Source organism: Tyto alba, unplaced genomic scaffold (assembly GCF_018691265.1).
Source record: "Tyto alba isolate M040663 unplaced genomic scaffold, T.alba_DEE_v4.0 Super-Scaffold_27, whole genome shotgun sequence".
NCBI classification, from domain to species: Eukaryota; Metazoa; Chordata; class Aves; order Strigiformes; family Tytonidae; genus Tyto; species Tyto alba.
This window is the reverse complement of record NW_024881301.1, coordinates 1,978,458-3,098,381: the sequence shown is the minus strand read 5'-3', so window position 1 is coordinate 3,098,381 and position 1,119,924 is coordinate 1,978,458. Positions and strand designations below refer to the sequence as shown.

Below are 1,119,924 nucleotides of genomic sequence, written 5' to 3'. Positions count from 1 at the left end.
AAAGAAAGTCCCAAGTGTTACTGACCAAGATCATGCATTCTCTGAAATACGAAGCAGATTTTAATAACCATTTTCTGTTATAGCTGGCCCCAGCTATGGGTTTTATACAAGAAGAAAATTCACTGACCGTGAATAAAGAGCATGCCTCTGTTTGCCCAGGAAATCTCTCCTGTAGCCATTTCAAACCCTCTTTAAATCCAGATGGGCATTTGTATTCCTGGCTTTTTAGGAAAATTAAGCAGGGCACAGTGTAAGCTTACTAGTTTATGAGGTGTTAGTTATAATTTATTTTTATGCTTATGCAAGACAGAGCTTAAATCTTTTGGGCAAGATCTGTTCTGTGAAGACCATGACATTCGTGTCAAATGTAAAGCCTGAATGTTGGGCAAAGGGAATGTTTAAAAGAGGCTTTTATACATGTGGCTCCATATCTGCCTTTGTTTCAGTCTCACATTACCTTACAACACAGGGAAATTAAGTCTAATGAGTTTTTAGGCAACTCTTGCTATAACCTATATTTTATTCTATTTTAAGTTTGTAAAAACGTAAGTTTAAATGAAATAGCCTTGTCTGGCTCTTTGGAGTTAAGTAGGCAATTAGTAGAAACCAGTGCAATCTAAGCACCCTGACTCATGTTCCCTGAGGCGAAGAGCTGCTGTGGCTTAGGATGCTCTATTTTGCAGATCAGTTCTCTCACAGCACTGTCAGCAATAAAATGTTTGCACCTCAGACGCTGCAATGCCAGAGCAGGCGTATCACTGAAAATTCATCTTCATCAGAGGTTTAAACCAGTATGCCCGTACCAGACTGTGAGCAAATGTTTTCTTCTTCCAGTTCCTCTACAGAAGTGTTATTTCTAGGCACTGGGGCAAACCTGACATCTGGGGATGACAGGATTGGATTTGCCAGAATTTCTCTGTAGGTGCTGTGCAGCCAGTGGGTACAGGACTAGATGTTATCACCTGTGACAGGACATTTCTCCAGGTACCTGCTCAGTATTTCTGGCAGAGTGAGGATTAGCAAAGGAAGGGCAGGTTTTTCTCTGAAGTCCACTGAACAACTGTCCATTTTTTCCACATACAAGGCAGCACTTAGCCCCATCATTGTACTGAAAGGGAATATTCTTGCATCAACCCTTCCACAAAAGTGGCTTATTTTATGTGAGGTGTAAAAAGATTTCACGCTAAAATGAATTAACAATTATTTGCCATGATTTGATGCAGCAGCCTTCTTCTTTCAGAGTCATTCATGCAGTTTTACCCTGGGCAACATATATAGATCTATCTGTCCCGTGGCCATAAGACTTCACACAAATCTGCTATGCATTCAGGTCTAATACCCTTCACATGAGGTTACTGGTTCAGCTTGTACCTATTGCTTAATCAATGAGAAATAAAACTCCAGTCACTGCCAAACTGCTGCTTCAGGTAATAAAGGTTTGGGCTGCTTTGCCTGAGTATCCTAATTAATAATAATGTAATAATGTAAGTAGATTTGATATATTTGGAAGTCTTTTTTTTTTCTTTTATTTTTCTAAAAGAGGAACTCAGTAATGCCTGGGGTTGTATTTGTCACTGAATTATTCTTTAATTGGAACTGATTGCCTAAGCTGCTATTTGTAACTGGAGTTCTCTTTCTACTCAGTTCAGGGGGAAACCTTTAACATCACCACCAACAGGACTGCAATGTTTGCTGTGACAGACTGTAAGATACTGAAATCCAGCCCTGGGTAGGGACAGGTTTAAATGGGCATCCTTTTGCCCTAATGGGTTAGGAAAACTGACTGGTGGTGTCACATCTTTAGATAATGATAATAGTGGCAGTCTTGGTTTGTGCCATGCTGTGAAGGGATGGGCAGCAGCCTCATAAACACAATACCAAGTAACAAGGATCAGTAATTTGCCATGTATTTCTGTTTGCTGCACTTCTGCCCATGGAGGGCGCTGAGCTGCTGCATGCTACAGAAATCTCTGCCTGGGCTGTAAAAGATCCTTGGACCTTAGCACACAATAATAAGATTAACAGAGACAATTAGGGGAATCTGCTCTGAAACAACTAGATTCCTCTCTCCTAAGGACCCGAACATTAAAAGGCTACTGGAGAGCCAGAAATGCTGGGAGTCTGTTGAGATAAGAGTGTACTTCTACCTGCCCTGTAAGCAGTGGTTTCTAAATGAGCTTCCAGAAGGGGTTAAATGGAAAGAAATGCAGTGACACAGGTGTAAGGGCTCTTACAGAAACATTGCTCAGTGGCTGGGGAGAACAGACTGATCTCCCAATGAGCCAGCAGTGAAAGACCTTAATGTATTGGGTCTGTGTGGCAAGGTTTTGATCATGAGGGTGCTACAGGGGTGGCTTTTCTGAGAAGCTACTAGAAGCTTCTCCTATGTCTGACAGAGCCAACGCCAGCCGGCTCCAAGATGGACCCACCTCTGGCCAAGGCCGAGCCCATCAGCGACAGTGGTAGCACCGCTGTGATAAAGTCTTTAAGGGGGGAAAAAAAAATACAACCTGCAGCCAGAGAGAGGAGTGAGAATATGTGAGAGAAACAGCCCTACAGACAGCAAGGTCAGTGAAGAAGGAGGGGCAGGAGGTGCTCCAGGCACTGGAGCAGAGATTCCCCTGCAGCCTGTGAGCAAGACCATGGTGAGGCAGGCTGTGCCCTGCAGCCCGTGGAGGTCCACGGTGGAGCAGATACCCACTTGCAGCCTGTGGAGGACCCCACACGGGAGCCCCAAGGAGATTGTGAACTCATGGGAAGCCTGTGCTGGAGCAGGCTCCTGGCAGGACCTGTGGCCCCATGGAGAGAGGAGCCCACGCTGGAGCAGGTTTGCTGTCAGGACTGGTGACCCCGTGGGGCACCCACGCAGGAGCAGTCTGTTCCTGAAGGACTGCACCCCATGGGAGTTACCCCACGCTGGAGCAGAGGAAGAGCGTGAGGAGTCCTCCCCCTGAGAAGGAAGGAGTGGCAGAGACAATGTGTGATAAACTAACTGCAACCCCCATTCCCTGTCCCCCTGCACTGTTTGGGGAAAGGAGGTGGAGAAATCGGCAGTGAGGTTAAGCTCAGGAAGAAAGGAGGGGTGTGAGGAAGGTGTTTTAAGATTTAGTTTTTGTTTCTTGTTATCCTACTCTGATTTGATCAGTAATAAATTAAATTAATTTTCCCAAGTCAAGTCTGTTTTACCCATGACAGTAATTGGTGAGTGATCTCCTTGTCCTTACCTTGACCCATGAGCTCTTTGTTATATTTTTCTCTCCCCTGTCCTGCTGAGAAGGGGGAGTGATAGAGCAGCTCTGGTGGGCACCTGGCATCCAGCCAGGGTCAACCCACCACAATCATGTTGCTTTACATTTCTGTGGTTTGAAAATATGCAAGAAGCTATAATGCCTTATGACGAAAAACAATTACCCGGAGTAACACCCTTGATGGTTATAGTGTAGGAAAGATGTTTGTGGGAATTTTCTTTTACTGGTACCTAGAGAATTTCTTCCTGCTGTCTTTTGGGGGAGAAATCTCTCTGCAGTGTGTAAAATGTGCATGTCTTTTAAAAAGCCTGGTGAGATCCTTTTAATCAGTGGCTGAATTATCTCTTTTGTAATGTGGTGTGCAAATGTTAGGCCACTTTTCGCGTGATTTCCAGTCATGCTCATTAGAAATACTTTATTCAGGAATGCCTGTTTTGTCTTCTGCAGAGCTCTGTTGTTCCATTGTTGATGGGGTAAATGGAGTAGCCACTGCCTTCCAGTCTGGGTGAGGCCTCAATCTCAGTGCAAAGTTTGCAAGTACCAAAGACGGAGTAGTTAGAGAAACTACGTGCATTGCATATACAAAAGTCAAAGATGATCTTCTTCCACATTGTGGTTTTCACAGAATCATAGAATAGTTTGGGTTGGAAGGGGCCTTGGAAGGTCATCTAGTCCAACCCCCCTGCAGGGACAAGGACATATTCAACTAGATCAGGTTGCTCAGAGCCCGTCCAACATGACCTTGAATGTTTCCAGGAATTGGTCATCTACCAACTCTCTGGGAAACCTGTTCCAGTGTTTCACCATGCTCATTGTAAAAAATTTCTTCCTTATATCTAGTCTAAATCTACCCTCTTTTAGTTTAAAACCATTACTCCTTGTCCTACCACAACAGTCTGCTAAAAACTTTGTCCCTATCTTTCTTATAAACCCCCTTTAAGTACTGAAAGGCTGCAATAAGGTTTCCCCAGAGTCTTCTCTTCTCCAGACTGAACAACCCCAACTCTCTCAGCCTTTCCTCATAGGAGAGGGGTTCCAGCCCTCTGATCATTTTTGTGGTCCTCCTCTGGACCTGCTCCAACAGGTCCATGTCTTTCCTGTGCTGAGGACTCCAGAGCTGGACACAGCACTGCAGGTGGGGTCTTGCCAGAGCAGAGTAGAGGGGGAGCATCACCATCACCAGCATCAACCTGCTGTCCACACTTCTCTTGATGCAACCCAAGATACGATTGGCCTTCTGGGCTGTGAGTGCACATTGCTGTCTCATGTCCAACTTTTCATTCATCAATATGCCCAATTCCATCTTGGCAGAGCTGTTCTCAATCCCTTCATCCCCCAGCCTGTATTGATACTGAGGTTTGCCCCAACCCAGATGCAAGACCTTACACTTGACCTCGTTGAGCCTCATGAGGTTCACATGGGCCCAATTCTTGAGCTTGTCCAGGTCCCTCTGGATGGCATCCCATCCCTCAGATATGTCAACTGTACCGCTCAGCGTGGTGTCATCTGCAAATTCGCCGAGGGTGCTCTCGATCCCACTGTCTTAAGTCATTAATAAAGACATTAAACAGTACTGGTCCCAGTATGGGCCCCTGAGAGACACCACTCATCACTGATCTCCACCTGGACATTGAGCCTCTGGATGAAACCATCCAGCCAATTTCTCATCCACTGAACAGACCACCCATCAAATCCATATCTCTCCAATTCAGAGAGGAAGATGCTGTGAGGGACCGTGTCAGAGGCCTTACAGAGTCCAGATAGATAACACCCATAGCTCTTCCCTTGTCCACTGGTGTAGTCACTCCATCACAGAAGGCCACTATGTTGATCAGGCAAGACTTGCCCTTGGTAAAACCATGCTGTCTGTCATGAATCACCCTCCTGTCCTCCATGTGTCTTAGCATAGCTCCTAGGAGAATCTGTTCCATGACCTTCCCTGGCACAGAGGTGAGGCTGATAAGTTGGTGGTTCCCAGGGTCCTCCTTTCTGCCCTTCTTAAAAATGGATGCAATATTTCCTTTTTTTCAGTCTCCGGGGACTTCACCTAACTGCTATGGCTTTTCAAGTATCATGGAGAGTGGCTTAGCAACTACATCAGCCAATTCCCTCGGGACTCTGGGATGCATCTCGTCAGTTCCCACAGAGTTATGTATGTTCAGGTTCCTCAGGTGGTCACGAACCTGATCTTCTCTTACAGTGGGAGGGACTTTGCTCCCCCAGTTCTTGTCTTGCAGTCCATCCACTCGAGAGATGTGGGAAGAGAGACTGCGAGTGAAAACCAAGGCAAAAAGTCTGTTGAGTACCTCAGTCTTCTCCTTGTTTGTTGTTACCAGTTTGCCCGTCTTGTTCATCGGGGGGGATACGCTTTCTTTGACCTTCCTTTTCTGGCTGATATATCTATAGAAACCCTTCTTATTATTCTGTGTCCCTTGACAAGTTCAACTCCAGCAGAGCCTTGGACTTCCTGACCGCATCCCTACAAAACCAGGCAGCACCCCTATACTATTCCCAGGACACCTGTCCCTGCTTCCCCTGCCTGTGTGTTTCCCTCTTGCCCTTCAGTTTGTCCAGCAAGTCTTGACTCATCCATGCTGGTCTCTTGCCTTCCTTTCCTGATTTCTCACACCTGGGGATTGAGAGCTCTTGTGCTCTACGGAAAGGATCCTTAAAGATCTGCCAGCCCTGTTCTGCTCCCTTGTCCCTGAGGGCAGTTTCCCAGGGGGTCCTATTGACTAACTCCTTGAAGAGCTGGAAGTTTGCTTTCCTAAAATTCAGGGTTCCGACTTTACTCTTTGCCTGACCCATACCCCTCAGGACCGCAAACTCCACCAGTGCCCGATCACTGCAGCCCACCGCAGCCTCCAACGCTGTTGCCTCCAATTAGCTCACTTGTGGTGGGGACGAGCAGGTCCAGTATCACATCCCCTCTGGTAGAGCTGTCTATTACTTGGCTTAAGAAGTTATCCTCAATGCTTTCCAGGAGTCTCCTGGATTGCCTACAGCTTCCCATGCTGCTTTTCCAGCAGTTGTCAAGGTGGTTGAAGTCCCCCAGCAGGAGTAGACACCAACCATAAGGTGCCCTTTGTTGCCTCGATCTCTAATTCTTACCAACAAGGTTTCAAACTGCTCGTGGCTATTCTTCAGACAGCTCTTCACACTCTATCCATTTCTTGATGTAGAGGGCAATCCATCCACCCCTCCCTCTTTGCCTATCCCTTCAGAACAGCCTGTAGCCATCGATAGCTGCACTCCAGTCATGGGATTCATCCCCCCAAGATTCAGTAATGGCAACTAGGTCATAGCTTTCTAGCAGCGTGGTGGCTTCCAGCTCCTGTTTGTTGCCCTTGCTGCGTGCATTGGTGTAGAGGCACTTCAGCTGGGCTGTCAGCCATGCCACCTTCTTAGGGGAGCACCCCTTAATTCTTTTGAGGTATTTCACCAGTGTTTCTCTGTTGGCTCACATTGCCTCAGGAGCCCCTGGCTCATCTCCATAAGACTTCAGATGTGTTCCAGTGTAGCCAGTATACAGAATACAGTAGCATAATGAGTCTCATCCACTCACTCAAGGTCACTCTCTATTTCTTTTGCATATGAAACTCCACTGAGTTGTAGAAATTGCTGACAGTACTTTATTTCCTAATATTTTTATATTTTATTTCTCTCTTTCTGTTCTGATAAAGGTTATGTAGACTGCCCAACCAAATTGACCTGATGTGTAGAAGGGACATTTGGCTGGAGGTTCACTGCTTGGGTATGGCCCACTCAAACTGATGTTCTAGTAAAACTAGCGATAGCAAAATACCTGCAAACTACGAGCTTTGGACCTGGTGGAGGTGCTACCAGGGGAGGTGAAAGTATGCCTAGGGCAGTAGCTACTGCTTGAGGAATAAAGGAAGGGGAAAGCATGAACTCAGAAGCTTCTCTGTCTTTCCCTCTACCCCGCACACTGCATTTTGATTACAACACTCCCCACTTTCCTCTTTGAGGACAGTGCTGGCCAAGGCAGACTGTTGCCTCCCAGCCCTGAGGTGGTAAATTTGGCCTGGTCTGTCCTGCTGGGGAACCTTGAGTTTGCTCTGTAAGGATGGATCCTTTCACCTGGTAACATTTGATGGAATAGTCTTAAATTCCTCTAACTTTGCTTCTACATACATTCCCTGCATTTTGTTCCCCTTCTTTTTTGCCTCTTCTTTGCTATTTTGGCTATAGCACAGTTCAGATCTCCTTTTTCCTCCCAATCAGCTAATTAGCTTTAATATCAAGTCTTCTTCTTTGGGGATGGATTAGGACTTTCCTGAACTGTAAGATTCCAAAAAAAATTTGCAGTGCAGCTCCATTAGCACAAAGTTCAAAGGTATTCATGGTTATATATCAAAAGGGAGGATTATAGGTAAATCTTGAGTTAAGATGATTATGCATGGCTTAGGTAGCATCCACACCTGGAATTATGAGCAGTTCCAATTCACACAGTGTACAAGTCTGTGCACCCATAAAAAGGAACCAAAAAATATGGTCTAGGGCAATAAAAATTACTGTAGACCTGTGTGCTGGTTTTGGCTGGGATGGAGTTAATTTTCTTCACAGCACCCGATACATTCTGAATTTGTGCTGAAAGCAGTGTTGCTGATACAGGGATGTTCTCCTTACTGCTGAGCAGCGCTCACACAGAGTCAAGGAGTTGGGAGGGGATGCGGCTGGGACAGCTGACCCTACCTGACCAGAGGGATATCCCACACCATATGACATCGTGCTCGGTCTCTAAAGCTGGAGGAAGAAGGATAAAAGGGGGGGATGTTTGGAGTTATGGCATTTGTCTTCCCAAGTCACCGTCCCACGTGATGGGGCCGGGCTGTCCTGGGGGTGGCTGAGCCCCTGCCTGCCGGTGGGAAGCGGGGGGTGAACTCCTTACCTTGCTTTGCTTGTGTGCGCGTCTTTTGCTTTCCCTGTTAACCTGTCTTTATCTGGACCCACGAGTTTCCTCATTTGCACTCTTGCAATTGTCTCCCCCATCCCGCTGAGGGGGAGTGAGCGAGCGGCTTGGTGGGGCTTAGCTGCCGGGTGGTATTAAAACATGACAACCTAAAAAATAATTTGTACTACATAGAGAATGTACAAGGCAAATTTTGTACTCTCTAGCACAGTGAAAAGTTAAGGGAGAAACAAGCAGGGTTTATAAATATTATCAAGCCAACAGTATAAATGAAGGGAATTATTTAATCTCAGGAAATAGCAGGTCAGGAAAAAAGGGTTTCAAGCTAAGAACAGGAAAGCTGGGATCAGAAAAAGCTCCTCATGGAGCAATTAGATGGTCACATATGTATCTAAAAAACGTTGGGAAAAATATGTTTTGATTTTTAAAAAGTTCCCATTAGAGTAACTGTCAGAGCAAACCTCTATTGAAAATCAGCTGCCCTAGCACAGGATGGGACTTGGCTTTGGTTCATTGAATTAATAAAAGCAGCTAATTGGGAAATATCTCTGGTGCTCATGTCACCCTATACCTGCCATATTACATCTTTTGCAAAGCAGGCATAAAAATGCTAATACACAGTCAGAATAAAATGCCATTATTCTGGCTGCTGTGAGCTTCACACTTACTTTACTGTGGTGTCAATTTCTGCATATGGCAATATCAAATTCACTTCTCCTCCTGTAGATATTTAAGTACAATTTAAAGAAATCAGAAAAAAAGATGTCTTTGTCAGAAGGCAAGACCGTCCTTTAAGTATGCGGGAAAGGACTGAGTGACCTCAGTTCTGACACTGTTATCTATTCTGTCAAGTACCTAATTCCTCTTCCCAGTGAAGTCAATAGAAATAATGTTTTCCCCCCTTCTACACTTTATATGGATCATATGCCAAAAGCATATAATGTGGTTTACTTTGTTTTTTTTTCATGAATATCTGCAATATAATCAGCGAAGTCAAGAGTACTATGGAAATAGGGTATACAGTCTCATCTAAATATCCTTACTCATCAGTGGAATAAAGAATTGGACTGGATTCCCATTTGTTAATTTCTTTTCTCCACCTGGACAGCTCTTCTCTTTGCAACAGCACTTCAAATATCATGCATTTAAGTGGTTACTCTCTCAGAACTTATTCTATTTTTCAGAGAAAAAGTAGTGGATGTTCTTTTTTAAAATAAGAAATAAGGATGTTAAATTGTGATTTTAAGATGAGAAACACGTTTCTTGTCATAGTAAAATAATTTTAAGGCAGGTCAAGCTTTGAATTCACACTAATTGGTAATATTCCTTCAAATTAGTTATGGATTGTCACAGTCAAAATTTGTTTCTTTACATTAGCATGACATTTTCCATCCCTTAAGTTCTCACAGGAACATAAGTAAATTTTTATGAGATTTTTTCAGAAAACCCGTAAAATACACATCTGAAATATGTATATAGCATTAAACTGTTTTTCAGAATTAGAAAATAAAAAATCTAACATAAGGCCATTTCAAGTTAGCAATGCCAATTGCTCTAACTTGTCCCTTAAAATGCTCAGAACTGGGAATGATAAGGATTGATGGACTTAGCTCCAGAAAACGCCCAAAGGCTTTCACGTTTCTCATGCAAAAGAAATAAAACTTGCAACTATTCCTACTGTGCTATATTTGTGAAAGATAAGTATACCTAGAGTTCCTTCTGCTCTGGAAATGTTTCTGGACCGTGTATTCTACAGCTGGAAACATAAAGTATCTGACATTGCACTTACTCCAAGTTTATGCTGATGTAAATAAAATCTGGAGAATCTCCTCAGCATAAAGCCTGTCTAAATGAAACCTGGAGTAAAGCCTTGAGAAAGTCCTTCCTCCCATTTAACTTATTAGGACAATTTTCTATTAACATTTGGTTCAGATTAGTCTGTGTATTGTTCTAAAAAATATTTTCTTAATTTCACTCATTAAAAATCATCATGACTTTACAGCATTATATGAAAGACTGAAAGTTAATACGTATTTCAGTCACGTGGAGTTCAAAAGTAAGAACACCCTAGGGACACTGTGGGCATCCATCAGATGAGTGAAGGAAGATAAACAATGGTGTGTAACATTATCCACTTAAGTGCCACGACCCCATCTGTAAACTAATGAGAATTCATTACAGAGATACTAGAGAAAAGCAGATTACTTTGGATTTACGGCAAGGTAAATCTGGTTTTGCTTGTTGTCTGTTTGTTTGTTTCCAAAGTCCTTGCAAATGAACAGCCATTAACTTATTTATTGTGCTTTTATAGTTTTCCCCTCTCTGTGAGGTTGAAAAGATTAGTATTAGAAACCTGATTCAGACCCAATCCAGTCTATTGATCTGTTTTTTGAAGCACCTGAGCTTGAAGCAGGGATGCTTCTTTATCTGCGTTCTTACACAACCTTTAGCAAACATCAACTGGTCATGCAGGAGATTTTCAAGTGACCACTGATTGTATATTTCCTTCAACATATATGATTCTTCCAGAAGCGTTTAGCACCACCCTTCTGCAAATCATAAAGAAGGGCTGGAAGAGACTGTGGTAGGGGACATGTACAACTGGGACAACCAGCAACAATAGGAAAAAGATATGGCATCTAGAAAAGAGGTGCAAACAGAGATAAGAGTCCAGTGTGAGATGGCATGCAGTACCAGCACTTCCCAGAGCATCCAACCCAGGCACCAGTACTTGTCAGACCAGGTTAAATAACAAGCAGGTGGCTTCATAGTGAGAATTCTAACTCTCAATTTGACCAGATATTGGTAAAGGACAAGTAAACATATAATGTAAGGATACAGGAGAATGTGTGTGAAGGAAGAGAGGAGGTGCAGGGAAATGTATTCCCACCTTCTTCCTGATCCCTCAGGGCTCACATCTTTGCATTAAACATTATAACGAAATATGAGTTTCTTTTGAGAGAGACTTGCTGAACCCTGTGGATTGTTTTGGTGGCTCAGGCCCGAAAGAGGAGTGTGTTGTCCTCTGAGGCAGGTCACTGAATGTGCTTCTATGGGGAACTGGGACCCTACAGACAACTTTTGAAGTCAGAAAGCCTAACCACTGGCCTCTGTGCTGGTAAGGCATATGTAGGTTGCGTGTTCATAGAAGAGCTCCCAGTTGGACAGGAGCACCTTGCTCTTGTTAGCATTCTACCACCCAGATGCTGGAAGGTGTCCATCAAGGTCTATCAGAATAAACCTCATTTTTGTAATCCCTGCTGATGCACACTTAAGAACTTCAAAGCAATTCTGTAAATTGCAGCAGTCTGGCAGCTGCTGTAAGTTGTATCTAAGTTGGGCTGGATCAGTAAGGTCCAAAGTCTCCTCGTATTCTGCTTTCTTACACCAGGAAGAGACTCTAATACTTGTTATTATTCTTTTGTCTGAAAGATATCATGGCACAGAGAAATAAGATATTATCCCATCCACGTGAAGCATGGAAACCCTTACCTGCAGTGTATTTATCCAGTCAGGTCTAAGCCTGTACATTTTTCCTGCTTGGTTATGACTGCAGTCAGTCCCCTCATCTCCGCCCCATACTGAGGTGTCCTGTTAAGAAAGAGGACAGCTCAGCAGTTTAAGTCCTCACTGGTGAATAGAAATTTTGCTGTTCCCTGTTAAGGTTTGTTGTACATGAGGAATAAATTCTCTTGCCTGTAATATTCTGGCAATGAGTACTTTTTGGAGATTGATTAAATGCTTCAGCTTTGCTCAGTCTATTAATCTCAGCAGCCATTTATTGCTTCATATACTACAGTGCATTGGGGATTATCCCTTAAGCACTGTGTGTAGGAAGCATGTAGCAGCGAGATACAAATCTTGTGTCTTGGAAATACTTCTCTGGAAATGAAGAAGAGGAGCTGTCAGTAAAAGCCAGGGTAGTTTATATTGGCACTGGATGCCTCAACCTCTGTCATCAGTACTGCAAGCTCCCATTTCCTACATCAAATAAGTGATACTAACTCAGAATCTGTGGTGTAACCACTGCTGCTACACCTTTACTTGTCTGCTATTTCCTGGTGATACCTGAGCCAGTGGAAAGGGGACTTAAAACACTGCAAACTTTTTAGAATAATATGAGAAGTTGCTGTTGTGTATTGGCTGGAACATTCAACCTCTTAATCCAGTGAACTGTTACTGCCACCTACAAATGTTGCAGGTATTATTATTCTGCATATTAAGCATATACTTAAAGGTAGCATGTGCATTCTAGTGGACTAAGCAAACATATATCAACTGTTAGCACTGAGGCCACCAACATAAATAGACCAAACCCCAAGAAGTCTCTTACTTTATCCCAAGTCTTTGACTATTTTTTTTTTCTTGTGTCTTGCAAAAATTGATGCTTAGCTAACAACATTAGCTGCAGTAGAACTATGCCGGTTTACAGCAGCAGTGGGATGGGCTCCTCACTGCTCAGCCACTGTTACTGACTTTGAGAAATCATCTCAGGACTGTCACTGTCTATATCCTTTACTTGGTCAGTTGCTTAACACTGAATTGTCTTTCATTTCAATAATGTAAAAACAAATAGGCACATGCATCAGGATGAATTCCCTCTTCACTGAGTTTACAGTATATTTAACCAGGTTGTGTTTACCTTTCTAGTTATTTGAATGGGTTTGTACAGCATGTATTTTAGAGAGCTTGATAGCCAATGAGCAATGAGGCACAGGCACAGAAAGGACAATGTGACCAGGGTGTTTTGATGCTCCTTGTTTTCAGGCTTCTCTGTTTACCCTGCTCTAACATGTCAGCGTTTAGTTGTATCTGTCTCTATGTGCTCATCTGTTCTCCCTTTGTGCACTCCTCAGTCCTTGATTCATTGCCTTGCAAGCCCACCACAGTGTTTTGCCTACCCTACCTCTTGACCATGTTTCTGATGGGACACATTTTCCAGACTTGAACCTCTTGACTGATGGGAAAATGTGGTGTAGAAGATAGAGAATAATTCTGAAGCTGAACATTGCATGAGAAGGATGATTTACAGGGCCATATGAAGTCACAGTGATTGAGGTCCTCTGGAAACAGCACACACAAGACCAGCACTTCTCAGGGCACCTGGCCAGGATACAGAGATAGTTTCCTGACATGCTACTCTGTCAGTGACATGTCAAGAGTTTAGGACATCAAGGAGTCTGTAATGTCATCCGAGAGCCCATACAGGAATTCTCTGTTTCCCAGAAAGGCGACCAGCTTTCCTCTTGCACCTACCTGGGCACTCAGCCCTGCAGCTCTGCTGCCTGAGCATTCAGCTCACCAACAGCTCAGCTGAGAGTTTTGTTCCCCCCTGAGCTCATTGAAGGTCTCATGTTACTGCTTCTCTCTGAGTCTTCAGAATAATTCCTGGCCACAGTCAAGAAAATCCCCTGCTTGCTCCTATTTCACTGACCAAATAAGCCCCAAATCCATATCCCGTCACATATGTATTTATCCCTCATCTGGCTTCAAGTCTTTTTCAACAGAGGAGGCTGTTCTTGATCTCAGTCCCTCATGCGACTTATTCTGGTTCTCATCACATCAATTTATTTTCTAGGATCCTGCCGCAGTTTAACCCCAGCCGGCAACTAAGGACCACCCAGCCACTTGCTCACTCCTCCCTGCAGTGGGATGAGGGAGAGAATCAGAAGAGTAAAAGTGACAAAACTCATGGGTTGAGATAAGAACAGTTTAATAATTGAAACAAAATATAATAACGATGATGATGATGATAAATTGTAATGAAAATGAAAATAACGAAAAGAGAGAGAAGTAAAACCCAAGAAAAACAAGCAATGCAAATGAAAAACAACTGCTCACCACCCACTGACCGATGCCCAGCCGACTCCTGAGGAGTGGCCCCTGGCCAGATTCCCCCCTAGTTGATATGCTGGGCATGATGCCTTGTGGTGTGGGATGTCCCTTTGGTCAGTTGGGGGCAGCTGTCCAAGCTGTGTCCCCTCCCAACAGCTTGTGCACCCCCAGCCTCCCCATTGGCAGGGCAGCATGAGAAGCTGAAAAATCCCTGGCTTAGTGTAAACACTGATCAGCAACAACCTGAACATCAGTGTGCTATCAACAGTATTCTCATCCTAAACCCAAAACACAGCACTATACCAGCTACTGGGAAGAAAATTAACTCTAACCCAACCGAAACCAGGACAGTTCCTTAACTAAAATTTATCTAAAACAACCCATGTATGATTATCCCATGTATGATTTGATGAGGAGGGTAATACTGAAAATTAGTGCTGGCTTCTTACATCATCATATTAATTCTGAGTAATGTTTTGAGAGCAATGTTATAGCAACAGAAATCAAGCTTCCATGTTATCATCATTCATTTTCTTTCTTTTGCACCCATTAGTTCAGTGATGATAAAGGGTCTAAGGAAAATTTTTTTAGCAGCTTTTTTCCTTGTACCAGATTTATGATTTTGTTTTAAAATTGTTTTGTTCTTGTATTTGAGAAAAGCCAAAATTATTTTTTTTCTTCCTTTTCCCTTAAGTAAGTGGCTACTGGTGGTTTCTGCAGTAGCCAAGCCTTCACTAGAACATTTAAGAGTTTTGGGTGGTGATCAGATGCAAAACAGAAACAAGAAATACACTGCACAAATGCAAAGAACAAACTTCCCATGATCATTCCCAAGTGCAAAACAGCCAGAGTGGCAGGCCAAAGAGCAAGTTCTGCAGTGAAGTTCCTCACTGCAAGGTAGAGTCACCTTTTCCCTGTTCCCATAACAGTGACCCAGCATACACCTCAGTAGTTTCATGGGCCAGAGAAGAGTATCTATGTTAAAAAACCCCAGAGAGAATCAGGAGAAGAACATGTTTCCAAAAGCCCAAGATTTCAAGCAGCACCATAGGCGACTGAAAATTATGGGATGAAAGAAAAGACAAAAACTCAAACCCCAAACCCATGAACCAGCCTTTGTAGTTTTGTCAGTTCAGCACCTGTAACGTCCCTTAGGGTCATCAGACTTAACCATCACACAGTTTAAAGTGAACTGAAAAGTAAAAAGTGAAACAAAGTTTGCGGATCTCATGGGAGCCTCCAGCTCTCTGATACACAGAGTTTCTCAAGACTAGAGAAAGTGAAGGACAAGTGGAAGTAAAAAGGGTAAGAGCAAAGAAAATAATGTACAGAAATGCTAGAGAAAGAAAGAAGGTCTCAATCTGACCTGGCAGCTGCCAGAAAACAACCTCAAGATAACAGAGCACAGTCTGGCCAGAACAGAGAGGGCAACGAGTGGCTATGGGGACAGTGTGGCGGTGCAGGGGCATTATCGCTACTGTAAAGAATAGCCTGTCAAAGCTGCCACCCCTTTGCCTCCCATTTCCTCTGGCATCTCCAAACTTTGAGATATATCACAAAACTTGGCAAGCCCAGATTCCACCAGTCCCTAGTACTTATTCTACCAGAAAAAAGCATTTGGCACTTGGCTACCCTAACCACAACATAGCTCACTGGGACAGAGACCAAACTGCTCCCAAAGATGCTATGAATCTGATACAGACCCTTGATATGTGGGTGATCCTCAGTAAGAAAGACTGTTCACCAAGACGCTGAGCCTTCCCACAAAAAGTTCTTACATCGAATTTAACCCATCCTTAACTACAACACTATATTCCTACCACTTACCCCCTTAATTTCCCTCTGCGTAGTTCAAAATTATCTTAAAAATGTGTGAATATACCTTTGGTGATATTTGTTTTGAGGCACATCAAAGACAATAGAGTCTTATTTTATTTGTTTAGTGAAGTCACATCTTGCTTACTGATTAAGCATCTAATTTTTTTCTCATCAGCTCTTTCTAAAATTCATAACAAATCCATATAGATAATGAAGCTGCTAATTCTGAAAGGTAAAGCAATCACACTGAGTACGCAGCTAGAAACAAAAGAGTAAAATCCTGCTGAAGAAAAAAAGCTGGACAATCGACAGAAAACCTTTCTGGGCCTGTTATTGAAGGCTCTCACATAGAACATCCACTCTGTGCTACAGGTAAACAAATATCAACATTCATGAAAGCACATGCAAGCTGCAAAATGGTCCCTCTGATCCATCACGCAGAGCCCCTCGCACCTGGTGGGTTGGTGTACACTATTCCAATTTAACACTCACGTAGACATGCAGTGTACACAAAGGGAATGCTTCACAACTTAAAATTTCTGAGCAGTATTTCAAAAACAATGTGTTCCGTCTTTGTGGCCAGTGTGCCAGGCATTTCAGATTGTGTGCTGCTGGCAGCGGTTGATCAGGAGGGCAACCTGTGGGCTGTTCAGCCTGTCCTGAAAGTCTTCGAATCTCTGTCGAGTGACCTTAAGCTCTAACCTTTGGTCTCAGTGTTATGCAGGGCATAGAACTCAACTGTAATTCCTAAAGAGAAAACCTGCTGTAGTGCTGCAGATGCTTCAATAACGGTGACATAGGGGTTACTTTTTCTCTGTCCAAGGAAAGGTTTCCTTAGCCATGATTGTAGAGGGATAAGAAGAAGAATGCCAGTAGCATTCATCTGCAGGCTAGTAATCGTGTCAGAAAATGTTGGGGGGGGTTGTGTTTGTTTTTTTTTGTTTTTTTTTTTGTTTTGTTGGTTTTTTTTTTTTTTTTGTTTTTGTTTTGTTTTCATTAGGGAAAATAGATAACAGTTTATGAATATGCCCTCACAGTCTTTCCCAAACAGAATCATATTGCTGTTGCTATCAAGCATGAGTTAGAAGAGAAATTCCTTTTGTTCCTAAACTCAGTGGGTTGGTATGGAGACAAACAGCATGTGCTGAAAACAAGGAACGGCGTTTTTGCAGAGATGTCTCTAACTTCCCATGGCTGGACAACACATGATAGGCAGAGAAGATACCTCTTCGTGGAAGCATGCAACGCAGCCACAACAGTCCATTCAGTGTCAACCTCCTTGTAAATAATTAGAAGCAACTAGACATTGTGAGTTTCCCATATGCTTATTTCCAGGAAAATACCTATTGGCAGTCTGAAGTCATTCAGACATCACTGGTCATCCCAATTCTGCTGCAAAATCCCCTCCAACCAATCTCCATGTCTGCCTGTACAAGGTAAATTAGTAGAAACTTAGATAATGAACACATTCAATAGACATAAAGCCAAAGTATGACACACTGGGAAAAGGTTGAGATGTTTATTATAAATGGAATTTTTGATTTACCAGTTTATTAGGGTCTTTTTAAAAATCCACGAGCATGTAAATAAGAGTGATTTATTTGATGTAATATACTTTGCCAAAGTTTCAACAAGTTTCTCGAAGAAGCTAAGCCTCTTGAGGAGAAGGTGTCCTAATAAACTGTCACACACACCGGAATTAAAAAGTGGGAAATAAAAGACAGGAATAAATGGCCAGGTTTTGCAGCAGAGGTTAGTTACCAGATGCTACCATGGAAATCGATGCTAGGGCTTGTGCTGTACCAGATGTTTACACATTACATAGCAAAAGTGTAGAGAGTGAAGTTGCAAGGTCTGCAGATGGCACAGATGTTCAGAGTAAAGCTGGCTGTGAAGACAAAAAGGATTCTCACTGTATTTTACTAGTTGGTGACAAAATAGCAGATGAAACTCAGTGTGAATACATGCAATGTAACACACGTGGGAAAAATAATATGAACTGTACATACATAGTGATTGGACATAAATTAGCTATTACCACTCGGGAAAGTGGACTTGGAGTAATATTCACTCTTCTCCTCAACCAGACAGGGGAGAGAAGAGATAACAAAGAGCTTGTGGGTTGAGATAAGTACAAGGAGATCGCCCACCAGTTACCATCATGGGCAAAAGAGACTTGACTTGAGGAAAATTAGGTTGATTTATTACCAGTCAAATCAGAGTAAGATAATGAGAAATAAAAACTAAATCTTAAAACACCTACCTCCCACCCCTCCTCAGGGGGAGGAGGCCTCAAACTCTTCCCCTGCCCCAGAGTGGGGTCCTTCCCGCAGGAGACAGCTCTCCATGAACTTCTCCAATGTGAGTCCTTCCCATGGGCTGCAATTCTCCATGAACTTCTGCTCCAGCGTGGGCTCCCTCCCACAGGGTGCAGTCCTTCAGGAACAGACTGCTCCTGCGTGGGTGCCCCATGGGGCCACAGGTCCTGCCAGGAGCCTGCTCCAGCACAGGCTTCCCATGAGTTCACAAGCTCCTTGGGGCACCATCTGCTCCCATATGGGGCCCTTCCATGGGTGGGTATCTGCTCCACCGTGGACCTCCATGGGCTGCAGAGCACAGCCTGCCTCACAGGCTGCAGGGGAATCTCTGCTCCGGTGCCTGGAGCACCTCCTGCCCCTCCTTCTTCACTGACCTTGCTGTCTGTAGGGCTGTTTCTCTCACATATTCTCTCTTCAGCTGCTGTTTCACAGGTGGTTTTTTCCCTTCGTAAATATGTTACCCCAGAGGCGCTGCCACCATCGCTGATGGGCTCGGCCCTGGCCAGCAATGGGTCCATCTTGGAGCCGGCTGGCGTTGGCTCTGTCGGGCACTGGGGAAGCTTCTGGCAGCTTCTCACAGGAGCCACCCCGGTAGCCTCCCCTGCTACCAAAACCTTGCCATGCACACCCAATACAAGACATTTCTGATCACGCATTTTCACAAAGAGCACAGAAGGGGAGGAGAAATATGTCAGAACAACAAATGCATGGAGTGGCTACCATATGATGGCAGACTAAATACTGTGGAGATTTCAGCTTCTAAATGGTTTGTAAAAGGTGAGCAGGGAACAGTCTTTCAGTATTTTCCCCAATGCAATATTTAGAGCTTCAGGGCTCTAATTTCAAATAAAGAAAATTAAGGGGTTTTTTCCATTCAGAATTGAATGATGAACCTTAATGGCACAGGATATTGTGCAGGTTAAAAGCGTAAACAGTTTTAAAAAGGAATTACAAGGTTAATGCAAAACAGACCTATTGATGTTATTAAGCAAGATAGTCTGAATGGAGTCTTCATCAGAGGAGAAATTCCTTACAAGACTTTTCTCAACATATGTGCCCTATTTCAACATTTTAGATGCTCAGTATTGAGATAGCCAGATCTTTGACCTGATCAGCCACAGCAGTGCTTCTGTTCTTGCGTTCCCTGATCCTGGAAAGAGTTATACCAGGTTTTTCAGAGATAAGTGACACTTCTCACTCTTTGCTTTCTTACTCTGCTGCTATGGAGTTTTCCCCAATGTAGGTCTCTAGAAGCCTTGAGTCTAGACAGAAATAGGACAGTTGAACTTGGGGGCAGGGGGGATTGTTTGGATGAACTTTGAGGTCCCTTCCAGGCCTTTGATTTGGTAAACTCCACTGCAGATAAGCTAGGAGATACTGTTGCCTCCTTCTGGCTGCTCAGGAACAGGGTACCCAGAAGTATGTCCTGTATCTATCCACATCAATCACTACTTTGTCTTCAGCCACAAATTTGCAGTCAGAGAGCAATAAACTCTTGTGGCAAAAGACAAATCATGGTATTTTTACACTTATGTGAGATGATATGGAAAATGCAGATTTACAGTGACAAACAACAAAATATGCTGCTAATTCCAGTGGCACAATCCTCAGATGCACTGTGTCGTCATCAGCCCCAAGGAGCACAAAATTCTAGTTCGCAGCACTGAGGGAGTACTTTGAAAGAAAACACCACCACAACGAAACAATTACTTACAGCAAGATAAAAGTCCACTGCTTCTTTATCTCTACTTATTCCAGAGCAGATAATGTGAAGCAGTTAAAGAGAAGCATCTCATTTCAGTGGAAATCCTCTCATGTGGAGAAGTTCTGAGCATGAAATTAACCTGTGGGGTTTTTTTAATTCCAAAATTTTCCCTTGTCAGATAGTTCCCCATGAAGCTTCAGGCCATCTCATTGCTTTTATTATCATCATACAGTTAGTATAATATTGTAGAGATCCCCATTAGAAAAGATATCCCCTACATAGGTGCCAGGACTATACAAAGTCGAGGTCTATACTATACTAAACTTGCATGTTAGGAAGACATGAGGCAGAGGTTTTTATCCAGGATGGCAAACCTAGTCCAGTCTTCAAAGACAGACATATCATACTTCAGAAAAAGGGGATAGGCTACAAAAGATCCATCAAATTATTTGGGGGGAGTTTCTAAATATTCTTCTGTGTGAATTAAGTGATTAATGGTCTTGTTATTTCTCCTAGTATCTCAGTAGATCTCGTGGTTGATAATTACATTTTGTTCTTCATTAAAATGTCACTCCTTTGCCAAAATCTTTGCTGGACTAATGGGTCAGACAGTCAACATCTGGTGGGATTAATCACTCCAGAGTATTCAAAAGCATCTCTAGTCTTGACCAAGGAAGCTGTTTTGGGATAGGAAGGGAGGACACGTGGAGGAAGAATTTGTGGAATCCAAGCTGGAGTTAATCTCTCTGCTGGCATTATCTGAGCTGCTCTATTATAAACCCAGAGTGCAGGGCTAAAGTTACTTACCTCCATACTGTTGTGCTCATGTACCTTAGGTGACATGATCATATATATTCATGCCAATAATGCCAACACAGCAAACCAGCAGATACTGCTGCCTGTAACTGAAAGCACTAAAACCCATGAGCTCGATTTTGCTGCCTTAAATCCACAAGGCAACATAATAGCTGCTGCTTTACTGTAAACAAAACAGTTTAAAAGTGGTTACTCTGATGAATGTGGTACAAACCCAAATAACCTTTAGCCTGCTGTTTACTGCACTTACAGTTGTTTAAAGTAATAGCTGATAGGAAGGCTTGGATAGCTGAAGAACAAGAAACCAGCATTGATTTAAGCATGTATCTTTACACAGTATGTGAGTGCATAGGCAGTGTCACTACCTTGGGCTGAGAGCACCGACAGCAGCACTCTTCTGGCCCCAGCTTCGTCACCTGAAGATGCTACTGTGGCTCCCTACATGTAACCACCCACTGGCACGAGGGTCCCATCCAGCTCATCACCAGGCACGCTCAAATACGTGAGCGCTTCACAGTCTGCTCTGGTGTAAAACCACCGAGGTCAGCACAGTCCAGCTTCAAACCAGCTGCACGCAGACGCTGTCACGTGCGTGAGTCTGAGGAGCGCCTTTGCTGGCTTTGCTGTCGGGTGGAAACCTCCAGCACAGGGGTAGTGGTGTCCTGGTGAGGAGAGTCATCTGCAAAGAGAGCGTGGCTCAGCCCCGCTGGCAAATCCTGTGGCCTCCAAAAGACGCAGCAGTAGCGCACTGTCTTCATTTAGGTAAGACGGCGTTTAGGAGCAAGCAAGCATGACCAAAATGATGCATTGCGTTAATGCACAAACTGGACAAATCCCTGGAAAAACTGTGTGTGCACAAGAAAAAGATTCTCACAGCTTTCTGTGAGGTCTACCTTATCTGCAAAGACTGTCACTCTTGGTTATTCATGATTTATGTCAGCAGTGTTTTTTCAATTATAAAAGAGCTGGAGGGGGTGAGGAAGGGTATGCTTTGCATGAATGTTAAATGCAGTCTACCTGTACTCAAGAATTAACTTTCATATTTAAGCAGGTCAGTCTTTAAATCAGTTTTGTTAGTCTATTTGAGTTCTGATGCTTTAAAAAGTACCTTACTTGTGTTAGTGTGCCGAAGGCTGATAGTTATATTTTTTATAGAAAGATCACAGAGCTATGTGACTTAAAAAATGTTTTGAAGTCTGTGTTCCCATGTAGCTCAACTTATTTAAGTAAGCCGTACTAAGGTTTTGTCTTTGTGTTAATACGATTCTAATGAGAAGCGGACTAATACTAGCTTAGGCCTAACATTATTAAAGCCTGTTATTTCTTTGCTTTTCATATTCCCCAATTTGTAACTCACACTGGGTAGCAACCAAAGTGCCTGCTGGGAGACTTTTTAAGTAGGTTTTCTTTGCAGCCCATTTGCTTTCTTATAATTGAACAAGGTGGGGCTGAATCTGCCAGTCAATTTTAAAAGGCTTTTTGTAAGAAAGTTATGAGCCACCACCTCATGTTTAGAGCTGTGATTGCTTTTGAAAAGGACTGTCTTTTCAAAAGAGATCTCACTTTGTCAGACATTGGAAAAGTTTACTTGTTTTCTAGAAATACAATTATCCCTGGAGTTCTAGAAGTAGTAACAGTGAAAAGGCTAAATGAAGCTGAAATCATTCATATAATTTATGTCAGTTGATCAGCTGACACAAACAGTCACAGCCTTATTTTACCACATCAGAGTATTGAAACTACTGTGCCCAAATTCTGTTGAGATTTCTGGTGGGTTGTTATGTACTCATTTGTTAAGGTTATTCAACCTGTTTACTGTCCGTAAGGCTCTGGTTCTATATTATTAATACTGGGCCACTACAGCACATGGGAAGAGAAAGCCGATCGGGATCAGGGAGGAAATTGCATTTCTGCCTGCTTAGCTGGAGCACCCAAATCATGATTCACACTGACGACGCTTTATACTGCGTCTCTGAGTTATTCCTCATCCAGTACCAGTGCGAAGAGGACAGTGAATACCTGATCTGTCATACAGTCTGTGCAACCAAAGTTATCCCTTCAACATTTCTAGAACAAATCTGAGGCAGTCAGGTGAGTTGTACTACTTGAGTGCCTTTCATCATCCAGCTGCAGCACTTCACTTCCCCATTGCTAGGTATCTATGGCCTTGCATGATTTCTCTTGGAACCACAACTTCAGACAATTAGACCCCAATTCTTTAAAATCCATCTGCTTTACTATTAAACTGTTAAACTGTGAAGTCTCATCCTGTTGTGTATAATCTCTCTCCTTCAGAGCAGCCCAGCTGAGGCACCGGGGAGGCTGCCCAGCAGCAGCTCGTCCACACTCCTGCTATGAAATACGTGTGTCCTCCCCAACTCACTGCCACTGGACCTGACCCTGGCTGCCATGGGTGTCTGAATAATACAGGAGTTTGCAGATAAGCAGGGCTTTGTAAATAACATAAGGCCACTGCTGGTGGTGCTAATGTTCTCCCAGCAGAAGCAAAACTGTGTACCACAGGTCTGGTACGTCAAGCACTATGTCTCTGTGAGACATGAAAATATCAGGGGTTGTTTTATACGTTTTAGCAAACAGGTTTAAACATTAGCAAAAATGCCTTGGTCTTACTTTCATATCATCACTGGGACTGGTAAGAGCAGATATGTCATTGGTGACACTCTTTTCTAGCCGATACACCAGATATCATGGCATTGCTACAAAACTCATTACCAGTCGTGTTTGAACCAATGGCTTGGGGAACGAACATATCTGGAGGTTGGAAACACACAATTATGTCGATATCCAAAGAGATCTTTCTCCTGTTGCATGGTGTTAAGTGTCCATGGTGTCTTCTCCACACAAGGGGCAGTAGTCCCCATTGAGCGCAGACTCATCTATTTAATCAGTCCCAAAACTGTTTAGGAAAATGAACTCTGATCCAGCTGGAAAGGCCGTTAGCACTGTTTACTCACAGCTACTTGCTCCCTTACCACTAAATGGGGTTCTCTCCTTCTTTCCACTGTACACAATGCATTGAATAATTACGGTTCTAATTTAGTGTCCTGTGAACGCCTGAGGGATGAAATCAAATGTATTTTTTATTGTCTCAGAAATATGCACAGGTTGGTGGACAATTTTTCATATATATGTGTTTTTTCTTTCTACTATTGCTATTTCCCAAGTTTTTTGTTGACATTATTTGCTGATTGCATTTTGGGGCCTGCCTTTAACACCATTATGTCACCAGGACAGGTGCTAGGACAAGCCCAGGAAAGATCTTCCTGTAAGTGATCTCACTGCTGTACAAGCACCCAGATGATATCATCTCAGCAGCACCGATGCTGCAGTGTAAGACTAGATCTAGACACTACTGATGCTATACGTAAACCTTTGACATCTATGCACATGCTGCCAGCTCTTCATCACCCAGGTACTGAGGGGTTAGGATACTTCAGAAAATGGAAGAATCCAACGCCTGTGTCGTTGGTTGATAACACTAGAGATAGTACTGATGCTTCCAAATCTAACCTTCACTGCAGCGGGTCCAGCTCAGCTGTCTAGGCAACATCTCCCCCATTCCTCCTTTTTCCACAGTAGCATATTAGCTCTCATAGCAGGGCAGGTGAATGCAGCTGGCTCAGCTCTAGAACAAGGATGAGGACCCTTGCACAGGCCTCCAGCAGAGCCCCCGAGCCCCGCAGTGGTCAGCAGTGCGAGGCGTGAACACTTTAGCTCAATTCTAACAAAGTTTGTTCACTTGGCCCCAACACTGCATAAAGCTGGCGATTGACATTCTAGAGAGAAGCTGGCTCTGGATGCAGTCTAGTCTTGTGTATATTTATCCCTACTCGTCCACTAATGAACTTCACAAGAATAGCAAAGAAAGAATAGAGGGGTCTTGGAACATAGGCCTTGGAAAACTGGGTAATCTAGCAAAGGAGAATTGAGAGTTGGCAGTAAATGAAGAGCTTCAAGGTGCAGCATTTTGAGGGGGGTTCACTGGGTGATAGTGGAAGTCCAAAATTTCAGGTGTGATTTCACTGAAGACAAAAATATTGTTTGAAAGGAAAAGAAAAAAAGGGAATGGAATTAGATAGGCTGACCTGTAAAAAATACAAAGGGGAGGGTGTGAGAAGAGGGGCCTCTCTTCTCATATCAATCTTAGATCTTCTCTCTGCCTGCCAGAAGATATGAAAAGGTTAAAGTGCTGTTATCAAGGAAGAACTATTTTGTGCATTTGCTACTCATCCTGCTCCCCTGCTATTAAATATCCTATTTGATTTGTTGTTGCTAATTCCTTAAAGTGTAATTACTATTTGACTTTATTTTGTACTTTATAACTTCTGTTCAATTCTCAGAAAAGTAGTCCATGACTGGCCAGTTGAATGTTACACAACTTTCTGCCCTAAATTATAATCTGAGCAAAATCTGCCTTTGGGGAAAATTCTTCACCACAGAATGAAAGAAAAAGAATGATATTCACCATAATTTGTCACTGGACTGATACAGCGTTCAACAAAATAAATGCACTGTATACCAAGTATTTGAATTAGTTGCTGGGTAATTCAAAAAATAGGGATATTATAGGCATTTTTTAAACAGAAATCTAACATTCTTCAATTTAGTCAGCTTTTCAAATGTTTCTGTTCTGCAAACTTAATAGCTGAACAGGAAAGAGAGTCTTGCAGATGGAATGCACAGATACAGCTACAGAAGAGATAAAAAAAAAATAATTTATTTGATTCATAGTCTCTTGCTACTTCTTTATCTTCTTGTAGCTTGAGAAATGCTTGGCTAAGTGAAGTTCTATGGTTCTTTATTGTGGAGAAATACTTATTTTGTTTTAATAAATCAGGGCTTTCCCGTTTCCTCCATAAATCAGGGAAGTGAAGCAATCCTATTACTTTTTTTCCATGTACATCCAGATGATGGAGTCTCTACTCGTCTGAGTGTTATGACTAAAGTCAACAGTATTATCAATGAAAAAGTTACAATTTGAGATGATCTCTTTGAGATGACTGGTTCTCTTCTGTAGCCAAGTACGTGTGCACTCGGTGTCACACAGCATAAACCAGGAGAGGCTGGGATCGCTGCCCTCAGCCAAAGCAGTAGAGTCCAGGGGGAGATATTCACTGGGGTAGTAACACTAACCAGCTCCTGTGTGATTAGGTGTTAACCTCCATTCTTGTTCCTTCTGCTACCAGGCATGAATGATACTTAGCCCCTGGAGCTCCATTTTTCTGTTTCTGTCTCTGTTTTCGCAAGAGGAAATATAAAATGCTGTGCACTTCAGCTGACCTTAACTTTGTGAGATAGTGAATGTATCCTTTTGCCATTCACCCCGTTCTGTTGTAATCTTAATGCAATTTGTTAGAGAAAATAGAGCCTTCTTTCCACTACCTACCTGTACTGCACAGCTGGCACTAGCATTGGATGGGGAATACTCTAACCACGGATCCGAGCAGATATAACTATCCAGTCTTTCCCCTGGTGAACAGTTCCATGCCTCCATCAAAAGCAATCTCTTCGTAAAATTAAATCCACTTTGTTCAGTCACTGAGCCAACTGCTCTCCAAAGCCAAATAGATGTTGATGCTAGACTCCAACGTCTTACTGCTGTTTTGTTTCTTTTACAGTTTCAGAGTCGAAGTTCAGATGACTTTTATTTTAAGTATTATATGGTTGTAATGGACATAAGGGCTGGTCAGAAGATTGGGTAAGTAGATCTACAGCAGCACTTACCACCTGCACTTAGCCAGACTTGACTTGCAAGACTACAGTAAGCAAGAAGATCAGGATGAAGGAAGGGAAGCAGAAGACTGAAGAGGCAGAGGCGGGGTTGAAGGTAGCCACAAGATACCACCCCCAGGCTGCAGAATGGTTTGGGGTGGAGATTTGCTGTGAAGATGTGAGAAGAGGCATAAGAAGAGGAAGCCAAGATGAGATCTGGGCTCCAAAGGGGCCAGCACTTTGTCTGTTCTTTTCGTTCATGGCTGCACACCTCTCTCTGCCAGCCTCTGTTGCCAGGGTTAGAGAAAGGGTGCAGGGTAGAACCCAGGTTTCTGCAGGATTTTGAGAAAACTGTGGAGCTATCTGCAGGCTTCTGCTCAGAAGGGACTAGTTGTTCCTCTTTCGCAGGGCTTCTGTAGCCACCTTACTCCAATTCCCACTCCATGAGGATAGGAGAAACTAAAGCCTGAGTTCTGGGCTCTTTCCAGCCACCCTCACGTTACTACTTCTTCCCAGCCAGCTTTGTCCTGAGAAGCCGGGTTCTGCTATGCAGCCTCTCCTGAGGGCCAGAGCACTCTAGGGTTAGGATTAGCTGTGTCCCAGACAATAAACTCCTCAGCCGAGAACTCTTTTTGCAGCCCTCAGCTTCCTTTGGTAGCTGTCTGGCAGTCCCATCTCAACTATCACTCTGCTTCTCTTACCCTAACCCAAACTCTAACCCCAACTGTCACAGCCCCTGCCTAGCTCCCCCCACAGCAGTAGGTAGCTCTGTGCTTTTCTCTACGTGAACCCAGAACGTAAACCCCCAACCCTAACCCTAGAATGACCCTTTGTCAGATACCTAGCCATGGCTCAGACTACCTCAAAGGAGAATTGATTTTGCAGCTCTCAGTTTCTGCCCCTAAATTAAAGCCTTTCTCATTCCCTGTACTTACCCTCAGGCAAGCTTCTCAGCTCTTCCCCATCTGAAACTTCCTCAGGATAGAAGATAGGGTAAAAATTAAACTTCGGGTAAGAACAAGGCTTCATACTGACCTGACAGTGCAGATCCTCTGGACTTGTCTCTAGCCCAATACTCTGCATAGCTGATTGGAAATCTCAAATCTCTGCAGAGGTCCCCAGAGACCTTAAATGTATCTTGGTACACTCACCTGGTCTCCAAAACCAAACAGCTGGTAATAGAAAAAGAAGAAACCAACTTGTGAATGAATAAGCAGCATCTCGTTGCAGCCTGCTTGATTTTATAGCATTTCTTCTAAAGTCAAGGATTCTGGTAATAGAAGAGAAGGAGGCAAAATGCTAGAACAGAGTCTACATGCCAAAAATAAATTGCATCCTTTCGTGATGCTATTATCAGAGCTGCAAAACAGTACTCCAGAGAGGCTGCAGGCCAGATCCTCAGCTGCTGCAACCTGAGGGAATTCTGTACCCAGCAGAGCTGTGCAGGCCAGGGTGAGCTGCCCACCTGGCCGCCCTTCTCACCTGCAGTCAGCACGTTCCGCACGGCAGCAGCTGGCACGAATTGCACAAGTGCAAAAGCAAGTGTTCATAGTACTTATTTTCACACATGGAATTGGATCAAGATGAAGTTTTAGATGGACTCAGTCCACAAATACCAGTGGAAAAATGCCAGTGACATAGATCACCAGGTTGATAAATGTTTTCACACTGTGCACACCGGTAATATATAAAGAAGCCCAATCCTTCAATTTTATACAGACCTGAGTATCTTTTTTTTTTTTTTTTTTTTTTTTTTTGCCTGAGTAAAGGTAATGTAATTGTACAAAGACATTTGTGAAGATTCTTAGGACTGAGACCCTTAGTAGAACAAACTGTGCCGTAACAAAATATTATATTAGTTTTTTGGCTCTGTGCACCACTATTTTGCAAGAGCTCGGAATTACTTGATTGGTATCAACTACATACTGAATTGCGGAGTTAGATTGTTAAGAATTTTGCTATCTCTTGTAATTTAAGCTGCTAGACAAAAATAATGGATACATAAGGTTGGACGAAACACAAAGGTCCTACCTCCTGTGAGAAAGAATCAACACTATGTAGCATATTCCTGAAAGGAGTTTGTCTGTCTTATTCTTCTAAAACTTCCACAATGGGAATGCTTTAAGAAATCTCTTCAAATGCTGAGATATGCTGGGAAAATGATGATCTAACATATATTTCTCTTGCTGCAAATTAATTCTCATCTTACTCATCAAGACAAGAAGACTTGAGTTTCTCTGCAAGTCTTTTACCCGGGTAAAGAATGCTACCAGGTCATCACTCAGTTTCCCTTTTTTCTAAATTAAATAAATTTCATCACTCCTTTTCCTCCCCTCTAGTCATTCTTGCTTTATTTTGTTCTTAGAGTATTCCAAACTGAGTGCACAACCCCAGTAATTAGTGCTGAGTAGCACAGAGTGATTATCCTTTTATTCACCAGAATTACATTTGTTCAGCTTATGGGGCAGTAAAGTCATTGCAGGGGCAAATGTTTTTTTCAGCAGCATTATACTATTAACTAATCCTGGGTTCATGATTGACCGTAGAACCCAGAGCCTTGCCTCCAGTACCACTGCCTAGCCAGCTGTTCTCCACTTCGCACCTCTGCATTTGACTTCTCCCCTCTAAGAGGAGTCTTTTGCATTCTCTATTGAATTCGATCTTATTGATTTCAGAGCATTTCACCAGTGAAGCAGGATTATTTTAAATTCTAATCCTGTTCGCCAAAGCGTTCACAAACCCTTCCATCTTGATGTCATCCACAAATTTTACTCTCTGTATAAATCATTACTCTCATCCAAGTCATTAATGGAAGCATTGAGTAAAACTGACCCCAGACAGACCCTTGTGGGACCTCACTTACAACATTCCCCTAGTTTGACAATGAATCACTGGTAATTACTCTGGACAAGTGGTATTTCAACCACTTGCACACCTGCCAGACTGCAGAGTGATTTTAGCCTGGCCTCTTTTTTATTAGTTCAGCACATAACAACATCACACGGGACTACATCAAGAGCTTTTAAAAAGCCTTACTCACATCTGATGCTTACTATATACCAGCTAGGTCAGGGATGCCCAACGTACATATCTTATGGACTGTATCCTCCAAGTTAGTGCTTGTAGCCCATACCCAACTGCCAGGTATCTGCCTTACCTATGTAGGCAGTAAATTACCTTGTCCCAACAGCACAGAAGCAGGGCTCCAGCTGACCAGACATGGTCAGAGGGTAGGGAGGGATTCACCAGTATCCAGGATCTTTGAAGCACTTGCCCAGTAAATCCAGCACCTACAGAAAGGGATGGATTTCTGCAGACATGAAGTGGTTTATGGGCATGAAGTTTCCATAACAGAAGGAAAAAGTAAGGCACCTCCTGCATGCCTCCCGAAGACATCACGTCACCAGCAGCAACAGGAGTTGGTGCCTATGGCACTAGGCTGCTTGTCCTAAAGATTAGATCCATTTAACAAGATTTGTTCTTCAAAAGTCTCTGTTGCCTGACTATATTCTACATGTTTAGGAATAAACTGTATTTGTTTTAAAATGTTTCTCAATGACCGTCCTAGCATGACTGCCCTGAAAGTCCCTATTGTCATCATTTGCTCCTTTTTAATGACAGTCCTATGTTTATCCACTGGGATTTTTCTTCTGGCAGCTGTCAAAGATTATTGTTAGCGCTTCTAAGCCTGCTCCAGTGCTTTAAATTTGCTAGGGTAGAGCTCAGCAGGCCTGGCTGATTTCAGTGTATCTGCATCTCCTAAATGTTTAAAACATATTCTGTCCTTGACTTTGGACTTTTCTACACACCTGTTAAAATGAAGCATGCTAGGCCTCTGGGTACCAGCACTTTGTCTGTGACTAAAACCCATCAAATATGTCAATCTTGGTGTCACCTGCTTTTCTTCTCGTTCCCCACTGAGCAGCAGACCTTCCTTCAGCCTTCCGCCGTTTCTAACATCTTTTCAAACTCACCATTACAATTTGTCCCATGTGGCTCTTTTTGTGCCTTTCTGTGTCCTTCTATTCAGGCACCCTTTGTCCCTGTATCCCTTTCTGTACAGTTGCTTTTGTGTGGTCCCAGTGTTGTTTATTTTACAAGGTGAACCTGGCAGTGCAGTAGGGTATTTCTACCGTGCCAGGGCTCATTGCATTCACAAGGACAGAAGACTCTGCAGTCACACAGTAGCTCCCTGTCATGCAACATAGTGTGTACACAACCAACAAAGCAACTTTGGCTTCTTTAGAGCCAACAGTGGATTAATTTATGGCCATGTTATCCTCTCAAGATTGTACAACTCCATATTCACACCCTGCACGTGCCCATATTTGATGTGCGGGCCACTGTTGCTTTGAGTGTCTGCTTCCATAAAGAACTTTCCTTGTAACTGTTTGAAATGGTGGGTATGGATACACCTAGTTGCCATAAGGATAGCTCCCATTTTTCCTTTGCAGATCTTAAAGCATTTACAAGGGACCCCACCCTTTCTTTTTGCAGGTGAAGGAACAGAAAGGAAAGGGCTGTGCCAAGGGTAACACTCAACTCAGACTGGGTTGGGAAGTGAAAAGGGGTTGCCAAATCCCCATCCCACATTCTTGCAGCAGCCTCACATTACCTCCACAGATGAACCACTGACTTCCCTCAGTATGGGGAGAGGTCCTGATGGTACATGTTTAACTTCACTTTCCATTTTAAAATGCTGCATACTATTTAGCTGTTTGGCACAGACAGCAGAAATGTGCTAACGAAATTAAAGTCTCTGTAAAGCCCTAGATTGCTCCAAAGCATCACTACAATATCCAGCTTCCAAACTCTTTAAAGCTAAAGCTTTTGCATTTGCAAGATGTAGAGCACAACAGCACAGTAATACACCATACACTACATTAATGCAAATAAGTCATAAACTTGAATATACCGGCTGACAATAATTGTGTAGCACAACTTTTTCACTCTCTCCAAAGATGACTGCGACTGCTAGAGTGTATTGTTTATGGAAGATAAAAACTAAAAGGGAATTAAATCTTTTCCTAGTGTAACCAGTGACCTTTACTGTTTCAGCCTGTCAGACAACCTGAAATCTGATTGTTTGAAAGAACATAGTTTGGTGAAAAATCACTCTGCCTCCTCACAGCCTCCCGTGGTATGCATTTGTCCATCTTTCTCTCCAAAACAGCTGTGCTCCTCTCAGATTCCCTTCAAGCCCATTATTTTCTCTGGTAGACAGGCTGGACTTGTAGGGCGAGGGTGAGGGCCCCTCGGAGCTCATCGGAGAAGCAGTCACACAACGGCAGCTTTAAACCAAGGGAATGCAGACGTCTCTTGGTCTCACTGGTTACAAGTAATGGCTAGTAACACTTGCCATTAAAAAGGGTTTAAACTCCTCTTGGAGTAGGATAAGTGCTACTCTCAGAAGGTGCTTTGGAAGAGTTAGATGTGAACAGTCCCCTCATTTTGCAAGCAAATAAATGTCTGTTGCAATGTATTCCTGGTACAGCACAACCTCTCTGGGACTGCCATCACATTCTGAATAAAACTCACGCAGCTACCACAAAGCTAACAATTTAGTAACAGACTTAATCACAATTCTAACTTCGAGGTCATTAAGAAAGCACAGAGTTACACACGTAATCTGGTGCTAAACAATCAACACTGTTTCCTTCTTCTAAGGAGTAAATAAAATTATTAATGAAAAAATTACAGTAACATGGTGTACAAAGTGTTTTGTAGTTCACTGCCAACATATTACCCACTGAAATTTTTTATTTCTATATAGCAGAAATCCTATTTCTTTCTGTGACATCTCAGTGTTAAGCGCTGCATTTTCCCAGAGTGAAGTATGGACTTTATTCTCTGTCCTGTAATGAGTCAAGGAAACCACTAACATACAGTGTCAGTATTTTTACTGTTATTATCTGTATTCTGGCATTTCCGACAAGCTAAAGATCATAGTAATGATGATGTATCCAAAAGTCCAGTTTGGCTAATGTACCCAAATGGAACAAATTCAGTTTATTATTTGATTTTACAGGCACTTAATCATACAAAATGATGCCTAGTTGGCACAGTGATAGATGAACTAGGGAAAGATTAGATTTGTTAACGGTGACATTAAGATCAGCACTATCTAGTGTGATTCCTGCTCTCCTCACACTCTCTTAGTGTAGAGTTAATGTAGGAGGTGTGATCTCTCATTCTTCAGCAATGGGGGGGATGTCAGATTAGGAACCCCAGAAGCTGACACCAAATGGTGGGAGGGCTGCTTGGTCAAAATGTGCCATTATCATGTCTGTCATCTTCATTGTTAAAGCGCCATTTACATTACCGAAGAGGAAATCAGCTATGTATGGAAAACTTGAGAGGACTGTTACAGAGCACATCGTTTTTCATGTTATTAAATGTAAAATGTAGGAAAGCCAGTAAAGGGTCTGCAAATTTCTTCATGAATTGCTGGCTGGAAAGAAGAGCTGGTCAATGTGTGATAGGACAGCTTGCTTAGAAGGTGCAACAGAAAGGAGGGTCAGGAGTGCAGGAACTACTTTGAGCTTCAAACAAAACTGCAGCCGAGACACTTCTCTTGTGCTGGAAGGGAACAAGACAAGCCACACAGTAAAGGAGCACATTAGATTCATGTGTTTTTTTATGGATGAGACATCTTAAAAATTCAGGGTGAAAGATAATAGGGCAGCTAAGGAAGAACCTATTGTTAAGTTTGGCCTAGAATTACATTTCATGTTTAAATGACTCCTGGTCATTCTCGGTTTCCAGCCTTGTAATTAGGATCTTGACCTTACACCTGGCTGGAACGACCCTTTAATCTAATTAATGTTTGCGTTTGACTAGTGTTGAGATGACAAGCCCAGGTGAAGCTAACAAACTTCCGCGTATTTTCTGTCTTGTGAGGTAATCCAAATGCATCCACATAAAGGAGCATGAAGAGGCCGCTTCTGGAGGAACTGCTCCCCAAGATACGTATAAAGGATCGGCAAATGGATCTAACAAAACCTAGAACAGCATAAAGCCTTGACGTCCTGTTCCTGTAGTACTCTGCCAGGAATCAAAGCACTTTTCTATGGGAATTTTGCTTTCTGTGTGACGATAGTTTGTTGAAAAGCAGCCTGCTAACTCTAGTCTCAATCCCCCTTAACAACATTACCTCTGCTGCCATGCAAAGACCGTCACAGCCAGGTAAATGACCCATAGAGAGGGGAGTCCTTTGGCCACTTATCCTTGGAAGATCATGTTCCAGAGAATGAAAGAATATGGTTTATCATGATGAAACTGCCTATAAATGCAAATAACTTAGTGCCATGTTAAAACAGTGATGAATTTAGCCCATAATTTCAAGAAAGGAAGCAACACTCCCCATCAAAGCCTCAGAAGCTATAATTTATAGCAGCCCCCCCAGTTAGCAGCCCAGAGAGCTATGAACACCCTCAGCACCATTAGCATCTTTACTGGATCTCTACTCAGCATCATCTCTTGGTATATTCTCTTGTGAGCTAGAAACAGATTTTAAGAACAGGTTCTCCTATGGTCTGATCTCCTTTATGTCACCCTTCTCTCAGTACTGTTACTGTCACCTAAATGTCCCTGTTGAAACGCAAGTCTGCCCTTACCTCATCATTACAATGGCAGAATCCCTTGTTGCAGGCTCACTCACTTCATCCTCTGTGACACCGCCTTTCCCCCTTGTTTTCCTACTATACTCTGGTAATAATAACCAACCTCCATAACTGATAGCATCTGCAGACACACAGGCTTCCCTGCTGGCTTCCCATCACCCACTGTACCTAATTTCAAGCTTCCATTTCAATCTTTGTGTCCTCCATGACCTCACACTTTACTTCAGCTGTTCTGTCACCTCTTATGCACTCTATCCCTCCCACGTTCCCAGTGCATTTTACCAAGCCAGAGGGTACCATCAGGCCACTCTCTGTGGTATCTGCTATGCCTGAATGGCATTCTCATCCTCTTCTCACCTCTTTCCCACTGCTTCAGCAGTGTAAGGAGGCCAGTAACTGCAAAATGGTGTAACAGGGCACTGGTGTGAGGATCCAGCGCTGTCTGTCCAATGCTGAGCTCAACCCCCTCAGACTGCTTTTTAAATGAGATTAGATTTTTATATATTTGCACGCAGTTGGATCGTGTAACACCCTAGCTATCTATCAAGGCATATTTGAGCCTCCAGCATGATCAAATCTCTCCCTTTTTCACTCTTCTGCTTTTCTCCAGTCAGAGCTGGGGTCTCCTCATGTTGTTTTCGGATCTGTAAGAGCATCAACCTTGACACCAGACCAATGTGGCAGCACCCCAAGAGCCCTCAGCCCTCCTGACACCATGTAACGAGCAGGACCCAGACCCTTAAATGTTATTCAAGTTCAAGGTGAAATATTGCAGCTAAAGCTACACATATTGTTAATCGCTTTCGTAAGTGTATGGGAAAATCCATGAAAGCCAAACAGAAAAAAAAAAAAACCAAAACACCCCACTTCCACGTTGTGCCGTTTTAAAGACTGTGCACTGCATTTCTAATGCAACCAAAAAAAAAAAAAGTGTCTTATTTTCAGGTAATACATGACGGATGAAAGGAAACATGACGCTGCTTCTCTGAAACGTGCTGAATTTTATTCTCGGGTACCTGTGCCTTGAGCCTACACGGTTAATCCCTGTGGTTTATCTGTCCAGAGCTGGGAAAAAAAATAAAAGTGGGTCACAGAACTTTAGCACTAGAGAGAATTCAATTCCCTCACCAAACCGAAATGTGCTAATTTTGAGAACCGCAGGATCAGCAGCAGCTTTTGTTGTTCATCACTTTCTATAGCCGGGCTACCTATTGTGCAGGGAAGGCTCCTACCCGCCCCCACGCCACCCCCCGCGCCTCAGCAGCCACCCACGGTACCACCGAGCACGTACCGCTCGCACCTGCAGACCCCAAACCGGGACGAAAAGCTGTCAACCGTGCCTGAAATCCCATGTTCTTTCCCCAATACGTCACTGCGCTGGCTGTGACGGTGCAAAAGTTGCGGGCTGGGGGGGGGGGGGGGGGGGGGGGGGGGAGGCTCCCTCCGTGTAACGAAACACGGCTGGGGAGAGCACCGCCCGTGCTTGGGGGGTGTGGGGGGCTTCTCCCCGCCGTGGCACGGCCGGACCGACCTCCCCGTATTCGTCTGTCTGTCCGTCCCCCCCACGCCCGGACCGACCCCGCCCGGGGCAACACCGGGAGAGGCTCAAAACGTGCCTCGCCCCCAGGGGATATGGCGGGGGGGGGTGACGGGAGAAGTGTGTGTGTGCGTGCGTGTGTGTGTGTATGTAAGGGGGGGGGGGTCGCCGCCACCGCGCCGCGCCCCGTCCACTCCCACCCCGGGAGAAGCCCCGGCCCCGCCCCGCCCCGCCCCGCGAGAAGAGGATGACATCATCCCTCCCGCTCGCCCGCCCCGCCGCTCCCCCAGCCCGCCCGCCACCCCGGGAGGGAAAGGGGGGGGGTCGTGCACACATCCCCTCACAGAACCGCGCCCCACCGGGGGGTTCGGGGGGCGGATATGCCGCCCCACGGCTCCGTCCCGCCGCCTGGCCTCGCCCCTGCCCCACACCCCACTACGTCATCCCTCCTGCCGCCTCCCCCCCCCTCCTCGCGCGCGCGGCGGTGCTGGCGGGGAAGCGTCCCCCGACGGGGGCGGGGGGGGGGGGGAGCGCCAGCGCCGGGCAACGGCTTCGCGTCGGCTTCGCGGGGAGGAGAGCGCATGCGCAGCAGCGCCGCGCCGGCGCGGTGGGGCGGCGGCGCATGCGCAGGGCGGGAAGGGGCGGGCGCGGCGGGCGGGCGGCGGGGCAGCTCCTGCGCTGACACCTGCAGCATGTGCCAGGAGCTGCAGCGGCAGCGGCCGCCTCTGCCTCTGCGCGGCGCGGCCGCCCCGCTCCGTGCGCGGCGGCGGCGGCGGCGGCGGAGGAGGCGGAGGAGGAGGAGGAGGAGGACAAGCAGCAACTCCCGCTCCCGGCGTCCCTCCCGCCTGGCACCGTGTGCCGGCGGGTGCACGGTGACCTTACGGAGCGTGTATTACCTCACAGGTAAATATCAGCTGAGCGGCGGCGGCGGGAGCCCACAGAGCCTTCCTGAGGTAGCGATCCCGGCCGGGGCAGCGGGTGCATGGTGCGGGGCTGAGTGTGGGGGGGGGGGGGTGGGTGCGCCGCCGCCTGTTGCCGTTGACCTGTGTGGGGCAGCGGGCGGGGGGGGGAGCTTGGGGTTTCCCCCCCTTCAGCGCCGCGGGGTGCCTGTGTTCGGGGATGGGGGGCGGCCTCGGCGGGGTGAGGAGGACCCCCCACACACACACACCCCCCCCTGCGCCTTCCCCACCCCGCCGAGGCCGCCCCCGGTGGGGTCGTACCGCGCTCCCGCTTGTCCTCAGGGCGGGTTCGCGCTGCCTGCTGAGGCGCTCCCGGCCCTGGCAGGTGTGTGTGAGTGTGCACAAGCATGCGACACGACCGGGCTGCCTCCCACTGACCCACCCAGCCCGCTCCGTGCAGCAGGTCCTTGGGCCCCCCAGACCCGGAGAGGGGGGACGACACCCAGCGGGCCCCCTCCTGCCAGAGACCCCGGCTGCAGCCACATCTCACGGCTGAGGTAAAAAGGGGTGAAACGTTTGTTGGATGGCACCTCCGTCACGCAGCAGCCCTGCCTTTACCTGTGCGTTCACCGAGTCGTTGGCAAACTGTGGTGGTCGGCGGTGAAAATCTTAGTCGTTGCAGCCAAGCAAGCTTGTGCTACACTCGCATGCTGAGGAGTAGCTACCACCTAAAATTTCACATCGCTGGTGACTGCAGTGGTCAGCTGAATCTGATACTTATCCACCGGGTCCACTTCCCAGCATGGGCGATGTTTTAGGTAGTACTTTAAGCGTTGGTGGGAATCACTGTTGTGTGATAATCCTCAACAGTTGCTGGTGACCCGGAGGATGACAGTATGAGAGGTTCACCAAGCAAGAAGCACTGTTGCAAACTTGGTGCTTGTAGACATTCAATATATTGTGTTGTGTTTGAAGTTTTGTAACTTACTGCTCACTTCCAAACGCCGTCCGTACCTCTGCTCCGTCTCATGTTGTTGGGGTATACAAGTAGTTGTATAATATTGGAGGGGTAAAGGCACGGGTTCTGAGCTTTAACCCTATCATAACTACAGAGCTGTTTTCCTTAACTTTTACCCGAACGCCAGGTTGTCTCTCACACCAATGAGTGTGCACATGACTGGACACATAGTCCACTAGTAAAACGAAGGCAACTAGAGCGTAGTGAGTGCTAGATTTTTAAGTCATGCTGGTATCTGGTTGTCAAACGGTAAGTGAGCATGAGATAAAAGCCAATGCGTGACTATTTTAAGTTTATGTCTTTACATTGCTCCTCAGAAGAGAATGATCCTACTGACACGTTTTTGGGTTTCAGCCTCCTGTTGCAGTCACCAGTCAAGTTCCTGTATTTATTCAAAGTTTGCATTTAATGCACTAGAGGTTTTTGTGGTTTTATGTGGATTTAGTTTTTTCTTTATCACAACACAAAGTTAAAATTCAGAGAACTGAATGCCTAAAAATAGATGTTTCCTTCCTATAAAAAATCACACATAAACCATCAGCTCCTTACCTGACCTCTCAATGAGATACAACTGTAATCAGAATGAGGTGCTACAGTTTTTCAGTGGTAGAAGTAAATATAAAATTACACATGTGTGCACACTGTGATCAGGGGCAAGTGGATATTTCATGCATGTAATGCTCAGGATATGTGGCTCCCCAATGGTATATAGTAATTTCCACAAGGCAGTTTTTGGTGTGTTACTGGTTGTGTGCACCGATGCCCAGGGTAGCTAAAATGTGCAGGCTTAACCATGGTAGATTCAGCTCTCTCTGGTCAGTACCTCAGGACCCAGTCCCCAAAACAAACGTGTGGCAGTGATCTCTGCGTGCTAGGGTAACTTACTGATCCCACAACTGAAAAAACAGGAAAAAGCACAAAGTATGTTTTGGTAGACTGCTAGATAGCAATCTATTAAGGTTTAGAGGAAGGCAAAGGATGGATTTTTTTTGTTTTGTTTTGTTTAGCTTTTGAAGATTTAGTCCTTTATTAATGATTTCCTTGATTTATACAGTTGAATGCTGTCAGAGAGTGTAGAATAGATTATCTCCTCCTACCCATTTTGCCCAGTGTAAGTCTATTCAGAATTGCCTACAAGGGTCAGCACTGATCTGTCAAACTTCCATGCCAGGCAAATAATCAGATATAATTGCAGTGAAATCAATGAATATATACTGACATGAAACTGTGAGAAGAAAATCGGCCTCATGGTGTTTTATATTTGTATAGCTGAAAGCCAAAAATAGCTGTCATAAACACAGCATGTCCTTTCAGAAGAAGCAGTCAATGCCTATCTTACAGTTGTCCAAAAAGTTTCTTTATTCTGTTTCAGCAGCTTTGGGTTAGGAAAGTGAAGGCAGTAATCTTGAAATGAGAACTGTTCTGGAGAAACTTTTTGTTCCAGTGGCTAATCTCCTTCTTAATTCTGTGCTGTTAATCTTAGCATGCACATATTCACACTATTAACGTTTGGCAGGGACTGTTTTCTTAAACAGGGCTCCTTAAGTGTGTTGCCAGGTGTCACAGGGTTAATTCTAATGATTGTGTGTTAAACTGCTGCTCTTTACATTAATTATATATGTTCCTATCTCTAGGCATAACAACAAAATGTAAGTGGTATGGAATGTTACATTCCAATTAGTTTTACCGTGCAAATGGGGATTATAGTTGATGGGTAAGTCTGACATGTACTGCATGACTTGTCATGTTTTTCCTGGAGAGAGGGGAGTTTTGGGACTGAGTCACCATGGAAGAACATGGAGCCCTGTAGGCACAAAATTGGTGCAATGGAGAGATGAGTCAGACCTCTTACCTTTAAATTTGGTATTATGTGGTATTCACACACGGGGTGTATTGCATTCATTGTGCACCGAGGCAAGTAACTAGCAGGCAGAAAACTCATTCAGTCCTCCGACTCTGGGATGCCTCTACTTTGCAGAGTTGGTTCAGCTTCTGTTGAGATGAAAGACCGCTGGTTAGGATCATGTGGGAAATTGTGGTGTATCAACTTGCTGAACAAATCCGCTCTGCCAGGCCATATGCATTCATTTCTTGTATCATTTCAAATCCAATAGCGGTACGACCTAATACTTACATTTTCACTTTCTGCACTGTAGATTTGCACCAGCTTTTTCAGACTTCTGAAACTGGATAACGAGTAGAGGAGTAAGAGCAGCATTGCATCTTCATAGACCTCAATATTTGTCTACACCAAATGACTTTTATGAGTGTGGCTGTGGAATGTCAGTGTTGTTTCTGATTCTACAGGAAGCTGATGCTATTGCGAAGCTAATGAAAATAATTGAAATTTCTTAGAGCTGGTAGCCTCAGAAATATGTTAAACAGTGAGAGTGAAGACTGCTCACTCAGCTGTTTTCAGAAACAAAACAAAGACTTATATCAGAGATGTCTTCACTTAGATACTTACTCTGAACTTCCTTGAATAGGGATCATTAATAACACCATCTTCTGAAGCTAACAGAGCATGAAAGTTCCTTGATTTATAATCATCTGGGAACAGATGCTCAAAACGCTGTCCACTTTCATAAACATCACAAGAATGACACTTTTGCTGAAAATAGGGAGGGGTGCTGGCAGGGGCAATTGTGTGGGGGGCAGACAGAATTGTCTGGAAGAGTGTAATGCAGTGGCTTCCTCTCCTACTTCATTACAAAAGCTACTAGAAAGCTTTGGAAAAAAAATGCGTGAGGTTTTTATGTGAAATGTGTAACAGAATATTATTGATCTGTATATTTTTACATCTCGTGAATATAACCAGTCACCATTTTGTGACCACCACAGACGTTAGCGTTGGGTTTGGGGTGGGGTGTATATGTTAATGGTCTTGCAAGAAAAGCTTCTGTCTTCTCACATTGCCTTAAATTGTGGAACTGTTGCAACAAAGACATACTGGAAAACGTGCAGGAAAGATGTGCCAATTTAGATCTAAATCATACCAATTCCAATTAAGGCATAAATACTTGATTTGTTTTTTAGGTTATCAGGTATACCTCTTGTATTCTCTAGATGTATAGATACCTAGAATGTTACATGTGGAGAAATCAGCGCAGGGAGCAGAGGGTTTAGCAGTCGCAGCAACTGAGATGAAATGCAAAGCCACTTGCACAAACTTGGAAATTTCAGTGGTCTTTGTGTCCTGGTGTAGAGGTCAACAAGCCTGAGACTAGTTGCACTGATGAAGAAAGCAATACCAGAACTGGAAATCTCCAGAGAAACCCAGCTCAAATCTAGAGAGATGGAGATCTAAGAAAAGCCTTCAAATACTTATCGTTTGGATTGTGAAGTTGCAAGGTGATATCATGCCCTCTGGAAATCAATAGCATTTTTCTATTGACTTCAGTAGAGCCAGGGTTTTGCCCCACAACTTAAGATAGCCAGGACTGAAATTCATGGGGTTAAATTCTTCTCTCATTTATGATGACATAAATCCAGCCCTGCTGTATTTTCTTCCTCACAGTGAAAAGAGAAAGAGATTGCAACTGCACTACCTATTTGCAGCATATCCAGAACTCCTGCTAGGGAATATAATTACTTTATGTTGTTCCTGTGTGCTATTCGAAACCTTTAATATTAACTGTGTGATGTCATCTTCTCCTCCTGTGTCCACTATATTTATACTGATAATATGAGAAGTACCACTGACAGTTCACATACCTGTGTGTATGCCACAAGGACCCAGAGGGAAATCCTGAGCTGTATCTTTTATTGTACAGAGGCTGCATTTGTATAAGGATGCTCTGTATAGCCAGAACAGCCTGTAAAGAGAAATACAGAGATTTTTATAATTGTTCAAAAGAGATTACAACTTAACAGAATTCCATCCTATAACGTACAAAGTACAAAAATAAAGGCTCTTTTCAGTTAAATCCTCTACCAGATTGATGCCAAGGAGCAATGAAATAAATGATTTGGACTTTTTTAATCTTCTTAGCTAGAAGAGATGTCAGAAGAGCCAGGGGTGGAGATCTACAAAAATGAAGCAGAAGATTCATGTGGAATTTCCTCATGTAGTGGTCTGGATGCCTCTGCTTATTTTGCTTAAAATGAAATTCAAACTCCAGAAGCATACTTGATTTTCTTTTCTCTTGGTGCTGACAAGCTCTGCCTTGGCTTTGTTGTCTAAAGAGGTAACAGCAATTAAAATGTGATGTGACAACGACTTCTATAAAGTGTTTTGTGATGTAAGAATCATAACGTAAGATTTCTCTGACACGATGAAAATTAACAGGGGAAAGGAAATCTGTCAGCGTTATTGATGGCTTTTCGAAAGTTCAGCTGGAAGTTGCCCCGGATTGCTGATTCCTGGTGGGGCAGGTGTGAGCTGAGGCCCATTTAACTGGTAAAACTCCTCCACAGTGAAGTTTGACCACTTCGGTGTAAATAAAAGCCTGATAAATTTTTGCCCTTGGGCCTTCCTGGGGAACAGAGGAGCTCCTGATTTAGTGCCAAAATTTGCTTGTCGTACTTACGGGTGAATGGATCCGTTGAACAGCGAGACCACACTGAACTGTTCATCTTGGTTGGTGCAGGGAAGTGGGACTGTGGCACCATGCTTGACACCGGGTAGGATGGCTGAGCTGGCTTCATCCAGGAGAAAGAGCCACTGGAGTGGTCCCAAAGCAGCCTCTTAGTGGCTGACCCCACAGGTGATGGGAGGAAAAGAAAAGTAGAAGATAACACAAAGTTTTCTGGAATGTAATTACCACCATTAAAAGATTAAAACCTGAATGTAAACCATGACCCACCTCTGTCTTTAAAGGTGAAACAGTGCAAGGAGAAAAGGGAAGATCATCTTTAATCAGAAATGTAAGAGGGAACAGTGTGAGCGAGATGGTAGTATGATCTTTCTGGAAGGATTGGGGCTGCATTGGAGATCTGATACATGTTGGTCTGATCTTGAACGCTGGTTCCTGGGCAAATACAGTTCCTTACCAAGTCTGTACACGTGTGAAAGGAGCTGCCTTTTGTAGGCCATTTGTATATGCCCTTACGCCTCCCCAAATTGCCCTGTATACTGGCTATTTACATCTATTGAGTTTCCTCACAATTACGCTGTTGTACTTGATTGGTGCCAGAGTTAAAGTTAAATGATGGTTGGCCTGTGCTCAGCCACAGAGGCATTGTCCATGGTAATCACCGCCACAAAGTAGGTCTTGATCACAGTCTGAAGTACCAGTCAGCTCTCCTCTTTTCTTTCCTCTTTGAAATCTTCTTTGCTTTGGCATGAGTGTCAATGAGCGTGGTCATGTGGTGTGCAACACAAACTTGAGTTGCGCTGGGAGGCTTGCCTCCCTGGAGAAAGAAGGGCTCTTGGCTGCCCACCAAAGCCCATCACAGCTTGACAGTTAAGCTTTAGTAAAATGGACCAACCAAGTTCTCGGTGGGCAGGGTGCCAGCCTAGCAGATGGGCCTGAATGTGGGCAGCCAGCAAAGCACATACATACGTGTAGATGTAGATAATTGTATGTACAGGCATAATAAATAGGGATCTTTGCAATTTGGAAAGAGTTGCCAAAGCGAAAGGCTCAGTATTAAATCAATGAGCCTGAAAAGGGATTTCTTTTGGGGAGGGGGGCATGTCCGAGTGTTCAGAGGGAGGATCTGTGCTTTCCTTGTTGCTTTCTGCTTGCAGTTTTGCAGATTATGTAATAAACACAGGAGGGTATTTAGCCTTTTGAATCCAGGCACTCTTGTTACTACAACTGGGAAGGTGGAAAATGATACTTTACTGCAGTGAATCCCCCTACAAACTGCTTGAAGCTTGCTACAAGCTCAGATTCTACCAGCACGTTTACTAGTACAGCTTGAGGTCAGTGGAAATCTGTGCATGCCACGCTTTTTGTTTTGAATTACATTCTGAAGTATGAAATACTTCACTAGAGCAAGAGCAAGAGTTGCATGGAAATCAGTTACCAGTACAGAATATAAAAAAACTTTCTCTATAGGTCATAGCTCCCAAAATCTTTTCATGTGAGTTAGCTAGTGAGTAAATGCTAAGCCTCTTCCATGGATGGCAGTCATCTAACATGTGTATGCGGGCTATATAGTATTTGGTAATTAAACACTTGTAAGTCTTTTGAAGACCTAAACATTAGTTGCATCTCTACAGAAGGAACATAGAAAAGTTAAGTGACTTGAACTTGGCTGCAGAGGGATTTGATTGCAGAAGTCAATTTCCCTTGAGTCCATTTCCCTAATTGTATCAGTGTGATGCAGGAGAATTGCCTGGCCTTGTTGTCTCAGAGTATGCAGGTATCTTGGTTGAAGGTCCAGCTTTCCTTACTAGGAGAGAGCACTAGTGTATAGCAGGATGAATAGCATTGCATATCCAGCTGGAAATTGCCTCAGGCTCCTCTTAAAATTCTGGAAGGCCTGTGGATGTGATTTTCCTTGAGCTGATAGGGCAAACCAAGGATCTGTGATTTTTGGCAAATACGTAATCAGCTCTGGGTACCCTCAGTATAAAAGCAGAGATTCAGCTTTCTGTTTCTAGGACCCTTAAGTTAGATTAGCAGGAATTAGTGGGATAAGAAATTTTTTTTCTCAAATTCTGAAAATAAATGATATTTATCAGATGTAATATTCCTTTATGCTTAACCTGAAGACAGGGAGGCTGCCTGGATGTTGCCCAGGTCGAGTACTGTGGTCACTGGCTTCTAAGCACACACAGAGTGCAGAGAAATTTTGCAAGTCAGCATGTTAAATGGGCCAGCAAGCCTAGGGCGTACGTTTTGGCTTAAAGCATAGGACCAAGCTTTTGGTGGGGGCTGACCCACCTGGCAAGGAGTCCAAACTGAGTGTGAGGAAAGGACTGTTTTGAAAAAGGGGAATAATGAGGTAACTTCTTAGGGCCCTGACTTCAAAAGATTATTAAAAACTCGTGTAGGTTTCAGAGGCAAGTATTTGCTTCTCTAGTGGAACTGGTAACAGTATGCCTGGTGCATTCTGAATATTGAATGGAAGGATGTGTTCTGATCTGAGCCTAATGTCTAAGTGTGCACACTTATTAACTTTTCATTCTTCTTTTACTTTTTCAGATGTGTTTATCATGTGACTGCACATTTTTTCCCTTCTTTAATAACCAGAACAAGCAGTTTAATGGTGGTGTGCACTAGTTAATGGGAACTGCAGAAATTTAAATCCCCTATGTGGGAATCCTGCAAGTTTTGACTCCTTCAATCCCTGTCTTTAGCCCGCCCACATCTACCATTCCCCTTTATGCAGGCTAGGGGAAATATAGCCCTTAAGTCTCAAGTGGTTTTTATCAGTTTTCTTATCACCTGCATTCAGCTGCTTCTGGTGGGACTGTTAGAAAAACACAGGTGCAGTCCGCCAGAGGACTTGGAGAGGGCAAAGAGAAAGAAAAACAGGATGGAGAAGGAGGGTTGTTAAAAGGGGGAAGCAAGATGGAGAAAAACGGTATGGAAAAGGAAAATGATGTAAAAGGGAAGGGTAGAAAGAAGAAAGAAAAAAAACCTGAAACCAGTAGAAAGGAAAGAGGGAGAGGAAAAGAGAAAAAAACATCCTGATCATCAGATGGGAAGGGCTGTACTGTGTTAATGAAAATGACTGTGTGCTCCAGCTAAGTTCCTTTTCTCTTAACATGACAGAGCAGGACTCATCTTTCAAAGGCTTCCTTGGGAAAAGGGTCTCATTTGACCCTACGGGACTACTTACATGAGGAGCTCACTCAAGAAGATCTTTACGGGGTGAAGACCAGTGTTGGCAGTAGCAGGGTCAAGCTGTATCTGTTTATGCCAATGGACAGGACACTGATTTCCTTTTTATTACTGAGTCTGCTGAGGTGGGAATAGATTTGTCCTCAGTTAAGTGCTGGCACTGGAAAGGGGAAAGTAAGTCGCTGTATGTTTTAAGCCTGCAGACAGGCACATTGGAAGTTGAACTGCATCACGCCGTGCTCTGTATAACCTCTGCAGAGAAAGGTGATGCATACTGTCAAATGCTGTAATATTAGAGGTATTACTTTCGTACTCCCTGTTTCTCTAGATAGATACAGAAGATTTAAAAGCAGTCAGTGGTCATGAATACTGACTGCATCAGTCTACCCTAAAAGGCATTTTGCTAATTTTTCCTTCCTGACCCCTGCTTCTAGTCATATTAAGACCAAAATTATTACGGAGAACTGCATGAAAGTTTTTTTGCATAGAAAATATAAACAATAACTGTTGTACAAGATTAGTAACTTGAAATGTAGCTATTTAGTACATTTCTCTGCATCAAGGATTAGCCAGTCACCCTTCTTAGGTAGAAGAATAGGTAGAATACTTTTGTGTTTTGGTGAAGAGTATATTTCATTTATCCCGTTGTAATGTTCTACTGTATTCCCACAGGGAATGCTACATTTCTGATATGCTAGGAGCCCCATATTATCATTGCTATTTGCATTTACACTTAAATGTTACCTATCTTTTAAAAACAAGCTAGCAGAAAGATAATTACTTCTGCACAATTTGTGGCTTTTATTTTTTTTCTTCCAACACATGAAAGCATGTAGTAGAGCGTTATAAAACTCTCTTGATTTGTTGTAGGCAATCAGACTTTTGATGGTGTGCTTGACTATCAGAACAAACGACCACGACTTCTTTACCATAAGCTCTGTTCCAAATAATTAATCTAATGTTAGTGGGCTTAGTGAAACAGCGGGCTATATTACAGTGACTGCAAAGCATGGAAACCTACTGTGTCTTTCTGTCATAAAAAGGCCCTGCCTGTGCTGTAGATCCTATGAAGAATTTGTAGAGATACTTGAAAGGATAAAACACTGTATAAATTCCTAAAGTTCAAAGAGAAAATACCACTCAGGATAAAAAAAGGGAGCTTAGCCCAGCAGCGGCTTAACCATATATGACAGATCTAGTGCTAAGTCCTGCGCCGTCAATGCAAATGCCTCTGGAGTTCACCAAGTAGCCAGATGGAAGGACTAGAAGAAAGGCTTTGAGGATACTGACCTTGGGGGGGCAGAGAGAAAAGGCATGTGCTTCCCAGTAAATGACTCTGATTCTCTGGGCAGGATATGAAGAGGGAACATTTAAGATGTGTACAGCTAGATCTGTCTTGCATTTCCTGTGAAAACTACTTTTAAATGCATTCATATGTATTTCTCTGTATTTCTGTGCAAGTATTATGCCATCAATAAAATGGAGAACTATACAAGTGGCGACCCTGTTTTTCTAACATAAGGGTAGATTACGCCAGGCTTGGACAGTGTTTTTGAAAGACGAAACGTACAAAAACCATTAGCTGTCCCCTCCTTCCCGTGCCATATAATGACGTGAACATTGGATCAAAGTCGATCACCTTCAGGCCACGAGGGCAATCACAAATTCAGCAAAAAGGCTGGTTTAGAGGTGACGCTTCCTTCTAGGTGGTTCTCTGTGACCTTCAATCATCTCTATACGTGTCCTGGGCTCAACTGTTTTCTTGTCTTGCCAGCTCCCCACAGAAAGATCCCATAGAAGGGCCAGCCCAGCCCAGCCCAGCCTCACGCCGGCCTCCCTCCCTCCCCAGCACAGAGCCACGCTGGTGTGCGCCCTCCTCTACAAGCCCAAGCGTCTTCTCTCCCCTCTTGCCAGTGGTGCTTGGATTTAAGCAGCTCTGTTTTATCTCAGCCACTGCTGCATGTTGACCATGGATGGCGTATGAGCATACAAATTATCTCAGTAAATAATTTGCACTAGTTGTCACGCAGAACAACACAAACCTTGGTGGCTGTGGCAGGCTGCTGTTGCCGTAGGAGATGTGCAGGGACAGCTTGTGTGAGCGCCCGAGGAAAGGAATGACACAACAGCATGTTAGCAGCTGTACTGATATCGGGTGCTGTTCCAGGCTTCTTACCCAGTGCTCTCAGTCTTCGTTTCAAGTAGTGCAAACGTTTGGAAGGTAGGAAGTTTGGTTGTATCCGGAAGACCTTGATGTTAAATAAAATGAATACAGACACGTAGGAGTCCTAGGAAAGTATGTGTGGGATTGCGGTCACTGCTGAGAGGAGGATGCTTGTTGGAGGCCATATTGTGGCTTTTTGGCCCTGGCTGATGATGACAAGTAGAGAAATGGTTCATGTTGCTTTTGTTTATTTGTAGGAAAAGGAAGAAACATGGAGCTGCATCTCTGCTCTGAAGCTAAAGTATAGATTAAAGGTACCCTTTTTTTCCCCCATGGTTTTGTTTTCTAGGAGACTGCAGCAATGTATTCTAAGCAGTCACAGGAGCTTTAATGACAGCTGTTTTGCTTGAAAGCCTGTTTCTGTCAGTGTCTGTAACATGATTTGATGTAATCCTTTGGATTTCCTCATGTTTAAAAAAGCTGCAGAGTCTTCTTTGCCTACCAAAACACATTTAACAGTTGAAATTTTAGCAGGGAATGTTTCTAAAACCTACCATTTCGCATATACTCTGTTTGATGATCCTGCCGTTTATGTATTTTTAATACATCTCTCGCATTAGCCTGAACATCCAATTAAAGACATGGCTTAGGAAAATATGGGAGTTGGGAGAAAAAAAAAAAAGAGAAATAACACTAGCAGAAACCTTGGTAGTCTCATATCCCTATGCCATTTGATGCTCAAAACTAAGGAAAAATATTTAAAAACGAAGTTGGCTTTCACAGCAGACTATGCCTATGAGTCAATCTCATCTTACTACTCAGCTGTCGAGAAGATTTGTCCTTGAAACCTGAATTTCCCTTACATACACTGACATGTGTTTTGCAAGACCTTGAAATTACACAATGGAAGGAGAGCTGAAAGCTGCTGCCAAATCTACTAGATGGTCACGGTTATCCAGAGATGAGCAGAAGCTTTAAGTTCATGCACTACGCTAATGCCAGTGGAGATTGAAACCGCGGAGCTGCAGTGCGCTGGGCGGGTGGCTGCCCCCCTTGGGCAGGTGGGGAAATGCAGATTTACCAGAGAGGGCAGGATGCGGGGGTATCGTCCTTTCGACATCAGTGGGCAGGCTGTTGCTTCCCTCCCGTTTTGTTTGCCCAAAACACTTCACTTTTTCTCGAGCAGTGCTATTTGAAAGGGGAAGGTATTGACTGGTGCAGCGGCTCCTGCGGCACACTGCCTCGCTCAGGATGCAGAGGAGGAGTGCGGGGATATAGGACCCGATTTTAGTACTACTGAGTTAGCTATTCTGAAACCAACCAAGGTTGGTCCAGGATACTGCAATTTGGTATGTTTTTTTTTCAGGGGGCTCTCCATGGCCCTGCCTAACAAAGAGAAAAAAGCAATGGTCATCCCATTGGTATTATGATTTACACCCCAATTTGTTGATACCAACGTGCTTATCTTTTCTAAGCTACAAAGAAACTTGTTTCATCTGATCCACTTACCCAAAATTACCAGCATCCTGTTGGATGACTCTCATGGGGCTTTGGGAGGGGGGCAAAGGGTGCTTGGTTTTTCACGTTAGTGTTTTTCCCTTCCTTGCTTTTCTTTTTATCAACTTCTACTGAAATGACAGCAAAGCTTGCATGTTGTTGTAGTTAGCTCTTCATGCATCTATTTTCATTTAATCCCGAGCTACACAATACACATTTAATACAAATACAAGATACTGGGCCAATCTACATTTTTCTAGTAGTCTCACAATGCAGTCATTGAGAACAATTTATTGCTTTGTTCACAAAGCCTCAAACCAAAAGAAGAGGTGTTTCTTTCATCATTTCCTTGCGTTTGGTAGCCTCACAGCAGTGAAACTTCCTGGGCCTCTTGCTGTTTGCTGGGCTAAGTCCAATGCATCTTTTGTTAACAAGGGGTTAGACATTCATTAAGAACATTTTTGCTCTTTAGGCTTTACTTCATGTTTCTACTCATGTTTGGGTAGAACATACCAGCAATTGGGACATAATTTATGGAATGTTATTAAATGTTGTTAGCGCATTGAAAGTGAAGCTCCAGTATACACTCATACACAGTTCTTGAGTATCAAACATTTGTTAGCGTATGTTATGTGAGAATTGAGGCTGGAAGCTCAGACCTTGGGAAGGCCTTTACTATTTTTTTTTCACAGCTTATTTTTTACAGTTTATTCCTTTTTTCCTTTTTTTTTTTTTTTTTTTTTTTTGTTTTGTTTTGTTTTTTTTTTGTTTTTAAATAAGACGATCCTTCCCTACCTTGCAGGAGCTGAGTGTTTGATGTGACTTTGTTTTGGAAAATGGTAACACCCACTTGGATACTATTTGTGAATCATCAATGTCATTAGATATTAAGGTGGTTAGCTGGAATTTGATATATAAGGCTCTGCTCCATGTTGTCCATGTGTCTATATTAACTGACTTCTTAACTATGGTGTTTTTCTACTTGGCAAATATTCTCAGCAGAAGCATCTACAGCAGTTGCTTCTAAAACTGCAGCATTTGTAACTGGTAATAGTTCTGTTGCCATTGGGTTTTTTAATATTCTATTTTTAAATCTCCCTTTTTTAAAAGAAAATGCATGGAACAGTTATCAAGAAATGTAGCAAAAAACCCTACCCCAGTTCAGAAAGCTTCCCAGCAAAATACAAAGCAGTACAGCTAATCTGTGCCTTCTCATACAAAAGGAGTGTGTAACACAATCTAGGCAGTAGATCCTTAGCTTCACAAATTCATACAGCTCCACTGAAGTCACTTTTGAGGGGATCAGCCCTGCCTCTGGAGTGTGTTCCCTGTGAAGCTATTAATAATGAAGCACCCAGCACACACGCTGGGGCAGGATCAAACTTACATGTGCATCAGAGAAGGGAAATAAATGCCTAAATATATACATACCTGCATGTCTGCAAAGGTGTGGTGACTGGATTTCTTAGCATATTGCAGGGGGAGGAGACAATCATAATAAAGAGGAAAAAAAAACAAAACCAGGAATGAATGAATGTCCAAGAGGCTTTTTTGAATTATTTGTAGTATATCACAAAAACACAACAAAGAGAAGGTCAAAGTCCTAAGAACGTGGATTGCAATGGTCAGAGACCCTTTCAAATGGCGCAGGGCCTGTTCCTGCATTAATCCCAAAGTGACTTGTTTCAATAAGAGGGAATATTTTGAACACCAGGAATTGTTCTGTTCTTTTCAGTGACCTGACCGAGGATGAACACATTTCCCACTCGTAATCGGAGTAATACTAAGTCATCCCATTTCCCACTGCAGGGCTCCAAGTCTCAAACAAGTGGGAGTTCATCCATTGTTTTATTTACCAGCCACGTGAATTTGTCTCCTTTGGTATTTGACTATTGCATCCCTGATAACACTGGCCACTGCTAAAAGTAATGATTTGGTTTTGTCAGTTTTACATCTATTCAACAACACTGTCAAATAACAAATGCTTCTGTTTCTGTCAATGCACCTCCTATGTAACTTTTTCAACATAAGTAGGAAAAAATGACATCACGAAATCATGGCACTGGGAGCTGATATTAGAGCTGATTTCCTCCCATGGCAATCTCTGTGTGCAATCCCAAGTGGTTTAGCATGATTCAAGCGCCAAGTTAGCCCCTGGTTGGAGAGGGAGGGCTTCTCAAAGCTGAATGATAATAAGTTATGACCATCCATGTTTCCTACACTTATTTCCTCTTTTATTTTTCTTTCGAAGCACTCCAGATGATCAACAGTAACTGGCAAACATTCTTTGCTTGTTTGTTTTTAAGTAGTCTTTTGAACTGACAAGACATGAAATCCTTAGACCAAAGGACAGTATTTTTCAGTAGGTTACAAATGTTTGAAAGTAGAGAAGTTGAATATATTTACATCAGCCACGATTTTACTGCCATAATAAGATTTTTTTTTGCTTTGCTGCATGCACCAGGACTTTAAGACTATGTTAGCTTATGCTGAGCTAAACCCAGATACGGGATTTGGTTGTAAAATATACAAGGAGAGGTTTGTGGCTGCAGAAAGTCCGTACAATCCCCTTTCCATGAGAAGATATTAGCGGGGTCGAAAGGAATCCATTACGTAGTGCTTTCATGCAATCCTAGCCAAAGTAACGGTGACCTTGCTGTTCACACTCCTGCAAGGCTCCTGAGGAGCCAGGGGATAACTTCACTGTGCCTCTTCCAGATGGCAGTGTCCTTTCCCTGAGGGTATTTTGGTTTTGATTGCTCTGCCAAAGCTTGTGTTGACCAGAAGTATGTGAACTCGATGAGCAACGCTCACCTGCGCTTCGTGTTTTTCTGCACAACGCTCTTAACCTGCAGAAGAGGCACCTCCTGAGCATGTACAGCCCGTAACCAAAGGTCGTCCCCCCGTACACTGTGAGCGCCTGAGTAAACCCTTGAGCTCCCCCTCAGTAGGAGCATCCACAATGGCTGGAGCTTAACTACTATCATTTGATGATTCATTTGCAGTGCTTATTTTCTAAAAATTGCATAGCCTGTTCTCAAAAGCAAGGCAAGGGAAAAAGCAGCTGTTACTAAAAGAGAGGAAGAAAAACTCACACACACAAAACACAGAGCTTTAAAGAACCAAACCCACATTGTTAGGATAGGAAAAAAACAACAATTTTCCAAGTCTTGTCTTTGAAAAAAGGTCAGAAATAGAGCTATATTTTTGAGGTACTATTCATATTTTAGATAATTAACAGCAACACTCGTGAGTCTAATAATGTATGGATTTGAATTCAGTCCTGACTTGCATTTCTTACTTTTGTGGGGTTTCATAGAGAATAAACCAGGTAATTTTCCCCTTCTGTAAAAAGACATGCTTTTATATTCAGTACTAGTGAATTTTAGGCATGTAATATTGATATTGAAATAAACACACTGCTTTTCAAGTGTAAGAAGCATCAGAATGGACCAGTCCAAATCTTATTATGTTGTATCATTGAATATGAAGATGGACTTTATTGTGCTTCTCTTTATTCTAGCATAGCTTATATAGAATTTGATTCAAGAAGCAGAAAATTGGTGTGACTGAAAAAGGTAAAAAAATTAATATTCAGTGCTGTGTAATGTTTTGCAAAAAGTATTTGCTTTCTGTGGAGACAATAGTTCAACAAAAAACTGTAGCTGGAACGGAAACTTCCCATTCAGAAATTTCATAACATTTCATTTAAAAATTCGTGATGGAAATAAAACATTTTGACATCTCCCAAATTAATTGTTTTCTTTAACCAAAGTCCGAACTTTAATTTTTACTTTCTGAGCTACCACAGCAATTCATCCCTTCCCCCATGTCTCCCAGTAAGTCAGGCTGTCCAGCCCTGAGATGCATCTTTCATGGTGTGTTACCACTATGCAGCTTCTGTGCCCAGTGGGGAGGTTGTATTTACTGCTGAGATGATGCTTTGTCCAAAAGAAGCCCCATAGTCCAGTCTACAAGTCATCAAAATGATAAGTGCAGTGAGATATTCCAGCAGCCCCAGAGAGACGCAGCTTATCCCAAAACAAAAGCACTCGGTCTGTTTTGAAAGCGTTACAGGTTTTTTTGTGTGAATTAAACTTGGCTTTTAATGAAGTACTTCATTCGGATTTTGCAGATGGAAGATTTCGGTTTTCAGCTCAAGTTAAAGCACTTCTGTACTAAAACTCCCGCTGTTTGGTTTGGTTTTGTTCTGTTGACCAGCTCTCTTCTGAGGTTCTCTTATTCTTTGTTTGCCTGGGTTGTAACCTGGGAAATGTGCTTTTTGTGAAGGCTTCTCTTCTGAGATGCATTCCATGTTCTTACAAGCAGGGAACTATGGAACCAGTACTCTTTCTCAAAGTGGAAGAAACATGTCAAGGTCAGATGATAAATTTTCTTGCAGACTAATACACACCTCTATGTTGAAGGTCCTGACCAACTTGGATCCCAGAGAAACAGAAATTCCTGTCTCTGTGTGTGTATTTAAGGGAATAGCCCACAGATGAGTCATGAATGCAGCATTACTAATGACCCTACCCACACCACAGCTGCTGAACCTTTCTGCATAGCAGAATGAGCTGCAGACCTCCCCCAGGTGCCAAGAACATCTCATCAGTACTCCCCGGAGCTGATGGTCTCTGACAGGCTTTCAAACCTGGCCCCCACCTTCTAGCTGAGGAGCCTATGCAGAGGCTCAGAAAAAAAAATCTGTTCCCTGCCCCATGCATGATGTGACCCACCCACATGCTTTCCTTGGCCTCACCTCCTGTTCGATGAAGTCTCCCAACTCCCGGTAATTCTTGTAGCACTGAATCCTCCTTTAAGTTACGAAGCTGCAGCAGAGAATCACGCCGAATGAGTGAGTGAATGCATGCAAGTAAGTGTGTAAACCACAGAGAATGTGGTAATTTCTGCTGGACTAGCTTTCCTTTGACGTAGGACATCATATATTTTTTTAACGACGTTTGTAAAGGCAAGTCACGAAAAAAACGGTAGAAATAATGCAGTGTTTTAGAATAGGCTAAAAGTCCTTTTTGTGGCGCTTCTTGTTAAGTAAGCAATGTTTCTTCCAGGGCAACACAAAAATGTGAGTTGAAAGTAGGATGAGCGCAATTAAGATTCAAGAACGGGCATGTAGATAGCTAGGATTAAAGAAAGCTGAAAAGCAAAATTTCAGCTGAAGAAGAAAAGACTGATAAATAAATGGAAAGCTTTTGATGGCTGCAAAGTATATAGAAGGGCAGCTCAATTCATTTTGGCTTTTGCTTTTAACTGTCAGTTTACTACAACTGGGTTTTTGTTTTCATTCTAAAGAAAATTTGGGGGAATGGGGTTTCTTCTGCTCCTGACTGTGTTCTGCAAAATAAATTTGAAAGATTTGCCATATGAACGTGAGTTCTCTCAGTGTTTTTGTTAAATCTGTATTTAATGATTTTTCTTTTTGAATTGAGATCTATCATTCATTTTTCTCCTCTGTATTTTGCTTTTCTGATTTGCTACTGTTCTGTAGCCAGTGCAAGCCTGTGTATTAAAAATAAGCCATTTTCATAAGAATCCTGGCACTTCCCATCTGGAAACCTATTTATGACTGCTGCTGTCTTTTTAAGTCCAGTGCTGTCTTGCGGTAGAACCAGGGTAAGAGCTTGCCATTTGATTGCTCCCACTCTCCCACTGCTACAAGCTACTCATCTCTCTGAATGGGAGATACGTGAACCTTGCCGAGAGTTGCCTTTGCGTGGTTCTTTTCTTCTTGTGGATACTTGACCTGACGGATGGTTCTCAGAGTTGCTCAGTCTGCTCCTGGATATTTGAAAAGGTGTTTGTTTTTTGACAGAACTCATCTGTTGTGTTTGCAGGCGTTAGCGAGCCTTTCTTACTTACAGGCATTGCTACCATCTTACAGTTTCTGTGAACCCAGATGCTGTTGCCAGTCTTAAGCTGCGAGAGCAGCGGTGATCCTGATTCCAGTGCAAACATTGCCAAGCAGATGGGCTGCCTTTATGCATGGCTCTGTGCTCCTTTTCATTCTCAGTGTCAGCCGTAAGAAAACATACCACTTTGTGCACTTCTAAGAGGGACATTCGCTGGCTCTTGGTCCTAGACTGTCACCTCAGAGGAATGCTCAGAACAGGAGAGCAACCACACACCTCACTTGATGTTCTTGGCACCAGAGGCGTATGAACTGATGGTGAGGACTCTGTTCTCTTGAGTGACCTGGTCCAAAAGCATTTGACCTTAAAATTAAGGAAGGAGGCTCCATGGCAGTGCTGATAATAGTTCCCAGTATGCTGAGATATGGCTTGGGAGTGATTGTGAGGCTTTTCAGGGTCTGGGAGGACCAGCTGGGATAAAACAGTCCTTCATTACCTGGCTGCCACATAAATTAACAGTTTCTGTGATAGTTTTAGTGGTGAGTTGGGGGTATGAATTCAGAAACTTTGGGCTTTAGTCTCTTGCTGGCTTTTCCACAAGGGAGATGGAGTTCTTGGATCCCGTTGTAACCCTGCCAACCCTCAGAATGCTGGACTTCTTTTTAACATACAGCTTCTAGATGGTACAAGATTTTCAACTAAAACAATGTTATCTTTTATGGTATTACAGAAAACCTTGGAAATAAAATATATTTAAAAACCCGCAAAAATTGAAAACCACAATTTTTGAGCCAATACTATGATTTCAGCGTGATTTATGTTGATGTTCTCCATTTTCTTTTGAAAATAAAATTAGTATCAAACACATTTTTTATCTGGAATTAGATCAGGTACCAAACAAGTAGCTCATCTGGAGCATTTTGGTACTTCTATACCACAGACCTATTTAAAGTCTAGGGCTTAATAAAGTAAGTGTTACCAATTAGGAATAGCAGTTTGGATTAGAATTGCATATGTAGCAGTATCCCTTAATCTGAATTAATTGATTCTAAGAAGTGAAAGTCAAGTGTACGAATCTACTTTATGAGCAAAGATAATGGATTTTCAGTTGGCTTGCAGGAGATATGAGCCAGTTTACATCAGTGTATGCTTATTGTTTTTTTTCATACTTTTGTTGAGGAAATTATTGCGTGGTTTTATTCCTTCCTCTTCTTCTAGTTTGTGTATCTGAACATAGGAATCACATTGGTTTTCAAGGATCATTAGATGTTCACAAGCACCTAAAACCAGAAAGTAATAATCATATTTTAGAAGGCAAGTGAAAAAATCACTGCTAACTGTTCCTTGTGAGTTGTGTTCTGAATAGGATGGCTTGGATTGCAGAGAATTATGATGTAAATAGCCTGTATGTTAGGGAGTGTTTGATTGTCTATAGTTTAATGATGGTGACATAGGGTTGAGTGTTTATGGCTAAGAATCGGGGGGAAAACCAAGAAGGCAGATATCATGGTGGGAGTATGTTACAGACCACCCAACCGAGATGAAGAGCCAGATGAAATATTCTGTAAGCAGCTGGGAGAAGTCTCACAATCCCCCTTGTTCTCGTGGGGGACTTCAACTTACCAGATGTCTGCTGGAAATATAATACATCAGAGAGGATGCAGTCTAAGAGTGTGTGGAAGATAACTTCCTGACATATCTGGTGAGTGAGCGCCCCATAGGACCTGTTGTGAACAGAGAAGGACTTGTGGGTGATGTGGTGGTTGGAGGCCGTCTTGAGCACAGAGATCACAAATCGAAAGAGTTTTCAGTTCTTGGAGAAGTAAGGAAGGGGGTCACCAGAACTGCCACTTTGGACTTCTGGAGGGCAGACTCTGGCTTGTTTAGGGGCCTGGTTGACAGAGTCCCTTGGGAGGCAGTCCTGAAGGGCAAAGGAGTCCAGGAAGGCTGGACACTCTTCAAGAAGGAAATCCTAAAGGCTCAGGGGCCTGCCATCCCCATGTGCCAAAAGATGAGCTGGCAGGGAAGAAGACCGACCTGGCTGAACAGAGAGCTTTGGCTGGAACTCAGGAAAGAAATAGCGAGTTTATGACCTTTGGAAGAAGGGGCAGGCAACTCAGGAGGACTACAAGGATGTCATGAGGTTATGCAGGAAGGAAAGTAGAAGGGCCAGAGTCCAGCTAGAACTTAATCTGGCTCCTACAGTAAATCAATAAAAAATGTCTCTATTAATATATTAGCAGCAAAAGGAGGCCTAAGGAGAATCTCCATCCTTTTTTGGATGCGGGGAGAAGCATAGTGACAAAGGATGAAGAAAAGGCTGAGGTATTTAATGCCATCTTTGCCTCAGTCTTTAATAGTAAGAACAGTTGTTTTCTGGGTACCCAGCCCCCTGAGCTGGAAGACAAGGATGAGGAGCAGAATGAAGCCCCCATAATCCAAAGGGAAATAATTAGTGAGCTGCTACATCACTTAGACACACACCAGTCTATGGGGCCAGATGGGATCCAGCCCAGGGTACTGAGGGAGCTGGCAGAAGTGCTCACCCAGCCATTTCCAATCATTTATCAGCAGTCCTGGCTAACTGGGGAGGTTCCAGTTGACAGGAGGTTAGAAAATGTGACGCCCACCTTCAGAAATGGCTGGAAGGAGGATCTGGGGAACCACAGGCCTGTCAGTCGGACCTCAGTGCTCGGGAAGGTTATAAAGCAGCTCATCTTGAGTGCCATTACACTGCACGTACAGGACAGCCAGGTGATCAGGTCCAGTCAGCATGGGTTTATGAAAGGAAGGTCCTGTTTGACTAACCTGATCTCCTTCTATGACAAGATAACCTGCTTAGTGAATGAGGGAAAAAAATGTGGAAGTTGTTTGCCTGCATTTTAGTAAAGCCTTTGACACCATTTCCCACAGCATTCTCCTGGAGCAACTGGCTGCTCATGGCTTAGATGGGTGCACTCTTCACTGGGTAAAAAACTGGCTGGATGGCTGGGCCCAAAGAGTTGTGGTGAATGGAGATGGATCCAGTTGGTGGCTGGTCACAAGTGGTTTTCCCCAGGGCTCATCACTGGGGCCAGTTCTGTTTAATATCTTTATCAGTGATCCGGATGAGGGGATCAGGTGCACCCTCAGTAAGTTTGCAGACTACACCAAGTTGGGCGGGAGTGTTGATCTGCTCGAGAGAAGGAAGGATCTACAGAGGGATCTGGACTGGCTGGATCGATGGGCCGAGGCCAATTGTATGAGGTTCAACAAGAGCAAGTGCCGGGTCCTGCACCTGGGTCACAACAACCCCCTGCAACGCTACAGGCTTGGGGCAGAGCGGCTGGAGAGCTGCCCAGCGGAAAAGGACCTGGGGGTGTTGGCTGACAGCTGGCTGAATACGAGCCAGCAGTGTGCCCAGGTGGCCAAGAGGGCCAGTGGCACCCTGGCTTGTGTCAGCAATAGTGTGGCCAGCAGGACTAGGGAAGGGATCGTCCCCCTGTACTCAGCCCTGGTGAGGCTGCACATCGAATACTGTGTTCAGTTTGGGGCCCCTCACTGCAAGACAGACACTGAGGTGCTGGAGCGCATCCAGAGAAGGGCAGCAAAGCTGGTGAAGGGTTTAGAGCACAAATCCTGTGAGGAGCGGCTGAGGGAACTGGGGTGGTTTAGCCTGGAGAGGAGGAGGCTCAGGGGAGACCTTATCGTTCTCTCCAAGGAGGTTGTAGTGAGGTGGGTGTCAGTCTCTTTTCCCAAGTAACAAGTGATAGGATGAGCAGAAATGGCCTCAAGTTGTGCCAGGAGAGCTTTAGATTGGATATTAGGAAAAATTTCTTTGCCAAAAGGTTTGTCGAGCATTGGAACAGGCCACCCAGGGAAGTGACTGAGTATTGACAATCCCTGGAGGTATTTAAAAGATGTGTAGATGTGACACTTGGGGACGTGGTTTAGTGGTGGACTTGGAAGTCTTAGGTTAATGGGTGGACTTGATGATCTTAATGATTCTATAATTCTAAGCGTGTTTGGAAAATTTATTCAAGAAAGAAAAGCTAAAACAGGCTCAGTCAACTGATGTGCTAGGATACATTCTGCCTTTATCTTTAGCTCCCACAGCAGAAGGAAGAGTATTTCTAATTAATGAAATTCTTCAATATTTGACAAAATATGAATCTACTGTGACTTCAAGACTTTGCTGAGGATGGATTAGGAGTCAGGGAACAGTGAGAGCTGCTGTGCATGGTCAGAGCGGTGTAGAAAAGTTTGCACTAGACTTGACCCATATCACTGCTAGCAATCCATCATTATTCACAAACATGAGTTAAAAATATAGCAGATAGATCAGCATGGTTTCCTAGCAGAGGCTTTCAATTTTAAAAAATGTTTTTAAAATTCCTTTTGGAAATACTCTTAAGAATTTATAGTTATAATTTTCATTTCACCTATAATTAATTATAATAATCAGAATAGTAGAAATACATACTTGAAGTATAGATGTGAGTAGGACAGTCTATGACAGCAATAACTTTATGCAAAGAAATGACCTATGCAACCCAGTGGAGTTTCTTGCTGTGTGTGAGGTTGAGTGCCTGTGTGCATCTTCCCCGGCTCAGAGCCTGGGATAAATAAACACCTTGATCTTCTATTTGAGCAGATAAAATGGAGCTGAGAAATAGTTTTTGTGAGACCTTTTTAGGTGAAAATCTAACACGAAATTGTTTCTGCTGCGCTTCATTAGAGGTGCTTGCAACTGGATTGCTATTGATTGCCTTTTGAATCAGATTCTGCATTTTAAAAAGTTGTAACAGAAAAATGTCAGTGATATATATGTACCTTAGCAGCCCTCTGTCAGATGTGAAGGAAACTGCAGTTTATCAATGACTTGTTAATGACAGAGAATCCAATGACTATTCACAACCCAAAGGCCCTGATCCTACAGTCACTTACTAGTTGTGTGTCCTTATGAATGGAAGTAACTGCACTGAACATCATGGGATTACTCACGTTGATAAAACAAAGTGAGTGTGAGTGATCCTGGAATCAGTATCTTGGAAGCTGTTCATGTCAGAAAATGCTATAATCAGATAATCAAAATCAGAATTGCAAGTATGAGAAAGCTACCAGTGCTTCCGACACTAAAAGTTTCCCTGTGCTTTCCAGCTCATAATAGCAAAATATGCAAGGTTAGTAACGTATAAGCAATACAGTTTGTGGTGTTAATCACTCAGATTTTTCTGCCACTTTTGTGACCATCTCACATGGCTGGCTGAAGTCAGTGGGTTATGCCACTTTGGTCAGGCTGATCTGGCCTGAGATTTCACTTGTTTTCACCCATTCTGTACTTTCTCTTTGCTTTGTACAGGCCTGGTGTTGATACCTGGGACGTTTTCTTGTCTTCTTTAGCATAAAAATGACATCAGACACAGTACTAGGAAATGCTGAGGTATCTTCAGGTCCTGCTATGGCAAAGGAATTGTTTAGATCTCATAGAGGGACTCAGTATCTTGCATGGGTAAAGTTGTCCTGATGTGCTTGTGTGTATAGCAGAAGTCCACAGCTCAACTGAAGGTGGGCCTTCAAGGACTCCACCAGCTGGTGAGAGCCTCTGATGATCACACCTTCCCATCCTCACCCTCCTCCTCACCTCACTCTACCTCCCCACTAATTTCCCCTTCAGGACTACCCTATCGATTTGGTCACCAGCCCAGCATCCCAAGGCCCCAGCTCCCAGAGCTGCAGGAAAACAACAAAACACTCTCTTCGGCAGTTCCTGGCAGTCAGCCACAGCTTTTCTTCTGTGGTGAAGGATATTCTGAGAGTTTAGCAGTCCCCCTTTGGGGGGACAGGGCATTAAGAAATGAGTTTGGTTTTTTTTCATTTTGTGTCTTTCCAGATTTTTCCCCTTTTGTTTTGCCTTCTGTCTTCCTTTATTTTAATACTACTCCTTCAGTCACAGTAGTTAAAGAGAGAAGGAGGAAAAACATGAACTATGTTTCAAAGGCAGATATTTTCAAAAGTGGAAAAATAGGAACAATTCATACAATTTTCACTGCAAATAAAAGTACTTTTAGACAGTAGTAATATTTACAGTTTCACTGACTGTGCTACGTATGCACGTTAAAAATGGTACTTCAGCTGACTATCTCCAAAGGTAGGTAGCTACACCAAGTCTAAATTCTCTATGCCGTGACTTTTTGTAGTAGTTAGATGAAAGAACTGGATCTACTTTGGCCAGTGCCCTAAGTGAGGAGTCATTGAGTTCTGGGTCTGGAAGTGTTTGAATTATGAATCTAGGTCCACTGACCAAGATGGTTTGAAGGTCCTCTAATGGATTTTATTTATAATAAATGTAAATTTTTTGAGACATATAAATACAGTCCCATGACATCACCATCCTAAATCTAATGATGTGTCTGTTTTCTTTAATCTCAAAATAAATCAATAGCCATACTATTTTTTTTTTTGCTTTTCTGGTGGCAGTATGAATTGATTTAAAAAACCCCAAAATACCTGTGTTAAAAAAGAGCCAGATGGGAGATCCAGATCAAGGTGAATTACTTTTTCAGACCTACCTGGCTGATCTACTATCCCTGTTTGCATTGAGGGGGATTTCCACCAAAGTCTTAAGAAAAAAATGTGGGTAAATAACCTTGGTGTAGTAGTGATTTAAATGTTATTTCAGTTTTCTTGTGCTACTGTGAGAGCATAAAAAGGAAAAGACTATTTTTAGTTACTATATGCTGGTATGTGTTTTCCTGTGAGAAAGAAAACCAAAATTTTGTGGTTTATCCTAGATTGCATCCACAGCAATGTCTGTGCATCACTATGTAGCTGAATTCAGTACCAGACGCGAATGTATCATTTTCTGATCATGAAATCGTTTGAACAGTGACACCCAGACATAGCCACTGATGGTGGTTGAAAAATAATATCCCACAGAGAGCTTAGACTCTTCGGAAAGAAACTTGGAAGACAAAATAACCTGCCTGCAAAGGAAACAGATTGTTTCCAAAGTACTTGTTGCTCCTCTTCGCTTGATGGTTAAGCTACTTTCTGTCAAGACACCAGGTGTGATGGACCATCCTCAGCCTGTTCTAATGACAATTTCTTTGATGAAACATGTAATTTTTTTTCACGAGCATACTTTTTCCAAAAATGGTGAAATGCAAGACTTAAAAATATTTTAACGTAGTGTCCTGTTCTCCCTAATTCCTGGACAGTTTGAGGAAAATTACTACCTTTGTTCTTTGATACATTGTTTGCAAATTTGTGGTTATTTTATAAAAGCACAAAATATGCACCATAGTAAGTTTCACTTTCTGTGGTCCTTGAGAAAAAGTGCCTTTGTTTTGGCCGATCTTGCTTTTCAACAACGTTAAGGCACATCATGTTCAGATTTACCTCAGATACCATCCTGTATATTGGTTTAAACTGTTACTTCTCCCCTCTTTTGATTTGCAAAGTATTGCTGTAGTGGTCAATGTTTAATCCCTGGTCTGTACGCTGAGCAGCACGTTGCTGTTATGGCACAACTCTTTTCATGGTGGAATGTCACGTAGCTGCAACAAAGTGCTTGGGTCAAACAGCTTGGCCTGGACAGATTAGTTCAAATAACACTTGCCTATCAACAGTACTAGAGAAAATATCGGAAAACAGAAGAATCAAATAAAAAGGCTCTGTGTTTCTTTCTTTCCCTCAATTCCTATGTGAAAATGTTGAACTCATACTCAAAAGATCAAATGTTTGTCTTAAATATGCCTTTGAGTAGAGAATGAATTGAACTCGAGTAAAACATGGTGTAACCTGTGACCAAAAATTCTTACCTCTGGTTATACAGAAAACACTCAGTTCATAAATTAGCTCCAATATGTTCTCTCGGCTAAGGAAGTTCTGTCTCAGCAAAATGAGTGTGCATGCAATAATGAAGCTGGCATTGCTTTTCTTGTTTGGGGGAGCAGGGACTGTAAGTAAAGCATCATTGTTACATGAAGTCTCTGTAGAGTTTAGGCAGATACTCTAATAACATGTGTATTTATGGTTTATTGCATATGCAGAGTTGGTTCTTCCAACCATTACCGACTAGTACCATGTGAGAGCCTATCGGTCTGTGTTACCATCCACGCATAGAAACCCCAATGTCAAGCCACAACTGTGCTTGTATGATTCATATCTGTTGGAAAGACTTATTAGTTATCTACTTCATGGCCCTTCCTATATAGACTTATTCTATATTGTGCCATACATTCACTGCTTTTTTGTTGGTCTAATTTTAAATAGTCAAAGTAATGGAGCTCCCACCACTTCCCTCAGGAAAATGTTCCAGAGCGTAATAGCTCTGGTGTCAAGAAATATACTAATTTCCTGATATTCTTTTTTCCTTTATTAACTTCACCTCATTGCGCCAACTGCTGTATTCTGTGCATTTTCCCATGATCTTGCTTCAAAACGTAGGCTTTGAACCCTGAAAATGTGTCTTGTTTATTTTCTACTACTGTATGTGCATATGAAGGGGTAAAAATTAGCCTCTGCAGGCTTGTAAATTTGGCCTGTGTTTAGTAGAAGTAAGGCAATAAAACTACTAAAATTAATTGGTTCATTTTAGAGCAACACGTCTTTTCGAGAGCTAAAGAAGTAATTACAAACAACAGCTAAAAACTTCATGTGAGCTGAAAGTTGATTTCCTAGGCCACTTTACAGAGAGAGGATGGTTTCACTGTCTGAATGTAAGCAGGCGGAGTTAAAGTAAGGTAAAACCTTGTGTAGACGTTGATTTTGATTGGAGTTTTCTAGTTTATCTAGAGGATTGGTAGAATACTCCAGACAGCTGAAGAACTTACCATTTTCCAATGTAGGTAAACTCCTGATGTGAGCTTCCCTAGGTTGTTTCAGTGCAAACTTTACTTTTAACCAAAGTCAGTGTTGGCTTGGGCTACCTGTTATTTCTGCCTGAAATAGATGAAGAGCACTCGCCACTCATCACAGATGCATGGTACAAGCTGGTGGTTTGAGATACACCGTTCTGCTTTGCATTCAGATGATCTTTGTTACCTCAGATAAGGGACAGTAGCTTAGCATATGATATGTCAAAATTCATCAGACATTCACCTAACTGCACTTTAAACCTATTTTCAATGGGTATCAGCTGAATGAAAAAAATAACTCTTAAGTGGAAATAACATGCATCAGGTTTGCTGTAGCTGGATTCTGCATGCAGGAATAAAATCTGATTTAAACTGTGCAACTTTACAATGTCATGTTGTAAGTATGTATGTATTGAAGTGGCTCTACTCGACAGAACTCTGAGCAAGTCTCTTTTTCCTCCTTCTGCTTTGAAATTTGTCATCATCAATTTCCTTGCAAAGTTTAGATCGCGTGAACAACTTTCAGGTGGCTTGCATGCTTCTAGCATCCATCTGTTTTCTCTTTCTCCTAGTCTTGGACAAGCCTGTGTTGTACTGACCTTGTCCTAACTCCCAGCCCTCTTTCTGCTGAATTTCTTATAAAATTCCAGTTCACAACACTCACTCTTCTGCTTTGGACAAAGGCTCAGCCATGATGTCTCACCCTGGATGTGAGCTGGTATAGCAGGTTAGGATAGAGACCTTGTTCTAAAAGCTTTAAAGTTCATCAGTTTTATTAAGAATCTGCCATTCTTTTCCCAGGAAGTGACTCTGTTTCATATGATAGTATTTCCCTAGGAAACATTTCCAATAGAACTCAAGGATTTTGAAAAGGGAATGTTTTCTAACTGAGGTTAAATGTGGGCAAGAGCATAAATAGAACTTGATTTTACAGAATACGTTCTGTAGTTGCGGCATCTACTTTATGGAGGACAAAATAAATACCTGCAGTGCAGAGAGTAAGACTCTGCCCTCTGCTTAACAGCATCTCTCACTTCTTGAAATACCTGAATCTTAACTGGCCGGCTTATCAGTCGTTTGAAGTCAATGAAAAAACTGCAAATGACATCTCCTATTGTTTTGGTATATTCAGTGTTCCTGTCTAAGTATCTAGGGAAGCCGTACCAGAGCAACAAGACAAAAGAAGATCATAAAGATGATACAGATAAGAAAAACTCGGCATCCTAACTTCTTCAGTCTTTGCCAGGTTACTCTCAAAAGCCGGGTAATAGAAGGGAGACAGTGTCTTCTGAGATAACAAATCTTAATATACTTTCTTAGCTCCTTTTCAAGAGCCAGTGTGTCATTTTATTCCGTTAAATGGAATAAAATGAAAGTCAAAACTGAATCAGGCTTTTGGGTTTTGACCCAATATTTGTGCTAATTGGCACTGCTAAGGTTACTGTGAATATATTACAAGAACTACAATCAAATGTTGAACAGGCTTTTCCATAGCTTAGCTGCTCAGGCTCTTTTTACCTAGAATATGATCTTGCTGTCACTGAATGATCAGACTGTCGCCTTTGTTAACTGGAACTGTTTTTTAAAAGGTAATTGTTCTTTTAAAATTTTAATTGGATCTTCAGACTTTATCTGATAAAGCTGACTGTGCAAAATGCATGAAACGGTTAGGTTTACTTTATGTGGTATAACTGACCAGGTGTAAAATTCATATAGTAAATGAAACCCTGACAAATTAGTCTTTTGTCCCCTTTATTCTCATTGGCGTCTGGGTGAGCAGGACATATGGAAATTCCATATGTTGAACAGTCTTAACAGGATCCGTGCTGAAAAGGTAAAAATACTTATTGGATATTTTGGGAGTATTTAGTTCTGCCTTAATGTTGACTCACTCAAACCTGTAGACTTCTTGCCAAGAGATAGGTCTAGGTTAAATGCCTTTGAAAATATGAAGGTATGAAGTAGTTGCTCTGCATGGAAAGCAAAGATGAATATAGAGAAAGTAAGTTTTCTAAGGCACTATAATAGATAGGTTTGTTGAGATGAACCTCGCTTTTGGAATTGTATCAACTGAGGTAAGAAGAAGGAATTGCCTTTGTAAATCAAAATGGAAGCCTTACAGTACAAAGTATCCTAGCAGAGAGTAGGCTGGAATACTGCACCACTCAGTGTTTACTTTCAGTGTAAGTCATACCATATACTACCACCCCTGTGGTATATTGTGTATTTTGCTATGCAGGTTTAATTATTCATATAGAGGCATTATATGAATTTGTCTTTGAATATATGCTTTGAAAATGGTGACTTTGCTGATTTATATGATGAACACTACATTTATGTTGGCAGATGAATGATTTAATAGCTCAGAGAAAATAGCAAAAAGTCAACAAAGGCAGCAGAAATATGTCTGTACAGAGCTGAGATTTCTAACCAGGACACATAGCTATCATGTTCTGATGACATGTCTTGATCTTCAGTTAGATCCTGTGGTGAAGTCAGGTGATAAAAAAATTTGTGACCTCACAGCAGTAAGAAATTAAGATCCAGGACAGTGACATCACTGGAGGTGTAAGGAAAAGGTTCAAGTTGAGAATAGCAATTGTGAAGGCATGTTTATCTGAAATCTGAAGTGCAAAATGGTTCAAGGAAAAAATGCTTTTAAAGTAATTTGCTCTCTTAGTTTGCCCCAGGAAAATTCTTCTTGAGTATTGTAGAACAGCTTAGTGGAACAATAAAAGCAATTGCCAACTTGAGTGTATAAAGGAAAGCACGCCTGTTTTTAGCAAAGGGATAAATTAATTCTCTTACATACTAATGAAGTGTCACACTTTCAGATAGAAAAACCAATTTTGTTACCTACTCATCTGTTCTTTCTAAACTTCTATGAGTTTGAAAACTATTCTGAACTGTTACTAGCAAGTTAACATGCAAGTTCTGGATAGTTGTGTGGCAATGATCACACTATAGCTAGAGTTTGGCAAGCTATTTTAGTTTGACCATTTTGGTTATTTTATGTGCAAATAGCCTTCACAATTAAGTGTATATGACTCCTTCTGCTGGTACCTCTATCATGTCATAAATGCAGTGACCCTCAACAAAAGAAGTTAATGGCTTTCATGTCCTGGTGCTGTTTGTCCAACAGAGATGTAAAGCAGAGCACTAAAGGGCTGGATTTGCAGTGTTTGTTGGCTTGTTCTAAATATTTTTTTTAATAAATAGCAGCTAAGAAGGTTTTAGGATATAGGATACAGATAAATCTCTAATTGCCATCTTCATTATCTTTTGAGTGAAAAATTCTTGTGTTCTAGTGAAAGGGACCTGGCTTAATCGTATAAAAAGTATTTTTCAGAGTAATTTAAGGGTAAGTAAATATTTATTACTGGTGCAGAATCGCAGTAAACCACGGCAGAATTTTATTAAGAAATGACCTTATACTTAATGATTATGTTATAAACTTAAACTGTAATAATCTACCATCAAAATACAGGTCAGTGACTCTCATCACACTGTAGTAAAGGCTGTCATATAGCAAGATGTGGAGTAGGCTAAAGGGAATGCTCCTGGGACCTGGCAATTAACACATCCTGAGCACACAGCTTTCACAACAGTGCTTACTCTGCATGTGACAGAAGCACTAGGAAAATTTGTGTTGTTTCATGTTTTTTTTCCATTAACAAAATTCACAGTTACTGAAGTTTAATTTATGTCTGCATTAGATGGAAAAGCTCTAGGCATTTGTGCATAAAACTATAGGAAGTATGTTAACTGGTTTTCCTACCCTTAGTGTGAAATTTTCAGAGAGGGTGACCGCTCCTGTGTGACGAACGTGTGCGTAGTAAGACTGAGCAGATCACTGACCAAGGACTAGAAGAGATTTATCACTTCAGGTTGGCTCTCCCACAGCTGCTTTTCACGGTTGGGGTCGGCCTTTGTGTCCATGGCTGGGTCCCATGATCCTTTCCTTTACCTTCCTCCTAAATCTTCCAATATGACAGCCTCTTTGCAGCTGGCAAACATCTCCCCAGCGCTGTGCGAAAGACTGTAGAGGAGTCCCCCCTGAGTAGCTCCTCCATCCTTGATCTTCCTTCGCACATTCATTGTCTTCCAGGACGCAAAGGGCCTTTGTGCCAGATTTGTGAACCAAGGGTGAATCTCACTTCACCTATAAATCCAGTAACATTGATGGAAATGACACACATACATTTCTTGTAGGATTTACTGCCATTATTTTATGAGTGTTCTGTAGAGAAACCCCTCAAATACCAGGGGCCAAATATATTATTAAGCATAAAGCATTCAAATGAAAACACCAAGTTCCTATCCAGATTGTCACCATCCCTTTTGTTTTATCCCTAGTTGCCTGCACCTTAAATCTGACAGTAATTTAAGATATGCAGGTAAGTATTTTTATGCATTTTGGAAATCCAACAGTGAACAAAGGTTCATGCACCTTAGGGGCCAACTGAGGCATCTTATTATCTGGGTATTACTGGCATACCGCAGACAAAATTTTTCCTTCTTCTAGTATTACTGCAATATTTGCTTAAAAAGAATTGTTGCACAATGATGTTTGTATGACATTTGTAGTCGCATGCTTTTTTTTTTTTTAAGCTTAGATTAATGTTTGCAGTTTTGCAGGGACCTGATTGATTCCCTGTCCTGGGTTGAGTGAGTGGTGGAGTTTTTTGGTGGCAGGGGAGGGGGCTATAGGGGCGGTCCCCTGTGAGAAGCTTCTCGAAGCTCCCCCAGCTCCAAGTCAGCTCCACTTCTGTTTGGGAAATTGAGCCAATCGGCTGCGCCTCTGCGATAACGTATTTAAGAAGGGACGTGGTGAGGAGCAGTGGGACTTGTGAGGAGGAGTTGCTGCAGCTGCGTGAACACCAAGGTCAGTGGAGGAACGGAGGAAAAAAGGAGGGGGGAGGTGTGCCGGGGCAGAGACCCCCCTGTATCCTGTGGGGAGACGGCAGGGAGGCCCCCCCCGCCACCCATGGAGATCTATAGTGGAGCAGATGCTGATTTATGGCCTGTATTTTTTTGCCTGGATGATCAAGGTGCTATGCCTGAAGAAGGCCGGGGGAAGAGGCAGCCCCCACTGCTGTAATTCAGTGCTGGGAGGATTGCAGCACGTGGGGGAGTCCCACACCGGAGCAGCTCGGGAAGGGCTGCAGCCGTGGGAGGGAATCCAGTTGGAGAAAGTTGGTGACCCACAACGGAGCAGTGTGGGGAACGCTGTGGTCCATGGGAGGGACTCACATCGGAGAAAGTTTGTGGAGGACTGTCTCCTGTGAGAGGGGGACCACGATGGAGCAGGGGGAACAAGTTCCAGAAGCTCCCCCCACTGAAGATGAAGAAAGCGGCAGCACTGACTGCACCCCCCATTCCCTGCCCCTGCGCCCCTGGGGGAGGAGGTAGAGATATCGGGAGCAGAGCTGAGCCCGGGAAGAAGAGAGGGGTTGGGGGAAGGTGTTCTCAAGATGTGGCAGTGCTTCTCACTGTCCTACTCTGATAGGTGTTGTTAGTGTCTGTAATAAATGTATGTTCTTTTTTTCTTCCCCTAACGAGTCTGCCTTTTGCTTCTGCCCATAAAGGGTGATTTTTTTCCCCATCCCAGTCCGATCTCAAACCCCAAGCTTGTCTCTCTGTCCCTTCTTATTGCTGGAAGAGAAGGGAGAGAGGGTGGCTGTATGGTGGTTGGCTGCCGACCAGGCCCAAACCATGACTTACCCATTGGTTTTGAAAAAATTTAGTTGTGTCAGATGGATTTCAGCAGTGCAAATCATCTGCTATTTTGCTAGTTCCTTAGTGTCCTGTGGTGCAGACTTGCAGCATCGTGTATGGTAACAAAGGAATGGGCAAACTGTGGGTATTGGTACCACTGTCCACCCATGGGAAAGCCAAAGTTTTAAAAAACCAACCTGTATTAGGTTTACAGTGAAGTTCCTATACGTTGAAGAGCCTTCTCGAGAAAACAGAGCCCCATGGTGCTTGGCTGGCAGGTGTTTCTAGAAGAGCATCACCATGGAAAAGGGCTGCTGGCATGATGGAACAGCAAAGCAGATTATCAGCCCCTCCAGCCAAATGGCCTGGGGACGACAGGCCTGGGTTTTGGCACTTATCCCACAGTGACTTCCCTCTCAATAAACCCCTTCTCAGGGCAAAATCTGGTAGAAGGATCCCAAGCAGAGTTGCAGTCTCCCTCCGATTGTAGGATTTGCTATAGAAGGGAAGGAGCGAGCCTGCGGTCGTTACGGTTCTATTTTACTGCCCTGTTAAATGCGATGCCTTGTTGCTATTTTTAATTTAATTCTTTTGTGAGAGTGGAGGTGATAAAACAAATTGTTTCTGTGCTTCACTCACACGCCTAATGGAGGAACAGTGCAAGGGAGCTGCAAACTAATTCACATGAGGTACAGCAACAAGAATGTCCAAATGCACCTGCTTGGAGTATGCTGAAAAGCTGACATCTGCTAATGAATCCACTTTCATCCCCATTTCTTGTTGTTTCTAATTATAGTTTATAACAACAGTGCCTTACATCATGAACCCTAGGTTCATTTGTGCTATCCTGTGGTTTTCATTGTAAGTCAAAGAACACCTGACTAAAGGTATGTATGTGACCTTGTAAAAGGCTTTTTGCTCTTTCAGCAGAGGTAGGAGACCACAAGTGAGAGCATAGATTCTTATCAGGGACTGGAAAAAGAGGCCAGGGGTTGTGCACATTGTGGTGGGGATCTGCCCCATAGCCATCCAGACAGAAATCTGAAGGATTAAAGAGCCCTGCAAGTAGTGGGCTAAGAGCTCGAGTTGAAGGGCCACAAGGAATGATGGATGGCATGAGAGAGATTTAATAAGCCAAGTAGAGGATTGATGAATTTTATTTCCCTTCTGATTTTTGCACTGAGAGTAGGAAAAGGCAGCATGGGTAATGTGAGACTGCTCCAAGAGAAGGAGAATACAAACTACCGAAAGGCATAATGGGTAGACTAGTGATGAACCTCCTGGTAGGCAACGAAAGAAATAATGTATGCTTGCTGTGGATACCTAATGCTCCAGATTGTGTGCAAGTGGTATCAGTGAGCCATGTGGGTGCATCCTCTGCTGTTCCAAGAGGGGAAACTAAGGAAATAGAGATAGGTGATCTCTTGATATAAATCGACCTTTCTATGTATTATGTTTATGTTTGTTCATATAGCTGCTTCATAATGAGTTCTGCCAGCTCTTGGTTTCCATATGTCCTAAGGAATGACAGTATATTCTCAGATTTACTTCTATTTATACTAATTAAATATGAGTAAACCTGTCCACCTAAAGGACAAATTATAAATCATCTTTTTCTCAGCTCTGTGTTGGACTTCTCTATGTTTCTATTAAACCTGCTTTATTTTTCAGGTCCTTCTGTCTTACAAACAGTAAAAGTTTATAGTCCTGCATAATTTAGCTATGCACTTCTTATATTGAACTCATACAGAGGAAATCATGACAAATTATGTAGGAGGAGGATTTCCAGTTATTCAAGGCCTGAAGTGATGAAATTATATAGAGATTTATATTATTATTAAGCAAAATCATGGTGTCTCCAGAACATTTCCATTGCATATGAGCTTGAATATACATGAGAAAAATCATTATCAGGTTATGTACCTGAATTTATTTAAAAAAAAAAAAGGTTATGCAGGGTTGGAAAATAACATTTAGCACCATAACTCTTAGGAGGGAGAAACCTAAAGTAGCAAGGTAATTCCTGATGATGCAGAAGGTCCTCGGACTCTATGTTGTCCACTGCCAGTGTAAAAGGAAAGGAAAAACATTTTTCAAGTAAAGAAGACACCTGGGATATCATCCCTAACAATTTGGAGCAAGAGAATTTCTAGTTCTGAGGGGTGGTTATTATGTGTAAATGTGTTTAGTGGCCGGAGGCTTATCCCGGACCGGCTGCATCCCCGCTCCTTGCTGCCCCACCCCTCTTTGCCAGCGTCTTGTTTTATGACGAAGGCAGAACATGTATTGTCCCATGGATTGCAATCCAGGTTTTGCAGTCAGTAGCAGTGTACGTTGAACGATTTTCTTCCTCTCCTTTCCAAACCTATGTACTGAATCATTGTCATAGTGTCCTATCGCTCCCACTGAGCAGGGAGAGGCCTCCTTCCAGGGCTCTGTGGGCAAAGAGCTTGTGTGATGGTGGAGGGGTCTATCTATTACATAACTAATGCAACTGCAAATGGACTTGCTTTTCTTGTTTTCATACAGATGAATCCAGGGAGGGCTCCTGTGTGATGAGCCATGCCACAGAACGTCAGGGATAATGCTAACAGAGAAAGGAGCTGTCAGGTACAGAAACAATACAGGGTTATGTGCCCTCGTGCCAGCGAGGCTTCCAGCTGGCTTTGGCAAACAGAAAGTAGCTTCATGCTCAGAAGCATATCTGAAGGGGGAACACAGAGCATGCTTTGAAGGTCTGGCCATGAGGTCGAATGTAAGAAGCAGTATTACCTGCTCGGTTATGTCTCTGAAGCGATGATACTGTTGTGGAAATTTGGCAGAGGGGATTGCCGTGCCAAGTAGCCTATGTCCTCGTTGTCCTTCATGCTGAGGAATCGTCAGTCTCTTGGAAGAGAGTTGTATCTTACACTAGAGAGTTGTGTGAACAGTACTGTAGAAATTAAGTATTTTTTAACATACTGTAGCCACAAAGGGTTTAGCATCATCACCGGTTAGTTTCAGTTACCTCACAATGCAAAGCAAGATGTCCTTACACACCTCTGGGGGGGAGAGGCATGGGGCTGTTTTGCTCTGGATAGGCAAAAATCTGAAGGTCCAAATCAGAAATGTGGGTGAATGTCTTTCAACACAGGGTTTATTCTAATACCACCCATTATCTTCAAAAGATTTTCACTTTTGCCTCCCTCATGCCTTTGTAGTCTTCAGACTCCCCTAGAAGCTCAGTTCCATTCCCAAAGGCCTGAAATGAATAAATCTAAACATGCTGTGTTTAGACTTCTACCCCATGGCCTGCTTACCCGTTATGGCATTTCAGAGACTGAGGGAAGTGAGCCACATTTGCTCACAGAAAAAAGAAAGAACTGCAGCAATACAATGACGTAAGGTTTATCCTGCAGGTTCACCTCAGGTTACAACCGGATCTAATTCAGCATGCTCTTGTCAGTACAGCTTAGTTCAGCTAAACCAGGAAAACACAGTTCAATTCTGCATACAGCCAACTCCCACATAAAGCATCAAAACCTTTCCATTCTAATTTTTTTATTGCAGGATTTTTTTTTTTCTTCTTCATTTAAAGAGCTGTTGGGCCAGAATAATATGGGTTTATTTATCTGTCTGGTACCAAATGAAAATAATTTTAAGAATTTGATTAAAGAACCGTTTCAAAGTAAACAGGAGAATCACACAGTTAAAGATGATGTTCAGATGCTAATGAGGTCACCCAGGAGAACATTGCTGTTTGGAGCTTCTACTCATCCCCAGGGTGCATTTACTCACGGGGGGGGGGGGGGGGGGGGGGGGGGGGGGGGGGAAGGTCCTGCTATGCAGTCTTAATCTAGAGCATGTTTTGAAATGGCTCTTTCAGCTAGTGATGTGCTAAACTGCTGCTTTGTTTTCATTTTAGTAGACTCCGAGAAATGAATTGCATAAATTTCACAGCAATGAGATGTTTTTGATATCTGTAACAATTTCACTCTTGTATCATGGTGTAGTGGCAAGTTTCATCAGCCAGCATACCCTGCAACTCCTAGAACTGCAAATACTCTTAATGCAGTGGCAGACCAGAAGTCAAGTTTGTGTTGAACATGTCAAGCAGCTCAAAGAAGTGAAATAATGTATCTTGACCTGAATCTAGGCCAAAGTGTTTTTACACACCAAAGCAAGTAGAGTTGATGTATACTTGCTGCCTTCAAGTGCTGCTAGGTACTGGCAGTCAGAGCAAAAAATGGTTTAGAAAGCAGAGTTTTATGGTACACTCCCAAGGCTGTAATCTTTTTTTCCGAAACAAAAGTTTTAGGCAGAAATCTCTTGATTGAACTTTAGTGTTAACCAAACATTGGTGTGTTGGATCTGTCCCAGAACATGGTTCCTGACAGTGCTCAGGAACTGGCCAGTCAAAAGTTATGGAATAATGTGACAAAAGGGGGATTTTCTTAATCCTTGGGGATTCCCCTTAAGGGGAATGTCTTAATCCCTGACATTTAATCATTACTTGTGTCAGGAAGTATAAATGTTTATCTTCTGTTGCTTAAAAAAAGCAAGGTTCATTAAGGATTGTATTCTTTCTTTTTAAAACAAATGACTTCCTAATGGGAACATGCAAGAATTCATTAATAATCTAATGAATTTTTTTTTTTTAATAGTCCTTTTTGGTCCCAATTATATTATGCTGCAGACAGCTCCACAGGGTAAACTGTGCTTTAAGATTAAAAAGGTAGAACAGAATTTTCCTTAATCTCTTTCAAATTTGCCTGTCAGTTCTAAATTCCCTGTTTAACTTTTCTTCCATATCTTGTTAATTATTTTGTCTTTCAGCTGCAATGTATTCTTTTTCTTCTATGATGAGAAAATAAATAAGAATGTTTTGTTTCCCTTCTTTTTACTATTGACATTCTTTTATACAGCTATCCTACTTTCATCATCTCCCTTCTCATTTGCTTCCTCTGCAAATAAAAATCCTTCTTCATACAGCTGATGTCCCGAGGCTCCTGGCAGTTTTAAGCCTCTGGGGCCTGAACCCTTTCTGTGGCTCTTTTTGCAGCCCTGTCTGCCTGTAGCATTCCTGATGCCAGATTTGCAGTTCTTTTCATTTTGTTTGCTTAGGTGGAGAGAGGTTCTGCACAGCCCCTTGAATTTCGAGCGGTATGCTTGACATTGCCAGTGTCATCAGAAGTGGTATGAGCTGGAGTTCAAACAGGTGGTACCGTCGGGCTGCTGTCACAGGGGATGAGATCATACATTCGTCCTGTCTCCATGATGGATTTGTCTAACTCTCTCCAACTCGAGCTGACTTTGATCCCATATAATGAAAAGCCTTAAAATAGAACGTGGAAGGGAACAGAGAGGAGCTTTAATTATTTACTGGCTGGGTCGAATCCATACCTTTTGTAAAGAGACTTCTTTTGTTGTTTTTTGGTCTATTCAGTTTTCATTAAGCCAAATTTACATCTTTGTGCTCGGCATTGATTCAGATTCTGAGGCTGATTAAAGAGGCTTTTGAAGGAAGATGCGTTTTTTCTTCTTTGACTTAGTTATTTTTTCCATTTACTACATGGAATAAAAATGCTTCATAAAGAATTTTCAGTATTTTAGTTGCGGTAGTGCTAGGAGGTCCCAGCTCAAAGTTTGGTTGCCCTAAGCACCTAGAAACAACCACTGAAGGCTAGGTAGACAAAACAGAGAAAAAGTGGGAGGGAGGAAGTAAATTCAAAAATTCCCAAATTCCCAAACCAAATCTGTGGCAGAGCTGAGACCAGATCAAGTCTCCTACCACTACTAGCGTGGTGTTTAACCACAAGTCTGTGCTGCCCCTGCCATATTCACCCCTTGCGTGATGCCTGGTCAACACGGGCACGGTGTGGTGGTCTCTGTGACACGAGTACCCTGTGACCCCACATTTCTGAGCGGGATTCCCAGTGACAAAAGCCGTCCCAGTCATCCCGAGCGTTTTGATAATGTGTCTTTGCCCTTCTCTGGCAACAGGAGAGTCGTCATCTCCCTCATTGCTCAGGAGGAGTTAATGCAGGGAGTGAGTACAGCTCCTTCGTGAGCATCTTGCCCTGGCAGGATGTGCAGGAAGGCCGGGTGCCATCCCAAACCCTTCCCCTTCTCTGAAGGCTGGATGGTGCCTCCTGAGTGCAGGGGGAGAGAGGGCGGGGGAGGCAGGCTTTTGGTGCACCTCTTCCTTGCATCATTATGCTCACAACCAGAAACGAGCTTGCGGTTACCTCTGTAGGCTTAAGCCAAAAGCATGCTTGGTTTATTTTGGAAGCGAGTGTCTTCATAGTGTGCGTGGCTGTAAAATCTGCATGCTGGAAGAACCCCAGTGCCTATCAATATCGCTACGTCCATGGCTCCTTCACAAAAATAGACAGCAATGTGAAAGATAGTGATGGTGCAGAGAAATGTCCTTGCTTTATCCTCACCCTCTTGGTGCCTGTGGATATGTTAACAGACTACTGTACATAGGGGAAAACATGCCTTTAATAGTTCTGTCTCAGCTGCTGTTAATTTGATTTCCCTCAGGTAGTTAGTGTTCAGTCACAAAGTCCTGGAGCAAGACTTTTTGTAGCAAGAAATACAAATAATTTACACTGTGATGTCTGAGGATCTTAGATAAAGCATAAGCTACTCTGAACAAAGCAAAAAAAAAAATGTATTTTATTTGGGGATAAACATGATGATTTCAGAGAGATGGGAGGAGGTGCTATACTAATGAGTGTGTTTATTCAAAGCAGCTTTGTGGTATCTGACAGTGAGTAGGTTATGTCCAGACCTGTGCTTGGTCTCTGTTCCATACACACTGTATATTTGCGGGCTGTTTGTCATGACACTTCACACATCAGAATACTTTGTAGTTATTACTGGATTACTACAAATAAAGTATTTTTCAATATCTTAGTTTTCCTGTGGAAGTTGTTAGTTTAGTTTATATTTTCAGCTCCATTCCAGCTTCTTCCCTGTAAATTGGGCAGGTGTGAGTTAGGTACATTGTGTCAGTCCTGAGGCGAAACTTCAGTTGTTTGCATTTATGTAAATCTGGAGTACTGCCTTTGAAAAGAATGGGCTGGATTCTGCCCCAAATTGTCATGTCCTATTCCTTTACTGGAGCCACTCATTAAGGGGTGAGATTTTTCAGCAGGATTTAATACTGCTGCAGCACTCGTTCTAATGCTACTGTAGTATTGCATGGCTTGTATAGCTTTGCAAAAACTAAAATTGAAGAATGTAGAGCAGAATTAGGTCATGACCAAATGCATTTGAAAATGCTATGCTAATTATTCACAACTTCAAAATTACTGAAGGAGTTTCTTCCAAATTTGCTCTGTTCCATAGATCCCATTGACATTTAAATGTAATTCACTTTATCACCATGTTATATCATAAAGTCAAGCTTCCAGTATTTTCATTAGCTGGTAGATGTTCTATAATATAAAAGGAAGTAATACTTGGGGCATAGAGAAAAAAAGGAATGCAGTTGATCTGTTCACATTGCCTTTCTGTAATTCACTGATTATTTTTTTTTAATCTCATCTAGCTATTAGGAAGGTTTTTGTTGTTTTGTTTCTAGTAAAAGTTGTGTAAAGTTCCTGAAATTCTCCAGAAGGTTTAAGATGAGTGTATGGCCAGTCTTTCAAAGACCTAAGGTTGCATTCCAGCCTTTCAGACTTGCATCACCTCTTTTATTATGGAAAGCGTCCACTTTTCCTGAAGGTGCTGATTCTTCTCATCGGTGGTTCCTCCCTATTCTGATGAGCCCGCACGTTCTCAGGGAAAAGTGCTTGAGAGGGATTTCTTCCTTCGAGGTGGTTTCTACTCTAGTTTGGGTTTCCATAAATCAGGGCTAAAAGGAAAGTATGGAGTAACTGAAATACTGCTCTAGAGATTGAAAAAAGCACATTGTAATGTTTTGAGTGTTTGAAAGTATGTGTTTTTCTTGGGGTGCAGGTTTTCCCTATGTTTAAATAAATGCTTTCGTGGCAGCTGCAGATGTCTTTTATAGGTGGTATCCAGTGCTGCCAATTTCTCGGCCCTCAGAAATAAGTGTACAAGATGGAATTATTGGCTGGAGCTGTGTTCAGGTGGTTGCAGGCTAAAAAAACCTCTGCGACAATCAGATTGGTAATTCCCACATGATTGACTCCACATCCATAAGCCATTTTTCCCCTTTCTGCTTTCTTTGCCTATGCTTCACGTTGTTTAAATTTGGAGTGGCATTAAGGTGACTCACGGGTGGGGGGTTTTCCCCCCTCCTGAGCTGCCTGCGGTGCACTGCCCGCATTGCCTCCCCGGCAGCCCTGCCCGGGCCTTCCTCTGCGGCTGTCCCAACACCCATCCGTCTCCTAAGAGGAGATCATTATCTAAATATGTGTTAAAAAGCGAGGGGATCATGCCCAAGGAGAGGCATTGTGTTCCTATACTGTTCTGGAAGCATAAGGGTAACACTAGCAGGTACAGAGCAAAAGAGATTTGGTATTTTATTGTATAAACATCCCTGTTGTACCATTTACGGGGTGGTGGTGGCTTCCTCCTCATCCGTTTTGACTTTATCCCTTTCCCAAGTCCATCTGGGTCTGTGCTGCCTGCAGATGGCTCTCTGACAGCTGCCATCCCTTATCCCGGCTCCTCGCGCTGACATTTGGGATTTCTCCACAGGATGGGTACAGCAGAGGGAGCAGTAGGACAAGCTTCTCCCAGGCTGTCTCACCACGCCTGCTCCCGCCCCAGCCCAGACCCTCCGGCTGATCAAACCTCCCCTTCTGCCCCTGTACCCCCGGCGGCACCCAGACTCCCCCAGGCTTCGGAGGGGTCTGTGTGCGCCTGGGGGCCGGGGAGGAGAGGGCTGGGTAGCAGAGACACCTCCCTCAGCCCCTCCAGAGCACCGGTGCATTTCAGAGAGCAAGTCAGATGCTGCTTGCTTTTACGTAACTGATCTGGTGGGATTTGTGTTGTCGGCCTATATGTTAATGCTCCAGCTCTCATTAGCAGTTTCTGAGACTTCCAGGCCTCCTTCTGTGTTCTTGCTATGAAATTTAAAAAAAAAAAAAAAAAAAAGAAATACATTTCTCTTTTCTCCAAGTTTTTTGTTTGGAGGATAGAATAAAGTGAGTTTAATTTTAGAGCAGGAGGGCTTTTCAGTGGTATGTGGGATAAATGAAAGGGGAGTGTTCCTACCTTTGGCTCAGCTGAACAGAGAATCTGTTTCCTAGATTATCGTCTTCCAGTTCTTAGAGAAGTGTGTGTGTCACTCCATCCACATGCATGTCTGCCTGCACGCACACTTTAGGCACTGGCCAAATTTCCATGAAAGGCCTGTGGTTGTCTGTCCAGGCAAATATAAATACATAACGTTTGTGGCATCTTTGTGAAATAACTTACTGGAAACCTTTTTCAGTGCAGAATATAGCACTGTGATGAAACCAAGGTGCTGGAGCAAGACAGGATAACAGAGCCAATTCCATAACAAAAATGCTCGATTCATTTCATAATTTCAGGAATAAGGACATTAATTTCAGGAGAAAGTTGTGACAAGACAAATTTTGGTGTTGCAATCTTTACTTTCACAAACGTTTCAGTTATTCAGGAACAGGCTGCAGTGAGCTCTCTTAATTAGCAGTGTTTACTGCCTTTTGTGTACTTGGTTAGAGCAGACATGAAGCCTTCAAAGCAGTAGAGAGTTCTTACCAGCAAGGAGACAAAGAGAATATTTTGCTAGAGCAAAGGCTGTGTCATGAATCTTTGTAGCTGGCATGTGGTAAGTTTGTCTATTTTATTTTCCCTCTGAATTCGGCTTTCTAAGGAACCACAGTCCTGCTATGTTTTTTTGTCTCACACTTCTGGCCACAGCCAGTAGCTTTGAACTCCTGAGGCACCTTCTGCTGAATTTAACCTAGGGGAGTAAGTCTCAGCTATACTGATTCTCCTTGACTCTTGTAAAGTGAGATTCAAGAAAGCACCCCAGTAAGGACAGGACAGGCAAAATTTCCCTTTTGGAACAGCTCCCACGTGTGCTGGCTGAGCTCATACAGCTCTGAACCAGGTGCATGACCTGATTGCTGCTTTTTTGCCTCAAGCAGGGAGAAAGTACAAAAGGGTGCTTGGAAGGGAGCAGGAGTGCTTGATTAGGACAACCACGGAGGCGTGGGGAAATGGAAAGGATTATTGCGGAGATGGTGGTGCAGGTTGGTTGCATGGTACATTAAAGGAAGCTGAAAGTGCAGGTGGGCAACACTCATGTTCTGAGGGGTAGGACAGGTCATCAGAATTTAAAGGAAATGGGGATTACTGTCATTGGGAGGAGTAAATAACAAAGGATCATAAATCCTTAGGAAAACAATCTTCATTAGGTGCACTGCTCACCAGGCAACTTTAACGAACTATAGCTGTCACTTCAAACCTTTGAAGTTCAGACTGTTTTCAGGTAGCAAGCCACTAGTAGACGATACAACCTTTTTATTTATCCATGAGCGCCATCGGGCCAGGAAAAACTTTTCCAGGGCTCAGCACTGTGTGTGATTAAGTTTACCTGTCTTGTTAAAAAATTATTTTTAGAAAAATACTTATCCTTTTAGTATGGTAAAATTAAACCACTTATCTACAAAATTCTCTTTATTATATCTCAGAGATCTTAATTTTGCTGGTCAATTTGGACATCTAACAAAAAGAGCAGTCTTTTTCCTGTATTTAGTGTTTGGATTAAAGATAAATGGAAGCAGAATTGTTCTAGTTCTCCTCTTAGGTATTTTTCAAGTAAACTTGAAAATGTGTCTGGTAAGTAATGGCTTGATTTTGCAGAGAACAAGACAAGTGCACAGAATTTTTCATAACTTGCTTAATTGTTCATAATTAATGTACCTACTTTTTTGTGTGCAGAAAAATAAAGCCCCAGAGCCTTTATGTCCTGGCTCTTGTAGATGAGACATGCTTATACATGATGATAAAAACTGGTTTAAACTATGGGTTTGCCCAAAAAACTGTAGCAAACTATAAATACAAGACTTGGGAAAAAAAAAGAAAGAAATGTTTAAAAGTAAATAATGGATTTTTTTTTTATTATTATTATTCAGTAGAATGGATTGACTGAAAATATGATTTTTTTTCTGAAGCTTAGATGTATGACCATGGACATTCTCCATTCTTCCCACATAGCTTGAATCACAGAAATGTAAAAAACAAAACCAGAAAAACCAACACAGAATATCCGCTGTTGCTGCAGAATTGCTCACGGCGTACGCACCAAATACGTTCCCCATTTACTACCAAGAATTCAAGCAATTTGAATGTATTTTGCAAAGAGTGGAGCTAACCCATCTGAACTTTTTTAGTGACTGAGCCTCCTCCCATTACCCAGTGAGCCTCCTGAAAACAGAAGGAGGATTAGACTTGGTGAGGGGGGAGTTGGAATATATTTCCCTGGAGCTGTCAGACTTGGTGCTGGGGGCCAGGGCAGTGTTCTGCCCCACGTAAGCCCATCTCAGTCCTCTGGGTTGCCTTCCAGAGCAAGAGGTACCCAAGAGGTGGCAGAGGCTGCGTCATGGGGGTGGCAGGGCAGTGGGTGCTGGGGGGTGCCACCAAGAGCCCCCCGTCCCCACCAGCTTCAGTAGCTGTTTCCCATCTCTTCCAGTAAAGAAGTGGTAAGTGGGAGTCGCTTGGGTCAAAGCTGGGCCAAGCCCTACCTGTTGGACCGTGTTGGAGGGGGCTCACGGGGTAGCCATGTAGCTGAGTAGGCAAGGCTGGGGTAGCCTGGGGAGGGGATGGGTGTGTAGATTGGATAATGTGGAGTAAACCCGGTGTGCTGGATCCGCTCTGACAGGCAGGAACTGCGTTCCTGTCAGCGCAACGGCACTCCCCTACTCAGAGCTCTTGCTCACAAACAAACCCGTGCGGAAATAATCTACAGAGATTAACGAGATCATTCCTAAGAACAGGAATTACTCTGAGTAAGACCTCGAAGGACTGAGCCTGTAGGGTAGAAGATGTTGCTTGTCCCAGTAAGCCCAAATCCTAAGACTGCCAGGACACGAATTCAAGACACTGGCAGACAAGGGAAGACAAAGAGCAAACTCTGTGCACATTAAAAATAGCTAAACGTGAAGGAACAGACCATGCCTCTTAGGCACTGGGCTAAATTGGGAATGGGTAGGAAGTCACACGGCTCCAAACACGTTACATATTTACGCTTGTCACTGGTACCAAATCACTGTCCCCTCCCTGCCGCTCCCCCCTCTGCTCCCATGCCAGCTCCAACTCCTGCTCCTCCACTCGAACTTGCTATTAATATGTATTCATCTATCTCAGATCTAATGCCACAGAGGTCCCTGATCTATTACATTTGGTGATGGTTATAAGCAACAGACCCTGCTGAGGGAGAAAGAGTACAGCTGTGGCAAACATCTCCCAGCTGAACACTTTGTGTTGCACGTTAGACACTGGTATTATTGCACATCTCTTCATCTGAGGAAACTGGACACCTGTCTTTTCCTTTGGCTTATGTGGCACAGTTTTTGGGCATATGACCTCTGACTGTCCCATTCATGGGATTGGGATCCTGCTGTCCATGTTGACATCCGAGGTTTCCCAGTGATTTCCAGCATCCTATTTTCCAAAGCTCCACCCGCCACATACTCTTAGGTTTATAAATAACCTCTTGAGAGACAAGAGAAGCAAACGCTTTCAGAGGATCCAAAACCCAATCTCTTTTTCCCCATATCTAGTAAGGGAAATACACAAGTTTAGATAAAAGTGTGGATATGCTTCTGTGGATTTCCCTGCCTTTGTTTTTCCCCACCCTTAAGCACTCTCTAGAGGTAGGTTCAAGTCCTAGAAACAGCTCAGTCTTAATCCTTCCTGTTTGTGACTTCACTTCTGAATCACCACATTTGTCCATCACACTTTCTTCTATGGGGAGCTTCTTCCTTCCTTCCTTCCTTCCTTGTTTCCCTAATTAAAAAGGAGCCTTCAGCCACAAAGACCCGACTTTTCTTTGTTCTTTCTCTTTTGTCTCTCCGAGAATCTAAAGCACTGTGCTTTTTAAGACCTACTGTTAATGCTTGGCCTCTGCTTCTAGCGATTATCTGCCCTTCCAGTCTGGCATCCTTACATACAATTGGAAAAAAAATGGATTTGAGGTATGGTGTTCTTATTGCATTATATGAAATTGCTTCATTTGAATGGGAGGCACTGTGGCTCAGTGACTTTCTCTGCTCCGGAAGACTTTTAAGCTGGTGTTAGAGGTGGCTCCGTCGGAAAGCAATGCCAGGCAGCCTTCCTGCAATTCACTGCAGCTCCTAAAACTTAATAATAGACACGTTCCCTGAACCCTTGTATCAGCAATACAGCGTTTTAGGACCCAAGGCAAACGAGAAGTGAAGTGACATCTCCCCTCTCGGGCAGGAAATCCATGGCATGTTTTTTCCCTTGCTGGAGTTTTTAAAGCACTCTATAAGGCAGGCATTAAACATACTGAGGTCTGGCTTTGCTAACAGTAAGAAAGGTTAGCGATTCAAGATAAATCTTTCAACTTTTCAGCAGTCGTCTTGTCTGCTAGTTTATTCTTTACTATTTGTTTGTTGCTGATAACTTTTCCAGGCCCATGAACCCAAGCTGATTCTAGGTTAAGAGGAGCTCTTGCCTTCCTGCCTGTGGGACTGACCATGAAAATGGCTGTGGAGTTACTGTGTTTTATCAAGCTTTATATAATGTTATGTTGTCAAACATATGAATTTAGATCTATATTATCAAACAGCATCATGAAGGGTAGCTGGCGGGAGGTGAAGTGCAGGCTTACTTCATGCACATTAAGATACAGCGCTTTGGATGATTTTTTTACACCCCTTTAGGCCTTTCTGATTTTGAGCCGTTTCCTTTGTTGGCCTGAAGTAAACGCATGGTTACTTTTGCTACTAAATCAGTCCAGCCTCTCAACACCGGTGCTCCGAAAAGTGTAATGCCTCATCAAACAGGACGTTGGCAAGGCATTTATGAACCATGTTTTTAGTGAAGTGATTCTGGGCACAGCTTGACCTTGCTCCCCCCGGCGCCAACCTGTGCTCGCTGCTTGCTCGGCTGCATCCCTGGGTACGAAACCATCTCAGCTGCAGCTCAGACAAAGGCCGGTGGCTGTAGACCAGAGACATTTACCGTGTTATTCTGTTTGAATTGGTGTGACTGTCAATTGATATTTTCCAGTTTCAACTGAAAGTGTTCAATAATTCATATGTGTTATATATAGAGTCTTGTGGCTTGTTCCATTCCCACCCGTGTCTGAGATAAGGCAGTCTTGATGGCCAGCAGTATTCAACTGAACGGGCATTTACAAATTAAAAACGAGCTGCTTCACAAGCCTGATATTAAGAGCCAGGGGTTCGTGTCAACGCAAATGTTTCCTGAAGTCTTCGGTAGGGGTACTGACTTTCTGCGTTATGTGGAAGGACTTTTTTCGCCACTTCAATCTCTTCAGATGCTGCCATTAGTCAGTAGTCTAGTTACTGAAGAGTCTGGCTTCTGAACATCATTGCAATGCATTGTTATTGTAAGGAGCCACAGATTTATTAAGAGCGGACATTTAGAAGCCTTGTGTTTCAGATTTGGTAAAATATTTTGTTCGTTGGTTTGTTTGTTTGTTATAAGCCATTCCTCAGTAAAGCTCTCTGCACAGGCAGAAGCGCTGTAAGCATCCAGATATGAGTCTCTGCAGAAGCTTCATACAGCAGCGGGTGAATTGCTTCCGTCGCCCAGCCCTCGCACCCCTCCGGCTGCTTGCATTTGGCGTCCCTTACTGAAAGGGCTTTCTCGCGTCCCCGTCTCTGACGGCGATTCAGTCGGCGACTCCGCGATGCGAACCCGGAGCCTTGGCCTAACCGGGCAGAAGAAGCAGTCGCTGCAAGGTGCCTCCCGCGCCGAACCGTGGCAGGCCGTGCCACGGCGGTTTTTCGAAGGCACCGTGTCGAGCGGCTGGCGGGGAGCGGTGGGCTCCCGGGGGGCTGGTGGGCGGCCGGTGGTGCCCGGCGGCTGGCGAGGCGGCGCGGGCGGTGGAATCCTGCCTGCCAAAAGCGGCTGTGTGCGCAGGGATGGGAGGAGAGGTGGGGATGGGGGGGACGGGGGTGGAGTGGCAGGCTTGGGGGAGAGGGAGGGAGGGAGGGAGGGAGAGAGGGAGGGAGGAGGGGAGGGGGCCCGGGTGCCTGCGATTGGTAAAACTCCGCAAAGGCATCTGCCAGCAGGACTTCAGAGGAATGTGAAACCGAATCATTTACAAGTTAAAGATAGATGCAGAATACGCAGCATCTTGAGCCAGGGTTTAAATTCGTCCCTCTCCGCCTGGCTTCTCGCAAAGATCTGCTTGTCAGCTTGCCTCTGTCTCCTCTAACGACTCTAATATTCCCTTAAAAGTAACATCATTCTGGATTCTTTGGAATTACTAAGGTGGCAAAAGAGATCATGGTGCATACCGTAGGGTAAGTAGGAAGCCTGCCTTTGCATACATTTGCTAGGCTGGTTCCTCTGGGCTTTGCTTCTGCTTTCAGAGCACTCGGCAGTTCCTGTAGGATGAGGTAGATATTTAAGTAATGCTTTCCCTCTGCGACTTATTCCCCCCCTTTTCCTCATACGGATTATTTGAACTTTATTCCTCAGCGCAGTGTTAACTCACAAGGTTACTTGTCTTGGCATACCTAGGGAGTCTTGGGCTTTAATAATCTTATTACAGTTTTGAGTGCTGTTTTGCTATCAGCTGAATTTTGTTATATACCTTTGCTCTGTGTTAGTGGAATATGCTGTTTGAAATGCTACTTATTATTACAAAGTTGAAAAGCGAGTTGTTTTCCGCGTTAGAGAGGATGTAATCAGCGTTTGGCTTGCTTGTTTGGCCATGGTTTCACTTACCTGCTATTTCCTCCTCCTCCTGTGTGAATTTGATCACAACACAGGGTTAATTAAATTTAACCTGTTTGTTCCCAAATAATGCTTTTACTTGGTGTTTGGCTTTTTTGTTTGGTTGGTTGGTGTGTTTTCGTTTTTTGTTTGTTTGTTTTAACATTCTGGCCCTCTTGTTTTCTCTCAACAAAGTCCTTCTAGCAGTAATTAAAAAATGCACACATTCCCCTAATAGTCTTCACTTAAATAGTGAGTTTGTGAGTCAAAAGAAAATTCAGGCTATCGTTCTTTCTACAACTTAACAGAATTCATTTCAGTATCTAGCAGATACATCACTTCATTGATCAGTGTTTTTTTCAGGCTATTTGTCAAATATTTCTGGTGAAGTTGTAGTGTTCCTATGGCCAAAAGGATTCTGAAATATCAGAAACTCGGTGGGAAGTTAGGTCTATTATTTGTTATATAGCAAGACCTTGTATTCTGAGAGCTTCATCTGAAGCTGTGATTTGAATGAGAATTTATTAAATGCCAGCATCGTTTTTACCATTTATTCTGGGCACACGTGTTTTACACTCATAGTAAGGAGCTCCTAACTTTGGATTTGGTGTCAGTTCACCCAAACATACTCAGAATTCCTGATGTGTTAGTACTGCCCATAATAACCGTAGGAAGTAGGTACTGTCTGTGGATAACTGAAACGCCTAACATTTTTGGTTATAGATATCAATGCCGAAGAGACTCACATAATGGCAGCCTGTGCCTTGCAAAATATGTGGAACTGGGTGAACTAAAATAGAAATGTTCCCTCTATTTGAAGGAAAGATGATGCACTTAGTGTGTTTTGTTATCTTTCTTCCCTTTGATCAGGTTCTTTCCTGTTGATCAGCTTACCCGAATTTTGCAAAACACCTGGGTTTATTTGGGTTAGCAAATCTGCTGTGAAATGTTTTCTGCATGGTTAAGTGTAGGAGACAGAGAAGAACCTTTAAGCTAAATCTGGAAAAAAAGAACAACTGCAGGGCTGAGAAATTACATTCAAGCCAGTTCTCTTACAGTTTGTACTAGCTGGGCGTTCTTTTAACTAGCTCACACTAGCTAAACACTTCAGTCCCATGCTAAATTTCCAGGCCAACAGTTACTTATTGAGGCATTGCTGTAATATTTGTTTTGATATTGAAAAACTCTGAGACAAAATGTGTCAAGATGAGTAAAAACTTCCAGCAAGGCTTAATAAAGCTGTGGTTAGTTTCCGGCTCTTGCACAGGATCCTGTGCAGCTTCAGGCAAGTCGGGTGAGCTCTCAGAGCCCCTGCAACCCTGAAGGGGGATGGAAGTACCTTTATTATTTTTCTGTGTTAGGTATCTCGGTAGCAGTTCCATCGCTTCTGATAAGGCTTGGCACAATAGGCTTCTGTTTTCAGATGTACCCTTCCCAGGGCTATGGCAGAAGGCAGGAGGGAGGAGGAATCCACAGATTTGGAAGTAGAGGTTTGCTGCACCTTTAATAAGCTTCCTAAACTGCAAGAGAAAAATAGACTGACATTCAGAGGTGAACAGAAAATAGAATTAATGTTCCATGGGAAATTCCTGAGTCAGTTCAAAATTAAATTGCATTTCCCTACCACAGTGTATTGCTTTTCAGAAGTTATAGTTCAGGAGCGTGATGTTCCCATTTCATTATCAGAGACCCTTCTCCCATAATTAAATGTCCAAGAGGCACTGGAGAGCTTCGTTACAAGGAAACCTGCTTTGTATTCTGGGATGCGAAGCTGCCTGAAAAGCCCCATTCCTGGAAGGGAATGAGCATCTGACCCAGGAACAGGGAGCTGCCAGGGTAAAGAACTACAGTGTGCTATTGGGTTGACTTTAAAAAATATATTCTGCTGTATCTAATCCACCTGAAGTAATATCTTCCAATTGTCCTGGCAGTAAATGAAAAATCTCCAATAAACGGATATTTTCCCATAGAAAATGTTGCTGTATTTGCTATAGTTTATATAGTATTATAACGTTGGCATATTTGCTGGAATGGAAAAATCCTTGGCCAGCTGCTAGGGTGAATTTTGCACAGTTAGGGTGAATATGGTACCACACAGCAGCACAAACAATGCTGCTGAGGCTTTTGGGTAAGGGTGTAATGGCTTTATCAGGGCAGGACATAGGGGCTGGGGCCTCTCTCCTCTCCCTGTCCCCTTCTCCTCTGCTAACCCTGTGCTCCTCAGTTGAACAGGATTTGTTGGGAGGCAGGGAGGGATGAAGGAGAGAGGAGGAGACGTCTTTTTCTTCAAGGCTTTTGTAACAAGACGTTGCTGGAGGGGGTGACACCCTCTTCTCCTTGTTCTCTTTGACTTCTTGACTCACTGTAGCCTTCCCTTCCCTCCCTCCCCTTTCCCAGGACCCCCCCTAACCCCACACATGGGGAAGATGGAGAAGTGCTGCCGGGACAGAGGGGATGGAGGGGTGAGAGGGTGCCTGCCCCCAGCCCCTGCCTCTTGCGAGTGCAGAGAGAGGAGAGACTGGAGGCCCTGGTCTTCAGGGCGATCAAGCCGGGGACAGAACATTGATGAGGGGAGCACAGGCTTACAGCTGAAGCGTTGGTGCCTACTGGTTTTGGGCCCCGTGCAAACGGTTGAGGTGCTGTTCTGATGCCAATACAGTGTTCATCATTAGCATGGGCCTCGCTTTCCTGCTCTGAGGAGCTGACTGTTCGGTGTCGCTTAGGGACAAGCCCTGCTTCGGCACGGCGCGTAACGTGTCTGCTTCTGGAGCAGGCACGGCGCGGTCCCTCCCTCTCCGTTACCATTAAGTTCTAAGTGATATTGTCAAGAGAGTTCAGAAAAATCATGCTCTCTGAGGTCAGAATGGGTTTGCAACTTTTTTTTCCTCTAATAAATCCTAGGCTTCTTTCTTTGTAACCCCTGTTAAAAGTAGTGGTAGGGATATGCTTATGGGTGCTAAAATCCTTCCTTGCTATATTTTACAGTTATTGTATATGGTTCCCATTTTCTTTCTTTTTCTTTCTCTTATTTTTTCTTTCTCCTTTTTCAATTTTTAAGTTATTTTCTTTTTTCCTTTACTTTTTTATTTTTTTTCTTTCTTTTCCCTTTATTCTTTCTGTCTTTTTTCTTTCCTCACCTTCAAGCTTTTCACAGTGATCATTCTGCCATAAATAAGAAAATAAGGGTGTCATCAGGAACTGGTTGGTAAAGAGTTTTACGGACTGTTTCCCCAAGGTTCCTTGACAATGTGCTGGCATTTTTCTGAGCTCAGAAGTACCTAGAAGCAGCTTACTGATACAGTTTCCTTTGGGTCCTAATGAATCCGCTCCTAGCGACGGCAGCTGATTTATTTTGGCAGAGTACGACAGTCGGTGCTTTATACAGTGCAGCATGCCTAATGCAGAAAGCCTCAATTCCATGATTTTGTAATTCTGTAAGAAAAGAAACCCCAAAACACCTCCAAACAAAACTAATGCAATTACGATGTCCTGTGCAGCCATGTTAGCACCTCTGAGTCCGTGAGTGGAAACCCAGGGAAGTTGCCAGTCTGAGCGGTGTCGGACCTCCTGCACTTACTGTCAATTCTGGCTCCTGGGGTATCGGGGAATAAAGTACTTCCTGAGCTAATTATTACTGTATGAGGTGACTTTACCTGGAAACACAGCAATACTTCCCACTAATGGGATGCTTAAAAATGCATCTAATTGCAGCTATGGTAGTTGAGAGAATGCCTAATACCTAATAGTCTTGAGAAAACCATCCTCCCTGGCAGGGGGGTATTACAGGAAGCCAAGTTTTACTGTATCTTTTCCGTGTCTGAACGAATTGCGTGGCCTCTTGCTGCATTTGGCTATAAAACCCGAACTGGGGATTATACTCTGAGTAATAAAGAAGAGATAGGGAAGTGATGGAAATAATGAATCGTTATTTATTAATTTGTTTGTTGGCATGGTGGTAGCTGTTTGCTGAACATAACCTTCCCTAGGGCCATGGAGGGAACAAGTTGGCTCCCGTGGCCTGTGGTCTTTGACAAGTCACGTAAGGGGCTTGGCGTATCCTTTTCTGAGAGCGGTGACGGTAATACTTGCCCAGTTCTGTGAAGTGCTCTGAGATCAAGGGATGAAAAGTGGTATCTAAGTGCTGCGTTCTTATTTGCTTTTATATCTTTTGTAAAGATAAGGCTACTCTGGTATGAAATACCTCCTTGTAAATTTGTAAGAGCATTTGTACTCAGTGGAACCTTAAAAGAAAAAACAAAAGGAAAAAAAAAAAAGGGGGGGGGGGGGGGGGGGGGGAGAAAAATTAAGCCGAGGCAGAAAAGTGTGTGAGCAAGTAGGCTTTAAAAGTAGTTTATTGACAACTTGTGACTAATACTTTTAAGCACAATGAAAGTAAGCACAGGCAAAGCACAGAAGAACATGCTTGGACTGAAGTTGTCTTCGAGTATTCATTACCAAATAACAGCTGCAGATAGAATTAGTTAGTAGTCCTGGGCTTTTCTGCTACATTTTTCATATATATCATTTAACAAGAGTATATGATTTCTAGTAATTACTACCTTTTCAGTCCGTGTTCATTCTTAATGTTACAATGTCCTTGGAACAAGATCAGGAAATGCTTTTGATTCTTTCCAGATTTATAAAGCAATGATAGTTTGGCTATCATGTTTCTGTCCCTCCTTTTCTTCGTATATACAACTCATATTGGATTGAGAGACCTACCGTCTCATTTGTGTGATATGGAAATAAAATCCATTCCCTGGTTTTAGATCATTCTTTCTTCCTATAAATTTACTTCAGAATGACTAACTTTACATCTAAAAAAATACGTTAAATTACAAAGGCAACACATTGATTTAAACATTGTCTAACTCGAGTTGGTAATTCTGAAATCTTACCTCTCTTTTAACATGGAGTCTTAACTAGTTTCTGTAACAAAGCTTCCTCACCTGCTTGAGAAGTTAAATTTAATATAGGAGAGCTGGCCAGTCTTTTGCAGAGTACAACCCAAGAAAAAAGGCATATCATAGATCCAAGTTTGAAAGCATTTATCTTGGTATTTGATGGGTATTTTTAATTGCTATTACAATTACAAATATTTCACTTTTCTTTGAATGCGCACAAAAAACATGTGTTTCCAAGCAGATCGAACAGATGTCCAAAGAGATCAAACAGAATGCAAAGTGTTTCATGGTTTTACTTTTGTCCTTAAAAGGTTGATCAATTTGCATGTCTTATTAAGGAAAGTAAATCACATCAGTTAAATGCAGGCACAAATTGTATTATGCTGGTACAGGAATGCAAGAAGAGCTTAACAGAGCTGAGAGTCAAGCCATGTACTCTGCCAGGCTATTCTGTAAACAGATCATGTTTTTCTTTTAAAAAAACCCCACTACTGATAATGCCGTCTATCACATTGCTTCCCCTACAGCCTATTCTGCATTGTGGCTTCCCACCACTCTCTGCCATCTGCCAGGCCGTTGGTAATGCTCTTCATCCCAACCTCCAAGTCATCTTCCCTCTAATTCCAGCCATAGAGTTGGGTGAGTTTCTGGCTGACCCATCGAACACGTAGTCAGAGCAACCAGGGCAGGCTGGCAGCGCGTCCCGAAGTGATAATTCAGCAAAAGCCCTTTGCTCACCTACAGAGTCTCAGTTAGGGAGGAAATTTCTGGAGGAGACACATTTTCAAACACAAGAAGTTGTGCGTGGCTTGCAGGAAGCCCCCCCCCGAGCACATCTCCCCTAGACCCGTGTCAGTTCAAACCAGAAGCGATGAGCAAGGTTCAGACCTTCAGCGGGCAGAGCAGTCGCTTGCACTCGTAAGCTCTAAAGCTCCCTGTGAACCATCAGGAGCCATTGGAGGGGGGTGAGGTATGCCTTTTGTTAGTAAGTTCAATGGCTGTTTGCTGATAGCAGCAGAAAGGTAACAGTTGTACCCGCCTGCTGTGTACTTGCCTGCCAGATTTCAAGTTTTTTGTTTGAAAGGATGGAGAAATTAATGCTTCTCACCAAAAGAATGATAAAAATTTCTTTTAGCACAGGTTTTCAATAACTTTAGCTTTGAAAATTGCTGAAAATATATAAATAGTACATTCTGCTTGACTCTAATATCTGGTATGTAAAATTTCAGATCAAGTATGAAATTTAGCAGAGCAACTGAAAAAAGTTTTATAGTAGGAAGTGGGTGTAAGCAGAGGAAACTTGCTAAAATGATGATGGCAAGAAGCAATTATATGAGTCTAGGAGATAGTAAATACAATTTCAGACATCATACAGCTAAATAAATAAATTAGGTAGTGGATGGTTGAAAAGAATCCAAGCAAATTGAAGTTCTTCATCTACATTAAATCTAGCGATGTATTCCTAAATAGTATTAAAAGTGCTAGAGTATAAAGCCTTTATTAAAAAAAAAATAGTTTTCAGGCTTGGGTGAACTCTTCTCAGGACAGTGCATTTTCACTGAAAGGTGAATAGGTGTCTGCTCCGAGTCAGGCACAATTACACGTAGCTCGCTGGTGACTCGGAGCAATGGGCCTAATCTTTGCTGTTACACTGTTTAATATTCACCCACATTGAAACTGTATATTCTCTATGAAAAAGGCATAAGGAAGTAGGTAGACTGATAATTTTTCAGACCACTCACTTTTCCTGAAAGTGGAAATAAATTCCTTGTGCACAAAGCCTCAGCTTTTGTAACTGTGCTTGTAAAGTACTAAATAAGTCCTCCATTGTGTTATGTCCAGAAGAAACCAGGTTTTGTCAGAAAGCAACCTCAGCCTAGCCAGGTCTGGCCATACCTATTTCACAGGTCACTAGTCCTATCCTTTTTCTGTTGTACACCATTGTAGATGACCACTTGGACTTGTATTAGGCATGACTGCATATACTGGCAGACTCAATATAGAGCAAGGAAATAAAATTGGATATCTCAGCCTTGGAAGAAATATTCCTAATTGTTTTTCCATCCTGCCCCAGGTGGATAGAGCAGGAAAATAAAAAGAGGGGAAGGTTATGCAAATATTGGCCTGGTCCTAGCTGGATTTGCAATATTATTCACTGTGTGCTAATTAAAAACTACACACAGCTCGGTGCCTTTCGTGAGGCAGCATCGCAAGGGCGCTCTTGGCTCACCAGGCGTGCCGAGGCTGGCCGTGGTGGTGTGCAGCTCCAGGGGGTTCACTGAGCTGTGGTAGCTCCTGACACCACTACAGACTGGGGAGCAACTGGTGAGGCAGCAGCTCTTCAAGAAAGGATAAGGGTTGTTGTGAATCTCCAGCTGAATGTGAATTGGCAATGTCAAGCTGTCGCACAACAGAAAGGAAAAAAGGAAAATCATGATATTGGAATGCATATGGGAGTACAGCCTGCAGGGAGTGATTTCCGTGTTGGTGAGTGCTCAGCTGGAGTCCTGTGTTCAGTTTGGAGCACTGCTCTTTAAGAAGAGACTGGCCACTTTGGAAGTGGAGGGGAGGGCAGTAAAAATTACCAGAGATCCAGGGGACGTACCCCAGGGGAAGATCCTGAAACATTTATGTTTCCAATGCCTAAGGAAGAGCAGCCTGCTGGGGAGTGGGTAGGAGACAGGCAGTTTTTCAAGCACAGGTAGCCCAGAGCAGGCTGTTGCAAAGAGGCAGCAAGTAATCTCTTTTTCTGTGCCCATAGACAAAGCGAAATGGGTTTAAAATGAAGCAAGAAAGAAGAGGTAAGCCCTAGGAAACTGTTATCCCTGAATTAGGCTGCCGGTGGAGGTTGTGGAGTCTCCCGTCACTGGAGGTGTTAGGAATGGCTTTAATAAACGAGTGAAGTGTATCTGACTTCATCTCACAGTGGGAGGTGGTTTACATATCTTTTCTACCATCCTTATGATTTGGTGATACTGGTGATAATACTGCACATGGAATTATTTTATTAATGAAAGACATACTTTCTAAATTTTGGTTGGAAAGATCTCTCTGCAGAGTGGGATGCATTTTGCTGAGGTGCAGAGGCACTTAATCATCATATAATTTCTTCATTTTGAAAGATTCCTTAGGTAAGTGGTTAAGGCATAAACAGCTGGCTTTGCATTTCGGCTCAAATGTCGTTGTCCTGAAATACTTGGGGACATCACTGTCAGCTGGCACTTGACAATCCATCCTAAATTTGAAACATGTAATTGGATTCTTAGGATGAAATCTGAATCCCTTTTGAAGTCATGGGGTTTCATAGGGTAAAAATTTCATGCTGAGGACAGAGTGGTGTCCACTTGTATGTGCCTAGCTTTACTGTCCTAGGCAGCCCTGTTGTTTTCAGGAGGAGGATGTAAGGCGTGGGTTGTAAGAGCGTGTAACCTTTGCTATGGCAAATATTTGGTTGCAGAAGAGGGCCTTTGGAGTGCCCGTGTGGGTGAGTAAGAGTTTACAACAAGCATTATGTGAGGTGAATTAATTACTTTTTCCTTTTCTCAGATGTCAACAAAACTAATTTACACCATCTGCTCTAACATAGAGAGGCAGGCAGTAAAAAAGCACCGCCTATCTTGGTTTTTAAAATTTAATTTGATAAGGCTTTAGGCATTCTCTATTCTCTTTAGTGCAATGTATTTTTTTTTTTCTTCTGTTTTACGGAGGGGAGGCTCTCCCCCAAACTGTATTTTTTTACTGCCAATGTTCTTTAATTTGCATTTAGTATTTAGGTAGCTGTAACTGCAAGCCAAATGTTTCTCCATCTACTGGTTAATTCCACCTGATGAAACACATGCAGAGAAGTCTCCAGGTGCTATGAAGTGGAATAGTTCCACTGAAAATACTCTGTTTATGCCAATATTAATTCAGAGCAAGTTCACTGTTCGCAGTGTAGCTGCTTTAGATTTCAAGTAGATGATAGCCAGAGTTTTATCCTCAAAACCAGATCACATTGATGTAAAAGCTCAGTGTGAATCTCCAAACTGAGAATTAAAATTTTGTACCTCATAACATATTGTTGTCTTCCACATCCAGATTTCTTTGCAGGCTCTTTTTAACTGTCCAGTGATGTGCCCTGTGTAGGAATAAACCTGCAAGGAAGCACAAACCCCAGACTTCAGGACCACCAGTATATCAGTTGTTAATAACCTTACAGTGCTACTATAGCTAACACTAAAAACGTAATTAAATCAGCATGATTTGCAGCTGTCATTAGGGGGAAGAGGATGGAGGAAAACAGTTTCATCCTCACAACATGATGTTTTCATTGACCTACTTACAGGAGGGAAGAAAATGTGTCCCTTCCCGTTACAGCAAAATAGTTTTGTTCAGCAATTTTATAATGCAGCTGCACAAGAGAAGACTGGCTTTCCTAACCAGTCCAGGAGGATTTGGAAAGGAGAGAAATGTTATTTCACACACTTAGTACTAAGACGTATAAGTTCCTGTCCAAGCTGTAATGTTGTTAATTTGACAGAAAGTGCTTTGAAAAAAAAAAATGAAAAAAACAAACCAAAACAAGTTGTATTCAGAGGTGAGAGGAAAAGGGCTGTGCCTGGGCTGAAGCTGTGCAGAGAAACCTTTTCTGGGCAGCCACGTTTCCTTCGTGTTCGTCTTCCCTCCGTGCAGAGCCCCTGCCATCCCCGAGACCCCGGACTCCCTGCCTGGTGTCCCTTGCGGCGGAGCAGCCCTGCCCCTGGCACGCCGGCGGGAATGGCTGCAGCCTGCTTCCGCTTCCGCAGGAGCTGCCTCGCGCGCTTCGCGTCTGGGGAGCTCCTGAAAGGCACGAAGGGCTGGCGCTGGGCCTGGCCTGTTTTGGGTGCACAAACTGCCACCGAGCCTGGAACCGCGCGAGCGTGGGCACGCAGCCTTCAGGACCACGGGCTGGAAGGGAGTAAAATTCTCAGACTTGTAAATGGTGCAAAAGGAAGCGAACTGTACGGATGTTCGGGCCTTCACTTCCAGCCTGTGCACATCCAGTGCCCCTGCCGAAGGCACCGAGCAGGGGGCTGTGGCCGCAGAGCTCGCAACATCTGAAACACCGCTGGAGAGGAGTGTTGGGTGCTCTTGCTTCTCCACATCTGTCCCATTGTCGTGGTTTAGGCCTGGTTGGCAGCCAACCACAATGCAGCAGCTCTCTCTCCCTTCCCCTCCGGCAATGAGAAGGGACAGAGAGCCAGGCTTGGGGTTCAAGATAGGACTGGGATGGGGGAAAATCCCCCTTTTATGATCACGAGCAAAAGGCAGACTCGGTAGGGGAATTAAAAAAAGAACATACATTTATTACAGACACTAACAACACATAACAGAGTAAGACAGTGAGAAGCATTGCCACATCTTGAGAACACCTTCCCCCCACCCCTCCCTTCTTCCCGGGCTCAGCTCTGCTCCCGATATCTCTACCTCCTCCCCCAGTGGCGCAGGGGCAGGGAATGGGGGGTGCAGTCAGTGCTGCCACTGCCTTCATGTTCGGTGAGGGGAGTGTCCAAAACTTGTTCCCCCCTGCTCCATCATGGTCCCCCTCTCACAGCAGACAGTCCTCCACAAACTTTCTCCGATGTGAGTCCCTCCCACGGGCCGCAGCGTTCCCCACACTGCTCCGTCATGGGTCACTAACTTCCTCCAACTGGATTCTCTCCCACGGCTGCAGCCCTTCCCGAGCTGCTCCAGCGTGGGACTCCCCCGCATGCTGCAATCCTCCCAGCACTGAATTACAGCAGTGGGGCTACCTTTTCCCACGAGACCCCGGCCTTCTTCGGGCACAGAACCTTGATCATCCGAGCAGGAACAACAGGCTGTAAATCAATGTCTGCTCCACCGTAGATCTTCATGGGTGGCGGGGGGGGGGCCTCCCTGCCGTCTCACCACAGGATACAGGGGGGTCTCTGCCCCGGCACACCTCCCCCCTCCTTTCTTCCTGCGTTCCTCCACTGACCTTGGTGTTCACGCAGCTGCAGCAACTCCTCCTCACAAGTCCGACTGCCCGTCACCACGTCCCTTCTTAAATACGTTATCGCAGAGGCGCAGCCGATTGGCTCAATTTCCCAAACAGAAGTGGAGCTGACTTGGAGCTGGGGGAGCTTCGAGAAGCTTCTCACAGGGGACCGCCCCGATAGCCCCCTCTCCTGCCACCAAAAAACTCCACCACTCACTGAACCCAGGACACCCATGAGCAAACAACCAGAGACACGGGTGTCTGGGTTACTCCAGCCATGGGACATGGCGGTGCCCACGGGGAGGCAGCATGTGGGGCTGGGGTGCAGCCCTCCTCCTCGGGATTTGTGCATGTGGTACTTAATGTTTGTTGTCTTATGCCTGGGTTAACAAACCATCTTTATCTGAAAAGAAACACCTGCAGCTAGTCGTCTCTAGGCTGCTCAGGTCACATTCCTCCACAAGGTGTTGTTGGTAATTCAGTATTGTCAGGAGCATTAGTCACTGCCATAGTAGCTTAATAATGCGTGGTAGGAGCCAGCTGGTAATTAACAAATTAAAGATATCATACACATTTTCCTCAAATATTTTATGTGTAGCAAAAATAATTAGACGCAGAGCACTTTGGATGTTTAAAACATCTTGCCATGTTAGGAAATTATTCACTCTTTTAAAGGTCAGCTAGGCCTAGTTTTGACACTGTCCCAGGATTCATAAATATGCACGTAAGAGTTGTGAAGCAGGGAGAGAGCCAGAGTCCTGCCTTTTTTTAACCCTTTCTTTCTGCCTTGTTTAACATATCCCAGTGGCTGCCTTTTGTGCCCATGTTTAGGAGTGGCACAACTCTGTAGGTCTCAGCTGCTCTCTTTTGCAGTTAACACCCTTCCATGTTAGAAACGCCTTGAATTGGAAGGTTATGTGCACGTGCGTGTGCAATGCAATCTGTTGGAAAAATGAAATCAGCTTGTAATTGAAGGAGAGACAAAGCTAACAGAAATTGTATTAAAGCGCTAAACTGGGAAAGACACGACAGCATGAATGGAGCTGACAGTGGGTTTCATTATTTAAGTAAAATATCCTGGTATGTGCAAGCTTGCTTTAACTCGCTTGGTGTCTCGTTATTTTAATCACCAGATGGTGACCAGCAGTTTCAAATTAAGGTGCTCTCAATTACCTGTGTGTGATGGTTGAGTGATAGTGCACTTTAGTATGTCTTCCTTCCGTGCTGCTTCAGCCCAGTACTCTTTGATCCTCCTGCAGCCTGACTCCAGGACTCAGCTCTGGGTATCCCAAGCCTTTGACTCTGCTTTTTCTCTGGGGCAGGATCTGATCTGAGCACTCTGAGGCAGACAGAAGAAGCAGGGAACAGAGCAAGCGAACGGAGGAGCATCATTTCTGCGGGTAGGGTGCAGTTAACTGTCTTTGTGGGGAGCACTTGGGTACTGGCAGTGGCTTTGAGAAATATGATTTATGTTTGAAAACTTTCTTCTTAGAGAGAAAAAAGCACTGTTGAAAATGTGAATAGGTGCTTTTTGATACAGAGTGCAAAGTCTTTGTCAGATAGTGACAGGGCTTCTATTCAAGCTTTGAACTCATGGTACAGATGTGAGCAGCTGTACAATACAGTGAAAAGCAAAGAAGAATCTGCCCCAGAATACCTTTGCTCTTTGCTACATTTATTCACCTCCACATTGTTTGACGGAGGAGCACTGGGGATTTCAAAGAATGTGTTTCTGAAGCTTATGAAAGAAAAGGAATTCCACATGCAATTTCTGTTAAGATTTTTAGCCTCTTAGATAGAGTCAGGCGTTTGGAGTGCTTCTTAAAACCTTTTGGTACTATTGCACAGAGGGTAGAGGTAGAAAAGGGCTGTTAAGTTATTCACACAATGCTGTTAACAGTGTGGACTTGTTTTGTGCACCCTGAATTCTCTTTTGTTGTTAGGGATGGCTTTTGCTTGCGACTTTTCTGGTAGCGCTTTGTACTGACTGTTGTCTCAGCAGAAAACCTTCACTGTTTTTTTACCGTAGAACAGCAGAGCATGAAAGCCCAGGCAACACTGGAGTTCCATAGCATGCAGACACGTTGAGAGAGTGATCCTGCTGACCACACTCAGGCTGGGTGAGAGTGGACAGGGCAGGCAGAAATAAAGAATCATACCACCCTTTACCTGTGATCCCACAGCAGTGGTGAGAACAGCCCCCGCATCTCCCAGCTTGGGTGCAAGCAGCATGGCAGGTGCTTTTTGCAGTGCTGCCAGCCATCCTGGTCCTGCTGCTGTCCAGACCATGCAGCCTGTTGAATACTCCATGCTTTCTCTTTTTGCTGGTGTTCCTGGATTTTCCCCCAGTGCAGCCCAAGGGCAGGGTGCGGGGATGGTCCTAGCCGCTTCTGCCCCTGCATGACATGAAGTAGCAGCTCGGCACACAGGTAGGGACCTGGCAGGGCTCCTGGCATCCTCAGCTGAGACCGCGCTGGAGAGTCCTGCCAGTGTATCTCCCCCAGGAGCGGGTCCCACAGGGAGGGCCTTTCAGGACATCCAAAGATTACAAGGCATTTCAAATTTTACTACAATCAAAATCAGAGAAAATCTTTCACATTTTCCATTCCCCTGAAGCCTTCATATACACAATTACACAGACTTTGTAATGATTATGTCCTTTCAAACTGCTGGGTTAATATTGGTACCAGATTTTTTTAAATTATTTTTTTACATTTGAGTTAATTCAGTTCATGACCTTCACGCTTCAGGTTTTAAGGTGCCATTACATGCCATAGAAGACTATATTGCTGTTGAGGGGAATGAAAATAAATACCATAGCAGGGAGGGAATAAAAAAAGTTTTATTTCTTCAATCTGATAGTTCGTGTAATTGGGGAAGGTAGGAGCTGTCATTCCCTTATACTGATGCTTTCGAAATATTTGGACACAAGTCATGGAGCTTTCTGTTCACCTGGGAATGAAGAAAGACATTCAGTCTGAATCTCCTTAGTTGCTGCTTTTCTCACATTACATTGCAGGTTAGTATTTCTGCAGAGAGGCTATACGGAAATCTCAGAGCAATGTAAGTCACAAAGATTTCTCTATTCTCTACTTTATTTGGGCAAAACAAGATCCATATACCTCTATACTAAAGAAGCATTGTGATATTTGGATATTGCCTTCAAAGCGTTGCATTTCAACACAATTACTCAAAAAATAAGCTTTGTGTAGGTAAAATGTTACTTGTTGCATTTCTTATTCTGAACCAAGCTATATTTTGTATTCTAGCTTTATAATTTTCTGGAAAAAAGCCCCTTTTCTTCTGACATGTTTTGTTCTGTGGTCATTGCCTCAATTGTTTAAGTCAGACTTAGGCTGTCCTCTTCAGTTTTTATATTTACTTGATATTTGGGAAGCAATAAGGTAACCTGTGTGTTCTGTGATCAGTCTGGATGACCAAGGAATTCCACAAAGACTGCTGCTCACCGGTGTATCACTGCACTTGCAATTTACTTTTACTAAGATAAATGCCAAAGCCCTACAGCTGAACAATTTGGTTCTGAATGCAGATGGCTAAGCTGGAAACCCATTTATTGTGTAGTTTTTAGCACTGGCAGGTGAGATTCAGAGTCCCCACCAGGGTTGCACAGGCAGTAGCAGAAGTGCTGCAGTCACTATGAGGAATTTTGCTTGAACTTGGGAGTGATCAGCTGTTAGGGTTGTTCAGTGCTCCGCTTACCACACGCTTTACAGCCAAGTGAAATTTCAAACAGCCAAGCAAAATGTCATTCCCAGCCACTGCCTCGATGTCTTCCCTCACTAAAGCAAAACAACAGGTGACTGGATCCTGATGTGCCATATCTGGCATATTTCGCAGTGGTTTTCTGCTTCTTGATAATGCTGGGATATGAACATTCCAGCTGCTCTGGCTGCCTCTCTGCTCACTGAAATAAAGACTGCCTGGTTTAGTCACTGCTATTTGCTGAGGCTGCTTTTACATGTGTGTTTACTCTGTTTATAGGATCACAAATACTGTGTGTGAAGATCTGTGGTGACATCTTGTAGTGAGAGTTTCCCTGCTGATGGGAACGCAGGCACGTATATGTATATATTTTTGAAGCAAATGGTTATGGCGATACGTGCAAGCTTGTCTGCTCAGCCTGTTCATTTGAATGTAGCCTTCCGCGATTAATTGCTGGGATGAAAAATTCAGTCCATCCTATTTAGAATTACATGTGTTTATTCAGTCCATTGTTAAAGCTGGTGCCGTTATTCATGCACGATTTTTGCTTCCATGTAAGTTTTATTATACTTTGATCTCTTCCTGTAGCACCCGACATACTTTTAAAAGCCACTTCCCCAGAAACTGTTATTTCACTGTAATTATAAAAGAACATGCATATGAATCACAAATGAGAATATTACCCAACTAGATGTTCCTAGAAACAGGAGAGCACTTACGTGCAATACAATACATTAATCATTTATAAGGAGCCAGCTATTAAAATGATTTTTTTTTTTTTTTTTTTTAATACTGTACATTGAGTACAAAGATGATGTGAAAAGCCTTTTCACTGAAGATGCTTGTGGGCTTTTGAAACTTTCTCAGGTTTCCATCATCGCACTCTTGTCACAGACCTGAAAAGGAAAACCTCAAATATACTAGTTTGAGTGACTCGAGGTTAAGGTACCTCAAGAGTGTGAATATATAAGTATGCATGTGTATATACACATATCTACATGGATGTATGTGTACGCATGTAGGAGTATATATTTTGGCCCCATTTCTAAAAGCTTTTGTCTTTAAGGGAAGTCCACAGTGTGCTTGGTGCTTCTTCTTCTCACCAGAACTCCTCACGGGCAAGGGGTTTGCCTCCTTAGACACTTTCACAGTCAGGATCTGTGGTCACTGTAAGCATTTTTCTCAAATAAACGAAACTCTGATAAATCCAGCTGAGGTATCGTTTCTTCACAAGGCTTTATCCCTGGGTTGGCTTCAGACTTACATATTTGTAAATGTCACTGATAGCAGAAAAATAAATTAAAGGAAAGAAAGGAATGAAGAAAGCTTCAACCAGTCTTGTTTTGAATTGCGTCCATGAGGGTGTAGTGCCCCCACTCAGGAATAGGACGTGCATCTATAGATGGCAACACGAGGTCCCCTCTGTGCCCTCCCCAGGCTGGTGGAATGTGTGCCAGTGCCAGGCATGAGCTGCAGAGCTCACTTAGCACCATGCTGTGCCCAGCAGTGATGCACAGCATTTTAGCAACTGCTGAAGCTGAAACCGGCTTAGAGCTGCATTGTACCTGGGAGCACAAGAGCTGCTCAGGGAGTAGCAGAGAAGTTCGGCCTGTCCCTCATGGCCCATGGAGACATTCCCTGGATGGTGCACATTCGGGATGGAGGTGGTGGGGCAGGAGACATTTCCAGCACAGAGTCTGGTCCGACTTCTGCTTTTGGAGTGGGATTATGATGATGATGATGATGATGATGATGATGATGAGGTCTATCACCACTGGGCAGTGATGCAGAGCATCCTTCTGCTTCCCTGGGCATCTCTCCCTCAGCTCCCTTGCTTTGGGGTGAAAACTGAGCAAGGGAAAGGACCAGCTGCAGAATTGCAGTTGTTTTGAAGCAACTTTGCACCGCATTAGTAGAATGGAGGTACAGTGTGGGTCCCTTGAAATTCCCTTGTTGATGTAGGCAACAAATCAGAAAGGAGAGATGGTTTGGGGAAATAATAGAAACACCCGATAACTTAGGTTTTAAATAACGAGCAGGATTTTCCAGATATTGCAGGAAGTGCTAAAAGCAGCAGGAGAGGACAGATTGAACACTTGTATATTATCTTCTTTTTTTTTTTTTAAGTGATGAAGTTTGGGCAAAAGGGATTGCAGTTCTTCTAGGAAGAAAAGTCAGCGTAATGAGTAGTTCGTTCCCACCTAAAACCCTTCTACTCTTTGTACTGGAAAATACAGCAGTTATGATTCCTGTAGCAGTATTTAAAATAATGGGTATATTTAAATCTGAGTTTGTCCAGTGAAACTTTGATAAAACAATCACACCGTCATGATGACACCATGAGAGATTTACATTTTAAACCAGATCTTTTTTTGGCTCTGATGCCATCCCAAGCCCCACTGTGGTGAAAACCCCAGGTGGTTCCAGATTGATCTGTAGTGATTCTTCTGTTTCTCCCTTTTCCACAGCCTCTCTGCAGACCGAGGTGCTGCACGTATGTGCCCTTCACAACCTCTCTGACCAAGGAGCAATGAGAGGAATGGCATTCCCTCTGTTTTCACCTGGCCAGCAGCAATCTTGAGTAGGCTGGATGCATGTGGGGCAGGGAGGTGAGATGGTCTTTGATGGAGACCAAAGTGAAGGTATCCCAGGACCGCTCTGTGCTTTAGCTTTCCTCATGGGGTCAAACCCTAAAAGAGATCAGACTGTCCGAGGGTTAGGAAAAGAAACTCACACCTTTCTGACACCCCTCTGCCCTAATGGCTGTTTAGGAGAGGACATCCGTTCAATTCATATATTAATTGATTTTTCATTCGTAAAGTAACCCTGTTTCATGCTCTTGAAATATTGGCGGTGGAGGACAGTGCGTTGCACACATATACTTTCCATAGCTTTAAATGCATTACTACTTGTTGTTGCAGAGGCCACAGCCGTTGTGTCTGATTTTCTGAGATGCTGAGCAGCTGTAGCTCTGAGTGAAATCCACGGAAAGTGTACATGGCAATCACACTCTTAAAGCATAGCTCTCTTTACCAAGTTTCTCCTGTTTTGCTTTCAGTGCCAAACCTTAGTACTTGCAATTCAACTATTTATTAAAGGTGAACTCTTAATCTTTTGTCTCCTATTTGTCAAACGTTGTACTTGTAATTTATCCTTGTTTTATGCTGTCATATGCAATTCATGATCCAGAACAACAGTTCTTCTGACCCTATAGAAAATTGATGGGTAGAACTGCCTGGAAAATAATCTTCACTGGAAATCTTATTAAAAGTAAAATTCAACTAGTTACTGCAAAATTGACAGTCTGATTCATTCACGTGTCCAGGGCAAAATGGAAGGTCAACCAAAATTTGAACACTTGGTAAAGAAGTGTCACTTCATATTAGTATAGCAGACAGTCCAGAGATAGGATCACATATTACTAAAGGTAAGAGGTGCAAAAACCAACTTACAAATTTAGAAGCAACATCCTGTACAAGTATGATTATTGAGTGGACATTGGTATTATAATCTTCCCAATGACAGCTCTATCTGACTGTAACTCATGGTGAAGTAAAGAGTTCCTGGTGTGCCAGGAGTTCTCTTGACTTGACGGGAGAACTTTATAGTTTATGGCCCCAGGAAATTAAATACATTATTGCAATTCTAAATCTAGTCTTTCCCTGCCTGAAGGTACTAAAACTTCTGTAATACCCACTCTTTATTACACTACGAACAATTAAAAATTCTAAAATTTTGCCTTTTCCTTATAGCTCATACACAACCACATTGAAGCGGCTAAGAACGTGCTGCAAGCTACTTGTTTGTTGGTTTTAATTTTGGAGTTAGCAGAAAATAAAAAGTTGAGCTGTTAAACCTCCACCAGTTTTCACTTCATTGCAGCTGTTCTGAGAACTACAAACCATGTGTTTAGAGACTGGCTTCTAGGTGTGATCTGTTGTGCCTCACGTGTGTCATTGCAGAAACACTTTAAATTCGTCTGGTGAGTTAGGAAAGGAGACTTCAGTGCTGAGAGCTCCTCATAGGCCCACAGATATAGATCTGAGGTAAGGTCCTGACCACGCTGTCATCACATGGCTCTGGAAATGCTCGTTTTTACTGCCTTGGAAGAAGGAATTGTTCTGCTCCTCTTTCTCTAAAGGTTGGTTGAAACCTGCTCCATCTTTCCTTTTGGCACACAAATAGAATTGCCTGTTGCTTGTCCAGGTATCCTCTTCCTTGCATCTAATCCGAGCACACGTCTCAGGTTTCTTTTTCATCTGCTGAAATATGACTGTGATAATTTTATCTCGACAGCCTGCATGGCTCCACTTGCATTTAAGTGGCAATCTGACTGGCTGTGGGTTTCAGGCACATGACCTTGGGAGAGGTACAGACTATTCATGTTGTGAAATTCTGTATCAGAGTGATGTGTGTGTGCATGTGTCTGATACAGCTTTGGAGGGCCATGGCAGACACAAGAAACTGTCTTTCAGTGTCTCTCACTGCCCAGACTGGCCACGGAACAGTTTTTCTGGGCTCATCCGAGTTCATCTGGCAGCTCTGCCTCCTTTATGTTTTCCTCCTCTCTTTATTTTTCTGCTTATTTTCAGCTCACTGGAGAGTAGTTGATAATGTAATCTGCAATAAACAAAACACATGAAGTCCTGACTATGTAATAGATTGGTAGCGTGGCCAATTGGGAAAGTTGCCCAGCAGTTCCCATTATAGTACCCTGGTTTTCAGGGTATTTTTACTTTTAACATTTGAACTGAAAATTTTCAGGCCAGCTGTTTTCCTCAGCCTGAGTATTTGTGGAATATTTCAGCTCAAGTGATTCAGTAAGACTGAGAACAAGGCTAGCATAAAAATAAGTTTTTTCTTCACCTTAAAGGAAAACCTCATATATTTTCTTTGGTGCACTTTACTATTCTTGTACTCTGGAGCAAGGATGTAAACTTCAGCAGAGTGCGTGACCTTTGTGTGAGGAGTAATTCTGTTGTTTGTCCCTGTGCAAATCTGCCCACTTTTGGCCTATACAGTAGCCCTCAGGGGAAAATAAATCCAGAGCAGCTTACCCATGCTGAGAGCCAGTTGCCGGTGAAAAATCTTTGATGGATCCAGCCCCTCTGCAGGTGCTGGAGAGCCTCCGTGGCTGCTCATGGCACCCGAGTCGTTCCTTAGTCCTTGAGCACCCGGCAAGCTTTCTGCTGTGTTTGTCTTCACATGGCTTCAAGAGACATAGAGCTCTGGTGCCTGGTTTGCAACTGAGTGGCGTGCTGAGCGAGGAAGTGGTTGTGAAAGGGAGTGTGTACCAAGGAGGCAAAGACTGTATCCGTAAGTCTTACACACAGTGAAGGCAATGCTGCAGTTTCACGGGCAGCCTGAACTTTGGCATCTCCTGTCTCTTAAATGCTGAGGCTGCTAAAGCAAACAAACGTGTTTCTTGTTTCATAATTCCTCTGGAATAGTGCTGCATATAACATGGCACTGCTCCTCATTTTGTTGAATAAAGGTGACGGAATGTCCAGTGCCTTGTAGTAGCTATACTGCTTAGCATTTGGAACAACCTTGATCGAGGATCTCAAAGTGTTTCAAGTTTCCGCGTACTATCCACGTGAGGTACATGTAGCAGATACACAGATCACACAACCTCCCAGAGAGCGAGACCTGCTTTTGGCAGCTCTCTGGCAGGACAGTCGGGGAGGAGAAGAGGGACCTTTCTTCTTGGGCAGCATGGTCTCAGGGGAAAGAAAATGGCTTACATTCAAAGCTCCTTTCCATTTGATTTATGAAGACGTGTTTTCCAAGACCTCTGGGTTTCTACTGTACCTCCAACCTGTAACTAAACAGATCTCAGAGGGGAAAAAAACAAAAAACACAAAACAAAACAACCAGAAGGAAAATAAATACAGGAACAGTTTGAAACCTTGGTTATGGGGCATTGGCCAGTATTGAGTAAAAAATAATCCTCTTGCCATCAGTGTGTCTGATGTTAGGATTACATCTCTCCTCTGGTCTGCCTTTTTTTTTTTTTTTGCTGCTGTTCTCTTTTCGCAATCTCCCTTTTCTTCAGGATGAGCCTTTTGATTTAATTTCTGTTTCATTCATTGTGGGCGGATGAATGTTATTTCCCACTTCCTAAATGCTCCATGCTTACTGTATTTTATCCACATGAATAGGTTTGTTTGAGAACAATGTGAAAGTTGCATGGAGGGAGCAAACAGTTAATTTTTTTCCTGGGCTACATAATACTTTGAGATAAATTTCTCTATTGATGCCGCAATCCTCTTACATCTGCCTAAATAAATTCTTTATCATAAAAAATAACTTTGCAGTTTATAATGCTGTGAGATCACTTTCCTCTCAAAAGATCTTATTTATATAGTCCTTTCTTGCTGTCAGACTCACTGCTACTGCTCCAGTTTCTTCTCTGGTAGTAATGTTTTAAGAATAAATAATAGACAACGTTTGCAAGAAATAGTATTTTTACAAAGCCAACTTGTAGCTGTTGAAAACATGAACAAAATTCTGGTGAATGGGAGTCGTGGTGTTTTAAAAGCGATAAAAAGTCCTCCCCCCAGTTATCTGTAATAAAAAAGGCTTTGGGATTTTCTCCCATTTCTTTCACAAGATTTTCTGTGCTTGCTTCTGCATTTCACTTCATTGGACCTTATGTTTCTTGACTGCTGATGAGGGGGATTCTGGCCCAGGCATAAGGAACACAGAGGGGTTATGAATACATCTCAGTGACTCTACTGCTACAGACAGTTTCCCAAATTATAAAATAATTAATCAGCTGGACAGTTAAAAAAAAAAAATCCATAGCTAAGTGGTTTATTAAATTCATGGCCTTTCATTAATCCAAAGCAGATTTTCCCACTGTGGGGAAATACATGCTTGGAAACAAAAAGAAATCCCACGTTCCAGCAATTTATTCTAGACATAGGTTGCCTTCCCGAATTCTTCAGGGAAGCAGCCCATTTCATGTCCTGTAATTTGTGAGTAAACCACAGGCCTTGGTATAGGGATGTATTAAGGGGTTTCAGAAAGCTATACTAAACTCAGTCATTATTTAAATATGCTTTGGCCTTTCCTACCTGAACAAATGGATTAACAGCTGCTCAGACAAAAATACTTTAATTAAGGCAGGATAATGACTGGTAAGTTCTACGGACAAACATATTTCCCAGGTAATGCAGGAAAACTGTGAACTTCATATTACAAAAAGGAAAGATGTTGAACTGAACGAGCCGATGTGCAGATACAGGCAAGTGTGAGCTTATATTGCTGTTGCAAGTGGTTTCGTGTGTACAGAAATAACTGCTGTGCAGGCCAGGCTGGGTGCCAGTCATCTTCTCTGCTTCTATGGTGCTGAGGTTGCCAGCGCTTACCCCAAAAATGACGTAGCTGTTGGCATAAGCCTAGACTAGCAGCGATCACTTTGATGTCTGAAACGTAATACAGCGTATAGGCGACTTCTTTACAAAAAGAGCAGCAGAGATAAGAATCCCTCTGTGTCGGTGATGAGAGGTAACAGATGAGCAAGGAAGGCACCGTGTTTGATGGAGGCTGGAGAGGGGAATGGGAGGGCAGAGCACAAGTGCAATTTTGCTGTTGCTGTCCTGCCACTTACCAGATGCTCTGACCAAAGCCTTACCACAGCTTTTTGTTTGCAAACAAAAAGTCAGGTTTCTGTGTACAAAAGGGGTTAGAAACAAAGGCTTAAAAGAAAAGGGAGAAAAAGTCCTAGATTCTAAAAAGATTTTAAATCTTGGCTGCGTAATCACGAGTAAAAATCTTGAGTTACTTTCCAATCATATGAATCAAGTGGCCTTTAAACAACAACAATGTTCAGATGATCATCTGGGAAGTGAATTTTGGATGTCAGCTCAAGTAGGATCACGGTGCTGACATTAAACATAGCTTTGGAGATGGAACTTTGCCTCTGGCTGCATGCTAAAGGAGGTAAAACTCCCGCTCTCAGATAAAATAGTAGTTCACAGGATACGTGATACCATGAGATGTGCTGCTCATCCCAGGAATTCACACCTTACGCAGCAGAACAGAAAAAACATTGTAGGCACTGCATGGAGAAATAGATACGGCTCATTCACAACAAGTACCATTGCTAATGCCATTGGTTAATAGGCAGCACAACATATACCAAAACTACTACTTTGAAAAATATTGTGTTGTTTGAGGTTTTTCTTTCGAGCTAGAAGGATGTGGTAATGTTAGTCCTTCTACACTCAGGAACAGAAGCAAATATTTTTGAGAGCATCTTTGTTTTCATACTCTCCTAAGATTTTCCCCTACCTTAGTACCACCTCTATTAATTTAATAACCTCTATTTGGAATTAGAGATATTTGAATGTAAAATATGGTTTCTTAGAGAAACTATTAAAACTGAAGTACCTTTTATGAGGCACAGTAGTTTCTTATGAGTTCTTTTTACACATTGTCTAGGCTTGCCAAAGAGTTTTGTTTGTACATATCCCCAGGCATGGCAATTTCTTGGGCAGGGATGGTTTCTGTCTTTATTTCTTGCTCTGAGCGTATGGTCATTGCTGGACAGGAAGGCCAGAGTTTGCCCTACTTGGGTCAGATTCTGGCTGCTGAGAGCACCTGAGTGTGCATCTTATTGTTTAAAAAGTTAGCACAGAAGCAGTGAGGATAAAGGATACGATCTTTATCAAAGTAGCTTTAGTTCTGAGCAACCTCTGTCCGGTTTCTCTCTTACAGCTACGGAGGGCATGTTTTTAAGACTGCAGGGAAAGTTTATTCTTTCAGATAAATCAACTGGTTTGATTACCTTTATTAATTATTATTGTTGTTGTGGTGGTGGTTGTTGTTGTTATTATTATTTTAGAAGGGAAAGGCTGATTTTGAAACATGAGCTTTTCTAAGTAATGTATCAGCTTTACATAATTTTGGAAAGAGCCCTGGCATCCAGATTCATATATTTAGCTAAAGAGGTAGAGACCTCACTACACTGAATAGCTCACTGACTGAGACACCGAGGCTGCAACTATTCCAGTAAACACGCCACAGAGGTGCCCATGGCACCGAGAGAAACTATCATGGCATAGCACTGAACTCATTCTCCAGAGCAGGGTGGCCACAAGCAAACAGCCTGCTGGAAACGTCTCTGGCCCCTGCAAACTCCCAAACTGTGCCCAGGAGCCCTTTGGAGGAAGAAGGACTGTTTAGGGCCAAAACTGTGTCGAGGACCGCTGTAATGCTGTAGCAGTGTAGGCAACAGCTCCAGCTCCTGGGGAGCATTCCCTTGCCCAGTTTCACTTACTAATATAGTCTTAACAGGGAGATGGAACCAAATAAAGAAGTGGTTTGTTTGCTGTCACTCGCCATCATGTTGGAAGACATCGGTTATGAACCCCGTTGCACGCTGTCATAGATTATTCAATAACTCTGGGCAAGCTGCCTCCCTAACAGCTCCCGAGTTAAGTTGGAACAAATTTGCCCTGGGAAACGCCAGAGCCCAGCTTGACTGCTTGTCTTTTACTGGGCAGGATCTTGCTATCAGCAGGGTATTTCAAGAGACGTTACACATTTGCTTTCAAAACCCATGAAGATATTTGTGGGGAAATGTTGCCGTCGGATACAAAAAAGTTTGTCTCCTGAGCCCAGCACTACAGTCAGCGTGCTGCAGTAAATCACTGATGCCATAATCTCTGGTGTATTTTTTTTTCCATATTCCTCTATATCTGACATTCTGTTTTCCCTATTCACAAAGAAGTGTTTGTATTGGTATCTCAGTGCACATAGCACAGTGATGTTACAGTGGTTTAAGTAGCAGCATATAGCTCTGCTCTCCTGGAGATGCCAGATATTACTGGTGCATATGTGCAAATAGCTAAACAATCTGGATGGGGAAATTTGGTTTCAGAATGATACTGAGCTTCCAGGTATTGTCAGTGTCAGTCTAAATAGATCCATTTGATTGCCAGTGTCAGTCCAAATTGACTGTAACTAGGTGCGAGAGGAATCACAGTCAGGAGGTGAACTAAAGGACTGGTACTACACAGCTCTGATCCATTTTAAGAGGAAAGTTTTCCTGAGTCGTGGCTATAAAAGAAACATTTGTTCATGTGCACAATATTAAGCAGACTATTCATGCCACGCAAACTCTGAAAATTAAGTGCATAGTTTGTATCCATTTCTATCTGTTATGTGGAGATCTGTTTGCTGGTTGCCCAACTTGTCAAAGCAACAGTATTCAAATACCATAATAATGGGAATCGTGAGAGAGCTGAAATGTAGTAGAACTGCCCATCGTTCTGTTTCTACCTGATTGCCTGATGTTATCCACAATATTCAAAGGCATGAGGAAGAAACCCCACTTCTGCATAGGCCAGCTGAAACTGCTGAGCACTCTGAAGTTTAATAATAACAATAAACATAGTGACATTTTTAGGGAGGTAGATTTATTTATTTTCTTAGAAATAAATTCTGTGCTGAGCAAGCAGGTTAGCTTTGTAGTTTCCTTAGTATAAATCAAAGATTTGATTTGACATATATATTAGATTCATGCTTTGGGCTGAAGTTTCTACTTTAATTTGCAAATGTTTTCATTTTCTTTAGGGACAAGAGTCCTTCTGCTCTTCTTCCTTGAGTCTTTTAATACAGGAGCTTTGGTTTCCAGTTCAATGTTTGTAGTTTCATGGTTCTATAGCTAGTACTCCTATAGTGTGATCAAATGCATTTTAAGATAGTGGCAATTCTGCATGTAAATTGAAGTCTCAGGCAAAGCAGAACTGATGAATCCAGCTCAGGACTTGATCCACAGCCTAATATGGATGTAGAATGTCTCGGCTCTCAGCCTCTCTGAGCACGTTCAGAGCCTGCCAGGATCTCACTTTGGACCGTTTGCATGATGAATTCATCCTAAGCAGTAAACAAAATGTGGTTAATGCTCTAAATAGACTGCCCCGTTTCCTGGGTTCTCTGTGGTTCAACTGTTATTTAACTTCAATAACAAGATTTTTTTCAAAACAGAAAATTCACATTTCAGCTTTTTTGTTGCACCCATGCAGAGCCATATAGCAGAACGGTGACACTGTGAAACAGCTATTTTACTTAAAAACTATTTTAACTCTTTTTTGATGTTGTTATTTGTCCTAGCATTTACAAATTCTCTGCTTTTAAAGTTTATCCTGAGAATAATTTTGTAAATTCAGCACTATCATGCTAGAGAGAGCTCAGCAGTTTCTGGGTGGGACATCAACAGTCGTGGGCGAGCGGGTCCGGGTGGCCCTGCCTGAGCAGGGGCTTGGAGCTGGTGACTTCCAGAGGTCCCCTCCATCCCCAACCACTCGGAGTCTGTGACACAGTTCAGTTGCTGTCTCCGTGAGGCTGCTCCCGTTCCTGTGAGAGCAACCGCCTGAACACAGATGTTAACCACCAGAGTCAGGCCACTTCGTTTTTCCATTGTTTATAGCTGGCATATAGTTTATATGCCAGGAAAGTTGATTAAAAATCAAAATCTCTCTTTGGTGCCACTTCAGACATGCATGGTGTAGTTGTCTCCTTAGGAAGCCTCGGCATATCTGCATTCTCTGACCTCGGTGTGTGGCCATATGGGTTAGCTGGTAGTACAAGGTCTGGACATCACATATCAGCCCACCTCAGTGGTTTTAACAAGTAATATTATCTGTAGGAAAAGTCCTGTGGGTCCTAGGAAATGAAGCAGTGCTTTCTCCTTGCTATAAAACTGTAGTCCAGAAAAAAAAAAAAAAAAAAAAAAAAAAAGCATGCCCTCTGGAATGTTATTTCTGGCCTTGTTTTTTTGTTTTAAATGGAAGGTCTAGAGGGAAGAGTCTGGTTTCTCTGTTTCACCCGATGTCCTTCAATTCTCTTGCTAAATTTTGTCTCTGATGACCAGAGCTAGTAACCAACTCACCAGGTCTCCCCTGTTCCACTCCAGTGTATCGAACCTGCGAGTCACTGGCAAATCACACAAGCTGCTTTCTTCTGCAGGGCTCAGTTACCTCAGGGAATTGCCAGACCATCCCAGATGGTAAGAAACTCTCCCATGATTTCATGTGGGTGATCTCTGACCACCGTTAATCATGTGTTTAACTGTTGTAGTTGCTTTCCACTGTTGTCCCATGTCATGGAACTACTGACCGCCAAGCCCTGTTGGTGTCTTCAGCATTTCATTTATAATGGCACTGGGGTCATTGCCCGACCTGCTTAATTGCTAGTAAGGCCAAATGGGGGGAGGGGGAAACCCCCCACCCCCAGAGAGTAGGACCTCAGACTGGAAAAATATATGTACATTGTTATGATTGAGGTAGATAGATATTGTGTTATTTCTACTGCTATCCCCAACAGAATTAGGCAAGTTAATTGTTTTAGAGATGTGGGATGCTGTTTTTTTTGTATGAAACTTCATCTTCTTCTTTAAGAAAGTAGTTAATTAACACTGGCAGACTGAATTATTTGGGGAAATGCACTGCATTTAGGATTTTTGTGAAACTTAATGGATCTTAGATCTAACTTAATATTAGACTGTTTCTCCCATCATTTCATTCCTTTCCTGGTGTACCTTTGGCCCCAGACTAGACATCACTGAACATACTACATTGCTAGCAGATAAGTACTTTGGAGAGAGAGCTAATTTATTGTGAAGATCGTGAGACACTCCTGAAAGCTAGCAGGAAAAAAAAAAAAAAAAAAGGAGGGGAAAGAAAAGTGTATTAAAAAAAAAAAAAAAAGTAGTGAAATGTCTGTGTAGTCCTTGAAAATGGCAATGTAGTTCTTCATTTTGCCCAACTATTACAGAATTCTTCTGTAACACCAAGGGTACCCATAGTGTTGTAAGTTAGTATTTAATTATGCTCTTGTACTCACCAGTGGTCTTGTAAACATATAGGTCTGTGCTTTACCCTGTCCAGGTAATTAACTCTGCCTAGTAAAGAAGTGTCCAAAAGTGTTTCTTAAACATCATGTGTCCTTCTCAGATTTCTTGAATTAGAACATATTTATTAGGTACCTTCATTCACTAATACCTTAGTGCATGGTTCTTTATGCAGCTTGCAAGATAACAAAGCAATTGTTAAAAAATATTCATCTGCAGATTTAATTCTTCACTATGTCACAATAGAAGGAATTGGTGCACAAGGATTAAATATTAAAAAAAAAAAAAAAGAAATTAGAACTATCATTCGCATTTAACGGAAGTTACTGATGAGGAAATTCAGCATAAAACTACTTTCATAGGTTATGAAATTCATAGTTGTTCTAATGCATCAGAAAAAAACCCAAAGGTTGGTTACAAAGTAAATAATTACAGAGAAGACAGAAGAAGTGGATATTCTTTACCTCCTGTCATGATTTTAACTCTTGGTACAGTTCAGTTTTCCACAATATTTGCAAGTAGCTTTCAAGTTATAGCCAGTAAGCCCGAAGTTTTATTGTTACTATGATTGTGAAAATAGTACTTGTTGATACTGTTAGGTAGTAAAGTTTAGAATCAAGGGTTGTGTTTTTTTTTTTTTTTCCCAATTCTTAACCAATTGGAAATGAAGTTAATTTATTTGTTCATTTTTAGCATCAATTTAAAATGATTTTTTTATAGGCTAGGTTTGGGGCTCTAGCACAGCCACTTAAGTGGTCTTAGGAGTTAAACAGACCAGGTGAGTTGCATATTCAGAGTGAAAAGCTAAATTAACCACTCCCTTAAGTAGGGACATCTTTGAAAAACAGAGATGAGGGGGGGTTGTAATTCATCTTTTTCTCTCGACAGGTTACTTTTATGGGGGGATTGTAATTCAGCTTTTTCTCTGACAGGCTACTTCTATAGGACAAAACAGGCGGTTAAGGGGAATCATCTCTGACCCGGGGGGCTGCTGGCTGCCTTGCCCGTTGCATGAGGCGGGACCGGGGTTCCTCTCCCCGGCCTGTGGCTCCGGAGCACCCGTGGGGAGCCCGTGGGGCCGGCGGGGCTGTGCCGTGGCCCTCCTGCCGCCGGGGCAGAGATCTCCTCGCCGAGGTTTCAGACGGCTGTGGCCACAGCCTGGGTTGATCAGCAGTAGGGCCAGGGCAAACCCACGGCGGCCTCCAGCCCTCCTCACCGCCCCGGGCCCTGCAGGCAGGCCAGCGGAACGCTCCTTGAACCCACGCAAGCGAGCGGGAGGCTCCCCGGCAGCATTTCAGCACAAAGAATCCACCCTCAGCTACATCGCCGTGCTGGAAACAGCTTTAAACCACCATTTTGCATACATATAAGATTTTACTGGTGGGGAAAGACGCGTCTGGTGTAGGCTGATTGCAGTACAGAGTTGCCCGGGCTGGTCGCACAGGGCAGTATCCAGCTCTGGCCGCTGCAAAATGCATCTCTGGGACCTGCCCCCCTGGCTTTTTGGGTGAGGGATGTGTTGGATCATGTAGCAACTCCTGCCCGGGATATGCGTGGAGAGCAGGGTGGGCATGGCAGGCAGGGAGGGAAGGCCTGCCCGTGTCAGGTGCTGGGGCACCGGCAAAGTGCGCGCCCGAGATCGGGAGCCGGGTGTCCTTCCCATGTCCAGTAATATAATAAGCATAGCGAGAGTTATCTGTTGAGTTGAGAGGGATTGTATTTTCCATAGGGGACCAATACCCAGGCTAGTCTTTTTTTTTTTTTTTTTAACTTTCTGTAACAATTGCCAAGGACAGACAGAAAATAAATCGGAGGGAAGGATGGGTTGTAGCACGAACTGGTGAAACACTGTCTCAAGTAACTGTTTGAAGGCTTGTTTTAGCATCTTGAGAGGAAGCAGGAATTCACGTGTTTTATTTTTAGCTTGCAAGGGAACAGTTATTTAATGTTCCTTTATATCTCATCTCTGAAAATGTTCTCACTGAGGCAGGATCTGCAGTCTTGGAGCTAGTTAACCCAAGACTTGCCTGCCTGTGAAAATTTATTTTTACAAAGGGGAATTACTGAAATTGTTTTTCCCCTATAAAATTTTAAGTAGAACTGATTCCGAACTCTAGAATCAGTAGAGTGTTAAAATACTTTCTGCTGCTGGCAGTGATCTGTGATTCACAGTGTATAGTCCGGTGCGTTTTGCTTTCAGGAAGTCACAAGCATTTTCAGATTTTTATTGCAGAGTTGCTTTTGTTGCCATTTGCTTTGATTTTGGCTCCTGTTAAATTATATGCAGTTCATTTACTTAAATTTTTCTAAAGGAATATTTCCATCCAGGATTTTAATAGTATTGCTGTGACTGGGCCTTAAATCTCTATGCAGAGATGGGATGAGCTACTCATTTATAGTTAGTGTTGAAAAAACCCCTCTTACATTTCCCTCTCCCCTCCTCTCGGGTCTCTGAACTTCAGTATTATGGCTCATGTTTTAGGTCCCTGAAAATCAATGAAATATTTATGATGCTTCATTTTCCATCAGTTGGGTAATGAATGGGGTTGCAAGATGTTCCTGGTCAATACTCTCACCTCTCGTCCAGCTCTCTTCAGTCAACAGACATCTCCGATGCATCTTAACCTGCTTGCAAGACTGCTTTTATTTTCCTTGCTTTTCTTTCCTGTGAGGTAGCAGAACAGCATCAGCAGCAATGAAATGAGAGCTCTCATCTTCCCAAACGGGTAAGACAATCTGCAAAGCCTGTATTAAAAAATAAAACAGGAAGTCAGTGATTATCAATTTTTAGCAAACACAGTTCTACCGTTCTTCAGACTGATGTCTAATGATAACAAAAGGAGGAGCTCTGCATCTGGGCAATGCAATTTCTAGTTATTTGTATTATTTTTTTCCCTCATTAAGGCATGGGCTCTTTTTATTTTAAGGCTTAAGACCTGTAAGAATAATAACAAAGGCCTAATGTTGTTCCTTGTGAACAGCACATGTTGAACAGCTTGGCTGGGATAAATAGGTATCAGGTTAAATAAAAAAAAAAAAAAAAAAAAAAGGAACGTCCTTTTTTTGTGCATTTACAGTTTGCTGAAGTAAAAGGCAGCATATGGCAATGCTAGCAAGGAAGAAGTCACGCTTCTCAGAGACTCTTCCCTAGCTTAAGGAGTTAGTAATTGCTTCCCACCTTCACAAAAGAAAATTACTGGCATCCCTGTGCTGAGCGGCGTGCGTGTGGGTGATGGGAAATAAGGCTTCCTCCAGACCTGGCCACCTGCTTGAGGAGCAGTGATGGCGGTGGGAGGGAAATCCACCCGCCAGCGAGCCGAGAGGGTTGATTGATGTCTGTTTTCACTGCCGGAGGGGAACCAACGCTGCTGTGCTGCACAGCGAGCTGCTGCTTTGTGCGCCTCTTTTCCCCTCGAGAAGAACTGGGAGTGTTTATTTGGACCCTGCTGCGGAGGAGAAGGAACAGCCTACACACCTGCCAGGAAAGGGAATCCTAAACAACTCCTCCCGCTCAGAAGAGATTGGGACCTGGGCCAAGCATTTCATACGTGGATGATTAAAATTAGACTCCTGCATTCATACGTACGTTCTCATTTTGAAAACACTGCCTGGCTTAATTCTTTTCTCTCCTGCCTTTTATGTAGTGTACCCTAATGGGCAAATGCTTCCCCCTTTCCTGTAGCTCTGACAGTGGCCGTCGTACTCGCTGAAAGTACATTTATCTTTCCTCTCTATAATCATACCTGATCACAGGCACAGGAACACAGCTTCTGCCTTTCATTTTCCACTAATATTCCCTTGACAACTATCTTTTTGAAAGGGAAAAAAAGTGATAATCTCTCCTTTGGAAAAACAGCCAAGTGTGGAAGCGGACTTGGCTTTCTGCCTCTCCTCCTGTGCTGCTTCTGCCTGAGCAAACCAAGACCTCTTTGCAACTAGCACTCACTGATCCAAAGAGGTCCAGGTCTGGCTGGAAAGGCATCCCGAGGAGGAAGGGGAGAAAGCAGGCAGACCGGCACAGCACTCGGCTAGGATTTGCTTGTCTGCAGCCCATTCCGTTCACAGGCACCAAAGCCACCAAAGAACAGAGAAGCAATAAGGCAGCAAGTGCATGGCTGCATGACCTCCACTTGCCAAGGATGGAGACTTTGGCAGTGTCAGTGAGCCACACAAAACTGTTGGTGCAGGAGGACTTTGTGCCAGATGTCAGCTTTCCGTGTCCTTTCAGCTGGATAAGCACATGGAGATGCTTATAATCATTGGGCAGTGATTTGTTCCTCAGAGCTCTGAAGCATTCGAAGACCCTAGTACTTCCAGAAAAAAATCCGTACGTTTCAAAAGACTTCGAGTATTTTTTGACATTTTCCTTTTAACAGCTCTTCTTAGGAAAATTAGGAGACTTCCTGGAATTAGCGACTGCTAGGAAAGCCCTATTAATGCTGCTGTTTTATAAGCAGCCAGGTATCTGCATCCTCCTGCTTCACACTGTGTACCCACGGCAGAGTCTAAGGGCCACGGTGGGGAGAGAGCAGGGGGGACCTGCACTCCCCCTGGGGCTGATTAGTCGGGTCATGATTCTGCTTCAAAGAGAGCAATCCTTCCTTGGCTAGACATCTCCGGGCAAGGAGGCAGCACAGCCTCACTGCGCCCGCTGTGCTTGGCTGGTGGGAGCTTGCCCATCACCCTGGGATTTGCAGGGCTGCCCTGGTCCTGGCCCTCACACGTGCACCACCATACAGGTGAGCAGCCACCCCTGTACCTTTCCTGGGAAGAAAACCTGCTCATACAGAGACGCTGAATTATCACCCCTGTAGAAGCACATCTTGGATGGTAAATCGAGGCTTGAGCCCTCCTCACCTGGTGCCAGCTGGGGCCTGGTGAGGTTGCACGGGAGCTCCCCGCGCTGGGTTTCCTTTCCTCTGGAAAAGCTACAAGCTACTGGGTAGAGGCCAAGGCAGAGAGAGGAGGCAGCTGATGCGCACCCTGTTCTTGCCCTAACATGGAGCCAGGACATGGCTGCAGGGCACACACAGACACAAAAGCTTTTTTTTTTTTAATATCAAAACCAAGAACAAGGGACCTTGTACAGCAAAGCGAAGTTTATAGCTTGGTTCAGCCCAGAAAAAGACTTTTCAGAGCAAATAGTGCTGGCATTGTCTCCTAACAACCCTGCAAATGTTTACTGGAGGTAGTTGTATCTCAAGTTGGTTTTTCATTCCTGCGTATTTTAAATTGTCCTCCCAGACCCTCAAAATTAAACAAAATCAGTGACTTCATAATGAAACATTCCAATTAAAAAACTCAAGTGAAATTCATACATTTTTACAGAGCAGCTCCCAAAAGCCTGCTAGTCATTGTAGTTTTAAGAGGACTTGCAATTTATGCGTAGCCTCTAAGCATCTCCCTCCACCAATAAGAGTTTTCTGATGTTGTATGGAGTACAGGGATATATTCTAGGTGTAATAAACAGCATTAACGTTACAGATGCAAATGTTCATTGTATACAAGCAAGAGGACAAGGTATGTGTAAAAGAGATTTCCAGAATTATTAAACTCCTATTACTGTCATAAAAACGTTGGCAACTGAGCAGAGGGGAGAAGCCAGAGAGCAAAAGGGAAGCAGGACTGAGCACTTACATGTTGTTGGCCGTGGGAGCTGAACCGTCCGCACGTGGGTAGCCCCTGACAAGCCCCCGCGCCCGCTGGCTCTCGCCTGGGAGGGCTGGGGGAGCCCGTTTCCCCACAGCCAAAGGTGCAAGAGTCATTACATTAACAAGAGAGCAAGCCAGGAATGATACACAAGGGAAGGAAGTCTTGTAAGAAGCAGGTTTCACTGTTTCTGCCACCTAAGGAAAAACTTATTAATATACTGTCTATAGGAGGTGTGTGTCTGTATGCACGCAGCGTATGTGTGTGAGGAGAAGGAACGTTCACTGTGGTCTGTCAGCCTTAAGCACATTGCTTCTACTTCTTCTTAAACCCCGCAACTTCATTTAACAAACAAACAAGACATTAAGAAACTCCCAAGGTAGAGCGCGTGCGAGTGTGTGTGTGTGTGTGTGTGTGCGAGGGAGTATGAGTAACTTATCTTCACATTTAGCTGGAGCCTTGGTATTGTCAAAGCAGCTGAATCACTGCCTGTGAGCTGCCATCTTTGCCATGGTGATAATTTGACAGCGTGCCAACACTGCTGCCTACTGTCTCTGAAGAGCTGACCTTGTAACAACATCAACGCTCTTTCTTTGGCTTTTGCTGACGTACTCTAGGCTCTGGAAACTGTTTTCAAAACAAATATATAATGAAGTATTGTGCTTGTAAAAGCAATTGTGTTTCCGTCTGTCAGATTATTTTAGGGTGTCTCGCCTGCCAAAGGGCAAAGCAAAGGAACAGGCAAGGAGGACGCGGCTCTTCAGATAGAGAAGCTCTCCGTATACAGAAACAATGGGAACCAAAAGTAACCTTCATGAAATCAGAAGTTAATGGTAAAGTGGCAACTTATCGACTCCTTGCGCTGCTCCATCGTAAACCAAATTGTTTCTCAAGGTCACGAACGAAGCAAGGACAAGTGAGCAGAGTTCTACAAACACAGCAGAGAATACACAAGGGCCAAAAGCAAGGAAACCTCGTGATTTAACACTTGCTATATATTGTTGTGTGGTTTCTTCATGCAGGCAGGAAAAAATTAACCATCTGAAATACTGATTGAGACTTTCCACCTAGACGTTTGATATGGAGAAATGATGGTGGCTTGGCTTAGGAGGTGGGGTAAAAGCATTGTCAGTACCTGACTATACGAATCTTCTTGGCCCTAGGTTTAGGTTACTTTATACTGGGTGACCTGACACGTTCAGCTGTTCCCCAGTCGTGGGGGATTACTGGAGCACTTTGTATTTCCACAGCCCACATATATGTACCAAACTTCACGTGCCCTCTGCATGTCCAATATGTTTGCCAGGGCCCAGCTTGCAAAGCAGAACAAACCAGACACAAGGCTCACCCCACACTTGCTGCAGCTTTGATCGTGGGGACCAGTGGTAGTGAAATGCTGTTACTGATTTTTTTTCTTGTTATCCTTACTAAACTGAATGAACATAGCAATTGCTGGTGTCCTAAGTGACATCTGATGGAAAGTTTTTGTGATATCAGAGACCATACGGTGGGTGCATGACGGGCTTTCCTTAAAAACTGCTATGCAGTGCACAAAAAACACACATATGGTTAGGTAACAGGAGTTTTAATTTTAGATACAAGATTGGAGATGCAGTTGGATTAAACCTGGGACTCTGTAGGTTAAGACCAGAATGAAAGATATAACTAACAAAAGTCTGGAGGCAACATCTTCATGAGACACCCCAGTTTTCACTCCCCCTCAGAGATCTATTTTCAGGTATTGCCAGAAAGGAGAACACTATAATTTAAACCAAGATGTTTCCCCTGGATCCTTCTTAAAATGCAATCCTTTAGATTTGTTGAAGCCAGGTAAATATTTTATATAGCTGAAGGTTCCACTTTTACTTCTGCATGAAGAACAGAAAGTTACTCTCGAGTTTGCGTAGTCAAGGATAAAAATTGTATTGTTTGCCCACTTTCCAACTTACCTATGTAAAAAGCCTCTGACAGATAAAGCACTCTGACTTCAGCTCCCTCTGACACTTGGAGGAGCTTTAAGCTTAAATGGGATTTGGCTAGCATGTATCAATATATTACTCTGTCTTTATGTATGGTTTACATATGGCCAGCAAAACTTCAGCCACTGCAGAAAAACGTATTTGAGGGAAACAGCAAGCAAATTATATTTGACTCTGTACTGTTTTCCAGCTCATTTCTTTTTGGAATTCAGTGCTGGATTTTAATCTGCAAGTTTCTATTTGGGCTGCGTTTTCTATGGGGACTGCGTTTCTCCCTGTGTTGCTAGCACGTGAATCATTGGGCCAAACCAACAAACAGGAAAAGACTGAAAACGGGATTTTCAATGTGAAAATAACCATGGGACTCATTTCCAAACGTGTAGGCCCTTTGTAATGAGGAAGGCCGAGTCTGTTACTCTTCAGGACATCTGAATGATGTAGCATCTCAAACTTCAGAGAGGTGCTTTAAGTTGCTGGCCTGTTGTATGTCATCTAGATAGGATGTTCAAGTTTGGTTTTGACAGCCGCATTTGTGCCTGAAAAAAATGAGGTTTTGTTGCCTTAACCAGTGTCATAGCTAGAAATGGAAATTTGAATTGCCTCCAAGCTATGGTAGACAGGCAGTGACCAAATCTTTTTAAATGTGGGCACCATACAGGTTTAGATTTGGGAAGGCTTAGGAGCTAGTTGGGTGGGCCATGTCTAAAATGTTTGCTGAAACCAATTTTAACAGAAATTTGGTGCTAATTAGCCTCCTGAGATACTCCTGAAAGTTCAGTTGTCTGTGCAATGGAAGTACTCCTTTTTTCTGTCAGTCTTTTAGTTCCTGAAATTAGTTCACAAACCACATGGTTTATAATTCATTCAACTTTATACTAAAAGCAGGAACTAGGTTTTGGTGTGTTGTTTTCAAGTTAAATGTTAATCCCCTGTACAGCAGAAGCCTGCTTCTTACAGCCTTGGCTTCTTCTGGATGGATGGCAAGAAGGACTTTCAGAATAACTTTGCAGGGGACTGTGAGCTTTCACTGGCAGTGCATGATTTTAGCTAATGGACTTATTAGCTTGTGCTGTTTTTTTCCTGTTTGTGTGAGTGGGATCACACAGCAGAGACCCTCTCAGCATGCAGCTCTTAATAATAGGTAAGGAAGATTTTTCTATCAAAGGACAAATGGTAAATTGTTCCTTGTGAGAAAGCTAATTTGAGACTATTCAAGGCAGGCCTGCTAGGATGTCCACCAACTAGTGCATAAAAAAATGCAAATTTCTTTTTAAAATTAATATTGCTTGAGTGTTTGCTTCTGAAACCAAGGGAGCTGTGCATTAGTTGCTCACTGAACAGAGTATCAAACTGGACCATAGAAGGAGAAGAGGAGGATGCCATGGAAAATAAGGCTGTAGGCTGAGCCAGATTTTTTCCTGTTTTTGTGCATAAAAAGGTCTTGTTACAGCCATATCCTTTAAGCCCTGAGGAGACAAGATCCATTGCCAAGAAAGGCTTTTGCATCTCTGATCGCATGCTGCCTCCTCCACCAGCCTGTATTTTTCTAAAAATAATCCTGATTTCATACCTTAGCTGATGGACCTCCTAGCAGCCACAATAGACAGACAGCCTCCCTGGAAAACATGCAGTAATATGTAAAAGCATTGGCTCCATGCTCTAAGAGAGGTTATACGCAGCTTTTGAAGAGGCATCCTTTGTATTTTGAATTGTGCTAAAACATACTAAGCTTATCCTGAGCCCTTTCTGCTTCCCCAGAACAAACAAGTTGCTGCTGAATACCAGGTATCTTATTCAGCAGAAGAACAAGAATTCTTTATTTTCTTTAAAACAAAGAAAGCAAAAAGCCACTTGGCAGGGGGGGAAGAAAGGATTTGTTTTGCTAGCCCATGGGGAAATTTGTCAGGCTGCACAGCCTGAGACGTCTGCTTGGGGTGTGTGACGGTCACTAACAGTCGAGGCAGCGTCCCGAGACAGGTGTCATATTCTCTGTTTGATAAGCAGGGAGAAAAGCTGCCCTGCACTGGGAGCACAGCTTTGGAGCCTGTGGGTCTGTGTTGCTGCGCTGTTGGTGGCAGATCCCTTCCCCACCCCACGCTCCTCGTCCTTCCTCCTCGTGCCAGGGTCACCGTCCTCACAGCTCTGTCAGCTCCTTTATCCGTTCGGCTGCTGGGAAGCCCCTACACCAGGTCTGCTGCCAGAGGAACAGGAACATAGAGCTGCACCCTTTGTGGACATAAGAGCTTGCAAACAGCCCTGGCGTGTCGCACCTGTATCCATCAGAGGTACCAGAGGTAGGGAAAATGCCCTCCTGGTCATCCAAAATATTTTCCCAGCACAGAGACATCTGTGGCTTGAGGACTTCCTGAGACAGAGGGGAGGTCTCCACGTTTAACAGCATTAGGGTATGGTCAGACAGTGGTGTGAATGTCCCCAGGCTTCATGCACTGAGCCAGGCCTGCTGGTCTGTGTTTTAAGCGGCGCTTTCCCTCTCCATTTTCTCTCCCTGGCAAAATGGAAAGACACTGCTGGAGTTTGTTATCTACCTTGTACTCACACTGCACCCAGAACTGCCTAGGTCTGGCTGGGCAAAGTTGAACCTTAAAATGCATGTTGGATATATCTGTACCCGTGACATTGCCCAGGTAAAGCCAGATGGCACCAAAGCAGGCTGCAGCTTGGTGCAAAAGCTGACATGGGAGGGAGAACTTCCATCATGGAGATGTGTCCTATGCCATTTTCAGTGACAGGGAAATAAGTAACAGAAAAGCCTCCTCCCATTACTGGCCACAGACAATTTCTGTCACCCAGAAACAGGTATTGGATCAAGAGTAAAAAGCAAAAAGCTACAGCTGTGAAGAAAGTAAGCAGCATTAACAGCATCCTTCTGCAAGTTGGCCACGTTCTCCCTGGCTGCTGTTTGCCAGTATAGCACATCAGGCTTTTGGCTCCCAGAGCCAGCCTTGGGGCATGGAACACCTACCACCAGGGGAGGAGGTGACAGAACGCCGATCCTCACGCTGCAGGCTCAAAGCTGCTGAAAAAGTGCTGATGGGGTAACCTCCTGTGCGTGGTGTCAGGGCAACGAAAGGTGCTCGTTGTATGCTGAGGCAGATTTGACACCAGTGTTGCTTGTGTGACAGTCGGGGCTGCAGGTCAGGTTCGTGCTGCTGAGTGACCTGTCAGTCACAGGCTGCTTTAGTGATCACGGCATCCTTGCTTCAGCTCAGGAGTGGAGGGAGTTGGTTTGAGCACTGTGTGTACACACAGCAGGGGTATCAAGTGCGCTTGGGGGAAAAAAAAAACCACACCAAGTGAAGGGCTTTCCCTTCATCTTGCCCTGGCTCTTACAACCAGCACAGAAATGCGTGACCTCCCTTTAAAGATTTTTGTACTCTGATGTAAGAATCGTAATCTTCAGCATTACACATAATTCAGTGTGTCTCAGTGCTGCTGTCCTGATGGTACACAATTTCACAGTGTATCAGTGATTTGTTTTTCTCCTTCCATCTCTCATTTATAAGGAGTTTCCCCCCAAAAAGTTAATTGTCCATTCTAATAAGCAGGTAAGTTTTTAATATGACTTACTTTATCTTGAGAAAAAACTCACTTTGGAAGTTATCAGCCAGTTGGCTCAGTCATGCTGGTCCAGAAGCATCCAGCAGCAAAATCAGTAAAATCACTGTGTTTACACTGCTGTGAATAAAAAGCCGGGTCCACTTGCCTCTGGGTGCTCATCGGCTCAGTAGGTCCTGTAGCCAAATGACCTTTGAGTTTTGGATAAGAATCATAGCTTTTCTTCCACTTTGTGGCCAGAGATTAGTGTAATTTTAAGGCCTTAGTGGAAATAACAAGAACATAATAACAGGTCTCTAAACAGTATTTCTTTGAAACTCTGGGGGCCTGAGGCAAGGGGAAGCCTGGTCTATAAAAATGGTGAGTGCTATTTGCTGTACATTTGAAGTACTGTTAGTGAAAAATACAGCATCTATGAAGAACCAAATAAACTACTGACAGTAAGGAGAGATTTTCCCAAGGGCTTTTGCAGCTGCTCACTTTGGAATTTTAATCTGAAGGGCTCTGATTGGTGAAACGAGCTGTCATTTCGTGTCTTGCCATTTTGTTCTAAAGGTAGGTGGACTGAAAATTGCCATAAGATGCTGGGAATTACTACAAAATCCTGTCCTGTTTAGAGGTCCTGTACAGCAATGTCAGAGCTGTGTTTATTGTTCTAATAAATAAATTTCTAAAGCTGTCAAAATAAAAAGAAATAGGTTTCACACACACACGTTGTATCTGTAAGCAGTGGTCATAGCACACACCTGGGTGAATTCCTTGAGACATCCTAGCCTTCCTCAGAAGATGATGCCTTTGATGTCACTTGGGTGAGGGTTAAGTGCTATTAACCAGAAGGATGAAAGCTGGTGCCGTTGTTTTAGGGAGCCGGAGGGATGTTTAGGCCTTTGGCTCACTTGATTTATTGCTCAATTATTAGACTACGTCCTAACAATGGTTTGTGAGAGGCAGGGAAAGCTATACATTTCTGCCTGATTTCTATTAACAGCCTCCCGAATAACAGCCCATGTTAGCAGCTGTTTTTTCTTTTCATGTCCGGGGAAGAAATGTTTGAAAGCTTTTATACTGTCTGAGTGAGTTAGGAAGAGAAAGAAGGTGCCCTCGTCTCCAGCTCAGCCTTTATGTGCGGTCATTTATGTTTTCACAATGAGCAGTGAAATCCAAGGCATGTTGCAATACTGGTTGCTGTTTTCTCATCTCCTTATTTATGTGGCAGTTTAGAGAGAGGCTAACAGGCATGTAACTGATGAAATATTAAGGGCTGAGTGTTCAGTACATCTGGTGTATCACAGGAGTGATTGGTGAAAATCAACTGATCAGCCAGCTTCCCTCACTTAACGCTCTTCATAGCTAATCTTTATCTTGATCCTGGTGGAGGGAGTGATGCCTTTGGTTAAGAAGGAAAGGTATTTGACACTGTGCAGGTACACTGCAGGGAGGTGTAGTGTGTGTGTTATGCAGAATAATTTAGTTGTCCTTTTGCATGTTTACATGGAGTGAGAAATGTGAAGTACTCAGGCTGCTCAGAGAGGATGCTGTAGATGTTCTTATAAGACACAAGGAATATATGAACTGAAACTTCTGAGTAAACCTGCATTAAAACCTGAACCAACTCCAGCTGGGGTTTCTGAGCAGCTCCAGAAACTACTTATAGGTTCATATGAGCATCGGTTAATGATCGTTAATGTGGTTACGATTTGTATGCGAGGCACATGTGCCTTGAGCAAGAAAGTTTCCTTTATAGCTGCTTACACCTTCCCCTCTCTTTTTTCACATCATTCGCCTCCGCTGTGTCCCCTCTCTCCTGCTCTGATCCTCTTCTTCATCATGTCTTAGCTGCTGCTCTGCCATCTTCTTCCCTCTTCCTCCCCAGTGTCTTCTGGCTTCCCGTGCCCCCCTCCTCCCCAGGACCTCCCCTTTCTCCTGACAGCCGCTGTCTGCTCTGGCTTGCTCGCTCTGCTCCCTGGGGTAACAAACACTGACCCAGGGCTCAGGGGGGCACGCAGGTACTCCTTCTGTTAATACCAGGCAGGTGCTGGGCCTGTTTGGTTATAGTCCAGAGGGTGCTAGCAGGAATGGTCTGGCAAAGGTCTCTCTTGGGTATTTCTAAGCTCCTTGTCTATCTGATCATCTTATCACATCAGGCTCGTAAATACCTGTGTCCTCAGAAAAATGCTGTGAGATAGAATGTGCTATCAATCCTCTTTTATAGATGAGGGATTGATATCAGAATGAATAGGGAATTAAGCCAGGGTGTGCTGGATTACAGATCAGTACAATAATGCCATCTTTATGAACATACTCTTTGTTTCAGTTTGCCTGGACATTTTTTTTAGGCATGTTGGCAAAAGGAATGTGAAAAGGCGAGGGAACCAGCATAGTTACAAGCCTGCTCAGGTTTGGAGAGAGTGACTATAGCAGGAGGGAGGAAGGAGTTAGGGAATCACATTGTTATTAGAAGTGTACACAGTCTTGCCCTCCTCATGTTGAAATCTGTCAGTGTTGATAGTAGGTCTTTTTTTTTTCAGAGTCATAGAATCATTTAGGTGGGAAAAGACCTTTAAGATCATCGAGTCCAACTGTACACCAGAAACTTCTATGTCCCCAAATGCCAGATCTGCATGTCTTTTAAATACTTCTAGGGATGGTGTCTCAACCACTTCCCTGGGCGGCCTGTTCCAATGCTTGACAAGCCTTTCAGTGAAGAATTTTTTCCTAATATCCAACCTAAACCTACCCTGGCACAACTTGAGGCCATTTCCTCTCCTCTTCTCATTTGTTACTTGGGAAAAGAGGCCAACACCCACCTCGCTACAGCGTTCTTTCAGGTAGTTGCAGAGAGCGATAAGGCCTCCCCTGAGCCTCCTCTTCTCCAGACTAAACAACCCCCGTTCCCTCAGCCGCTCCTCACAGGATTTGTGCTCTAAACCCTTCATCAGCTTGGCTGCCCTTTGGACATGCTTCATCACCTCAACGTCTTTTCTTGCAGTGAGGGCCCCAAAACTGAACACAGTATTTGATGTGCAGCCTCACCAGTGCCAATTACGGGGGGACGATCCCTTCCCTGGTAAATTCTACTGTAGACCTGAGAAACCTTTCCAACAAAACTGTTATCAAAACTAGCGTATACAGATGATGGGTGTTGTGTTTGATAAATCAGCGTTTTCTTATTACAAATTCCTGTTGGAAAAAGTCCCAGCCAGCTTGGCTTTTCATACTGTATGTTCTCATCTTTCATGTCCAAGTTTTGAACTTTGTTAGTAATGCTTGCTGCAGTGCCTGAGCAGATAAGCTGATTTCAATTATCTTTCATTTGATTGCTTTCTATTTGTTTTCAGTTCAGTGTCATTTAAAAAAAAAAAAAAAAACAACCAAACAAAAAACCAACCAACATTTATTTAAGGTACCATTACTAGATTTAGCTGTAGTGAGAGTAAGTGAAGTTAATCACTGCTGAGGAGAACGGAGGTCTAAACTCTGACCTCACAGGACAATAAATCAGGAACTAGAGATTTTGAAATGCCTTCCAGGGAAACAGCGGTTGCCATACTGAGCTCCAAATAGTGCCAAGAGTGAGCTGACTATGCAACGGAGAGAGTAGTCCTGATTCCCCTTCTCTCATTTGATTCATTCTCCTTCCTCCCAACTATACTAAGCGAAAAACATGGACCAATCAAAAGAAGTCCTAGTAAAGTTTCCTGTTTGGAAAATCAGACGTACATGGGCTTTCTGACGCTCCATCGGTGAGGCATTTAATCTCTGCAGATAGATAAGGTATCCAGGTACTTAGCCTATGATCTGAAACTTGCCCTTATTTTGTGTCTGTGTGGTGAGAATCAAGAGGCTGGAAAGAAGTCCTAGGTGTACCTCCCCACTCATTCCTCCAGGGTCAAGAGAATTTGAGCCCAGGTTCCCCCTGTTTATCTCATAAAGTTGCAGGCCAGCACAAATAAAGAATGACACCAGAACTGTAAAGTTCCCTCCATGCTCAGCTAGTAGTTTTAAATATTTATTGCAAATGCTGTTGAATACAAGTGATTTCTAACATGTCCTTTTGCAATTTTTTTTTCTAAAACCAATTTCCTGCTGTAAACCAGAAGTAATGTACCCAGTTATGAATAATGTTGCTTTTATTGTATTCCTTAGGACTTTACAGCTTGCCTCTCGTCCCTCACTGGAACAGTTTTTAAAATAAAATGTTTTCAGTGATATTAAAATATAAATTATAATTGGCTTTAATGTAAAAGCCACATTTCATTTTGAAGTATTTATGCAAAAGGTCCAGTATGTTTTACTATTAAAATAATTTCCTTACTGAGACCAACCTTGTTGCTACTAAACTGAAGACTAACAACAGGCTTGGTGTCAGGTGGGGCCAGTTCAGGAATAGAGCGTTAAAAAGAGAAAGTAAAAAAGAGAAATCCACAGCTTTTCCTGAATATCAGTAGCTTTGATTTTTAACTAATTAGGTGAATATGGTCTTTTCAAGGTAAATGTGGATCCTGTTCACACACAGATCCTTTGAAAACTGATTTTAGATTATTGCATCTCTGAAAAGTTTATCAGAGTAAGAACCCATTGTAGGCAAAGTAAACAGGTCTGTAAGACTGATGCTACCTGAGGACAACCAGGATGGACATAGGATGACTTCTTCACTTACACTGTGGGGTAAGAGCAACTTGGTGCCTTTTATATTTGTCCCTTCTCCTACAGTATAATGAGGTAAATGTATCACTCTATGTGGTCTGCATTTTGGGCATTGCTTCCCTCACCCCAGAAAGCTTTCATTTTAAAATGCAGGAGTCTCGCTCTGTTTCATTACCCATTTTTTTTACCACAGTTGAATGAACTGTCACACTCATGTTAGCTGCAGTTGCTTTATGATCTGCATGCACTTCAGCAGGGCTGCCACTTCTGCAGTGACCGCTGCCCTGCCTGCACAGGCGGGGTGCCCGGGAGTCCCGGGGTGCCCGGGAGTCCCAGCTCTCAGTTTTACAGGAGAAGCAAACACTTTATTTGCATTCTTGCTCCCGAGTGCTGACTGACTCTCTCAATACTGGTTAAATTAAAACTGTTTTAATCAGTTGCAGCTGTATTTGATTTGACTGCTTTGAATACAAATTCCTAGCTATCTTCCCCTAGCATTTTATTTGTAGAGATATTAATCTGTAAAGATAGATAAGGATAATGTAAAGATTATCTATATTTACACAAGCGCTTTGTTGGGAGGTCCACAGAGTAGTTCATCTGTCATTTCTATGTGCTTGAATCCCAAGAGAGCAGAGTCACCTCCGTCTCCTGGGCCGCAGTGCACTTAACTCATCGGGTCATAGAGGGTTTTCAACTGCAGTGCTTGATGTGGAGAATCATCCCTGATAACAGGTAGCTGTTAGTCACCCGAAAGGCTGCATCCTTTCCACTTGCAGGTAAAAATACAATATAATTCTTGTGCATCATGAACATCCTCTCTCCCGTATAGAAACATCCAGTGACTCAGGTTTTCCTTTGTCCAAAATTGCCAAAGAGGTGCTTTAAGGAGAAGAATGAGGTGCAGTTCCACAGTGGGATGAGGACAGACACTGCTTTTAAGATGTTCAAAGATGGCAAAGGAGAAGTGGATCCCATAAAGCTCAGGATAAATGTGAGATTTAGAGGGTCTTTCAGGGCCGCTTTAGAGCTTCCATCGCAGGTGAGTAGTAGCAGAGAGAAATCCTTCCTGTCATATTAGGTGTTTTGTTGGTTTACATCTGGAAGAAAAGCAAGATATGGGGTTCTTGCATGAGCATGGGGAAGAATTTTAGAATGCAGCAATGTCCTGTGGACAGAAATGCCACCATGCCTTGTACATCTTGTGTGCCAGGGAAGCAGGAGTCAAGCTGCTAGCTTTCATGGCCCTAGCCTGAGGACTAGAAGTTCCCGTCTTCAGAAAGGGCTGGATCTGTAAGGGAATAGGTCCTCAGTAGGGAATAGTGTGTCCTCAAGCTTCCATCCACAGGGACTTTCAGTGTCTCTCGGATGTGAGGAAGTGAGTACCAGGGTGCTGACCTCTCTTCCCACATGCAAGGTACACATGAAGTAAAAGATGATTTCTCTAAGTGGAGGCAGAAGGGGGGAACTGTTGTGGGGTTTGGTAGTGCACTCAGTATTGTGGAGTTCTTGTATTTTCCACAGGCTCACACTGGTGTACATCTTTTGGTAGAACTGGAGTGGGAAATTTGAGGATGCAGATGAAATGAGTCATGATTAGATGTAGTTCATTTACCAGATGATTGACAGTCAGTGAAAGAAGATAGTAGCATACAGCGATATGTTTTAGGACAGCTATAGAGGAAACGTGTCGTGGCACCAGGAGATCTGGCTTCCCAGATGTCTCTGTTCATCTTTCATATGCAGTCAAATCAAACCCCTATTTTATAATTTTTGTCCTGTTTCGCTTTTTGTACTACAGATGGCAGTCCTGTACATGCTTCTCAGCCCAAAATTTGAAGCCTGAGGGAGTACACTTTCATTTGAATGCTGAGTTTTATCTTGATCAGGGGATCAGAGGAAGGGACAAGGGGTATTGTTCAGTTCTGTTTTGAACTTTATCCATAACTCAAGCCAGAAATTAGTTTTCAGTTCTTTCTGTTTTGGGGGAAAACTATGGGCTTTTGAGTATTGCCATATGTGGCATTTTATAAATTATCAAACATTGTTTCTGGAACTATTTTGATAACACTCAGTTCTGATGTGGAAAGTTCACCATAACAAGGTTGTTACTTCACAACAGTTAATAATTTCCGATTGCCTGTGTCATTCTGTCATCTTACAGAATCATAGAATGGTTTGGGTTGGAAGAGGCCTTAAAGACCATCTAGTTCCAACCCCCCTGCCATGGGCAGGGACACCTTCCGCTAGATCACTAGACCCACTAGATAGGTTGCTTAAAGCCCCATCCAACCTGGCCTTGGACACTTCCAGGGAGGGGGCAGCCACAGCTTCTCTGATCAACCTATTCCAGCGTCTCACCACCCTCACATTAAAGAATTTCTTCCTTACATCTAATCTAAATCTTCCCTTTTTCAGTTTGGAACTGTTACCCCTCATCCTATCCCAACACTCCCTGAAAAAGAGTCCCTCCCCATCTTCCCTGTAGGCCCCCATTAAGTACTGGAAGGGCACTATAAGGTCTCCCTGGAGCCTTCTCCAGGCTGAACAACCCCAACTCTCTCAGCCTGTCCTCATAAGAGAGATGATCCAGCCACTGATCATCTTTGTGACCTCCTCTGGCCCCACTCGAGCAGGTCCATGTCCTTCTTATGTTGAGGGCCCCAGAGTTGAACACAGCACTGCAGGTGGGGTTTCACAAGAGCAGAGTAGAGGGGGAGAATCCCCTCCCTTGACCTGCTGGCCACACTGCTCTTGATGCAGCTCAGAACATGGTTGGATTTCTGGGCTGTGAGCGTACATTGCTGGCTCATAGTTTTCCTTCCACTAATACCCCCAAGTCCTCCTCTGCAAGGCTGCTCTCAATGCACTCATCGCCCAGCCTGTGCTTGGGATTACCTCGATCCATGTGCAGGACTTGGCACTTGGCCTTGTTTAACTTCATGAGGTTTGCCCAGGCCCACCTCTCAAACCTGTCCGGGTCCCTTGGGGTGGCAACCCTTCCCTCCAGCGTGTTGGCAGCACCACACAGCTTGGTGTCAATGGCAAACTCGCTGAAGTTGCGCTCAGTCCCACTGTCCGTGTCACCAACAAAGATGTTAAACAGCACTGGTCCCGACACTGACCCCCGAAGAACACCACTCATCACTGCTCTCCACTTGGGCATCGAGCTGTTGACCACAATGCTCTGAGTGTGACCATCCAGCCAATTCCTTATCCACTGAGTGGTCCATCCATCAAATCCATGTCTCTCCAATTTACAGACAAGGATGTCGTGCCAGATGGTGTCAGATGTTTTGCCCAAGTCCAGACAGATGACATCAGCTGCTCTTCCCTTGTCCACCAGTGCTGTAACCCCATTGTAGGCCACCAAATTTGTCAATCATGATTTGCCCTTAGTGAAGCCATGTCGGCTGTCACCAATCACCTCCTTATTTTCCATGTGCCCTTGCATAGTTTCCAGGAGGATCTGCTCCATGATCTTGCCGGGCACAGAGGTGAGACTGACCAGCCTGTAGTTCCCTGGGTCCTCTTTATTTCCCCTTTTTAAAAATGGGGGTCATGTTTCCCCTTTTCCAGTCAGTGGGAACTTCAACAGACTGCCACGACATCTCAAATATGATGGATAGTGGCTTAGCCTCTTCATCAGCCAGTTCCCCCGGGACCCACAGATTCATCTCATCAGGTCTCATGGACTTGTGCACTTTCAGGTTCCTTAGATGGTCTCAAACCCGATTTTCTCCTACAGTGGGCATTTCTTTATTTTCCCAGTCCCTGCCTTTGCCTTCTGCATCTTGGGCGGTGTGGCTGGAGCCCTTGCCAGTGAAGACTGAAGCAAAAAAAGTCACTGAGTACCTCAGCCTTCTCCATATCCCGTGCAACCAGGTCTCCCCGTTTCTTCCAGAGAGGGCCCACATTTTCCCTAGTCTTCCTTTTATCACCAACGTACCTATCAAAGCTCTTCTTGTTGCCCTTGATGTCCCTGGCCAGATTTAATTCTATCAGGGCTTTGGCCCTCCTAACCTGATCCCTGGCTGCTTGGACAGTTTCTCTGTATTTCTCCCAGGCTACCTGTCCTTGCTTCCACCCTTTGTAGGCTTCCTTTTTGTGTTTGAACTTGTCCAGGAGCTCGTTGTTCATCCATGCAGCCTCCGGGCATTCTTACCTGACTTCCTCTTTGTTGGGATGCATTGCTCCTGAGCTCGGAGGAGGTGATCCTTGAGAATGAACCAGCTTTCTTGGGCCCCTCATCCTTCCAGGGCTTTATCCCATGGTACTCCACCAAGCAGATCCCTAAAGAGGCCAAAGCCTGCTCTCCTGAAGTCCAGGGTGGTGACCTTGCTGTGCACCCTCCTCACTGCCCTGAGGATCTTGAACTCCACCATTTCATGGTCACTGCAGCCAAGGTTGCCCTCGAGCTTCACATCCCCCACCAGCCCCTCTTTGCTGGTGGGATCAAGGTCCAGCGTAGCACCTCTTCTCATTGGCTTCTCTATCACTTGAAGAAGGAAGTTATCATCAACTCATTCCAGGAATCTCCTGGATTGCTTCTGCCCTCCTGTGTTATCCCTCTGACAGATATCAGGGTGGTTGAAGTCCCCCATGAGGAGCAGGGCTTGTGAACGTGAGGCTGCTCCTTTCTGTCTTTTGAGGGCCTCATCTGCTCAGTCTTCCTGGTCAGGTGGCCTGTAGCAGACCCCCGCTATAACATCTCGTGTCCCTTCCCTCCCTTTAATCCTGACCCATAAGCTCTCAGTTAGCTCCTCATCCCTCCCCAGGCAGAGCTCCATGCGCTCCGGCTGGTCAGTGACCAACACCCCTTCTTTGTCTCCCCTTCCCATCCTCCCTAAAGAGCCTGTATTCTTCCATTCCAACCCTCCAGTCATAGGAGCCATCCCACCACGTCTCCATGATGCCAATAAGACCGCAGCCCTGCAGGTATGCACATGTCTCCAGCTCCTCATGTTTATTCCCCGTGCTACGTGTGCTTGCATAGAGACGTTTAAGTTGGGCTCCTGATGAAGCTTACCATCTTTTCTTTTCTTCCCTGTATAACTATGTATTTTACCATACTCTCAACAGGAAAGTCAGGCTTGCTTTGGTTAAAGTCATGTGAAAACCAGCACTGTGGTTTACCCACTGTTTGTAATCACATTTTCCTGAAAGGTTTCTCTAGAAAGGCTTTTACACATTCATCACAGTGCTATTCCTCATACTTATCTTTCATGCTGATGACAGACAGATGCAGTTATACTTACACATTATTGTAATTGTTGCTGATGGTTCCCTGTTTAGTTAATGTCATTTCTTTCTGAGTAGTGTTAGATTTGCTGAATCTGTCTGTTTTTACTTTTGTTAAATTAAAAAAAAAGGACACATTATCATGCTTTCAGAGAGATATAGGGAGAGGGGAACCATACATCCCAGTGTATCAATTAAAAAAAAAATGCAAATAGGCCCATAAATGAAAATCAAGGATTGCTTTTATTTAATAGTTGCATCTCTGTCAATGCAAGATTTATTGGTTTTCAGTCCTCCCAAGGCTTATGAATGTGCTTAATTGGGCTGACTGGATTCAAAAGCAGGGTTTCTTCCACTCTGGAGAGCATGGGCCCAGAAGCTGCCTAAGTTTCATCACACCCCGTGAGCCTCACTCCGTCTTCACATCACCAGCTTCGGTCTCCCGTGTGTGGGGGCACAGTGACCTCTGGCAGGGTGTCTGTTCAGTGGTACCTGCTTTGCTAGCTGTGATGCAGGGCTTTTTACAGAGGGAGTTCATTACCGATTCACCTGCTTGAAGCCAACCAGGTGATGGAGATGTACTCTGCAAAATATGGTGGGCTAAATGGCAGAAGATTTAGGCTTGTAGACATGGCCTTATGTACACTTGGGTTGGCTGTGATGCAGTTGGAGACTGCCTTGGGCCAGCACGAGCAGCAGGGTGGTGGACCAGGTAAGGCAAGGTCCAACCTGTGTGTCTAAAGTCCATGCCTGGGTGTGGGTCTGGATCCACTCCATAATGCTGGGGGCAATGGCATCCTGTGAGCCCCATAGTCAGCAGGGCTCTTCTCCCTGTGTTAGGGCAACCACAGAGGGAAACGGTTCACTCTGCAAAAGCAGTGAGGAGATGGAAGTGTCTCAGACGTGTTGCTGCCTCCTACTGATCTTCCAAACTTTGTACAGCAAGTTGCTAAAAAGGACAGAAGATGGCTATTGGCAAAGCACTATAAGTAAAAGCATTTAGGGTAAGGTAATACAGCAATATGTAAAATTGCAGCAAAATCTTGCTCTTTTCTCTCTTCAGAAATGTAGATGGGCCATGAAGTATAATCAAATATTAAAGTAAGAGTAAAAATAGTTTCGCTTAGTGCACTTCCCTTAATCTCTTGACCATGTTTTCAAGATTACTTTTGTTCTATTACTACTTTCTCTCTCCTCTATTATATTGAAAAGCTGCACAAACAGAAGTACAAACTGCTGTTGAAACCATAAAGGAGACAAAAGAAATAAAAACTTATTTATTTATAGATTTTTTTGTTTGAACTCACTTGAAGTCTTGCATAATAGCATATTTGAAAGTCAGAGAAGTGATTTTTTTAAAAAAGGTTGACTGTATCTTTTAAGGACCGCTCATATAAATACTGTGGTTCTTTATAGGGAGAAGCATAGTCACACAAAACCCTGTGCAGATTACTGTTGCTTGAGGGCAAAATAACTTTCATAGCATTCCGGGAGGCATGCTGCTGCAGCCCCATAGCAGAATACACATGCTGCCTGGCAGCACGGTAACAGCAGCAAGCTTGAGAAGACATGTATAAAAGCAGATGGGTAGGAATTTGTTCCCGTTGCCATGGTGTTTGGACCCTGTTTACTTCACCTATCAGCTGAGACTGATTCTTTCCCTCTCCTCTGGAAACCTGCAGCCCTAACCTGTCGCCAGGTTCAGCCTCAGATAGGCGGTCAAGTCCTGGTAGCATGTGGACAAAAATGTTGTTTTGTTTTGTTTTTTTTTTTTTTTAACTAAGGTTGCTGGCATTTGTGGCCGAGAAGCAAACCTCCAGGCAGTGAAGTGTGCCTTATCTGTTGTTAGCCGAGGGCTGGGGCTGGCAGCCCCTGGGTTAGCAGCAGGAGCCCCACAGAGGTGGGTGCTGCTCCCTGCTTGGTCCTGACAGCTGCCAGGGACGGTGGTGCCACGGCTCCCTCCTCTGTCCCCAGGGCTGGGGGGAGGCGGCGGAGCTGTTCCACCCCATAATGGGGTTCTGAGCTCCTCCAGGTTGGTAGAAAGAGGGTCTGGGGGAGACCAGGGGTGGTCCCAGGGTCTCACCTAGTTGGTGGCCTTTTTGCCCCAGCCCCACGCTACCTGCCAGATTGCATAATTGCTCTCAAATAGAGATGCTTAACTGTTCTAAAATGGGTGGCAATTTAATGATTATCTCAGGTGAGGGGTGGGATGAGTTCTCCACATCAGTTTCCCTTGTAGTTTGTGTAAAGCTGTGAATATAGAATGCCAGGTTCTAGTTATAAAAGCACTCTGTCTGATATATACGGCGTACTTCCCTTGATATCCTTAAACTAACTGCAACAAAACAGAGCAGACATGCATATCAATTTTAGCTTTTCAACTACTAATGTCATGATACTATTTTCAGTGATTTTGTTTTCATCATGGTGCCCTTACTGCCAGTGAACTACTGTAGTTGAAAGGTTGTTGGCATATCCTTCGTAATTTTGAAAATAAAATACCGTTGTCTCCCTCTGGCTGAGTGGTTAAATCACACTACAGTGGCCCTACTTGATAATTTTCTCATGAAAGACTCAAATCCTAAGGTTAATTAAAGCATGGAATAAGTATCTAGGGAGGCATACATTAATGCTAACAGGATTCCTACCACATATCTACAGAGGCAAACATCACCATGTATAGTTTATGCTAAGCTGAGGACAGAAAATCCTTAGATCTCTTACAAGGCAGATTTTTTTATATTTTGTGACAGATGTAGAAAAAAAAAAAAAAAAAAAACAAATGATAACAAAACCATACAAAATTTGATAATGATGATACATAAATATATCCCTAATAATCACAGGGATTAAACGTTCTGGGAGATTGTATAGAGCTTTGTATTTATGGGAATCTTAATACCCGTTCCTATCAGAGGAAGCTGGATCTAAGGTCAGAAAGCAGGGAAGACTGCTGTGTCTGACTGAAACTGCCGGGGAAACTGTAGCAACCAGAATTACTGATAATGTAAGATGGCCAGTGCTGCAGGCCAGAATATTAGGAGAAGAACTGCATGATCCATAATGATGGGTGATCAGAAATACTGTTTGGCTTCTTGCCTGAAAGCCCCAGTTTCGAGAACATCCAGTGGCACTCACCATCCACCCCCAGCACTGGCGTGGGCACGGCTCAGAGGGAAGGGTGCCCCCCCCGACGTCCACCCTCCTCCTTGGCTGGCCTCCATTTTCCTCCTGAGGTTTGTTTTTCTGTACTGGCTTGACCCTCTTCAGTTTATGCTGGTTAGCTAAGGTAAAGGGAAATCAGTGGATGAAGTAACCTGCAGCTTTTGGCAGAAGCCCTCATCGCTTTTCTGCCAGCAGCTGTTTGGACCACTCTGGTATAAGGGGATTCTGCAGAGGGTCTCTCCAACCCCCGCATTGCCTGGATTTAGGTCTCCACTCCTGTAACTGATTTAATTCATTTTTAAAGAGGTTAGGGTTTGTCTACACGAAGCAGAGCCTTAGGAGATCTCCTGATACCATCTGCTTTAAGCATCCAACTTGGATACAATTCAGAGGAAAGCTTTGGGAGCAGCATTTCCCTGCAACTTCATTGTAGAGAGGCAGGTGTCTCTACGCAGGCAATTCAGGTCATTCATGTTAGATACTTAAAATAGAAAATACGCAAATCCAGATCGTCTGCTCTCTTCACCTAGTCCACTGCTTACATCTATTTATGCCTTAAATGTGACTGACCATTGAGCCACTGAAAGAAAACTTGCACTCTTTTAAAACTGCCTGCCCAATGTAAAAAAAAAAAAAAAAAAAACAAAACATGCATCTACATTAGATCATGACTGCATGCCCATTACAACACGTGTGCCCCCAGCACAGGCTCAGGCTTCACGCCGGCATTGCCTGGGAGGTGGTACAGGAGGATTGCCCAGGATTGGGGGGTGGGCAGGATTGCTTGGGGGCAGGACCGCAGCAGCCACATCGCTTTCGGGTGAGTGGTGAGAGGCTGGTGTTGGGTTGAGTTAGCCCAGATGGTTTTTGAGGCGGTTTGAGCTATTGCCTTTGTAGAAAAAATGTTAGAATATAAATGAAGAAATGTGTTTTCAAGTAAAACTCTCTCTGCAGAAGCGTAGAAGTGACTGTAGTGGTAGGGAACCTAAATGCTAATTTATTTGCAGATGTTTATTTTTAAATGTGTCCTTTTGAGAACCATTAGAAAAAAGGCCATTTCATCAAACCTTTCCCTGGCCCCTTGTGCTTGCGTGTTTGTTCCCTTGCTTTGAAAGTGCTTGAGCTGTCAGTCTGCTATATAGTTGTGGTCCAGTCTTCAAACATTTGTTCTCCCTAGTGTTACGGTGCTGCTTCACACAGCGATTGCTGGCCTTGTGCTCAGTGCCATAGTAACCGTTCCCTGGAAGGGCAGCAGGATGAGGCAAGGAACATGTCAAGCACCCAAGAGAGAGAGAAAATGCGAAGCCAAACCTGACAAAGTCTTGACATGGATGGCAAATATTTGACAGTGCTTTGCGGTGGCCAATGAGCTCTCCCTGCTGTAAGGAAAAGTAAAGAAACAATTCAGAATAGTGAGCAAAAATTACGGGCAGCTCACCAGTAATTTAACAAGGGATTGCACAGACCAGTCCTGTGTAGAAAAGGACTCTTGTGGCAGCGTGGGAAATACAGGTCAAACCTCCCAGTTCCTAGGTCATTCACAGCCAGTGCATTCACCCTGGGGAGGAGGGCGGAATGATGGGAAAGAGGCTGAAAATATCCTTTTTGCTTGCTTGCTTTCTTCCTCTTTTCCTCTTCCCCTGCCCATCTCCCTGGCCTTCCCCAGTCGCTCAGCAGGGCTGTGGGAGCCAGTGGAGGCAGGTCACTGGACCCGCTCTCTGCCACGGTACAGCTCCTCGTTCGGCTCGGTGTGAGTCCATGCCTGGGTGGCATACCTGTCCTCCCGGCCACCCCAGGGGCTCATCGCTGGGTGGTGAAAAGCAAGGCTGAGCCCAGTCCTCAGAATGCAGAGTTTTTGTCCATTCTGACCTGTTTCGGTTAAAGTGCTCTATTTTGCATTCAGAGTTTAATCGCAGCCAGGGGCGTGCAGCGAGCGAGAAATCCTGCTCCTCGAGTCATTGAAATAATTTTTCAGAGCACTGTGGGTTCTCACACCGTAGGGCTTGCATGGGCTTCTGGCTGCCAGTGGTGTGCACGGCCGGCTACTGGATACCTGGATCCTCAGGGAGGGGTCAGTAGGGGGAAGGAGGGGCTGTAAAGACTTTGTCACCACCCTCTTTCCACTTTTAGGAGATTAAGGTCGCGGTTTTGTAACACAAACTCCCTGCCTGCCTCCCTCAGCGCAAGGTCTCCCCCCCCCATGCCAAACCGCCGCTGCTCCCTCCTGTCTCTGCACGCTGCCTCCCCGGCTGCTGTGCTGGAACATTGTGGTGCCGTGAAGCAGCTCAGCCATGGAGGTGTTTCTGCACTGTATTTCCGCCACTCCGGCCTGAAGCATTATTAATTTGAGAAGGTCGTCCTAGTCAGCTTGAGTCCAGATGGGCTTGTTAGCGCCGGTGCAGCCGCAGCCGTGCCAGGCGGAGGCTGGGCTCTGCCCTCCCGTGCTGGGGCTTGCAGGCTCTCCAAAGCCACGCTGGACCCACGCTGCTGGGGCTTGCAGGACCCAGATCTCTGAGGAGCAACTGGTGGTGACATCCAAGGGGCTGTATAAGGACTTGCCTGGGTCTGGCACGGCAGGTCAGGAGCCAGAGCTGGCACAGCATCTTGCCGACCACCCTCGGGAGCCAGCTGGGAGCCCCTGTGCCATGCCCACCAGCCCTGCCAAGATACAGGGGCTGGCTCAGCCGGGATGCGGCTTGGGTCGATGGAGCTTAGTAGTTCTGGCTCTTTGTGAAAGCAATTAAATGAGGAAAAGAGAGCAAGCACTGTCCTCTATATCAAGGAAAGCCTAAAACTCTGATTATCTGCCGCTGAGAAAGCTGACAGCGAAAAGACCCAACCAGAGGTGTTTGCTTTTAATATCTTGCAATCTCCTAGGGTCTGCAGCGCAACCTTCAGCCATTTGGGCAGCACCAGGGAGGCCTCTTCTACCCATCAACTCAAGCAGCTGCCCGGTGCCAGGGCAGGGGTGCGGCGAAGGAAGTCACGCTGTCTGTCAGGCACGTGGGGACGGTGGGAAGAGATGGGATTGATTCCTTCCGCGGGTTCCTGCTCGGCTTCCGAAGTGCCGGAGCAGTGCCAGAACAGTGCTGCTACTCTATCCCTTTTGCTCACACCACATTTTAAAGGACGAGTCAAGTCTTGACGGCTGTGGCAGGCTGAGCTCCTCCAAAGGGAGTCAGTTCTCATAGGAGCTGGGCTTTATCTCTATTTCACGTGCCTCGAGTAATGTGTAAGAGAATCAGCTATCCCATGGCAGTAGGAAGAAGGCCCTCTAGAAGGCTCAGTAGCATTTCTAATGAGAAAATATTTTGATGGAAAAGTGGCCACTTGCCTTAGAAGTCCAAATGGGCCTGATGCCACCCGTGTAAGGCAGGCCCTGGCCAACAAGTGTTTAAAGAAAGGCAGAGTAACCTTCCTTTGAGTACATTTGACATTGGCTCGTTCTCCTGTTGCATTTTCCAGGTAGTGTATTAACTGCCTCTGTTCCAGAACAGTAAGCACACAACAGTGCTTCAAGCCGTGCCTGACCCCTTCCGTACAAAAGTGCCACATGGAAGCTGGCTCCCACCTTCCTTAGGAGTATGTTCCAGGTGCCTACTTGTGTTAAAAAAACCTGAAGCGTTCAGGGCTATCCCCCCATTACTGACAAGCACAGTTTCTGAAACTGGCTTGTTTTTCCTGCAGGTCCCCTGAAGTTCACTCCAAGCCCGTAGGAGTGAAGGAGAACTGGGTTTGGGGTGGGGGTGGGGAACACAGCAGAAGAGATAAAGCCTGTGAAAGCATGAAAATCATGAGTGACACAAGAGGCAGCTTTTAGCCTTGGGACGCCAGAGCAGACATGAATTATTGAAATTATGGCTCTGTTAATCTTTGTGCTGTCAGCCCTTGTGTAAGCAGTGAGCAGGTGCTGTAGGTCTGTCTGCAAGTGCTGTTGAGCAGGAAAACCCTCTGGCCAGGGAGCGGCCGGGGCTCCAGCCCGCGGCTTCAGCTGCGTGACCTGGACCATTTGTTGGTTCAGGCCAAGGGGATATTGCTCTGCAAAAGCCTGTGCTCATTTCTCTTAAAATAGGTGTCATCCTTTCATAGTCCATTAGGCTCCCCCGATAGGTTTTCTTTTTTTCTTGTTTACATGCAATTAGAGTGAAGTCACTAAAAGTATACAAGACGGGCAGTAACATTAATAGGCGTACATGGAAGGTTTGCTTGCCTTTCTGCTTTTGGGGTTTTTTCCAATTGTTTGTGTGTGTAAGTACTTTTCACAGAGTTTGCGAATGGCTGCGTAACAACTGAAACTCAATCGCATGACACAACCTCAGGATGTGCTTCATGGCCTGTCTGTTCTCCTATTTGGGGAAGAAAATTCACTGTGTGGTAACAATTAAGGTGATATGCATTGAGTAACTGTAGAAATTATTCTGAGGAAACCCTCTTGCACCATGTGTTTTGTCCCTGTATCCAGAATCCCTGACAGAATGTTAAAAGTGAATAAATAAATAAACAAATACCTACTTCAAGGCAAAGTAGGATGACTCTTCCAGGAGCTTGCATTGCTGTTTTCCATCTTCAGAGGTCTCTTAGAACAGCTGCAGCTTTGAACATCTAAAAAACTGGAGATGTGTGAACTCCAAAGCCAGCCTTCGCTGGCAGTTACAGTAAGATACAGATTCCACAAGCAGCTTTGGCAGGTCCTGTATGAATATAGGGTAAAAAATATTATGGATTAACTTGGACAGAGTTTGACTCTACTCAAAAAAGCAGTAAGAAGGAATGAATTAGTAGTTAAGATTTCATTTTTATTTTGGACTCTAACAGGGTAGGTTGAGATCCATGATAGTAGTAGCTGTTTTTTCTGCTTCTTCCATCACATTCAGACAAGTGGAGAACTGAGTAGAAAAGTTGACCTTTTCTCACATAGTTGCAGGACTACATTCTTACCTAAGATGCTCTTGGAGCAATAGTATCTTTCAAACCTTGAACGGACATTTTATCTTGGAAATGAGAAGCGTTTATTTCAACTCAAAATGCCTAGGAGGTTTTGGGGAAGGCTGGTTGCTGGGAAAACCCCATTAGGACCACTTCAGAGAAGCCTGGCACAGTTTATATGGCACATATCAGGTTGCTGCCAGGCCAGTCCCTGCTCTAGAAGAAACTTCCTACATGTGAAAGGCCTGGCTCCGTTGCACGTTCAGTCCTTTTCTGTCTGCTGAAACTGCTGGAGGAAGACTATGGCCCTGGATCACAGAAGGAGTTTGTTCTCAAAGATGCATTTGCAAGACTGGGGCGTTAGAGGTGGTAATTCATGTATTCTAGTACACTTCCCAAGGCAGGCTTTGAATGGTATTACTAAGATGTCTCAGCAGTGCAAGAATTCATTTGAAGTTGTAAAGCATCAGTGTTTAACTCAAAAGGCTCTGCTGTGGTTAGTGTTCATGTTTAATGAAGTAGGGCAGTGTTAATCATGATTATTTAGCATTTTCCAGATAAATACAATTCTGTACCACAAGCTAACAATTTTGTAAAAGTTTTTTTCCCAACCAAAAGGCTGGAAGGGCATGCCTGTTTGTTTCTGAAGGTGTAAATCCGGGGTTTGTCACCTGTAGTGGCTCTGCAGCTATACCTGTTGCATTTCTGGCTGCTGAGCATGACTGGGCGATTGCATTTCCTATGGAGATAGGGACCTAAATTTTGGAACCAGTGAATGGCAGGAGCAGAAAAACAATGATCAGATGTTTAAGGGATCAGTGGTGATTTCATACTATTAACTCATTTGTTTTCTTAAAGATAAACCCCAAGTCCTCCAAAGCAAAACATATAGTTTAATTGTGTCTTTCTTTTTAGACTTTGCCAGAACTTAGCTCTAACCGGTGGCATGAGTCTATCTGGATTAGATTTGCTGCACAAGAAAACAACCCTGACTTTTACCGGTGGGTGGACGGGGAAAAAAAAAAAAAAAAAAATCCCACTACTTTTTTGTCAGTCTTTTGTGTTGCAGCAGCTGGATTCATTGCTGCTATGGCAACACACCACATGATGAGGTGTATTAGATTGCTCTGCACGGAGCAGGAGGGGGGAAATGAGCACAGCTCCTTGCTGAAGGTAAAGGTTATGCTGGAGTTCCTGCCGGAGAGCCGGGCAAGGTCAAATGCTCCGGTTCCCAGCACATGTTGTGCTCAGCAGAAAGGAGTAGGGGCTCGTGGTGGTATTAAACTGCAGAACCAGGTAAGGTATGACTACACCCATTAATCTGGGATATTACCCTTCTCAGTGTGGCAGCACAACTTCCCAGAGAGTTTTCTCTTAGTTTTTCCAAGTGTTTTTTTTTTTAAAGTTAACTTTGCTAATGTGACAATGTGAATACACTGACAGTGGTTTAAACCATTGTAGAGACTCTCTTACTGCAGAGAGACCAATCTTACAGATTAGGAGTTGATTGTCCTCCTTGCAAAAGTGTGTGTAGATTTTTGCCATTGCTTCAGCTTTACTTCAAGGCGTTGCACAAGTTTTGGTTTTGTAACTATCTGCACAGTGGTTTGGAATATCTCTCTTGTCAGTCAGAATCCAGGGCTTTGCCTACTGAGTGATTTTTATTATCAGTACTTTTTAATGATCTACTGTCATTAGCATTTATTAACATTTATTTCTCCCTCCCGATCATCTGCATCAGGGTGCCCGAGCCTTCTTGGAAATGAATTTTCATGTCATTTCTTCCTTCAGATTTTATGCTGCCTCCTTAAGTCTGGAAGTTCTGCTAATGCAGTTAATCAAACTTCAGTGCACTGGTATAGATGTGAAAGTAGAAACAGAGCCACGGGATATTATGGTTTTTTACCCCATTAACTATTCATCCACATACAGCTAAATAGCAATAATTAATGTCAGCACGGAATTTATATGTTTATTCAGACCCCTATCAAACTCAAAAAACTATTTACACTCCTGTGTTCTCTATGCACCTTTGTTTTGCTTTTACACGTCACTAGGTTAATTGTGACAGGCTTTCAGGTAGCATCCATTAGGTGGAGGAAGACAACAGTACTTTAGAAAGGGAAAAAGTAACGGACCAAAATGGTAGTGGAGAGGGTAGAGAGCATGCCTGAAATTCAAGTTAGATAGGTCAGTACTTTTCCTTCTTCCTGTGAGGCATTTCCAACATTTTGAATACTTCCTGTTATCTGCAACTTAGAACATACTTCTTCCTTACCACTGGGCTCCTGTTTATTTCACCAAATAGTTGCTTTTCTCTCCTGAAAGTATAAGAGGTGGTTAAAAGCCTCAGACTTCCACTCCATAGATGATTCTGCCTACACAGATAACAAGAATGAGAGGCAGAAATCCAAGCACTTTCCATGCTGGTTTAGGAACAGCGGTGAGGCGAAAGACTCACCCACTCCCCGGTTCTGGCAGAAAGCACAAGACACATGGTATGGCTGTGTGTGCGAAGCCGGTCCGTGGGGAAGGCTCCAATGTGTTTCAAGGTAGACAGATATAAAATACAAGGAAAACTTTTACATAGGGCATAGCAAGGGTGTGCAAATGTGCAGTCTTTCTCCACTGCTCTAAGTAAAATATTTCAGGTGACCTTTCTGTTTTCTCCAGCTGTATTTATATCCCTCGTGATCCCGTGTTTAAAAGCTCTCATTGCCACCGTAGGCGAATTGGAAGCACTCCTGTGGAAGCTGAGGACTGGTGGGAAGGTCAGCCTTCCCCTCACTCACCTCTTTTAGTGGCAAGGAGCAACAGCTTGAGTTACGGTGTAACTAAACCAAGCCTGAGTGGTAGGCGACTGTGCCACAAGCAAAGAGCAAGTGTGCTTTGTGCGAAGCTGTAGGGACTGCGTGGTCAGAGCACAGATTTAAGCAAGGCTCCTCTGGCTGTGATGAGGTGACTTTTAACAGAGGTGAAGAAAGAAGCAGCCATCCTGCCCGTCTGCTCCCAGGAGAGAATGTGTGAAATAAAGAAGTATAGAAATGAGCAGCCCTTTAATGACCCCAGAACGAGACAGGTTCGCAATGAGTTGAGTCAGGAATCCTAAAAATGAGGATTCGAAAAGGGTGGAAATCTTTGAAGAGGAAGATTAGCTGTACAGGTAAGAACTCAAGCAAAGTAGGACCGTGTTTTATCTCTGATTCCATCAGTTCAAGCAGAGCAAGGAAAATCCAGATCAAATTATCTAAGCAATCAAAGAAGCTTAATCTATCTAGATTTAGGGACCTTGTTCAACTGGGTGAATGAGCAATCTAATTCAAACACCCAAGAGCTCTTTATCACTAATACAGCACATCCATTGTGTCCCAAAGCATAAGGCACCGGGGATGCAAGTGATTCATAGCACAGTATCACTAACTATCTAACTGACTGTCACAGAGATGCACCAGGGGTGAGTTTGTCCAGGGAATTCAAAAATTAAGGAATCCAGATAAAAGGAGACAAATCACCCTCTAATAAGTACTTCTCTCTCCATGAGCTTAATTTGTCTTTGGAATCACAGCTGTGATAGTTTGTCACAAGAAGGGGAGAAAAGAAAATGTGAGTCTTATTTAGGGGCTTCATTATTAAGCAGCAACAGCAAAACAATATAGAAAAGAGTGTCTAGCTAGTCATGTTTGCTAGAGTAGCAAAAAGGTAAGAGGTTCTGGAAATATGGGTATTGAAATTCATATTCTTGGTGAAGCCTGGTGAACAGAAGGAGCATGAGCACTGTCAGCAAAAGGTGGTTTCCTCCACCAGTGGGTGTTCCTTTGCATGTCTTTTTTAGGATCATATTAGACTCTACAAATGTTCTTAAAGATGACAATCCTGGTCATGATTTGGTGAAGAATACTGTGTTTTCAAGTATCCCATTTTGTCCATTTTTAGGATCTGTGAGTGCACATGAACCTTCCCCCTTGGGCTCCACTTACTTTCTACTGTCTCATTAATCCCACTAAATCTTTTATAAAACCTTCCGAACAAGGGACAGTGTCATATGTCTCCAGACTGCAGTGTGTTAATACCCAATGCTAACCGAAACCTCTGAAGGGTACAGGAAAACAAATAATAATTCTTTATAACATACGGGCACCTCTTGCAAATGAACCAGCTGAGAAAGTCGTGGAAGACTGCTGAAATGTACTACTGTGCCATCAGAATAATTTCACTGCACGATTTTGCTATTCGGATTTTACCCATCATTAAAACTGTAACTCGCTAATAATGTTAACAAATTTATAAGAGAGATCTCATCTGCCTACTTCTATAGATCAAAATCACACAATTTATTAATATAAAAATCTTTTTGCTAGTTTTGGATTCATGGAGAATAGCAGAAAACCCAAACTGACTCCACTGGAAAGAAGAAAATTAATCCATTGGCCTGCATGACTGTGTGTTAGCCTCCGAGAAGAAAGAAGTCTAGGATCTTGATTACTGGGAATCAAAAGAGACACAAAATTTTCAGGCTACCTAATGTGATGTGTGTATGCCTTGTATGCAAATAATAACGTAGGCAAAATTCCAATATGGAACAACTTGCAGTGACTAATTGATGTAGGAATATGTGCGCCAGTAGGAGCAGGCCAGTCCCTCACTCAGCCGTCAGATGGCTGAGATATTTTTCTAGGGATAAACATGTACAAGGATGATTACAGTAGCAGATGCTAACTCTAGGAGCTTGGGCTCCATATCCGAATGTTCATCTGGCTTAAATCAAAATGGGCAAAAGCATTTCCAAAGGGAGAGCTGACATCTCCAGGGCCACATCTCAGATCAAGAGTGGGTGTACTGACAGCAGTCCAGGATGTCTTCTTCACATGCAGGACCTGTGCTCTCAGGGACAGTTATTTCCAAAAGGTCCAGCTACTTAAAGCATTCAACACGGAGAATTAAAGAAGTCTGTTCTCTTTGGAAGGAAGTCTGCTATGAAATCAACCCAGGAGAAGCTGATTCAGTTCTTCATAGAGTACAAGAGCTTGTGGCATCAGGATGTTTATCTTGGATGGCTGTAGGGCTAGCCCCACCATGCATTTCGTCTTTAAGGGTGTGCTGAAACAGGTCAAAACCACACAACAACTTGTAGAAAATGAGGCTCTAGTTCCCGGGCTGCTGTGGCCACTGGGCAGGGAAGGGAGGCTTGTATATGAATGCCTCAGGAAGAGATGTAAAGCTGCCACCTGGCCACATTTGCCTGTCAAACTTCCTGTAATGCTTTGTCTGAGACATTGCCAAGTCTCAAGTGCTCACAGATCACGAGTCTATGCTACAGAACAGTCATGAGATGTTAGAGCTACCCTACTTTCTGCCTCGTTGCATGTTCTTTTCTGCAACCATGAGCCATGGAGAACTTTGGAGTTCACCGCAGAGCAAAAGAGTCTGTTCAGCCTCGTGTTTCCAGTAGCACAGTCTCTCAAGGAAAAAATGCCAAATGCTGTGACATCCTGAGAAGAGAGCCTCTTTTCCTGGTGGAGCCCAAACAGAAGCTCTCTGAGGTGAGCAAAGTAGGCATGTAGTACAGAGACCCTAAAAATTAGAGACTCCGTTGGGAGTATGTGCAGGTGATTACTTTTGATGAGGAAATAACTTCCTGTGGAAGAAGAAAACAGCTTCTTTAACCAACAGCTCAGGGCATGTGGTGGATCTTGGAGATGTTAGGTGTTTGAATGGAAATGCAGAATAACTTCTTCTTACAGGTTTGTCCCCCAATAAACCTGTGCTGACATAGTCTCTGGCTCTGAACATCACAGACTAAAGCTCCTATCCAGATCCTGTGCTCAGTAAAGGTTCCTCTTCAATTCTACTACCTTCTCCATCAGCTTCAGGCTAGTTAATTAATCTACAAAAAGACTCATTCTTCCTCCCTGCCTGTCCCATGTAACAACCCTCATGCACATGCTTCTGTGTGTGTGTGACACACACGTAGACACACTTAAAGTGAGTTATATATGTCATTAGACACAAATTATTGGGTTTGGCTTGTATTACTTTGGTTTTCATGATTTCCAGAAGGAGAAATTAGTGAAGCAAAGATTAAATGCCACGAGCTCTTTTGTTAAAGGTAAATGACCTAAGAAGTACTATCACATTGGGTCAGGGAGAGTAAAACAGGCACAGACTGCAAGTCTCCCTTTCTTTTTACTGAGGAGGTAGCCTATTAATTGTGCCAAACTGTGTGCTGATCTTCTGTGATGCTGAAGTAACTCTGGCTGCCGCTGAGCCTGACCGTCCCACACTCATTGAGCTGCAACAGAACAAGTGAAAGCAACTGGATTTGCAGGGCTGAGAGGCACAGTGCCACCTACCCACTAACTGTAATTAAGAATGTTATTTCTCACACATTTATGTCATGAGGTGAAGACTAAAAGCCTGTGAGCTGTCTTCAGTTACGGGTATTTTTGTGTGGAGTGCTGCTTAGAATGAAAAGTGGCAGATTAGACTTTCAAGCACCCTTTGACAACAGCAGCGAAGCTGAGGGTGCACTGAGGAATGCTAATACTGGAAAACTAGGAGCATCTTGCTTGTTAATTCTGCTGGAGTTAGAGGAGCAAAGCAGAAAAAAAGGTGGTTTTTTTTTTTTTTCCTTTTCATAACCTCTAGGCTTCATAAATGCATCACACTTCCTTATTGTCACTTTGCTCGGGAAATCACTGCTGACATCTCACCTAAGAATTTATTGTCATTCCAGTCAGGCTATCTTCCACTAATATTGAAAATTTCTTGGATTTTTACCAGCTTTAAATTATATTGAAAGTAGACAGATGAACATTTAAATTAAAAGGTTAATTGAAACTGAAATATTGCACTGGCACGGTTAATTCGTTTCAGTTAAAATGTTTATTAGCTTAGTTGAATATTTACAGAACCAAGGCAGAAAAAGTTGTGCATGTGTTTCCACACACACAAAAGTGAATGTACTTGCATTCAGAAGGCAAATAGCCACTAATAACCCTTAAAACCAATAGTCTGTATATTTCCAAATTAAGGAATATTTTGGTAGCCAAAGGCCAGATTTTTTATGGTTTCCTACCAGTCACCAGATTATTTTATGATTCTTTAGGATTTATGAGCACACTGAAGTCTTCAAAGGTATCAAGAGAAAGAGCTGATGTTGTACAAATGCTTGGGCCAGCAAATGCTGGTAAGGTCTGCCTGTCAGAAGGTGACCAAATACATGATTCTTTTGTCATTTGTGGAGTTTTTGAGACAGATCAGCAAGGTCCTTGTGAAGAAGAGTTGATAGAGAATCTGCTTTTTCTTTTCCCTATTTGGAGAGGGGTCAGGCTCTGCGGGTGGCAGGAAAGAGAACCTCATTGTGACTTTCCTGGAAGAAACCAGATTTCAGTTACTTGGCTTTTCTAGGGTGCCGAATGTAAGGCACAGTCATATGAAGAATTTTATCTTCCTTTGCAAGAATTGTATTCCCAATCTAGGGGGCAAATTCAACGGCAATAGTACCACCAAAATTAAACTAATCGGATTACGTCTGTATGAACGCTAATGATTTTTTATACAGAGCAAGTGCTTGCATTATGTTCCAAAATAAGGAGTAACACATGTTATTTGGAATATGTTTAAACATGAAAAATATGCTTTAATTGCATTATTTTAAAGAAGTTTATGTTTGAAAATATCTAGGCTTAATAGAAATGATACTGTGTAATTTCCTATTCAAAGAAATGTTATAGACCTAAATAGCAACACAAATGGATCTTTTTTTTTTTCCGATATCTAATGGATGGACTATTTTAAATTCTACTTTATCCCCTGTATTAGTTTTTTGACAGGATTTCCATCATCAGGCTTTAGGGAATATACTTAAGCACCAAGGTCTTGAAACTATGGTAATTTTTAATCTTCAGCAAGTAACCAGTTAGACCTCACTGGCTTTATGGCATCCAAACCTCTCTTCAGATTTTACTGGGTATTTTGCCCATTATAGCATCTGCCTCAGTTATACAGATGGATGTGCTGGGACAGTATCATACCAAAAACACCAGTTTGTGACAAGTGGGAAGGGTGCTTTTATCCCCTAGCATGATTCTGTTAGTTTGTGCATCTTAGCAGAACTGCAGGAGAGGAGGCAGTAGGTAGTCTTGGGCAGCGAGGTGGAGACAGAGGTCAGGATGCCTCCTGTTTCACTGGAAGTGTGGCCGTAGCTCTCTTCAAAGAGTGTCATCCCACCCTATAACTAACTGCAGAAGTTCTGAGCAACTTAAACGTGCTACCTCATATGGTTTGCAAAACAAAGCCTGGTCCTTTGGCCTCTAATCAAGAGCGTTGCTGTTTGATTTTGATAATCCTTTGTCAGCCTTTTATTGTTTTCCTCGTGCAGTGCACACACAGCTCCCACATCAGCAGTCACCCAGCAGATGCGACGTGCCCAAATGCTTCTCTGGTGCACTGCTTCACACTGATGCGTTGTTCATGAGTAGGCTGACCAAAAATACCTGTTGTCTGGGTTTTATTCCGTGAGCCTAGTGTGTTCATTCCATGTCACAAACGTAACTGTTGACCTCTGAAAACTCTGTGTTCAAAGGTACAATTCAGTGTCTTCAGTGGGCTTTGAAAATATTTCCAACACTTTACTGTGAAGTGCACTGATAGGTACCCCTTAGCTTCCAGGCTGTATGTTCATTGTATTTCCCTTCTCCTGGTATTCTCGCCACCTCCCCCCGTCGACATTGCTGCTTCCTTCTCTCCCATCTGTCCTGTTCCTCCTCCACCCTCACTACATACATGCACTTTTTGCCTCCGTTGTACTATTCCTTGGATCAGACTCACATTTTCTAACAGCCAGATGCTCTTCCTTCAAATCTGTCCTTTAACAAGGAATCTCTAGGTCTCATCACCGATAATACTTGCTCCTTGTCATTGCCTTTGTTTCTGTATGTCTTGCGTTCTGTTTGTCCTGTCTTCAGGGACAAGTTTTTCCCATGTTCATGAAGCACAGGTTACCTGTACGATTCTCAGTGAATGTTGATTGTTATCAGCATTCTGGCTGCAGTTATGTTTACACTCTGTATAGGGCAATTGCTGATATTACTCAGAGATACCAGTTGGGCTTCACCCACACTCCTTGATATTATTGCTTTGCGTGTGACACCTTCTTGGTGCCCTACGTATCCGATTGAAACGAGGCATTGCCAGAGCCCAGGGCTTGTTTGGTGTCTGTTCAGGGAAAAGTGCTGAGACCGAGGAGCTTTCCATCTGGTAGACATTTCCCATAATGGAGCCCACGTAACTCCTGAGGAGAAGCTGTTCTCAGGAGCAGCTGTGAGCAAAATGTGAGCCTTGATCTACCTGCCTCTAGTTTACATGGTTGCCTTGTGTGAACCGCTGGGCTGCTTAGGGGTAGCAGCTTCTCCAGGTGTCCCACGGGGGTACCAAGCGAGTTTCGAGGCTGTCGGCATCATTGGCCTTCCATCCTGGTCTGGAAGGTGACCTTTGGAGGTGCTGGGGGCTGTGGCACCACGTCTGGGCTCTTGTCTATAGGGCAGCCTCAGGAAGGCTGTGAAAGGATGGTAAAGGCATACCCTAAAAACACACAACACTTATTTCTGAAGTACCCCAACGAGCTCGTGTACTAGAGACTTGGAAATTCCTTCCCTAATTGTTGAGATAATGTGAAATGGGGAAACAAGTGTGGTTTCTGTACCTTGAAGACTGAACTTTGGAAAGGAAGATCTGCGGGTGAATGAGAGAAGGTGATGGTGGGCAATCGTGTGCACAGACTACCTGCTTGTGAAAGAAGAAACCTCTTAGAGCTGCACCATGTGTAAGGCTATGAAACCAGCTCCTGCCATGCTTTCTTTTTCATGTTGTTGCTGCACCTCACTGCTGAGCCTCCTTTTCAAAGTGATTTTATTACAGTGAGATATTAAATGCAGGAAAATGGAGTAATCCCGAGCCATGATTAGAAGCTGAGGAAGGAGCATGTTTTAAGCTAGCCATTAGTAAGGGTTTTTTTCTCCCAGCTGGCAACGTGAAAATCTGTAAATCACATAAATAACCTAAAAGACTAAAAGCAGAATGAAATAATTATTCATTTTGGGTCAGGTTTTGATTTTTAAGAGCCTAAGTGTAATTATTCTGGCACAAGGGACATCCTAATGGTTTTAAAGCAAAGAGCTGGCTGCAATGGGAAACCTTGTGCCTTCAAACCAGAGGGCACGCTGGGGTAGGCAAAGCAGTGAGGCAGAGTTCCATCAGCCGGAGCATCCCCGGCTTACATTTGTGCTGGGTCTGGGTGGTTGCAGGCTTGGGTAAATGTAACAGCCTTCCAGCTGTCAGGGGAAAAAAAAAAAAAAAAAGGTTATTCACCTCCATTTTCTTTCAATGCCTGGGTTTAGGATGAATATACACTAAATCACCATGTTTTACAGCAGAACTAAGAGTTCTAAGTCAAAAGCTTGAGGAAGAGCTTGTCTTCCTTACAGGAGAAATTGTGACTCAATGCACTTAGACTGTCTGTGGCCAACAGTGAAGCATGTTCTTTGAGGGGCTTTTTTTCCAGCCTGCTCTCTGCTCCTTCTCTGTTAAACAAGGGGCACATCTCAGCACATTTAGCTGAGCTGCATGGAGGGAGAGAAGTGACTTAAAACTACTGAAATTACAGGAGTCTTTTTTTACAAGGCAGATAATGTATCAGGCAGGTGCAGAAACAGATCTTGCAGTTCAGAAATGGGTTTTGAACAGCAGAACATCCCAGGCCCTTAAGTTTTGGGTGTAGTTCAAAGAAATCCTTCCAGAAAGCCAATTCAGAATTTAGCCAGGCCATTCTGTTCCCATTTGTCTCTCTAAAGCACAGGAAAGAAGAAGTTTAATAATTGGTTCACCAGCAATTATTATTAGCTCGGAAAATTTTCTTCAGTTTGGGATGTGACCTGGCAATGTAGAGAACAGCTATGGATGTGAAAACAGCTTCCACTAAGCTCACATCTCTATATTCTGAATTATGACCACAACCCAGGGTAGCACAAAGTTGTAAATAGAATAAAGACAACATTGCAATGATCTTAACAGTTTGTAAAAAAATAACAAAATTTTCAGTTTACCTGAAATGTCCTGCCATTGTCCGTAAAACCAAAGTTTTATGTGTAAATTATAATTTCTAAGAGAAATAAAATACTCTACACAGTGTATTTTAAATTGAGTGCTACCATGTGAGAGAATATGTCTTTGTAACAATATTCTGGTCTTGAGTTAACTGTGAACCCAGGACAGTAATATTGTGCAATTGTAACTGTTGGAAGGGGCTAGTAAAAATCTGTTTCTGAAACATTCCAGTTTCTGAAACTCTGATCTTTTAGGGAAATAATACCAGAGCTGTAAGTGCATTCTGCCTGGGAAAATGCTAATCCATCATCCCTTCCACTGTGGCTGGTTGGATATGAACAGAAGGATCCTACTGGTGTGGTGGAGGCAAAACAGGCCATGACTCTGCTGTCTTCAACATATTCCATCTGGCTTTGGAAGCTCCTCACAAAGGGCAGGACCGCGTGAGCTACTGCTAATTAGAGTCCCGTCCCTTTAAATTCCTGTTGTATCAGATGAAAAATTGGTATTTGAGAACACCTGCAGGCCAGAAAGAAGAGTTTAAGTGGTTAAGCCTGCATTTTAAAATAACCTTTCCCCACCCCACACCATGATACATTGCATAAAAATAGCCAGTATTTTAAACCTCTCTCTTGTGGGAGTATCCCATGCAATCTCATGGCTTCCCATCCTCTCTTTTCTATATTTGCTGTTTGGTAGTTACACCTGTCCTGTTAAAATTCTGGACAGCTAAGGGGTAGATTATTTTCACTGGTATCAGTGACTGAAATTATTACATAAGGGTCATTAGGTTAATCTCCTGTCTTTGTAAAACAGCATATAATTTTAAATCCAAAATTATCTAAAGTGGATAAAGATGTGGAAGAAATGAGCTGATAAAATGATGCATAAAATCTTCCATCAGTGAGTATTTCACATCTGCTACTTAAGGATGAAAAAGATTGTGTCATTTATAACAAATGCCACCTTTTTCATTGAGAATCTTACAGTAATTAAAGAACAGAAGTGACTTGAGCTGCACATTGCCATCATTCATTGCTTATCAGTTGTTATTTCTGATGTTGCTGTTCTGTTGTCTTGGCTCCCCCCTTGATTGTGAATCTGATCACACTACAATTTAACCTTGCAGCATTCTAATTTTAACACTGCAACACTACAAAATAGACAAACATACAGACTAGACTCTGTTCTCAAAACATTTTGTTTATTTTCATTGCCCAGCTTGATTTTGGGGAGGAGAATGAGAACTTTTCCTCTGTGAAAGGCAGGCAGCTAACAGACATCTCACAATATATCCAGAAATAGAGGTATCCTAAATCACAAGTTGCTTTTGAAAACAGAAGCCATTATGGCTAAAACTAAACATAGGCAAAATCCTGGCAAAATTGACTTCGTTGTCACTGAAGTCAGTGAAAGCCTTTCCATTGATTTAAGTGGAACTGAGACTAAACTCTTTATTTTATATAGAAGATTACGAGCTTTTACTTTTTTCACATGCAGACTTACGCACCGTTTCTATTCCCTTTTCTGCTCTGAATGTACTGTGCTGGATAAGAGCCACTTAGAAGTTCACAACCTTTAGGAAAGATGGCATGCCAGCAGCAGAGAAGCATTAATCAGTGCAGGCCAAGCATGGCTGCGTATGTCAGCCGGTGCCTCTGGTTCCTAAATGAGAGGGGACTTCACTTGGCAGGGCTGCAGCAAAAAACTCCAGGTAGATTTCAACAGGCTTCAACTCCCAGTGTTAAAAGGAGGAGTTTTAGACATATTCACGGAGGCTCTTGAGTTCGGTGCAAGACATTTTCCATAAGACAGTGTGCAGGCTGCATTTGTGAAGGTAAATTGTTATAGCAACTTAAAACAATGTATTGGGTATCAATTCAAGGGAATAAGTCTTCAGTGAGCTAAGCCATAGGAATACTCAGAGTAGATGGCTTCTAACTTTTCAAAGTGTTTGTTTCCATGGGCAGATGTTAGTTTTTCCCTTTCTCTGTGTGACAGAAATCTGAGGAGCAAGGACCAGTGTCAAGTCTGTCTTGTTCCAGGTGTTGATCCTGAGGGACATTACCTGGGGGCCTGCAAGCAATGAAGCAAGTACTATTGGATTTATTGCACTTTACAGTGGATGTACTTAAGGGAGAAGCAGGGGTTGTACCAGGATGCCATGTTTTCAAAATAAAATTTGCACTGTTTGTTCCAGCCAAGAGAAATTTGCCACAGTATTTTGCTCCAGTACTCATGGTAACTCTGGCCAGGAGCCCTCAATCACAAATCTCCCAAAGTGTCTGCTCTTCATTGTTCAGGGCAAAACTTTGGCCCTGCCCCTGAAAAAAAAGCTAAACCCTTTATTTTAAAGAACAAACATGTACTTTCCCACACGATTAACCTCCCTGGAATACAAGAAAGCTGTTTACTGAGAAGAAAAATACAATTTTATGTTTTAAAGTCATCCTGTTAAAGGATGAGAAGTGTACACTAAAGTAATTTACTTTCCAAATCTGTATTTTTCACCCATAAATATTGGCATAAGCTGATGCATATACTGAAGTTTGCATTTGTTGCAGATAGATCCATGACTTCAAGAACAATTAAAACACTTTTGTACCAGGACAAAGACTGTCCAGATGCTGTGTCTCGCTCGAAAGGACAGGAAATCTGTGTAGAAATCTTTTTCATGGATGGGAATATAGCAGAAAAGATTATTCTGAATAGCTATTGCCCATGGGAAACTTAAAAAGTTTTACTTTAAAAGGTTTTCTATCCCGCATACATTCAGATGTTACCTGTTTTGCAGTCAGTGTTCATAATACTAGGGAAACAAATGTAAAACAAACTCGCTTTTATCGTGATGCAACCAAATGTGTGCAGATGTGATCTCTGTTTATTTGGTGTGTATGAGGAGAATGGGAACGTATTTTCTGTGGACATTTCAGAGAGTACTGTATTTGTTTTTTTCCTAATCCTTTGCCATATCAAAAACTGTGCAGTGAGGGCAAAGATTATGTGATGTCTCTTTTTGATCCTAGCAAATACATTATTCAATTCTGATAAGGTGCCTTTTTTTAAAAAAAAAAAAAAAAATGTTTGCACCTAGCTCTTGTGTTGAAATTTTAGAGGTGAACAGAAAGCGTTCACACATGAAACACTGGATTTGATGCTCAGTATTCTTTCTCTTCAGAGTAGCTCATGTAAAACTGTTCCAGGATCTGAGTTTTTGGCACTATTCAAGAATTCAGCTGATGTCATGAACTGTTGCTGGCAGATGCAGCAACTTCAAGGGGCTTAAAAATGTTGATTCTCCAACTCTTTTAAGTGCATCAATTTTTCATTTTTATGTGAATGTATTTTTACAGTTTTATAAATTTATAATCTTAGAAAATTCTAAAGCTTTTTAATCATTTCTAGTCTTCCCCTGAAGACAGTGACACCGTTTCAGTCAGTACAATTTCAGCAGATCATCCCGAAATGATCTGCTGGACTTTAGCTATTTGTGTCTCAACCTTGAGTATTTTTCTTATATAGCTAACATGATTGTCAAAAATGCATATTGCTTTTCTAATGCGAGATCTTAGGTGAAAATAAAGTTTGAAGGAATCCTGTTATGGGTTTTTTGCCCTCATTATTTTGACCTTATTAATGCTGCAGGTTATTTATAGCTCCATGACTGCTGTGTTAAAACCTGCACAGGCAGACTGACTCTATCAGAAACTGGATATTTGGAAGACTTCCACAGTTGCTGCTACTCTGGAGTAGAATCTTTTCCACCCCAGCTTCTCTTGGACCCTGTTGGGGCTTCTGCTCTGGGAAGCCCTGCTGATGTAGCCAGCTTACCCGACTGACATACAGATGCTCCAGAAACGCTACCCTGTAGTATTTTTCTGCCTCACCCAATGCTCTGTGATGTTGTGCATGAGATGATACAATCCTAAGTAGCTGTTGATGATATAGTGAGGAGTGACTAGCACTTGATACAAACGAATCTCCTGGCATTGGAGATTGACAGTGGAAATCCTTTCAGTGCTTCTCCTGAGCTGCAGAAAAATTAGGTGTACACAGGGAACACCACCAAAAGGCCTTTCTTTGCCAACTATTTCAACCCTTCATAGCACGTAAGTCTGTTCCAAGCAAAGGTATTTGTCCTCTCTAGCTCGTCTACAAGTAGAATTGAGTGGCAAAATTGTAACTAAAATACAAAAGTAAAACAAAATTGTAAGCAAATGGGAAAAAAAAAAGCGCCTCTCTGAATCTCTTGAGTCCCCTTTTCAACTCATTTGTGTTGTAAAACCACATTTCCACAGGCTTGCTTAGAACCAAGCCTGCAGCTAAATATTTACCCAATAGATTTTGTTAAATCTGTTTCAGTACCTCTGGAATGAATTCACACCTCTAATTCCTAAGTACCCATTGCCTCTGGGCATCTGTAGCGAAGTGCAGGTATTAAAAGAGCTGAAATCGAGTTGAGATAACTGATAACTTGAGTCAATAAGCAATGAACTGACAAGACAGAATAATCTCTTTTTCCAGGGTTTAGAAATGGAAATTTTTGAGCCAAAAAGCCAGGTTGGACTGGGGTATTTCGGGTCCTTCAGATGATGCTTGAGAAGTATTTTCAGTGCCTGTTATCAGGCTTCCTGCGCCCTTCAGGTCAGCTCCAGCTCTTCCCAAGCTGGATCTCCTGTAGAGAAGGCAAAGCTCACGGGGAGGTGCCCATGAGAGGTGAAGAGGAAAGGCAAGCTCCTCCGCGGGAAATCAGCAGCAGCACACAGTGACAGCCCACGTGGCCGGGCCTGCAACTGGAGCACGAAGGACACTCTCTTGCTGAAATTGCCTTGGTCAGGGGACAAGGAAGAGCCCCGGTCGGCTCAGGCAACCTCTCCAAGACCCTCAGCCCTGCGATGGATTGTGTTCAGTCTCCTTGGCAGAACAGTCCCCTGCGGGCCAGGCACAGGTTGGGAGGAGCTAAAGTTTGGCCACTCGCCCCACCAGAAAGTACATCAAATAATCTCACCAGTTTTCTTGGCTGCTCAGTTTGTTATGCTGCGTGAATTCATCTCACCTGTTAGTCTTGCCCCTTAGAAAAGGGTCACTCACAGTCCTGGTTCTCCTCTGCCAGAAAGTTTTTGCTCGTCCCTCTGCCTTTGCTGCAGCAATCTCTTGCTCTTGCCCGGGATCCTGATACACAGGACACACTTGGTTTCCTGATGCCGAGCTCCACCTCTGACCATGTTGGCCCCTCGAGCCGGGCTTGTTGCATTCTTGCTTCTCAGGTTTCTGATCCTGAATGGTTTCGACTTGACTACCGGGCTCTAATTTGGTCCCTAGCTCTTTGAAGCCAGTGCCTCATAGCAATGCCTTGTGACAGCGGAGCAAGGCTGACTGGTGTTTCTCCTTCCATCACGTGGCCTTTCCCCTTTGCACACTGCAAAGGCCTGCGCCAAAAGCCAGGGTGGGAGGGAGGGTGGGCGGCATTCTCTTGCAGAGCACCAGGCAAATGTACCCCTGTCCACGGGCAGATTGGTAATTTGAGAAGTAGAAGAATTTGCTCCAGGAAGTTCTCTTGTGTTTGGGTTCTGTATGTAGCTTGAGCACCTTGTAAAAAGTAGGAGTTAATTTAGCTCAGTCCAAAAATATCACCCGCCAGAACTTTTAGTAGAAGGTGAAGAACATCTGAGGAGGCACTTGTGCCAAAAAGGCTTGATCTGCTCCCTTTTCTAAGGGAGGGGCAGCTTCTTCACAACACTAGCACTGCTTCTTGTCACATTGTGTCTTTAATATACTTCACTGGTATGTAAGGTGCTGTGTTACTGTCATCTTTCTCACAGGTAAAAGGGGAGTTTGGCAATTCCTTCATCTTTTTAATGTTTCAGCCTTTGGCATCTTGTCAACACAAGGGAGGGATCTGAGCTCAGTGCCCGAAATCCAGCTGTGGAGTTTGCTCCCTTCCTTTCCTCTCTATTTACACTGGAGGCTGAGGCAAGAAGCAGAGTGGTTAGCTGTCACTGAGCAGTCAGCTGTAGGACATCACAACTCCGTGATACAACACAGGGGAGGTCTGAGAAAGCAGGAGTCAGTAGAAGCAAATGGATGGTTTGGGAGAGAAGGGACCAAAGAAAGGTAATAGTGAAGGCAGAAAGAGTAATGGGGAATAGGATGTGGCTGCTGAGCTCGTCTATTTTGAAGGCTGTATGTTTAAGAAGCTAAATCATGAAATATGTAAGAGGAAAAACATATATACAGCTGGGGAATGAAAGATGAGCCTCTGCTGATAACCTGGAGAGTCTAGCACAGAAACACCTCTGGAGTCTCCATTTCACCTCATAGAAAATACAGTATTGCACCTATAAAATATATTTCAAAGATTTATTGCAATAGTTTTAAAAGCCACAGACTGTAGGGCATTCACCACATCTCTTGAGTGACTGTCCACAGCCTCATACATCTTCCACTTCTGAGTTCCCCTCTTGAAATTGGATACTTTCTGTGTTTAAGTATCATTGTTCCTAATTAAACCCTGTATATCACACCTAATAATTCTCTCCTCAGCATGAACAGCAGATAGCTATTTTATTCCCAGCTCATCAGCATTTAACAGAACTGTATAGATTTTATATTATTCTCTTCCCAGAAACCAGACCCTCCGGTCTCCATCCTCTGAGTATTTCCCCATCTCCCTTCCTTGCTCCTTTCACTCATCAGTGGCTTCCAGACAACTCGGTGCCTAAACGAGAATGTAATAGTTGAGTGTGGTTGAACCACAGCCAAACAGAGGGAGAAGGTCTCTTGCTTCCTGCTCTGATGTGATGCATTTGATAAGGCAGACCAAAAATACACAGCTGGTTTTTTGCCAGAATACTCAGAAGAATATTAGGCAGTGTCTCAGAATTAAGGAGATGACACCTGAGGTACGAATGCACTTATTCTTGTTTGCAAATATCTTTAAGCAGCTTAGCTCAAATCTGCTTATTGCCAACCTAAATGACTTCAGTTTAGATGCCTCCAGACCCATGTAAGGATCAGCTTCATTTACCAGCACGGTTCAAATTGGACATGGTTTTGTCAAGGCGGTGGTATGGCACTTGTAACTAGCACAGACTTCTCCTCAGTTTTGGTTTCTGTTGTTATCCTCTGAAGTAAACTGGCTGCCACTTTGAAAGTGGTTGTTCAGCGTGCAGCCGGAGCATCACACCGGCGAGCTGGCTGCTGGCTCAGTGGAGGGCTGGTTATACACACTGCCTCTGAGTGTGCAAGTCGTTTGTAGCTACCTGCAGGCCATAATTGCCCGGGTAAATGTGCCTCTCACCTGTGACAGTCAATTCAAGTATCTTTTCCTGTCAGAATCCAAGGCTGGAGAGGTTACTGCTCTCTGAGAGGGTTCATGCAATCCTCTCGCTCTTGTGGCCCAATCTGCAGTGCCCCTGTGACAAGCGGAGTAATGACTTTACAACCAGTAAGGTATAAAGTATGTTTATTCAGCGCTGGGCGCACGGGGAAATCATTCTTCCAAAAGCGTGCGCTGCTTGGAGCGAGAAGCGGCTCCTTTTTATTGCTTAAAACGTTACATATTCACTAATTCTAATACATATGCATCACTACTCCGGGGATAGGGAGGGAATATTACAATTAGTTCTGAGAAATCATTAACATATCCCCCCACCCCAAATTCCTCCCGTCGTGCTTGTGCAGTGCTCCCTGGTGGTCATGGGCAGGGGTCTTCGGATGAAGGCTCGTAGTCTTCTTCACGGTGTTCGCCAGTTGACCCTTACTTCTGCACAAACTCAGTCCTGTAGTCAGGTACACCTTGTCCTTCAAGTCTAGGCTAATCCGCAGCTCCTTTGTCTTTATGGCTCAGTGGTTTTAGTTCCTCTCTTATCTCAAGGACAAGGGATACAAGAGATGGCCCATCCTGTCTTCCTTCCACTCAATCGCAAGGGAGTTACTGTCCTTTGATAGGGACCATCAGATGGCCCATCCTGTTTTCTCTCACGCCGTTGCAAAGGAGTTACCATCCTTTGATGGAGGCCAGCTGGTGAGCATCCCCTGAAAGGGGGGTGCTATCGAGTTAGTGTTTCCTCAGATCACCTGCAGTAGCCACAAATAGCCCAGCAGCTCTGGCTGGGGTGCAGCCGCTGGGCTGCTGTGGTACCTGGTTATGGATAGTCAGTACCTGATACTGCAAACATCCATACAATGTTTTATCTACTCAGAAAAAAAGTGTTTCACAGAAAAATTAGATCATAACAGTTTGCCTTGGTACTCTCTCTCCCAGAATATATCGTGCCTTGCAAGCCGCTGGAGGCCGTAATGCCCCATGCTTTTCTGTAGCATGTCTCTTTGTTTCCACACTGACCAGCCGTTTCTCTTTTTCCACCGGCTGTGAAGCTATCTCGTAGTTGGTGGCCGCTGATTTTTGGTGACCAGTCTTTGTGAAATACCAGTGTAAGTGTGGCGGATCTTGGAAACGGCACTTTCACAGCTGGGAGTTCAGTGATTGGGGTTGTTTCATTAAGAGTTTTTTGAGGCGGTTCTCCTAGAACTGCTGTATTGGGTGGTCTTTGAAAAACTCCTACTGAATGCAACCATGACATAAGGACAGGAAAGTCTGTATTCATTCATTCAGTAGCTTCACTGGAGTCCAAAAGCTCTCCTGCATGGGTGAAAATGTTGGCTTGGTTCTTCCTGGCAATGAGAGACGTACAGCATGTAAAGCATTCCTCTTCTGTTATGGCTTTATGTGTGCATTTAAATGTAAGTGGTTGTTTTATACTAAAGGTATGTAGAATAGACCTCAGCAGAAACAGAAGGAAAATGAGATCTTTGCAAAGAAAGGAGGTATTGAAAAATTAGTCTGAGAGAGTTTAGTCTTCTGCAAAACATGACAGAACCATGTACAGAATTACAGGGCTGTGTGACTGTGTCTGGACTGTTTTGGCACCTCTTGTAACCTGTCATTAATGTTACACAAGTAATTTTTCCACAAAAGTTGCTGTGTTCTGTGGATCCTAGAGCAATGCTTGAGTAGCAACGTGTCTTCTGTCTTGACTACCCTGAGATGAGTGTTTCTAAGAAGCTATCTAACTCATTTTACATGAACAAAAGTCTCTTTTAACAGTTGTTTGGGGATTTCAAAGCACGTCGGGAATCTTTGCAACCCTAGCTGCCGGTTTGATTAGCTGTGCTGCTTCTGGGCTTTCCTGTGCTCCCCTTGGCTTTCTTCACATTCTCTCCTTGCCATGGGAAAGGTAGATTCAGGACACTAAAATTTCTCCAGACGAATCTCTCTGTGCAAGCATATTTCTACCAGCTGAAATGTTTATGCTGCGTTGGAGGGATTTTTACAACCTAAATGTTCTTTTACAATATAATTAATATAGATTTATTAAAAATGTTCATCTTCAAGCATATTCTGCATATACAACAGTAACTTGAGTTTAGCAGGGTCCAACCAGTGTTAGAGCTAACGTGCATATCTGAGAGGAGAGATCAGTGAATCGTATGTGGCAGCCTGTTTCTTCTGTGTCCTTTTACAAACATCACCAGCCATTATCTTTGCATTCAATATTTCAAGTATTAGCTTTCTGTTCTGGCTTAGTGCATGAGACTTTTTGCTACATAATTATATTGTATTTCATTTTCTTCTATGCAGTATTGTAATAATGATAATGCCTAATAAAATAATGTCAGATTTTAATTAGGTTTAAAGTAATTTGGTGTATTAGGTTTTTTATTTGAGAAAATAAACTAGCCGATATTGCATATCAAGCTGTCCATTTTTTTCATTTGCCTTTGCTTTCATTTCCTGTCGTCCTTTACCTGTTGAAATAAGGGTGCTTTTTTCCTTTAATTGTTTGAAGTTATCACAGCCCTTCACGGCCTTATGTCTAACATTTTGATATTGTAGTGAGGACATAAGATGTCTGACTTATTGTTTATTAAATGGATAGTTTTGTAAAAATTCCTGCTCCTAATAAATAGCTGTACCTCATTAATCACTGAAATTACTTAACTAGACTAACGTGAAAGGGTATGGTAATACTGTATGAAAGTAGTCCAGCAAGGGGAGGCCTAAATTTGCTGGGAGGCAAAGACAGAATATATTTGCATCAAAGACAGTTTTGTAACAGAAAAGCTTATGCTAACCTTCTGTGGTTGGATACTTGAGGAATAACCAGTGGTGTATGAACTGACATAAAAGGTAGTTCTCTTTGCAGTTCACTTTTATAAGTGTGTCCTGAATGGCATCTCAACATACATCCAAATAACGAAGAGGAGAAGGACGAAAGGGGGAAAGATTCTTGTGTTTCTTACACCCTTCTACTTAATTCTTTAACTCCTTTTGCTTTGCAAGTGATCTCAGTACTCTGTAAACTTCCACATCACATTCAGAGGAGGTACATTCTCCGTCAGATACATCTCTGCACATGACTAAAGCTTATCTTGTATTGGGAGATAGCCCGACTCTTCCTTGAAGTGCCATTTCCAAGTACCTTCCCTTTTATATACGTTGTTTGTAGGCTGTTCTTTTTGTTGGACGTTTGTTCAGGACTAAGTAGAAAAACCTTTGAGCCAGGTTCAGCAGTCCATTCCTCTTCAGCTAAGTACTTGGTCAGCACAATGGAATTCAAGCATGTGCTTTGAGTTCAGTGTTTATGTAAAGGCTTTGCAGAATAAGGACAGATTAAAGAAAGCTTTTGTTGAACTGAAGCCCATCTGAGTTTGCCTTTCCTATGTGTTCACCATTAGAAGACTCAGAAATGTTTGTATTGGCCTGTAATTTCTTGTCACTTAAATTTTTGCAAATTTAGACATCTCATTGCTTGGGTTTTTTCTGCTGTTTGTTCTGTTATCACATGTAGCTGCCAGCCTATCTGTTCTGTTTCTGATGCATATAATGACGATATTGCTGTACTGCTTGCATGGTTATTCATGGGTATGCAGGCAGACAGTTATGCAATGAGAATGCATAGACACTTATTTTAATCATTCTGACTTTGGGATAGTTAGTATCTTAACTGAATATCTTGAGGACTGTTCTATTATAGCTAAGGCAACCAAGTGAAATCATTTTAACAATACACATGGAACTTGTTTTCTCACCACAAACTGAGAGACTTAGACACGTGTCCTTCAGTGTGATCTGGTACTTGAAAACAGAATTCAAAGAAACTAGTTGGCATCTGCTTTAAAAGAATCTTCAGCTGAATGCAGCCACTGAAATTATCAAGTTGTATTACTTTTACCCAAGTCATCAGGCCACTCACAAAAGGGATGTGGCCAGGTGAAAAAGAGAAAATCTTCCATTTCCTTGTTCTCCAACAGTAGCTAATTGCTAAAAATGCCTTCTTCAGATATTAATTAGATCCGCCTGTAGGCTGCTCTTACTCGCATTAAGGATCTGATTTCTCTCTGCATGAGATTCATGCAGACTCAGTAATCAAAGCTTTTTTTTTCTCAGAAGGTATATTTAACCCAAATATGCTCATAAATTCTTTAATTCCCATCGTAGTGCCATTATTCTGTACTATTGTGTACTCTCACTGAACTTTAAGACAAATCAAGAGCTACCACTATGAAAGAATATATGTGAACAGTTTCATCAGTGCCTCATCATTCTTTCGTTTGAAATTTATTTTCTACCTTTCCCCTAGTTAGATCTGGAAACACTTGGATTTCCATGGGAATCTTTTTAAAGGGTCTTTCTTTAGCTGTGTAGTTTAGATATAATTCAGACTACTTTTTCATTAATCTATTTGTTATAATATTTTGGAAAATTAAAAAGTGGGAAAAGGCCAAAGAGGTCTATTTCAGGCATAAAAGTGAAAATGTGTCGATTCTTGATTCTCAGTTGAATAATGGAAAACTCTTCTTAGCTGAAGAATTTTTTTCAGTTTCTGTAAATCAGTGGCTATTCAATTAATTGTTTAGATGACAAAACTGTTGATCAGGTAAGGTGACAAAAGCCAACGGCACCTCTATTAACTAATTTGTTTGACTACGCAACAATACTTAACATTATTGAAAGATTTTCACAGCACACGCAAAGAAGCTCCGTAATTTCAGCTGCCTAGGAATGTATCTTTTCCTACAGCTACCATTTGGTTTATTTAAATATTTTTATAGTTCTAAGGAGATGAAAGTACCTACTGTCCTACAGCAAATGATCATCAAATCCCTATTTACAAAACCTGACAACTTGTATTATTAAAACTGGCAGAAGCCAGGAAGTGCTTCCCAACACAATTATATCACTGACAGCTTACTCAAGTGAATTTGGGTTTAATTATGGCAGCACAGGAACTGAAAGATCCCTTTGACTAAGTAGGAGTTTAATGATATGTGAAATCCTGCAACCTCCTTTGTGTCTCTACAATGGCAAATAAAAAGACCTGAGAGAAGACCAGAGTACAAAAGTATCAGGTATCAATTACATGCTTCCTCTGATATAGCCCTTATAACTTTCTATCCCTTGAGTTTCATTACGGTTTTCCCTATGAATTATTCTTTGCCTAACCAACTGAAATAAGTAGAATTGCAAATTTGAGTGTTTAAAGGTGATCAATACTTTATTGATCATGTTTTTTAGAAAAACAGTGAAAAAAACAAACATTAATTGAAGGAAAAACTATAGTTCGGGCGAAATCCAGGTCTCTGATGAGGGCATGGCAAAACTCCATGAACAGATTAACACATCAGACAAGCAGATTTGGTACTGTATATCATCAACATCTGAGTTTGGGGGTTTTCTTCTTTTTCTGGAATGTGTTTGGAGTGTAACAAAAAAGAAAGGACTTAGCAGAGGTTATTTCTAACTACCCCTCAGCTGAACTAAGGCTCTGAAACGTTGTGCATGAGCGTAAAGGAAATCAATATCCGCTTTATTTGTTTTAAAATATTTAATAAAATTTGGATGAAGTATAGTTTTTAAATAGCATTTGAATAGAACTTTGAAAACCTGTTTTTAAATCTGTACTAGTTAGCTAAAATCAATTCCTACTGTTTATCATAACCGTTTATCAGAAGTGATGGCAATGAAGCACTGGAGAAAAATGCTTTGGAGCTGACTAGAATTATTTTATTGGATCATTTTCTACTCTCAAAGGGTAAAAACACATTTGAGGTGCTGAGAGTTAGTTTTGTTCCCATGTTTCATCCAATAGAGTAGTTTCTTGTAGTGCCAGGAAGGCTGACTCTAAAAGGGCATGCTTGGAAAAATATATCTAATCAACTCCTGTAAGACAGTTTTGTAAGGTTACACATATATATTGTAAGTCTCAAGTACTGATTTTCTTAAATGTCTTTCATGTCTGGAGTAGTAAGATTCTCCAAAATTGCAGAGAAAAGTTGAAAATTATACTCTACAAGCACTCGTAAAAAGAAAAAAAAAAAAAAAAAAAAACGAAAAAAAAACCCACAAATATTTGGGTCTATATTTTGGCCTAGTTAATAATATTTTTAATTCCTGAACTTGGTAATGACTAGTGCATATGGAAGATCACTGGTTCTTTTGTTCCCTGAAGCCAGTCAGTCACAGCATCCTCTGCTAAAGTTCTGGTTCTGTACAGCATTAAATATGAAATTAGTCTATCCTGATTCTCATGTTTTCTAACCTCAAATTCCTTCTTTAGTGAGGAACCTCTTCACAATTTATTTTTTTAGACCTCACAGATAAGATCTGCGTAGCATTCAGACTTCCTTGAAGACTGAATGTTTTGCAGATGAATTGCAGTGGGTGCCTTATTAGGCATTTTAGACAGTTTTCTACTAAGGATATGGAGCTCCCAAAAGGGGAACTGATGAAAAATCTGTTGGAAAATTCTTTCTTAAAAACAAGAGACACATTTTGCTACAGGAATAAATCAAGAGAGAATTTCATTTTTTTTGTAATATTTAAAATTGCAAAATATAACAAAAAATAAGAAGAGGCAGACTTGCTGGGGCTCATGTTGGAGATGAGCTTTTATTTTCCTCCTTCACTGTAAATACTCATCTAGATAAAATACAAACAAGCACTGTAAGTGCAATGCAATTACACCTAGCCTCAGGAAAAAACACTGAACAATTTTATTATGGTGCCACAGATTAGTCCTGGAATGTAAAGCTGTGAGAGACCTATTAGGGACCTGCTTCATTAAAAGATGTGGAACAAGATGTTCATAAGGCACCAATAAATCCATTAAGGGAAAGAAGGCTCTGAAATGGCCTTTCATGATTCTCATTATTAACTTCAAGGATTGCTGAGGTTGGTGACTTTGCAAATATGGTTTTAGCTAGCACTCATTGTCCCTTCTAACTCGCCATTCTCCAGTCCAAAACTGCTTTGAAATAAGCAGCCATAACTCTGCTCTAGTTTAGCTGAGTAGCATCTACCTACCCGGGCTGAATTTGGAGAAAATGGGAGAAAAGGAAAAATCTATTGAAAATCTCTCTCGTGTTGCTATGAATCCTGCATAAACAGCACTCCAAACCTAGCTTTTGACAACAGCTTTTGACTTTCTCATGAAGTCACTGTAAGCAAGACCCTAGCAGACTCTTTCATTTGATTTATAAATCAAAATTTCTGATGCTGGTAAATCCTGAAAAGGAATAGCAGTTTATTACGTATGGAGGGCATTTTGATAAAACTGTCCCGAGCAATGGCAAACAGGAAGCCTGTGCAGCTCAGAAATGTTAGTGTTGTCTGCTCAAAGCTGGGTTTAAATATTGACCAGCTGCATAGAAAATTGCATCCGACTTGTCAACAGCATGAAAAATAGCCACTGGGCAACCAGCACATTTCTCTGCATCCTAATGCTTTCAATTCGCAGAGGTACCAAAGTGAATATCTAACACTTGACATTTCATGGAAGAAAAAAAAAAAAATAGCTGTTTATATCAGGAGTTGAAGATTTCCTCACTAGGGAAATACAGACTGCTCAGGATAAAGGATGCTTGAGCCTTGTTGATATTTTCTACCAAACGATGGTACTCTTTCCAAAAGTGATCCTGAGATATTTGCTGTTGGTTTTACCAGTCTTCTGGAGCAAAACTTCCAGCTAGAAGCTGCATCCCAGAATGCTCCCAAGGGCTTCAGAGCTGCAGTGAGTGTGACTGGACAAGACTTGGGCAGAGGCAAGTGTTCCTCTTTCCTCTGTGCCTGCTTTGATGGAAAAACCAAGTTTTAGCCAGCCTGAAAGACCATCAGGAATGTCACCGGTCAGGACTTGGAGCCTCTTTTGTCAAACGCACAGCTGCATCGCAGCCATCACATGGGACTTGATAAATTTTTCATGCCACAATTAATCAATTTCAGCAGACAATTTTCCTCACTGGTGTGGTTCCCGCCTCCCCGGGGCACTTCATCCGTCACGGATGAACGGGATGGGGATTTGTGGGAGTGTTAATGGTGTGGCTTTTCTCAGAGCCATCAAACTGTGTGTGCACCTGTGTGTCAGGGCGGGAATTTTTGACAGTCTCCTGGGAAGTGTATGGAACTCTCCAGGGGGAAAGCTCCTTCTCCAAGTATACAAGCAATTACTTCTTTCAATGGTTCTTCGGAGCTAATGATTTAATTGTGGCACGCATTGCTGTTGTCACGCATAGGGATAGCACAAGAAATGGAAATAGACTAATTACAAGAAGGATGACATAAAATGAGGGTTAATAAAATATGCTATTTACCCTATAAATACTAAAATAAGAAAAACACTTATGTGTGAGAGAGATTATTATAGTATTCATAAATCAAAGCAGCACAACAGCAAAGGAAAGAAAAATAAGGCATTTAGTTCTTACCCTATGTACGTGATATTCCCTCCCAGATTTTATAAACAAATAAAGTATATTTAAAAAATAGACCAACTATTCTTCTGATGCATGATAAGCATGCAGGTTAAATGGTAATCAAGAGAGTTCCAGTCAAACTAAATTCTTTATTTATTGCTTTCCTTCAAGTACTACTAACATCATGAAAGTTTTCAGGCTGAAACACTGGTAGAAATTAAACATTCACGGTATCTTTTTCAGAGGCTGCAAACCTTATGCTCGCAATGATTTCTGCTCTGGAATGCCTGTAATATATTGCAGCCTTAATACCTTGCTAATTGGTACCTTACTAATTAGCCCGTGACAAGAATTTTAATTAGATTCACAGTAGGTGTTCTCTCTACCTGCAGCAGAGGAGCTATTTCCTGGGGAGAGAAGTGAAGGGAAAAAGATAGTGGAAGGGATCCATAAAAGACAAATATAATCTAATCCCTACTATGGGAAGAGTGTACATTAATTAATATTTTTCAAAATTATGTCTCTGATAATTTATTCTGCTTTGTAAATTACATTAAAGTTCACTTTGTGATTTACTCTTTTCCCCTGCAGAACAAATTGTACTTTTTTCCTGTGACTTGACATGTGTTTTAAGCAAAATGAAAAATACTGGAACCTGACTGTAGTCAGTTATGCTCATGGCCAGCCCCAGGGACTGTTCTGAGCACATCCCAGGCTCAAAGCACGAGTCTCTCTAATCTGAGTTAAAGACCTGAGCTGTGTACCTGTGAGCTGGATCAAGGTGAACAAGGCTGAAAAGGGAGATGCCCAACACCCATGACCAGTGGCAGTAGCTGAGCCTGGGCTGTAGCACATTCAAGAGTTAAAAACACACACAAAAAGCTTGGAAGAGACAGTTGAGTGAATTCCTATCAATAGTGACTCAAAAATAACAGTATTGATGAGCATCACCTATAATTCTTCTTCTGCCAGGAAAAGATGCAAAGGAGGGATAAAAGATATCTATCTGAAAATACTGCCACCACTAATGCTCTCATGAGGTTAATGGCGTATATCCCATAGCAGAGGATTTTAGGATTGTCATTTGGGACGAAGGCTATTTTTAAATTGCAAAATATCTAGTGCAGTGAGAGTCTTAAAAATATAAATACAAAGTTTCTAACCTCTCCAAGGAAGCCTGAGTTGTGTGTATATAAATATAGTTATTTGTCAGGCCTGGTAATTCCCATAAGCCCCAGCAGTGAAAAGGGTGATTCAGGTTCAGTACATAATGGGACATTCTGAAAAATTGTGATCAGGTCCAAGGAACATTTTATATAAGGAGATATAAACATCAACAAAAGTAAGGGGAGAATGAATTGCATAAAAGGTTAATGATGTTTACCCCACTAAAAGGACACTTTAGGAATGGACTTTCTGAAGTAAGTGGAGAACTTTCTATGCAATTTGCATTATTTGAAAAATACCTTTTTTTACTTACTTTGACTGTGAAAATTCTTCTGCGTGGCAGATAAGGTCACAGATGAGCCACATTCCAGCAGGTGGACTGTAGATATTTGAAAGCAATATGTAAGGAATATTTTTATCCAAGAGACAGTATGCGGGAAGGTAGAATAAAGTTATACCCCTTTTGTTTTCAATAAAGTTTGCAGCAATCACAGTGAGACCAGTCCTACAGGATCTGGTCATTTGACATGGGAAATTTGTCTCCTACTGTGAGTTCAATTAGAAACGGAAAGGAGTGAGGAACTCGAGCTGGAGTTAGTGGGATTACAAGGTTTTTCAACTTTGATGGGCAGAGATTTAAGGCTGATCCAGGTGCAAAAGATATTACTACTTACTGTCTAATTCGGATGCAGGTTGGGTCCAGTGTATCTTGAGGTATATCTAATTTTGCAGGTAGGTGTGAGTCTTCCCTGACACCTCTAAACTAGCGAGACACCAACTGCCTCCAGATCAGAAGCAGTGTGGCCACTTCTGTAAAGTACTGTACTGAAAGCTGTTATCTCTGCAGAAAGGCAGGATATCAGCCCAGATTTAATGTCGTGCTACGCATGTCTGAATCACTCCTGGCCAAATTAGAGCATAAGGGTGAACTTGAATATCCCTGCAAACAGGCTGCAGCCAAATCTGTTGTCCACTTCCTGGTGGGACTGCTGCTCACATCACACAATGTCCACCATAGATAGCACTTTAGTGGAATCTTTATCAGTACTCTGAGAATTTAATATACTATTTGGAAAAGGCAGTTGTAATGTACCAGCACTTCATTTGAACAGTGCATTTCTGAAGGGGGAAAAAAAAAAACAACACACACAACAAAACATCTCTTACGTGATTGCCTTTCTTTCTCTGAGAAATAAAAGGAAACTGGTTTTCTATCTTGAGTCTTTTGGTGATGATACACTTCAGCATCCAATACTTTTATCCTTCCTGTTATATACATATGTGGGTTTGCTATAGGATACAGTGGGATATTTTGGATTGCAAGTGGTCTAATGTTATTTTAAACAGTTTAGTTGAGATAAGGATGTAGATTACACTGCAGGTCAAAAGCCCTAACCAGACTTGGCAGGGAGGAAAAGATACTGGTTTGCTGGAGTAATTACCCATAGGAAGCGGTGATGCCGACACTGGTTTCATTTTTTGAGTGCTGCTAAAGATGTTTATCTTTCCTCTGAAGGTTTTAGTCTTTTATGGTTTGAATGCTGGCTGGGAAGGAAGCTATCTCTTTTCTCTATTCTCTATACAGCAGTAGTGCTCTTCTAAATATTCTGAAGATTTTTATATCTGAAAAGTGAAGGAAAATATATGCTTTCTTCAGAGCCTTTTACTGGAACTCATTTAATCAGAGACGTACTGTCTTGAATTTGAATTAATATTTGGAGTGTATTTGCTTGAGTAAATAAAGGGTACTATGTTGTGGAGTAGAGATTTAGTTGTTGTTGTGTTATTTTTTTGTCCCCTCCACCCAGAATTGGCTAGAAAGGCATTTTCTAAACTATGAAATAATATCCAAATCTTTTATGATTTCTTATCTCTTACATAATTTAAACTGAAGATTCCTTATTTAAGAAAACCTAAAATGAATTTCAGAGCTTGTGTTATGTAAGTCAGTTACATCAAGCAGAAAAACTGAACATTGCCTTTGGGAGAGAGAGGGGGAGAGAGAGAGAGGAAAAACAAATGCTTGAAATCAGAGTCTAGGGAATGGAAGACAATTTGGGGACTACCTTCTCCGCAAACCACGCCACAGAGAGGCTGGCAAAAGGCACTGGGTACATGTGGAGCACCAGTCAACCGCCAAGGTTCTCTGGGATCAATTATGGATGCTTACGTATGTATGTTCAGTCTGGGAATAATACTCAGTCTTTTCACATGATTTTGTCTTCCAGAATGATTGAAGATTGTGGGAAAAGAGGGAATACCATGGCAGAAAGAAGGCAGCTGTTTGCAGAAATGCGTAAGTACTTCCTAGAAATGTAGCCAGTTGCAATGCAGTGTCAGTAAAATTTATGCAAGCTTTCCACCTCACGTAACTGATATCTCCATTTCACAAATGGTTTAATGCTGTGAGACCAAAACTATGGGAAAATGGACTGATTTGACCAAGTAGCAGAAGAGAGGGATTTTCTACATCAGACTTTGTGATTGTATTATTTTAATCAGTAGATTCTTGAGACAAAAATGCTGCAATACGTAGGTAGCAATGAAGAGGGATAAAGGTCTCCAAAATACTACATCTTTTAGTGGGTGTATCTGTAGTGGGCTGACCCCAGCCAGCTGCTAAGCACCCACACAGCCAATTGCTTAATCCCCAACCAGTCCCCAGCAGCATGGGAGAGAATATAGGGAGAGCAAAAGCAAGAAAACTCAAGGCTTGAGATAAAGATGGTTGATAAGTGACAGAAAGAGAGAAAAAACATGACAGCAAAAACCAACAATGAGTGATGCAAAGGTGGTCACTCACCACCTCACCATAGCAGACTGATGCCCAGCCAGTCTCCCAGCAATATCCACCTTGGAAGACAAAACCCCCCCACCCCTTCTCTCCCTACCCCAGTTTTAGTGTTGAGCATGACATTATATGGTGTGGACTATTCTTTCAGCCAGGTGTCCTGGCTGTATCCCTCCCCCCAACCTCTTGCCCATCCCTGGCCAACTCTGAGAGGGGACAGAGTAGGAAACAAAAAGGCCTGGATGCTGTGCAAGCACTGCTGCTCAGCAATAGCTAAACATCGGTGTGATACCAACACTTTTTTAGCCACAAATCTACAACACAGCACCATGCAGGCTGCTGTAAAGAAAGTTAACTCCATCCCAGCTGGACACAGTATGGAGACTCATGTACTACATAACCCACCTCAGCACATTCTTTATAGTTTCTAGCGAAGCTTTGTGTTCCCTGCAGAACAGTGTGTCGAGGATGTACTATACTAACAATGTTCCTGCAGTTCTCTTGACAGTCGTCTCCTATTTCTCTTACAAACAATCCACCATTTCTCCAGGAAATTCTATTACGTATGAAGTTTGAGACTGTCACCCTGCTAGTAGATTTACCTGAGTTCTGTCTGTTAATTACTGTTGTTTGTGCCCTGCAACATAGTAAAAAATGACAGAACATCTGCCCCACCTTCTGGGGGAGACCAAGATGAGCATTACTGGGGCTTGAGCAGCTGTGCACACTGAAAGGCCAGGTCTGTGCCGGTGAATTAAATGTGCTTGGGACTGTTCTCCAGGGGTGACCGAATGCCCTACGTCTGCACTCATGAGCTCTCCAAATTAAGGGCTTCTCATTCAGGTGGCCTGCTGAGAATGGTCTTGGCCCGTTCCACTGTGTCCACTAGCTCTGTTGTGCCCTGTAATGATTTCAGTGTCACACAAGTCTTGCTGTTATAACTCAGATGGATATTTCTCTTGTCCCTTGTGTACAACATATTGGACCAGTGGAGAGAGGGGTTGTTCTTTGGACAGAAGGAAAAAAACAAAACACAAAAAAACAAACAAACAAACAAACAAAAAAGTATGATGCATTTGTCCATTATCAGAACATACTGTATTTTAATTAGAATTATAGGGAGGACTTAAGCTTATATCAGCTAGAGTCAATAGCACAACTTCCATTAACTTCAGTTATTTTGCAGTTTTCCTGAAATGGAAGATAATTGCTTAAGACTTTTCTTTGAGGATTTATGGTTTGTTCCCACAGTTTTTAAGGCTAGTTTGCAGTTGGGTTATTTTGTAGGAGTTAAGGAGGTGTTAGGAAAATTTACAATCAGCAGTTGGAGGTGGAGGTGGGACTGTTTTCCCATACCATACACAAATAGTTATTGTCTACTATTTTTTCTTTCACATTTTAGTATTTTGATATATTTAGTTGAGTCTGGTTTATCTCATGTGTGCCTCCTTTTTCTACTTGCCTATCTCTCTTCCTCCTCCTACTACACATGCACACAGAGAACTGGGTTCCAACTAGGTAAAAAGAGGGGGAAATATTAAGTCCTTGTGAAAAAATAAGTATGTTTTAGGCAAAGAAATATCCATATTCATAAAACACTGAATTTTGCATTTTGAGAGTCCCTTGGATTCCTGAGTGCGTCACTGAAACAGAAGCTCAACCTGGCATTGTATTCAGGTGCCCTCAGTTGTGTGCAAGCCCACACAATCCATGTTTAACAAAACCATGTGCTCTACACACTCTACATACTGTGGGCCATGTGAAGCTTCTTAACATTACAACAGACATAAGTTTCTGATAGAAAGTTAAACTCCACAAACTGCTGATATTAGAGGAAGAAAATTCGTAATATAGAAGACTTTGACAGTGGTTTAGGTTCTTGCAGTCATATCTGCAAGTCCATGATTAAAACTCACTTTTAGAAAGTGAGTCATGTTCCAGACTACACAAGACAGCAGAAAAAAAATCCAACTTTTCCTGCCTTTTGAAGTAGGAAATTTGTTCTGAACAAGGAATAGATGGATTTATCTCTTACTTTAGATATGGGCCACTATATGATTTTCCCTGTATTTCAAGAAGCTTAGTTTGACTTTTTTGTTTCCTTTCCTTCAGGGGAGGCATCTTTCTAGTTCCAAATTACAGACTTCTGTCAATTAGTATCATAATCAATATCATCTTCTGTAGAATCCTGTGGTTAAAGCTTAAATTGTGTCTTATATCTCAAAATTCACCACTGGACATCAAATCACAAGGTTACCCTTATTGTTACCTGACATGCTCAGGTATATCCAGACTGACGAAGAGAGTTCAAAATGTACATCACTGTTGCGCTGCCAGCACACACTATCCTGCAGGAAAACAGCAGCCAAAGCTTGCGGTGCATCCCTTTATTATTTTTGCAAACTGCAGCGTTACATGAGATGAGCATGTTCAAAGGAAACTGAGTGCAACACTGCCAGCAGCCAAAAGGAAGGACGGGCCGCTGGCAATCCTGTAGGCAAGTTACAGATTCACAGTCTCGTTTGTCACACTCGGTCCCTCACATCTTTCTACTTGTTTTTCAGGACTCTCTGTGTAAGTGAAGTCACTTTTGTACAGAAGTCATTTGACAAATAGATCTCTGACTGCAGCAAAATGTGACTCATGATAAAATTAAATTGTCTGTTCCAGGGATTTATCAGCAAAAACACCTACTCCCAAAATAATATCAAAATAATACCATCCACTGTGTGTGTAAATAGTAAAGAAAGAAAGCAACATTATTGCCTACAAATTTATTTATTTAGGATTAATACTGCAACCTAGGAAGCTCAGTGAGCCAGAGTCTGACTTTGCTTTGAATCTTTACATCTTTTTAAAAGGCTGAAGTTTTATAAAGGAGCACTGGAAGCTTTTATTAGTAGTTTTCACTAAAGTTAAGAGGGAAAAAATTAAATTCACTTTACTCATTGGTCCTATTAGAAAAGGAAAGACTTAGTGTTACGAGTGTTATCCTCCACTTTACCAGTAAAGAAGTTTTCCTAAAGCTGTTGATGAGATACTAATGGAGAAGAGAGAAACCTCTGTAATTTAACAATAAAGCATACGATGAAAGAAATAAAAAGCTTTCCAGACCTGAACTTAAGTAGTTAAGGGTTGCTTCTCCCAGGAGCAGGTGATGTTAAGACAGCCAACTGGCAAAAGGGAGTAGCTGGGAGCCCTGGGAAGATGGTGTGGGAGAATCTGGTCAGGAAAAGAGCAAAGTCTGGGGAGAGAGGAAAGTGTCATTCTCATTTTCCTCCTGCAGGTCAGAGCACATTCGAAAAATTTGGGTTCAAAGGATGGCAGATTGTTTAAGAAAGTGTGGGTGAACAATGCTGACATAGCCATATGTACAACAGTGCAGCAGAGTGGCCAATCTAGTAATGTCAAGATGAATCTTAAAGAAAGCATTCAGGAAGCATGTGTAAAGCCGAGTAGGGCCATATTCCACTCCACTTCTCTTACAGCCTGGTTGTACCTTGTTTGGATGTGTTTCATGCAGACAGTTCCTTAAGAAAATCTGGTTTTTGTAACCTGGTACCTTACTCAACTGAATAGAAAAGGTTTTATGCCTATTACAGGGCCAACCACAGTGAAAAAGCAAATAACACAAACTTTTAATTGAATTTGTTTCCGTGAAATGTGTGGCAAAATTAATAAGCAGCCTTCTATTTCATAGGCCATATTGTAGCTATGAGGCAACACTTCTTTATGTAAGACATACCAGCCAAGAAGGAGACGGATTTAAATCACAATGTCCTCATCTACTTTTTGAGGTTTTGGGGAGGTGTTCTGAGTGGTACACAGCAGCAAGAGGCCTAAAGACACTGTGCCAGGTTCTGGTCCCTCTGTACTGCACTTGTATGCGAGGTAGCTACCAGTCAGCTCATACCCATCTCCTGGACAGCTGCTTTGGAAATGTTGCCGGATCTTTAAGTTGCAGGAACCAGGGCCAAGCTGTGTGTGAAGCAGAGAGCCAACCTTTTGAGGTCTCCATTGCAGAGAACATAACCTCCGCAAAATGGAGAAGGGCCTCACACCCTTTGCATTATTTTTGTCCCCTTCTACAGATTGCTACCAGTATTTTTGTTACGGCATGACATTTTTTCTAATTTGGTTTGCTGGCGATACCTTGTTCTGATCTGGCATGTCAGCCAAAAGTATTTGTTACGAGTTTTTTTTGTTACATATTAAAATTAGATGGAGGTTTTCCCTGCTGTTGGAGCCCGGCCAGTGTGTCTTTTAGCCTGCAGCTTGACTAGATTGTTCTTCAAAGTGACAGACACAGTGGGCTGACTGTTCCTTGCCTTCCTTTAAAAAAGTCTTTTAATACTGTAGCTCCTGCTATTCCCCTTCTTTCTCCTCACGCCTCTCTGTGCTCCCTGGGCCTTGAAAATTATTTAACAGAGTCAGCTCATGTGTCCTCTTTGTTCTCTGGCTTCCCTGCTAGCAAAGATACACACAGGTGATATTCCATACAAATGTGGCTGTTATTCTCTTCCACTAGGTGCTCAAGATCTGGATCGCATTCGTTTGTCCACCTACCGAACAGCGTGCAAGCTTAGATTTGTTCAGAAGAAATGCAACTGTAAGTATGTCAGCGCTTCTTTCATATACCATTGTTCCTAACTTTCTGCGGCGCTCCCCAGTCCGTCCTTCACCTCAGTCACAAACCAGGACTTGCTTGATTTGGCGTTGCGAAGGACACTGATCAGAGTGCCTGGGCAGATTTTAAGTATTAACCTGTTTATGTAAGGAACTTGTCACAAACATGCCAGTGATTCAGTCACAGAAGGGTGGGTCGTGATGCAGGCCACAGCCTTAATAAATAAGTACATTAACTACATTCTCCAGTTTTCTTGTAAAATAACATCTGTGGGTTCCAGCAAGATCCTGAAAATTAAATGCTTTTATAGCAGCTCCATGGGAGGAAATTCTGGTTCCAGTCCTCACCTGCTTGCAAAGTGCGTGCAGTGTCAGTCAGCCCCCTTTTCCCAGAGGGCCGTGTAGAGGCATCTCTTCTAAGAGAGTGAACCTGCTTATAATCTCTGCTTGTCTGTCTTCCTCCACCTGGGCTTTGTTCTTGAGAGGTTTCCCACTTGATTGGTGAGTTTTTTAACCGTTTCTTCTGAGATTCAGTCTTTCTTCCTTTACAGCTGCAGTTTCTATTGGCACAGTCATGTGCTATGAACTTTAAAGGGGAAATGCATATAAAGTCTGTAATGGAGTGTATCCTTTCTTCTCCATCCAAAATAGTATGCAGGTACTTAGAATGGTGAGTTTTGGTTTATGCGTTTTATCAGACCTTTCCACACCAAGTTAAAGAAAAAAATATCCTAACCAGGGGAACTCTTGTCAGCAGTAGTAGCAGGGAGAGGACTAATGCAGAGAAACCAAGTTTTTTTAGTCTTCATATCTAAACTAAAATGACAGCCTGGGTACGCTTGTGCTACGCAGAGTAGTAAGTATGTTAAGAAATGCTCATTGCAGATAGAGACTAACCACCCTGGAGAGAGTTCTTAGTTTTGAGGTTACATCTGTCTGTGTTATGGAAATGTTTAGCTTATGCTGTCCAAACATATTGGAGAGGCCAAGCTGTGGTGGAGAAGACTTTGAAGAGTATTTATTGGGTTATTAGCTATGAAGCTGTTCGTTCAATCTTTTCTGCAGCACATTTCTCATGTTTTTAATGCGTGTTTAGCTGAAGTGTGAGTTGAAGGATGAGTATCACATTTTAAGCAGGCTGCCAGACACAAAACCCAGGAAGGGTTAGTACCTGCCCAGCAGCTAGCTGGCTTTTCCTATTCAGGAGGAAATGCGTTGAAATACACTATTATGTTGCATTCAGTAGGGGGGGGTTGTTGGTTTTGGTTTTTTTTTTTTAATTTTGTGTTTAAGAGGATGAGATTTTCACTTCATTTTCGTAGTAACAGAATACAATAGTCTGAGGTGACAAAAGTATCAAATTAAATTGACAGTGATAGCAAAGTCATAACACTGGTTGCTTTGATAACTGCATATGACACAAATGAAAAAACCCTAAGTGTCCTGTAGCATCACTGTCGGGAGCGGCTGGCTGGCTAAAAATATTAGTTGTTAATTGTAACTTTGTTCCTCTGAATTAGCAACTGTGATCTGCTTTTGTGCAACTACTGCTTCTCTTCGTAGAGAAACAATACATACACCCTTCAGTTTGCCAGCTTGTGCCAAGTCACTCATGGACAGTGCTTGCCCTCTGGTTGCTGTTGATAACCTAGGAGAAGTGATTTGCTGGTCATATATCAAGACTTATGCTATATCAACCTCTTTTGAAGAAAGAGAGGAGGAACTTAAAATGTTGTCCTAAGAATTAGTTTCTGTACAATTTAAGGAATAATGCCTGTTGCTCTGGATTGGGCTGAATTGTGTATGTCGTTTCATTGTGTTGTACAGTTTACTTCTGGTTGTTTCTGGTAGACTGCTGCTCTCCCAGATGGCTTTCTCTTATTAATGGGAGAAGTAGCCATTCATTCACCTGATGTGATTTCAAGCAACGACTGTCCAAAACAGAGCTTCTAAACGTAGAGCCACTGAACAGAGCACTGCCCAGAAATGGTTAATATCAGACCTATCAGACCTCCGGCTCATGTCAGCTTTTCTTTTTTTTTTTTTTCCCCTACACAAATTGCCATTATGCACCAACTAATAGTAAATTCAGGAGAAAAAAAAAAAAAAAGGGACATGGGAAAAAAAAAAACATTTCTGCTGCATCTGAGCTGTTTCCTTTAGGGGAGAATATAAAAAGAAAAAGCTCAAAGGCAGTTCTGTTCCACTCCCAGTGCATAGCACCTCCTGTCACTCAAGCCATTCTTGTCTTCTTTTAGCTGTGCTCTCCTGCCCTGCCCTGGCACACCGGCCCAGACTTACTAGGAAAAAATTGCTTGGAAAGAGTGTATTTATGGAGTTCTTTTAAAGAGCTAATTTAATAAATTGCAGGGAGCTGCTCTTGGCTAAAGGCTCAAGGTGTATGAGGATGGAAGCAGAGAGCTGCTTTGAGTGCCAGAAGTGCCTGTTCCAAGGAAAGCAGAGCAGAGGTTTTATTAACACCATCTTTTTTTACCCGAAGGTGTCCATTAGCATAGACAGTCATGGGATATCATTTAAGAGGCAGTGACGCTTATCACAAACAATACACTGTTTGTTTCTGCTCTCTTTCATGCAGACACAGCCACAGGTTCACCTCCTGGCCTCCCTTTGTGAACTCTCTCAGTACAAAAGGGTGTTTTGCTGAAGCCTTCAGCATCAGGCTGGGTTTTACTGGTGAAGCAGGCAGTGTGTAAAGGGCAAAAGTGCCTTCATATTCTGAGAGCCTTCCTCTCTTCCAGCATTTCTCCTGAAATTAGTTAAACTATCTGGCGAAAGATTATAGAGGAGGTGACAGTTTACCACCATTTACCAGAATACCACTACATATGTTCACAATTTGATTACTAACACTTTTGATCAAATCAGTTGCTCCATGGAATAATTTAATTTTCAGAAAAAGAAGTCTACTTTAAAGATATTTAGCTAACAGTCTTCAAAATGGCAAATATATGTCTTTCTGATAATTCTATAAAACTTTAGGAAATACACTCTGCATGTGAAAAATGTTTCTTTTATAAAAATCTCTCAGAGCATTTAAACCAACAGGCAGTTGAAATAAAATCAGCAAAGTGGGAAAAATCAGTATCAGTCATTGCAATTATTTGTTAAACAGGATAGAATTGAATCCAGTCCAGCCTCATTCTTCAGAAAAGCAAGAAATTCTTCTCAAGAACACAGAAAATTATAAGTAGATACATTTGAAAAAGCTCTATTGTTATCTTTCAAAGAAAAATTCCTGCAAATTTGAGCATTCTTCTTTGCCTATGGTAACACTACAAATAAATAACGATAACATTTGGAAATTATTTTTGACACACCTATGAATCTGCCAAGTGCCCAAACATGTGATGCAATATGCAACAAAAATCCCAAAAGCAGGAGACCCACAAAATTCTACATGCAGAAATTCTAAAAGCTGAGAACCTTTATTAGCATAGCATGAATATAAATTCATTTTATGCTTCTCTATTTCTGCTGATAATTTCTAAAATTGGACATAATGAAAAGAGCAACTTTGTAGCTAATGTAGGTACCTTTGAGGATGAGATGGGTATATGAAGAGATGATTGCAGGCTGCTTGCTTATTACTTTGCAGAACTCCTGTAGCAATAGACCTGTTGCAATAGCAATAGTCTTCTTTTGGTTATAAATACACAAAATGTAGATATCTATTCTGTAAAAAAAAAGAAAAAAAAAATCAGATACTAAAGAAGTCTTGAGAAGGTCTTGGGATTTCGGCATGAACAATTCCGAATAAATGTCAAGAGTCTTGGACAGGCAGACAGACCCCAGAGAAAACACTGCTGGTGGTTACATCATCTTCACATCTCAGAATGTGTGAGCTGACTGTGACTGCTCTACTGGATCATGGTGTTGGATATAGTCTTGGAAATAGCAGCACGCTAATATTTTGAGGTTAAATGTCACTATTTGGGATAATAAAACCAGATAGCAAGTAGGTGCAGAAAGTTAATCAAACATGCTGCTACATGTTTATTCCAGTCTGTACGGTACAAAATGTGAATAGGCGACTTCTTCATCATCTAAGTTTTCTACATGTGCTTTAAAGTCAGCCCTAAGTAGTGCACACTGCAACAATCAAGGAAGAAGATGGAAAAACTGCAGGTGAGCTCTGCAACAGTCACAGAACTTGAAAAACCTACGAACCAATGTTACTTAGACAAAGTCAAACATTAGGGTATTGTCCTTCACTTCCAGTTGTTTGGAGCAGGTTTTGGAGCATGTGTTACCCATTCTCACCATACAGACTTCCACTCAGCTCCCCTTACCACCAGGAAAATGACGTCTTCACGAGGTTGATTTACAGCTGATGTTCCATAGCATTCAGACACGGGAGCGTAATAGGCTTTCCTAAAACAGGGCATGAAGGACCAACAACAGCAATTACACATATCTCTCAACATTCACCAGTATTCAGGAACCACCAAAAAGCACAATTTATAATTATCCCCAGCGATCATTGTGCAGTTGGTTTATTTTAATATTTGGTTTTCGGTGAATTTATTAACAAGCTGAAATGAAATATCATGTTCACAGGCAAATTCCCTCTGGGCTATGGTGGCAGCAGGAGTAGAACGTAACATATCATAATCAAAACCATTATACCATTAAACATCACTCACTAATACAGAACTGTACAGCTGGAAGACTACTGCTGTCCTTGATGAACTTTCATGAATGTGTTGTGACATTATTCTATGACTCTGGCTGCAAAAAGCAGATTTTGCTGATTTCCCTAGATCAGAATAAATCACTGGCAGTTGAAAGCTTGAATCTAAAGCTGTGCTGGTGATAGTAGTATGTGGCTTAATTAACGCAGACAAAAAGGGAGCTTCTTTCTCTGGCGGTTTAATCCCAACACATCAGGGTTACAGTGTCTTTGTTTCTCCCTTCAGTAGTCTTCTATGATGTGAGTGATTTTTTTGTTTTGCATTATTTTGTCTTACCCAAGTTGCAGTACAGCTGTTTCCACACAGGGAGCACAGCTGCCATGACTGTGATGGAGACCTTGTGAATGTCCAAGGCAATCTCCTCCACCTCCACCCTCCTCTTCCTCCTACCTCCTCTGGGCTTCAGCAGTCACAGCTGAGGCATGTAGGCGTGTCAGCTTAATTTCCATACATGCTCTTGGATGCCTCTCTGATCTGATTTGCCTTTTTACATTTGTTTTAAGTTAGAATAAATTCTTACCCTCCTGAAGTACAATAATTTCCCACTGCAGATGAATGACAGTTATTGTAAACACCCTATTTTTAGATGCTTTTCTTAAAGCTTTTTTCCGTCTGTACTCTTATACCTCTTGTAACACTACAGCGAGCTGCTGAAACTGGTTTTGTCCTAGAAATTGACAATTTGGGTATCAAATTATATCCACCTGTGTGAGCTACTGGCCCCCATCAGATGGCAAGCGCTTTTTAAAAAATATATGATTAAACCTAAATAAAATTTCTAGAGTTTGGGTTTGAGTTTGTTTTGTTTTGTTTTGTTTTTTTCTGTACTGGGCTGATACTTAACATATTATTTTATCCCGTCCCATTCAACGTGCCGTTCACCACAAAATGAAAAGTCATAGTCTTTGGTACTTGTAGTAAAACGAAAGGATATGAAAGTCTTGACTGAATACTGGAAATGGTGCTGTGACCTCTGTGTTATCCAGTGGCTGAGGAAGTCAACAGGAGATCCAGGTTCAACATTCTGTTCTGCACGACAAAATATGCGCTGATCTTACGTATCCAAAACAACTCCCTAAAGACAAAGCTGGAGGATACTCAGAAGTGTTCCAGTCTGTCTGTTGATATTTAACCACCAGCTCTTTCACCTTTATATGTTAATTGATTTAGGAACTGACAACTGCTTCTCTTTACTTAAACGAGACCTCTTGCCACCATAGTATAAAGCCATTCTTCCTTTGACTCAGCAAGTATTTATTTGGTGTGCAAGAATCCCATGAAGATCCCTGCCGTAGCAGGAGGCATTAATTCTCAATATCCTGCCTTTTACTTCTCAAGGACTGTATAGCCTGTGCAATTTTGTGCTCGGCCCCCATTCTTTTTTTGTCAGGATAACCATCAGAAACAGCCACCAAATTATCACGATTACAGAATTGTTTAAATTAAATAACTTAATCCTTCATCGGTGTAGGTTTCCATGGTTAGTGCTCTGTTCTCACTGTTGGTTTTTATCATGTTTTTCATTCCATCTTGGAAGCAATAAAGTGCAAGATAGATTCAAGCTGGGTCACAGAGCAATCAAACTGAATGGCAAGCAATGTTGCCTACTCAAGAAGAGCAAAAGGTCTGCTTGGCTGCAATTTGAAACATTATTTCCTGGGAAAACAGCCTGCCTCTTGAATTTGTGATCATGGCAGTCTCATATTCTTCTAAACCTTCAGTGATCAGTCTTCTATGAGATTTGGTTAAAAATCCTATAATTTGCAGGGGAAAAAAAAAACAAACAAACAAAAACCAAAAACACCACCACCACCTTTATTTTGGATTCTTATTTTCATTCTTCTCTGTTGACCATCTTGGATATTCTGTGAAGTGCTTGTTGTCACACAAAGATAGAGGCTGGAAATATTAGTTGTGTTCTTTGTTTTCTATTTTAACAGAAGCTGAGCCTCATAGTGAATTACATTATTCATATGGCTCCAAGAGGTATAGCTTTAAAAAAAGAAAAAGCACTCTATATTATAAAAGTCATGATACCATTGTGTAAGTTACTAATTCTGGTATCCTGCAGTACTTGAATAATGGAAACAAAGATGAGTTAATGATTTTAAAAACTTTTTTGTTCCTTTGTCTTTACCAGTGACTTAGAGACTAAATGCTCCTGGAACTTCTAGTACCGTTCCATATGGGTTTCTAAGCAACTATGGGGAAGGGATGCATATATTATACATTCTGCATTATGCATCAATTATTTAATCAAAAGTTCAAAAGGGCTTGATTTAGCATATTCCCTGCAGACAAATCCCTCATAACAATTTTAGTCTGCAAGTGTTCACTCACAGCACAATACCCTGAAAATGGATTCAGATTTTCTTTTCTTTTCCTTTTAACTTTAAAAGTTTATTAATATACTTGACAGATCATAATAGCTGTTAGAGAGCTGACATATAACCTGTAAATTTGGCATATTCATTGAGGAACTGCTATTCAGCCTTTTCTTCAATGTTAGCATGAAGTGTGCTGTTATTACATAAAAGGGTTGTGGTATCTCAGATGTCCCTGAGTATTTGCTCTTAAAGGCCACCACTGTCTCATAGCAATTCTGTCTCTTACAAGACCGATACAAGAACTATCAGTAGATATTTCGAATTCATTTTAATGTCAAAGAGTGAATCAAATGAGGATATATATCTTAAACTCTAACATTTTCATTTGCTTAGAGATTGATTTTTCGAACATACCCATGATTCCAAGTGACTTCTGTTAAAAACTGGGTTGCAGAAGATTGTCAGCTAATATTGCTTTGTCCTTTGCAGAGGAAAATACCTGAATTGACTTCCTTTGAGTCAGAAGTTGACAGACACATAGACTAGGCCATGTCCCAAGTATATCTACATGCTGCCCTCTGCTACACAGTGGCTCAGCCCTGCCTTGATGCAGACAGCTTTTGTAATTGGAGCATAGCTGAAAATCTCTTCTTTCTGACTTCCTGAACTCTGTGAAAACTGTCACTCACTGTGCTTTTGCTGATGGCTTTTCTGATGCAGGTTTAAACTTGGACAGTCTGTTTAATTCCCCACTGATGTCTCTGAACATCTGCTGCTGGTAACAGGCATCAGTCACCTTTGTCTGGCAGGCTTAGGATTAGTTACCCAAAACCAGAAAGTTTCTGCATCTTATTTCACATTGGTCCTCCTAATGAACACTTCAAACAAAAGAAAATAAATTATTATTAGCTTAGTACTCTTCTAGATAGTCTAAAAATTGCAAATATATGCAGAAATACAATCTCATGGAAACAAAGTGATACCTTGGTGATCACAGGGTCACAGTATCTTCTGAGGGATGCCGCTTCTTCACATGAAAGCTTTGTCTTCTTTCACCCTCTTGTTTTGCCCCTCAAACTGTAGCTGTGTTTTTAAGTCTTCTTCATCATTTCCCTGTCCCTTCTTCAGTTTCATGTCATTATCTGTGGCATTTGTCTTACATCTGACTTCTCTGCAACCCTCACTCTCTTGGCTGCTCTCTGCTTTCCTGTTATTCCCTTGGCTCCAAGCACCTTCAGGCAAACCGTCTGTTATGCTTGAGCCTTTGTTCCCTTTCCCTGGGCCGTTCTCGTCTGTCCCGTTTTGGTATTTTGCTGGGTCTGTCCTGATGTCTTGTAGCACCTCCATAATGTGCCAGCATGCATTAAGCAGTGGGACTTAATGCCTGTCTCACATTGGTGTTGCGGTTTAAACTCGGCCAGCCACCAAACATCACACAGCCGCTCACTCGCTCACCCTCCCCTTGCCCAGGGGATGGGGGAGAGAATTGGAGTGGTAAAGGGAGACTCATAGCTTGAGATTAAAGCAGTTTAATAATTGAAATAAAATAGGGAAAGAAAATAACAATACTAGAAAGTACAGATGGGTAATGCACAGTGTCATTGCTCACCACCCACCAACTGATACCCAGCCCGGACCCGGCTAGCAATCCTGAAATGCCAGGATCCCACAGTCGCAATCCCAGAAGCAAGAGAGAACCCCACTCCTTCCCGGCCAACCCTCCTGTATGTACTGAGCATGAAGTTACATGGTATGCAATATGTCATTGGATAATTTAACCCCAGTGCTCTGGCCGTGCTCCCTCCCAGTTTCTTGTGCACCTGCGCACAGGCAGGACACGGGGAGTTGGAGAGTCCTTGATCTCTGAGCAACAATTGAAAACATCAGTGTATTATCAGCATTCTTCTCATACCAAGTCCCATACTGAATCCAAAACACAGCACTATTCTAGCTACTAAGAGGAAAAATTAACTCTGTCCCAGCTGAAACCAGGAGAGTTGGTCATTCTCTTAGTTTTTTGCCATGTGACAACATTTTTATGTGACAAGGGGGAAAAAAAGTAAGAAGCCATCCTTGGGAGCAGATACAAGTGAGTTTGATGATCACCGTCCTTTTTTCTTAGGTAGCTTCAGTCCATTATCTTGAACCAGCCCTGCCTCTCTATTCTGGACTCAATAAGTCTTGAGGACTCATACACGAGCTTAGTCCATACATGTTTTTGTTTTCTGCAGAGAGTAAAGGGCAGTTTTTATGTCCTTGCAGAAAATTGTTTCCCTGAGAAGATAAGCTGCAGCATTTTGCCCCATCTGTGTCATAGCATTGCGTTCCACCTGTCCTTCTCCATTGAATCTGCTGAGTTGGGATTTTTGTTGAGGTTTTTTTGCCCTGTCCTCATTTTTATGCTGTCACTCAGCTCTGGAGAATGAGTAGGCACTACACAGCTTTCCTCCACCTTAAACACCCAGTCTGCACAATCTTCCTGCCTGAACAGTGATCTCCATCACAGCCTCACGTAGGCAGTCTGATCTGTCTCCAGCCCTTTCTCGTTCCCTTTCAGCTTCCACCTCCAGTAACTTTTACAAATAAACCCACTGTGGAGCCAGCAGGGACACTGTGTGTCTGTGGTGAATGTTCTCAGCAATTATGGGCTTCTTTAGGGTGAGGACAGCAAATAGACCACAGAAGGAAAGTCAGAGTGTTGGACATGACATAATTTCTACTATAATTCTCTCTTGTATTTCCCAAAGAGTTTTTTTTTTCCCATGTTCATTTATTTTCAGAGTTACATCGAATGTCAACATTTGTGTACCTCTAACAATATTGATCAATGTCCTAACACCCCACATGTTCTAAGAGAAGCTTTAGTTTAACCATTAGCTCGTATTTTTATGCACCAGCTGCACCTCGTATTATTTTCTGTAAGTCTTAGTGGAACTTTTCATACAGCATATATCTGGTATGCTAGGACAAATTGTGAGAACAGAAGATGTTGGCCATAAAAATAATTTCCTGCTTTTGTAAGTGTGAAGAGACCGCACAATATAATGTCCTCAGTGTGCGTTGTTATTAATACAGTTCTGGGACTCCACACAATGAACATTCAGCTTCCTGGCGTTAATGTTTGTGATATACAATGGCTTTACAGAGCAGTTTTCCTTGTGCTGAATTAAGGCATTCCTAGGCTGAATTCAGACAGAATTATACCTGTGATATTGTTGTTGGCCGCAATGGATTTCTGGCTGGGTGTTTGCAAGGAGTCTTTGTCCCTTTATTGAGCAAAGTGTGGACTAATTCCAGGAGGAGCACTGTGTATGCTTAGCCTTTTCTTCAGTCCATGTGGATGGATAGATGGATGTCTACTTTCCTGACAGAAAATAAATTGAAAGTAACTCTGTCGAACTCACTGACATTACTATGGCACGAAGAAAGGAATGAATCAGTCTCTTGGTGTATATTGTTTGAGGAGGTTGAACTCAATTTCTGATAAATGAAGCCAACAGTAGTATCATACTGCATCTCTTGTAAAGGTGCTGATCTTCCCTGTTTAATTTTCCACATTTCATTCATCTATATTTTGCCTTGAAACTTACTTTGTCTTAGATTTGCAGGATATCTTTATTGCATGTGTAAAATAAAGGATGACAGATAAGTGGCCGTGTACGTTGAAACTCTTACTCCATCTAGGGGCCCTGACAATATCATTAAAGAGCTGCTGTCACACAGAGCAGGAAGGATAGATGGGTGAGACTTCACCTAAATCCCATTTATCTGTCATTTCACATTCTGCACTCTTGTTTCCTTTCTCACTGTTGCTGATTGTTGAGCTATGTTTGTGTCAACTGGAGCTTTTCAGCTTTTCTTGGCCTATTCCTCATACCTGTTTCTTAAGATATGCGAAGTTTTAGTGCGTGATATTGCAAATTGCTGCAATGGGAACCACTGTAATTGCCTCCTGATACTGGAGTTCTGGTTACTGAGCAAATCAGCCAGGGAACTGGAGCACTGAGCGGCTCTTGCAGGAGACGTTGCTTTGAATATGAGCAGTGGCAAGAGGGCAAATGTGGAAAGATTGTGTGAACACAAAGCCAGAGGTTACTCAAATATTCTCTACAGCTTCTCAGAATGAGATATTGCCTACTCAAATTAATTTGCTACCAAAAAAATGGATCTTCTAGATACCAGGATCCATCTCTCCCTATCTCAAAGTTGATTATAGCTTGAATCCCAAAAGATTTTTGGGCAAATAAATATTGTTGTTTTCAAATGTTACAGGTATTTAAATTCCTGTGAAAGCTTGAACTTGTGGCAGTACTTAGCAACTCCATTACCAATCTCAGCAAAAGGTTAGGTAATATTAGAGTCTGGACTGTCCTGATGACTTCAGGAATAAGATGCTTTTTCACCAAAGTCCTGTGTGTCACATTAATGTCCTTCTTCATAGCAATGCTCTTGCTCTTAACAGCTGAGGTTGATACTGGAATTTTGTCCCAGAAACCCTCTGAACTTACCCAAACTCTTCAGAAGAGAGAAGCATATGCCATCACTCTTTAGTATGTCTCTTCTGTTCTGTGGGTGAAAAATGCAATTCTGGTATCAGGCAGTTTACCCAAGCATTAAGTTCAGCTTAAGTGTTTCTCTAATTATTTTTAAAAGATGAAAATGTTATGAGCCAAACTCTGTCCACATTATATAAGAAATTATTTAAAATAATAGAATAAGGATCAGCTTAAGAATGTGCATATATGTAAAATATTGCATCTTTTATATTCAGGGAAATATACAATTCACGTTTCATTAGTATTCTGTACCTTGTGTTACTGTTCACAGTCTTACCAAACCTGAATGATTAAAAAAAAAAAAAAAAAAAGAAATTGCACAAGACAAAATAAGAATGGATCAGATCTGAAAAACAGGAGATGGGTCAAGGAGGGGTTTCATCTTCAAGCAGTTCTAACTGTATAATAGGTGCTCATTCTTTTTCATTGACCTTTGTGAACCTTAAAGGTTGACGATGTAATCTCAACTTGTTTTCTATAGCCCTGAGGGAAGAAATTGTTATAAAGAACTGTTAAATTACATATTCTCTTGTCATCACAAGATATTTTTTAAAGAAAACAGCCGTTAATATGAGATTGGGGATAATAGCCTGTATCCTTAGAGCTGTTAACATATACTGCTTCAAAATTAATGAAAAATGTGAATAACCCAATTTGTTAACGTTCATTTTACACTTGCTTTTTGCTAGTAACAATGCCAAAGCAAGCTGTAGTCCTCTCATGGCACGGGGAGTTTTTTAGAGGGGATAGAGGGAGCTGTCAGCATTTGTATCAAAGGAAGAAACCTGAAGTTATTTAAGATAGAAAGATGTAGTATTAGTCAGACTTGGCATTTGAAGAAACATACTTCTGGAGGAGATTGTATCACTATAATAAGGACATCCAACATGAAGACATTCTGCCCTTTCCAGCTCATGGGCTTGACATCGTCTGCCTATCACGTGTGATTGCCTGTATAGGACATCCACACCGCCAAATCTCCAAGCACATAGTCTTGATTCAACTAAATACATAGACAAGGCCATTTTCTGGAGACAGCAGTGGGGTTGCACGGCCTTTGATTTGTGTTAGCTCACTTGACGTTGTGCCAGTAGAGAGTTAAAATATTATAGCAAATGTGTGCTGCCTTTACAAAAATATACCCCGTAGTGCCATCCTGTGGTCAGGAATGCGGCTACCAGAAGGTTTGTGCACCATGTCCCGCCTGGTTTTGAGAAGTTGGTTTGTCTTGAGTTGTTACACACAGTGCCAGGCTCTAAAATTATGGTTTTCTTCTCATATGTTCAGTCATTTCTGAACTTCTGGTTTCATCTGCTAAATAGGAGGTCTAGAATATGGCTATTTCTTTTCTCTCAAAACATTTTTTTGAAAGTCTCCATAATTCAGTTTCTGTCACCAGATCTATAACAAAGACAGTACTTTGAAAATCAACTCCAGATACAGTTTCACTCGGCCTTGGAGACTTTTGCCACCTTTGGGGAGTGCAGAAGCTTTTTTCTAATGTATTGGTTTCTGTAATATAATACAGAAGAGTTATATTTAATTAAAAACTTGAAATGCTGTAATCTTACTAATTGAAATTTAAAGTCAGATGTAAAGCGAATTGACCTTATTTTAAGATAAATGAGAAAGCCGTTGTGTATCATGCGTATTTACTGACCAAGTTTTGTTACCTCATGTCCCCATGAATTCTGTGGCTAATTTAAAGCTGACATTTGCAAAACTCATTTGAAGGAACTAATTAGTCAGATTGAGGCCTGATCACACAATGCCTCAGATAAAGCCTTTCTCATTATAATAATATTATGGTGGGATAACAAGAATAATAGACATGCATAATCTAGGAATGCAATTGTCTGTCTGGGCGGGGAATTTATAAAGTTTCTGGCTGTGGAATACAGGTAGCGACAGGTCTGCTATTTATACATCAGACTTTAATTCCGAAATATGTTCAAGTCTTAAAACAGGAAAATTATATATAATCAATGGACTTAAGATATGCAACTTATTAGCAACAGTGTAGAGTTTTAATTGAGCGGTCTTTCCTGGTTGTCATCAAAATATTAAGAAGCTTAGAGTCAGATTTTTTTGTTGTTTTATTTTATATATGTCATACTTCATTCAACATTTTGAATAAAAGTTTTCAAAGTGTGTTTAAAAAGAAGGAAATACTTTCCCAGCATCTGGGTGACAAGCAGGTGACAACAGTTTCCCAGCCCAGCACTGTGGGGGGCATCGCCCACCATTGCCTTTTGCAGAACCAGCTGTCATTAGTGTTGCTCCTGGGGAGACTGATGGCCTGTTCTGCCACCCACAGAGCGCCCTTCAGGCTTCAGTTAAATATAGGTGAGATGGAATAGGCAGGAATTGACAGCAGGAGGAGAAGGAAGTTTTATTGTCAATTAAATTAATGTAAAAAAGAAGGATTTTACTGGAGAACTTTACATATCTTTACATCTCGGTGGATTTGTCAGGTACCATATTAAAAGGAAAAAGACCACATTTCAGCGTGTTACTAGGCTAATGGTTATTCTTCAACTTGGCCAAGTTGATAGACACTTCTAACAGACCACATTTGTTTAATGTGCTGTAGTGGTCTTTAGTTAGAATAACTCATTTTTCCTTCTGGGCAGAACAGTAGGTGAGGGTACAAGAATGCAAGCCCAGGTGTGCTGACAGGAGAACCTTTAAAACTTTTCCCCACAATTTTCAGTGCCTCAGTTGCACACATCATGTCCTGCAGGGTTCCAGACACCCAGCAGCCACTCAGAAATGTCTCCTGTGCGTGCAGCGTGCAGCTGGCCAGCCCGTGCCCAGAGAACCCAGCTCCTGATGCCTGGGAGATCGCTTGTCCCGCGTGGTATCCCGTGGGCAGGCGGTCTGCATGAATTCAGCGAGTCCAAACGCAGCCGGTTTACTCCACGGGCACAGTAGTTCAGAAGAAAAATGTTTCCGTTGGCTGGTGTGAGTGTTCAGTTCCTCAGCCAGGCACTCCTCCTCACCCTGGGTATCTGCCACTGGGGTGGGCAGGTAAAAGTGGGCAGCCCAACTCCAGCTTCCCGCTGAGCTGGTGTGGACCACACACCTGCACTTTCACGGCACAGGCAAAGAGGTGAGGAGAAGGAGGGGGAATGCATGCAGCTGACAGGGGACTAAATAAAAACAAGACCTCCCTCTGAGATCCCTTTGCATTTAAAGGAAAGCTTGAGGGGGTGTTTTGAGTACACAGAGTGCTGTGAAAGCCCCCTGTACACCTCACACAATACCTCTTGCGGATACAGAGGACTCTTTCTCAAGGGGCCTCGGAGTGAGCTCTGGTTTTTTGTTCGTTGCATTTGTCAGAAAAGGGGCTTGGAGCACAGCTTACTTGATCAATGGCTTTAGAGAAATATCAGTGGTGCAACACTGATTCCTCTCCAGTAAGAGTCATTATATGTTTTTGCGGTATAAGTTAATGACTAGACAAGGATATCACAGAATCACTGGGGTTTGCAGGGGCCGAGAGAGAGAGCAGGGTCAGCTGGAACAGGTTGCTCAGGGCTGTGTCCAGTTTGGCTTTGAGTATCTCCAAGGATAGAGACTCCACAGCCTCTCTGGGCAACCTGTCAAGTGTTTGACAAACTTCACATGGAAATTTTTTTTCTTCTGTTTAAATGATTGCCCATATTTTAATTTGTGCCCATGCCTTCTGTGCTTTCACTATCGTTTCCCTGAGAAGTGTCAGGCTCCATCTTCTTTACTCCCTTGCATCAGGTGTTTATACACACATAGAAGTCTCCCTGAGCCTTTTGTCCTCCTAGCTGAACAGTCCCAGCTCTCTCAGCCTCTCCCCATGTCATGCTTGCACCAGTCCCTTCATCCCCTTCAGGGCCCTTTGCTGGGCTTTGAACCCAGCACTGCAGATGTGTCCCCAGTGTTGAGCAGAGGGGAAGGATCACCTCCCTCCAGCTGCTGGCAGCACCCTGCCCAGTGCAACCCAGGAGGACGTTGGCTGCCTTTGCTGAAAAGGTTTATTGCTGGTCTGCACCCAGCCTCTGCTGGTACGTGGGGTTATTCCTTTCCACGTTCAGGACTTTGTATTTCCATTGGTTGCACTTCATGAAGTTCCTGTTTGCGTATTTCTCCAGCCTGCTGAAGTCCCTCTGAATGGCAGCTCAGCCCTCTGGTCTATCAGTCATTCTTCCCGGTTTTGTATCATTAATTAAGGTGTTAAACAGTTTTGGCCCCAGTAGCAAGCCTGGGGGTATACCACTAGTGACTGGCCTCCAACTGGATTTGATGCCACTGATGACAAGATTATCAGCTAATCTATCCATCCAGTTTTCAGTCCACCTCACTGACCACTTATGCAGCCCGCACTTAGGTTGCCAGTGAGGATATTATGGGATGCAGTGTTGAAAGCCTTGCTAAAGTCAAAATAAAGAACATCCACTACTCTCCTCCCTTGTCCCGTGAGCTAGTCATTTCATTACAGAAGGCGAAGAGGTTGGTCAAGCATGATTTTTCGGTCATAAATCCATGCTGACTGCTTCCAATCACCTTCTTGTCCTTGATATGCTTGGAAATGGCTTCTAGAAGGATGCGCTCCATCCCCTTTCCAGGGACTGAGTTGAGGTTTTAGTTCACTGGATCCTTCTTCTTGCTCTTTTTTGGGAACAGGAACAACACTGGTTTTCTCACAGCCCTCAGGAACCTCCCCCAGTTGCCACAACCTTTCAAAGACAATCAAGTGGCCTCACACTGACATAAGCCAGCTCCCTCAGCACTCGTGGGTGCACTCCCCACCAGGTCCTATGGACTTGATTATGCCAGTCCATTTAACCGGATCCTTCTCCACTGAGGTTGTCTTCCTTGCTCCAGACTGTCCCATTTGTTGCAGGGGCCTTTGTCCTGAAGACAAAACTTACCAGTAAGCCTTGCCAAATCCAATTCCAGGTGGGCAGTCTCTGTCAAGACTTCGATTTCTGTGAAGAAGGAGAGGTTGTCTGGTTACTCTCGGTTATCAATATATCATCCTCTTACAATTTTTCATAGTATTGTATGGGTCTAATACACTCATCTCTAAAAATTAAAGCATTCTGGGATCAGAATAACATGGCAGTAAATATTCTGAATATCGTGGTAATTTTTTTTTTTTAAGCTTGCAGTATTTTCTCGCCAATCATTGCATCGACAAAACCTAGAAATCGAGTGAAATAGCAAGAAGATGCAGTGAAATACATTTTGACGTTAACACGTTCAAATATGTGCTGTGACAAGCTAGAAGCCCACCAGTCTTGCTTTTGGAAAACAGTGGTGACCAGCCCAAGAGCTGTTGATGGCCTGCAGAGCATTCAGAGGTGGCCCAGCACACCCCAAGCTCGTTGGATCGGCTGCCCAGCGGGTGCCCAGCTATGCTGGGAGTCACCAGGCTGCATGAACGGCGTCTGGCAGCAGACGTCGGCGAGGTAAACGAGGAGCCCGAGAGGCAAGGGAGCAGGAGTAGGAACGTACAGGACATTTCCAGGTACAGACTGAAAGCAGGTTCAGATATTTGGGCAACGAGTAGCCTGAGTGTGCCGGGCCGTGTAGGGTGACCGCTGTCACCAGCCGTACTCAGCCAAAGGGTTGGGTGCCTCATTTTAGCTCTGAGCAGAAGTAACACCCTGGTGCATTTTCTTTTTAATGTAATTTGGCACCCAGAAGGCATAAAAGGCTGCAAGCCGTTGTAGCTGGTGCATCAATCTGCATAGTGGTGGGATGGGCAGATAAAGCTTATGGTGATCATGCTACAGCTGACTGGTTTGAGGGGCAGCTTGGCCACAAACAAGTGTAGTTTAGAGGGAAAACACGCCTCGCTCAGCCCTCCGTTACCCACCCGGCAGCAGGAGAGAGGGAGTCAAACAGAAAGTATGAGTGACTTCCCAGGGCTTCATAGCAATGACGATGACAAATGGCTCCAACACCCTGATTTGTGATGGGTTCATAGATTCTAATCAAAAAAAGAAGAATCATCTAAAATGTTTTATAATATTTTTAGGATTGTCAGACAAGGAAGCATAAATCTTTCCCTTTTAATGAAATCCACCTGAAATACCTGACATGCATCCAAGTGCCATTGATTTCAAATGACAGTACTAGTATGTTTAAACTCAAGCATGTCTGTAGGAGCTTTGCGGGACTAAAATCTTAACGAAAGCTATAGTAAAATTTTGGAAATAATTTAAATTAATACTTCTTTAAAAGTTTTTCCTGTATTCACCAACAAAGGAAAATCTATCATGGAGGATTTCTGTCCTAACTATCAATTGGGCATGTTTAACCTAGATTTAGTTAGGCCTACTGTATGTTAAGTAAATTTGAATTGATTATTAAATCCCTAATTCAGTCACTCCCCTTGTTTGATTAAATGTAGCCTCCTGTTCCATGTTCGTTTAGTAATAAATGGAAAGGTAACATTGTAGAGTTCATGGTTCAGGCGGAATACAAAAACTGCAATAGAACAAATGAGGTTTTTTGCATAAGTAGATCCATTTAGTGGTAAGAAAGCTTAAGCACACAAACTAGTTTTAATTTTTTTTTTTTTTTTTACTACTTAGAAGGTAAACTTCCAATACAGTTTTCTTTTTCCTGCTTGCTTAGGGCAACAGAATTTCTTGACAACTTCTGTTTGAAGTAATCCAAATATAAAAGTATATTTGTTTTCTGATAAAGAAGAGACTGCAAAAAACACTTGAAGAAAAGAGGGAGGATCAAGATCAATAAAATTGACATATGTGTTTATAGTAAGCAACATAATTTTTTCCTAAATTCTGCTTTCTCCAAATGTATACCTCTTCCACCAATTAACCTGTTGACAGAGTTGTAGGTGATGGAATTCTGCACTGTAACTACAAATTACTCTTTCTCATCATCAAAGTAGTAAGTGGCAATAGGAAAAGATGTTCTGAACACAGGTAAAGGCAGAAGGGCAGGATGTGAAACTCCAAAGATGTCTGAAAAATTTTGAGTTTGAGGAAAATACAGAGCTCTTTTCAAAGTGAGCCAGCCATCTTTCATTCACCCTTACATCCTTCAGAGAGAGACTGATCAATTCAGTTACAATGTGCTGGCAACAGGCACTCTCCAAATGTTGTTTTAACAGCTGAAGGAGTCCACTGAAGGAAATAACATTTGTTATTTGGAGTATATTTTCATGCATTACTCTTAATTCTCTGCAGTTCAGCCAGGGTCTCCTCAAAGTATGCATTTTTGGTAACGATTGCTGTGGAATGAATGGCAGCCATCTGTAATGCTGCTCATCTGCGTCGTCCCACTTCTGTCCGGATACTGAACTTTATTTACATTCACTAATCACTATCTGTTACAGAACGTGCTCCAATATGAAACCCTCTATGACAGTATTTAAATGTTACTTAATCTCATAAAAATTAAATTAGCAGACAGTGTTTGCCATAGAAGATCTAATAATGCAGATGTTTAGCTTAGCTGTGACTTCAGAAATCACTTAACAGAAAATCTAGAGGGAAATGTATAGTCTAGCAATTGCTTGTGGAAATCAGCTACATTTTTTTCAGACATCAGGCAAATGAGGAAGATCTACACCTGGATAGCTGTACAGAGTGAGGGGCATTTCTGAAGGATCCATAAAGATTGCCTAAGATTTTGGATTTTGGATTGCCTTGTACCACCCAGTTGCTAGATACAAGCAGCTTTTACTTCTCCTGCCCAGTGATCATGTGCTGACACTGAAGAAACAACTGACAGATTTCTGTAGTTTTACAGATCAGTTTCAGAAAGGGCATACTTCTCACGTTGAGGGATAATTCCCTTTTCAGATGGAAATGTGGGTAAGGCAACAAAAGCAGCAACAGCAAGGAGAAGTTAAAAACAAACTTGTGGAGTTTACTTTATTGAGGGAATTTAAGGGAGATTTTAGGAGAGAGAAAGCCCTCCTTCATCTGTAAGCCCATTTGTTACACTGCAAACTCATCTTGCTAGCATCTTAGTGATACGCAGAAATCAGATTTGGGTTTCATTGCACTACATGTGCAAACAAAGTAAGGAGATAGGCCTTCTTCAGTGAGATTAAAACAATCTCAAGAATGGATAAATAAATATGGGCATAGCTGGTATTGTAGAAAATGGGTAGCAGAGAGGGTAAAAAATAAAATGAGAGGATATGTAAGCATATGCAAAGTTTGCAAGGTTGACATTCTGTTATTACGTTGAAAAGACTACAGATATATTAGCTGTAGACAGAAATTCTAATAGTACGAATGAATAGAGTTTGCAGAGGCCTGTGTTTTACTCTGCCTTTTCCCAATGTTGATTGATATGTTGACTTGTCAGCATGATATAATATGTAAGAGTCCGTTTACTATGTGAGTAAACTTAAAAAAATAGGATTCAAAGTCATCAGTAGGGCACTACCCTCGAGACAGCATCTGATAGCTGTTCATACAGATTAAAGTATTTATTACTCATATTTTGTATAAAACCTGAATGATTCTAGGACATGTAATAGTCAGAACAGAAAAGACTTTTTTTTTTTTTTTTTTAAATGTTTAAAGAGCAAGGTGCAGGATTTGTCCTGGTTAACTTTACCAGCTGTGAGGTTACATGTCTCCTGCAAACTTGTCGCTTTAAGCTTTGTCAGTGAAGAAATACGGGCACTTCCAAAGCACTGCTCATCCCACCTGTCTCGAAACAGCTGCTTTAAGGTGCATTTTTCTTTCACTGACATTAGAGGGAACCTTGATCACCAGCTGACAGTAGACACCTAATTTTTTACATTTAAATTTAGGTGGGTGAATTCTTGTCCGTAACAACTGACTTGAGTAAAGGCCAGAGACTTCAGTCCTCTATACAGCAGTCTTAACAAACTCTCCTTGTGATTTTGAGCTGGACATTTCAGCCGATATTTTCAAAATTAGTAGATCTTGTTAAATGTCTGGCTCTTGTCCAGCTTCCATTTCCTCCTCCAGGAAGTATTACTTTCCAGCCTCTGTAGAGAGATTTGAACTTCATTAATAAAATGCAGAATAAAATAATGCAGTAAGATTGTTGTTTATTCATCTTCAAGTGGAACCAAGATGTTTCTGAAAAAAAAGAAAAAAAAAAGCCCAAGTAAAATTACTTATGGTACAAATGCACAGCAGTTCCTTGAGACTAATATTTTATGGTGGGTGTGGGACTGTTACTGCTATGTAATTTCCAATAAGTCATTTTCTTAGTCTTGTGCTCTACCTTTCTGGCATACCAATGAATATCAGGATAGCTTATGAGGCTTTTAGGTTAGAGTTAACACTAAAACCAATATTTTTCTCTCAGATGTGTTAGTGTACTGATATTATTAGTCCCACGTCTACTAGCCTCTGGATATTTCCCTTCCCAGGACCATCATCAAAACTAACTCTGGATATGGCTATGTTATGAAAAATATAATATCAGTGAGAAAAGAAAAAAAAATAGAATCAAATCTGACAGCCACATAGTGTCAGTACTGGATCACGTGAAGAATAAAGGCACCAACCCCCATTTTAGCTTCATTCTTTGTGCCAGCTGTTTTCCTCCACAGTCTCTTATTCAAGAGTTTTCCACTACTAGGCTATAGCAATGAAAGTTAAATTGCTGCATGAAATTAAATTCTCTCTGTTAGGGAGTCTGGACGCCTGGTTCATCCTCTCAGGATGTCTTTTTATCAGTGCTGGGGAAACCTTTGCAGTTCCCTGTGACTGCAGAAGTAAGCTAGATACACACATGGTCAGATTGCTGTGTTTGTTCCTCCTTTCTGATCCGGTGCAGGACTGCTTGAGAGGTGCCCCCAAGCAGCTCAGATGATGTGATTTGTTACCCTTTATGTTCCCCTTTTCCACTCCCATGCTTTTTCCTCTATCATGCTCATGCACTCCCAGATAAACAGCCTGTCCGTTTGTTCTTTACCTACTAGCTCCAATGTTGCTGATTTTACATCCTTATTCAGTATTTGCGATAACGTTGCCCTAGTAATTTCTGCCTCAGTCAGCAGAGCTGTTAAACTGGTAGCCCAGTTTGTGCTGTTTCCTGGGTTGCTATCTTGTTAGTGTAGCCTCAAGTCAAGACTAGCCACCTGCATATGCATTACTCCCATTTTGCTTTGTTATGTCTGGTAATTTCTCACGTTATCTTGTTAGTGTAGCTACCGTTTGGGTTTAGCAGTTTGCACACATATCCTCGCACCCAGGAGTCAGCCTGGTGCAACTGCTGGTGGAAACACCTTCTCCTTCATCTGCTTGGTCTGAAGTCTTATATGTCATGATGGAACTGCACCTTCCAGTTTTTCCCAATGACTTGCTAGGAAACAGCAAGAAAAAGTGGAAAAGTGCCTTTTCTAGTGCCTGAAATAGTTGCTGCTGCGGTTGCTGCTCACCTGTATGGTGCATCTTCCTCCCTGGGCTTACACATGTGGTAGCAGGGCATTAGGGATGTTTTTTCCCTGAGGTAGAAGAAAAGAACCAATCACAGGAAAAAATTCTAGACTAAGTAAAATGACAGTATATCTGGTTTCATTTGTCTATCTAGTATCAGCTTACATTTCCCTGCCATCGGACTATCTTGTCACATTGCAGTCTGAGACAGCACCTGCAAAACAAACAAGCAAGTTAAAATATAATTATGAGGATTAGAATTAAATTTATCCACCAAAAAAATGCATGTCCTTCCACACACAGATGGCTCTTGGTATGTCATAAGACATATCACCATGCTAAGTAATAAGAACTATACAGTAGTTTCTTTGGTTAAAAAAAAAAAAAAAAATAGAATTTGCATCCTGAACCTCATAATTTGTTTCTTATTGACAGTTTAGTAGGACAGTAGATAAGATAAAAAAAGGGATGATTCTTTGAGTTCAGGTTTGAACTAAATCCAAATTCTGAATGAATGATAGAGGGTTTTTTATTTTTGTCATGGTCCACCGCTTCTGGAAATGCCAGTCTGTGGCAAGCTGATCATACTGCCACAATAACAGTGCTATGTAAACAAGATTTCTGTTTGGGTACAATATGAAGGATGAGCAGAGATTGTCCTTTAAGCTGTCCTTGTAGGTTAAAACATCCCCCATCAAATTCGGCTTGGATGGGGACTTTACCAAGAGAAAGATTTAACAAATCCTTTGGCAATAAGACTTTGTGATCACTTTATTACGTGTTCTTTGTCTAAATGTAGCTTGTCTACCCTGACTCAATTACAGTTCTGTTTCTGTAAAATATTTTGCTTTCCATACAAATTGCTGAAAAGGATTTTCAAAGTGTCAGTATGTGTTAAGCACTTAATATTCGTAGGATCTTCTGAAAGGCCCATCTGCTATGCAAATTAATATCTAAGAGTAATTTCTGAATGGGTATTCATAGAGGCATGGTTCAGAAAACAATTAGCATATGTTTACCTTCCAACGATTACTGTAAAATACAGATTTTTCATTGGATACTTTATACAATGAGGAGTGATTTCCCAAGCTGAAGTTGTATGCATTACAACTAATAATACCAATATATTGTTTGCTTATCAACAGATTTGAATTTTATTTGCTCATTCCTCGACCAAGTTCGATTCTCAGTGATGGAAAATATATTCATTCGTTTAACTATTCATGAAGCGTGTCCTCTGTGATTGTGTTATTCCCCACCCTGTGGGATGAGGTGACTTTTTATCTCAGTTGCTTTCAGGAGCGCGTGTGCCCACCGACTCTTTCTGTCCTGTCCCCTAGTGCACTTGGTGGACATCTGGAACGTGATAGAAGCCTTGCGGGAGAACGCACTGAACAACCTGGATCCCAACATGGAACTGAACGTGGCTCGCCTGGAAGCTGTGATCTCAACTATCTTCTACCAGCTCAACAAACGGATGCCGACGACCCACCAGATCAACGTGGAGCAATCCATCAGCTTACTGCTCAACTTCTTGCTGGCAGCCTTTGATCCGTAAGTCTGCCTTTCTTAGCCACGTGTGCTTCCCTCCTCTCCTGTCCTGGGACAGGATTTTACTTGCTCAGAAATATCTTTGGAAAACAATTGAACGAGCTAAATTGTGACCCAAATAATGAGCATGTTAATAGTGCTAACTAGGGAGAGAACCTAAATTAAGGACCTCTGCTTTCCTTTCTGTGGAGCCAAATTCAGCACGACTGTGTTTTCATCCTGGTACTCAGTCCCGTTCCAGTTTATACCAAAGAATTATCTACAGAGACAAATTTACATCCACTTCTAATTTGCCTTGTTACTTATTGACACACCAGTGGCTGACACCACTGCAATGCCTCTGCAGCAGTGACATGGGTTAATAGCTCATTATTTTGAAAGAGCTCATTTTCCTGCAAGTTCTTGCAGCTGTAAGCAATTTTTTCTTCTGGCTCATGCCAGTGCAGCGTGGTTTTGAGACCATGACAGAAATAGGATAAAGACCTGGAGGTGATGAAATTCATGTTGTTTATAACTGCATGAAACCCATATTGCAAAAAAACCCACCAAGTTTGAGACAGAGCATGCTGTTTACCTTAACGAGTGTTCTGTGTATACATATTACAGTTTCTGAATGCATAGTCATCAACCTGTACATTCGCGGTCCTAGAAAACAAATTATTGGAGAACAGTGGATAAGTCTTGACAGATACAGATGACCTATTGCCTCTTTATGGCTTATATTTTGAATATTCACCGGCTGAAAACATTGGCCATAACACTTTAAAATAAGGATGCTGCCCCTCTCTCTCTTTTCCATCCTCTTGCTTGAGGGCCCCGGTGCTGGGTGTCATCGAACACCTTTCGGAGCCAGGCCAGCTGGTGGCTCAGTCACCATGGCAACGGGGAGAAAAAGTAGATGTTCCACATGACAGGGCTGCACCCAACCTCCCCTCCAGCCCCTCCGATGGGAAGAAAAAGAAGCCAATCCGTTGTGAAACCATAGCCAGTAGGAATATTTTTCTCCACTCAAGGGCAATAAAAGAAGGAAGAACAGGCATTTTATTTTATACCACTGTATCTGTGTCATGAGCACTGAAGGATGGTGAAAATGGCCAGATGCATGCATTGCTGCATGCTGCAAACAAACTGCTTCCCAGCTGGTAAACACAGGGGAAGACCCGGGACTGTGGAGGCAAGACCTGCGATAACGTGCTTGTTTTGTAGCTCACTGTAAAGGGCTAAAGATCTCCGCTAGACATCAAGGCTACTTGCAACAAAATGAAGGAGAGGAATTTGCCTATAGGGGGAAGAGGGATGTAACTGTGAGGCAGGATGAAGTCCTTTTCTCACTCTCCCCCCATTTATAGAAACTGGGCAGTTAAACTAAATTCCCTGCAGTCTTCTCTGATGAAAAAAGGAGGTTTACTATGTACATGAATCATACTAAAATCAAGACAGTCACCCTTAAAATAATCCTGTTATCTTTGATCTGGGTTCACTCCTCTATTTCATAGCCTTGTGTTTTAAGGCAGTAGTTGGCTTGCAGAAATGCTATCCAAATTTCTAAGTGGCTACTGAGGAGTTATTTTTTATGTTTATTAGTGAATGTTAATATGATCACATTTGATTCTATGAATGCAGACAACAATGGAAAAAAACCCAAAACCTTAACAAATCCAGAACAGCTTTCCAAGACCAAAACAGTAGATCAAAACCAAATAGCTCTTCAGTATGAATGAGAAGGCTATTCGAAGTGATCATGAGTGTTTTTGGTGTTTGTGGCTACGCAGCGCGATGGCTGCTCCTGCTGCGCTGTGTGCAGGTCCAGAGAAGGTTGTGTGGTTTCTCGTGTCCCATTTGAAATGCAAAGACAGAGTGGAGAAATGAAGTCTGCAACTTAACATACGTGAAAGGACCAGAAGGGACAAGTTGATATAAAACCTAATAAGCCTGCCACTGTCTCATTTATTTAGTTCTAGTTAATATATACTGCCCCATGTGTACCATGTTGGTTGTAGTTCCTGCAGGCTTTGAACAGGGCTTCTTCCTTTGTATATAGCTTGCTGAAAACCGGGTGGGTTTTCTCAGGAGCTAGAACCTGGCTAGCAAAACTTAAGAGGAACCACGGTGCAATGCTGTGGCATGTGGTGTTTGGCTGCTGACCGGGTTCAAACCACGACAGCCAGCTTGCCCACTGCCTGTGTTGAGCTTTCATCCCAATTTTTTTGTGATTTTTTCACAACCTCAGGGATTCACTAGGCCTACAGATAATTATATTTCCCTGTTGCTCAAGCCTGAAGGGAGGAAAAAGTGGGGAAAAATTACAGTGTGTAAGATTTCACATTACTCTGAGCATGATGCTCCTTCACACTAAACCAAAACTAAAGTGCAACCTTATAAAACTGCAAGTCAACAAAATCAAAATTCACAAACAGAAATGCTGATCCAATTAATTTGCCATCAGTGTATGAAAGTCAGCATCGCATGGTAGAGGACCCCAACAGACCAAAACCACAGAGCAGAATGAGGTGGTCAGACTTTAAAAAATCTGGACAAAACCATGTCTGTGTTTTTAACTGCACTTTAAAATTGGGCAATAGTTTTTGCTTCAGGGTCTAAGGTGATTAACTGGCTTTATGAAATAACAGCCTACTTCCGTCACTGGCACGCAAGTACTGTGTGAAAAGATGACACGTTCAAACCTCTCTGAAAAATTCATCCCAGGCCGGTGTCAAAGCCTAGGCAGCTGGGTGGAACATCAGCCTTGTTCAATTGAGCCGTTCCCAAAAAGACTCTTTTTATACAGACTGGAAAATATTCTGTGCTAGATCATCTTCAGCACTGACTCAGTATTGCAATATAGCTACTCCTGTTGAAAAGTTTAACTGACAATGAAACAGCTGGTTTTTCTCTGTCCCTTGACATACCTGTCCTACGAATGGAGCTGTGAGCTCTGGGCTCTGAAACAGACCCAATCTGGCTGGAGGGGCTTGACTTCTACAAAGAAAAGAGGAAATACTCAGGCCTTTGTTTAATCATTTGAATCATGAGTTCAATACATAAAGATGTTCGGTATCTGTTTTGGAAATATAGCTTCTTGCTCATCCGTCTATTCAGAGCTGTGAAGTGTTTAATTCCCTCTCTTCCCCACCTTTGCTAATCATTGAAAGCCACGCAGGCCAGCTAGCTTTTACGAAGGAAGTCCAGCAAAAAATGCATTTCAGAGATTTGGTCATTATGCATTTTGCTGTCTTAAATGAAAGAATTTTGACTGATTCCAATAAAATTTCCACTCTGAAACCTGTTTGTGAAAATGGGAATTTGTGATTACAGCCTCATGACATTTCAGAATTGTCTGCCCTGAGTGAGATGGTCAGTAGGAGGCCCACAAGTAACCGAAAAAAAATCATTACTTTTGGGGGGATAGCACTGAGGACCACCACTTCATGCCTAGTTAATGAGAAAAAATGTATTTTCTCAATGTCCATTTCATGGGACACATTTGCTATTTCTAAAGATGTGATCCTATTTCTTTATAGCTTTCCCCACCATATGTCTGTCTCAGAAGGACTATTGCTAGAGATCCTGACAAGTGTCAGTGTTGTCCATTTGGTACTGCTCTCCTCGCTGACCCGCAAGGCACATTCAGGCCCTAGAGCTGGCCTTTGCCTTCTGTGGTCTGGGGTTTATATCGGGCAGTCCATGGGGCTTCCCTGCTCCGGGGAGAGGCTGTCTCTCTCTGCAGCCACGCATTTGAAGAAGAAACCTTCTTCTCTGCTCTAGTGTCTAAAAGCATGTATATTTTTTTTTTTTGCCCTTTTTTCCCAAAGCAGCAGGAAATAACCTTAAGCCCTGGCCATCATTCCCTTTCCTAAGTATTCCATCCTGTGTTGTTGCTAAGTGCACGTTAGCTTCAAGGTTTGCTTTTGCTGTCATTTATGCTTCTGGTGCTTTTCTGTAGGGATCTGAAGAATAAGCTCAGTAAGAGAGGTGCTATATAAATCAAAATATTTTCTGTCCTCTCCTATTTCCACTAGTAAAATTTATATCTCTCTGCATTAGCCAACCTAAAGCTTATTTCAGGGAGCACTGACTTCAGTAGAGATCTTCATGCTGCTGTGAGCCACTGCTTCAGCATTTGCTTTTATGCAGGAAGCACTGTGAGGCCCCACTGCTGCCAGTCAAGGGCATCTGTAGTGCTTAGACATAGCTTAGGGCACTTCTGGATCTAAATGATAGTGGCGAGTCTTAGGCCCCATTATCCTATCTGCTCATCAGTCATATATATTCATATATGCATGTGTGTGTATGTGCGCGCACACACACACACGCAGAGGGAAAATTTGTAGGGTAAATTGAATTTATACTGGCTCTAATGATGTTTTTATGAATACAGATGACCAATACAAAATACAATGTCAAAACTAATCAACTCAGAAGGAGAGATTGAAGAGATAAATGAAATCTTTTTTTTTTCTGATCTTCTGTTCCATAACTGTTGGAGTATGGGAAAAGCCAATGGCTCTGGGGTGGAAAGCTGAAGGCGAGTTGATATGTGTCTGCCATTCAAGAATATAATCCTGTTAGTCAATGTAACTAAACCTTCTGGGAAATATGATCTAAATCTGAAGCACTTCCACATGGGCTTTAGTTTTTCTTCTAATTCTTCCATTGCTTCTTAATAACACCATTGCCTCCACTTAGCATTTATTTTCCCTAAGTATAGTAACTCTTTTAAAGGCAGGTGAAAACCTCATGATGAAACAGTGCAGAAAAATGCCCAAAGGTCTAAAGGGTAGCACACACAAAAAGAATATAAAATGACCAAATTCTCAGCCATAGCAATACTAGGTCCTGGTTTACACAAATTAGAACCCAGTCAATGAAGGATGGAAATACAGAAGACTGGAAATTACTATATTGTGATTTTAATCTTATGGAGCCACTCAAAGAGAACACAATGTAATGAACAAGAAATTGTGCATGAAAGCCAGCATTAAAAAACATAGTAAAGATTTATTTCTTAAATACTGAAGTAGTGAATTTATTTCTTGTTGTCTGTATCTCTAATTGATTTTCTGTCAAAAAGAATTTTAAATGAGTGTAAAGAATATTTAGAATTAATATTGAGAATCATGGGTTACCCTGATGTACACTAAATCCAATGCACCGAATTTTAAAGATTATTAGCTAGCCAACCTTAGGGAACTGACTCATTTTCCAAAGTCTGAGTGACTTAATGAATGTAGCAGTGAAGCATGTAGCATACTTTAATGTACTGATATGTGTATACCATTCATGTCTACTATATATGTATATCTTACTGCATTAGTCAGGTTTGGAGTTAGCAGAGAGACATAGTCACAGTCTCTGTGCATTTCCAGAATCAGTTTTTCTTTTAGTTGTGATCAGATACAATTTTATTCATTAGAATTATGAATGATAATCAACAGAGTAATTTCAAAAATATTGACGAATAGCTACATTTCTATATATTGCTATTGCCAGTGCCGTTGACTATCTCATGTAAGACATAATTATACATTTTAACAGGAAATCTCTTATAAATTTAATGTTTTCTGATAAAGACTGAAGGTCACAGAAATTCCACTTCCAAAAAATGACACAAAACTTTATTATCTGGTCCCATCGTTAGCCCTGTCAGTAGGATTTAGAGGAAGACATGGGTGCCATTCTGCTAAGCTCACACATATAGGCTGACTGTCTCTTTTTTAAAGCATAATGACAACATGTTCTCACTGATATCATTAAACAGGCATATGGGAAGCTATTAAGTAATGCTAAGGAGTTTGAACAACAGATAGAAGTTGCTCCAGTGCAACTGAGAACTCTTAATACCTTATAGTAGGACTCTGAAAATTCCAAGAAGAAACACATTTCAGCATTGAGATGCCCAAAAAATGAACATTAAAAAGCAGATGAACTTACAAGAACATATTAATTCTCATCTTTGGGAAGGGACTGAACATTATAGCATTTTTGTTCTGCCATTCCTGTCGACACTGGACCTAGTTTTGCGTGAACTCGAGGGATAGGTCTTTTAGGAGCTAAGAGCACCTTGCAGTGTGTGAAGTCATGCATTTGAATATTATAGGTTTCTATAATGGCAGGTAATCATTGGGGACCATCATGAGTGTAGAGGGAGAAGGAGGGCAGCAAGGGGAGCAATCAAGTTAAGCCGTTGCGTGCTTGGAGGCAGTTGAAGGAAGAGTTGACAACGTGCTAAAGGTGAACACAGCATCCTGAGAGTGCACTATATGGTCTGATCCGTCCAGGGAGAAGAAAGTCTTTTCTTTTTACCCAAAAGTGACCGGATTTACAGAAGAAACTATGTCTTTCTGTCCCAAGGCATACTCTGGTGTGCATTTGGGGTTTAATAGCGTTATGCATTTTAAGTTGAAAATAGAGAGCCAGTCATAGCCTCAACTTGAACAAACCAGGGACAAGACTCTTCTACATATCACAGCAAATATCCTTTGCTCATTCTGGATGCAAGTATTTTCCCCATTTTTCAGCAAAGTCCTTCTTAAAGGTTCATGGGAGTCGTGTGCATCATTTAAAAGGCAATTGTCAGGACTTATTAACAGGTACAATACGCAGCTTGTGCAATCATGTGATCCCTTTCTGCTTTTACGGATTTGTTCCCATTGTTGATTTTTGCACTTATTTGCAATCTTCTAGGGACGGAAGATGCACAGTGCACTTAGGATAGGGAGACCATGGGTGTGATAGGTGCCTTCCAGTGCTACTGTAGCACAAATAGCAGTAACAATAATCACCTTAGTGTATAGTGAGATAAACAGTTTAATGCTGTTTATCTCACTATACACTAAGCTTCATATACAAACTAAAGCTGTTCTGAGGTCTTTACAGAATAATGTACTGATGAATATTCCCACAAAACAAACTTTGTTTTAAAGGTCTTATTTCTTTGTATGTCAATCCACATAGAGTGCACTACAGTATGTCATTTCAATGATATACATGTTAAATGCAAAGAGGTACGTATTATAAAATGGACATTAAAATATGTCTACTTTCTACTTTTGAACAGGGAAGGACATGGTAAAATTTCCGTTTTTGCTGTCAAAATGGCCTTGGCAACTCTTTGTGGAGGAAAGATCATGGACAAATTAAGATGTAAGTCTTTTGGGTGACACTTTTTACCTGTTAATCATTGTTGTAGTTGGAGAGATAACAATACAAGTAGGAAAAGAGGGAATTAGGATTAGTTCTGTGGCTGGATTTGGGGTTTGCACTATATATATATCCAAGAAAAGCCTGCTAAATTTTTGACTAAACATCACACCAGACTTGATATTTTTGAAGCCAAATGGCATATACTGAGGTTCTGATTGATGGATTTGGGGGGGGGGGGGGCAGGGATGATTGAATTCAGAGTACAGATAAATGCCTCAAATGTTCAATGTCATGAAGCATCACTTAGAAATTTCTCCAGACTTTTTTTTAATAACATCTCTCTCATTTCACACTTAGAAGTACAATATATTTATGCAGTATTTATATTTCTTCCCATAGGGCACATAACAATTCCATCTATTTTGGAGAACAGATTTCTCATTTCTCAGTATTTATTTCCAGCTCCCAATAGCCAAGGCATCGTTTACTTGTAGCTGCAGTGACTTTCTGTTTAGTGCTATGATGTCTGTAGTTCAGGTCCAGAACACCATTTTCCAAATTTTTTGACCAAAGGAGTAATGTCAACCTTCAGTTTGCTCTGAGTCTTCTACCACAGCCAGAGAAAATTCAGTTTGCAAATTGTTGTGGATTAGAGTAGACAAGTAGAAATCCCAGGTGGTCATTTAGTCTTCCAGATTTGATGCCATTTTTTAATATACTATTTCTATGTAGAAACTCAAATACAGATTGAATATAAATTATATATTGAACACTGTTTGTTCCCTAGGCTGCTTTAAGAAGAGGAGCAGGGTCCATCCAGCAGAAGGCTGGAGTACAATGATTTTTCGGGTCAGCAGTCCCAGGGTCCTGTTGTCAGAAATTCCTTTCCAGGTTCCTGGAAATGAAGCAGCTGACGTGACAGCCTGAAAAATTATAAATGTTCCTTAATCTATCATCCCCTGCTAAGCTTAGGATAATTTTCAACAACAGGAAAAGTAAAGGCTGAGAAACATGCATCCCTGCAACAATAAAACTGTGATATTTTTATACATGAACAAAAAGGCAAAAAAGGGAGAAGAGTCCAAAGTAATGCATTTGAAAGACCTTCAGTGTTTTGTGTGTCCAAAACAATAACAATTGACTTAATGAACTCATTGTCAAGATTTAGATTTGACGTGGTAAGCTGGCAGTAAGCAAAAAGCTGATGTTGCGTATCTTGTCAAATTAGATCCTTCTTATCCGATTAAATTACTGCCTCATGCCATGCATCAGACTTCGCTTAAAAAAATGACCACACACAATGAACAAAAAAGCAGAAATATTTTAATATCAAAATCTGCTACATTTTTATATGTAAATCATTCTATTTGTTCTCTATTGAGAGGGGTTATAATTAAAGATGCAGTAATAGTGGAGGCTTCCATAAGCAGAACATGTTGTTTAGCACTTCAAATCTGATGATACTGAATTCAGAGCAAATCTGTAGCTCTCACTGAAGTTGCTGTGTCCTTTTATTTTCTTTCCCCCCCTCAGATATTTTCTCAATGATTTCTGACTCCAGTGGAGTGATGGTTTATGGCAGATACGACATGTTTCTGCGGGAAGTTCTCAAGCTGCCCACAGCTGTTTTCGAAGGACCTTCATTTGGTTATACTGAGCAATCAGCAAAATCCTGTTTCTCACAACAGGTAAATAAAGAGTGAGCATCCAAGACACAGGATCTCAATCACCACTCATCGGGCCAAGACTTTCTTCCTTTCTTACACACATGTGCATACTCACCCAGGAAAAGAATGGCTGGGTAAATTGGAGGTCTATTTCACTGATTTCTGGCACATAGGTTACATGCCTAAAATAGGAAACTAGTCTTTATAGATTCCCATATATAACCACAGAGGAGAGAGAAGCTTAGTCAAAAAATGATTCAGATCAGGATCTTAACTTACATGTTCCTAAATTAGTGAACCTGAGGAGCCTAACTTCCTAATTTAAGCACCTACGTTAGACACTTACATTTAGGTGATACAATTACCCAAAGACATGCAATCCTCCACTCCAGTTAGTTGGTTTTGCTATAAGCATATATGAGACTTTAACTTCTCCATATAGAGCTCAAATCCCAGTGAAAAATCAAACTACGTGTTTTCCAAGTGATGTTGTACGCACAGGAGAAGTTTACGAGTGAGAAGAGAATTGCCTTGAACCTTTATTGAAATTGGTTATTAGAAAATCCCTAGTCTCCTGCAGATACCATCAGTGAGATAGGGTCAGGAAAGCACTGTACTGATCCTACAGAAACTATGAGATTTTTCCACAACTCACCAGACTCTGTAGGTGCACTGAGTACAGTACATTGGCTGCCGCTAATAAATACCTAGCACTTCAAAAGATCCCATAATTGGGGCTGGTTTTCCACTTCTCCAATGGAGAAAGGGATAATTCCTCTGGCTCTTGCCACACATCACACTGTATAATTCCATAAATATAAAGAAAGGGAAGGTGCTGAAACTGGGGAAATGTTAGAAATAAAGTGGTATTTTTTTTCTCTTTATCCTTCTGTTCACTCACTGAGTACTGTTGAACAAATAAGTTGAATGGAACAGGAATAGTGTCATTTTCAGGCAAAATAGAGACTCATTTTTTGTTTTCCCTCAGTTTCATCCCTAATCAATAGACACTTCAGTCAACTGAAAGGCATTGTTGAATTTCATTTATTGAATCATCTCCCAAATCATTTTAAATGGTAATGTTTGCATATGCGTAGTCTCACAGGGGGAGTCTTAAGAGAGCACTTCATCTTATGTTGAAGAATTTACATAGTGAAGTGACTTTAGTAGTTTTGTGTTAAAATAATAAGAGTGCTCTTGCATGGCAACAGGGCATTCAAGCTTTGCATGTTGGACATGATATTATTAAAGGTGTACAAAGCAATTTGTTTTCTCAAAACAATGTCATTCAGGCCTCATTTTCTATCTCAGCAGCCATCAAAAATGGCACTTTCATTGACATTGCATCCAAATGAGTGGACCAGATGCGCTAAGGTACCTTAAAAAACAAAGTCTCTGAACAGGCAGGTTTAGTTCACAATCTCCACTCAAAGCTAATGAGAGTTAGTTCTGACTGATGTAGGTACACAGCAGATTCACAAAGCTGCAGGTTTGTATCTTAGGCAGACAAGTACTCTTGTAAATCTAGTCTAACATTTCACTTAAATTCACTTTATGTAATTCTCATGAAGCTCTCACTAGGAATAAACCAAAAGTTTTGAAATGAAACTCAAAACAACATATCCCTATGACACTGTGATAAATGATATTTACAATCTTACTCACAGTGTAGATCGTTCTTTCACTGTCTCATATTGCACTTAACATTATCAAAAGTTGATGCATTGGGATAAGTTTGGCAGTCTCTCTTGTTCTCAGTATGGATAACTTTTGCTTATCAGAAGCCTTTCAGCCCCCTAATACATAGATTCCTCAATTTCAGGAAAAGAAAAAATTATGGGAATGACCTTCTGCTCATGGTGTCAAATCCATTTCAGCTTGCATCTGAAAGGATTTTTCCTATTGCAGAAATGTTTTATTATTCCCCATTGTACTAGTTTGTTTGATCAAACCATGTATTTTCCTCCGTCTGTGAACCACTGCTAGATTGAATGTCTATTCAAAATAGAAACAACAGTGTTTCCTCATCAGCAAATTTATGGGGCAGAAATGCCAGAGCAAGTGACTTAATGTTTCAGAATACAAATCTGTGGCTCAAAAAGGAGTTTTATCACCACGACTTTCCCCCATAGGTAGGGTTAATGTGATGTTATACTGTATCTGTATTAAAAAGTGTTGTTATTATTATAAAAAACAATTTTTATTTCTCTTTTTTTATCCCGAACTAAAAGGATAGACACTAACTTCATTTTCTTAGCACTTGGCTAAGTGTTATTCCACAAACCTAGACTCCATCTGCATGTAGCGTATATTTAGAAAACAGCTTTCAGTTTCAACTTTCCCAGCAGCTGAAAAAAAAACTGCAGGAGAAAAATATGCCTTTTAAAACGTATGGAAATTGCTCTGCTAGTGTCCTTTTAAGGGACACTGCTCTCTCTGATCCATAAAATCAGTGACCACCAGAGGAGTTCAACCATAAAGCTGTCAGTGAAGCTAAGTTGTTTTATTTGGTACAAATCAGGTTTTAAATTGTAGCTGCATTCAAAAGCCCACTGCACTGTGGAAGAGCTGTTCTTGTCTCCCCATCTATTTGCTTGTTTAGACTGTCTGTGTGTTTGCTGCCAGCTTATCTGCCTTCAAGAGCAGAGGGAAGACTTAAGACTACTCAGCTTTACAGTATAGGGCACTGGAGGGCCTTGCTTTTCCTAGACTTCATTCTGCTTTTTCTCCTCCTGTTCTCAGTTCCATTGCAAACAGCACAGACATTTCCTAGTGGCATTGGTCAGCAAAGCCATGCCAAACATCCACAGCAGAGCTCCAAAAGGAAGATCGTTTTCTGTGAGCTGATGCTGATAGCATAGGATGCCTACTTGGGAAGTAGTTATCCAGTGTCCGTGAGTGGGAAGATCATTTATAAAACAAGCAGGTGGTAGCTGTTTGATTGGACTTTCATACTGCAGGTATTGTCAGAAAAGATGGTATTTCAGTGAGATGTAGAGCTTGTATTCTGGCTGTTTCTGTTTATTAAAGAGTCAAGACCATTTTCACAACTAGCCTGAAGTATTTCCTCTTCTCGTAGGGACAAATATCTTTATCTGTTTCCCAATATCTTGCAATATTTCAGCCCTGAGACTGTTACAGAGTGAGATGTTTTCCATTGATCACTTAGTGTATAACAGAAATAATGATTTTCTTTACCTCTGATGGCAATTGTATATAAATGCAGCACAGACACTCCATCTGGAAATCTCAGCTCTTAAAAGCATTCCACAACACACAGAGATGAGACATGTCATTGTGTAGCTGCTGTTTTGCTTCCTCATGGGGTAACCACAGTTCTTCAGCAAGTTAAAGCAGTAGTTTATGCAGATATGAAAATTTAGCAATCCCTTTGGATATGGGGATGCTACTTAAATATGCATGTCTATAAATTATATCTGCACGCATTCCCAACAGGGCTCAATATTTTTGCATCTTAATTTTATTTTAAAGTAAGTCTCAGTTGCTAATTTCTTAAAGACTCTCTATCCTTGACCACCCAGCGGGTGTGTACTTTAGCACACACTTAGGCAGTCAGTATACTACATAGGAAAAAGCAAGTATTTATGATGGAGATATCTCAGGCTGAAATATCGCCTATAGGTCTGAAAGAACAAATGAACTAAGATTTATGATGGCTTTCTCCAGATACCTAAGAAACTTTAGGCCCTAGATTACACTTTTTAAATCAACAGGGTTATTTTAGAGTTTAAATCTCTTTGAGAGATAAAGGGCCCTAGTTCTCTAAGTGCTTACAGGTGTGAAGAGTTTAGGAACAGTTGCAGTCCCTGAGTGTATGCAAACACAACATCCCACAGTCAGAGCTCATCCATAACTAGTTGCCATCACTCAACAGACTAAGCATAGTTTCTCAAATTACGGTAGCACAATTTCCTGTGATGGTCTGTCCTTACCTTGTATTTGTTTTGAAATTATACTCCCTTATCATTACCTTCTTTCATTTTCTTTCCTGGAGTACCATCAGTCATTTTCTGCAGTGACTCTTCATGTGAAAGTTGGTAATACATAGTGATACCCTACATGCACTTGTACTTGTTATGGGGTGCTCAAAACACATGAAAACATGAAGAGTTGAATGCCAACCTTATTCACAAAGCATCTTCAGGCAATGACTTTAGAAGACAGTCTTGAAGTGAGTGGGATCTAGGTGTTTCCAACCCAGCCTTGTGAAAAGGACTGCTAGTCAACAGTAGTATACATTGGAACTACTAAAAATAGTCCAGAAAAGCTGTGCTAGTATCACTCATTTTTAGCAAACCAGGGCTACAAGCAAAGTGTCTGGAACTTGCTCCCAAGTGTTATTGTAAGGACAAGATAAAATCATTTTGATATGTCTAATTACTGATTCTTTGTGCATGTTTGTTTGCTTGTTTGAGCAGAAAAAAGTCACATTAAACACTTTCTTGGATACTCTCATGTCTGATCCCCCGCCACAGTGTCTAGTGTGGTTACCACTTCTGCATCGACTGGCAAATGTTGAAAATGGTAAGTTAGAGCTGCTGCCAAAAAACAGTTACAAGAGTAAACTTTTGTGTGGTGATTTTCTCACTGTAGATGGTTTTGTAGGAGCTACTGTACTGTGTTGATTGATTCCATGTGCTATTTTTACAGTCACTGGTAAAATATTTAAAGAATCCCGTTGGTCATTTGGCCAGGAAGGTGGCTTGATTTTTGCTATGCTCAGGGAATTAACCTGATCATGTCCTCTCCTCCTGTTCTCTGGATAAGCAAAGAGAGATAGACCTTGATCCGTTCACACACTTATATTTGGTAAACTATCAAGGCCACAACTTTTATTAGCTATGACATACGGCAGCAGAGAAGGAACAGCTTGGAGTTTCCGTTCATGCAATATTCTTGGCAGGAGATGTCCAGTGCAACACAAAATACCAGCCAAAAGGTCCTTATGAAGGATCTCTTCCTAAACATACACTGCCAGACAATATACTCTGAAAAGGAAGTTCCAGATTTGTCCTTATCCTTCACGTGTGTGAAACAGGAGGATTCCTCTGTAATGTGTCTCTTTCTCCTTAAGTGTTATCTTTCCCCCAAATGAGTAGACCACAGATTTTAAGACAGGAGGGGACCATGAAGATCAACTCATTTGATTATTGCACAGTGCGTGTTGCATGTCCCTGGACAGTAACATCTTCCTCCATCTTCCAACTTCTTGAGCACCTGGTGAAAAAAGTACATAGACTCATAGGTGTAGTCCTCCAGCCAAAGCCTTCACATACTGTGTTTGTAGAAGGTGCTGCCACACCGAAAATGCAGGGGCAGAGCTAGAAAGCTTGTGCATCTCATCTCACTGTGTGCACCACCAAATTGCAGCCAACAAACTGCCCAGTTCCTTGTGTAGATCTGGAGGAGTTCTCCAGCTCCAGTGCAGCCAACTTCTGCTGTCCAGAAGGACCAGCATTGACAAATTAAAAAAAAAAAAAAAAAAAAAAAAAAAAAAAAAAAAAAAAAAAAAAAAAAAAAAAAGACAAGAAATGCCTTTTTACTATCTTATTATCTGGGTGTACTTATCACTAATGTTGCATTTCTTGCTCATGATCATCAGGAGGCAGTGATGCTGACAGTCATTATTCTACCACTTTAAATGTAAGAAAAGGAGTATTTTAAAATGGAAGAAGTTTATATAAAATTTTTAAAATATTAATTTAGCAAGATAAATAGATTTTTTTATAAACAATTTTACAGCCCAAAATTTTGCCTCAGAGGTTGTTGTGTAAGGGGCTTGTTGAATATTCCTGTGTTGTTGCTCCCTTGAAGGTTTACCTCCAGCAGCACTGAAGCTTTAGGATGTTGCAGGGTAAAAGAAGTGGGGGGGGAGAGGAAGGGCAAGAGGAATAGAAGATCACATATACTCATCCTCTTAGGCAGTAGAAGTATTTACACCATATTTCCAGCAAAAAAAATGGGGTCTGGTAGAAGGGGCAGTGTGCAGCCAGTTTTTGGTGATAAAAGGAGAAAGAGGAAGTCATATGTGTTCTTGTACCAAGTAAATCCCTCTTCCACTGGAAGGCACCAAGGTTGGTAAGGTGATGTTCTCAAATCCTTCTTGGCTACAGAGCCACTTATCTACCCCCACCTTCCTCAAGCTCTTCTCATCCATGCCTGTCCCTCACCAGCTTTGCACTGTTCCCCAGCCTAGAGCACTAACCCTTCCTGCTGTGAAATTCTGGCAAGGAATTAAAACCCTGATGCACTGATCCAAATCCTTCCAGACTGAACCTTACAACAGAAAAGCAGAAGGTGCCTGGGAACAAGGAGATGTTCAGTACCCCGTGGTAAATCGGGTACATGCTGTAGTGAGGAGAGAGGAACAGAAATAGCATTATTGCCAGGAAGGGGCTTCAGAATCTCTTGAGTAGTGCCTTAGTGTGCTCAGTGACTCGCATCCTTGTCACTGTCTGCTTCTGAGTGGGACAGAGAACAGGACCACACGGGTCCCTTTGATGGCCAGCTGTCCAAATCTGGGCATCCAAAGCCAGATTCAATGTGTTCAACTCCATATATAGGTACCTAAATGACACCAGATGTACAGATGAGACAGCAATAATTAAGAGACAGCGACATGCTTAAGTACACTTTCGTGCTTCCAGTAATTATACAGCTGAGTTTGACTTTTCCTCCAAGGTGCATCACTTTAGCTCCTCACAGCTGAGCAAAACATTTGTCTTCCCCCAGTATTATCGAACAGAATCACAGAACGGTCTGGGTTGGAAGGAACCTTAAATATCATTTAGTTCCCACCCCCCTGCCCCGGGCAGGGCCCCCTTCCCCCAGCCCAGGGTGCTCCCAGCCCCGTCCAACCTGGCCTTGAACCCTTCCAGGGAGGGGGCAGCCCCAGCTCCTCTGGGCACCCTGGGCCAGCACCTCACCCCCACACACACAGTAACACAGCTGAAGGGTGCAGTGAATTTTGCCACATATGAATTTCCTCTATCATATATTCTGTTAGACACTGAACACATTTTTTTGCTGCTGCGAGCAGGAGGTGCAGACATCAGCTCAGAAGTGATGAAGGATTTGGTGCCCGGTGTGGGAAGCGTCGCCCATGGAATTAGCACAGGTTGCTGGGCGGCTACTCGAGTTTTCACGGATCAAAGCTGTAGGCAGCATCCGACGCTGCAGATTGCTAGAAACGAAGAAGGGATTCACCCTTCAGTTCGGGCTCTGTCTGTAAACTTTTGCTGGGGGTTTCTCTGCTTTGGTTTATGGCTCGGCATTTCTCTCTCCTGCGCAGTCTTCCACCCCGTCGAGTGTTCCTACTGCCACAGCGAGAGCATGATGGGGTTTCGCTACCGCTGCCAGCAGTGTCACAATTACCAGCTCTGTCAGGACTGCTTCTGGAGGGGCCATGCCAGCGGTTCCCACAGCAACCAGCACCAAATGAAAGAGTACACGTCATGGGTAAGGGAAGGCTTGCGCCTCGCTGCAGACTGCTTTGCCCTCCGGCTGCCGGAGGAGCCCCCCGGCCGCATCTCCGGGCAGCCCTCCGGCACACGGAGGCCGGGAGCCAGGCTGCCGGTTCGGATTGGTGACCCTGTCAGGGAGGCTCCGGCCTTGGGAGCCGTCGGGAGAGCACGGAGGCGGGAATGGTCTTTTCTGGGTGAGGATCTGGGGCGCCTGTGACAGTGCGTGCGGCGGGGAGGGCGGCGCAGGAGGGGCTGGCAGCAGGGCACCAGGCTCGTGGCAGCTTTTCCCATTCCCACAGGAATCATGGTAAAATCGTCGTTGGCTTGCTCTGTTTGGCTACGTGTAAATGAAATGATGAATACTTAAACGCTCGTTCATCAATATTTTCAGCTGAGTGGCTGCAGCATATGTGTGGCATTTGGGATGGTCCTGGCGCTGTAGATTTGAGCATGGTCACAGGCTTAGATCCACAGTTGTGTTTACCGTAGGGAAAAACACACTTCAATCTTTTCATTATTAAGCAAAAAAATTCAGTGCTTTTTCTAACCTGAAAGAGAAGTATCAACAGCTACATTAATCTTCTCTGAAGGGCATCAGACCTGGGGGCTAAGCTCTCCATGGACTGGAGCAAAGCTCCAACCGAAGCCCTTGGTCACAGAGCATCCCAACCCTTAAGGGTTCAAATCCAGAGATCAGCAGAAAAATCCTACCTAATCTCAAATATTACAAAAGTATGTTGTTAACAAAAAAAAAAAAAAAAAGAAAATTATGCATACAGCAACAACTCACGTTTGTACAGCACTTTGTATTTTTCAACAAAAGTTCTGAAGTCTACCACTTCTAAAATGTCTGGTTTTCTGTTGATGGAGCAGGTGAGGGTTAAATTTGACATGGTTTGCTCTGTATGCCAGTCACACGGCCCTGCACTTCATCCCGGCAGGTCTGGATCTGTAATTGTTTTTATGGGTCCTAATTGCTGTTTGTTGCATAGACAAGAATTAATGGCTAGAGTTTAGTCTCTGAATAGGAGAGTGCCACTACATAACTCTGACTCCATTCCTAACAGCAATTTGTGCTATAAAATAATTTTTTGCCGTAGCCAGGGAGCTTTAATTATGGGTAGGAAGTAACTGGAAAACTTTAGATTTCTGCTCAGCAGAAGACAAAAATGTGACTACATGCCTAGCGGTTTCAAATGTTGCCTTGTCAGAAACAACTGTTTTGCTTCAAGTTTGAAATTGCCTTTCTGTAATATTCATTAGCATTTATTCAAACCTGGCTAGCATTCTCCATAATGCATCTTTATTGAGCTCCACAGGCAGATTAAAGGTGTTCATGGGTGCTGTGGAACTCAACTGTTCTCAATTCAGAGTGAAATGGCATTTATAATGAAAAAGCCTGAATTTTACATATTTAGGTTGGATTTCTGTAGTAGAAATATTTCATTATCATCTTGATGACAGTGATAAGTCGATGCAAGACATGTGTGCACAGATGCAATACCATTCCTGTTAAGTTCCAAAATGGTTTTAAAATTTCAGCATGTAAAGCTGTGTTTTGGGGGTAGAGACAGTGTAAGGATCCCTACCCCTGTTTTACTGGCAGAAAAGATGAATCACAGAGAGGTGGATTAGATTCCCTGAGAATCTCTCAGACAGCCTAAAAGACACCCTAGATCTCCAAGCCCTTCCTTAAAAAAGCGTTCAACTGTAAAGAGTGTCCAGACAAAACTAGAAAGCAGAATTTTTTTTTTTTTTTTTTTCCTAGACTCACTGAATGGGATTCTAGAGTGAAAAGCATGCTTCTTGTGCCAAGCCTCCCAATCTTTTGGTGACGGTGACAGTAGGCCAGCCACTTCTGGCACACTGTCACCATGGTGGGGCAATTCCCGCCATGCACGTGTCTCAGATTTCCCGTTCCCTGGTGTGGCAGGGGCTGCAGCAGCCATGGGAGGTGGAAGAGGAGCTTTATAACAGCAGCTAAACAGTACAGGGTGCTGGAGCTGAGGAGGGAAATACTAGCAAGGAGAAAGAATATAGCAGCCTTGTGCCTGGCCCACAACTAGGAAGGAAACAGTGTCCCGTAGAGTGTATCTGTATGGACAGACATACACAGGTTTGTTCTGCTTGCACTCCCAAGACGGTGAGGTACGAGCCAGCCCCCATCCAGGCAGCTCTTAGCTTCGTGCTGTCCTTCATTTAATGCTACCTGAGTGCAGCATTGCAAAAAAGCCATGGCAGCTGCATCTGTCCATATAGATTTACCTTCCAAGTACCCTCTAAAGGCCCTTGAAGGTAAGAGTAGTCATTCCCCCAAACTGAGCAGCCTTTGCCTTACCAGACACTCGGGGTGGGAGGGAGGCAAGAGGGATGTCAGTCGATACGTGTGTAAGCCGTGGAGCTTCCTGTTGTTTTGTGCTTCTTATAGCAGAAACAGTATGCACCTTACTTGTCCAGATTCTCTACCACCTCTACCTTCCTTGTTCCTCCCAGAAATCACCTGCTAAGAAGCTAACTAATGCACTTAGCAAGTCTTTAAGCTGTGCTTCCAGCCGTGAACCTTTGCACCCAATGTTCCCTGACCAGCCTGAAAAACCTCTAAACCTGGCTCATATTGTGTAAGTATCTGTGTGCTGTAGAGAAAATAAGCTTTGCTGTAGGAATTGCTTTCACCAAGTGTAGATACTATAGCTCTGAACAAAACAGGAGGCAGCTGTGGCCAATCAGGCTCAATGCATCACAAGTGTGAATTTGCTGATAGGTGTGTTTCCTATAAAAATGTTCTTCTGGTGTGACTTCACTTGAGAAGTTAGTGGGATATGTGCATGTAACCAAGTACTGGGACACAATGTTGTTATGTCCCCCTTCTCCTCAAGAGATATCCATACAATTTCATAAAGTTTCAGCACTCGGGAATGTGTTCATGCTGAGAACGTTAGTTTTGTCATCTAGAGATTCTCAACGTCAGTGTATCACAGGTATGTCTTGACACAGGGCACCAGACAAAAGTGAAATTTGACCAGTTTTGTTGAAATCAGTGTCAGAGTTCTCGCTGACTTTAGTGGAGCTGTGGCTTCACCCAGCCCTGAAGCTATGAGTCTAGGAAGCGTGTCTTTAATTGCCAAGTCACTTGAAGAGAGTCTCTTATATTTACATTTATGATATTTTGGGAAAGCAGGTTTATTTTTTTGGTTTAGTAGTTTGTGTCACTACTTTTTCTCTGCAGGAGTCAAGAAACTCAAAGCAGGGAGGAAATATATTTGTGCAGAGCTGGGGAATTATCACTTTGGATTTTTTTTTTTTTTTCTAAAGCATGTCCACCATCCATAGTGGCAGTTGCTTATATTTTCTCATTTATCAGTTTGTTTCCTTTGCTTCCTGAGTCCTTAAAAAGTTAAATTTACCATAGAATTCAGGAAAAATCAAGACATTGGTTGGAAGAAATTTACAAAGAAATTAACTTGGAAAAATTATCCAAAAATACTGCCTTTAAAGTCTTTCCTTTATTTTGATGTATTTCTTAAGAAAATAACTTTCTTAACCATCTTGCCAGGGGCCCTGACTGAAGCATTTCGGGCAGCAGCCATTAAGGTTGTATTTGCATGCTGCATATCCCCACTACTGGCTGCTGGAACTATTCCAGTCTGTAACTGTTACACCTATCTGCTTTTGTCAGTACTGAATGTTTGTATGTAGCATCTTTAAGGACAAGTGTACACTGGCTACTGTGGGCTGTGCAGCGCCTGGGAAGTTCACCTAATCTACCTGACATTTTAAGGCTAAATCGTGCTGATGGTCCTCCTCGTGTGGTGGTAGCAGGACTTTTTCGAGGTGTAAAAGAGTGCTCTGCTCTTCAGACAGAAGGTGCCTCTGGTAGATACATAGTGCCAAATCCCTGTTAGGCTTGACTGTCAGTTAAAACCCCTGCGCCTCCTCATTGAGGTGTAACGGGGAGGATGTTGTTCTCTGGAAGAAATCATCGGGAGCTGAATCTACTGAACTACCCCACCGCTGTGCGTGGTATAAAAGCCTGACTGCTGGCAAGTCAGGGATCATTTCACAGGGCGGATCTTGGCCATCCTTAAGAGAAATGGAAAGAGATCAGGGAGCATGAAACTGAAAGAGAAGCCTCTGTTCCCTGTTGGCTTGAGGCCCTCGAATGCCTGGGAATATGTCAGAAGACAACAGGTAGTGAAAAACTGGGCTACTGTGAATAGATTAAACGCATTTAGTCAAGGCAAGGGGAAGGTACCATAATTGAGTAGGATCTGTTCCAAATCTTTGCTGTGAAATTAACACCTTTTCTTCTTCTTAACTATACAGACATAATTTAGAGTGATTGGATCTGAGAACGAACAACCATCTATTTTGTTTTATGATAGAGTTTCTCTTTATTCATAGATGAAGGCAATATAACTTGGCAATATATATTGGCTATAATGATACATGAGTGAAAAACCTGTAAGTTGTGGAGGTAGCATGATCTACAGCATAACTCACATAAATTAGCTGAGGGGAGATATGCTACAGTGCCTCATTGAGAATATCTTCTCGCTGATGTGATTTTTATTTTTAAACATAATGGAAGTTGAGAGAAACAGCTCTGGGCAGGAATCCAGGCAAACAGGGTTTTATGTGTGCATTAAATGGAAGAATTTTGGCAACAAAACAGTATTCTTTTCTTAGCTTATAGCTTAAATGGGGACAAGTACTCTCTGCATTACTAGACAGCCTTTGCTTTCCATTGTTCTTCCACCTTTGAGTGGTACCAGACAGAAAGACTGCATGTTTTTTTTCTTTTACTGGTGGCACACAAAATTTTCAATTAAGCAAGAAACACATCTAAGGCTCATCTAGAGAGAAGCAGTTATCAAGACCTCATTAACCTGATGGAGAGACTCCCTCCACCAATGGAGGGTTCATTTTTTCCTTTCTATACACAAAAGTGGCAACAAAAACAAAACACCAGACTGCAGAGATGACAAATGGTGCAGCCAGTGCATCATGGAGTTATTTTTCGAACGCGTTCTGCACTGGCCTGACTTCGTTTCCATCTAAGCCTGTGGGAGCATTATTTTTGACATCAGTGTGAAGAGGTTAGACCAGCATGGAGCACTTTGGAAAATTCCTCTTATTTAATTTGGTTTATTACTGTGGATATGTGTTATGCTATAACATGCATTTATTACATAGCCTATTAAGAGCTTTCTGCCTCCTTGAGGAAAGTTGATTGAGTATCATCAGCTCACTTTTATCGGAAAGCTTAATCACTCACTTCTAGAAGTTTAGAAATAACCTCAGAAAGATATACATTTATAATCAGTAGCTGAGTTCTCCTTTGCTTTACCATAAAGTCTGCTGTTCTTGTCTTATCACATCACACGACTGCATATGTGTGTTTGAACATCCAGTTGATGCTCAAGCTTTAACCTGAGGAATGTGACAGTGGGCATCAGCCTTTAAGAAACTTGCCTTGGGAAAGCTCAGATGAGTTTAATACAATTTTCTTCATATAGGAATTGACAAACTAATGCCAATCATAAAACCTTAGCAAAGCCTTGGAGTTCATAGACATTTGTACACAAGAGTAATTCTGCATATGTAAACAGATCGATGACCTTTTAAGTGTGGAGGCTGTCATGATTTTTGCAGAATCAGGGTCATAAGAGTGGAGTATGTCCAATGCACTACTTAGCCCACATGCGTATTAAACTGACAATTTAATTAATGATCTTTTTTCCATTTCATTTTGGCTGCAAAAGAGATACTTGGTGAGTATTGTTCTTCTTTAGTACATTTACTGGAGGAAGAAGCTTTGAAAAAATGTGATAATCTCATTACTACCAATCCTGAACTTTTTATCAGACTCCAGAGCCAAATAAATAATTGGATTTGAATACAGACAGAGTGGAAGGGAAGAGCTCTTTCGGGGGTTAGAAGCTTTCTCTTCCACCCCTATTTTGAGATAAAGCTTAGAGAAGACATTAACCTGAAGTGTGTATGTGGTGATCTGCTGAAGTCCATGGGTGCCCACTTCCTACTCTGTCAGTAGAGGTGGACTGGGTGCAAGGCAAAGCAGAGCCCAACCTCTGCCAAGGGGGGAGCACTCCTCCGGCCTCCTTCTCTGGGACACTGTTGAGAACCAGCCTCTCCTCCCCTCTCCTTTGCTGTTTAGGACTCCACAGCCCAAGGTTGGACCCATCTTTCAGAAACCCCGGCCTGTGCCCAATTAGTTTTTGCGTGTGTTCACTGAACAGTGATTACATTGAGAAAACGAAAAATGCCATAGCCACATGTAGTTGGTGTGAACTATTTCTCCAACATCAATTACCAGTTTACAATTCCCAGGCAACAAAATACCGGTTGCTTACCTATTAAATAAATTTCGTTTCTGAGTATTCTCTCAAATAATATTTTCAAAACTCTGTATTTCAAGACTCGTACCACAATGACCTTTCCAGGGGATTGGCTCTGATCATGGCCTCATCCAAGCTCTTCCTAGCTCTGATGGAGTCCATGAGAAGTAATATTAAAGACTTCTCCACGAGTACATATAGCACAAAGTGCTGCTTCTCAAATTCGTGACTGACCAGAACTTCAGTTTTTCACATGGGTCTGCAGATGCAGGGTTAGGCTAAAACTATATTTTCATATAAATAACATGCCAAATCCTACATCTTTCTGTTCCCAGTTTTAAACTTCTTAAAATCAGTGTGATATTCTCATGCTGAGAAATCCATTTGGACTTGTCAAAGACAAGTTTTCTAGTAGTTGTGCTCGCTTTCTAATAGTTCTAAATTAAGAAAGAAAACATACAGTAATAGTTTGCTTCTGTGCAGAACTGTCTGTCTTCATTTCTTACAAATGGTTTGGATGACCAGTTGTCTTGCACAGTTGAAGCCCAGAGAATATTTTACAGGTGGCTACTATATATGTTGATTTGCACATCAGCATTCAGAAAGCAAGACAGAGCTCAAAGGGGATATCAACCAACTTGAAATCTGGACAATTTGAAGTCTGAATTATATATAGCTTCAGGTTCTGTTCATACCTGATTGAAAACTCTGTGATTTCAATAACATATTTTTTAGTTTTTCCAGAAAGCTGATATCTTTTGCCTAATGTTGCATAAGAAGTCCATTAAGAAGAGGAAATTTCTCCTTAATGGATACAGAACAAAAAAATTATGCACAAAATATTTTTTAAGGGTAGACAATAAAAGAAAGAGGAAATATTCCTTCTCATTTCATTTTTAGTAAGAGCAGGAAATAAAGAATGTAATAATAAAACTGTTGTTATTAATGGGTCCTCTTAAACCAGATACTTATTTTAAATTTTTATTTGGGGGTTTGATGTGCCAACTGAAAAGCTTTGCAGTCAAGTCAGTTTAGTTCTACATGTATTTTATGGGACACTGAGGGCTGTGAGTCGCTATGTAGTTAGGTAGCACGGCGTTTAGTGCCAGGGGTAACCCCAGGAAAAGCTGTGCAATTTCCTGGCAGTTACCCCCTGCCAACACCCGTGCTGCCACAGCGAACCTGCTACCAGGGCTCAGCCTAGCTGGTTGAAAGCAGTGACTGCACCATGGACTGCAGGCTCTGGAAAGAAAAAATGGCATAGCGGTTATTTTGCCAAAGCAGGAAAAAAAAATCAAGCAGGTTGCTTAAAACTCGCCTCAGCACACACAAAAGCACTGTTTCTCTCCAGGCCTAAATAACACTGTGTTTTTAACGACTCCAGATTAAAAACCCAGTGTCTTTAATTTGGAACTATTGCTACTTAAAGCAGAAGATGCTAGTAGTAATGTTACTTTAACAAGAAGCTCATTTAATTCTCTCTAAATACTGTTGCTGATGAGTTTTCTTTTTTGCAAAATTAATGCAACTGGATATTTTGCCACTTTCTAGGCCTCCCCGACCTGTAACCAGCATGAACGACACACTCTTCTCCCACTCTGTTCCCTCAGGAAGTCCTTTTGCAAACAGAAGGTGAGTTCTTGTCCTAATTTATGTTAAACCATTATGTGAGATTGGTAGGGGGTTAAATTTTCAATTCTCCCTCAGAAAAAAACAAACCCATTATGAAATTAACAGACATGAGCAGAGAAATGCCTTGGTTATTTTGGGCTGATACCGAAATATCTGGATGAAGAGCTGGAGTTAGGGCACCCCAAGCTCCTCACAACAGAGCCCAGAACTTTGGTTCTCATTTGAACCATTATGTCACTCTACATGTGCTCACATGCAACCTGAAAACGAGCTGTTGGTGAGAAACCATTTTGTAGCAGCACTGTGGGAACACAAACTGGGACATGCCGTTGGCTACTGGGAATGCCTGCATCGTACTGCAAGATACGATATAAACAAAGACAAAATGTGTTCATTCTTGCAAGACAGAGCAAAACATCCGTGCTCCTGTTAAACCATTCAGATTTTCATTAAGGCTACAAGAGAGAAAGAGTAGTCTTGGCATACGGTGACCCTTCAGCCACCATACCAGAAAAGAGTGGTTAGAAACATTAATCCCAAAGAGAAGGTGCTTGCATCTGAGAGTGCATTTTGGCTCATGCAGCCAAAATATGTGTGTAGCGTTTGCTAGCTGTTTCACCCGATCTGTGTAAGCCTACCAACGCATATAGATGAGAAGGTGGCAGGAAAAAAAAAATAAATAAATAAAGATCCTGCTCTACTGGGGAAGATGAGTGATGTGTCTTCCTTGGGTGCATTTTAATGCTTGGTTCCTGCTGTACGTGTCAGTGCTTCAGCGTTCCTGAATAACCAAACACAATCTCTGAGTATGCATGGCTACATTTTGTAACACCAGAAACAAATCCACAGTGTACCACACTGCGGTGTCAGAGTAAGTATGGTTTACTACTACTACTCTGATTTATGAACTTTTCTACCAGGAGCTATAAACAGTAAGCTCTTGGTGTTATTTTAGTGCAAGTAGCTGCTGTGTGTGACTGCAATGCCTTTCGAAAGCCAGCCCCAGAGCAGCCCACAAGATCAGATCTGCTGCCTGTACAAACAGAGTGCAAATGCATATTCATTTCTGCTGTTGGAGTATATGGAATTGTATGTGCCAGGGCAAGGCAGGATAATCTGTTTCTGGCATCTGCAGGACAGGTCATGAAGAGCAATGCTCTTTATGAGTGTAGCTGTTGCTTCTGTTTATCACCAAGAAGTCCCTGTGCTCATTCAACAAAAGTATGCTTTGCCATTTAGGCCAGGGACCTGCAGTAATAATCACAGCACTAGCTACTGTGCTGCTTGTTTTTCTTTACATATGAAAAGATCCTGATTATTTTACTTTTAGGTTCTTTAGTAATTCAGCTGACTGTCTTCAACTATCAGGATTAAGCGTATATGATCCGTGGGCCATTCGAATTCCTGTTCTCCTAGAGGAAGGATTCCTTGATGGAGAATCCCCTGAAGGCAGGAGACAATAAAACCCTCACAACCATAGGTACCCAGACTTACTTAGAAGTGGATATGACATCCTTACACAGCAAAAAGTTTCCATGATGCAGCAGTCAGTTTTAGAGTTAACAGTACACTGATATGTCAATATACCAGCAGTGTCATTGCTTTGAAGCTATTGTAACTTTTTTTTTTCAGTAACCTAGCAGGGTTTTTAAGTGTTTGACAGTTTATCCTCATTATTTTTATTTTCCACTCTTATAAATTTAATTTGCACTTTTTTATTCAAAAAACAAAGGAAAAAAGCATCCTACCAGCTGTCAAGTCAGTATCCTTTCTAAACGGTTACCAATTGCGTTTGTTGTCATGAACCCACTCTGAACACGCTGGTTTCTGTGTATACTTCTTGGGGTATTAACAAGGTTTCGTTGTTTGAATCATTCAGGTTACTTGAGGGTATAAATGCAGCCAGTCCTGTGGCTGATGAGCATTCTCTTATAAGGCTGTATGTAAATCAGCTTCACAACAATTCACGGTCAGTATGAGAGCACTAACCCACTAATTGCCGTAGTTCTGTAGCTCATGCACTAGATCATTAGCAATTCTGCTAAACTACTAAAAAGATATTCTTTAAGGAAGGCTGCGGTGGGCTAGAGGTTTTCTGTGGCTCTAATTAGTCTTTTGAATAGACTTCCTGCTGGCTCTGAGCTTTGCCAACTTCTTTTGCTTCTGCACAGCACAAATTTTCATTCTACCCTTTCACGTAGGATTAATATTAATGTATCTGAATTTGGAAGCATTGTTCTGAAAACAAAAAAAAAATACACCTTTATGGTTTCATCATCAATATATGACTTGCCTGATGCATTCTTGACCAAGGAACAAAGAGGCTTGCACAAGAGCCTGGAAACGACTCCAGGTTTCACAGACAGCCTCCTCTTCCTCTTCCATGGCTCTCGCTGCTGGTGGTTACTGTTCTGCAGTTAGTGCTGCTTGATAATAACCTTCCCCAGACCCTTTTGCTTTGCTTTACAAAATGGCCACAGAAGAGGTGGATCTAAATCCTACTGAAGCTGATGAAGACTTCCCATTTATGTAGCGAGCGTTGGATTTGGACTGATGCCTCTGGTTGCTGCACCCATTTTTCCATCATTCCCTCTCATCTTAGTGACCTCAAGGAAGACCCTGTTTAATTCTGCATAAAAGAAATACGCCAGTGGATAAGAACAGTTTCCGCAATTTTTTTTTTTTTTACTGTGGAGTATAGTGACCTTTCTTTTTTTCTTTTTTGATTAATCCATGAGCATTAGCCGTAATTCAGTAAGAAAGTACTGAGACCAAGGTACTTTTCTGCTAAATGCCAAGTTCTTCAATCTGTATTAGACTAGTCACAGTATCTTCATTCATTCTTTTAGGTTTTACTATTATTATTGCCCTGGGAAAATCAGGCCTCATTAGTGGAAGCTCATCCTCTCATACATCAAAGAAACAGATTATGGCAGCTCTGTTTGCAGTTGTGCTGATTTTATATTAAATGGTCTGTGATTCATATTCTAATAAAAATTGTACAAACTCAGGGTAAAATTTCTAGTTGAACTTAAGCAATGCTAAAAGCTCTGCTGGCTGTGTTTTCACTGTGGATAACTTACGGTTACTTTAATTTGTGTTACAATCTAGTCCGGAGGTTTCAGATAGCTTTAAAGAAAGTTTTTGTGCAATTACAATGTTTATGCAGAGGAGAATTGGCACAGACTGTCATTTGTAGCATTCCCATGTGGTTTTTTTTTCAGCTAGTTGTATTCGCATAAGAACATAACCATTTGCAACCAGTTTCTCTCTGTAGCAGGAAATGCTGAATTCAGCACAGCAAGTCATTCTGATGCTGGAAATGGATGTGGTCTCATAAGTTCAGCAAAATATCATCTTCATTTCTGGATTCATGGGTGAAAAAGGGAAATTAACTAGGAAGAAGAAAAATCTCATTAAAGGAGAAATATTTAATAACTAGTAAATACAATGACAAATTGTGGGCAACAACTGAAAGGAGATTGAACATTATATGTTCTTTGCAGTTTAATTGCATCTGAAGCATTGATTTTGGATGGGTATGCAATTATTCCAAAGCTCAGAGGAGGTCAGATTCAGGCTTTCCCTGAGATGCTTCTTAGTTTCTTTAAGCCATTGCAGAATCAAAATCCCTTAAAATTTCTCTGCTTGCTTTGCTTAGTTTGAGCCACCATGTCCATAAGAAAGCTTTCATGAGGAGGTCGGCATAAAAATTACAAGCACCTTTCTTCTAAATATATACAGCGTGCAAATTGATATCAACAGTATGCTCTGTACCGCTTAAGAACAACTTTAAAGCACTCAGAAAAGAAGAAACAAAAAAATCTGTGATCTTCTCCCAAATACCAAATCACAGTAATCTGCTGTGTTGACTGGTAGTATGTGATTAAAACCACAAGTCCCATAACTTTTTTACTGTAGCTAATATTCAGGTTTTCATCCCACATTTGTTTTTGTGATCTTCAATTACCTAAAGGGCAGCAGAACAAGGGAATATTGCTGCAGAGTAGGTAATGCCCTTGCAAAACCAGTGAATTGGATATGTTCTGGCAAAACAGGTAACTTGGGCATTATAGAAACTTCTGTCCAGTCAAGAGGAATAACTCTATACCCTGAATTAATGTTTTCTTCCTTATTTGGATTCTTTTGTTCCCAAGCTGCAGTCTGCCAGTTCTGCCTTAAAGTACATAGCTACCATAGTGATGGATATGATCTCTTTCTTAATAAATGTCTTCTTTCAGCTATCAAATTATAGGGCTACGGTGCGATAAGGTGAAACAGAACATTTTGTCTTGCATTTTTCTGTCCCCTGCCCCCCCCCACCCCCCCCACTAAAACATTTAGTTCTTCTAAAGGAGTAATAAACTGGAATAAATGGAGTGATGCAGCACATTCTGTTGAACTTGAAATTACTTGGCAATTCTGTGGTAGATAGAAAGAATGCACTGTGGTATCAAATGCCCACAGCCCCATAGCCAAGGAGAAATTGAGTCTTATTTAATGCTGAGTCAGAGTAGCTGGTGCCTTTCTTGAACTCCACATAAAAGCAAAAAGTAATTTGATATTCTACCTGGGCATAACAAGAAATTAGGCCAGATTTCTGGACAACAGCTGGCTTTGGAGCAAAACATGCTGTTGTCCATGTTTCTTTCTCTAAGGAGTGTGGTAGTCTTGAACTGCATGTTGCCTTTGTATGTCGTTTTCAGAACAAGATAAAAATCTTCCTTATTTCATCAGTAATATTCTACCTGCTAAAGGAAAGGCTTATGTGTCTGCTTGTTTGGTAGCCACTAAAGAGTATAACATTTACACCAATATTGTTAGGTCTACATCTTTGTAGACATCTGCTCAGAGTTGGAGGTTTTGTCTCTTAGTTTGAGTGGGGAAGCATTCTTTGGCATCTTACAAAATGTTCCAATTTAACAGGAATACATCTTTAAAATATATGTTCCACTTGGTAGGACCCAGAGAAACCCACTGTGGCCAAAACAACCTCTGAAGTATTAGCTGTATTTTGGGAAATATGTGGAGGATGTAGGAAGAGGTGGAAGAACAAGAAGGACAAATGTCAGCTTTTCCAAATTAAAAAAGGTTGAAGGCAGAAACAGAGACAAAGATCGAAGGGATTATACAAGAGACAGCCTAACCTTGGTATCCAAAGATACTGGAATTATGAAGGATTTAGTAAGCACCTGGAGGATAATAAACCAATGAGAAGTAACCACCGTGGATTTGTCAAGAACAAATTATGTCAAATGGAACTAATTTATTTCATTGACTGGATAAGCAGTCCAGTGAGTGAAAAAGAAGCAGCAGATACGATACAGGTTGACCTTAAGAGGACTTTTGATATAGTCCCAGACAACACAGAAGTACCAAAGGAAATATGGACTAGGGGAAATCAGTATAAGAGCAAGACTGAAAATCAGTAATTACATTTTCAAAAGTTTGCTGTCATTCTAGGAGGAGGATATATCAGCTGGGATTCTTGAAGGCTATCCTACGACAGAAACTGTGCACTATTTCTTGTAATGACCTAGCGGGAGCAATAGAGTGAGTGCATGCAATTTGAAGATGGTACAAAGGTTGAAGTAGTTATGGGAAGGAGTGCTTGGAGAACAGTTTCTAAATTAAAAAATTAGCTTAGTTGCAATGATAGTAATTGATGTCCACATGATCTGAAATCAGTTAGAGGAAACGCAGTAATTACAAGTGAAAAGTGCTGTAGCAAGGAAGCAAATAATCAGATAAAAGATGGAACATAATTGGATGGACAGAAGTATTTTAACAGAGGACCTAGCAGTTGCAGTGAACCACAAACTAATTGAAGTCAGCAATATGATTGTTAGATCGCATCTGACCCTGGGACATCACGTGGAAAGCCATTAAAACTCATTTCCTGGAGAAGGAGACATCTGCCTGGAGGTCTGCACCCAGTGTAGGGCAACAGCACAGGAACAAATATGCTAAGCAGCATGACAGAGTCCAGAGAAGACACCCAGACATCAGAAAAGCTTAGAAAACATAGCTCGTAAGAAGAGGTTGGAAGATGCAAGCTTGCTTAATCAACGAAGAAGGAAATGGATATTGATAGACATGATACCAGTTGCTCAATGAGTAACGTTTGCTTACCTGTCCCTCCACCCTCATTATGTTGCTTCTGGAACACACGAGAGGAGAACTTATGGTTGGTAGAGGGGGCATCACACTGCACTGTTAGAAGGCAAAGCACAACATCTGCCCTGGGGTCTTTGGTCTCCCATTGTGGCAATATGCTTATCTTTCCTTTAAGAACCAAAAGCTGCATTTTTGGCTGAAATGGCACAAAATGGCACACCCTATAGCCCCTGAACGCATTTTCCTTCTGTAACTGGGAAGAAAACATGAGTGGAAAGCATCCTTCTGGGTGGCATGGAGCATGTTTATCTGCATGGGTATCACTTCAGTGGAAGCACAACGCACATAAGTAGCATGCTGATGGAAACAGAAATGTGAAGCAAGCATTTTTTTCTTTCCGTGCAGTACAGCATTTCATTCAGCTATCTTCCAGATTTATTATAAATCAATAGGATTTGGGTTCTTGGGACACCCTTCTGCACAGTTCTTTTTAGAACACTGCTGCCAACCTTGGCCTCGCCAAAGGAGGGGAGTGGCACATACCTCATCTTAGTGAATTCCTTCTTCGTCCAAATAGTAAAGGTTTATATCTTCAGTCCGTTAGAGCCACATCTGCTCAGATTTATCATGCATCACATTTGTGCAACATCATCTGCCTATATACACAGACACACACCCCTGCATGCACATGTGCATGTATCCTCATGCACCTATCTTTTCATCAAAGATATTTACAGTATCAATAGCCATACCTAAAAATAAAGATGAATAATTTTTTTTTTTAAAGAAAGTAAAATGTATTTTTGGGCTGCTATATTGTTTTTTAAACCAAAAATGCTGCAGCTTGAAAGAAAAACTTAACATTTCAATCTCCATTTTTAGCCAGTGTTATCTTATTAACATGGATATTTTAGCATTGGCAAAGATGCAGTTACTGCAATTCATTAAATACTGTAATTAGGAAAAAAAAAAAAGTGGGTTTGATGAACTATCTATTTTTTCAAATCAGCAGAAGACTAGTACTTCTGGAAATTAAACTGGTGTATCCCATCACTGGATCTGAATAAGCACATTTCCATAGATTATTGAAACTATTTTATGGCAAATGTGAAGAAAAGCAGTTTAACTGTTATGGTGAAGCTTTCCAGGCTTGAAAGCTGCATTTAAAATGATGTTTATCTTGGACTCCACCTGGAAACTACACAAGCCTTCAGCTCTCTATTTAGGAGAGAAGCACATTTTGTTTGTCTTTTCTGTAGTGAAGACATCATGGTTTGCTTTTGGAGAACAGGAGGGAAAACTCTTAATTCCTGACTTTGCATTTCCTTAAAGCTTCTATCATTATTTTTAAAGCTTTTATCGTTACCCTCATTCAGGGTGCTTGAATGAGTTTCTCCAAACTCTGTTCTGTAATTAATTTCAGACATCACTGTTTACCCTCTTCTTAGTTTTCCTGTCTTATTAACTAGCTCTTCTTCCAAGAATACTGAAGTAGAGCAGAGCAAACTGCTGGCTAGGGCTGCTCCAGCTTTCTTGAAAGGCAAAGGGTAAGTTAAAGAGAGAGTATGTTCGTAACTTGCACTAACACAGCTAAACCAAAACCTTTTCCTCTATTCCTCCCGCCTTTAATATATTCTGTAAACATATTTCCTGAGAAAATTGTGATAACCAATTAACCCAATGAGCTTAGTAGGGCATGTTTAAATATTTTTATGTACACCTGGATGCGTGAGGTCTTGATCAGACACTTCTGAGTAAATCTAACGTGTGATTTCAGTATGTTAATCATGTGTGTAACATATGTGTATTTAATGTATATATATAATACATAGTATATTAAAGCAAATAGTGCCGACCTCACAATCTGCTATATTTTGAAATAAATGGCACTGTACAGCTCCAGTCCCTTGCCCAATCTGGCATCTCGCTGATTTCTGAGGCTGGCTCTGCAATCAAGTGGGATTCTACCATCCTAAGCCATTAAATACTTAACATATAAATTACAATAATAACAAAATAATTTCTACACTTGTTTTGGGTTCTGTTCTTCTTTTTTTCTAAGAGCACTTAAGTATTCATTCCTAAATTCCCATTTCGCAATCTTACTTGCTCCTGCTTTCTCTGTTTATTTCCCTCTGTCTGTCCGGACTGCACCCTCTCTCCCCCTGACCCCCTTTCAGGTTACAGTACAGCCTCGATGTTGCAGACAGGCTGGCTGATGAACATGTACTCATCGGGTTGTATGTCAACATGCTGCAGAGCAACCCCACACGGTTAGTGCAGGTTTGGCACCTTTGGGGAACCCAGGAAAGGGACGTTGGCCGGCCAAATGCTCTCACTGTTTCCTCCTGGCTACAAGCTGAAGCAGCTCTTTATGAGCACTAACCTAAAGGGAATGCGTATGAAAACAGGGTATGTCCTCCCAAAGTTGGTGGATTGTGGCAGTTGCTCTTGTTCCCTCTAGTGATGTTTAGTAGCAAAGTATTGTGAATAATTGCTTAGTTAGGAATGGCTCTACAAACCGATCTACGACGTCGTGCTGTAGACAGTGCAGGACTTGGTGATGGTACAGAAATCTTCATACAACGATGACTAACAAGTTTTCAAGGTAAAAATTTTTGAAGCAGTATATAATTTGGAGCTTCACCTTACCTTGAAAGTAAGAAATCATAATAGTACTTGAATAATGATAATAGTAATAATAGGAATTTGCATATTAACCTAGTGAAGGAAGGAGTTAATTTCAATTTTAATGTATGTCAGGCGTTTTTAAATCTGCCTGATTTCTGCATTATTTGAATCTTGTATATAAATTTGTCCTTCTCTCATTCAGACTCAGGTATGACAGTTTTTAAATGGACATCTTGAATGTAGTTCATTGTTTCTGCTGGAGTGAATAAGGAGCTTTGTCTACTAAACCCACCTGCTGTCCTAGCACTTGCAGATGGCATTGCAGCAGCCACCTCGGGGAGGGGAAACACTGGCTCACCTCTCCAAGTGAAACAAAACTTGAGTTTTTGTGGCTCTGAACCAGCAAAGTGGTGAGCGGCGTAGTACATGGCCCTAGAAAATGTAGTGCTGAACAGAAAACTGTACAGTGTTTCTAACAAAACTATACTCACGAGGTTTCTTTTACTCATAATGAACCCTTCAGTTTCCTGCACTGCTACTGCAGAGTATTTCCCAGGCTAGGAGAAACTCTCCATTTACTCTTCTGTGTAGAAGGCAACAAGCAACCTCATTTGGGAGGGTGAATGCAGTGGTTCTCTGCAGTCTTACAAAATTCACTTCTGTGTATAGCTCCAGTTGAAAATGGGAGTAATTTGCCATGCCCAGTGGAAAAAAACAGTCTGCCTTCATTGTTCTGGATCTGCTTCTCTAACTCTGTAGCTCACTGGTATGTGCCAGTGAGAAAAAAAAAAAAAAAGCAAACTACCTTTTAGTGAGGAAAATGAAAACCATTTCTTCAAAACAAAAACATTTTGAAGGGGAATGTCATTCCTGGAGAATAACTTCCAGAAAGCAGACTTACTGAGTAATATTTACACCATGGAAACAAGCTTTTGGGGCATGTGTGTAGACCAGTCATTGCCCCACCGTGACTGAGGACAGCAGTACGCTACTGCTCGGTCTAGATTGAAAGGGAGAAGGAAATGTGGGCCTGCCTGCCACAAGTGACTGACTTGATACAGTTGTTCAAGAGGAGAGCAAAGAACGGACATGGTTTAGAGTAATTTTTGGTGCTAGCCTGGTTCGCCAGGAATGATGCTTTGGATGCCATGTCTGTGATTCATTAAGCTTCAGTGAGGACCACCAGTTAGATACCCTTCTGAGTGCCTAGCCTCATCTTTACCATCTTCATCCTCTGAATTTTATCCCATATATTCCAACCTGTTCCTTCAAGGTTTTGAGCCACCCTTCCCAAGTCACAGTACATTTGTATCCAAATACGCACATAAAAATTATGTGCCATAACATCCTTCAAATTTAATGTTTTTGAGGAATGAATAGAGTGTGAGCGATAATGGCCTAAATTGTTTAAATAACCGATGCAAAGCGTAGTACATAACTTGTGATTACTGACATTAAATCACTGTAGTCACAGCATCCTCAGTGAGAAACAATCTCAGTTATTTATATAAGATACCAATTAGATTTTGACAGAAACGTAACCGAGAGGGACAGCAGTCTTAGTCATGCATCAGACTGTGCTGCATTGCCACTTTCTGCTGTGTTGCAGCGAGACCACTAGTAGAGAAAGGGCATTGTTATATTTTGATAAAGACAAGAGGAAGAAAGCCTTGCCATCGTGGAGCTCCTGTGCAAAGCCAGTTTCAGGGAGAGGCGTCTGCAGGAGGCTCAGCTGCTGCACCTCGTATCGCCTGGGGTGGCATCTTCAGGAAAAGGGGGGAACCCCTTCTGCCCCTACCCCGAAGTGGCTGGATGCAGTTGGCTCAAAACCCGCGCAGCAGCTGTTAGGAGGGTGCTGAGTTCACCTTATGTCACCCTGCAGCTTAACGATATTTGGTAACCTGAGCAAAGCGTGTCGTTAACCGTAATCAGGTAGCTTCTGATTTAGGGGAGGCTGCAGCTAGCCGGCCCAGCTGTTGTATCTGCCTCCAAAATACCACCTGTACGTACCCGTACGTGCCATCCCATATTTTCAGATGCTACTGGCAGCCAAAGATGAAAAGAGGAATGATTGTAGCTGGACCTTCATCTGCAAGAAAAACCTACAGATATACATTGGTCATAATACATAAAATTATCTCAAGAGCTATATAGTAGCATTTCAAAACAAAACAAGCTGGGGTTATTTTAGATACTGAGCCAGGCTAATTTATAGTAGCTAATGATCAGTTCAATATAGCCCGGTATACCTTCTTTCTCTTTTAAGTGTAGCTAGTATTTATCTTGGGGGAGGGGTAGAAGGGGGTGGGTGTGGTGTGATTAATTTCATTAATTTTCACTGCTTATCTTTGTTTATAATCTGCAGTTACTTGATACCACAACTAGAAGTACAAGTTTTCCTTTCCATCCCTCAAAGGCTAATGAGCTACTTGAGGTTTTTTTAGAATCCATCACTCCTGGGCAAATTAAGAAACAAGAGAAAGACTTATCTAGATTAATTGTATGGGTAGAAAAAGTATCCCTTATCCAGATGTTTTGGGTAGCTTGATCATAAAGTGTGTTTTAGCATGAGAAACCAATACTTCATATTTAATTAAGTTCATCTTTAGTGTCTGATTCCACAAAAGAACTTTTAACTGCAATTAGTTTTCCTTTTTGTTCATGTAAATTAGAGACTTTACCTAGTTCTGAATATTAATTCCACGTATTTCAGTCTTTTTCTTTTCAGATGCGGAAGAAAATAAGATAAAATGTATTATAAGTAGGAGGTTATTTTTGTTCCACAGAAAGTTATTTTCTGATTTTTTTTATGTTATACTGTGTAGCCCTGTGGTGAGTCATATTTATGTACTATAAAAGTGCTGTGGTATTTTTAAAAATGTTTATTGAGGGGGTGTACGCAACATCTAACTCTAGCTAGGAAGGCTGGTCTAATCTTCCCTTGAAAGAGGAAAAACATTCAGAGACCCAGTGATTACAGAGGAAATGTATAGACACTTGGCTCCCTTGAACAGAGTTAATTTTTATGATTATCTCCACATACCTGAGTGTCATTATCATTTTGATGGTAAAATCTTAGTGATTCTAAAGTAAATGGCAAATTAGCAATAGCGGGGGGCTCAGATGATGTGTCTCAAAGTGCCCTAAAACCAGGACAATTTTGAACGTGTCACAGATAAACAATCCTCAGATTACACTTGGTGGGTTGCTGTTAGGGCATTGTTCTTATAGCCCTGAGGCTTAGAAACCGACCCTTTAATTTGTCAGTATTTCATCTACTGAATTATTTATCAAGTGAAGATTTGTAGAATAAGAGCATGTCACAAAGACCACACTGATATCTCTATTGCAAAAATTTCACAAGAGGCTGACATTTCTGAGACTTTTCTAACCAGTGGTGACACAATTTTAAGGCCATCAGAGGACATCCATATCACTTATTGCAGAGTGCCTGCTACAGAACAGACTGATTTGACACGTCTAAAGCCTGAGAAATAGCAAAGATCCTCCAGTGTCACTCCTTTGTTCACAGGCTATCATATTTTTCATCCTTAGCCTGCAGTTTTGAGATCTTTTTTTATGAGTGTCCCTTAGACCATAGAATATTACACAGATCAACTAAACCCTAAAAAAGAAGCCCTATTTTACAGGCAATAATTTTGGATATTCACTCTACATCTGAATGATGATAATTCTGCCAGACCAGTTATTGCTGTTATAAATAGCATATAATCATTATAAAGTCTTTAAAGAAATGGTCACTAGTGGAGAAGCAGTGTTAAAAGTGTTGTCTAACTTTATTAGAAGAGGATCAGCAGCAGGATATTTGTATGAAAAATGTTCACTTTTTTTCAAAAAGATGCCTGAATCATTCTCGAGGGCCCCAAATTCTGCACACATATTCATAATATTTTAAAGCTTGTGTGTATTTCACTGTATCATTGTCCATGAAGTTGCTGGAGTAAAACAGAAATGAATTATGGCAGATCAGAACTCTGAGACATTAAAAGTCTTGGCAGCTGAAACTAATGCTACTATGCATACCTCTGAGTTTAATGATCACATAGAACAGGTGCATTCCAGAACTAAATTTATCTCAGGCATTGAAATTTAATTTACAAAGCTTTGGGACCTGTGATTTGTGGCATTCATAGACCAAATTTGATGTGCTGCTACATCTCTTTTATGACATCCACCTACACATAAATATATATCAAAGACATTAAACAGCAAGTAAGAATCAAAAAACTGCAGTGACTTGCTTCATTCAGTAAAGTCATTGTCTCGGGGGTTAACTCACAACTCAGAAGAACTATGTTGCAGATTGTGTTACACCAGCAAGTGGAACCATAATCCATTATTTTTGCAGGATGGATAATGTGGTTGCACATTGCAGTAAAAAAGAGAATTGGTGCTGAATGCTTGCTGTTTTCACAGCAATCTGTTAGGGTGTGATGTTTTAGTCATTATGGAAAAATTAAAAATTAATTACTCTGTCATGAAAGTAACCCTTATTACCTAGTTTGCATAATTTTTTTGTGTCTACAAGTGTTGCTTGCCCCTTTCTTTCTTTGGAAGATGTATCAGGCCAGTAAGCATGAGAATGGAAGAAGCAGAACTGTATACATTTAGAAAAATACATTTAGCGTAGGTCTTTTCAGAAAATAAATCAGTTATCCTACAAGAATCTGAGTAAGCGTAGAATTAAACTATATATGAAACAAGATAAATTGTACATAACCAAAGCCAAAAAATCAGTGTTCATCTACCACCAGAAGTCTTATGTGTAGTCTGCAGCACAAGCTTAGCTTACACAGAACCCCTCTGGGTCTGACTTTTCACAGCTATCCTGTTTTTCTGAACTTCGTATTTGTGATACCGCAGGTTATTGTCAGAGTGAGAAAAAGATGATGTTTGCCCCTTTTCCCTTACCTCAGCAAGCCATCACAAATCCACATGACTTCCAGCTTTAGTTTAATGATCAATGCATATCAACCACTGCTCATCTTTCAAACATAACTTCTAAATCCCAGTGGGCTTAATCAAGTCAACCAAAAGATGCACACTGTAGTTCCCTGAGGTAGCAGGGGATATGAACTTACTGAGAAATTTTGGAGAAATATTTTCTTTTCCTTTTAAAGATGCTGATTCTTCAAAAACTGAATGTTTTGCACAAGTGCCATTTTCATCTGGAAGGTTCTTCAAGTTCAAGATACAGTTTCTGGCAAAAATCTGAACAAGATGCCCATGCCCAAAATAACCCTTATTTTATGCACTCTTTTGAAACATGAAGCTCATTTGCCAGCAACCAGTTGCATGCCCTGAAGAGCCCATGGGTGGGGAGGTGTGTGCCTGTCTCCCTTCAGCCAAAACATCAGACAATTGCCAAGGGATAAGAAAAGAGGTCAGACTTACCCCTGTCTGGGATAGTCCGCAGGCTGTCTTGTGTTCCACACAGCAAAGCATTCTTCTCACCACTTCTTAGGAGCTTCATTCTTTTTTCTCTTGTATATACTAAAACTAATGCAATCTAGGAGTCTAAATCCTGGGATTATCCGAGGTCAGCTAAATCCTCTTCAGATTTCATTTTTTGTCAGTTTATTAGTGTGCTTATTAGTTTTGATGGTTCTCTGCAAACTTGTAAATGTTTAGAAATAGTAAAGGTTCTCACACTATCACCTTTTTCCTGTTCATCTGACTAATCATTAGCCTCCGTTTAAAATAAGGACAGCTGGCAAGGGATTAACCTGAAAGAAATACTTGCCTTTGATATTCGGGGGGGGGGGGGGGGAAGTAATAAGGTGCAATATTTTAAAGGAATTCAGCACATTTGCTGTTTAGTTTATGCCTTCTGAGTAGTTTTCATGGAGATACTGCACGTGTGACCAAAGCTCTTCATTGTTGGTGCTTGTAGACTCCTGCATCCTGGCAGCAGGAGTTGGCTCCAAGTTAAAGTGAGTCCAAATCTGAGACCAGTGGTAATATCTAAGTAATAAGTTACAATAATTTAAAGAAATTCAGCGTATTTGCTGTTTAGTTCTAACACTTTCTGATCACCATTATGTGATTCTCTGAAATCTTACTCCCAAATATCAAGTAAACCAGAAATAAAAGAGCAAGTCAGATTATAAATTCCTAAATCAGTGGTTCCAAGTGGTCCGTGAGGCCTTGGTAGTTGCCCTATAAAACAGTCTTAAATATTGTTTTCTGTTGCAAATCTGACAAAGCTTCTAAAGTTTTTCTCAGCAAACACAGAGGTTCCCACTAATCCACTACCCAAAAAGCAATCATTCTTCTAGGTGATACAACAAAGCTGAGAAGTGAAAACAAATGCTGCCTGGTGGTCCTAACAGCCTCCCACCCATCTTTGGACAGAGTCATCTGCGAGCTCCATCTTGCACAGCCTTGGCCAGGGGTTGCAGGCTGCTGCTGTTTCCCCCCAAGGAAAGGTGCTGCCTGGCCCCTAGAGCTGATCTGTGCAAGGAAATTACCCTCCCACTTCTCCCCTTTGTTCGGTTAACATCTACCATTGTTAATTTGGCAACATTTTGCTTCGAAATTCCACAGTGAGAGGGTGTGAGTGGACAGTGTGACAGAGAAGTGGTCATTTTTACCATGTATTAACATGTCCTCCCTCCTTCCCCTCCAACCCTGAGCAGCGTGCTCGACAGTGCAAGTCGCCTGGATGAAGAACATAAGCTGATCGCCAGGTATGCAGCAAGGCTGGCAGCAGAAACTTCTTCATCAGTAAGTGTTTTAATTAAAGGAAGGTACTTTCCTTCTGTTGTGTTCCAGGGACTTGGCAAGATCAGGGAAATTACATCTGACAGTCTTAATGATTAATGGATTATTTTTCCCTATCCTTTTCATCAGATACTGTTATGCTTTAGTAATAACATTTTTATGCAGTCCATTTAAAGTGAATAGTCCGCACACTAATGCATATCATCTATATACTAATGCAATGTTATTTAAACAGTTACAGCAAAGGAAATCTTGACATCTTGAACTCAGGAAAGACTAGAAAATATTGTCTGGACTAGCTCTGGTTAAAGGTTAATGATTTACTGCAGTGGAAAAATGGGGTGGTGAATCCATTTTACTCTTTAGTTCAAATATCACGGCTACTGGGGCCCTAAGTGCTGAGGATTTTAAAGAATGATCTTCAGCAGGATGACTGTAATGACCCCTTGCATTAGCCCCAGCTTCCATTTTCATTTCAGAGCAATGATTATTCTGCTCAATGTATCCCAAGATAGAAGGTGATGACAGGCTAAAACCTCACTAACTATATTCAGGAATAAGACAGAATGAAGCAGGAGCCTAATCGAAGTATATAAAATCTTAAATGGCACAAGTAAGGTCAGCCTACTTACTTTTTTTCCATCTCAGCACATTTGATAGAACAAGGGGCCATAAATGATGGTTAAGTGAGAACCATCTGTCATAGAAGATTTCACACTACCTGCAGCTGCGGGGGAAGAGAGGGGTGCATGGGTGCTCCTGGTCCACCAGCCCAGCCCAAATCAATCCCTTCCAGAGGCATGACACACAATGTTTCAAATTTAGGACAACCTGTAGGTGATGGTCCTGTTTCTGCAGGATGATAATTCTTTATGGGAACAAGATTTCCCATTAATAATATCTCTGGGTAGAAACCGGTAGAAATCAGTTGCACGTAACACGTGTCCGTGACGTGGGGGAAAACTTAGAAAACAATATTTAAGTAGCTTTTAAATAGAGCTGGTTTGAAGGAAAATGCTGAGTTTCTCCTTGCCATCCATCTGTGCTCTTTGAACAAGAGACAGAAGGAAAAAAGGCTCCTGTATACAGAAATCTCTCCAAGAAAAAGAATGGCGCCACATTAGAAGCACAGTGGAAATGTTTAAAGCTTTACTAATGGTCATTCTGTTTTTTAACAAACAAAACATACTAACAACGCTAGGCATCCAGGATAAAGATCCTGGCTCCCCCTGTATCAGTTGTGACATCCATCAGCATGTATTAGTTCTTCTTTATGCACTGCTCTGCTTCCTTATGGTTGGAGTGTTAATGGGAAGATGTACTCATAGCAGAAAAAGTCATAAATGGTGGTAGGCATAACGTACTGTCCTTTCCCCAGATGTACCTTCATCCTTTTTGAGGGTCCACCTCCTGGAGGAGGAGATGCCTGGCATCACATAAATTTGGGCTCCAGAGTTACAATTCACAGGGTTTTTACAGTGAGAAGCATTCAGATCATAGCAGTAACTCAGCAGAGTATTTTTTAATGTCTGATTCTTTCAGGTTGGAGTTAGAAATAAATGGATATCTTTGATAGCTGTGAAACTTTAAATGTCTTGCTCTGCATTGTCATTGATACAATACTGAAATGCAGGAGTGTGAACAAGGAAAACAATATTTGGTTATTGCTGATGAACATGAAAAAAGAGCATAGTCCAATGAAGCTGTAGTGAGCACTGCCTAGTTTGGTAAGAAATAGTTTAACTCCCACTTCATTTTTTTGGGGAAAAAAGGTTCTGCTGTACCTGAAGAACTGGGGAAAGAGGTTTTCTGAAGTATCGTCAGAGTGTATAGGAACACTTGGCCGAATGGGCCACACAGCCAAACTGAAAACTGAGTTCAGCTTTCAAACTGAAAGTAAAACTGTACTTTCAAGAGAACAAAGCATCACCACATTGGAAACACATCCCCTTCTATCTGGAGAGAGACACTGTGTCTTGCCTCAGTGTATTCCTGTTGTCTGTAATATCAAAATTAAGAGCCATATTACAGCATCTGCCTGCAGCAGTGCCATTGCCTTTTACGCTTGGTTCAGAGGAAGCTCCTAGAAGCAGCAGTGAATGACAGGATGAGAGTTATTTACTCTCGCACTTACCCTGCTTTTACTAGCAATGGAGCCGTACTGGTATGAGCACAACATGGATGCTCTTTTTTTAGTGTAGGCAAGCCTGGTACTGCATTTTCTGGAAGCAGATTTCACAGAACAGATCTGTGTTGAACTCACGGGTGCATGCTGGCTATTCCTCCTTCAATGCAGCCTTCTTGTTTTTACAACAGCAGCAGGGTCAGCAGAGAGGGGCATCAGATATCTCCTTCACCATTGATGCAAACAAGCAACAAAGGCAGCTGATTGCAGAGCTTGAAAATAAAAACCGGTAAGCATCCACAAAGTACCTGGTTTTGTTCAGTCCCATATATTGTGTATGTTTGTTTCTTAACATTTTTTACTACCTACTTGTGTACATTGTGCTTAGACATGCACATACACCTGCCCCCTACAAAAAACACAGGGCACAAAAATGTCCACAGAATACAACAAAGGCTTTGAAATCCATAGCCACCCTGTGCTTTAATGGATGTACTGTTCAATGACGTGTTACAACCATCGATACTTTACTGTTTGCAGCTGCTGTTTGTTAAGAGTTAAAAAAAAAAAGCCTGTCTTGTTTCCAAACCAAATTAACTGTGAGTTGGATCCTCAGTAGTACTATAACATGAAATGATAAAAGGATCAGTCACACTGGTAATGTTATGCTCCCCTGCTTTTATTTGTGAAAAAGATGATTAAAGCTCTCCAGAACACAGCCTGGCTGGGAAAGGTTTGCAGAAAGGTTGGAAGCAAGTTAGGCTGCTGATCAAATGAGACACTAGGTACGGATGTGACCGAGACTGAGAGAAAGTGTCTGGGAGAAATAGGCCAGCCGGCCCCAAAGAGGAGGTGCCTGTTGGTTAGCAGCAGAGGCTCTGGCCCTGGCTATCAGACTGCCTGATGCCGTGAAATGTATGGCAGCAGAGCTCGTGCTTTTACTGCCGGACTGTAAAATAGGGGCCAGCCCAGACCAGATGGTTTCGTATTCCAAGCTCTGCACAGCCTTCTGTCACCGTGTAATGAGCCACCAGCTCCAGTCTCAATTTGTCTTTCATAGTTTGAGTCTGCCTTCTGACTGTCTGCTCTCCAGCGCGTTGTGAAGAAGAGACAAAATGCACAAAGGTTTCAACCTTCTGCTGCGAAGCTTTGTATTAGCCTTTTGACAGCACTCCAGGGCTGGCAAGCCAGTCGTAACAAGTCCTATTAAAGTGCTTCTCCCTGAATTGTTGACCACTCTCACCTCTCTGCTTACACTAAAAGTAATTTTTTAAGTGATAAATGTTTTCTCTGATACTCAAGAAGGGCCAGGTAGGTAGGGTTTTTTAATTTTTGTTAAGTTCATGCGGTGCTTGAAAAGTTCACCAGGAAGAATTAGAACGGAGCAGTTTAATTAAGCATAGAGCTATTTCATGTCTACCTCTGATTTTTGGAGGTCTTGAAGAAATATTTCCCTTTATGGTGAAATCCTAAAAGTTTCTTTAAAAAATATCCAGAGCCCTCTCCCATTCCCGAGGGCTTCTTCTGTTGGTTGGAGCCCAGTCGTTATATCTACATTGATGAAGAACTTTTTCTCCTCTTGTGATGTCCAGTGAGCTGTTTTTGTGGAAAATTACTGACTTGTAGTCTTCTGCTTATTCTCCTTCCCAAGAGAAATCCTACAGGAGATACAGAGGCTGAGACTTGAACATGAGCAAGCATCTCAGCCCACACCAGAGAAGGCACAACAAAATCCCACTCTCCTTGCAGAGCTCCGGCTCCTGAGGTAAGTCCACAGCAGTAAAACCTCTGTCCATGACTGGAGTCAGTCAGTCATATAAGAAAAGAAATAAGAGATAAGCCTGGTTTATGGTTTTGGGGGCTTTTTAAAAGGAAATAACACAATGTGTATATTTTCTCCATTTTTTGGTGCAGCCTGTAGTCCTAGCAGTAATTAAGCTTATGCTTTAAATAGCATGCATGAGGAATCTCACATATTACTCATCTACATTAAATTAAGCATGTGCATTAGTGTTTGCAGAGTTAGGCCCCTAGGTCATTTGGAATAGGTCCCCACAGCCCTATCCAGATGCCATTAATTATACAGGGAAAAATGTTGTTCTGTTAGAACAAATGCTTCTACAAAGACTTCTCATTCATGCTAATCTAAATACAGAGCTACATGAAAATACAGACAGAATTAGATTTTAATTTTTGGAAATTTCCCCCAAGTGTTGAACTCTAAGGAGAGGTCAGTTCCCTTCACAGTACAAAACCAGGCTGCAGAATGATCCTCCTTGTCATGTGGGAAGTGAGGAGTAATGTCATCTGCAGCAGCTGAAGATTTAGAGGTTCACTCCTCCAATTATCCCACCAAGATAAAAACATCGATATGGATGCGTCTGCATGTTAATTAGGATACTCTACGTGGATTTACTAATTGCCATGAATATCACAGTGAAGAAATACAATAGTCATTGGCCCAGATCCGTGGGCTCCCTGCAAGTCCTCAAGTTCATGTGAGAGCCAGACAGAGAATCCAATAAGAACTTCTCAAAACACTTCATGTGAATGGAGAAGAGAGTGTAAACACTTTCTTTCTAGTGAAACGATGCTAAATTAAATTTTATCCCCCCACATAGAGCACTTCTCTCATGAGAAGACTAAAGAACATTTTTGGCCACTTAGCCACCGCTCACACAAGTAATATTTTAGTGGTCTGAATCATAACCAAAGGAAATTACTATAAGAAATTGTGCTAATTTTTTTTTACACAAATACTGTTTAGTTTTACTATTGAGTTTTCCACACTAAAATATTTTTGTTTCACAAATAATTACATTTACTTTCCAATCTGAAGACAAATTAGCTTCTTCATGTCTATGAGTGATTTTAATATGTGAGACATACAAAACTGACTGTGATGAAAATGTGTACACTGCATAAAATATACCAATAATGTAGTTCCTGTGCATCAAGCCTAAAGTCTATTTTAAGCAGGTTTAGGAGATTAGCTTTCTATGCAGTTGACAAATAAAGTTCATTATCCTTAAAAAAAAAAAATCAAATTATTGTGCAGTGTTAGCAGACTGACTACTTCATTTTTCTCTCTTCAGTTTTGCTACACATATTAAAATCATAATATACTTATTTGAATTTCCTGACACGGGATGTCCCTAGGGCAATGATACTGAGTTCCTCGATTATGATTTCTTTTCTGATTTAATATGAAGTGTCAGAGTCAGAAAAAAACTTTTAATCTGTGGGTCTGTACTGATTTGCATACGTTCTAAAATGCTCACCACTTGAAAGGCAGAAGATTGGCTTTTGATTTACTGTTGAATTTCAACGCCACCTCAAATTCCTGGACGCGTAAGATGTCACGAGACTGTTCTTGCCATGTGTAAAACAGCAGGACTCAGAGCAGCAGCACTGATTTACGTCTCTTACCCCACAGGTTTTTGGGGCTTGAAGCAATTAGGACAGTAGGGCAATTTAGATCATGTAATATTAAGAAATGCTGGAATCTGTAAATTATGTTGTGGGTACCTGTCCTAGGATCTTTCACTTAGCTGCTGTGGTGTTGCAGGCTTGCTGAAATGAGATGCTGAACACAGCATTCCTTCTCATTACCAGTGCTGTCTTGGAGGCAGGTTGGAAATCCCACTACTTCCTAGAACTTGCTCTGGAGTAGAGCGGGAGAAAAAAGTCAGAGGGGTGGTGCGTAAATGGCACACTGCTTATATCCCCTCTCCCCATAGAATGAATCCAAAACCCAACACAGGTCTGTGCTAGGACCTGACACTTTGAATTACATGGAGAGGGTATCTTATTTTTATTAGCAGTTTCTTAAACTCAGTTATCTTTGTACAGTTCATAGCGTTTCTAACTATTACATGCATGGAAAATAGCAGAAAATAGATTAATCCTCCAGAAGAGTAAATACAACCTGGGAGTGTTACCGTATGATCCTATGATATAGGTGAGAGAAAGCACACATGAGCAATCCTGAATAAATCAGTGTTGCTTATATCAGTAACTGCTCACCTACAGAGAAGGCTCAAAATTTGAGTTTCATATTTCTCTACTAATAGGAAATGTAGTCTTGTTGGCTCTTTCAATTTAGGATTAAATTGTCATATTTTGGAGGTAGTACAAGGCTAACAGCATAGTGGGTTTATGTTATTTGCAACACAGTGTATAAAATATACCCAATATGTATATTTTTCAACAATAATGTTGTTAATTACGTCATAGCTTCTAGGAGGCAACAATTTTGTTTTGTATTTATGTGGAGACTGTGGCAGGGACCTCTCATACAATTTCAGTGATTGAACATGTGCAAGCGCTGAACCCCCACCCCGTGCAGTGGAGCTGTGCAGAATCAAGGCTGTTCCCATTTCTGTGGGCACAAACTGGCTGTCACACCTGGAGTGGCTCGGTATTCACACTCACACAGGACCAGCACTGGACTCCCGAGTCCAAAGCGCTATTTTCAAGCAGTTATATCTGCACTGTGTGATACTCTTACTGTTGCTTTCAGGGAAAAAAAAAAAAAAAAAAATCAATTCACTGTGGTTTCCTGGCTGAATTTCTGAACTCTCTTAGCTTCTCTCACACCTCGCTCTGCTCAGTGCCCCTGCTGTAATTTCCTATCCTTCAGGGCACAGCTTTAATTTCTCCTGACAGCTAGTGAGGTTATTGACTGCAGAGATCCAAAGACAAAAATTGCCAGGCTTTCCCACAAGGGAATATAACAGAAATTTGTTTGAACCTCATTTGTTCTTTGAAGAAGGGTCTGTGTCAGTGTCTGTCTTTTTCCTAATCACTGTGTTCAGTCCCATTAATATTCTCAGTATGAGGGAACTCCCTAGCTTTCATGTAGCCCCGCTCCTAAGCACTATGCTCAATTCATACAGTGTGTTTGCTTTCCTGCGGTCTGTAGGCATATACCTCATGGTCAGGCTGGGGAAATGATGTGGTTAAAAGCTGTTGATGCTGTGAGGGGTAAGCTCTGATCGGATCTGGTTGTTTCTCAGACAGAGGAAGGATGAGCTGGAACAGAGGATGTCTGCTCTCCAGGAAAGCCGGAGGGAGCTTATGGTTCAGTTAGAAGGCCTCATGAAACTGCTGAAGGTAAGGAGCTCCACCTGATACTACCAAGGAAAACAGGCTGAGTGAAGCAAGAGAGGAGGAGAAGGAAATACGACCACAGAATACTGCAGAACTTTACTATTTCCACCCATAAAATTTGGCTTGCTTGCCTTCCTTTTCTATTTTTTGCCTTGGTCTTTCAATATAGGGATTTCAAATGATGCTCAGATGATATTGTTCCTTTAGTAAGACTGCATCATCATTGTCACCTACTGCTAAGTAGGAGACAGGCTCTGAACTCCTTTGAATAATACTGCAGCATGATGCAATACAGTCCTGTTTTGCTCTTTTGTAGAAAGGTTTGGCCGCATCTATGGATATCGGGCTAGCGTCTCTGGATTGGCCATTTGACGATGTCCAAATACAAAATATTTTTTATTGGTTCAGTTTCAGGTGTTTTTAGAGTTTTCTCTGCTGAGGACGTTAAACACCAAAAAAAAAAAAAATAAGGAAAGAAACAAATCAACACATAGAACAAGTTATTAGTTAACTGAGAAGAACAGCTTATAAATGTACACTTATTCCCTACTCCAGCTGACAGCACAGAATTGTTTTTGCTAGTTCCTTTATCTTTGCCCATTCAGTTGCTAGTTCTGTCAGACCTGCCGTTTGACAACCACATCTAACACTGATCTTAGAGATGCTTCCCAACGGCACTTGGTCATTTTCATAAATACAGAAACAAGCCCTTGTTAAACGGATGAAACACATCTCATCAAAGGATCTCAGTTAAAAATTAAGATATCAAAAAGCATGTGCATTTTAAAGACAGACTAGGTAAGCTGGAAAATGTGTCTATTTGCAGAGTCCAGCCCTGTTTTACCTGATGTGCCTCAGGACAGATGAAGCCAGAAATTCACACCGGAAAAACATGCTCTGAATAGCATAGGAGTCTGTTTTGTTGCTGGCCATGCCAGATAAAACAAGTGCATGGAAATTCACTGCAACATGGGTCAAACATGGCTCTGATAAAGACAAAAAGAATTTCACTGAAATCTATTTAGCAATATGTATTTGCATTGAAGTCTGAGTTTGACCCCTTAAGGCATTTGCATGTCCTCAGGCCCAGGCTTCTGCAGCCACAGTGCAGGAATTGGTGACACCTGAGCAGCAGAGCCCACCGAGTAGCCAGCAGGTTTTGGGGAGCTGGAAGTAGGCAGGATACTTTTTACTCTACATATGAAACACTGCAGTGCTACAGCTAGCAGTCACGGCTGCCTGCTGTAAATTGCACTGCCTGGACAAAGGGAATTTGGGGTAGGAAATGGTAGTAGCTTTCTTCATGCTTTGCACTGTTCTGGTGTTTCAAAGTGTGCAGAGTCAGGATCATCACTTGGTCATATACCTTCCACTACCTTCACCGTACCTTTGACCCTGTACTCCAAATTTGGCTTTGTTTTCTGTTCTTCACTTACATCCTGGCTAATCTCCTGTGCTGATCCTCTTTTTCTTTAGGAAGAAGAATTGAAACAGGTAGTAAGTTACCTCCTTATTGGAGGCCTCACTAACTCCTAAATGTGATTGTGTTCCTGTCATTTATTTTACTTCCTTTGCTTGAAATGTGTGCGTGTTCTTTTGACCAAAATTAATATTTTGCAGTTCTTTCACACATTATTTTCAAGTATCTTGGGGACATTTTCACAATTAAACATCATAGCCCTCTACAGAATGAGTCATGGCTACAAGGAGTCTTGATCTTTTTCTCACTCCTCTAAGTAAGAAGACAAAAGATGGAAACCACCACCCAAATTTAGTGAAACCAACCTAGAGAATGAGTTAAAGAATACTTATAGTGTAGATAACATTTTGAAAATGTAATGAGAGTTTTGGAACTTTAAGAAGAACATAACTGAGTTTAAATTAGACCAGGGCAATGAGCTTGTAATCCCACTTTGTCTAGAAGTCAGGGCACTGTGTGCCCATCTTTTAAAGCTGTCACTGATGCTAACAGTCCCATGAGTCTTCAGGACAATAATGTAGTTTCTAAATGGCTTCTTCAACCTAGATCCAAAAGGGCAAGTGTTTATGTTACTAATGGTAAATTTTAGAAGATTTAATTGTTTTGGAGCTTTTTAGTATTGAAATGGATCTTGGAAAGGTATTAGGCTAAAAAAAAATACTTTTCAGACAGCAGTCTGATTTATGACTCTGATAAAAATGTTTCCTTTTAACAAAACACACTTCCTCTTGCTTTCATCAGCAAAAGTGCAGTTACAAGTTTGATGTGTTCTATGGTAGAGCATGCAGAGTTTGCAGGTAATGCTCACCTTCATAAACTTAACATTTTGGCTGATTTTTGTAGAGCATCAACCTGTTACACACAAAAAAAAATAAATCTGATCAATCATCAACTCCATGTAAGGACTGTCTTTTTTGATTCTGCAGTGTTAAAAGCTCTTTCATTTGCAAAAGAGAAGTTGCCAACGTGACAAGCGTTTCTCTATCATATAAAATGTTCACTGGACAGTATAAGTGAAAGCACATTTTCAGACTGTTACGAGATATGATTTTTTTTCTTCTGAGAGTAATAGCCTTGCTGAATACCAGGTGATGATGCTAAGGAATTACTCTCACAATTTCCATTAAATGATCCCCATTACACTATGCCATTTCACGATCTGTTGAGAGAAACGGGATTAAATTAATTTCTGGAGGTATTCAGTTGGAATGAGCAGCCTGGCAATTCATGCTTATGAACTTTCTATTTCTCTCCTGCCCTTCCTTGAGAAAGGATAATGAGTTCCTCACATCCGTGGCGTTTGATGAGGCTGTGAGGCAGGCTTTCCCTATATGTCATCCCAGTTCAGTTCCGGCAGAGGGAGCAATGGGCTAAAGGTTCTGTAAAGCCAGTTTTCATTCCAAGGATTTTATCCTAAACATGCATAACAGTTGATAGTGGGGAATTTTTTTCCTGTCTAACAATGTTTAACTTAAAATCCATAGCGGGTTGACTAGGGATGGTGACTTAAATAAAATACATGCAGGTGTTCCTAGTAGGCGCAAGAACATTGATAGCTGCAACCAAATACAACATAAAAGCTGAAGCCACTCACATATCCGTGGTGGCTGTGGTAGCTCCCCTTTCAGCATGCCTTAGTCCTCAGCTGGTGGGGCTGCCAAGGTTTGGGAGCAATTCAGTGCTCGACTTCTCTGCTGAGATTACCAAGAAGTCACTACTGATTATCATAGCAGGTTTCAGGCCATTAGCTGTGAAAAACTACATTTCTCCTAACAACCACTAAGCAAGAATCCAATCCTACTAGCATTCCATTCCCACAAACTTGGACTGAGGTGAATCTTGATGAGTAAAATATAATTAAACTGTTCACCTGTCTGAATTCAGGCATTCCCTAATATTTACCTATTTCAACATGTTCATCAGTTCTGTCTGATACTGCCCAAACAGTATAAAAAGGGGAGTTTTTTACTGGACAGGGGACTCCAAATGCTTCGTCTCCCTGTGATTCCCAAACAGTTTATTCCAACACCAAAAGCTACAGATAAGAGAGCGCTGTCTATCATAAACACAAGATCTCAGTCATAGCTGCAAAACAGACACAAGGGTAAGCACTGGTGTGCAGCAGCTTTTGCATTTCTCTTGTGGGAAAATTCCAGTGAGGAAGTACGGGCAGGCATCTGTTATTTTTAGTAAATAAAATGCCTATTCTGAAGTTCATTCCTTGAGTGTGACAACTATAGGAAGCAAATTTTGTCCATTTTTTTCTCATCTTCTCTGAAAGTTCCCACTGTTGTTGGTGATCGCCAGAACTGAGATCAAAGGCAAAGGGGAGCTGAGGAAAAAAGGCAAGTGGAAGAGGGAACTGGGAACCAGAAATTCTTTTGCCAATTTGTTTCACAGAGACATGAAAGGAGATAGCTGTAGATCCCAGATCCCTTGCCTGATGAGCCGGGGCTGCGACCTCCAGGGACCTTGGAGCATCTCCAGGTTACTCTGTGCCCTGCCTCTGGAAGACTAGAGATCTGCATTTCTGCTGGAGACAATTCCAGAAACAGGAGAGCATCTGGCCTTTATATATTCAACTTCCCTTTCATCCATCATTTAAATGTTCTACAACCAATCATTAAAGAAATTATAAGTATTAAATCCTCCATTCTCCCATCAGTAACATGCTTATTCCCCATAAAACTAATCTGCCCTTGATGTCTCTCTAGTGATAATGTCTCTTACAAAAGGGGTTATAGGAGAAAAGAACAAATAACTTAATATTCTGACATGTTATTTATGGTCCAGGGCAAGAATTTGTAAAACTTTCAAGGGCAATGCTGAACTCCTCCTGCAATTGGCTGCTATTGTCTTTTTCAGAACGTATTTGCCAAACCGTATCAGTGGCAGCCACTACAGGAGTCAAAATAAATGCCGTGGGAAGAGTTAAGAAATCCTCCTGAATTCTCAAAATAAAGCCAGGGTGAAGGAAACACCAGCCCTCAGGGTACTTTTCGCTGTAAACAACCAGAGGGATGTGTTGCAGTTCCCCTTTAACAGCACTCAAGCTACCTCCATCCTTGGCATTTACCAAGCACAGGTTTTCAGTCAAAAGCTGTGGGCAGTTTGGTGTGAGCTCCAGCATTTGTTTTTCTTTATGTGGATACACGTTCCCAGGGGTTTTGAAACAGTGGATGAAAAGGGCACTGTGTCTCTTGGTATCACTCACCCAGCTGCATTTGTAAAAATGACTGTTTTGTAAAGTCTGCTTGAATTTCAGCGAAGTGATACTAACTGTGAGGTGCTAACAGCATGACATTTTATATGACTGGTGTTAAAACGTTTTCACTTCCAGCAGCTGAACCCGTAGCAGGAATTTATATTGCCCTATCCCCACAGTGTTTTGGGAACGCCTGAGTATATCCTGTAGAGTGAACAATTTAATAGTCTATGATTTAACAGCGGCTTAAAATAGTCCTCTAGCTCTGAACAAAAAGCATAAAGCTAGATTATTTATTGCAAGTGTCAGACTTTATGCGACTGAGAGGTTGCATGTACCATGAACTTCTCCTGCAGGGCAGGGCAGTGACCGGCTCTCACGGCAGCGCTCTGACGCAAGGGGCCGTCCAAAGCCACACCGGTGCCGGCGTCTTTCCCCTTCTCGCAGCCTGAATGGGTTATGTTCAATCAAACTTGCGTGCAAACTGGGGGGGGGGGGGGAGGAGAGAGGGAAGAGGGCAGAGAGAAGGTCTATAGTTTGGGGGTTGTTCGCTTGGATTTTTTTTTAATTTAGCTGCCTGACATTTTCCCATGCTTAAAGGAAGTCAGATCTTGACTCATATTTTCCTACTTACTATTTTTCTACACGGAAGCGTTGCTGTCTGCTAACAACTGACTTCAGGGTATTTCTTTTAGCAAAATTAACATTACCCAACTGATCTACAAACGGCATGATGTCTTCAAGCTGAGGGATGGGTGACAAGGACAGCTGGCGAGGGCTCTTGCAAAGACCTGCTTAACCCCTTGTGATTGTTTTGCAGACCCAAGGAGCAGGCTCCCCACGCTCCTCACCCAGCCACACTATCAGTCGACCGATTCCAATGCCCATCAGGTCTGCCTCTGCCTGCTCCACCCCAACCCACGCACCTCAGGACTCTCTGACTGGGGTGGGAGGAGATGTGCAGGAAGCCTTTGCACAAAGTAAGTCTCGTGAATAGCTTGTCTGAGGTACTCAGAGACTGTTTGAAGAATTGTTATTTCTTGTGATTAATGGCTAAATGAACTTGAGCTTCAGAGTTGCACGCAATGAAACAGAACAAAAGAGAAAAGTCTGTAAAAACTGTGTTTTGCCATTGAAAATCAACTTTGTCAGCCATCAGACTTTGCTGTCAAAGCAAGCAGGTAAGCAGAAACTGCACAATGATGCCAGTTAATGGATTTTGCAATGAGGAGTTCTGATGCGTGATGATCAGACCCAGTTATCGGTGCTCTGTTAACCAGAAGAAGAATTGCTGTTGACCTCAGCAAGGCGTTGTCAGTGTGTTTGGTTTTAAATAAAGACTTTGCCAGGAATAGATGATACAATCATAGAACCAGTTTGGGTGGAAAGGGCTCTTGTAAGTCACCGTGTCCTCCTGTTCCAAGAAAGAGGGCTTCAAAGTGAGATCAGACCTTTCAGGACCTTCACCGGTTGAGTTCTGGATGGCTCCTGGCACACATTTTCCACAGCCTCTGTTCCAGTGGTTTTTGTCCTTGTACCTGATTGAAACATCCCTTGATGCAACTTGTGATTCTTGTCCCTTATCCTTTTGCTAGGGTAGACAGGAACCGAGTCTGAAAGCCTGGGTCAACCCTTCCTTTGCATTTCCAGAAAACTGACAGAGGTGGCACCATGTTTCTCTCTCTTCTTTCCACTCTTTCGTCAAGTAACAATAAATTTTAAACTCTTCTGAATTTCTAAGGCCACAGATTAAATTATTGTTTCGAATACTAAAGAAAGTAAGTAGTCTGTGTGATCTAAATGAAGAAATATTCCTGGTTTTTCTAATCTGCTCTCTCCTAAAATATTTACATCACTGGAATTCGTCTATTTTAATAAGCTTTTTCCCTGTTTCCCTAGTACAAACCAAATGTAGGTGGAGCTCTGGAGTTCCTCTGTTATGGTGGAAGCATGTTTGTTCTCAGGAGCCCAGTTCAGTTTTCCCACACACCTTTCCCCTTGACTTTCGTGGCAATTGTGTCTGTCTGTGTCTTATGACAAGGTTGAATCTATAATGCAATCAAGAACTTTCTACTGAAGTGCTAGTCAATTCATGTATTGAACATGTTTTACCAAGACGTAATACCTAGTCCCAACATGACAGGTTGCTGGATATCTCGTTTTCTGTGGCAAAAGAACAGGCAAGACATATTTTTCTTCTTTTTGCTGTGAAAAAAATCAAGACAGGCAAAAATATGGATCTCTAACCCCTATGCTGGTATAGGACAGTTTCTTCCAGAGCCAAGAATAAGAGAAATAATGTAGTGGTCACAATAAAATATCCATAAATAATACTGAGGCTGCCTCAGGCAAATGCTTTTTAAGTATATAAGTGTCTTCTGTTCAAGAGAAAAAGCAATATAAAAAGGTAAATGATCACATTTTAAAACTGCTGCATTTGATAAATATCTAGCTTTATGTCATTATTTACCATGTTCTCTAGATGGGAAGGTCAAACCCAAAGAACTGGAAGCCAGCCATTCTGTCACATCTTGACATACGACTTTGTGAGGGGGGGGGTGGCTCCATTCTGTGCGGCACAGAGATCTGCTTATATATACATAACACAGACAAGCCATGTTAAAGCATGGTTTCTCTTGTTTGTTTTTTTTTTTTCTCTTTCATAGTGTTGGCAATCATTCAGAGATACAAAATTGAGAAGACCTTAGAAAGGACTGTCTGAGTGCGTGTGTGTGTCTAAGAGAGAAATTAACTAATTTACGTTCTAGTAACCATTTGCTAATGGAAATATTAGGAAAAAAAACTTTGGGATTCTGGGAATTTTTTAAAATGTCTTGTTTTACATTCAGCCAGCTTTAAAGAAACTGCAGCTCTCAAATCCTGCCATCCCTGTGAACAATCCAGTCTGGAAGATTAGAGATTCTGTGGGATATATTGATTATTCAGCTATAGTAGGAGCTATGTTTGGGATTTGGGGTAGTTAAGCACCCATTACCCACAGCCTGCTCCTAGGGAAGGAGTATTTCATGCAACTCACAAGAATCTTTCATGATTGATGGTTAAGGGAATATTGCCAGGTTCAGCAGGGAAGCACTTCTAGATCCATTATTAGAAAGAGTTTAAAAGCAGCCTGGGGCTGTTTAGAGAGGCGATAGTGCTTCCTTTATTAAAAAAAAAAAAAAAAAAAAAAGACAGAGTGAGGGAAAGTAAATTATGGAATATACAAGGAGGTCCTTGAGTTACAGGAAAGGCTGAGGGGGAACAGAGAAGAAAAATCCATATCAGTCTTGAAGAGGTCAAGTATGTTTCTTCAACATTTGCCATAATTATTTGGCAAATACCTGGCAATAATGGTGTCATTAAACAGAGCTGTGGAAACTTAGAGAAAACACTTCATTTCTTCCCTCCTCCCCCATAGACATTGTAAATGAGTTCACGCTGGATTTAATCTTCCAGGCCTCGTCTGCTGGTGTCACCACACAAATGCAAGCTTGATGGCAATGAATAATCTCCACGTATCTGGCATTGTGATTAAATGAAGCATGAGGGTAGGCTTCTGCTCTTGCATACAGCATAAGTAAATGAGGCCATTCTGCAGAGAACTCTTCTGCACGTGTCCCTCGTAAGGACTTTTGATACCCTGAATTATCACAATGGCAGCTTTCAGCAGGGTTAAAACTGCTTTCAACAGGAAAACATATGCCTTGTGAAGAATATTAACACTGTGTTTTGTCTGTCTCTTGCTTCAGGTGCAAGACGAAACTTAAGAAATGATTTGCTGGTGGCAGCAGATTCAATCACCAACACCATGTCTTCTTTGGTAAAAGAACTAAATTCTGGTGAGTGAGGCTAATGCGGGTGGGTAGTCAGGACATTGGCATTTCACATATATTTGAAAAAATGGGAGTAGGAAAGTATAAACCAAGAAAAAAGGAGTGTAATCTATCTTCAAAGCTTTTTATGCTTTCAGAAAAAAAATCCCTAAATAACAACTTCAGGAATACAACAGTTCTGAAAGCCATGGACACAGAGGTGCAGCTGGATATAGTGAGAAGTTTGTTTGTGATTCCAGATGGAGTGGGATTTCAGTATAGAACATATAAGATCTGTTGTAAAATGCAGCCTGTAGTACTCTCATAAAAATGAGACAAGCAAAAGCTTCACTATTCTGTCCCACCATAAGAAGAAAACTATTAGCTCTGCAGATACATGTGATGCACTCTTCTGAGTTGGAAAGGCAGAGAAAGGCTTAGAGAAATAGGCAAGTATACTTACTCTTGCGAAAGTTATATGGAACCATGTGTCACCTTTGACTTCACAGAAGTGGGCAGCGAGACAGAAAGCAATGTGGATTCTGACTTTGGACGGACTCATTTTGATGACCTTGTTCCATCCCCAACATCTGAGAAGGCTTTCCTCGCGCAGATCCATGCCCGGAAGCCCGGGTACCTCCACAGCGCTGCTGCCACTGGCTCCATCCGCAGTGACATGTGGGTACCTGCTCCACTCGCCACCTTAATCTCTTTCTTTTTCTGTTGAAAGCAGTATGCAGCATTTAATATTTTCTCTCCCTCTCAACTGTTTGATTACCCAAAAAACGCCTAAATCCGAGTGAGGACAGCTTCATGGTTAGATAGTGGTGAGCTCTGTAAACAATAAAAGCCAGACGTAGGGCACCCTCGGGGGTGAGCTGTCTCACATCCAGTCTGGTACGCTTGGGCAGTGTGGGGGCTGGGGGACAGCTGTACTTCCTAATACGCCCTGCAGTCCTATTCCCTGCTTATCCAGACTAAGGGACCTCTTGGAGCCCACTGGAGAAAGAGAAGTCTTTAACCGGAAAAGACAGAATGCTTTTTATTGACCAACTCAATTGATCAACAAACCGATTTATTTTTAGAACCTGCATCTTCCTAGCAAAGGCAATAGGCATCTTTCCAGTTATTTTTAGTTCAACCTCTTACTCTTAGTATCACTCTCAAATAAGTTATTGAGGACTTTTGTTATTCATTCCCATAGGGCTGTGCCCCCAAAATGCCTTCAGCAAAATATGCCCTTTGGTCTACTTCATCAATGCCAGACCACTGGAGAGGAGAGTGTTTTCCACTACCAGAAAAAGACTAACCGTTGGAGCGTGTGATTGGGCTAAAAGTATCCCACTCTCCTCATAGCTTATAATAAAGGGAAATTTTTTTGACTCTGAGTGTCATTCATCTCAGGAGACTATTTCTAATAATTGTCTTCAGGGTTACAGAAGACGGAGACCCCTATGTCAGAGCAGATGATGAAAATTATGAAAATGACTCTGTCCGCCAGCTGGAGAACGAACTGAAGATGGAGGAGTACCTGAAGCAGAAGCTGCAGGATGAGGCATACCAGGTGGGCGAAGGACACGAGCTGCCCATACATCTCCATAAGTGAGAAACCATTAATGCACCACAGACTCCCAGTGCCCTTATTAACCCATATTGGGCCCTGAGGCATGATCTCTTCTCAGTTGCTAGAGCAGCCACATTCCAAAAACTGTTCTACATGTTCTCTTCCACGTGCCTCTGGCCTTTGTGCATATCCAGGAAGACCACACTGCCTGAGGCACACAGCAATAGTCCTTGAGCTTACCAGGGCATCAGGTGGGCCACTGAGCTTGTTTTCTGCCAGTGCCTACCAAGCCACGTAGATCTCAGTGCTCTGTATCATAGAGGCTGGTTGATGGTGTTAAGCTGAGCCTTGCTATATTTTGATTTTTTTTTTTTTTTTCCCAGTAGCGAAAAATGTTCATTATGTGGACTCTGTGTTTCATTGTAACTGTGTGAATCTGAAATGTGAAGAAAGGTTCTGGAATGAATTGTGTCCAGAGGACCAAGTGTTCAACAAGCACCTAGTGCAGAGGAGCCTGGGGATTTGTCATTAAAACACCCCCTGAGGAAGTTTTCAAAGGGCACTAGTTTAAAAGTCTGAATAAAGCAGATTTGCCAGGGGGAGCTGGAATTCTGTAGCTGTCCTGTCCTGTCTGTGTAATGGTGTCTACTTCTGCCTGGTGTAATGGACTATCGCCAGTTTTTAAGTTATTCTGACTTGGATCATCCTAATACAAAATTCATTACTTCTTATAATGTTGGTAGCAATGTCAGCAGGAGGGCACACCCAGTTCAATTATTTGGGAGCAGAGATGAAGCAAGCAAAAATAACTATTTTCCCACATAGGGATCAATTAAAATTTGGAACTCACCACTACAGAATGTAACAGAGACCAAAAGTATAAATGGGCTAAAAAAAAAAGGATTAAGCAGGTACTGAGAGATCAAGTGTATGGAAATGAGGTTCAAAAGCACCTTCTGATCAGGAATTCTTTAAACTGCTGCATGCTGGGAGGTAACAAAATCTAGCCTTTTTTTTTCTGGTAGCTTTTCTATAGTGTCTACCACCAGTCACTTTGGAGAGAAGAATCTGGGACTGACCGGCTTGTGATCTAATGAAAAATGACTGCTCTTTTGGTCTTCTTTTCTGTAAAGCTGATGGGATAGGTTAGCCTTGTAAAAGTTCATTGACTCACATCAAAATTGCAGGTAGATTTGAGATTGACGTGAGCATCTTTTTTTTGTTGTTGTTGTTGTTTACCTAGGTCTGCTACATGCCCATGGTAGCCTGCCAAAAGTGATTTCATTGCAAAGGTCTTTAAGGACATGACAACAGGAGCAGAATTGTTATAGACTATCTACTAAGGCAACAGTGGGTGACATGGGTTTTTTTGTCACAATTTTTTATCTAAGATAGGAAATGCAAAAATGACAGCCTTTAAACTTCTGAACAGGATGAGGAGCTACTGCTGCTGTAATGAACAGTAATTGTCAGTTATAAAGGAGGAGTACCCGCAATGGTGACAACTGTCAGACATCAAATAACAAATGTTGTTATTGCTGATAAAAATTCCATTTTCTTGAGAAAGAATGATAGATCAATTTGCCTGTACTATGATTACACTATGGAAGTGCAATATATGGCAACAGCGTTACACAAGTTTCACAAGTTACAACGGGATTTTGTACATGCACAAAATTGAGTATGCATGTGCACTGCAAAGTAAGAGCATTCATTGTGCAGTAGAAGTTCTACATGTCGCTCAGTAGAACTGGGTGCTACTCTGGCTTCAGTGAAAATAGAGCGTTTCTACTGTCTTCCAACAACATTCCCAGAAGAAGGGAAGGAAATCTTCTCCCTATCGATGTCAGAATAAAACTCCTTTTGAATTTGGGTCAGCCAAGACTACACCCAGGTGAACTTTGTTCCCCATTGTTTTACATGATTTTTATTCCACTGGGGAAAAAAAAAAAAAAACAAAAAAAAAAAAACACGGGAAAAGAGAAGGGCTTTTTTCTTTCAAAAATGTATTCACTAAGGGAACAGAAAGTCCTCATTCTAGACAAGTTCTGTTTAACAGCATTTTTCCAAAATAAATTTCATGATGTATTTTACTGTCTGTGAGATTGTCAGCTCCTACCAGGCGATGATTTGACAGTAGTGACTTGTAAGTAGAAACTGTTTCCAGTTGATAACCACGGACTGAAAGCGTGCAATGCATGAGAAGTCCTTCCCAGTATGGCTGATGCCCTTTCAATTAGGGGACGGGCTTAAAGGAAGCAAGAAGAGGTATGAACTTAGTAAGGGCCACCAGGAGAATTAGGAGTTGGTTGGGTAGTGTCATGTATTGATCCTGAGACATGGGCTTGGGCTTTGGCTTTGGCTCGTTCTCTGCACTTTGCAGTTAATTTGTGGTATTTTGCTATTCTATTCCTTTTTCTTCTAGTATCACTGTCTCTAAAGATAAAGATACGATTTGCTACTTGCAAAAATGAAGGCAAATTGGGAAGTTTCAGTTTAGGGTATCCTATTGAACAGTGGCCAGTCCACTGTTCTCATTTTGCATCAAACCACTGGAATTTATTACAGGTTGTTTTACTATTTGTACTCACATGTACACTGCGTTCATCTGGATAGCCAAAAAAAGCTGGTGGCTGTAGCTATCCTAATGCAATTGTCAACTGAAAAAATCTGTGAGGGGGAACTCCTACTGAGGTTACAGAATGGTAACCTCGGTAGCAATATGGTAACTGTTTTTATATTCTTAAATGTCTCACTTTGTGTAAAAGCAGCACATTCACTAAAACGTGTAGATGTAGTGTAGCAAGGAAGATGGCTGGTCAAAACCCACTCTTGTTATTTCGTGTCACCTTGTCTCCAAGCAAGATTTTCAAGCTAAACTCTAAAATATGAGCAGAAAACCCAAGATACACAAGGAAGTATGGGACAGGGAACCTCAAAGGAGGCTTGTTTCTCTCTCTTTTTTTGAAGCATGTTGTAAATAACAAGTACAAGAAAAAAACACATTTAGTGCTCAAGTGTAAATGCTAACAGTGCTACAGTGCTTATCCTCCCACATCTGCTACCAGTTGTGTTCTTGTTACAGTCTTTTGCTGGATGTTTTGTGTAAGACACTTTTCACTGGGTTTATTTTCTGGGTCCATAATTGCTCCCTTTATTTCCAGGCTTGTGCATGGCTTTCTTCAGAATAATACACTGCCTGGCTGCTCACTGGCTTAATTTGTCATCTTCTTGTTTTCTATCCTTTGTTATCTACAGGTCAGTTTGCAAAGTTGAGTGCAATATCCTTCTCTCTCTCCTCTCAAGTAAGTATCATTATCGTTTAGAAGAATGTTTGGAATTAATCCTCATAATATGTATTTCATTTGCAATGCACCTTGTGCTGCCTGAGTGTATGTGACGATGCTGTTTCTTTCTTTTAACCTGTGTTCTGATGCCTCAGAATCTCTCTAAATCATTTCTAATTTTTTGAAATGTGGTCCTAGTCCTGAGGATTCCTGTTAAGCCACCAGCCTTTTCATCTTCTTCCTTTGTTGACTGTAAGAATGAGAACATGGGCTTTTCATCCATGGGGATGATGACAAATATATTAGCCAATACAGAGAAACCTTGTCCAGAAGATAAAGATTCATGTTACATTTCAGGAGATCTGAGGTCAGTTCCTTACAGTGGTTTAGTTTTCCCAGGATAGAGCTGAAATAAGTAATTTCTGGTGAGACTGGAACATCTACTCTAGTGTGTGAAACAGGAGTTAGGCAAGCATTAAAGAAAACTATCCACCAGCTGCTTAACCACAGAGGTGTCCTCAGATGTGTTCTGGAAGTTTAAAATGCCCCAATTCAAAGTGCAACGTGCTCAGCTACTAGCTAGAGTCTGGCAATTCAGAGATAAGGCAAGAAGGTCTATAAATTCCCTGCTGGCCCATATTCAGGTCATGTTCCTTACATGTACCAACCTCACAGTTGCAGCATTGAGTTTAGCATCAAGTTCAGCCATTGTGTTTTGATTCAGGAACACAGGCAGTGGCTATTTTTATGAAGCAGCCTGTTACTGTGAGAATTTGGCCCATGGGAAGCTGGAGACCACATACTTTTCTTCCTGCCTCATCTGAAGCTGCGGACTCTGCATTTCTGACTTCCTAGGAGAGTGCGGTGCCTTGCTGTGAAGATAGCAATGCTGTCCATCCTACTGTGACACTGAACCATGGGGTAACAGGGCAAAAAAAGGGAGGAGAAATCAGAATAGGGGTCTGAGTCTGGTCTGCAAACTGAGTCTCTTCCTCAGAGCCAGAACTAAAGGCAACCAAAGGTCAGCTATCAAATGGGCACTTCAAGTTGGGAGCAGGGTGATGTTCAGATAAGCTGTGAACTAGCAGCTAAGCAGTGAACTAGCCTGTGCCAACTTCAGCAGGAGCTCGTGTTGCTAGATTTTGCATGCCGTGTTTTATGCTTTTTAAGACCTCCTTATTTATTATATGGCAATTCTGATGGCAAAATTTGACCCTGATTCCAGGGGTTTGCAACTTCTGATGACAGTAGAATTTGGATGTTAAAGTGCGGACCTTGTGAAAAAGCAACTGCCAGTCTTCAGTGTTAAAAGTTGTTAGGTATTTCTGAAGCATCTGTCTCAGTGTCTCTGGCAGCTAAAGTAGAATAAATGGATGTGGAAAGCAAATAAATGGCAATACCCAGAGTACTATAAACACCAAATAACTGCTCATAAAAATTCTCCTAACACAGCCCCTCAGGTTACATTCATTTTCTCAGTAGCCTTGTTAAAAACATGAGCCGTGTAGAGTTTCCTAAACATTGACAGACAGAAAATTAAGTTTTCTTCTTCTGTTTTGTTGCAACTGTCAGTTATAGATCAGGTCACATGAAAAGGAAAACAGATCTTTCAAGAACAATGTATGTGTGTATAGCTATGTATATAGTGGCAGTGTTATCTATAACTGAATTTACTTACAATTATGAATAACTATGACTTTAAAGGGTAGTAGCATTCAGACAAACCATTTGCAATATTAAGTGGAAAAAAATCCTTTTCACTAGTGTTATAAATCTCAGACAATCCCATTTAAGGTTTCCTTTTTTGTTACAAAGCAGTGTTAACATAGTGATGTGGGGAAATGCATACTGCTGTACAGCCTAGCTTTCTTGAAAATATGGATCCTGTCTCAAATTAGAGAGCTGAGACTGAGCTACTGTCTCATCTCCTGAATTCTTTTGAAACCTTTTCAAACCCCGTCAAAAAGAAATTTTTTAAACCACTGTGCTCTGGTTAATTCCATAGTGAAATTCTTTTTAGCTCCCAGGGGAGCCCTTCAGCCGGTACTGAAGACTGAAACATTCCCACCAGTTGTAAAAGCCTGGCCCTATAGAAACTAGCAACAAAAACTTGGCACTTCACCTATGTCCACAAAAATAAAATCTGTATTATGGTACACTGTGATAAATACATCTGCACATGATAAGCATGGCTTAGTCTTCTCAAGATACACTCTTCTGTGACTACGGAAGATTAAAATATCTTGTATACTGTATTTGGTACTAATATTTCATAGCCTTGGAAAATAAATCCAAAATTGTTCATACAGGTCACTATGTCTAAAGTGCTTTTGTTGTTTGTGTTGGGTTCTTGCTTGAAGCTTAGAAATTGCATCAAGACTTTTGCTTCTAAGATAATATTAATCAATCTATGATGCAAATACTGTCAGTGTTATATTGCCAAGATGGCCATGGGAAGTTGAAAGCCAACAGATTTTCTTATCTCACAAGAGTATTACATCTGTGCTTATTTTAAAAAAGGTGGGGAAAATGGAATCAGTTTATTATAGCTTCTTATGAGTGATATTGCCATTGATGGCTAGACAGAGGGTTCTATTCATTTCCTCATTCATCAGTCATGGACAAGTAGTGCTGATGTCATTTGATTAAGGCTTTTTGCATTCTATTTGCATTTTTTAAACTGCTCTCTACAATTCTTTAGAATTGATTTTGAAATAATATCTAGTATAACAAATTCTCAAGAGACCAAGTGGTTCCCGTAATATATAAAATATAATTTAATGATGTTTTCACTTTTTATATTAAATGTACTTTAATACCACTTGGTTTATTTTTAAGAGAGTAACAGAGTGAATTTGAACTTGTTTTCAGCAGGCTCTAGGCAGATCTTGAAATTAGTTGAATGTGTAATTTTGACGTTATTTTGCCTTTATCCCCCTGATAGCAGTTGCTTTTTTGCCAATGGGAGCAGAAAGCCTCCATCTCTAAAAGTGGTTAAAAAGTTGTAATTTTCAATGAAGAGCTGTTGACTTGTGCAGTGGGCAGTGCAGTGCAGTGCAGACTTAGAGTTTCCTCAATTTTCTAAAGCAATGCTTTTTTAGTGCTGACATAGCAACATTTTAGTTGGTCATGTCTAATACATTATTATAACAGAAAATGAGGTGGGAGGAGTCTTTATTAGAGGTTTTGTTCCCGATGTTTTAATTGTGATCACATTTTCTCTATGCTGACAAAAGCATGTAATAATTTCCCGCTCCAAACCCTTCCACTTGGTTTAAACCTTACCACACAAATTGTGGAGTCTAGGCTTTGGGTGGCCAGGGGTGACATTTTCCGTTGCAAAAATGACTGAATGGCTTGCATTGAAACAGGTGGAAATTTTTCAAACACAAAACCCCCAAATCCCTTCAACTTTTTTACATGAATGCATTGCTAAATTATTGTTTATTCAACTTGGTTATTTTTCCAGGACAGAAGTCTTATTGAGTGACACGTTAGTGTTTTCCTCGCCTTTTCCCTTTTTCTCCAAACTCTGCTTTCACATTCACCAGCAGAGATTCGGAGTATTGACAGATGATAAAACCCGTAGGTTGAGGGAGGTGGTGAGATCAGTCCAGTCCACCCAGTGTGCTGCTGTGAGAAGGGCTGTTGGTTAAACTGAAGGGCACAGACAGTTCAAGTGCTGTGAAGACACAAATGCCTACATCTCTGTTTTTTTCTGGGAAGGAAATAAGATTTTAGAGCTAGCATACATTTCACTGGCCACTGATACTTTCAGCCCTTTGCGACATGGACCTGGCCATTTACTACTTGGGAAAGGTAGGACAGACGTGGGATCTGTAGCCCAGGGTCAAAGTCAGGTAACTGGCCCACAGTTAATGGATGTGTGGGTTTCAGATTTGCTGTGCCCACTGCCTGAGGGCACACAGCCCAGCTGTGCCCTGGCCTCTCTTCGGCTCTCGGGCCCCAAACATTGCTAGCCAGAGCTGACTGGCTGCATTTGAAGCTCATGTGCTGCAGCTCATTCCTTGTGTGGGCTTCACGTCAGGAGCTCAGGAGACCACAGAGGTGTAGATGCATTGGTTGATTTGACCCTTGGAGGTCATTTGTTCCAGTCGCCCGCCTGATGCAGGTCTAGCTCCAACACAAGACCATGTCAGCCTTGGCTTTCTCTAGCAAAGACTTTAAAACCTCCACAGATGGAAATTTCACCACCTCTATGGGCATCCCCCCTGCAGTGCAGTGCCACCCTTCTCATGGTTTTTATTTTTTCCTAATGTTCGACCTGAACCTCCCAAAATGTGATTTGTCCTTTTCATGGCCTTCAGCACTGCCAAGATTTTGGTCTTCCTTATCCTTGTAACTACCCTTCAAATAGCTGCTAACTGATCCTCCCTTGCCGCCTCTGCCCCAGCCTCAGCAAGCCCAGTTTCTTCAGCCTCTTCCTCCTAAGTCAGTGATGCAGCGGTGAGGAAGCAGGATACAGGCACTAGATGAACTGCTCACATCCACAAGTCATATTCCACTAGCACAACCAAATGATTCAGCATCTTTTTTGGGGTTTTTTTTTTGTTTTTTTTTCTGAACAAATACATAAAAAACGTCATTATGTGGACCATTCCATTTGAAAATAACGGCAGGCTGACAGCACAGTAATATTCAAAAATGTCTGCTACATTCACTCAGCTATATTTTGGTTTTCCTCTTTATTTTTCTCCTTAAGTCCTCCTCTTCTTAGTGTGTAGGCGTTAAAAAGCTGTAAAAGAACTGTGACCGAGTTAACTGGCAAGAAGCAGTTTTAGTTTTGTGAATATAATTCTAAAATTACACAAGTGATAGGGATAGTTTTTGAAAATCGCTGAATGATAAGTAACAGAAAAGAACCTGTGGATTAAGTTACAAAAAAGGTCAAGAAACAGTTTTATAACATGACAAATCATATGAGTCTTAACTTGGAATTAATTCTGGCATTTCCAAAATACTACAATGAATTTATTGCTCCGAGGTTCATTAGTACTCATTTTTTTTTTTATAAAAATCTCTCCATGCCAATGCTGGCCGTGGAACAGGGAGAATCCTGGAGACAATTTAGAATAACCCTCTCCTCACTCCACCAAAGAGAAGTAATTTATCTGGAAAATCTGAAGCAAACCCAAATACTTACCAGTACTGTCAATGCATCTTAATGTATCCAGTGTTTCACAAGCCACTCTTATTTTGCTCTCATGGATTATAACGATACCATCAAGAAATGTGAGATGTACCTATATTTACATAACCCTGAAACTGATTCAGTAAAAATCAGGCTAAGGCAGCTGAGAATTGACCTCTTCCGTGCCTTTCATTTGCATTTTTTGGCTGAATTGTGAAGAGCAAAACGTTCCTTTACTAAGATTTCCAATTTAGTTTGCAGACTTAAGCGGTGCAGATGCATGTCTGATTTTTTTAGAAAAACTTGGTTAAAATGTACCTCTGAAATTTTTTAGGAACCTCTCGTTAGACTTGCAGTGCAGGTTTCCTTTCCATTTATCAACAAAATGTTAATGCTAGGTCTTTTATAACTGCCTGACACAAGGATTTACTAAATTAAGATCATCATACCATTTGGCATGCGTAGGTATTAAGGAATCGGATGGAAGCATTTGTGCTTGAATAATTAATACAATCAAATGATGTTAGGAAGGAGAAGCAGCAAGCTAAACTACCTGACCTTTCTTCACTCATCAGCTTTAATTTAACTCTTTTCTGCTGAAGTAATTTGCATTTCATCTCTCATCTTGTAGACCAGCTTTATGCCTGAAATGAGTAGAAAAGAATTCATGTCAGTGAGGTTTGGTCTTTTACTCTGTTGTTAGCAGATCTCATGCAACATGAATTGGGTTTCTGTCTGAGGTACTTCAAGAGGAAAAGGATAAGCTCCTTAACTTTGAAAAGGTCAAGTGTGTAAATAGCACCTTTACGCTAAATATGCCAAAAGCAGAAGTTTGCAATATTACCTGACTGTAGATCCTGACATAGTTCTGAGAAAGAGCAGCAATCATCTATCAAGCATTTTCCATTACCAGCTCAAACTTTGATGCCTTTGATATAGGAATTTAAGGTACTTACTGATGCTTCAGGATACAGAGGAGCACCAAGGAAAAATTGGTGCACCAGCAGATTAGTTTGCTTACGAGCTGTAGCACCCAGAATCATCTTTTTAAGTAACTGCATTTCTTTTCAGGCGTGTGGAAATACACCTGAGTGTGTAAATTAAGGGTGAGGCATCTACACGGGTGGGGGGTTCCTGATGGCGAATGACTCTTAACTAGGTGGCTGAACACTGTGCACAAGGGGAATAATCCATAGTTTCGCCACCGATAATCTATTTGTAGAGCAACCTGGGACGGTAAGATGGCAGTGAAAATGGGGACGTGTGTGTCAGTGCAGGCCACCCCGGGGCCCCACAGCAGAGCAGGCAGCAGTCTCACCCGTGGTAAGAAGAGTTTCCAACTTCCCAAGTGCCCTGTAAGTTTCTCTTTGCAGCTCAGATACCTATGGCTCACCTAGGTAGAATGGATTTTTCACTTTTTTAACTTTTTCAGGGATAACCACAGGAATTGGCCAGCTCCTCCTTTGTTCTCTCAGTAAATCAGCAGGCAGAGGCTTTACTTGCACCGCCTGGGTGGGTGCAGCATCTTAAGCCAGCACTCTTTTAAAGCCTTCCCTAAACATTTCTCAACAGGCAAGCTGCAGTCAGACAGACAACGAAAGCTACGTAAGAACTGATGATGAGGAGAGCTGCTTTCGGACAGACGATGAAGAAAACTCAACTGCGAACTTCACAGAAGAGTGGAACCAAGAGGTGCAGCGTCTCTTGACAAAAAAATCACATACCTAAGTTCTGAGGACTGTAGCACAGTACTTTTGTTCTAAGAGTTGTAGTTTGTAGATGTGTGTTTTCGACAACAAGACTTTTGTTTAAAGCTAACTTGTATTAGCTACATCTTCTGTAACATGGCTCATTACTGGTGAAGAAAACAGACGGATGTACATACTGCTGTTACAAAGGATGGCGGTATTAATAACTCACGTGAACCCTTTGCACATGATATTGAACCTGTTCAGTTTACAATGACAATACTGTTTATAGATAGAAATTTGATTTCTCAATACTTTGAGATTTTAGTAGATCAGTTTACTATACACTGTACATTTTTTCCACAGAAGAAATAAAAAGCTACAATTATGCATTTAACACTGAATTATACTCCTGAGTGTATATATCTAGTAGCCCAAAAAACAAAGTACCAGACTATATTTGCAATTTGTTTGCAGGTCTTTAAATTAAGACTTATACAAAATGTACTAAAATAATAATAATATAATTAATAGTAGTAATAATTAAAAAAAAAAAACTCTCTAATTTAGGGCTAATGTGTAACTTAGGAATGTTTCTTTCAAAATAATCTAACAAATCAGCCATAGAAGTTAGTGTAAATATTTTTTTTCCAAATAGATATCATATACAAAAGGTGACATTCAAATGATATAGAATCTAGTTTTTAAATCAGCACAGATCTTCTTAAAACTGTGAACTATGTTTTGAAATACTCGTTGCTAAAGCTGTTTATAAACCACAGGTGCCATAAGATCCCTGAACTGACTGATGTTATGTATAATCCTCCATGGTATTGTTTCATTGATGTTTTAGCTTTAGTAAGCATGTGTTCAACAAACTGGCTCTTTCCATCTCTCTGCCCTTCCCCCTCCTCCCCCCATTATGTTATTTTCGAGGCCTTCAGCTTTAAATGTACAGGCTTAAAGTGCGCTTGCAACTGTTTTATTTTTATTTCCGAATGTGTATTGCCTTAGCCAGCCACCAGATGTTCTGCATGCACTCTTGGAAATGTGTAGTGAGACTCTTTCGGAGCTGGATGGAGAAATAGCTATCAGAGAAAAGCACAAGAGAAGCGGTGGGTTTTTTCGAAAGGACAGGCATACAGTTACAGAATTGGAGTTTTGGCCGGTTTAGTATTTTTTGAGCATAAAGTCATTTCAGGAGAAAGAGGACTTACCTGGCCATTTTGGGTTAGGCAGTGAGACTGCTAGCTAAAGAGTGTTTGCTCTGCTGTGACTACAAACCTACAGACACTCCTGAGCAGGGATTGACACAAGCTGGCTGTGGTGTCCTCCCCACGGCATACTGCTTGGAAATACAGACGCCGCCTGGGTGGCACCCGGTGCTGCTGCACAGAGAGGTCGGAGCCAGGCCAGGACCCGCTAGACCAGGACCAGCTAGACCAGGACCAGCTAGTCCAGGACCAGCTAGACCAGGACCAGCTAGTCCAGGAGCCGGGCCGTAAGACGGTGCGGTGTTACACGCTGGCCACACAGCTCCCCCCCCCACCCCCCCGGCCCCGAGAAGCGCGGTGTGGCAGCTCAGGACAACCGCTACGCTCGTGGAATTTTACTTGCCCTGATCCAGCAGTGAGGCTTCCAGCATCGGGCTGACCCGAGGTGACACAGTAGCGTTTCGTACAGATTATTTCGCGCCAGCAGGGTTTGCCTACAGCAAGCGGTGAGGTGCCCGTCTCAAGCAGGTTAACCTGGCTTGTCTGTCCTCGCTGTCACGGTGAGTGACCGGGATGTGCGCTGCCGTATTTACGTGAGATTGATACGTAGCTCGACCCAGTTTGCCCACGTTTACTTGCCCCTCTCTAGGCTCGTGGCTGTTTCCCTGGGCACTGTGTGTTAGGGAATGAGCATCAGTATGAAAGAGCTGCTGCCACTTTTCACTTCCCCGTTGTATTACTGCGCGTGCAGGTCTCTTGTCCGCGTCTCCTTGCGTATCTGGGCTTGGTCTCAGACATCCAAACGCATACTAAGGCTTCCAGGTATCTTCATGTAAGCTTTTCGTTTCTGCCACACTGGTCTTTGCTCCTGGGGTATGGGCCATCCTGGCAAGGCAGGCACCGTATCCTCCGATGCCCCCCCCTCCAACCTCCTCTCAGGAATGGGTGAGCCTCCACTAGTGCCTAGCACTCCACGTTTAAAGCTACTCCAGTGAAGCTGTAGATGTTGCTGTCAGCTCAGGATTCCAGGCAAGCATTTCCTGAACAGAGATAAACCAAGCTAGAACACAGCTACATGCAATGGCTGACTAATTCAACCCATGTCGTGTTTAACTGTACCCGGAGTAATACATCCCTCCCATCATCTTAATGTCTGCGTGCTCATATCGCTATGCTTAAAATAGATGCAATAGAATAAATCCATTGCAAGGGCTTCCAGACTAGGAGTAAGGAAAAAAGGTTGACGGATCAAGCACCTTTCTCTCAGGCTGGTGTCAACAAGGTGATCCCCAGGAGAGCTCTGGGTCCCTTACGCCCTGGAACTCTGGAAATGAAGCACCTCTTACTTGGATCTCCAAATATCTATTTTAAGCATTTTCCAACTGTTAAGCTGGCTGCGTTTTTGCCCAGCTGGTCTTTGTCTGTTTATTGAATCTTATTTTGGTTGTGGTTTGCGGTCATTAAAACAAACAGAGTTACAGAAGAGGTCCCTGGTGTGGGCCTTTTCTTAGCTACCAATGGCCCACCACAGCAGTCAAAACTCCAGGTGGTTTTAACTGTCACTGGAGGGAAACCAGTGGTTTGGAATCGGGAGGCAGGGATGTGAAGATATATAGGGTCCTTGAATGTCCAAAGCGAAGGTGGAGAATGGGTTGTCTGTAAGTAGTAATGTTAACTAAACTGCATAAAAAGGTGTGTGGCCTTTGTTGTGATATAATATGTATTTTCTTATATGCATGAGCCAAATTGTTGCATCATAATTTATCATAAGTGTGTCCGCCTTTACTTTCAGTCATCTTCTCCCATCCTTATTGGTTCTTGGCAATTACTGTAGATAGACCTTGTAAATATTGCAACCTCGGGTTGCTGTAATCACGTTGGTTCAATTCAGCAGACGGAGCTGTGAACAACAAGCACTCCACTGTGTCCTGAAGACAAAAGGGCATTTTTACCTTTGAACCAAAAAAAAAAAAAAAAAAAAAAAAAAGTATGAAGAGTTACATCTTGAGGCTACTAACTGTAAGGCATTTTTAAAACTACTGAACTTGACACCACTTGAGACGGATACAGAGACACTAAAGATGTCACAATATTCATTGGTATTGTAACAGAACTGCTATTGTATGGGTTTTTTTGTATTGCTGTTAAGTATTGTTTTGTGTGTGTGTGTTGGAACCTACTGGGGACATGTTATATTTTGAAGTGATTAAACTATTTAATTGTGTGTCTATATTTTGGAATGGAATTATTTCTTCATTAAAAAGATTTTTAAAAGTAATTGATGGAGCATCATGTTTGTGGCTTATTTTGGTTTCGGAAGTCCTGCCCCAGCAGTGGGTTTTTTCAGTAGGGAAGGAAAACGTGTCCCCGTGGTGCCACAAGCCATCTTTGCTTCACTGACACTGCCACCTCCACCTCTGTGTGACAGAGCTCCTTCCACCCCTTTCCCCAGCGCTTTGAGCGTGGGACCAGGCACCGCCTGTCTCAGGGGCCCAAGCAGGTTCTTCTTTCTTCCTTTCTTAATTCTCTGTATCTTTAGCAGTTTCACAACCCAAAAATGTAGGTCTGCTGTCTGTAAAACATCCCGCCCTGCTTTCACTTACCAACAACGAAATTCATCATAAGCAGAGACATCAGGGGCCTGACAAGAACCTTTGAGGGGACCCTGGTCCTCAGGAACTTGACCTATCTGCAGTAGGGTAATTTTTCTTACCCACTGTGTTTCTCTGTCCTTAGAAGGAGCAAAAACTTGTAAAAGGTGCATTTTAATGGCTTTACCGTACGCGCCTTATCTTTTATTGCAGAAGGACATGAAGTCTGTTTTTCCAATTACACTTCTAAGACGACTTTCCATATCAGGTGTTGCTAATTACAGCTGGTTGCTTACCTAAAAGAGCACGGAGTTGCAAAGCAAGAGCTCTTCCTTAAAGCAACAAGCAGAGACAGCCGGGAGGCAGTGCCCGGTCCGTGTCCCTTCCCGCAGGCGCAGTGCAGCCCCGGCTGTACACACACATTGCTAACAGGACGATTAATTACACCGGGGTGGAGGCTGTGAGGAGGAAAGAAGTAGCAGCACACCAAAAATACCCTCTGTCTACTCACCACATATCCCAGTGGCTTGGGAAGCAGATAAAACCCAGTCTGCTGCCTCCTCCTTCAACACTGACTGCTGCGGTCACCTATAAATCACCAGGGCTTATTTGCCCTAATTCCCCTGTCTACATGGTGACGTTCTTCAATAAAGACAATCATTTAACACTGCAGATCATTTGCCAGATCTGCTGAACTCTGTCTCCACAATCCGAGTCCAAATTCATAGCCGTGGGCTTGTAATAGATGATGACATATCATCAGCTCGTGAGGATAACTGTTTTATCTGTGCATAATCCCAAATCGCTGTATTTCTTCCTAACCCACAATCAGCCTATGGCCTTTGGGGAACAAAGGAGCCAGTGGAAACTAATTTATAGGCGAAGCCTGTTTTCCTCCTTACCTCTTAGTTACTCTAGCTACTTTCTACTCCCCACAGAGAAAATTGACTCATATTGGAAGAAATAAATTAGTTTCATTTGCAAAAGGAAAAAAAAAATACTAAAATTAAAATAATAATATAAAAAGACTATTTTAAAAATAAAAAAATAAATAAGTGATCTTTAGATCTGGAAAGTCAGCACCTTGGCTGCATCAGTGCTGAACTAGGTGACTGAAAGCATTTGAAACTTTCTAAAAGCACCTGGGAATTTCACTCAGCAGCACAATGATCTGTGGCCACTCTTCCAAAGTTTGCTTGGGATGCCTGCTGCTCAGCAGTTGCATATTCCCTTGCAAACAGCCCTTAGTTCTGGGTGAAACCTTTTATGAGAATATCAGAGGAATGCAAAGCGGAGTCTTGCACAGAAATAGGTTGTGGGGCGGGAAGAGAAATCACTATTGTTCCACAGTGAAAAAATGCATTGAAGAATTTCATATGCTTCAGGATCATCCCATCTAATACCCCAGATAATCTGCAGATTAAGGATTCCCCTTTGCTTTCTCCCGAGTGATTGCCACCAGCCGAATTGTCTGCGGATTATCCCACACTGCCAGCACAGCACCAACACGCCTTTGGCTGCGAAAGGCAAAGCAGCAGATTTAGGCTGCGTCTCTCGCCGGCTTCTCGTTCCCCCGAGAGAGCTACAAGCCAATGGTGAACAGGTCCCAGACTGGAATAAACCTTTCTGAGGGCCCACAAGTCTGGGGCTTTCTAGAAAAAGCTCTTTTGCAAAAAGCAACCTCCCAGGACAAGCCTGGGGGACATGCACAGGGGAGCAGGGGAGTCATGCAGCCACATCATGCAAACTTTGAGATAAGATGTTTAATGGAGCTTGGAGATAATGAAGACTGAAAAGATAGGCAATGTGAAAGAGTAGTTGCTTTTCTGTGCCTTGGAAGAAAATGGAGGAGGCCACAGCACATTTTATCATTGGTATGTGATGTTGCAGAATGTAGTTTGCTATTTAATAAAGTATGATCTGCCACTAGCAAATTAATTTCCTCATGACGTACATTTTTTACATAACACTCAGCAGTGGCCAGATGGCAGATGTGTTACGCCTGCTGCTTGTTATGCTAATTGTCAGCCGTAACGGCCTCCCAGTTAACATTTCTTCTCCTCTGCTTGTTATAGCCCGGCATTGCACGCAGCCTGCCTGTTCTTTCAGCACAGAGGCTCTCTATGAGTGCGTGTTTTGAGCGGTTTTCTTGTTACAGCTGGGTTCAGTTTTGGCGCCTCTTGTTACATGCCTGTCTAAAAAAATGTGGGTCAAACTGTTTTCCAGCCTGGGCACGTGAGCGTGCATACCTCCATTTCTCAACCTTTGGTCTCTGCATCCCCCAGATCCCTGAAAACCTCCCCTAACCCCAGCCTGAGGCGCAAAACCTCCCTGCTCCTCCTCCTCCTCCACCACGTGCACCTCAGTACGACTGCAGGGCGGGAGGCTGCTCCTCGCTCGCACAATCCTTTGTCCTTGTATTTTTGCTGGTGTTCCAGTCCCACACCAGGGTGAAACGGGATTTGCCTGAAACCTCCCCACAAGCTGTTTGGCACCGCGTCGCGGAGCAGGGGCTGCTGCTCTCCTGGAAAGCAGGTTTCTCACCCTCAGTGGGTGTCTCTCTGCCCTCCTGTCCCACTTCCCACAGAAGCTGCTGTGGGGCCCAAACTGGAGTTCTTCCTGAGTGGGATCCCTCGCTCAGGTCAAAAAGTTTCTTTTGGACATCCAAAACTCTTCCCTGGTTTCACCAAAAATGTTTGTACCTCTCTGCCCTGCAGACTTACCTCTCTTCATACACCCCTCACTGTTGCCTAGTCCCATTACATTGCATTTTTTTCTTTCTTGCTTTTTTGTTTTTTAAGACCACCGACAGTAGCCTTAAATCCCCAGTGATACTATGCACATAATATTGCTGCTATCAGGTGCTCAGCAAGCCTTGAAGAGCTACACTTTTGGGTCTGCGCTTCTTTTACATCTGCCTTCCTGTGAAAAAGCAAGAGCTTACGGGCTTTGTAAGAAGCAGCTTTCATCACCACATATGTTTTGTAGGTGCAGCTAAACTTAGAAACCCCCAAACAGACCTCAGCTCTGAGAAGCCAACCTATTGTCCACTCCATGAAGTAGCAAAGTAGAATTTTAGTATTTTTAAATGGCACTGCGTGCTCTCCAGAGCTGAATTTACATTTGCTACCTGTAACTGTGTGCTCACTCTCAGCTCGTTTGCCTAGCGCCCTTTGCAGTCCCCACAGCCCAGCAGACCGAAGGGCTCGAACCCTGTTTGTTTGGGCTGAAAGGCTGATATTTGAGCTACTGCAGATGGTAATTAGTGCTTGAGGGAGCACTGCTTCCAGGGAATCCTCTCATCACTCACTCTGAGTCACACACTTACTGGAGGACACCACCAGGAACAAGTTTTCTGCTACATCTTGGATCTAAGCTCGCACAAATTGGTTGAGTTCATGTATAAATGCAAGGAGGAGGAATGCAGAACACTCTCCTACGGTCACATTTGTGAGAAATGTATGCAGAAAGACACCTGTTTGCCAGTTAAAAACTGTTTTTATAGAGGTTATACAAGTCAGCACAGCTCTAGCATTGGTGGTTTTTCTGGCAAAGCAATAATCGACTGAAAAATTAACTGGGTTTGGCTGCAAGTTGAGCTTACCGAGGCTGATGGTGCCTGGAAGCAGAAAAATTAAACCATCTTATGTTTAGTTGGGGATCCATCACTTAACCTAAAGGGAGAGAACCCGGAGGACTAAAACCAAAGGCAAACCCGATCATTGGTTAAGCAGCTGGTCAGTGGCCAGCTACTGCTTTCCTTGGGAAGGAAATTCGTTATTCCCGTTACGTGTTGCGCTGCTGGGAGCGACACCTCTCTCTCATCTGCTCAGCTAACGCTGACGAGTGGCAGGTGGTTTCCCTGCCGCAAGGACGCACGGGGCTCGCTCCTGCCATGGCTGGGCCATTAGCTGCAGCTGAGGTACAGCCGGCAGAAATTTGCCCTAATAGCTCACTCAAGTTGATAGCAGGACTGCAGCTGGTCGACCCTTTAATAGAATGTGATGAATAACCGTGGGGTGTTTTCCCTGGCAGCTGAAACCTTTTCCAAGATGGGAATAATGTTCATGCCTTCAGCCACCTAACAAATGAGACAGAAAAGCTAGTGGCCTTGTCCAGAAAGCATGATCCAGCCTAATTCTGGGCTGAGGTTTCACACCGAGCTGTGTGATAATTCAAAGAACATGAATCCTTCCCCTATCCTTCGCTGTAGGCTGTCTGTATAGTAACAATATTTATTGTCTCGCCTCTGAATATAAACTTGACCAACACAACTTAAGCCGACACATTAACAAAAAGCTGGAAAAGGCAAGGCTTGAGTTTTGTTGAGTATCTGCGTCATACTCTGTTGCCTAGGTATCTTCATTTAAAATTCAAGGGCTTGTTTCTAGGAGTTATGAGCTAGAGAAATAAACAAGCTCTTTTAAGGATGCAGAAGAGGGCTCAAATTAGGTTTGCTATATTTACTTTGTTGTGCTCATTTGGACATTCATTGTCTAATGATGGACTAGAAACATAGATACCCTGCAGAAGCATTTCCCTTACTCACTTCAGCCAACTTCATATGCCCAGCCCTGTATAACCCCTGGCACAGGCAGACAGATGCATGCATACACCGATGAGTTTGTTCTTGTTATGTCAAGCAAGAAGCAACGTTCCAGATCCAGACTTCATGGGGTGAGTCAGATGGGGTAAGAAGCTATCCTCTCCAGTTTGCATGGGTTGGGTTGTTCTCATTTTCACTGTACAAGAGGATGAACAGTATCCCACCAGCTAAAGGCTGTACCTGTCCTCATGTCAGCCCCCCCAAGGCAATGCAGGCTGTACCCTGACAGAGATAGCACCCATCCAGACCCCAGGAATTGCCTTTCCTTGGCTCACAGCTCAGGCACCAGCTCTGCTTTTGTGTCACTTTGCAACTGTGAGATCCCATTGGTGTGAGGGCCCTGATTTTACTGCACAGCAGCCACCAAACCCTCTGGCCTTGGGTTGTATCTTTGGAACAGGCAGCTGCTGCGGTGGAAGTCAGGGCCCCACCATGTCAAAAATAAGTAGGTGTCCCTCCCCCTCCAGAGGTAAGATGCTCCAGACTAAGAGGAAAACCAAGAAAGTATAAAAAGAAGAGGTGAAAGGGGTGCTCACCAGCTAACATGAAGTCTAAGTAGACATAGCTGGTGGGCTTAGGCCAGTTTACTCTTAAGATCTGAATAGACAGTAGCTGTTTGGAGTATCAGCAACACGTGCTTTCTCATTAGCCTCATCTGATCAAATCACAGGATCACAGAATGGTTTGGGTTGGAAGGGACCTTGAAGGTCATCTGGTTCCAACCCCTCTGCTGTGGGCAGAGACACCTTCCACCAGAAAGCAGCACTAGTGCAGCTCCCCTGATTAGGAAAGAACTTTTTCTGACGGGCACGGTAGTAATGAAAATGTTTATTCTTTATGGCCTGTGAATGCATTTCATTACCACTTAGCAATACCACAGCTCCAGGAAAACTTATTTTCAATATACTGTATGTCTACAGAGATATTCAAGCTCGCTTCAGAATTTCTGGGCTGAATTCTGGCAAGTTTAGCCCAGCCCAGCACTTCCTTTCATCTAATTTCCCACAGAGGCATGTGGACATGTCTTTAGCTGCATAAACCTAATTATGGTCCCACAGCCCCAAAACTGACAATTAAATTACTGCTCCAGAATACTCGCAGAACAAAGCTTAACCAGAAGTGCTGCAGCTTGATTTGTTGGACCAGCAGTCTGAAAAGAACGATTGTTATGTAAATTTAATTTGGAAATTATTAACAAGAGGGATGCCATAGACCATAATCCTTTTATTTTTTAAAGGGATTTCACTTTATTATAACCACATTCTCTTTCTGGTTATATTAGCATAAATAAATTGCAGGTACATGAAGTGTTCTTGGTAGAGTAGACAGGTTTTTGAAGACGAAGTCTTTCTCATACAATGCAGTCCTAAGAGAGATCTTAAGTATTCTTAAAAACCCATCATTGATTGAAAATGTTATTTCTTTCCCTTGTAAAGCTGCAAAATTGTTGTTCTGAAATCACTTGTTTTCAGCAGAAAGTTGGCAGTGTTTATAAATGAAGTCACACTGTGAAAATTAAATACCCACCCGGGCCAGTCCTAGTCCATACCTTGTTCCCTCCTGTATTTACTGCCTGAAGTCAAAGTCAGGCAAGGTCTGAAATCTCATAAACCTATGATCCATGAAGATCTGTGGTAAATAGGGGTGATACAACATAATTATGCAAGAAGTAATCTCTGTCATAGCTGAGACTTCATTTGTCTACTTGTCTTTCAGTTACAAGAACCAATATACCTTCAAACTATAGAAGGATAGATAAGTGTCTTGAAAACCACGGCAAGGACCTGGGAGATGTAAGTCATCTTATATTACTTGTTGTATTTGTCCAATAGGGATTAAAGTTTCTATCATCTTAGCTGAAATTATGACTATTTATACTCTACTGACATTATTTATACTTGTTTACATGTGACATAGTAAGGCTTGGAAAAATAAATAAATACAAGTCAGGTCCTCGTAGAAGAATCTTGATCCATTATCCACTAATCTAAAAGATAAAGCTCTTATTTTTGGAAGTGTGGGGTCAAGGCCAATATAAGAGTTTTCTGGGTCGTAGAATATGGAGAAATTTTCAGCTTTTCCTTACATTTCTAAAGAATCTAAAAAGTAACATCCAACAGGTGTGAACAGGAAAAAAAAAATTGTTGATTTTTTAAAAGTACAAACCTGCAGCCATGGAAGTTAGAGAGACCAAAAACCCATTCAAATAACGATAAAAAATGCAAAAAGACAGGAACGTGTATATATTTCTATGCAGTAGTCATCAGCACATCTGTCTTCTAAAGAAAGTCTGCTGCATTCCCACTAACAGCTGTACCCATGCTTTTTGTTGTAGTAAAGCAGAAATTAAGTAGCAAAGTTGTAAGACTAGAAGAATTCAAGAAAGATAAATATGCGGTGAGGTAAACTCAAAAAGCTGAGGTTTATTTACTGCAGATAAGGACTTTCCCTTAGAAAATAATTGTAGGAATAGTTGTGTCACATTTTTCATGACAAACAAAAAAAAAAAAAAAAAAAAAAAAAAAACAACAAGCACAGATTTTTGGCATGACATTAGGCTTGAGATTTTGAACAGCCCTTTTCACTGCGTGTAGAAACAATAATCCTGGTATGATGCGAGCCAAGTCACTGGCATGCAGCACAATTTTCAGTCATCCTCTCCTTCCACCCTGAAGCCCCAACTACTGTACGGCTTGGTGTAAAGTCTTGGTCCTGTGATTTGCTCAGTGTTCCTTCGGGTCTTCAGTGGAAACAAGAGAAGTAATGAGTGGTGGTGACTGAGACCAGGAAAGAATGAAAATCACTTCGGAATGATTTTGAAGCATTTTCCTGAGATTTTGTGTGCAATGAATTAAGACATAAAGGATATTTAAAATATTGCCCTTAAGCATAAAGTCATACCTAAAACTCCACTGTTGGCTTTTATTTTCAATTAATGGCCAAAAGGTATCATTCTTGCTACCATTGCTGAGTTTCTTCTCCTCCTTCATTCCCCTAACCTAATGAGCTTTTTTCTTTTCCAACATCTCCAAGCACAGGCCCGTCCCTGCTCCATGGTGTTCTCCTCTGGGTCCCTGTCAATCCACGCGACCTGCATTTTGACCTGGTTTGTATGTCACCAGTGGGACACAGTCGGGTCGGAGCTGCCTCCTCACGCCGGGGGACAGCCACCCCCACCCTGCGTGGCCAGCCCCGCTGCCTCAAGAAGCACCCCGCTTCGTGTCCGTGCACTGGCTTCAGCTTGAGGCTAAGTGTCTGCCTGAAGCGCACCCCGACGGGCTCTCCAGGAGGACATTCTCCACCCCGGCTGCGGGAAACTTGGCCCCGAGTCACAACCTTCCCCCCTCCACAGCAGAGGCTACTGCCTTCTCCGTTCTGTGGCTTAACTTAATGTTGAATTTCGGTGAGACTCACAAGCCATGGACTGTGACCCCCAAAAGAGAAAAGACTGGTTTTGCCATGCTTTTTGCTCATTCTCTGCTTCAGCAAAGGTCTTGACTTCCACGGCTTTGAAGTTTTTCTTCTTCAAGAGTGTCTTTGTTTTCTGCATGAGACATTTACCTCTCGTCTAGCCTTGAAAATTTGGGTGGCTGGAAAGTTGGAGAAATTACAACTTCAGAGGAGCCTCAAGACGAAGCAATGAGGAGAGGATCTTCCAGGCAGCCTGTAAATTCTTGGGGCTGAGAATGTAAACTTGTCCAGGCTTACAGTCCCTTCCAGCACAAAACTGGTGTAAAAGAGCATAGGTGCAAATGTGAAAAGCCCTTTGTTCATTTGTTTGTTTTCTCAAATACCTGCTTTAATGCAGTGATAAATTAATGTTTTATGGTGCTGCTGTGTAACTTTATAGACCACAGCACTTACTATCACATGTGACAGCTGAGGTTCCCAGCTGATGAACACCTGCAAAAGCTGAGGAGAACAGATGGGGCTTCACCACTGTTCTGAGCTCACAGGGCAAAAAATTTGGAGGCAGTTCTTTTCTTTTTCAAAAAATTACATGTGAGCTTTTAAAATGCACCAGAAGGCGTGATTACAAAGACCCACAACACCACTTTAAAATATTTGTCATGGATGGTCACCATTAAAATCCATTTGAATGACAAGTATACTAACTCTGTCCAATTTTGTGCACAATTTCAATATGAAAAATCATGGGTTTTAAAAAAAAAAATACTTTAAATCTTTTATTTAATTCCTTTGTTTTATAGATTAAAAAATGATTCGGATGAAAAACAGTTGTAGGAGAAGATTTCCTTTCCAGAGAGACATTAGCATGGCTAAAAGGGAAAAAAGGACATGTACACAATCTTGAAGGAATTAGCATTAACTCATTCTAAAGTGAGAGCTTTACAATTACATTATATATTACTTTTTAAAATAAACTGCATTTGAATACACGCAATCAGTCCAAAGCTCCCCAGACATCAGACTAGGTCAGGGGAGGGGCAGAGGGTGCGTGTGCAGATGCGCACGTGGATGGGGGGACACTCATGTGCCTTCTGCGTTACAGATTTATTTCGGCTTGAAGGAGAAAAATCTAATTAACAAAATAGCGTTGCTGTCAAATGTGTCCTTTTCTGCCGGTTTCTATTTATAATTACCACAGGACAGAAATTAAGCCGAAACACAAATTGCAGAATGTAACAGTTGGAATCCATTAATTCTAGCAGCTCGGGCTGCTCCACTGAAGAACCCGAGAACCCGTGTGAGAAGGCAGGGCAGCTGCCTCCTCTGCACTTATATCCATCCTTCTCCTGCCTTTCAACTGCTTAGAAAGCAGGCTGTGGAGCTGTGCGCCACGACCTGCAGCAATGTTGGTGCAAAGATTTTCCAATTCCTGGTGGACTGACCAAGTCAAGCAAATGCCAAACCATTCAGTGTTGTTCTACCAATACATAGCTGCTGGAAGAGGGCAATTTTGGGAGACTGGGCAGTACTGGAAGGTGTTCACAGACACGAGGTAACATGCTGACAGCATTATTGCAGCCTGTTAATAGATGTATTAGCTCTGGTGAAGCTGTTGCAGTACACTTGCTAAACCTGCTTATTTTGTTTGGGCATTCGTCAAGACTTTCAAAGTTACTTTATCCACTGTTTTGGAATAACATACCAATTGGTGAGTAAGCAAGTAAAACTTTAAGCTATGCGTAAGTAAATGGTTTCATTTCTGTTGCAGCTCCTCTGTGCAGGAGGTAATGTGCTGCCGTCACACTTTGCAAAGCTCAGCCAAAGATCACAGTGCAACTCCCTGGCCAGCTATGCCATCCTCTTACTTAATCGGCAGAATTGCTTTTATACATCTGCTCTGGCCACATTTCTCCTCACTTAGCTCATAAAGAAACCCCAGTAAGGCTCCCTTGAATCCAAATTCACAGTTTCCAGAAATTGGTTCAGACAGCAACGCCTGTACTCTGCTGAGGAGAACATGCCCGAAATATCCACGTGCCTCCTGGCTCCGCCTGTACAGTCAGAAGCCAGGACACTTCATAGCTGCAACAGCTAAATCCCATTGCAATCTCACTTAGTCCTTTGCCACAGACATTCCTCACCCCTTCCCCTGTGCAACGTCCTTGTGTCATGCTTACCCACAGAAATAACCATGAAAACATGTTGATGAATTAAGGACTGTGCCTTGATACCTCCAGGAAGCAATAAAGAGGCTTTTTAATAACAACAATTAGTAACAACAAATCGAACTTGCTTAATGGGATGAGAAGGCAATATTAAAGACATTTCTTGTTCATTAGTTGATTAAGAGGTCCAGGAACCATAGATCATCCTGCTCTCACTGAGGCTTAGCCAAAGAATGAGACAAAGGTGGTAACAGCTCTACTATGAATAATTGATTTCAGTAGTAGTTAGATCATGCTTTGTACCTATGATGGAAAGTATTTAAATTGCTTAATAATAGGTGTAAATGCACGGGGTAACCAGTGATATCAAAATTAATAGGCGTTATCTCCATACCATGAAACCAGACTTATGCCTCCCTTTTCATGGCCCTTTCCTGGTGGTGTCATGACAGTCTTGCTTAATACACAAAATAAAGTAGGTTCATCCTTACTCTTTATCACAAAGATTAAGAGACTTTTCATTCACCCGTGGGGTTGATGTTTCTGCCTTAAGGTACCTGTAACCAGGCATGTACCAGCCCTGCTGCGAGACCTCTCCCTTTGCCCCCGCAGGCCTGGGTGTCTTGGTGGGTAAGGCGAGCAGAAAAGCCTTCAGGTCTCACAACAAATTGAATTTAGCCAAACAGCCCCAAAGCCTGAGGTGTCTGTCCTCTCTGCAGTCTCTTGAGACATGCTCACAGTGTATTTTTAGCAAGGGTAATGTGGTTGCCCTGCACCTACTAATAATTTGTCACCACCTCACATCCTGTTTCCCCAGAGAACAGGCAAAGTTGTTGAAGAAGGGCAGCCACTTGCTTTTGACTATTTTAAGGGTTAGTCATTTTCTCACCCAGCCTACCATTTTAACCATTCAAAGCAGCAATTTCTGTATTTCTTGTAGAATTACAGCAGAAATGCTTTAGCCACTCCTGTGCTCCGAACAGTGATTTTTATCAGATGAGACCACCATGCCACACCTTGCGGTATCAGCTGCTGTTACAACTATTTTAAGGCTCCATTCCCCCGAGTGCTCACAAGGGAACCTAGTTACCACCTGCACCCCATCATTAGGGGTCCTGGGAGATGCCCTCAGCCCGAATCCCAGGCTCAGTGTGTACTCCAGCTTTGCTCTCTCGACGCAGCTCCATTTATTTTGCCCTTTGCACTCAGTCATCTCCCTGCTGTGGTGACTTGGAGGCAGAAGGGTCAGTTTTGTACAACCAAAAGTAATTAATTAGATCGATCTCCTGAGACCTATTTGTAAGGGGAAAATACTTCTTGGTATTAATTTGCTTCAGTAATGTAAATCATGTATTTCTGGCTCGTCTTCTCAGACACTGTTTCCACTATTTTCACACTTCTAAAAAGGGAGCATACAGTGCAGCAAACAGTCTGAGTTTAGCCTGTGAGCTCCTGCTACATCATTAACCTCGGAGCTCAGATCTAAACTCTTATCCTTCCCTATCTGCACTAAACACTACTCTGGTTTTTATATAGAAGTCCGCTATGCCAAGTAAAATTCCATACTGTAGAGCCGTTCAGGCTAATATAAAAATACTGCTGTATCCCACATCTTTTTAAATCTTCCTTCTCTGGATATCTTCTTTCTGTGGCTGCTCGCTCTGCCAGGGGATAATCCAGGCAGCAACCGCAGCCCTGTTACACGTCTGTCCCCCAGGACACCACTTCTGCCTTCAAAGCTATTACATAGCTCCCAGCCCTGCCCCGTGCCAGCGTCCCCGAGAGCAGGGGAGCTCCACTGGAGAGGGCATCTCACCATCTGCAAACTTACTTCAGGACAAGACTCTTGTAGTAAACCCAAACTGGCAAGGAGAGAAAAAGAGATGGTATGATTGCTGTAGAGTACAGCCAGCATTTCGACATCTGAGGGTTTCTGATGTGAACAAAACAGTGTCTACATTCCAGTCATTCCCCTTCTTCCGCTTTCTGTCTTTTTTGTCAGCAAATATACTCTGCTTTGAACAGTCAATTCACAAATGAAACATGGTATGGAATAGGGCAAGAGCCAAGAGGTATTTTTTCTAGCTACTGACTTGCACCTAGCATATGCTCTAGGTTGTTTTTAATAATATTGGTACATAAATGTAAAGACTAATGTAGTTTTTAACTACAGGGAATAATTTCACTTGAAGGGAATACTTGGATTCTGAGAAAAATGTTGGCTTTTTACTGCTTGCTAGCTGCTCTGATCTATTACAGTTCAATGTCTGCTGAGAGTATTGAATGGTAAACCCTTGCCTATGATCTGCTGTTCATCAAGTTCAAAGTGCTACGGAAGATGTGATGGTCAATATTACACAGGACTTCTGCCATGCAGAGCTTTGGTGTCTGCCAGTTACCAACGCACCAAAAAATTAAAATGCAGTTTTATAGCCATAAGACAGTTGCCAAACAGCTACTCTGCCGCATACACCCTGGTCTCTGGCTGACTGAGCCCCACAGAAAGTCTGTCTCCTGCATCAGCAAGAACAGAAGAGGTCAGTATCGGTGCCTCAAACAACTGTCAATTTACAGTAGGCGACATCCATCGGATAAGCTGATTAAGAGATCAGCTTTCCAAACCGTGACCCCGATTGGCCAACAAAGATGCAGAGTGTGAGCACTAGTATGACTGCATCTGTCAGGACGTATTAGCTCTGAGAAATCATTACCCACCCTAGGGAGGAAAATTAGCAAAGAAAACCCTCCTCCCCCAGCGTTAGTCTGAGCTGTGTGTAAATGGGACTTTCAACAAGGAGGAGAAGGAAACAGAGCAGAGCTTTTCCTCTACTGCTGGGCAGCCATTAACTTTCCACATCTATTACTGTAGGAAAAAAAAAAAAAAAAAAAAAAAAAGACAGATTCATGAAAATAAAGTTTGGGAATAGTGATTTTTTTTTTTAAGAGAGCTCCTTCTGGACTCCCTCCCTTGCCTTTTGTGAGAAGTGGGTTTGGCAAAACCTGGGAGTTACTTCTTCATTTTGGTTTTGAGGTCATGTTCCCTGAGCGCTGACAGCTTTATGCTCAAATAATACAATAAAATACTATTAATTCATAAACTTAGAAGAGTTTTCCCTTTTTGGGGCATTATTTTTTGTTGTTCTTGTTGTTTTCATTACTAGTTTAGTTTCCTAGTAAAAACACTTCTCACGCTAGAGGTTGCCTCTGGGAAGGCTAGCATGTCTTCAAATTAATGTATAGATCAGTCTTTAGGAATTATTGTATCTGAGTTAATCCTTGGCACTTGTTATTGCATGGTGTGGTCTACAGAGGTGAGCCAACAGCATTAGCTCTGTTTCACAGGCAAAGAAACAGGGGTGCAGAAGTTTCACTAACTCTAGATACTCAGTTCAAGTATAGTGTGGCCCTGATTTTCAGAGGAGCATTATCCCACTGAACCTCACCTTCTCATTTTTACTCATTTCATGTTAAATTACTTTTTGTTCAGATTAGTGTACCAGTCTTTAATACACAGTCCTAACTGTTGCATGTGATGCACAGAGCAAAGTCATCTGTGGTGGGAAGGATGGCTTTACTGTGCATTTCTAGGTCTGGTAACATTCTGAGCTTGTAGGAGGTGTAAAACTTTTGGTAAAAAAGATGGAATATTTGGCACATTAAGTTGACAGACAAATATATATCTTCTTTTGAAAGATCTTGTTAAAGTCATTTTCTTTTTCTGTATTTTTAAAAAAACAGTGCTGATTTTGGAATGCTTCTTTTTTTTTTTTTTTTTTTTTTTTCCCAAGTACTATATTACAATATAAGCAGCAAGGAAAACTCCAGGTCATACAGTACAAAGGCATATTCCTTCTACTTGGTGACAGACAGTCACTGGTGAAGGAAATAGGCAAGGACAGAAAACTCTTTGAAGCTAAACCTTTACTTTTCTACCCCAGTTGTATACCAGACTGAATGCAGCAGAAACATGTACCTGTGAAAGCAAAGCACTCAAGAGAAATCTTGAGAAAATATTCTGGGAAAAAAACTTAGCTCTGATGAATTATTTTTGCTATTGACTTGTACAAGATGAGGCATTTGCCAGCTTGCCCCAGGCTGCGGTACCGGTCCTGCTGCTGGTTACAGGGTAACCCAGGACCTAACTGGTCAGTAAGTATTTATCTCTGCCTTCTCAAATGCCTGCAAGCACATCTAGGCTCAAACATTTAACACAAATATTAGCACATCTAGTCCTCTTTGCTTACTCTCCCTTCCACTACTGACTTAGCCAAGATCCTCAAAGATATTTACACTTTTCATTAGTTTTCAGAATCTCAGCCATACTGATGGACTCTACAAGTTAAAAACATTCGAACAGTGAAGGTACTCACAGGCAAGGGGTTTTCCTACATTTGCTGCAGGTTTGCTGGGTGGCTATAGATAGGTCACCAAACCTCCCTGTACATCAACTGCCCATCGCTGGGATGGAGCATGTCACTTTGTTTTCTTTTTTTACAATATAATTCAAGTATAATAAATGCAATGTGGTACCTAAAGGGCCTCTGTCATCTTTCTTTCTCTCCTTTCCTCTTTTAGCCTTGTTCCTTGTCCTTTTGTCAGCTGTCCTACGCTTTATTCTTTATGTCATGGTGCTCAAACTAAGTTTTAAAAAAAACACTTCAAAGCCTACATGATTTTTGCTGTGACCTCTGTGTGCACGCTTTTAGCAGTGGTTCTGGGTTCTGCAACATAAATACAGCTAGACAGGTCCAGCACGGATTAGCAGAGAAGACACTCAGGTCAAAAATGGTGGGTAAGGCAGAAGATCCCCACATGCATACTTGCAAGGTACACAGGCTCATCCAAGACTGAATGAAAATTGGGGTTAAGTCCCAATGTGAATTTGGGGGATTTTGTTGAGAAAGCCAGAGTGTGCCCAGTTACCCTCCACCCCCCATTGGCGGCAAAGGAGAACATATCACTGCAGTCTGAATACGGCCATGTGCTAGGATCTGACCTAGAGCATCTTCCTTCAGAAACTGGGGATGGTTCTGCTGCTTTTTTTAGTTCATGAGAAATTCCCAGACAACAATAGTTCTGTAAGTGGAAGAGACTCAATGGAAGCGCTTTGACTAAAAGCAAATCAGAAAATAGGCCTGGCATTGCTTCCTTTGGCCTCAGAGCGCTCTTCTAGTCATTCTTCTGCGAATGAGTAATGCTGGGCGTGGAATCTCCCATTTGTCAGTGAGGCTGCATTGACTGTGAAAAATCAGAACTGTAGGTTAATCTGAGGCACACAGCAAACTGAATAAACACAGCAGTGGTGGTAGATATCGTGAGAACATAAAATGAAATTTCAAAGCAAGAGAGAAAAGTTCAGATCGAGGTGACTCCGTTGCTGAGTGTTTACCTTGGCCCAGCGTGCAAGTCTGTAAATAATACAATATATTAATACACTGGCATACTGTCAGCCATCGTTGTTTTAGCAAGAAGCAATTACATCCTGCCAGACATCCATGTGTTTCCAAAGGCAAGGTGCCGTGAGGTAATCTCAGCCCCAGTGTCTCTCTGGGCCCGCTTCATGGATGACTGAAGGCAGCGGAGGGTCCTCCACTGGCTTCCGAAGATGCTAGCTCAAGACCTATAGGCACACGCAACAAAAACCCACAAGCATCTGTCACCTCAAAAGCAGGGAGCTGACAGTAGTGTCAACCAGATTTCATTAGCTGTGTACAGGCAGGTGCTGCGTTAATGCGAGTCAGTGCTTTGGTGTAGAAAACACGCCCCTGGATGCTCCTGCAGCATCCCGGGAATGAAAATGTGCACAATTTCACCCTTGTTTTTGAATGGATCTCTTCCACTGAAGCGTTTTTAGCTCTTTACTCTCTCCTACCAAATTGCATATCACGGGGAACTGTCATCTCACTGCCAAAAAGCGTAAACCACGGGGTGCCTGGTCTTCTAGCCGTAGAGTGGCTGTGAGATCACGCATGGGGCCACCCCAGCACAGGCACGGCCGGGGACAAGCCTGCTCACTGAGTGCTGTTGGCAGGCGTTCCTGTTCTTCAGAGAGAGAGGGGGAAAAAACACAATACGAAAATGAAGAGGCTGAGGCTGCCTATTAGTCTTTTGGCTGCTAGCTGATCTTCATTGGACAGGAACATGAAAACAAAGGGAAGGATCAGCCCAAAGCTGAGATCTTTGGACCAAATACACCCTGACACGAAGTGGGAGCAGCTTCCTCCAGGAGCTGTACCTTTCTACTCGCTGTCTGGAGCCTTCCCGTCCTGGAGGATTTGCTCACACGTTTCGCCGCGCGCTGCTTTTTCTGCTCTTGCAGCATCACTTTGGGGACGGGGGAACGCGAAATCTTCCCATCTTCAGTACAAAGGGGCAAAGTGAGCCAACGTACGCCTGCGAGTCATGGAAGGGGGGTGAAGGTGGTATCGCCCTCCCCACTGCTGCGTGCCCTCCGGCCCCCGTCGCTCACGCTCGGCAGCCCCCAGCCACGCCGCTGAGCCAGCCACGGCCACGGCAGAGACTTCTCGGCAGCCTTCACTTCTGATTTACGACTGCGCAGGGCACGGCTGTGGCTCAGGGACGGCACAAAAATTGGCCGTGCAGACAGGCTGACTTTCTGCAGCAGCGATGGCGGGACTACGGAGACAGGGTTTCCTACAGTTTATCATGCTGCTTTCAATTAGAAGTCTGTCAGAAAAATACAGTCATAGAAACCGAATGTAGCAAAAATCTGTAAGCATGTGTAGGTGCTGAAATAGGGAGTAGCATGGAAAATGGAAATCCCCAGAGATGGCTGAGCAGTCTCAAAGGGAACAACAAATATTTTCTTTGCAAAATCATCCATATGAATACCTTGACCTATTTACAATGAAAAATTTATTCTAAACGTTTAAACCCTTTTCTCTCCATGATTTCTCTACAACTAGACTCAATTGTTTATGATTTCCCTTCTTAAAGTAGTCCATGAATGTTTCATGTTAACATGTTTCAGTCTATGCATACTCTTGAATACTGTATGGCTTTAGCCTTAAGTATTTGCTTACCCTGATTTGCTCCACGTTCTCTCACTGCTCATCTAAACAACAGAAGTTATTTTTCTTCCATGCTATATGAGTGAGCCTGCACAGATGGGAAGATCATTTGTTATTACTTTTCTGAGAACATACAAGTGACCATGTAAGAGATCCACGTTTCAGATAAGAGAGAATGCATTTATTTCCCCAACATATTTTTATGCTGTTATAAACCTCTTGTCAAAGGAAATCAAAGCACTCTCTGTATTAATTAATCCTGGTGATTACTACCCACATTTTGCAACTAAGAAACATGGAAGCAAGAGGACATCAGTGATGTGCCTTGGCTTACACAGGCAGAAGCTGAAGGAAAAATGAAGAACTGAAGATTTTGCTGCAACAAGGTCTTTAGCAGTGAAGCAGCTCTTCATTTTTCCAAAATGCCACCTTCTGATAATGAGTGAAAGAGAACAATCATAAATTGGGATTTTAATTTTTGCTTTTCTATTTCTATAGCTGAATCCCTATAGTGAGACTTAGAAGTGGGTGACACATTGAAGTCTTTGCTTGGTGAATCCATCCAGTGATTACTCCATCTGCTTTTCTAGAGGAAAAAGTTATGCCTGTCTGTCTGTCTGTCTATCTCTCTGCTTGTGTTGGTATACACTCTTAATTTTCACTTTCTTCAGAAGCAATTTCTTTGCTCATATTTCACTAATTGAATATGTTCTATAGATCAATTTTCATTACATTGCCTTTCTGCCTCACTGGTTACGAGGAACGAACCATGAATTGTAGACCATATCTCATTCTGGCCAGGGGAGATAATCAAAGAGACGGTTAAATCTGCTTCCTATACAGTCTGATAATTTTGAGCAATAATCTCTTTTCTTTTCTCTCTCTCCCTTCTGACCCCTGTGAATGTGGCTTATTGATCAGAGCCTCAAATGATAGAGACAGAGAAAAATAAAACTACATACAGTACCATACTGTGGCTCAAATTAATAACTTCATTCAGTCATTCTCTCTTGGATTCAGAACTGCAGTAGAACAAATCATATTCTTAATCTTTTAATTGGAATTTTTTAATTTGGGTCATGTGAAGTTACACTTGATAATATAAAACCACAAATGTGACACTTAGCAGTGGGGGGTCCTGAACAATTTGTAAAAAAATCTGCCAAGGAGCTTCAATTGTTTCTTGGTATTTTTGAAGAAAAGTATGCATGGAGAAAGAACTACTGTTTTACAATGCTGCCAGAATCTTATCTGAAAATCAGAAATTGCATCAAAACAATGGTGCAATCTATTGTACTTCAAGATTATCAGAAAACATCTGTGAATATGTTTATTAGCTGTGCTCTATTTTGGACTCTTTTGTCATACCAAATTTCTAGTGTGCTATGCAATATAACCCAGGTATTCAGGAACCCCAAATGACTCAAAAATCAACGTACTGATTTGATATCCATAAGATTTAAGTTCTTTTTGCTCAACCCTGTGAATTGGACATAGTGGCTCCAAAGTTTAAAAGCCATGAGTACTAAAATGTCCGTCCCCCCTTTTTTTTCTCCGACTGAAAGTTAATAATACAAGATCACAAGAACAGACACATTGGATCAGATTCAAGGTCCAGCTAGCCCAGGATCCTGTCTCTGGCAGTAACAAATATTGCCTACTTTGGAAAGAATATAAAAATAGACAATAATGTAGTGACATTCTCTTAATATAGTTACCAGCCTTCTGTGACAGCATCTCAGGGAATGCCTGCACCAGAGATGACATCTTGGTGTTCAATAGCCCCTGGAATTTTTCTTCCATTAACGTAGCCAAGCAATTTTAACCCTTTTAGACCTTTTAGATCCATAACTTCCTGTGGCAACAAGATTCACAACTTAGACACCTGTCGTGCAAAGAACGCTTTTGTTCTTGCATCTCTTCTCAATCTGCTACCTAGAACCTCCATGTTTTACCCCTAATTCCTTTGTTCTGGAAAAGATAAAATGATTACTCCCAAATGAGTTTTTCAGGTCCACTCAGTATTTTACAGAAGTCTGTCATACCCCCTCGCTTGCCCTTTCTCCTGGGTGTAGAGCATCTATTTGTCACTCCTTGAACAGAAGTGGTGCCACATCTTTGGTCTGGCTGGTTGTCTGTCTGTGTAGCTCTCTCTCTGCTATTATAGTATTTTAGCAGAATGGGGGAGACAAACCAGATCCAGATGCACCATGGTTTAATATATATTCTGGCATGATGATAAAAAACATAATAACGTGAAACACAATAAAATAGCAAGAGTTAGCAATGATGACAATGAAAGCAGCACTGCTGACCCATTAGCAATAGAGGAGAACATGCAAAATCTGTTTTGGATGGTGCTGTATGAGCATTCTAACCACATTTGTAGCCTCATTTCCATTAATTAAAAAAGATTCACTGGTTATTGAATCATTTCACCTATTCTAGAAATTTCAAGTCTTATGGAAATGATGAAAATATTATAAACTCCAGTCTGACATGCCAATGTTAGGTCAACCTGTACTCATCGCCCAGCTAGGCTTTCAGGCTTAATTTTTGCTTTCAACTCCTCAAACTTTGGTAATATTTTCAAGCTTCTAAATGAAATATTTCTGATTCTGTGTTGACGTAGATCATTTCAATTCAAATGTAAGAACTAGAAAAAATGGAAAAATACAGATTCTTTTTTCTGTTTTTAACAACATTTCAGAATATCTGTACAGCTGAAGTTCTTCCATGCCAAAAGCTGAAATTTATCATGGAACAACTCCAGTTACTAAGAAGGGCTTTGAGTGTTTTGGTAGAACTGATTGTGTGACTGATTTAAATCAGCCTAGAGACCTGTCACTGCACAGGAGTGTTCATGCTGTGCAGGCGGTGGCAAAATCAGGACTAATTTAGCACCACAGAGAGGAGTGCATTGGAGCTACACAGAAGAGAGCCTCGCAGAAATCTTTGACTGGGTGTCCACAAGTCAGACACGTGCAGGTGTTACCCAGGGCTGCTACCTGCTTTGGAACTCATGGCTGATGTGGGACACACGCTCCGTGAGTTACGCTTCCCATATCCAGGAGTAGCCATCGGTCCTGAGGTCACTACGCCAGAGGTGCTCCTCATGGAAAACAAACCACAGACCCCTGAAAACCCCACGCAATGTTTCCATCTTCTTCCTCATAGGTGCCGACTTCTCCTGGGGGCTTGTGGGGTGGGTGGAGCGCGGCGTTGCCCACACCAAAAGAGGGAGAACCAGAGCTCAGTGTTGCCGAGCGTGATGTGCTGCAAGCTCACGTTGCTCCCTTATGTCCCCATTGGAGCACGGAGGCAGCAAGCCAGGGTGCTGGCAGTGACTTCTCCTTGGGACGTGGGGCCATCTGAGCTGCAGAGGGGAGGGCCCCAGCCCCCAAAACGTGACCCCAGCCCCCAAAACGCGACCCCAGCCCCCAAAACGCGACCCCAGCCCACTTTTGCCTTCAGGGTCTTGCTGCTGTGTCAGCGACACTTCTTAATCACCAGGTGCGTGGAGCAGCCTGATGATGAGGGACATATACGTGCCCTGTACTCCTCTCCTGGGTTGTTGTCTGTTTGAAACACGTAGAGAACTGGAGGGGAAAGAGAGCGGGACTGTGTGTGCAAAGGACAGAGAGCCTGCTCCAGTCCCAGCACAGCAACTCAGCCCAGGGGAAATCTTACCTTCCTTGCAATATTTACTCTGCAAGTAATGAAGCTGAAGGAAGGCTACTTTTGTGGACAGCTGATTTTTAAAACATAATAGTGTTGGATGGGGAAGAGTATTTGAGAGGGTTTGGGGTTATGGTTTGTTGTTTTTTTTTGTTGTTGTTGTTGTTGTTGGTTTGGGTTTTGTGTTTTTTTTTGTAGGTTTTTTGGGTTTTTTTATATTTACCTCCTCCAAAGCACATGGAGCAGGAAAAAGCAACAGCTATCCTTACTGTGTATCTGTCCATGGAGCCTCATTAGTATCAGCACATTGGCAGTGCAAAGAATTGTGAGTACTATTTGTTTAACTAAATCATTTCAAGCAGCCACTTTCTGGACAATTTGTAACAAAAATATCTGTGTAGTTCTCTTCTTTCTTCCCCCTACCACTGCTACTCCTGGCTTTGCTCCCAGACAACTCTCCTCTTCAATGCAGAAAATGTCCTTTATTACAAGTCAAAAGCAACACATCCCAATAATTAAAAACATGTTTGCTATGGTAACTTTTTTTTTGTCCCTGCCTAGTTTGAGCCTACAATGTATCAATGTATATTCTGTGTCTACTACAGCAGGGCTCCCTTTCAAACTTCCAGCCTAACAAGCAGTACCATGGAAGAGTCCTATTTCTTTGTCTGCAAATAATTAAAAACAGAATGATGGTTCTAAGAGACAAGACTAATCTCACTTTCCTTATCACCATCATCAGAAATTGGAGGCTGTTTGAGAATACAGGCCAATATATTTACGTGTGACAAATACTAAAAAAAACCTGGAGTTATTTAGGTGTCTCCTTTGATGTCAGGATGTTAGACACCTAATTAATTCTGAAATAAGCTTAAGCAAGACTTTGGGAATTAATTTCTTAGTTCTGGGAACTTAGTTCTTGTTGAAACTGCAGGTGTGGGGCATGGTGTTTCTCCTGGTCTCATTTGAAATGCTCTGCTTATGTTTTGCTGTCAATGGAAGTTGGGAACTCCAGCCCCAGTTAGTAAAAGATGTGTTGACAGGAAGGTTTTAGTTCAAATCAGAAGTGTTTTGCTTTTTTTTTTCCAGGGACTCACCTGATTGTCCCCACTGGGCTTTGTTTCACACTGTGTGAGCAGGTGCAGAAACCACAAAATGCGTTCATTCTGGAAGAAACCAAGCCAGATGATGCAATGCATTTACAGATACATATCCATTTAATGAACGTCAGGTGCTGAAGCTCTTCCGTCCACAGGACCAGCCCAGAGCTCATCCAGCCTAACCCCTTCCTAGCACACACGTCGTGTGGCCCTCCGGTTCCCCAGCACTTCCCTCTGCAAAGCCACTGTAAGCAGAGCCAGACCCGTGCCAAGGATAATGCCCTTTGCTGAACTGCTGCCAAAATATTCAACTTACTGCAGAATAGTGTGTGACAATTGAAATATGTTGTTGTTGCTGGAGTTCCTGAAGCGCTGCGCTGCCCACAGCACTTACTCATAGTGAAGTGCACGTGGTGTGCAGAAGAGAAAGGAGGCAATGGGGCAGGGCGAGGATACAGGATATATTTTCTTATCATGACTGGTAGGGGAAGCTGCTCTTTCAGCATCGGTGGGGCACTGCCAGGCCAAAGCCACTGGAATCTGCCCTTTATAACTCTCCAGACTTGTGCTTTTCTGCATCTGTGACAGCATTTCGAAAGAGCTCCTTTATACCCCATATGAACCAAACTGCATTTACCATCTCATACTAATCCATCTTTCTGCAGAGATTTCTATTACCTGTCTAAAAATGATTGTTTCCTCACTGAAATCTCTTTAACTGCACTGCTATGTGTGGTGTTGGTACTTCTGCACAAGTTTCCAACCTATATAAACAGCATGCCTGGGTTTTCAACCAAACTCTGAAACTGTAATTCTGATCAGCAGTCATGATATAGAAAGCTATTTCACTTCTTTCTTGTGCTATTAGGATGGTATGAATATTTATATTTTTCTGTAAATGACAACCAGGGAGCTTTTTAAGTTCAACAATGATTGTATTTGCTCCAGTCTGGTATCTCTTCCTTATTTTCTTTTATGAATGTTCCTCACATATGACATTTAACTTAAGAATCTACTGCCTTTGTGGGAAAGAAAGTGGCTTGTGGAGGTAGGCATTGCTTATGCAAATTGCTCAGTCCTCTGGGAAAAGGTTTAGTCACTTGTCATTAGTTTCCTTATTACCCACTGTAATGGATGAACAGATACTGGTTTGAATATACATTTTCAAAAGTAATATTTAATAAAAACTCACCTTTTATACTGAAAAATCATTTGTGAACCACTTGCAGAAAATCTAAAGCCTGACAGGAAAAATGTGTTAATTTTTATTCTCTTACTCTTAGTCACTACTATGAGATGAAGCCAAATGCGCGTACACAGATAGTGTGCAGAATTAATTTCATTGAGAACAAAGGAACACATGGTGGCAGGGTGAACAATGTTAGGGGTTTTCAGTGCTCTGTTGACTGGAATATTCAGTCCCCTGGACTCTTCCACCATTGTTAGTTTTATTCCTACAGATTCAATAAGACCTGATCCAGCTCTGTACACACAGTTCATTTACTTCTTACATGGCTTGTTTCTATGGTAATACTGAAGCAGGAGATTTCTGATTACTCATGCTTCCTTATTTAGAAAAAACAATGTCAGATGCCATAAAGTGAATCGTTTTAACCCATGATACTAGGTAAGTGCATTACTTTGCATCTGGGTATGGCAATGCATCTTGCTGCTATGATTACCCGAAGTGACCTTGGCTTTACAGAAGGACAAAAATGTGTGGGTTTTTTTTTTTTTTTTTTTTCAGATGAGAAGGTTTCTCACTTTACCCTTCATTTCATTACTTCCACTCCTGACAGTCACAGGAAGAACAGCATGGTTCTCTCCAGCATCTGGTACAGTGATATGTGCACAATGTTTTCAAAGAAGGATTACCCTCCAAGTTGCAAAGGAAAACCACTGTAAAGGGAAAATATCTTCAACACGAGTTTCAGCTGAGCTTCCTAATTATTCCCTCAGGGAGAACAATTTCTTCCAGTCATAATCAGGATAAGTCTGGCCCTTCAAAGCAGAAGATATCCTGAATTTTACTCGGTTTGGGGGCCACCTGTAGAGGGTGAAGAGACCTTGTATAATGGCACTGTGCCATTAGCAACTGTTTTGTCAGACCTTTGCTGGTTTCCCTGAGGCTGTTCAGGAACAGCACTTCCCACGGTACCGCAGGGGCACGGGGACAAGCTTCACACTCTGTTGGGCACTATTTGTCTCCTCTGCTAGGTGCCACAGACGGTGTCTGCTCAGCCATCTGCTTCCATCCCACAGACATCACTATGATCCCACCTCCAGGTAGGTGAAGTTTCCAAGGAAAGGAGATCTTCAGCCTCACTGCTCCTCACTTGCACAGTGTATTTCCCCTGATTATCGTCTGGCAGGTCCCAGAAGCTGGGGACTGTCCCCATCCACATTGGGGCTATAATTGCCCTTCACTAAAAAAGGGAGCCCTACCTCCTTTTTTACACTATACCCACCTTCTAAACAACAGTCTGATGCCAGCCCACTTGGACTGCTGGCTAATATTGCTCTGCTATTGAGGACAAAGATTAAATTAATCTTGAGGGGTTTGCTTCTTTCCCAACTTGTGTAACGACAATCTGATCCAGAAATCCCCCTGATATTGGGAAAGCAGCTACCAGCCTCGCAAAGAGCTTGCACACTTCACAGGCCCTGGAAGATTTAACATCACCATTTCGGCAGAAAAGCAACTTAATTAGCTAGGCTTTCACTGATGAAAACTTCTTCCATCTAGTGAAAGAGAATGCTCCCAAATCCTGAAAATTTAAGGTCAAATGTGAATCAGAAGAGACTGCCCAAGATGGACTTGGACATCCCTTTGGAAATTAAGGATTTGGCATATATTCAGGAAAGCATCCTGCTCGGAAGAGCATTTAGATGTGGGCCTGATACGAGGTGCATACTTAAGAGCTTTCCCAAAAAGGACCTTGATTAATAGGTACCTTTGCATAACCCCTGGTAAAGACCTTTGGTGTAGCATCTATTTTTTTCAAACATCACTGATTCCCTTTAAATGAATACATTTCTCACCACTAGCTGACTATTGCAGAGTTTGAAAAGCTCCCCCCCCTGGAGAGAACTATTTTAAAAGGCCATACTTAGGTCTAACCTCATAATAATATTGCTTAAATTAAACACACTCTTAAAACTCATTCATTCATTCCAGTGATAGGGTATATCAGGGCCACAGTGAGGTTAGAGAAGAGGGATTGCTCTCCAGGGATGCTGGTAGAGTGGGCAAATATGTAGATACACCTAAGAACCTAATTTTTAATGCTGGGACACGGCTGAGGCAATTGCCACTTAGCACTGCCCTTCCTTGAGACAAGCAAGTTAGGTAAAATGAGCAAGGGGAGGACTGTGCCAAAAAATTCTTGCCTCAGCCCTACTAGAAATAATGTATTAGAACAGCAACAGAAGCAAAGGATCATATCCTGTATGAGCCAGGAATTGTTCTATTCAAGCCTGCCTTTGAGCAACAGAACACAGAATGTGTAAGACTTGAGTAAGACTTTTCAAACTTACCCCCCCTGATGATTTGTATACTTCATTAGAAAATATTAAGAATGACAGCTGATATATCACTTCTGTTCCACACTCACCATGTTAAATAGGCTGTGTGTATCCAGCAGAATAATTGAATAGCCCACTAATGTATTTGGGGGTTGTTTTCTCAAGGCTTCAGCAAGGGAAAAGACCTTCCATAAAAATACCACACAACATTTCTAGCAGATTACCATGTCGACACAACACGAGGTACAGCTTTCTTAGCCCTCTTCCCTCCCCGTGCCCTGCTCTGCTCCCCACGGCTACTGTAAGAGAGCGGTGGCAGAGGCACCACGTACAAGGGAGACCCCATGGTCTTCAACATGCTGTGCCCCAGGGTGTGTAAAGCTGCACGCTCGTAGTGTGATGGTGGACTGTATGTTAAGGTGGAGTTGGTAATTTACCTTATTATGGGGTTTCAGATTAACTTTTGTGGGTGCTGGGCATAGTTACCTCCTGTTGACTGCATAATGCCTCCTGGGTCAGAAGGAGTCTGAGGCCAGAGCTCCAGGCACATTGGGTGCACTTGGGTTAAAAGGTAAAAAAATAAATAAACGTATCAACAAAGCAAGTAGGGAAATGAGTAATAGTGAGAGATGACAATTTTCTGAGGGTTTCCTCAGATGCCAACTTGTAAAGTTTGAACAAATGCATTATTTTGTGGGAAGCTCGTGGTTTGGGAGGACAGTTGGTCAGGGAAGAAAAAAAAAAAAACCACACAAACAAAAAAGACTGAAAAGCTTTATTTCAGCTAAGAGAGAAATTTTGCACAAGGGAAGAAAATGCTTTCTTTCAACAGGTTCTACAAAACAAGGCTTTAACCTGTCTAGTTGTGACATTTAGGAAGTATTATTACTTATCCGGAGACAAATTTAGTTTTCATACTCTGTAAACAAAGGCTGATGCTATATATTATAATACGGTCAGTTCATTTGAACTCTTTCCATTTGCTTTAATGGGAAATATATCGCATATTTTTGGCTACTGTAAAAAGAAGTCACTACTGAGGAATCCCTTCCTGTAGTTAATGAAGTAGTAAATGAAGAGACAGAGAAGCATCTGCAAGCAGGAATGCTGAGTTTTACATTCAGATAGATGTATTTACACAGATGCTTCAGTGTATGTCTTTGCTGGAAGTCTCAGCCACATTCTTTGATTTTACTATGGGTTTTTGTAAGGGGTAAGATCCAAATGATGACAGAAGAGCATCTAAATCAGTTCTGCATTAGAGAGATTGATGTCTTTTTTGTTCCACCTTTAACTGCACTCACTGATGAAGATGATGCAGATAATTAATTACTGCTATGGAGAATGAAAGTGAAATGGCTATATTCCCTCCTCAGCCATGACCCTGCACTAGATTAACATCAAGGAGGTTACAGGGTCAAAGGAGTTCAGGGAAAAACCTTTGGTAATAAATTATACTGAGATTATGTCCTGCAACCTAACTTTGACTTTTCCATCAGCAATTAAAGATCAAGTGTAAAGAGCTCTTAAAAAACTGAAAGTCATTGTTTCTCCCTGAAAGGAAAGTGTGGCTGAGGATGGATGTGCTTCCCTAAGGCTCTGCAGGGCAGGTTATTTGGCAGTCTTTTTGGTGCCAGGGCAGCCCTGACCAGGTCACAGCCATACCTGTAGGTGTTTCTCTTACTTTGTTTGAGGGAAAGGTCGGACCCAAGTGTGTTGCTTTGCTCTTTTCTTTGTCAACTTGGAGTCATCGTCTGTCTTTTTTCACTTGCTAAACAAGAGTCCATCTGTGAACTGCAGAGCAAGTTTTGCTAAGAAATAACCAGCAAGCATCCAGTTTTAGAGACAAATGTTCATTTTAAAAACAGTTCTGGTAGGTAAAGCCAGTTTTCCAGCCCACTCCAACGCCAGCTGCTACCTCCAGCACCGTTGGTGGAACAAGGTAAATGAGTTACACAAAACCAAACTGGTCACAAACATATCATTAGCCTGATCCTGGTCCCCCCATGATGCTAGGGAACATGTGTGACCCCAGCAGCTCTCCACTGGGGGAAACAAAGTCCACAGCAGAGGGACTATGGCAAGAAGTGGCTGTTTCTGCAGCAGCGGTCCTTACACTGGTGCTGGCGTTGGTGTAGAACGGAAACATGGGAGGTGTCTGAAGGAAGGAAACACATGTCAGGATGTCTACAGAGAGGCCAGCCTCCATGTTACTGTAGATGTTTGATAAATCCCAGACCAAACCTTCCATGGACTTCAGCATGAGTCTCTCTAGTTTTTTTTTTTTTTAAAAAAAAAAAAAGAAGTCATTGTTTTGGGGCATTCTGTACCTGAAGGCTCTGTGAGATGATATTCACCAGATTGGGTTGTTTCAGCTTAGGAAATCACAGGTTTTACAGGGCACAGGATGAGCCACGCTGCCCACCGTGACCAGTGGTGACAAACATGGAAGCACCCGGCCATAGCTGAGACCAAATACACCTCACCTGTGACAGTGGGGGCCTCAAGCAGGAGAGAGGGACCAGCCAGCAGTGACCTGCAGCTAAATCTCCAGACCACACACCTCCTGAGTCAGCAGGTTTGCTCGTGGGCATTTAGGCTGGATGTGCTCGAAGATGAGGGTGTTTTGCAGCTTGACTCTGTCTCTCTGCTCTGCAGCCTCCCTTCTGCACAGTGAAGATAACAATCCCTGCACTGCTCAGGCACGCGCTGATGACAAAATCATCCACCAGGATCTCAAACGCTGCTGTGCTGAGTTCCAGAGAAGACCAGACAAAAATAACATACCTTTTGATCTTCAAACTCGGTTAAATGCAGCCTGCAGATGCAACAAAATCCTCTAACTGTTCTGTAGGCACAAAAATAGGTTTCTTGTCACTACAAGAAGAAGGGACAGGAATAGGATGGAATTCGGGAGTTTTCAGACACTACCAAAAAAGTCATCAAGTTCCTTTGGCTTTGAGTGGGAGGTTTTTGAGCTGTTGGCCACTCTGCATTACTTGAGAATGCTCATATTTGGAATTTTTTCCCCCCTCGGGAGGTATCTGTGACCTGTGGAAAGCAGCAGGGCTCCTGAGCATACTTGCCACCCAGACCCAGTTTCACAGTTTCACAGTTTTAGCATCATCTCATCGGCGGTGCAGAGCGGTGCCAGCACTGTCATCGCTTTTCTACTGCGAAACATCCAACTGCCATGAACCCCACTCTGCACCCTCCAGAGCAGATGGCCCCCAGCCCACTTGAGTGGTGGTGAACCCCTCTGCACCTCATCTTTGGCCCTAACCCGCTCCCAAGACAGGGGGTGGTCCCTCTCCCCAGCAATGGGGAGGGTTGGTGACCCTGTGGGCTATCCCTTTCTGTCAGTTAACTGGGACAGCAGAGCTGCTGTGCTGGGTCTGTATGGGGTCCGTGCATCCCTAGGGACACGGGATCCCACAGTCTGCGCAGCAGGAGAGGTCTCATAAACATCGGAGAAGCAGCTGGATCTCAGCCCTGCTCCTTCACACGGCTGCTCAGAGGGGAACAGCACTATTTCCTCTAACATGCAGAATCCTTTCCCATCTCTGAAGTGTCCATGACATGGTGTTACAGCAAAATCAAGTTATTTATTTCATAGCTTTGCAGCTTCCCCACCATATTCTTTATTTTGACTTTATTTAAACACGCCCTAACATAACACCCAGAGGGAAATACCAGCTTGCATTGAAAGGGAGGGAAGACTCTGTGCCTTTTCTCTTTTCCCCAAGCCCTAGTTCATAGTTACCATTACAAAAATAGGAAGAAACATCCTACAGAGAGCTCACCTCCCCCCAGCGTTTATGGCTACATGACACAGAACTTCAAAACACAAAACACGAGACTCCACGTGGGCAGGACCTGACTAACAGCCCATCTGCGGAGCAAAGAACTAGAGACAGCTTCCTCGGCTAGCTCAGTTCTCGAGGGCAGGTGGGATGATTTTCACGCGGGGGGGGCGATTTCCGAGAGCCTGTGGAAATCGGCATCTCCTCCTGCGGGGCGGGCCCCGGCGCGGCGCCCCTCGGCGGGTCCAGCGGGGCTGCGAGCCGAGGCGTGGGGCTTCGCGGGGGGGGGGGGAATCCGGCCAAGGGGGCGATGCCGGAGCCGCTCCCCGGCCCCAGCACCGCCCAACCGGGCACCGGCCGCTCGGGGGGGGCTGCGGGGGCTCGCCGGGGGGGGGGGGGGGGGCGGGGGGGTCGCCGTGCCCGCGGCCGCCTGCGCTGCCCTGGGAGCCGCCGGGGACTGGGGGGGGGGGGGGGGGGGGGGAGGCGGGCGTGGAGCCGAACTTCACGGCAAAGGCAAAGACAGAGGAGAGGGTGAGGGAGAGGGAGAGGGGAAAAAAGAAAATAAAAGGAAAAAAATAAAAGAGAGAGAGAAGTAAAAGGGGAAAAAAAAGATGAAATAAAAGGGGGAAAGGGAGAAAGTAAAAGAAAAAAGAGAAGGAAAGGAAAGGAAAGGAAAGGAAAGGGAAAGGAAAGGGAAAGGAAAGGGAAAGGAAAGGGAAAGGAAAGGGAAAGGAAAGGGAAAGGAAAGGGAAAGGAAAGGGAAAGGAAAGGGAAAGGAAAGGGAAAGGAAAGGGAAAGGAAAGGGAAAGGAAAGGGAAAGGAAAGGGAAAGGAAAGGGAAAGGAAAGGGAAAGGAAAGGAAAGGAAAGGAAAGGAAAGGAAAGGAAAGGAAAGGAAAGGAAAGGAAAGGAAAGGAAAGGAAAGGAAAGGAAAGGAAAGGAAAGGAAAGGAAAGGAAAGGGAAAGGGAAGGGAAGGGAAAGGGAAAGGGAAAGGGAAAGGGAAATAACGAAACAATAAACAACACTGGTGCAGCCAGGTGTGGGTTGGTGCCCTCGCTGTCCCGTGCGTGGAAAGGCCGCGGGGCAGGATGCTCTCACCGGGTCGGGGCAGGACACTGTGTCGGGGTGCCGTGCCGTGCCCGGAGCGGTTCCCGTGGCGCCTCCCGCGTGGGGCGGAGCGGAGCGGAGCGGGGCGGGCGGACAAAGCCGGGCTGTCAGAGGGGCGGGCGGGAGAAAGGAAAAGCGGCGGCAGCGGGGAGCGGAGCAGGTGAGGGGACCCGCGGGGGCCGTGCCACGCTGGCACCGGGAGTGGCCGGCTGGCCCCCCACGGGGGGGCCGTGCCACGCGTGGGCGGCCTTGCGGGGCGTGGGCGGCTTTGTGCGCCGCGGGTGGACACGGGCAGCTCGGGGATGTCGGAGCCAGCGGGGGCCGGGTGGCTCTGTCTGATGCAGCCATTGCCTCCGCCTGTGGGTCCGAAAGTACTTCGGGGAGGGAGCGAAGCGGTTACCACTTACTCTTCGTAAAAAAAAAAAAAAAAAAAAAAAAAAAAAAAGTGAAATTTTAGCGCTGTGGCGGTTCTAAAACAACCTCTTGACTCGAACCGAGTCTGTTATCCTGTGGCAATTAAGCCAGGAAAATCTCCGGAGTATTACAATGAGTAGCATCACTAGAGAGTAGTTACTATTTAGGGGGCTTTGGGGACTGAGAAGCATGTTTATGTGTTTGTTTTGTCGACGCGAATAGTTGAGAAACGGGAGGGTTGTTGGCTGGCTCTGCAATGCATGGTGTCAAAGGTAGGAAGACGCTTACTACTGCATGAATTTAAAATCATTCGATATATAACCAGTTTGCAAGTCGCCACTGAGTTGTGAGCCTCCAAAACAGCTTCTGGTAACAGAGGCTTGCAAGGACCTTTCCTTCGACCTGCTGCACGGTAGGGAAGCTCTGTGATGAATAAATCCCGTTCTGGAGAATACACCTAAAAGCCTCATGATTCAGCATGCTGCATTCACTGGCCAAGCGTGGCAGGAGCGCTACGGGCAGATATTAACGCTACCTGAAGCTGCAAGCTTCCTATGCAGTAGTGGCACATGTGTGTGTGTGGGGGGGGGGGGGGGGCAGGGAAAAAAAAAAAAAAAAAAAGTACCACCAGTTTTTCATTTTAAACAACTTCTGATAATTCAACCAGCCAACCATCTGGTGCTTTCTATGGTGAGTGAGCTATAGTCCTTTTCGTATTTTAGTTGCTTCCCAAAGGGATATTTGCTTTTTAGCTGTGGCCCCAAACTGTAGCAAATGAATTGAGGCTAATCATATAAGCTCATAATTTAACATAGCAAGAAATCTAAAGCAGTAAAGAAGGTGAAAACTTTTTACAAGAAATACTGCAGCAATTTTGCCGTGTTTTAAGAGAAGATAAACACTGAGACAGAGATGACATTTTAGAAATGGAACAGCAGAACAGTCTTTCAAACAAAACATTGTACAGCTTAAAGGTTATTTTGTAAGATGCGCTTTCTCTTTTAAAAGATGCTGTCTTCTGAAGTCAAATGAACTGTGTCAAAACTTCTACATGAACGCTATCCCAGGGTAAATCTTTTAGTTAGGGTTCTGATTGCTTCAGTGAAGACCCAAGTATTTAGAAGTACCATCTCAAGGGCATGTTGAGATATTTATTATTCAAGAGCTGTACGAACAACTGCACGCACTGTCAGGTCAGGATGCCCAGGTCACGGGCAGAATGCTCTCCAAGTCCTTGATGTACACACGCTCGCTCTGTCTCTTTTCCCTGAGATACAGGTACCTCACCCAATGAGTGAAAAGATACAAAGAGCACAAAATGCCTTTGTCTTACACAAGGGTTGTCTGCAGCCACTGCTGAGATTCAATGGCTGCCTGTTAGTACAGCCCTTGCAGTGAAAATCATCCCCAAAGCGGAGGACAGGAGGGTTATGACCCCTTAACTCACCTACTGCTGTATCTCGTGGGTGCGGTGTTTGAGTTACAGGAAGCTCTCCATCTTCCTAAAACACACAAGACTTATGGTTCTGCTGCTGCAGTAGTGAAGTTTCATACTGTCCCTAGTAGAGAAAGCTGACTGAGATGCTATATAATCTATTTAAAAACAACCAAGTGCTTTGGAAATGTCTAGCAGTTGATAAATTTGACTTTTTCTGAGAGCAAGTGTGGTTTCCTTCAGTCTGCCTCAAATCCATGAGCTGCTTCAGCTTCATAGGCAGAAAAGGATCAGCTTAGTAAGAGAGTGAAGGAGTCAGGGACAGCAGCATACGGGACACTTAATGTCTTGCGGGCTTGATGTCTGAGAGATACCTACACCTTTTGGAGCTGTTTCAGAGGCAGGAAAATATAAATATTTTTCCATGACCTCACTTTGTGAGGTGTGCCATGGCAGGTTGGTATAACTTGGCTGATTGCCCTATCAGACTTTATCAGAATGCCTGGTGCTGAATCAGGTTTGGTCATTTGGGGGGGGGGGGGGGGGGTGTCTTCTGCTTATTTAAAACTTTTGGCAGTTGGCCACTTACCAAGTATCTATTCTTCAAGGTTAAGCCTTCCTGTAGTCTGCTTCTTCCCCCAAGAAGTGACAGGGATTCTTGTGCCATCACTTTTGCTCCTCGGGCAGGAGAAGCTTCCTGTCCACAAGGGCAGTGGAGACAGTTTACTCAGTAGGACAAAGTCTGTCTAAAGTATGTTGGAAATAACCTCAGCATTGATGATGCTGACTGGTAGTCTGGGGCTGGAATAGTTATTTCAGCCCTATGGTTTTGTTTATAATGGTCTGATTTAGTTTTAGTCTGATATTCTAAATCTACGGCCCCTCTCTGGCAATAAAACTCTCAAATCAGGTGTCTTTTAGCTTGCACAAGTCCAAGTGTTCTCAACTGTTTATCTTTGTCTCTTCTGGCTAATTGGCATTTTTCTGTGTTATTTTTGACCATCCCTCCAAATGTCAGTGAAGTACTTGGAGGAGTTACAAAACAAATGACACCACTTTGTACCCACCCCCCCACTCCCCCCCACACACATACCAAACGGATAATCACAAGAATTCATCCTCAGTTAATCTTTGAAAAATAATTACTAAAAATTTTACTAAAACATATCATTCAAATTGACCTTAAAATAGCTTGTATTCTGGCCCTTCTCTTAAGCCTTGCAACACTGAAACCTTAATACAGTTCAGTTTTTTAAATACAACTTAATTCCAGAAGAGGGAAGAAACATTAGACTAACGCAATTAGGTGAGTGGAATGCACCTTTCCCTTGGGGACCTGTGAGGAGTGATACTATATCATGTTAAAAACTGTAAGCTGTTGTCTCAGAGAGAGTTGGGCTGGGCCGGTGTTTGCATGAGACACAGGAGGGAGAACTGCTGCTGGTGCAGAAAACCCCAGTGGGGAGCATGTCGGCAGCCTTGCTCTGAGTCACTGGGGGCCCAAAGACCAACCGGTGCATGATGGCACATGTGTTGTTGTTGGGTGAGGTTTAAATAAGATCCTGAGCCTTTCAGCACCTTTATATATATCATTTATTTATTTTTTATGCACGTATATGTATTCGTGTACGTATATAAAAGTCGGTGTTTCTGCTTAGCTCCTTTGAGGATAGCTACAACAACCAATGTGAAATCCTTGCAGCTTTAGTGGATCTTGATTTCTCACTGATGAGAAGGTGAGGGGATTTGGGGAAATCCACGTGTGGCTTTTGCGTTCTTTTTGTCATGGGGTGGCTGTGGATCCTCCTTGCTGAGAGCCTGTGTGATGCCCATCTCTAGGAGCAGTGAACTTAAAGACGGGTGCTCCAAGGGCAGCAGGAGGAACTATGGGGTTCGGTCTGTGTGCGGGAAACATGGGTGGGGAAAGAGACTCAAATAAAGGTGTTTTTTTCAAAGGGTTTGTAAGGACGCTTCATGGACTGTAAGGGAGAAACAGTGACTCATCTTCTGCACTTGGGAAAGTCAGGTGAGGGAAAAGGGGACTGACAGCCAGGCTCAAGAGAGGGGAGAGGAAGATGCGAAACCTGAACTGCAGGGAAAGGATCCCGAAAACAAGAATGCTCTAGGAAAGCTGTCAGGGCAAGCATTTGTCATATTATTATCTAATAGGATCTCGGAACATTTTCACATTGCATTTGTTCCTGATGAGCTGAAGCGTAGCCCCGGCGCGCAGTCGCAGGACAGGCAGGATTAAGGCGCAGGCCTGTTCTGGGAGCACTGCCCAGCGTCAGCAGCCAGCAGCAGGGCTGCCCTGAGCTGTTTTTATTATGGCTGTGTCCAAAAAGTGTTTCAAAAAGGCTGAAGGAAAGCAACCCTGCTGTCTAACAGTGCCTATAGGAAGAGCAGGGCTTCAGGAGGGGTACGTGTGCTCAAATCTGATCAGCAACTGCTGCCTTAAAAAGGGGACAATTCTTCACAGCGGTCTGGTAAAGATGCCTGGTGGTGGTGAAGAGGAGGAGAAGAGGTGGTAGTGAAGATGAAAACATGACAGTTTGTGGGGAGAGTCTTGATGATCCTGGTTGAACACATCCTCAGTCCCAGAAACTGCTGCATCTTGTGCTGAAGAGTTTTGCATTCATCCAGTTTCATTCCACTGAACCTTGAATGACCCCAGATTTCAAATTTGTCCTATTTAAAGTTCAGGAATGGTTCTAATGCTTTACAGGAGCCTGATCTCTAACCTGGTCTCTTTTGAGAATCACTCACCATATTACTTTTCCACCTTCTAGGAAGAAGTCAGTAGTATTTCTTCAGCAAGGCAATTTCAGATATTGAGTACAACACTTACTCAAGTTTATTCCTTTTTCCTGAAGGGATAAAATTAGTAGGGTCCTAACACTGGATAATCTACCCTAGACATAAACGACAAGCTTTCAGGTTGATCTAATTCCCAGTGCCTTACCACATAAAAATAACAAGTTGCCAGAAAATACAAATCTGCATAGATTTGACAGGTGAGAAGGGAAGAAGGATGTAACATGCAGGTCTATCTGCTATAAGCTTCAGACACCTAAATTGTTTTAATCCAGTAAATCTTGATAGAATTGTTAAAGTCAGCAGGGAAAAATCTGTCTCTCATTGCACCACATGGTTTGGTTGTGCAACATCTAATGTGAAATGACCAAATATCTTCTCAGACTACTCCTTCCAGAGGAATTTTATTAAAATAGGCTTTGATCTGGTAATCATTTAATGTCTCAATTAATAGTGGGTTGAATATATAGTAGTAACTATCTCTTCAGTTTGAATCACACTGCAAGAGAAGCATTGTCAAATTTTATCAAAGGAAAACAGTATGTTTTGTTTGGCTTTACAATATTCAGACTAAGTAGAAACGCTGTGAGTAAACTCATTCTTGAAGCTTCATTGCAATATGGCACTTGAAACTAACCTTGGATCCCATGACTCATCTCTGCGGGGAATGCGGCATCCCTTGATGAGCTTATGATTCTGAATCCAAGAATATTTGCAAGCCAGAGGCAAAGACCCATACTAAGAGGCAAAACTGAAGCAATAGATGAATACCTCTCTTGATTTCCACCAGTCTTGACTTCTTCATGTCTAGTATTAGTTCAGAAGACATTGTCTTGCAGGAGTACCTGCAGATGCAAATATTGTTTGGCAATGTTTAGGTCTTGTGGATTTAATGGCCAAACAAAGGCATTACCAAACACCTGCAAATATTGTCTGCTTTGCTTTGCAGAATTGGAAATAGATCACTGGCAGATGGCATGAGCATATCGTTAGTATTAATAGACCTATACACACAAGAGAACAGGTGACTTCTGTTTGTAATTAAGCTAATCACAGAGGCAGCAGAGAGCTCCTGTCTTACCAGGATGACTGCTTAAACTCCAACTACGAGACTGCACCAACAGAGCAAATACTTGCCTTAGTGCCTGATGCTCCATACAGCATCACGTGCTTTGGGGATTCCCTGGAGTGTTTGGGGGCCAGGGTAGGACATCCCACTCAATGCAGTTCTGTTCCACTTCTACATGTTAGTCTGCAAGTCTCTTGTAAAGCTAGCTAATCTAGTTATTACCAAACAATTGGTCTTTAAGAACCCTGACATAAATAAAGTGTGCAACATATACAGACTGAGCCTTAAAGCTGTTCATTCATGTTTTTTTTCTGTTAACTGTTACACCTTTTTCTTGCAGCTCAAGTTCTCAGCCATTATTAATCGTAGTAACTTTTTACAGTTAGTTCTGTTCTATTTCTTTCATCTCCATTAACCCTTTAACTCCACTATGAGCTTTGATGTCAATCCTAATAAAGAGCAATATTTACCAAAAAAGCAGGGTATTTAGAGATACCAGAGACTGACCATTGGCAATTGGTTGTGAGCATCTTTACGCCTCGTTAGCAAGGCACAGGAGATTTGCTAGGAATATACATTTCTGTAGGGGAAGTGAGGGTTGCAAGGTGCAGCTGAAAAGAGTCTGGGGAATGTGAGAGGAAAATTGCACTGGCTGACATTTTGAACAGCAGCTCCAGGTTGGCTGTCTCTGGGAAGACTTTTGAAGTGTAGATTAAATAACTCCAGATGATGACAAAAAAAAAAAAACTTTGTTAAGAAAACAAAGGGTCTGGGCTTTCAGCCACTTCGGGGTGGTGGTTGTTTTTGCGTCTGAGACTGAACCCCACACTTGTTCACTGCTACTGCTTCAGCTGCTCCTAGGGAGTGCCCATTTCGTACATCCCTTTTAGGAGATTTTTTTTTGTGTGTGTGTGTCTTGACTTCACCGTAAAATTGTCAGTAAGACTCTGTCGCTTTGCTTTTTTCCCTTCCCCTGCCTGTGCCCGGGGGTGGGGCTGGGTAGCACCCTCTTCTCACAGGACGGCTGAGGGTTGGGAAGGACCTTAAAAATCTCTGCACTCCCACCCCCCCCCCGCCGCGGAGCTGGGGTTGGGGGGGGGGAGGAAGGGAAACCCGTCCCTGGGTGGGCTCGAACCACCAACCTTTCGGTTAACAGCCGAACGCGCTAACCGGTTGCGCCACAGAGACCGCCGGCGGGGGGGCCCCGGCCTCGCGCCGCTGCGCGGGTAGAGCCGCCGGCTGCGCGCAGCCACTGCGCGGGGGGGGGGCGGGGCGCGCAGCCTCTGCGCGGGGGGGGGGGCGGGGCGCGCAGCCTCTGCGCGGGGGGGGGGCGGGGCGCGCAGCCTCTGCGCGGGGGGGGGGGGCGGGGGCGCGCAGTCTCTGCGCGGGGGGGGGCGCTGGGGCGCGCAGCCTCTGCGCGGGGGGGGGGGTGGGGGCGCGCAGCCACTGCGCGGGGGGGGGGGGGGCTGGGGCGCGCAGCCTTATCAAACCTGCTCATCAAACTGGGGCCGGGCCAGGCGGCCGCGAAGAGAGGGGGGACCGCGGAGCAAAACGGGAGTAAAGCTCGGTCGAAGTTTTCCCCCCCCTGAACCTGGAGTGTCAGCGGGCAGATTAGTTCTGTACTTTAAAAAAAATCGGTGCCTTGGTAACTACAAGCAGATTTAGAGGCGGTCTTGCAGGAAAGTAAATATGTTTTTAAGGCTCGCCTTCGCATGGCAGCAGCTGGCAAAGGCAAGAAGACGTCAGTAGAGATGGGTATGACCAAAGTAAGGACAAACCTACTAGCCCTTTGCTTGCAGCTGCGTACTCACTCCTCCTAGTTTCAGCTGCTAAAATATGATCTGGTCAACTAAGCTTTAGCAATTTCCTCTGGTTATAACAACAAAAAGTGTGAGTGCTCTCACAGCTGCATAATGCCATGTTTGCTATTAGGGTAGTAACAAAGAAGTGCTGGCAGGCGGTGCAGGTGTGCCCTCATAGTTGCAAGAGGTGTTGGTGATACTCAGAAAGTCAGACATTTATTTATTTTCCATGTGCAGGGTTCATCAGGAGCGAATCCCAGGCACTGAGCGTTTTGTCTCAATTTATTTGCTAGCTGCTACAGATGAGACCATATGCAGTTTCACCATTTGGTGTTTTAGTATTGGGGTATAGTTACTACCAGCTAAAACAGCAGATCCTTTGGAAGTTAAAGCATCATTTCTGGTATCTTCCCAGTCCTGTATTTCTAAACAGAGCACGGTTTCAAGCCCTGGCCTATGAATTGCATCAGTACAGAGCTGGCTGCACTGAGCACAGTAGGTTAGTGCTCGTATCCCCATTTCTGGTCTTGCCCATTTCCTGTGATATTCCTCCTCCTTTCACCCACACCTGTGGATTCCCCCACTATGCCCAGGGAACATCACCGCAAAAAAAAAAAAGTGAGAACTCAGCCAAGGATGTCAGAGCTGACCTGTTTTGTCTGTCATCGCTGAAGCAGATAGCGAGGAATCTTGCCCACGGTGCGCACCTCTGCTAGAGAACCTCACAGCAGTAGGAAAGAAATTGAGCTCGTCTCTATTTCTCCTGACTGTGTTTAAATAGAACTGCATTCTTTACTCTTGCGTGCTACGTTTAATTTGTGAACTCACCGAGATGTCACCTTTTTCCCAGAATCATTGGGCTTTCTTTAAAGGGTGAAATGGTTTTATTGCCCTTGGAGAATGCAGCAGAATTTTTGCATTCACGTATGGTAGAGCATGAGATTACAGATTTTCAGCCAAAGAAAGAGACATGACTGTCTGTCCTTTAAATACGGATTTTAAAATAGAAGATGGTTTATCTTGCCTGCAGATGTACAGAAGCAATGAAAAGTGAATGCTGTAGTTTATTAAGCAAAATTTCTTGTTGCAATGAAGGCAGCTTTTTTTTTCCTCTATCTGATGCTCTGGGAGGTGAGGAAAGAGCAGCACAAGCAGTATGAAGCTTATATCCTAATTTTATAGTAAATGTTCCACATGGATACATGTATTTTAAAGACCAGTTAGCATTTTCAGACATAAATGGCCTGGCACTGTGCAAAGGGATAAATGTTCTTCTTGTAATACTTTTTAAAGTTAATATTTGGCACAAATCACTAATTCTGAAGAAAATACCTCAACTCTTCATATCAAGATGGAACAATCACTTCAGCTTAAATACAGGAAATGTTGGGCATAATAGCCATTACTTGCACAGATCTTGTTAACAAGAACATAATTTCCTAATCACTCCCTTGAAAGCAAACCCAGATGATAGAAGCATAGTTGAGCTCCTGCCAAACACCTCAAGAACTCCGATTTCACACCCAAGCTCCTGCAGGAGTGCCAGGATAACCTCAACTATTCAGTGAAAAAACCCCTTAAGCACTATGCTTATAGTCCCTTATACTTCTATTCTTAAATACAAAAACTATCAATTGGGATAGTACAAAAACTTGAGTAAGAAACAAGAGTGCAGACATCTAGATGCGTTTGTATTACACGCCTGGGTAATACGTAACTCTGCAGGCAATATTGCCTTAGTGGCAACATCCTAGTCCATCTCCCTATCCTCTTGAATTAGGCCTTGAGAAAAAAGAAAGTTGACCCTTTTTTTTTTTTTTAAGATCTAGAGTAGTTAGAGGACAAAAGAATAGATTCTAGTTTTTATTGGTGGTGGTCCCTCCACAGTGAGGGCATGTGTGTGATTTAACGAGGCATGCAAACAGCTTTGATCTTGCATCATTTTCATGATGCAAGTGATGAAAACAGGAGCCTTCACTGGTGGTGGAAGCTCATCAAGAGGTGATGCAAGTGGCAATTGCTGCAAGTCCATAGATGTGTTGGTTTTTCAATGCAATGCATCTCTAATACAAATAAAGACTAAAGCTGTTAGACTTCCCTCAAGTTGTTACGGCAGTGCTTTTAAAAAGCAAACAACCAACCGAGCTCACTCACTAAATGTTTGTAGACCACGTTGCAGGAAATGCAAATATTAGAGCTAGCTTTAATTTTATTTATCTACATTTTTCCCATTAGTTCATGAAACTATCAACTAGTTATCTACTTTTTTTAAAAACAACCAGAGCACATAACAAGTTGACAAGATTATTATCTTGCTCTGGAGAAGTTTTTATAGGCTCTCTGGGTTTCTAAATAGGATAAAGGGTGGAGCTAGCCATTTAGCCACACCCATGGTGAGGTTTATAAAAGGAAGTTGTCTGAGAGAAGCTTTTCTCTACCAGTCTGTGGTAACTGGCAGTTTTATTTAACAGGATTTTCTCTTAAAAAAAAAAAAAAATCCTACTATGTTGAGGCTGCATAAAGGTTCCCATAGTGGGGATACTCCTCTAAATGAATCTTTGAAGCAGCAAAGTAAGGTAAGTCATGGAGTCTACTTTACTACTTTAGTTTATTTTTGCACAAAAAATTTCTGTGGCAGAGATCTGGTTGTTATTGTAATTTCAAAGGTCTGTATTTTCTCTACCATATATAATTGGAATTTTGTTCTCTGTAGTTTAGCACCCCTGTAATACTAATTCAAATAGAGAAAAAATAACCTTAAAGCAAAAAAATCCTCAAACTTATTAGAGTTTGGAGAGGTTGTTTTATGTCATAGGGTGGTCAGGCTTTGAGGACTGATGACTTTGAGGGGTAATTTGCACCACCTGTCCATAGGGCTAAGATTAATGTTGTAATTGTGCTGCTCTTCATAAGTCACACCAATATTAATTTCTCAAGCATATAAATAATAGATATGTTATGCTTTATTGCACAATTGCTGTGACTTAATCATCATTTTCTGATACACCCAGGAATCCTGCCATAATTTTTGGTTTATACTGTATCACAGTCTCCTTATGTATACATGCAAATAATTGCTTATCAGTTACTCTGTTCAGCAGAGGTCTTGTGCGTTACTGTAGATGTCCTTCAATGAGATTAGGTGCTATGAAGGTTTGTTTGCTATTGGACACAGGTGTCCATGTTGGTATGATAATTCTGTAGACAGGACTGTATCAGTTTCCAAGATGACTGGGTGAAATCTTTCGTAATCATCACCTGAAATCAAATGCTTTGTATCAAAAAGTGATCACAACAGTGTAGGGTGTGTATCATGGATGTGTCAAGCATGCTGGTCAGCGTAAAAAATACCTATCTCATTACAGTGATTACATAGCTCGGATTATTGCTGGTGTGATGATAAAGTAGAATTGTAAGGAATTGGAGAGAGGGGAATGAACCTTGAAAATAGTTTTTAGGGTCTCCTTTCAGGCCTCTGGGAAAACAGAAGGAAGTCAGGACTTCAAAAACTTAACAGTCAACCAGAGACAAGTGTCTTAAAAGTTAACTTTTTCCTCCAATTACTTTATCTGTACACAACTAGATCAGGGAAGAGTAATACTTTTACTCTTGTGAGCCTTCAGTTTAGTAGGAGTAGAAGTCACTAATAATTTTGTTATGCATTGTGCCCAAAACATGGGAAGTATTCGAGGGTAACTAGTTTACTAGTTGTTCTCCAGAGTATACTGGTATAACTACTACATGCTACAAAAATAACCAAAGTGACGGTTTCCACAAAGCTGGTGGTGTTGAAGGGTTCTCTTTTTCAAGCTGTAAGCAAAACTCTGAATTAGCTGGCAAAAAGATGACTGATGGCCTCTTGGGCAAAATGGTGTGACATAAGTTGGAGAGGCTGTCAGAGCATTTTGACTTTGTGTGATTAGTAGACATGAGAAAATAAATGTATTTTGCACTTGAATAGACGCATTTTCCACCTTGATAATTCTGTGGTTTTTCTTTGGAGCTTTTCCTGTCAATATTAAACTTGTAGAACGCTTAACTTGAGGAGCGTGGTCATTTCTGCTTTTTGCCATGTGTTTTTACTGATATGTGACCAATTGCGGCTGTGCTGGATTGTGGTGAGAGGAGTCTTGTTCAACAGCATAGCTGTCTCCTGCAGGGGAGTCCCCTTGGCTTTATCTGTTGCCATTCTTCCGGGAGGTTGGCATGCTGCAGTTAGATTGTTCATAGGTATTTTTAAGTGCATTGTGTTTATTTTAAGTGCCTGATGTAGACCAAACTGTTAAAAAATATTTGCTGTTATCTTTTGTTGTATTAGTACAGTAAATGAGAGAGATGAAGGAAGAATAAAATACTGTCAGTACTGGCAGAGAATCTTAGATGTGCCTGCTCTTTGATACTTTTGATTGGGTTTTCTGATTCAGGGAGAAAGTTTGAACTTTTTCAAGTGGGTAATGTAGAGTTAGTTACTTTTTGACATCGCTGCATAGCTTAACATGTTTGTAAATTTGATTACTCCTCTAAGCAGGGATTAAAGTGACATCTGTCATTTTGTGACTTGAAAAGCAATTTGTGGACTAAAATACTTATCCAGCATAATTCTGACACTAACCTGCTATTTGACACAAATGAGTCAAGGGACACTGACTGTCCTATGGCTGATTACTTATTATATTTGAAAAATATAGATAAATCTTCAGAAAGCTACTTTTGAGTAGCGAAACTGCAAGCCTCATTTGATTTTTTTGGAGACACATATGTAGTAAATGCAGAAAGTCCAGAGGTGACTTCTTGGTGGCGAGCTCAGTAATTAAGAGGCAGATGGCCAATGACAATTTCTTTGAGGCGGTGTGTGAGGACTGACGCTGACGGCTGGATGACTCTGATGCGGTATTCTGTTAGCCTGTTCACATTTCAGTGCTTTTGCTACTAGAAGATTCAGGCACAAAACTTCAGCATATTTGGGTGGATGCTGAAATTAAGTTTTGCTCCGGATTCCCCCCCCTCCTTAATTCAAGCGTGGTAACACAAGTGTGTTCAGAGCTGAGCTGGGGGAGCGATGTGGGGCGGCTTGCAGGTTTGGCTGGGGCAGGTGCAGGGGTGGTCGCGGAGAAGGGGGAGGCATGGGAGGCCTGAGAGGGCCCAAGGGGAGGAGGTGGGTTCCCAGGAGGATGAGGAGGGCAGAGAGGAAGGAGAGAGGCCCTGTCACAACAGCAGCTTCTGAGTCTTGGCCCCGCCTTTAAACACTGCTGGCTCTGCATGGTCTTCACTGTCTCTCCTTGTTTCCCATCATCTCTTCCACTACCACCAAGAAACTGAGTTTTCTAACTCATGCCTTAAGGACAGAATCCATTTTTCGCTACCTTCCTAGGTCAGCCAAGGTCAGTTTTACCTGCACCGCTGAGAAGACCCAAGCTGACCCTGCCTAGCTGGGTGCCCTTACTGAAGCAGCACAACACTATGGATTCTCCTGTTCAGCTGCTGTTTATTTAGATTGTGGAATCCTGAAATCAGAAGGGTTTTACAAATCACAAAATCATTCCAGTAACTGGATTTCCTTAAATAGTATTTATTTTCTCAGGGCAGTGCTGTCAAGGGAAGAGTCAGCTGGCTTTTGCTGCCCTAGTTTAGCTCAAGTCAAACTAAGTTGCTGAGTTTCAACAGTAAGTCTTGTAGATTTGAGGTATTTCGGTTTTTGTCCACCTGCCAATCATGCATATAAGCAACAATTTCCATCACAAGGAAGAAGCCTGAAGTTCAGCTCCTTTTGTGCAAGCTGGAAGAGGAGTCGCAAAGGATATGGTATACAATGAAAACTCTCTATAGGTAACTGAGATCTAAATAACGAATTGAGAAAGAAATATAACTGCCAGACAGATGTCACTTGACCTGAGACAATGTTTTTGAGATGTGTTTGTGAGATGCTTGAAGACCACATCAGGTAAAGGATGTGATTAGCATCCTGCGTATGACTTTAGGATGATGTTTTGTCTCTGCTGCAGCAATAATCCTTCCCTGGGATTCAGGAACTATGGGCAACATGTGATCATGTTAGAAAACCAGACAGAGAAATCCTACGATGGGCTTGTGGAATGACAGGGCACTTATTATGTAGCTGTGGAATGGACCAACAAGAAACGCTTGTGTGACCGATGGCAGTGATATCTCTTGTCTTCCTCTGAAAGGAACGCGTAGCTACTGGTACAGTTCTGTCCATTAAAACAATGTGTCACAGAGGAGTTGATGCTGCTTTGTTACAGTATTCACTGTGTGTTACTGCAAGAAATTCGCAGTGTTGCCCTCCACTCTTTGACTGTATAGATCTTATTACAGATTTTACTGAACTCAGTGATACACAATAAGACATAAATAAAATGTGTATGTTATGCAGTAGCCTAAAGGCATTCATTTAAAGACACTGAGATTGGTGGTACAGGGTATAGAGCCTCAGAGATATTCCCTGTATATGCCCCACTGCGCAGTACCTTGTTTATTTATGTATTTTTTTTCATTATAACCTGTTTACATTTGATAACCCACTTCTAAAACTTGAAATTGCAGGAAAAGGTTCATTCAGAATATCTGAGGTAAAACTAAATGGTATTTCTGCCTTTCTGACAGCCCTAAGTGTATAGGCTGGTCCTGGAAGGTGCTAGTGAGCCCGCTCAGAAGTAATCGATGGGAGCTGGGTACCAGCCAGCCTGTGTGCTTGCGGAGTGCGGCAGCAGCGGGGCCTGGAGCTAGCCCGAGCTTTATGGGGGAACCACCCACTCTTTGCTATTATACGAGCATAAATGAAGTGTTAGAGGCTTCCAGCCCACAAAGCTGATTTTATTAGAACATAAAAATACATGTTAAAAGAAAAAGCACTTACCAACAGGAGAGAGATCTGGCAGGTGAGATTAAAGCTCAATAAGGCATACCTTCCATGCCCAATGTATCCTGTGTAGTAGGGTCCTTCCCTCCTACTTTTTCTAGTTCTATAATTTTTGGCTTCTGAAGTTGAAGAAATTCTGTTCTGTCCCCGGGAGAGTTTATTTTCACCTGTTGCTGCACTTGCCCCTTGGTTTGAGTCCCTGGCATGAGCCCAGTACTTTGCTTGGGCATCTCCTGTTCTTTACTTGTGCATCACACTGACCGTGGAGGGGTTTCACTCCCCACTCACCCCCATGGCATGCACCCACAGCTAAGCCCCACAACAATCAAATAAATAGCTCTCCGCATGTGTATAAACATATAAAACTCTTTGAGTTGGATTTTCTCACCATGCTACTGGATGCCTTTCCATTGGTATCAAGCAGAGACAGGCCCACCTCTTCTGGGATGTGGACTGCCAAAACACGTGGCTTTCTTCCAAATTAACAAATTGACTGTAAAAGAAGCAGCAACTTGTGTTCCTGAATTTATTGAGTTCTTAGTGTCAGAAAACTGTTACGCTGGCTTGCATGTCCTGCTTTGCTGCACGGAATGGTAGGGCAAAGAACACAGCACTTCAAACAAGAAAAGTTTGTGAGCCTTTCTACTGACTAAGGAAAGCAGGAGTACTTCTGGGATTAAAAATAGTGCAGTTGCCAGTGTAACACTGTGTCACTTGGTTAAAGTTGAGACAGCTTCAATTGTATTATTCTTTACACATCTTGTATGTCAAAATATATTATCTTGATCATTTTCATCTTCTGGAAACGAAACTTCAACATCAATTTGTCTTCAAAAAGGAGTAGGAAAGCTGAACCCTGACAGTCTTCTCTGGGATACAGCAGTTTCTCAAAACTGACAAGTTATACTGAGGGAGAACAGAATAATGCTGAAGTAAAATGATGTGCTCATGCTCACAACAGGCAAAAGGCATTTAGTTTGATAAGGTGCCAAACAGTGTCATTTGAGAGAGTTGCAAAGACTTCCAGCTGTCTTGCATAAGCTAACTAAATATCTGGGTGAATTAGAATTTGTCCCTGTGAATATTTCACTAGAAGTGACCTTGCCTGATCTGTTCAATTCAAGATCAAGTGCAGTTTATTGCAATCTCCTGATAATATTTTTGACTGAGACTGCATTTCTCTGAGTATCCTACCCAATGCTGAAGGAAAGGACTGTGTTTGGAGAAGTGTAGCAGGGCTTTCCTCTCAGCTGCTTCCCAGCTTGCTGTGGGAGATGCTGCCCTGCTCTGTTGACTCATGTGGAAGGTGTGGCATGTTTTGACCAGGATTGGAAGGGCGTAAGAGTCGCAGCAGAGTGTGAGACAGCCCCTGCAGGGAAATCAATCTTATGGGAAAGCGTAGGTTGAATCTTGCATTTTTGCTACGTGAGTTAACAAGCAAGCTGACTACCAAAAAGGGAGAAAAATTGGACTTATACCACAAGCATACATAAACTGCTCATTGGCTTGTGAGAGAGACCTGCTTTCAGCTGATGTTGGATGCTTCAGCTGCGGACGATATCCAGCCACTCATTTGTTCCACAAGTTACTACCTTGATTCACCTTGGGCATGTTCAGTTCAGTAATATCTTGTTACAGGGCCTCCCAGTAGCTGACTAATCTTGCCGAAAAGAGAATGGCTTTCTTAAATGTGTGCATGCTTGGGAAATAAGGATTTCATTTGTGGAAGTTTTTAGAGCCCCAAAATGCACGTTCACCTTTTGCACAGGTATTTTATATCTAGCACTGTTTATTAAAGCAGTTGTGCGTGAAAATACCTGATAGTTACCATCTGGGGAGCCCTGGATGCAAAAAGAGTGAGTCTGTGCAAGAGAGGAGATGTGCCAAGCACTCTTTCAGGCTCAGCTGAAGGACACTCTGGTCACTCCAAAGAAAAACAACTAGTAGGAGGCTGCAATGACAGAAAGTGGCACAGTTTGAAGAATGCTTATCTAGCAACATTGACAGGGGCCAGGTTCTCTTAGGGCAGATTGCATAGGTCTGAGAAGAAACAGTAAGACTTGTACTTCTGCGTGGGATTTGCTGCTGTACTGGCAGAGGGAAACAAAACAAATAAAACCCCAGACACCAAAACTGCCAGAGTTCTGCTTCCCAATCTAAGGTAAAAGGCTTTGTCTTCTAGATGTGAAAAATTAGCAGATGTAGAAGTTCAGTCTACAGGGGAAATAGTGTGCGTGTAAATAGCAAATCAATCCAAAGTAGCCATTTTTCCAGTTAAGTGGTGACTTTTCTGGCTTGAGTTAGACAGCAAACAGAAAACATCCTATATGTCTGGGAAAGGCAGTGAGAGAAGTATCTACACTTAAATTCTGTATACTACTGAAATTAATACATTGTTCCTTCAAATCAGTACTTACTGGCAGTGTGCTGAAGGAAAAACTTTCCAGAGCAGATTGCTGTGGAAGTTTAAATTCAATCTGATACTGTAGAGTAACTTGGAAACTTCCTGATTAGCTTTTTTCTAATGAGCAGAAGTGATGCATGTGTCTTCAAGTTAGTGGACGGGTCCACTGTGTTCCATGGCTCTTGTCTGCAAAACATTGTAAAGAAACAGAAATTCCTGTGAGCTTTGCACTGCAGGCTCTTGGAGGAAATAATGTAGCTCAGAAATGCAGCCCATAAACTTCTGATTTGGTAGACTTCAAATGCAAACTATCCTTACAGAATAAAGCAGCATTAACTGAAGGGGTTAAAGTTTGACAGCCAACCTTTTGAACCCCCTCCCATTGACTTGCTTTAATTGCATAGTATTAGGGAGTAGCTAAATGAGATACCAAGCTGTAACCCTTATCTCACAGACTGGGATGTTTTCCTTCAACTTGAAGTTCACAAGCTGTGATCAGGTGGCAATGTTGTTGTAACTGAAGGAGTAAAAGGTATTTATGCAGCTTTCAAATACAGTCCTGCTCTGAAGAACCCCCTCAATGACACTCTCTGTTTCCCTTAATATAAAGTAGAGACCTATTTCTAGTTTGCAGATCTATAAACACTCAAGGTCCAAAAAATTCAGTTGGCTCTGTGCTCCCTTTGTCAAATATATAGGTTTTGCAATTTTTAGCTCTAATTACTTGTGTGGGGTCATTACCACAATTCAAGTGTCATCAAGCTTCAGTGCATTTTAGCTTTCCTGTTCTGAAGGCAGGGTGCAAGGTTGTCACCAGTTTCTGACAGACCTTTTACAAGTGTCCAGGCTTCTAATCCTTACTGAGAACACTGGTAGCAAATACATTTTTTCAATGATGTTCTGCTTCTCTTAGTGATGAGAGCTACTGCCACCTGGGCAGGGTAAGCAAATCAGCACTCGCGGTTTTGAAAAATTAATAAATACCAAATAGCATTTCTCTGCCTACTCCCCCAAGGGATCCAACCTTATCAGCATACCCAGATCGTGTTACCTGTGCTAAATACCGCAATCGTTGGCAGCTTTCTGTCAAAAGATGTGCAGAAGAGTGTGAAGTGATGGTGTGCCATTCCTCCACCTTGTAGATGAGGGTGGTTGAAGGACTCTCTCAAAACATGAGAGACTAAAGGGGATCTGCCCCTCAGTAGCTTGGAGAAGACCTAGAACCTGCTTCTTCAGAGATTTTCATGACCACCTGGCTGTGGTTATGTCATTGGGAAAACCTGAGTACTTTTCTCCACTGATTAAGCAATGTAAAAGTTTAACATAGTGCTTTCAGCAGAGATTGGCACCCAAGGATGCTTGTCACACTGTGGATCTATGGAAAAGTGACTCTTACATGCCTCCTAAGAAGAGGGGATAGTTGGGATTGATTAGGTGAAAATGAGAGAGGAAAACACTCAAACTTTTTTGGTTTTCGGTTTATGACTTGGAGCACATGTGGTGATCTGTGCAGTACAAATGAGGTGATGCTACACCTTTCAATGTACCTTCAGCTGTCCTGTGAGCACCTTATCTGATCACAGGTTCACAGGACATTTCCACAAACTATAGCCTTACAGCCTTCATAGGTTTGCCCATCTGTAATTGACCGAAAGTAATCCATTCTGCTCTCACAAGAGAGGAGTCCAAGAACTCTTCATCTGCTTCACCAGTGTTGTAAGGAGAAAAACCTTGTTGTTTAGTTTTCTGTATTGTATATTATGCATTATACATATATTTATGTATTCTATGTTTAGATTCTTCAGGAATGAAATAACAATCAAAATATGTGACTTTAGCTGTTTTTACCTTTGCCACAGATACTGGAATCTATCTTTACATCCTTGAGTTAATCCCGTCTTCCTGTTCAGGAACTTGAGGCACAGAAAGATGTGCCAGAACTGTTAAAAGGGCTGAGGTGGCAGTCCAGTACCCTAACTAGGGCTCTCTTTCCTGGGTAAGGTAAGCAGGCAATTAACAGCCTGCAGTTATGATAGCTTTACACAGAATCATTGGATGATACAGGTTGAAAGAGATAATCTTGTCCAACCCGTGTTCAAAGCCATCCCAAACAGATCAGGTTGCTCAGGAACTTGAGTTCTGAGTGTCTGAAAGATACTCAGACTTCCCAGCCTCACCGGACCCAATGTTCAACCACCCTCATGATGAGAATGCTTTTCCTAACATGTAATCAGGATTTGCCCTGTTGAAACTTGCCTGTTGCCTCCTGCAATGTCAATGTGTGCCTCTGAAAAGATCCTGGCTCCATCTTCTCTACACCCTCCCCTTAGGTGGCTATGGGCTGCAATGATACATCCCCCCACACCTTAATCCTTCTCTTCTTCAGGCTGGATAAATCCAACTCTCTCAGCCTCTCCTGCATCATGTACTCCAGCTCCTTAACCATCTTGGTATAGTAGACTCTGTTCCAGTATATCTATCGCTGGTTTGTTGCTCCCCAGTACACAGGTACTTCACTTTCACAAGTGCGGAATACAGGGGAATAATTACTGCACTGGATCTGCAAACCCAGGCCAGTGAAGGGTTGTCCTTCTCTACTGCAACAGTATACTGCTGAGCCTTTTCCAACCTGTTGTCCAGCAAGACCCCCAGGTCTTTTTTTTCTCTGAAGTTGGTCTCCAGCTAGCTGGCACTCACCAAGGTCATTCCCTCCCCGGGGGAAGAATTTGCATACTTGCTTTCCAGGTCTGTCCTTGCCTCTTTCCTGGTCTGAAATAGGTATAGGTGGTGAATGTTGCACTGGTTTAGAGATTATTTTTACTTTTTAAAGAAAGCTACTGACTTTTGTAATTTGGCAAAGATCACTGGTCGGTAAACTAGGCAACTTGCAGTCATGGCTGTGTGCTGTTAGCAGAGCGGTGTGTTAGGACAGATGGGAGCATTTAGCCCATTCTATGTGGCCACCTAACTGATTTGCTGAATATTCTGATACGCTTATTTTCTTCATTCATTGTAAAGAGAGACCTGAAAAACTAATCCCCCAATAGAGGGGGATTCAGCCTATCTAATCTCGGTGCCCTAACTGAGATACACTTGAGAAAAATGCAGGTATCTGGAAGTGTAAGGGTTATAGTGAATGGTGCCATTTAAACGTATGTTACCTCCTGAGTTTAAACATCTGTCTTAAAGCTCTTAAACCAACTCATTCTAAATATTTCACTAGTCCTGAAGCTGGTACGTTTTAGATCCTTGAAGCAGTTCTGGGAGTCCTGCAGATTGCTGCAGCTGCCTGTGTAACACTTCTATGGAAGTTATATTTGGGCTCTTCCTACCATGCTTGTTCAGCAGGCTTGTTTTCAAAGAATGTCACTTGGGTAATTCTATACATTATTATGCCATCGGGAATCCTCATGATAAACTTCAGGTTTGGCTGTCTTAGAAGAACTTCAGAAAGTATGTCTCGGGTCAAAACATAGACACAGGTTTTGGGGTTTTAACATCTGAATGTATACCTTCATGATTTTTCCTTGAATCTTCTTAGTAACTGTCAGTTGCTGATTAGACTATAAAAAAAATCAGCCCCAAAAAGAAGCCTAGAGCTGGGCACAGGGAATTACAAATGTGCTGGAAACTTGTGGTGGATTGACCTGGACTAGAGCATTTGCTGCTGGCTGGCCTCCATTTGTCTTTTACCCCTTTCATATTGAAGGGAGAAAAGCTGATATGTGTTCTCCCATAGCTCTGTGTCCCCACCGGTCTCCAGGCTGTATAAGAGGAGGAGTTCATGTCTGCTTTTAAAGCTTAATATTCCAGCCCGTTCAATGGAGTTGTTCCCTGTACCTGTTTCTGGCCAGCAATACCAGTCAGTGAGATCCTGCCCTTCCAGTTGTGCCAACCTACCTGTTGATGGGGCCATGCTGTGTACTGAAACAGTAAGTTGCCCCACATTTATTTTTTTAAATCTGGGGGGGAACAACAAAAAAAAAAAAAAAAACAAAAAAAACAACAACCAACCATCCAAAAAAAACCCTCACTCACTTGGAAATTAAATCCCTTTCTGTGCCTGCTTCAGAGTGGATTGGATTCAGAATTGTTCTAGCAAAACTGAGGGGCAGCCCAGAGACATAAATAAGGAGTGAACAGTTGAGGTTGGAATGCCTTAAGGTAATATTATTGCCAAATTCTTCATAATGTAAAACCCCAGTCAGTGATGGCTTTTCTTGCCTCACTATAAAACATATACATCACCACAGCATAACTTCATGTTTATAAAGAGGAAAGTATTAAAGAGAAATGTGTTAAGTGATTCTAGTATATGAAACAAAGCAGAAGTCTGATCAGCTCTAGTTATTCTTGGACCAAGTACATTCTGCAAGATAGTGTAATGCCTACCAGAAAAACACATCAAAATGCATAATACATGAGTACTTACAGAAGCGCATCAGTAGTAAACTGCAGTCCAGTGTGCAAACCACAGACAGGTGCCTAACGGAATTGGTGATTGTGTTGGATGCAGAAGCCAACAGACAGGCACCGGCAGTGCAAGTAGAACAGACTTTTGGTTAGTGTGATAGAAATTAAAATGTAGACATCAGTGACTCTGAACTAAACTTTAAAGAAAAGGGTGTCTTGGATAATTGAAGGAAGGTTGTTTTCTCGAAAAGGAGCAAAGAGGAAAAACTTGGTTGAAAAGGATCCAAATGTAATGTGGCAGCCTGCTGCTAAATAGATGATAAATATACATTCTCGTCTGTTTGTCCTATTAGGTCTGCCACCTACTGCTTGATATACTGGCTTGGCATTGCTTGTTATGCCAAAAAAAAAAAAAGTTTGCTAAATCTGTCACACTAACTGAAATCATATTAACTGAGCTCTGTTACATCCTTCTGGAGTTGAAAGGTAATACTGCATCTCAAAGTTACTGGGCAAGAAGGCAGGGAAGGTATTCCTCAATAGGAGGAGGGCAGGTAGGCTGCTGCAGAAAGGAAGGTGTCACACTGCAGTTGGCTGGAGCTTTGAACCCAGCATTGTCTCCATGGCACTTGCATCTTGGAAACTCCAGTTTCCAAAAGGTTGAGGAGGGATGGGAGAGGGCAACAGAAATGACAGAAGCTGGTTTACTGCTCTATGGGGCGAAAAATCTAGTGGCTTCCCAGGCAGGGGTTAGACGAACTCTTTCTGAGGAAGGATGCATGTGTTTTCCTGCAAAGTTCTTAAGTAGGACATGCTTGGATTTACTTTATATGTAAATGACCAATAAAACATTGGTTGCTTTGTCAATGAGAGGGAGGGAACAGAGGTTTATAAGAAGTCTCTAGCACCTTTTTCATGCCAATAAGTGTCTTGGAATCAGAGCACTGGCAGAAGAGTAGAACCACTGGGACAAAGTTGTGTTTGAAATGGCAAGAGCAAAAGAGGTCATGCACTCAGTAACAGCATCTCGCATCTTCTGGGATTGCCTTCCTTATGAAGGACTCTGGATCAAACTAGGGCATTTCTCATGGGTTTGGAGTTGGAGATAGTACTGAACTCAGCTCCGTTACTTAATTGCTTTGCTTTGAGTTGTTCTTGTTGTGGCTTCCATATACTGCTGTAGAGCCCAGTCCTGAGTAGGTGCAGAGGACTTACACAGGAACGGTGAGGCAGCATAGGGTTGGGCTGTTAACAGCAAGTTGAGAAATCTGCCCAACTGTTAAATGTATGGGGGTTTTTGTTTTGGTTTTTGTGATTCATGCACAGCTCATAAAAACGGCAGTTCTTTCCTTTGATGCTGGAAACCTTAATCTCTCAGTTCACCTTTTTAACAGGAAAGCATATGTAAATAGTGATAGACACTGTTTTCTCGTTTATACTCCAAGTTTGTCCATTTCTGTAATTTGTCAAGCTATTCTCTACTCAGTGAATGCCTGGACAGCAGCCACAATGGGTTTGCTCGAATTCTTTCAGTTGCTAAAAATAAGTTGGTTTTGAAGTTGTTTTTTATAACCATTGAGGATATTTGAAGCAATAATAGATGACTGTCAGCCTATATTATAAATTGTTTTCATGCAACATCACATTCCCAGCCCTTGCCAGGGGGGAGGGAAAAATCTGTGCAGTATGGTAGAAAGCATCCATCCCACTGATACACAGTAGCAGAAGACAGGGCTCTGTGCCCACATGGGACATACAGCTCCCCGAGACAAAATTTGGAAAATATGTCATCAAATGTACTAGAAGGCATTTGATTTAAATCACCTTAATAACATTCTGTCCTAACTTTTCCTCCTTGGTCCTTCAAACTAACAGCTATGGGTAATACTTTCCATAGTATAACTATATGATGTGCTGCTTGTTTTCTGCAGATTGCCTTTGCTTTGCTGTCTTTTTTCACTTAGTTACTTGGCTTTCAGCTTGTTTTCTCATATCTCTCTTTCCCAATCCTTGTTTTGTTTGTGGGTTGGTTTTTTTTTTCTTTTCAGTCAGCATTCATCTGGTATTAAATCAATGTTTTACAGCATTTGAAGGGATATTATCATAGAAGCCACATCCGTGTCAGTTTGTGTGAATGGGTTGAACAGGTAACTGAGTTTGTGGATGTAGCCATAGCTACCAGAAAACGAGTTCACAGGGAAGAAAAGTATGCACTGAGAGGGAGCAGCTGAAAGCCTCACAAGACTGGAAAAAACCTAAAAAGCAGTGGTCCACTGAACATCCCAAGATCACATAAACTCCAAACAGCAAGAGCCTGCTGAAACCATCCAAGGCCATCACCATCACACGCGAGCATCGGTGGCAGGCTGTGTAACTCAGCTGCATCTGAGAAAGTGGCAAGCGTGGGCTCCAGGGCTGTAGCCTGGCAAAGTAAGGTACCCCCAAGGGACTTCTTGAACACCTAACTGGAAAACAGTGGCCCACCAGTCTGACTCCTCTGGCTGGGCTTGGCCTCCTGACTGTTGCTCCAGCAGGATGACAGGAGTTGTTGCAGCAGTGGGCTGTAGGAGGGGGATAACTGAAAGCACTGTGTGAATAGTCATCAGCTATCAATGAGATCTGCCCAATTCTGTTAATAATGTTTCCTAGTAAATACTGGGCTGTTTCCCCCTACACAATCTCCCCATAAGGGCAACAGATAGTATAATACAGGGAACTTGTAGCTATGTGTAACTTTAAAACATTGAACAAATCATAATTTCCTGTCTTGAAAAATACAAGATCCTTTTTTCTTACCTGTTTTGCTCTGAGATTTTTCTGAAATTCCTCTTTAAACAGTTGTTAAAGAAATATATTTTTCCCTTGTTTTAAGGTCTTTTCCATTTTCCAGATCTTGTGGTTCTGGAGCCTCTTGCTTTTTACCCCTTGGCCTTTTTCCTATGTTTAGCATGGTGGAGAGAGTAAGTTCTTTAGATGTATTTGTAGTTGACTCTTTAGGAGATGGGAAACAATTTTAAAATCAGTGCAGCCTCTGTGTGTTGGGAAATTCTGAGGAATTGAAATGTGCTTGCTGGTTTATGTAGAGTGGTGTTATGATGCCAGTGCCTGCAGCTGAGAGCTGTGCATGGCCTGGCATGTAGTGGGAGAAAACATGGCATCCTCTTCTCCTCCAAGTTTTCATTGCATACTTTTATCCGTCCACCCTTCCAAAGACAACTCCAGCTCCCCATCGTTACCTTCCTCGCACCCACTAACTAGGACCTCTACTGCATTCCTTTGTCCACTTAAATTAAATTTCACCTTAATGATCCGGTGTTTCCTACCACTCCCTTGCAAGGGCGCTGCTCTGGCATCTCAAGCCAGAAGTACAGGTCGAGGTGTTGGCACAGATTATGGAGCAGGTGGAGACCTGGCAGTGCTACTGCACAGAGCAGCAAACAGGCTCCCATTATGTCACCTGGCCATAGCCATCGCACTGCTCTGTGCCTCGGGTAGGTACCTGGATGCAGGCAAAATGTCACGAGCTGTCGCTGAGATATATGTACAGGTCAAACCAGAGAGGTACATCATCATCAGTTTTCAAATTTTAGGAACCTCTGCTATCAGGGCTTCTGTTTTTCCCTTTTTATGACTATCCAAATGAAGTTCAGTGTGGTAGTGTTAGTCAAATCACTCCCAAACTGAGGTCTACTTACTGAAGACAAGGAAATAGTTATCTCTGTCTTCAATATGACATAAATATCACTCTCTCAAAAAAGTATAGTATGGAAAATATTTCATGAGCAAAATAAGCCTTGCGTTTCTAATGGAATTGCTGTGTCTCTCCACTGCTGTTGCCTGTCAGAAGTTTCGGTCAACATCTGATGTGAGATTACTTCTAACTATTGTCCTAAGAGTGTCCCATCCTTCCAAGTTATTGGAACAGTACTGTTAGATCCCAGCTTAAGTTCAGGGGGGCCTACTTGAGCAAAAGCCAACATACCATGATGGATTTGCTGTTTCTTTGCCAATAGGATGCCTGAGGTTTGTCAGCTGTGCTGGAATCACTTTCCACATTAAACAAATGGGGGGGAAAAAAAGAGTACATTGAAAAGCACAGAGCTTAAGAGGCTTGGAGAGATTCAAAGAAATGAAACAATAACATGTTTAATAGCTAATTCCCATTCTGGTTTGGCTTTAAGGTAGCTCCAGCCTTCCAGTCTGCTAGCAGCCTTGCTGAGCTCTCTGCCAGGATGAGTCACAGCTCCTGGAGCTGGGATCCAGTCCTTTAGACAAGCCATCTTTAAGTGTCTGTTTACCTTTCCCAGATGATAATGAATTGGAGTGAGACTTACTCTGTTTTCTTCCTCTTAAAACAGGGTTTATGATGAACATAAATTCACCTGTGGGAGACTCTTGCATTTCTGTCCTGATTCAATCCAAGCACCCCTAGGATCCTGTATGGTGTAGTTTCGTGCTGTTATGCAGAGATAGATGCGTTTGGAATACCCCTCCCTGCTGGGCTGTCTCAACTAGTTGACTAGGAATGCAAAACAGCAATAACCAGAGCCCTGCTCTGACTGTAAACCATTATTTACCTGCTAGGAATGATATTTCCTGCTGACTGAGAAGGCGAATTAAGAAACTCAGCCACGTAACCCTAGTATGTAATTCATGGCACAATTTGAAACCCATATACGGTTGCTCCTGCTTATGTTTCTGTAGCCAGCAATGTAACGCTTAAGAGAATGGATGTGATGACAAATCTAGCAGTTGTAGGCAATTGCTTCTAGGAACACAGAAGGGAATGGGCCTTAATGTGGCTGCTACAAGTGGGCAGCATCATGGCTTCATTGTTAAGTGAGACACTTCAAAGGATTGACAGTGTTTTTGTGTTGTATTGGCAAAAACACAGTTGCTGCGTATCACTTCATGTGTTTCTCAATGGTAGATTTTCTCTTTTTTTTTTTTTTCCTTCTGCAAAGCTGTTCAGACAAGTGCAGCAAGGCCCCAATTGCATGACACAACGGTCATAACTGATTGCTTGTGCTCAGAAGCCTGGTCAGATGAAGAAAGAGCAACGTGCCTGGCAATTATGAATAAACTCTGAATGTGGCACTGCATAAGGGAGCTCATAGATTTGCTACTATATCAGAGGGACATCTGATTGTTGTGCAGATGTGTTAGACACTGAACCATTGTGAACACAGTTGAATTAGGGTATTGTAATGAAGGACTTCTCCTGTTTCATTTTTAGCATATAGCCATTGCAACACTGCCCAACTGATACAGACAAAGACCATTCAGTAAGTCTTTTTTTTTTTTTTTTTTTTTTTTTTTTTTTCTCGTTGAACTAAAGGTTTTCATGTTTTCTTTTCAGTACCAAATTGCTGCAAGGAATAGTTCAAGCCGGCAACCAGGGCAAGTGTTTGGATGCTCAAAGTAAGTATGTTTGGTGTGTTTGTTACAGTGCTAGTGACTGAGAAAGTACCCGAGAGCTTGTGTTTGATGTCTGTAAGAGAGCAGCTAGATAAGTTTGGTATCAATAATAAGTGATAGTCCTTTGCAACATCTTTGACTGTGTAACTAGTAGTTTCAAGTCATCAGGAATCATTCATTCGTGAAACAGAACTGATGAAAGCTAAACTAGATTACACTGACTTCTTGGAAATAATTTGGCTTTTTTGACTGGAGTGAGAAGGAAATGCTGGCAGAAAGGAATAAATAAAATCAAATAAAATAAAATTTGAAAAAAAAAAAAAAAAGAAAGAAAAAGAAACCTGAAGGTGGACAATGGTTCTCCCCTTCTGTTTGGGAGCTCTGAGAAATTGTATTCTTGACTTTATTTTTTTTTTAAATGTTAGCTCTTCTGCACATTATTAGTGCTGCCTTCATAATGTTAAGTGGAAAAGAGTAAACTACACAAGATGCCCCTGTACAGGGTTAGTAATTAATGTCAGATCGCATTTCTAAGGTGCCGTCCTTTTTCAGTCCCCAACTACGGGCGTTTAAATCGCATCCTCCCTGCCCGAATTGGATGTTAACTTAAAAACTCTCCAGTTTGGCATCTTGTGAAATCTGCGGGGGGGGGGGGGGGGGGGGGGGGATGAAATGGGGGGGGGCTGTCACCTGCGGAGCGGGGTGGGGGGACCGGTGGCAGCGGGAGAGAGGCCCGCAAGGTGGCAATGTTTGGAAAGCCTTGGGGAAGGATGCTCCCGGAGCGGAGCTGGGCTTCCTGCGGCTGCACCGGGGCTATTACACAAGAAATCTTCCCTGTTGCCAAAACGGGGCATGGGATACCCTGCGATGAACCTCCTGTTTGGACAAGAGTCCCTACAGACGGTGCTCGCCGTACTGTGCGAGCCTTTTCCCTTGGCAAGGGCCGTGCTGCAGTGTCAGTGGTTTGCAAGACGGCGTGGGGTTGCTTTAGGCAGAGCTGGCGCTGGAAGTACGCACAGCGCTGAGATGATGCTGAGGCTGTGCAGTGAGGAACTTTCATTTTAAAAAGTACCGCCGCATTTCTGCTAATTCTCGAGGAGCTGTTACGGTGTACAAACGTTAACTTTGGATGTAAGAGGCATCTTGCTTTGCGGTGTGTACTTTGTAGTTAAAAGTAAAAGGGTTTATCTGTCTGAGCTATTTTAAAGACTTGTTTCACAGCGAAACCAGGGGTTTGCTCCAAGTTATTTAATGTCCTGAAAAAAACTTAAATATGTACGCAGAAAGATTTTTTCCAGATAAGTGATAGACATGGGATATTATTCAGGGTGAGTTCTACAGGAAATACAAGAATTGCGTGTGTTCATGGGCTGAGATGCAGGTAAGAAGAGACTGACACTGGGAGAGGGAGAGTTAAACAGGGAGCCACAGAGTTCAGATTCATCAGGTTACAAGAGAAGAGTTACTTTCACAGCAATTAGAAGATAGGCAGGGCTCAAGCATACCTGGAGATTCTCAAGAGATTATTCGTAACAGTCTGTAATTTAGAGCTGAAAGAGGCTTGTATTCCTCAAGGATGAAGCTCTAGACTACAGGAGGCATTTGAGAGCAAGCACTAGGAAAATGTGACATCCTGCCCCTGTGGACACACTCCTTCCCGTGGAGGTGTTGCAGATGGAAGTGCAGCGGGGCGATGCCCCGTGCTGAGCCACGGGGGGTTTCATCTGTCGCTTTCTCCTCTTGCACGGAGTAGGTGCCACTGCTTAAAGTCGAGCTTTGTTGCTGTGGTTATACTGGTGTTGTCACAAGTACTTGGAAATAGCAGGAAACCCAGTGAAAACTGTGAGACAGTGTGCAGCCACCAAATGGTCATTTACAAAAGCAGACTGCATCCTACCTGTCTAACAGAAACTTATCTGACACATGCAGATTTCCTGCAGTGAGTAACCCTCTCTGAAGTGACAGACAGCTTTCTAGCATATTCCCTGTGGATTGCTGCTTACTGTGTAGCCTTTCCTTTCCAAATTTCTTAGTCCTTATGGCCTATTATATTTTAAAATAACGATCTAGCAATCAGTCTTCTAATACCAGAGATTCATTATATTGCTAGAGAATCTGCTAAGCTATTACAACTGCAAAAGCCAAATCCATGTAGCATGCTCTTATATATATGTCTTTGCTCAGGAAACCTTCCAGTCTGGTGTCCCTGAGCCTGACAAATGGGTGTATTTTTTCGTGGAGTTAAGTTATATGGACAACAACATGAGAGATGGGTGTTGGAACATCCAAGGAATTTTACAATTCTCATATCAGGTGTTGTCATGTGTGAGATGCAGATGAGTGGGCTTTTGGCAGTTACAATTCCTTGCTTGATGTATTACCACTAAAATGGTTACAATACAGCCTAACATTAGAAAGCAAGTCTGGTTACTACTGAACGTTAGCTCCGGAATTACCTGTTATATTTCAGTAGTTTTGAGATAAGGGAAGAGAAAGGAAATATATTAAAAATATGTATGTACACATGTATATAAAGTATGGTTGTATGATGAAGCGTTTGGGGGAAATCTAAACAAAAAGGCTTATATGAGCTTTTTTTCTTCCCTGCACAGAAACAAATGTTCTTTGGCCATTCATGCTAACGGTGCATATAATTACTTCAACCAGACAGACTAAAGCAGCATTTTCTCTCCCTACTTTCTCCCTATCTCCCAGCACCAATGCAGCATAAAATACTACTTCTAGATAAGTGCACTTTGTTTCCTGCTTGTTTCCCCAAACCAGTCCCCTTAATGTCCACTAAAGAAGACCTGACTTCCCCAAGAGCTGCATTGTACCTTCAGCCAAGTGACTTAAATGCGAAATAGGTGAACTTCTGGCCTAAGTGGACTGTTCTGAAAGCATTTTCAGTCTATGGAAATAACACAAGGTCCCACAAAATATAGCGGAGGACATCTGTTTAGGAATCAGTCCTGCATAAGACACAGCTGCTTTATGGCTGGTTTTAATCCAACATGAGAAAACTAGAGACCTAAATCCTGAACTGAAGAGAGCAAAGTTAACTGAAGTGGAATGTTTGTTTATGGCTGCGCACTCACCATCCCCATTCCCTTCTTAACTTAGGAATTGGGTAGCTTGGATAGCCTTTTATGGTGCTGTCTGAAAATATTCTGAACTTTGGGGTGATATTTATTTTTTTTTTTAGTGCCCAATACCAAAAATTATCCCACAGGAGCTCAGCGAAGCAGCTGACTCATCAGGAACGTAACTTTGTTTTTTAAAAAGATAACGTGTGGTTTTGTTCAGAGTTAATAATGAGATCCTTTCCAAAGCAGAAGCTGTCAACAGCACTGACATACATTTACAGTTACAAAAACACATAGCCTTGTGGTTGGGGTTTTTATTAAATAGAAACCTCATTTTCTACTGTAATGAGGAAAAGACACTGTTTTCATGCCACTAGTACCTTTTGTGCTCAAATGTTACAGAAGCCTTTTTTTAATTTTAAACACAATATGACTGTTCAGAGGTTACAAAATGTTGCTACTTTATGCCATGACTGTTGAGGCTATGACAATATATTTATAATAATACAAAAAAAGAACAATACCCTTGTTTCTAGTTGTCTTTTGCCTTCTGCATTTATCTTATAAATGGTGCTTCATTTAAAAGTTCAAGAATATTTATTAATGGTTGAATCAAGTAAAGATTTGAGGCTTGTTCTAGCAGAAAAAAAAAAAACACACACAAACAAACAAACAACTGGGACACACACACACATGTTAAAAATATGAATCCCTGTCAGATAAGTCAAGTATTTCTAGTGCATCCAGATGCTATAAAAATAACTGTAATTTTTCAAAGCAGTTCCTAGATTTTATAAATATAATCTTGCAAATGTGTGCAGGACCTACGCTGATCCTGTGCAGTCATTCTGAGTCTGCCATCAGGCGGGATCTGTTAGGAAAACAGAGGATCTTTTTCTAGTAGTCTGTGTCCTGTTAGTCTGTTTGCAATACTGACTGCGAGGGTGAACACTTGCTGATCACTTTAATGTCTGGAAGGTGCTAACAGCAAAGTGGTAAGTAGCCCTAGATTCCATCTGGGGAAGGAAAGGCAACTGCAGGAGAAAGGAGTGTTAGAAGGAAGATGGGAAGAGAAGATGGGGCTGGCACAGTGGTGACTGTACCCAGTGGTGACCCCCAAGTGCTGCTGAGGAATATGACGAAGAGCTGAGCCACAACCAAAATGCTGTTGCAGATGAGGTGGGAGGAGTGTGGATCTCGGAGTGCCGTGGCTGTTCCCATCTGCACCTTCTTTTCTGTGAACTACACGTGTCCCTGTCCTGTTCAGTGGAGTGGTAGGTGCCACACAGCTTACCTGGCCCCCTCTCCAGTGCTGTTGCTAAAGTCTGTACCTGCACACAGGTGCTGGGGTGCTGAGCTGCTGGGCTCGGGGCCTCCAGCAGCAGAGTAAAATCCAGGGGGTGGACAGGCTCCCAGAAAATCACCATGCCTGCTACAAGCCCAAGAGTAAAGAAAGGCTTGAAAGAGATCATTCAAATATTGCACTTCGTTTTAAAGAGGGGAGTTTGAGGGGTTTTTTTGGATGTTGCTGGCTCTCTGATTTTATTCTTTGGTTTGTTGTGGTTTTTTTTTTTTTTTTCCTTAATCCAAGGATTAGCATTTTCCAAAATTTCTCTGCAATCATTTGGTCTGGAAACTTTTGTTTCCACTAGCTGACTGCTGGGATTCTTATATAATTAAATTGCCCCATGATCTGCATCTTCCAGAAAATCACCCTATATACTGAGTCATAGTAAAGTGTGAGTTGCTGGCAACGCACAGCACGCTGGTGAGGTCAGGTAGAAGCAACACACATTTAATTTTATAAGTTGTCCTTGTGGTAAAAATGTTGTTTATAATAATGGCTTCTTCAGCCTTCTTAGAGACTTGTTTAGCCTTAGGTAGAGTGTGGGAAGTCCACTGTTTTGTGCACTGCTGTTGTGTTACAGTACAAAGTAGCAAAATTAGAGGTTTTCAGTGTATTGGGACCTAGTAATTTGTTGTCCTTGGTATATTTCCTCTGTTGTTAATTCAGGGCTTGCGCTCAAGCCCAAAAGTTTCAATCATCTGTAGAGTCTTGCATGTTAGTTCCTACCTGAGCCTGGAGCAGGCACAGAAACAAGCATGTGGTGGGAGGCGCTTACGCGTGGGCAAAGTCGCTTGCAGCCAGCTCGAGCCTTAAAGGCCTCAGCTGGAGATCTGCCACCAAAGCAGAGAGCTGCAGGCCCAGTTAAAAATCCTCTCTGAGTGATTAGATAGGCCAGGTATGCGGTGTGGGGAGCGCCAGTTGTGCTTCTCTGTGAATACCTGCTCCGTGCAGAAGGAAGCTGGCAGTGCCCCCACGTTAAGGTTTATCCAGCAGCTTTCATTAGAGCTTCATCCTCTTACAGGAAGCCTGGATTTGGCTTCCCACTAATGACCTGAGCGGGCTGCATGGGATAGGCACCTTCTGAACAGCGCTATAGGAAACACCCTTACACTTCATTATATTGTTGGTTTTTAAGAGTAACTCGTTCTCATCTTGTGTCTCTATAAAAGAATAATATTGACGGTGATCGAGTATTTTCAGACTCGGTCTGATTTCATAGCTAGGATCTTTTTTGTCTAATATAAGAGGCTTCGTGTAATCACTCTTAAATCTACAGCTTATGTTTGACAAGTGGGTCATTGGTTAATGGAAGCAGATAAATCCAGCTGTTTATCTTTTCAGTAAGATCATGCACTTTCTGTATGCTCTTGTCTGCTTGGAATGGAGGTGTGTACATTTCTAACGGCCCTCTCTCTATTGGAGTAGGGGTGTGATCTTTATATTACATTTTATCTGTTCCCTACATTTAAATAAAATAAAGTCACAGTAGTGCTTCAGCTGGTATCACATTTGATCCAAAAATTTATGACAGCAGATGTGGTACTATTAATTCAGTTACCAGGTGTGATTTTTAAAAAGTTGTTAACTTGACTTTATAAGGAAAATTTACTGCTGTAGACTGCTGGCAACTTTTCTTGCTTCCCCATTTCTCTTCCCCAAGCCCCAGTATTTGTGTGCTGCTGTTTAACAGATGCACCTTCCACTAAAGCAGGCCAGCATCAGCTTTTTCCCAACTAGCTTTATGTCTTAACAACCAGGCAAGGACATTTTTTTGGCTAATTTGAAAGTTCAGGATTTCAGAAAGTGCTTAGTAAGCTTCCTGTAGGATGCAAGTATCTAAATAAAACATTTGCAACACTGAGTTAATAAAGGGCTCAAAGTATTCATGGAAACTTGGTCTGATATGTCAAATTCCAAAAGTGCTCCTAGAGAATGCTTGTCAGTGAGAGAAGTTTCTTGACACAGTTTGGAAATATTTTGTTTATTTTTTCCTTTTTTTTTTTTTTTAATTCAGACTACTCACATAAGTGTAACATAGTTAAATCTGCCTGTGAAAATTATTTTTCCTCTTCATCTGAAGGCTATTTTATTAATAAAGACTTAGGATAAACATTAAGATGATAATGAACATTGACTTGCCATTGGAAAAAGTCTGTTTTCCATCAATAAACGAGGAAACTAAAACTTTAATATTAGTAAAAGTACTGTGTAAAGTAGCAATGAAATTGGACTTAAAAGAACAGTTCCTTGCTCCAAAATGCTCTAGCATTTGAAAGCAGTAACTGTTATTCTACAAGTGTGTTACAGGTCTAAATACTTAACAGCAAGTTAAAAAGCAGGTGTACAAGAAACTATCAGAAAGTAAAGAACAGAGTGCCTCAGGTGCTTGTATTTGGCCCATAATGAGTCTGAAATAACTAAAAGCAAGTCTGTTTGAAGGTTAAGACAAATTTCTGTTTAAAAAACTGTGTGTGTGTAACACATAGGTGTGTTCTAGCCCAAAGGGGAAACACTCCTTGATTTCTCTGTGAGCTGGTGATCACAGGCAAGTCCTTGCAACCTAGTTTTTCAGAGATGCTGAGGTGCCTCCGGGATTTCAGCTCTTTAGTGTCTTCATGGCAGCAATTCGTCACACGAGGTGTGCGAATCCTGGGCATTATGCAGCCCTTAAATACTGGTGTCACTTCTTGGGATGGCTGCGTGTGTATGTGCATGTACCTTAGCAGGCAAGTACTGGAGCACATTCCTCTCAGGCCGGATGAAATGAGGCATAATTAGCTAATGACAGCATGTTAGCCGGACAATAGGTATGCTGGAGACTTTGTCTGAGGGAAGGAAACCAATTTGACCCAGGTTCTCTGCAGGTGGCTGATGAAGTGGAAATTGCCCAAGCCTACAAAGGAAGGGTGGGAAAGAATGGGAGCAAGAACACTGGGGAAACCTCAGGTGTGGAAAAAATCCTGAGATAAAAGGGAGGAAGAGCTCATCTATTTGTAGCAATGGAGAAAAGGGATAGGATTTGTTTAGCTGCAGAGCTGGAAGTACTGCATGGATCAGAAAGCAAACTCTGGAAGAAGAGATGGGGACCCACCATAGTGGTGCTGAGGGTGAAGCTTGCACAGACTTGTGGCAGTAAGTGCTTTGAGGAGGCTGGTTGTAACTGCGGGGCCTGTTTCTGTGCTTGTAAAATGAGCAAAACTGACAGAAAAAAAAAAAAAAATTTTTAATGCTGTGAATGACCCAGATAAAAAGCAGTTATCAAGAGAAGGGGCAGGCAGCATACAAACAAAAGAGTGCACCACTTTGTGTAGCTTCTTGGCATTCACAAATTTGATGGGTATGAGACGTGTTTGTTTTGTAAGTGAATGATTTGTAGCGTGCTGTACGGACATGAGGACACTGCGTAGGGTATTTTGTAGCATGGCACGGGATTCTCGGGCCAGGGTTTGCAGTCACGGAAATACTCACACACTACTGAATGACTTGGCAGTGCAATTTTGATCCTGGTCAGGCACCACTAGCTCTGTATTTCTTTCACATTAGCTAGCGTATGTAACAGTGTTTATGCTGGCTTTTTGCTGAGTGTGGGAGGACAGACTCTTAATTAACAGTTTCCTGGGACAAAGTAACCCCTTTAAATCTTGGTTTGCAATGATCCAGTCCTTTCTGTCAACTGGTTGAAGCGTTTTTGATCCAGTAATAGGTATCCAAAAACTTAATTGGCCATCTGCTGGAACTATTACTTTCTTGTGCCAGCCTTCTCCCTTCCTCTTTAGCAGTGGTGAGCATCTTGGGCAGGTTGATAAATGTTGACAAATGTAATGTTCCTTGTGATGGGTTGTAAACCCTGTGCAAGCTTCGCATGTTCAGTAGCTGTAATGCTGATAGTAAACAAGGTGCAACACTGTATGCTGAACACTTCCTAGCTAATAATCATTCCAAAGCATTTCAACTTCTTGTGTTGTATGCAGGTATCAGATAGTCACGTGGAGCATTAAATTGCTTGGATGACACGTGCAAATCAAATGGCTATCAGCTTCACAATGTTTATTGTACAATAGGAACAGAGAAACATTGATCCTAAGAGCCTTAATTAACTGTTCTTGAATTCTTAGTATGTAATTTCAATGCCAATTCAAGTTTTCAGCAATGTAACAAATTATACTGGAAGTCATCATCTACCAATAAAGGTATCACTTTAGCAAGGGATACAGTCGTATCAGATTTTCATGTTAGAAATATCTGCTCTTGACAAATGGTGTTGCAAAGATTCTCCCTTGCCCTCCCTCATGCTCCAGGGCTGCTTTTATGAAATATATTGTTAGATTGAGAACAGTAAGATGGAACATCAGAGGGGTAGATTTTCCACTCCTACCTGATTTTTTCATCTTTCTGCATTTTTCCAGATACCCCTCTTTAGCCCCAAGAAAGCCAAAGATTCCTCAACAGCTGAAAATACATAAAGAAATGCTAGACTTCTCTTCTACTCTGTCACACTTCCAAATTTTACAATTTTCCAAATTTTACAATTTATAACCAGTTTCATTGGTTTTGTTCAATTTGTTTTGGATGTCTGAAGTTCTGACTTTTTCCAGTGGTAACAGTCATAAGCTATACTGTATGGAAACTTGAAAATCCCAAATCTCTCTCTTCTAGAACAGTAATATCACTTTCATTTAATTAAAGTTTTGTCATTATCTGAAAGAAAGTCTAGGAATCCAGATTAGCTGAACATTCTGAATATTTTTATTTTGGCTTTTCCTAGTCTTTACATCCAAACTCTGACAACACAAGCCTAGAAAACTAGTTAACACCTTGGTGCAAATGGAAGTGGAGATGGTAAATTTAGAACAGGTTCAGCCAAATAATTCCATGTAAATGCATGTGAATGAGCCACGAGTCAGCCTCCTGCCTCAATTCCTTTCAATTGGTATTAAAGGCAAAGTGAGACAGAGGAGTTTACTCCAAGCATTTATTGATCACAGACTCCATTTACAGGGTTGCAGATGAAAGCACCTCACAAGGTGTGCCTGAAACTCTGCTAAAGCCTGATAGATATCACTGAACACAAATGTAACAGACACTAAAGTAAAAAATTTGGTTTGGTCTGGAGTTAATGGAAATAAAAATTTGTTCTCTCCGGAACCATCTTTCACCGAGTGCTTTCTGCTCTCACTGGAGCTTTTTGTTGTGGAGGAAGTGTTGGATAAAAATGTTTTGGATATTCAGTGTGAACTTCTTATGTTTTAAGTACAGAATTCTTTGATGTATGCTGAAGAGTGCTTCTTTTAAAATAGGAATATGTTGTTTATTTGGTTGGTTGGTTGTTTTTTTCATTAAAGCAGATAGATTTAGCTAAACTCTGGAAGGGTTGGATTTAACAAATGTCCATTAAACCTATTTATTCATTTTAATTTAAAAACTAATATTAAAAAAGTACAACTAGTCTTAAAATAGCTCTTCTATTCAAGGGCTTCTGAAGTCCTGTTTCTGAGAACAAGAGCATCCTAGTTTTGTAGACAATGTTTGAATCTTGAAATAATCCTCTGATTTCTGTTTGATTTCTACAGTAAGTATAAAAGGTAACTGCTGCCTTTTTAAAGAAAAATATCCACAGGCTGTGACTCTTCAAGACCTCTCTTTGTAGCGAGGAATTCATACACTAATGGTCAGATTGGATTTGCAGCTTATTAGGCTAAATTTTCAAGAATGCTTAGCTGACAAAGACCCCAAGTTTTACTTTACTCTTCCTCGCAGGCACAGAACACTTCTTAAAATATTAAATGTGACCTCTGAAATATAAATATGTCCGTGTATTTAAAAATAGATTTGAATTACCTCATAGGGATGTGGTCCATGCACATTGTGTAACTGGGACAGCCCTCTCTTTCTTTTTCTTTATCTGTCTCTCTCCAGGGAAGGCAAATAACCAAGACTTTGCTTAAAGTGGCAACACTATAATCCCCAAGGGTAGGAAGCTCATTTTTTTATCTACAGGATGTCTGGAGTGATAAGTAGCTGTTTTATTAAAACTCATGCAGTGTTTCTTTGTCCTAACATAATTATCATTTGCCATTGGGTATGGTGAGTTTAAATGCAATGTGCCCTGAAATTTAAGGCATAGACTGAAGTAATGGGATGGAGGTAGGAGAATTTATTCAGTGCTGTGTAAACAAAAAAAAAAAGTCTTTATAGTATTGAATTTTCACTTGAAGTGACTTCAGGCCACAGTAGAAACTTTCTTTTGGGCTGATTGGTGTGGTATGTCAGCAAAATGGAAAATGTGAGGAGTTCCGCATAAGCCAGGTCAGCTTGAAACTTATCATATACCACATCATATCTGATATATGTTTACTATGTTAGTAACACTGATGTTACTAATTCCTTTATGGATGTTTCTGTGTAATACATTGTTATTACAGGTTAGAACTCTGTGCTAGAGTGTGTCAGAGAGCCAGTGCTCTCTAACAGACATGAAGTTGCAGATACCTCATTTGTATTTCCCACAGATAGCATGCAAATCTGGATCTCTTAAGTCTTCTGTTCTTAATTTAGTAAGGGAAACTCGTATTAAAGGTGTATACTATCAGGAATTAGGCTAATTCAGATGCAGACTAGTTAAGTATGCTTATGGTTATATCCATCTTACTGAATCTACTTATGCTAGGAATAAAGTATGTCTATGTACCTTAATGAACTGGGGCTTCCTTGAACGAATAAGAGGTTTCCAAGGCTTAACAGACTAACTTGCTTTAGCTCTTCCCAAACTTTCTTCCTGATTTGCTTTATTCACTTATCTTCAAATTCAAATACTGTTGGCCAACTCTTTCAGGGAGAGCCCGTTTCTGCATAGGTTTCTGATAAATGCACACACTCAAGTACCAGAAATAACTTTGATTTTGCTCTACAGTGTGTAAATCTATTGCTTTTCAGAATTCTCTTAATCTTCACTCTGATAAAGGAAGCCTGTGAGAATAGTTAAATTAGCAGACTACATAGATCAGGACTGCTGATTTACAAAAGCTGTTTCTATCTTCTAACTGTTTGCCTGAGATCTCATTTTCTTGTTCTCTTTCCCAGTGGAAAAACTGCACTTCTGACAGGAGTGTTCATGAAACTACTCTGAGAAGTGAAGCATGTGAGCCAAAATAGTTATACTTGCATGTTGTTTTCTACAGCTTGAAGTTGTAGCTGAGGTGTATTCTGAGAGCAGTGCAAGGAATATCACACTGATTCCTTTACGAACTTGAATGTAAACAGAGATGTCCGAGGTGAGGGATGCTCGTTGGTCACTCTAGGTTTTAATGCATCTTCCCCCTCCCCCCAAAGTTACCCAAGCAGTGGGGAATTTCTGTAATCGTTAATTGTATTTATACTTTGGCTGTGTCACATACAAAGCTCCCTAAAACTGTGTGTGTTTTAGTAATCTTTGGACAAACAGATCAGCAGAAGTCTCTAATGTGGCCATCACCTCTGTTTTCAGAGGCTGTGCATTGGTCACTTGCTATCAACATTAAAATACTCATAATTTATTTCCACATTAGCTACCTAGTATAAAATTCTAGCTCGAGCATGCCTGAGGTCTTTCTAACACTGCATTTTGGGCTTTTAGGGGATTTCACACTCAGGCGTTATAAATTACACTGCATGGCCTTTTTACTGCAGGAAGTGAGGCCTAGTGCAAGTAATGAGAGAGGAACTGAAAACGAAAGCTCTGAGCGGGAAGGAGCGACCAGATTTTGGAGAATGATGTTTAGGTCTGTTGCCGTGTTCGCTAATGTTTGCTCTACCCGGTTCGCTACAGCAGAAATCATAGTATTGGAATGCATGTGCTGGGGTAAGGTGGTGCCCTTTTAATCTTCAGCATCCCTGGGACTTGCTGTATTCTCCAGCAGAAATTGGAATTGCACTGTAGCTGAAGTCAGGTGGGAAATGGGGAACAGCAGACTAATGTGACACGGGAGCAGGTTCCCCTGAAAGGATGTGACATCTCCATCCTTGGAGATTTTCAAGATTTGGCTAGACTATGACTGTGTCGCCAAACATGACCTGATCTCGTGTTTGTGGTGATCCTGCTCCGAGTGGGAGGTTGAACTGGACAGCCTCTGTAAGTCCCTTCCAGCTGTTGCTTCCGTGGTTCTCAGTGCTTGAAGATCTATTACACCAGGTTTTGCAGTTCCACCTTCCCTGGCTCTTTGCTTTGCCTAGTCTGCATATCACTTGTAAATACTAGATTGCAGTACTTTCAACATGCCATAGGTGGGTGGGTTTTTTAATCAACATCATGCTGACCTTTTATTCTTCAAGCTGCTTTTCTATTTGTATGCCTCTCATGCAAAATCTATAAAGGCAGTATAGATGCACAGGCACCTAATAAGAGCAACAGGTTCCTCTTTCATGTTCTGTGTCGCTGGATCCATGTCTGAGACTTCTGCTCAGAACGATGAAAGTGGGAAGAAGATGCCGGTGGCTTCCTGCACGTAAAGATAAGAGTTGTGTTTGTGGGCCACGCAGTGCTCAGAGTTGTAAGTGGAAGGAGTGCCATGCATATGGAATCCATACTGCACCCTGTGCTCCCCAGGCTGTGCTAGATCAAGCAAAGCAGCATGTGCTTTCCGAAAACCAGCACCAAGCTTCTTTTGCCAAGGCCTGGCTCAGCCTCTGTGAAGGTAAGGTTCTGCGTGGAGGCAGCGTGTGTTTTCTGACCTTGAATCCTAATGCAGAGGGAAGAAGGGGTCTGAAGCGGGGCTGCCGTGCTGTCCTCACCTGCACTTCTCTCCTGTAGCTTTGCCAGTATATGTTTTAAACAGTTTTGGAGACTTAATAAAGAAGCTTCTGTTCTTTGCCACTGGTGAAGAAATACAAATGTTTTTACAAGTTAGGGTAGCAGAGTGTTTTACTGCTCTCTGCCTAGCAGAGCAGGTACGGTTATGTCTGGCAGCTGAAGACCTGCTATAGATTATTTTTATATTCTGTCACCATGTAGCATTTCTGGCATCTCCAGGCTCTTGAGTGTTAGTAAGGCACTTACTGGCCTTCTTAGCAGAATGTGTTTTGTTGCTTGTTTTGAAAAAGACTCAAAGGCAACTTTCTCCAGTGGGTTTACTGTTGCCAAATGAATGAAACATTTTTCAATAAAGTATGTCAACTGCAAATGTCCATAAGTTGGTTACTGGAAGTGAAATTTGAGTATATTTGAAAACCTGGCAGAAAGAATAAATAAAACCTCCCGTCTTGGTGTTTTGAGAACCATGGCAAATCGGCAGACTAATCTGAGTTTTGTTAGAGATTGCCCTGTGTGTGTGAGTATTAATGTATACATCTGGTTTATTTCCAAGTGGTTTCTGAGCAATCCAAGTTCAGTTGGTGTTTAGTTATTGATTGTATTCACCTTACAAGCTCTCTGTGAATCCAGAGTCTATATCATGAGCATAATCATGTAAACTAAGCTTTCAGCAAACTGTCATTTCAGTCTGAAAGGTTAGATAAATTAAAACTTCATAAAATCACTTTCTTCATGCAGAAAAAAAATCTGAGGTATAAACCTGATCAAACTCAGGTTTATGTCTCAACTCCGGAACTTACGAGTTTTATGAAAATATCAGCATATGCCTCAGAACATATTATAAATGCTCATATTGCTTCCATTTGACCTGCCAACTTAAAAACCATTTTAAGAGTTGGATTTGGGGCTGCTTTTTTTTTTTTTTTCTTTAAGACATTTATAGATCTGCCCAAATATTTTTTGCTGCTTTGCGTCTAGCAATCTTGAGGTCATACAGAGCCGTTTAGAGACTGTGCCCATAGTTACTCTTTCTGGTTTCTGTTTAGAGAAAGCAATTTGTAAACAGTTGGATAGTTTGTTTTTCTAACGTCGTAAATATGTGAGTTTTGACCCACTGTTGGGACTTGAGGGTTAGGCTTGACTGCGGTAAAGTTCAGATCTGCTTCTGAGTATGACCAGGATTGCTCTGTGCTTAATGTCAGACTTTGAAGGATGTTGATGTTTCAGCAAGGGGAGACATGCAGAAATCATAAGAGATACACAGAGGGAAATGGATGGGGCGGGGGAGGGATAAGAAACCCTTTTAAATGAAGGGGAGGAAGAGATGAGGACTCCTGTGAATGGTGGTGCTAACAGGGCTAGCAGTGCCAGCAGTGCAGTGCGGCTGCTGTGGCAGGGTTTTTTCCCTTCTTGTTTGTGACCCAAGCAGGATTTTAGAGGATGTGCCATCAAATGGTTTCTCTGTGTAATCCTGAGAGCAGGAGAAAGCTGGGAAGGTGCAGTGCAGCTCGAGAGGTGCTTTACTGTGCCCTGCAGTGAAGCTGTAAGCAGGGAGATGGAGCTTGGTATCTTGGACACGCTGGTGCGTGGGGGTGAGAGGGGAGGGTGGGTGGGAATCCAGGCGGAATAGCAGACACAGGAACGGGGGGAAAAAAAATAACATCAACGAACTTAGATCTCTTTATGCTTTCTTATGATTAGGAGTCCATGATTACTGACATCCTTGTGTTGTCGTACCATTTAATATTTGTGCGCGTTTTTGTTAGTAAACACGGTGCCTACCGCATTCAATCCCAAACCCGTTCTCGTGAGCTGCAGCCCGTGGAGCCGGCAACCAAGGGCGAGCTTTGTGCCGTGGGGGGGATGCCCGTCACCCCAGGCCCACCAAAACGGAGGGGAGATGTCCAGGAGGGCTGGGCGGTGTTTCCCTGCTCGAATTCCAGTGCTGCCATCCGGGCACTGCACCGGGGCGGCAGCGTGTTGCGGGGGGGGGGGGGGGGGGGCGGGGGGGCTCGTTTCGTCCTCATCTCAAGAAGCTTGAGCCTCAAATAGCTCCCTCGTGTGTGGGTGTGGGAGGGGGTTGATGCTGAGGTGCCGGGCTTTGGGGTCTCGGCTCTTCTCATGAAACCGGGGCGGCAGCGCGGCCGCCGTTTTCGCAGGGAGAGGCGGGCAGCGGGACGGCGCCGTTTCCCACCCACCCACCCCCCCCCCCCCCCCCCGCTTCCCGGAGGGGACGAGGACGTGGTTCCGTGCCGACACGCGTGGGGGGGGGGGGGCGGCGACGGGGGTGTGCGTGCGCGTGGGGGATGCTTCGTGGGGCGCTTTGTCTGCCTGCACCGGGAAGGACCGCGTAAGCGCTGGGGCCGGCGGACCCCCCCCCACACCCCCGCCACGGGGCGAGCGGCTCTTTGTGTGGGGGCGCGGGGCGGAGCGGGCCCCCGCCCCCCCCACCTCTTTTTTTTTTTTTTTTTTTTTTTTTTTTCCCCCCCCCCTCTCTTCTCTCCCGGTGGCAGCGGGGCGGCCGAGGCGCGGAGTCGGCCGGTTGCCATGGTGAGGGGCGGTCACGTGGGGCGGCGGCGGCGGGGCTGACGTGCGCGCGGCGGGGCGGGGCGGCGCGGGGCGGCGCGGAGAGTCGCGGGTGCCGCCGCCACCTTCCGCGCAGCAGCAGCAGCAGCAGCAGCAGCAGCAGCAGCGCGGGGCTCTGCGGAGCCGCGGCAGCGCCAATGCCCGGGCCGACCCAAGCCCTGTCCCCAAATGGCGAGAACAATAACGACATCATCCAGGATAACGGGACCATCATCCCCTTCAGGAAGCACACGGTGCGGGGGGAGCGCTCCTACAGGTACGGCGGAGGCGGCGGCGGGGGGGAGGGGGGGGATGGTTGCATAAAGCAGGCGGGCTGCAGCTTTATGCAACACACACGCACCCCAAAATACACGCACACACACCCCAGCCCCGGCGGGCGGAGGGGGGGCTGCGGCGGCGCTCGCATTGTCCGACTGGAAAGCGTTCGGTGAATAGGCGGGATGTCTGCGGGGGGGCTCGCCGCTCCCGGGCGGGCGGAAGGTGGTTAAAAAATAATAATGATAAAAAATAAAATAATAATAATAAAAACCAAACCAACCAACCAAACAAACAAAAATAACAAACCGAAAGGAAAAAGCGGGGCGGGGGTGGGAGGGAAGGAAGGGGAGAACGAGCCCCGCGCAGGCAGCCAGCTCCCGCTGGAAAGAGCCGCAGCACCTCGCTGCGGATCTGGGAGGCGGCGCCCGGGGGTGGCGGGGCGCGGGCGGCCCCTGTACCCCCCCCCCCACTACCCCCCCCCCGTACTGCACCGGGCGCTGCCCCGCGGGGCGACGGCGGGACCGGCGGCCCCCTCCCCCAGCACAGCGGGGTGGGGGGTGACAGCGACACCCCCCCCGCTCATTGGGGCGGGGGTGACAACCCCCCTCTGCTCCGGTGCTTGCGCGGAGAGGGGGGGGGGGGGTACGGGACGGCTCCATCTGCCCCCGCGGCGGGCGAAGCCAGCCCCATTTTGTATTTATTTAACGTTTTTCATTTGGGGAGGGGGGGACACCCTCGCGTCCTTTGTCGCAGTTGTAGGCATTTTTGATGAATCGCTTGGCATGCGCTGCTGGCAGCGCTTCTGCATTTACATCTCTGACAATATGTTCCGGCAGATAAGCTCATTAAAATTGTTTGCATTGTTTGATAAGGGTCGCGGCGCAGCCCGGAACGCAACTGGTTTTATGTGCTCCTTGCTGCCGACTCGAAGGGTGATAATACGGCCAGTAGCTCCCCTTATGTTAATATACAGTTATTTTAAATACTGCCTGGATGACAGCAAGCAGTGCCTCTGCAGAGAACACGCCCCTTAAAGCTCATTTTCAAACAGCAGGAAATGATGCTGCTTTCAAATATCTGACTAAAGTGGCGAGTTGTATGCTCGATTAGATGAAAACAAATGTGGATGACTTGGCTTGTTTGTCTGAAGAAAATTACAGTATTTTTTCTTCTGACGGGGAATAGCAGAGCTGCTACCAGCATAGCTGACCATGAATACCCTTAACAGTGAATCTCATTGTTGATCCCACGCTGACGGGTGATCGTAAAATGCGCAAGAGGTCCAAGTGTGTGATTTGTTTGAATACCTCAAAATTTAGTCTGTCTCTCTCTCTGAATCTATTGGTACTTTCTGTAATGAAGCCTCGATGCATACATTTAGAACAAAGTAGCAAAATTGCTTTTGTAAAGACCTATTTCTACTTGCAGAAAGATTGGAGCTCTCGCTTCTTGTATCTAAATTTCAGCTGAGCAGTACAAGATTCTGTTGTAGAAGAAAGCTCTATTTCTATCGTACACCTAAGCAGAAATGTGAAATAGATTTGAAATGAATTATCATTCCTCTATCTTTAGTTATCCTGACATGTGTCAATAGGTGCTATCACTGACTGCTTTCTCACTGTTCTCCTTCAGAAGGGTTCTTTGGAAAACCTATGTTGAATGGGGTTCTTCATTATCCTTTTGGTTTGCATGTAATTTTATGCAGCCGTCAACAAATAAGTTTTCTTGTCCTTCTGCCTGTCATATCATACATTGAACTACGTGTTAGACATTTTGTGAGGTTGCTGTGTTAAGCACATGATGACGGAAATAATTATACCACTTGCCCAATTTTCCAGAAAATAACTGAGAAGTTATTCTGTGACTGAAGAGCCTTTCATCCAGAGGAGTATTCCTTAGTCTTGTCGAGATTTGTATCCATATCTAGAGCAATATACAGGAATGCAGAACTACTAATGCTAATGTTGGATGCTTTTTTGAGGCAATAAATAAATAATTCAGTTCAGTATATTTCAGAAATAAAACTTGAACATACAAATAAAAATTTCCACTGGGGAATCCTATTTAGGTTCTCTCTGTCTTGTGGAAACCTACTTTGTCATGGCACCCACATCTGTTGATTTTTTTTTTTTTTTTTTATTCCCCCCCACCACCTTTTGCCAAGGGGGAGAATGATACTTAATTTGTTTCCATCTGTAGCTCTAAGTACTTTGTGAAGTAAATAAGCATAACAGAAAGGAAACTTTAAAGTAAATACATGAAGGCTGTGGTGAAACTTCTTGATATTGGAAAATTGGAGCAGGACAGGCTTTTAACTTCCATGAAAACTTTTAGTAACTAGACTAGTTTGGTTCTTGCTAAGATTGAGTTGCAGCAGAAGATGACTAAATATAACAGATTAATACCATCAGTACCATGCCTACTGCCACGCTGGACTGTTGGTGCCGTGCTGACTTTGAAGCAGACTTATGGAGCAGCCTGTACAACTTCACCATATGACACATCAAGTTGCTATGCCTCTGATTGTCAGGCTGGTTTGTTCCATCTGTATCGAGAAATATGGAATAAATATGTCATTAAACACAGCCTGGAGCATGACATCAGATCATGCAAGTGTACACGTCTAGAAGTACATACTTTACTCACAATACACCTCTGCGTACTGCAGTTTTGCTCTTAAGTTAAACTCCATCTACCATGGGTATAGAGGTTCAGTATTTGCCTTTCACTTCTCCCTCCTGTGATATCAGAAATGCTTTCTCATTTTACTTCTTTTAGCAGGCTCTGTTTCATAAATATTTTAAACTAGTTGATCAGAAAAAAAATCATGTTTCCGAGTTTAGGTATTTTCAGACCTAAAAAAAAAAACCAAAAACAAAACAAAACAAAAAAAAAAAAAAACCCAAACAAAACAACCAAAACCAAACCTTTACTCTTTCAAATACCAGCTCCTACAAAAGATTTGACATTCAACTCCTGAAGCAGATTTAAAGAGAGCTGAAGTTTAGCTGACACTGAAGGAGTTGCCCTAAGTTATTCATGGAGTTGAGGGTGCAGGAGGGAATTGAACCTATACCACGAGTCCCAACCATGTGCTCTGTATGCAAAGCCACAAATAGTTTTCCCAAGTCTTCCAAAGGACATATTATATTTTGCAGACTGGGACATACAGGCCTGAGGTGTTAAGTTTCTCATCCAGCTTTACTTAGCTGGTAAATGGAAACCAGGCACTTTGGCATAAAATTTAGTCACAGGGAGATGTTACCTTTCAGAGTAAATAACTGCAATCAATCTGTATTTCTCTAGTGAAGTGCTGTTTCAGGTGTTCCACATCAGAAGACTGACTTCAAAATTTGATTGGAAAGGAGGTGTTGTTTTGTTGGCCCAAAATAGATTTGGGCTTATTTCTGAGAACGGCATTACATTTAATTATAGTTTTACTTGTATGTTCAAAGATGACTGAAAAAATTCAATGAGAAACCAAATCAGCAGCTGTGTGGAGAATTTTTTTTTTTTTAAACAGGGCATGTATGCAGTGCTTTATTGCCAGTATCTAGGCATCTCATGTGGTTAATCAGCTCACCATATTTTTAAAAGCTGTCTGTACAAAGAGTTCGAACGTTTCCGGATTTGAATGGCATACCTAGCCTAAACCACTCCCGTCTAAAAGGGACAAACTGTTGTACCCTCCTTTGCAGGATACCACGCCTAACTTTTGGTTTATCTACGTGCTGCTAGAAAAATGGTTTTCTGGTCCTTCGTACACTGGCTATATTTAGTTTTATACCCAGAACTTTCACAAAGTGGGAGGAAGGGGGCTAACTTCCTGATTATTTTTCTTCAAACCACTAAGCTAAAAGAAACTAAACCAAAAAACCCTCTTTCCTATCTATGAATGCGTACGTTTCTAATGATATCTTGTTTAAATATTTGTTTGTCCTAAGTGTCGTCTTCCTTTTAGAAATCATTGTTTAAGCCACTGATGTGCGATGCTGCTGTGCATAATAATAAATAAAAGCTGGACGGAAGCGGCGATTTCCTCACCCGCCGCTGAAATAAACCGTGTTGCGCCATGTATCTGGCAGTGTCTTACTGCAGTGCAAGCTGATATCTTCCAGGATGAAAGTTCAGATTTACGTTATAGCAAAATCTGGTTTGGCCTTTGCCTTCCCAACTCCCGATGAATTGCCGGACGCAAGCTGGCCCCGCGGGGCAGAGAGCATCCTTCCCTCCGCGGGACCTGCCGCTGTCTCTGGCGGCTCCGCGCCTTCCACCTATGTGCAGCTTTACTCGGGGTACAAAGGGAAACTTACTGCTTCGCCTTATGCTGGGCAGAAGGCATTGCTTGCTCTGAAATTAGGTTCCTTTGAATATGGTAAGCAGGGAATTCCACTGAAGTAAAAAAAAAAAACCAAACAATTATGTTGATAAAATTGATATATTAAGGCCCAAACTTGATGAGGACTGGGGAGACGATACAGAGTGAAAGCACTGAGTTGTCTTCTTGCTTCGTAGTACTGACAGGGATGTCTTTTCATGCTAATAGATATACTGGTAACTGAAACATTATTTTCAAAGGCGGTTGCTCTTGGCCTAACTGCTCCTATTGCAGGTTATGAGAATTTTGCCCTAGATTTCTCTGGAAGAAGAAAGGCAGTAATAACCATTTGCTTGCTTGTTTTTTTTTTTTTTTGTTTTTTTTTTTTTAAAAAAAAGACACAACAAAAAACCCAAACAAACATAAAACACACCCCATAAATTTGGCTTGAGCTTTTCTTAAAGCGTATTTGTGATAACCCCCTTGTCTGTCGAGCATCTGGATTGCAACAGGATAGGTACTAGCTATCCAAGAGAAGACCATCCTGATGACTTACAGCTAGCAGCTACTAGCCAGCATAAGAGGTACCATGCAGAAATCTTTCCTTGGTTCCTGTGAGCTTCGGTACCCTCTATATTCTCTTCTTTCACTTTCATAAAGCTGGCTTTCTGTTGCTGCTGCTGCTCTTCTTTAATCTTTCTTCTTTAATCTTGTTTTCCGATTAGGGAGTACTCTGCCTAGGGAGAGCTGTTTGGGTGAGTACCTTCTGCTGGGCAGGTCCAGCTCTCAAAAAGTATAGGATGAAACTGTCTGAAGATAACTGGGAATCACGTGTGAGTGCATGTACATGTCTCGGAGTGTTATGAGGATGACTTTGCTCAATACTGCATTGGTTAATTTGAAGCCTGGATAGTCCGTGCCTGTGTTATTGGGCTACCTCTCTTGACCTGGATTTAGATCTTCCTTGACGGAAATAACTTCTCAGTGTTTTGGGAGTTGAGGATATTTTTTTTTTAAATCAGGGGCTAAGAGACAGATAGCTTTATGGGGGTGGTGGGGAAGAAAACAACACTCCACAGACAACCCGGTTTCTGTGAGGAAATGAAAGTAACTTTCAGCATCATCTTCTCAGCTTGCAGCCAGGCACTCACCAACAAGGTCTGAGCACACCTAATTTGCACCCAGCCTCCGTGGGTTTCGGAAACATCCTGTAGGTGGGATGCTACATTCTGGTTTTTGTTGCGTGGTGTGGGTTTTTTTAAGCTACCTTGTTGAGCTGCATAGCAACAGCAGTATGTTTCTGGCATACTAACAAAAAAAGGAGCAAGTTTAGGATATGTGAGAACTGAACCTGATGCTGTCACTTTTAGAAAGAGACATTTTGGCTTCTGCCTAGTTTCTTCCATCTAGCCTCCTTGGAAAACAGGCACTGAAAAATATGCTGCATTGTGAAAGAAAGGTGATTTGGAGGTGGGGCTGTGGACCAAGAAAGCCTGATTAAAGCTACTTATTTACATTTTTCCTTTGCTGCACAAGTGGCTAGTTTGAGGGAGATACAGCTACCTCATGAGAAGCAGACTGGACCACAGGAATGTTCACCCAGGTGGCATGCCTGGACTAACCTTTTGAGATATAAAACTTGTTTTGGGAGGCAGTAAGAAAAAATAAGTGTAGTAGGTCTGCATTGCAAGCTTTGGCATCTGAACGAGTGACTTTTTAGAACTGTCTTCAGAGGTTTTGCTTTTGGAGCTGGGGGGGGGAGAGTTTAGTTTAATTTGTCAGTCTTTTCTCCTTCCTCATGCCCAAAGCTAATTATAGCAAAGGCTTGGTAAGGAAGAAGATAAATCGTGTGCCAGCTTTTCATTTTGGAGATGCAACGTTCAGCCTTTGTTTGATAATTGAAAACGAGTGGTCTCACCACATCTGTTCTCAATCATGCAAACCACGGAGCGGGATGGCACGAAGGCTGCGGCGCAGAGTAAGCGCGGCGGCGGCGGCGGCTCGCTCCACGCCGGGACAGCGTTCGGGTCCTCGCGTCCTCCTCGCTCCCCGAATCCTGACCTCCAGCATGCAGCACCCATCGCTTGCTTCCACGAGCGGTGCTGGGGAATGTAAATGGAAAACATCCGTGTTTCTTCTGCGGATGGTGTGAGCTGAGCGCTGTGTGGCTGTTTGGATCTTGCTCAGATCTCTGCTGTCTGACTCACCGATAAAGCATCTTCTTCATATTGTTTCATTATAATTAGGTGGGAGGAGAAAGGGAATATCAGCTATAAAAGTTTACTGAATGTGCATTTAACTGTTGGGGTTTTAAAAGCGGTGTTTTTTTTATTTTTAACGCAGTTCTACTGCCTTCATGCTATCACATATTTAATCCAAAATTAAAACCTTGCCTGTGATATTTTGACAGGAGTTTTTCTAGTTTTTTTGGAGGTATACTAAGTTATTAAATATTCAATATAGAAGGCTCTCTATACCGAAAGCACACCGATTAAATGACCCAGCTTAATCATTCATAAATTATTTATTTTTTCCCACAGAGCTCCATGCTTAGTAAAGGGTGTTTTTGTGTTAAATCTACTTTTTTTTTTTTTTTTTTTTGCTATGCTATCCAAACAGGAAATGTAAACATTCATCAGTGAGTTGAGACTTAAGGATGTAGCTTCCATAGGAAATCCTACAACTGTGCCACATCATTCTGCCAGGAAAGGAATATGCCATGCAGGTCGGGGTCTTGATCTTCTGGCCTTGAGTACTTCTGGCCTCCATTGGCTTACTCGTGTTGACTGGGTGAGGGAAGGGGTGTAAAATGCGGGTGAGGTGATGGAATACGGAGCCTGTGAATCTGGGTCCTGCATGGGCGGAGGGGCAAGGACAGAAATATCGGTGTGAGCTCATGTGAATTTAAACAGAAACTTAGTGGCCTGGAACAATGTTTAAACAAGCTAGACAAACTGAAAAATTCTCAGTTTGTATTTTGGGACCTCTTCTGTGTAAAATGGGCCCTTCTCCAGTATGGCAGTTGACAGAGTAAAGGAGTAGCTTATTTTGCTGTAATGATATAGTGTAAAGCAGTGCTGTGTGTTCTGTTTTTTCATATGGTTCCGTGTATTGCTTCAGAAGTTTAATTTTCAATATTATGTTTCTTGGCAACTTGGAACCCTGAGAGCTAGTTAGTGAGATCCGTGGACTTCAGTTTTACCTTTTGGGAGTAACTCAAGTGAATATTCCCCCTACAGCACGGTTCCTTAGTACTGTACAGATTTCCTACCCAAGCAGCTGTAATTATTCAGAGATGTACATGAATGCAAATTCTTGCCTGTCACTCTGGAATGTAGTGTTGATGTTCAGAAGGGCTTGCTGGCAATATGTATTAAACAATTTGGGGGGGAATGAAAATTAATTTTAGGCAAATTTTACATGGTTGTTATGCCTCACTACATAAGGTTAATCTCTGTGGAGCTAGTCCAATAATATCATGAATAGGAAGCACTGAAATATTTGAAGTAGAATATGCATTTGCTTTACTTATGGATTCAGTGTTATACAAATCACAGCTTATTAAAATTACTATAGAATCTGTAAGTAATTGTTTGTATGGAAGGACATAACCCAGTGACATGGAAGTCCCATGGGAGCTTTCTTATATAGAAAGACTATGGTGTGTAGGAGTGCTGAGAACATGGAGGCACTGAAATGATAATAGGTTGGGTAGAAGGGATATATTTTCCTAAAAGGACAGCATTCACATGTAAATAGCCATTCTGTTGGAAGCCTTGTTGTGCAGAATGGCATTGATTGTATTTTACTGAATTATTGTTTGGGATCCGTATCACTCATTTGCCCATATTCATGTTTCAGAGTTATGCAAGATGTAGATTCTGAATCCGGATCTGAAAACAGCATTTTCAGTCAAGACATTTCATGTTGTGCCAGTTGTCAGACTCAAGGAGGCATAAGGAATATTTTCTTTTTCCCCCCCTTAAGCTATATTTCTGCCTGCAGAAGTTTGTCTCTCCAGTGTACATTTCTCATCTTTGGTCCCCAAGTGTGAAATGAGTTTCACAGCAATGGGGATGCTGTAGGACTGCCTTGTCTCTTAAGCAGATCTATTTTTCATATGGTGAGGGGGTGTTTTTCCACTACCACCTTAAGCCCCCCCCTTTAATTGTTCCTGAAGTGCTACACAGTATGGGCCTGGTGATGCTGGTGAACAAGATGAACATGAGTCAGCAGCTCACTCTTGCAGGGAAGAAGGCCAAGCCCACGCTGGGCTGCATTAGCAGGCATGTAGCCAGCAGCTCCGGGGAAGTGATTATTCCCCTCTGGTGCTTCTGAGACCACATCTCACATACTGTGTCTGAATTTGGCCTCTCCGATTTGAGAAAGACAGTGACATACTGAAGTGAGTGGGGCCGAGGGCCACCGGGATGGTCAGTGGGGTGGAACATGTGAGCTGGGTTTGGTCAGCCTGGAGAAGAGAGAGCTTGGGAGAGGGGAAGATCTCGCTGCAGTTTTCAGCTGTCTGATAGGGGGGGGCTGTGGAGAAGATGGATCCATTTCTACTCTGAGGCACACAGGGAGAGGATGAGAGGCAATGGCAGTCAGCAGCTGCAACAGTAGAAACGGTTTTAGATATTAGCAGAAATATTTTCACAGTGGGGATGGTTAAACACTGGGAGAGGTTACTCGGAGAGTCTGCTGAGTATCTGTCCTTAGAGAGACCTGAAACTCAGCTAGATGGGACCATCAGCAGCCTTCTCTTGCTGGCTCTGCTGTGAGTGGAGGTTGGAGCAGGTATCTCTGGAGTTCCCCACCTACCTGAGTCACTTCACAATCCTATTCTGTAGGTCTAATAGGCATAAACAGCCTTTGAGTTCAAAACGCAGCACACAAAAAAATGATAAAATCAGGCGCTTTAAAAGAGAAAAGCATATGCAGCAACACTGAGAGGGTTGAAGAAACTAAATATTCACATTGCAACATGTTAATATTAATTACATACCTTGCAATGAAAAATTATGTCTTGAAGTTAAAATCTGATCAATCACTCCCTCTGCTTTTAAGGAATTGTATATTTTTTTTCATGCAGAAGATACTAACATTATTGATAAGTTTAATCTGCAGAAAATGTTTAACTATGAGCACAGCTCTTAAACTGTGTCAGATGTGTGCTTAGTCTGACATGCTTTTACAGGGAGTGGTGCAGAACTGTCTTGTCGCATGACCTACAGCAACATTGAGAGGGCTGAAGAAACTAAATATTCTCATTGCAACACAGCTTATTACCTTCTTAGCTGCACTTATATGTAGTCAAAGGTAATTCAAGCAATAAACTTTTTTTTTTGGGGCCTTGTTTATTGTGGGAGTTGAACTTGGTAATGTCACTGTTCACCAGCTGGAAGCAATACACTTCAGGAATTGACCTCAAGATATTCCATGAAAGGAGGCCAAATCCTATTAAACAGTACATCTATGCTTCTCTTAGCTTAAGGTACAAGGCTTTACTGGGGCTTGTAGATAAAGACTTGTAACTGCCAGTAATTCTGTACTTACAGTTGCATCAACGTAGTAAGCACCATCTAAAGAACATTGTTTGGGAAAACAAAGCTTTGAGGATTTCCCACTTTAGATAAGCAGGAGATGTTACAAGCTAAAATCTGAAAGAAAACACTGACTTCGCAGACTTTCAAAGACCAACATGGTTGAAGAAATCAGGTTTGGGGAAGCTTTACGTGATGCTGGAAATTTCAGCAGTTGCATTGGTAGTGCAACAATGGTAAAGTAAGTTTGTGGTTACTGGCACACAGCAAGAATAATAGATTACCTAAATCACAGATGGTTAGCTAGCATGTTCCTAAAGGGCAATTTACTCATTGAAGGATTAGTGAATTCTAGTTTCAGTTGTTTCAAAATTAATTTAGTAGTTAAGCAATTGTACATAGAAGTTCAGCCCTGTTCTAGATAGTCATTGACAGGATTAATTCTTAAGTGCAAGTCTTTTACTGGTAATATTTGGAGCACCAGAATAATTGCAGAGTATTGTCTTGCCTCTTATAGTATTAACTCATGAGACTGGAAGAGGCCAAGTTACTTTGGTATCCAAACTCAAAATTAAGTGTCGTGGCTGGTCGTGTTAACACTTGAAATCTGTATAATATTAATATTGATTTGTAGGGAGTTTGTACAAGCTGAAGACAGGGCTATTTTTTGGGGCTTATTCCAATAACATTGGAAATGTCAGAACTCTGAATTTTTTTTTTTTTTCATTATTATTTTTAGTCTAGCTTTCACCAGTGATGGAGAGAGAAGTGGGAGAGAGGTTGAACGCAGAGCCTAGTAAAAAGCTCCATAGTGTTGGCCCAGTGGTCTGCAGAGAACCATTTACACATGGCTCGAGTTGCAGATGTCTCCTAGAGCTTGATCCTAGCAACCTGCCTGCTGAGTGCCCTGCATACCCAGCAGAAAGCCTGGCACTTCTGCTTTGAACCCCAAATGGTAGCAGAGTTGTGGTAGCAGTAGGAACCCTGGAGAACCATACTAGAGCTTAATATTTTATGCTACAAAAATACACAGCCATGTTTTAGAGAGCGATGCGCCAGCAAAAGCAGCCAGCATGGTTGCCTCTTGCTCCATCTGTTGTCACATGCTTGTTTACAACTGCAGGGTAAAGGTGGCTTAAAATAAATGTTGTCCTATACCCCTGCTCAGTGTCGTCGCCTTGCTGCCCCGATGACTCGTTCAGGGATGGAGCGAGGCGGGCTGGCCGCCTGGCAGCTCAGCGGCTCTGTCGTGCAGGCAGTGCCCCGGCACCTTTGCCCACAGGTCCTGGGAAAGTTGGATGGATGGTCGCTGTGCTGTTTCTTGTCCTTTCCCTTGTGTCACTCCACTCCAGGTGCCCTCGGAGTGCCTACTTAGAAGGCCACTTTCAAAGGGCTTTGTTCCCTGTGGTAACAGGGGGTTGGACTGGATGATCCTTGGTGGGTCTCTTCCAACTCAGGATATTCTGTGATTCTAACAAATATGTATGTTAAGGTTAGAATAAATGTTGCGATGCATAAATCAGTGCGTGTTTACATTTGTTTTTAATGTAAAAGAGAGAAAAGTTGATGCATGGCAAAGTCCTTGTTCTCTGTGTCACATTATATCATTTGTGAGTAGAAAAGGTGTATTGTTGTCCCTCTTTAGTTAGCACAAGACCTTTCCCATGAATGCTCTCCAGGTTAACTTCGCAAGCCTCGGACAACCAGGCTTTATTAAGCATACTGCAGTCTCCCGTTAGGAAACGGCAGCTACGTGTTAGGAGAAAGGCATTGCATTTCCCCATGTGTAATCCTGGTCTCCCTTCTTCCCAGGCTTGTCCTTCCCTGAAACGCGGGGATGCTCAGTGCCTGTCTCCTGCTGAGTCACTGCCTCACTCGCCTGGCTCTGTGCAGGGACGGGAGGTGCTTGGAGGCTGCTCAGGCCCCCCGTCAGGAGGGCTGTATAGTGTTACAAAATCTCATTTGCCATGACGTTATGCTTGGAGTAAATCAATGCGTTACTTTAGCCTTTCACCCCCGAATGTATACACGTTGGGGGAGGAGGAGTGGGGAGAGGGGCAGGCGGCAAAACCCTGGATAGGTCAAAACTAAATTAATTTGGTGACTTCATCTGACTCTAGTTGGATCGCATCCCTGCTGAAAGTCCCGAGCCTGCCCACAGCATTTTCTGGACTTAAAAGGCGGAAATGGCAGGAGTCAGGAGCAGCGGGCTGCCTGCCCTGCCAGAGCTGCTGCCGGGCTGCAGCGTGGCTGCTGCGCTGGCGGGTCGTGCCTCCGACATGCTGCCTCGGGTGCCCAGCGATCCGGGTGCCCGGCAGTGCTGGTTTTTTTCTTAATCAGGGTTTCTGATTGTTTTTATCCCGTCCTAACTGGGGGCAGATGTTTCCCTGGTGTGGGTGCAGGTGGCTGCTCAGGCGCGTGGCTGTATCTGCATCGTTTTGCCTGGGAGTTCACATGTTGCACTCGTGGGGTGGTGGGTTTGGGGACAAGCTCTCCATTTTCCAATAAATCTGTATTTGCTAAAGCATTTGGATCTACTGTCTGAAAACATAACTACTTATCCATCATCCGGTGGGAGCAAAAGGATAGGAGGTTCCCCTATTATTTGGGGAGCCCAGGCTGGGAACTGAGGCTGGCTAACGTGCTGCCTCTGAAGGCATCCATTCTGCACCGTGGCCAGTGTACTCAGCACTGCTGTTACCTCGCTTTACCGCACGTTTTTAACCTCTTAGAAATCCTTCAGCTATCTCTGCATGTATACTTAGTAATCTGTTTCTTTCCATAAGATTAGAAAAAAAAAAAAAAGGAGAATTAAAGCTCCCATGTGTGTCTTGGTGAATTGAGACTTTGTTTCACAGAAGATTAAATGTTGTTTTTTTCATCAGCTTTTTCAAGGTTTTCTAGTTACAAAATGGTCATAGATCTTCTGTTTTATAAAATGTAGCTGTTTCTGACTTGTGTTTACTACATAACATGAGTCTGAGAAATAATTTTTTTTTTTTTCCCTCCTCCCTACAATTCCTGTCTGTTGTGAAAGGTAGACTAGTTGCCAGTGTCTATTGTGAAATTTTTACAGGTTAAATGTCTTCCTCCAGGGCATCAGAGCAAGAATTCAGGCTTAAGATCTTGGAGTTGAAAGCCTTGTGGGGGGGTGGGGAGGGTAATAACTGTAAATAAAAGCAGTTTATGGTTTTTTTTTTTTTTTTTTTCTTTAGCACTGCAGCCCTGCCACACTTACGTTCCTCTCATTTAGCCCACTTCAAAGGTTTTTGTGGTTTTTCATTAATAAAATGCCTTCTTAATTTGTAGTAACATTCATTTTATACTGAAACTTGTGCATCCTTTCCCTGTGCTGACGAGTGCCTATCTGTTCAGTGCCAAGCCCTGCTACAGCTTTATTTGACTGAGGTGCAGTTTGAGGGTGCTGTGCACTGCTGTGGTTCATTTCTAACCAGAGTGAGTATACCTATAGTGGTGTCCCAAAGACTCTGAATTGCTTCCATTTTGTGTAAGCTACTGATGTCTGCCTTTCCCAAACCCCTGTTCCTTGTCAAGAATGTATTTTTTGGTTAAGATTTGTTTACTCATAGAAATTGATAAGGAGCATTTCAGAGTATGCAAATCCTTTCAGCCACAGTTTAGATATTATGTAGTTAAGTGTTAATATCACAATATACTTTTGAAGGCAGAGGTTAACCCTGAAAAAAACCAAAGCATTAGCTGTAGAGACATGACATTATGCGTTATATTGCCATACAGTTTCAGTGGGAGCAGGAGTGAGAAGATAGTTGGAGAAATAATAATAATAATAAAAAATCTTACTTATGCTATGCAAATGACTGGCAGATCAAAAAAATTAACTTCAAGGGAGTCAGTGAATGTGGCTTGTCCTCCTCAGGTGCCCTAAAATATCCCAAGCATTAAATCATTTCCGTGGAATTTGTAACTTTTCATTTTGGTGAACTACTCTAATTTCATAACTGGTTACTGAAAAAACTATTTTGTAAAAACTATGCAGTAGACAGTGCAATGCATTGCTCGATATTGGGCCTTCTCAGAGGTTTTGGCTCAAATTGTGTATATTGTTTAAATACTTTTGACTGTATTTTTCAGATTCAGGGAAAGTGAATGTCTGGAAAAGAACCAGTATTTTTCTGCCTCTCAGATAATATGGTTTTGGGGTTTTTTACTTTTTCTAAAGCCATGGGTACCACAAAACAATTACCACCAGTCTTTGTAAGAGCTATGCAGATCTGAGTCTAAACCAGTCTTTGAGACCCATCATAAACCTTCATGTAGGTCAGAACATCCCAGCATTGGCAGGCAGCCCCTAATTTAAAAGAATGAAATGTAAAAATGCCCTAATCCAATCAAAGTAAATTTCTATTACTCTTAACCTCACTTGCATTTAAACAGGGAACTGCAATGAGAACAATAGAAGATATGCTGTTTGTTGTGTTAAATGGTAATCCTGCAGCACTCAAGCAACCAAAATGTATGTGGATTGCCTCAGTATTGTTGGGACTCTGTAGCATGCTTCACAAATCATTTTAGGTCTTCAAGTCAGATCCATGTTATAAAGGTAAAATATCATTCAGAAGTGAATGAGATACATGGATAATAAAAGATTTTTAGCATTTAAAGGCTATTTAGTAACATGGGAACAGCGCACAAGAGATTTGACATCCACACATTAAAGGGTGTGAATTTCTCCCAATATTGCAACCATAAGATTCTTTTCTCCTTTTCTTCTCTCTCTCTTTTTTTTTTTTTTTTTTTTTTTTTTTTTTCTCCATGGTAGTACCTCATTGTGATTTAATCTTTAACTCTTTGAGTTTCTGAGTAGATAGAGCCTTTATATTGTTTGCTACAAATATCACTTCAGTTACAATGCTCTGACATGAGGGCTGTGGCCATGGTCACTGAATTTGCTGCAGAAGTACAGGCTGAGTCAAAAGTGAGGGTAAGAACAGTGTTGTCAGCATTGTGCAGGAGCTTTTTTGTGTAGTTCTCTCCTCAGGACTCCTTTCAGTAAAGACAACCTCGAGCATAACTGGCCTCTAGTGACTCTGGCTGAGGCTGTATGCAGTGAATGTTAAAGAAGCAGGCAAGGTCCAGCTGCAAATCAGCTGCCGTTTCAGGATGGATTTTCCTTCTACAGGGATGCAGCCACTGAGGCTGGCAGGTTTCTTCCTTCAGGGTTTTTTGTTTTGCGGTAGCTCTAACCTAGAAAGCCTTCCCAACCAGAACTACAGCAGTCTCACTCAGCTACACCTTAGCCTTCCTGCTGTATCTTATGCTTCAGTAATTTTTGGTGTGAGATCTTCTGCTTTCCTGGCAGGGTTTATCCGGATGCTTCCAGAATGATCCTATTTGTATTGTCACACAGGTTTTCTAATGTGTTTAAAAACTTAACATCATATGGTGCCTAACTGCACAAAACAGGAAGGCCTTGCAGGTTTCAGAGATGATGGCATGAGTGATGGGTTTTTACACTACAGATAGATTCATTGCTTTAATCCTTCCAGTCCTGCCATTATTACTGGTTTGTCATAATACAGCTTCTGCTGTCAACAACTGTTAGTTTCTCCCCAGAAAAAAACAAAGTAAATATACCTCTTGCAAAACTGTCCTTAAACACAGCTGGATAGCACCTTGTAACAGCTGCAGTTATCTGTAGCAAGAGCACTGGAAAATGCCTAATAGCTGAATGCTCAGTGCTGCATGTAATGACTTAAAAAAATTAATGCTCCTTTGGGTGTAATGTTTACCAACAGACATGCTGAGCCAGTATATTTCTGGTTGGGGAAACTGCTTAAGCATATACATGATTTTCAGCACCTAACTCATCCTCTGAACTCAGGTCTGTGGTGCTTAGTTGTGCATGTGTGCAGTGTTTTTTCTGAAATGACCTGGACTAATATGTGAAGATTCTCCTATGGCTTGTTCATATTTATTGGGGATTTTAATTTCAGTTGCTTATAAGTAAAACAAGAGAGAGTCCTTTGTGGTTAGGCAGTACTGTAACAGCCAGAGGTTTTTAATCTCCACCTGTGTGCTCTGAAGTGGGGGGATATTATGTGCTCTATTCTATCTTCAATCTGCTTTTAGTTACCGTAGAATTGCCAGGCAACTCTACGGAAAGTGGAGGATCTCAGGCAGATGCTATTTTTCAGGCTTGTATAAGCCTCATCGCAATCTTATGCTTGAGAAATTGTGATTTGTTTTGCCTAAGTTTGTTTAAAACTGTATTGATACACCCTTGTGCATACCTGTTTGTATTAATGTGAAGCTATTGTCTCTAACAAATAGCCTGAGCTTCAGTTTAAGAAAGGAAAAGCCTAACAAGTTGAAAATGTAAATAATGTTATTGGGAAGTAGTAGTGTATTAGGATATACAATCAAGTTGTTAGCTACTTGGCCGTTCACTTAGTATGGCCTGTGCATCTGCACCTGCCCAGCTGTTCTCTTGCATCGCCTTACAGATGTTTATTAAGATGTGTTTTGAATCTGGATAACATTTTTGAAAGCAGTTCAGCACATGGGGAACTGAGTGCTGGAGAAAACCAAGGCCCAGCTGTGGGTGTTGAGCGCAGGGTTTCTTGTCTTGCTGAGCATGGCAGCTCTGCTACCTATGCCTGCTTGTTCTTTTTTTTTCCTTCTCTTTTTTTTTTTTTTTTGGTTTGGTTTGGGGTTTTGTTTTGTTTTGTGGGTGTCTTTGTTTGTTTGTTTGCCTTTTTTATTTTTTTTTCCCCCAAGGTCTGTCTGTGTGGCAAACAGGGTATGTGTGTATCTGAGCACCAAATTAGAACATGCTTACTGTAAAGGAAATCTTTCCCAGCTGAGTCTATTTAAAATGTAACCATTAGGAGAGTGGGGGACAGACGAAGCAAAGACATGGTAAACTCTCTTTCAAGAGAAGAGACCATGAGAAGATTCATACATATGTTAAGAAGTCACTGAAAATAAATGGCAATAACATGTTACTGAATTTCTTTAACAGAAATTGTGATTTGTTTTGCCTAAGTTTGTTTAAAACTGTATTGATACACCCTTGTGCATACCTGTTTGTATTAATGTGAAGCTATTGTCTCAAACAAATAGCCTGGACTTTCGTTTGACCCATAGACCATAATAATTTGTTTGCAGACACAGCGTAAGTTATATTACAGATACCTTTCAAGGTATTGCTGTAAAACTCAAGGTTATTCATTAACTCACTGTTTCCTGAAGTAGACTTCTCCATCCCATACCCTGCAACAAAGGGGTCTGTTTGCTCTCCTGTCGCTTGCAAAAGGATACCTATTTATCTTTGCAGTTGCTTTTGGAAAAGGATGATGAGGAAATTTCTGCTTCCTTCCTGTGTGTGGATTTTCTTGATCTTTTTAACAGAGTAGACTTGCTGCTTTCACTACTGGTAGTTGATGGTTGTTCTGAGTTGTTCTGAGTTCTGCCTGGCCTCAAGAGGATAATTAAAATTTGGATGAAGTAGTGGCAATTACAAATCTGAGTAGCTTTATTTCAAATATTAACGTCTAAATATCTGTAGCCTCTTTAGAAGTGAGTGTTCCATATTGAGCTCTTGGTTTAATATTAAACTCACTATTCTGAATCTTAAGTGAATATTCAAGTCACTATTAAGCTATTTACTTGGCATGATCTTACAAATGATACCGAACATATTAGTTTAGTAGTGATAGTATCTTTCTATTAGTTTCTTATCTATACAAAAAGACTAAAAAAACTGAAGTAAAAACTATGCTAACAATGATGTTTTAAACTTCAGTTACCATTAGTAACAGAGGTGCTGTTTGCCTGCTCAGTCCCTTCCATCCTGATGTTGAAGCTAAGTTTTCATGGGCAGCCATTACAGTGTGGTTTTACCAGTAAAAGGGCACTCCCTATTTCTAAAACTTTGTTCCTAGCCCTCAGTTCAATCCAAGCACTTAATGCATGCCAAGAAAATGACCTTTGCTAACTGTTACAGTGAATACAGTGTTATGTTCATACAATTAGCCGTGCTGTCAGGGATCCTGCAGGAAGAACTGAACAGACTGAGGACAGGCTGGTTTCTTCCGTACTTTGCAGGTGCCCGTACAGAAGCGGGTAGAGGGGCAGCCTGGTTCTGAATGAATTGCTGGCAGTAACAGCCTGACTATTGGAGCATGAATGTTTTTGAGCCTACTTTCCCTTACTGGCCTGTCTTATTATTTTTAATTTTTTTTCCTTCTCATCAGGCGAAGTTTGGGATTTTACGTTTTGGATCTTCATGTCAGTAGATGGGGAAAATTTGAGCAATCTTTTGTGTTTGGGAAACTTGTTTCATAGAAACTGACCAAGAATTAAATGTGGCCACGGACCTCAAGAGCAGCAAAATAAGCTTTTACAGGTACATCGGTGATAAAAAGAAGACTAGGGAAAATGTAGGCCCTCTCCGGAAGGGAAAGTGAGATTTTGTTACCCAGGATATGGAGAAGGCTACGGTATTCAATGTCTTTTTGTCTCAGTCTTCAACATCAGGGGCTCCAGCCATACCACCCAAGTCACAGAAGGTAAAGTTGGGGACTGGGAGAATGAAGAACCGTCAGGTGTAGGACATGATCAGGTTCAACACCGTCTAAAGAACCTGGAGGTGTACAAGTCCATGGGACCTGATGAGATGCATCCATGGGTCCGGAGGGAACTGGTGGATATGAGGTGGCTAAGACACTATCTACCATATTTGAAAAGACGTGGCAGTCCAGCAAAGTTCCTGCTGACTGGAAAAGGGAAAACATAATCCTCATTTTTAAAAAGGGGAAAAAGGAAGACCCTGGGAACTACAGGCCAGTCAGTCTCACTTCTGTGCTCAGCAAGGTCATAGAGCAGATCCTCCTGGAAACTACGCTAGGGCACATGGAAAATAAGGAGGTGATTGGTGACAGCCAACATGGCTTCACTGAGGGCAAATTGTGCCTGACAAATCTGGGGCCTCCTGTGACAGGGTTACAGCGCTGGTGGGCAAGGGAAGAACAGACGTCATCTACATGGACTTGTGCAAAGCTTTTGGCACTATCTCACATAACATCCTTGTTTCTAAATTGGAGAGACATGGATTTGATGGATGGATGGATGGATCACTTAGTGGATAAGGAATTGGCTGGATGGTTTCACTCAAAGAGTTGTAGTCAACGGCTTGATGTCCAAGTGGACAGCAGTGATGAGTGGTGTTCCTCAGGGGTTGATATTGGGACCAGTGATGTTTAACATCTTTGTTGGTGACATGGACAGTGGGATTGAACGCAACATCAGCAAGTTTGCTGACGACACCAAGCTGTGTGGTGTGGTCAACAGAGGGACCTGGACAGGCTTGAGATGTAGGCCTGTGTGAACCTCATGAAGTTCAACAAGGCCAAGTGTAAGGTCCCACACGTGAGTCAAGGCAATCCCAAGCACAGATACAGGCTGAGCAATGAGTGGATTGAGAGCAGCCCTGCGGAGAAGGAGTTGGGGGTATTAGTGGACGGAAAACTGAACGTGAGCCGGCAAAGTGCGTTCACTGCCCAGATAACCAGCCATATCCTGGGCTTCATCGAGAAGAGTGGCCAGCAGGTCGAGGGAGGGGGATTCTTCCCCTCTACTCTGCTCTCATGAGGTCCCACCTGCAGTGCTGTGTTCAGCTCTGGTGCCCCCAACATAAGAAGGACATGGACCTGCTCGAGTGGGGCCAGAGGAGGCCACAAAGATGATCAGGGGGCTGGAGCACCTCCCTGCTAAGGACAGGCTGGGAGAGTTGGGGTTGTTCAGCCTACAGAAGAGAAGGCTCCAGGGAGACCTTATAGCAGCTTTCCAGTACTTCAAGGGGGCCTACAGGAAAGGTGGGGAGGGACTCTTTATCAGGGAGGGTAGTGATAGGATGAGGGGTAACAAGATTAAACTGAAAGAGAGTAGATTTAGATAAGGTGCAAGGAAAACTTTCTCTGCTGTGAAGGTGGTGAGGCGCTGGCACAGGTTGCCCAGAGCAGCTGTGGCTGCCCCCTCCCTGGAAGTTTTTAAGGCCAAGTTGGATGGGGCTTTGAGAAACTTGGTCTAGTGGAAAGTGTCCCTGCCCATGGCAGGGGGGTTGGAACAAGATGCTCTTTAAAGTCCCTTCCAACCCAACCCATTCTGTGATCCTACGATTATGAACTTTGTCATGTATTTTAAACACATGCCTTCCTGTATGTACTTTTACACACTTATATGTTACTGTATCAATTTTTGTGCTAGTGGGTGTTTTAGACTTTTTTCTGAGTTGCACCAGCACACCTGAAAAATGGATGGAATTAACTTGCAGTTTTTGTGTTCTCTGCAGAATTGTCCATCAAGTTTCAAACAACAGTTACATCTGTGTGACTTGTCAATGGAAATAGTCCATGCAGACCTCAGATCCCACAGAGGAGATCCTGCTCTCTTTCACTGAGAGAGAAGGTTGAGGTCCAAGGCTGAGGTGGCAGAACTGGCACCAGAGCTAGCCAGCTAAGTGTTAGCTGCAAGGTCTCATTAGAGACAAAGACATGCAGTCCACACCTAACCCTTTTTTTCCAAGAATAATAGTGCAAATTTCACAGTTTGATCATTTCTGAGACACCTTGTACTCGGATTGTTAATAGTGGATGTCCTGAAATCCACTAGTCTTGGGATCATTATTTACTTTTTTCATGAATGGTTTTGGTTCTGTGATTTAAAACTATTGATGAGATAAACTTGAATGTTCTCATCTTTCCTCTTAGCAATGTCTCGCAACAGAAAGATGTGACCAGTTTAGAATAACGGGGAATAATATCTGGTAGTATGTGTTTCCAGTCTGTGTACTTGTGGACTGATGATAAAAGCTACTATGAATTACCTACTTGAAGGAAAAGACCTTAGCTAACTAAAACAATCTATTTAAGATAATGTGGCTATGAAAAATTTCAGCACAAAGTGCCATTTTCCAAGGTCTTGATGAAACGTTATCTGAACAATCTGAAACTGTTTAGCTGTGTTCAAGGAGGGCTGCTGACATGACCAGTAAGTGAAGGTCTGACTTGATAAGTCAGACTCAGAGGATTGATTTGCTTAATCTAGAATACCTGGGCTTTGGGACAGAGTCTGAATGCTGTCCTTAACGCATTATGAAACCAGCTCTGGGGAAGAAAAATCCGATAGAGCTGGAGGATTCTGTTTGCAGAAGAACAAATGGATTTCAGACGAGAGGAAATGTTCCTAATGATTTAGAGGAATTGGGGTCCACAGCAGCTTTCAAACCAGATGGTTGGGGGTGCAAATCTCAGTTGCTTTCAGGATAGAGGTTGGTAAATGCATAAAAATTATTACCTAGTATTCACTCTGTGACTGTTAGGAACTGAATTAACGATCCAACAGGTTCCCGTTCCCATACAAAATCAGTATTTGAGAAAGTAGAACAGCTACATCTTCTAGAAGTTATTTGAAAATTAAATACTGGTTTAGGCAGTCTGATCATCCTGCTATGACAAAAGATTGATGGCTAGATGTCAGATCAGTATATCTGTGCAGCACTATGTGATGAAATCCCAGGTCTCTGGGCCTGTCTGTGTATCCTTAGGGTATGTCTGATTCTTTTTTTTACTGCCTTATTAGCATTAAGCAGAACACTGTAGGTTTGTGTGTGCTTTAATTTCACAGTGACAGTTAAAGAAATATGGTGATAGATTCCAAGAGGACATTGAGGAGGTTATGTATCATCAAAGAATAAAAATTAAGCTTCCTTTCTCAATAAATAAGAGAAGGTTGTGCAGTGATGTAGCTTTTTCTTCCTTTTTGAACAAGTGTAAATTCATTGTATCTAGAAAACAGTTATCAAAATGTCAAAAATATTTTTTTTGTCCTTTTTTTTTCCTAGTTGGGGTATGGCGGTCAACGTGTACTCTACCTCTATAACCCAAGAGACTATGAGCAGACATGACATCATCGCATGGGTTAATGATATATTAGCTTTAAACTACACAAAAGTTGAACAACTCTGTTCAGGTAAGAAAATGTGGTATGCTCTACAAATGTTTATTTTAAAACCACTTTAAGAGTCTGATCTGTTGAAAAATAGGTAACTTAACTTTCTCAGAGTAACTGCTTTATGTCAAAAGAGACTAATGTATGTGCAAAGAAAGCATTTATGCATTCATGTTAATCATGGAAAGATAAAGTACCTTGAGAAAGCATAACAAATACAGAGCTGAATGGAGCGAATGTAACAAGATACATAGAAGTAATAAAAAAGTTGACTAAACAAGAGAAGAATACAGTGATAAGAGTTTGTGTTTTAAAGCTACTGGGGTGTTATCTTTTCAAATGGAGAGCTGAGAGAGAGACAAATAGAGAACTGACACTCTGGGTGAACAAAATTCTCCATCACCTTTTCCTTCCTGGTAAGGGTCCTCAAATCCCTGCTGATGTTTTCAGGAAAAGAGCACAAAGTATGATTGTGAAGAAAAACATGGATTTGAGGAAATGAGCTGTTAGCTGCTGTGAAGGCTTTAGAACTTTGTTGAGAAAATCTGCCTGTTTATCTTTAAACGTGACTGAACTCTTGTAGTAAGTAAATTTGGTAATGAGCCCTGAAAAAAAGAGCAATGGTTTGAATACTTTGGACATTTTGGTTAATCAGAGTGACAGCTACAAGGTACATGTTAAACAACACGGTCTATAACTAGATGATGACTAGAAATGACACAGACAGAAGCTGATACATCTCTGAGAATACAAATGCCCCTGGGGAGTGATTCTTTCTGATTTCCTACAGTGATTTTTAAATTTGAAGATGTTTGTGTTGGAGATCTAACTTAGACATCCTGGGAGTATCTTGCTTATGAAGACAATGCTCTAAGTACACAGAACTGAAACCACATTACCACATTTCAGCTGTTTACTGGTCCAGCTGAAATGCATAAGTGGGGTCTTATATTCATATATTTGAATTTACCTATAATTCTGAGTAAACTTTCTGTCTCAGAAACGTTCCCTGAAAGGTACAGAAAAATCCTTTGAGGATGATAGCCTCATAGCCTACTCTTCAGAATTTAAAAAATGAATCTTAGCTGCAAATCAGGCTTGCATGCTTGCAGACTTGCACGTTGACTATAAAATTGAGGTTGAAAAAGTGCAAGTTAAAGTGCATGTAAGTAACTGATATAAACTAAATAACTAAAGACATAGAACATGGGAAATAACCTTTTTAACATTTATTAAACTTGAATTTAAAATGTTATATTTAGCTGTTGTTATGTTTACAAGTTCAGAAGTTAGCCGAAGTATTTTCTTTTGGTGAATTATGCATAAAGTAAATATTCAGGTGGGTATGTGTGTGCAGATGTGTGTAAATGTGTATAGCTATATGTAGATAGATATGCCCACACACTTATAAGGTGATAGAAAGATACAAAAACATGGACGTTTTAATCCCAAAAGAGCCAATGTTTGCCATTGTGTGACACAGGAAGCATACTAGACAAGTTATTGACTTGTTCCTGCAAAGCTATTTATGTGCTCATAAATAGTTGAAAGGAAACTCTTTTTGAAGTGAATTCACCATCAAGTTAAATGTGTGTGGGCTTTTAAAAAAAAAAAAAAAAAAAGAAAAAAAACCCAAACTCTAAACTCTCCCAAAATAAGGGAGATGTGATCTAAGAAAATTTTGATTATGCAGAATACAATGAGTTAAAGATATTTAAGACCACCAGATAGAGACACTTCAGCTGGGTGGGGCAGGCAGGAGAAAAGCATGAAAATTGTCATAAACCCACTGTCCCATTTCATTACACAGCTGCTTATACAACTTTTTCTGTGACATCCAGTGAGGATTTTGGGACACACCACAAGGGAAAAACTGAAAAAGGGTCATCTCATTTAAGCTCTTACTCCTCCATCCTGTATAAAATTAAGTCTTTTCTTCCTTTAGAACTTCCTGGATTTTATTGATTGCTATTGTTACTTGATGCTTCTGCATTCACATCTTAACAGGTCAAAGCTGTAAATTTTAATATCCCCATTTGTTTTGATAGTTGAGCTTGATACTTACACATTCTTATTTTTGTGTTAACGTTCATTACAATCTCAGAAGGGTCTTTAATAGTTCCGTATCTGAAGCAGCATTCCAGCGCAGTCCTTCCTGTGGTCTGGAGGACTTTACTCTCTGAACTGATGAATCTAAACTGCTAGATTATTGCAGACACTAGAGCACAGTAGTCTTACAGACTAGGTCCTTTCCATTTGAGACTGCATATTCCGTTTCTCACGTGCAAGAAGTGTGTAGGGATTAGAGATAAACGGACAAGAAGATTTGGAAATCTTTCTGTATTTATTGTAGTTTACTGTGTAAACTCAGAGTAGTTTATTTAATGTACATATGGTTTATTTAGTGTAGTTCTAGTGTAGTTTACAGGATGGAAACTAGGGGAACAGTAGCACAGATGACCAGCCAACTAACAGGCAGAGAGCCAGCAAGCGTGGTATGGACTGTAGTTTGAGAACGGACGATCTAACTTATTCATTCTGGCATCCCTTTGGCTGATGTTCCTTGAAGCATTGGCAGCTTTCATGCAGCTTAACATTAGTTTCCATAAAATATGACCATTTCTCCAGGACTTCAAAGGGACAGAATATGTGGGAAGCTCTTTACAACTATGAAGCATTTCACAGCATTAACAGGGAGCTGCAGAGCCACTCTAATGGATTTTTTTTATAACCTACTGTAAAATTGTATGGACATTTTCTTCTTTTTTTGAAAAAAGCTTTGAGATTTGTCATGCTGTTACGTGACTATTCAGTTCTTGTTCGTTTTTGTTAATAAGGAGCCGTTGAGAGGCCAGAAAAAGCTAAATGAAAGGCCAAAAAAAGCGGGGGAGGAAAGGGAGGGGGGTGCTAGGTCTGAATGAAAGCTCAAAGTCATTACTTTGAGGAGGCATGAGCTATCTAGATGTGGCGTATGCTCATGTTCGGCGGCTGGCTGTGAGACCTCACGGGTACCCACGTTTTGCAGCCAACCTAGCAATAATTTTGGACATTCTGAGCTTAAGCAAGAGGGAATAATGTGACATTCTGCCTTTACTAAAGGCTTTATTGAGAGCATACCTAAAGCTTAATGTGACAGTTTGTAATAAAGACAGAAAAAGCAATCAGACCTTCTTTTTCTCATTGCTATGGAGAAGTAGCTTTGATAACACACATACTGTAGCAATACGAGCCAGTTCCTCAATTGCCAGTTACAGGGACAGAACTGCTAGGATGAGGAGCAGGAGAGGAAGAAGCTGGCTTAGTCATAAAGTGTTTGTATTCTTTGGGAGTCTTAGATGTGTTTTTGTCTCTGCTAAGTAGGCCGAGCAAAGTGCAGTGTCCCCTGAGCCTTCTGAATGCTTGCTGTAGTAGTGATGAGCCAAAAAGGCCAGGTTATGGATGGATGCAGCCTTGGAGAGTCTAAATTTAGTCTGCAGCTCTTCTGGTAATTTAGTTTTGACAACTCGAGAGAGAAAATATCTCTGAGCATCTCAAAGCAATGAAATTTTCTTTGCTGCAGGTGAGTGTCATCAGTTTTTGGTCTCTGGGTTTGATTACCTACAAGGTTGTTAACCTGAATATGAAATTTATAATCCATGGTTTTAGTTGAGGGCATAGTGCGTTGCCTTTAGATGGGCACTAGCCTTAAGAGCATTTAATTTGATACATGAATGAAAAATAATAGAGTACCATTGCATGGATTTAATGTAGTAGGATCCCATGTGCAACACCCAAATGCTTGGGGAATAGGAGTTTCAAATGAATTTACACTAGTTGTTTCTTAAGAATCATGCTGTTTTTGTAATGAACACACAGTGACTTCTTAAAAAGAATTCTTTCTGAACAGCTTATAAGTAAATTTTCTTTACTAAGGCTGTTTTTCATCTATAGGGAATAGCAAGTGAACGTGTTACAGAGCTTTTCATGAGGGTTTGGCTGCTACATGAGAGTATATTCAAAATAAGAGTCAGGAGGCTACAGAGGGTTTGCATACGAATTAAAAAGAAACAACACAAAGTGTACAAGCTATGTAAGCAAGGAAGTGATGTATAATTTCTGGTTTACCTATACTTGTCTATTCCTTTGAGGTTAAAGAGATACAGAATCTTTTTTCCCCTCTCTTGCATTTGAAAATTCTCAGTAGAATTATAAACTTGCAAATTGTCTGGCCTCCGGTGCAAACAGACCTTCTGCCTTTCAGGATCTGTATGCAAAGATCAAGGATTAAGTGCTGGGTTGGTGTTTTATTCCTCTTGCTCTTAATAAATGACCGTATTGTAGAGAGAGTGTGTGGTTTGGCATTTTCAAATTTTAGACTGTGATGCTTTCTCTGCAGATGCCCTGGGTGTTGCCACAGGGAATTTTTCACGTGGCAACTGCTGTAGCTAGTACCATATCTCAACTGGCGTTCCTCTGTGAAAATACACAGTCCCCTCACATATACATTTTGTTGGTACTCCAGTGCCCCAGTCTCGGAGGAAGGCAGGCAGTGTGACGGTAGGGCAGATGTTCTTTGTTTGACTTGGCGTTGCTTCTCCAGCTCAGGATTTGGGGGATAGCTCCGTCACAACCTCTGTGGGCTATCGTCCCTTGCCACTGGTGCTGTGCGGGGAGGAGGGGGTTGTTCCTGGTTTGTGGAGGGTGTCAGAGGCGTTCTGCTTCGGGGCTCCGTGCCGCGGGGCTGGTCACGTTGGCAGCGCTGGGATGCGAGGCGGCCGTTCCGTCGTGCCGCAGGGCACGCTGCCTCCTGAGCAGCGCTCCGTCAGAGCTGGCTCTTCTCTCCTGCACGCAGCAAGGATGGCAGAAAGGTTTGGGTTGGAAGGGACCTTAAAGACCATCTAGTTCCAGCACCCCTGCCACGGGCAGGGACACCTTCCACTAGACTGGGTTGCTCGAAGCCCCGTCCAACCCAGCCTTGATCTTTCTGAGCAGGGCCAAAGTGACTGGAGAAGAAAAGTACTGACCAGACAGTTGGTGAGAAGGGCTTTTTCTTCTGCTTGCCGTTTATGTATATATACATGTAAACAGAGTGTATGCTGTGGTTTAGCTGCATAGGATTTATTTTCTCCTGTCTCAGAAAGTGTATTTTGGTCAGTGCCTATATTAACCCATAACATCCTACAAGTGCGTTACTAAAATCTGCATTATAGGGCCCTGTTGGAGCATTTAGTGTCAGTGTGATTTTCTGTACAACCTGGTGTGCTAGTGTCTGCGAAGCTCAAGCATGTTTCAACATTGGTGGGTTTGTTTTCTTCCAGTTTGCAGCCTTCCAAAGGCTGGGTCTCTAGAGCAACTTGGAAACATGATTAAAACATGGCTTGATCCCATTTGCACTCTGTAACCAAGTCATGTTTCAAGGAACTGGCATGTTGTCCTGAGGTCATGCAACACAGAGGGTATTTAGTGTCAATGACTCTCTAATGTCTTCCATATGATGTTTAGTATTAGAGGGATACAATAGATGTAAATGATTTGCTTTAAGATAATTTCCAAAACTTTCTGAGGAGGCTTGCAAAGTCGTGTCATGAGATTTTCAGCCAATAATATATTTTTAAAAATGTCATTCATTAAGAATTCAAGAGGAATAGAACTTAAACAAGGTTTTTACTTTTTAAAGTTATTATTTAATTACTCATAACACTCACTTGCAGAGTGAGCATTTTAGATTTTGCATGCAACTTTTTAGGCATGATGAGTTATGCAGCTATTTTAAGTTAAACAGGAACTGTGTTTTCAGAAACTCTTCTAATCTTCCCATTTAAAAGTTAATGAATTCCAAAGTAAATTATTGCTAAAAATTAAGTATTGAAAATGCTGTTATGTATAATATAAGAGCAGCTTAAAGATTTATATATTTAAGAAAAAGAGAATACAAGTTAACACAGGGTAAACCTCCCTCCAATATGCATTATTTGAAATGATCAGGGCATATTCTGGATTATAGCACACAAATGTCCCACCTGTGTGGAACAGGACATTCTGAAGCAGATGCCATTTAGACACCTTTATCTCAATGGCCGTTGGTAAGGTTGACAGGAGGTAATTAGTTCTGGTTGGCTGTTTTCTGTGGTGGCAGCACTGCTTTCAGAAGCTCCCATCTGCATGCAGGCACTCACTCTGCCCTCACTGAGGCAGCTGTGCACATGCAACCATGTGCAGGAGTGCAGGGCTTCGCTCTAATTTGCAGCCATTTCATTTTTTCAAGTGCCCTCCCAAGATTGTTGCTGGGAAGAGTGAAGCTCAGACCAGAGTGGCTTCACTGATGCACAGCCCCACAAATGCTTGCTTCTCTACAACCAAGCAGGCAGTAAGGTGTGAGCATTCACCGGGAGGATATGGTGAAACCTCTTAAATGGCTGTGGGTTTTTTTTAATTGAAGAAATAGAATTATATTGACCTATATTCTAGGTCATACAGGTGCTGCTGGAAATGAAAATAGGAATTTTGAAGACCGTGGTCTCCAATGGAGTGCTCAATGTGAATTGCGCTATTCCTTAAACATGTATGTAATATGTAACACAACTTTGCACTCACAGATGTCCCCAGTTAAAAAACAAACAAACAAACACACCCCCCCCCCCAAAAAAAAAAAAAAACACACAAAAAAAACCCTAAAAACAAACCTTGAGTGACATAACAGAATACCCATATTTGAAATCTAAATGAAAACCTATACACTGATATCTATGTCAAACATCTACTACTGTGTACCTACCTTAAAGTCACTCCCAAGGAAGCAATTCTAGGTAGCCTGAGGTAAAAGACAAGCCCAAAGTACTGCTGTACTGTAAACAATGATTGCTGGCATTTGTGTTTTTTTTCTCCTTTCTTATCAAATCTATAAGGTCGCGTCATGTTCCTGGACTTTTTTTGGTGGTGGTTGTTATCCCAACAACAGAAATACCGGGTGTGTGCAGTTTCCCATCAGTGTTAGGAACCATTGCTCTAGTGAACTGAAGTAGTGATGACAAATACATGTACAAATCATCCCGTATTTTCCAAATGAGCAGTCAAGTTGTTGCAGCTTTGGAGGGAATGAATAATTTGAAGGAATTTGCATCTAATGTGACTGGATATATGCTATTAGGTTATCTGAAAAATATTTCCTTAAAGCAAACAAACAAACAGAAGATTCTAATTACAGAAAAAGGTATGGTCAGCCTTTTTCCCAAATGGGTTCTTTCAAAAACTGAGTGTGTGAAAATCAAACTGAGGCCTGGCTAAAAGGTTTAAACTTGAATTGCATGCCATTTTAGAACAAAATTCTTAGTAAACATTTGTAGCAAATTTCTAGCGTAGCACTTGGCTCCTTTTACTGTAGTTTGGACATCAGAATTAAAGAAAAGCAGCACACCCCACCCACCCACCACCACCCCCCTGACCCTCCTTTTATCTCTTTTCATGTGTCCTTTTTGTTCATATGTGACTGGGATCTTGTTCCTGCATACTGCAGGGATGATTGGGGACCGACAGAGTCTTCTGGCATCTGATGTGAAGGACTGACCTGACTTCTATAGGGGACAAATACTAACTTGGCAATACCTGAGCTTATATTATAGTACTCCTACTAAATACTTTATTAGTATACTAAGTACTAACTATAGTATATTTAAAGAGGCTAGTTTGCAAATAATTTCCTTTTCTTTTATAAATATATAAACATAAATGCTAAAAAAACTGAGCAGTAGAAACTCGTAGCAAACAGGAATCTCTTGTCTTCGTTGTTATCACCTTTAATTTTCTTGTGCTTTAAATAGTCAGAAGCAGAAATATTTTTTATTATCAAGAAAATACTTGTTTGCATCTGTGGATTTATACAGCCTCCAGATGAAAGAGGAGAAAGGAGAAAAACTGAAAATCTGTAATGATGCAAAGTGCATATGCTTCAGAACAAACTAAGTCAGTATGGATAGTCTGGGAAGGAAACATAGAAGCAGGGAAAGAAAAGTATAAGACAAAAGCTGGCATGAATTCAGCATTGTTTACTGCAAGGGGGGCTAGTAAAAGATTATCTACAATTCTGAAAATGCTGTAAAAATATTCTGATTTTATAGATTTGGTAGAAATTTTCAGCTTTACCACCGCATGTGGCAGAACTCTTCCATTGTAACTGTTTTAAACAACCACCTTTTCAATTCTCAATTTATTCTTTTGTATCTTAATTCTGCCTGAGCATACTGGGGCAGATGCCTGCCCTGCCCGGAGTCTGATGTGGGAAGCCCAGCAAACACCTGATAACTCTGTAAGAGCTGCTGTGCTCTTTCTGCTCAGCAGTCGGGCCAAAAGTAGTGGTTGCTGGGGGTGTCATCGGCAAAACTGTGTTTTCAGGCTGGTTTTGCAGTCTGGCCCATGAATGTCTTCTGTAACTAATGGCTGCATCAGTGTTCTAGATCACAACACAGAAGGACTTTTAGCCAGTGATTCTAAATTGCTTGTTAGCTAATACAGGATAAGAGGTTTTTAATATTGATCCCTCTTCTGCAGTACTACCAGTTGTAGTTTTCATCATTCATTTGAGTAGATTTCAAATTATTTCTGTTTGTGTGTGTGTGTATGTTCATGTTTATGCACATAAAAGTATTTGGTTATAGAGACAGAATTATTGTGAGAGCCATTCTGGACAGGTAGTATGTTTTCAACTCCTCTGTATTTATTTGTTAAGGTTTTGGGCTTGTTGGGTTTGTTGATTTTGGGGTTTTGGTGTTGGTTTGTTGTTTTTTGTGGTTTGTTGGGTTTTTTTTGTATTCATGGCGGGATTTGCAGAAAATGTAGGGAAGTTTTTTAAATATTGGAAAAAATATAATGGCATAAATATCCTTTTGTTCATGTAAATTACACAAGAAGTATGTCACAAGCCATTGTGCCATTATCTCTACTGCCGTTTTGTTTATATTCTGTTAAAAATATTCTCTTCCCATGTACCCACGTTGAAGCATCAGTTGTATAGTGAATTGAATAGGCCTAAAGTGCTGTCCAGTATGCAGAGGACACTTCTGTATGCTGAGGCTGTGAGGTAAAAGCATCGCAATCTTACATCGCTTAAGTAGGGCTGCTCCTTCTGCTGCCTCCAGGAAATCTCAGCCACGGGCACTGTAGAAAGTAGCATCCCCATTCTGCTGCGCTGACATTCAGCGTTTAAATGCAACCTGACAGCTACACGCTTTAGGGGTAAAAATTTAAATTATAATTAAATATGTACAAAACCTCCGTGTCCAAAATCGGGTAGTCTCAGCTGACTGTAATGATTTTTACTGTCTCCTGTTGCTGTGGTAGGCAGGTCTCTGCTTTTGGGGAGTCGGGAAGAGTTTCCTCTCTTTGTAGTTTACAGTGCTTAGTTCAGTCCGTGTTTGTACGTTGCCTCTATACTTCAGGAAGGGAGTGTTGTAATGAATTGTGTTTGCCAATGTAATAAAACCCTCCTGTTGGGCAAACGGCCCGGCAGCCAGCTTCAATGTTGTATCAGAGACCAGGTTTGTGCTGTCATGTGGATGCAGTCCAGTGTTTTCTGCCCTCGAGTGTTGTGCGGACCCAGGACCACCTCCTGGCTGGCAAAGGCACAGAAACAACTGCCAGCACGATGGGAAGAAAACACAAGGAAATACCATAACTAGAGTCTTAAACCTAGTAAGACTCTGTCTAAAGGCATGCAGAAGGAATTTGCATTACCAGCAGAAGGAGAAAATCTCATGTGAACACTTTGGGTTTCTAGTTTTCTAAAAGGATCTAGATGAAAGGTTGCGCAGTGCATTTTCAAGGCCTCCAGGCGATTACTTTGATATCAGACTAAAGCTTATAATTGGGGTATGGGGAGGATGAAAGGACAGAGTTAGGAACAAATTAAATTTATAACATGAAATGACTGAATAATAATCCTTTTGCATGAAACTAAACAGTGATAACTGTAGTCAAGCCATTCATTATCTGTACATCCATGCTTTTAATTGTAATGTCATTTTTCTGTTGCCACATATTTACCAGTTCTGTTGCTAAGGGTGAGTTTTGAACAACTAATTGTGTTTATATAGCTTTCTATAAGAAGATGCAAATTTGTCATCTGATGTTTGTAACTCGCCAGAAGGCTCCTTTTTCTTTGGGGAATATTTTACTTTGATTCCTAATCATATCAAAACCACTGCAAACAGCTAAGCACAAGGTGTCCTTGGAAAAACAGATTTTTTTAATAGTAGTTTCCCCCCACAAAGCTCAGCAATATGAGGAGAAAGTGTTTTTTAAAATGGCAATGGTTTTCAAGAGTAAAGCTTTACATTAGTAAGTCCCTTAGCAAAACTTCTATCAGTATTTTGGGGAAACATTTTTGGGCTCAACTCTTAAACTCTGCTTCTCTTTTGGGGAAGTTATGAGCTCTGTAACCCTTCATGTGATGGTTGACTGGATACAGAGAATGAGAACTATCTCATACATGAAGTCGGTCCTGTCAAAACACATCCATTCCCATGGAAAAAAATGTCTTACAAATTTAAGTTATTGTTGCCTCTCTGGCAAAACTGGGCAAGCCAGGTGTTCGCTTTGTTAATTTGGTTTCTGTATGAGCACTCAGCAGAATTATTTTTTTGATAAAAATTGTTGTCATTGATACTGAGCTGAACGGTTAGATGAGATCTGGACACTTGTTTGTCAAAACTGATCTGCACTAAAGGCACAGAAAGTCCTTTTTGTGGAAGTGAAATTGAACTTGTCAGGAGTAATCGGGAGATCACTTCCCTGCCCCTGTGCTCCAGCACAGGGCCTGCACGCTCTGCAGTCCTCTGCTCCAGAAATGGACTTCACTGAATCTTTGCCGCGTATAAAGCTTTTTGTAGAAACTCTCTTCTGAAGAATAACTGGAATTAGTTTTCCTCTGATTTCCTCAAACATTTTCATCCTTAATTTCCAAACACATGAGTGTGTCAACAGTAAAGACTTATTTTGCAAATGGCAGTGACATGATGATGTTGTAGAAGGAAGCTCCCTGTGCACAAGAAAAGGCACTCTCTAATAGCTATACTCAGTATGCTGTTTAGAAATTTTTCCATATACTGTGCTGGATTAGTTATCCACACACACAGGCACGTAGACCCCTCCCTACCACTGTGTAAGTTCAGATAGCCCTCAAATTTGAACTTAGAAACCTTATTGTTTTGAGTGAGAACTAAAGCTGGCAGCCCAGCTTCTGAAATCTAAGGGTGGACTATGCCAACGTGTGCTTATTTAAGTGCTTTTCTCAGCAGATGAAAATCAGTAAGTGTGTTTGTTTTAGAGAGGTGGGAACTGGTTAGTGTGTTCTACAAGCTGGGGCTTTACAATTAATTTGTTTTAAAATAGTGGTTAGATATAATTGTAAATGATTGCTTTGGACTTGATTAGCAGTCAGCGACAAGTTCTAGAAGAAAGATGATCTTGGCTTGGTTGAATTCAGGAGGCTGTGAGGATTGAGGGAGCTTATTATGAGATTTCCATTTTGACTGTGATCTTCTCACTGAACGGACACTCCTACTATGTATAGGGACTCCATGAACATCCATTTAAAATAGAATATGCGTTAATCATGGTGGTTCTTCAGACGTTGCACAACAGTGCGTTGTGCATCCAGATTGAATGGAAAAGACCCCACACTAATATGTCACACTGCTCAATGTACAGTAGACAAGTGGATCTTGAGTGCATAGTGTTGAGTTGAATTACAGCAGGGACGTGTTTGATGCATCGTTACTTTCTGCTAATGACATTAAACCCTATGTGGTCTTAGCTGGGTGCAACTGAAATAACATCAATGCATTCTCTTGGTATAGGAGCAGCTTACTGTCAGTTCATGGACATGTTGTTTCCCGGGTGCATCAGCTTGAAGAAAGTAAAGTTTCAAGCAAAGTTGGAGCATGAATACATTCACAACTTCAAACTTCTGCAGGCATCGTTTAAAAGAATGAATGTGGATAAGGTAGGCATTCTGTATTTGTATTTCAATCACTACAAGTTTCAAAAATTACATAAACTGGGCAAAATCAGTAAGCAGGGGAAACAAGCTTCAAAATATTTAAAGTCCACTTTTTCAACTTTTGGACTGAGAACTGTATGTGAAGATGTTGTTCTTGACCTTTTGTGATCTGAAAAGGGTATCTAGGCATGAAGAAAGAAATTTGGCATGCTTCATTTAGGTACAAACTGTAAATTGAGTCCATGTGTCTGCTGAGGAATTGTGCAGTCTAACTCATTATATCTTAATATCAGAGACCCTTTTGATAAAATACCATGTGTTGGAAATTCCTTACTATCAGTGAACCTGAATTTTAGATACAATAAAATTACTTGTGACCTGAATTTCCAACAAAATAACTTGGAAATATACTGTTCTTATAAGTATTCCGTATTTCTTGTTCAAAACAGAATTTAAGGAATTTTACCCAGCAATTCAACAGGTTGGATGGCACATGTGATCTTGTAAAGTTAAGAATGGAAGACTCGTAGAAAATGGCTTGTTCACCTATTAGCTATTGGTTTATGCTTGAATATAAGAGTTTGATGGACTCACCAATATAAATTACTGTGGTGATAAAAAGGAATAATGGAAGTTACATTGTCATACTTCTAGTTTTACACAGATGTGCTACCTGTATACCCTCTTAAGGTTCTGCTCTGGCTTTTAGTCTTGCCTTATTCTGAAATTTAACAGTCTTAATAGAGTCCTGTGAGACTTTTACAAAGCACTGGAAAACCCTAATTGTTTCCTGAAATGTTTTGGATGCATCTGCTTACAGTATTATTTGCCAGTGAAACATGGGAAAGGTAATAAAGTTGATGTAGTCAATTTTTCTGTAGGGAGCAAACTTGCTGTACCTTCTCAGTGTAGGATTAAGATACAAATGGAACAACCTGAAAGGACATGCAAAATGCTACATTAATCTTTGTATGAGTATCATAGACTTATGAAATGCTGAACAGTTGGCTTAACCTTGAAGAAGAACTTAAAATTGCAGTTGTTTTAGGTACCCTTTTTCCAGCTGAAAGTTTGAATGCATTCAGGAGGCCCTAAGATCCAATTTAACTTGGCTCTTTAATCACCTTCATGAATTAAGCAAGGCAGGGCAACCCTCCTGCAGTTGTAGTTCCTGTCTGCCCACAGTGTCTGGGAAGTTTGAGTGCTGTAATATGGGCCCAAGACACCTTCTGGAGATTTCATTTCTGTGAAGAATTTGCAGGATGTGAATATGGAGACAATCCTCATAGTCTTTGCTTTGTTTTACTAAAGCTTTATAGGCATTTTAGTCAACTTCTGCACATCCACAAACTGTTCTATGTATAGCTATACATGGAATGGAAAAAAATTACAAGGTTAAAACCTCAGGGTTAATTCGTACGATGAACGTGTACTACCAAAATGTAGGTTGGTTTGAACTTCAGCATGTCTTGGAAAAGCTGCTGGTTTTTTTGTAGTTCAAACAGTAGGACAGAGAGCAAGAAACTCCCGTCTGGACCTTTTGAAGAATTCTTCATTTTTAGTATGCCCAACTGTAGTATGTCCATTAAAACCAGAAATCCCTAGTTAGCTGAATATAGTGTTACTCCCAGAACAGCTTCATTCATCATGGCTGTCACTGCAATAAGAAAGGAGTAACTCTGTGGAAGATCAGTTATAAAAGCTTACATACACCCACTGTGTAGCCACTTCAAAGGCTGGGTCTTTGTTTTATTTTAGTTTTATTTCCTATTAAAAGCATTTGCAAATCTACCATAATTCCCTCTCTTTTAGGAAATAAAAAATGGCAGAGGAGTATACCTAGTTAATATATACTGTGTATATAGCTGATATAGTTAGTAGATTATTTTTCAAATAAATGTGTATATGTATTTTTTTATATATAAAAATGACAGTGATACGCTATTGGAATCTTTATGCTACCTTTCAGGTAATTCCCGTGGAAAAACTGGTCAAAGGGCGCTTCCAAGACAACTTAGATTTCATTCAATGGTTTAAGAAGTTCTTTGATGCTAACTATGATGGAAAGGAGTATGATCCTGTGGAAGCTCGACAAGGCCAAGATGCTCTTCCCCCACCAGATCCTGGTGAACAGATCTTCAACCTGCCCAAGAAGTCTCACCATGCAAACTCTCCGACTGCAGGTATTTTGCATCTTAGAAAAATCCATTTCTGTCTCTGAAGAAAATGATAAACTGTGATACGTTTTACATAAATACTAGCTAAAAATTATTTCCTGGTGTGGGTGGGCCATTCTTTTCGCCTTGTCATTGGCTTAGCATCTGAGACAGCAGAAGTTAACTTCTAGTGGTGCACTCTAGTTTGCCCCAGCCCTATCAAGCATAGGGTCTCCTCCACTGAACCCTTTATGTAAATGATGAGGATTCTAGTGATGCCTGATGGTAGAGATAAAGGAATTTACCCTTGTTGCTGAATGTGGTATGTGTAAGTGCATTCAGGAACATTAAATGGAGTGTGTTCCTCTCTCATACCTCCACCCTTACAGAAAATAGCTAGCACAGGCTTATTTCTGCTTTATTTTTTAAGGTGAGCAAAATGCTTCCAAATATTAAGGTTGACCAGAAAGAAAAAATGAATTGATTTGTGTTTTCATATGTGCTTATTGTGCAGGCATGCTAGTCCTCTTCAGTGAACAACATACAACTATTGTTCTTTCTCAAAGATACATCGATCTTCTGACTTTTTATTTTGTGTTCGTACTTGGGTTTCTAGGTTAGAGTTAACTTTCTTCATCGGAGATTGTATGGTGCTATGTTTTAGATTTGTGATCAAAACAGTGTTGTTAAGACATGGATGTTTTAGTTATTGCTGATCTGTGCTTACACAGTGTCACAATCTTTTCTATTTTTCATATTGCCTTGCCAACAAGTAAGCTGGGAGTGCACAAGGAGTTGGGAGGGAACACAGCTTGGACAGCTGGCCAAAGGGATATATCCCACACTGTATGGTGTCATGCCCAGCAATAAAAACTGGGAAGAAGGAGAAAGGAGGGGTTATTCAGAGTTATGGTGCTTGTCTTCCCAAATAACGTATGTGTGATGGAGCCCTGCTGTCCTGGGGATGCTTGAGCACCTGCCTGCTAATGGGAAGTGGTGAATGAATCCCTTGTTTTGCTTTGCTTTTGCTTTCCCTATTAAATTGTCTTTATCTCAACCCACAAATTTTCGCACTTTTGCCCTTCTGATTTTCTTCCCCCATCCTGCCAGGGGACAGTGAGGAGTGCCTGTGGGGGCTCAACTGCCAACTGGGGTTAAACCACAACAGTGTTTCTGGAACAGGCCAAAGGACTAAAGCCTGATCTTTGGTGTTTATGTAATATGGGCATGACTGGTCACCAGGCAGATGCCATTTTTTGATAACCGAGAGTTAAGTGACCAGGAGAGCAGCCAAAACTTTTTTTAAAAAAATAATCATTAAATAAGTGTTACAGGGGTTGATTGCCTGTACGCATAAAGGTTTGTGTGTACAGAAACACACATGCACACACACTTAATTCCTTTATTGGTTTGTCCTGGGTTTACCTTATTCATGCTAACCTATTCCTCAATTAAGGATTAATTTTCAGTTGGCTTAAATCTGTGACCTGTCTTCTCACGGGCTCAGATATGCACCAGTGCTGGCAAAGGGAAGGGGCAAGTATGAGGCACCCTCAGTTTTAAGGTGGCTTAGGCTCTGGAATCATACTCGGATTTCAGCGTTCTGCTCTGATCGCTTCTGACGTCAGAGCGGGGCATACTTGGCCTGCTGCCTTCAGCTCATTAGTGCTTTCAGGAAACTGAGCACCTAATAGCAGGCCAGTGCTGCTCTGGGCTTCTAAAGCTTGTTTACATCTTTGTTTTGCACTATCTTGTGTCTGAACTTTTGAATTTCAGGGTCTGGTATGTTATAATTTCCCATGTGATGTCTTGCACTCCCTTTGAAAACAAAAAAACCAAGCGCTAATGTCACAATGTTGTCCAGTTGAGGAATTGGAAAAGACACTTTTATTAAATACAGACTTTACCATGTGTGTTAATTCTTCTTGCAGATGGTCTTTTTTTACCAAAGTCACAAATGTGTCATCCAAATTAAAGCTGTGGAGGTGTCAGTCCTAGAGAAGTAGAATAGCTACTGGAATGGAACCAGCCAGCTGATACAGTGATCTCATGTCATGTTGCTGGTTGTATGAAGAGCATGTCCTGTGCCTTCCCAGTCCTTGTATGGAATAAGACAGCTGAGATATACAGTGTGATGAGTTTTGGTAAGATCCTGTGGCTGTGAGAGTTAGCTTTTTCATGGAAAGTTTCCTTCATTATTAACTGAAGTATAGTCCAGAAGTATGACAGGCAGAATGCTAGTTTAATTTGTGTTGAGCTGAGGCAAGGTATAGACATTACATGATGTTAGGTGAAATGAAAGTTCCAACTTTTATTGCGGCTTGCGTTTTAGAACAGGACTATTTCAGTTAGGTATCAATCACTCATAGGCTTATTCAGTTTCTGGGTGAGCACATTTTCATTTCACTGATGTATTGTGCCTTTGTGCTTCACCTCACCACGTCTTGTAGCCTGGTTGCGTGAAATGATGGGAAACATTACTGGGTGCCTGTTGATAGAGGACACTCTGGGAGGAGTGCAGTATGCATCTGCAAGCTTGTGTGCTGTTTGGAAGTAAGTTGGGATGATGTGGAAGCAAGTCCTTGGTAGTTGGGAAGTTGCCATGAAAGATGTGCTTCTGTACCTCTGTCACATGTACGCTTAGCTGGAAATGAAGGAGTATTCGTTACAGTTGCTATAGGAACCACAATATGCCCATGTGAGCAAAACAGGTTTAGCCATTTATAAGAAAAGGGCAAAAAAGAAAAGGTCCCATGAGTTCTCTCGCAGCAGGTTAAGAATTCCCCATCCCATCTGGAGCTTTGTCTGCCTAGATGATACAAAGAGGGAATATGTGCCCATGAGTAAGTACAACATCAGGTGGCATGGTTTAAACTGCTATGCCTATGACTTTTACATTGATTACTTTGTTGGTTTACTTTCCTGGGTCTTCAGTGAAGTGGCTGAGGTTTTGGGCACAGCTGTATTTCTGCTGACTTTGTTGTGGGAGCAGTAAATATTGTGGGCTGCTTGATGCAATAACTTCATACACCAATGCAGCAAGCATTTGTCAGCATCTGTAGCAGTTTGCCACAGTAGCTTGCCTTTTTTTTTTTTTGTACATTTTCTTTTTTTTTTTTTGTTATTTTTCATTTGTGTGATCTGCTCTACATTAACACTGAAGCTTTGAAATCTTAGTACTGCCTTGTTTCAGTTCATTAACAAAACAGAAAGAAGCAATAGTGTGAGGAAAATAAAGAGCCCAGAAGATCTTTCAACATAATCCAAAAGTTTTTAAACAGTGTGCAGTGAGCATACCTAAATGTATGCATCTATTGTTTAGTGTCAGAAGCAAGCAGACATATGAGTATTCATTCATGCTAAATTTTTGGTTTTGACAGACTTTTAAATATGCCTATTCTAAATTGATTAAATATATACATTTCTAAATGAATAATTTATTTAGTTACTAGTAATTTCATATGCATTTCAAATGATTCATGTTGTTCCACGGATTAACTCTTCCAGTGCCCTTTGACAGAGTTTTGTTTTAGAGTGATTTAGGAGATGCTGATCTCTTTAATTATTCATAACTCTTCTATAACACTCTGTTCTAACACTATGTTTTCAGAGGTAGACTAAGATATGTCTTTCAGTTAACAAGAAAGTGGTCAAATCCCTAAGGGCTGCTCTGAAAGCTTACCCAAAAAGGTACTGGCATGAGTTAGAATTAGTTTTCGTATTTTATTCTGACACTGAAGCTTGACAAGACCCGTAGTGTCAGGTAGCTGCTTTCTATACCTATACATGGGTATTTACCTATATCGCTTCAAATGCAGAGCATGGTCTTTATTTCATTTTAAAAAATGCTTTTAAAACAACCCAAGACTTGAGAAATCTGAAAATACGCTGTTTTTTCTGTTAATCGGGGAGCAGGCCAGCAGCCACAGCCCTACCCCTTCCAAAGGCAATCCGGCTGAGGAGTCAGTGCAGGTCAAGGATAATGCAGCTCGGAAATGGAAGCGTAAATAGGTCCCTACGACTAATCTGCTGTGCCACCCTCGCGTTGCTTCATCCCTGCCTTGAGAGACAGAGCAGATTCGCTGCCGAGCTGGTGGCTGTAGGGTGGGTGGATGGCTTCGGTGACGCATGTAAAAGGCTGCTTCTAGAAACAGGAGGAGCAGCAAGGATTTGCCAGGTAAATGCAGTTCCCTGCTGGGGGGGAACGAGTATGTTTTCATCCTTCGAGGAGTGGAGCCAGCAGCACCACAGCTGCTTTTAGATGTAACACCATCTGCCAGACCTGAGCTGCCTTTTGATTTCCTACAGCCTCTGCTCTTCTCTAATGCAGTGGTAAACAGCCTACAGATGTAGAGTCAGAATCATCGTAAGGGATTAAAATATTAGGGCACTGTTGTTTGTGTCAGTTCTAATGCTCCCTGGGGAAAGCGGCAGAGCGAGCTTCATCTGATCAAATTGAAAATGGTGATCAGGTTGTCAGGATTTTAGCTTAGTGTCTTATGTAACTATTCCTGTATGTCAGAGCAAAGCCATGGAGCACTGCTTTGTGTATGGGTGTGGGGTGTCAAAAATACACAGGTTAAAGACAGCTTAGTAAAATTAATTATTTACTTGTAAGTTAAAAATGCAAGTGATTCCTAGATCTGAAGGCTGTTAGACATTTGAGTTTGAAATATTCAGTGACAGCAGGATGACTAAAGCAGAGATGGAAAATACTGGAGGATCACATGAGGTCTAAAAATACGCACGCTATGACAGGGAAAATAACCAGGGCAGAATGAACTGTTTGGGCATGAATGCTTTATATATAATGTGCGTGCCATCAAAGAGCCAATTATGCAAGAAAAACACTGATTTTCTTTAGGGAAATGGTATATTCTACTGTGGTAGATGTGTTATAAATTAATTTGGTGTGATAAAAATACATAACAAAACCAGTCTTTATTTTAGCTGCTAGTGATATGATTAGGACTCCTGGGAGACTAGAGAACTCCTTCTAATGATTTTTTTTTTTTTTTTTTTTTTCCCCTCCCTCTTTGTTTTCCACCAAAACATACTATGTTTTTCCCCACGTGGCAGGCAGTTGGTATTGGCAATGGCAACCTCTGCTCAGGGTGGTGCAGTGATCCAGGACAACGTGGCAAAGCTGGAGATGGGAAGAGCAGCGGGGTAACAAACTGAAAATGCTTTTGTGCCTAGTTCATATGAGGCCAGAGGAATTGTACTAGCTGCTGGGAACAGTGTGTGCAGTGACAGTGCTGGCCTGGGAAGTAGAGAGGAAAGTGGCTCAGCCTTAATACAGACACACCTCCTCTGCCAGCATGAGGGGAATTTAATTTTTAAACCCACTGAGCCTGAGAATTTAGACCACAAAGCAATGCTGCTTGCAGTGCAGGAGCCAGGGCCTTTATTCTAGAAAGAAGATTGTGTTTGAAAAACAGTGGTGGAAATTGCTGTCTTAATTTTCAGTGTACTATGGGTGTGGTTTAAGTGTCTGTGTTGCTCAAATTTTTGCATGATCTTTCATATTTCAGTATTAATTTATTTGCTGATTTTCTTTCAGATTATCCTCTGGAGGCTGCTTTCTCCTTATAGCTAGGCAGACAGTTGAATTTTAGAAAATGCAGGTTGAGAGCATTTCAAATTTTACATTGTATTCTTCTGCTAAGCCTATATGGAATGATTTCACCTGTTGAAGGTGAATGCTTGCATGCTTGGAGATGTTTCTGGAGAAAATAGGGGGCTCAGTTAAGAACAATTAATAATTGCCATTAAAATGCTGGTTATTTTAAATTTAAAGAAAAGTCTTCATTTACGATGGAGAAAAGGCTGTGGTTCGCCTTTATCAAAGCACCTTCTGTTAAAGATGAACTGAGGGACTTGTGCCATCAATAAAAATTCTTTTATTTGACGAGTAGACTCCATTGTATGTTCTTCCTTGGATTGCTCTGTTGAAATTTGTAAAAGGTGCTTCAGTTTCAAGTATTTGTACACACTTCTCTTTGCCAGCTGCCTGTCAGTGATGCTCAGCTGTACTGTACTGTAGCCAGCAGCAGTGGAGACACGGAGAGATGAGGGGACAGAGGCTGTCCTGCCACCCAGGGGAAGTCAGTACCACAAAATAATTAGGTGACTGCACTGCAGCACGTTGGGATGCTGAAAGCTGAGTCAGATTTTGTCTGAGGTCATTTCATTCCCATTAAGCATCTTTTGTCATCACTTATGCCATTAAGTGTCCCTAAATTGAGCAGTTTCTTGCATCCCAGTGTAGCTGAAACAATAAGCGTGTGTGAATATTAATTCATTTATTGTTCTCACTCATTTATTTTAAGTGGCTGGAGAATTTTTCTTTAGCTCGTGAAGAAATTTCTAGCTCTGTGGCCTCTTGGTGTTTTTTTTGTTTTTTTTTTTTTCTTGTGTGGTATGAGTCAGGAATATTCACTTTATGAAGTCCTTTAATTTGAAGATAATGCTGTGTGTGATTCCCAAATTCCATTGAAGCAGTGGTCATGGGGGCTCAGCCAAGTCTTGTGCTTGCCCAGGGCTTCCACTGCTCTCCACACCATCCTCAGGTGCATCCACACTGTATTCATGCACATGGCTTCTTGGAATTTTACATGAATATTTAATGGCATACTAATTACTCGTATAGCTTCAAGGAAGGTGTCTCTCTAAACATTGGACAGATCTCTTGTCTGCAAGACTGTGCTTGTGATGTAAAGTGACCTGAAATTCACAGCCTAGCTCTGTTGTACCCAGAATCTGCCCAGTGCCAAAATCCACTGTTTTAAATTACAGAAATGTACATCTGTTTGTAAAACTTACATCTTTAGCAAAAAGAATAGTGAAGCTGAAACTGTGGGGGATATATTTAGTTATGATGGACTGACTAGTAGTTGTTTTTGGAGCACCACAGATAAACCTGTAATGTGTTTCCAAGTTGATTCAACTAACCTGTTACAGTACAAGACCAAAATAATTTGAATTTCAACTGTGAATTTGTTTTTCCATCTCTGCTAATGTTATTTGGGCAGGTACAAAAATTATCGAGGTGCTAACTGAATCAGCTGTGATACTGTTGACAAAAAATTCTAATTGGACCCTGCATTGACCTAGAATCAGAGCAAGGTGTAACAGAAGTTCTCACAGAACAGTAGGAGTGGGAAGGCATCTCTGAGGTCATTCAATCCAACCACTTTGCTCAAAGCAGGGTCACCTAAAGCTGGTTGCCCAGGACTGTATCCAATTTTGAGTATCTCCAAGGGTAGAGACAGCCCCCTGCCAAAACCTCTCTGAACAGCTTGTTGCAGTATTTGATCACTCCTGGGGAAGAATTTTTTTTTTCTTGTGTCTGAATGGAATTTTTTGTATTTCAGTTTGTGCCCATTGCCTCTTGTCCTTTGACTGGGGACCACTGAAAAGAGCCTGTCCCCATCTTCCTTGCACCCTGCCTTCAGGTGTGGATAAGATCCCCCTGAAGCTTCTCACCTCCAGGCTAACCAGTCCCAGCTCTCTCGGCCTCTCCTCATATGTGAGCTGCTCCAGTCCCTTACCCTTCTTTATGGCGCTGTGTTGGACTCTTTCCAGTATGCCCATATCTCTCTTGGCCTGGGGAGCCCTGAACTGGACCCAGCACTCCAGATGTGCCTCATCAGTGCTGAGTAGAGGGGAAGAACACCCCCCCCTCCCCAGCCTGCTGGCAATGCCCTTCACAACGCCTCTCAGAAGGCTGTTGGCCTTCCTTGCTGTGAGGGTGTGCTGCTGGCTCGTGCTCCACTTGGTGCCCCCCCAGGACCCCCGAGTCCTTTTTTTGCCCTGCTGCTTTCCAGACTGTTGGCTGCCAGCATGTTCAGGGGCATGGGGCTGTTCCTCTCCAGAGGTGGGGCCCTGCACTTCTTTTTTTGAACATCAGCTTGAAAAGGGATTGGTGATGGGTAACATTTATGGAGCTGATTCCAAGGCAATTCTCTCAGTGGTCAGTGAAAAGAGCTGGTTATCAGATATTTTTTTTATAAAACATTTTTGTGTAAAGTTTTGTTCTTTCTCAAGGTGTGTAGATGAGTTATATATAAATATTTTCATAGAAGATGTGATGTTGAACAGAATTTAAACTGCTTGGATTATATAGCTCCTCTGAGCAATGCATTAGGAGTTGTTCCACAATTGCACTAATTGACAGCAAAGCACTGTAGTGCTCAATAGCAAAGTCATTAAGTCTACCAAGTTCTTTCCTCTCCATTTAGATATCTGGCTGTCTCAAGTACTTTGTACTACTTTACCAGCTGGTATCCTTTAATTCTTTTATGAAATTAAGCCTCTGTTAGAATGGGAGGTTTACCTCTGAGCTGATTCTAAAACTGATATTTCAGAATAAATGTGCAGTAAAGCTTTTTTTTTTTTAACTCCAGGAAACTTTAAATTAGAAATCCCTAGGCATTCTCTGCTGCAATTAAGTTCTATCCAGCTGTCGCTGATACCATCTGAAACGCTCAGGTTATTTAGCTGGTTTTTATCCGTTTCTGAAATTGGAATATCGTGTTCATTTAAGAGCTGATTCTGAGCAGTGAAGCAAAATTCAATTTCTTTTGATTTGTTTGGACTTCATAAAGCTTAGTAACACTGTGCTGCAGAAATTCAAAAGGCTTTCTTGTTTTCAAAGGAGGGCAGAATATAATGTGGTGCGTTGGTGCAATCTGGCCCTCTCTGTCCGCAGGCCGTGGTGATGTGGGCTCGCTCAGCACGCCCTGGGAGAGCACCTCAGCTGCAAATTAGAGAGAATACCTGGGGATTAAGTGTTTGTGCCTGCTCTGTCCTTAACTCTCTCTGCAGGTTGAAAAGAGGTGTGTACTTAATGATTTGGCTTTCTGTGATCAGCACCCCGATCTACAAAGGACTAGCTCGCTTTGCAGGGCTACTGAGCATGAAAGGGAGCAATGTGCCGTGGCTCCACGATGTGCCTCGCTTAGGTCTTGCACCATGACCCCCTAGGAGAAGGGGTGAAGAGCTGGCAGGCTGGGGGGATGCTGCCCTAGAAAAGCTGGACAGCTTCTCCTATGCTTGTGTGCCCAGGGAAAGTCCAGTGCTGCCTTCAAGTAGAAGAAGGGTAGTTGGTACAGCGGGGGAGCTGCACTGACCAGTCAAGGCTTCACATCTGTAGGTCCATGGCTTGTTTTGTAGCATCTAATTTTCTGTTGATATCCTGAATACAATAAGAAATAAATGTCGATACCTTGGTTTAGTATACATACGTATTTTAAATGTTGTACAGGTTGCATGTGATACAAGTATTCATTAAGTAACTCGAGACCCAACTAGAATGCTGTCGTTGAAGTGATTATTTCATGTGTGTGTTTATCTTACATATTTTGACACCAGTTTTCTTCTGTTTGTCTGCTAATCCAGACAAAAGTTATTTTCCTGGCTTTGAGAGCATCTTAACAATCTTCTCCTAAAGCAGCTGATTTTTAGTCAAAATCAGGACTGAACCTGGAAAGCACTGAAGGCAGGGTGTTAAAGTTTATGAAATTGCCTAAAGAAAGAAACAGCAGCAAAAGATCTTGGCATTTTTAATGTTTTCCACAAGTTATTTATTCTTTGCTGATCTAAGTATGGTGTGAAAAGAAGTTTAATTTCAGGCACATACACAACATTGAATTTTCACAATTTCAGCGAGTTTGTGTACTATATCTGAAATCTGCTAGAAGTGAGTTTGTGTATGCAATTAGACATGGAAGCTATTGGAGACACCAATTTCCAAAAAAAAAAAAAAAAAAAAGGCAGGAAAGATTAAGCAAGCTTGATTAAAATAACCCATTGCTGTTCCCCTTTCCCATAACTCCTCCAAGGGACCACCATACACAGTTTCTAGGTCAGTGAAACTGTGTGAGCTCCAGGCTTTGGACATATGGGCAGCCTCACAAGTTGTCTTTCTCCCCTTCCTGCCTTTCCCTGCCTCATTGTGATTTCTTCCGAGTAATGCCTTTGGAAACCATTGGTTTTATAATGAATTGCTTTATTAAAGGTGTTGTCTGACACTGGGGATACGTTGTGGGAATGACAACTTAGAGCAATTGCTGCTGTGCCAATAAATCAAATGATGTTATGGGAGGAGCAGCCGGCGAGGTGTGGGGTGGAAGGTGGTTGCTGAGGGCAAATCCCTCCCGCAGTGATGACCGCAAGCTCAGAGCTCAGCCGGGATCTGGGGCCTTGCTGGATTCAGGCTCTCTCCCTCGCCCTGCATGGCCCAGGCTTCAGAGCCGATGGCATTTGGTGGAGGAGGATGGCCACGGAGCCCGTCAGCATGTCTGGACAGTCGTGTTGTGCTCTTTGTAAGAAACAGTGATAAACATGGGTGCTGCAAAGCAGGACTTCTGGTTCACATCGCTGCTTCATTGACCAAATAAAACAGGTCAGAGAGAGAGAGAGAGAGCTGAGTTTCTGTTCTGTCTTCTTAACCCAAGCGATTTTTGGACCAGAAGTATGTCCGCTGCATCTGAGATGTACTCATAGTTGTTGGTATGAGTAAATCTCAGGCAAGGTGCGCGGCTCTGAGCCGGGCACCCGCGGCCTGGGGCTGAGCGAGTAAATCAAACAGCCCGCGCCGAGGGAGGACGGAGAGGGCAGGGCAAGGCGTGAGGAGCTGGCTGCGAGGGTCGTGCGCAGGCACCGTGAATCTTTTCAGGTGAATGTTTCCTCTGCTTGGGCGTTTGCGTGCCGCAGGCGTGGTGAGAAAGAGTTCCTGTGCGCACTCGTTACCTGCCACCTTTGCTGGTGTTGCTCTGTATTCTCGCAGAGTTGCAGTGCAAGTAATCAGAAACAAAGAGCAAGACCAAAGCGGATCAAAACTCGTCTCTTGGTCACTATGGCAACTGTGAGTTCACCGATGGATTCAATTTTGCGTGCTCCGTCGGAATTTCAATGCCCTTGTCTCGGGGACGGTTTGCATTTTAAAAAGAGGAAAGCACAAGAGGCAGTTTAGCTGAGTTTATTTCAAGTCTGTCTTTCTCCAGGGAAATTGAAGATATATCTGTACACTAAATATTGGGCTGGGGGAATGGTCTGTTAATGGCATATTTTAAAAAGCTGAAAGCTGCTGGTAACTAAGGGAACTTTATATTCTCAACTTCAGAGTTACTTCACTCTGACTAGCAAACTCAAACTGCTGGGAAATGTGGGGTTTCCTTTCCCAAGGTATAGCAGGACTGGAACTTCCTCCACTGTCACCTTGAAATAACAAGAGAGAATGGCTCTCTGTAAAACAAACCCTTCTGTTTCAGTACAGGCTAATAGGACTGTATTTATCATGGGGATAAATCTTGATTATTACTTATTTATTGTACTTTTCAGGTGCTGCTAAATCCAGTCCAGCTTCTAAACCAGGATCAACACCTTCTCGCCCATCTTCAGCAAAAAAAGCTGCACCAAGCAGCTCAGCATCCAAATCAGATAAAGATTTGGAAACTCAAGTCATACAGCTCAGCGAACAGGTAAATTTGCTTTAGGCATAAAATTAGATGCATTCATTGTCACAGGCAGACAGGAAATCTAATATTGCCCTCTGTTGAATGATGATCTCCAGAATTATGAAGGGTCAAAAGATTGAAATAGCTCAGCTAGGAAGAAAAAAGTGATTTATTGTTAAAAATAACATCTGGCACAGATGACTGGTGCTTGCCAGTATTTTTAAAATGTGATCTTAAGAATGACATCTAGGTCTTGCTGCAGTATGATAATTATATTAGATTTTGAAATGTATCTTTTCTTTCACTTGGGTAGGAAAAATCCCAATAGTGTCTTTGCTCTTGTGTATTACAAATTTTAAATAAATCATTTTAATGTGTTGTTGTGGAGAAAGCAAGCCTGTCCGTAATACCAGGCTGTTAGAGATTTGCAGCTAAATGGAGACTAGCTCATTGCACTCTGCTTTCTGGAAGAAAGGTGTTAAGAAGGTAAATATGCATTTTTCATTTAAAAATGTGATCTACCTTTGTGAGAATACTTAGTTATATTGCAAATAATGTTCTGCAATATAATTAATAAAGTTTCAGAATTTCTTTAACGTTAGGGATTGTAAGGGCTTAATTTTCACCGATGTTAGGAAGCTTTGCAACCACTTGGTCATTCCTGGATGTGCAAGAATATCTGCACTGGACATGAATAAATAGCTGCATCTGGCTCAAGACTGTGCTGTCAGACTGGTGTAAATGCCACTAGCATAAATAAGGCCTAATCCATGTATTTTTCCTGGATGAGGGAAAATGGAAAGGAAAAACCTCATATTTTAAAACCTGAGCTGCATTCTGGAAGAAGTTATTATTCTGGATCAAGTTAATTCTTCCAAAGTTAAAGGCATTTCAGTTTCAGACTTTCATTGACTTGAACAACAGAGATGTCAGTTTGTTGGGGCACTGATTGCAAGTTCTTGGTTACTGTTATGCACTTAAAGGTGTTGGATGGATAGCCACATCCCAAACACAGCTTACTGCAGATTCAGGGTACAATTCTGAGCAGCAGAGAGCACAACAGGGTCCACCAGCTGGGTGGTGGGCTTTTGATTGTTGCTGTAACAAAAAAGTTTTAACACGTTGCACAAGGAAGAGATGTACATATTCTTCATGGAATATTTTATTTTTTTTTAAATCCATGTAAGAGTGGAGTTCAAACATCAGCTTAATGCAACCATGACATTTGTACTCAGAAGTCAGAATGTGTTCGCTTCAGGAGGAAGAGCTGGTTGGGATCTGAGCAACATAAAGATATTTGATCTTTACTAAAATAGGCAGTCGCTATCACATCCACTGCTAATGTATTCCTAGCACGTTCCATGTGTGAAAACCTTAAGCTTTATATACAAATAACTGAGAGAAAACTGATGATTTCCTCCATCACCAAAGAGGAGAAGGAATTTTGAGGATTTGGAAAGTTGGTGTTTTAATAGCTAGTTTTTAAGAGACTTCTTCTAGCTAGAATGGTCTGGAAGGCTTTTATTTTAATGCTGGCAGCATTTGGTATCTCGTTTCCCACTAATGGTTACTTGTGCACCCTGGGCATACAATACGAGCCAGACAAGCTATGCTGCAAGCAACTCTGAGCCAGGTTTTTCTGACGCCCAGCCTGAACATGCTGAAGGAGCCAAGTTGCCCATTTCTTACCACTCTCCAGCAACCAGGGACATGAGGGCAGCAGCCGCTTTTATGCAGTTGCTGTCTTGATTGTAAGTAAGAAATGTTGAATGGTGTCTGTGGATATCAAATATCTGTATGGCTGTAACAGACTTTTTTTTTCAGCCCTTTCATGGATGGCAGCTAAGGGAGATTGAAAAATCTGAGCTTGCATGCAATTTGTTGGGGAAAATTTTAAGTAGCGGGGCTGTCCATACACTATATTTTACCATAGGGTAGCTTAATGAGCTATTTGCAATAATCGTAAGCCATCCATAACATTTTCTAGTTTAACAGCTCCCAACAATCTTAAAGTTTCTCTTAAAGTGGTTTTAGCTATTGCCTTGGTCTGTGCTAGTAAAGTGAACACTTCCAAGGAATGTCGCTGTGCACTGGAATTTGATTACCTGTAGCATTGAAATACTAAAGTGGTCCCTGCTGTGTTTTTGGTCTGTGCCAATAAGCACTCCCCCAAAGAGTTTCTGAGTGCAGCTGAGGAGACAACACAGACCAGGGACCATTACATATGAAGAAGGGACCTTTACATATGGAGAATAGTCCCAGGAACTGTTAACTGTATGCTGGTGTACACATAGTTCCTGAAAACAGCACCATCTTGGGTACGTGTCTACAGTATGTGCTTAATCTCCAACCTGGTTCTGCAGTCCTGTGGGTGTTCGTACCACCAGTAAGTGCCATTGGAGAAAAGACCAGTTAGTGAGAACTGCTGCCTTTGCATCAGTTAACTGGATTGCCAAAACTGGTCCAGAAACAGAGCAGGGGAGTTAACGTGCACAGTAGCTCTTACAGGATCAGCCTTTTAGCATGTTCATAGAAGAAAAAAGTAGGATGTGGATGTGCTAAGTATCTGAAGAAAAACAAATTAAAGTGTTGCAGACAGGTAGTTGATATGTAACCAAAGAATCTGGTTTGGTTATAACAACATCTACTGTATACTGTAGTTAATTAGCTATGTGCATATATGCATAGTTTAATGATTCTGTTTCTTAAAATACAGCAAATGTGATAGAATGAAAACAGGAGAATGCCTTCACAGTAAACAGGTCAGAAGGAGAGATGGGCTGAGCTATTAGCTGCCAGTGTTTCAGCTCAAGTTCATTGTTTTCCCAAGCTCTAGCAAGCACAGAGCAAGGGATCTGGAAGCAGTTACATTCTTGTTCTGTCTGGATGCAGGCGTTGCTCTCCAGGAATATGCTGCTGCAGATCCAGAAGACACATCTTAAATGTGAGGCCTTCAACTTAGACCAAAATATTGTAAATTCTTTTTCCATTTTGCTATTCCCACTTTCATGATTACATAGTTAATTCTAAGGTGACTGGTCATTGTGTCAGTCACAGATTAAAACTGCCAAGGGGAAACTTGGGTGTCACACTCAGGCAGCTGGTCAGAGGGGTTAGTATGTGAATGAGATGCTCTGAGATCCTGCGCTGGTAGCAGGTCAGTTCTGCTGCCTGGCACCTCTGAGAGCGCGGTCAGAAGAAGGTCAGAAGAAGACATCGCTAGCTCAGCAGTTAGGGAAAAAAACAACTGAGAGGATTTAGGCTGTCAAAGCATTGTTTGAACTCTGCTGGTATTTTCACTAGTGAAGGAAATAAATTAGCTTGCAGTAGAACTGGCAACACAGAACTTTCTGTTAAATTGTATCAGTTCACTGAAATGTAGTCTGATGTGATTTAATTTATTTTGCGTGCTTTATTTAGAAAATCATTTATATAGCTGCAGGCCTTAAAATGTGGATGCTACTTTGGTTGTGATTGGGGTCAGTGTGTTTACTGTAGGCAGCTTCATCTGATTTTTTTTGTCAGTTGTTACACTGCTGCCCTCTGAATTTGAGAGCCACTTACACGTTATCCTGATTGCGTATACCCTGTTGGACAGTAGTTTATCTGTTATGCTCCCACAAAATTGGGTTGGTTTTTTTTTTTTGAAGATATATGTGTATGTATTTATAAAAATAAATTACCACGTGTGTCATGATTTATACAAAGCCTAATCATCAACAGCTATGTTGCCCATAAATGATTTGCAGCAGTCCTAGTGGTGAAATTGAGACTGACAGCATAGCTTGAAGACTTGTGAACAAGGTTGCAAAGACAAAGATACTTGGCATTTGAGAGAATTTGTTGATAGGAGCAACACATTAATCAGAGCAGAGAGCCCGTGGTGCAGCCAGTCATGGCATCAGTGCTGAAACGGAGGTCTAGAACAGTATGGTAAGTGGGAAGGCAGAAGAGCAGAGGTGAAAAAGCAGCACAGCAATACTCACAACTAGAGGACCTTTTCATTTCCTAACTAGACAGTTTCCCTTTGTGAGCCTTTTCTGCTAGATCTACGTATTTTTAGGCAAAGAGATACTGTACATTTGCCAACAGCTACACATTAATCCAGGCAAAATAATGCAAGTACTGAGCTGAAAGTTTTATTAATTACCAGTACATGACCATTGTGGCAGCTTTGTTAGGAGACAGGTCTTAAGTAGCCCTGATTCCTGAAATGCTGCTTTGAGTTTCTGTATAAAAGAGCCCTGAGAAAATTGACCCTTAAGGATCAAAGTTAAGATGTATCCAAGAGATGTAGTGGGGGACCCTGATTTACTATTCTCTGTTGTATAAGGTTCAATCTAGCACTTCCGAAAAAACAGTGGACTTCATTTTAATCTATAAAATAGAATATGTATTTAAGAGCATTTAGCATGCATAATTTTAGACTGAGTTGTTTTGTCTGTAGTGCAGCTCACAACTGATGCATCATGTTTTGGTTAATGTGCAGGTACATTCGTTAAAACTTGCACTTGAAGGCGTGGAGAAGGAAAGGGATTTCTACTTTGGCAAATTAAGGGAGATTGAACTTCTCTGCCAAGAACACGGGAGAGAGAATAATGACCTTGTCAATCGGCTAATGGAAGTCCTTTATGCTTCAGAAGAACACGTAAGTTTGAGCTTAATGTCTTTTATTTAGACACAACAGCTTAATTTTGTAAAAATTTATTGGCACAGTATTGGGTCATGTCCTACATTCAGGTCAGCAGAACTGTAGCAGCTAGGATTTCCATGCCTTCTCCCTCAAAAATGAAGTTTGAATTTGCAAACAGACTTTTCAGCCTGGGGAAGGGATTCAGGAGACTGGTTGCTTTTCACTGCTTTGGTGTGGGTTTTGTATTCTAGGCTTGCTGAAGTTGATCTGAAAGGGGACGGTGTGTGTCACAATTTTAAATTGATTTCATATGGTTCTGAGCCTTAGCTTTGTCTTTTCGTCTTCCACCTTTCTGCATAAAGTCTTTCCTCCGTGTTCTTTAACATGTTGAAAATCACAGAAATTCTGACAGAAGCGCTGTTTAACGTCTACAGCTGTGAACCTTTTCTAGCCCATGTTGTAATATGCACGGTTGCCAAATACATAATTATATCTGCAGAGATAATGCTCTCTAGCATTTTTTTTATCCTGTTGCTGTAGGCAAAATTCTTCCTTGTGCAAACCCCATAATCCTCTAGTACCAAAATTTCAGCAATGTATTGTCTGCAAGATTAAGCAAGAATCTCACTGCATCTTAGACTTAGCGCTGTAGACACTGAACAAAGCAAGAAGCTGCAAAGGGTGCTGGTTAAATTCCTCAGATACATTTAGGGATAATAATTTGGTGGAGATTTAGCTGAACTACTCCCATTCATGTTAAGTAAATCCCTGTATGCACTGTAGTGACGACTGGCCCTTCAGTCTGCAGCAGCCACTGGCTTTGGCTCCAGAGTGTATAAGCACCGACTTAATCTCTCGGCAGCACTGTGGTATCACAAGCCGTCTTGTATCTGTACCCAGAAAGCTCTTGCAGCAGTAGCCAGTTAATTTAAAATTTTACATCAAAAGCAGTGCCAAAGGAACTACTAACTCACCTGCTTTTCTAAAAAAGACTGGGAGAGCATAAATGAAAGTTAGGTGCGAGGGGGACAGGAGCTTGCTGCTGACAGGGGCCACTTCTCAGATGAAAAGTGACAGGGGAAATAGGATTTGTTCAGTGGTGCAGGGCAAGTGCTAGAGAGGAAAAGGAGGAGGAAACAGTTATTTTCACAGGAATAAACAAGACGACAAATTTTCGAGGCATGTGATAACAAGCTAAAAGAGTTACATATATAGAGCGGTCAGAGAAAATGTATTCTGGATTCAAGAACAGTGATTTATTTATAAAGCAAAGCCAGAAAAATCCATCTTCTCCCCATACCCCTACCACATCTGTCTGTCTGTTGGCTTAAATAGCAACTGATTCTGTGCCAAGGAATGCATTTGTTGCTTTTCTTCCTTCAGTTTTCCTTACTGGCAGAACACATTACAGTATGTTCTACTTCACTCCACATCCCAGTTTTATCTGCTTCCTTCCTCTGAGCCTTTCTCTGTTGAAAGCATCATCCGTGCCTGAGCAAGAACCACACATGACAACCGTGCCTTTATCTATAATGTATTTGTAGTTGTAGGCTGGATCTGTCACTTCAGCAGGAAAGCACTGCTCCCCCAGAGAAGAATACAGAGGCCATTCCCCATGCAATTTTTTTTGTACCTTTTAGTGGAAGACTTAATCTCCTCATCTTCTGCATTGCATTTCCTCCTCAGTTTAGCAGATGGACTATAATTTGCTGAGGAAAGACCCCAATGCATTAGCACTGAACCAAAGACTGGGGTTCTCTTGCTGGTGCAGATCCTGCCTACTTCTTGGTTTTGGAGTTCATTGTCTCCTTGGCTTGCTTTGCCCATCAGCTCTGTTTTTTCTCTTTCTAATGAATTTGTCTCTAAGTTCTGTATCTCGCAGCATTTTGCAAGTTAATCCCTCGGTAACAGCAGTTTGGCTTTCCCAATCCCCAAACCACAGGCAACTCCAGCATTCCTAGTTCCTTGCTAATGAGTTCATCATAAATCCATCTTACTTTTTTTTTTTTTTTTAATCTTTGTTTTGGAGCGTCTCAAGTATACAAAGTGGAGAAAAAGGATTATATTAATTTTCAGGATTTGTTACATTTATAAATGATATTGTGACCAAGAGGCTTTTCTTCAGGAAGAGGATGCACAGGAACGTAGCTCACACATACTGCACAAGTACTGACCAAAGCCTTGTGCTTGAATATCATAGCTAACTTAAATTTGTTTCCAGTTCACACTTCCAATAACTGCTTGACAATAACCTTGAACTCTTCCTTCCTAGCTGTAATTTGACAGGCATCTACTGTATTCCACACAGCACAGAGATCATGTCCTCTTTTCATACCAACTGTTCTTATTCAGAAGGGACAAGTCTCTCTTTATACTTAATTTTTTGTTAAGTTTAATTTAATCCTCCTACAAGAACAAATATCAATCCATTTGTGTTCCTTGTCTTTGGAGGCTCCCTTTTCTGTTCCGTGTCATGGTTCTGTTTTAAACCTCGTCATTACGTCTCCGCTTATGCAAGAGGGACGTGGTACCTGCTAGTGTCATTTAATGTTTGGCTGATCAGTCTGTCATCCTTTGTAATTTTTAATGACAAAATGCTCATCAAAAACATCAAAGTTGACAGAGTGGTGTTAAAAAAATTATACATTTGGCTGGTGGGGAGATGTGGCCCCTACCACTCATGCTATGACTGCTATAGGCAGCATTGAGGCCTTGGATAGTATGTAAAGCATTTGGTCATATGGTCTTAATGTAGGAGAGCTTCAGACTGGTGAACCAGAAGAGGCCATGTGCCTAGTTATGAAACCCAGAGCCATGTAGGTCTTGGCATAAAGCAAAAATGTCAGAAAGCTGCTGCTTTCCTACATAGGCTGTTCTGGTTCAGCTCATGCAGAATTTGGGTGAATGGCTGACGTCTGATCGACCAGTTGCTTAGCTCAACGTTCTAAAGCAATTGCTCGAAACGCAGTTGAGTTTGTATCTTTCTGCTCCTGGCAGCTATTACATTTGCTGCTGCTTTTGGGAAAGACACCCACCCCACCTCATCCCCCTGGCCCCCAGCAGCTGGTTTTCATAAAGTCTAGTTCTTCAGTCTACAGGCACACCTGAATAGTTGGAGGCAGATGGATCGAAGGGTCAAAAGAAAGCACCTCTCGTTGTGGGAGACAGAGATGACCATGGTCGTGTGATCCAAGCCAGAAATAAATGCTCTAAATAGATCTTCCACTGCTTGCCTTATTAGGGGATGCTATTCAAGGAGATTCCACAGTCCCAAGGTAATTGGGCATAGTGACTCTTGTCTTTCCCATTTCATGTATTTATACAAGCTGTACATACTGAGAAGCACGTGCCCAAGTGTCAGAACAACTTCTGAGGTAGTCACATAAGATTTACCCTTTCCATCAAAGGTAAGCCTGGCAAGAGAGGAGCCACCACTCTTCTTCAGAGCTGCAGAGTAGGTTCCCAAGCCACTCCCTGTGGTTACAGGCTTTTTCTATTATATGCATGAAAAGATAGCACGTACCTGACCTATGAAGTCTGCCTGAGTGGGCTTTCTAATAGGAGTGTCTCATAAACTCCCACATGCACAGAGCCTACGGAGCAGGTGCATTCCAGGGCAGGTCACCTCAACGCACGAGGATGGTCAGGATAGATGGGGTTAAGGGAACATAGCAAACCGCAGCTAAGCAAGCTTCAGTCTGCTCACCCTGTCAGGCAGGGTCACGTTCTCGCAGCTGCCAGCTTCTCTCTGTGGAACTCCTGTTCTCTGCAAGTCTCGCACCCTTGCAGCCCATCACAGAAGCTGTGATTTTTAGGTACTCTGCAAAAAGCTGTTCTGACATTATGTAGCAAGGGCATCGTTCCCTCCAAGGGGCCATCAGGTGCTAAACTGCAATTGTCCTGACTGACATGTGTGGCTTCTACCTGAAAATACCACCTCAGTGATAGAAAGCTTGCTTTCAATTGAAATTTGGCTGTTTCTGTATGTGGCAAACAGCTGAGTATCTCCTTTGTATCAGCATATGTTAGGAACCTTATTCTCCTGTTCTTGCCCTTTAGAAATATTAACATTTTATTGCCAGAGGGAAATTTTCTTATTGCATAAGCTGCTCTGAACTGTTCTGGGGAAACTCAAATTATGGCCTCACTTTTCTTTTAATTTTTGCCTCGAATTTGAAAACTTAGCAGTATCAAATTGTTAAAGTTTGTTGTTCAAGCCACTTGCTTCTAATGGAAATTGCTGGGAGCCAGGCGAGTTCTGCAGAGGTACCGTGTCAGTGATGCTGCACTTTGAATGGCAGCTCAGTGTCTTGGAAAAGTGTTTTCCTTTGGAGCTGCCTACAGCAGAGTGCTACTGATGCAGGGCAGGGAGTAGATGTGGGGGATCTTTTCAGCAAACACATCTGAAAAGATGGAAGCCACTTGAGAGGAAAGCTGTAAATGCAGCTGCACTTAACGGGAATACAGAAGATTACTTCTGTAATCAGAAGATTACTTCTGTATTCCCATTAAGTGCAGCTCTAAGTCAGTCAGACTTTTTGAGCTCTGATACCTCCAGGCCAACTCAACATACCAGGTTTGTCGTCTCTAAACTGGAGATTGTTTGAAACTGGTATCACCTGCAGTGAGGATCCAGCCTTCCCTTTGGTCAGGGATTCTTCTCCCAATGGGAACATATATTCAGAGAAACAGCTACGAAAAATACTGTGCATACTGACCATTTGCAAAAGGGAAGTGTTTATTAGCGCGTAGTGCTTTTAGCAGTTGCTCTATAAATCAATGAATATTGACTCAGTTTTTTCAAAGAAAATGTGTTTATAAGTCTTTCTGGTTATATTTTCTGGATACTGCTACAAATCACTGGTTTTGATAACCTTTGAACTCTGGTCTATGTTGGCATGGGCTTATTATTTGGGGAAAGTAGTATGTCTGACCTCAAAAAGGAGGCTGAGTTTAATTTTTAAAGCAGGTGATAGCAAAAGTGTCTTGTCCGTTTAGTGGTATAAACCGAGGGCGAAGATTGTGTGAAAACTACAGCAGACAGGTTCAGAAATCCTTGGACAAACTGAAAATGGGGGGACATCAGGATGCTATGATACAGCATCTAACTGTCTAGCTGTTCAAAATGCTCACTTACCAGAGCAGTTAACACTCAGTGATGTTGAAAACTGACACTTTTTCTGGGGCAGTATCAGTACTGTGTATGCATTAATTAAAAGCAAAGTAAATAAATTTTATTGTATTATTACAAGGTGCTGCTTTTCCCAGGTAACAGCTCAATTTTATATTTATGTGCATGAAAATTAGAAGTTAAGCTTTAGGCTACGGTGAGCATTGCAGGGGAAGAGTATATGAAGAATGCTTTCTGCTGAAGAATGTTTTCGGGTCTTTTTATTCTTCAGGAGAGCCACACAGAAGAGCATGAAGGTGAAGAGCAAGTCCATGAACAGCCCCAGCAGCAGGAGGAGTACTGACTCACCCAGCGTCTCTGACAATTTTCATTTTGTGTGAGAACTTTCTTCTGGAGAATGGAACATGTGCGGCCTCAAACTTGAAATCAGTTCACTCCCAGTCTGCCATTAACATTTATGTACCATAGTGAGTGCCAGCCAGCCACTGCATTCTGTACCCATACTTTGCCAAGATGCATTTGCAGACGTCTTCTTTCAGTGTATCTTCCCAAGAGGTTGTAGGGCTACATCACCTACTGTACATCACTGCAACTTCACCACTTGGCTGCTTGAGATTTGTTCTGCTCTTTAAAAAAATATATATATTTATTTTTTTTTTCTTTTTTGTCTTAAGTATGATACACTTGTAACTTGTTCTAACATATTTATATTGGCATTTTGTGTGGCAAGAAGTACCGTACCACTAGCTGTGTCTCTCACTTTGTGGTGCTTTCGCGTTTTCTAGTACATCTGCCTTGGGGCATAAATTTGATCGAACAATTGGAATAAATGGATACAGTGGAAGTCATACTCAAGCCATAACGATGAGGTGTGTTGTGGAGGAAAATGCTCGTGTTGCTCACGTTTATTCTTTTCCTGCCTTCACAAAATGGAAGGCAGAGCATCTGTTTCACTAGGAGAGATTTAAACCCCTGTGTTAGAAAGCTTGTTAGAAAGCTGCATGGTATGTTTTTTGGCTTATTTCTGGAGGAACAGACACCCACTTTTTTTTTTTTTTTTTAAACCCTCCCAGTTTCCTGACTAGTCAATAGCCATTTCCCAGCTTTTCTTCCTTCCTGAGGAATCCAGTCCCAGCCTCCAGCCGCAGCTCTGCCTCTGCAGAGCTCAGTGCTGATGGAAGACAGAAATCTCCTTGGCGCAAGTGTAGCTGCAGGACACGATCACTGCCATCATATTTGTCTTCCCATCCCTCAGAAGAGGACAGAGTAGGCCAGCCATTTATTTTTCCTATCCTTCCCCCGCTTCTGCTGCCCCAGCCCTACAAGTATGGAAGACGGAAATTTCCTCGCTAGTGCAAGGCATGAGGAAAGAAACAGCAACAGCACTAGCCCCGAGCCCCACCCAAATTCCCTTTAAGTGGGTGGTGGACACCTCGCGGGTGTTGAGGCTGCTTCCAGAGCCCGGAGAGGCAGTGAGGAGTCCTCCCGGGGAGAGAGCGCACGCCGGAGGGGGGACCAGCTGACAAGGGGACACGGAGCCGGTTCTGCGCTTGGCTGACGTTCCTCGGGTGAGGCCGGCACGGTGCAGAACCACAGCTGCCCCGGAGATGTCTGCAGTTCCCTTCCAGTGTGGTCCCATCGCCCTGTTCTAAATGATGGTATTTTATAAACGGAGGTATCTTGAAGTATGTAAAGCATTCCTTATTTTTCTCATAAAACTGCGCGCTGTAGTCGCCCTGAATATTTAATGCTTGGTATTCTTGGTCTCTTACTTGATTTTCTTAATTCTGGATTGTTATGCTGACTTAGCAGGTAACATGGAAGTCCCAACCCAGTCGGCAGTCACTGAAAAACTCCAAAGCCTGTTGAACAGCTAAATCTTCTTAAACCTTCATAGGCTCCTAAAACATAAGTTCCCAACTTACGCTTCCGTAGAAAGTTTTTCAATTAATCAATCCCCAGCATGCGCAGTTTTCTGTTCCTAATCAATCTTTCTCAGCTAAGTGGCTCAGTTAAATGTGAGAATCCCTGTTGTTGTGTTGAACCACCGACAACATATACAATACTGTTAATCACTAGAACAGGCATTTGCAGTTCCTTGGTCGCTCCCCCCTGCCCAGCAGAAGTTTCTGGACCCTGCGGACCGAAGGTTCCCCGGCCCTGCCTCCAGCACTGACCTCACGTCCCACCTGGCGATGAAGGGAGAGTACCACAACCTGCAGGCCAACGCTTTCCCATTTCGATTGGTTACGAATAAGGTCTGGTTTATAAAAATGTGTTATTATTCCAAAATGAGCGTTTCCAAGAATCACCACAAATGGGGGAATTGTCATTTTTGTTGTATTTGTGTTTATTGGAACATATGTACTTATTACAATTGTCATTGTAATAAACGGTAGTTCTTCCTAATACTGTTGAACTGAAGAGCAGTTACTAATTTTTTCCAGTCTCCAGAATGTCCGTTAGCCTGCACGGGATTTCTGCTGGGGCAAGGAGTTTTGGGATCCAGGCTTCTAAACATAATGTCATCAGCACCGGTCTCTGCTTACTGCCGTTCATCCTTCTGCTCATGCTTGAGCAGATGCATGGAGAGCACTTCAAAAGAAAATGTTTTTCTCAAGGTGCAAGCGGTTGGGTTGCGGAGCTCCCCGGAGGGTTCATAGCCAGGCTGTTTGCGCCTCTCTCCTTTCCTCTCTTTGAAGCACATTTTTAAAAGATTTTAGAGAAGATGAACTTCATTTCCTGGAAATTCCTCACATGCTCTTCCTGGTCTGAGGACCGCAGCCCTCTCGCTGCTTGTATCGAGGGGGAAGTGGCTGTCGGAGGGAGCTGGGGCAGTAAAGTACCTCGTGGGCGCTAGAAATGGGCTGTGCTGAGGGGAGAGCCATGCTCTGAAAGGGGAAAGAGTTGTCCTTCTGCCCCTTCCCCCTGTGAGTAACCCATTCTTCCGTTATGGTTTTAATATGCATTTGTAATTACCTTTACTAAATAGCACACCATAAAGCTTTGGTTATATCTTAAATGTAAACTGAAAGGAATGTAAACATATGTATTGTTAATTATAAATAGATAAGTAATGACATAATAGATAAAAAAAGTCTTATTCAGATGTATCAGTCATTTTACATTATCCACAAATTGTCGCATGGTAGAGTAGATTTTTGTCTGAGTATGTGAATAACTTGACTTGCGTTTATCTTTTTACATATTTAATAAAAAAATATATGTTAAAATCTGTCTAGCTCTAGAGACTATTCAAAACATTCTGAAAAAATACTTTTCTGTTTTAAATACATCCTTTTGTTTTATTAGCGACTACATACGGGAGCAGGAAGAAAAAGGCAGCTGCTTTAAAAAAAGAAAGTTCATTTATTCGGTGTGTGTAGGTAGTATGTTTCCCCAAGAGCTCAGCAACAGTATCCCCCTCTACAAATCAAAGAAGAAAATGCATGTAGCTATGTGCATGTAAATAGAACATTCTTATTTATAGTAAATGCTTTTCAAATTCAGAGTACTAAGTCTCTTGTTGTACCTATCTCAGTTTTGATACAGCAAAATCAAAACTGGCAGCAGACAGGAGGTGAAGAGGGCAGTAGAGCAAGGGCACGGAAGCTCCCAGTGAACTTTTTCTTGCGATGTCCCGTTAGCCAGGGATGAATCTTCAGTTCAGTACCTAAAAGCCACCTATGTTTTAGACTAAAACATTAGTTTTTTGGAGAAAAAGGGGGGAAAACTTCATTGTAATTCTCACAGCTCTGGTATGTTTCAGCATGAGCAATGTTGCTGCAGTAGTTGCTGCTAAACCTCCAGGGCTTTGAGCCACGGGCGAGGACTTCCCTCTGGCCTGGGTTGAGGCTACCTGGTTGTGTTCCACCACGGAGAGGTCAGCCTGGGCCCCCAGGCACCCCTAGGGCTGAGGCTGAGCCACTGCCCAGCCCTGCTTAGGGAAGGTTTCTGGTAGAGTGGGGAGGATGAAGCCAGGACCAGAGTAGCCCATTTCCAGCCCAGGCCCTCAGACCTGGGAGAGCAGTGCTACTTTATTTGCTTTTCATAAGACTAGGGAGGAGGCGTGTCTTTGGGCTAGTGTGAATGCTCAACAGCATAAAAAAAAAAAAAGTTATCTATTTTTCAGTTCAAATAGTTGAAAACTTTCTGCCACAACGTTGTGACAAAAAAATTTATTAGACTGTTAGGTCATCCACATACCATTATCTAACTTGGCAAAATAAATACGTGACAATACTTTCCTATGAACAACATATTTTTATTCCCATTCATTGAACCAGTTACCATCCAAGATGGCTAACAATTCAATATATATACACTGTGCAATACGTGATCTGGTTCTGTACTTGTCTTTATAGAGATTGTATTGACAAGTTGATTTAAAAAGGAAAAAGAAAGTTATTTGCCATGTCTTCCTGTAGAATGTGAAAAACCTGGCTGGAGCTTAATTTCCTTTAAAAGCGATACTGTACTTCTCTTTAGAAAGGTACAAGTGCAGGCGGGTTGTGGCAGTTCAGGTTTTATAATCTCATTTAATGAAATATTTCAAAACACTCTATTACAGTCAAATTGTGTCGCTTCTGTGACAAATTCCCTTATTTCCAACTGTTTCATAAACAAGTGCAAGACAGCGGGACAAGGGAAGCCTGTCAACAGAGTTCCTCCAGTACAACCACATTCAACCCAGTTTATTGTGTTCTAATTCTTTTCTCATCAGGACTTCCTACAGATATTTTTGATGGATGGGTTAAACACAAACTGCTTAAATAGGTAAGACTTTTGTGGCAGTGTATCTGGTATCAGATGTTAATATTTAACTTCATGTTAATATTTAACTTCAGTGAGATTGCTGGGTGCTTGCCTACCTCAAACTCATTGTTCCTCTTCAGTCAGAACTGCCTTTTTTAGCAACCCTCGTTAAATACACAGCCATCAGCCTTGCTCAGAGAGAGAAAGCGAGCCCTGGGGCAGTTAGGGAGCACCTCCATGGAGACTCCAGCTCCTTGGGCATCATGCAGGGCAAGGGCACAGCCACCCCGCTGGCGGGGAGGAAGGCTGGAAGGTGCCTCTCGTTGCTCCAGCTGCAGCCCTGGAGCTGGACCACACGTGAGCCTCCCTTCCCTGCAGGGCTCTCGGCAAAATCTCCAAACCAGCATTAACAGGATGATTTGTGTCTTCTGCCTAACTCCAGCCTTAAGCTGCTTGAGCTGTGATTGCAGGATGATGTTCGGTGGGGGGGGGGGGTTGGACCCTCGTGCCAAAAATCAGCCCTACTGATGTGGTAGGTCAACTATGGTAACAGGCGGTACAAACTTGAAGCTGTTCATGAAGACATGACTAGTCAGTGCTCAGCTGAAAATATTAATAGGAGCTACTGATGTAAGGGTATGCTAACTGGGGAAAAAATGACCAGGCTGGTGCTAAAGTCAGAGAAATGGTCTAAGAACTGAAAAATGGTGAACTTAAGGCTCAGCAGCTCAACAACCACACTTCTGCCCTGCTTCTGCCAAGTGAGATGGTTAACTAGTTAATAAACATGCCAGTCCGTCAATCACATCCCTCTGTGCAAGAAATGTAATCTAATGCTTACCTTGGGGAAAGTGGACAGATTGTTTCATTAGAGCTTCAAGGCCACAAAGTCCCTCTGGCTAGGGCAGCATATGAGAAGAGATGAAACTCAAATTCCAACTGCTTCCTCCAAGGCACGCAGAAAACCTACATGTATTATAGATGAAGTGAGCAGTTTACATCCGCATGCAAACATGTAATGTTTAAAAAAAACCTTTTCTTGCCCCTTTCTTTTTTTTTTGTCATTATTTAAACCCACAATAATTTGTTTCAAGCATACAGGCAAACAATTATTTGCTTAGCATTTTGCACTCATAAATGAGGTTTGACTAACTTTTGCAGTGAAATATGAGAATCTTCAAAGGTTTGTCAGCCAAATTTATTCTCAGCTGGTTACCTTTGTAGGGTATATCGCTTGTTGTTACTGGAATATCAACAATACGCTTGTTACTAGAAAATACGTATAAAGGCCAGGCCAGCTGCTGCTGTATGGAGCCTGCATTTCTGACAGCTGCAGTCAGCTGAAACTTGTCTTAGTGCTGGGCAAAAAAAAAATCGTTTGTTTCAAAAATACTTTATTGTACCCATAGCTTTCTGAGCTCATTCTCTTTTCTTCACACATTCATTTGAGGTGAGGGAAAGACTGAATGTGCATAAGCACTTCAGGAGGTCGTATGGAAGAAATGAGTTGTGATAAAATAAATATGGAAAATGAAGCAGGCGCAGATGTCTGAGTGGGAAGGACATAGAGGGGGGGTTTGCACTGCCAGGGTCCCACTGGTGACTAGGCTGGGCAAAGCCAGTAGTGGTTATACATCTTCAAGGATCTCATGTAACCCAGCATGGATTTATCCAGGACTTTGGACACAGCGGCGAGAAGGAGGAAGACAAAAGCTTCAGTGAGAGTAGTGACACAGCACTAGTGAAGTAAATAAATATTAGCAGCGGAACAACTTGGTAACCACTTCTCTGCTGGACGGGAATCTTCCTCTGAGATGAAGCGTCTTGCTGCATAGCTCATTGTCGCAGTGGTTTGGATAGCTGGACTATTCTATTCTTTGGTTATTTTAATCAGATTACTTGCAACTATTTATCACATCAGAAGAGCTGTGAATCTCCACAAGTGTTACAGTCTGACCATAGTGCAGGTGTTTATTCTTGGACACGTTTCTTCAGGGAAAAGATGTAAATGTTCAAGTGCTCACTCAGCTGCCTCCCCTAAAGAGAAATCATGAAGATTAGCAAACGGTTTTGTATGTGCTTCACAATTCACTGTCTCTTCTCCCAGTCAGAATGGGGAGGACCCAACCACAGTCCTCACGTACTTGGGGACCTACAAGTATTCAGGCAAGAGAGCTGTGCTCTTTACTCTCCTCTTGCAGCACCCTGATGGGAAGTTAAATCACTACAGACCAGATTCACAGATGACATAAGCTGTGATGGAGCTGGGCCTTCTTGATCAATAGTGAATTTTGACCAGGTATTTCCACTCTGACCTCCGCCAACTGGCCCATATCAATGCTGGGGTAAAATCTACTACAATGCCAATATCTGCTGCCAAAAGGCCTCTTCCAAAGGCAGGAAGAGACATCCTTACATCCCAGTAGTGTATCTTAAAAGAGTGCCGACCAAATCCTTGTGAAATGAGATCTTTGCCATATAAGATGTTTTACCTGAAACCAAACCCCCCATTAAGACATTTTCCTAAGGATTATTTGACAGTGCTCTTCAGAAAAAAGGGCATTAACTGAGGAAAAATGAACTTAAGCAGTAATTCAGATGATGACAATAAATGACAAAACTGATATCTAGCAGACACAAAAGCGCGCTGATAAGACTGAATGAACTAGGAAACCATTCTCATCTCCAGCCTGAGATATGCTAATAGAGGGTCAAGAAAAGATTAGAAATTGGTAATACTATTTTGCTTGCAGATTCAAAGTCAAGTTAACCCTATTTTATGAATTCTATTCATTTCACTTTGCATTTTACCTTCCTAATTTTTTTCAGCCAAATAACCTCAGGAAGAAGGGGAAAAGGTGTGGGAGGATTCATGATGTGGGCCAACTGGTATATAAAACCAGACCATAAATATTTTGATTATGATGTGTTTAAAGCCTGAATCAGTCAGCTACATTGGAATAATTCAAGTCACTGAAGTTGCAAAGAGGCACCGCCTGTAGTAAACTAACTTTTTTTTTTTTTTAAACTTTAGACTAAATAAAACAATATACAGGGAAAAAAAAACAACCAACCAAGCAAAACGTAACTGAACATTCAGACTCCTGGCTACTGCCCCAACTAGACAGCATAGAAACTGTTCCCCAGTGCAGCTCTCCCGTGGCTGCTTTGGAGATGCCCACTCACCACGCAGACCCCGTAGTGCACGTGGGCGGCCGTGACCAGCACGGTGAACACGGTGAGCACCACTTCTTCCATCCAGCCCAACAGCCCGGAGATGGCTGCATAGACCACCAGCGCCAGAGGGAAGAGGAACCAGTGGAAAAGCTCTGGCCGGGTGCTGCTCATCTGGCAGATGATCACCTTGCACTGTTGGAACAAAAAGTGCCAGGTGAAAAGCAGTGGGTCAGTCCGGAGTGACGTACTGAGGGAAAAGTACATCCATTTTCTCTGTGGGTTGCTTTTATGAGGGGAAAACAAGGCTAGAGTTCAAAACAGGGCTTGTTTCTGGTGAGATAACTACTACAGATACACCTTTGTACCTCATTGTCTGTGAGTCTTAGAGGACTTTGTTACAAGTAATTTAAAATACACACTTCTTTTCTGGAGACGGTGTTTTGACAGGCCTTGCTTTATAAGCTGAAGCACATCTTCACAGAAGGGGAGTGTGTCTGACACCTCATGCCTTCACACAGGCTCGTGAAGTTGTGATCTCAACACCACTTAATCACTGGACAGCGTACTGGTATTTTAGTCGCAAGGTGTGACAGACATGTATTCTGGTTCATTGTATAGAAGGGAGAGAAGGTAATATATACCACTTTTAAATCCTGTTTTTCTTTTCTAAAACTCCTTCATGTACTAAACCACCATTTTCTTGGCCTGATCATGGCAGTGGACTCCCTAGAGATGTAGCTGGGGGCCCAGAGAAAGGGATCCCACTCAGAATGGCAGAAAAAAAATGAATATATGGTGCCTGGTTTAACTAAAAGCAATTTGTTTAATTTTACCGAGTTCTTGAAATGTAATGAATTGAATTCACTTAAGCTGAGATTTTTAAAACCAGTTAAGCACACCTAAGTGTTTTACCTGGTTTAGACTCCTTAAGAAATGTGTCTCATGCTCACCATGCCCTTTACAAAAAATAAAGAATTTAAGCATATCTGAAATACTTTATCGATTTAAGTTTCGCTCAAAATTTAAATGTAGTTAAAAATAGATTTTATGTATCCTGAAAAGAGTAGAAGAATAAAAAATTCAGTCCTTGTGCAGTGCCTGAAATCTTATAACAGCAGCAGTAGGAGTCTGACCACAGGGAAGAAAATACCGGCTTTACTGTCTGTGCTGTGGAAGCTGAAGAATGCAAAAATAAACCATGAAAAAATAATTAACATTCAATAATGCAAGAAGTAATCATTTGTACCTAATGTAAATACTTTTGCTAACAATGCATTATCAGTATTAACTATGAATTTTTTGACTAACGCTACTTTTATGAGTCCTTTGGGAATCACTCCAGAGGGCATTAAAAATTGCTAAAGCAATCTGTAGGCTATAATTTTTCTGGCTGAATAATTGCACCTGTCCAGAGGTTGGATTTCACATTGTTTTAAACCATTATTATACCATGTTCAATACGGTACTCCATTTTTCATAAAAGTTGCTTATTAAGATTTGGAGCAATTCACCTTCAGCGTATCATAGGACTGCAAAATGGACTATGCTCTGCGCTCCTCCCTCAATTTCTCGTTCCCCCCTGGTCCTGAAGCACTGACTCACACTACAAGTGAGGCAAAAACAGCATTAGGAGATGAATGTGCTGGAGTCTGGAGAAGCAGACAGGAAAGAAAAGGAAGGCTGTGGGATTATGCTATGTGCTTTTCCATCCCACTCGCCTACACCTTGCAATGCTACCCTGGCCCCGCTGCATTTAAACCTCTGGCAGCTGTGGTTTGTGCCCCACGGTAACTCCTCAGCATCTCCTCTCTTACCGTCTCCCCTGGGAGGTTCCTCATGAAGCATCTCCTGAGGCTGAGCTGCCCCTGCTCGTCAGCCGGCCACCACGCTCCTGCTGCGGTGATGGCTGAAGGTCCCCACTCGTGAGACTTACCCACTCTGTCCCCTCCTCCTGGCCTCAAACACGTGCCTCTAAGGGCTCCCTAAGTGGGAGCTGTCACAGTTGTGCCCCGTGGTGATTTGCCCCAGACCCAGATATTTCTGAGAGTTGCCCTACGAGCAAACCTCAAACCAAGGTTGGCAAGAGGGGTGGTCAACCCACAGGCAGTCCCGCTGCTGGCCATGGGGACTGGGGAAAGAAGTCCTCCTCTCATGGATAAGCAGCTTTCCTTTTTTAGGCCTTGGAGGCCTTTTGTCCTTAGGTTATCCTAAAATGCTGGGAAAAGCCTGTCTTTCTGCCTGCTCCCAGGAGGCCATCACCTTCCCTACTTGTCCTGACACTGCACAGCTGCAAGGCCAGGTCTGAGAGCAAGCGGCTAGGCCAGGGGATTTGCTGAGCAACTAAATATGTTGTCAAAGGCATGAGAAGATCAAGATACTGGCAGGTAGAGAAACATGGATTGCAGTTTGCAGTCTACAGAACAGATAACGGAAACCCAGTGTGTCAGACTATCATGGAGAAGAAAAGCATTGCCATGACAAGCCTTACTCAGATGCTGGAGGAATCGTGTGTATATAAGGGACCAGAGGAGGTGAAAGGAAATACAGGCTTGTTTTTCATTTTTAAAATGTTATAAATTCCAACTAACACCCATACATTTTTAATGATTGCTTTTAAAATGTTAACAATTTCCACTAACATGCATACATATTTAATTCACACAAACCTCTAACACCACAGTAGATGTTTCACTAAAATAAAAAACAAGGCCTGAAGAATATGCGTTGCACTCAGTGTCTAATGAAGTACAGTCTACAAAGAAACTTTCGGTTTGCTTTACTATTTTTCTTCTGCAAGCATCCTACCACAATTGCTATCAGTTGGTTAAGACATATAAGCAGAACCTGTTGTTTGCCAAACTCTGAAAGCACTTTTCCCCACTGGTATGAGATAATTGTATTTCTCAGGAGTCTGCATTGTTCTCTTAAGGAAAGGGGGTATATTGGATAAGGAAAAATGCATCCAATAAACCTTATACATCTGAAAATAACCTAACTTTTCTGAGTTTAAGTCCTTAAGATGGAACTGTTTTACTTGTGCCCCTCAGAAAAGTACATTTATAGGATACATTAACAAACACTACAATTATAATTTCTTTTGTGTTCCTCAATACAACTTTATAGCGGGGTTATGCTTTCTCTTTTAAAATCCCGCATTTTCAAAGATCTCTCTTGTAATGCAAGGCACTTCAAGACTTTCTCCTTTTAAATTCGATGCAGTGTTGCTCAGTGACACAATTTTAGATGGTGTTGGAGACTGTCTTCCTAAAATGATAATTGGCGCTTTCCTTTAGGGTATTTTAGCATTAACTGGAGGAACATCTTTCTTCTTGGCTGCAAGAAAGATGGCAAAGGGCCTCCTCCAGAGGTTAAAACTCTGGATTAACTGCAGTGCTCAGCACTACTGTCTGGCTGTCCATGTTGTTACTTCACTAAGGTTTATGTTGCCTCATAGGCATTAAAAGGGGGAAACTGGTTACAATGATGTGGAATAGGAGAAACTAATCTGTGGGAAGAGAGCTATCGCAAGGCCCCTGCATCTCTTCACATCTTTCCCTAAAAAATGCTGTCAGTGATACGGCCTTATTCGGAACAGTGAAGGGAAAATGTGGGATCAGCTGAACTGCAGGATACAGGAATGCATGTACCACACTAACGGGCCCAACAGCAGGGGAAGGCTACAACCACTCTACTGTTGCTGGTACATCTGTGCCTGTGTTGAGCTTTCTTTTACTTTAGAGAAGTCTCCAGTTCTGCCTACGTGTTGGGGAATATCTGTTCTATCTCTGGAAGTAAGGCCTCCCCAAGGCTGTTGGAAAAACCCTGACAAAAAAAGAACCCTCATAAAAATGTTATGCTGTGGTAGAGTAGGTATTGCAGTACTGTACGTGTCGCTAGTCCAGACAACTGCTGTCATGTGTTTTTATATGAGAGAGGATAGCACCAAGGTAGAATGGCAGGTGATTTTGCTTTTAACTACAGTTTCTGTTCCCTTCTGCTTATTCATGTAAAAATAGAAAGGTATCTCTAAATAATACAACCACCACAAACATACTTACAATAACATTTGAGAAGGCAACCCCAACCATCCATAAGAACAATCTTGGTTGCTTTGCTAATATGTTGCTTGGAGATAAAACCACCCAGACTGTAAGAAGAATGAACAGCAACAGAGGTGACACAAGAGGTAGGAGTCCTTCATACAAAGAATCATTCTTCAGTGTTTTCTTCAAGTGTGCTCTGTAAATAAATAAAATTATGTTACAGCGTAAGGAAATCTATCCATTCTCATTCCACATAGTAACTTCAAACTCTAGCCTAAACTCAGCTTAAGAATTCATCTTGCAGCACAACCACCTGTGCAAACGTGCTAGACACCCAGATACCTCATGAGAAATTGTAGGATACCCAAGTAACATTTATTTCTGGCATAAAGTTATATAGTTTTATTCACATAGCTTCTGGTCAGCTTCACCAGCTCATCATTACACACACAGTGAGCTGCAGTAACTCCATTGTTGTAGTTGTCATCCAAATTCACAGCGTGCAGGCTTGCTGTGAATTCCAACTATGTATTTTTCTGAGGATGAAACTTCTGACGTGAGTCATGAAATGACTTCAGCCAATATGCACTATGTTTTCAGTGGCAACACAGTCAAGCACATGGCTGGCAGGCACTGCTGCTGTTTAGGTCTAGAGGTGATGCTGCTAGACAATCCTGTATCGTTGCCAAAGTACAGCCTAAAGGAGAGGCTTTTTTTGCTAATTAGAGTACAGGAAAATTAATGATGCAGTGTATTTTCTTGGATATTTTAAGCTGTCTTTTAAAGGTAGTACTATTAAAGGTAGTAAATTATTATATTTTCCATCAACTAGGCAAAAGGTAACTGTAAGATCAATAGCTTTTGCATCTCTCTACCTTGCATCTTTCTCACAAATGAAAAACTCATTGAGAGGTTATAAAAGGAGTAGGAGGTTTAATTTACTAACGTTCACTACCATTAAACCATTTATTCATACCAACAGTTCAGAAGAGTAATTCTGTGTTTGAAGTGTTTCTGGGAAATATCTTGTTTAAAATCTCTGAACATTTGTATTCATAGAAACAGCTAGACAAAAATCCAATACATATCTTTGTCATTCCAAAAAAATAATATTCTTTTGACAAAATAGCAACTGAGAACAGGCAGCATGATGAAGAAAGAGAGGAGATGATTGGAAAAACTCAAATCCCTCATCACCAAATAGCTTGCTTGTGCAACTGTCAAGCAAACCTGACTGGATGTTTAAAATTACTGTGCTTTTCTGTTCAGAGGAACGACAAACCCACTGGAAGGCTTGAGAGAAACTATGCTGGATGATGACTTGAAAAGACTAAAGAGAAGTCTGCCAGGGACTGACAATGCCCAAGGTGCTGTCCTCCTCCTCCCAGTCTTCCCCGAACCAGAGTCCCTTGCACCACTGGTCCCCAGTCCCCTCCCGCTGCTGCTCCCAGCACCCTGTCCCAAAGCTCAGCTGTTCTGCAGGCCCTCAGCCTTCCCTGACCCACATGTCCTGACTCTTCACTTTCCCGCCCCAAACAAACAAATAATGCTTTTATTAACTACACTGAGTACTGCAACATGAAAAGAGGCTGTGTAGGAGCACTGTGTTATTGTCTTACAGTGTCTCCAAAACATAAATGTTAATACAAATTTCCACTGGTTCCTGACGACAGGAGGTGACAGTCCCTCCTCCAGGACAATTAGGACCTGAGAGACCTGATGTGACAGATGAGTGAAATGAGCTAACAAATACTAGTGGAAGGCAAGCAGCATTAATAAAAATAGGCCATGGAGTAAAAACTAGCCATGCATAAAATTCCTAGGTGCAGCAAGCCAGCTCTTAGATGTAATCACAGCTTGCCACCTGCCTAGCTTGTGTCTGATGGCAATTATCTGCAGGCTTCATACAGAGGAGAGTTTTACAGAAGCATCTGGAAGACAATAAAGTACTTCATAGAGTGCAGGATGACCAGATACATAATTTTACCTAGCGCAAGTAGAAGTTACAAATCACATTTGACTGCAGATGAAATGCAGTGTTTGTAACTACAGAGCTTCCATCAGTTTCCTGTGCAAGACCCATGTGAGACTGCCTGGAGAATGGCAAGTGAATGGAAAAGGAGAGGAGTTGTAAACATGGAAAAGAAACCAGTCAGATTCTGAAAACTTACCAGAATTACTACATTATCAGGACAGCATCTGGCTGAAAGCAGCTAGGCTACTTCAAGCATTACATTTATTTCTCAAGTGAGGAAATTATTAAATAAACAGAATTAAATGGGAGGGGATAGAAATTATTTAATATTAATTAACTTACCTGTGAATGTTGTATAGTGTTTGTGGAAATGAAAGAAATAAACTGAAGCCTGGAAGAGAAAAAGATTCATATGTAATGATATGCAGTCCTGCTACACTGGTAACCTCAGAGTTTTCTCATATGATAACAGAACTAGTATGATGTTTTAAAAAATTATTTGGTATTCCTGTACGCTTTACAGGATATGAACTGAGTTAGGAGGCTTTAGGCAGTAATAAAACCTTCCTCATATTTCCAAAAGTTAGCTGCTAGAAACAGTTGCTGATACAGATTTCCTTGTGTAGTAAGTGACAAGACCCTAAAGAATTTTTAAAATTCAGATGGAGTTAGTGGGTAGGATCAGTTATTTGTCATAATTACTAATTAATAATATAATTGTCCAATCAATGATTGTCCACTGCTGGACCCAAGAAAGATCACAGCCCCGTTTTGCATGAGCTGCTCTCTGTTTATGTAGAAAAAAAACAGGTCTGACACCAAAAGTCTTCCAATGGCATATATAAAGACAATTAACCTCAATCAGGGCTGCCCACATTACTGGGAAAATAACCAGTTTATAGTTCAATATACAACAGTTCAACTAGTGATCTGCTTTGCTAATACAATAGTGGAAATTAATTATTTTTCATGATACAGCCATCATTTGAATAAGCGAGGTTTTTTACTGTTGGGTTTTTGTTTTGTTTTGGTTTTTTTTTAATGCAGCTGTGACCTTTTTGGAGCTCAGCTTTAACCCACAAAGGACCAGGAATTGCCTTTGCTAATGCTGTGTCTAGCTGCAGTTCTGCTGGTATTACCAACACAGCTGCCAGCAGCCCTAGAGCTGCCTGAAAACCCACCTGTACCCCGCCATACACCCACAGCCAAAATACACTGGGTCCACACAAGGGCCAAAGACGACCTCCAGCAAGAAGTGGAAGTTTGAGGTTTGCACAAAAAAAGTCACAGTATCAGTCAGCCTAACTAGGTGAAAATATATGTACGTCTTTTTTAATCTCTGTGTTGCCCTGAAGAGCTCTTTGGTTTTGGTTTGGCTTTTTCCCCCGCTTTCTGTGTATTGAGGGCTTTTCCCTGGTCTGTTTGCTGTTTGGGTAACATATTTCTGCCCAGCCTTTATATTACATAAAGGCATGTGGATTGGTTTTGGTGCACTAAATTAATACGTAATTCCTATTTTGTTATGGGCAAGAAAAGCACCTTGATGTTGTAAACCTTCTGGTTTTACCTTAAAAAAAAAAAAAAATCTCATTTAAGAAACACAGTGTATGGTTTGTACAAAAAAGTAGCAAACTTTAATCTCATTATTAGAAATAAGGAAAAATAGGAACGAATAGAGGAAAGAACTGATTTCAGATGACTTTGTACTGGGGCTAATGTGGCATAGCAGAGTCCTGAGAAATGTCAGTGTTTACTATTCAGTCCTCATCAAAGACAGACCCAAGTGTTTAGCCCACTCTGGCCACAGCGGCAACTCAAGGGAAGGAAAACTTAAAAAAGCAATAATAGTGGAGATCAGGATTTTTGGAAAACAGAAGAAGTTAAAAAGGGATGCAATAGATAATCTGTTTCTCCAGTCTTTCTGATTATCTTTAAAGAGGAGGAAACAAAGAATTGGAAAAAAGAATATCCAGCCTGTAAATAATTTCAGGTATTGCATTTTTATGTGTTTACTTCTTGGTTTTGCTTTCTAAAACAAGTAAGATAAAGAGTTCTGCTTCTCTGCCATGTCAGAAACTCCATATCAGACAGCTGAAGGATGTGCAATTGAAGTAATATCCCAAGTATTTTGTAAATATATTTCTAAAATTCACAAGCTCAGTGGCTTCAGAGTGATCTGTGTTTAATGTGCACCCCGGTTAGCTATGTTTTCTATTAGGCAGGGAGGGCAAGTTCAATAAAATCTTGAGTTACGTACGGCAGTTCCAACATCTGTATCACATTAGAGCAGACATGAGACAAAACATTGACTCTTGAGGTTAAATCTAAATTTCCTGCTGCAATCCTGAAGTTTGATTTGTTAGGAGAAAAGCAACCGAGAGGAACAGAAATAGAGACTAGAACTAGAAATAGAAGTCAAAGACCAATGGTTGCCAACAATTTGTTATTTTTATGAAGTGCCATTTTAGTTAGAAATAACACACTGACCACAAACAATCCCCCAGCTAGCTAAAAGCCACTTTCCAAATGGGGCAGTTACACCAGTTACTCCTCTATATTTTCATACATCTTCGCTTTTTGCAAAGTGAGAGCTGAGGATGCAGTGGGGAAAACAAAGGGTGTTCCCCTGTTTCTTATGGGATTTTCAAAATTCCATCATTTCCTACAACATGTTGCTTTCCCATCTTTTTTTTTTAGCTAAGGAGGCCTGGCTTGGGGGCTGCTTTTGGTACTCATTAAGTCTGCTTTTTAATTGGCATTAAGGATCCCTTTGTGCCCAGGAGCTGAACTGCTGCTTCCGCATTGCTGCCATTCCCTGCTGGTCTGGGGAACAAAAGGTGCAGCCTGGAAAGCAAACTCACTGCTCTCTCTCTGGACCTCAGCCACCAGGCACTGCCCCAGTGTAGATGATGGAGCTTTTTTTTTTTTTTTTTCCTAATGTCCTAAAAGCACAGATTTTATTTTAAAATCATTTAAACACACACCCCACCCCCACCCCCCCCAAGTTTAGTGTATTAGATGTTTTTAACCCATTACAGAAAATAGAAGTCATCAAGTGTTTATTAGAAGGATAACTGCTCTTCCAGCATTTTCTAATTTCTGCTTTAATATTTTCCCTTCTTTTCCAGATGGTTTAAATTCTGAAACCCAGCTGTAAGAACACAGGCCTGTATTAAAGGCAGAAATACTAAAGCACAGATGGGTGGCACAGATAGACACAGGGAATTCTTGTGTCATGCTGGGCTGAAGGTATCAAGCCCAAATCCTCGGATTTAGGTACAATCCTGTGGTCAGTCCTCTGCCTTGCACTATCTTGACTCCATTTTCAGTGATATAAGCACTTGCAAAGCTCTTTATCAGGAATTATTTTGTCCATATTAAAAACCAACCAACCAAAAACAACGCGTTCAAGAATTCAGGATTAGAGACATGTCAGAAATAAAGGTATATCTTGTTTTTCAAATATATATATATATACACAAACATACATATTTATAAACACACAAATATATACACACACATGCACATACATATCTTTATATATGTGCATGCATGTAAAAGAGATCAACAAGATAATTCCCATCAATTCTTGTGACAACTTTAGATTTCATTTGGTGCCTTCCAATTCAGTTCCAAAACTCTGAGATGTTACTTTTGTGATATTGCTGAGCAAATTAAAAAAAAAAAACAAAACAGATAAACAGCTGGCATGTGATGGATAACATGGTACATTTGTCACCAGTGTTAGTCTAAACTAACAGTAATGTATTTAAGTTTAGTTACATGAGGACATCTTAAACCATGCCCTGAAGTCTACCAAGGGCCTGCTGACAGCCAGGTTATGTTTCCATGACAGGGTGCAGTTACGTAGTGTGGTTCCTGTACTTGAGCTAATTTAGGCATTTCTGCAAAATACAGACTTGCTCGTTGTAGAGAAAGAGAGGGTACGGCCAGAAACGAACTGCTGACACTACTGTCAGTTCTGGAAAATGCTATTTCAGTAACCAACAGAAGAGCCCCATGCCGGCAGCCAGACAAAGCTACAAAGCCTGCTACAGGCAGCCAGGTTCCTGAACACACCAAACTTCACAGACTCTAAACACCACTAAATAAAGAAGCAACTCCAAGTTGGTGGCTAAGACACCTAAACCACTATTTTTAAACAAATCATACTGCTTCAAAGGAAGGGCAATGTTTATCTTAGCTGTTTATCTTCTCCACACCTTTGCTATTGTAAATCGCATTTGTTGGTAAGTTCCTGACAAGTGAACCATCCTTAAACTGTCCTAAGAAAAGCACTGAAATATTATTTGTTAAGAATTGGCTCTTCCTGATAGTTAAAAGTTCAAAAATGAGTCAGTGCAATACTGGGATGTAATTTTAGGTGAATACCACACTGGAAACAGCAGGAATTTGTTCGGGAAAGCACCCTTCCATCCCTCCTACGCTACCCCCACAAAAAAGACTCCCTTGAGCATTCCTCCCATTTGGGAGGCACTGAAGAGGTCTGCGTAGACCTTCTCCCAGGCATATTGCAGAAGTTGAGCTCAGTAAAAATCAACTCTTTAATGGTAGGCAGTTGTAGTTGCATTTCAGCCTACCAATGAAATATTACCACCCTCCTCTCTTGTTCTTCAACTGCCCACACCTCCACATGGCCTTCTTCAGTACACTGCCTGGCCTCTCTACTTCTATGTTAATAACTCATCATCGTCAATGCTTGCTTTAGAGAAATGGGATGTTATCATTTACCTTTCTTAGCCACTAGATCAAAAAATTAACAATAAAAATATTTAGGTCTCAATATTAGGTTGAAAAAAAATCTTTAAATACTTTTTCCATGTTTTTTTTCAAATTTCTTCCACATTTAGAGCAGCTAGACACATGAAAATATGAAACACACTGAATGTTTGGCACACTGATCAGTGCCTGGAAGCAAGCTGCATCAAAAGGTGAACATTTAGAAGCACTTGTAACTGGAACAGCAGCTTTAATGGAACAGTGTGACTTTCTCAGGCATGTCTTGAGAAGACAACTCTTTTAACTGGTTGTGCAAACAGACAATTGCATGTTGAGCCATCCACTAACTATAAAATTAAGTTTTATTATTAGATGAAACGGCAAACTTAGAATCACTTAGTAATTGAAAGAAAAAAGCTTAGAAAACAAGAGTATAATTTTCAGATTTATTTGAGCCTATAAAGTCTGAATACATTAGGCAATTTAAGGGCAGATGAAAAATACACCCAAACAGATCTGCGCAGTATAAAATGATTTTACAGGGATTAAGTGCACTGCGTAAACATGAGAACTATCTTCATGCACGAAGTTGATGTGTGTTTTGGGTGTTTAGCATCTAAGATACTTCTTGAGTATAAAGATAGTAAAAGGATGCATTTATCATGCTTGTTGATTTTATAGCTTATTTTCTATGTCTAAGGAAGTGCACACTGCATATATCTCTCTCAAACTGAACTGTAAGCTACCAATTAGCATTTTGTGGGATTTAGTACAGACTGAGAAATCAGTTTATGGATGTAGATGCTTCTTTGATGTAGCCCTGGTCACACAGCATGTACACATCATTCTCTTTTTCTGGGCACAGCAAGAATCGAGCACCAGAGAAACAGTGCCTTTATTTGAAAACACCAGGCTGGCTTCCAGAAGGACTCTGCCAGGTGAACTCCCTTGTTTGACTTTCTTCTGGGGCTCCCACCACCCGTGAAATGACTCCTCACAGCCAACACCACCGAAACCATTCCCGCTTGTAATTAGCATCCTGTGACACTGCTCTGCCTCCGGCCTTCAGCGCTCGGGTTTTCTGGGTTATTGTTCTGACTGGTTCAGATGAGTTACTCCAAACATGAACCCAACTGTTTTTTATATCTATATATCTATATATATCTATATCTCGACAGGTGAGCATTTCACACCCTTTACTGCAAGAAAGTCTCATACAATCTGTCACAACAAAGCTTTAATAAATGTTAAACTGGTGACAGACATGTAGAAGCCAACTCATGTTAACCACACGTTTCAAACAAGGCTAGTCAAAGCCTGTTGGAGCAGCATCATTTTGAAAACATATCACTTAGTGTTTAATCATTGAACTATCCATCAGTAGGGCAGAACCATCAGCCGCTTTCCAATGGGAACTATAGGAAATCACTACAGAATGACTTTTCATACGAAGCAGAAACAATTCTCATAATTTGACCATGGCCTCCTAATCATTTTCTGACACTGAAAAAAGGTCAGGCTGCTGTATAATTACCCACTGCAAGGACTTCTGTGTCCTCCTTTGATACACAGGATATAGGACACAGTGTAAGGACAAGGCACTGGTTTAGATGGATAATTGCACTTTCCCACTATGACAGAATTCAAATACTTAGCATGTTTCAAATGTGGCTTGGTCTCATTATTGTTTTTTTGCTGCTATTATGTTTTCATTTATGTATTTACTCCTCATTTTAGATACTTAAGTAGCTCAGAGAAGGAGTAAACCTCAAGGAACACACACTCCACAAAAGTCAGCACAGATCCCAATCCAATACACATCATAGGAAAAAATGCTGAATGCTTTGGCCCCATCTCTAAAAGAAAGTTCAAGTTTCAGATCTCTGACAGATGTTAGTACTCCATTCACATTTCACGTTCAAACTTGTAGTTTGAAAAGTTGTCTCAGCTATGCCACAGGCTTCAGTAGCCAGATCTGGGCACTGTTGACCAGCTAGAGAGGACTCAAATGTGACACCATGTCTGGACTATAGAACTGTCTGCCCCTTGTGCCCCACACTGAAGTACAACATATCTACTCCATGCTTGTCCTTGAAGCACAAAGCCTATTCTTGTGGTTGCAATTAATACTGAGGAGAAGCAGGAATTTTTCTGTGCAGCCAGGAGACATTTTTCTAACCTAGCTTCCTAAGGAATGAAGCTGATGTGATAACACTTTGCTTCTTTGTGCACATCCCACCGTAACTTCTGAGCCCTACAGTCAATTCTGAACAAATTTAATAGACCGAAAGAAATTCTCAGTAAGTTGCATGGAAATGAACAGTCAGGTAGAAGAAAACAGACATATAAACATCTCCAGTAAGGAGAGGATTGCAGCCTAAACTCAAATTTTAACAGACATTATAAAATCTATCTCACAGAGATCAAGTATGAATGTCCCAAGAATGGGAAATGCTTCATTCAGAACATGTACCTCTTGCAGGTCATTTAATCGCAATGTGAGACAGAAACCATCATCAATTATTAATGCTGCTCCCTGAACTATTGATCGTTATCTGTCAGTGAAAGTCTTCTGAAGTCTATAGCATCATTTGTGACTTTATGTGGGGAACTGACTGTTTTAAAATGGCTATTTGTAAATATTAATATTGCTCTCAACCTGATAACACAGTGACAGGGAATGCTAGGCATTCGGGATACCCTGGAGGGGCAAAAATAAATGATAGCTCTCACCCCAGTGCCGCCCTTTGAAGGGACCCTAGTTAGCCAGATAATGCTATGGGACAACTGTGGTTAAATTCCAAGAGAGGTTTTGGAGTGTCACCTACCAGAGCCTTGCTGAGAGCAGAAGTAATTAGTTCCAACTAAGCACACAGGCACATGACTTTAGAAAGGTCTGGCTGCTTTCATGCTAGGAGAGAAAAGGCATTTCTGTCTAGTAGCCAAGACAACACACTCTGGAAACAGAATAGCCTTCTTCGTTTGTTTGGTGTCCAGCTAGGTATGTTTTGGGCCTGCAGGATGGAATTGCATTCACTGCCTATGAAAATTATGGGTTTCTGCTTGCTGGGTAGCTGAAAAATGCCCATAAAATAATATGCAGAAGTTTCTTTGCTTCACAGAGCAGTCCTCTGAGGTCACTGTTCAGCAGTTCGAGACTTGGCCTTCCTGCAGGTGTTCACAGTGTGCCAGACGGTTCCCAGGGACATATGTAAAGCTCTCTCTTGGGAGGCTTGCCTAAAACATCTAATCTAAACACTGGTATTGCTGCACTTTTATGTATATCTTTGTGTGTTCTGGCACCTGATAAAAATTCCATTATTTTCAGCGAGTGAGTGTCACCTGGTGAAACCACAGCTTCCTCTGAGGAGGTGCTTTTGCAGAGTTCATCCTTAGGTTATATGTGGGCTATTCTTTTTTTTTTTTTTCTCTCCTAGAAACTCCAGGAAAGACATCTGAAAAACTCCACTCTTGCACATCTCATTTGGATTTCTTCCCACTACAGAAGATACTAGCTAAAGCCCAGCTGTTCTTGGAGAAGTCATGGCTCAGCAGCTGAACTCCTGTTATGTACAGAACAGTAAAAGCACAAAATGAATGCCAAGTATTGATGGAGCAGCTACAGGTTCCTTGTTAGAAGAACCACTAGTGACTACTAAATGCCATCAGATGGTTAAGGACGGCCAGTTATGGTTTAATGGCTCCTCCCGGAGTCCTGGGAAACTAACTCATAAAAAGCATCAGAGGCCCACTACATTGCTTTGGTTTTTAACTAGCCACAAAGGCATTTAACTGAGCATGCCAGAGAGTGGGCTCACTGATACAAATGGATCTGCTGAGCCAGACAAACTTGCTGCAGCCTCTCTAAGGGAGGGGATAATTTAATCTTCCTGACTGCTCAGCCCTTGCTGTAGGCTAGACCGATACTTCTTCTGCAGTCACAGTGAGGTCCTGCAGTTTACTGAAAGCTTCTGGAAACTTTATATATCGATATTCACTGTACACAAGTTGTGCAATGACAACCACCTTAATCACTATTGCTGAGCTGAGATTCAAAGCTGTGGTGAAACGGCAGTGCTTTCTGGATCAGCATGATCCCCAGTGGAAGGATTCTACTTTAACATTTAAATTCAGTGTCTGTTTTTAAGAGAGTTACTAAGCACTGTGACAATTCTGTAATATAGATTCAACCAAGATCACTTCTTGCATACTTCAAACCCGTCTTAACTATAATTAAGCTGCAAAAGTTGCCCTGTCAATGGCATTGAGGATAGTGTGTGAGAGACAGTGGTTTTAAAGAAATCTTTTTGGTCTTATCTATGCCTACTCTGCTTGGGACAATGATGGAAGAAATACTCAATTCTCTGCTCATGGATCCATTCATGCAAGCATACCACATGAGACAGAAGCAGTACTTCCTTTCTAATGTTAATGGCATAGTCCATCAAACCTTGCTTTGCAGCTGTCTTTGGTAAAGTATGAAAAAGGATGACCGCTTCTGCAGACTTGGTGACACTGACACGCTTCCCCACCACAAACCTTCCTGATATGTTGGGCAGTTTGAATTAAACCTTCATCCATGGCTTCCCAAGCGCAAGGAAAACCATCAGCATACTCACTGAACCGGCTGTCACGGGCCTCGGTGACGGGAACAAAAGCAGCGATGTGCACAGCACGGCACGAGCGTGTTTGATGGACTAGCCCCTGCTAGCACCTCAGGCCAACGCAGCCCTAACGTGCCGCTTCTGGGCGAGCCAGCATCCACCCCTCCTGGACTTGTGCTGCTCCTTCGAGAGCACAAATCACTGCGTAGCCCCCAGGGCCCTGCCAGCCAGGAGAGGCCATGGTGTAGCTACATCTCCCTCCAGCTGAGTCATTTGTTGACTACTGAAAAGGCAACTATTTCTCCCCCACCACCCCCCCTTCCTTTCTTTCTTTTCCTCAGAGTGCCTAAACCAGGCCCAACAAGAAAAAGACTCTACAATTTTGGGCACGCACAGTCAATTTTATACTCTGGGTAAAGCACAGAGGACTGTCAAAACCATGTCCTTGCCTACAGTGCTCATTAGAAAGTGCAGCCTGATCGCAGGGTCCTTTCCAATCTGGGAATTCCGGGAAGCACGGCTGAGGCCAGAGGCAGTACTCACTGAAGACCTCACCATGGGAAAGGGTGGTGAGAGCACACGTCAGTGCAGTCCCCCCCGAAATACTCAGATGGCTCCTAGTTAGAGTCGGCACTGGGTGAGCACCTATATCCATGTCCTCTGTTTGACTGAAGGACTGAAGGTTTTTCTTGGGATCTAAGGCTAGACTGTCTGTGTCAAACAGGTTTTTTGGTGCTCCCTTCTCATCACTGGTATGCTCATATAAAAAACCCTAAAATTTATATGCTAATTTCTTCACCTTCCAAGCAACCGATCAAAGCCATTTTTCATTTTTAGCTAAGACTACCATGTTTTCAACTCATTAAAATGTAACTGCCCTTGTTCTCAGTCTAGCTATCGCCGTTGAAAAATGTTCGATGCTTATTTCAAACTACAGTGACAGTATCAAATAATGAGCAAATAGGCTGTTGCTGTGCATGAAAAATGCATCACGTCTGTCTGGAAAGTAATTCCAAAGAAGAGCTTAGAGAGCACCTGGCTCTTTTTCAGGTTGTGCCTCCTGTGATTATTTAAATAATGCCTTTATTCCTTATAGCTGTAATTTTTTGGAGTATAGTGTGCTGCAGGCCAAAACATTAAACTTATAAAAGATGTAAAAATGTGAGCAACATTTTACCTGAGTGACACAAGGAGTTCCTGAGACTTTGAGAGCCAGCCAACACAGAGCACTGAACTGCACATGCAGATAAGGAACATTTTCTGTATTATTTGTGTGCCACAGATAGCAATTCAGAGAGGAAAAATGTTTCCAAAATTATCTATTTTTTTCAAGCTTTCCAGTATTAGCCCTTTTAATCAGCTCTATTCATGTGTTTTTTTTGAACTAGCCAACACTTACAAAAGGGAAAAAAAGATACTAAGAAAATACAAAAAGTATCTAATCAAAATAATTAAAAAGCAGTACAGTTTTGCATGGATCTGGACACTTACCTATAAGCAAGATTACTAATGCGTCTGTAATGTAATAACCAAACAGGAAAGGCTTCTGCCAGACTTCCACACCAACAGCACCAGTGAGCAAATATGCTGCTATTAATACCTATAGAAAAAGGATAACATCTTTTCAATCCTTTACTTCTAAAGGCACAGAATTTCGCTTATCATCTTAATACAAATGCAAGAAAAAAAAAAAATCTGTTTTTTATCTCCTGTCATCAGTTTACAGGACCTTACTTTATGCTGCCATCCCAAAACAATTACTTCTAAGCAGTGAAGCAACTTTCAGGATCACCAACAAAATTATTTAAAATGTACAAAATACAGTTAGCAAGCAACTTCCCTGCTAATGTGTTCATTTGTTTGCATTTGTCATGTTACTGACACACCTTTTGAAACATACAATTTCTAAATCTCTTCTCAAAGCCAGGTCTCCCCAATGCAAATGCAAGAAAGTGCATTTGCATACAGACTTCAGAATTAGCAATGTGGTTATTTTTGCAGCTCAGTCCCCTGAACTGATCATATCAGAATAAGTGAGAGGGGAAAAAAAATCTAAGCTCACCTGAAATAATAAAAAAATCCAATTGAATGTGAAGAAATAACAAGAAGAGGGAGCTGAAGTCTTCCCTGATTTTTGTTTGCTAGATAACATCATTATAGGACACAAGAAGAAACAAGGAGTCAAACTTCATTAGGAGTGAAAGGACTGACATACAAGACTCATGAGTTACTTCACATACTGAAGTGCCACCAGTTTCAGTACTGTGGTTTCTACTCTCTTGTCGGAGTTAATTTTGTGACCCAGCCGAGATCAGAAATCTCATTGCAGTCAAAACCCTATAGCTCCTATAGCTATAACGTTCACACCTGTTGTGCTGCTTGCAGCAGCACTACCTACTGACAGTTGATAGCACAAACTGTTCAAGTTTCACCAGTTTGGGTGAATTACGTGATAGTGCTGTACTGAATGTGATACAATGGTTCCCAAACCCCTGCGCCCTTGACCCCAGCTCCTCAAGGGACTTTAATTTGCTTTAATTTAAAGGTACACTGAAAATCTCTTTTTTAGATAACAGGCTGTTTAAGATCACGGATTAGTAGCAGAACACTGATGTTGCTTAAACTCCCTATTACATGTAGATATCACTATATCTGACTTCACTTACTTCTCTGTATCTAAATTCAAGATTCTTGACCTAACAGTATGTAGGTCTTTAAGAGTTTTGCTTGAATGTAGCATTGCAGAATTGGATGTTTGAATTGCCTCTGCAAGAACAAGCAGCACAACCGATCTGCAACGTAGCAGAGCAGGCACTGGCATGAGAGTTACATCTTGGGCTGTTGAAGACAGTGAGGCAGATTTTGGTCTAAATGAAGGACATGTATAATGGGTTTTGCAACCGACTACAACAGAGCTAGCAGTTGGCTTTCTGAAGAAATTGCATTATGTTACCCATAAGAAATGACAGATGGACTCCTGGCCCCATCAAAGTTGACGGCAAAATTCCAACTGGCTTTGATGGAGCCTGAATTTACCCTCACACGTTGAACTCTGAACAGACTTTTTTGGCAAATGATAAAAGAGGAATGTCGGTATTATCCATTATTACAGTCAGTTCTTTTGGCAGTGCAGTCGTGAGTATCACTGTCAGATGTCAGCACACCTCTAGGAACAGGAACGCCGATGCAACGGGCTCTCTCCAGGGAATCCCCTGCCCTGGGATTTGGTGATGCATCACTCACAGGTTGAGACTGACTCTTATTTAACAGATGTAATGTATGAAAAAAACACTCCTTGGCTGCAAATATTTGGTGTGCAGTTTTTCAAGGACTCTTAACTTTGACTTCAAAGAGGTAGCCTCAAAGAACTCCTCTAGAAAGCTGGGAAAATGGCTGTGTCCCTTGAGCCAAGCTATATTAGCAAAAATTTGTTTGTCAAAATTATTCGACAAAAGTTAAGTATGTTAATCAGCGGTATTAACTGGTTTTAAAGGCACTGTTACCAAAAAAAAAAAAAAAAAAAAAAAAAAGGAAAGCAGTATTCCTAAGTGCAACTGAATAATTTTACTTCAGAAAAGATGGCCAAGTTTTTTACTCATCTCTCTGGCATCAATCAGCTTTAGTACTTTTAAAATATAAGTATAGTCTTTAGCAAGTAAAAGTAATTGAAAGTCCAAATTAAATAACACAAGTAAGGACTATCTAGCAAGTTAGTGTCCGATATATACAATCTTGGATTCCAACTCACTGCAGCATCTGACCAGGAAAAGTTTTGGCTTGCCAAGGACTTATCTATGAGGAGAAGCACTTATGCAGACAAAAATCTGGAAATATATTATACTGATTTGGAGGCCCTTTGATATGGCTGAACAGCAGGACAGCTGGCTTCTGAGCAGTGGCTTCCTATCTCGTCACAATTTTGTAAATCACAGCAGCAAAGTCACAATTGTCCCTCTGTAAAATCAGAATACTTTAACGTGGCATTGGGAAAATTCTATATAACCACAAGGCAGTATAACTCCTCAAAATCTCCTAGCTTCTAGCCTTTTAACTATTCTCGAAAATACCTGATTTTTTTTAAAATCAACATCTCTTTCACGCCTTTCCACTACTGCAAGTTTTGTGACCAAAATATACTAGATTGTGTGTGTGCATACACATATTTTTTTTTTCTCCCTGATGATTTACCATTTCTGTTTCACACACAGGCACACTAACTATGCTGTATGATGTACTACTACACATGAAAAAAAAATAATACATTTTCTCATCTTTTTAAAAAAATATTCTAGTTATGCTTTTTAATTCTTTATGATTCCACAAAAAAATGACATTAATTTTACTGTAATATTAAATTTCCCTAGCATATTCCAGTAGCATTAATTGTTCACGTGTTGAAATGTTTTCCCTTAACACAGTGCTCAAACTGAACATCTAGAGAGCAAAGTCCTTTAAAATACAAGGTTACTTTCTTCCAATGAAAATAAATGTGACACCTAAAAATGGAATAACTAATGATTTCCTACAAGTGACTTCAACAGGACTTAGCTTTACCATGGTGTGTAATACTTCCATTTAAATATTATCTCAGTATTTTTTCTTTCAATAAATAAGCGTGGCAAATTTAGCCTATCTAAATAGTTTTTCATACATTTTAAAAAGGTCATTTTGCATTTAGGCATGCTGTATGTGACAGGTAAACAGCTCAAGGCACATGGAAGATTAATTAACCAAGAAAGGTTTTAACAGAATCATAACGGAGTAGTTAAGAATAAAGCAATCTGCTGCAGAAACAGCCCGTGCACTGCAGGCTCTTCTGTTTGAATTTCACACGGACACACGGGGGGTTCCCTCAGGTAACCGAGTGCCGCGTTGGGTTTCCAGCTGTGCCAGGAGGCAGCTGGGAGCAGACACCATGGCCTGGCCAGCACCGTTTCCACACCGCTATCAGTTCTTTTACTTCAACAATTCCAGTGCGCTCCTACACCTCTGAAACTAAATAATAATCAATACTCTTTCTTCACACGAAAAGGCTATGCTTTCCACACTTGCTTCAAACTAGAAAAACTCCGAAAGCGAGTATCTTTTCAACTAGAAGAAAGAAGATTCTGAATCCCAATAACACTACCAAAGAATGACACATTTGTGTCTCCATTTTTCTTTTTAAGAGATTGGGGTTTTTTTTGCCCCTGAGAAGAGATAGAAGTTTTTTAAAGATGTGATACACACTTGCATTGCCCAAGATTTCTCTGCCAATTCCTGAAACACTGGCTGCCACAGTACTTCCTGGGAAAAGGCTGTATAAAACATATTTCAACATGAGTTTTGTAAACTGCTTGTCAAAAGAAAACCTGGTATATGGCATCTAAAAAACCCCCTCCCTTGTTTTGACTGAAAGGAGGGAAGTAAGTTCTACAATGCTTCAGTTGCTGCCTGTATTCCATACTTCATTTATTCCAAGTTTCAAGGTAGGCAGCATGTTCCCCCTGAAAGTCTAGCTTGGACCATGCAAAGTCATTGGGCAGAACCAGCTGGGAAAGCATCTCAAACAAAAAACCTTGGCCTTGTGGTCCAAGCACCCATTCCTTCAGGCACAACTGTATATAGGAGTTCTGGTCATCCTCTCCTTAGGGGGCTAGGGCAAGGCCAGAGAGAGCTGCCTGCTGCCTTTCACATTTGCTGCTTGTGCTTTTTTCTAGCTTGCCCTCTTGGCTGGAGAGAGTGAGAAGGGGCGTGGAATTGTCAGGGTCATTCTAGCTCCCATGCAGCTCTTATTTTTACTTTCAAACTTTTATTTAAAAATATAAAGGGTACCTCCCTGTTACACTTAAGGCAGCACTGATGTAAGCAGAGATATCACCACATCATATAAAAGAAAAATTAACATTTTGTTCCCCTACTGTGAAGTCAACTGCAGTGGCTTATGAAAAACAACAGCAGGATTTGGGAAGTACTTCATTAGGGGAATATTAAAATTTTCAGGAGAAAACCAGATTTTTAAACAATCCAGAGGACATCTGCGAAAATTAACACATGTCAGGAAGCCTTCCTCAGGAAAGCTTTGTCTTTTTTTTTTTTTTTTTTTTTTTTATCCAAGAAACTTAATTTGCAGGTATTAGCTTTCTTTGGTTCGGCTTGTGACAAGACGTATCCAAGAACATAGCAAGGGTTTCTTTTTTAGTCTTCTCTTCAGCCCATGACTTTTGGGGGTTTGTGCTTACTTGAAAGTGTACAAAAATTGTCTAGATGATATGGTGTAAAGAGGCTCCTCTCCCTGCACCTTTTTCTGCCCAGAGAGGAGTCATCAGGAGATAGCTCCTTGTGCTGGAGGTAGGAGAAGAGTTTCCACTGCTGCAGACACCTCCTCCTTGATTCTGGATCCACAAACATAACAGTCCTCTGACCAAGCATCTCTCAGACACACTATAGCCATTTTTCAAGTTTACACACCACAGTTTCCTATAAATGGCTGTCTGCTGCAATCAAAGCTAATTGGAGTGCCAATTACAGCCCAGCTAGCGTAATTAGGTTACCAATTCTGACGAGTCATCAAATCACAGAAAAATGTGATCTGCATAAGTTCCACAAATTTCTCTATTTATAATGAGGTATTTTCTCACGAGGAACAGCAGCTCTTTTTATACCACAGTTAACACAGAGTCAGTGAGCGGGCTGGGTGTGTTTATATACAGTGGAGCTGACTCAGCAACAGTGTTCTGGGAGCTACATGCCAGTTAAGCTTTCATTAAGGTCAACAGTTATCTATTTGCACACTTACGCTAATTACTGTATTTCCTGAGGATTGTGGTGATAACAAAGTCCAAAGCTCCTGGCTACCATCAAATTTAAAAGCAGAAGCAGGGGACTAGACCACCCGACTGTCTGACATGCCAATGCAATACCATCATGTTGACGGTAAAATTACTGGAGACAGAGCAGAGAGGCTCATCCACAGAGGAAATAGTGAACTAAACGCTGGGAATCAGTCTAAAAGCAGCGTGCAAGTGCCTCTGCACTCTCTGCCTCTGAATGGGACTGTGGGAATATCTGGCAAAGAAGTGGTGGGGAAAAAAACAGCAAGGGGAACATTACCTTTCTTGCTCATCACCAGCCATTTACTAATGTCCCCAGTATCCTCTCCAAGTAGCTGCAGATGAAGAGCTACCTTTAGTAGTGTACACATCATACAAAATTTGCTGAATGGGTTTACAAAACTAGAGCAAGGCAGTGTTTGTAGGGGAATTAAGATCTTTTACTAGACTAGTTAGTACGGCTGCAAAAAAATACGTTATGTACTTCCTCATGTGTGTGAAATGTAGTATGGACTAATTGAAAAATACTAGCTTGATCTACAAATCCTATCTTGTCTTTGTTCATGGGCAATCACAACTACAAAAGCTAATTTTTACAAATGGGAAAACTGACATACAGACATTTCTATCATACAGTCCTCTACCACTGTTGATGATTGCGCTATATAGCATAAAAAAAAATCCTTACATTTATATGCTTATCATTTTGACTGTAGGCAAATCATCACAGAAGTTACTAGAAAGGAAGTGTGCAGGACAGCAATTCAGCATCAGAGGGGAACAGGAAAGAGCACTTGTTAGCACCTTGCATCCAAGTTAATCAAAGCAGTTTACAAACTCTACTGAAATTCAGCCTCACCACAAATCTGTCAGGCAGGGACATGTTATTACCATTATTTCCCAGATGGGAAAGCAGTGACAGAGGCATAGGTCACTAAAAGGCACTGACAGAGTTAACAGTACTGCTCCACTAGTTGATACCCAGCCCCATATTTAACCACTAATACAGTCTGGATGCTGTAACAATCCAAAAGAGCTTTCTCAACATTCACATGTAGATCTACAGTGACCATCTGAGCAACAAATGGAATTGGTTTGAATATAGCTATTGCTCTCTTGCTGAAATAACTTTACTAAGAAGTCTTACACAGACATGGCTGAAACTTGTAGACCAGCTGGCTGCCTAATGTCTTAGTCCTGAGCCAACTTCTTCTCCCAGAACCTATTTTCTAGGGGATGAAACAGATGTACCACAGCTGGACCACCACCTCTGAGTTGTTCTCAAACCACTGGATGCTGATTATGTTTACAGCAATACATCTGCAGCCATTAATTCAAATACTATATTTCCATTAAAACACTTATTTGAATATCTGTCAAACTTCTTTTCAATTATGCATATTTGGCTGTACCTTTCATTTCATGACTCTGACAGGAAGCTCAGAAGATTGGGACTGTGCTCTTCAGGCTGCAAGAGCCTGGCTATCTAAGAAACAGATAAGCCAGCCCAGAAATCCTTTGGCAGCACAATGAGCTTGTTACTGTGGCTACTTATTGGTGCAGAGAGGCCACCTCTCACCGTGGTGCCCTGGGCATGTTTCTGAAGAGGTCCACCTCAAGGTAGGGCTGTGAGCCAGTCAAGAACTCAGCTGGGGACTGGCTGTGGGCTGATACAAAATCCACATTACTGAACATGGTTCCCAGAGAGGAAACCTCTGATGGTACAACTTTGGCTTTTTTTCCAAGGGTAACACTCACTTGAAAACAGTTAATGCTCGCTGTATACATACAATGCTATTTCCATTACCACGTTTGATGTAAGAGGTGGTAGAAATGAGAAAGTCTAGTACTGTATAACTGTATAATCACTGTTAATAAATACTACTAAGACTAATTCACATCATGCCTCAGAACCTAGTGTTGGTGGGAAAATTGGTTATGGCTTCAGATAGCATAATAATTTTTGTGAATACCACAAATCAAATGCAGTTAAATTACATTCCCATGGGTGCTATCTGACTGCCAGGCTTGCTGCAAGCCTATTTTTTTCCTTGCAAAGCAATGAATCTCTGATGCTGACGATTTGCTCGAGAGCATCCCTTCTTTGCAAATGCAGGAAATATTTCTGAATTACTTTTAGAGTTATGCTATTTCATATTCAAAATCTTTTCCAAATGTACTTGCCTTGAGCAATATTCTTCTATTTCTGTAATATTATGAAAACAGTAACATAGTTAAAAAAATAAAACCAAAACAGGAATGATAAATACTTACCACTTGGCTTATATCGTATCCCCAAGGAAGAAAAAGAACTCCTGTGTTATATTTCTCCCAGTGTGAACACATAAAGTTAAACAAGACAATGCTTAAATATATATACATTGTATATACAGAAACTCCAGTCTTCCCATTGTCACGGGAACAGACAGAAAAAAAAGAAAGCACAAAAATGGAGGTAGCCCAGCTATCCAGCCCATGGTCAAATAATTCTCCCAGAGGAGTACTGGACTGAGTCCTTCGAGCATGTTTGCCATCTATGGAGTCTAGAAGGATTGGGAAAGGAAAAGAAATAAAGAATTAGAGCACAACAAAAGGATTAACTTTCTTCACATACACTTCACTACTGCCACATATAACATACGGGAAAAATACATGGATGACAGCAAACTAAAGCACAACAGTCCCTTCAATATCAACATGTTAGGATTGCTTGTAAAATATTTTCTTCAGTTATAAAGTAATTTTTCTGTCCTTACCTCAGCTCTTAAACTAAATGCTTCCTTCCTTTCAAGCTTTAGAAAGACATTCATAATTACTTGTCCCCAGTGGTCTTTAAACACTTTCATGTCCGTCCTTGCAATCAGTTTCTCAGTGAAAGTGCTGAAAAGTGTCCACAGGGCTTCTTGCCCATCCATTGGCGTCGTGGACCCTCTGAGACTTCAGACCACTTGTGGGGTAGATTCACTAAGGCCTTCAGGTTGCCTGATGCTAAATGCCTCAATGACTAACGGTTACATGGCAGCCTCAAGGAGCAAATTTCACAAAATTTATTTGTGTGAGTGCCTATGTAAGATATTTTATAGAGTCTTTCAGTTGAAATCTTAGGATACAAGAGCCGGCAGTGTGCCCAGGTGGCCAAGAAGGCCAATGGCAGCCTGGCTTGTGTCAGAAATAGTGTGGCCAGCAGGACTAGGGAAGGGATCGTCCCCCTGTAACCGGCACTGGTGAGGTTGCACATCAAATACAGTTTTGGGGCCCCCACTGCAAGAAAGACACTGAGGTGCTGGAGAGTGTCCAAAGGGCAATGAAGCTGGTGAAGGGTCTAGAGAACAAGTTTTATGAGGAGCGGCTGAGGGAACTGGGGTTGTTTGGCCTGGAGAGAAGGAGGCTCAGGGGAGACCTTGTTGCTCTCTACAACTACAAGAAAGGATGCTGTAGTGAGGTGGGTGTTGGTCTCTTTTCCCAAGTAACAAGAGATAGTACAAGAGGAAATAGCCTCAAGTTGCACCAGAGGAGGTTTAGATTGGCTGTTAGGAAAAATTTATTCACTGAAAGGGCTGTCAAGCATTGAAAGAGGCTGCCCAGGGAAGTGGTTGAGGCACCATCTCTGGAGATATTTAAAAGATGTCTAGATGTGGCATTTAGGGACATGGTTTACTGGTGGACTTGGCAGTGTTATATTTATGGTTGGACTTGATGATCTTAAAGGTCTTTTCCAATCTAAATGATTCTATGATTCTAAGAATACCTTACTGTTGAAATGAGTTATGTGTTGCTCACTTTCAATACTTAAGTGCTTGAAAGATGCCCAAACACTGTACTGGATCGCACTCTGAGGATGCAGTCAGACAACATGGTTTGAGTCAATCCGAGAGCTCACTGCTGTTGAACAGGGGAGGACCTGCAGCCTGCTCAGCTGGTGGAAAGACTGCAAACATTACATTTTCTTCTGGGTCACTGAACAGAACTGGTGCTGTGAATGGTACAAAAAGCAAGTGAGATGGCACAAGGGAGGGGCAGTGAATGCAAGGAGGAGGAAGAGGAGGAAGAAGGGGGTCTAGCAGCTGTAATCTTTTAGCTGTATTGTCAAACCTTAGTCTCTGAGACTGTGCTGGTGAGAAATACAGATATTTTCTTCTTAAAGTTAAGTGTAAATATGCAGGATGTACCTCTTAGGAAAAAGGACACAGAGCAAACCTTACAGATTCCTTGTTGTTATCCTGAATCTGAAAATAACGTGGAGAATTTTTTTCTTTTTAATGTTACTTGGAAGGTGCTATAGCCAACAATTACTACCTATTGATAGCATTAGTAACCCAAAACTGACTAGAGATACAATGCAGCAGAGTGAGACCAAAGAATCCACAGCTGCTACAGATCATATGCTACTTACTTCTCCAGATTATTTGGCAGTACTCTGAGTTTTCTTTAATGTAAATATACTTCAGGGATCTAAACCAGGAAAACATGGAATTTCATTTTGTACAGATTTTAGACTGTCTCCTTATTGTAATACCTAAACAGCTGTGAGATATCCTCTGCTAAAATACAAATCTCTTCATCTAGTTCATACAACTCTAAAAATTAAAATCTCATAGATTATTTCAAATATGGCTTGCCCCTTTCAAGAGCTACACTCTCCATTAACATTACCATTGAATTGTCAGCACGTTACTAAAGTGTGCAGAAAGAAAACTATATAAGCTTGAGGTCACTTGAATGATGTTGCTATAAATGTAGAAATTCTTTAGTCTATCAAAGGATACTGGTGAAACTTAACTAGCAAATAGGTACATAAACATCCCTGAACAGTTTATGGGCTTTTATATTTCAAGAACATCTATCCCAAATCAGAGACAATTCAGTTATAGGGGTAATACTTTTTAAAAATGAGAATGATGGAAGATTTGTCCATAAATTATTTTAGGCTATTTTATCACATTAGATACTAAAATACGTACATCAGAGTGAAAAAGTGGTTTTAATTTTGCAGAAACCTTAGTTTTACTAAAAAAGAGTTAGGCTTCTAATGGTGTAATGAAATACAGTACTTCTAATTATAATGGGCATGGAGAAAAATACAGGAACTCTATAACACATATGTGAAATTGGATTTTCACAAATCTTTCCCCACGTTTTCCATGTGGTTTCACTAGCTTTTTAAAAGACTGAAAATATTTTCTGTTTTAGTTTGAAATAGTTATATAAAGTTATATAACTTTAAAATAGTTTAATTCAAAATAACAGCAAAGAGCACTCCATTTTATGGAAAAGGAAAAGATATCAAACCACCTTAACAAAGCAGGGAGAAAAGAGAGTAGCATGCTAGGGAATTTGGAGAGACTGTGTCATTAAAAAGAAGCTGAGAGAGATTAAAGCTGCATATTTGGTTAGTTATTATGGCTCCTGCAGTCTTCCAAAGGGAAAACTTTGACCATGCAGAATTAAATCTGAGACTAAATATTTCATGAAGTGGCTTAGACAGCAGACGTAAAAATCTACATATACATCAGTGCATTATAGCTCTGACTATCAACATCATATTCCTTGTCTTCCAAGTATTAGGAACTATAGGCCTCACTGACAAATAACATCTACATTAAGAATCTCAGAAGTTTAATTTCCAGTGAGCTTTCTGGGGTGTCATACAATAACAGCTCCAATATGTAATTCCTATTTATGAAACAACAGCCACATCATTAAATTCCATACAATTACACAAAGAATGGTTTTCACAAAAGAAACTTCTGCTTCTGCTAATGATTATAAAGAGCTGTTAGGGAAATCTGACTGGTAGTCAGCTTCAATGGATGGTTGTCCCAGTGATTTTTATGGCACAAACAGAAAGAAATTCTGGACAAAATAATTTTGGCACAAACTTGCCACTTGAATAGAAATGCCAAGGCATTTACAATGCAAAAGGATATGTCTGCACAAGGAGATACCCCCAGGTTAATCAAGATGGCTCCACATGCATGGGTCTGATACCAAAAGTGGCCAGCATCTTTGCACAACACTGCACTGTACATCAGGAACACATCTATATGTAGCCTTGGTATCTTAAGTATGGCACAGAAATGTCTGGCCACAGCCTGCAATGCAGGGCCTTATAAGAACCAGCTCAAAAGAGAACATACATTTATACAGCACAGTGTAGTCCATGTAAATATACTACCTTGAGTTGCCCCCCAAATTAATTCCATTGCACCACATTGTGGAGAGTCTAGTTTGGAATGAGTTAGGTTTGGAAGAGAAAAAAAAAAAAAAAAAAACAAAAAACCCCACATGCTAATGTAGATCTCACTCCCAGATCTGCAACAGTTCAGGTCTACGCCCTTCACACCACTGCACAGAAAGGTGCAATGTACCTAAAAATACAGTCATGGTATGATATGAAAAGTCAGAATGGAATATGAAACTGAAATGGAGGTGCAGGTGTTATGGGAGAAAAACAGCAACAGAAAAACAGAAAAATGATACTTCACCTCCATGAGAAGCTCAGGGCTGTCACCACATTCATACCACCTCTCCTGACACATGCCCTAGGCACTGAAGTGCCTAACAGTTTAAAACACAATGCTACACTAATTTTCCTTTTTCTCTGCTTGCCCTTTATCTTCCCTGTCTTTGAAAGCACCCTCTGCTAATGCTGGTGTCAGGGAGCTTCTCAGAATGCCATCATTGGGGGCCAAAGGTTTTTATGAAACCCAACAGCAATGACTGCTGCTACATAATGATTCCAACATTCCTCCAAAACAATTTGAACTTTCAAGAGGGTTAAGAGCTACAATCACAGAACCTCTAATACATACTTAAAAATGCTGTTGCTTGGGGGGTTTTTATTAAGTCTTATGGATGTTTTTTGGTGTGTTTTTTTTTTTTAATCTCAGAGAACTGTTTTGGAGGGAGATCAATAATTTATCCAAGAGGCCTCTTCATCTCAATATCAGCACTAGTGAACTAATAGATAAAACTGTATGAATATGTCAGACGTATAAATAATTTCACTGTACTTTACCTAAAGCGTAAGCACAAAAGGTGGTAAAAGCACTGAACAGCCACACCCAGGTGGGAACAAGTCCAGGACTGGTACCTGAAATAAATTGGGTATTGAGTCAGCGTAACAGTGGTTAACATCAAAGAAATCCACGAAGATAGATATATATATAGATATATATATATATATACACATGAAAAAGCTGCCACTGATTAGTCCACTACATCAAACAGATTGAAATACTTGTTAAAATAGTCAAGCAATGAGCAGGCTTGAATATGTTTACACCATAAAGGAGAGAAGATAAGGTACAGGGGTTTTGGGCCTGACATGACTCTAGTATTGCACAAAATAATGATGGTAACTAGGCAAAAATTTTCACAGGTCATGGGAATACTATCCATCTACAAATTAGTTAATGTTTATGTAATATCTAAAGACAAAAAAAAATGCAGTTTTAAAGCATGATCATCATTATTATTAGCTCTTTGTGTAGCACTTTTACCATACAGATCTGAACAGGAAATTTCTGCCCTTAGGCTAGGACTGATATTAGTACCGTTTTTTTTTTTTCCCTTGAAAAAAAAGGAAAAGAAAGCTGAATTGGACAGAACCCAGGGTTCTGTTATTACTCTGCTGATAGCAATAACCCACAGTTATTGTTGCTCTTTTAAAGAAATGAATCCTTTTTCCAAAGAGCATTCTATTTAACTTAAACATAATCCAACAAGGACTACACCGGCACTAAACAACTGTAAGTGCAAAGCCCTCTCAGGTTTCTGGCATTTGGCACCGAACACAGGGAATACCTGCACACGGAGCCGTGTCCCTGCTGAACAGGGGAATGCCAGTACCTAAAGCAGTGCCCTGACCACCTTTCTCTCCTCCATGCCTCACCTTGCCACTCTGGAAACAAAAAAAAAAAAAAAAAAATAAAAAAAATAAAATAAAGATGGCAAATTCCTGACTCCTAGCTGCAAATTTTCAAAGTGTAGAATGAAAACCAGCTGTCCAGGAAATTAAGTCTTTTGTTTCTGATCCTAGGTATGGGATTGATATATGATATTCAAAAGGCTCATTAGGTTGCGTGAACGTTTTCAATCAATTGAGAAATGATGGGCAGTGTTCTTGTGTGAAACTGAGAAGAGGCTTGCAAACTACACATAGAGGTCTCAACTCTAACAGACTTAATCACCATTTAAAATGTATTCAAGTTCTATGTGTATCTACTGGGAATGTGTCAAGATAAAATTATCCAATTAAAATATCTGTGCTGGATACTCTTATTGCAGAACTTAGTAACTATCAGCTTCACTGAGAAAAAAACAAGCGTTACAGGATGAGGCCAGATAACTACATGACACCCTGGCCCTGAAAACTTAATGTTCATAGAGGATTATTTTTGAGCCAAAACTGCTAACAAGTATCCCTGTCTCTAGAATTGTTGTGATCAGGGTACAAACAGCTCATGCCAAAGGGTATCTCCTGAACCTATCTACAGACATAAGAAACTAAAGGCAGCAAAAAAAAGCCCAAGCGTAACTGTTTCAGGAAAAAAAAAGTGTTAAGTCTTCACCAAATTGTCTAGTTGAAAGTAAAGCAACGACTTCTATATGTTAATCACCTGGGAGATGCTTGCACCTTTCTGCAGGCTCCAACACCTGCTCTGAGCAGCCCAGAACTGAATGTGCCCCACGCTCAGAAGCAATCAGGTCTAACAAGCTTTTGACTTGATCTGCCATGAGGAGCAAATATGGACTTGGACTTTGAAAGTCATAATTTCAAAAGACATTTATTTAGAAACTATTTCTTCTTTGTCTAGAAGCAGCCTGAATGGGGGAGTGGAGTAATGAAAGGGAAATTAACTCATTCGGGCATCGATTTAGGTTTTAGGAAATGTGGAGCCAATTAAAATTTTAAGAAGAATATTAGGGTAGGTTTTGGCTGTGTATTTAAATCTTGGAATACATTTCAAACGAAAAGAGGTATTATCATAGACTTCAAGCAGCACATGCCAAACCCCATATTTAGGGACGAAATTAAGTAAGATTTTTCAATAAAATTATCTATATTTATAATGACATGTGTGAGGCTAGATCCTCCTACATGCACATGGAGCCTCATTAAGGAAATGAGTGGAAGATTCAAGTATCTGATACCTCTCTGTACCATTCAGAAGTATATGAGCAGCTCACTAATTCTAAGAAATTACAGTACGAGGATATTTACCTGAGGCAGTGTAGTCCCAGTCATAAAAAGATATTAGAAAATAATTAAATAAAATCATGACAAATCCAGAGAATGTTAACAGGTTGGGAGCAATCCACAAAGGCACTATCTATTAAAAAAAAAGAAAAAAAAAATCTAAGAAAATTATCTTTCAAATTGAAAGTCCTATTTTAATTAAATATTTAATATCTTATCAGGAAAGAAGCAGCCTGTATACGACATCAGCAGTGTTCAGATTTGTGCAGAATTTCCCATTTTCAAATTAAAATACAGTTTTCATTTCTGAAATTTATTTTCAAAAGTACTCTTTTTTGCCTGGTCTTTGTGACTGCAGTAAAAATGTAATTTTAAAACGTTGCATTTCTTCTGTTACTCATTATTCTTATTTTCCCAGCCACCAAGGAAAGCTTCTCATGATTGTGTGCATCACAACTGAAAGAAGACTGCAGCACCCCAGTGTGGTAATTCAGTATCCATGTGGCAGGTTTGTTTAAGCATTCTATTCCCACACTATAACAAGGAAACTTCCTCTGCTAAAATATGTCAATAATTTCCAACTCAAAACATCAACAAAATCAGACACGGAGTGCATTACACTTTCAGATTCAGAAGATCTTCCTGTTACAAGCAGCTCCCTACCTCTGTAAAGAGTAACTCCTGCAGGGCCTCCCTCTTTAGTCATAAATTATAAACACTCCATTAATTCATTTTACTTTGTCGAGTGCTGAAAAGGACAATCTGTCTTCATCTAAACCTCTAGTTCTTTGACCCGTTAACCATTCTCACCTATTCATCCATTGTGACTTTAAGGTATTCCTTACATGGCAACAGGGATGCTTTTTGGCAACACACTTCCCAAGTAACACAGTTTCTCCAGAACATTTTTGGAAATAGGATACACAGCTTTCTACATGATTTTTAGACAGAGCATGTTTGCACGAATACTAAGTATCAACCACCACCATCACTCAAACACAGCATCAGTAGATTCAAAATATAAAAATATTGGAGGCTTATAATCAAAGTGTTTGGAGTGTCTAAGGACTGAAAATGTACATAAAGTACTGTGACACTGTAAAATATTACAAAACAATATTAAAGAAAAAAAAGTTAAATAATTTCAGATACTAATAATAGTTTTGAAATACAACATTTTGTTAATTTCTTTAGATTAGATAGCTGGACAGACAGATGAGTACATAGAAATTTATATACACCTTTACATCTCCTCTATCACATGACTACATGAAAAATTTGCATATAAAATTTGAACGCTTAGTCTGATTAATTACCCTGACTAGATCCTCTTTTTCTACTCTAGAACAATTAATAGTATTTGGAAGAAATTGTGCAACTGATGTTGTACAGTGTACAGTACAAACTTTCAAAAACCAAATAAAAATTCCTGAATATTTTTCAGTTATATTTCTTAGATGTTTTCTTTAAAATCATTGGGGAAAACATTACATCTGATAGTTGCTTTCCTTACGACAAGGATTTTATCGTGAATTTTAAAATACTGTATGTCAGCTCTTACAGCATTTCAAATAGATCATGGAATGCATACAGCTACACTAAAAATTTTAATGTGTCTATCATTCTGAGTCTTCAAAAGCCCAATTCTAAATCCCTAAGAACAAGTGACAGCAGATGTTCCCTGAAGCCCCTTTAGGAGAAGACCTAAGGAGGAACCCTGCACTACACAGTCCCGTCTTCTCATGTTGGCTGCACGCTCAGCATGCAGTGACAGCAGCACATCTCCTGACTTTGCTACCTGGGGACGCAGGAACCTTGTAAAACGGAGGCTTGGTATGAATCGTCTGCAGCGGAATTTATCTGATGTCTGTGACCTTGCATGAAATAAGAAGGACAGACACTGAAGAAATTCTAGATGGGTCTCTCAATCTAAAACATAGATCAAAACAGTGCGTTGAGACAACCTGTGAATGAACCATTTACACGAATATACAGATGCCATCCAACATATTGTTTTAAAATGACCGATTTCTCCTGTATGAATTATAGTAATTGTTGACTATTAAATAACGTGGTGTGCCATAAATGTCTGCCTTCTAATTAGGCTCATCATTCTAAATAGTCACAATGTCACTGTAAGTTATTACAGGAAATAATTTGTGCTTACACAGTGCAAACACGAAGATGTTATTTTAACCCACTTTCTTGCTAACATTATGTATTTTAAGAAGGAAATCATCAAAGGACGTTGTTATATTTGCAATCCCTTTGGCTAGTAAACACACCATGAAAAGCAGTTACAGGAGATCTATCCTCAGGAAAACAGCCTCTCCTGCACTTAAACCCCTAAGCATACTCTTCTGATCCTTACCAAACCTAATCTGTCTGGGTATTTGGAAAGTAGTCCAGTTGCAAAATCCCTTTTGTTATATTTAATGCCCCTTATTCTTTTGGTTGTCATTACGCTACCATCACCCTATTTCACAGTTCAAAAATTACAGGGTGTTAAAGATTAACTTCTTACACATGTTGGAAAAAATACAGCCTGAATTTACTAGTATCCTATGGAAGGATACAGTACAATCTTTATTATCTAATTAACAGACAGTAGAAGCCTAATACATCAATGTGCTACATGATTAACATAACTGGAGGTGCTACTGGGGAGAATCATGTCTGCTCTCTGGCAAAACCATTGTATGCTTGAAACTTTTGAAAAACTTGTAGCTCCACAAAATAATGATTTCTGTTTTAATGGGTCTACAGCCATTCATGCTAAAAGCCTTAATACAAACAGCAAATGTTTTAACAGATCAACTGTCTATTTGGATAATAAATATTAAAGTATACATACCTATATAAAGCTCTGTTTAAACTTGAAATATTCCTTAACTAAGTCACTTGAGACCACTAAAATTCTACTCATGCTCAATTCTAGTGATAAAATTAAAGTTTGTAATGGCAACAAAGAGGGGGTTAATTGACTTCCGTGAAGCTGGCACACACCTGTGTATCTCAGTGGGATTTCCTCTTTTTCCTCTCATTGTCCTGCACAAATGTGATTTCTCATGAATACAAATAGAGGAAGAACATTCAGTTCATGTAGTAGCTAAGTAATACTCTCCATTATCTGTTAGAGAGCACATGACTGCACTTTATTATACAATGCAAGTCTTAATCAAATGTAAAAGGAGAGAGCATTGAATTAATTAAAGACTAAATAGTGATAGTTGCATAATCAGAATAGTTTTAAATAACATGTGGAGAAAGTTAGCTGTTACTCTGTAGTTTCATATAGGCGTTACTATAGTTGCATACAACGTGGAAAAGCTGCCACGGACAGGAGTATCTCAGAGTACTTCAAGCCCATTCCAGAATCCAGGCATGAAACATTACCCTTAATGTTCTGCTTTAGCACCAGATTCAACACATTCCTGAAGCACATACATCCAAAAATCACGCTCAAACCGACACAGGCACGTGATACAGTAGGTGAGAAAGATGTCCTTACAGAAGAGGAAAGAGAGGAAGGTAATGCTCAGGATTTCCAGGCAAATTTCTAACTTAAATGCACAAATTCTTTCCTTTCCTAGCAGCCCCACCACAGGTAAATAAATTGGGTTATGGCAACATGTTTTCAGTTCCTATCTATGCCAACACCCCAGCTTATAAATTTCTACATCTTCTCTAATGTCAGGCTCTTCTTAATTTCTTGTAACATAGGAAATACATCTTACAATGAATAATAATACCTCATAACATCGGAAACACATCTTCCAATGAATTGTGTGCTATGAAATACAGAGAAACTTGTTGCAGTTAGGACTAAATTGACATATGAAAGGGCATACTCAAATCTCAAGCCTCTGTTCTCATAGTTTTTGGGGTTTTTCTTTCCTGGTTCTGTGAATTTTAGGTTGGTATTTTAAACTCCTGTAGAATCCGGTAAAAATAGGCCCTGTGGGATGTTTATTTTTACCAAATTAGAAATTAAAATATAATTGATTCATAACAGCAAACGGATGTATTAGGATGACTGAACTGAGAGAAATTACTTCTCCCAGTCATCAAGAAGTACACTCGTACTTCCCAATTTTGAAGGAACATATTAGATGCAGTGTTTCTTCCTCTTAGAAAGTTATCCCAGCTTTACTATAGCTCCCTATGGCAATGTAGTTATCTACTGAAATAGAAATAAGACAATATATTGTAAAAAGTAAATTCACTATTATATTCTAGATCACAGAATACTGGATTCTCAAGCATGCTCACAGCCCAGTTATAATGCTTACAACAGGTCCAAGCTACAAAAAAATCAATGAGTTTGAAGCAACGGTTACTGCCACACCTGGTCTCAATATCTAGCCAGAAACAAAACCATTCTAGCAACTTCCCTTCCTACTATTTTACAAACAGTTACATTTTGGCCAATAAATTTCGTGCTCTCTCAGTTCTCATTTTTATCTCTAGGAGCAACCAAGATGACTCTGCTGCAATCTCCATTACATACTGCTTTCTCTGCTGCAGCTGGGCTCCCAGCCCCCGGGGCAGGACTCTGATTTGGCCTGGCAATATCTTTTAACATTAAAATGGCTACTTCTACAAAAGCTAAGAGCAAAATAATTTCCCTTTAAATCCCTGTGATACATCACTGAGAATTAACCTGTAACGCTCTTGCATCAGAAGGCAAAGCAGAACATTCGTTGCTGTATCTTCAGGATTCAAATCAAACCAAATGCCAATGTACAGACAGCACCCATTCCAGTCTTTAGTTCTGTACTCAGATCTCCCACCTTTTGAGGCAGGTTTTCAGTCCTGTGCTCTGGTTTGAGTTCTCATCCATCAAGAAGTGAAGAAAATCATGCTCACCGAAAATTTAAGGAGGTTTCAAAAATCTAAAGATGTCACGTTTTTTATTAGATCTATCATCCTATGCTACATGGGGACAGTCGAGAACGTTGCTTTTCTTTTGGGAAAACCTTGCAACCATTAGAAGATCTTACCTCCAAAGGAAGTTTTTCACTGATAACACTCTCCCCTCAATCTGATAGCAGATGAATACCCATGGATCTCATAAACCAAAGTACAAGGGCACAGTAAACCCTCTCCTCATCTCCCATGCCAGACTCCAGAGTGCTGGGGGGACTTTTCTGCCTCATTGTTTTCCTCAATATTATGATGGGAATGAAAACAGAGTCTCTGAACTGAATTACTGAATTCAGTTTCACATATTTGAATTGCTTTTCTCTCATACCATGTTTGGGTTGTTTTTTAATCCTTAAATTAGGTCATATAAACACTTTCATGAAATTACATTGAGGTTACGAATGAGAGATTATGATTTTCCTGCTATACCAAGCATAAGCAATACTGGAATTATAGAACTCAAAGATTGCAGATCCAACAGCACTCTGACCACAATACATCCTTTTTTGTTTGTATATAGGTTTGTTTTCAAGTCTGCTCCAATCTAAAGATTTCCTCTAAAGAGGTAGATGCAAAAGCCATTGCTTCCTTGGAGATCAATAAAGTTGATATTTGAGATATAGCCTTTTTTTTTTTTTCCAACAAAAGCAAAACTAATTGTGAGCAGTTTTATTTTTAAAAACTGCAGATCATAATGCATTCAAGAGATGCCATCTTCCAATCGTTATGGTAATCATGGTAACCGCTCTCATTTTCAGCTTCTTAGAGAAATGCCTCGCTCCCTTGAGCAAGTACCCTTGGGAGAATATGAGCCAGCACTTGCATAAAATCATGTGCACAGCACAGAGATAAAGCCACGCTGTTGTTAGGCAGCATATGCTGCACAAAAATAATTTATACTAAGTAAACCCTTCAATGTCTGCAGAGTTGTTTAATGAAAGATGTAATAATGAAAGATGTAAAAAAGAATATGTCTCTCGTATAACAATCAAAAAAAAAAAATATACCTTGTTGTTCTACAAAAAACCACCCCAAAATCCAAATATACTAATCTTAAATATAGATCCATGTCCTGTAATATTTGTTTTCTTTTATACAGATGTTTTAATTTCAGCTTTATTAATCAATAGGTATTTTTAAATCAAAATAGATGCTGCCTTTAAAACAAATTCTTACATTATCAGGTGATATTTCTATTAAAAAAAAATTCTTACCTTAATAATTTTGTTCCAGATAGGCTGCATAATATACACAGATAAAGGATTTGTATCCACAGCACTGTACTGTGAGGAAAAAAGCAAACATGTTAAAGAAAGCACTGAACAATGCGTATTTTTCCATTGCTGTATATCCTTCTGCATCTAAAAACAATCACTCTGAGCATGACTGGTATAAATTTATTTTATTCTGATGACCATTCATACAGCTTTAATTTAATTTAAAAGCACTGGCCTGATTTACAATTACCTTGTTAGCAACTCTATGTAGTAACACAAAGGTTTAGGCTGGCAAAATGGCAAACAGTTCTGCAGTCACATTTTGCTTTTAAATTCTTATTCATTTTACATGTTAACTGATAAGACACTGCATTTTTACCACATTTTGGATTTAATACCTTTATTTGCACTACTAGTAATGCATAGTCTGAGCAGCAGTTCACTGCTAATGTGTAGAATAGATAGTGCATATGGAATATGGTCATAAGTGGAATATTATCTCGCAAAGATAGACAGCTTTTGACATAGTAACACAGTTGCATATGCGCTCTGCTAATGTAAGGTGAAGCTATTATAAAAATAAGCTCTAAAATATCACTGTTCATTATCATAATAAAATTTCCCTGTTGGATAGACTTGTAAAAATATTGTATGTGTTTTATAAATTCCAATAAGTACGTATCTGCATCTTTAGCAAACAAAACATTTCAGAATTCTGAGCACACTCTGAATTGCTGTTGTCTACTTCCTCCTCAGAAGATTGTATCAAGTTTTATCCTGCCTTGAGATTGCAGAACACAGAACAATCTGCAGAAGAACAATCTCAACTGAAAATACCACTTGCAAATACGTTCTTGAGTCCTGGCGGGTCCACGGTGGAAGAAGTTAGTCATCACTGGGGTGGCACACAGTTCTTTCAGAAATTCTTGGACTTTGAAAGCGCATATATGGCTTATATTGTTAGCATGATGCAGCATATGACTCACATGAAGATTCAGATGTATCTATATATAGCATGTCCAAACTTTGTGCGAGGACAATAGGACTAAGATAGGGATGTGTTAGACCACAGCTTGTCAAGACTGTTCACATGCAAAAGAGCTGCTGAGAGAGAGGTTTTCATTTCACCTAACTTTAGCTAACAGCTAATCGTTCTCTCTATAGTTAATTTTTCGACCTCTCTTAGACAACTAAACTTTGGATGAGACTGTACTCTGGAAGTACCTGTTTCAAGTCATTATTTATCAGAGGATCCCAGACACTTGTCTTAAACTTAGGTACCCCTTAGGTGACTGATGCCTGGCAGGATTCATCTCAGTTTCAGTATCCCCATTCACCAAGCTTTTACACACACACGCTTAACCTGCACACATCTGGACTAAGAGCTTTCAGTGGACAAGTGCAAGCGGGACAAAAGATTAATGCAGCATGCCTCCGGTTTTGAATGCAGAGTCTATGACAGTCTATGACTTTTCATCTATTCTGAGGATATCAGGCTACAAAGTGCTTAAGAGCTCTTCCACACATTTCCTTTCTCTATCTGCATGCAGAAGATACTTTCAAATTACTTTCTGGACAAAACAAAGCATTCGCTCAGTTATTTTGTAATTTGTGGTTACATTTTAATCACAGATAATAAATGTTTGTAAATACTAAATGTTTGTAAATACTAAATGTTTGTAAATATTAAAATGTTTGTAAATACTAAAATGTTTGTAAATACTAAAATGTTTGTAATAAATGTTTGCAAATAAATACCTGTAAAATTATTACAACACAGCTACATGATGTGAATACATATTGGCATGTATCCAAGAAATCACCTATCAGCTACTGGTCAGACTGGACAGACTAACTTTCCACAGGTAATAAAATGTTCAGTTTAGTGAAATTTACATCACTGATTTTTTTCCTAAAAATATTGGAAGTGTCAATTAAGTGTATAATCTTTCTCTGCTTCTGCCACCCGTATTATTTAAAACATGAGACAATTCTGTCACAGTGGCTTTTCTGCCAGAATATATATTAGAATTCTTAATTACCACAGAAAACCTAATTTGTGGGTAAAAGTAAAGTTTTCACTATTCTGTATGTATTTGCAGCTCCAGGTGCTGTATTTATACTGCATCTTTCAAACTCTGATTATTACAACTGGTTGATCTTCTGATGGTCTGGCTTGCATGTGAATTAACCTGGTTTGAACTGTCTGCGGACTTTGCTTATATTTATGCCAGAAACAACAATAATACCAAGCCATACAATACCTATGCCAATTAGCTACTACTTAATTCACGTAAGAACTATGGAAATCCTCTGAAAATGAAGAAAATTCAGAGTATCCATTAGCACTACTGAGGTTCCAGGTAAGCAGGAATCTACCCAAAGTTTCTCTGTAGCTACTCCCCATTTCTTTACTTCAAATGGTATTCAAAGACTATGTGAGCTTCATGTTAATCTGATGACCAACAAATTCAATTAATTCAGCCATACCTGGATAAGAATGCGCAAAAGTCAAAATATGTGACCTTCGTTCCTACTTCTGCTTTGGCTTTCACCTTCTCCTCTCCACCCCAAGCCTTCAAAGTCATGAATAAAATCACAAAATCGTAGTTAAATAACAATAGTAGAATGAGGCTTTCCATCCAAAGCACTCACTGGCTGCCCAGAAATATTACCTGCTCCCAGGAGAAAAAAGAAAAACAAATCTCTTTTTTTTTTAAATTATTTTCTTATATATAAGATTTAAGATATTTTATAAGAATTATATAATTTCTGTATTTTCTTAAATGGAAAATATAAGACATTATGTAGTTTTCCAATATATCTCTATAGAATAGACACTAACATAAGACACAGTTTTTTGTTTGCTCAATGCTTTCCAAAGTCAAGCACCAAAAATCAAAACAGTCCTTATTAAAAAAAGTAGAATTACAGCTAGCTTCTGTCACCTAAAGACATTTCAAGACCCATCACACTTCATCCTATTCATTCCTACGTCTGTGGCTGAACCGTGGTCCTCTGGGTGGGGAAGGAACATTCAGCAGATGTGCAGAAGAATGGAAATTTGCTCTTCCCTCATCAGTAATGTGTTTTAGCCAGACCAAAGAAAACACCCATGGAAAAAGCATTCTGCTGGTTTTCTGTCATGGCAAAAATAAAACGTGACAAATAAAATCTGCTACACAGTTTAATGCTCTGCTTTGTTCTGCTCCCAAGAAGCAACTAACCTCAAGACCATGAAATCCTCAGGAGTTTAATGTCCATGGCTGCTCAGAAAAGCAAATTACTAAGTAACACGCTCACATTATGATCAATGAACATGAGTGCAAGAGTGCACTGAACCTGATATAAGAAAGTACTCTCATTCTCTATGGCATAATTTTGCCCTTTTCGGGGCACTTACTTTAAAAGACAGAAGTGGAGCACAAGCCTGTTGGAGGTTTTTAAGTGCAAGACTGATACAAGCGCTAAGCACTCCCCAAGTAAACAGTTTCTGCACTAGAAAAGGAATCGTGATTGTCCTTATACAAAAAAGAAAGGCTTGGATTAACCAGAAAGCTTTTGTTAATTATTTTAAAATTAAGTTGTAAGAGTTGGGAGGGAACAGCAGTACTGAGGCAACAGGAAAACTGGCATTAATCAATTCCATCATACTCCCAAGTTCAAAAATGCTTCTGCTGTCTTTTTTAAATAGTTGATATCTCCTTGAAAGCCATCTGCTTTTCCTCTGCTTTAATAATGGCTTCTAGCAGAGCTAAAAATAAGAATACAGACAGCAGACACATGTGCACACATATATGTCGACTTGGGCAGCACATGTAAGAAGGGCTTTTATTCTGTGCCCCTTTCTATCCAGGGGATTCAGCACATCGTCAAGTCTGTACTGCTCAGCTGTGTTAAAGGGAAGAGGAAAGGGGGAAAAAGGTATAAAGGTAAGAAAAGTGAGAGTAAGGAAAGAAAAGTAATTGAGGAAAACAAGAGAAAGGAAAAAATGCCAAAGCCAAGGTTTGGCTACACAGAAGACAGACAGCTGTTCTGGAGTGGCAGAGCAGAACCAACCCACCCGTGGGTCAAAAGCACTCACAGTGACCAAGGTCTGCACTGCTAAATACGAGATGAATGGTACCTTCTCACAACTACAACAATGTAGTTTCTCACAACTACACAGCTTAGAAATACCTCTCCTTATTGCAAACTGGTCACATCCACACCTCACAGCACTGGCTGGACGGGTTCTGGGCCTCACTGTCTGGCCCTGAACACCTAACACATTGTAAGTGTTGAGTATGTTTCAGTTCAAAGTATCTGAAACAGCCTGGAGACTGCGCTGTAACCCAGAAATATGGCATTGGCATTTTCAGAGCCTGGAAGTGAGCACTGTGTGTGTGTGTGTGTGTGTGTGTTCAAATATCCAAATGCCCATGCTGGGAGAGCGCTGAAGAATGGTGAAAGCCAAAAAATGGTGTGTACTGCTTCCAGAATGGACTATTTCCAAAACAAAGCCTAGCTATTGTCTTGGAAAGACCTTCTGGAAAAGAAAAAAGAACCAGAGAACAAGCTAGTCATTAATCAGAGCAGACAGCTGGATCCTCACCGGGATCCCTGGCCTGCTCTAGCCTTGTACTGCGAAGGCATCCCGATAATAAAATTTTGGAATGATTGCAATGGAGAGAAGAATATAAAGCATGTCTACACAAACTTCAGTCAGGAGACAAAGCAAGTTGCAAGAAGTATAGTTGGGAGTTATTTCAACTCAACGTGCTCCTTTTGCTAACAGACTATTTCTTTCCCATAATTATCTCATTGCAGGTAACACTATACCATGCCATATAGTTATATACATTCAGAGATACAGAGTAAAACTGTTGTGAATTGTTGGCATCAAAACGACTCTCTAGGTTTTAATTTCATATTAGTAAAAATAAATTTGCAACACTTCACAGAAATCAGCAAATTTTAATTTTTCATTAACTTCATGAACCAGCACATGATTTATTATCTTCACTGTATACACTGGGAGACTGAGGCACAGATGGGCTGTGAGTCACCCTAAGAGTATATAGCAAAGGATACAGCCACAATATTGTTCGAGGTGACATATTTATATACATAATTTAAGTATAAGCAACACCAGTTTACTCAAATAAAGTCTGCCCATATTAGCTCAACTATATACTTGAGTTCACTTTTACAAAAGGAAATAAAGAAGTCTATTAAAAATGTAAAGGCTGAAAAGCTTCTTTCCCAGGCAAACTACTGTTTAAAACAGCTATATATTGGATAGTTATCATGGTTTAGCGTTGAATATATGGTTCTGTGATCCCTTGAATATTTAATGTGAAGTTACATGTCTGTTGTGGTAGAATATACTAGCTAATCCCACACAGAAAACATAAGAACCATCTAATGATGACATAAGGGTTTGGATGGAGAACGTAAATATCGTGATACCTGCCCTCTTCCCACAAGGAAACTCAGCCAGGTCAGGCACAGGTACGGAGGAGCCCCAGCTGATGTGCCTACATGCTGATGTTCTAACAACTCAATGGTCCTGCAGGCTTGGGGAACCTCTTCTTAAGTCAAGCGTTCACTGTATTTATATTATCCATGCAAAAAAAAAAAAAAAAAAACCAACCCACAACTCTATTTATTAGTAGACAATCCTGGGCAAAAGAGCAAATGATGGAAAAGGGTGAGAACATGCAAAGAAGTTACTACAAGACAACCAAGTGTTTGCCATGCAACGCACCACAGCGGATGCATCGATGTATATCGTTACTTCCTGATGATTATTTGATGAATTGAGGCAACCTCTGCCTAAATATAAAAGGATAAGGTACTTCATATTTTCTGTGGGGGAAGCACCAAAATGAGAGCAGCTGAAATGGAGTGAGTTTCCTTCACACCTTATTCTACAGAAATTATCACTCTCAAACTAGTCCAAAGTGTTATCAAACTTTCAAAGTGAGATCAAAGTTTTAAAAGACCTTTGAACCTGTAGTCATTTATATCCATTCAAAATTAATGAAAAGGGGAGGGGGGAACCAAACCATTTTCTCCTCCTCCTAAATTAACTTCTTCTGCAGATAATTGAAGACAGCCTAAACCAGCTGAGAATCAATATATCAAATTCAAAATAGGCAAAATTATGGTCTTAAAACAAGTGATCTATTGAAAATAATAACTCTGCAGAGTGGTGTTCCGTAATATATACATGATGGTATATTTCCACAATGCCATTCTACCTGGACATCTACAAATCACTTTTCCAGTACATATAAATGTGAGCTCGTTGTCATTTGGCCTATACTTATATGCAGGGACCTACATCACGGATGGAAAAATTTAAGGGATCTGCTGATGGAAAGGGTTGGAAGAACTGATGTCCCACAGTGTATATTTAAAAAAAAAAAAAAAAAAAAAATATATATATATATATATATTTAAAAGATGAGTTTTTACTGTCTACCACGTATGACCCAGCTATCCCTCCCAGGGCCAGCACAGCTTGGGTGCCCCCAGGCAGAAGCTCTCAGGTGCTGAGGGCAGTGGCCAGGTGCCAGCCCTGGTCCCTGGGAGCTTTCGGCAGAGCCTCTGCCCCCATCACCCCCAGCCGTCACGGCACCCTGACAGCTACCAATACCTTCCTATAGCTTCTTTCAGCATATCTCCTCTCTGATTATGCAATTTCACAATACCTGTGTTTTTTAACTGACAGGCAAGGCGATAAGGAGGAATGAAGATGGATTGGGCGAGGAATATTCTTTTTCGCATTAGATGAGGTTTTTTACGGTTTTGAACACTGCAAAATGACCCTCCCCATCCAGGGCATGCACCAGTCACTACTTAAGAGAGCTCAGTGGGAACTCTCCCTTCTGGGCAAGTTATTTCATACTGATGCAACATGAACTTGTCTTCTGTGGTATCTTACACTTCTGGAACCACACAAAAATTAAAGAAAATACTGAAATGCTGACACATCTGGTAACAATTTTCCATCTACCTTTCAGATTCCTAGAATAAATTAAACACATGGGTTTTAATTCTAATTTATATATGTTTTTACTGGTTTGTAGATGTTACAGGACAGTCTTGGGTTTTAACAAAACCTTCAAAAAGGGAAAGTACCACCCTATAAACAACAGAGCTACACAACATTGTGGATGCCAAATTTATTCCAAATGTTCAGCAGTTTAAAAGTGCTGATGTATTCCAAAACATGGTCATGTTATTTCTGATAATAAAATTACTTTATATCATCATTTAGTTAATTATTCATAAAAAAAAAATGGCTTGGATTTTGTATCTTCCATTGCTTAAGCAGTTTGGACTACCCTGCCTTTTTGCCCCAACTTTTTTTTTTTTTTAATTAGGTCATCAATACCTAAATCATCCAGGAATTATAAGCCCCTAAAACATCTAGGGTGAAGCATATTACATATAAGTAGAAACTAAAGTACGGGGTTTGTAATTTAGGCTGGAAAAGAGTAGGTGGTGGCGGGCACGTAACTGCATCTTCAGACGCAAATGCTTGGCTCTTTGGGGGTGAGAGGTTGTGGACTCTATTACCTGATGGTTGCACTGTCCGTACTAGGGCTGGATGTAGCGGCACTATGAGAAAAGTGGCTGCCTGAGTTGGGATTCCTGAGAGGTTCCCTTCCCACTGACTTTGCCCTCTTCATTCCATAAGCCTGTGCATACCTATGGCTAGGAAATATGGCTAAACATTCCTTCTATCTTAAACTATTCCTGGTAAAATACCTGAAACCCAGTGTCATGGTTTGGGCAACTCAACAATTCTGGTTGGCATTACTAAGTCACCAGGAAGTTGTTATTACGTAAACTAATGTCCTGGGGATGCTTCTTTGTAAACGTATACTTATCATTCAGACCTCCCCATTTTCAGGAACCTGGACACACCTTGGGCCACACACAACATCCCGTCACTTAATGGAGGTATGTATGAACCTATATCCATGAGGTCATGGGGCACATGGAGCTGTGGGTGAGGACAGGCTGCTCTTAGGGAGTCATGCCTGCTAGTGGTGCATCCCCTTGCTTGCAGAGCAGTGTCGTTGCCACAAGATCACAGAACCATGGGTTAGGATCACAGGATAATTCACATCAGAAGGGACCTCAGCAGGAGGTCCTCTCTGCTTCCCAAAGTAGGCTCAGCCAGGAGCTCAAACCAGGTGCTCGGTGCTTTATCCAGTTGGACCTTGAAAAGCTCCAAGCATGGGGACTGCACAACCTCCCTGGGCAACCTGTGCCGCTGCTTCACTGTTTTGAGGAAATTTTTCTCCTTATATCCAGAGTGAAGATGTCTTGTTTCAGCTTGTGCCTGTTGTATGTTGTCTTCCCAGCATGCATGGTTATAAAGAGCCTGGCTCCATCTTCTCAAGGACTTCCCCACAGGTACTGGGGGGCTGCTGCTTGGTGCCCCTGAAGATGTCTTATCTCCAGGCCAAACAATTGCTGGTCCCTCAGCCTCTCCTCATAGAACAAGTGGTCCAGCCCCAACTACCCTAGTGGCCTCTGCTGAACTTGCTCCAGTTTGTTGATGTCCTCCTTGTATTGGGGACCCAAAACTGGACACAGTATTCTCGATGTGGCCTAGTAAAAGGGGATAATTACTTTCTCCTTACTTAATGGGCTGTGCTACTGTTAATACAACCCAGGATGCTTTTGACCTCCTTTGCTACCAGGGCACACCGAGGGCTCGTGTGCAGCTTCCTGCCTACCACAATCCCACTTGCCAGGAGTAAAGGGCTGATGGATCACAGATCTGCTGACTAGCTAAGCTTCAAATGTGGGACCCATGAGAGACTTCAGAGCCACTGCAACTGAGAGAGAAGCACATTTTGGGGCAAAAGGTCATAATGCACTTGCCCCAACAGCGAGATGCTTTCTCACAATGTGAGACTAAGTAGATCTGATTCTTTATGGACAGGACTGTAAGCAACCAGATCAGGAAGAGGTGGCGAGGGGATAACATTGGAAGTCAGCAACCATTTTTCAATCAACAGTAATTATACAAAGGATGCTGCCTAACTTGCCTTCAGGAAAGGGCTTTGTTTACTGAGACACATTCAAACACTTAACAGTTAAGCCAAAATGATGGAAAATAACACATAAATACAGTTAAATATTGAGCAAGGGATAACAGAAGGCAGATGCACATTTGTTGCCATAAAGGGTTGAAGGTAGAGCCTGGCTCAGATTGACAAAAGTAAAAGTCCTGCTAAAAACCAAAACCTGCATACTCTCAAAGAATTGCGCAAAAAGATCCTTAACCATCCCTATTCAAAGGAGCTCTAACATGGCAAGCAAATTGATTTCTATGTATTTTTTGTGTAGACTGGTCTTCTACAGTTGGCAAAAGGAAATGACAGCAGGATTTTGTGCTACATTTGTTTGTGTGTACTAATGTGTGTTTTAGGAGGTGCCAGCAGCTCTTAAGATCAAACAGTAGACCAAACTCCCACGCAGTTGGAGATCTGCCAGAGCATGTACCTAAATCTCTGGGGAACCCCAAAAAAAGGCTCTAGGCCTAAAAGGGCAGACAGATTAAAAGTGGGTTGTAGTTTTCACAAGGAATGCTAAATAGGGGTTCTGTAGCACATACACTAAAGAGTTGTGTGATCTAGTACCCTGACGTACAAGAGAGGAAATATTTCACAGAAAGATGCAAAACCCCAGTTCCTCCCTCTACAAAACAACCCTTATACGAATGGTTCCCCTAGATTTATAATAACAAATAATCCACACCCAATCACAGATACACCATTGCAATTAGTTTTCTATTAAAACACAAATAAATAAACAAAAATAAATCTATATGAATGCATAAACATGTATACATGCACATCCTACACATAAAAATCCAGTCAGCATTTCAGAACACTAACATGTCTTGATAAAAACATAAGACATTATGTGTTTGGTATTTGCACTTTTATGAGACTCAGCAAGGCATACAACTCTTTGTATCCAGTGTATTTGTCCCAAAAGTGATCTAATGGACCTCTGTAAATTCATGGGTGTAATGTGGCACTCCAAACCACATACAATTACACCATCATTGGGAAAAAAGTCTTGCGGCAAGTAATATCAAATGCAGCATCTCTGTGATGTGATTTCATCATGTTGTTGGCTTATTAGCATATGATATGTAGAAGGAAAATAATGATTACAGAGCTCTTGAAGAGCCACATTGTGTCAGCTACCATTACAACAGGATGAGGAATAAGAAATGGTGGGTGCACAAAGACAGTCTTTCAGAATTATGTCATTCAGTTGGCCCACGACTCTTCTACACATGAATATGGCGACAGAAAAGGTAAGGGTAATGAATGATTTGGTTTATTTCACATATTATTCAACAACTTTTAATTACAACCCCAGTCTTCCAATCCACCAAAGTAATATGAAGAAGACTGCAAGATTTTATTTGTAGAACAGTGGGCTGTTGACTCACTGGTTTTATGGAAGGTGGAGAATGTTAGTTTTCACTGCCTCAGACATTCAAGGGCTCTATTAAACTGAGGTGGTTTGAAAAAACTAACTACAGCAGATAAAACTGATGATAACTGCTTTAAAACAATATTTGGAATTAAGAATAAAACCTAAAAACACCACCTGCAAAAACACTATATAATAAACATGTACTGTATGTACTCAACATATACAAAATTGTCCACATGCAATCACAAGCAGTATTAACTGTCTCCTAAGAACTTCCAGATAAATATGCAAATGGCAGTCTCCTGTCCTAAATTTTCAAAATCCTGCAAAAGCCTTGTGCTACCAGAGTTGAAAGCAAGACGACTGTTTAATCAGTGGGAGCAGAACCCATTATGTTTCTAAATCCCACAGTTACTCAGGTAGCCTTGGAAATGCATAAAGACTTAATAGAAACCCAGTCTTGTATCCGGATCGATCCTGAACTCCCAGAAAGTAATTTGCTAGATTATACTCAACACACTTTGCTCTTTTGGCATAAGTCAGTATGAGGGAAACAATCAAGCCTTGAAACATGATCATCATATGTCTAATCTCGTTTCTCTAAACTACCAAAATGAGGGCTGGGATGTAACTTGAGAGGTCTTCTAGTCCAGTGCGTTCACCTAACGCAGGATCACATTTAGTAGACATTCAGGAAGCAGATCAAGTTACCACGAGGTAATGAGCCAACTGCTTGCAAAAAAATGACCATGTCGGCAGATTAAAATAGAGCATTATCCAAAACCTTGCTAAAAAAGGTGTAAGCAACTGTTTATTAACACTCAACACTAGACTGTAGATCTTCCTTCAGATAAATGGAACCATTTCTTAAGGCTGATAAAACAATTGCACAATCTCCCTTAGTACCTGTTCCAGAGACCCTTTTTGACACAAGACTGACATAGCATCCATCTTAAATTTCTCTTCATGCAGCCAAAATTTACATATTGTCTTTCTTCAAAAAGGCACGTATGAAGACTGACTGTTAGGCTCTTACTCCCACAGTACTCAGCCTGTTTCTCAAAGTTCATCTTTTCTAAGCCTCTCAATATTCCTAATGCCGTTCTGTAGATTGTAAACAGTGCACCAAAGCAAGGATGACACATTATTCCAGCTGATACCTGATCTGTACATCAGCTACAGGACTATATGTAGTCCTTTAACATATCTATGGTGCTCCACATCAAAAAGCTTTTTTCTCTTTATTGTAACAGCCACAATGTTGCTGATGCTCTGATACCCAGGTATCTTTTTTGCAGTCTGTTCTCTCTTATTGTATGCTTGAAATGTTGATTTTCTTCCCCCTAAGCACTGTACCTTGCTTACTGAATTTCTTCATATTGATTTCTGGCCATTATATCCCTTTTTCAAAAACATTTTAAATCATAAGCTTATTCTTCAAAGTGCTTCACATGAAAATTTTACAAGAGTAATCTCCCTTCTGTTATTTAATGAAAGTACTGAACAGCCAACAGAATCGGGACAGAGACAGCTCTGTAGGTAGGATCCCATTTGATAGAACCTCCTACTTTGTCAGAGAACTTACAACTACTTTGTAGAGTAATGTGTTTCCATTTTACACCGATTTCATCTTACTTACCTCTACCTACTTATGAGAATGTGGGACAATATCAGAAGTCTCACTGAAATTAAACCACATATACCTCATTTACTGCCTCCCCCTTCTCCACACAGGGAGATATCCTCTAAAAACTGCTTAGGGGATAGAAAAAGTATGGACTTAAGATGAAAATGTGGAACCTTAGACCTTAATTTTTAATGTTATCTCTGATTTTTTTAACCATATTTCGCAAGGCCTATTCTTTGAGTCAAACCTCTATAGTTTGTCCTTATATCTCTCTTATTTTGAAAGAGGGTAAGGTGTCAGTTTTCTGGCGTGGAAAACCTCTGCTCCTATGTGCTTAGAAAAGCTGATTCAAGGCAGATTTGCAAGGAAAATCCTAAAATCGAGGTGATGAGAAGAGGAAGTGGCAACAAGATCTCATCATTAACATTATTGCATTCTGGTGAGGAGAATAAAGATAAAGAACCGAATTCTGCTTTTATTTGTACTCGCCACCTGGCTGTCTCAGAACTGTTTGTTTCCAACAGAAACCCAAATAGGCAGAAAAAAAGGCAGCTGTATAATTCCATGGGTGCTCCTCTAGAAATGCAAAATGCTGGTAACAGAAACACAAAAGTAGGAATGACATAACCCAAGACCTACAATTGCAGTTGGTTGCAGCTTTTTCACTCCAGATCCTAGGGAACAGCACAAATCCAAGTATGAGCTGCTTCTGCTCTACAGTTGCAGCAATCACCTGAGCGTGCAACTGCCCTGAAATCAGTACCTGCCCACCTGCCCCACAGGCAAGACGATGGCAGAATTATCACAGCAGCAATACCCAGGATTGCATCTGAACTGTCTCATTGCCACATCTCCACCTCTTCTTCTCAGTGCACTTTTGAGCAGAAAAAGGAAATTTGAATCTCTGAATCCACATTAACATGCAGAATGAACAGGAATAGATTTGTTAAGTGAAATAGCTAGCCCTAAGGATCCGATGTCCAGGCTATAAGGATTACAGAAGGTTTTACACTGAACTGGTTCCAGTATGATACCATGGACTGAATGGATCTGGTGTACTTGTGTGTTCTTAGTACATCTGGTTTAGGTTCATTCAAAGGGAACACATTTTCTGTGCACTGGGGTTACTCTGTGGTATAAACCAAAGCTTGGTAATTGGGGAAAACTTGCTTCAAAAGCATAATATACACGGACCTGACAAGGCTAAAGGGTGCTGAAGTCTTTGCATTCATTAGGTCTGCCATTCCCTTTGCAAAGAACCACGCTGGTTTTGTTGCCAAGGCCCTCCTCCAACTGTGAACAGGAGACAGACAGTGCCTGAGACATACAATTGCGGCATTCATGGCAGAGAAATGAGTTCAGCTGTGTGAAAATTTTGAAAATTGAACAGTATTTTTTTCAGGCCGAATTTACCTTTAGGAAAGAAGTTGATTACACAAATTAGTCTTTTAAGCTGCGTTATGATCAACTCCTGGATCAGCTCAGTAGATAAATTATGCAAAGTGCAGAGCATATTGAGCCACTGATACTAGTGCAAATATAATGCTGCAACGTGATGCACAATGAAGAGACGGATTCCCCTACCTAGCTTCCTAGGCACGCTTCAGGTCTGGAAGCAATACATTATTTTAGCTCAATATTGAACGTGTGCTAATAAATCCTTTCAGAGATTATCTAGCTCTTCACAGGGCCAACCCATATACCCTTCCACAGCACTCTAGAGCTGGGTCCACCAGGGAACACACTACAGAGATAACCAGGTGGTAGTAACAAGGGGTAACCTGTGTCTGCTGGGCACCGTATTCTGAGTTTAGCACCAGTTCTGTTGAGTAGGCAGCAAAGGCAGCAGCAATCTCCTCAACTGGGCTGGGAAGCTGGAGGAGCAGGATGAGGTGAGGCCCTAGGCTGAAGGGGTGAGTGGAGGAGATGGCAGCCAGAGGGCAAGAAGAGGCTGAAGAGCATGTCTCAGGCCTGGGAGGTGGTGAGAACAAAGCTCTGGTTGTGATAGCATCCCCAGGCATGGGAGGGTGAGTGAGGAGACAGGAGGCGGGGAGGAGATCGTGGCAGTGATTAGCGTTTCCTTGCTGCACTCCTTTTTAATTTCTGGAGGACTTGAAGCCATTATGAGCAGCACTTCAGGAATGAGGTAGAGCTGCCATCACCTGCCATGTCCTCCCACAACCCGGAGCACCAGGAAGACAGTACAGATACCCCACCAGCTCGCAGCACTGGCCTCACGCAGCTGTATCTCTCTGGCTGTAACCTGGGTCATTTGGATTTATTTCTTTATTTCCAGGACATCCCAGTCCCAAGACACCTCAGATAATAGATAGATGGCTATCTGATTTCACCTTTCTAAAGCCTGTACTTACCATAGTTTTCCACAACATAGGTGAACAGGTACTTCTCTCAAGCATGTTGGCTGATTCCTACAGCTAAGAAACCTAACATGTTTTCTAGCTTTTTCAACACTCCCAAGAAACAAAAGTAATTTTAAACTATTCACCTAAAATGTTTTGATATGAGATTCTGTCTTTTGGTAATCATTTGACCTGTAATTCATAAGTACTACATAATGATTACAAGCTTTTCAAAAAATATGTTATTTTGATTCTTCCCCACCTGCACTTGTTTGCAGTTACTTTCCCTCAAGTGATAAGGAAGAATGTAATACAAGTACTCCTTGTATTTGTACTACAAGATCTAATATTCTATGAAAGTTACTTAAATAATAAAGCTAAAAATAGCTTTTTATTTTTCCTGTGGTGACCTCAGTCAAGACCAAGGCTCCACTGTTCAAGCACAGGCCTGTGCAACTTATGCCCAGTGGCCAGATGCAGCTTGTTTTGTCCCACTCACACTGGAGACGCACAAACAGGTTAGCACCTTTTAACAAGCTGCTGTGCAGAACAAGTTCTTAGCAAGTGACCTGAAGAAGGCTCTTGAAACCACAGTTACTCCACCATCGTTCACCTCGCCACGAGTGGGCAGAGCTGCTAGCCCAGGCAATGGAAGGGCTTGGTAGGAGCTGGGAGAAGCCGAGTGCCCTGGTTGGAGGTCAGGCTGGGAGGGTCCCTGATAAAAGCAAGAAGGCAAGAAGCAGGGGGAGAGCAGGGCAGGGGCTGCTTTAGGAAACTGAACATAAAATAAAAGGTTGAGCATTGTGCTGATGGAAGCTGGCTCCCCCCCCCCCCCCCCCCCCCCCATATTTTTAACAGAGGTGAGGGTATGTGAACAGTGCAACAGGCCATCTCAAACACCTGCACTTCAACTAAAGCAAATTTGGGTAATCCCCTGCAAGGCACCTGCGATGGCCTGGGAACAAAACCCAGGTATCCCATAAGCCTGCAACATAATTTTGGTAAATCAAAACATCTAACGATCCTCCCATTCATTTGAATTCTTCAGGCCTGTTATTTGCAAACACGAGGTTTAGTTAAAATTATTTAAAGTAATCTTTTTTTTGCTGGCTTTCTTCTTAATCTCTCAAAGCCAGAGCATTCCTGAGGCAGAAAAATTTGCGCACCACCACCACACGCACTTTTCTCACAGAAACGCCGAATTCCTCCCAGCCGAGGTTTCCTGAACACAAACAGGTCTTTTTAAGGATTCCGCTCCTCGCTTAAAGCCCAGCTAACTTTGTCTCCACAGCCACCTGCCACTCGGTGAGCACCCCCGTTCCTACCACACACCCCCCCCCCCCCCCCCCCCCCACACACACACACACACACGCCCGGAGCCCCCGCGGGGGGACGGAGGCTCAGCCCCCGCGGAGCAGGAGCCCACACACGCCGTAAACCGGGAGGCCGCGGCCCCCCCGCCCGGCCCGACCCCCGGCCGTTACCTCATAGCGGCGAAAGCCGTCCAGCTGCCGGCCGCTGACATACCGACACCGCCACATCGCCGCGCCGTGCTCGGCGCCGGGAGGAGAGCAGAGGGCGGGCGGAGGCCGGCGGGGCCGGGGGCGGGCGGAGGGAGGGCGGCTCCCCGGCCGCGCCCCTCGGGCCTGGGCCCGGGCCCGGGCCTGGGCCTGCCCCCCCCCTCCGCCGGGCAGCCGCGGGGCCACTCGCGGCCCGCGGGGCCGGGTGCTGCCGGCTTCTCCCCGGGCGTTTCCCCGTTGATACCTCTGACCTAAGGTTATTAGAAAATAGATATTTGGGGAATAGAATTAGTAGGATCAATTCAAGCTTTTTTAGCCATGTAACCATTGTGCTGAAGAACAAATCTTTAGAGGAATAGTTGGAATAACTGTAGGATAAGGAACTCATAAATAACCTTATTGGAGACCGTTTGGCCTTGTAGTGGCAGCTGCAAAGAAACATGACAGACAAGATGTACGTGACCACAGGACTGAGTTTGTGCAGAAGTAAGGGTCAACTGGCAAACACAGTGAAGAAGACTACGAGCCTTCATCTTAAGACCCCCAACGACCACCCGAAGACTCCAACTGGCATGCGCAAGAGACATTAACATATGCTAAATGAGTTCCCGGAAAAGTTATGAAGATGATAAAAATGCAATGAATATGTATGATTAAGGTAGTATAAATACTTGTTGATTTCATTCTCACTCACACAGATTAGGAGGAGCTCTCCCCGTTGTGTCCGGCGCTGTAATAAAGAATGCCTGCTTTCTAAAACTCCAAAATTGAGTCTTAGAGAGTGAATTAATTACCACTTTCCGGTAACACCATGGCCCTGGTACATCCCTCTGGTCTCAGTGCCAGCCTGCCCTGAAACTACTTTTCTGGTTAAAGGTGTATTAAAGATGCCCCTGTTTATAACAGGTGTGGAGACGCGCCTGTGGAGACAGTATACAACAGTGTTACTTAAGTAATGCATTTTATGAAACAGGCAACATTGAGGATTAAAGATTCTATTGGCATTCCTTTCCAGCAATAATCTGCCTCTTCAATCTCTTTACTAAAACACCTGCACCAGAGCCCTTCGTACCACATCAGCCTGCAGAATGTTCTGCAGCTTCTGATTTCCAGGGAAGCGAGGCACTGGTGTGGGCAAAAAACTAGCAAACATCAGGAGTAATGTTTCAGCTGCAAATGCATTTAAGCATATGGCATGACACCTTGTGTTACCTTTGCTGTAGAGTGTTAGAGGGAGAGTTGAAATCATGCACTTCAGGGGCTGAGATCTTATTGACCAAATGGAATCTGTCCAGAAAGGAAATCAATTAAAATCCATTACTCTCACCTCGTGGGCTCTTCCAGGCACCTAATGCATTGTGAGAGCCAGTGTTATTTTACAAACTCTGCAGGTTTGATAGCAATGATATACAAGTTAAAATCACTAAGTACAAACTGTATACAATGGTTCTTGTTCTGTATTATTAATTACACATTAATCATCTGTGATGCGCTTACACCTCTATTCTGCTTCCAGCAGCAGCGTTTAAACTTCTGCTCTTGAAAACAACCCAGAACTGTAGCACTCAGCTTCAGGTTACTGAGTTAAAGCTCAATTTAAGTTAGGAGGAGTGTTTGGAGCTCATATTTTTCAGTAGCCAACTCTAACTTTAGTTAGTGTTCATACCCTGGATTTTGATTTGGGATCTCCTTCACCTTTCATTGTTACTATCAGGTTTTTAAGTTGTATTATGCTACTGAATTAATCTACAAGGGTATCTAAGAAAGGACTCATGGCTACTGCTGTAGTCAGTGCAGTTTTTTTTATGCAAGTATGTTACTAAAGCTGACCAAACCATTTTATAGCTATCACTTTCATTCAACACTCATAAGCCATAAACACAAAATCAGAAATTTGGCTGGACTACTATTAGCAACGTGATGGACAGTGGTAGAAAAAAGCTGCTTGGTTTTCTGAAAGCTAGAAGGTCGCAAAGTACTTCTTCTCTTTGCACACCTCCAAATTTATGTTAAAAGATGTGTTTTCACAAAGATATAGATATAGAAGATATAGAGATATAGCAGATACAGAACACGGGTTTTATTTCCTGTTCTTCTCGCAAAACTGTCTTGGTGATAAATGAAACACTTTTTTAAAAAGCTGTCCTAAATATTCCACTAAACAGAGAATGTAAAAGACTGCATATATGTAAAAATGCAGTTTCGTGACTTCGTACCTCAGCGTATTCTGTGTCTGCTAATGAGCACATCAAAGGAGGCAGTGTTAGATAAGCTGTACTGAAGAGAGGGAAACAAACTGGTGACTGGGTATGAAACATCGCAGAGCAAGCTATGACAAGTAATGCAACGTTTGGGAATACTGTGGAAATTATACTGACAAGTACTAGCCTTTGACTTAAGAAACTTCCTTGATTTAGGCATCACAATTCATACAAATGCTTGGCCCTAAAGACCAAGCATGCAGGCTAGCCAAGCCCAGGTGCAAGCAAAACCCACAGCCACGTGGCTTACTGCTACACCTGATGTTCCTACTATTTCTGTGAATACCCATGTATATGTTTATAGGTTATTCTGTGGTTGTATTTTTCAGTCTGAGATGTTTTAGCGTTCTTTTCCAGACAGTTGTTCGAGCTGTGATCCAAGCCGTCTGTCCTACATGCAGGACTTTGGGAAGAGCAGTGAAAGCAGCCTTAGCTGCCTAGATGCTTTTAGTAGCAGATTCTCTTGTGCCCTTTCTGGAAAATTAGTGAATTATAGCCTGAGTAAAGAGGGGCTGTAACTGGCACCAGCACATGAGTATTATAACCTGAACAAATTTCCACTTCATGAGCTTGAATGTGGATGAGATGAGCATTAAGACAAAAGCCCAAATCAGAGCACTGCTAACTTTCACTATAGAAAAAGCTGAAGTTTTTTAACTTAAGCTGTGGCTGGAACGTTTGTGGCAGTTCAGATTTTACTAAGTAAAAGACTCAAACACAGCTTTGTGCAGCTCAGGGGGAAATAATTCAAGGCCATTCAAGATTTGAATCCAGTAAAATCAGTCAGGGAATTCTCAGGTCTTCAGCGCTGTCTACTAATTGTGTATAGTACTGAAAGGAAAGCAGTGATTTTGAAAGAGTGGGCATATTGTGCCACTGCTACATGCAGGAAAAAGTTAAAAATATTAGCTGTTCCACAGATACAAATTATGTTTTAAAAAAAGAAGAAAATAACATCAAGACAAGTTATATTCTTAATCCATCAAAATGGTAGGCAAAGAGATAAGGGCTCAGGATGACTTAGAATAAATCCTTGGCTTTCAGTTTTCACCCCCTCTGCTACAAGTTATATTAATAAATTAATAACGATGGAGCTTCTTGCATAGGGAAAACTGCCTAGGACGGCAACTTTGGCTTTTAATAATTTATGATGGTGTCTTGTTTATTCCTCAACTTAAAGCTGCCTGCTCTGCAATAGCCTTTATCTAAAAGGCATCTAATAGTACATTCCTGCCTACTTCAAGAAGCAAAGAAATGCAGAGAGAAATAATGCAGAGAGTAAACCCAAAATGCCAAAGCGGCTGAAGAAGGGACTAATGTACTGGGAGGAACAGGTAAAGTGGGACACCTCAGATTCCCCTAGAATATGTAACATGTAGGACACAGGCAGTGCTTCCCTCCCCATCACTGCATGGGCTAGCATAAATCTGTTAATATTCGGGATGTCTATACTGTAAAAGAAGAAAGCTTTTGTAAGGTGGCTAGAAACAGTTTAGAGGCTCAGTTTCAGTTTCAGGCTCTCTGTAAGCTTATTTTGGTCTGTCAACCTGGATTATAACTCATGGTTATTTAACCTAGTATTAGTACTGAATGCTAGAAAATTATCACATCTATCCTCAAAAATTGCTGTCTAAGTTCCAAAGCCAGCTGTCCATTTGCAGTTTCAGTTTGTCCATGGGTAGATAAGCTCCATGAAGGTAGACTCTTACTGAGAGTTCATGAGAGGACCTTAAAGATGACCTTTGACTTCATTTGAGTGAGAGCTACATTTACTGCATCAACAAAGGTTTCCCAAAACCCATTTGTGAATTTCAATATATAGCTAGAATATAGCTAAGGGTTAGAAAACAAATGAAACAACTTAAGTAGTGTAACCAGATTGAGGTTTGTTAGCTATTACAGGGCTTGTAAGCCCATCACTGTGTACCAGAGTCCTCTCTCTGCCTTCGTTCTAGAGCAACGGCCGCCACGTCAGTGGGCACTTGTCAGTGAGGCATGTGGGATTCTGCAGATACGTGACAGAAGGCCTGGCCACAGCAGCAGGTCTGGTCTGGCCCCCCCCGAGTCTGTATTTAGAGTCTTTGTGAGGCTGGGGTTAGTTACAAGCAGTGGATATTACGGTGTGGAAAATCACACAGCTGAGGGGCAAGGGGTGCCGAGTATCACAGGGTACCACCGCCTGTGCTGGATGTGTCTGGGTGCCACCCTACAGCAAGGGCACAGGTGATTCCGGGCAGGTACAGGCTCCCATGTTCCTAGCAGATGCAGTCTGTATGGGGATTCTCATAATGCCTATCCATTTCATACCTGGAAAGGAAAATTCATTTATTCTGAAAATAGTATGTGTCAAAATAGAGTCAGCAGCGTTTCTGCACCAGTGCATGGTAGTATAACTCCTCAACAAGGCAGCTCTTCCCAGTTCTGGCTTGTTCATAGCACTGACCAGGCTGTACAACCTTACTCTCAGAGGAAAGCAGGCTCATAAAGTCAGCATCTTGTGTGAAGGGAAACGTTTAAAGAAGATGGAAGGAGTAACAGGAAAAAAGTAGGGCCTTTGTTTGGGGAAATGTAAGTAGTGGCAGGGCTGTACCATTTGGTTCTTAGCAAATTTTGGAATTTGAAGGTAGCCACTCCTGACATTAGCCCCTGGGACTCATCATCACAGAGGATCCTTTAAACAGACAGCTTAATCCTTGTTTCTGCTACTGCAGATCACAGCTCCTTAGAAGTTTGCTCCATATTGTCATGGTGATGAAACAAAAAAGTCTTAAACAAAATATCACCTAAGTATCACTAGTCAGTATACTACACTAATAAATAAAACTGGCTCAAATCCATTCCCAGGCTCTGAGGGCAAGTGGCATGGTAGATCCTGTGACCGTATAATTAAACTCTCTTCTTCCATGTCAGGGCAGCCTCGACCAAACTGCCTCCTGAAAACAGGTCCTGGCTTGTGCTATCTCCTAAACAGTGCCAGGGGCACAGCTTGGGGACACGCCAGCTGGCAGGGCCGGATCCAGGCCAGGGAACCTGCTGACAACTCAGCAGCAAGGACAATCACAGGAGAGTGCTCAAGCCTGTGCTCTGCCTCTCTCCAGCTTGCAAACAGAAAAGCCTGCTGAGCACTGTCCACACTGCTTACATGTTTACCTTTTTCCCAGCTCTGCTCTGGATTATGCCAGCTCCCTTCAGGCTGCGGTAGAGCAGCTAGCCTTGAACGGTATGGATGCACATGAATCCATGCCAAGCAGCCTTCCTTCCCTCAGCAGCATAGCTATGCTGGGTTTACATGATGCTTATAGTGGGAGTCTGCTGCAGGCCAACCAACCAAGAAGACTGAGCAGATCAGGCACCCCCTAGACAGATAGGAGCATCCTGATGTTCACAAGCCCTAGTCCTCATGGGGGGTTTCAACAACCCTGATATCTGTTGGAGGGACAACACAGCAGGGCACAAGCAGTTCAGGAGGTTCCTGTAATGCGTAGTTGATAACTTCCTTCTCCAAGTGATAGAGCAGCCAGTGAGAAGAGGTGTTATGCTAGACCTTGTTCTCACCAACAAGCATGGGCTGGTGGGGAATGTGAAGCTCAAGGGCAGCCTTGGCTGCAGTGACCATGAAGTGGTGGAGTTGAAGATCCTCAGAGCAGCGAGGAGGGCACACAAGCAAGCTCCTTACCCTGGACTTCAGCAGAGCAGACTTAGGTCTCTTCAGGGATCTGCTTGGTGGGATAAAGCCCTGGAGAGAAGAGGGGCCCAAGAAAGCTGGTTGATATTCAAGGATTACCTCCTCCAAGCTTAGGAAAGTTGCATCCCAACTAAGAGGAAGTCAGGCAAAACCACCAAGAGGCCTGCATGGATGAACAAGGAGCTCCTGGACAAACTCAAATAAGAAGGAAGACTACAGAGGGTGGAAGCAAAGACAGGTAGACTGAGAGGGATACAGAGAAACTGCCCAAGCAGCCAGCAATCAGGTTAGGAAGGCCAAAGGCCTGATAGAATTAAATCTGGTGAGGGACATCAAGGGCAACAAGAAAAGCTTGTATAGGTACATCAGTGGTAAAAGAAAGATTAGGGAAAATGTGGACCCTCTCTGGAAGAAACCATGAGACCTGGTTACCCGTGATATGGAGAAGGCTGAGGTACTCAATGACTTTTTTGCCTCAGTCTTCACCAGCAAGGGCTCCAGCCACACTGCCTAAGTCACAGAAGGCAAAGGCAGGGACTGGGAGAATGAAGCCCACCATAGGAGATCAGGTTCAAGACCATCTAAGGAACTTGAAAGGGCACAAGTCTATAGGACCTGATGAGATGAATCCATGTGTCCTGAGGGAACTGCTAGATGAAGTGGCTAAGCCACTGTCGATCATATTTGAGAAGTCGTGGCAGTCTGGCAAAGTTCCTGCTGACTGGAAAAAGGGAAACATAGCCCCTATTTTTAAAAAGGGAAATAAAGAGGACCCAGAGAACTATAGGCCGGTCAGTCTCACCTCTGTGCCCGGCAAGATCATGTAGCAGATCCTCCTGGAAACTACGCAAGGGCACATGGAAAATAAGGAGGTGATTGGTGACAGCTGACATGGTTTCACTGAGGGCAAATCGTGCCTAATGAATTTGGTGGCCTTTTACGACAGGGTTACAGCACTGGTGGATAAAGGAAGAGTAACTGACATCATCTACTTGGACTTGTGCAAAGCTTTTGACACCATCCGGCACGACATCCTTGTTTCTAAATTGGAGAAACATTGATTTGATGGATGGATCACTTGGTGGATAAGGAATTGGCTGATGGTCTCACTCAGTTGTAGTCAATGGCTCAATGTCCAAGTGGAGAGCAGTGATGAGTGGTGTTCCTCAGGGGTTGGTATTGGGACCAGTGATGTTTAACATCTTTGTTGGCGACACGGACAGTGGGATTGAACGCACCCTCAGCAAGTTTGACAATGACACCAAGCTGTGTGGTGAGGTTGACACACTGGAGGAAAGGGATGCAATCCAGGGGACCTTGTCAGGTTTGAGAGGTGTGCTTGTGTGGACCTCATGAAGTTCAACAAGGCCAAGTGTAAGGTCCCACACGTGAGTCAAGGCAATCCCAAGCACAAATACAGGCTGGGAGATGAGTGCATTGAGAGCATCCCTGCAGAGGAGGACTTGGGGGTATTAGTGGATAGAAAACTGACCATGAGCCAACCATGTGCGCTCACAGCCCAGAAACCCCCAGCCATATCGTGGGCTGCACCAGGAGAAGTGTGGCCAGCAGGTCGAGGGAGGGGATTCTCCCCCTCTACTCTGCTCTCATGAGGTCCCACCTGCAGTGCTGTGTTCAGCTCTGGTGCCCCCAACATAAGAAGGACATGGACCTGCTCGAGTGGGGCCAGAGGAGGCCGCAAAGATGATCAGGGGGCTGGAGCAGCTCCCTTCTAAGGACAGGCTGAGAGAGTTGGGGTTGTTCAGCCTACAGAAGAGAAGGCTCCAGGAAGACCTTATAGTGGCCTTCTAGTACTTCAAGGGGGCCTACAGGAAAGTTGGGGAGGGACTCTTTATCAGGGAGTGTAGTGATAGGATGAAGCATAATGGTTTTAAACTGAAAGATGGTGGATTTAGATTAGCTATAAGGAAGAAATTCTTTCCTGTGAGGTAGTGAGGTGCTGGCCCAGGGTGCCCAGAGAAGCTGTGGCTGCCCCCTCCCTGGAAGGGTTCAAGGCCAGGTTGGACGGGGCTGGGAGCACCCTGGGCTGGGGGAAGGGGGCCCTGCCCGGGGCAGGGGGGTGGGTACTAGATGATATTTAAGGTCCCTTCCAACCCAAACCATTCTATGACTATGAAAATCTTATTTGTGTTTATGCCGTCAAACTACTGAAACATCTTATAAAAAGTAGGTAAACATGTTACTGTCAGAAAGTTATGTACTCATATTCCTTTTATAGTACTCAACACAAAGAAATAGCAGGAGAAGACATAAAAATGTCAGTAAGATGCCATAGGCAGCGCTTGGTGGTGGGACACTGAGACGACTGTGCTTGGACCCAGTGCGCAGCCGGGAAGCCCCTGAAGCTGGAGCCCCTCAAGGGCTGGTAAAAAGACACTTCCCGGGTATGTTGATTCATTTAAAACCCATTTTTGTGTTTGATTCTTAAGCAATCAACTATTGCTTCACTAAAATCTGGCATCCCCTGAGGGCTTGGGGTTTTTTTAAAACTTTTTCCACAAATTTACAGCTTGCCTCAGCACAGTTACGCATCATACTGTGAAATGGTACAATTTAATTTATAGTGGAACTGACACTGCAGCTTTGGGATTAAAAAGTCTGAAGTGTTTCATGTTGTTTCCTAGGAAACCTTAGAAAGCCTGGAATCATCAAATTGAAACACAGTCTGCAGAAGAAAATGTTATTTTGGATCTAGCCTGGGGATCTGCCTGGGATCTAGCCCAGGCCTTGGGATCACCTGGTAGATTCATAAAAATCCAGCCGACCCTGAAAGACAGACTCTGAAATTAATGAGTTTTACCTTATTTATCTCATCCCATTTAAGTGGCTGGGATGTTTGTGACTTTTAAAACTTTACTAAGGAAATTACTTAAACCAAAAACCTTTCTCTACGTTGAATTTGACACTGTCCATACCAGGCTTGATACACTCTAAAGCTTTTAAAGCTGTAACTTAATGCTCTGTAAGAGTAAAGTAAATGAATCCATAAACCGATGTTAGAATGAAGGATAGGCACATTCAATCAATATAAACAAGTTCCCCAAACTTCAGTAATTTAAGCCTCATTATCTTTCAATTCATTTGTACAAAATACATTTTCTTTCTTTAACAGAAAAGTTCTTTCTAGACATGTATTGAGAAACACTGATACAGTCAACACCACCACAAACAAATGCCCTTTTTTCTGTACTTCACTAAAGAAATCTAGTTTTATTGTTAATAGGAAATTGGTATTTTTCATGGTACTTTTGTGGAACAAAAATACAAAGAAGTATGAGAAGTATGCAATTTTTTAATGTTCCCTGAACAGTAGTAAATTTGATCTTGAGCACAGAGTCAATCAGTGCATCAGATAAAACAGCAGACTCAAGCTATTATTTAAGCTTGCGAGAACACAGACATGCTTGTATATGTAGATGAAAAAACAGTTCTTCAAAAATTACATAGCCACTTGCATTAATTATGACTTCCAAAATTATAATGCACAGAAATCTTTAACAGACTTGAAGAATAACATACTGGTGTTATAAAACTTAAGCTTTTGTCAAGAAACTCGGCATGTATTATTCTTTCTCCATGGAAACATTATTTTAAAAAACACTCACAGCTCTATTTTAATTCCTAATATATAGGGTGGTTTTCTGACCCATTTCTTCCATTTCCATATAATTTCAGTACTTCTTTGTGAAGAACATGAACATAAATAAAGGAAATTGATTGATTGGGTCACCCCCTTAGGATTCTATTGCAGTAAGTTCCTCCCAGGTTTGAGCACCTTGGAATCCTTGGAAATAGTTTACGTTCAGGAAAAAATAACACAGACTCACTAAGCAGATCAGACTTCTATGGTCCATGTATTTCTCTGTAGTTTAGCTCTAACACAGACCACTTAACTGAATAGTACGATAACATACTTCTTCAGGTATCAAAGAAAACCACTTCGATGATATATAATAGAATGAATTTGTCAGTCTAGTGATTTCAGAATACAGCAAATTTTTGGAAGGATGAGAACGCAGTGCTTTTAATTCTGTTTTGAACGTAACAATCAAAGGCAGTATGGGGTTTGGACAATGATGTTTCTAGCTCTCCTCTCTTTGCAAAATCCACTTTAATTAATGGCAGTTTTATAAAGGGAATGTGAGATGGGTCTTGGCCACAGGGTTCCTTGGAAAAAACACAAACTGTAAACTATAGACGTCGTAGATATATGTAATTAGGGTTTAATAATCAAAATGCAGTCATACAGTACTTTCTATCAAAATGTGCTTTATAAATTCTAATCTATGAGATACAATTATCTCATTTTACAAAGACTATTTATTATTCTTAGCTGTTTAACAGCAGCACTTACAGCCCAAGTGACCTTCTCAAGAACATACAAAAATAAAAAATAACCCGTCCCTTTTCTGCCAGCATTTCCACTTGCATCATGAAAACATTTTCAAAGGTCATCAGCCTTTCCTTCATTCAGTTAGTTGCAATCATCATTTTATGGAAGGCCCATTCAAAGCCGTTTCAATTCCAAGTCCCTGTATCTTGGCACTGGCACTACCCTTTCAGCCTGTGAATGTATCGGTTTACTTGCTGTTTAGGGAGTGGCTTGACAGCAAACATTTTTCATAAATTGCCTTGTGTTTGGACATCACTTGCTTAGCTAGCTGGTGCTTTATCCCAGTGCTTTATTTCCTTATGGTGCTAAACAGCATCCTTCTTTTGATGTTTACTTCTGAGTGAACTTGGCTATCGTAAAGGATGGTGGACGCAAAACACTGGTTGGGGAACTTCTCCTTCCACAACCAACCCAGCTCGGACGTTCCTCTCCACACCGCCCCCTCCCAAGTGACGCCCGGCTCACCCAGTACCCGGGACAGACGGACGGCCGAGGCCCCGGCCCCATCAGCTCCGCCAAGCCCGCCCGGGCCCGAGGGACGCGGCGCCAGCAATGGCGCTCCCCGCCGGGAAACCCCCCCCGCCCCCGCGGATGCCGGTGCCTGCCCCGCCCCTACAGTGCGCGCTAACGCCGCCGTTCCCCCCGCCACGCTGCGAGGAAGGCCTGCCCGGCGCCCCGAGGGAGGGACGGAGGAAGGGAAGGAGGGGAGCGGCCCAGGTTTCCCGCGGCGTGGAAGGGGGGGGCGGGAGGCGCAACAGAAGCAGCGGTACCCGTTCCCTCTCAGCCGCCAGCCCCACCACCCGCCTGCGGCCCCCGCATGGCGCATGCGCCGCGGGAAACCTCTGCCTTCCCCGTGACGTCACCCGCACTCCGCCACGCCTGCCCAATCAGCAGCCGCGGCTCTCGCGGCGCCAAAGCTGGAAGGGGCGGGGCGGGGATGGTTTCCCCCTGCCACGTGACAGCGGGACGTGGCTGCCTTGTCAGGGGGCGATGCCCAGTAAGAAGGTACCTGCGCGCGCGCGTGGGAGCGCGCGGGGAGCGGGCTGCGGCGGGGCGGGCGGGCGGGCGCGCGCCGCCCTGAGGGTTGCTCTCAGCGCCGAGCCGCCATGGGCTGCGCTGGGCAGGGCTGGCGGTGGCCGGGGCCGCCGAGCTCCGCCTGGCGGGAAGCGGGCCGGGGGCGGCCGCTGCGGGGCCCTGCCCGTGCCTGGGGGGCCCTGCCCGTGCCTGGGGGGCCCCGCCCGTGCCTGGGGGGCCCTGCCCGTGCCTGGGGGGCCCTGCCCGTGCCTGGGGCCCCGCCCGTGCCTGGGGCCCCGCGGGCTGCCGGGGACGGAGCCCCGGCTTGTGTGTTGGCAACCCGCTGCGCGGGGGAAGGGGCGGGGGGAAGCGGGTCCGTCACCGCCTTGGCGGTGCTGTCGGTGGCGCAACACTGACCTCTTCTTCGCCGTCGCACAGTGGAAGCACAGCTGCACCGAGGGGAAAGTGTCCTTCAGCCTTTTTAGGCGATGGCAGTCAGGGGAGAAGTGCAGGGAAAGTAAAACTGCTACGAGAGGAAAAGAGGTTTGTCAAAATTGCCAGGCTTCACGTTCTGTAGGGCAGCTCCGCTTCTTTGGGCGTGAGGGGAAACAGGGAGGAGTGCTCCGTGCTTTTTCTTTGGTCTCCTCGCTGTGGTAGTTTGGTGCGTTTTTTGATGCTTTCAGGATAGTAATTAGGATGCTGTCTCCTGGTTTGTAGTGCTTATGCTAATATTGCAGTACTGCTGAAAGACAGACTGCAAGTGTCGTTTGGGATATAAATGCAAGTAAGTGTTCAAATGACAGATCTGGATTCTAAAACATTTTGTTTCCTACTTAGCATATGGATAAATGGTGTGAATATTTTGCACCAATTTTTAAATATATCCAGGTTTAAAATAAATTTTTATGGAAGAAAATACCAACAAGCTTAAAATAACCTACTACACTTAAATTACCTCATAATACCGACGCTATACATATATTCTAAAAGTTTTGAAGGTCTTGACTAGTGAAAAACTGCACACTTCAGCTGCCAGGGTTTAACCAACTTTTGTTGCAATGTGATGACAGCTTTTGATAATAGTTTCTTTTGCAGACAAAGATAATGTTCCTCGTTACTATATCAATGAAAAATATACTGGTCAAGTGAAAAGACAGCAGTCCTCTCCACTTGCTGACTGTTAATTAAACCATTAAAAAACCCAAGACAATCTGAGACATAACAGAAAGGTACAATACTGCTATTGTATCCTAAACATTTCGGATAATCTTATGAAAGCTTTTCTTAAATACTTATGTCTTAACCGTTTTGATAGAGTGCAGATTTCTGTCTAACTAATTGCTTGGCACCAGTTATCAATACAAAGTACGTTTTGGCAGCACTATTCCATGAGGTGCTTTTTTTTTTTTTCCTCAATGTAAGCTTATAGTAATCTAATACTGTTGCTTAAATAAGCATGTATAGGTTAAAAAAATCCTGATGTTCAAATGGTAATATATATATGTATCTATCAGAATGAGATATTGGTCTCACATGTCAATATCAATAGGAAAAGTTTTGGTTGTTTTTTTGTTTTTGTTTGGTTGGTTGTTTTTTTTTTTTTCCTTACATGCATGCTGACAGTGTGGAAGGAGGTGTGCCAGGTCATTGTGACTCTGGTCATACAGTTTAGATTTTTCACGAATGGTTGCAACTTGATGAGGTCCTTTCTCAGCGTCATACATATTCTTGCAAACAATCTTTGGAAAATATGCATACTGGTTTTCATAGGAATAAAAAAAATAATCTTGGCTTGAAAAAAAATACAGACTATGGTTTTAATTCTTCAACCTTTATTTAAATAATCACTTGTGGGTTTAAAATGCAAGGATGTTTTAATATTAAATTAAAACTTCACTTTCTGTCCAGGCACTAAAAGCAGTAATTACACTTTCAGGAGCTCAGTAGAGTGCATACTGAGTTTTGCTGAAAATGAGATACCTATTGTCAAATTCAGTTTTGTGCTATCTTAAAATTGGGCTTTTGAAGCCCAAGACTCCTTTCTCTTAGCTTATGAGTAATTTTCTTTAAAGTCTGTGGGGACAAAGACAAAAGATGAGGATGACTGTTGGTCAGTGTTCGGTATTTCTCTGTACTTTTATGTGGTTGTTCCTGTCAAAAGTTGTTTGTGTTTTTTTTAAATGAAGAGTCTCTGGAAACTAGCACTGGGATTTTCAGCATTTCATTGTTTGTTCTGCTCTGTTAGGGAAGAATGTAATAATTGTATTTGAATACTTCTCATTGATGCTTAAGTGATGTGACTAACTTCTGGATTTGCGTGTCAGCAGCAGGGAGTCCATGTAGTGAAAAATTTTATTCTTATTTTTGTCCTTCAGCTTATGTTGCTTTTTGTGTTAGAGAAGGTGAAGCATCAAAGAAATGCCACTTGCATATGAGGTAGATAGTATATTGGGTCATGTTTTCCTGGAGATTCATTCCGTGGTTTTGGGAGTAGCCCCAAGAAAGTGGGATTGTCTGGAGTATAAAGGGCTGTGTAGGGAGTCGCCTTTGAACATATGGTCACAATGACTTTGTATAGGGTACTTCTGGGTAACAAATATTTGGCATAAGTGCTAATATAGATTGAATGGAGATGTTCTAGATAGGACCATCTATCTAAAAATAAAATCCAGCCCCCTGGCCCCATTCCTTTAGTAGTCTGTTGCATAATTGTTACTTGTATTTATTGAATTTTCAGAGAGTGTCTCCCTTTTCCTCACACCTGCACCCACGTCAGCTGACTTGCCTTTATCTCACTGGAAATAACTGAAGGAGTAACAGGGGAAGGATTGCTTGCTGTGCCTTTAACATTAAGGGCTCGATCCTAAGTCCACTGACACCAGCAGGAGTAATACAATTTTTTTCACTCCTTTAGAATGAACTGCTCCAGAGACAAAATGCAATGCTTTCATGAACAGAGGTCAACAGACAATTTTTTAACTTAAAATTTCAGAAGTTATATTTTATCTTCAGACACTCTATGCAATTCATAAGATTCTCTGCCTGAATATTATTGGGGGGGGGGGGAACGGGGCGGGGAATAAAACTTAATTTTTGTAAGTGAAGCCAGGTCTATATGGTCTGATTCAGTGATCTATTTATTTATTTAATACCAGTATCTTGTTTCTAGACACTTCATGCATAACATTAATAAGTTACACAAGATATTTTTGTGTGCCTTATTTTTATGCCAGAGGAAAGAGGTGATGATCAATCTTGTGATTTGAGATTAAGAGAAATCACTGTTGTCGCCGCGCTCCTTTGGGAACAGCGTGGCCTTCGGATTAGCTTTGTTACAAATATTTATTCTTGAGAGAAACAAGTTCCTTAAAATATTAGTTTCTCTGTTGCCTTGAAGCGGGCTGGAGCGGAAGCAGAGAGCCTTCAAAAGTCACGTTTTCCTTGGCTACCAGACCTCTGCTCCAGGGTGTGGGGGAGCAGCAGCTCCTGTGACTTGGCAGGGCAAGGGTGACTGTGCCCTCCTCTCCTTGTCGAGAAGACGGGAGCAGAGGCCCCGCGGGGCTGCTCCCAGCTCCCTTGCACCCACCCCTGGGCCCAGGCCGTGCTGCCTCTGTGGGGCAGTTGTGATCTGAAGCGTGGTGACACAACCTGCCTGTGGACAGTGCGGTCCCTGTGTTTCCCTTCTATTCTCTGTGTTGTAGTCTTCATCCAGAGGGAACCCTCAGGTGCCGTCTGTGTCCTTGAGAATTTTTCTTCTGAACTGTGTCTCATAACTTCGTATTTGTGTATTGTCTGTAACTCTTTTCTACTGCATACAATGTTCAAATTACAGATTTTTAATAAAAATACATTTGCGTGCTTTACATTCATATTGGCACATAAACATTAATTTATGCATGTTGAAATTACATACTTTTTACATGGCATATTTAAAAAAAAAATTTGGTGTGTATGAATGTGTATACATGCACCTATACCTATATAAATGGATGCAGTGCTACTATGACAAACTCCCCCCTCAGTAACTGAATTGAAGCTGTAGGTTCAATTTCCCAAGTTCACACTGTATATTTTTATGGCGATATTTAAACTGTCAAGGAGTTTGGGATGGGGGTAGTTGTCTTTAGGGTTTATTTTTTCAGTCTTTTTGAGGTGGTGTAAGATGTGGGAAATGGTGGAAAGGTATCTGCATTAAAGTCACAGAGCTGTTAAGTCACTGTTGTCAATGCCAACAATCCTAAATCCTTCCCTTTCTCTTTCCTCTGAACGGCGTCTGCCAGAAATTTGCAGTAGCTGAAGAACAACTTGCGTAGGGGCTGGATTTCTTTACTTCCTTGTTCTGGGACTTCAGGAGCTGTTTTCAGTTTTTCACAGTGACTATAGTGGCTATAATTTCTGTGTGGTGGTAGCAGAAACTGAGGTTTTCCTGTATCTGAGGAGCGGAACATGTGGCAAGACAAAGAAGTAATTAACCAGAGCTGTCAGCAGTAGTGATGGTTCTTCAGGTTGTAATTAAGCTGACATGGTGTCAAGCTGCTGTTGGAGTGGTCCCACTGGTCCTTGTATCCTTTCTTCCGCCGCTGTGCCAGCTGTAGATAACTGGTGCTTTTTCCCAAAGAAGTTTCCTGCCAGTTCGGTTCCTTGTCACTGTGTGTGCACAGAATCTGGCGAGTGCCAAGTACTCGGGAAGAAAAAGGGGGGAGAGGGGACTCCGCTTGCTTGTGGTTTGTCATGAGACCACCTGTGCAGAGACATCCCTGTAGTGCTGCTCTGAAAACCTGAGCAGCCCTGCCTTTATCCAGACTACCAAAGGGGAGGATTAAATAACACTCTTCTGTCGTTAACAGTCATTAACTGTTAAAACTCTCTTTTTGCCTGTCACAGCTGTGATTGTCTAGTGCCTCTGAAGGAATGTTCCCAGCTCTTTAAAAGTCACCTCCAGTGCCACTTCACGTTGCATTCTAATGATCTAAATATAAGCATAACCATCTAAGCATAAAACCAGCTAGTTGTTCTACTCATATTAGTCTTTTTTTTTTATTATTTTTTGGATGTTGTCAGCTGTAAGCATACCCTTTATATACACACCGTAACCCTTCTTACTTAGGGAGATGTAGGTAGTGTGTAGCTTTTATCCATCCCATTTTTATATTCCCTTCCCAAATCTTCACAGTTGTACACCCCTGGCCATGCCTCAGCTGCCACGTTCTGCTGTTTGCTCCCTGCCTGTTACGCTGTGCTCTTTCTTTGCTCTGTTAGTATTGCACAGCAGAGAGAAATAGAGGGATTCTGTCTGTCAGGGGATTTAACAGTTTTAATAATAAAAGGAAGGAGAAACTTAACAGAGTAATTCTCTAGTTTATGTTTATTAGGCTTCCTAACAACAGAAATATATTACAAAGTCTGTTTCATGTAACTCCTTGTGCATGCATTTCTGTGACTTTTTTACTTACTTGCAACTGTTTCTGCTTCTAATTAAACATCAAAAGCAGTGTGTGCAAGTTGTAGTGCTGTTGTTGGCACAGATAAGCGTTCTTCAAAACTGGAGTGTCCCATTTAAGAAATTAGCTTAGATAAACTGCGTTTTTTACTGTAAACTTTTGTCTGCAAAATGTGCCTTGCAAAATCTTCTAGAAGCTATGAAAACATACATATAAGCAAGGCTTCCAGCAGGCTAAGGTTAAAAACAAACAAAAAAACCCCTGAACTAGAGCTGTGGCATGGTTTTGAGCCTTGGTGCACCACTGGCTGTACTGCTAACTCTGAGCCTGGCAGAAGGCCTCCAGTCTGGGGGACGTGGAGGTGAAACTGGAGTGAGGCCTTGCTGTGACATTTTGCTGCAGAATCAAAATATGGGCCTTGATGTGTTTCTGTTGTTAATGTTTGCCCTGTCCATGCTTTCTTCTGTGCAGAGGTGGAAGTACTTACCAAGAGGATAGCACAATGTAGAGGTTTGTGTCTAAGCACTGTGGAAATCAAGGCTTGGGCCAGCATCTTCACTGGGATGAAAGCAGGGATTAAATTCTCTTTGTGTCATAATGTTAACCTTTCTTGTTTAAACTGCTATAGTCTTACTTAACATCATGTCTTTATTAAAGTGCTTTTGATTCCTTATTTAATACAACATCAGTTTCAAGGTTATACTTCTCATTTATATATCTGTGGGAGTAATTATGGGGACAGTTTGACTTCGGTGATAATGACCTGTCTAGTAGCCACTTCGCAGTGTAAATACCCCCTGCAATTTTAGAAGAGGCTCTTAGCAAGGTCAATTACTCTCAGAGGAAATTGCAAAGCCCATTTGTTTTACTTTGTCTTCTCACCATGTGACAATAGGACTGGCTGACTGGAGTGGCAAAGTAAGATGCTGCTCACTGTACACTTTTGGAAAGTACTTGTTTCATTCTTGTGAGCACTCAAAAGCTCTAGAGGAAACAAATATGCATTATCAATTACAAAATGGACAAAAGTTGCTTAAGACTTGATTGGGTTTTTTTGCCTATATGTCTTAGTTCGAAGTGTATGTTACAGTCCTGATTGACCAGTGTGGCTGAAAATGTAAGTGCTGATTAACATAACTTCGGAGTAATTCTTAAATATAGGTAGGAACTGTAGTTGCTTGAACGAAAGTATATCAGAAGAAGAAAGGCATATTCAGACAGATAACATAGTCAACATTTTGTAAGAGGCAGTAAGCATAGTGGGCCAAGAGGTTTATCATGTTCAAGATAATTTGTCTGTGTAAACTGGTGTAGAATCTGAAAGATAACTTTGGATGTGATAACAGGCAATTCTCTCACCTTCAGCTATTCTCAGATGTTGAAATCTATTGCATGAAATCAGCACTGGATGCTAATCAGCATTCTGTTTTGTGACTTGACTTACAGTCCAGATGACTTGCAGCATCCCATGTAAGGGGAAGGCAACACTTCATCTACTATTTTTTGGGAAAAGGTTATGAAAACAAATGTAATTCTTAAAACCCCAGACTCTTTCAGCTTTTTGTTTGTTTGATTGGTTTGTTTTTTTTTTTTAATGGAGAGCTGTATAATGTTATCTAGTTTGACCTCCTGCATAACACAGTATTAAATCAGATTCAATGCAAGTTTGAAGGAATTCTTTCTTTAAAGTCTATTTTATTGAGCTGTTCCTGTTTAGAATAATATTTTCAGCTTCACTGGGCAGCTAACAGGTACTATAAATGTAATTTAGATCAACAGAAAGTAGTGTGCTTATCCAGAATTAAATTTGCCCCTGACATTGGTGGTAGTGTTGTTATTTAGTGTTGCATAAAAAATGGTTGCAAGCGTTCAAGTCTTTTTTAGCCCAGCCCATTAAAAATGGGAATTTATGTTTGTAAGTATTCAGAAAATACTTAGGGGCAGTCTAGATTAAGTAAATTTAACTTGAATTATGTGTACAGTGTTTTTAATGGGTTTGTTTTTCTTCGTAGCGGAAGCGATTTTGGAATGCAGAATGCACACCCTTCCCAGATGAGACACCCCTACAGCTGAAAAAATCAAATGTCAGGACATCAGTGGCTGCTACTGCAATTTCCAATGCGTGGCTTAGGTGTGGGGATGGTTTTCAGAGCACTTCAGTGCTGGAGGTAAAATGCTGGCTTAACGGTGTAAGAAAGAGATGAAAACTGGCAGTTAAACCAATTTCCATGCTTGACTGAATTATAAGATGTTGCCTTTTTTTCTGTTGTTTCCCAATTAACAGCATATTGTATAACCGTCAAAGTAGACAAAAATGAAAAGCAATGTTATGTCAGGGCATTGTCTTAACTTGTTAGTGTCATTTTCTGAACATACGTTAATATGTTATGTTCCAGATAGCACTTATCACTTGGAAAATTTCAATAATACACTGAACGATGCAAAAGTAATTTGACATTTTGGATCAAGCACTGCATTTCCTAAGAAATATGGAAGAAAAAGACTAGTTTGCATCTGAAGATTTTTTGATAGATCCAAAGAATATGTTTGCAGTAATGAATTCACTGTAGAAAATCCTGCTTTTTGATGATCCTGCAGATGTAGATCTTGGTGCAGATGCTCTTTCGGATGATATATCAAATTATGCTTAATTTTTTGTGTGTGCTGGTCTTGCGTTATGAACAGAGATGTTCAGCCAGCTCTGCGTGAGTATTGCTCTGTGCTGAAAATCATCTTCAACCAAGCTGATTTTCTGTTGCTTCTTCTGGTACTGAGCAGTCACAGAGTTGCATAACTTGTGGGATTTACTAAAACCAGAGACAGGGACACCAAGTGCTTAGTTCTGTAGCCTTTGAATAGGGCACATGCTTTATCAAGTGTGTTCTTCCTGCCCACTTTTGATATTTTAATACTGAAAATACTGGCTCTTGTTCTTTGCAAGGTCAGATGTGATTCCTTTCACAGTCACAGTAAGTTTATATTTCCCAAAACAATGACAATTCAGCTTTTACGTTTCTGTTCTCATGCTTTTTTACCTCACTCATTATATCACAGTCTAATAGAAGATAGAAAAACTAATTTGAAATTGTTCTACTAAGTTGTGGTGGGTGAATAACAACAGTTTTGAGCATATTACTACATGTTAAAATTGTCTTTAATGTCTTGGTGATTAAACCTCTCTCTGTCTCTCTTTAATATAGTCCCTGAGACCTACTGATAAGAAATCCGGGATTAAGAAGCATCTTGGACCACTGTTAACATCTGCTGAAAGTGCAGCAGGTATGTTACACTGTTTTATGTTAAAGTTGTCAGAAGATTGTCACTTTGTTTTGCCCTTTATCATTGTAGAAGTTGGCTCAAAATACTGGTTGCTTTCTTCTTCTGTTATTGTAATCAGAAGCTGATTTTGATAAGAGACACGGTTGTGATGCTTTTGTGATTGGACTTCTCTATTCACCTGGAGTGACAGAAATATTTGCTGGAAAGCTGCAGGCAGTTCAGCTATTGCTCTTGAACAGGTGAAAGAAGCATCACTAATGCTGTATATAGTGCATGTTCTAGCATGGGCAGAGTATTTAAATTTTTCACATTTTTAAGAGGACGGAATGAAAAACAAGCCTTAGCTGTCTAGATAGAGGGTGAAATTATTCTCTCTGCTGCTAGAGACGGGCAAGCAGGCATGAGAGAAAACATCAATTTTTCAAAGTACAAGCAATAGATAGAAAACCAGAATTTTATCAACCTCCTGCTTTCACAGTCTCCTATATGCTCCCAAGTCTGTTTGATACTGTGATAAAAAAAGAACTCCAGATGTAATAAAATGGAGGAGGAGCTCTTATGGACTCCCTCCAGTTCTTTCCCTTTTTGAGTAGAGAGGAAAAGAAAGACGGGGCAGTGGCTTCTTCAGTCTTTGTATTTTTACTTGCTCCAGCAGCTGTGCTGCCTCTGTTGGAGTTAAGTGAGTGACCTACTGGTCACCTTTTCTCTATCTATTGGAGTTGAAAATCATCCATTTCCAGATTTCTGAAAAGAACCTCTGTGTGTTGCAGGAAGAGATATGGTTGTGTTTCCGTCTTCTGGGCTTCTCCCGCCTAATTCCAAATCCCAAGTAATTGTCTAACTTTCCATTTACCTGAAGAACTTTAATAGTTGCAGGAAGTGCAAAATTCTGCCTTCCTAAGATTGCTAATTCTGCATGCTCCACTGCTAAGCATTAATCCTTTTCTCCTTGCTTTTGTTATTAAAAATTACAGAGAAAGGTATTTTGAATTTAAATGTCTCACTTCAAAAACAGAACAGCTATTCTTTATTACTTCTGAAAAGTTTAAAATTTTTTTCTCATGGGACAAAACTGGAAAGTCATCTCTGATGATGTCATACTTTTATTCATTTGTTATTCATTATATAAAGTCAGAGAAATCCCCGACACAGAATTCTAAGGACAGTCTTTATTTAAACCACTTACTGTTTTGAAAGGACACATGCAGGAGCATTAGGACTGTGTAAAGAGGACTTTGTTAGACAGTCATTACTCATCCTCACTCTGCTGAAGGACTGATTGATAGCCTCATTGTATAAAATGAAGTGTAAGCATTTATTGTGGAGAACCAAAATAAAAATAATGCATGTATGTGTAAGAAATATGTGTGAGTTAATGCTCTAGTACTAATCTCTAAGCCTGGTGACAGAACTGATAATTTTTTTCCAGTTCAAAAATAATATTGTTTAATTTTTAAGGACTTTAAATTGTGTAACAACCTAACACTTTACAATTCTTTTTCATAGGATCTACTGCTGCTGAAAGCTCTAAGGAGGCTGGGGACATAATATGGACCTCTAGTGGCAGTGATTTTTCAGATGATGAAAATAAAACATTGACTCCAAGGTTACGCAGTGAAAAAAGTCACGCTTCCAAAACAGAAGAATCACCTATCAGAAATGATTTATTGTTAGAGGACAGTAGTAGTGAAGGTAAGTTCAAACGCAAGCAGATTTGTGAAGAAATCTTCTGCCAACTTCAGGTGCTATAAGGAAAACTCTTTGAGGTCATTCTGACAAAATTGACATGATCTAATCCTATGTCAGTTAAATCAGTTGGCATTTTCTTCATCAATTTCACCTGAGAATAGCATAAGTTCTTAGTATAAATTATGTGCAAAGACTTTAAAACTTGGAGTAAAGGAGCGTAGTTGGGCAGGCTATACATGCAATAAAACATGTCGGTTCATTTCAATATATTAAAGTTTTTGTACCATTTCCTTCTCCATGCTGTGGTACAGATACTGAGGTTGTGAACAGCTTTCTGCTGGTGATGCTGCTATCTGCATCTGCTGACTAGGTGTGGCAGACTTTGCAGCTGCAGATAGCATCCTGTTCTGTGGCGTGAGTTTTCATTTCAGTGCACAGTATTCCTTGTTTCCCGTTAGCTGTATTGTGTGAACAACCATGAGTTTTGTTCTTAGGGCTTGCTTACTAATTCATGGAGCAGAGGATGACAGAGGGGAGAGAAATTGATTAAACAGTGCAGCTAAAGACAGAAAAGTCTTTACTTGTGTGCGCCATTACATAAGCGTTAATTAGAATAATGTTTAATTTGCATTAGAACTTGCTAGGAAGTATTTTCAATGTGACTGCTTCCAGAAAAATAAATCAGGTTAGCTTTGTGATACTTCAGCTTGATCTGAAGTATTACAGCTAGACTTCGCATCCTGGATGTCTGGCACAGTGTTCAAACACCACTGTGAGTTGATATTTTTCATTCATATTTTTGTTGTTGATTTAACACTGTCATTGACATATCTGATGGTCATCTTTTGTAATTCCTAGTAATTTTCTTTCCTTATTTTTTAAATGGAAAGACTGTCCATTTTCTAGACTACAATCTAACGTTCACCAGGAATCTTTCTAACCTGCCATTAATATAATTTAATCGCACTTGTCTCCTTCAAGTATATCCTGCAGGTTTTAATTTTCAATTCTTTTTTTTTTTTTTTTTTTAAGAGACAGTACACAGACTTATTTTTACTCTTGTAAAATAGCAAAATTTGGTTTCTCTGTGTAAATGAAGAAACCCTGATGCATTACGTATCTTCTTGAAGGTACTGAGGAAATCCCATAATTTCCTGTATTTCTTCTAAACACCAAAATTTATTGAAAGCAGTGGGGAGTAAAAGAACTGTAATTTCCATGCTTTTTCAAGTAACTATTGTATATACTAATTATAGTATTATACACATGTATCTGTGTGTGTGCATATACAGGTACAGTTGTAAGCCTAGTGATAATAGTCGAGAAAGTATTTCTTAAAAGTGACATGCCCTTTCACGTGAAGTTCACTTTCAGAGACAGAATGTTACTACTTGAGCGTGACGAGATAAAACTGGTTGTCTCATATTTTATTAGGGAATTTATACTGCTGTCACAAGTTGCATGCAGCTTGCCACACAGCTTCAAGAGAGACCTCTTTGTGCTACACTGATGTCTGTATCTATAATTTCTGTTGAAACTTGCTTGTAGTTAGAAACAGAAATGCATTCACATGTGTGAAAAAGCAGGCAACACCAGAGCTGTGTGTTTATTTGCCTGTGTGACTTTAGAGTCTGGAAGTTCCATGAAGAAACTAGTGATTTTGAGTATAGTAGCACTGCCAAGTCCAGAAGGTACTGACACAGTTCCATGGATCTGCACAGATACCTAGAGCATTTGTTGTAGTTTGGTTTTGGTTTTGTTTGTTTGTTTGTTTTTTTAAATCTGTCTTTTCTTGTGACTGTTTCTGTTAATTTATCTTCAACAATCCCCTGTCTGATGTGCTTAGACGTTTGATTTGCAGACCTGTGTATTTAGCCATAGTGTTTTAGGAGGACCATTTCAGCTAGCATTTAATTTCTCTAGAGAAATTACCACTTATAGCAGATGTTAATTTACACCAAATTTTAAGCTGTTCCAGGTCGCTGTCTGAGGTATTGGCTTAGAACATTTAATTCTGAACAAACACACTTGGAAAATCCAATTCAACTGGCCAACCTCCTCTTCCCCCACTCCTAGCTAAAACCTAGGCAAACCAATAATAAAAGAACTAAAAAAACCCTACCTACCTAAGCAGTTAAATATACGGCCTCCTTATGGGTAGTACTTTGAAATCTTTTTTTGATATAATTTTTATATCTTTTTTCACAGAAGCTTTTATTGTCTGCTAGTAGGATATAGCTTTTATGAGAGGATCACAAAATAGTTAAAGACCAGTTGAACATATGTAAAAAATAGCTTTGCACTTTTTCCCAAGTGAGGGATAATTGTAGTATTACTCTGTTTGACTTCCTGCTTATGAATAATATATGGTGATTAAGAAAAATTCTTTTTACAAATATTTTTATTTTAGATGAACCAGAGTTCATTGATTGGGAGCAGGATAGTGATTCTACTGATAGGTGTGATGGATCAAATGACAGCTCACTGGAGATATCGGACTCGGACTCCTGCACAAATCTTAATTCTCTGCCTGTCAAAGAGGAGAATGATGAGCTTTGTAAGGTGAGAAACTGTTTCAGATTAAAAAGAAAAAAAGAAAAGCTTATACTATAATTATGGAGCGTATTCATATTTGATTGCATTTAATTTGGAGGAATGTGAGGTTTTTGCTTACCTCATCTCTCCAGAAGGCATTCTGTATGCAAGCATTTCAAAGCATTTTCTCTGACTGCCAAACCTCAAAACCAAGCAGCGCCCCACACGTAGAGCTTGGTAGCATGGTCACTGAATCATGGAGTGACTGAGGTGGGAAGGCATCTCTGGAGATGGTCCAGTCAAACCCCTCAGCTCAAAGCAGGGTCAGCTGGAGCCAATTGCTCAGGGATTTGTCTGAGTTTTGAGCATCTCCAAGGATGGAGACTCCATGACCTCTCTGGGCAGCCTGAGCCAGTGCTTGGTCACCCTCGCGATATGGAAATTTGCTCTTAGATTTAAATAGAACTTCTTGTATTTAAGTGTGCGTGCAAAAAGGTGATCAAGTGAGTAGGTTTCTCACCAGGGATGTGGTGATCTGGATTCTCCACAGCCTCTGGCTGCCTGTTGCAAGTTGATGTCCAAATTTCCTGTAATGTGCTGGGTGAGACAGTTATCTGTTTCTTTTCAGTACTTTGAGACCTTGACTATATAAAATCCAGGTGTTGTGACTAGAGCATGTTCCGAGAGCGCTGATGAGATGAGGGACCAATTACAGGACTCCCTACATCACTGAAAAGTGATGAGGATTCAGGAGCTCGGGAAGTGGGCAGCCGTAAATATTGACTCATACCCGAAAAGATGTGGGAGTTTTTCTTTTTTTTTTTTTTTTTTTAGGGTAGAAAGTATAACATTATTTATAAAGAAGGCTTGCTGTATCAAGTGTAGGATAGATGGCAGAAATTTTGATCTTCTAGTGCCTTACAGCGACATGACTTGTATTAAAAGCCTCGAGATTTGACGCTGTCCTGGGCGAAGTTAACATTCGCCCCCTTGTGTGGGGGGGCTGGCTGCCTCGGGACCCCCTCAGCCCCGCGCCCGCGGTGCTCCCCGGGGCGCGCAGGAGGCCGAGGAGGGCTCTGGCCCTTCTCCGAGGAGCCCAGCGAGAGCGCGGGGGGGGGGGGCAGCGGCCATTTGGCACCGGGGAGGGGTGGGGGGGTGGGGGTTGGCACTCGGCTGGGCGAGGGGAGGCTGCGGGGAGCCTCGCTGGGGCGGCCCGGGCGCTGGGGCCGCTGAGGGGCCCCGGGGCCCGCGGGCTGGCGCTCCGGCAGAGGGAGCCGCAGGCCCGGGCTGCGCGGGCTCGGCTCCCCGCTCCCCGCTCCCCGGCCGCCGATCCGCCCTCCCGCCGGGCGCGGCTCTGCCGGCGGCGGGGAGCGGGCCGGGCCCGGCTCCGGCACGCGGGCTGAAACGGCTCCACCGCCTGCGGACCAGGGAGGGAAACGGGCCGCGCTTCACCCGGCGGCAGAGATGGGGACGGGGACTGTTACCGAAGCGGATTAAAGCCGTCCTAAAACGCGTTTAAACTTATGTATCGGTCCTTTATTGAAATGCCCGGGAGAGAGCCGGGATGGAGTGTGATAGCAAGTTCTGCTCCCGGTGGAAGAGCTGTTGCCGGTTGCCCAGTGATTCGGTCCCACGGGTGGGACCCCCGCCACCTCTCCAGGGACTCTGCCTTGCTGCCGTCAGAGGGTGAAAAAAGTGGGACTGGACATAGTGCACAGCAGCATGACGGCTGCTGTGGCCGCAGCTGTGACCTGGCTTTCGGCTCGCTCACATGGGTGTCTGTAGTTTAGCATCTGTAGCTCAGAGTTCAGCAAGGTTTAGTCAAGTATTTTTCAGGTTTGTGAAGAACTGATTTAAAATAGCACGCTGGGCGGCAGTGTCAGAAGGGACCACACGGACTGCATAAACCTGAGGAAACAGAACTGGGATTTATGCAAGCAGTAGTTGTTCTGCTTTTATTATACCAGCATGACTTATGCCAGTGTAGATGGAGTGTTGGATAAATGTTGTGAGACACGTTCATATTAGTAAATGGTGCTTATGAGAGGTCTTTTTCAGATGCAACCATACCATAATAAAAAGTTTTTAACTCTAACCAGAATAGTTCTGCTGCTACAAAAGATGTGGGTGCATCCGGAATCTGAGGATGCCTCTGCAGGTTTCCCCTTCCCAGTTGGAGTGCCATACTGTGGGAATTTTCATGGGTGGTCAGCCACACCAGTAAACTTTATTCTGGGAATTTGCTGTATGCAGAAGGGTAAATCCCCAGCAATCTCTGTGCCTGTTGCAGCCTTTGTTTTGCTTTATTTGGAATATGCTGTTTTCATAGAAAAAATTGCAGGCAAGCTGTTTGAGAGGTTTCCAAGAGAGAACAGAAAAGCAGTGTTCACTATAGGAGCTCATTTGCTGTATGAGTATTCTTTAAAAAGATCTGTTAATTTTGTGGCCTAGTTCACAGTGGGGGAAGGAAAAAAAGCCAAATGTTGATATATCATCATTTTTGTGGTATTTACTAAATCTCTGGAACCTAATGGAGTGTGTGGATAATCAAAAGACCATGAAATTTATTTTACCCCACTTCAAAATATGCCAAATACCAAGAGGTTCTGGAGGTTTAGGATTGCTGCCAAAATATCTTTATAGTAGTATTTACCCATGGTAGGAGTGTACTAGGTTTCTAATGGGAAATCTCAAAAGATTAATAACTCTATGGCTTTTTTTTTCCCCCTTGTATACCAATAGATCTAATTTGAAAATTACTTCAGTGATAATTAACTATGTAGAAAGACTTCATGTATTGTTTTGGTACGCAGATAAAGCGCATGCTTATCTGTAGGGTATAAAGCTGCAGTCCTGGTCCAGTTTATGTTCCAAGTCCCTGTGCTGTGTCTTTCCTATCAACTAGCCACCTCTGACGTGTAAAGCTGCTTGATAGAGGATAATGAGGAAGGCAGCTTGAAGCTGGTCTTGTGGAGAGCAGCTGTTAACTAATTTTTGGTTTCAGTTCAGTTCAGAATTTTTGAAGAAAGCTTGCAAGATATGACATGGTTATGCTGTGATTTCCTTTGTATATTTTTCGGGGATGGGAAAGTTATTTTTTAATTGTTAACTTTTCTTTGACCTGTAACTAGTTGAATTTTTCCTTAAGGTGATGCAGGACAAAGACCTGGCAAGGCCTCATCCCAGATGGTTTTGTTTTGAGAGTTCCTCTGCTTTCAGTTGCCTGTGTTGGATGCCTAATTGGCCTCTTTCTTGGAGACTATGGTACTAAAATAAAGATTAACCATTAATGTTAATTTTTCAGCATACATGTTTTCCAGAAGAGCACCATGTACTCACCTCACAATTGATCTAACATATTTTTGTGCATTGGTAATGGGTACTTTTTGTCTGACTTGTGCAGAGACCTTGTCACATGAACTGAAGTTCTATATTTTATAAGAATTGTTCATCTCCAAATTGTTTTCAGCTTTAAATAATTTTAATGCTAGAGATTAAATGAAATCTAGTGCTTTTGTAGGTGAATTTATGTCTCCTGCCATATTACCTCCTAAACTGGGAACTCTCTTTGTCCCTGTGCACTGAATGGCATCATCTTCCATATTCAGATCCCTCCTTAAAAGACTTTCTGTAACTTAATCCCTTAAAGTAGGCCGGTGTTTTTATGGAGTATATAATTTTGGTATCTTAGAGTATGGTCTTTTCTTTTTGTCCCATGTGTTAAATCTACTTATCGGTTTATGATGGGTAGCCAGATTTGCTTGCTTTATATGCAAGGCAAGTGAGATTTGTCCTAGAATGGTGTGAGGAGAATTTTCCCCCTTTATACTGCTAATGTGTAGGAATTAGTCTTCTATACTTGCTATTCAGCTTTAATAAAGCTTAACTGGTTGTAGCAGACCCTCTTTATTGCAGAGCACACTAAGAAGCTTGTCTGCTGATCTTAATGTCTAATTTGGCTGAAAATTGATCAAAAAGTCATGTGGTTAAGAGCTTCTTTTCTTTAAATACATATAGAATGGTAATATCCCCAAAGTGTCTTGCTGCATGATGGTAGACAACTGAAAAAGAGAATTGTCATATGTTGTATGTTTCAAAACTGCTAAATGTGTCACCACTGTGTGCTCAGCTCTCTGTTGTGCTGTTGGTCTGTGTGTGCTGGCAGGCGGTGATCTGATGTGGTGGTGGTGTTGAATCTTGTGCAAAAATCATTGTAATGTTATGCAAAAGGTTAATTTTTGGGTTTTCCCTGAGTGAAGTACACATTATTTGAGAAATCTTTCCTGTGCATGGATGTATAAAGTTGTATGTCTTCTACCTGAGACCTTCTCTTCTGTCAAAGTAAGGTTCACTCAATTGCTTAGTTCATGGATTTATTACCGTCTTAACTTTGCTTTTAAAAAAACCCCAAACTCTGTCCTTCTGTGGTACTACATTGAGAGGGATTCAACATACCTAATGAGATTCTGAAGAGAACACTTAAAAGGGGAGTAGGCCAAGATTTTGCTGTTATTTCTGGGCCTGCTCTTATGTCCTTGCTCTCTTGATCCATTATAATGGTAATTATAACTATCATTGGCTTGGTAATTGGAATTCAGTCTAAAACTATTGTTGTGTAACAGAATTTAAAATGGGTTATCTGAAGGTAGGGAATCATTATTATGGCAAATAGAATTTGTGTCATCCTGTCAGACTGATGACTTAACACTGATAAAGGGTGATGATACAACCATGTTATTGCAAGCACTTATTTTTGTCAGTCCATTACCAGAAGCAGCTTATTAGAATATATACAGGAATACCCACAAGCTTACTATTATTTCTAAATGTATACTTAATGGAATAATTCAGGTTGGAAATGACTTCGAAATGTCTCCAGTTCAACCTGTACAAAGCAGGCTCAGGTGCAAGGTCAGGCAAGGTTGTTTAGGGCTTTATCCAGTTGCATCTTGGCAAACTCTATGGAGACAGCATAACCAGTCTGGGCAACATCCTGCTTCCTTCCCTGCCTCTTTCTTCCCTGTCTCCCCAGAAAATGGAACCTTACTTTTCTGGGTAGAACTAGTCTCTTCTAGCAGGGCTCTTCAGGTGGGCTTTTTAGGCAAGACCTATTAATCAAAAGACTGTGATTCCATAGTGGTACAGAAACAGATGCCTTTTGCATTCATATCAGCAAGGTGGAATGATTTATATGTGAACTACTAGACAAAACTGAACTTGTGCACCAGCTGCTTTCTGCTACATCCCATCTGCAGGGATGTCTCTGCATCTCTTGATCCAGAAATGAAGCCTTGGAGCTTTTTTCTGTAGTCACAGACAATAATTCCCCTCTCAATTTTCTGTTTCTATGATTTTCTCAGATTATCAGAATAGGAAACAGCACATTTCTGACTGAGCTGTGGCTATCTGTATTATAATTAGCTTCTCTTAAATTTCCAGTTAAACAATGACCCTGTTAATTTAAAATCAGGATTGAAGATATTAGTTTAGCTAATATCTAACTGGCTCAGATGTTCCTTGCTTTGATGTTTTAAAGTACCTTTGGAAGACAGGAATTCAAATCTTAGTGTAGCTGAATTGGCTCATTATCCTCCTCAAGAATGATGCAGTTATATGAGTGTCTTGACACTCATTAAGTGTCTTTTCAGTGGTGTAAAAGTCCATGGTGGCTGTTTTGAAGAGAGTTTCTTTGATCACAGCTGTCATACTTACACACATACATGCAAGCACCTGTATGCTCTTGTAGGGGATCCAGTGTCACTTGTACCTGTACTTCTTTGTGCCTAGTTTGTGAAATTCCCTGGATGTCTTAAGTAAGTATAACAGAGACTCCTGTGTACTACATGCTGGCTATATAAAATCTGATGGATCTCAGGAGCTACCGCAGTGACATAAACAGACTTCAGACCCTGCTGCCTTGTGCTGTCATTCCCAGACTGTATTTTTATGTTGTTTGAAGCAGCAGGCTGTTTGTGCATGCTAATCCAGCCCCTCTGCTTTGTTTAAGGCTTCAGCTGAGCCCCGTGTTCTTTCTTGCACAGCTCTGGAGAGCAACAACTTTAAGTGCAGCTGACAGCATTGCTATCTCGGCATCCATGTATCCAATGCACCCCTCTTTGCTGTCCTCCCCCCCTCTTCCCCATCTTTGCTGGTGTTTTAAACAAGATTCAAGCGGCCTGTGTTAGTCTGCCTGTGGTTGCATGCTGCAGGAGGCATCTGTGTTTCCTCAGGCCTGGCATCTCGCGGCAGTGCGGCTCCCTTCACAGCACCACAGAGGGTCTTCAGGAGTACTAGCAAGAAGCAAAGCGATATATGTTTGTCCTGTCAGGCCCATGACCTCTATCTCAAGAGGTGAAGCAAAGAAAGAGTGTCTCATCTGTCTCCTGTTGGTAGCCTGCCTGGTGGAAGAGGCTACAGGAAAGCGCAGAGCATGCACTGCCAGGAGTGCAGTGCTCTCCTCTGAAAGGAGCGAAAGGCTAAAGCCAGAGGAGTTAACAACATTAATAGGAAACTGAAAGCTTCTGTCTTACTTGTATCTCCACCTCTGATGAGGTTTCTGTTGTTTGCTATGATGGATAATTTACTAATAGGTTTGTGCTCTGCAAAGAGCCCTGAGAACAGTGAGAAATCTGCTGAGTTTTGATTTGTCTAACTTTGTCTTCCAAACTGATTCCTGAAGCTGTGTCTCGGGACTCCTCAGGCCAAACTGGGGGAGAGATTGGTTTGAATTTGTTTGAAATCCTTTTTGAAGGAAATAGTCGAAGAGACATTTTAGTGAAATACATAGGATCAGTCTTAATTTCTTGTTCTGATAAATGTGCTTTCTAGATGCTGTGGTTCTGGAATGAAATCTGAACAGAGTAGTTTGGCTATTGTCTTGAATTCTCTATAAAAGCCTTTGGTTCGCTCTTTCTTGTGGGTTATCGCTTTGTTTTAAAAATAATTTTATGATCTTTTAGTAAATGTTGTCAGCCATCATACCAGTTTGTTAGATCAGACAAAAGCTCGAATATATCAGAAGTAAAATGCTCTTTTACTGCTAAACATGTTTGTTGCATCCAGTGGTGAAGAAAAGATTTCTTGTCCTTTAAGGTACCTGGTGCAGTTGCAGCTTGCATCTTTTCACAAGTGAACCTTACTGGTCCAGGGGTTTGTGGCAGCAATACAAGACAAACGTACACACAGCTATCTGGAAAAAAATGCATGTGTAATAGTGCTTATAGAATGGCTAAGTGAAAGTAAGGTATTTAAGTGTCCAAGGTCATCCGATTCCTGGTAGAACAAGTCAAGCATGAGGTGTGCCAAAATCATCCAGCTATCCCTGGATTTAAGCTTCATCTTCTTACGAGTTTATTGTCACTTTTCACCGAAATAGGACTGTTCCTTTGGTGGTAAGGTTTAGTTTAGAATCTACTTAATTGTGACAATCTGGAAATAAATTTAGAATACCTTAGAAAACCTAGGAAAACCAAAGTTTAGAAACTATTCTATACTAACCTTTAGGTTATTTAAAACCCCCTGAGGTTTTTCCAGTGTGTTTCTCCCTCTCTTTAATGTATGAAGCTCTTGTATATCTGTGCTTGTTTTTATCTCACATGAAAGAAGGCAGTGGGTTTTTTGTTTTCTTTTGGGGGTTTTTAAAAGTCATGCCACTGTATCTTTTTCTTGGAAAGAATGCTGTTTGGTGGTATGGTATGGGGAGCAGGATGTTTGTTCCTGGCTCCCATCACAATGTGGAAGTGTGTTGGATAGATAAGAGAGGAGTAAATGGGGTAGAACAAATGGAATAAAACTGAGAATGTTTATAATAAAACTTAAGAAATTTGGAGGTGGGCAGTTTTGCTGGGCAAGGGGCTGACTTTCTTGGGGACAATGAGATGGAACTGGGGTGGGGTGAAATCCCAGTGTCTCTCATATCCAGTTTGGCAGGGTCTGCGTCATGTTCTGTTGCTGTTGCTTTGTGATAAACAGTTTCTATACAAATGTCTGAATCATCTGTAGATGACAGTTCAGATTTACAGTTGTTTTGTTATCAAGACACTTACATTCCCAACTAATAACCCTGGTGACTGATTAACCTTTTCTGTGGAGACAATCTGTAGCGGTGGGCTAGAAATCCATAACTGTAACAGGTTAAAGAGGATTTTGCCTGCTCTGCAGGAATCTGTTAGCACACTGTCTTGTGTATGCCAGCTGCATACCACCCTGCTCCCATACTTTCTTTTTTCCCTTTAGCATATTGCTATTTGCCTTTAGACCAGAGCAGCAGCCTTGACTACTTGATGGTTTTGTCCTTGTCTGTCCTCAGTCTCTCTGGAAATATGCTCATAAATTGTTACTTCATACGATATCTCCCCCTCTATGCACATCTTCAGCCCAGCTTTATTATTCCCACTTCCTGGACATGTGAAGAAGCTGTTGTACCTGCCTGTTGATTCACTGCTCAGCCCCAGCACAGTGGCATACTTTCTGACTCAGCCCCAGTCATTCTCCTCCCACTCTGTCTCCTCTTCCCAGCACGGTCACTATTTCACTCACTTGTCCCCATTCACCCTCACCTGGTCATTGCTTGGTCTCAGTTCACTGGTTCTCTCTTGCCTAATACAAGTATTTAGTTCTGGGCCACCAAATACTCTCATCTGGTTGTAACTCTTTAGAAGGGGTGGCTGCAACAGATCCTCAGATGAGGTGCCTTGCCAGCGCAGTGCTGTTGTGGCAGCCTCCAGCCTTCTGCACGCAGCAACTCTTGTTCCCCTACAGGTATTTCTCTTGTCATTGCACCAGCGGAGGAAAGCCCTGTTCTCCCTTTGTAGGAATCCTAGTGAGCCTGCTGGGAAGTTTGATGCTTCTGAGAGAAATGACTTGCTGGTATTTTGCAGACACCTTGACACCTTCCTGTTCATGGGCAAGGGACCACTGAAACTAAAGGAGAAAAGCAGACTGGAACTGTCTGCTTGTGAAGGCAAACACGATGGGCAGAGCAGCTTCATCCTGACATAAAGTAGTTATAGATTAGAAGGTTTGTGTTGGGGTTAAATACTCTGAAAAGCTGCTAAAAACACTGCAACTTTAAAAATCCATTAAGTTTCCACATCAACTGTACTTTGGTATAGCAGTTTTGGTTCACAAAAAAAACGATGCAGTGGAACTAGAAAAGCTTCAGAACAAGTTGGGAAGAGTGGTCAGATACATGGGATATTTTCTGCATGAGAAAAATTGTGTAGACTAGAAACCTTCAGCCTCAAAAAGAGATTGCTGTGGAGAGGACATGAAAGAAACTCATGAATCACAAATAGATAGGAAGAAGTAAACAAAATGACCAGGTACTGTAGTAGAGCTGGGAGGCATTAAGTGAAACTAGCAGGTTAAAAATCAATGTTAAAAAGGAGTTTATTCATCTCACTGTATGAGCTGCAGAGCTCCTTGCCACAGGATGGTATAGATGCCGAAAGATTACATGAGTTCAAAACTAATTGGACAAACTCAAGGAAGACAAACCTAATAAGGATTAAATACAAAGATGTTGCCTCTAGTTGAAGCCACAGACTGGAATCGGGGAGACTGTTCTGTGGCAGCATTGCCACATGCTTGTCCTGTTTTAAACTCTTCCCATAACATCTGACATTAATCATTGTTGGAGAGAAAAGAAAGGGGCTAGAATGATCCTTGGTAGATCCCCCTACAGCTATTCCCATGTTTGTGTGCTGTGGGCTTTTCAGCGTGTATGAATTCTGTCCTCTTTCCATCGCCACCCTTGGTGCTTTCTCTGGAGAGCAATTGAAAAGTCACATACCAAAAGATGATGTTGCAAATGGATCTCCACTTGGTGCAATCCAGTGGGTACCCTTTGTAGCTCTAGTTCTCTACCACCTCCTGCCTCTGTGTGGCTTCTGCAGGGTGTTTTTTCATGTAATCCAATTTATGCTTACCTCATGTTTTTAATAAAGTTTTCTGAACAGACATAGGAGTGGAGAGGAGCCTTTGAGACAGCATAAATTCTGTAGAGGCTGATGGCTGTAGCCATCACTTGCCTAGAAAAACATTAGCTTTCCTGGAGTGAGCTGGTGACAGGTTTCACAAACTGTTTCTTTAACTTGCTTGGTCGGGTAAGGGAGAAATGCACAGGTAAGTTTGGGGGTTTTGTTTGTTTTTCTTTATTTAATTGAAATCTTTCATTTTTATGGCTAATTGGAAAAGCACGATGTTTTTCTTTTTTTTTGAACATATGCATTTGTAAGTACACTTAAGCATCATGAAATAATAAAAAAAAATAAATTGGTGTGGCTGAGTTTCATTGTGAATGTGGTATGTTCCAGTAATAAAGTGATTTGTCTAGGATATGAAGCACTTCAGGATCTTTTGGCATGGGAGAACAGCATAATCAGCAGTATAAAAAGAATAAATAGTGTAAATCCACAATACTGAACTTTCTGGGATAAGTAGAGCAACTGCAGCTACCTTTCAGATCATGAGTGTGAATGCATGAGTGTATAATGGTGTGAGCTAAAGTTGGAAGTAGATGCATAACACTAAAGTAATAAATAATGTGTTATTAATAAACTGGTGACACGGTGTTTTTATATTGAAGATTGATCTAGCTCGAGTCCTGAATTATAATAGTATTGGAAGAAAAGTATAAGATGATGTTAAACGTTGTATAGTGGGAGAAGGAGGATCTCTTGCAGTTTAGGTGTTTTCTGAGCCAGAAATTGCATTGAGATTATTAAGTCTAAGAGACATTGTGAATTTTTGTCCTTCAGTAGCTACCTCACTCCCCTTCTGAACCAATTTAAGTTTATGGTCTCCAGACACTTGGCGGAGGTGGGCACCCCAGTCTAATAATGTATTATGTGTTTAAGACAGAATTAGAAAAAAATACCTTTTAGTTGTGGCTATTGTAGATAAAGCATCATGCTTCCTTTCACTCTGTTCTTTGCACACATGTACAGAGAAAAGAACTAACAGTATTACAGACAGTACTGTAACTGCTTTACAGAGCTGCTTGTAAAACCAGATTATATAGCCGTATACCAAGAAACTTCAGTAATAGTGAGCTGTGGCTAACGTGTTCCTCCTTTACAGGACTCAGCAGGATCATCCTTATAATGTAAGATACTTGTGGTACGTTGGGAGGATATAACAGTTTTTGTATAGTGTTTACTTACTGGTTTAGAAAGGAAGGGTCAATGCAGCTCTTTACACTAAGAAACTTTGTCATCAGCTTCAGCCTGTAGTTACTGGAGGAGGAGGTAAAGGAGAGAAAGAGATGTATTGTTCTCTTACATAGTTTCTGGGGGAAGGTTGGATTAAAAAATATCAGGTTACATAGACTTTTCAAAAGGTACAAATTTAGAACAAGGAAATAAAATAGGACATAATTGCCACTTTCATGTGCCTAAAAAGCAATGAGCTGGGCAGCAGAAAGGATTGTCAGTTTAAACAACAAAATCAATGTTTTTACAAGAAACAAATCTGAAAAAAATGCAGGAGGGTGATTATTCCCATCTACTTTTTAACCTTTAGATGCACTTGGGTCTCATTTTCCACATTTTTTTTTTGCCATGCAAACAGTAGAGCTAGATTTGTTTCTTATGTTATTTTTGACTTGTGGTTTATATTACTTATAATTTAAAGATTCTGTGATTGGTTTTCTGTAAGAGCATTTAATTGTTCAAAGCTTAGCATTAACCACAGGAGTTGTGGAGGGAAAAAGTAGTTAAGTGTGCATCAGAACAGGGCAGAATTTTTTTTTTTTACATGGCTCTAAAATTTTAGATAAATGGTTCCCATGCTTATTAATGGCTTCTTAAATCTAATGAACTCAGAGGAGAAACTATGTCTAGGGAGATAGCTGGTTTGGTTTCTTCAGTGTTTTTAAAAAAACAAAACAAAACAGGCAAAATGAAAAAGGTAAATGCGTCGCTTTTGTTGATAATGAAGATGCTGAGTTGATTCATCACTTTCATATATGAGTCAAAGTAAAAAATATTGCACGTATCTCCTTGGTTCTTGCCATGGATGCTGAGTATAAATTTTCAAGTTATTTACTATCATAATAATTCACTGTGTTGGGATCTAAGTGGAAGAAATAATTAGGGAAATGACAGAAAGGAAAATTAGAGCAAGATTTTATATAGTATTGGAAGACAATGTAACTTCTGCGCCGTGCTTATGTGGTACAAGTCACCTTTTGAAGATAAGAATGACAGTGAGATTGGGGGGTGGGGGGGAGGAAGTTGTGCTATATTATTGTGAAGTACTCCACATAATTTTTTTGTTTTATGTATAAATTCACAACTATCTTGAGCATTCTCTGATTGACATTGCTTCACGTTTAATGCAGCAGTTGCTTGTGGATCATGACTTCAAAAATTTGGTTGTGAAGAAGCAAAACTTTAAATTTTCTGCATGCAAATTGCATGGCTTTTTAATGCTACTCAGCTGCTACATAATTGCCATCAATTACTTTGTATGCATTTTGGAAAGTGGTGGTGGAAGTTTTCTGCCTGGCATGCTTCAGACACTTGGAACAGTCAGAAGTAACAATGTAGACAATAATCATTCAGTTTTGACAGTCATGATCCTTGTCATCATAACAGAGCCCAAAAAGTGAAACTACTGGTAATATAATGTACGGTGGTTTATTTTCACGTATTGAGCAGGGAGGGATGATTTAAAAGACCACTGAATGCTAATTTCTGTTGCTTTTTTACCATGCATATTTTAAATGAAACAGCAGCAAATGGATTTAATTTTTGAGATCTAAAGCCAGTAGATCACAGAAGTTCTCCATCTGTTTGTTACCAGCACTATGCTCCGCTTTTTAAAATAAAGATGATGATAATGTAGCTTATGTGTTTTTCTGCAGTGGAATGAATAAATGAAATCTTCTGAAGGTGATCCCCAAGTGTTGGTAGTAGTGAAGGGTTTAACTGCAAGAAAAGTACCTTTCAATGTATTTTTTCCTCCAACGCTATGACTTTTTAAAAAGGTACTTAATTGCTCAGGCTCTTTAGCTGGTACAAAGTAATTGAACAGAGGTCGCCGCTTCTTTTTGCGTTTTATGGTACAGGGCTCGGCATAGCACTCCTTAACTTTCCTGAGGCTTCTTTAGATGGTGCAGCAATAATAAACCACAAGGACTGGATCAGAAACCTATGTCTGGTGATGCACCTGTGGTCTCTTCCAATTACTTTTTTTGCTGACTTCAACAATATTAAGATGTTCTACAATATTACTAGACTTCTGTAGAGTTTGGTTTAAAAGTGATTGGGCAGTTTTTTCTGGAGAAAATCCCATTAAGCTAGTAGGTCAAATGATGCTCCCTTGGGAACTTCTGGAGTTGCAAATCACTTCACTGTGGAGAAGTATACTGAGGAAGAAGTATTCACTTGTTTTGTACTTTGCTTTATGCATCTCATGTAGGCCACTGTCCCAGATAGGATGCTGAGTTAAACAAGTCTCTGGCGTGACTTGTTCTTGCTGTTCTTACTTTGTTTCCTTGATCTCCACAATTTTTTAATTGCTGCTTTATTGTGCATGTAAGTCCTCGGCTTCCAGAGTCTTGTTAGCATGTTATCTTATGTGGCATTATGCCAATGTTTATGGGATTAAAGCAAAAGGAAGTTCTGGTTTGCTGTTTAAATCTGAAATGCCGAATGAATCTGATAGGTTACATCTATTTAGTGAAACTGCAACTTCATACCTGCTGCTTCAGTCTCTCTGGCAGGCATTAATCCAAATATGTTCCATTTCTAAAAAGAATAACACTTTAATTTTTGCTAGATAAAACTAGACTGATTTCATGCATAGATATATAAACAAACAATGATGGAAAAAGTTAGAAAGGAATTTTTTTGTTTGGTTTTATGAGTTTAACTATGTAGTGTTGTAAAGAGAGGAAACTGTACTGTGGAAAATCAATACTTGCTAAAACTCTTAGAAAACCACACAGAGGACAAGCTAAGGCAACCTAGTTTTATGCTTCCATTTCATTATGCACTAAGTGAAGAAGGTGATAGTTACAGATATAGAGGAATTAACAATAATTGAGAATTAAATTAACACTGAAGAAACTGACTTGAAATTTTATTGAAATGAGATGTGAGTACAAATCTGTTTTAAGATTGTGAAACTCTGTAGAATCCAGAAGCCTGATGGGTTGTATGACATTGTTACTGTGGTTAAAATGTGGTCAGTATTACAAGTGTGTGTTTGTTTTTGGAAAAATACGTCAACCTGCACTAGCTTTTGAAAAAGAAAATGCACACACCCCCACAACCCTAAACTGGAATTGGTAAAAATAAAAACAAGTATCTAGAAATATGTTCTCATATGTAGCTAGCAATGAACATAATGTCCTTCACTGCAAACAGTAGTAATTTATAGTTAATAAATTGAAAGGCCTTGAGTTTTGTATGTATAGTCAGATAGGTACAATTTGTCCGCCTCTGCATTTATTGCAACCACAGATCACGTAAATCCGGTTGTGTTGCCCCATAGGTAGCTAGACATTTTTTCCTTTCACCTGTTTTCTGTGCTTTTCATCTGGTAATAAGTCATTTCCAGACCAAAGTATTATGAGGACTGACAGGTCAGGTGTTATAAAAAAACAGCAATAGAATTAAAATGCTTCACCTTTTGAATATTCCAGAAGCTCAAATACAACACTAACCTAATTCTAGCATTATCCTGGTTTTACTCACCTATGGATGTGATTGTATCTCTCGTGTGCTATTGCATTTCCTGCCCCTCTGAAGTCATGTTTTTGTTGCTTCTGCACTTACAACTCACACTTGTTATGCATCTGTCCTAGATTCTTTTCTCTGACCCTCTAAATGGGTGTTTTAACTGTGTTTAAAAATGGGGGAGGAGAAAGTAGGCAAACATGTTAGATTGTCAGGTTCTGCAACATTACTGACAGTAAGTGCTCTTTACCTTATTAGCAAATAACCCAGCTCTCAAATGAATAACTTGACATGTTAACGGAGCTACAAGGTATTGCTGTTGTTCTTCAGTATCTGAGTCTTGTTTACACTTGTTTTTAAGAAGTCACCCATCTGATACAATCTTCCTTCTTTTAAATTGACAAACGGTGTTGTATTTAAGAAAATAAAAATATTTCTCTCACCTAGACTTTTTTTTTCCTACCTGGCAGGTATGTAGTTAGCTGTAGTTGTGTGATGTTGTGGTTACTTTCATAAGTATACAGTTGAAGATGGTTAGAGATGCATTCGGGGCTCAGGATTCAACTGTGCTTTGAAAATGGGGCTTTACCATTAAAATTATTGGTGGATAGGTGGGGTTTTCTTTTATGTTAAATAAAAACATAATGTGCTGCAATTGGAAGTTTTAATTCAAACAGTATGTACTAAAGTCAGGGAATGTGTTGCTCTGGTTTTGGTCCTGGTGCAGTTAATTGCATCAAATCACTTGAGATTCCCTAAACCGCAAATGAAAATATTCCAGGAATTAACAAACTGAAATACTTCATGTTCCAGTGAGATGAGGTGGTTTAGGAGAAGGGCAGTTGAAGCATGGGCCTTGCTGGCTTCTGTGTTCAGCTACAAATTATGAGGACTCGTTACTTCATCTTTTAGTTGTTAGAGATCACTCTTTTTCTTTTTTTTTTTTTTATTTTTCTTTTAAACACCCCATTCACAGTCTTGAAAGGTGTAAGAACAAACAATCTTACTGAACACATACTTTAACAACACACTAAAAAATTAATCTCACCCTGTTTGAGCTAATAGTCCTGTGCATTTGCTTAGAGGCTGTAACCCGCGCTGCGTGTTAGGAAGACAAGTAGCCTGCCTGATTGCGGTAAGTGTGTCACATCCTGCCCTCAACTTTGCCCTCCTTGGAGGCCCTGGCAGTCTCCTTGTGGTTTGCCCACTAGCCAGCTGGGAGTGGCTCAGGAAAACTTCTCTAACCTGTGGATCTGGTTCTCGAGCAAACTTTCAGACTTACCAGTATCTTGGTGCTGCTTGCCAAGCCCAATTAGGAGAGAGGCGAGGGTACTGGGGCAGGCTTTCAAAGGTTGGCGGAGAACTCATCTGTAATTTTATGACGAATTTAATTGTGTGCATTCAAAGTATGTTGTATGGAGATCACTGTTGTTTTTTTTTTTTCCTCCTTGACAACCCAGTAAGCTCCTTCGTAAACATGAGAATACTGAAGAGCCTCCCTCTTCTGTGAAAATCTTCCCCAGTCTCCTCTGCAGTAGTGTTTCTGGCTGTGCTTGGAGGGAAATGGGCAAGTAACTGCTTTGACGTTAGATGCATACAGTGTGAATGCCAGCACATCGTTGTTAAATAAATATGAACTGCTCCTTCTATAGGCATTTTTGAAGATAACCTATCAAGTCAAGGCATGTCGTTGGAAATTTACGTGTCTTGATATAAATTCCCTGTCATCTGTGTCATCAGCAATCCATGTATTTCTTATTTGAATGCCTTTGCTTCCTATAACTTACCTAACTCTGAATTTACTTTATTCCTGCTACTTGTTCAGGTGCCCTCTTTGATCTGGAGCCTGACCATAGAAAGATGAGATTAGAAATTATCTCCGCCGTTGTTTTTCTTGCTCTGTGAATATTTTCACTTATACATAGTTGTGTCAAAACATTGTTATTTTTTTCTAGAGAGCTTTTAAATTATTTATTCTTCAAGTAGTCCCATTCGCTACTTTGTCCCGATCTACATATATGGGTTTCTTTCCATGTGAATGTGTCCTTAGTGTGTCCCACAGCGAAGCAAAAGAAAATTATGTAAGAACTCTATTTTTCATATCTCCCTAGGTTTTTTTACTTTAGGATGCAGTTACTCAGAAAAAGGCATTTTGAGCATCAAAAAAAATATATTCACAAAACATCAAATGTGACTTCTCGTTTTTTTTTCAACTTTGGGGCATTAACACAGACTTCTTTTTCCCACTGTTATAGTATTTGAGCTAATACTATTTTAATGTGAAAGGCATAAACAGAGTTCTGGTTGGAAGAAAAGGATTTTTGAAAGGATTTTCTGTGATACTAAACAGGGACTACTAAAAAGGCCTAATTGCCTCCCATACAAGTTTTATTGTCTCTTTGGTTATCAGGTAGTTTATTTCTATAGTAGTAATAGTAGCTTGCAGTGTGTAATAATCAAGGTGAAAAATAATCAATGCCACTTTCACATATAACACAGGCTCCTGATGTTGGAAGGACTACCCAGAAACGTGGATCGTCTCCTAGATGCATGTGTTGTGTGTCTCTAGAGAATATGTAGCTAGACGAAAATGTCGTTTTTCAGCTGATGGATCGTGGAATGCTAGATCAGCTATTAACTGATACAGCTTTTCAGGTTTGCACTGAAATGGTGGAAGCAGCTTCAGTGGGCTGTCCAGGTAGGGAGCACATTTGCCTTACCGCCTCCTGTATATCCCTCTAACTGCGTGCGAGGCTGAGAGTGTGTGTATGGAAGGTAATGAGGATGAAACTGGATCCATTTTCTTGTCATCATGGCTGACAGCCTGGCTGGAAGGCATTGCTGGAGGCGTGCACCATCAGGACACTGCTGGGGTTGGAGGTGACAGGTATGGGCCCTGAGTAGGTGACTGGGGAAAGACCCTCTCAGCAGGTATTTGTGAGCTGGTTTTGATCCTGAACCCATGAGTGTGAAATGGTCAGTCACTGAGGAGAAGGATGGGGCATCAAAGAGAGAAGAGGTGAGAGATGAGAGGAAGAAAAGGGACTTGAGGCCAGAATTTGGAGAGAAAAGAGGGGGAGTCACAGGGGGAGGAAATGCGGAAAAGGGACCTAATAGCCATAGGGTGTATGGAGGAAGTACATCAAGTTCATGGTTCGTTATTTTGCCTGTCCTCCTTCTACTCGTTTGCTTTTCATCTCATGACAGGGCATTAGCACAGGCCACTTGTGAATGACATAACTGTATAGGCAGGCATCCCCTATAGAAATATTGCATGAGATGCCCGCCGTGCCACCTCTGGGAGAGGGCTGGGCGAGGAAGTGAGTCAGGGGCAGCCCTGGCGCAGCGGCTGGTGTCTGCCCTCGCTGCCTGGCTGAGCGCTGCACTGGAATTTTCCAGGTAGGGCACGGATAGAGGTGAGAGGGAGAACGCGTGGGACGGCGTTTGGACAGGGAAGGGCTCGTCCTGGGGAGAACTGCCCCTGTGCCGAGCTTCTAGGACGTGAGGGAACACCAAGCAATACGAATAAATCAGGGGAAGAAAATGCAGCAAATGCATTTAAAAATATCTAATGCTTCCTTTGTGTTTTATTACCTTTTCATTACCATTTTCCTTTATTAATTTGAAACATACACTGACTTTTTTTCCCTCTCTCTCTCTCCAGCATGGATTTCAACACATTTTTGTGCAAGTGCCAAGAACACTGTGTTCTGTTAAGTCACGGGTGACGTAGGGTGCTGGCCAGCTGCCAACCTGGGTCAAGTTCATTCAAATAAGTTTCAGTGGCAGCTTTTGCTGCCTGAGCCCTGTCAGTCCTGCCTTTGCATGGTAGGTGGCTCTGTTGCGTTAATTTTCCTCAGAGTTTGGGATTTCAGGGCTTGAAATTTTACAGGCTTTTGAATTTCCTTTAATGTTTGTGGAGGATTTAAAAAAAAAAAAAAGAAAAAAGCCCAACCTCGCATTAATTTGTGAGGAGAGAAAAGGAGATGGCCATGGGTTTACTGAGCAGAACAAGGTCTGCAAGTTGTAGCGTGTTTTCCTTTCTCTGCCCACTGATTTTTATTGTTTTTTTTTTACTCCTATCCCTGTAATGGCTTTTAATCATGGTGTATACTTTGTGTCTTTAAACCAGGAGCTACTCTTGAGGCTCCAGTGACAAAATCCTGCTTGTGACAAAAAGAGATGAAATGGCACATAGTATGTGAAAGCGGCAATGGCTGTGCTGGGTTAATCACTTCCTTTTCCCACAGGATTTTGTGTTTTGCTCTCTTAGCCCTGGAGCTTTGGACTGCTCTTAAAAATGTGTTAAGTAAAGAAATCTCTTCTTCAGGCTGAGCTGCCCGTGTATAGGACTGTCCCGTGTCATGGTGTTAAAAAGTTAGACCAGTTTTCTTGGTCTCTATTCCAGCTTCCCTTTCAGGGGACTGTGTCGTTGCTACTTTGCATAGTAGCATACTTTTCCTTCCTGTAACCCTACCAGAAATCACACTAGATCCCCTCCCCTTCACTTCCAGTAACTGCTCTGTGAGCAATAATTTTGGAACTACTGGCAAAATAAGAGTCTTTGACAAGCTCATAAAATCCTTACAACAGAACAGCAGTTATAATGCCAGAGACATCACTAAGTGGTCTCTAAGACAACTGTTGGTATTTTAGTATTTGATGAGAAACCCATTCTTCCTGTTTGCTTCTGGGATATATATTTTTAATTAAGAATGAGATGTCTGGGAAAATTTGGTGTTTCCAGAGAGAGGTGATTAGTTTTAAAGAGAATGGAGGAGTGAATTTATAGGTCACGATGCAGATCTGTTTTAACCATCTCTTATTTGGACACATTAGCCATTTTATTTTTATTCTTTTTAGCTGTGCACCAAGTTTCTAGGTCTTGACTCACTTGATGTTTGGCTTTTGAGGCAGAGAAACACGGTAGTGTCAGGTTCCCATGATTCAACACCCACTCCCGAGTTACCTGTCAGTGCTTGCTGGCTTATCTTCTCTGTGTGGGAGAGTGGAGGATGATCAGATTTGTGTTCATCACTAGGTGTCACTCACTTGCAATTACTTAAAGTATGTTTCAGGGCAAAATTAAAAGAAACAAGAAACTCTCTTGCTTTCTACCTCACCCAGATTGGGTGTGGGGGGGGGGGGGGAAGGAAATGGTGTGAAATCTGGAAAAGAATTTTTTCCCATCCTTCTTTCCCATAAAACTATTGTATGTGGTGCTTTGTAATTTTATTGCTTTGTAGGCTATCTTGATCTGTACTTTTGTTATTCTTGTATAGTTCTGTTGATGCCAGATAAAACTTTCTTGTATACTTTCACTGATGTTTTCTTCCCTCTATTATCAAGTGTGTGAAAACTTAAAGAATAGCAGATAGCATTGGAAAAGATGTGAAAAACTAGCTCAAGGGAGATGTAGCAGTGGAACTACAGGATCACTTGAGAGAATGATTGGAAAAAAAATGAGATGACAGAACTCATAAAATTGTTCTTGGGACTTAACCACTGAGCTATGTTGGGCAAAGGATGGTGATTAAAAGCTGTGCATATATAAAGATGAGTTATACTTCTGTTATCTAACAAATTATGTGGAATGTGGTGCCTCAGCTGGGTCCTGGTCAGCCTTTTCCCTCATCAAGTGATTAGTATGGGGAATGCATGTTCAGTTGTTGAACTACAGAATATTTCAAAATTCTAACGCCAGTGCTGAAAAAATAAGAGGGGAAGAGGAGGAAGGTTAAGCAGTAAAACTCAATAGATTTGTTCAGAGCTGTTGAATGCACACCAAGTGCTCTAAATATTTTATTCCAGAAGGAGAGTTTCCAGAGAGTATACAAGTGTCCATGCTGATAACTGGAAACTTTATTGGCAAGGATGACAATTTTCTTCTCCTGTATCTCCCGCCCTTTCCCTTTACTTTTCCCTTGAAATGTGATATGTCTTTTATCAAACCTGGTTCTGTCATACAGTTTGGGAGTTGGGACTGCTGTGGATCAAGATGTTGTGTAGACCCTGCCTCCCCTCCTTCAGGTTCAAGTGAATTAGGCTTGTGTTTTGTCTGAGTTTGTCTCCTTCTGTAGCTGAACCTCCTGGAGGGTCTTAAGGCCGTGCTCACTGGGGAAGGTTCTCTAAATGGCTTCAGTGGTGGTAAACGTGGACTCTGAGTGTCAGTAAAAAAATGGTGAAAAACTAAAGCTTCTGTATTGTACGCTTCCTTATTCACCCTCTCTCCTGTGTAACCAGAAATGTTGGTTTAAATGGTATAGCTATACACAGAAATTACCTTCCCTCATCTTTTCTTATACATCAACAGTAGTGGCTATTTGGGATCAACTACTTTTCTGTGAAAGGTGACCTAAGCCAAGGAAACCCCCAGTAGACAAAAATCATTATTCCTATGGACCTGGAGTGATGATTTGCTGTGGGTAACAATAATAGAGCAAATCTGTTGCAGGCTAGAAAATACAATGAAAGATAAGGAAAAGATTTCTGTTTTGTTTGTGCTGAATAAGATTCTTAGCACCAGCCTACCGCTCTGTGCAACACATATGTGGGTATCCATAGAAGTTATGCGCTAACCGTATAAACAAGTAAATCTCTTAAGCTCGGTGTCAGACCCCATGTTTGCAGTGTCTTTGCTCATACTTAGCTCCTAAAACCAGCATGGATTTCTTGTGACAGCTGAGAAGAAAACACACAGCCTCCACTGATACCTGCACAGATATGACAGAACTCTTAATCATAAGATTTAGTTTCCCTTTGCGAAGATTATAGGTTAAAAGATTCATCTCCTTGTTCTATCTTGGATTACTAAGTGTTTGTGGCTGTGTGTCACTGTATTTATCTAGTCCACATGTTGTATTTGAATTTAACTGAGAGTGTGTTTGGATGAATAAAGTAGCATAATTTCTGTCCCTTCCCCTGAAGCAGAGGTGGGTTTCTTTTAAAGTATGGCAGCTATTATGACTAACTATATAATTACACCTTTAATCAGAGTAAAATATTTTAGATACACAGTAGCCCCATTTGGCCCCTCAGTGTTGAATTGAAAACCCTCTAAAGATGCATAGTATGGCCTGTAGTCATCATCGTCACCTTTAATCACTTGGCATATTAAAGCCACTGTGCAGGAGTGTACATGGCCACATGATTTACTTTTGGGGGTGGTGGTGAGGGCAGGGATGAGAGAGAGATGTTAAAGTAAATTCCTTTTTCTGCCTCTAAATCTGCAAGGATGCTACTGTGTGTCTCTTCTTACTGTCTCTGATATCCATTCATGTTGGCAAAGTGATTTTTTTTGACCACTGTCTTACGTTTGATGTGGGGAGAAGTTTTTAGTCCATCGGGGCTGCTGAAGCTTTTGGGCGGCTGATGGGTGTGGAAAGCAACTGGTTTAATGCACAGTTCAGCATCATGGCCTCCAGACAGCCTCCCTTCTTCTAAACAGTGAGCTAGGTGAACTAGTCCTCACAGCTCCCTAAAGACCCAGCTCAGCTACTGTCTGTCCCATTTTATGCAAGCTAAATGTGGGTCTCTAATTTCTGGCATATCGGGACTCATCTTCAAAATAAGGAAAAGGTACTGCTACAACGAACATATCAGTTTTGTAATTTACATACTCCATCCCCAGTGTTAATGCTGTAATTTTAATAAAGCCTAATAAGTGCTGTTTCTTGCAGACTTTAATTATGCTGGCAGCTATTTTTAAAAGAAATCTTTTGCTCTAGTTGAAATACAGTTAGTTCCAATGTTTACTTCTGCTCTGTTTCATTTTTTGTCTGATATGTTTATTTTACATCTTTTTTTGTGCAGAGGATGAATAGATGAGGAAAGGAAGAGGCAGATGTCCCATAGTAAAGAAGGGAAAACAGCAGAACGGCAGCTCTGTGAAATAGTCAGATGCACAGATTTCACAGGGTGGCACATAATGTGAGTTAGTTGGGGGCTAAAAGGTGAAATGTTGTTGGGAGAAGAATTGAAAAATGGCTGAGAACATTATGCAAGAAAGTTAGAAAGAGCTTCAGGTTGTAGTGTAGCAACTGATCTCACACTGAAGGGCCCAGAGTTCAGAAGTGAGCAGATCTGTGATTCTGAGACACATGTGCCTGACAGAGTTTTCAGGCTTAATTATGCATGATCTGTTTTAGGAGTGAAGAATTTGAGCATCGTTGTTGCAAAATGATCATGACAAGGCTAGAGTTTGTCTCCTGTTACTGCATCTTTTCTCACAACTTACTGGGTATACAAACATTGCATAGGGATGTTGGTACAGCACTAAGATAAGGGCAGTAAATTAAAACAAACACAATAAATGGGAAAGCCTTTGTAAAAATGTGCAGACAACTGCACTCAGCACAACTGTTGATGGCTTGGCTTTGCGCTCAGTTGGTGGAGCTGCTGCTGCCTGACTGCCAAGATAATGTGTATGATGTAATCATGCCAAGCCCATATTATCATGGTATTACAGCAAAAGCTGTGTCTGTGAACTGGGCACATTCCCAGTTGAATTCAGGTACAGTAACAAGGTAATCGGAAAGGTTTTGCCAATACTGTATGTGTATAGTTACAGCTTGAAGTGGGTGTTTTGAGGCATGAAAGGCAAAGTAAGTCTCTCTTGCTGGCCAGGTATGAGAGAACATAGTCTTTAGCCAATACCTTTTTTATCTAACTCCTGTATTAAATGACCCTACAAGCATTCACCTCTTCCCCTGCTGCAGAGGAACATTTTCTGATATGATGTAAGAATGGCTATATAGGATAGACCGAAGATCCGTCTAGCCCACTGTCCTTTCTGTGCTTGTGGCCAGATGCCCACAATTTGGACACTGGATACACAGTTTAAGTGAAATGGATTAATTGGCCAAATCATAGTACTGGTTGCTTTGCTGCTGGCTGAATGTGCATTAAAATAATCCCTGCTCTTCAGCGAAGGCTGGATATTTGAATGCTAGAAAGCTGTGAGTGACAGGGAAAACCCCAGCAAAATATAGCAAGGGTTCTGGTTTTAAATACATTTGTTACATATTCCATAAATGAGAAGGCGCATAATATAAATGTTTTTGTATCAGCCACTTTTAAGTGTCTGCATCTAGCCTGCCCAGTGGGTAAATAAATAGGTCTGAATGTGACAACTTCAAGGATATCTGTTATGTCCTCACAAAAATATGTGCAACTCAATGGGAGATTTTTGTTTGTTTGTTTTGTTGTTTTTTGGTTGTGATTTTGTTTTTGTTTTTTAAATTGGAGACATATTCTTAAGATATTTACATAGTCCTAAAGTGAGCTTGTTTATGTAGTTGCATGCAGTTTCTTAATGCAACCTTCACAAACTCTTCCTGCTTTCTGAAGTTTTTGGAACAGTTAGTTAATTCTAATTCTCCATCTTCCTCTTTGACTGAAATTTGCAATTTCCTTTCGAGAAACAACTTCCTATTGAGTACTGACTTATCTGACAGCTTTGATGTATTTGAAATTTTTTTTTTAAGTCCTGAATGCATTGCAAAATCCAGTGTTGTCTTCACAGCTTGAATTTCTTCACTGCCTGAATTGAGGAAGTATAGAAGTAGATAGGAACTCATCTAACAAATGAAAATCCAATTAAATTGTGCTTGATCATGCAGTGTCATTGTAAAATTCCAAATTGCAGTAATTGAAATCTGGTTAGGCAGCTAAAGAGGCAACTGAATTGTCGCATATTTGCTGTGATCAGCATTGAATTTGGGGGATTTGCCTTTTGGGAGTTGTGTGGATTTCCAAAAAATGCTGCAGCATATTTGGAGGCAGATACAGAAAGGGGCTGATTTCTGCGGTGCAGCTGATCGTCATGCCAGAACTACAGGAATCCAAGTCCTGGCCTGCAAAATAGCCATTAAACTTAGATTTAGATGCCTGTGTTCTGTATACAATGATCAGAAGAGCTTAAGTGCTAAATACCAGGATTCCCAGCTACTGTCTTGCTGACCATGGAACGCTTAAGCTCCCTGGTGTTCCTGCATTTTATCTAATGCCTGTTTGATGTGGAGCTGGGACTGGAACTCTTAAAGACCCTTTGAATCTCGTGGTTTTTTCCACAGTGGCTCAGCCTTCAAGGGAGAGGTAGCAATGACCTCCTTATTGCTTTGTTTGTCAGGTTGAGCACTTTCCGGAGAGGGAGGGATTTAAACTCCCTTAAACTAAAGATTGTCTTGCTAGAATTTGGGTTTCTCACTGCTTAGGCTGAAACGTCTGGGGTGTTACAGAAGAGTTATGTGTTTACTGTTGCGGACGTGCTTTTCAATGCAAGCAATGCATACAGCATGCTGTGAGTGGGAATCTCTGCAGAGCATAAACCTATTGAATCAAGCCTCTGAACAGGCTTAGGTTCAGAAGTACCGACTTTGTACTCTTAGGCTTAAATGGGACATAAACTGTGAGTCTGCAGAGTTGCATTGCTTCTGGGTATGTCCTGAAGGAATGCTTTAAGAAACTGTTGAAATACTAAGTACTGAAAAAGCTGGGTTTGTCAGGAGGCTTTGGGGACAGGATTGGAAGATTTTGTGACTGACCTCTTGGACTTTGATGTCTAAATGCCATCTAAGTGCCTCTTAGACTCTTGGAGCCTGAGTCTTAGCTCTTATAGCTGAAGGTAACCTTATGTATTTACACGTGTAGAACACTTTTAACAGTGTTGGGTTTTTTGTGGTCTCCCTGAAGTTATGAAAGTGACCGGTGACTCCTATTTTGAAGAGTTAAACAATTAAGTGAGGACTTTCAAAAGTCTAAAATCTGAATGTCTGCTTAAGCGACATTCAAATATAGATTCTTTGCAGTTGTGCTCCCGTTGCCCCTGGACACTAAGCCTTAGTGGTGCTCAGTGCTTTTACGTGGGAGTCAGTGTCTAGCACTGCACCTGTGCAAAATAAGCTTGAGAGCCAAGTTGCCAGATTCAGGTGAGAGTTGCTTGTGAAAATTTTGGGTTAAATAGCGTCTCCCTAAACCACAGCAACTGATGTCAGATCCAGTCTTAAATGTCAGGCTTTCTGACTCAGTCCTGTGCTTACACCACTTTTTACTGTGAAGGTTCACATATTCAGACAGTACTTCATACACATCATGTGCTTTTTAAAGTAGATCCTTAGGTTCCTATTGCAGCTATGGTTTCCTCTTCTGTATCTGAAACAGGGAATTCCCCAGATTTCTCCCAAGAGCATTTTTTTGCTAAGTTGTGGGTTGTGCTCTCTCCCTAGAAATCTTCTAGTTCAATTTTGCTTCATCAGTCACAAGCAAATACTTTTGTTGGTGGTTGCTACCTATAGCAAATAGTGTTCCTCTGCTTCTACCAGAGTGGTTTTATGTAACACCTGTCAAACTAGCCATCTGCTGTACTTCTTTCTGCCAGGGTTGTGCCCATAGAGAGGCTGCGTTTTTGCATCCGGTCTTTGCAGTCTTGGGCATGATATGTGGTAATATTATATCTAGAAAACCACGCACATAAATCCAGTGGGGTGTTGCTTTCATAGAAAAGCTGATTTATATGCTTTCTGGATCCTCTCTCTACACTGTGCTTTTTAAATGGATGTCAAATGAAATAGAGGGGCTTTTCTGATCTGCCTCTTTTTCCTGGATTCCATACTTTGTTCAGGATACAAATAAGGCATTGGTTTAATGTCATCAAACTCCTAATTTTTCAGTACAACATCACTTGAAACTATAGAAGCTCTTGAGATACTGGCTTTAAGTTTTGAGGTTTTGCATATAAGAAAGCATCGCTGCTTTGGCTCCCTGTTTTTGTTTCTGTAATCTTTCAAATGTAAAGTTAGTTGCCATGAAAGTCTTGAAAATATTTTTCTATATCTGAAACCAATTTCTAGAGTATGTATGTGTGCAGAGTGGGTTGTGAAGTGATATGGAGTCAAGTTTTGGGGCAAGGAGGAATGGATGTGTAGGTACATGCATCTGCTTTCCACGTATGCACTTCCTCCTTTTCTGTTTAGTAAAGTTTATGTTGAATTATTACACAGAAGTTAGTGAAGATAACTGAAGTTGCTATTCTCCAAAAAGCAGAGTGAATTCAGGATCACCTTTATAGCCAGAGTACTCATAGTTTAGGCATAACAAGCTAACAGGTTAACATTAGGTGTATAAAAATAGACAAAGACAAAACTAAAACTGGGGAGGAAAGTATGTGACATTTCCTAAAGGGAAAATGGCAGGTTTGTTTAAATATAAGCAAATAAATGTGAATGTTTGTGCTTGGGATGTAGTGGGGTGTGTGCATATGTACACACGCTTTTTTCACTGTGGTGTTTGAGAGCGTGGGTGACTTGTTAAATTGAATCTTCAATTTCTTGAGTGCTTTTTCCTTAAGAAGTGGTTGTCTCATCAGGTAGTCTAAATTAACTTGTACTCTTTTGCTATTTTGCATAGGGTGGGCTTTGCATTCCTTCTATAAGTGCATTCCAGGAATAACAATACTTATATTTGACTGTAGTGATGCAATTTTCCAGGACTTTTGTTAACAGTAAAATGGAAGAGGGAGAAAAAAAATCACTTGATTGATGGTACTCTTGCAAATTAACACAAATGGTCAACTTTTGATCTAGAAACTCAGCTCCTTCCTGTGGAGTGATTAGTACATAACAGAATCCATTTGCTTTTGGCAATTTGGGGGGAAAATGCATTTAAAATGTCTAAGATTTCCAAGTGTAAATTTGGCTATAGTAGATGTCAATAAACATGTCAAAAGGATTTTCATCCTGCAGTCTTGGTATGTGTTACAGTTATATTAATGCTCTGAATTGCAGTAGTTCCAGTGGAAATCTTAAGTCAGCGTTTTGGAAACCAAGAGTTTAAATATTGCACTTGTGAGTGAATTTTTACGTTATTTTGACAGACGAGTTTAAAACTGAGAAACAATCTTTTCTACAAGAATACTCCTTTTCTTGTCTGAATCCTGAAGTTACATCCCCCTTTATGCCTAGATTAAATCATCTTGCACTATTGTATGACAGAGCTGTGTTTGTTTTTATTCTGAATTTTCTTAACTGAATTAATTTTTTGCTTTATTTTGATAACATTTACAATTAGTGTGTAGTTTGCTTTTAATGAATTGATAACTCTAGAAAAAAACATGGGTGCCTACCTTTCTGCAGCTGTCTAAAAACTTGCTTAACCTTTGGGTGTCCTTATTTGATAAGAGTTATAATACACTGTCAGATCTGTGTAGTTACTGTCCTACACACTGAGCAGCAGATACTGCATGAGCTGGAGTTTAAATCATTAAAGCAGCAAAATAGACAAACAGATTGGGTTTCTTGCAAATAGAAAGCAAGGTCTTCCTTCACTGCAGTTCTGCCCTATATTGCACCCTGAAAGATGACCCTTGAAGCATGTAAAATTATTTGGATTTTAAAAGACTGATTTTTTTTTTTTTTTTTAAAACCAACTTTGCTGCAACGGTTTGCCCATCTTTCTGACCAAAATGAAATTGCTGTTGTAGTGAGCTAGGGAATGCAGATCATCCAGACAGCAGTGTAGATTACTATATGTACAGGTACCTCTTTGGTGATTTGGAATGGCGAATAGAAAGTTTTGCAGTGTTTTAGGTAGTTATAATAGACTTCGGGGACCGTTCTTTGCTATTGAAGTAATATGACTGCATGCTACATTGCTGTCTAACCACGAAGAAAAAGAATTCCAGTTAAAATAGTTGCCAATAAGACAAGCACAAAATTGATGCAGTGGATGCCAACATTTGCACTTCTGCATTTAGGCAATAAAGCCGCCTGTATCGGACATTTCCTCTAAATGGTACAGTGGACACCCAGAACTGCTTGAGCACCTTTCGTCAAAGCTGCTGTTACTGTCCCTCTCCTTTCTCAACTCTGCTTGTTTCTCCTCTCTCCACCTCAGCTTCTCAGTGCTGAGCACAGCTCCCGGAGCAAGACCTCCAGCTGCTGGTGTTGGAGAGTTAACTGATGTTTAATAAAAAATATTTTTCTTCCATTTACTTTTAGAACAAACTTTGGGCCCTGGTTTGTGGCCCCAAACATTTCAGGAAATTGCAATTTACACGGTATTTTTAGTTGCTTTATACATAACATGTAAGTTTTTTATTAGAATGCTAATAGGTCACTTACAAGTTCAAGAAAAAAAGATTTGCAAAACTTTAAAAAAAAAATCCTGCTAGCTGAAGAGTTCAGTGTGAAGGACAAATATCACATGAGTATTTTTACTTTGGGAAGAGGAAAATAAGCAGAGAACGTTTAACAGTATTTTGAAGGACACATTTTATTTTTAAATGCTCTTCTTAGAAGCTGAATTAACTTGTATTACTTTAGCATTATCTTGTCAGCTTTGTTCTTCTATTTAAAAAAAAAAAGGGGGGAGACACAACAACACCACCCTCTGAATTTTGCAGAGATTGAATTTTCCATGTGTAAATACACATTGACATGTGCTAACCTAAGAGAAAGGAAAATGACAGTTCCGCAATATTTTTCTCCCCCTTTTTCCTGAAGTAAAGCAAGCATTGATTTAAGAATGGAAGTGAAATTGAGCCATCGCAATCTCTTGATCTGGTTTGAGATAGTGGAGACATGAAGCCTAAAGATACTGGTGACTGCTGTGGAAACCAGCCAACTATTGCTTTTTAAAGTGTGTTAAAGCATGCAGACATGCACTGAGGCTCTCTTTTTCTCTTTTCCTGTAATTGAGAAGCATTACCTTAATTCTTTTTAATCTTCCTACTTTTTGCAAGCTTTATAATCCTTACAAGGAACCACTTGGTGCAAATTACTGATATTTGTATTTCAGGGCTCTGCTCTTTGCAACATCTCCATGCCAGTTGCTAGCCAGTTCTTAGAGACTTGCAGCCCATTGAGTTTAATTGTTTAAGGACTGTATTTGATTACTGCCTTACTGGGACATTTCAAGTGTGTTTTTCCTGGTATGTTTATGTGGTATGCTTATTTACTAATAAAACTTTAAAATATTTGCAATTGTCTCCATGTGTCCTGTAATGTATGTTATACTCATGTTATGGCAATCATGTAATTGTATGTAATGTAACACATACATTACAACACACACGTGTTTTTATTCTAATCTAGATCTCAAAGGAGTTTTAATTGGTCTTCACTCTGAAATCTTTTCATGTAATGTGAACAATCAGCACAACTAAATGTGTCAAACTTAAGAGAGTATTGCAGCAATTAGCACCTCTGAATCTCTCTATAAATGTGTATTTATAACAACATTACAATTTGCAATTACAGTGCCTTACCCAGTTGATGGTTACTTTATTTTCCTTCTGCTCCTCCAAAGTTTAGGCACATGATCTAAAAGAAAATCTGTACACTTAGTGTTAGGCTCTTTGTTCTTTCTCCAAAGAGAATTAATTTTCGCAGAGTACATTTAATGTATTTTTTTAACTATGTAAATACTAATGTATTTTTTCTTGTTGGGTGTTCTTTGGCTTACTTGGAAAAGCAATTAAGTGGGTTTTCTGTTTCTTCACTCTGCATATATAGGCCCTCTCACCCTCGTTAAAAATCAGTTTAGGTGAAGGTGGTGCTTTTGTATGCGTACACATGCTGTCATCACTAGCACAGTATGTCAGACGTGGTAAGACATTTCCTGCCTTGAAATATTTGCTGTTTAAAACAGTTTTAACAGTCCAAAAACGTGAAACAATGACCTAGAAAAGGTAAGCTGTGGAAGGACTTCTGGAGAGGAGGGAAAGGGTCAGAAGAAGTCAGAAATGATGAGGAGGAAAGAAATTAAGTGACTATTTTAGGCTTTGGGGGCAGTACCACAGGCGCTGTGAAGCAATAAATGGGGCAAAGGGGAGAACAGTCAAGTGAGAAGAATGTGGAGTGAGTGGGAGTAGAAGAAAATGAATGTAATGCGCTGCGCTGCCCGGCAGCCTGGTGTCTCCTTCAGCTGCCAGTGCTGTAGCTGCGAACGCCGGCACGGCTGGAAGTGCAGAGTCTGAATTTCAAGACGTGTCTGTGTACCTCTGTGGAAATTACAAACAAAAAAGTTTCCACCAAGTGCTGAGCATTATTGCAGAAACGATGCCTGTATTGCATTTCTGTGTTATACAACACTGTGCCAATTGTGTTTCCTCTCTCTTTTTTTTTTTTTTTTTTTAAAGACTTTTTTGGTAAGTGCTTTTCTAAAGGGTTCCACAGGAAACTGCAGGCAGATCAACCAAAGATGTTGTTGGTGTGCATAATTTTACTTCACTGAATATCTGTGTGCTATCTCTCATTTAGTTAGTTAGTCTGGAATGGCTTCCTTTCATCTCGAAAATAACATGCTTGCAGTTATCATCTACTTTTTGAAAGAGAATACGTAATATGAAAGATGTTTTAAAGTCTTTGACTGTTCCCTGTTCAGTCTAAACAGTGACATTATTGTGAGAGGTATTTTCTCATAGTTTATTTTTTAGAGAGAATTTTTTTAAAAGTTTGCAGGATCCTTATCCATAACTATATAAGCTAAAGGTATGAGAGATGCAGTATATACGGAAAGATTTAATTTATTTAGAACAAATGATCTATTTGGAGTAAAAGAACTTGACAAACTTTTGGGACCTATAGAAGGGATTAGTGCTGAAAGCTTTTCTGTTTTCTCACAGTTACATGTTTGTCTAGTAAAAGATATTACCTCTCATTACAAGTGTTTGTTCTCTCTGAAGGCTTGGAACAAAACAAAAGAGTTGCTTGAAGATGGAAATGTATTTCCTCCCTTAACAGTTCCTACTGAATCCTGCAGGTGTTTAGTCTAGGTGCTTTAGGATTTAACTCATAAATAATAATTTGGTTTTTAATCATGCCTTTCAGTTGAGTTCTCTTGTTACATCCAAGCTTAACCTGGATGCTTACCATAGCATCACCTAAAATAGAGACAATAAAAATGAGGTTTCATGGCCTGAATCCACTAGCTTTAATAAATGAAACTCAGTGAATAACTATAAACAAAGAATGTGAAAGTAGGTTATCAAACCATGTGATAACATCTGTTCCTTGGAAACATGAAAGTAACTATTTCTGTGTCAAGAACTAAACCCTGTTTAAGTGGTATTATGAGCTGACTACAATTTTCTTGTGTGCCCAAATGTCAGTACATAATGTTGAGGCTTCTGTGCAAAATGATGTAATTATCTGCGTGCCCTATCAGAGTCAGGTATTTATATTTGAAAACCTGGGTCTCTATCATCTGGAGGATCCTTATCATGATGAGAGCTCAACTGCGTGGGATAATACGCAGTTGCATGACAGGAGACCTGGTTCTGTCCCTGAATAGTTTGCAAGATGCAACACGTGAAGTGGCGTCTCCCCCCTTCCCCTCTTTTTTTTTAAAGGAAGGAATGGAGAGCAAGGGTTACAGTAATTCACTTGAATGTAATGTTGGCTAGCAATATGCATAAATTGGTCCAAATTGTTTTTAACAGCCAGTCATTTTCCCTGGGAGAAACTGAAGATGTTCTTGTAGGAAGGAAAAAAAGATTAGACAAAGCAGAAAAGGCACTTGTGGGTTGTCTGTATTGACATTTTTCAGCATTGTTGGGTCTATTAGAAGTTGACTGTTTCTCTGATCACAGACTGATGGAGAGATCAGTGGCAATGCAGAATATTAGGAAGTAATAGTTGAACTACTAAAACGATGGGTTTAGGAGGTGCAGTTGCAGCACAAATGCTACAGATGCCAAGATTGCAGCACCGTTTTCTTTACACTCCACATGGTACAAATCGATGTCCCATAACTGCAGTGGAGTCAACTTCTGCTTTGTGCCCATTTTGTACCTTAATAGTTCACTGTCCCCTACTATTCTTCCCTGTCCTTGTGCCCAGCAGACAGCTGTTTTGTTCCGTCTTACCTTTAGAATCGCTATTTAGTTCTACATCTAAAGAGCATGCTTAGAAATAAATGCAGTGCTTCTTGCTTTCCTGACTTATTTTGTATAAAAATGCACTTGGGCTGAGAAGACAGCCTCACCTGTTTCGGTCGGCTGATCCATGCCTTAGAACAACCTGTTCTGGGAGAGGCAGGCTGGAACAGCTTGTGGATGTATCTCCAGAGGTATAGCCTGCTAAACCTGTTTGCCTTGTAAAAGCTGAGGTTTCTGCTCAGGATTAGAAGTTACGGCTTCGATTTCATCTTCCTTACCACTTGTGTATTTTTTACCAGGTTTAAAAAAAAAAAAAAAAATTTGCTAAAATACCATCTTTTCATTAGGTCTATAAAAAGTCTGTTTTGTTGTGAATTAAATCACTCATCTCGCAAAGATTTTTCTTTCAAAGATCAGATATTCATGTTGATTTTGTGTGTGTGTAAAATCTTATTCTAATATTATTTTTTCCATTCTTATTTTCAAAAACAATTAGTGCTCTGTGCAGGATACTGCCTGCCAGTGGTGTATGTGTACAAGTGTATGTGCAAGAGAGCTCAAACCAAACAAAACCATGCACCTCTCCCTTTACAAAAAAGAATGCACAGCCAAACATACTGTGTATAATCCTAATCGTCACCTCATTTCCCACTTCAAGGCAGTATGATCTGCACAAGCTATGGGAGCTGATAAACGATGATAGAAATTATTTATTTTGTTAATTGTTATTGCATGTGCGATATAAAATACCATTTTGTGGGCTTGTGTACTGTACTTCAACTTCCTCACTCTTTGAAGTGTAAGAGGGAGCTTTCCTGTCTGCTTTCGCCTTCCACACCTTTTCTTGGTTTCAGAAATTGTGCAGGAAGCGCAGCGTCAGGATAACTGGCAGGCAGACTCAACAGCAGCCATATCGTTCCATTAATTTTTGCAGTTACATCAAATCCCTTTCAACTCCTTCAGTCCATGAAAGCATCTCTGAAACTGTCCCATTTGCTTTTCTTTTGATAACGGCTGTTGGTATTTTTCCCTTGAACTGAATCATTCTTGGGGTAACCTTTTAAGACAGTAGCTAATGCAGCTGCAATTTTTGACAGAGCCTGAAGAATAAATGGGGTCAAACATGGGTGAGACTTCCCCGGGAGCTCTCCAGAGGGAAGCCCAGCAGTGTCAGCAGTGGTGCTTAAGGTTTAGTAGCTGGCCTCCTTCCTCCAGAGATAATCATGAATCAATTTCCTTTATGATAGGAAGCGCTGGGCTGCTGGATGCAATCAATCCTTTTTAATTAGTCATAGAAGAGAAGTCTTTGCCACTTGTTTAAAGGTCTCAAAACACCATTAAGAGGAGATGAGGGTACAGTCTGTGACCAGATTGTGCTTTGAATAATTACAGTGTTGCTGCCTACACTTCTCCTCCATATTCAAGTAGATACAGCATTCTTCTCTGCTACTTGGCATAAGTGACTTGGTGTGCTAATAGCTACTGCATTCCAGGCTAGGGGTGGTGGCATCTAGGAGATAGCAAAAATTCATTCCCATGTCGGTATGAAGGGAGATGTTGCTGAAGTTTGGCGGTGGCCAGAAATAAGCAAACCCTTTGTCAGCCCAGTGATAGTCGCTCTTGAATGGTCCCGGAGAGATGCTTGAGGTGGCTGTTGTTCTGCCGTTGAAGAGCGTACGGCTCTGTTTCCTCTAATGGCAGCCACAAAATGCTAATGTGCATGGAGCAGGACATGTCATTTCCTAGCGCTGATAAATATTTAGGACAGATCAGATGGTTTGAGCGCATGTGCTGAGGAGGAATGCTGTACTTAGCTAAACAGCTAGGCATTATCTGAGATCCATTTTAAATATATGCTGTCTCTGTAATAACACTGGGTGGTTGTTCCAGATAAAAAATTTCAGCTAATCTACTGTGAAAGTTTGGGCTTGCAAGTCCAAAAATATCTTATTAGTGATTTATGTCTTTCATTGTTTTTCTTTTTTGTCATACGGTTATCTCTGCCCACGCACTGCTACCTAAGCTTGCACGTTTTACGTGCTGCTCCTGTGGTTATTCCGTGAGAAGAAAGCTTGGTGTCACCCACAGAGTGGCACACGCCTAGCTCTGCACTTAACGCTCAAGTTTCTTGTGTGAGGGTATATCTGAATTTTATCTCTCTAGAGTGAAAGTAGCTAGTTCACCAAGAACCAGTTTATTTCTCAAGATACTAGGAAAATATTTGGCATAGACTTCAGTGTTTCAGTTAAAGCTTTAGAAAACACAAAGCTTTGAAGAGAACTGCAAGCTTTAAATCTTTTATATCTTTAATTATCTTCATAGATCTGAATAATATCCTGCAGTAGCTGTGCGCACAATGTTTGCATTAATTTTGTGTTGATTAATTAAGGGGAAACTTCTTTTCTTTTCCCTTTACCCTACTCCCTAAAATCCTGCAAGCCAGCTTCTAGTGGAGTTTGCTTCAAGCATTTGTTCGCATAGCTTGGGCCTTTGACATATTGCACTGGTGATTTATGCTTGTGAATATTCATTGTAGCAAATCCAGTGGCTTTTCTGCTTGCTCTGTTTTTTGAAGAGTACTGTGCAAGACATAAAATCTTCTTGCAACCTGTAACTAACTCCCTGGGGTAAAAGTTGGCTGCATTTGAAACCCTTTGCATGCATGACAGCAAAGAGTACCAGTAGCGTGAATGTAACGTTGCTTAATCAGAAAGGAAGACTGTGTAAAAGGAGAGGTGGTAGGATAGTCACCTAAGTTCACTGTGTGTGTTTGTTAATACCGGTCAGCTTCCACGCATCTTGAAAGCTGTCATGAGAAGTCAGTTAGGAGAAACACAAATTAATTCTGAAAAGAATAAGGGAATCAGAGAAGGGAAAAAGTAGTCCGTGAGAGAACAGGCAGGAGATAACAGAAAATGCTTCCAGAGTTAGAGGCAAAGATGTGAAGGAACAAATACGAAAGGAAATGCCACAAGATTATTTTTCCTCTGTATGTACAGTGATCAAAGTCTGAAACTCTCAAATACTATTTCTATTTCTGACATTCTTAGCTCTGTGACCTTGAAAGCCAGGTTCCCTAAGGGTGCCATCTGAAAAGCCCTATTAGTTCTTCTGCCATTAGAGCAAAGCTGTAGTGAGATAATAGGAGGGAAGAAATTTATTATTTTTAAGGAAGGAAATGACAGAATTCCATCTGCAAAAAGTTATTTCAGTGTCTATATAGAATTTGATAGCCATTTTTTGTCAGTAAGAGGAGATTTGGACATATTGCAGCATGCTGAAGCATCTTAGTTTCAGCTGATGAACTTGTTCAGAGTATCTGTGAACTTTTACTGAGCATCATATCTACAAAGTGTCTTCATACCAACTGGAAAAGATTTACAACATTTTCTGAATGTACGATGACTGAACAACTGAAAGTGTTTAACTGATATAAAAGCATGGTGTGTATACTGACATTTTTCCACAGAAAAATCTTGGGAGGAGAGCCAAGGGGGTTGAGAAACTGTCCCAACTGGTCATCTCCTTGCCTCTAACTAGCAATCACTGTATGACAGCACCTTTTTTTTTTTTTTTTTTTTAATACAGATGTATTATTTTTTTAGTAGGATTGATATGTTAGCTTTCTTTATGTACAGAGAGTTTTGTACAGTTCTGCTTTCTGAGCTGAATCTGTAAACTTTAAGTGGAAATTTAACACGTCCCATATTAATTTACTGCTATTTTATTAACAAGAAATACTGAGTGCTTATTAAAGTGATCAAATACAGGTACTTCTTGCTTCCATCATTATTGAAGGGAAAAGGTAATTTTTTCAGACCTTTTGCCTTTTTAGAGGCAAATTGTGGGGTTACTCCCAAAGAACTCATAAGGTGTTCAAGACGAAGCAACAGGCTGCTGAAGCAAATCTCTTGAGAGTGAGGGAATGCTTTGTCCCAGAGGTAATGGCACAGTATCTTCTGTGCTGCCTGCATGAAAAACCTACATGCTTATGGATTGCTATCTTCATTTCAATGAGGTCAAGAGTTTTGTCTTTGCACAGTTTGGGCCAGGATTTTACCATTTTTGTGGTTGGGTTTTTTGTGATTATTTTTTTTTTTTTAATGAATTTAAATTGACACAAGTAATCATATATTCTTTAGCAATCTCAACTGTTTAGCTAGGGGGGGATATTTGCCGTTTCTCATTCCAGTTTCTGTTTCTACATTTGTACCATCTTCTATGTTAGCTAATACTGGTGAGTGCTGTCAAAAATACATCATAAATCAATTCATTTTGAGAGATCTTTTTTGAGCCATTTTGATTTAAACATGCTTATCTTTAAAATGTAGAGTCCTGGATGCTCAGCTACAGTACTCACTGACTTCTTTGTTTTCCTGTAGCCAAATCTTATCAGGATAAATGACAGTATTCTTTGCATTTATACTAACGTACTTTTTCCTTAAAAGAAAGAGCCATAAAAGGGCAGAATTTAGAACCTTTCAAATTAAACCAGTCACAGAGAAAATAGATTTATTCTAAAAGTGAACAAAATGAATGAGGTTTGTCACTTTAGTAAGAGAAAGATTGAGGTCAGCCCATTTTTTTTTCCCACTCAGCCTTTGGACATGGAAAAGTGGCTAGCATGATATAGAGTGTGTTGTGGCATGGCCATCATTGGAAATGATAGCTAAATCTTCGTGAGCAGTCTGCTACCAAGTATTTGGAGTGACTGGGATATATGGGATACAGTCATGGAAAACCCCAGGATGGGGATGCTTAGATTGGGCTCGGGCTGGAGGAAGGGATTGAGGTGGGGAAACTGAGCCAGTGTGTAGTAGGCAACATTGTACCTTCAGCCAGCATAACCAAAACTTACTGCATTTTGAAATAATAAGCAATGTGGAAAAGTCAACTACTTTTACGCTTTTCTGTGCTTAGCAGTGTTGCTTTTCAGAAACTCTTAGTGATACTGGTGGGGTTATTATCTAGAAAAAAAATAAACAAACCCTCTTGAAAATTCAGCTTCATGATATTTAAGATATTGAAAATTGATAAACAATTTCTTCACTATTTATCAACTATTGTTTTAAAGTGAACCTAAGCAATTTTTTTTTTTTTTTTGCCAGCTGTCCACCATAAATGTTGGTATACATGCCAGATACCTGAAAAATAGTGTTTTTATGTTTTGAGAACTTTTTTTTCTTCAGACTCTATTTCTGATGGTGGCTACCATTAAATAATGTACGGAATTGGAAGTTTGAGTTTTTGTTCTTTGTTTTTCTTCTCCATTTTTATAGCTTCCTCTTTAAAGAGAAATTTCCAACTGACCCATTAAAAAAAAAAAAAAAAAGCACCCAACAAAACTCTTAACAAGCAAACAAAACAAAAACCTCAAAGTATGGTTTCTTTGGGGATGTTAAGTCTAAACAAGTATACAATAATAAATATTAGCAGAAGAATTAAATTATTAGACAATCGTAGAAAAGTTTCTTAACTCTTATAACAGTTGGATTAATATGTGCTTAACTTCAAGCACGTGCCAAGGGCTTTCCTCATTTGCATTTTACTTGCTCAGAGAGCTTCAGGTTTGCATCCTTTTTTTAGGTACACTGGATATTGTAGCAATATGAGCAAAATTAAAGCATTCCTAAAGCAAAAGACTGCATCGGAATGGTGTTTTAAGAATGAAGTACTTGCTTACTGCTTTCATACTGTTTGAAACCTCTTATTTCTGGCTCTTTTCCAATTTGGAAGGAGTTTGTTTTCAGAGAAATATTGTTGCCAAGGGACGAATGTTGACTGTGTTGTGTTTAGCCCAGGCTGATATTAATTACATTCTTTCAGCTATTCTCCTCTGCATAACTTTAAAAGGTCCTTCCAGTTTCCAGAATACTTAGGTAAACTCTCAGAACATGAACACAGTGTCTCGTCATTTACATGAAAAACATATTAAAGAACTGGCAAGAGCTGAACTAATTTTTCTGCACAGTCAAGAAATGTTGGTTTCAGATGATTACACTAATTAATAACATACAATAGCATTAGTGAATGCAGTGATGTCCCTCCCCTTCCTCTTTTATCTTTGAAGTCTTTATCTGAGCCAGTTGTCAGACAACCTGTGTGGAGAGCCACTTACTGCCTTAGACCAGCAGAACAGGCTAATTTTTTCCAGGACCTACTCTGCGATCAGGGCAGCATGATCTGGAGCAAAGTCAGTCTTTGGGGTTTTCCAGTTCCCCACTGATAATGTGAACCTAATGTCTTACATTGGGTTTTGGTTCTTTCAAGGATCTGTCTGAGTTAATTAACTTGGCTCTTCTGTAGAACAGTTTTGTGCAAGCCTCCTTGAGCTGGGTGAGTGCTGGTGGACCCAGCTACTAAGCTCACCTTCCTAGAACATGCAGAGAGTGGTGGGTTTTTTCCAACTAGCTCCTGAAGACTGAGCCCAGCTCATGTTTCTTAGTCATCTGCCTATTTCAGAGTTTTAGATCATTTCATTCTGTACTAGGTAAAATGCCACTTTTTAAGCATTTTTGCTTAATACTCAGTACTTAAAGAAATACTACTGGGTCAAGAGAACATAACATACATGACAGCTGAGCGGAGCTCACCTTAGAGTGCCAACCCAGCTGCCTTGCCCTGCTTGTGCAGCAGCCCTAGAGGAGAGTAAAACCAGCTGAGCCAAAGCAGGGGAAGTTTTCCCTGCCAGCCCTCTTCTCAGCCTTCCATATCATTCTGCAGACTCGTTTGTGGGCCTTCTCACCCTCTCTTCTCATCCCTCCTTCAGTGGGATGGGTTCAGTGTGTCCTGTGAGTTTCTGGGAGAAGAGCTCCAGTGAGGTTTTATGAGTCTGAACTCCGGCCCCGCTGGCTCGCAACGCTGGCTGCTGACCAGTGATCCATCCTCCCTGGAGCTACCTGGATGCAGCCTCATAGCTTACGCTCAACTTCTCGAACCTCCCTGGGAAGCTAGAGGCCTGCTGAACATGGGTGAAGGCCAGATACCCAGATACAGCGGCCAAAATCTTGTTTTAACAAAAAGTTGCATACTTTTCGCCAGCTGTGGGTTCTCAATAGAGGCACGTGTTTCTTTCCTCTATTCAGACTACCGAAGCCAGCCTCCCTACTTACTTGAATCCTGATGTGAAAGCTCCCTTTCTCTCAGCTTTCCTGCCAGTCACAATCCCTGTCACTCATTACCCTCTTTCTGCTGTCCTGAGAACTTGCTTTAATCCTGACACCTGTCTGAAAATTTCTTCTGATAAACATAGGCTTATGGTTTTGATAAATTCTCCAGATCTAGTTGTTTGAAAAAATACATGTTACTCATCTCAGTTGTCCCTTAAGAGATGGTTCTTGTATTCGGGAGTTCGTGTTGACTTACAAAAGATTAATGTGCATTTACAGTGAAGTTGTCCAAATTATATTAATCAATAAATTGGCGTTCATTTTATGGATTTATAGGGAACGTAAATAACTGCCTACATAAACCTGTACCTGTGTAGCATTCTGTTTAAATAGCTTTATATTTTTCTTTGTTTAGGCAACTTTGACAGAAATTTCTGAGTATTCGTCGGATAACGACAATATGGGAGAAGGAGAGACAGGCCTGGCGACCGCTACTCCAGGATCCACTGAGAGGTTATGGTCAAGGTCAGGAGTGGACACGCAGGACGTTACAGCACGACCGGCCAGCGAGTGGCTGAGGTCTGCCCAGGCCCTTCTCCGCACCCCTGGGAAACAGGCGGGCAAGGCCCCCCGGGCCCCCGCTGAGTCTGCGAAGAAGAGGAAGCTACTGAGGTAAATGCACTGTCCGCCTTAAGGGATTTAAAATTTTTTTTTTTTAATTGTAAGTAAAAGAATACTTACAGAAGAGTAGAAATGCATTTCAAGGATAAACATTTTAGAAATGCAAATTCCAAAAACTTAAAGAATGTCATTTATTTGTAAACTAGCAAACAACGCAAGAAAGAACTCAGTTCAGTTTTAAAAATCTGTGGTGAAACCTCTTGATTTTGAACTCCTGTGTACAAACTGATATGATTTCTGCACTTCTAATAATGCTTTGCAGTGCCTTACAGACGTGTGTGTGGATGTACTTCTGTTCACTTCATTTCTTTGTGCCTCTCCAGCTAGTCCACAAAAATGATGTACCTCTTCATTTTCTTTTTTTTTTTTATTTTTTGGTCATCTCCAGATTTGTCAGGGTAGAGTTATCCAAAATACTGTAGGAAAGGGGTGGATAAGCAACAGTGCTGAACAGTGCAGGACAGAGTGCTATTTAGGCAAAGGTGGGATGTATTTGTTAATATGAAATTTAAATCTCTCTCAATAAATTAAATACATTAAAAAGATACCTATCTGCTAAAAGAAGACAGCCAGATCCTGAGCAGTGGAAGTCTGATGTTCACAAGTCACTATTTCTATAGCTAATTACAGTGCAGAAATGGTCACTTCCTATACTGAATTAACAAAAGTTGCTTTAACTTAAATGGTATATGTGAAGGTATGTCTCAAGCTATGGAGACTACAATTACAAAACCAAATAGATAACTATTGTATACTATACTGAGTATGGTAATCAATCAATTACTTTAAAAGTAAATTTTTACTTTGGTTAAATAGCCATAGCTTATTTTTCTCTTAAAATGTTCTTGCCTATTTCAAAATGCTGACTGAGGGAACAGATTTGAAAGTCCTTAATACTGAGGATCTCTATACTTAAAAGTGCTTTGCTTGTGCAATCAAGCTTTATTTCTTGTTACTTTAAAAACATAAAGACACAGCTGTACTAGGTCAGACCAAAGCTGTAACCCTCAAAAATTCCTTTTAGTGGCCAAAAAAAAGTATGCATGAAGGCAATAAGAACAGGACAATCATATAGTGATATTTTGCTCAGATGTACTTCCAGCTTTTAGCAGATTACTGCTCAGGAGTTGTTTGTTACCCTCAGTGGGTCTGTCTTTTGATGAGTTTGCTGAGTAGTTTTCTGAAGCCATAAAAACTTTTGGCTGCTGCAATTACATACAAGGGTTCAGAGTTCTGTAGCTTAAACATGACTTGAATCTGCACCTACCAGCTTCATTTGCTGACCTCTACTATCAACAATCTTAGTGCAAAAATATATTTTACAGTGAAGATACCCTGAAACAAATGTGTAAGAGAATAAATAGCTTTAAAAACAAACAAAACAAAACCAACCACAACAATATAGAATGTAATCTGTCCGGAGTGGCCAGAGGAGCAGAGCTTGCAGGGGTTTTCACTCTTCCATCCTGTGGTTCCACCTTGGGTTCCTTTGGGAACAGGGAAGCAGGCAGGAAATTCCTCAGTTATGAGTTTTGTTTATCTCGTTATTATACTTGTCCAGGTAATTGTCATCTTTTTGCTCTTCCTGTTCAGAGCATTAATTCCATGTGTCTCTCTCCCATCCTTCCTTTTACCGTTGGAGAATATTTTCACTGGTGTGCTAACAGTGGATGACAGTGCTAGCAGTCTGCATCCTCGATATGAAAGCTTTAGGTTCTCAGTGCTGTGGATTGAAGGTCAGTTCGGGAAAAGGTTTGCCAGGTTCTTGGTTGGGGAAGTGACAGTGCCTTTGTTGTGCTTATATAGCTAAAAGTCACATAGCATTTGTCGGCTTGTCCTTTCTCCTTCCTTCCCACCTCTGCTGCAGATCAAGGCCACAGCAGAAAAAGCAGCAAGCAGGGTAAATCATCCTGCAATCTGGATTTGCCCCACAGGCTCCCACTCGGACCATTTGGAACTGTGCAGTAGGTGGAAGAGAGCCGAGAGCCTCTGCTTAGCTAGGCTCTCTTTTTCCAGGCTGGTGCCTAAGGAAGCATGGGTTGAGTGGAGATGGTGCAGGTGGTATAGCTGCCATCTTCCTCTGTGAATTCTTGGGCAAGAGGTTCTATTCCAAATCCAGGCCATTTTAGAATGCTTACTTCATGGAAGAGTCCTGACGTAGGCAGAATAGGCCTCCTAAGGTTTTGTTGCCACTTTTAAGAAAATAGAAATAATTTCTATTTTCATCTTTGCTGTTTGAGATGACTAAAGCTATCTTCAAAAGTAGAGAAGTACATTTTAAAATAAATCTTTATTAAAAGCTCATTTAAAAAAAAAAATATCTTAAACCATGTGTAACAGTCTCTTCCAAATTTTTTAGGCATGCTGCAACCTGCACTTACATTTACATTACCTGATTGCAGCTATGCTCCTGTTACCTCAGTGGCTACAGTTTTCTGTGCAACCGCAAAGAAAACCCCCCTCTCTCCCTCAAACCCCAACCAAAACCAAACAGAAAACCAAGGAAAAGAGCCATAACGGTCTGTGGGAAAATTCAAATAAGCTACTTTCTGCCGTCCTCTCCTCCTGGAATATTCCCAGTGCTAAAATGGAAATGGGTAGTTGCCTGGATGGGAGAAATAGTGTTTGATCCTATGTAATTGTCATATACTACAAAAATTAAGATGTAACCAAACCAAAAGGAATCTTCGGAAGTAAGCTGATTATGGATAATTAAAATAAATTCTGCTGATCCTAGTGTTAGAAATGTGAGTGTAAATTCAATACCTTTGAGTGGAAGTGAAATGAGAAACTGGTCTATGTCTCCAAAAGTACATGCACAATATACACTGTTGCTTATGATGAGCAAAATTGGAAGTGGCACCTTGCCATCCTCCTCTGTTAGGAGTTAAGTAAGGGTTTTGGAAAGTCATTAGCATCTGCAGACAAGAAGGATGTGAAGGAAGCAATGCTTCCCCCACCATGCCTACCGGCTGGTCTGTTCTGTGCCTTTTTGCCAGATTCTCAGATGTCTTCATGTATCCCCTGGGATGTTAGGTTTTGTTTGCAGAATTGTTCTAAGTAAAGATTGTTCTTTCTACCATGGTGCACGGGGGCGAGCAGGTGGTCTGTATGGTGGTGTTTGTCCTTCAGGGGTGTTTGTCCTTCTGGGCAGGTTCTGAAGCTACCCGAAGGGCAGTGCTGTAGGAGGTGTCGGTCTGTCACGCTAGTAGCAAAGTTACCACCTCTTCCTTTCACCGTCATCATCGATACCACTGCTCCTGGACATCCTCACCTTAAACGCTAGTTTTATACACCATCTTGTGTAGCTGTCTTCCTTTATTTAAACAAAGTTGGTGATGGATGACGTGGGAGTAGTATAATTCTCCCAGTTACCCTGAGAGATAAGTGTCATTGTGCTGCACCCATGAGCTACTAAAACAGTTGATAGGGAAGTGCTACTAGTGGTAATTGATTCTGATGTCAATTGCCTTGGTGATCAGGTCGAGAGGTGTTGGGTTTAGATGTTCCTGCCCTTTTATTGCACCACAAAGTTTCAGTTTCTCAGCTTGAGTCAATACTACATGGGAAAATAATGCAAGTGATTTGCAGGCCCGAGAGGAGAGAGTATATACTGCAAATAACAGATTTCAGGAAGCTCTTTTTAGATTTGGAATTCATGTTAATGCTACAGGGTGAAATGTCTAAACTGCACTAGTTCCAAGTCGCTTGAAGTTCCCTTGTGAAAGAAGGGAGAAATGAACAGTATTGTATGTCTCAAAGTTTGTTACATAAGTTAAACCAATAACTGTGTTCATTCAGTATTTATAAAGAAGAAAATTCAAAATGCACACATACAGTTTTTCTTGTCTACAAGTAAATCTTTCTTAAAGGTTTCGCTTTTTCTATTAAGTTTTCATTTCCATCAGAAAAAAAAGTCTGGGTTTCAGTATAGGAAATAGCTATCTTAAGTTACATAATGTTAACCTTACTTCTAAGTCTGTCACGTTGCAAGAGCTTTTATTTGTGAAGAATAGCTGCTTTAGCTTTTTGTTTGGGTTTGTTTTTGTTGGGTTTTTTTGGTTTTGGTTTTTTTTTTTTTTTTTAATACTTGAGTGGCCATTCTTAGTTTAATGGTAAAATAAGATCTTGGGAAATTCTGTTTAATTATCTTATATCTACTTGTACGCAGACTACTTACAGATCAGATCTGCTAAAATTAACTTGTTATCAAAAGAGAAGAAAATTACAGAATGTCCTGGTACTATGTGCAGTAAAATGAAACCCAGTTGTCACACGAGGCCAACTGAGGTCCGGAAAATAAAGGAAATTGCCAAGGGAGGAAGGAGCTGGCACAAATGAAGCAGACTTTTACTCTAAAATTGGGTCTGTTCTTTCTTACATGCATCCACAAGTAGCATGAGGGTGTAACAGCAACAGACTAGCCCTTTGACCGTCATGTTCTTATGCTGTTTTTAACTATTGGATTGTTTTCCTTGCTAGTGAATTTCTTGTTGAATTAGGAGAATATAACTGAAGAATATCATGGTTGCACTACAGATGTATCACTTTTAATGACTGGCAATGTACACGATAAATTGATTCTGCGCTTACTGAACATTAAAATGTCGTTTCTTTTTTTAGAAAGTGTGGATGGTTTCTCTGGGCCAGATGTTTGGTGTTAAAAGGAAGAAACCCAAACACAGTTAGTTAAAAAAAAAAACAAAAAAAAAACAAAAAAAAAAAAAACCAAAACAACAAAACACTTTCCTTAAAATGACATATTTCTCTAGTTTCACGTGTAATGTATTTTACTGGTTGGAATGGTTTAGCAGAGTACAGTTGTTCTCCATTAGAGAAGTCATTTTGGTGCCCATGGTTTGTTTAACTATGGAGCTTGCTCTTCTATGCAAGATCTCTGCTCAGGCAAGCCAAAACCTTCAGAACTGAAGGGAAGGTTCTTCCCTTATGTCATGGGGCATGGCTGTTCCCCCATCACAATTGGTTCCTTCAGAGTCTTCATCTTAACTTTATTTTTATGAGAAATTGTGCATGTGGGTCTGGGACTTGATTTTTTTTTTTTTTTTTTTTTTAATACTGGCCAAAAAATGAATAACTTATTTCTGGGAAGACTCTCATTAAGTCATCTTATATCTGCTGAGAGCCTCTGCTGTAGGACAATCTGAAATAGTTTTTTTCTATTAATGAGTCTGAAGAGCCAGAGAGCTGTGGTAAACGTTTCAACTGTGGGTGGGTTTTCTTTTTTTCAGTGGCTAGCAAGAAGCTGTGATCAGTGGTTTGAAAACTATGAAAGGAGCGGGCCACAAAAGCTTACCTATTTCCAAAGATGTTCCTAAATTATTTCAAAAAAGTTCTGTGAGATAACTTGGCTAAGTAGAGGCACGGGAAAATCAACTGCCTGTAAAGTTTTACTTAAAATCTTTTACCGGAGGCTATATCGTCGAGTGCACCCTCAGTAAGTTTGCAGACTACACCAAGTTGGGCGGGAGTGTTGATCTGCTCGAGAGAAGGAAGGATCTACAGAGGGATCTGGACCGGCTGGATCGATGGGCCGAGGCCAATTGTATGAGGTTCAACAAGAGCAAGTGCCGGGTCCTGCACCTGGGTCACAACAACCCCCTGCAACGCTACAGGCTTGGGGCAGAGCGGCTGGAGAGCTGCCCAGCGGAAAAGGACCTGGGGGTGTTGGCTGACAGCTGGCTGAATACGAGCCAGCAGTGTGCCCAGGTGGCAAAGGGGGCCAGTGGCACCCTGGCTTGTGTCAGCAATAGTGTGGCCAGCAGGACTAGGGAAGGGATCGTCCCCCTGTACTCAGCCCTGGTGAGGCTGCACATCGAATACTGTGTTCAGTTTTGGGCCCCTCACTGCAAGAAAGACACTGAGGTGCTGGAGCGCATCCAGAGAAGGGCAGCAAAGCTGGTGAAGGGTCTAGAGCACAAGTCCTATGGCTTTCAGTATGTCTGCCTTGTTAATTTGGCTAGTGTAAAAAAAAAAACCTCACTTGATGGGTACAATAGATCAGAGTGTTGAAGTGTGAGCAACTGGTGTGCAAGAAAATCCAGCATCCAGTGCAGGTTACAAAATCACTGGATTGCCTCTCTACCAAGTTTGCATTTTTTTTCAAATAAATGTGGAAGGTCTTCTCTATATTTTCATTTTGGCAGATGCAACTGGCCCTTGATAGCTGTGTGTTAGAAATTACCATGTGTGTTAGCAATTATAATTTGTGTTACAGTACAGATCTTCCATTTTCCTTTTGGTTTAGGTGTGTACTTCAAATGCTGTTGATTTGACATGGAAATTGTGCGTTGGGAGAAACACGGATTGCTCTATGAGGGAAAGACATTAGAACGTGTAGTAGAGTACAATTACTTGACAAGTTTTATAGGGATTTAAAATTATTGCTGTCTTATTTTGATCTTTGCTTGTTCTATGACATAGGAAAAGAAATTGTGTGGTGTTTTGATTCCAGAAAAGTAGCCCACGTTTAACAAAAAGAATAGTGCCAGCTATCGTGGTAATGGTGGTTCTTCCAACGTGGAAGTTTACAAATCTAGTTGTTGAGTCAGAGTTTGAGTGGGGCTGATCTGTAACACTAAAATTACTCTTTCTGATCCCTTGTTACTTCATGAAGTCAACAGCTTTTCTTCTGCTCTGGAGAGAAGGTGGGTCTCTGTAGAGGAGACTTGCACTTATGTGGCCAACATTCTTCATACACATCTTTCATACGTACCCAGGCTATTTTGTACAGTACAGAAGCACTTGGTAGTGACTGTCAGCATTCAGTGTTGCTTACTATTTTGCAAGTTGTAAACTATCTGATAATAGCTGATGGGTTTAGAGTGTAGACAAATTAAATGCCAGCATGCTTAGGGGTCATTTTTTCTTCCTTAGCAAGCACTCCATGGAGTGGAAACGGACAGCAGAGTGTTGCAGAAGTCAGTTACTTCACCAGTTAACTTGGAAATATGAGAGGAGTTCTGTCCTTGCTTTGAAAAGAGAGGAGGGAAATTGCCCAGTCCTGGGATAGGGATATATATGTTTTGAAATACATGTACAGTGTATATGAGGAGACAACTCAGTAATGAGATGCTTAAGTGTTCACTGTTCTTAAATTCAAATGATGTCTGGAAAGGAGTAAACTTGGATGAATATGGGGGTTATTTTTGGTAAGTGCCCCGCTAAATGAAAACCTTAATAAATAAACAGAGAGAGATCTCCAGCACTGCAGAAAGATTGAAAATGACTTTTCAAAACACAGCCTACACAGTAATGCTCTTTCTTTTTTCCCTTTTTTTTTTTTTCCTTTTTTTTTTTTTTTTTTTTTTTTTTAATTAGCCTCCTTGGACTTGGAAGCTAGCTAGGGACCAGCAGCCTGGGAGTCACGGATAAGGCTCAGTGTTACCTTTTAGTGATACTTGTCACATGGTGGCACAAAACTCTTCAGTCTTGCTGTTGAAGGTTGTGGAAGCAGGCAACCACCAGAAACTGAGCTTTCATGCTAGATGCTGAGCTTTCTTATGGCCATCAAAGTTGTCTTTCATGTGGATGTTCTTGGACATGGACAGTAACAGCAATGTGTTTTTTTAAATACAGTATTTCAACAAGCTCAGATTTAGTACAGAAATAGGTCATCGCTTTCTGCTAGTTAAATCTGTCCACCTTCAGGGATTTAAAGGAACAAAATAGTTGTACTGAAAGTTTCGTGATTAAAAATAAAAAAGTTGTGGGCAGTGGAGATTGTATCTGAGCAGTTTGGCTTCACTGAACAGCCTTTGCATTAACCATTTGCCAAATGCATTCAATTGGCTCATAGTAAAACATTTTGGGGGCAAGTTTGAAGTGCTGATCAGTAAAGTATGCATCTCAAATTACAGTTTTTGTTATTTAAATACAGTTTGTCAGTTCCCTTGATTACATAAATCGTACATTAGTAATCAAAATATATTTGCCAATTTTTTATATATGTATATACACACACACACATACCAGATGTTGGGTTCATCACGGAGGACAATTAAGTGCATCATAAGGGCTAGATCTGTGCAAAAGAGGGAACTGAATATCTTTTTCTAAACTTCTTGAAGCGGCTAGATGTGTAAATAAATACAGACTGCAGATTAACCAAGACCTGATCTGTAGAAGCCAGTTTCCACCCTTAATGCCAGCAAACTTCTCATATCTGACAAAATTAAGCCAAGCAGTTTCTGCAGCCTGAAAAGCTGAAAAGCCAGGAAAGCTAGGGGATTTTTCAGAGGGATAATGTGTGGACAGTGAAAGATGAATATTATTCATCTCTACCTTGTATTACCAAAATAAGCAAAAAAGCTATTTCCATGTGATAGAGCCTATGCCAAAAAAATGACTGTTAGTCCCAGTAAACCCAGTTAACTACCAAAAACAGAATATAAAAACTCATTAGGTAGTTAACAATCCACAGATGTGCAATTTGGAATAAAATAATAGTAATTTTAACCATTTAACTTTTTTCAAATCATGGGGTTTGTTCTTACACTGAAGCCGACACCAACTTAATACTGTGCTCTGCTTTGCGTAAGCTCTGTGTAACTCTGCGTTCTCTCTCATCTGCACAGCCAGGAGTGACTCGGACTGTATAGTTCACAATATCTCAGAGCACACACACACAAGCGTTTTCAACAGTGTGGGCACCTGTACTGTATGAGAAGTAATTACTAGTTTTCAAATGCTGTTGTCATCAAATCTGTTAGAATATGTAACAGAAAGGACATTTTTCTTTGTGTTAGCTATTTGAGCTGAAAGGGGGGTACCTCCTCCAGGGTCTGGGGTGGTGTTTAAATTTCTTTGTTTCTACCTTTTAAAAGAAACAAACTATAAACTACCAACTCTCTCTCTTGCTGTAGAAATTCCTTCTGTTCATGACACGTTCTTGGATTGTATTTTCCAGTTTCACAATGTATGGAACAGACTTGGTTATATTCTGCAACCAAGAAGATACAAAATGCTTTACGATGTTCTCTATTTAAACTATTTTTAACTGCATTTGGAATGTGAATGAAAGGATGATGATTAATAAATATCAGTGAATTCTATTAGCACAGAAGTCTGCTAAGGAAAGGCACAGTTTTACTTTTCATGGACCTTTGTGATAACTATTATAACCCTAATACAGACGTGATTAACAACTTTAGTAATGAAGTTGTAAGAGTCAGTGAGAACCCTCCCTGGTAGGCATATCAGGCCTGAAACAGGAATGGTGTGTCACTGTTGTGTGCAATAGCCAAGAAACGAGGAACTTGCTTTCTTTCATGCTACAGGGTGTTCCTGCCATAGGTGAAACAGTAGTGGGCTTACAGAAGAGTAGGGACTGATTGACTGGACACAACCATAGCCCTGTTCAGGCTGTGAGCCAGTAATAGCTGCTCTCTTCTGCAGGTACCTTAAAGCTTTCTAGCAATATTTGAACAAAGAACATACATTTCGTTGACTGTTGTTTGTGGAGGGAATGGAGTAGGGGTTTAGAACACTCCTGGTTTTCTTTCAGCAAAACAAGCTTTTGAGCTATTAGCTGTAATTGTCTATTGCTATAGTCCAACCACAGAGTTCAGTTGCAGACTGATGCATGCAAGATTTAAGCAAGTGAAATCAAAATGCGTTTAACTGCTGCATTTCTAAGCCTAGCTGAGCTGGCATCTCCCCGTTCCACCATGGCTCATGTAGACCATGCAACCAGGCTGAATTACAGCTGGGTCTGAGAACGGTTCCCTGGCAAGAAGAAAAACTGGGTGAACAGTTTGCTGGAGTTTGTAGAACTGTCTTGTTCACGAGTGTTGCGGTGTGGTAATGCTTGAGTGCAAGTTTGGGAGGAAATGCGGCTGAGCAGAGTGTTGTAAGCAGAGTAAATTATCGTGTATGAAGTTCTGTACTTGACTGTGCTGTTGTTGGTACCAAAGCTTCCACTGCACTTGTCTGTATTAGTGGCACCTGTGCCTTAGAGGCCATGTTGAAAGCAGTATTAAACAAGGTGGTTAAGCTTACCTGGAAGTTCACTGGAGCCCAAGATTTCCTAAATATTTTTGTTTGTTTTCCTCCTTAATATAGCAGATTTATAGCTTGTTAAGTGTGGTTTCTTTTTTTTTGGGGGGGGGGGGGTGGAGGGCATGGGGGATCTTTTTCCTTCTCTGAAAGGGTCTGAATTTCCCTCTTCTCTGCCTGAACCACACCAATCAGCCATAGAAGAGATGCAGTAATGTAAACTACAGAACTCTTATGGATCATTCTGGGTCAAATGTGGCTCTTGTATTTCAGTGTTTGTTCTGTGATCTGTACTAGGAAGATGTTTAGCCATGCCATTTAATAATTCTTGACAGTTACGATTTTGCAAAGTATATAGTTGTTCAATAGAAATTCAGCTAAGACTGCTAACTACTTTTCATATAACCTGTTGACTTGTCTGCAGATTAAATTGCTTAGTAAGTGCTACCCAAAGAGAGATTTTTTTCAGCCTACCTCAAGTGCTACTTAGCCTTTTTAGCTCCTTCTTGGTTTCCACATGTGTGAGTTCGCCCAGTTTCACCTTTGCAATGTAAGCTTTACCAACCTATTCGGCTTTTTTTCTAAACTAAAAAATTCTGTTCATGTACACAAATAATCATAAGATAGTTGTATGTTATTGCTGTTGATTCCTAAACCAGTTTAACCCAAGGACATATTTCACCTTAGTATATCAATAAAGACTTTTACTAGATAGTACTTGTTGTGGAAAAACTTACACTGTAAGGAAAGAATGAAGGAGGTTTTTATGCAAATAACTTCTTCAAAGCCAAGGAAAAATGCTCAAATACTCTCATAGTAGTCCAAAGCTTTTTGTAGTAGCCCAAAGACAACTTCTAACACGTTTGTCTTTTTGTTCTTAAAGTGAGAAATTATGTCTTCTGGCTTCGGATCCAGGGGTAGGAATTGCCTTAGTGTTACCTTAAATGTACTTGTGCTAGATGCCACTCCTCTGCTCCTCACCTTGGGAATGCTAAATTAATTTCATCTTGGAGAGTGTTCAGACCACTGAAACTGCACACTTGACCCAGCTTGTGAAATGAATCATAGGGTCAAGTATGGGTAAAAGAATATTTTTGTGATCACTCCTTGCCAACAGACAAACAAATCTGTGTAGGGAAAAAAAAAAAAAAAAACCAAACCCACCAACCTGTTATAACTGGTGGTTACACTGGTTTGTTTTGAATTTGCAATTGTCTGTAGTATCTCTCAGGATATGTGCATTAGTGCAAAGAAAAGTTGGGAACCTTTTGTTACAATCTTTGTGTTGGAGACAGAACCACAAACACGAAGGTTTTGGACACTCAGATAGTGAAAATGTTTTATTGTGCATATTGACCCTAAGTGTATGTTTTATTGGGAGTATATCCATTGGAGAATCCAAATTAGGAGAACTAATCTGCAAAATGTAATTTTACTGTATGTTTCTGTCTCTAAGGGTCAAAACATACATATTCCATCTGTCCTGTGGCTTGTCACTTGGCAAAACTGAATACTGATTTCTGGCAAAATTGAGCATTCCTTTATTCTCTGCAGGGGCGGGCTAGCTGAGAGGTTATGTCGACTGCAGAACAGAGAAAGGTCTGCCATTAGCTTTTGGAGGCATCAGTGTATTTCAGATGCTAAAATCCCTTCAGGTAAGAAGCATTATACATATACTACTGTGTGAAAGTATATACTTACATGTGTGTATATATGGCCCACACAGGGGTACAACAGAAGTTTATATTCTTTGTGATTTTTGCCTGACTTGAGTTTAATGTTCTCGTGATTGTCTTCTGAGCTCATATTGCATTTCAGCTAAATATCATCGTTTATAATATTTCAGTCATCAAAGTGTTTCAATGTAAGGGGTAAAGAACTTGTTTTAAAAGGCCTCCATCTAGACTCTTCACAACTTGATTTCTGGAATTATTTGGGGAAATAGTGTTTCCAACAGGTTGTAGGACAATTCAAGGTTTAACTTATGGGTGTGCAGATGATTTTTCGGTTCTTATTGTTTCTTTATAACCACCTTTTCTTCTTCCCTTGTTTCTTTTTCTTTGGTTTGAAGTCAGCCGTATTCATGGATAAGTGCTGAAATTCTGAGTGACAGCAAATATAGACAAATAGAACACAATCATGAAATAAGTGTGAAGCATAACTAGTGGGCACTCCACTTAAAAAAAATGGTAGGAGTTACATTAATTAGTTACAAGTAACTGATAGCACCACCTTTCAGTGGTATTTCTTGAGAGATTAATGGATTCATACAGTTTAAGTACAGAAATGGTTAGGGGTTTTTTTATCAGCTTGAGTCTGTGTGACTGTATGCTACAAAATTTCAAACATTTATTCTGTATTAAGCCGACTACTTGTTTCTGAGCACATATTAACTTCCATTTATTTTTCAGAAAGTCCTCTGGTCTTAATTTGAAAACATGTGGATGAGGGAATCTATCACTTGCCTTGTGAATTTGTCCTTAATTCCACTCCCAAATTTTCAAAAGTGGGTTTTCTTCCAAATCTGTGTTTGTCTGGCTTCAGTTCCTCTCTTTTGTTTCTTGTAAAGCCTTTCTCTATTAGATTAAAGAGCTCTTTAGTATGTGGCATTTTCCCTCTCTGATGCTTGCATAGCAAAATCGTGCTGCCTCACAATTTTCATAAGCTAAACAGATTGAGCTCTTTAAGGTTCTCTAAAGCATTTTGGCCAGTCTTCAAGTGATTTGCATGGTTTTTCTGCTGCACCCTCTCAAGCTTTTCATCATGGTCTTAAGAACAAGGACAGCTACTCTAAGTGTGTTCTTCCAGTTTTAGTGTCATCAAAACCATTGGCGAGGTCTAGTTCACTACTCAGCCTCCTGTATGTTCAAGGTCTGTAAAAAGTGCTTGAGTCTGGTTTGGCTTTGGTCACAGCGTGATGCTGGGACTTCACGTTGAATTGACTGTCCAGTATGATTTCATAACTTCTGTAGCTGTTATTTTCTGAGATCCCATTTCCCACTGTCAGGCTACCATTTGTGTTTCTTCTACCTAAACATAGGGAAGTTTTTGTGCTATATCCAGGTCTGTTTGATTTGAGTGTGCCCGCCTAACCATGAAGTTCAAATCATTGTGTATGTCAAGCCCGTCCTCTTTTAGTCACAAATTTGCTTGAATTTGTGGTATCCACACAGTTTCTTTTTTTTTTTTTTTTTTTTTTTGTTAACTTTTGTATGTCATTGTTGAAACCATTTAATAGCATGAGTGTTTACTTTCAAATCCTGATGGAACTGCTCTTAGTTATGATTCTCCACTGGTAGAAAGCTCTAACTGTAATTCACAATGTTAGTTCTCTGAATTTATTTTTTTTTTCCATTCCACTTAGAGTACATTACTGATAGTGAAAATGGTTGTTTTTTCATAAGAAAACTGTACAATTTTAAGTCACACCCAAACTGTTGGCTAAAGCTAATCTCACAGTTTCTCACTGGTGCTTTAGAGGGCTTATATGCCGTGGCCACTTGCATGTGATGTGTTCAAAATGCTACCCATATGGAATGACACATTATATTTCTGACCTTAATTCCTTACTTACTTTTCCAGTCACTTTGCCTAGATCTGATGTCAAGCTAGATGGTCTCCAGTTTTTGTGGGTCGCTTTGTTTGCCCTTCCTGAATACTAGCACAATATCATCATCCTTTCAGTCTTCTGGAATTTCCCAAGTATTTGAAGAGTCACTAGAAAGTAACATCAGGGAACCAGAAGTGTCTTCAGCCAACTCTTTTCAGAACTGCTATGTTGAAAATTATACAGGCATGCTGGCTTAAAACTAGTCAAGCCTTCTGCATGTTGTTTTTGTTCCAACTGAGTTACTAATGGGTATGAGGTTATTTTATCGTTCTTATGTGGTATGATGACATCCTCTTGCTTCTTCTCAAATATGGAACAGAAATTGATATTGAATACGTCTGTCTTTTTAATAAAATTAAAATTTTTATTGTTCTCTATAGTTCTCTATAGTAATGGACCTGCAACATTGCTAATATGCTAATACTCTTTTTGTCCTAGCTTCACATGTGTCATTACAAAACCTTGTTTTCCTGCTCACCATTTTGTCCTAGGCTGAAACATTCCATGCTAAACATCTGCCTATGGCTGAATTCCTTTTTTTTGATTATTCTTCTTTCTTTTGAAAAATGAGTCATAATTCATTATCATTTTATGAGAAAAAAGCTATGGGAAAATACCTTGCTCTATTCTAAAGTACATTTAAAAATCTGATGAGTGTCTTCAAGACGATTCAGTTTTGGCAGAAGATGAGCCATTTCTGGGATATGTCTTCTGTCATCATGGTGAAAATCTACAAGAACTTGGGCAAGTTAGAAGTCTTTAGAACAAACTACTGTTTCGTTTATACTGTGAGCATTTGCTAAAATTTCTGAAAGATACTGAACATGCTATAATTGAGGAATACACTTCAACTTCACAGCATAAACTTCAGTTCCAATTCCCAGTCCTTATTCCAAAGCATGAGGATGATAAAATAATCATTAAAATAGCTGTGATAATATTTTGGGGACATTTTTTCATCTAGGGCAAAATTTATTTTTGATAGTTTTGTTCTTATAATGGCCATACTGTTTCACGTCACCAAAGTAAAAGTGGTGGTTGGTTTGGAAAATATCAGTCGAAATGGTTGAAATTTTAGTAATGTAACTAGATAACCTTCTAATTGCTTCTAGTCTGGAAATATGAAGTGTCAGCACAGCAATTGCATACCACTTTCAGCTTTCCTCTTTTTAGGTTCATACTAAGGGTGTCTCACTAATCTGAGATTCTTCTTGGATTTTGTTTCCCCTCTGTTTTGCCTGGTAATATTTCTAGATCACATTGTTTTCAGGTCTGTTTCTGACTTCGGCAACAAAAGTAAAGAACTTCTCAAAAGACAAACTCAAATGAGTTATCAAAGGAGTCTGAAGATTAACACGGAAGTAGTTTAGTTGCTGGGAGAGCTGTCATGTCACTTTGGATATCCCATAGACATGCAGACCAGAAGTTCATTGCTAAGGCAGAGGGGAGCAATTTCAAATGAGATCAGTTTGAAGTCCTCCTTCCATCTGAGATTTAAGGAAAAACGTTTCCAGAAGTGTGGGCTGTTCCCCCCCTTGGGCATTTCATGTTACAGAATTTTATGCCTTTGTTTTGCTGTTGTTTACTTTTATTTGTATCAACGTCCATGTTATCAGAGAAACCCTTGTTTTGGCTTTATATTTTAAAAATTCCTTTCTGTTTGCTCCCCTGACCCCTTTCTGTAAGTAACCATTGTGGTTTGGCTGCCTCTTGGTCCCTGGGATGAATCACTACCCCAGAAAAGAGCGCCTCCTTTCAGCACGCACTTTCTGGTTTTTACACAGTGCATGGGAGTCTCACTTTTGGCTGACTCTCTCTGCAGGGTAGAAGAAATCTTTGTGCTTTCTCCATTTTGACAATATTGGGTCAAAACTGCAATCAGCAGCCTGTCCCTGAGTTGGGATAGGCAAGCACTAAGAATGTGCATTTTTGCAAGGTGATTGGTAATTCCACTTCTGTAGTCAAGCTAACCATATCAGACAGAGGCCTGAAAGGGGAGAATACCAAAGCTTGCCCATGCTAGACAGTGTTGGTTGGATGCTTCCTGTGGTTTAGTTCTAATGGATACTGATGTCAGGCTCTTTGCCACAAATTCCGAATATTTTTTTTCTTCACAAGATGTAAAAGGGAGGCTGAGAGGTGTGCAGTCGCCACAGCAGCAAGCCCCTGATCAGTCAAGCTAATGGTTTAAGAGTACTATGTGCAAGGGCTTTTAGACCATTTGCAAGGGTTTTTTTCCTGTATGTAGTGCTGCAACTTCCCCATGAAGTTTCCTGTTTGGGTAAAGAGGAGATCTGGACAGTTGAGAGAGAGAGGAAAATAAAAAAAACAACAAAAAACCTGAACCTTCTTCCTGTCAACAGCTGCTGGTTTTATGGGGATTACATGATGTAGAAGAAAAAATAGTGCTTTTCTGAGTTATGTTCAGACAACTTTACTGTCTGTAGGAGAGGGCACTAACTATATTTGAAGCAAACTCATGTAGATTCCTTCTGTAACTTCTGAAATCTTACTTTCTGTACATTTTGTTTTCTGTTGTTTTCCTTCCCCTTGCAGTTATTATCAAAGCAGTTCTTTACCTGAAATGCAGAAGCATATTATTCTCTAGCATTTGTAATCTGTTACAAGATACTTGGTATTTGCTGGCCTAAGATTAAGATTTAGGATTGGATTACAATTGAATGTGAGTAATAAACTGATAATAAACCAAAACCATTGAGGTTTCCTTCCAAACTGCATTTCCTCTCAGGGGGAAGTGACCTTCAAGGGGCAACAATTCTTCAGTTTGATGAGGCCAGTGGAACACATGAGGGGAGGAGGGTGAAGCCCTGGAGGTGAGGACGGGGTTTCACACTTAACTCCACATTTGCAGGAAGGCTGAAAAGCTTACAGAAGAGGACATAAACAATCACTCCCCACTTCCAGTCTCAGGAACTAGTTCAGGTGATGGGAAGAAAGGATTTTAGCAGCTTGAATGACATGATACTTGTACAAAAATTTATCTCTGTAGATGAAGAAAACAAGGGTAGTCCTTAACAGGGTTTCCTTTTACCATGCAAAATTCTTCTAAAAACATAAAAGTCTGAGCTTTGCTACTTGTTGCTTATTTTCTTAGTTCTCGATAGTTTGTTTTATTACTTAAGACTTAATACTAAAAATTAGAGACATGGAAAGTGGCCAAATTTATGTCTGTCTTTTTTTTTTTTTTTTTTGCTAGCCAACTGTCTGAACTTTTTATAGCATTGGGAAGGAAAAAATCAAATGTAAACTTGTGTTTTTCAAACAAGAATACTTCATATTGGTTTTGTTTTCTAATGAGAAACAATACACGGTCACTTTAAGTAGTTTACATATATTCTTGTAAAGAATGTATAATTTTTAAAGCACAGCCTTTTAAAAATGAATATAGATATGGCAAGAAGCCATCATGCCTGCAAGACTTGGTGTGTTTTTGAGAAAAATCTTTTCTAATGGCTTCAGAAGTTACCAGCCCAGGAAGAATAACAACATGTATAGATCAAAATAGCAACCAGATGCTTTTGTGCAGGTTGTGAAAACATTGGAATCTCCACCTGATTTTCAGTGTTGACTTTGGATTGCAAGGATCTGCTTGGTAGCTACCTGCTTGCTAAATTTGTTATGCCTGCACCTGCAGTCTTTTACATGAGGGAGGACGAAGAACAATAATGGGATGCCAAGCAAAAGAATGTTTTTATTTTGATTTATGCTTGTAACTTGACATTTTACACTTGAGAATGAAAGTAAAACTATGTGGCTTGAATCAGAAAATGTAGGCTTGGCTATTCTTCCACTGCAGATAGTAAGTACTGTCCCAGGAGGGTGTCTAGTGACTGCAGTTTTGGACTTTCATTCTTAGTGCAGTAAGTACTATTCCCAATATTAATTGCCCAAGATTCTTTGTACTTTCCATGGGAAATATTATTTTATAATAGCTTTTAGCTAGGATTAGTAGAAATATGACTTGAGTGTAACACCTGTGTTTCTTGTAGTTCATATTTCTAAAGAATTTGCCAGTTAAGTAAAAGTATAATTTAACTTTTCAGCCATGTTCTTTAGAAATGTTAACTATGTCAGGCAGAGTACAAATTTGTTTCTGAACTGCAGTTCATATATATATATGGTTTGTTTGATAGCTTTTTGAGCATAAGTAACAGTAATTTAGTTTCCTTAAAAGTATCTGTCCTTCTCCCACATCATTCAGATATCTGTAAGATCAAGAACAGTGCATTGTGACTGTTTAGCTGGTAAGAATAAATACAGGCTGTCCTGACTGCCTTTGCACAAAACAAATATTTGTTAGCAGTTTTTCAAAGATTAACATGACTTCAAGCAATCTCATCTTCTTCCTAATCCCTTGGGTTTTCCTGTGAGTTTTTCTTGTTTGTTCAGAAAGCTCTGCTTGGATGAGTATAACTTAATCGATTTAAAAGGAAGGTGTTGAAGCACTCTTCCTTTTGCCTCTTACTCTGCTTGCTTGGTTTCCCTCATCCATATCACTTACGGGGTAATTCTTGTAGCTGAGGAGTTTCTCTGTTATTTTGTCATTCTTGCTTTGCATGTAGTCTACATGTATAGTTACTGGTGTGTGTGTTCTTTTTTACTAGACACTTTTTACTATCACAATAATAATTTCCACTCTGCTCTTCTACATGCTTGCATATGAGTTTGTTTTGGTTTGGTTTTTTTTTTTTTCCAGAATGCTCAGTGGAGAAGAGGTGTACACTGCTTGGCATTTTACTAAAATCTAGTTTTCTTCTGTGCTTGTACGATCTGTTCTGTGTGCTTGTGGTTCAGTTTTCTGCATTGGCACTGTGGCCTTTAAATGAAAATTTATTTCTACCTTGCGTCATGTGTAATTGTTACATTTAGTTACATTCAGATGGGCGTATCCTGTCCTTCAGCCCTGTGGGTGAGATGCGTTCCCTCAACATTGCAAGATTTCTAAATTCGCACGGAAGAAGGGACAGACAACTGAAAAATGACAGTGTGGGAGCAGCCACTGTCATAGAGTCAGCCTGCCTCTGGTTTCTCCTGTTGACGTGGTGGTGGTGGTACCGTTGTTACTTCTGCTGAGCTGAGCTGTGTGGAGGTGCACTGGCTGTTCCAGCTAACACATTCAAAACATGCAGGATGGGGTAAATTACCCTCTGCCCCAGATGCTTCTTCAGGACCTGGCACGTGTCGCATACCCATGTGTTGTCCTGAAGTACTTTTCCTCACCCTGTAGGTTTGATAGGGACTGTTCTGCTGCTGGAGTTCGCTTGACTGACTCTCCAGAGAGAGTTTGTTCCCCCTTGAGAGCTCTCAGTTCAAGGCTACAGGTGCTCTTCTGGAACACGTGAACAGTAACATTTTAGAAAAATTCACTTGAGTGAGGTCAAACTGTATATAGTCTTACTGATACCAGTATCTGATGCATTTCCATACATCAAGTCTCATGGATCCTCTCCTTGCCAGTGTGTTCAGTTTTCTGTCACTATGTAGCAAGAGAAACCTAAAATATGCAGTCCCCAAGAGATCATAATTTCTGTATTTTTCTCCTCATTTGTCTTCCTCATTGGTAGTTCCACAGCTATTAAAACAAACTTTAGAGTTGTATTTCAGGCAATGAAGCCAGAATGTCTGAACATTTTTTTTTTTTAAATTGTGCTTCTCGATGTTTTTCTTCTCTCCGAAATGGTTTTGGGTTATTAAGAGTCAAAGCAGACTGGCTTTCTTCTTAGCCTTCTTCCTAGGCTGCCCTTGGCATGGCCAGTGTATCATCTGTGACCATGTAAATTCAGTGGTGATGTGGCTTAAATATATGCATCTTATGTGAAGCCACTTTGTTAGGTCTGAAGATTAAGAACCTTTACTCTGCCAGAGAATGTAGAGTCATGCTGAAGTTTTCAAAAGGCTCAAGATCTCAGAGTCTGTGATCCCCAAAGGAACAGGGAAATTTTTTTTTTATTTATTTTTTTTTTTCTTTTAACCATCCTGGAATTAGGAGTAATGCAGAACATCTGCAAAGTACTGCGTCAAAACATGTTTTGATGTCATGGCATATGACATGGTATATGACTGAAGGGCAGCATCAACATATGTACTGAAATAATAAACAGAAATGAAAGGAGCTAACCAGGAAAACTGATGCATTCAGTGTGAAATCTGTTTGTTCATCTCCCACACACTTGAAATATTTTTGTGGATTGAGTATTTCATGTCTGGGTTGCAAACTGTGCTGAGAGACCAACATCCCGGAGGCCTCCTGGAATTAAATAATCAACTATGGATGGAAGAGCAGATATGCTAGGCGATCAAACTGAAAGTTCCTCTACCTTAGGATCCTGTTTCTGGCAGTGACAAGAGCTACCAAAACGCTTAGGAGAAATTACAACAGGGCTAACACTTGATGATATTTCCCCAAAGTATTCTCCCAACGATCTCCCAAAGATCCCTGTCTCAGGGACTTTCTGAACCAGAACTAGTGTCTTGTCATCTTAGTAGTTCTAAATAAATTTTTTTCTCCTACCAAGAAGTTACTGGTTGTTTTTCTGAACCCATGCATACAGTATAGACCTGTTTTGATCACACAATTGTGAAGCATCAGGCTTTTTTGGAAGTTCTGCCCAAGGTCTTTGCCAGCTTTGTTCCATTACTACTGTTGCCAAAAAGACCTTTCCCTGTGATTTCAAAGGTTCTGCTAACAGCAGCAGTGAGAGGTTGATGTCCCGTTTGCCTAGGTTTGGATCAGGATTTCTTCATCTGTTTCTGAGGAGCCTGAAGATGTGGCTGCTGTGTATGCTGGTGGGGTGGTACTGAATCTGCCTGTCCAGCCCTCTCATGGCAGATCTGCTGGATGGCTTTTGTCAGAGCTCCTTGTTTCTTGGCTGGGAGGTGAGGGAGGCTCTTGTCAGTCAGAGAGAGGCTTCCCCAGAGATATTTCCCTGCTTAAATGGCTTGTTCTTCCCACCAGTCTCTCCTACTGGTTTCACTCGTTCTAGACCACTTGTGAGATCTGGAGGAATTAATTTGTTTGATCATGGTCCATCTAGCAATGACTTCTGTCTGTTTTCTTCCAGTGGGTGGCACTTACCACAGCAGTGTTCTGCAAAGTGCTGATATGACCTTTACGGGTGGAAGCTAACCCAGCTCATCACTGGTACCTGAATTCTCTTGTACTGCAACCCTTCTGTGACCAGCATTTTGAATCACTAGTATTCCTGTGAGTACTAGTGCCAGCCTGTTGCTGCATGTCTCTGTGAAGGTTTTTCTTCTTACGGAAAATTCTGTTAGAAGTGAGGGAGCATTACAGGGCCCAGTGGCTGATTCCTTCGCCTTTTAAACGGTGCTCTTTAGAGGACATATGTTGTACATCCCAAATACCTCTTCAAAATTCACACTCAAGATTTATCAGTGCCTTTCTGTCTTTCTTCGTGGCACCTCAAATTATACTTCATGCCTCCAGGATGAATAAGCTCTCTTTATATTCATGGAGCCAGATCTTTCAAATGATCCTTGAGCCTGTGTCAGTTTTCTCTGACTTTCCAGCTGATTCTGTGCGAAGGCTACAGAGAGGTGCTGGAAGGAGCAGCCGTCCACGCTAGGCTGTGTTCCAGGACCGCTGAGCTGCAGCAGCCCTCTGAAACCAGGAGCTCAGAGTGCCCAGGGCTTTGCTGAGAAATGTGCCTCTGTCTGACGCCGACCAGGCAGCTATCTGGGTTTCCATCTTTATCTCCCTCAAGCATTGCACTGTTGCAGAGGCATCTGGCACCAAAGAAGAGCTCTGTCAAGCAGTCCTCAAATTGCTGCTTGAGTGGAATATTTCTAAATGCATCCAGGCAGCTGTAGGCTCACTGTCTGTGAGTGTGCATGTGGACTTGTCTTTCAGTGGGAGAGGAAAGGTTACTTTCAAGTAAGTAAACTGAAGGTTTTTTCAAACAAGTATTCCATAGATACCTGCAGTTCTTATTCCTTCTCTCTTTCTCAGGCTCCCTCCGCTATATAGCATTATGCCTAGTCGATGGATAACAGTAGGTATGCTCTGACCCAGGTTCATTACCATAGCGTGGTGTTTATCCACTGTGGACGTTAAGGCTCAAAAAAGATGAAATATAGAGTCTGGCCAAGAGTTGTAGAACATCTGTGCATTTATGGTATCAAATGTGCCTGTGGATCACGCACCTCGAACAGCCAGTATCTCTGTTCAGTGACTTCATCTTGGCGGTCCTTCCTGCATGCTGAAGGAGCATCTCAAGGACAGTCCAGCCTGGGCACCATAGGGGAAAAGGAGTAACTGGATATTGTTTGAAACTGGCTTAATTCAGCCTTGTTGGGCTGTCACTGAAAAGAACCGTTCTCCCTTGGTCCCTTCCTGCCCTACCCGCCCCCTTTCCATCACTTGTTCCTTCCTTTCCCTAGCATCTGCTCATGTGCTTTGGTGGCCTTGCAATTAGCTAGATTAACTCACTGATTTTGTTAAAAACTAACCCCGAAGAAAGGCATTTATTGCATACTCTAGAGAGCAAAATAGGAAATGAAGGAATATAAAGTGTAGGAATAGGTGGGGTTGCAGCACAGTTATTGCTTGCACCTTTTAAAATACATATTACTGTAAAGTATTCTTCCTTTTTTAAGATTATTAGGTAATGCCATGAAACCTGCACATCTGCAGATTCAAATTTCTTGGGCTGTAGTTCTGCTTGCAAGTGAAATAAAGTGAATTAGGACTCCAGCAAGCAAGTGAGAACTTCTATGAATTATCCAAGAGTGAAAGAGGAAATTGCAAAAACTTAAAGGGAGATTTTCATATGGATGAACAAACAAGTAAATTTCTCTGGAAACTGCAGAAATTGCAGTGATCCAGCCCATCTCCTCACCCACAAATTCTCCCTTCAATGTGCAGCCACATACATTTGATTTATTTTTGATTGACGTAACAATACAAGAGCCAAATGAATTAAAAAAGAAGCTACATTCTGAACTTCAGTGTTTCATCACATGCCAGGAATCCAAAGTGTTTTGCCATGTTGTTCATAGAGCATTCTATTAGCAGCAGTAATAATAATTTCTGAGTAATTAAATTAAACTATCTCTGTGCATCTAAATAAACAAATAGATTGTGGTTCTGTAGAATGTGCATGGATGCCAAGTGTGAGACTTGGCTAGTTGCTGAAATTGTGCTGCTTTTAATGCAGAAGCATTCAGCTTCATTTAGTATCAGCTCCCGGGGCTTGCACCAACTTTAAGACTGCCTTGCGAGAGACTGGTACTTTGACACAGTGTTTTCCTCCAGTGTCATTTAGAAAGCTTTCATATAGATCTAGTTCTTGAAATACCTAGCATTTTTAACTGTTTTATAGTCAGAGGTATGTAAAAGAAAAATGTTATTAGGTTGTCATTGGTTGTCTTCAACCTGCTTTATCAGCTGAGTAACATATACACTAATGACCAGTAAGAACTGTCATAAAATTATGTAGGTAAGAAGTGCATGGTTTGGAAGTGATGAACAGTCTCTCTCATGAGCTGTCTTAATACCATGGCTCTTTGTTTTGTTTTGTGTTGTTGGGGTTTTTTTTAATAAACTGTTGGTCTGTTTCAAAATTGAGGTTGATTTTTTTGTGACTTGGGTTTTAAAGTGGATGAACATGCAAATTGTGCAGTATGTCTAGAGGGGAGAGGTAAATACTCAGTTACTTTGAAGGCTGAGAATTTTTGTGGTTGGAAGAATTTGTTTATGCGTGCCAGATGACTTGGGGGTGCAGGGGACCACAACTGCAACTAGTCAGGCAAAACAGAATTAAAGTGTGAATGTTCTAAGTCCTTGCCTTTAGGCACAGAAAACTAGTCCGTGCTCACACTTGGTAGAAGTTTGCACATAAGCAAACCTTAGCACAGTGCAGTGGGTATCTGGAGTAGCACTGCGATGTTACAGCTTTCCCTGAGAAGGTGACAGAGTGAGGAGTAGGAGTGGTGACAGCCCTCTCTTTTCATCAGCCAACCTCAAAGGACTTGGCGGGAAGCATCCGTTCTCCTACTCCTGCATCTCAGATCTGAAAAAGGAGGTCAAGCTGTAATGGCTTGGACAGAAATGGCTTATGTACATCATATGGGGGACTTTCTACTGGAACCCTTTATCCTGCTGGAAGATGCCAGTTCATGGGAAACAGAATGCTTTGCAGAAGCATGTTGCATGTGATGAAAATTTGGTTCGCATAAAAGTGGTTTTGAGAACATTTCAGTTTTATATTTCAAAATTACTTTATTTTGGTTTCAGTATAAAATGTAATAAAGACTGGGGAATACAAAACAGGGACAAAATATTTTCTTTTTTTGTAGAATTTAACTTTATTTAATAAACCTGAAAGGTTTTAGGGCCCAGTTTCTTTGGTTTGGGTTTCTTGAGGGTTGGGTTACTTTTTTTGAAGTTTCTCATAAACTGAAACTAAAATATTTTGATTTATTTTCCAAAGGAAAGGCAGTCACAATTGTGAAATGGGCCTTAAAATAAACAAACAAATAACTAGTACAGCTCTGCCATCAAGTCCCAGTATCACGTTCACAGTTCCTCCCTTGCTGCTGCTTTGCTGTGGGAGGACAATAATTTATATCAGCTGTTTTTCTTGGGATGTTGTGTTTTTCCCAATGCAATTTGTGAATTGGAATGGGTAGAATTGGGGCTCTGCTGCCCCTATCCTATGGCACCCTGTCTTTCCCCACTAACTGCTTGTAGCATTTGGCAGGTAGATAACACTAATTCTCCCCTCAGTGACCAAAGTACAAATCTAAGTGGGACTAGGTGAGAAAGAAGAAATCTTACATAATCTTACAGTACAGGCCTAGGTCTGTTTGAGTAGCTGTAGCCCTGTGCTGACTGCAAAGAGAGGTAGAAGTAATTTCATTTCAGTGCGAAGTTGCTTTTTCTTTAGCATAGACAAAAGTGCTTTGAATTGAACTGTATGGGATGCTGGTATCAGTTCATGTTGCTTTAAAACAAGAGAAACTTCTGTTTCTTGATTGCCTACTGATCAGTTTTGCAATGATTATTTTTAGTCAGTACATTTACCTTACTCCCTCTTTCTCCACATTTGCCCCTAGATGTGAATCGTCAGCTTTTAGATGCTTTGTACCTAACAGGTACTCTTCTAACTTGGTCCCTGACAGCTGTTGCTTTGAGAGAGGTCAGGGAGGACAAACGCAGATTCACTTTTAACACAGTGTGATTATTCCATTTTTAAATAAATGCATTTTGTGCAGTATCTAATAAAAGAAGACTGAACATAGTGAATGAGTTGCAAGATTAAAAAGTTCAAACATGCTGAGAGAGGGCTTGAAAGGAGTTTGTGATTTCACTGGTGTTTGAAGAAGTGCAGGTAGGCTTTTGTCACCACAGTTAATAGTATCTATAAAGAAAAATGAGCAGAAAACCTTAACATGTCTTTTGATGGGGCATTGTATTCTACTCATACGTAGATTTTTCATTCGAACAGATCTGCAGAGGGATGCACATCTTCAGCGTTCTAGTATTTCTTTCTTCTCATTCAGACTTTGCATTTTTACTTTTCATTTTAATTTATTTTCCAGATAAATCTGGTGTCTTAATTGTGAAGATCTTAGAAATGTTTGAGGAGTGTACGATACAAGTTGCCATCTGCCAGCAGCTGGAACAGTCTCCTGCTACGCCTTCCTCCAAAGATGCTGTCATCCATGTGGGAGAACCAATACTCAAAGTCCTCTTTGCAAGAGAGACAGCAGCTCACCTGAAGGGCAGGCCGCGGGATGTCATCCACATCTACCCTCCATGGTGAGTAGGGAGAGCCAGCCGTGCTTGCTGTAGCACCGCAGAGCAAAGCGGGGTTGGTAGAATTCTGGCTGCATTGTTGTGGGAAAGACCTCGAGGGGTAGGGGGGGAGCAGGACTGTCTTGTGGTCATCTGTCTCTGGTGGCTGGAGAGGCTTTGGCAGATACCTTAAAGATAGCTCAGATAACAACTAAATGGGTATCATAATGCCTCTAGTGTTGCTCAGGGCTTCAGTTTTGTTTTCTCTTAATATTTTCATGTTTAGAGCGATAGAACGGCCTGAGCAATGTCTTATCAATGATAAGGCCAATAAAGTGCATACTTTCTGGTAGCAAAGTAGTTCAGGAATGCTCATCTGTTGCTGTGAGTATGGGTATAATGTTTCAGTAGAAAAGTCTTTATTAACTGTATAGCATTCAGCAAAAACAGCATGCAGCTTAAAAAATGGGGGGGAAAAACAAAACAAAACAAAACAAAAATAAGAAATAAGTGATTCGTGATATTCTTATGGAATCAGTAAATACCTTTTTGGCAGTTCCACATTGCTGCTGCTGTCACTGTCTTCAGTTCCCCAAATCCATCTTCAGCACAACCTGTTCTGGAATTCTCAAAAATGTTTGGTCTACATTTGTGATTTTTTTTTCCGAATTGGATTACTTTCCTGATTTTAAGGGGTAGCATAAAGTGATGAGACTTCTAATAAAGCAGCTGGTTGTTGGCGGCTGTAGGCTGGAAGGTCTACTTTTCATAAAAATTGAAGAAAACTTTGAAGATAACTCCTCTTTTTACTCTTCTCCACCAAAATTATAAAAGAGGAAATACTTTTATTCTTATGTATTTCGGCATTCATTACCTGAGTGTAAGCTGTAGTAGAGTCCTGCCTCTAGTGTTTGACCATATCCTTTTGCAAAATACTTTTTCCTGTTTTGCAAAGGTCTGTATCTGGTTTTTATCTTGATTAATAGCTGCAAATCTTTTTTGGGTTCCCCAATTTGTAATTTCTTTCCCTTCTAAACTGTTGTTTAACTCTTTTTGGAGGTGATTAAAAAATTAAGGGAAGATACTTAACCTGTGGTTTATTATGGCTACAGATACAACTACTGATAGTTTAGCTGTAAATACATCAGTAGCTAAGGGAAATACAGCTGAATATTAATTAAGCCCTAGTCTGATATGAAATAAGTCACTGCTTTTTTTTTTTTCTCCTCCCACCCCTAACGTACTGTTTGTTCTTGTTTACCTTTTCCTTCGACAAGATTCTTTTCATGCTTTACATTTGCTTTTGTTTCCCCCTACTTTTTTCTTGTTTCTCTCTCCTACAAACTTCCATCTTGGTTCCATTTTTCTCTTCAGGTTTCTTTTGTTGTTTTTAAACCAAGAGGCATCACATTTATGCTGCTGTATCTTTCTGTATAGACCTTAACCTACACAAGCGTTTTTGTGCCAGCAAAACTTTCAGGTAGAGGATGAGTCAGCTTTTGCTTTTTCTTTTTCCCTCCTTTTTTCTTTTCCTGAACAATTAACTGTCAGTATGCTTAGTATGTGTAAGTCCCAGACCACTTCAGGTTGTTCCCTGTCTTCTCTGGGAAGATGTAACTTTGCACTGATAAAATCCTCTTCAGACTACAAGCATCTGTAGCTGTACTAGTGTAGTCTTCTAATTTGTTTAAAATCTAAGATGTTCTGGATATAAACCTCATTCCTATATATGTATGTGTGTGCGTAAACTGAGATTTCTTGAGAAAAATTCATAGCTGTTTGTCTACCCAGAAATACCAGGTTTTATTTGCTTTTGGTTTTTATTTTAGTAGGAAGTGCTTTTCATGTAAGCAAAAGGTTATTTCATAAAACCAGAATGTTTGGGCAGGGGATATGTCTGCTTTGTCAGAGTTGCTCTCCTTACTTATGTGGATCTCAAGGTGCTTTATAAAGACATTAGTCAGTAGTGGCAAAACTGCATTATTTCTCATTTCTAGTCATATTCTCTATCATTTTGAACTGATCTTAATGTCAGTTGTCTGTTTACTCAACAAAAAGTCAAAAGAAGTTGGGCTGGATACTGTTGAACTAAACCTACTGGAAGTGGGGAGGGGGGAGGATGAGGGACATTTTTGGTTTAGATTATTATTTGGCACTTTTAGTTTACATTAATTGGAAACTGGACTTGTACACTTAATGGAAGTTTCCTCTGTCACATTTCCAAGCTTCTATTCTGTTAAATTATTACTTGAGAGCTCTGAATGCTGAAATATGGTTTCTGTTACTCTGCATTGAATTTGTACTTCTGTCGTTAAAAACAAATACTGTTTGTGTTAAAATGTTTTCCTGTCGATTCAAGTGTGTGACTAGTACAAAAATGAATTAACTAAATCTAACCCTGACGTGGTGGAATAAATATATTTACTTATCTTATTGATATCACCAGTCAGAAGCAAAAGGAAACAAAAAAAGAAGTAGATGCAAGGGGAGACGATCCTTGAACGACCTGCATGTACTTGAGAAACTCAGCACACGATACATTGTTGTACTGTATTTTGAAATACTCGTATGGTAAGGCAGAATGGGATGAGACAGGGTGATTTATAAGTGGGCTGCTTCTGCTGCCAGAAAGTAACGTCCTGAGAGTAGAATTTCCTGGTATCTTTAAAATAACACACCAGAATTGTGTTCTGACTTTTCTTTTTGCTTTCTGACCTGGCAGCTGAGTAGGTAAGATGCAGACACACAAGACTGCTGGCTTCTTTATGTGACTATTTGTGAGCAAAAATTGAATGCATCATTTTGAAGCCTTTGTAAAATTAGATTTTGCTTTTGTAACTCTATTTGTACATGTTGTGAACTCAGGGCACAGCTTGGTATGTGAAATGTCTCTCACAGTAGACTTGCATAAATACTTTGGGAAGCAGTGTTTAGATATGTCTTGATATATTTGTTGATATTTGTTTGCATGCAGAATCCCATGATACTTCAGCACTAGAGTACAAGCAAATTAGTTTAAAAAATAAAATATCGACAGAAGACCAGTTAGAAGAATGTTACCAACCTGGACATTGCTTATGAGAACGGTGCCACTGATTTTCAGAGGAGTTTTGTGTCAGAGTAAGAATTTGCAGGACTGAGCCCTGATTTCTTTATAACTGGGTGGGGATTTCTTCAGGTCTAGTGTCTCACAGGAAATATTTACAGTCTTGAATGAAAGGGATTTCATGTGAGAATTGACGCTTGCTGTAGGGAAAGCAACTCTGATAGGCCAATTGTGACATTTTCAGACCAGTGTGCCTGGGGGAGGAGGGAGCTCAGCTGCCTGACCTCTGAGCCATCTGGTGGGAGCCTGCTCCCATCCTGAGTCTATATAGAAATATTATTGCAGTGTTATATCTAAATAAGGACTATTAACTTGGACACATCACATGAAAATGGTTGTGTGTTTTGAGCTGGAGCTGGTTTGTGTCTGGCCAGCTGGGAACACAACAGGCAAAAGAACTCAGCCCTGCCTGCCCCTGCCTGCGTAGGCTTGCCTTTGTGTGTCTTCGCAGTACCTGAGCAATTCCTTGGATTAAGATTTTAAGTGAACACCTCATAATTTTTACAAACGGGATCTGAATCATTAAGTGTTTTTAACACCTGGAAGAGGAAAAGCTTATTACTGAGTGTAATTAAATCAATTACTAAGTCTTTATTCACTTCACAGAAACACATATCCAGCAAAAAGTGAAAACTGCTTGATACTGTAAAGATGTGAGAAAATGGGAACAAAGGCTTTCCAATTCCACTAGTGGTGGTTTTATGGCTTCAACTTACCCAGGGTTTTTTTGTTTTCTATAATTTTTACAATTAAACAATAATTTACCATACCTGATAGAGAAAGTGGTAAGAGTTGCTATTTTTCGAGACTTCAGGATTCACTTTTTTTGTGCTGTCAGCAGGGCTTGAGGATAGAGTTTCCTTCAGATACTCCTGCCTCCTGCTTGTAGATTGGCCTACTGTTGACTACTCAAGATAAATTAACCTGAAGAAAATGGTGCAGATTAGAATGCTTTTTGTTGCTGTTAAATCTAACAACTTTGAAATGTTTTTCATGTATTTCTGAAGTAAAATACTAGAAGTGTGTTGGTATGAATACAGTTGTTGGCAATAGCAATATAAACCACAAATCACGTTTGATTTGGACAGGCTCAGAGACCGATCCATACCTACTGAACATGATGGTCTGATATGAAACCTCTAGTTCAGGAGGCTCACGTGCTGCTGACAACTAGAGGGTTGGGATGATATGAAAGGGGCAGAACCACTTTGTGTTGTGTTCTTACATTGCCTGTAAACATAGTCCATTATGCGCTGCAGAAGACGGAATCCTTGGCTAGATAGCTGCTACTCACTATGCAACTTCTCTGTGCTTAAAAGAGGGAGTTTATTTTAGGAACTCAGTATGGTAAGTATATAAAGCACTTAACTCTGTGACATCAGCAGGCAACTTCAAAGTTGTTCTTTAGTTTCTCTTAACCTATGAAACCACGGGGAATCATAATTACTCAGCTTTGAAAGTGTTCCAGCGCCTGGTGAAAGTGTTTAATGTGGACTTCTCGTTTCTACTTGCATTACACTAGATTCAGTCTCTCCTCAATGAAAGTCGTTTAGAAGAGTTTGAATTATTTACTGCCAAGAAGAGCTCATACAAAACATTGCTGCAGATCAAGTGGTGTACAGTGAGGAAACCTTGTATCTCAAGTCCTTTAAGGTGGGCCAGTGATAGAAGTGGCTGTAAAAACATGCAAGCAAGCTCTGAATAAGTTTATGTACAGGAAGCAATCTAGCTCTGGGAACTTATGTATTCGTCTACTTTAGAATTATCCTGGATATGCCGTAGGCTGTTTTGTTGGCTCAACAACAGGATTTACAATAAATAGCTATGTTACTGTGATTTTTGCATTGTCTTACTTAATACACTGTCTTACGTTGCATGGTCTTACATAACCTTGGTGAGCAATAACAGCACCAACACAGGGTGCTAACATTTCACGGGTGTTTGGAAGTAGTGTGACTGGTGTTAAAGAGGTTTCGCCTACCATCTGATGAAGATAGAGACTTTTTGTCACTGTTGCTCTTACCAATCAGGGGAAGCATTTAAGAACGTTGTTACAGAATACTTCCCTATCACAAGGAAGATCATGTGAAAGTAGGATCTTGGGCTTCATATATTAATGAAAAGCAGAAATGACCTACTGCTGGTATATAAGAAGGAAAGCATCTATATCCTTTAAAATTTTTTCATTCCATAGAAGTAAAATAGAAATATAAATTAAGACATGTATGGAACATCTTGCATAAATTCAGTTTCTCTACTTATTCCACAGAGAGGCAGCTTCATTGAATGCTTGATTGATCAGTTGGACAAAACCGATCTATGGTCACCATCTTCCTTTGATGAAATCGAAGCATTTATAAATATATATACACAAGCACATATAGAAGTCAGATCCCTCCCATTGGAAAGATGTTTGCTCTGCCTTTACATTCTTTCTTTGAAGATGTTACAATAGCAGAGTGGGAGAGCCCTGATAAGAGGGACGAGGCTCACTCAGAAGATAAAATTCTACAAAACTTCAGAGCTGTAAAGCCAGTGTGGGCACTCTTTCTAAAGCACATATGGGAATGGCCTTGGAGCCAAAGATCAGATCATATCATCTGCTTGGAGTTGCAGTTGTGAAAACTGAAGCTCCTTTCAGAAGAAGCTGAAGCAGATGCAGGCTTCTTGCAAGTGTTAGGATATACCTTTCCTAGTGCAATCACTTCAAAAGTTGTCTTTTGAGAATAGGAATACATAAACTTTTTGTGAACTGAAAGTTGTCTCTAACAAGCTTTTAATATAATTTCTTCAATACTTCTGTTGCTTTATCCATTTTGACAGAGCAGTCCCTAGAATTTTACTCGTTTTTCTATTTTTAAAAAATTTTTTTTTTTTTTTCCGTCCTTTCATGTAAAGGGAGAAAGTTGTATCTGTAGAGCTGCTCAGGTATATCCTATTTTATGTCTCTAGAACTAAAGAGATTAAACCATTAGTAGTATTTGTGTTTGTTCACCTTGAATGTAGAAAATCGAAATAACATCATTTCTTAGTAATCAAATCAATGAATAATTATGTTTATTCATAGGTAGATGGCATAATTGGAAAAATACAGAATTACAAAGCTTTGATTCCGAGGGGAGAGCAAGTCATTTATGCCATTTCTGTGATTTGTCACAACCACTTGAAGCAACAGTTGCCTGGTATTCCGGGTGTGGGCTATGTCTAATAAGCACAGTAACGTGATCACACTTCCACAGTGAGATAGACTTGTTTATTTTTATAACTATGGCATAGATAGAGGTATTATATGAATGTCATACATAAAATATTAGTACCCTGAAAAACAAAGATGAAAGAACTGCTCTCTATGAAAGGGGGTTTCCTTGGATAAAAGAATGGAAACACATTTGGGGAAGATGGGAGCCTCGAGGTAATAAATCCAGAGTTCTGTAGAAGATTAAAACTGGATTTTTAAACATGACTGTCTGTCTCTGGGCTGATAGCCAATGGTATCTTGACATGCTGAAAAAGGGGACTTTCCACTGTATTGTACCAATGAAGTGCTGGATTTTGTTGATACGTTTGTTTGCTTTCGGCCAAATCGCCTGGGTCAGAAGCGAGTGGTGTGTTTGCGAAGCAGCAGCTTGGTTTTTTCGATCAAGGCTGAACTGCGTACCTGCCAGCAGGGGTGTCGAGCGCGTGTCTGCCCAGGGGGGTGTCTGAACTGGGTGCCCGCAGGCGGTCGTTACGCCCCTGGCTCGCGCCAGGGCGAGCGACCCAGGCAGCCTGCGCAGAGCTCGCCTGGAAGGAGCGTGGGGTGGCGTGGGGGTCTCAGGAGGTAATTCTGTGCTCCGGAGGGAGCCTCCACCAGGATGAATTCTTCAATGTGGGCCATTTCACTTGTAAGAATCAAGGAAATGTTGAAAAGAGGCAGTGAAGGTGAATAGCCTGGTTTATGCTGGCGGGGGAGGCGTGTGGTGGTTTTCTACGTTTTTGTTAAATACTAGATACTGTCCAACACTGATCCTACTGGAATGATTGTAGTGTCCGGTTAATGGGAAAAATCTTAATCACTCCACCATGGTGCTTACACGTTGAGGAATTAGCACATATTTGAGCCCGTGGGTTTTAGGTACAGAAGAAGAAAATTATGGTTTTCAACATCCAATCCTTACGTTCAGTGATGCTGTTTACATTTGAATTATTAAGTTAGTGGAAAAAATATTCAGTGAGAATGAAAATGACCTATCCTAATAATCACAAAATATTCTCATCCTGAAAATCTAATAATGTGTGCTTTTTTTTTTTTTTTTTTAATGGAAGGTCTGTACTTGAAACTTTCCAGCTTTTATAAATGAGGAAATTCCAAGCATTTTGTAGTGACAGATACTGTTAGTGGGTAGTTGTCCACTGACGTCAAAAACAGAGGATGGTGAACAGCTTTGTTCAAGTCAACGAAAAATGTACAGTCTTGGATAAACTCTGTGTTAGCAACGGAGCTATCAATGATATACGAGCAGCTTCACATGAGTTCCCATGTGCATTCAATCCAATGCTAAATTCCAGATCTTGTTTAATGAGCAACTGATGGAGCCAAGACCTGGCACTGCACAAAATCCTGCAGTCTGCTTTATCCAGTCATGAAGGAAAAACAAGCTAAATAAGTTCAGATGAACAAGTTCAGAATTACTTCAGGGTTATTAAAAAGTTGTGATTTGTATTCCTCTGCTAATGTTTATGACTAACACATTTGGGACGTGTAAAACAATACTTAATTTGTAAAAAGACTGTGTGCCAAAATTCCCGCAGTAGTTTAACCACTAAAGAGCAACTTTTGACTGGGTGAATGGTTTGTTTAAATGTTTAAGATTATCGGTAATCAACTATATTTTAAAAAAAAAAATTTACATTTTGAAAAACGATGATTTCTTCTTGTTGGATTGCTGTTCAGCACTTTCACTTTGTGAAATACAATGTATTTCCATAGCTCATCATGGAGAAACAATTCTAAAGTCAAGTGCCACTCTCTTTAGCAGGTGTGCTTTACTACTGTAATGGTAGGTGTGTAGTTACAGTATGATTTTTACATGCAGTTCTGTATACAGTTATGTCGGGCTTTGAATATGCTGGATATTTTATACCACAGTGGATTTTCACGCTAAGCATGCTTGTGTCCTTATGCAATTTTGTATGGGCAAAGAGATGAACAAAGTGTGAGTTCACCAAATTGTCATGTCTGGTGAGTCCCCTCAGTGTGAAGGTATGCTTTCTCAGACTCCTCCTCCTGAATGCCATATTTAAATGTAAGTAAGCAAAAGTTAATTACTGGACTCCTAGCAGAAATAATAATAAACCCCCTCAAGTATTTCAAAAGGGGAATGTTGCTTTCAAATACTTGAAAAATGTGGAATGTTGCTACCCAAAATGCAGTATTTAAAACATCTCAGCTATCCTGAGGGGTGGGGGCACAGGGGGAAGGGGGAGAACAAATTTTGCTGTTACTTCTACCAGGCAGATTGCTTTCCTTTCAGTAAAACCTCATGGAAAAAATGCCCGTGGTTTTATGTATTTTTGGCAGCAAGAATGTACTTTGGTATATAAAGCAGTTCAGCTGTGAAACATTCAGTGCAGCCTTTTGTGTGTTTGATGAAGCTTCTCTTCCTACCAGTCCTCTGAGTCAACATTAACCACGCAGATTGCAATGTATTACTTCTCCCTGAGTGGCAGGCTTCTTTGACAGCTTCCTGAGCTATCTTGAAAAAGTATTTCTCTTGTTACTATCCCAGTACGGCCTTCTGTCAGACCAAGTTTCTCTCAGCAGAAGTATCAGAACAGTATCCATGACATTAGAAGTGGTGTACGACCATTAGTTTTACCTTTGAGGGATTCACTGTGTGTTTTGAAAGCCAAATCACTGGTGTGGCTCCAAAAAAATCATACTTGGCAGTATGTGGGAAGGGGTTTTTTTAATGTGTGTGGGTTGTTTTGTTTTTTTTCTTTTGTTTTAGTTTTTCTTTTTTTTTAACTCTCTTTAACCTCTTTAAACTCCTGGAATTATATCTGTTGTCTCCTTGATAAAAGTTAAGAAGCCTAGTGAACATTTCTGTAGATGTTTCTGGTTTTGATGGTTCTTTCTCTCCCCCTTTCTTAAGTCTTGGATTTTTATTTTTTTTATAAGTGGCGCACGTTTGTTGTCATGATGATGGGCTTTGCATAGCTTTCCTGGGAATCACTGCCCATAGTCAGTCTCCATGGTCCTTGGCTGGCGTCAGAGAGGACTGCATGTTCACGTCGAAGCTCCTGCTGCTGTTCGCATCCCATCTGTTAATGCAAACCCAAGTCTGTCAGCACCTTCAGCTAATACCTTGTAATTCAAACTGAGGCTGTGAAGAAAGACCACCTTTTGCCATCTCCAAAGTATTGTTGGGACAGGCATTGTAGATCATAACTGCTCTGAAAAAAACTGGCAGAATATCTGCTAGAATGCTGCGTGCTACAACACACTGAAGACACTGAAGTTGAGAACACTTTAGGTTCAGTATAAAACCATAAATCGCATTGATTGTGTTTTCATTTGTCTTCCCACCATGGCACAGCATGACTGCCTTTTGTGTTTCCCAGAAACAAATCACTCCTCCGAATTAAGGTTCATTTTTGAGAAACATGGGCACTGCAACTGTGTGAGACTTGTACATTGCATCTCTGCCTTAGCAAGTACTGCTTATCCTCTGGTTCCCTGAGCTTCTCATAAATATTACTTTAATAGGGCTAGTAGTATTTTATACATTGTGAATGTATAGATTGAGGAAGAGATACATTTATTGATATGGGCTGTTGCTGGAATTTACAGGGTTTGTCAGCTTAAAGGAGCCTAGATTTACAGTATAGGTACATAATAGTTGTTCTTCAAATTATGTGAAAACTTTTTATCTAGACTAGGTATTTCTTTATTATCTTACTAAATGTTTCTTACCTTCCGTCTCTCACACAAAAATGAATAAGCTGCCCACTATTTTCTTTATCTTTTTGCAGCCTCCTTTGGCTGACACTCATGGCTTGTGGTTTGAGAAGTTGTGCATGAAGTGATTGTTTAATTTTGCTGGGAGATATTTGTCTCCAGGGGTTCAGTTTCCAATCTTGTTGTATAGCAGGGAGCCATCTGCTAGCTCTGCTCGCAACCAAACCCATTTTAAAAGCAAACATGAACATACCACATTATCAACTTCTAGAACAGTCTGCCTAAGCCTTGAGAATTGCCTTTGGTTGCTGGTCACTTGAGAAATGGCTGTAATTTCCTGATTTTTGAGGACTGCTGCTCAGGCAGGAATGAAATCTCATCAGGTTTACTGGTTACCCCAAAATTGCTCTTAGCACCAGCTCAGCTTAAAGGAGAAAACAAGGGGGGGAAATTATTTCCACAACCTAAATATAAATGACACCTTTTCGAGGGGGGGGTGGGAGAACAACTTTTGTATCTATTTATATTTTAGATTAGCGTACATATAAAAGTATTTTCTTCCAGTGTCTTCCAGTTGTTAATTGGTCAGGATCCTTACCTGTGATCACGAACCTTGTTCTTAGGCAAGCCCTGCACATTGAAGATTGCCTTCATGGAAGAGGTCTGAGATTTGGAAACGTGTAATCTTCCATGTAAAGCCACTCTATGTCTATTTAGATTAAACTCTCAACATCCATTTTCTAAATGAATATAGGTATTACTTGGTTGCGGTGATGATTTTTTTTTTAAAGCTTTTCTTGAAAAGTAATTTCCTATCCCAGATTATCAGTTGTGTTGATATATTTTGTCTCTGTCTAGGTAGAGCCATTTTCTATCCAGACTGTGTACTAAATTTATTAGTTAATATATTTATTTATTATTTATTAGTATTATTTATTAGTTAATATATTAAATTAGTTGTTGTTTGTTTATTTAACTGCTATCGTAATGCTACAGCTTTATTAACTATACATGTATTGTGGATGATTCTGAGGAAAATCCTGCAAGCTAGCAAGACAAAATCCAGCCTTACTCTATAACCTCATCAGATGTTAAAACTTACATAAAATGCTTACACTGACATGTGTAAATCCTACATGATGAAAACGTAGAACCCAGAGCAGCACACATGGTTTATTATCGCTCTTGACTGAAACTGGGCACGATCGTAATTGAATGCGTTAGGGCTAGAGTCAGGAATGAGAGGTCCTCGAGCCTGGGCATTGGGAGAGCAGTACTCTCCTCCCCTTACCTTCTGCTTTGGCTTTCCTCAGCTTCCTAAGCTATTTTGGAAGTAACACGAGCAGTCACATTGGCGATGCATTCAATACTATCTTTATTTTACTACGTGGTGAAGAATGCTTTCCCTTTATTGTACTCTCCCTTCTGTGTGCTGCTCTCGTTGTCCCTCAGTTGTACCAGACCAGTTGTCCTTGGGACTGTGCTGTACACCGAATCAATTAAATCATCTGCTCTGAAAATAAAATATTTTAAGTTAGGGTTGTTAAGCAATATGATTTACAGTGTGGTCTTGCTCTGGCAGCGATGACCCAACTGAAGAGGCATGCAGCTGGGCACGGGCCGGGGCCGAACCTCGCAGCGTGGGAGCGTTTCAGGTAGCGTCGTGAACGTTATATAAAGAGAAACGTATTTCTCTTTGAGAAATCCCTGCCAAGAGGAATCGTTTTACACAGCGCAGTGGTGGGAAAAGGCTTTAACAAAGAGCTTTTCTAGAGTCGTTCCCGGGGCAGAGGAGGGCTGGCCCAGGCCCTGGGTGGCAGGTACCGGGCCGGGCAGGGTGGCCCCCGCCAGCAGCGCCCACGGCCCTGCCCTTCCCGCCGGCTGCAGAAGGTGGCAATGTTGTCAGCAGAAGCCCAGGTAAAACTGGTCTCGGATGACTGATTTCTCCCAGGTAGCCTCAGCACTTCCTTGGCCAGCGCTTTTTCTGGAGTCAGTGGCATGTCCCTGAAGTAAAAGTCTGCAAAGGGGGGGGATTTGTTTTAAGTTTGTGCGCCGTTACCTTTGCACAGCTTTTAATAACTCGGTACGTTATCTGTTCTGAACGTGGGGTTGTGCATGAGACAATCACCGTGCTGTTTTCACAGCTTTCTCCTCCATAACGCTGAAGGAGGCCGTGTCCCATTTAGTTTAACACTCTTAAAGACTTCTCTGCACTGGTTGTCATTGACCTTAGTACCGACTGATGAACCATCCTCTACCCGGAGAGCGAAACTGATCTCCTTAACTGAAGTTTCATTTCTGCAAAACACTTGTAATGTTTCTGAAACCCACTGTAATTTTCTGCCCCCTCCCCCAAGATGTTTGCAAACTTTGCTTTGAAGTGAGCTTGCCAGGGGAGAAACTGAGAACTTCCCTGCATGCCACAAGTTTTGTTAAGAGCTACCTCCTGGCTATGACAGGCTTTTAACCTCTTGAAAGCCTAACAGACCTGTTTGTGGGTTTGGTGGGGGTGGTTTTTTCTTCTTTTCATATTTCAACTAACTCCTTGAATCTTTTTAACGACTTTATATGATCCTCTCCAAGACTTAAGTGTCTTGTGATTTTTGACATTTTATTCTGTCTAATGCTAATTCTCCACCCTGGAGGGAAAGTACACAAGTTCTTGGTGTATGTTATCCCATTCTTTTCCTCTTGACTATTGTCTCTTGATTCTGCTGTGGTAAATCCATCACTGATTTTAAGTTTTCAAGGGAGCTTTCGTTATATTTAATTACTGGGTTCACCTCTCACTCTGTGTTCCTTACCAAGCCTCTGACAAGATGTAATAGATTTCATCCATTTAGGAGGTCAAATGGGGCAAAAAATACAATTATTGATGTACTTTACGGTAAGCAGAGAGCAAGTAGGATGACATAACCTTATAATTCCCCACCCTCCTACTTAACTTTATTTGAAACACAGATTACAATTTTTGTTGGACTTCTTATATAGTTACTTGTTTTTCATAAGGAAGGAAGGCAGAGTTTAGTTGTCTAATGCCATACAATTTCTAGGAGTTTCAATCATCAATCTGTAAAGTTGTGTGTTTGTTTCTCCTTCCTGACAAGTGTATTTCTTGAGGATGCTACTCACTGCATTAAATATACACTAAAGGCTTCTGGTACTGCTTTGGTCTCTGTTAAACAAAGATTGTTTGCTGGGTAGCAAAATCCATTGCTGTATGGATACCTTGCCTACCACTGCTCTTCACTCTATTGTGCAAGTAGTCCAGTAGTTGTCTACTGGAACCCTGGAAAATGGCTTCTTACTATTATAAAGATGGGCTTTCAGAAGCCACTTGAGGTTTTGAGGAGTTTGTCTGGCGGAATCTGTTATTTTCTCTCTCCCCAAATCAAATGACAAGTCAGTGAAAGCTTTTGAGAAATCTGTTTTGCTGAGTTGTGTGGGAGACTTTTCAAAACTGAAACTAGGAAGCCAATCATCTCCAACTCCAAAGAGGAAACAATTTAAGATATGGTGGTTATTGCCACCAGAATTTTTGTAATTATTTATTTTTTTGTAGTAAATGCAGCATCAGTATTCTTATTGCTTTAAGAATAAAGTGAATATGAAGAAATACTTCATCTTGAGACTTTTATTTCTTTCAACACTGCTAAGTAATGCAGTGTCATACTGTTGTGATAATAATATGGCTGCCCAAGCAGTAAAGCTAAGCAAACTGAGGCAAAAGCTTTGTGATCATAAAATTTTCACATTAAAGGAAGTAGATACTATGTGCAAATATAAAACATGGAAATAAGCACATTTAGAATTTTTGTTTTCTCTTTCCAAACCAAAGGGAAAGAGGAGACTTCCCTGTGATTTCAGAGCATTGTTAACAAGCCCTCATAGCTATTAGGAGCCTGAAACAGTAAACAGCTTAGTAATGACATAATTATATCAATAAACCTAACATCAAAATAACTCCAAAAATTTATGTACAGATGGTTCCATTTTACATTACAAAAGTTTTCTGAAGTCCGTTTGCCTAAACTAACGTTTTTAATGGAACAGCGTAATGATTTGACCTCAGATCTGCGTATCCTTTTTTTGAATGTAAATATGAATACCAAGGCAATTAACTCAGTAAATTACCCAGTCAACTGAGTTGAAGTTCTGTAGGTAGGTTTTGCTTTAAGCGCAGTTGGCATGCTGTCTCCTGCACACTGATGAGCTCTTGCTCAAGCATGTGTAGGCCCTCGAAGTGTCTTAGTGCTAGGGATAATTCACCCTCAGGAAGTTTGGTTTAGATAAGTATCTGAATTTTTTGGGGTACCAAAATCTGGAATGCAGCGGTGAAATCTGATGAGCACAGGCTCTCAGATCTGAGTCAGCAACGGGGCTGGACCCGCTCCTGTTCAGCACTTCCACTGCCGCATCCAACCAGCAGCAGAAAACAGAGATGCATGAAAAGAAAAACCAGATGGAAGAGGAGGGGCCGCGTAATTCAAAAAAGTATGGACAAACTTTAAAACAGAGGTTGTGAAGGTGAGGAGCTTTGAAGAAATTGCCACTTTCCCCCAGTATGGCCTTCCAAAACCTCAGGGGGAGTTTAGTTCTCAGGGGGCTCTGCTCTTAGCCCTGGGTAAACAGGGCTGAGCATCATTAACAGCTGGTGTCTGGGCTGTCTCAGTTACCAGATGTAAAAGCGAACCTGAGAAATTAAGGGGTTTTTTTCCCCTGTTTCTGATCCTTTACAGTTTAAAAGTATTTTGGGTGTTAGAGGGCACACTGTCATTAATTGAAATTTTACTCTTGGAGAAAAATTTTTATCTGCTCAAATGTCAGTGTAAGCAAGAAAGGTATAGAAAAGTAATCAGGATAAGAAAGTCAACATAATTTTCCTATTGATCTCTGGGTATTACTCAATTTTCTGATCTCTTTTTCTCTGCACCCATTGTTTTCTAAACCTTGTTACTCACTAATTAATCCCTTTTCTGTAAGTTTAAGAAAAGAAAGATGCTTCTTCCTCTAGAAGTCAAGTAAGCTGCTGTGGTTCTGCCAATTGGTAGCAAGTATATATTACTGTGTTACCCTTTTGGTGGAAAATAATCTTTTTATTAAAGTGTCTGTAGTCTTCTGAGGCTGTATTTCCACTCTAGTGTCCATTTCATCTGTGAAAATCAATGGATGGAAATCGAATCACTTGCCAGGTTTTGCCAGGAGAAAGTTGGCCATGAGCAAATGGCAGTGGGTGCTTGGTACAAGGCTCGTCAGTCACAGTTTCTTGAGGCAGCGTCCTGAAACACACCTGGAGCTTACTTCTGTTTGCCATGCATAGAAGGAAGTTCTCACTCTGACTTCATTCATGCTTTTGGCATCCCAACATTACTCTTGGTGATAAAAGAATAATAGAATGAATAAGCAGCTAAAAGAGAGGAGAGGAGAATGAAGCTTAGGGGAAGTCTGAGAACACACCCTGGTTCTTATCACTTGTGAATGCTCTGCCTGTTCCAGTCCCCATCCAGACTTCAATACAAGGGATTAAAGTGTCAAACATTTAAAAATGTTCATCTTTTGGAAATTCTGAAGTCTGCCTTTCAGAAGGGATCTAGTATGATTTGCATGTATTTACATTTTGATAAAATGAAGTTTATTTTAAAAAACCCCACATTACTGAAGAAAAAAGGGAGAACTTTTACATCCCTAATATACAGCTGAAAAAACCCTATGTGTACCTATCACTGCATAGAAAATGGAGAAAAATGTCAAGAACCAAATAGTGTATACTATTCTTCAATGGCTGCAGGCCATCTTAGCTTGTGCTTCATTTCAGAAGGTAGTGAGGACATATTTCACCTTCTTTGCCTTTTAGCTTAGAAAATCAACCAGTTCTACTGAGACACAACTTTTATTTTATTTAGGTAATAGAATATTTTTCTTATATTTCCTCCTATTTCTGTTTTTCAGTGATAGAAACTTCTTGCACTTTCCTTCTCTCTCATTTTGTTGCAAAACATGAAAAAATATATACTATTCTTAATAGTCATATGTATACTGATGACTGTCTGTTGACATCAGTGAACTTCAGTTAAATTTATATATGTATAGATAAAAGCACAGATCAGCTGGGTTTTTTTCAGTAGCCGCTGGCTACAGTGGCTGCAGGCAGCTGTCTAGTGCTTTTCCAGGTCCCCATTAAAGTTTATAAAATAAGATTAATGAGTCTTCTTGTTACTACGTTTTCCAACAATACCAGTTTGTTTATATGATACATCACTTGAGTATTAGTGACCTCTGGAGAAGAAGGGAAAAAAAGGTGGCTTGGGGTTTTCTAGCTGGTCAGATGTGGCCAGCTGGTGTAACCAAAAGTTGCAGGCTTCCAACCAGGGAAGCAATGTGTTTACTTTACTTTCCATGTGGTTCTTCAAAGAGCAGGTTTCCTTCAAAAAGTTGTAGAATGCATGAGGTTGGTCAGAGGCTAGACAGTTGTTTGACCTTTTAATAACAAGTCCCTACATTAGGAGAAAACCCAAACATTTTTTTATTTTTTAAATTGCCACGTATGGAGTGAGAAGCTGGGGTGCTGGGACTGACAGACCACCTGCAGGTTTTGAAGCCATCTGGATCTTGATGCACAAGACTAGAGCTGAACAGATAGAATAACCCTAACAGCACATAGATGATTAATTACGATTAATATTGAAAATTATGCAACTGTCTTGCTTAGTGTTTCCAGATCTTTATTTTTTCACTGTGGTCAGTCAACACTGAGAAGTTTATATTTATTATGTAAACATTGGGGGGGACAGTGATATATGTGAACACTTTGCTACCACCAGTCATACTCCTTAGCTATTCAGGATGAGTTTTGGCTTCATTTGTATTCCCTGGAAAATAATGATTAAAATAACATCCACACATTAGGATTTTGTTGGTTTTGGAGTGATGAGACTATGTATTTTGAAATTTTTGCTATACAATTAGAGACGCATGAAATGGAAAAATGTTTCTTGAAGAACTTGTCACATCCTCTAGAAATTGAGGTTTTTCCATACTATCTCTTTTTCATATTCTTTAACCTACCTTCCTGCTCCCTTGGTGTGATAGAATCAGGGAACTCTTCTTCAGCTTTGTCATGGATCTACCATGGATCTACTGTTTCTTTTTACTCTTCACTGTCTTTGATACAGCTCTTTATTAAAATATGCAGATTTTTTTTTTTCCCAAGAAGGACATTTTATAGGATTTTTAAAATTTATTCCCCTAAAATATCAGACTAACTGGACTAAACACATTAAAGAAGTAAACTCACTGACTGTAACTCCATCAAGAATCTCTCTTGTGTAATTTTAGCTAACAGTTAGTTTAAGAGTAGCAGTAAAATAATGCCATTCATTGTTAATGTGTTCTGATAAATGAAATTAAAGAGCTGTGCAGAGTTGAAATCCCACCCTATCTGTATCATTTTGTTATGAATTAGAAGGTAGATATTGTATGAAAAGAGAAAGAAACAGAGAAGCACCATGTTTCAGAGCCGTGTTTGATGAAGGCTGCCTGCCCAGGTAACCTTATCACGTCATGAGCTCCCAGGAATGTCTTAAAAGTGAAAAAACAAACCACCCTGCAACAGCGCGTCCCCGTTTTCCTTGGCACCCTTCTGCAGCGTGCCTTCATGTGAAGAAATGAGAAGTAAAATGAAAGGATCATAAAAGTCAGTGTCAAAACTGATTTAAACCTACCAGAGACCTGAAGTTTATCCAAAGCAGACACTGCTATTTAAGGGCAAGAAGAAGGGGGGTACGTGGAACGGCTCTGGAGCCCACGTAAGGGCGCCTGGCTGGCGCACCATCGCCCCTTCCTAGGTTTATTTAAGCTCTGTGTTTGTGGGGAAAGCAAGTAAACACCGCGAACGATATGCAATCTCTTAAATAAACGCCGTTTTTTTTTTTTTTGCAAGGACCAAAACCCCGGTGGCTGCTGCTGCCGCCTCTAACTTTAACGGCGGGGAGGGCCGCGGCCGGCAGGCCCCCGGCGCTGGGCCCAGGCCTGGGCTTTCTGGGCGGTGGCCGTGGGCCGTGGCGGCCGTGGCCGTGGGCCGTGGCGGGGAGGAGGAGGAGGAGGAGGAGGAGGAGGAATGCTGCTGCTCTGACGTCAGGAGCTGCTCCTGGGAATGTTTTGCATTCCTCTTCCTGGCAGTGGTCAGGTGGCTTCCAGCAAGAAGGAAGGAACAGCCGCTTCCAAAAAGAAAAAAAAAAAAAAAAAAGCTAAAATGAAAAAAAAAAAAAAAGGGGGGGGGGGGATTGGGGAGGGGAAAGAGCGCACGAGGAGGAAAAGAACACTTTATAATAAAAGTATTGTGGGGGAGGCACTTTTATTAAAAGCCAGATTGGGAATTGGAACCAGATGTTCTGCATTCGAAAGCTGCACGAATGTTAACTGCGTTTATTAATGACTGTGATGGCTGAGGTATTTGGCTATCTGCCTTACTTTAATCTCATTGCTCTGTATTTAAAAACAGTTGAGAAAAACATATTTTTCTTTGTACCCGACTTTAGGCAGCTTCCTTTATACAAATGTTAATTAAAAAAAAAAAAAAAAAAGACAAGATTTTTCTGGGAGAATAGCCACATGTATGAAAGCAAGAAACAAACAAGAAAACAGTCAACATTTGTCTTGTTCTTCTGTTAGTTTTAACATAGGTTTTGTGCTGAAAATTAATGTCTTTAAATTCGGTTTCCTTCTTGATTTGTGGTTGTTGGATAATGCATGTGATGTAAACTGGAGAGGTCAGAACATGCAATTACTCTTGTTCACAAAGTACTTCCTATTCCCTTAACTCTCTCTCTGTAATGTCCCTGTGAAAGTGTGTGTTTAAAGCAAAACAAGAGTAGATGGTCAGTCTCAGGTGGGTAATGTAGGAACTGTGTTCACCACAGGCAATACCTGTGAAGTGAAATAACTATCTAAAGACAGACCCAAGTGCATGTTGTATCTCAGTGTCTCCACCGTGGCAGTTGTACACATTTGGGACTATCGAGCACCAAGAGTTTCTACGGGGACTTCTGGTTTGTGCCTCGGTGAGGGTGAGATATCTGACTCCACCATAGCCTGTACAGACGCAGGCAGATTTGGGGTGTCCCCCAGGCAGGCATGCATCTTTCTCCCATCGTGAGGTTCCATTGTATATGGGTTGTAATATTTTCTGTGTAAAGCAAGGGCTGCTGGAGGGAGAGTGGGAGCTGCGGTCATGTCTGTCTTCAACTCACAGGCATGGCGATACCCTAAACCCAGGGATTCTTCATTGTCTTGAAAGGGGAAAGCAGTCGCTTTCTCTGTACCCCACTTGGAGAGCCCCCTCTTTACCTGGTGGGGCATGGCTCTGGTTTTCAAGAATTCAGACATCTTCAGGCAGATGACAGATCCTGCTTGGGGCTGATGGAGCAGAGCTACCTCTGGATTCAGACTGGGAGAGCCCATATGATTTAAATTGCGCCATAGAGACTTGCCAGTGTCCTCATCTGACATGATTTTTTTTTTTTTTTAAATTAATCTGACATGCTCTTATTCATCAGCACTGCATGAAATTGTATTTGTCTGCTGACCGAAGAGTTAGCTGAAGTTTTTCCCCGGGCAGTGTATTCTGGGGTGGGGGGGTGAGGGAAGCTGGCGGAGCGGGAAGCGTTTGGTAGTTTCGGTGAAGTTTTCGGGAGCTGTGTCCCCAGCTCAGGTGAGGCCCATGACCACCCGCCTGTTTCCTGGTACGAGCTGAAGTGTACAGGCAGCTTCCTGATACAGGGTGGATGCTCTGCTGAGGAATTTCCAGAAATGCTGAGAAGTGCTGACTCACAGCTTACCGCCTGTCTGGGCTGAGGGGAGGTTTTCAAGTCCTTGGCTGAAGCCAGCAAAAAATGTTGCTGTAATGTACTGTTTTATTTTTAGCAAGGGGGGGAGGCTGTGTTGCTTAGGATGAAATGCTTGTGAGTGGTTTCAAAATGACAGATACTTTAATATTTTTTTTTCTTTTCTATTTTTAGAACTTGGAAAACAGGTTGTTTTGCTAAAATACAGACACTTCTCTGTTTCCCCAGTAAATGGGTTGTTGTAAAGGAGCCTTAAGGAGTTCATGCAGGATGGCTTTCACCACCACTGCAGTTCAAAATGTCCTTCAGGGTACGAGATACTGAAGTATTTGAGACCGAAACTCAGTTGGCACCTACTTGCAATTATTTCTCACTTCTGCTGAGGTGGGATTGCAGCTCCAGTTGTTGGAGCTGAAATGTAGCCAGGTATTTGATTGCTGCTATTATGAGATCTTTGTAAAAGCTTGGTGCTTGGGTTTTGTCCTCCCTTGTTTTTAGCAGTCACTTCACAAGTAATTGGCTGAGCATTTTATTTCTTTCTGAACATAAAATGCCCTATACTGTTTTCTTCTGATATTGGCCAGAAACTAGAGTGAGGGAGGAATCATTTCAAGCTGTACCACCTCTCAAAATATAATTTTGGTGATTAGATTGTAGGGGCGAAGTTTTTTTTTTTTTCTTTTACATTCAGTACATTTTTTTTAACTTATTCTTGTGTGTGCATACTGTTTTTCTGTTGAACAAACATGGAGTAATTTGGGATGATCTCCATTGCATGCACTGTTCCACAGATTATCATAAATGGAATACAAATTTGTAAATACTCCTTTACACTTGTTTCTAATTTATAAAATCTGGTATCAGCTGTTCTTCATGGACAGCTCTGTACCTCTGCATATAGGGCTGTTTGGAGCCCTTTTTTACATCTTACTAGTGGACTGTGTAATAATGCATGGTCTGCAGACTACTTCTAACCACAATACTAATAATTTTTCAACCTGTAGCATAAACCAGCACATTTTTCACACATACACCAAAAAAAAAAAAAAAAAAAAGAAAAAAAGAAACCCACACCTCTTAGAGCACCCCACATTTCCCTCTTGTAGGTGGATCATGTTTAACTGATCTCCTCAGTTTTTGCCCCGGGACTGAGTGATGTTATGTATCCAGCAGGGTCCTCATCTGACAACAACAAAGACAAAAAGAATTCTTCTGTGCAGGAAGTACAAGAGCATAGGACAAGGCTGTTTCCATGATGTGCAGTGAGCTCATTTATTAGCTCACTACTGTGAAAAAGTCCCAGTCTTAGTCATTTTAATGGAAATGCAGTCCTTGCATGTGAGCTGCTAATATTTGCAGGCAGAAATAATTACAGGCTGCACATGTATCACAAAGTTTCCCAATCAAATCTGCTTTTACTAATGACTAACCTTGCCAGTTACCCATTTCCAAGAGAAAGGTTTTCTCCCACCCCTACCTGCCCGTTCCCTCCAAGATTTTATAGGAGCTGCATAATCTCTTTTAAGAGTTGCATAAACATCTTTGGTTGTGTCTTGGCACCCACCACTGTACTGGGACAAATACTATAGGCCTTACATTATTTCTAGCCACCTGTCAGCCTTGCTTGTGCCCCCTTTAGATAGATGTGTCATCTGACCTGGGTGGACATGCCTTGACTGGATTGCCTGACTCCAGATAACCCCTTGTACAGTCTGCTGCTGGTTGACCCTTTTTCTAGTTTTGATGAGGCACAGAACGTACCTTTTTGCAAAGCTTCTGTCCCCAAACTTTTTTTAAAAAAAAGTTATGCACGGGTGTTGTCCAGCTTTCCAGGAAACATGTTGGTACAACATGTATCAGTATAGTAAGAACATCTACTCATTTTACAGTCAGCTTTTTGTAACTGAATCTGCCTTAGCAGAATCCAGGAGTCCTTTCTAGTAATATCATATACTTCACAGTCTGATTCCTGTCTCTAATACAGACATACCCTGCAAAGGGCTTTCTGCTTGTGGCAGTGTAAGCCTGTGCCTTCTCAGATATCTTTGTCTCCTTGTTGTACCTGTTCTTGCATAGATTTTTGATCTCTCCACTATTTGATATGTTTTGCTGCTAGTTGCGCTACAGTCTTGGTAGCTGTGTGAAATCTCACTGATTCATGTGTATGCTTCAGTTGTCATACTACTTTTTGTTACTGTGTCATTTCATTAAAAACTTTTTACTTTAGATCTTGAGGAATTTCCTACACCCATCTTGTACGTTCACTTAGGGTGAACCTATTTCTTTGTGATTACAGTGGGTGCCCAAAAAGAGTAAGAAAGGCAGATTAATTGTAAACCTTGGGTAGTCATGTCCTTTATCATTATCATCACTTATGTGATAGCATTATCATTAATTGTCTCTTGCTCTGTTCATCCATAGTAGTCTCTGTGGAACAACTCAGTTCAAGAACTGCACTGCATATTACTTTACTGTTTGCTGGGTAGGGTGGGTCATACATTGATTTCTATGTAAATATGAGATTACAGTGGTAAAAAAATAAGACATTTTAAAAATTAGTAGTCATAATTTGAGTATTCTAAGTAGCGCAATTAAGCCAATCCAATTGTTTTAGTAAAGAGTAGATGAATCCTTTGTGAGAAATTTTAAAGAATATGTACAGTAGACATGTGTGTGTGTGTGTGTGTGTGTGTGTCTGGATATACGAATGATAAATTTCAAGAATGTAGACTGATATTTACAAGCAGTTTCAAGCAGTGAATAGAAATCTGTTACATTTTGTTTGAACCAGTAAATAATCTAGAGAGACTGAGGGTAGAAAGAATGAACAGGTGGTTAAGTTAAAAATAGTTTACCATTATTTCATGAGGATCTCCAGCTTTCTCAGCCTCATCTCAACTCCTGCTAAGCCTCTTAAGCTGTCTTTTCAGTTCTTCTGGTTTTAGGTCTTCTCTTTGAATCTTCTTGCTTTATTTTATTTTGATTACCATCATGACTCCACGGTGTAATCAAAATTAGAAGCTGGGTCACAAACTATCATTTAAAACTTAAACTAAATCAAGGTTTGCCTCTTCCAAGGTAGCAGTGTGTTAGTCTACTTCAGGATTCCCATATGTCTGTTGTGACAAATGAATACATCTGCAGCCGTCAAGAAGACTTGTGCCAACATTGCTGGTTGTAGGCTCGAAAGGACTTTATTAGGAACACATATTCACATTGAGAGACTTGTGGAGTACGGAGCTTTGATGCATACCAAAATTTGATTATCCATGTGCCTAGCGCTGCTGGGTGCTGTGAACATCATAGTTCGGTGATTTCCTTCTTGTGCCATTGATTCCAGAATCCATTTCAAAACATCTGTGTTGCTATACAGCTGGGAAAATTTGTCTCCTTTTCTGCCTTCCTGGCCTTCCACAGTAATACGTCCTTCCGAAATAATGAAGCTATCAAAGGATGCAGGTGGGGTCGTGTGTATAGAAGACAAACTTGCCAAGGAATAGGAACATGGTTTTTACACAGACATGTCTGTACTAGCGAGTAGTGTGATGTGGTAGGAGCAGCTCTGTGGAGTAAAAGTTGGTATGGGAGATTTGTTCCTGCTATATGCATTGAGGGGTTTTACTCAAGACAGGCTGTAGGCTGGTCATGGTGGACTGAATGCCTTTTAGCAGTTTGAACACATCCTCAGGTTTAGTTTCATCCAAAAAGAACCCATTTTGTGAGCTCAGAAGGATGTTCCACAATCCAAACCAAAGCACAGGGAAAGGTTGAGAGATTTGCCTCAAAAGCACACCACTGATCTGAACTGCAGAACTGCTGTGGACACACCCACGGATGACCAGACATCAGACCAATCCATCTTTCTCAGTTTGGCTTGCTCTGAGAATTCCTATTGTCATACATATACACAGATGCACAGTTGTAAACAGATAAAACTCAGACAATAAGCTGCTTTTTTTGAGACTAAGAAGAAAAAAAAAAAAAAAAAAGTGGATGTTCAGCTTTTAAATACCTGCGTATTGGTCAGTCTGGTGATGGTGACTGCGTAGCCATCATTGCAGCTGACAAAGTTCTGGACCTTGTCCTCCTGCATCCTTTCTCTTCTGGAGTCTCCAGAACTGTGTTAAAATACTAACATTGTTCCCTTGTAGTTGGTATGTATTAACTTGAAAAGAGGTAAATTTTCATTCCCATGGCTACCCTGGAAATCTTTGAAAATTTCTGCAGTACCACATACTTGATGGTACAGCAAACAGATATTTAGAATGATAAATGGGGAAACCAGTCTTAAACACTGTAACTTTTTATAGAGGAACAAGTTCAGAGCTTACCATGACATAGACACCTAGAAGAAACTTGTATAAGTTAGCTAAGGAATGTAAGATGGTGGTCCTTTACCCTGTTAATGTAAATAAAGAATTTCTGGTTCTTTCACACTTAATTTTGGTAAGGTGACATAATAGAGATATCAGCTAGATAGAATTAAGTGAACACGCCACAATAACTGCAGACTCTTGATCTCCTCAGCATCCAGCTCAGATGCTGAGGTTTCCTCCCAGCAGAAGTAAGCAGGCTTGTGTGGACTTTTACCTTGTTCCTCTACAGGGTCATGTCAGAGCCGGGAAGCATAAGCAGGCCAGAGCAACAGCTCACTCAGACCCAGACAGGTTTGGGTATCTTTTAGCACACTGTTACAGCTTGCTCTTCTGAATAGAAGCTGCAAATGGCCAACTTGAAGTAGCAGCTTTTTACAAACATGTATTGTATACAGGTGAAAAACTGTGCTGTCAATATTTAAGTCAGTATATAATTGCCTGGAGGTAGGGTTGCAGTAAGCTTAGGTGATAAAAACTGGGCTGAGAAAACAATTGGTGTACCATGCAGAGCGGATGGTTCCTTTATGAATTTTTCCTTTTCCTGTTTTCCTCTTTCCATAGAGAATACACATTGCGTTGAGGACAGAGAAACAGGGAGTCTTGGCAACTTCTGGTATTCCAGAGAGTTTGTTCTGCTCAGCGAGGAGGGGTGCAGTTCCCAAGAAAGATGTCAAATGCAGTAATTAATGTTCTTCCTTCATGTGATGGATACCGTCTGTATTTAGAAACATCTGAGCTTGTGCTTGCATAAAAGTCACGTAGCATTTTTATTGGTATAGTGAAGAACTTGAGTGTTTTTATTCATGATACTTGAGGCTGCGCTCCCAGACATAGTTTAGAAATGCGTGACATTCCTTTTACGTTTCGAAGTGAAAAGTGAGCCAGGGTGAGCAGGAAGGACATTCCGTAGCTCAGTGAATCTTTTAGCAGTTTTTCATTGTGTCATATTTGTTTTTATAGAAGCAACTTCAATCTAGGGCAATATGAGCAGCAAATTGGTTTTTGCCTCATATAAAAACAAACATGGTCAGAATCTGTAAGGGGGTATTCATGGAATCAATTATTATAAGGGTATACAACTTTCTTCTTTTGACAGCCTTCCCTCAGTCTGGTCAAAATATAGTATCTTCAAACAATGTTTTTAGTTTTTCTTCCTTCTTAGCTTCCCCTATTTCCCTAACAGTGAAATGCTAGTAACCTCATTGGAAATAATCTCTGTGTTTTTATCCATGTCTCTTACAGCTGGGATGTGGCTCCAGTAATTCCGCTATGTAGCAAGATACTTTCTATGTTAGTCATGTAATACATCTTCTCGTATTTTTATTTCCCTTTGTTTCAGAATATAAACATCAGCAAATATTATCTGGATTGATCCTTTCCCTCTCCTCCATCTCCTCTTTCCCTCTCCCTATTTTGAGGGAGAGTAATAAAATGCAAGTTTATTCTTTTTCCAGCCAAGGACTACTAGTTTCTGTGAGGAAGAATGTCCCTTTTGTCTTAAACATACTTATTTTGTTTTGTTTTAACCTGCATGGAAATAATTGCTATCTGAATCGATAAACCTTTTCTGTAACCATTCTGAACTGGTAAGAAACAACTAGTGGCCTGGAACAAAGATTTTGGGAGACAACCTCAGATTTCTTAACGGTATAACATTGCAAATGGGCAATTCTGAGGTCTAGCAGATATATGTAAAAATCTTTAAGATACTGTAAACCCAATTTTGGGGTCAAGAAAGGAGATGCCAGCTAGCCTAGATACCTAACTGTGACAGCATGGGGTCAGAGTTTTCTCTGTAGGCAAACCTAAATTTAAGACAGTGGATGTTACTTCAACTCTGCCAAAACCCTCCTGGGTTCACAGTTTGTCCAGGGACAGAGGAGGATCATATGCCGTGACCTCGTATGTTACCACCGTGTCATGGTAGTCTGTGTCATACTGCTGGACATATGCCAGACACGTGGTCAAAGTCTCATCCCCTTCTCTGCTGGCTCTTGACCTGACACATGCTGGAATGTCTTGTAGTATAAGGAAGAAGCATAATCAAAGACTACTAGATGAGGGAAACCAGACTTTGTATTCAAAATGCTCTTTACATTCCTGATTTCATTTGGCTTATGCCACAAGCTCCACATAAAACTGCCAGCAAGTTATCTGTTGTAAACCTTGATTTGGCTTATAAAAAATTAAAATAACGGTGCTTCTCAGTTTCACTGGATTATTAATAAATAAAATCAGTGGAACACTGGCCTACTGGGTTTGAGGGAAGACCAGAAACGGGGGGGCAGGGGGGGAGGGGTGCAGAAATCCCTTGTTCTTAAGTAGATTGCATGAGCTATCAGAGACTGCTATATTCCCAAGAGCAGCAACACGTTGAGAGAGACTTAAAGATGCTTCTGGATACTTCTTTATGATCTGTGAGTCTTGTGCTGCTTCTCTCTAGAGGCATGTGCAGACTCATCCTTAGGATGTATTTGTTCATATGGAATGTGAGAATATAGAACACATCTAAAATTATTTACTGCCAACTAGCCATAGAAATTCACTTTGGATTTGAAAGGAAAAAAGAGAACTTCAGCTCAGACCGAGTAATTTGTGTTGTATGCAGCTAAAGAGAGACTAATAAAGGAAAGGGTGGGCAGGACATAAAGAAAATTGGAATTTAGCTTTTATGGTCTGTCTCAAATAGGATACTTCTTACAGCAGAACATGAATACAATGTGAACTTTAAGACATTTTCGTGTATAAACATATGTTTTACTGGCTAATGTTGCATTCGTTTTCTTTAATATTTTCAGAGTATGTACCACTAACCATGTTTTTTACAAAAATCTTCAATGTAAAAGCCAAGTATTTAAGACTACATGTGATATCTAGAATATTACCACATGAAATCATCATAACGAACCAAAGCAAAGGGGTCATAAGGAATTTTTGAAGCTTCTCTAACATGAAAGCCTTTCTTGTGGGATAATAGCTGTAATAGCCAGGTGTGAAAAGTGAATGAGGGGATAGCCCACCCTCGGTTTTGAGCTAGGTTTCCTGTTAAAGCAGTGGTGAAAAGAGTTCTTCCCGGAGGAGGATGTATGCTGTTCTGCTGTGATTGCCTGAAAAAACTGAATCCAGTCATTGTGTCTGTATTTTGGCTTCTTTCCCGCTGTGAAAGTACAGAGCAAACTCCTGCCTGCTACTCCGTGTGAGCTTGATATCCTCATTAAAGATCAGGGAAAAAAAAGGGGAAAACCCGAGGAGGTGAGTGAGTTCATTTACATACCGTGCCAGGGCCAACACATGGTTCAACACGTGATACAATAGTGAACCTTTTTGGTGAACTTGCTAAATCCATTGAGAGGCATTTAAAACTGCAAAGATCCAGGACTGAAATTTCATACTCACAAGCAAGAGAGAAAATGCTTTATAACTTCATTGCATAACATAAATAACATGTTTTGCATGTAGTAAAACAGAGCTGTGACAATATTTGGTGTTTATTGTTTTGTTCCTGTTCTTGTTATTACTATTAATAAGTAAGAGTATGCTTGAAGTATTTGATTCTTGTTATCATTCCTTTGCTTAAAGATTGGTATTGCTGGGAGTCTTACAGTCTAGCTGATGAATTAGGAAAGGACAACAAGAAGCACCTAATATGAGCTACATTGTTGTTCATCTTGTGCAGTGTCATCTGCTTGGACACTTTTTTTTTTTTTTGCCTTTGAAACTGGTTTCTTTTATGGTGCTGTTTAGCTCCATTCCTGAGCAAAGAGCCCTGGCTGCTGCCCAGAGGTGGAGTATGTGCTCTTGCCATTTCGCCTGCGCTGCCTCCAGCACACGTCACACCCTTCTGGGAGCAGTTTCCATTCACCAGCCCTGCACCAGTGTTTTCCTGGGTTGGCAAACTGAACCAGGTCACAGACAAGTCGGGAGCAGGTCTGGGCCCTCCCTCCCCTTTTTAGGGTTAAGCAGCCCTTAGATACTCTCAGCTGTATCATCTAGCCTTATACTTTTGTCTACACTAAGAAGAGTTTTGTGGATGCAGAAGGGGTTTCCAGAGAGCATTTGTATCTTCTTTTCTGAATTTACTTACATCCTTTTGATGTAAAGCTGACTGTTACATCTGGGTGACACTCAGGTTGGAGTACTAACCTCTTAACGTGGCTTAACATCAACTAAGCCAAAAAAGAAGGCCATGTTATATGCTGTTTAATCGTGTAGCAGACTTAGACTTACGAAGACTGTAGCTTGTAGTACACCCTGTTTAAGAATAAATTGCATTATAATAAGCATACTTATACTGATATAACTATGTTTGTATAGTGAAATACAACATTGGTAACGGAACTAGTAAAGGCAAAGAAGAGCAAGTTCATGCTGACAGATAGAGATTGAAAGGCATGTATGAACACAGGCACCTATACAAGTATATTGAGCCTCAATATAGTTATAGCACTTGCTCATGCACTCGGATCTTAGAAGGTCCACAGTGGGTTTGAGGGACTTCTGGAGGAAGAGGTTAGTTTTGTTTGGGCTGAGGGAAGATGGAGCTGAGAGAAGAAAACCAGCAGTATGACACATGATGGGAAAAAAGTTTCCATGTGCAAGTTTGGTGAAAGGAGGTAATTCCCAACTTTTCTGTCCTCATCATTTTTTATGTTCAAGGATACCTTCAGGGGAAATACATCACTAAAACAATTGTTTCTGGGTAAGAAATCTCCCTAGCTTCCTGAACAGAAATTAAATTCCTGGTCTTGCATGGCTGCACATAACTATTGTACTTTTCTGGTGTACTCTACTCTCGGGTTGTTTTGCATGTTTTTGGTGGTTCTCCATATGTATGCATGGTTAATTTTCAGTTACCAATTCTTTTCCAATTTGGAGCATATATAAGAGGAGGGAAAGAGTGAAAATCCAAAGTAAATTAAGTCTGTTCTCTTCTTCACATGTTTTTAGTTACTTTGAATGCTAATCAATTTTATACATGCTTTAAGAAACTGCATCTCCTGAGACTTTTCAAAGGGCTGTGAAACTTCTCTCTGCTTGGACTCAATTGAAAATATGAGACGTGTTTATTATGATCTCAGTTGTTCCTTAAAGGTCAGAGCACCAGTTTAATTTATGACTCAGCACTCTAGTTACTAGAGTCTAGGTAAAATGGGGACTGTAAATAATTTTCACCACCATTTCTTAATTTAGAAGCAGTGTGTTCCTTTTGCACACAAAAAATGCTTTTTTCTGCTAAAGTGTTAAAATTTCAGTGAAGAAATTATAAATTTCTTCACTTTGTTACAACTAAGTAAATAAGAAAGGAATTCAATCACTGCTTGTTTTTCTTTGTGGCCATATACTTTTAAATAAATGATTTAGGAGATAGTATTCCAACAGACAGATTTTGTTTCTGATTGTTGGAAAGCTGTTTTTTTATCTTGTGTTTGAGAAACTGTATCTGAGTTTAAGTAGAAATAAAAGCGTATCGCAAAGATCAAGACTTAGAGAGAAAGGTTTAATCACGAAATAGTAAAATATAGTTAAAAAAGAGTCTGCGTAGGCTGATCACAGAATCTTGGAATTTTTGTTGGTTTTATGGTTACCATTAAAGCCAAACAGCATCAGATTTCTGGGAATCTTGCGTGATCAAGGATTATAACACTGAGACCATGTTTATATTAATTTTTCACTGAAATTTTTAAAAGTGAATACTTATCGCTCGTATGATTAAAGTTCCTGTTGCCTGCTACCAACCAAGCACATGCCTAGCAATTTTTGCTTGATTTCTCACCATTACCATGAAAGGAGCTCCCTTCCTTAATATCTTTGTTTTGAACTAAGAGGTTCAAAGCTGGTGGCTGGATGACAATGAAATGAAGAAATAGCTTTAAACCATTGTAGTTGACCTAATTCCAAGTAAAGATAAACCCCTCTGATTTACAGAGTGTTGTATTTTAGCTTGATCTGCTCTCTTAGGAGTTCTGTCTGAAAAAAATAAAAAGTGAAGTATATGCTTATCTTGGTTTTAAGTAGAAAAGCTCAGAAACGGCAGTTGTCAAAGCTCGCTTTGGCTGTACGTGATTTTGGCCCAGCAAATAAGCTTTCTGCTGAGGGGAAAAAAAGAAACTGAAATTCTTACCAGCTTTAGCAAGCCCTAATGTGAGGCTAATATGGGCCAACCCCAGTAGGGTCAAGGGTGCTTGCTCAGAGAGAGGTGTTGTTTTTTTTTTCTCTGCTTGCTCAGAGAGAGGTGGGGGTTTGCCCAGTCCTGACACTTCTGGCTGATGGTTTTGGGAAGCCAGGCTCTTCGTTTCCAGTACAGAAATTCCTCTTGCGACATAGCACTTTCCTACTCTCCCTTGAAAACTTGGACTCCGTAAGAGAGGTGTGCTATGTTGCTTGTGAGGTATGCAGTGCCATGGTTTGTTCCTTCACCTCAAAGGCAGCTTGAGAAAAATCTGTCCCTGTATCTTTTCTCCAAGGCTGAAAGTGTCTTTACATCTATAAGTCTTTCTGCTAGGAAGGTGATGGAAAGGTTTGTGTAATGAACTGTCACTAGCCCAAACTGAAACCTTTGCAATATGAAGCTACTTGAATGATTTCACTGTTCTGTCTGGTTTTCCTCACACTAGTGAGGGAGGGATTTTTTTATTTTATTTTTTTTCCTCCTGACCCAAACATTTCGGAGTTTTTTCAACATTTTCTGAACACTTGGCTCCAAAAGGACACCTATTGCTACGAGGTGTGTAAGATTGATTCCAATGATAACTGTGTGCTCTCAAACCTTTGGGAAATAAAAAAAAAAAAGGAGGGGCATTTTTAAAATCTGAATATTTTGTAGGTGTCGCACTGCCTGATACTGGAGCTTGAGGCATAGTGTTATCATGAATTATTGTGTTAAACCTTTGAGTGAAAGCTTAGAAGGATAAATGACCATACCTGTATGTGGGGTAATTATCTTAGTGAAAATATGTGATCACTGTATATGGACTTAATGACAATAATGTAGGTTGTACTGTTGCAACTTTGAATATAAGGCAGCAGTATTTGTCTTGCACCCTTAACTGCCATTTCCACTGGAGTTGACCAGTTGATTGCCTTTTGCCTGCCCTTGATTATTGGTTTGAGAAGGCAGTCTGCTTGGTTTTCCTTGCAACTTCTCCCTAGCTGCCACATCCCTTTGTGCTTTATTCATTGCCAACTTGTTTGATTAGATTAAGGAAGGATTAAAGGATCCAGTACCCTTAACAAAAGGCAATCCATCATTTATAGATGTGTAAATATAATGTAATTACTTCTTAATTCCTTGTGTTAAATAAAAAAGGGGATTCTTCAGCAGATAAACCCTGTCAGGTTTTTGAAAATCAAATGAAGGCAATTTGCTAACTCAAAGGTGTGTATGTCGAAGATGAGTATCCCTCACAAAACTCGGGTTTTAGTTGATATGAAGACCTTCACCTACGTTGATCTCCTTGAGATCCAGATAATATAATAATCCTTGTCAGTCCACACTACTTTCTAACCATTTCTGACTTCCCATAACGAAAGGAGGTTTTGTCTCCGCTTGGACAATTTAGGATTTAACATTCATTGGTAGTTCAGCTCTCTTTACATTAGCAGTGATAAAAGATACAGCAAGGAGAGGATTCAGCTTTTATTAAAAAAAATAATGTTTAAAAGCCCTAGCACCCATTTTACTTCTATCCCTACCACTAGCAGAGCTGTACTAGTGGTTATTCTGGGTAAAGAACTGTCATAAAATCTTATCCAAAAAAAAAAAAAAAGTAACTTCCTGCCTGTAGGCTTAGTTGGCCTCCTTGCATTTGGGGTTTTTTGGTTTCATAAATTAAAGTAAAACATTCTTTAAAACAAAAGAGTAAATGGGCTTCAGTTTGACACTGAGGTAACACACCGTGTGCATCTATGTGCAATCTGTTCTGTAGGTGATTTAAAGGAGCATCTCAATGGTGAGCAGAACCATTTCTGTGCAACTCCTATCAGCTTCCATTTTATACTATTTTACCTTTTGAAATTTAGCATCTCTATTTCTAGGTTTCTTGTAAGTGATTTTTCCTGCCTCTCATGTGGAAAAGAAGTCAGGAAGCATTTCTCCAGACAGCACCATCCCCTTACACTTTTGTCACACATTAGCAGTAGAACATTTCACCTGCTTTATTCTCCTGCAGTTCGGTGCATGCTATTTTTCTTCTTTCCTTCTCTAGCTTTGTTGTCTATACTCCATACTGTGATTGGGACTGTTTATTTTTATTATGCCTCATAGGTCTGTAACTGGCTAATTTTGAGCTGGCTACCTGCAAGAAGCTGTCTGTGATGATTAGAGCAAACAGCAGGGCTTTGCTTACATGTCTCTGCCAGGCTGGTGTCAAAACACTGGTGGTATCAGAAATTACACCAGTTCTGTGGCAAAGGTTTCTGTTGTTTGGTTTTATTGGGGTTGGTTTGGTTTGGGTTTGGGTTTTTTTTTAAACCAAAGACCCTGAACATGATCTGCTAAGAGGCCATCAAGCTCTTGACATGATCACTCATATTTTACCATAGAATAAATACCTGCACTTTCTCTGTCAAAAGGAGTTGCTGAAAGGTTCGCAGCACTGCCTTGCTCCTTATAAGGAGCTCTATTCTAAAGAAGAGAGAGTGTAAATCCTTGCTGTAAGAAGACTGAAAGTAACTCTGGATAAATTGTGAATGACTTACACTGACATGAGATTAGGCAGAACAGTTTGAGAAAAATCTTTGCAGTTTTAGCGTTTGTGCTAACTTACTACTTTGAGTGTTGCTAGTTTGAGATTGGAACCGTTTGGCACTTCAGTTTTTGACAGGAATTAGGTTACCTTAGAAGAACGATGATGGGTGCAGCTATCGCACACATGGGCAGTGCTTGGCTGTCTACCACAGCTACAGAGGAACAAGTCACAATTAGCATAAGCACTGAAGAGCACGTTTCCTCTGGAAGTCAGCTTTTGAATGTGTTCGATGGTGTGGCGGGTTTTAAGGCAGTGAAGAATACGAGGTAGAGGATGATAGATTAGAGGATGATTTCAGTGGGAGCCGGGCGCTGACACCCGAGACCGAGGCCTGCGGTACACCCTTGCCTCGGCTGTTTCAGCCGTCTCTGACCGTTCCCGGTTCCTCCCGCTCCTGCGCTACGGCACACCTCGCTTCTGCCCGCTTACTGGTGACCAGGCTCTGCCATCACCTGGATCTGACCGAGGGGGACAGCTCCAGCTATAAGATTTTTTTCTTTCTTTCTTTTTTTGGAAGGCTGAGGTTTTCATTTACTTTGGTTTTCGATGAGTTCTTGATCTGGTTTGCAGCACAACCCACAGGCACATCAGCCTAAATGAGGGGTGGGAGGCGGACTACATTGTGAGGGTATTGTGAAGCCAGAGCTTCCTTCTCTGCGTTGCTTTAGACAAGTTACCATCCTCTCTACCTTAATTTCTCATTTCATGGGATAAAGGGAGAAATACTTTAATTAAAGCAGGAGTTATAAGACACCTGTTTGCTAAAGCTGTTGTGTGAGCATTTTAATTTTTGTGCAGTACTGTAAAATCTTCAAGGAAGAGTTATTATTAAAGAACTAGATACTGCTTTCAGTTGGCTTACCCACCTGCATCTTTAGATGTTGATGTAGTTAAGTTTTAATTTTATAAAATGCCTTTTTCAGTAGAGGAGGCATCCTGCACTCTTAGACACAAAGCTACCCATGCTGGGTTTCCAGCGCATTCTTGTCCTGAGGACAGAAGCTGTACACTTAGAAAAACATTCAACTGGTTCAGCAAATCTGTCTGTTTAGCAGAGGTTCACAGAAGTCACTGATGTTCTCCTTTCTGTTTTGAACCTACACTAAGCATGATTGCCCTCTTAAAATTTGCAGGACTAGTGTAAAGCAACCTCTTGTTCTTTGATTTTCTGTAGCGTATCAGCTACAGTGGGGCAGTAACACTGGTGACCAAAAAAAAACCTGTTTAGTAGCATCAGATACAAGGTTTTGGAGTTAAATTTTCTATTATTACCTTCTTAAAATGTTGTTGCAATCTGAACGGCTGCAATGCAAGATTATTGCACTTTGGAAATGCAGTTCCTGAGTTGCACTGCAGCAGTTTTTATTACAGTGAGCTAAGTGAAAGCGTTGGAACTAATAAGTGTTTTCAGTCCTAGATGTGAAAGTCTTTAATTCGGTTTAGCTTTACCTCAATTTCCTCATGCACTGTCTTTGTCTGATAGAGGCCAATACACCCACGTAACATCTACAAACAGTCAACAAAGCGATGAACTGACAAAGGCATTTTTCTTGAAGACTGGAAAAGGAGGGATTGATATTGCCAAGACACACCGATACTAACAGGCTCGTGGAGCCATATAAATGTGTAATGAGTGAAATGTGAAACTTTATGCTTAAGATTTGGCAGCTGATATCTCCAGTGTGTGTTTCAGTAGACTTTTGTTGAAAATAGGCGTTTTAGATTTGTGTGGTTGGCTTCAGGGGGGAGGAAGGAGTTGGCAGAGTGTCTGGGTGATTAAGACTCTTGCTGTGTGAATAATACATAGCAGAGGTAATAGTTTGATAAAGGTGGAGTTAAAATTCTCCTTAAGCTGTATACCGGGCCCTTAAATACTAAAATATGACTTACGTTGTACTCAGTAACTTTCCCTTTGATGTATGCATCTGAAGACTTACACTTAACCTCATCTTTGTGACTTATCTCCCTGCAAAGTTGAGCAGGCTCAAGAGCAAACACTGCCAAGAGCACAGGCAGGCCATGGGAAGAGCATTGCATTTTCATTTGTATGCATAACCTTCTCAACATTTATTTCTGTGAAAGCTGCAATTTCAAAAATAAGATTGTCTGAACAAATACTGACAATTGCTTTTCTTCTTTGTTGTGTTCTAATGGCATGAACCTAAGTACTCAGTTCAAGAATCAGCCACCCTTGTGTTAAAAGTCAGTAAGAATCTGGAGTCAACCCTTAAGTGAAACAGGCAGATGTTATTTTCTTCACAACTTTCAAGTTTCAATCATACAAATATAGTAGGATCAAAAATTAAGAGAAATTGCAGAAACAGTCATAATGCAAATCCTGAACTTCTGATTTTTGTCAGACAAAAAAGTAATTTCTAGTTCGTGGTATTCGGTTGCATTCCCAAAAGAAGAATTCCCACAAAAGGCCGTGTAACTGAATGAGTACAAAAATGTGATAAACCAAGCACTCTTCTATTTGCCATCAGGCATCATGAGGCTTATCCAATTGTTAAAAATTTGGGTTTCTTTTTTGCATTGGAGCAGGTAAACTCTGATTCAACCTCTCTGTATAACTTCCCATGGTTATAAAAAAGGCAGCACTGTGGTAGAACCTGGGGCTGTGGTAAGGCAAAGCACTCCTACCTGTACTGTGTATAGCCATACTAGTATGAAAATCCCTAGGGTTACCTATGCCTCTAAGACTTAGATTTTATTGCATTATATTAATTTTGTTCTGTAAAGTAGTAATTTTGTGGCTGATTTACATTTTGTTTATAAAGTAAAAATGAATTATTTTGATTTTGTTTCCTAGGCACCAAATAACTCCAACCGAAATCTTGCCAGCATAACTGATTAGCCTTGTAATAGCATCTTTGAGATATTAATGTACGCATTACCTTATCTTGTGCTTTATCTGACCTTTATCTGTTGATTTTAATATCCTTTGTGGTTGCTAGTGACGTGTTTTTGTTGCAGACAGTGAGGGATTTTGGCTCCTGTTTATTTCTCTGGTTTATCCCCATTCAGTCTGTTCTGTCCTCTCAAAGAAATAACTGCATTAAGCAGAAAAAAACAAGGTGATAAACCATAGCCCAGAAGCACGACAGGAGTCGCGTCTGCTTGAAGTGTTCAGAAAGCATCCTGCGAGCTGCAGCTACAGTTTCCACTCTAATGTGGATTGACAGTGAAAAACTAAATTGCTCATCCTGAACAAATGCAGAAGAATCCTTTTCACCCCTTTCCAGCATAATTTAGATCTCTGTGGTTTGTGTAAAGTATTTACCTAGGATAAAGATGAGCCGTTGCACATGCTTGCAGCTTGCACGGCTTGGGTGCTTGTGATTCATATCACTAAACCAGTAGAAAACTAATCGGAAAATAAATGGGAAAAAAAAAAAAAATGGAGAAGGGGGAAGAGTATGACTTTTTGTTGTTCTACTGCATTAAATTGGCTCAGCAGGACGAAGCATATCCTAGAGCAGCAGAGAGGCAAAAGGCAGAAAGACAGAGAGGCAAGCGGTTTCAGCTGCAGCGAGTCTGCCGGCGGTGCAGCTGGTCACCCGCTCACGCCTCCGTCTTTGCTGGAAATCGTTGCCCCATGCCAGCAGATAGCGGCGATGAATGTCTGAAGGTCCTTCATGTGCATTAGCGTGAAATCTGAGAGCCGAGTGGAAACTGATGGTTTAAGGCAGTTCGTGCTAACCTGGCTGGCTTTGCGCTGAAAGGGTTAGAGCTCTGCGGCAGGGGTGGTGAAGGCCTGGCGGTACCCGGTGCTGAGCAGCTGCGAGGTGACCCTGCAGCTGGGTCTACAAGAGAACGAACTGGTTACAGCACACCATATGCTCATGGATGTGTTACAGTTCTTGGCTGTATGGCCATGACTACGACCTCGCTGTATCTGCTGTGTTGTTTGCTTCTTCAGAGCCACTTGTGCGTTTTCTGCGTGGGGCTGTGCTGAGCACCGGTGTTAATCCCGGTTGTGCAACCGTTTGTCAGTTTAGCTCCCAAAGTTTGGAGATATGTAGGAGAACGTGGAGTGTAATTTTTCTACGTGATACCATTCTAGTTTCTCAGTGGGTGTTTTTCTTCATGCATGACATCTGATTTGGCTTTCAGGGACACGAAAAAAAACCTGTGTGGTTTCTCTGTGAGTGATTTAGTTCAGTTTTCCTGCAATTCCACTACAGCGTTCTCATGGCTGAAAAGTAAAAGAAAGCAGAAGTAAGAGTGGAGATCTCTTAGCTGTATCTCTCCATCCACAAAAGCAGGTGATGAGAGGACCTCCCTCTTCACAGCATCGAGGAGACAGAGATGCAGATCTCCCTCTTGTGCAAGAGGTACATGTAATTACAGGAGGCAGGGAGCAGTTTGTAGTAAGGTTTCATTATGATTTTTCACAACCCAGTGAAGCCTCCGGTGCTGTGACGATGGAGTTTGCCATGCTGAAAGCAGCTGATGCTGTAAGACCCTCTGCAAAACTCATCTCTCCTGCTTTGGTAAGGGGATTGCCAGGTTACAGCCTGCCCCTTGCTGTGCTGGCCCTGCATGAGTGGCGTGGCAGGCAGCATGCAACTCCAGGCACCAGTGGTACAGCTGTGCAAGTACGGGACCCTAATCCTTCTGTAGGAAACAGGGAGAAGGAAATTGGCACTTCTGGAATGTATCTCCTCTCCTCTTAAGGTCCTACAATGAACCTCATTCCGAAGTCGTTTGTTTCTGCTCATCAACTGTAAAGAGAGTCTAGGGGACCAGTGGATAAAGTTAGCTAGATAAATCCCAGTCTTAAATGTCTGATAAATGTTTTAGGCATGGAACATCTCCAGCTATTTACAGATATCTTAGTGTCTAATGTAATGCTTTAAATTTTCCTTCGGACTGTGCTGTTCTACTCACCCATGTGACATAGTATATTTTAAACTTAATTTTATGAGTATACTGTAGCTGAAGTGAGCAGCAAACATTCTTGCCATATACTTAGTACATGTGCTGTATTTTACTTCAGATATACAAATAAATCACTATTTTTATAAGCAACCGTTTTCTTTCTTGGCTCAAATTACTTGGGTGAGCAAGGCTTCTACAATTGCATTTGGAAAGACTGCTGCTTTGTTTATATTTTTCTTCTGTTCACAGATGCACCTAGATTTAAGGTATCATAGAGAAAGAAAGGGCTAATTGTAATCCAGAAAACCTGATAGGCCAACTGTCATCTTGTACTACTGACATGTAGTAGATGTGCTGCAGATCACTTTAGCATGTGAATGTCAGGTTAGTGAGTTCTCCTTAGCACCCAGCCTGAAGAGTTGGCAAACTATAGAATAAACTTATTAACGTAAGCATTTTTTGTTTGGATGCAATGATTATAATTTGTTCTCTTGAAGTATTACATTCATGTTACATCCTGCTCTTAGCAGAGCTCATGGCAGTTGCAATTTGTCAAAATTTGCCTTCTTTATGAACTTTGGTTTTGCTGACAAATTAAATTCAAAATTAAAACAAGAAATTGAGTTTACACTCTTGCTGCCAGGATCCTTCCCCAAAGATGGTTAGCCTAAGCATAAAGTTCTCAGGAGACACTCATATCCTCTTCTTTTACAGGAGGTGTTTTAATGAGCCACCTGAAGGCAGAGAGTAAGCAAAATTACTTCCTTTTTTCCATCACGATTATGACTTAGGCCAAGTGTTTTCAAACAAACATCGGAAGTCTCTTGCTATATTTACAGTTTGGGAGAAGAGCATCCACAGGTACTGTTTTTTCCATGTGTAACTCTTATATCCAGTTTCTGTGAAAAGCATAGAGGTATTGCCATGGCAGAAAACAAACACATACATATATGCCAGTAGATAGAATTGCTCTCATCCAATAATATGTGCCCTGTAGCAACCTTAATCTGGCAGCAAGGAGCACTGAAAGTAAAACTAACTGAAGTGATTTTCGAGGTAAATAGGTGAAGTTAAGGGACAGAGCAAGGGAATTTATTTATTTACTTGCTTATTGTAAATTATCTAAATGGTAATAATTATTTCAAAAAACTGTTTGAAGAATGCGCCAGCCTCTGGAATATTTTCCATATGAGCATGAGATACCGTTGCTATGCTACACATACCTGCGGTCCTCGTCCTGCAGGTCTCTGACCTGCGTTTCCCGTGCACAGGACGCCTGTGCACGTTTGGGAATGGAGCTGAATTACGTCCCTTGGCTGGGGAACCGGACAGTGCTCGTAGGTCTCAATGTCGAAAGCCTTTTTGTCATCCAAGGGTGACTCTGTTCTGCTCTTTCTGGAAGTGTCACCCCTTTCCCTGGCTCAGAGGGGAAGTGTGTGAAGATTTCAGTGCTTGACGGATCCTGAGTGGGACCGTGAGCTCTCAGCCCCATAGAATCTGGTTTTTGTGGCTGCGCCTGTTCAGCTGGCGCTTCGTCATAACACTGTTAATCATAACTCTGCCTTTGAGATCTGGCACCACGGGGTGATGTTCGCTCGTTGTTGGAATACTGAGAGACAGCAAAACAGATGGCAAGAATCTTTCTGAGAAGAAAGTAAAAAAGCAACAACAAAACAAAAAAAGAAGGCAGCATTCAGTACCGAGTCTGTGTTTAGATGGATTTTTTTTTTAATCTTCTCACCTGCAGTGCTCTCTGTATGTCTGAGTCTGTTATGCTAGCAAAAAGATATTATTACCCTTTCAGAAAGTGCAGGACGCTTGATATTGTCCAAGGCTAATTGTGATGGGAGCATGGTAAAGGCTCAGCCTCAGGGAAGGGGATACGAGTGAGCACAGTGGCAGAGTGTTTGCTTAAAAATGTTACTAGCCATTCATTCTGCTGGATGAATTACTAATTTTCAATATTCTTTCCCTATGTTTTCTGATCTAGCACAGCCTTTCTTCCTGTCTGTGCCTACTCAAAAAGTTACAACCACTTTTGCCCTTCATGTGGACCTCGTTACCATTACAATGTTATTAAAATACAACAGTGAGGCAAAAGCAAATCTTGCGCATGCCTGATGGCTGTTAGGCCTGATTTTTGGTGATTAAAGGACCTAAAAAAGGTAGCTGTACAAGTGACTGCTAAGCTGCCACAGGTGTGTTCAGTGTGTATAAAATACCCTCTGACAGCAAGGAAGAGAAACTCCCTGGATGACTTCAAGAGGCTTTCTAAACTAAGGTGTGCTCTCCTGATCAGACACAGCCAGACATTCAGGGTGCCCTGTAAAGGCCAGCCACCTTCTGAAGTGAAAGGGAGAAGGTTTGGGTTAGGAGGGTTTACATCGACGAAGAGCTATCGGGTGGTATGTATTTTGGTGCTCTCTCTTGGGCAGACACTCTTGGGTTTATTAGGGTCTTGCATTTTTTCAAAACTTTTTTTTTTAACCTCTACAGAGTGGACTTAAATAAAAATGGCAGTCCCAGGACAAGTTTATAATAAAATAAAGTGAAATCTGCTTTCATCTCAAGCCTTTCGTGTATTCCGTGATGAGTTTATAAAATTAGGGATTTGTATACTCATATACATAGCCATGCAGAAATACATACCTTTATTACTGTCATCACACGATTGGTTGTGGCCAGTCTATGGCGGTAAAAAGTATTATACTGAACACTGTCACAATGGGATGAGCTTGAGACATACTAAAAATGCACATAATGTTTAACTGCTTTTCACAATCTGCTTTTCTGTGAGGCTATGCCTTTATTGGCATGGAGGCAAAATGTGGTGGGTGTGATGAACAGACCAGCCCTATCAGATGAGATAGTAGTTCTGCCTATCTGGGTACCCTATCTCCAGGAGCGCGTGTTGAGGGGAGAATAGAAGGACCGGGCAAACACAGGCAGATTCTCTCCTGGATTAACCTGCCAGCGTTCAGCAAACTTTAGGTCAAGGACTTCCAAGGACAGAGGTTGCGTTTCTGCGCTTTGCAGTATTTCTTTTAAAATGCACTTCGGCAAGTTTTATGGGAAGGACAGTAAGTTAGATTCACTTTAAAATAAGTGCTCCTGTAGTTGAATCGGGCTTTGAAATGAGATTCTGTAATGCTGCTTGGCTCTGTATAGCTCATTGCCCAAACAATATCTGAATGATGAAGCTGTGTTTAAATAAGATTCTTTATAAGATTTTCAGCCCACATGTACATGTAACCACAATGTAGAAAACAGATATGAATGTTTTGGCAGACACTTAAAGAGGGTGGTGGTGTAGGAATTTGGAGGACAACAATGATAAAGAAGAAGTGGAAAGACAAGTGATCTGGGGGTAAGGTTCTCTAAAGAAAAAAATCATATTCTCTCCCCAGATTTAGGACACTGGTTTTTGGGTTTTTTTTGCTGTGTACATTAGTCTCACAGGTGTAAGGCTGTGGAAGGCAAGTCTAAAGTGCATGCCGTTCACCTTCTCAGCAGTTAGCCAGAGGGACTGCTGACAGCTTTAGCCAAAGGCCAAGGGATCGGTCTCTCTCCTCTGAGACAGCAGCGCTGTTCTCTGGCGGGCGTCCCGGGGGTGCTGGAAAGCAACGCGGTCTGCACAATCTCTCTGCCTCTTGACCAGAGACAGTCAGGGTCACAGACGTGAATATTATCTTTGTGACGCTTCAAGCAAGCAAACAGATAATATTTTTTTTGAAAGGAATGTTGCATGCAGTCAGTTGAACGTAAAAATGCCGTGTCAGATCTTTCAAGAGCTGTTCCCTTGGGGGGATGTTGCGCCAGCTCTCCCGCCCCACCAGGGCAGGGGAAGGCAGGGAAGGGAAGGGAGCGCACACGCATGTGCATGCACTTCTGTGTGTATGTGCACGCACATGCTAGAGTCACAGAATGGCCTCTTTTCCCTTGATGAGTCCCTTGTGTCTTCCCTCTGATGTTAACCAAGCCAGGGAACTCCTCTTTTTTCCTGTATCGTAGTCCGGGAATCATGCCCTGGACATTCTTTCAGCTGAGGACATTTACATACAGGAAATCAGCCCAAAGACTCCTCTTCAGACAGTATTTGTCCTAGACAGTTTTGCACTGGTTTCAGGTATGCTGCTTTTTTGTTTGTTTTTTAAGCAACTGGTAAAGAGGAAAGTGCAGAACACAAGTAACTTTGCTTTAAAAACGGATGTATAAATATGTGTTAAGATACAATATCCTAAATATATTTACTTGCACAACTTAAAGCAAGAGTATGCTAGTTTTATTGCACTTATATATGTTTTTTTCCACGTCCTGTTTAGTGATGCAGTTGAGTGAGAGAATAATTTGTACTTAGATCCATCTTGAATTGCATGTGAATTCAAGTGTGAAGCTCTCTCCTGGCTTGCAGAGTGCCAGCACCCGGAGGAGCAGTTGGGGAAGGGCCCCGCAGGGTGGCTGCAGGCCAGGGTGCGCTCCTTGGGAAAGGAGACTAAGAGAAGCCAGCCCTTGGCCTGGCTGAGCAAGAAGGAGCCTTTCAAAAAACCAACCAACCAACCAACCAAACAAACAAATAAGCAAGCAGGGAAAGTCTTGTCACCAGGGGGGGAAAAATGAAGAATTTCGGCTTGCGTAGGGGTGAGTATCAGCTGGCACAGACATATTTCTGTTGGAGTTAGAAGATGGTTTCTTACCCGTAGTACTTCAGTTGTAGGGGGAGTAGTCAGGAGGAAAGGCAGGTAGCTTTGCCGGAGCCTGATCGCTGTGTCAGAGATTTTTTTTTCTCCTGGTTTTGCTTGTGATAGCACGTGGCTCGACTCAAAAACAAGGGCCGGTTTGATCCTGTGTACGTAGTGTAAAGTCTGGCATACTGTACAGGGATAGTGTATTTGCTGTTATTTTAGTGACGGTACATGTCGAGTGAAAAGCGTAGAAAAGTAAAACAAGATGCATGATGATTCCTTTATAAGGAGTCAGTCAGCAGTCTTTCTATAGGATCATAATTCTCAGGTTTTCAAATCTGGCTGCAAAATCCCTGCTTCTGAAACTTGGTACGTAGCTTCCAGGCCTGAGAATAGGGATGCCATCCTTTGTTAAACCATATGGGATATATTTAAGCCCCTGATTAGCTTACAGTTGGGAAATGTGTGTGTAGGTGAGTTGTTTCACCCTTTATTGTGTAAACACTTCTCCTTACCGGCTAATTTTGCTATTGTTTTTGGAATGTCATTCCCACTTTAAAGTTCAGGGTTTTTGCTTTGCCAGGGCCAAGATTTCTGTGATGGCACACCTTCTCCCTTCTGTTTCTCTCACCTGTTTTCTCCAAAACCTGTATGTTTTCACAGGTGTTTTTCCACCCCATCAGAGTCTTTTTTTCTGCTCTTTTTGTCAGGGGAGAGCTGGGTGCAATAGTGACAGATGCCTGTACTCCAAAATGCTACTTTCCCCTGGAAGTGTTTTGCTTCTGCAGAGCCCGTTAGCTGCAGTGGGTTGCCCAAGAAACGGACCTTCATGTGTGACCATATGTCACCCCCTCATTGCTGCCAGGACTTTTCTCAGTTTTTAACGTTTGTTGATGGCCCTCTGTTTTGGTGGGTGTGTTTGCATCAGGCTTGTGGAAGTTTTACTGTGTTTATCATAGTGCTTCAAGCAATGACTCAGGTTGCAATTCTGTTTTCTTAGGTCCTCTAGGAAAATACAGATCTCATTCTTGTTCCAAAAAAGTTGCTCTTACGTTTTATTTCTGTAATGATTTGTGTGGTGTTTTCCCCCTTCTTTCAACTTGGCTTATAATTAGTTTCAAGGAGCTGTATTAATATGACTATGCAACACAGAGAATTGTGGTAGGTAAACTTGGCTTATTGGGTTGGTAGATGTTGAAGTATTTTAAAAAAACATAAAAGCGGAGCTGTGTGTACTTTTTTTTTCATAAATAGTAAGGGCTTTCATCTTCACACCATACCTCTGTAATTTCCTTCTCTCTGAAGCAGAAAAGACTGTTTCCTTCTAGAAATAAATATTCTTTGTAACAGAAAAGTGAACCTAGAACATGATGACACTGTGTAGCCTCTGGAGGCTAATGGGATCACAAAAAAGCAATCCAGGGGTTCATCCATCTCACTGCATTATTGAGTCTGCTCTGCCGAGTCACCAGCCCTCTTACATGAATCAGAAAAAGGAATTCAGGCACGTAAGAATAGTGTGAAATTTCTCCCAGATATCATCTGATGGCTAATTGCCGTTACAACTGCCCAGTGAAATAAAACAAACCTAAAGTTAAGCAGTGGCCTGGAGACCACCAGGATAAGATTTCAATATTAGAATAAGAAGTTTTTGCTTGTTCTGTACAAGTATGTCTTTAAAGTAATACAGAAGTATTAAGATTGCTCTGGATTCAAAAAAAAAAAAAATTAAAAATAGACAATGTTAAGGAGAATGTTGAATTTAAATGTTATTTCTCAGAGGGTTTTTCCTTCTTTTGCCTGTGAGAGAGCAATGCCATAGAATCCATCTACTGTGATTTAATGGAGAAGATACGTATTATTACATACAAGCAAAATGAAGGGCTGAAAGTAGTTCTGGTAAGTGATAGCTTTAAGTACATACACTATTGAGGGCTGTTTTCCACCCTGAAATGGAGAAAGGTATTTTGTTTATCACAGAAGAGCAGTGTTTCCATGGCAGGCTGAGCCACTGGGTTTCCCTTACACTGGAAGTTTCACTCAGGCTGTGTCTGCACCAGGATGTTTCAGTAAAAAAGTTCCCACTCTGGCCGGTAGCGTTGCTATATCTTCACTGATGGCTGTGGTGGGTGGATTACTGCAGGCAGGACTTTGCCTAAAACAGATTTTTGTGGTACCTGCTTTATCCACACTGCCTTTACCTTTGCTACACATTTATCAATGGCAGCAGCAAATACAGTGAAAAAAAATGATTTTTTTCTCAGCTCAGTGAAGCTGAAGGGGACCACAGCGCAGGTAAATTTGGTCTACAACCTGCCTGAGGACCTCCGGAGCTCTGCATGGCAGCTCTCTGTGCCGGGGGTCCCGCCTTTTCCTGGTGCTGCTCACCAAGCCCCCCGGGCTGCTGCCCACCTTCCTGCTGAAACAGGGTTGGACCAGCTCAGAGAGTCTTCTGCTTCGCCGTTGTGCTCTGTGGCCCTAAGCAAGCTCTCGCTACCTTTTGTCATCCCCTTTGTGTTTTCAAAGAGCCCAGAACTACTGCTACCTTCAGCTACTCTCCCTGTACTAACGTGCTGATAGCACGGGAGTTGACTGTGTAAGAAGTGACCTCACCAGGCCAGACCAGTATTTGGTGTTGCTCCATGTCCTAGCCAAGAAACAACAGGAAATTTTTGGCCCAGAGATGAGTTCCAGACCAAGAGAGGAGTACAAGAACAAGTCTGATGGGAGTTTTTTGGTTGTTTTGTAGTTGTGATTTGTTTTGGTTTTTTTTTTAATACTAGCTTTAAAAATAAAATACTTAAATAAAATCAAGCATATGCATATATTGAGCTGTCTTTTTAAGTACTAGAGTTTGCTCAGGTATAGTTATTTGTTCTTGCTGTTGTGCATGTGAAGACACTTGTGAGCACGTATGCAAGCAAGGACTCGTAAAGAGTCTTTGCCAATAGCAAATGCCAAACCTCTATGGGAGAAAAGGCTATTGTTTGTAATAATCTCTACAAAACATTGAACAATGTGTTCTAAAATGGAATTTATTTGTTAAAGTTTCTCCGATAATCCTCCAAACTTGAACCAACCAACCAAGTACCCTGACTCTCCATATCTTGGTCAGAAATTCTGAGCCCAAGTTCTTCACTCTAACACGTGGCCCTCAGATGCTTGGGTGGGTATTTGCAGAGCTCTTCTGGCCTGAGAAGCAGCTTCTGATACCTCAGGAGTGGTGATGCTGTGTAACGGTGGCAGAGTGGCCACACTCCTTGCCTTTCCACCACAGGCAGAGGAGTTGTTGGTGTAACCTGTTGCCTCAAATGTCCATTGCGTCATGGTGCCTACAAAGGAAATAAAGAAGTGGACACCTCCTGTACAACAGGACATCGTGCAGGTTTCCTCCCTCTTCAATGGCACGCTGTGGTCCTCACAGTTCTATGGACAGGGGAATATGTTTGTCCTCCTATAGAGTGCTCTGGAACTAGGGCTGGAGGAAGGATTTGACCTCTCTCAGTAGGAAATTGCAGCTAAATGCAAAGTGCACATATAAAATGATGGACTCTGGATTGTTAGTATCTGAGAATGTGATTTGAGTGTTCTGATAGCTTCATTAATATGTCAGCTCAGTTTTCATCTAATGATCAGAAAAAGATAGCGAATGGTAAGACTTACTAGAAATGGAGTCAGAAACATCATGATGTCACTGTAGAAATTCATGGTGCATTTTTAGGTTGGAATCTCAGTCTCCTGAATCAAAAATGTGTAGCAGAAGTGGGAAAATAACAGAGAAGAGTGACAAGGAGAGATACGGAGCAGCTTCCCTGTGAGAAATGACTAAGATGACTAGGGCTCTTCACCTTGAAAAAGCAGTGGCTGGGAGAGGATGTGATAAAGGTCTGTATTAGGAAGAGTGTCGAGAAGGATGATGGTTCACTGCCTCTTAAAAGCAAGAAGTGGGGGGCAGCAATGTAACCACCAGGTGACAGATCCAAACAAATAAAAGGAAGTGGTTTCTCACGTGCGTGCAATTGGACTGTAGAGCACTGTGGATACTGCAGGATGTTGTGGATGCTGTAAATGTACAAATGGTCAAAAAGCAGGCACATAAGTTCCTGGAAGAAAAGTCCACCAAGACTTTGTTAACTACAAAGATACTACTTCTGCCTCAGGAAGTCCCTAAGCTGAAAGTTATTAGAGAATGGTCTGGAGAACTTTCACTAGGTGCTTGCTTTTATTTTCAGACTTCTTCAAACATCTGCTGTTTGCTGCTGTAAGCTGGAGTATGGGGTAGATGGGCCTCCGATCTCACAACCACTATGGCCATTTTTGATCATCTCTTAACATTCACCACAAGTTTTAATATGATGTCACTTTGCAGTTTGCTTGCTTCCCTTTTTTTGCCTTTCAGAATCCCTCTGACATATCCCTGGACTTTCTGGTGGCTCTGGCCATCTTCCCTCAGCCACCTCAAACCCTACGTGCAGTTTAGCACTGGGAGCAGAGAGAAGAAGTCATCTGAGTAACGAGCTCCTGGCTAGTCAGACACAAGTTGATATATGGGGTAAACACACAGATTGGAATTCTTTCATAACATCTTGATTATGAAAAGATAACCACGATATTTATATCTCCCTGGTTATTTGTAACACCCTCATACTGTGTGGGGGGGAGTGTTTTTGTTTTGGTTTGGTTTTGAAGCAACTTTCTTCTTTAATGCTTTATTGTGTGGGGGTTTTTTAACAATAGAACTTTACATCTTTTAGAAGTTGTCTTGTGCTCAACTTATACGTTAGGTATTAAAAAAATCTCAGCATCATAGTTGGAGTAGATTTTTAGCAAATTCTCTCAAAAGTATTATCTCAATGTGCTCAGGAGATTGTTCTCGTGCCAGTTTGTACATAAGCACAGCCTGTGAGTGGAATTTTATATTTGGTGGTGCCAAAGGTTAAGCTTTGTCATGATAAATTGTCGTTCAGAATGCTAGCAATTTCAGGTGCTTTCTTCGTAGTTGAAGCAAGTGGCTGGAGAGCTCTGAGAAACTTACCTACTTTCCAGTCTTGGTAAATCCTGGTTTTACAGTAATTTCCTGGAGGTGGGTGGGATTTGCTTGATATCCATCTGTGCTTTCCTACATCAGAAGACATGTGCATCCTCTTCAGTTTGCACTCAGTGTACCTCCCTGCAAAGGTGAGAGCGCTGGGTGTGTGATATAATAGTGCATAATGTTAACCACAAGCTTTTTATAGCAGAGCTCTTCTTAAATGTGAAAATTTCCATACAACTTTTTTTTGTGTTACAGGGTGTCACATTTCAAACGGCAGTACTATGGCAAGCCAGTGGTTAGTTTATATGATTACTTTGAAATTAGTAAAATGATGTAGTGATAAAAATGTTGGCTTTGTATGCCAAAATTTCTTGCTGGAGTGATTTCTTAGGTTTACAAGTAATTTCGTTTAAAAGTATAATATTATTTTGCAGTAAGAACTTATGCTGATGCTGCAATAGGGGACGTGTTTTGTTTTGATTTTTTTCATTAATTGTGGTGTCTTACTAATTTCCCCTGAGTTTGCTTTTTACCTAAGGTTGAGTGTCAAATGCTAACAGATTGGGTTATAACAATATATACATTTAATAGCAATGTATTCTTTTCATTGTGTGTTGTATTAATGGAATGAGTCCTCAGATAAAATATTTTTCCAGTAGAGGAACAAACCAAATATCTAGCTGCTCACAAATAAAGTACACCATACTCTAAAAGTAGATGTTTTAGACATAGCTTGAGTAGCATCTTATTGTTACATCTTCTGCAGAGCTGATATTCTGAGGTGCTGAAGCTACATTTCTTTGGAAACCTGACACAGCTGAGAGTTGTATATTTGACATACATGACTCTGTAGATTGGTGTAGGTGGTTAATACTATGTGGAGAAAATGGTACAGTCAGTCTTCAGTACTTGTCCCACAATAAACTGTTGCTTTGAATAAGATAATTTCAAAGAGCGACATATCAGCCGATTTTTGTTTTCTGTCTTTGAGTTTGGGGCAGAGGAAGAAGTTTTGCATTATGAAAGTGTGAGCTCACACAGTATTCATACAGATTGTTCAAGTGATGGTAAATGACGCTGATGGAGGCTCACACACAAGTGGTGAATTGCCCACTCAAGGATGAAAATTCTGTGTTTGGGCAATCTCTAATCACAACAGAAGGTAGATCTATTCCCAGTGGCTTTTTGATTTGGGCTACATATTGGGAAGATAGGTATTATCCTTGGGTGGTAGATGGGCAGAGATCTGTATGGACTTGGGAAATTTGGGGGTGATTATTATTATTATTATTACTACTACTATTACTACTACTTTGGCACTCGGGCATTTCTTTGACATGTTACAATTTTTCACAGGTAAAACATTACAGATGGCACTCAACCCCAAACGAGAGGCATCATGAGCAACTTCCTCCATACTGGATAAAATAAGTGATTCCTAGGAAGTTGGGGATAGGCCCTGTGTGTTGTTCCTATGGGGGACAATTCCCGGTGCTTCTGGGCAGCAGTGTAAGGCTCTGGCACACTCTTATCCTGCATGTACTACTAGTGTTCTATTTGGTGGGCATTAAACCTTCTTTACGCAGAAATCATTGTTCTGAGACTTGAAATTAGCCCGTTCCATAATTACAGTGCATATTGTAGGTCGTAGAAATGTTAGTGTTCAGTTAACGCAATGCACTCTTCAAAGAAATGCTCTAGGCATTTTACACTTTGTAAAAGAAAAGAAAAAAAAAAAGCCCAATAAAATACCCAGTGAGAGCAAACAAAAAAGTCTGTTCTCTAATTTAAAGTGATCCAGAGTCATCTCGAGTTCATGAACCAGCAGCACCGTTTGATGTCAGCAGAACTGAGCGGAAACGTGTGGTTTGTGAGCTAGCTGCTGCCATGGAGTCACGACTTCTCGCTGTCTGAGCCTGTGGACGGGCTGCGCGGGGCAGACCGCAGTGCAAACCTGCCCACCGCTCCGCAGCAGGAGTAAGACCCTGCCTCAAGCAGAAACTTCAGCTACTTTACACCATGCCGTGCTGTGAGTTTCTGCAGTGATCCGTGTCTCGGGTGGTGACAGACCACGATTTAAGGAGAAGTCTCCTGCTTCTCCTCTGCCAGATAGCCATTTCATCACAGGAGGGAGGAAGAGAAAAAGCAAGCTACCTCCTCGGATAGAGAAGCAAACTGCTGCTCAAAAAGAAAAAAAAAAAATAACATTATTGCCTCATGTTCCTTTAGCATGTGACCAGCTACGGCAACTGCTGATCGTCTACATACCAGGAAAAAAAATGCCCTGTAGTGTAAAAAGTTCACAGTCTCTACTTCAGGTCATTACAAACAACCTTTCCTCTACAGGCAGTTATTAAGGAAGTCGACGACTAATCCAACATTTAAAAATACTTTGCTGAGCAAGAAGAAAATCAGAGAGTACAGGAGAGGTTTTTGGGTTTTTTAAGTCTGTAGTGAATTTTATTTCCATTGTCTCTGTGTCATTTGCTGAATGAGACAATGTGTCTCATTCCTTGAAAATAAGCTTTTAAATATAATGAGGCAGATAAATAGAAAAGAAGAAACTGAAGAGAGGTCACAGAAGACTTGAAATGCCCATTTAACACTTTATGTGTTAAGAGGATGCTGTAGACTGCACTCTGCATCCTGCACAGTAGGGCTACTTCTGGCTGTAGAGCATCTGCAGCTGGAACAGATGCAGAAGGTTGAGGGGATCAGTTATGGTCTCAGGCACAGGGGCAACACTTGCACCTCAGGACCGCAGGGATTGCTTGGGGAAGTGATTTTGTCTTTCCCCAACTGTTCCAGCTTGATAGGCTTTCTTTGCCCTGGTCTGTATCTTTCAAGCAGAGAAAAAGAATTAAGGGGTGGGTGTGTGTTTCTAACATGGTTGCCTTTGTTGCAAAGAGAACAGTATGAGCAACATGCAATGGCAATGCAGCGTTTTCTGCCACGGTGATGATCAAAATTCCCATCCTGCAGAGCTTATTTGAGCTAAGCAATACTAGGAAGAATTTCTGGAAAAGGACAGAGTTTTCATTCCATTAATTCATATTATATTAATAATGCTGTTCTTCATATTGAAGAATATATATGTAAAAGCTTGGAAATAATATAATAAATACAATATAATATAATACTTAATATCATATATTTTAAAATATTTTATATAGAGAGAATATACATATATCTTATTTCTATGTATCTGTATATAAAAATATAAAGTATTTCCATTTAGCCATCCACCTGTACACAAAATAGTAAGCTTATTACCAACTTTTTTCTTATTTCAATTGCTTATTATGTCTATTTATGGTCCTTTTAATTTCCTGTTGAGAGGTATCTATACACTGAGAAATAGGGAAGATTTAAGTAGACTGCTGTGATTATACCTCTGACCTAGCCAAAGAGTTATTGCTAAGTCTGTGGTCACCTGTGCAGGTCTGACAGAAATGATTCCTTAAGGAGAGTGTTTTTAGTGAACTAGTTGCAAGTAAGAAATGGGGGGCTTCTCCTGAAAGTGTCCCTTTTTTGCTTTGTGGAAATGCCAAGTTGCCGTTAATTTATGCATTACTCATGTAAAGATATGATAGAAACTGAGCCGAGAAAGGTTTTGGTGGTTATAAAAGTACTTGAGGCATGGAATGCATAGGCATAGCAAAACTGTGGTACATGCAATTTGGGTATCAGTAAAACCTACCTGCCTTAAAAAAGTAAAAAGCTGATCACATATCTGCACAGGAAAATAAAAACAAAACCATAAACCTCAGAGTTCCTGCGAATGATTTGCTACTAACGTCAGTATTTTTTTAGAGAATGAGATGATTTAGATCAAGCAAACATTCTTCTGACATTAGTGACGTAACAGTCTCGTGTTCAGAGCGATTTCCTGTTTACTTTGGGTCTGAACACAGACGTATTAAGACAGTAGGTGCTAAAATTTTCATTCCACATCTGCATATAAAGACAGCTCAAACTGTTTTGAGTTCTCTAGCAAACTATGTATACATTTTTATTCTTTAGAAAAAAGGGGGTAGTGACAGTTTAAAAATCTCATAAAATCAGAGATGCCTTGGTTTGCTGACCAAGCTAATTCCTCAGTTTTAATCCTGTAATGAAGAAAATTATCAATGTCAGTTTGGCAGCCTTGTGAGCTACTGTCATGCTTTTCTTAACTGGGACCTTTGTTAACAAATTCACGTGGAGTCAAGGGACTCAGTGTCCCTTAGGGATGAACTACTGCTTGCTTAGATCTGAAGAGCTCACAGGTGGCAATAAGCTGTCGTGAAATTCAGTACTTAGTTTTATGCTGCACCTTTTCACAAAGTTTCTATCTCAAATCATAACTTCTGTGAGTGTTCACAGGTAACAGCCATACGTCTTTTTTACAATTTATATATATGAGTCATAGTTTTAAGTTGCAAGCTTAGTTTTAAATATGTACTTTTTTTTTCTAAAAGGCAGAGTTCATCTTCCTGTTGCATTATTTTCCTAATTATAAAAAATGGGGATTATATTTAATAATTTACAGCAACTCTTCCTATGCCTTTGAAATTCTGAAGGCATTAATTTCCGTTTCGCTATCCACTCTCTAGAGAGTGAAGGAGTCTGTTATAAAACAGACCATGGTCAAGGTCTTGTATGGACTGAGATCAAAAATAAATATTTTGGAGTGTTTTGTTTTGTTTTCCTTTTTAACTTTGTATGACTGCGTTTTGACAGACAGTGTCATAGTGAAAACTTGCTTCATCTCCGTAATACGGCTGTTGAGCAGTCTAGAGATTGAAGTCCTGAGGTTACTTCTGAACTCAGGTCAGCTCAGCTTTGCTGCCAAGGCAGGAGGCCTTGTTTTACTCCCAAGTGATAAAAATCTAATGGTAGAAAAACACAGCCTGCAATAAAGTCACTAAGTGAATTTTGTTTCTGTTTTGATGGTCCCTAGAAAATGAGATTACTGATTGTTTTTGTTAGCTGACTTCATTAAATCTGTATCCTGCGAATATAAAAAGTGTATTTCTAAATGTGTGATTGTGATACTAGCATGTGAAAAAAATCCCAATATTGAGATGCGCTTTGACATTAAATTATTGTGTGTTTAGAGATACTGCAACCATTACCTTAATCTGCTAGGCGAGAAATTGCTGCATGTGAAGAAGTTAGGGGAATTTACATTGGCACTCAAAACCAAAACTGGATCTTGGAGAGCACATTTACGACAGCAGCAAACACACGGGCAAAACAGCATATGGCATATTGTAGGAGAAGCGTAAGATTTTGCTTTTAGGAAAAGAGAGGAGAAAGAGCAGAAGGAACAGCTCGCTGCTGGCTGCAGCGAGGATGAATTTGGGTCTGTGGGAAGCACTCGCCAGAGAGGGATGTCCGGGTCTGCAGGGGCCAGGCTGGGTCCAGCAGAGCCAGTGCTCTGAATTAACACAAAGCAGGATTAAGGATCTTGCGTTCACGGCTTTTACCTCAGTACCTGCACGCAGGGGTTCCCGGTGCTCTTGGCTCTGCGCTGGAGACACCAGGTAGTGCTCGTGTGAGGCCAGACGGGGTTCACGGGGCTCCTCGGCTCAGCCGGCGTCCAGGTGTAAGTTGTCCCTGGCTGCGATGGAGCTCCGCTCGCCCAGGGCTGTGCCCGAGCTAACAGGGCTGATCCGAGCTGAATACATCTCTGGGGTGGGTTATTTGCAATTTGGATAGCACACCTTTGAGTGTTTTAGTGGCTACCGTAGGAAAAAAATGGGAGAGGAACACAACACAACACACATTTTAAAACCGTGCTTACCAGTAGTTTAACCTGTAATGATTTGGTGCCACTTAAATTATTCTTTTCCAGGCAAAAACTGCTTCTCAGAAATGCAGCTGTTCCTGTTATCATGAATACGTATTTTAGTCAGAAGGTGCTGCTCGGTGAACATTCAGAAACAAGAGAGCAGACGTACGGCCTTACAAAGATGCTTATTAGGAAGAATATTGTATCTTTGGCACAGACGTTCAGACTGGATGATCTGGATGATGAGTTACACCAGGAATCTTCAGATAACCAGGTAAGGTCCGTTTGGTTCACAGTTTAGCACTTGGTAAGAAGTTGGTGACCAGATGTTTGGAAATAGTAACAAAAATAAAAATTTTAAATTACTGACCTGTTCAGTTTTCCCTCTCATTTAGCCAAGGCTGAATAAGATGCAGTGTTTATTTTAATAATATTTTCTTAGCAGAGGCTTTTGGCCCATCTAGATGCTGAACTGCTGTGAGGTTATTCTGCTGAAGTCTCACTACTGTGCTGAATAGTAATTATAGCTTGGTTTTTCATTGATTTTTCTCTTATTCTTTACAGTTGAATAGCTAAGCTTTATTTGAAATAAAATCTGTTTTCTGCAAACTCACTCAAGGTATTATTTAAAATAAACATTCCCGTTTTGCACTCCTATTTCTTAACTCATTTCCTGATAGATCCTATCCTTTCGTTAAAGCATCAGTTGGTAAGACCACCTCCCTTCCCTACCCCTTCAGTTTGTTTTCTTTCCTATTTTGACTTTATTTATATTAAAATGACTATTAACTGTGCATGTCTCAAGCTGTGGTTGTACAAGCTGGGAATTTTAAGGGATCTGGTTTTCTGATAGTCTGTGCAAGCACTTTCTGAAAGTAAGGCTCTTGTAAAGGCTTTATATTGGCCACCCAAAATAATTCTTAATTTTTAAGAATTTTTGATGAACAGCGCTGAGTGTCACAGTTTTGTATTTGCTTTTTATATAATTCCCATGATAGGCCTGGGAATGAAAAAATTACATAAATCAAATCCTAATCACCTTTCGTGCTTCAACTCTACCTTATAAAAAGCTTCTACTGTAACACTTGAAAACCAGAACAATTTACTTGTTCCCCTCATAGTTTGTAACAAACAAGACCACTTCATTTAAAACTCAGTAGACAAGTCTTATTGCAACCACTTTGTAGACTAGGGGTAGTGCTGTACCACAATTTTATTTTAAATACTGCAAATTCTCCTTCTCTACTAATGGATAATATGGCACAGTCTGTAATACTCTGAAAAACTTTCTTGGCACCCAGCTTTTTATAAAATCAGGTTTCACTGTGAAACTAGAAATTTGGCTTATGCTGGGACGGAGCCTATATATATATAGACTGTGTTAGTCTATACTTGCATGCAATTTTTACTAACAGAGATTTATTTTAAAATTAGTGAAATTAGTAATTTAGATTAAGGCAAAAGAATTTTATTCATAAAATTTATTTTGAAAGTTTGGAAGATTTTATTAATAAAATATGCTTTGGAAGTAGTGAAAGAATAAGTTAAGGTTTGTACTTTTAAAGTTCTATACTTTTCATTAATCATCTAATTCTTTTACATTGAAACATTTTACGTTGAAATGTGTAAGTCTGAGAACTAACTTGCTGTTCTATAAAACTAGACACCTGTTAATTTTCAATGCAATCTGAAAGCCTGGATGCATTCATGATGGATTTTACCCCTTTTTCAGAAGAGGAAGGAAAAGAGAAAGGAAAGAGCATCAAAGAAGTAAAAATGAAACTCAATTCCAGGGGAAGAATCATAAATACTTATATCACTTCTGTTCTCCTGCTGGTGTTGCCCTTATTTCACATGGATTGAGTTAGCTCATAAATACAGGAGAGTACTGTGTGCTCAACTCTCTTGAGCATTCATTAATAATCCACAATAAATACTGGCCATTAGTCTATGAATTAGTTTAGGTGCAGTAAGTTTTTTGCAACTGGTTTTGCACTTCCTGCAGTGATTTTTCATGCTGAACTTTTACTCTTTAGCACTACAGTGTTTCAAGGTCCTGTGAAATGCCTCTATTAATGGATTTTCCTTCAGCAGGTTGCTTGTGCTCCGCAAATCCGTAACAACTGCCGTTCGAATGAGCATCCCTTAGCACAGAGTGCTGTTAATGATTCTCTGCTTGAAATGGTGGAAAGCCAGGGAGCAGTGGGATGGAGAGAAGCACAGGTACGAGTTGTTGTCCAAAGGGTGTACTGTTTGACTGCAAGAGAAGGTTACAGAAGCCACATTCAAGGAAACAAGCCTCTTTGTGCAACGTCCATCATAAATTCAGATCCACCAAATGTTAGGTGAGTAATAAGATGCATAGGAATTTTCCTGTTGAGGATGTGATATATGGGAAACTGAAGAGGAGGGAGTTTGGAAATGTCATTCTTGGTCGTCAGCTTGCAGGGAATAAGCACACCTAGCAAGGCACAGGGCTCTTGATGGAAGTGGTGTAGTTTTTTAATGGGTATAGTGTGACACAGAAGTAGTCCTGCCCAGAGGAGGGAAGGATCTCTCTATAGTTCGTGTCATCAACAGATGACAAGAAGACTGAAAATTAATGGGAAGTTAATTTAAAAACAGTGACGATCATCAACATCTTGCAGTCTTTCCTGAGCTTCACATAATAATTGTTACTCCCCATTTGCCTATTTTAGTCTCCAGTATTCTCTGCTAGTAAGTTATGCTCAGAGTGGTCTTCTGAAACAAAAGAGAAATACCTAAGGCTTTTCTAAAATGGGGATTTTGCATGGGTGCCATTAGAGAAACATACGTGTACACGTGCAAACTTCCATTCTGACGCTGCTGGAAAAAGCTCCTGTTGACTTCTGGAAATCTGAAGGTCACAGCAGTTCAGCTGCTCTGCGGTAAAAAGTGATCTGGTGTCAAAACATTAACACCAATGAAGAAATCTTATATGCAAAACCCATGGAGCGTACAGCTTTAGACCAGTGGTTTTAGCCTCTTATGATTTTAGTCTTTGCATCCTAACACTGGTCTGTTTTCATTGTATGGAATCGAGAATGGGACCTTGTTTTCTTAAGTACAAAGGATATGCCAGACACAGTTTTCCCTTCTGACCAGTACTGAACTGTTGAATCCTTTCCTTCTCCCTTTATGATCCTTAATGTTTGAGACCAAAGACTAATTTCAAAGTCTTTCTCAGCAACTCTGGGTCTGAGGTCACTGTGCCTATTATTGAGTTTCCTTCCTTTGTACTTGCACAAACTTTTGGGTCATGCTGGCTTAAAATTTTAAAAGGTAAGATACATTCAATTTTGTTTTCACTCAGGAAGCTTATTGAAGTGAGTTACAGTGGCAGAGCTTATATAAAGCTTCTAAATTCAGCCTTTCAGGACATTAGGAGATCTATCTTCCTGAAGAGCTTAGGACCTGAAGGGAGATGTGCAATTAGTTTAAAAGGTCCCATTGAGAACTCTCCAGATGTAATTTGCAATAGTCTTTGAAGGGATCCTTCAAAGGTTTGAAGAATTTTAGTTCCTCTAAGCCACCCTGCTGGTGGGTAGTGGCATGCTCGGAGATCCTTCTTCCTGAGCTTTTGAAATACTGGAATTCTCCCAATTCTTGCTACCTTGTAAGCCACTGGATGATTTACAGCACTCATTGATCAATAAAGTCTCTCCAGGAGGAAAGATTGTTCTTTCCTAAAACGCAAGCTTAATTATCACCCACAGGAAAGTAATTATCAACAGCCTTTTCCTCAATATTTTTTAAAAGCTCCTTTACATATAATATTTGTATGGAACTTAACTTGCATTGTTTTTTTAAAAAGTAATCAATACATTTTGTTTTGCAAACTCATTGCTTTAGATTTAATTCATTCTTGCTATAATACATTTTTTTAAAAGTGAGAGGAGAAGTACTTCAGCAGCCCCACATCAATATGTGATTTTGAGTACAGTATTCCTCCATGTAGATTTTCTTCCAGAGTGCTACATTTGATCAAAAGTCAGGGCAGCTGTCAGTCTATTATTCAAGCTGATTCTGACATCATTTCTAGTGGAGTTCAAATGATAATACGTCTCCGTATTTCCTTTCCAACTTTTAACCAAAAGTATACTTAACTTGCAATCACACAATTTGAGGTAGTTAACCTGCCTGAGCCCACACCCTTCACAGGAATGGGGTGAAAGAAAACAGAAATCTCAGATTGCACTTCTTATGTCAAATTTGAAATAGAAATAAAATAAAAAATGAGGGTCTGTTGCTTCTGAGTACATGCTGTAGCTGGGTATTCTCACGTACAGCTGTTAAACTGGCCTCTTGGAAGTTCCTCAAATTTTATAGATGTCCCAGCTCAGAAAAGAGCTTGGTTGTTGTTCGCAGCTATCAGACTGCCTTTTGGATCCTGAAGAGAAAAATCAACCCACTTTCTCTTTTGCAAAGAAGGGAAGGGACAACACTTCTTTTAAAAGCAGAGGAATGGAAAACACCTCATACTGCTTTATCAGCTGCTATTTCCATGGCTAGAAAGCATCCACATGAGACTTTTCTCCTCTATCAAAAATGTCTCTGTCTGTCACCTGATAGTGAGCAAAAGGGTCCAACGCCCTCTGGCAGTCCTTTGAACCAACTGATGGCTCATTCTTTTGTAATTAAAAAACCTCTTTTCTTTAATTTGTAAACTTCTTTTTGTAAAGTAAAACTGCCATGCAAGCAACGTTTGTATTTTACAAGGCAAGATGAGTTAGATAATTCACTGTTTCATAAACAAAAGTTTCTAATTAGATATCAAAGTAGATGAATAGTTAATTGATTTGTAGACAGCCTGTTTTATTGTATGTCTTCTTCTGTAGCAATCCACAATAACTTAGATGTTGTTGCCATAGGGAAGCATAAAAAGCACAGTAAGCTGGAAAGAGGCATGAAATTAAATGTGGTTCAGGAGAAGTGATGCATTTTGTTCAAGGCATCTAGTTGCTAGAAAGAGACCGGCAAATTGTGGGAGAAACCTCTATTTTCATTGTAAGGAAATGGATTCATTTAGTTGGTTAAAACTAACACTGGTAAAGAATAGAAATTACAGTAATGCCTATCTATATGCATCTAGCTTTTATTGTTCGAAACCCACCTTTTACTGATAGACAAATTAATACATCTGATAGGTTTAAGTCTGTTTAGCTGAAGTACCTGAAGCATTTTCTGAGGACACTGAGAAATAGTTACAGAGACTGAGAAATTCTCTAGCTTCTGTTGCACATAAATTGGTCCCATGTTCCCTGCATTATTGTTGAATCATTTGACTTTCCCCCCTGTAATTAACTACCTTCGCAAATGGACTTTTCATGCTGAAGGAGTTCCATGAGGGGAAAAAAGAAAAACATACAACTTGCCATGACTGTCTGCCCATTTCTAGCATTCCTGGCATACTTCTTGCTGCCTTTTCCCCTCTGATGAGAGCGATATTTTTGCTAATGACACAACATATGTTTGTCTAAACCCGATTATTTTGACTCTTTTTGAAAAAGTCCTGGCTTACACATACGAGGATCCCAAAGAGACTCCTGTCAACCTGAGGAGCTCACTGGCGCTGAGGTGTCTGACTCACTGCGTCGGCCTTGTACTTTGTGTTCCTGGGATAAAGCAGTGTATAATTTGGATTTTGCTCTTGCCAGTATCTGTTTGTTTTGAGTGGGCCACGTGAGTTCAGTAAAAAATAGAGCTGGTCAGTTTTATGCCTTAAAGGACAGGGCTGGCTGTGTGGTAGTTGGTGAAACTAAAATACACACATTTTTAGGACTATTAGGCAGTTAAACTGGTCAGAGCGCTCAAAAGATTTGGGTGAGGAGGCTGGACAGAAAAGGGTGTTGTCTGTTAAAAAGGAAAAGCTAACCACTGCTAATATAAAACAATGCTAGCTATAGCTGTGAATCCACATTTTAAAATCTCTAGTGGGTGACCAGAGAACTTTTCCATTTGCTTCTCTTGGCATATGTTTTGACCTACTTCCTACCTGAATGTTAGTGCTTTCTATTCCAAGAACAAAAGAAAGACAGTACATTTACTTTAAAAAATAATGTGATCTACCTCTGTGCTCTAGTCATCAGCAGCTCTTTCAGTTTTGCTCTTTATTTTGTTTTCAGTTTGCCAGATCTTAGAGAAGTGTAAATGCCTGCTACCATGCAAGCAGGATCCTTGGGGAGCAAAATATTTAGAAGAGCCGAGGATTTGTTTTGAGTGGCTGGAAGAAATAGAAGTATGGGGAAAAATCACATTTCTCTTTCCGAGCAGGCCCCCAGAAACACGATAGTCCGTTGCTGGGATTTATTATGCTCTAGCAAGTTGTTACAAGTTTCTGAGTAGTCTCTTCCTATGTAATTCTGTGTAAAACAGCTTTATTGGCAAGTGCTAATCCTGTAAAACTAATTCATTTCAAAGTTGGATTTCCTTCTTTCCTCTTTTTCTTCATCTAATGATCTTTGCTGTTTATCTTAACACAAATCTAGTCAATGGGTTAACCTGTCTGGCAGCATGCACAGCTAAAACTTGAGTGTCAAGTGCTGCAACTAGCATTACAAGTAGGTAGACTAACATATTAAAAAGTCACCCTTCTGGTACAGAAAACCTAGCTTAAATTTTGTAAAGCATATCGAAATAAACAACATCAAAAAAAAACCCTGGAGGTCGTCTTATTTGAAAAGAGCCCAGATTGGAAAGGACTGTCATGAAAGATCCATGTTCACAGATGCTAACATCTGTCAGAATGTTTCTTGTGGCTGGCTTAAATCTGTTTACAGCATTCCATTTGTTTTTTGTGTTTTTTCAACAAAACATTTTAAATGGAATGGTCATAAATGCAAGTTTTTAAAAATTACATTATGTTTCTGGGATGCGATTTTTCAAGTGGGAAATAAACAGGAAATAGGTAACTGAAGTGCAGTAGAGTACTCCATAAGCTAGAAGTTTTCTCTGATTTCCCCTTTTCAGGTCCTCTCTCGAAAGAGAAGATACGTGCTTTTAATATTCTTGCAAAGTAGCCTAACTGCTACTTGACAGACTTGTAATAGTTCTCCTAACAGCTGTAGTTCAAGGTCTAGTAACCTGTTTTTGCTTTGAAGTCCCTCTTCTTTTTTTTTTTTTTTTTTTTTTTCCTTCATTCACAGTTGAGGCTCCCTGACACCTGGATTATTCTCTTCTGCCTCCATCCTGCTCTATTTGTAATTCTCAAACTGGAGCCACCAAAACAGAGAGTAAGGACAAAAGACTGTTGGAGAAACAACTTTAGTATCACATTGTCCAGCTGAGACATTAAGTTGTTTTATATATTTAACACTGTGGCTTCCCTGTGCTGTTGCCCAGATAGCCCTGAAAGTCTGTTTTCCCTGATGCTGATGCTGCAGATGGATAGATGGAACTTGGGCTTCTTCCAGTGCCACTGTAGTACAACAATTTGTTAATTTGACATTACCGTTTGTTTTTCAGCGCTAAATATTTACATAATCTTATTTCATCCAAGGGCAAGGTGAAAGCACCATTATCTGATATACTCTGTACAAATCAAAAAAAGGACCCCTCAACATACACCAATCGGTTTTTGGCCCTGTACCGGGGATAGGTGGTTAAACAATTTGCCATTGTAATAGAATATGTCAGGGCAGTGGTAAAAGCTGCTGATACATAAAAGATTCTCAAGAAGACAATAGCCAGCATAGAGCACAAGTGTGACAGGGGTTCAGTCTCTTTGGAAAGCAAGTGAGCAGGAACAGAGAGCAACTGTCAGAGGGCAGACACTGTGTGTGCAGGCTCCTGTATGGGTCTGGCAAAAAGGAAACCCTGGTTGCTTAGCTTGTATTTCCTCCATACTCAAGTGCTTAGACTGATCAGTAACGTACCTGTATGTTCACAGAAGATAGTCACACCGCCCCAACCAAGCCTTTTGTTGGTCAAGAAGGAGAAGTAGCTCTACTTACTGATGTATTCCCCATGATAGAGAAATTGCAGAGATATGTAAATAACATAGAGACACAGATAAATGGTATGGAAGCATCATTATGTAGAGTTGTGTATTCACCACCACTTACCTTGTAACTGTACCTATTCACACCTCCCACATCTGATGATTGCATACAAGGCTTTAGAAAGGTGGGGAAGATTTATTGCAGCTGAACACCTCGTTTCCCACTGCTGTCTTACAGCTGTATCCACCCAACTGATTGTTTTCAAGGGAGTATGTAAATGGGGGAATGGGAAGAGTGAAGTGGTTCCCTGTATGTTATTCTATAGGGGAGACCAGTCTAGGGAGTGGAAAGCAAACAATTTGAAAAGGTAATTTTCCAGCCCTAGAGCCACAATCAAGGTATGTGCTGTTGGTACGTTGTCTGGTTTAAACCAGGAATAGCAATTTTCCAGCACCTGTTATTTGTCAAGAATTATTCTAAGGTGGCCTATGTAAAAGGTATGGAACGTTTCCCTTGGCTTTGACCTTTCTTCCCCTTGAATTTTTCTATCTCTGAAAGTTATGTGGTTGACATCACTGAGAGCAGAAATCCTCCGTGGGGTTTTACACCTCTACCTTTCACTGCATTACTTCAGTCCTGACCTGGAAGAAGTGTTAAAGATGTGCTGGAGCCCCCTAAAACTTTTTAAAAGCCAGATTGTTTTCTCTGGGATTTGTTTTCCTGGTACCAAGGTATAGGAGGCAAGGACCATGAACAGCGATAAATGTTATAAATGCCTAGATGGGCACATGGTGAGCTAGCAGTTGGGAGAGAAATTTAACCGCCCAAATATTGGATGTAATTTCTGTGCAACTTGGGCAGGTAAACAGTCTTTGTATGCATAGCCTTAAGTATCTGCATAGATCAGCAGATGTGCAAAGAAACGTCAGCATAGATTTAAAACAAGAGCACGTTTCAGAAAAGGAAGATTCTTAGAAATTATTTTTTGTCATCAGCTTTGTAAAAGCTTCTGTTTGGATATAGCAAATCAATACTCCTTGGAAAGGTGTTATGAACATGCTCTTTTGGGAAGAAGGAGGTCTTTTGTCCCAAAGAGTAAAGAGTCAGGAATACACTGTCCTCTGTGGTTTTCAAATTATGGGCACACTCTGGTAATTAAGACAGACTTTGAAAGGGATGATATTGCTGGACCACAGGCCTGTACATATGTATCTTAAGCTTTTATATACTTTCTTCTGTAGAATACAAATACTAAGGTATAGCAAACGCTACGAATAAAATGAAGCTTCTCAGAGAAGTCAATCTTAATTAGTTGTTTCAATGATCATTGTGGTTTAAAATTGGTATGTAACTTATAAACGCACTTAATGAAGTTATCTGATGCTCACAGGCCAGTCCTGAATGACGGAAGTTCCTGCTGGTTTTGTTCCATTTCTCGCAGCCAAAGGCAGTCAGCAACATCACACTGGGTAGGGATCCACTGCAGGCTGTGCTGAAATCCACAGACTCATTTTGGTTAATGCCTCAACCCCCGCCTTCGGCTAAAGGGGGCTTCACAGAGTTTGGAGAAGACAGTACTCAAACAAGAAAAGTGATGAGCAAAGGCCTGGGATGAACTTAGTGTGTATTGTGTATGGGTCACAGTGTAGGGACTCGAGTGGAATGGCAGTTAAGAGAGATTTAGTTATTTTTGTAACTTTAGTTTTACAGTTAGAAAAAAGGAAGCCTTTCACCTGATACGTACAGCCTGATACATGTTCAAAATGGTTTTGTAACTCACTGAATTTAGAGGCTTGATTTGAGGCCTGTGTCTGGCTGCAGTCTGAGCTCCTCTGGACAACCTGCTTTACAAGTGCTTAAGGCTAGGACTGAATGCAAAATATATCTCAGAGAGGTTTCACATTTAAATGGACCAAAAATGATGTCATGAAGTTGCAGAGTATGATTTTTGATTATGCTCCTATTGTGGGCTGTGTTTCATTCACTATCACACGATAACAGGATTTTATATACACATTTAAAAAATTATTTCTCTGTATCAGTGGTTTCCTAATTCTGGCGCTCTTACTTTTGGTGCAACGCCAGTCATTGAGAAGATCTCACAGAAGCAGCTCCAGATCCTGCCCTTCTGTGGAGGTGCTAATCTGAGCCATCAGGCAGTTACCACCAGCCAACTGTAAATATCTTTGTGCAGCTGCTTACTCCGGCTCAGAGGCACTTACTGATCTGTGCAGCCTCATACGGCCGCCTGAGAGTGGGGTGAGGGTATCGATTGCTCCCAGTAGCCTTCCTTGTGTCTGCAGCAGTGGAAGGAGGGAGGCAAAGATGGAAGTGAAAGGAGCAAGCAAGCTCTCCCTGGCTTTGTGCGGGGGTCCTCTGCCAAAGTTGTTGTCCGCTCTCTTTCACGTAGATAGCAGGTAAGAGTGAAGTTCCAGTGCAAGACGTGGTGAAGTCTCTACAGTGTTTCCAATTTTCATGCATTTGTGCTGCAGTTTGACACTTGGAACTTGTGCTGTCACTGCACGATCTCGTCTTGGACAGCATCATCATCCTTACCTAGGAAGACGACTCTAAGGAAATTATTATAAAAGTATATTCTGTATTTCTCAGTGGTTTCCCAACTATTCTAGACCAAGGGCAGCCACGTACTGAGGAGTGCCTGCCTGGCAGGTGGGGTACAGTCCCTTCCACAGCTGTGCAGTCGTGGTCCCAGTTCAGCACATGCTGCAGGAACTCCACCAGCAAGGAGACGTCGCTCACTTCTGTTTCTGAGTGAGTGAACAGGGAACTGCAAGGAACGCGCCGTTCGTGAGGTGGGATGAGAGATTGCACCGGAGTCCCAGCTTCACGAGGGTGGGGAAGTGTAGCTGGGAGCAGGGAAGTAGAGTCCCACGCGTGGGAGTGTGTGGTAGGTCATGGGAGAAGGAAATAATGCACGGAGCTGAGGTCCTCATGTGAGGAATATGAGAGTGGCCATAAGGCATTAAAATACCATTTCTGTGTGAGTAACCTTTCTGTCTGCCCATTCATTTCCCTTGAGCCTGTGTAGTTCCTACCATGGATTTCCTCTCTGAGGCAGCAACTTTCCCCACTACTGAACTCAAATATGATCTGGTCATAACAGCTACAGACATTCTTGTCTTTGTCCTATAACAATGGGATTATGCATTTTCCCCTGCCTCTAAACAAATGCCAAAATTTTTAAATTCTGTTTGACATGAAGAAAAATGTGCAAGGAAATTAATTTGATTGGAACAAGTTATGTCACATCTTCAATACAGAGCTATAAATCAACTGTCTGTAGTAATGTTGCAGTTACCTTAATAAAACGATTCAAACTGTTTTATTAAGGTAACTGCAACAGTAACATCATGTAAGTGGGAAGTGGAAGAGCTTGTTAGCAAAAACATTCAGTGCCTAATCTTTGCAAAAGTGTTTTTAATGTCTTTGTTTCTATTTAATTGTAACTGTGTATTTCCTTTACAAGGGAACTGAAAACTGCCAAAACTTTCTTGCTGCAGCCTGGGCTGTTTAGTCATGATTGAAAGTACCTGTGATAGGAACTCATCTATACCTTGGTGCTTCTGTGTATCTGAGTCATTATCCGTATTTGGACTGCCAGAGTTTTCGTGGGGGGGACTTGTAGCAATTACACCCTGAGAAAACAGGCATTTGAAATGGATGGCTCAACAGTCAGGAAAATTCGTGACTCTCAGACTGTTTGCACTTCAACAGTGTAAGCAGGGAGGGACTCTGCTAAGGTCCTGGATTTGTTAGAAATGAGTTGGAAATCAGGTTATATGCACCGAGTAGAAGGAGAACTCAAAGCAAAGAAGAGGTGCCATGTCTGATTTAGAGGTTATAACTTCAGCAAATCAACAAACTGCAATCAGACAATTTATTTTTAAATGCTTGCAAAGGGTTGCACCGTGTTGGATAACATCTGTATGTTAGTTTAAGGAAACTCCTGCACAGACAAATAGATTCTATTCTAACATTCGTTTGATCTCCGTTAAATACATAAATACAGAATCCAGATTTGGGGGTGACCCACCTAGTTGCAGTTGCTGTTTGGGTAGTGCAAATCAGAGGAAATTAAAAAGTCATACATTAAGCAAAATCATGAGAATGAAAAATCATGATATTTGGAAATAAAATATCTTTTTTTATAAATGTGCTTTTGAGTGTTTCTAAGCTTTTTGAGTGAAGAACCCAAACCTTACTGTTCAACTGTTTGTGTATAAATAGATTTCCTTTATAAAAATTAAAAAGAAAAAAAGATAGGTATGATTCTTACTTATTGACTGGACTCTAGAAGCTGAGGTTTTAACAGACACATCCAGTATTTTGAAATGGAAAATAAATCTGAAAACAGACAGTGCTGTTACATGCTTTATGTACTTCTAAAGGAAGCCACCCCGTTTTCCTTTAAGGTGGGCTCATGTTCATACAAGCCTGGCTTGGGACAGTTCTTAGGAACCAGCAAATACAGGGCTAGAAGGAATTGTGAGTAGCCCAGTGGAGCAGATAGCAAGCCAGCACGCCTGGCCTCCCAGCAAGGGCCTGAAGGGTTTGTCTGTCTGAGGTCACCTGCTGAAATACACAGAAAGAAGCAGACAGTGACAAAGTAACTGCTTTCAGGATAAAATAAAATATTTCAGAATAGCGGATAAAGAGTCCAATAGTCAAAGAATAAGGAAGAATGTGTGTGTGTGCAGCGTGGTTGAAAAAAAATTGCTGTGTCGTAGCATTTCAGTATCCTGATGTTTTGGTCTGAATTTGCAGCCCTGGAGTTGCATGCATCCTGTCTTCCATTGCGTAGAAATAGATGTGTTTTCCTTTTCTCTATATGTACTGTATAAATCTGAGTCTCTTTTTTTCCCCTGCAATTTTGTTTTATATTTGGCATAATAAAAATGTAAGTCCTGTAGTAAGTTTTGAGAGTGCGCAGAACTCTGAAGTATAAAGTGTTGTTTCTCTGCTCCGTGTATGTCACTGCATGCATTATTTATTACAACTGAATTCATAACAGCAGTACAGCAAAGCAAAGTAATATTACAGCAAAACACAGTAATATATTGTAAAAATTGGGCTGTGTTCAGCTTCAGCGCGGACTGACATTTTTATGCCCGTGGGTCAGTCCTTTGGTTAATAGATATTTCCTTCCTTTATCCGAGCCGTCACTAGAAGCCCAGGGCTCCGGGTTGCGGGAGGATTTGCTGGGTGGACACGTGGTTTGTCTCTCCCCCTTCGTCCCCCATGCTCAGTGTGTCTGTGCACACGCTGTTCGGTAAACAAACTTTGGAGAACCAGAGCGAGCTGGTTCAGAGCAGCCAGTTCATTCACACAGACCACTTGGAAAGTGATGCCTTTGCGCAGCCTTGACGTACGGGCTGAGGGAAGTGGAGAAGTTAGTATTTATGTTTTCATTAATGCTTTTTATAGCTGTGAGCCAGCTGTAGCTAGTTAACATTAGCCTAGGACATCTATTAGCGTGCAGACCTCTTACGCAGGATAGAAAGGGCTTCTGATGGAAACAGAGTTGTTACCCATGGTACTCATGGCTGCGTGTTTACATGAAGGCTGTTTGTGCTGACATAGGATATATAAGAACAGCATGCACCTTTTTAATTAACAAATTTTTCAGGATTCAGGAAGATTTTGTGTAAAAGCTTTTAGCCTAGCAAATCATGAGATTCACATCTTTAAATGGATTATTGCTTGCTTAATAGCTATTATTTTTGGATAATGCTTTGCAGCTACGCAGATACAAAAAGTATTTTCTGATTAGCTTTTAGGATGAGTTGGGAATAAGCAGTATTTCTGCAAGTCTTGAACACACCAGTTCGGACTGCTAAATTTTTTGCTATGAATGATGTAAGTGGCTGGCAGTAGCACAGGATGAATTGGACCTAAGGGTTTGGCCCAGAGGAATTGATGGCTCAGCTATCCTCCTCTGGTTTCTCCAGTTCTTCCTTTTTGGTTTTTTTATTGGTTGTTTTTTTTTTTTTTTTTTTTCCCTCTCTTCTTCTGGAAGATAGTTAGTCAGAACAGTATTTAAAAATAAATAACAAAAACAACTGCAAAACAGAGAATGAGGAGAGCACAAGAAGTGCTGCTTTTAGAGCTCCGGTATGACAAGCTCCATGGTCTCTGGTATTTGCACTAATCCAATACTTTCCTTTCCTTGTCAGTCAGTGTTCCCCAAACAATTCTGACAGCTCCACTCATCCAGGCAATGACAGAGGCGCCTAAAGAAGAAGTAGGAAATTTTGTATATCCTCTGCTTTGCATTTCTGTAGAAGGTGTGGAATGAGCTTATTGCTTTCTCACAGCTTAGTCATTTTAATAGTCAAAGCTTTTAAAGTGGAAAATTTCAGGACTGCTTCCCTCTCAAGGTTTCTTCTCCTGAGGAAGGTGTATTGCACTGAAGACCATCATTGCTATTGCTCTTCTTTCCTGGTCTTTTGTCTCTACTTTCAGTGTGTTTTACAGACTAGAGAAGATTCCTGAGCCATTGTAAAACAGTCTCAGCATGAATTTCCATTCCTCTCATCTTTGTCACAGTCCCATCGATTGTCAGTGATGAACTCTTCAAGTCTAGGGGAATTCAAAAAGTTCATTGTAAAAACCTTTAGTTTGCCTTGTTAAGCCTAGCGTCCACATGAAAACATTGATTACATCAGCCATCATCATGTCAGAATTATACCTTTATGGTTCACAAAGAGAAGCTTTATAATGCTATTCTTTTTCATCTGCACAACAGTATCTGTATCTGAAACTGCTGAGTAGTCCCAGATGCCAGTGTCAACTCACAGGGCTGAACTATAGTCTTACCAAGACAAAAAGTCAGGCTATCTCCCAAAATTGAATCACTTCTAATCTCCTGTTTAGATAAATTTCCTCCACCCATCTGTTTAGGTACACCACCCTTAATGATCCACTTGAAAAGAATGTGACAAGCTCTTGAATGCCCTGGGAGAGTGTGGAAGCACAGCTCATGAATTATGCATGTTCAGTGCCTACAGCTGTACCCTCAAAGTACAGATGGGAAAACTTCTATCAGCAGTATCTAGACTTCCCTACAGAGCATGTTCTGTGATTTGGCTCCATATTACCTTTACAAATGTGGGTCAAAGCTCGGTTCATTCCAATTCTGAAGTCAGCTAGTCTTTTGAGGGCCAGAACAACAATTTCTTAACTCAGGCAAAGTCAAGCTTTGATGTGTTCACATTCTTCCTTTTAACGCAAACCAGCAAAATTGTGCTGAAATGTTTTGCACCATTTGGTAAATCTGCTGGAGGCTTCCATTTGTTGTGATGTGATAGAAAACATTTTTGTTTATATTTGCTGTTCTCCTAAATGCTTCATAAGCAATTTTTATTATGTACGTGGAAATGGCCTATGGGGTGTTATCACGTGCTGTCCCTTGGGCTTGTTTTGAATTGACTGTCCTGCCATTCAGGGTCCATTCTCATTTCTTCCTCATGCTCTCATGACCGAATCTAAAACCTCTATGCAAGAACTTAGCTGGAGGAGTGTGGAGAATTGGGAAAAGCAGTTTTATCCAACAGTTTTCCCACAAAGATGGCTGGGACAATCAGCATCATGCTGCTCGCTTTGGATGTTGTGGACATAGATCAGTGAATCAGAATCTGTATTACAGGACTGTGTAGCCTAAAAAGCAATGTCTTTCTCCTCCAAATATTTGGCCAAGGTGTTTTTACCGTTTGCTCAAAGTCCATGCTTCTGTGACTTCTAATTTAATACAGCCAAATTTAAAATAGCGAGATCTTGACTGACCAGTTCCTTTCCTGAGTCAGTTGTCTGTCATCTTTAATTTGTGGGTCTTGCTAGTTTTTCCAACACACAAAGAACATATATTTGAGGGTAAAGAGACATTTTTGACCTTGGCAGGGCAACTGGTTACAGAATGGATTTTCTCATTCCTCAAATGCTGTGATAGTGTGATAATTATGCCCTGCAACCAAACAAAATTGTTTTGACCAAACCTGGCAAGAGTTTTTTCCTGATTTTTTTAAATGGCTTTTTCTGATGTCTTGAAGATGGTCTTTTTCTTGTGTGTTCTGTCCATAGCATCCTAATGAGGCACATGATATGTGGGAGGCTTGGATAGGAGAGAGATAAAGCTGCAATTTCTGTCATCAGGCAGTACTGGATTGACAACTACTAATTTTATCTTATCTATTCACCATATACCTTACTCCTTAGGCTGAGTAATTGCCAGAAAACTCCCTTCTCTTGGCCCCTTTGCAAAATATCTGAATGCATCTTTTTTATATATATATGTATGCTATCTCTCTATAAAAGGTTCTTTTTATATACAATGTGTATTATGTTAGTACATTTCAGATCTCAGAAACAATTGTGTTGCCTGCAAAAAAAAAGAAAAAAACAAAAAGGGGGAGGTGTTAGAATTGGAGACCTTGTTGGTATGGTTGGGAAGGCCACCCATATACACTCCAACATTAATAAAGATAAGGGACAGCAGAAAAAAGTAACACTGATTTTTGTAGATTATTTACACATACACACATTTGTTTCATTCATCTGTTGAAAGCTGCTAAAGCATGTGAGCAGTCTAAGCAAACTGGTGCGTATCTCATGTGCCTAGTCCGATGAAGCATGAACCTGATGAAAGTTTCTAGACATTTCTGTGATGATTAGCATGTGTACCTTATCGCAGAAGAGTGAAAATAAACAACTATTATTATTCTTATGGTGCCATTCACCAATAAGAGTTTTTCATTTCTATTTGGAAATGCTGAGCTGATTTAAGATTGTAGACTAATCTGAATTGATGGTCTCTGTTAAAATGTAAGTATCAGTGTTTATAAACCAATTGACACTTCATGTTGAGTACTGAAAACTGCCAAATGGAAACGGTCTTTATATACCAGTGACTTTGACAATATCTTAATTACTCTTTTTTCCCCCCAGTTATCAGTGACCTTTAACTACCAGTTTCCTCCACCAGACTAAGTCCCTTTTTCTCAGTCTCCCACGCTTAAAAGCTAAAAACTCCGATGTCTTCTTCTTAGCAGTACCTCTTCGAGTGTATTTGAGTGCGTTCCTGCAATTAGTCAAACTCACAGGTTTTCTTCATCCTGTTGTGAAGAAAGTGCTGGCTGAGCAGGCTTTTCTAAGTGGGGAAGGAGAAGCCAAGGTAAGTTTGGAGGAGTGTTCCCGTACTGGGCACATTAGGTGAAGGATGAATGTACAGAAAGGTGTTGAATTCTTGGGAGAAGCTGCAGGCAGTGAGAGTGATGGTCTTGTTGGGCAGCTTCCCATGGGAGTTGGCAGGATGGCGATATGTGAAGGATATGGTAGGGTTAATCCTTTTAATGAACAAGTGCTCGACTACTCTTCCAGTCACCAGCTCTTCTGGCTTGTGTTTGCTAAACTATCCAGTAGGGGAATGGGAAAAATAAAAAAAGAAAGCTAAAGCAAGCTCTTTTTATTATGAAGTTATGATAATTTTGGTTTTCAACATGAGTTTTGCACTGAAAATTCAGAGGCTTCAACCCATGCCTCTCACTCACTTCCTCCACTGCCCCAGCAATGCAGAAAAATGCAGATAATCATAGTTTCCCTCTTCGCTGAAGGCTTACCTGTATGCAGAATTCACAGGGAAATGAATGCCAAGTATCTGGGGTGCACATTTAAACTTTGTTAATTCCCCACAGTAAAATTATTTTGTTACGTACATCTGAAGGGATTTTAGGCTAGCTAAGGGTTAGTGCCAGAAAGTTGTTCAGTGATAGCTCGTCCAGGGTTTTGCCTACTAACTGCTTCCTGAGCCACCTTCCATCTTATGGTCTTGGTCTAGGAACTAAGAGTTCTCTGTTACCTTTATAGCAGCGGCACTCAAACTGGGTATGATAGACTTCTGCCAACCCCTCTGCTTCTGAGGGGCAGGAGAGAGGCAAGACCACTGGAGGAGCGTGCCTGTGGAGGAGGCAGGGATGCTGGTGCTGTAGGGGAGGGAAATGGAGGGGACGTTTGGGTGGCACAGGCCAGGGTGGCCACGGGGGAACGTGACCCCACGGGAAACCGCTGCGCTCGCAGGGCTGGGCGTACGCACAGGCAGAGAGCAGGAGCCCAGAAAACATGTGGCTCCTGCTGTTGCTGAATCCCATCCTGCCAATTCTCCATGGAGGCCTCTAGTGCGGGTTCAGTAGCTCCTGGCAGCCAAGGACTCTCTGCATTGCTCATTTGTCCTTTGGCTAGAGCTTGCGAAGCACAGCTCCATCAACAGCTTATCACATGCTCTGCTCTTCTCCCTGAAGCTCTCCAGTAGCACATGCCCTTTCTCCTTTCCCCTATTTTGTGCACTGCTTAACTTGTGAGCTGCCATTTCAGAACACCCTACAGTGTTGCTCGACTTCTTAATGTAAATGCATTCCCTTCCCAAAGAACAAAAAAAATCTCTTACTTTTAAGACCTGACGGTTAAGGTGATTACAAAATGGCTAGAGGAAGGATGAACTCGAGTTACATCACTGGGACCGTGCAATATCAAAGCAAAGACTAACTCAGCTCAAAATGAAGTGTATTTGTAAGCATGTGTAGCATTGTTTGTGAGCTGGAAGCAACGCCTGCCTGTAGGTAGTCTGATATTTTTCCATTATAAAAAATTCTTGTGACCTTTTATTTGCAAAGCTGTTTCAAGTCCATTGTTTGCTATAGACTTTTGATGTTCAAAGGGGAATGCCCTCAAGGTAGGAAAATGCCTTGTTTTCTTTGGCAGCACCTACAGCTGGCTCCACCATGGAAACAGTTGGGGTTGGAAACAGAGAAGGGGGAGGGAGATAAGAGGTAGACTCTCCACCTCCAGCCCAAGAGGTTCATGCCACCAGAGGCAGGCAATATTTCAAGATGAGACAGAGAGCTGAAGGAAAGCTTTTCTCAAACCACCCTCCAGATTCAGGAGTAGACCACACTGGTCCAGCTACCTCTGTAGGGGCATCACATGATGCTTTCCATATGTGTGAAGCAGCAGCTTGTGCAGCAGTTGCCTACAGTCAGACCCAATGCTGACAGCTTTCCACACTTTCACCCAGCAGCGGGAGGCAAATGTTCCCCAGTTCAAATGCTAACAGACTGTTCAGGTTACAGACCTAGCTAATACAAGTAGATATTCTCTAACCATATGTTGAGAAGCACAGGTGCAAAAAAAGAGGTGTAATACCAGATTTCCTATAGTGCAGAACATATATATTAAAAACTGAATGTGTCATCTGTTGATTTCACAGTACTTAATTTTGTAACCTTCCAATTCCTAATGCAGGAAGGTTTAGTAAGTTTTATTTATATTTGCCTCCTGGATTTAAAAAAGAAAAAAAAATACTTAGAATGTGTGGTGTTTATCTGTATATTTATAGGTATTAGAATGTGTGGTGTTTATCTGTATATTTATATGTATGAATGATACATATAAGCTGTGTGTTTATTCTTTCTAAACCCACCTTTTCTCCCAGAGTAGCACAGCCTCTTGCAGTTCTGATTTTTGGATCAGGCTGTTCTTTCCATTTTCTGCTGTTTTGTCAGCCATGAATTTCTGCTCTCACAGCACAAACTTGAGATTTCTATACTACTTAGTTTGCAGTCCATATACTCTTTATCCACGGACTTTAAAGTCTTATCTTTCTGTTTCTCTCCCCAGGTCAATATTATACAATAGAAAGAGATGAATATTGCTAAATAGTCACAATTTGTTTGCAGAATTGATGTGGCATGTAAAGCAAATAATTGCACATACAAATAGTACTGATGCTCACAGCTGTTTCTCTTGCATACGCAAATAAGTGATTTACACACTTGTAAGGTCATATTTTGCTTACATAAATGATCTTATCTTCTTGCACCCTGTGTAGTGAGGTATTCCAAACATTGTAGGGAACATAAAAAATGTCAACACTATATACAAATCATCTTGGCATATGGCATACGATATATATCACTTACAGTGCATGTGGAGTAGGGCACTACAGTGATGAGAATTTTAATCAGGAATTTGTATTTCTTTTGACTGTTTCCCATTTAAAGCAGTTTGTTCACTCAGGGTGAATAAGTTTTCTCTGAACAAATGAGCTGGGCTGGGCTAAAGAGCTGCTTCACTGAAAGGAGTTGAGAGATTAAAAAGAAACCCCAAAAATAGCAGTGGATGAATAAGGAGAGTCTAGGCATGTAGGGCAACGTAAGACCACTTTTTGAGGAGTACTGCTAGAACTGAAACATGGCAGCAGCCACTAACACTCTTCCAAAAGGCGAGAGCAGAATACTCTGTGCAGAAGGGTAGGCTTGGTACCAGGTTCTTCTATTCACCCTGTATCAGAAAGGTATAGAGGACTCTCTGGTTCTTGGATCTGATACAGAAAAATAAATCCCATAAAGCGTTAATCTTGGGGGTGGGGGTGGGGAGGAGTGGAAAAGGGAGTAGAGGAAGGAGAATGTGGGAAAAGAAGAGGAGGAGATGAACATTCATTTTTTTGTTGTGGTTTGACAGGTGTGCCTAGGATTAATTGATGGGGATTGGGTTAAGTGGTAATTGAGTAACAATTTATTAATCAGATAATCGTTAATACTGACCAGATAAGGAGGGAGGGTAGGAGAAACTGTGTTTAAACAAGTGTGGTTTTGGTTGAGAGCTACTTTCTATTTAGTGGGGGCAGAGGGAGGGGGCTACTGGACCATTGCAGTTTTGCTTTGGTTGTGAAGGAATTCTTCAAACCATTATTTAGTAATTTTTCATGGTGGATTGACCCAAAGTTTGACCTTGCTTCCTTTTTGTCACCTCATTTACTCTCTCAGAGGTTGTATGCATCTTCATTGCTCATGTCTGTGGGTTGCTGGGATTTGCCCACTTTAAAAACACATCTCTCCCTGTTACTCTCTTAAATTGATACAAACCACTGACCAAGAGTGAGTAATTCTTTATGAGTAAGTGAAGAAACCCTCTTTTGAATAAAAGAACATTTTTAAGTTTATATAGGTGTGCTATGAGAGAAGGGGAAGGAAGGGTGAAGTGACCCCTATGTGAAGATACTTTCCTCTTATTAAAAAATAAACAACAAACTCTTCATCATGTAGGGCTTTTTAAGTCTTGATTACATTGTCAGGGTCTTTTACTTTCTTCATCTTTCCACTTCTTGTAATTCTGCTAATAATTCTTGGTGTTCCTGATAGAGTGACAAAATACAAGAATTGAGGTAATTGCATTAAGGGAATAATGAAAAAAAAATCTTTATAATTCAGTTTTTCCTGCCATAAAGACTTATAGCAACTTTCTTGCTTTAAATTAGCATAATGATAGTAATATTAAGCATTTATGATGGTATTTAAAACTGTCTGGTTAACGTTTTAGACAGGTTAATAAAAATTTCAGCTTGCCATTAGCTTGTTGGTATAAACTTATATTGGCTATTTAAAAGAGAGGTTAGGTAATAAACTGAGGAAAGATGTTTCTATTCAAATACTTAAAGTACTGATTCATTTCATGCTTTAAGTAAATAAGGAATTTTTAACTAGCATACATTTATTTAGGTCCAGATTATCATTTATGAGTTGCTTGACATTCTGAAAACCAGGGAACAAAAGACTCCTTATACATAATTTTAAAAGGTGTGGCAATCAGGTAGGATTATCTGTTTCACTGTGTCATAATATCTTCATGTTTTGTTAGGGCATTTTACCCTTTTATTGTTTCCTAGAAGAAATATAGTAAGCCACATGCAAAGAAGCTTTTAATTTTTTTAAAAGACGACTATTTTGGCTATATTTTGGATACATTAGGCAACAGTTAACTGAGTTCTGAAATCACCAATAAACTGGAGTGGAATGCATCATTTTATCATTCATCAGCAAGAAGCTGCAATTATTGCACCAACTTTTTTGAACAAATATGAACAATGTTTGAAGTCGCATGACTAATAATACCAGCTAATAAATACTCCCAGTTTCCCTGAGAAACAGGCAACAGTTTGACTGGTGGAACAGTCAAACAAGCACAGTACTTGAGGCTTTTTGAGAAGGATCAGTCATTTAGCATAGCTCAGTTCCCAAGAAAAGTAGTTTGTTTTCCTCCTGTCAGTTCTGGTTTTGAATTATTTTGTGCTGTCCTCAAAAGCCAAGGTGTGTGACATCCTTACGCATAGCTGCGGTGCCATACAGTGCTGTGAAACTAGTTCTGCTGTATATTTCTTGTATATTCTTTGAGAAGGTTAAATCTTTGACATATTGTTCCTTTGGACATCCGAGGAGCAAAATTTGCTTTATTATTACTGACTTTTCCTTTTCAGGTATGATACCATTATGATGGCGACACAAAAGAGAAGTCTTCTAGATGTTTGCCTGACATTTCAGGAAAACATATGCCCTAGGTTTTTGCTGTACTGACGGTGCCCCAGAATTATTTTTGAGCTACACGGGGGAATTTATAGGAAACTGCATCACATATTGGAAGTACTAATAAAACCTTGGTCCTACCACAATCATGATAAAATTTGGAAAAGCTGCCTCATCTTTGGAGCCTGACTGGAAGGAGCTACCAGGTTGCTCTCGGAGATTTGCCCATTTAGTGGAAACTCTTTTTGACTTCAGCCTTGACAAGTAGAGAGGGATCAGGAGAGGAGCACCCTTCCTAAGGAGCCAGGGGAGAGCAGCTTTGGAAATTGTTTGCTGCCAGGGAAAGCAACACACTCTCTGTTGTACCCATGCCCTTTACCTTCAGGAACTGCTCCTGGGTTAACTGCGTGTTTGGAATAGGTCTGTTTCGTGGAGGTCTTACCCTACAGTTGTTGAAGTCAGGAGGTGTAAATGGTGCAGGTTGAATGATAGCAATAATAATGTGAAAGCCATTCAATTTAGCAATAAGGCAATCTATCTGCATGCCCAGGAAAGCAGGACATGGCAGCTGGTCTCTCTTAACTCAGGAGCCATTTGGCATGCATAATTTTGTAAATACAAGGAAGAGGAGGCAGTGATCTTCTATTTTTTTTTAATAGTTAAAAATTACATGAGGTTTAAAGTGCAGCAGATGTGGTGTTGCGTGCATTTGAATTTTCTGCAGAGGAAGTTTGTATCTTACTTTGGTCAGAGGAGGAAGAGGGCTTTGATATCCCTGATCCACATACAGTCAGGCGAACATGTTCCTGCCTGTGGAGTTAGAGTAAGGTTCTGCTCTCTGTACACACTGATCAAAACACATCTGATGTATGTTCTGAGGTGTTCCTGTAGATTTCTCAAACTTAACTTAGACAAATGAGCTGTAGTGCCGAGGGCTAAAGCCAGGAGAAAAACCTGTCTTCTGCCATTCGTTAGAACTGTGCATATCGTCCTCTGGAGCCTTGGACCCATCTGCAGGATGACTTCTTTCACTGGGGTGAATAAACTGTGTTTCATATTTGTTTAAAATTCTGCAGTCTTCTGCAAGAAGATCATGTTTCATATTTAGAGAGAAAATCTGCAGATGGGCTTCATCTTTCAAGAGTCTTTTGGAGTAAGAACATTTAAAACAGTGTGTCATAAACTGAATTGCAACAAACAGCTCTCAAAGGCTACTGGAGTTCAGTGAGAGGTTTGGGAAGTGACCAGTAGTTACGTATTACATCAGGTGTTGTAATAAGTATCATTACCCTTATAAGTATTTTCACTTCCTCTGCAATGCTAAATCTAAGTGCAAGTGTATATAGGACCCAAATAATTACTGTTATCTCCATATGATGCAGCAGCCTATTCGGTATGCATAGTCACATACAGATAATGCTGTCCCTATCCAAAACAGAGTATGAGTTTGTGAAGAATAAATGGTGGAGGGAAGATTACTCTCCCAATAATAAAAGCTCTGAGTGTCTGTTAGAAAGGTGCATATAGAAAGGCTCATTTGCCTTGCTGAATTTTAGTAAAGACCACTTTTAGCATTGTGTGGAGGGGTTGTTTTTATTTTTATTTTGCCTGCTACCTTTGTGAAAGGAAATATTTAATAATTTTTTCCCATAAATGTTTACCCGTAGCTCTCCCAAATTAAGAATGTCTCACTCTGAAGGAATGTGAACTAAAAACCAAATAAAGCTTGTAAGCTTCACAAAACAGTCATTCGTGCCAATGCTCTGGCCTATGCTTAGTGATGACCCAGAGTCTGACAATTTATATCCATTTAGTTCTTTAAAAACAGCAAACGATTTCTTTTCTTTTTTTTTTCCCCCCCTTTAAATCAGCAAGAAAGGTGTTGCTGGTTTTGTCGCTACCTCCTGATTGTAAAATGTTCAAATAGGTAGTATTTTGCTTATTATGAAAAAAATAAAATAAAAATGTAACTGTCTGTAATTCTTGCAAGTACAAAGTGATAAACTGAAGGAGACAGTGTTTGCAGCAGTCTGATTTACCAGCTGATCTGCCTCAGTCTGAGAAAAGGAAATGCTAAAGTTAATATGTTCATTTGAACACAACAATTTTTCACTCTAGTGTATTTCAACAGATGCAGATATCACTAGAGGATTTTTTTAAACATTTTTTTTATGAAGTTGATTTATAAATAAAATAGAAAGTCAATAAAGCAGATCATTAAATAGCATCCACATTTGAAGTTTTAGATACAGAAGATACATCAGAAGAACTATGAGTCAGAAGTAGAGTGGCTGGCACTTGGACATGAATTGAAATTTGAGTTTGAAAGCCTGGACCTCACTTTTGAAGCCTATGTTTTAAATATTCAGTGTTAGTGAACTAATTCTACTAGGGGAAATTAGGCTATGTGTTTGTGTATTTTTCTAGTGTATAGCCATAAATGCACATTGGCACACTGAAAAAACTAAATGAACTTTAAAATATGCAAAAAAAGTAAAATTTTTGTAGGGTTTTTAACATATTTTCCATTAGACTGGTTTTCAGTATTTTTGAAGTATTTCTGCTGTTTCTTTTAGGTAGCTTACATTTTTAAATTGGTCTGTCTCTTCTGAAGTTAGAAAATGAAAATGGGATATTTTTCTAATGTTACATTGTATGCTGTCATTTATGCAAATGTTTTGTGTAAAAATTATTCTTCCAAGAGTTCTTCTTACTAGTTGGAGGGATTCAGACCAATGTTTCCATCAGAAACAAGCAAAAGGACAAACACTTGAGGCAGGGGGGTAGTGATGGACCTTCAGCCAGTGGCAGAGGCCCATTTGTTTTTCTGCTTCATCTCGGGTGTGACCAAAGCTGTGATCTCTCACTGAGGAAGTCTGTGAAAAATTATTCTCTCTAAACTGGCTTGAAATTAGTCTCGCTCCATGCCATCTCCGCACCTCTCCTCGCCCTGGTGAGCTGTCTTGTCACCACGACATGCCAGGGTGCCCATTCACTTGGGCTGAACAGCTCTTTGTGATGCTGAGTCAGCAAACCGATGGAAAAGAAAAATAGAATCATAGAATGGTTTGGGTTGGAAGGGACCTTTGAAGGTCATTTAGTCCAACCCCTCTGCCATGGGCAGGGACATCTTCAACTGGATCAGGTTGCTCAGAGCCCCTTCCATCCTGACCTTGAATGTTTCCAGGGATGGGGCATCTACCACCTCTCTGAGCAACCTGTTCCAGTGTTTCATCACCCTCGCTGGAAAAAATTTCTTCCTTATATGTAGTCTGAGTCTACCCTCTCTTAGTTTAAAACCATTACTCCTTGTCCTGTCGCAACAGGCCTTATTGAAAAGTCTGTCCCCATCTTTCTTATAAGCCCCCTTTAAGTACTGAAAGGCTGCAATAAGGTCTCCCCGGAGCCTTCTCTTGTTCGGGCTGAACAACCCCAACTCTCTCAGCCTGGCCTCACAGGAGAGGGGTTCCAGCCCTCTGATCATTTTTGTGCCCCTCCTCTGGACCCTCTCCAACAGGTCCATGTTTTTCTTGTACTGAGGACTCCAGCGCTAGATGTAGTACTCCAGGTAAATACCTTTATTTTTACATCTGAGATTTGTTTGTTAAAGCCAGATCAGTTCTCTGACCTGATCTCTTGTGCTGCCTCAACCTGTTTTGACATCACAGTTATGAGGGAGGAGGGGGGACCAGGTACTACAGCTTAGAGGTAGGGAATCAGTTGTGTAGGACAGACACACCTTCATCTGGTATCTTCACTGAATACTTACTGACATGAAACTGGTTTTTAGTTTGTGGATGCTAAATTTGTGGAATTTTTAGTCTGTGGATGCTAAATGTTGATACCGCCTGACAAAGAGTATTTTCAGTCTGCAGGTTTGCAGTGGAGCTATATATATGCGTGGATGTGTGTGTATATTTATATACATATACATTTTAAAATAAATTTGCATATGGAAAAAATGTTTAGTTTAAAATTTTGCTGTTCTTGCAGAGCATGAAACATACAAAATGTTACGATTTGACACAAAAATCCTTCAGTGGACATGATTTCAAGTCATAGTTATGAAGACATGCTACAGAAAATTAAAATTATCTTGAAATCTACAAAGCACTCAAGTTCATGTCGTGAGAAGCTGAACATTTTCCTAGCTTAATCTGGTCATTAAAAAGTTTAGTTTGTGGGGAAGTGTAGGTGGAGATGTTAATATTTCTTTCATTACTCAACTAAAAATTTGAAAACAATGTAAAAAGTTTCCTGTGTCCTGAGATTGTCTATGTTAAATTTCAGCCCAGAACCACTTTTAATATCACAAATCTTAGACAAAGCAAATTGAACATGGAAAGTGATTTTGTCTGTTTCTGGGCAGACCAAATATTCTGACCCCTAAGCATTGCAAATTCTGATTTCTGTTCTCTTTGAGCAGTTCTACTTAGATTAATACAGCCTCATGTCATCAGAGTTAGTAGATGTCTTTATTTCTTTTCACATGGCATTCTTCTGTGTCTTACCTACCTACTGCAAACTGGCCTCATCACAGATCGCTGTATTTTAATTCAGTCATACAGAGGTGTTGGAAAGAACTTGGAAAAACAGTGGAAAGGCATTCCTTGCCTTCTCCTGTTGTCACGGTTGTATCTGGGGAAAACTTCTGGCTAAAACCCAGTGAAGTGCAAAGCTTGTGTGAAGGTTTCTTACTGTACATTAAAGTGCTGCTGCAGTGCTGAAAGGTAATATTCTTGCTTTCTGGGAGCATGACTTTGTGAGCAGCCACGTTAAGATACTAAGTCATTTTTCTGTGATGTGTAAATACGTGGTACTTCATCCCTGCCTGGTGTAAGCTTCAGAGAAATTATTTTGAAATTTCTGTTCACACGATGTGACATGAGAGTTGGAACTCGTAAGAGATATTTCTGTAGTGGAACCATCTCTTTACCTGTACACCAACATACAAAGTAAGGAAAGCAGGAAGCTTGTAGTGATGAATTATGGAGAAATTACTGGTGCTCTGCTGGCCACGCACAGCTTTGTTGGCTACCCAGTAACCATTCTTGTATAATATTTATAAAGCACAACTTACCATTTCTAATTTTACCAGTTAGGATGTACACTTGTAAAACTATGTGATGAGATACTTCAAATATATGCCAAATGATTTCTAACAGATTTTTCTTTGGGTATTTAACGTACCTTGAATGTCTTTGGAGATTTTATGGCCACTGAAAGAGAAATAAATAGGTAAAGAATATATCATAAGATTCTGATGTAAATACAGTCTATTTTAATGTTAATTATTCCTCACAAATTTTGCGTCTGGTCCCTTTTTGACCAGTGAACAGGACAAATGAGATAGTCTATTGATGCTTTAATTGTTAGTCAAAAGTTAGTCAAGTCAACCTGCAGGTAACAAAACTAGAAAGGACATAAAATCCAGAGGATCCATTCCCTCTTACTCTGTTTCACTCACCGTGATACTGAAATCGTGCAACCCATTCCACAACTGCAAATACCCAAAGTTAGAACCACTGCATAACTCTTAACGCAGTGGTCAGGGTTAGGCAATCTTCTCTGGCAACTTTAATAAGCTGAGCCAGTAGAACAAGAAGATCAGTGTAGTAATTATCATCATTTAACAGTTATAACAGTAGTTTCCAGTTGTGTGTTTCTAAACTGGAACCAACAAAACCTTTTAAGTGTTGAAGGAGACGAATTGTCTCTGTTGTTCTTCAGGTAGGCAAAAACACGTGGTGAGGACAGTGCTTTTCTCAAGCGTGTGTCCTTCCAGGCCAGCACCAGCACCCTCTATCTGGGTGCTGAAGTAGTTGTTTGGAAATGATAAAGCTGTTCCTATGACTTCATTTGGGAATAACTGCACACAGTGTTTCCCTCTGGGACCTGATGGTTGTTTGATTTCTTACCGAGGTTTATAAGCACTGATGCTGGAGAAGTTAAGTGGAGGCCCAAGACAAATCTGTATCAGTGCTTCAAGATTTCTCTTACTCTGTTGCTGACTCATGCATGTAAAACAGAAATAACTTCTATTCACTTTCAGGTTCTTTTCCTACCCTGCTCAACCATAATATTTTGTTAACTGCTGTGAACAACACTGCCCACAACGGTAATATAACTGACTTCTGCAAAACATTCTTGCCATTTCATCAACTCGATCTTGTTCATATAGATGTATTTACAAAGTTGATTTGCCCCAGCTACCTATCACTTAATAATAATTAAAAATTATATTATAAACCATACACAGAATACGTTTTTATATAAGTGCTGTAATACATTAACACCCCAGGATTAAAATTAGCGCCCACACTGTGGAATGAAAAAATTATGAATACTGGGAATGTTTCATCGATAGCTAATGTTGAACTTTGGGGTCAGTATGTACACAGAGATCAGTATGTGCAGCAGTGAAAAAGACATGTGGCAGATTGGGTAGAAAGGGAAAATGAATGGGGGAAAACAGGGAGAGTTATCAATCCAATGAACATATGCAGGATGAAATTAAATGCTCTCTCATCCCAAATCAGATTATATCACATTTGTTTGCTCTACAAGAACGTAAATATGTGCCTGTGCTGTAGATAAATAACTTTTTGGTGTATAAAAGTGTAATTACTCAAAAAATATTGAGTGTGCGGTGAATGTTTTTCAGCATTGATTTGGCTGGCAACTGGGCAAACATTAGCCTTTCTAAAGAAAGTCAGTTCTTCCTACTGCCTTGTTCTGCTGCTTTTCAATGCTTTCTCAATCTTCAGGCTTTTCCGTGGGCATTCTGTCTTGTCATATCAGGTGAAGCTAAGATGGGAACGTACCCCTGAAGCAGAATGCTTTTTTGTGCCTTTGCAATTGCATATTTGGTTTAACACTATGTGAAAAAAATATTTTTATACATGTATATACTTTTACAACTAAATGTGCTTAGAGAGATGTCTTTTGGTACAGAAAGGAAAGTCTGTGGTAAATTAGACTTCCATACAGATTTTAAAAAACCCCAAATCTAGTTCTATGTTTAGAACACCTTTATCCTATTTTGTGGGACTGTCATTAAAATAACCTATTTCGGTAACCAGCTTAAAAAGAGCAGTGAGATATGGCTCATGCCTATTGCCACATCCAAATGGGGTTAGGTACAGGTTGTAGTTACCACTTTTTCTCCAAGAAAATTCCCATGAGTGTTTCTCCCCCGTTTCATTGGAAATGCACATGAACGACCTTTGAAATCCGTAGGTGCAACTAACGCCGTAAAATCCAGATCAGGTCCTCAGTTGCTGTTGGATTCACGCCTGGCAGAGTCTGGGTAGGGCAAGGTAAGGCAGCGGAGGAGGTCGGAATAAGCTCCTTTTCTTCGCGAGGTTTGGGATCCCCACTGGGCTTCTGCACCGTGTAAGTTCTTAAAACTTACACAAAACTCAAAACTCAAAATTTGCATACAGAAGAGGTTTTCTTACAGCTTTCCCTACAGTTTTGCTTCTGCTTACAAAGAAGTTATATGTTCAGATATATTTCTACACCTATTGTGAGAGAAGGAGAGGGGGGAAAAATATATATATTGCATTTCTGTCTTTCACTGTTCAGCATTGCTTCTACTTACAGGCATACTGGATAATTATTCTTCGGTATGCTGGATAATTATGTTTTGTCTAAACAAAGCCTTGAAAATTAATGAATAGTTACTGCATTACAGTTTTGAAAAATATTTCTAGGAAAAATGGTTGGGAATTTTTCAAAGAAATAATTTTCTGTCAGATCATCTTATAAAAAAATGAAAACTTCTTATGAAAAGCTTCTACAAGCAATTGAAAAATTGTGAAATTGCTGAAGTGCTATGTTTTGAAAAATGCTCTTTTCCTACTCTGAAACCACTTGTTTAGAAATTCCATTTCAGTTGTGAGTTTTTAACTTCATTTTTTTTTAATTGGCAAAGCAAAATGCTTAGTTTGACATAAGTGGGATTCACTTACTCTGTTTTCATTATTGTATTTTTGTCTTGATATTTTCATACTTCTTGCAGTGGTGGAACCTAGGAAACATGTTTAAAAAATGATTAGTCAGAAAGCACATTTATTAAAAATGTAGGCATTTTGTTTCCTATTATTGAGAATATCGCTTGGAGGCTTTGTCTATTTTGTTTTAGCATATTCCCTTGTTTTAAATTTAGATTCTTTTTATGCTTCGCCTTAGGAGTGAGTTACATAGTGTCACGTGATCCAAAATTGAGGGTGTCTGACACTACCTGCCAGTGGAGATACCACCACGAACAGTGTGTTCCATGGCAACAGGCAATGCATGAAAATGTGGCCTAAATGTATGTAAAATAGCATCATTTTTATCTGCTGGTGGTTCTCTGCGTCTTCTATCCCATGTCCCGTAGGAGGGAGCCCCCCTGAAGCCTCCTGATGGTTCCTGAATGTTTGGTTCTGGGGATGGGGTTGAAGCCGGGCTGGAGGAGCAGCCCAGCAGCCTGGTTTTGAGACCGTTCGATGCAAAGAGATCCCTACTCAGTGGAGAGCCCGAGGGGGGGAAAAATGCAACTGCTGAGATGCTGACAGTAGTCTGAAAATACAACTCCTAGCCCATTGCCTTTGGTTAAGAAGGATAAGCAGCAGCAACTGATGTTTGGTTAAGAAGGATAAGCAGCAGCAACTGCTGTTTAAACGGCTGTGCTGAATGAAGCTTTGATCTGGTTTCGTGACACTGATGCTCCAGTGAGGATCTGGGCTGGTGCCGTGTATCAGATGCTCTACAGGCATGTAGAAGTTGTCCCTGTCCTAATGTTTCCTCGGTGCAGTACTGTAAAGTCTCAATTAGAGAAGGAACGTGTGACAGGAAAAAGAGGATGAGACAATAAGTGTGACAATACAGAACACTATCAACAGGAAACTGCATGTTTTGAAGACAAAAGGTATCTTGTTATCTTGGCTGTGATGTTGTATCTCCTGCTGGCCTGCAATGGTCTGACAGCTCAGGAAAATCCAAACTGTGTTTAGCTGTGCCTCTCCCTTCATGTCTGTGCTGAATCACATCAGAGGCTCTAACAACCAGCATGGTGGTAGGAGAACAATGTGCTATTGTTGATATTCTTTTGGATAAGACACAAAACCAGAATCTTAACCACAGAATATTAAATCACCTCTTTTGGCATGAATAGATAGGTTTACTAAGGGCCCTAATCCAGTTCTAATTTACATGATTATCTTTTGTCTCTCTAAACTCTTCCTGTAGTTTTGATTAGATTTGGTTCTCTTTTTTTTATTTCCTTCAGAATATAAATAACAAGAACAAGCTATGGTGTACTGATATTTGAACAGATTCTTACTGTCAGGACTGTTTTCTTTTTATAGGGGAAGGGAAAATAAGAATCAAGTATATGATGCATGTAGTTTCTCAGTATTTGACCAGGGTTATTATATTAAATCCAGTGTAATGACTGATTATGTCATTAAAATAAAATAGTATTCCACATGAATAAGATATCAAATAAAGGCTATCATCTCTACAGAGTAATTGTGATTAAGATGCTGTAGTAGAGATTTTTTTTCCATTAGGACACTTCCCACTAGCACACATAATTTTTGCAATCTCCACGTGCATCTGAAGATAACCAAAGTGATGAAAGAAGTGAGAGATTCTCTATGCACGTCTAAAGACTACCCAACTGAATGCAAAACAGAATAAAACAGAATATGGCAGGTTTAGGATTCTTTTTTGTGTACTGTGTACTGTGCTCCAAGTTCTGATCCTGCTAAAAATGATTCCTTGGAATTATAGGAAATTGGAAGTGTGATGTTTATAAAACTATTTCAGTTTATGATCCTTGATTGCTGTTCAGTTTAGATAGTTTTAAAAGAAAAACAGGGAATTTGCATGAATGACTGAATGAAATCAAGGTGGAGGAATGTTACTGGTGCTGCCCAAGTGTTTTCTCTCTCTGCCTGCTATACGGCATGAAATGAAGCTCATTGAAATCAATGGAAAGATGTTAATCTGAGTGAAGTCTGAATAATGGCTCAAACCTGCTGCTTTTTTAAAAGTTGTGTATAAAGCTTTACTTGGCCTATAATGAGAAATGGGGTTTCTCATTTTGAAAAGTTCGAATGGAAGCTTAAAAGGGTAACAAAACTTTGGGTTTATTTTCAAATTGCAAAACTGCTGCCATCTGCACTTCCCCTTCAGCGGTGCTTGTTGTATTCATAATTTCTGACATAAAAAATCCAAACATGTCTGGGGAAAGTGCTCCAGCAGTAATGCTTGTAGGTCATCCACAGGATTATACTAGTGTTGCCACAGACCAGCATTTTTTCCCCTAATCTCTACCACAGATATAGAGAACAGCAAGGTGTAAGAAAGGAAGTGGAAAAGAGGTAATATCAGAGAACGTTGATCTTTGTTTTCTTCACGTTCCATGCTGTTCCTTCATCTCCTAACAATCTCCCATAGATTCACCTCTCATACACATTCCTCTCAGCTGATCCATTCCTTCCTGACGTAGGGTGTGATGGTGGCCAGCCACCATGGAGCCGAAAGTTGGGGAGCCAAAGGGAGTCCTCTTTTGTACATGGATTATAATTGCACCCTAGACAATTTATATTTATTGCTTTCTTCTCCTACGCCCAGCAAGCAGAGACTGGAGCACCACCACATTCTCCTCTGGCTTCCCGAGAGAGAGGTTTTACCAAAGTATATTGCTTCTCCCTTGCAGTACTGCAGCTAATAACCACTCTGCTCAGAGCTGCAGCACCTTGGCGTAAGTTGGGTCCTTCACAGATAGCGCAGCGTCCATCAATTTCGGGACAAATTTGGCAGGCCAGTGCCACAATCCTAAGACAGCAACCATGCTTTCCTTGTGCCGGTGCAGCACTGGGAGGGAGGGGGTTAAACGACAAGGGAGCACTTGGAGGAAGGTGAAGTTTTGGGCAGCAGTCCTGTCCTACCAATACTGGCTCTTCCAGTCTTGGCTGGAGGCCGTGGTGGGCCAAGTGGTGGACTGGGGGGATGGTCCTGAAGCTGCTCCTCTGGGCTTCTGGCCCCAGCCCGGTTCTGCAGTGGGAAATAGCACTGCTTTGTCCTGCTCTGTCAGCTTGGAGCTCGTGAGAGCGATGTAAATTCAGCAACTGTGGCAAAAGGTTTAAAAATAAATGCAAAATTAATTAAGAGCTCAAGGCAGAAAAAGCATAAAAAATATAAAAGTTTTACAGGCAAAATATTCTTTTTTAATTAAAATCTGCAAATCAGACTTTAATTCCCAGACCTGAATTTACATTTTTGCACTTGATGACATCGGTTGCACAGAAAAAACAGAATCTTAGAGCTTGCAAGATGAGTAAAAATAAAACAGGGAAACATTTTCCTTCTACTCTTTCAGTTTTGCAAATCATGTATTTTTATGATTATAAATAGCTAGATCAACAAACTTTTACTGACTGGGGATGTTAAGCACACTTTCGTTGTTGACTTTCAGAACTATTTAAACTCCGGAGTGCTAAAAATTAGAATTCCCTCTGGAGAAGCTTGTAGCTTTCAGTGGACTCGGCTGGAGTCCCCAGTAAGAAGTAGTTAATAGGTAGACTGTGGTGACTCCAGCAAAACAAGATAATCAATTCCATCTGCTTTTCTAATTAATCACCCTTAATATTGAAAGTCAGGGACATCACGAATTTGCACAGTAAGCACATATTTTGAAAAGGATAACAGTTTGTTACCTCAGTTGCAGTAGATTAGTCTGACTCCTCTCTTTTCACCTCCCAGAGAAAACCTGGGAACAGCTGCCCCCCTGCTCCGTAGCTAATCTGTACTCCCCAGGCAACCTGCACTCCGGCTGCAAGGACACCGCGCATCCTGCTTTGTTTTGTTTCAACCAGTTTTGCTTGTTCTTGTCAGAAAAGGAATAGTTAAAGGAATGAATAGAACACTCTGTTTGGGACTTCAGTTTTCCAAAATATGTGAGGGAAAGGTTTCATTCAGTTTTGGCACTGCGTTGTTAAGTTAGTTTAAGCCAAGAAAGATTGTTATTCTACACTGTTTGCCGATAGTAGAAAGTTTACATATCAAATTGATTTTTTTTTTTTTTTTTTTTTTTGCTCTTGAAGGAAGAGAAAATCAGTATGAATTTAAGGGACAGATCTCTTATTTACTGTGCAGAAGAGATTGTTCTGTTAACAACTCATCAAGAAAGAAAGAAAGAAAAAAAGATAAACAGGATTAACTGTTTACTTTAAGTGAGCCGAAGTCTGGTTGTTTTTCCGAAGAAGAACACAATGTACTGTTGTATCTGGTTTCCAGAGTGGTGTTTATCATAATTCCTCGTGCAGTGGTTGGTAGAGTGCTGGGAAGGCTCTCCGCCCACTCGCAGCTCACTCCCTTTCCCTCTCCCATTGAGGCCTCTGGCCAGGACTGCGAGATGGAGCGAGCTGTCCTGTGTGATCTTTACTGCCTGACATGGGCTGACATTGACCCAGAATAAAATAACAGGGGCCGTTTCCTAGAACTCTCGGTGGACTGCTGAGAACTGCTACCATAACTCTTGTAAACACGCGACACGCACACACAAACACGCTCCCTCTCCCTCATTTAGAAACACACCTAGGAAAGGCAGCCACTACAGCAGAGTAAAGCAAAACAGCATGAGTGAAAAACAGAAACGGCAGACCCCATGAGAAAGGGTAGAAAATTGTCTTTCTGCCAGCGAAGGAGCCCCTGCAAGATTTCCCTTCAGCTTTTCTGCTTTGCTCTTTGTTCTGCCCTTCATTTTGATCGATATTATATTTCTCTCCTAGTTCGGTGGGATGATGTGGCATTGAAACAGCAGCATGCCTTACTGAATACAGGCACAGCTCTGTAAGAAATCCCACAGTGTCACTATATTTCATTTACCTTTCACATGCCCTGGGGAAGCACCTGTGCAATGCTATACTACCAAAACTGCATTTTAGCATGTTCTGTGCCTGCTGAAATGGGCAGTTATTTTTTTTTTGATACTTCATGCTTGTTTGTTTTTTTAATAAAATCTTCTAGGATCCCATTCATGGGCTATGTGTTTCCAAAGTAAGTCTGGTGAATCCACAAATAATATGGTCTTGAAAGATAAGGGGGCCCCAGTACCACTGCTACAGTGTTCTTGCTTCATTCCAGATGCTGTAATTCTGTAAAGCTTTTGCAGGGGGAAGTTGAGATGTCTCTGAGGCCTGTAGTATGGAAGAAATGCGCTGATACTGTAAGGAAGCCCTCTCTCTATATATACATATATATAGATAGATATATATCTATCTATATATATCTCCTCCTGCCCCAAAATGGAATCTAGCACACAGAATAGGCTTTGTGGACCTGCCCTCGTAGATACCACTATATTATTCAGCTATTGCTTTCAGATCACCCTTTGCAGACAGGACTTTTATTCTGATTTTTACATATAAGGAACTGAGACGTGGAGGAAACATAGCATGACAAAGATGAGGTGAAATGTTGCCAGAACCAGCAACTGAATGCTGATTTTCTTGGAAAGGAAGGTGCTGAGCACCTTGCAAGAGAAGATCTTTTGGCAGCATCTCGACAACTGTTGGAATTCTTGAATGCCAAAACAGTAATTACAAAGTCTGAAGATTAAAAAAATAAACAAAGAACCCCTCCTCAGATTCACAGATAAGTACTTTAAATGGCTGGGTGGTAATTACACGTTATATTTGGAACATGATTTTTCTGTTGGAGATGATCCATAAGAGAGACTTGCAGTTTTCAAATGAGCCTGTAAGTTTCTTAAATGTACATTTTTACTCTTGATTAGTAAATTATGATGTACAGGAAAATCATACTTTCTCTGAATTGTATACTGAAATAACCAAAGGATTGTAATGGGATTCCATGCTGAAGTGATGGTACACTGAGGAACCTGGGGAGTGTGTGCGTCATTTTTTTTTTTTTTTTTTTTACCAATTACAGTTAACAGCATAGTGAGTCTGAAACAAGCTGGGGTGACCTGATGTGCTTGCTTTTTTGTTACCACCCAAAATTGTTTTTATTTACGTAACAAGCTGTATGGAATGGATCTTAGCAGAAGGACCATAAATTACGTGCTTGGTAGTGTTGAGATGCCTGGGGGATCTGGAGGGAGGAAGGCCTTACTGGTCTGTTGCAGCTGAATCTTTATACAAACTTTTAGGCAGTACTTAAGCTATTTTTCCTTAACTTTCCGTGTCTCCCAAACCAACCATCACTATAAATTTTTACTTACATGGCATAATTACTTTGGCTTTAAACTATTAATATAGAACAACTTCAGTGTTCATTTATGAATCTGAAATTAAGTGAAGCTATCAGATGATACTGAAAATATTTCTCAAATGCAACTGTATAACTGTTTGAGATGATAGCTTAGGCTCCATATTGTGTTTGAGTGGATACCAGGAATGTCTTTTTATGGTTTTAAATGTTTTGTTTACTTTTGAGTAAAATTCTGTGTGCTAATAAAACACACACACCAGCAGTTTAATTTAAAAGTACACTTAGAGACAGTGTCAGATGGGAGTTAAAAAAGTTCATTTGGTACCACATGAAGATGTTATAGAAGAAATGGTTTATGCTGAAAAATGGGTCACGTGTGAAGCTGTGGTTGTCACTGCAAGAATGAAAAGCTGTTTGGTTTTTGTGCTACACCCATTCCTGAGATGATGTATGTCGTTCCCACCAGGCAGGTGGTGGTCCATGTTTTGAGTGAGAACATTTACAGTGCTGTGGAGCTCCACTCTCTACGTGTGTGTTCTCCATTAAAAAGGTAGCCAGGCTTGTACGTTTGGCTCACAGAGGTCACTTCCTACGCACAAAAGCCATTTCCCACAAAAGTGCTGCTTTTCCAGGTCATACGCAGAAAGTAGAAGGTGGAAGGATTAAGCTGAATGGCGAAATGGCAGAAGCAGTTAGCAGGCAGGGATACGTGAAAGACCTTGTGGAAGTTGCATTTGATTTTCCAGTTTGTATTCGAAGTAAGTGATTATTCAAGGAATGAATAAAAATAAGGAACACTTGTTTTATAACCCCTCTCTCCCTCTTTTTTTTTTTTTTTTTTTTAACATATGTACAAAAATGTAATGAAAAACAAGGAAAATCCAAATTGATGGGCTTGGTATAGTCACTGTAGTGAGTTATTTGCAAAGTGAGTTATATAAATACTCTGTTACACACATGCTAAGAAGTGGCTGCAAAAAACCCATTCCCTTCCTGAAACTGGGGAGGCCTCTGCTACCTATTTTGCACTTCACACTTGCTCATTGCCCTGGTGATGCTCCTGTCACGTAAGTCTGCAAGGACAGCCTGTCTCTTGCTGGAGGGAACTGGAGTGTCAGGTGTTAACGGTGTGTGCTGCTCCTGCTTTGCCAGGTCCCGCACTCCAGAAGTGCCTTCTCCTTTCTTTCCTTCTGGGCCCTTCCACAATTACCAAATAAAACCGGACTTGATCACAAACTCCACTTTTCAGTAACTTTAAACCTCCAGTTTTCAAAGCAAATGATTGCTGTTTTAGTCATCTCAGTGCTACAAACCAGAGCACCAGCCTGGGTGCTAGAAATGTCCATCCTCGGAGGGAGTTATGACCAGGATTCTTCTTTGAGCTTGACATTCCTCTTCAAAACTGGGAGCAGCGGTGCCTGTGTTTTCCTCTGTACCTGTGTATCTCTGCAGCCTATGCACAGAAGGGGCTAGTCATCACCATCATCATTAATTTTTATTTGTATCATTCAGTCCATAGTTATATTCTGTGGAGCTTCACTTACTATTTAGTGACAGCAAATGGCATGGATTTTAAGCGGAAAAGTCTGAATTTTTTGTCTCCCTAAAGAAGGCCACAGCAGGTATGTGCTTTTCAAAAGGGAGCGTGAAGCAGTTTGTGATCTGATGAATATGGTGCTTTTAATAGGAAAATCCTGCTAGTGTTACGCGGGGGTGGAGGAGATGGATGTTTGTCCCTGTGTGTTTAGACCTCTGCCCTGAGCTTTGATTTTTCAGAGATAATATGGGTATGGTGAATGCAAGGAGTGCATAAGGTAGGGATAAATTAAATCCCGGTAGGGTGGTGTCCTGCAGGTTACAATTTGAATCTGAGCCATATTAGCAGGAGTTAATCAGCTCCACCTTGAGACTTGACCAGACAAGTCGATGAATTGGAGTTGTGTAGGTAGTGTTGTGCCTCTGGTGATTAAGGGAGAGGGGGTTTTTGTTTATGTGTGTTTATGTACGTGTGCTTTATGCCTCTGCTAGGACCACACCTCAAAGAGATAAGAAGTCCTTCTGACAAACAAAGCAGCAGCAGCGGCTGTCTCTTGGATGGTTAGGATAAAGAACAAGCAAGTATCGAGCTAATACAATTCAATTAGTTTTCAGCATTTCCCCATTCCCCTCTTTCCCTTCCTTCCAAGGAAAGACTAATGAAGTCCCTGCTGAGCTCTGCAAATGTGGTAGCATTTGCCCAGCTGTCTTGCTCCTCATGCTGTCCTGCACATTTTAGCTGTGCATGGCGAAGAGCTGCTGTGGGCCACAGGGCTGTCCTCCTACCCAAGGGTAAAAACAATTATTTGTTAGCTAAGATCTCTTCATGACAAATTTCTGCTGCTTGTTTTCACAAGAGTCAGTAAAGGCAATCCCTGTGTCATCAGTCAGTTCTGGCCTCTGTGCATGCACATCTCCTCCACAGTCAGATTTTTTTTTTGTTCTTATTCTTTTCCACTAGCTGCTGAGGAGGCTGGAGGTGACCAAAGCTGAAGAAGGTTTTTGTCACCCTTACCTCCCCAGAAAGTCAGCTGCCCACTATGAGGCAGCAGTATGGAGAGAGATGATTTTTCATGCATTTTTTTTACTAAAAGAAGGCTTTACCCTTTACCCATGAGGAGTGACTAACTAGGAGAAGGGCATGGCAGAATAATCCTGTAATCCTCTCCAGATTTCTACTGAGAGACAGTTTGTCCTAAAGACCAGCGCAGTCATAGAAATAATGCAGAGTAATCAGTCTCATCTTCCCCCAGCCCCCATCCTTGCTCCTGGCTATTAGCAAATTAACAAAATCTTCCCAAGCTTTTGCATGAGACTTACTGTGTCATTACTTCTTTTTTTTTTTTTTTAAAAAAAAAAAAGGCTAATCTCTGCCTTACTTCTTATCATTCCCTATCTTCGCCCCCTTTGTTATTACCAGTGAGTCATACTTCACCTTTTCCTTAGTCTGCATCTCCCACATTCCCTCCTCCACCGGCTTTCCTGCCACCCCTCACTCCTGGAGTGGATTCTCTGCTCCTTTGCATGAGAAATTTCAGTTTCCAAAACTATATTTTAAATTCAGGTCTTACACAGGGTTGCGTCCTGTTGTCCCAAAAATAAAGATGGCCTTTACTTCCTCCCTTCATGAGCACTGCTGATAAAAGTGGTCATCTTGTCCTTTTTCTAAAGAGTTCGCTGCTATGCATACTGACAAGGCATTGGTGAAGGTATCAGTACGAACACTACATTGTATGGAAAAAAAAAGTTTGTGGTAGATGTGCACAAAATATAAATGCTGTATTCCACGGGGAAAATGCTCATTTTGGATTTGCAGCTTTTATCATAATTTAGATGTGGGTTTTCATTGTGACAGTGAGCTTCAAAGGGGGGGGAAAATCATGGAACAAGCTACTGCTTTATTCACAGACTTGCTGCTAAAACTTAATCTGCAAGAACATTTGCTGCAGTGTGAGAGCAACACCGTAACACGGGAAAATAATATAAATGCACTTTTCTGGGAGTAAAGTGAAATAAAGGAAAAAAACAATGCTAGTGAAGAAGTTAAGGCCATGAATCAACGGCCTCTGAAAGCAACTGAACTGTTAGTGATGCTAAGAGCGTGCGCAAAATCCATAGGAACAGAACCTGTTTCAGAGAACATGAGGATAGTTCTCCAAATGTATGACTGTTGTAGGATTCAGCTGATTTTGTGATAGTCACTAAGTAGGAAAATCAGTTGTCACTCATCATTAAATACCTACAGCATTAGCCATAAGTTAGTCTGAGACAGATCAAGTGATGTCAGGAATATTTTTTTGGTGAAGTTTTTGTCGTCATTCATTCATACTGTTTTAAATGTGTGCTGAAGGAGGGAACGTGTGTTTGTGAAGTTTTCTTCACAGCGTTATTTTGGGACATTCCTCATCATTTAGTCGGAAATTGGGCATCTGAGGGTTATTTACGAAACCCTGTGTTCCAAGTGAGTGACTATATACATTTCATTTTAAATGCATGTTGCAGAGAAATCATGACTACCTTTTGGATACTGTTAGAACAAATGTAGTATAGTGAAAGTCTGCTCATGTGTATGGTCCTAATAGAGCAAAAGTATTTGGAGTCTGATGCAATAGGTTCTGCTGCTCTGTGTTTCTTCATGATGCCAGTAACCATGAACGTGATACTAGTGTGAATGGGAACATTAGTGATATAAGCCTCAAGTTACACAATTCTTCCTTTACTTCTGGATAAGGAGCTTGGTCATATGATGGCCATTCTCCCACCATATGACCTGGGATGTAGTGCTGCATACACTAGACAGCTGGAATGGGAGCTTCAGCCTCCTCATCCTGCTTGGACAATACGTCCTTGTCTAGAAGTAGTAATCCATGCAAATAGAAGTGTACTTCTACAGAGTTAATTTTCAAGGAGCTGATCTGATGATGATGAAGATAACGATTATTTGTCTACAGTATTTTTTTTTTTTGGTCCGACCAGTTTCCTATCCTAGCCATTTGTGCTGCCACCACCAAGGGATGGAAGTATGTGGCCAGGGATGCCGGGAGTTGAGTCTCCCATGTCTGACACCATCTCTTTGCTTGGCTTAAAAGGACTGGGGAAATGCACTTTTAGTGACTGAAGTCTTCAGCACCAACCAAGCTAATTTTATTTGAGCAATTAACATGTCCCAGAGCACTTAATATGAGCCTGGTGCCAGCTAGTCTGAGACTTACTTGCGTTCAGTTATGTCTCACTAAAGATATGAGAAATTCCAGTGATCAGTTAAGAGACTGCTGAACCGATCAGATCTGAGACACTTAACGCAGTTGGCCCTTGCTTGTTTCAAGATACGGAGGCCTAATTTTTCACAATTAACAGTCACTGAATGTTTTGTTAACATAGGCAAAAATGTTTGCTTTGTTTTCCCTGTTCCACTCAATCTGATTTTCAGAAATGTCCAGAGCATATTAGCTCTGTTTTTCCAAACAAAACAATAGCATGAGAAGTTTCAGTCAAATCAGTTAAAACTTGAGAGAGTTTTTAACTGACTGCAAGGTCCTAACATGGAAAGTGGCAGGCAACCATAGATTTGCTGCTTCTGGGCTGTCATGTTCATAGCACATCAGTCTCTGTTCTGTTGAGTTGGAGATGTTCTTGTGGTATGAATCCAGAAGGCATCTCACAGATTGTTTTACACAGAAAACGAAAAGAGCAAGAGAGCTGTGGAAGACACGAATTTGTATTGTTAGGACAGTCACCCACTTTCTAGCCTGGGAGCACCACTCATCCCACACATGAGGGTATGTATCCTTCCAGCCTACACACCACAACAGCCTTTGGTTTCCTCCTATTTGTTGTTGCTCAGGATAGAAGCAGTGTTTCACAGCTCTAAAGGACTTTTTCACCTTGGCAGGCTGTACCTAAGCTTTCTTTGCCTGATGAAGACCCTGTGTAGGACCCTTGTAGCTAGAGATACAGGGAAGATACAGGAACCTTCATTTGTGTTCAGTCCTACCACTCTCTGCTCCTCAAATCCAGCACCAGGATCTGAGAAATGGGGACTCTGAGCTGGTGCTTGCACAGCTGCTGACGTCTGAAAGGCTTTGGGGTTGTATCCTGTGTTGAATACAGCCTTCGTAAGGGTGTAAGACAAAGTTACACAGTTTATAAATGAACAAGGAAACTGTGATTAATGGTCTTCCATGTGCATAAGCTTCTCTGCAAAGAGAGTATATGGATTTCTTCCAGAGAAACGTAGGAGCTCATTTAATTTAAAATGTGTTTTATAAAGATATAATGACTACTGTTGAGTGCTTTCAGGATGTATATATGTTACATGATGTGCTCCAAAAGCAGTTGGAGTTGGCTTGCTGTAAACAGTGGTGCTGCTCTGGAGAAGATAGTTTTGGCACGTACCTTTGAAATGAACTGAATTCTTCTGCCTAGTGCACCCCTGAGTTTTACTTAAAAATAAAGATGTGTGTGCTACCCTCAAAGGTAATTTTTGTCTCCTTTTGAAAAGTTTCCATGCTTAACTGTCTCTTTCTGGGGCAATTAAACCAATCTTGTAGACAGCGGCCTCCTTCTTCAAGCACTGGATGACTCATGCTATCGTGGCTGCTCATCTCAGGTGCAGAATCTTGTGAAATGCATTTTTGACTATCTAAATGTATGACATCCACTGATTTTGCCTTATCTGCTATGACAGTAATATCTTCTCGAAATGCCAGCTAGTCGGTTAAGCAATACTTCCTAGCCCTACAGCCCCTACTTCCACAGATTACTTTTAATGAAATTGTTTGTTTAGCAGATTCTTTAATTATGTCCTTAAAATAGTTCCTCTGGGCTTCTTCATATCCAATACTGAATATACTAATCTGCAGTTTCATGTTGATTTTGGGGTTTTTGTTTGTTTGTTTGTTTGTTTTTAAGAAAAATCGACATTTCACTCTTTTTTGAATCCTCGGGACTCTTTTAAAAAAGTTACAGAACATGTAATGTTTGCTTTGCTGGTTTCAGTGTTGGTGATTATTACTTGTGAAATATGTTGCTTTGTTTACTTCTAAACAGAATTTTTGTATTTATACACACACACATATATGTTAGCATCATTGCTCTGTGTGCATTGCAGAATTTACCTCAAGTAAGGCAAAAATTCAACATTCTTTCTTTATAAGTACACAAACCACACAGTGCATAGCAGTTAATTTATCTAAGCCCCAGTGCAAGCCCTTTATACTTTTTTCATTCATGCTTCTCTATTTCATCGCCCCGTTACCTCCTGAAAGTACACATGAGAAAACCTTTAATGATGTTGATTTTGTTTATTGATACATTATTTGGTAGGAATTCTCCAGATACTGTAGAGGATAAGCCCTGTCCCTGAAGCTTGTAATAGAATTTTCAGAGATCTGTTAACTTGTTTGTTATGAACAGAAGCCAATGAGTAATGGAGGAATGTTTTGCAGGTTATGCCTCCTTGTCCAGGATGCCTATGGTATGTTCAGTGAAGTGCAGTTGCAGTCCCTGAGATCTGCAGATGACATTGAGCAGTATTGCAGGAGATGGGAAGGAAAATTTTGCTGCTTAGCTGGAATGAAAATTCTGCAAAGAACTACAAGAGGAAGGTGAGAACAATTCACGGGAGAATGTATTGTGTTTTGTGGCAGGCAGAGGTGATCTGCCTTTTTATTTATTTCTGTGATCAATATTCTTTGCAATAACTGAAGCTGGCTTTGTTCAATTAAATGTCCTCATTGCCATTTTTGGGACATCCAATAGTACTTGAGCCAACCACACTCCAAAATGAGGATAAATAAGGTAACACACAAATACACACTTAGCAGAGAAAGGAAGAGAGAAGAATTAGCATATGCAATATTTCATAAAATAGGAGTGCTTTCTTCCTCTTCAGGAGAGTCAAAGACTTAAAAAACATTAGTTCACCTCTCTTTCATTGGAGAACTGTTTACTACAGTATGTTTTTCTACAGTGCTGCACAGTATGGGTTGAAGTTTCAAACACAGATTTTTGCTTAGTATATGAGAGCTTAATTCAGTTAAGTCTATACGGTTTTGGAAGCACAGTTTAAGTTTCTTTAAAAAAACCTAATCGTGCAAATCATAAAGCCATTCTTAGTTTGGAATAAGAATGTCTACAGGTTTATAGAAAAATCCCCCCAGATAAGTAACAAATTGACTTATGGTACCTCTCAGATTTTGCTTATTCTGTGATTCCTTTTACATTCTTTGAATAAATTAAAGTATCTTTAATCAAGGAAAAAAAAATAAATAGATCAAATACCTTATGGAGTATCTTTTTAAGGAAAGTGATACAGTATTCACATGGGGACCTATATAAATATAATTAGATTGGTTCAGTTCTCAACATAATTTATTCGTACAAGCATCCGATCTAGATAAGCCTTTGCTATTAGAATGGCTATGATATTTCTGCTGACACTTTTTTTTCCTGCTGAAAAATGCTGTTTCATCAAAACCAGAATGTTTCATGGAAACATTATCTATATTGAAGACAATTTTGTTGGGAAGATTTTTTCAGGTCCAGAGGGAGTGAATAGTCTCTCTCTCATTCTCATTTCATGAAAACTTTCAGAAAGTCTCAGTTTTGTTTCATACTGGAGCAAAAACAAATTTCAAAGCCTTGAAATGTTTAGCAAAATGGAATTGTTGTTTTCCAGCCAGCCCTATTCAGTGTGCTTTTCTTTTTATGTACTTGCAGTGTTAATTTTCTGATCCTTTGGATTTCAAGCCTACTTGCATTTTTATGGATCTTTAATAACAAACACGTCTTCTTATTTAATTATTTTGTTGGCTTTTTTTTTTCAAGTTACATTTTTTCCAAACAAATTAAATAATGGCTTTGGAATTCTGGATACAAATGAAGTTTTACAACTGGCTGCTGGTGTTTCCAGTACTCTGCCTAACTAATAAGAGACAGACTTTTTCTAATGTAAATTCTGTTTCAAAGCAGCAGTAACTTACTTCTGGCTATTCTGAGGATGATTAGAAGACACACTGCTGAAAATGCTGGTGGCTCTGCTGGAGCTGTGCTGGTGGTAACCCTGCTAGGAAACATTAAAAGAAAAAGGCTAGTGTAGCTTCAGGGACAGTGCAGTGGTTAAAACGTGATTTCATTGTACAAGATGGGTGGGTGGGGGAATTGTTCAGGGATTTTTTTTTTTTTTTTTCTTAATTGTTTTAGCCTAAATCCTACTTTATAACTTGTTATTACTTTTAAGTGTTGGGACACGTTTTGTGTCATTCTAGGTGTGATGGAAACCACAGTAAATTCATAGCTGAAATGAATATAAGGGGGTACTTATTCACACAGAGCATAATTAGACTGTAGAGCTCACTGCCACTGGATAAATGGGTTTCCAGAGCCAGTGGTATATCTGAGCACATGATGGGATATGCCTGTGAGTGCCCAACCTTGGCTTGCAGCACATGAGCGAGTAAAAACTGTGATCTGCCCTGAAAAAAAGACTGCTGCCCTTCTTTTTTGAGAATGCTAATTGCTTTTTGGAAGGAGATGGATTTTAAACTGTTTCCTGGAGTCTGGCAGTGGCTTTTAAAATGGATAAAAGGGAATAAAATGTGGGAAATACAAGGGAAAAGCCATGACTCTTTTCTTGTGTCTTTGAAGCACGTGATATGGAAGAGCCAGGAATGTCTAATAAGATCCCATATGTGAGTGTTGTCCTACAGTCACATGGATTGTAATCTCTCTTATAAAGACAAGTGCTTCCTCAGTCCCTCCATGAGACAGAGGAGATCTTCATTTAACAGATACAAGAGGTTCTCAAGCTTTTTGCATCAATGGACCACTGTTATTGTTCAATAAAATTTCCAGGCCATCATCTATCCTCATCATCTAGTATTTAATTTAAAGTACTATTTAACATCATTCCAGTAAATGCAATTTTTAAATCGCTGTTGTAAGCTGAAGTTGCATTTCAAGAACTGAAAACCTATAATAAAGGGTATTTTGCATCCAGGCGAAAACCTGGCTCTAAACCTGACTTGATCTTTGGAATCGACCTGTATGGTAAGGTGTGCTAAAGAAACTAAACCCATTTCTTCTCCCAGTAAGAAAACACTTGTGTTCCAAAAGAAAAATGGGATAAGAACTTACACAGCCATGTCCTGTTGCAACCGAGATCAGCCATGTGAAAAATTAGAATTACAGTAATCTTATATTGAGAGAAACACTGTTAATGTTGAATATTGTTTTTTGAATACCCATATGTTTTAACAAGTACTAGGGTCTTGTACTAGGTCACTTGAAGGTCTTCCATTGATTTAGGTGGTTTTCAGAGCAAATCCCATACCCCATGGAAAACGTACTCCCCCAAACCAGCCCTGCAGGAAATCCTACCCTCTGTAGTCCAGTAAAGGAAAGGGTGTTTCCCTTGGCAGTCCAGTTTCTAGCAACTCTGTAAGACAGGTGGGCATGGCTGAGTCTCGGCAAAGTTGCCATGGCTTGTTCAGTGTTTTATTTTCAGCAGTTCTTCTAGTCTATTCATGAGGCTGTTAAATAAGGTAGGAACCAGTATTCTAGCAGCTGGCATTAACAGCACGTATGTGCTTCAGTATCTGTTTCTTGACACCTTTTCTCTCTACCCTCTTGTTCATACTTGTCTCTTAGCATTTCTTACAACTGTTTCCTGAACTGCACGTTTAGTATCGGCAAAAAATAAAGGTATGGTGGTTTAAAGAGAGAAGACTGAAAAATGTTAATTGATCTGCTGCTGGTTGTGTTGGCTCCTTAGAGGTGGATGTTCTCTCTCTTGTCCTCCCACTACCTCATATGTCAGTCTTATAAATTCAGCCCCTTGAGAAAGAGGAAGTGAGATTTTGATGGTATAGTGCTAAAGGCAGGAATTTTGGTTAAGAATCTGTATGCAGTACAGCTAACATGTAACCCCCCTATTTTAATATATCCCAGGCATGTTTCAGGTATGGCTGGTAGAACCAGTAACTAAATGGATGCAATTAGATGCAGAGACTGAGCACTTGCTAAAATGCCTCAGGAGTAAATAACCTATAAATTGTCATAGCCTTCTGCTTCCTACCAGAAATTAATTTTGGTGAGCTGGGATAAACTTCATAGTTAGATATCTGTCCGTATCGACAAAAATATTAATTTTATGTTTTTAGCACTAACTGGAGTTCTGCACAGAACAATAATTTTGATTTTGACAATGTGTGTCTTTTTACCTGATTTGCCAAGCACTGAGTTGTTTTACTGCTGAGTATATCAGACCTACCTGCTTCTTCTCGTTATGCTTTCTTATAAGGTAGAAATATGAAGAGTTTCTGTTCAGCAGAACAGAAGGATGACACCAATTGAAAAATGTAGGGGGGAGGAAGAAATGCTTTAATGTAATACATAATTAACACAGGATGTCAGTATGAATTTTATCCCTAAATTTAAAAAGAACTTAACAAGGTTCAAAAGAAGATGCAACTGTTGCATGGGTAGTGATAAAATCCACACTTCTGTTGAATAGGGTAAAACACTTTGAGGGATACATCAACTCATAAGCTTTGGCACTTGACCCAACCTTTAATTCATGGCAGGCTGGACTATCTGTTGTATTTTCCTCTAAAGTAAGTAGAGTCTGAATACTGAGTTCATCAACCAGTGTTGTGTTTCTCTGAGAAACTTCTGCGTTCTTAAATAAAGTTGGCTTCTGTTTTTGTCATTTTAAACTTTCAAATGTTAGGCACTGAAATGTGAAATCTCCCTGTATTTGTCTGTAGTGTTGGTCACTATTGTGCCTGAGGGTTTTCTTTCTTCTTTGTTTTTCTTTTAATTTCAGTCCCATACTTTGCTGGCCTCTGTCTCTCTCCTTTCCCCTCTACTCTTCACAGTATACTTTCTCTCCTTTTTGCTTTACACTTGGAAGGGAGGACCACTGCTAACTGCTGTACAAGAAAGTGTTTCAACTGCTAGACGTTGACAGGAAATGTAATAGTAAGAACGCTCCACAGAGCAAGGAAGTCATAACTTCCTTCCTTTGGTTTTCCCTCCTCCAAAAAGACTGCCATCTAAAAGAGCCACCCACGTCTCTGAGGTTTTGAGGTCCTGAAGCACTTCAGTAATTGCTGTGGTTAAAAGTTGATTTCCATTTAAAGCATAATTTCAGTAATCACATTGAAGTTTTGAGTATTTGCATTATTTTTTAATTATTTTTGATGACTGCTTATGTACTGGAAATTAATTTATTTTATTTTCATTAACAAGTGCGGACTGCTGCTTCTATCTTCAGTGCTTCTGTCATGAATCTGTTTAGTAGCCAGCACTGGAGCATAACATAGGCATATCCAGACTGAATCAAAAGTGCTTTTCTATTATAATTTCAGTGTTTTAATGTAGTACGTGTAATTGCTAATGTACTATAGAAAATTGAGTTATTAAAGTATGAAAATTATTCAACAAAGTAATTTCATATATCTAAACAAAACTTAGGGAAAAAAAAGCCAGCAACCCTTCCTCCCTGTTTGTATTTTGACTGAGATGCTGGTTTAGTAGGCTCAGATTTTTACTTTATGATTTTGTTGATTTTATTACTCAAGTCTGAGAAAATACGGTCTTGCATAGCTTGTGCGCTGCAAGATCTTAATAGGACAGTTAAAGGGAGAGCTAGCCTACAGTATCAGCTTTACATTTGGATTGCTTGTCTTTTGATGGTTGAAGCTTATGCAGTCTAAGTGATAATTACTGAATTTCTTTTTAGTTTTGAGCAAGGAGATGTTTCAGAGATTGCCAAGAATTGCTTTGAGTTCTTAGTAACTGAGACTGATACTGCCAAAAGAAAACTGTTTCATTTTAGACTAAAACTGGGAGAGTAGGAGAGGAGGAAACAGAGAAGTGCCGGGTCTTGAGTGCCCAGAGCAAAGCTGTGGAACACGGTGGAGGAGAATCCTAGCATCTTTCTTCCTCTCCCCTACTGTAAACCTTACATAGTCTTTCTTCTTTTCCTAGTTATGACCATTGTTTTCCTTCTACTTTCTTTGATATTGTGGACATTTTCTCCCTGTAGTGATTTTTCCCTGAACCTGTGGTATGATTATTAAAATTGAAAAATCCCCTAAACTATAAGCTGTAATGTTAAAAGTTGAATCAGGCATGTCACAGAGAAAGTTCTTGGGCCAGAACTGTAGATGAATCTTTATGCTTGTGAGAGAAATAAGCAATATCTCCTTCTTAAGTTATGAAATAAGTTGTTAGATCAGAGTCAGTGAAATACAATTTTTGAAAAATCAGAATTTGAAGTTGTTTTATTTTTGTAGTATAGCTTGTAGTATGAAATGAATGAAATTTCCACAGGATCAGAGTAGATATGCTGATACTGTAGGTACTGGTTTATCAATTTACCAGGTGTCTAAATGTAATTGCAACAGCTTTTTTCTTTATTTGTATGTTTTTATCAAAAAACATAGAGCAAACATGTATATACGTATGCGCACATATGAATGTATGCCATTTGACTTTGCAGTGAAGGGCAGAACAAGCCAGGAAGGTTAGAAGTAGAAGGTGACTTCTGTCTCCTGCTGAGCTCTGAAAATGAGAAGGAAGGTGGTTAGGTGAGCAAATGAAAGCAGCTTCTTCTGTACAGGGCAGCACAGTCGTCGTCTATGGCGAGAACTGTGGTGAGGGAGACATAAATGCTATTTTATTAGTATCACTCGCTATCTTCCAGTAATTTTTCTATGGAGTAGTTTAAGCCGTTTTGTTAAGTAGGTCATGATTAATTTCTGCACATATTGCACGTATACTTTGCATTTTCTCAGCCATGTATTTAGCCTGTTTAACAGTATTAAATCTTTAAAATTCTCCAACTGCTGTTTGGGTACATCACAGGCAGTGTGCATGTATGGATACAGAAAAAAGATGTACCGAAGTTCATCAAGGAAAGTTTAAGTTGAGAGGGATGCCTTTTGAGCACATTGGATAATAAAAATAATTAAGGACACTAAAAAGAATTATTCTGTGTATCATATGTGCATACATGCACAGACAAATATATAAAATTATCGTTATATATAAGCGAAGCTTGAAGATGTGGGTTTACAGAAGAGAAGAATACCTGTATGTAGAGGACTGCCTGTCCTCAGTCCGTACTCCTATGGAAGTCTATACTGTAACACTCCATTGGAGTTACTGATGGTTGTACTATGTTGGTGATAAACAGTGGACATCTACATATTTAGTATGAGCCAAAAAGATTTTAACTAAACGTAGATTTCAGTCTAGCATGGAAAGTAGGGTGTTGAGTCTGTCGTTTAGAATCTGATAGATGATTTCTGTCCTTCTCCTGGTATGGATTCAGTCTATTTTTTATTTTTTCAAAGAAGAGTTATAGAATATTACAATAGAGTCCTCATCCCTGAAGTAAAAAAAAAATGTTATTCAAAATACATTATATATATATATATTTTTTTCTTTATCCTTGAGCCTGTTTCTTCTCACTTCTTACTCTACTTTCCCTTTTTTAGAAGTCTGTGATCAAAGGGGTTTGTTTTTTTTTTTTTTCCTTGTTGTTTTTGTTTTTTTTTTTTTTTTTTTAAAGTGACTAGTAATTACACTCACAGAGCAAAAATTTAAAGTTTTCATTGTGTTTTCTGTAGCCAGAGAGGCTCTTTGTGCACACAGGAGCTAGCCATGTCCCTTCAGTGTAGCACAGAGCCAGCTGTTCATCTCTTGTCCCGACCCTGTAGCTGAAGAAGGATACACATATTGGATTAAATACACTCATTGTTCAAGTCAGATTGAAGTGGGATTTGAGTGTTGCTTGGCCAATAAAGAGAATGAATTTTATTCTTTCTGTGACGACAGTGATTTTCTACAGAGGAGGACACAATGTTTCGCCATTTCTCCACTGTCATTGCCCCCACCTCACTCCCCCTTCTGCTAAGTCAAAGTCTGTAAGTGTAAAGAGTTAACTTTCTTGGAGGCATATAAATGGGTGAAGCAAGAGGGGAGCTCCTCACCAGGGACACTGATGAATACAGTGACAGCTCCAGGGGAGAACATCCCCTTTCATAGACAAGGTTCCCAGCAGGATGTGATTTGGAACTTGCAAATCCTGCAGGTGGTAACTGTCCCTGCCCTTTGCCTGCCTGCTGTCAAATAAAAGGATGGGGCCAAGGTGTTCAGGTGGCACTCTCCACACAGTGCTGCTCCTCTCTCTGTTCGTAAACAAATACTGTCATTTACTAATAATTAAGTGCTCCTACTTCAAGCAGTAGATGACCTTCTGCAAAAGGGCACACAAGTAACAGAAGAAAATGTACCATATGTCTTAGATATTCTGATATGGGGTAGCAAGATGGAAGGGAGCTAAAGAAGAAGGGACAACTTCATGTCCTTCGAACAAACTTAAAAATACAGATGAGGGGTTAATGTAAGGTCAGTGTGCAGATGTAGTTATATCTGCACTGCAACAACGTAGCTTAGTTGCTCTAAGTTGATGAATACATGATCTCTGTGCACACACGCAGGCACACGGAGTTTGAGGTACGTTCATACCCATGCTCTGCTCTTGCCCTCGTGCCGTCCGTCGCATGAGGAAGGCCACTTATGTAACTGCCTGAGTTGTACAGGAGGCTACGCTCTCTTTTTGTAACTCTCCTTTTTCATGTCCCAGTTAGCAAGACCAGTTTGTTCCTCTGAGCGTTGGCCCTCCTGTGACTGCAGAGAGGGTGTCATTCTGTATGATGCAGGGCAGAAAATCTCACCCTGATCAAGGATTCAAGAAGTGGTCAATTTGCTGTAAAGTCTCTTCAATACCTAAGAAGTGTTGCTTTGTATGTTGTAATGTTATCACCGTTAAAAACAAAACACAAAACAACAACAAAAAAAACCCAGCCTCTGAGCTCAGCCTTCTCCCTTTACAGGCTCGGCGATGATGCCATACAAATCAGGAAGTTAATTTCTGTTAAAAGAGCAGAACATTTGTGTTTCTGGTCTGTTCATTAGTGTGGAGAACATGGCTACAGGTAGCAACATCATCTTTTTAAGGTGCCAACTTGTTACCTGAATCATGGACCACAACCTTTATTCCACAAGATCCACTCCAAGATTTACATCCATGAAACTTCTTACAGTGATGATCTGAAGGCATCACTGTTAACACCGAATCATAGGTGATACCTGGTGCTCTATGAAAAAACATTGGAAGAAATTGACTGCCTATAGACACCCAAAGTTTAAGCACTTAAGGATCCGGAGAAGGTTTAGGGAAATACAGAAATAAGAAAGCTTAAGCAGAAGTGAGTTAAAAGCAGAACTTTAAAAGGAAAGTTTCCGTGACCCCTTAAGAGAAGCAGCATATTGCAATGTGCTTCAGCCCTGTACTAGAGCATGCAGTTTCCTTCTAAACAGTGAGTTTAGAAGCCAGTATTACTTTTAGCAAGTTTTGGACTTCATTTTTTAGAGCTGTTTCAAAAATAGTGGCTTGCTTAATTGAAGGAACATACAGCTTATTCTTGGAGGCAGTGTGGGGTTAAAATGTAGATCACTGTGCTTCAACTACACAGAACGGAGAACTAGGACAAGATAACTGGGAGCTTTAACTCAAAACTACATGCCTCTTCAAGTTGGTTATCTGTAGCTATTTCCCCTCCCTCAGCTATTTTTTTGGCCTCTCCCTCAGATGTTCCTGCCTGCCCAGCAAGGATGCCATATCAACTGACAAGGCAGCCACTGATCTGCAGCATTTTACAGCTTTGCTTGCTAAAGCTAAAGAGTCTGCACTATTTTACCTTAATATGCTAGGGTGTTAATTGTATGTTTGTTTCTAAATCTAAAGTGTGAAACTTGCAAAATAATTAAATACAAATCATAGCTAAATGAGCAGCTGTGTAGGAAGGAGACCGTCCTCTGCACGTGTACTTAAGATAGCAAAATCTTGCCTGTTTCTCTGTATCTGATAATTGCTGACTTTCCTGAAAGAAGTTACAGTCAGCTGTTAGAGAAAAGCAAGAGATTAAAATGTTAGAAGCAAATTTTTTTAAAAAAAATCAGTTAAAATAGTTAAAAGCTATTTTTTAAAAGAAGTTGTACTGGTATCTGTGTCCTTCCCAGGCTAGCATTTACCCCAGTTCCTCTGAATTTTATCATGTATCAAGCTGTTAATGGCAAAGGATTAAATATGACTTGCTTGTCACTGTATGTGATGCACCCCTTCCCTCCCTCTCTACCCTGCAGCAAAAATTATGGAGATTTAACTAGACCAAATCAAAACCAGCTTCCAGAAAACAAATATGATTTACAATTGTTTTCATAATCATGCAGTGGCTTATATTATATTTCTTAATGAATCTTCTTGATATAACATAACACTAGAAAACATTTTAAACGTGATTTTATTGGTCTTTTTTAAGGGCATTAGGACTTTTTAGTCTGATAGACACTCTGTGGCCTCCAGTAGTGCCTGTAAAAGTTCCTGGACAAAGTCAAGACTCTGAAATGGTAAGTCTTGTTATTAAGGAAATTAATTTTTTCACTCAAAACTACTATTTTTGTTCATAGTGTAATCATGTTTATTTTGGGAATCAGATTCTCTCCCTCTCTTTAGCTAACGAGTTTTGTTTTACTGGTTCTGGCAACCTCCTAGGCTAACCTGAAGCCCTCTGGATCAGTAGCATCTTTCCAAAATTATGCAGTTAGCCCCTTATTAATCCTCTAGAGCTAGAATGGTAGGATGTCGAGACAAATCATTCCTCTCCTCTGCTTGCAGGAGGAAAGAGGCATTAGATAGCATGAAGAAATCTATATACAGCTGAGAAATCTATATACAAGGATATTAACTCTTTTGAAGCACTTTTCAGATGTAGATTCAAAAGGACTTTTCTGAAGGTTAAATTCTGTAAAGCAGACTGCTGGATCTCTGACTAGTTAATCGGATCTCCTACTAGTTAGGATAACTTTGATACTTGTCTCACGTGACGACAGTTGAAGGACAAACACAAAAATAATACACTAAAAAGTAATTAATGTTTCTGATTTTAGGGGCTCGGGAGGTATTAAAATGGATTTAAAGTATGCTACTATATATTTGCACATCCCAAATTGCATCTCTGATTTTTCTTTCATTAGCTTTTTGTATCTGAAAAGGTGTTCTGTCCTATCAAGTGTCATTTTGCTAATAAAAGATCATTTGAGAAGCTTCTGGGTAGCCAAGTGCTGGTGCTGTCCTCCTATTCTTGTATAGGCTGTTCTTGGGGGAATAAGTTTGTGGTATTAAAAATTTGTGTTAGAGCCTAGGGGAGTCAATCAGGATGCAAGTTCTAGAAAAGAAGAAAAAGCTGGAAATAAATTTCAAAACCAGGGGACATTAAAGGTGGGTATTAGTAGTTATTTCTGAAGTCTGAGAATTTTTTCTCTGCAGTGTAGAGTGTTCTTTGCATTGTGCAGGGGTTTATGTTCAAAAAATAAAAAGTTCAGACCTTGGTTATGTATAAAACCAAGACTCAAAACTGAGTGGAACGGCTGTTCTCTCCTTGACTCTCCCTTTCATCTAGACATTTTGGAAGTCTCAGAGGAATGGATTGTTTTGTGCATTAAAATGCCGTGGACAACACATTGGTAATATCCATGGATGGAGCAAAGCTCTTAAATGTTTTTTTAGCACTGTTATGACTCTCATTTGTTCTCAATTTTCTCTATTTTATTAGCGATCTAAAAATGGAGGAAACTTTCCATAATCATGCAATTTACACTTCTGTTATGGGTTTGAAATACTAATTCATTCCACGGAAGATCACAACTTGCATTCTACTGCTGAGTGGAGTTTTATCGGTTGAGATACTTTTTTTTTTTTTATACAAACAGTGTAGTTTTATGCTCAGTTTTATGGAAGAAGTTTTATACACAGGTATACTGCCAGCACAGTGATAATGTTGTTGGGATCTGTGGAACTGATTTCTTTTGAGCCATATGTACATTCAAGTACCTTCTTTAGTGCTGTCAGAGGAAACACAATTTGGGTATCTGCTGCTTTTGCTTTTCCTTATGCAGATTTTTTTTTTTTAATGGGTGGGCAGCTGTCTCTAATAGATTCATATTTCTTTTATTAACAACATTCGCTTTATTAACAACAAACAGTGCTAGAAGAATATTTTACCATATCCACAATAAAAATTATTTTCTAGCATTGTCTTTTTTTTCCCAAGAAGCCCTTCTAGCCTGGGACTTCTTTAAGTGGTGATTGATAAAGTTGTTACGTCATAGTACTTTTTAAGGGGGAAAGAAAAATCTGGCATAACACAAAGAGAGCAGTTCTTGTAGCTGTTGCAGTCCTGTTCTTCATTATCTCCTTGTGCTGTCCTGGATTTAATTTGGCAGCTTTAAAAGTTCGGCAGCTGTTTACTATCACAAAAACCCACCCACATGCAAAAGCTCTGAAATCTCAGAAAAGTTATGGATGTTAAAAAAAAAAAAAAAAAAAAAAAGAAAAATAGTCAGGGCACTCTTACCACGTAACAAAAAAATGTGAAAACAACAAGAAGTACCTTGAAATAGTTGCAGTGTTTGCCAAGTGTGCCAAACCATGAGATGTTTTTGTGATGAGGATCAATGTCAGATCATGGAAAGAATGATACGCACAAGCTGATTTCACTTATAACTTGTGAATGTTGGTTTATTAACTCAACTTCTACTTCAGAGAGTCATTGTTATTAACCATATAATTTTGTTTCCCCATCCCTCTTAAAATGTAAATTGTGTTGTTCGTTTTCACTATTATTATAAAACCCGACTGGCCAAATTAAAGTGCCTTTTTTAAGGTCACATTTCTTTTCCTTACTTTTCAATAGATGACAACTAATCTTCCTCCTCCCAGCTTCTGTTATATTCTTACTGTTCGGTCTGGTGAAATACATGTGGAAGTGGATGAGGAAGAACAGATTGCTAATTTGTACCAGCCACCAGCTGTTCATGGTCTAAACGAAATTCTTCAGGTAATCTGTTTTACAAGTCAGATAACCAATGCTTTGTTCCACTGGATTTCTGGTATCACGTTGATCTCATTCCCTGTTTTTGTACTATTTTCAGATCGATGGTTGTAATGAACGTTGTAGCTTTTGGGCGCAAGTGCTATATCTAAGGCTCCAGGTAATACTTTCACTTAGCAATGAATTCAACGTAAAATCAGCATAATGTTTATAGGAAGAAGCCAGCTTTTGTCTTGTTTAGGGGAAAACACAAAACCTTCATGGATGGTCTTCAGTAGTTGTATGGGCAGAATTACCACTGGGTCTAAAATGCTTGTGAATGGGTAAAATGAACTGCATCCCCAGTTTCAATACCATCTAGTCTAGAAAGAGAATTATTTCTGAATAAATTGCTATCTAACCAGAGATAATATTGCACCTTGGTAAGGGAGCTTGCAGGAAGTTTGCTGGGACTTGATTTATAGCTAAATGCAGTCCTTTGATACACAGCAAACAGTTCCCAGTCTGGGGATCGAATTTAAAAGATGATGGTTATATAAAAACACAGTTTAGCTGTTTGTATGCGAGTGTGTGGACTATTTTTGTTGACTTCAGTAGAAAGCCCTCAGGCAAATTGGGCATTTATGGTCCAGTTAGTAGAAAGGAGGAACTCTTAGGTAAATACATCTGCCATCCATACTGTGTTGGGAGGCTTATAATTATGTTTAATTTATTTGTTTCTGAATGATGCTACAATTTTCTTTCAAAAGTTTGCTAACTCCCTCAGTAGTTAAAGGAACTTTTTGTTGCTGATTTATTTATTTTTTCCTGGCGACTGGATCCTCAGTGCAGCCAGCACTGAATTCTGGTGGACAATAATTTGCAATTGTCCACCAGCTCCACAAGAAACAAAGTGTGAATCAAAGCATATGAACCAAAGACAAAGAAATTCCAGAACGGCCAGCAAAATAGCTGGAGATGCTTCCCACCAGTGTGAGACATGAATTTAATTTAGGTTTTGCCCTTTTGTTTCAAAAGTCAATGAGTTATGATTTGATTTTTAGGCAGGGAGTACTTTTAACTCCTGAGATGAGGGGTGTCTCTTGTGTTTTCTCCATGCGAAGTGACAATTTAACAGAGTATTTGCAAGTGTGAAATCAGGGCAAGCTTGAAGGGGTCTTTGGGGTGCTATCAGAAAGATGGACACGTGCATGCATAAACTTCTATTTCCAAGAAACCTGCTCTATTAAAAAATAAAACTACAGACTAGTCATGTCCTAGCCATATGCTTTTGTATTCAGGAATGTCTACATGTGACATCTACATCTACTAGTAACAGCAGAAGCACTTCATGACTAAATTAGAGAAAAGATGAAGCATGCAGGAACAGATGTGATTTTGAAGAATGGAAGCTTGTCTATGGTTGCTTAATGGAAGCTTATCTAAGATTCTATGATTTCTTCTTGCTAATAGGAGCTTTATTAGCTGTTTTTATTAGCTGGTTTTTTTTAATGGCTATTCACTTGCTGAGCTGTAAGCACTAAATTTTCATAAGTGAAAAACATGAGATCTCATAAATTTTTTTAAAGTCATACTGGAAAAGCAATAGAAGGTATTCTTCTGCATAATTTCTGGATAACTGCTGGCTAACGCTTTTGGATAACTGCTCTAGGAACGAAAAGGTATTTACATTGTGTTAGTGTATTGCTTGCCTAATCCTCCCAGAAGCAGGTCACGAACAGCGGCTTGTTTACTGCAGTTGCCTTTGCCAAGAGGACAAAGCCTTCACATGCAAAATCATCAAGTCATAATAAGCGAGGAAGGGACTATGATTTGGTTTATTTTGCAGATTTATTATTATTAGATATTCCGCTACATGAGCTAATTCAAATGTACTTTCAAAAACAGTATTTATTCTATGTAGCTACAGTATTCTGAGATGCTTCATTTGTGTGAAGGAGGAATGGAAATATGCTTTTATTATTACTCAGAATCTGTACTGTGGTACAGAAGGAATATGAGGAAATATATTCCATCTGTGGTTAAGGAGCTGTCCTTCCTTATAACTCAGTCCTGCTGCTATTTGTCTGTTGTGTCCTCTCTGTTCAGAACAAATTGTCACACATAGCAAGATGATGATCTTATACTAACTTGTGATTTTTGCTGTTATTATTATTTACTTTTTGGATGATTCTTCTGAAATCCAGCTTTTAATGTGTTAGTAATTCCCATGGGACAGCTGTAAAAATTCTTTCTTTGAAGCTGTCCTTACGCTATCTACGCAGAGGAGGTACTTAAATGTATAGTTACTAGGCAAAGAAACAACATCAATGCAATAGGGAGCATATATTGTATTAAGGCATAACTGTAATATTTGAGTTATAAATTTTCCCAGTCATTATTTGCAATTGCTGCATTTGTTCTAAGAGCTGCTAGCATGAGCAAACCCCTAATTTTAGTGTGATTAACGGTTTCAAGGTTTGAATTCAACCGAAGACAAAAAGTTGGGATCCTTGTTGCATTACCTAATGCTAGACATGCAACTTTGAGAATAAAATATTGGTGATATGTGTCTCTCCAATCATTGTCGTATTTCATTTTCATTTAAATGTTTTAAGTATGAATTTTTAATCATCAGACTAAAAATAGTAACAAAAGCTTTTTAAATCAAGAGAGTAATTTAATCTTAGTTAAATACTTTAAAACATTAGAATCTTAAAATTTACAAGTTGCTCAGACTGTAAATGTGAAATATGCTTTGTTCTTAAACCCATTTTTTTCTAAAGCATGGGAAAATTCACATACACAGATATTCTAAGAGCTGTGGTTAAAAAAAAAAAAAAAAAAAAAGAAGAAAAGCATGAATCTGCAAATAGTAACCCATCTGATTTTGTTAGAGACCCTGAAATAAGCACTGATATGTATGTAATGTCTGTCTAGTCTGTCTTGTTCATCATCCCCATGTGAAAAATTTAAAAAACACTACTGATTTTGTGATAATTATTTTCAGATATAAAGTCTGAGATGAAATATAGGTATTTTGGTTGTGACATTCAGTAGTTGTGATACACCTTAATTTAGTCACACCACAGTATTTTTATACCTGTCTTAGGCAGAAAACTTACACTGTTGTTGCAGATTCCTATGTCTCTTACTTACGATTTACCTACTTTCCTATTTCTGTGCATCATTCAAATATTTAGAGATGTTTGTTCAACAGAAAGAAAATACTCCAGCTTTGTAACTTGCAGTAGCTATTAGCCAAGGACTGGACAGTAGCTATTAAACAAGGACTAGTGCTCTTGGGAATCAGATAACAGTAGATAGAAAATTTGCTGACACAGAAATAATATTAGTAGCAGCATTTGCCTTTTTTTTAAAATGCAAAAATTATATAAGTCTTTGTTCATAAAAATAGCCAATTAACTTTTAAAATATATATATATGATATAACTATATAATATATAGTACATATAACAGACAATCTTTTTTTAATAAAGTATTCTTTTGACTCCTTAGTACAATCCAAGTGAGTTATGATGAAGCATGATAGCTGATAGAGGTAATGCCAAGATTTCAGTGGGTCGAACTTGGAAAGTTAATTTAAAGTAGAGATGCTTGTACCTGCAGTAAGGAATAATGAAAAATTCCAGTAAAGCTTTGATTTGTTATCCTGTGTGAGCCCTAAATGTAATAATTTCTGTCAGTTTTATTAGTTATTTAAATATGAGGATGTTATTTTAGTCTTTCCTTCTACTAAAAATTGACAACTGCATTCCACTTTTGGGTTTTTTTTGTTTGTTTGTTTGGGGTTTTTTTTGAAATCATAGACAAAACACAGTGTTCCTATAAATCAAAGAGAGATTTGCTTGTTTGTGACTGACTCCACGTTGCAAAATGTGGTCCATATCACACCAAAAGTTGTTGCTGTGTCAGTGGCTGCATCGTGTGTTCTCAGTACGGAAATCGCGGAAGCCCTCAGCGTTGCCTCGCGACTCGTCTTCTTCAAGGATGCGCTGTGGGGAGATGGTAAGCTTTATGTGTGGTTTTGAAACAGTTGGAATCAAACTGAAATAGCATCCTAATCTGTGACGCTGCAATATGTGACCTACAGAGACTTTCAGTCTCAGATGAAGATGAGACATTGCAAGTTTGGGAAGAAATTTGAAAGGGGTTGTAATTAGAGCTTTCCCACAGGGTTCCTTTTTTTTACGTTTTTAGCTTGATCTTCAAAGTAAAGGAGAAATTCAGTGATCTTGCTGTATGCCTACCAATATTTCTATCAGTCTTCCCTGATGGCCGTTGAATCTAATGACCAGTGTCAATCAAATTTGCTACCTGACAGGAGACTCAAAGTCTCGCAGTTGGACTGGATGATCCTTGTAGGTCCCTTCCAACTGAAATAGTCTATTCTGTTAAGAAACCTGGTTTCATTGTTTTGCTATTCTTGCAGAAACTTGCTTTATTGAATTTTCTACTTCTAAAAGGAGTAAGAGGGTGAATCTAGACACTTGTGTGTCCCTAGACACAGAACTTTCACAAACTCTCCAATACCATCCTCGCTGTGAGCCTTTGCTGCCATACAGGTCATGTATGGATGGTAGTTAACTTTACATTAATTTTTAGTCTTTTTTTTGAGGTTCAGGTATGGTTCTGTATGGTGCCTGCATGTGTCGTTCATGTCTGACACCTTCAGTCACTTCCGAAATGTAAGTGGACTGGAAGCACCAACCTTGGTAAATGGCTGTGTGTCCTGTAGCAAAAATCTCTGCTTTGCAGAATAAAGCGTTGCATGCACCTTCTGTTTGTAATCTTTGAAACAAACTAAGACCATCTGATGGGATGCCCACTTACTACCCGGAGATAGAGAGTAACGTTGTGTCTGCAGAGAGCACGGTGTGATGCAGTCAGAGTGGAGGCAGACTCTTTTCTGCCAGGTTTGAATTTTTAAAACAACTTTTTTTCCCCTGGAGTTGCAAAGTGTAATGAGAGAGCATGATGCATGTATCGCTGAAAGCAAAATATTTTGTCATTGAGAAAACCTGATGGAGACTATCCATCTGTTTAGTAGCTGGCAGAGATCGTTGTCTTTATTGGCCATGACAATTAACATGGTCACCTTTTTCCTTGTTACTGTACTGAGTCGAAATGTCTTTGTTGGCAGGTAGGATTATTTGTGTTGAACGTACTGTTCTCTTATTACAAAAGCCTCTTTTGTGCTCGGCTGCCGGTGCTGACCTCAGTGAGCTGACTGGCCCTGTCAGACTCGATGAGCTGGATTCTACAACACAGGCCAACTCCGTTTGTGCTATAAGAGGTTTGTATGGCCTTTCCCGAAATGAATGCGGTCAATTATTTGTGCTTACTTTAATCTTTTAGGTCTTCGTATTGATTTCTTGCACAAACAGCATGGAGGGATAAAAAAGCACAGTATTGCTGTGGGTCACTAGGATATTTAAGTTTCTATACTTCTTTGTGGGCTCTGTTTGCCTTTTGCTGGCGAAACTCTGCTCCCACTCACTCGTTCCCCAGAATAAATGTTTGATGCACAATCTGGTTTATTATATTCCTCCTTTTGCTGTCTTTTTTCAGGAGCCTTCTGTTCACACCAGCCTTGTTGATGTTGGCAATAGTAAGGTATACTAATATTTTTTAGGCAGATGGATAAGACACGTTAGCCAGATCCTGAACGGCAGGGGTTAGTGACTGATTTCCCTGGAGGTTTGCTGCAATGGGGCAATTTAATATTTCACCATAGTCATCTAGCATACCTTGGCCCATATTTGCTCACCAGCCACTTCGGATCATTGCTTTGTCTAGTATTTCAGTCCTACCACTAACCATGCAGAAACATTTCTTAAAATGTATTTTCTACCATTTTCTAATCATGCAGAAACATTTCCTACTGTGTATTTTTTAAAGCTCTGTCCAGTCAGCTTCTTAAACCTCCCAGTTGTAGAGCGCCTATAGGAAAAAGTCCTTAGAAGCCCAGTAGCTCTTGGCTTTTAAAGACAATTTCCTTTCTTAATGTAACTTATGATTCCAGTAGCCCTTGTAGAAAATTCTTGATACTGTTTTACATTTACACTTTCAAGTATTCAGTAGAGCATTTGAAATGAGCTTTAAAATAATAGCAAATAATGGTTACAAACTAGTTCTTCCAGCTATAATGTGATGCGCCGAAAAGACAGTTTGGAACCACACAAAGCTGTTACTAAACATACCTTCTCTTAATGGTAGAGCCACAAGTTAGCAGGGCCTCTGTGATTAATATATGACCATCTTGCAGTGACAAATCTTGAACTCTTAACACTGCATAACGAAAAAAGAGCACAACTAGAGGCATTTCACTCAAAGCCGTGGTTGTTACGTACATCTCGCATCGACGTCATGCGTTACTTGAAAGATATTTCTGTCACTGGGTGTGAAATACTTTTTGGCTTTTTTTTAAAAAAACCTCTCCAGTAGTTACACTAAGAATTATCACTTCTCCACTCTTAATTTTATAACTGAGTATGAGAGGTGCCTGTCTTCTTTTGTCCCATCGACACTGTACGTAGTAGGATAAAGCAAACATTTCTCCGTCCTTTCTTTTTCCAGTAGAACAAAGAAAATACACCTTTGTGATCTATTGTGCAAACAAGTACTTACTTTACACACACGGGAGGTGTCATGCTTTCCATGTTCTGTATTACAGATGGGAGAATGACAAAAGGAGAAACATAAATAGGGTAAGTTAGGTTGGAAGGAACCTCTGAAGTTCCTCCAGTCCTAACCCTGGCTCAAAGCTGGGCCCTGAGCAGCCTGGTACAACCCTATAGCTGACCCAGCTTTAAAAGGACATTGTTGCCATCCAAGCAGATCCATTAAGTTTGTCAGAAATCCTTGCTTCAGAGAGGTCCAGTCCTATTGGGTCTGGAATGGAGCGTGTTGCTCTTCAACAGATGAGTGAAAACCTGTGGTTGCTTTCTACTGGAAAGTTTATTCTTCTTTTAAAGGTGAGCCTGAGGTTCTCACCTGTGAGCTCAGGGTTAACAGATTTGGTTTTTTATCACTATGCATTGCAAAGTAATTTCTAACCTCTTTTTGCTGTATGGTGGCAGTCAGGATGATTTAAGTGTTGGCAGTTCATACTGCACAGAACTGTTTTTCCTCTTAACCATGCTTATGAGCAAATTCTAGTTAGTCCATACCACATATGTTTTGTGGGACTATTACTTGATTAATGATATTTGCCTAGTATATGACTCGCCACCAGTGACTGAATTTTGACACTGGATGTTTTCATACCCAACACCCCTACTTAGGGGTGGAGGTTTTTTTCAGTTTCCCTCTTAACAGTGTGAACAAGACAGGGTCAATCAGCTTACCTAGGTTCCTCTTGTTGATTGAACTTTTCTCCTTCCTGTCCATTAATAAGGGTAACTGATTGGAAAGAAAATATACACGCTCATTTTTCGAACGTTTCAACTAGAGTCTTACTTTTACTCTTCAGCTTTTTGCATGCCTCACCAGAGACCTGTTTTTCCAGGTGTTGTCCTGTTATCAGTCTCTTCTTAATTACATAGCCACAACCCGTAAAAATAGACTAGAGATAAAAATTGAATTTTGGTTGTGTGTGTTTCCATTTAAAAGAAGGATTTGGGGAAAATATCCAAAATGTTTGTGAACGTCAAGCAAAATCTAGAGTCTTGACAAAGATGTGCAGCAGTTCGGCATCTTAAACTTGAGAAATCACTTTCCATGCAAGATGCACAAGACTCTCACTAGATTATTAGATCTGTTGCCGCCTTCAGTTGTGTTTGTTCTGACTAAAGTGGTGGTTTTCTGGAGGGAACTCTATGTTGTCATCAAAATAAACATCTCCACTAGACATAATCTCATCAGTATGATCCTGATTAATTTTCTTCACATGTACTTGTACTACTTGTGCACTGGAATCCTGCAGTTGCAGTATGGCACACAACTGGGGGAAAATTAAAAGGCGTAGAGAAAAACAGATCTGTCTGAAAAGGGGTATTTGGTTTGGGTTTAGAATGATTTTTAATGAAAAGGCAACATACTCAGCAAACTAATTGGTAGCTTTTCTTTTCCACAAACAAGGGAGACATGCCCGTGCTGTGGCAGAAAACATTCTACCTTGTAGTAGCAAGTGCTAATGGCAACTTCCAGTTTATCACAAAAACTGAAGAATCAGAATTATCCCTCTACCAGTCCAAGGGGTTAAGTGCACAGAACTGCTTATTCTGTCAGTGAAATCCATGCCATTTTGTTACAGGCACAGAAATTGGGTCATCAGTGCTGTATTTGAAAAGTAGCTTTCCTGATCTTCAGACTTGCTGTCCTTTGAATTTCCAAAGAAAATTATGGTTTTGTTGTTTAGAAGTAGCTCCCTCCTTCCTGTCAGTCTTTGTTCCAGCAGCACCAGGAAAGCAAGGGATTTTCACCCTCTCTTATAGACCACACAATGTAAATGCTCCTTAGTCTCCAAGGGTTTCTTTTATTGAATGTGGTATAAAACTGTGAGATTCTTGCTCAATAGGAGCTGGAATTTTAGTCTCTACTCCTGTTGTACCGGTGACAGTTTATTTTAGTGTAATTTCATTCTTACAGGTGATCCACTTTGCATGCTTCAGAATACTTAGAAGCATTTTCTCCATAAATAATGCTCATAATTTCAACATATCGTTATCATAAAACATAATACACTCTTTATTGCCTTGTCATAAAACTCTGAATATATATTTTTCTTGCCAAAACTAGCAAGGCCCTTTGTATTAGTCCAGAGTATCTCTGGCATTCCCTTCTTAGGCACACACTTAAATCTGTGGGCCAGATCCAATCTCTGTTAAATCAGTATAAATTAAGAATAACTCCATTGTTAATGGAATTTAACCTGCACTGTTGTTTTTGAAATGGATTGAGTCTTCTCATTGGTTTGTGTTTCCTAAATATCAATAGCAATTCATCTGGCGATTTTTGTAACTATTTATTGCCAGGGAAACATCAGAGGACCAGAAAGAAAACAAACAAACAAAACCAAGTCAGAAACACAATTAAAACCCAAACCAAAAGAACTGAACCTGTTTGGAAGGTTAATTATCAATTATCTACCTTCTGGTATTACTAGAATGTAACACACTTTGCCATACTATCATCTCTTGCTGGAGAGACAAAGGAGAAAGGGAGTGAGATTGTTGGAAGAGCTGATGCTTGCTCCGACAAGTCTTATTCTTAAGCTGAGAGTCAGAAAGGATCAAACCCGCTGTGAAGCCGGGAGTAACTGTGTTTGCTAGCTTAATGTTAGTATTTTGTAAGAATTCCATCTTCTGCAGGTACTGTTGTTGGAGTTAATGAGAGCACTGCTTTCTCCTGGCCTACATGCAACAGATGTGGCAATGGAAAGTTGGAACTGTGTCCCCAGGACAGGTGAGAGTCAGCATGCTCCAGAGCACTCCAGGTGTTTTGCAGATGTAGCCATAACAGCAGTAGGTGATGCAACAAGTCCTGCAGGCACAGGTTGCACTTTGTTCCTTCCTAAAAGTAAGACGTGTATTTTTATTGCTGATGAACTGATAAAACCTGCAAGGTTAGATTAATTTATTAAGAAAGATACAAGTAGATATGAAATGGTTTGAATTTGCAGTTATCACACTTTTTTTTTCAAACTAATCTTAAAGTATTGCTTATAAGGATTTTATAGCCCCCTGCATTATAATGTTAGTTTTAAACATCCACATAAATCGCAGGTCTGATATTAAGCTCCTTTAGCTTCTTCCGTTTGTCTACCCTGTTGCCCTCTGTACCAGCAATTCACCCCATTTTTATACTGAACTGTGATCTTTCCTGTAATTTATGTAAGTGTGAAAGAGTTGCTTTTCAGACCTATTACATTTACAACCTTTCTAAAAAGGATGTTTAATGATTCCGGGAGTACAGCTGTCCCAGATGTGAAGACTGATGCTACGGGACCTGTTGCCACCTGAAATGCTAACCCTGCGTCACACTGGCGTGCTCTTAGAAAGCCCCCCCTTCAGCTGCTTCGCCACCTTGCTCTTGCAGAGTCCAAGATACCTGATGGGATAAACACCCAGGAGGATAAGAGAGTAGTCAGAGCGTAAAAGAAGGAAAGGGGGGGGTTCTTTCAACTAGAAAAGCTGACCAAAAGCATACGGAGAAGTTGGGTGGGCTTGATCCCATTGAAATAGGTAACATTTTCCTAAATATGAGAAGCTTTATCGCTTATGCTTTGTTATGTATAGCCTCTGGGGGAAAAAGGCTGAAAATTAAAAAAAAAAGTTGTCCTATTTTATCCTGTCATGCAAAAAATAAGGATGTGTGTATGTTTACATAGTAGTGTAGTTCAATTTAAAAAAAAAAAAATTTCTACTGTGAAGGACATTTTTGCCTCATTTGGAGAACAATGTAGCATCAATATTTGTTTAAGATGTTATTCCAACAAGCACTTATAGCTGAGCTTGATTCAATGCATATGACTTAAGCGTGCGCTGAAAATGTTGAATGTTTGCTGAACGAGGGCCTAAATCAATAAGCCACTTGGGCCAAATCTATATGACAAATTTTCTTTTGCCATAACTTTTAGAAGGTTATGAGATTAATAGTTGCTTAAGTGGGGTAACTGTAAATAGCAACCTCCCGTCATGCTGCCAAAACTTAAAAAAGGAAGATCCTTTTGCTAGAAGAGTTTAGGTCCTCCCAGGGAGTTACTTAGCTCTACCAGCAGAACTCTATTTGCTATTAGCAACTGAATCTCTACCAGGGCTTTCCTGCTAAAAGTCTACCAGGAAAGTATTTTAGAGAATAAGCTACCACGGGTTTTTGTGTGTTTTGATTTACAACTGATGGCTTTTCCATTTCCCTATATTTTTCCATCATTATTTGCACGTTTCAGAGGATTGCTGTATTGCAACCCGTGCTCTGAAGCCGTCATTTCACCGGTTTTGAAAATGCAACTGGAAGTCTTCTTGAGTTGTCCATCCCGATCTCAAAGTACAGTAAAAGTAAAGGTATGGCACGAAACGAGCTTCTGTGTATTGAGTATAGTGAGGCTAGATGCGTAGACACATAGGTACACTAAGCCACACTTGTATGAACAGCTCTGTCAGAAGAAAAATTAAAAGATGTGAGAGTATCCCATAATTTAATCTCATACTAAACTTGTGTTTCCTTCGACTAAGAACCCAGTTCCCAGATCTTACTCAAATAATAGAGTCATTGAATTCACCCTGAGGTTTGCGAACTGCTTTATGGTCCAGCTGTAGGGCTTTGTTGGGTTGGGCCTTGGGGAACTTCGGTCTCCACAGCCTAGAAGGAACGTGTATTTTTAGACTCCCATTCTGAACTTCTGTTGTGTCACCTCTCCTCTGCTTTCTTAGCCAGAGAAACAAAACCGTTCTATATTAAAATGATAAATCTTTGTTCAACGTGACTGTTTTAACCTGCGAACAGAATGTCTGTGCATGCGTAAGATATTTGTCATGAACAAAATCTGTTAATTTTCTCATTCCAGCTGTTACAAAGGACAATCTCTTCTCTCCTGATGTCCTCCGCCAACGAGGATGGGGTAGGTGTAATGAGTGTTGCCAAAAGAAGGTTAAACTATATAACTTACTGTAGAGGCAGAGTACAGGAGACGTGAATCATGTGGGAAGATACTTGAATCGTAGAAATGAAAGGGATTCCTGGAGGTCATCGTCTGACCTACCACTCACACCGGGCTGTTGCCAACGCGTAGGCAGGTCAGCTGTGACTTTGGCCGGCAGGGTCTTGAAAACCTCCAAGGGTGGAGATTCTGCCTTTCCAGGCAGCTCCTTCCAGAACGGCGCTAGGAGCAGTAGGAGATTTCACTAGAAATAATGAATTTTTTGCTCGTGTCCAGCCTAGGATTTGAGTGGGCTGGACCCTTTGGGAATCCCGCCTTCCCCCCCGCTGTCGCTCGACTGTCACCAGGCTGACTCCCTCCCTTTTAGCAGCGGGGTGCGCAGGCGGCTTCCGCTCAGCGGCGGATCTGCAGAGCTACCCTCAGGTAGCACCACGCCCAGACACTCCGTTTTCTGCCTGAGGATCACCAAGTCAGCAAAGACGTGGTGCAAGCATCCCACCTTTTCGGGATGGTCTTCTGAGCCCTGCAAACCACAACTACTTTCTAGTAGCACAACCACGAAACTACTGGCAGGCGGTAATAGCAGCGAAATTTGCAAAAGGCATGCAAGGAAACACTTTATAACTGTGTGAATGAAACATGCACGAGCCACGGAGATCCACGGGCTAAAGTACGGTTTGTGTAATCCTGAAGTAGCGATTCCTTTAATCTGGGAATTCAGAAGAACCCTGACGTTTGGCACAGTGACCCAGATCTATCGCAGGGGAGGGAGGCCCCGGGGTGGGTGCCTGGCTGGCATTGGCTGCCGGCTGGTCAGCAGTGGAGGAGCGGCACCTTCAGAGGGTGATTAAGTCCAATTAGCAGCCCGAGATCCCCGCTGCTCCACCACACACGGGAGGGAGCAAAGGTCAGCTCGTCATCTTGTTTAATCATCCCAGTTAAATATCTTCAGCTAGGTGACATGTAGTGGGGTCATTTCGCTTTCTCCGTCTTACATAGTCTTCTAGCATTTTGCTATTACGTGCTCCATGGTTTTAATGGGATTTATGGATAATATTCAAAGTGGAACATTGCTCTGAAATCATAAATTATTTTTCTTGTGCTGGAGGGTGTATATTTCATTTAAGCGAAGAGATACAAGAAATTTCTAAAATATGTTTGCTCTCTTAATAGCAGTTAAGTCTTGCTAAGTTTTACAGACTGTGTCTGGTTTGGTTCCAGACTGACAAAACATAGTTCTTTTTTGAGTTATTAGAATTCAAGCGTCTTTTGCATCTTTCAGTTTTTATAGTGCTAGTATTTAGAAGTCTGGCAACTTAGAAAAAAAATTTTTTTTCCCCCTAGCTGAAGTCCAGGGATAATTTTTTTTCTCTTTTTTTGATAAGCACGTCCATCTCTGAACCATTGCATTTTAAAAAGCAGCACATCTCAACAAAGATTAATCACAAGAAATACCACTTGGGGTGGCATTTTTTTTGCCAGTGCTGCTAAAGTTTCCAAGAGTGTAGCTTCGAAATCACTTCTTCTGGCAGGGAGGCTGGGTTTAGTTGCCACTGCCCCTGGCCACTTGTTCCATGCCTTGGGACAGGCCGTCTGTTACAGCTGTTTGTGCAGCTGCATGGCGAGTCGGACTGCAGAACTGGTCTGGGGTAAAAATAATCTAGGGGATAAAAATAAATAAATAAATAAATAAATAAATAAATAAAGGAAAAAGGGTTGTTTATACCTTGAATCCAGCAATAGACGTGGGTGTCACATAGCTGTCCAAATGCAGAGCCCAGCTGACAGCCGGGCCATGCTCAGAGGCTGGTCGTAGGCAGGTCCCATCGAGGAGAGGAATGGATGTAACGCCGAGACAGGAACCCAGCCTTCGGGCCAGCTACCGGCTATCCGTGTTACCAGTTCCCCTGGCAACGTGCTCCCTCATCTTAGAGAGCTCATCCCGGCCTCGCATCCCTCTCCTCCACGCAGAATACGGCCTTTGCAGTGCACTCGGGCGCAGCTCGCGTGGGTGAACTGCCGGTCGGATGGTTAAACCGGGGGGGACTGTGTAGGTGCCGGTGATCATAAACGATGCGCGATCCAACACCAGGTTAAACATGGGGAGGGGAGTAAAAAGAGTTACAAAATACTTTCAGTGGATCTGTTGGCGAAGGTAATCGATATATAATATGTATATACACATTGCTAGCACATGTGAATCCCTGCAGGTGTCAGAAAGCTAGAAAAAGGGAGTACATGTAGGTTATGCCTCAGCAAAGTTGAGTTCAAAGTCACAGTAGCTTTTGTTGGTTTTGTTGTTTTTTGTTTGTTTGTTTTTTTTTTAAACCAGCTCATTTTTAAAAGCCTGGTAGGGAAGCAGCACTTTTAAGCAGGAGTGAGATCTAATTATTGAAAATCTAATGCATTAATTCTTCCCATCAGTTCTAATACACCTTTCTTTCTGAGTCCTTAAAAAAAAATTGTCTATTGGAAGAGGACCTTACACCCTGCATCTTCCGAGCTGAATGCTGCTTAGAACAGAACGTCCAGGACTGTTTGTTTTAATCAACATGCTTTTATCACTGCAGAGTTATGAGGTGCAGAGCGTGCTGGGAAAGGAGGTGGGGTTATTGAACTGCTACGTCCACTCCGTCTCCAGCCACCCCAACTGTGTTGCACTGGAGGAAATTGTTCTGCTGGAAGCAGCAGCGAGGCACTGAGCTGAACTCTAGTCAGCTACCACAGTATCTGTGGACTTTGTAATGTGGTTATCTGTTAACTAGTGCCACAGATAATGTGTAATGCAAGTAATGATAAGTATTACGATAGTTTATTAAAACTGTGATTTACAAAGCACATTGTGCTAGTGCTGAAAAAAAGCCATTTCAAAAAAATCTGTTTGACTTCCTGACCTCGTCCTTTTCGGATCAGTTCAGAATTTACAAATGCAGTTCCTTGGCGTGTTTGCTGTTTATGTATGTAAAGCATCTTGTTCTGGAGTTTTGAATGGTTGTGAGTTTTTTTAATAATACGGTATTTATTATGCGTAGATGGAAAATACTTTGCTGATATTTTTGAAATAAACACCTTGCTCTAGGTGGTGAACATTGGTCTAAGCTGAGTTTTATCAGCGGATTCCAGACGTACCGCCGGCCGCAAAACACCGCGTTGTGCGCGAGTTCTGAGTTGTAGCATTTGTTATCACCTTGCAATAAACGTTATAAAGATGGAGATTTGAACAAAGATTATATTTTGAAGTGTTAAGCGTATATAAAGTTAATGTTTTACAGCTAACTGGTCTCTAAGCATAGAAGTACCGTGTTATCTGCCGCTTCCCACAAAGCAGCTGCTTCATTAGACGGTTTCGGGTGACGAGCAAACTGCTTTGTAGGCCACCTAACTATCCTCACCCTGACTCTACGGAGACATGCATTACAGAGCAGATAAATAATACCAAAATCTTCCCGAATGTGCATAGTTTAAAATGCAAGAATTGATGTAAGAGTTCAGTCAGAGTTTAGATTTTTTTTTCCCCCTTCCTGGTTATTTAAAAAGCCCGTACAGGTCAGGAGTGAGTGGTTTGGTGCAGGTCCCCGTGCGCGATTGCGCGGCAGAAAAGGGAGAGCGAACTCGTCGCTGCCGAAGTCGTTCCTGCGGCCGAGGCCAATCATGGGAAGTCTTCTGGACACCCCCGTTACCGAAGGAATGACCCAGCTTTTGAATCCCCCTTTCCCCCCCTCTTCCAAGTGTTTCTCACCTGTAAGGAAGAAGGGGTCGCCAGCCCATTCCTGCCCCGCACGTGACCGGGGTCACCGCTTCGAAACCATCGGGATTTCTCTCTCTCTTGGGAAGCACCGGCTGCCAGGGCGTTTTTCTGCCAGCGCCCTACAGCCGCCCTCAGCTTTACCCAACCTCAGCTTTACCCAACCTCAGCTTTACAAAACCTCAGCTTTACCGAACCTCAGCTTTACCGAACCTCAGCTTTACCGAACCTCAGCTTTACCGAACCTCAGCTTTACCCAACCTCAGCTTTACCGAACCTCAGCTTTACCCAACCTCAGCTTTACCCAACCTCAGCTTTACCCAACCTCAGCTTTACCAAGCACGATCAAAATTCAGACGAGCGGCCCAACCTCTCGCAGCAGGTGCGCTCGGCCGGCGTGGCGTTGCTGCCTGCCCGCGCTTCGCCCGTCGGCTGGGGCCTGCAGAGCACTGAGCTGCACCGCCGCCACATCCCCCGCGGGCTGCAGCATCATCTGCCTCGGGACTGCAGCTCCTTCAACCCGAGGAGCGCGTTAGCGAAGGGGCGGCTAACAGTGTCCCAAGTGGAAACTGCTTTGAAGTGGTTTAACAGGAATTTTAACTAAAGGTGTTCTTCTGTTCATATGTGTGTGTGTGTATATATATATATATATAATTTTTTTTTTTTTGCATGCAGTGTTTCCAAGAGTCCTGGCCAAAGAGCAGCCCCTCCCGCAGTGCAGGCGCTGCTGGGGCCCAGCGGCAACTGCTGACTCAGCAGCCCAGCGCAGCGCAGCGAGTCCCGGGGGGGGGGGGGGAGCAGCACTTTGGCAGGACCGTGGGCGAGTGGGCCAGTGAACCCCCCCACCAGCGCGTTGCCCCTCGGCTGCTTTAAAAACAAAACAAAACAGACAAAAAAAAAAAACAACAAATGCCGGTGCACCTCACACCCCCCCCCCTTGTCCTCACCTCACCGTGTCAGGGGCTGGCACCCCCCCCCGCTCCCCCCCCGTTGGCAGCAGCTCCTGGGAAGTGCAACTTCCCCCGCTGCTTTCAAGACACAGAGCAAACGAGAGCAGGGTAGATTTAAATTTTTTGGTTTTGTTTTTTTTATTATTCTTAGAAATGCTGTAAAAATGCATATAAAAGGTCGAGCATGCTCAGTCTTTTTTTTTTTTTTTATATCCTACTGTCTAAAATACATGGGTTTTGAATCATTTTAACAGATGTACCATAGCTGCATCGGTATGAGTAAAATGTAGAAAAGACGACAACTACCATTACAAAAATAATTTAAGGGGAGAGAAGAAAATATATATATATATATTTAGCTTTTTTTCCTTTTTTTTTTTTTTTTTTCTTTTTTGCAAGTTCCGTGGTGGAAGACCCGGGCATCCTCGCCCCACGTCGCTACACCACCCGGGCGGCGGGTCCCGCCGCGGCTTCGCGCCTCCTCCCCGCGGCCGGCCCGGGGCCCCGCGGCGCGGCCAGGCCCGGCCCGGCCCTCTGAGGTATTTATCCACGGTCTCCCGGAGTCCGTCTGTCCGTCCCGCTCCCCCCGCGGTTACCGGCAGTCGGTGCCCGAGCCGGGCTGCAGGAAGGAGGCGCTGGGCAGCTGCTTGAAGAAGTGCCGGAGGCTGGTCAAGTCCCGGGTGAGCTGCTCGATCTTCTTGTGCAGCTTCTCGTTCTCGGCCGAGAGCTCCAGCAGCTTCTGCTGCATCTCCTGGTTGCGCCGCTTCGCCTTGTCGCGGCTCTTGCGCACCGCGATGTTGTTGCGCTCCCGGCGCTGCCGGTACTCGGGGCTAAACCTGTCCACGCACTTCTTCCCGCCGCGCTCCTTCCCGCCGGCGGCCGGCGGGACGACCTGCGCCGCCACGGCCACGGCCACGGCCACGGGGGGTTTGGCGGCGGGGCCCGGGGAGCGGGTGCTGCAGCTGGAGGGGGAGCTGCTGCCCGGCGGCTCGGGGGAGGTGGGCGGCGTGGGCTGCCCGCTCAGGTTCATGATGGTCTGGGCGCAGGTGGCGATCTGCGAGGGCAGCAGCGAGGAGGAGAGGTCGCTGTCGCTCCAGTCCGGCTCCTGCTTCAGGGCGCCGCGGGAGGAGGAGGAGGAGGAGGAGGAGGAAGAGGAGGAGGAGGAGGAGGAGGAGGAGGCGGTGCGGGGCTCGGCGCCCAGCAGGGTGGTCATGGCAGCGCCGAGGTCCTTGGCGGGGTCGCGGCCGGCCCCGCCGCCCGGCGGCAAATACTCGCCGTAGTCCCCGCCCCGCTCCGGCTTGTGGTTGCTGTTGAAGAGGTCGGCGAAGAGCTCGTCGTTGCAGAGCTCCAGGTTGGGCACGGCCGACATGGAGTCAATGTAGGAGCTGAAGTCGATGGCGCTCTCGTCCTCGTACATGGCCGGGGCGGCGGCGCTCAGCTCCGCCAGGTTGGTGCCGCTGCCCCCCAGCCCGCCCCCCGCCTCCTCGCCGCTCATCCCGCGGCCCCCCGGCTTGCAGGCGGGGCCCGGCCCGCCGCCGCTGCCCACCTTGGCGTCGTAGAAGTTGGCGGGCTCCAGGCACCAGCTCTTATAACATGCCGGGGAGTCCAGGCTGTAGAGAGCGGCGGCGCTCATGGGCGAGCGGGACGCGGCGCCGCTCGGCCGCGGCGATGGGGCTCCGGGCACCAACCGCTGATCCGCGACGATCGCGGCTCCGGGCTCCGCCACGGGCAGGTGGGGAGCGGGGCTGCTGCTGCTGCCGCTGCTGGGACTGGTGCTCCGGGTGCCGTCCCGCCGTCGCCTCGCCTTCCCCGAGGGGGCCGATCCGGGCTGGGAAGGAGGAGGAGGAGGAAGAGGAGGAGGAGGAGGGTGGGTGTCACGCCGCGCTCGGCGGTGGGAGGCGGGGATGGGACAAGGCGTCTCTGGACCTGGGAGCGAAACGCCCGCTCGGTCCCTTCTTATACGGCGCCGGCCCCGCCTCCTGCCCCGACGAGTAACGAGTGTTCCCGGCACCCCCCGAGGACCCGGGGGCGGGAGCGGGTGGGGTGCGCGGCCGCGGAGGCAGGGCTCCGGCCGCGGAGAGCTGCCACCTCCCGGCGGAGGTTGGCTGCCGGCGGGGCCGGCCCCCCTCGGGGGGACGGGAGGGTGCGGGGAGGGGGCAGGCGCCCAAAGGGGCGCCTGCCCCCTCCCCGCACCCTCCCGTCCCCCCGCAGTGAGGGCTGCCCCGACGCCGGCACCGTCCCCCTATTCCCGCTGCATCACTCCGCTTGAGCGTGTTTTCCCCTTTGCCCGGCTTATTTCCACACGGAAAAGCCTCGTTTTATCCCCTCCACCACCACGCAGCATCTTCTCCCCCCCCCCCCCCCCCCCGACCCACCCGCCCCCCGCACGCGGGTCCGCGGATGAAGCGATACGGGGAAAGACGCCGCCTGCCCCACGCGTGTCTCTGTGTATCGCCCTAGCGCCCTCCCGAGGCTCCGCTCCTTCCGCTGGAGCACGGGCGGCTGTAAATCGCCCCACGCCACGGGTGACGGGGTGCCCACACGGAATTCTCGCAGGACGCTCCGGTGGGGAAAGGGGAGGGGGGGGGGTGTCTCTAAGGCATCTTTAGCTGCTTCACACTGTCTGCGTGAACGTAAACCGCTTTAAAATCTTACGGTAAGTAATTATGCATTCCTTCCCCCCCCCCCTTGCATCCAATAAACTAGTACTATTAAATTGGCAAGTATCAGAGAAATGAAAATATTTTCATTTCAAATACGTGAAATGTGTAAGTTTTCTAGTTACATAAGAGTTTTTAAAACCCTGGCTTCACCCCCAGGTGCTCCACTGACCGAATTACAAAAGAAAATAAAAAACAACAACAACAACAACAAAACTTTTTTAAAAAAATCTTATTTTAGTTTTTTTATTTTTTTAAAAAAGTTGGGTTTTTGTTTTGTTTTGTTTTTTAATTTTAGGGCTTTTTTTAAAGTTTTTGTTTGTTTGTTTTTTTGTGTTTGTTTTTTTTTGTTTGTTTGTTTTTGTTGTTGTTTTGTTTGTTTGTTGTTTGTTTTTTTTTCTTGTTGTTGGGGGTTTTTTGTTTTGTTTTGTTTTGTTTTGTTTTTTTTCCGGAAGACCCCAGCTAGATTTATGACTAAGCCCGGCCGCTGAGCTCCCAGCCCGGCGCTCAGCCGCCGCTGCCGTGCCCTCGGTGCCGCTCGGGGGTGGCTTTTCGGGGAGCGGGGGGGGGGACGTGCCGGTGCCCCGGCCCCGCTGCCGCGCCGCGGGCAGCCTCCGTCTGCCGCTACCGCAGCTGCTGCAGAAACGCAGCTGTTTCTCGACGGGGCGTGTTTTGACATAAAGAGTTGGGACAGGACTGGGACGCGCTCTCTCCCTTTGGCTGTGAACTCCTCGTGGGATCGGGGTGGGTGTGCGCTGCCCGGCAGGTGAGGTGTGGGCGTGGAGGGGCTTTGCTTTGCTTTGCAGCGCGCCCCACGGAGACGTTGTGTTTAAATAAACTTGATTTGCTCACCAGAGGCTTGATCGTGCAACCTTTATCTACCCGAGCCTTTAGCACGGAACTTGACAGTGACACGAGAAGGAGCTGCATCTTTTTTTAGCGCAATTTTCCTTTTCCACATCGTCAGGAAAAAAAAAAAAAAAAATCCCCAAAGCCAATTCTGCTTGTTGTTGCCTTCTGCCCTCCGGTGCTGGGGGACATTCACGTCACACAGCTCCACGCCACCCCCACCCGGGCCCGGCTGGGAACAGGGGCCGTCGCTTGGTGCTCCTGGACCCTTTTTCCTCCGCATGAAGCATGGGAAGGTAGTTCAGGAGTGGAAGGTGGAGAGACCCACTCCCTTCCCCGTGCTCTGCGACAGGGTCTGTTGATTTGCTGGAGGGCAAATACGTCTCACCTGTCGTAGCCATAGAACCATGATTTGTCCTGGAAAGCATCTCAATTAACTGGACGTGGAACTGTGTTACGCTTTCAGCTCGCTGGAATCCTTATACCCCAAAGGGCAGCTGGTCATCAGATGGTGCTGGCACGCAGCTGCACCAGCCCAAAGAGTCTCGTTTAATGCCCATCATGTGTTACTCCAAAAAAGAGTCGCAGTTCCCAGCCAGGTCACCCAGCCCCCACCGAGCACCCTGCCCTACGGCAATTAGATTCTCAAAATCCCTCAGTAAATGTCGGCACCCGAGCCCTGGGTAAACCCCCGCTGTCTGCCACCCATGTCACACCTCAGCCCCGCCACGGAGGGTGCAGGCTGTGCTTGCAGTGTCTTCAGGACCTGGAGGTGATCAGAGCTCGTGGTCAGCCCCGTCCCCCCAAAACCAAGCGGCGAGAACCATCCCCTGGAAGGCAAGTTGGTTGTGTTTGGTGCTGAGCCCGAGATGTGTGATTTCAGGAGCTTGTTTCAGGGCTCTCCCCCCCCCGGCCCATGTGCCATTCGGGGTGTGAAGCCCTCGGGGGGGTGTGTGTGTGTGTGTTACTTACACCTGCAGTGAAGCATCCAGGAGCAGGTAAGTGATAGTTGCTGCTTTCCAAAGCTCTGGGCTGAAGGCAGGATGATGTTGACGTTCTCCTGAGGTGCATTTGTCTGGCCTCACAGCAGCTGAATCTGTTCCCAGCTGCAGAAGTAATTTCATGAGTCATGAAGCAGAGACAAACCCTTGATTCCCTCACCTGTCCTGCTGAGTACCTGACCCACCGAATCATGGCTTGCCTCTGGGATCCAGTATGTTTAAACACCAGTAAGAAACATTTTGAGCACCTGAATTTCAGAATAATTTCTTCAAGACCTCTTTGAGGTTCCTGCTCAAAATCAAGAAAAGAGGAGCATTTCCATCTGGAGAGAAAGGACAAGAAAACATTGGCAGAGAAAAGACAAAACTTTACAATAGTCTGGAGCGTCAGCTGTGAGTCCCAGAGAAGCACCGGGACCCTGAGCCCTCCAGGGTCAGGAGTTAACTCACACTGTATTTCTTACTAGTTTTTCCTGATAAATGGAAAAATAAATTCCTGATAAATGGGAGACAGGCCACCCAGGGAAGGCGAGGAACCAGGGCAACGCTCCAGCCTGGCTTTAATCCTCCTCCCCGTGTGGTCGCCTCTGGCAACCCAGCCAGATGTGCAGGACTTTTCGGGACAGAGGAGCTGGGACCAGCGGGGCTGGGCTGGTCCTGCGGAGCCTACGGAGCCTTTCTCTGCTCTCGGGGGGCTACAGGGCTGCAGCAGGACACCGGCTTTTGGGGGAGGGTGTGTGTGTGTGAGTGTGTGTGTGTGAGGTGGGGCATGCGGTTCATGGGCTGGGGTAAGGCACCTGTGGAGCAGGGCTGTGGGAGGGACACCTTGTCCAGGAGAAGCACCTGATGGCACTGGGTTTCATGGGGGAGGGCTGGCTGGTGACAAAGAGCCACCTGACAAGGGGGAAAAAGATGAGGGGGTGGGTTGCCTGGTTTCCTCCCCCCCACCCAAGGAGAAGCAGGAGTGCAATGATCGTTTCATTCAACGGCTAGAAGCCAGGACCTGCACTCAGGGGATGACCAGGGAGTAGGATGTGCAGATGAAGAGGTGCAAGTTGTTTGGGGAGAGCCAAAAATACCTGCCAACGCACTCCCGGGGAGCACCGGTACCCCCGTGGAGTCGGTGTTGGCTCTCGTCAGGCAGCGTGCTAACTGCCGGGCAGACCCTCCCTACCCCCTCGTCCCCCCTCTGCCAGGGCTCGTGCCTCTCCCTTCTCTTGAACGGCCGTGACAGTATTTTGCTCATCACTTGTGCTCGCTTGGCTCAGTTCATTGCACTGACCCAGCCTGCGGCCACCCTACTCTTACCGGCTGAATAACTTGCTGGTGAATGAAAGGATTGTTCTTTTTCGCTCTTTTAAACTCTGTGCTCCGAGTCCCTGCAGGCATTTGTGCCCTGGTGGTGCCAGCCCAGGCTGGGTTTGCCCGGTTGCACCAGTGGCTGCTGAGCTGTTGAATTACATCTTCCAGGTGCCCAGGCTCCCAAAAGGCCAAGCGCCGCAGCAGCCAAACACCTCAGACCCTGCGCGCCTCGTCTTCTCACGCTCTTTGGCGGAGGCTCTAAACCTTTTCTTGCTACAGGTTTTCCAAGAGTTTCCAGCAGGGATGAGATCCGTGAGATCAAATTCACAGCCTACGTCTTCTGCCTAACCAAACGAAATCTCGCACAGTACCATCTGCTGTGAGTTCAATGGGCAGGTAGAATGAGTGTTACTCTACTGTCTCACCGAAAAGGAAAAAAACAAGGAAACAAAAAAGCAAACACCCCCTCCACCCCCGTAAATAATGTGGAAACTGTAACCAAATCTTACAGCCACTCCTTCCCTAAACTTTTTGCAACAAAAAACCCCCAAACACCCTATTCTGGACACTGTTGGTTTAACGTAAGCTGTAGCTCTTTACTAGCTTTGCTACAAGACTGAGTGACACCGTTCGGTGCTGTGGGCGGCTGCCAGGGTGCGATCTTTCCGTGTAGGTGCTATTTCTTACAAGCAGCATTAGCCTAAAAATGAATTTTTTTAAAACTCAGGTCATTTCCGAATGAGGCACATGGTTTTAATAAAGTGACACGGCAGACCCTCATCCTCAGTACTCGAGAGGGGAAAAAAAAAAACAACAAAACAAATGAGTTTTAAAGCAGTGGTCATAAGTCCTTATTTTTAACTTCTTGATTTTAAAAAATATGAAGTTTAGGGAGAAGTGTCTTTAAATATAGACACTTACCTGACTGCAGGAAGCAGCTGGCCAAACCCTTCAGCAAGAAGCCAGAGGAGCTGCAGAAACCTTCTTATTCCACATCTGAAGACGAGCCTTATGAGTTGTTCTTGTCGAGGGCGCGTAGGCTCCTTCCCGTGCCTAAAGTGTGCTGGTGCTGCACCTCATCTTGGCCACAGGCACCTCAGGGTAACATTTAAATTGGGGGGTGGTGGTGGGGACTCGGGGAGAATCCTGAGCAGGACAAGCAGCACGCAGGAACCTCTTTATCAGCTGGGAAAGGAGGCTGCAGGCTGCAGCTGCGAGGCTTTCCTGTGTTCAGCAGTATTATTATTTTTAGTTAGAGGGAAATTTCAAGATTGACAGGGATGGTAAGGACTAGCTTAAACGTTAATATTATTCCGTACACTGAGAAAAACCTACTGAGAATATGTGCTAATGGTTCGCATAGCTGTTTCAATGCAACTAAAGAATTTGCAGACACGGTGCACAGCTGGTTATTTCACCTGAGAAGGAAGTATTCTGCTGTACTTGTGGATAGTTTCAAAGTTTTGTTTTGCACCATGAGACCTGAAGCAGCCTCTGACTCTGAGCAGCACATCATCTTACGCTTTTCTGGAAACAAACCCGCCCCGTAAAGCCCTGAGCCCAGCAACTTGAGGTTTGCGTTACATCGGTACTTTCCTTGCTGCTGCCCCACGGGCTGGCTTCAGCCTTTCCATGCAACTGCTGTATTTTAATTGAGAGCAGCACTCCTCGGTCGGGACTGGGGATAGCAGCCGCGATTTACAGTGTTGGAGGTTATTTCCAGGCTCCTGCAAAGCTCCCTGAGGGCAATTCCCCTTGCTTCGCGCAGGATGCGCTTCTGCTCATGAAAACCCAGCAGCTTCGTGCTTTGTTCCTTAGCTGAGACCCTTGAGCTTGACAAATACACTTTGGTAGGGTTGATGCAGCTGAGGCTTCCAATTATAGGACTTAGTTTAAGCTCAAAACGGAGCTTTTATCGATTTTAAGTGTCATGGACACGCTCGAAGCTCTTCTGCACTGCCAGGGTTATTTGGCCCCCGGCCTGAGGGCCTGGACTGAAGGGAGAGGATGGCTGGGGACAGGGTTCACCCCATCCCTTCCCCGGGGGGGCCGGGCTGCGCTCCTGCTCCAGCCCCTTCCCGAAGGCCAAGGAGGCCGGGGCTGGCGCTGGAGGGAGGCCTGTGGCGCACAAACATCCATTGTTGCTGAAGAGCCCTGTTAAACTATAAGCCTAAACTTTGTCCTCTGCGGTACAGGTCAAAGTACCTAGTAAATATCCAAGGTATGTGCCAAAAGTGCAATTAAACACCGCATACAAGCAGCCACTTAAGTTCCAAATGTCCACTCGGCTTTTTATTTAGCTTTTTATTGTGCCTTAACTTTCTTGTATTTGTAGAGTGACAATTTGAAAGCCGAGTGCCTCACCTAACCCCTCTTTAGTCATGGGGCCGCCCTCTTTATTGATAGCAGACATGAAAAAAACAAAATGCACCAAGACATCTTACAGAAATGTATATAAAAAGACTGTATCACACACTCGTATGAAAAAAACACTCTCCCTTAGCTAACATCTGTGTAACTGGGTAATTAAAGTGTGATTAAAGTGCCCTAAATTAACTTTTGAACTGAGGTATGCACCTGAAGTTTTATTTTTAAACAGATGTTTCCTCTACAAACGCACAGCTGAACAATGTTTTTAATTAATAAAAGTCTGATAAAAAGATTCTGAATGTCTTGATTCGTAATACTACTGACAGAAAGAGCTGAGCGTAGTTAGTAGGAAGGAAAGTAACAAGTAGTAAGTGGTGCTGGAAAGTGGATGGAACAAAAAAAGCTCCATCCCTCTCCACTAGGCCTCAGCGAGCAAGCTCCCCAGGCCAGGTGTCTGGTGGAGCCGTTCCCGGGAGGCAGAGTCCTCTGCTCCCCAGCTGAAAGATGCACTGCAGAGCGGTGCCAGCAGACCGGGGCTGCCCCCTCGCCACGGCGGCAGGAGGGGAAAGCGTGGAGGCAGTGAAAGGGCAAAGACTCACTTTTATTACACCTTTTACGATAATTATTAAAAGCCTCGCTGGAAACTACCCTGTGCTTCACTGTTACTGGTGATACAAAAATCTTCTAGTTTTATTTACAAATAATATGTCTGCAGAAGAGTTTCGAGTTGATTGTCGTCAACGTCTCTGTAAAAGACAAGAAGCTCAGACTTTCACTACAAGGATGCTACAAGTTTGCAGGGTCTGGATCTGTGCTTTCCTGAGTGATCCTAGTGCCCTTCAAATAAGTCTTTAAGCTCTATAAACCTCTCCAGTTCTACTTTGTTTTTAACATGAAGACAATAAAGCTGTTTTGTTACAGAACCACTGTATAACAATAAAAAAAAATTAACCATTTGAATACAGAATTAATACACACAAAAAAAATATTATTTTCTATATTAGTTAACCAATGACGATAAAAGTGGTTAAGAGTTTATTTTCTTTTTCAGCCTTAAAATTCCGCTCTGGTTGCTGCTGTGTGTCAGGGTAGGGGTTCCCCTGGCAGGCTGGGCTTTAGGGAGCAGTCCCTCACATCCAGGGCTCCCATCCTTCCCAGACCCTGCCAAGAACGTTGGGGTCTGTCGCTTGATCGATCAGGCATCTCACTTGGGTCTCTTCTGAAAGCCCGTCCTCGGGCTCTTTGGCCCTGATATTCTGATCAGTGTCACCACGAGCCACAGCTGCAAAATCACTGTAATAAGGCGACTTCTCATGGCCCAGGCGTAGTTCTTCACTGAAATGGAGAACACAAAAATAAACTCTTACTAAAACAAACAAGCAAAAAATCTGAGATGGATTTTTAAATATGAAACAGTACTTGAACACAGTTCCTGCAGCTTTATTTTTCAAGATGTGCAGACTGCTCAATAGCTGTAGAAGGCCTGGCCAGTGAAGACTGACAATTTCAGGTGTCCTTTGCTAGTGAATATTTACCATGAATATTTCAGTCTTGTCAAAGGTCTCCAACTGAAAGAAGGATGCAGCACTTTACATCCAAGCTATTATCTCCTTACCTGCCCTGCTGATTTGAGTCTGCAAGAAGTATTTTCCTGCCTTTTGCAGTTCAGCCTTGACCACAAAAGGGACTCCTCCCAAGTCCTGCACTTTTCAGTATTTGTACGGTTTTAAAACAGGCTTGCTTTCTTTGCCTTTTTTTTTTTTTTTACCTTGATTAATCCAAAATGTCTTTTTAAAAGAGGATGGAAGGGATTAATTGTACTTTAACTGAACTTGAAAGACATTCTGGCTTGAGCCAGGCTTGACTAGACTGACATAAATAACCTGAGAACGCCATCAGATTTGAATTTGATGTTTTTGGGAAGCAGCTTACCTCCATGCATCCCATACAGATCATTCAGGTTCCATTTCAAGCCACTGTCCAGCAGAAGCATATTGATTTAAATACTACCCCTAGCTTAAAAGCTGTGGAGATGAAGATAAAGAACCGCAGTCTGAGGAGTGAGGAGTTAAGCAGGCTTACAGGGCGGGGATGTGTGTGTTGCCAGGAACAGTAAAACTGCTCAGGAGGCCTGAGCTGGAGCAAGAACACTCACGGGGAGATATCTGGTGTTTTGGCTGGCAGGGTGATTCAGAAAGCTTGCATGTGGACCAAAATGATTCTGACAGGAGGTTTGTTGAAATTTTGCCCTGTCTGCCTCTTCTCTTTTCCTAGCTGCCATTCTATCTGAAAGGAGCTAAATCTGACACAGGAGACTGCCAAAACTCTTAGTGGAGCAGTTTAAAGCAAAAGGAGAGCATCTTACCAAGTGATTGCTGCTGGATTGGCACCTGTAAGTTTTCGTTTGACATAGCTGACTTTCTGCAAAGGGTACCAGTTTACTTCAGATGTGTTTATATCCTTAATCCACGTGCCTCCTTTTTTCAGCTGTCTTTGTTCAAAGTTCTGAAGAGAAAACAAGTTTGCCCCATTTATCATAAATCATATACTTAAAAAAAGACCTTTAAGCCACCAGACCATAGCAAGTCAAGCCAGTAACTTTTAACTGCAGATGCAATGGAGGCCAAAGCAGTGAGATGACAGCTAGTCTGACTAGGACTCAAAATTTAATTTACAACTGGAGTTATGGAAGTGTAACTAGTTTCAGATTTTTTCTCTGTAATTATTAGTCTGATACATACAGTGTTGTTAATTCAAGAAGCTCAATGTAAAAAGCTGAAAATATTTATGCTGCTGCCGTGACAACATGATCAAGAGATACCCACAACACTTCCTTTGTGATCAGTTTTTACCCTTATCACAGTTAAAGAATTTTCACAGGCAGAAAAGAGGAAAAAATCCCACCTTCCAGTCCAAAGAAGGCTCTTTTACGAATACATCCATTGTGCTGATGAGGAGATCAGGATCTCCACGATAAGCCCTCAGGGTATGCACCATCACACTGTAAATGAGACCCCACTCTTTCACTGGCATCATCAGATTAACAAACTGGCGAGTCAGACGAAAAGGCATCAACTCTGGCACTGGCAAAAACTAGCCAAGGGGAAGGACAGTCAGAAGAAAACAAGAATTAAGAAGCCTTGGAACAGAAGAATTAGAAGTAAGTATTTTGTTCTAAGCTTTGAAAGGCTCTTTGCCGCTTAACTGAAAACAACATGCAACACGGTAGAACAGGACTAAGTTGTGACATCAAAGCTCTCTAGTCATGCATATTTAGTGATAGTGGTTGAAAGCATGGGTGAACTACAACAAAACACCACCATATAGACTCTCCACACTCTATAGCTCCCTGCTGGACTGAGAATATCAGGACATAGAGACTGTACTCTACTAACTAGAAATAACTTGTAAAAAGTATTTTGCATCAGAACAATGGCAAATGAGGAGCATCACATTCAGTATTGAGAATACACATGTAATTGCACATAATAAACGCAAAAGCTGGAACAAATTAGTTAGAAAACAAATACCTGTGTAGCTGAGCCAAACGCACATCCAAAGTCTATTCCCACCATGCCGCCTGTCTCCTTGTTAATCATGAAGTTGGACAGATGTCTGTCCCCAATACCAAGTATCCAGTGGCTGATGCACATCAGTGCATGAGAGCTGGCAAAATGGGACCGCAGAGACAGGAAGGTTTCGGGAGATGTACTCATTTTCACAAAGGCTCGCCTTAACAAAACAGAGGTCACTTGTCGCATACGGGTAAAACACCGACATTCGTTTCGCAACGTGCAGTCACTACCAGCACACTTACCGCAGCAGGTCGTCTGGAACACTGCTTTCCCTGCTTCTGAAAGATGTAACTGTTTCTGCACGTCTAGCATTTCTGCAAATTAATGAAGGAGTAACGTTAGCTATTGAAATAAGAGCCCACCGGGCGTTTAAAGTGAAGATGTGTACATGACCGCATCAGCACCTTTTGCTTACCCCACTGAACAGTACAGCAAGCCACACAGTTTGCCCAAAATTTTTTATCTGGTATTAAAAACATCCTCTCTTCTCTTTTTCTCCCAACAGTTATTTCCAAGACTGACACTTCTTAATACCAAACAGTATGTAGTTTCATCTAGTTTCCCCCAAATTAAGTAGATGGGTTAAGTTTTAATACAGCAATACAATTGTGCTCTTTCTGGATGGACAGTCTCTTCCAGGCCAAGAAACTAAGGCCCGCATTAAATCTCTCAGCAGCATGCAGAGGCTGTATTGATACTAGAAAGTAGTGCAGCACAAGGGGAGGCAACAGAACTAAACAGCTGGTGCCAAGGACATCCACACCGTACACGTTTGGGGAGGGTGGGAGACTGCCCTGGCCTAGCCCCTGTCTGGCCTTGGGCACTGAAGGCTCCTGAGCAGCTGGAAGGGGCTGGGTGCTCTCCTTCCAGTCCAGTTTCATCTGAAAGGAGCAGGGTTGTGCACCAGGAGACTGCTCTGCGATGCAAGCCAATGTGGAGTGAGAGAGGGTGATTGGGAATTTACTTCAAAAGCACATTCTGGATCTGAATACAAGTATTAATGTAGACGCACTCAGTTGAATAAGCCAAAGTTTTCCTTTAAAAAGCAAGATGCTTGCTTAAGCAGGTTACGAACTCCTGAGAAATGCTCCACTGGAAATTTCACTTCCCTCCACTACAGTGCTAGAATCTAGGGAGATGAGCATCTTCTCAGAGGAATTTCCACAAGTCAGGACCCAAATCATCAAATATTCTTCAATTCTCAGTGAATCACCATGATTTTCTCTGTTCAACTTCAGCAGGTGTTTTGGCTCTCAGGCAGCCTACCTAACTGCATTATTTAGGAACAAGACACATAGAAAATAAAGCTGAAGAGAAGCATCTGCTTCTAGACACTTTCTTAAGGAAGTGAGCAAGCTTCTGGAAGTATTCCTGTGCTCTGGTGGATTCCGGCAGTACTAAACTGCTCCTGCAGAGCATCTCCAGTAAGACAAAGCAGTAAAATGGGCTAAAGTCAGATCTAGCCAGCATATTATAGTGCAGATCATATTTTCCCTGGCATTTCTACAACTTTGTGTGTGCACACTCTAGTTTCTGCATTTTACATTCCATTCTCTTAAAACTTACCTGTACATAACATGGTATCGAGAAATGCCTTGTGCTTTCCCACCCATCTTGGACAGCCACTCAGAATAGGTAGCACGAGGTCCTTTTTTGCTAGGGACAACAACAAGAACAAAATGCATTGATTTCCCTATATTTTCTTACCACTCTGTACCTGAATATCCACAGGCTGTGTGCTGCTATGACCCATAAGGTTGTTATGCACAGGAGGAGTCACGAAGCTACAGCCTACATTAATGTTAGCTTTGCTATGGAAATGCAGTTTATTTAGTCAGTGCATATGCTGATCCATCCATCTCCTCCTCTCCAGCTCTGAATGCACTTTGGTCATATTTGACAGAAGATCAGACATCTCAAAGGTGTTAATTTGTCAATAGCTACTTTGAAAATTAGACACTGCCTTGAGAAGAAAGACTCAAAATAATTTCTCCAGGAGGGAAAGGTATTTTTAACAGAGTCTTGTATCCATTATGTAGCCTACCACAGTACATGCTGCTGTTTGTCCATCCAAACAGATAGGGAATTCAGGAAAGCAGTCTGTTATCTCCCCAGTGTGTGCAAGAGGGGAGGAATGGGGGCTTGGACTTAAGGTATTAATCCATAAGACGACAGTCTTCATTAGTTGCACTGCTTATAGAATAATTGGATATTTTTCTCCCATCTTAACTAAATACACTAGACATTAAACTCCTATTCCAGAGAAGCAGCAACTTAGCAGAGCACCTGCCTTCTCTCTCCCCTCCAAAGCATGTTCTGAGATACAGAGGTCCTTTCCATTTAAGAAGTATTTATCATTTATAGACTGCGTACCCATCACTTTGGGATAAAGAAAAGGATTTAAAAACTTCAAAAAGTTATTCCCCCCACCCCAACCAAAATATTGCCAGCAAGGATTTAATCAGAATTTTCCTTTGGGAGTGCTGTCATTCAACCACAGCTCAAAATAAAGTGTCTTAATTGACTTGATTGAAGAACATAAGGGAAAATATTTAAAGTCTATATAGAACAATAGAATAAACCTATTTTGGGGGATAAATCATTAACTGCTTTTAGAAAGACACTGATCTTCTACATTTAGTATATTAGAAATTTTGTCCCCTCATGAGGCGGTTCCATGTGACTCCTCCTCCACTTTCCTAAGTCAATGAATTGAGACCAACATAATACCACTGCTGTCCACAAAAGTGAACCAGACACCAGTAATACAGGAACTGCAGCAGTTCTGAAACTGCTCACACATCGAGTAACTGTAGAAATAAAGAAAGTTTGGAGTCCAACCTCCACACTGGAGGTTCCTCCAATGTGCCCCATAAACAAGAGAATTAGCAAAAATAAATGCTGACACCACCACTTTGACAAACCCAAATAGAGCTTATGTACTAAGAACAACGGTAAATAAACCCACATTTCTAAACTCCAGGATAGAAACAGGCTGAAATGTTAGAATTAAATCAGTTTTGCAACATATTCATCCTCCAATTACAAGCAAGAGAAAGAAAGCTGATTTATTCAAACCCGGCATTTGTAGGAAACCGTGCTCTTTCACAGTTGTTTTGTGCACCTGCTGCCCACCTCCCCCGTCACAGACTCGGTGCTGGACCCAGGTCCTGAACAGCCGCATCTGCTCCGCTCCCCTCCCCGCTGCCCTGCTCCCCCCCCGCTGACCTACGTCCATTTCCTGCCCGATCAAATCAAGAGATCAAAATCCTTTGCTTGTAAAAATCAATCTGCTGATAAGGAAATGGTGATGATAGTGACGTCACCCATGATTATAAGCCTCGTGTTTAAACAAGCTGGGTGGAGGATATTCCAGGTACAGTGGTACTCATTAAACAAATAGTTGCCAATTACTAATTTGGGTCAGGAGGTACAAACTGCCTCCTTGCTTAGAGGTGCTTTTACTTCAGTATTTTTTTTTTTTTTTTTTTTTTTTTTAAAGAAAATGCTGCCACAAGATTGCCAGTATCAAAAACCCCCTCAGTAGTGGTCTCTATTAGAGCAGACAGCTAAACCAGGCATCACCTGTTATAGTTGATGTCTTCCTCTTCAGACATGCTATTCTTAAGGAATTCTTTTAAAGTACAAGTATTTTCCAGCCACTTGATGAGTCCCAGTCTGGAACAAAAGAAGTCAGAGATGTGAACAAGGAGCTCAGAGTTGAGCTTTAGAGGAACATCACAAGTGGGAAGCAACACATTCTAGTGCCTGCTAAAAGAAAAGTGAAAGCCACCAATTTAAATATACTCTGAAAAACAGTTTACAGACAAAGCAATTTCAAAGTTGCTTAAAAGTAAAAGGAAAAAAAAAAATAAGGCAAGACACAAACCACACTGAACCTGAATCTGGCACACAGAAATCTCACTTTCCAATGTCCCAACAGTAACAGAAGTTAACATAAGGATTTCTGCCCCTTCAGGATGAATGCCTACCTTGTTGTCATGGGGATGACCTGGTAAGTTTTTAACTGCATATTCCTTTGGCTACATGTAGCATCTTGGGAAAGGATAATGTTCATTACATCAAACAGCTGCTCAATACGTTGGTCTTGCCGCAGGTCTTCACCACCTTTGACAAGAAAAGGATACTCTTGCTCATCACTACCTCGGATTGTTATACGTTTTGGCTTCCTCAAGGATTCCATTACACTTATCTTGGAAAAAGACAGGAAAAAGCAAAATATTTGTGACAGAAGACTTGGCCTTACAGAATCATCACTGAAATGAAGCGTATCTGTCATTCTTAGATGGCATAATCAAGCTGCTCTCTTACTACTAGAAAAACAAATGCCCACTTGCAAACCTTCCTTTTTGTGTTGCAAGACAAATACACGAGCAACAACCTTGCTATTGCCAAATTCTTCAAATGGAACAAGGACACAAATTTATATCACATAGGATTCTGACTCAAAAACATACCCGTTCATCAAATCCAGAGATTTTTGCATGGTACTCCGGCAGCGGTTTCCCTTTTCCATCATACTGACCTGAAGTGGTAGTGGGAAAAAAAACAGTAAAAGAAGAAAAAGGTTACACAGACTGATTTAAATGATACATTTTTTTTAAAGTGTGTTTAAGAACAGAACACACTTCCAAATACTTTGTTAAATTGGTAGGATGATAACTATGAATAAAGTATTATTTTCAAATGCATAAAAATCCATTGTACACATTATATGATTTTATCTGTGAATTACCAATATTTTTTTCATTGTTAAACTCTTAGAATTGCAGCTGTTAATGGTTTTAGAGGACACATCCCTTTTGAACTAGATTTAAACACATATTAGATTTACACATCAGATTTCCTGAAGTCGGGCCTTTAAAAAAAATATACTAAGTTCTTAGGTAAGAGATAAAATTTTACACATGATGTTAAAAATCAAGACTATAGCTTAAGAACAGATGATGAATGGAGTTATTTCAGATTAAATCTACCTCTGCATAAGGACAGAAAGTAGGGCCATACAGCCAACATAAGAAGTAGAGCACAAGAGTAGTAACTTTCTTGTAAGGGACAGTTCATCATCAGCACTGAAGGGGACCTTACCAGGAACCTCTAGTTCGTTCCTCAAGAACTCAGCTTTGAATTCACTCATCCACGGCGAATATTCTTTCAAGTTTCCAGGTTCTTTGTGGGTTTTGCTCATTTTTGAAAGGAGAGAAGTTGCAATTGCATCGAAGTCACTAGCCTTCATATCCAACAGTTCTGAACCACCTTTTCCAAAATGATGGTCAAAGTCCTTCCCAAAAGCCTAAAGTTCATTTATAGAAAGGAATCCTGTTAACACAGTGCCGGGTAACTCCCTGAGAACAAAACTGTACCTTCCTACCTACACAGCTTCATCCGAGCTCCTGAAGTGTATCAGCTGTCCTTCCACTCCAGTTCTTTAGAATTTCTCCATTTCTGGTCTGTCAGAACCTTTCCACTGCCTGTTTGGTAGACCCACCAGCTACCATCGACAGAAACATCTACACTTTACCAACTCAGTGATATCAAAGGTCTGTAGAACTGGATCGTAAACCTTTCTGACATGTCAAAACCAGAAGCTTATCCCTTTTTACCTCCTCCAGATGCAGCTGGCTTCTGGGCAAGCATATCAATAATGCTGCTTATTAAACTTAACACATGTACCTCATCTGCTTACAAAAACTTAAGATCAGCTAGTGAAGTATTAAAATAAAACACAACTATTTGATTTTTTACCTACTAAATAAATACAAATTCCACCATGAATCTAAAACCAGGATTATTATCGGAACATTTGACGCTCCAGTCTTTAGATGTTATCACACTTTCGAACTGCTCTAACAAAAACCCCTCAACTGTTCTGTTTACATACAGTAAAAAAAAAAAAACAAACCCCACAGATGGATAAATTAGTCAAGCTTTTCTCCCCCAAAAATATGAAAATATCCTGTTCTTTATGGAAGATGTGGGTTTTTTACTTGATTTTTTTTCTTTTTTTTTTTTTTTTTTTTTAACCTAACAGCAACCATGCTACATGACAAGCAAATGCAGCCTAGCTAATTGAATATATACCTTTTTTGCTAAGCAAAACATATATGTAATGCATCTCATAGAGCTTCATGTATTAAGAGAATTTTCGTGACATGTTAGAAAATACCAATTTGTATGTTTTATTTAGTATCACATTTGTTATTTGTGATTTGTTTTCAAATAATTTTGGATGCAAAATGTATAAAATCACATTTTTAAAGTATTTTAAATATCCTGATAAAGGAAAAGCGCAAAGGTATTTCATACTGATCCATTTAATAAACAAAGTAAGTATTATCTGAAAGTAGTTAACTGAGTTGACTTCTTGTGTTCATAATTCAAGGTTCTAGAAAAAACAGATGTCCCTTCTTGGACCTCACTGGTATTAACAGCTTGGAAAGATATGTAAGCTCACTTGTTTTTTCAATGCCTGATCATTTTTTCTCCCAAGCTACGAAGGACACAGCTATTTCACTGAAGAAAAATCAAAACACAGAAAATATTGCTCTTCTGAGGAAGAGACTGCTACAGTCAACATCTTTATCACTTTATTTCCAGATGATCATTCGATTGCTTTCTCTGTTCTCTTGACTTCTTCTAAAATTCAAGGCAGCAAATGTTTAATAGCCTTAACACTGTGTTTCAATTAATACAATCCATCAAGAGTGTTTAATTTATGCATTACTGGAATTTCATGTTAAAAACAATTCTTATTGTTTAAGTTATAATTGAGATAGTACATAATACATATGAAGATTACAAGCCTGAAGTACTCCACATACTAGAGCAATTTTATATGTCAGTCAAGAGATACAAGTTTGTTGGTTTTTGGTTTTGTTTTTTTTTTTTTTTTTTTTTTTTTTTTTCAGCAAGGACACCAGAAACTATAGTTATCCTCACAGCACACTTTGTTTCTTCATGATTACTGCATCATGAAGACAAAGAATTCAGGGTCTGTGCACCATCACCCTGACCCTTCTCCTGCAGCCACTAGCGTGTGAAAGGAATGCTGCTCTCCCTCTTCCCTTCAGAGGGGAACAACCCCGCCATCCCTCTTCCAGCATCTCCCTTGCTCTTCTCTCCCCATTCAGTTAATTCAATAACAATTAAAAATCCATCAGCACTACTTGCAGTATCCTCCGCTAACTGCACATGTTTCAGTTTTTTAAAGAGCCATGGATTTTTTTTGTTTAAGTGGGACAAAGTGCACACAAACCATCCCAACAACCAAACACAGGCTGCTTTTGTCCTCATGCCTGCTAGAGCCCTTGCTGCGCTTGTACGTACCCTGTATGGCTCAACCTGCAGCTGCTCTGCTCCCTTTACCCCCACCCCGACAGTGGCACATCCTGCAAATTCTTATCCCCTTTCTTTTAAAGCCTTTATCATCAGAGACACAGCTTATCTCACAGTAACATATTCAAAGGGCTAGTGTGCCCCTAAGCTCCTAACCGCCCTTTCTGCTGTTGTATCATCTCACCTCCTCCCAACTCCCCTTACTTTCATCCTCTACGTTTCCTGCTCACAGGGAAGGAATCTCCAGAGAGATGCTCCCCTAAGTTTATCTAACGCTAATGTGACCCGAGAATGGCCACAGGGGAGAGACTTGGATCTGCCTAGCCCTGGCCAGGAGGCCATCCGCATACAGCACAAGCTTCCAGCCAGCTTCTGGAGCAGGATCACTCTCCTGACCTCCAGCAATTTGCAGCTCAGAGACTTCTGGACCCAGAAGTGCGCATTTGTATGCAAAATTTCTCAAAGCATTTTCCCCCCCTCCCTATGCTATTGTCTCCTTGCTGTTTGAAGCCATGAAAGCATCCATAATAACCTGCAGCAGGAGTTCAGCACTTGAGTGTGTACTGAATGAGGAAACACTTCTCCCTGTTTGTTTTGAAACTGGTACTGCCATAGAATATTTACTTCACACTTGGCACTCCTGATGTCAAGTGTGTTATCCTATCTGGCCCCATTGTGTCTTTTCCAGGTGGAGGAATCCTAAAGTTGCTTCTTGTGCAGAGGTTATTCTGTACCTCTGATTATTCTTGCCGCTCTGAACCTCGTCCAGTTTCATTATATCTACATTGAGAACTGCAGATGAGGACTACAGTGTTCAAGGAGCAAGAGTCAGAGAAGGCTGCTACGTCAATGTATAAATCCATGTTTTGTTCTCTATTCTTAATAATGACTAACAGCCGCTTTTTTTCTTGACTGCTCATGAGTATTCACAGCTGATGAACAATCAAGATTTTGCTCTTGAATTGCAACAGTCAGCTCAAACCCAAAGAAGTTATATGTGAAACTAGGTTTGGTTTTATTTGTTTTCCACCTGCATCGCTTCATTCTTCTATACTGACTTTCACTACTTTAGACCTCGGTCAGTTTTGTAAAGTACTGTCTGTAATTCTTCATAGCTGTAACTCTTCTGAGTAACTTGCCTTAAATAACTTAGTATCAGCAGCAAATTTGAGTATCATAATACAGCAAAACACCCTACAGTGCTCATACATCCTTGGCAGCAGGGAAAAAAAAACAAGGCCAGATTCCTGCGCAGGTTCACGGATGGTCAGAGAGGCCCAGGCCCTGAGAACCTGGCAGTGTGCAGGACAGGGGAGGCAGAAGCTGAGTAAGAGGGAATGTGTAGTCCCGCAGGGCAGTCAGAAGTGGAGGTTTAACTCCAATAAGCCCACACCTCTAACAAAGAAATCCCAGTCCTGTACTCCTGATCTGATTTCTTGTCTCATCGAGTCCTGCAGCACCTCTAAAAGCTGTGATCTAGTCCCCTCTTTTGACTGTGTAGTGCTTGCTAGAAAAGCACACGATGCTAACACTACTCAGTAATCATACATACCTGAATAAACCTTTTCCTCATCAATCCAAGGCCAGGAGCCTCTAAATTTCCCAAATTCTTGTACATTCCTCCGTACATTTCCTTAAGTTTATTTTTATTTCTTTGAGCTTTTACCAATTCATTTTTGACATCCTCAACCCAATCCTGCAAACAGAAGGAAACAGACGAGTTCTGAGAAAAAGTTGACTGACCCTTCCTCTTTGGTAATCTGCTCAGATTGCGTTTGGGTTACCATATTTATTAATAGTCAATTGATGTGTCTTTTGACAACCAAAAGAGCAATCAAACAGCTATGAAAATACTTCCCTTTCATTCTGTCTCTTGATAAAATACTTCTTCTTTGTTAAGATAATTATGTTTACTATGATAGTGTCTAGTGCAAACTAAAAAAGCCTCTATGGGAGTGGTACCAAACACAAGATGAGAACCCTTTGGACAGCAGGGTCAGAACATAGACAGGGAAGCCCAGCAGAGAGCAAAGAAAGGTCATAAGAACACAAGTAGTCAGAAATTAAGAGAGATGGCCACAAACTCTAATTCTGTAACAGTTTCAGAACGATTAAGGAAGACTGACAACGGGGCAGGGCAGAGACCCTGAAGGAGAAAGCTGAAAAGGGCTAGTGCAGAACAGCCAGCTGGCACAAGGGAGGGAGACCATCGTCAGTGAAAGCTGGTGACAACACCCCAATATCATCACCAGTTGATTCTGGGTTGAACCGCATCCTGTGGCTGTGGTGTCAACCGAACTGCTGCAGGCTCCACCCAGCACTCTTTCCTAAACAGAGGGCAAGGAACAAAGGGGAAGAGGGAGAAGGAATCAAAAAAATACACTTTACCTTAAAAAGCATTATGGGATTGGAGAGCTGTTCCAGGGAGCGAACAAAATCTTGAACTACTCCTCCTCTGTCCAACTTATTCTTGATCCTTTAAAAGAAAAAAAGCGCACCACAGTCCAACAGGAACTACCATCACCACCTAGCCTGCAGATAAGCAATGATCCAGATTGTCTGCTATACTCAAGAATCTGGTAAAATAATCTAGGGGTAGGTAGGTAGGACTCCCTCAGAATTCCTTCTTGAGCTGTGTGACTGCTAATATATTAGCTGTCCTTACCATGCAGCTCCCAATTTTTTAATTAAGTGTCCCACTATGAAAATAGGAGCTTGATGGGCGAGTGGAAAGCATACTTGCAACAGAAATAGGCATTAACCAGACTATACATCCTGTCAGGACAGTTACTCAAGGGCAATACAGTTTGTGAAGCACAAGACTTTATCTTCTTATTTTCATAGAATCACAGAATGGTTTGGGTTGGAAGTGACCTTAAAGATTATCTAGTTCCAACCCCCTGCCATGGGTAGGGACACCTTCTGCTAGACCAGGTTGCTCAAAGCCCCGTCCACCTGGCCTTGAACCCTTCCAGGGAGGGGGCAGCTGCTGCTCTAAGTTCTCTCTGGAGCCTTCTCTTCCACAGGCTGAACCACCCCAACTCTCTCAGCCCGTCCTCACAGGGGAGGTGCTCCAGCCCCCTGAGCATCTTTGTGGCCCTCCTTTGGACTCGCTTGAGCAGGTCCATGTCTTTCTTACCCTGGGTGGCCAAAGGCTGGACACAGCACTGCAGGTGGGATCTCACAAGAATGGAGCAGAGGGGGAGAATCACCTCCCTTGACCTGCTAGTCACCCTTCTCTTGATGCAGCTCAGGACACGGGTGGCTTTCTGGGCTGTGAGCGCACATTGCCGGCTCATGGTCAGTTTTCCATCCACTAATACCCCCAAGTCCTTCTCCGCAGGGCTGCTCTCAAACTGCTCATTGCCCAGCCTGTGTTTGTGCTTGATCCATGTGCAGGACCTTGCACTTGGCCTTGTTGAACTTCATGAGGTTTGCCCAGGCCCACCTCTCAAGCCTGTCCAGGTCCTTCTGGATGGCATCCCTTCCCTCCAGCGTGTTGACTGCACCACACAGCTCGGTGTCACTGGCAAACTCGCTGAGGGTGTGCTCAACCCCACCGTCCATGTCACCAAAGATGATAAACAGTGCTGGTCCCAACACTGACCACTGAGGAACATCACTCGTCACTGCTCTCCACTTGGACATCGAGCTGTTGACCACAACACTCTGAGTGTGACCATCCAGCCAATTCCTTATCCACTGAGTGGTCCATCCATCAAATCCATGTCTCTCTGAGACAAGGATGCCATGCAAGACAGCACCAAAAGCTTTGCACAAGTCCAGACAGATGACATCAGCTGCTCTTCCCTTCTCCACCAATGCTGTAACCTTGTCTGTTATAGGCCACCAAATCTGTCAGGCACGATTTGCCCTCAGCGAAGCCATGTTGGCTGTCACCAATCACCTTCTTATTTTCCATGTGCCCTAGTATAGTTTCCAGGAGGATCTGATCCATGATCTTGCCAGGCACAGAGGTGAGACTGACCGGCCTGTAGTTCCCTGGGTCCTCTATTTCCCTTTTTAAAAATGGGGGTTATGTTTCCCCTTTTCCAGTCAGTGGGAACTTTGCGTGACTGCCACAACTTCTCCAATATGACAGATAGTGACTTAGCTATTTCATCCTTTCATTTTAAGTGAAGGAATTCAGCAAATATATCAGAGATTTGAAAAAAGGTGAAGAGACACCTAAAATTGTATCAGTGGTTCCACAGCACTGTGACAAAAGTTGACTTTTACCTGCGGGTTAACTCAGGTTTTATTGCATGGCAAAATGGGCAAGGGAGGGCTTGTAGAGGAAGGCGCATACTGCACACTGAATAAGCAGAGAACACCACAATGATGGTAACAGGCATCCATTTCACTGGCCCTCTCTGAAGTCCGGTAGGAGCATTTATTCTACTTAAACATATTGGCTTTCTCTTGGAAACAAAAGATTTTAAATGTACAAGCAAGCTTCATCTTCATCTACGGACTCTTACTGCTGTGAAATCTACTACAGTAGGAGCCTAATCATGCACCAGATTTCCCTTCTACCTCAGCAGAGCAGAAGATGGAAGAAGAAACATTGATTACCACAGAATTATGAGGACAAAGGGGTTGCCTCGCTGCAGTCTTTTTGTTTTGTCCTGGAAAAATGCTAACTTCCCACAACCTGAAGACTACATGTACTCAACACTTCAGAAAGCATTCAAGTCACCAACCTGAGTAAGTCTAATACTAAAAAAGCTTATGTATTGATTTTCCCTGTGCCTTTAAATGAGAAAGTGCACATGAGACTACCTTCTAACGTTTCTCGTGCCCCCTCCTAAAGAAAAGAAAAATGGGAAAAGTAAATAAATCTCTTCACTCCTGAATATTCACCTTTCTACAAACTCCTTGTTCTTACAACCCGTAGCAGTATCGTTGAAACAGTAACTTTCACTGCTGATCATGAAAGGGTAGACAACTGCCTGGGGATAGGTATTAGCGATCTCTTCAACAGTATGTTGCACGGCTACTGCTTCATCCTTGTCAAGTAGTGCCATCATCTGGCTAATCCAACCAATGAACTGCCAACAGGGAACCGAAGAAAGCTGCAAAGACACAGACACTCCTTTCAACTTTGGTCCTCCTCGAAAATACCAAACACAGCAAACAAACAGAACTGCTCTGTGGCCCAGCCTGACAGATAAACACATGAAAAGGAAACAGAGAAGGTCAACTAGGTTGCACAAAACATATCCCAGTGAGGCAGAGATTTAATTATTATTACTACTACTACTACTACTATCATCACCACTGCTGCTGCTTAATAGGTTTTCCATTATAAAGATTTGCAGTTTGTTGTTCAAGATGAGGCTTTATACTCAAACTTGTGGCCTTTCTGTCTGGATGCAATATAATAATTTTTGATCACCACATACAAATAACTCAAAAATCTGAAGGGATAGATCAAACACCACTGGGTTGAAGTCTTGATTTGAGTAAAGAAAGCCAGGAAGGGGGAACACTGGAACTCCTACCACAGTTTTGTCCTTCCTTCAACTTTAAACAGGTTTGGGTTTGCTGACAGATACTAATTTCAGTAAACAACTCCCCCCAATATACTTAATGCTCACCTCCCTCCAAAAATCACCATTTTTGAAAGGACTACTACAATATATTTTCTTGTGATAGCCAGAGGCAAGACTAACTCCTTTCCTCCTGACCCAACCCCTCCTACCTTTCTAATAGAGTTTAAGATTAGATTTCCAGTATTTGTCTCAGAGAAAGACAGCGAGGACAAAGAACAGCCTGGTGAGCTCCCTTTCTGGGCGAGATGTGTCAGCTGGACCGGGTGTCAGGTTCTTTTTGAACCATCAGTTTCACTGCGGCCACCCCTTGTGCACCTCAGCCATTTTTGCTGCTTTCTCAGTTCCTTGGGATAACAAAGCCATGTTTCTGTCTCTCGAGTTCTTCCTCCGACAGGGCCTGGTGTTCTGTGGGCACCGGTGCAATGACCCGGGCTCGGAAAGGCAGGCAGGACAAGGCAGGAACGGGCAGGAGACAGGGGAGCTCTCAGCTCATCTGTCCCACCACAGCAGGGAAGGCAGCGTGGCTCCCAGTATCCTGCCATGGAACGGCAATGGAGGGACAGGCTGTGGAAGTGGAAGGCAGGCAGTGGGGAATACAAAGGAGGAAGAAGCTGTAGCAACCTCTGAAGTGAAGCAGGGCAGAACAAAGTGGGAGATGTGGAAAATGAGTCTGGAAAAGCTGCTGGCTTCCTGCATACAGGAAACAGCCTACAGAAATAAGATAAGTTCCTCACCCTGATACTAATCGCTGTTATCAGCTCACTTAGATTGTTCTGAAGAAAAAAACAAAAAAACAACAAAAAACAAAACCAAAAAAAACCCAAAACAAACAACACCAAACACCAAAAATCCAAACCACTAACATTTGAAGTCAGAATCATGATAAGAAGTTAAAACCTTTAAGAAAAAAGTTTCTGTCTGTATGAATTAGACTCAGCAAGTTAGAGAAAGGACAAGGAACAATGATGGGATAAAATTTATCTGATTTACCTGAAGCAAAACTTACCAGTCTAACCTCTCTATCCATCCAACCTCCATCCCCACCTTTAAAATTTGATTTACAGCAACATGTGCTGCCAGGAAAATGGAAGCAACTAACCTCTCGTGTCACTAGATCCAATGTCTCTGCTGGATATCTTTCAATTATTTGCAGCAGTCTAGGAAATCTCAGCCTGGCTTCTCTGGAGTTCAGTTTTAAAGCTTTTATCAGTTTCTCCACCACAATAGCTGGGAATTGCTGCAGATCTGCAGTGTTAATTTCTGCCAAGAGACATTAAACAAGAATTATCAGAAACACCATCACTCATTCCATGTCTTTGATCATCTGGACATTCATCTTTACAATTCAGTATTTTTTTTTCCAGTGTATTTTGTATTTTTACTTTGTTCTCCTTCCCATCTGTTTGAACTGCACACATCTGCAACACATGTACTTGGGGACTGTGAGGATTAGCTTTATCAGGAAGCTGCATCACTGCTGGTATCTTGCCTGCTTTAAATACAGCACTGCTGGGAAGGAACAAGGCAAGCATCTGCTGGGTATGATATATTTCTCACAAGTGAGAGGGAGACGGCGAGTGATTCACTAGTACCAAAGCTAGCAGGAACGGTGGGGGGCGGGGAAAGGGAATATAAATACTGTTGAACTGGAGGACAAACTGTTCCATTTAAAGTCAAGCTGTGTTGCTCAGACACATCTCCTGGGTATCACAAAAGCTCATGTATCGCAGATAAATCCGCCTCACACGCTTAGGAGAAATCCTGACTAACCAAGCAAGCCTCCTTCCTCCCTGCGCAGATGCTGGTCACAGAAACCGACCAAAGTCATATACGCATCAATAACTCCCTTCACATCCACGTGTTCCACGGAGTGGGACTGCACCTCCTCTTCGGACTTTCTCGCGGCACTGCTGAAACACTGGAAAGCCTTCTTGTTCAGACCTGCCAATACCTGAAATTCAGCCCGTAAGAGAAAGAAAAGACACGTTAGCAAGTAGCATTCAACAACACTTTCTGAAACTGGAGCTTGGTTGCAAGTCTGTGGTAGGTTAAACTGTATTAGATGTTTTGAGCAGCTGACACAAAGGAAAAAAAAAAATTGGGATGTTATTTCTAACAGTAATTTCCAGAATTTGAATTTCCACAGTTTTCAATGGAAAAATATAAACGACACTTTTACCTTAAATTAGTCTTTGGACACGTTATGTGGAATTTTAGTAACATTAACTTTCTTGCAGTTACAAGAGTTTTTGCAAACAGTTAACAGAAATCATAATAAAAAAATGCTATTTTTTTCCTATTAAGACATATCTGTAACATCTGCATAACAGCTATACTTAGAATTTATGTTAAAAAAAGCATACATTAAATGATTTAAAATCTGATGTCTTTGTCCCTATTACAAACATAGTTGTATTGATCATATGTTTCCAATGCAGCTTATGCAATGAAGGACTTGACATCCTTTACAACTGAATGTTTATAAACCAAGTACGTATGTTCTCATATTCCCAATAAGTTTACCAGCCTCAGACACTGTAGCTATTGTAGTTATTAAACAATATACAAAATTGCTGCAGAACAAGTTGGAACAAATGAAAAACTGAAATTAAATAGTTTGAATTTCAGGTAGGTACAAAGAAACTACGAGGGTCAGAGTACTGCTTAATACTAAATTAAAATAAGGCTAATCTCCTTAATCCAGAAATATCTGGTATCCCAATCTGACTCACTTGACATAGAAGAGCTCGTATGCTCATCTTCTAGGATTTCCTAAAGAATGCTCTTAATTAGCTAACAAATGAATCTTAAGCTTTTGCTCAAGTTTCTAAACACCCAAAAATTTAGTGGTTTTTTTGCAGGAATCTCTTTTTTTATCTGCTTTTCTTTAACAACCATAAAAACCCAAATTAAGAATAATTTTTGCTGTTTTATACTGATATGGTTCATATCTAAGGGTCTCCATGGTGGCTTTAGGTATTAATAGAAATAAGTCAGCAGTGGTACTTCAAACGCTTAATCAATCTGACAGACAAGAAGTTAGTGCCACACCACGTGGGACAACTGACAATATAAATGATTTCAGATGCAGCACAGTGTCTCTGTATTTTTGGGAGGTGTGTATCTGAAGAATAGGCCAAGATGACCTGTATATGCTCTAAGAAACCGCTCTGCCCTCTATCACTAAAATTATTCAGATAAGTGTATCAGTATCATTCTTAGTATTATAAAGATCTCTATGAAGTAAGATGGTCTGACAGCGTGAGGCAGCTCAGAAATGACCAGCTGAAATAAAGGCATTCTTTGACGATCATGTTCCCAAGCCTTGACTTGCCACTGTGCATGCAGGTGCTACGACTGTGTCTTTCCCCTCCACCCAAAAGGCAGGATCAGAGAAACACAAGAACATTCTCCTAATTAAAAAGGCTATAGTGCTGCAGAACTCCAGGAGAGCAAAAATCAGACAAAATAGAACCACAGCTTTTTTTTTTTTTTCTTTCTCTTTCTTTTTCCCCCTAGCTGGTGTTCCTGGACAAATCTCTGCTAACAGCAGATGGGTTTCACATTCTCTGTATCTATCCATATCCATCATTATCTACTGAAGTAGCGATTACAATACTGAAATACCTAAAAGCCTTACCCCCCCTCATTTACCTTTTCAGGACTCTCAACACTTTCTCCTGATAGTACTGATATTTTTCCAGCCTTTTCTTCCTCGATTTGCTCAAGGCATCTTGGATCCTGACTAAGAGCATCAGCCATGATGTGGTATGTAGTACCCATAAGAAGATTCTGGTTTCGGAAGGCCATTATATTCTTGCTAAGATAGTCAGGTTTGGTACATTCTGTCGGAATTTAAAAACAAAGTTGGTAATGTGACAACAAAGCAGCTTGGTATAATACACGACGTGAAGCAAAGAGAAGGCTGTTACCAAGCAGGCAGATGGTTTTTAACACTGAGAGCATGCGTTCAGGACAACTCTGGTTCCGGCTGCAACTATGCGTAAAGCGGCAATAGGCGTAATTCCACCTCACCAGCCAGTCCTCCCTCGTTTTGGATTCTTTGCGTAGGTCTTTCAGAAGCTTCTTGGCAACTGAGAAGCTGTTCTGTATTCAGATTAAGACAGAATTTTCAGATGATATATCTGAAGAGGAAATAAAGCCTTTTTCTGCAATCAAATTAAGGGATGGGAAGACTCAGGTAACACAAGTAAAGTTATAATAAGATGAAGAGAGGTCCACTGCTTGTCAGGTCTCATTCAAAGACAGATTTGTGCCAATGGAGACATTTGAAAAGAAAGAGCAGAGCAGAGGCTGACAAACTGAGGAAATTAAAATAATTCTATCTGTACAACTAAACAGGCATTGACTGTTCTGCAATTCAAACACCTTTGTGGAATGTAACTTGGTTTATAATACCATTAAGCACACCACTTACGTTTGTGTTTTGATGAAAAGTTTCATATAAGTAACTTAAAGGAAATCTTATTTTTCATTTCCTCCTTTAAGAGCGTATCATCAAGACAGCACTGACGTTATATTTGGTTACTGCAGTGCTTAAAATAAACTCGTCACTGACGGCAGATATCTGCGGTATCTCAAAAGATTAGGGAGACCTCATCTTGAAACACCAAAGGCCCATCAAAAAAGGCTATGTTTCAGTCATTTTAACAGCCAGAGCCAAAACAGAATTTCTAAGTCACTTAGTTCCAGTTCTTTATATTAATGAAACCCATAAAAAAAAGAACCCACAACCCAAAACCTAAAATGTTTCATCACTGCTGATCAAAGGATACTGATTCAGTCTGAATTTGATTTGTTTTCTTGAACAGAAGAGACTGTTTGTAAATAAGAAAGCATAAGTTTGGTTGCAAGCATCCATTCCATTAAAGACTGAAGCATTTCAGAGAAATAAAGCATCTGCCCTTTAGAGTGTCAGAAACCATCTGTGTATCAAAGTGGCCTTCAGGCACATTTCCAGTAATGACAAATTATCATCCAATTTGTAATTAACAATTATCCGTTTGTTTTCTTTTGTTGTGGAACTGACTTCTTTGAGCTTTCAAAAGGTCCTAGACAGCAGGGTCAAAAAGAGACAAGGTCTACCCTGGCAAAAAGGTACCCAAGACCACCCAAGAGGCTTTTCCAGATGTAGTTTCTATGTATTTACTCAGAAAATTGGAAGCTATCAGACAGTACAGTCACCTGTTTCCTGGCACTTTCTATCATCTTCATTTTCATGTTAAATTTGCAGGTTTTAATCATTGAGTGAATGTCTTCATCCTGTTGATCCACTTCCATTTGGTCATCAGCATCATATTCTTCATCCACCTCCATACTATCATTGGCCTGATCACAGAGAAGTTTCTCTTGCAGTTTGTCAAGAAAGAAACACCTATACAATGACAACAGGAGTACAAATCACTCCGATATGCATCCAAGGGAATGAACGTTCAAAAGTGTTGATCTGCCTGATAGTAAACAAAGCTAAGAAAAAATGGCAAGCTATAGCAATCACCTTCAGCAAGGGCTAAACATAGTCCTCAGTCTGGAAAGTCATAACCAGGGACAGATTGACCCTGAGAACATTTTAGGACCTTGAACTGATGAGATTAAGTATTAGAAAATGTCCATAAAAGAGTGGGATTGTGGGATATTTTTGTTAGCTTGTTCTTTTAAATTCATAGCTAAAAACTCTAAGTTCACCAAGCTATAACTTGCATTCCAATTTAACAGAAGTGCAAAAAACTAGGAGTCTCAATTATACAGTGTAAGAGCCAGGCTGTATTTTATGACAACCTGCAAGTTAAATGTATATCACACCCACACATGTAAACATTGAGATTTGTGTGGCAGAAAAGACCAGCGACCATACTCGACTTTTTAAAGAGAATTGCCACGAATCAATGTTAAATCTTTTTCATTCTACAACAAGTCCTATCTAATTTAATAGCATCTCTCATTATGGAGACTGTTATTCAATGCAGCGGATAGCACTGTAGTCTGGAATGGAGCTTGGCACATCCTTTGTCCAAAATTTAAGATGGCATAAAGGTTTTCTAAAAGAACATAACAGCGATTAAGACACCAACAACCCTTCAAGCCATAAATGTTTTGAGAATTCGTAAGAGTGAGCCATAGCATGTGTTCTGCCTAATGTTTGACTGCAACAAGCTCCTCTCCAGCCATGCGTTCTTGACACCAACAGGTAGTAAAATAAATTACAGAGCACAGTGGGTATCAGCAGAGCTGCTGAAGTTGTCTCCCAGGAAAGGAAAAAGAATCTGTATTTGCACTGGAAGAATGGATTGGGATGAAGCTAGATACCACGGGGAGGACAGAAAACTTTCAAATTTGAAAAAGCATTCCAGCTTCTTCAGAGCTGATCCAAAGGAGTCTCTGGAGAGCCTTTGTTCTTTCTAGCAACAGTCACACAGCAGAAGTCCCTAATTACAGCACTGGTCATTAACTTCCCTATGAAAACATGAAGCACTGATAGTGACTGGGTTGGGCTTTATTTTGTACACGTCCTAACTTTGGAACTACCTACAAGGCAGGTAAGTATTTTTATTCATAACAAACTGGTGTTTTGGGTGGTGTTTAATTGAGCTAAATGCAGCTAATCTACTCAATGACAAGTGGATGTGTTTAAGGGCTGATGAAGTGGGCTAGCTTGCACAGTGCATAGTCACTGATGCAAGAAAATGCCTAAATTAAGTTATGTTTCCAAGGTACAGTTTACTCTCCGTCCGTTTCTCAACCTCCTTTTGCTTCTCACCACAAGTTAGTCACACAAAAAAAGTTACACTGATAAAGCTATTGCAATGGTTTTAAAACCCCACGTCATACACTAGATCAACAACCCCCCCATACGAAAACAAGCAGCATTAGAAAAAGCACCTCTCAGAACTCAAGAGGCAGACAGAACTAAAGCTAACCCAGGAATGTAATTTTACCGATTTGTAATGACATCATCCCAGATGTTCATAGGATCCATTTTAGCATCTGGATATCTGCTTGTCCAAATTCTGAGAAGTCTCTTAAGGGAAGCCTGTGAAGCTAAGTTACCTAGAAATCAATTATGAATACTTTAAATGCATCTAAATCCAAACAATATCAAAAAGGCCTAAAGCAAGCACTCTAATGTTGAAACCAGAAAACTGTAATAAACAACCCACTTGCATTTCTGGTCTTGCATTAAATACACTGCTTGGTGATTATACTGCTATTGCGTACTGCTGAAGCACAGGAGATTCAATAAGGACATCAGTGTCAACTGTCACTGGGAATCACCACTGGGTAGGTACCTTTCCATATAGGAATATGATGGAATATAGTTAAACTGTTAACTAAATTTAATATTGAATTCAGTTTGGGCACATAAATTTGTGTTTCGTGCCTACCTCAGTAGCTATAACTTATATACCACATCCACCTTTTGTCTCTTTTAACCACATTTGCTACCAAAGTGACCCCAACAAAAATCTTAGTTTTAAACTATTACTTATGCTTTTAAAAGAGATACTTAACTCTTATCACAATAGCTAAGCTAATACAACTCTGCGATAGAACATTGAATTAACTTCAAGCCTATCTTACAAGAAGATAGTAAGAAGTAATTCCGGATCTACACTCCTTCAAACAAGAGTTCAGCCCTCTAAGTTTTGAAACAGAAATTTAAAGTCACAAAACCGTGATTATTTAACACAATGAAAGGAAAATTGATTAAGAAAAAAAATAATCTTTACTTCTCTTGGTCATAAAATTGATGAAATCTTGTATTTCTGTCAAAGTTTGTACAGACTGTAGTTTGGTCATTCGACTTTGATATAACAGAGTATCAATACTGGAATAGCTCTGAAAATAAAGGGAGAGAATGAAAGATTTTACATACAGAATTCAAAACTTGGTTCTATTCAGTGTTCTACAAACTATATCTGATGTTGCTATATATTATGCTCTACAACCTAACATTTTACAAGTAATTTAATAGCCTGTAATCTGAAAGCGACTCTGCTTTGGATGAGCATAGAGGCATATTCTAGCTGCAATTCTTATTCTAGGTTTTAGGACAGTCCTACAGTCTAATCAAAACTTGGTAGTGGATGGAACTTGTAACCTCTCAATGTAATACTCTCAAGTTTGTTCTGGGGTCAAGAGGCTTCTGAAAAGATGAATGAAAAAAACCCTGCTATTAATCTGCATAAACTATTACCCTGAAAAACTTCTAATAGATGAAATCAGCAAAATAAAACACATTAAAATGGGCTGGCTCACCTCAGCATTGAAAAGGAAGTTTTGTCATATGATTGGAAAGCACCTAGATTTCACTGTATCTGGCAAATGCTTCTCTCAAGAGTATAATCTAGCAGCAATAACAGCAACAGTTTCATTGTTCTGTGAGTTTATACAGAAAAATCATTATCAGAGATACCAGATTGTTACCTGCATGAAGATCTGCATGCCATTACTAATGTAGTATTTGGCTCTGTCAAAATCATCTTGCAGGATGTAAAGGAGACTAAGCTCTTGGCTGTAATGCATTTCTATAATGGCTTTCTTCTGTTCAGTCTTCATTGCCTCATCAATAAAAGTTAGTAAAGTCTGGTCATTTTCCCCACTGAGCAGTAACTTCAACTTACTGCGTATTATATAGGGCAGATAAGTTTCCTACAAGGTGAAAATACAGTCTTTATTACTAGAAATGGCATATTAGATGATAAATTTTTTTGTTATCAGTGGCAGATCAAATATAAAAATATTTAACAGTTTTCTTATATGTTTACCCTTTAGACAAATTCCAATTTGCTAACAAATCACAGCAGCCTTTTCGGATAGGTTCAAGAAGTTGTTAGTAAATTCTAGCAGGTTCAAAACCAGTAGTTTGGTAACTCTTAAAACATGAAACAAATACGAGCAATAGAAGCAACAAAAACACTGCAAGAAGAAGATTTTGATAATAAAGCTGACCCAATATGAGCAGCCATGGACTCAAGGCAAAAATTAAACATTGTGAAAACAGCAGAAGTAATTGCTGCAATTATTTTCTATATCAGCCTCTGCTGATTTCCATAATAAAGGCAACCCAAATAATGCAATTTATTTCCACCCACAATTGCATTACTGTAGGACAGCCCTGCAGAGATAAAAACAGTACAGCACCAAGGAAGTGATTTCTAAAAACCTGAAAAAATGGATCATTCCACGTTTTACTTAGGTCTGGAGGTTTTCCACTATCAATATTAACAGTAGCACAATACTCCAGAGACTTCCACTCTGTGAGGTGGTCATAGCATTCCAGAGATGCAAGCTCCCAGAAGTCCTTCTCTGCTTCTGTTGGCTCTCCATCTTGCCAGTCTTCTCGAGAGAGTGCCTAGGGAATGAATTTGGGGGGAGGAAGGTTCTCAGTGGGAATCTGACACTAGTTTAAATTTTAAGTCACTAGGACTGAACAATAATTCACTGTCTCACAAAAATATCTATCCAGTTACTAGAAGGTGACAGCAACATTAAATGCAGAAGATTCAAGCTTGTCATTATTTATATACTGATTAATTTCAGGTAGCTGTCTTTAGTAAACCTGCACTTTTAAAGAGCAAAGACTTTAAAAGAAGCTGACAGATTCTTCTTCATTTTTACTCGCTATAACTCAGATTTTCTTTGCCATGAACACATGTAGGTTGCTCTCTTGGGGTGGCAGTGTGCCCACGGTGTTCTACTTGTCTGCTCAGGCGATTGCACATGTGAAGCTTTGTAACAAACAGTAAAAAGTTTCACATGTTCTGCTCTGTTGGGACTGCTCATCTGTTCCCATGTCTTTACAGACTGAACCATCAAACAAACAAAACACAAGGACATTTTAAACAATATGCTGCTTCTCAAAATGTTTAAGTTTGGCTTATTAGTTTTAAAGTCATGAGAGATTTAGGAAACAAAACCAGAAAAATAGTCTTGCTGTCATTTTACCTCATCGTAATATTTGGCTGCTTCAGCATAATCACTCCTTGCTTCTGCCAACAATGCCTTCTGTGTAATTTCCTTAGTTCCAATCTTACCACTGAAAATGCCACGAAGAACATCATAATCCCCAATAGATCGGTAGAGCCTAGTAAAATCCAAACCGGAAATCTTTTGATTAGGTACAGAGGTCTATCAATGCAAACATCAGCTATTTAAAAAAAAAATAATAATTCAATAAGCAGTAATGCTAATGGCTTGTAATAGTAAAAATTTTTTAATGTATCTTATGTAAGATCATAAATATATATTTAACTAGATAAACTTCACCTCGTAAGGTAGTAGCTGAACTGTGGAAACTCCTGCTGCTGAAAAGCTCTGAACAAGATGTTCTTCAGCAGTCTGACAGCAGCATCAGGGTGCACAGCTGTTAAGTTTAACTGCTCTAAATGAAAGATAGTAATTGACTGACAAGGAATTAAAAGCATACCTAATTCTAAAAGAGGGAAAGACTAAAACAGAAATCCCATAAGCCATAGAGGCAGAGTTCTTCACAAGGCAAACCTAAAGGGGAGCAAAGAGTCTCAAACAAGAATTACTTAGCAAGTTCAATCCATCTGATCACATCTGGGGGAAGCTCTGCCCTCCCGCGCATCCGCTTGGACGGGGGCTCCTCGGCAGGGGACAGAGCCCTCAGGGCATGCTCCAAAAGCAGGATGCCCACCGGCTGCTGTAAACTTGCGAGGCAGCTCGTGCTCACGTTAGCTGAATCCAGTTCTAGTAGCTCTCTGTGCTGGTAACTCACTTCCTGCAAAGTAAAACAAAACAGCAGGAGTCTACTTGGCCCTAAACTATACTGATCGTTACCTTTTACAGATCACCTATTTGGTAGCCCTTTTCTTAAAGTGCAAACTTCGAAAATAAGCCATCAAATTACCAGAAGTTCTTATCTCTGGGAAAACTGGAATATTTTCCTCCTGTGCTGTTGCTCTTTGGACAGAGAGCAGTAGGGAATAACCCCTCTACTTTGCCTCCAGGGCACAGGACGACTCTCTCGACAAAGAGATGGGAAGCGGGGGAAAGGTAGATGGACACTTTCACAGCTTCCATCTTTCCTTCCATTTGTTGGCAGTGTGGTGCCTGCCACACAACCGCTGCATTTCCCTTACCCTACTGAGTGGTGCACTCCTGCCATAAGCCAAAGGCACGATTAACTATGATGTCTTCTCCAAGCTGGAGGCTTTCTATCCACACGCTTACCCAGCTTCAGCATACCACAGCTTCCCATTAGCCTCATTTAGTACTGTACTCATCTAGTCCTGCCTGATCTAAAGACACGATGCTATTTCTAACAGATCATTATTGCATTTAACATTAGTCCAACTACAGAAAAAGAGGTTATCCTTTTCAGTGATAAACATTCTTGTTTACCTGAAGGTTTTTTTAAAGACTTAAATCATTATCCCAAACACAGGTAAATATAGCAAGAAAGGAGCAGACAAGTTTAAAGTCAGGGTTGGTTGGTTGGTTGTTTTTTTCCACTTAAGAACTTAAGGGAAAGTTGCAATAATATCTTAACCAAACAGGAAGAAAAAAAAAAATCTACAGCATTAAAAAGACAGGTAATAGGATTTTCATTATAAGAAACAGCATTGGGTTTTAGGACAAAAATTAAAGTTTGATTCTTATATGATTTGCATGTTTGATTCAGTATGTTCAAGAATACTAAGTGGAAAAAAAAAGTAAAATTACTATTTGGAAATTGCAACAGGAGACTGAGAACAACCAAGCTACACTTCTTCGATAAACAACAACCCCCACAAAAACTGCAGAGTAAGTATCTGGCACAAGCAAACTCATTATACAATTTGTATAGTTGAGACTCTCACACCAATAAATTTGTACTCAAAAAAAGGAGAAAAAGAACAGCTTCTTGTAGCTTCCTGAAGTTAAAGACCAGGTGGATCCAATGAGGGGTTAGCATACACTTCACCTGCTATTCTGGCAATTTCAATTAGCAGTGTCTATCAAAGCTGCACCTGTGCCTCAAACACTCCCATGTAGAGGCACGTGTTCCTTGACTGCCAATTTTTTAGGGGTTATGTTAGGGATGCATGGCCAACTGCACAATCTGAAAAACTTAAGAATAGCTTTCCTAAGGTAAGACCAAAAGCCCTTTCTCAGGGATGCTTAGGAAAGAGTAAGAACTGTGCAAATATAACGATATGTCCAGAAAATGAATACCCTCCCAAACTCACAATTTACAGACACAGTCCCACATCAAATGAGGTATCTTCCTATTTAGTCCACTTTGGTGACTATTTGACGAGTTATCTTCTGAAAGCAGAGGGAATGTTCCTTGCTCCATATGCAGTGTGCTTTGTCTTTATTTGTGCTTTAATTTTACATTCAAAGATTAGGACATATGGCTTCCAAGTCTCAGAGGCCAGATGGAGTCTATGTAAACTTTTGTCATGGGGTTAACTTCTTAGTATTTCAGCTGGTTTTTAATCTGTCTTGAAAGCCAATCCCAGAGTCTCACAGCCAATTTTGAGATGATAACTACAGACAAAATGGTCTCTTTCTATTACCAAGTTACTCTCCTGATGCGACTTGAACCTGTAGGAGACTAAGTCAAACAACCAGAAGGAAACAGCAGTGAAGTAGGAAGCCTTTCTCAAACAAGCCAATATTTATTTTACTGTTGGTATATAGGAGTCAGAAGCTGTATTTCCAAATGGCCAAGCCATCAGGACAGCCTTTGTGGGCCAAACAACAGCCTCAGCACTCTGTGCTCTCGCTCAGCCTCTCAGCCCTCTCTCCTGATCAATATGAACTCTATTCTCTGTTCAGCAAAAGACTTCCTCTCACACAGGACACTCAAATACACAGTCTGGGGCTTGCCTTCGTGCTGCTCTTCTTTTGTTACCGAATGGGGACGGCAATGAGATGCTCTTATCGCTCTTACTGTAAGACTAATTTAATCTTATCTATTTTTTGAGTTCTCATTTATGACTATTCAGGAAAAAAGTAGCCTAACACAATGTTATTAATAGGGTCTAACAAACGGCATGATTTGACACAAAGAATAATATCAAGACAGAGAACCAACAAATGTAATGTCAAGAGGGAATATTAACAGATAGCTATTGTGAGATGCTGGCTCAAAAAACATCAAGACGGCCCAGAAAAATCCCCATAGTATATGACCTTTTATGCAGCTGCACAGAAAAAAGTAAACAAGAAATTATGTTTTTTCAGATGTGTAAATACAAGTATTAAGCAGCAAAGTTTGTCACTGTTTAAAAAGCTAGTCCAAACAAGACATTTATCCTGTATTATGAAAGACATCTACTGTCACAGAGTATTGAAATTTCCACAGCAGAAAGAAGCCGTTACCTATCACTCAAAAAAAGTTATTTTGATACTTACAAACCTGACACTACATTAAGATCAACACAGTTGACAAGAAACATTAAATATAGTGACAGTAAGTATGTAACAGGTGCTTGGACAAGTTTTTTAAATCTCTCTGAAAACTGGGGTAAAATATGAAGAGTTCACCATCTATTCCAGGTCAGCATATTCTCATAGCAGAAAGGCTTGTGTTTCCTTTCCAGTGAAATGGCTGTGGTGCACCCACTCACCCTTTGGTGAGAGTGAGTCCTTCCCTCATTACTGAACCCCCCCCCCCCCCCCCGACAACTACTTCAGGGGACTTATTTGAAAAAATAAATAAGAGATGGTAACAACAAGCTGTCTGACAGCTACCGATATCCTCAAGACATCAAAGTATTCCTCAGTAAGCACTTCCCAGGAACAGGAAGATAAGCACAGGACACCCATGCAAACTTTTCAATTGTTCTTCTGGCTTTCATTTCAAATCAAGTCCCTTCTTGTTACTGATGCAATTAAAACATTAAAAGATCACTCAAACTCTAAAGATCAGAAACCAAACTGATTTTTCAAGTTTTCCACAGAGGCGTGAATTACCTTGTTCACGTTTAATAAGAGTCCCTTGAAATATCAATTTGGTTAACAATTCTCTTTCCATCTCTGTCTAAATTTCAGTAACAGTATTTAACCTTCACTACCACTGGGTTTATCACACATTCAGACAAAGACATTATATTCCCTTACTTTTATGCCACATAGCAGGATTTACCTGGATGCACGCAATGAATGGCGGAAAGTAAGACAGGCTCATATGCAGGAAATTATTGAAGTCATTCACCAGCTTCTGGATGATGGCTTTTTTCTCAGAAGGAGTTTTAGATTTTTCTACCTCACGAAAAATTCCACCAAACAAACTGCTGAACAGCTGCTTGGCAAATATTGGATCTTTCTGTAAAGTACAACAAAAGCAGTAAGGCCACTGAGTTTTGCTGTGACACAATAAACTAATAAATAGAAGTAAGAGATACACCCCACCCTGTACCTAATCCCTACATGGACACTTTAGGAGTGGAATAATTAGCCTGGCATGCATCACACCTATGCCAGGAATTACTGTACTACCCATTTAAATCCCATCTTAATTCTTCTACATAAAGAAACTTCAAGACAATGTAGGCTTCAGGCCAGTGTTGGTGAAGAGGATAGAATTTACAATTTTCACATATTCGTAATTCCCACTACAGGAACCAGACACCCAATATCATCTTACAGAAACCACTGCTAGTAAAGAGGGTTTCAGGAAAAAACAGAAGACATCAATGTGTGAGGAAACCCGGACCTAATATTGAGGCAGCTAACACAGAGACAGACTGTACAGACAGACTGTTCCATCTGAGATTTAAAGGCATTTTTTCAACCCAGAAATACACATTTGTATGTGTAACAATCCCATGCATCCTGGTCTATCATGGGACAGCCTACAGTTGCTACCGCTCTCAGGCAGGAAAATGAATATTGGGTCAACTTTACTGAGTAGTCTGAGTCCAGTCCTAAGTCACAATAACTTCATTTGTATTTTTGCAACTCCCCTATAGCCATATAAAAGAACAAAAATGGCTGTTTAGTTGCTGTCTAGTGAGATATTCTTTGCAATAGTGTCTGTAAAGACCATCACCATCTGTTTCTCGAGCAAAGGAACCCACAGACAATGGACAACAGCTGATGTCTCAGGTCTTCAGCATTCAACTCAACTGCTCAGGTGAGGCAAGTTACAAGGCATCTTCTCTCATCACTACACCAGCCCAGGGGTAGGAGAAACACTCTCTCAAAACAAGCTCTTTAAATGTGTATCACAGTGGTTGACAACAAAACAAAAAAAATCAATTTTGAAAGCAGATGCCCAACTACCCAGAATTTTCCCTGCAAGAACAGAAAGCTTAAATGACCTTTGAAAAGCAGACAGACCTGGGCAAGGGCCTGCAGAGGGGCAATGAGACTGTAGTATTCAATCTGGATGTCAGGAAGGTCTCCTACTCGGTAACTTCTGTACAAAGTAACCTGGGCATCTTGCTTCATTTTCAGCTCAGATTTCATCTCCTAAAACGCATTGTTTGTGTTAAAAAAAAAAAAAAATCCAGTTACTTAAAGAGCTGTATCTAAATAAGACAAAATAAGCAAGACCATTTCTGAAGCATTTTATAAACTTTTACCACACTTATTAAACAAAGGCATTTTCTGTATTATGGTTAAACCCAAAGCTGTAATATGGTTAAACCCAAAATTATCTTAGTCAATTAAAAGCTCCAAAGTCTTGTCCATAGACTTACTTCAGCCATTAACTTTTAATATTAACTCCTTGTAGTTCCTGCTTCCATACAGACAATATTTAAGTCACTTTTAAAAAGGGTGATTACGACTGGCAGCCAGTGAGCTGCTATGGTTTAATAAGTTACTGCCTCCCAGCTGAGCCACAGCAGTCCATAACACGATGGTTCTCAGCCTGGCCCAAGTGTAGTGTAAAATGAGGTTCTTAAAGCTGGTGTTTTATTTCACACAGTCGGATGGGGAGAGGAAGGAAAAAGGATGAACCTAGTAGAACTGATTCCTAGTAAAACTTAAACCAAAATATAATAAAACTGTTGTAAACTACAAGTTGTTAAATAGCTGCCCTTACTTTCGCTGAAGCTGGAAGAAATACATTTGAATTGAACAAGAGTTACTACCAGATATAGACAAACTCTATCTCTTCCTCTGCCTTTCTTCCTTTTCATAGCACTGAGACGCTATAAGGAAATCAGCAGTAAGTTTAGAGGCTGGAATTTTAACTACTGCCACTACCTGTTAAACCAGCAGACAGTGGCTGAATATACACTGGTAGAATGGAAACAGAAAACAGAAGAAAGCTTGAAGATTTTTTTTTCTCTTCTGCAAACCCTTTGCAACTTTGCTGTTTAAGCCCATTTTTCTTCTACACAACTTCAAAGGGATGATTCACAAAAAAGTTTCAAGAGAAATACGCTAGTAGAAATTTGGTCTTTCCTAATTTCCAAATGCTTTCTTGCTCAGGATCTACTTTTTCCTGTTTTGTCCCATCAGGTATAGCATTAACGCAAACCACTGAGTTCCATGTGTGTTTATGTGCAGCAAATCTCTTGAGAAGTTTAAGGGGTCCTGACAGCATTCATAGTCTCCTCTAGTCTTTTATTGTGGAATATCACAGGGGTTTTTGTTGGTTGTATTTTGGACTGTCATACAGCATGCATTTGCAGGTTCTCTCCTGCAGGGCAAGAGGAAATTAGCCTGCAAGTAAATACAAATTGGATAAAACTGGTATTTTTGTGGCTCTTCCCGACATAAGTTCTGTTAATGCAGTATTCTGCATCTGCAAATAATTACAAGAGTCTCTCAAACCGGTAGCTCTAAATCCTGGGCTCCTTTGCTCTTGGTCTAACAACTATCATTTTTGGACGATAACGTATGTTATTTTTAGTAATGTGAACCTCTAAAAATTTGTTACAGAGATTAAAAATGTTTAAACTTATTTTAAGTACGTAACACAACCAGGAAACCCACATAGTCATAAGTTTCTGGCCTTGGTAGACACTCAGCAAATTATCATTATTATTGACATTCCTTCATGTTAAAATTATGTAACAGTTCTGGTTAGTCCATCAGCTGTATCACATTTTTGAGTTCACCTTCAGACACCGGATAATGTTCTCCGACTACTTCTGCAGAGTACTGCAGCTTCAAGGCTCCTAGTTTCCAGGATGAAAACCATAAAGAGCTTCCCATACCTGTTAGGGACTGCCGTCACAAAAAAGCACTTCATACACAATGACGTGGTAAACTAGAAGTGTTATTATCCAAGTAACACCATTTAACTTTAAGGACATAAATAGCATGATTTCCAAATAAAACCTTCTAAAGCTCTTAAAGTAGCAACCAGTATCTTACACCTACCCTTTCTTCACAAAGTTACTTCCAGATATTAAGTAGAAGACTACAAATGGCATTGGGACTTAGGTTTTAAACTTATTTGGATTGACAAACCTTTTCTCTTTTCTGTTCAGCCACACCTTTTCTAGCATAAATCAGGCTGAGTTTCTCTTGGTCCTTCAGGAAACGTCTCCGCAGTCTTAGAATTTCTGCTCGTTCTTCTGTATCTGGGGAACACATGATCATGTCCACAGCTTTTTCATTCTCAAGCAACTTCAGATTTAAGGCAAGAGCATCATATAATAACAAACATCATCTTTGTATTTACTACCTTGCCAGGTAGTCTCCTAAGTTTCATATCCAACAACTCAACACAAGGCCTTTCAACAAGATGGCAAATTAGAACAAATGAAGTTGTTCTTAGGAGAAGAAGTAATAAGCATTTATCTAAAAACTTTAAGCACACGGATGAGGTGTAAGGGTCAAACTGTTGTACTGGGAAAGGCACTAAAATTAATGAACAAATTTGCCCCATAAAACAGATTTATTTCAAGCTCTCAAAGGCAAGTATGACATTTGCACCATATTCCATAAAGTATAGAGCTCCTTACATAAAAGAGGTGTTAAATGTATTCAAAGACTGGATAATAATATTTAAGGTACTATCACAGAACTGTCATTGAGTCAACTGCTCTGGGCAGGCATGGAAAAAGGTCACTTTTCAGACTGTTCACTGCAGTCCATTTCCTAGGAAAGAAGAGTGAGCAAACAAAACCACACACCTCTGACTGGTATTTTCCTGCTAGAAGATCAGGGACTGACTGAAAGGTAGACTGACCTCTCTGTTTCTGTAGTTGAGCATGGTCCATTCAGAATTGCCCTGAACCACCTCTCAAGTATTGAAAAGGTCAATCTTTACAGTGCTCTGCCTGAACTCCTACTCATCCTTCCAGTCAAAATTCTAATGACGAGGTAGGCAACGGTGAATGGGGAAGAAATGGGGAGCAGAAGCCTAAGCCATTCCAGAACAGTACTAGTATTTTTCAGTTATCAACTGGGTGGATGAAGATGCATTCTCAGAAAATTGCAGGTAATTCTAACGACAGTTTGCACTATGTTGTAGAACATGTCAGCCCAGCTGAAATGGTTTGGAAAAAAGTAAGTTTAGAGAGATCTCTTCTTACAGAGATAGGCAATTCAATTTAAAACAGAAGGGACAGAACTGTCTGACATGCATGCTACAATCATCTTGTGGAGAGGTAGGAATGCAAAGATCACACTGGCAGGTTTCTTACCCAGTCAGTTATTTTGTCTAGCAACATGCAGTTTTGCAATTCCTAGCACAATTCCAGCTTTTTGCCACACTTCATGTATCACCACACACTCCTGGAAACAAGATCTCTCAAGTTGAACCTTAATTAGAATGTCTCAAAGATAATGGGCTGTCAGCCAAATAATTAACAGTCTATAAAAATGTAATATTTGTATAGAAATTGCATCACAAGGCTTACAGACCTTTAGTTTTGCTGTCTACCTCATCTTCAGGCAAACCCAACCTTCTTTTCCCAAAATCTGGCCCCACTGGTTTAAAGCTTGCTTGTTTAAATTTTTCACTCCTTTTGTTAACCAACAGCATGGATGAAGACAAGGATTCAGAGGATGAAGGAACTGTATACTCTGCCAGTGTGTCAATGCTACTTCCAGTCAGCCAATTAAAAGAACTTCTACCACCTGTAAAAGAAATTGTAAAAATCCTGTAACATATCCACATATAAACCAAATGAAAACACCTACGAAGCAGGTCATTTTACTCCCCCCCAAATATTATTTTCAGTGTTTATGGGCAGAACAAATTTCAAGCTGATATGTAAGAAACAAGCTTCTTTTACATTAGGCAGAACATAAAAGATATGTGAGACTAAGAAAATGTGACTGGATGTCTTTTCTCATAATGCAAAAAAAAAAAAAAACAACCCAAAAAAGCAAAAAACCCCCCAGCCCTTGAAAACAAAATATTAAACGCATTTACACTTTTACATTAAAAATTAATACGCAACAGGAATGAAGAAAATGAAATTTTGTCAGAAGACACTGGTCTGGACTTACTGGCATGCTGGGTTGGTGTAAATTCATACTGCCGTTGGGTAGCCCTCACTCGACCACCAACTGACCCAGAAGCAGAAAGGGATCTTTGCTGTGATAAATTCCTGTGGATACTCTGAGAAGCCTGAGTCTCCACAAACATAGGTGTGAGCACAGTACTCTGATAACGCCAGCTGGAATCAATTACAAAGTCCTGTGAAAACAGATTTTAATAAGAATAAAAACTTTTTGTCTACCTTCCGAGAGACAGGATAGCAGAAATTAAAGTACAGAATTTAAAGCATAATCCCAGATACAGGGGAAGAACTTGACTATTAAAAAAAAAAACCCAAAACAACAAAAAACCCCCCACCAAACACATAAAAGTTCTCCATAGCTCAACAAAAAAAAGCACACTAATTTGGACTGGTTGGCTGAGGACTGATTTACAGTTCTTGTACCAGTACTCTTGTTGCTTCACAATTTTTCTCCAGTTTCTGGTGCTTCTCTCCACTACCATCTTTTTTAGGTATTTCACTACTTTACACATCAGATATACTTGGTATATGCAATTATTTTAATTAAGTCTTTTTTTTTTTTTTTTTAAGAAAGCAAAATAATTGCCCCCCACTAAATCATCAAACTTCTGCTACTGTGCATAACCCATGATTGCTGTGTTAACTATGGAGTAGAAAATACACTTTCAAAAAAATCTCCTTCATTATGCCACTCTTGCCCAAGTGGTAACCACATTAAGGAACAGAATTTGTCATGTGGTTATACACAGGATAACACATAACAATTCACCTGAAATTTGCATTCAGACAGTGGATGCTCAAATATTTTTCTGGAATAATCCGGGCTCTTGCTAGTCATTTCAAGCAGAAAATTTGTGATTAGACTCAAATACTGTGTTTCAATCTTGGTGGAATATAAAGAATTTAACAATGACAACATGCGATCAAGAATATTTGTGGGTAACCTTGTCTCATCACTCCAAAAATTCCTAACAATTAATCTGCAAAGGCAAAGAATACAGTTATTCTTTGTTATCTGCAAACACAGAACACAACACTATCAAAAAAGTCAAGTTTAAAAAAAAAACAAAAAAACACCCAACAAACACAATAAGATTACAGAGCCTTCAGCTAACCCTTTCATGCCATGGATCTTCCATTGAAATACACCAAATTCCTCATTCATCTACCACGCTCTATGCCATCTGACTGATGTTAAAGGTTTACTCTGAAAAAATTTATTGAATTGTTTTCCTCTTGAGAAGTGCTACGGGTAGATAAGCACAGAGATCTATTTTATCTTTTGCTTCACCAAAAAAATTTTGAAAATCCAACATCCTCCAACATTTAATCTATTGTTGTTTGTTTGTGTACGGTGAGGGCCTTCTTGTTGCTCAAAAACTCTAGAACATTAGTGTGGAATGAGGTCTACCATACTGAAACAACTTAGAAGTTGTTCAAAAGCTCTGTGCTTCACTTCAATTTGGTGTAGCAGTATGGTACACAATTTTATAAATTAACTTATTGGAAGAAAAAGAAATAATGTTATCTCACTGTTACTCTTTTATATTAAAATACTTAAAAAAACCCTCTAAGGATCAACTCTTCTGTTATAAAGAAAGAATGAGCAATTCAGGTATTTATTACTTCAGACAGTCACCACAACACTGTTTACTCACTGCAGTTCAGCATTCTCATCAATTAATCCTTGAAGCAGCATTTCTTTTGCCAGTTTGAGTATTTCCTGAGAATCGTCATCTGCTTGGCTTTCTGGATCACTGATGGTAGGAGAAAAACGTCTATTAACTTATCTCAAACAATTCACAGTAAAATAAGAGGATGAAGATGGTGGGAGAAAAGGAGGAAGATGCCCTTCTCGTAAAAATCTCAAATTGGCATGACAACACCGCATTTTTTTTTTTGTAACATGAGATCTTCATTGCCAAAAATGTCATGTCCCTCCACTACTTGAAAAAAAAAAAAAAAAAAAATCAGAAAGCTAAGTAATACATGCTAGGTATTTATTACAAAGGCCAAACAGAAGTAATTCTGAGTTTGCAAGGTTAAAACTGAGAAAAAAGCAGAGAATTAGCTTTTCCCTAGTGACACTGGCATAAAAATTGCCTGTACTTTGTCTTCACAATAATTATTCATTCAAATGGCTATGTTATCTTGGGAAAAAGCACATAATAGAACCCAACTAAGTTAGACAATTCAACAGCAACCTGCTTGTCAAAGTGAGCCTGTTCGCTACTCTAAGGGATCAAACCGAAAGAACATATTTATACTACCAGATTGAAGGGATCCAGATCAAGCCAAAGTGCCTTAATACACCTTTATACTTACAAGCAAATTTCCCTAACGTACAATTCTTACTAGTTACAAATTCCAGCAACAGGAAAAAAAGAAGTGGGAGCCCCAGAGCTAAGATCTCTTATGCCATCATGCTGTGGTGATGCAACATCCTAGTTCTGGGCTAAAGTTCAGGTCTAAGTCTTTGTGTCTTAGTGGAAGTGATAAAATTGTCACCAAAGGCCAGAGCTACTCAGACAAACCACAGGCTCTACTCTTCTGAGAACTGGAAAAATCCCGTGCTGAGGAACTTGGAAGAGAGTGTTGACAAGCACTTTCGCTCTGCCTGTGACAAACCACTGGAAGACAGTATCTGCAGTGAATACACACCTGTAATTATCGTAAATCCACATCAGAATATCATACATGCGCTGTCGACATATTACAGAAGGGTGAGAAATGAACCCTGTCACTCCAGGAAGAAGTTCTTTAAGTTCTAGTGGTTTTAGTTTAGACAGCATCTTGTACACTATATCCAAACAAACCCTTTGCCTTTCGTCATCCCTAAAAAGAAGAGAAGGGGCGGGGGGAAATAGTTACATTGCTTTTCTCTTTACCACTACACACTGATCTTCTGGTGCTGTTTAGGTTTTAGCAATATTTGGTTTTGCATATATTTAGGTAAATATATCTGAGTTCAACCTAAGAGTAAGAATAAAACTAAACTAATACATACTACAAAAATGCACATTCCAGTGGTGTTTCACTTTAACATTATTTAGGGATTTTTCTTTGTTTTTCACAGTAAGCTAACCATCTTAATACTTAACTTCCTGATTCCATTAGCTCAAATTATGAGAGCAGTGACCAAAAAGTCAACATGAATTATAAATTCTTCTGAATGTAAAATATTATGGACAGCACAGAAAATGTTATCAAGACATTTAGACTACGTATCCACATTTGTAATCACACGACCACTCACCTATGATTCATGATCTGGATAAAATCTTTACTCTTTAACTGCAAGTGGAGATCAGGTATTTCTTCCGCCCGGTACATTATTATTTCCAGACAGTAGGTTTTCATCACACCATGAAGTTTGGGTATCAAAAAGAACACTGCGTTCACAAACCTTAACGCAACCAGAAGCCGACAAAGAAAAGGAAGTTACTTTCTATTATTCCTCTAGATCTACAATGAACATACCATGTGAATCATGACATACCTATCAGCAAGAGGTGGAAAATTCTTAACAACTTTATTCAAGCACTGAATAAACTTATCCTGTTGGGTGTTCTGATGGTGTTTTAATTGTCTTATGACACAATCATAAACTGGATCTTCAAGTACCTGAGAATTAGAAAGACAGTAAGAGAAGTATAGCCATGAAACTGATAACCACCTTAATGACACACAGTTCTGCTGCTGTACTGTCTGATTCTAGTGCATTTCACTAGTTAAGATCCACCTGCCTCATCTCGACATTTATGGTGCTTCATGGCTGCTGTACAGCTATGCCAGGCTGAAGCACATGATTGCCTGCTTAAATAATACATCTGTGAGCTTCCTTTGATTGGTTTGGAACCAACACCTTAATTTTGAAATGCAAGTTGCTTAGTATGCTCATATAATAAGTAGCTTCTCATTCAGTATGGCAGATTTCCAATTAATGAATGTAAAAAAATTTAATATTTTTAGTGAAAGGGTGAAAAATAATTAGCAACCTTCACTTAACGTCAAAGAAGTAAGTCTTGTATAGGATAAAATATTTGCAGCATCTTTGCTTATTTATTAAAAAAACTACTTATAATGAAACCTGGAAGACTGTGAAAGTGAAGACTGTAGAAATTCAGTTTATGAAATATGATCTACAAACTGTGAAAGAACAACCAGAACACAATTAAGTGGGGAATGAAGTAAGAACAGCAGAGATAACCTATGATGTCAGACTAATAATTCACCTAGCCAGCATCTTTGTATCTTTGTCTCCAATAGCAGTCACAGAACGGTATTTAGAGGGAGCATGAACCCGGCTGCATTTTGTCCTTTTTTCTCATACAACCCAACATCCATCTGTCATTAGATTAGGGATCTTAGGATGCACGTTGTTGTCTATTGTTTTTAGAATCTGTTCATGCATTTTTTTTTTTTTTGTGCATGAATTTGACTAATTTGTCTTTGAAACTGCTGATGCTACTTACACCTAGAACCTCTTCTGGCAACAAATTCCAGAAGTTCACTAGCTGTTGTGTAAAGAAATACTTCTGGCATCTGTCTCAAACTAATTTCTATGATCATCAAGTACTATCTCCTAATTCTAGTACTGTAGGATTTGGTAAGTAACAGTTTTGCATTCACGTTACTCACTACTAAGAAAATAACTGGAATCAGAATGAAATATAATAACTTTAAATTCTACATCAAAGCTTGCAAGTTAAACATCCTCAGATACAGACGTTCAAAAGGTAGTCCCAAGCCTCCCAACTTGCATTTTTTTTTTTATCATTTAAAAAACCCACAACTTTGAATGTACCTTGCCAGTTTTGCTGGTTGTTGAAAGCTGAACAAAGGCCCAGAAAAAGACCATTCACTGTCAGCTCCAAAACAGCAGGACAAAAAATCTGAACTTTGTCTGTTCTCAAATTCTTTTCGTCTTGAGTTAAATCAGTTAGACAAAAACTGTTGAGTTTTAAATACATTTATTTTTGGAGCTGAATTGAGTAGTCACGTAAAAGATGCACACAGAATTGAGACAGGAATGGTCAAACACACAATACAGTTGACTTACATTTTCTCTCTCAGCAATGTATTGAAGAGCAAGTCCCAGCACTTCAGCTGCAGCTGCATAAACTTCTTTATACTTTAATAAGCCCATGTTGCTGGTCAAAGCCTGAAAATACCTAACACAAAAGGCAGACCTGCTGGTAAGCCACTATTCCAGCATCCAATTTTAAACTGAAACAAAAAAAACCTCACCTGAGCTACCTAGGGGAACAGCGACTACTTTTAGAAAAGCTGAATGCAGCATAACATGGATTTTCCACCCGAAGTGTCTCAAATCCCTGCTTTGGCAATTCATGACTCTCTCAATTCCCATGAAACTGCAACGCTGGGACCCACTGTATAAAAGCTTACACCCTTCTAGATATTTCCCCAAATAAATGTTGTCTGTAGTTTGCAGCTAGAAAATCATTACATCTGGCAGAGAATAGCAAAGGGATGATGGGACAAATGATTCCAATCCAGCTCCCATATTTCATGCTGACAAGATAGACTTGCTCTCTTCGTCTTAAACTTTTATCAAAATAATTTTCCAAAAAGCTGCATTTCTCACCTGACACGATCTATTTCACACTTTGGGTCAAAAGGAGGTAAATTGTTAGCAAGAACAATTCCCAGCAGCTGAATTCCCACTGAATTGTCCTTTGTATCAGGGTCTCCACTAGAAAACTTTTCAAATATTAAACTGTTGAATAAAAACATAAAAGTAATAATACACATGAAAAACCCAAAAGAGGCACACCATAAATCACTTCCTCTCTGTGTATATACAAGACATATATACACTTACAACCCCACCAAAACCAGCAGCAAGCATGTATATATGCATGTAACACTCCTACTAAAACCAGTAGAAAGCACATATTCATAAAGAAGTATGTAGCTTCAATGAAGTGGTCTTTGGAAGGAAAAAAAACCCAACAAAACAAAACAAAACCAAAACACAAAAAAACAACCAACCAAACAAGAACAAAAAAACCCAAAAGATTGTATGCCCACACAAATACTCTGCAACAAGTTCAGGAGCACAGCAGATCTGAGAAGTCTTACTAAGAGAGCACCAATATTCAGTGATAATACCCAGAATTTCAAATTAAATGTCCTTTCAGCAATTATTCCTGCCTTTGTTGTTGCTGCTGTAATCCTCATTTTTCCCTACCTCCCCCCTTGTTGTTTTGCAAATTAAGTTACAACCTTTGGAGAGTTCAGATCTGAAGTTCTCTTGTCAACTCCAGGGACAAAAGTTTACTATTGCAGCTGAATTTACCTTTTCATCTCCTTTGATAACGTTCACTTAGATTCTGGAAGTATTGATAAAAGAAAGCAACTGTCTAAATGCTTACCTGTAAGGTATGGAGAGACAGTTCTTCCAACACTCTATAACTGTCTTTATGATTTCCAGATTGTGTCTGAACACAGCTCGTTTTTGGTGAAAGGCATTCTTCATCAAGAATTCAATCAATCTGTTAGCTAAAATCTCATCCTTAATATTCCCCTACAACGAATAGGAGCAAAAAAACCCATAGTGACTCCAACATGAAGACATATATTTTTTTATGAAAGCAAGTAAATAAGCTATTTTTGAATTCATATCTAAAAGAAACAGTGGACTGATGTAGAAAATGATCGGAAGTGCATAACAACAAACTTACTCATTCCTTACCAAATAGTCACAATAATAATAAAAATGAATTTCACATTTCCTTACTTTGGGAGTAGTTACACTTGTCCAGGAAAGGATAGTAACTACTATCTCCACTACCATGTAATGAATCCCTTCACCTCCATTATTCCCAGAAACAACAAGCTGCAGCAACGGACCAAGCCACTGCTTTGCATAAGGTCGGAAAACCTAGAGGAAAAAGGAGAATCAGTGATCAAGTACAAATCATCCAACTATTCAATAACCTGTTGTTCAGTAATCATTACAGGCAAGACTGATAAATCATCCTCTTATCACTTTGCTTAACCTCTGAAGCAACTACCACAAAAATTTTACAATAACTTTCAAATAAGAAGTATCCATAACTACATTCCTCACTTCTGCTTAGAAACCATTAAACAAGTATTCACATAAAGTCAATTATTTCAACAGGGCCCACATAATATGGCTCTCACTCAGAAAACCTGAGTCCCTAAAAGGTTTGAAAGAGTATGCCATTCACATTCCCTTCCATTTCGGACAGCTTTAATAAGAAAGTTGCATTAAGTGTGTATGAAACTTCTTGAATTCTGAAATTCAGCCTTTTCATATTTTGCATTTGGAATATTTCAGACAGAAACATTATACTTTAAAATCACTGTATGAAATAGGATGAGAATGTCTTACCCAAGAATGAGAGTCAGAAAACATTTCTTCCCAGGCAAAGGCATGTTATGCTATTTTACTATTTTTTCTGCAACATTTAGCTCAAAGGGTTCCATAAGACTCACACATGACCATTAAAAAGACGTTATATTTGCTCCCACAAAGATGGCAAGCATAATCAGCCGTACCTCTTCACAAGTACCAATGAATCAGTTACTTATAGTTTACAGAAGGCACATATTGTGGACACCCCTCTACTTACAGAGTTTGGGAGAAAAAGTATTTATATTACATTCAAAATACTGGCACTATCTGGAATTTTGGGCTATGAATGCGCTCCCTTTAATCATGGCAAACTACTCAACTGATGAAATACTTTACCCTGCAAGAGTTAAACAGCTGATATTATAATACAACCTGTTATATCAACAGAAAAAAATATGACAAAAATTACTTACATCCTCAGTATTAACAATAAGCTTTGCTATGAAGAGGCGAATGTTTAGTGGTACTGATGGGTTTCCTAATTTGCCATGCAGAAATTTCATCCAAAGAGGAAGATCTCCTGGAGCTGTACCCTAAAATTGAAAAGATTAGCAAAAATTAACTCACTTCTTGGACCAAGCAGGCTTACCGCGCCAAAGAGCTCCCAGCTTGAGCCACGTAAGTCTCATCATAATATAGCCAAGGAAAGTAATAAATGAAGGGATTCATTCATGACTCCCTTTTCCTGGTATAATTAGTGAAAAAAATGCCAACTTTTGTGTTAATACTGGCCTCCTCCACTTTGGGTGTGATCTGGATCCTCTGCATATGTTTAATCAGAGTGGTCATAGATGCCATACATTCATGTTGGTTGAGTTCGTCCATTTCCAGTTCCATCTCATCATTTAAAACCATGTATTCTGTGGGCTCCTGAAAAAAAAGTCTTACTATGATAATCACAGCACTATTTTCTTTTAAATCATAATGCCACGAGTCACCTGTGCTTACAGATCTGACTACACATACGCTCAGTGTGTGCAACACGAAATACATTAAATGTTTTGTTCAAAATGACACTTCCCAACTATATGTACCATCCGTACACATGTTTTACTTTCTGTGCCAATGGATGTCAACTTCATTTTACTCTGACTGTACTACCTACCAGGACAGGTGTGGCAACTGCTGGAAGCAGGCAGAGTTAACTGAAACTCACAGAAATTGTTTCATTTCTTAGCCAAGTGTGTTAACACCTTCCCCAGGAGGAAAGCCCCATTTTTATGGATGTGCTGTTTCACACTGACTAGCAACCACAGCAGCTTTCTCTTTTGCTACACAAAGTAAATAACAAAAGAAAATTGTTTATAGTTAGAAATTACAACATTACAACACAAAGCAGATAGAAAATACATTTCCGGTTAACCTCACTGCAGCTAAACCACCTACCTCCTTGCTCCAAAACATAGAAACATTTTTACCAGTGTTAACTGTTATTCTGACAGACTTAATCTTCAGTGTCTATGATACTTTCACGAGCTTTCTGTTTTACAACAAACGTCTATCCTTTCAGTATTACCATTGATGAGATACCTCTTGATTGCAGAAGGAACACAACATCTTGAAAGATATTAAATGACGTTCTTCCAAGAGCAAGAGTTAAAATACAAGATGCCACAACAGAGATACAAAAGTAACAAAGTGTTTGATCATTTATTCCATGCATTTGATACAACCAACTTGGTCAAGTGCCTTCAAAGACCAAAACACAAGGAAACCAGGTGCCTAACAGCAAAACACAACCACCACAGGATACTCCTTAGTGCACACAAAGTCACAAGTCACCTCTTCACAACTCAGGCTGGACTTCACTCACATTATTAAACTTTAGAAACCCAAGTAGGGCATTATTTTTCTGCAGCGGTAGCCAGTGAATAGAGGGAAGAAGAAAAATGACCAACACAACACAGCTTAAGTCCCATCCCCTCCCTCATCTTCCAGAGGAATCTATTCTCAGTCAAGTAGAACAAACATACAAGACTAGAAATTCCTCCTTCTCAACTGCAATAAACGTATGCAATTGCTAGAAAACATAAAACTTTTTTCCCTCCCAGCACGTAAGTCATTAAATTACCTTTCTCCTAAAACGAGCATTGCTAGCTGTAACATCTTGGGAGCTGTAAGAGAAACCTTGGACTCCGGTAGAAAAATCAAACTGACTCATTTCCTCACTCAAACTGCTATCCATCATGTATGATGCAGAAGCTAAATACTTGGGTTCATCTAAACAGGAAAAAGAGTATACCATTAATCAAGGTAATTACAAGAAACAAGCCTTTACTGGCCACTAAAACTTGAGGGTGGGTGGGAACTGGCTGTTAGATAAAGTACATTGAATGCTTTTGTTTGATCTGGCTAACGTAGAAGCCAATTAGCAACACATCAGTCAACACCTTACGAAAAGTAAGAAGGCATTTTTTTCAGTTATAAATAACTTTCATACCCTGACTGCTATTCCCTGCATCCCTGGCCTCCTTTCTAATAGCAATGTACCGCTTCTTCCTTTCCAGGGGCACCTAAACAGCAAGCAATAAAGTTTGAAAATTAGTGTTGTTTCTTTTTAATTTACAGTTTATTTACAATTATTTATTTATAAAAAAAAAAAATCAAAAACATTTAACATGAACAGAAATCCCATGTTGTAAATGATTATAATTAATGATACAGAACAACAGTTAAATTACTTATTCCTACAGCTGTTCATTACCAGAGCAAATGTGCTAAAAAGTGTATTAGAGTTACGTGCACTGCAGGTGTATTATTAATTTCAAATCTGGATTTCTCTCAGAGAAACGTATTTTAAAATATTGGAGGAACACTGTATTTTTTTCTTCCCTACAGAATCCTCTTTCTCTGTATGTGAGACCCGGCCTAGAGTGACTACATTGCTAAAGCCATGCTCATTTTTTACTTAGGAATACTAAAGCCCAGAAATTCCACTCACCTCAATTTCTACAGGAAACATATACTGACGCTTCAGGTCTATCAAATTTTCAAAAATCAGCAAGTTCTGCAAACCAAAGTATGTTTGGAAATACCAAAATTATAATGCTGCACATGATAACAACTGCTCTGAATGTATTTTATTTTTTCTTAAAAAAAAACAGCAGATCAATGTACAGTATAAGACATACAGCATGTCTTCTCTTCTAGATCAATACTGTTAAGAAAATTTTGATATTCAACTACTCAAGAATTCACAGCACAGACAGTGTGCTCTGTAAAGAGGGCATCTCTTATTCAAGTATATTCCAAGCAATGGGTAACTTAAACAATAGAGGGGTTTTCTCATAGTTCAGAAAATTGATCTAGTGGAGGAAAAATAGGGTAAATGTATCACTACTTTACCCATTCCTAAACAAACAGTAAAACCTTCATCAGCAATCATATTGCATGGAGAGTATAAGAAAGTCAGCTATGACTCCTTATATTGTCTCACTGGGTAGTTTGTTAATGGAATTGCATGTCATTCAGGTTTGATTCTTTGATTTATTACAATCAGGTAAAATCACTTTGCGTCTCATGCTCTGGAAGCCTTCTAACAGCAACAACAGCTTCTCACCTTTTCTGATTTTTCTGAAAAAAGAAAGCCTTGATAAAATTTACTTTCAGTGAAGACACAACTGATAAGAGCAATAGCACAATTATATGCTGCACAGTGATACTGCCTCCTCTTCTCCAACAGCTGACTCTCTCCTGCCATGTTTTCTGTAAATGCATCATAACATGACCTTAAAATACAAACAGGCAAAAAAAACACCATCAGAAGTCTTTTTTTAAAGAACAACAGGAAAGGCCCCAATCAGAGACCAGTGAATCAACACAATTTCAAGAGATGTTTATTATTATGGCAATATCGGATTAAACCACCTCAGATTTGTTCAAGTTCCCTGCAGGTATACTGCGCTAAAATGGAACCATTCAGCAATGACAAAGCCAACTTCCCCAAGTATTTACACAGCAGTCCTTAATGTCAGGAATACAATGATAGGCCATTTCCAGATAAAACAGAGATATGTTTCAACGCATGCATAAATGTCTCTCATAGTCCTTTCCCAAGAAATTATGAATGGACAGGCATGTTAAACTATAGATCAGCCAAAGAAAACCAGTTTAGATGCGATTTTTATTGATCTTTTGCCCACAGACTTTTATAGATCGTCTGCACATCATAGCCAAGAAATTCTTTGAAGTCCTTGTAGGACATAGTATTGTAAAATAAAATTAAAACAAAACAAAAAAAAATGAAGAGCAATTCAAGCATTTTATATTTTTTTCAGAATATTAAAACAAACAAAAAATAATTAGCACATATATATTCAGTATCTATTGTCCCCATCTGCAGTGGTGATTAAACCAGATTACACCTACTCAGTGTGGTGCTGTATTATGAAGTGTAAATGAAAACCCATCTCATTTGCTCATCAATCATATAAATACCTATATTAAAACACAGAATCGTACTCTACATGAAAGTGTAAGTATACTGAAACTGAAATTGTAGAATCATATTGAAAAGCAAAAATAAAAGCACAAGCTTAAACAGAAAAAAAAATGGCAAAAGCAGGAGGCAAAAGCCTGGCACAGGATTATAGTCTGCTAGAGATCACTCTGCCAATGCAAATTCAGTATTGTATATTCCATCTAAAATCAAAAGCTACATTACAGATTACATTTACCCTTGAACAAATCAATCTTCTGCTTTATATGGCATACTTAAAGGGTGTATCTGCCCAAAACCTAACTAGAAATTAAAAGCAAATGAAAGAAATAATAGTCTTACTTTATTAGTGTCTTGGTAAGTTCATTTCCTTCTACATTCATAGAACCACGGTAAGCTTGGTTAATTTTAGAGTCCTTGGAATAAACATCCTCTTTTGAAAGACGCACATACATCACTTCTAGCAACTTGTAACACCCCATTTTCTTGGTGACTTGTGTATCAAAAGTATGTTCATTGGACTGGAAGCAAATAAGCAAAATCTCAGAAAAAGATTTCCTGGATCCTGCCCTTCCTAAGTAGCTCCACAGTTACTCTAGTTTCTACTAAACAGCCTTCAGCTTACTTCTGCCTTCTAAAACAGAGACAAGAGCTGATGATAAAAGACTGACAGATTCTTAGTTCCTGTGTAATACAGTTCCCAAAACCATGTCGACCCACTTTTATCAGGTGAGCTGTCTTAACTACTATTGGCCTAAATCAGTATAGTGATATTGGAGTAAAATAAGTAGAGCACCACCACCAAGTCACAGCTCAGACTCAGGACACCTGTAAGCAAAACTTACATACCTGTCACAACACAGAGTATCATTTATGAGTTTCTTTATGCACCTCACTTTGGTGCCAACATTTACAGCAACTGAATTTGGATCATTTCAGCATCTTGTTTGTCCTGATGCCTTTACACAGCTGCATAAGCAAAATCATGGGAGTGAAGAACTACAGCAAGAGCAGAGATTTCCACTGACAACAAATTATCGCATATAACTACATTGTAAACTGGAGGATAGACTGTAAATAGAAAGTAAGATCTGTGCTCCTAATCCCTTGCTGAATGACTTCTGCAATGATTAGATGCCTGTCTTTCTCTAGAGGTAAGGCACCTAATTAAAGAGCTTTCATTACAGAGGTTAAATATCTCTCTCCTACAACATAATAACAGGCTACAATTTTATACAGCTTTTATATTTTAAAGTTAGAATAGGTTTTTGCTTTTGACAGAACTTCAGACTCCTTTAGATACATGTACATAACACTCCAACTTTATCCACAGTAGATATGCAAACGTATACTAACTTCAAAGGAACTGTGTTGGACAATAAAGAAAAGTTTCTCAGTAATAATCAACCTATGTAATTGGCACAAACTTCTGCTCCAAGATACAGAAAACTGGAAAGCAAATGGTTTCAATTAGTTTTTGACCCAAAGTTAAGCAAAATGTAGATACCAACACCAATATTTTATTAGACTTTACCCAACCTTAATAAAGAAAAAAAGTAATTCATACCTTTGTAAACCTGGAATTAAGTGTATCCATAGCCTGTACTATATTCTTCACAAAGAATTCTCTCAGTGCATCCAAGCTGCAGTGCCACAAGAGAGTGAGGAGAGAGCGATCCATAAATGCTTGACGAGTAGTATTTGAAAGAAGTTCTTCACTCTGGAACATTTTGTGAACAGTGTCCAACAGTATCACTTGTTTATCAGTGGTGCTCCTAAACAAGATGGAAATCTCAAGATGAAAACTCTTTTACCAGACTCCATTTATGTCTCACCCTCGTGAGATTTAAAGTTTTTATTGTCTGCATTTATACTCTCTTGGGTTATCATCCTACAAGACATGCCAGATCAGGTTGAATCAACACTTATTGTGGAGCTCTCCAAAGAAAATCACAGCTTCTTACTTTGCAACAGATAGTAACCTTGTTTGTCTATCTTTGTTAGCTTAATTCAAAAGCAATCATCAGCTTTCCCAGTTCCTTTTCACTGAAAAACCTTAAAATAAAGAATAACTTCTCTGGTACGTGTGACAGATGGAGGCAAGTAAGAAGGAAAACAAGGAGAAGACTTCACGGTTATCAGGTCCTTCTGTAGCCTATCAAGTGTTCTGCTACAAGATGAACTGTCGTTCTGAGTAATTTTATAAAAGCTAAAATTTCAAAAATGGAGTTTCAGTATAAAGTAGATGACTTGTCCAGGAAGCCACATACTCCAAAACAGTCACTACTTAATAGCCCATCATGAATTGGAAAGTTTGATTTGGAAGTGACTGAAGATCTCTACTGTGGACAGAGTATGTTTATGCCTACAATTTACCACCCTGGAAACATTCAATTAAATAAACACGCTGTTGTATTTTCAAAGAGGTTGGACAACTTAATTCGCTCTCAGTTCAAGTGCTATCAACTGAAGTGATCACGTGGTTATACAGGGATAGCAAATATAGGTATCACGAACAATTATTACCTTCAACTGAATACTGCCAGAACAAGCTAATTTACGGAAGGCTTTACAGAATTTGCCCAGGCATTGGAAGTATCATCTGGTAGTTGGTACCACTTGTTCACACTTCAAAAATATTTTGGAAGTGTAAAGACAAAAGCAAAATCTGAACTAAAACTATTATGTAAAACTTTATGGTTGTGTTGGGTTTGTATGTGTGGCGGGGTTTTGGTAGTGGGGAGGGGGCTACAGCGGTGGCCCCTGTGAGAAGGTTCTTGAAGCTCCACCAGCTCCAAGTTGGACCCATGTCTGCACCAAGGCCGAGCCAGTTAGTGATGGTGGTGGCAGCTCTGTGCTAATACATTTAAGAAGGGGAACCAGGGAGGACGAAGAGTGGGAGTTGTGAGGAGGAGTTGCGAGGAAGACACCTGAGCAAACACTGAGGTCAGTGGAAGAAAGGAGGAGAAGAAGGGGAGAGGTATGCCGGAGCAGACTCTCCTGCAGCCTGTGGCGAGAGGGCAGGGCTGCCCACCCTGTCACCCATGGAGCAGATGCCCACTTGAAGCCTGTGGAGGACTCCGTGCCTGAGGAGGTGGCTGCACCCAAAGCAGGCCAGGACTCTGTGGGAAGCATCCGCTGTTCTAGTTTGGTGCTGGGAGGACTGCAGTGCACGAGAGGGACCCACGCTGGAGCAGCTTGGGAAGAGCTGCAGCCCGTGGGAAGGACTCGTGTTGGAGAAAGTTCATGGAGGGCTCCCTCCTGTGAGAAGGACCCCATGCTGGAACAGGGGAGGAGTGTGAAGAGTCCTCCCCCTGAGGAGGAAGCAGCAGTGGAACTGACTACACTCTCCCATTCCCTGACCCCCTGGGGGTGAGTAGGGAAAGAAGTTGGGAGCAACACTGAGCCCTGAAAAAAGGGAGTGGTGGAGGGAAGGTATTTTTAAGATGTGGTTATACTTTTCACTGTCCTACTCTGTTAAGTGGTGGTGGTGTTTGATGTTCCTTTTCTTCCTCTAACAAGTTTGTCTTTTGACAGTGACCATAATGGGTGAGTCATCCCTCCCTGTCTTTATCTCGATTCCTGAGCCTTTTGCTTTATTTTCTCCTTCCCATTCTTGAGGGGGAAGGAGTGAAGGAGCATCTGCGTGGTGCTTAGTTGCCCTCTAGGCTCAAACCATGACAACAGTGTAAATCATCACTATTACAAGGATTACATAACAGAGGAAGCAGATTTGCTTCAGCAAAAATTCAGTGAGAACAAGAGCAAAATCCAATACATCAAACTCACCTTCTGGAAATTCTTTTGAAGCTGGCTTGAAATAAGTCCTCCATGAAATGTCTCTGGTCCCTACAGAGGACTTCTGTCATCAACTGCAACAACATTGGACTCTCAGACAATTCTAATGCATCTAAAAACTGAAGAAGTAATGCACAACATAAGGAACCACACTGGAACAAATCAATTCAATTATGTAATTATTTTTCAATACTAATCAGAAACAGATGCGCAGAAGAATATGTTCATTTAATGTGTATCTGTACATTAAACTTCTGAATAAAAACTCAAACAGAAAAGCTGATTTATTTACATGCACTGAGTCTTTCTCTCTAATTCCAGATTCTGTGAAATACTTCTTCTAGACGTAGTTCACTACGACTTCTAATTACTTATTTGTTAAACATACTGACCTTCTTAGTGCAGTCTACATAGTTATTGTGCCTCAAGGTTCCTTTGGGAAACTCATCAGACCTCATGGGATAATTGAAAGCTATGAGTTGATCAAGAGCACTCTTAAGGTCATTAAGTTTTTCTCCAGTTAAATTAGTAAAGAATGGGAGAATTATCACAGCTTGGCCCTGAAGGAGGAAAAAAAACAAATAATGCAGTTTCACACACACACACAAAATATATTCTTTATCTGTGAAGCAAGCTGCATAGGACCACAAAATTGCAGTAGTAGCTGTGTTTACTGATTTAATGACTCAGTGCACTAATAAATATACATTATGTAGCTGCTCATCTTTCAGGTGCTAGTTCAGAAAACAGTTTTGTTCACTGCTGAATGAGAGCTAAAAGGTAATTAATATCTCATGGCTGACATAGCTATGAGTAAGACCTTGTTGTTCTTTTAAGCAAGCATCAATTCGCATGTCACTGATTTAATGCACCACCTGGCAGCTAAAGCAAGATCTCAAACTTTATTTATTTTGAATGTATAGGAAAGTACAAAATTCTCTCTAGCTAAAGGTAGGCTGGCAGAGCAGCAATTATGTAAAGCTCTTTCACAAGTACAAACTTTTTAATCTTCTAGTCTAAACCTTATGCTCCAGCATCTTTTGTAACTCCCACTTTCAGTATGCAGTACTACCTCCCTCTCCTGACCAATCCACATATAGCAGTTAATCCATTAGTACTGCTTTCGTACTCGCTGACACGGACATTAAAATCATGGCAGATGTTTGTAATTTGACCTGCAGGAAATGCCACTCTCCTTGATAAAAGCCCAATTAGCTGTCATTTCTCAAATGAACACTTTAGAGTTCCAAACAATTTGCAACTGACAGTATTTTCCTAAAAATTACATGTCTTTCATCTGGGCAAGAAAAAAAAAATAAGAGTACCTAAAACCAAAATATGACATCTGTGATATTGCCTTCTGTCTGAAGCACAGAAAGGATGATCTACAATTTTTAGGATGTTGAACAGGATAATAAAAAGCTGAAGTGGTGTCTGTGTTACTGTGCAAACTAAAACAAAATTTAAACCAAATAACAGGGAGTTTTAATGAACAACTAACATTTTAAGACAGGGAGGATGGGGAAACCACTGAAGTAAGCAATTTACCTTAAGATTTAAGCCTAAATTCTGATCAGTAAGTAGACTGGTATAAGTATCAAACACAGCTGTAAATGCTTCATGATTGGTATCAAAAGAAACTGAAGAGTCTATCTAGAATGACAGAAGAAATAAAAAATATCAGGTTTTTTTAAACTAGTCAATTAACAATAAAACCCCCATAAGCTATGAAATTGTTTATTTCCAAAAATACACTGAATTAACAGAAAGCACATACAGAGTGATTTTGGTTTTAAAAGGACTATCAAAGAGAATTCTAAAAGCTTCTATACAGTACAAACAAAATCATAATGTAGGATATTTTCCAGTTCAAAAAAATATTAAGCTCCCTCTCACAGCCAGATTTACTGTTGGTCATTTCACTGCCAGCTAATATAGCAATACAGGTCACATTCTGTGTCCTAACAAACACATTAAAAACAACTCAAGTTTAAAATAATTAGAAAAAAATAAAAAAATTCTCAATAAATGATCTTTGTGCATATTTGCTTAGAGCTATAAATTTCTAAAAAACCCCAGTGGGATAAGCAGATACATTATTTTTTCAAAATAAAGAAAAAAGAGACCAAACCCACAATGTAACAGAAACAGAAATTAAAGGTCTTTATTTCAAAGATCTTTCTGCAGTCTGTTGATATGGGTAGAAGTCCTCCATTGTGACTTTCTAGATGCCAACATCACAAAAAAAAAAATGTTATCAGAGGCTGCTCAGTTTCAAAGTTTACTTTCTGCACTTGTACCAATTCTCCAGAAGGAAGAGGCAGCTAAAACATGAAAACAATTAAAAAAAAAAAAGGCACGCGGGGGGGGGACAGGGACAGAGGAACTGGGGAAAGAAGAAGAGCAAAACCTAGCAATTTCTGCCTGTCCAAATATTTTTTGTACTTTGCAAAAAAAAAAAAAAAAAAAAAGTCAGATTCTGATATTCTCCAACTTTTTTTTTTTTTTTTTCCCCCTTAACATGAAATGTTAGAATGAAATAGCATTTCTTTAAAACAAGATACAATTCCTACAGAATTACAAAAGTTACCTGGATTTTATAAAGAAATACCTACCTGCAGAACTTTTGCCAGCAGGGTCAAGACTGCCATTTTGCTCTCAGGAGAGGAACCTTTGGCCCACCAGCTGTCAAGTTTCTCCCAGTTCCTTAGTACAGCTGTGACCAGTTTCACTCCTTGCCGCTTGCGCACATTACGCTCCCTGAAACTCTGATCTAACATGCCATTCAAAATGCTGCCAACCTGGAAGGAAAAGGAGCAGGTAGATTTTTGCATCCCAAATGAAAGGATGATAGGATCTCTTCATTGCTATGGGCAATCATAAAAAAATCATCACACAGCGATACTGAATTTAAATCTCAAAAGGATACAGGAGAAGTCTCTGCAGAAAATGAAAAGCACACACTTTTCAAAAGAAGAAACTTCAACACAATATGAGAAATAGCACATATGCTAACTTATTTGCATACATTTTGAAAAGAATAAACCATAGCATATCAGATATGAACTAAGTATGCTTCAATCTCTCTTCTTCAAAAACTAGTGGTCACTGACTTCCAAACCTGCATTTTGCGTTCTCCTCTCAAATAGCTGGCAACCACCTAATAAAGTGGATTAATGTTACCAACCTTGTGTTGTCACCTGGTTTGGATGGGCACAGTAAAATAAACTTTATTTTTTCTTTCCGTATATCACAAATGCATCTAAGTAAAGAGATATCTTATCAAATGTAATGCAGAATATATTTTTTAAAAAAGTCAGGCAAAGAAGAACAGCAGACAACCAAAAAGTGTTTGTTTGACCTAATTTGGCTATTTACCTTAGTTAAATTAGTGGAGACTTTTAACGCTATTGCCACAGGTAGCCAGTGTAAATTAGTAGCCTATCATTTATCAGAGACAGTTTTAAAAGTAAATCTTCTGTGGCATGCTTTGCACAAGAAACACTATGCAGTCATCACGATAACCAGCCTTTAAAAACATATATACGTTTCTCTAAAATCAAATTAAATGCTTTCTGGTATCAAAAATTTACGCTCCCAGTGTTTTAAAATGTTACTTGGAAGTAACACCTCTAAGTGTAACACCTTGGAAAAAAAAAGATCCAATTATTTTTAAAAGGACAACCTACTTCCGTGGGCATCTTTTTAAGCAAAAGGGCAAATGGACTTTTGATCTTTCTTTCTGACCCTTCTATTTGTCAGAAGCAGTGAACGAAGTCTTCTGAATCGTAATATGTTTCCTTTGTGGGCCTGAAGGTGAGCTCTACATTAGCGAGTAGTGTGGACCAACAGGAGAAAAATCTGTGGAGCAAAACAAGTGGTGCTGAGACTGAGTACGTGACAACTGTCCTGTATTTATTTCAGGTCACAGGGTGTGTGTGTCTCTTTCTTTTTAATACTTTAATCTAGCTCTACTCTAGTCCTGTGGACTAAATGCCCATTAGTGGTTAATTTTCCAGTTTAGTTTTATCCAAAACAAATCCAGTCCACATGCTCTAGAACCATTCTGCAATGGAAATCAAAGCACAGGAAGTGGGAACAATCAGACTTGCTTTGAAAGGACATTCTTGATCTGAAGAACTACACAAAAAAAAATCCTGAATTTCATAAGTTTCAGATAGGTAATAGATAAGCACTTTCCACTCAGTTTGACATGAGATGAGAGTCAGCTTAAGTTATGTCAGGTTGCCAGAGAACATGAAGGTAGCACCAGTAGGCCATGAGAAAAAGAAAAAAAAAAAAAACAAAACAAAACACCTACCAATGCAATGCTGTTCAAAGGGCAACCAAAAGCACTTTTCCCTCCACTACACACTCAGTCGCATTCAGCTATGACAACAAAGGAGGTGTTACTTCTAACATTCCCATTTGACTTTGTACTTTTAAAGAAGTCCCATACCATTTGGGGATTGTTGACAGATGATTCCATAAGCTGGACTATGATCGCATCCAGGTTTTTCAGCAGCTGCTGGTTGATGGTTTCTGAGAACAGGCTGTAGAAATACTGTCCGTGAGAAAAATTCATCAGGTTCTGCTGGGATGTCCCCGATAGTGGCACAGATAACACTACCGTGTTCAACAGCAGACTTACTAGCTCCTCACACTGTGAAAATTAAGGTGTAGAGACAGTTATCTCAAGCACATTGTTTCACTCATTTATTAGAAAAGCATGAGGTTATTTAAAGCTCCCATCCCAAACTGTTTTATGTTACCAGAAGCATGAAAATAAAGCACTAACAGAATACTGAAATGCTTGTTATCTAAAACCATCACCCAATTAAGCCAGAAAATCCTGACAGCTCCTCTGCAGGAGTTTGAATAAAACATCAACCTCTTCTACCCAACATATGAGTAGAAGATAATTGAGGATTAAGTATTAAATTGAGTATTAAAACTGGAGAACTGTATTGTACCTGGTCATCAATAGCAAAGGCTAGCTGCAGGAGTCTATCAGCTAAACGCTTACTGTTGATGTCTAATGATGGAATAGGTATCCTTTCACCTCCAGGTGCAATGCCTTTATATACAACTGAAAGAAGCTTAGAGCCAACTGAAAAATGAGGTACTTCATTCTAAGGAAATAAACAAACAAGTGACAATTAATATAACCTGAAAAAATAACAAAAAGGCCTTCCAATCAATCCATCTGTATAGCTAAAGAAAAAATTTGAACTCCAGGTCATTTTCTTATAAAGCGATGCAAACATACCATGACCAGACACCTTTCTAAAGGAGCAACAAGATTTTTAATGAGACAGTCCTGTTCTGAACCAAGTTCAGAACAAACTAATAGTAACTTGAAAATCTTCAAAAGATTCTGATGCTCCCACAGACTTTTTTCAGGTAAGACCATTACTACAGAAATAAAATTAAAAGTTTAGTCAAAATGGGTGGGCCATAGAAGGTAAACCATGCAGCTCCCTGACTTATCACCATCCTACAATCACAGCTCCAGCTTTTGTTAAGACATAGAAGATGGATGGCAAACACCACAGTGAAATCAAGTATTTTGTTACTTATTAAATATAGCCTTGTTACCTTGTTAAATTGCACACCAACAGATTTCTCTATCAGATTCTCTCAATCCCTGTGGCTGTTACATAGCCTCTTTCCCTTCAATTGCCCAAAGTAAAATACAGATTCGCTACAATCAGAAACCTAGTAGCAAGAACTCCACTAATACAGCCTAGATCCCCACCCTCCAACTGCTCTCTATCCTGTTTTCCTGCAACTCAAAACCACTATATTGCTTCTAATCAGCCAGAAGGTATTTGTTTTCTAATTTCCTTCATCACTTCGAATGTCCTCTGTTTAAAAGTTATTGAAAAATATCTCCTTTATACAATAGTAAATCCTGATTTTTTGAGCTTTCAGTCTTGTGAAGTTCACTAAAAGGAGGTTTAGTTAGATTCTGGTTGCCTCCAGGCCCTGGAAACTGGAGAAAGACAGACATAATCATGAAGATCATTCAAATTTCAGTATTGTGCTACTCCAGTTTGTAAAATAAAACATTGGGTTTTTTTACCCATTCAACACCAGCTCTTCACTGTTGATCTCATTTTACACAACTACATCTGATCTGTTTTCTGTCTTCATACTGGCCTTTTATACAGGAGAAGCTCTTTACTGTATAAAAACATTCACTATTATTTTCTGGATAAAGAGTTACCTGACTGTGAAGAACTGAATGAAGCAGGCCAGATTTCTGGAGTTGCTTGTAGGCAGAAAGGACAGCACTAAACCTAACTTGATCAAAACGTGCATCTGAATTAAACAGATCAACAGAACAAAGGTCCTCAAGGCTAATGAGAAAAAAGAAGCAATAGCATTACATTGGTGGGGAGCTCCATGTTCAGCCATACACATTATTTACTTTCCGTGTTTCACGGCGAGTGGCATTTGTTCTGAATTCATGCTTACCGGAACGCCCCTACTTACCTCTGCGGTGTGATTCTTTTTTTTATGCACAGTTTTAAAGATTCCTTATAGGGAGATTTCATCAAAGCTTTCATGAGTCTCACTGAGATATCTGGGAGATTTTTCATGACTTGTACATCAGCTGTGTTAAAGCCTACATGTGATGGATCACACACTGTCATCACCAGAAGCTCTATAAGGCTTGCATTAAGAAGTTCCTTCTCAAGTACCTAGGAAGAATAAAACATTAATTAAAAGCTTTATTTCAAAGCTATTTTAGATTTCCCTATTTTCTTCTTCATAACTTATCATTAGTCCTTCTAAAATGAATCCAAACATGGAACAGTAACTATTCTCACTAAGTGACATCCTCTTTCTCTGTGAAATGTCTGACTTTCAATCAATTGTTCTAATACACAAAAATTAAGTATCTGTAAAAACATACATAGGATATATGCTATCACAAACTGCACAGATCTTTTAAGACCACATAGGCCTGTTTCAGTCTTGATTATACATCCGTAGTCACCTTGAAATCCAGATATACACCTCTATGCACACTAATAGAGACTCACTGAAAACAAGAGAATCATAGTTTCAGAACTAACTTGGTAGTGTATATTTTGTAAGAGACTCCTAAGTCCTATATTTTATACAGTTAAATACAGCTTATATTGCATCAAATCTAGGCAAATGGAGAGACCTGAATATCTATACCAAATTCAAGAAAGAATTTTCACAATCTGCCTTTCAAGCAGCTATCACCTCCACACATTTAAGGCCATCAGGAGTCATACAAGAAACCTTCATTGCAAGTACTCCATACAAATCAACAATCTCATAGTCAAGGTATAGGAATCTCGCAGTCAATATACAACTGGAATACAGAGGAAATATTAATTCCTCTAATCAAAGCTACATCACCCACTAAAATATAACTGTGCGATGTAATTCTTACCACTTACATGCACAGACCGTAACAGTTCGCCATGCTTAGATATCAATTTCAGTTAAAGCACCACTAAAGATGATGTTCTCTGGTGAACTAATCTCACAATGGAAAAGCAGATCTTAAACTACGTATAAAATTTGTATCTTTTATCCACTACAGATTTCGGTGCATACCTTCCAGAGATCCTGCTGGCACGTTTCCAGGATCATGGTGACAAACTCCATGATTCGGACTATAATGGTACACTTGCTGTAATCATACACATCTCTCTCTTGTGGGCTGAACATGCCTTTCGAACTGCACTCAAAGCACTGCTCTGCTGCATGGATATCGTGCAAAGCAATAGTCTCAAGGAAGAACTGCACAGCTTCCAAGAATGAGGATCCTTTGTCTACACCTAAGAAGAATCATACTAAGCTGAAATGATACAGTGGCTCTCAACTTTGAAATATATTTGTGTTTGGAAGAAAACAGTTGAACTGCAATAACAAACAGAAAGCAACCACATCTCATACCAGTGTTTTCTGAAAGTCCTATGCCAGTTCCAAATATTAACCTTCTGGGCAGTGAAAGGTAGCTTTCTACTCACTGATCATTACAAGCACTTACTAATTATGATGTTTTAGGCATGTGTAATAAAATGGATACAAATTTTAAATCCCTAGTTTTGAATAATTTAGCCCTGTGCTAACTGCATCCAACAATGATCTTACAGTGCTGTTTTAAACCGAGACAGAGATGACACTGACAGACAGACTACCTGGAACTTGTGCAAGACTTCATACATGAAGTAACTATGCAACTTGTACTATCAGTGATAAAAGCATTTTTTTAGACCCGCATGAATGAATAAAAGAAAAACTCAGACACCCAATGGCTACACAAGGTATTACTATGCACCTGATCAAAATTCAAATACAAGGCTTCTGGGCCTGATGCAGTTTAAGTATCAGGAACTGAAGAATAGTAACATGTACAGGGCTTGAAGTGAAAAGGGGACTTCTTTCATTTCTTTCTGATAGCTCCCTCAGACATTAATAAAGAGCAGGTGAACAGCTTTGGAAGGATCAAAAATAAAAATGATCATCTGCTCTTCTCAGCACAGGGAAAGTCACTGGTGAGTGAATGACAAACAGAAATGTAAAAGTCTATTTCTGGAACTAAAAGAAAACGTCTTAAGATACACTATTAACAAAGTACTTCCGTCAAAAAACATCTAGTACAACTGTCATTGAGACATTCGGGAGAGTTTGTAAAATGAATCAATTCTACATTTAAGAAAAAAGTCTGAAGTCCAAGTTAGGAACTTATCTTGGATGGACTTTGTGTAACAGACGTGAATGAACCTAATGCATCAGTTAATCACTCACCCAGTATTTCATTAGGTTTGATCATTTGCAGCTCAAAGAATGTATTGTAGCAGTCCAGTGCTGCTAAGAACATATCCATCCACTGCATGACAATCTGCAAACTGAAGGGCTCCTGCATACCACGGAGCGTTGGCTGGGAAAGGATCCCGGATGGACTTTTGGCATCACTGCCACCTCCTTCAAATTTGTTAATGAGGAAAGAAACATCTCGGTTTTTTACAACATCAGCCAGCCAAGAAGATGGAGATTTGTTTCCTGACAGAAATAAAAACAGAAATATAAATATAAATTCTCTAGGAAAAACACATTTCAAACTAGCAAGGAGTTAGAGGAAAATGGACTGACATGTCCAGACTTTGTGTTTTAAACTGCATCTTCTGGCAGAGAAGGTATTGGTTCTGGTCTAGCCTTCCTCATATGACTCAGTTTACCCACAAGGAAGAGGCCAGTTTATAAGACACTCCCACTAGTTCCCAGGCAGCAAGTACTGCCTTTATAGCTGGATATAACAGCAGTCCTGGGCCTGTAAGTTCTCCTTCCTGGCTGGCTGGAAGTTTGCAATAAAACCCTCTTTTATGCCCACAAACCCAGAGGTTCTCACAGTATTTAATTTCCACTATGAGCAACTATTCAGTTTCTATTTAACAGCACTGAGTGAATAGACATTTTCTTCAGAAATAATTTTTCTTGTAATTAATACTTTGCACAGAAAACACAGAGGGAAGGCATGCACAGTATTTAGAAAGCGAAGATAATAGTGCACTGTAACTTAAAATACCTGGTAATAAAGGAACAAATTCATAGAAGAGCTCCATGGCTTTGTGCCGGCACTCTGTCTGAGGTCGTCCACACTGTACTAAGAGCCACATGACAATGTCCGGAAGACACACTGACTTAGTAGCTGGAAATCCTCTGTACAAAAGTATTAGGGATTAACAGTCCTCTTGACATCTACCAAGAAGCTATAGTCTTCCAGTTGAAAAATACTGAAGTGTTCCCATGAGCGTTATGAAGGTCCTTTTATATATATATATCTAACCACAACCCATCTGCACTACAAGGAAGACCTCTCCTACAAGCACATCTTGCACTGCTTTCCCTTCTCCTCACTCTACTTTGGACCCCGAGAGCATAGTCTTTGTGCTAACAATTTAATAAGCAGAATCAAGTCTCTTCCCTTCTCTTTGTAACACTCACAGACAAAAGTGGAGATTAAAGCTTAAATAAAATCCATACAGTTTTCCCCCATTTCTAATTACCCAGTCCCCTAACTTACTAAATGCTGTACCAGTAAGCTAACTCTAACTCCACTTGCCTGTTTCTTTAGGATCACATGATAATTCAGATAAAAAGGGACCTCAGGAGGTCTCTAGGCCAACCTCCTGCTTAAAACAGAGTCAGCTATGCGATCAGATCAGGTGACTCAGAGCTTCATCCAGTCTGATACTGAATCCATTCTTGCTTCTTCCAGCTTTTTTCCTACCCCTCTTTTTATGGTTTATCACCCTATTGCAGCTTGTCCTACTTTTGCTAATACTTAACAGCAGTAAGAAAGACTTCAAAGGAGTTTCCTCCAAGTGCTTTCTAGCACCAGTGCTAATGTTATTGTAAACACTGCTGTGAGGGAAATATGCTTTTCTTCTCTGCCTGTCACTGTCAAACTAAAGCAAGCTCACCACGCCGGAAGGAAAAATTACAGTCATGATCCTCTAGGATCACATCCAGCATTTCCCACCAGTGGTTCAACAGACATACCAGGATATCCGAGTCAGCAACAGCCACAGGATGAATTCCTCATTCAGAATCCCAAGTGTTTAATGGAATTACATAAGTTGTTAATTAAAATGCAATACTAAAAAAGCAAAAAAATGGTAATTTGCTGACCGTGGTACTCGCCGTTTTCCTTCCTTGCTTAGAGAAGTTGCTTTATGCTTGATTATGCGCTTCAGGTGATTAATAGTATCACAACATTGTTGAGTAGTACCTGTTAGAAAGGCAGAATTGACATCTATAAATAAATGCTACTGACTTGGTTAAATGAATTAAGTATTAGCATTATAGAAATGATGCAAGAGACTTACACACAGGATACTATCTACCTGCTCTGTGCTTCTACAGTAAATTTTTCAAGGCCACAGAACAAAATCATAAAATAGCAGACAGGAGCATTTTGTTATAAAAGAGTTCGAGATTCTCATCAAGGTACATTTTTACACTGTACAGCTGCAAAACCAGTACTCAAATCAGAAGCACCACTAGCATTTTTAGTGTTACCATAAATCTGTGTATCACTGTAAATGTGGGAAGGTTCTTTCTCCCAGGCTCAAAGTCTTCCACCTTTTTATGTTGCCAGGAGTTGATTCAAAGAGTTCCTAACTAGGTATCAAACAACCTCTCTACCAGTAAGGAAAACCAATCCCTCCTTTGTTGCAAAAGTAAGCACAATTACTTTTCCTACAGTTATAATAGTTTTTCTTTTTTAATCCAAAATTCAACAGGATGGCTTCTTAGTTCATTCCATAGTTATTTATAGCTCACCTAACGATTTCTCATCAGTATGGGTTAAGGCCAGACTTTCCAGAAATACAACCAATGCTTCAAATACAAACTGCTCCACCAGAGAATTTTCTTCCCTTTAAAAATCATGAATAAATTTAAATGAGAAACAGGAGTAGAAGCAGCACTAAGCGTGAAATTCTAATTAAAAAAAGAAATTAAAATACTGTAGAGATCAACTGCACAAGATATTTGCACAAAAAAAAAAACGCATCTAAACCACTCTAAAAAGTAGCAATGAAATTTGCAGACCACCTTTAAGAGGCATAAATAACTTCCCATAAACCTGTAATAGAAATTTAAATTTATATACTCCCCAGTTGCAGAAAACTCAAACTACAAAGTTATAATTAAAAATTAGTAAGCTGAGTAACTCAATTTTACAACTATCATATACATTAATAGAATGAGTGTCAGTGGATGACTATAAGTCCTACACTTAATTCTTTTTATCTCCCTGATAAAAAGTCCAAGGTAGTTACTGTTTCAAGCTGTTTGCTCACCTAAATTCCCTGTAGATGCTGTTGAAAGCAAGTGCTGCACCCAATCTCTTGAAAGCACTGGGATGAAGAGCAAGACTATACAACCGTTTAAAAAGAGACTTGATGTTTGCTGGGCTTTTCTCCTGCTGTCTTGGTGTTGTCTGCTTAATAGACCATTTCAAAAATTCTCGTACACACTGACCACAGAAATCTCTCAAAGTGCTGTCAACTGGATCCACTATGCCACTCTGAAATTACATAAAAGTATTTCACTACAAGAATGAAAAAAACCTTGCCATTGTCTCGGTCCAGTATTAGAGCAGCTTATTTGCACAGTATTATTTTTAAGTTAAGAAACAGTTTCCCAGAAATAACAAAGCTTCAAAATGACTACTGTCCGAGGGAAGGGCAGCATTTCCTTCACAGCATTGGATTAAGCCTCAAAGATCTGGATTTCCACTCCTTTCTTGGCTACCAGTTTAGGAGTCTCGTCTAAGTCAATTTTCTAATGGGTCAGTTTCCTCTGCTTTAGAAGTGGTGTGACAATGCTGACTTTCATTTACAAAAAGTATTGCAAAACCTCCTGACCTACCTTGCCTCCAGCCACTAAATTTAAAGTTTTTGCACCTGGTCAAAGCAAAGAAACTTAAGAGAAAAAATGAAGCGTACATGAAAAGCAGCTTTCATTCAGGGGGTGGGGGGTGGCAGTGTGTGGTGTGAATGCATTTCAGCAGCTCTGTGATGATGAAGACAGTGTTTCATTAATCCTATAAAGACCCTGAAGATGCTACATCTGCATTTTGAGAATGCCAAAGAAACAGAGAAATCCATCATCAAAATCTTGGTTAAGAAACATTAACTGGCCATTTAAAAAAAAAAAAAAAAAAAGAAAATTGATAAACTGTTTTCCTTCTTTCAGACAAATAAGGAGCCATTATATCTGTCTGTGTGTTCCTGGTTCTTTCAGTAGTAGAATGATGCTAGCTAAAAATAAAGTCACATGGCACAGAAAAAAGAAGACAGACTTAACACCTACCAAGATAGCTTCCAATAACGCCACTGTATCTTCACTCTCAAATTTTTTGTTGTTGGTAAACCAGTGAATGAGTTGCATAACTAAAGGCTCATACAACTGTCTTGTTACCTGAAAAGAGTAAACATCAACAGCATTTCTGGGATTAATACATTTCTACGCTATTTTGCTATTCAAACTAAGTAAGAATAAAAACCCCCCAATATTTCTTTTAAAAAGGGTCTATAAAATTAATAATCAACTTCATTACACTCCCATATCAAGGATTAAAAAAAAATTAAAATCTGGTTAGCGTCTTTCTCTTCAGCTGGTCTCAAATGATCTCCAAGCTTACTTTCAGTAAGATCCAAGACAAAGAACACTGCATGCCAGGGACTGATATGCCAACATACAGCCAAGGAAATAGGGAAGTTTGGTTTTAAGCTGTGTTTTGATTAAAAATATTTCTTAATTTTTACCGTATGCATTACTCTAACTTCCTGGATTTCAACAATTCTACCTGTAAGTCAACCTGATTGAATACCCTCACACTGTAACACGAAGGGAAGAACCATTAATATTTGCATATAGAGATACCTATAATACGGTGTGTATGTCTGTGTGCATTGGTTTGGGCCAATCCAAACATTATTTACCTATGGTTTATGTTCAGCCATATGCCCGCAAAAGGAGTTACACTGAAACTGGTAACACAACTTCCTGTGTATTTTAAACAAAACACAACGTCCCTTTGGTTTAAAAATAGACCCTGAGTGCCAGGGTCCAAACAGCAGTCTGAAAAGGCCCAAGACCTGTGATTTCAGTGGAGCTGAACCTATGTATCTATTCTGTTTTGTGTAAAGGAGAAGACATACTAAGTCCAGATGTTTGAATTATATATCATCCTTAGCTATCAATGAGGCAGCTACAAATTCTCTTTCAAATGCTCTTCTTGTGGATTGTAGCTTTGCACTCAGTCAATATTGAAATAATCAGCTTCACCTCAAATTAACTTATTACAGAGAAATATAGATATTAAATACAGCAATAAACAGCAGCTACTGCCACAACTCTTTGAATGAACCTCAGAACTCTCATGTATTTGTACACTCCTCTGAGTTACTCTGATTTACACTCCATTATTGAACTCTTTGAAAAAGCTTCCACCCTGCCCCTGAAACATTATCCCTAAAATAGAATTTCAGCTTACAAAATACATTACATCGGGGCGGGAGGGAAGGCAACATGTCACGATAACTCAGGATAACTTCTAACAGGGTAACTTCTAAATAAAATTATACATTAATTCCCATATTTAGAGGTATCTTAAACAAGCTAAAATGTTTAAAAATTAATCTGTTTACCTGGTCTACATCACAAGCAAGACGAAGCAGTACTGGAAAGATTCGCTTATTTAACTGATGCATGGGCGGGGGACCCCGACGTCCTTCTGGCATCTGAGATGCTTTCCCCAACATATACATGACTATGCTATGTAGCACCTCACACGATGCAACCTGAAATTTAAAAATCCCTTTGGTTATGCATCCATTGCTTTCACAGAGAAGACAAAATTGTGGGCAGGAGAGAATGAGTCACAAGAATGGAATGATTTCCCAAGTATTCCCTCTCTATGCTAAATCACTGTTCCAGGAACAGATCATGTCCATGGAAATAATTCATGCACATTCTAACTGGCCTTCTCTTAATGTTTTAGTCTCTATCATGGGCAGTCACTTTTCAGCTGGAGAAAATTCATCCCTGGGTAAGTCACCCATCATTGTGTTTTCAACGATACCTCCATTCTGGACTCTCTCTGGATATCAACATCCCAATCCAGTAGAGAAGCAAAATATCTCCTTAAGTGCTCTGCTGGACTGGGCCCACACATTCATAGGGTAGGCATGAGAAGGAGGCCAAACATCACCAAAGATCAGCTAGTTTAAAATTTTAATTTTTATGTTAAGTCTAACTCTCAAAGCACAATGCTGTCTGACAGACCCTAGCAACTTCTGCTCTTTAAACACTCAGAGCAGTATCATCATGAAAGAGGACCAAAGAAGCACACTGCTACCTATGAATTAATTAAAACCGGTCTTTCTTAAAAAGGAAGACATGATTTTATGTAGTATTTATCAGCTAGCATAAAAAGATGCAAAAAAAAAAACCCATCAATACTTTTGTTTGTCTGTCACTTGCAGAAAGAGCCAGTTCAGTCACACGAGGCAAGAATAAATCCAAATAGATGACAGGCTTCATATCTGCAAATGGTACAGCAAAGCTCAGATGGTTCTCAGTGTCCCAGGATACACATTTCTTCATCATCTCTTCTGCAGAGGCAGCTAATGCATTTGAAAAAAATCAAAGCAAAAAAATATGCTTTATATAATATACACAGAGCAAGTATTTCCAGAGCTCAGTCAAAAAAACGTGTAACCTTCCAACTTCAGTTAGATTACCACACGATGTTAATGCTTTATAGATTACTAGATGTTACGAGTATCTGAAGTATCTCAGGACTGTTTTATTTGCACGTCCAAACAGATGCTTAGCCACCACATGGGAAAAATAATTGCAGCCAGAATTTCAGGAGACAGTCACAGCAGTCTCCAGTTTCAATACAGCTAACTTTGGAGGCAATTATAAATACAGAAGACACTGAATCACACTTGATTAAAATACTTCAAGACATCCAATATACTACTTCTGTCTTCTACTATTGTAAAAAAGTCTTCCAACATAGACTCCTGCAGTTGCACAGAAAAGGAGTACATTTATGGCTGTGTCCTCCAAGGAAAACTGCCATTCTCACTCCCTTCTCTCCTTATATTCCCAGATTTGTTAATCTGGTTAACAAAGTCTGACCATATTTTGTATTTAATCTCCAGGGAATAAAGCCACTTATTCAGAAATACTTTGGGGAAGCAACAGAGAATTATTTGGCAGAAAGAAAATTGATTGCAAAGGCAGAAAAAACAGATGTAATCATGGAAAAAAAAAAAAAGAAACAAAACCTCTATACAACTACATATTAGTTTTTAGACTAACTATATTTTAAGATGAATTTATCCCTTAAATCTCATGGTCATACACTTACACTATACTTTTCCATTTTTGTTTTAATTAGATTTTATGATATTTAATAATTCAATTATAAAGCTTATTCACAGACTGAACAGAGAGGAACAGAAAACTTTTTTTTTTTTTTTGAGGAGGCACTCAACTGGAGCTCTACTACCTGGACATACTAAAGGCATGGTGCACCTTAAACTCACAAGTGAAGAAGTAAGCTTGCAGAGACCTTACACAATTCACAGGCTGCAGTTCTGAAAACCTGGATTAAGTGAGAATTGTAGTAAAAAGGTAGAAACAAGTACTAAAGAGTTATAAACTGAGGCAAAGCTTTAAAATGGCTTTGCAGCCAGAGGCTGAAGTGGGAAAATAAATAAAACCATATACTCAGATGCATATAATTTTTTGCCTTTAACTGAAGTTTTCTACACACTTTCTGCTTTCCGTAATAAGTTAGTGAATACTTTGCTCTCCTAAACTCCAGAACTGAATAAAATAAATTTTGTTTAAACAAGAACAACAAAAAATAGCTTTCCTTGAAAAGTTCATGCATTCTCATAAAGTGATGTCTAGACCTCACTGAAATCTACTTTCAAGAGAGACAGCAGAGGTATGTAAATTTTTCTTTACACTGACAGGACACTCACCTGTAATTAAGTTGTGATTGATCTGCCCTCCCAAAGATCCAAGAAGGCGTGCCACTCTAGTCCTTACTGCTTCCAAGGAGGGCCTATCATCCTAAATAATTCAACAGATTTATATTAGCGAAGAAGAGTTACTCCTATATAGAAGTAACATGGTTTACATAGTAAATGAAGATTTTATGGGTCTTATTAACATAATAAAGTAAAATGAAGAACCTGTGGGGAGAACCACCACATCAAACAATCAGTTTTGGTTCAATAAGCAAAAGAGGGCAAGACTGGAAAGCATTTTCATCACATTTTGTGGGCATCAATTGTCATTTCTCAAGTAAAGGTTAAAATTTTATCATCACAGCTAACACATATCTACAGAATGACATAGTGGTCTAAAAAGTAGAAAGAAATCTCAAGTAAAAATTATTCTTTTCATTTGCTTTAATGCCAGAATTTAAAGTTTAGATCCTGTATCTATATGTAAGCAACCAACCAATTTTCATAAGCAGCCTGTATGGGATGTAAAATTTACTCTTTTTTTTTTTTTTTTTTAAAAGATCACTAGATTGAAAAGAGTTACATATACACATATATATAAATATTTGCATGTATGTATGTATGCGTGTGTGAATAACTTAGTTTCACACCTCAAAGAAGTTTATTCGAAGTTAGTTTGTTGACTGGAATACACAAATAAAACTACACTTATTTTGAGCTACTTGATTCAACCTCTAAGACTATGAACCTAACCAAAAGATAATAATAATAAAAAAAAAAATTACACATTCACAAAATGGTATTTGCACACTGCACCACTGCTAAACTGGGACTTGGATTTTAGGTACAGGAGTTAAATTTTTGTTTCCCTTATATATCAGTCTAGCAGTGATGCTGATTTTAGGATTTCTTCAGTTCCCTTTTCCTGTTTCATTCCCCATTCTTACCATAGAATATGACATACATCAGCACAGCTGGAAAGATGTCATTTTACATCTTTTTGAGCCACGCTGTAGTATGAGATTCACTGAACTGATCTAAAGTAGAAATAGCGCTCAGAAAAAAATGTATGCATGCAAGAAATGAAGAGAAACAGTGGGAAATCATTAACTCACATTTAACTGTAAAAAGAAACAGTGTTCTTACCAATGAAAAAGTCTTTGCTTTTCTTAAACGCTGTATCACAACTTTATTAAATCCCTTCTGGGCTGCTCGAGAAAGTTTCCTTACTTCCCAGTTATTCTGGGATTCAACTGTTGAAAAAAAAAAAAAAAAACAAAAAACAAACCATCAACAAACAACAAACACCGTCACTTTAATATTAAGTTTATTGTATCAGCACCTCATGCACCTACTCATAGTTTCTTAACAAAAAAAAAAAAAAAAACCACCCTGGTTTTGTCCATTTTTATTTTGAAGATGTGACACTTAAAATCTTTATTAAGGATAGTAAGTCTCTATTGGTGAAAAGCATGCTGATTTAAGGAAAAAAAGGACAAATCACAGAGAAGTGGCATATAAAATGGATACAATTAATGATTATTCAGCAGTAGTAAATAAACCTTAGTTTAAGAAAAATGTAAGTTTTGGGATATAAGACAAGTTCTATTGTTCCAACCACAGGAAGTACACAACATAGACAAAAAGCATGTCACATCCATATCTTTAGGCATAACTATGAAAAAATTATGTTCTTCTGCCTCAAGACTAACAATTTTTTGCCTGTATGTACCTGTAGATGTAGAGTTTTTCAAATAACCATCAAGAAGGGGTAGAACATCCTTGTAGCAAGGTTGCATTATATGTCTGGGAATGTGAGCTGACCAGTCTTCCAAAGCATCCAGTCCCAGTTCAGCCATTGGGGTACAGCTAAGGCCCAGCTTAAATGCATTCTACATGGCAAACACAAAATTATCATGTTTAAAATTATATTGATTACGATTATTTAAAAAGGTAGGGGAAAAAAAAACACAACAAAAAAACAACAAGCATTTAGCATGCAATGTATCTTCCTTCTTAGCATCTCACTCAAGATCAACACAGGAGATATATATGACATTGCAACACAGGCACTAACAGAATCAGCTTCGTGCAAAAGCAAATTCTGACAATTTACTTGTTTATCCAAAAATTCAAGTCATTTATGTTCCACCTCACTGAAAACAGTACAAAGCTTAGTAGTTATCTTAATTGCTCAACAGAATACTAACGTTGCCCCAGAGTTTTTGTACGTATTTTCGAAAAAAAAAAAAATGTTAGCTGTACAACACTTTGACCCACCTGCAGTGCAGGAATATATGCTTTGATATCAAGCATGATGATGCCATGTGGTAAAGAGAGTAAAAAATGTAGACAAGATGCCAACAACTCATCCTTATACTGTTTCATTTTTGCTGCCACCTAAAATTCAGATAAATAGATCAAGAATAATAATAAAACTTCTAAGATCTTGATTTAGCTGTATCAATAGCCATGTAAAACTAACAACTGAAAAACAATAGTGGAATCTCATTCACCTGCAGACAGTTACCAGAAAGTATTTAATGTACAGTTATACAGTTATTTCTCAATTGTACATGAATAGATGACCAATACATCTCTTCTGACCTTAAGTAAAAAACAGACAGAAAGAGATGTTAAATTATGTTGCATAATTCAAAGAGCTGGAATACTTCTATCATATATGTAAGATTTCTCAGAAGATGTAATTTTGATTGAGTCATGTATGTTTATATTCAGACTAAGAAAGTTAGCCAGCAAAATCACTTACTTCTTTTCCAAACTTTACAAACAGTGAAAAGCAAGACCGCTTTTCTGGGTCTTCAGGGCACTTTTTGAGACTCCTCGGACTGACACTCTACCAAACACAGATCACAAGTCAACAGTATTAAAAAAGTGTAGAACACAGTACAAATATGAAGCACAAGTTCAACCTGGAGTACGTACATCACCGTCCAATATGAAACTGGCATCAGTGAAAACCTGAAATGTATGTTGGTTCTCTCAAAGCTCAGAAAGTAACATTAACAGAGTGCACTGAGGGCCAGCTTTTTGGAATACACTTAGTATTACCCAAATAAGCAAGATGGGTATGACTGAAAAGTAACTTTTCCATAGCTTTATTTTCTCCCTGTCCTCCCATCTAACAAACCATAAAAGAAAAAACATTGCTAACAGTGGATCTCCAGGTGGCAGGAACGCTGGTGGAATAAGGAAAGGGCCGTTCACAACAGCATCTGCAGTACAAGCATCTACACCATCGAATTCCCAAATTTGCTTCACTTGGTGCCATCGCCAGCAGTGGCAGGGACAGTTCTGGGCTCTGTGATGGGCTACACACACACAGGGATGAAGCACTGGCCCTTTACAGTAGCTTCCATACTGTAAAATGGTGCATCTACCAGTAGAGCATCTTATTTCCTGCAGGAATCAGTGAGTGGAATACAAGTATATCCCAGAAGTTGAGTAACTGACCCCTCTGCTGTCTGGCTAGATTGTTTCTGATATCCAAGCTATCTTCTGTACTGCTTGCACTGCAAGGGTATTTTCCATCCCTTTGTTCACTCAGCTTAAGATTTTGCAGAGCATTGCACATGGATGATGTCTCTTCAGAAACTGGGTTTCTTGTCTAAATTTTGACCTTCTGTGTGCTTGTAACTACAGAGGCATAGGATGCTATAAACATTTGGAACAACCAGCTAACAGTTTCAATGGACTATTTTCCATAGCTCATAAAACACCGTATCTAAAGAACTGCACCATCACTAATACAACATGTTACTCCTCTGCTGGGAAAAGAGATCTCACCTCAAAATATTTTATTTTCTTGGCAATTTTCATTGTAACAGAAAGCAGCTTGTAGAATCCACTAATAAGAGGCATTCTTGTTGAATGTATGATAAGCTCATAGCCAAAGGAATATACCCAGGGGCTAAAGTATTCAACATGCTTCCCTGGAAGTATCTCTCTAAAACAGATGAACAGAAAATATACACAAGAAAAAAAAGAAAGGAAAAAAAAAAAAAAAAAAAAAAGAAACTGCGTAAAATATTTGTTTCCTTTTTTCCCAGCTTTCAAGTCAGTACAAGAAGTATTGCTATAACAGAGCAGCTCCAAAGAATGAGGGAATAATTATATGCTGCCTTCTGAGGCAAGTACAGGAAGATTTTTATTTTACTTTACAGTTCAAAGCCATTTCTTCCTCATTATATCTCATTACTGAATTTACACAAACACACATACTCGCGTATCGCATTTCATTACTGAGACTGCAGTATTGCTAGGGGAAATCAGCTGGACCTCCACAGGCAAACAATACCATATACCTTTCATTTAATGCCCAATACTACTCTGTGAAGACTGTATTTCTGGTCTCTGAAGTATTTAGGATATATGGTTAGTATAATACTAAAAATTACAACATATACTGAAAGATAATTACACCCAAATAATTAAAGTGGATGACTTGTCTCCTGTACGCTTTAAAACACGTGAGCTGATGAGCTAGTATGTTTTTACTTATGACCCAGGTATCTGAAACACACTCACTGTCTCCTTGCTAATCACCTTGTGCATTCTGAAATATATCATCTTAAGTCAGAAACAGGCATCTTAAATAAATCTCACTTAAAATTTCTTCCAACCATTTCATAATTTCCAAATTACATAAAAACATATTAATACCTGCAGAATTCCACTAGATTTATGAAGGCAATAACGTCTCTCGGCTTTGTTGGCTGAAGGTTTGAAGCAGGGTCAGAAGTAGGCCCAACCAAAGTACTGTCAGTCTCATTTTCATCCTGAAAATAAATATTGAAGCAATAATACTGGATCTGTGACAACACAGAAAGCATTGACACCTTTTCTCCAGATGAACAGTCTGACTCTTCTTTTCTAGCTGCTACTAGCCATTCTGACACAGACAAAGGATTAATAATTGACACATCAGTAATTCAAAGACATAATAAGGGATGCTTGCTTCTAAGGAGAAAGCAAGTAGAAAAATGAAGAACACTAGATGCCAGAGTAGGGAGTCTAAAATAACAGATTCTGTGAACTTCCACTGATTCTGATGTTTCCATCTCCTAACACTGCAATGCAATATTCAGAAATACCATGTAAAACATTTTTTCCAGTATGAATGTTACTTCAAGGACACTGTAAGGAGCTTTCTAAGCTTATGAAAACAAAATAGGGAATGTGATTTCGGTTCCCCTGCAACAGCAGGAATTAATGGACATATCATCCGGTCTCACCTGTTCATTAACATCCAGTTTCTGAACAGTCAGGTCCAATTTCTCAATAATCTTCAAAATAGATTTTAAAAGTTCATCATATAGCAAGCGACTCAGGGATTGCAGTGGTGAATTTACAGTAAGAAAGTTCTCATCTTCAAAACCACATTCCTTTGTAGGAAGAAAAAAGTTCATATTTCAAAACACCAATGAAAATTATTTATTGACCTTACAAACCAAGAGTTGAATGATACAGAGAATCCAGCTTTAGAAGTTTCCCAGCTATGGAAGCCTAAATTCATCCCTGTTGAATTAATTTATCAGCCACAATATCCAACTAAAACCAGGACACAGTTCTTCTGCAGCATGATATCTGGAAAAAGTCTAGGGTTAGAAAAGCAGCGGTAAGACTCAGGATTACGTTTCCTTTTGTAGTTACATGTTAAATATGCTTTTACCTTCATTGTGTCGCAGTTCAGTAGATTTCTAAAGAGATACAGATAGTCCTTATATGTTGGTACTTTCCATCTCCCTGTCTCAACCTCTCCAGCTTCACGGGATCCTTCTGATCCAGGAGTTTCTTTTCCAAAAAAATCCTGAAAGGACACCATTTTTCAGAAATACTGCTGTGGTGGATTGACCTTGGCTGGATGCCAGGTACCCACCAAGCTGCTCTCTCACTCCACTCCTCATCAGAACAGGGAACAGAAAAAATAAGATGGAAAAAACCCATGGGTCAGGATAAAGGCAGTTCAATAAAGCAAAAGTAAAGGCCGTGCATGGAGGGAAAGGAAAACAAGTAATTTATTCTCTACTTCCCATCAGCAGGTGATGTCCAGCCACTTCCCAGGAAGTAGGGCTTCAGTATGTGTAATGATTGCTCCAGGACACAAAGGTCACAATAATGATGCCCCCCTCCCCTCCCTCCTCCTTTCTCCTAGCTTTTATTGCTGAGCAGACATCATGCAGTATGGAATACCCCTTTGGTCAGTTTGGGTCAGCTCTCCTGGCCGTGTCCCCTCCCAAGATCCTGCCCAGCCCCAGTCTGCTGACGAGGGGGGACTGCTGGAGAGGCAGCCTTGACGCTGTGCCAGCACTGCTCAGCAGCAGCCAGAACACCGGTGCGTTACCAGCACCTCTCTAGCTACAAATACATGCAAGTACAGCACCATGAGGGCTGCAGTGGAGAAAACTGACTCCATCTCAGTCAGACCCAATACAACTACAGATGTAACTACCCGACCCAAGCTAAAACACAATGTAAAATTATTTCCACGAGTAGAAAAGTGAAAAGTTTAGCTTTTTCTCACTTTACCAGTCTGAAAAGAGCACAAAACAACCAGCTTCTTTCAAAAATCTCGAAAGCTCTTCTTCTAGTGGTCAGTTATTTGAAAAACTCTACAGTTATATCCTGCTGCACAGGATTAAAAAGCTTTAAAATCCTCCCTTAATACAAGCATCCAGTAGAACTTTTTAAGCGCCCAAAATCTGTTATCCTGGAAGAAAACTGGATGGCCTTAAGTACAACCTACTTTGTTACAGACAACTTGAGCAAACAAGAACTGCAGAGAACAGAAGCCTATTTCCCATTATTTTTTTCATTCAGTACAAGAGGCACACCCTCAGTATGCTTAGCAGATGTAGACTGCGGACTAATAACTGAGCCACAGTTCAAAGTGGACAGTACTATTTCTGATTCTTTGGGCTTTCCTCTGTTTACTGGGCTAGATCTTCGAGAATTGCAATGCATACTCCAGGAATCTAGATGAAATAAATATGTTTAAGCAGTTATTTTACCTTTGAAAATGTAACTGGCTTGGAGAAGATTCTAATTAATCCCTGATGCACTGAAACAAAAAAAAAAATAATTTCTGAACAGATTAAAAAGGCACAGCATCCATATCACTCATTACATTGGCAATGAATTAAATCAGTTTTTTATTTTCCATATTCTGTCAGGATGAGGGAGAGGCAAAGACCACAGCTTTTTCTTTAAGGGCAAATATAGTCAAAACCAGAACCATAATTCTAGGATGTTTCACAGGGAAACAATTTTGAACTTGCTTCTTACTGCTTTTTTTCAAATACTGGTTTGACTGTCTCCTGACTCTGAATGCAGTGATGACCAAAGCACTGCCCATAACGCCCATACTGAAAAAGGCAACAACTCCCACTGACTCTGAGAGACACATTGCTATGCAGGTACGAGTTCAAGAGCATCAAAAGATTATGTTTCTAATACAGATTACACTGATCCTAATTTCTGTGATATTTTGTAGGGGTAATCGAAAGGGTATTGAACAGATTTTTGTACATTTTTCTGTGAAAACCCTTTCTCCCCATAATTCTTCAGAGCAGGAATGTAAGTCTGACATTAAAGATTATCACAATATTCTCCTACCCTTGATGATAGTCACTCTGTCATCCAGAACAGTTGTTAAATGTATTCCTTAAGTGATTTAACAGTGGATATTGAAAAATAACACAATGAGAACCCTAAATTTCTATTATTAGAGGATGGGGAAAGCTTCACTTTTGACCCCAAATGTCTATTCCACATATTTCTCTTAGAACCAGTTAATTTAGGGAAAAAGGATCCAAACAAAAAACCCACAAACCTCCTAAAACCACAACAAAGTTAACATCACAGACTCACCCACAGTGCTAATAAAACTCCAGAGAACTGGACCTTTCCCTGAGAGGGCTAGAAATACTTTTATTATAGATCTGCAACAGACTAACTGCATTTTTTCACTATATTGTGGGAAGCTATTGATCTGCAGCACAACTAGATGTTCAAGAACCGGTGTGTATACTTCAGGAATCTGGAAGAAATGAGACCAAAGCATCCATCAGGCAAAGAAAATGATTATAACTCAGTATTGATTATGCTAAATTATTTCAGCAAGATACTTTGTTACAAGAGTTTACATCATGATCTGCTCTGAGAACAATACAAGACTTCCAAGTGAATTCATCTTCGATATGAAAAAAACCTCAAAACCCAAACAAAACAAACAGTCTAAGAAAGTTTCCTGGAAGACATTACGGATGATAGCTGCTGAATAAATGAGTGCTTCAGTGAAACCAGTCTTATGCTTATTAGAAAAGTACCAATTTAATTAAACAATAGTAACACAGCAGTATAATTTGTCCATCCTTAACAATCTGAATACAGAATGTAAGTGGAAGTCCCTTCTCTGCCCCAACCTTACTTCCCAGCTCCAGCTAAAATCCAGAAAGCCCTCATTAGAACACAGCATAGCATAGCATCAGAGGAAAACCAACGTATCAACCTCAGAGAACATGCTAAGTATCAGTACCAAAAGGAAAAGTAGCAGTAAAGTGGTATAAACACATAAAAAGAAGGGTAAGGCTAGGTCCAAATAAAAAGCTTTGCCTAAAATAAATAAAAACCTATTTACATTTGCCTATCATGGTTTTCATTACAATGCACTGTAACATTTTATTTAGTATATTCTGTGCATTTTCTTTATTCGAATGAAATCCAAAACAGTATTTTCCTGATATTCTTCCCAACCCCTAGGAGATACATGTAATCATAATTCAGATAAAGAAACACTTTCTATCACAGGTAAGTTCACAGATACTACCTCCTTACACATCAGTAGCTGCATAAAAAAAACCTGACCGGTACTTTAAATACTCCACTTACTGTATCTGTATGTAATATCACACTTGCAATGGACTGGAGGAAACTTGGTAGCTGATACAGATGGTCATCGATTGTTTCTGCTTCTGTGAGGTACATTTGCTTACAGCGCTGAAGGAGCTCAACATACATGTCGTCAACATCCTTAGAACGTATAGCTTTACAGGGCTTACAGAAAGAAAATAAAATCCTGATTTAGCAACTCTGTACAGCCAGGCAAACGTACACTGTAGCACTAAAACCCAGCCAGGTCTTCACTGAACCATAATAAGAATAATATTTTATATTTTAACAGGAACTAGCTTTCAGCAGTCTACTTGCTACATGTATTAGAAACATGGTACGTGCAACAAACTAAAATAATAGTTCACCCATGCAGTGTAATTTACTGTAAGAGTGCTTGAACTTTCAGTGACATGATTTCAAATCCAGCCTGAAAAGCACAGTTTGACTGTAAATATCTTAAATATGGCAAGATGGATGCCAATATTCACTTATACTTTGATCTAGTTGCATTATGGTAGGAAGTGGCGTATCTTAATGTGGTTTGGCCAATTATCATTCACAGGCTACTACTATTTAACCTTTAACCCAGCAGTCCAAAACTCTGAACTTTTATTGTGCTGGGATCTGTACAAACAGAGGATAAAGACTACTCCTAAACTAAAGAAAAAGTGGAAATCATCCCAAACATTACTAGAGGGTACATAATAATGCATTCTATAGAACGATTTGTAAATCGCAGTATTTAGCATGAGCTAGGTCAAAAAGCAGTCTTTGTGGGAAAGGAACTGGGAACCAGGTCACAGACAAGAACTATGGTAAGGACCTGACCATGGAGAAAGAATTGATTCATTTAGGTAATGGCAGAGAGCTAGGCTGAAAGATAATTTCTAGTCTCTAAAAACATACCGACAAAATTGAGACTATCCATTTATCATTTGTAGAACTGCAAGTATTACTTGCAAATTATTTTAGTGATGAGACAGTAAAAAGAACATTTTGCCTTGAAATTGATCACTGAACTCATGTTCAGGATAAGGCCCCTACCTGCAGTAGCAGCAAGACTCTGCTTCCTCACAACCTAGCATCTGATGCTTGGCCAAGATTTATTCTAAACATGCTAACAACTATTAGTGTGTCTTAAAATATTAAAGATCTGTAGGTATTGGAGCATCAAGATCCCTCTTTCCTGTTAAAAGTTGCAGTATTATCCTATGTCTCTATTTACATTACGCAATTTTAATTAACTTCTTATGTTCCATAACAGGTATTTTTAACAAGGTTCTGTCAATTCAATAATTTGAAACACTTTTCTTCTGGAAACAATACCTTTAACTCAATTCCTTTCTAGTTCATATCATAGAAGAGGAAGACTAGGCTTCAACAAAGCACATTGACAATTCTACAAAATAAAGCCACTCCGCTCAAAAGGCAGTAAAATGGAAAGGATTCAGCTAGTAACCAGCTACTCTATCACATTCCTAACCTTCTCTAAATAATCTTTGAGATTATTTAAAGTCTATAATTTTGTTATCTAAAAGTTGAGATACCACTAAACACCACCCTTTCTGTATAGGACCTTAACTTTATTGTTATATTCCCATTTTAATTGACTGCTGACATAAATTGGAAGTTTGTTCTTAATGGTGCTTCCTGACAAACATATCTGCTTTCCACATACATATATAAGTATAGTCTCATTTTTGATTGTTTGTTTGTTCTGTTGTGGGTTTTCTATGTTTTTTTGTTGTTGTTTTTTTGTTTTTGTTTTTTTTTTTTAATTTAATTTGCAATTGTTTCACAATTACCTCCTGGTATCCCACAGTCAACAGTACTTTTTGGCTATCCTGATTGAGATTCCTGCTCTGCAGGAAACATCTGAACTGCTTCCAGAACAGAGCTGGCCTGGACTCTACCATTTAAATGCAAAAAGAGCTCACGAGGTATTGTCTGTACTTTTTAAACATATCTTAAGTTTTGTGACAGCTGTATATGAAGCTCCTGTTTTTCCACTTCAGAACCAGCAGAAGTAACTACAACCCTCAATGCTGCAAGTGCTCCCACTACATTCTGTACGTGTTTCAATAATTTTCAATCACAACCTATTTCACAGCGTAGCTAATGAAGTTCAACACTTAATCCAGAAAGAGGAGCATTCCCTACATGACAAGATGTGTAAAACTGTGAAATGAATGGTATATAAATCCTAGCTTTAAATCCATTTGGTAAGCTCCTTTATCAGAATAATTTTCCTGCACATACTGCTGCAAACAGCCCATATCCGCGAATGGCAATGGACAACTCTCTGTTGCTCGAATCCATTCTTCTGATGATTCCATAGAACTGCTCCATGAAGAACCGCAACTTGCTCTTGTGTAGCTCTGCATCCTTAGCTACCATTAAAGAAACCTGTAAACCAGATAGAAACATTTCAGCATTTCCAGAAATGCAAAAAAAGCCACAACAAAATTACAATAGACTCTTAAAAGATGCCTAGCTTGTAATGCGAAGCACTTCAAACAATTATTTCATAAACAGATTCACTGAACTTCCGAACACCAAATAGTCCCGCTATTTCAAGAAATCTGACTTTGCTTTAGCTTCAGAGATCCCACTGAAGTTACAATACCTGCTTGAGGAATGACTCTAGTGCAGAATGACCGGCTTTCTTCAGCTCATGATTTGTGTGGCCACACCACTTACATATTGCTTCAAAGACGGAGACATAGTTGTCCAGGAGCAAGGTACCAAACTGAGCAGCATGCCAGCTGAACAACTGTAAGCCAGCTGCAACGTAAAAACAATTCTCATTAAAATCCAGACTTCTACTCCACTTTCCAAAACCAGACCAGAGTATCAGAGTCCTCTTGAGGACTTTTAGATACCATGACTGGAGGTTATAAAAAGTATTCTTCCAGTCCTTACAGATTCAGTATTCAAACATTAATAACTCAAGCATAAAAACAACCCTCCAAAACCCTCTTTTTTAATGTACACCACCATGGAAAGCACAGCGGTGTTCTGAAGTAATTTACATTGAGTGTAAACTACTGTGAAATTTACCATGAAAAGAAAGGGACTCTACCGGTTACAAATAATAGTACTCAATCACACAATTCACAAGAATTTGGTTTCTGTGGTCAGGACATATGCTCAGGTCCCCTTCTCCACCGCACTGTGATGCAGACAAATAAAGAATTCAGAATACAGATAATTTTACAATCCCAAATGTAAGTATAACCTACATTTCAAGATACTTTTTTTTTTTTTGGCAGACTATCTTTAAAGAGGCTTTTACCCTTCACAGCTGTCATGGACCTAGTATCCATACCTTGCATTTTTACAATTTCTGCATCAGTCACTCACATTTCACGGGCCAATTTCTCATTTTCTTCATGAACTGCGTTTGTTCCCAGTTTCCTCATTCTTCCAGTAAATTTCCCCTCCTCTTAATATTTTTTTTTCCATTAACCCAATCCATCATATTATTTTTCCTCCTAATTTGCTGCATTCCTCTTATTTCTACTCTTACCATGATTCCCTTCTCATACCAGGGTTTTGTACTACTCCAGGGGTGCAAATGGCATCAAGTGTAATGCTGCTGTTCATAAACTGATTAGACCTTGCCTAGTTTAACCAAATACATGTTTAACTCTTTAGATTTCAAGTTAAAGTACATCAGCTTTGCTCCCTGATCAGCTTAAAAGACTGAAGGCAGCCAGTAGGGAATAAACAACTCCAGACAAAAGACACCACTGTATGTATGGTATCCAGCTCAGCACGAATTGAAATAATTTACAACCTTACCTAGATGTATTGCGTATCGCTTCTGATCAACCTGTAATACCAGAAGAGGTTTGTCATATGTGATTTATTCCTCACCAGGGCTAATTCACTTATGCGGAACAATTAATACATGACAGATTTACCTGTGGGTTGATTGCCTTCACTGCAAAATCAAAAATCTCCTTTGCAGTCTGAGGATCTGTGAAACAGTCCAATAATGAGTATTTCACTATTGACATACAAGATGTAGAGTGAAGATATTTTAATCCAAAGCTTAGTACGAAGAAGCAATATGGAAAAGCCTTACATATCTCATTTTAAGAGGCAAAGACTCTTCTTTCTGAAATACCCTTACGTTTGAAAAAAATATGTACAGCTATATTCACCAATTTTTCTGAACACCCATGTTTTAACAGACATGTCTCTTCTAAGGGATACACATCTCTCTATAGATCGCATTCCATCTTCAACGTGGCTCTCACACCTGACCAATCTCTGGTTAGAAAATAGCACTTCAAACATTTACCTCCAGAAACACACTGATGAGGCCACTCAACACAGACTACAAGGACCGTGTAGCTGGACAGGCCTTATTTTTGCATAAATCATCTACTACCAGTGGGGATATTTTCATTCCGAGTTCACAGCGAGAAATGGTGCTGCCTGCTGGCTGTGTAATGATTAAAATATATCAAATTGTGTAACTGTCTTTCGCATAGAAAAAGAACATACCTTCATCCACAGATTTGGTAAAGTTGCACATGAGCGCAACCAGTCCCCTTAGACATCCTGCTACAACAGGTAGCTTGGGTCGTCTTGTAGCTGATGTCATCTAAATAAAAAAAAAAAAACCAACAAAAATTGGAATTGAAAAAAATATTATCCTCAAGCTAACATATTTACACTAAGACTTGCCAGTTCGTAGAAGTGTAGGTAAAATAACATATTCCAACTTAATGCAGTTATGTGAGAACCCATTTGTATGAACACAAGTCCACAAAAACATCTCCTACTCAGAAGTTTCGTATTATTTGGGAGGGGGTTTAACTACAGAAGCATAAGAAATCCTTTGAAAAGCATGAAATACGTTCCACCACGACCAACCACAGCAAAACTTAAATAGCACATACTAATGTCTTAGAAGTGCAGAAGATAGGAAAGTAAAGTTCAGCAGAAATGTGGTATTTACCTGCAGTGCAAGGATTTTGCAGCTAGTAGGGACCAAATCAGCAACTACCAGTGTATGGCTACATAACTCTTCTTGGGCACTACTGCAATAATCATGATGTGCCATCTTTTCTCACAGTAAATTGGTTAATTCACTGATGGCCTCGAATTTTTACTTCGAAAGCTTTGCAGAACCACAGAACACAGACTTTAACAGACCTTAAGGAAGGATTTATGATCTTCCAGTTAGATCTGTACAAGCTATACTAGTCACATCAGTATTCCAACATACAGTGCTACACACATCAAAGGAAAAAAAACAAAGCAATGCAAGAGTCTGAAAAGAAATTCCACTCATACCTGTGTTTTAAGCTCTCCCAAATAAGCTCGAAATAATTTTTCAGAGTTGTTAACCATGTCACTAGGCTGGACCTCTCCCAAAACTCCCAAAAGCTCGTAAATCTTCTCCAATACTAGAAAGCAATTTAGTACTATTAATTACTGAAATCATTGACATTTTCATTGCAATTCCTATGTAACTTGCAACCATGAGAAAGCCATCCCTGAAGGTTTACTTTTAATTGGTGATTAGCATGTGGGAAAGATGGCTCTTTATGATGTACAGACACATGAACTATATCTACGTAATATAATGTGAGATGCATCCTCTTCTCACATTAGGAAGTCAAACACATTTACTCTTTTTAAAAGTGGCTTAGAAAACTGATTAATAAAGACCATATCCACTGAGGAAGCATATACCACTGATCCCAGTTTGCTGCAGGCTTTGAGGTTATGCTGGGTCTTTTAAGTACCATCAGGGTTAATGCCAACAGCTAGCAGAAGTTTCCAGGCTGGAGTTCAGACTAAAGGGTTCTATGCAGGCACGGCAAGTTTTGTGAGGACTAAGTGTACCAAGCTAATATTTCAGCTGTAACTAGCTAAGGTGATTAAACTAGAGCTCATATTAATATGCTTAACATCATAACATAATTAGGCAAGGCAGGAACTGATGAGCTCACATGACAGGCAACCAGTGCAGGAACTGTCACAGTAAAACTGCAACTAGGGTTTATGTAAACTCTGACAGGGACAGGCAGCCTCTGCTTTTGATAAGAGCACTCACTGAAGGGACCAGGATTACTCTTAACGCTGAAAATTATAAGGTTATGAGTGTCTATAATTCTAGAACACGTATAAGAGTAACTTCAAAGGTTCAGCAACATCAGGTTAGCACTGAATCTGGAAAAAAAAAAAAAAAACCCACAAACACAAAACAAAGCAAAAAACAGTCTAAGAGCCTAACCAAGTTAAGTCGGTTAACGATAAGAAAGCTGGAATTACTTTCAGGATTTACATATTCAGGGACTAATAATAACAGATGAGACACACAAATACTCTTTTATGTTGGGAATCCTAAACCAGACCTACACTTAAATTCGGTATGAACTGCCACCACTAAATGCAATTATATGATTTCTCCTCTGTGTTAGCTCAAATACATACAGATCTGCTAAGCAGCAGCTAACTGCATGGCCGTTACCAGACAGCCTGAACAAATATTACTAGCTCTAAAACATAACAGCTACCATTTTTAAACACACTTGCCATGGGAATAACAATTATACATTTCCATGGGGTATAATCCAACAAAAACTGAATATAAATAAAACAAAGGACATTGGCAGGAAAACTAAAGCCTACCTGAATCTGAAACTTTACTTCTTGTGGCAAGTTCCCCATAAAATTTATTAAATATCTCCCCAACTTTCATTTCTTCCATCAAACAAGAACATCGTAAACTTTGGAGTAACTAAGATAGATTAAAAAAAAAAAAATTAGGAAAATCATTAATATCACTACCACAGTCAGTCCTACTTGGTCTAAATAAAACCACAGTTCATATATGTAGCTTAAGTTTAAGTATGCTATTCAGTTAGACATTTAAGGTGACCAATCCAGGAAAGAGTATTGACATAAAATCTGCTTTAACAACAAACTACCTTCCTATATATGTATAAAAATAAAATCTATATTTTACATATTATAGATCCACATTAAAGTTATACACAGTATTATATATATATATACATAGTTTAAAAACAAATATATTTATGAAAACCCCATAAGACACAGCCTCAGCAAATCTGCAGAAGCCTTTCTCATCTTCTGTTTATCTCCTTGCTGCTATAAAGCAAATCCCCTTCACAGGAGAACTGACTCAAATTAATTCTGAAAGGAATTTTGTTTCTCATAAACAAAACTAAGTAGGTGCAAAAGCATTTGCAAATCAAGGGTCTAGCACATTCTTAGGAAGCACATTATGAAATTACTGTCTCACACAGTAAGAAAGCTTCTGAAAAAAGACCTCCTCCTCCACACCTTTCACATACTGTGTCTAATATGTTATAATATTACATATTAATATATAATATTTTTAAGAAAAAAGAGAAATTCTGCAGCTCAACTGTAAAGAGCCATGACAAACTGAAGGAGAGAAAATCTGCAACTGCCCCCAAAACAGTTGTGTCTTACTTTAGCAGATGAAGAAATTACATGTCCACATCTAAGCAATCTACTGGAGGAATATCAAGGACAATCTGTTCTTAAGACATACCTCTTAGTAACATGTAAATATTACACTATCACTATTCTCTTGCTACTGCAGACAACAGATTTTCTGCATGATATAGTACTACCATAGTAATGTAACAAATTTTTTACTTTTTCTAGAAACAGATCTATAAAACGTCTCTTACCTTAATCAGAAGTTCCAGAGCTGGGATTTTACATTTTGCTGCTCTTTCTTTTGTATAAACACTAATACAAGTTTGCTAGATAGGAAAGAAAACTGAAATTATACACAAATATAGAAGAGAATTCAAAGATAGCAATGTATTCGTCTACCTCTAAAGTATCTGTTCCTAACTAGTTTAAGGTTTTTAAAAAAGACTATAACAATATTCAGTCTTCAAAGTGGCTTCACTGGCAACACTGACTGACATAATAACAAATCCCAGCCCAGTGCAGTTTCTGGAATAAAAGGCACACAGAGAAAATTTTCTGCCTCTGCACTATCATTCCTTGCAATACATAGCTATTAACTTGAGACGAGAAAGTGCAGTGGTCAGTCAAGCATTTCTATACAAAGCAGTATTATTCAGCAATGTAGACTCAGAGAACCTCATTTTTAGAGGTATTGTAGTTTCCACCAATTTCTGTATATATTGTAAAAGTAACAAATTTGCAGGAGAAATTTTTAAAAATCAGTATTGAAAATTGTCACCTACAGAAACATTAAAAATATTAAACTATGAATTATAGTCTGTGCGAATTAAAAGTTATAACTATTAATTTCAATACCAGTAACTTATTTTAAAAAAATCAATGCCTATTATGTTTTATAAAGAGAAAAAAGTAAGATTAAGTCTATAGTTGAAGAAACAATTCCACATTTCTTTGTTGCGTGAATTACATTTTATGTCAATCAAGTTATTTCAGCTCTAGAGATGGGGAAGGCAGCCTGGGAGGTGTGAAGGACAGTTGTGAGTCTGTTACTACGTGACCCATGAGAACTGTCCCAACCACCCGCCAAAGACCTTGAGGAAATACTTTTCCTTTACCTACCTTAATATTACAGGCATAAGGATGAACTTTGTCACCAACTTTTTCCATAAAGACACAAAGAAACTTCAGGGCTTCTTCCCTGCAATCCCGAAACTGAAAAGTTCAAAAAAAGCGTGTAATTTAGTTACAACGTCTGTAACACAACACGCCGGCCACACGTTTCTTCAGAGTTGACCGACTCACCTCCTCGACGCCGAGGGATCTGTGGATGAAGACGGGTAAGCCGCACTCCGGGGAGAACACCAGGGAGAGGTGCAGCGCTGCGGGGAGAGCAAAGAAACCCTCGGGGGGGCCGCTCAGCCCGGCCCCCCGGTGCAGAGGGAGGCCCCACCGCCTCGGACACGGCTGATCCCCGTCGCCAGCAAAAACCCCACGGCTGAAACTGGGGGGGTTGTGACCTCCCCCCCCCCCCCCCACCCCGGGCGGGGGCCCAGGCGCTTGGGCCGCTGCCCTCCCCTGCGCAGGGCCGAGGGCGGGCCAGCAGAGGGGAACGGGCACCGATGGGTTTTTAAGGAAGGGGAACGGTTATCTGCCGCAAGGGACGGTTCCTCCTCCTCCGAAATCGACCTTTTCACGCCGCGCCGGCAGCCCGCAAGCGCCGTGGTGCGTGAGGGCGGCAGGGAGGGCACAGCCGCCCCGCCGACCTGCTGTGTGCCCCCCTCACACTAACGCCCCCCCCCCCCCCCCCCCCAAGCTGAACAGCTGCTGCTTTAAAGACACCAGCGACCTAAAAGCCGGCCCTGAGACACTCCCCCCCTCCAGCCCCGCCGCAGTCCGAGGGCGCACCCTGCTCGCTGCTCGCCGGGCTGGTGATGCAGGTCTCGCCCAGGCAGCGGAGCAGGCTGTAGCCGTGCAGGGCGGCGCTGGCGGGATCGCCGGACAGCAGGCAGCCGTGCAGCCGGTCCAGGCACTCCCCGACGCCCGCCATGCTGCCCCAGCCCGGAGGTGGGAGCAGGAGCGAAGGTCCCGCCCCCCCGGCCGGATCCAACACAGCCATCCGGGGGGGGGGGGGGGCGGTGCGTGGGTATGTGACGCTGTGGCATCGGGACCGGAGCGGAGGGAGGCGGCACGGTGGCCCAGCGGGCAGTGACGGGGAAAAAATGGTTTTGGGGGGCGACATCTTTGTGTTTCGCGCCGCGGGATCTTTTTAGCTGTTCCCCCAGCCTCGCCCCCACCACCACTACCACACCCCCCTCCGCGGAGAATGGGCTGTTCCTGCCTCCCCACGCCTCCTTTGCCGGACCGCGGGACTCGTTTTGCCGCGAAATTCGGTGCGGTGAGGGTGGTTCCACTCTGGCCTTGGGGAGGGGGTGACGTGCCATTTCTGAGTACAGCAGAAGGTTCGTAGCAGCAGGCGCTCCCTACCACACACTTCTGCCCCTGCTGCACATCCGGAGCAGGGCGCAACCCTCACCCTGAGGGGCCGGAGCGTTTATCTCCTTCGTGCTTTCCTTCTCCGCCCCGCACACCCCCCTTTCTGCCTCCGTTGGGCGCTCCCGTTGCGATCGAGCCTGCCCATTGGCCGGAAAGCCCGCGAGGACGCGCGCGCACGCCTGGCTTGGCGCGGAGTTTCCCGGGGTCCATCGGAGCTGCAGAGGTGGGTGGGGGTCGCCGCCCCTCTCCTCGGTGATTCCGCGCTCGGCTGCGTGGGGAGAGGGAGGAGGGGGACCCGCCGGTCCGGGCTCGGGGCTTGGCCGGTGGCGGAGCCCCCGCAGTTCCTTCTTTTCGCCTAACATAGCCCCCCCCCCCCCGCAGGTAAGACCGCCGCGGGAGCCGGAGCAGCGCCATGTCGTCGCCCGCCTCCACCCCCAGCCGCCGCCGCGGCAAGCGCGGCCGGGGCAGCAACCCCCCGACTCGTAAGTGCTTCGGGGGGAAGTGGCCGGCCCGGGGGGGGGGGGGGGGGGGCAAGCGGCCGAGGCCGGGGGTGTGCGTGTGTGTGTGTGTGGCGGCGGGGGGGGGGGTACACACGATTTAAGCGCCGGCTCCGCGCCTGCTTGTGTCTTCCAGCACAAGATGCTCGCTCTCCTCCGTCGCAGAAGCGTAGGACGGACGACTCCACCGGAGACCTGCAGCCCATGCCCACCTCCCCGCCCGCCGACGCGCAGAGCCCCGGCGCCCCCGATGTTCTCTTCTCCAGCCCCCCGCAGTTCCGCCACTCCGGTACGCGGGGGCTGGGGCGGCTCCGCCACCCGCCCCTCCTGTGCAGGAGGAGCCCGGCTGAAAAACGCTCTTGGCGGGGGGGGGGGGGGGGGTGTGGTGTGTGTGTGTTGGAAGAATTTTGTCTCGAACTTCTCATTCCAGTTTAGCATAGCGAGCGGGGCAGGAGCGTAGTCAGGGGTGTGGATCTGCTGTGGTAGCTTCAGATTATCGTGGGAGTATGCATCAGGGATCACACCCTATTTCTCGTATTTCTAGAAGGCGTAAATCAATAAAATTATTATTACAGAAAGAATTTGATTGCCGTAAAAAGCCATTCTTGCTTTTATGAATAGGATTGGGTTTAGCTGTAGTAGCTGGTAATTGTCGGGTCACTTGTTTTACAGACCCAAAAATACCGAAAAAAGTGTTTCATCTAAAATGCTAAGTTTTGCCTTTTTATGCTTGAACACTAGTTTTAAAGTGCAGTACTGCTTTAATGTTTTCTAGCAAAGCTTTACTAGCTTTCAGAAGAGATGTCAGTGCAAAGAAAAGTTCTAGGTAGGCTTGCAACATCTTTATTGTTTCTGTTTTAACAGAACACTGGAATTGATTGATGCTACTCATTTTACAACAGTAGAGTTAAAAGAATGAGACGTGCAGAGGCTGAATTTTAGTCTGCTCTAAATGTAAAATGCCTTGATAATCATAATAAAACTTTTTTTTTTTTTTTAATAGCTATTCCTCTTGACTTTGATATCAGTTCACCTCTGACTTACGGCACCCCCAGCTCCAGGGTAGAGGGTACTCCACGAAGTGGTGTACGAGGAACTCCGGTCAGGCAGAGGCCGGATCTTGGGTCTGTCCGTAAAGCCAGACAGGTCGATTTACACTCAGATGGGGTAGGTAGATGTCTCTGATCTTGCATCTGACGACAACTTTTTCAACGACTGTGTGTATTTGCATATGCTTAATTTGTTTCCATGCAGCCGACGGAGGATGTAATAGCAACCGAGCAATCTCTGGGACAAAAGCTTGTTATTTGGGGAACAGATGTTAATGTAGCCTCATGCAAAGAAAAATTCCAGGTAGGTTAGCAACTTGGTTTTTATTTTTTTAAATGAAAAGGTGGTTAGCTTTCAACAAATACCGAATGTGATACTGAGTAAGTGTACTGCTAAATTCTGCTCATCTTTCCCTTCTGTCTGTTACCTCTGACATTCAGAGATTTCTTCAGCGTTTCATTGATCCACTGGCTAAAGAAGATGAAGACATTGGCTTGGATCTTAATGAGCCACGCTATATGCAACGACTTGAGGAGGTACTTGTAACACAGCAAAATCTAACTTTTTGTGTTCAGCCTTGTGTGCTGTTAAGCTAAAGTTTTCTTTTCAAATACCTTGCAGATTAATATGGTTGGGGAACCATTCCTGAATGTAAATTGCGACCATCTGAGATCATTTGATGAAAATCTTTACAGACAACTGATCTGCTATCCTCAGGTGAAGTAGTGCACTTGTTTTCTGGCTTTCAAGGGGCCCTTTCATATTTCTGGCTTTTAATATGTTTAACTGCAATGTGTGCTTTGTATGTTCTGCATAATCCCTGGGGCTTCTTCGTTTTACTTACTATAAAATGTCTTGTTGCATAGTAGTTGATCATAGATACTACAGTGAATACCTCATGCACGCAAAATTAGCTGGGAAGCTGCAATGTCTGGAGTCTTGTACTTTTTTTTTTTTTTTTCCCTTTGCAATACTTAAATGAATACATCTGATTATAAACAGCAGGTTTTTGGTTATGTAGGAAAATCCTCAGCCGGCATAACTTTTAGTCATTCCTAGCTGATGAGCAGCACATACAACGCTTTGTACAGAAGTATTTTATTCTATGATTTTTTTTCTTTTTTTTTTTACTTGTAAGCTTAACTGTTTAACAATTTTGTACAGGAAGTTATCCCAACATTTGACATGGCTGCCAATGAGATCTTTTTTGATCGTTACCCTGATTCAATATTAGAACATCAGATTCAAGTAAGACCATATAATGCACTGAAGACTAGGAATATGAGAAGTCTAAACCCTGAAGGTAAACCTTTGATTACCACGTTAGAAAAGAGTCTTAAGGATTTATAAAAACTAACTGAATGTTAACACAGAATTACATGAAGACGGTATAAAACTGTACTTGTCAATCCAGACCAGCAGCTTTTGTTTATATAAGTTGTGTTTCATAAGCGAATGCTTTAGAGCCCAAATGCAGAATAATCTAGCCATAAAGGAAATCTCTCCTGGTATTACTTACTCGTGTTCTTAGTTATGCAAATGTGAAGGATTCTTTCTTTTGTTTAAATACTCCTGTAAATTAGAATATTTGTGCTGTGCATTTATGATTCTTTTTGCTTTGCCTTAGACAAAATAGTAGTACCTAACTATGAATGTCTACCTCCCACCTAAAAACTAATGTAATATGAGATTGTGAATGTTATTTTAAAATTTAAGAGGACGAAGTGATGACATGAATCTCCATATTTTGTAGATATTGATCAACTTATCACCATCAGTGGCATGGTCATCAGAAGCTCCCAGTTAATTCCCGAGATGCAAGAAGCATTCTTTAAATGCCAGGTTTGTGCTTTCACCACCAGAGTGGAAATCGATCGTGGCAGGATTGCCGAACCATCCGTGTGCAAGCACTGCAACACAACACACAGTATGGCACTGATTCACAATCGATCCATGTTCTCTGACAAGCAGATGGTACGTTGCTAAAATGAAACAGTTTCTAGTTTTTGCTCCCCCACTCCCCTAATATTATCAATGGCATTAACATACGTATCTTGAGAGTGAATGTTTTGAAAAGATAGAAGGGTTTCCATATGAAAGCCCCTTTATGTAGGGCGTGTCCACTTCCATCTGGACTAGATGAGCTTTGTCTATAACAATATTTTGGCCATACCAGCAGAATTCTCCTTTTCATCGTATCTTTTTATTAGTCATCAGTTTGCTGTTGGGGTGGGGGTGTGCTTTGTTCTTGTGCGATGTTCCCGATTCAAAATGATGCTGGAGGCTGTGCTAAATGCAAGATTTCTGTTCTACGCTTCGCGGAAAAGCTTTGGGGTTTTTTAAACTAAAACTCAAGGTTTTTTTGCTAGATCAAACTGCAGGAGTCGCCCGAAGATATGCCAGCTGGACAGACCCCGCACACAGTTGCGCTGTTTGCTCACAATGACCTTGTTGATAAAGTTCAGCCGGGTGATAGAGTTAATGTCACAGGTAAAATTTGGTTTGAGTTGTTTGCATCCTCCTTTTTAACTGATCTTAAATGTCTATAAAGGCACTTGGTGGGATGCACCTGCAGATGCAGAGGGAGCTGGCTGCTGTCTTTGCAAGGCCACTCAGTTATCTTTGAAAAAGTGCTGGTGACTGGCTGAGATACTGAAAGAAAGCCAATGTCACTCCTGGGGCACGGAGGAGACCTGGGGATCTACAGGCCAGTCAACTTCATCTTGGCCCCTGGGAAGGTGGTAGAGCCAATAATCCTGGAAACTCTAGCCATATGAAGGACAAGAAGGTAACTGGGAGCGGTCAGCATGGGCTTACAGGGGATAACAGCCTTCTACAATGAGGTGACTGGAGCAGTGGATGTTCTTTATTTTGACTTCAGCAAGGCTTTCATTACTGTCTTCCATAATACCCTTGTGGACAAACTGATGGTGTATGGGTTATCTGAGTCGGCGGTGAGGTGGATTTATCCAGCAGAACCGCTGGGCTCGGAGCGTTATGATCAGTGTCACAAAGTCCAGCTGGAGATTGGTCACCACGGGTGTACCCTAGGGGCCACTACCGGGGCCGAACGCTGACGTATTTACTAATGACCTGGATGATGGGACAGAGCACGCTGTCAGCATGCTTGCAGATAAAAGCAAAACTGGAAGGAGATGGGCTTGATAGTCCATGGGACTGTGGTGCCATCAGCTTCCTGGGCTGCCTTAGGGGGAGTGTTGCCAGCAGGTCGAGAGAGGTGATCCTTCCCCTCTATTCAGCACTGGTGAGGCCACATCTGGAGTACTGGGTCCAGTTCTGGGCTTTCCCAGTATAAGGGAGACATGAATGTACTCTAGTAAATGCAGCAAAGGGCCATGATTATAACTGGAGCCTCTGTCATATACAGAAAGGTTGAGAAAGCTGGAACTGCTCAGCCTGGAGAAGAGAAGGCTCAGGGGGACCTTCCCAATGTGTTTATAAATATCTGACTGTGGGGGTGGTGGTGCCAAGAAGACAGAGCCAGGTTCTCCTCATTGGTGCTCAGTGGCAGGCAGCAGGTACAAGTTGAAATACAGGAAATTTCAGTTAAACATAAGAACTTTTTTACTGTTTGGGTGGTTGAGCCCCCAGCACAGGTTGCCCAGAGAGGCTGTATGCAGTCTCCGTCCTTAGAGATACTCAAAACCTGACTGGCCGTGGCCTTTAGCCACCCGTTCTAGTTGACTCCAGTCTGAGCCCGTGGTTGGACTATGCAATCTCCAGGTCGTCTGACTTTGATTCGGTCATTCAGAGAATGTGGGTGAGGAGGAGGCAATATATTAAGGAGTGTCTGCTGTCAGGAGAGCGGTAGCGTGGAATAAGTCTTGTGATACTGCAACCACATTTTATAAACCACTTTGCTTTAAAACAACTGCTGTACTGCTGGCTGTTAGAGGTGCGTTAGAAATACATTATTAAACTCGGCACTTATAAAAGGGGGAAATGCTGACTTTAGGCATCAGAGCAGGATGGTCAGATTTTTTCAAAAATGCTTAAGCATTTCACTTCTTGAGAACACCTGTGATAGGAATGTTAAACATGTATGTGCCTGCAAAAATAGGGTCTAGGTGACTTAAATATGTTTAATTGACTTCTACATGACTGTCTTTAGTCAGTTTATCTCCCAGTACCAGTATTTAGGCTGTTTTGAAGGGAAATTTTTCAAGGGAAAATAGAAATTTTTGAGATTTTGGAATTATCAAGTTTCTTTATATCTAATGCTGTGATTAAAAATTGTATTTAGGTATCTACAGGGCAGTCCCAATTCGAGTTAATACAAGGGTAAGCAATGTAAAATCCGTCTACAAGACCCACATTGATGTCATCCACTATCGCAAGACAGATGCAAAACGCCTGCATGGTGTTGATGAGGAAACAGAACAAAAAATATTTGCAGAAGAACGTGTGGAAATTCTGAAAGAGCTTGCTAAAAAAGCAGACATATATGAGAGACTTTCTTCTGCACTGGCCCCAAGTATCTATGAGCATGAAGATATCAAAAAGGTGAATCAAATTCTTTATTTCTCTTCCAAGAACTGTATTTACATGCAAGTAAATCTGTAATTATTGTTTGTTATGAAAATGCATTGGGGCTTCACAATTGAAAAAACTGTATCTTGAGCAGTATTAACACTCCATGGTCTTGTCAGGATGGAGTTGGTTGTAAGTGTACCATAATTGTTTTCGTGGCATTAAGGGGTGTTAATTAGAGGGAAGATACTGCAAAGGTGGGAAAGCCGCAGAACTGGGAAAACTTAATTGCAGTATGCATCTTGGACACTTCTTCAATGTTCACATTACTGGTGATCAAAGGAAAATAAGTAGCTCTAATGTAGTGAGTGATTGCTGAAAAGAGCCGTCCACAAGAGAACAGTAGCTTTAAAATGACATATGGTTGACCCTGGCACGTTGAAGCAATTACTCAGATGTAATCCAAGAAGGGACTGTTCCATTAAAATGTTCAGCTGAAGTACTACAACTTCATCATTGCAAAAACTACAGTCGGGAGTGGATCCCAAGGTAATGTCAGATACCAAACAGTCCTCTCCAAGTATATTCATTTGTTTTTTCTTTGTAGATTTATACATTATCATAGTTCACAAGTTTCTGAAATAGCTAGAAGTTGAATTCAAAACCATACAACGATTTCCTGGTGAAATGGAAATAAAATAATGCCAATTCCATTTGTTGTTACCTCCTCGCCACACTAATAAGGTGCATCAGGTGTGGTGAGTGGAGTTGAGGAAAGTTAGGGACCCTTCATCAAGGGAGATCTTCAGGTTCTGACTAAAATCCGTTCACAACAATGTACAAAATTTCTGCCTTTAATACTTGAAAGCGCTTGAAACCCACATGCATTGGAGCACCAATAGTCTATATTGGGGGCCTTGAAGAAAGTAAAATAGGGCAGGTCATACTTCTTGTAGATACTGAAAAGGTTTTACTGACCTCTGCAAGTCACTCTAAGTGAATGAGAACAGAACTAATACAAATAGCTCACTCCATGCCTTTGCAAGATTACTATGCTGTAAGAAATTGTGCAGAAGCTTTACGTGAAGTAGTGTACAGTTTTCCTTGCTGTTTCCAGCTTCACTGCCACTGACATTTCATTGTCTTTCTAACATATATATGCTGCTAGAGTAAAAAAAAAAAATACAAGAAGAATACTGGGAAATTGTGAATTTTTAATCTAGTAAATTTGAAAAGGAAGAAAAAAATCCCCCCGACAATTCTAGCTAACAGATAAAATTACAAGCATATGCTTATACTAATAATTACAGTACTTTCAAAATACTGAAAGTTAGTTAGTTACTTTTTGTTTCCTTACTAATACTGCAAGTATATGCTTTCTTTAGGAAATATAACGGGGGAAGTGTTAATAAGTTCTGATGAAATAGAAGACCTTAAATTTCATCTTTATGGGCAAGTAAAGAATTATAAGTAATGTTGAAAGCAGTTTTCCTGACAAGAAAACAATACTTGATTTGTTTTGACTAAAAAACTGTTACAAATGGCACTTTTCTAATTATAGGAAAAAGATAATGATACTTTGGTCCTAGATTAAACATAGCCTTAGGGAAAACAGTAGCCTATTCTGGCTTTCCTATTGTCAGCAGAACTTGTTGTTGAAATTGTGATTACAGAAGTTCTGGAATAGATTTGGAACAAATCTAATTTCCAACTTTAATTAGATGCTGAATTTGTAGGACCTAGCAGTTTAACTATGTGTTTGTAATTAACTAGAATTGAAGATATCTGTAAAGAATGAACCCTTTAAAAGACTTCTAAGAACAGTTCCAAGTCTTTTCTTTCATGACTGAGTTGTGTAAATTTTAGCAATGTTTCAGTTTATTCGACATTTCGGTTCAACAGTTGGAATTGCTCTGTTAGCTGTACAAGAGGTGATGTTCTGATTCTTAAAGAGAATATTTTTATAGGGTATTCTGCTTCAGCTTTTTGGGGGATCGAGAAAGGATTTTACTCACACAGGAAGAGGCAATTTCCGTGCTGAGATCAACATTCTTCTCTGTGGTGATCCTGGTACTAGTAAATCACAGCTGCTCCAGTATGTGTATAACCTGGTTCCTCGAGGCCAGTACACATCTGGCAAAGGCTCAAGCGCAGTTGGCCTTACTGCCTATGTGATGAAGGACCCAGAAACACGGCAACTGGTTCTTCAGACGGGTGCTCTAGTGCTTAGTGACAATGGCATTTGCTGCATTGACGAGTTTGATAAAATGAATGAAAGCACAAGGTCAGTACTGCATGAAGTAATGGAACAGCAGACTCTGTCCATCGCGAAGGTAAGCGTCTGTTTAATTCTAGGTTCTTTCCACTAAGGATGGTAAATGCTAGGCAGCTGGAACTGAAAAGTTGCCGTAAGAACAAAGGATTACATTTTTCCGTTGTCGTCAGTGTATCAATCCTAGATTATGTAACAACTTAGTTACAAAAGAATATGGCTTTTGTATCAAGGTGGTATTTCCAGATGCTTTTGTTCTTGCTTTAATCTAAAAGGCTCTTGCAGTTTGGGTTTTTGTTTTGTTTGTTTTTTTTTTTTTTTTACTACAGAACTGATTTAATAACATTGGTGATCTCATGAAGTGGAGCGGAAAAAAGTTTTGGTGGCACATAGTTGCAGCTGGTTTCAGAAATGCTTTTCGTTTTGACAGGCTGGAATTATTTGCCAACTGAATGCTCGTACATCTATCCTAGCAGCAGCTAACCCTATAGAATCGCAGTGGAATCCAAAAAAGACTACTATTGAAAACATTCAGCTTCCTCATACACTGTTGTCAAGGTACTGAACTCTCCTGCTTGCACGTCTCGTTTTTGAGATGTTATACTTCCTCTTGTGAAAATGATTAAATACAGTACAAAAGAACAATTGTTTTTTGTAGCATAGTGTAGAGCTTCCATCGCAAGCACTTACTTTAAATGCTGTTCTTACAGCTTCTACGTGAGCAGACCCTCCTAGTATTTACACACTGACCTTGAACAGACGTGCTGAGATCTGTAGGGTCTCTTTATTTACTTCTATGTTGTTGTTTGTGTGTTGCTTCATAATCATCTCTCAGAACAACTCTTATCAATACTGTAAGTTCTAGAAAACTCCAACAAAAACTCGGGATGTTTTTCTTAGCTCCATAAAACTTGTAAAGCGAAATGCTGACGATCAGGGAACTTGCAGTGAAGGTGGTAGAATCTGAAGGTCTGTGCCTGCTTCATGTTTTTCTGTGAAATTCAGTCAGGGAGGTGGCAGTGCTAGCCCTTTGGGCAATAGCTGTTAGCAGTGTTTAGTGTCTGCTGGTAGCTTAATTTTCTATGTGCTGCATATTGCATGTGTGTGGCATATTGTGAGGAATTTCCACACTAACTGGGAATTTGAAGTACACATGGTATACTGGATATTTTGAGAATGCTTATGACTTAGATTTCGTTTCAGATCTGCTTAATTTAGCCACTTATTGACAAATGGTACGTTATTACAGGTGTACTGAATGAAACTAGGCCTGAGCAGCTTCTCAATTCCACTATTTATTGTGTTTAAGCTTTTGAAAATACATGATTGGTGGCTAAAAATATATTACTCATTCATGCCTATAGTTGAATATATAGTTTGTAAAATACTTTCTTCAGGATTAAAACTGCAAGTGCTTTTTTATTTATACATATTTTTATTTACTTATGGTTTTTATATGCATAAAATAACTATATAGGTATGTGCCCTGTTTGCTGTTGCCTTTCAGGGCCATTTATTTAGCAGCAAGTTTGTTGTTTGTATTTGGTATGTGTATGTGGTCTTTTGTTCTGTGGCGGGTTTTTGTGTGTGTGGTTGTGTGGAGGCGTTTTGGTTTGGTTTTTAAGGAAACAAAAACTGTCAGCCTTGAACATGGGATCTGAATTTTGCAGAGTGTATCTCACTCTCAAAGCTTCAAGTCCATAGGATGAAAGTAAATCCACTGAGCTGTTCTGTACTTTCAGAATTCTAGAAAAAATATCTTTTCGGTTTCATAGAGCAATCTGTACTTAGAGTAGCAATTAATAGTTAAATAACTCCTACATGTACTTAAGTGAAAACCCCTAAACCAAACTACTTTAAATGGCAAGAAAGTATACACACTAATACTGGCTTCTTATCCTCTTCAGATTTGACTTGATCTTTTTAATGTTGGATCCACGTGACGAAGCTTATGACAGACGTCTTGCTCGCCATTTGGTTTCTCTGTACTACCGAACTGAAGAAAAGATGGAGGAGGAATATATGGATATGGCAGTACTGAGGGATTACATCGCATATGCTCGTAGTTATGTAAATCCCAGGTTAAGTGAAGAAGCAAGCCAAGCCCTTATAGAGGTAAAGGAATTGCTTTTAAGAATGTTCAGTCTTTCCTGACTTGTGAAAAGTGGCAAAATCTGCTCGTATGTATGTTTTCTATCTACATACAACTTTTCTGTAACAACCTTCCAAAAAACCTCTAAAAATCACCAGCATTTAGAAGGAAAGAGGGATCAGTATAGAAGTCGTTCCGCACTCGAGCTTTCAGATGTGTTGGTTTGGATCCATCGTGTAAAAAGCATAAAATTCTACTGAAATAAAATAGATGTGTGATCACAGACACGAGTAGTGTTACATAAGACCAGACCTATGTTTTTGAAGTGATTCAGAACTCAATTCAATATCATGGCTTAATTGCTTTATAATGGTAAGAAATATGTGTGATGTGGTTATCCTTCACTGCAGAAGAATTGTGAAGATACGTGGGCAGAAATACAGCATTTGGGATGGCTTGCCAGAACTGCTCATATTCTGAAATAAGAAGTAGGGCGTGAAGGGGACTCTGAAAATAATGAATATAACAGGATTTACTGAAATACTTAATGACACTCTCCTTTTCAGGCATATGTGGACATGAGGAAGATTGGTAGTGGCAGGGGAATGGTTTCTGCATATCCCCGACAACTTGAGTCTCTGATCCGACTGGCAGAAGCACATGCTAAAATACGCTTTTCTGAGAAAGTTGAAACAGTTGATGTGGAAGAAGCAAAACGCCTCCATCGGGAAGCACTGAAACAATCTGCTACTGATCCAAGGACTGGAATTGTGGACATATCTATTCTCACGACAGGTTTGTGTTTTCGTAGTGTTAAAGCTGGGATGCTATTGGGCTTCTGTAATTTTTAAACGTGACTTAACCTGTCCTCCTTAGTTGATTTCTGAAAAGCATTTTCTTTCCTTTTATAAGGAATGAGCGCAACAGCTCGTAAGCGGCAAGAGGAGTTGGCTCAAGCCTTGAGGAAGCTTATCCAGTCAAAGGGTAAAACACCAGCTTTGAAGTACCAACAGCTTTTCGATGATCTCCGAGCACAGTCTGATACAGTAAGTTTCCTGCTTTGGTGTTATGTCTTCATTGATTTTTAAAAGCACGGTGTTTTTCCAAATCAACATTCTTGTCCTCAAATCACATTATGGAGGGAAAGGGAGACACTAACTTTTTCAGCGGACGTGACCAGAAAGCCGATTATTCTACAGATAATTGAGCTGAATCTTTGCTGTATCTTAGTTTATTCTGGCTTCTGAAATAGCAGTCAGCTTCAGGGTTCCAGGCCGGATTTCAAATTGCAAAAAGAACAAATTAAAACTTAAAAAAAAGGGGTAAGAAAACTGGTAGGAAGTAAGGCATTTTTACTGTCTTTGAAGTATTTCCCCCCCTTCCACCTCCCGTCTTTACTTGATTTGCTTCTCTTCTTTAAGGCTATCACAAAGGAAATGTTTGAAGAAGCGCTTCGTGCCTTGGCTGATGATGACTTCTTGACTGTAACTGGAAAGACTGTTAGACTGCTGTAAGTTAGCCTTTCCTCGTGAGCTGACTCACAGATTTTATTTTGCCTTACTTAAGATAGTGTCAGCCTGCAAGATCTTTGAGATTTGGGACTATCATTTGCTATGACAAGCATAGCCTTTCCTTGCAAGCCAACTGTCATGGCTTTACTTTGCCTTACAATATTGCCAGTCTGCAAGATTTTCAAGATTTGGGGCTATCATTTACTATGACAAGTGTAGCAATGATTAAGTGCCACTTTTGTCAGCACAAAACATTACAAAGGATTTAAAAAATCCTCAGCTGAATAATGCTATTTACCTTTAGCTAAATGTAATTACTAATATGTCAAGTGCTTTGTGTTTTTATGAGGTTTTGTAGAACATGCTAACAATGCTGTATGTATTTCAAATTGAATTGTAAAAATCATTCTTGAATTACTTTTTAGTAAATGCAATTTGACTATTAGTACTGCTGTAATCTGCAATAAAGTAATTGGTCTTAAAGGGCTCTTTAGCATTCATTTCCAGTGAAAATGAGCATATCCTGCGCTGAGCACTTGCTGATTTAGAATTCTGTGATTTTTAGGAAGTTCTTTGTGAGACCACAAAAAGAGCTTTGCTTTTTGTTTCACTTGAGTGTACTTTGGTAATATCCTCAGTGTAAAAAAGGAAGATAGATTCTACTTGAAACCAAATTTTCTTACTGCAATTTTAAGAATGACTGGATAAATTAAGATACCCACCTTCGGTGTAATATCTATATAATCTGTCCTGAAAGAACAAGGTCTGGTAGTGCATCACTGAAGAAGCTTCCCACATTCTAGCCAGGGTAGATGCTCTCAGCCATTGCCTGTCAATAGCTGCTATTGTTCTCGCAGCCGAGCTAGCAGAACAGTTCCCTAATTCACTTGGGTACGGACAGCAGCAGGCTGATCTCAACGGCTCCCTTGGTCATTTTAGGATGAAGTAAGTGCTCCTATATTCTGTGCCACTCCTTCCAGCAGAAGGAAAGCAAATTTCCCCTATGTGAAAAGGGGGCATTTTAAAACCTAATTTTTCTTGCTACTGGTTCATTATATGAGCAGGATACTGTTTACCTGTAATTGAATCTTCAGTGATTTGCTTTTTAGTACAAGGAAGGAGCTCAGTCTATCCTAGAGAAGTATCAGGTCAAGCCACAGCCATCTCTCCTCAGTCTTGTTTATTAGTAAGGAAGTCACTATCACCTCATCTTCTTGGCTTTTATGGACTGGAAGGATGTAATTCATGTTGAGCTTTTCTGTAGGGGAAGTCTGGGTTCCCTGACTCAAGGCTTAGAAGTTAGATATAGGTAAGCAGGGATCCCAGGAGCTGGACACTTCTCTTTACAAGAAGTCTGTGAAAAGTAATTCTAAACTCCCTTAAATACCAGAATCAGATTCTCTAGTGGTACTTGCCTTACAGGATCTTATCTGCCTCTCTGCTGTGTTATTAGTTAATGTATTTTGCATTGAAAACAACCATCTCATGACTTCTTTCCTTCCCCACTGTAACATACCCTTACTTCACAGTTGCTGTCTGCGTTTTATGTGAGACTGATACAGTCCTAAGCTTTTTACTTTCTGACAGCATCACTTGCACACTTTTTCCATTTACGCTGCTTGGTCCTTAAAGTACTACCTTGGTTCCCAAACCTTTCTCTCCCCATTTTTCCACTCTCATAGCTATAACAAAACTACCCTTCCTGATTACTTGGTACCTCCTCTTGTCAAACAAAACAGCACCAAAAAAGTTTCCTAAATATGTTTCTGAGTTTAAGGAAGCTGATTTAGTGTTTTAGAAAAATAAATAATAAATTCAAGTAGTGATTCATCTGGCTATACCAGAAAAATTCCTCAAATTAAAATTGCCTGTCAGTGTGGAAACTATTACTGTAAAACAGAAATTGGGTGGTTCATCTACTTGCAGATTCTAAATGCATATTAAATTGCATAGCCACAAAATAAAGTGTTCAAGAAAATGGAAGAGGGTTTTGTGTACAAAACTGATTTCAGCTCCCTTTTGAGTTAAGATGACTCTTAATACACAATCTTTTAGTTCATCAGTTGTTTTTTGTTTTTGTTTTTTTTTTTTTAAACTAAAATGCTTATTAGGAATTACCCTAGTTACCTAATTTGCAGGGTTACTTGCAGAATAATCCCACTAGGTGGCTCTTAAAGCCTGTATGTAGTAATTGATGGAGATAATTTGTTCTAGCCTGTAGTGGTTTTTTGATTTTTAAATAAGCAAGGACTGCAAGTGCCACTCTAATTAGGTAGATAGACTGGAAATGCTTGTAAAGAGTCTTCGTTAAAAAAAAAAAAAAGTACTGATTAAAGGTTTTAACCACCCATATGCTAATTTGAAATGTACACAAAGCAAAAGGAAGATGAAAGTAAATTACTTAACTGAGGATATTTTCCTTACTCTATGCAATATTTTCCAACTCTATATCATCATTTACTGCTGTATTTATCCTGTGTTGTTAGTGATTATAATTAAACTCATTTAAAAAACTCAAGTAATTTAAAGAATGGAATATGCAACCAGGGAACAGCACTCCTGCCAGAAACTTTATATCCTTGACATCAGGAACAGCATAGAAGAAAGGCATTAAGTCTTCTATGCATTCTCCAAAGGGCATAAAAAAAAAGTTATAAGCCTGCTGGCAGCAAGTGTTTGTAATGTCACTTTGAGAGACCATAGTTGAAGTGATCTCTTCTTGTCTAACACTGTAAAGAGAAGCTGCTGCTGAAGTGAAATGGAATGGCACTTTGTTTTCCTAGCACAGAATGCAGTCATCTTGGGGGTTCCGCGGGGTGGATGGGGAACCAGACAAGACAGACCAAAAAAACGTCTTTTGCTACCACTGTTACTGGTTTCAAAGCTGGTGCTTAATTTCTCTGCAAGTACAGATTTGATTGGAAAGTGACTTGATCCTGGTCATCCCCACTTCTGTTAGGTGCTTCAGTGGGAACATGTGTAAACTCCTAAGTGAGAAACATCTGAGATTATCCCATGCCCATCATAACTGAGATAATGTACTGCCTAAGACTATGTTCTAGTTGGCCTCATCAAACTTCAGTCCTAATTTTGTCAGTCATTCTGGAATTGCAGTTTTATCTTCCTAGAAGGCCCTAGAACTTTCCAGGATTATCTCAGGGAAAGAAGAAAGTTCACTGAAGACTGCGTGTTGAAGAGCTGGTCAGGGAAGTGATTTTATCCCTATCCCACTTTTGCACTGTGTTTATCTAATTCCATAATTAGAGCTGCTATGCAACTTGCCATTTTGTTACAGCAACAGGGACTGAAAAAAGTAAGCATTTTGCATTTTTTTCTCACTTGGCAAGACCACATGTAGTCTTGTAAAAATACATGTATAATTTACTTAAAAAGCATGGGATTCATGGTGTGTGAGGTAAACTGACAGTCAATATGGAGGCTGCCATCCAATTCTCAGTTTGCATGGCCATCTTACAATAACGTTTACAGACAGCCTAGCACCAGCTTGAATTATTTAATGCTCAAAACCAAAAAGCTGGTTAATTGTGGGTTGTAAGGTTTTGACAGTACAGTTTGTCTAAACAGTAAGCACAACCAGATTCCTCTTGTGACTGTCATCTTTGGACTCCAAATTGATAAGGAAAACAAAGAAGTTGTATTTGCTATTATGAAAAATAGTGGCTCATAAAATCTAAGCAGAAGACCTACTAATTATATTTATGTAATTATTATATTATTTAGTAGATTCCCTAAAGCATTCTCTCTGTGCCCTGTATTTTGACGGCAGAGAAAACACACACTTGGTTTGTTCAGTGACTCCTCATCATGCCCCACCTCGCAGCTGGATAGGGTAGGAGTAGGTTTGGATTACTTTTGCCTGGATTTGAGCCCCTTTTCTAATGAAGCGTGGTTTCCAATTACCATATTTTGTGAGTGGAAATCCTACCAGGAAACCACTGTAATGCCTGCATAATCTGTTTCGAAGGTCTTGCTACATCTTCAGGTTAAATTGTTTCTTTTATAAACGTGATTAAAAACCCACATACTTTTGATGTGGTTTTGTGGTCCAGCTATCTCTTAACCATTATCATACAAATTGTTTTTTCTAGTATGAAGCAGGTTTTTACTAGTGCAACTTTCTGATCAGTTTGGATCAGATTTACAGTGCATCTGTTCAGACTCCTTTGTTAGTCGACAAAATACCAAATGCTTGAGACAGAATACAAGAAAAATCATAGGAAGGTTTCCTCTCATAATTAAAACCTTTCCTAGCTCTGAAGCAAGAGCAGTATAGTCTTTCCTAGCTTTGCTTGTCAAAAACTACTAGGTGCAATAATACCTAGATTCTTAAAAATACAAATAACTGGGTGTAGGAAAGCTACTAAACTTTCTTATGAGGAGGATATATAGTATCTCTATATATATAGAGTATCTCTGATGACCTCTAAAAGCAATGTTAGAAAGTAGAGGAGCTTTTTATCCTTCCTCCATTTTAAGGGGTTAACTTTATTACAGTCCTGATGCAAGTTTTTTGGTGACCCGTGAGCCGTTACCCCTCTAATTCTTAAAGATACTAAAAAGCTTAAAACATCCTAGAACACAGCTACACATTACTACATCCACAATTTAAACCCAGAGGGAATTGGGCTGTGTATCCAGGCACATGATGTCCATGAAGTGAGCTGAGCTTTCAACCTCCGACAATATAATAAGGCTAGGCTGGCTACCTGCATTGGTATTTATGACCTTATCTCAGTTTTAGTCACACAGCATGTTACCTTTGCTTTTCAGTACGAGTACATGTGTTTGGGAAGATGAAGAAAGGGGAGGTATGTCCATCATCCAGCTAGTTCTTAGCCCATCTTTCAGTATGCAAGGAGCAGCCATTAAGCTTTTAAGCTTGTACTCAGTAACAGTGATGTTCTAGGGGCATTATATAGGCAGAAATTTTTTTAATTAATTGGACATCTCCTTACAGTATCTTTCTAAACAGTCTTGGCAACAACTACTTGGCTGACAGTTCCACTCATGCTCCATCACTGTATAACACCTACGTACCAGGACCACACAGTTCCTGTCACTTCAAAAAAATAGTTGCCTCTGTAACCCTTATTAGAAGAGTCTTTCACGGAATCTGCATGATCGATAAACACTCCAATCAAACTGAAATTTATATAAACAAATGAATACAAACTAAACATCATAATGGTCTTGATCCAACTTCTCAGCAATACAGGGTCTAGCTGTAGAAATCTATTGAAGTATTTCCTTATTGTTCTCAGCTTCTTCTCAATAATTAAAAAAAAGCTGATCAGGAAGCTAGAGCAGGCTTAACACTGTTTTAACTGCAGATGTTAAGAGCAAATGATGCTCTTATGCAGTACAAACTGTAAATGAATGACCCCAGTAGGCAAGCTATTATTTCCCCTGGGATAAACAGTAATGCTCCCAAGTATCTGTTACTGGTGATTTTTGTTACAGAAAAATACAATGCTGTGTAGACCTTTCTCAGCTGTACAAAGCAGCACAACTGCTTTATATGGTCTATTTTATCTAAGTGCAACAAGCAGGTCAGATTCCTTGCATAAGCCTTTTGGCAAAACTTGAAGATAGATGTTACTGAGAAATATTCCAAACCGAGTACTCTGCTTTCACTTCATGAAGAGTAAGATGATTAAAAAAAAAAAAAAAAAAATCAATCCACTTATTTTAAGAGATCTTGGAATACTCAGTGGTCATCCTAAAAGAAGAAGAGGTATTCTTTCACTGAAAAGACTCCTCATTAGGTATTCCTGAGAGACAGACGCGTTAATCTTTGTCCATGCTTCTTACAACGGTTGGTAAGAAACCACACATCAAAGATAATGATCAGGAATAACTTTTTTATAAGGCAAGTTTAGTAAAGGATGTTGTTGGGACAAGAATCCAGTGTCAACACAGTGTCCACTGAGAACAACCCTGCTGAAAATAAGTGTGTACACAGTAGCTATAAGCATGGCCCAGAGCGTTGTCAGAAGGATGGCATTTAGTATGACCATTCTAGGCATCTTCTGTCTACTAATTGTATTGAAAGTAGTCACTAAGATTGGTACACAGTTTTTTAGGTATGCCCAAGAGTTCAAGGGGAAGGTTAAGTTTTCAGCCACCAAAGTACAAGGAGATACACCCAGAAGTGGAATAATAACAGTCTTTCACTTGTTCCATGTACATTTTCTTCCTCAGCCATGAACAGACAGAAGATGTGAGGAAATAAGCAGGTCTTCTGCACACTGTAAGGTGCTTAGTTAACACTCAAGACACAACAAATTTAGCAGCATTGGTCACTAAGATCTAAAAAGCTTGCTGTGCAGCTGCCTTGAGAAGGGTCAAGGAGAAGTGCACCATAAAGAAAGATGCGACATCTGGAGAAGGATCAGAAGAAACTAATAAGGTGTTAGGGGAAGTCAGTGAATCAGTTAGATGGTCGAGGTTATCTCTGGAGCTCTAGCATAAGTGTGGCAGGCATTAGCCTCTTAAAAGCAGCTCTGCAAAAACAGAATTAGGAGAGAAGGCTAAGGAGCTGAATTACAACTTGCACACAGGCCATCACTAAGACAGTTGCTGTAGTGTGCTTTCTAGGATACAGACTTAGGGGGAAAGAACTGGCAGCTCATGTCAAAAAGACATGCTGATTCAGGTCTCTAACAATCATTCGTCTATTGTTTTTTGTAAAGCCTGATAAAAACATCATATTGCAGAATTCTCTTTCTGCCAAATTTGACTTAAACTGGCCAGGAAGAGTTAACAGTTATGACAGAGAATTCACATATGCAGTTATATAAGCCTGATTTTGGGAGTAATGCATACAGAAGGAGGAAGAAAAATCAGGTTTACCCCGATTAGAACATTTTACCGAAATACTGATTGATATATCGGTGCCGTAGTTTCTACTTCTGGGTGGAATGAGTCCTCCTTAAAAAGCACTGGAGAATGCGGGCATCGATCCCGCTACCTCTCGCATGCTAAGCGAGCGCTCTACCATTTGAGCTAATTCCCCGCCTCCCCGGGGCTGCTGGGGCTGCGGGACTGTCCGCGTCGGGGTCCAGGGAACCTGCGGCTCCGTCCCCAGCGCTCGGGTTTCTCTCCCGCTACCGTCTCTCTCTTCACAAAGGAAAAGACGCTCGACTTCAACACCAAAACGGGTCAAATAATACATTTGTGGTATTTCATTTAGCATTTCCAAGTGAAGGGGTAAGAAACAAGACAAACCAGAAAAGACACGTTTTACAGGTGTATGAAATCAAATTTTAAAAAAGTTTATTACTTACGTTTCCTGAGGGGAAGTACACTCCGGCATTTGGTTTTCTCCCCATAAAAGGCAGTTTCTATTTTTTTTTTTTTATGTGAGTTATTTTAATTTATTCTGGTCAAACAGATGGCATCATTTAAGAAATTAACTATAAATCTGAAAAATAAAAGCCTTTTTTACTTCAAAATTCCAGTTCAACACAGGAAAACATGTTGTATAGTTAACTGTCTTTTCTCCCACCACAAAAAGACGCCCGTGGAGAATGCGGGCATCGATCCCGCTACCTCTCGCATGCTAAGCGAGCGCTCTACCATTTGAGCTAATTCCCCCCGCGAAATTCGGTTTTGGCCCGTAACCATAGATTTTAATAATCACAAACACAACCCGCCTTCCCTTTAGTGCTCCTGCTCCTGTGTCCCGGGTGACGACCCCAGGGCAGCCATTCTGAACACTTACTACCATTTGACCTTGATTTTGTCTAATTTAATTTTTTTTTCTTTTCCAAGATGACAATCTCACCGAGTAAGGTGATAAGGCACTTCATGCTAATTTGCATGACAAACTCATGACCTGCAGCCTTCCCGTGCCACCCGACTCGACTCGCACTAGATTTATCCTTCTTTGAAGAGGGCAGCTGCTTCTTCTCTGCTGAGGGAAATCACATCACAGACAATGCAGTGGAGCAGCTTGAAGATAATACAAAACTCCATCTGCCCTGATGTCCCCTAACAAGACCATCTAGAAAGCAAAAGTCAAACCTCATTGAATTAGCTTGCATCAGTTTACATTAGTGTTGCCAAGGAGATGCATTGAAGTGACCTGTGTTAATGAAAGTATGTGGACACAAAGCCTTCACAGCTGAAATACTCTAGAGAAATGAAAAAAAAAAACGTAATTAAGGAGGTCAGGTGTTTTCAGCCATGTAGGTAAGGAAGTTTCTCCGAACCAAATGGAGAAATTAGAAAGTTTTACTTGCCATCTTACATGAAAATTTAGCAATCACAACAAATTCAAGACCACAGATCAATGGGCTGTCAATTATACAAAAGACACATTTTAATCACCAAAACCAGTACCTACTGCAGAGGTCTTTCTTCACCCTTATCTGACACTGGCATCAAATAAACTGTTTTTCTGTGAGATGAATTGTCCAAGCTTCAGGCCTTTTTAGTGGCAGCAGAGTGAGATTTGGGGGTGACAAATAGGGAGAATAATCTGCCGTTTTTGTGCTGACTCAGACTGCACAGGGTAGATAAAGAAAACTGACCCTTGTGAAATATGATACAGGAAAGGAAAGATCCCAGCTGCAGATGTGCAGCGGCCCATCACGGAGCCTAAGATGTATGCCTGTGAGAAGGCCTGAAACCACTTTTGCATATTGGTTTTCCCCCTAAGGTTTACTCCAATGAGGTAGATAAAGTCAGTTACGATATACTGCAAGAAATGGTAAAAACAAATTGTTATTTATTATTGTGCAGAGACTGAGGTAAAGCAGGAGAATAATTAAATTCTAGGAGAATGTTTGCAGTGGTACTGTGGTTTTAGTTCCACACTTGGCCTGAATCTGGTTTGTGATAGATTTGAAGTACTACCTTACTTTAGACAAGTTGTAGCTAGCCAATGCTTAATTTTGAAATTTATTTTCGTGTAACTGGATGCTGTCATCCATTAAGTTAAAACCATTAGAGAAAACCACCAGCGCACATATTGTTGGATTACTGCACATGCTTTACTTTACTAGCAGAACTTACTTTTCTGCATTTAAACAGAAAGTGAGAAATTTTTTCTCATATAATTTTCATTGCCTTCATTGTTTAATGGTATATCAGTGTAACCACTCTCACTGTAAACTACATTATTGTTCTTTAAGTTCAGAAAGCATTCCTTAATTTAACAACCTGGGAATAGAGCTCTGCCAATGTACTTCTTAATGCAAAGTCAGTTAGTATGACCACACTTGAATTTTTATATTTCTGAGTTGGTTTCAGTAACCCCATATATTTAAGATACAAATCTATTTTAACTGAATCATCAAAGTCAGTAAAAAAAAGGTAGAAATACCTAGAATATAATTTAGGAAGATATGAGTGAATACGTCCTCTCCACAAACCATGATAAAGATGAACTTTTAAACCATTGTATTTACCATTTACATATAGCTAATTAGAAAATAAAGTTGGAAAAGAGAATAAAAAGACTTGAAAAACAAGGAGAAGAAAAATCTCATTGCCCTCCAGTGACTTCTAACAGTATACTTTCTAGATTTACAAATCTTTTGCTACCTGCATTGTAACAGGGGTAAAACAAAATAGTCGTCTCTCCTTCCTGAATGAACCCTAGAGGTGGCTTATGTTCAGGAGTGTTCTTTTATCGAAGTAACGTAGCAGAAAATGCATCAGTATGCTTCTCATATGTCAGGCGAGTAATCCGACTTTCAAGCTGGCGGGCTGTCCACAGGAGCACAGGAACGCCTCGGTGTTCTTACATAAACCGACTGAGCGAGGGAACCGCGGCCGAAGCGGCCGCGCTGTGACTCAGCAGAGGGAAATCCGCCCGGGGGGGAACAGAGGGCGGGGAATTAGCTCAAATGGTAGAGCGCTCGCTTAGCATGCGAGAGGTAGCGGGATCGATGCCCGCATTCTCCAGCGTTTTGGGCGCTTGAAGGTTTCGGTGGAGCGTAACATTTTCGTCAATATTGTTCTGAAAGAAAATAGGCATCTCGTGTAATATACAGCGATTCCATAGAGGAAGAAAAACTACATTAGTGTAGCACGCTTGTGAACCCTCTGAAAGATGATTTCTACACACGAGCATCGGATGCTAATGTTATTCTGTAATACGCGAAATAAAATTAATTTCCGTCCCCTACAATAGCACACTGAATTTTAATGTCAACATATTTTTTTTAAAGGTTTCAATTATATGAAAAATTCGTGAAATTATCTATAAGATGGTGTAAAAGCATGTAGTTGTCTATATAATCATCAGCTCACCATAGAATTACTGTCTCTCCTGCTACCTTGCACCTCTTTGTAGCTATGGTGGGCATGACACACTTGTTCCTAACCCTAGTTTCAAGTGACGTTCAATCTCTCACAATTTCACTCAATTTCTTCCTCAACCCATTATAAAAAGATAATTTTCACTTTTAAAAATTGCTCATCTTTGACCAAAATTAACAACTTAAATCGTTCATATTGTGCATGTGCTTCTTAAAAATGATTAATTTTTATCCTTACAAAACTGCTACAGGAAAATGCATCTAAATTTAAAATATCCCCACAATATAAGGGAGTATAAACAGGGAACTAAAATTGTACCACAGCCAAAAAGCAGAAGAAACGGTGTTATCTGTCAGTGTGCTTCTGTGTCATTCTTTAAAACCCAGGAACAGGAATTTCTTTCTTTTTTGTGCAGGCAGTTACCCCAAATTTAGATAAAATAGAAGTTTACAAACCTCTCTTTTCCAAAACAGAAAAAAAAAAAAAAAATACAACGGGTAACCAAAAAAAAAGTATTGCTCCCTGTAGCCATAAAAACGCAACCCGTGGATGTCGCAAGTGGAGAATGCGGGCATCGATCCCGCTACCTCTCGCATGCTAAGCGAGCGCTCTACCATTTGAGCTAATTCCCCTCCGGCGGCTCACGGCCTCCCTGCCGCCCTTTCCTGCTTTAGTGTTTCTCACCGACCGACCAACTACCTGCGAATTACACCGAAATTTGATCTGCTGTCCCGAGTTCAAAGAAAGCTTCCTCCCCAAAAGCACATCGATTTCCTACCCAAGTATCACACCGGTAGCTGGGCAGTCAGAGCCCACTGCTCGAGTACTAATCCCCTGATAAAGTTACCGGTAGGCAATAACAAAAGACAACTTTCCTGTGAAAGGCAGAAACTATTAGGTCTTTCCTAAAGTGCACCGCTTTTGACAGCCTTAGTGGGAATTTTGCCTAACATGAAATCTGGACTCCTTGATGTAACAGCATGTGTTTTACTCAGCTGAGCTGCATCCGGATGACATCTGTGTTTCCAAGAAATTGCAGATTTATGTTCACACCAAACAATTATGACTGTTTAGAGAAATCTGGATGTATTTAAAGATTGTATTTTTTTAAAATAGACTTTTCCTATCTGTAATCTGTGGGTGAGAGAGAATCAACTAAATGACTTTACCCATTTCCACATTTACAATAGAATAGATGTGACTGAATAGGTAGAGTTCTTCCAGTTCTTTATCTTGTGTCAATGGAGTCTGGGCCCAAGTTATAAAAAGGGGGGAAAAAAAAAAAAAAAAAAAAAAGCACCCAGGCGAATGGAACAATGGGAAACTAAGTAATGGTTCACATTATTTAGTTACATCTCTCAGGAATTCTAAAGGTGTGACTACATCACCACATAGACACACACACTCACACACACATGTAAAAATTGGTAATACATAATTCTGTTCAGTGGTTTGGTTTCAGCTCTGCAAGATAGGAGTCAGAAAACACAAAGAAAGTAGGGTCTCAAATATTTTCTGTTATTTGAAGTTAGGTATTAGAGCCTTTTCCCTTCCAAAGTGTCATTTTGAGGAAAAAAAAATGTTTATGATTTCACACTAACATAAAATAGAAATAAAGCAAGCAAAAGAGATCTACTTTGCTGGAACTGCAACATACAGATTTGTTGACCTACTGTGACTGACATACCATGACAATCAAGGATCAACACACTTCATGTGTTTCAGCTTCTTACTTCCTCAATCTCTATATATTTTCATTTAACTCAAAGGATCAAAGCCATAGACAGCATATTTAAATTTGCACAAATGGTTGCTGATTCAGAGTGCTGAAATGTTCAAAGATTAGAGGCTTAAGGTACACAGATCTCAGTAAAATTCAGTGTGTGTTTAGCAAATGATTACTTAGGTCCATATGAAAATATGAGACCTTGTCTTTTTTTAATTTATATACCATCATACTATACAGTCATTTTAGAATTAGAACAGGGAAACCGGACCTATCAGCAGAAGAGCTGCATTCCCTGATGAAGCTACATGCTTACAGTGTACTCAAAACACAGGTATAGCACAAAAGCACCACAACCAAGCTGAATTAAAACCATGAAGTTTAAGTTAGCACCCACTTCAACAAGTTCTCCAAGCCATGTTATCCTCTGATTTGATTCTTCCACTTCTTTCTCGGGCTCAGTGATGCACTCTGAGCAAACGCTGCCTGAACAGTATCAGAAGAGAAAGAAATCAGCAGCTATTAAATTTTTTACTGCTATAGTGTAAGATTGGTGTTGTTGCAGGTGTTAAGAGCTATCAGAGAGCTGGAGCCTCAGTCACGGCAGTGCAGTGCAGTAGTAGGAAGCACCCCAGAAGAAGCAACAAAACCACCCCTCTCCTGAGGAGCAGCACCACCCCCCTGAAGCAAGCACCCCCACGACCGCAAAACTCAGTTTTTTGACACCCACTAAGACAACCATCACGACGAGAAACCCCCTGAGAAAAAGGCTGCAACCAAACCTCTTCTGCCAGGTTTGCCTTTCGACGGCCTCAGCCCAGAGTTGCCTCAGGTTGACAACAACCTCCCACACAGCTCCGCCGGCCCACAGGTTCCCGCCTTCCCTCTCCCTCAGGGCCTGGCCTCCCTCTGCCCTGCCCAGTGCTAGAACCTTCTGTGGCGGCGTGTGCGTCCACCCCTGCCCCTCACCAGCCATACTCTCCCCCTGGGCAACTGTCTCTCTCCCCCTCCTCTTATTTTCTTTAACTGGAGATGGCACGGTGAAGAGGCTGTGCTGGCAGGGTTTGTCGTCTTACCGACAGGGGAGATTGCGGTAGCTTGGTCCCCTCCTGGTTCCTGAGGCCATCATTGGGACGGCGGGTAAGTCTTCAAAAGAAAAGGCTCACCCATGTGGCCAGCCTGCCTGGTGGCCAGCTTGGGTGTTCCCCCCCTGAGCCACCCGGTGCTAAAATTACCTTCGGTATCATCGAGGGGAAAAGGCAATATTGGAAATAGTGGATTTTGACCTAGATTGCCCAAATGCAATAGCTGTAAGTAACAGGAATAACATCTGAGTGTGTATACCTTTAGATAAACCTAAGGGGTTTTTTTCATCCTAAATTCATAATTAGGCTTATGCTCATGCATTATCCTATTTGAGTGTAGAGGTTGGAAAAAGTAATTAAAAATATGCATATTGGTCTGTGTAAGGAAGGCAAAATTCTTATCTTGCAACCATACTCCTGCTAGTTTCTATCACCTGAGAAAATGACTTTTAAGAAACTTGGGTATATATCTTTCACTGCCACTTTCCTTTTTTTCTTAAAGAGATTATAAAATGTAAGGTTCATTTGCAACTGTAAAAACTTAAGTCTTACAAAAAAACTTGGCCTCTCAACCTTTGACAACAAACATCAAGTTAACTGCTAGCAAGAATAGGTAGTTTTATTGGACGATAGGAAAACCCACCTTTGATTTACCCTGCTAGCAGGCTTAGTGAAACTGTATTGGCTAAGCTGCTCCAGCTTGCACCTTTCTTCCTCAGTTCCTTGGAGTCTCTGAAGTTTTGGTAATAACCCATCTCCTGTGCATTTGTAACCTTGTAATCTTTGCATATTGCTGGATATTTTTCCAGGAAAAAAGCAAAAGAAGGAAGAACAGGAATTCAAAAATTTCTTTCAGTAAGCTACTTTTCTGATAGCAAAAGCTTTCTGTAAAAAGCTGCATCTTTCTGTAGCTCGTGAATGCTCCTTTTGCTAAATGTTAGTAAAATTACAGCTACTTCAACACTTCTGAAATTAATAAAAGGTTATGAAAAAAAGTTAATGGTATTAGAAAACCTGAAACAAAATCAGTGCAGCATTTGAATCAATAGTAGCGATTGCTAAACAACTTTCTGTGAGGAAAGCATTATCTCTTCTGAAGATAGACAAAAATAAGGTGATTTTTTTAAAAAATCCCTTTATTTTAGAATGACAGTACTTAACCAGGAAGTTACTCAGAAATGCCTAGTGTAAATATGCTCTTTGTCATCACTGCTAAAAATGATTGACTTTTACCATGGTATAATTAGTGTTGGTTAGCTACCTCACTGTAAATTCCTACAGATGATCAAGTAAGGATGTGCTATTAGGCCCAGATGAGAGTCCAAAGGTGGTTGATTCTGCATAAATAAGATCACATGGAAAAAGAAGTGCCTTATTTCAGTTGAATTTTGTCTCACAGTTTCTACCACAAATAAAATGCTTGTGATAAGAAAGCTTTCCCAGGTGAGAAATATGGTTGCAGGTGTTGTAGCTTTCCTCATAACTATCCAAAGTCTTCACTTCTGGGTTTAATTTTTTCATTTAAGTCTAATTTGACAGTTATATGCAGCTGACGGTGCCTTCCAAGGGTCTCCTTAAGCTTTGTTACCAGTAGTTGATCAATTGTTTTAATTAACTTTCAGAAAGAACAAGGAGTTTCTGAGACACAGAAAGCTATAATGTTTTCCACATAGTGTTTTCAGCACAGAAAATGTGCTGAGGCGTCTGTGCATGTTCTAGCAGCTGCCATGGAAAAATGAATTATTTATATGACAAAGATACCTCCTTACTTCACAAGTGTTACAAATACATGAATTCCTTGCTGTTTAAAGTCTTTTAAAACATTCTATACACATTTAAAAACTATACACAATCAAATCATTCACTTCCCCCCCCAAATGTCTTGTTTTTAACTCTGGCAGGACCAGCTCTAATATGTAAAAAAAAAAAAAAAAAAAGCTATATTAGGTGCCTTTTTTTTTTTAACTTACAGATGGCCGTAAATCCACAGCAGCTTTATTTCTGATTATTACTCTTACTTGCACCATTCGTGCTCTTAGAGCTGACAACTGTGGTCTTTTTCCTGAGTATTCTTTCTTCCCCTTCCTATTTTCTTGTGTCTGGCACTGTCAGGAAATCTGTAGCAAATCAACACAGAAGCTTGTCAAACCCTGAATGAACACTGTGACGCAGAGTAAAGACAGTGGGTTACTTTCAGTTATTCCTACTTTGTGTTGCCACCTTGTTTTGCCAATTGACAAGGTTACCACAAAGAATACAGTTGCCAAGTTAAAGAGATAGGCTTATTTTGCTTTACTTTAAAGCAGCAGAAAGGATAAGCAAGGTAACGCACCAAATCATTTAAGCAAAGTAATGCACCTAATAATTTCTATGTAAAGTTAATACAAAAATAAACAGTAGATAACAAACACGGCAGTTAAGAAATAAAGCAATGCATCCAGTCATTACTATAATGTAGGTGAGGTCTCCATCTTCTCTGTGAGAGGGTCCTGCTTTTATACAGGTTAACAAACAAATCTATAAATCTATATGATTGACAAAAGGCACGGAAGACATCTGGTGGTTTGGCTCACCTCATCATTCTTCTTTGGGATTCCTCCCCAAGCCTGGCCAGGGTTCAAGGAGGAACCAAAGGATTTGGTGTATTTGTGTACTTGGACTTGATAGCAAGTTTCTAAACTTGGCAGGGCACAAGGAGGAACCAAGGGAGTTTGTGTGTTTGTGTACTTGGCCTTGATAGCGTGTTTCTAAACTAGGCAGGGTCAATATATTCCTGTATCGTTTTATCTAAGATAGCTATCTCGCTAATGAGATATTCTATCCAAGCTACGTATTTTGATAATGATTAGATGCTGATGTTATATAACGTTTGGCTGTGAGGCTCATCTAGAGGGCAACTTTGGCTGAAGGCCTCTTGTTCAGGCTTTAGTACTTCACACCTGGCACAGAGTCTGGCTCCAGGAACAACTGAGTGGGTACGTACAGTAGCTCTGAGACATCCGTCACACGTCAGGGCTAATGCACACAAGCCAGCAGCTGCAGCATCACCAGAAGCCAGTAAAGTGATGTGGAAACAAGCTAGGCCAGTTAGAAACCAGTCAGGTGGTGATCTTACCTCCGCTCACACTCTGGTTTGATTTCGCTTAGTTTGACTTAGAGTTGATGGATGAGCAATGCCTTCCATTCCGCTGTGGAGCGAGAAATGCAGCTTCACTTAGCAAAGAGTAATTTTCAGGTGTGGTGCTGACACAGCACATGAGCAATCTACTCTGTAAATGAAGGTGTTTAAACAACAGAAAGAATGTCACCATGTGGAGGATTATGGGCTATATAATATGTATGTGCAAGAGTACGTAGATCTTATGGAGAGGAGCACAAGTGCACACTGCGATGTCAAATCGGGCAGAGCATGTAAACACTTCACGCCCTACAGAGAACCAAAGTTCCAGTTCTCTTGATGGGTACTACATCACTTTATGCACAGTAACAAGTTTATGTGTCAAAGGGATACCTGGGAGACTTCTATTGTTAAAACAAGTACGGAGATGTAAAGTGGAACTCAGCTGGATTTTGGCTGTGCTCAAAAAAACAGGGCTGATGAACTACGTGCACGCATGAGGTGTTACAGACTCCTTCACACCGTGGTTGAGCTCAAGTTTTGAGGCTGTCTGCTGAGAGCTTTCCGGTTGCTCTCTGATCACGGCCCTCATCTGTGCGTCAGGTTGTGCGCCGAGTTCAGGGAAGGAGGCAGCAGCAAGGAGCCTGGGCGAAAGAGAGGATGGAAGAGGGGCGAGTGGCAGGGGCATTGGGGAGTACCGGGGGGCAAGGGTTTGTGGAAAGGGAGAGGGGTTTTCCGAGGAGCCGGGGAAGCAAACGCGGGCGCCGAGCGGCAGAAGACGAAGCCCTCAGGGCGGTGCGTGAGGGAGCGGCGGCAGAGCCCGCCCGCCGCGCACCGCGCTGCCCCCCGGCGGCAGCGGACGGCCCGGCCGCGCGGGGCGCATGCGCCAGCCCGCCCGGCGGTCGCACTGGGGTCGGTCAAACGCGTGTGGTGGCTCCCAGTTCGGACAGACGTCGGGCGGGGGACTGGTGGAACCGGGAGCTTTTCCCAAGTATACCGACGGAGCTAGTAGTAGTAATAAATACCTCTCTCTAGATGTGCATTTTGAGGTGAATTAAATTGTGAAAGATGGCCTGTTACTGCACATCATTCTGTTCCCTCTCTACAGTGCGCGCTTTGTGCGCTCTGTCCTGTCATGCAAGCTTTTGTCATGCTTGGTTGGGTGTGTTCATTTTTCAAAAGTCAGTGTTTTAAGGCTGTTAAAAGTAATCTGTTGATTATAGGGAAGGGCATGTGGTGAGGTAATAAGTAAGGAAAACACAGATTTGTTTTAATTTCACTTCAGTATCACCCCAGAGAAGCCAGACACCTTCCAAAAGGATGTGTGTGGGTACATACATGCAGGCACATGCACATATGTACATATATATATATACATATACACATATATATATGTACAAGATTTGACTATAAAACTTGTTTCAATCAACCATATGATATTTTTCACTCATTAAACATTTCCTGAATCATGTCTTTCATGTGTATGCCTTGAAAATTGGAAAGAGCCCGGGTTTCCTTATTGAATTTGAAATAGTTATACAGTAAAAATTGTTAGTTTTGTTTTTTTTTTTTTTCAATAACACGTCTGGTTTCTTGCGAGTAACTCAATCTTTTGGAGAGCTTCCTGCATGGAAGAAAACAGCTAAATAACAGAGACTTGTGTTGTAAAAGAGACGGACAGGATTATTCTGGCAGTGTACGTGCTGGCAGATGCATCGCGCGATGCCAACCGTGAGTCGCGGTCACGGGGGGGGCGGATGACTCAGCGGAAACCACGAATTGGGGACCGAGCGTGGGCGCGGTGCGACCCCCGGCCGGTGCGGAGTGGGTGAGGGGAACTTTCAGAGGGTGTTTGGTAGGTGGGGAATTAGCTCAAATGGTAGAGCGCTCGCTTAGCATGCGAGAGGTAGCGGGATCGATGCCCGCATTCTCCAGTTTCCCTTTTCAACGTTTATTTGGCTGTAAAATAATCAGCGGCTTTTAAAATCTTTCCCCATTCACACTCAAAATTTTCTCGCGTCATGGTGTGAAGAAAACGGAAAGAATCATAATTAAAAACTGCCATGTTTTTAATATTTTTTTTTTTCCATTGTCAAAATCCTATGTTTGTCCTTTTGCGTACAGGGAGGAAAAAATATCATCTTTGCATGAAATAACAAACCTTACTGTCATTTTAATACAATAATAAATGACATGAACAAATTATAGAGAAAAATAAGTGAGGGATTTTTTTATTGTGCCCTTAAATCTTTTGTTTATGGTTTAATTTGTTAGTTAAAATAATATCTGATATTGTAGCTTAGTGTATAATGAACAAAATTTGGTACTTCTGCTCTGAGTTAATACTCATTATTTTTGTTCTATTTTGGTTGTGTAGGCCATTTATTAGAAACGGTAGGCTAGAATATTCTATAACTCTGTTAATCCTGTATCCTTTGTCAGTGAATTTTCACATCTGTGAAATATCATGGAAATTTTCTTTGTAAATCTATTCTTGCACATTTTAAGTCCTCATCTTTTTTTTTTTTTTTTTTTTAATTCTGATTTGATTTTCTTACTTGCTCATTCAGGTATTTAACTGCTTCTGCTTCCAGGTTGAGGCAGTTTGAGGAAATGAGCAAAATATACTTCCTACAAGTACAATGTATTTGTGTAGTTAGGATCTTGAGAGTACACATATTAAAACAAATAGAAATCAGGAAACAAAAATGATGAATTGGGTTTCAAGTTACGGACGGAGGAGATACTGTGCTGCATGGATGTGTAAGTAGCACCTATGGAGAAAGTAAAGGGAGCTTGGAAAACCTCCCATGGCATGATAAAGAAGGAGTTTACCTCTGCATGGTTGGGACAGAAATTGAATTTGCTCATTTCTGTTGTATTTTCCACGTAATGGAGAGAAAAGAGATATTGTGACATTAAGACTGCTAGATGCCTGTTAAAATGAAGCCTTGGAGAGAAAAGTGTTATGGTCTTCAGGAGTGCTCTCTGGGCTCAAGGACTTACATAAATGTCCTTTTGCTTGGAATGAGAGTCTATAGTAGTTTTCAATGTGATTATTATTGCTTCTGTGTTTTCAGTGTTTCTATTATTGCTTAATACCTGACACTTTCTGTGCTTTTAAAGGGGATGAGTAATGTTGCTCTTCTCATCTAATCAGATGCAAGTTGTGCACGGATGAAATGAGAGGATTCAGCGGGGCTCTGTATGGGTGCAGTCAGCAATCACTCGTGGAACTGTGGCTTCTGACTGTAAGCTCTCTGGACTAATGACTGTTCATTACATTTATGCCCAGCTTTCTGTCTCTTAGGGCTCGTAAACAAGCCATGATAGAAATAGAAGAGCTTTTTCTCATCCCCTGTTGTGCTTTATGTCCTTCCCTTTTATGTAAACTATTTTATGAAGAATTTACTGGATGGAGAGGAGCAAGGGTCCTAGCCCCCAGAAACACTACCTGTGGGAGGAAATGACCTGATGATGGGTGAGTAGTTTCCAGAGCCCCGTGTCTAAGGAGTGACTACTCTGGGTCTGTCTGCGCTTTCTGAGCCAGAAGTTGCATAGAGGTATTCTGTGGAAGGAACTGTGAGGGAATTCAGCTTTGTTTGTTTTTTATTAGTATTGCCATTCACACACACTTATGACCTCGGTAATATTGTGCTTAAATGAGTTACCCAAGTGAGTTGTTGTGAAAAATAATTTGTTTGTACTAAACTTGCTGGAAGATACTGTTATCCTATGTCTGTGTTTGTGGTAGTCTGAGAAAGGGGAATAATTATTCCTTACTTGTCTTTTATCAATACTTTGTTCCAACATACTGCTTAGAAAATCTTTCCAGGGGTGGGGTGGATCTTGGGGACCATCATCTGCCAACTCTGGAGACAGTGTTTTATAGCAAGAGGGCTGTCTGGAGAATCTGCACTCAGAAATCTCAACTCTGTGAAATGCATCTTTTAAACACATTTATTCCACAACATGATTGTAGTACATTGTTTTTCTGAGCTGAGCGCACTGCAGTTCTAAGTTTTCTTGTAAGGGACAGTGTGTGATATTTGACAATGAAGTTTGTAAAAGGTTTTCACTGTAATGATTACCATTAGCCTCTTTTGACCAAGTTGTAAGCAGAAGTTGTATTTCAAAGAAGTCTTTTCTTTTTGAGAGAGGTTACTTCATGACCATGTGTAAGCACTTGATTGTTTGGAAGAAAATGAAATTACACCTTTAAATGTGTTCAGCTTCTAGTTGTCAGGTATTTTTCCTCTCAAGTTCAATGTTGCAAAAAGTGTATTTTATCCCAGTAAACTTTCCACATCAGAAGAGTGAAACAAAACAGCGGTTAGAGTCATTCAGCGCAGGGTTCCTCACCTAGGCCAGTGACTTTATGCTTTTCTTCCCTTTTGGCCCCTGTTTTATCTTTATTTCCTGTGGCTGCAATTAGCATTGAAATAATTTGTTGCTGCTAACCCTAAGGTGGGTCCTACATTTAGTGGGTGGGTGTGGACATAGATGGACTGTGGAGTCTGCTGTGTGTGTGCTTTCAGAGACTCGTGGAATGCCAGTTGGCTCTGGCTCGGGTCTCAGAAGACACACAGTTGTGTTATTCATCATTAGCATAGGATCACTTCAAAAAGAAGGATGAATCCTTCTGAAAAAAATAAGTGCACAGCCATTGTGTGCCCACAGGGCTCCTTTCTGGCCTTGGAGCTGGGCAGGTTCTAGTTTTACTGCAAGTAGAAGCAGGGGCTGGGGAAATGTATTTTGCTCCTCCTGGCTACATTCAGGGTGACCACCATGGATAAGGCTTGTGTAGTGCTCTCCAATACCCCTTTTGCACTTGCTCTTGGTCACAAAGAATAGGAAAAGAGGGACAACTCAGGTGGCATTTTTTTTTTCTGTTCAAGGCCACAATATTTTCTACAGTGATGTTATAATAGAGGAGAAAAATCTTTAAATACTGTGACTTTTTTTTTTTTTTTTTTCTGGTATACTCAGTGTTTCCACTAAAATAAATATTGAAATAGGCTACAGAAGAGAATTCCTACAATCAACTTTTTGTGACAACAGAAAGCTCCACCAATCATTAAAATACAGATTAAGAAATAGTTTCACTGTACTTGAAAAGCTTGCTTCTAATTCTGTTGATGTAAATATTGAAACCTCCCGCTTATTCCTGTTATGGAAATCTGGTCAAAACTAGTAACTTTATAAAAGGAAATAGAAAGCAATGGAAGAACTAAAAGCTACGGTAGATCTGTCACGTTTACGTATCTACAGATAACAGCCGCAGCGTTTGATCCACAATGAACTACCAAAGGAAACACGGAGGGAGGCAGGCGTGCAAGGATGCACCTCCTCGTCAGAGGAGAGGTTTCAGGTTAGCTGGGGGGAAAATCATCTGCATTCCTGCTTTTTGATCTCCACCAGAAGATTCTGCAGATGAGTTTAAGCCCCTCTCTCTTTACAAACTGTAAAGTCAAGAATTAAGCGTATTTATAAACTAGGCTGTTAAGAGCAGCCTAGGGGTGTTGTCACTTGTTAGCGACGGTCACTTTCGTGAGAAAGCGCGGCTGAGAGCGCCCAGGCTGCGGGGGGACTGCGAGTCCTCACGGAAATCGGCACCAGCGGCCCCCGCCGCTCCCACAGCTCCTCCCGTTTCAGGCGCGCCCCTTCCCCGGTACCTGCGGCCGGCGTTTCCCTCGCAGCCGTGCGAAGGCTGCACCGGGTGCCGCCGCCGAGGCCCTGAGGCGGTGTCGGCCTGCAGGTTGTGGTTCCCGGGGAGGAGGCGGGAGGCGCTACTGGCCGCGGCAGCTTCCGGCGGAGCTCGGACCTGGTTCCCCGGGAAGCGGCGGGGCCGGGCCCGGTGCTCCCGGCTTGGCGGGCCGGGCCGGGCCTCGGGCCCCGCCCCCTCCCCTGTGACCCCGCCCCTGTGACCCCGCCCCCGCCCATTGTCCCCGCCCCCGCCGCTCGCACGCTCCCGCGCGCCGGCGTTGCGGCTGCCCTTGTTGGGAAGTGACGCGCCGCACCAAGCGGAAGTGACGCGCGTCGCGTGCAGGCCCGGATCGGTGTGGGGGGGGTTTTTCGACAAGATGGCTGGATCCACAGGTCTGTGAGGGGGGGAAAGGGGGGAGGCTCGGTGGGCCTAGGGGCTGGCGCGGGGAGAGCGGGGCGTTGGTCTCGGGAGGCGCCCCCGGAGGGGTCTCCCTTCTCGGGGCGGGGGGCGAGCTGCCTCCGGCGGGAGCGGCTGGGGCGGGGAGGGGCTGTCTGCTGGCCGGGGGGGAGAGGGAGGCCACAGGGCCGGCGGGCCGGGGGGTGCTCCGGGCACGGTCCCTCCCGTCTGGAGGGCAGAGACACCCCCGTGGGAGCCTGGCCCCCGGGGTGAGTGGGGGGAGGAAGGGCTCCGGTTTCCGTAAGGAACGTAGCGGGGTGTTGGAGAACACTTTACCTGCTGAGGGGTAGGAGTGGGTCGATGCGTGAGTGCAGGGAAAGGAGATGTCGTTAGCCTGGTAAAAATCCTGGAGGAAAAAGATCTGTACTAAAGATACATACCCACCGGTGAGTGTAGAAGTCTCGGTGTAGTAGTACCTAAAATAAAGGATTTACTCCCTCCCCTCGTCATGCAGGGGAAAAGGGGCCAGGCCTTTGTGGTATTGTGGGGCAGAGGTACTCCAGGTTGGTGGTGACTGCAGCGTGGTGGGGAAGAAGGGTGAAGCATCTTGCTCTCTCACTAGGCAGTGACTGGAGCCAAAGGGTCTCCCTTATAGGCAGATGGGAGGGCAAAGAGCTGCAAGTCATCCGAGGAATCCCGTATCAGTAACTAGTATAGCATGTGTTGTGCATTTGCGTGGCAGAATATTGTGAAAGGTGGTGGCAAAGAAAGGGACAAGAATATTACTTCACGTACTAAATGCAGAAATTGAAGGAACACAATTACGCTGCTTCAGTTTCATTTCATGAGAGGCCTGAAGCATGAAGACACCTTTCCCGGCACAAAAAGCTGAAGTCTTCAGGGCCTCATTTCACATTATGTCACCCCTGAGACTTTATAAATGGGATTGACAGAGCTCAGGACAGAGGAATGAGCTGACCTCGGTCAGTCGAGAGTGAACATTGGCAACTAATTTATTTCTGCTCCTGATCCACTGGATCAGTGAGGGATTGAGACTCACAAACCAGAAGAAACTCCAGTTTATTCAAACTGATCTTGGTACCTTACTGTTGGTTCTGTGAGGAGAGCTTGGGCAAATTTATTGGGGTAGGACAGTCTTCTCCACTTAGTAATATGACTTTGGGGATGTGGGATTTACAGAGTAGGATTTGGAAAGGTTACAACAAATTGGGGCATAGAGCAGTTCTTGCAACGCTGAAAGAGGAGTCCAAAACCATACATGATTGCCTATGATAAACTGAGCTAGAATGGATATATTAGAGAAACTTAAGTTTACTCAGCTGTGAATTACAGCATTTTATTTTGTTAAAATTTATTGACTTCCCAGTGTCTTAAGTTTAAAAGGATTTTATTATTAGTTTTATTATGCAGCAACTCCCAAAGACTTCAGCTTATGTCTGGGCTCTGACCTGGGATTCCCTGTAATGCACAAGAAGTAAAGTCGGTTTAGGTCATGTGTGCTGTGTATTGGCATTTGCCATCACAGTCCATTCAGTCTGGCTGGTGTGGAATATCAGTTACTAAAAATTTGTGTAGTAAAAAAAGCTATTATCTTCCTAAAGAACATTCAACTTGATAAGAAGGAGTATTTTTTTGACTAAACTTTCTTAGTTTTACTGCTATAAATGCTCTGCACGGTCTTACATGGGATATTTTAAAATCTCTGTACACTGACTTAGTGTGGTTGTTTGTCTCAGAAATATAGCCACACATAAGGTGTGGCATAAAAAGTGGGAGATGTGGAATACTGTGCATGTATCTACTGCAAACAATGTAAAGTGCTGGTACCGCACGTGTACGTTGTTCAAGAAATGAAATCAGTTAAGTAAAATGAAGCAAACAGACAGAATCATCAACAGAACTGCTGGGAAAATTAGTCAGAGCTTCTAAAGCAAAGTACTTATTCCTGTGGAGAAAATGCTGTTGGCTTTGTATTGGTATATACCTAGATGGGGGGCGGGGGGGAGGAGACGGGGAGAAAGAGGAAGGGTGTTTGTTTTGTTCTTTCCATACAGTATGTGGAAATTCAGATTTTTAAGACTTCACACAGAAGAACTACTCTTGCCAGGAAGCTGTGTTATACTCATTTGTGGAGGAGGGAAGGGAATGATTTGCTATAGACATAAGATTTAACATTACCTAGCTCTGTGAATTTAATCTACTCTTGCTATAAAGTTCAACTTAATCCTTATTTATTTCAGAAAAAATGAATGTTTTGGTTGCATGAAGCCCAGGAATGAAATTCTAGCCCCAAGGAAGTCAACAACAAAACTTTTACTAAGGTCAATTGTCTTAGTTTTATCCCATAAATTCCTCCCCTGGGCTCACTTGATCTTTGAACAGTCATGTAAAAAATTATATGCCTTTAACAACAGATAATTTAGTTTGAAAAATAACTGTTCATTAATGTGTGCTAAAGAAACTGTGTATGTCACTGTTATATTGTTGTTATCTGCTTTCTAAAATCACCTATATTGACTAATTTTACATGTAAATATTTCTTGTCCTAGAAATGGACATTTGTAAGCTGCAGTTTAATTGATCTTACAATATTGCAACTCTTTTTGCTTGAATGTGGATGTAGCTTGTTTGTGTGGGTACTGCTGGAGGTCTGGGGAAGAAGGAGTCATTTTTTTTAAAGAGAACAGCTGTTGATATAATTGGCCAATGTCATATTGATTAGCTGGAGATTCATTCTATTAATCTCTTTGAAAATTCAGAGCAAAAGATGTGATTTAAACATGGTTTCAGGTTAAAAGAAATAATTTACCAAAGCATGCCATCTAAAATCTCTTGTGAAAACTTGAGGCAAATAAACAGATCAAGAACATCATTAAAAGAAGTTAATTCAGGAGTTAATTTCTGCCTTTCCATGATTTGAGTTTTACTTAAAATTACTTTATGTGTATAGGATATAGATACATCTATCTAAAATGTGAATGTTTCTTAACGGCAGTGATCATGTCCTTAAGTGGTTAGAATTTATGTGTGAAAAGATGAGAATTAAGGCAGCAGCGTAGTACTGTGCTCTAACTATGGGCTACTGAAGCTTTTGTCTCCTTCCTCTTCAACTGAGGGCTTCAGTAGCTTAGGGAGGGGTGAATAGGACGAAGTTAATGAAAATTCCCTTTGATTTGCTGAAACTGTGCACTCAGGGGAAAGAAAATCGACCGATCTACAGTCAGCAATTATATGTGAGATTCCTGATTTACTTCTAGTATGTAGTCACAAGCAACCTTTTTCGAAAGTATGCTTCATGTCTTTAAAGGAGCACAGCTAGATCCCAAACAGGTATTTTTCTTCTGTAACATCCAAACTTCTCATTTCCAGCTACTCTAAGGATGAATTGGCTTCTTTGTGTGACTTACGTTGCTCATGCAAAACTGTATTTCCCTTTGAATTTATTTATGATTGATTCTTTGAATAGAAATGGCACAATGTTCAATGTAAGTGCCTTGTTTTCTTAACTTTGGCTTTTACTTATATTTGTAAACATTTAGTGGTGGTGAAAGCAGTTTTAAGTGTGCATGACTGCAGCTGTAAGGAATGTGATATTAAAAATGAAGGGCTGGTAGTGGTCTTGAGTGCAATTAGTCTAACTCCCTGAGCTGTGAAGCAAGGACTGGCTGTCTCTCATGGTGCTTGGGGTTTTTGTTGTTGGTTTTAAAGCTTTTTCCACCACCCCCCCCCCCCCCCGAAATCTTCCATTGAAAAGATTCCATAATGTGAGATAGGGTTTTGTAATACTTCCCCTTAAATCCTTTGCAACTCTTCCTCATACTAAATCAAGCTGATGTCTGTCTGTTCTGTGCTTAGTGGGATAGAGATTGATGGATCACTGTACCCTGTGAGGAGACTCCTAGATATTAAGAGCCATTCAGAGGAGTAGTAAAGGAATTTATTAAGTGGGATGTAGAAGTAATGTTTTAAAGACTATTTTTTCCATATAGGAGATGTTATAATTTAAGGTTTGTATCTAGAGAGCTTGTGCATTAAACTGCACAGGTAGGCTTTCCTGTGCCTCTGACCTGAAGAAGTGGGCATTCAACCCTCTTTTTTTCCCTTGTGGAGGAAATAGTTGTCTATTTTTTTATCTAGTATGCTTTACTTTCAAGAATGTATTCCTCCCTCCCCTTTTCTCTGTTATGCCTCCACCACATGGTCCACTTACCCAGAACATGTCCAAGAAGTCAGTTTAAAAGCTGTTTAGAATTTTACAATCCTCAAAGTTTGTTCTGTGCGTTTAGAATGTTAGTTCTGTAAGCACAGACTTCTTGAAGCTGCAAGTAATCAGGCAAAACAAAAAAAGTAAAATCCTGTATTCTGTGAGGCAGCAAGCACTCTGTGTGGGGCATTTTTCTGTCCTGTCCTATGCACAGGGAGTTACAACTGTGATTGTTCTGCCTGCTTAGAAGCATCTTGTCAAGCCACAAATAATTTAGATGTGCTTCAGCTGGGCTGAGAACAATCTAGTTTACAAATTACTTTTAAACTATATATAGACCACCAGTTCTTTCCAATTTTGTGGCATATATAGGCAAGATACTCTGTTTCTTCTCAGAGCTTTGCCTGTACTGTTTTCCTGTCTTTGTTGCTGGTATTTTACAACTGTTTTTAAATACAAGCCCCAACTTAATGTTTTTCTGCCACAATAGCTGTGTAAGAGTATGCTCACAGGCTGAACACCTTTCTTTTGAGATGATAAAACGGCCTACTTTGTAATCTTCTCTTTGTTTGAAATTCAAGGATGATATCAGGTGTAGCATTTAAAGGCCACTATCTAAACTATTATGTACAATCCTGGGAAATTTTAGCCTGGATGAAGATACAGAGAGTGTCAGGAAGATATGCTTTTCATCAGTTGGAGGCAGATGGTCCATACTGTAAACCTAAGCACGGATGAGAAGGCTTCTCATGTGTGAGAATCAGATTTCCAAGTCTTGTGAGTAGTTGGTGGAGTTGAATTGCATACATATTTGCTAGTGTTTGTGTTTTGCCTTATGCAAGATTTTTCCAAAGGCAGTGTTGTTCCAGTTGCACATGCTGTGAAACTGTTCAGCCTTATTTTGGTGACAGACCCTCCTCTTTCTCCCTACTCTTAAAAAATAAAAGACTACAAAAACAAACAAAAAAAAAACACCTATAAAAAAAGACTACAGCTTGTATTTCATCCTGACTAAAATTTTATGTAAAGTACTAGATCAGATTCAGCTACTCGTGTCACTTATGTTTTGTTGCCTTCCTGTCTCAACTAGCCTGGAGGAGCCTCAGCACAGATTGTGGAAAGACATGAAGGTGCTATGGGGAAAATGTTCAAAATAGTCTTGATTTAACCTGTACTCAGAAGGGTTTTGCTGTATGCTACCCTGCCCAGAAGAGTGTTTTCCTTTGTATTTGTCATTTGGAAGACACTAATGAGATATATTTCAAACAATATTTTGAATAAAATCAGTACATCAGTGCAAAAACTTATGACTGTGAAGCTGTCAGACTGGTTCTGAATAACATGAGCTTCTGTTTTACAGCCTTTTCAAAAATGTGTGGTGCTTTAAGTATGTGACTCTAAGTCATTTCTAGTTAGCATTTTGGAACAAATGGAACCTTCAACACTTAGAACTTCAGAGCTCTAAATTAATCCTTTATTTCAGAAGGATGAGAAGCTTCAACTAGATGAAAAAAAATCGTCAGAAAAACTATGTATAACATCTAGGTAGACTCTGTATCTACTTTTTTTTAAAAAACTGTTGCATTAGACAAAGAAAAAAGAAAAAAAATCACCTCTTCATTGCATTTGTGACTATTCATAGTCATAGTTAAGTGTGTTTGCAATTTGCTTGAAGAAATCTAAAACGGTTTTCCCAATACTTGTAAAAACAGTGTCCTTTACTCAGGATACCAGTATAGTCTTAGTAAAATGTCCAGTTTTATTTGTATTACTTACAATTTCTTCCTTGAAAAAGTTCTAAGCTTGCTTCTCACTGAAGTGGAATATATGATCATGTAGATAATGCATAATTTGAACTTTTGAGTACCATGGCATATAGAAAACAGCAGGCTGAAACATGACTGTCACAAAAATAATGTAGGAAAATAATTCAGTGGCAGTTCTTGTTACTAGGTATGTGGTGGTTGGTACTTTTGCTTATTATATATATCCATAAGTGTATGCTTATGTGTAAAGCTGGAAGAGTAACAATGGATCATATGATTTGTTTTACACAGATAAAGGTTCTTTATGGTTTGGGCTGTGGGTGGGTGCTGAGTCATGTTGGAAAGGACCTTCATGCAAGTCTTGGAACAACTGTTTGCTAATCAATGACTTGTAACCCGTTTTAGACAGCTTTACAGCTTTGCTAAACTAAATCCTTGATGCTACTCGTTATCTGGGTCACACACTGTATTCTTACTATTAAAGCAGACCCTGTGAGAGTCATTCGTGACAAGAGATAGTGGCCTCTGCTGGGTTTCTCTAGTCTCCCACTCCTGTCTCTTTATCTGATTTTTTTTTTTTTTCATGTCATCATACTTTAAAAGATAGCTTAAAAAGCATGTATTTTAAATCCCTTTTCTTCTGCCAGCACAATCTCAGGTTTAAAGTGAAACTTTCAAAAATTGAGTATATCTGCCATTAGACCTTTCCTTTAGCCCTTTCTGCCTTTATATAATTTTATGCTTTTAATAGTGGGGTTAATAACAAGTTTTGTTTATTTTTTTTTTTTTTTAGCTTCTAAGGAGAGAAATTGGAAAGATTTATTTGTCTGATAACATCTTGATTCCTTGGACTATTAAATCATAATTAATATTGCTGGTGGTTTTTGAAGTGATGGATATCTATTCTAAACCTTCTTTACTGGCCTCCTACCTTATATTCTTTTGTACAAACTTGAAATAGTAATAAAATTTTCAGTTTTCTAAGCCTCACAGTGTGTCATTTTTCATAATCATTTCATATACAAAAACATACGGGAAGGTAGTTGAACCATTTAATGTCTCATCCGTGTTTCATACAGTGGTCGCCTACAAAGAGTTAACTTGTAAACCATAGTCAGCCTATGCATTTCCACCCTTCACCAAACAGCTTGGATGTCAATTGATGAGCTATTTGTTGACTTAACTGTTTAATTCCTGTACGGTTTTTCTTACCGTTAGGCACAGCTGGACATGCAGTGTCTGACATAACTAAACTCAGCGTTAACAGTGGTGTTGTTTATAACAAAAAACTTGCACTTGGATATAATATAGACTGATAATTTTAGGCGAGTAATATTGGTGCAAATTTGTAAAATTATTTTTAAGCCATTTACACCAATTTAATTTAGGGACTGCAATCTAGGGGGTTTTTATACTATAGTTTTCTAGTGGTGTGATAACTTATTTTTTGAGGTCTTTTTTTTGGATGGGGTATTTTAATTACTTAAAACTTCTTGTGTGGGAGCTTTGCATGTTTTTTTGTTTGTTTCGTTTTTTTTTTTTTTGTTTTTGTTTTTTTTTTTTCTGTTTTTTACTAAGAGATTGCTTATGCCTTCACTGTTTTGTAGTCTAACAACATTTGTATCTGTAGTAGCAAGCTTCTTCATTAGTGCAATTTACATGAGCACCATTAGTAATTCCATGCCAGCTACTGTACTCCCGACGATCCTATTTGCATGAAAATGCAAGCATAGTGTGAAACAAACTGTAACTGTTGTTGCATCCTTGCTAATAAAGTTGAGTCCAGCTGGAGTTTTTCTCAGATCAGGACTATGTTCTGTGAGTGCACATAGCCATCCTTAGCAACTCTGTGTGCTTCTGCTCAATGACATACGCATGATGGTTCTTAAATTTATTTACTGTTATACCTTGTACAGTGTCAGGATGTTTAGGGTATTGTTGCTACATGAAAAATCAGGAGAATGAAGAAGGTATTTGGAAGTTGGACTGCAGGAGGTGGGGAACGAAGGTTTTCAGGGAGGCATGAACCTTGGGAAGGAGAGGTAGTGCAGAATGCAGAAAAACTTGCTGGGATTTGTGAGAAATGTCTTCTGCATGGATGCTGGTCAGAGGGTGGAGCAGCTCCCATGAATCAGGTGGTTAATGGCAGCTGCATCTCCTTGTCTGCTGCTCTTCTGAGAAAGGTGAGTAAGGGGAAAGGGGGTGACAGTGGGGAGCAGGGAAGGAGGGGAAAGAGGAGTGGACATGAGCATGTTCAGAAGTGAATAAAAACTAACCATATATTTTCCTGGAGGATGTTGACCATCACAGGAAGAGTCCTGTCCGCAAGGCTGCCTTCAGTAAATAATCTGATGAATTATGGAACAGAATTGGTAGAACTCAAAATTACGAGGAGAAGTTAGCTCACTTTCTTCTGGTTACCTGAGAGGCAGGATAAAAGAAAAGAAAGGAGGACTTCGTAGGTGAAGATGCCTTGATAATGGAGCTATTTGTTCTACTAGTTTCTCACACTTAAAAACATAATTAATAAAACCTAAAATTGCACAGACTTTTTCCTGTGAAGTTATATATTTGGAATGCTCACTCTGCTGGAGAAAACAAGTTTGAGGTCTTGTCATTCATACTGTGAAACCAACAGCAGCTGAAACACACTGAATAAACTGATGTTGCTTGCAGTTTTGATATGCTAAGATCTGTTACTCCAGCATCAAGATTTGTGGTTTAAGCCATTTTAACATGTGTTTGTAAATCAGATATGTGTTTATGACATCTCAGCTATTAATGCCTAGATCTATAGAAATTAATTTCTTTTTACCTCCCAAACTAAATAAACTTTAATATTGTTCATATATTGAAAACTTTATTATGATTTTTCTGGTGTCTAAATATACTTTTTTTTTCTCCTAATTGAATGTATGCTGGAGCCTTCTAAGGCAAAGTGGTATTACCACCTCTCCCTCCTTGTGAGGGTGTCCATCACTATACACTGGGTTTTTTGGTTTTGAGTGCAGCTGGTAAGATGTATGTGAAAAGTAGAGGAGAGAACTGAATAGCACCAGATACTTCTGAGGTGCGCTCAGCCTTAAAAGCAGGAGCTGACAGGTAGGGTTGTGCTTACAGCCTTTCCTTTCCAAGTTAGTAGTCTGCCTGCCCCTAAATGTGCAAGCATAAAGCGAGTTCTGTTTTCCTTTGAAGACCTATTGTACTGTATTTAACAGCTGAACCCAAAGTATGAGATGGAGCAGCAGAAAGTACATTCAATGCAAATGTTAACACAGTACAACTAGAACTGCTACTGAAAAAAACAAGTCAACATGCAAATATTCTGTTTAGAATAAATCATTTTCAGTTATTGCTAGTAGATAACGGACGGTCTCTTAAATGTTATGAATATGCATAATGCTGGGGAAAAAAATCCTCTTTAAATCTGTGTTCTGTCTTCAATGAAATTACTGTTTCAGTACTAGAGTTTATGCCCTACCCTAAAGATATAAATACCCTTATACCCCTTCAGCTGAAACGTGCATGCTGGGTTGCAATAAATGGCTGAAGCTTCTGCTGTATTAATAGTTTCTCATTAGTTGCCTTCTTAATATAAGCTGTATATAGAATGTTTATGGCTGTGTCTGCACTCAGATACAAAAGAAATTCCTTTATATTCCTTTTCATGCAGCTTAACTTTAGTTCCGAACCATGTCTGTTGGATACCAACAAATAGAAGATTTCAGCTAAGTGAAATAAATAGAAATTATTGCCAATGTAATTCTGAAAAGGACTATTACTTTAGTTAGTTTTAACCAAAAGGTAGGTTTTAAGATGAAAGTTTATAACTTTCATGCTGCTGTGACTGTTTCTTGGATCTTGCTGGGAAATGTTCCTTGATAAGTGACGTATCTTCATGAGAAAAAACCAAAACCCAAAAGCTGGTGAAATGCATACTTTAACTTCAATGCAGTTCCTGGAGTTGCACCTCCTCCTTGAAGTCTCTCAACCTGTGTGCTTTCAATTTATTTTTTTTTTTTTTATTTTAAATATTGTAAAAGGCAAAAGAAGTTAACCAGTTACAGCGTTCCCACATAGTAAAATATATCATGTTTCATGTAAGTGTGTATGTATATATATATATATTTAATTCTAGTCCTGCAAAGAAGTGGAATAGCCCATTCAGTTCTTACCAGCTCTGTTGAGTACAGGCAATTTCTTTCATTCTTGTGACATGACACTTTTTGTAATGTTTAGGATTCTAGCGAAACTGGCTCTAAATTACCATAAACAAGGAACACATTGAATAAATGGCCATTTGCTCTATGCATGTTCGTTGACGTATATCTGTTTACTTGAGGTGTGAAAACTTACCTGCTACTCATCTCTTTTATTCATTCCTGAAGTTAGTTGTCATGTTTTGTTTCTTTCTTTCTTTTGGGATGAATAATTTTGTTTTATGTAGAAATGGATTTTTACCTGATTATGTCAGACTTGGTTTTCTTCTTGAACTTCTATTTCTATAAATTTTCCACAAGTAAGCTTAGTTAGGTTAGTCTTCATGAGTCTGCAGATCTAAACTTCTAGTGCTTACTGCTTTGCCAGTTGATCTGACACAATGCACGCTTTAGACCCTAGCAAAATGGAGAAAAAAGCATTCAAGATCACTGGTGGTTTTGAGGGGTTGCCCATGATTAATTTTGGAAGCACAGAGTGCTCTGAGGGTCTCTGCTACCTATTGTTTTTTTATGTCATCTGTCTGTACTGAGTGGCTTTAATAAAGTCCTTCTGTATGCTGTTATCATTGATACGTACACATCAGTTTGGTTTTATGTGACAAAATCAGTGATAACTGGAATGTTCGTGTGGAAAATACACTTGCATTACATGGATGTTTCATTCACACATGCTAGAATTGCTTAGTGCCTTATTCACCATCCTGATTAACGTGTATGGGCCACATACTGCTGGTAATTACCTTCATTTCACCATTTAAGAAAACACAGTACTTCCCCGATTTAAACTCAAAACTGTTAATGAAGCATATTCTGTTGCCTGAATTTCATTACTTTGGGACATACTCGCTGAAGAAAAGTGGGTGAAAAATAGCATATACTAAATGTAGCTTTATAAATACTACTGATATACAAAATTATGAATTTGAATTTTACTGAAGTATATTGAAACTTGGTTGGAAAGCAGTTCAAAGAAGTGGGAAGCACCTGTAATTCTAACAAAGCAGAAGTTTCACTTAACAGAAATACCAAGATGTATCAGACCCATTTAATAAAGGTACATTTTTCTCACTGCAGGCTCACTGTACATTTGGTAGCACGTGGTTGGGTTCACTCACAGACTGAGTTTTGCAGCAGCAACTGGATGCTTTTGTAGTTACTGAAAAAAAATATATTGCTTTTTATCGAAAATGTCTGTTTGCCTTGAACAAGAATCATGTGGTTTTCTTGGTTATTGGAAACAGTGCTTTTATTATGTGTGAAGTAACATTCTTGATTTAAAACAACAAAAAATGTTCACTATTTAATTGCTTCATTCCACTACTAATGGTAGTGATGGAGTTCTTTTGTAGTCAAAACTCCCATCTTCAACTTCTTTAATAGGCAAGTTACTAGAAATACTTGAGGTTTTTGGAGCCAGGTTACTGTGATCAACCTCAAATATTTACAATGTAATTACAGTAAACCTGGTAATACTTCTCGATAATAGGTTTCTGATAGTAAGTCAGCTATTTTTTGGATGTATATTTGCATGTTATCATTTCTTATGCCCTAGCCCTCTTCCCTTTCTTTGTTGTGTATTGCCTGTTTCAGGGCCTGTTTAAGGCATTGCTTGTTTTATGTTATTTTTGTGGGTGTGTCGTGAGTTGCTGTTAGTACAGTATTTCAGTTTCTTGCTATATTTTGTCCAGATCAAGATGGCTTATGTATTGTTCATGCCGAAAGGAACCTGTTATTTTCTATGTGTTTCTCTTTGGAATTTTTATTTCTTTCCCTCCCTGCCCCAGGAGAAATGATATTATGGCTGAGAATTTGCAAGGCTGACATCCCTCCCTTCTTCCTTGTCATTAAAAAATACTCTTCTGCCAGCCTGAAGCTGTAAAATGGGGTTTGAGAGTTTTTATTACCAAGCTATACATATTTTTTTTCAGTTTTCGTTAGCTGAAAGTCAACGGGCAAAAGATAACTCATATATTCAAAATTGTTTTGTAAACAAAAATGTTTACAGACTTTTCCTGACATAGCTATCTCAATCAGGAAGAATAGCATCCCTGACAGTATCCTAGCTGTGTTAATGTATAATTTACTGATATAATTTGTTCTTGGGTCCATATTGAGATTTGGTTTTATGGCTGTGTTATGGAGTGTGCTGACAGTATGGGCTGTACTGGTGGTAGAAGGCTCCTGGTAACTTTGAGGGGTGATTGAAGCCAAGAGCTAAGGAAGATTTTAAGAGAAACTGAATGTTGGTATGGATATTGTAATCGACAATTATTATAAAAAATAGTTTTGGATATAACAGAAAACCTCACACTTCAGGCCCTGAGCCAATCTATGAAAAATTAGGGTTGTGGCTGCCTTTGGTAAGTGTCAGGGGGAAGAGTATGTCCCATTCGTGCTTGTTAAATGGCAAAGAATCATTTGATGTGCAGGGAGCTTGGACTCCCAACTGTATTGGAAAGAGTGTGTCCCTGTGACTTGTTTAAAAATGTGATTGAGTATTGCCAGTGTGCTCCATCAGGTATGACATAAGTGCAATTGTGTATTCTGTCTTGATGTTGATTAAATCTCTGTGCTGGTGGGTGATCTGGCATTACCAACTGTAGAACTGTGTCTTGACATACTAGCAAGAGCAGGCCCACCCAGGCAATTCCCCTTTATTGCTCCAGTGAAATTTGTTGGTCCTACTAAAGGATACTGAAGATTCCTTGTTTTTTCTTTTCTGACTCGTCCTGTGGGGTAGTATACTTCTTGCTTCTTTCTATTAATTTGGTGATTTAGAATGTGATGTCAGAAGTAGCTCTGTATGTATGAAAGTAGACCCTTCTACTTAAATTAAGTCTTTATTTACTGATCCTGCATTTATTCTTTTCTCATTGTTCCAAGGTATTTAATTTCACATATTTCTAATAGGTATCAGTTTCTGTAGTCCAGTTTAATGATTAAACTTGTAAATTAAAACCTGTTGGTGTATGTAAGCATGAGTGGGTGGTGTTTGTTTTGTTTAAGTGAAATATGTTTACTTAAGCTTTGTGAAAACTCAGTAAATACTGTTTGATGGGTCCTGTGTACAGGAGGTATTTGTCAATAAAATCCATAGTGATGTAAGCTTTGCAGATAAGCTGCAAAGAGGTTGAGGGAGGAGAAGGGGAGGTTGCTTTTGTTTTTTAAACTTGATGAACCCAGCTGTGTTTTCACATAGAGAGCCTTAGTCCATCATTGCAAATAGCTGTGTTGGGTGCAGTGCTGTACCTAATCACAACCTACTGAGTGGAGCTTACTGCTGCTGCAGCTCTGCCAGTGATAAAATTGCATGATTGCTTTAATACCCTTCCCTTGGGAGCGAGAGGTTTTAGCTGAGGGATGCCTGTTACAGGGAGTAAAAACAACCTGTCTGCACTTGCCTGAAGCCGGTTAGTGGTCCCATCAGCAAGTGGTATTGGGGAGAACAATATTTGGCAGGGCCGTGGTGGTGAAAGGCTAGACGCATTTCTCTCTTCGGTTGTCGCTACTTGTTCCAGAAGGTACACCTGCGGTCTGGTGTCAGCTGAAGAACGGGGGTGGTTTCTGTAATTTCATGTTGCTGATGAGCTGCAAACTAGAACAGAAGGATGTTATTTCATTGTCCAAATTCTGTTAATGACATACTGATTCTTATTCAGAGTCCATCAAGCAATATTTCAAAGATTTTAGCAAATACCTGATGAATTGTATTGTCTGGATTAGAGACAAAACTTCAGGTTTTGTATGCACCATTAACATACATTTTCGATTGTGCCCTCTGGAATACATGAAATAGGGAGAAGAACAAGAATTTTTTGTGTTGTGCTAGGAGCAAACTTAGTTTTCAAAAGATCCAGACCATCATTACCTGATCTTCTAGGTAGAAGTTCTTGCTGTTGTTTTACTGGAAAGAAGGTACAGTCTTGTACACGTGTTCTGTTCTTCAAGATAGGTAGATTTGTATTGTGTAAAGGTTATAGCATGACCAAAGCAAACATGTAGAGTGCGATAGTGTGCACAAGTACATGACTGGATGCTCAGGACAGCATTAGCATATAGTTCCAATTTGTTTTGCTGGTAGTTTCTAAGACTATAATTATAAAGGCTAAGGGTGGGTTGGTTGGTTGTTTTTTATCCACTGTGTTAATTTTTAAAGTATTCTATGTCACTTGTCAGAAAACTACCAGCAATGGCTTTCTAATAAAACATTCAATAGTAACTTTAGTTGAAGTTTGAAGTATTGAGGATGAAACATTAATCATATATGCCAGGGACTTAGGAGCAGTTTAGTGGGGTTTTGCGAATTGTTTTTTTGTTTGCCTTTTTTGTTTGTTTGTTTTTTTGTAAGCTAGGAAATGGTGACTTGGTAATCCTTTGCTGTGAAAAGCTCTAGTAGATGTTCATAATTAAGATATGCGCAGCTTGTTGCTCTGTCCCTCTGCTCTCAGTTGACAAATCAGGGTATCTCTTTGGAAATAGGGTGGGGGAGGTTGTCCAAATCTTAAATACAGAATTGTTTAAAAAGAAAGATCTCTTGTATTTCCTATGAACTCATCAATAAAGGAATAGAATATGTTTGCAAAAATGAACCGAGTACCTTTAAATATAGAACTGCTCTTAGGAAATAGTGCTTTTACCTTAATTTATACAATTGTTTCTGATGACCCTCAACCCCTGCATAGTAGGACTGTGTAACTTTCTGAAAGGGAACCTGTTTGAATGTATCTTTGGTCCAGTTTTAGTTGAGAACTAGCATCTTTTTTTTTTTTTTTCTGGGTATTTTTTAATGGGCTGGTGTGGTATGGGCTTTTTGTTTGTTTGTGTAGTTTTGGTTGTTTGTGTGGCTTTTTTGTTTGTTTGTTTTTAAACACTAGGTGGTTTGACTCTTTTAACTTCAGAGCAGTGTTTTGCTACCTAGTTCTAGCACTGGTAGGAATGTTATTGTGGGGAGCCTAGCACTTGCTGTCAGATGTTTTTGTCTCTTTTCAGAGCAGATCTAAATTATTTTCTGGAGATTTCCACAGTCCTTCACTGCTCCCCTTGGGCAGTTAGGGGAACTAGTGAGTACCGATAACGTAGTGGAAAAAATGTGATGAACATGGGACAGTTAGTCATAAGGGGTTGTTATTTTCTAGTAAGTGTTATTTCCTACAGTTTTGTGTGTTGAGTACAATTTTATGATACAACTGAGCCAGTCCAGTGGCTTTTTGCCACAAAAAGCTCCCTCATCCCCACACCCATGGTTTTTGAAAGAAAGGCACTGAAAGACACAGCAGTCAGCGCTGGCATTTGTTGATCTTTCTTCCTGAGTTAATTCAGTTGATTAACTGGTTGGATTTGATTTTTGCCTAAAGGAAAAACAGCTTTTTGCTAAATTAGTGTGCCAGTTTGGCTGATAGAGGAGCTTGGTTAGTGCAAGAGCAACAGAGTTTTGGGAGAAGGCATGGAACCTCTTCTGGCAATGAACAGTTGGGTCATCTCCGCTGCACTGAAAGGTGATGGCAGGTGATCAGAAATAAACTTAAAGCCTGTTTGCTACCGTCTTTTATGTGCTTTTTAAGGAGGTAAAATACAAATCAGAAGTTCTGCAATCAGAGCAAGAATTGTGAGAAATGGTGGATTTAAGCCACTGGAGTAGTCTTAAGTGATTGAATGCTAAAGTACCTGGGTTTTGGGGCAGGGATTGTTTATCATGTTTTTGTTTTTGGTTTTTTTTTTTTTTTTTTGGTTTGAGGCTCCCCATACCAATCAGAAGCTATTTAGTCATGTGATGCAAAACAACAAGTTTAGTAGAAGGTTATCCTGCTGTTATTTATTTATTTATTTCAGTTTAGAGATTAACATTTTACTGGCAGACTCTTTCTGCAGCATGTATGAATCTGGAGCAAAAGTAAAAACCTTGTGCTCTATAATGTGATAGGAGCATGATTATCAGTTCTCATCCCTAGTCTGAATTAGAGATGTAAACATACAGTTCTATTGTTAATAACAAGTCAGGATGGGACCAGAGGAATGAGCAAATTAATTTCAATTAGGCTTTTTAAAAGGATCTATGCTAAAGCATTGAGAAATTATCTGCTCCTTGATGTACTGTGCTAGTACTTTCAGGTAATTGTATGTGAACTCTTATCTGTGAAATTAAGTTTCCAGAGTAGTTTAACTCTATTAAAACATGTTTTTACATTGAGGTTATCTGAGTTTTTGCTGCTGTGGCTGCACTTTCATGCTAGTACTGGGCTGGTTTGTTAAGCTGTTAGGAGACTCACTAAAATGTATAATTTTCTGATCAGTTAGCAAGTTGAAGTAGCTCATTATGGGCTCAGATGAGTGACAATACCAAAGCAGGAAGGAAGGTGAGGCCATAAGTGATTTAATTTCCTTGCACTGTCCTGATATTATACTCTTAAAGCTTTTCCCTGGGAATTTGGGGGACTTGGAGACAATTGTTGCTGCAATTTTTAGGAGCCTCTCCCTAGTCTGTGGTGTGTGTGTTGTTTTTTTTTTTTTTTTTTTTTCCTTGTTTTTTTTCTTTTTTTTCCCTGGAATGTTTTAATCACAGTTTAAGAGAAAACATAGTAATGCAAGATAAGCTATTTAAATAATTGCTGAAAGGTATGTTTATCTATTCTGGTCTATATGCATACGTTTAGACTAAGTAGTTACATTGTATACTGTTGGTCTTAATGTTTTACACAGAGACCGCTTGGAATACAGACTAGGGTAACCTAAAACCTGAAATCCCAGTGACTAAATAACTGATATGAAAATCAGTTTTCTTTGACCCCCATCTTTTTCGAACTTGCAGAGCATGTATTACTGGTTAGCAACTTTGTATGTACCCAGTCATAGAATTTAATTTTATAGAGTACCTGGATTCTTGCAGTACAAGAAAGGATCTCTAGTAAAAATCATGGAAAACACTATAGCTGTAAGTAGCTGTAAGAAAAGAATATATCTATAAGCGGCTATAAAAACCCCAAAATTTTATTGTATTGTAATATTGCTACTATATAATTTTGCATATTTTATTTGAAAATAAAATCATGGCATGATTGCATGCACAAGTGTTAATTAGCTTTGTTCCCTACGTCAGTGCTGAAATACCATTTTAGCTTCTGTGATGTAAAACAATTAAGCATCCACTTGTTTAATACCTATTAATATCTGTCTGTTTTCATGTATAATAATCAAAATCCAGTAATTATAGTTCAGTAAGTGAAAACTGCTTGGCTCTCTTTAGAGGCAGTACAACTTCATATTCTGTTGCGAATATGTCATTATCTCTCTTGAACAACTTAATCAGGGTTTCTCTGCTTATTTTTTTCTCAAATGGAAATAATAATCACTAGATTAAAAAAGACTTGATTTTTTTCATTTGTTTTCAGATATTAACGTGCTTTGGGTTGTGGTTTTTTTTTTTAATCAGATTAAATCAAGTGAAAATATTTCAATCTTTTAGTTTACATTTATTAAGATAATTTTTGTTAAATATTGCATTCTTTAGTTATTTTGGAGGGAATTTGCCATCTCAGTTTTACGTGGATTTTAGTCGAGTAGAATTTGACAGTCAGTGAATTGATTTTGAAATGTACTGGTTCTAACCAGTACTGTGCTTGGGAAAGAGAATCTGAAGTAAGCCATCTCAAGGTAAAGAGAGCTCTCATTTTCTCTTTTATAGTTTGTGTTGCTATCACTTGGTAGTAGCTAGTTTCTAGTGAAGTTGCTTCTAAACAATTCAAATGCTAAATAAATACATGCAGGAAATATTTGTTTGGCTTTGAAAGTATATTCAGCAGTTGCTGGTGCATAACACATAAAAGCAGTGGAATTGTTTACCTTTTCCTTAACATGAGCAATATTAATTACATTCTTCCCTTTTCTCTAGTTAAGGTACCTCGTAATTTTCGCTTGTTGGAAGAACTTGAAGAAGGGCAGAAAGGTGTAGGTGATGGTACAGTAAGCTGGGGCCTTGAAGATGATGAAGATATGACACTCACCAGGTGGACAGGAATGATTATTGGGCCACCGAGGGTAAGTGTGATGAATTAGAACATTTTTCCTAAGTTTGTAGGCAATACAAAATGCAAATAAAATGTTAATTTGTAACAATGTAAAGGACTTAGTTAAAATTCAATGCATGAAGTTGTAGAAACGCTGTATATTCATGTTAGAATTTATCACTTCCTGGCATGTTAGTGTTTCCAGTCTAGCCTCCCCTAGTACATGTTTCTGCAGCTGTCTGTATAAGCCAGTTGTGATTGGAGACTTATTATGGAGTTAGGAATGTGTTCAGTTTGTATTTCCACCGTTACTGCACGTAAGTGTACAGTGATAGTCCAGTAAACAGGGTAACTATCTTTCCACAGTTTCAGATGTGCCTAGTAGTTTCAAATCTACAGTAAACTGGCAATATTTTCAACTTTCACAAGTTAGATGAAATAGTTGTTCAGTACAGCAGTTTATGCGTTTCAGTTGAATCACGCCTAAAGATGAAACAGTTTTTAATTCCCACTAATAAGATAAAATATATACAGAAAGTTCAAATCCTTCCGACCTTATAAGTTTTGTAGAATGTCATCTAGACTGATAAAATGTGTGAGAAAAGTAATAATTTCTTGTGTCCAGGTATCAGCCTCATCGGATATGGACGGACACATCTTTACTTGACTTTTGTGCACGCTTTCTCATGAGTTACAATATGATATAAAAGATCACCATGTAAATGAGAACTTTAAATGAGTACACTTCAGGTAGCTCTTAGTTAGACGTAAGTTAGCATATGTCTTTCACTGCTAACATGAGATTACTATCTTGTGTGTCCTTCAGTGCTGTAGGGCTTATTGGAAGAACTATCCCAGACAAGGACGAAGATCAGAACTTGGCCTCAGTGAAGATAATGTCTTCTAGAGTAACAGAGTTCCAGAATTAGATTCAGTGTAATTCAAGCTCCTTTTGGAACTCAGAGTTAGTTGCAGCTTGCAGCAGACTCTTTTGAACATCTGCATAATTGTGCTGAGCTCCTAAGATTTGGGTGCCTTTGAGAGAACCAATTTAAAACACAAGCGTAATGATGGTATGCTTTGGATACTGGCTCCTGTGGAATGGAACCACAGTGTTTGAATACATTTTGAAGGAAGTTTGTAGTCTTAGGGGTTTTGAAAATGACTTGCAAATGTGAGCTAAATAAAGTAGCGTCTCCCTGACTCCAGAACTGCCTGTGTCTGGTTTCTGGTTCAATTTAAGGTAGACTCCTAACACACCTTTGAGGACAGTGTTTGTTATGTAGGAGCCCATATGTTTACATAGTAGTAAAAAAAAACAAAACAAAACAAACCCAAATAACCTGGGATGCACTTTTAATTCTGGTCAGTTTATATTGCCCGAATTTTGTTTTCTTTATGAAAGAGTGCACATGAGTAATATTTTGGGCCGTTTCAGGGACATGCAGTCTTGTTGATAGAATGACTTGCATTATGTGGGAATTGTAGAAGGTGAAAGCCACCAGCTCCCAAGCCAATGGTGGCACCTTGAGAGGAATTGCATATCCAGTTCTAGGGTTTGTAGAAGATGTGTGTTTTTTGAATTGGCTGAGACAGCGTGCAGTTAGGCAGAACACAGGGAAAGTTGCTGATACAGTCCACAGCATGAAGTTCTTCACATACATGGCTTTTCTAGAACTGGGCAAAAATTGCTATTCATGTGGGTTTTTTTCTTGCTTCATTTGAAAGGTGAAGCAACATGGAAGGAGGAGGGGAAGGCTTGTTTTAGATTAAATGAAACATTTTTCTGGCCCCCCAAAAATGGAGTTTTAGGCTTTTTGGGGAGCTGGCCTGGGGTGCTTGGCTTGCAGTAAAACAGTGATTTGAAAAATGGAGTAAAATTGAGAAGCCGCCTGGATAGGAATAAGGGAATGAGAGTAAGTGCTGTTCTTAAGATTTTTCAGAGTTGTGAGCCGTGTATATACATTTTGGCCTATTTCCACTGTAACTGACAGCATCACTCTCTGGGGAAAGAAAGTCTTTTATCTGAGTGAATATTGAGAATTTTTGTTACCGTTTTTCTTGCTGTTGTAGCTGCTATGTTACTTGTAGCAGGACAAGATTATTATTGGGCCTTTAGCTTTGAATGGGAAAGAAAAATAGGAAACTGTTTTTGTAACAAAGGATGTCCTGCTTCACCTTGTTTCTTTCTGACCCACTTGCTGCTCAGTCTCTGTGACTTCTTGAAGTTATAGGACACAGTTAGGATGCTTCAGTAGTCCGATTTCCACTCTGCCTTTTAATTAACCACAGTGTGGACTGTCATTTGATAACGTGGCTGCGTGGTTGATACGCTACTTGAAGAGAATGACAGCTGACTGATGCAGAACAGCTTACGGATGGTAGTTCTGGAAAGTACAGAGGCACGTTACTGCCTTTGGTTCATGTTAGCTATATCTGTTGTGCCAGTGGAAAGGCAGGTGTAGAAAAAGAGTTTATCTTCCGTTTGGATCACAGAGGCATGTGCATCAGTGACCAGCAAAGCCACTGATACTTTTTATTGTGCATGGCCTGCTTGACAAGATTAAAAAAAAAAAAAGTTAGAACCATAGTAATTTCTAATTGGACTTTCTCCAAATATGTTTGCTCTTAGAATGGTCTGTTCCATTGTCACTTTGGAGTAACATTGCCTGCAAACTAGCTGTCATTTTACCGTCCAAAGTTCATAAATCCTCTTAGTAAACGAAGCAGTCTTCAGCTGTGGAAGTCTTGGTTATCTTCTGGAGTGTTAATTACTTCCAGAATATGTTTTTTGCAAATACTGTTCTCATCTTGTTCTTGGTTGTGTCTCAATTGTTTGGTTATTGTCATCTTTGTCTTTCTCCATTTCCAAGTTTTTTTTTTTGCAGTGTTAGATTTTTTTTTTTACAGGGGAAAGCAGTAATTTTCCTAAAGATTACTGATTTTCTCTCAGCCCCCTACTTGTGCCAAAGTTGTTTTGGGAATGCAGGTGGGTAGGAAGGACAAGAGTAAATATGAATTAAAAAAAGAATTGTATTTTGTTAAAAATTTTATATGGTGTAGTCAATAAGTAGTGTAATTTATACATATTCATCAAGTAATCAGTATAACCAATATGGTGAAGTATCAATCAGTAATGCAAGACCATCAATTGATACATAATATTAAGCCATCTGTAATTATTTTCTATTTCTTAATCTTTATTCCTCTTGATTTTACTTTGGTTTTTAAAACTTACTAATATTCAGCTTTCAGTAAGATGCATTAGTCTGTCTTTTTGCTTTCTAGACAAACTATGAAAACAGAATATACAGTCTGAAAGTAGAGTGCGGACCTAAATATCCAGAAGCACCTCCTACAGTTAGATTTGTAACAAAAATTAATATGAATGGAATAAATAATTCCAATGGAATGGTAAGTTGAAATTATAAGATCAACCATGTTGTTAATCTGTACTATAAATTATTTCTATGAAAAACACAGGTGAGGAATATGCATGTTGGACAGAACTTTCATATTTAAATTTTCCAATATAAGTACTTGGTTTAAAGCAAATTTTGGTTGCCTACTGCTTCAAATCTTTAGGTATTTACAATACATTAGTGGTTCTTAGTGGCTTATCAATGAGATGAACATTATTTATCATATTGAAACAGTTGTTTCTTTTAAATGTAGCTGAAGATTTTAGTTTTGAACAGAAAAAAATAAGTGTTTAAGCTGTGTGGAGGTATTTCCCTTGTTAGTACCCTTATAAAAGGATATTAGATTCGTACTGTAACAGGAGTATTACAAACTATCTGATGTTCCCAATAATTAAAAATGGAAGTTATTCCTGATGAGTTTCACTCTGGATGTAGTAACTCATCTGTAATGATCTGATGTATTTAAACTCTTGTTTTCTTTATACTGGGTTTATTGAAATCTAAGGTGATTCTGAGCTTCAGTCTTGAGATTGTTTGATATAGATGGTAATCACTTTGATTTTTAAAGATCCGTTTTTACATTAAGTTACTTTCATTGATCCTGCACTTAAGGTGGGATGAGTTCACATACATGAGCAATGGCAGCAGCTCAAGCAACTTTGTTACTCCATTATTCCCTAGGTATTTTAATCCTGTGAGTAAGTCAGAGGTCCCCTATGGCTCAGTGAAAAAAGCTGTGAGCTGTCGCGTGTTTACAGTATTATATGTGTATATCAGCAGGAAATACTTGTCTGTGTGTATGTTTGCCTTTAGTGAATGCAAAGTTACTGGGTTAAGGTAATGCAGGTGAATCAGAGAGCATCTTTGGATTTTAAATAATTAGCAAGATTTAAAAGAAAGATGGACTTGCTTTTGTGTAATTAACAGTGTGAAGCTTAAGCATCTCGATGACTGTAGTGGAAGGAGAGGTTCTCAGGGGTTTGTTTTAGCTGTTGTAGGTGGTAGGGCAGTGTACTGGTTGGTCATCCAAAGCCAGTGCAGTAACACTTCAGAAATAATATAAAATTAATTTCAAAGCACTTCTAGCATAGCCAACAATTTTAGTCTACCTGAAGATCTTATGAAAATTACAATCTACATGCCCTTCATCACAACGGTGGCTTGTTGCCTCAGTATATGTGTTTATTAAGAGGTTGTGACTAGCAAAAGCTGCCAATTTGGAATGCAGCAGAGCTTTTTGGTATGTTTATAATACTATTTTCATACTTCTCCCTTGTATTGTAGCATGTATTATTCTGAATCAGTAAAGAAGTATGCTCTCATTGCTTCATCTGCGTGTGCCTGAGAGTATAGGTGTTGGTTTCTGGAATCAGAATCTCAGACTTACAGAGCCTGAAGGCTCATGTTCACTGAGCCAGTTGGTTTGAGCTTTTGTTTGGAGAAGTCTACACTCCCTCAGTTTGCTGAGGAACAGAGTGAACACTGTGACAGGAAATCAGCCTGATTGTTTTAAAAGCACTGTAAAAATCCAGTCATCGGTACAGGAAAATGGGATTTTAATAAGTTTATAAGCTTACACAAAACCTTGATTCAGTTTTTCCCCAACAGTTCTGTGTAGTAGTATATCTTATGATGGATTTGCTATGCAAATGCATAACTCTTAAGAAATAGATTTAAATAGGACTAGATAGTATTTTTAATGAAAACATTTCTCATAACTAATGAATTGAAAATGCATTTATTAAGTAATTTTTAATGTGCCCATTGTCCTGCTATCTTGCATTTTAGCCTATTTCACTGTTGGGCTGTCTAGAATTTGTCAGATAAACTGGGGGCATGTTTAGCATCCTCGAACAGTTCATGTTGCTGCTTCCTGTTTTAGTTCCTTTTTGGTTCTTCCAAGCTGCTCTCCCACTTGGTGGTTGTCTTTCATTTAATAGATCGTAAGCAGTTTGCTACATTCTTTGAATTACAGGGTTTCATCTTCAGACAAGCTCTATTATCCATGCTTCTGCATGCACTGTGTTTTTTGACATATGGCCAGCTGTTGATCACATTGCTTATACACATCCTGAAAAAGTTGGTGATTTGCAGAAAAGAGATCTGAGATAAACAGTAACCATAATTGTATGTCGTAGCAGTATTATCATACTACTCAAAACTGTTGTAATGTTAAGGTACACTTTACAGGAGACTAAGACAGTTAACACCTGAGGAAAAGTAGGGCCCCCAGCGTGAGTTTAAAGGGTGATAATTTCTGTTGAGGTGGAGTGTGAATAGTGGAGGGGGGAGATAGATATGTGTTAGATTTTACCAGGGCTCTAGGGAAGCTAGTCTCATACTGCCTTGTTGGCAGTGGTTCTCAACCTTCTTGACTTAAAAGTCCCTGTATTCTTTGCATGAACAGTGCACGTGTTATGAATTTATCGATACTGAGAGTTACAGGCTTACTGACTTTTTGTTTGATTATTCTGGGAGAGGAGTTTTGCTTGCAAGTAGCTTTTCCATCAGCAGTATATGTTCAGGGATCCCGGAGATCGCTGTTCAATAAATTTAGTGCAGGAAAGGAGAGGGCTACTTCAGGAGTATTTTACCTCAAAAGACTGAACTTCGGTGCTCTGAGTCACCCTGCTAAATTGCCTTCCTTTTATTATCTGCAAGTTAGTTTTTGTGGTTTTCCGCTTTTCAATTTGCCTATAGTGCTGCTGGGTCTGTATACAGAATTAGGGTACTGAGTTCAGAAAAGCTAGTCCAAGTACTTAGATAGGGCTGGACAAAATGCTTTTACTTGCTAATGGGATCACTGTTATAAAAGTCTATTTAAATTATCATTCTTAATGCTACGGGGTCTTCTGGAGACTTGTGTATCCTGTATTGATAAAACACAGGTTGCGTTCTGACATGCTATTTATTTTCCCATGGTCTTTTGAGCATGTCTGATTTTTGCATCTGTGAGAGTGCTCTTCAGCAGTCTACACTGCAGGATTTGCAATCACTTCTGTTCATTTATATACCATTTACAGCTGGACATAATTGTTTCCTTTAAACTCACTTGGGACTCTGTCAGCTGTAACCTGTAAACTGTTGTCTAGTTATTGCTTTGACTATGTTTATTGTAGACTAAGCAGTTTGCTACTTCTTGAAGTTATTTGGAACATTATAAACTTTGCAACATTGTGTATAATTATTTGGTTTAATTTCAGTTGTTTAGAAAAAATTATGCATTATACACATTGCTTCTCTTGCTATTGTTTAAGGATTTACAGCAGTGCACACCCAGAATAAAATAGTCTTCAGGTTGCAGTTTTCAGGTAGCTTTTATGTGACCTTGAAATTTCTCCCTCTGCGTCCCAGGATGTGTACTCGAATATTACCTAATGCTTTTGTGTGATTTGAACATAGTTTGTGTCGTTCTTCTAAATATCTTACTGTTTTTCATAAAGTGAATTTATTGTGCGTTAACTTGGAAATAAACTCTGCAACACAGAACGTGAGCCCAAATCTTTACTGCGGCAAGATGTCATCAAAAAAGTTGATGACTTGGAGAAAGAAGACTTGAGATAAACAGCAACAAAAATGTCATGCTGCAGCAGTCTTTACTCAAAACATTCATAACAGCGTTAAAGCAGAGTTTACAGTCTGTGAATTCGTTGTTACAAATCCCCAGCCAAGAAAGAAGAGCTGGAGGAGCTTACTTTTAAGTGATCAGGTCTCATATTCCAGTACAGCCAGTGTATGTAGAATTGCATTGTTTGAACAGCACTGGGGCCTGACTGCTGTGTGCTGTAACGAGGCAGATCTCCAGACTTGAGAGAACCTACAAAGGCAAAGTTGAGAAGAAGCACCGAGAAGGAAGGCGGTGTGAAAGCAGAATTGCTGGGCTGAGGATAGACATTGATTTGGGGAGTCCCAGAGCAACTGCCCTTCCAGCCATTTTTTGCTAACCCAATCTTTATTGGAAGAGATAATTATAGTAGATTTCGGTAGATTTGAGAAATAAAACTAAACCTACCTTTTTCTTATCCATGTTGATTTACCAGTGGTCTTCTAAAACAGTTTATTGTCATATGGGCTTCCACCCCCAAGTGCACGTCTTCCCTGGTTGGAAATCTTCTGTTGCAGCCATTACCTGGTCCTTGATAGTAGGTTACTCTGGCTTCTTTCCCCACTATATTTCTCAGGGAGACTGTTGATTTTATTTTTATTTTTATTTTATTTTTATTTTATTTTTATTTTATTTTTATTTTATTTTTATTTTATTTTTATTTTATTTTTATTTTTTATTTTATTTTATTTTTATTTTATTTTTATTTTTATTTTTATTTTTATTTTTATTTTTATTTTATTTTGACAGGTCTGTGACACGTAATGTAATCTCTCCCCAGTTACTTTGGTAGAAAGTATTGTGATTCAGACTAACACGCCAGTTTTTTAAACTACTGGTCTGCCAAAGGAATTATACCAAAGCAGTTAGGGAGTACTCTCACATTTTGTTCCATGTTGCTAAATTGAAGATGTCAGGTTAGCTGCAGAGAAGTAATAACAAATGTTAATAAGTGTGTCTGTGTGAGAGGGGAGGATATAAGATCTTAAACATCTGCAGGTGTATGCTAAGTGAACATAAGATCTGAGCCCTTGTTTTTTCAGTTACCATGATTCTTAACCACCATGAAGTTTTTCTTGTTTCTCTTTTCTGTTTATTTTCTGTTTTCCATGAGGAAAAAATGGTGGTCTCATGCATTTCTCATGCCATTTTCTATATGGAGAACAAATTTGAGTGGTGTGATATTTACTATTCTAACTTTTGAAATGAATTCATGTTGTTCCTAGTTTGCTGGGTCCAGCTTGTTGGACAGAAACTCTGGAGCGTCCTTCTCTATTCTTATCTAAAAGGATTGGAGAGGAAGAGATCTGTAAGAGCTTGGTACCTCAGAACAAAGATTCAGGCTAAATGATGCCTTACCTAAGCTGCTACTTGGATTTCCCCTTTACTCATTGGTGGCTTTATCTAATAGGCTGCTTTATAAGAAAAGAGAACCAGTTTTCCAGTTGCAAAGATTATTCTGTTCTGATATTGCCTCTTGTCTACCACATGAAACAAAATACCCCTTTAATAAAGTAGCAGTAGTAGTCCAGAAATTACAGTGATGATCTGACCAGCGTTACTTTGAAAACCTTTCTGTATTAGCTCATACAGTCATATGTATTTTAAGTTGTCATGATCTTCCTATGTAATGGAGCTTTCCTTTTGGTGGTTTGTTTCTTCCTCATTTATTAATGTTTGCAGTAATTATTAAGTAATCTGACTGGCTTTTATACTGTGGTTTGATGATACGCTGTCTTTGACAGCTCTGCTGATTTTAAGGGCTTCCCGACTCTGAACAGAACATTATTTGTGTGAAGAGAAATGCTTCTAGTGCTGAGCTGTGAATGTGAATTGGATCAAGGATCCTTCCTGGGGACTTCTTCCCAAGGTGTTTTTTGTTGTTTTTTTTTTTTTTTAACCTGGATGGGTTCTCTCAGTTCAGGTCAGAAAGTAGCTCTATGGATGCATTTCATGGTTCACCTGAGCTGACGGGCAGTAGCACTGTTAAAGGAACAAGTTTCTAGTGAGAGGAAGCAGAAGTTTTTGGGGTTAGTATTTCTGCCCAAACCAGCATGTTGTTAAACCTTGGCCTCAGTTTCCTCCTTCAAAAAGGTTTAGTCTCATCTGGTGTTTTGAAAATAGACAGCCTCACTTTGAACAATCGAGAAATAAAATGTGTGTGTTAACGTTCTTATTTCTGATTCCAGTGTTGTTTTTTCTTTCAGTTTGCCCTAATTAAGATGGGATAAGAAACTTCTCGATGTTTTATGCTGCCTAAATGATAAAGCAGTGGTTTCCAGCACTTTATAGCCATGTGGGCTGCCTGTGCTACTCTGCCCGTGGGGTTCAGTAGCGTGCAATAGCCCTCTGCAGTTGCGCTGCTGTAGGCCCCTCTGTCTTCTTAAGTTCCTCCTTACAGGGGCTGGGTGGCCAGGACTTACCTGCTGCCAAAACAATTCCCAAGCTGACTTTCAGTTGCTGACTTTCCTATGGAAACCTCCCTGTTATAATATAATTGTGTAAATTGTCCCACAGGTTTTATAAACGCATAGGAGAAGTCCCATGTCCTTTCCTTTCAGTTCATATTCAAATTGGTAAGTGATGTACAGTAATCTTCACAGCTCCGTAAGATGACTTACTGTAAGAAGGATGCAAAGAACTAAGAAATGTCCAAAGAGTATGAATCAGTTATTTCAATATTTCAAGCCATTTGTATATATAGTGACTCTTGATGTGTCAAAAGCATCATGTAGTATCGATATGAAATAAATTCTAACAATGGTTGTAGCAAAGGAAAACCAAGGGAATTTTTCCTGTAGAAGAGTGTTCTGTGGACTTTTGTGTGTCAGGTTCTTTTAAAGAACTGAGGAAAACCCAAGTGTATATATTGGCATAATGAAGATGATCACTTTTTTTTTTTCCTTTTTTGGGGGGTAATTTGAAACAAAATAATTAATTTTACAAGATAGAGCTCCGATTTTGCAGTGAACGGTTTGCTGATCTCCTCCTCCCCCCCACCCCTTTCCTTCTCACTGATACTAGTATCAGCACAGATGGAAGGGTCCACCTGCATGGATCTTATTGCAGAATCTGTATCTATGTGTAAGTATATGATTGTTTTCCTTAAGATATTTTATGAACGCAGGGATTTTATGTCACAGAGAAAGTATCAGGGAATGGTTAGACCCGTTCTTAGAACAGTTAAGTCAATAGCAGATATTTATGTAGAGATTTTGTATTTCATCAGAACTTACAACTCTCTCTTCTTTTTCCAGGTGGATACACGGAGCATACCAGTGTTAGCAAAATGGCAAAATTCTTATAGCATTAAAGTTGTACTTCAAGAGCTAAGACGTCTAATGATGTCCAAAGAAAATATGAAGCTTCCACAACCTCCAGAGGGACAAACTTACAACAATTAATTTTAGCTGATTCTCAAACTTCTGTCTTAAAACAACAACCTTCTACTCATGTTAATGTCTTGATTAAATCTCACAATGCAAACACCCACACATTAAAAGAATTTCAGCTGGTATACATGACCTGGACATTTGTAAGAATATATATAATATATGTATGCCCAATATGTTTTCAGGCACTATGGGAGAAAAAGGCAGCACAATTTTTTTTTTTCTCTTATTGAGGCACTGTCATTTAAGCATAAGCCTGAAATAGCCTAAAATTGGAATTCAGGTTTTACAAGATGAAAGCATGACAGAAAGTGTCAGATTGCTGTGGAATAATATATGTTTCTGAAAATAATCTCTTGAGAAGGCAAAATATAAATGGCATGCTTTATCCATCTTGCTTAGTAAAAGAGCTGCAGTTAAATTTGTTTTGAAGTAGCAGGTACAGTGAATACTGTTGCTCATCTTGTTTAATTTTGCAAGGGTGTGGGTGCCGACTACTAGTAGTGTCACAAAGTATGTTCAGGATTGTTTTGATACCTGTATTTATAAAATGGGGGGATTAATTTCTGTTAAGCAGCTCCTGTGTGTTACATGTATCGGACATGGCAAATATTTGTTTACAGTCTTTGTTCTAATAAACCATGCATTTAAGTTTTAGTGAAACAAAGGAAATGTATGGATATGTGATTGAGATTAAAGTTAGTCTTAAAATGTAAATAAAATGTGGAAAGTGTCTGAGGCTGTGCCATTTCTATAATAGTGATGTAATGTATGTACAGTAACTTGCAGAAGTAGTGGAAAGCCAAACATAATATTGCTGCTGGTTTGACATGCACCTTTTATTCTTAACACTTTTGTATGCTTAGTTTACTTGAGAGGTCGAGGTATTCCGTTTGTTGCAGGGGAGTAAATTCTGTCATCTGTAGTACCACTTCTTTAGACAAGCTTGCACTCCGTGTGTGTGCGTGTGTGTGTGTGTGTATATATTTAAAAAAAAAACCAACCCCTCACCCCTGTCTCAAAATTGCCTCCCCACCTCTCCTTCACCTCCCCTCCAGATTCTTTTGAGAAATGAGCATAACTTTCCCTTTGCTTACTTGACCTCTGAGCAGTTTTCAGACCACATTGCTGAAGTCTGTCCTACTTCTGTCCTTTGTCGTGCTTTTGTAGTTACTGACTTGATGCTTGATTTCTTGTATCTTTTCCTTTTTTGTGTTTCTTGCCATTTTTTTTGTCTGTTCCACTTTTGCCTTTTCTGAAACACACAAAAGAAACTTCAGGAAGCTTTAATAAAAATTACATCTGTGATACAGATCATCATATTTCCATCTGCATTCCATGTATTGTATGCTGTGCCACTGCTGTCTTCGTTGGCTATAATGCTTTCTGCCTCTCCTGCAATTGTTGGTCTGTTTTTTCAATGTCTTCTGTCTGGTGGGAACACTGGGTTTAGTCCTGTTACTGGTTTCTCATAAGAAAGTAGTTAATGCTATCCTTTCGGAAGTTATACCTTCTTTCCCTGCCCCCTCTCTTGGAAAATGCAAGCTTTTGTTCATTTGGGTGAGAACATGTAACATTGGAAGCGAGTCAGCTATTTGCATTCAGAATTTTATTTAGTAGTTATTTTGAAAAAATGAATACAATCAAAAGCCATCAACAGCCAGGTAACTTTCTTTAATATGCCTTTGCCTCTTTCTGATGTAAAGAATGAACTTCTTAAAGCAATAAACTAGGTGTTCTTTTTTTTTTTTTTAATGGAAAGGTTTAATTAGTATTTGTCAGTTTATGCTCTTTAGACAAATTGGACATTTCCAGAATTGGTGGATTTGTAGCTGCCAGCTACCTCGTGTCTGTATTTATATAACATATCATTTGTGATGGTTTGGCTGAAGTGCATTGCAACATTTTCTTACTTGATTTAATTTGAATGATTTTGATGCCATTAAATCTTTTCTTACACTAACACTGCTAATCTATATTTAATCAATTAAAGTAATGGAACTGTACAGTTCTGAGATGTGAATTTTTTTGGAAGATTTCAGCATAGACTACTGAGAGAATGAGAAATACTCATAGACTATTATTTGGTTGGTGACATGATTTAAGAGACTGACTTACTCACCGAGCATGAAAAAGGACTGGTTGGTTGCTTAGTCGTATGTGGTGCAAGTTGATCCCGTAACAGTTATTCCTCCTTGTCTATACTCTAACCATTTCTATCTGTGAAAATCTGCATATCCAGCTGTAAGCAGAAACATTTTGCAGAAGAAAATAAAAGTGGTGGAGAGAGTTGACCTGAGCTCTGACACCAGGGTATGTAACATAAAGGATGACTGTAAAAATATCCCTGCGGTGATTTTAAGTGTGTTTGTTTTCCATTTTGCTTGCACTGGAACAAATCTGTATGTAATTAAGAGATTTTAAAATGTCTTTGACTACTGCATGAAGTTGAGAGCCTCCTTGAAACTCTTTCATTACCTGAAGAAGATTTTGAAGCACTGCTGCTTACTCTCCTCCAGAAAGGTTCCGTTGTTTCACAGGTATCCATGTCTGATCAGTGTTTCCTTAGTAATTGTTCTCTCGTGTTCTTGTGGTTTCTTTTAGGTAATTTACTTATACGCTAGAACTTTATTTTTCCTCTTACAAGTATTTAATTTGTGTTATATTTAATTTTGCTATTGTTAGCAAATGCACATTTTTTTTCTTCTCAAAACTGTATTTGTACATCTTGCAAATTAGAGCACAATTTTAAACCAGTTGTCTGAAGGGCAAAGTGCGAAAGTTCTAAATGTTTTTTTTCAGATTGCATTTGAAAATTCATATCGTGTTGATGGTCAATTGGGACTTAAACTAGCTTTGTGCTCTAAAGCATTGACAAAAAGTGTTTTTGTTGTTCAAGGGAGGGATAAGTTTACTATGAACCAAATAAAAAAACCAAAGATGGTATGATTTGTGCTTCGTAAACCTTAAGATAGGATGAGCAAGCCTATGGAAATATCCATGTTAGAAATAATGTGCCTTACTCATTGATTAAATAAAGTACATAAGATGTTGCAAGGTGTGCACCTACCAGCTGCCTTGGTTGTGCTCATCTTCCTGAAAGCAAATTGATAATACTTGACACCCAGCAGGATGGAGTCAGGAATGAATCCCTCGACTATTATGAAATAAATGCATAATGTGCAGTCCTCCTAAATGTTTGTTGTTGTATAGGGGATACCTAAAGGAAAATTTTAGTGCATCCTAGTTGATCAACTATAATAATAAACTGTAATTTAGACATGTGTTTGTGTTTTATGTGATTGCTTGTATGGTGAGTTAGTAGAAATGCATTTCCTATTTAGAAGCTTTCAAGACAATAATTCAGGGCCTATAAATATTTATTAGAATTATTTTCCACTATCATCTGATGCGGAAGGCTCATTTCGCAGGCCACCTGGTAATCCTATGACAGAGGCAAGATGCCTGACTGCTGCCTGTTTTTATTCTGATCTCTAGTCTTTGAAAACTGATCCAGATTGCCCCTGGTGTGGCTAGTCTCAACTGCTCGAGAAGGAGGAATAAGCTGGAATCAAGCAAGTCTGAATATGTGTTACTGTAACAAAAAAAAAAAGGTGACTTAAAACTACTGTTGGTCTTTTATGCAAATAAAATTCCAGATAGAAGTGAAGCAGTGGAACAAAATACGTTTCTCATAAATTTTTCTAAATAATGTGTTCAGGACTCTTGTGAAGCCTAGGAGGCTTTTTGAGGTGGAGAATTGGAGGAATGTGATGAATGCCTGTGGTCTTTAATAGTAATTAACAGAGAAAAAAAAAAAGTCTTCAACTTGTTAATGCATCTGTGTTAACTCTACAGAACAAAACAGTTGTGGGAGAGGGTTTTCTTTTACCTGTTTTGGTGATAGTGTTATTCCCTGAGAGAGTGTATTACACATTTTATGTTGCAGACCCAAGTGATCATGGACTAAAATGATACAAAAGATGTATTGCCTGTAGTGCTGGAAGTATGAAAATAAATGACTTATGCTGCTTTAAAAAATTGCAAAAGAATGCATTTCACTAGCTGATCTCAACTTCCATAGGAATGAGTACTCCATTCGGTGGTTAAAAGATCAACTTTCTACATTACCTTAATGCAGTTTGTAACATACTTTTTTCTTGTTGTTGTTACTCAGTGGATGTATACCTTCAGCTCAATTGATAAGAGGTTGTAAATGAATGTACAGTGAATTCCTTTCTATAGAATACATGTCATGTACCAACTCTCAAGTGGCATTCCCATATCCAAACAGTTCCATGAAGTTTTTCAGTCTTTATCATCTTAAAATGGTGATAAATATAAAAAGCCTTTTATTATTTATACTAGTGCCAAACTACATAAATTGATAACTTTATGGATGATGTTAAGATAATGCACAAATAACCAGTGCTTTGGATCTCTTGATATAATGCATGTTTTCTGTACTAATTTATGACTTTCCATCATTTCTTAACGGAAGCATCCCAACCTTCTGCTTTTAATATATGCAGTATAGATAAAATGTAAACATAGTTTTATAATGTTTAAACTACACAGTTTGAGTTTTTTTTTTTTTAAATATGTTTTTGTTAACTCAGAAATACTGAAGGAATGGCTATGTAGACATAAACAAGGAGGGTTTTCATCGGCTGCTTTCTGCTTGTTCCCACTCTGTTCCCTGGTGATTATTATAGATGTGTAGGTATGCTGAGTTAACATATTGGCTGTTTAAAGTTATTATATTTTTAAACGTGCAGGAATGAGAAAGGGAGGGGGGAAGCATTTGATTTCCCTCTGCAATTTCTCCTGATTAAAATTTATCTAGAAAAGAAACCTGGTAAAGAAACCTGTTACTGACTTGACACTAGACCGTGAAAAATCTGCTATTTTTTTCCAGTTGTCACGTGAATATAAACTGTTACAATTAGGATGGGAGCAGCTCAAACAGTAGAGCTGCGAAGTTACCATGAAGATGTGGAGGAGAGTTTCTAGCAGATCTTTCCCATGTCATGAATATTGGGGTAATATGGGAGAGAGGGTCAAGCCTCACAGAATGACTTTGGGAGATGAACTAGCTCTTGGAACTCCATAAATTCAGCCTGACGGGACTTAACTCAGTTCTATTAATCTCTTCTGCTTTTTTGAGATTGAATATTCCTGCGTTTAAAATTGTTGAACATTGTGGTGAAGTACAGCAGGTCGAGATGACTCTTTTAGGTTGTGGTACGTGAAGCTTGCCACCGTGAGGAGCAGTGTAGACCGGCAGCATGGAAGCACGTGGTGCGGGTGGCTGGTTCTTTAGTTCCCAGGTTCATCTAAATGATCGGCGATCGGCAGTTTTAAGTTTTAAACGTGTGCATGTCGTTAATTGAATCAGTGCTATTAATGAGAAGAGCCTACGCTAAAAACTCTTTGCTTTAGTCACGGTATCAGGCGAATTGCCAGCAACCCTGACCCCTGCCTTTTCTGGCCGACAGTTTCTTCCCCTGTTGTTTGCCGGACTGAGTTTCAGGAGAGAGCATTATTTCTCATCTCTGGCTGGTGTGTTGCACTTTGAACTGTGGGACCGTCCGCTTCTGAGAAACCTCTGAAGCAGCTCCTTGCCACAACATCACCATTTCAGAATTCGTGGAAACGGTCATAGTCATCTTGGTTGTGTTTTCTGAAAACATTTCCTGTCATATGCAATTTTTTTTTTTTTCTTCTGGATGAAGATTCGCAGATTAAATTAATGATCCTGTATGGGACTACTAACCCATAACAATGTATTAGATTTGTTACAGCCTTATCAGAAACTGTTTCAAACACCTATGCCCTTACAGTCAGCGTGAAATGTATGAGTCATTGCATTTATAACAAAATTCTCATGCTAAATTAGTAGAATAATTTAATTCCTTAAATGCTGTAACTTTGAAGTACTGAAATAATGAGAAAGGAAGATTTGTAGCCGTGATATTTCTACTTAGCAGTGTTTTTATATCACTATTCAGTCGCTATAATAATTATTTGCTTCCTTGAGCTGTCATTCAGATTGCACATTAAACACTTGTTATTTAAAATGTGAGTATCACCTCATTTAGTAGTGTAATGGTTTTCATCTTCAGAGCGGGGTGCAGTGAATAGAGAGTACTGCTTCAGAAGCTCTTCATTCTATCACCCTGCTTTCAATCTGTTAAAAAAACTTACATCTATATGTATATATATACACTAAACTGCTTATGTTCCTTAGAGTAGGAACTTATTTCATCTGGCATTTCAAATACTCTTCACTTTTACCTTCAGATTTGTTTGGAATTATTGTGTTTCTCAGTGCAACAACATTAATTCTCCAATGCTTTCTTGTGTTTTTGTGATTTTATTATTCTACAATATCTGTATGATAATTAGCATTGAAACAGAAGCCAACAAAAATGGTGCACTACTTTACTTGACAGATGCACAAATCGCATACCCTGCACTAACGAGCCTGTAGTTGAAGGCAAGGAGCAGTGGGGAGGGAAGGAATTCCTGTAATTTAAGTATATACAACTCTTGACGCCATTCAAAAAATACGCTGTTCTCTGTCTACATCAAACTGGGCTGCCAACTACATATTTGTTTGTTTTTTTACACGCCTGTTACTGCAAAACTGAAATGACATTATGTATCCATCTAGATACACGGGGGACCAGTAATTTGTGCCCAGGTAGGAGTGGTTTAGTACAACCCTAGCAAGAATTGGAGTTCTGTTGTGAGTGTTTTTGTGTGTAATATCTGGAATCTGATTTATGTCTGTACTATTTAAAGACAAGTGGGAAAATGTTTTGGTATTAAATTCATGCCGTATCGCTAATGCTGTTTGGTGGGTAGTTCTTACTTGCTGTGGCTTGTAATTTAACAATATTTATTTTGTATTTTCACGGTATAGGTTGGGATTATTCCACCCCGGTCTTCTAAAGGATAAAGAACACATGCATGTGCATGCACGCACATACTTTCACACTTACAAAACATTTAGGCAAATGAAGTTGTGGTGTTCTTTCCCCCCAGTTATTTAGGAGAGGAGTTAGATGGGGTAGCTCAATACTTCGTGTTGGCATGGCCAACTCGTGATAATCATGTGAACTGCAGAAACGCAGCTACCACTGCGCCTCACCGAGTGGCAGTGGTCCGGTCGGTCCTTTGCCGATCTTTCGAATTTCAAGGGAGCTGCTTTCCAGGTCCCGACTGGGGGCAGGCAAGCTCAGCCTGCTGACGCTTCCCGAGGAGGCGAGCGCTGCGCTGGTGTCTGCCCTCACCCTTGGGTCTGCACCGAAGCTGCGTGGGAACGGATCGAGCAGCTCTGTGCCTCCCAAACAGGGTCTTGGCAGCTTCAAAGCGGGCTTTACCCCCATGTTGGTATTTTATAACTCCCCCAACTAAGTAAAAATTGATAATTTGAATCCTTAAAGCATTTACTTAAAGGAGTATGTATCTACCAGCTTTCTGTGGTGATGAACACAGAATACAGACTCCTCCTTCCCCTCCTTGTCTCCAAAGCAGCCATTCCCAATTAGGCTGTGATCCCTCTGAGGTAGGAACCCTTGTAAGTAAGGTAGCAAGCCTTGCAGAAGCAGGTGTCAAAGTCAGAAATCAGTGGAAAAACCTGAGAACTGTTCACTGCCTGGATTCTCTGCTCCTCTGGGGCCGGGGAGGAATTTTGTCTTTCAGTATTGAGAAGTTATTCCTTCATCATTGCCTCTGCTTGCCGTTATCCATGGCAAAATTTGAGTTATAGAAGCTCTTGGATAAGCAAAGAGATGCTTGTGGTATGTTTGGAGATAAAAACCTATTACAGAAAGCAGGACAATCCCTATGCAGACTGCACAGGGCTCATGATACACCCTCCAAAATACTTTATAGAAGAAGGATGAAATCTCATGTTCAGCACTGGGAGGTGTGTATGTGAGCATTATTTAACAATGGCAGCCAAAATGCATAGGTTTTGGGTCAAATTCTGATGGGCAGTTAAGCAGTATCTATTTCTAGCAGAGGAACTTCTGGTACAGAATGCTTTTATAACCCCAAACTGCATTTGCCTTCTCCATCGATGTGTTCTGAAAACAACTTTCTCTGTTAAGGTGGGAAAATGAAACCTGAAGTTTCATTGTAAAATAATGAACAATTGCCCTCTGTGTGTACATATTTTGTAAGGCCTTGTCTGTACTCTGTAGGGTTGTCTCAACTTCTGCATCTCTGGGATGCAGCTGTGCTGCCCTGCAGTCTCAAATATCTCTGCTTTTTGCCTTCTAGCTTTTGGACCCTTGCCATTTCTGCACCCCTTCAGAAATACCTCTGAAATGTATTTCAGATAAGTGAGCATATTGGCAGGTTTAAGTTAACTATAGAGGAGTCAGTGAAAAAAAAAAATAGGGCTCAAAATTTGAAAACTCATTCTTACACGGTTTTGTTTTTCAAAATTGAATGCGTGAGTTGGTGCCTGTGAAAATTTGCAGTACAGCTGAGCTGCTGCTGCAGCGACTGGGTTGCATTCATGTCTGGTGGAAGAGGAGTTGTCAGCTTCGGTCTGCTGGCCTCGAGGGACAGAAAGGCAAATGCTGGGGTGTGCGCTTACAGATGGTGATGGTATTCCTGTCTGAGGAGAAACAGCCGTCCTGTTTACATAACAAGTCATCGTGACGTGGAATGAGGTATTTCTGTATCATCTGTGAGCAGTGTGACTTAGCCTCATCCCTTTCCTCTAGAAAGGTAGCTTGGTTTGTTTATTCCCCTTTCTGTATTGTTCAGTGGATTTTGCACTTCTGTTTATGCTGCAGTCTCTTTAATAGCTGGATCTATTCGCATATACCGCTTTGATCTAAGACAACTAGAGGATGACATCATACAAATTCTCACCTTCCAGAAATAAAGAAATGGGCTAAATGGAGATCTCGCAGTAGCCAGACTGGATATCCCTGAACGAAGCGGCAGCGGGGCCCCAGCCACAAGCTCAGCTCGGGTGCCTGATTTTTTTGGCTGGGCTCTGCTTTCCTTTGCTCTGTTTTAAACTTGGAATAGGACTAGTTAAACACAGTTTTTGTACGGGCACAAATTAGCAGTCTAATCTCAAAACTTTTTTGTGCTCAAACCCAAAACTAAGGTCTGAGCTACTATGTTTAATAAAGCACTTACCGCTTTTTAGATAAGAACAGGTCAAAAATCAGTCAGAACCTGGCTATTCCTCCTCAGCTCACCTTTGACTGGAGTGATTTAATTGATCGCACAAAGCATGTTTGTTGTCAGATAACTTCTCTATGGACGTATTTGTGGCAAAGATAAATTTATTTCCCTACATCTGTAAGGAAAGTTACATTAAATTTTTAAATTAATTTACAATGGCTTGTAGCCATTCACACGGTTTTCAGCAACAATTATTTTCTGAAGTCTTTGGTTTCTTTAACTCTCTCTTTTTATTCTCAGACTGAGAGTTGCCAGGTCTGGAATTTGCATAGTACTTTTGAAATCTTTAAAATGAAGTGCCTGATTGAACTGTTGAAAAACCACAGGGTTCAAAAGGCTTGGTTTCAGCAAATGTGTGTGTGGTTTGCGTAAAGATCTTTTTTTCCTCTCTTGCCACTTAGTACTCACTAACAACCAGGAACTATTTATGTTTCCTTATTATTTGAGATGAGACCTTTCCAAATTGGTCCACGTGTCAGTAAGTGGAGAGCAACACAAGTCTTTCTCTGCTCTTTGACAACCAAAACCAGACTTTGGAGGTGGCAAACACACAGCACGTTACCGATTTTTATTTACAGTAAATATTTGACATGCATCAAGTCTTTTTCTGCTTTGATTGAACCGCCAATTTACAAACTACCTTGGATAAAGTGTCCAAGCTGTAGTGAGTTTGTTAGTCTACCCAATGCCTAAAAATAAATTTGACATGTAAATTCAAAGGAAATAATGTCAGAGAATAAGCTTTTTTACGGTGCCTGTATAATAGTGATAATTCAGTGTTTAACTGAATGTCACTGCAAGCTACGTTTTGTTTTATTTAATTAAACTGTGTGATTCGATTAGTGGATCAAGGTGTTGGGACAGCCCAAAGCACAGCAAGCGATCATCTCTTTAAAAGAGACAAAGCCCCTGTGGCTTAAACACCCCCGTCCTCTGAACAGCCCGCAAGGGGCTGCCGCGATAATCTTGCTCCAGTGGTCGGTCTGTTCTTGGCGTGACTCCTTCACCAGGGAGCTCCAGCTCAGACAAGTTTTTGTTGCTTTGGCGGTGCTGGGTCCATGCATAGCCACAGCAGACCGAGGCCAAACCCAAACCAGCCAGTCTCTGCGCCACAGCTACGCCGTCCTCGTGGGGTTTTTCATTCCTCGCTTTCAGTCTCAAGGAGACTGATCTTGGGCTCACGTCCGTCTTGTTGGCATCCCGAAGATTCTTTGAGGCCACTGTAATGTCAGCACTTTTTTCCCGTAGGACACACATGGAAAATGGTGAAGAGGAGATGTTAATGGCAGAAGATCATGGGCCTGATTTGACTCGTTCTCAGGATTTTAGGAGGCAGTGCAGCATCAGCAGAAGCAGTTTAGCGTATTATCACTGCAGGGAGGAGAGAGATAACACCTGATAGCCCAGGAGAGTTTGGATTATTTGCCTTCACACAGTGAAGTTTATAAGAAGTGGCTATAAGAGAAAACTTACAGGTAAATTTACCTTAAATACTGTTAAATTGCCTTTAAGATATAGGTAATTTGGACAAGCCAGGGAGATGCCTGATAGCAGAATGAATTAAGAAACTTATTTATTCTTTCTGTACATAGGAAAACACTTCAATAGAATGTATAACGGGGTCAAGTGGCAAGCAACTTTGATTAAAAGCATTTTTGGAAAGTTCTTATTCCTTTGCTCTTGACAAATTATTGAATATGCAAAAACCCGTTTATTAAGTCCCCAAAGCATACAACTACAAAGGAAGACTTTGCAGAGGTTTGGGGGAATGTTCTCTTACTGAGACTTTTCTTGCAATTCACTGCCTCTCAGTGTAATCTGCAGGAAACAAGGTGTTTGAGTCTCAGTAGTGGTGCTGTAGTCCTAGTTGATACTAGAAATAAATCAGAAATTATTATTGGTGCACACTTATTAGAAGTATGTATTTAGGAAAGACAGAAACTAGAGATACAGGTTTGCACATTTACGTGTTAGGAGCTCAGTGCATTAGTTGCAGTAGGAGAAAACAGGATTACTTTGAAATGAGTTCTGAGTGCTCTGCTGAATGCTTAATTACTGAGTCACAGAATTTAATTCTGAGATGGCATCAAACAATCAGCATCTGAAAGCAGATTGTACTGCTACTTACATATTAAAAAAGAAACCAAAAAAGTCCAACCATGTTCCTTATGTTTCGAAATGCAAATGACTTTCACCTGAGGGTAGAGTTTTATCGAGTGTACACTTTTTAAAGAGATAGTGGCAAAACCAGCCTCTTGCTCATATAGTCACAGTTAGTAATCAAAAGGCTCTAAAAATGGAAATCGCATGTTTGTGAGAGGAAGCATAGCAAACAGTCCTGTGCTATAGGCTGAGAGATGACTGTGTTTTCCTATTTCTAGAAAAGAGTGGGATCGATGACTGCTGATAGGGCTAATTGGAACAGCGGTTGGGATGCTGGGGTTTTTGATTCATCAGATAATTGACTCTCATCAAATTGAAATGGGACTTGGTGGAAAATTACCTACATGTGAGCAAGAGAAAATCAGTGACCTCCTCTGTGTTTGTTTATTAGAAAATCCACATTGTAAAGTTTTAACTGACTAGAGGTGCTGTCTGCCTAGGTGGGTGTGGACATCAGATATACTGCGGTGCTTTGTGTAGGCATGCTTTGGTGTCTTTTGCTATAACATAGCCTATAGTATAGTAAAATATCTGATGGTGTTCTTGTCATGAGATTGATGAAGGCAATCTTTAAAATACTGTGAACTTCTTCCTTGTACATAAGGGTCATGTGCTGCTTTAGGTTTTGTTGGAAGTCCAAGGGAAGCGATTAGGTTTCTCTTCAGGCACTTGGTGAATGTGGACCTGGTATCAGATATGTTATTTCTTTCTGTGTCTGGGGAAGCTGTCTTTTGCTAATGCTGTAATAGATTACTGTGGAATGATTAATTTGTCCTTGAGGGGTATCATCACCTCTAATAACTGCGATGGTGTCGGTAAAAATCACTAAATCGCTAAAAACAATGTAAATGTTAAGGCATCTCTGACCCTGACTACTTCTTTTTCTCGCCTGCAGAGAGAAGCAGGGTGGTAAAACTTTTGCCTGGTTTGTGATGTCTGTGGTAGATAGTATGAATGCTGAAGAGCTTCTGGTGAGAAAGGGGCTTTGAGCTTTTTTTCCAGCTGAATCCTGGCCAGGGAGGGTCAAGCATCCTGTCAGCTGGTGCTGGGGGGAGCCTGTATAAGCATCAAGCACGGCGCGCAGCCAGCAGGCACGGCAATTTGTGCAGGAAGGGGCCAGGGCCTCAGCAACGGTGGCGAGGAGATGTCGGACATGCCCCAGCACCCAGGGGAGAAATTACCCCCGACGCAGAAGAAGCGACAACCCAGCGCAAGCTTCCGAGGGAGGGTGCAGCTCTGCAGACGTGGGGCTGCGGGCAGTGCCCGGGGCCTCCGGCTGAGGCCGGGGCATGGCGAACGAGCTCCTTGTCTGCTCAGATACGGTGGGGTAGCTGACAGAGCTCAGTGGCTGGATGCAGGTTCTTTAGGAAGTATCGACCTGGATGGTGAGGCGTGGCGGTTGCCCTTTTTTTCTGAGAAAGCAGTGGGAATGGATGGAGCGCTGCCTTGGGGCAGAGGAGGGTCAGCTGAGAGCTTACGGGTCGGGGTGAGAGGGCACACCAAGGTATGGGATGTTGTTGTGGGCGCCTGCTACAGACTGCCACCTCACGAAGAATTAGACGAGGCTGTCTTCTGACAATTGGAAGAAGTCTTGTGGTCATTGGCCCAGATCCTAATGGGTGTCCTTAGCCAACCACCCCAGTATCTGCTGGAAAGACAACGCTGCAGGGCACAAGTAATCCACGAGGTTTCTGGAGTGCATTGATAACAACTTTCTGATAGATGATCGAGAAGCCAGTGAGGGCAGATGGTCTACTGGACCTTGTACTTACAGACGAGGAAAGACTGGTCAGGGATGTGAAGGCTGGTGACAGCAGGAACCATGAGATGGTGGCGTGCAGGAACCTGAGATGAGGGGGAAAAAGCAAAAAGCAGCATCACAATTCTGGACTTTAGGAGAGTTCAGGGATCTGCTTGGAAGAATCCCAAAGGAGACCATCCTGGAGAGAATAGGAATCCAAGAGGCCTGGTTGGTTTTCAGGGATTATCTCCTCCATGGTTAAGAACAGTCCTTTCCAGTGAGCACGATATCAAGCAGAAGGTGGCAAGAAGCTCTGCACAAAACTCAAACATAAAAAGCAAGCACACAAGAGGTGGAAGCGGGGACAGGTGACTCAGGAGGAACACAGAGACATTGTCTGAGTGTGCAGGGATGGGGTGAGGAAGGCCAAAGTTCACCTGGACTTGGATCTGGTAAGAGATGTTGAAGGGCAACACGGAAAACTAAGAAAAAAGCGGGCTTGATGTTGAACCGGGTAAGGGACTTGGTGACAAAGGACTTAGAAGGGGCCAAGGTACTTGATGCCTTCTCTGAGGGAGCTGGCTGATGTCACTGTGAAGCCACTCTTAGTTGTCTTTGAAAAGTCGTGGCAATTGAGGAGAGGTTCCTGAGAACTGGAGGAAGCCAGTGTCACTCCTGTCTTCAGGAAGGACAAGAAGAACGATCCAGGGAACTACAGGCCAGTCAACCTCATCTTGACCCTGGGAAGGTGATATAGCAAATAATCCTGGAAACCATTTCTGACTGTATGGTGTGATTTGGCATAGTCAGCATGGGTTTACAATGTATAACAACCTTCTCCAGTGAGATGACTGGAGTAGTGGGTGTTGTTTATCTTGACTTTAACAAGGCTCTCATCACCGTCTCTTTTAACATCCTCATAGACAAACTGATGGTGTATGGGTTAGATAAGAGGACAGTGATACGGATTTAAAACTGGCAGAACTGCTGGGCTCAAAGTAGCACAAAGTTGAGCTGGAGGCCAGACACCATGGGTGTACCTCAGGGGTCAGTACTGGGGTCAGACAGTGTTGGATGTCTTCACTGATGACCTGGATGGTGGGACAGAGTGCACCCTCAGCAAAGTTGCGGACAAAAGAAAACTGGAAGGAAGCTGTGGTTGATAGACCAGGTGATTGTACTGCCATTCAGCCAACAGCCTCCTGGGCTGCCTTAGGGGGAGTGTTGCCAGCAGGTCAAGGGAGGTGATTCTTCCCCTGTACTCAGCACTGGTGAGGCCACATCTGGAGGACTGGGTCCAGTTCTGGGCTCTCCCAGTACAAGGGAGACATGGATGTGTTCTCCACTATTCTGTGAAATCAAGATAATGGAATAATGCTGCCAACTGCTGAAGGACAGATCTCAATTGCTTGCCATACATGCTTATTCTGTGGAACAGAACTTATTCTGTGGAACGGATGGAGGCTGATTATATCAGGGAATATCCAAGAAATTAACAAGTTTAGGTTTTCCATGAGGAAAGCATATATAATACTGTTAGAATATTATTTCCCTGGGGTTTCTTATATACAAACTCTGTGTATGTTTATAAAATATATAAACAGTGGGGGAATACACATGCATACATGTATATATGCATTTGTATGTATATATACACACTAAAGTATAAATAAAGAATATATAGAAAGAAACCACAGTTTGACTCCAGGACATCCCAACAACCGTTATACACACCATTGGTCCTGTTGTGTTACAAAATTTGCCCTATTGTATTAAAATAATAGAGGTAAGCTCTCACAGCCTCTGACATCCGTACAAACATGTAATTCTTGCCTTGGAAGGGCTCCCTGTCTAAAATACCTCCTTCAGCTGCAGATGAGCAAAACTTACTTTTGTGCACTTTGCTTTGCTGTTCGGCTGCGTTGCACGATGCGCTTCCAAAAGCCTTGATGGGACACGCTGCTGGGAAGGCTGCAGGGGCCGGCTGTAACGCTGTGACCTCAGGAGTGCCGGGGATGCGTTTGACCTGCGCACGCGATAAATCACAGCTCAGTGCCGTGGAAGGCGGCAAAGTATGTGGGAGCTGAGGAGTTCTGGAGACAGCATGGCTGCGGTCAGCCCGAGCACAAACAGACCGAAAACCCCGGGGAGTCTGGAACGTGTTTTTTAAAGGCAAGAAGGCCTCGTATGAGAGGTGGCCTTTTGGTTAAAATAAACCAGGAAAGAGCTTGCTCACATATGTTCTGTCCACTAATAATAGCTACAAATTCATGAAGGTAATCACTTTGAATACAAGACTTTGAAACCTCCTCTGTTCAGGCAAAATGCCTCTTGAAGACACCATTTAACATTTTCTTGTGCATGCTCCTAAGGTCCTTTAACTCTGCTCCTGGCCTGAAAAGAGCCTTGATGAGTAACACCTTATCCTTTATAGTGTTTTTAGAGATGGGCAAGAAGTCCTGGAAAAAAACCCATGACTTGACTCTGAAAGTCATTCTTCACCTTCCTGTTACTCACTCCTCGTCCTTCTAAAGAGCCTGCACTGCTTGTTTTGGGTTTTCCCTGTGGTACACCTTCTGCCTGCAGGAATCTGTGGGACAAAAGATTGTTGAAAAGCGGGACCTGGTCTATGGGTGCCGACGTATTTGTCAGCTGGACAGGACGGCAACATCCACATGAGCTGGCTGTGTGCGACTGGGTCTGGGCTGGCCATGGTGGTTCTCTCTTCAGGGTCAGTGCTGGTAAGTGTCTCCTACTTGACAAGCCTATAATGCTGTGATAAACCAAATCTCTTGCTCTTCTCAGTACTGGTTCAGTATTTTATTTTTAAAACCCCCTCTATTATGCAACCCGATTGGAGAGGTCTTTCTTGGCCTTCAGCCTAAGGGTGGATTCCATTGCCCATAACTTGTATACAGGTGTCTGGGGTGAAATCAGTGGTGGTGGCGATGCAATTTACACTTAGCATGTAGTGTTTATAAAATAAATACAAATGGTAGCTGATGTAACTTGTGAAAACTCAATGTTTGGAAGGGGCCGAAGCCAAAGACCCTCAGTCCATATAAAATTTACTGGTGGTTTTAGACTGATCTTTTAGCTGTGCTGTGTGGATATTGCTTGTAGCCCAGATCAGTACTTTTATGAGGCAGCAAAGCTAAAACATTGAGCCTTTCTGTCATTTACTGTACTGCTGTGTTCAATTTAATTATAGACAGGCAATCAACAGCATAGGTGAGAGAAAAAATGAATGTTTTACTGAATTTACCCCAAAATTCAGCAACAGGAGGAAAAGGGAGTTTGCTGTTATACGTGTAATAACTGACTGGTTTTAAGCTATCTAGAGTCTGAACTGACTGGACAAATCACGCAGCTTCACACATACACCCTGTGCTGTGGACAGCCTGTGCAGAGGCAAGACCCGGGGTGGCAAAAGGGGCTGGGGCAGGGTCTCTCATCAGTTGTTTTCTTCTCTTGTTACCCCCAGTATGCATATAGCAACGCTGTTGGGAGCTTGAATTTTTGTGTGTAGCCAGAAGTTATATGTGTATCTATGCTGTCTGTTAATTCTGGGAAAGTTTGTTCATGAACAGAGCAAGGTAAGGGCTGGACTTAAAGCCTGTGTCCTTAGATGCACCGAACACAGTAACAATCTAATGATTGTTGACTCTGTTTCTCTCCATTTTTTTTTTTTTTTTTTTTGTTTTCTTTCTTTGCAGTTCTTTTGCCCAGCAGGTTCACCGTCTGGCTTGCCAGAAATTACTGGGTACTTAAATGGCACTTCCATTCAACATCTCTTTAACATCAAGACGTTTTTAGGGACATTTGTCTCATGCATGCTGGTTGTAGCCTCCGGGCTCTGCTGTGGGCCAGAAGGTCCCATGATTCATTTAGGGTAAGAAATAGCAGACAAAAGTTAAAGCTATCAGGCTGAGGGTATGGGTTTGCAATGGTGGCTCTGCTGATTTAGAAAATACCTTCCATTGGGAGCTCTTTTCACCTGTGCCGTCTCCTCCTTTGCATTAGCATAGCTATTCATGCCATGCAGTGAAGAAAAACATTTCTTTGCTGCGTGTTTTAAATACTGTCTTGATTTGCTAGTGCAATTCCCTGCGAGGCTCAGCAAGCAGTTATCTGGTCGACACTGCTCAGTTTTGTTTCTGAAAAGCAACCTGTCCTGCAGCTATGGCCTGCTGGCTGCTTTGCATCTTGTACAATTTCTTTTAGCTACGCAAATTCGGCATAAAAATAAAGCCACTCTCGAGTGACTGGTAAGAAAAGGGGCAGCCGTTTTACAGCCACCTCGGGGTCTGTGTTTCCAGCTCACAAACCTAGTGGGAGACCCCCGAATCCCAGTGCTGCTTTGCAAGCTCTGCGGGTGGCAGATTGCAAGTCAGGTTGGAGCTGCTCGTTGTTCCTGCAGTAGTGTGATACTGCCTTTCTAGGTAGGGAAAAGTAGACTTTATAGTATTTTTTGAAAGATAACGTTTCTATCCACTCTTGCTATATACAAAGAAAGAGGATCCCAATCACCCTGTTGTGGTCCAGGGCCTTGTGAGAAGGGGAGAGGAGGGTTGCCCAGTCCTGCTCTGTAGGTCAGAGCATTTTTTAAAATTTACTATGTTGCAATACAGCCAAATTTAGTAACTCCAGGCCAGATTTTTGGCTTTTCTGTTTTGGTAAGTGACATAATTTCCTTTATTCACTGTTTAGAGGAGAATCTTGCTGCACTTTATTACCATTATTAAACAGTATCTTGAGTAGAGATGCTAAAATTGGTCTCTGCTAATACAATCGTTTGTTGGCTGGTTTGCTGTTTTATTTCTGATCCTTTTTGGTTTTGGAAAGTATTCATCCTTGAGGTTTGTTCTCTTCCTCTTCACCACCCTGACCAAGCCTATCCTCTTCCCCACCACCCTTTCACATTTTCTGTTACTCTGTGGGTTTATATTTATTTATTTATTTGCGCAGAGGTGCAGCACCCTAGGGGACGACTCAGATGTTCAAAAATAGGAGCGCATGGTTAGTCAGTGGCAGCCACAAACCTTCCAGGCAATGATTACCAAGGTTTAACTCTCCCTTTAGGTTTCTTTTGTTTTCTTTGCTTTCAGACATTTGTGTCTCTCCAGGAGCTCAGAGACTGCAGCTGTGATTTTTTTTTTTTTTTTTTAACTTTTGTGCTGGGTCGGTAACACTGATGCATGAGCCAAAGAATTGAATCATATTTCCATGAAGAAAGTCAGCACAGTACTAACATGATGCCTTTTCAAAACATAGGAATTAAGAGCTAGTTTAATTTAATTTAACTGGAACCCTCCACCATTTTTATTAAACATAAACATACGTAAGTTGCTAAAAGCCTCTGAGAGATTTGTTAAGGCTCCTAATTTAAGTCTTGTAGGAAAGTTCCCCCCTCCTTTTAAATGTAGTTTGAAGTGCTGCCTGGGGATGCACTGTAATAATTTAAATTATTACACATCTTTGGTTAGAAATAGGGCTGTTCTGGCTGCCCTGGTCATTAACCTGGGAACAGATGATTGAAACGATGGGCTATAGCCTGACATGTCACCACATTGGGCAGACATTAACATGCAGTTCTTCAAAAGGCATTTCATGGTCTATCGTCACAACACTCCTTGCAAAAGAGACATTTAAGTCTCTGAGTCAAGAATCTGAAAGTCTTTAGTAGCCTCCTGCTTCATGTCAACAGGACTTTGCATATTTAAAAGATATGTTCAACGTTTTCCATGTTTAAATCTGTTGAAACCAATTTAGCTTTGCTGCTGCATGCTGGCTAAATCTCTGTCCTCCCTTGCCTCTAACGGTGTCTGATTTATGAATAATTTCCCAAAGAGTGCTCTCAATTATACAATATCGCTTAGTGCTCTCCTGGGTTGTGGCCTGAGCCAGCTGCAGCTGGACACCCTTGGCGTCCACCTCCTGATCTTCACCAGGTTTCGGAATTCAGCTGATAAGTAAGTGATAGGCAGAGCTGTGGGGCTCGGGGGGGGGGGGGGGGGGGGGGGGGGGGGGGGGGGCACCCCACCACCTGCCCTCAGTGCCCTGGGGCTGTCCGGCAAGCTTTCCTGCCCTTTGTCACTTTGGAATGGGGAAAAAGCCACCCGCTCTAATTAAAGAAAGTTGTTTAATTAAACAGCTTTAAGGTTCTTTAATTAAAAGAAAATTCACAAGTCGTTTTACTGAATGCTTGTGAAGTAATAAATCAATACTGAAGACCTTTTCCAGTTGCCTTCTGGGTTGTATGAAAAGGGAAAAAAATGCAGCATTTTTACACGTGGGCTTTATCCTCAGGTTAATGATGCTGGCTCAGGAAAAAAGAGATGATGATGATTGCACAGTGTGCTTGGGGGAGGGGGCTTGCTTTATTTTTCTAGTTTTGAAAAAGTGAATTGTTTGTGACACTTTTTAAATCTGGCTCTTCTCTGCTCATGTGTGTTGTCTGTGAGATAACTCTGGTAAGCTCTCTCTTGTGAACAGTTCTACTGAAATTAATGAGATTAGTTTCCAGAAAAAGAAATTACAAACCAGTTTGTCTTCTGGATGGTATTTATTGCCATGTTGACATATAAAACCCTATACAATACTGTTTTTTTTTTGTAAAGCAAAGAAAAAAAGAAAGACTCCCATGTGTTAATTTCCTACAGAAATACAAGGAATTCAAATGAACACCCACTGTGGACTTATCTGTAGCTTTAAAGAAAATCAAAAAGTACCAAAAGGAAGATACGGGACCTCCTTTGCCTTTAGCCTTTTAAGATGTCATTTAAATAAATTCCAGACGTGCCGATTAAAGAAAATGTTAGTCATGAGAGAAATAAGCTATTGTGGTAAGAAAAGCAGCAAGACCTTTTGTTTTTCTCAGCAGGATCCAGTTATAGTATAATTAGAAAGAAACGTTAACTTGCAGTCAGGAACCACGCTGGGAGAGACAGGTTGTGTGGAAGTCCCCTCCACAGAGAGGGCTGTCGGTGAGCAGCAGAGACGAATTTCAGTCTAGGCAAGACCTTGGTTCTTCACAAAGACCAGAATGAAAGACTCCCACTCCCCCAGTATCTTTTTGAGTTAAGCAGGCTCAGGAGATGTACCCTCTCCAAGTACAGTCACAGACAGAGCAGGGACTCGTGAAGTGTTAGGCTGTGGAAGGGTCTTAAGGCGTCCCTCCATCAGGCAGCTGTACTGGATGTGTAGGAGGGGTCCAGCTTCAGCGTTGGTTCTCCTGGTGGGACATGTAGCATGTACAGCTGGCTGGAGTGAGAAGCTGGAGATGTCCAAGCAAAGTTTGCCCGGCTTTTACTGTGGGGTGCAGTACCTTTTGAGTTCCCTGATGCTGGAACGGCACCGTGAAGATACAACCTGTAAGTAAAAATTCATGCGCAAGAGTGTCTAACTCGGCATTTGTGAGTTGGGAGATATCAGACATAAAGTTGCACGTGCAGCTTTACTGGTGGGCTTTGTTAAGGGCTTTGACATGTGAACTCTCTATCTTTTCCCTTATTTTCTGTCCATTATCCTCATTGCGACCCATCTTTGTATCTTTATACTGATAAAATTTGTGGACAACACAGAGAAGTCAAAAGGGCCCCCTAGTATTTAGCGATGACTCTGATGTGTTGTTGTTGTTTTTGTTTGTTTGGTTTGTGGTTTGTTTTTTGTTTTTTTGGTTTTTTTTTTTTTTTTTTTCCAAGAACTTGGCATTTCTTAACGTTAAAAACACTCAAATGTTTTGTATACTTGTTGACTTCAGCTAGTACTGAATGCTCAGCATTTCTGCACATTACCCCTGAGGTCTCAGGTAGCACATCCAGAAGATGCGAGTTTTATAAGCTGATGAGCACTAGTGATTAATGCATTATATGTATCAGCATCACCCCAGTATCCCCCGCAAAGGCTGGACTTGAATCTAATTTTCCAAGGCAGAATTCAAGTGTAATTTTATTTCCTCTTTCTATATCCTTCCCTCTGTTTTTCATGCTGTGGCCTTCCTTAAAAACGTGACAGTTGTCTGACGCAGGATGTTGTTTTTAAATAACGAAATGGGTGCTTTGGAAATAAAATTATGTTCTGTATGGGAAAATAAAAAATAATAAATGTATAAAGGAAGACTGTCCATTCATGCCTTTCTTTACAACAGTATAATTTTCTTTTTCTTTTTTTTTTTTTCCTTGTTCTTTTTTTCTTGTTTTTTTCTTCTTTACTGGAACTGGGTCACAGTGCAGATCTCTGCCATTTGAGCTCCTAGTGCAGCTTGGAGCAATAGACTTTTGTTGCTCTTTGGGGTGTATGTGATCTCCATGCCTTTACAGGAAGGGAGACAAGGAGTGTATGCTCCCTCTTGATTTCTCAGACGTTTACAGACTGAGGCGGCATGTTGAGCTTTGGGGCTGTATTCTCATTCTCTAGCGAATCCCAAACTTTCTCACTTTTTTTTCCCCCTCCAGGATTTCACCCCTGTGACTTGCACTGCGTCCTGGCTGTGAAGTGGTGGGTCTGCCTGGCGTTAGGTGGTCGGCACCAGTTCAGCAGCTCGCTGGCATGGCACGGTGGTCCCCCTGCGATGCTAGAGGAGGGCTGGGGGCTTTTGTCAAGGCCAGCGGTCAAGACGGACAGATCTGAACTCAAATCCTAGAGGTGAAAGGCGCTATAATAAACCTAAAATAAACCATCAGGTCTATAAATGCAGCCCCATAACCCCAGCTTTGGCAGGAAATGATGTTTATGGAGTTTTTTTTTGTTTCTGTTTTTCTCCCTGTTACCCGAATTTTGACTCTTCAACCTGTTGCAGGTGCAGTTTCACTACGGCTGGCGCGGGAGCAGGCATAGCTTCGGTATTTCGTGCCCCCATCGGCGGGCTCTTGTTCACCTTCGAAGTGGTGTCTTCATTCTGGGACATCAGGCTGGCCTTGCAAACCTTCTGCTGCTGCTTGATGGCTGCCTTCACCACGGATTTACTGTCCTCGTCTCTCTGTGGGTTTGTTTACAGAGGCCATTTTGGATTTTTTGAAGCAGAGAAAAGAATTATATTTTGGGTATGTACTGTGTGGGTGTGGGAGGAAATGGTGCAGGGTTTTAGGCTTGTCTTTCAGCATTGCTGCTGTGGGAGTAGCGGGAAGGGGGACTGAGGATGGGCATGGATGCTATATATACAATTATCATATCGGTGGGTAAGGAAGCCTTCACGCTTTACATCTGGTAACACATACAACTCAGAGTTGTTTTGTTCTAAATTAGAGTGAACAAATAGACAAAGCATCTACTGTTTGCTTATTAGCTGATCATGTAAGTTATTAAGATAATTTTCTGTACTGGTGCTGGATAGGAGACGGATACTCCAAAGTAAAGGAAAAAGGAGAGAATCTCTTAAATAGGGTGACCTCTCCTTCTGTAGTCAGCTCGAGCTCTCTGTTGTTGCTGCAGACATTGCTGTACTGTGTCCCCCTGTTCCCTGGTGCTTACAGATTAAACATTTGAAGACATATAATCACTGTTTGTTCCTGGTTGCACAACGGAGGTGACCTCAGCTACCTTTACTTTGTTCCTTCCAGCATGACACAGCCTTGATTTTTGAATTTTACCTTGTGTCCACCTAAAAGTAGTTGCTTTTATTATCATGTCTTTTGCTCATTTTTATTGCAAGATGATTCAGTGGCGATGTGCAAGTATCATAATCTTCACGGCTTCTTGTCTAAGTATCCTTTTTTTTATTTGACTTGATGATCAATTCGGAAGCTAGAAATAAAACCATGGTCTTCTGAATCCCAGTCCACTTTTTGCTACTAAGTAAATTTTTCCTAAGCTAATTCCCTGGTGGCTTTCAGTGATCTCTGAATTTCTTCTGGCTTCTATGTCTCCAGCAATGCAGAAACCAGAGGTTTTTGTATTTTCCACATGTAGACATACCTCGGTTGGGAAAACGGGCAATATTTTTTTGTGTGCGTGCTGCCTGATATACTGATTTTGCATATGTTATGCAAAAGTATTTGTTGTATATTTGCTTTACTATAAGTTTAGCTGGGGCAAGCGGAGAAGACGTTGGTTTTCCACCCAAATCCTTTTTGTGGACCAACTCATAGTGCAGTCCCCCCAGCAGTTTCAGTGACACAACCAAGAAAATAAAAATTTGTGGCAGAAAGGTGAGACTATGTGGACAGGGAAGAGGTCAGGCCTTCTGAAGCCAGATTCATTGCTGAAGCCAAAGTATTGTGTAATGAACAGCTGCGTGCACAGGGGAGAGTAGATTTGCTTCAATTGCTATTTTGCAATAAGCGTTGCTCTTTTAACACTCCTTTCAGGATGTTTTCGGAAAAGAGCAGTGGATTCCGTCTCCTTCTATTTTCTCTTAGTGTCATTCGAGGGAAAAGCTAGCTAAGATTATTATCAACATGGCTTCTGGCAGGGTTCAATAATTCTTGGCTCTCAGTGTGGTACAGATAACCAGAAATATTTTCATTTCACTGAACACGGGGCTCAGGGGAAATTCTACTTCTTTCATGTTTTGTGGCATTAGCCAACACAGTTTACAGTGGATAAACTCTGAGTTGAAAGCCTGTGGGTTATGTTTCTCAAGAAAACTATTTGTTTTCTTTAGTTTCATTCTACCTAGCATAACGTTACAAGGGGAATTTATTGTACTCCAGAGCATGAGATTTTCAGGAAGCTTCACTTTATTTTTACATAGACCACTGGATTATTTGCAAAGGTGAAACTTGCTCGGTAGGTAACAGATTTTTCTTGATGACTGGCCAAAGCCTGTGGTTGATACTATGACAAAAACAAACAATACACTCTGCTACCTTTGATTCCCAGCATGTGGAGCGCTCTCTCGACTTGACCTTTATTGCCACACACATACAGTGTAACTTGCATATATTACTTTAAAACAAACATCTCCGTATATCTTTCCCTTAGGAAAAATGGAGGCAGGGAAAGAAAATAATAAAACTATGTATGTCTATTTCTAATTTTAATGCAGGATTGGAATTAAGTTAGACTACAGTGCAAGATCTTTGGATCCTGAAATAAATAAAACAGAATTTTTCTACTTCAAATTCGGCTACTTTTCTCTGAATTTCAACGTCTTAAACATTAGATCTCTTTAAGTCCTTTGGAAAAGGATGGATTTTGTTGCAGCTATTGGTAAAAATAGCGTTATTGAAGTTTTGCTTAGTACATGGAATACCTACATATATGATGGTTGTAGTCCTGATTATAAGCATGATAAACCTTAAGTGTCTCCCTGCTCCCTGCGGGTGCTTGGCTTCTTGTGCCTGGGAGTGGCTGCTGGGATTCTCCCTCTTCCAGACCCGGTTTCTCTGTCTGCAGCACCCTATGGAGCAGCTCTGCGAGCTTGGCTGGATTCTGACTCTAGCATTCCTCCTCTCAGGAAATACCACCAGTGTTTAGTACAGCCACTCAGTGGATATGTTAAGGTCTAGACTAGTTGTAGCAAGAACAAGAATAAGATCAAGGGTCAAGAAGAAGAAGAGGAGGGAGTAAAAAAGAGTTTGAACAGTAAGAGGGCCTGTACACTTGCTCAAACAATTTAAGGAAGGCTGACAGTTTCCCCTATCTGTTTCCCCCAAGATTATACCAGTTTAGGTTTTTTTTTGCAGTCAACCCTTGACATGTGCCCTTACTGTTTCTTTCCAGGTAGCTTTTTGAGCATTTCGTGTGCTCTTACTCTGTCCAGATCCTAATCTTGAAAAAAAAAATCTGTGTAAGTCTAGGCCAAGGAAGCACTATCCTTGCAGCTTTTAATAGATTGCCACTGATCTGTTGACCTCTTTTTGTTGTCTGTAAGACAAAATTAAAACAAGATATTGCTCTCATCCTTGCTGCCTGTTGAGGAGTCAAGCAGAAAATTCAATTACTATTCCAGCTGCCAGATTATATTCTGCACTGTGATTTGTTGTTCTGCATGCTGTTCCATATCAGCTTCAATTTTTACAGTTTTACCTGAATAAATTTGCTTATAAATTATCTCAGTGTTGTGGCTGCAGGCTGACACTTAATAAATGAACTTTCCCAAATGATGATGTAGGTATAGACACAGTGAGCAAAGCTCTGGTTCAGCAGAGTCTTTTGAAGTGTTCACGAAGGCCAATATGTCATGTTATTTGGATGTAACCTGAAGTGCTGAGTGCTTGCGGTGACTGCAGTGCATCATACAGTTTTCTTCTGTGTGTGCCAACACCAGTGTCTGACTGGTGGTTCCACGCCTGTGAGGTGTGCAAGAAGAGTACACCGTCTCTCATGAGATCAGCTTTAAATGAATTAGCTGAGCTCCCTAAACAGCAAAGGAAGATTTATTTCCTGTACAGAAATTACTTTGTGGTATCAGGTTTTGTAAGAGAGGGTGCAGTGTTTCATGTCACTGGCAGGATGCTCAGAACATTTTTTTCTCCTTTCTTTGACTCAGGTTAAGAACTTGTTGGACATGAATGTCTTGGCCTTTGTTCCCACCATCATCCTCGGAGTGCTTGGAGGTCTTCTGGGAGCTCTCTTTGTTTCCCTAAATATAAAGATTAATAAATTACATATGCGGTTCTTTAATTCAATTCCAAAATTATCCCTTAGAAAAACAAGGAAGCTGTTGGAAACTGTGTTCATCCTTGTAATGTAAGTAAATAATAGAGTTCTCTTGATTATATAATATTTACAGTTGCTAATGAGGGCAGGTCATAAACTGGCTGAATGGAAAAGTAAATCTCACCTGCTGGTACTTCATAATGCGCACCAGAGTACAGAAAACATGGATTTCCAAAGTATATATAGGTATTTAATGCTGATGGGTGTGTAAGCATGCAGAAGACATGTTTTGTTTCACTTTTTTTTCTTTTGTTTGTTAATGCTTGAAGTATTTTATCTGTAGAGTTGCTCTCCCACTGCTACTGTACTCTAATGATACTACATGAAGTGATGTGTAGCAGTTATGTTGGTGTACTTTTGCATTTATTTGCAATCGACGGAGGGCTGTCACAAGTAGATTTGATCAATTTTTTTTTTCCATTTTTCCTTGCTAGTAATTGATTCTCTCATTACGCCACGCAGCTTGCTCATGTAGCAGAACCGGACAGACATCCTCCTCCACACCTCTGCACCTGGGCACTTCTTCAGCTGTTATATTGGAAAGAACAATTAGGAGGCTATTACCATAACCATATGTATTTTTGCCTCGAGACAGCAAAGGAGATCTCTGCCTGTTGTGAGAAGAATAGATGTATGATGAATAAATGTTGTAGAGGGGTTTAAAAGTTATGGATAGGTATAGAAAACTTTCTGGAGCTGACTATGTATCTGGAGTCAATTATTCCTTGTTGTTACTGAGGGAGATCAGCCTGGAGCCTTAGATGTGCTGATAAGGCATGATGTGGCCAATTTACTTCTAGGCTTTGGAGTTTCCATTTGGCATTGTATGGCTTTGGGGAGGGTCACGCCATTGAAACAAAAAGGTATAGACAAAAGGTTCCCATATTTTGAACATTTTCATAATTTTCAGTTTTATGCTTGGTTTTATAACTTCAGTATGTTGTTAAATTTGGAGGAGAGAAACCTTCAGAGCTTTTCTACTGCACTTTTAGTAAATTGTGCAAATTTAAGTTTCTCTGCAAGTTTCTCTAGTGAATACCTGCTTGTCATAGCTTTTCTTTTTTTCCCACCATTTTTGAGGAACTCTTTCTGAGGAGTTTTCAGGCCTTTGCAAGTGTTGAGATGACCTTTCCTTAGGGAAATCGGTGTACTTTTAAACCCCTTCCTTCTGCCCTCTCTGAGGCAGACTTGCCAGTATGTTTTATGTATGCTATATATATATATATTTAGGCATGTAGACCAATAGGTTGGCCATATAGGTGCTCTCCTCCCCTTAGTCCAGACGTGCCTTCAGCAGTCTCTACTCTGAACCAACAGAAGGGCATAATTTCCAGGCTCTCACTAGCACTTGGGCTCGCATCAGCAACCGGGGCGCTACTGGGAGGAAAACAATTAGTATTTTGAATACGAAAAGGAAAACTTTTGAAGCTAAAAGTGTGAATAACCGGAGGTTGGGGCCCGCGGTCAGTTCTCTGCAAACCCTCCATGCATTGGTACAGAGGTGTGCACGTTTCCCATAGGTTGCACTGTTTTTCCTCTCCATAGGGTGAGGAGGGGTGCATTTCATTGAGTCCTTGAAAGCTGTGCCTTCTATGGCAGTGCAGTTCCTCCTCCTCCTCTGCCTGGTCCTGCTTGTTGCTCGAAGCATCATCCTGCTCCTTGGGCTCTCTCTTGGCATAGTCGGAGGTGAAATCCGACCTCTGGAAGGTGGAAGAGGAGGAGGAGGGATCCCTGGGAAGGGACTGTGCTAGAGGAGGCCCATGCCATCGTTGACAACTGGATTTTAGCTCCTCTTAGTGGCAGGATGCCGGCTTTTCAGTTTGCAGCCGTGTTTGCTCAGCATCTCGCTGAGGGCAGACACCTCGGGGAAGCTCACTTGAAGCTTTTCGCTTCGACCTGTGAAGGAGTGGGTAAGGTAGGTAGGGAAAACGGGCTTTTTCAGCTCTAGGGAGAGTCTCTCCACTGCTCAGCCTTCTTTCGTTGTGCTACAAATTTGCTCCTAGGTCTTACAAAGAATTTGGGACTGTGCTGTGGAGCGTTGCAATGAGACATCCTAACAAAAATCCAGTTTTCAAACCAGCAGGATGAAGAGTCAGAGTCCCACGTGTGACTCCCATTAGTTCTGTGTAAGCTCCACGATTTCCAAAGGACCTCTGTTTGTGAGAGGTCAGGTTTGCAACAATCATTATTTTACAGTTCGGAGCTGGAGCTCGCTGTTTGACAGCCACTTCCCCTGCTGTTGGGAAAGGTTTGGCTTTCTCACAGTACATTGCAAAAACCTTGCATAAACTACTTAAACACACAAAAAAATTACACAGTTCCTTATTACTTTTCAGAAAAAAGCCCCAAACAAGCCACAACATAAGCCAGCAAGACCCAGTATGTTAGAAGATACTATAGGATTAAAGCTAAGATTAGCTAGCAAAGATTTAGTGTCAGACATAAAGAAAATACCTCCTAAGAGTTATTTTACATTATTTAGGAGTGGTGCCTTGCTGACTCCAAAAGTTCATGGAGCAGTTAGCATCTTGCTAGATCATACCTGAATCTGGGACAACAGCATGTGTTTTGTAGGGCTGCAGTGCTTACAGGAGCTTTTCTGTTTGTCTATTTTTGTCTTCATCCTTATTTTTTTTTTTTAATATTGTTTTTTACATTAACTTTGTAGCATGAACTCTTATTCAGACTGGTTTTCCTTTTTATTAGCTCTAGGAGATCCTGTTCAGGTCACAGTCCTTATTTTATTATAACTTGGCAAAAAAATGGCAGGAAAGAAACAGTTTGATCTGAGAGAGAACCATGCCTTTTTTTTTTTTTTTTTTTTTTTTTAAATTTTATTTATAAACTCAGATAATCAGGCAACTGAAAGAAACTATGTCACAGTGACTTTAACCAAAAATAATCTTGTATAAACCAGTCTGCATTTAAACTTGGAAAGAAACCATCACAGTATCTTCCACACCCACAACATAACCCGGAGTACCATTCCTTTGACTGGAATTGAATATCTAATCTTCAGACCATAGATTAAGCGAAGCCGTCTTCCTAAGCGCCCTTCTGCCCCTTGGCCTGCATTTGCTTCTCCTCAATTCATCACCTTTCTCTCTGTGAGGAAATCACAATACAGATAAAGTTTTGCCAAGAATCTGGCAGAGCTATCTTTCTTTTTCTATTTTTTTAATCACGTTGACTAATGCTTCTGTTCCAAAGGCTCAGTGTTTCCATGAGCAGGGTGGACAATTTATGGATATATGCATATATACTTATATATTAAGATGTCAAAACTTTAAAAGGCTACTTGAGAGGATTATTTTCCCTTTTTCTACATAGCTGTGAAGATAGGCTACTGCTTTAAACATGTAGTCACTGGCTCTGGGCTAGCTGTCCTTCTAGCTCCCTTTGGGATTTGGGGCTTTGGCAAAGACTTGACCTGGGTTTGAACTGTCCCAGAGTTTTTTCAGAAACAAAACCTGACCTAAGCTTTGCGAAGACTGAACTACTCCTAGTTTTATCTATCTGTTATAGATGCGCTCTGCCCATAAGCTTATAACCTTTGAGATACGGGGAAACAAAGGCTTGAGATAGGATTGACTGACAAATTGTCACAACTGCACACAGCTGAATCTCAGCTTGAGGGTTTCTATAAATGTGCTACCTGAACTGTTTTATAACAATCCACAGAGTGCATGAAATCTTGTGCTTGGAAAATACATTATTATTATGGTTGTGCGTTCCAGTAATTTTTCTCCAGGTGTCTACTGAAATTCTTTCTAAGTATTTTTTTTGGGGTGTATCTTCATTTATTTAGAAATCTAAATTGGTCTCAACTGAGATAAAAAAACCTCTAACATTAGTTTTGAATGAAATATACCTATGTTATATTGAACTATCTTATACATGTATAACTGAAACAGTCATCTCATGTAGAAACTTCCTTTGCTTTTGGTGAATGCAAAGCAGTCAGTGAAAACACCTTCTGCTGTGCTCTGTTTCAAACATTTTTGGGTTCATCCATGTTTACTTCAAAATGGGAATACGGAAAACTAGTAGAAGGACCTGATAATGTCTCTTCATCCATTTGGATTGCAATGTCTGTTTCTACTGTATAGTATGTAATCTGCCTTAGGCATTGTAATTGTCTAGTATCACTAGGATGTCTAGGAACTTCTCTCTGTTGATTAACTGCATATTTGGCCTTTCATAACATCCTTCTTATAAGAGAAGGGAAGCAATAAGTCTGCAAGTTAGAAACAAGTCATTAGCTGTTCATACTGACCAGGGACTTCAAATTTGCATAAATCAGGAAGTAATTTACATTGAAGCAGTGGATTGTTTTTGACATACAGCATAGTTTTAAGCGCCAACTGAAAAACTAGGTCCTTAATGAAAGACACATGGATCCTGAGTCCTTTCTGAACACAAGTTGCAGTCCCAGGCTGGTAGCCCACAAGAAGCTCTGGCTGGCCCCGTCTCTGCTGACTGCCGTGGGCACGGTGGGGAGGCTGGGCACGCGTGGAGCATCCCACATGCTGCAAGTCTCTCTGGAGGTAGCGGTGGTCTCTGGTGTCTGCAGAGATGGAGGCAGTCGTAGGAGTTAGTAGAGTAGGAGTTGTGTTAGAGAAGCAGTTGCTAGAGTAGTTAGGAGTCGTAGAGTTGGAGTTGCAACAGTTGAGTCTCTTGAAGTTAGATGGGATGAGTCTTGCTTATGAGCAAATACTGATCTTCTGGATACGTGGGCAAGACAAAAGGACATTTTCCTTGTGGTAACTGCTGGCACTAGTGATTTTGGACATTTTTCTTTCTGGTTTTGTCTGTTTCTACATCTCATGATAGTCTGTTTACTTATTTTAATCCTGCAGGTATGTACGACGACTGTTACAGTATATTTACTGTATTTCTTTACTTGCACTCCAGTCACAAGCGTGAGAAGCTACCAGCTGAGAAACAGCTCAGAAATGTAAGTGGGGAGAGTCACCAGGAGCATATCTATGTAAATATAATTATTAACCATTTCTCCCAATTAGTTGTTACAAGGATTTGGGATGGAAAAATTCAAAGGTGCATCAGAGCTGAATGTTTACAATGAATTAATGTAGAGATAAGAATCACACTTAATCTTTTAATCACTGAAATTTAGTCACACTTGACCTTTTCTGGTGGGAGGCATTTGCCATCATGTCGAGTGAAAGAAAAAAAAAAAAAGGAGAAAGAAAGAAACAAAAGGAAGTTAAAAAGTGAAAAGAGCCTGAAACATGTCTGAATGTATCACGCAAACACTTTTTCAATTTAGAATCCTAATTTTGCTTTAAAAGGTGTATAGGCCTTATAGATAGGTATATAAGCTTATAGGAGACAGGCTGTGCTTTAACTGGAAAGCTGCAACTGGAAGCTTATGGAAAACCTTTGTAATTCTCAGCTTTGGTCAGCTATTGTTGGCTGAGAGACGTGATTTGACCAGTCCTCTACATAAGAACACCAACAGGTAACACATCAGAGGCGCATGCCACTAGAGTGCAAACTGTAATCTGGGGATTTAAAATGACAAATATTGTGTGAATAAATAGACAGGGGGATATGTGGCTGAATGGCTAGGGATTTTACAGGTGATACAGTTGAAGAGATCCTTGAATCTGATACAGGTTTTGTGGTCCTAGTATCTTTCTTGAGAAATACCTATGAGGAATCCAGAGGGAGTAGAGAAAAAGAATTACTCAGGTTGAGGTTAGATGACAGCTTGATTTCACAGTCATTGCAAATAGTCACTACCAACTTGTAGTTTTACAAATTTGCAAAATTTATGAATTTTTTCTTCCAAGTGGGCAGGTCATATATATTGTGTTATATGAACTGTAAATACTGAATGACTTGACATTGGTGACTGGACCCTGAACAATTTATTTAAGTATGTAGAAACCAGACATACTTTCCCATTCTTGCCACGAATTCTAGACTGTCATTTGTCTTTCAATACCTGGTTCAGTATTGTTTACTCTAATATACATTTACATATTCTTTATAAAAGCAAACTTTGTCACTTAGTACCAGAACTTGGTGACTACAGGTATTTGGATTGCTACAGGAAAAATCTTTTTCCTCACACTGACATCCTTTTTTATTTTAAGGACTAAATGCTCGCAAAATGTTATTTTTCAAAACAAAACTATTTTTTGCTCTAGAGGAAAAACATCTGAAACCACGATAATTTCATGGCTTTTTTTTTGACTGTCTCTGAATCAAAAATAGTTAGGCTAATCCAACCTAGAGGCTAAACAGTCTTAGTGCCAATTTTTCATTTGGTGTGGCTAAAAGTTATAAAGAGTACATCCTGTTGAAAATGGATAGATCTGAAGGGAATTAAGCACCAAATTGTCCTGGACTTTGCAATGCCATGTATATGCTGAAGGTAGTGATGATGTCTCTAGTAAGCTTGTAATAAGGTACAAGACTAAATGTGGAAAAGAAGCTTGTTCACTGTTCTCCCGTTCTTAGAAATCTGAGAAGGGAATTATGATTGCAGTCTTGAGACTTTGGTTAGGATCTTTTAGATTTGGCTCTTCTCAACATAATCTGCAATTCTTAGTCAGTGCTGCAGAGGCAGGTAAATATCATCAACTATTGGAGATCCAACAGCTTAGCAATAGGTACCCTTGCCACTTTAAGATATCTCGCAAGAACTATAGAGCAAAAAAATTGTAATGTGCTTAATTTCGTACTTTGTGTTGATCTAGCTTGGTGAAGTGTAGGTTTTTTCTTTTAAACCATGACTGTACAAGAGCTGCATCTCCAGATGGGGCTGTATGTGGCTATGCCAGTATGACGGGGCTTCCTTCTAGCATAGGTTATCCTCGTAAATTTATACTGAAATGACACTTTCAGTAGCATTTTGTAGCATTTTCCAGCAGGCCTTGATACTCCTAAGAGAAGGAGGAATAGGAGGGTATGGGGAGGCAGGAGAAGGAGGTAAAGAAGTGATGGGCTTCTTTCATTAGCAGGTCTCGGTACAACACATGTATTCTTGCAGGATGCAGTGTGGCAGCGCAGTCCGCCCATTGGCACCAGGGAGAAACCTGTCTCTACTAAATATGCCTATTTCAAATGGAAAGAGTTAGTGGTACAAAACCCTGTGTGTAAAGAAGCCCGACATCGCCATTCTCTGCGTTTTGTTCCTCTTGCTCAACCATGTATTTTAATTGTAAAAAACCTTTCTTCTGTTGCTTCTCTCTCTGCTATTTTGGCATTGCTGCAAACTTCAAATTGCCTCTAAGATATGCTGGTTTTTGTGTATGCATTCCTTTATTGATCGTAAAGACATCTGTAGAGAACTTGAGGCTTTGCTGTAAGTGGGTTACACAGCCATATGATTTCTAAAGCAGGATGAAGTAAATAAGTTTTTTATTTTTTTTTTTTTTTTTAGAAACCATTATGAATTTGGAATGTATGCTTGTTTGAGTGGTAGGATTAATGTAAAAAGCAAATACAAGATTGGGAAGTGTCTTGTGTTCCTATGGTTGCCAATCTGGGGTCTGGAAGAAATTTTCTTGCACTAGATGTTGGCTGCAATTTAAGTTTTCCTTGTAGTTCTGAGCAGGGATCAGGTGGGTCAAATAATACAGATCTCCTGGTCTTTGTTCCAGAGTTCATATTGTTACTGCTTAGGTTGTGGTGATGGCCAAAACATGCTGGATGCTTTCCAAACAGGAAGAAGGAAGTCGTACCTGCTTGGAGAGTGCAATTGCTCCAGATGACAGAGATTGAGAACGTGCCCAGGAACAGTTGTGCTGTACAGAAAGGCTGGTCATGGTCAGCATGGTAACTGGCACTGAGTTGCAATATGTTGAAATAACTGGTGCCAGTATTTGCCAAAGGAGAGCTTTAAGAACCTGTTGGACAAATATCTTTTACGTGTGGTTTGGGCATAGCCTGTGCTGCTGTAGAAGAGGAAACCTCCAAGTCCTTCCAGCTCTCCATGGCTTTCTCCTCTGTAGAGCTTTCTAACTGCAAATGCATCTGTCAGCTTGGGGTGCTGCACTTACCCACTGAAGTGTTCATTAGGAATGATAAATTTTTGGTCTGCTACTCCTGTTTTATAGAGTTAGAGTGATATATGTGGACAAGGAGATCAAGGCCAGGCTGGGCATTTTAATCAGATTTTTTTTTCCTGTTTTCTGGTTTTAAGCAGTGTAATGTGATTCCTGGTTTTGGAAATTTTGGGTTTCAGCAGCAGGAGGTTTATGCAGAGGAACATGGGCATTAATAAACTAGATTTATTAGTTTGGTAGAATAATTAATAAACTGATCTAGTAAACTAGATTTATTAGTTAATAAAACAACCTAATTGGAAGAAGTAAGGGAAAATAGGCTTTTTGTGTAAAATTTATATCTAATAGACACATTCTAAGGCAATAGACACGCGCTAAGGCAAGTTATATTCAACTATTTAATAAACTTTTTTGTGCTTTTAATATTTAAGCATAAATCAGGTCAAGAGGGAAATTTCAGAGTATAGCTGTTCATCAAGAACATGGATTGGTCCAGATGGAGTCAGATATTCTAATCAAACCTTCAATCAAGGTAAGGGGAGACAAGCGATTGATACCTGGGAATAAATTGAATTTATGTAACTTGAGGTGATAACCAAGTACATCTACTCATAACGTAGATTTTCTTCAAAGTAATGTAGTGTTCCCTTTTGAGGGATAGATCAGAACTGAATTCCACATTTGAGCCAAATATGCTGGGAAGTTCCTGAGTTATTACCTCTGAAAGGAATGGGGAAAGAGCCCTGCTGAAGTAGTACAGTTCCCTTTCTTTGGCTTAAATTGGCTGCAGTTTCTCCTTGTTTAGATCATGATTAACATTACGTAGACCAGACTGGAAAGAACAAATGTTCCTTTTTTTCCTGAATGTTCCCCAGTTGCTGAAGCTGTCCTGTAAACTCCAACTAACTGTCCTCTGTACTTTGTGGATTTTTTTATCAGGTTTAGGCAAATAAGAACCACTACAAACTGCATTCTTGTAAAGGATCATTTTAATGTTTTGTATCTCTCTACATCTCTTCCTCTGTGTTGCAGCTGCTGCTCTCCTAATTGAAAATGGGAAGCAAGGGATCACATATCTTTTTAAACATGGGACTCATGAAGAATTTGGATACACATCCCTTTGCACTGCCTTGGCATTTTATTTCATCCTCAGCTGTTGGACGGCAGGTTCTGCTGTTGCCAGTGGCCTGGTTATTCCTATGCTGTAAGGCTCACCCATCTTGGTTTGAGTTTCCTGTACAAAAGGCCCGTGTCGAGTAGCAATAATCTGAATTGTAAGCTGAAAGCTTGGCAATAGCAAGGCTATAATTGCTTGGAGGAGGTTATATAGGTGGAACAGGATGGTTTGCTTGGAAAGAGATGCTCAAGTTGTGGAAAAGAATGAAGAAAAATCATCTGAGAATAGCTGTGGAAGGATCGTAGCCAAAACTGTGTACTTTCCAAGTATAGATCATTTGAATCCTTTGGGGACCCAGAGAGAGTCTCGGCTGCTGGCTCTGTCTCTGTAACTGTAGAAATATGGGTTCAGATCCAGACTTTTCATCTGTTTCTTATGCACATAATAGCCTGAATCTTAATCTTGGACATCAACACCCTAGACTTTGGAGAAAACTGCAGTTAGGTCTTTTGTTGTACTTTTTAAAAAACTGTGGTAGACTAGAGCAAAGTTCTTACAGTAATGTTGAGAGGTTTAATGTTCAGCAAGCAAAGAGTCATGGCTGGAGACTGGATATCCAGCATAATGCAGTTCAAATACTGAAAAAATTCTAAAAAGAAATAGTTGTGCGTACAACCTTCTGCCTTTGCCCTACCACTGAGCATTCACCTCCTACCCTGCCCAAACTGTTGTCCAGATCAATTTTTAGTATGCAGTGTTTGCTGAAACATGGCATACTTGGCTGAATAGGTATAGATAGTCAGGTCTTTCAGCCAGCACCTGTGTTTCTGACCCCATAACCTGATTTTTATAACCATTCTAGAACTACTAAAAATGCATCTATCAATAAAATGAATCGCTTGCATGGATAAATGTGAAAAAGTTGTGTAATGGTGCAAGATGGTGCTCCCCAAATCAGATAATATATAAATGGCTATTGTATAAATAATAATAAATCACCATTTCTGGAAGGTGAATGTCTGTACAAATCCGGTTCATTGGCTGATGCTTGAATCTGTATATTTAATTCGTTGCATATGGAATGAAATGCTGTGTATGACGCCAGTAATTACATGCCCAACTGTGCTGAATTTTGGTTTTGCTCTTCAGTATAGCATGTGGTTGGTTTGAGGACTCCTGGGTTCTCTTCACAGCTTCATTCCTGGTTAGCTTTGGGCAGGTCATTAATACCTATTCTCCATTTTACCCATTTGTCACATGGCTGTAATATTTTACTTTCCAGGTTTATGGGGCATAGCTAGACTTAATTTTAAGAAATTATATAAGGCTTGATTGCTAGAAGTGTGGGCTTTTTATCTGAAATATGCCGGTGTACATAACTGTGACCCATACTTTTGACTGTACTCCTGTAAGGTTCATTCTCATTTGGCTTTGAAGGGCATGAAGACAGATATGCTGATAGTCCTTTTTCTTCAAAATATGGTAAATCTGGTGGTTTCATGCTAGTGACTGGCACTAAGTAAACGCTTGGGAAAGGAGTCGTTACAAAAGTTGACAAAAAATCTGGGAACAGCAGAATATTGGAAGCATCTCTAGAAAACGCTATAATTGTTAAGAGGATTGCTCTTTTTCTTCTTGCATACAGGTACACAGGAGCTTTGTATGGCAGGATAATTGGTTTGATCCTTGTTTCCATTGTTGGGGTTCAAACTAATGAATACGGAGCGTGGATTGATCCAGGTCTCTTTGCTGCCATTGGAGCTGCCTCATTTTTCAGTGGTGTGTCAAGACTAACTATCTCCCTCACTGTGATAATGGTAAGTATGTTAAGTTTTCAGGTATTTTTGTGGCCAAGGTTGAGTTGATCTTTTGCTGCTGCAGCTAAATGAGCCACAGGTGTCCCATACACATTAACCACAGAGAAATACATTACTGGCCTGGCTATATCTGGCTTGCCTGAAGAGGTTTTCTTTCTGGGACCTTTTATTTGTAAAGTGTAAGTTTGGAAATAACACTTTGACTCAGAAATCTATCTTTTCCTATTTATTAAATTTTTGGGGGCTTACAGAAATGATAAAGGTATCAGTGGTTTACAAACAAGAAAACAATATATAACATCTTTTGTTTCTTCCGGATTACAAAAAAAATAGTAGATCACGCTGCTTGGCTTGTGAATTGACTTCTGTGGGAGCCGAGGGCCTTGTGCAATACACCTTTTTATGTTGGGTCTGAATATGGCCTTCTGGATGGAGCAAGTGAAGGATTTGCAGTAGTATAGACAAGTGATACAATGGGAAGCCTCCCAGGTCTCTCTGATAAATTTCTGCCTTATAGATTTCAAAGTTTTGAGATTCACTTGGAACACATTTCATATTTCTGTGTTCTGCCCCCCTCTTTTATAACTGAACATTTTGTGTCTGCAGTAGAATACTTTCCTGGCAAACCTCTGAAAGCTAAAGGATTTGCAAATAATACTCTGATAACTAGAGAGGCTGTTCTTTGCTCTCCCTGGTTGCAACACCTGGTGATGGTGAGTTGTAAGGCACAGCTGAAATTCAGCTTAGTCAACAGAGAAGTGGTGTTGAGGTCATGAGGGGGAAGCTTTCACCCTTCCACAGCAGGACATTCAAGTCCTGTGAGTGTTCCTGTGTGTGGAAATTTCACCCATGACTAAATCCAGTCTTGGCTGCCTGGCTGGCTTTGCCCAAAAGGATCTCATTAAAATCTTTGCAGATGTCAGAATTCACCCGGAATGACCAAGCCAGGATTTTCCCTCCTAGTACGCTGTTGCGCAGTGTCTGATAAAGTAGCTGTTTATTGGCACTCACTCCAAATTGGGTTCATTTTAGTGATAGGTTGTGTAAATTGTGTAGGAAGCATTTTTTTTTTTTTGATGTTTTAGCTTGAAAGGTGTTGTATGTGCATAAAAACTTCTCTATTGTGAAATAATAATTTGATTGATTATGAAAAAACTCCTCCTTCATTGTCTTCTTGGTACTTTAGCACTTTCTTATCCATTAAGTACAAAAGCACTCTGGTATTTTTGCTTCTATTATTGCTGTTATGCATTTTTTGGAAGTTGCTGTAGGATTTGTTGGCCAGCTACTAAGTCTGTAAGACTCGAAGGAGGGAAAGTTGGTGCCTGAACACTAGGGATAAGTTTTCTGAGTGCCCCAGTTACCACTAAATGCAATGTCTTTTCCAAAGTAGGCCTGAATTTTCTTGCAATGGCTCAATACATTTTAATTTAACAATAATTTGTAAACCATTCCTTTATGATCTGGCTGCAGATATAAATCCTTAGTGGCAAAAGCAGTTGATTGACATCTTCCTTAGCTTTGTGCTCATGAGGCTGTGCTTCATCACAGAGAAGTTAGAGGTGATGATGTGCCAGAACACTTGCTGGTCTTGGATGACAGAATTGCATTTCATTTGGCTCCAGTAGAGAGAAAAAGCTTACATTTTATTTGCTTCAATTTGTCCCTGCCTTCCCTGTTACCTGCACTTGTTCTTTTTTTTCCCAAGTGCCTCTGTGAGCATGCATGTACGGCATACGCAAAACAATAGCTGGAAACTGTTAAGAGAACTGTAGGAAACTGAGCTGAAAAGGCACTAGAAAAATGATGAGGATTTCATTGCAATGTGTTCTGAATTCCCCTAGGTGTCATGTTATAGCTCTTCTGCGCCTCTCTGCAGAGGCAGATTGTGTTTCAATTCATGTTCATCCAAGATAAATAGCTGCATTGCTTGAGGAAATATTAATTTTTGAGGAGAAAAAAGATCTTGGACATGACAATGCAAAAACATAATTAAAAGGTTGTGCCCTCAAACCATAAAATGCACATATTTTTCCTATATTGTCTGATGGGTTCAAAAAGAATCGAGAATGTTTGCTTTGGCTTTTCACACAGCCTTCCATTTGGAAACAGTTATGAATGTGGGACTTGTAGCGAACAGGTTTGTAAGATGCTTTGCTTATTTTTTTTTTATTTTTTTTTTTTCCTTCCCCTCATGGCAGACCCCACAGGCATCTGCCCACCTCTTCTTTCTTGGCTGCCTCTTTCTACCCCCCATGCTGACACTTGACCCTCACCCTCGGCTCTTTGCAGCAAATGGTACATGTGGTGACATTTTCCTTGGCAAGTACAAGGACCAGCCTTATGACTTGCTTTCCCGCAGCCTTCTGTCTCCCACGTCTTTTTAAGTATCATGTGTCCTTAGCTTGCTGGCCTCAGGGTGCTCTAGATGTGGGAAGAAGAATAGCATCTTCCTACAGTGTGTTTTCTCTCTGGGTCATTCTGTATTTTTATTGTTCCTTTTGTATTTTTACCTTTCAATAACACTGACTTGCAGTGGTTAAGAGGAAAGGTAGGATTGGGATAGCCTGGGATTAATGTTCTTGTCCAGTACTGATGATGCCCCTGTGTGCAAGCTGAGAGAAGCTTGATTTACACCAGTTTGGATCTTTTGTCCTCTAAGTTGTCTTTCTTTCTATTACACATGAGGGAAAGTAGCCCTGACTCTCTCCCCTTTCTTGCCTGTTCTGTTCAAAGAGAATTAACGCAGTATATCAATTTACTGACCTAATTTATTTCTCCAAGAAATCTCCTCTGATGGATATGGGGAATGCAATTAATTCTGAAAAGGTTAAGACTCAAAACCCTTCTCTGAGTGTGAAACACTGAAATATTAGGCTTTTGACAGACATAGCCTAAAGGAGAAAGTAGAGTATTCCTTAGGATTTGGAAGGGGAAATGCAATGTCGTTATATAAACCAAAGGGAAATCTCTGTAGGGAATTAAATTGCCTGAGGTCTGTCCTTGAGTCTCTTGCTAAAGCCAGGTGTTGCTGCTATGAATGAGCGGCTTGTGCTACTGGCCATGATGTTGGTACTGAAGTAAAATGACCATCTGATGGGGGTTCAGAGCATTATGAAAAGTTACTTGTTGATGTCTGCCTGAGTCTGCAATGTGGCAGAAATAACAAGTTGTATGTAAAATCATCTGGATCATAAGACAGTATTGAAGACTCAGAGATGAGGTTTGTGCCTTCTGCTCTCCGATGCCTACATCAGGACAGGCACAGTGGCAGAGCACTGTATATAATAAACTACACTGCTGTATGTGACTACTGTTCTACAGCTAGGAAACTTGGTATATGTTATACACAGTCCATTAAGAATGAAAATCAATGTTTATTTTCTGTATTATTTGGATGCCTCAGTTGCAATGTATACTTCTGATGCTTCACAGCAGTGTTACAGGTCATCTTGAATCAGTTCAATAAAATAACCGTATCAGCAGGTAGTAACAACTAAACCCTAGCCTCTCCTCTCTCTCTGTATTTCTTCAGTACTTCTAATATAGGCAAAGTGTGCCTACCTCAAATTATAGGCAGGATGTACTGTTGAAAATTCCATGGCTACCCTTCTCACTTCCTCTGAGAGAGCGACTCTCAAGAAGCTTAAGTCTTTTCACAAGAAATTTAAGAAGAGCATCAGCTGTGGGCGCTTATCATAGATATGACAGACACATCTTGTTTTACAGACGTGATGTGAGAATACAGCACAGACAACCACCCAATCCAACTAACTAGGTGGAAGTTATAAGAAGATCAGAATGGTGATATAGAAAGTTAGAAAAATGAGCACAAGACTTCTAAAATACATGTAAAATCTGCCTGGTATCCGGTGCAATTTTTTCACAGGAGAGCTGTGTTGTTCTTTTCAGAGTGGTTGTAGGAAGCAAGATACTGCACTTTGAACCATTTACAGTAACAATGATGCAAGCAGGAAGGATGGTTTTGAAAATGCTAAAATAAATACAAATTCCGAATCTTTCCTTGTTGAGTAGAGCTGTCAGATAATATTGCATAGCTGGTGCTTGAAGACCAAAGAGTGAAAACCCCTGGCTGGTCATGACATTGCTTGTCTGTGTTGCTGCTAAAGAGACCATCAGGGAATGGCCAGGAATTCTCACTGATTTAAATCAAATTTCTGCCAGTGCGGCCTGATCTTATGTATGACAGCTCTATTCTACAGGTGAAGATGGATAAACTGTACATTAACTGGGCAAGAAAATAGTGATATGTATCGCACTTGGATTAAACGTAAATGTTAATGGGTGTAAATTCTAGGATTTCTTGTTGGGATCTAATGGGATGCCAGAAAAAGTCTGTATAGCTGTGCCTTTCGACATTCTGGGAGTAGTTGGATTGTGTTATTTTCCACTTCATCTTTCTTCTCTGTGGTGCTGGAGAGCCATCGACTGGATTGCCAGCCAACTGTGTTTGGGTCTTGGTTGTTACCCGGTCATACCTTGTAGCATTTCTGTGAGTTTCCCCGGCTCACCTCTGCAAATTATTAATACTGTGCTCTTTTGAGTAATTTGGGGGGGGGCATATAATTAACTTACATGCAGCTTTTTTTTTTTTTTTTTTTTTTTGGCAAGATCTTAAAAAGTTTAGAGGCAGAGAGGGTGTTTTATTAGAAATTCTGGGCTGCCTGGTGAACTTCTTTTCCTGTGATGTTTTGCCCATCTGTCAGAACATGAATGAAGTCTCCTGAGTTTTCAGGACTTTCTGCTGCCCCCCATTACCTGTCGCTGTTTGACGTGGCTGCTGGCAGGGCAAGGTCTCCCTGAGAACTGGGGGAGGATGGCTCTGGTGGTGCATGTGCTCCTCGCCCTGTGAAATGAGCCGTGTTGGTTTGCCTTGCGCAGCCTCCACCTCCATTTGGGTGGGGGCTGTTTCTGCCACGGGGACCTCCTGCTTTTCCCTCTTCCCTTCTGCCCCTTGAGCTGGAAAGTAAGGACGGAAACAGCTGGCGGTACAAAATGGTCATCTTGTTTGGCCATTCTCCTGGGTTTGACCCCTCTGGTTTAGGAGGGCCTGCAAAGGGAGCTGGATGGTACTCAGGGAGGGGCTCCTGCAGAGCTGGCAGGACGTAGAGGTACAAAGGGTCTTCAGTGTAAATTATGCCTTAGGTGAGACTTGTTTGTGTACTTGCAGCCTTACTGGATCTCTCTCTAGTAAGAGAAGGGAACAATAAAAATACCCGTTAAACAGCTTACTTTAAAACACCAACTACAGTGCAGGTGCCTTTCTGTAACGCATAGTTTCCACCTAGTTTGTCCTTTTTTTTTTTTTTTTTTGGTAAATTATTAAATGCACAAAATGAGTACTGGCACAAAGCTGGGCTCATGTACCAGTGCCCTTATGTTCTTCCCGAACGGAGTTGCAGCTGGCCCTGAAGTGACAAGACTGACCCTGGATGCTCAAGAGCTGTGGCACTGTCGTGCTGTGGGCTTCTGAAAATGGAGGCTATTGGATTTTGGTCCACGATAGCTCCTCAGGGCTGATCTTACAGCATGAATAACTACAGGAAGTAGGATATTTTGCAAAATGTCAAAACAAATTATGTAATCCGTCCTTTTGGTCTTAAAAGAAACCAGTCTTAAAATGTGGTGTAAGATCTGACTAGTTGAAGAGAAGGGAGTTCTCTTTCAAACTCGAAATGCCATCCAAATTACGATCCTTTTCTTGATAAGGGTCATAGATTGCTGAGGTGTGAGGAGAAAACTTCTCCGAGTGCTGAGCATGCTTTTGGTGTACCATCAAGAAGGAGAACCGGCTGATTTTAAATACATTAATTTCTCATTCAGGTGAAAAATCTTATGGTCAAATAAGATCAATATGGTCTTCTGGTCAAATACAGCAAAATGTTCTTCAGTGCCTAGCTTTGTGGTACTGTAAACATGGAAGTCTGCAATAGCTTGTTTTTTCAACACCACCCTGGTTAGAATGATTTCCAGAAATTCCCTTCAACTCTATTTTTGACTGAAAATGAGGCCTTCGGATTTGTTTTTACAAAAACCTTGGACATTTCATCAAAAAGCTGAACATCTGAAAAACAGAAATAAATTAAAAAATATTTAAAATGTCTTGTTATATAAGCTTTGTTGTTTCATGTTAGCATTTTTCTGCAAAGAATGAAATATTTCCCATGAAACACCAGAGGCCTTCTTGTTATGCTTGAGGAAGGAGGGAGAAATACATGGTGCATCGTGGGAGACGTAGTTTAATCTGAGAGGCCAAGCCGAACCCAAATTTAAGATTCTCAAGAGATGCCAAAATAGCATTCCAAATGCAAGATTTTTGGATTTTAACCTAAAAAATACTGCTCTATAGGGATGATAAACAATTTGTCAAGTCACTGGAACATTCCATAAAAAATGTATGTTTGTAGGGAAAAACGAAAGAAAACCCTTTTTCTTTCTAGATGGTAGCCTTGTGAACCCAGCCCAGGAAAGTCTAAACAAGTCCCCTCTGATTCATTCATTCATCATCTATAAAGAAGAACTGCCACTATGGGACAGTTGGTTAGTCTGTAGGTAATTCACAAATTAGAAGAGAATCCAGCTTTATCTCTAATATCGCTGTTTCAGCTTTGGCACCAGGTTTTTATCAGCAAAATAAACAGACATGACTGAATTGTACATGCATTCAATTGGCATTGAACTTTTAGAAAGTTCAGTTGTGCATCTGAAGTATTGAAATTGAGACTGCATCTCTGTTTTGAATACACACATTGGGAATGAAGTTGTAATGCGAGAAGATAACATTTTTATATAGTCATTTTTCTGGCTCTGGCTTTCAGTAGCTTTAAAGGTATTTTATAAATAAAGCAAACTAGTGTATTACAACATTCAATCGTACGTTTGGGACATGTAATACAAACCTTAATGAAAGTTCATGAGAATTTAATGTGCAGAAGTTATTTTTAATTCACAGTATCTTATCTGTTCTTAATTTTTTTCAAATTACAAAATGCAATTGGGCTGCCTTATGTACTAATTCTTTGCCAAATTTAATTTGTTTCCAAATTAAAGACATTTTTCAGTTACATTGTCACAAAAAGCATCTGAAACCATTAAGTTTCATTATATTTTTAACTTTAAAACCTTCAGGATGTTGCCAATAGTGTCTTTCCAAATTTTGAGAAAATGATTCATCTCTGGGACAAAAGCTACCAGAATAAGCCTATCTCTTTTTTTCCAGCCTGATGGGTTTATTATCATCTTGAGTTAAAAACCCCATGTAACTGGGTGCTCTAATGAATGGGGGCTCGGGGCCAGAAATCCCTGTTTGATTATTGGACCCAGGTGAAACAGGAGCAAGTGGTTGTACAACCCAGCAGCTGCTGGGCTGAGCATGGTCTGTCGGGGGGAAGGAGGCTCCTACTGTAGGTCCTGAGAGAGGCAAATCCCAAAGGAGGCGCATGGCCTCCCCTCTGCTCAAGACAGGCAGAACGATGTGTTTCGTTATTGCAGTTTTAATGTTTTCCCTGTTTTTTTCGGAAGAGAAATAAGTCTGGGTCTAGAACACACATGGTGGTGGCAGTGAACGCTGGTGGAAGGTGTGCTGCTCTCCTGAGCAGGACTGGAGGAGGCGGGCAGCAAGGTGAAGCCATGAAAGCATGTGGAAAAGTAGAAGCATTGCAGAAAAGAGGAGCGTAAATGGTAGCCAGTGGGACCTGTCCTCATGGTGGCTCTTCTCTCGTTTTGAAATACCTGGGTGGCTGATGGCTGTGTCTCGGGCGAGCTTGCAGAGCCAGACCTGAGCTGCTTTCTTGCATTTCTAAAAAACAGAAAATGACCAACACCCAAAACTGGCAGTGGCGACTGGTGCTTCAGACCCTATGGCATGAACACTGACTTCAGGCTACTCTGGTTATACAGCTCCCGTGTCATGCTCTTCCTCAGCCTGACTCTCGTTCAAAGAAAAGAGAGTTTATGTGGAAGACTCGAGTCATGCTTTTCCCTTTCTCCTCCTTGTGTAGCGGTGTATACAATACTTGGGAGGGAACAAAGACAAGGGAAAGAACTGACTGTAAAAAATGAATACATCCTCAAGGTATACTTTGGCAGCACATACCTTGAGAGATCTCTTGTGCCTTCCTCTGTCTTGCTCAAGATGGAAAGGCATGAAAGGGACATTGGGTTCCAGGGACAAACACAGCTTGGTGCTCTGGAGAGAAAACGATGAGGAGCACGCAGCTGCCTGTCGGGAGAGCCATTCCTGTGTGAGAAAGCAATAGAGGCTCGCGACAGGTCATGTCAGCATCTGTTGTGTTACATTGGTGTGGATGAGAGAAGATTTTGACCCTCCCTTTAGAAGGAGTACACATGCATGTGCTCTGCATCAGGGAGCATTTTTTGCACTGCTGGTTAACAAGGTAAGTACTATGGAGTCCTTAGCAGAAGGGCAGGAAGGCATATGTGCCCACTCAACGATCAGGTTCAAATTTGTCTCTCCTTAGATGCTTAAAAACAATTCAGTACAGTTACCCTAACAGGGTTACTCAATACTGTATTTAGTTTTGGTCAGGATTCTCTGCACTGCTGCAGTCTGCATTTAACTCCCTAGGAGAGAATGTCACATGGTTGATTTTCCACCTGATTTTTGGTGGGGAAAGGAAAATCTTTTGCAGGAGCTGGGAGAAATGTGTAGTATTCAAGATTTTTCACATCATGTTTCCTTCAAAGCAGGCAGAGGAAGTGCTTAATTATTTGGAAACTCATTTGGCAGGTTCTTCCCAGTGCTAGGCTGTTTAATGCATCAGCCCGTCACACTCAAATACTTTAGGGCTCACATAACGTTTTTGATTACACCTGAGATGGTTCACAGAAGTTGTTTTGACATGGCCTAATTTTCTGTTAGTAAGCTGCCTGATTTTTTTCTAATGAAGAGTTTAAACCCCAGTCAAAACAATTTTTCAAAATCTCCAAGCCTGCAGTTATTCCTAACAGAGTAAGTGTTCGCCCTGCTTATGCTGCCTGTCAGGAGGAGCCCCATGTGTTTGAGTGGTATATTTAACATTATTGTGGAACATGATTGCAAGTGGTATCATCTTTTTACAAAAGAGGGGAGATGCAGAGTAGTGCTGTACCAATCCTAGTCTTATTCCAATTAATCCCAAAATAAGCGGAGTAACAATGCACCATCAACAAACTGTTAAATACATTAAGTCCTACTATTTTCTGTTGAATTTGGTCCAACTAGGGGAAGAACACGGTGTGTTTTTTGGCTGTAGCTTGTCTGGAAAATGAAATAAGTGAAACTGTACTCTCATGGAGAAGGGAATGGGGAAAGGCTTCAGGATCTCAGTTTTTGTAATGCACTTCTTTAGGAAACTGGAGGCTCAGTGAATGAATACCTTTGCTCATTTTGAGAACAACAAGCTTTTGTAAGTTTTCTGTTCTGATATTTAAGGTCTAATCTCCTACTGAAGTTAAAGCTGAAATGAAGTTTGCAGCCCATGGTGTAGAATGTTTATCAAATAGTCTTGCCAGTCTGCAGCTGTCTGTAGTCGCAGGCTCGTTCTTCTCCAGCATTTTCTAGATCTCAGGAGCTGGGACCATAAGAATCATGGCATTCTGGAGATACTGGATTTAGCAGTTGTCTATCTTATTTTAAAAAGTGCTCATGAATCATAATTTAAAGAATTCTGTGATACTGTGGGTTAAAAAAGTACAAGGTTGCTTAGCTGGGTTATTATACAGTACAGTGCTTGTTTTGAAAAGATTTAATATGTGAGCCTGCTGAATGTTTAGGCATATTCAGCAACGCACATACACAATGCTGCTATTTTTATTAATAGAAGGTTCGCTTGACACAACATGCACCATGTTGTGTTACCTTCCTGAGACACAGATTTAGAGGGCTTTGAAACCTCCTTTCAGGGTTTGGTGTCTGCTATGTACATACGATAAAGAGATAGATTACAAAAAAAAAAAAAACATTGATAGATATCTTTCCAGGGGATCTTGGCAAGAGTCACTGCTATCACCTATAGTGTTTCCGGTATCACTTGCATCCCTTGCCACAACCTGTCAAAACAGGTGTATTTATAGGCCTTGAGGGACTGAAACAAGAAATCAAACATTTGCATAGCATCTTCCATCCAAGTTCCCAAGGACTGAGGCTCAAAGGATTTTGATATGTTTCCAAGGATTATTTAGCTGTGCTGGGTTTTTCTGTGTTCTCTTTAGCAGTCTTCTGCTGCTGTACTTGGTCTTGGTCTTGGAATTAGAAAAAAAGTGTTCTCTCTTTTAACAAGGAAATCATCAACAAAATGCTGGTTGGTTTCTGAAAAATCACACAAATATTTAAATCCACATTGGAGAAAACTGGGACGAGATCTCACTGAACATTACGAATTAAGGTAGATTAAGCAGCAGTGCACGAGTGTGATTAATTAGAACTATTTTGTTCAAAGAGAAAAAGCACGCGCCCTGCGCGAAGGTATTTTTTCATGCTCTGTCTTGGCAGTTATTAAGCTCTAGGGTGCCAGAGGCTGCCTACTGCTTGTAATGGCCTTAAATAGTTAATGGGGTTGAGCTCTGGAAGAGGAAGAATCCCACTAATTGTGCAATCCTCCTGGCACTGGGGTTTGGCAGGACGTCCTCACAGTGAACCTACGCTGGGTGTGCCGCCCTTTGTAGAGTGTGATGCACAGCTTCGTGTGCCTGAGGCTGCAAGAAATAATCATTTTCAGCAGTGTGAGGGAACTTGAATGCATAACTTTTTGGGGATAGCAGGACAATCGTGTCTTTTTAGGAGATTTATGTTTACTGTATTGCAATGTCCCACTTTTCCAAAAATTTCTAGCAGTGGTGGTGATGAGTGATAAGGAGATACAGTAAAGTGAGTTAATTGATGTAGTCCTAGGACTATAAAGGATTTCTTTAAAGGTGAAGTGCACAGGAAAGGAGTATTTTCCACTTAGTTTTAAAGAGAGAGATTAATAGATGTTCAGGGAGGGAGTATTCAGTTGGATCGATATGTGAAGAAGTTGCCTCTTTTGGCATAATCCCAGATGAAAATAGTGAACCATGATAATGGCGTTTCAATTCATAGTTTGTCAGGTCATTATTAAGTGGGAAGTAAAGTGACTCAAGTGTTCAGCACACAGGTTGCTAAGGGCCAGCAGATCATAATCCAGAGATTGAAGAAGCTGAACTGCAGATCGGCATTGTTTACGAAATGGCTATGACAATACAAATAATTTAATCCTGGGAGATGTCATTTCCATAAACGTCTATTCTCAAAAGAGCACGAACAGCTCTTGTACTGCTGTAAATAGGGAATTGTTCTCTCCTTCCCGTCTTTACGTCAGGCAATCAGCCTGCAACCTTGTTGGCATTTGCTCCAAGAAAAAAATGATCAAAAGTTTTCTGATGGCTACAACCCCTCCACCCTTCAAAAATGTTGTGTTGACTGTGAGTAATTTTTTTCTTGGTGTCTTTAACCAATAGTAGATAAATTTTCAAATGAGAGGAGTTCTGGTTATATGTGAGAGAAATGAAAGGTGCTTTCCTGGGGGACTGTGTACTCTTCGGCAAAGTCTGATGGTGTGGAGAGGGGGAAACTGTGCCCAGAGCTGGTGTTTTGTGCCAGCTGCAGCCCCAACTCCAAAACTTTTATACTTGGCTGGGAGTACCAAGACTTCATGTCTCTTCCCATCCACCCCTTTTTTAAACCCATGCTCAGACATATTGTCTTGTACCTTTGTCTAGCAGCTGCTTGTTTTTTTCCCAAATATTTTCCAAATTCCAGGCCTTTCAGTTAGGTGTGTATAACTTTGTGAAGAATGACAAAAATATTTCTTTTAAAGAGTTTGCTTCTACCAAGGATGATGGTCTTTATATCATGAGAAGGAAAGAGATTTTGTCTTATGTTTGTTCAGTTTGCCAGGCAGCTCTTCTGTTTGAACAAATCTTGAAAAATGAATTTAACTACATTTTTTTTTTTTTTTTTTTCCTTTTGGATAGGCCCTCTCTTTGTCTTGTAGGCTGCAAATATCAGGAGAGCTCTCTTGCTAAGTGAGTTTTCAGTAGAAGAAAGAAAATTGATTTGTACTACGTAGCTGGTTGACAATCTTCTACGTTATTGGAAATCTTATGGGTTTGGGGAATATTGATTGTATCAGCAGCCTTGCATCTAATGAGGTTCTCTGGACTCTGTTTTCTGAGCTGGAGTAAAACCTTTGAAACATGTTAACCACAATTTGATTGAAAGTGGGGGAGGGTTTTTAACAGTGAGTTTTAAGTAAACTGCATCTTTTTGAATTTCCTGGGCAGCTGCCTTTCTCCCTTTGATGTACCGTGCCTGGTGATGCTGTTAATGAAATGCATAATTATGTGTTATATAATAAAACAGAGCTAGCATGAAGGTGCCTAATAGATTATAATGATGTGGAGGCATGAGAAACTCAGGACCATGGGGGGTTGTTGAAAAGTGCCTCTGGTGACAAAGAAGATATTTAAAGAGGTTTGAATAACTGTGCTAATAAATTAATTGTGGTCTGTGTGCATGTGTGTGTAAATGACATTTTTCAAGATTTTGTATATAGAGAGAATACTGAAAAAAAAAAAAAAAAAAAAAAGGTGCAATTTACTAGGCTGCTGATGTATGAAGTGTCAGTGCCGAGTGCTTCCAGCGCCTATTAGTGCTGCTGGCTTTGCATAGATGGGTGCCCTAGGCAAAGACATTTTTGGCACAGCCTGCCACACGAGTAGGATCAAAAGGAAAAAAAAAAATAAATCTGGCAATATACACAGAGAGTAAATTGCATCCTAAAGAGCAGCCCCTAAAATGCAGGCTTGGAATGTATATCAGTAAATGAAACATCACGTTTAATGGCTGAAGAGTTGTAGCTGTTTGGTGGCCGCCCCCAACTTCCCCCCTTCCTTTCTCTGCTTTTCTCACCTTTATTTTATCTCTCCCTCTGTAATACTCTGTATAATTTGTTCCTTTCTTAGATTTGTTAGGAACTGATTTGAACAGATAGGTATGTTTAAAGGAGAGGCTGCATACATAACTTTCCAGCCCCGGACCACAGGGGCTCCTAATGGTGCTGGGCTGGGGCTGGGCTTGCTTGGCTGCTGTTCTGGGCTTACAGGGGCCTGTTTGCTGGGAGAATTAGTATGCGGGGGGGCTCCAGTGTGAGTTTGCAGCCTGCTGGTTACTTGGCACTAATTCCCTGGGTGGATGCTCCTAGTACCTACTAAGAGTGACTTTGTGCAGTTTAGCTTTTAGACTGCTTTCGCGTGACTTAGGCAGGCTCCTTTTTGAAGGTGAAGTATGTTGTTTTCCACTTCCCGAGCACGAAGGGTACCCAAATGGGCAGTTAGTGCAGAGTGGCTAACACGTGGTAAATTCACACCCAAGCTCCCCGAGCACCAGTTGCTCCTGCAGCTGAGTCCCAAGGCTCTGCACTTCGTCTCTCTCAGCAGGGAGCAGATGGCCCTTCTCTAAACAGAGAATACTAATAAAGTCTTAGAAAGAGCACATATATGTGTATGTGCGTAGGTTTGTGTGTGTCCATATGTTTATATAAGATGACTTGAGTCTACCACAGTTCTTGGATTAACTTGTGTTTCCCTGATTTTTCTCAAGATACCGTAAGGGGAACTTTGCTGCTCATTGCCATCATCCTTGTCATTGACGGACACAGGTTTTAGCTGCAGGTTTTGATGAATTAATTCTTCCTTTTTCTTCGGCGCTAAGAGTGGCATACTTTTTCTGATAGGAGTGATTGCATCTTTTTTGTGTGAACCTTTCTTTGTTGTGATTCCCTTCCCCAGCATTTGCTATTCGATCTCTGGAGTTTATTCCTATGTTTGATATGCTTTAATAGCTAATAAGTGTTCTCCCACAACTTGAGAACCCCCAGTAAGAAGTAAATAAGGTTTTCTCTAGCCTTCCAAATACCTGGATGTGAAATCAAGTCAATTTTTTAATAAAACTTTTGCTTTAGGTTGGGCTTCATATGTAACTGATCTATAATTAGTGTACAGCTTTAACTTACCTTAAGGTCACATAATGGGTTAAATTTTCATGCAAAGTTTTCTTGAAATTTTATAAATTATTTTATCTGTTCTTCATGCTTGTGTTTCAAATATAACGTTGATTTCTAAGTCATCTGCAGATTTGCTTTATGTTTTTGCTCTAGTATTGCCTATTTCCAAGAAAATTTCGTATCAGAAAAATTGCTTCTCCAGTTTCTGCCTGTAATGAGAGTTCGGGACAACTCTATCAGCTCCATTTTGGCCAAAGCTTAAATCTACTTACATGCAAAAGATATTGCTGAAAATGCTTTTAGCGTGGCTTTATTTAATGTCCCCAGCCATATGAGCCTGCCAAAAATAAACAGCATTTCTGCTGGGCAGGCGGTAACTCTTGGAGGAAGTGAAGTCTGATGCTGAACCCAGAGGCACTTGCTCTGAGTGTTCAATGCGCTGTTGTAGAGAGGAGCCATCCTGCCCCCAGATCCCAGCACTCAGGAGGGCTGCAGGGCTGGGGGAAACCAGCACAAACCTCAGAGTTTCTCAATAGCAGATGTAAAATGCTGCTGAATGTTTGCGACAATAAAGGATGAGGGCCTGGGCCAGGACAGCTTGTCTGTTCCCACTAGAGGATGGGAGGGTAGGAGGAAGGGATAAAATGGGATGAAAAACAAGGAGGGGAGCCTGGGTCTGGTTCTTGCTGGTTCTTGCTGTTCTGGAGATATTCTGTATAGGTCAAAGCAATCACTTGAGAGTATTTTTTCGAGTTTGAGTTTCGAGAGTTTTCAAATTTAGAGTTTTAGAGTGCTTTTATAGCTTTTTAGAGTGTTTTTTAATATTAATTTTTAATACTGGATTTATTCCAGAAGAGTTCCCCACAGCAAGATACTTTAAAAAAAAACCTTAAAAGGAATCCACAATAAAGGAGTCTCCATCTGTGTGAATGAGTTGCGGCAGATATGATGAAGCAATTCTTAAAATCCCACAGTTGCTGTTTTCCTTTCAACTGACATGTTCCTGGTGTTTTTAAATAAAACAGTTGAATACTAGGTTTAAAGAGACATTCAAAGAATGCTGTGGTGTTATTAGAAACTCCTGACTATGTCCAAGCAGAAGGGACAGCTGCATGACCCTGTCGTACGCTGCTGATCAGGCCATATGAGTCCCTTGTTGGGATATACTGTAAATCATTCTGGATGTTATCTTTCCAAACCCAGAACAGAGACATAAAGAGGGTGAAAGTATAAGCCTGGATAAATTTGCTACGGCTTATCAGGCAGAAATGTGTTTATTGGCATTCTTTGAATGTAGATTCTTGGAGTACTTAACAATCCTTAGCTAATGAGGTCTATTAAATGGCAATGTGCTGCAATTCACTTTGTCTGAATTGCAGAGAAGTTTCTGGGCAAAAGCCTCTTAGTGTTATGAGGAAAGTTTGCATATTTAAGTCCAGGATAATTGCTAATGAGTATCCCTTTTTAATAGGATCCAATGGTAGGGAAAATAGTGGGAAGCGAAAGGAGATCACAGTTTTTACTAAAATGTCTTATTAAGGTAGTGTAAAGAGAATATTTCTGTGCAGTCATTTTCACCATAAACAGTATTTGACTTTATTGTGAGTTGGGCATAAACAGTATTAAATGCATTCACATTACTCTTTACTTTGTGTATGAGGATTCACTCTGAATCCTTTATTCAAAGGCAGTTGCATTGGTGTGCTTTTTAAAGCCACCAGCACCATAGCTGTTAGATGTTTGCAGTAGTAGGTCAAGTGAACTCAGTTTACCTTTGCGCTGCAGTGAGCTAACAGGACTGTTATGGTGGCTGTGTCCAACCATGGAGGCAAAACCAAACAGCTGAAGGGGAATAAAGTATTAAAAAATGCTACATACTTTGCCACTCATCTGACAATATCGTCACTACATAGGGAGAAAGTGTGAATATACTGAGGGAAGATTATTTTGGGTGAGATACTATAATCTGTGCATCTGTTTCTCTACAACCAGCCCTGCAGTGCCACATGCATAGATGTGTGATTGTGGGCACAGGGATGCCTGCATCATACCTTGTACTGCTGGATGTTGTTCAGCATGGCAACTGTGTGATGTTCCTGCAGCTTGATCTCTGGATCTGGACTTCTGCTGAAAGCTTCTTGTCCCCTTTTCTGGCATCCTTCAACACAATGTTTGTACAAGGAACTTGTTCTGTCAGGAAGCAGCAGTATGGGAAAACAATTTTATATCTCCTGTGCTCAGCAAGAAAGAAGAAATATTTGGATTTGTTTGCATTTTTAAATATTTGTCACAATGCCAAGCTATTTTAAGCAATCTGGCTACCCCATCTCTATTTACCCTCTTCTGATACTTCAAAATTATCACACGCCACCTGAAATATGGGAATCAGATGTGAGTTTTAATGTAAGCGCAGTGCTTCAAACTGATAGGAACGGGAGGGGGAGCTGTCACTGCATCAGCCAAGACGCTCTGGTCAAAGTGTTGATTGATTACCTATCCCTGGAAAGGAGTGGGAGCGCCCTTCCACTTTTAGCAGACTGAATTTCTTCCCATTCCCTTGTGAAAGAAGTAGGTAGTGCAGCCATTGCCATCATCTCCAGGTATGTGAAAAAAATGGAAAGTCCTTTGTTCTATTTTCTCCTTAGGTAGAGATCACAAATGATGTCTAGTCCTTGCTACTGATAATGCTGGCTGTCATGGTGGCCAAGATGGTTGGTGACTTGTTCAACGCATCCCTGTACAGTTCCCTCCTGAAGCTGAAATGCATTCCCTATTTGGATGTGGAACCTTTAGTTCATCACAGGAGAAAATGGTGAGGTCTCTTATGCTGCTGATCTGTAAGTTTTCTGTGTCATGTTCTGCACGGAGACTGTGTAGGTTCTCTGTGACCTGGAGCTTAGAGGGACAAAGGAGTAAAAGGAGACTCTGATCCTGAACAACGTCCCCACAGTGTGATGTGCTGTACAAATTGAACAGAAGAGACTCCCTTTTTCTTCAAGTTTATGGTAGGATCTGAAGTACCACTGTCACTAGAGTCCTGAGAGCAGTAAGTGCTCTATAATGCCCGGTTAGATGCTGTTTAGTAGTGCTCCAACTGGTCCAGTGGAGAATCTAGTAGAGGTTTTCACAGACAGTTGTGACTCTCTTGTGATGAGATCCCATAGAGCAGAGGAACAACAACAGAGTGTGTAGAGTCCCTTATGGTGGAGTTTGCCTTACCCAACTTTTGGATGACTAGTTTGGGCTTCCTGTGTGTTTGGTGCTGTAAGATATACATATTCAGGCAGCGATTCCTGCCATCCAAGGATAGAAATTTAAGGCAGGTAGGATGAATTGTCTTCTGGAAGTGCCTTCACTGATTATAAACTAAATGAATAGCTTAGAAAAAAGTTACGGGTTTTTAATTTTTAACTTACGTTAATCCAACCTGTCCTGTGTACCTTCCAGTGTGTGAAGCAGTATCCAAAATTTAAGTCTGTTCAAGGGCATTTATAATGTTGTAAGAACTATTTTATCTCCTAAATATAGGTGCTGAGTCTACATTTATCATTAGGTAGTAAGAACTCTGTACTATTGTCTTCTATAAAATAATTAACAGAAATGCTGATTCTTTAAGATATTCTCTAGAAACGAATTAGGTAGTGTGGTGAAGAAATATAAGGAAAAATGCATTGGTTTATTTACTACAGTAAGACTTCTTGTTTTCCTTAAAATGTATTTGGGTAGTATATATCCACAACCAAAACTATTTGCAGGACACTTTAGCTGTCATTTCTCCAGTATTGAGGTCTACTGGTCAATCTCTCAGATTCAAATGACGCTTTAGAAGAATAAAATATTGGCAACTCATTCTGTACACACTTTGTAACTTTATTTCAAATGTAGCCGTATCTGAACGTTTTTAGCAGGCACATTGAATGCTGGGTATAATATAACTGTATTTGACATGAGAAGAAAAAGAGCCAGCAATGTGGTAGGAGGAAATAAAAACAATCCGTGACATTATGGATGACTTCTATATCTTCTGTATGTACCATGGCAGATAAAATGGGGGGGAAGAAGTCATAAAGTTTCCCATGGTATTCCAGTTAGATGACAAGTCCATGGAAAGAATTATAGCTGCTTTCCTGGTCCTATTCATTTAAAGGACAAATTTAAAACAAAAAAACCCCAAACCAACCCAAAATATATATATACACACATAGAATTTCAATTCCCTCCCACTCCTTTCCCCTTCCTCTCTAGGAACACTAAAGAAAGTTTCTGGATAGCTTGGTCACAGAATATACTGATACTCTAAAGCAAAATACACAGTATCACAACCTGGGAAAGATTTTATAGCTAGACACTTTACATGCTGCCAAGTTTTAATCTAAATCCTCTTAGACATAGTCTGAATAGGCTGATACACATCTGAACTGGCAGATGTAGTTGCTAAGCTGCTCTCCATCATATTTGAAAAGTCTTGGCAGTCAGGTGAAATCCTCAGTGACTGGAAGGGAAACATCACACCCGTTTTTAAAAAGGATAGAAAGGAGGACTCTGGAAACTACCAATCAGTCAGCCTCACCTTTGTGCCCAGTAAGATCGTGGAGCAGATCCCACTGGAAGCTGTGATGAGGTATTTGGAAGGCAGGGAGGAGATTTGGGACAGCCAGTATGGCTTCACAAAGGGAAAATCATCCCTGACTAATTTAGTGGCCTTCTACAATAGAGTAACTTAATCAGCGGACAAGGGGTGAGCTGTGGATGTCATCTACTTGGCCTTCTGTAAGGCCTTTGATACAGTCCCATACAACATTCTCTCAGCTAAATTGGAGAGATATGGGTTCGATGGATGGAATATTTGATGGATAAGGAATTAGGTGGGTGGCTGCATCCAAACAGTTGTAGTCAACGGCTCAGTGTCCAAATCGAGATCAGTAACAAGTGGTGTCTCTCAGGAGTCCATATTGGGACTGGTACAGTTCAATATCTTTATTAAAGACATAGACAGTGGGATTGTACTCTCAGCAAGTTTGTTGATGACAGAAAACTGAGTAGTGTATCAACTGCCATCCGGAGGGTCCTTGACAGACTTGAGGAGTGGGCCATCATGAAGTTCAACAAAGTCCTGGACCTGTGTCAGGGAAATCACTTGTGTTGGTACAGACAGGGAATGAATGGTTTGAGAGCAGCCCCGTGGACTTTGGGATATTGGTAGATGAAAAATTAGATATGAGCTGGCACTGTGTAATTGCAACCCAGAAAGCCAATTGTATCCTGGGCTGCATGAAAAGAAGTATGGCCAGTAGGCTGAGGAAGGTGATTCTCTCCCTGTACTCTGCTCTCGTGAGACCCACCTGAAGTATTGCATTTAGCTCTTGGGTCCTCAGCACAAGACAGACATTGACCTGTTGGAGCGGATCCAGAGGAGGGACATGGAAATTATCAGAGGGCTGGAACCCCTCTCCTGTGAAGAAAGGCTGGGAGAGTTGTGGTTGTTCAGCCTGGAGACGAGAAGGGTCTGGGGAGTCCTTATTGCATCTTTTTAATACTTAAAGGGGGCTTATAGGAAAGATGGAGAGAGACTTTTTATCGGGGCCTGTAGTGACAGGACAAGGGGCAACAGTTTTAAACTAACAGAGAGGATTGGTTTAGATTGGACATAAGGAAGACATTTATTGTGATGAGGGTAGTGAGGCTCTGGCCCAGGGTGCCCAGAGCAGCTGTGGCTGCCCCCTCCCTGGAAGGGTTCAAGGCCAGGTTGGACGGGGCTGGGAGCACCCTGGGCTGGGGGAAGGGGGCCCTGCCCGGGGCAGCAGGGCTGGAACTAGGTGATTGTCAAAAGTTCCTTCCAACCCAAATCATTCTATGGTTCTGTGATTCTACGGCAGAGGCGCAGTTCTTGGTGTCTCCAGCATACTTCTTGGATGCTCTGTTACCTTGTTATCCCTGCCGACAAGTAAAGCTTCACCATTCAGCCACCTAGACCTCCAGGATTTGGATTGATCCCTAGATCTGCCTTATAGTTTAGGCATCCCAAACCCTTAATATTGACTGAAGGGAACTCTGGATTTATAATCTGCCTCTTAAAGTAAAAAAAAAGTCATAATTGAAACAAATTATGAAGCCTAACATGCAGTCTTTGTAAGAATTCCCAAACCAAGATCCTATTACGTTACCTAGCATGAGAAATACACAGATTAAGACAAGACAGTTAAAAAAAAAAATGGTCTCTGTACATGTTTCCTTATCTCTGTTTCCTCATCACTTCTGAGCATCCTTGAAACTTGAGTCAAAATTTTACAGAAATGTGTCTGGCCATGACTTTTCTTTCCATGTGTTGTCCCTGTGGACCAAGAGTTCTCATTTGTTTTCTCTCTGACCAGTCCTGCAGCTAACAAGATGCTGTGGGAGCCTGCCTATCTGCTTCCCTAGTCTTCCTTTTATCTCACAGTGACCATGCAGAATACGTGAGGCTCTGCTGTTTTTAAGTTCCACTTATTTGCTACACTTTGGGGGTATTTTTATCTTCAAATGCCTACACTTGATGTCATTTTGCACAGGCTATCCTCTTTCTCTGGTTGTGTCAGCTTGGCTGAGGGTTTGTATTGCTGCTCTGGGAAAGTGTAGATGACACAGTTATGTGTGTGGCAGGTATTACATCCTCTTTTTTCAATATTAATTATTCTGTAAGATCACAAAATGTATAAACCGTGCATTTCTGGATTCCCCGAATCATAACAGGAGTCAGCTGTGTAGGAACTGGTAGCTAGCATGTGTTTATAAACAGGTGATAGGTTGTATTTGTGTATGCAGAATGAAAGATTTGGATACAGCTTGCTTAAATGCTGTAAAAATGCCACATAAACCAGGATCCTTCTTCAACTGAAACTGAAAAGCCTTTGGAAAACAGTGCCTGGGTTGGTAGCAGGGAGGAAAAAGGAGAAACTCAAGAGAACGCCTGTTTTTAGGTTCTCAGCGTTCATACTGTTAGAGAGAAAGTGTGGATCTTCTCTTTCCCAGTTCTTCATTGGTGTTAAGGATGAAAAGACCTTCTGTATTCAATCATTTGTTGGTTACTCTCACAGGGCTGAAACACATCCTCAGGCAGAAGATGTGTTAGACACTGAACTGAGAAGAGAAAATAGCCTTTACATGAACAAGGTGGGGGATGGTGTTAAGGCCCAGATCCACAAAAGAAATTACCTCCTAACTGCTGCAGAAAACATTTGGGTATGCTAAGAAGCTAAATTATGTACATGCTCACTATGAAGACATCTTTGTAAATACTGTTGCGTATGAAACTGGTGGGAATGAGACCTAGATTCCCAGCGGTTATTTCACTACTGAATTCATATTTAGGCACTGGCATCTCTGGATGCTTTTCTTCCTATGGAGCAGAGAGGCTTAAGAACTGTATTCTTATCTCAGTACTCGTTATTTTTTTTTGGAACCTCATTGATCACCCTTCCTGCTGTATTTTGTGCCCTGGATGATAAGGCTCCAAACACAGCTGTATCTAGTACAGGGCTGCTATGGTGCACCATGATTTCCAGCTACATCGCAGACCACTGTAAACACCCCCCTTATAAAATCTGGTTCACTGGAACACTCAAAGCTGCTGGCTGCCAGGGAATGTTCTTTAATGAGGGTAAGGAGTACTTGAACACATCTATGACTTGGCAACCCTTCCTGCTTTTTATAAGCTACTATACACTTCAGAGAGAAAATATCTTAGAGGCTACTTTTTAATGGGACAAGTTTACTTAAGAGCTGAGTGGAGCTGGTGCCAGTAGTTCTGTTTTGTTCTAGCTTAATATTAGCCTTGTCAAAGTTCTTATAGTGTCTCCTGGGTGTTTCTGTATTGCATACCATATAAAGCTGTTTTTGGGAGCCAAGAATTTTGGCTGGAATATATATTATAGTGGTCTCATTATATTTTTTTAAAGTGTATCAGAGGTGGCCCTATATTAAAGATCCATGAAGCAAGGCTGATTTTTTTTCTTTCTCCCTTCTAGTTTTGCCTTAGCCCACACCGCAGACATTGGACTGAGAATTTGAGCCAACCCAAGTTTGAGGGTTACTTGGGATCCAAGGTCCTGGTTTGGCCTGTTATAAAATTTGGGGTAATTAGCTAACTTTTCAGATGAGGCTTTGGATTTTGAAAATCATCGGACTTTGGCAGTGGAGGAGAGGGGCCGCTTTTGGTTTGGGCCTATGCTAGCAACTACTAGACTAAGAGGTTCATTACCCATCTTGCTGACACAGTGTTCATTCAAAGACAGCTCACCAAGATGTATGTGGTGCATCCCACCTCGCCTCTTTGAGAAGCCGGTGTGTTTCAAGGCCGCTTGGCGCTTTCATCCCGAGAGGCATCATTAGGGGGTGGACTTGGCAATGTTTTTGCATCAGAGGGCATCCAGCCCGTCTTTTGTAGAGTGTTTGCGCTGGAAGCTGGATCGTGTTCTGGCTGCACGAAGGAAATAGGGAGCTGCTGTAACAAGGCCACGCTTTATCTGAGGAGAACCCTGGCTGCTACAGAAAAGATGGAGGGAAGGTGTTGAGATGTGGGTAAGATTTATTAAAATTACATTTGGGCTTTAAGTTGCCTCTATGTCGGGCTTAAGCAAACATGGCAAAGAACTGTTTTTAGTCCCTTTTTTGCTACTCTCTTGTTATGGGTTTTGAGTCTAGTGTGATCCTATTACCTGAGAAGCAACTGTACGAGCCATAAACAGCGGTACTGACTCCCTGACAAAAATACTGTGGCAGAGCCAGATGTCCCTTTATATGCGCAGAAGAACAGCAGCATGACTTTGCCTTGTTTTCAGCATGGGGTTGGCAGTGCCCATGTGGGATGGGTGAAAGGACTTATTGCTCCCTCCTGCCCCTGTACCAGCTCCCGCAGATCTCTGTGGCAAAGTCCAGCCTGTCTCCCTTCACAATACTTTTAACCTGGCGAGAGGCTCATATAAGCTTGTTTCACTGTGCTTGAGCGTTCAGACTGTGCTTGGCTCCAAATTATCCAGAACTGCTCCTAAAAAAAAGAAGGTGAAGTCTTGGTGCACATGAATCTGTGTGAAGAAGGTTGTCATAATCTGAACATGAATGGAAGGTGAACTTCCAGCTGGGCAGAGTTACTGGTGTATATCAACCCAAATACTTATGTTATCGAGGCTTTTTTTTTTTTTTTTTTTTCCTCTGTGACAGGTGGTGATGAACAAGACTACTTAGCTTTGTAGTTTTCAGGTCTGATTATCTCCCTTTGTAGAAGTTTGGAGAAAAACAAGACTCAGTGACACTGAATGAGCTACAAAAATGGCCTAATGGGCCTTTTCAGCCTTAATCTTCAGTGACTAAAGACACTGTTTTCTCAGAATTTTTTACCATTAAATTTCACCCAAAATGTTGAATTTAGCATTGAAGTGATTTCGGTGCCCAAATTTGAATAATATCTCTTAGGAAAAAAGTCACATGCAAACAATGTAATCATATTCATATTAATATATGAGACAGGAAGAGAAGGCTATATGGAGGGAATCAGGAGACTGAAGAGGAGTGACTGTTCTGTTTTCAGGTCTGCCCCATTTCCTTATGCTGTTTTGGCCAAATCAGTTTATTTTTCAATCTTCTCAGTTGCAGAAGGGAAAATAGCTCCTGTATGCCTTGTGTGGCTTTCAGCGTCTGTTGTCTTTGCCAGGTATTGTCAAGTTCTTAAATTAAAGGCCTTGCATAGGGCCAAATTTCTTGTGAACTCTAGAAGATGATTTTCAACCTGCTCTAATTTTGACTATTTAATGAAGCTACTATCATGAATCAAAATGACTTTATTTATTTAGATTGGTAAAAGCATATAAAGATGCCCAAGATTCTAGTTGCATTACTGTTTATTTTTAGAGTGGAGTCTGAACAAATAAAACAAATTACTCTTCCCATGCTATAATAAATACTGGCAGATATAACCCTTCCTCCAACCTAAAATAAACCTTTCCCACCCTTAGCCATTCCCTTTCCTAAAATGTCCAGGACGAGAGCTGGGGCTGGCACTGTGCCCTCAAGGTTAGGAGCTGCAGGCTTATACAGAGAAGTGGATGAGGAGCAAACGTGGATCTGGCTGAGAGGAGAGCTTGTGGAGACCTGGCTAGCAGCACCCTTCTTTTGATAAAAAGGGCTGGAGGTTGAGTAATAGCTCACTGCTGACCTACTGCACTTGGAAGTGTACTGGTAGTTACTGCAGTCCCCATAACCAAGAATATTCAATAGAATACAGAAAAATATGACGACAAGTATAGTGATGACAAGCCAACAATCTGTCTGATGGAAATCCTTGGAGGACCTTGTAAATACTTTAATGTTTACACAGGGCCCGTATATTTGCACAATTACCTTTCCATGAGCCCAAAATGTTTGGCACTGGGATGTTTTCAGGCTCTAAGAAATTATATTTTCTGATATGTCTGAAAACTGCAGGCTCAGCTTCTCTATTGCCCTGTGTTTTTCATGACCAATTAAAGCTGGATTCTCCCCCGTCCCCGAATATGCAAAATGTAAATGATAAGTTCTACCAGGATTGTATACTGATTGTAATCACAGTGTGCTAAGAAGAAAATGTTTTGAATTTAAAAGTGAAAGTTGTACTGTAAATTATCAGATAAATGAAGCTACATGATCTGCTTTTGTCATAATTTAGAAGTGATGAGAAAAATGGCTTTCTTGTAGTGAGATTTTTAAGCTAAACAAACTTATAAGAAGTTTGAAAGACTGGTTTGGTGCTGTTGATCAAAACCTTAGGGAGAAGGTTCGGATGCATGAACAGGCAGATCAGATAGAGTGAGTTTTGAAGCAGCTGTCCTGTTCCTCTAGTTTCTGTCTCAAGGCACTTCTCCTACCTGTCCAAAGCAAGATTCCTGTTAGAGTGTGAATGGGACTGTCAGGGGGTTGGCAACTCTACTGCAAGTGTTAGGTGTGCTGTGACGACGGGCAGGGACTTCATATGAGGTTTTGGTTCTAGCTGTAAGGTCCATTGTGAGTGTAACACAGATCCCCGTGGCTCACGGAGAAGTCTTTCCACAGACATCTTAGTTGCCTCTGCAGCCTGCCTGATGCGGAGGGAGGGATAACAAACCCACACTGATTTTTGGTGTCTTTTCCGTTTCTGGAGAGTCCCGTGGAACCGAAAGAAGTGACTTTCCGCAGAACGAAAGGCGCTGAAGCAGCATCTGGAACTAATCACCTGTGTTTCACAGCTCACTGGTGGGCAGCGAGCGAGCCCCTCCGGCTCCTACAGGCCCTTGCATAAAACATGCAAACGGCGGCTTTCAGCTGCGGGGAACTTGAAACGGCTTCTGCTGGCCCAGCGAGGAGGAGACTGGCTCCCTTTTGGCTCACCTGGGAGGTCAGGCTGCCTTTATGGCTACCACCGGAGCCTTCAGATGTGGTAGCACGCAGGTGGAGCGTGCACAGACACACACACAGAAATCTCACCCGGCCGTGGGAGGGGGGGTGTTCCGCTAATTGGTTAAGTCTGCTCTGGTGTCTGGCCGCCATTTGGCAGATACTGACAGTTTCCACTTAAAGGCAGCCAACCCCCTCGGAAAGCCAGCTGTGCTGGTAAAGTGGCCGATCTCATGAAGATGTCATTGAACAACTGTTTGAACTCATTCAAGAAGCGGTGGGTCTGACTCGAAGCGGGCTGACGTCCCCTGGGGGTCTCTGCTGGATACGGGAATACAGACATCCATTTACCTACGAGTTACACCTCGGTGCTTCCGAGTTACGTGTAAGGATATCATCTTCATTCTGGTGCTGGGGATTGCTTCCAAGTTCACCTTAAACTGAAATGGATTCTCTTTGCTGTTCACACATATGCCACTTTTTCTGTTCCTGGGAGTGTTGCTACATGCTCATAAATATTAGTAGCTTGTCACAGTGGTTGCCATGATGGAAAGAGTTATTTATTTACAAAGAGGAAACAGATGGCACCAAATACTTTAATGAATTTCAGCATGTTTGAGAAATAAAACACCCTTTTTAGAAATAATATCAGTTTTTGCGAAGCCGTTAAATGCCGTTTCACACAATCACAAGGGAGACTTGTTCTTCAGTACACCGAGTGTACACAGAGCCACCAGCAGAAATAAGGCAAAAAAAAAAAAAAAAAGCACAGAATGGAGTAGTTTTATGAAAAGCCATAAAGTCGTGAGCATAGTTTTATTTGCTGCTGCCATTCAGTATGTGGAGTTGTGACAGTAGGTGAGTGGGAGATGAAAGCGACAGCAGACGGGAGAAACCTGAGGAAGCTGAGTCTTGGTGTTGGGGATAAGGAAGGAGAGAGAGAAAGTCAGACACACAAAATCCAGTCCCAGAATTTTGGGTGCATATACTGACCATGTTTCATTCTAAATACACTGTCAGGTGCAGAGAGATCACCGCTTGTTTTCTGGAAGAGCAGATGAGTAATACCAGCATTTATGATCTTATTTTTAACGGGAATGTAAGTGCACACATATTCTCTACTTGTATTGGTGGGTCCTTGTCGTAAGTCATAACTGAGGAAAAAACATGTGTTGCACATGAATGGTACTTAGAAAGCAGGGGGGTTAGTTAAAGAAATATTTTTTTAAAAAATGATTAATGTATGTAGAAAGTTGTAGCTTACAGAATTTTTATGAAAAATTAATTATGGTTCCCAATGTGCTTGTGGTGTAAGAAGTGGGCTAGATTTGTTTTGGAAATGGGAATGCTGAAGTTTGAGGGGTTAAATGCCTTTCCCGAGGAAGTTGATTGTACAGCTGGAAGGATAAGTGCTTTTGCTTGAAATCCTGGTTATAAGTGTCAAAAACTTCTATTTAATGCACTGGGAGCAGTGTATAATCTGTATCTCCGTATACCCAACATTATGTTTTAATAACCTGACTACACTTTTCCACTAGAAAGTGCCTGATTCTGGGAGGGACTGAGCAATTTGAAATCTTTTTTTCATATTTTTTCCCATCTGTATTAATTTAGTTTACTCATTTTGTAGTCTGTTAGACCTAAATCTCTGTACCTTATTTTGACTAAAAGGTCATCCGATAATCTGTGTCTGATTATTAAAACGTATATTGCTGTCACTGTCCATTTCCAAACATTTTGAAGCCAGCATTTTTAATATACTAGTCGGTGCTTTCTTGGACCAGGCTGAGTGGAAAAGCTAAGGTGGCTGGTACAGTACATGAGGGTGGAGGCCCTGAATGAAACTTTTATAAAAACTGTCTCATAGGAGCTTTCCTCTCCTTTTTCCAGTTTGGAGTAGTTTTTTTTGGCATAGATTTGCAAGAAACTCATCATGTCATTGCATTCAAACTGCAAGGGCCAGCTTAGTACTTCGTGAATTTCCCTTGGAAATTGATCTGCAATGATCTAGCCAGAGAACATGGATTTCCCTGTTTGTTTGGTTATAAGGAAGATCATGAGGTATTTATTATAGCACTCAATTTACTTGCTTCTCTCACTTTATTCCTATGGAAGTTTGTTTGAAACATTTATTTGAATTTAAATAGCTTGTACTGGTGTCAGTTTGAGAAATTACTTTCTTTGCCTCTGGTTGGTTATAATGCCAGGGCAGATGTATTTAACACAAGCTTAACACTTTTTTTTTTTTTTTTTCCCTCTCTTTTGGGAAAATATACAGGCTCAGATAATAATTTGGAAAATACAGAGATAGCTGAATCATTCAAATTCTGCACACAGTAATGTATTAAAAGCAATAACTAATCCATGTTTGGATCTTTCTCTCTGTGTACGTTTCTACATATTCATGTGTGTTTTCTCTAGACCTGGCTAGGTGTTGCTTGCAGGGGTCCTGCTTGCTTGATCATTCAGGTGAAGAGCCTCGGCGGGAGGGTGTTTGCTCCTGGCCCCCTGAGAGCGTGGGTGCTGCAGCATCCCCTGTGTCTTGGAGATCCCAGGGGAGGGTTTGGATCCCCCACAAGTGAGGTGAGAACCCATTTCGGATCTCTCATGTTTCCACTAAATGTAGTCTTCTACAGGTTGTGTCTGTTGGATGCCACTCTTCTACGGACATTTCCACATGCAGTACTAAGCACGTGGGGAAACACACAGTTCTGAATAGAAACACCAAGTGGGTTTAGATGCCTTCAGGTTTGAGTGGAAGTAGCGAGCAGGCACTGGCAATAGCTCTGGATATTTATATGTCTGTACACCCCTTAATACTGACATGGCTAAAGTAGGCTGCTAGTTGCAATTTGTAAATTTGTTTTTGAACTTACACTGTGAAAACTAGGTCAAGAACTATGGCCTCTAAGTTTTTACCTATGGTTTCACATGTGGTGCACAGAGGCTGTAGTTTCTAAGCTGCATTTGAGTAATTCCAGCAGGTAGATCCACTCACATGATCCTTTACCTGATTATCCCAAGGTGTCATGCACAACCTAATAATTTCTTTTTAAAGCTAAATACCCTTGTATAAACAGCTACATTTATGCAAAGTGGATAGGGGCAGCTATTTTTCTAACTTACTAGTATTTTATACTGACAGTGCTGGTGGGAAAAACTTCATAAGGGACAAAGGAACAGAAAAGCAAACTCTTGACAGAAACCCCCCATACATTCTCCATGCACCCCCTGCCCCCCCCCCATCTCTTCCAAAACACAAAAGCTTTCTTATCTGTTTCCTTAGTTTCTTTTTTTTTGTTCTGCAATTTTTCAAGCATTAGAGAGAGACAGTTTCCCAGCAGATTATGAGACCTTGTGGAAATCCATTTGTCTTTAGCATACAGTAGTTGCTAAACACATAAAACTTTCAAATCCTCTCTGGGAAATAAGTGACAGAGACTTTCAGCTAACCCAAACAACACATTTCACAATAAGTGCTATACTATTAAAAGGCCTTTGGACTGAATAGCTAAATGTCCCCTCATTTAAGAATATTGAGGGAGCCGGGACCAGGGGATGCTGGGAAGCTTGTCATCTTACAGAGAGTGTAAATATTTGTAGATATACTGAACGGAGACTGAACTCTGCCAAACTTCTGGCTCTTGATTTAACTAGAAGAATTTCTCACTCAGTTTAGCGTTCAACTTAAATAGAGACTGCAAGGAGTCGTAGGCCTTGTCTGCCATGCAAAGTTCCACTGAAAACTGATTTTAAATAGATCTAATTAAAAAAAAGCACCATGCACTTACATCAACACACATGGTGATTTTATTGGTTTAATTTAACCTTAAATCAGTTTAAATGTGTCTATTTCAGGGGTTAGCACTGAGTGGAGCAAATCAATTTTAAAATTAATTTAAGTGGTGTCCTTTTCCAGCATAAGGAGGTTTTGTGGAGCTTTTTACTTCCCTTTATTGATCTCAGTGGTATTCTGTGAACATACTTAAAGAACCATTTTTTTTCACAGAATTCACTTGCAAAACTACTGAATTCAGTCATCTGCACATGATTAACATTTCTGTAGTACATATATACTATTCCGTTATATCCTGAGATCAATATTGGCATGTAACTTTTAGATAAGCTTTTTCACAGTTCGCTTTTACCAAATGTCTTGCTGAAAAGAAAATTGGTGGTCCTGTGACAAGTATGTAGAAATGTTTTTTTATAACTTTTTAAGAAAAAAAAAAAAAGAATTTGTATTTAAATGTAAGCAGTTTCCTGCAGTGTTGTGAGTTTATTCACAATGGGGTTTCTTTAAAGATGTTAGAGCGAAAGAAAGCTAATATAAATAAACTGTATTTATAATGTAGTAGCAGCTACAGGTCTTCATAACAGTGTGTCTGGTTCTGTACTGGAATTAAAATTATGAAATAAATTTGTTCAGTTTTTCTGGCCAAATGAAGTGCATTTATAAAAAAAAGAATGCTCTAGTCTCAGAAAGTGCACAAAAAGTAGAAACTAGAACTGAATAACTCTAATACTTGCTGATATTTATAACATAGGTAAGTAATTTTAATGACCTTCAACCTGATGATGTTCCTCTAAGGTAACCAGCCTGCCCTCTCAATTGTTCAGAGTCCTGACTACGCTCAGACTAAAAAATCACTACAAGCATCAAGCAAATCCCCAAACAACCTCCTGAGAGCTATTCATATAAGATGCAGTGGCCAGTCAGGGCAATAAAATAATGGTTTGCAAGAAGCTCAAATAAAAGCTAGGGCTGTCTCGAGCAGGATGACCTGTGGTGAGTCAGTGGGTAAACATTCTCAGTGCAAAAACAGGAGGACAGGAGCGACAGCTAAAACAGATGAGGGCAAATCTGTGAATAAATCCAAGCAAGCAGCACTGCCTGTGTTCTCATGCACCTTGATCCTGGAGTCTGTTTGAATTAGGATTATGCTTCCCTCCCACCCTCCTTTAAGTCCTTTTAATAATTTGAAACTTCCATAAAGTATAGAGTAAATCCTATTTGAAGAAAAGTTCTCTTGTACTGCATGCTGTCTGAGGAAACCTCCATGTTATGATTAGATCTGTTATGGTTAGATCCTTAACAATTTATTTCAGTGGGAAAACTTCCATTGGATTTAACAGCAACAGGGCCTGAACTACATTTCCATGAATCATTTCAAGACCGTTTACCATTCAGGGATATTGGCTTCTTACCAAATGACTGTCTTATTTAGGTCATAAGGCAGATTGTCTTTGTTTCATGTTATATCCAGCCTCATGGATGTGCTCTTGAAAGGAACCTGAAACTTGGATATCATAACATTGGTGAAATAGCCTTAATACTTTAACACATTATGCTACTATAGTGAATTACATTTTGGGAGAAAATGTTCTCATATGTCCTATTAAAGAAAAATTTACACTAGATCTATTTTAGTAGTGTGGCTACAGCTCTTTGTCTCTCCTTGAGGTAAATCTAATCACATAAGAAAGATTTACCGGATAAAATCCAAATGTAAGTACCTCTTGTTGTTCCATACAAAAAGGCATTTTCAAAATGGTAAATGAAACGTCCTCCTTGCTTGAAATTGCATTGTGAAACTGAGGGCTTTGTTGCACAAACGCCAGCGTGCGGAAGCAGTGGCGCTCACCAGCCGGGCAAAGCAGCCCCGGGAGGCATTTGGGCAAGCCTGTAGTTGTGCAGGAGAAGGGGCTCGGCAGCGGCGGGGACCCTGCCCACGGATGCTGATGCCTGGCCACGGCGTACGTTTGCTATCTAGCTGCCCCGTGGGCAGCACGACTACCTGGCGGGCTGTGAGCACGGCCTGGGCAGCTGGCACGGCTGTTGGTGGGCTCGTGCACATGGAGGTGCTTGGGCTGGTTTTTAGGCTCCTGTTCACTGTTTGTGCTCTCCTTCTGGCTCTTCTGTGAGTTTCCTTTGCCGTCTTTGGATCTTGGCTGGGGCTGGGAAGGCTGATCCTGGTAAAGGCATGTTAAGCACCCATTTAACAACAGCCTGAACCCTCAGTTGCACGAAAGGAGGGGCACCAGGAGACCATGGTAGGCTGTGGGTGGCAAATTGAGGCTGCCGTGAGGGAGAAGGCTGGAGACCTGTGATGCCTGGCAGTAAGAAAACGGTTCCTCCTCTATTTGCAGGCTCAACACTGCAGAATAGGTTTAGTGCTCTGGAAACAAATGGAGGAGGACACGTGATTTAGTGACAGCAGACATCGGTAAGACACTCAGTGCCTTGTTTGCTTCACTGTCTACCAATAAGGACTCCTAGGTCTCTGAATTTAGTGCAAGTATTCAAAGAAAACTACCAGCAGTAGCTAAGGACAGAACGAGGGATTACTTGTGAAAACTTGAGCCACAGAAACTATGAGACCAGATAGACTGCATCTAAGGATGCTGAGAGTGCTGGCTGATGTCTTTGCAAGGCTCCTGTCTTTCATCTTTGAAAGGTTGTGGAGACTGAGGGAGATCCCCACTGATGGCGGAATGGTAAGTATTGTGCCTGTGTTCAAAAAAGACCAAAAGTCCAGCCTAGAAAACTACAGGTCAGTCAGCCTCACTTCAGTCACTGGTAAAATCATGAAGTGAGTCCTCTTGGAACAGATTTCTAGGCACATGAAGGAGAAGGTGGTTATCAGGAACAGTCAGCATGGATTGACCAAAGATATACCATGCTCAACTAAACTGATTGCCTTCTATGCAGAAAAGAGTGGGTTTGTGGATGAGGGGAGAGCAGTGGATGTCATTTACCTTGACTTCAGCAAGTTTTTTGGCACTGTCTTGCATCACATTCTTGTATCCAAGATAAGATGTTACAGCTTAGAGGCTGAACAACTGGATGGTAAAATAACTGATTGGGTGATTGGCCTTAGAGGGTGGTGGTTAATGCAACATTCATTGCCTGGAGGTCTAACAAGTAGAGCCCTGAAGGGTCTATTCCTGGACCTGGCCTGCTTAACAGTTTCATAAATGAGGTGGAGGAGACAATGGAGTATACTTTCAACAGAATTGCAGATGTTACCAAACTGGGATGATAAGGGCTGGACCACTTGTGCTGTGAGGCTGCAGGACTTGGGCCTGTTCAGCCTGGAGATAAGGATGCTTTGGAGGCATTTAACAGTGTGCCACTTCCCCTCTGCCCCATAACTATTGGAGATCATTGAGAAGATGGAGCCATGGTCTTCACAATGGTGCATGGTGGACAAGAACTAGCAGGCCCAAGTTGAAACAAAAGATGTTCATATTGGCTGTGAGGAAATACTTTTTCACCACGAGGACAGTGGGGTAGTGTAACAGGCTGCCCAGGGTGGTTGTGCAGCCTCCATCCTTGGAGGTTTTTAAGACGTGGCAGGAGAAAGGCCCAAGCACATAGTCTGAGCTCATGGCTGAGTCCACCTTCAACAGGAGGTTGAACTAAAGAACTGCTGAGGTTTCTTCTGACTTGAATGATCCTTGATTCTCATGATCCCATAGATACAACTCCAGTTTGGCTTGGTGTTTTCCTGAGGAGTAATATATTGGTAAAGGCTTTCTTTAGCCAATTTTATTTAAAGGTGCCTTAGCCTTGTAACAGTCTTTCATAAAACAACTCTTTCACCTGCTTGTCTCTTCTACTCCCAAAGCAAGGTTAGTCTTTACAGCAACAGGCAGAAGACTCACTGAAAGAAATGTCACTGACACTGAGCAGTGAATCAGCTCCAGTCCTTAGTGTGTTCTTACATCTGAAAAAGCTGACCGATGATAATGCAAAGTGTAGAGTTGATGTAGGCAAGACAGACACTTTATAATCCTGGACAAAGCCAAAATTACAGAACAGTATAATGAACCATCCTTCACTTTTATGCAAATGACTGACTTGACAAAACCTAAGGATGTTTCATGGGGTTCTGTGATAATGTTGGAACGTTTGCTTTTCGTGCAACAAAGCAAAACTGTAAAGTTTTGAAGATGGAAAACCTACATACTGCTAAGAATTACACTCTAGAAACTGCTGGAATGTAACTATTCACATTGTTTTTATTTAAAAATCATTTGGGGTTTGCACATATTTAATGTAATTCAGGAAGTAGCTATTATCATTAATCATGTTTTCACATTGTGTTCACTGTGCTAGGTACAGTACTTCTAATAGTGATAGTGTATAGTATTTCTAGACAAAGCTTAAAGCAGGAAAATACAGCTTTCTGTCTGGTCTATGGAGATGGAAAAGAGGCAGAGGATGAACAGGAATCTACTCATTTAGGAAGAATAAAATTCCTCTAGTGGAGCATTTTATGCAGCAAACAGCCACAGCGGCACAGTTCTGACAGCAGCTCATCCTGAGCAGCATCTGTGGTTCCCGCTGGGTTCCATCACTTGTACTGCATCAACTGGTAGCACTCAGCGAGATTAAGAATGAACAACTCCATCTCTTTGGGACTTTTAAGTTTTGTTTTCACTAGCTGATACTAAATTCCGCACTCAGCCATTTTGATTTTCAAGGTAAATTACTCCTCATTTTAGCTCAGAAGCAAAATGCAGTTCGGAGAGGTTCATTTTTCCACAAGTTGGTGTTCTGCTCCCTTGAAACGTAGATCTTTAATAAGATGGTGTTCCAAATTTTCATTGCCTGCAGTCTGTTTCATATAACTGGGGATGGGTATGACGTGATTTGATGCATATAAGACTGTTCTTTTTCAGGATTCATTTAAATCCATCCCAATTAGGAAAAAGAAACTTCACAGCTGTGTAGGTGCCATGTATGAAGTGCATTGTCTTCTCAGATCAGTTGCTCTTAGGCAGGTGGTCACATCACAGACCATCAGAGTAACTGGCTTGAGAAAATAACCTTGTGTCTCTCAGGAGGGAGGACAATAATTAGCAGCATATGGAAAGAGTTGCTTTTACCACAGGGATGAAAGGTACATTGGTAAAACAGGATGTCGGCAAATTTATGCTCCAGTTGTCTCTGTCTGTGGTTTGTGTCAGCCTGTGTCTGAACTGGAGATTCTGGCCCAGATGATAGTCAGAATAGTTAATGTAGTTTTTTGAAAACAGAAACCAAGCTTAAAACTAGAGCAGTTCATTGACTTCAGTTGTAAGAATCTGGCCTGCTGTAATTCCACAGAAATGACTCCTGAATTTTACAGAAAGTATCTTTATTTTTCATTTCACCCTCCTGTCAGAAATAGCGCGTGCACATGCTTTTCAATTTTGTATGTTCATATTTCCTGAAACTTTGCCTAGAACCTGAAAAGTGTTAGAAAATACTGGAAAATCCATATATGATTTGAAAGCTATCTTTGAAGAGGCTATCTTTCTAGCTGCTACCGCCACAAAAAAACCCCTATTGCAATGATAAGCATTAGCCTGAATTTCTCCAAAGTGCTTAGCTTTAAACTACTTGATATCATCCAGAATTCCAGAGGATTTCAGCTCAGATTAAGAATCTTTTTTTTAATGTGAAAAGTCATGCAAATTGATAAATGAGTCTTACGATATCCTGTCTAGGATGACCACGTCAGGCATATAGTTGAATTTATCATGTATCTCACACAAAGAAGGGCAATGCTTGATAAGCTGTTTTATTGGGTAATTACATTTTTTTTTTTTTACATTTGCAAATGAAGCAGATTGATTCCCATCTTGAAGTAATTTACTAACACATTATAAACTCTTCAAATGCTAACGTGGTACAGTGTGCCTCATTTCCTGTTTACTGAATAATCCTTTGGCTGTCTGCTTTCTGTCTTTCAGGTTGAACCTGGAATTGTTCTCTGCCAGGGACGTCATGGAGCGTGGTGTCAGAGTCCTTCACCTGAAGGAAAGCATTGCCTCCTTGGCTCAGCTTCTTTCAAGTACAAGCCATGGCAGATTCCCAGTGGTTTGCAGGCCCAAGCCAGATCATGAAGAGGTGTTCCAAGGAACTATTAAAAGGTAAAAATGCTATCAAAATACTGTCACGTGATGTTTCTGGCATTTAGCAGATTTCCTTCTTTAAGCATCTGTTTGTGAAGATTATTTGGGATGGATATGAAATTTGTTCCTACTTCTTTAGCATGAACAGCAGGTGTCCTTTAAAGGAAGGACCTAGGTCCTTTCTAGTACAAGTTATCTATTGCATCAGGGGTTTGTTGAAATAACACCAATGTAAACAATCTTGTGGGAACTGTAGAAAAAGGGAAAATTGCCCTTCAGAGCCTTAAAGGTTCACTGAAACAGTAATTTAAAAGGATTTGAATCTAGTTACTCGTGAAATGTCCCATGCCAATTCAAAGCTGGCCTGCTCTTTCTTCACTTCTTTTTTTTTTTTTTTTTTTTTCATTTTATTAGTGTATGGTTTTACAGGAAATGAGTTAACATAAATCATATCACAGATGAGATAAGCAACAAAGTCACTGGAAGTAACATGCTAGGGTAAACAAGAATTAGACTAAAGGAATCCTTGCCATATGGGGGACTCTCCAAAGGCATATAAAATCTCCTGATAAATTAAGTATTTATGGTACTGTATTTCATATGACTACAAGACTGAATTCATCCTCTCAGGAAGGTATTCTAAGGCTGTCCTTTGAGTGGGTGGGTCATAAGTGGGAGAGGCAGTGGCTTAATTTCCACTTTGAGTATCCTAGAGGAAAGGAGAAGATGCATATGCAACTCCTACTTCACGGGTGTTCACTCAGCAAAGCCCTATGAATTATGCTTCCAATAACTGTAATACAAACACATGGCCAGTTTTGTATTGTAATATCATAATCTTTCATAACTTGCATGGTGTCTTCTGTTCGGAATGACCACAGTATTCTACGTCTTTTCTTGTAGAGAATTTTCTTTATCCACTTCTGGTTTAACGCCTTAACTGTGTGGCAGTTGGGATCTATCTGTGAGCAAACAAGGATAAAAGTATTTTCTTCTGTTGATCTGGATGGGGAAAAATGTTATCCGTGCATCATCAGTGGAAATTTGGTTAGGATTTGTCTGCTTTCCTGCTTTATAACAAATTTTCAAGGATGAACTGCTGGCAGCTGGATCACATGAACTTACCTCATAGCGATGTGGTCAGCTGCCCTTTTGGAGCATGAAGATGGGAAGGGAGTGAATATGTAATAAAAACTGTGAACTTGCTTCACTGACAAGTGAAACAGTATGAACCTTTTAGGAAGAGAAATATCTGATTGGAATGAGAATGGTACAGGGGAAAACGTTTGGGTCACAGTGGCCTGCAGGAGTAACAACATCAGTAAGTGCAGGATCATACACTTGTATGTGAGATCTATACTTGTTCCCTCATGGTGATGTTATCATAAACAATATTAATAAGAAATGTGCTAAGGCACTAAACCCTAAATTTCTGAGTGATAGTCTGCGGTGTGCACCAATCTGAAGATATTAGATAGCATAAACTAGTGTGCTTTTTTAGTTTTCAGCTGTCCACGGCAATAAAACTAGAAGGCACACTAACAACCGATACAGCCAGAGGTCCTTTTAAATTCAGTTTATAATCTCATCATTTCCTTATTAATTCACCAGATCACCTTGCAGTGAGCGTCCCAGGCTGCTGAGGTGTATGCTGAGTTTATGCAAGTACTGTTGTGCCTTGTAATGCAGACCAAAGCGGTGTGGGAGCAAGCAAAAAGGAGGGGGGGGGGGGTGAAAGGCTGATCACCAGCACATCCCAAAGAGAGGAGTCTTTAGAGAAAAGCTGATGCTACCTGACAATTCTGGTTTGTAGTTTGCTTAATCCCCAGAGCTCTTTTAGGATACATTCTGTCAGAGCCTTTTAAAAGGGATGAATGAAAAAGTTTGTTTCCCTGTCACTGTCAGCATAAATGAGCTGTTGTTAGACTGTTTTGAGTAAACCCAAGATAATGTTTTAAATGTTGACAAAGAAGCAGCAAATGTCTTTTTTTTTTTTTTTTTTTTTTTTTTGTCAGTCGTTTGTTCACTCCAGTGAAACCCATACAGAGATGATGTCTGGGAGCAAGCGTTGCGTTCTGGGGTGCTCTGATGACACCCCTTCTTGCCCCACTGCGTGCCTGAGGGCCTGAATACTTGTGTGGTGAGTTCGGGGTGCCTCGTCCCCAGCGGGGACCATGGGTGACTTTGCTGTTCTGCTGTTCTCACCAGCACCAGGAAGGGAATGCTCTGCAGCCGTCCTCTGAAATAAGCCTCCAAAAATGTGATGTGTCATGGAATTAGCGTATTCATAACCATAAGTAGTTAGGATTTGGGTTTTCCGTCTTACTCATAAAATTACAGCTCTTGCAGCACGTAACTGTTAAGACCAAAATGAGAAATGCTGTGAACTCCTTAAAGAAGAAGGGTGTTGTTCAACCTCTTCCCTATGAGATCCAGTGCAATCCCATGTGGAGGTGACATGACCACAGGCAAAAAAATGATTTTTCTATCTTGTACATCAATAATGTTAAAGTGGAGGAAATGTGGCTTGCCTGGAATATTTTTAAAAAGGTGGCTTGGGGAAGATGCAAGAAAAAAATTGCCATGATGTTTTTCTTGAGAGTTGCCTTGGGCATTATTGATTCTTAAAATATGGTTTTGTTTTGTTTTGTTTTTTTTTCTAGTACAAAAAAGTTGTTAGGTTAAAAAGAAGGGGGCAACAAGCTATTGAAGGGAAAGAAGCAAACAATCTGCTAAGCTTGCATGAAGGCAGAGGCAGCTCATAATTTTTTAATACTGTTTCTCATTTATGTGTTTTTCTGAACTGTTTCTTCTCATGAAATAAGCATGGATGAAACAAAGAAAATTTGGACCAAATGTAAAAGTTATTCAGTACCTGCCCACACTTGGAAACTGTAGTGATGAGAGTTGCTCTACAAGGACAAAGTGTTGTTATGTTTTGTAATACATACAAATGATTCTGACCCTTTGAAGAGAAAAGGTCAATGTCAGTTCTTACAAAAGCAAGGACTGTGGCCAAGCAATGTTGGCTGGAACTTGCATGGGCCTACAAACGCACCTCAGTGCTGGCCTGTAGCAAACACCCAGATATTCCAATTTTATTAAAAAACAACCCAAACAAAACCTATAAAATCTTCCATATCTACTTAGTGGGGCCAGATTTTTCTCCTACTCTTTGTGATCTGGATGGTTATCCACTGGGGATCAAGATGAGATCACCAAACACATTTTTACACGGGTAACCTAAATCTGAAGCTGTTATCTTCCCCAGTTGGGTAAAACAGTAGAGAGTAAAACCAAAAGCAACTACTAAAGAAAACTCCTTGGCTTTAAAATTGTTAAAGAGGAAGCAAACTGTAGCTGAGAAGCAAGTTTCCAAAACAAAGTTCTCCTTAGAGTAATACTTTTGACAGTTTGCCATAGGCAGATCTCTGTGCATGCCTGGGAAACCCTTGCAGAATTCAGTTTGAGGAACGTGTGGCTGGTGAACTCGATGAACGGCATTGGTGGGGATGATCGACTTACTATGTGCAATGCAGAGGGTTGAGGGACTGGCTTCCCCCCTCCATTTCTCCCACAGTAACGGTGATACTTGCACATCAGAATAAAACAAGCTATTCTTTTGCACTGCAGCTGAAATGCCTCCCCCGTCTCCCCCCCAGCGACTGCGGGAAGGGAGCTGGGCTGTTATGAATGTGTTAGCCCGGAGTCTGCTGAGAGCTATAAATGTCATGCCCTAAATGGCATGCCCTCCTGGCTAGGTGGAATTCATTCTTCGGAGAGACCTGAGGATAGGATCACTGCCTTCCTTCCCAGGAAGTTTCTGCCAGAGACACTGCGTGGGGCTGTAAATGCATACTGAGGAGTTGTTGGGAGGTCCCGTGGCTCTCTCTCGCCTTGGCTGCTCTAGTCTGTGGCTCCAGATCCTCCTCCAGTGGGAAAAGATAGAGTTATGCTTCTGCCTAATTTCTGTGAGACCAAAACTGAAAAAAGAGCTAATTTTTCACTTCCACATATGTTACAATGTACTGGTGTGGGGCCATTGTGGGACAATGAAGTGGTTCTTTGACATGATGAAGAGGTTAGACACATCATCACTTGTGTTTTGCTGCTCCATCTTCTTTGGAAGAGGTTACTTTATAAAGTAAAACACGGTAAAAACGGAAGACATGGAGGATTTGAGGAGGAGAGCTGTAGGTAATGAATTTCTTTTCCCTGGATGTGGACACAGCTGGGATGTAACATGGAGGGTGATGATACCTCATGGTTATCAGCAGCATCTTTGCTGCCACGCCGTGCATCTTCTCACACATGATCGCCTCCCTCCACATGTGCGTGACACTCATGCACTCTCTGATTTCTTCCACCAAACTGGATGACAACGTGCTCTCTACTTAGGTGCTTTTTTTCTGAGGTGCTGTTTATCCCTTCTTATATGTAGGTTTCCTGCATATTTATAACTGACGAATACCATGTTCCTCTGAGGGACTGTTCTGATGTTGGTGACTTTTCTTACTTTTACTTCACTTTTGCCAAGGAAAATGAAGGAGCAGAGTTTCCGTACTGCAATTAAATCCTCCTGGTATTCACTGAAGAAAAGCAGGTGGATGCTGGTGTCTTGTTAGGCCGGGATCTGTACCCTCCTTTTCCTTTGAGAAGTGGTGCAGAGAGGCAGAAGCTGGAGTGCTGCCTGGCGATCTTAATTTCTACCTTGAGCACAGCTATGAGGCAATTTTTCTGAAGGAACTACTGGGCTGACAAGTATCACTGAGTAGCCTGTTTGGGAATTTTACCATAACAAATAAGCCGCTTTGTTCATGCCTGAACCGCTGAGATCTGGGCCATACATAGCTGTCCTGTTGTAAGGCTGAAGGCTGAATACCCTGTTTTTGCCTTTGCACTCTTACCTACACAGCTGTTAGCCATTACTCTGCATTTTCTCTGCCTATCTTTCAGCTGAAGGAAATTTTTTTTTTTTTTAATTGATTTAATTTGATTGGGAAAGAGTAATTATGCAGAAACCACAATATCTCTGACTGTAAGCAGACTGTACAGAATATATCTGTCTAAGCAGAAATGGGTAAAATTTGGGTTTCTGCTACTTCTGTACAGGATGTGACATTTCTGGCATTGTGCCTGCATTTTTGTGTGTATTTTTTCACCTAGGAAACCCCATCTCTTCCCACTCATCAAGCTTATTGAAACTTCAGCATTTGTGGTTGATGCAAATTGTTATTTTTGGGCCAAAAAGAGATGTTAATTAAAATATTGTAGGTAAAGTTGTCAAAAATACTTGTAGTTTACTATGTTTGTTTAACTGTTTTATTACACATTTTGTTATACTATATGGGAGTGTATTGACTATGTAATTGCCTTACTCAGATTAAGTCTGTTTGATACCAGTGAAGTATTCAGGGTGCGTAATTCCCATTTTTGGATCAAAGTTGGGAGTCTAAGATCCTTTCGAAAAAATAGAGCTTTGTGCTCTAAATTAGAAAAGAAATATATTCAAAAGCTGTGGTCTTCGTGTAGTTGAAAAGTTTGCAAAGCCTGGACTTTCAGAAATGCCTAGTGACTGAAAGCATGGCTTCCCATTGAAGACATTTCAAAAGGTCTCGTATTCTGGAAGACAGCTTTTATCCAACTGAAAATAAAGCCCAGTTACTTCTGAGGATCTTGTTCTGAAAGGTGAGTTAGGGCCTGCTCCTCGGTACAATCGCACAAATAGCTCTGAGTTTTGTGAGCTTTGCTTCAGAATGCCTGGCTGGCCCGAGCCAAGCTGCACGAGCCGGCAGAGCAGATCATCGCCGCTGTGACCCCCCCGCTGAACCCAGCGGGTCTCCCTCGCCCACCCAGAGCTGGACGTGGAAACTTACTTTGGCAAGGCTGGGAGCGCCAGTGAGAACACCGAGGGCTGCGTCTTTCCCCTTCAGAAACTCAGGGGAGATATCAAACCTCCGCGTGATCAGCGGCGAACTCCCCACTCCACTTCTTGCTCAGAGGATGTTGCGTCTAATGGAGCCGAACTGCCAGGGAGCTGCACCTGGGAGGAGGATTTCTGCCTCAGGCTGGTCCCTGGTCCAGCGTTGGAAGAACTGCCAGTGGAGGGAGCCAAACTACATTTCTATTTGCAATATTTATTTTGCTGTTCTTTCTGCGCTGCACTTTCTGCTTCTTTCGTGGCAGGAGGAAGCCAGGTAGAGAACAATGTGTGCTCATAAACCTCTTACTTGATGCTCCTGCTTTAATTTCCCTGCCTGTAAACTGGTATGGGAAGGCAGATACTCTGCTTTCCACGATCAGAAGACATGGTAGAGCAGCTGTTCCCAGTAACAATAATGACACTATTGCTGAGACAAACATTTTCACGATGATGCATGGGAACACTAAATCCAAACCACATTGTTTAGCTAATGCATGCTTTCACCCTGCTAAAGGGGAATGTCACATAACTGAAAGTAAATTGAAGAGATCAGAGTTTAGAAAATATGACAAAGTTGAAAACTTAAAGCTGCATTACACAGTAACATCCTTTCGCAGAGAAATCATTGATCCAGAGTGGTGCGTGTATGTGTATTTTATGGCAGTTTATTAGGTATGACTCGCCTCTGGTCAGTCCAGCAAACAGAAACCGTTGTGAGTCAGGAATGCGTTCTGCCAAGCGCCTCAGTAAAACTGAGCATAGCATATTGATATGTGCTGTGGGAAAGGAGATCTAGCATTGCAACATATCATAGATATGTCAGGCTGGAGGTATGGTTTCTGGTATTTTTCTTTAATCTGCCCTCCCAGTTGGGACTAATGAAACACTACTCTCAAGGCGTCCGTGTGCGCATGTGTGCAGAGAGTCCACACACACTTGTTTAACAAGGCAATACCTTTATTTTTCTTAGCAAGAGGAGAAGTACTTGCCTTCAGTAAGCAATGTGGTGCAACAGCTTAGGGACAAATGGAAAGTTAAAGATGAATTGAGACCAGAAACATTTAATTTATAGACTAATTACTGAGCTTAGCGATATCTACCTTAATATTGCGACAGTCTTGCTGCTGGCACTCTGGAAATAACTGATATAGATTTGAAAGCTTCTTGGAGAGCCTTTTCCTTCTGGCACTGTTGTGGAGAGGTTGCTAAGTTTAGATCACAGGAATGCAAAGTTACTCAATCAAACACAGAAGTCTGCAAAGTTAATGGAATAAATGGAGATAAAAATGAGGCTTTGTTTCTTACTAGAGGATCATGGGCAACTTTCCCCCCTTCCTCCTCCCGTGGTTTGCTGTAAGTTCTGGGCAATAGTGATTCTACCAGGTCTGATCAAAGCTAGAAAGACTGTTGACAGTGTTTTGAAGGCTGCATCTAAACTCAGCCAGCAAAGAAAAAAAAGGGGAGGGAGAGCACGTTAGAGACTTGAAAACTATTTTTAGGTGTGCAGAGTAGGGAGCTGATGGCAATATCAAAGTGCTTTTGTGATTACTTGGTTTCCATGTTAGAGGGTAGAGTCTGTCAGCACACTGTTTGTTTTTACTGTCCGGACTCCTGCTTTTGAAAAGCTGATCCAGTTAATTTCAATGATACACTATACAGTAATCTTGCCTGTTAAAATAAATGGAATCCAGCACTTTCAACAAAAGCCCTTGACGTTATGATCCTCCCATGTATTGTCAGGGTCCTGGGGCACTGGAGCTCATGAATAACACAGATGGAGGAAGGTTTATAGAGTCTGTGGCAGTGATTTTATTTCATATCCGAAGTGCGAAAATTTTCTTCCAAAGAGCAACATTATATGATACTTTTAAAATTAGTAGGCCTGTTTGGCCATACAAATAATTGTGCAGGTGCTGTAGGACTTTGTGACAGAGCCCTTTGGAGGGAAAACTAGAGTGTTGCAGAGGCTGTGTGCTAACTCAAAAAGCCAAATTAAAAACGTATGCAGCCTCACTGCAGCATGTGGGTGGCTTTCAGGCAAGTGCAGAGTGTTGTTAAATGTCGAAATCAAATATAGGCATGGGGAAAACTGGTGTGTGAATGGAAAGACTGATCACATACTTGTCCTGTCGTTTAAATGTGTGGTAGGTTCCTCTGAAACTGAAAATCTGCCTGGTAAGAAGCCAGCTTGTAGGGAAATACGAATCTCATTCTAAGTCTTCATCCTTTTCTAAAATCTAGTCTTTGTGTAGATTTGAAATTCTAAGTTTGCATTTACAATTTATTAACAGCTGCCTTTGCATTTTCATGTTGAGGCTGTGGACTTACTGTCTGCTCATTCACTCTGATGGTGCCCATAAAACCAGATAGTTGGCAACTTAAGTAATGAATATTAACCTCAAAACACAGCTCTGAGGTGGAAAAAAAATCCCTGTTTTTCAGATCTGAAAACTGAGTTACAGGGATTCAATATTTATTCAGCATCCTTTGAAAGGCTTTGGCATGAACAGGATTTGATCTTTGCTCTGGAAAACCTCAATCCAGTACTTGATAATGACCTTTTTATCATCTTGTAGGTAAAATGCCAAAAATTCATGCAAAGCTCCTTCTTGGTTTGAAGAATGAAATATTAAGTAAACAGTAATGATTTAGGCTGCCTAACCTGAAACAACCCTGCAACCCTGAGATTTGGCTGTGCAAGATGAAGATTTGGTTGATTTTAAAACAGTTCCCGGTATTTGATGATCTAGTCCATATCTACTGTCTAGCTCACCATATGCAGAATACTCTTTTTTTACCAGTTAAAAGGCACAATGCTATTTGAAGGCAGGAAAAAATGCATTTAGTATACTAGCAGCTATCTTACCAAGAACATAAAGTAACAAATATTCTTAAATAGAATTAGTATTTCACAGTCCATGTAAAAAGTTTCTCTCATTGTCCCCTTTGGAAGAGTTGCATGCTTATGCTAGAACTTCTGCTGTGAGCACTGCAGCGATCAAATCCTGCAAAATCCTCTAAGCAGTCTTTTCATTTCAACTGCTGTGAAAGTTGACGTTGCAAGACACTGAGTCTTAGCTGCAGCAAGTTTTCAGATGCTTGTGATATTGTAAAATAATTTACACCAGCCAGGTATGAGGATGAGGAAGGACCATGATGAGTTTCAGGGTGCCATATTTGGCTGCCTTAGTGTGCAATTTGTTGTTTCTCGTTACTGTTCTTTTGTCATCGTTTTTTCAAATTGACTGACATGAATCAAAATTTAGTAATAGATGTCACTGGGTTTTTAACATGTCTGAGAGAAGTCCTGAGACAGCAGATTTTTAATACACGGAAGGGATATTTGTTTTATTCTGGTCAGAATACGTTAATCACCGGTCCTCACTGGAGTTGGATATTGGCCAAAACATCAGATACAGTCAACTCAAGAATAAAAACAATGCAGGTACCTTTGGTGGATTAATTCAGGAGAAATAAGCCTAAAGCCTTCTGAAGCAAACTAAAATGATGCTTCAGGTTCTCTAATCCTCCCTCTTTCCCCCATCCCGCTGTGTAGCTATTTTATCCATTCAAGCTGGGAGAGTCCTGCCGTGAATGCTTTTGCTAGTGACATCACCTTTTAATCTTCCTTCTGTTCATTTGCAGCTACTTTGGAGCTGCAGTTCCTTTTATGTCACTCCCCCAATATTTAGAATTTGTAGTTTCCTCAGATAATTGGCCATCTTGACAAGAAGAGTGACACAATCAGCTGTCAGATACTTTTCATTCCTGACTTCCATGCCAAATCTGACATGTGGATATTGGGATAATAATGTGTTATCTTAATTAGGTGTATCTTCATGATGCATGCTTTATAACAGATAGAGCATATGAAACTACTGCAATGCCTTGCCAGGGTATCTTTGAAATGAGATTCCCTACTTAAGGGTTTTCTTCCTTCTTAAATAAATAAAGAGTAAACGAACAATTGCAGAGTCCAAGTCTGAATCCTAGCACTTCCTGTTAAACCTCACAAAATAGTGCAAGAAACATGTTTGGTCTGCTTTCTAAGGCTTGATGATGTGATAGGAAGGATGTTGTATGTAACATCAAAGAGTGATGTTGTTGTACCTCTGAAGCATGACTTCTGGAAGTCCAAGTGAAATAATGTATGTTCATTTTTCTCCTGAATATGGCAGTTTTTAATAGGCTTGGATTCTTATCAGAAATGTTCCAACGATTTCCTTCATTGTGTTTGTGTGTGCTTTTTTTTTGACTAGCCAAATTTCTCTCACACTTCCCAAAGCGCTGTTAAGTGACTCCCTGCTGGGTTTAGTTAAGAGCGGTGCCAGGCAAATAGCAAGCTGCCAAAACCGACCAACAAACCACGGGTGATGAGCAAATGTTTCTGCTCTTTCAGCTCATGGTGAATGTTGATGTTTTTTTAATTCCAGTCCACGATGTTCAAGTGGAAAATGGTGAAGTCTGGACTATGGACAGTGTTTTGGACCTGAGCATAGAGTCTGGCGAAGGATCAGAGTGGCTCCTAACTTTTGCACTTGATATCTATGTATTCGTGTTAGGATTAAAGTCTTTAGAGTGTTCCTGGCCTAGAGATTATCCTTGAGATCGACTTCTTGGAGCTTTATGTGATGATCTCGGAGCAGAATTTTAGATCTCTGTATTTATATCTCACCTAGAATGATTACAGATCTGTTTGTGAAAGTCCGTAAAACGTGAGCCTTTAGAGTGCCCTGCAGAACAAAGTGTGTAATGCACCGAAGGTAATTCATAGGGTGTGACTGGATTAATTTCTTCTCTATGTCCTCTGCTGTAGTAAACACTTTATGAGAATATTGTGGTTTTCTCCCTTTCCTCCTCCAAATGTAGCCTGAGGGGAATAGATTTTGCCTGTTGTAGCATGCCTATACTGTTCTTTTTAGTGTGTTCTCATCATTGTCCTCAAACCCAAGTCCATTAATTGTCTATGTGACATGTCCATATGCTGGCATGCACATGGCAAGAGGCTTAGGGCAAGCCAGTGACTTTATAGGAGGGTAGATGTGAGCCCAGGGCAAAGTATTTCCTCAGTGGCGTTTTCGCAGCAGTTAGCTCTGCTGCAGAGTTGTGTTCTCCTTAGTAATCTGAAAGAGATTTCATAAAAACCAAAGCCAGTCAGATATTAAATTGAGACAAACAAAGTTTCAAAATTTATGAAGGATACTGAATTCCTTGTTTGTCCTGTGAATGGGATGTGCTTTAAAGGTGGAAGCAGATGACAGACTCCTGGTATTCCTGGCTGTGCCACTGATTTTCTTCAGAACTGATGTTCTTCCACAAGTTATATTCACATTCAGGTCTTCACCTGTATCCCAGCCATATGCACACCTATTTATAAATCTCATTGAGAACCTTAGATGAGAGACCAAAGCCATATCTGCATTAACAAAATACAGCTTTCAAGAGTAGATCTATGGAGTGAAGCAGATGAGATTTTCAGGCGAAACGGGATGGCTCTACAATGCTCATCAACTCATGGGAGGTGGAGGTGGTAGGATGGTTTCCTTCAAATATATGTTCCAGATCTGAACCAAAATGTGGACGCAGGTGCTCCCAAATTATCTTGGTTTTAAATTGGAGAAAAGGTGGCCTATATAAAAGACCAAAACATGTGAAACTACAGTTTAATGTAATACATTGGAAACTAGTTTAATGTTACCTCTTCATGTGTGAGAGCTCAATAGTATTTCATAATAAGATTGATATTTCTTTTGCCCTCTTTACAGTTTTGATCCAGCTTCATCAAATGCAGGACAAAGTAGTAGAGAATAGTGAAGGGGAGACAATTTGGGAAGAAAATAATAGAACAACAAATAGCCTGCTGGTCAGGGCAGCCAGTGGGAATGGGGGGGACCCAGTCGTACAGATCCCTGTTTATTCAGCAGGGAACCTCTCCAAGAGGAGAAATTAAGACATGCCATACATAGCCACTAATGTGCTTGTTATGAAGGAGAGCGTGGAGAAAGGGCTTGAACCTAGTTCTTCCATATCCTTTCCCTAAGGAGGGCACTAACCACCAGCTTTTGGATCTGGCAGGCATGTTGTCTTAGTGTAAGTCCTCTGCTGTGGAGTGCTAATCCCACCTTGAGGCAGACTAATCTTTCCCACGCGACATTATGTTAAAACCAGTAAATTTTTATAACAGGTTTCAGTTTGAACAAATCAGTATTTTCAGATACAGAAATATTTATTAAAAAAAAATTCCCAGCTTATATTTGGTGTTCCAGTCACAAAAGCCACCTTGTACCTCATTTGTATTTCTCTGATGCCCTAGTGAAGTCTGTGCGTCAGCTCTCCTCTGGGTCCCTCAAGCACATCATTTAGCATTGTGTTGCGTATCTTTGTACAACTGTAGTAGCTCCTAGTTGTAATCACAGACCAGGGCTAACATGATGTTCAGTATGTTACAAAACAAAAAGCTTAGTGGTAGTCCCCAAGGTGTTTGCTATCTAAATGTAAGTTAAAAGGCTGGAAGTGAATAGTGTGGATGGAGTGTGTGTGGAGGGGGGAGCAGGGAAACACTAAGATACAGATTATAATTTTAAATATATTGCTTGTCAAGACTTTATATGTGTAGTACAGAAGGGGAGAACTCTAAAGAAAGGGTTGAAATGATACAATAATTGATAAAGATACTGATTTTCACATGACTAAGCAAGAATATTAAATGTCTTAATGAACTCTAGAGTGCAGTACTGTGAGAGAAGGTTTCACTGATGCTTTAAAATTTGACATGATTTTTTTTCAGATCTTGTGTTTTAATCTAGATGTGATTTAAGAAGGATGTGGGAAGGAACAACAATCTATCTGCTTATGTTCAGATAACTGTATGTGCTTATTATTGGTATTGTCTTGTTGGGTGCAAACTAGACAGTGCATGAGCTGGTCCTGCCAAGCAGGTGGATCCAGGTCAAGATGAACATGTAGGATAGGTGATGTCCTTTAATCTAATTAGCCAAACCTAAACCAGAAAACAACTGTGTGATGCTGCTATCGCAGAATAACTCAAGTTGGAAGGGACCCATAAGGATCATTGAGTCCAACTCCTTGCTCCTCACAGGACTACCTAAAACTAACGTCCAGATGTTCCTTGAACTCTGACAGGCTCAGTGCTGTGACCACTTCCCCGGGGAACCAGTGTTCCGGTGACCAACCACCCTCTCAATTAAGAACCTTCTCCTAATGTCCAACCTGAACTTCCCCTGATGCACCTTCATTCCTATCGCTGGTCACCAGAGAGAGGAGATCTTTCCTTCTCAGCTGCCCTCCTTGGGGAAGTTGTAGACTGTGATGATGTCACCCTAAGCCTTTTCTTCTCCAAGCTGAACAAACCAAGTGACCTTAGCCACTCCTCTTAAGTCTTGCCCTCAAGACCTGTCACCATAGTGGTCGCCCTCCTCTGGACTCATGCTAATAGTCTGATGTCCTTTGTATATTGAGATAACCAAAATTGCGTGCAATACTTGAGGTACCATTGTTTATCTGATGCTAAAGCATTGAGTGCTTGGTTTTTAAAATTTGCCCCTTGTAATTACTGTAGCCCTCTTCTCTACCCCTAGGTTAGAGCTGTGCATGCTGCTGGAGAATAAGCACATCTTTGAACCAGAGACAAATGATGAGTCTTTCTCCCTCTGTCATCCTCTCCCCTATGAGAAGGTAACCGCTTTTCTTTCCGTTCTTTCCTTGTTTAATCAGCATGTATATCAGGTGATTTAGGATGAGCTCTCTGTGAATGAAGAAATGATCTAATGTATGGGGTTGAGATAAAGAAGTGGTATGGTATGAGTTAAGTTAAAGGATGACCAGAGACCTTCCAGGGACAGCTGTCATAAACTATAATGCCACTCAGAGTCTGGAAGTTGGGCAAGACTGCTGGCAAAGAATTTCCTTGCTCAGATAGGCTGCTCCAATCTTTTCTCTCTCAACTTCTTTATGGATAGCAGTATTATTATAATATTTAATTCTGTATGGGATAGCACCTCTGAATGATGAGTGTTTGTAAAAGCTTCCAAACTTGAAAAGCATGTAGCATTCTTCCCTTTGATAGATGACTAAAGGATTTTTAGGAATAGTAAACATCAAGCGTGGTAGAAGAAAATGGTGTGTTACTAAGGCAAGACTGGTAATGTAGTTTTGAGCAATTTATACAGGCACAACTGGAAAGTCATCATATATTACTGAAACTTGGTCTGCACATGGGAATCTGGCTGGCAAAACAATGTGGAGAAGGAGCAGGATAATTATGTACAGGATGAGGTGCCAGGATGCAAATTCTTCCTATGGAAGAGGGCTGAAGCTCAGCTGATGGCTAATACCAGTTTTGTTGCATTTTTCTGCACTGTGCTATCATGTAATTGCCGCTTAGCGTGTGAATTTTCACAGTGTGAAAAACCTCAACCCTAAGGCAATATAAATTACATTGTCTTAATAGAGATACAGTTACACTACGGGAAAAAAAAAAATCTTTTTGTAAGTAAAGAATGTTTTGTTTTAAATTGCTAATTTAAGCCTTATTGGCAAAAGAATTTATAAAGTTTGGACAAGCTCTGCCAGCGTAGCTCTGTTAGAAAATCTTTTCTTAAAAGTCAAACTGGTAAGCTTTTGTGCCTTGGGTTCTGACATGCAGTGTAGAAGGAAAGAGAAATGGATTCTTGCCTATTCCAGATAACGGTGGAGAAGCTGCCCAATCTGTCGCGCCTAACCATGCTGCTGAATCGTTACACTACAGATCCCCGGTATCAGCAACTCTTCATCAATCTGGTAAGACTGAAGCCAACTCTAAAAACAAACATTTCCTCCATGAACAATGTGTTTGTTATATTTTCTCATTTGTTTATGATGGCTGTGTCAGCCGCACTGATTTACATAAACACTGCCAATCCTGGGACGTTACATTCTCAACAAAAGTAGCTGAGTACAAACAGCATTCCGAAGTTTTAATTCATATTGTATAAACATAACAGATGTTGATAAAATGAGCCAAAAAGAAAATACAACAAAGGAGACCATTTCAAGGGGGCTTTTGATTAAAATACATTCCAGATTGACAAAATGATACAATGTTAATGGAATAGATCATTTAAATGTCATTATTTGGCTCTTACAGTCCTATAAAGCAAATATAAAGCAACGCTTTTGAGATTTTAGGCTCCATTACAGTACAGTGCCTATACATCAACTTATAAATAAAGCTACATTTCTTTCCCCTTTTATTTTTCTTTTTAATCCCTGCTATGACATTGCCACATTTATTTCCTAAATACTGTAGTAAAATACTGGGTCCGAAAGCAATAATGTGTTTGGTATACTGAATAAGGCCTAAAATAAATACGTTATAAACAAAATAAATGTAGTTTCTGCCTTGGTGAATTTCCAGTTTACAGTGTTGCAACTGAGGTAGAGTGACACTGGGAAATCCAGGCCAAAGAGCCTGATTCAGATGGGTTTTATTTTAAAAGATATAAACCCTGCTCCTGTTTACTTGTGTGTAAAGAAGATAGGACTGAGTTTAAGATCCATCTAGTCTGAATTCCTTGCTTTGAGAATAACTAAAAGGAGAAAAGTTAGAAGAAACACAGTGTTCCTAACGGCCATTATCTAGTTTGGTTTCAGAGTTTTCTTTTAATAGATGGGGAAACTGAGGTGGAGAGAGGACACGTGGCTTTCCGAAGTTCCAGAGGAGGTCATACATGGGAGTAGAAGCCGGCTCAGCTGACACCCAGTCCTGTGCTTGCGCCATTGGGCCACACAGCTCTTTTGTTATGGGAAACCTATTGCACTCAATTAGATTTCACATTGGTACCTAACTTTTTAGTACCTGACGTGATCCCTGAAGCACAGAGTTTAGTACCTCTTCCAACAACTTGTTACTCTCACTCATGAAAGCTCTGTTATCCACAGATATATACATTGTGAAGTTCTTGGGCATAATGATTTCCTGTGGTAGTGACTTCCAAAGCAAAATTATATGTGGTATAGAAAGAGGAAGCCTTTTCACCTTTAATTTTTTTTTCCTTCTTATGTCTTCGAACATCAGTCCTGCAAATGAGAGACATGTCCTTCTACACTGTGCATTTATTTATATTGTTTTATGATGTCTGTTTCAATTTTCTCTGTCTGGGGAAGCTTACACTTGGGAAGCATAATACACCTCCTTTGACAGAACTGGCCAAGTCATCAGAAGGATACTGTAGAATTATGTGAAAAGTAGAAACTTAGTGAACACCTATATAAGCTATAAAAACCAGCTTGGTTAACAATAAAATGGTCTTTAGCTCTGTTCCTATCAAGAAATGGTTATAGCCATCATAGTTTTCAGCAATCAGAGTTTAGTACTTGTAGGACCTCTTCTTCTCAGAGCCATATGATTGTTTTCTTTGTCTTCTTCCTCGCAGTCTATGTTTCTATGTGAATTGACTTTTACAAGCATCTACTGCAAAATATTACAGGATGTCATAAATGGTTGTGTAATGAGATAGCAGCTATAAAAAATCTTAAGACTTAATAAATATTGGGGTCACTCGCTATTTCCAAGTGAAAACTCAGACCATATCAATGGAGCTCAACTTTGCTTTTCTAGCCTGTGAGATTTGGGTACATTCCAGTCATAATAGTTTATTTAGAGTGAACCTGATGGTTTACCAAAAAAGAATGTGTTTTTTCACTATGGTATTTCCTGATGTTTTAGGTATAATTGGGGAACATGGAGAGAAGAACTAATGTTCTTATTGGCTCCTGTCCCTCAAGCCTGCTGCCTTTCTCTCCCCGGCCTCCTTCCTCTGCCTCTCCTTCCCACCCCTGCGGCAGAGATGCACCCATGCTTTTGTGTCCTCCCGATGTCTCCTCTGCTTGCCTTACAGGAGCCATGCATAAACAAATCTGCAGTGGCAGTCCAAGCTCATTTCTCTCTACAACGCACCTCCACCACCTCTCGCACCCTGGGGCTGCGCCACCTCACTGTTGTTGACCCGCAGAACAGAGTGGTTGGGGTGGTCGCCAGGAAGGACCTGATGCCTTTCCCACTGGAGGAGAGGCCCAGGCCCCATCTGACACCACAGAGCCTTGATGCGGGTGAGCAGCCCCTGGATTCAAGGCCATGGCTGCGTTCTTAGGCTTTATCACTTCTTTTTTGAGCCCACATTCCTCAGGAAATAATAATCAGAGCTTTTCCACATGATCCCTTCTGGAGAAGAGATGCTTAAAAGAAGCTGTTGTATCTAGACATGTGGGATTGTAGCCCACAGCTCTGTCTCTTCAGCTGTTTGGTGATTGCAAAATTCATTAATTTAAATGCTTGTGAGACAAAATAAGGATTCATGTGGTTATGGAAGATGTATATAAAATCAGATGTGAAGGATGGATGTCAAGAATGCTTTTGTCACACTGTGTCTATGTCTTCCAATGAAAAAATGTCATAACCATTAGCAGCAGTTATGTTGGGAAAGTCTTTCAGTGAGAACTAAATCTTCAACCTCTGAGTATCTGTTAAAAAGGAGAATGTTTCCATATCAGCGTTTTTATGTTGAAATAGGTATGTTTGACTGAGAAGAAGTACTGCCTTGAGACAGGTGGGCAACTGAAAGGAACGAGGGATTTGCCTTTCTCATTGGCCTACACGTATTAGAAATTGAAAGGGAAAATTGTATGTAGAAGAAAGATATTGACTGGGGCTCCTGACAAATTCCATCTTGCTTCTCGGTGAGAGAAACTTGACATACTTTTCTGTTGCCTACTTTTCTTTCAATTTCTTCGACTCCTAGAATAGGCTTTCTTTCTCTTCTTCCACCTGATATGATAACATTTTTAGTTAAGTTCATGTGCAGTGAGGTATGGGGCAAGTTCTAATAATGGGAAAGCAACATGATAAATTATGTAGGTTTTGTGTATATAGCAGCATATTTACAAACTGAGCACAAATTGAGTAATTCTTCATGATTTTGGAGTCATACGATGTTTGAAACTTTGGAAAGTGTTGTTAGTTAATAAATTAATGTGAACAATTTTTTGGATAAAGATGCTTCTGGATTTCCTTCCATGACTTTGTAATTGATGATGAATTTTGTTCTGTTAAATACCAGAGGGATTCCCACAGATTTGGATATTAAAATCAAACATGTATGAAGGAATCCACTATTATTAATGTTGTTATAATGAATACCAAGGAAAACTAGTAATAATTTACTGGTTATTAAATCTTGCCAAAATTCCTGAAAGTGAATTTCTGGTATTTGAATCATGCAGCTTTGAGTCTCCTATGAATCAAAGTTTTGTTAGATCTTCTTCTGTTTTCCCTGCTGGATCTTGTCTTTATTATCGATAATGTTGCTTTTGTATCACCACAGAGAATGCACAGCACTTTAAAACTTAAGTCTCCAGTCAATGCAAATAGCTGACATTGCAGAAACTCATGAAGGTACATAAGAAAGGCTCTTTAAATGGTCAGTTAAAACATGTGATACGTGGGGTGAGAAATGCTTTGCAAATCATTCTTCCAAGAGACATGGAGGTGGATGTTTATTTAGATCCTGTTACAGTTAGTAATCTTTTGTTCATTACTACATTACTAAGGTCATTGTCACTATTGGTCTATGTCTCACCTATGGGAAAAATGCAAAGCTTTTCTTGGAGGAATTAGGGTTTGTGTTCCACCAGAACAACAAATCTAATCTAGAAACGCCTAGTGATTCCCCCTTAAGGCCGTGAGAATCTCTTCTTCTCTTGATAATCAAATCTGGATAACCTTGCGATGAATTTGCATTTTTGGTTCAAAGCCCATTGCTGATTTCTTTTTCCTTGGTTTATTGAGTACACAAAGTATCACCCTTCTAAGACCTGAGTAATGTAATTTCTTTTTGCTTACAGTATCTGTGCCTAAATGACTCAATACAAACTGTAGTTGGGGTGTACTTTGCAGATTATTAGGGCTGGAGACAGCCAGGTTATCTGTAACTCGTTACACAACTCTGAACAGGTCACTTAAATGCTTGGCATATCATTTTCTCTGCCTTTAAAGTTGGAACAGTGATATGGATACACCATAGTTACCATGTGTGGGAAAGATATTATAGGAATATAAACTATGAATAATAATATTTTGTGCAGGCCAGTTGTAAAAAGCAGTGTGGGATTGTTTTTTTCCCCCCCTGTCAATAACAAGTGTAATTTCTGACAAAAAGTTCACACAGTTTACATGGAAGTTCTCATAGCTGTGTTGTGAGCTGGGTAGGGGATGGCATGCCGCATTTTTTCACACATCATTATCTAGTTCCATTGGTAAATGACTTTTTATGTAATAGATGTGTGATTGTGAAGACACATGAAACAGAATCCCTCCCGGGGCTTTCTGAAACAAGTGGCTCCCTTATATTCTGGACCCCAGTGACAAGTCCTTTTCATCACAAACCATGATAGCATAACACCTATAGGAAAGTGAAAACAGATTACATTTGTAGGAAGATTTTTATTAATATGTGAGTCTCATGATCTTTATGTAGAACAGGTCTCTAAAGGAATGGCAGTAACAAGTATTCACATCATTTGACTCTGGCACAAGATACTTCTGTTTTTCTTCTTGTCTGCTTATAGTGAATGGTAAGCGTTCTGCTATTTCTTCATATGATTTGAACTAAAGACTAAATAATTAGAGCAAAGATGCAATTTTTATATGAAATAGTTTATGAAATTTCAGAATTTTTGAACACTCTGTGTTCAGAATGTTTCAGAACATTCTGAAATCTCTGTGACAGAGATAAAGGGCTTCACAACAAAATTCAAGTCATTGGCATTGTTTTTGGTTTGTGCTATGCATCTATACTTCTTTCATCTCACTCTCCTTTATGGTGGTGTTTTCCTAACACTTCTGTCTCTCTTAAACTGAAATATGGGTTAAAACACAGGCAGACTGAACTTCAAATGTAGGTTTGAAGTACAGCCAGCAAAATTCCCCCCCATTCAAGTAGAAAAAATGTTTTCACATTAGAATCATTAAACCACCTGTGCATTACATATCCCTATGAATGAGCATAAACTATTGTGAGAAGGTTTTTGTGGTATGCAGCTTTAATGTATGGTTTTACAGGTATCCTGTAATGTCTATGTGCTTACCCTAATGTATGTAACATCAGTGGTGTTTTTCCTGTCATGCAGTTCTTACATACTTTAGAGTTAATTGCCTGGTGTTTTTAAATTGCCTGGTTTATCACACCGTAGAACCTTGTAACATTTTCTTGTTTTCCAATTGCTTCTTGCTTACATTTTTAAATGGGATGTTGGGCTTTAATTGCATTTATTTGCTGACCATGAACAGAAAAGCATAAAGGAGGGAAGACAGATGAAGAAATTCTTAGTATCTACTTTATCTAGAAATGATTACTTCAAGGATGCAGGGACCAACACTGCTAAAGGTGCTAGTAATAGCATACGGTCTATCTTCCCTCAAGGCTGAGATAACCGTGAGCCAAAAAGCTAAACAGGAATGGAAATGTAACTGGCTGTGCTCTGCAAGAGTAGTGCCTGGAAATTCACTGATGGACAAGTGCTGCAAAATGTTACTGTTGTCTCTGCTGCCCCTTTTCAAATAGCTTCAGCTAACAGAGCTGTCAGTGTACCTCTGGTGATCATGAAATCACTTAATGAAATGAAGTGTAACCAGCTCTCTACTAAACTTGTGGTTAATTAAGTGTGACCATCAAATGATGGGAACCATAGTAGTATACAAGGGAATGCTTGTTCATTCCTGAAAGGCCTATTAAAGTAAGAGGAAATATGTGATCAGCACAGTTGTCTGAATGTCTAACGTGGTATGGCGTGGGAATGCCAGCGTCAGAGTTCAAACACATGAGGAGTTACTGCTGCTTACTTGAGGTACTGAACAAACCAGAATAACTTACACTATGTGATTGTAATCAATGCCTAGCACACTTCTGAGGGGCCAAAGCAATGAAAAGGTTGACTAACTTGCAGTCTCTCATTAAACTGGCGAATCTTGCTTGTCTGAGATCACAGATTGTGTGCAAAGTCTCAGTGTTCTGCCACTGAGGCCACTCCTTACTCCATGCCAGCAGAGAAACTGTGAGGATTTACCAGTTTCTGCATATTTTATTTTGAAGGGGTTACAGGAAAGAATTTATATTTCTCTGCAATTTATATTTGCAAAGAGCTCTGCAGATGTGAAGTCCCATGGCTTCTGCTGTGATGTTACTATAATCACCCCTCTTGTACATGGTGGAGCTGAGATGTGGATATGAAATGGCCTACGGAGGATCAGAACGTGGGTCTGTGGCAAGTCCAAAAGGAGAACTTCAGACTCATGACTTTTCTTCTCAAAATTAATCTCCTACTTGTAGACACAAAAGCTAGCAGTAAGGGAAGGCATGGCAAGTTGTGTGGCTCACATGCTCTCATACTTTGTCAGCTTTGATACGCAGGAGAGAAGTGTTTCTAGTGTGTTAGGGCTGCCCCTGGTATACAGAGCAAAGCCACCCACGGAACAGGGAGGGCTGTGAAGACTGCAGCGGTGCAGGAGGCACTGTAGTCCTGTGTAAGTGCTCTCAATGAGAATGCAGCCTGGGAGCCTCCCTGAGATACACTGGCTACAGCTGGTCAACACAGCAATCTTTCTTGCATCTTGTCTTGAAGGTAAAGAACATCTGAAAACACCTGCTCGTTGAACCTAGAAATCAGAAATTTCACAGAATTGCAGAAGAATTTAGTCTGGAAGGGTTCTCTGGAGGTCCAACCACCTGCTTGGAGGAGGTCTAACCAGATCAGGTAGCTCAGGGCCATGGCCAGTCAAGCCCTTAATACATCCAAAGATGGAGAGCCCACATCCTCTGTTCTGGTATTTGACCACCTTTACGGTAAAATATTTTTCTTATATTTAATTAGAATTTCCCATGCTCCAACATCTGTCCGTGGCCTATCATTGCACACCTGCAAGAGGAGTCTGACTCTGTCTTCTCTGTACCCCACGGTCAGGTAGTTTCAGCAGCCAGGTCTCCTCTGAGCCTCCTCTTGTCCAAACTGAATGGACTCATCTCTCTAAGCCTCTCCTCATACGCCTGTCCTCCAGCCCCCTGACCAGTCTGGTGGCCCACTGCTGGACTTGCTTCAGTGTGTCAATATTTTTCCTGGTTTGTGGAGCCTTCCCCCCACCCCCAAAGCAACTTGTGCAGATGCCATGCAAATCTTCTCTGTATCATTCAAATCTTAGTATGTACGCTGCCAAGGAGAACATGAGTTCAACAGAAGATAGGCTAGAACGTTAAATTTGTTTTAAAAAGAAGGAGCTTGGAGACAGTGGAAATGAAAGGCGTTCAACCCATTTTTGCCTTCTCCCCCCTTACTCAGTGTGTCCTTTTGTTCTGGTCTTCTTTTCAGCCCACAGTTTTCAGTGGCTTCCTGTACTGTAAGGAAGTTTTCACAATCTCCTCTCAGCATCCTGGGAGAAGTGTTTACGTCAGCTTGGGCCCTTAGTTGTGTATGTCTGTCTTCTCAGCCTCTCTCAGAGGTCTCCAGTCTCTGCTTGTGCTGCAGGCTCCTCCTCCTTGTGCATTTCTCCACTCTGTCTCTGCACTCCAGAAACTTTTTCCCCGAAAAGTTGCTCAATTGCTCTTGGAAAAGCACAATCTTCTCCTCCTTCCAGAAGATGCCCCCTGACTGAGTGCAGCCACATTGTTCTCTGCTGTCTCTTGAAAGGAACATAATGCCTGTTAGCACAGAGTAACTCCAAATGAAGAAATTAAAATTATACAGTCAACATGTTAACAGAAAAATCCACAACATTGTTTTGAAAAATTATTCATTAGGGTCTGGCCATGATTTTGGAAATTACTCAGGGTGGTTTTATAACGGTCAAAAAATGTAAGGTGCTGTGTGTGGGGCTTTGAGGTTTGGATGTATTTTTCCACAACTCTTTACATTTGTCAGCGAGAACATACAGCTCTTTTGACAGTAGGACTTGGGTGGGCTGATGGTTGCTGGATGCTGTAATAGGATGTTGGCGGGACACAGAATGATAAACTTACTTGTCAACAGCCTCTCTGGCTTTCTCAGGACAGGCCGAGCTTTGTACCTCTGCATCTTGTTTCTCATGTAGTCCTTGGTAATTTCTCTGGTATGGGTTAATTGATTTTGTATTTGTTTTATGCCTGCCCAACATGGAACCCTTCTCAGCCACAGACACTCATTTTGTATCTATTATTCCCTGCTTCCTTGTGTTGCTTCCCACAGCCAGAAAGAATTCTCCTTACATTGTTTGCATGTTGATGGCAACAGAGATGGAAGACCAAAGGAAATAAAGAAGCAAATGGGGTCCTTGCAGTGTGTGGGATGGAAAATAAGGCTGCAAGCACCACTACGGAGATCTCCAGTGGGGTGATCTCAGCTATGAGAGCCAGAAGAAGAGTTTAGAGAGCACCTCAAGAGGAAGCAGACCTATGGCTGCATCTGCATACAGTGAGGCACGTTCCCTGAAAAGCAAGCTACTGGCACAGATGGAGGCCAGGTCAAAGGGCTCTGTAGGGCCATTTTGCCCTCTATGCCTGCACTTCCTTCCTGTGAGACCAAATTATCGTGTAGGGTTGGTGCCTACTAAGGTTCCCCATGGCATGGAGTTGGGATATTGTTAAAGATAAGTACGTGGATCAGGGGGGCTAAAACTATGCTTGGGTACTGCAGGCCAGATGCCTTAATGTCCCATCAGTTCAAAGTTCATTTGTGGCCACTTTCTCTTTGATGTTGTGAGCATTTGCTGTTTCTCTCTCACGCAGCATCTTTTTACTTCCTATTAGTTATGTATTACTTGTAATGCAGTTGTATTAACAGCAGTTTTTCACAGTGAAATTCAGTTATTTTCTCTCCATATTTTGCTTTTTCTTCTTTTTCTTTTTCTTTTTCTTTTTCTTTTTCTTTTTCTTTTTCTTTTTCTTTTTCTTTTTCTTTTTCTTTTTTTTTTTCTTTTTCTTTTTCTTCTTTTTTCTTTTCTTTTCTTTTCTTTTCTTTTCTTTTCTCTTTTCTTTTCTTTTCTTTTCTTTTCTTTTCTTTTCTTTTCTTTTCTTTTCTTTTCTTTTCTTTTCTTTTCTTTTCTTTTCTTTTCTTTTCTTTTCTTTTCTTTTCTTTTCTTTTCTTTTCTTTTCTTCTTTTCTTTTCTTCCTTTCCTTTCCTTTCCTTTCCTTTCCTTTCCTTTCCTTTCCTTTCCTTTCCTTTCCTTTCCTTTCCTTTCCTTTCCTTTCCTTTCCTTTCCTTTCCTTTCCTTTCCTTTCCTTTCCTTTCCTTTCCTTTCCTTTCCTTTCCTTTCCTTTCCTTTCCTTTCCTTTCCTTTCCTTTCCTTTCCTTTCCTTTCCTTTCCTTTCCTTTCCTTTCCTTTCCTTTCCTTTCCTTTCCTTTCCTTTCCTTTCCTTTCCTTTCCTTTCCTTTCCTTTCCTTTCCTTTCCTTTCCTTTCCTTTCCTTTCCTTTCCTTTCCTTTCCTTTCCTTCCCTTCCCTTCCCTTCCCTTCCCTTCCCTTTCCCTTTCCCTTTCCCTTTCCCTTTCCCTTTCCCTTTCCCTTTCCCTTTCCCTTTCCCTTTCCCTTTCCCTTTCCCTTTCCCTTTCCCTTTCCCTTTCCCTTTCCCTTTCCCTTTCCCTTTCCCTTTCCCTTTCCTCTTTTCTTTTTCTTTTCTTTTTCTCTTTCATTTTATTTCCTTTTCTTTTTCTTTTTTTCTTGTCCTTTTCCTTTCTTCTATAGTTTGTTTGGCATGATTTCTTCATCCTTGCTACTGATTTCCTCTTTCTCATTGCCTTGCATGAGAATTCTTTTGTTTGCAGAAATTCTGGAAATTTTGCTTGCTTTACTTCAGAGCCTGGATATTGGCATAGAAAATGAATCACTTTTGATCTCTCCTTGCTTTTCCTTGTTACAAAGTAATTTTCCAGACTTGTGCCAGGCTTTGAGTGTTCCTGGTTTTACTTTTAAAACAGAGGGTTCTGAATTTCTGTTGCCTGGCACTGCAAGTGTGGTCAGAATGGCTGCCTTCCTACTCATTTGCTTGCTAATTACTACACTGGTCCAGCCTAAGTGGGCTTGGAATTCACCTCCATGGCAAGCTCACAGCCCCACTGGGGTGAGATGTCACCCAAGTGGATTTCACCTACTTTGTACACTTGAGCGAACTTGAGTAGAGCTGTGTGAAAGGTCTCTGCAGAAATAAACATAGCTGATCAGGGCCTACGTGCAGTTTTTCCTGGTGATTTATATATTTTAAGATTAGAGCTAGCATTTTGTGAAATGTTGTTTGAAGTTGTTAATCAGGTTTGCCTGAACAGACTAAAACAGACAGAGCTAATTGGTTAAGATTATAGCTAAAAGATTGTGACCTCTCACTGTGAAATGTCTTGGTATATATTCTTGTTTAGGTCTGTTCTGTTTTTTTGGAGGAGGCAGATAAAGCATGTCCCGTATCACCGAGAGAGCGAGGAATACTTTTTTATCATTTGGGAGCAGCATCCCTGTCTCAAATCCACTGTTGTTAATTAGAAGGTTTTTTAATAAACACTTCTGTGTTCATTCCACTTGTATTTTTGACAGGAGGAGCACTATGAGGTGAGTTTTCAAATTTTTATGAATAAAACCTAATAGGCAGCCTTTTCACAGCATCAGAGCACCCATAGGTACAAAATAACTTCATCAGCTCTCACAGTCCATGCACTTACTGGCAAATCTGATTCATTTTATGAATAATTTTACTTGGATCTTAGTGCGAAAAATGTTCATATGAACGGTATGAGCAACACATTTCCAGACAAAAACATGGAGGAGGGCGAGTACGTATAGGCGCAGTCTGTGGGGGCCTGTGATTTCACTGCACTTCACACGGTAAGAGGGCTCACTTCAGGAGCTGGTAACGGGACGGAGTCTTGAAAGGCCAGGCCACAGGAAGCGGGGATGGTGAGTCAGGAAATGGCAGCCTTCCCTCCGAGTCATCCTTGAACTGCTGCCCTGGTGTGCTCACAGTGGGAACTGGATTAGTAAAAACGCCGTTCCTTCAGAAGAGATTTCAAACTTGGGTCGTGACCATCTGATGTCGTTAAGCGTTACGTGCTGTTTCTTCTCGGGAGCATGGGCTTCAGATCCTGCATCTGGTGTGACCTCCAGCGTGGCTGTTTTGCAACCACCCCTCGCCGCAGCGTTCGGGGATGCCCCATGTCTCTGCTCCGGCCCGGCTTTCCAGCCCGGTGCCGCCAGCCCCGTTGCACACCCGACTCCCTTCGTGGCGAAGCCACTGTCTAGCCGTTGACCCAGAACTTTCTCGCACGGTTGCTAAACAGCTGTTTACACGCACGTCAGTTTTCTATAGACTTTTCTTGGCTTGCCAGGAAGAGGAGAGATCTCTGTTTGGGGTTAACAGCACAGTTTGGTGATTGCAGGGGTGCTTGTGGGGAGGGTACGTGGGGTGAGCGGTGGGGCAGGCAGGAGCAAGCCTTAGGCTGCCGTTCAGCTCGCAGCTTGGATAAAGGCACCTCCTGCCGCGCCGCATTCGCGCCTCTCTCGCTTTTAACGAACAGGACCGAGTCCCCCTTCGTGGCGAATTACGACCCGAAAGGAGACGGGTCGCACCCGGGGCTGAAAACCACCGAGCCGCGCCAGCCGACGGGGCAGGAAGGCGCCACCTGCTCCCCGCCCTCCGCCCGCGGCCCGGACCTGCCGCCTCCCGCCGCCTCCCGCCGCGGCCCCGGCCCCCGCCGCGGCCCGGAGCTGCCGCCGGGCGGGCCCGCGGCCTGAGGGAGCGGCGGCTCCGGCAGCGGCCGCTAGATGCCGCCCGGCCCAACGGCTTGGCGGGCGCGGCTCGGCGGGGCGGCGGCGGCCCCCTCGGGCCCTGCCTGGGGCCGGGGCCGGGGCCGGCCCGGTGGTTGGCGGGGGTCAGGGAGGAGCCGGTGAGGGCAGCCAGGGCCAGACACAGCCCCGGGACGGCCAGGCCGGGCCACCAGCCTCACGGGTTGGCGGGGCTCAGGTCACGGCGGTGGCGGGGCCGGTGACAGGGACGAATGGCCCCCGAGCTGTGCTGAAAGGGGAGTCCGGGGTGGGGCTGGGAGCGGCCCCCGGTGGGGCTGGAGGAGGCGGCTAAATTCAAGCGCTCGGGGCCCTGGGAGCGTCCGGCTGCCTCAGGGGCTGCAGAGCTACCGGCACCGGGGTCATCTCGTGGTGGCAGAGGGGTAGGTGCCGGTGGCTGAAACAGAGTGCCATGTTCATTACGAGGGGTTCCCAAATGATCCTGCTTTAAGACAAACCGCCAACAAGCAGCCCTCAAATGGATTAGAGCAAGTAGTTCGGACGTTGAATTTCAGTAGCAATTGGCTGCGTTGCCCTTTTGCACCTTGCGTGTTTCAGTTTTCCCTCATCGAGTAATCTTAAAAGAACGGATGCGCTGACTGCACGCATGGGTTTTTTTTTTTTGAGCAAAATCGTCTGAAGAACACAGCCCTGTGCTGTAACAGCCGGCTGGCTGTGTGCATTCATTGGGGAAAAAGTCAAGAGCAGTTAGTCCACACTTCAAGACTGGCTCTCAAAGAGGCCAAGGCCACTGAGATTTTGGGATTATTCATATTTCAAAGCCAGTTTGCAATATAAAATTCTTTAGGGGCTGAAGGAATATGAGTAGTTGTCGCACATTCATGGTGGTTTTTCTTTTGTTTTGTTTTGTTTGGGTTTTTTTGAGAGGTTTGTATTACTTAAAAATTGCTTACAATTGCTAATTTAGCATCTGTGTGGAATGCTGTGTTGTCTGGACTCCTGTATTTGTGAACAGAGCAGATAGCAGAAGTGTAAGCACTTCCTGCACGGCTTCTTGGCTGCGACCTGGACTGACCCCATGAATGGCAAGTGGGGGTGAGCAGTATCGGATGATTTCTTCTGTTATCGCTGGTGTATTAACCTAGCAAAACTGCTTAGCTTCTCTGCTGAGCTTGCCACGTAGTTCCATCTATAATGTAAACATCTGTCTACCAACTGCACTGAAACCACTGTTTCATTTTGTGTAGGCTACCGAACAGCTGTCAGATGGGAATGACTTTGGTTATCACGTGTCTTAACCAATGTCCTAGATGCAAGAGGTTCTGAATGCCTTTATCATGGCTTGACTTCCCTGTTTTCGGACTGGATCCTTCTCAGCTATATGTTTTCAGTCTCTTACTTGGTTTTAAATAAGCCCTGAGTGCGTGCTGGGTGTTATCCTCCTACAGAGCTCAAGTAGATTAGACAGGAGCTTTGAGTACGTTGGTTCGCTGTGGATCCATTCAGTTCCCCTGTGCATCTCCTAGCCATTAGTGTCCCATCTTCAAGAGACTTTGTGATATTAGTTCTGACAGGATGCATTATGCTGTACAAGGTTATGTCTTAAAATCATAAAACTGAAAAGAGGATTCCCAGGACAGCATTACGAGCAACTGTAATGGCAGATGAGCTGAGATCTCTGAGAAATTTTTTCTGTCAGCATGAGCACGTGTGTTGCTTCCAAGGTGACTGTAGGCTATGAGTGAGCATACCTGTGCAGCAAGCTATACCATAGACTTGGAAATGTTTGGTTTGGAAAAAGAATGCTCTTCACACATGTTAGTATGCATTTAGCAAACAAAAAGCTGTGTTGAACACTCACCAGACTTTTTGAAGTCAAATGGGAATTTGAAACCACTTGATCCTGCAGAGCAGACTGTCCATATATATGAAGGAGCTTTGTAACATTAATTTTGAAGTTAGAGAAACAGCCTCATTAAAGAGTTGCTCTTACAGATGGTTAGGCTTCAAGACTTTTGAAATTTGGATTTGGCTGAATACCCCAGAAGTTGACTTTAAGTTCTCTGTGACTCATCCAGGCTGTCTGAACCTCTCGGGCTGAAGAGAGGAAGCGATGAGCAGGTTCACTTATGACAGAGCTTCCTGTTTTGCCTTGAATAGAAGGTATTTAGAAATACCTTTTTCATGATGTTCTGCTGATCCAAGTAGAGTTCAGTGACTGGGCAAAACAGGAGAGAAAATGCTGGTTGTGGGACGTCATTCTTGCCAAACCTTTTCAGCCTCCAAAGAAGGCTTATTTTGGCAGAATGTTAAGCGATGCTTTTTGGGTTACTTTTCATTTGGGGAGGCTGATGGGAAAGATGCACCTCCCCAGGCACTGAACTATAAATATTTGACTTTATTACAACCAAAATGCCTCTGAGTAGACATGAAATAAGTGATGAAAAATGAGCTTTTACCAAACCTGTGGAATTCATTTGAACTTTGCCAGGTGTTTGGCTGTAAGACTGTGAGGTCCCATATTTAACAGCTCATATACTTTGCCAATAATATGTGAAGTGTTTCATTATCTTCTACACTGTAGTTGGCACACATCAGTTTGCAGACAAAGAGCAATGTTTTATGATATTTGTGGATTCCATGTGCCGCTGTAGCCATGAAATGATGTGTGGTGTATGATAAGACAAATATATAAAAATGAAAGAGCTCATATAGCAAATATAAGATACTTTAAAGTCTATGGTAAGTTAAACCATAAATGGTTAAGTAACATCAGTATTTTGATTTTTGTCTCCTCTTATAAATGCCAGGAGTGAAAAACAAATAAGAGGCTTGCTTTCAGCTCACCCAAGATGTTCAAGGAGTACTTGGGACAGATGAAGAGCTAATTTATTTTCAGGCTGCAAAATAACCAGAGCTTCTTAGGGTATTCATCCTAAAGGCCAAATTTTTCACAAATTAAAGATTAGGTTAGGTGGACAATCTTACTGGACCAACTGCATACTCACACCAATTCCCAATATCCAGTGAAGTATTTCAGTCAGTATCAAAAGAATTACTGCAAGATTCTGGTTAGATGGATGGAAAGGTCTTTGTGTGTATTTTTATGGATCTTTTTTTTTCTCCCCTGTGGCGTTTCTCTGTTTTCTGAATTTTAATCTTCCCAGAAAAAAAGTGCTTGAAATTTTAACCTACTTCTGAGTAAATCTCTGGTTGAACAAGTCTTTAATGTTCTCGCAACACAGCAACGTGTGTGAGTCTGCACTTCTTTGTGTATAAATGTTTTGCTGAGGTAGGGCGTAAGGACGAAAAGCGACAGAGTATTTACACCAGCAGCTCCCCAGGCATGGGAATCGAGTGTGTCGCAAGAGTGGCGACGTTTGCTGTGGCAGTGCTTGCAGCAGCCTGTGTGGTCTGCCCTCCTGGCCTCAGCAGCCCGGCTGGAGAACTGGCAGGAGCGAGCTGCCCGGGAGACCTCGGTTCCCCGGGTGAGCCCTCCAACAGCCCACCAAGGAGTCACGGGGCTGCCACCCAGCTGCGCTGGGCAGGGTGGCTCAGGGAGATCTGCTGTGCCTCGCCGACCGTAATCCAGAAAAAAAACACAAGCCCCAGTGATCGAGAAGAGCGGGTAGGAGAAAGTTAGGCTGTGGAAAGCAGAACAGGGAGCTTCTGGCTTTCCTGTCTTCTGCAAGGCTTTCGGCAGACTGGTGCGTCTGTGGTGGTTCTGCTGGTGCTTAGGACCTCTCTCAGATGCGTTTTCTTCAGAGAGCTAGTGAACCTTTGCATGTGAACAAGAAAGCATGTAATTTCTCTGGTGCTGAATTTCAATACTTGCAGTATTTTTCCCCTTGAGGTGGTTTAGGATTATAGAAAATGATTTTAATTAATTTTTTATTATTTCTAGTGCATTTTCTGTGCTGTAAACACTGACTGAATGGAAAGCTCAAAGGTGGCCCCATCCCCTTTGGGACTGGAGTCTAGCATTAGCCATCTGACCAAGAAGTAGTTAGACTAGTCAGTGGGGAAGGGAAGGTGATGGGAGGACGTGGTAAGAGAAATGGTGTTTCTATGTTTCTAAATTAGTAGACTGTAATACCTGCTTAGATGCAGGTGATCACTAGCATAGCATATTTGAAGTTGTCTTATGGTTTCTTATTATCAGAGAAACAGGCAGTTCCAAGGGATGCATGTTTTGCTTCGTATTTAAAAAAAGCAAAACCCAAGAAACTTCCGAAGAGGCCACGTCTTTTGAGGAAAATGTTGAAAATAAAGCTTTCCACTGAATCTGTCTTATGCTGCTACTTTTGTGGTTAGTCTCACATTTAGTCTGACTCACTGCACAGATACTGTTCGTTCATATTCCTGACATGACAGTTGTGAAGCCATTTCTCTGGCCCTGATGATGTAGTGGTAAGACCAGAGCAGAGGATTCCTGTATCAACTTTCTGCACTTGCAGCTTAACCTCCCCTTTGAAGAAACTACTTTATTTGGAGCAAGTAGCAGGTCCAGATTTGGCAATGGTTTTTGTCTGATAGCAATTCAGTATGGCATTATGCAATTTTTATTCTCTCAACTTCCACAGTGGAATTCACGATTTTCTATTTATGTTGGTTGACTGGACTCTCCAGACTCTGGATGGGCAGAAACTCTCCATGGATATAAAAAATGATCAGCAGTTTGACTGTGGAAATCTGGGTTTAAAACAGGCATAGATTTAGAGAGGACTTCAGAGTGTTCTATTAGCCTGTCATCTATTTTTCGCTTGTTGGGCAGAAAATGATTCAGTATTGTCTAACTTTTAGTGATAATATATCATGATTAGGATGTGTATGTATGATAAGGATAGCAGAAAAAATCTGAGAAGGCTCACTGGTGCATTTCCGAGTGGTCTAATCCCAAATCTGGATCAATTACTGATGCCCTCTGAACAAGGTAGGAAAACCAAACATGTCTGTCTGGGCCGTATGAAATGTCCTCTAAAGAGCCTTTGAAAACATGAACATGAGGTAAATTTTGGTTATCATTAATGAGCTGGTGTGTGATTTTGAACTACTGCTTAAATGAGAAAAATGTCAGATTATTAGTTTCTATCAGTAGTGACCTAAATGAAATGTCATTAAAATATTTGTGAATAATTAATAAAATGAAATCACTGGTTTTTTATCAAATCTTTGTCTAAGACCTTAAGATAAATCTTGTAAAAATAGGTGGCTTGCATGAATTGAAATGGAAAAGCCAGAATCCCATCTGCTTAAAACAGAAACCTCTACAATGCAGAGAAGGAAGTTAGTTTAGGATACCAGGAATTTGAGAAGTTTTTTCTTTGTTCTAAGGCGTCAGTGCATGTAGGAGTAATAAGGAATGTCTATATTTCAGTGCACATCATTTTAGGTCTAGGAGTGCCGAGTGTGAAAATAAATTTTTCTTATGTTGCATTTTAATCAGAATAAAATGACAGTTTTAGTGTCACACAGTGCACATAACAGGGTAAGCAGTGCTGCTTCAGCACAACTTCCATGTACTGCTAGAAAAAGGTATATAGTTAGAAAGCAAATGACAGCCCCAAAGTTATGGTGATATTGTAAGGCATTGGTATACAATGGTTATCTTTTATATCATTCTTACAACCTTGGCACACATGGTTTATGCTCAAGAATTTAATTTCCTTAGTTTTATATTTTTATAGTCCTTAAGATCTGCCATATATCCAAGAATTAATATAGGCAATTAAAGAATTTCATAAAGCTTAGTATCTTGAGGGGGAAAATGATTAGAAAGCTGAGCATTTGTATCAACATTTTATTTACAGCACTGTCTGTTCTCTCAATATATGCTCACAGCTCTCCATTGTTGTTGTTGGGAACTGCATATGCTGAAGTCAAGCAGAATTAAGCTTTCCTGAGCAGATAATTAACAGATAAATGTATTATCTCTGTGCTCTGTAAATTAGATGTTGGTCTTAAAGAGGGTTTTCAGAAGCCCTGCTTGTGGTTTTTTGCTTAGCTAAATTTCATGTTCTTACACATAATTTTTTTTCCAGTCTATAGTTTTTGAAAACAACAACATGCTTTATGGTGACTGATGATTTTTGTTTAAACTGATTCTACACACTGCCATGAAATATTCTTACATTTCAGTGTAACCTGGAAATATGATCCATTTCTTTAGGTGTAGCTAATAATGCTCTGGACTCTTACTATTGTAATGGTGTTAATTCTTCCCAGTCTCCGTTATGCTGGTCTGGCTTGTGCAAAGAGTGTAAAAAGGCCAGGCACCTAAGACCACCGGCATTGCAGGGAAATAACATCTGAGAAGCTTCCAATCTTACAGTCCGCCCTCCTGCTGATGGAGAGCAATAGCAGACTTGATTTGGGTTTATTTGTGGATGGCTGTTTTCTTAAAAATAACGAAGCAAAGAAATAAATCAATGGAGATCTTATATGACATTTTATCTGCTTCAATTTGTTCGTCGCTGTAGCATGACTGATAGAAAAGGAAGTAGACTTTCTGTTTTGCTACTGGGAACATGCTTAAGCTTATTTCCTTTACTGTAGCACATTTCTGTCATTTTGCTTATACTTCCAAACACATTGTACCACTTTTTTTTTTTTTTTTTACCCAAATCCACAGATTTTATAGTCATCAGCTCCTACTTAGTTTAAGTTCATCTTGGTTTTTTGCACCTTGGTCAATCTTGCAGTTCCTACTTAGACCTCACTTTGGAGAAGAGCCTTAGTGACTTCCACAGGTGGTCTCCTGGCATCAGCCCTTGATGATGTCGTATTCCGTTAGAAAAATGCAGCTGAAATCACTGTGCTTGTTTGTCAGTTTACAATCTCAATTTGTAAGCCAAAATCTTTGCCACCAGTCAGGCCCTCCAGAACTGCTCTTTGAATTTGTTTTATTACTGAAGTCTCATCAAGCTACTTGCATGACGGTCGGAGCGCTAAAGGGACACCTGCCTTTTAGAGCCCCAAAAACGAGGCACAAGAGTGTTTTTGTGACTCCTGACAGACAGGTTCAAAAAAGTTTACTACTGATTGGCATGTGTGTTGCTTCAGCACCTGAAAGATGCTGCCTTTATTCAGATGATGGACTGTGGAGTGGAGATGCCCTGTTGACATGTACGCATAATGCATGTGCTGTAGGACTGGGGGAAATGAGATCCTGTGTTTGTTTTTATATCCAGAATCTGCTTTGTTAAGTTGCCATGTTCCTTACTACTTTCCTTGAATTCAGAAGCATGTCTGTTTTGCAAGAGTTTTGCTAAAATTGTTTAGTTGTAAAGAACGGATCTTACCCTTACCTTTTTTTTTTTTTTTTTTTTTGTCTTTTTTTTTTTTTTTTTTTTAAATGCTACATTCACTTGTGGAATCATATAAGCCATTATTAATAGCCAAACAGTTAGTAGTAAACTGAAGATGCCCGTGTCTGTGATTTGGATTTAAGAATTCAAATAATCTTTTGCTGAGCTATGCAAAATGCTTCTATTGTGTGATCCTTTGAATCATTGCTAATGAAGTTGACACACCCATGATGTTGTTTTTGGCATTGATACCTGGAGGACATACTGAAGTGGCTGGAGGGCTTGGTTGTGTTCCACATCTCACAGCATCATAGGACACTGGGACAGTAGTTGCCTCAGGGAAGCAAGAGAAAATCAACACGTTGTCATCACTGTTCATCTTCACTCTGACTTTGATTCTGCTCTGGTTCCTTTTAGCTTCTCACTTCTTTTCCTCAGTGCAACAGCAGCAGAGCATCATAACTCGTTCTGTGCAGAAAAAAGAAGACTAAAGATGGCTTGATCTCCATTTTTTAAGTATGTATCTGAGCAAAAGTAGGTGATACTTCAGGGTTCTTTACTTTGGCAAAGAGAGTTTACAAGATCTAAATACTGGACAAGTAAAGCTAATCAGATTTAACCCGGGAATGAATTGAAAAATAAATTAAACAAGGATAAGTAATTGTTGGAAAATTGCTAAGGTATATAATGGACTATCCATAGGGAAGTCTTTAAAACAAGATATCATCCTAAAAGATATGCGCTGTAAATCCACCAGAAGTTATAGCCTGTGTGATCAGGAGGCTGGTCCAAATGGGGATGGTGGCTTCTGTTGAATCTTTAGGTTGTACCACAGAAAAGCAGTAAGGAAGAAGGGACTTGTTGCTCCTTTTAAAGTTATAAATACCTCTTGGCTTTTCTGTCAAGTAGGCCTTATTAAAAATGGGTTGTATCTTGACAAGAATGATAAATGTTTAAACTATGGATTTTTACCATATTTCATTCTTACGTGAAAAGGTAGGCTCTCTTCAAGAAAAAACAGCCATGTTAGTAACTGCAAATTGTTAAAATGTGCTAGTTTTCAGTGACTTTGCTTAGGTTATAGGGTGGTAGAGGAAAGCTCTCCCTCTCTTTTCTCTAAACTATTGAGGTCCTGACCTCAGATTCGGGAGTACGCCTTGATCTGCAGAAACCAAAGACTTCATCCTTTCTTCTCTTGCACTGTCAGACCAGGAAGCAGGAATAACGGATCTGCTGAATGACAGCAGGGATGTTAGTATGGGATTTTGCTTGTGAAATCGTCTTCCCTTCCAGATGGAAAGGACCTGGCATCACCTTAGCTGGTGCCACTGTGGCGGCTGCAGGACTAGACCTGGCTTCTCCCGCTTCTGTGGAATGTAGGCAGAGCTGGCACACCAGCCCTCACCAGCCACAAAGAAGTGCCCTACATTTATTCAGCCCTCTGGAAACATCCTGTTTGTGTTGGGCATACTTAGAAGCTCAGAAATGATATAAAAGTATGCCAATAGGTAGAAGGAATGAAAGCAGCTAAAAGAGTAGAAAATACACAGGAATAACAGAATAGGTTTGCTCTTGGAGAACTGGCATGATACATTGAAACTCAGGTTCAAACAAGCTAAGTAAATCAACTGTATCACCCTATGCCTGTGGATTACAATTAGAAGGAATATTATAAAGTTGAGGTTACAATATTGATCGCTTGGTTGGGCAACAAACATTATATGCTAAGAGAGAGTAAAAAATCACAGTAATAATGAGAAACTTTCTTTCTGTATAGGCAGTGTAAACATATGGGTGTTTAAGACCGAGCTTTTTTTTTTTTTTTGACACCTGAATGACATTTTAGAGTAAATGGCCAAAGAACAAACAAGAGGAGGGACAGTTGATGATTTAGGCCTGAGCTACTGTGCCAGACATGGCCCAAAAGGCGACTATCAAAGAGTCAATGTGGTAGCAATCACCGGGTACTGAAGCTCATCATTCTTGTGGGAGTGAAAGAGCCACGGAAGTCTCAGGTAAAACTGAGGAAACCTCTCTGAAAGGAAATTAAACCAGCAAAAATGTTAAATTTCTTGAAGTGCAATGAAGTGTAAGGGGTGGTTTTAGGGTCTTTTTGATAGGTAGTGTGCATTTTCTCTCTGAAAGTTAGTTTCTGAAGAGACTAAAAGAATTAAAAGAAATGAAATGAATTGTGGAATAAAATTGAGTGTGTGGAAATCATTCTGAATAAGGAACACAGAGAATAAACTTACACAAGATGCATGTCAAACCCTAGTGAGGTACACCAAAAAGATTTTGAAGAAAACTGTGAAAGACATAAAAGTAAAAAAAATTAACACTTCTATTTCAAACACGTTAGAAGTTGAAACTCTACTGGTACAATCAGCATATGAAAGAAATGTGATAGCCTGGTACTGATATTCAGTATGGAGGAGCTTACAGCTGCTACAATTTTTTTTTTTGCAGGAGGTGAGGCAAGGAAATACATTCAAATTGACGCAAAATAGTTTTAGGCTGAGTATAACATCATTTTTATGAAATTCTGAGGACAGATGGTGCTTACCCAGGAGCTTAAAGGATACAAATATGAAATTGCAAAATTGTTAACTGGAGTATGAAGCCTACCTGTTACTAACAGAGGGATGGAAAGTGGCTGTGTTGCCATTTAGAGTGTCTGACTTTAAGGCAGGCAAACTGTTAGAAGCTAAGTCATGAAGATTAGGTGAGGAGGCACAGGGATATCTAGCATGAAGATTTCCATTGTGGTTTTGTAGCCCTGCTTTACTATGCTGCTGATTTTTCCAAAGGAGTCAATGCAGGGTGGTTGGATGGTGTGTGCTGCCTCTCCAAGAAACATGAGCCACCACCGTCACTGCTCCTCTTATAGAATTATGGTCGTGTTCAGTAAGTGGAAAAGTGCCCTTGTGAGAAGGATGTAAGAAGTAAAAATTCAGGTTTGCAGAGTAAAGTGATTTTTCTACTAGGGTTTTACTAGGTTAGTCTGCGTCCATGGGCCTATTGGTATATTTATGAGAGGATGAAGGACAAGGCTGGCTTATTCAAGCAGGAAAGTCCTTTGCAGGGTAGTAGAAAAAGGTCGTAACACTGAAAAATAAAGTGGCAGATGAAATTCTTTGTTAATAAATGCAAAATAATCCATGTAGGGAGGAAAATCAGCTGCAGCTGTATGTTATTCAATACTACACTCTACATTAGCTGTTACTATTCAGGGAAGAGACCTTGAAATAGTTGCAGGCAGGTCTATGCAAACTATCTCACAGCTAATCAAAAAGATAAGTAAATTTTAGGAATGACTAGGAAGGGGACAGACAACTACACAGAAACCATTCCTGACTTTGCTTAAATACAGGATAGATATCTTGTTATTTGTAACAGGCCAAGTAAATAGATGTTCATATACTTAAGTATTAACTGACTTCATAGGAAGCCAATCCAATTAAAAAAAAAAATAGGCTCAAAGGGTGATGAAAGCATCAAACTGTCTAAATGAAACTTTTCCCCTCAAAAATTAAGTTTTTTGAAGTCACTTTGCAAATTGCTTCTCCAAGCCCTTGCAGCTGTGGGATTCACGGACTCCAGAAGTTGACTGTACTTAAAAAGTGTCGTCACTGATGTGTCCTACCATAACTACCAAGAAACGTCAGTCTGTTAGGCAAACAGCCTAGGGAGCAGCCCACAATCCTTACAGAGCCATTTCAGTATCTCTTAGCATATAAAGTTGTCTGTAATCATTGAATGAGCAAACATCCTTAGGTTTTGTGACATGTAATAGTATGGGGTGATGGTTAATAATGGTTTATGTTAGGGGCTGCAAGCTGATTCTAAAAATCAGTTTGTGGCAAATGACACTTCACGTACAAATCATCAGTTTAAAGACATGATTTCAATGTTAATCTTTTTTAGGGATGAAAGAGAAGGAAGGTGCAAGGTGAAAAACAGAGGTAACATTTTCTTGTGAGGGGAACAGAGGTATATAGTCATGCAGATGTCATGCATATTAGCCAGAATTTTATTAACAGTTACCTTAGGTTTCTTTTCGCATGCCCATGCTTTCCGGGATTTGAAGAAGGAGGGTCGGGTCTCCCCCTCGTTCCTGTGCAATAAATAGTTAACAGCGTGGGCATTTTCAGTGTCCTGGGGCAGGCCTTTCAGTTAACAATTAACACAGGAGAGACACCCTGTCAGTTATTGTTTCAGCTTCTTTTTTTGCAAACTCACAAAAGTATTCTGGTTCATGTTTGGCAATTTCACACTCAGAAGGATTTGTGTTAGCCAAAAGGACTAGGTTATTATTATTATTTCCTTAATGTCAGCATAGATTCAGTAGGCTCTGGCAGACATGATGAGGACAATTGGACTTCCCTGTGCTTGAGATCTGACTGTTACACAAATTTAATCCTTAACAGTGTCCATCAGTTAAACTAAATAAATATGCATAATATATCTGTATATGCATATGGATATAATGAAATCTGTAGAGCTTGTTTGTTACCCCTGGGCTACCAGAAGGTTTGGAAACACGTAATGATGTCTGTTGCCTTAGCAGAAGTTGCAGTAAGTCTATTTACTTAGCACTATTTTTTTGGATGGGCATACTGACTGCTGTAAGTGACATCAAACTCAGGCTGAAAGTTTCCAAACTGAGACAAGCTCTGCCAAAACAGAGAGAATTCTGTTATTGTTGAACTTTAGATGCCTAATGTGCAACTCTCAAACAGCAGTGCTGTGTTTTGGGAAGTACTGATCAACTGGGATCCAGAAGCAGGCAACAAAAAGATATTGCTGGCTCCAAATGGCAAATTCCCTTCTCTGAAGGAGCAAAATGAAAGGAGGTAAGGGATGTTTACAGACTGCTTTTTATTCCTTCTTCCTTACACACTTCTGAATATGCAGTATCCTATCTGAAAGGATTTCTCAGCTAGGTAGGACTTATATTTTTTGTAATGGATCAAACGAGGAAAATAAAGAGATGAGTAAGATCAGCATGGCTAGTAAGAATGAGAGTGATTCTAGAGTATACTATCCAACTTTGATTATATTTTGCAATTTACTGTAAATACCCTTATGATACTCTAATATTTTTGGGGGGGGATTTCTTCAAACTTTTGCTCAGCTAACTTCCATGGGAACTTATATGAATAATGACCTTAGGATTCTTAATGTGGAAATAATTATCCTCCTACTGGATGCTACCTCATCAGCCCGTCTAGTACTACCTCAGAATCCTGTATGTGCTCAGCTAGGCCCAGCCTTGAGAAATGAAGCGGAATCAGGCTGCTGTGCTTTTCCTCCATCCTAAGGACTGTTTACTTCTAGAAGGTGCAGACTTAATTCCTAGACCTTGGAATGACTGACCCAATCACTCAATTTTTTTTTTTTCTTTTTTTTTCCCCTCTTTTTCTGATTAACATCTGAGATGTGTTGTTCATTTGTTCTTTTTGGTGTCTGCTGATGTCACTTCAAAAATGATAATATTTCTGATAAATGATCATTAGCTTCCTTTGCTCGCTTCTGTTTTATTTAAGGAATTACCAAGACGTTGTTAAGGATAACTCATAACTGGGAGTCTGGGGGTGTAAAATGTGACACGATGACATTGTCCACTCTGAGATACGGACGATGTAGACTTTGCTGCTGGTAGGGCCACGCTTCTCCCAGTGGGAGCGTGAGCAAGGCCAGCACATAGAAGAGGGCAGATGCTGAGCACCGCGGCTGTGGTAACGGCGATGGTTGGAGGGCATCTGTGCTCCCGGTCTTGCCTTCAGGGGCATAAAACCTCAGATGCAGCTAGTCAAGAAAGAGACATGTATCAATAAAATAAAGCTGGAGTGTAATTAAACAATAAAACATGACAAACAGTGCATTTCTAGGGAATTACAACATGCCTTGGGTGGAGTTGTAAGGCATGAGGCCAAAGGTTGGATGCCTTTAGCCACCCAAGACACACAGAAAGCCCCTAGTGCTGACAGTGCTAGAGAAAGGAAGGGTGGGATGGTGCAAGCAGTCTTTCTGCATGCAGTTTAGAAGCCAGGTTTTGATTTTATCCCATTTGGGTGCAGAACTGTCTATCTCCTGCCTGCCTTTTGCTGTGTACGGCCTCAGCTGGCTGACCTACTAAGACTGCAGAATGACACTGGCACGTAGAACCAGCTGGTCGCTTGTTCAGCACCCAAGTAGATCCAATGTGTGGAGCAGCAAATTTTACCCTGGATTAAGGCAGTTTTTTCCAACCTCTGTGCCTGGTCTGGGATTTCCATGAGTAGAGCTCAAGAGCAATGAGGGCAGCTGCCAACTCTGGTACGGGGCACAAGGAACCGGGAGAACGAGGGGATCCCTGGGATGCTGTAAGCTGGGCTGCTGAGGGGTCTGTGCTGAGGCTAAGGCTTGGGAGCCTTGAGGTGACATATCTGGGGTAACAGACGTCCTGTGACCATGGACTTGGCCAGAGCAGCCCAGAGGATGAGCTGGAAGCCAGAGTTGCCTTGTCCAGTGAGGTGGGACGAATGATGAGTGAGACCATTTCGGTGCTTCTCAGTGTGGATGATTAAAATGTAATTGTGATGCCACCGGGTATCCTGGTGGCTACTGTTGTGCTTCTGGGCGGGGGACTGTGAGATTTCAAGGCCCTGTGGGTGGGATGGCCAGCTTCTTCCTCTTCATGCTGGTCTTCTCCAAGTGACCTTTCTAAGTATCTGAAGCTTTACCCAAGAGGTGGGTACGAGGCGGCGCTTGCAGGCGCAGCGTTTCTCTCCCCCTGTGTCCTTCCTCTCTGTTATCTTCTGATGTCTTGGCTGGAGAGAGAGAAGACTTCTTGGAGAAGAGGTCTTGCGAGGTGGGAGCCATTGTGTCATGCTGGTAATAAAGTGTTCAAAGGCAGAACATGCTGATTCACAGAAATTGAGACCGTTTGTGGGAAAGGGTTGGCTTTCACAAATATCTTGACTTGAAAACTATTGTGGAAATAAAGTTTTGGAACTGCTGGAATGTTTTGGGAGTTTCTAACTGAATGGCCTTCTCATTCGAAATCACTTTTTGTTTTGAAAATGAAACTTAATAGCATATTTAAGAAATTGCACTGAAAAGATATGTTTTGAAACCGTCAAAGCAAAATGCTGGCCTTGAAATCCAGGTTTTTTGTCTTTGCTCTAGGTCTTCAGGTTTGAAAAATTCTAATAATTTAAACTTTTCCTCCCACTTTGAGGTCTGGAAAAAACCACTGATATCTGGGAAACTGTTTACAGGGAAGCTGTTTCTCTCTCAGCTTAACATAATGGACTGTGCCACTTTAACATGGAGTAGACCCATTTAAAAACAACAAGTTTCTAATAAATTAACTTAAAAAAATAAATAAAACAATTCTATTGCTATATAAGCCACCTTTTATTGCTGCAATTAGTCTCCCACAAGTATAACCAGGTTTTCTGATTTTAGGCTTAAAATGATTACTGATGATTGTAATGCACTCAAAAGAAACCAAATACAGATGGTTAAGTTTGAACAATGTTTTTCTCACACAGTATTTAACATTCAAGAAAGTCATAAAACAAAGAAGTCCCAATTCAGTACCGTGCAGCATGTCCCGCTGATGTGTTTATTTCTGTTGCCTGGATTTTAATCACTGGGATGTGCTCACTTCAAATGTGATGCTAAACATTGCCCGTTATTATAATGTATTTCCCAGGAAAGTGCATTCTGACTAGCATGCAAAGCACAGGAGAAAAACACAGGGGGATTATTATTATTATTATTTTTTTTTTTTTTAAACGTAGCCTTAAGAAAAACAACAGTTCATTCTTTCAAGCCCTGGACCCTGAGTCCTATTTATACCATTACCAGTTTGGCAAAGGGAGGGGGCTTTCCGAGTGAGTGTGAATTACAGTTGTACCCATGGGCTCGTGGTGCCAGCGGGCCGTGCTCTAAGTGTGAATTCAGCTCCTCACAGCTCACTGCCAACGTTCTGCCCCCGACTGTGCCTGGGAGCTTCACGGTGTGGCTCACAGCCTTACCAAGGTGCTTAGCCAGGCTCGCAGCACCCGACTCCCCGTCCCCATCTGCTCTGCGCAGACGTTTAAGACGCCGCTGTGCTTTTTTCCCCAAGAGCAGTGGTTTGGTGCAGAGTTCTTGACTGTAATTACACCCCCCGGTAACCGTTGTGCGGCGAGGCATGAGCCGGTTGCCGACTTCCAGTCCAGCAGTGGTTGCGTTTCGGTGGGGATGCAGATTTCTGGAGCAGTGGGTTATACAGCGCAGCCTTGTTACTGCCGGCGTTAGGTTAGCTGGGCTCGCTGGTTCAGCTTGTGTGATAGAAGTGCTGCTCATCGCAGTGACGTCGGGGTGCCGTGGTGACATAAGATGTATAGAACAGATATGATCGCTTTTTCCTTCATTTGTAACATTGTTGGCACTTTTACAGTACTATATATAGGTTCAAACTGTTGCATTAAAATGATGGTGAATGTGGGTGGAAGGTAAAGCAGAACAGAAATGGGGGAAAGATGGCAGCTTTCCAGTTTGCCCGTATTATTGAAACTAAGACATTTTTTTTTTTTTTTTTTTGGCTAGGACTGGCTAGAACCTCAGCATCAGCTCTGACTCAGTCAAGCACAAAACCTGTTCGTTCTGTGACGCTCCTCACTTTTAGTTCAAGTATTTTTCACCTGGGAAACTTTATGACAGTAATGTCTTGCAATGTAAAACATTATTGTCCCACACTGTGTGCTTGGGACTATCATTACAGCAGAACACCAGAAGCAGCAGGATGTGTGCCTGCATGTCATCAGTCCGTGGTGCATGTGTTACTGAAGCCCAGCACTCACTGCTTAGTGTGGAGGTACAGAGAAAGAAAAGAAGCGCTGTTGGCAGACATCAGCAGCTAGTTGTTCTTGTCTGCGATTTCATGACGTTTAAGGCACGGCGGAGGTTTTTTCTCATTAGTAAGAGTCGGGATGCAGAAAACAGATCTCATGAGGTGCTGGTGTACTGTGTCACCCTGTTCCATCTTCATTTCAGCATCACCCACTCCCGCCTTGCCTGAAAAGTTACACACTCTGCGGGATGCCTTGGGAAGACGGATTGTTTTCATTTGCAGAGAGGTTTGCAGCAGAGCACTTTTAAAATGACATTGTAAGAAATTGCTACACTGCAAGACCTGCTCTGACTTTTATTTATATAAAAAAGAGATCAGGGTTAGGATTTCTAGTTGGAAGAAACCCATGATTTTACTAGGACAGGGGGGCTCATTCTTCTCTCTTGGCATGCCATGCTCTCTGCAATCTATTTGAGAGGCAATAAAGGCGGTAATAAAGTGGCAATCAAAAACAACGCTTCAGTAGTCCTGAGCCGCAGTTTGTGGGATTTCATTTGGAACTTATTTACCTAACCCCCTCCCGCACAGCTATCTGTCTTAGGCACCTACATGGGTCTCCTCTTCGGAGTACTTGAGGCCATCAGAATTTTAAATTTAGTTCTTTCTCACAGCAGCCTGGAAGGCTTTGTTGTTGGGAAGGGGAAGTGCAGAGAGGTAAGGGTATATGGGCACTACAGGTGTGGAGTACCGAGATGGCAGTAAAGACGCTGGAGCCAGGAGCAATACATTCGCGTCAGTGCCACTTTATACCAGGCTATCTGACCCTCTTAAGAAGAACCTGTGTTTCTCAGGGGTGTGCTGGGGCTGGGGGGCTGTCCTGCCACCAGATCTGAGCGAGAACTTCCCCGTGTCTCTGCACCACACCGTGCTGCATTGCAGCCAGAGGGTGCTCGGGGAGCTGTCGGTGTTTGGATGCTCTGAAGTACGAAGTAGATATGCCTGAGTGACTTACCTCACAGCCTCTGAACGAACCTCCCGAGGTCCCTTCCAACCTCAATTACTGTATGATTCTGTGATCTTATGTTTCACAAGTCCAGAGCTATTTCTGCAGCCCCTTGGCAATCCCTTCCCTCACTCCTCAGCTGCGGTTAGTTGGCTACACCGACAGTAGCTGACACTGACCCGACAGTACAGCTGAGCCAATAGTTCAGAACGACGTCGATGTATTATCTGTTACTGGCTGGCATATCAGAAAAGCAAGGTATGTATGGGCTGGTCATAATTTTCTCACCTTCGTCATTTTATATATTTTAGAAAGCTGTCTTTCACAGATCTTTTCTCTATATGTTGGTTATGAACCATTCTGTGAGCATCACCAGGCTTCTTGTTTGCTACTTTGCAATTGGGTACCAGGACTTTCAAGGCCTTGTTTCTGACCTAGCTGAGACAAGTTCACAGCACTACTGGCTTTCATAATCCTGAGTGGATAGGTTGGATGCTATCTCTTATTCCTCAGGATGGCAAGGCTGACATACACTTTCTGCAGGTTTTCATGCCAGTAGATAGTGACCTGGATGTGACAAAGAAAGGCTGAAGAGAGGCCTGAATGATTTTAAAATTCAAAATTATACACACAGAAGGGGCTTGTTTCTCAGTTTCCTCTGTTTTGCATCACTGCTCTGGAAGTCCTTTTCCTTACCTCTCTCCGTATTTTTGCGCATAACTTCTGTTGGGCAGGAACATGTTTAAAGGATTGAGTTGAACAGCTAGTGATAGAAATACTGTATGTTTTTTATATAGGCAGTCTTCTGTCTCTGGAAACTAACAGATTTAAGGTGCTAGGCTAATTGTTATACACACAACTGATGGAAAATTGGCAGTTGACCATCATTATGAATTTATGCAGAGCATTTCCCTCAATTTTCACTCTTCCAGAATAAGTGTGGGATTCTGTGTTCCTTGCTCAAGCGAAGTCCTGCTGTGCAGCTGAGTCAAGGTAATGGGCTGTTGCCTGAATGAAGACTGCAGCATTTAGAAATCTAGGGCCAAGAAGATTTTCTACTCTTTATTAACTTTCTTCCTTGCTGTGGGATTTGAGCACATCTCAGTCTTTAATTCATTTAACTTTGTAACATACTTTGAGATGGAGGAAAATGTTATCTTCCCAAATCTGCCTATAGGGAATTGACACAGGGAGAGTTGAAAAACTTCAAAACGTTCAGGTGTCCAGTGGTACAGATGGGACCTCACTCAGGTGCCTCACTCTCATAGCTGGTAGCTGGGCATTTTTCAAAATGCCCCTAGAGATGTCTTGCTGAAAATCAGCAACGTGGCAGAGCAAGGACAGGACTTGAACCCACCCTGGGGTCCCGGATGCTTTGCTAGTACTGCAAATGCTGGTTTATCCTTCCTGTCCTAATAGTGTACTTAGCCCTGTCACTTCTGCCTTTGATTTAGAAGGGCCGCTCTGAATAGAAAGGCTGTACTTGGGGTGACTAATGGTGGTGAAATTAGCCTGTCTTTTTAGTAGCTGATTTTTAAGCCTGAAAAATCTGGCGTCTTCACAAATTGTGAATCAGTGCATCCAGCTACAGATGTTATCCTCTGCAAATTGAGGATCCCCTACCCAGCCGTACTGCTGTTGAACTACAGAAATGCTATCTGAACATGATTCCTATTTCCATGGCATCCAGAAGATGCCTGCTTTCTCTTTGCAGAAGCATAAGATCAGAGAAGGTAAAAAGCAAACTAGAGTAACACAAAGGAAGGGGAAAAAAAAAATGTGTTCAAAAGACCTCTGTCTCTCCCCAGCTTCCTGCTCCCTCCCCCTGCCCCCCGCCTTCTTTTCCTTCTGTCTCTAAGGGTTAAATATGCAGAGGGAAAAAATTGCTAGACTTTATGTCTGTGCTTGGTGGGAACTATTAAATTACGGCTGGATGTTTTTAATTATGCCACACATAAATGCCTGAACACAACAGTGTTTTAATCCAAATGTGAGCCTCATTTATGTGTGTTCTGTGTTTGCTCTGAAATGCACTGGCTGGCACTTGTTTGTGGTGGCCCCTTTGTGGCATTGTAACAGTGTGGGGTTTTTCCCCCCCCCCCTTTTTTTTTTTTTTTTTTTTTTTTTTTTTTCCAAGTGCGAGGATGGGAGCTAGTGCTGGCGAGGGGGAAAGGAAATGGGTAATAAAACAGAGAGCTAAGCGGCTCACTGGAGCCAGCGATGCTGGGATCTGGTTAATTGCTCCGAAATGAAAAAGATTCGGGGGTTTTCATGAAATCCCATAGGTACCTTTGCCAAGCCTCAAATATTAGATTGAATTACAGTTTCTAATTCCTCCCCCCCTTTACCCACAGCCATGTGTCTTATTTCTTCCTAAGGCTTGTCCACTTTTCAGAGCAATGAATATGAGGGGAGCTGAGTAAGGACTGCCTGCCTGCTTGTTTTACACCTTCCCCACCTACGTCTTTTCCTAATCCTACCTTTTATTAAAAACCAAGAAATCTGTCTCCCTCCTCCAGTGTATCCCAATCTGTTTGTGGATTTGAGGTTGAAATGTTGCCTATATGTTCTGCCTCGCAAGGGGCTGTGGGGAGGGCGTACCGAGGAGGGCTGTCTCTGTCCCTTGTTCTCTACACCCACGCACTAGCTAAGCATAATATAATCCTTTTCTGCGTAGCCACCAAGACTTGTTTTTTTTACAGGGGTTTTGACCTGTCCCTCTCATTTTCAGGAATAATTTTACATTGGCAGTTAGTTGTGCCAGCATTTTTACTATCCCACAAAGGGATTTCAGCACCTGATTTGTGGGTGCAAGGGGACTTCACTGGGAAATTACGTCAGTGGCGTGGCTCAGAGGAGTTGCTGTCTCTGAGATCAAATCCTTAAATGGTAGGATTGGCACCCACAAAACTGAAGCTGGAGCTGAGACTCTCCTGCGTATAAATTATATCCACAAATCAAGATGCAAGCCCCGTTTCTGAACAGTCATTGTGTTTTGTTAACCAGTGAACAATGTATATTTTCTCAGTCTGGATGTTTTGAGATTACAAAAAGTGCACCTTGGTTATTAGGCTGGTATCTGATCCAAGTGTTGTTTCTCTTCTTGTGAGGAACTGGAAATCTTTCCTCTTTCTTCCACCCTGGAGCTGGGAAGGCCCTCTGAGTCACCTAGGTCTGTCCCAGCTTTGGAACTGACTTTTCTGCTGGAAATTTCTCTGGCATGGTTTTCTGGTGCTCTCAGCATCCCCCCACAGGCAGATAATTCTGATGCACTTTGTCAGGGACCGTTTTTTGTGGGGATTTTTGTGTTTTGTTTTTTGTTTCTTTTTTTTCCTTTTGCTTTTGTTTCAACCTTCTTTTTGTGTTTTGGGTAAAGGTGTTCCTGCATGCCAGCCTCAGTCAGCTGGCTCAGTCCCTCTGTCTTCCTGGAAGTTGTTGTTTCCTACATTCCCGTGTTATTTCTCACCTTCCTCGTACCATTTATTGGTGGGAGCTCCCCTGGAAATGGGTATGTGAAATGCTCCTTCACAATTTGCATGCACATTAGCAATTAAACGTAAGTTCCTACTTTCAGTCTGCCATGGTTATTTTAAAGAATTAAAAATTAAGAGCCCCATTTCCCACTCAAAGGCAAGAAGGATTTGAGCCACCATTTAGCTGGCGATGTCTGCCCAGCTCCTCACACAGGCTCTGCTGTTAGGCGCTAGTCTGGGCTGCCTAGCTTAAGAGAGCAGAGCAACTAAGGGCATGCTCTAGTAAAGCATGCTTTGATACTTCTGCTGTTTCCTTGTACGTGATCTCATGATGCATTGCTGTGGGGAGATCTAACTGTTCTGCCAACTCGTTTTCAAGAACTGTTTTCAAAGAGAATGGTTTTAAATTGCTCACTTGGGGGGTCATTTATTGTCTATTTTTTTAGTGCTGGGTCCTCCGGCGTTTGAGGGTGAAATCTCTATTGTTCACCCCACCTCCAAAATGATCAAAAATCACGGATTTTTATTTAGCCACCCACTGTTTTTTGACCTGAATACTTCAATTTTTATTTCCCACCCAGTCCCTTCCTAATGTTAGCCGCAGTCTTCCCATCTTGCTCTCACCCTGTAGGGTAAGGAAATGTGGTTTCATCCATGAATGACATTAATGCCATTGTGTGAATCATTAGTGGATCCAGCATTACAAGCCCTAGGGGATCAAATACTTGCAAACCACTAGAGAGAGATTCTAATATCAAATACGTGGCAGGAATCATCCTAGCTCGAAGAAAACAAAACAACCCTATTTAATACCCAGAGAAGGTCATGGTGCTTAGAGAGAGCAGAAGAGCTTGTGTAATGGCCTTGAGGGGTCCAGTGGCAACCATTCTGCTTCTCCCTTGTGTCCACAGCCCCTCTCGCCCCCCCTCCTCCCCGAGCGGCTCCCTTTCCCACCGACTAACCAGTTCCTTTCCACTTGTGGCATAGAATGGCAGTATTTGAAGCCCTGATGAGGCTGTTGCCTCGTTCTTCCTCAAAACAAACAAACAAAAAGTCAAGATGAAGCACGACTAACTCAGAAAGAAATTAATAAAGACAGAAACTGAGCTTTTGTGGTGGGGTAGAGAAGAGCTGAACACCTGCTGCTCTGCTGCAGTGCCTTCTCCATTGCCCCAGAGGCTGCTCTTAATTCTGCCTTTGCTGGCCTTTGTGTGAGGGTTTCTGCTTTGGCTTAGCCTTGGGTAGAAGAGGGCACAAGGGTTGTCTTGCTGCTCAAGGAAAGAGCATAAGATGTAACCTCGTACCTCCAGTGATCCCAGCGCTTAAGTATGTGCTCAAAAATTTTTTTTATTTTTAAAATTTTTTTCCCAGTCGAATGGCAGGTGCTCACATTGGAAAAATTTGGCCAAACATCTGCTGGGATGTCAACACACAAGGCATATTTGTATGTTGGCTCCTGCAGTATGTATTACCTGTGTAAGAAAAGGAATACTGTGCAAAAGCAGAGAAAGAAGATGGGAGCGCTCTGTTATGCATAACAGGACGCAGACTTCCCTTAATGACCTCATCCTGATAACCTTGTAAAGAAAATGCAAAGGTATTTCAAACTCCTTTTCTGTGGAAACAATTATTCACAAATATCAGGCATCAATACTTGACATTCACTGCAAAAATGAGGTGATTAAAAACTATGGACAGTCTATCCAAGTAATTAACTGGCTTAGCTAGATCCTGATCTGGTACAAGTGGCAAACCTAGAGATGTGTAAAATATCTTAAAATAGCTGTTGAAATATTTGTGTAAAATTATAATTTTTCAAGAACTTACATTTAATTTCTCTTCCCTTGTGTGCTATGAATTAAAGTACTGGAATATGGGAATCCCCAGTCCCACAGGGTGGTTGTGGTGGCAGAACTGAAGGGAGGGTTAGTTAATTTTATCAAGTATACAGAGCAAGCCTGAAAGAATTTGAAATCAGCTATGTAGGTTTTAACTGTATTCAGGTCTGAAATTCTTTTGCAAAGTAAACCTGGTCATCTGCATTAGAGTCCTTACACTCCATCTCCAGAGCTAAGAGAGATGACAAAGCAATGGGGAGTGGAAAAGTTAAAGTCAGTATTCTGAGAAATATCAGGTAACACTCCGAATTTTCAAACTCTTCGATGCTGACATCTGTAAACAGAGATTCTGTAAGTTAACTTTTTGAAGCCCATTACTGTAGTGAACTTGTTAGTTCTCTAGTAACTATGAAGTTTTGGCCAGCAATGATGTCAGACTCAGATTTAAAAGTGTGGGACAGATAAGATAAAAGTGCCCTTTTTCTTCTTTGAACATTGAGGTTTCTGGTTGTAGTTTCTTGAACTTGTTGAAGTTAGTACATGATAACACAACCTGTTCTGGGATGGGGAAGAATAATCCTTTAGGCACAACAACAAAAAAACAAAATAAAGAGAGAGAACCTCCCACACAGACTTTAGGTATATGGAAGACTGATTTTCTGTGTGCATAATAAAATGTCTAGATTTATTAAGCAAAAAATTACTGAAAAAAGAAAAATTATAAAAATAATGTTTAATCAATGCATATGGCTACTACAGAGTCTTTTTGAATAATGGATATTTTCCTGCACATCAGTGTTATTACAAAACTGGAAAAGCATCAAAGGAATCTTTTGCTTGCTGTATGAGCCTTGGGAAGTTAAGTACTGCAATGAGGCTAGGTTCTGTTTTCCCAAACTGTGAAACTTAGATAAAAATGAGGCTGAAAATGGCTTTATAAGGTAATAGATAGGTACAGGCCCCCCCCGCCCCGGTGACCTTTCTGATCAGGACCAGCAATGATCCGTTATTTATCAAGAACTTGGAAATGCTGTGATGTTTTAAAAATGCAACTAGATACTGTCCCTAACTGGGTGTCTTTTCTAAATACTGTATCTTTACTATTTCTACACTAACTTAAATGAACTAATAAGTAGTGAAAATAAAAACAGTAGCCAAGACATTTTTAAGCGATAACTTCTATTAACAAGGTACAACATAAACAGACTTCGAGGTCTATGAGCATTCCTTATCAAGCAGAAGCTCATATGATAACTGAATAGTTCTGTGGTTTCTAAAAAGCTGTTTAAATCAGTGAAATTAAAGCAACTCCTGTCAAAGTCAGAGGGAATTTTACTAGTGGAAACAGAACTAAGCCCAAAAGGGATCATTTTTTTCAGCACCTTTGCAACTTTTCATCTGGCACCGCTGGAGCCAATGGAAAGGTTTTAATTGATTTTGGTGCATAAAGGGATGTTAGCTGTGTAACCCAAGATATCTCACGTGTGCCAAAGAATAAACGAAATTTAGAATAAGACCAGCTTTGCTGTAACGGTGATGATATAATACTCAAGAGCAAACAACTAATAACCTCTTTTTAAAACAAGAATCCGTCATGAATGCTCTAAGACCAAAGGGAAAATTTGCCTCTGGCCTCTGGGATTCCCTGCTGGGCAATGAAAAGAGGAGCTATATCATGCAGAAAACTATGAGGAAAGAGGAAAAGCCTGCAGGAGTAAAAAAGCCTCTTTCCTTCCTCCCCCCCTCCTCTCCTGGCATAGCTATCTTTACTGCTTGTGCACAATTCCATTGAGAAAAACCAGTTCATGATAGAACAAACTGAGAAAGTGCTAGTTCAGGCAGCCTCTTCTTTCCTTTCATAGATTAATGGCAACTGAAAATGAAAGGATTATTTAAGGCCATTTGGGCAATATTAAGTATTGCCTATTATGTGAGTCCAGGATCACATGTAGCCTGGAAACTAAAGGCAGCAAACCACAGTAGGTTAGTGTAGGTGGACAGCTAGGTTATGAAACAGGGAGTTCTTGGGTTTGCTTGTCAGTAGCTTGAGAACTGCCTGTTTCAAAGATGGAAAGGAAATCAATGGTGGTTTGCAGTCAGCCTTTCTGAAATCACACAGGAATATCCAATCCTCTAGAAAATAGTGTCTTAGTGACCATTCTCAGTGACCATTTTTTTCTTGGGCTTCCGCTGAAGATACAAGGAGTCAAAGTTAAATCAAGTTCACTTTTCATTCTGTGTACTGACATGGGGCCAAACTAGGAACTGTAAATTCTTCAAAAGTCGTAGCCTGTGTTTGTTAATCACTTTCAGAATAACCCGATAGCTTTCTTCATCAAATCTATTCTGCTGTGTTTTCTTGCGTGTTCATTAAAGGCTGCAGGTCAGATACAAACAATTTTCAAGCTTTTGGAAAGCTGCTGGGAAATTCATTTCACAGCCTGGCAGGACCTGGGGGGGAATAAGAAATTAAGTGAGTGTACCTTGGGATGCATCCCTGTCTGTGCTGGGTCAGAGCTGCTTTTCAAATATCTCACTTTGGCTTTTGCCTCTCTCTGTATCACTGAAAGGTTCTACACGCTCTGTATCTGTGGTCCTGGACTGGCACAGGTGTGCCAGTGTCACTTCGTCTTTGCTGTGAGAAAGCTAAATTGGAGAAATGAGCTTTATATTAACTTGCTGAAATGAGATACATGCTTATTCTATTACCACATGGATGTGGGTTGCATAGATGGAGGCTTGCTGCCACACCTCTCGATGTTCTTAGATTTATTATCTGACAATTTGATTGTGCCCATGGAGCTTTGCATTTACGGGCAATCATGTCTGTAAGGAAGGGCAGGGGTATGAAAGCACATATCTCTAATGCAAAGCAGCGTAGGCATCCCTGAACCACCATCAGATGAGCTAGCTTGGGATCTGAAAGCTTTAGTATAGCTCTACAGCTGAGATAATTAGTCCTCCTGGGGCTGGGGGAAGCACACAGGGCTAGTTTGCTTTGGTGCCATATGGCACTAACATGACTACTGCTTGTAGGATCTGATCTAGTGATGGTGCATAATGCTGTGTCAGAATGAGTCTGGCAAAAATTTGCTTGGAACTAGATCTGGAAACCTCTTTGCATTGGATGGTGTGTTGTATGAGCTGACATTTGTTTGGATGAGTTGAGTGAAAGGATTTAATATAAATCTGAGAACTTCCAATTTTAACATACATGGTATTTGGGAGGCCACTGGACTTTCCAAGCATGTAGTACCCTGTAGAGGAAGAAGCTTCACTGATACTGTCTGGGAAATGACTGAAGGAAAGTAAACACAGAAATAAGCAGCAGAAAACCACTGCACTTTTTTTTTTTTTTTTTTTTTTTTTGTACTTAGTGTGTTAGTAGATGGCCTCCATCCCAAATGGTGCTAACTAATTCTGCAGTCCATGCACCCCTCTGCTTCAGGAACCTGGTTGCCAGTGATCATATCTAAGAGCTTTCATTAGGGATGGGCATTACACAGTGTTGGTGTCATATGGGACTTGTGACTCTCTTCTTGCACAGACTAGGTATTCTTTACTTGTGTAGGAGAAAAGGGCCAAATCACAGATCATTCCCAAATGTACTGGCCACATTACACCGCATGTTCTCCAGACACAACTCTGGGTTCTTGAGAGGTTAGAACTGAGCTTGCAAAAGGTACAGAGAACTGATTTAAACAAGCAACAGGGAGTGGGAAGAATGTACCTCTGCACGGAATACTTTGTATCTTCCCACCCACTTCTTTGTTTCTGGTAAGCCCTTACTGCTTCTTTCTTCCTTGTTTGTTACAGTTTGGGATGTCTTGCTGCATTAATATTTCCTATTCTGGATATTTTGAGTCTAAGTACAGGAAAAAATGGGTGGAATGAGAGTTTCTGTGATTTTTATGTACGGACATTGGTGGAGGGTTCCTGATGTTTAGATGTTAGTTAATAAAAAAGTCTCCAAACTGCAGGCTAAGGCTTTACCAATAGGCCCAGGCTCGCTTTCTCCTTTTATCTGACCTTTATTCTTTCAGGCTAGGAGACATTCTTTCCTATGGGTTAAGAAGTGATTGGTTTCCTTCCCAGTCTGGATCTACAGCAGTCTCCTGAATTATTTTGTCTAATGTCCTTAGAAAGAGAAACAGGAATTTTTCTTCCCCCTCTCTCATGCAGAAGTTTGGGTCTTGTTCTTGTTGTCTTTGCTTTGAGCAGTGGGGAAGAGAAATCCCTTCCTGACAGTTGAAAGGACAGAATATTCAGAAATATAAATATGTAAAGGAGGGTGTGTGGGGGTCATTCTTATATCACACTGGTGTAAATCAGCAGTGGGGTCAGACTAATACAAGTTGCACCACTTAGCTGGAAATCTACTTGCCCCCATGCCCATCTTTTCTTACAGGCGTTTGGGTCAGTTATGTCCCAAATTCTTGTTGGACTGCTCTTTTCATATTCTATTCATGCCAAGCCAAAATGAAGCAGAACCACACCTCAGCAGGTCCCACAAGCAGCAGGAGGCACAGAACAGAGACAAATGCTCTGGAGAGCCCTACCCCAAGGTTTGGGCACAGGGCACACCAGACCCGAGGAGACTGCGGTGTCTTTACAAGTGGGTGTATGGGAAAAGGGATAGCCATTTAACTGGCTATGCTGAACGTTACACAACTAGTGCTAACTATAATATACTCCGAAAACTCTAATAACAGATTTTGGCTGGATTTATTAGTTGTTGGACAGGAGCCAAGTTTGCTCTTACTCAGTCTTGATCTGCTTGGAGCGATCTCATCTTTATATGTCTGGAACTTTGTTTTTCTGACTTGGTTTCTTTGTATCTTCAATAGTTTTTATCAAACTGTGACAATGACATTCCTTCTCTAACTTGGCCTAGGGTCAGAAAAGGGGCTCTTAATCACACACGTTTTGTTTAATGGGCTTTTCTTTTCATTTTCTTATTCAATTAACAAAGGTTCTCTAGTCTTTAGACTTGACAATTACTCTTTCCCTGCCTACTCAGGAAGTGCTTGGCTTCCATTTTTCGGAGAAATTGTAGCTTTTCCATTAATTTGGTAGCTGTGATAGCACTTGCCATCTCTGTCACACGCATGCAGTCACCCACCCACTCCCATACAATAGTATCTTTAAGGGGGCCATAATGTGTCCGTAGAGGTAAACCTGATAGCAACACATACAACAGAGTCCACCTAACCTCTGGTAAGTCACAGTTCTCATTTTTTTGTAACTTTGCCCATTTCCCTTGCAAAAAATTTTTGTCTGTGTCAGGTTGACTTTTACATGTGGAAGGTTTCAGTGAAGTTGGTTTAACTCTTATCAAGGAGGGGGCAAAGGGTAAGAATAAGTAATTTTGGCCTATGACAGTGTTATTTTCTCTCTCTTTGTTTCTTTCTCTGTCTCTGTTTTTCTGTCTCTGTCTCTCTCCCCATTTCTTTTCCTGAGAGATCTTACATTTTCCTGTCCTGTAAAAGTCTACACAAATCTGACTGACTTATGAGCAAATTATCTTTATACCTGCTCCTTGGATCACATCAGAAGTCTGCTGCTAAAGTTCTTGAATGTACTTTGTACAGATCACGCAGCTGGCTACGGTTCAGTTAAAGTTTACAAAATTAGCTAAGGCTGATCTCCTACATTAAAGACGCTGTTCTAAAATGCTGTTAGAACTGTGATATATCTTTGGATCTACCACAGACTTCATATCTGATAGATGTCAAAGCGACCCTATGGAATATAGGGAAGATTACATGTAATTTCTATAAATGTAAACTTCACTAAAACATTGTTTCTAGGAGATGTGTGAATATTACTTCCACACTTAATGATGATTTTGTTTGTAATTTTAGTTATTAGTAACTTCTTCACTAAAAGCAATGACTATGCCCTATGATAAGGTTATACCCCCACCCCCTCCATATTTTTACTGGGCATTTTGCTAACTGTAGGCTGAGACAATGAGATTTTTTTTAAAGACACATGTGATTTTTAGATTTTTCGGTTATGAATTAAAGGCACAATTGAGGTTTAGATGCTCTGAAGATGTGTATTCTTACTGAAATGATATGGTTTTGTATCATATTACTCATTATATATTGTAAGTAATTATAATAGGTAATTTGATTCAGGATGAGTGCTCATTTCTGGGTTTTGTTTTCTGGAGCATATTTTATGCTAAGCAATGATACATGCTCTCTGTTGTAACACCTGATAAGTGCGAGTGGTTATTTTGGTGAATATATGCGCCTGCAGCTGTATCTGTAGAGAATACATGTATATCCAACAAAGGCCAAGCCAAACCAAAGTATGGGATGCAATATGTATGTGCATAGCACGTGTATATGATATCCCTTGATATTTCCCTCAAGATCTAAATGAGCAACACTTTCTCTGAGTAAAACAATTTCTCTTCATGTATTTATGAGATGAATTGGGAAGCTTCCTGTACCTGGGCAAGGAGGAGAAAGATCCTGGTAATTCCAGGGCCTGATTCACCATTGCCCTGCGATTGCTTTGCAGGGCTGTGGTCATGCACAGTAACTGTAAACCCGCTTTTACTGGGCAGTTCGAGTGGGTTTACAGCTGTCTCGTCTCAGGGAGCTGAGCGAAGCAGCCAGTGAATCCAGCACAGGACACTTACAACTTTGGTGTGGTCACCGGGCAGCCCCTTTTTACCGAGCTCTCACCGAGAGCAGAGTGAAGGCGAGAGTTGGAGCAATTCCTGTTACCACCGTGAGATCCTTTGAGACGTTCAGGGAACCTCAGCGTGTCCAAATTTGATATTAGGAGCAGTCCAGCTTGCTTCCAAGTCCGGTCTTACCCAGCGGGAGCAAGTGCCACCACCCGCTCTGCACAGAGCTGCGTGGGTTTCGGTGGGTTTCCGCGCTTCACCGCCGGGCTGGCTGCTTTGCTGTGGTCCCAGCCGAAGCATCTGCATCATGCTCACAGGACAGAATGGGGCTGTGGACTCTCTAAAAGGCAGAGAGGCCAAAGCAGGTAAAAATACCCCTGCCCACGTTGCTTTTCAGCATCTGTTCCTGTAGAGCAGTGCGTTTTCTTCCAAAAAGTAGCGCTGGAAGGCAATCGGTGCTTTTGCTCCTGATAACTCTTCTTTTGTCCTGCTCAGCTGTTCCTCCATCAGTGCTGTCAAATAAAGGTTCACCCTGGGGTGTCCACGTTCTCAACTGCAGTGATTTGCTGAAAAAAAAAAAAAAAACGGTTTGGTTTTGTTAAAAAAAAAAAAAAAAAAGAAATAAAATAGGAAAAAGAAATTGCATAAAATATAATAAATAAATGCAAAATAAAAATACACACAGAAGACGCGGTGCACACAATAGCTGGAAAGCAGGAGTGCAGCGGTGTTTTCCTCTGTCAGGGGGTCAGTGTGTTCTGTAAAGCACTTCCATCCTGTCGGGTCCCTGGTTGGTCTCCACCTGCTAGCCGGCTCACTCCAGAGGCAGCGCTGACCTGGCCGCTCCCTCATTTTGCTGGCGCCAGCGGCTTGATGGGCCTTGCACTTTGATTATTTGTGTTAACAGTTAATTTAGCACCGTGGACACGTGTGCCAAAGCTGCCTCCACTTCCTGCAGCCTTCCAACAAATGGGACTTTTATGAGATGCCTTTCACAGCTCCCCCGCCTCCTCCAGCTCAACTCCTTTGCCTCTCTCCCCCCCCCACCCCTCCCCTGCTTTCCCTCCCCACCCCGCCGTCTCAATCTCAGCTGTAATCTTTCCTACATCTTGCAGGAAAAGAGCTATTTCTGGCAGCTCTGTCTCTAACACTCGCCCCACTCAAACTGATTTAATGGAGATTTATAGATGCGAGGCTACGCAGCTCTGAGGCGCTTTCCTGAAAAGTTTTTCTGTGCCTATGTTACGTATGGAATTTATTTATTTAATGTTTGGTGTTGCAGCTACACTGTCAACTGCTAGCGTGACATATTCCACATACTTTTTTTTTTTTTTTTTTTTTTTTTTTTTTTGCACAAGGATTCCAGTGAAATCCTGTTACACAGCACATTTCTGGTCCAATTTATCCCAGCTGCTAACTTTACCAAGCTAAAATCTGACACCCAGGTCCAATTTCATTAAACCCCAGTCAGCATGGTTCTTTGTGATAATACTGACTCTCGTCTAAGGCAATATGTACTTTGGCTCACAGCTACAAATAAATCCTATCATAAGTACCTTCTTCCTAGTATGCATCACACTGCAACGGTCCAAAAAAAAGCAGCTTCTGTAAGAAGTTGCAGAGAGGAGAGACTATTATAATTTATCATGATTTTCCAAGTAAGCTCTCTGCTATCTTAAGAAATTATGTTCTCTAAAAATAAATAAGAATTGTAGTTGTATATAACACGAAAACTGCTGTTTCTGCTGTTATTCCAGCTTTGATTGATGTGAAGAAACCCAGGCTGGTATGTAGGGGGCTATATATTTACAGCCCAATACACACAACGTGTTTTTTCTGTTTTACCCCTTCCCAACTGCCCGAGTACTAAACTTAGCATTAAATATTCAGAGCAGAGCCAGATAAAGAAAAGGAAATGTACTGCTGAAACTCCCATTTCATCTCCATTATTGGAGAGCGCTTCGCGTACGTGCTGAAGAGGATATACGCGAGTGGTGGGATTCCTCCAGCAGACCAACATCCCTGCCAGTCCCACGTATTCCCCCCCCGTGAGACCTGGTTTTCGTGTGGCCTCTCAGCCCGAGGGTTTGTTTTACCTGAACTCTTTCCCTGTCCCTGAGTTGTGGCGCACACATGTGTCCCCCCCCCCCTCCTGCCAAGCGCTCCGGGCGGCTGCATCTCTGCAGGCTTCAGGTGTGGGAGTCTTGGTCTGAGCTGCTTACAAGAGCCGGGGCATAAAGCTGTTTCTCAGCAGCTCCCCTGAGCGCAAACTCGTTTCTTTTGTAAATTAAACCGATTGAGCTAAGTGTAACCTGTGAAGAGGTCGAGCAAAAATCCTGTACTCTCCCCGTCTTCAAAACAAACACCGTGCAAGCCATGATCCTGCCTGCTCCACTGCCTCCTGCTTGTATAACAAATGGTATTTTGAAATAATGCCATGGTGTATTTTTAAATATCAAATTTTGCTGTGTTTTTAAATTGCAGCTTCCCTTTGGATGAGAAGGTTTTATCCCTGTGTTTAACGTCTTGTTATTATGGTGTCTGCTAAGCTGCAGGACGGGACATTTTGGAGGTCACTGATGAATATCCTTTGCTTAGGCTGAGGCAGGTACTTTCCTGTTGGATTTTTTTGTGACACCAAGGAAAAAGTTAACAAGTTGGACAAATACAGGTATTACCATACTGGATCAGACCAGTTGTGCCTTGAGACCGGTATCTTGCTGGGAGAGTAGCTAATCCTGGATGACAGTTTTTTTACAAATTAAACATACTTTGAGAATGATTATCCTGTGTAAGGGTAGCAACCCTGGAAATTAAATGGGTTTTCCATTCTGTGCTATTGTACAGCACATTGCTTTAGACTTTTGGGGAATTTACATTTGTTCTGGTTGGTTATGGTGTTTTACAAAAGACCTAGGAAGTGTTGAAATTTCAAGTTCGTGTTGAACCAAGTGTTGCAGTAACATGGTGTTTCAACACTGTGTACGTCATGAACCTGTAATTTCAACACTTTCTAAGAGTCACCAGAGTGTCTCAGGCTGAACTATAACATAACTAAGTGTTCCCCTCTGAACACTCAACTGTCTATTTTTTTCTTTTTTTTTTTTTTTTTCCTGGAAAATATAATTTGAAACACCATTTGGCTGACATTAAAGAGTTTAAAATTGTTTTAATAATAATGCAAGAAAGACAAAGTAAAGGATTACTGTAAATAGAGAAACTTGCTGACTCAAGTGGTAGCGGGAGCGAGTCCTCCTGCTGGATAAGTACAATGGAATATAGTTGCAGTTTTAATTATGGATTCTCTTGCTAGGGACAAAGCTGAATTTTTACAAGCCATCTGTGGTTATGCTTCTGCCTTATGTCATTGCACACTGTTTCTGATATCAAGTGTTAAACTCCTGCAAATGAATCTGCTGTTACTTCTGCCTCTGGGCTGGATCTCCCGCCGGCTCAGCCAGAGCAGAGAGAGATGCGGGCACGGCTTTGAACACGGGTTCAAGCAACCTGGGTGCCCTGTAAAGACCGTGGCAACAGTCCTGAGACTTACACATTGCAGTGAGTGCTCTCCTTCGTGAGCACACCCCCCACCCCCCCGCCAGCCCCCCTCAAATCCTCCAGAACAAACACCCAGGGCGCAACCCCCATTTTCAAGACATCTATTAGCACTGGAGAAGCCAGGGCTGCCCCAGCCAAACGGTCACAGCTGCAGCAGTGGGAATGGACAAGACCGCCTTGCCTCCTAGACATCGCGGCTTTGTTTCCCCAACTGGCAGCCTGGGAGTTGGGCGATCTGATATTCCCATTCAGTGAAAAAAAAAAATGCCTCGGTCCTAACACAGCACTTTTTCTGCAGTGACTCAAAGTATTTTGCGAAGGTTGAGCAACATCCCTTTGTTGGATTGAGAAAATGAGGTATTGACAGACCAAAGCGATTTCTGGAAGTCCTCGATTAGGGCAGCAGAGGACGGAGCCCCAGTAGCCAAGTTCTTATTCATTAGCCTGTTCACTCGGAGACACTGTCCCCGTGGCACTCGGCGTCCCACCGTCCTGTGATGCGCGGCAAGTAGGATTAAGGTGAGTTGTTGGTGCAAAAACTGTTTTGCGTTTTTCCTCATGTGTTTGACCAACTTCTACCTCACTTCAGTAACCTTTCAGAAGCATTCTCCTCCCTCTCATATCCCTTGATATTTCCCTCAAGATCTAAATGACCAACACTTTCTCTGAGTAAAACAAGTTCTCTTTATGTATTTATGAGATGAATCGGGAAGCTTCCTGTACCATCCCTGGGAAAACTGGACAACAAGCAGGACAGGAACTCCTGCGTTAACATAGCTTGTATTAAACATGCACTGGTGTGATCATATCTGAGGGTGGGAGAGGGAGAACTACTGGGAATGGCCAGGATTGCTCCCTGTTGCAGGCAATGCTGCTGAGAAAGCACAAACCAGCCACAGTGGTGAAGTCATGCAAATGCAATGCTCCCAAAGGCCACAGGAATTGTGGAAAGATTTGTGTAAATATCTCATGCATTCTTGTGCTCTAAGGTTTATGGAAACAAAAACCACAGTCACAGAGCCAATGCCACATTTGCTCGTCCCTTCCCCCTTCTGTTTCTTCTCTACAGAAAGGTTGTAGGAGAGTTTATGAGCAGCTGAAAAACTGATTTCTTTTTTTTCTCTTTTTTAAAACTATTAATGTAAAAAAAGGTGGAAAAGATGGTAAGCATAAATAAGCTTAAGCAAGGGAAGGGATGGCTGATCTGTGAGTACCATGTGAACCTCTTTGCTGTAGTCATGCCTGGAAAAATACATGCCACACACATGTTCCCCCCAAGTCGTTTCAAGACTGCACAGTGTCTCTGTTGCCCACCAACTGGAACCCCCCCTCCGCCCCCTCTTTCTCTGTACCAGTTTATTCAGTAGATCATCCATGCGAGCGATTTGCTTACCCTCACAGGGAAGATTTTGTATGTTTAACTTCCTGCTTCATTTTTGAGGTTTTATCACACTCTCTCGAAAGGCTTACTGTACCTGAGCCTAGACAAAACTAGCCTGGTTTATTCACGTCCTGGCGTCATTCTTCTCGGTGATTGAATGCACCAGGGACACTCTGCCTTTCTTTGTGCAGTTTGTATCATTTCAGATTAGTAGTATCATACTAGAGAGGGACAGTCTACGTGAGGGCTGTTAGGATGGAAATAGCTGAGGGGAATAATGCACCTGCTGTTGGGGAATCTATGGGTCGGTGCTGCTGCTGTTACTGGATGTGAGCTGCTAGGAGCTGGTGACCGCCTAACACTATTGCGAGGGGGGGAACTCTCTATCATATGCTCTTTTTTTTTTTTTTTTTTTTTCAGATCTTAGCTAGTTGCAGTCCCATACTGACAAGGGAGATGGCAGGAACAAGGCAAAAGGAGCTGGTTAAAAGACGTCTCCTTAGTCTGTTGCAATTAACTGCCCCCTTTTAAGTATGAGGGAGCTTTACCAGCATCTTTTTTCAATGGATCCACAGACCAGAGTGCGGGGAGGAGGGGAGCGAAGGACTCCAGCAGGGGCTGGAAGCTGTGAAATTACTGAGAAAGAAAAAGAACAAGTTGTATTGTCCTGGGGTAATAACCAGCCCTGGCTGCTGGCACAGAGACTGCTGTGACCCAAAGCTTTGCTGAAAGGCAAGCATCTTTCTCATGTCACAAAACCCGATCCCTCGCTCCCTTCCCACAGTGCCACAGCATCCTGCATGCCCTCCCTTCCCCCCCCCCCCCCCCCCCCCCCCGCTTCCATCTGTCAAGGTGATTTTTTTTTTGTTTTTTTTCCCCTTTTCCAAGGGGAGATTTTTACACTTAGGAAAAGTTGGTGCTAATATCAGTCTGGCTGCAACAGCCACGGAGCCAGGCCTTCCCTGGCCTCTCGGAGGGACGTCGGCTGCCGCCCCGAGCAGCCCTGGTGCTTCAGCAGGTGGCACTGTGAGTCCTGCGCACCCGCTGCGGGCCTTTTCTGCTCCAAAAGGTATTTTTCTTTCGGATAAGGAATAAAGCTGAGGTTCTGGCCACTTGCGGTCATTCGAAACGCTACGGTATGTTTCAAAATACAGGGGTGCTGGCCTGGGCATCCCAGCCAAATTGCAGCCTGGGTAGGGTCCCACCAGCCCAGAGCTCCACCGGTGATTCTGTTGGGATGTGATTTATTTCTTCACTTCCTGTCCTAAAGGAACATCCACAAAGTTGTGCAAGTTGTGCACACAGAGTATGCTGGGATCTCTGGTGCAAATGAGACGGGGCTGATTCCTAGGTGGGGGTTAGCGATTGCTGGCATTTCTGGAGTGGATCTTCAGATCAGAAGCAAGCAGGGACGTAATAGCTAAGCAGCTCCTAGTCAAGGCCACTTTTTTTTGGATGTTGCTGATATAAACACAAATGAAAAAAGGGGACGAAACACTTCGACATGTCAGCTGTGAAACATTTATTAATTTAACAAGTCTACATGGACCAGCAACACCATCCTCAGTGTCTGTTCCTGCAGCTGCTTACGGGTGCAGGCTTTACTCTTGCTTTAGCTGAAGTGTAAGGAAATTGGTGCTAGTTATCCCATACTGGGCTTTTCCGACTGCCCAACCAACAAAGCCCAGTAGCAGTGATTCATTTGCTTTTATCTGTTGCCTCAGTTATGGGCTCAAAAGGCAATTATTTGATTGTATTACATCATCAGGGTTTCGTTTGGATAGATGATTTTATGATTTAGATTCTCTTAGAGATCGTCATCGTCCTTTTTTTTTCTTGAGGGAGTCCCTTGCCCACAGTGCAAGATTTGGAAATCTATGGAGCACTTTCCTACCTGCTTCCAGATTCACTCTGGCTTTTCTGCCCTCCCTCCCTGCCATGAGTGCTGCATGCAGAGCGCAGCGCTCCTGACCCTCACAGGGTGCTATTTGCTTATTTTATCTCTGAAAACAAAACAAATTTCTCTGCGTTTTGTTCTATTTCCTACACGATAGAATCTTTTGTTTTCACTTGCAACCTTTGCAGCTTCCAAGAATTTTTACTCCTTGTGGTTTGTCGAGACGCGCAGGGTTCAATAGTCTGCCACCAGGCCCTGGCCCAAGGTCGAGGATTCCCTCCTTTTCCTTCCCAGTATTGTCCTGCATCCTGCAAGGCCCTTCTCCTTACATTGCTGCGGCTGTCGTGACAAAGGGGACTGGCACCAGGCACACTCCTGCTGCCACGGTGACAGCTGCTGAGCACTCGCCAAGCTCTAATGACAATAGCATGACCTCAGATACTTTATTAAGAAAGAAAAACTTGAAAGGGAGGGTACGCTTAAAAGCAGACAATAACACCTCGTCTCAGCGCAATGCATTGTTTTCGCAAGCCCAGGGTGGAAATGGTTTAATATAATCTTGGCCTATTCTCTCCCAGCCTCCCTCCCCATTTTACGCACAGGCTCACCCACATTCACGCTGGACTCAAGTTCACAACAGTAGCTGCGAATCTAAATGTGTAAATAGAAGTTCCTGGCTGCTGGACTCGATACAGGGCCGGGCATTGGGAGCGGGAGTCTACTTTTAATGCAGCTGTGACACTCCCTAACTGGTTGTTTCTCTATGCTGCATTTTCTCCTGCTGTAAAACGGGGGTGACGGTGATTTAGTCACCACGACAAAGCCTCCTGAGCTACACAGGTCTGGATGGAGCTGTGCTACGGGTGGGGAGGGAGGCCGAAGGCTGTGCTGCTGTCTGGTGCTGCTCTCCCGTGGGGACATCAAAGGGGAGGACCCCAGCGGGCGAGGGCCTGTGTTCCGCTGTTCCCGTGATGGTCCTGGCAGAAGACCTTCACCTGGAGCCACACAGAAAGTTTGAGGATTAGTAAACAGGCTTGGCAGAAGGAGGAAGTAGAGCTGGTCAGAAAAATTCTGACTAAACAAGTTTTTGTTGGAATTTACCGATTCATCAACATCAAAGCACTTTGTGGAGACGGTCCAATTTTGACAAAGTTGCTTCCAAAACCAAGCAGGGCTTGGAAATTGCCCACCAGGCACATTTTAGAAACCTGGCTAGTTTTCTGCTGATTTACATCATTGGGTCCTTAGCAGTTCACCAACTGGCCGTTAAAGAGTGGGTATTTCCAGGTGTAATGACTCTGAAGTGACTGTCTCCAAGTGAAGAAGACTGTGGTGGTCAGGGTCTGTGACCATGGCTTGGGCCACCACGCCAAGTGCTGCGAGGGTTCATGCAGCTCGTGAAACCCTGGGCTCAGGGAGCTGGCTCTGCATCATGCTATCAACTTTTATCAGGGGCTCCTTCTTAAATATCAGAGAAATTGTCTGACCTAAGAGTTGCCGCTTTTAATTCTTGGACCTTTTACTTTGAATCTGGAAGCAAAATGGCTGAATTTTCTCTCTTTTATACACATGCTCAAATAATTCCATTGATTGAAATGGAATTACTACTCAGCTGAATTTGTGTAAATTGGAGAAGTTCAATGAATTGCTACATAATCTTTGAAACAATGAAACGCACAAAAATACCTAGTTATTTCTCCTCTGTACTTGGAGGAAATAATTCTTCTTTTATTTCTTATGGATGATACTGGAGATAAACCTTAAAACCAGAAGGAGAGGAAGAAGAGGAAGAAAAAAAATACATGCTGGACCTGGTTCTTCTCAAAGTGCAATTCCTCCTTTTTTATCCTTTGCAGCTGGGTTTGTGTGTGTGTGTGTGAGTGTGCGTGTGCGCGTGTATGTGAGAGAGGGAGAGGAAGGGCTATTTCACATTTCCCATGATATGTTTTGTTTAGGGTTGTGATAGCTTGATTCATTGTGCATAATCTGCAAGCCTTTACAGGGCTTTTCTTGAGCTTCTCTTCATGGGAAGAAAAATAGCTGTTTTTTTTTTTTGTTTTTTTTTTTTTTTTTCGCAGAGGACTTTTCCAGTGTCTAGTGTGAACATAGAGTACTGGAGAAGCACAGAAATATGCCATTGCTTTCAGGCTTGCCCATGTCCAGATGTGCATCTTAAGATGTGCTAGCTTTGGGGAACATAAGGCAAACTGAAAGGAACAGGATTTCACTGAAACAAACAGGATTCCACAAAAAGAAGCAGACCAATAAAAACTGTACCAAGAACATTTTCTTTCATAGTACCTACTATTATGCAATTGTGCTAATGTACTGTACTTCACAGTATGCCTGTCTTTTACAGCAGACTCTTTTCCTTTTATATGTATGCTAGTATTTCTTTTTCTTTCAATTAGACACAAGATAATCTTTTAAGTAATGTGTTTATTTTAGCTTTGTTTTTCCCACTCCCCTAGGTCTGCTAGGATTTCTCTCCTATCTTTTTTATGTGGCAATGACATCGGTTGTTATAAGGTCAGGATCAGAATTCATTGTGGGGGGCAACAGTGCTGTAAGGGCTTGACATGAGATCAGAAGTAATGCTGCAGTGAATTTAAAAAAAAAAAAAAAAAAAAAAGAACAAAAAAAAAAAGTAGCAAGGCTTATGGTGCCGAAAGCTCTGGGTTTCCCATCCAGACACCATCTGTGAAGCACTTGGGGACAGTGCCTAATGTCTGAGTCATCATATTTGGCAGTCATTTACCCAGTGGTCTGTTTCCCTGGGGGGAGTATTCATTGGGGGAGGAAAGGAATGGTAGAAAGAAGGAAGATAAACTGCCCTTTAGCCCCATGATTTATATTTGGTCAGAGTACCCCTGTTCTATTTTCTTTTACTTGGAATGTATCTTGGACATGTTGTTTCAATATGAGACAATCAGCTGGGCTCTCAAAGGAATGTCCCTGGAGACTCGAAACAGCCTCCCAGTAGGGTAATATGTTCAGCAGAATTCTAAGATGTATTCTCCAACATCTGCAGTCTATTTGTGCCTCCAGAATATTTCCCATCAGCATTTGGGGAATCAAAAGACGCTTTGAGAGATGGTCACCAATTCTCCACACTGCATGATAACTTGTAAAATGTTTACTTCTTTAAACTTCTACTGAGCTGGTGGTTTATTTGTTTCTTTCCTTTTTTTTTTTTTTTTTTTTTTTTTTAAAGAAACTAACAACAGAAGGACATGGAAATACACTTTAAATTATCCTTTCATATGAATGGGTTCTGAATGTAGTAGTAACCTCCTGGGAAACCAGAAGACTTAGGAGTCATCACGGACAACACAGTGAATGTCTGTTCTGGGTGTGTGACAGAAAAAATTACTTACTAGACTGCACGTTAGAAGTGGGTATACAATCACATGGAGAGTATTACATATTGCATCTAAGGTGCCATGTCCTCATTTCGATTATTGCATTTGGTTTCAGTAACCCTATCTGAAAAAAGGCACAGAACTGGAAACAAACTCCAGGATGGTAGTGAAAATATCAGAGAACTACAGAGAATATATTCCTTGTAGGGAGAAATTTAAAAGATTATGGTTATTTACTTAGGAAAGTAAAAAGAGTGAGAGAACATATAGCATGCATCACAAAAGAAATAATTGATAGTAGGCAGAAAGCCAACTTAAAACTCCTTTTCAGCCTTCCCAGTGACATAGGAATTAGGAACATTAAGACACAAAATGAAATAATAATTGGCACAATGTGTGATCAATCTGTGGGCATCAATTTTGCAGGATATCATTTGTACAAATCACAGAAAGTTTGCTGAAAGACTGAGAAAAATATCATGAACAAATATTAAATGAAAATGTCGTCCAGGTAAGATAAAAATAAATCCATCGAGATTTATTCGGCAGGTTATATGAAGGTAAGAAAAAAGAGGAGCATACTACTGTGATGATGGGAGTACAAGGGATCGTGTGTTCTTATGTCAGAGGGTCTTGTGGTCACCTGTTGGTATTCACCATCTGTTTGCATGACACTGATTTCTACTCGATTTCAGTGACTGGGAGCACTTAATAAATAAGAATTTGATTAAATTATTTCCCACTGCTAGTCCTCCTCATGCACAATTTCATAGCTGGTAACTGTAAGATTTTATGTGCATGAGAGGAAACATTTGTCTGTGAAACAGTGACAGTGAGAAATTACAGGCAGTTCTGCTGTAGCACTACTCTTATCGGCTGTGTGTGCAGACAGACTATCAAGTTCAGTGGACCAGAAATAGGTATATTATGGCATTCTTCTATAGCCAGGCAAAAGCAGCAAGCTGTGATGCTGCATAAAGCGCATGAATTCATACCAAGCACTAAAGAAAACATCTAAGGTTTTGATTTCATTCATCTTTTTTTTTTTCTTTCTGAAATCCTTTTTCTGTTTCTGTTCTGTGAAAGCCAAATAAAAGCAACAAATAATAAAAAAAAAATCCCTAAACAAACAGTTGGGACTTTGACTTGCGAAACTGTATTTGCATGTTTGTTCTGAAGAGGTTCCCATAGCCCAGCTCTGACTTTTATCTATCCCCACAGGATGTACTCCTACACTTTTTCTTCCAGGGTCCCATGCTTCCTGTGGGTGTTCCCACAGCTGCCAATTCAGACAGCTCTAGTCTGGAATAGGCTTTGCACAATCCTGAAGATGCTATTCTTTCACTAAGTCAAGTGATTCCACACAAAAATATGGCAGATGTTTAGCATCAGGAATCAAAACAGCATTTTCGCACCACACAGCACATTCTTCTCTTCCTGATACCTTTCATTTCCTCTCTACAGGATATGGAGCAATTTTCCTCTTTTGCTGCTGTTCATGTGAACTCAGGGATCTGTGAATTATACCAGGACACTTGAATTCCCATGTAATCTTCTCTGAGACATGAAGGGGCTTGGTTTACTGATGTCTCATTTTCTCCTGCCTAAAAGATAAATATGGTGTTTGAAGAGAAGCAACAACACCGGATTACTTCTCCTTGATTTTCAACTTCTCGGGTGATCTTCAACACCTGAAAAACGAGAGATTCTGAATGCAGTCTGTGATTCAGAATAAGTGTAACCGTGGGCCAGAAGTGTCTGAGTGGCTATTAAGTGTTTCTGCAGAGTGATCTGCAGGTCCTGGAGCGAAAGCAAGCCAGATTCACTGATGCTGGAGATTAATATTCCTAATGATGTCAATGGGTAGATTCAAACAGATTTCAGCCACCTGTGGCCTTGGATCATCCTGTGGCATTTTCTTCAGGTGACCTAGCATCCTTTTAGGTGGTCTGGCTGAGCTCTGCTTGTGGCCCCATTCACCAGACTTTTCAACCTCCTAGAGAAAGGCATGTCGATGTTGTGCTGAGCCCAGCTTAAACCACTCCCCACCTTGTCTCTGGAGTCCTTTAGTACCGTCCAGTGCGAGGGCTGCTGCGGCGCTGTATTGCCTGCTGGAAAATGCCTAAGCACTCTTATGTAGTTCAGGGTGAAAAAAAAACCTGGGAAAAGCTGTGCTTACCAGTCCTGATTCCAAGCAGCAAAGAGGAATTAATTAATTTGCAGTCTGATTCTCTGTCACAGAGACCCTGGTTTTTCCGCACATCTCGGGTTTAGCAGTGTGACACACTGTGTTAAAGTATTAGGCATAAAAAAATGAACACATTGTGCAACAGAGGATAAAAGAACTTCATGGTCGTCACATAAATTCTTTAAACCAGCAATTAAATTACTTTCTTTGCCCCCCCCCCCCCATTCACTATATTACTTCATCAAGAAATTATAATCTTTTTCTCATCTCATGATGGAGCCGAGACCAAAATAAATATGGGGTACATTACAAACTCATCACTGTGTGCAATGCTGTTACTAATCCTAATTTCTACTAAGAATTTACACTATTTTTTCTGTGTTAGGCAAATCTTTGAAGGAACCTGTAACCATCTAAAAGTGTCAGAGTTCATGCAGAATTGTCCTCTCTAGTTTTTAGCACAGTTTAGTGATGAAGATTATCTGAAAGCTTTTAAACTCAGCATTTTTAACAATGTAGCATTCTACCAGAAAAATGCCTGCTTTTTCTGAAAATGCTCAATTTTAGTTTAGAAGATTTAATGTCTTCTGTAGACTATAGGATTTTAAAAGCTTTACAGAAATATTTGGTCTTTTGCCCATTTTTGAAAAGGGGAGGATGGGACATTTTCAGACAGCTATGCAAAATAAGTCCCATTTACACCAAACTCTTAACATAAACATATCAAGCACAAGCTTAGCAGCTGCAGCGAAGTCAGCAGAGAGAGTGAGTGGAAAGGCTTTTGAACTTTTACTTCCAAATTGGACAGGTCTGCAGTGTTATTACTGGTGGTGGATGAGGGATAGACGAGACCAAGAATACTTCAGAGATTTGTAACAATGTTGTATGGTTTCCCCTCCAACCTCTGGAGCTGGGGGAGAGGGGCTACACAAATGTTTATGGCAGATCTCCCTCCCAAGGCTTCCCGTACCTGATGGGCAGCCTAAATGGCCTTTACGTTGCTTTGACCCTCCAGAGAAGTACGACTAGTTTTTGCAAGCAAACTAACGAAAGGGTAGCAATGTTGTGGGAAGAAAAAGTTCAGTGATTGGCCTGAATCTTGCAGAGATCCCCCACCAGACACTTTCTGAATTCCTTCAGGCTTTTCAGGAACATCTCTAGCAGCAATGCTGTGGGCAACGTGTCATATTGTGTGAGCATCCTGGAGGAGAACGCAGCTCCTGTTCTGTACAGCTTCCTCCCCACAGCTCTCCATTCCTCGTCCTGCTTCCCAGGAAAGAAGTCTGTGCAAACTGGGCTGAATTTTGAAAGCAGAACTGCGCTAACCTAAAATCTCAACTGCAGTACCAACACCCTGATTGAAAATTATGTTTTTTACACCCGAGATCCCATACAGGCTAAGGAAGTATGCGTGTTAAATACTGTGTAATTAGTCTGTGCTCCTCCTGGCATCTGGCTACTGCTGATATTCTCTGTAGCGTTTCCATGTGTAGACATGACTTCCAGACATAGTACTTCTTCATTTATTATTTTCTTATTCTTTCAGTCACCTGAAAATTATTGCATTTGCATCAATTTCTCTACGCAATCAGTGACTATCCAATGATCGCTTTGCCATGATAGGACTGATCTTCAGTAGACAAAAAAGTGACTCTCATTACTGAGAGAAGGTTACCAAGGAGTGCAGAAATTCTGTCAAGTCCAGACTTTTTAGAAATATTTCAGAAATGCATTTATTTCTGTAAACTCTTCCAAGCTGTCTGGTTCTCTTCTTCTCAAGGTTAAAAGAAGAACTAAGGGTCAGTATTACACTCTATTCTATATATTCTTTTAGTCTGTAAGATTTCTAAGAGAGTTTTCAGACTTCTGAAAATCCAGAGCACTAGAGAGATAATAGCAGTTTCACTCTGGTTTACTGTATTCACACACTATGTTTCTGTATTTCAGATCCCTTGCATGGGTTTGCTAGAGGCAGTAGGAGCCACAAAGGGCCTTTCTCAGAAACAGAGATTGCAGATGACCCCATGCTGAGGAGAGAGAATGCAAAACAAAAAGCTTTGGAGGTATCCACATGGCACCACATGAAGCTTTGGCAGGTTTGTGACACTTCTGTTCTGATTTGCAATATGGAAGGTGCATATTCCTGAAGTTTCCTGTCAAAATAAATGTTGTACAGCATGTACTATTACAGACATGGTTCTGGAGTCAGTAAAACTTAGGCGTGCATATTTCAAATCAGTTTTTCTTTCAGTATGGATTTTCCAGGATGCAAAGAAATGCAAACTATACTCTTAAATTGTCATTATTCTCTACAAGATGATTTCTCAACAGTCAGTAGGCAACAAATTTTTCTTTTACTGAAAGTGTAGCCAGTTAAGTTGATTGATTCAACTCTTCTGCACAGTCATCCATTTTAATATATATGGTGAAAAAAATCATTTGCATGCCATTCTACATTTTAGATTAGGATAAAAGTAACTTCAGTCTTCTTTCTGTTGTGAATACTGCAGCTGGATCTTTTCTGCTCTCCTCTAAAGAAAGTCTTTAATTTGTTGATGAATATTGGCACTTTAGGGTTCACGGTTCTTGTGTGTGGACATGAGGAAGAGAATAGAACTTTATCTGGCGTAGACCATATAGCAGTTACAATAATGTCTAGTTTTAAATATTGTGAATAGGTCCTCAGCAAGAAGCTCAGCTGGTTATTTGGTCAACAGAAGTGCTATACTGGCTGCTAATTACAACCCTATGTTGGATATTGTGCCAAGTACATGTTCTCAGTATTAGCCCAGAAGGCACTGGTTTTCAAAAGAGAAAAGCTCTTCCAGAAAATTCAGTTGTGAGTCTGGTGCCTGAGACTAAAGGCACCAGACAACAGCTTTAAAAAGCTGTGGCACCTCCTCTTCCTTCCTAATCATTTGGATGTCTTTTTCCTCAGGGAGCATTAATGGGTATTGACTAACATGGAAGAAAGTATGTCAGAGATCATAGACTCTGTGAACTACTCTTTGAGTTTGAGTTGATCTACGTGGGGATCAGCCACAAACTAGCAAGGCAACGGGGTCACACATTTTACAAGATGGGAAAAAAAGTAAATATTACTAAATAGCTATGATGCCATGGAAAGGGCAAAAGGTTATGAAAATGATTAGCTTGAGGGAAGAATCATGTATACAGAAGGATGGAAACACTTGGCTAATAAGTGTGTGGCATTCCATGGCTGTGATATCAGAATTCCCAATACCAGCCGGCTTCCCTTTCCTGAACTCTTCAGAAAATGCTTAAATTCCCCATAAATAAAAAAGAAAGTAAAAAAGATAGCCTCCTGGGAAGTAGGAAAAGTTTCTGTTCTAGAGAACAACACCGCTCTTCAGTTGCATGGACACAGCCTCATCAGTGCAGGTTAATATTTAAGGGCCCAAAAGAAGATCCCTGCTTTTTCTTTGAGTGAATACATTTTCCTCTGATATTTTGGCTGGACAAAACAAAAAGGCCTACACCACTTAAAGATAAAGGAATGCAGCTCAATGACTTCATTTCTGCCCTGTTTACTGCCAGCTATGAGTTTTATTATGTATTTTTAATCACCAAATTCCTTAATACTCTCTAATTTAAGGAAAAGATCTTGTGGCTTTATTTAATAGATCTGCTTTGGCTGAGTATGTGCCTGTTTGGATTAGTTGTGAGGCCTGTTTCACACAGCGTATACTGTAAAATATGTTGGTCTCGCTATCTGGCTGCTCTGAATCTTGATGTGCAGCCCTAAGAGGAGACCTTGGACACTGAAGTTCCCTTTGTGTCTCTTGTCTCTTGTGAACTTCACTCCTCTTGTAGGAGCCTTGTGGAGAACTGCCCTACTTACTAGATAGGAACAAGGAATTTTGCAAATCGTCTTTTTTGATATAGTATGCTTGTTTGCATGAACTACAAAAAGTGCTTTACCTAGTGTAAGCCTTCTACATAACATGAAAAGGCTGTAGGTAGAACGTCTTCAAAGAAGTAGCCTTTAACGTCCCAACTGCCGTCGTGTAAATTCATACCTGTCCCCATTTAAGCTTGTACAGAGAGAAGCATCTGGAAATGTTAAAAATGGTTTTGAATTTAGTGCATTTATGTGGATGGGAAGTGATGCTCCATTAGCATGCGTCCTGATTTTGGCTGGGATAGAGTTAATTTTCTTTTAGTAGCTGATACAGTGTGTTTTGGATTTAGTGTGGGAACAATGCTGATAACGCACTGATGTTTTAGTTGTTGCTAAGTAGCTCTTATCCTAAGTTAAGGAATTTTCAGTTTCCCATGCTCTGCCAGCGAGCAGGTGCACAAGAAGCTGGGAGGGAGCCTGGCCAGGAGATCTGACCCCAACTAGCCAAAGGGATATTCCATACTGTAGAATATCATGCCCAGTACATAAACTGGGAGGAGTTAGCTGCTCAGGGGCATTGCTACTCAGGGACTGTCTGGGTATCGGTCAGTGGGTGGTGAGCAATTGCATTGTGCATCACTTGTGGGTTGTTTTTTTTTTTTTAGTTTCATTTATCTCTCTTTTTGTTATATCTCTTTTCATTGCAATGGTTATTATTATAATATTTAATAATAATAATAATAATAATAATAATAATAATAATAGTTATTATCATTATTATTATATTTTAGTTTAGTTATTAAACTGTTCTTATCTCAACGCATGAGTTCTACTTTTTTTTTTTTTTTTTCCCCAATTCTTCTCTCCATCCCACTGAGCAGGGGAGGAGTGAGTGAGTGGCTGTGTGGTGCTTAGTTGCCAGCTGGGCCTAAATCAAAAGAGCATGGATGGACATGCTGTGTCTCTACTGTCTAAGAAGATGCTTCACCTTACAGTCATTTATCTTGTTTAACTAATGCCACTTCTCAATAACCCACTCACTCATTTTGGAATTTCTCAGGCATTGACCATTCCACTGCAGTGCCAGTGAGCCTTGGCAAGAGAAGAAAAACCAAAACAGTGCAGTACCAGTTTTACAAAGCTTTGTATCTGGAAGTCATCAGTGTTGCCATTGCTGCTACCTGCTGTCTGGTGTGGCACTGTGAACAGCTCTCTAACCCCCCAGCCCCCAGGGTTAATCTCCTACAGGGCCTCTGCGTGTGAGAAACATGAAAGTATGACCACTTTCTAATGAATGATCTAAGGAAAATTACATAAATGAGAATACAGCAGAGTCCGATCATCTGTAGTTATAAATAAATTCTGTTGTTTGGTCAGCTGGAATCACACAAACATACTATTGTTAGGACACACAAATGTATACATACAGAATTTGAAATGGGAATAATGTAGAAAATGAGAAGAGTAATTAACCAGATAAATACTTGGCTCCTTTCTTATTCTGTCAGTCTAACAGATAGGCATACAAAGACCTACACTGCTATCAATATCTTGACCTTGGGCCTTCATGAGATTTCCAACTTCGCTAGTGGGAAGAGCTGCTTTGATTGACTGACTTCCTACAGAAAAACATCAAACCGGGACTCCTGCAGAAGTCAGGCACAGTTCCTCCCCTTCCTTTAGGTGCAAGAGTTGAATTATAGCAGGGGGAGCAGGGTAGGCAAGAGTGGGAACAGCAGAAATCGTCCTTACAGGAGAAAGAGGAAACTCAAAGAGCTTTGCAGCTCAGGTCAGCTTTTCTCTATGCTTCCCCCACCCTTCTCGTGAACAATAAGTCAGTTTGCTATCTCCTTTTCCTTCCTTCCCTTTCCCTCCCTGCAATACTTGGCTTGGGAACAGGGTGAAGGGGGGGTTGTTTGTAATAGTACCCGCAGCAAGCAAGAGGGTGGCAGTCCTTTGTAGCCTTGGCCAGGGAAGGGCTTGGAGGAGACTGCCTGTAGCCACCAGCTTTCTAGTCTGGAAGGTATGGAGTGAGGAGTGTCTCTGATAAAATGCAAAATGGAAGAGTAGTTAAACAAGCATTGGAAAGCCAAGAGAGTGAGTTGGGGCTGCGTAGTTGGGCCAACTGGGATAACTGGGTGAGGGAATTGCTAGACTGAGTGATGGACAGGCCCAAGATGCAGGATCTACAGTAATTGCTTATCTAGATTGGGATCAACTTTTGATCTGGGAGGGTGTCACCCAACGCAAGAATTTCAAACATTGCAATAGTATGTTCAGGACTTCTCAGATGTGCTGCACTGTGTTATGCCACATGGTCAAATAAAACATGCTGCCTGTACCTCACCTTGATACAGCCTTTTGTGCCTAAAGGCAAAGAAGACACTCCTCCTCTCTTCCTAAGAACTGAGAGAGACAGAGATGGATGATGAATAAAAGATAGCTGGGAAATTTAACAAGAACCTGAGCATACATGAAGGCTGCCTTTTCAGAGAGAAGGGCAAGATAGAATAAGCAGATCTGGCCCCAGGCAACTTCTATTTGTTCCTCTTCCCTTCTGCAAATATCACTCTGCTTTCTTAATTTTTGGCCTTTCTGCCCTTGCCTTGCAGACCTGTGGAGTGGGAAGTCGAGCAGGCAGCCCAGAGGCACCACAGCCAGAAGAGAAACCGGAGGAGGATGTGGAAATAATTGGAAATCCCTGGGTTCCAGCAAGTCAGCAGAGAACATGCCAGCACCCTTAAGCTAAGGAGGGACCTGGGAGAGGGTGCAGTTTACATATTTGGAAGGAGAGAGGGAAGTGCGTTTTAATAAGACAGTGTGGAGGTCTGTGAACTGCAGGAGAGGCATTCTAGGTGGGAACCACACCCTGTCTCTAATTCCCTCATCTAATCTGGCTGCAGCAGAAGCCCACACAGAAACTCTTTTTCAATCCCCCTTACTGTCAGCCGGCTCCACGCTGCCTTTGGGCTCTGCAAATGGCCAAAATGTGAAGCACGAGTGGTTTGTGTGTGCTGTGTTTTGTGTCAGGTTATAAAGCCTTGAAGTTGAAAACTTGTTTTTAAAATGAAATTTCCTCATGTGAAGAGCAAAGCAGCAAATTTGCTACCCTGATACAGCCCCCGTATCAGTTAAGTTACCAAATGAAAATGTCTTATTGGACGAATTCAGGGAAAAAACCAAACAGTTGTTTAAGAAACGGGCTGCACATTTAAAAGATTTGTATTCTGCTCCCTCGAGAACTGTGCACAAGAAATATGGATGTTCCCAGCTCCGCTGGCTGCCATGCAGCCTGACGGCTTTTGTCACACTCTGGCAGTGGTGGAGAGATGTGATCTAGGCTGAGCAGAAGAGTTTTAGCTGGCTCTGCAGGGCACTTGGTTGGAGCAGGGAAGCTCCTTCTCAGCCCAAGACTTCAACAGGTTATTTCATATGTCAGTTCAGCCAGTGCAGGGGCAGTGGAAATCACCCCCTAAATGTCCCTTCCTGGAAAGTCCTCTCAAAGGGGGGACTTCCCAACTTCAGAGTACTGCCAAAACATCCTACTTCTGCAAACCCTTCCAGAAGAAATACATTGTAGGACCGTACAGTTCCTTGGGATGCTCATCTGGGAAAAATTAGGATGAATTCTTTAACCAGGCATTGTGGCTGGGGCAGAGAGAATCAGGGAGCCACATGACCCCTTTTTCACATATTTGTCTGCCTCTCCTTTGTGGCTGTGTAGGATGGGGGAATCCATCCTCTACTAATGTGCCACTGTAGGCTTAGACAGAGCCCAATGAACCATTCTGTTTGCCCTCAGGCTCCTTCAACTCACTTGAAAGCAAGCAACAGAGCCGCTCTTCTCTTCTCCTACATGGAAGCTGCTCAGCAGGGGAAAGAGGGAAGAGGTAGCAGCTGCTTAGAGCTCTCCCTGTTTGCATCCGAGCCGCTTGCTGGCTCTGAGGTGTGGGGAGGGGGAGAGGGTGATGGGAGGCAGCTGGGGAATGTGATGCCCTCTACGTCCTTCCTGCAGTGACAAGCCTTATTCAAACACTTCAGTTGAAAAAGCTCAGAGTGCAGCTCCAGGAGAATGCTTTCAATTCATAATCAAATACGGGGCAATAGCAGATGGATAAAACAAACAAATGTGGGGGAGGTTGAGGTACATGCTCAAACACTCTGGAGTATATTCTGGGAAGAAGACACCCACTTTCTACGTGTTATTTATCATTCAAGGAAATCTACAGGCAGGTGAACTTTGGGACCTTCTTCACTGTGCTCAGAAAAGACATTGCAGGAAGGAGCACTTCTTTTTTTTTTTTTTTAAGTGTGGAAACAGTTCTCGTGCCCTTGCATGCTTTGAAGCTCTTCCTATCCCTGCTGTATTACTTCTCTCCTTCTTACATGAGGAAATCTGAGCTTGGCTTTCTGACCAGCACTAATACTACCCTGTCTCTTTGCCAGGAGATGCAGCGTGTTGAGTGGAGCACTGGCACAGCAACCCCAACGTGCATTAGCGCTCTGCAGGCCTCATTGTGTTACACTCCTCGCAGTCACCGCTTTGCAGGCTCTGCATGGGGCTATTCTCTCTGCTTGTGCACTGTGTTACCACTGTGCCTGCAGCCAACTCCATTGTTTTGCTGGTGATGATAATACATAGGTTTTTCCAGCAAAGAAACCCTCCAGGCAAGCTGGGAGGCTTCTCAAAGCACAATGGGTCGGTTGCCAGACAAACAGCAGAACTCTTGAGGAGTCTGTAACGATTTATCGTCTTAATGTGCCTGTGTTTCTGTTGCTCAGGACTGCATATGAGATTTAAAACCTGCGGCAGACATGGGGAGGTTGATAATGAATGAAGCATCTGAGGAAAATTTTTAAGGTGAAGCTTCTCAGTTCAATCTTGTTAATCAGTCCAGAGTTATTGGTTAGAGTGGAAGGATCTCTGCAGTCGGTAGGCCTGTGAAATGATAGTGATAGGTGAAGGACAGCACTGTCTTGAAAATAACGTTTTAACTTCATGGGGAAATGGCACATATATTGTAATAGGAGAATTTCCCTTCTACTGTCTATGCATTCAGAGATCTCTGACCATTAATTTGTTTTCAAATGTGATCAGTTTCTGCCACCTGCCAGACAGTTGCAGATGCAATATTGTACCAGCAGTCAGATAAAGGACAGAACAAAGTGTAGTCAGTTTGAGGAAATGGTAATATAGATTTCAAATCAACAGCAGTAGTTTAATTCTAGAAACCACGACAAAATGCTTTTTATTTTTTCCCCTGAGTTCAGTCTTGGAGCCTTGTTTTGAAAGCAGAACATTTTCTTGGCATGCCTCTGCTGATTTCTTAAATGTGCCAGTGGAGGAAACATCATGCTTCTGTGTCTTCAGCTTCTTTGTAATAAGATCCAGTTAAACAACTGAAGACATTAAAAATTCATTAGAGCATTTCAGTGTTGCAGTCAATGAGACCTGTTGTTTATCAAAGCGTTTCCAGCCAAATAAAATGTCATTTTTTTTAAGCATATAGTGGAATACATTTGTTCAGAGTGCTTTGTATAAAATTGATTTTATATTTATATGTAAATAGTTTTCACACTTCTCTCATGTAGCAGTAGGCAACGCTAGGTAACAGGGCAGATCTGTGAGAATGCATCTTGGCTTCAACTGCCAAAGTTACCTTTAGGTCAAACAGCACAGGTGAATTCACAGTACTGGGGCAGTACTCAGCAATGAAATAAGTTAACTACAAATTCTTCATTATTATATTAATTGTGAAGAATTTTTAGGGTACCTAGGGGTCTACAAAGGAAAATACAGTGATCCAAATTCTGCTCTGATTTTCTACTGATGTCTCAGAAAGAAGAATCTGAGTGATCCATATAAAGTATTACAGCAAAGTTATTCTTACTTCTGATGCGACTAGAAACATCGGAGCCTTTGGATAAATTGAGATTGTATTGTCAAGGCAAATGTGCCACAAGAAAATAACATGTCAAGTTTCATTTTGAGTACACTGAAGTGTGTTCTATATAGATTTCTGGAGCAGCAGCAGGTTAACTGGTGTTTAATTTCTGGTCAGCTGAATGGAATGTGACCAAAACAAGTGCTGAAATAGCTGATGCAGTTTCTCATCATCCAGAAATTTACACAGGTTTAACTTCAAAAGCTACGATCATGGAAACAGATCTGTAGCTGTTCAGCATGATTTCAGTTTTATCGCTCAGTGCGGTTACTGAGAATGCTGGCTGGGAATCTGAAGTTAACTACAGTGTCCTGGTACAATAAAAGTCGAGCCACTGCATTAGATCTGTATGGCCTTTCACGGGAATCTAGATTGGAGGTGACAGAGAACCTGACAACTGAGTTAAGACTCATGTTGGTGAGGAAAAATCATGAGGCTTGCAGCGATTCATATCAATCTAAATACAGTGGGGTCTGATATTCTTGTTTGAAGGATTGTTATTTTTCTAAACCTATTTGAAAGGGAAATGGACATTTATACTTGGAAGACTGGGGACCCATCTGAATTTATGAGATTTCAGTACTTTAAGATTTAAATCAGGTTTAAAATGTATGCTTATCTTACGATATGAAATCTGTGGTTAAACTTAGAACATAATGTTTCTCCAGATGTTTACATACATGAGCCAAACTGAGAAGACGACTGTCAAATAATTTGATACCCAGCTTGGGAGAAAACCTTGGTTGAAACGCTTCCTGAGCTGTGAATCTTTAAAAAGAGTGATCTTAAGTGTATATTATTTTTCAAGGGAAGTCTGAAAAGACTTTGTAGTCTTGCAAGGATATACTTTACATACACATGTTAAATATGTCCTCTTAAACTTCCCAAGAAAGATACAGAAAAACAGCGTACTGCTTTCAACAGTGTGATTTACCCTCAGCAGAATATGCTCAGTTCTCTACATTTTCTTGCATTCAGAAAATTATTCTTGTCAAAAGTACAGAAGCTTGCAAAGCTTCCTTTTCTTGTAAAGATGTGCCTGACCTTATCTTCTGTAACAGGCTCTATTTTGGCTAATGCTCTATTTACATAGGAATGCAAGTATAATTAAATGCTGACAGCGAGAGGTCTATTTGGGTGGAATTTGAATGAATATCTTATAGAAATGCGGTTAACAAACCTTATAAAAATAAAAAAGAGAAGCTGCGCCCTCACACACTGGGCAGTGTTAGTAGAGGAGGGCTGTAATGTCCTGGAGTGGAGGTATGTAAACAAAGAGGTGGCAGTGTTAGGTCTGTGGTGAGCTAGGCTTGACAGCAACATAAACAGCATAAAGACGCCTTCTAAACAAAATCTCCAGCTGATCAGTGGAGCCGACCCACCACAGGCCTTCAGAGCTGCCGAGAAGGCGAGATGCGTTTCTAGAGGATGCCTGTGTGTTCCCAGCAGTAGGGGAGGCACGGAAGACGTGTTGAGAGGTGATGTTCAGTCATGGGGCTGTGAGCAGGTGTGACCCCCAGAGGCAGGATGGACCTGGAAGCTGGAGAAGGCTGGCATATCAAAGGGCTGTTAGCAGCACTAGGTCTTTCATTGGCCCAAACATCAGAAAAGGGAGAAGTGGCCCCGTCAAGAAGTTAATTTAGTAAAACATTAGATTTCCTCTGCCAGGCAAAACCAGAGCGAGTAAAATCCTGACCCCATGAAAATCCATAAGGACGTTACAGCTTATTTCAGAGAATGGTAAAAGACAAAATCAGTGACTGCAAGCTACTTATCTTTTTTGCTAAGTCTCTCTAGCCCCAGCTGTTTGTGTGGGTTTTGAGGGCACAGAAAGGGATGGATACCTCTCTGTCCATCTTTCTCCTTTTCTAAATTGTCCCCTTGCCTGTTCTGGTGGAGTCAAAAAACAATTAGTGTTCTTGAAGTCACACATGGATGCTTAAGAGCAGTGTTGCATAAAGGAAGTACTGATTTGTGCAGTGTTGTGTATCTTCCTAAGAAAGGAGAGTGGGTCCAGTTACCTTCTTTTTTATGTCACAGGCCATGAAACGTAGTGCTAAGTACTGTCCTGAACACATGCAGCTGTTGTGTTTGATTGTGATCAGTGGTAGAAAAGCATGTCATATCTTCTCTTAAGAATGTGTTTATTGGTTGAAATGCTACATCTGAACCTATCATTTTATACTGTTAAGTTTAAATAGGGAATATATATCTATTTATAGCAAACACTTAAATAGGTGGTTATTTTTGCTTCTGTTCTTTTTAATATACTTATTCACCGTGGCCAACGTTTTCAAATCTATCTGTCTGTGTAAAGTTGGGCATTTAAATCCATATTTCAACTTACAAATAAGTGGTCTCATTTTCCAAAGTACTGAGAAACTAACGGACTTCTCAAAAAATAATTGTAGGAGCATCAGCTGAGGTGCTGACATGATTGCATGCAGATAGATACGATCTCAGCTGCAAAAGGAGTTGTCCATATAGAAACCAGATCCATTCCAGACTCCATTCCAGAAACTGTATAGGTGCATGATTTATGCCTATACAGATATCTTTATAGAAGTGTCTTCATATAGCATCAAGGCCTACCTGCACTGAGATATCTGCATTGGAGAATCTAGCTTTGTCTCACATATTTAAAAATATGAATCTCAGTCCTGAATTAAGTGTCCAGAGAAGTGAAATGCAGGCAAGTCTCCCAAGCACAGCTGAAACTTAATGTGCTGTGTCTCAGCAGCAATAGCTCGTTAGTGAGTGACACCTGGGTCAAGAACAAAAGATGTAGAAACTGTTTTCAGAAAAACCTTTGGTTATGGTATTTAATGTTTAATTCTAGCTGCAATTATGCCTTCTTAATAGCGTATTTTATATCACTGCCTTTATTTGGATTATAGTGCAGCGTATTGCATTTAGGAGGTTATACAAGCTTGTCCTTTCTTTGTAGCTGACTGATAGCAGTAATTTGTCACAATTTCCATCACAGGCCACATGATTAAGATCAGAGTCAAGAACTCGACTGTGCACATCTCAACCACTGGGACCATTGCTGTGCACTGAGATAACCAAAAAAGGTAGAGACTGAAAGAAGACAGTGTAATTTGAAATTAATCAAGATGTAACAACTCCCTTTTGTAGGCTGTGGTTGGGAATTCTCAGCTGAGCTGAGTGTGCCAATGGCTGAATCACAGTTGCTGGCCTGTTCACTCTCTGACCTAACGCTGTGCTCTTCTCACAGCTGCCGAGTTGCTGATAAATCCTCTGCAGCCTAAAACCTTGGGTTGCCCGAGGTTAACGGAGCACTGACAGTTTGCACCGGTTCAAGATCTGTCCCTGAGTGTCTCAACCCTGCAGGGAACGTTCTTTTATAATGAGCAAGATGTCTGGGGGAACTGCAGGATGGTGATCTGAGGATACTGGGGTGAAATGACAGCCAAGACCCAAATGCTAGTTCCTTTGGTAGCAGCTAACACATTTCCTGACTGCTGTGTTGTCCATGTAACTTGAAAAGAATTTTGAATGAGTCTGTGGCAGAATAAACTAGTTAATGAGATCATGGGAGAGGGCTTTTTTTCCTTGATGATCAACTGTTGTCTTGTCTGGTGGTAATACAGCCACAAGTAGTGAAATAGCTTAATGTTGCCAACATTTACTGCATCCCAGGCTCTGGTTTCCATGGGCCAGTGAAGTGCAAAGGCCACACTGTAGTTCAGAGGAAGAATAGGCAGGTTGAAAGGAAGCCATTGTTTCTCCTTTCCCGCTTGGGCTTTTGCAGCGTTTCTGAAAATGTTTTAAGCTCTCTGTAGAGTATTTCAGTTAATCCTTAGAGAGCAATAATAAAGCTCTGGGAAAAGTGCACAAAGGAAAAGATAGGATGTTTTCTGTCAGGATAGCTGTACTTGGTAGGAAGATCTGCTTCTGATTAACATGCCAAGAAAGTACTTAGGTTGAAAGAGAATTTTACTAGACACTTTTAAAGAAAACTGTTCAGAAAAATGTCATGTACTGACCTCTGAGAAGGATCTGCAGAATCAGTATTTCCTTCCAGTTCACTCTGAGGTTTCTACCTTTCTTCTCTGTCGTGCACTCAATAGCAATAATAATAATAGCAATACTTCCAGTGCTGCAACACTCTCTACTTCAAAGCACTTCACAAACACTGGACTAGATTCAGTTTGGTCTTCTATGGATATAAACTTTATTTGAAGTCCTGGCTCCGTTATAGTGAATGGCAAATTTCCCGCTGAATTCAGTGGAGTTGCAATTTCACTCACTCCCTGTCAAAGAATTTGGGCAAAGCAAACCTTCTGAGAGAGGTGAATGTGATCGCTGAAGGGAGATGAATCCTCTCTTCTTTGCAGGGGAATACATAACTTCTCAAAATGGAGAACAGCCACATCCAGACTGTAGGGGAATGACAGAGGGAAGAAAGCCTAACCTGTTCACGTCCCAGTGTGTCCCCTCTTGTTTCTTTTCTCCTAGGTCAAGAGTTAGGTCAATTCTCTGCTTTTTTTGTGCCCTAAAATTTTTAAGTCTCTCACATCTATAAAAATATGACTACAGAGAAATAGCTACTTGACTCACTGGCTTGGTTGATAACTGTAGTTTTTGCTAAGCAAAAGTACTTTTGCTTAGCACTGTCATTTGCAGTTGTTCACATCAGAACGGTTGGGGTTTATGACCCTTTACAGAGGGGCAAACCAGTCAGGAGTCAGACCCTTGCTCATTTGCATGATCCAATGCATTTTACTTTTTAACGCTTAAAAGTGCAAGTATCTTGAATTTTTTTAGATCTTATATAATACTGCTGAGTGAAGACAGCCTTTACAGTCTTTCCGGCCAAAAAAGATGTTGCATATTTCACTGAAGTATATTTAGAGATTACAAAATGTTAAGTGCTTATTTTGTATGAATAAACACTGCTTTTAATAATTCATGAACCCAAAGAAATTGCTAACCATATACAAGGCTGAAAAGGAGCCATAGTACTGAATACCAAAACTGAACAATGAGGAAGATGTTAAGAAATACAAATTGATTTAAAAATTACTTGAAAGATTGACCGATGTTGGCCAAGCTGTATTCACTCCTGACCAAGGCTTTGTACCTGAAATCCTTATTTAAGGGAGAACTTGTACCATGTTGCCATCTGCCTTTGCTTTTGACTGATCCAACTGAGCCTTTCTACCCTCCTGGGTATATAAACCCCATCTGTGCAACAGTGTCGGTTACCTGAGCTGCTCTCTTTTTCAGCTTCCAGTTGGTACCTCCTGAACATGCTAAAAAGCAGTCCTGACATCCTGACATCTTGGTGTGTTTTTTATTTTTTTTTTTTTTTTCCCTCTTCCATGTGTGTATCTTATTACCTGGAATTATGCTGAGGGGTAGTTTGCCATGTAAAAATGTGATGAAAATTGAAGGAGGACTTCAGGTTTTGGCCACAGTTCTATCTTTTTGCTATGTGTAAGGCTTTATGGCACAGCCAGAAAGGAATGTGGAAACAGCTGAAAAGTAAGCTGCTTTTCTCCTCCTTAGGTCTAAATTCATAATTTCTCTGCATATTTTGGAAAAGCTGCTTTCCAAATTTGAGCTTCACAGACGTTACTGTGGCCTTCTATTTGCATTTTGTGCCTCATCACTAGGAGCAGCTGAACTAGTTTAAATTCTCAACAGCAATGAGAAATTCACCAGAGACGATAAATCATAGACATCATGAACTTCTGACTAGTGTGAAGTCATTCAGAAATATATTTCCCAGCAGATCTCTGCAGTCTGTGGTATTCCCATCAGGTGATTAATCCTCTGTCAGGGTGCAAAATGTATTGTAATACAGAAAGAGAAGGAAATACAGCAGATAAGGAATACAGCATTGCTTATGTTTCCAAAGTCTCTGGGTGATAGAAAGAGACTGCGATCAGTTGCAATATCTTGCACTACATGACTTTTAAAATTCTAAGTTATGACTGAGGTGATAAAATACTCTGAAGTACAGATGTGTGAACACATGTAGGTGTCTGTAGGTGTAAAGAATAAAAATTAAAACCATTGCATAGCTTTCCTGACTGGCTTGAAATACATATTTTTAGATAGTTTTGATATTTTTCAGTTTTCAATGTGTTTTTGTTTTATTTTTTTAGGCTGGGACAAGCGTCCCTGTTGTGTAAGAGGGAGGGATGATATTTGAAATTGTCTGCTACAGTGATTACTGTCCCTGTTGCACTGTGAGCTTGTTTGCTCGCGTGGGAAAACTTGGCAGCGTTGGACATTATCAGATGCCCAAAGTTTATGAGTTTATGGGTAAAAGTGGAGAGGAGCACAGGTGTGTAAAACCAGAAGAAAACGACTCAATGAACGGGTGTTATGAATAAATACAAGAAAGAAGAGTGGTTTGGTGGTGTTGGGGTTAAAGCTGAAGTTCTACTGCAGAGCTTGAATACATTTTGACTGAAATCAGGAGTCTAAAAGAAAAGTGTAGATCCCCTTGAACACCTTTCCCCTGTACAGCTCTGTATGTTGCAGTGACTGCTGTTTGACCTGACTGGCACTGTCTGAATGGGCGGGGAGGGAATGGTGCCCAGAGCTGCTGATCAGGATGCTGATCAAAATACTGCGTGCCCCGAAGACGGAAGGAAAGGAAGGTGACCCGCTTTTGGCTTCAGTCCTTATCCCTTCTCGAGTGGTTAAAAGGAAGAGTGCCATGCAAGGAGAGCTGAAATTTCACTAAAGGCTTTGAACAGATTGGGTGGCTCTCATTTACACCTGTGCAAATTTGGATTGGGTCCATGAAGTCTAACAGCACACTGGTGGAACTGAGCTTGGTGTCTCATGCGTGGTCACTTAGTCTGGCAGCAGCGGCGGGCGAGCCGCTCTCAGGAAATGGGGCATGTGTTTCTCTCCTCAGATCTGTGTGCTAAGTGCTAGGCCCGGTCTGACAGATGTTAGAGTGCCTCTGAGTAAGCAGGGAAATTATATACAAAAGTTTCCTATTACGGCTGGAATAAACAATTTCTTAACTTTTGTGTATGCTTGTCTTTCAGGGAGGCACAGTGCTCTCACTTGGTAGTACCGCTGATTGATTGCCACAGTGTTATGGATCCCAGCTTCTCTGGAACCCACGAGAAACTGCTTTTCATACTACTGCATCGACTTCTCAAAAAAAAGCTGAAGTGCTTCATAAGCATAAATTAATTCAGCCAGAGAGAGTTTCTGTGATGTGGGAAAATCTGTGCTACCTGGCTGACACCACTTACTTGACTTGCTTAATGTTACAAACCGAATCAGTGATGCAGATAAGAACCAAACTTGGGATCCCTGTTTCTGACCCCCTTGCTTTGTACAGTAAATGCAGACAAGGCAAACTCCCAATACCCAACAGAACAAGTGGCTGGATTGTGGCTAGTGCACCTTGGCATAATAGTGCAAAAGCAATTCCTTTTATTATTTCCTCCTACCCCTTCAAAAACTAGCTTTAATGAGAGGGAAATGCTCTAAAAACTTGCTCTTATAAATGTGGCACAAATCCTTTTCTGCTTGTATTTTTTTTTTTTCTTTCCTCATAGTGATGAGTGGCTTTAATTAACATTCAGAGTCTGTATTCTGACTTAGGTGGCTAGCCTTTAGATTTGGTTCCCTCTGGAGTCAACAGACAGGTGTGTTATCTAGGAGGTTCTTCTGGAGGATGACTCAGAGCAGAAGTCTAAATCAGGTGCTCATATTTGAGCTGAACGAGTGCCTAAAGCCTTGAAAAACTCTTGTTCCCTGATTGCAATACGTGGAGCTGGGGTTCATCCGACTACACTATAAAAGACGTGAAGTACATATGACAGAGAAAAAGACCAAGAGGTGATTATCCCTGTAGTATTCTTGTACATCTATGAGGGCTCTAAGCAGTAAGAATAAGTGTATACTGGAGACATCTATGTTACAGGCAACCTTCTGGTTCAATTCCCTGAGCACAATTCAGAAAGTATATGTTAGTTTTTGAGGGCTGATTAAAATTGTCAGTTTTGCAATAATAATGGGGCAACCTGTTGTCGTTTGTCCCATCCCTTACATAAAAACTTGTGCCAGACAGTAAATTTGCCAGCCAGGGAGGCTAAATGCATGTGAACATTATCTGAGATATCTTGAATATTTTTTCTAAAGACAAGACAATGACATTTCTCTGTACAAGTTCAAACATGACTCTTTCCCGTGTTGCAAAGAACTGTCAAATTGAATAACAGGTACAGTGAAAGCACTTCTTTCCCAAACGATTCAAATGAGCATCACCTTAAATAAACAGAACCTGGCTAAGAGTTACATGAAAGATTTGTCATAGCAAGAAGCAGTATTTGAATGATAATATCTCTTAATTTATTCATTATTTAAAGTTACTCTTTTAAATAGACCTAGAGGAGTCTTTCCCAGGTAACCCCTGAGATAAAGTTATCAGACTCTGGCTCTCATCTTCACTGCATCCTCCTGTAAATAATGCCTTTGCACATGGTATCTCCTACCAGTGGTGATTGCAGTAACTCTTTGGCTCCCAGCAGAAGTAGTTGGGGGTGTGGTAAAGCCAGGATGCAGCGAACATGATTCATACAAAAAACCTCAGACCTTGGACTGGTTGTAAGGGATTCCCACGTTTATTATGTGGGAAAGTGTTGAACATATTGTATAAATTATACAATGGAGCTGAAAGATTGGGATTTCCCTGTGTTAGTCAGTTGGTTACTACAGGAGATTTAGACCATCATTAGAAGAAAATAAACGTCTTATTATAAACAGCAACACATCATTCAGAACACTTTTTAATTAAGAGGATCCCAGAGAAATTAGAAAGTGATGTAGAAATTGGTGCAACAATTGATTTGCTTTGTCAAATAACCACAACTACAATGAAATGGCTTGATACTATTTTTTTTTGTTGTTGTTTGAAAGCAGGGTCTCTCTAGAAATTCAGTTATACTGACAGAAGACATGGCCTTTATTTTGTGGTATTCAGGGCATTTATGTTGCCTGGTTGATGCTACTTTAGTCATGTGTTAAGGTGCAGTTTGGAGAAACCCAGATTCCTCACACCGCCAACGTAGAGAAGCCAGGCACGGTTCAGGGAAGCCAAGCTAAATGCCTAAAGGAGATGGTGTGAATACCACCTGTGTTTCTACTCTGAACCTAATTTTTCAGTAATTTGTAGTTTTACTGTAGAATTTCTCTTGGAACTCAATTTTTGCACACTTGAAGTCAAAGAGGCTTGTAACAGCCACCAATTTGTAACAGCTGAGGATCTGGCCCAGGATCTGTAATTTTGTTTTTAATAGCTATTTGGAAGAGATTATTTTACAACTTGTTCTAATATGTACATTCCCAGTAGACTGCTCAGGTAATTACTCGGGCTGCAGTTCAAATATTCCACAGTTTGAAATATACTTGCAGAAAAATCTATTTTATTGTGTACAGAGGGTATAGAACAGTCACTTCTTTGGTATGTGTAGCTATTCCTTTGCAAACAAATCGAAGGTTTTAGATGTACAAATGAATGAACGTGCGAATATTTTCAGTGTGTATTTAGGGATATATTTGGAAATTTGTACCTTTACACAGCAAAAATTTCGTACGTGGCAACAGACTAGATCATACAGAATAAAAAATGAAGGAGTGATCATGAAAAAGAAGTGTAACTTTGGAGAAAGGTCTTATATGCCATCTTGAGTGCTGCTGTCTTTCTCATTGGCATATATAAAAGATATTACTTTCTACCTGTGACTTAAGTTCACAGGTCAGTAGGAGTTAATTTAAATTCCTATGCTATACTTATGTATATATTTATATTATGTATCTCCATGATTAATAAAAAGTTAAAGATCTCTGAGCCACAACAAATTAAAGTGATATTTTAAACAAGGTGTTCAAGGCTGATAATTTGGTGCTTTAAAGATCCTCCCTGCATAAATGTGAAATTATTCTGAACTGGGCACAGCAGATGCATAGGACAGCTTCATAAGTTAATTTTCCCAGGTTAGAGTCTTGACAAACTGCCTCCGTTTGTATTGTGAAATGTATTTGCTGGGTGTATTTCTCAGCCCTGCTCCTGATTTCCCATGGAACCCTGCCCTTTATATTAGAGGTGAATAATTAGATCACTGGGTTTAATGTTATTATGCAGCTTGCCAAGGTTTGGTACGCTATCACTTGCTAGAAGGTGTTCTTGGTCACCCTAACGATTCTAAGGCAGGACCAAGTCTTTATTTTCCCTTGGGAATCAACCTCAGGGTGGCGTCACTCAGTCAATGCATGACTTTTCTTTCAGGGTTTAACAAGCCTCACCAAAGACTAAATGGTGTATTGTAAAACCAGACCTGCAAAGTCTCACACACCTAACAAATGAGTCCCACTCCTTTTAGCTTAAGGAAAAATTAAAACAAAGCGGGGGGGGGGGGGGGGGGGGGGGGAAGAGTTCTCGCCTAAAGGGATTTCTCAGTGCTATGAGGAAAAAACTCAAGTCAAAGAAATCATCTTTCTCATACCTAGAGACTCAGTGACATTATCTTTTGCATGACACTATAACTGTGCTTTGGTGGTAGTGATTAAATGGGGTTCATCAGGCTAAACCCTGTCTGAGAAGTTCTGTGTTTCAGAGAAAGGACTTTGCAAAGGATGGGTTATTCGGCTTGCTAGCAGTTGCAAAAAAATGAATAAAAAGGGGTCAGACAAGATTTTGAGAAAGATTTTTTACTATTTGAGAAATAACTTCAAGAGAATTTAAAAAGAAAGTTTTCTTTAATCCAGGGATCAAAATGCTTCACATTGAAACATTAAGAAGCTTAAATGGTTAAATAATATTTAGACTTAAAATGCTTTAAAGTATCCTTATTTTCCCCCTACAGAAAATAATTGGGTAGAATGGCTGCACACTACATGGCATGTTTTAACACCTCTATTCTGAAAAGGGACTGTAACTGCAAATTTTATCTAACTCGAGCTAGAATGACCTGAATTTAATACTGTTTTAGAGGGCAAGTTGGGAATAGATTTTTTGTACATTTTGTCCTTTTACATGCTATAGGGCCAAATGAGTGCTCTAGAGAGAAGATTAAACTGGCAGTAAAGAAATCCACTGTGATATCAGGAGCATCTTTGAAATGAATAGCTGCTGCAAGTTACAATATCAGTGCTTTGTCTTTATTCCACCTGCACATTCATTTAATCTAAATATACTATAATGAATATCCTCCTAACCTGAAATATTTAACCTCTAAGAACCCTTTGTAGATACATCCTTACCTTTTCATTTCACACACATACACTTTTTCTCTCTAATTGAGTCATACCCCCTCCTCCCTTACCCCCCACAACCTGCATGGAGGCATCCACTTTTAAATAATAAGACACATAATTAGCCATTAATACGCTGAGGGTTAATGAGTAGGTATAATCTTATTAACCTAATGCAAGTTACAGGTGTAACTTGTAAGCAGCCCTAGGCTGCCAAAGAGTGCAAAGGAGTTATTGCTATCTTTAAATAAAAATTAAATAAACATGATTCATATCTCATTTTTCTTCATGTAACTTGGTATTCCAGAAAGTTTTATGATTTTGGCTGAGATGATTAGTTGCTGCAAGCAAAAGACTATGAGGTTTTTCCTATCTGAAATTTCTACCAAAACTAATGCTGTTGATAGACTTTTCCTATGAGACCCACAGACAGCATGTTTTCTTCAGATATGGTAACATTTTGTTGTTGTTTTCTAATAATTTAATTGGAAAATAAACTTTGGAAAATACTTATAAATTTCTAATTCAAGATCACTGGGGAAGTTCTTGCTGTGCTTCAATGCACTGGCAAATTTAGGCAAATGTGATGTTCTGTGAAATGTTGTGTGTGGTTGTTGCTATCATCATATATATTGTGCATAGTATTGTACTTAGTTGCTATGATCTCAGGGACCATTTGTCTGTACCCCGGTTTGGTTTGAAGCCAGCACTTTCTCTGGCTTTACAATGCAATTATTTACATCCACAAATGAGTGTTAATGAAAAGCTGTTCATTTGTAATTGCAATGAACTAGTAAGCTTCTAAATGAGAGTGACCTCAGACACAAACACGGCACATACAAGGTACTTATCCTTCATATTTGAGGCATTTTTAGTTTATAGATAACTTTTTGTGCTTTTTTTTTTTTTTTTAACGATTCTTTGTAGTTCCTTAAGTAATTTGATTGCATTGACCAGAATATTTCCCTGTGATAGCCAAAAGCACAGTCTGTTTAAATGTTCATTAACTTCCATTAATTAATTAAATAAATTTCATTAACATATTATTGAATGAGGGGTTTGCATTATATTACAAAAAGATTCTTAGTCCTATATTTCTTTTCTTAGAATGCCTCAAAGCTTTTTTTTTTTTTTTATTATTACTATTAAATGCTACTTCATTGGCAATTATAATTTTTATCACGAATATGCTGTGCGTTTACCAGATTTTTCAATAGCATCTCACTGTTTTGAAGAAGCAGTGCATAATGTAGCATGCTAGACCTTTGATGTTCCCTGGAAAATGAACAGTGACTGGAGGGCAACTCCGTCTAGCTATGGGTTACTCAGGTCTCGTGGGAGAAAAGTTAAGTCCTATTCTGCCTGCTGCCAGCTGGGAACCTGCTGCTTCCCTCCATCTGCCTTCTCAGGGTGTTTCACCTGCCGCCTTGCCAATCCCTGCCTCTTCAGACAGGCCGTGGAGCAGCAGAGCAGATCGGAGGTGGAGCAGCGCGGCGGCGAGCGGAGCTGGAGGTTTGCTGGCAGGGCCCTCTGGATTGCTCTAAGCGCCGTAGCTGGCAAGGGTTGAGGGCGAAGCAGGTGAAAGGGTGTAGTCACTTAAAAAAAAAAAAAAAAAAAAAGAAAAGACGGGTGGAGAACAGGAGTGAGAAAAGGGGTGAAGACAATTTATCAGGGATGGTTAGAGAGACGGTATTCACACATATATTCTTCTGCCTTCGAGCTTTATTGCTTAATGATAAAGATACCTATCCTTGATTTTCTTAAAGCTGTCTGACAGTCCCAGCTAAAGATTGCCAGAGATTTCTGTTCAGTCACTAACTGCTCGAACTGGCTCCTCTCTCAAACCTTTGCTATGTATTTTGTTTTGTGTTCAATGTCACTGTGTCTAAGCACAGCGAAGTGACACAGCATTTTTCGGTTCCTATCACTGTTTTTTTTTGCAAATGTACATATAAATCTATCACCTAGTGTAGTACATAATCGGGGTAACTACTTTATGACTAAAGAAGCAGAAGAGTTAAAAGCTGTGTTTTCAAATGTGACCGCAGTATCTGAAGGGCCAGATTTCCAGTCAAATTCAGGACAGGTGAAGAGCTCTCAGGTGCAATGATATCAATGGGTGTTTTCTAATGAATACAGAAATATAAGACTGGAGGAGACCTCTGGGGCAAGAGTCCTCTGCTGTCACAGGCAGCTGCACCACAGAACATTTTCATGATCCAATCTAGCTCCATCTAAAAGTTATGTTAAAATTTTTGTTTTTCCCATCGAAAGATCGTGCTACAACTTTCCCGCTTTAATGTTTAGAAGCCTTCCTATAATTCTCGCATCATATTGACTTTAGATGGGTCATAGTTTTTCTTCTAGGTTATCACCTTCAGAGGCGATGTACACCTGCAGCTTTCATTGATGACATTTCCAATGGGCTTGTTCCCAAAGCTGACAAAATCAAAAGCAAATCCCCCCATGTTCATTATCATTAGTTTGAACTAAAAAGCATTCAGATCAGGAATGAACCCATGTTAGAAACTGTGTCGTATTACTGATGTCTCCTGTGACTTGATACAGAATCAAACCCCTTAAAATTATAGTTTTAAAATTGAGAGGCATCATGCATATGTAATTTTGATCAGTAAGAACCTATGCTGTTGACATTATCATTCAGTAAAATGTGCTGAGTTGAGGGAGATGAATGCATTGTGCAATGCATGAGAATTATCTCTTACTAATTAATCTCTCTTTGTTCGTAATCTCATGAGAAATATTTTTTCACCTATGGCCAGAAGGAGCATATGGGTGCATCTTTAAGGCTGCCTTAGTATTCTATCAAGTCTTTTTTTTTTTTTTTTTTTTTAGTTTAAGGCCTTAAACCAAATTTTCCAGGTACATTTTTTTTTGTTGTCTGTAATCTTAAATCATTGTAACCTAAAACCTGGGTGAATATTAAACAGAAATCACCTTCTAGCTAAAAATAGGGCTAATTAACTTCCATAGTTAGAAGCCTAGTTTACCTCCCTTGGCTTTCTTCCTCCATGGATGGAGTGAGTGCTGGTTTTGCAGTCTCAGCAGATTTATGTACTGCCTCAGGTTCAGCTTAGACTTTTTCTAACTTCATTTTCTATTGGGTTTGTTGTTCAATATTAACAGCTGTACAAATGAGCCATTATTGGGTTCTGATCATGAAAATAACTTGATACAGGTAAGTAATTTCTTTGCATTAATGTTTGTAGAGTCAGATCTCTGCAACCATTAAACTCAGCTAGAACCAACAGGACAGAGAATACCCATTAATTTCTCTTAATTACAAGGCTTGATTCACATTTTCCTTGAGGGTTATTTGCATATTGTTAGACAAGGTATAAAGGAAAATCAAATCTTTAGTGCACTGTACTACTACTTTATTACTACTACCATAATAAAGATTAAATTTAAAATTTATTCTTGTCTGCAAGCTTCAATCAAAAGCAACTTGATCAACACTCCCCTTCTACAACAACTTTTCTTAGCCATCATATTATTATTATTTTTTTTTAAACTTAGCTATGTCTTTGATAAATTATATGGTACAAGAGACAGACATGACTGTCTCTAAAAGCCATCTAACTGTTTTTCCTGCTCAGAGGTCTTTCCCTGAAAAAAGTCAGGATTTAGCGTAGCAAGTTCCTTCTTATCTGATGGGACCTGAGCGTTCTCAGTCCTCTCCTGGAGACAGACAGCTCTTCAAGGAGCTCGTCCGCAAGCAGAATAGTTGTGTCGGGAACTGGTATGTGATCACCAAAATGAGCATCACTTAGTTTTATTTTCTTGTCAGTGACCCAGTGAAAGTTAGCTATGGTTTTCCCACAAGAAAATTACTAGTTTTCTCCTCAGTCTTTATTAGATTTCATTATAGATGCAAAAGAGTATAGTGTCAAACAGCTGACTATTTTTTTTTAATTAGCAAAACTGACAGTGGCTAGGTGGAAGGGAACTGATTAATAAAAAGAACTCCGGAAGAGATAATTCAGTTGAGCAGTATGCAAAGCAATAAAAAAAGTATTAAAACATGTTTTCAATGGTTATAGATCTGTTTTTCTCTGAGACTGTCGAAGCTGTTAATCTGAGTGTCTTTCAACATCTCTATGAGGTACAGATTCATTTCTACTATCGTGATTACTTAAAGGAAAGCCAAGGTAGAGGGAAGCCAAGCCTCCTATTTTCAAGATGGCCTCTAATTTTGGTTCAAACAATTTCAGTTCACTAGCTTCAGACATACAAGGCTTGATTATCAGTACTGCTGAATAAAGCCTGCCTAAAATATGGAAAAGAAGAGGGGAAATTACAGAACTTTGCAACATATTTTTTTTCTGTCCCTTCCTCCAAACAATAAATCATTAAATTTGGCACATAAAGTCCCGTTTCTACTCTTTCTATCTCTCCAACAATATCAAAGCAGAATTTTAATGTATTAAGATTAGTATAGTATACTCAGTCTCCCTAAGTTTAGACGTTTTTCTGGGGGGACGTTTCTTACATTGATTTTGGGAAACTTGGCTATGGACTCTTTTCCCATCCAAAATAATCGTTTGCAATAGACCTTTCTTCTAGTGTAATGTGTATAGTATTTTTGGGAACGTTAGCAGTTTCTCTCTGAACAATAGGAAGACTGTGTCTTAGATAGCTCTGGAAAGGATTTAGAGGTCAAAGAAGACAAGTCACTCAACATGAGTTCCCAGTGAGATGTTCTGGGAAAAGACTGATGTGGTCCTTTGATATATAAGAAGGGGAGTTGTGAGTAGCATAAGGAGGTGTTTTTACCTCTATCTGACACTGGGGAGATTAACACTGAAAATACTGCATACTGTTCCTGTCTCTTAGCGATGTTGTTGTAACTATGGTGGTCTAAGGATACAAGGAAGATTTTTAGGAAAAAATTTGCATTTTTTTTAATTGAACCAGCTAACGTACTTGGAAAAATATGGAAAAAACAGCTGGGCATATGGGCCCTTCTTCACATCATGATGTCTCCATTAGGAAAAATTGGCAATAGTACAGGCAAGAGAAATTAAAATTGCTCCAACTTGGGAAAAATGTACAATAGGGTAAACAAGAGAAGTAACTAAAGGTGTTCATCATATTAAAAAGAATACTGAGTGCATTAATGTCTTCAGTACAGAGAAAATTCTGGGTGCTAAGGGGCACCGATTCGGAGACGAAAGTCACACTGAGGAGGAAAAGAAAGACATAGCAATGAAGAGTGCTACATATGCAAACAAATAGTAAATAAGACACAATTAGTTAGGAAAAAAATATGCAAGTAACCATGCCATGCGTATGTGTGCGTGCTTGTACATGTACAGGTGCCTCCAATAACTTTTGAACTTGTTTCTCTGCAACCACTCTTGGCGGGGGGGGGAGGTTTGAAAAGCAATTATGTTTCTACAGGTTTCATGAAAGCATGTGGTCAAGAATAGGTGAAACCTCTCTTAGAAGAATCCTGACAGCGATCTATAATGACCTGAGGTACTGTGAGGGCTATAATGTGAGTTGTCACATTACTAAGACACAGAGGATCCACAAGGAGTTGAGGAAAAGACCTTAAAAATGTTCCCTATATGGGAAGAAACTTTAATCAGAGCTCACAGCTTGTTAGGCATCGAAGTCAATCAACCATGAAACACGAATCCATAGGGGACTAAGCTTTATTAGTCTCGAGCCTATATTAGTTGTGTAATACTTAGGGTGATTAGCTGTTGGGATAAACTTCCAAGGGAGAAGTGGGTTTGCCATCTTTTGAAGTCTTTGGATGTCTTTTTTTGGGAGACAGTGAAACACAAGTAATTGGGTTAACAACAGGAGTAAGTGAATGCAATTGTATGGCCTTTATAATAGAGAAGGGGAGGCCTGATGACCTAATGATTTCTTCTGGCCATAAAAATCTATGTATCCATGAATTATAAATGCAAAGCGCCTCAGACGAGCCTTGTGAGGAATTGGCACGATGTGATCCAGCTAATTAACTATATAGCTACTGCCAAATGCTTGTGTATGTCCAGGTGAAAGCGCTCCAGCTTGGATACCACGTTAACGTCCTCTGCTCTAACATCTTTCATTGTTGTCAGTGGAATGTTAATAGATGACGGCAGCACAACAGGGGTGAGGACGGACAACTGGGAAAAGTTTAAGATAATGTCATCAGAACTGAGTGCTGTCACAGTATAATGGTCTCCTGCTGGTACCTAAATGCAGAGGAGCTCACGGAAAATTAAACATCAAGGCATGTTCATTTGCAAAGCTGGAGATACGGATCCTATGGCAATCTCCTGTTACAATGGGCTTATTTCTGCTTTCCTAAATGGATGTGGAAGGAGTGGACCAATATTTGTAGGTTTTTTCTGCATGGCCAGAAGCCAGGCATACTGTATTGTGTACTTCACTTAGATGGAGGAGCATTTATCTACTAAATGAAAGATTAAAAACGTAGATTCAGAATGGATTCAGATTCGGCTGTTAATTCTGCTTGTGCTTATGATCTCCTCTAGCTCCTGGGTCAGGGGCACTTTTGATGTCAGCTGCAGAATAGGCATTTTAATTTGAAAGTACCTCACAGTTTGGACATGGTAAGAGCACTTCCCCAGCCAGCTACTACCACTTACTCAATAGATAATAGCTTACTAAGTAGCAGTATCTCAGTCAGTTTGGGTTGTGCGTCCTTACATAAGACATACTGCATTGTAGGCCCAGGTATTGTGCCAAAAGTTCAATGAAAATAAACCTGGAGTTTCTCTCTACACTTTAAATAAAGTAAGACAAGGCCCTGAATTTCCCCTTCTGTATAGCAAAGATGTAGTACTTAATTGTGAGAATTTGTTAGGACATGCTAAAAGAATACAGAGAGAAAGGTGAGATTTGTATATATTCATACGACACCAGCAACTAATACTTCAAGAAAAATACTGATTATTGTAAGAGTCGAGCACAGGACGACCATGAGAGTTGGCAAGGCTGCTTCACAATTAATAATGTATGACAGGTTCAGTAACTAGCAACAGCTACTTGTTATTCTTTTGTTAGCTATGAAACCATGTTACATTTGGATTTGGTTTCCATAAATATCTAAGCTTGTGGGTATCTGGATCTAGGATTTTGGCTTGGATTCAATTATAATTCGGATGTTACCTCACTAGCTGAAGCCTTTTTAATCTGTATCGTTTAATACAGGGCAGCCACCTAGCATAAATACTGCTGTGTGACTGCTGGCATTTCGGTAAAGTGTTTTTTATCCCTAAATATTTTTCAAGACTTGCCTATACTCATCCTTTAATAGGTTCACTTTAAACCAGCAATTTCACCAAACTTTTTTGAAGAGGTTTTCTGAGGAAAACACATTGTCTTTTAATAGGTTTCTGACTTTCTTTTAATCAGCAATGTATGATATAACGAAGCTGTCACATACTGGTAACTTCTGTGGGGTAATGCAGGATTAATTTCTCTGATGAATATTTCTTCAGTCTTTCAACAAATTTTAGCAGGTTTGCTGCACTGGTCAGAGTATAGCTTTACGCTTTCACATTTTCTAGGTGATTGTGTTCCCTCCCTGCACCCCCCCACCCCCACCCCACCCCCGGGTTTTCTTACATTATGTAGTGCTGGAGTGGAAAAGTTTGATGGAACAGTAGTCTTTCAGCATGACACATCATATGTAATCCTTCACTATTGTCCTTTGTCCTGCAACAGCTGACAGAGAGAGTACCTGCACAGCAGATGATGTTTTCCAGACACCAGTGAAAGCCTGATGTTATTTCTTAAGAATGCAGCAGCTACATTACAAACTGGAACACCACCACTCTAATTCTTCCACTGGTTTCCCACCTGCCTTGCTGCAGAAACGGTTGTCCTTGCTGACTGCACTGAAGATACCTTTTAAATCGGCTACTAATAGCTGTAGCTTCTCCACTTGTATGAAGGCTGAGAACAGAAAATGGAGTCCTCAGAATGCAGAGACATCATTTCAGAAAATGCTAGGTTGATAGTGCTAATTACATGTGAAGATAGATTGGAGTGCTGGAGGTGAGCCTGACTCTGCAGAGGTGTGCTCATTCATAAACATGAGAGCCACCTTTCGCATCATGCATACAGTATTTCATACTGAAGGCAATGGGAATCATTTCGTTATGTTATCCTGTCAGATCTAGCACACTGAACAGGACAGGACCAGCTTGGTATCAGAGGCTGAGGGTTCCTGGAAAACACTTAAAATATTGCAAAAAGTGCTTTCACTACAAATCTCTTGCATTTGAGAGGTGAATTTATCAGATTTCCTGTATTTCCTCCTTTTTTCCTATCCTGGTAATATATATTACTGTTGTGCTATATCAAGATATAGACATCACGATGAAATAAACATTACTTTTGCAACAGCCCTCCTGAGCTGGTACTGCATGGATGACAGAGCTTAAGATGGTACCATTAGAGCTTCTGGATTCTGGTTGAATATTGTACCGAGCTCTGGACTGTGTATTTCTTTAAGTTTAGGGATATTAACCCTTTTTTCTTGTCAGAACTCCTCTTTGAATTATTGTATTTGCCCACCTAAAATCCCCTGTCATTCAATTTGAAAACAGAATTCCATTTAACTTTCTCCCCTGGTACACTACATACTTTGTTCCAATCCAGGAGAAAAAAAAAAATTACATTTTGGTGATGGTGGAATTATTCTTGTTAGAAGTATCCTTTAAGTGGCAGTTGCAGGAAAGCACTTCAGATATTTTGAGGTTTATTCTTATAAAAGCTCCCCTCTCCTATTTTGATTGTGTGCTTGAGTAAGTATCTTTGATTTCAGGAGGATGTGGGCACATACCTAAGCTAAAGCTAACTGCTCTCCTGAGTATTGATACGTTCCCAGTGCAGGACCTAAGGTTATAAATTGCATTGGGATTTTTAGAGATGATGTTTCAATGTGTCTTCTTCAGGATAACAGTCACGCTACTGAATAATACACAGTAATACGGAAAACCATTAATTTATGTGGATGCTAGGATGTATGAGCTCCAATAAAACAAAAAGATCAATGAAAATTTGAATATTATGCAGAAAACGTATCAGAGATGGGTTTGTATCCTACATAGCTGGTCTGCCATGCTGGGAAAATTGGGGAAGTGCTATTACATGTATTTTCAAAACGCTCATTTAAATCAGTGTCTACCAAAAAAAAAAAAAAAAAATAGAATTCCTGATATCCTTCAAGGAAAAGCTTTGAAATGGGACAAATGGTTCTCACCGCCCCCATCCATAAAGCAGTGCTCTGGCTCTGCTTTAGGCAACGTGCAGGAGGTTTGGAGCGCGAGCTGCGAGCGAAGGCCCAGTGACGCGGGGAGGTGCTGCAGTCGATGCCTATCGGGCACCGCAGCAAAGCCACGGCCTTCATGTCCTGCGCCGGCGTCCCGCCAGCCGGGCATGGGGGGCCAAGCTGCAAGCGGAGAGTTTGGTTTTCTGCGGCTCGGAAGGCCACGGCCTTAGCGGGCCGTGGCCGTGGGAGAGCTGCGGCAGGAGCCCGGCGGCACCCCACCGCTGCCGAGCAAGTCACCGGCAGGGAGCTGGAAGCATTTAATAGCCCCGCGCTAGGGAGCAAAATCATTACAGCAGGACTGCAGAAATAAATACGAGAATTTAACCCAAATTGCCTCATAAAATAAAACGGAGCGCTTCGTTTGCCCCGTTTGAAGTACTGGAGGAAGCCTGAGGGCCTGGCTCTTCCCTTACGCACACAGGGGCTGCCGGAGCTGGTGGTGTTAGGCCGATTTGAAGGTGATGTGAGACCAAACAGGGCTTTTTAATGTGAGTGGACATGACTGGGTTAAATTAACCTCGGGTGCAACCAAAGGGATCGGAAGGGGATTAGCCTGCAGATCGTTGAGGCCATGGGATGGTTGGGACGCCGGGGGGTTTGAGCCCCACCGGCAGCCCAGAGTACACGGCCAGCCACGGCCGAGCTTGCCAGGCGGGCTGCGATGGCTCGTGCTGGCCGGAGCTCTCCCGGCCGGGCCGCGCCGCCTCGGCGCAGTTGGGCTGGGTCCCGCCTGACGCCGAGAGAGACGGAGCCGCCGCGGCTCCAGCCTGTCGGGCCGCTCGGCAGGTTGATGGATGTGCTGGCCTGCGAGCGCTCGCCCACCCCGGCCGGTCCAGCCCATCCACAATGAGTTACGGTTTCCCCGTCTCCCTCCCGGCACCTCCTCCCCCTCTTCCTCCCCACTGCCGCCCGCCTCGCGGCCTGCAAAGCCCAGTCCTCCACGGCGGTGCCCGCTGGGGGGGGGGGGGGGGGCTGCCGTCACCCCGCTGTAGAGCCCCACCGAGGCCCTGGGCGAGGGAGCAGCGCTAGGCCGCCCCTTCCGCTTTGCGACCGGGAGACATTTTCCTCCTTGGTTGGAAGGGGCTGTGGTTTAACCGGAGAGGGGACAGTGCACTCGCGTCGCCAGGGGCCTGTCTGGGGCACGGGGCCCGTTCCCAGCCATCCTCCCACCTCTCCGGCCCGCGGCGGCCTCCCGCCTCCTCCCAGGAAGCTGGTCCGCGGGGGAGCCGTCCGCCCGCGGGGCGTCCTGAGGAACCGCGCAGCGCGGCCGTCTCCCAGGGAAAATGTGCTCCAGCCCTGCCGTGTTCCCACCGGCTCCTCTTTTCCTCTCCACGCATCTGTTTTCGTTTTCTTCGTGTTTATACTTTAAAGATGATGTTCGCCCCTCCACATCCCTTCCCTCTCCGCCGCCCCCCCTAAACCTCCCCCCCCCCCCCCCCCCCCCCCCCCCCCCCCCCCCGGAAGATGAATTTCATCTGCGCCTTGAAACAGGGCAAGAAACAATAAATATTTATGGGCACCAGGGGAAGGTTGAACTGTAAACCACCACTTATCCCTACGACTCTTATGAAAGGAATTAGCATTGCAAAATTTACATTAGGAAAAAAAAAAAAAAAAGAGAAGCATTTCTATGATGTGAAAATGCTATGCCTCATACCCATTTAAACTGGAGCAAACTGCCTCTTCACAGGGCCAAATCTGGGGCATGGCCTTTTAACTGTAATGGCCAAATTAAAACAAATGGCCAAAATTAAACACTCCAGCCCTTGCTGAACGTGAAAGTTCAAGTGATGAGGAAATACGTGTGTAGATCGCTTTTCTACAATTTTATTTGAATGAAGTCTTAGGGTGATTTTTTGAAACGGTTTTAAGTGTATTCAGAGATACTGTACAGATAAAGATACGTAAGTACATAAAAATACCGATGTATGCAGCCAAGCACAAACAGCTTATATGCGTCTAAATCCAAAAGGGACCATAATAACAGAGTGTTCGGTATGGGTTGTTAGAAGCCCAGGCAAAGATAAAACTCCAATAAAAAGTACATTCTTTTATGTTCAGTGTTAAAGGAAAGGCAGTGCAAAAAGAGGATTTATGTTTGTGGGGGCAGGCGAAGGAATACAGGCCCTTTAATAACCTGGTGCTGCAGGAGAGGGAGCAAGCTCCATGTTTCAAGAGAGCTCGATGTTTCAAGAGCTCTCTCTGGCAGTGGAAAGGGCCTGAGGGAACCTGGCTCGTTTGGAGTAGGGTTGAAGGCTTGGACCTAAGAAAGGAATACAGGGATGCTCAGCAGATTTCCTGCTTCCTGCTAAATCTTAGTAGAGCACCTAGGCTTAAAGACCTCATTTTTTCATTATTCATCATCCCTGTTGAAGTCAGCTTTGCGGTGCGCTTCTGGTGACATTTACCCTCTGGCTTTTCTTTGAGCAAGGGTGATCCCTGAAGGGCCTTCATATCAAAATCAGGTTACTGTTGCCTTTGGTACAAGTAAGATAGAGTTCTAAAATTGCCTATTCTGGTATTACTGTAGGCCTGCAATAGCTGGTTCAAGTGGTTGGGAGTACTTATCTGGTGTAAAGAGAGTAAAAAAGGCTTTGTCTTTTCTGTGTTGGCGTTCCCAGTGGAGTAATACATAGCTGCTGGGGACAGAGCATTTGGTATTCTAGTGAACTTGGGCTGGTGGATCCTAAAAGATAACAGAGACTGAAATTGGAGTTTTTACTCGCTGAGGCTGTAAAGTCTCTTTGTCTGCTGCTTCCTCAGAAGAGGTAGAATTGGAAGAAACCTCAGTTCCTTAGTAACCTTTACCTTTTGTTTATTCATCATACTTATCCGTACTAAGTTCTCCCAAAATCTTCTTACTACATTCCAGTTTTTATAAAGGCATCTAGACACTGTTTTCTGGCTTCTGTGAAAGGCTAACTGAACAGCAAAAGACACCAAATAAGTAAAATTTCATTATCTTAATATAAGATTGATAAGAGCATTTTCAGAGGAGAACGAGTCACAAGGAATTGCTGGCAAGGATGTCAGGGTTGAATAACATCATCCTAAAAAACATGGTTGTGGCAAGGTTTCTTTGTTCCTTCTTTCCCAGAGACAATCAGACTTGTCATTTGTTCGATGGGATAACTAAATTCGTTTTCCTCCTGAGTAAGAAAACTACTGGTAAAATATGGTCTTATACTGAGTCTCCATAAATCTTTTCGAAGATGGAAGAGGAGAGGAGCTTTTTCTTCTGTCTCAACTCCAGCATTTTCATCCAAGTAATTTCTTGTGTACAGTAGGCTTCAACAGGAGATGCTGGTGAGATGTCCACAAGACTAAACAGATTTTATATGGCACACGTAAGCTCTTCCCAATATTCTTTTGGGGTATGATGATCCAGAGAAAGAGAATATAGGCAATTGCCAACTTTTTCTGTCTACGTGGGACCATTTTTGTGGATAATTTTTGGGTTCTCATTCCCAAGCTCAGGCTTTCCCTGACTTTGGAGGCTAGCTGTGTGTAAAAATTCAGCTCTATCTCCAAATATCCTGATGCTACCTTCAAGAATGTGGAACAAAAGCAATAAAAGTCAATGAGTTGACTCGCTCTGGGTTCAAAGAGCTTTGAATCAAGGCCTGATAGACTTAGCTTGAGGTATCTAAGTAGTCTTGAGATTGGGGGTGTTTGAAATTTTAGTAGCAGGGCACATTTGCGTAGGTACATTCGTGTCTTGGTGGGGCTGGGGTAGTTCTTGCACCCCACAAGCGCTTCAGTCAACAGTAGTTCCTCTGTAGGTGGCACATCCTCACCTGAGCCAGTACTTGTGTCTCAGCAAGATGTAGGGAACACTGCTGATGCGGGTAGTACTTTTCAGAAAAGACATTAAAAAACTTTGTCACAATAACTGGTCTTAAGTGTTCTGTAATCGTTTCTCTGGCAGTGGAGTTAATTTATTTCAAGTTGCCCTGATCCCAGTTCCACCTGGGATCCTTCTGTTTACCTAATTCCCTCTGAACTTGAAGGTTGGATGTGGTATTTTCCTCACTTTCCTGCTCTAATCTGTTGGGTCATGTTGCTGCACACCATTACACATGTACTGCTATCCACTGCAAAGAGGTTGGGTTTCATGAGTTGAGTCTTAATTAGAGTTTACCAAAATGTTTTTTCAGTCTTGGAAAGCAAACTTCTAAGTTATTACTATAATAATATTTACTATTTAATTATATTTCAGTAATGGCTGTAATGTTTTGGGTATGTCTTAGTTGCTCACCTTCTTGGGAATGAAATCCCTGTAGCTCTGTGTGTGATTTAGATCTGTGGTAGGTTAATAGTTGTAGATATAAGTCCCAGTCCTTTCCACCTTGTTACACATTGGTCCAGCCCATTCTGTAAGTGTTTAAGTCATAGAATACCCTAGAGAGGTAGAGATTGCCCCTACATACATTTGATGAAAGGCTGAAATGAAGGCGCAAGTTATGTGATTTGTTCAAATTTGTCCAGCAATTCAGTGTCAGAGGTGGAAGCAGAACCCAGGCGTTATAGCCTGGCTCCTGTGGCATGTCTGCACAGAGAGGGCTGCAGTGTCCTAGAGCATCACAGAGGTCTTCAGCCTGGCATCCATGGGTGACTTTTAAGAGATTATTGACCACAGCTAACTAAAAAAAGCCAATGTGGTCACACAAATGCAACAGGGAATGCCCTGACAACGGTTAAACTTCACAAGGTTGGAAACTACTGGGAATAAATGAGTTGTTAAACTAAGCTGCCTTGGATACTGCTAGCACTGTATTCTTAATGTCACAAAGCTTAATGCAAAAAAACTAACTGTGGCATACCTATTCTAGCCTGCTTCACTCCTGTGCTGCCAGGGCAGGCATAGCTCAGCTGACCCTAGAACATGGCAGATACCAAGCAAGATTGTCACCGTGCCATGCTGTGGCTTTCGATAAAGCAAGTTTTGAAAGCTGATTTCATGGATAAAGGAAAAATCTTTTCAAGTGTTTTTGATAAGAACCACAACATGAAATCTGGGTGGAAGTTAGTCACATCCTCACCTGATAAGGAAGTTTTCTTCAGTAAATGAGTTGTGAAAGCCTGCTTGCAATTAGATGGAACAACTCCAGGTTCTACAAATGCATTTTCTGGGCCCTGATTTGTTGTTACTAGATTTGATCAACGCCCCTTTGAGCACAGCAGCCAGGTAGGGATCTGATCCAAAGCACATGCTGAGGGCTTTTACCTCTGGATAGCATCAAGAGGATTGGACTAAGATACTTTTAAGAAAAGGCTTGATATCCAGATAGTAGAGGTCATAAAAGCTATATGAAGGGAAAAAAAAAAAGAGGATTGAGCTGGCTTGCAAGTGAGTTTCCAATGTCAGGGCATTTTATTTAAAAAGCAATTACAAAACTTGTTGCAAATGCTGAGGGACCTAGGAAGGCATTAAGCAATCTTGTTAGTTGTACGAACCCTCTTATGACAGCAAATCTACCCGTAAGCTAATAAGGCTTGTGTGACCATAATATCCGAGCAGAGTGCAGAGTGACTCTTCCCCTGCAAACAATGATAGGAAAAATGTTGCTTGGCTTTGAAGAGAGGCCCATTGTGTTCAGTCAGATGCAAAGGCATCTTGTTTAGATTCTTGAAGGAAGAGTCTCAGGCTGGGAGGCTGGCTGGGAGTCTGGGCAAAAAACAGTGGGGGAGGATGGTGAGGACACAGACCAGGGCAAAACATTAATGGTGAAAACAGTAAAAGGAAGGTGACAAGGGAGGAAAAGGACCTAACGGTAGTTATATTTTCAGGAATCTATTCATGGATGTGTGTGTGTATGCCATGTGCGTAGATGTGCTGTACTTGAACTCAAAAGTAGCATATTTCTGTTGTAATTACTCAAAGGTAGGTATCTAAATCTTAGTTTCAAAAATCACAGCTACACGTATATATCTTGTATGCTTATACACATGATTAAATTTGTCTTTCTTCCCCTGTGTACATGGTTTTCCTTGGTAATAGGCCATGACACTACCATATTTTTTACTAAATCTCCATTTTACAGTTGCTCATCGTTTTCCAAAATGCTATATTTGTTTTTAGTTTTTCCACAATTGATCTTGGCTGAAAAGGAATATTTTAAAAACTTGAAAAGTACACCACAGGACAGTATGTGTATTTTGATCTCTACGTACATCTTTTCATCGATCTACACGTTTATATTTCTTTCTTTATGGGGATGGAGAGCAGAATGGAGACAAATAAATAAAAAGAAACATGACATTGCTAATATAAATGACCAGGCCATTGCTTCAGTGTCAGAATGCAATTAGATCTGACCTGGGACTGGAATTCACTTCTCAGCAGGCCTGCTTAATGATTAGTTTTATTGTTTCTTCATCACCCCTACTGGGGGGTTCATTTTTACTGGTAATGGAAAAAGACTGTTGCCCCTGGATAAAAAGCTGGTCGTGAAAGACAAAGGGCTGATTGAGGACTGCTAGGCTTTTCAGCCTGCATACCACCTCTTCTTTTGCTGTCCTGGCTGACAGCAGGAAAAACAGTGAAAGGGGTCAGATCTTAAAGGGCCTTCAGGGTAAGAAGCATCACACTGCACACAGAAATTAGCTGGAGAGGCTTTTATAGCTTAGAGCAGTTCTGATCACTATTGTAAGGCGAATGAGAACCGCTGCAGCAAGACGTTGCAGGTAGCAGATACTGCTAGTATGATCAGTATTGAGTCGGAGAAGGTAAGCAGGGTTAGCAGTATAACTGTGGTTTGCAAACACCTGCTCACGCTCCCAACCCCAGCATGCAGGTACAAGTACAATTCCAGCAACAGCTAGAAATTTCCCAACAGCTGCAACAGGTAAAGACTAGTTTAAATCCTTGGCAAAACTTGTGTGCCGGCTGCTACCTGTTCGGAAGTGATTCCAAAGGGGTTTATTATAAGCCCTGGCGTAAATAAGAATACAAATAGTTCCTGTTTGTTTGCTTTAGTTCACTGTGTACATGAAACAGGTAGTGTGACTCACAAAGTTGCAGGATGAGGCTGAGGTAGAATTACAGACGTTGAGCTATCTGATATTATGAGATGTAACAGGTGTCTGTGGAGGCAGTTTCCCCACCTGGAAACAGCCCTCCAGGGAATTTAGGCTGCTGGTGGAGGAAAGGCTGGTTGGTTTACACTAGTGATGATAGGTGAGCTACCAGAGGATTGGATTTGGTGGTTTCTTTAGCTGAGCATCTGTAGGCTGAGGTGCGTATTGAAATCACAGTAACTAAATGTCTGAGTTTGCAAAAACTTGACTGGAAGCTTCACGTGAACAGATAAGAAACTGAGAGAGTCCTGCCGAAGAACAATGACACTGCTCCGTCTCCACACCAGGTCAGCTAGCCAGAAATAAAAATAAAATAAAGCTTCTTGGTACTATAAGTCCAAGACTACCCACTGGTGTAAATTAGCAATCATTCAAGGACTTCAGTGCAGCTACACCGATCACAGCAATTGTGGAACTGGCCTTTAATATTTAATATAGTAATAAATCACTTAATAATGAACATTATTTTTTTTTTTAATAATAGAATCTACAATAGAACAAGTCAAGAGACAGTTAAAATTGTACAGTATGCATGTAAAGAAAATGTGGTCAGCTGTGAACCTCAGACTTGCTCTCTGAAATGAGCTGGAACTAACAATGGCCTTTATATTTGACTAAATTCTGAAATGAATTGGAAGCATAGGACTTGAAATCTGAACAAACCAGGGACACACCAGTGTCCACAGTGTGTGCATTCACCTGAGAATTGGGTCCTCAGAAAAGCATGCTCTCATGATCTATTCCAAGTGGGTAATTATGCCCCAAATGTGCCTACTTTGTAGAGATAGTTATTCAGCGCTTATAGATAATTATCATGGTGTCAGTTAGGGCCCAAACTATGCACACGCTGGCACATCCATGTCACTTGGTATCCCTAGGCTGTGTGAAATTCATGGCTTTAGCCTGCTGACAAGTTTCAAACAATCAGATTTGGAGTGAAACAGCTGGGAGGGCTGGCAGGAGCTGGAGATGGGCGTCGAGACTTGTGGCAAATTCCCGACAGCTCTTTTGCGGTTTCTTCTGTATCCTGCAGGCAGCACCACAGCCACTGTGGTGGCTCGTCTGCACAAGGCGTTGGAGCAAACGAGTCCCCACAAGGCAGGACAGAGTAAGGCACCCATTCTTCCTTCCTCTTCTGTCAGGAGCTGTGCTGTTCCCTCCAGGTCATCTGCACAAGAGCCTGGACAGTCACTCTTTGCTTTTGATTAGGAGGTTGCCCAGGAAGAATGGAGAGCATGCGTCCTTCTTGAGTGGATTGTGCAAGACTTAGAGCCAAGTGCTGTTGGCACAGAGATTTGATGAGACATCTCTGCAGAGCCATGGCCAAAAAGACTTCTCTTGATGCTTCCCATCTTTTGCAAAGCTAACATATCAGGATTTTGGTAGCGTAAGCTAGACTCCCTGCGAGCTGCCTGGCTGCAAGGCTGGTCAGGGCGGGCTGGAAGGCTGTTTCTTTTGTCCAGTGCTTTGTGTGACTTACAGAGGCAAGGTCTTCACTCCCAATACCTGTGCGCATGCACACATAATACTCTGAGGAACTGCTCTCTTGCTGTCCCTCTCCATCTGGGCTTTGCCATGTCCATGGCTGTTGGTGAGTCCTCCTGATCTTGTCTAGCTCTGTAGGCTCCCTACATCCAAGCCTTTGAGAATACAGTAAGGAAACAAGGTAAATACCTATAGGCCCTGCTCGTGTGACCCAACAGAGTCTTTGGGAAAGAACAGACCTTTTCCATGCAGATGTTAAGGCATGTGAAGACTACGGAGGCAGGTATTGCCTCCTCTCCTACATGAGCTTCCTGGCAGGGGTATCATTAGGTTGGGGTGGGAGTCTGGAAGGTGATTGACCCCTAATTTCCCATGTCTTAAATATTCCTTTCATGCTGCCTGGGTGCCCCTGCGCTGCAGGGCTAGCAAATAGCAGTGAGTCAGGTGGTGCCATATGTTAGGGTTGTGAGGTAGGCACAGTGCAGATGGGGTGGGTATAGTGCAAATCACTAGAAGGGGGTTATTGAGGATGTCACTGGATTTTGTGGGACTGATGTCGTGCCTAAGGGTGATGTAGGTGATTGCGCAATGGTGTGTTACACCATCGCTGGACTAACCTAACAGGGTATGTTTTGTGTAGCTGAAGAAGCTACAGTCTCCAAAGGTATTTATACTTTTAACTCAAACAGAGCTTGATGTATAAGTAGGAAATAGTGCTAAATATGTTTTTTAGGCCAACCTCACAGAAAAAGCAGTATCTGTGGAGTAACTGGAGGTTAAGCTCTAGTCTTCAGCATCTTGAATAACTGAAGTATCATCCTTCCTCTGTCTGCAGAAGTTCATTTCCTGGGGTCCTGGTTCCCTGGGGATGAAGAGAGGTTGTAGCAGAAGGAGAGCTATGGATGCTGCCAGAGTAGATGGAAAAAACTGTTGTTTTGCGGATCTCTGGGCTGGTGAATGCAGCTAGTCCTGGCCTTACACAAAAGGATAGAGACAGTGTGTATAATTGGTGCCCGTCTTCTCATTTGGCTGAATTACACACTAAAGTAATTTATAACAAAGGGGAAAAGGTGTATTGTTAGTAATTGTTATGTTAAGGAGTGAACCTAACGCTGATTTAACATCTATTTCCTCTTATAATAAAGAGGAGAAAATGACAGTGGAGGGTGGGGAGACTTGGCAGGGAGCAGTGTAGAGGATAGGAGCGCTTCAGAATCGTTTCAGCCAGATTTCTGCTAGATTTGGTGGCTGCGTTATCTCCTTGTTTCTTAATTGGAGTGGCAGGCCCAGCACGCCCAGCAGGGATGCCACATTAATTCACCGTGGAGCACAGTGTCAAGCTCAGGGATGGAGAACAGTGAGGCCTCTATGGAGTACTTGCTGAAAAGCATGATGGGAGCTGAAGCAGAACTATAGAGGACATTGGGAAATATTCAAATACAAGATCAAAGTGGGTGACCTTCATTTCCTAAACGTGGTTAAATTACTTGCTACTTGGTCACTTAATCTTGCATTTCATGATTATTGATGGCTTGCCCTCTAGGTTCCTTTCCTCTGGTTCGTGCACAGGCCGTACTGTCAGAATTTTTGAGCCTGGTCTGATGAAAATTACGTTCAGCTCTGCAACCCTGAAGATCACATGAAGGTAACTCTGCCTGAGGGGCAACTTCCTCCATGCCGCTGATGGCATTTCTGAGTTTATGGGCACACATGCTGGTTTTATGAGACCCTGCAAAAAACAGATGGAGTTGCTGGCGATTCAGAATGTCAGTGTCATGCTGGCCTGCCATGTAAATCTCTTGTTGACGTACATGAGGACCGTCATACTAATAAAACAGAGGATGCTAATAACGTGCCACTCCAGTGCCTTTTCATCAGGAAAAGAGTCAGTCAGAAAGCAAGGCAAATGTGAAGGGGTTGCTTACTGCCCCAGAACAGTTTGTCTGCAACTGTCGCATTGTTAATTAATACTATGTCTGATGAGCTCAGCAATCTTCTCACCAGATGGGAAACCGTCCGTCTAAGTACACTAGACTGTACACCAGAAACTGGTGATTCATAAGGATGAGTCGGAGAACCCCCACACCGAATATCCAGCTGTCTAGAACGAGCCAGGAGGGAGCACTGAACTTTAGCTAGGATGTGCCTGAAGTCACAGCCATCGCCAAGCCTCAGCAGGGTTTGCGGCAAGATTCCTATATCTAGCCATGATCCAGAGCTCAGCATCCTCTTTGAAGTGTGCAAAGCAAGCAGTCAACTGCTCTTCCACAGTGTAACCAGATGGAAAACTTTCAGGTTAGAGTGCTTGTCTGGATGGGGGAGATGTCGTCTCCATCTTCTCCTTAGTCTGTCTGGAGGGGAACGAGGAATTGAATCCTCTTCTTAGGCTGTCCCCTAAGAAGAATCAAACTGAAAGAAGAATTACTCATCCAAAGTGTAGTGTATTGATGTCCTAAAAATATTTTCCATGGAAATGAGGCTGTGAAGTGTATGGATTTTTGAGTTAGCGACAAACTCAGAAACACTACAGAAACAGCTCTCTCAATAGTCACCTGAACTTCTAACATCAGCTAAAATTAGCCATCAACTGTTTAAAATTCTGTTGAGTTTTAAGAAAGTATGCTGTCAGTTTTAGGTTGTATAGGTAAGGCTATATTTTCTCAAAAGTCAACAGAGCTTCCTTCCCTTACTTAGAATATGGACATAACCCTGTAAAAAAATGGTCTTTTACCTTTTCCTGATACTAGTAAAAACCTTTGTGTTCTTATTCCTTTTATACGCTTAGTTAAAATAATAATAAAAAAATACCCACGAGCTTAAATGATCTGTACACAGAAATGTGGATAGAATGTTCTAAATGACTCTTATTTTCCAAAAGTCATGTAATTCATTGACTGACTCATGTTTTATAGCAGCTTAGGCACTGCTGGCTGATGGCTGTCAGGTGTCAGTAAGCTGGCAGTTTAAAAGTTGCCTCTTTTAAGTAGTCCCAATCAAATGAATTGCTCACTGTGAGCAAGGGTGGATTCTGGCCTTCTGTTTGCTGAGACACTCTTGGTTGAGGCTCTTACGATACTACTGGTGTCTGGCTCTGCCTCCTGTGGTACATTTTTCCCTACCATGGGCTGGAAAAAGTGGTTAGAGGTAAGACTAAGAGGGGTTTCCAGAGAGTCAGTGAGTCTGAGGCCTTATCTAAACAAAAATTGTACCAATTTAACTGAACCTATTTAGAAACAGAGGTTGCTGAATTAATGCCACCCCCTTTTATTTCTAGAACCAAGTCTAGGGAGAAACATTATTCATGCCAGCACAATTTATACTGTTTCTAATGGCTTTATTTTCCCCTTTGTACTGTCAGCAGCACTTGTTTTGTAACTCTTCTGTGCATATTCCAGCATATTCCTGGATGGTAAACCAGAAACTGGGTCCCTTGCTGCTTTTGCTTCTTCATTTCTTCCTTCATATGTTATTTGCTGACCCTTCCAGTGATAGTCTGAATATTTAGCACAGCTCACTCGCAAGGACCAATTAGCATATTCTCTGATAGGCTTGTTTAGAGAGATGTTTCAAATAATTCTTCTTAATTTGTTATGCAGTGTAGTGTATTAAGTGGGGAAATGGTGAGACTTTGCAGCTGTAGAAGGAACCTTCCAAACTTAAAATTTGTCACATCAAATGGCAACATAGCTGCTTTTCACACAGAATTTTCCCTCATATCTAGATATTGGCTCATGAGTGACAGGAGGAAAAAGCTTGTCATATATTGCAGACTGTTTGTGGCGATATATCCCATGTAAATCGAGAGATATAAGGAGGGACCCAAGTAGAAAAACACATCTTTAAGTTCATTTGTTTGTTTCCAGAAGCATTCCTGGCACTTCCAGAAAGACTTGGTGATAAGTGCTGGTAGAGATGTGCCCAAGAAGCATCCCTTGTGAGCAGGCTTGCATGTGGCTTCCAGGTCTCAAAGAAGGTGTGGCTTCAAAATGGAGAAATCACAGCAGCGAGCTGGAAGAATGACTTTTTCCCCCTTTGTAATAATAATGTCAGAGCTGTTATTACATTTGGCCTGGGGAGCAGATTGGAAGTGTTTCTCAGAAGGGAAGTGCTTCCAGCTCCATGTCTCTTTCAAGAGCTCCATTCCCATGTACTTGCTGGAAACCTTTCAGGAAACCACATTCCCTTTCCCGTCCCTGTTCAGCAATGTGATCCTTCCCAGCCAGAGCGGCTCACAGACCGCCTCACTGGCTGGGCCTGGGAAAGGAATGTGACAATGAGGGGACAAAAGTGCTGGCACTTCCAATCTCATCCTATGCTGCCTTTCAGAAGAAACCTCCCCCCCCCCGCCCCTTCCCCCCCTTACCACTTTCTGAAAGGGTTTTCTACATCCATAAGCATGTTTAGAAAGATCTGCAGTCTCTAATTTTCTAGCGTGTGGTGGGGGAAGAATGTGATTTTAGGTAGAAACAGTCACAGGGCCAGATCCTCAGCCTTGTGCGACTCTGGTCGATGCTCCTGAGGTCACGTTGTGCTGTGCTCCTTTACACTGGCCCAGTATCTTGCTCCCCAGTTTGCCCCTGATGGCCCTAAATGATAGCTGGTGTCTGACCGGACCTCGTGCGACAGAAACGCCACTGCTATGCAGAGGAAATGCCCCGAAACCTTGCGCTAGTGCCATTTTCCAGACAATCAACAATTCAAAAAGACAGTAGGTGGAGAAATGCTGTTTATATTACAAGTTGCAGTAAATAAGATAAAGGGGACAGGAATAAGAGAAGGGATCAAGGAACTGTTAATGACTTAGAGGACAGAATTGTATTAGAGACAGAAATGTAAGCTTGTTTTGCTATTGCTAAAAGCCCAGGAGATACACATTTCATTCTGCAGAGAAATATTCTGATCAGTACTTTTTTTTTCTGTCATAGCAGCAGGCAATTGAGCTTGGATTGCAGCCAGCCTTTTTTATCCTCTCTTTAAACTAAACAATTAATTAAAAGAGAACACAGGGCAGGATAATTTAGCCAGCTCTGTTAGTTTAGACAGAATGGGTTATTGGGCAATGCCATCGTGGCACAGAACAATCACTCCCTCCTAGCTTCTGTGCCACAGGAACAGTTAAGCTTTCCAAGATGAATTTCCAGCCATTGCTGTTAGGATCATTGTGCTGTTTTCTTATTCTTTATTTTTATGCTGTTTTATTTGCTCATCATTTTTACCGTTTGTATTGTGTGGTACATGGGTGGTAATGATTAGATAGTGATTCTCAACACAACAGTTTCTCTTGAAGCAGATATTTACCCACCCTGAGACAACTGCTCTTCAAAAGTAAAGGAAAAGAATATGGGAGGGAAATCTTACAGACACTGAAGTCAAAGAAAGAAAAGTCTCTCATTGACCTTAGTGGGCAGGAAGACTGGGAGACAGATAGCTAGTCTTTCCAGGTTTTGAAAGACTTAAGAAGCTGAGTCTTGGAAAAATTAGGATAGGTAGGTAACCTTTGGAAACTATTTGGAAGCTGCAGGTGCACAGTAGCTCTAAAAATTACAGTGCTTACTTAGGCATCAGGAATGGCTTCAGGGGACACAGTTTCAAGTGAAGGAGTTTTTTTTTTTTTTTTTTTTTCATCTCAGTGGTTTAGACTGTGGGCATTATGGTTAAGTGGGCAAGGGTTGGGAAACTGAATTTTATTCCAGCTCCTGGTGCTCATTTAATGTGTCCCCTTGCAGTAGCTGTTAACCCTGTTGCACTTATAACTCATTTGTAAACTGGGAATAGCACTGTTGCCTACTTACATTTTGAAGCCTGACTAAATAATGTTTGTAAGAAACTATGTGAGGCCAGAGTCATTTTGGGGCTAATCAGTTGCAGAGATGGAGCCAACACACAGGACTGTCTATAACCTGACACCATATACATTTCCTTTACAGAAGTGGTTCCCAAACTTCACTGGCCCATGGGAAGTCCAGTGAGCAAGTAATATTCTGCATTTAACATACGCTTTACTCTTTTTCAGTGGTCTCCATTTTAACTCTTTAATTTCTAGCAACCACCAGCAACAGAGAGGATTTTAGTAGCAGAATGGAAGACTGCTACTTCCCCTGAATTTTAGATGCATAAATGTTATCCCACTTTGTGTGAATTCATGAAGTCATTAAATAGAGGTTAGGATTTATTTTTTGTGTATGTGTTCTCCAGTGGGAATGAATTTTGCACCAGAGACTCTTTAGGGGAAAATGAAGGATTTCTTTTTGTGTTTATGTAAAACATATTGTTTAAAATATCTCATGACTTTCTGTGTAAAAAAAAAAGTGTCATCACCTTCACTTCATTCCATTAACTCAACTTGTTTTCAGCTTCAGCTGTGCAGTATTTATCACCCTCTATTGTCATATATTACACAGCTGCATAATGGCAAGTTTTTTTAAAAAAACCCAAAACAATAAAGCCAAACCCAGTCCAGAAGTGAAGCTCCTGGTAGGTGGGAACACTGTAATGAGTAAAATGTCATTGAGAAGAAAGTGTTTGCTGAAGGATTGTAATGTCAAATTTATGAGTTTATTTACAAGATTTCAAAGATTAAATTCAGAGGAAAAGTTTGAAATGTTCAAAGTCTGAAGCTTCAGTAAAATTTATTTCCCACTAGCAGTCATGAAGCTAAATTATGTGGTTGATTTGTATGAAAGTAACAAAGTCAGAAGGCTTAAAGTGAATTGAAGAACAGGGATTTTCTGCCCCTGAATCATAGTGTGGTCCACCCGAAACACTGTTGAACTGTAAGATATGAATCCTATAATCTTTTTGTTGCTCTGCCACTCACACACTGCCTTCACTTAAGGTAACATATTAATTTTTTACAATGATGTCCTTCAATTTATATCACTTGTAATTAGCAAACATCTCAGGTAGTCTTGGCCATAAGTGCTACCTTCCTTTTCGCAAAACCATCACAATAATACTGAGTAGCAGTGAGCTTGGTAAAGTGATTTGAAACCTTCTGGAAAAAAAATGAACTGGACAGGGAGTCACAAGTGAGTAAGGAGAGCCAACAGCCACACTGAGGCCAGTGGGTCTGCTCCGAAGCAGTGCCAGCAGTGCCAGCAGCTGCTGCTCTTCTCCCAGTACCAGGGGACTCCTACCAGGGCCGTGACCTGCTGGCCAAAGGAAGGGGACTCCTACCTGGGACTGGCATGATTTTGGGCAATTTCTCAACTATGAGCATTTTGGAAGACTGAAGTATTCTGGGTCCATGGGCCAAAACTTGAAAAGTTGATGCCTTTTAGTCTTGTCCTATCCCATGTGTTTTGGGGATGCAGAACCTCCTAGATGAGAGGTTAATACCAAATCATATGCAGCAGCGACCATAGGGAGAGGAAATTGTCAAACAGTATATGCCATGAAAATGGATTCATATTCATCATTTTAAGTGATTAAAAAAATCCTTGTAGGAATAAGCTGCAAAGTCAGTGCATCTGTCTCAGGGGTAAAGTGATATGCCACCCATGCAGCGGTGAGACATCAATAATCATGTTAAACGTCATATCTTCTATTAAAGAGACTGATATCACCCGTTACAAGCTGATGAGTAGTAATCTGTAAGAAACAAGATTGGTAGGCATGTGAGGTAAAGTAAGATCCCTGCCTTGTGTTCCTTTTACATCAACCAACTAGTTGATTCCACCGGTTTCGAAGAAACAGTGTTTAAATCACATTTGATTATGATTTGCAAACTTGCCTCCTGACTCAGTGTGTACAGAATCTGCATTGATATGTGTTTGTTTTTAAAATAAATGGAATTATTTTTTTTGTCCACATGATCCTTCCTGATTCCCTGTCTCTTCCCATAGTAGTCTGTTTATAAGCAAAGACATGTTCATATTTTAGTGTCAGCAGTTGTGCACTGGTTGTGATAGTCAAGCAAGCTCAGCACTCCTGTGCTTTAGAGGTGAACTTCCAGATCTCTCCATCTCCCAGCCTCATTACACAAAATCCCTGAAATTTGTGTCGTTTTGCTGTCTTCTAATATGAGGAAGTGGTGCGGTGGATGACGCACAGACTGGCCTCCAGGGGAGCTGAGTACTGTTCCCAGCTCTGCCATTTGCTGGGTAATATCCTGCAACTCATTTAACATTTCTGTGTCTCAGTTTCATTGACTGTGAAAATGAGGCTAGTGGGCCAGCAGTTCTCACTGAAATCAAGAATAGATTCCTATTGAATTTGGTGGCACTTCAGTGCTTTGAGATCTGTGAGGAAAAAAAAAGCTAATTGTTGCTTTTAATAAATTTTCCTTGGTTGTCATTCACTAGTTCTACCTCACATGAGCATGATTCAGATTTATTCTTAGCCTCCTCCTTTACCAGTATGAAACATAACCTCTTATACAAAGGTTTATCAGCATTTTTATAATCGTCAGTTCTGCTCAATTCTTTTCTAATGTTTCATAAATACTTTTCCCCCTTAAATTTCTACAGTATAATGCAAACATACTTCCTTACTCCCATGTAATGTAATACAAATGGAAGGGACAAGACAGTATTATTCAAAAATTTTCAGGTTATGAAATAATATGTATTAGTTGACATGCCCCAGAGAGATCTGACTGACCAGCTGCTCTGGGTGAAACAAATAAATAGAAAAATCCTTTATTAATGATGTACTCTGCAGTGGATTGTATCTAGGGAATTCTGTAGAAACAGGCTCTTTCCCATCCCTTCTCTATAAATGAAACAAGGAGCAGACTGAGTTCCTGGAGGTTTGGTGGGCACATACACAGTGCACAAATACACAAGGAGCAGTCATATTGAGGGAGGATTTCAGCTTTGGTAACCACTACATCTTGCATTTTCTTTGGCTTCCTTTCGTCAGCTAAAGACTGTGGGTGAGACTTTCCAAATATAGACAACTGAAATTCTTACCAAAAAATACACGCGTTCGCAGGAGTGGATTAAAGCAGGATTCATGGATCTGGGCCTTAGACTCGGAGGGGGCCTGTATAACCACAATGTTTGGGTTGAAGTATCTGGCAGCTTGGGTTCTAGTGTTAGATAGGGCTGTGGAGGTGGGAGGTAGAGCTGACAGGCTACGGAGGCGGTTGAGTCATGGGAATTTTTGCTGTAGTTTGGATGGATTTGGTTAGTTTATTGCACTGCCCTGGCTTGCTTGAGCCATGCTGGTTGGCTTGACTCCAGGTCTTCTTTAGTCTTGCTCTCCCCCAGCAGTGCATCGCTTTGTCTCACAAACTGTGTACTCACAGAGAATGCACTTACTCTGCTTCTGATGTGAGATGGAAGACAGGTTAGCCGTGATAACAGATGAGCTTCTGTGTACTAATATAAGCTCACCGAATAATTTAGGTTATGACAGTGGTGGTGAGACCCTCTCCTTCAGCTCTCCCTTTTCCAGGCCAGATCAACCCAGCTTGCTCAGCTGTCCTCTCAAGTCACGTACTCCAGCCCTTTGTCTGCCTTGGTGGCCCTCAGCTTTACTTGCTCCAGTTTGCCAGTGTCCCAGAATTGGAGGCAGTACTCCAGATGTGGTCTCACAAGTGCTGAATAGAGGGGAAAAATCACTTGCTGGCTATTTTCTTAATAAAACAGCCCAGTATGAGGTTGGGTCTTAATGCTGCAAAGGCACGCTGCTGATTCATGTTCAGTCTGTCCTCCAGGAGCTCCAGGTTCTTTTTGCAAAGCCGCTTTTTGCAAAGCTGCTGATTCATGTTCAGTTTGTCCTCCAGGAGCTCCAGGTTCTTTTGCAAAGCCTCTTTCTAATAAGTTGTCCTCTAGACTATCCCAGATGCATCGTTTAGTATTTGCCTTTGTTGGACATCATGAACCCATGTATAACTTTATGTGCAGATGCTCATTTTGCACACACAATGCATAACTGCAGGTACAGTTACCTGCTTGTACACGTATTCACCAGGTTTACAGACACATTTGAGTAGTTTTTTGTTGACAACCTCATTGTTTCTAGAGAGCAATAAAACAGTAAAATTCCTAAACTTCATATATATGCAAGGAGATTTATCTGGGTGCGTTTGGAACAATTCTAATGATAAACCTCTCTGTTAGGTAGGGTTCTGCTTTGTTTTACACTTGCTCTCCTTGACTTTTCCCATTCTTAGATAAGGGCAGTGAGAACCACATGAGGTATATTGGCATAATCAGTAACACAGACTTGTCTGGACCTCAGGAGATAAGTCTGCACTGTATCAGCAGACGGCACCTAAGAATGCCTTTCAAAGAAAAGTTTCCTCTATCTTTCAAAGGGAGCTTCCTTCTGTTGTCTTTATTGGAGGTCAGATTGCTGATCGGCCTCCTCCAGAGTTGGAGAAATTCCTCTGAAGACCTCTTAAATTGCATTTCAGTTATACAGGACGATGCACTGGCAGGACCATTTCATTTCCAAGCCACCCCGTGGTTTCTCAGAGGTGATGTGATTTTGGAATCCCCATTGCAGGTAAAAAAGAAAACCCTCTTCTGTCAGCCTCCAACAGAAAATGTGCTGGAAAAGGCATATCTAATTGATTTAGAGAGAATCAAGTGCTCTCTGTGAATAACGTTTGCACAGTATAAATCTCTCACAAATTAGGCATCCAGAGGAATGTGTTCATCAGTTAAGAGTTACAGGTCAACATCAATCTTCAGTGGCCAGTAACTACAAAGTCAAAACATTCAGAATAATTTGATTTTACAGACTTAAAATATTCAAATTTTTATTTCACGTTTTACAACACAAAATAAGTATTCTGATTTTCAGGTGTGCTGTTGGATTTTAAGAATTTGAAAATCAGCTGATATAACAGTGGCTCAAGTAAGATCTTTTGAGCTTAACCTGCTTTGAAAAATAAAACAGTTAGTAAGATAGAATGAGATGGATTGAAAATACTCCAGGATTATTCAAATTCCAGACCCCAGTCTGGGTTCAGGCTGTGTGTAAATTTTGTTTGGTCTTTCCCAGGTCCATGAGAGATGAAGTCCCTAGCATTCTTGTGGGAGACCCTGTGTTTTATACTGTTTTGTCATCCTTTCAGAGATCTGGAGTTTGTCCGCTATTTCCTGCAGAGTAAACCTTGGTAAAAATCGCCCAGAGAATCCCAGTAAAGGGGACTGCTTTTTGGTAAAAATTAATTGAGAAGTCTTGTTCCAGTGATTTAATAAAGGCAACAGGCTATATCTTTATTGATTCTGGCTTATTTCCTCTACATAAAATAAGACTTTTTGCTGCCTTTGATAATAAAACATTTACCAGACTCTTATTATTGTTATTGGTAGAAGACCTTGCAGTGTATAACTATTAGTACAAGAATTAAAAGTTCTGGGTAAAAAAATTGAAGGAAAGATATGAGTGGAAGTTAACCTTTGTTAAGTGTAATTAATATATATGAAAACACAAAATGTTTGTTTTTCAGTTTCCTATCACATTTTCCATCTGGTCTCTGCAAAGCTTTTAAACTTCCACTTCCTCTGTGCAGTTTTGCAATATTCCTATTCACAGGAAGTAAGAGGAAGAGCTTTATGAGGGATAAGTTACAAATAGACTGTATGTAGGTATTTGGACAAAATAGCTGGACTCAAATCTCATCTGGTACAAACTGAAGACTCCTCAGTGGAAGTGTGAAATTCAGCTTGTTTGTGATCTGCTGCTTCATTCTGCAGCATTTGTTATTTTTTGTACAAATTACTGTTATTTGTTCCCGGTGCTTTTCATCTGTGACCTCAAAGCACCTTGTTAAGCAATAATGAAGGTCTTAACGGTTTTTAGACTTGATAACTGTAAATACAATCTGTGCTTAAGAAATGTTTCAAAGGCCAGGAGTTGGTACCAGACTCCACTGATGTGCTGAGCCAGGCCCCTTTATTCCCAGTCCAACACACTATCAATATGCTGCTTCCCAGTGAAAATGAGCATTTCATAAACTGAATGAATAACAGCAAAGCTGTCAACAACCTGAGAAAATAAGAATAAAGTGATCAAATATAGCTTTGGGTCTTGATTGCAAAAAGATTAGTCACAGGACTCATGAATGTGACAAGAACATAAAGCACTGGTGGATTGCATTGCTCTGCTCAGATTTCCATCAACAATAATAGGAACTCCAGATCCCAGTAAGGAGAAGGTCTAGTGCTCCCATAGTTTTGTAAGAGCAACACTGAGTTTATTACAATGTACATGTTACATAGCAAGGCTGTAGAAGCCTACATAGAGCCATTTTTTTTTTGTTTTGTTTTCATTTTTTCTTTCATCACTGAAGCCAGCTAGAGCCTTCTAGTGTGAAATTTGAGAGGAGAGCCAAACTTCCTCTCCTCTAAACATTCCAAAAGATTGATGAGCTCAAAATCTGCATCAGGATCAACATCCAAGTTTTGCAAATGGCATCTATCTTACTAATTAGCTGATCCAAGCCTCCAGATCTCAAACTACAAATATAAATATTCCATGACTTTAATCTATCTCCAGTCCAGCTACAGGATACTTATTCTGTCACTCACTTCTTACAAATTTCGCTTCTTATTAATTTTGCTTTTCAGAAAAGTAAATTAACAGTTATAAAAGCACAGTGGTTGAAGATATTTCATTTTTTCCTGAAAGCTTGAAACCATCCATTTGCAAAGCTTTCCTCCCTCCTGTGCCTTCTCCTGCCTTCCCTTTCCCAGCCCACAGGTATAACAAAACAACCTTGCAAGATGAGCCTTACAAAGTCTATGAACACAAGCTTGCAAATCTGGCGCTTGAACAAGCTCTATTATTTTTAACTGCTTTTGTGTAAGACAAGAGGCTATGTAAAGAACAGGATGTTTTGAACATTGAACTCTAGTGCATTACCTAATACTGCTGCTACAGATTTGATGTATTTTCTCTGCAGGTGTCAAAGGCATCATAAAGAGCATGCTACTGGGATGTCAAATATTTGGCATATATAAGCCTGGTGGACTCACTGATAGTTCTTTTATGAACAGAAATGCCTACTTTGCAGTTTGTGTTATAGACAATTAGAATTACAATTATTTTTGCAGTCCTTCTAGAGTATTTTATTTTTAAACGACTGTAGACAGGATACTTAACAAACTTCTGTTAAGCTCCACTTTTTTGGGGAGATGCGTGAAGTAATCCACCTTTGTCTTCCTTGGAACACAGGGCTGCTGCATATTCCATAAGTAGGGAAAGATAACTGATTCCCTATCTGCTCTACAGGATTGCTCTACAGCCACATTCTCGATTGCTCATCTTGTCTCAGTCCCTGGGGAAAAGTCACTGATACGGAAAGTAATCCTTCCAAATAATGCAGGTGTCAGAGGTCTGTGTAAGAGGGAGGCTTGGCAGAATCATTTGTGGTAATTTACATAACATCTGCCCAGACAATGGCTGGACAGTACTGTCCTTCCTTCAGTTGTCAGGTGCATTGGAATGCGTATAGAGGAAAACCCAAAGAAAATAGCAGATCCAAGATTCTAATGCACAATTAAAATGCAATTATTGTTGGAAATACGAACTGTCTTTTCTTTTGCAGGCAATTTTTCTTGAGTTGTTACTAACAGCCGTCTTGCAAGAGGGCACATTGCATTAGTTGAGCCATCAAAGAAAGAAGATGCCATATTTTAGTGAGATTATCAGTGGATTTTGTCTTTTTTTGAACTTTTGTCAGAGAAATTGTCCTTTTTGACCATACTCACAATAAACCTGAGGTTAAGTGGCCAAACTTACAATACACATGTCAACAAGGACTTGATTTCACATTGTAAAAACATGGTTAAGCTAAAGTGGAAGAGCTGTGAGTTAGGAGCATAGTACTGAGAGGGGCTTTTCTGAAGAGGGACCGCACCGTTTGCTCTGCTGTGCCTATCTCTCTCACTGATTCATTTTCAACACCCTCTTCATGCTTCACTCATTTTGCATCCTGGCTTCTAGATACATTCCTCCATGGTCACTTAGCATTGTGTGATATCATCTTACCATCATACATGGTTCTTTACAGACAACTATTATCAGCTTTACGCTCACTTATTCTCAAATTAGTGCCATTATTGTGGTGGATGAGCTAAGAACTGTGCTGCTCTTGGTGTCCTCCAAAGTATCACATTTCCCCTGGGCCACTCATTCAACATTGGGTGGGAAAAGTCACATTCCTCTCTAAAGCCAGCTACTGTCTAATGAGACCCGTCTGTGTTGCCTTTCTGCACGGAAATGCTGGCCGTTGAAAACACCTGTTCAATCACCCAGTTCATATTTCTATCAACTTAAGGGAAGTCCCTGTTGTACATTTACCATCGATTTGGCCAGACTAATTTTAAACAGTCAGTTTTTGTTGTAATTTTGATCCGAGTCTTGCCCTTCTGATTCAACATACTTGTTTTATGTCCACTTTGTCCTGCTGTAAATGACTGTACAAGGCATAAAGAGTGGTGAAAACTCTCTTTGGGGCCTAGCTGGGGCATGGGCTGGACACTGAGGTGAGAGGAAGAAGTGGGAGGCAGCCTGTGTTCTTCTGGTCAGCATAGAAGAGCTGGTAGTATGACACATGTTCTTTGTGCATGAACTCATCCTCTTTGGCAGATGCTTGCCTCCTTGCTTGCTGGGGGCTTGCTGAGCTTCACTATTGGCCTGCATCTAAGGTAATAATCTCAGTGCCTCCAGTGACTGAAAACTCAGTATGAAATTTTTGCATAAGAATAATCACACTTACTTTGCTTCGTTGTTTATGTTTACGTATGTTCTTCACAGTCAGAATTAGAGCACCTTGTACCTCGCAGGATTGATTTAACCCAGAGGGAAGAGAACTTACTACCCCATCCTGTCAAAGGGGTGCTAAGGAAAATCAAGTCCCATATACAACTCTGTTGTATTGCCAAGTGTAATGGCGTTATTTCAAATCTAATGATATTTGATGTTTTTAAGCCTTCATTCTTTAAACAGAGGGATACAGCAAGAATCTGAGCATTCCTTTTTTAAAAAAAACAGCTTTCATACTCTTACAGGGTGTTGGGACCATTTGAAAACTCACAAATTAGGAGACAAGAAACGATGCTGCATATGCCCTTTGGAAAATCATATGACTTTTTTCCTGCAGCCTCATGATTTTTTTCAGATTTGATTCACAATTTTTGAAAATTTGTGAAAGCTGTCAATATTTCTGTCTAGTTAAGATGCTGCCATTTAACCCAGATGTATCCAGAGGATAGCCTCTCTGGCAAAGGAGAGTCTTTAAAATGCGTAGCTCATCTTTTACAGTGCATGGCACAGTGGGACTGGGAGCCTTCGCTGAGAATTTCAGGCACAACCACAATAAAAATAATAAATAAACGAGGCATCTCATTCTACCCAGAGATGCTGTATAAAGCTGCTCCTAAAGTGCACATTTGCAAATAAAAGCAGCCTAAATTTAACTATGACTCAATTACACTAAATCTGACCCATTTTTGTTCTGTGTTTCAATTTAACACTTATTTACATTCCTAGACTTGGCACTGTTGGAAGAGAAGGGAGGGAGAGCAGGCATTTTCGTCCTCAGAATTTCTATAAAAAATGGTGATTAGGAAAACACAGCTATAGTCAGCTTGAAGCTGGGTAGCTCATTTGAACCCACTATAAAAGAAAAGGTCGTTTTCTCATCCTATTAAAACTCAGTTAGCAACGGCTGTGTAGGCGGCAGGAGATCAGAAATGAACGTCCAACTTGGAGTTTGTACAACTGGGGTCAGGTCCAAAGCAAACTGCCTGATTAGTGAAACAATTTGTATTTTACAATGACAGCAAATAGGTAAATCTTGTGACCGTCAGGAAATCCTGGAGGATTTTGAATGGGAGCACTGACTGGTTTGCAGGTTGCACTTTGACTAGAAGGCGTCATTGCCTCCGCTTTTCTGTACTCATGTTGCAGGGACATAAACAGGAGGGACTCAATTTGCTAGGGGTATTTATTTCTCTGTCTCTGTCTCTCTCTCTCTCTTGTTTTTACAATCTACGTGTAATGACTAATTGGCTGTGTTTTCCCAGCTATTTTATGTTTCTCTTGCCCTGGTTACAAGTCGTACTAAACCAGTATATCCACAGGGACCTATAGACAGCCAACACTGCCAAATGATACGCAGCATTCCCCTTTCTCTCTAAGTGTAAAACATTTACAAGTAAATTTACAAATGCATTAAGAACATTTCCCCCGGCGGCTGTTAGTGTTTATTCCTTCCCCTTCTCCTCCCGGGAGCAGACACCTTCCAGCCCCTCACCTTTCACACACTGCTCTCCCGTTATTTGCCTCCTTCCCTCCCGGTCGCCCCTTCCTCCTCCTCCTCCTCCTCCTCCTCCTTTTCCAGTTCAGCGGCGCAAATTTCTGTTTGTGCCAGTGGGGCGGCCTGGCGAAACCGCAATTGCTCTACCCCACAGATTGACGAGCCCTCAGATGCCGATTTACTGTACATGGCAGCCACGCTGGAGCCGAGGCACATCTGGAGTGGAGTAAGCTTACTCAGAAACAGGGGCCAGCTCCAGCCCGAGCCAGCGGAGCTGAGCAGGGCGCTGAAAGGCAGCCCTCCTGCCTCCCCTTCCCTCCTCCCCGGGTACATTTCCTAATGTAAACAGAGGCCAGGGGGGGGGAAGGACACAGTAACTCTTTGCTGCGTGTTTGTCATTTCATGTTCTTTATCTGCTTGAGGTCAAAATGGAGCTCTGGAAAAACAGAAGCTTCGCTTTTATTCTAAATAGCTGAAAGCCAGCGCTGCTGGAGGGGAAAAAAAAAAAAAAAAAAAAAAAAAAAGAAAAAAAAGGGTTTGCTTTTGTGTTTATTTGTTCCACTTTATGGTAATTTGGGGGATAATTTCATTATCTGCAGCCAAATTGAAAACAAGCTGTTGTCTATGCTAATGATACTAGCGTATTATTTTATATACAGTAGGCGTGGAGCTCTTTAAACCACAAGTGGACTGGGTTTCTCCTTACAGCTGTACTGCTTTAACTTTTTTTTATAGTTGCAAAATGAGACTTTCCTTTTATTATCTGGAAACGAAAAAGATTATGGATGGCTGCTTTGTTTTACAAAATGGTGAATACCTTTCACGGCCCAGTGCCAGCCTGCTGTCCCACAAATGCATTTTAACTACGTTGCTGCAAAGAAAAAGCATTCTCCTTTTGGGGCAGATACACTGATTTTATAGTCAAGTTCACTGCACTGCTGAATTTTAGTCTCAGTAAAGAAGTGGGAGCGATTTTTGAGGCATTTACTGACTGTCAGCAGTCTGAATGAGTACTCTATGATTCTTTACAAGTTTTATATAGTTTTTATTTCTTCTTACAGCAAAATGATAAAGTTTGTAGATTAGTTGTTCAAATTACATCAAAATGATAAACATGCAATTTAAAATTGCTTTTCTCACTCAGTATTCCTTGCAACTCAGTAGATTTGCAGTGAATGAAGGAGAGAAAACAAAACTCAGAAGACACTGATGCTCATAACATGCTGATGCATGCTATGTTGATTTAGCTGTCTTTAAAGACTGTAGTAAAATTCTCATTCAGGTGAAAGCAACAGTTTACCTGGTATGGAGACTGTTGAACAATCTTGCTCAGGAAATCTATGAATAAACCACTGTGGGTCAGCCCCCCAAACATTTTTGCCTATAGGAGTAGAATATCTTTGATGACCATATGGTTTTCTAGGGATGCTCATTCACTGTCTCCCCTCAGTTCACAAGCTGTGCTTGGTATTTTAGCCTTTTGGTGGATTAAATTGTGACCTTCCAGATGAGTAGGTTTCTCCCATAACTCTTGAGGGAGGCTGGCCTATCTATCATGTAGGAAAATTTGGCCTGGGCAGCAGGTGTGGCTGGGCAGCAGCTCTTGTACCATGGTATTGCAGAGTTTCAGCAGTGCATTCCCCTCCACGGGGCACTTACAATTGCTGTCGTATGTCTTGTGTTGATATACAGGAGATAACAATATAGGTTGTGTGTTTCTGTATTGCTGTTTTTAATGGATACCGTTTTAGTGGATTTTAGTAGTTTCTTCACAATTATATTTTCTCTTCATTTCCTGGCAATTCAGATCCCAGTAGGAGAGGGCCAAAATTCCTCATGAACCACCTTGGCCGCGTCTCAGCCTTTTCACCTTGGGAAGCACCGGGCATTACCTCCCTAAGACTCTTTAAAAACCACTCGAGGTGAAATTCCGTAAGGAGGAGACTGACTGCGTGGCAGAGGTGTTGGTCAGCTTGGAAAGCCTGAACTGCACATCTCCAAGGTCTGTAATAACCTTTCTGTGCCTGAAAACTGAAGCAGCATCATGGTTCCAGAGACAAATCCAGGGATGGTACACCATTTTGCGTGATCTAGGTGATTATTGAGGTAGATAAAATGGTTGGTTTGGGGTGAAATGGTTTATTTGGAAAAAAACATTTCTATGCAGAAAAGCTGATGGAACCAGTCTCAGAAGGAAAGCTATTTGGCAAACTGCAGAGAGACCTTGGCAGTTGACTGAAATCTAAACTTTTTGCAGGGACAGATGGATTTTGGCTAAGTTCTTCTGGAAGCCTGCAGGGCTCTGGTGGAGTCCTGCCTGGCTGGCAGACCATTGCTCAACCCTCTGACTGCCAGGATAGAGGACTGATGGCCTGTCATTGCAGGATGGCCTACCAAATATCCTACCTTTGAACTAGAGACCTCAGGGTTTCTAGGTTTCAAAACGGGGACAACACTTGTTTTGAAACTTCATTGTTATGTTTTGATACTCATTGGAAATATTTTGGTTTCAGTGAATTACCAAATCCTGACCCCCCAAACTGTTCTACAGGAGTTTTTTGAACAGCTCTATTCCAGTCTAAGTGTAATGACCCTGAAGGGAAAAAAAATGGTTTCTCCATAAAGTAGAAATAAAACATAATCCAGTGAATGGGTCTGAAGGAGGATTTCTCTGACCCTAACTGGACAACCCTGTAATCCCACTGGTGTCCTTGGATCTCCAATAGACTGATCTAGGCTCAGTTACACAGTTCTTGTCTTAATTTTAAACGTGATATCCCGATAGAAATTGTTTAACTGTTTTGTTTTGTTTTGTTTTTTTTCCATTTAGTGCACATTTGAAATTCATTCAACTCCTTGTTTTACATGAATACCAAAAGTGTCCATGAAGTCTCAAAATGAAATCTTCTTGGTAAATGACTACGCATCCTGCTGGTTATGCTATTGTGATTATATTAATAGCATGTTCTCCAACTTAAGCAACGTGCAGGTGCAAAACTCTCATTCAGCAGTACATAACTCTTTCATCTGCCATTTCTTGCCAGTAGATTTCCTGCCCATATGAATGTTTCTTGTGAAATTTCTGGAGAATAGCTGCTGGGGTTTTGCCAGCTGTAAGAAAACAAATACACAAACAACCCCCTTCCAAATCTCAATGACCTCCCTGTTCCCCAATCCGCTATTTTGGAAACTACTACTTCACAGTAGATGTTCTACACCTAACAAAAAAGACCAGCTGTAAAAAAAAAAACCAAAAAACAAAAACCAACAACAACAACCAAACATTGTGGATTAATGTAGCAAAGGTAAAAGTAAAAAATTTACTAGAGCTGAGTGGTGCCAATAATGTCACCAGAGCCTTCCTGTGTATTGGTATGTCCCTTTGGCTCATGTGGGTGCCTCACTTTAAATATGTAGCCCTGCCTATCCTTACTCAGTCACTTACTCTGTAACGCTTCTTTTGAATTCTATCCAGTTATATTAGATTCAAAGGAGAATTGGCCATGGCAAATAATAATAATTTTTTAAAGAGGTCTTAGCTCAGTGGTTTTTTTTTTTAAGCAAATGCATCTTTGGGAACTATGTGCATGCTCAAGCAGCAACGAAACCTGTGGAACTTGCATTCAGAAACTGTGTTTATTCCAGTAGGCTTTATGCTCTGTGACCATCATCCAGAAATGAAGACAGAAGAGCACTTTGAGAACTGAAGGAGATTTAAGTGTTTGAAAAGTGTATCAGTAGGTGTTAGTCTGAAAAAATATATGTGTGTGGGAAAAGGGCAGTTAAACTAACACTGCTATTAATACTGTACTTTAAAGGGCAATAGATCTCTTTAACATCTAAATAAACTGAGAAATCTTCCTAGAAGTAAAAAAGGAATTTCCAGATTCAAGTGTGTTATTTCCTCTCAATGTGATTATTTACAGTATATCTGTTCCATGTTTTTTGCAAAATATGTTACTGACATTTCAATAGTATTTTAGCATAAGATTATGACAGATGCAAAACAGTCAAACACCAACATTTGCAATATTTTTGACCCCAGGATAAACTGCTGTAATTGAAAAGATTATCCTATTGTACTTCATCTGCCTGCTTTCAATGTTTTGTTTTGTTAAAGCAGTAGAGGATTCATTGAAGTGGAGCCTGCCATTTGTTATTGGCATTTCTCAGAAGAATAAGAACAGTCGTCGATTATATATTTCTCCAACAAAAACATATACTCAGCATATAAATGTTCAGATTATAATTCCACCCTAAATATACATGTATCCTAAAAATAAACCACAATAAATGTTAAACTAAGCAAAAATGAAGAACAGCAAAAGGATGAAGTAGGGGAAAAAAAGGGGATAAAAAGTAGAAAGAAAACCACAAGAATAAAATGCAGGCATTAAGTAATATAGTGGATGTGAAAAAAAGAACTTAAAGATGAAGTTAAGAGAGAAAGAAATCTATCCACGAAATTGTTGCGAAAGCACAATTTATTATTACCAGACAGGTGAAATTCTGATCACAGTCATTGCAGTCAAGTCAGGTGTCCTGAAACACAACAAATAAAACCCAAGGGCTTTTAAGTGCCTGGTTAAAGAAAGATTCCAACAAATTTCAGTGATCAGCAGATGATTATTTAATAATTGAGTCAAGCCAGACTTTTTTTCTCTATAAAGTTTAGATTGAGTTATATAAATAAGAATGGTGATTTTCAAAAGAATTATCCCCTTCTCAGATTTTTCTGAAGGAAGAAAGGAGACTTGTAAGCTCTGTTTTTGTGAGCGACAATCTAATTCAGGATCAGGTTTGTGTTTCGAACTTCTATATAAAATGAAGATGCATTTTGGCTGGAGCTCCAAGCTGGATCCATCCATAATTCTGTTGTCCACAAACTAAGACAATATAATGGACTTCTTACACAGAGCATGACTGAAATGTGTGAGTCTAAATTATTCCTGTAAGTGAGTTTGAACAAACTTGGTGCTTTTTAGTACATTCAGTGCAAGAGTAGGTCTCACTTGTATCTTCAGGTAAGCATGTACAGGTCTCGTTAATCTCAAAGGATTGTGCAAGTGCAACAGTGAGCAGATCTGTACTCGCTACTTTTCCTTAATTTTTTTGAAGTAAAGCCCAGTCATAGTATGAGTATGTTCCTTGTTAGTAATAGCACTACTATATTATTTTTCCAACAAAGCTTGCAAAATATTGCATTACTTTTTGGTCCACTGAACTACTGAACTGCCAGTTCCTAACAGAAAAGAGGTGTAACTGAATCGCTAGTAAAAGGGGCAGGAAATTAGATAAAAGGGTAACGCTGGTTTTACATGCCTAAATGAAAAGGTGTTACTTTTAAATATATAGCCTTTCAATATATTTTCCAAATCTTCAAAAGTCCCTGACTTTCATTATTGAAATGCTGCACCAAATTAACTGACAGTGCTGCACCACTCTTACGTGATGCAATGGCTTAGTGCATGTGATCAAAAAATAAGGTGAAAATTTCTTATGTCCTGATAGGCATCATGATGTCTTTGAAAAATAAAAATCTTAGGGCTTGCGTGATTGCAGCATGATTATTGGACAGACAAAGATTTATTTTCTGATAATTACCTAACAAGACGTGATTTGGAGGAAGCTAGAATTGTAACCAGGTAAATATCCTTGCTCATGCTGCCTGAAAGTTTGTGGTAGGAGCACCTTTTGAAACCCATATAACAAACGTTGTGGAGAGAAGAAACTCTTGAACCTTCACTTCTGGTAGGGAGGAGGAGTTGTAAAAGCACGGGATCATGCAAAGTTGGATGGGAGGCACCCCACCTAACTTCAGCCACCTGTGTTAAGCGTGTAACTATTTCCTTTACAACCTACAGAGAATGAGAGGTCTCCACAAGGGGAGCCATGTTTTGGTTCTTTGAATTGTCAGCTGCTGGAGTGTCTCTCTTTCTCTCCATTGACTGTAAAGGGTGTTTAGGAGTCCTACAACCCACCGGTAGCTGCCTTCATTCAGTGCCCATATTTAAATGGGACGAAACTGGCACTTCCAGATCCACTATAAATGTAGGATGTGGAATTACAGAGCTACATAACAAATGGAGTTCTTCGTCCCATCTAGGAAGCACCAAGTTAAACTTCTCAAGGTTAGCACTAAGTCAAACTCCACTGCTAGGAGAGGAGGAGAAAGAGGAAAGAGAATGCATCCTGGGTGAAGAAATAAAACATTTTCTCAGATGCTTACTCAATAGTATTGTGCTTCGGGCTCAGGATGTTGCTTCATTGTCAAATGGATGATCTTTCCTTGCCATGCTTTCCTATTGTTCTCCATTCCTTAAATAATCCTGGGTTTCAGCTGCATTTTTCATCCATTTAATTCATTTTCAAACCTCCTAAAAAATAGAGATTAGTTTAGCAGATCAGGAATGAATTAGAAAAAAATGTTACATAATGGACCTATTTAAATTACACAGTTGCTACTTGCCTTTGCATAGTAATAAAGATGCAGTTAATAGCTTCCACTTTATTTAGCTGCTAAATTCTGCTTTGTTTCAGAGATCAACTCCACTGCAATAACTACATTGTTCTTTGCTCGTTAATCACTATTATTTGCTCTCCTTTGGACTGTTGTGAAGTTTCAGAACATGGGCAGTCCTCTGGCAGACAGATGAACGTGTTGATATATGAGACCTTTTAGGCTCTATGATTTAGATGAAGTATTACTATTCTAATCGTTTACAGACATTAGTGGCCCATTTTAGGGCTTCACTGTGCAGCCCATGATATCACAGCATCTCTTAGGTAGAACCCCACTGATGCCAATTTGTCCTGTACAAAAGGTTCAAGAACACCATAGTGCTCGTTATTATACAGTCAGTATTTGTTAGTGTAGTTTCCAGACCACTATACTTGCAGTTAAATCAGAAAATAAGTAGGGGATTACAATCAACATCTGTGATTAATTTTTTTTTTTTTTTTTTACATTTGTATTCATACCGTGTATGCCCTTATGACACTATATACCACAGAATGTTGCCACAAACTTACTCCTTGAACTGAAGTCTTGTATCATTACAAGGTCAGGCAGTAGGAGATATGTAAATAGTTGTAGACATACTATAGTGTTCTTTGGCAAAAAAGCAGTCCAGTGCAACAATTATACAGATGGAAGTGTTGGAGCAGATGATCCTATCATCTTAATATTTACGTAGGTATTAAAATTTAAAATGGACAAAGCACCAATTTTTTCTTTTGTTTTTTTCCTTTCACATATTTTTAGCAAAATCTTGGAGTTAATATCTCATTAAACATGCAGGAAAAATCTCCCAGGCAACTTCTTATATTCAGACCTCATAATCAACAAATTCCTGTGGAGTAAAATCTTTATCTAAATTTCACCAGTTAGGATCACTGCAATTCACAGTTCACTATCACCTTTTTTACGAAGTGCACTTGCCACATCTGATGTTCAGTGGTCATAGTTATAATCTCTCTACCTGTATCTCTTTAATCTGCTTTTTCCTATGATGGAGCAGCTCCTGCCTTTACATGCTTTTCGTTTAAGATGCTCTTTGTTTTGATCAAGTGTATGTGCTGTGTTTGCTCTCCTATCTTCAGGGTGGCAAAGAACAGAAAAGAAAACCAGCCTGTGGTGACTTGTTTGAGCTCCTAGACAGAAAACATAGCAGAAGAATGTCTATTATCAATTAGTGCTGTGTTCATTAGCAGAACTCCTCGCAATGAAATTGCTTATAGCATTTATGCACCTTTCAAAACATACAAATTGGGGTAGGTGCCAGACTTATCTCTGGGACCTGCTGCACCGACTGAGTAGCTCTCATACCACCTGAGGTGGACTGTGTTGTCCCGCTGAGACTGTGATGTGCCTCTTTCCCCAGGGAATTTGGACTCTGGCTGGCAGAAGTCCAGAAATCTGATAGTTTAACGCCCAAAGTTATAGTCTGCTTTTCAGAGTCATGGCCACTGGGCACCGTCAAGTGAAGCTAACTTACTCACCCAGTCCAGTTACTTCAACCTCTCTGTGTTTATTTGAATTTGTAAGGTACTTCCTGAAAAAAAGCTTTTATGAGGGGTCTATATATGTTGAACTGTTCAGAGGCCTTGCAGTGGTCCTCTTACAGGGCTGTGCTTCACTGTCTCTTGAACCCTCAGGAGAGTGTACCCAACTACTTGCATATTTGTGAGCGGACTCTCTAACTGCACAAACTTGGGTTCCAATTTAATTAAAAAATGTAGGGGAGCATTTATGAACAATATTTATGTGTTCTCCCATCTTCAGTCACAGCTCTGCCTGTATCATTGGTTTAGAGCAGCAGTTCAGACTAGCATAATAAATAATCCAGTCACTGAATATGGGTTGTCACTGTGGACAGTTTGCTCGGTTTTCTCAGCATTTAGAAATGGCATTTCTCACCTCCTCCACACAAGTCTTTTCACTACCCTGCCAGCTTCTTGGAGGGAAAAATAACTTCTTTCTGGTTTGAGGTGTTTCAAAAGTTATGTGAGGAGAAGCTTAGCTGTTTTTTTTTGCAGGAACATTAGCTCAGGTATGCACCTCACGTCTAAATAAGCTACATTTCAGGAAACATTTATGTAATCTCTCTACAGCGGGAATGTTCAGAAACATTCACATTTGAAAATTCTGTTGAACCAGTAGGTCTCAATAGGTATCAATAGGTCTGTGTGTGTGGAGAGCTTAATCTTTGGTGAAGTCCAAAAAGCTGTTGCCATGATTGGAGTGGAATTTATTTTAGCATCTAAAAGAAATTATGTGTCTATCTTAGTTTTCTGAAGTCCTTTTACAGTCAACAGTGTGCAAGTGAGAGATCCTTCCACTGAAGATGCCTGTGGAGTTGTCTGTCTCTGCTGATTATAGAAGAAGCACCTGTAATCTAAGCATCTTCCAGTAGATGCTTAACTTTAGACTTAGCAAGTTAGGTGAGGTGAATCCTTCTACTTACATTTACATATGAAGCTTCTACAATGTGGACTCCTAAAACTTGACCTTTCAAGCTTAACTTGATATCTGAGCCAGTGACTGAAGTCAGACTCCCTGGCATTTCCCACCGTGCTGCCTGGGTGTGAAAAGACACGAGGAGTCACATCCAGAACAAGAACGTCTACTTACCATGCTGTGTTCATATGGGCATCAACACTGCAAATCAGCATTATGCTAGCAAACTCTTCTCTTTAAAAGAATCACTTATGCTAGTAATTCTCAGGCCTGCTTATCTTCAGCTTTCCACCTACTGAAAGTGGTTCTTTGTTGATTTAAAATCCAAGTGTCATTTGCCTTCTCTCCATAGAGAGGTCCACAGGTGACTCTAGTCATCACATGATGATGAGCTGCTGAAAGAGAAACCAGGTTTGCAGATAAGTATCCATATCCCAGCATCAGATCAGTACTTTCACTACAGAAGTTTAGAGTTTGGTGCACAGTCAGTTCTTGAGTTTATTTATCCTGGATTTGATATGTCAGAGTTGGATAATTCCATTCAGCAGAAACACAGATATTGCAAAACATCTATGAATCAAGCTATGAACTGAATTTCTTTTTGAAAAACCTGGTTCGCAGATTTCTGGAGAACACAGGAGCGGTGACAGGAAAAGCACAGCCTAGTGTTTCTGAGTTATACAAAACATAGTGCTGTGCCAAAAGCAGTAGTGTTAGTGGCACATAGAAAAATAATCAGTCTACAGTCCCAATAATGCTCCACAAATAATTGGAAACTTTGTGCATGAGTAGAGTTTTGGAAGTCATATGAATCTAAGAATTGCCATCAGACCCACATCCTGCCTTGGTGAGCATCTTGTCTTCGGCACCTCCTGTTCTCTTTTATTATTCTACTTGCACCTCAGTTATGCCCAGAGTTCCCAGTGAAATCAAGACTCTACTGCCTAAGGACATGGTCAAAGCTATTCTCTGCCCCAAAGAAGTTACAGTCTGAAACTGGGAGAATCTCCAAACTGTTGGAACTTACCCTATTGCCATAAAATGATCTATCTTAAAAGTTCACTCTGGCAAAATATCCTAAGCATCTACTTAAGAGGTGCTGAGTGACCTCATTTAAACCAATCCTTAGGATTAGGCACAATGTTTGTTTAAAGTATTTTGAGATCCTGAGATATAAGAAGCTTTGGAAGTGCAAAGATTTTTTAACTGGCTTAATATGTTTTTGTGTTTATTTGTAGATGTAGAACTTACGCAGTATAAAATTTGACAGCTAAGACTAGTCATGAAATTTCCCCAGGAAAATAAAAACCTGTTAACAATTTGCTGACATTCATGAAAACCCCCTAAATGCTTCCAAATCTGCTTCCAGGTATTCATATGCAAGAATTTGAAGTCTTTTGCATTGCAAATATTAGCAAATGCTTTTTAAATGATGCTTGCTTTTCACACACTGTTTATATAAGAGCTTTCCGAGTAGCAGCAAATTGTAGTCCTATTAAATTTCAATTCACCTCCATACTGGCACTTGTGCCAAAAATGTTTTTTGGGGGTATTTTATAGACAATCCAAGAGTGCATGTCAACCATTAAGGACCTGAATATAAGGTCACAAATAAGAAAATATGATATTAATAATGAATGGGGTAAATCTTGTCTGCTTTACCCATGTGAGCAAGTCAGTCAGTTTACTAATCACTGTATTTGAACAGAGGACACAGTGTATGCCATTTCTCTGCCTTTTGAATTTCTCCATTTATGTGTAAGGAGTGCAGCAAATAGAAATAAAAATAAACAATTCACTTTGGGGTCTTGGACTAATTACCAACTTTGAATAACATTCTGTTTAAGGCAGCCATTGAATTTTTAAGGAATAAATTTTTTAAGACAGCAGCTTTTAATTTTGCAATCCTAATCCTTCTCTGTGGCTTTATTTCTAGGATATTAATCCTAGTTTAAATGTAGCCATCTGGAGAGTGTAAGCGTAAGTGGGAAATGGAGAGAAAATTTTACCCTTTTTTCTTTCTCTTGTGTATAGCAAGTTTGTTGAGCCTATCCTGGTGAGTCATGTCCAGCAGTTTTAATAATTTAGTCTCATTATTCATGAATTCACTTGAGATTATGATGTTTCTTGATCATTTACAGTTTTGCTTCTTAACAGCTCCACAGTCTTACCCTAAGGAGTGCAGAACTGGGCCAGGCAGGGAAATAAGAACATTTGTAGTTCTGTAAGATAAAATGAATTAATCTGGAAGACTGACTGTTTCTCCGAATTTCCCCTCATTAGTATCCCTTTCACTCCCTTTTCTCCATCTCCTCATTTGGAAGTTGAGCTCCCAGTTGCATGGATCCCTGAGAGATTCAGTGAGGAGGAGGAGCAGCCCCAGCATCCTCGTGTACAGCTGGAACTGCATCCAGCTCATGTGTCCCAGTGGTCTCTTTGGGGACAGGAGAGGTAACAATCACAGCCACCAGAACCAATTTTGCTGCTGCAAATTCCTCCTGATGGGTTATTGTTCATGCCTTCCTAAAAGTTTTACCACAGCTTGAAGCAGTCTGGGCACTTAAAATTTAGCTTTACTCCTCTGGGCCTTGATTTTTTCTCTCCCATTTGCTTTCAGGATCTGCCTTCCTTCTGGGAATTTCCAGGAGATATATGGTAGTAGGGGTTGCCTATACTCCGTGTATGCACATAAAGTGTGCCTTCATGCTACCATAGGCCCAAAATCAAGGCTGCTGTCTGCTTTAATTTATGCCTCTTTCTTCCCCAGATGCAGTGAGGCTTCTCCTGAGTCTGAACTTACTGAAGTTTTGTGTCATCTGTGGCCACCTTTTGATCTGCTCTTAAACCCAGCTATCGGAGCAATGCAATTGTGCCAAACAACTCCCCAGAGTACACTGGGAAGAGCAAGGAAGTAGAAAGAAAATCACCTCTGCTACTGCCTTGTAGAACCTCCTTTCCCTGCCCCCGTCATTTCTATAAACAACTTTTGATGAGGAAAGTGGGAATTTGGTGTGGAGAGTGGGAAGAAAACATCAGCTTGGAGGAGGCGAGGGAGACTGGGAAGGTCAGGAGCCTGGGAGGGGGGAGGTAGCAAACTGGAGCCTGGGGGAGACCAGCTCTGTCTGGAAAAATAGACTGCAGAGCTCCCTGTGACTGCAGATGTGTCGTGGCTGCCAGTGGGCTTGGTGGCCCAGGCTGCCTTGCCAAAAACTGAGAGCACGCAGTTGCCTAAGGAGCATTGTTAAATCAATCTTATAATTTGCTCTATTTCTCCAAGATATCTTGTTTATTCTCTGTTACTTCATCTCCGAGTGTCTCTGCCATGGGGGCTTGAAGGATACCTTAATTAACAGCAGCAGTAACGGCTGGCAGGGAGGTAGCAGTGTCTCCTTTCCTGCCCTGCCATTTCTTTGGTCAAGGAAGTCACTTGCGCTTTCTTTCATCATTTCTCCTCCTCCTCTCTCCCTCCCCCATGTCCCGACTCCCTGCCCTGATTCAAGAGCTTGAAGGTCTGCTGGTGGTAGCCGTGGTGGCTGCAAGGGAGGAGGGGATGGGGGGAAAAGCGGAGGGAGTAAAATAAGTGTCAAGGAATTCATTGTCTGTTCTCCACCTGTTGTTATTCTGGTCCCAATCAACCTGCTAGCCAGGCTGGAGCCAGTGGCCATCTGGAAACACTGCTCTGTTTATAAACTTGGCATGAAGCAGCACTCCCGGGCCCTGACCTCCCACACAAATCTGGAAACAATTAGAGCAAGATGATAGGCAGGCAGGCGGGGAGAGGAGGGGAGAGAAAAAGAGCGCGTGAGAGAGGAGGCTGCAGAGAAGGGAAAAAACAGACAGAGAGAAGGGGAGCGTGGAGAAGGTGGCAAATGTTTCTGAGATGCAAATATTTATGCCCACCTTAAACGACCGCTGGCTCATTAATTATTGCCTTTGCCAAAACAGCTTTTCTTTCCATGAAAGCTAAGGCGCGCCTCTTTGCCTCCCCCAGCAGCACAGGTTTTCCAAATTATATTTTATGTTTTATGCTGCTAAAAGTTTGCCTTTACAACTCTTAGGAAATTAAGATGGATCTGTTAGGCCCACACGCTCAGAGCCATACACGTTCTGTACTTGGTGGTATTGAAAACGGGAGTCCAAATATTGCAGCTCCCGCCCATCTCTACTGGGAGTAATGTCTTGCTCTGCTACTTGCACACCCCTGCACGTTGCTTTCCAGAAAGGACGGCTCCCAGTCTCCAGCTCTCTGGAGTGTGGGAGTCATTTGGGCTCAATTCTCTCAAGCCTTCTTTTGCCCCACCCTACCCACCCACTCTTATTGCAACTCATCATCATCTTTACTGGGAAGGCTGTGCTTTTCCTGGTCAAACCAGACCTTCAGTCACTGGGTTACTCCCTAGCGCCTCTTCAGATTTTGGACCCTTTCCCAGTCCTGCTCTTGCCGTGCAGGTAGGCAACCTGCCCATCATCAGCCTGCCTCAGTGGAGCCTTGGGGAGAGCAAGGAAGAGCCACAGCTCATCACAAAACAAAACTATGCGTTTCCCTTTCTGGATATGTGGTATGGGCAACCCTGTCCATGCTCTGTGCGGTTTTAACATAGCTAATACAGATGCCAGTGTGTTAATTCACTTCTCACAATGTGTCCTTTCAGTGTAAAGAGCTTCAAGAGTGAGTCCTGGGTGAGACAAACCTGACATTCATTTCTGCTGGCCTGCCTAAGGGGAGGATCCCTTTTGGCTCACCTGACAAATCTGTTACTTACACATCTTGAGAAGCCAAGCATTGTGTTTCAGGTCCAATAAAACACGTCTCCTTCCTGGTGTGAGGAGCTGCTGGTGCTGACATTGGTTTGATTTTCTCTCAGGGTGCATCCGAACAGATCCTCGTACTGGAGCAGGTATGGCCCTGGATGGCCACGGTCAGAGCTGCTGCTGGGGCAGTGGGACCTGAGCCAACGTAGCTGAGCATGCAGCATAACCCACACGTTTTCATTTCCTCGATTTTCTTCATCCACCAGCCTTAGGCCTGGACTAGTGTGCTTTTCTCATGAGGTACTTTAAAGGTTTATTTGCCCTGTAATTGCCATATGCCCTGCTTGGCCATAAAAAAACCCTATAGCTCAAAATGCCCCAGGTCAATTTTTTTCCTTGACATAGTCTTCAGTGGATTCGCTTCTGGTGTGTACGTCAGGGCAGCCTTTGGCCCATCAGCTTTCACTAGAGTGAGTGGCTTGCCTCAGCTATTTTGTGCTGGCCGCATGGCTCACAGGCATGGCTCAAGTAAGACCAAGACAACTGATAGTGCTTGTAATACCATCAGCTGTGCAGAAAAGGAATGATCAGCTGCAAGATGAGGGCTGTTTGAATTTTACAGCTCCTAATGAGTGGTGTGTTATGCAGAGGTAGTTGTGGTTTGAGGGGGGAACCGTTCCACATGCTACTGGAGGCACACAGGATCCACTCGGTTTGTGTCATGTTGTATAACAGTATCTCCATAATCTAATGCTTATTTTCCCTCATATAGTGAGCTATCTCCATAGGATACATGCTTATAGTATCTATGGTCGGTCTAGTCCTTTGGGGTGCTGGAAACCTTCTGGAAAGTGCTTAAAAAGACTTTTCCTCTCCAAGGGAGTTCAGTGGTTCAGACTCGTTAATCTGAATGAAATATTGCTATCATAATTAGTGCTAATTGGCAGCTTTGTTTGCAGCCTCATCAGAGCCAGTGATTAGCTAAACAGAACGAGGAGGCTATAAATGCGTGTCTATTCTATAGATAAATAAAGGACCTTAAGGTCAATTACTGCTTAAACCAGCACTTTTCAGAGCACTGTGTTCATCTACTGCCTCCTTCCCTTACCAGAAATTTGTGTTTCACAACAGCTGGTTACTTTTCTCAGATTTGCAGTAAGCATCAAGTTATTACGTTAATGTCTGGTGTGGCTATTCCTATGCTGACCCACTCAGGAATGCATTTTGTTTTGACATGACCTTGGAAACTTAAAGGAATACAAAACGCACAACATGTAGGCGTGTAAAAATAAATACAGGGAACCCACCAGACATGAATAGCAAGGAGGCTAGAAGCAATTCAGCCATAGGGATAAGAAACAAATGGTTTCTTTATGTGGCTCTGGCTGTTCGGTAGCTGTACTTCAGAGCAATGTAATGGTTTTTAATGTTCATAAAAATGTTCAATCTGGTAAACCAATTTTAGACTCTTACACAGTCTTGTTGAAATTGGATTCATTTGAACTGTAATATAAAATATTATGTTTACTTAACCCTTGTAAACTGATCTCCTTTGTCTTCACAAACTTGCTGGGCAGTTAAGGACCTAACATTCCTTCCACAGTTAATAAAATTTTGCATTTTTCTCTCTATTCATAAACTTAATTACAGTCAGGCCTGGTTAATCAACATCAAACTTTTTTAACGCTCATTTTTTTAGATAGCTTTTGGTTGAAAAATAAATATGAAGGTCATGTATTGAGGATTGTATAATATTAAGGTTCCTAAAGTCTGCTCATATTTTTTCTGTGTGAAACCCTGCAGATAGTGCAGCGTGCTTCAACTGAGGCCTGATTGTACCTCTGACGCAAGCTTTAAATCATGTCAGAGACTTTGCTCTTTACAAAAGGTGATAATCCATTTCTGTCCTCATTTTTGACTTGAAGTCCTGCTGATGTGAATGGCAGTTCAGCATTCAGAGCTGCTCCCCTGTTCCCCTCTCTACCCATTTCCTGAATTTTCATGTCTTGTGCCAGGCCCCTGGAGACATTTCATACAGGCATTTCTATGTTATTTGCAAGTGGGCTAGAATAAACTACATTCCATATGGCCATTAGGTAGCCTTTTTGCTACATGTACATTGCATTTCCCAAGGCACTCAGGATTTACAAAAGTCTTTGAATGGTGCAGTTGATGTTGATCAAAGAGTCTGTGATTCAAGAATTTATGAAGAAGGATTTTGAGTTTTTTTGGTATTTTTTTTTTTTTCAGGGAATACAGTGGCTGGAATAGTGTTTATAAATCCTAAAGCTTTTTCTAGAAGTGGTAGGTAGGAGTGAAATGCCTTTATAGCCTTAGGAGACAATATAATTTGGTGTGCTCTTTTGTTAATTAATTTGACAATGAATGCCTGGCACTTGGTTTGCTATGCGTGGATTGTCAAACTCCTGGGGACCATTTCACCCCACTCTTGGTGTGAAATATTAAACAAAGCGCAAGATTAGAATTTTAAGTAAAAATGAATAGTGAAAGGACATAGCATGTTGTAAATTCAGCTTTCACTTCAGAACTGATTAATGACTGCAGAAGATAAATGTAAAGGTCAAACCTATCAATTTTAAAACAAGGAGCAATAACAGAGCTGCCATTTCTTAAGTTCAGGCTTCCTGCTACTTTAAGTCCTGCTTGCAATGGCTTATGCTGAGTGCTCAGTAAGGCTTATGATGGCACGTTGCATAAAGGTGAATTTTATCAGGGCTGCTTTTCAGCTGTGAATCAGATCTGCTTTTGTGTGTAAGCAAGTTCAATATTCTGATTCTACTAGGACAGATGTGAAGTTGTGCAGAATTTTAGCAAAGCAGCTACCAAAACAAGGCAAGAAAGTACGAGAACTTTTTGTGTGTGTATGTGTGTTATTTAAGGAAGATAGCTTCATCTCTGATGAAGCTCTGATTTAACTGGGGTGCTGCTTTTTAGCCAGTTTTACACCATGACTAATCAAAGCACCAGGAGATCAAGTACCTCGCTCAAGGTCACAGATCAGTTTGGTGGCTCTATCTCAAACCTTGATTTCAGCATGGCTTCAACTTTGTGGTAACACAGCCTCTGTGAACTCTGAAACTAAAGGCAATATAAATGACTGAGTATAGTATAACTAGTACAAAGACTTTTGTTTGTTGTTTGATGTTCCCTTTTAAAACAGTATGTGGAGAGAGTGTACATGAAGAGGGACTAGGAAGGGAGTAAGAAAAAGCAAACACTGTTCCGTGTTCACAAAACAGTATCAAGGACTTGTACAAACTGCATTCATGCCCAGGCCGTGCATACACAGCTTGCATGTTTCAAAGTCTTTTCTACAGAGTGCCTTGTAATCACTATCCTCAGCATCCTGTTTAAGAGAAGCTATTAACTACTTGCAGTACTTTCCTTCTATTTTTCGGTAAGATAATATGAGGCAAAGGCCAAAAGCTAACGTCAGGATCTGTCCAAAGCACTTTTTTTTTTTTTTTTTTTCCTAAAAGAGGTCTGTTAGTCGATATTTTTGAAGTGGCAGAAAGGAAGCACCGGGGCAGTGTCCTTCCTGGCTCTGCACAGCTTCCTGCGCGCTTCCCTGCTGGAGCATTAGTCAGAGCTCTGCAACAATTCATGCTCAGCCTCCCACGCCATCGTCTGCCTGGCTTTGATTTTCTGAACTTGTACGATCGGCTGGCTGGTCTGTTCTCTGACTGAATGATGAGTGTACAGGTGGCAGAGCAAAAAGCCAGCAGAAACATCTCCGTGATTCAGAGATTGCCAATGATCTCTGCGTGTGCGTCTCTGAATACACCTGCCTTTTAATGCTGTAGTAGACAGAATTGCGTAACGTACCCAGATTAAAGTCTACAGGGCTCTTGGATAAACCCATTGTGGTTAAAAAAAAATAAAATTAGAGGTGACTGATTGCTGACTAAACTGTTTTCACGCGCACATTTCTCATATCCCTGGTGATGAACTCTCTCCAAACTTCTTCCCACCTGTTTATAGCTTGGCTCTCTGGGCCAGGTACTGTTCCCATTGGCACAAGTGCAAATCCAGTTACCTGATGTAAATTAAAACCAGTTGGGCTACTCGGGCTTCACATCATTGTAGTCATTGTGGAGCCATGATTTGTGAATGGAGTGATGTCTAGCGCCGTAATTTCCTGCAAATGGTGAAGAAGACACTGATTCTGTCTGTATCAACAGCTGCTGAGAAAGAGAAGAGAGAAACCTTTGCAAGAGTAGGAGGAGATAACAAAGGCAACGTACATGGAAGAGTCAGTCAAAGGGCCCTCATTATCTTTGTCTAAGTGTTTGTTCACTGAAAAGCATGAGGATTTGCAGGCTTTTTGGTTTTCAGCCTTCTGTGGGTGTGCCTTTTATCACATTTCCTTTTTTAAAGTATAACCAGCCTTTTTCTTCTCCCTGTTCTAATAGTACGATTAGTAGCTTCATCTTGAGAGCCAATGTAGTAACGCAGCCCAATCTTTGTCTGCTTTTTCTCTTCACCTTTTAAAAGTCTGAGATAATTTTGTGTTAAAAACAAGCTGTTCTCCTCAAAGGGAGCACTGCTGTTCCGATTCTTGTTGCCACTGAAGTGAGAAGCTCGTTCTACCTCCCCATGGACTAATGAAGCAAAGGAAGATAACGGAGAGCCTCTCAAGAAACCAGTAGGCTTTGACTTTTCTTTAAGAGGATGGAGGATAGCAGACTTTGGGAAAGTTGTACCCCGTGCTAATAGAGCTAATACTGTGCGTGCTACCTTAGAGCTGCTGTTGTGAGGGATCATTCCACTCTGCACCCTTGAGACAGATTTCAAGGCAAATGTTTAGTGAGAAACCAGATATTGAAGCAAGAGAGATGAAATGTTATGAGGACAAAAGGATTCTGCTGTTATCAGAAACACCTGGGTCCTCGGATCAGCCAGGGTCAAAGAAACCACCTACGTTCTTCCTGCCACATATATATGACGCATAATTTGAATAAAAAGACTCAGCAGTTCATAAGAGATCAGAGCTTTTTGCACCTTCTTTTGCACCTTCTCTATTATCCTAGTATTAGCTTTCCTCACTGTTTGCAAGTCAGGCTGTATTTGTGCATTGTAATGGAGTTTTGTAGATGATACTTGTAGTTTTGTGAGAATTAACCATTATGTGAGAGGAAAACATTAAGAGAGGAGTAGATGTATTGACGTACTCAATGATTTTACATTATTAACATATTTGCTGTGCAGCTGTTAAACCAGATTTGTTGCGGATTTTTTTTTTTATTCGATTCCTTATTTTCTTGTTAGTTTTGATTCCGCCAGAAAACTGCCCACATTGTTTTTGTACTTGGAATAGTTTATTGTGTGTTTAGTGTATTCCCAATGCAGCCTAAATGTTTGTATTATTATAGTAGCTCTGACATGTTCCCAAATAATATTAGCTGGGATTTGACGAGTGACTACTGTTGATGTAATGCAAATGTGACCAATATTTAAAAAAAAAGTTTCTCTCAGCCCTCCCTGACACTAAAGCTTGTCTAGTACATCAGCCTACTTTTATACTCATCAGCTGCTTTAATAGCATTTACACTAAGACATGAAATGGAATATGTCTCAATCAAAATGAAGTGACTGTCCACTCTGGTCTTCTTGAACCAGGCCTGAAGTTTCACATTTTGTCCTCCAAATTTGTGTCAGGAGACTTCAGCTGCTCTATTTCTGCTTCAGCTATGAAAGTGCTTTGCTTTTTGAAGAATGTTGGAGACATATGACGCTGTCAAGTTACATTTGCTGTTAGTTTGTAAGAAAGCTGTGAAGTTTGTGAAAAATAATGAAGAGAAAACTTGAGGCGCATGGTATCTGTTTTACTGCTTGGTTCATGATTGTGTTACATACCTTTAGATGGTGGATGGTAACTGTCAAGAAATCAAAGCTTTTTTTTTTATTGTCATATATGTTCATTTTTCATTATTTCATGATTAAATTCTTCAGTACCACAACGTACTGACAGCATATATAACTTCTAAAGTCTACATTTGTCTTTTATGTTACTACTTCATAATCCTAAAGATGTTAACACAAGGCTCCTTGGAATATTTATGAAGAAAATAGCCACTCTGCACTATGTACATGACTGTGTTTAGTGGTGGTAAAGAATTTCCCTGTATCTAGTGAAGAAATGTGGTAGAAAAAATAGAACTAGGAGGGAATTAATCTCCTTCAGCCCTCTGACCCAAGGCTTCTCATCTTGAGCATTTCTGACAGATGCCTGTGGAAGTCCTTGAGCTGTTTGCTTCCTCACGGTAGGACTTCCTGAATTTTGCAGTTTACATTACTTTAGAGAGACATCCCTGCTACCTTTTAAATTAAGCTGTGCTCTGCTTGTGAAGGCCCTGGTGCAAAGGCTTGTTCTCAAGATTACTCACGGTTGCAAGCTGCAGCTCAGTGATGCTGCAGCTGCAGCAAGCCACTGTCTGCCATTGCTGTTTTAAGCACTACATTGATTAAAACTTCTTTGATGCAACCTGTGTTGTAGTGTTAGTTTGTGTCACGACACACAACAGCGTCAGTTCTAGAGGAACCGAGCTGAGGATGGCCATGGTAAGGTCACTCAGACATAATGTAAGCACAGCACCTTCCTACAGCTTTTCAGAAACAGATATGGATATATAGGGCTTTTTTTTTTTTCAATCCACTCAATTTATTGTGCTGTTGCAAGATGGCAAAACTTTGCTTTTTATTCTTTGGTGTGTATAGGTTTCTGCAATGATGTAAAAGTGGTGATTTTTACAAAACTTAACATTTGTCATGTTTTTAAATCAGAATAATAAATCATGAACCATTTTTTATTTTTTTTTTTTCTTTTTCGGGGGGCTATTTCTGCCTGAGAGTTACATTCCCCGTGCACTAGAAAGAACGTGTTTCCTGACCGCTAAACACCTTTTCCGCTTCATGTAAGTTGACACTTGTGTTTGCAGCACCAGAAAAAGTGAAATCAACCAAAAGAAGTCAGGTTTTGTTTTTTAAATGGTCTGTAGGGCACAGATAATTTATGCATCATCATCATCAGGTTACATAGGAGTTTTGTTTCTTTTAGCACAAACCAATTTCTTGAATACTGAAATAAAATCCCTATTTCCAGCAATACCCAAGTCTTTCCATTTTGCTTCTGCTGCCTCAGGAGATCCTTCTTCATGGGAAACTGATTGCAGGAGACACACATTTTCCGTACGTTTTCTGCTGCCTTGTACTGCTTTCACCCATGCTCCTTAAGCATACATTAATTTATAGAAGGTTTGTTATTTATTTCTCAGGCGATGAAAGACTTTGTCATAGGTGAGGTTCTGCAGCAGAAATCTCAGATATACAGAGGGCTGCATTTTATGATGTTCTTTCGCTCATTAAAATGAAAAGATTACAATGCAGTTGTCTCAAGACTGAGAGTAAAAATTATTCCCTTTCTGCTACCTGTTTTGCAAATCCCCAGGGCAATTCACCCTCAGCCCCCTCTTCCCAAGGATGGAGCCCAACGACACAAAAGAGGTGGCCCCAGGATGTAATACTGGGAGTGAGCTGGAAGTGGGGAGAAGGAGTGTTTTAGGAAAAAGAAATTACTTCACCAAAACTGACTTTGTGAGTTCTTAAATTATTTGTGTTCCGGTCAGAGCTTGCTCCTTCAGGATCCAGATTCTCCCCTGGCTTAGTGCTGCAATGAAATCATACTTCTGTGCTTCTGACATTGCAGGCTGTTGCCAGCATAGAAATGATTGTGATAGCACAAATCCACCAGGGATGGGCAAACTGCTTCAATAAAAATAGCAACTGCCATGAACCTCAGCCCAAATTTTGAACTCTCTCCGCGCCTCACCCCCGCCACCCCTTTTTTTTTTTTTTTTTTTTTTTTTTATTTAAAGTTGACATGATTTCAATAAGTACCTCCCTGAAATTAATCATGTGGACTCTACAGTCTTGGCCGTCTTCACTGATCCAGCTGCTGTCCTCAAATCTGACAATTTCCAACGCTTCCCTTGGGTTAGAGGGAGTGAGTACATTTTGGGGGTATACCTTTGACCTGAGGAATGCATGGGATGGGAAGACATCAGCCAGCTGAGCCCAGAAGAAAACATGCCAAAACAGAGACTCCCCTGATAAAACACAACTTGGAAAAGGGAGCTCTTGGAAGCAAGAGGGAAGGAGTTGCTTTAGGTGCAGGGGCGGGGGGGATGAGGAGAGGATAGAAAGACTCTGATTATGTTGGGAAGTATACATTCAGTATAGAAGAAAGAGATTTCAGATTTCCATAAGACCTGGAGCATCTAGGCCACACTGCCAGATTGTCGCATCCTAAAGTGTGGGTCCTTCGGGTGAGATCGAACAGAGCCTTTCCCCATCACCTTGCACACCTTATGCAAAAGTGAAAGAAAACAGCATTGTGGGTTGCAGAGGTAATATATCTTTGGTGTACCTCCCTGGTGGGACGTTGTCCCAGAGCATACAGGAAAGGGTGAATGAATATGGCATGACTGTTCCCTCATGGGCTGCGGCTCAGGGGTCAGGCTGAGCGCTCCCAGGGGAATGGACTTTTAAAACACCAATGGAGCATGCAGCTCAAGTGCCCCTTGTGGGTAGGGACCTTGAGAAATCCTTTCTGCTTCTGCTCAGGCCATTTGTTAAGCTTACAAGATGTGAGCCTGCCTTGCTCTACCCTGGGCTGCTCAGGTTTGGCAGTGGCCACATGGAAGACTCATCCCAGCACAATCCTGGGCTTACAGAACCATGCGACTTTTGGGATGCAGCTGGCTTGTGCCTAGCTTGGTGGAGTAAGGACAGAGAAGCAAGGGTCTGTGTCACTATGTAAATGTACCCCCACGGGTGAAATGCAGCCCCTGTTCCTGCAGTTTTCTGTGAAAGCTCAGCTGAGGACAGAAAATAGGCTTGCAAGAGAAAACACCTTGTTTCTGAACACAGCTAGCACAGGTAATTAGCACCTCTGAGGAGATTAATGAAGAGAAGCATGAGGAAGGTGAAGGAAATTTGCAGTTAATGCCAATGTGCTGGTGAGCTTTCCAGAGTATGGAAGTTTCTCTTTAAGCCACGTACATGCTGCAGAGCAGGCGTGTGGGAAAGGTTACAGTGAATTTGCCCTCACATAAGAATCACTTTAGAGCAAATAACAGTCCCAACATGAGAAAATGATTTCAAGCCATGAGAAGCTGAAACATTGTTCAAGGACTTGTCAGATCTGTTTTCTGCATTTCTTTTTCTTTTTTTTTTTTTTTTTTTTCATATGTTTAGCTTAGGTAATATTTACGGTTTTAGGCATTTGGTTTATTGGCCACGGTGTTCACTTTAATCAAACTATCACATGCTGTATGTGCCTTGCTGTGGTCTGTATTGCATGTAATTAGGGGGTAGCTATACAGGGCTCTCCCAGCATGAAATGTGCTGGCCTTTAGAAATTGTGCTTCTTCATGACTCTGGTGTTTAATTGCATGCCAAGTGTGAAAATGAATCTGTTCCGTATAAAAAATAATGGTATATATACAGTGCCATTGATCTCGCATTTCAAAATACGGTTACAAGCTATACTGAATAAATCCATAGCAAGTACTTCTGAATGTTTTTCCTCAGACTAATGGAGGGTTTGCTTGTGCCTGACAGCACAGAGGGGGCTGCCAAGATGGTGGGGGGAGGAAGGAGGCAGGAGCCCAGGGCAGTTCCCATGGGTCTGGCAATAAAAGGAGCTAAACCTCCTTTTTTTTTTTTTTTTTTTTTTTTTTTTTTTTCCCTGGCAGTCTCCTCCTCAGTGCCAGCACTCTCTGTGCTGCCCAGGGAAACTTTACCCCATCCGTTTCAGCTCTCCCTGACCTCTTTGCAGCCATCACAGCTTGCAGGGGTGTTTCACCCCATGGCTGGAGGGGGTGAGGCAGCGAAGGAAGACTTGGATGGGGACAGGAGGGTGCATATTCTATTAGCCGTGGAGACGCCATCCCACAGGGACTTTCTGGGTTTCCTGAAGCTGGGTGCATCTGCTGGGCTTGGCTAACTGGTGCTGACCCCAGGGGTGCCTTGTCCCTCCCGGGTCCCTGCGGCAGCTCTGTCTCTGCAGTCGCAGCGTGCGGGGACTGCGGCTGTGTGAAAAGCTCGGAGTAATGGCTTTTCCCTTCTCCTCCCTCCATACTGGCCGCTGCCAAGATCAGCCATGGGGAGATGGTCACTGGACTCAGGCAATTTTCAGAGAGCCTGGGCAGGTCTCACAGGCAGATATGATGAGGACTTGTTAATGCATCTATTTTTCCATTCTGAAGGATGTCTTTCTCTTAAATAGGTGTGTGCTCACTGGGTGCTGTCAAGGCTCCCTGAACACTGAAAGAGAAAAATTAATTTCTGACTGTGAAACTAAAGCCTTGCCTAGTTCTATCCATGTTTCCCTTTCTTCCTTTATGCCTTAATACTCTAAGTAAGGTTCAGGTGCTTGGTAACCATTTTTCAAGAGGTGGAAAGAGGCCAGCATGTTTCAGCGCTCTTAACTGTGCGTGTGAAATTTGTGGATGCTAAGCTGTTAGAAGTACATTGTGAGGCCAGTTGTTTGTACCCGTAGAGGAGGAGTTTGGTGTTTCAACCATAATTTAGCCATTACATCAGGACCTTGGACATTAGACTGTTATTCTGCTTGGGGTAATTTCAGAATTAGGTCACGGTGGGATCAATTCTGAACGTCCTTCTCACAAGGTGCTCTTTTCCATGCTCAAATGCCATTTCAGTAAACCCACGTGGATGTTAAATGTGGTTGCACAAGTATGCCGTTCTTGCAGATGTGTAAATTTGGGAAGCTGAAGCTCAGGCATGCGTTCTCTCCCAGCATGTCTGCTCTGCAGGAGTACCATGATCAGAGGGATGGTGGAGGCAGCTGAAGCTGGTAGCACCAGCAGCCTCATTGTGAGACCTGTAAAGGACCTGGCAAAGTAAATTCTTGCCGCTTTTTGAACTCCACTGCCCTGAGCATTTACCCAGGCACCCTGTATACTTTGACTAGCACTGTCGTAAATTCAGCATATTCTCCAGGAAACAACACAAGCATTTATATATGAAGGGTGAAACTGAGCATCGTGAATTATAATCCTACTGTATGGTTTTTAATGCAGCATTGTGACAGAAAAATTAGGGGTAAACCATAATATACTAGGCTAATAAGCTAGATCTCCCCATAAAACATTAATCTGATCATGAACTCTGTATGCTTATGTAACTTTAAAAATCACACAAAATTCTCCTTCTCCTTAATGCTTACTAATCCTGACTGATGTCTGCACTCATGCATGATCTGTAGGTGACAGACACTTCCAGCCCTGGGTGTGGAGCTTGACTCTTCTGGGACATCTGTATGACTACATCTCTCTCCTCTTTTCCAAAGACTTGTCTGTAATTCATCTGAAAGGAGTTCAGCGCTCCATTACTTACTCTGTTCCTCATCTTGCTTTTGTTTTTTTCTTTTCTACTAGACTTCCTGTACTGCATTTTATTTATTTCAGAGACTAAGGGTGCAGATTTTGAAATCGTACTTTTTTGTGTATTTCTTTTAGTGGTGTTGAGAGCTTGAGTGCATCAGCAAGATGACCAAATTGCTGAGTGGCTTTGGCACCTGAATCTCTTAATAAATCTTGTTAACAAAGACATTTCTCAGGAGTAGGGTGGAGGGACTTTGGGAGTAAGAGATACCGAGGCGATTGAATAAATGTGCACAGAGTGTCAGCTCCCAGGATCTGGCTGATCTGCTTGTCATGGAGTTTGAAGGGGAGAAGGAAAATTCACCTCTGAATTCTTCCAGGTCTAAGACTGCTTTGTGCTGGGCTGGTCCCTTAGAGTATGGCAGCCAGAGCTGTGCTGGTTACCAGTATGCTCAGGTAGCAAGGCCAGTGGTGAGCTATGTAGGACACACTGCTACTCCCCGATGCCGGCTGTGGTGCTGAGGAATGCGATGTCACACCTCCCAACAGTTTGGCCCTTCGCTGCTGTAGCACTGCTGGTTGAACGTTTCTCCAACAGTGCAGCAGCATCTGCTGGGAAAACAGCCATGCTGCAAAGCTGCAGTGCAGAAGCTGCCACTGAGGGGGTTTCCTCCCTGATTTCAGAACTCCTTACACAGTTTGGATTAATGATATTGTGAAACATAGAAAAATGGGTAAATTTGCTGGTATGTTTTTCCAGGATGGATCGTGTGACCTTCTATTGCCCAGATGAGAAGTAGGTAAAGTACATTTGCCTAGGGTTCTCTCAGTACGTGGCTCACTGGACCCTATTGTTTTACTACCCAAGTATTATTCCATGAAGTGGCACTGTCTGAAGAGTAAATTGCTATGGCACTACATGGATAAATTGTACAAAACTCAGTGCAGAATGAGACGAAATAGAGTGTGAACACTCTCAATAGAGTCTGGCTATAAAGCCAACCCGTGGCTACAATCTCCATTTTGAGTCTTCCCCATCTTTTCTCTTACTCATGAATAAGTCACCGTTGTCAGCAATATTATAAAAAATTGTAGATTTGTTACAATTATTTTACCTGTTTGTTGTACCATTTATATAAAATTACATTAGGCTTCTTCAGCCATACCAACCACCCTCTGGGAGTTTGAAAAATTGGTTGATGTGAATACATCTGATATAATGGTTGAAAACTAATAAACTGGTACAATGAACATTTAAGGCGTCCCCTCCTCGGTCAATGCAAGTGACTCCAGACTGACAGCCAGAGTCTAAGTCCAAAAATTGACCTGAAACTTGGACTTGGACTACAGCATGGCAGCTTAAAGGTTCCCTGGGATGGAAAGTAGATGCCAGCCTGTGGGTCTTTGTGAAACTCTTTCTTGATAGTAAATGTAATTCAGTCTGTCTACAACTTTTTTTCTCAGGCCCTGAATAAAGGTTAGTGGAATAAATAAACGTTACTGGAATACAGCTAGACTTGTGTAAGCTGTTTGACGTGGGATCACATGGCATAGTGGTTATTAACAAGATAGACTGATTCAAGACTAATTTTTCATATGTGAAATAGATGAAGACTTCCTTAAGTCACGGGGATCAGATATAAATTGAAATGGGAAATCATCACTGTGTGATGAGGTTCCCATAGAAGTTCATTAAGTTTAACAATTTCATCAATAGTTTGCAGAGCCCTGTGTATTTGGTAATAATAATAACTGTTGGTGCCAAAAAAAAGATGGAAATAATGATTTATAAAGATAGGTGATACTTTTTAGTGAAACTGTATTTAAGGTCATACATCAAGAAAGATGTCACTCTTACAGAAGGGCACTGAGGCTGAGTGGTCTATCTTGGGAAAAAAGAAAACTGTCAAAGTTGTTTTTTTGTAGCAATGGGTTCTCATTTTAATGTTCAGCTACATGAGATAAAGCAAAGTATGTGAATGTTGGTATATGAGTGGAAACTGAGAGACTGAATTACTTCTGTGTTTGGTGGAGAAGCACTGGTACAGCAATACTGCATCTAGTTTTAGCATTCACAACTCGAGAAGGCTGAAGATAATCTGGACAGTTTCAGATGAAAATAACATTACAGAAGCAGTTTTATAATAAAGAAGATGCAGGGATTAATTTATTTCCAAAACAAAGGTTAGAGGGTCACTTGATGATACTCTGAAATACCTACATAAGCAATGGAAATCATCAACAGTGGACTCTTCAGTCTTGTGGACATATTATAGCAATATTCAATGGCTTGAAGTTAAAGCCAAACACATATCAAGTAGAAATATGTCTTGTGTTTTAACTGTGGATATCTGGTATTAAGGACAAATTACTTTTTTGCATTCTCTATCATCAGACTAATGGCCTGATTGATGTGATTAAGATCATGACTATTTTTCTGAAGGTGTAGTCTAGTCAAACAGCTGCTGGTCTTGAAGCGGGAGCTTACATTACAAAAATTAATAGCCAGATTTAGGAAGGAGATCAGCCTCAAAAACACCTTTTCTAATCTTAAAACTCTATATTTGCATCTTTTGCACATTTTGTATCCTTGAAGATTAAGAATGGGTGAAAGTAGAAACCAAAGTGAGCCACTGCTTGGATCTAGGCTGGAGATAGTTCTTGGCAGTCTTTCAGATTTTACTTGGTTGCACCTGCTTTTCACACAGATGAAGCAGAGGTGCAACAAAGTACCATTATATATTTGAAATCAACTCAAGAGAAAGAAATTTTGGTCGTTGGAGATAGAAAACAAATCTTGTGAAGTAGTTCGTATGATATTTGGTACAATGAAGTTCAGAGAAGTTTGGCTAAGACTTTTTTTTTTTTTTTCATAAGTATTTTTTTGCAAACTATGGCTTAGGAAATAAACCCTATCAATGAAGTTGCACCCTAAAAATGAAAAAAAAATATGTTTTAAAAAAGAAAAGCACTTGCACTGACATTTGCTCAGCTGACCTTACCATACGGAGAGGAAACATACTGTCACTGTATACGTTATTAGAAAGTTCAACAGCAATGAATAGCAGAAAACATAGCAATAGGTGGGATTTTCACACTTTTCAGGAGAGTAAGACGTGATGAGAGTCAGAAGATTATCTAAGTGACTTTTTGACAGCAAGGTTTATTTATACATACATCTTCTTTTATGGAAAACTTCTATTGATTATTTAAATTTCTCCCCTATCCTAAAAATATCCTTTACAGAGAAGTATATGAATATGACTATACGATCATGAGTTTCTATTTCATGTTAAGCAGACTGTGGAAGTGACTATGCTACTGTCTTCCTTTTATTCTTTCTAATAATCCATGGCAATGATTGTTACAGAATATATGAAAAGTAAAAATACTTTTGTATATTATGAATCTTTAAATATCCTTGTGCTTTTCTGTGGTTTTTAGCATCCAAAAAGTTGTGCAGTCTGTCAGCATCAGAAAATGACCTGGTTCTGGCAGAGAAGCCAGTGTAGTCAGGTTGAGGATGTGACCCACTACATGCATTTATTTTAAATTAAATAAACATTTTCTTCTATAAACACAGGATATACCAACATGTGTGTAAAATATTTATACTATCCTGGGCCTTCCCACTGGCATCAATAGAAGTTCTGTGTATGAATGTAGGAGATCTTATTCTTCAGACAACCTCCAGGCTTGTACATGTAGAAAATGCTGTGTTTTGAATCTGATTCACAGTGGGTGTGAGTCTTCATTGAGTTCCTTGATGTTTCGCTGATGTACAGCAGCAGAAAATTTGTTCTCCTTGTTATTAAGTTCTGTTATTTAGAAGACAGTAGCAATGTATAACATATGGATCTGACCAACCAACTGGTTTGGTCAACACACAAAGTAATTGAGTCTGCTTTTTAAGACATTTGTACCTTGCTGTTGACTTTAACAGAAGTATCCTAAGGCTGAAGCATAAATTTCTCCCTTATTAGAAACCAGAGAAACAAGACAGGAAAGAGACATGAATTCCCTCAGCATGTGAAAATCTTGACCTAGAATATGTGATGAAGCTCACTTGACCTAGATAGTGTGCTTAGCAATTTAAAAAAGGCCACTAGCTACTTCTTCATTTATAAATTGCAGGGGATGATTTTGCTGTTTGAGTTATTAAAATAGGAGGCTTGTGTCAGCATTGTACCCATGATAGTCTTATATGAGCACGGTACCAAAGATAGTACCCCCGCAGAGAATGGTGAGAGATGGAGAGAGAGGGACAGGCAGGTTCTGTGGTGCAAGTTGAATGCTGATGGCTTGCCCGGGTCATGCAGAGGGTTTTTAGTAGAGCAGGGAGTCCAACGGAGACTTCTGGTCCCAGACTGCCAGGTGAGCCTTTCTTCCTGAGGTTATGCCCGCTCACTGAGGTGAGAGCATCTGTTCACCACTGTAGTAAGCATGCAAAATTCATGCCAGTGTCCAGTGAATTGTGCCTGATGAACCCTCCCATACTATTGCATTAAGGGATCTCCCTTGGCTGTTGCTGAAAAGTAGTAGCTTCTTGAATTGTCTCCCATTTGTAACTTGCCATGTCAGTGCTCCTACTCTGCCTTAAAGTCAGAGAAGAAAGCATAAATTCCTGCCAGAAATGACCACATGATGTGGTGAATCCCTGTGTAAGCTCCTCTAGTGCTTGATGTCAGGATCATGATGTACAGGAGTCTCCTCTGTGTAGGTTTACTACAGGCTGAGGCAAGGGAACAGCCCTGGCTCCTTATGAAGATCTGTGAATAAACATCTTAATTTGTTGTCCAAAATAATTTTGAAAAATAGAAATTGTTTTACCATCTCAACAAGTTTCACTAGCTGTTGCTGCAGTTCAGAGTTGCTGCGGTGTAGACCAGAACTATATCTGGATCCTGGATCCGTTGCTTGTCAAGGGAAGAAATTAAAGGATATATCAAAGCAAAGCAACATTTCATTTATAACTATTAGAATTAGTCAGCTTGGAGCTTAAACCTGCATACTGTGCTATTCCACTCAGTGGAAATGGGTCTGGGATCATTTATTTACTAATTAACCGTTGTCATGGAGGGTACCTTGCCAACTATACATTGCCACATCACCATTCTTGAAAGTCACACAGAAGAGAGCATGTGAAAGTGCTCTGTATTAAGAAACACAACAACATTATTTCCAAACCTGCTAAACTGGCATTATATTCCCTACATTATTATATTTGGCTACTGTTTAGGGATGGAAGAATCAGGAACCTATAATTTAAAACCTTGTAGAATACCATGGTATAAAAACTTTTAGCGCATTTAAAGGTTTTATTCCATTTTGGAAAGTGCTAGACAAAGAGAGAATTTTTTTTCCTATGAGAGCTATTTTTAGTTAAAACTATATTCAAAGTAAAAATTTTTTGTATTTTCTGGGAACCCCCAAATTGCTTCTGTCTTCCCTTCCACCTTTATAAAGTCATCTGGTTTTCTACATAACAGAAGCTAATCCCATTGCAGAGGGCTCCCCTTAATGCTATGCAGAACTATGGCTTAGGTGGAGCACACAGTCTTTTGCAGGATCAAGACTGAAATTCATGCTCCAACTAAAAATTATAGGAGAGCATTTAGTGATTAGTAGTATCAGATATAAGAGCTGACATCAGCCTTTGGCCATTCCTTACTCAGGGATATTCATTGCAAATGACAGTTTGATTCTACATAATGCTGCTAACACACATTTGAAGGCTCTGCTTTTCAAAAAGTACTGAATCTTCTGCCATTGTTGTATAAAAATGGAGTTGAGAAAATATTAAGAGCTTTTGAAAATCTTACTGTGATTGTGCCAGCCTCACTCACCAAGCCCCACACTTCACTGTGAAATTAGTCAAATTCATTTTGGTGAGGCTATTTGAAATAATTCTTCCACTCCATCTTTCCTTTCTCAATGCCTTAGCTGGAGAGTTGTGACCATTTTGGGTACTGTATGCCAAGAAAGACATAAAACACTTGAGAAGGATCCAGACTAGGCTAAGAAATCTGAGATATGGGAAAGACTGAAAAAAAATGAGTTTCTTTATCTGGAGAATGAGACTGAGGAATACAATAACAGTAGTTAAACACATAAAAGGTATCAAGAAAGGGAAAAGAATAAACTGTACTCCAGAGTGATTTAAGTAATACATTCAGAGTAACTTCCTGGTTGTAAAGATAACTGAGCTCTTAAATATAATATTGAGGAAGGCTGCAGAATCGCTATACTGGAGATGTTTAAGGATAGGTTGCACACACATCTTATCAGGATGAGCTCAGATGAAATTGATTCCAGCTTGTGTCAAGGAGAGAAGTTTTGGTTTTTTTTTTTTTTTTTTTTGACATCTCTTCCAGCCTATTTCCTATCATGCTATGATTTTCTTTGTTGAAAGAAAAAAGCATGGCAGAGCAGGGTCTTTCGTTTCATGGGAAGAACGATTTCCAGGAATAGTGTTCTTGCTGAATGTGGTATTTGGATAAAAGTTTGGCCCTAACAAGCATAGGAATTCGATATACGCTGTGTGCTTTCTAATAGCTCACAGTTGGTCCGTAGTTGCGTGCTATGGTGTCGTGCAGAGCTGGGCTGGGGAGTGACTGAGCTGGATGCCCCACTTCAGGCAAGGAGGCCGTGAGAGAGGAACAAGGGAGGGGACAACCTGGAGTGACTTGTCTGTCTCATTCAAATAGCAACAGTGATGAGAGGGAGAGGGATCCAAGTCCAGAGAGGCTGAGGGAAGGTTACTAAAAACATGAGATATCAGAGGGTGGAAAACTCTAGAGTTCAGTGGAGATTTGAGAATAGCTTCCAAGGAGAGATGTGAAGTTTAATAAAAGGTAGGTATGTATTCCTCTGTGTGTGCAACCCTAATAGGATAGAAATTTCTGTTATACAAACTTTTCTGGCCATCATCCACGTCTTTACTCTCCCAGCAAGACTGCCCTCGCTGCTCAGTCACAAGTAATACACTGTCCTGCTTTTTCTTTCTTGCCAGCCCTTGCGTATACTGTACGCTGGACTGTCCAGTGCCCCAGCTTAGAGAGGTGTGAAGAACATTATGCTCCACATTAGGATGTGCCTTGGCACCCGGGAGGAGGGCCTGCTGCTCGGGTTCTTGTATATAAGATGGGCCGTGCCGATGCTTCTTCCAGCTGTGATTCGAGAGAAACCGTCAGCCTGTCTGTGCACCCACAGGCAGAAAACCACAGGTGCCTAGTGCAAGAAATTGAAGACCAGTTTCCCACAGGTGCCTAATTCAGTGCTTTTAGGTGGAGGAGAGAGGCGGGACAGCAGATGTGCTCCCTCATTCCTCAACCCAGGGGTGTCCCTGCTCCGCACCGCCCATTTTCCTGCTCGTGGTGGGAGGGATGTAAGGCAGCTAACTCAGACTTGTCAGTACAATGGATTCAATACTGGCCCCAAAAGTTAGCTGTAGCAAAAGGAAGAGCTGCTGCACCTACTCCCATTTGTGGATTTAGCCCCAGATACCTAACTGTAAATAGCCATCTGACTTAACACTGCTCTGGTTATGCATGGGATACTTTTTTTGCTACGTTAGTAAATTAATTATACAATATGGACATATTTGCCTTTGATTTCTTAACATGATTGTTTCTATTTTTGAATGATTACTCATATTCAGAAGTTATTTTCTAATTTTCATTGTTTTGGATTTTAATTAAATTTTAATAAATATATTCAGCTTTCTGAAAATGCAAACTAAACAGGTAACTAGCTCAGTATTTTGATTCATGTAATTGTTCTTAATCTCAAATTCAGTGAAGTGCCCTAAATATTAATAGATTATTAAAACAAACATGGCTGAATTACTCCTTCTTTTCTCCTTTTGTTCATCCCAGGTATATATTCTACATCCTACTCTATTCTTTGACTCCCAAAGTAACAAAGTACTAACTTGAAAGTAATATTACATTTTCAAGCTAAAAGGAATTATTTTGGGTGGTCCAAGAGGGTATAAGTACTGCACTGGGGCAGAAACATTTCCTAACTGTGAGAGTTATTATTAGAATAATTAAATTTACTAACTGACTCTGTAGAGGTAGATCAAACAAAACCCAGTGTGTGTCATTCTGTGCCCTGAAATACACATCTAATAAGGGAATAAAATGCTCTAGAAATCAAATTTGGAACAATGTTCATTTGACAATTTCAGTGAAAACTAACCCAAAAGTTAATGACTGATTTACTGAGAACCAGACTCGTTGTGAAACCTTCTCAACCCACATCCTGTTCAAGGTACTGTTTGAGATGAAACTTGGAATACACCAAAGCTATGTGCCTTTAAGATGTCCCTGGTGTAGCAGTATTAATAGGCTTTTTGTTGTGCTACTTCTGGTTTAATTTGTTCTGGACTTTATTAAACTTCTTTAAAACATAAGCTTTATTAATCTTCATTTATAACAGACACCCGAGCACATGCCAGGCTATTCCTGGAAGACTGAAAGTCAGGGCAAGTAGAAAAAGTAATTTATTAAACAAGAGGCAATCATGTTGGGGTTTGTTTTTTTTTTTTTTTTTTTTTTTTTCTTTTGTATGGTTAGCTCTGAAGGAATATAAAAATGAAATTTATTTTAGAAAAATATATGTTAATGTCATTATTTTCAAGGATTTTAAGGTAATATGCTCTTAGTTATATAGTCTTGCTTCTCAAACACTGATTAAGAAGAAGAATATTTTTCCCCTTTACTAACTTTTTTTATTTTTCAGCAAGGGATTTAGGCCCATCAAGAACCTTCAGAACTCTGTGAAGAAGCTGTTTAAGCAGAGAGAGTTGGGACCTAATCCTGTCATCTTTTACACCTGCACCCAAGGCCTCCAGTTGCAGAGTAGCACCATTGCATTGAAACATCAAAAGGTCTTCCATGACCTTGAGAATGACACAGTTTCTGAGGTACTGAAAACAAATTCTTTATGGATTTTCAAGTCCCACAGTGCCTATCGCTTGCAGCATATGGAAAAGCATCTGAAATGGAAATTAAATCATGCTTTAATGAGATTACATTCTACCTCACCACTAATAATCTCAATGGGAAAGAATGGGCCTTGTTGCTGTAAATTGAATATTTTCTGCTTTTTTAAAAAAATTGCTTTTTGTGATAAACAGGCAACATTAATATCCTAAGAGCCCACATAATGAATCTGTGCATAGTTTGGTTGCATTTTTATCTCCATCTGATTTAGACTGTGTACCATATGTGAGATTCAGAAAGAAAAAATTCCCCTTTCTCCATGAGAAGCCCTGACATGTGGCACTCATTTAGACAAAGAATTCATGCAGAGACATGGAGAGGCCTTTTTGATTTTTAATTTCTGTTATGAAATATGCCATTTTTGTTAAGCAATTTCATGCTTGGAGAATCTCCTTCTTATTTGTCTAACTTAGTCTTTTCCAAAGTGAAGACATCTTTCTCCAGTGTACGTGAAGAAAGGAGACATTCATGTCTGAATGAGGTGTAAGGAACATGGGACAAATGTATTTTACTCAGTGAAGAAATTAAAAAAAAAAAATCATATTCCATTTTGCAAAAATGACCCACCCTATCAGGTATTAAGTGTGAAATTATTTTTCCTCTCTCCAATTTTCTTCACCTCCACCCCCTGAAAGTTCTAGTTCCAGACCATTAAAAGAACAGTTCATGCTTCGCGGAAACCCACAGGAAAAAAAGAAGAGGGAAAAAAGGAAATGTTAGGGAGGTCACCAACACAACCCTGTTACCCACATTAATGTTAACACAAAAGGAAAGTTCTGCTCTGTAACCGAGACTTTTATGTCTCCTTCTTCAGAATGAATGTGATTTTTTTCAAACTATTTTTTCTAAATTAAAGAAAGTCTTTAAAGCAAATGTTTATTAGACTGGCATGGTTGCTCAGCTCATTAAGAGCTATACCAAAAATAACAGAGGACAACCTCATCACAGAGTAATGAAATCCAATTGAAACTGTTACTTTTGGCATTTCGCTTAATCTCTTATGCATGCATGTGATGTCAAAGTTTCTGGATTTGGGAAAAAATGGATTTTTCTTTTTTACCTTTTTGGGCACAGCCTGTATGTTCTAACATGCATGTTTATGCATCACGTCCTTAAGTCTTTCCGATGTAATTTTAGGAACAAGCACTGCCTGTAGGTTACTAATCGCAAAAGCATGAAACTGGATTTCGCAACATTATGTGTTGAGGAAAAGACTAAACTGCGGATTAAAAGCCTTCTGCTACTTCTTCTTTTCCCAGCTGAGAGCCCATGGTTCGGGCCCTCTCTTGCTGAGTACCAGTGGGTCTCCTGATGGGGGATGAGAGTCGGGGGCTGGGTGGATGCTGGGGGTGCACCACTGGGCTTCGCTCCCACCCGGTCCCTGCAGGTGGTTGGAATACGACTGACAGGCGTTATCTGCTTCCCAGCCGCCAGCTCCCCAGCCCATACAGATGGCTGAACCCAAATGTGGCTTTTTAAGGCAGTGTTTCAAGGCAAGTAGGCTCCTTCCTGCCACAATTTCCCCGCTCGGTCTTGCTGTGCTGAAGCAGGAGCTGCCGTTGAGCGATGCGGAGAGAGCTCGCACAGCACCGCATGCTGCCACGGTGGGAAAATGAAATGGGCTTTTGTTCCTCCGCTGTCACCCTCTTCCAGACCTCAGAGTTAGGAGCTCAGTCTGCTGCTTGATTCTGTATAGAGTTATGTATTCATACTGAGAAAGCAATCCTGGAAACTCATGGTAGGACGCTCTCACTACCCCTTGTTAGTTGCTTATAAAAAAGAAAAGGACATATCAGAAAAGACGACTGTACACAGTTGTGCTTAAGTACTGACAGAGATGTGAGGCTGATAATGCTGTTAAATCCTATATTAACCATCCCGGAGAAGAGGCCATACCCAGATGTCTGCCTCCACACTAAACAGAGGGCAGGTAGGCACTGAGATGCCTGGCTTGGTCCAGAGTGAATAAAGTGTTGAGATCTTGCAAAAGCGTGCGACCTGCGTGGTCCTGGCAATGGTTGCTCGTTCCCTTGAACTTCTCACAGTTGTCGGCAGTGCCGGGCCAGCTCTGCACTTGCACATTCCTGGAGCTGGGGAAGCAAGCCTGGCTGCAAACCCTGGGGACAGCTCTAGTCCCATCAGCCTTGCACACCTCTCTCGTGTCGAAACAACTGTGCTGCAAGGTGTTTGGTCTCTTTGTCTTCTGGATCATGTTACTAGACCTGCAGATCACCATACTGGGATGCGTTGTAGACATGCATAAGACCAAGTCTATGCTGTCCCTAGTCTGGGGTGTGTTTTTCTCTTTTGGCTTTACAGCACCTTTTTTTTTTTTTTTTTTTTCCTCTTTGTGTGAGGCAGAATGTGATCCTAAACTAAGAATAGACCTTTTGGTGATCAGGCCTAAGGACGTGTAAGTTTAGCTTTCTGCTATAATAACGAGTTGTCACAGACTAGCTTTGTAAGAATGTAGCATTGTCTCGAGACTACTAAATGATTAGGTTTCATGGAGCTGATTGTTTATGCATACCCAGTAACACTGCATAATCTACAGATTCTTCTTAAAAGAAGAAGATTATGTTTTTGAATACTACTTTGATCTCAACATTGCAGCTTCACCACCAAGCCTTAAATGAGCCACAGTATATAGTGATCTTCTATGTAAAATATGTGATAAGGACTTGTCTTATTTTCTATCTTAAAGAGGATTATATGAACTAGACCCTCTTCTGTAGTTTCTCATCCAGACTTTAGAAATTATGTAAGTGCTAGAAATAGTCTTTATCTAGTATTTTGTTATAAAACACCAGGCTATGTCTGAGACAAATAAAGACATAATCTTCCCAGTTTTCAACCACTGATCTACTTTCTAGAGCCACGTTTTTGAGAAACTGGGAAATGGGCAACCAGAAAAATTCTGATAAACTGAAATAACACCTAAAAATTGCAATTTACCATCTCAGAGCAATGAGAAATTTAATTCAGACGTGGCCTTAATACAGAGGGAAATCAGCCCTGGTGTCTGCCAGTAACAACAGCATCTGAGCAAACGTGGTAAACAACTGCATGACAAATTCTTAATTGTGTCAATCTGTACAAATGCAATCTGTGAAAGGGTAGCATGTACATGTGCTTGCTGAAGGTAGTATGAGGACACGAACTCTGACCACACTCATGTTTGGGTAGGACTGTTCATGTGTAATTCCTTGGGAATTCTCATGTGCTTAGGTAGTCGTAGGCTAAAGGACTGATGTGAAATGCAGCATAATTTGAAAAGAACGGTGATCCCCAGCATTTACGTTCCAATGTCAGTAGCAAATTACTTAGATTTGGATGATCCAATCCTGGAATAATAGATTGAAGTTTTAAGATTTCTCTTTTGCATCTCCATCCCTTACAACAGTCATAAACCCCATGCGTGCCATAGAAGGCTGCACTGGGGTGGGCGAGGGTTAGGGTGTAAGGGAGGAGGGATGCTGCTCACCCCAGAGGGGCTGCCAACAGAGGAGGGGACTTAGACACTGCTCTGAGCACTTCCTTCATCCCCTCCAGCTCTGTTGACCAGACTATCGACTGACACAGGGAGAGATGCTTGGGTCAGTGTTTACTGAGGGAGAAGTTGTTCCCTGAGTCTCCTACGTTGTGGGCCAGATTTAGGTCAGGGCCCAGTGAAGCTGTAAGCAGGAAAGCCCTGTTGAGGTCTTCAGTCCTTCACAGATGATGCTGAGTGGTCCCAGCACACGTATACTTTTAATTGGTAGAATATTGACCAAATGTCCAAATTAGGGGATTTGTCATGAGGGAGCTTTAAAGAGAAAGCACTGAAGATACATTGGTGGTATGTCCTAGGGCTGGTGAATGGATGACTTCTATCTGTCACACTCATGACCCAGATTCGGCTTTGAAGTCCTGGACGGCCAACCTGTGGTCTGACTGTCCATCACCTTCTTTCCCAAGTCCCTCAGAGGTGGGGCTGGAGGACTAATGTCACCCCTGAGGCAGAACGTTCTTTGCTGGTGTTGTCCTTGCCAATCTCCAGTGTGTCTCCATCAGGTGTGCATGTATAGAGGCGCGACCGTGCCCGTTGAGTCCTGATCTTGTAAGATAGGTCTGCTTGCATTGATCTGCTTGTGTACCCAGCATGTTACCTGGGCACATGCCAAGTGCACGTGATGCCATATGTCTGGACATGTGCCTGTCAAGCAGCAGGGAGAACATGGCATGTTGAGGGTAAAATGCATGTGTTCCTCCTCCATGTTAATTACTCCACAGCTCATATTGACTCTTCATCTCCCTTTTGTGGGCACCAGGAACTGTAATTGCCTGGCAACTGTAATTGCGGCCAAAAATTCAGTGCACTGATGGAAGCCCTGGCAACTCTTCCAGGGGTGTTTATCTGATAAACAGTGTTTGCTCAGATATATGACCGTGACTGCACTGTCTGCACTTCCTGCCTTTGCAAAGGCAGAGCAAGGCAGTGCAAGAAGACCTTTTGTGTGTTTTTTAATTTCTCCTTCCAGTCCTGGACAGAAAGTGACAAAAAGCTTTTATTTTTTTTTTGCTTTTTAAGGAAACCCACAGCCCATCTTTTTTCTTTTTCAGAAAGACAGAAAATTTAGGACTGTGTTTGGTTCGGCCTTTGGATCAAGATTTGTATTGTTTCTTAGTCTATTTGCCAGGTCTTACTTTAGAAGCAGAAAAATGACACTGTAATTCTGGTGACCTATTCGGTAGATATTTGCAGGAAAAATTCTGTGTTTAAATAAAGTGAAGGTTGTGACACAGGCTGAAAAAGTCAGGAAATCCACACTTAAGGCTGACACTAATGCTCATGTGGAAAATAAAAGGCACAGTGACTCGAGTTCAGCAGGGGATGCCAACCATAACTCTGAATTTCCAGGCTTTGTGTCAGGTTCTGTCAATATAATGTTATTTAAATGGAGTTTTATGCCTGTGAATTCACTTGTGTTTTAATGGCAGGATTATTTTAAGAGGAATAATAATAGAAAAAAAAAAAAAGTCTTGTTAGGAAAAGCTGCTTGTAAAATGTCTGTTCTTATATATGACAAGCCAGAATGGATAGTCTTGTACTAAAGCCATGCGTAGGCACTGGGCTGGAACTGGCTTCAATTCCTGGCCTTGCCACACATTTTCTGGGTGATCTCAGTAATTTCATTCACCTGCACCCCAGTTTCCCAGTCTGCAGAATATAAGGAATCACACTGCCCTCCTTCCTAACGCGCTTCCTGAACCTGCTGGAGGAAAGTGCCGTAACCGACCTAGGTTTTAGCAGAGCGACACGGCGTGTGCGTGGGAACGCAGCATGCCGGTGGGATGTATTCCATCCGTCACCTTTTGCCACACGCATCTGCTCCGCGCTCCTGCGACGTGGTCAGGGCTCCCGCCTGCAGCTCGCCGGCCCGCGCCGGCTCCAGCACGGGATTTATCCCCCCGTGCCATCACAGCCCGCGGGTCGCAGCGCGCCAGCGGAGCCGGCACCTGCGTGGGCTCCGAGGAGAGGGCTGGAGGCAGCCGGCACAGCCTCCCTCGCACAGCTGGAGGGTTCCTCTTTCTCCAGATGTTCTTACAGAGGGCCTCCTCTCCTCCTTCCCTTCTCCTTTCCATTTCACGGTCTCCTCCTTTACACCTCTGCCAAATCTTGTGCCTTTCAGAAGCCATCTGTGAGGCCTGGAGAAATTAATATTTCTGCCAATTTCAGATGGAATGAGGGAGATTGAAGTTTTCTCACTCTGTAGTAGAAACCCCTGTGTATCCCTGTAAGTCCAACTTCTGTAAAGATTTAGTTTGGAGGAATAAGCTTATCTGATAACAGCTAAGAAATTGCCCAAGTACCGTTGCTCGTGTTGGAGCCCCATCACTCTTTTCTAATGCCAAGGAATCTGAGAGGGGAACAAGGTCACAGGGTGCAGATCTGACCACAGTGATTTCTAGGCAGATCCACCACAACAGGCGACAGGAAATTATGTACCTTTGAACATAAATCCCTCTATGGTACACTAGGAATTGAAAGGAAAGACTCTTGTGACCCGTGAAAGAGAGATCGGAGAAGGCACCAGGCAGGGAAGACAGAACAATCTTGACACTGTAGCACAAGTAGAAGGAGAACAAAAATGATGCAGTGGAACCGCTGATCCTCACTTTGCGTACTAGGGCTGCTATAAGGAAAACACCTGTCAGGATAACATAACAATGACTCCCATAGGAAAAGAAGGATGGTAAATACCATTTGTTAAGCTGTTGCTTTGGAGGTTTTCACAAGCGTTTACAGAATAGTTATTAAAAAACCAGCCAAAATTCAAACATTCAGCAAAACTGGCTTTTGTAACAGTGTGAAGCAGCTGTCCGTAATCAAGTAGTAACACTCCTGCTCTCTATAGTTTGGCAAAGTTTCTACTCGTAAATAAGCTGAGCAAACAAGCTCCTCTTTATGTACTTCATAGCTGCATAAGGACATTCCCCTAGGAATTTTGTTGGGGTGATTTGCTTCTCCTAAGCATGCTAAAATTAAGAGGGAAGAGGATATAGGAAGGCAGAGGCCAGCTGTGAAAAACAAGAGGAATGGAAGGAATTGGTGATACAGCCTATGAAGGGAATTAGATTTGGGAATAAGTAAACAGTGGGAAAGGTAAATCTGGTTCCTCCATGCTGCTTCTCTGTTGCCTCAGTGTACATTCACCTGAAAGATATTTCTGCCTAAGCAACCATTTGCATTCTCCCTTATGAAATGCACCTGGGAAACTCATGGTTCCTGGGGAGGGAGTGTAAAAATGAGTCATGGGCTCCTACTGAGACTTGAAATGGGGGAGGTCTTTGTGCTTAAGGACAATGTAGGATAGGTTATTGAATAATGAAGTAGGGAAAGTTCTGTAATGAGAAAGAGCTGTCAAGGAAGCACAGAAATCAGGGGAAATCATTATATGAAGAGGGAGCAATCAGAAAGCTGTTGGACTGAGATGCTGTTACAGCTCTCACTAGAATTTTAAGCTTTGGGGAAATAAGAATATGTTGGGAGGGAGTGGTACTCTGTCAAGTCAACAAGAATTATAGGGAGAGAAATAGAAGTTATAGATTCCATCCTTTCAGCTATTAGATTCACATGAATGTGATAGTGAATCCTCTAAGCTCAATGAAATATAGGGGGATTTGGTTTATATTGAAGACCCAAGTTGGCTTTTGTTGGCATAAATCTTTGGTGGAGTAACAAACATCTTGTTGAACCATTTCTACATAAAAGTCTTTCATAAAACCACACAGAGCTTTTCTGCTGAATTTTTTTTTTTTTTTTCAAATTGTTTTACCTGAACTACTGAATGGGAGACAGAGGCACCCCAAGAGACAAGATGAATTCTCTGTAATTTCCATGACTAAAATGCTTCAACTCAGAAGTCTTTGCCCCTTTTGTGAGGCTTCACATCTCCCACTGACTTTGATGAGAATTATACATATATATATATATATATTTATATATACACTCTAAGTACATCTGGCTTCTGTGGACTAGATATGAAAAAATACTTTGTTTGTATTGCTTTGATAATATAGAAGTTTGAACTGTGGACAGTAGTTTTCCTGTTCCACTACTATGGTACATTGCAATAGTGATTCTTAGCTTTTTGGCTATACTGAAAGTTTTCTGAAGTGTCAGAGATGTTTTCCGGACTAACCCTATTACTAACTGTCTAAGATCGTAATGGGCTTCTGTGTCCTTTCCAGTCCTCCTTATGTGTTCCTCTGTGGATCTATCAATACCTATCTAAGTGTATCAGATAGCTTCTGCAACGCTAATGCTATCGAGATTCACATGGTCTAAAAGTCTGTGCCTTTATATGTGACAATTTGGTTTAAGCATCTAAAACCTACCAGGTGGTTTTGCACTTGGAAATCTGCAATCTTCAGCCTTTTCCTTGCTCTCTGGCCCCAGATGAGCTTAACTCCTGGAGTATGCCAGAGCAAACTTAGTAACACATAAAGTGATGTGCGTCGTGAGTGTCTCACTTAATTACATCAAAATGAAATTTAGATGGAGTGTGCTGTATATCCTGTCTACCGAGACTTTTTTTGTAGTCTGTAGGAAGGCATTTTCTCTCCCTTGAGACAAACGTCCCTTGCCAGACAATGCAAAACAGCCTCTCACCTTCCCCTCCAGTTGGAGAAAGGAAGCAGGAGGGTTGCCAGTTAGAGTAGGGGAGGATAAACATACCACATTATTTTGACCTTAATGATTTAAAAAAAAAAAAAAAAAGTTGTGATACAGTTTAATACCATGTTTTTACAAGAAATATTTGATTTCATTGTCAACATATTGAATTCTAAATGCCCGTTCAGTCTAAATGTCAGATATTTTTTCAATTTAACTGAAAATCTAAATAAAAAAAAAAAAAAAAGAATGGGAGACCAGCAGCAGCATAAATGCTTTTGTAGTAACAAATTTCCTTACCCACTTTTAATCAGGGTGGAAGGGTTTTTTGAAAGGCTGGTACTTAATTTTTATTCTGTATCTCTTGCTGCTATCAGGCTGTGATATTGGTGAGCATTACTCTTTCATTTGAGAGAATAATGCAGTTAGGGATGTGAAGTTAATGTTGTCAAAAGAAATAGAACATGTGTAAAGAGAGTTAAATTTCATATGCTTGTGTTTGTACCCATTTTGTGCCATGTTGACTACAAGGATGTTCTATGTTTCTTTGAAGAAAAAAAAGGGTTTACATTAATCCTTGAAATATTGTGCATTCTTGGATCTGGAGTTTGGCTTTTCCCATTCCATCATGTTATAGAGATAGAAGCAAGATGGAATATGAATATGGAACTGGATCCAGACATCCTTCACACTTGGTTTGGGCCAAACTTCCTCCAGGTGCATCCTATCTCAAATTAATTTACTTCTTATTTTCCTGAAATAAATACATTTTTGCCCCAGGCTTTTGGAGTTAACAGCATTTTGTGACTATTTATTAGCTACAATTAGAGCATGCTTGTTTGATAGTTCATTATTTTGTCCCAGTAAAAATCTCTATTTCCCACAATAGTATATAAACCGGGCAATCTGTCGCTCTTAAAGTTCATATTGTGAGGCATTAAAAGTATCAGTGTAGCAGCAGAACGTGGTGGTGATATCCAAAAATGGAAGTTTATAGCTCAATAATGCACGTGTATTGGGTGACCAGGTGATTTCTGGTGTTTCTTCATTTCCTCTCCAAACACAGTTGTTTTATTGTCATAATTAGTAGTACAAGGAAATGCTATTGTATGTTTTGGAAGAGTATTTATTCCATATTAGGAGTTAATCCATTTCTACTTAGAATCACAGGGAACGTTCAGTGGGTTATGTTTACTTTAATTGCCCTCAGATCATCCAGTTCAGTCTCCTGCATTACTGTTAACGGGCTTTTTTCTTTTGTCCTCAATATTGGATCTTTAAACTGAAATCTTAAAAGGGAAGCCCTGACAAAGAAAAGGTCAAGGAAAGTTGAAGGAAACCTCTGTGGCTGACTTTTAATAAAGCCAGGGTACTGGAAGGGTTAAACTCTGAGTGTGTGAACAAGGTACCCCGATCCAAGCAGTGAGGTATTTTATGTGGAATTTCTTGTAACTAATTGTAAGCAGGTGCATGTGGACCGCCGGATGCCAACCTGCCAAAATGTGTCATGGCTCTAAAACTTAGCCAGACCCTAATGCATGGTGAGGTCTGTCTGGTGCTGGTGAGCCGGAGCCTTCGTGAGATATTGCTCAGACGCTCTCCGTTGGACCAGGGTAGGCGTTACTGGGGACGCCAGCAACCACTGCCTGCCCGGTGGGACTTGCTGTTGTTGGGGCTGCGGCAGGAATACCCAGGAGTTCTTTCCTCTTCTTCGAGGACAGCTGCGGTTTGATACCCATAGATGCTGAAATGGCATGACGATTCATCCTCCATCAGCAGAAAGGATTGCTTGCAGTGGTTTTATTCCACACATGACCTTCTGCTCCGGCAGCGCTGCTGTAAAGCAACTCCTGAAATGCCGAACTGAAGCTGTGTAAGAAAATGCCTTGTCTTCAGGTTCTCTGTGTTAACCTCAGCGTGCCACACAGACCTCTTTAGCCCGCAAAAGGCCGGCTGACGAATCAACTGGACTACCTAAAAATACACAGTCATAACATTTGTTTTATTGGTAATAAGTACTTAGAATCATGAAATGGTTCGCGAGTGCTGAGCTCGTTTGGAGCTGTTGGATTGGTTGCCCTTGATGTCATAGCCCTGCCGATAATGTCCAGTAAATCTGTGGGGCTAAGTGTTTCCTTACTGTGTATAAATTCCATTTCATGACAGCAATAATACATTCCAGGCAGTGCATTTCAGGGTGATAATTATACATCTTGGGTGGTTAAAGTTACTCCACCTTAGTTGTGTGAAAAAAAAAAAAAATTAAAAAAAATCATACCGCTGTACTGCTGGCAAAAATAGGAGAATTTCCTGGTTTCCATGAGTCTAAAAAAATAAAAAGGGGGGGGAATTTTATTTTAATTTTTTTTTTTTTTTGCCATATTTCAGTGAGATTCTGGCTGAATAGAGGTGGGATGTAAAATTAGTTCAGACGTTGAGGTAGGGCCTGTGCCAGTATCTCCAAGCTTTTTCAGCTAACCGATCACTGCCAAACCTCAAATTTTTTTTGTGGACCACTGCCTGCCCTTGCCATTAAACTTTTATTTGAGAACTGTACTACAGAGATGCACTGTTTCGTAGGGGTCTAGAGACTGTGACCTTAGAGCCAATCAGTCTTATGTGGACTGTGGTTTCATAGGATCACAGGAATAAAGAGGACTTCAAAATGATGGGCAAAGAAAGGCAGTTTCAGCCACATTTGTATCATGTCTTATACATGTTTGATCACTTTTATAAAATGTTTCATGATGAAGAGTCCACAGTCTCCTCATGTGTTTACTCCAGAGCTTCACTGTTCATATTATTAGGAAGCCTTTGCTAATGCCTAATCTAGATCTTTCCATTAATCTAGTTCTATACACAAGGACATAGATAACACATTCTTTCTCTTTGCAGCTTTCTTTTGTATAATTTAAGACAATTACCACGTCCCCTCCATCCTCTTTTCAGTAATCAATCAACCTCAAATCTCTCAGTCTTTCCTCTAAGGCATATTTACTAGACTATTAATCTGTAGTTCTCCTGTGGAGTCTCCAATGCTCAGTATTTTCACTCAGATACGGTAGCCGAGGCCTCGCAAGCACTGAAAGGGGAGGAAGAATCGTCTTGTCTCCTGCAGGCTGTGTATTTTCTTTTGCAGGCTACTCCTGTGTGTCATTTGAACAAAGGAATTTTCACCCTGTGATCCACTACATAACCCCTAGTTCTTTCCTACTTAAATACTTCTTAGGCACCCATCCTCTGTCTGCTGTTCATTTAGCAGTTTATGCCTATACAGAGGCAATAAATAGTCCTCTGCCCTCTGGACAGTGTTCTGTGGCTTTCTGACTGTTAACACCAATGCAGGAGGATTATGGTGTCTTTTCCATCCTCTAGTGCATTAAAAGTTTGTCTTACTTGGTGTCATCTTCAAGTTTGATGATTAAGTTGTTTTTGATATTTGATAAATACTTTTTTTTTTTTTTTTTCTTTTCTTTCCTTTCTGGTTCATTAGTGAAAATACTGAGTAATACTTGATGTAGGATCCCTCCTGACAAGAGAATTGCATTTTCCTTTCACCTAGTCCACGCTTCCAGAAATTTCCCTGGAGCACACCATGTCATACTGTCTGGTACATTTCTTAAGATGAGCTATATAACAACTATGACTTCTTTATCCACAAGTTCTGTTATGTGGTTGCAAGAATTACTTTGGTTTTGCACAGTTTGTTCTGGCAAATGTAAACTGGCTCATGCTTATCGTGTTGTTTATTTTCTAGGTATTTACAGATGGTTTGTTGATTATTTGTTCTAACATTTCTCCGGCAACCTGGAGCTGTTGTGTAAAAGTTGCCCTTTTCCTCTATTGCCTCTTTTTTAAAGATGGACACTGTTGTTGTCCTTTCCTAGTGTGCTTTTGTCTCACCTCAGAGTCATCTTTCCAATAATATCCGTCAGTGGTTCCAAGATTTAATTAGTTAACTGGTGAGGTATGTTAAAAATTATATTCATTTTATAATCTTACATGGTCTAGCATCTGAATGCATTATACCCAATCATTTTGACATGGAAATTACCCAAACCTTTGCTAACCAATTCTTGTTTTATTTGAAGCTCATGTCTCCCGTCTTTGTAGGATTCATTAGTCTGATTTTTATGGAAAAAAAAAAAAAAAAAAGAAAAGTTCGCCTATGGCTACCTAGGAAAAATATTTGTGGATTTATAAGAAAATAGGTATTAGCATGCAACCATATTTCTATTAGATGTGACCTAGGAGAGAGAGTATGCTACAAAGAAACAGTCTGGATGCGAAGTGAAGAAGTGAAAATTAATATAAATGGTTCTCCCAGCATTTTCTGATAGAACTAAATTAAGAATTATATGTATTGTCTGTATTTAGATTTTATTTACCGTATGCCCTAAACATTGTTTGGAACATTAGTTTTCTAAAGGTTTTAACAAAGTACCTCCTAATCTGAGGTCTGTTTATCACTGCTGTGCTTCTGAGAAATCCTCTGAGATCTTGTTAATGGATTAAAGAGGACCCCTCGGATTATAGCAAAATTCAGAATATGCAGTCGACTTTGCAAACCTATGAAATGAAGTGACTGCTGATCTTGAGTCCACTTATGCCTGGTGGGATCTTTCTGTACACTGAGGGAGCTGTATGCTGGATCCAGGGCATGTTCATTGCTAATCCTTCCATTCATTTTGCAGAATGATTTTATCCGTATATTCAGGAACATCAGAGGAAATTCTACTTGATGTGAGACCTCCCTAAAAAACAAATATATATTAAATAAAAAGAAGACACCACCCCTCCCACCTTCAAGCTGAAAATAATACCAACCAGATGAAATTTCTGGTGCAACCAGAAACCATAGTGTTCTAATACCATACCTTTCCCTGTTCTCCAAATTATTACAACTGAATCACAAGTATTACTGCAATTGTTTAATTTTGCCTTCCTTAAAATCTTGTATCTTCCTGCAGTTTCAGAGACTTCATACCTGTGTATTGCAGACTCTGAAGAGTTCTACTCTGCAATTCCTTAGGCTTAAAATGCTACATTATAGAATTATCTCCAAGTTAGTGGTGTCTGAGAAGTTATCTGGTGGCCCTTGTTACTTCCAAGTCTCCTATTATTGTAGTTTTAGTTGTGAAAGGGCACAATTCTCTGAATTAAATTCAAGAGCTGTTTCAGCTTGGGCCTCATGTCTAATCTTGTCCAGGGGTCACACCATTCCCCAGGGTGGTAGTCTTTTTGGTGACAATAGTACTAATAAATCATTTCCAGAAGAGTGTGTATCAATTTATCTCATAACAACTTACTTCCAGCATCAGTGTTTAAGTGCAGTAAGTGGCCATAGTAGCAATAGTTAGAAAACATTTCTCCTGAAGAGCTTTATTAGAAATCGGCATCTTCCCAAAAACGAGTTTTGTTTGTTAAGAATCTCAGAAAGCCGTTGCCAAAAATGTATTTTGTAATCTTTTAGAGCCAAACTGGGATTAAATAGCAGTCAGGGAATCGTGCATCAAAACAGGAAGCTGGGTACAAGTTGACAAGGAGAGCGCTGCTCTGCTGATTTTAGACAGGCACATCCTATGAACATGTTTTCTCTGCTGCCTTCCCCATCACCTAGAGCTGATGAATGAAAGTGTGTCAGAAGCAGGAGCACGACACTGCAGTGCTGCTGACTGCTAACCATCCCGAGGCAATCAGACCTTTCCTCCAAGCACTGCCCTGGAGACAGGGTTGTATCCGCATCCAGCTGGTCTCATGCCTTCACCTATGTCCCTGCTGCAGCCACACCTAGGTCCCTGTGGTGTAGGGACTTCTGATAAGAAAAAATAAATGATGAAGGAAGGTGGAAATCTGTCCTGAAAGAAAATTCAAGGAAGGCAAGAGAAGGTAGTTGAAGAAAGGAAATGGGACAGTGTGGAAAGAGGGCAGGGCAAGGAAGACAACATGAGCAGGAGCCAACAGCGCATCATTTGACTCAAGGTTTCATCATGCTATGGTGGCATCATGGGGCATAATAGTACGGATGGAAAGGGAAGGGCTGTCACCTTCCTGGCTTCTGTAGCTTCCTCAGTAAGCATGTGTTGTTTGTGAATGCAAGCAAACATGTTAATCCTTGCAGATCAGCAGTAGAACAAGGTCCATTGACAGCAGTAAATTAGTGGATACAAAAATCCATAGTTTCACAATGGGATCCACAGCTGACTTACAGCAGCTGGGAAGCAGGTTCATCTGATGAGGCTGTGGGACTCTGGCAATTTTGTTTACAGGAGACTAAAGATTTCCAGAATGTATTTCTGTCCATGCTGAGGCTATAATGAGGGACATGGCTGGTCCCACACTACACATCAGCTAATCTTTCTATCTAGAAGCCGTTTGATTCTTAAATCTGTTCAATGTGCAAACCTAGTTGCATAGTTTGTTGTTTGTTTTTTGTTGTCACTGAGGGTCAAAATCTGCCTTAAAAATCAAATTTTTCCCCAGAAAAGAACAACGAGTGGGACAGGTTGTTCAAATCAGAGTTTTCTCATTCCTGGGTAAATGAAGGTTCAGAAGTTATAGTGTGCAGGTGGACCCTTTTTTTATCTACAAGGCAGTAATTAGCACCTTTGCTTCATGTTAGCCTTCATCATGTGAACCTTATTGCTTCACCAACTGTCTGAGGGCCCAGCTGGTTTTCATCAGCTGAACAGCACTCTTTGACAATGAGGAGGAAAAAAGCAAGCTTCGCAAGCAGCAATAATCAGTTTTTCTTGCCCACACCTCTTTCGCCACTCGACCTCTCCAGCAGCCATCTTCTCTTCCTCACACTTCCCAAAGAAAATAATGTGGATGACTCCAATAACTTGTATATAAATCAAGAATGTTCTGGTGCTAGAGGAGAATAATGAGGATAATATATGTTGACAACAGAGACTACCTCAGTTTCTCCAACTGAAATTGTGACTACAGGTGATAGACTCATTTTGAAAGAGTAGTTTGTAAGCTCCTTATCTGACTTCTCTTCAAGGCTTCTGAAATGATTTTATTCCCTAAACATCTTCTTAATGTAGAAACTGTCTTTCTTAGGAGTTGGACTGGGTTTTTATCATTTGTTAAACAGAAACAGACTCCGAACAGCTAATATACAGCCACAGATGCTGTGCTGGTGTGTGGAGGCTTCCTGAAGGGACTTTGGGGCTTTGAGCAATTACCTATGAATGTTCTCTGTGTTCTTGTGGCAACTTTAATGCCAAAGATATCAGGTCTGCCTTCTTACAAGATCACTGCTCCCCAGCAGCTGGATCAGGCCCCATCATATAGTCCACATTTAAGAAAACGGTTCTCAGCTGTTTTGAACAGAGGGCTATGACTTTTTTCTCCCACCCTCCTCCTCTACTCTCCCCCTCCCTGTCCCCCATTTAGGCTTCTAGGTTGAACACTGAATGTGATTAATGATGACAGAGATTACTGTGAGCATAAAGTTCAAGAGCTGAGCTGTTTATTTGTTTAAGAAAGTTGTTTTCTGAGTGTTTCTCTATATATCTAGCCACATGCTTAGACCGAAATACCCCAGCATAGTCACTGGTTTGTACAAATATTGTTTTGACAGCAAAGAATGCTTGTAAACATCCAGGACGGGGAGGGGAAATACTCAGTGTCTTAGGACTCGTTCCATTTTCATGTGGTCTGTTCTCGTATCAGTGGCGTGGTAGGAAATGCCTGTCGAATAATACTGAGGGGACACTGTGTGTGAAAGTACATTGGCTCAGGTGAGTAGCATCAGAACGTAGGCAGGAGTTCAGAGGCAATTTCTGTCCATCATCTTTAGCAAATAATCATTAAAGGCAGACCCAAATTCAAAACTTTCAGTTAGGTCAGTCAAATTAGGTTCTTCCAGTCCCAAGCATAAAACAGAGGATGGCTGTATCACTCCATTGCCTGGAAACTCTGCCTAATGTCATCACTGACAAGCCAAGTCATGGATTTACATAGCTGGCTGCATATATCTGTCATCCTGTTTCTCAAAAAATTTGGATTCTGTTTCTAAGGAGTGAGATTTGCTGAAACTTTTCTTCATCTTCTAACACCTAGGACCAACGTTATTCATTAGCTATGCACCTACAGTTCCCACTGATCTTTCAATTACAGGTGTATCTGAGGTCAAGATTTGACTCATGGACTGTAGAAGCAGAGATTTTGATTATGTCCTGAGCACTGGGAAGGCAAAATGAGTCTTCCTTCAACTCAGCATTCCCCCTGGCTGGCCACTCATTTACTAAGTTTGACCTAACAACTTAGATCTGCTAATAACTGAAATACATTTTAGCCATTAATCAAAATACATTATGAAAAGGAGGGAAAACAAAACCTGCCCAAATCACTTTCAGGTGAATCTGACTGCTCTTCTAAACACCTCTGCACTTGATTATTCTGTTACGAATTTCCAGCAAAGGTTCTGGGAAAGGGAATGCTGTTTAAATTATTGCTTCTTTTTTAAAGTTATCCCCATGATACACACATCATTTTTTTATGAGAGCAGTTCCTTTGAAAATTGTCTTCTTGTGTTTTCTTTCTTTCAAAATTTATTCTAACTGAGAATAAACTGATTTTTCATCATGACACTCTTTTCTCCAGAGAGTAGCATTGTTTTTCTTTTATTATTTTCTGGTTCAGTCCATTTAAATCACGCTCCTCCTCCACTTCCTTACTGCTCTAAGCAGAGTCAGGGGTTAGTTAAGGAAAGTTGTGTCTGAATTGTGTCCAATTTTAAGCTTCTGACTCAAAAAAAAAAAAACAACCCACCCTCAAAAACTCACCCTTTATTTCTTGCTCTTAATGGGTTGATTGCCAAATTATTTCTTTAAAATTATAGCACTTGTTTCCTGTTTTCAAAGACTAAAATCAGCCACTTAAGCATGACTAAAAAAACCCAGGGTGCCTAAATTAGTTTGCATAGTTAAAGCAATAACAGCTTTATCAGACTGCAGGTGTCACAATACCCCCACACACACATAGAGAAAACTTAAAAACAGGAGGCAGTCTTACTGAACCCAAAGGAATCTTTTTTAGCAGAGTTCATGCTTCTTAGCTCATGAGGTCAGGCTACAGAAAAGCAGCTGACACTATGATATTGAAGGCTCCAGTGGTTTTCCTGCAGGAATAGATGGATGACCTGGTTGTTTTATATTGCTGACTTTGTCCATTAAAACAGCAAAGTAAAAACTGGTTTTCCTTATGTGGGTTTCTTCTTAATGAAATTTGTTCCTTGTCATCAAACCTTTTTGTACGTCTTTTTCCCCTCAGTCTCCTTTTTTCTTAATAGTCTCTGAATTTCCTGACTTCTCGATTTTGGTTGTCAGGATACAGTTCATCCAAGGCTAAAGTGCTCTTACACAATCTGTGCCAAAAATAAGGGGAATATAAAACAATTTATTAGACTTTATATCTATGCCTTATCATTTCAGTGCAGAGTTTAATTCCTATTTGATTCCCTCAAACTCAGAAGCATCAGAAACGATCAGGAATATTTTAGATAGTAAAATTCAGGCCTACTGTCGATGACAGGTTTTAGCTTTAGTTACTGAGTTCTGAGGTGTTTTGTGGGAGGTTCCACATAGGTCAGTCCCAGAATTTAATGCAAATATTCTGAGAGGAATCACATCTCACACATATTTACAGAACAATCTTAGTAAAATTCCTCCCACATATGGGTTATACTTGGTCTTCCAAAATGTTTTGTTTCTGCAGGTAACTTTGTGTCCTCAGAATTATTAGGATTAGGAATATAGACATTCATCCAACATCCTATCATTTTCTCACTGTTACAATCAGATCAGTCACTCAGACAACTCATCGTATAATTTAAGCGTAGTTTACATCTACTATTTCCCCACTCTTTCTGCAGCCATATCACATATGTCATATATGTGTAGACAGAAGAGCTTACTCATCAGAAACTAAATCCTTTATTTGAGAAAATGAAAGCTCAGAAAGAGTAAAGTGCAACAGGAAAGAATATTTTCAGAGAGCTTTTGTTATGTGATAGTAGCTTCTTTGAAAAAGTTGTTTCACTTTTTTTATGACCTGTTTATGACTGCAGAAGAACTGTAGAAGAAAAATGCTGACCAGTACACTTTTGTCTTGATCTATCTCCTGATAAGAGAGATGGCATCAGCATCAGACAGACCAGAGAAGCTGTTTTCTACAAAATCCCATGCAGGAGTCCTTTATCTGACTTGGACAATTCCTGTATATATTGTGCTCAAGGTATTACCATCTTACTTAAAAGTCTTCTTTTCTCCAAACTCTTCCTTTTTACAGGCTATATACATAACATAATTCCAAGCAGGTTAATTTCTGAGTTATCTAAGCATTCAAATAGATATGACAACCCAACAGAAGCATTTCTTAGGGTAAAAAGTCAGCTGAATTGAAAATCTTACCTGGCACTCCTGACTAGAATCAGGCTACATATTTGTATCTTTACATGTTTGCTTTCCAATAGTTTTAGAGTTGGAAGAGACTTATCTTGAAACATGGCTAAAATTTCACAAGAAAGGTAATTTCAGTAAAATTCTACCGTTTCAGATTTGAATCATATTTCATTTTCCTTTAAGCTCACTTGAAGCCACTCTCGGACTGTTCCTCAGTTTGACTTTGATTCCCAAACCTGAGCCCTGGATGCAAACCCAACCCAAAAGCAGCTAAGAACATCCCGGTCTGTGTTCACTAAAAGCTCTGGTGACTTTGAATCTAGCTAAAACCTTGTGCAGGGGAACCTACGTTGCTTTGGGTTAGCTACTTTCGAGCAGTTTCTCACCTGCAGGCCACATCTGTCTAACTCATCAGCAGAAATGGGCATATCTGTGCCCAGGACCAAACTGTTTTGAGATGTTCATGGAAAAGCTAGGAAATCCCTGTCACTCCCTATTACTATTAGGCAATCGCTTTCCCTGGGAACCTGCTTTTGCTGGAGCAGACAAGCTGTCAGCCCTGCAAGTGGTCTTTTTGTTTATGTATCTTTTATGTTCTTCTGTTTACTTAAAGGGACGGGATTGTCAGCTCTTGTACGGCTGGACTGCATAACTGATGGCCTATCCACCTCAGACTTGCATTTTTTAATTTTACTTTTTTTTTAAAAAAAAGAAGAATCTTATCCAAACATGAGTGAAATGGGCAGATTTATGAAAGCAAAGAAGAGCAAAGTGGAAAAGGAAGTTTATGTTTTTTGTAGAGACTTACTGCTGTGTAAATGCATTGAAAGAATCTCTTGGCTGTTTGGGCTTTTGCATAACAGCTAGAGACGCGGAGCAATTAGATTTTCTAAGTATAAGCAAGAGAATCTGTTTTGTTTATACAGAAAAGTCCCCCAGAAGAGAGGCAGGAGCGGAGACATAAGTAATAAGCGCATATGTTTGGAAAGAGTATAATGTACTTATAAATATTATAGTGGCGTCGCTATAGTTAAGGGTCTGGCAAGATTTCTGCTGTAAACCCTTCTTGTCAGAGGTTCAGGATGGAGCTGTAAAAATTCCAGGCTGCAGCTTGGCATGTGAGGGCTCAAGGCAGGAGCACAGGTTTCCCTCCTGCCCCCTCAATAAATTGGCACGAACCTGATTGTCTGTAGGGAAGTGATATTAGGCAGAGCTCCCGCTTTTCTGAAAAGCAGATGGTTTGTATTCCTGTCTTGTCAGAAAAGCTGGGATACTGAAAATGCACTGGGACATCAGTTTGTGCTGTGGAAAGGAGTGCCAGTGTGTTGAGGTATGGTAGAAAGAAACAAACTGTGCAAATGAACAAATCCTTTCAAGTTTGGATCCAGTCTGCATGTCTATAGATGTTCGGTTTCCCAAAGAGAAGATCATGCAACTTTTTAGGAAGTTGCCTTCTTAAACAAATGCTGCAAAGGGAATGAAAACCAATTAATGGTTTTAGAACTGAACATTTCTTGAGTCTATTCGTGATTTACTGGTTGTATTTTGTTAGTAGTTGAACTTAATGACAAAAGGAAGCACAAGGATCTGTTCTTGATCCACAGACTGTAAGGCTGTGAAGTTTTTGTGTATTAACTGGCAAATCTGGCACTGGTAACAAAGGAAAATTTAACTAGGAATAAAAAGGAATTCATCTGCAATAAATTTAGGCTATCCAAATACCAGTGAGAAAAATACTATTTTACATTTGAGCAGTGTATGTGCTCTTTAAATTAAACAAAAAAGTAATCAGAAAAAGCCCACTGTGTTCTGTTTAGCCAAACACCTCAGGATTCCTGCACACAGTGTCTGAGCTCGGTATTTACTAAACAGGATCTGAAAATCCCCGTGCAAAGGATCAAACCAAGTACTGAAAGATACAAATAGATACAAATGCACTAAACATATGGATTGCTGTAATTACATGGGGATATAGGGACCTAGTTTTGGGGCTAACATTTCATGTGAATGTCACCTGATCTGGTCTGTGTGGCTTATGTATATATTACTAACCATTAAATTATCATTGATATTGTTACCTTTTGGTAGTGGCTAAAGAGGAATGAATTCTATTCAGGTATCAGGTTGACAAGAGCAATGCCACAAGAGACATCTTGAACTGCTGAGGCAAAAGAAAAGATCGTCAAGACAATAAATCAGTAAGCTTCACAAAATGTTTCAGCTGTACCAAAAAAAGATTGTAGGTTACAAAACATGTGTTTTTACCATGATGGTTGCAAAGAGAATTTAAGCTGAAAAATGGAATGCCGTTCATTAATTTTACTATAAATGGTTAGTCAGGCAAAAATCTAATTTGCTAAAGGCACTGTTCCTTCTGCTTCCTTGCCCACTGTGACAGTCCAGTGTCTGTAGGCCAACTTTTGTACTGATGTACATCCTGTGCACCCCCACTCAACTGGGGCAGCACTGGAACTGTCCCCTAAGGATTCAATCTGGCTTCAAGTGAGTGTCACCTGGGGAAGATACGATGTCTAGTGAGGTAGTTTCTCTTATTCTGGAGTGAGGAAGTCCAGATAAGTTGCTGTTGGCCTAAATATCCCATTAAAGTGATATTGAGAGTCTGACTTAAACACGGAAAATTTGGAGCCAAGACTGACTGTCCACTCTACACCAAATCTATTTTGCAAAACAGTGGGACATGGGGAAATAAAGTGCAAAGTGAGGCATAATAAAGGTGGTGATTTTAATATAGATACTTATGGATTAAAAGCCTTGTTTCTGCCTGTGCAAGTAAAACGACTTGGAGAAAAGTGTAATCTTTTTTGCTTCACAGTAATTCCACTCAGTGTTTATTCCTTCTTTCCAGTATAACTGGAAAGGAGAAGCCTTTGAGGCTAAGGTAAGAAACACATTCCATTTTTTTGCCTTTTAAAGTAAGGACTTAATCACTATCTGTAATTACCTGCGTAGATCAATGCTTTTAAATTCTGAAAGACAAAGGAAAAAAATTAGAGATCTAGTGGCTGGAAGCTGAAGCTATATTATTACAGAGAGGAAATAAGGAACATATTTTTAAAGGTGAGGTTAATTATCCATTGGAACAAATTTGGGGATTTGATGCATTCTCCATCCCTTAAAATCTTTAAATCAAAACTGAACATCTTTCTAAAACTATGATTGAAGTCAACTTGGAGTTACAGGTTTGCAAGAAGTACTGGGTGAAATTCAAAGACTGGTGTTATGCAGTAGGTCAGACTAAAGGATCAGAATTGTCTGTCTTCTGGACTTAGTAATTCCTATTGCTAGAGGGAGAAGAGGTATTCATGTTCTTGATTTTGTACCAATAGCCAGAAGTGGTTGCAGTCCCATGTCTGAATTTGAGAAATAGAAGATGAACCTTTTGCCTTCACTTTGAAATGTTTTTGTGTCACTCTGTATGTAACATCTTCATTCACATCACCGGAAAAAAATATCAGTGGCCTTCAGTACATGTTCTCCAGTGGACAACACAGAAAGATAAATAGATGGAATGATTTAAAAAAAAAAAAAAAAAAAATAATCAAAGTATCTCCATGGAATTGCCTGTCTTGGCTCTATGCTTTAGTGACAATTATAATTCCAGTGGTGACTACTCATTCCTTTACCTAGTTTGCTTTGGAGGGGACATTGACCATATGTAATATTTAAGTTGCAAATAGCCATAGCCATATAGCTAAAACAGAAATTGCACTCTAAAAAATATATACGAAGGTGTGGAAATTCATTTTTCCTTCTGGAACTAAACTACAGCCAGATCTTGTCTAACATTATCCTCATTGCTACGCAGGATCACTTTGTGTGTGTGTGCGTACTTTTGCATGCGTGCACAGATGCATGCATATGAGTGATGTGCAATTTCAGTAAAATAAAGAGAGAGAGAGAGAAACCATGGAAAATCCGATCCAGTACTACTGAATTCCTGGACGGATAGTCCATGCATCAATCTCTCCTCACTTCACATTCTCAGGACAGTTCAATGTGCCTGAGGCCTCAGAGGAATTTTTCTCATATGCCTCCAATGTTTTTATAAGACTGCCTTGGCAGGAAATACATATGTTCTTAATAATGATTAAAAAGAATAAATTCACCTTTCAAAATCAAAGTGCAAATGGCATAGCAGGTGTAATTGAGGCAAATGATTATGGTACTTATCTGTCTTTACAGAAAAAGCTCAAGGGAATTTATTATCTCCACGAGGATATAATATTTTTTAGTAGATCTTGAATACATGGTTTGCCAAGAATTCAAAGCTGAGTATAAAACATGACATTCAAACAGTGAATATACTGGGGTGAAGAACAAGTTTAAAAAAAAAAGAAAAACAATAAACAGAGTTTGAAATAACCCAGGTATAAACTCCACATGCAAAATCCAACAGGGCAACTGAAATGAAAAGGAATGTTCAGCATGGGATCTCTACACTGAAAATAAAGGAAGAAAATGGATTTTATGATCAGATGGCTAGTCTAAGGTACATCTGATGACTGCATTTTTACATGATTAAATAAAGAATATATGGAATACACACTTTGCATGCAAGCCTAAGTATCTTTAGGTAGCACATAGGTAGCTCTTAGTGTAGTTCCTTGGGGTAAGGAACTATATCTCTGTAAGCCTCATGGATATTTCTGTGATGTTGTGAAAAATTGTGGTTCCTAGCATTCTCCAAAAGCAGTTTTGAGATCAGACTCTCACCTTGCACCACCTCGTCCCTTCCAGCTGGCAGTGTACATCAGAACAGTTATGAAGAAAACAAAAGTGCAGCAGACAAATTTAGGCTCAAAGCAGCACATTTGACCAGCTCTTTCCTTCAAACTGGAGTAAAGAGGATGGAAGGAGAAAATAACATGTTGTTCACAGATTTCACAACTCCGATTCATGGAATATTTGTTATAATTATTTATTTTATTTGCCTATCACCATGGCAGCTGAGTCCTTCATGTATTTAAACAAAAAATTAGAAGCACATTGGGGCCACATTTCATGAGCTCTTGAATGTTACTTTCTGGTGTGTAATTGTTTCTCCTTCATTGACTAGTAATTAAGCTGCAGTATGTCTAGGCTTGCAAATCCAGCAAACTTGGAAAATTCCTTTAATTTTTAAAGTCTGTTTGTTTGCCAGGTGGTTTTTTTCCTCCAAGCTTGTCCAACTTCGAAAATTACATCTTAAGTAAAACCAAAAACATAAGTGTCATGGATCGCTGAGGGATTACCTTACCACATTAATATTCAATAATGCCAGCTGCCCTTGTTCAGCACACGCGGGCCACAATTCAGTGGGATGCTGAAATGGAGCCTGAAAGTTTGTTGGAGAGAGAGCAGGCTCTTTCTTATGGAGCTGGGCAACATTTTCAAAGATAGATTGATCATTTTTTTCCCCAAGTACACAGTCTGCTTACAACAGTTTCTGGTAACCAGAAGAGTTTGGTAATCTTCCCCCGAAATGTTATGATTTTAAAAGCTGCAGAACTACCCTCCCCCCCCCCCCCCCCCCCATAATCTTCAACCTTGACCAATGGAAATGCTTCCAAAATTTTCTAACTTCTTTATTTTTTGCCTCTTTTCTAACTTCTACTGACCAAACTCTGCCTTTGTGGTAGGTATAGTCTATAAACTACTGAGGCATAAAATGCATGTGAAGTGGAGAGATAAGACTGCAGAGCGGGACACCTTACTATCATGTAAAAGCTTTTTTTTTTAAGTCAGGCAGTATTTTGCAACATATACATTCACCAAACCATGCTTTGGTGATAGACCCTTGGCACCTGCTGTTTTGCTTAGCCAAGAGGTTAAGGAAGCTGAAGGAAAAACCAAATTTTGCTGGAAGCGCAAGAACTGCCATAAGCCAAGAAAACCAGTTGTGCAGGTAGTTTGATATTCACTCATTGGTGAGGAAAAGGAACTCCAGACGAGAAGTCCTATGTCACTTTAAGCCTAAAACTGTAGGGTAATCCTCTTAACACAGTGAAGTGAAAAAAAGGTAGTTGGCTGTGGGGGCAGGCGATGGAGGGCTGCTGAGTTTTTCTCTCCTGAAGCCTTCAGCTGCCTTCCAGGCTGATTGCTTGTGATTTCATTAGGTTGTGGGGAAGGAGCCGTGCCGGCGGCCGAGCCCTCGCCCCATGGCTTCTCGCGCTCGGTACCTCTGTGCTCCCACGACTCAAAAGTGTTTCCAGATGAATGGATAGTGTCCAAGCGTTTGCCTTTTGGCTATTAGCACTGACAGAGCAAACAAGTTTTCTCATGGCTAACTTCCTTCGATTCCTTCCCCCACCGCCCTGAAAGTAGCTTCTTGTTTGTTGTGCCATGACAACATCACTGCGCTATCCAGAGCGAGTGTGTTAATCCAGGAAGGGACAAATCCGAGAGGCTTGACTGGCAATTTTTAAACTCCAGATGGCCATTCTCCAACTACCTGTCGGCTTGAATAGGAAATAAGTCTCCTGACAGGCTCATTTCCTTCCGTTTGCATTGTTTTCAGCAAAAATAGATTTTTAATAACTCCCATAATAACATTCCTGCAAGGTGCGGCCTGCAAACGTTAGCCTGAAACAGGACAAACATATTGCGATGTCTGTTGACTTTTCACCTATCAATGGCCTGTAGCCAGTGGGCTATGACTGATTATTAACACAAAAATAGGAAGTAAACTTAGATTAAATATTGTTGAGAAGTGCTCAATAGCCAAAATTTGGGAGCAGAACATCAGCAGCTGCAAATTAGCTGAGGATCTGTTCAGAGTGTTTAGAGGTGCTGGTGAAATTAATGAAATGAATTTTGTCACTGATCTTTTCTAATTCATAAAATCCTCTTTATATTGTGTTTCTACTCAGACATTTCATACCTATTTGCTATGCATTAATGTATCACAGCTGAGAATGTGTGGAGCAGTAGTTGCCTTTGTTTAGTTTGCTTTTAAGCAGATTGTAAGTTTTCTTCAGTGACTGCTCCATTGTTCAGCACTTACATTTTCTTCTAGTATGCATGTACTGTCTTACCTTATGCCAACGTTTAGCAACATTTCTGAAGATTCCCATATATGTGGCAGTGTTACTGGCATTCAAAATCTGCACTTCAAAGGGTACTTCAAAGTTCTTCTGATTTTTCGTACTGTCTCCCATACTTCCATCATTTGTGCCAAGAGTTTGATTAGAGCCAGTATGTGTAGCCACCCATCCTGGAGTTTCTTTGAGTCGAGATTATTCTCTTTTGTCCCATCCTATCCTATCCTATCCTATCCTATCCTATCCTATCCTATCCTATCCTATCCTATCCTATCCTATCCTATCCTATCCTATCCTATCCTATCCTATCCTATCCTATCCTATCCTATCCTATCCTATCCTTCAGTCATTGTTTTGTACCGTGGCCAGTAAAGCATATTTTAAAGGACAATGATGTGACTATATGTATTTACTAAACTTTTTGGTTGCAACAGGAATAATTTTTTAAGCAATTATTTCATGTAGAGATAAAACAAGTCAGATCTTATTCAGTACAGAATACAGAAAATCCTGTTTTTGAGTCGTCAGTCTCAGTATTATTATTTTGAATTTTGGTAGTCTTGACTTGCTACTTTAAAGAGAAACATTACCAAAATTGTGGTATTCTCCCCTCCTTTCCAAGATTCATCCACAACTATGGATCAAATCCAGCACCTTTATGCATTATACATACGTGTGTGCATATATGTGCAAAAGTTTCCAAGTTTCAAAAGTTCCCTACATCAGAGTATAGTTTTCCATAAGACCAAATCAGATCCAGTAGCAGAACCTGGTAGAAATTGTTCCTTCACATTACAGTAGCCTTCCTATGAGTTAATTACAGTTTTCCACAGCTAGTTGTTTCTTTCTAAACTCTGTGAGGCATTCCATATGTTCTCACTAGCTCACACTGTAGCTGGGGATTTTATTTTGGTCTATATATAGCAAGTAAATAGTCCAGATATGCTCAGATTTGTTTTGAAAACTTTAGTCTGGCTAAAATGAAGAATATGACATTTAGAAGTGAATTTATGAAGCTAGAAACAACAGCAAGGAGCAGCTGGGAAGAGATTCAGGGACAGAGTATTATCTCTTTAACAGCCTCCACTTGTATGCAGCGCTGACTACTTCAGAAAAAATCCATGCCCAACTATCACTTGAACTTGGAGCCAGAAGGATTGAAAGAAAGGGGCAATGGTAGGCTGGGAGCATTGGTCCAAGTGCTAACTGTGGAGCACATTGCTGGGGATCATTTCTATGAAACTCTTAACTTCATTTCCCAAATCACCAGTACAGCTACGCGTCTGCAATCACCCCCATGCATCCCTCCCTGGGATTATATATGGTGTGCAACTACACACAGCTGCTCTGGAGGGGAAAGGCTGTGGGACAGCTGGACGGAGGGAAGAAGGGACGATCCCAGGAGGGACACTGGCAGAGAAGTAGGCAGCAGCAGAAAGATAAGAGAAAAAGCATTTGTGCATAGCAGTACTGTAGAAGTGGGGTAGGAAACTGTACTAGGTCAGGCCGTATCACTAGGAGAGAGACTGAGGACACAGCAGGGTGGATTTCTTACATATTTAATAAAACCGGGGAGGAGTGAGCAGGAGGGGAAACAGGGAAGCCCCAGGAGCAGATGGTGTGACAGGAGGAGAAGTCCCATTTAGAGGCAGGCAAAGTTACAGAAGGTAGGAAAGCAGCGATGAGAATATTTAGGGGAAGGTATGGCATTAAACAACGGGAGAGCCAGGATGTGTGAGATCAGGTCATTACTCCATGCCTGCACACCTCTCTCTGTGCCCTTGTGTTAGGTAAAAGAGTTGGGGAAAAGGCTTGGCATAGCCCAGTTGTGTTGTCGTATGAAGAAGGGAAGCCTATGAGGAACCAGCTGTCCCTTCCACATTCCTCTTTTAGAGAAGCCCCCTTTTACACCCATCTCTCTAACTGACAAGGCCTTCTGAGATTTTCAGATTTATCTCTGGAGAAACAACAGCCACAAATCAAATCAATAAATAATTATAATACCAGTAGGAAGAATATGATGGGAAGAAGTTAATTAGAGAAACTTTATCTGACATTACGTATCATAATTGTTGGTTCCAAAAGTGCTTTTTTGCTTGGTGAGGAGGCCTTAACTACACATAGTGCAAATTGAGTTCATAAAACTTGGTGACTACTGAAGTTATCTTTTGCAGTTGTACTGAGACTAAGGCAGGTTTAATATGACACAGGATGAGTTTGAAAAAGTGCGTTTCAACTGAAGTAGGTTTTATTCTTTAAAGCCACCCCAGCTGGGTACAAAGAGAGCCCACACTGCACATGGTTGCTACCATGTACACCAAAGACATACCCCAGCTCCAGACCTGGGCTTTTCTGTCTGTGCAAGCTCTGAAGCTCAGTGCTATCTTCTCCTGCCTGCCTTAAATAGACATTAACTGTGAATCATGTTTTACACTGTTCTAACCCCATCAGCTTGTATGGAGTTGCTTCTGATGCCTTTCAAAGACACAGCCAGCCTTAAGCATTGTTGTCTCTCTTTGGAGCCTTAAAAAGAATGTAAATGTTCAATAGGTGGCCCTGGGGCTTTTGTAAAAGCATTTCAGTTTTTGTTTTCTGATACTTTAAACATAGAAATGGTTGATATTGCAAAGTGTTACAATGATATTTTAAATTTGAATCGTAGATTTGATAATAATATTTTTTAAGAAGTGAATTTGTCATGTAATATAAACTGTGTTAGTTCAGCTACCAAAAAACTAAACCACTTTTAACAAAACTTTAACTGGGTTTTAATTTTGAACCTTCCATTTCAACAGGTAGCAAGCCCTCTTCTTTGGCTTTTGCACGAGTTCTGTGTCATTTTTGATGAGGAAAGACTGTTTCCCGTAATTCACAACTGGACGGTGTCAGTCCAGAATCTGATAATCTCTACACTTTTAAGTCCCCACAAAAATCTGAAAGTTTGCAGTAACTATAAATGCTCATATGGACAGAAGACATTCACATTTTTGTATCACTCTCAATGTCTCGGTGGCACTTTGGTCTGGATTTAGTTGAATATAGCAACCAAGAAAAAAGGATTGTACCAAAGTTATTGTGCAACATTCACAATGCTAAGTTTAGTAAAGAAATATAAGCAGTCAACCAAAAACCTCAATTAAAAGCAACTCAGTGTAGTTGTCAAAACACTCCACCCTTTTGAGCTCAAGTAGGTAAAACCTTGTGGGCTGTAGGCACAATGGGAAAAGACTAATTAAGGAAATCAGGTAAGATTTCTTAATATTATACTAGTGACATACAAATTTGCTCCATGCCATCCCTTCCATATGAAACACTTTGTTTTCTTTGCACTCCAAATGACTACTATGGCACTTAGTTCACTTTTAACTATATACTATCACTGTGCAGTCATTCAAGTGGACTCTGGTAAACTGATTGCACAATGTATATTTGTGGAGATATATATGCATGCATTAAGTGTCCATATGTGGGCATATGTGTGCACCTATGCAGGGACAGGGGCTGAAGTAATAGAATCCTTTGGGCTGGAAGGGAGGATGAGGGCCATGCGGTTGTGACCCCAACATGATGCACAGTTAGGCTGAAGTGATCAGTGCTAGGGGGGAAGTCAAAGCCCTTGATAACTGTCCACACACTGAAATGCATGCAAACACTTCTTTCATATGACCTTTTTCATTTGATAAGCACTCAGTTAGAAAGAATAAATAACTGGGCAAATGGAACTGTAGCAGAGGAGATTTTTGTGCTTGGAGTAAGGTTAAAATACTGTATGAAAATTAAATTGTATTGTAGATTATCACCTTAAAATTTGTAATCATAATTCTTATGGTGAGAAAGAATATGCTCTCTTCTTTTCACTCTCTACGTGGCATATTCCACCGATTTTCACCTACTAATTCCTACAGTCTATAACATAAATAAAATCGCAGTGTCTCTGTCCTTGGGGTTTAGTGAGAGGGTTAAGAGGGTTATCTTTTTTTTTGTGATTATTACTTTTGATGTTGTCTTTGTCCTTTGTTACAAAGTCTCAGTTGTATTTAATTTCCTAGATAACAAACCTTACCATACAATTAAGGTCATTTGACTGTAACCAAGGATTCAGAAAAGGTGAGTGATGAGGAATGTGTGATTAATGTACAAATGAAAAATCAGTCTTATCAGCTTTTAATCCCTTTTACGTACTTAAATGGCTCCAGCTGATGTCACTGGTAGTTTTATGTGGCCTGTGAATTTTCCAAGGAGCAGCTTCAAATTCCCTTGAGTTGGAGGGGAAAGAACAGAACTCTACTGCAATAGAAGTGCTATCATAAGAATATTAACCATGAAGGGTGTATAATACCTTATGTTCTCAACAGTAGTATTTTACACAGGTGTAAGATTTGAGAGCCATGACATGGGAAACAGATTTTCTTAAGAGGTTAACAGCAGATAAACCCATGGCAGGACGCAACTAATTATGATTGTATGAAACATAAATGACTAAAGTACTAAGACTTAGTGGAAGTTAGCAAAAAAGCTGGAGAGAGAACTATTGAAAAAAAGATGGCATCTGTCACCTGATGTATAGACAATATCACCATTTCATACCTCCCTCAAAAGAATGAATGGAGAAAAAAAGCTGACATAAAGTTCTATATTATCCTTCTGAGGGATTTTCATGCATCTTGGGGAAAGTGCCAAGTACACTGGAAGTGGGGGAGTGTTAGTTGTCTCCAAAGTGCCAAAAGGAAATGGAGAAAAGGGATAAACTGGTCCAAACAAGCAGACAAAATTACAGTTGTGTGGCAGGTCGCTCTAGGTCTCATTGACCCTGGCAGTAATGCAGGGGTCATTTTTTATATGAGTAAACTGTCCTTGAACAATTTCTCTAACATCTACGAACAAGCTTTTCTTCCACATCAAACATGTTTGTCATGTCCTCCTTTCCAAAAAATTACAAATAAAATTTTTTTTTTTCCTTTCATATGCTGGGAAGATCCAGCTTTTCCCTATCATTCTTTTACTTAACCCTTCTGAAAAAAATTATCTAGGCACTAGCACATTAGTATGTGCTTCTAGTTTCTATCTTAAGGAAAAAAAATACAGTTGTGGAGCAACACTGTTTGAACTCTTTGTAAGACAAGTTTGACTTCATAAGCAAGAGATTATGACATCTGAGACTACAGTGAAGTAGGAACACTGCACATTTGGTATAAATACTGGATTAGGCCTTTCAAAAAAATATGGAGAACATGTAAGGAGGTAGTCATCCCCTCTCATCCCTGTTTGCTTTCCACCTCGAATCCTAGTTTTTCTCAGAGTAGAGACCTATCTTTTAGGTACTCTGAATTGCCTACTGGAAACTTTTCTCTCCTTTGACTGCACAGGAAGACAATCTTCTAAATTAAACATGTACCTTATTGGCTGAAAATGGCATTACCTACTGATTTTCCAAGGGAGAAGTGGTAGCCTAATTTCCTTTATTCCTTTAAAAATTTCCTCTTGAATAGATGTCTACATTCAGTAATGTGTGGAATGGGAAAGTTGTGTGATCCTTCCTGTTCTACCTAACTTTTATTGCCTTAATCTGGGGATCCTGTCGATAATGGCTGTTACACTCTAAGCAGTATCCAGGGCTAAAAGATCATCTCCATGATGATTTTCTTCTCCAAACTTACAAGGAATGAGATACCTCGGAAGGATGGATGTATGTGCTGAGTGGGAACACCACACCATATAGACAACTGTTGAAGTTCCCAGGCTTCATGGCATGGAAAATGCTGAAGTACTCAACACATCTGTTGTCTCATCCTTTAAAAGCAGAGCCCTCTCCCAGACCTCTGTGTGTACTCGTATAGATCGGAGTGGGAGGGACAGCCAACAGCAGGGGAGCAAAGTGTTAGGGAGAAGCTGGCAGGACACATCTGAATGTGTTGAGGGTGCAGACGTGATTGCAAGATTGTTGTCTGTCCTCAGTGGCAAATCATGGTGGCTGAGGAAGGTTCTTGATAGCTAGAAAAAGATTAACATTAAATTAATCTTTACAAGGACAAGAGGATGATCTGGGGAACTACTGGTCAGCTCTACTTCAGTGTCTGGAAAAATCATGTAGTACATCCTCCTAGACTCCATTTCCAAACACATGAAGGATAAGAATTTAATCAGGAGCAGTGGACATGGAAATACCAAGGGCATCATGCATCACCAACATGATTGCCTTCTATGATGAAAGGACTGTGGATGAATGAAGAGTAGTGAACGCAATATATCTTGAAAGGCTTTTGAGACCATTTCCCACAGCATTTTCAATAGTAGTTTGAGGCAATGTGGGATGGGTAGATTATTAGAAGAGTTGAAAATTAGCAGGATCGACACGCTCCAAGGGTGGTAATTGATGGCTTGAGGTCAGCTTGGTGGCTAACAACAAGTATCATACCCAAAGGGCAGATAATAGGACTACTTGTTTGATATCTTCATCAGTGACCTGGTTGATTTGACAAAATGCATCCTCTGGGGATTTGTGGATGGTGGTATGTCAGGGGGAGTGGTGGACATGCAGTGTGGCAGAACTGCCAGGTCAAAGAGAAACTTTCAATCTGGGCTGACAAAAGCTGCATGAAGTGCAAAGTTGTGCACCTGGGGTGTGGTAAACCCTCTGCGTGAGTGCGGGCTGGGAACTGACTGGCTGAGAAACAGTGCTGTGGAAAAGGACCTGCGGGTTATGACAGGGGCCAAATTGCATATAACCCAGCAATGTGCTCTCAGTGTAAAAAAGGGAAACCACATACTACATTAAGAGGAGCTTGCACAGCAGATTGAGGGGATTATCTCTGCTTAGCAATGATGAGGCTGCACCTGCAATACTGTGACAGATTTGGTTTCTCCAGTTAAAGTGAGATACTTAGAAACTGGATAAGGTCCAGTGGCAGGCTACAAAGATCCTTAGGGATGCGGAGCACACGACCTTTTAGAGAAGGCTGAGGGACATGGGCTTGTTTCATTCGACAGAGAAGAAAAAGGGATGATCAAATGTAGCTTACAATTTCTGAAAAGAAAAATATAAAGATATAGAGCCAAGCTCTTTTCAGACAACTAGGTTAGTTGCAGGAGCAAATAGTTACACTTTCAGGGGGAGATAATTGCAAGTGGTGAGTAGGGAGGTTCAGAGTGAAAATTTTGAAAAGTTTATTCATCAGCAGGTAGTGTGGCTCTGGAATAACGTATGTGAAGAGGTGGTGGAATCTCCATCTATGGAGGTTTTCAAGAATCATCTAGAAAAGCAATGGTTGACCTGACCTAGTGTTGACCACAGTCTCCACCTGACCTAGAAAACCTCCAGAGGTTTTCCCTCCAACCAACATTTCTCAGATAACTATGACAACACAATCCTCCAGCATACAAGGGAAGAGATGGTGACTTGCATTTAATGGTTCCCTTTTGCAATACCACAGAGTCAGTGTTTCTCAAGAATATTTTGAAACTTCTCTGATTAAGGGCAGGGCAGGTTTTCTCACAGATGTGCAAGTAGCATAATGGCAGACCAAACATCACAGACACTTCCAGTGCAGAAAGGAGAAACAGCTGGATGGGATTGAGGAATGGCAGGTATGACCTGTCCTCTCCTGGGAGGCCCAGAATTATTTTTTGTGGGCTTCTTATCATCATACTAGAAAGTAATTCTATGAAGTAGACTTGGTACAGCGGGTAGATAGCTCACAGAGATATCTTGCTTCCTGTGCCTTCTACTTAATATACTGTAAAATATTATTTGCATTTTTACCTGTTTATCAAAACATATCACATATGTTTGTATTTGCTTATGCTACAAACTGGTCTTGTATTGCCCTATTAATATCTGCATCGTGCTCAAAATCCTTGAAGTTTTATTTTCTTCTTTCTCTCTTGCACATCTTATTGAATAATTACACCTTCTCCCACCTCCTCCAAAAACCCCCAGTCCAACAACTTGACCCACAGTGTCTGAGCACATCACTCTTTATGCTTTTTCAAAATCCCATAACCATCAGCAGGACCCTGATGGTTCAAGTGTTTTCCTGGGACTTGGCAAAATCTTGTTCAGTTCTCTGGGCAAGCTGCTTATACTCAAATCTGAAAGGTCACTCAGACTTTTGATTTTTACAAATATATATAGGAATAGCACCCTAAAAAGGATCAGTCATATTTGTTTTTACAGGGAGATATCTTGGTTGTTTGTAATCTTCTTTGTCATATAAAACAAGTTTCTCCTCTCCTCTCCTCTCCTCTCCTCTCCTCTCCTCTCCTCTCCTCTCCTCTCCTCTCCTCTCCTCTCCTCTCCTCTCCTCTCCTCTCCTCTCCTCTCCTCTCCTCTCCTCTCCTCTCCTCTCCTCTCCTCTCCTCTCCTCTCCTCTCCTCTCCTCTCCTCTCCTCTCCTCTCCTCTCCTCTCCTCTCCTCTCCTCTCCTCTCCTCTCCTCTCCTCTCCTCTCCTCTCCTCTCCTCTCCTCTCCTCTCCTCTCCTCTCCTCTCCTCTCCTCTCCTCTCCTCTCCTCTCCTCTCCTCTCCTCTCCTCTCCCTTTGCTCTAAGTTGCAAATTTTAACTCCTCAATATTTAGCTGCTTTGATTTTTTTTTTCTTTGAAATACCAAAAGGGATTAAAACATAAACTGGATTAACTACTAGGCAAATGCAATTTTGTTAAGTGAAACTGTATTTATGGGGACGGGATGGCTCAGTGGATTGATGATGAGATACCATTCTAGGTCACTTGTTCAAAGTGACATTAGCCTGGTAGTGACTGAAAATACATCATTTGCCATCTGGGAGCTTTCTAGAAATGAAGCAGGTAAGGAACATTACAGTCAGGTCCTGAAGGGATCTCTGTATCCTAATATATGCGGCAAAATAACCAATAACTGCCGCTCCCTTTCCCAGGCCTAATGGAAAGTTAAAAGTGCTATGAAGGGGTAGATCAAGATCTGACACAATAGACAATAGTTTTAAAGCAACCTCTACAAATCACTCTTAAGATACTTTGGCAAGGCAATGTCAGGAAACTTGCTCCATGGAGTTCATAATCCAGACTTATTGGTCTAATATTTCCTTCAAATGCTGTGATGCTTCTCACAAAGGCTAGGAAGAGAGAATGAAATGTCTTTTGAATCGAAAAGAGAGCAATCTTTTTAAGTCATCTGATTGTCAAGAATAACATTTGAAAAGCAAGGCTATTAGGCTGAGTAATTTCCAGAGAAAGGTAGTGGACATGTCCTTACTTGAATCATGTAAAAGAAAGATGAACTCCTCCCATCACTGTTATCTAATTACAAGGATGAGTAAATAGGTATGGGCAACATTTTCAAACCTGGGTTCTGAAAGTTTGACACAATATCCAAAGGAAGATATGAAAAAGGCGGGGTGGTTTTCACACAGACTGTCATTAAGAGTAGTGAAAGCTCCAGGTCTCAGCCCTGATTCTCAGAGAACTGAGATTAAGAATTAAAATTAAATTGACTAAAAGTGTAAGATACCAACTCCCCCCCCCCCCCCCCCCCTTCTTAACTGCATTGTGCTACAGATGAAAGCCCCAAATTATTATCAAAACAAGAGAAATGGAGTTATTACATGGTTGACTAAGGACGTCCAACCTTTTCACTGTGATTTCTGATTTGAGGCATGGATTAAAAGACTGTAGGTAACAAAGAAAAGGTGAACAGTTGAACAAGTGACATTAGGAGCATTGTCACCAAGAGGTCCCAGGAAAGGGAACAGACGTGATTGTTCCTCTGCAGCTTCCCAAGGTGTAAACCAAAATTTAGAGCCACCCTCAACCCAAGTGGGTGGAAAGATCAGGAAGGGAAAGCATTGATCCAGACTTGAGCAATTTTGCTTTTCTGAAAGAAGGGGAACTGAATACCTTGGTTTCCAAAGCAGGTGACAGAAGTAAAGGCAAAAGGTCACAGCCAGGCCTTGCAATTGTTCAAGTTTCCTCCCTTCCAGCTCCAGTCAGCCTCAGGGGAAAGGCTCTGGTGGGACTTTGTCCATGGGCTAAAGCAGCCTTCTGTTGAGGAAGACTGTGCGGTGGCTTCCCACCATACTGGGGAAAAGGAAGCGGTGTTCAAGCACATGGCCCAGTTCTCCACTGTTTCACCTCAGCTTGCTTCTGCTGCCATTACATTCAGTTAGAGAAACAGCTACAAGATTGTCCAAGCTTAATTCAGGGTATCACAGTCAACTGAGGAATTTTGATGTTCTCCTTGCTTAGAAGCTGTTTTCACATTTGGGCCTCCTTCCCCTGTCATCCACTGCCTAAGAGCACAGTTTTGCTGAAATCAGAAGTGAATGGCATTGGTGACTCTCACTCAGGTGCTGCCATTCACACACTAAGCTCATCCGCCTCAAAGGCCTGGCTAGACAATGCTAACAATAAACAAACCATAATAACTCACAACTGCGGCTGAACCCAGCCCTTAATGACATTGTTCAATACAGCTTCAACACTGTGAAGAGCTTCATCGCTTCGTTCCCATGCTCTTAGGAGCATTTCCAGATTGGCTTTACCAAGGGTGATTCCAACAGCTTATTCTAATTGTTTTGCACATACAGTACAGGGAAGCTAACCTGCTGTGAAACCTGATGCTTTCTGCAGGAACAGGTTATTGCAGGGTAACAAGTGGCTTTTCTTTCCTAAGCCTCAACTGACAGTACAGTACCACAGGAGGGCACTCACATTAACACGTACACCTCCCTGAGCTGCACACCACCTTGCAGGTGTGCACAGCTGTGCAGCAGAGCTCAGAGAGGGCTTGCAAGGTGTCATGGGCTTGGAAATGTGGCTGAAGCCACCTCTCATTGTCGGCGTCTCCATTCAGCAAACTGTTGGTTTGTAGTTTGCTTTGCCTTTTGGGTAAAAACAAAGCAGAAGGTGAAACTCTGAAAGGAAAAGCAGCGTCTGCTAGCACTGTCTAGTTTTGTGCATGCGCTAAAGAGTTTTGACCCTGAGAAAAAGCTATCAAGAAAGTCTGAGAAAAGAGTGGTGAAGGCATCATTTCTGAGGTCCATCAATAAGAAAATGACTTATGGAAACTCATCTCTGATCACACGGTGCGGCAAAAGAAAGTGTGCTGCAGACAGATATTGCTGGCAAGGCTTGGATAATCACTGTTTGAAAGGGTTTATTTGCCAGTGACTCTCAAAGTGTCTGAGAACACTGTGGCTGATTCAAAAGACTGCTTTCTGGTAAATCTTTGGCTATTTCAAAGCAAAGTCTGAACTTAGAGTCAAGTTGTTTCTCCTTGTTGCTGCAGATGGCTTGATCAAATGAAAGCATGTGTTGCAGTGGATACCTTAGAGCCAGAGGAGTCAGAACGTTCATGCTAGCCTCAATATTTTAATTCTGTTTAAGAGGTACTTTTGGATTATTAAGTGCTGCAGATAAAGGAAGTGCAAAATACAGGATATTTATTTCTTAAAGTTTTGTGCTTCTCTGGAGCTCAAAGCTGCTATCACAAGGGGTTGAGACAATGTCACAGAGATATTACCAGCTTAGATGCGAATGATCAAAGAGACATAAAGAGTCCAGCTGAAATTCAGGAAGAGATGACCAGGCAAAATTTCTCCTTTTTTTTTTTTCTTTCAGTCATCCCCTTACAGACACACCACCAGTCTCAGTCTTTCCTGAAAATCCATCTTTTCCTGAGAAGTCTACTTTTCCTCTGGGTGCATCACATTCTGTCAGAAGCAACCCAGTACATATTGTAACTTGGGAATGAGCAGACTTTTTCTAGATTTTGTAAACTACTTAGCTTCAGCTTCACACTGGTCCCACTTTGTAAGCAGTTTAGTCTAATATTAGCCTCTTGTGAAAATTTCACCTCAGGAGCCAAGCAGCACTAGATGGATAAATGAAAGGGGAATGTGACAGTGATCAAAATCTGTCTCGTCCAGACAGATAAATATCAGGCTAGCTTGAAGGTTTTCACCTCTTTGCTGCCGGGAGTTATATTTTTTTCATGGCAGAGCACTGTGGGCTAATTTCATAGCTGGTGTAAATCAATGTTGCACAATATGCCTTGGTGGAATGATGCTGATTTATGCCAGCTAAGAGTCTGGTTGCTCATACTCCTACTAGCGCTGCACTGACTTATAAATCTTCATTTTAAAAACCTGTAGATGAACCAGAGAAACTGTTACTGAGAGCTGCATGTTTCAAAATTGGCCTCAAGAAAGTAGGAGAGCCCCAGTCTTAAACCAGGATAAAAAAGTGTAGACACTGAAGTGGGCTTTTCCCCAGAGGTGCTAATTTTCCCTCTCTGGAAACCAAAATCCCCCAGCACCTGTGAAAGCTGGGTTTGGAATCAGGAATTTAGCTGTTCAGATGTGCTCATCTTGCATTTGTTTTGAATTTTGAAGTGATTCACCTTCTTCCCCATTAAACACATATAATTTGAAAAATTGTCCTATTGCTTAGCCACTGCTTCTTCCTATTTTTTACTTTATTTCTTCTCTTTTTTTATGTACGTATGTATGCCTGACTCCTTGGAGATCACTTTGTCTGTCTCTGTGATTGCTGGAGTCAGCCAGCAACACGACAGGACTTGCTTGTTTACATAGCTCTGAGGGTTATGACAACACATCAGAATGTACAGGTGCCATGTAGAGATGCAGCTTGCAATTAAGATCAGTAAAGCTGACTATTTAATAAGGAATTCCTTCATTTTATAACAGCCTGATCTCATTATTATATACACAACAAATCAGCCCCGTGAGGCTCTTCAAAAAATTTGTTCTCCCTTGGTATTAAATATTTGAACTAAAAGTTAAGAATTAACAATAGCAAAACACTTGCATTAGTTGAACAGAAAATTAAACCCATAAAATGTAGTTAAATGCAATTTCCTCCTAATTGCGGTAAACGTGCTGCCAACATAATTATAAAACAATTTTTAATATATTTTTTTAGTCCATTTGGTGACATTTCATCCCTGCAATATAGCAGTCAGAGATTAGCAAATCAGGGGAGGACTCTTCAGATGCCAGTTTGATTTGGGCCTTTAGTTATAAAGTGTGGCTTCAAGGACAAACCAGTGCTAAAATCGCTCTCAGTGGAGTGGAGAAGACTTCTTGCAAAAACCTTTCCTCAGATTTGAGCACTACGCCGGGGAAATTTCAGGAGTAACCTGCCACTTTCGGTAGTAAAAAATTTGTCAGATCAGCTGTTCATAGAAAAATTCAGTCCTCTCAGGTTGCTTTTGAACAATAGCTTGAGAAAGTCTATTTTTCCTTTTAAATACAGCTCAAAATACCTTCTTCCTACTGGCCCAGTATCTGGGTGATTTGATGGCTGTCTATAACTTAAAATGAGGAAATTTTTTTTGCTTTGCTTTTTCCTGGAATTTCCTTCTCCCCATATAATAGGCACAAGTGGTTGCTGCCTTGCTTTAAAAAAATAGAGTAGTTCTAGAATCACAGTTTCTGCTAAAAAATGAAATCAGATACTCTGTTTTTACCTATAGTCAGGTGGAATGTGTGGTCTCTGCAGGTATCAGTCCTTTGCTAGAGGATGGGAGATTCCTGACATGTGGTATGCCCTTTATCCCAGAGGAAAGCAACAACATGTTAACATGTCACATCTTTATCCCTCATCTTAGAGAAGTGCAAAGTACACTGATGACACATCAGATACATATTCCTCTTCTGGGTTTATTCTTTTGGAATCAGTTTTTCCTTTTCCCTGGAGTTTTTTACTTTCTACTGTTTGCCTGTGTTGCCCCTCCTACAGTGTAATTAGAATTATTTTCTCTGGAGCTGTTCCTTTCTTATATCAGCCAATTCATCCACACTGGATGAATTTCCTATTCCTTGGAAAAGAGCTGAATTTATTGACATAAAATAATCCTTGGCCGAAGTGACTGAGCGTGGACAGGCAGGCTGGGAATCTGGACAGAGATCCTGCTCTGAGAAGATCTTGGATCACACTGTAATTCCGAGTCCAGTATTTTCTCATGTTTCCTCTGCCAAGCTATGCTCCTTTGTGCTGGAAAAATCCCTTGCTATCAGTGAGGGTTCACATCTTCCTCACTTGGAGCAGGCCTCACTGACGTATCATCTTATTTACGCTTATAGTGTAAACTCTGTAAAGAGTTCAGTACAAAGGTGACGGGAGACCTTTAGAGTTATGGACACTTTTGTCTCTCATCTGCCAACAGGGCTTTCACTGATGTCCTGTTCTCAGCCAGTATATTTCCAAAATTTTCAAGTTCTTCTGCCATTTCCACTAGTTTTCTTCCATGTCGTTATTTATTATGTATCTTTTTTGGTAGTCTATTATTGCCTTTTTTCATACTGCTGATCAGCTGCTGTGAAGATAGTCACGAACGCATTTTTTTAAGTGTTTTCTTGTTTTAAATGCTTATCCCAATGAGGTTGGCCAAATAAAGTTGTATTCCCCTGGATTTGTGACTGTCTTTAAATTTGAATCTGAAAGTGTTGGAGTTTGAAGCCCCAGATTGACCAAACATTACATCTACAAGAATCTTACATGGAGTAGACCTACAGGAATGCAGGTCTACTCAATAGGCATTACCTCAAATAGACATGACTGTAGGCTGTATGCCTTTATTCTCATTTTACTTGCCCAAGCTCTTTCCATCCACCGGCTGCTCCTTGCACTACGTTGAAGCTCTGTTCTCACCTACAGCCCTTGGCTTATGACAGACGGCCCAAGTCCAAGCAGTCACCACAATTGCTTTCTAGCCGGCTGGTAGCTACAGGCTTGCAGGCTGTAGAGCTTTGCCAAAAGAAAAGTGGTATTTTTGATCTCTTTCTCCCTTGGCCCTATGGCTTATCTGGCTCACAGAGGGAGACTGTGATCGGTGAATTATTTCAAAACACACACCTGGAGCAGAGAGGAACTCGGGATGGGAAATGAGGGGAAAATGATGGCAGGGAGGTAGAAGTCAAGAAGCATTTGGGTTTGATGTGGAAAGATCAAGTGTGCTGTGGCCTGCCTTGTGAGGAAAGGAGCGTGCCTGGAAGGCTGGTGAACAGCAGGCTAACAGGAAACCACTGCAATAACCGTGCCTCTCCCCTGCACACCGTCTACCTGTAGGCACCAAAATTCCTCTCTCTGGGGAAGCACTCGGTGATCCATTTGCTTCGGTGGCTTCCAGGGAGAGCGAGGAGCTGCTGGGACAGGAGGAGCTGCGTTACCGAAGGGCTCTCCTACACAAATCATCCCCTGGCTGTGTGCACAAGGGAGGAAGAGAGAGAGACAGGTGTGTGTTTTCGTGCGTGGGGATCAGTCACATAAACAAACAAACAAACAAAACTACATCCAGGAGGGAATTTTTTTCCTGGCTGAAGTGCCTCTGCCATCTGCTCTGCAAGGAAGTTTGCTAGATTGTATGGTCCTTGGTGCGTGGCAGCTGCTGATGAAACCGACTCACTCAGGCAATTCTGTCCTTTGAGCCTGTGTTTTTCAAAGCTTCTTCTGTTTTCCTGTCTCTTACTCATATCATCAAGGGCTGGGACTGGAAAAATGCATGCAGGTCAGTGCCTGCTTCTGAGTCTTCCAGGTACTGCCGAGCTTGAGCAATAAAGTATAACATAAATTTGGCTGCTTCCATTTTTTTCTCCAATGATAGTGAGAAGTTGAACTTGTTTTTAAGTACTTTCAATTTCCAGTCCAAATTAGTAATTTCCTTTAAACTCGATCCCCACTGCTTCTGGCTTTCAGTGGGAGTCTCTAATCGTTTCAAAAGAAGGCAGCTAGCAAAACAGATATCAATGTGCTATCACACAGTGATGGGTTTGGCCAAACAAATTGGCATCTCTTGACGACTCTGATATCAAATCAGTTCCTTTGTCTGTTTCTGTGTTTTCTGGCAGCTTTGAGAGGTTCTTCACTTGATGATTCATCAAATCTTAAGGATTTTGCTTTGCAAGAGGTTCCACTGCTTCCAGTGTGCCCTTTCGTCCTTGCTTTATAGGCACTGCTCTGAACAAAAAATGCCCTCCCGGTGTTGGCTGTGGTCTCTGCCGAGTGTGTGTGAGAGCTGGGCTTGGCCGGCTGGGGGGGGTGGGTGAGCAGCATCTCACATGGCGACTCTTGGGCCCCAGCTTTGGGCCCTTTTTTTTGGGGGAAGCCAAGGGGGTTAGAGGGTCTGGCTGGAGGTGACCGGTTCTTCAGACCCCCCCGGGGAGCTGTGTGGGTCTGAGCCGTTGGCAGGGACCTGCTGCGGGGGCCCGACCCACACCATGGGGACGGCGGTGGCTCCCAGCTCACACTGGTACCCCCCGTAGGGGCCGAACCCTGGCTCCCCGCCTGCCCTGGCTTCCCCAGCAAGGGGGTTAACTTACCCCCTGGAAGGTGAGGAGGCCAGAAAGCTGGTGCAAACCGAGGCGTGCTGTGAGATGGCAATACGGATACACGCTGACAGCAATGGGGGCAAGCGTGTCTCAAAAGCAGAGAGGCCTGAACACCCAACAGCAAGGGGAAACCAAGGAAACCAAACACTCAGAGTTCTCAAGTGGCAGCCGAGGTGAGGTTGACATTTTTCCTTCAACTCATGATCAGAGTCAGACAGATGTGAGTCAGCCTCAAATATTGTCCTTTCTCTGGTTTGCAGCAGACGCATACTTTAAAGCTCTGCCATATCATCTTCGTCATGAAAAGAAATCTCCTGATTCAGAAACTTCTCTAAACCACTCAAGATTTTTGTGTGTGCTCTCCCTCCCCGATTGCTTGGAGCCCTGAAAACCACAGCCTTTGCTGGCAGACAATAAAGATACGACCTAAAGTATTCAACAAGTTAAGAAAAAAAAAAAAAAAAAGAAAGAAAGGGAAAAAAAAAAGGAGAACGGCTGTTGAGGAGGCTTAGAACATGTCCCAACATTTTCTGCAGGTTTTTTCCTTTCTCGAGGCAATCAGAGCACTGCCTAAGTTTTGCACCTGCCATGGGCAAGTGCCTCTGTCTTTTAGTGAAATAACTTTATGCATTTTTAGTACAAGCCCTGGCCTGCTTTGTATCCTGCTTTACCTGAATGATTATATCTTCTTTACTTCGTTAACTTTTCAATAGGCTATGAAAACAAAAGCTGTCACTCTAATACCTGCCATTTGATATTCAGCAATGCCCTTAGTACAAAAAGAGTCCCTCCACCTCCCAGCCCCCACCTCCAAGCATCACTTGGCATGATCCTGCTTGTAGCTGTTTACTGTTTCAATTTATAAAACCTTTTCCTGTCAATGTTACTTTCAGCAACAACCCCATCTTTCATCTGCAAGTATAAGCTTTGCAACACTGATATGAGTGATTTTGATAGAGAAATCAAAACCTACTATCCTGTGAAATATCAGTTTGCAATGATCGCTGGGACATCTCAGGGAAGTATTTGTTTGGACAGTCACAGCCACAAGGCCCAAGACACCTTCTCCGTATGCACACACAAACCAAAATTTTCAATTTGGTATGGTTGGACTTAGGAACTCTGAGGATTCCCAGAACTATATTTCAGATTTGTGGAGATCATAAAAATTAGTTCTGAAGTAAGCTCATGTTCTGAGGCAAAAGAAGTCTTCAGAAGCATTTTTCTAAGATATCTGGGCTTTATTTGCCTGTATATCTAAATTATTAATTTGCAAACCTCTGCAGCTAGTCATGCCAGTAAAGGAATCCCTCTAGACTGTTGCAGTCCAAAGACAAGCTCTGGGCTCTCGGTAAAGGCCAGCTCTCAGAAGATAGATAGGGGGCTTGGGGTAGGTGGGCTACATTATCCTTATTTATTCAAATAGCCTTCATTTGAGAGATCCCTTAGATGAGGAAAATCTGCCTGGAAAACACAGGGACCACATAATAGAGCTGTGTACAGCTAAACAGGCAGAAGGGTAGGTAAAAATAAACAAAAGGATGTGTGTTTTGGGGGAGGAATATTTTTTTGGATGGATTCAGGCTGGAGATGTAAGGGTACACAAAAAGCCACAAATTGCTGAGGATAGACCAGTTTGCAGATCAAACGAAACTAACATTGCTTTGGGATGTAATGGCCCTGATGAAGTGATTTTCCAGCACCTTCTTTTGAGGAGAGAGGGGAGAACAGCTCTGAATATGTTTCTGGTGGCCTCAGCTCTGCTGATTCAGGGAGCAGCTTCTCCAGTGACTGACTTGTTTTCTACTCCAGGTTCACATTTAGGTGCAGAGACTAGGGAACTGAAAGTCTGGGTTTTCAAATTAAAGGAATGCTTCCAGGTGTCCTAGTTTAGGGTGAGCAGCTCTGACAGTAAGAGAGCTGGTGTCTGGGGGAGTGTTGAGCCTGTGTCCTCTGAACATGAGTCTTTTTATGTCCTCTCAGGTTGGGCATTACGACAGAAGAACAGAAGGTTTTGATAACCTGTATTCTGGTGCCAAGGTAAGATAGTTATGAAATGTAAATTCAAATGTTTTTAGCATATCAAATTTCCAGTGATGCGAATGGGAACTAACAGGACCTAGAGTTCTCAGCACTTCTCAAGATCGGGCCATTTCTACTTACTGGTTTAACCATAGATCTAACTTTCAGTTTTCCTGCTTCTCTGTTTCACATACTTTTCTCTAAAACCTATTTTTATTGCATCTGTCAAATAAGGTTACAGACACAGTAACAGCAAACTTCACTTTCAAGCAGAGAACAACCAAACTCATTTTTTTAATGAAAAAATTCCCATCTTTTGGTTCCTTTTGAGGGAAGTTGGAGAGTCTCTGGAGAAATTTGACATTTCTTGTGAGATTCTGGTCTACCCAGCACCCCCTGAGGACCTTCTGGATAAGCATTAGTGCACCTCTGTACAAATCAACACTATCATGAGACTGGGAATGGTGATTTCATCTGTTTTTAGGAAGTAGCCTCTACAGCTGCATGCTCTGGGAAGGCTGAAGTACTCTGAAGCTGGACTTTGCAAATCTTGTATTTGTTCCTTGCAAAAATACCTCTTAAAATATTAAAATTCCTGTCCATCTTATTTCACTGGAGTTAGCACATTGTAAATGGTTCAGACATGAATCAAGCATCTCTCCTTTCCCTTGGCTTTGAAACTGTCTTCCTGAAATTTGACTGGGTCTGTATAACCAGTGCCATTAATTCCCGGTATAATTTTATGTAGTGCATTTTGTACAAAGAACCTGGCAGTTTGACAGTGAATAATAATTCCAGGTCAAGAAATATGCTCTTAATTATTTCATGATCTCAGTGTCTTTAGGGAAGGCATTGAACAGGCCCTGGAGCGAGGAAATAAAATGTTTCTTTAATTTCAAAAAAAACCCTGGATTAATTTCTGGGATTTTGATAGATAGCAGCTACTCTGTTCTTTAAGGTGTCAAACCTGTATTTCTTTGGCTGACTCTGAGCTGAAGCATGCAAAACAATCCAAAGAACTGCTTAAATTTCTAGAATAGTGTGGGCATCTAATCACTCTTCTTGTTAAAATGGGGAAAATAGGGCATATTTCTGGTGCTTCCACTTTAGTTAAGAGGACCAGATTGTGGCACATGTTTTTGAAAGCATGACTCTAGCATTTCAGGAGAATGTGATTCCCATTTTCAAGCTCTGCTGTTAGAACCTGTTGCAAGCTGGTGGTAAAACTCCTCTTTTGGCCTCCCAAATAGTGGCCCTACCTACAGTACAAAACATTCCTAGTTCTATCATCTTGGCATTAATTATCCTAATCTCTTTTCTAATGTTCAAGCTGTTAATTTAACCACGTTGTCTAAACTTGCATTGGAAGTGGAGCTGGATTTGTTTCCTTGCATGTGCAGACAGAAAAGCTGAAGGTAGCTTATCAAAATAAGTCTAAGATAACATAACTCTGGGTTGGCAGAGAAAAAAAAAAAAAAAAGAGGAAAAAGAAAGAAGATATTTGTAAGCTATTTTCTCGAATTGCCGAATTCTCTGTTTATCCTGAACTAGTTTTAAAAACAGGTGGAGCTGCAAGAAATCTGCCTTCCTGAATATTTTCTCTAATAAATGTGAGGGTAATTTCTTAGCTCCATCCATGGAGAATTAAACACAGAGTACTGAGCTATGAGCAGGAGTCATGAATGTCAGCTTTGCGCATCTTACACTACTTTTTATGGACCATGAAAAATTGTTCCTGTTCAAATTGAATTGTCATACGAATCTCAGTTTGCTCACAGACGTTTTGTAAGCATCAGTGAGCTAATTTAATCTCCTAATTGGCTGGCTAAGGGCTCCAATGCAATGCAGACAGAGTAACTTAATCTGCAAGAAACTGGTAAAACTCCATAAAAATCCTGGTGAACAGGTGGTTGTCACAAGACTCATTATGAGAAATCTTGTGGGCCACCTGAGTAGAGGTGGCAGTGACTGTATGGGGTGTAGAGTGACCTGCCCCTCCCTTCAGAAGGTGACATGTTTCCTCTGGCACAGCTGTCCTCCAACCGCATAAGTGACTTCAGTTTTTAGTGCCGACAATTCAACACCTTGCCCAAGCATTAGTCTAGGAGACTCTTGGCTCCTGGGGACTGGGACTTCAGAGTTATAATTGGTGCAACTGAGGAAATTAGTGTGTGTGAGTGCGAGAGGTCAGACTGGATGGGTACAATGGTCTGTTCTGGCCTGAGATGGTGTAAACTGGGAGGAGAATGTGGTCTCCCCTCTGCTTGTTTGACAATAAAACAGTACGTACATCTGAAGTCCCATATAAATAGTGGCCAGTTCTAATAATTATATATAAAATATATGGAATGTATAGCTATACTACCATGTAAATAATGGCTTGTATCAACAATTATACATAAACTATGCATCCACATGGAACAGCTTGATTTTGTATGTTATACAGAATATATTCTCTGTCAGCAATATTGACGGAAAATGTATGAGGATAGGAGGGAACTTTTAATGTTAAAACTCCCCATATAATTTTCTTCTTTTCTCTTTCTTCTTCCTCTGGCTGAGATCAAGGGCTCAGGGTCTGCTGTAACGGTCCATGTCCTAGCAGGGCTTTTTGAACGCGAGTTTTCGCTCCTTCTGTGCACTCCTCACTTGGCTGCCGTTCCATCTGACTCCGAAAGAAGCGAGTACAAATTAAAGAAAGAATGCAGCCTTAACGCCTACACCCAGAAGCTTTCAAAACAGAAGGCTGCTACACCTGTGGGGATAGAACAAGTGTATCAGTGTCCCGGGCTCTGCCCTGGCTCGTCCGCCTTTGTTAGCTGGAATGTGCCGATGAAACAATCAGGTGCAGTAGGCGCGTGGCAGCCTGTTTAAAAACCGATTCTTTGGAGACAGGGAGTGGGCTGTGAATCATGCATCCACATAATCTGATGATAACAATTTTAAATGTGGTGATTAGTGTATAATGGAAAGTATTGTGCTCTTTGGTATGATTTGTCTGCCACTGCACTACCCAGTATTTAAAGGTCCCATCTTCTATGCAAATCCTGATTCATTCTAGTAGCAAACACATAAGGTAACTTTAAGAGTGTTTAGGTACTTATATCTTCCTCACTCACACAGGCATACATGCGTGTGTTTATACACGCTATTACCATTTGCATCACTGTACCAGCCCAAAATCATGGACGTGCTGCTGGGCAGCACGCAAAGCAGTATCCCTCGCTGTGGAGCTTACAGGCTCAGTTGTAAACTCCAAGAACGGGAAAAACTGGCCTCCTAGCAGTATTGAGTGCATCTAGCAGTGAAAAAGTGCCATTGAGAATACCGGCTCAGAAATCAAGATGCCTCTAGCTGTTCAGCTCAATGAATAGGGCCAACAAGATGCAACTTCATGACTTGTCCTTTGCTTCAGGTACCTCCACCAGACTACACCTTCAACTATACATTTGCTTTCTGTGAATGCCAGGAGAACATGAGTAACCATCAGAGCAGCTGAGGGACATCGGTGTTAAAAACATTAAAAGTAGAGTGGGTCTCTCTGGGGTTTGGTTGGAAAAGTATGAGGCAGAAAGGCTGTGTTCTAATTGTGACAGAGTTTATAAAAGTACAATAAAATTGTCTCACTTTGGGACTAGAGATGTGTCATGTTTGCTTTTGGTGAGATTAATTTTGGCAGTAACTTGTAGCATCAACTTTCCATTTCAGGTCTTAGCTCACTGGGCATTTATAATCCAAATAGATTCCGGGCAAATATCTGTTGACAGGGAAGAAAAACAAAGGAAGCAAACAAAATTAGAGAAGAAAAGCCATGGCAAAGCCAGGTGCCCTCATGAAGTCCTTTGACAAGATGAGTCATGATTTTGGAGAATTAATAACTGTAGACAGCATTGGTAAGTTTTTCCTTTTCTTAATCACTGAACCTCTGCATGTCCTTGCCATGAATACATAACAAATAGGATCAGGAAGTGAATTAATAAATCATTTGCTTCTATTTACTCATATAAGGGAGTCGGGAAAGAATAGCTATTTTTCACATAGCTTTAGTGCCAGACCTAGTTCTTGCTTTGGCCAAATTATCCATCATGTATGAATGACATGCATAGGAAACCTGAAAGTTAAACTGTTTTTGTTGTAATGAAAAGATAAATACAGTGTACGGGTGCAATTTATGCTTTTAAATTTAATTTCAGTTTTAATTATGAACAGCGCAAGCTGAGGTGGAAGATCTCCATCCATCATTGGCGTCCTGCTTCTGTTTGACTGATTGATGTGGCTAGGAAGATGTCTCCATAATGAGACATTCGATAGCCCACTGAAATGGCTGGCTAGGTGCTCATATGAATCTGATTAAAACTGTAATCATGTTTGAAGTGCCAATGGCCAACTCTTATACAAGTCACTTGGATTGCAGACAGAAGTGTTACTTTCCTGGAAGCATTTGCAATGAAGCAAATCTTCAGTGTATACAGACACACACATGCGCGCACACACACAGGGAAAAAAAAAAAAAGAGAGAAAAAAAGGGAGAGACTGTGTAAAAAGGGCAGCTGTTGTTGGCAATGGAAAAGCCTCCTAGGCTCCACCTGCCTTGCTCGTGCCAGTATCTTTAAGTACCACCACCCCTGACATGCTGAATACACATTACTGTCAAACCTGAGTATTAGGTGGGTAGATATGCAAGCCCACACTAGCAGCCAGCACATTTAGGGGAAGTCTCAACAATTTTCTGCAAACATTGTACGTGGTATCTTGCTGGGAGTTTGCTCAGGAGCACATGCACAGTGTGAAGTAATGTGCTCTTATTTTACAAGCTGCAAGTTGAGCGCCAATCAACTGTACTGCCCAGCAATGGAAAAAGTGATATAGATGGGGGATCTCTGACAGCTAAGGATCAGACTGTCGAGTCTGATGCCAAACAATAATAAATGTACATGTTGAGAAATCTCCCTGGATAACCGAGGTTACACTCTGACCTAAATGATAGAAAAGTAAGAGAATAAATTCTTCTGCACACTAATCTCTAAATCCCCAGACCTCACTGCACTATAATAAACCTTATTTGATAATACCAACATTACTGGAGATCCTGTTACCTGTTGAACGCGAGGATGCGGTTGCAGTTGCACAAACATTTCAAGTGAGCAGATGTCAGCTCTGCTGCTGGAAGAAGCAATCCTGAAATTCCTCAGCAGGGCCCTAGAGCAGGGTCCAGGACATGGCACCCCCATTTTGAAGGAGCCCCACAACCACTAGCCAGGACTGTAAAATATGGCTCAGTCCGGCTTCGTGCACTGGGCTGTGAGCCGTGGGCCAGGGAAGCTGAAGGTTATGTGTCAGGAGATGCATTTGACTTGAAACTTTGCTGGTGAGGTCCTGTGAGTGGAACCCAGCACAGGGCGTAGTGTTGTGAAGCGAGGTGGGAGTTAACCTCTGTTCGGGACCCAGCGGGGAGAGGTAGGGTGGGGCAAAAATTTTGATGGGCTTTGAAGATAAGGCCAAGAAATTTGTGCTGGATACGGTGAAAAAGGGGAAGGGCTTATCCTGAAGGTAGTACATAGCCACAAGTAGGAAAGAAGAGGTTAGCAGCAGCATTCTGAATTATCTCGAAGGAGACCCTTTTATGGCTGTTGATAGTATAGCAGAGCGGATTACAAAACTCTGACGTAAGTTGTCCAAGGCTTGGACAAGAGCTCTGCCCTTAGAGTTGGGCCTGGAAATCCTTGTCAGTTATGCTTAGCAGGCATTGTAAACATGCAAGGATAGACTTGTTTCTTAGCCTGGGGAGCTTAAACAGATACACAAAAACCCTATCAGCTTTTAAGTGTGGCTCTCCTGTTTGTACTAATCACTACAGCCCACTCTTAGTGTTTCAAACCTAATAAAATGAGGAAATGAAAATGAAAACTAGCTCTGGTCTATGACTATCTTATCTCTTTGTCGACTACAAGGGTAATCTGGCATTTTAAAACAATAGCTACTTGCTTACAAAGCCCCTTTTAATTAATGGAACTGGAGAATCTCTCTCAGGATGCGGATGTTAACCCCTTCAAAGTAATGTGAGTAAATTCGGCTCCTCATGACGGTGCACAGCTAACCCAGTTGGACAGAACCGTACATGCTAAATACCAGGGTTCAGTTAAGCCCAAAGTATGGAAATAAATCCACATCTGTTTCAAACTCCTCTCTGACAACTCTGCTTCTTTGTTGTCCTCTGAGGCAGAAAATCATCCATAGAACAAAGGCAATTTTTTTCATTTAATAACAGTGGTACTACTAATAATACTTTCCTTCTATTATATAAAGTAGCTATCACAAGGGAAATCAAGATGATATCGTTTTTCCATTTGGAAGCAATGGATTTTAGTTCCATTAAAAGAACTGAGGCAATCACAGTCCTCTCCCTACAGATATTCCAGTGAAAATGAGATGGGATACTTTATGTTGCAGTCTTAATGCGTTGTTTTGACGAAGGCACAGGAATGCCACTAGCAACCTATGTAAAAAGCTTATATACAGCTTTTTGCATAAAATTTTCTCAGAGGTAAGCATTATCTAATATTTGTAGCTGTATACATGGAATGTAATAATAGTGTATTTCTATTGACTCAACTTATTTTTTTTATGTTAAAACCTCCTTTACATTTTGTACTACTACCAAGACACGCCGGGTATGTAAACTAAGGTGGGAAAATTAATTCTTTGTTTGTGCTGGAGTAACTGAAATGGAGAGATCATATTGAGAAACCCTGTAATAAACAAGTTGAGATGTACAGCAAGAAAATTCTCAGTAAATTCAGACCTTAGGGAAAAGTTTGAATAATAAGCCAAACTTTGCTAGCTCTGTGGGAGATGGCATGAGGAAAAGAGTGTCTGCACATAATACAGTACAATGCCTAATTTGTACAGGCCTGGCTCCTAGAGTGAAACCTGGGCCCCTAAGTTTGTTTGCTGAGGCTTCAGAAGGGAGATCAAAACTTCCAGTGATGGACGGGGTGTATCTCTTTCACAGTGTCCCACTAGGGAATACTGCAACCATGGTCCCTCTGCCTGAAGATTAAACTCCCCAGCCAATGCATCTCCACCACCTTGAACCCATCAGCTTCTTGGATGATTAATTTTCCCATTGAAGAGGATTTTTTCACATGAACACTGATACATGGTACCCTTTCTAAAGAACTGTGCAGGGCCTACCATTTTCTATTTCAAATGTGGTTCTCAGTGTTTGTCCCCTTTTCTGCATTTTTTGCATTTTTTCCATTAAGCAGTCATTTAATAAGAAAAAATAAAAAGGAATAGCTCTAGAAGCAGAGACTGTGAGCCAGGAGGGCTTTCTAGATACCATCAAGGTGCCTTGATTAATGGACTTATAGTCTTATTTTTCAGCTTGCTTCTTTGTCTGACTGCGTTATGTGGCTTTACAAACAGTGGGTCGTCTTCAACAAGGGAAAGGAAGACATCACTTGGCAGAGCTTGAGTTAATAAGATCTCCCCATCTTGCGAAGCCCAGGCAGGGGATCTCCCCTGACCTGGGTGAATTCAAGTCACCTCAGGATCGTTGCTAGGGCGAGTGCTCAGATGCCTGACCTAGTATCTAAAAAAACGAGTGCTGTCAACTCCCACGTCCTGGTGCATGCCTAATGCCCCTCTGAGTCTCTCAGGCTCTCGGGGTGTTGCAGTTGTTGTTATTCCCGGAGGCAGAGGAGACCCCGGCATGCTGCAGACCCCCAGAGCCAAGGGGCAACCAGGCAGCTCCAGGTGCTGGCCCTGCCGCAGAGCTGTGTGTGGTGTCTGCCCCGGTTCTGAGTGTGCTGGCTGCAGCAGGGCTGGGTGTCCCTCTCCCCTGGCCTGACGGCACCTTGGGCGCCCAGGGTAGGAAACGGGGGGTGCCTGAATAATCCTTCTATCCTGGGTTGGGTGGCTGCTGAGTGGGTATCCCAAAGTTGGATGGAGGTGTCTCATCATGTAGGTGGTTAAGCCAGGCTTCCCTCCTTCCCTTCATCCCAACTTCACACCTTCCTACCTCCTTCTCTTCCTTTCCCTCCCTCCATCCCTCCTGTCTCTCTCTTTATCTTTCCTTTTCCTCTTATTTCCTTTTCTTTTGCTTCCTGGCTCGTTTGCTTCTAGTATCTTTCCCTGGATAAAGAATGTGCAATTTATTTCCAGAGGAAAGCATACTTTGTTTTGTACCAAGGGAAAACATACTCTGGGCAGATCAGTATTGTCCATGATAGGATAAAAGAAATAGCCTGAATGGTACTGATTAGATCCCTTGTTTTCCAGATTTAGCCAATGGTAGCATGTTAGGCTGGATCAACCTCTCTGAAGATGGACACAGTTCTGAGATGATCCTCTTTCCCCAACCTCCCTCTCCCCTATTGCATAAAGTCCGTAGCAAGGTGGTGGCTGAGGTGCACTCAGAGGCAGCTGCAGACCCACAGTCCTGCCCCTTTCCCTCTCTGGGGGAGGCAGAGCTGCTCTTCTGCAGGAAAAGTGGCAGCTCAAATGGGATGGACCAAAGGCTGGAGGACCTCAGGGCACCGCTTGAACCACCTGATGGCAATCACCCTTCCTCACATCAGAAATAAAATGAATTAAATTGCTTTCCTGTCTTTTGAGTTCACGCATGTTGTTTCGAAAAATAAAATGTAATAAAACTACTTGTGCTGTTCTTTTTTAACAGTTTAGCTTCCTCAACAGGAATATTATTTACAGGTGACTATGCAACCCAAGGCCCCATGGAAGAACTTCAGCATTGCATATGTGTAACTGAAGACAGAATTATGGCCCACTAAAAAGGAACAAAAACCTAAAATATATTCTCCTCTCCCCTCATGCCAGCCCATTGTTACAGCACTGTGACAGTAACAGTCAGGAGGGGCTCTCTTGAATTACTTAATGCTGGTATATGACTACACTGTATGGCATTTCTTTTGTTGGGCTTCAAACGCTTTCATGATTTTTTTTTCTCTTTTATTTTTGTTTGGTTGTTTTCCTCTGGGCTTTCATACCCC

The 1,119,924-nt window shown here is 41.2% G+C and overlaps 10 protein-coding genes, 2 long non-coding RNA genes and 6 other non-coding genes across 37 annotated transcripts; 11 read left to right on the top strand and 7 right to left on the bottom strand.

Annotated features, from left to right (window-relative positions):
- Window positions 1–21,261: 21,261 nt before the first annotated feature.
- On the top strand, window positions 21,262–24,970 carry LOC122153955. The gene is made up of 2 exons (XR_006165813.1): window positions 21,262–21,435; window positions 22,969–24,970. It is a non-coding gene; the product is annotated as an uncharacterized LOC122153955 (long non-coding RNA).
- Window positions 24,971–36,270: 11,300 nt separating this feature from the next.
- On the top strand, window positions 36,271–271,494 carry DTNA (dystrobrevin alpha). 14 transcript variants are annotated; one of them, XM_042797868.1, is made up of 23 exons: window positions 36,271–36,468; window positions 97,381–97,458; window positions 172,081–172,148; window positions 177,172–177,252; window positions 200,593–200,806; window positions 207,861–207,946; window positions 209,480–209,634; window positions 214,053–214,158; window positions 216,926–217,092; window positions 219,591–219,715; window positions 222,860–222,868; window positions 225,005–225,085; window positions 233,383–233,475; window positions 240,493–240,580; window positions 242,894–242,991; window positions 244,354–244,467; window positions 247,721–247,817; window positions 253,320–253,479; window positions 256,249–256,338; window positions 256,821–256,989; window positions 257,743–257,875; window positions 261,134–261,180; window positions 267,887–271,494. In XM_042797868.1, exons 3-22 carry the CDS (start codon window positions 172,082–172,084, stop codon window positions 261,149–261,151), a joined length of 2,151 nt encoding a protein of 716 aa, XP_042653802.1. In that variant the 5' UTR covers window positions 36,271–36,468; window positions 97,381–97,458; window position 172,081; the 3' UTR covers window positions 261,152–261,180; window positions 267,887–271,494. The 14 variants fall into 14 exon arrangements, with proteins under 14 accessions (XP_042653802.1, XP_042653801.1, XP_032857053.2 ...); XM_033001162.2 differs by lacking the exons at window positions 36,271–36,468; window positions 97,381–97,458; window positions 222,860–222,868 and adding exons at window positions 84,602–84,762; window positions 226,965–227,054; window positions 232,672–232,749; XM_042797867.1 differs by lacking the exon at window positions 97,381–97,458.
- A 37,584-nt stretch (window positions 271,495–309,078) lies between these two features.
- TRNAN-GUU lies at window positions 309,079–309,152 on the bottom strand. The gene has a single exon. It is a non-coding gene; the product is annotated as a tRNA-Asn (tRNA).
- A 3,077-nt stretch (window positions 309,153–312,229) lies between these two features.
- MAPRE2 (microtubule associated protein RP/EB family member 2) lies at window positions 312,230–404,555 on the top strand. 2 transcript variants are annotated; one of them, XM_033001148.2, is made up of 8 exons: window positions 312,230–312,342; window positions 328,820–328,881; window positions 366,687–366,814; window positions 378,622–378,767; window positions 380,734–380,947; window positions 392,267–392,406; window positions 396,872–397,030; window positions 402,418–404,555. In XM_033001148.2, the coding sequence occupies exons 1-8, from the start codon at window positions 312,271–312,273 to the stop codon at window positions 402,487–402,489; spliced, it is 993 nt and encodes a 330-aa protein (XP_032857039.1). In that variant the 5' UTR covers window positions 312,230–312,270; the 3' UTR covers window positions 402,490–404,555. The 2 variants fall into 2 exon arrangements, with proteins under 2 accessions (XP_032857039.1, XP_042653786.1); XM_042797852.1 differs by lacking the exons at window positions 312,230–312,342; window positions 328,820–328,881 and adding an exon at window positions 344,701–344,939.
- A 3,723-nt stretch (window positions 404,556–408,278) lies between these two features.
- On the bottom strand, window positions 408,279–463,637 carry LOC104361458 (ethanolaminephosphotransferase 1). The gene is made up of 10 exons (XM_042797850.1): window positions 463,533–463,637; window positions 447,595–447,663; window positions 441,479–441,587; window positions 439,271–439,345; window positions 434,527–434,795; window positions 426,932–427,040; window positions 416,439–416,487; window positions 414,137–414,317; window positions 410,088–410,270; window positions 408,279–408,938 (listed from the first exon to the last, which is right to left on the bottom strand). Exons 1-10 carry the CDS (start codon window positions 463,587–463,589, stop codon window positions 408,873–408,875), a joined length of 1,167 nt encoding a protein of 388 aa, XP_042653784.1. The 5' UTR covers window positions 463,590–463,637; the 3' UTR covers window positions 408,279–408,872.
- Window positions 463,638–474,864: 11,227 nt separating this feature from the next.
- On the top strand, window positions 474,865–677,776 carry SPIDR (scaffold protein involved in DNA repair). Of its 3 annotated transcripts, none has more exons than XM_042798123.1 (20): window positions 474,865–474,933; window positions 482,396–482,551; window positions 483,584–483,662; window positions 485,169–485,354; window positions 487,762–487,913; window positions 527,973–528,229; window positions 539,807–539,907; window positions 553,446–553,665; window positions 607,093–607,303; window positions 609,124–609,374; window positions 650,569–650,727; window positions 660,517–660,604; window positions 662,950–663,093; window positions 663,188–663,247; window positions 666,897–667,095; window positions 668,231–668,383; window positions 672,402–672,495; window positions 673,979–674,093; window positions 674,597–674,650; window positions 677,260–677,776. In XM_042798123.1, exons 1-20 carry the CDS (start codon window positions 474,919–474,921, stop codon window positions 677,389–677,391), a joined length of 2,826 nt encoding a protein of 941 aa, XP_042654057.1. In that variant the 5' UTR covers window positions 474,865–474,918; the 3' UTR covers window positions 677,392–677,776. The 3 variants fall into 3 exon arrangements, with proteins under 3 accessions (XP_042654057.1, XP_042654056.1, XP_032856976.2); XM_042798122.1 differs by having other exon boundaries at window positions 609,121–609,374; XM_033001085.2 differs by lacking the exon at window positions 474,865–474,933 and adding an exon at window positions 475,434–475,485 and having other exon boundaries at window positions 609,121–609,374.
- A 564-nt stretch (window positions 677,777–678,340) lies between these two features.
- On the top strand, window positions 678,341–679,055 carry LOC122153938. Its single transcript, XM_042798125.1, has 2 exons — window positions 678,341–678,444; window positions 678,480–679,055. Exons 1-2 carry the CDS (start codon window positions 678,341–678,343, stop codon window positions 679,036–679,038), a joined length of 663 nt encoding a protein of 220 aa, XP_042654059.1. The 3' UTR covers window positions 679,039–679,055.
- Window positions 679,056–679,534: 479 nt separating this feature from the next.
- On the bottom strand, window positions 679,535–681,330 carry CEBPD (CCAAT enhancer binding protein delta). The gene has a single exon (XM_033001065.2). It carries the CDS (start codon window positions 681,015–681,017, stop codon window positions 679,977–679,979), a length of 1,041 nt encoding a protein of 346 aa, XP_032856956.2. The 5' UTR covers window positions 681,018–681,330; the 3' UTR covers window positions 679,535–679,976.
- Window positions 681,331–687,461: 6,131 nt separating this feature from the next.
- On the bottom strand, window positions 687,462–774,151 carry PRKDC (protein kinase, DNA-activated, catalytic subunit). Its single transcript, XM_042797855.1, has 86 exons — window positions 773,941–774,151; window positions 773,338–773,414; window positions 773,155–773,247; window positions 772,287–772,361; window positions 771,232–771,340; window positions 769,888–770,000; window positions 769,093–769,192; window positions 768,504–768,559; window positions 768,382–768,412; window positions 767,204–767,361; window positions 766,837–766,983; window positions 764,575–764,739; window positions 763,555–763,723; window positions 762,696–762,745; window positions 761,357–761,494; window positions 760,920–761,069; window positions 760,348–760,463; window positions 759,472–759,631; window positions 758,435–758,521; window positions 757,945–758,064; window positions 757,397–757,556; window positions 756,811–756,917; window positions 755,677–755,767; window positions 754,136–754,299; window positions 753,322–753,474; window positions 751,982–752,089; window positions 750,967–751,193; window positions 750,446–750,540; window positions 749,792–749,891; window positions 748,686–748,819; window positions 747,908–748,162; window positions 746,711–746,934; window positions 745,607–745,815; window positions 745,338–745,470; window positions 744,082–744,240; window positions 743,568–743,771; window positions 741,724–741,909; window positions 740,657–740,761; window positions 739,501–739,668; window positions 739,100–739,227; window positions 736,878–737,085; window positions 735,653–735,831; window positions 734,432–734,600; window positions 733,814–733,879; window positions 733,313–733,385; window positions 732,944–733,092; window positions 731,605–731,742; window positions 731,286–731,405; window positions 730,228–730,371; window positions 729,863–730,014; window positions 729,073–729,204; window positions 728,527–728,638; window positions 726,964–727,088; window positions 726,721–726,870; window positions 726,126–726,299; window positions 725,123–725,221; window positions 724,234–724,444; window positions 723,451–723,640; window positions 722,860–723,075; window positions 721,459–721,571; window positions 719,371–719,502; window positions 718,175–718,354; window positions 714,609–714,817; window positions 714,019–714,157; window positions 713,237–713,425; window positions 712,498–712,722; window positions 711,801–711,909; window positions 711,009–711,120; window positions 709,258–709,447; window positions 707,985–708,159; window positions 707,707–707,897; window positions 705,823–706,003; window positions 705,152–705,312; window positions 703,361–703,572; window positions 700,886–700,973; window positions 700,050–700,193; window positions 696,251–696,455; window positions 695,620–695,687; window positions 695,134–695,354; window positions 694,727–694,819; window positions 692,708–692,797; window positions 691,384–691,455; window positions 691,097–691,298; window positions 690,471–690,659; window positions 689,932–690,071; window positions 687,462–688,901 (listed from the first exon to the last, which is right to left on the bottom strand). The coding sequence occupies exons 1-86, from the start codon at window positions 774,149–774,151 to the stop codon at window positions 688,697–688,699; spliced, it is 12,477 nt and encodes a 4,158-aa protein (XP_042653789.1). The 3' UTR covers window positions 687,462–688,696.
- A 524-nt stretch (window positions 774,152–774,675) lies between these two features.
- On the top strand, window positions 774,676–786,913 carry MCM4 (minichromosome maintenance complex component 4). Its single transcript, XM_042798216.1, has 17 exons — window positions 774,676–774,751; window positions 774,910–775,010; window positions 775,162–775,314; window positions 776,029–776,192; window positions 776,280–776,378; window positions 776,516–776,611; window positions 776,697–776,792; window positions 777,240–777,378; window positions 777,829–778,049; window positions 778,445–778,565; window positions 780,340–780,599; window positions 782,534–782,899; window positions 783,269–783,396; window positions 784,746–784,953; window positions 785,497–785,725; window positions 785,843–785,976; window positions 786,352–786,913. The coding sequence occupies exons 2-17, from the start codon at window positions 774,941–774,943 to the stop codon at window positions 786,442–786,444; spliced, it is 2,577 nt and encodes an 858-aa protein (XP_042654150.1). The 5' UTR covers window positions 774,676–774,751; window positions 774,910–774,940; the 3' UTR covers window positions 786,445–786,913.
- A 6,491-nt stretch (window positions 786,914–793,404) lies between these two features.
- Window positions 793,405–793,477, bottom strand: TRNAA-AGC. Its single transcript has one exon. It is a non-coding gene; the product is annotated as a tRNA-Ala (tRNA).
- A 508-nt stretch (window positions 793,478–793,985) lies between these two features.
- On the bottom strand, window positions 793,986–794,058 carry TRNAA-AGC. The gene has a single exon. It is a non-coding gene; the product is annotated as a tRNA-Ala (tRNA).
- Window positions 794,059–796,301: 2,243 nt separating this feature from the next.
- Window positions 796,302–796,374, top strand: TRNAA-AGC. Its single transcript has one exon. It is a non-coding gene; the product is annotated as a tRNA-Ala (tRNA).
- A 916-nt stretch (window positions 796,375–797,290) lies between these two features.
- Window positions 797,291–797,363, bottom strand: TRNAA-AGC. The gene has a single exon. It is a non-coding gene; the product is annotated as a tRNA-Ala (tRNA).
- Window positions 797,364–804,521: 7,158 nt separating this feature from the next.
- Window positions 804,522–804,594, top strand: TRNAA-AGC. Its single transcript has one exon. It is a non-coding gene; the product is annotated as a tRNA-Ala (tRNA).
- A 4,061-nt stretch (window positions 804,595–808,655) lies between these two features.
- UBE2V2 (ubiquitin conjugating enzyme E2 V2) lies at window positions 808,656–838,127 on the top strand. 2 transcript variants are annotated; one of them, XM_042797989.1, is made up of 4 exons: window positions 808,656–808,759; window positions 826,860–827,005; window positions 830,263–830,388; window positions 837,258–838,127. In XM_042797989.1, the coding sequence occupies exons 1-4, from the start codon at window positions 808,744–808,746 to the stop codon at window positions 837,402–837,404; spliced, it is 435 nt and encodes a 144-aa protein (XP_042653923.1). In that variant the 5' UTR covers window positions 808,656–808,743; the 3' UTR covers window positions 837,405–838,127. The 2 variants fall into 2 exon arrangements, with proteins under 2 accessions (XP_042653923.1, XP_042653925.1); XM_042797991.1 differs by lacking the exon at window positions 808,656–808,759 and adding an exon at window positions 811,024–811,105.
- Window positions 838,128–847,836: 9,709 nt separating this feature from the next.
- Window positions 847,837–926,494, top strand: LOC116963655 (chloride channel protein C-like). Its single transcript, XM_042797854.1, is given in 18 exon segments — window positions 847,837–848,007; window positions 848,010–848,086; window positions 848,993–849,076; window positions 849,078–849,120; window positions 853,176–853,256; window positions 854,232–854,407; window positions 856,395–856,487; window positions 859,316–859,559; window positions 862,949–863,143; window positions 867,978–868,075; window positions 871,589–871,689; window positions 872,190–872,361; window positions 873,920–874,091; window positions 890,782–890,948; window positions 909,260–909,439; window positions 922,943–923,039; window positions 924,048–924,143; window positions 926,243–926,494. Coding segments are annotated over 18 exon segments (2,499 nt in total).
- A 106,311-nt stretch (window positions 926,495–1,032,805) lies between these two features.
- LOC116963677 lies at window positions 1,032,806–1,119,513 on the top strand. 3 transcript variants are annotated; one of them, XR_004408353.2, is made up of 6 exons: window positions 1,032,806–1,033,032; window positions 1,034,614–1,034,808; window positions 1,110,872–1,110,928; window positions 1,114,619–1,114,803; window positions 1,117,321–1,117,454; window positions 1,117,923–1,119,513. It is a non-coding gene; the product is annotated as an uncharacterized LOC116963677 (long non-coding RNA). The 3 variants fall into 3 exon arrangements; XR_006165811.1 differs by having other exon boundaries at window positions 1,032,806–1,033,133; XR_004408352.2 differs by lacking the exons at window positions 1,110,872–1,110,928; window positions 1,114,619–1,114,803; window positions 1,117,321–1,117,454; window positions 1,117,923–1,119,513 and having other exon boundaries at window positions 1,034,614–1,036,083.
- The last annotated feature ends 411 nt before the right edge of the window (window positions 1,119,514–1,119,924 follow it).

What these genes read in the sequence shown, in the direction of transcription:
- DTNA (XM_033001162.2), top strand. An exon ending in GATCATGGACAAATTAAGAT is followed by an intron (nt 207,947 to 209,479) that starts GTAAGTCTTTTG and finishes TCCCCCCCTCAG; the next exon opens with ATATTTTCTCAATGATTTCT. An exon ending in ACTGGCAAATGTTGAAAATG is followed by an intron (nt 214,159 to 216,925) that starts GTAAGTTAGAGC and finishes TCTCCTGCGCAG; the next exon opens with TCTTCCACCCCGTCGAGTGT.
- MAPRE2 (XM_033001148.2), top strand. Translation starts at nt 312,271, where the DNA reads ATGTTGAGGCTGCATAAAGGTTCCCATAGTGGGGATACTCCTCTAAAT. An exon ending in AAAGAATGAATGTGGATAAG is followed by an intron (nt 378,768 to 380,733) that starts GTAGGCATTCTG and finishes GCTACCTTTCAG; the next exon opens with GTAATTCCCGTGGAAAAACT. An exon ending in TTTATGCTTCAGAAGAACAC is followed by an intron (nt 397,031 to 402,417) that starts GTAAGTTTGAGC and finishes TTTATTCTTCAG; the next exon opens with GAGAGCCACACAGAAGAGCA.
- LOC104361458 (XM_042797850.1), bottom strand. Translation starts at nt 463,589, where the DNA reads ATGTGGCGGTGTCGGTATGTCAGCGGCCGGCAGCTGGACGGCTTTCGC. An exon ending in ATTAGTAATCTTGCTTATAG is followed by an intron (nt 416,488 to 426,931) that starts GTAAGTGTCCAG and finishes TTTCTCTTCCAG; the next exon opens with GCTTCAGTTTATTTCTTTCA. An exon ending in TTGCCTTCTCAAATGTTATT is followed by an intron (nt 410,271 to 414,136) that starts GTAAGTATGTTT and finishes TTGTTCCAACAG; the next exon opens with TGCAAGGTGATCATCTGCCA.
- SPIDR (XM_042798122.1), top strand. An exon ending in AGAGCACTTCAGTGCTGGAG is followed by an intron (nt 482,552 to 483,583) that starts GTAAAATGCTGG and finishes TCTTTAATATAG; the next exon opens with TCCCTGAGACCTACTGATAA. An exon ending in AGAATGATGAGCTTTGTAAG is followed by an intron (nt 487,914 to 527,972) that starts GTGAGAAACTGT and finishes TTCTTTGTTTAG; the next exon opens with GCAACTTTGACAGAAATTTC.
- LOC122153938 (XM_042798125.1), top strand. Translation starts at nt 678,341, where the DNA reads ATGGGAAGTCTTCTGGACACCCCCGTTACCGAAGGAATGACCCAGCTT. An exon ending in TCACCTGTAAGGAAGAAGGG is followed by an intron (nt 678,445 to 678,479) that starts GTCGCCAGCCCA and finishes CACGTGACCGGG; the next exon opens with GTCACCGCTTCGAAACCATC.
- CEBPD (XM_033001065.2), bottom strand. Translation starts at nt 681,017, where the DNA reads ATGAGCGCCGCCGCTCTCTACAGCCTGGACTCCCCGGCATGTTATAAG.
- PRKDC (XM_042797855.1), bottom strand. Translation starts at nt 774,151, where the DNA reads ATGGCTGTGTTGGATCCGGCCGGGGGGGCGGGACCTTCGCTCCTGCTC. An exon ending in AAAAACCATCTGCCTGCTTG is followed by an intron (nt 707,898 to 707,984) that starts GTAACAGCCTTC and finishes AAATTCCGACAG; the next exon opens with AATGTACCAAACCTGACTAT. An exon ending in CGATACCATGTTATGTACAG is followed by an intron (nt 691,456 to 692,707) that starts GTAAGTTTTAAG and finishes ATTAATTTGCAG; the next exon opens with AAATGCTAGACGTGCAGAAA.
- MCM4 (XM_042798216.1), top strand. Translation starts at nt 774,941, where the DNA reads ATGTCGTCGCCCGCCTCCACCCCCAGCCGCCGCCGCGGCAAGCGCGGC. An exon ending in AACTGATCTGCTATCCTCAG is followed by an intron (nt 776,793 to 777,239) that starts GTGAAGTAGTGC and finishes AATTTTGTACAG; the next exon opens with GAAGTTATCCCAACATTTGA. An exon ending in GAGAAGTCTAAACCCTGAAG is followed by an intron (nt 777,379 to 777,828) that starts GTAAACCTTTGA and finishes CATATTTTGTAG; the next exon opens with ATATTGATCAACTTATCACC.
- UBE2V2 (XM_042797989.1), top strand. An exon ending in TGATTATTGGGCCACCGAGG is followed by an intron (nt 827,006 to 830,262) that starts GTAAGTGTGATG and finishes TTTGCTTTCTAG; the next exon opens with ACAAACTATGAAAACAGAAT. An exon ending in TAAATAATTCCAATGGAATG is followed by an intron (nt 830,389 to 837,257) that starts GTAAGTTGAAAT and finishes TTCTTTTTCCAG; the next exon opens with GTGGATACACGGAGCATACC.